At 42.0% G+C, this 992,094-nt stretch overlaps 2 protein-coding genes, 1 long non-coding RNA gene and 1 pseudogene across 16 annotated transcripts; 2 read left to right on the top strand and 2 right to left on the bottom strand.

The window, feature by feature from the left end:
* Positions 1-26,441: 26,441 nt before the first annotated feature.
* Positions 26,442-900,705, top strand: THSD4 (thrombospondin type 1 domain containing 4). Of its 13 annotated transcripts, XM_056572461.1 has the most exons (19): positions 60,452-60,555; positions 61,063-61,208; positions 171,203-171,326; positions 178,574-178,643; positions 249,070-249,494; positions 316,215-316,623; positions 423,005-423,107; positions 522,546-522,679; positions 805,939-806,143; positions 842,905-843,080; positions 861,720-861,816; positions 863,133-863,378; positions 864,344-864,473; positions 874,130-874,334; positions 878,643-878,816; positions 879,850-880,023; positions 895,093-895,272; positions 896,563-896,707; positions 898,789-900,705. In XM_056572461.1, the coding sequence occupies exons 2-19, from the start codon at positions 61,133-61,135 to the stop codon at positions 898,929-898,931; spliced, it is 3,216 nt and encodes a 1,071-aa protein (XP_056428436.1). In that variant the 5' UTR covers positions 60,452-60,555; positions 61,063-61,132; the 3' UTR covers positions 898,932-900,705. The 13 variants fall into 13 exon arrangements, with proteins under 13 accessions (XP_056428442.1, XP_056428436.1, XP_056428441.1 ...); XM_056572467.1 differs by lacking the exons at positions 60,452-60,555; positions 61,063-61,208 and adding an exon at positions 26,442-26,534; XM_056572466.1 differs by lacking the exon at positions 61,063-61,208 and having other exon boundaries at positions 60,479-60,555.
* Positions 151,491-151,566, top strand: LOC130267930 (U2 spliceosomal RNA; annotated as a pseudogene).
* Positions 203,917-229,504, bottom strand: LOC130368595 (uncharacterized). Its single transcript, XR_008892516.1, has 3 exons — positions 229,340-229,504; positions 204,233-204,356; positions 203,917-204,151 (listed from the first exon to the last, which is right to left on the bottom strand). It is a non-coding gene; the product is annotated as an uncharacterized LOC130368595 (long non-coding RNA).
* Positions 900,706-910,717: 10,012 nt separating the features above from the next.
* Positions 910,718-969,769, bottom strand: LOC130366920 (bone morphogenetic protein 7-like). 2 transcript variants are annotated; one of them, XM_056569277.1, is made up of 10 exons: positions 969,599-969,769; positions 964,951-965,125; positions 962,163-962,243; positions 955,399-955,625; positions 946,967-947,078; positions 933,429-933,619; positions 932,472-932,537; positions 932,258-932,347; positions 932,044-932,118; positions 910,718-912,390 (listed from the first exon to the last, which is right to left on the bottom strand). In XM_056569277.1, the coding sequence occupies exon 10, from the start codon at positions 912,373-912,375 to the stop codon at positions 911,098-911,100; it is 1,278 nt and encodes a 425-aa protein (XP_056425252.1). In that variant the 5' UTR covers positions 912,376-912,390; positions 932,044-932,118; positions 932,258-932,347; positions 932,472-932,537; positions 933,429-933,619; positions 946,967-947,078; positions 955,399-955,625; positions 962,163-962,243; positions 964,951-965,125; positions 969,599-969,769; the 3' UTR covers positions 910,718-911,097. The 2 variants fall into 2 exon arrangements, with proteins under 2 accessions (XP_056425252.1, XP_056425253.1); XM_056569278.1 differs by lacking the exons at positions 932,258-932,347; positions 955,399-955,625; positions 962,163-962,243 and having other exon boundaries at positions 932,044-932,214; positions 933,429-933,594.
* Between the last annotated feature and the right edge of the window lie 22,325 nt (positions 969,770-992,094).

Here is a 992,094-nt window from a genome sequence, read left to right as displayed (position 1 = left end):
CTTACAAATCCTTCTGTTCTGCTGCTCACTCATTCTGACATGCACAGCTCAGCCCGCCCTCACTCACCATGCATTAAAGGGGTATTCCGAGATTTCTTTTTATTTGACTATGCTACAGTGGCTGTAAAGTTATTGTAGTTCATAATATAGTGTCTTTACCTGTGTGTGACAGTTTTCTCACAATTCTTATGTGATTTTCACCCCAATATTTATTTTTAACAGCATACAAAATGACTGTTGTCTCTGATTTTTCCCAGCTTGCAATGCGGTTGAGACCTGACTCACTAGTCAGCTGATGACAGGGAGCCTGTCTGCTTCAGTGGGTGGAGGGATCAATCTGCAACTAATGCAACAGCTGTAGGCATCCTGATTGAAGACCACAGGCCTGCAGCTCATTTATGTTTCAATGGGTGGGGTGGCTGATGTGTGGGAAGGAGGAAAATGGTATCATGGGATTTGTAGGCAAACAAGAAAACTGAAAACAGGAAATACAAGTTCACAGAAAGCTAGTCACAGTGTTATGGTAATCTCACAGCATAGCCATTTAGCCCAAGACAAGCGCAGGTCCTTCCTAAGCATGTCCATTACTGTCTGCCAGGTACATACTAAAATCACCTTATGCTGGATAACCCCTTTCAATTCCTTCCTAAGTCTGCTGTGCTAGGTATTTTCATCCATTTAATCCAAGCTGCTCTTTAACCCCCTTCTCTATTTTTTCATGCTACAGTCTGTGTAACTCCGAGCACTCCGGGTCCCGCGGCTTCCCCGGAGTGCTCGCGGCGTTTGGCTTGTAGCAGCGCTCTGGTCACAGTCCCTGACCAGGAGCGCTGTCCCCCTGCCTGCGGCGGGGATGCGATCCGTGTGGCGGGATGTCCCCGCCCGCAGGTCGCATCCCAAGTCACTTACCAGTCTGGTCCTGCTGTGTCTTTTTCCTGGCGCGTGCGGCCCCGCTCCCTAGGACGCGTGCGCGCCGGCTCACTGAAATTTTAAGGGCCAGTGCACCACTAATTGGTGCCTGGCCCAATCAAGTTAAAATGCATAAATACTCACTTCCTCTTCCTCCCCTTGCCGGATCTTGTTGCCTTGTGCCCTGAGAAAGCGTTTTGTGTATTGCCTAGCCTGTGTATCTGACCTTCTGCCGTTGCCCCTGACTACGAACCTTTGCCCTGACCTTCTGCTACGTCTGACCTTGCCTTTGCCTTGTCCTTTGTACCACGCCTGTCTCAGCGGGGGTCGAGTCGCTACTGGGGGACACGACCTGGTAGTTACCGCCGCAGCAAATCCATCCCGCTTTGCGGCGGGCTCTGGTGCAGACCAGTAACTACTTAAAACTGATCCCCCAGTACGACCCGCGCCATCGCCACTCTGGCACAGAGGATCCACCTCCAGTGTCCTCACCAGCCGCTAGTCCGGATCCTGACAGTCTGACAAGAGTAAGAAGTGCTAGTCCTGCCCTCATTTCCTGGACTTTGTCCCGGTCTGTTTTAATCTCTGCCTCATATGAAGATGGATTTTCCCAGTGCATTAATTGTTTTTAATGGTAGTCATGATTATAGAAATGCAATGCAAAGCAAAATAATAAAATGTGAAATTGGAAAAAAGGGCAACTCTGTCTTTTTGGTAAAGCTGACAGATCTTTCAGAAATCAAAGGCACTAGACCATTGCTTACTAGATAAAATTCCTGTATATCATAATTCGATTAAACATTGGCAAAATGCAACAGTGATATTTTGGCCAGTATGGCCTTTGTCAAGCCAAAAGAGAATTACATGACAAAGATATTGGGGGGGGGGGGGGGATTTATAAAATGTGTGCAGAGGAAGAGTGGAGAAGTAGCAACCAATCAGATTCCATCTCTATAAAATGTCTTCAGAAACTAGTTTGTATTCATAGGTAAGTTCCTTGCACCTGTGAAGCTTACACATCCATCTCATCTCTTTAATTGAAATGCTTTTTGCCACTCAGCTTTTGGGGAGCTTATTTATTCACTTACTTTTCCTACTTGTACTTTGGGTGCTTACTCAAAGTCTTCAATTAAAGACACAAACAGTACACTTGCTTGTGTGTTCCTGGTTAAGTTAGACTGTCTGTGACTATAATTGTGACTTATAGCAACTCAATAGTTTTGCAGTTTTTTTTGCTGTTTGGTACTGTCATGTCTGTATTGGTCTGTGTTCACACACAGCCTATTGGTCTTTTTGTGTGTGAACAGTTTTATCTTCCCTGGTTAGGGAGGAGTTAAAACTCCCTGGCATTTTCAGCCCAGGCCTCTGTTAGCCAATAGCCTTTCGGGTGTGTCTATTTATAGTCAGCCCAGCATAGTCCCTGGAACACTCTTTGTTTGCGCTTTTATCTACTATATCTGTTTTAGCATGCGCCTTTGTATTTTCTGGTTTTAACCATGTTATTGGGCATGCTCTTAGTAGATTTTAAGCTGTGTTTTTATAGTCTGTTTTAGGATTTATTATTCTTTCTGTTATGTGTCTGTTCACACTATGTCTGACTATGCTCTTTATCTCTTTATGTTATCCCTGTTTGGTATCCTGGTTTGTGTTCAGTGTGAATAATGTCCTATCTGGCATCCCTGTTTGCAGTCCATGGGGACTTGGAGTCTACTGGACGTTCCTGAGGGATTGCGGTTTCCAGTTTGTGTGTCCAGTGTGAACAGTGTCCTATGTTAGGCATCCCTGTTTCTGCTCCATGGGGAATCTGGGGAATTGGGAATTAGCACAAGATATCTCCGTGCTCCAAGGTGGACTCTGGGAGATTGCGTTCTAGTATCAAGACATTCCTGTTTCTACTGGAGGTATCTGGGGGATTGCGATAATTCCTGTTTAGCTATAGATCCCTGTTTCTGGTCCATGGGCTGGGAGTCTATTGGATGTTCTGGGGGATTATGCTATATTCCTGTCTGTTCCTATTGTCTGTTGACTTACATGTTTTCCTGTCTGGTGTTTTGAACTCTATTTGTTATTAGTTCTTTTATTCTGATCTCTTGCGTTTTGTACATGTCTACTTATCTATAGTGACCTCTGTTCATGACCACAGATCTATAGAGACCTCTGTTCATGACCACTGAGTCCTCTGTTCATGTCCGACTTTCTTTGGTGTCCTCTGTTCATGTCCGCTGATTGATTGTGTCCTCTGTGCTGCTCACTGATCTGTGTCCTCTGAACGTATATACTATAGAGTTGTATTTTACTGTTAGTTTTCTGGTTGGTGACCGATTATTTATTAGTCCGTGTGTTTTTATTTGGCCCCAGCACTTTAGTTCAGGAAGGGATCGGCGCCCTAGGGTGAGTGGGCAAGAAGGCAGGGAGATATGTTTTTTTGTTTCAGGTAAAAACTACATAATAAGGAATTTCATCAATTGCAGGACTATGGGGGTCATATTCCTAGCCACATGTGCATGTGGCTTGAGATATGTAGGGAAGACCATCCACCAGTTCCGTACATGGGTTCTTGAACATCTGGGGGATATTAGGAACCAACGAGACAGACCACTAGCCAATCATATACACAGTGCACATGCAGGGGATTCCTCACAGATTTCTTTCATGGGCATTGAAAAGGTATTGAGGTCTCCACGAGGGGGGGACTTTGACCGTACCCTGTTACAAAAAGAGAGCAGATGGATTTTTGAACTGCAAACCATAGCCCCCCAATGGTCTTAATGAAAAACCCTCTGACATAGCACACGTGGATGCCAAGTGAGAAGGGAGGTACCTGTTACAAATTTTATATACTTGTTTCATTTACAGGTTGGAGTCGCTCCTGAGCTGTGCTGCTAACAGTATGAAATGGGGAGGTTTTCTTGCAAATTACATGCATCATTTTTTCTAATGCGGAAATGCTTTTAGGAATGTGCCATATTATCCCTGGGGATTGTGCTACTATATGTGCTACTATATATCTGTAGTGACTGTGCTACTATATATGTGTATATATATATATATATATATATATATATGCCTCTTTTTCAGACAAGTTATGTGTTAGTATATAGCACCTTTGCATACACCCCTTTTGCATATACCCTTTGTGTTGGTTTTATACCAAAGTGATCCCCTGAGGACGTCCCCTGTGGCAATAATAGCACAGGAGGATAGAAACGTACGTTGGGACTAATAGAATTATTTATTTGGGTGAATATCACCTTGCCTCATAGGGTATATATGGAATATGGTTCTGTAGCACAAGATATACATGTGCAGTGGCATGTGATTATATGAGCTTACTCTGCATGATATGTGTGATAGCATCTGGCCGTACAGGATATATAGATTCGCATGACTCTATGCAATATTTTTATTGTGCACCTACTATCTCTCTCTGGGACACAATTTCTATTTGGGTGTTGTTTTAACATATACCAATAAAAATTAGTTTTAGGCATTTCCCCCTTTTCCTTTTTGAGTGTGTGATTGTTAGTCTGTAAATGTATACATCCAATTTTGTTGTACATTTATCAATAGGATAATTGCAGTTCCCTCCTTCCCCTCTCTTTCCCACCACCACTCTTTCACTTTTTTTCCTTCCCTCTATCTTCCCTAATTCTCCCTCCCTCCCCCCCCCCCCCCCCCCACCGTCTCTCTCTCTCTTCTATTTCTCACTTCTATTTCTCCCCTATTACCCATGTCTATTAATGTGTTTATGAACTGATCTCAAATCCAGATGACACTGGTTAAGTAAACAAATTCACAAAAGCCATGCAGGAAAGTAACCAACTTTTTGTCTTCCTTGTAAGCTTTGTGTGAAATCGCAGTGGCCCAGTGCAGACCAGAGCTTCTAATAATTCATTCTGACATCACCAACAATTGTTATTTGTAAAATGATTACAATGTATCCCTTGGGGAGCAGTGTCTTTCTTGAATGCTTTCATGGCAGGTGACTTTTGAAAGATTATAAGATAAATTTATTTAGAGCCATTTAAAGCTGTGTATTTACTCTGGGCTGTAAACTTCAGTCACATAGGAGACTTACATCATACGGTGAGCATAGACTTGTATGAAACAAATGGTCAGCTTCTAAATACAGCACCAATCTCCATATAGAAACTAAATGTCAAAAGAACGTGGGAAAAGGCCCCTGATATGTGAAAGTTTCAGCTTCAAGTGTCTTTGAGGGTTGTCTGACATGTTGGTATGCATCTGAAGGGTTTTTTTTGTCTCAAGAAACATGCTTATCATGCAATACTAAGAATATCTTCAGACATACCTAGCATCAGTTTTTTTTTTTTAATGTCTGAGTTTACCTATAATATTGTTATGAATCCTTTGTTCACAATTTATGGAAACATTGTGATTTTAAAATGTTACAATTCCAAGGCCTCACCCTAATGTATAGTATACCCAAATAATTTTTCATTCACAGTTTTTAGGGAGATTTTTCCTAATACGTCAACTAACTCCTAATATTACTTTACACATATTAGGGACAATTTCTAGATTCTGCTTACCTAGTATCACTGAGGGGGTTGTGTGTGTGCTTGAGGAGACCACCAAGGTGTTTTAAAGGCCATGCTCCATGGAACCTTAAAACATTACTAGGGATTATTAGCAAAACCAGAATTTCCTCCAAAAGGATGAATTGGCTGTTTTGAGGTTCTTGCTCCTTCATTAGTACATAACAGGATGCTGGCTGGCTAGCAGAGAAGCCTTTGTTATGCAGCTCTATACACTACTAGCATTTCAAAATCTTGAAAACTTCAGCAGTACGGAAGCAGGCGCTTTTTACTTACCTTACATAGCAGCAAAAATACATTTTGTGAATAGATAATAATTCTACAATAACAGAATGTAGAAGAAAATTAACCCATTGGATTATTCCTATAACTTTAAATTGCAGTCTCTTATGTTTTATAATACCAATATCTTCTTAGGGAAAGGACCCAGGACGTACGGGTACGCCCTTGGTCCTTAACAGGTTAAATTTTGGCACCCCGGATATTTTAAAAGAAAATTAAGTATTTCTCACAGAAAAGGATTGCAGTAACAAATGTTTTGCTATATTTATTTATTTATATAGCGCCTACAGATTCCGCAGCGCTTAATACAAATGTTTATTCCCTTTGTGTGTTTTGGAACCAAACCAAAAAAGTGAGGAAAAAAACGCAAATTGGAAAAAAACATAACTACAGTGGGGATCAAAAGTTTGGGCACCCCAGGTAAAAATTTGTATTAATGTGCATAAAAAAGCCAAGGAAAGATGGAACAATCTCCAAAAGTCATCAAATTACAGATTAGACATTCTTATAATATGTCAACAAAAGTTAGATTTTATTTCCATCATTTACACTTTCAAAATAACAGAAAACAAAAAAAATTGCGTCTGCAAAAGTTTGGGCACCCTGCAGAATTTATAGCATGCACTGCCCCTTTGCAAAGCTGAGACCTGCCGGTGTCATGGATTGTTCTCAATCATCATCTGGGAAGACCAGGTGATGTCAATCTCAAAGGTTTTAAATGCCCAGACTCATCTGACCTTGCCCCAACAATCAGCACCATGGGTTCTTCAAAGCAGTTGTCTAGAAATCTGAAACTGAAAATAGTTGATGCTCACAAAGCTGGAGAAGGCTATAAGAAGATAGCAAAACATTTTTAGATATCAATTTCCTCTGTTTGGAATGTAATTAAGAAATGGCAGTCATCAGGAACAGTGGAAGTTAAAGCAAAATCTGGAAGACCAAGAAAAATATCAGACAGAACAGCTCGCAGGATTGTGAGAAAAACAATTCAAAACCCACGTTTTACTGCATGTCCCTCCAGAAAGATCTGGCAGACACTGGAGATGTAGTACACTATTCCACTATAAAGAGATACTTGTACAAATATGGTCTTCATGGAAGAGTCATCAGAACAAAACCTCTTCTACGTCCTCACCACAAAAGTCAGTGTTTGAACTTTGCAAATGAACATATAGACAAGCCTGAAGCATTTTGGAAACAAGTTCTGTGGACCGATGAGGTTAAAATTGAACTTTTTGGCTTGAATGAGCAAAGGTACGTTTGGAGAAGAAGGGAACCTCGTTCCAACTGTTAAGCATGGGGGAGGATCAGTCATGCTTTGGGGTTGTATTGCAGCCAGTGGCACAGAGAACATCTCACGAGTGGAAGGAAAAATGGATTCAATAAAATTTCAGCAAATTTTGGATGCCAACTTGATGCCATCTGTGAAAAAGCTGAAGTTAAAGAGAGGATGGCTTCTACAAATGGATAATGATCCTAAACACACCTCAAACTCCACGGGAGATTACATCAAGAGGTGTAAACTGAAGGTTTTGCCATGGCCTTCACAATCTCCTGACCTCAACATTGTCACGATTCGGCTACAGGTTGTGGATCCACTGTGTCAGCGAGGGATTGGTGTGGACCGTGCTGGTGGACCAGTTCTAAGAGGCTACTGGTGTTCACCAGAGCCCGCTGCAAAGCGGGATGGTCTTGCTGCGGCAGTAGCAACCAGGTCGTATCCACTAGCAACGGCTCAACCTCGCTGACTGCTGAGAAGGCGTGGGACAGAAGGACTAGGCAGAGGCAAGGTCAGACGTAGCAGAAGGTCGGGGCAGGCGGCAAGGTTCGTAGTCAGAATGGATAGCAGGAGATCAGGTAACACAGGCTTGGACAACACTAAACGCTTTCACTGGCACAAGGCAACAAAATCCGGCAAGGGAGTGCAGGGGAAGTGATGTGATATAGCCAGGGAGCAGGTGGAAGCTAATCAGGCTAATTGGGCCAGGCACCAATCATTGGTGCACTGGCCCTTTAAATCTCAGAGAGCTGGCGCGCGCGCGCCCTAGAGAGCGGAGCCGCGGGCACCAGCACATGACAGCCGGGGACCGGGACGGGTAAGTGACTTGGGATGCGATTCGCGAGCGTGCGCGTCCCGCTATGCGAATCGCATCCCCGCCGGCAATGTCAATGCAGCGCTCCCGGTCAGCGGGTCTGACCGGGGCGCTGCAGGGAGAGAAACGCCGTGAGCACTCCGGGGAGGAGCGGGGACCCGGAGCGCTCGGCGTAACAGTACCCCCCCCCCCCCCTTAGGTCTCCCCCTTTCTTTGTCCGGCAACTGCCTCATACGGGACGAGGGCACCGGGAGTGACTGTAGGGTATCCTCAAAGGCCGGCAGTACAGCAGGAGTGGGAATGGGGAGAGAGAGCAGAGGGTGAAGCTTGGCACGGGGCAGGGTGTCACCAGGACGGGGGCCACGAGGAGGCAAGTCACAGTCCTGATAAGCCTTGGGGAGACCAGATGTAGGAGGAGGCACTGAGGCTTGCCTGACGGGACTGGGAGGGGGGGAGAGGCATTTCTTGTGGCAAGAAGAGTCCCAGTTCTTGATCTCCCCGGTGGTCCAGTCAAGGGTGGGAGAATGAAGCTGGAGCCATGGCAGACCGAGGAGGACTTCAGAGGTGCAGTTGGGAAGGACGAAAAATTCAATCTTTTCGTGATGGGGTCCAATGCACATTAAGAGGGGTTTTGTGCGGTAACGCACGGTGCAATCCAATCTAACTCCGTTGACCGCGGAAATGTAGAGCGGCTTGACGAGACGGGTCACCGGGATGCAGAACTTATTCACCAAAGACTCCAGAATAAAATTCCCAGAGGCACCAGAGTCCAAGCAGGCCACGGCTGAGAGGGAGGAGTTGGCAGAAGGAGAAATCCGCACGGGCACCGTGAGACGTGGAGAAGCAGGCTTCGAACCAAGAGACGCCACACCCACGTGAGCTGGGTGCGTGCGTGCGTTTCCTAGACGTGAAGGACGAATAGGGCAATCCACCAAGAAATGCTCGGTACTGGCACAGTACAGACAAAGATTTTCTTCCCTACGGCGATTCCTCTCTTCCTGGGTCAGGCGAGACCGATCCACTTGCATGGCCTCCTCGGCGGGAGGCACAGGCGTAGACTGCAAAGGATACTGTGGGAGAGGTGCCCAGAGATCTAAGTCTTTTTCCTGGCGGAGCTCCTGGTGTCTCTCAGAAAAACGCATGTCAATGCGGGTGGCCAAATGGATAAGTTCTTGCAGGTTGGCAGGAAACTCTCGTGCGGCCAGCACATCCTTGATGTTACTGGATAGGCCTTTTTTAAAGGTCGCGCAGAGAGCCTCGTTATTCCAAGATAATTCGGAAGCGAGAGTACGAAATTGGATGGCGTACTCGCCTACTGAAGAATTACCCTGGACCAGGTTCAGCAGGGCAGTCTCGGCAGAAGAAGCTCGGGCTGGTTCCTCGAAGACACTACAGACTTCAGCGAAGAAGGACTGGACTGTGGCTGTGGCAGGATCATTGCGGTCCCAGAGCGGTGTGGCCCAAGACAAGGCCTTTCCTGAAAGAAGGCTCACTACGAACGCCACCTTAGACCGTTCTGTAGGAAACAGGTCCGACAACATCTCCATATGCAGGGAACATTGAGACAAAAATCCACGGCAGAGTCTAGAGTCCCCATCAAATTTGTCCGGCAGGGACAAGCGGAGGCTAGGAGCGGCTACTCGCTGCGGAGGAGGTGCAGGAGCTGGCGGAGGAGATGGTTGCTGCTGTAGCAGAGGCAGAAGTTGCTGTAACGTGGCGGTCAACTGCGACAGCTGCTGTCCTTGTTGGGCAATTTGCTGCGATTGCTGAGCGACCACCGTGATAAGGTAAGCGAGACTTGGCAGCGGCACCTCAGCGGGATCCATGGCCGGATCTACTGTCACGATTCGGCTACAGGTTGTGGATCCACTGCGTCAGCGAGGGATTGTTGTGGACCGTGCTGGTGGACCGGTTCTAAGAGGCTACTGGTGTTCACCAGAGCCCGCCGCAAAGCGGGATGGTCTTGCTGCGGCAGTAGCAACCAGGTCGTATCCACTAGCAACGGCTCAACCTCGCTGACTGCTGAGAAGGTGTGGGACAGAAGGACTAGGCAGAGGCAAGGTCAGACGTAGCAGAAGGTCGGGGCAGGCGGCAAGGTTCGTAGTCAGAATGGATAGCAGGAGATCAGGTAACACAGGCTTGGACAACACTAAACGCTTTCACTGGCACAAGGCAACAAGATCCGGCAAGGGAGTGCAGGGGAAGTGATGTGATATAGCCAGGGAGCAGGTGGAAACTAATCAGGCTAATTGGGCCAGGCACCAATCATTGGTGCACTGGCCCTTTAAATCTCAGAGAGCTGGCGCGCGCGCGCCCTAGAGAGCGGAGCCGCGCGCGCCAGCACATGACAGCCGGGGACCGGGACGGGTAAGTGACTTGGGATGCGATTCGCGAGCGGGCGCGTCCCGCTATGCGAATCGCATCCCCGCCGGCAATGTCAATGCAGCGCTCCCGGTCAGCGGGTCTGACCGGGGCGCTGCAGGGAGAGAAACGCCTTGAGCGCTCCGGGGAGGAGCGGGGACCCGGAGCGCTCGGCGTAACAAACATAATTGAAAATCTATGGATACACCTTAAAAGAGCAGTTCGTGACAGACAGCCCAGAAATATCAAAGAACTGGAAGACTTATGTAAGGAAGAATGGGCAAAGATACCTCAAACAAGAATTGAAAGACACTTGGCTGGCTACAAAAAGCATTTACAAGCTGTGATACTTGCCAAAGGGGGCAGTACAAGATATTAACTCTGCAGGGTGCCGAAACTTTTGCAGGTGCCATTTTTTGTTTTCTGTTATTTTGAAAGTGTAAATGATGGAAATAAAATCTAACTTTTGTTGACATATTATAAGAATGTCTAATCTGTAATTTGATGCCTTTTGGAGATTTTTCCATCTTTCCTTGGCTTCTTTATGCACATTAATACAAATTTTTACCTGGAGTGCTCAAACTTTTGATCCCCACTGTACATGCAAGAAAATGTATCTTCTGACCCCTATAACTTTTTTAATTTTTTGCGTATGGGGCAGAATGAGGGGTAATTTTTGGCATCGTGTTCTGAAGTTTTTAGCGGTGCCATTTTTGTATTGATCGGACCTTTAACTGCTTTTTATAATTTTTTTCATGATATAAAAAGTGACCAAAAATACTCTTTTGTACTTTGGAATTTTTTTATGTGTACGCCATTGACCGTGCGGTTTAATTAAGAATATATTTTTATAAGTCGGACATTTCTGCACGCGGCGATACCACATATGTTTATTTTTATTTACACAGTTTTTTTTGTTTTAATGGGTAAAGGGGGTGATTCAAACTTTTATTAGAGAAGAGGTTAAATGATCTTTATTAACTTTTTTTCACTTTTTTTTTGCAATGTTATAGCTCCCATAGGGGGCTATAACACTGCACACACTGATCTTATACATTGATCAATGGTTTCTCATAGGAAACCATTGATCAATGATTCTGCCGCTTGACTGCTCATGCCTGGATCTCAGGCACTGAGCAGTCATTCGGCGATCGGACACCGGATCGAGCGCTATTAGCCTCGGGTCCTGGCCCGCAATGATGCGGGACCATGCCATGGCACCGCGTTATTGAAAGGGAAAGGACCCAGGATGTACAGGTACACCCTTGGTCCTTAACAGGTTAAATGTTGGCACCCCTGAAATTTTTCAAGAAAATTAAGTATTTCTCACAGAAAAGTATTGCAGTAACACATGTTTTGCTATACAAATGTTTATTCCCTTTGTGTGTTTTGGAACTAAACAAAAAAAGTGATGGAAAAAAACGAAAATTGGACATAATGTCAAACCAAACTCCAAAAATGGGCTGGACAAAATTATTGGCACCCTTTCAAAATTGTGGAAAAATAAGATTGATTCAAGCATGTGATGCTCCTTTAAACTCTGCTGGGGCAAGTAACAGGTGTGGGCAATATAAAAAAAAATCACACATGAAAGCAGATAAAAAGGAGAGAAGTTCACTTAGTCTTTGCATTGTGTGTCTGTGTGGGCCACACGAAGCATGGACAACAGAAAGAAGAGAACTGTCTGAGGACTTGAGAACCAAAATTGTGGAAAAAATGTGGAAAAGTCCATCTCCAGAGATCTAGATTTGCCTTTGTCCACAGTACACAACATTATCAAGAAGTTTGCAACTCGTGATGGCACTGTAGCTAATCTCACAGGACTTGGACGGAAGAGAAAAATTGATGAAAGGTGTCAACGCAGGATAATCCGGGTGGTGGATAAACAGCCCCAAACAAGTTCCAAAGATATTCAAGCTGTCTTGCAGGCTCAATTAGCATCAGTGTCAGCGCGAACTATCCGTCGACATTTAAATTAAATAAAACTCTATGGCAGGAGACCCAGGGGGACCCCACTGCTGAGACAGAGACATAAAGAAGCAAGACTACATTTTGCCAAAATGAACTTGAGTAAGCCAAAATCCTTCTTGGAAAACATCTTGTTGACAGAGGAGACCAAGATAGAGCTTTTTGGTAAAGTACATCATTCTACTGTTTACAGAAAACAGATTGAGGCCTGCAAAGTAAATAACACAGTACCTACAGTGAAATATGGTGGAGGTTTAATGATGTTTTGGGGTTGTTTTGCTGCTTCTGGCACTGTGTTCCTTGAATGTGTGCAAGGCATCATGAAATCTGAGGATTACCAACAGATTTTGGGTCGCACTGTACAGCCCAGTGTCAGAAAGCTGGGTTTGCATCCCAGATCTTGGGTCTTCCAGCAGGACAATGACCCCAAACATACGTCAAAGAGCCCCCAGAAATGGATGGCAAAAAAGCGCTGGAGAGTTCTGAAGTGGCCAGCAATGTGTCCAGATCTAAATCGCATTGAACACCTGTGGAGATATCTTAAAATTGCTGTTAGGAAAAGTCGCCCTTCCAATAAGAGAGACCTGGAGCAGTTTACAAAGGAAGAGTGGTCCAACATTCTGGCTGAGAGGTGCAAGAAGCTTATTGATGGGTATCGGAAGCAACTGATTTCAGTTATTTTTTCCAAAGGGTGTGCAACCAAATATTAAGTTAAGTTAGCCAATAATTTTGTCCAGCCCATTTTTGGAGTTTGGTGCGACATTCTGTCCAATTTGCTTTTTTTCCTCCCTTTTTTGGTTTAATTCCAATACACACAAAGGGATGTATAGCAAAACATGTGTTACTGCAATCCTTTGCTGTAAGACATACTTCATTTTCTTGAAAAATTTTAGGGGTGCCAACATTTACAGCCATGACTGTATGTGTGCACAAGAGTGGCACTGTTTCTGGAAGAAAGCAGCTGTGTTCCTAATCCTGGATAACCACTTTAATGCGAGGAGTATGTGAGTGCTTCAGCCTTCCCCAAATTTATTGGCAAACCTTTCGTACCCCTTTCTTAATATTCCTAAGGCTGTGTGTTTTCATTGCATTTTAACCTGCGTTTTCTGTTTTCATTGGTGAACTCCCATCCCATCGGTCGGACCCCCCGCGATCTGAAACTTATACCCTATCCTGTGGGTAGGGGATACGTTTTGGTACCTCTTTAAATATAAGTGGGTCTCGCTGCCTCCCCGGAGCGCTCACGGCGTGCTTCTGCTTGCAGCGCTCCGGTCGGCACCGCTGACCGCGAGCGTTGCTCCCTTGTCACCAGAGGGGACGCGATCCGAGGCACGGGTCGTGCCCGCCCTCGGATCGCGCCCCATGTCACTCACCTCACGCCTCCCTCCTCCCGATGCGCGCGGCCCCGCTCGCTAAAATGTAAAGGGCCAGTGCACCACTAATTGGTGCCTGGCCCAATCGCTCCCAATCCCTCCCTTTCCTATAAAAACCCACTTCCCCTTCCTCTCCTTGCCGGATCTTGTTGCCTTGTGCCCAGTGAAAGCGTTATAGTGTGTTTCCAAGCCTGTGTACCCAGTCCTTCTGCTGTTGCCCCTGACTACGAACCTCGCTGCCTGCCCTGACCTTCTGCTACGTCTGACCTCGCCTCTGTCTTGTCCTTGTGTACCGCGCCAGTCTCAACTGCCAGAGAGGTCGAGTTGCTACTGGGGAACACAACCAGGTAGTTACTGCCGCAGCAAGTCCATCCCGCTCTGCGGTGGGCTCTGGTGAACACCAGTAACTGCTTAGAACCGATTCCCCAGTACGACCCGCGTCATCGCCTCTCTGGCACAGAGGATCCACCACTAGTGTCCTCATCAGCCGCTAATCCGGACCCTGACAAGTGTAATGCTTAAAGAGCACCTGTAGGAAGCTTTTTTACAGATTATTCCTTGAATGTTCCTCAGCAATGGGCACCATTAATTTTCACGCTTCTCCAGTTGAAAACTGAGCAGTGGTGGCCGCCTCCTTGGCAGGTAATATTCTAGGGCAACAATTGTTTGTTAACAACAGCTGCTTGTGGAGCGGTGACACATGGATATGGACAGCTAAAGTTTTGTGAATGTCACAGGTCCTATGTACATGAGCTTATGCAATAGTATCACGAACTAGAAGTGTATTGATTAACAATAGGCAGCAAGGCTGCCTTTTCCCTTTGCAATCACATTCTAGCAGTCAAGGGAAGTTAACAACTATTAGCATATGGCTTCAGCTTTACCAACTCTTCTTATGAAACTGAATTGGCTTATTGAGGTTTGATCTCACTTCCCTGTAGTTTGGATAAAGCTGGAATGCACATTGTCTGTGTCTCATGTATATAAATTGTTGCTTTAGGAGTAAGTGTACATTTAGATAATTTTTTGAGTCTGCTTCTTTGAAAATGATAAATTTGAAAACTTTTCTGTCATAGTAGAAAAAATAAAGCTGCTAAAAATAGCCTTGGTTCAATCATATACTCGAGGAGCTTTGCCAAGGAAGGACATCATTGCTCTTTCTCTCCATTCCTCACTTTTTATTAAGGTATTTTTCATTACTTCTCAGCACTTACTACTTAATGTTATATTTTAAATCAAAGAGTCTGTTGGCAGAGGAAGTCTCTGAACCCTGGACTAAGATGTTTCTACATAATTAGTAATTGCATATGGTTTTTAAACACATACATTTTACATAAGTGATGATAGTCACAATACCGAAGAAAACTACAAATTGCTCCAATAAAAACTGCAAGTAAATAAATGAAAATTCTCACTTCCATTTTATGAATCTACACAGCGGCCAAGGCAGCTGTCTAAGACATTTTCTATAGCTCCACTTATACTGCGTCCATGCAGTATGTATTTGATGATGTCACTCTCCACATTTGGGTTCATGGAAACAGTGGCACAATTCCACTTTGGCCACAGTCTGGCATAGAGAAAACATTAGAATAAATTTACACTTCCAGGGTCATAGCACAGAGTGTATTGCTCATTTTAAATTATGAAGTTGAAATTTGGAAAAAGCTATCGGATCAATGGGTTGGCAACCTGCTTTACTGGCGTGCTTTAATATTACATGCATTTGAGATTTATGGGAAATAGTTAACACTTTAGAAAATCTGTGTATGGTTAGGTTCACACCTAACCAACTCACATTTTTGTAGGCAGCCCAGAATAATGGGATGCTGGTTTATACCAGTGGGACCCTGCAGGACATTTGAACGTAGTCTAAAAGTGGATTAAAAGCATAGTCGACCAGCAGAGTTCCAAAAAGCTGGTACATTGTAGATCATACAACAAGTCCAATCACGAGACAGTATATCTATTTGTTGAAATAAAATAAATGTGTCTGAACCAAACAGGAAGAACATCTCCTTCTGAAAAAAGTTCAAGCTGTAGTGATATTGTGCATTGCAAAATGAGGTTCTGTCATAGAAACCAAGTGCCAGTGAAAGTAGCTGTAATGTCCGTTTATTTGTTTTTGTATTTTTCTGCTTAGGTGTGTATTCACACACTTGTTTCTTCAGAGCAGTTTGCTATTATACCTGCATAGGAAATAGTTAATGCTCTGAACAAATGAGAACTCTGGTGCGGTTATCCTGCATTCTGGGGCTGGTTATTGTGCAATACACTTTCAATTCTGCTTGAGCATTTACCTTTTATTTATCTGAGTTTTAGCAATGGTCAAATAGTCTTGTTCTTTGTAGATTTTAGTCTGTGTTACATTTGTTGGTTTTAGGATTTGTATATCCTTTCTGTTATGTATCTGTTCACACTATGTCTGAGTCTTGCTTGTTACCTGTGCTCTGTATGTTATATTCCTGTTCTGGAGTCTATTCAGACTCATCCGGTTCTAGTCTAGTATGTTATAATTATCCTGGCTTCTATTCAGACTCATCTGGTTCTAGTCTAGTGTTTCATGTATTATGTTTCTGTTACCTACTGGGTCAGCATCTTGTCCTTTTGTGGAGTGGGGTGTCCAGTTTGTTTGTTCTGTGTCCCAGTGTGAACTGTGTCCTATATTTATATCCTGTTTGGTTGATATGATATTTGTCCTTTGTACCTGTTTGTGAACAGTTTCCTATGTTTCGTTATTAGTTTGCCTCTTTATATTCGGCCCTGTTAGTATTTGTATCCTGTTTGGTATATCTGGTTGTCTAGTAGTTTTCTGTGACTGACTATGTATATTATGTGTTTTTTTACGCCACTGCACTTTAGCGCAGGAAGGGACCAGCGCCCAGTTGTCGATCCATCATTTAGGATGGATGGGCAAGTAGGCAGGGAGAGATGTTTTAGGGTCATGTGTATACTAACAACATGTTAGTTTTTGAATTTATGCTGAGAAACAAGTAGATCAAAAAACCAATTGTGGATGTGCGACCATGTCGGTTTTCTCTATATGAATTCACATTGTGTTTTCTATCCCCCTATTTTTTTTTTTTACTTGGTCTGCACTCTATCCCTGACCCTCAGCCCAGCCCTATATAAATTAGCAGGAAGCTGCACAGGGCCTCTTGCTTTCTGGCAGCCTCCCAGTCTGACTGGGAGCTCATGGTAAGTGAGCTTTTACACCTTGTTCACACTGGTGTGGGGTTGTGCGGTGTCTGTTGCTGCCGTGGCGCCATGTCTATGGGGAGGCTCGGCCCTAGGACTGGTAAGAGTTGCATTAGGGCTGCTCTGCCAGTGGGGCTTTCCCTCTGTAGGCACTGGTGTTGCGACGGTGGTGGTCGCCGCCCAGTGCTACGCTATTTTATGCTAGGGACGTTAGGGATCCTCTCTAAATAGGTGGCCTTGACATGGTGAGTGGGCTTGTACTTTTTGATCAAAATGTATACTAACAACCTGTTAGTTTTTGAATTTATGCTGAGAAGCAAGTAGATCAAAATACAAATTGTGGATGTGCGACCATGTCTGTTTTCTCTATATGAATTCACATGTTTTAGGGTCAGTTTAGGGCTCACTCTTCCTGTCCCCCCATTTGGTCATGACAGTAGCGATGTGGAAAACCATTGTGTGTGCTCCTAGATAAAGAGGTTCATTGTAATCTGGGCTGTGAATTATCTTGAATCCATGCAAAAGAGCCTCACTTGTAGTCTACATGGAGCTTATTGATTCATGATCAAAAATGAGGTAAATTAAAACTATAGATTGGGTTGTCTGTACTGTGTATAACAAATGTGATCTGTTAGAATACCTCTTCATGCTTATTGGCCCTGTCATTTCATTATTTGGTGTTATAACATTTCCAACACTGATTCTATATGTCTGCAATGAATTCTCTTCACCTGCCTGCCCCCACTAACATGAAACAAACATGAGATATGCTATTTGTACAGTACATGCATGTCTAGATGTAGCCAGACGTTAAGGTATGTTTCCGTGACTTGCCTTAGGGAAATTTGATCCTTTTTACTGTATATGAAGTTATCCCATTTCCAGACAGTATATTTATTCATGAAACACTGAATAGAGACCAGAGCAAATCTGTTCTTCCACTGTATTTGATTGATAGCATCCATACTTGACTGTACTTGCATCTTACAAAGACAACATGTCCAAATGGGGCCTAGGCAGGACAGTGGTTAGGAACCCTTCCCTGATAGATAGAACAAATGGTTCTTGTCCCACTGGAAGGATCCTTACTAAAGTATATTGCATACATTGTCTTACCCAACTCCAGCTGCTGCTTCTTTTGTGGAAACCAAAGCCAGATGAAAATAAAAGTATATATTACCCTGTCATAACTATGTATCGCACTGAATGGGATTTATTAATGAGTCAAAATAGAAACAAATTGACTAAAAAGTTCCTTAAGATATGCATATGCAACATTTTCAAAACTTGATAATTAATAATAGACTTTTTATTTTTATTTTTTTTAAGCAAAGTTGCAGGGGCATGTCACAGCTTTATGACACACATTTTAAAATGTTCTAATGCTTTGATTAAGCTGAAACGACTGTATTGGAAGACAGAAATTTGTCTTACAAAAATTGACGGAATGTGTTAATGATGTCATCAGGGGGGTTATGAGCTGATTTGTTATGATGGCACATGATACACAGGATTTTAATTTTGTGTTGCAGATTTCAATGTAAAATAAATGACTGACCACTGTTTTAAATCTGCAGCATCGAATCCAGTTAATCAAATATGCTCAGGATACTGTACATGTAAATAGACCCTTAAAGGGGTACTCCACCCTAGACATCTTATTCCCTATCCAAAGGATAGGGGATAAGATGTCTGATCGCGGGGGTCCCGCCGCTGGGAACCCCTACAGTATAGCATGCGGCACCCACTTGTTTCTTGTCCGGAAGCGCTGGAGGGTCTGGGTCGCGAACACTGGAACGGAAGTCCGTGACGTCATGACTCCGCCCCCGTGTAAAGTCACGCCCCGTCCCCTCAATGCAAGTCACGCCCTCTCCCATAGACTTGCATTGAGGGGACGGGGCGTGACGCCAAACGGGGGCGGAGTCATGACGTCACGGACTTCCTTTCCCATGGTCGCGACCCAGACCCTCCAGCGCTTACGGACAAGAAACAGGTGGGTGCCGCATGCTATACTGCGGGGGTCCCCAGCGGCGGGACCCCTGCGATAAGACATCTTATCCCCTATCCTTTGGATAGGGGATAAGATGTCTAGGGGTGGAGTACCCCTTTAAAGGGGTATTCTAGGCAAAACCTTTTTTATATATATCAACTGGCTCCGGAAAGTTAAACAGATTTGTAAATTACTTCTATTAAAAAATCTTAATCCTTCCAATAGTTATTAGCTTCTGAAGTTTTCTGTCTAACTGCTCAATGATGATGTCACGTCCCGGGAGCTATGCATGATGGGAGAATATCCCCATAGGAACTGCACAGCTCCCGGGACGTGAGTCATCAGAGAGCAGTTAGACAGAAAACATCAACTCAACTTCAGAAGCTAATAACTATTGGAAGGATTAAGATTTTTTAATAGAAGTAATTTACAAATCTAATATACAAAATGTATAACCAATCCTCAAGGATTCTACCACAAAAGGTACATAATGATGTTTAAATAAAATATCATAGGATGCTTTAGTTAACAATTTTTATTCAATATATACGGTATATAAAATTGTGTATATAAAATAGTATATTGCACTATATATCCTCTGGCACATAATATATCATGTATAAAAGGATGAAGAAAACCACTGGGCCCTAGTGGTGACACACCCCCAATATATAAAGATCAAAAAATCTTTATATATAGGGGGGATATATTTTGTGCCAGAGGATATATAGTGCAATATACTATTTTATATACACAATTTTATATATGTATTGAATAAAAATTGTTAACTAAAGCATCCTATGATATTTTATTTAAACATCATTATGTAACTTTTGAGGTAGAATCCTTGAGGATTGGTTATACACTTTGTACATTATTTTTCATAATTCCGGCCGTTGGGTTTCGGCATATAACCAATTATATCCTCGGATTGTGTTTTGTGAGCTGCACACATTTCTATATTTTTACTAATTTACAAATCTGTTTAACTTTCCGGAGCCAGTTGATATATAAAAAAAAGTTTTGGCCTGGAATACCCCTTTAAAGGGGTACTCCGGTGGTAAATTTTTTGGACTATATGGCATCTTCTTTGTAAGTTTAGTTTTTTTGCAATATACATGTGTCATATGTTTTGGCAGCATGTACGTGTTTTTCTTACCTGTTTGTTGGGCAAGAAGTTCTGTAGTTCAGAGGGTTTTCTTTTACTGTTATCCACAGTTCTGAATCTTCTGAATCTCTTGTGGACAAGACGTCAGAGCTTTTTTTTTTTTTCTCTCTGTCTGCATGAGAAAAATAAGCCACGCCCCCTCATCTACCCCCTCCCGGAGTTCTGCATGAGAAGCCATAGTACACAGCTCCTGTGTTCTGTGTATAGTGGGGCATTATAATTTAGTAGCAGTATGGTAGTGTTATAGTTATTTTCTAAAGTTACAGTGAGTGCTGTTAGAAATGTACTGTAGACTGTATTTACCCAATATACAGTAACTGAACAGAATAAATGAATTGAGACAAGTTTGCTCATATTAAATATGTAAAATGCAGGAAAATCCAACTTATTGCTGGTTCTTGTTTTCCCCTTGTGTATCTAATTTGTATTTTAGAGACTTCTTGAGGGCAGGAAAATGTTTAATGCATATTTTCCCATGAACTGTCAAACATCATAAATCATTTACTGATTATACAATTCACTGGCTAATCTTACATGACTTTAAAGGAGTACTCCAGTGAAAAACTTTTTTTTTTTTTTAAATCAACTGGTGCCAGAAAGTTAAACAGATTTGTAAATTACTTCTATTAAAAAATCTTAATCCTTCCTGTACTTATTAGCTGCTGAATACTACAGCGGAAATTATTTTCTTTTTGAAACACAGAGCTGTCTGCTGACATCATGAGCACAGTGCTCTCTGTCCATTTTAGGAACTGTCCAGAACAGCATATGTTTGCTATGGGGATTTCAGCAGAGAGCACTGTGCTCATGATGTCAGGAAACAGCTCTGTGTTTCAAACGGAAAAGAATTTTCACTGTAGTATTCAGCAGCTAATAAGTACAGGAAGGATTAAGATTTTTTTATAGAAGTAATTTACAAATCTTGTAAAAAAAGAGAGAATGATGCACTCACCACTTAGCAGCCGGCAGGTAAGTGGTGAGTGCATCCTTCTCTCTTTTTCTACAATATTGTACTGCGATTTGTGCATTACCCTTGGATAGCACCACCACATAACCGGTCTATTGGCCTCCGTTTAAACTGCAGCTATACCCGACATATAAGGGACTTCAAAAGTGATTGCACGGGAAGTATCCTGTAGTGGTGCCGAACTACTCTATTTCTACAAAGATGAACTTTAATTTACAAATCTGTTTAACTTTCTGGCACCAGTTGATTTAAAAAAAAAAAAGTTTTTCACCGGAGTACTCCTTTAACCCCTTGGGGACAGAGCCCATTTTGACCCTAAGGACCAGAGCTTTTTTTGCAATTCTGACCACTGTCACTTTAAGCATTAATAACTCTGGGATGCTTTTACTTATGAATTTTATTCAGAGTCAGACATATTCTACTTTATGTTAGTGGCAAATTTTTGTCGATACTTGCATCATTTCTTGGTGAAAAATTCCCGAATTTCATGAAAAATCTAAAAATTTAGCATTTTTATAACTTTGAAGCTCTCTGCATGTAAGGAAAATAGACAAATTATATATTGATTCACATATACAATATGTCTATTTTATGTTGCCATCATAAAGTTGACATGTTTTTACTTTTTTAAGACATCAGAGGGCTTCAAAGTATAGCAGCAATTTTTCAAGTAAATTTCAAAATCTGAATTTTTTAGGAACCAGTTCAGTTTTGAAGTAAATTTGAGGGTCTTTATGTTACAAATACCCCATAATGGACCCCATTATGAAAACTGCACCCCTCAAAGTATTCAAAATAACATTCAGAAAGTTTATTAACCCTTCAGATGTTTCACAGGAATAGCAGCAAAGTGGAAGCGAAAACGCAAAATCTTCATTTTTTACACTAACATGTTCTTGTAGACCCATACTTTTTATTTTTACAAGGGGTAAAAGGATAAAAAGTCCCCCAAAATATGTAACCCAATTTCTCTTGAGTAAGGAAATACCTCATATGTGGATGTAAAGTGCTTTGTGGGCGCACTAGAGGCCTCAGAAGGGAAGGAGCGACAATGGGATTTTGGAGAGCGAATTTTGCTGAAATGGTTTTTGGGGGGCATGTTGCCCCTATGGTGCTAGAACAGCAAAAAACACCCCACATGGTGAACTATTTGGGAAACTGCACCCCTCAAGAAACGTAACAAGTGGTACATTGAGCCTCAACAACCCACAGGTGTTTGACGACTTTGCGTTGAAGTTGGACATGAAAAGGAAAACATCATTTTTTTTACTAAAATGCTGATGTTACCCCAAATTTTTCATTTTCACAAGGGTTAATAAGTGAAAATGTCCCCCAAAATTTCAAACCCCATTTCTCTCGAGTAAGGAAATACTTCATATGTGGATGTAAAGTGATCTGCCGGTGCACTAGAGGGATCAAAAGGGAGGGAGCGACATTGGGCTTTTGTAAAGTGAATTTTGCTGAAATGGTTTTTGGGGGGCATGTCACATTTAGGAAGCCCCCATTGTGCCAGAACAGCAAAAAACACCCCACATGGCACACTATTTGGGAAACTACACCCCTCAAGGAACATAACAAGGGATGCAGTGAGCATTTACACCCCACTGGCGTTTGACAGATCTTTGTAATAGTGGGCTGTGCAAATGAAAAATTTAATTTTTCATTTTCTCGGACCACTGTTTCAAAAATGTGTCAGTCACCCGTGGGGTGTTAAGGCTCACTATACCCCTTTTTACGTTCCGTGAGGGGTGTAGTTTCCAAAATGGGGTTACATGTGGGTATTGTTTTTTGGTTTTATGTCAGAGCCTCTGTAACCAACAGCCACCCCTGAGCTCTCACTCCTGAGCCTTGTTGTGCGCCCGCAGAGCATTTTACTCCCACATATGGGGTATTTACATACTTGGGAGAAATTGTGTTACAAATTTTGTGGGGCTTTATTTCCTTTTACCTCTTATGAAAATGAAAAGGATGGGGCAACACCAGCAAGTTAGTGTAAAAAAAAAAAATTTTACACTAACAGGCTGGTGTAGACCCCAACTTTACCTTTTCATAAGGGTTAAAAGCCCCCAAAGTTTGTAGCACAATTTCTCCCGAATACCCGAGATACCCCATATGTGGCCCTAAACTGTTGCCTTGAAACAAGAGAGTGAGAGAGCGCCATGCTCATTTGAGACCTAAATTAGGGATTTTTATAGGGGTGTACCCGGATGCAAGCGTTTCACTTGCTTCCTCCACCAAAAATACTGTAATTCAGTTTTCCCCGAACAAGGTGCCTCCAGCTGTTGCAAAACTCACCACATGTCTGGACAGTCAATGGCTGTCCTGCAATACTAGGAGATGTTATTTTGCAACAGCTGGAGTCTGGAAAAATTGACGTACAAGACGTTTTTAATTTTTATTAGGGGGGGCGACAGTGTAAGGGTGTAGTGTATATGAAAGCGTTATACTCTTTATTTAGGGTTAGTGTAATTTAGTATTTTTAGGGTACATTCACACGGGCCGGGGTTTACAGTGAGTTTCCTTCTGCAGTGGAAAATTTGCCACATCTCAAACTTGTAGCAGGAAACTTGCTGTAAACCCCTGCCCATGTGAATGTACCCTGTGCAGACCGTGCATGCTGGGAGTTGTAGTTATGCAACAGCTAGAGGCACACTGGTTGGGATTGCGAAACACTGAGTTAGGTAACAGACTACCGCAGTGTTTCCGCATCACTGTCAGTTTCCTAACTCAGTGTTTCTCAACCCATGTGCCTCCAGCTGTTGCAAAACTACAACTATAGTTTTGCAAGAGCAGGAGTCACACCGGTTGGGAAACAGACAATGTTTCCCAACCAGTGTGCCTCCAGTTGTTGCAATACTACAACTCCCAGCATGCCCAGACAGCCGAAGGGCATGTTGGGAGTTGTAGTTATGCAACAACTGGAGGAGAACAATTTGGAGACCACTTTGTAGTGGTCTCCAAACTGTAGCCCTCCAGATGTTGCAAGACTTCAACTCCAAGCATGCCCAGACTGCCCAGGCATGTTGGGAGTTGTAGTTTGGCAACATATGAAGGGTCAGATGTTGCCGAACTACAACTCCCTGCATGCCTGGACAGTCTCGGCATGCTTTGAATTGACATCTGGAGCGCTACAGTTTGAACACCACTGTATAGTGGTCTCCAAACAGTGCCCTTCCAGATGTTGCAAAACTACAACTCCCAGCATGCTGATACTGTCCAAGCATGCTGGGAGTTGTAGTTCTGCAACATCTGAAGGGCCAGATGTTACATTACTACAACTCCCTGCATGCCTGGACATCCTGGGCATGCTGAGAGTTGTAGTTTTGCAACATCCGGAAGGAAACCACCGCTGCCACTGCCTCCACTGGCCTACCGTCTTCTGTCAGCCGCCGGTCCCTGGTCCTCGGTCCCCGCGTGAATCCAGGTAACCGGCGCCGGTGGTCCCCGCCGCATCCACAGGCCCCCCGCACATTGCCGCCATCTTCTCCCGTTCTGCCCCGACATCCAGAAATGAATGTTCACCCCCGCCCCTGCCGTGTGATTCGCCGATCAGTCCTGATCATCCAATCGTAGGGGATAGGAGGAGGTGGCACCCCTGCCACCTCGCTCCTATGCTTTAGGATGATCGGGGCTGTGTCTGACAGCTCCGATCATCCCTATTTTCCGGGCTATTGGGTCATCAGAGACCCAATCGGCCCGGAATTGCGGTTGCACGGCAGGCCCCCCCAGGCAGTTGCACGGGATGCCTGCTGAATGATTTAAGCAGGCATCCCATTCTGATCCCCGTCCGGCTAGCAGCGGGGATCGAAATTCCCACGGGCGTACAGGTACGTCCTTAAGTACCAGGACGCAACGGCGTATCCATACACCCGTGATCCCCAACAGGCTTATAGACCAAACGTTTTATCAAGAAGAGGAGACTATTTTTTTGGCACTGAAAACTCATGGACATCAGCTAAGATTAACATTATTGAGGAAGCTGAACATTATTTGAATTAAAGTATTGTGCTCTGGCCCCACCTTTTCAAAAATCCTATTTATTTAAGCGTTAAAGTGGTTTGAGTGTTGCAACAGTTACCAGCCTCATTGCTATCAGGGCTGGTTAGCCAGTCGGAGAGCAAGGACACCGGACCAATCACCAATCCCAGCATCCCAAGCTGTCTGGGTGATTGCTGAATTCTAGCATCATTAGTCCTCCTATATTTTGCTGTCTTACTGTTAACCTGACTTTTTGCTTAGTTTTTCATTTATGCTCTCTGGTTACTAATTTGGACCCTGATATATTCTCCTGGCTTCTAAACCTCAGCTGAACTCTGACACCCACTGCTTGCTTATTCTGCCATTATGTGACCTCCTGAATTTGGATTCTTGGACTGTACCTTGACCATTAATTGTCTGCTGATTTGGTATTGGTCCAGCTAGCTAGACTATGCTTTCCTCCTGATAGGTTAGTGACCCACTACACTTAGAAATGGATTCTTACCAAGTTTGGGTTACTCTTATTGACAAGTGCACCAAGTAGCTAGGGACAGTGGTGCAGGCGGAAATCCCTGACCCATACATTACACAGTGTTTGAGTGGTTTTTTTTCCCCACACACCTAGAACATACTGATTTACTGGTTTATTGGCTTCTATAAAAATGACCTATGCATCTGGAATAAGACTAAGAGCACCATAAATTAAGAGATTAAGCTGCAGAATAATGAAAATTGGCCAATGCAGACAAGTTGCTCTGTAAGTGTGAACAGGAAGAGAAGGCAGCACCTTTGTTATTTAATAAAAATCTATCTCAATCGATAATACTTGAAAATTGCTTTTGAATTCAAAATGAAGGAATGGCAACAACCAAAAATGATGGTTGTCTCCATTCACTGGACTTATATTTATACAAGAACTTTTACAGTAGATACTTCTAACTCAGGAGGGAAAACACCCCTCTGAGATACATTGGCTCAAAATAATGCAAAAATTCTATTTTTGCTATGCATTAGGAAGTTCTCAGGAGCATTTTGGATGCTGTGATATACTTTTGCTTATAAAGTAAATTATTGACCAAATTACTAATGAATACATGAGTTAACCTCATAATTGACATGCATATAGGATAACATTAATACCCAAAATGTATGATGTTAATTTCAGGCTACAATGGACATTTGTAACCTCCAGTTCCACCTTGTAATAAATGCAAAACCTTTTGTTCATCTGAGATGTTTACAGAAGTTCATGCTCCTTCCTTTAAAGTTGAAGATAGGTTGGTATATACTATGATACATCAACCTTTACTTTTCTGGCCTACAGTCTAGCAATGTTTTAGTGGACCCCTAAGGCTTTGTTCTAAGGTATCTGTTTTTCTAGCAAACCACAACTGTATTCAAAAGATGTCCCAACTCTTCATGCATGACCGATAATGTGTAAATATTGAGAACTCCTTGCTTTATATAACATCATCTGAATCCCAGCTTGTCATTCTATGTTTATTAACATGTTTGTACATCATTTGTTTCTCAAAGAGATGGAATTCAGAAGCGGGAACAAGAGTCAGATAGTAATTTTAGAAGACATAAAATATGTAGGCGGACATTAAGAAACTTCCTCTGTCAGACTGCCAACCCCACCTTCCTACTGCCAGACCACCCAGAATTATAAAAAGAAACATAACCTCTAGGTTAGTGCTGAGAATAGTAACTTTTAAACTGTTTACTGGTTTTCCTTATTGTATAAACCCTCTTCTCTTTACACATACAGTTAATTTTATAGAGATTATTTTGTATGTATTCTGCTGATACAAATGTAAAACTCTAAGAAAAACTATATATATATAATACATTTGGAACTGGTAGAAAAGATTGTACACCTCAAAATTTTAATTAAGTACTTTAAGCCCTAAGAATCGATGGCTGACTGGTAATTAATTGCTCCATCCCAAGGCCTTAGGGCTCCAAATACCTTTATTAATGCACTAAAGAATACACCTTCTCTCCTATACACTACATCTGTCATTAGCTTCTTAGCTTGTTGCTTTTCCATGACACATAGCACAATTCAAGTTGCCAGGACATCCTGTAAGTCAGCAATTTCCATCTCTTACAGTTGGATAATTGACTGGCAACAACCCATGTGAAGTCACTCTATGCTTAGCACATGGCATAAAAATACACATTGCAATGGATCCACACGCTAATATATAAATTCATATTGAAATATTCGTCAAGCTGTATATACCATGTAATGGTTGGAGACATAGATCATGAAATCCAATCCAGTGTGAATTTAAAAAAATTAGTTACATGAAGCTTTTTTTAAAATAAATAAGTAAATAAAAACTATTTTGCTTACTTGTATATATACTCCTGCAATATCACTCATCGTAAATGTGGTTTATTTAACACATTGATTTTAGCTGATCTCCATCAAGGAATGGACCAATAATTGTGGGAATGACTGAAATAACACAGTGACAATGTTGGCTGGCAACCTTTCCTGGGGCACCTAGTACTCAGATACTCCAATGACTTACATTAGGGTCAAATTATGTAACAAAAAGAGCATCACAGAATCTGAATGATGAGGAAACAAATGAATAATGACTATGGCAGTAAGGGATTGAAGCAGATGGTTGATAAACAGAAACCTACAATGTCTTTAACTAGTATACAAAATGAAGGTTGCAGCAGCACTCTCTGTCAAAAAATGGAGGCTCTTAGCGCACTTTTTGATCAAAACGCCTCACTTTGAATGGGACCCTAATACGCTCATTGTACTTCACCTGTGCTGGGCATATAGCCTCTGACTGGGTGACATGCAGGATCCACCATCAATTTAAAAAAACTCCTCTCTCTAACTAGCTTACTGTGCATCTTTCCCTAGATCTATGCCTAAACACTGACCCTAACACCGCACACCAAGGAACCTCACTGTCCCTGAAAATATTGCTAATGTAAACCTAATCTGTACAACTGACTCTTACATAAACTACTAAGGGGAACTGGAATTCACAAATGAAGATACAACTAGCCGGTACATAACTAATGTGCAAATGCAGCAAGATATAACTCAAAGGGGAAAAAAAGCAAATACAAAGACTCTTCAAGAAAACAAACAGACTGATCAGGAACAAAACTAGGCAAGAAGAAGGTACTGAAGAAATTTATGGAAAACTGGATCTCAGCACTGAGAGCATAAGCAATAATCTACACCACATTGCAAAAATCTGGGATATCAAAAAAGAGGTTAACCATTTAGAAACAGCTACTCCAAACAAGCTTTGGGCTGAATATTATCATCAGCTGATCCACAAAAATTGATAGTCTATAGGGCATTTTTGCCCCGGACAAGCTGATATACATGAGAAGATCAAATGGCTGGGTAGTGTAAATTTGTAAACTTTGTAGTGAATGGAAACTAGTCTGATATCCATAAGCAACCTAAAATGGCCACCTCAATTGCCTTAAAAATACTTATTATCTTAAAAATATTAGATTACACCTTGTTCACAAGTAGCTTGTAATATTTTACAACACAGTAATTGCAAAACTGGTGTCAGAGGCCCAAGCTCAGGCATCTAGGTCTGGATTTAAAGGGGTACTCCCCTGCCCCAGCATTCGGAACATTTTGTTCAAATGCTGGGTGCGGGCTACAGGGGTTGTGATGTCACGGACACGACCCTCGTGATGTCACGCAACGCCCCCTCAATGCAAGTCTATTGGAGGGGGCGTGGTGGCTTCCACGCCCCCTCCCATAGACTTGCATTGAGGGGAAGTGGCCTTGACGTCACGATCCCTGCAGCCCACACCCAGCATTCGAACAAAATGTTCCGAATGCTGAGGCAGGGGAGTACCCCTTTAATTGCTACATCCTAATCACCTACAGCTGCTCCACTGACTGGTATGCATAATGTATAAATTATACATTTACATATTTTATCATGACATTATTTTAAACCAGATGTCTAACCTATTTTGTGAGCTGGTAAATATATTCTGATCATAATGCTTTAGTTGTTTAGTTACATATTACTATATTTATTTTAGTTGCTCAGTTATAAATCCATTGTCTTCTCTTCGGTAAGTAGTCGAAGCGTCCTTAAATAAGACATATTTGAGAGAATTTACACGAGTAACAATTGTTATATATGTTATTGAGATTTGTAAAGCTGTATGTTGATACTCAAGTACATACTTAGGGTACGTTCACATTGGAATCTCCGCTCGCCGAATTCCGCGAGTGGAGATTCCGTCTGGCGGCTGCCACAGAAAATACTTCGGTGCTAGGGCCGCGGGGCACTGAGCCGTTACTATTGATGGCTGTGCAGTGCTCGCGGGATCCACGCAAAGAATGAACAATTTCAGAAGCTGAAATTCCGCAGTGTGAATGGGTCTCGCGGGGACCCATTTACACTAATGTTAAGTTCACACTGCGGAATTACGCAGTGAACACACCCTTAGAAAAAAACCTGTGGGAAATGACATCCAATATGTGAAAGATCATCCAGCTTTTTCTAATACTTTTATATAATGTTTATGACTTCAGCACTGACCATTTAATAGATTATCACAGTCCACACAAAAGGTTACCCGGCACTGCCCGGCTCAAGCACTCCAATAAATCCAATCGCTTCCACCTGTAGCAATTCCGTTCACACAGTGACTAGGTGGTGCTCACAGTGCCCAAAGAAGGTAGAAAACTTCAAACCAAATATCCAGCAAAAGGAAGAAATACACCGGGCAACTCACCATTAACTGCTTGTGTGTCTTTATTGGATAAAACGGTACATCAGTGCGGCAGACGCTCGTGCAGGGATGTTACACAGGCCTGTGTAACATCCCTGCACGAGCGTCTGCTACACTAATGTACCGTTTTATCCAATAAAGACACACAAGCAGTTAATGGTGAGTTGCCCGGTGTATTTCTTCCTTTTGCTGGATATTTGATTTAATAGATTGTTTACTACTAGGAGCTTATCTCTAAGAAGCTACAGTACAAGTTTTTACAACTGTAAATGTCATTCTGTATGTTTCTTCTGTATTAGTATAACTTATGTAACTTGTAATAGTATGTAACTTGTCTTATAAGATTCACTTGCACAAGAAGGTTCCTTTAAAAGTAAAAAAAAAATATCAGAATGCACATACTGTAGCTAGGAGTTTTTAAATTCATATACTCAGTCCCCCCTTCCAATTCTTTTATTAATGACTAAAGGGCACTATTGCACATAGGGAGATACATCTATAGCCAGCAATCTTTAGTGAGAGAAGAGATCAAGCACAGTTTGGTGTCCAGAGCTTTCTGGATCCACAGCTTCCCCAGCCCCTCTTCTCAGCTATGATTGACAGTTCTATCAGTCTTTCTTTCTAATTTTATTTTAGAGCTGTCAATCAAAGCTGATGTGAGATTCAGGGAAAGACTTGAATACAGAGAGGTATGGTCAAATAAGAAGAAGAGCCTGTCTCTTCCATAGTCATGGCATCAAATGCATGACCAAAATTCTAAGTCATCAAATGCCTCTTGCAGTCCTTTGTACAAGTCTGTCAGCAGTTTTGATGGCTTAAAAGTACTGTCAGTTTACATGTAAGTCCATCATACCCATTCCTTCCTTTTCCTCATAGCGAACATTGGAATTGTCATGCTGCCTCCATACACATCACATAGTGGAACGATTGACATTAATGGCAAATCCACAGAATATACCATAAATATCTGGTAGATGCTGGTCACACCTCTAGGTAACGTGCCTATTTTGAGCCTTCTTTTCCCCTCTGGCCTGGTTGTGGCGACCAGAGGTGGTCGGGAATCTGAAAACAGGCAGATGTTTTATGCAGTTGTGTAACTCCTATTGGGAGCTGTGCAAACATGAGCAATGAGAACTATGCTGCTTCTGTAATTCCTGAGTAACAGGGACAACAAAATGAAATCAGCTTCTAAAGCCTAACTTCTATGGCAGTCATCCTTTAAATGGTTATTGTTATTTCAAACAACTTTCCTCCATGCCAAAGTGATTTCTAACATATTTGTAAATCCTTTCATTAACCAAAAATGACTCCTTACAACAGAAAGACAGCTCTAAAGTCTTTGCCATTAGGTGTCTCCCTTCTCCGCAATCTGCTGTTGTTAGGGTCATGGCAGGTGGTGGATCCTCTGGGCCTGTGTGGATGATGACGTGAACTGAGCCGTGTAGTCTAAGGTGCTGCTGGTTTTCACCAAAGCCCCCCGCAAAGCGGGATGGTCTTGCTGTGGTAGACGGCACCCAGGTCGCTACCCCTGGCACGACTCGTCCACACAGGTTTCTGGGATGTGACTTGGCACAAAAGGAAACTGGCAAGATGAGGTCAAGGTAGCAGTAGGTCAGGGCAGGAGGCACAGGTGAAGGGTCAGGTAACGGAACAAGGATCAGGAACAGGGATATAAGGAACACAATGTGCTAGGGCACAAGGCAACAAAGTTCCGGCAGGGAGCAAAGCGAGGAGCTGATACTTAAAGACAGGGTGCAGGTGTAGACACTTAATTAAATGAGTACTGGCCCTTTAACGCCTTAACGACGCAGGACGTATATTTACGTCCTGCGCCAGCTCCCGCGATATGAAGCTGGATCGCGCCGTATCGTATCGCGTCGGTCCCGGCGCTCATCAACGGCCGGGACCCGCGGCTAATACCACACATCGCCGATCGCGGCGATGTGCGGTATTAACCCTTTAGAAGCGGCGGTCAAAGCTGACCGCCGCTTTTAAAGTGAAACTGAAAGTGACCCGGCTGCTCAGTCGGGCTGTTCGGGACCACCGCGGTGAAATCGCGGCGTCCCGAACAGCTGACCGGACACCGGGAGGGCCCTTACCTGCCTCCTCGGTGTCCGATCGATGAATGACTGCTCCGTGCCTGAGATCCAGGCAGGAGCAGTCAAGCGCCGATAATGCTGATCACAGGCATGTTAATACACGCCAGTGATCAGCATAGGAGATCAGTGTGTGCAGTGTTATAGGTCCCTATGGGACCTATAACACTGCAAAAAAAAATGTAAAAAAAAAAGTGTTAATAAAGGTCATTTAACCCCTTCCCTAATAAAAGTTTGAATCACCCCCCTTTTCCCATAAAAAAAATAAAACAGTGTAAAAAAATAAATAAATAAACATATGTGGTATCGCCGCGTGCGTAAATGTCTGAACTATTAAAAATATATCATTAATTAAACCGCACGGTCAATGGCATACGCGCAAAAAAATTCCAAAGTCCAAAAAAGCGTATTTTGGTCACTTTTTATACCATTAAAAAAAATTATAAAAAGTGATCAAAAAGTCCGATCAAAACAAAAATCATACCGATAAAAACTTCAGATCACGGTGCAAAAAATGAGTCCTCATACCGCCCTGTACGTGGAAAAATAAAAAAGTTATAGGGATCAGAAGATGACATTTTTAAACGTATAAATTTTCCTGCATGTAGTTATGATTTTTTCCAGAAGTGCGACAAAATCAAACCTATATAAGTAGGGTATCATTTTAACCATATGGACCTACAGAATAATGATAAGGTGTAATTTTTACCGAAATATGCACTGCGTAGAAACGGAAGCCCCCAAAAGTTACAAAATGGCGTTTTTTTTTCCGATTTTGTCGCACAATGATTTTTTTTTCCTTTTCGCCGTGCATTTTTGGGTAAAATGACTAATGTCACTGCAAAGTAGAATTGGCGATGAAAAAAATAAGCCATAATATGGATTTTTAGGTGGAAAATTGAAAGGGTTATGATTTTTAAAAGGTAAGGAGGAAAAAACGAAAGTGCAAAAATGGAAAAACCCTGAGTCCTTAAGGGGTAAATGTAAGAGCTCCAGCGCGCGTGCCCTAGGAGATGGGGGCACACGCACCTGGGCTGCGAGAACAGGAAGACCAGGAAGGTGAGTGAGGGGCTGGGATTCGCATACGGGTGCGTCCTGCGATGCGAATCCCAGCCCCGCCAGCAGCGGGGACATGACAATTGAGCGCACACGGCCAGCGTGTCTGGCCGGAGTGCAGATGTTACAGCTGTTCACTGCCTGTTGTCAGGGGATATCTGTCTCTCGTAACAGCTAGATCAGGACAATAATCCAGGATTAGTTTCATAACAAACAATTCTTCTTACAGCATGAGGTAGGCAAAAGTGATAAGTGGCTCAGTGAAGAAAACATTGACATTTTGAGTCCAGTCCTCAATAAGTGGGTGAACAAACAAAAACACAAAAATGTTGATAAACTCCAAGCACCGATTAGGCAAGAATGGGTTGAGATCATTCAGGATTTAGTCCAGTAAATGATATCCAGAATGCCAGGGCAAAGTAGCTTTTAAAAAAAAAAAAACAGCAACACTGTGTTTATGGAATCTATCCAAAAACTTCATGAATTTGTCAATGCAAATGTAAAAAGGTATGAAATATTTATTTGTCCAAAATTTGTGTCTGTTATTAAGCTTTTGTGTCCATAGGCTTCCATTCACCTAACACAAGCCCAAAGAGTGACCATTTGACCTTCATGTTGGTGTACCTTATCTCTGCTGTTTAGAAAAGCACAATAAACTGCTTTCTTGCAGACAGGATCACTACAAATAAGTAATGCTATGCCCTCATATAGGCTATCAATATCAATTAAGGTAGAAGAAACCGACATGGTCGCACATCTACAATCTTGTATAATGATCTGATTGCTTCTCAGCATAATATCAAAAACTAACAGGTTGTTAGTATACATTTTTGATCAAAAAGTACAAGCCCACTTGCCACGTCAAGGCCACCTATTTAGAGTGGGTCCCTAACGTCCCTAGCATAAAATGGCGTAGCACTGGGCGGCGAACACCGCCACAACACAAGTGCCCACGGGGGGAACGGCCCACTGGCAGAGCGGCCCCAATGCCACTCAAACCAGTCTATGGGTCACACCTCCCCACAGACACAGCGCCACGGCAGCAACGGACGCCGCACAGCACCACACCAGTGTGAACAAGGTGTAACAGCACACTTACCATGCTCTCCCAGTCGGACTGGGAGGCTGCTAGGAAAGAAATGGCCCTTGTGTAGCTAACTACTGCTTATATAGGGTTGGGCTGAGGGGGTGGAGAAGAGTGCAGACACATGTTCAAACAAAAAAAAGGAGGGGATAGAAAACACAATGTGAATTCAGGTAGAAGAAACAGACATGGTCGCACATCTACAATCTTGTATAATGATCTAATTGCTTCTCAGCATAATATCAAAAACTAACAGGTTGTTAGTATACATTTTTGATCAAAAAGTACAAGCCCACTCGCCACGTCAAGGCCACCTATTTAGAGTGGGTCCCTAACGTCCATAGCACAAAATGGCGTAGCACTGGGCGGCGACCACCGCCGCGACACCAGTGCCCACAGGGGGAACGACCAACTGGCAGAGCGGCCCCAATGCCACTCAAACCAGTCTATGGGTCGCACCTCCCCACAGACACGGCGCCACGGCAGCAACAGACACCGCACAGCACCACACCAGTGTGAACAAGGTGTAACAGCACATTTACCATGCTCTCCCAGTCAGACTGGGAGGCTGCTAGGAAAGAAATGGCCCTTGTGTAGCTAACTACTACTTAAATAGGGTTGGGCTGAGGGGGTGGGGAAGAGTGCAGACACATGTTCAAACAAAAAAAAGGAGGGGATAGAAAACACAATGTGAATTCAGGTAGAAGAAACAGACATGGTCGCACATCTACAATCTTGTATAATGATCTGATTGCTTCTCAGCATAATATCAAAAACTAACAGGTTGTTAGTATACATTTTTGATCAAAAAGTACAAGCCCACTCACCACGTCAAGGCCACCTATTTAGAGTGGGTCCCTAACATCCCTAGCATAAAATGGTGTAGCACTGGGCGGCGACCTTTTGATCAAAACGTATATACTAACAACCTGTTAGTTTTTGTAATTATGCTGAGAAGCAATTAGATCATAATACAAAATTGTGGATGTGCTTCCATGTCTGTTTTTTCTACCAGGATTCACATTGTGTATTCTATCCCCTCCTTTTTTTTGTTCCACTTGGCCTGCACTCCTCCCCACCCCCTCAGCCCAACCCTATACAGTGGTCCCTCAACATACGATGATAATTCGTTCCAAACGACCCATCGTTTGTCGAATCCATCGTATGTTGAGGGATCCGTGCAATGTAAAGTATAGGAAGCTGTACTCACCTGTCCCCGCCGCTCCGCACCAGGTCCTCACCGTTCCCGCTGCTGTTCCAGGGGCTCCCGATGCTGTCCTGCTGCTCCGGTGTCTTCTTCGCGATCCTCCAGTGTCTTGCGCATCTTGTGCAGGGTCCGGGCCTCGCTTTCAGGTGACGTTATTACGCTGCTGCGTCGGCGCGGCGTGCGTAGTGACGTAATAACAACGCCGGAAAGCAAGGCCCGGACCCTGGAGAAGATGCGCAAGACACCGGAGGATCGCGAAGTGGACCCGGAGCAGGGGAATAGGTAAGCGAACCTGCCAGGGATGCTTAAACTGCTATCCGACAGCAGCTTAAGCATTTTGCGCTGTCAGATAGCAGTTAATGCGATGGCCCCGACATATAAAAGCATCGTATTTCGATGCTGACATCGACATGCGATGGCCTCTGAGAGGCCATCGTATGTCGATTTTATCATATGTCGGGGCCATCGTAGGTCGGGGGGGTTACTGTATAAATAGCAGGCAGCTACACCTGGGCCCTTTCATTTTCTAGCAGTCTCCCAGTCTGACTGGGAGCACATGGTAAGTGTGCTGTTACACCTTGTTCACACTGGTGTGGTGCTGTGCGGCGTCCGTTGCTGCCGCGGCGCCGTGTCTGCGGGGGGTGCGGGCCGGAGACTGGTTTGGGTGGAACTGGGGCCGCTCTGCCAATGGGTCGTACCCCCTGTGGGCACTGGTGTCGGGGCGGTGGTGGGCGCCGCCCAGTGCTACACCATTTTATGCTGGGAACGTTAGGGACCCACTCTCAATAGGTGGCCGTGACGTGGCGAGAGGGCTTTGTACCTTTTGATCAAAACGTATATACTAACAATCTGTTAGTTTTTGTAATTATGCTGAGAAGCAATTAGATCATAATACAAAATTGTGGATGTGCGGCCATGTCTGTTTTTTCTACCAGGATTCACATTGTGTAGGCTATCAATATCCATTTGATGATGCTCTGGCTTCTAGTGAAATGAAGGGGCTGAACCGGTGGTATATAAATGAGCTGCTTTGCATATTTCTTTTCCCAGAATTTCTATGGGATGTTAAATTGCCTCAAATTCTCTACACATGATTAAGGTGCTCACCTCAAGGAGAACCAAAACCCCTCTGAGCTACATTTTATCAAGTGACACTTAAAGCGTACCTGTCATAGTACAAAAAGGAAAAAGAAAAAAAGTGATATGTTACTCAGGACCCAATCCAGATCATGTGCATATAATTTTTATGTGTCTCGGACCTATATGTCCAGAGATATAAGCATTTATCTGCTGGTGAGTTACTTTCATTGTGTAGGCTGGAGGGGGTGTGTCAGTCTGTCTCTCTCACAGGAGCAAGCCTGGGCAGTCAGCCAATCAGTACTCTCTACTCTGTAACCCTTTCCTCTCTGGTTTTATGTTGTGTCATGTTACACAGAGAAAGATACTTGGAGCTTGCCTGCAGTAATCAGAAGACATTATGGTGAATTCATAACAGGATAAAATGTATAAATATAAGAATAGATCATTATAAAAATTAGTGCAAGGATTTTTTAGATAAAAGTACAGCATTTTTATGAATATGAATATACATGAATATCTTTTATCTTCTCCTAGTAAAGCTGGATGCTAATCAGCATAGCTGTCACTATGTGTGTCATTCATCTTTCACAGACTCCTGAATGTCTGATCAACTTCTTTGTCATTCAGGAGTCCGAGAAAACTTTGACTATTTCAGCATGCTGGGAGTTGTAGTTTAGTAACAACTGAAGCTGCAATGTTTGTAAATAACTGTGTTAGAGCAGTGCTGCCTCCAGCTGTTTTAACCTCTTCAGGACACAGGGCGTATGGATACGCCCTGCATTCCGAGTCCTTAAGGACACAGGGTGTATCCATACGCCCGTGGGAAATCCGGTCCCGACCGCTAGCCGGTTGGGGACCGGAGCCGGATGCCTGCTGAAATCATTCAGCAGGCACCCTGGCACATCGCCCAGGGGGGTCCTGAGAACCCCCCATGTCGGCGATCTGAGAAAATCGCATGTCAATTCAGGAAAATAAGGCTGAGCGGAGTTGTCAGCAACAGCCCCGATCAGCCTAAGGGATAGGAGTGAGGTCGCAGAGCTGCGGTCTCCTCCTATCCCCTGCCATTAGTCAGAACGGAGTTCTGACCAATGGCAGCGCCGTTCTGCCCGCCCATGGATGTCGAGGGGATCTGGGAAGAAGATGGAGGCCGTACCTGCAGGAGAAGATGCCTGGGGACCCGGGATCTTCGCTGGAGCCTGCTGGATCAGGTAGGGAATCGACGGTGGGGGGGAATTGAAAGTGAAAGTAAAATGATCTTTACTGTGGCAACCACTAGGAAGGCCAAACTGCAACTCCCAGCATGCCCAGACAGCCAAAGGCTGTCTGGGCATGCTGGGAGTTGTCGTTTTGCAACATCTGGAGGGTCACAGTTTGAAGACCACTGTTACAGTGGTGCCCAAACGGTAGCCCTCCAGATGTTGCCAAACTACAACTCTCAGCATGCCTCGACTGCCCAGGCATGCTGGGAGTTGTAGTTCTGTAACATCTGTACCCTTCAGATTTAGCAATTTTCATGAAATTTTTGAAAATTGCTGCTCTACTTTGAAGCTCTCTAATTTTTTCAAAAAGCAAAAATATGTCAATTTTATGATGCCAACATAAAGTGGACATATTGTATTTGTGAAGAAAAATAACATTTATTGTGAATATCCATTTTCCTTACTAGCAGAGAGCTTCAAAGTTAGAAAAATGCAAAATTTTCAAAATTTTCATGAAATTTTAGGGTTTTTCACAAAAAAGTATGCAAGTAATGCCGAAAATTTACCACCAAAATAAAGTAGAATATGTCACGAAAAAACAGTCTCAGTAAAAGCGTTTTCGCGTTATTAATTCGTAAAGTGACGGTGGTCAGAATTGCGAAAAAGGGCTCAGTCCTTAAGGTGAAAAAGGGCTGCGTCCTTAAGGGGTTAAAACTTCAGCTCCCAGCATGTCCACACATGCTTTATCAGTAGTTTTGCATACACAATAGAAATCTCCTATACTGGATCCCGGTTTGCTTTATGGTCGGTATCCAGTATGCTGTAAAATCTAGACTAGTCTGTCTGGCTAAAAGACAGGCGACCCCTAGTGGTGGCTATTTTGAGCTTGAATTTCAGGTGAAAATTTTAATTTTTTTAAAGGGGTATATTGTGAAATGTCATATTATAATGAGTCCTGCAATATATGAAAAGTTTTTAACAATGACAGTGCCTCTTTAAAGGAGATATATCATGCAGAAAAATGTATAAGTTTTAGATCATGGGGGATACAACTGCTGGGACCCCTCCTGCATGGAACCCCAGCTCTCCTCGGGAATGGGGTGTGTCAACCCCTGCACGAAGCAACGGCACGCCCTCTCCATGTATCTGTATTGGAGAGTCGTTCAGTTATCACGACTCTTCTATAGAGATACATGGAGGGGGCGTGTCGGCCGCCTCTTGGTGCGGGGGTTGACATGCTCCATTCCTAGGGAGAGTCGGGACTAGTAGAGCCCACAGCAGTTCAGTGGTGTTGCTAGGGTCGGTGTCACCCGGTGCGGTAGAAAATGGGGTCACCCAATACAACCCCCACAAAGTTATCTTAAAGTCTGTTGTGAAGGATGCCCATGATATAGCCCGTCACGGAAATTTTTTTCCAGTATAATAATCAAATATGACAATTGCCACGTAATAGGAAAGTGCTGAAGAGGTTTTTACCATGTAAAACTACAGCTCCCAGTATGACCTTAGTAGGGGTAAGTATGCTGGGAGTGGTTTTTTCACCCATCATAACTGCAGAACTTACAAGTGACTACAGCTCTGATGGGTCATAAATAGGAGAATACAGAATGATATCAGTGACTACAGGTGATGTCTTCTCTATAGTCTTTCCTTTTCTAATTAAGCTGTTACATACCACCGGGACTTTGTCCAGCTAAATCTTCTCTCAATAGGACTTGATGCCCAGATGGCTCCTCACTTTGTCAGAAGAATCTGATCCTCTATATGAAAATAATAATTAATATAATGCTGCCAGACACTGTATCCTCTGAATATAATACTGCCAGACACTGTATCCTCTGAATATAATACTACCACACACAATATAAACCTGGCACACTCTGTACCCTCTGAATATAATACTACTGCACACTACGCTCTCTGAATATAAGGGTGCGTCCACACTGAGGAATTCCCGTGGAATTACGTGCACTCAACTTTTACATCAGTGTGAATGGGTCTTCCGCGAGACCCGTTCACACAGAGCAATTTCAGTGGTGGACAATTCTAACACGTTGAAATTGTTCTGTGCAAAGAAAGAACATTCATTCATTCCTTCGCGCGGAAGTCCGCCAGCACTGTGTAGCCGTCAATGATGACGGCACAGTGCCACATGGTCCTACTGCCGAAGTACTTCGGTTGCAGCCGCCAGATGGAATCTCTGCTCATGGAATTCCGCAAGCGGAGATTCAGCTTCAATTGCCCAGTGTGACCGAACCTATACAAACAGCAGTCTCGGCCTCCTGCTCAGCTCCTGCTCATGTGATCACATACTCATACGGTGGCCTGCTGGGGTCAGAGAAAGGACCAGAGTGCAAGAGGACAGTGGATGATGGCATGGCTAGCAGGTTACACAGGTAACACTATAAATACTGTGCCCTGACCTCTGCCATTCCTCACTATCCCCCTCCCCATAGTGAATTCTACCGTGTAGTGTTCTGTAATTGCATATTAACCCTGTACTGTGTATTATCTCTGTATTGTGACATCACTGTGTGTAGTATCCCTGTAATGTGACATCACTGTATGTATTATCCCTATATTGTGACAACACTGCGTATTTTTCTTGTACTGTGACATCACTGTGTATATTTTCCCCATACTGTGACTTCACTATGTGTATTATCCCTGTACTGTAACATCACTGTGTGTATTATCCCTGTACTGTGACATCACTGTGTGTATTATCCCTGTACTGTGACATCACTGTGTGTATTATCCCTGTACTGTGACATCACTGTGTGTATTATCCCTGTAATGTAACATCACTGTGTGTATTATCCCTGTACTGTGACATCACTGTGTGTATTATCCCTGTAATGTAACATCACTGTGTATTATCCCTGTACTGTGACATCAATGCTTATTATACCTGTATTGTGATATCACTGTGTATTATCTCTGTACTATGACATCACTGTGTATTATCTCTGTACTATGACATCACTGTGTGTATTATCTCTGTACTGTGACATCGCTGTGTATTATTCCTGTACTGTGAATTCACTGCGTATTATCCCTGTACTGTGAATTCACTGCGTATTATCCCTGTACTGTGACATCACTGTGTGTATTATCCCTGTACTGTGATATCACTGTGTGTATTATCCCTGTACTGTGACATCACTGTGTGTATTATCCCTGTACTGTGACATCACTGTGTATTATCCCTGTACTGTGACATCACTGTGTATTATCCCTGTACTGTGACATCACAGTGTTTATTATCCCTGTACTGTGACATCAACGCGTATTATGCCTGTACTGTGACATCACTGTGTGTGTTATCCCTGTACTGTGACATCACTGTGTGTGTTATCCCTGTACTGTGACATCACTGTGTGTATTATCCCTGTACTGTGACATCACTGTGTGTATTATCCCTGTACTGTGACGTCACTGTGTATTATCCCTGTACTGTGACATCAACGCGTATTATGCCTGTACTGTAACATCACTGTGTGTATTATCCCTGTACTGTGACATCAATGCGTATTATACCTGTACTGTGACATCACTGCGTATTATCTCTGTACTGTGACATCACTGTGTGTATTATCTCTGTACTGTGACATCACTGTGTATTATTCCTGTACTGTGAATTCACTGTGTATTATCCCTGTACTGTGACATCACTGTGTGTATTATCCCTGTACTGTGACATCACTGTGTGTATTATCCCTGTACTGTGACATCACTGTGTGTATTATCCCTGTACTATGACATCACCGGCTGTATTATCCCTGTACTGTGACATCAACGCGTATTATGCTTGTACTGTGACATCACTGCATATTATCTCTGTACTGTGACATCACTGTGGGTATTATCTCTGCACTGTGACATCAACGCGTATTATGCCTGTACTGTGAATTAAAGTCCTCCTGCAAGATACGCAGGTATATTTAAGGAAGCCTTTCACATCCAGGCTTTGCCTATGAAAGAGCTTGTCTCCAGTAGCTAGCATTATATATCCTGTGATTCCTGTTATTTGTTATTTGATCTCGGCTTGGCTTTCTGACTTCTCTTTCGTGTTAGTGTACAGGTACCGCGACATTTCCTGTTATGGACTTGGCTAGTTGACTTTGACTTTATTGTGTGTTTGTTTAAGTATATTTCTGTTAGTGTGCCTCCTGACTGTCCCTGGCCTGTATCTGTTTTTTGTAGTTTATTGTGTTGACTGTTACGGCCATCACTTACATAGGAAGGGACCGGCACTGTGGTTATGGAATCACTGCCTCGGACGGCTACATAAGTAGGCAGGGAGAGATGCTGTGGGTGAGTTCAGGGCTGCACTCTTTCCCATGACAGTGTGGTAGTATTATATTCATAGGGTACAGTGTACGGTAGTTTCATATTCAGAGAGCGCAGTGTGCAGTAGTATTAGGATTGTTTCACCCCAATCAATTACAGGTGTCACCCTGTGTGGTCCGACCCCCCCCCCCCCCCCCCCCCCCGTCCTCCACCATTTCGGCGATCGCAGAAAATCGCATGTCAATTCAGACATGCGATTTTCTGCTATTCCGGTCTGATTGGGTCTCTGGTGACCCAATCACCCGAAAATAGGGATGATCGGAGCTGTCAGTGACAGCCCCGATCATCCTGAGGGCTAGGAGCGAGGTTGCAGTGCTGCAATCTCCTCCTATCCCCTGCTATTGGTCAGAATTGATTCTGACCAATGGCAGCGCAGGACAGTGGGTTGCCATGGCAACCCCCATTCTGCCCACCCCTGGATGTCATGGGGAATGTGGGGAGAAGATGCTTGGGGACACCTGAACGTTGCTGGAGACTGCAGAGATCCTGGCTCAGGTAGGGAAACGACGGTGGGGGCGGAATGAAAGTGAAAATAAAGTGATCTTTACTGTGGCAACCACTAGGAAGGCCAAACTGCAACTCCCAGCATGCCCAGAAAGCATCAGGCTGTCTGGGCATGCTGGGAGTTGAAGTTCTGCAACATCTGGAGGTCACAGTTTGGAGACCACTTTTACAGTGGTGCCCAAACGGTATACCTCCAGATGTTGCCAAACTACAACTCTCAGCATGCCTAGACTGCCCAGGCATGCTGGGAGTTGTAGTTCTGTAACATCTATCCCTTCAGATTTTGCAGTTTTCATGCAATTTTTTAAAATTGCTGCTATACTTTGAAGCCCTCTAATTTTTTCAAAAAGCAAAAATATGTCCATTTTTTGATGCCAACATAAAGTGGACATATTGTATTTGTGAAGAAAAATAAAATGTATTGTGAATATCCATTTTTCTTACAAGTAGAGAGCTTCAAAGTTAGAAAAATGCTAAATTTTCAAAATTTTCATGAAATTTGGGGATTTTTCACCAAAAAAGGATGCAAGTATCGCCGAAAATTTATGACCAAAATAAAGTAGAATATGACACGAAAAAACAATCTCAGAATCAGAATTTTCGATAAAAGCATTTTCGAGTTATTAATTTGTAAAGCGACGGCGGTCAGAATTGCAAAAAAGGGCTCAGTCCTTAAAGGGTAGCTCCCACCAAGTACTATATAATCTAATATGTCCCTACCTAGTAGTAATCTAGCCCTAACCCCCTACCTGGCTTCAAAAAATGTTTAAATCGCTTTAATAGAGCAAATTTAGTGCTTCTAAATCTGCTCTATAAAGCAGGGCAGGAAGCAGCGCTTCCCAACAGGCGCAACGTCACTGACGCCTTGCTGGGCGCTTGCTTCTGCCCTCACATCGTCTATGCATGAGTGTTATTTATCTAATAGGGTGCCTCCAGCTGTTTCCCAACTACAACTCCCAGCATGCCATGATTGCTATTAGCTGTCAGGCCATGCTGAGAATTGTAGTTGTGAAACAGCTGGAGGCACCCTATTAGATAAATAACACTCATGCCAGATGTATATAACATATATATTTATCAGACTTACCCATCCGGAGGATCAGAGCTGCAATGAGTGCGCGAGCTGCCTCCGGACAGGGTAACGGGGGCGGGTAGGGCCGCGCGCGAGGCCAGTGGAGCTGGCCAATGCGCGCAGCCCCAGCTATCAGCATGCTTGCTCTCGCCTGTTTGATTGACAGGCGGGAGCGAGCACCGCAGTGACTGAATTTCGACTCATTGCCAGGCTTAAATGAGTCGAAATTCTGTAGTGATGTCACTGCCGAATGCATTCGGCCACTAGGGGGGCGACCCCTAGTGGCCGAATTTAAAAGTGATTTAAACTGGTTTAAAATCACTTTTTTTTAAATTAAAGTATATTAGAGATATGCTGTAGTACTTAAGTACTACAACATATCAATTTTTTGATATCATGACAGTGCCCATTTTAAGTGAAAAAGGGTTGCGTCCTTAAGGGGTTAAATTCACACCTAACATCTGAGCTTTCAGATCCTTTTATCAACAGTGAATAATTATATTCAGATGTGACAAGGTTTTTATTTATGTAACAATTTGCCACAAGTACTGTAAAATCTTATTTTGTGGTTACTTGTTGGTATATTATATTGCTTAGTACTAACCAGCCAGCTCCAGCAATAGAGCAGAAGTATCAAGTTTCTACAGTTTACCCTTAGGATAACAAATGAAGCGTTCCCATACTCCGCTGGAACGCTGAAAAACAATCTGGCAGAAAAGAATGAAAAACCTCTCCGTTTTATTTTTGACTCTTTTCCCAGCACATGACCCTATGGCCCTGATATAATCAGCAGCAATCAGGGTCATCTCATCTCTGATACATATTTGTGTAATAAGCCTAAATTAGCTGGTAAAGACTAGTAAGATGAAATCTGCTGACATTTCCTTTCTAACTGCAGAAATAACTTTATTGTAGCCACATTTGTAGATTTGTGGAAGCATAATGTATCCTGTATTTCATATCCATAGTGCCTCTAAAATCACTAGTTTCCTGTGAAAAGGTACCGTATATACTCGAGTATAAGCCGACCCGAATATAAGCCGAGGCCCCTAATTTCACCTCAAAAACCCAGGAAAAGTTATTGACTCGACTATAAGCCTAGGGTGGGAAATACATCATCCCCCCAGTCATCATTCAGACCCCCGTCATTAACACCTTCATCATCATCATCACCCTGTCATCATCCCCCTTCATCATCACTGCCTGTCATCACCCCCCCCTCCAACAATACCCTGTCATCATCTCCCCTTCATCATCACCACCTCTCATCATCCCACACCCCCCTTCATCATCACCGCCTGTCATCATCCCCTTGTCATCATCCCACACCCCCCCTTCATCATCACCACCTGTCATCAACCCCCCCCTTCATCATCACCACCTGTCATCAGCCCCCCCCCTTCATCATCACCGCTTGTCAATGTCTGATTTACAGTGGTCTTCAACCTGCGGACCTCCAGATGTTCCAAAACTACAACTCCCAGCATGCCCGGACAGCCATCGGCTGTCCGGGCATGCTTGGAGTTGTAGTTTTGAAACATCTGGAGGTCCGCAGGTTGAAGACCACTGCGGCCTTCGTCATCATCCAGCCCCCCCCCTTTTGTTTTGTACTCACCTCCCCTCGGTGGGAAGGAAGGGTGAGCTGGTCCGGGCCATCTGTGCTGCAGGGACTGTCCGGGGGAGGGATAGTCGTTCCGGGCTGCCCGTCTTCACCGGGGGGGCCTCTTCTCCGCACTTCGGGCCCGGAATAGAGACGTTGCCTTGACGATGATGCACAGGGACGTTGCTCATGAATGTCCCTGTGCGTCGTAGTCAAGGCAACGTCACTATTCTGGGGCCGGGCCCGAAGCGCGGAGAAGAGGCCCCCCCCGGTGAAGACGGACAGCCTGAAACGACTTTCCCTCCCCACCGGACGGTCCCTGCAGCACAGATGGCCCAGAACAGCTCACCCTAACGTCGTCGGAGGTTAGTACAAAACTAAAGGGTGGGGGGGGGGGGGGGTCTGGATGATGACGAAGGCCGCAGTGGTCTTCAACCTGCGGACCTCCAGATGTTTCAAAACTACAACTCCCAGCATGCCCGGACAGCCGATGGCTCTCCGGGCTTGCTGGGAGTTGTAGTTTTGAAACATCTGGAGGTCCGCAGGTTGAAGACCACTGAGGGCGGAGAGTTCACTCGAGTATAAGCCGAGGGGGGTGTTTTCAGCACGAAAAATGGTGCTGAAAAACTCGGCTTATACTCGAGTATATATGGTAAGTGAATTACGCTCAAGGGTATGTACATATAGCACATGCTTTGCCATGGAAAGCATAACCATGGGACAGGGGAAACAGTCTTATAACCTAAACTGTGGTTGAAGCCAATAGAGAAATGTTATTTTATACCTTTCTTCTCTATTGAAATACAATTTCTTCATCCTACTATTACCCTTTTGTTTTTAAGCGTAGACAATATATTAAAGTTGTAGCAGGGAACACAGGAACAGCACATATGGAGATGTAAGAAATGGTGTGCCAGCCTTATTATTTGTGATGTGTCAGTCCAGTGGTCAGACATATGCTGTATATAAAGGCACTAGGGAACTTCTTGCTCTCCGTACCCTTATTCATTCCATAAGCTGCAGGTATCGTCTGATCAGCAGCCTATGCAGGTCATCATGTCTGCCAGACTGGGAAAGCCAAGTGACAGGCAGTACACATAAAGCTAGGGAAATAGTGTGAGCCCTGCACTTGATACTGTCTGTCACCCAGATTTCCCAGTGTCCTGAAGAGAGCATCCCACACAGTGCATACACATATACATACACACACGTTACATGTATACAATAACAATACTAACAGACATGCAAGCACAATTAGGCACAGGATATTTACACACATACACACTTACTTTTTATGCAAGATTAGGCAGATTTAAGGTGTCCACATCTTGTGTAGCCTCCAGCTTCACTGTCCAGCCTGCAGCCATTCCCTCCTCCTTTTCCCTGACTGCAGAGCTGTTGTCAGGATCCGGATACTGTGAGGATACTGGTGGTAGATCCTCTGTGTCAGAGATGTGATGACGTGGGCTGTACCAGGGGAACGGAGTCTAAGGGGTTACTGGTTTTCACCAGAGCCCGCCGCAAAGCGGGATGGACTTGCAGCGGCAGGTAACCCCCAGGTCGTTCCACCCGATAGCGACTCAACCCCAACTGACGGCTGAGATAGGCGCGGTACAAGGGATTAGGCAAGGACAAGGTCGGACGTAGCAGAAGGTCAGGGCAGGCAGCAAGGATCGTAGTCAGGGGCAACGGCAGAGGGTCTGGAACACAGGCTTGGGACATACAAGGAAACGCTTTCACTGGCACAAGGGCAACAAGATCCGGCAATGCTGGGAAGGGGAAGTGAGGTTTTATAATGAGGGCACAGGTGTGAGAACTGATTGAGCGAGGCGCCAAAATGTAAGGGGCCACAGTGTGTATTATAATACATTTCGGGGGGCATTGGGTGTAATATAATGAATTTCAGAGTTCACATTATGTATTAAATTTAGTTTGAGGAGTCCCAGTGTGTATTCTAATCAAGTTTGGGGTATACTTTGCTTATTAATATGAATTTGAGGGGCCATGGTGAGTATTCTAATCAAGTTCAGGTTACACTTTGCTTATTAATATGAATTTGAGGGGCCATGGTGAGTATTATAATAAATTTAAGGGGTCTTGATGTGTATTACAATTAATTTCAGGGGGCTTAGAGCTGTTTTTTGGTGGTACAATGTGGCAGCCTTCAGTGGGCACAGTGTGTGAAGCTGTTGTGGCGCTATAAGGTGCTGTCCTGCTAAAAATAATTTAGCAGGGTAAAGTTTTGGGTTCAGTACTAGACTGGTGAAAGTATTGAGACCCATGAATTGTTATAGTCCATTTTACTCTGGTAGGGACTCAATAAGTGCTAACAGTCCACAGTTTAGGGGGCACAAATTTCTGCCCTGCCCATGGCGCTGGCAGCCCACTTTACACACCTAGTTTGGCCACCATAATTTTGTAATGTTTTACTGCAACTTTACAAAACAGAAGTTAAACATGGTAGTAACTGCCCAATTGTTGGCACTAGTCTGATGAAAATGCCGAGCTGAATTTCAAGCAGAATGATCAGTTTATGTTCCAGAAATGAGGGTATGACTTTCTACATTTCTAATGAGAGTTCTCACGTATTTCTGAGACCAGGAGAATGCAGAAATTGTATTTGGTGCTGTGTCATCTGAGAAGAACGCTCCCGATCACAAGTCAACAGTGGAACAAATGTTTTTCTCTTTATATGCAGTCCCCTCAATGGGAAGCAGCTGTGTAGCTTAGACAGTGCGTAGATCCCAGCATCCTAACATACAGTGGTCACTTTTCTGTATGTATTTTTTTTTTGTAACATATAAATATTAATATATTTATAATAGTCAGATTTCATAAAACAAAAGTTTCCTAATCAGCTTAGTAATATCATACTATAACATTATAATATATTATAGACCAATTACAACAATTGGACTGGACAGTTACCGCTAACTTGTGTTTTAAATCAAAAGTTGCACTAAAAAAGTATTAAAATATCAAGCTCTCATAAAGGGGTATTCCGGCCATGGACATCCTGTCCCTTATCCAAAAGATAGGGGGATAAGATGTCTGATATTGGTGGGCCAGCCACTGAGCCCCCCCCCCCCCCCCCCCGCAAGCGATCTCCATGCAGCACCTGGCATTCTGTACTGGGCTGCTTCTCCAATCTCGGAAACCTTTGAGTTTCTGGGATTGGAGACATGCCCCCTTGTGATGTCACACCACGCCCCCTCCATTCATGTCTATGGGAGGGGGGCGTGACAACTGTCACACCCCCTCCCATAGACATGAATGGAGGGGGGGGGGGTGATGTCACGTCTTCAATCCCGGAAACTCAGAGGTTTCCGAGATTGGAGCAGCACAGCCTGGCACAGAATTCCGGGTGCTGTATGGAGATTGCAAGGGTCCCAGTAGCCCCCCCCACGATCAGACCTCTTATCCCCTGTCCTTTGGATAGGGGATAAGATGTCTATGGCTGGAATACCGCTTTAAAAAAAGCACTCCAGAATTTATAATTTTTTATCTTTTGTTTATATAGTGCAGTACAGGCTATTATTAGAGAGTAATGTAGAAGTTATTGTGTATGCCTTCTGCTTACCAGTTGTAGCAAGCATTGGATTGGCTCATGTTGTTTTCCATTCCATCACTAAAGTGATTCTGTAATGCTGCATACATTTCCCATAAGTCCTCTGGCTTTGGGTGTGGTGTTTGATCATTGTACCTGGTCATATAATTAAGCTGCTAGTGCTGGCGTTTGCCACAAGTGAACTCAATAGACTCATAAGTGTTTTTAGGGGGGTTTAGGTGCATTGCATTTTCTTATTCGAAGTGTGTGTTTTTAGAGAAATATTGCCATAAGGCAAAAGTGATTTGGCCTTTTAATCACAATTGAGGTGAGGTGTTTTATGAAGATTTTGATGTCTTACAGCATTTTTTCATTACTTTTTTACTGCATTTTGGATGTATTTTGCGGCTGTTTTCCAAAATTGTGATAATTTTTTTTTTTTTACCAAGATTTGCACAATTGTGATAAGATATTACAACAATGTTGGGAAGCAAAAGCCTGACGAATAAATATCAGGTGACCAAGAGGGATGCACATTTCTACATCAGTCCTCCATCTGCAGTGCATTTACAAGAACACAAAATAAGGGTTTGCTAACCTAATTCTGAACTGCAGGTTTCCTGATTCTTCAGCACTTTAGACTCCTCAGTTTGGATTGTATCCTGACAGTAAAACAATTAAGATTATAGTGTTTTGGGACGGAATGTTTGGATTCTCATAATGTTCTGACAATCTGGCATCAGGACTTTTTTGTGAAATGATAGATCAACAGGATATTTGGTCCATTTGTTCCAGATTAAGGAAGTCTAATGTAGAATGTATTGATGAAAAACAAAGTACACAAGAGGTTTGGGAAATAGGAAATAGAAAGAGGCTAAAGAGACATTCAGTGGAGACAAAGTGTGGAAAAGAAAGGATGATATTGATGCTTTTTGGCTCAATGAATGTACAGTCTCCTACGCTTCTACTTTGCCAGTCTCCATTCTGGCTTACTACATTTAACATAATTCTCCCTTTTACAGATGTAGCTTTCCAGTAAAGAAATGACTACATGTTTTATACATAAATGAAAACAGGAAAGTTATGATGTGGCTGATCACAAAGCCTGGGGACAAAGGAGGTGTAACTGGGTAGAATACAAGAAAATAGGCAGAAGACTGTGGGAGAGTTTAGCATTAAGATAAGTAAATGACAGCAGTTAGGAATAGGAAGAAATAGTGTGTGAGGGCAATATGCATAATCCAGTAAAAAAATTACATTTGTGCTTGGGGCTTCACACTTGTGCTCCTGTCACAAACGTTACACACACCTGAAAGGAAAACATTAAACCTTAACAAAAGCGGTTGATCTGTGCCCATAATCGTGTCTGAGGGCACACCTTCAGTGGGCATACCCTGTAATGAATGAATGAAATTAAAATAAATAAAATAAGATAGGGAGGGTTGGGAGGGACCTGAAAAAAATGTCATATACGCCCCGCCAGTAAGAGCAGGGGGTGTTATATACACCTACCCCCTCCCCCCTAATACCTATATGCCCCGCCTAGTAGTTTAGGGGCAGAAATATTCCAGCCTCTCGCACAAATACAGCCTGATAGGCTTACCACTTGTGCTCGGGCCTTCACACTCCTGCTCATCTCACAAACGTTACACACACCTGAATGGAATACATTAAACCTTAACAAAAGTGGTTGATCTGTGCCCATAACCGCGTCCGAGGGCATGCCTTAAGTGGGACAAAACTAATAACCCGGTAGGGTAAGTAGCAGAATGTATAAACCTCATAAACAATACCACACCCTAAGTGCACTGACATCACAACACCCTAATTCAGACCCTAACCTAAGAGACAGAGTAGAATTTACCAACTAGTTATCAATGAAGATGGTACCTGGTACTGAGGAGCTATGGCCACTATGCCTACTCTGAAGAACGAGCGTCACTGAATCAGGACCAGGCTGGCATAATAGCTAAACATACTCATCACTTCCATTATGGCAAGGGAAACGGATAGATGTCTGTCAGGCCTAACACTAAGTTATCCAAGTCCCTGTGATTAAGAGGCCAAAAAACACAAACTGTTAGCCAACTGACACACAAGTAACCGGACCACATGACAGACCTTGACCATGAACTCCATATTACCTGTAACCAGAACTAGGCTTGAGAAACTTACCTGAAGACTACCCGAACTGTACTGACAGCCATACCCTAAACTACAAGCCAACTGGTCTCAGGAGTAATGTCCCGCTGCCGGTGACCAATCCTTGCATAACCAACGTGCATGTAGATGGGCCAGGTCTATGAGTAAACATCGTGCCTGAAGACGGGCCAGGTCTATGAGTAAACATTGTGCGTACTCACCTGACAGGTCTTACGTACCATCGACTGCACTCAAATAACCCCTTTCCTGGACACTAATCCACACCTTAAACTGCCAAGATTCTGACTCAAAACTGGTCTCAGGGGTGATGTCCCGCTGTGAGTGACCGATACCTTCATTGCCATCATGCCTGTAGACTTGACAGTTCCTTGCGTAACCCTCATATCTGTAGTTCTTAAGGGTATAGAACAACCTATGTGTCGTGATGCAGTTGCTCTGTAGACGTGTCAGCAACCCCGGTACCCACCGCCCCAGGGGTGCCGGGAAGAGCTGGTACCAACAGGCCTGGAGCGTCAAATATGGCACTCCTGGGCCTAGGCGGTAAATGGCTGGCATTTTTTTGGCTGGGGAGGGCCAGTAATAATGTCCTTGCGCACCTTGCGTAACCATCGTATCTGTAGTTCTTTTTGAAAACCACCGTGCCTGTAGACGTGCCAGGTCTTTTCGTAACCATCATGCCTGTAGATGTGATAGGACTTGCATAACCATCTTTTCTTTTTTTTTTGCAATCACCTATGTGTCATGAAACTATTTCTTTGAAAGCGTGTCAGTAACAATAACTATGCAGTGCATTCCACTGCAGGCGTGGCAGGTATGAAGGGAATACGACCACCTGTGTGCCATGATGCTGTTGCTCTGAAGATGTGTAAGTAACCACAACTGTGCAGTGTATCCCCCTGCAGACGTGGCAGGTATGATGGGTATACAACCGCCTATGTGTCGTGATGTTGTCGCTCTGAAGACGTGTCAGTAACAACAACTGCGCAGTGCATCCCCATGCAGACGTGGCAGGTACGAAGGGTATACAACCACCTATGTGTCATAATCTTGATGCTCTGAAGATGTGTCAGTAATAACAACTATGCAATGTATCCCCCTGCAGTTGTGGCAGGTATTAAGGGTATAGAACAACCTATGTGTCATAATGCAGTTGCTCTGTAGACGTGTCAGTAACCCCGGTACCCACCGCCCCAGGGGTGCCGGGAAGAGCTGGTACCAACAGGCCTGGAGCGTCAAATATGGCACTCCTGGGCCTAGGCGGTAAATGCCTGGCATTTTTTTGGCTGGGGAGGGCCACTAATAATGTCCTTGCGCACCTTGGTAATGTCAGACTGTTGCTGCTTGGTTGGTATCTGGCTGATACTGAAAATATGGGGAACCACACACGTTTTGTTTTATATATATATATATATATATATATATATATATATTGCATAGGGTTCCCCCTATTTTCAGTATCAGCCAGATACCAACCATACTGAGAACAGTCAGGCCTGGACTGTGTAGCTCAGCCCCCTAATGATATCCTTACTAGGGGTTATATTGAAGGGGGTGACTGGAGAAGTACAGGAATTACTTTGGCGCTGGACACATGGAACAAGCCCGACCACAGGAATAAAACCACGTCTGTTTATGCCTGATGAAGCTACGCGTGCGCAGCAAAACGCGTTGCATCATTCCATCATTGCACATTAGGCAGACCTGGTTTTATTCCTGTGATCTGGCTCATTCCATGTGTCCAGTGCCGAAGTAATTCCTGTACTTCTCCAGTCACCCCCTTCAATATATCTATTCCAGGAAGGCTGCTGACACCACATTGGTTCCACGCGCTCTCCATTGTTGTGTGTGATTCCACACAACCTAGTTTGGCAAGCGGCTGCTGGTTCCCCTCTGCCAACCCTGCCAGCTCGAGATCCTACACACAGAGCGCATTCTGTTTTTCTCTTTTTCAGATTATCTCTAGGGGGCGGAGCAGTAAAGGTCGCAGGGGGTCTCAGGAGTGAGACTCCCTTTTGATCTGTCCCTCTGGCCTTGGACTACTACTCCCATGATGGGAGAAGTTGTAGTATCGCAGCGCTGAGGGATGGCACTTGCACATCCCCTGGCTGCGGGACTCTTTAGGGATTTTTAGGACTACTACTCCCATCATGGACAGACTCTGTCCATGATTGGAGTTATAGTCCAGAGGATGAGGGGCAGATGGCAGTGAATCATTCTCCTGAGACCCGCTGAGATCCGCATTTATTAAGTTAACAAGCTGGTGGCACATGCGGCTCCACTGCGCTCCCCGCCGACTCCAGGTGGGGAATACTGTATATAACTGTCGTATGGACCTACAGAATAAAGATAAGATATCATTTTTGCCGAAAAATGTACTGCGTAAAAATGGAAGCCCCCAAAACTTACAAAATAGTGTTTTTTCATCAATTTTGTCGCACATTGATTTTTTTTTCCCGTTTCACCATAGATTTTTGGGTAAAATGACTAATGTCATTACAAAGTAGAATTAGTGACGCAAAAAATAACCCATCATATAGAATTTTAGGTGAAAATTTTTAAGAGTTATGATTTTTTTAAGTTAAGGAGGAAAAATTGAAAATGAAAATAACGGAAAAAGCCCGGGTCCTTAAGGGGTTAAGGACATCTTCCTCTTTTTTGTTCCTATAGAATCTCCCAATAGCGGACACTCACGGGGAATAAAAAAAGTGTCTGCTATTGAGAGATGTCCCTTATTGGGAAAAAGGCTCAAAATTCTTCCTAAATGACAGAATACTGTCCTGTACTGTCATTACCTATAAAACACAATAAAAAGCAATATTACCGTATAATATCCCAGCGACATTTAATCTCCCCTTATCCCCCCCGTATCATTTCATCCCCCCTTTTATACCCTGAGCCATATTATCCCCCCCGTGCATTATGCCATATTATTCCCCCTCCTTACCCCCTGTGCTACATCATTTCCCCTTGACCCCCCCCCCCCCCGTGCCATTTCATTCCCCCTCCATTCATAAAATCATCACCCCACCTCTTTATAAAGTGGCACAGGGGCAGGGGGATAAAGGAGGATTAAAATGGCATAGGGGGTGGAAAAGAGAGGGTCATGAATTTGCACAGAGGGCAATAAAGGAGGAATTAAATAGCACTAGGAGAGATCAAGAGGAAATTATGTGGCACAGGGGTCATAAAGGGGAGGGGGGATGATTTGGCACAGGGGAATAAAGTGGCATGAAGGGGGGGGGGGAATTAGGGAAGGAGGGGGTGAATAATGTGGCCGGCGGATGTACAGAAGCAGGAGGCCACTGTTAAAACATTGGTCTTCTGCTTCTGTGCTGGGGCTTCGGCAGGGAGGTGCAGTGTGGGCCTGGGCCTCTTATTGGGGTATTGGCTGTACCCCCTGACCGCAGCCCTCTTTAACAATTTTTGCTCTCCTACATCGTTGCAGACCAAGACTTCCTAACATGGGCAGAATCTGCCCACAATAACTATATGTTAGTTTCCAACAAGTTTGCATTGGAGGTGGTTCTCAAACCTTAAGTTGGCCATCTGTTGTACAATGCCCTATGCAAGGAACTCTGACCCCATCTTTGAAAGAAGTAAAAGTCATACTATTTTCTTTATAGGAAACTATTTTCTGGCAACTGTTTTCATTGAAATAAATGCTACATTTAGCCTAATTTTTTTCCAAACTGCATCACTGGGCCAAAGTGTGACATAACAGGGGCGGGGCCATGACATTAAGCTCCGCCCCCTCAATGCAAACCTATGGGAGGGGGCATGGCGGCTTTCACGCCCCCTCCCATAGGCTGTCATTGAGGGGGCAGAGCCGTGATGTTACGATACTCCGGCCCCTTGATCGTGATTCATCAGACCCGGAGCGATGTTCGCTCCGGAGGTTGATGATAGCGGGGTGCTACATGAAAGATTGCGGGGGTCCCCAGCGGCGGAACCCCCGCAATCAGGCATCTTATACCCTATCCTTTGGATAGGGGATAAGATGTCTTAGGGCGGGAGTACCCCTTTAAGTTTATTATTATATGCAATCCACATATTGGAAAATAATCATTGCATTATATTATGGAGGAAACGTGCAGCAAAATGGGACCATGACTAATTCGGTCAATCATCCAAAATGTTATATATTCTAGAACATTATCCAGGAATCGAAAAACAGACCTAATTTCTTTCAAAGGCTGCTCTCTGTCTGTCTCCAGGTTGGGTGTGGTATTACAACATCCCTGTTTTTTTATTCCTGGATAACCCCTTTAACAGTCAGTAGTAGGTCCAAGGCATGTCTACAGGGTTAAAAGAAGAGACTCTGAGACAAATGTTTTCTAAAATTACAGGGACATGTTATAGGTAGAATCATATTTAGCCATTTAAACTTTGTTTTGTGGGAGTCTGATATAGTCGGAGATCTACTTTTAACTATTTTTCCCTCCAAGACAAGGCCTATTTAAACGGAAGCCAACCTGACAATCATCTGATCACTGTGGCTGTCTCTTAATGGGCCTTTATTTTTACTATTTCTTTGCCCGCAACAGCGCAAATGTGTCAATATATGCTGGTCAACCACATGAATGGTCACCATGCATAGACAAAGTTTTTGCAGAGCATCTCTCTTCTTAATGTCCGACATTTTAGACTGTTCATGCTGGCATCACAGTCATCTTGATGGATTATAATAAATCCAAATTGTAACAAATCCTAATAGATCTTGAACACATTCTAACCCATTATTTCTTGTATTGTATCACAAAAAGATTAACCCCTTAAGGACTCATTTAAGGACTCTCGTTTTTCAGTTTTTGCATTTTTGTTTTTTCCTCCTTACCTTTTAAAAATCATAACCCTTTCAATGTTCCATCTAAAAATCCATATTATGGCTTATTGTTTGTGCCACCAATTCTACTTTGCAGTGACATTAGTCATTTTACCCAAAAATCTACGGCGAAACGGAAAAGAAAAAATCATTGTGCGACAAAATTGAAGAAAAAACACCATTTTGTAACTTTTGGGGGCTTCTGTTTCTACGCAGTGCATTTTTTGGTACAAATGACACCTTATCATTATTCTGTAGGTCCATAGAGTTAAAATGATACCCTACTTATATAGGTTTGATTTTGTCGTACTTCTGGAAAAAATCATAACTACATGCAGGAAAATTTCTACGTTTAAAAATGTCCTCGTCTGACCCCTATAACTTTTATTTTTCAGCATACAGGGCGGTTTGAGGGCTAATTTTTTGTGACTTGATCTGAAGTTTTTATCGGTACCATTTTTTATCTGACATTTTGATCACCTTTAATTCATTTTTTAATGGTATAAAAAGTGACCAAAAATACGCTATTTTGTACTTTGGAATTTTTTACGTGTATGTCATTGACCGTGCGGTTTAATTAATAATATATTTTTATAGTTCGGACATTTACGCACGCGGCAATACCACATATGTTCATTTTAATTTTAATTTACACAGTTTTTTTTTTTTTTATGGGAAAAGGGGGGGGGGGGCGGTGATTCAAACTTGTATTAGGGAAGGGGTTGAATCACATATATTAACACTTTTTTTCACTTTTCTTTTTACAGTGTTATAGCCCCCATAGGGGGCTATAACACTGCACACACTGATCTTTTACACTGATGTATTAACATGCCATTGATCAGTGTTATCATTCACTGCTCGTGCCTGGATCTCAGGAACAGAGCAGTCATTTGCCGATCGGACACCGAGGAGGCAGGTAGGGATCCTCCCGTTGTCCTGTAAGCTATTCGGGACACACAATTTAATCGTGGCAGTCTTGAACAGCCCAACTTCAGTTTCACTTCAGACGCAGCGGTCAACTTTGATTGCCGCGTCTGAACGGCTAATACAGGGCATCACTGTGATAAATGATGTTCTGTATTAGCCGCGGGTCCCGGCCGTTGATGGCTGTCGGGACTGACCCGATATATTGCGGGAGCCAGCGCAGGATGTAAATAAACATCCTGTGTCGTTAAGGAGTTAAAGGAGTACTCCGGTGGAAAGCTATTTATTTTAAATCAACTGGTGCCAGAAAGTTATACATATTTGGAAATGACTTCTATAAAAAAAAATGTAATCCTTTCAGTATTTATCAGCTGCTTTATACTACAGAGGAAGTTCTTTTCTTTTTGGATTTCTTTTCTGTCTGTCCACAGTGCTCTCTGCTGACACCTCTGTCCATGTCAGGAACTGTCCAGAGAAGGAGCAAATCCCCATAGCAAACCTCTCCTGCTCTGGACAGTTCCTGACATGGACAGAGGTGTCAGCAGAGATCACTGTGGTCAGACAGAAAAGAAATTCAGAAAGAAAATAACTTTCTCTGCAGTATACAACAGCTGATGTATTCTGGAAGGATTAAGATTTTTTTCATAGAAGTAATTTACAAATCTGTTTAACCCCTTCATGACCCAGCCCATTTTCACCTTCATGACCTGGGCATTTTTTGAAAATCTGACCACTGTCACTTTAAACATTAATAACTTTGGAATGCTTTTACTTATCATTCTGATTCCGAGATTGTTTTTTCGTGACATATTCTACTTTATGTTATCGGTAAAATTTCACTGATATTTGTATCCTTTCTTGGTAAAAAAATCTAAAAATTTCATGAAAATTTTGAAAATTTAGCATTTTTCTAACTTTGAAAGTCTCTGCTTGAAAGGAAAATGGATATTCCAAATAAATTACATATTGATTCACATATACAATATGTCTACTTTGTGTTTGCATTAAAAAATTGACAAGTTTTTACTTTTGGAAGACACCAGAGGGCTTCAAAGTTCCGCAGCAATTTTCCAATTTTTCTCAAGATTTTCAAAATCGTAATTTTTCAGGGCCCAGTTCAGGTTGGAAGTGGATTTTAAGGATCTTCATATTAGAAATACCCCATAAATGACCCCATTATAAAAACTGCACCCCCCAAAGTATTCAAAATGACATTCAGTAAGTGTTTTAACCCTTTAGGTGTTTCACAGGAATAGCAGCAAAGTGAAGGAGAAAATTCTAAATCTTCATTTTTTACACTCGCATTTTCTTGTAGACCCAATTTTTGAATTTTTACAAGGGGTAAAAGGAGAGAAATCACCCTAAAATTGGTAACCCAATTTCTCTTGAGTAAGGAAATACCTCATATGCGTATGTCAAGTGTTCGGCGGGCGCAGTAGAGGGCTCAGAAGGGAAGGAGCGACAATGGGATTTTGGAGAGTGAGTTTTTCTGAAAGGGTTTTTGGGGGGCATGTCCCATTTAGGAATCCCCTATGGTGCCAGAACAGTGGACCCCCCCCCCACATGTGACCCCATTTTGGAAACTATACCCCTCATGGAATTTAATAAGGGGTGCAGTGAGCATTTACACCCCACTGGCGTTTGACAGATATTTGAAACAGTGGACTGTGCAAATCAAAAATTTTATTTTTCATTTTCACAGACCACTGTTCCAAAAATCTGTCATACACCAGTGGGGTGTAAATTCTCACTGCACCCCTTATTACATTCCGTGAGGGGTGTAGTTTCCAAAATGGGGTCACATGTGGATATTTATTGTTTTGCGTTTGTCAGAACTGCTGTAACAATCAGCCACCCCTGTGCAAATCGCCTCAAATGTACATGGTGCACTCTCCCTTCTGGGCCTTGTTGTGCGCCCCCAGAGCACTTTGCGCCCACATATGGGGTATCGCCGTACTCAGGAGAAATTGCGTTACAAATTTAGAGGGTCTTTTTTCCCTTTTACCTCTTGTGAAAATGAAAAGTGTAGGGCAACACCAGCATGTCAGTGTAAAAAATTTATTTTTTTACACTAACATGCTGGTGTAGACCCCAACTTCACCTTTTCATAAGGGGTTAAAGAAGAAAAAGCCCCCCAAAATTTGTAAGGCAATTTCTCCCGAGTACGGCGATACCCCATATGTGTCCCAAAACTGTTGCCCTGAAATACGACAGGGCTCCAAAGTGAGAGAGCGCCATGCGCATTTGAGGCCTGAATTAGGGATTTGCATAGGGGTATTCTATGCCAATGATTCCCAAACAGGGTGCCTCCAGCTGTTGCAAAACTCCCAGCATGCCTGGACAGTCAATGGCTGTCCGGCAATACTGGGAGTTATTATTTTGCAACAGCTGGAGGCTCCGTTTTGGAAACAGTAGCGTACCAGACGTTTTTCATTTTTTGGGGGGAGGGGGGCTGTGTAGGGGTATGTGTATATGTAGTGTTTTTTACTTTTTATTTTAGGTTAGTGTCAGTGTAGTGTAGTGTTTTTAGGGTACAGTCACATGGGCAGAGGTTCACAGCAAGTTTGCCGCTGGAAGTTTGAGCTGCAGCGCAAAATTTGCGCCATCTCAAACTTGCAGCACTCACTGTAAACCTCCGCCCATGTGAGTGTACCCTGTACATTCACATTGGGGGGAGGGGGCAAACATCCAGCTGTTGCAAACTCCGAGCATGCCCTTTGGCTGTCCGTGCATGCTGGGAGTTGTAGTTTTGCAACAGCTGGAGGAACACTGGTTTGGAAACACTAAGTTAAGTAATAAACTTTCAAGTGTTTTGCAACCAAACTTAGTGTTTCCAAACCAGTGTGCCTCCAGCTGTTGCAAAACTACAACTCCCAGCATGCATGGTCTGTCAGTGCATGCTGGGAGTTATAGTTTTGCAACAATTGCAACAGCTGGAGGCACTGAGGTAGGAAACGGACAATGTTTCCCAACTAGTGTGCCTCCAGTTGTTGCAAAACTACAACTCCCAGCATGCCCAGACTGCCAAGGCATGCTGGAAGTTGTAGTTCGGCAATATCTGAAGGATCAGATGTTGCCGAACTACAACTTCCAGCATGCTTGGGCAGTCTGGGCATGCTGGGAGTTGTAGTTTTGCAACATCTGGAGGTCCACAGTTTGGAGACCACTGTATAATGGTCTCCAATCTGTGCTCTTCCAGATGTTAGAGAACTACAACTCCCAGCATGCCTGGACAGACTGAGCATGCTGAGATTTGTAGTTTTGCAACATCTGGAAGAGCACAGATTGGAGACCATTATACAGTGGTCTCCAAACTGTGGACCTCCAGATGTTGCAAAACTACAACTCCCAGCATGCCCAGAAAGCCAAAGGCTTTCTGGGCATGCTGGGAGTTGCAGTTTTGAAACTCTCAGAGGCAGCAGTGAGATCGCTTTACGGCGATCTCACTGCTGCCAATGAAGATGCCGCACTGCTGCCGGAAACTCACCTCCGGGACGCAGCGCAGCCGGGACCGCAGGGAGGACGCCGGGACCGCAGGGAGGACGCCGGGACCGCTCGGGACACCGCTCGGACGGGTAAGTGACGCCGGGGGACGGGACAGGGACACTTAGCAGAGTGGTGTGTGTCCCGATCCCCGTGATCCGGACTCACACACCGCGCTGCTAAGTATTCTGATAGCGAAACGCTGCTATCAGCTAGTCAGATTTGACCAGCTGATAGCAGCGATCGCTGGGGGGGGGGGGTGGGGGACGAAACCCCCCGTGGTCGCACGGTAAGATGGCTGGCTATCAGTGATAGCCACCATCTTTCCGGGCGCTGCGGGATGCCGCGAGTAGCGGCAGTAATGTCCATGACGTACCTGTATGTCATGGGTCGGGAACACCTTGCCACCCATGACGTACAGGTATGTCATAGGTCGGGAAGGGGTTAAAGGAAAACTGTCACATATTTTCTCCCGCACTATCCACATGTACTGGTGAATAGTGTGGGAGACACTGATTAAAACGAGCCCTACCTTGGTCTGATCCGCGCCACCGTTCGCCCGCAATTGTAGTTTTAATCTCTGTGTATATCCGGCTGTAACTGGCAAAGGCGAGGCTTCTGCGGGCCGTTCATGAATATTCATGAGCGGCGCTGACGTCAGTGTCAGTTAGCCTGCAGAAGCACCGCCTTTGCCAGTTACAGCCGGATATACACAGAGATTAAAACTACAATTGCGGGCGAACGGCGGCGCAGATCAGACCAAGGTAGGGCTCGTTTTAATCAGCGTCTCCCGCTTTATCTAACAATGCCGGTGGATAGTGCGGGAGAAAATATGTGACAGTTTTCCTTTAACTTTTTGACACCAGGTGATTTAAAAGAAATTGTTTGATACCCTTTCATTGTTACATGAACAAACAAAAAATGTAAAGCTGGCCTGAACATTAAAAGAAATGTTGGCCAAACCCACCAATTTTGGTAGGAGTATCCAACATTCTAATGTGAATGGTGGCCTCCTGACTCTCCCCTGAAGGATCTGGCATCATCCAATATTTTAGTTGCTTTGCCTCCTTTCTCCATTGAAAACACATGCATGCTCGACCGTGCATGTGTATGGCGGATCAGGAGAGATAACGGTCGTCTGGCAAAATTGTAATTTTAAAATCTGGTAAGGAAGGGGGTAAGTAAAAAAAAATAATAAAACACACATTCTCTTACCTTCCTCGCCAATATAATGGAGCTCTACTCCCGCTGTCTTTTGCCTCCATGTTTAGGAATGTTATGTCACACTCCAATGCAGCCAATCAGTGACTAAGGCTGGACATCACTGCGGCTGTTGATTGGATGAGCGATCGTGTGAACTCACATCCCCAAGCACCAGACAGCAGAGAGTTAAACCGGTGGTGGCGGTTTGAGGAAGGTAAAATATATATATATTTTTTTTACTTATTCATTCCCTAAACAGATTTTAACATGAACATACTGGCCGGACAACTCCTTTAAGGCTATGTTCAGATGACAGATTTTTTTCTATCTGAAAAATTCAACACGGATTCTGCAGCATTCTCAGTTGGCCGTGCCATGGATTGTGATGTGTATTTCTAATCTGCATCAGAAAAATCTGGGCTGTATGAATAACAGGATAGATTCTCATAAAAAGCTATGGGATTCAGATTCTGACACACAAAAAGTAGATATTTAAGAACTTGCTATTACTGAGGTCCTTCTGCCTAAAGCAATAGCTAGATGTTTTCTGAGCAAGTAAGGGCTGACTTTAAATGTTCTTACTAAGAAAATAGTTACATTCTACAGATACAACATCTCTAACTCCATGAAGTCATATCTTGTGGTAAGCCAGATAAATACATTTGTTTTTAAACCAGCAGGTTGCTGTCATACATACATTTCTGTGTTATTTTACAGACAAGAATTTTCACACTAAAGATGTATATTTTGCTTTATACGTCTCAAACCATTTTAGCATGTAATACAGCATTTACTTTTAAATTCTATTACAAGAATTTTTGTAAAGGACACTACTAAAGTGGCTACGAACTCCTATTGTGATAAACTGAATAAGCGACACGACACAATGTGAAAGATATATTGGAGCCATTAGATGAGAAAAATAAATATCTACTTAACAATGTCTTACAATAGACAAGCTTTCTATTACTTATGGCCTATTTCACAGATCAGCTTTTCTGGAAATACAGATAGATTCTCACTTTATTGTAATCATTAAAATATTGTTAAAATACAATTAGTATTTGACAGCCTTTAATTTTATTGTAGAAGATAAAAGCTGACTTCAATAAGTCATATATAAGAATGATCTTTCTAATATACTGTAGTCACCTAACTCAAACCATACTGTGCCACATAACTAGTGCACTCCGGTTTCTGGGATTGCTTGTTTACATTAGTGCAGGATGACATCCCATCCACCCCATCTAAACCAGGGATGCAATCACCACCTGCCCCAATTGTCATTCCCAGTGACCATAACCCTTTTAAGGGACAACATGTTGCCTGATACATTGCATCAATGCCTCGGCCTCAGGTCTTTTCTGGAAACCATCTTGGACATACAATGTCGCAGACAGTCTTGATCTATAGCATGAACCATAGTATGCTACGACTAGATGATCCCAGTCAGTGGGGATTTCACTGGAAAACACCTGCATTACTAAAGTGACTGGCTGTCTAGTAGTGCTTCTCTAAAGTACAGGGAGGTACTACATGTTCTGTACTACTCTCTACCTGTGTACACCTAGTAGGTGTGATTCCATTTTATTATTATTATGGTACACTATGAGTACTTTACATGATCCTAAAGAAGCATCTGCCCTCTAAGTATAAAGAAGTAGAAAAACAAGCGCTCCATAGGGTAATATTGTTAAGCCCCAGTGTGAGGCAAAAAACGAATGACTGCTCACCCTGGGTGGTTGTGTAGCTACATACACAACAATGATGATAGCATACAAATAATAGGTCGTCTGCTGCCCTCCGGTCACTGGTATATGCAATGGACAGGGATGGCTTTTAGGAGGGACCCGGCTCGAACAGCGCTGAAAGACCACAACCTCGGTCGGTCAGCGCCGTTTGAGCCAGGTCCCTCCTCGAAGCCATCCCTGTCCCTTTAAGAATAAATCATTTGCATCAACTATTCTAACTTTTATATTTAAGGACTTGGATTATCTATTCCAGCTATTTGCTTATTTTTTTATATTTAATTTTCTTATTTTGGATGAACAATTTGTGGGCTTTAGAACCAACTTCTAGTTACTTTCGAATTTTTGGGCTGAAGATACAATATTTTTTACTTAAAATGGTCATCCTGGAACCAAGTGATATTGTAACCTGATCACTGTATATGCATCATGCCAATGTATCAGGCAACATGTTTAGAGACTCTGCTATATATCAGCGTCAAATGTCTCTACCACAATGGATGCACAGGGCAGATAAACTTCATTCCTGCAGAATAATCAGACAATGCGTTTCGGGCTATCTTCTTCAGTTTCACTACATAACACTAGCTGGAGTCCTGAACATCTCTCATAATGATACTACTATATGCATTATGATACTGTTTACTAAAATTGGTATATACAGCAAATATCAAATAGAGAGTTCATAGAGTACAACATTATCAATACGTACTGCATGTTTTATGGGGATTTACAGCCAAGTGTAAATGAGTGTAAATATGAAAGAGTTCAAAGTAAAACCAAAGTTGTTTTCATGGCTAAATTGAAGCTTGCAAATTCCAAATTCCTCATCTGTTGATAAAACCAGCTTAGGTTTTAACCTTGTCTGATAATCCTGAGCCCTGGGCTTCATATAAGAGTAATATGACATCTCTTATTAATAACATACTCCCGCTCTATAATGAATATTGTGTTACATATGAAAGATAATTTCACTGATCTATTTCATTTCAACCCTTTTATCAGCATAACCCTGGATATTTTCTCTTAACACCTTGTGCCACAATTAAGTACCTGGCTCCAATTTGCACAGGAAATAATCCAAATATTTCAGAAATGACAGACATTTGTACTGAGGTGCTACGTCTGATAAGAAAACTGGAGTCTCTACATGACTGAAAACATTTTTCAGGAAAATAATCTATTTGTTCTTTGTATTTCTAAACATAGTAATTTATTCTCTTTACTGTAAAGGGGTACTCTGGCCTTAAGACATCTTATCCCCAATCCAAAGGATAGGGGATAAGATGCATGATTGCAGGTGTCCCGCCACTGGGGACCCCTGCAATCTTGCATGCAGCACCTTGATATCATCAGCCTCCGAAGCGAACATCACTCCAGGTCTGATGAATCACGATTACGGGGCCGGAGTATCATGATGTCACGGCCCCACTCCTGTGTGACATAATGCTCCGCCCCTCAATGCAAGCCTATGGGAGGGGGCGTGCCATATGCTTGATGTCACGATACTGTGATCGTGATGCATCAGACCGGGAGCAATGTTAGCTCCAGAGGCTGATGATAGTGAGTTGCTGCATGAAAGATTGCAGGGGTCCCCAGTGGCGGGACCCCCGCGATCAGGAATCTTATCCCCTATCCTTTGGATAGGGGATAAGATGTCTTAGGGCCGGAGAACCCCTTTTAAGTAAGCTGGAAGAGTAGAACAGGGTGTGGTGCAAAGGGCGTTACATTGCATTGGGAAGCTATCATATGTTAGGATGGATTAAGTACATGACTCGACAGTGAAGGAGTTGTTCCTTACTATATCATAAGCACTTAATAAAGCCTCATAGAGTAGACTGTACCTCATCTCGCATCCTGCTAGTAAGTAGTCCCAGATGTGTAGCACATTTGATTTAGTGAGGTGCATAGTTTACTGGACATCTACACATTGGATATTGGAGTCTTAACCATCACTTATGTACATGGAAAGATGCAGAGGTAACAACTGACAGCTAAATGGAATAGACAGTATTAACATCACACATTCATAGACAGAGATGGCAGAAGTAATACGTCAGATTTGCCCTTTCAAATATCTGCTGAATTGCATAGAATGGGAGCATTTACTTTCAGTAGATCCTGTTGATTTGCCTCCTGGTGTAGAGAATTTTAAATGTTTGTAAATATGAACAATATGGGATAATGTTGCTGCTGTACCTCCTGGACATGACAGTGTGACCACTGTTCTCTGCTGTTTTAGGGAGTGAAAATAATAGTTCCCTATTTTAGTCTTTGAGAAGGGCTGACAACTAGGATAGAAGTGCAGCCAGTTATAAGCCATCTTTATCTGTATTAGTAATGTGCATACTCAACATATTTAGAATCATACATATTCTCCAATATGTAATGACAACAACATTTGGTGTCTGTCAAGAAAGCTGTTACGGTAATCATTTATAACGTTAGCTTGTAATGTTGGCAGAAGTTACCATGGACAAGTGTGATGGTGTTTTACAAGTTCCCATTATTCCCGATGCAAATACCAACTACAGCAAACACATGTGTAAAAATACGGGGTTGGCGTTCATATTTAGTTGCCATCTGTTCGAAATTGGTAAAAAAAATTTTTTTACAATGGGTAATTTTTTTTTCTTAAGACAACAAAGCATATACTTTGTAAACATAGCTACAACATATTTTGACTCCATCTTGCCAATGTTTTAATTATAAATAAATAATATATTTGCTAGTTTTTTTGTGGTGCTTAAGATTATAGCCTATAAAAAAGGTTTTGTATTGGTATACTGTGTATACATTACTTTTGACATAGGCAGCTGTTGACTAACAAATGTTGTTCTGACCAATAATTTGGTTATGGTCTAAATGACCCAGTATCAAAAACATCAGGAGTATCACAGCTTGTCTTCTATATGGATGGTGGCACAGGAGGGGGAATGATTGAGTCGGTGTGGGTTCACATCCCTAACCTAATTCAGTGATACCAAACCTTACCGTCTGATCACCTGCTGAGAAAGAAGACCTCACACCTCAGGCCTATTTTAGATGCGCCAATGTGAGGCATCAAACAAGAGCTGATCTTGCTGATCAGTTGTGCGTCCATTTAAATTAATTATCACGAGTGTTTGCATGTTTGTTGGCTGATCACTGGCCCTTTCACGTGGGCTGATTATTGGTAATTAGAATTGCTAGGAATGCTTATGTGCCCAATAAATGGGGTGTGTAAAATGGCCATAACTGTCTAGATGGTATGGATTCCCCTATTGTGCCCTAAAAAGGGTACTTTGACTGAGTGGGCCATCACACAAGCATGTCTCTAAAGTAGTGCTCTGGAGAATGGTAAGTAACCAGGCCACGTTCTGGAGATGACTGCTCCCAGCAGTCGTACACTCATCCCCCCACAATCAGCATGATCAGACACTTATCCCCTATTCAATGGTTAAAGAACAAGTTAGATACCCCGGAGTACCACTTTAATTATTGTCCTATGCAGGATATGGGGAGGGCATACTTACTTTCCTCCTTACTTTAGTTTTTTCCTCCTTACCTTTTAAAAATCCATATTATGGCTTATTTTTTGCGCCACCAATTCTACTTTGCATTGACATTATTCATTTTACCCAAAAATCCACGCCGAAATGGAAAAGAAAAAATAATTGTGCTACAAAATTGAAGAAAAAAACGCTGTTTTGTAACTATTGGGGGCTTCTGTTTCTATGCAGTGCATTTTTTGGTACAAATGACACCTTATCTTTATTCTGTAGGTCCATACAGTTAAAATGATACCCTACTTATATAGGTTTGATTTTGTCGTACTGGAAAAAATCATAACTACATGCAGGAAAATTTATACGTTTAAAAATGTCATCTTTTGACCCCTATAACTTTTTTATTTTTCCATGTACAGGGTGGTTTGAGGGCTCAGTTTTTGCGCCGTGATCTGAAGTTTTTATTGGTACAACTTTTGTTTTGATCAGACTTTTTGATCACTTTTTATAAATTTTTTAATGGTATAAAAAGTGACCAAAAATACGCTTTTTTGGACTTTGGAATTTTTTTGCGCGTACGCCATTGACCGTGCGGTTTAATTAATGATATATTTTTATAGTTCGGACATTTACGCACGTGGCAATACCACATATTTTTATTTTTATTTACACTGTTTTATTTTTTTTTATGGGAAAAGGGGGGTGATTCAAACTTTTATTAGGGAAGGGGTTAAATGACCTTTATTAACACTTTTTGTTTTCTTTGCAGTGTTATAGGTCCCATAGGGACCTATAACACTGCACACACTGATCTCCTATGCTGATCACTGGCGTGTATTAACACGCCTGTGATCAGTGTTATCGGCGCTTGACTGCTCCTGCCTGGATCTCAGACACGGAGCAGTCATTCGTCGATCGGACACCGAGGAGGCAGGTAAGGGCCCTCCCGGTGTTCTGTAAGCTGTTCGGGACGCCGTGATTTCACCGCGGCGGTCCCGAACAGCCCGACTGACTAGGCGGGATAGCTTCACTTTCACTTTAGAAGCGGCGGTCAGCTTTGACCGCCGCTTCTAAAGGGTTAATACCGCACATTGCGGCGATGTGTGGTATTAGCCGCTGGTCCCTGCCGTTGATTAGCTTCATATCGCGGGAGTCGGCGCAGGACGTAAATATACGTCCTGCGTCGTTAAGGGGTTAAAGGGGTACTACCGTGCTAAACTTTTTTTTATATCAACTGGTGCCAGAAAGTTAAACAGATTTGTAAATCACTCCTATTAAAAAATCTTAATCCTTCCAGTACTTTTTAGGGGCTGTATACTAAAGAGAAATCCAAAAAAGAAAAGCATTTCCTGTGATGTCCTGACCACAGTGCTCTCTGCTGATCTCTGCTGTCCATTTTAGGAACTGTCCAGAGAAGCATATGCTTGCTATGGGGATTTTCTCCAGTTCCTAAAATGGATAGCAGAGGTCAGCAGAGAGCACTGTGGTCAGGACATCACAGGAAATGCTTTTCTTTTTTGGATTTCTCTTTAGTATACAGCCCCTAAAAATTACTGGAAGGATTAAGATTTTTTAATAGAAGTGATTTACAAATCTGTTTAACTTTCTGGCACCAGTTGATTAAAAAAAAAAAAAAAAGTTTTCCATGGTAGTACCCCTTTAACCCCTTCCCGACCTATGACATACCTGTACGTCATGGGTGGCAAGGTGTTCCCGACCCATGACATACAGGTACATCATGAACATTTTTGCCGCTACTCGCGGCATCCCGCAGCGCCGGAAAAATGGTGGCTATCACTGATAGCCAGCCATCTTACCATGCGACCACGGGGGGTTTCATCCCCCTCCCACCCCCAGCGATCACTGCTATCAGCTGGTCAAATCTGACTACTGATAGCAGCGCGGTGTGTGAGTCCCGATCACGGGGATCGGGACACACACCGCTCTGCTAAGTGTCCCTGACCCATCCCCCGGCGTCACTTACCCGTCCATGCGGCGTCCCGAGCGGTCCCGGCGCGAGCAACGTCCTCCATGCGGTCCCGGCGTCGCTGCGTCGTGGGGGTGAGTTTCCGGCAGCAGTGCGGCATCTTCATTGGCAGCAGTGAGATCGCCGTAAAGCGATCTCACTGCTGCCTCTGGGAGTTTCAAAACTGCAATTCCCAGCATGCCCAGACAGCCTTTGGCTTTCTGGGCATGCTGGGAGTTGTAGTTTTGCAACATCTGGAGGTCCTCAGTTTGGAGACCACTGTATAATGGTCTCCAATCTGTGCTCTTCCAGATGTTGCAAAACTACAAATCTCAGCATGCTCAGTCTGTCCAGGCATGCTGGGAGTTGTAGTTCTCTAACATCTGGAAGAGCAAAGATTGGAGACCATTATACAGTGGTCTCCAAACTGTGGACCTCCAGATGTTGCAAAACTACAACTTCCAGCATGCCTGGGCAGTCTGGGCATGCTGGGAGTTGTAGTTTTGCAACAACTGGAGGCACACTAGTTGGGAAACATTGTCCGTTTCCTACCTCAGTGCCTACAGCTGTTGCAATTGTTGCAAAACTATAACTCCCAGCATGCACTGACAGACCATGCATGCTGGGAGTTGTAGTTTTGCAACAGCTGGAGGCACACTGGTTTGGAAACACTAAGTTTGGTTGCAAAACAATTGAAAGTTTATTACTTAACTTAGTGTTTCCAAACCAGTGTGCCTCCAGCTGTTGCAAAACTACAACTCCCAGCATGCACGGACAGCCAAAGGGCATGCTCGGAGTTTGCAACAGCTGGATGTTTGCCCCTCCCCCCAATGTGAATGTACAGGGTACAATCACATGGGCGGAGGTTTACAGTGAGTGCTGCAAGTTTGAGATGGCGCAAATTTTGCGCTGCAGCTCAAACTTCCAGCGGCAAACTTGCTGTGAACCTCTGCCCATGTGACTGTACCGTAAAAACACTACACTACACTAACACTAACCTAAAATAAAAAGTAAAAAACACTACATATACACATACCCCTACACAGCCCCCCCTCCCCAAAAAAATGAAAGACGTCTGGTACGCTACTGTTTCCAAAACGGAGCCTCCAGCTGTTGCAAAATAATAACTCACAGTATTGCCGGACAGCCATTGACTGTCCAGGCATGCTGGGAGTTTCACAACAGCTGGAGGCACCCTGTTTGGGAATCATTGGCACAGAATACCCTTATGTCCACCCCTATGCAAATCCCTAATTCAGGCCTCAAATGCGCATGGCGCTCTCTCACTTTGGAGCCCTGTCGTATTTCAGGGCAACAGTTTTGGGACACATATGGGGTATCGCCGTACTCGGGAGAAATTGCCTTACAAATTTTGGGGGGCTTTTTCTTCTTTAACCCCTTATGAAAAGGTGAAGTTGGGGTCTACACCAGCATGTTAGTGTAAAAAAATAAATTTTTTACACTGACATGCTGGTGTTGCCCTATACTTTTCATTTTCACAAGAGGTAAAAGGGAAAAAAGACCCTCTAAATTTGTAATGCAATTTCTCCCGAGTACGGAGATACCCCATATGTGGGCGCAAAGTGCTCTGGGGGCGCACAACAAGGCCCAGAAGGGAGAGTGCACCATGTACATTTGAGGTGATTTGCACAGGGGTGGCTGATTGTTACAGCAGTTCTGACAAACGCAAAACAATAAATATCCATATGTGACCCCATTTTGGAAACTACACCCCTCACGGAATGTAATAAGGGGTGCAGTGAGCATTTACACCCCACTGGTGTATTACAGATTTTTGGAACAGTGGTCTGTGAAAATGAAAAATAAAATTTTTGATTTGCACAGTCCACTGTTTCAAATATTTGTCAAACGCCAGTGGGGTGTAAATGCTCACTGCACCCCTTATTAAATTCCATGAGGGGAATAGTTTCCAAAATGGGGTCACATGTGGGGGGGTCCACTGTTCTGGCACCATAGGGGCTTCCTAAATGGGACATGCCCCCCAAAAACCCTTTCAGAAAAACTCACTCTCCAAAATCCCATTGTCGCTCCTTCCCTTCTGAGCCCTCTACTGCGCCCGCCGAACACTTGACATACGCATATGAGGTATTTTCTTACTCAAGAGAAATTGGGTTACAAATTTTAGGGTGATTTCTCTCCTTTTACCCCTTGTAAAAATTCAAAAATTGGGTCTACAAGAAAATGCGAGTGTAAAAAATGAAGATTTAGAATTTTCTCCTTCACTTTGCTGCTATTCCTGTGAAACACCTAAAGGGTTTAAACGCTTACTGAATGTAATTTTGAATACTTTGGGGGGTGCAGTTTTTATAATGGAGTCATTTATGGGGTGTTTCTAATATGAAGACCCTTAAAATCTACTTCCAACCTGAACTGGGCCCTGAAAAATTACGATTTTGAAAATCTTGAGAAAAATTTGAAAATTGCTGCGGAACTTTGAAGCCCTCTGGTGTCTTCCAAAAGTAAAAACTTGTCAATTTTTTTATGCAAACACAAAGTAGACATATTGTATATGTGAATCAATATGTAATTTATTTGGAATATCCATTTTCCTTTCAAGCAGAGACTTTCAAAGTTAGAAAAATGCTAAATTTTCAACATTTTCATGACATTTTTAGATTTTTTACCAAGAAAGGATACAAATATCAGTGAAATTTTACCACTGGCTGGGAGACCACTCCTCTCGCACATCGCCGCCGCTTCGTTGCCGCCGCTGTCCCTGCACGCCCGCTGTCGGACTCTGCAGTAACTGCAAGTGAAATGAGGGAACGGGGTATGCGGGGCGGGGGGGGGGGGGGGGGGAGGAGGGAAAGGCTAGTGCCGTAGCGGGGGGGGGGGGGGGGGGACAGGCTAGCAAAGAAAAAAAAATAGGGTGGTGTGAGCTACCCTTTAAGGTAAACCTAATGCGTTGCTGATACTATGTTCAGGATCTGAGTTTGTTTTATATGAGTACTTTGAACTATTTATGAGGAAATTCACTTCTATTTGGTGGATTTTTATCGTATTACTATTAAAGGTTATATTTTACATCTCATATTGTGGTTACAGTTAATTGAATGGCCAATGTCTTCTTGTCATACCTAAAACACCACTGTTACAGTTAGGATTCGGCAGGCTGGATGTGGATCCTCTGTGTCAGCGAGGGATTGGCGTGGACCGTGTCGGTGGACCGGTTCTAGGTTGCTACTGGTATTCACCAGAGCCCGCCGCAAACCGGGATGGTCTTGCTGCGGCAGTAGCAACCAGGTCGTATCCACCGGCAATGGCTCAACCTCGCTGACTGCTGAGAAGGCGTGGGACAGAAGGACTAGACAGAGGCGAGGTCAGACGTAGCAGAAGGTAGGGGCAGGTGGCAAGGTTCGTAGTCAATGGAGATAGCAAGAGGTCAGGAACACTGGTAAGGCAAACACTGTAAACGCTTTCTCTAGGCACAAGGGCAACAAGATACGGCAAGGAAGGGAAGGGGAAGTGAGGTTATATGAGCAGGTGGAAGCTAATTAGACTGATTAGACTGATCAGACTATAAATCTTAAGAGCTGGTGCGCGCGCGCGCACCCTAAGGAGCGGAGCCGCGCGCACCAGGACGTGACAGCCGGGGACCGGGACAGGTGAGTAACTTGGGATGCGATACGCGAGCGGGCGCGTCCCGCAATGCGAATCGCATCCCCGCCGGTAGTGTCAGTGCAGCGCTCCCGGTCAGCGGGTCTGACCGGGGCGCTGCAGAGAGAGGAACGCCACGAGCGCTCCGGGGAGGAGCAGGGTCCCGGAGCGCTCGGCGTAACAGTTACATTGGAGTGCGGAGTTGCTGCTGAGGCAAACCCCCTAAAGGGACAATTACCAGGAGATGGCCCTGGAGCTTTGCTGTTGTATGTGGCCAGTAAGTGGAGTTTTCATGTATTTTACCTTAGCTGTGGATCATTCCATGCTGGCCTGTACCCATAGTCAATTAAACAACAACCTTGGGGATGTGCATCCCCTCAGGGAAACCCTGAATAGAGACCCTCTGCTGGCATATGTATTATAGCATAGCTATCCTTATCCTTATTGATGTATGTGTTAATAATTTTTGCTTATATATAATATATATATATATATATATATATATATATATATATATCTCATCAATAGCTTAATGCCTTTTTTATTATTATTATTGCTATTTATTTTAGTGTAGTGTAGGGAGTGAGCAACCACCCACAGGTGGTTGCTCACTCCCTACACTACACTAAAATAAATAGCAATAATAATAATAATAATAATAATAATAATAAAAAAAAGGCATTAAGCTATTGATGATATATATATATATATATATTTGTGATCGGGGCTCCATACGTGTACTAGTGACAGGAAAGATTGCCTACATACCTATACAAGATCTTACCCTAGCATAGCGGTCTGAGTTGTGCCATAACCGCGCAATGAGGGCACGCCTATAGAGGGCATACACTATAGTGAAGGAATAAGATAAGGGAGGGTTGGGAGGGTTCCACAAACGACACGTGCTCCGCCCCTGTAGGAGAGGGGGAAGTTATATACACACGCCCCCACCTGTTCCCAATGAGCCCCACCTGGAAGTGCAGGGAGCGATAATTACTTCCGCCCCTCGCACAAACACAGCCCATCAGGCTTTATACTTGTGATCGGGGCTCCATACGTGTACTAGTGACAGGAAAGATTGCCTACATACCTATACAAGATCTTACCCTAGCATAGCGGTCTGAGTTGTGCCATAACCGCGCAATGAGGGCACGCCTATAGAGGGCAAAAAGCAACCATGCTAGGATGAATACAATTCCTGAAATAAAACATCCTACATCCAGCATCAATCTTCACATACCCGAAGTAGACTATACCTAATGTGCTGAAAGAGTAGCCCTGACCAACTAGTGACTACTAGAGGTGGTAACCATACCTTTGAAACCGTGGTAGTAACGTCCATCTGTAAAGAATCAACCTGAGAATAACCTTCCCTGCCAAATACTAACTGAACTATACCTATCACCATCCCTACTTGTGACATTACTTCAAATGGACACGGAAAGGCTAACTTCATGGCAGGTCTGACAAGCACCAATCCCCTGCTATTTAAGAGGCAAAAACTAAACTGACAGGTAAATGACAAGAAATACCTATCTACCTGATAGATCGTGTGGGTCATGTCGCATGACAAGGTTCACAAAGGCACCTTACCTGATTGAGACTGTAACAGACATACCTAACTAGCCACTGTACTGACCCAACTGGACTTGGAAGTGATGACCCATTGCAGATGACAGCTCCCTGCGAGAGCAACGTATCTGTAGACGTGACCAGTGTTTAGATGAACCATCATGTCTGTAGACCTGACAGGTCTTTGTGACACCGTAGTGCCTGAACCCGTCACAGGTCCCCGCGGAAACCATCGAGCCCGTAGACATGACAGGTCTTTGTGAAATCATTGTGCCTGTAAACGTCACAGGTCTTTGTAAACCACTTTTTTTTTTTTTTTCAAATACGTAAGTGTGAAATGCCATATTGAGATTGTATACTATCTGAAACGTGTCAGATTACCTACATAACCATGTCAAATCAATTGCTCTGAAATGAGACAGCAGCAACCATGATTCAATCCCCGATCCTAAAGAAATGAGTCATGAAACTGTGTATTAAATGCAGAATATATCTGCAACTAAATGCTGGCCCTCCTTAAAAGAGAACGTGCAATTATGCCAGATAGTTGAATCTGTGTACTATAACGAAATTATAACGTCATCGAGAAATACAACAGACGAGGTTGTATCTGACCTGAAAATGTGTCAGGTCATAACAAATATAACACACGACAAAATTGCTCTGAAAACGAGTCAGTAGCAACTGGCATTACCCCTTTTAACCTGAAGAGGAGTCAGGCAACAGGGTAACATCATGAGTATTCATGACAAGATACCTGTATGAAGCTGGCGTGTTGTTCTGAAGGCGTGTCAGTAACAAAAATGACCAATTGTGTCCAATACCCTAAGCAAAGGATCTACCTCCCCTGAGTGCACCACATGAAACATGTTAACCGTATGTGCGGCATAACCTGCTAACAGTATACCCAACTACAAGTCGCTACTCAATATGTTATTGCTCTGAGACATGTCTAACAATAACCTATGTGGTGCATCACCCCCTGCAGACGTAGGAGGTTTAAGAATATGTGCTCGATATATCTGCAATTAATGTAAGCACCATATGAATACTGTAATCGTGTCTTGTAAATATATGTACAGCCAGAGGTGCAACTGCTATTCAACACTAGGAACGAATGCACATAACCTACCCGCATACAACTATGGTAGTATGCAACAAATGCTGTGTACTGGTGCATGTATCATACACAAGCTGGGAGCGTAAGTACCGTGAAAACATAAGGAACGTTATGAATTTATGCTCTAACATCATTATGAGTACCTCATACATGCCTAGAAAATAAAGTGTAAACATATATCTAAAAAGATAGACAACGTGCAACTATGCCGGATAGTTGAATATGTCTACTATAAGTAACTGATAACGTGGTCATGAAATACCACGGAGGAGGCTGTATCTGTCCTGAGAACGTCTCAGGTCGTGACAATGAACCACAATGTAATTGCTCTGAAAATTTGTCGGTAGCAACCGACATTAACTCCTTAAGCTGAAGGAGTCAGGCAAATAGGGCAACATCCTAACAAAGCTGTATAACCTTTCCGTATAAACATTATGCACGAATATGCAGTATGAAAGCTATGAGCATGAGTACAGTAAAGCTACGGGAGCATATGTGTAGTGTAGACTCTAAGGATGGAAATGCAGAAAAACTATTACCCATGTGCAGTACAACAAAATAAAGCTATGAACGTAACCAGACTATGAGCGTAACGTGCAACTATGCCAGAGAGTTGAATCTGTGTACTATAACGAAATAACATAATCGAGAAATACAACAGACGAGGTTGTATCTGACCTGAAAACGTGTCAGGTCATAACAAATACACCAACGACAAAATTGCTCTTAATACGAGTCAGTAGCAACCGACATTACCCCTTAACCTGAAGAGGAGTCAGGCAACAGGTTAACATTGTGACTATTCCTGAAATTGGTTGCTCTGAATGTGAGTCAGTAACAACCACGATTCAACCCCTGAAGGAACGAGTCAGGTGACCGGGTATTGAACAGCCGATTAGTGCCACTAAAATGATGACCACCCTTGAACGAGTACCTGTGCCGGATAGTTGAATATGTGTTCTATAACTAACTGATAACTTAGTCGTGAAATACAACAGAGGAGGTTGTATCTGACCTGAGAACTTGCAGGACATGACAATAAACAACAATGCGATTGCTCTGAACAAGTCAGTAGCAACCGACATTGACCCCTTAACCTGAAGAGGAGTCAGGCAATAGGGCTACATCCTGACAAACCTGAGTGAACTTTCCGTATAAAAGACTATGCACGAATACACAGAATGAATGCTATAAACATACGTACAGTAAAAGCTACGGGAGCATGTGTGTAGTGTAGACGCTATGGATGAACATGCAGAATAAATACCATTACCCATGTACAGTAAACGCTATGGATGTTAGTGCAGATAACATAACAGAATGAATGCTACATGTACGCAGAATAAGTACTACAACGTGTCAGCATAATAATTACTACCATCGTATGTACAGAATGAATGCTACGAATGTCCGTGTAGTGTATTGCTACAATTCTATGTGCAATATACATGACGTGAACATGTCTGTGGTATGAATACAACGAGCGTGTATGTGGTATAAATGCTATGAGCGTATAGTGATATGATACTATGAGCAGTATAATGCTATGAGTATACTTGTGATATCAATGCTAAGAGCGTATGTGCCTGATGTAGGCCATGTGTATGTGCAGTATAAACGCTACAAGTACCTGTGCAGTATAAGCGTCGAGCATATGTGCTACGAATTAATATGTGGTATGACGCTATGAGGTATGAGTACTATGAGCAGTATAATGCTGTGAACATGCTATGAGCACGTGGCCACAACTGCACGAAACAGCATGTCACTATGTGTGAGAACCATAGGAAACCTGCGTGTATGAATGCGGTGAACATGTGAACAACAAAACCATGACCGTGTAACCAATATAACTGCCATGAGTGTATGAACCCTGCATGTATGAATGCGGTGAACAACAAAACAATGACCGTGTAACCAATATAACTGCCATGAGCGTATGAACCCTGCGTGTATGAATGCGATGAATGTGTGAACAACTAAACCATAACCGTGTGACCGATGTAACTGCCATGAGCGTATGAAACCTGCGTGTATGAATGCGGTGAACGCATGAACAACAAAACCATGACCGTGTAACCCATATAACTGCCATGAGGGTATGAACCCTGCATGTATGAATGCGATGAACGTGTGAACAACAAAACCATAACCGTGTGACCAATGTAACTGCCATGAGCGTATAAAACCTGCGTGTATGAATGCGGTGAACGCGTGAACAACAAAACCATGACCGTGCAACCAATACAACCGCCATGAGCGTATGAACCGTAGGAACCCTGCGGTGAACATGTGAACAACTTAAGAACCGTGAGAGTGTGACCACTATAACTGCCATGAGTGTATGAACCGTATAATTGCTATAGGCAGTATACTGCCGTAACCAGTATGAAATACCATTAACATATGAACCGAATGATACTTTGAGCGAATGAACCAGTGATAATTACGAGGTGTTTGATTGCCATGAACGTAACATGGTAGAAAGAACGTAAGACCGTGAACATGCCAAGAATATGTGAACAGCATTAATGCCAAGTTTGTGGACCGTGTAAAACACCAGTGAGTGAGAGAATAACCATGAGGTGAACAGCATAAACGAGTTTGCCCAGTATAAATGCTGTGAATGTATCGTCAGTGAGTATATGTACCGTATATAATGATATTAGCACATGAAACTGTATACATACTAAGCGCGTACGAGCAGTGTGCCATAAGCGTATGAATTAACCATGAGAGTACGGACAATAAGAAACTCATGGAGTTATCAAACCGTGAAGATGCTTTACTCGTGTGCACCTTGTACCAGTAATGCGTGTATGCCCATAATAAACCAAGCGTATGAACCGTATGGATACCATGATCGTGCAAATAACACTGTGTATACTATGATTTATTTGGATGTAGCCTATGTTATATCTCTACAGAGCATTGCACCCTACTATATACTATATTGAAACAAGACAGTCTACAGAGCACTGTATCACCACACACAGCATATGCTACCCTGCAACGTGATCCTCTGCAGAGTATTGCACCACACCAAACAGTAAATGCCACCCTGTGTTGCAACGAGACCCTTCGCAGAGCACTGCACCACACTGGACATGCTAACTGTAACGACCCTCTGCAGAGCATTGCACTATGCCCTATATATATAATATGTTGTATTGAAACCATCCCATCTGCAGAGCATTGCACTAACTGTATAAAGTTTGTTTATAATGAGACCATCTGCAGAGTATAGCACTATACTGTATATAGTATATATTATATTGTAACAAGACCATCTGCAGAGCATAGCACCATAGCTGTATATCATGAATACTATATTGTAATGAGACCATCTGCAGAGCATTGCACCTTAACTATATATCATGTATACTATATTGTAATGAGACCATCTGCAGAGCATTGCACCTTAACTGTATATCATGTATACTATATTGTAACGAGACCATCTGCAGATTATTGCACCATAACTGTATATCATGTATACTATATTGTAACGAGACCATCTGCAGAGCACTGCACTATACCGTTATACAGTACATGTTATATTGTAACGAGACCCTTTGCAGAGCATTACACTGTACCGTATACTGCAAGGGCACCGTATACCCCGCAGAGCACCGCACCACACAGCAAAAGTTATATTGAAACGACTCTTTGCAGAGCATTGCACCACACTGTATACAGCAAACTTTATATTGAAACAACCCTCCGCAGAGCATTACACTATACTTTAGATTAACAATAGCAGACAAGCTGACAGGACCGCCTAACGAGGACTGGGCAGCTGCCGCAACCTGTCCCAAGGGCATAGACAATTGTAGTTGTGTGGGTGGCGGGCGGTCCACATGTCGCCATGAGGCAGCTAGCGGGCTGCGCGAAATGCTGAGGCCGCACCACCCCCAGCACCGATTTAACTCACCTGCTTGCCGCTCCTGGCCCCCACTACCGCTGCGGGCAGAGCCAGCCAGAACCATACCTGCCCAATATTACCTTATAATCAGAGTGAGACAGCATCCCCAGATAAGACAGCCAGCGGAGCTGCCAGGATGCCGCGCCTGCACCCCTCAGACTCATGATCAGCGAGGCCTCCGCACCGTGAGCAGCAGCTCTGAAGATTTTTGTGGGAGATTCAAACACCAGCCTGCCACAGGAAGCAGAGATTCCACAAACGACACGTGCTCCGCCCCTGTAGGAGAGGGGGAAGTTATATACACACGCCCCCACCTGTTCCCAATGAGCCCCACCTGGAAGTGCAGGGAGCGATAATTACTTCCGCCCCTCGCACAAATACAGCCCATCAGGCTTTATACATATATATATATATATATATATATATATATATATATATATAAAAACAAGAATAAAAATTATTAACATATACATCAATATGGATAAGGATAGCTATGCTATAATACATATGCCAAAAGATAAAATGCACAATTTTACCCAGATATAACGGAACTAATAAAAATTCATTTATATACACTGTCAATAATATATAGATGCATACTTCAGATAGTGACCAATTATGTCACATTAAATATAGTATACAGTAATTTCTGGGAAAAGAATAATCATTAATAGACATAGTTATTAACAAATGAGCTTAATAAGAAGGTATATGTGCATATGTACACAAAAAAAGCAAGCAAGTCACAGTTTAAATACCAAGACAGATATAGTATTTCATAATAGAGACACCTAATGTGAAGTAATGATATAACTGCAATTATGGATCGTCAGACCCGAAGGAACAAGAAGTTGGAGAGTGCCAACCACTGGATTTAAGTAATAGACACAAACAGTGAATATATTCACATGTGAAGTAATGATACGGCTGCATTTATCGATCGCCATACCCAAAGGAATAAAAAGTTAGGGAATGCTAACCACTGGGTTTAAGCAATAAATATAAACGGTGAATACATTCACATTAAGAACATTGATGACACTTAAATAGACCAACGAAAGTTACTAGTTCAACAAATAATATCAGCACTTACCCAGTCGGGAATAACACTAAGTCCCAAAACATGCGCAGTACTGGTCTTAGACATCGAGATAAACTAAGTCCAAAGACATGCGCAGTAAGGTACTGTCACGCTCGCAAACACTAAATTCAAAGACATGCGCACAATCCACACAAGCGCAGTCAGCCAGAAATAGTGGTTGATTCTTACAAGTCTGATAACATGCGCAAAGCAACAATTCTCATTGGCCCAATACTGAAGTCACATCCACCAATAAAAACCTAATACGTATATGACCAGAATGATGTAAGAAGATACACGAAGTGTGATTGGACAACAAGAACGCTGAACAATTAGCGCCATTAGCAGCGGGGGCATAAATACCGAGAGGAGCCATTACTCAGTGTACCTCATACTCCTGAAAAAGCTAGGTCCACCTAGCGAAGCGCTGAGCCAGAGGAGGAGATTTTAGCTCAGTCCCCATGCCAATATGGATGGATCACGGTGCGCTGTGACACCACGTCTGTAGACGGTGTCAGAGCAGAGCGCTGTAAACAGAGTCCCGTGATCAGGTTCATCCATGCATAATATGCAATAAAAATCATTATAAATAGGGACTGTAATTTTAGCATACACTGCCACTTAGTGGAAATTTTGAGCACACAAAAATTATTATTTGAAATTATTAAAAGTTAAGTTTTAGACCGCAGAGGGTCTCTATTTAGGGTTTCCATGAGGGGATGCACATCCCCAAGGTTGTTCTTTAATATATAAGTGCCCGTAGACCCTCTAGGGGGTATTTGTTAATTTATTTTGTACCCATAGTCTGCTGACTGTGGTTTTGTTCTTTATTTTGCCTGTGGGGGCCAGTTTCTATTCATTATATATTCTTGCAATAAATGTTGATGCTGACCCTATAACTCACAAAAATTGTACAAAATTCTATAGAGCCGGGGGGCGTGTCTAGCAGCGCATGGCGGCGGACGCATAATCCCAGTACTACCTGGGCCTTACAGCGGCTTCACAGCTACCTAACCCTCGCTACTCGCCTGAAACCTACCAAGAGTGAAAGGGGAACATTCAGTCCTTATGGCTATGTCACGGAAGAAGGGGAAAAAGAAAAGCCAGATGAAGCTTACCGCTTTCTACCCGGTGGCAGAGACCTCACAAGATTGCGCGTCTGCTTCTCCCGCGCACCTGACCGGAGCTCAGTCTCCTAGCAGCTCTGCCTCGCCTGCTGCGGGTAGCGCCTCACCGGCCTCCTTGCTCTCCAAGTCGGACGCTGGACTGTACCAATCCCCAATTCCAGCATCTCTACCTCCAGCTGGGCGCCCCTCTGAGACTCACAGCTCCCAACAGGTACGCTTCTCCCTTGCTCCTTCTGTGCTGCAGAGCCCCAGCGGACACATTAGCAGGGAGTTTATGGTGCCCCAGCAACCTCCTGTGACTGAGCACATAATGAGAGGGCTTCTGGCTGAACTGCAGAGCTCCCTGCAAGTTGATATACAACAGGCTGTAACTAGCATCCAGACTGAGATTGCCTCCTTAGGGAATCGTACCTCCCATATAGAGAATAAGATGTCTGAGCTGACGGCCTCCCATAACACCGTTGTGGACCTTGCTAATACCCTTGAGGATGAGGTGGCAGCCCTGAAACTTAAGATCGCAGATATCGAGGAACGGTCCCGCCGAAACAACTTGCGGGTGCGTGGAGTGCCGGAATCTGTTAAAACAGAGGACCAGAAGGGATACCTGACGGACTTCTTCACTTTGCTCCTGCCCCAGGCTTCCTCCATGGATCTCCTCATGGACAGAGTGCATAGGCTCCCAAAGCCTAAGTCCTTACCTGCTACGGAGCCAAGAGATGTAATTCTCTGCATGCACTTCTTCCATATTAAGGATCAATTGATGCAAGCTGCACATGCCTCCTTGTCTTTGCCAGAACGATTCCTCGGACTACAGCTGTTCACTGATCTGTCAGCGGCAACGTTAGCCAGGAGGCGCGATTTTAGCTCCGGCGTGAAGATTTTACGTGACCACGGGATTCCATACAAATGGGGGTTCCCCGTCAAGCTGATTATCACTAAAACCGGCTACAAGATAGTGGTCTCTTCACCTGAGTATTTGGACCAGCTGTGTTTGAAATGGAATTTACCCATTTCTGCCTCACCTCCCCGTTCATCTGGAGTGCCCCCGATTCCTGAAGTGGAGGTGGATTGGGAACTGGTGAAGAGCCGTAAGCGTAAAAGTGCCAAATAACTGTGTTTCTTCTTTTTTGGACTGAGTGTGCCCGCTTAGCCTTCATACTGCTACTTAAGCTATAATACCTTTACTGTAGGTGTCAGTGTCTTCGGGTGGGTGCTTGTGTACCCTTCTTTAGGACTCTCTGCTAGGGTTATGTTCAATATATATATACTCTTCCTTAAGGCCTAGCTGCGGACTCTCCTTACCACTGTCCCCACTCAAGGCTTACCACATGGCCTTTACGGTATTTTCTGTATGTCTGGTGTTCTTTTTCAGTTGTTGTTTTTACTTGGATTCTCCTGTTCTGTTTTTTTTTACTTCCCTATTGCTCTGTCTGGTGCCTGCTCTATACTATATCCATCACTAGCCTCCCATATAAGCCTCTAGCCTCATTATATGTACTTAGTGAGTTAATGTTTCTGTTTCGTGTCCAACCTATGGGAATCGGCATGAGAGATATGTTTTTTTTACGTATAAATGGTTGTTAAGCTGATCTCTATTAACGCAAGGGGGCTCAATTCCCCTTTCAAGCGCTCTCAGTTATGGAGGGAGGCGAAGCGACTGAGCGCAGATGTTTTGTGTGTACAGGAGACGCGCCTGAATCCGGAGGATGCCGGTAGTCTCCTGCATAAGAGGTATCCCCATATTATTCATGCCCCTGCCCTTCGTAAGAGAGGAGGTGTGTGTCTGGCGATCAGGGACTCCCTAGCCTTATCTGTACAGCATAATGTGATTGATGAAGGTGGAAGGTATATTATCCTAGTATGCCTCCTAAACAATGTGCTTTATACCCTGGTTGCTGTCTATGCTCCGAACCGCAAACAATGTGCCTTTTTGAGATCTGTACTGAAGAGGGTGGAGGAGGTAGCTAGGGGACACATAGTAGTCTTAGGGGATTTTAATATGTCCATGTGGCTTCACGTTGACTCCACTACAACGCATGTTAGGGAGGGACCCTCAGGTTTCTTCTCTCTGGTCTCGGGCGCTGGATTGTACGATGCGTGGAGGGTGTTGCACCCTACTGAAAAAGATTTTACGTTTTACTCCTCTGCGCATCGTACATATTCTCGCATTGATTATACGCTTGTCTCGCCATCCTTGCTGCCCCTAATAGCGGACACCCAGATTCTTCCACTTGAGTGATCAGACCACTCCCCCATTAGTATTTCCGTTAGAGAAACGTACTTACAGCACCCATCAAGGGTTTGGAGGCTTAATCCCATGGTCCTGCATAACCCTGAGTATGCTGATTCTACCTCCTCGGTTATTTCCTCTTATTTTCGGGTTAACGACACAGGGGATGTCTCTGACTCCGTAATGTGGAGTGCCTTCAAGGCTACCATCAGAGGCCATTTTATTAGCCAAACCGCTCATGAGAGGATGATGAGAACTGCTCGGTCCCTTCAGAACTTCAGCAGAAAATAGCTGATCTTCATAGACGTAACAAGATCTCCTTCTCATCAGAGGTTGCTACTGAAATCTCGCAGCTTAGTTCCCAGTTGCATGAGCTCTCCCTACACTCTTATGAACTAGCCCTTAGGAAACTTAAAATGTCTTATTATTGGCAGGGCAATAAATCCAGTGCATTACTTGCTAGACAACTCAAGAAGAGGGCTGCAAAATCTAGACTAGCCTACATTACTTGCCCCAATGGTGCTAAGATATCCGATCCCCAGGGTATTGCCGACAGTTTTGCCTCTTACTATAAACAGCTATACAATTTGAGAAAGGATATGACTATCCCCCAACCGTCGGTCGCAGCTATTTCTTCCTTTCTTTCTTCTGTGTCCCTCCCTTCTTTGTCCCCTGAGCAAACTGAGGATTTAAATAGAGAGTTTACTGAAGAAGAGGTTGCTCATTGTATTTGTTCCCTTAAAGTGGCTAAATCACCCGGACCGGGCGGTCTGACAAATGACTTCTATAAAAGGTTTTGCCCCGAGATATCTCCGATCTTAACTAGGATTTTCAACTATATTGCAAAAACGGGCCACCCCCCTGATGAGATGTTAGAGGCACTAGTGGTCACTATTCCTAAGATGGGTAAACCGTCTGACACAACGAGCAGTTATAGGCCCATTTCACTGTTAAATGGCGTCATCAAACTCTATGCAATGCTACTAGCTCAGCGCCTCAACCCATTGCTGCTGAAACTCATTGCTAGGGACCAGGTGGGGTTTGTGCAGGGTCGCCAGACCCTTGATGGCACGAGATGCCTCCTTGACTTGATAACCAGAACCCGTTCTGGTTGGACGCCTTCTCTTCTCCTTTCCTTGGATGTGGAGAAGGCGTTCGACTGGGTACATTGGGAATACTTACGAGCCGTACTTCGAAAGTTCCGGATCCCTCCCAAATTTGAGGGGGCGATTATGGCCCTGTACACCACCCCCTCAGCGAGAGTCTTCTCCTCTGGGGCCCTCTCCCAGCATTTCACCCTTAGCAACGGAACCAGGCAGGGATGTCCCCTGTCCCCAATTATTTTTACCTTGGTCATGTAGCCTTTTGCTCAGCATATAAGGACGTCGTCTGCTATTGAAGGCATCCGAATAGGTACCACCGAGCATCGTATTGGTCTGTTTGCCGACGACGTCATTATATGCACTTCCCATCCTGAAAAATCTCTCCCTGCAATTGTAGATGTCATCGAAGAGTTTAGTAGGGTGAGCTATTAAAAACGTAATGCCTCCAAGTTCAGCATAATACCCATCAATATTCCTGGTGAGATGGAGCAGGCCTTGAGGAGGCAGTTTCCCTTCACATGGGCAGAGGGACAAATACCGTACCTAGGCATAGTCCTCACCTCGAGGCCCGACAGATTAGTGTCAACTAATTTTGCCCTGCTGAAGTCACATCTTACAATGGAACTTGAGGGATACTCTATGTTGCCAATCTCGTGGGCAGGTAGGATTGCCGCATCGAAGATGATGCTGTTGCCTAAAATCCTCTACTTTTTTTAGAAACTTACCGGTAGTCCTCCCTGCTGTTTATCTTTCCCAGGTACAGAGGCTCTTACTTAACTTTATATGGGCGGGTAAGCGTTCGAGAGTTAGTGCTTCTATTCTGTATCAGCCCATTAGCAGGGGTGGTATGGGTGTCCCCAACCTTAGGGCATATTATCAATTAGTCATATTAGACCAACTCAAGAGATGGTGGTGGCAGACGGACTCCCCTCACTGGGTCGACATAGAAGCTGACTTATTAGCCTCCCCCCCCCTCTGTTGTTTTCTCTGGTCTCTGCGCTTTAACCCTACTTCCTCCCTCTCTTCGCCTTATTCTACTATCGCGGCTGCGATTAGACTTTGGAGTAGATCCACGGTTGGTAGTTCATTGATTCCCCTCCACAAATTTGATATTCCCCTAGAAGCAATTGCATCTCACCTACTGGATTTAGATCTTACAGTCTGGATTGCAAAAGTTATAAAATGTGTGGCAGACATGGTGGACAAGAATGACCTATTGTCATTTTCTACTCTGGTGTCCAGATACTCCTTGTCCCATAGAGATTTCTACAAGTACCTTAGACTACGCCACTTCTTGGGGTCCCTTCGTTGGCCTGACGCTGTGCCCAAGACACAGTTTGAATCTCACTTTTTCAATGGAGGGACCTTCACTTGGGTGATACAATTTCCAGGCTCGTTGGGAGGAGGATCTCGCATGTACATTTACCCCCGAACAATGGGAGCTTGTATTTCACCTTCCTAAGAGATTTTCTAGATATGCCAATCATTATGAGACATCCTGCAAACTGTTATATAGGTGGTATTATACCCCTGTTAGGCTCTCCAGAATTTATCCTAATGTCTCCTCTGCTTGTTGGCGCTGTGGGGATCCTGAAGGGTCCCTCCTACATATCTGGTGGTCCTGCCCAAATATTGTACCCCTATGGCATGAGATTGAGTGCCTTCTGGACACAGCGATAGATACTCCCCTTTACTGGGGACCAGAGGTTGCCTTGTTATCCCTGAACTTGGAACTCCTCCCCTTAGGGGAGATAACCTTGATATTTCAGGTTCTTACTGTGGTTAGGTCCTCCAGCGCGAAGCTTTAGAAATCGGCTGAGATTCCGGAGATCTCTGCCGTTAAAGCTATGGTGAAGCATAATCTCACAATGGAGGGATTAATAGCTAAAAGACTGGGCTTACCCAAACCCCGGATAGAGCAATTGTTTTCATGGCGTGAGGTTCTTTAAGATTCTCTAATGTGATGATGCTTTCATTTGGATGGATAACTTGTATGGTATGCTATACACCAGATGGACTGTTTGTTTGATTGTATGTTCGATGTTTAATGTACTTTTCTTTCTCCGTGATGGAGTTTGTTTGTTATTATATGAAAACTTAAATAAAGTTTGAAAAAAAAAATTTCTATAGAGCCCATCACAAGGAGGAAAAGAAAGTGGCATTTCAAAGTAAAGAGAAGCAATTCTTTATTTAATTATACATACTATAATCAAACTAATTCATGAAATCTATTTTGCTTTAGGTTCTCTGCCTACATGGACTAGAAATAACACCTTGCTAATAATCATTAATAAACATGGAATGGCAAAATCTATCCCAGAATAGAGAATAATAAGAATTGCTAAGGGCAGACTATATCCCACCCACAGTGGTTAACATGCAGGAACGGTATCCTTAAGTTGCTAGATATAGTAACACTGGTTTTCTAATTCTGAGACTAAACACTGGTTTTCTTATTACTGGGACTGAAGGTGGAGCACATACTATGGTATCTTTTTATTATTTTTAGTATAAATGAGCCTGGTAAGAAGAACTGAATCAGAGAGAAAGGAGCTATGCTATAGACATGATTGACAGTGAATGGTACTATAACCCAACATTCAACCAATCCACAGTGAAATTACATCACAAATCACATTCCATAACAATGAATGAGATCATGCAATGAAATTGAAGGCAGCTGTGGTGCTTAATGTGAACCCAAATAGAACATACTTATCATATTCTCTTTCCTATTGATTTACCTCTCAAATCATATAATGTATCCGCTTAAATAACAACAGGAAAACAGCGCAGAATAATAAATGATCTGTTGCGCATTTTATATAATGTTACATAATGGGCTAAAGTCTTTCTAGTTTACCTATCAAGTCACAATGATTTATAAAGTCACTTTACTGGAAGGAAATGGGAGCCAGAAGAGATCATAAATCAAAGACATATTGATTGATACACCATGCTTCATACTGCAATATGCTTCTGGAACTGCTTTTGTATATATGTTTGTTGCAATGTTTGGTGTGGTCTTCCTAATATGTATGGCCCACCTACATTGACCTGTAATGGAAACATATTGTAAGGGCCCACCTGCAGCTTACACAGCCTCATTTGTAAACTCTGTCAGTGAAACAGAGTGGGGTAAAGCTAAAAACAGTGTCTCCTTCTCTAGGGGACCCAGCAAGTCCGTAGTACATGGACATCCCTTTGTTTTAAATGGGCATCATGTAATGGTTAATTTGCCCAACAATGGGGCTGTAAGTGATCAATCACTGGAGTCATACAAAAAAGACTATGTAAACAACTCATTTGCCCCATATTATAGAGTTAACTACATATCCTTATAGCAGCCTATGGCATGCTCGGGTGTAAATGTAAAGTACACTGTTATATACAAAATGTGTCATCACCCCACATTGTGGTTCCCTAGATTTAGATGATAAGTTAAATGGTCACTACTTGTTGCAAACAACATCCCGTTATTTGATATTCTATGCGATTCCTAACATACAGTAAACCTTTAAAAAGACCACCTTCCTTGAGACAATGATCTCCTTTTCCAGACCAGATTTTTTGTTAACAATTTATACTTCCACCATATATTATTAATACCGGTAATGTTCTTTGAGAAGACAACCCCCCACCTACAACACAACTTTATGTGTGCCATATTGGGTGGTCATCTGAGAGATTACACTGTATTTGTTAAATATTTTATTAACAGAAAATGACCAGAAAAACAACTCTAAAATCTTGTCTACTAGGCATCCCACTTCTCTGCAAACTGCTGTCCACTGTTTGTTGTCAAAGAAAATGTGTCTTTGGTAACAGCTAGATCAGGACATAAAATACAGGAAGTGGGGGGCACTGTTAGAATGTGCTTTGTGCAAGAGAGAGTGAACCTAGGAAAGCCTGTGCTGATTTCCCTCAAGGTAAGCCAGTCTGCCTGCTAAAGATGATCCACACTTAAGGGTAAATCAGGGTTTTCCTCTTATCTCTCACCACCTATAAATTTCTAGGCAGCTGTCCCTTGTGTAAATACCAGGTTATCTACTGCTGTATGTCCAAAGTGCTGCAGTGTGATCTCCCTATTCCTTCAGCTTGTCAGCAGCAGGCACAGTAGTAGCTCAGTGCTTAGTGTAACCTGTAACTCGCTATGATTCTGCTGCTGTTTCTTTCCTTTCTGCTTACATAGCACCTTGCAAACCCAGCACACCAGTACCATTCTTCCTCCAACTTGCAATTCATATTACTGTACTGTGTAACTCATTAGCCCAGAACAATACAGCTTGCTCAGTCCACTGCACTTTCTTCATCACTATGTAATGGCATAGCAGAGAGGAAATGTGCTTGGATTGGTCAGAGAAGTAAAGGAAAGGAAGCCCATGTATGAGTACTACTGTCAAACAGCTTCGCTGTGGTCCTGTCCCCTGAAATAGAGAGGCTGTGATACAGCTGTTCATCATAGAGGGAGCTCAAAAACAGCAGTGAGAGCCATGGCTCAACTCTGTAGTGTTACCGTAATCTAACAAAATCATGCAGGTTTATGAAAATCTTTTAAAAGGACAAGTACACTTTAAATTGATAACATTTCTAAAAGAAAGTCAGAGACAGCTAGATGCCCACTTTTTAACTGGCACAACAGTTAAAGGAGAACTATACTCAAAATTATTCCTTTTCCTCTGTGCCCGGGCTCCAAAAAACAAACAAATAAACTTCAACTCACCTTCCTACATTTCCCCATTGCACCAATATTAGTGTCCCGATCCTCCAGTGCTGGTCTGCTTCCTGGGGACGGTGAGTCATACTGCACTCAGCGTATCGCTGGCTGTAGCGATGTCCCGCCTTGACCGGTGATAGGCTGAGTGCACTGTCATGTAACGAGCCCAGGCAGCAGGGAGAAGGTGAGGCCCAGGCTCCTTACATGACAGTGCGCTCAGCCTATTACCAGCCGAGGCGGGACATCACTGTGGCTGGCAATATGCTGAGTGCAGCATGACTCACTGTCCCCAGGTAGCAGGAAGAAGACCAGCACTGGAGGACAGGGACACTGATATTGGCAAAATGAGGGAATGTAGGAAGGTGAGTTAAAGTTAGTTTTTTTTTGTTTTTGCAGCCTAGGCACAGAGGTCATGGAAACATTTCAGTACAGTTCTCCTTTAAACAAGGGCACATTATTACAGCAGAAGGACCATAGCTTAGTTTGTCATTGAGAAAGCCACTTTGTTGTCCCCCAATGTAATGTGGAAATTAATTATACATTTCTGTATCTATATGTCAGATTAGGTTAATACATTCATAGCATGTTTAGGGTTCAGTTACTCCATCGTAGTTTGACTGTATCATGTTAATACAGCATAAACATTCCTACATGGCCACCTCCTGATATTTTGAAAGCAGCTTTGCTTTAAAGGGATATTCCGGGCAAAAACATGTTCTCCTCTATCCCAGTGTTTCCCAACCCAGTCCTCAAGGCACACCAACATTCCGGGTTTTTTCAGTTACTCCATTGGAATAGAACAGGGAAAAATTAAAATCCTGGACTGTAGGTGTGCCTTGAGGACTGGGTTGGGAAGCACTGCTCTATCCAAAGAATAGGGGATGGATAAGATGTCTGATCACGGGGGGCCCGTTGCTGGGACCCCCCGCGATCTTTCTTCAGCGCCCGCATTCTATGCAGGGACTGCGTCTTTAGTTTCGGAAACCTCCCATAGACATGAATGGAGGGGGCGTGGCGTGACTTCACGTCCCCAGTCCCGGAAACCCGGAGGTTTCCGAAACTAGAGACGCAGTCCCCGCATAGAATGTGGGCGCTGTAGGAAGATTGCGGGGGGTCCCAGCAGCTGGCCCCCCCGCGATTAGACATCTTATCCCCTATCCTTTGGATAGGGGATAAAATGTTTTTGCCCAGAATACCCCTTTAAGGCACTTTTACACATGCAGACAATATCTTGGTGATCGGGATACTGAGCCTTTGCACAGATCGATTTACTTGTGCGGTCTGACTGCGTGATCACTACATTTTTCGTGTAACCTTTGTAACTCCATCATTGTGATGATAAGGTTGGGGCCAATAATTTTATTGGCTGTACAAAAGATGCGAACAAGTATTTAAAACATGTGTCGATTATTGAGGACAAGCATTCCCAGGATTGCTCATTTATGTGATAGTAGCCTGATGTTTCCTGAGTATAAGCTGCTATGGGCTGGGTTCCTCTTAAATATATAATGTACATATGTGTTTCATTTGTCTGTGTAACACTAGCTTTTGTAATTGTCACAATGTAATACCCCAGTATTGTACATGTAAATGGTGCTATAAATAAAAATAAAGAAATAAAAATAGATGATACATAGTAAATACTGTTTTTACACCTGTCTGATTCTGTATATTGTCTTCCTATTGGTATCACATTCTCCCTTGATTTTTACAAACTATTAAATACATGTTGAGGTGCATTCACACACACACACACACACACACACAGGTTCCAGTGCAGATCTGAAGTTGTAATATTCGCAATTTAGGTGTAACTTTGACTGCTTTGTAAAATTTCCAACTATATTTTACTACTGCAGATCTGCAATCCCAGATCTTGGTTATGTGAGCGTCTTTTATGTGTTTTTTTCATTGTGGGTAATGTAGAATTGTTTGTCTACTAGAAATTGTGGTTTACTCTGTTATAGCTAGTATGCTGAAATATGGATCCACCTTCTTTGTCAACGTGAAATGATAGGTAATGTAGTTTCCTTATTACTCTTGCTCATTTAGCCTCTTATTCCAATCTGTTTCTCTTGTTCTCTGTTCTTGGTGCGTTCCCTCAGAAGTTAATTGAACTGGCTTTAGTAAGACTCTTTGTAGCTTTTTGCTTACTGACCTCTCTGGAAGAAAAGTCACCAATAAATGCACCTGAGACATTCCAAAAAATTGCTCTAAACACAATGATGTCTCTCCCTGAGGGTTTTAATATTCATTTTATTTATTTTTTTAATCACTGGACACAGTATAAAATCCTGAATATAACATCTGCAATGAAATCCTCAGCAAATCCACAACATTGGGTGCAGATTGTATGCAGAGAGACTCACTTATTGGATACTTCGGTTTTTTTTGTGTGAAATTTGCGGTGTATATGTTTGTGACCATACCAGGGCTGTGGAGTCGGTAGATAAATGTTCCGACTCAGACTCCGGAGTTTTCTGTACTTCAAACTCCGACTCCGACTCCCCGACTCTGACTCCTCTGTATTAATATGCAAATGTATTTTATACATTCCTTGAAGGAAAGAAAGGCAACATACATGTCATTACCACAGGACTACTGGCTGGGAAGCCAACAGTCTACTGTATTGAACAGTTTGTGTGCTGATCTGCTGCTGAAGATAGGGCAGTGGGAGGATCCAGGAAGTGGCATTTATTATAAAACATGATTTCCCTAGTAGAATCCCATAGTCATGTTTAAAGTTTAAAAGGGTACTCTGCCCCTAGACATCTTATCCACCATCCTTTGGATAGGGGATAAGATGTCAGATTGCCGGGGTCCCGCTGCTGGGGACCCCCGGGATTGCCGCTGCGGCACCGCGCTATCATTATCGTACAGAGCGAGTTCGCTCTGTGCGTAATGAAGGGCGATACAGGGGACGGAGCAGCGTGACGTCATGGCTCCGTCCCTCATGACATCATGGCCCACCCCCTTAATGCAAGTCTATGGCAGGGGGCGTGACGACCACCACGCCCCCTCCCATAGACTTGTATTGAGGGGGCTGGCTGTGACATCATGAGGGGCGGAGCCGTGACGTATCGCTGCTCCAGCCCCTGTATCGCCTGTCATTACGCACAGAGCAAACTCGCTCTGTGCAGTAATGATAGCGCGGTGCCGCAGCGGCAATCCCGGGGGTCCCCAGCAGCGGGACCCCGCCGATCTGACATCTTATCCCCTATCCTTTTGATAGGGGATAAAATGTCTAGGGGGGAGTACCCCTTTAAGCTAACATTCGAGTTTACAAGTTTTCATAGCCTTAGCGGAATGGCAGCAGTTTTTCCAATGGTTTACAGATTCAGTCTTGAACTATTGACCCTCCATTCCCTTCACTTATACAAGTGTCTTTAGTCCTGCAAAAAACATATTTACTTAATCCCTTATCAGTGAGAGGCTAGGTTACCCATGGGTTCCCTGTAACAGCAGAACACAACACCATGGAAAGTATAAGTATTGCCGCTCCTAATTGTGTGTTGTGTGCCATATAATAGAGCACATGAAAAGCATGCTTCTTCACGGTCACTTAACGTGTTTGTTTTGTGAGGCACTGCATGCATTGGTCTTTATTCTTAAAGTAGAGAAGTCATTAATTATAACATTTTGTGAATTGGGACATTTAAACTTGCTTTTCTTTTTAAATTCCAATCTAAATTTAGTAGGAGTCGGAGTTGATGCATTGTTTGCCGACTCCAGGTACCCAAAATTTCGTCCGACTCTGACTCCTCGACTCCGACTCCACAGCCCTGGAACATACTCATAGGTTGGGTCCATACATAGTGGGCCTCATTTACTAAGAGTGGAGTGTAGTTTTCTTTGGGGGGGGGGTTCCCTGAATGATTGTTTCCACAGTATTTACTGCACTTTTCCCTACGATTTTCTTTTCCCTAGATTTTGCTTTTTTTTGTTATTTTTTTTACGCTGCTTTGAGCTGTTGGGTTTTCCAGAACTCAAATCCACCCCATTTGGGATTTTTCTAAATGGTCGGGGACATGCCCTCTTTTTTTTTTTCTTCTTTTTTGCTGTTCCAGGTGGCCATGCCCCTTTTTCTGGTTTTCAAGTAAAATGGAGAGTTGGTTGGATCTTTAAGATGTCTGACCGCCGGTGTCCTGCCTCTGTGAACCCCCCGCAATCTCTCCTGCAGCACCCTGTGTCATCTACTCTGGCCCCTGTATTGCCAGTCATTAGACATGGAGCGATCAGACATCTTTTTCTTTATCCTTTGGATAGGGGATAAGATGTCTAGGGGCGGAGTACCCCTTTAACCCCTTAAGGACCCAGCCAATTTTCACTGTAGGACACGGCCATTTTTTGCACATCTGACCACTGTCACTTTAAACATTAATAACTGTGGGATGCTTTTACCTTTCATTCTGATTCCGAGATTGTTTTTTCGTGACATATTTTACTTTATGTTAGTGGTAAAATTTTGTCGATACTTGCATCATTTCTTGGTGAAAAATTCCAAAATTTGATGAAAAAATTGAAAATTGTGCATTTTTTTTTACCGTATATACTCGAGTATAAGCCGACCCGAGTATAAGCCGAGACCCCTAATTTCAACCCAAAATCCCAGGAAAAGTTATTGACTCGAGTATAAGCCTAGGGTGGGAAATACCTCATCCCCCCCTGTCATCATCCAGACCCGTCATTAACATCCTCATCATCCCCTTGTCATCATCCCACACATCCCCCCTTCATCATCCCCTTGTCATCATCCCACACATCCCCTTATCATCCCACACATCCCCCCTTCATCATCCCCTTGTCATCATCCCACACATCCCCTTATCATCCCACACATCCCCCCTTCATCATCCCCTTGTCATCATCCCACACATCCCCCCTTCATCATCCCCTTGTCATCATCCCACACATCCCCTTATCCCACACATCCCCCCTTCATCATCCCCTTGTCATCATCCCACACATCCCCTTATCCCACACATCCCCCCTTCATCATCCCCTTGTCATCATCCCACACATCCCCCCTTCATCATCCCCTTGTCATCATCCCACACATCCCCTTATCATCCCACACATCCCCCCCTTCATCATCCCCTTGTAATCATCCCACACCCCCCCCCCCTTCATCATCCCCACCCCCCTTCATCATCCCCACACCCCCCCCCCCTTCATCATCCTCTTCTCATCATTCGCCCTCAGTGGTCTTCAACCTGCGGACCTCCAGAGGTTTCAAAACTACAACTCCCAGCAAGCCCGGGCAGCCATCGGCTGTCCGGGCTTGCTGGGAGTTGTAGTTTTGAAACCTCCGGAGGTCCGCAGGTTGAAGACCACTGCGGCCTTCAACATGCGGACCTCCAGAGGTTTCAAAACTACAACTCCCAGCAAGCCCGGGCAGCCATCGGCTGTCCGGGCTTGCTGGGAGTTGTAGTTTTGAAACCTCCGGAGGTCCGCAGGTTGAAGACCACTGCGGCCTTCAACATGCGGACCTCCAGAGGTTTCAAAACTACAACTCCCAGCAAGCCCGGGCAGCCATCGGCTGTCCGGGCTTGCTGGGAGTTGTAGTTTTGAAACCTCCGGAGGTCCGCAGGTTGAAGACCACTGCGGCCTTCAACATGCGGACCTCCAGAGGTTTCAAAACTACAACTCCCAGCAAGCCCGGGCAGCCATCGGCTGTCCGGGCTTGCTGGGAGTTGTAGTTTTGAAACCTCCGGAGGTCCGCAGGTTGAAGACCACTGCGGCCTTCAACATCATCCAGCCCCCTCTCACCCCCTTTAGTTCTGAGTACTCACCTCCGCTCGGCGCTGGTCCGGTCCTGCAGGGCTGTCCGGTAAGGAGGTGGTCCGGTGAGGAGGTGGTCCGGGCTGCTATCTTCACCGGGGGCGCCTCTTCTCCGCGCTTCCGGCCCGGAATAGAGCCGTTGCCTTGACAACGACGTATCTGCGTCGTTGTCAAGGCAACGTGACTATTCTGAGGCCGGGCCCGAAGCGCTTAGAAGAGGCCTCCCCGGTGAAGATAGCAGCCCGGACCACCTCCTCACCGGACCACCTCCTTACCGGACAGCCCTGCAGGACCGGACCAGCGCCGAGCGGAGGTGAGTACTCAGAACTAAAGGGGGTGAGAGGGGGCTGGATGATGTTGAAGGCCGCAGTGGTCTTCAACATGCGGACCTCCGGAGGTTTCAAAACTACAACTCCCAGCAAGCCCGGACAGCCGATGGCTGCCCTGGCTTGCTGGGAGTTGTAGTTTTGAAACCTCTGGAAGTCCGCAGGTTGAAGACCACTGCGGGTGGGGGAGTTCACTCGAGTATAAGCCGAGGGGGGTGTTTTCAGCACGAAAAATCGTGCTGAAAAACTCGGCTTATACTCGAGTATATACGGTACTTTGAAGCTCTCTGCTTATAAGGAAAATGAATATCCCAAATAAATTATATATTGATTCACATATACAATATGTCTACTTTATGTTTCCATCATAAAGTTGACATGTTTTTACTTTTGGAAGACATCAGATGGCTTCAAAGTATAGCAGCAATTTTCCAATTTTTCGAAAAATTTTCAAAATCGGAATTTTTCAGGGACCAGTTCTGTTTTGAAGTGGATTTGAAGGGCTTTCTTATTAGAAATACCCCACAAATGACCCCATTATAAAACTGCACCCCTCAAAGTATTCAAAATTACATTCAAAAGGTTTGTTAACCCTTTAGGTGTTTCACAGGAATAGCAGCAAATTGAAGGAGAAAATTCAAAATCTTCACTTTTTACACTGGCATGTTCTTTTAGACCCAGTTATTGAATTTTTACAAGGGGTAAAAGGAGAGAAATCTTCCTAAAATGTGTAACCCAATTTCTCTCGAGTAAGAAAATACCTCATATGTGTATGTCAAGTGTTCGGCGGGCGCAGTAGAGGGCTCAAAAGGGAAGGAGCGACAGTGGGATTTTGGAGAGTGAGTTTTTCTGAAATGGTTTTTGGGGGTCATGTCACATTTCAGAAGCCCCTATGGTGCCAGAACAGCAAAAAAAAAAAAAAACCCATGACATACTATTTTGGAAACTACACCCCTCATGGCACGTAACAAGGGGTCCAGTGAGCCTTAACACCCCACAGGTGTTTGACGACTTTTCGTTAAATTTGGACGTGAAAATTATTATTTTTTCACTAAAATGCTAGTTTTCCCTCAAATTTAAAATTTTTACAAGGGATAATAGGACAAAATGACCCCCACAATTTGTAACCCCGTCTTTTCTGAGTATGGAAATAACCCATGTTAGGACGTAAAATGCTTTGCGGGCAAACTACTATGCTCAGAAGAGAAGGAGTCACATTTAGCTTTTGAAAAGCAAAATTTGCTGAAATGGTTTTTGGGGGGGCATGTCCCATTTAGGAAGCCACTATATATATATATATATTTTACATAATACCCCTGTGTGGATTCCTATGAAATATTTCCTCAGTATTCAGGCCCTGTTTAGAGAACTTATCTGGAACGGTAGATCGGCTAGGGTCCGTCTTGAAACGCTGCAGCGTGGCAAGGATGACGGTGGTTTATCTGTCCAGAACCCGTGGCTATATTTTTTGGCATTGCTTGTTAAACAACTGAAGGGGTGGGCACAATTCGATACTATGGGGCAGGCGGGCGCTTTGAGTTCAAAACGCATTGGCAATGTGACTCCTATTTATCTGTTAGAATTGGCTGCGCAGACCCGTTCCCCGGACCTTCCTCCCACCTTCATCCTTATCCGCAAGGTCTGGATGAAGTTTAAGGCTCTTATGCACTATCCTGTTTTTATAACCTACTCTCCGTTATGGTATAACCCTAATCTTTCTGAATTGTGCTCCTTGCCAGATGTTGCCCTTTGGGTCTCTCATGGGATTCTGTATCTTTCCCAGGTATATGATGGGCCGACATTGAAGTAATTCGCTCAACTACAAGATGACTTTAATTTGCCACATTCTTTATTTTATCGTTACGCCGAGCACTCCGTGTCCCTGCTCCTCCCCGGATCGCTGACCGGGAGCGCTGCACTGACACTGCCGACGGGCATGCGATTCGCATGGCGGGACGCGGCCGCTCGCGAATCGCATCCCAAGCTACTTACCTGTCCCGGTCCCCGGCTGTCACGTTCTGGCGCGCGCGGCTCCGCTCTCTAGGGCGCGCGCATGCCAGCTCTCTAAGATTTAAAGGGCCAGTGCACCACTGATTGGTGCCTGGCCAAATCACTGTAATTAGCTCCCACGTGCTCCATGCCTATATAACCTCTCTTCCCCTTCCCAGTATTGCCGGATCTTGTTGCCTTGTGCCAGAGAAAGCGTTTTGTGTATGTCCCAAGCCTGTGTTCCTGACCTTCTGCTGTTGCCCCTGACTACGACCCTTGCTGCCTGCCCTGACCTTCTGCTACGTCCGACCTTGCTCTTGCCTTGTCCTTCTGTACCGCGCCTGTCTCAGCAGTCAGAGAGGTTGAGCCGTTACCGGTGGATACAACCTGGTTGCTACCGCCGCAGCAAGACCATCCCGCTTTGCGGCGGGCTCTGGTGAATACCAGTAGTGACTTAGAACCCGTCCACCGGTACGGTCCACGCCAATTCCTCTCTAACACAGAGGATCCACCTCCAGCGTGCCGAATCATAACAGTAGATCCGGCCATGGATCCCGCTGAGGTGCCGCTGCCAAGTCTCGCTGACCTACCCACGGTGGTCGCCCAGCAATCCCAACAAATTGCCCAAAAAGGACAGCAGCTGTCGCAGTTGACCACCATGCTACAGCAACTTCTGCCACTGCTAAAGCAGAAACCATCTCCTCCGCCAGCTCCTGCACCTCCTCCGCAGCGAGTGCCCGCTCCTGGCCTCCGCTTGTCCCTGCCGGACAAATTTGATGGGGACTCTAGACTCTGCCGTGGTTTCCTGTCTCAATGTTCCCTACATTTGAAGATGTTGTCGGACCAATTTCCTACAGAACAGTCTAAGGTGGCTTTCGTAGTTAGTCTTCTGTCTGGAAAGGCCTTGTCTTGGGCCACACCGCTCTGGGACCGCAATGATCCTGCCACAGCCACTGTCCAGTCCTCCTTCGCTGAAGTCCGTAGTGTCTTCGAGGAGCCAGCCCGTGCCTCCTCTGCCGAGACTGCCTTGCTGAACCTAGTCCAAGGAACTTCTTCCGTAGGCGAATACGCCATCCAGTTTCGTACCCTCGCCTCAGAGCTAGCCTGGAACAATGAGGCCCTCTGCACGACCTTCAAGAAAGGCTTATCCAGCAACATCAAAGATGTACTGGCCGCACGAGAAATTCCAGCTAACCTGTCTGAACTTATCCTTTTGGCCACCCGCATCGACAAGCGTTTTTCTGAAAGACACCAGGAGCTCCGCCAGGAAAAGGACCTTGATCTCTGGGCACCTCTCTCGCAGTATCCTTTGCAATCTACCCCTGTGCCTCCCGCCGAGGAGGCTATGCAAGTGGATCAGTCTCGCCTGACCCATGAAGAGAGGTCTCGTCGCAGAGATAAAAACTTATGCCTGTGCTGCGCTAGTACTGAACATTTCCTAGTGGACTGCCCAATTCGTCCTCCGCGTCTGGGTAACGCACGCACCCTGTTCAAATGGGAGTGGCGTCCCTTGGTGTGAATTCTGCTTCTCCCCGTCTCACTGTGCCTGTGCGGATTTCTCCTTCTGCCAACTCCTCCTTCTCAGGTGTGGCCTTCTTGGACTCTGGTTCTGCGGGAAATTTTATTCTGGCCTCTTTTGTTAATAGGCTCTGTATCCCAGTGACCCATCTTGTCAAGCCGTTCTACATTTCTTCGGTCAACTGAGTAAAATTGGACTGCACTGTGCGTTACCGCACAGAACCCCTGCTTATGAGCATTGGACTGCATCACGAGAAAATTTAATTTTTTGTTCTGCCCAACTGCACCTCTGAAGTCCTCCTCGGTCTGCCATGGCTCCAACGTCATTCTCCCACCCTTGACTGGACCACCGGGGAGATCAAGAATTGGGGTCCTGCTTGTCACAAACGATGCCTCACATCTGCTCCCACTTGAGCTCTAACTCCTGAGCTTCCACCCATACCGGTCCCTCCCACGGCTTACCAGGATATTCTCGGCAAAAAGTAAGTTGAAATTTTGCCTCCTCATAGCCCCGTGACACGCTTCACCCCCTACCCCCCCTCCCTATTCCCACTTCTTCAGGATTGCCTGCCGCTGATGTAGCTACCCAGGACTTCTATTTTTTTCCGGAAGGAAACTCAAGAGTCGCCCCCAATGTTCTCGTCTCATTTGAAGGGACAAGCAGACAAAAAGAGGGGGAGACCTAAGGGGGGGGGGTACTGTTACACCGAGCACTCCGGGTCCCTGCTCCTCCCCGGAGCGCTCGCGGTGTTCTCCTCTCTGCAGCGCCCCGGTCAGACCCGCTGACCGTGAGCGCTGCACTGACACTGCCGACGGGGATGCGATTCGCATGGCGGGACGCGCCCGCTCGCGAATCGCATCCCAAGCTACTTACCTGTCCCGGTCCCCGGCTGTCACATTCTGGCGCGCGCGACTCCGCTCTCTAGGGCGCACGCAAGCTCTCTAAGATTTAAAGGGCCAGTGCACCACTGATTGGTGCCTGGCCCAATCACTGTAATTAGCTCCCACCTGCTCCACACCTATATAACCTCACTTCCTCTTCCCAGTATTGCCGGATCTTGTTGCCTTGTGCCAGAGAAAGCGTTTTGTGTATGTCCCAAGCCTGTGTTCCTGACCTTCTGCTGTTGCCCCTGACTACGACCCTTGCTGCCTGCCCTGACCTTCTGCTACGTCTGACCTTGCTCTTGCCTAGTCCTTCTGTACCGCGCCTGTCTCAGCAGTCAGAGAGGTTGAGCCGTTACCGGTGGATACGACCTGGTTGCTACCGCCGCAGCAAGACCATCCCGCTTTGCGGCGGGCTCTGGTGAATACCAGTAGCGACTTAGAACCCGTCCACCGGTACGGTCCACGCCAATCCCTCTCTGACACAGAGGATCCACCTCCAGCCTGCCGAATCATAAGAGTTATCTACAGCTGCGACATGCTCTGGATGCGCAGTGTCGGCCGTGTGACTTGACTGTCGGCTCATCTGAAGGGTAGACGATTTGTTCATCAGGGTCTCCACTAAGGGAGTGATAACGGCTCTGTATAAAGATTTGCTGTCCTCGTATTACGAAGCTTATCCTCTGATGGTTAAAGCTAAATGGGAAGTGGATGTGGGTCCCATATCAGATGAGCAATGGACACAGATTTTAGCCATGACCCCGCGGCTTGCCGTATCGGAGGCTCACCCGGTGTCCCAAATTTTTCTACTACATCGGCTGTATCGTACTCCTGCTTTCCCACACAAAATCGGGGGGGGCGGACGGATTCCTGCTGTCCCCGATGCTCTTTACCCGATGCCCATTTGCTCCATGTGATGTGGGACTGTGCTCTACTTGCACGGTTTTGGGTTGATGTCGGGGAATTGATTGGGAAGGTGTGTGGCTGCCCGCTTGAATTGTCCGCCTTGACATGTATTTTTGGTTACTTAGAGGGGTTAGATGAAGAAGTTATATCTAGGTATTTGTAGGATTTTGTACCAGGCTCGTAAACTGATAGAGCAACATTAGGAGCAACATAGGGAGGGCGGGTCTGTTTTTGTGTGGGATGGATGGGTGGGGGGATGGGGGTCGTTGTTTATTTTTTCTGTATGTTTTTTTTTTTTTTTTTTCTCGCTAAAAACGTTTAATAAAAACTTTCTGATTTAAAACAAAAACATAATGATAACATTTTCACTTTTTCCTGAATTTTGAACCTAGTTATGGCTAAAACTACTTTGCAAAATACTATGTGTGCCAGATTTTTCACATGTTTTACAGCCAGGAAACGGTAATGGACGTCCCTCCTTCAAGGACTCCTATGTGACCTAGTATAAATCAAATGTCTGGTTAAATGTTAGTGCTTTAATGATATCCTTCTGTAAATCTCTGGAGCTTTACACTGTTCATGCTCCTACATGTTGGTGCTCAGCCTGGGGGAAGAGTCTTGTGTGATATCCTTGCTAGTTAATGCTCTGACAATTAGCCATAATTCCAAAAGGTTTTATAGGAAGATTCCAAAAGATGTGCAAAAATGAGAATATCCATGTCCTTCTTCCCATGCAAAGATTAGGAAATATGTGGGTAAGGAAAACGGGGTAAATATTTCTATAGCTGTGAATGAGATTATAAACAAAAAGCAGGCAGACATTACAATAACTGGTTATTCTACTGTAAACTTTATTTACGCTCCCCCCGAAACAATAACTAGACTGACTTACAGTAAATACACGTTTTGCATCGCATGTAGATTGAATTTGGATTCCGGAAAATGAGTAGTATCTGAGATGACCATGCATGGGGATAAGGTTTTAATAGTCTATCCTAGTGGTTTCCAAGTTGTGGACCTTCTGATGTTGCAAAATTATAACTCCCAGCATGCCCGGACAGCCAACGGCTGTCCGGGCATGCTGGGAGTTGTAGTTTTGCAACATCTGGAGGTCCACAGTTTGGAGACCACTGCTCTGTAGACATGAGTACATAAAAATGTGGACGATTTGAAGGCTGCAGATTTCTTGTATATTTTCTTATGGAAGAACTGTTAATTAAAAAAAAAAAAAAAAATTTCACCGGAGTACCCCTTTAAGGCCGCTGTGTATTTCATGGTTAAAAAATACCGGATTTGCTTTAGTTAAAGGGGTATTCCAGTGGAATTTTTTTTTAAATAACCTGGTGCCAGAAAGTTGAACAGATTTGTAAACTACTTCTATTAAAAAATCTTAATCCTTCCAGTACTTATCAGCTGCTGTATGATGATGAAGTTGATGATGAAGTTCTTTTCTTTTTGAATTTCTTTTCTGTCTCACCACAGTGCTCTCTGCTGACACCTCTGTCCAGTTTAGGAACTGTCAAGAGCAGCATATGTTTGCTATGGGGATTTTGCTCCTGTTCCTGACATGAACAGAGATGTCAGCAGAGAGCACGGTGGTCAGAAAAGAAATTCAAAAAGAAAATAACTTTCTTTGTAGCATGCAGCAGCTCATAAGTACCGGACCACTTGACTATTATTTACCATGTTCTTACGGTAGCTAGAACCTCCATTGCCCAGCGTTGGAAGTCGATGGATATCCCAGATCTACTGTCCACCATAACCCATGATAGAAGGACTTATAGCTAAGCGTTCAGTACCTCAGGGGTTAAGACTGGATAGATGGAGTAAGTGGGCTGATTTAATATAAGGAATTGTAGTGAGCATTAGGATATGTATCCCTTTTTCTTCTTTGTTTTCTCTTATTTATTTTCCCTTTTTGCGTTAAAATATGTACGTTATTAATTTACAAATGTGGTTCTCCTTGACTTATATATTATTACCTCTACGTGATGGACTGTCTTTGTTTTGTTTAGTTATGTATGAATGTTATACCACATATGTTTATTATGATTGCTATGCTCTTTTTTTTCTTGGAGCTGTAATTTTATTTTCCTGTGTAAAAACTTAAATAAAAAGAGATTTTTAAATAGAAGTAATTTACAAATCTGTATAACCTTTTGGCACCAGTTGATCTGAAAAATAAAAATAAAATAGTTTTCCACTGGAGTACCCATTTAACTTTTGGTGCTTTTTTGCAGCCTTTCTTCATGCATTTTTTGCATACAGCCCATTTTGACCTTAAAGGGGTACTCTGCCCCTAGAATCTTTTCCCCTATCCTTTGGATAGGGGATAAGATGTCAGATCGCCGGGTCCCGCTGCTGGGGACCCCCGGGATCGCCGCTGCGGCACCGCGCTATCATTACTGCACAGAGTGAGTTCGCTCTGTGCGTAATGATGGGCGATACAGGGGACGGAGCAGAGTGACGTCATTACTCCGCCCCTTGTTAATGTAAGTCTATGGCAGGGGGCGTGACGACCACCACGCCCCCTCCCTTAGACTTGTATTGTGGGGGCGGGCCGTGACATCATGAGGGGGCGGGGCCATTATGTCACAATGCTCCGTCCCCTGTATTGCCCGTCATTAGGCACAGAGCGAACTCGTTCTGTGCAGTAATGACAGAGGGGTGCCACAGCGGAGATCCCAGGGGTCCCCAGCAGTGGGACCCCAGCGATCTGACATCTTATCCCTTATCCTTTGGAAGCTAGGGGCAGAGTACCCCTTTAAGGACCAGGCCAATTTTATTTTTGCATTTTCTTTTTTTCCCCCTCGCCTTCTAAAAATCATAACTATTTTATATTTTCATCCGTAGACCCATATGAGGGCTTGTTTTTTGCGCGATCAATTGCCCTTTGTAATGAATTCAGTAATTTTACCATAAAATGTACTGCACAACAAAAAAAAAATTATTTGTGTTGGGGAAGTAAAAAGAAAACCACAATTTTGCTAATTTTGGAAGGTTTGTTTTTAGGCTATTTTCTTTATTCTGCAGGTATATGATTAAAATGATACTCATGATTGCATACTTTATTATTGTACTGCTTTAAAAAAATCTCAAACTTTTTAAACAAAATTTGTATGTTTAAAATCACTCTATTTTGACCACCTATAACTTTGTAAATTTTCTGTATATTGGGGCTGTTTAGGGCAAATTTTTTGCATCGTGATCCGTATTTTTTATTGGTACCACTTTTGCGTGTATATATATAACTTTTATTTGCTTTTTAGTATTTTTTTTTGACCGGGACGTGACCAAAAAACTGCAATTTTTTTTTTTTTTTGTTATGTTACCATTCACCATATGGGATCATTTACATTATATTATGATAGTTTGAACATTTACGCTTGCGGCGATACTAAATATGTTATGATTTTTTTTTAAAGCTTTTTGGGATAAAATTGGCGGTTTTGTCTTCCAATAGAAGTCTATGCAAATAAAATCTCAAAGATTCCCTGAAAAGATGGCATAGTCTCAGCATGCTGTGATATTTTGAATAACATTTTAATTAATATTTTCACTGATTGAAAGATGTTGCATGTAACAGGAAAATGATATGGATCTGTTGTGTCATTCCTGCCCACAGGGCAGGACTGACGTCCTGCAGGAACTCCTGGGAACGGAGTTCCTGCACTTTTTCCACAGCAGGAACACAGTTCCCATTAGCAGGAGTCCTGCAGGACCAGCCCTTAAAGGGGTACTCTGTCCTTAGACATCTTATCCCCTATCCAAAGGATAGGGGATAAGATGTAAATCATTGAGGTCCTGCTGCTGGCGACCCCCGCGATCTCTGCTGCGGCACCCCAGACATTCAGTGCACGGAGCGAACGTTGTGCCGTTCCGGTGACTGGTGATGCGGGGCAGAGGCTCATGACATCACAGTAATGCCCCCTTAATGCAAGTCTATGGGAGGGGGCGTGACGGCCATCACGCCCCCTCCCATAGACTTACATTGAAGGGCCGTTAGTGTGACGTCACAAGCCTCCGGTGCTGTACCCAACGCTCTAAACGAACGCCAGGTGCAGCAGGGAGAATGTGGGGGTCCCCAGTGGCAGATGTCTAGTACCTCTTTAAGTGGAAATCTTGGGTGAGTTCCCACACTTTTTTTTTCCAGGACTTGACCCCTGCCACAGGGTACTGACAGCTTGCTTTGTAGGTGTGAATGAAGCCTTATACAGTAATGCTGGAATTATGGGTAACATGTTTGGATTACTTTGTGTTTCCATATTTGTTCTCGTATGTAAATGCATTAGTTAAGGTTTTACTTTAGACCTGATTTCTCGGCTATGTAACCAGCTAGTTGGTTTCAGGCACCTGAGTGATGTATGATATCATTTAGCAGTTCCTGACAAGAAGTAAGAACGCTCCTAATCTCCTGAATGCTCAGATACGAATGGCTTTGTATTTGCTAGTGAATGTAATAAATGTATTTTCCTGTGAATTGTTAGCATGCTAACCCCCGTGGATGAATTGACAATGTGTGGCTAAGCCCCCATGATATCTGTCAAGGCTAATGCTTGTTCCTACAAACTGCAACAGGTGCAATAAATGTAACAATGATTTTAAGGGGATTTGCTCCCTTTGATAATATTTTTCTCCATGTCTGTTGTTGACAGTGAACACAGCATTTTTTAGAACATCGAAAACTCTGGATTAATATTAATGTTTCTCAAGAACAATGCTAAAATGGCGCCAATATTTGTTGGATGAGGAATTGTACCAGCATGTCCATGTAGTCTGACTTATGTGCTGGCATGTCAAAGGGTGCAGAGCATGGATTGTCTATAAGGGGCTTGACTTGTACATAAGCCTATACCACTATAAACATGGTGAGGATCAGGCTTTTAATAAAAAGTATATAATAATGTACTTTCTTGTTCTAGCCATGGTGACTGATTTCACATAGTTCTAATGTCGTTTGTATTTGTTTATTTTTATACTGTAATTCTATTATGTTTACCTCTATATTCCACATATTTCACAATTTTGTGATTCAAGTTTGTAGAAGCATAGATATTGTATATATAAATATCAAACAAGCATTTACTAATACTGCTCACAAGGGCTCATTTTTGAAGGAGTACTCCGGTGGAATTTAACATTTTTTTAAAATCCTGTGTCCTTAACCTGTTCAGGACGCCGGGTGTATGCATACGCCCTGCATCCCGAGTCCTTAAGGACGTGGGGCGTATGCATACGCCCGTGGGAATTCCGGTCCCCGCCGCTAGCCGGTTGGGGACTGGACCGGAATGCCTGCTGAAATCATTCAGCAGGCATCCCGACACATCGCCCAGGGGGGTCCTGAGACCCGCCCATGTCGACGATCGCAGAAAATCGCATGTCAATTCAGACATGCGATTTTCTGCTATTCCGGGCTGATCGGGTCTCTGGTGACCCGATCACCCAGAAAATATGGATGATCGGAGCTGTCAGTGACAGCCCCGATCATCCTGAGGGCTAGGAGTGAGGTCGCAGTGCTGTGATCTCCTCCTATCCCCTGCCATTGGTCAGAACTGATTCTGACCAATGGCAGAGCAGGACAGTGGGTTGCCATGGCAACCCCCGTTCTGCCCACCCCTGGATGTTGAGGGGAACATGGACAGAAGATGGAGGCCAGTACCTGGAGGAGAAGATGCTTGGGGACCCCCCGATCTTTGCTGGAGACTGCTGGATCCTGGCTCAGGTAGGTAAGCGACGGTGGCGGGGGGGGGGGGGGGGAATTGAAAGTGAAAGTAAAGTGATCTTTACTGTGGCAACCACTAGGAAGGCCAAACTGCAACTCCCAGCATGCTGGGAGTTGTTTTTTTTCAACATCTGGAGGGTCACAGTTTGGGGACCACTGTTACAGTGATGCCCAAACGGTAGCCCTCCAGATGTTGCCAAACTACAACTCTCAGCATGCCTGGACTGCCCAGGCATGCTGGAAGTTGTAGTTCTGTAACATCTGTTCCTTCAGATTTAGCAATTTTCATGACATTTTTGAAAATTGCTGCTCTACTTTGAAGCCCTCTAATTTTTTCAAAAATATGTCCATTTTATGATGCCAACATAAAGTGGACATATTGTATTTGTGAATAAAATTAAAATTTATTGGGAATATCCATTTTCCTTACAAGTAGAGAGCTTCAAAGTTAGAAAAATGCAAAATTTTCATAATTTTCATGACATTTTGGGATATTTCACCAAAAAAGGATGCAAGGAACGCCAAAAATTTACCACCAAAATAAAGTAGAATATGTCACGAAAAAACTATCTCAGAATCAGAATATTCGGTAGAAACGTTTTCGTGTTATTTATTCGTAAAGCGACATTGGTCAGAATTACGAAAAAGGGCTTAGTCCTTAAGGTGAAAAAGGGCTGCGTCCTTGAGGGGTTAAGGGGTTAATGCCCTCTAGGGTTCGACATGTAGAAGAGAAAATGCAATTAGTGGGCAAGCAAATGTCAAGAAGAAAAAAAAGGGACCCCAGGACTGCATGATACCTTACCAAAACTAAAGGATCATCTTCCCCAGCAAAGAAAGATCCTATACTGCCATTTTGTGCCATTTAAAGCCAGTTGCGTGCAAAGAAGATCCCGCAAATGCACAGAAATCTCCCATCAAAGCTCCGATGTCGTCATTGAGGACAAGCACAAGCATTTTGCACATGCGCCGGTGTGAGGTGCAGAACTGCACCCTATGCAATTTTACATAGGCCCCCTCCCCTCAGCTGTTCTGAGATTTCCGAACATACAGCGAGGGGAGGGAAACAAGTTTCCACCTCCCATTGGCCCGAATGAAGCAGAGCGGTGTCATCGGGAGGAGGCGGACCCCATCAGATGCACACTATCTGCAAGAGCTTGCTCACTCTACCTGTGTAGCACAACCTCAGTACAAGGCAAGGGTAAAAATCTTTACTTACCAAGGCAGGCTGGCTTTTAGCATGATGGTTCCCCAGCATAGGAAGGTGGTGCATAGGCAAACATAAGGGGATCCACGGGCTAGGGACCTGGAGAAACTCCCTGGTTTACATCCACATGAAATGAGCCCCAGGGACCAGAGAAACCCACAGCTTAGAGGCAGCACCTTAACCAGCTTCTTGTTAAAATGTGTGTCGTTCTTGTTAGTATCTTATAGAGGTCCTATCATGTGCTGGTCATTAGTTTAATTGTCAATGTGTAGAAATGTAGACAGCACTCACCAGGGTAGTTACTACAAATTTCTTTATTGTGCAGACAGAATGGCGGTGTCAAGCAGGTATCCTGGCAGGAACGCAGAGGACCTCAGCATGCAGGTAACAGCTGTGTCATACTTCTGTACTTCTTCAGACCATACATGCCCCAGGCATAGCCACCGGTAATATACCTGTGTGACATCATCAAGGGGCGGGAACTACAAACGTGCAGTATCACAATACAAGTGTAATAAAAACAATGAAAAACACAAGTTGTTATGCTGAAAAAAAGAGAAATAATCACTAGCAAGGCAGATAACTCAAATAAATATGCTTAAAGGGGTTGTGCGCTGCCTTGCAATTCGGAGCTCCGTTCACAGCGTCCGGAAGTTCATTACTCCGAACGCTGTGTGCGGGCTTCCGTGTTCGCAGCCGCCGGGCGTGACGTCACGCCCGGCCCCTTCGTGACGTCTCGCCCGCCCCCTCGTGACGTCATTTCCGCGCCCTCTACCAAAGTCTATGGGAGTAATGAACTTCCGGACGCTGTGAGCGGAGCTCCGAACTGCAGGGCAGCACACAATCCCTTTAAATCCAACTTTTCATTCAAGCCTAGCTTTCCTTGTGCTTCAGTACACATTATCCAGCGAGCCTCTGTTTGGCCTTGCATCTGTCAATTCCATCAAGGCTGAACACTCCTTCGATACCAAAAAAGTGTAAGGCTGAGGGGTCCCCTTTGTGTGTCTCCCACATATGTTCGATAACTCTAGGTAAGCACTTTTTAGTACGTGGTGAATATATGTGCTCGCGGAATCTTGTGTGCACATTGCTATTTGGATTTACCTCTACTGTTCTTGGACTGAGCACCTGTGTGGCTAGTTGGCTATCTTGATACACACCTGTGTTTTTGCATGTGCCGTAGTTACAGCAGTGCCGGATTCTCTGCCTTTCTTATATTGTATATGCCCTAACATTTCCTGAGCATCCTGGGACTTACAGTGCTTCTATATGGCTTTACTCTTGCACCTAAGGGTGCACCTGCGTTACCTTCATTATGGATGAAGAAACGTATAACACAGGTGTGAATACGGATGTGTTAAATGTGGTGTCAGCGGGACGGCATGACACCGAGGACTTTTTCACTGTCTGCAATGCTAAAAATGTTCTGCACATTATGAGCATCAAAAGTTTGAAACAAAAGATCCAGCATTTAGCCAACAAAGACATGTGTATTTACTGGACAATAAAGTCTATTAAATTGTATGAAGAATGTAATCTAATCCCACGGGGTCTCAGAAATTATAAAGAGCCCTCCCCAGTTTTTGGAGGATGATGTGTTTTTACAAGCCTGGAAAGATATACATTTAAAGTATTCCCGAGATATGTTAACTCTATTAAGAGAACATAATGAATTAGAGTATATAACAACTACAGATGCCTTATGCAAAGCCAAACAAGGGTTGCAAACAAGATTGTCTGAATCTCAATTCCACAGCTTCAATAAAAAATTGGAAAAAAACTTGTCACCCTACAGACAAACATCAAAGAACAAAAACGCGACCGGTTTGTTCGCGACAAAACAGATTTCGATACTGTAAAAATATTTACTGGATTTTCAAGAACCTCTAAATACAACAACTACAAGAATAATAATCAAAAACAGTTATGGAAAGCTGGAAAAAAACAGAATTCTGCCGAATATAAACAAGATGCCAAGACTCATCAACACCATAAAATTACAGTGAAAAACAGACTTCCTCACGACTGAATCGGAGTCAGGCAACTCAGACGAGCCAGGAACATCCAGTTCCACAACTGTAGACACTAATACTGGAGTGTCCTTGATGGAACAGGAAAAAAGCCCCCTTTAAGAAACGTATCAGAAGAGGCCGTGGAAGAAAGAACCAAAAGCGCAAAACAAAATTACAAACGGAAAAAACAAGTAGCTTGGCAGCAATAGAACTGTCCGAATATAACTATTGGTGGCAAGTATTTTTTGTTCAGGGACACTACGTGCCGTCGCACAAATTATGTAGTTTACGCCATTATATGTAGCTGTAAATGCTTCCACATCGGCTGCACCATACGTTCAGTTAATCTACGCTTCAGAGAACACATTCATTCTATGAAATCTGGCAAGGGATGTCCAAGACTCATTTCACATCTTAGGAATGAACATCTTGGCGACATTGTCTGTCCTTTCTCTGTCTAGAGAGAGTACTCACCAGCGAGGGGTTAGACAGCCAAAAATTGATTTTACAACGTGAAGCAAAAATTGTCCTTTAAACAAATGCCCAAGGAAACTTGGGTTTAAATGACCATCTAGATGTGTGTCTTTTTGTAATGCAGTTAAGTTATTGCTTTTCCATATATATGTTTTTTGTACCTTTTGTGTGTGTTGCTTTTAATGTGATTTTTTATTCACTCTAAGTTACACCCTACACACTATACGTCACTTTGAGAGGAGTATTTACCTGTGGGACGATGGAGTGGAGGTAGTCTGATGAAACGCCCAGAAGGGGCGTGAAACAATTGTCACTGCACCTGTGTATCTGCGATGGCGTCCCGCTGATGCTGCTCCACTTCAGTTTGCACCGTAAATAAAGAAACCTGCTGCACCTTCAAAACTGTGAGTGCCTCCTCATCTTTCTTTATGTACTATGGATCATGCCTGTCTTGCTCTGGAGGATTGAGCACCCTGTTTGGTACAGTTAGGAACCTGCTGCCCTGCAGCACTGTGTTTAGTGGCTGCCAGAGCCTGTTAGAGATTGCTTTCATCTAAGACGTCAGTGCCGGTCTTTTCCTACCCACATGCGTCTTCTTGATATGGAATGGTTGTGTCAGTGAGCTCCTAGATTTCCAACTCTTTTTAAGTAGCATTGATCCCAACTTACAGTTCACTCTTACCCACTCAGATGATAAAATAAGCTTTCTAGATACAGAAATCACCATTACTGGTAATAAACTTTCTACTGACATCTATTACAAACCCACGGATTGTAACACTTTACTCAGGTTTGAATCCTCACATCCCAGATCCATGGTAACCTCCCTTCCATATAGCCAACACAGCCAGCCGCATTCTCACAGCCAGCCGCATTACTGACTCTAAATTTGACAAGGCAGTTGATCGTATGGTCAACCAGTTCAAAAATAGGGGGTACCCGCTGGGCATCATTTCCCACCATGTACAAAAAATACGGAAGGAGCGAAAACCTGGTAGACTTCTACCAGATCATTCCAATCATATACCATTTATTTCAACATATATTGAGATGTCGAGTAACAGTGCAACAACTATCAGAAGATTGGCATCTGGTTAAGGATAGCTACCCCCAGATCACGGAATTCCAGACACCACCGTTAATGTCATACCGGAGGGCACGAAACCTCAGAGATCACTTAGTGAAATCAGATGTATCCAAGGATACTAGCAAGACACAAAAATACTTCACTGTGCAAGCTAAAGGATGCTTCCCCTGCCGACGATGTATCAGTTGTAAGTACATACAAAAGGGAATAGCAGTTATACATCCTGCCACACAGAAATCGTATCCCATAAAATTCTATCTCACATGCGAAAGTGATCGTGTTGTCTACATATTGTGGTGTTCTTGTAATCTTATATACGTAGGAGAGACAAAATGTGATTTCAGGAAGAGATTAAATCAACATTGATATTCGTTTCAGAAAAAGCACAATGATCTGCCTGTCTCAAAACATTTTATGGAAGACGGCCATGTGGAGGCTGAGCTAAAATGTATGGTTGTGGACCATATCCCACCTCTGAAAAGGGGAGGTGATAGGGTAACCTTACTGCAGACCAGGGAACTTAAATGGATTTACAAACTAAACTGTTTGAAACCTAATGGGCTGAATGTTGAATTTGTGGTACTGCCGATAATGATTAAGCCCTAAGGGATATAACCTCTTAATCATCGGCTGCGACCGAGGTGTATGAGGAATAGGGATGTGATTTGTCTTTTGCTTGAATTTTTTTATCTATCTATTTTAGATCACTTTCCTGCTCAGGACCAGTCACGATTCCAGACCCACCAGGACCATATACACTGCTCAAAAAAATAAAGGGAACACTAAGAGAACACCATGCTACAGTGTGGGCCATTTATATGGATACACCTTAATAAAATGGGAATGGTTGGTGATATTAACTTCCTGTTTGTGGCACATTAGTATATGTGAGGGGGGGAAACTTTTAAAAATTGTTGGTGACCATGGCGGCCATTTTGAAGTCAGCATTTTGAATCCAACTTTTGTTTTTTCAATAGGAAGAGGGTCATGTGACACATCAAACTTATTGGGAATTTCACAAGAAAAACAATAATGTGCTTGGTTTTAACGTAACTTTCTTCTTTCATGAGTTATTTACAAGTTTCTGACCACTTATAAAATGTGTTCAATGTGCTGCCAATTGTGTTGGATTGTCAATGCAACCCTCTTCTCCCACTCTTCACACACTGATAGCAACACCGCAGGAGAAAGGCTAGCACAGGCTTCCAGTATCCATAGTTTCAGGTGCTGCAGAATGGGCAAAACAAAAATTGGAACAGGACCCTCAGTTTACGCAGTAGATTTTGTTCAGTGATGAGGCAAACTTTTATGTGAATTGTGAAGTTAACAAACAAAACCACTGCTATTGGTCTGACACTAACCTACATTGGATAGATCCCTCCAAGACTGTTGGAACACAAGAATTGATGGTATGGTGTGGTAAATGGGGTACAAAGATAGTGGGGCCATTCTTCATCAATGGAAACCTCAAGGCCACTGGATATGCGAAATTGCTACATGACGATGTGTTTCCCTCTTTATGCACTGAAGCTGGCACGTTACCTGAGTTTTTCCAGCAAGATGGTGCACCACCCCTTAGACTTTTATCTTTGGGGTCACCTGAAGGCAATTGTCTATGCTGTGAAGATACGAGATGTGCAGCACCTGAAACTACGGATACTGGAAGCCTGTGCTAGCATTTCTCCTGCGGTGTTGCTATCAGTGTGAAGAGTGGGAGAAGAGGGTTGCATTGACAATCCAACACAATGGGCAGCACATTGAACACATTTTATAAGTGGTCAGAAACTTGTAAATAACTCATGAAAGAATAAAGTTACGTTTAAACCAAGCACATCCTTTTCTTGTGAAATTCCCAATAAGATTGATGTGTCACATGACCCTCTTCCTATTGAAAAAACAAAAGTTGGATTCAAAATGGCCGACATGTTCACCACCCATCTTGAAGTTTCCCCCTCACATATAGTAACGTGCCACAAACAAGAAGTTAATATCACCAACCATTCCCATTTTATTAAGGTGTATCCATATAAATGGCCCACACTGTAGATCTGAAAATACTTTCATCTTTACATAGTTGAATCTGCTGACAACAAAATCACACAAAAATTATCAATGGAAATCAAATTTATCAACCCATGGAGGTCTGGATATGGAGTCACACTCAAAATCAAAGTGGAAAACCACATTACAGGCTGATCCAACTCTGATGTAATGTCCTTAAAACAAGTCAAAAAGGCTCCAGAGCAATGAGGCTCAGTAGTGTGTGTGGCCTCCACGTGCCCGTATGACCTCCCTACCATGCCTGGGCATGCTCCTGATGAGGTGGCAGGGGAATGCTGTCTCTTTGCCCGTAGGAATTATGCATTTATAAACCTATCACTTTGATGTCAAGTCTGTAGTGTGCTGCATCTATTTTCTTATCTATATCTATCTATGTAGTCTAATCTGTGTCCAGCTCACAGATATATCATGTTTTTAATTGATTATATAACTGTATCTATCTAGCTATCTATCTATCATCTGTCTATAATGTAGTCTAGTCTATTTCTAACTTATAACTATCCAATCTTTCTTTAATCTATTCATTATCTTTATCCATCTATCTATTTAGCAACAAGAGAATACAGCAACACACTGCTAGCACAAAGATATAGATGAAACATGAGTATATAGATAGAACATGAAAAGCTATACAGCTGTAGTGCAATAAATGAAAATATGAAATTATGAGGGACTTAACTTGCAAATTTGGCGACCAAATAGCTTGGACCGTCCCACCATGGTAAGGTGACCTCATTTTGGGACAGACCCTACACTATGAATATGCCTCTGTGTGAACAGTACAGCTGGCATTGCAGGATCTGAAACATCCAAGGCACCTTATATACACCTGATAGAGGTGGGTGGGGTGCAAGAGCCAACATGGAGGCAGCCACTCCCCCGTATGTGTAATACAACCAAAGAATAAGTTGGCCACCACTATTGATTCCAAACTATAATATAGACCTGGCTTGCAGGTGCAGGCTGCTGGGCTAAATATACAGCAACAGGAGAATACAGCAGCACACTGCTAGCACAAAGATATAGATGGAACATGAGTATATAGATAAAACATGAGGATATAGATGGAACATGAGTATATAGATGAAACATTACATCTATCTACTATCTATTCTTAGTACAAGAGATGCATAGCCCATATTAATAATTAAAGTGTATATTATTGTAGAAGTGTTTAACCAATTTGTTTTATTTTGTAAAAACCCACAAGTGGTATATATTCAGAAATTTGTAATTCGCTGAATCTAGAAGAATGGGGTTGTTATTCTGGGATATATGGTTCAATAACAACGGATACATAGAGGTGTGAGGCTTCCCTGTGAATGGACGCATTTCTGCAGGGCAGCCAGCAGGTGGCAGCAGAGAGCACTCGTCCGTCTCCCTTGCAGTTGACAGTGCATGTCCCAGTGTGTAGTGCTTGTGGGACGGGGCTGCATGGAGAGACGCTTCCTACTTTCCCACAGCGTGGAGTTGCCAGGGAACTGAAGTGAACCTGCATGCACTCTCTCCCCCACACATCTCCTCCGCTGCGGGGACTTTTCCACTGGTTTTTAATATTGGTGCTGATTTGTGATCAGTGGAGGCAGCAAGGTGACTTGTGAACTCATCTCCTTGGTTATTGATCTGGAATCTGGACTGCAGACCTGGAGGATCCAGAGACATCTACCCAGGTGAGCTGAGCCTATGGTGGTTACCTGCTGCACACTTGTCCTGTAATGTTCTACCAGTGTCCTCCATGTACTACCTACCTGTATACTGCAGAGTGATGGAGCCACGTGAAGCAGATGGGTCATGGGGGACACCTAGCAGGTGAAGCAGGTGGGTTATAGGGGGCACCTACCAGGTGAAGCAGGTGGGTTATAGGGGGCACCTACCAGGTGAAGCAGGTGGGTCATAGGGGGCACCTACCAAGTGAAGCTTGTGGGTTATAGGGGGCACCTACCAGGTGAAGCTTGTGGGTTATAGGGGGCACCTACCAGGTGAAGCAGGTGGGTTATAGGGGGGCACCTACCAGGTGAAGCAGGTGGGTTATAGGGGGCACCTACCAGGTGAAGCAGGTGGGTCATAGGGGGCACCTACCAGGTGAAGCAGGTGGGTCATAGGGGGCACCTACCAAGTGAAGCAGGTGGGTTATAGGGGGCACCTACCAAGTGAAGCAGGTGGGTTAGAGGGGGCACCTATCAGGTGAAGCAGGTGGGTTATAGGGGGCACCTACCAGGTGAAGCAGGTGGGTTATAGGTGGCACGTACCAGGTGTGTCATAGTGGGCACCTACCAAGTGAAGCAGATGGGTCATAAGGGGCACCTACCAAGTGAAGCAGGTGGGTCATAGGGGCACCTACCATGTGAAGCAGATGGGTCATTAGGGGCACCTACCAAGTGAAGCAGGTGGGTCATAGGGGGCACCTACCAAGTGTGACGCAGGTGGGTTATAGAGGGCACCTACCAGGTGAAGGAGGTGGGTTATAGGGGACACCTACCAGGGAAAGCAGGTGGGTCAGGGGGCACCTAGCAAGTGAAGCAGGTGGGTTATAGGGGGCACCTAGCAAGTGAAGCAGGTGGGTTATAGGGGGCACCTAGCAAGTGAAGCAGGTGGGTTATAGGGGGCACCTACCTGGTGAAGCAGGTGGGTCATAGGGACACCTACCAAGTGAAGCAGATGGGTCATAGGGGGCACCTACCAAGTGAAGCAGGTGGGTTATAGGGGGAACCTACCTTGTGAAGCAGTTGGGTCATAGGGACACCTACCAAGTGAAGCAGGTGGGTCATAGGGGGCACCTACCAAGTGAAGCAGGTGGGTTATAGGGGGCACCTACCAGCTGAAGCAGGTGGGTTATTGGGGGCACCTACCAGGTGAAGCAGGTGGGTCATAGGGGATACCTACTAGGTAAATTGACTGGGTCATATTGGACAGCTACTAGTTGAATCAAGTAGGTCATAGGGGACAGCTATCAGGTGAGTCATAGGGGGCACCTACCGAGTGCCAGTGATTGTGGCTATCAAGATAAAGTTAAATACGTTTTTTTTTTTCCATTAATTATTTGTCAAATTTAGAAAAATAAGCAGCACCGATATAAAAACTCTGTAGTAGTTAAATGTAATAAGAAAGACGAGAAAGACATCCCTAAAGGTGGAGTTCACTGTATGAGATGGTTCATAAAAAAATGTATTTCTATGCATGTGGTGCTGTCAGTGTGAACTGCTGAAACCATGTGTATCATTACAAGGACATTCTTGTTTTGACATGTTGTTTTTATCTAAATATATATATATATATATATATATATATGTGTATATTTAAAAAATGATTATTCCGCACACCCAGCACTGTTAGTGGTTCTGATTAACAATTTAATCAAACTACATAAGTTCAAGTATACTGTGTCAGTGTTCCTAACCAGGGTGCCTCCAGCTGTTGCAAAACTACAACTCCCAGCATGACCGGACAGCCTTTGGCTGTCCGGGCATGCTGGGAGTTGTAGTTTTGCAACAGCTGAAGGCACACTGGTTGGGAAACACTGCTGTAACTACATGTTTACACATGCCAGACACTTTTTGCAGCTGCAGCTTTTTCGGTATCAGTTTCCCCCCCCCCCTGCTTCCTGTAGAAACAACCCCATGCAGAAAAATTCAGTTTCATGGTATTTTGCAGCAATTTACATTTGTAAGCCAAAACAAGGAGTGAAAACTACAATGGGAAGATTTGTATCTCTTCTGTATTTAGAACTAACTGCTGGTTTTGGGCAAAAATACCGATAGGAGATATGAGCTAAAATAGACAGTAGTGTGAAAGTGGCCAAATCGTACTTGATGACTGGTACTACCACGCTGCACCTGCTGAAGGACTGGCATAGCAGAATAATCATAGGCTTTACCACAGTAGGTGCTGAAAGGCTCAGAGACTGAATGGCCACTGAGGTTAAAGGGAAACTCCAGTTTTTATAAACATATCCACTATTCTGTGGATAGGGGAAAAGAGTCTGAATGTGGGGGGTCTGACTTGGGAACCCCCACAATCTCCAGATTGGGCCAAGCTCACCTCTCTGAGTGCTCAGGGTGCCACCTTCCGAGACAAACTTGTCCCAGGAGTGACGACCTGCTCAGCCAATCACAAGCTGATGCAGAGTATCCCTGTTTTGGGGGGTGATAGACTGAGCAGCCCGCCACTCCTGAGACCATATAATTTGGGGAGCTGGAGTGCTCACGGAGGTGAGTCGGGCCCCGTTCTGGACTTGGTCCCAGCAGTTGCATCTCTACGATACTTATCCCTTATCTACAGGATACGTTTTTACAAACTGGAGTTCCCCTTTAAATAGGTATTTCCAACTTAATGAGTTACCCCCTATGTACAGGATAGGGGGGAAACTAACAGATTGGTGGGAGTCACATTGCTGGAGAACGGAGGTAAATCATCCCCCAAATGGAGTATAGCTCACATGTTCAGCCACCACTCGATTTTCTTTGGGGCTTTTAAACATAGCCAAGCACTGCTCTTTTATTTGAGGGACAGTTTTCCTCCATTCTTGGGATCAGTGTGGTCCCAGTGGTCCGACCCCAACCGATCAGCTAGTTACCCCTGATAAATTTTATATTGGGAATACCCATTTTGTATGCCATTTTTCCTTTTTTTAGAGGAAAACCATGGTTTTCAAGCTGACCATACACATTAAACTACTATGTCACCTGATCCCCCACTCACATGCTTGGCTGAGCGTGAATGTGTTTTATATGGGGAGAGTGTAATGTATATGGCCAGCTTTAGGTCAGAAGATCTGTTATAACACTAAAAGCATTACTATAACTCAGTTCACTGTCATAATGACATGGGGGGGGGGGGGGGGGGAGTGTATGGTAATTCTTTAGCCCAATGAATGGCACCCCTGCCATCTAGCTCATACCTTTTTTTTTTTTTTGCTTTATTTCCCCACATTTAATACATTTAGAAAAAGCACCACTAAGGCTTTTTTCAGCGTGTCAGGAACGCTCCCGGTGCATTTGATGACAGATCCCTGTTACCTGATGGAGGTTTGGCTCCTGTTCGGGTGTTATATGTCAGGCCTTATATTTATTTGCTGTACAGAATATTGAGTCCGCTGTACTGTTCTATACAGAAACATGTAGTAAACGTTTACAGTGTAGAAACATCTTAAATGTATAGAGCAGGAGCTTTCCCCAGCAATTGTGATTAGTAGGAAAGATTTAATGCCGTGTGAAAGTAGCTTAAAACATTCCATCTAGAAAATGAGTTTGCAATGCAGCCTATAATAAAACCCCACAACATTTATAGTAAAGAATACACTCAGGGCCTCCAGGTCACCTCTAGGGTTCCCCCAATATCACAATGCCGATTACTGGCCTCTATGGGTGCCATGGTTGGAGTCCTGCGGTAGGCTGTAATTGGGCATCAACAGTCTGCGATTTTACTGGAATACATGTGTTGCATAGTAAAGCCCACAAGGATGTCTAAAATCTTATAAAAAAATGTTTTTAATAAAAAAAAATTACATTTCCCGTATGGAAATTTCAGATCCCCCCCCCCCCCCCTTATTTTTCAAATAAAGTAAAAAAAAAATTATTAGTTTCATTGCAAGTGAAATGACTGAAGTGTTAAAATGCATTGTAAGGTACGCTACACAGCGTGCTATAAAGTATGAGGAATATCCAATGCCATAACTGCTAACTTTAGTTACCTTCCAGCAAACATGGGCTTTAAAACACAGTCAAAAAGCCCCATCTACCCCAAGACACTACCTATAAAAACTACAGCTCATCGTGCATAAAAACAAGCCCTCACATCTCAGTACGGCGAACAAAAAGGTGTAAAACATAACGTGCGGTATATAACATTGTTGCAAAAACAATGTAAACTTGGTTTTGCTGTAATCTTCTTGAGCCGCAGACTAAAGAATGTTAGATCCACAGCATGTATGGTAAAACTGCCACAGATTTTCTGCAACTGATCTTTAGATCCGCAATTGATTTGATTTTGTGATGTTCATTTGTTTTGGTGCTTAAACACTGTACTTTTTCTGAAACTGATCTGCAGCGTGTGAACATACCCTTAGGATAAGCCCAATATGAACACGTTGTGCATTTTATTCTGCATATTTTATGCTGTGAAAATCAATTTAAATTTTGTTGAACACAACTGGTCATACAGTATGTTTGAACTCTATACTATTAAGGGGTTAATGGGAATTCATATTTTCTCATCACTTTCCTCATATGGGTGCTGCACTAAAAGATTACAGTGAAAAAACCCAAGAATAAGCCACGTGTCATGGAGTGATGACTCTGTGAAGTGGGCGTCATGTCCCTTTTGTGTGTGGAGCAGCTCCCCCGGTCTGAGATTCTTGTTACTCTTTGATTTGCCTGAGACGCTGTTACCTGGCGCTCCGGAGCTCCTGACACATGCAGGTAAAGGCGAGTCGTGTTGCTCAAGGGCTCATAAGCAGTGAGTGATAAATCCTGAGATTAAATAGCTGTCTGCTTATTGCTGGGAGTCTGTATATGTCTCATTTTAATTTACCCTGAAGAATGTGTTTTCAAAATCTGCCAACAAGTATTGTTGTAAATCAGGCCTAGAAGATAAGGTGCAATGACTGACAGATAATGTACTGTTCCAAGAAAGTGGAAGAATGAGGAGGAATTTGTAACTGCTAGGTATGAAGCAGCTGGTAAATGCACATAGCTGTATGGAGTCCTCCACTATACCTCTGTATGTCGCCTATGGAGGACTTTCCTTTTTTGTATGTATCCAACTGGAAAAGCAATGCACCATGCTCTACCTAAATATCCCCACCGCTAGGGACCCCGCAATCTTCCTGCTGCACCCGTGTTCATTTAGAGCATCGGGTGCAGCACTAGAGGCTCGTGACGTCATAACCATGCCCCCTCAATGCAAGTCTTTGGGAGGGGGCGTGACGGCCGTCACGCCCCCTCCCATAGACTTGCATTGAGGGGGCGGGACTGTGATGTCACGAACAGGGCTTGGCCTCGCATCACCAGTCATGCCCCTCTGCCCCGCATCGCCAGTCATCCGGTCGCTTTCTATGCCCAGATATTTGCTCTGTCTCACAGCGACTCTGATAGTAAGGGTCTATTCACACTGGAGAATTTCCGCAAGCGGAAATTTAGACTTGTGAATGGGAGTGCGGTATCCCATAGAAGTCTATGGGCTTTAATTTGAAGCAGAATTCCGCAAGCGGAAATTCTGCCTTAGGCTAGGTTCACACTGCATAATTTCTGGCCAGTATTTCTGCCAGAGATTGGGCCGGCGGCGCTAGTACCGACTAGACTGCATTGCTGCCCCCATTGACTGCAATGCATTTCTGGGTGGATCTTTTGGGAGATCTGCTCAGAAATGCATTGCCATCAATGGGGACGGCAATGTAGTCCGCATGGTCCTAGTGCCGCCTGCTCGATCTCTGGCAGAAATTCCACAGTGTGAATCTAGCCTTACTCTTACACTCATACACACAGTGCTTTAGGTAGCAGCAACACGAGTATGTATGGATGCACCTTAAATGCAGGGTCACATGTGCCATATTTTGCTGTGTACTTACTGCAGTGTATTTTACCACCCATTGAAGTCAATGAGTAGTAAAATACACAGCTGATTTTGCAACCCATTGACTTCAATTTGTAGGAAAATATGCAGCAGAAAATAAGCTGAAAAATACGCATGTGTACCCCTACCCTAATGGGAATGTGTCAGCTTTATTTGCTGCTGAGAGCTGTTATGGTATAAGAGCTGGAAAGCTATTAGGGTATAACAAGTAAACTGTCCGTTTACCGAAGCTGATTCCAATTGCCAAATGTAGAAAATCCTTTTTTTTATTTCTCAGCCAAGTGTCAGAGTTGGAGCCATGTTGCCCAAGTGCCACAGGCTGGCATGCTTTCTTGCTTGCCCTCACTGTTCAAGACCCTGCTTCATTCACATAGTCCTGTTTGTCAGTCAAGGAGTTTAGAGCAAGTGAGGATGTGTGCAAGGCTATAGCACTTGAGCAGCTCGTCCCCACCTCCTTGGTACATGACTGAGAAATAAAAATTTTATTTTATCGTGGGACACACCCGCATGCGAATCTTAGCCCGTCACTCACCTACTGTTTCTCCTGCATCCTCTTCGGTCTCCATGCTCCGGCGCGTGTGTCCCCGTCCCCTAGGGTGCGCGTGCCGGAGCTCTGAGGTTTAAAGGGCCAGTGCGCCCAATAATTACCACTTGTGGCCAGTTAATAAATTCCACCACCTCCCTCATTTCCCTGCTGCATCTTTGTTGCCCCAGTGCCTGAGAGAAAGCTTTCCTGAGTAGTCTTGCTGTGTATCATACCCTTTGTTTTGTGACCTGACCTTGCTCCTTTGCTGCCTACCTACTGACCACTTGTTACGTTCCTGACTATGCTACTGTGCCGCCTGCCCTGACCTCCTGCTATCCTGACTACGAGTTGCCTTATCCCACCTGTGCCTCAAATTTCCTCAGCCGCTGTGTGGTCGAGCCGTGCCAGGGGTAGCAACCTGGGTGCCACCTGCTGCAGGAAGGCCATTCCGCTTTGCGGCGGGCACTGTAGAAAACCAGCGGCACCTTTAGACTCCGCTCCCTGGTACGGTCCGTGTCATCTGCCACACAGGTCCAGCGGATCCACTACCACCGGTGTTCCTGAAACATGAGTGTTACAGTAAGATCCGGCCATGGATCCCATTGAGGTACCCCTGCCTGAAGTTGCAGATCTCCCCTTCCTTGTGGTGCGACGGTTGCAGAAGTTGGCCTGACAGCAGCAGCTCAATTGTCTGCAATGATGCAGAAACCTGCTCCAGCGTCTCCACCTGTTCCAGCTGCGTCTTCTGGCTCCAAGCTACGTTTACCTCTACCCTTCAAGTATGATGAAGATCCAAAGCTTTGTAGAGGTTTTGTTACACAATGCTCCATGCATCTGGAACTGATGTTGGACCAATTTCCTACGCAACGAGCTAAGGTGGCCTTTGTGGTCAGTCTGCTATCCAGAAAAGCTTTGGCCTGGGCTTCTCCTCTTTGGGACCGTGGGGACCTGGTTACCTCCAACTTCACAGCGTTTCTGCATGAATTTTGCAGTGTCTTTTGAGGAACCTGCACTTGCTTCTTCTTCTGTGACTGCTCTACTGAATCTCAGCCGGGGGAACTCCTCTGTTGGTGACTACATGGTTCAATTATGCACTCTGGCCTCCGAGTTTGCATGGAACGATGAGGCCTTGTGTGCCACTTTGAAAAAAGAATTGTCTAGCAGAATTAAAGACTCCCTCGCTGCCCGTGATCCTCCGTCTACCTTGTGTGATTTAATCCATCTTGCTACTCGTATTGATGTGCATTTTGCTGAAAGGCAGGAAGAGCTACACTTGGAGAGGGAACCTGCTCTACCCGGGGATTTACTCACTTGGCTCCTGTGTTCCAATATCCATCTCTACAATCTCCTGTGCCTCCTGCTGAAGAGGCTATGCAAGTGGATCGATCTTGCTTGACACCACTAGAGAGATCTCAACGTCACACTTCCTCAAGGACTGTACTGTTTTTCCACAACATCTGGGAAAAGCTCGCACCTAGGGTACGTGCGAGAGGAATCTCTAGGTGTGAATACTTCCTCTCCTCGCATAACCATTACTGTACAAGTCTTCCTTCTGCGCTACAGCATTTCTGGATTCTGGTTCAGTAGGTGACTTTATTGATGCTTCTTTGGTCCACAAATATCATCTTCCTGTTACTCAGCTTGCCAAGCCTTTATTCATCTCCTCAGTTAATGGACAAAATCTGGACTGTATGGTGCACTTTCGTACCGAATCTCTCCTTATGCAAGTGGGAGTGTTGCATTGAATTCTATGTATTGCCACACTGTACTTCTGAGCTTCTTCTTGGCCTTCCTTGGCCACAACGCCATTCTCCGCATCTGGATTGGAGAACTGGAGAAATTATTCGCTGGGGCAATTCTGTCAAAATCATTGTCTCCAAAGAGTTCTGCCTAAAGTTGTTTCTCGTCCTCCTTTACCTGGCTTTCCGCTACCTTACCAAGATTTTTCTGACATTTTCTGCAAGAAGCAGGCTGAATCTCTGCCTCCACATCGTCCTTTTGACTGTCCTATAGATCTTCTGCCTGGTACCACTCCTCCTCGTGGAAGGATTTACCCTTTATCGGTTCCTTAGACCAAAGCCATGGCCGATTATATGCAGGAGAATCTCCAAAAAGGGTTTATCGTTAAGTTCTCTTCTCCTGCCGGAGCAGGTTTCTTCTTTGTAGGAAGGAAGGATGGCTCACTCCGTCCATGCATTGACTACAGGGGACTTAACAAAATCACGGTCAAGAATCGTTACCCACTACCTCTTATCTCTGAACTTTTTGACCGTCTCCATGGTGCCAAGGTCTTCTCCAAGTTGGATTTACTAGGAGCATATAACCTCATTCGTATTCGCAAGGGAGATGAATGGAAAACAGCCTTCAATACTCGGGATGGACATTTTAAGTATCTCGTAATGCCTTTCGGACTCTGCAATGCTCCAGCCATTTTTCAAGAGTTTGTCAATGATATCTTCCATGATCTACTCTACACCTGTGTAGTAGTACACCTAGATGACATTCTGATCTTCTCTTCCAACTTAGAGGAGCACATTGTCTGGTTCTTCAGTGTCTACAGAAGAATCATCTCTACGCCAAACTGTAGAAAAGCTTTTTCGAGAAATCTAGTCTTCCATTTCTTGGCTACATTGTCTCTCATAAAGGCCTGCAGATGGATCCAGATAAAGTGTATGCAGTATTGGATTGGCCTCGTCCTTCTGGCCTACATACTATACAACGGTTTCTGAGATTCGCTAACTATTAACGTCAATTTATCCCACGTTTTTCTTTCTTGGTTGCTCCTATTGTGGCTCTTATGAAAAAGGCTTCTAACCCTAAGTCTTGGCCTCATGAGGCCGAATTGGCCTTCTCCTGTTTTAAAGTCTGCGCTTGCCTTGGCTCCGTGCTTACAAGACCTGATCTGGAGAGGCCCTTTGCTTTGGAAGTTGATGCCACATCAGTTGGTGCCAGTGCTGTTCTTACTCAGAAAAAAAAACAAGGGTAAGACTGTAACTTGTGGGTTCTTCTCCAAGAATTCTCTAATGCTAAGATTAATTACTCCATTGGAGATCGTGAAATTCTTGCTATCAAGCTTGCTTTGGCGGAATAGCGACATTTATTGGAAGGATCTCCTCATCCGGTCAACATCTACTCCGACCATAAGAATCTTCTATACCTTCAGTCTGCTCAGCGTTTGAACCCCCCGCCAGGCAAGGTGGTCACTGTTCTTTTCTAGGTTCAACTTCTTCATTCACTTCGGTCCAGCAGACAACAACATCAGAGCAGATGCTTTCTCCTGTTCCTCTGACGTCATAGGTTTGGATTCCACGCCAAGGCATATCATTCCTCCTGACCGTTTAACTCCTGCCGCTTCAGCAAGTTCCTCCAGGAAAATCCTTTGTGCCCGCCAGACTGAGACGCAAGGTACTGAAATGGGGTCATTCTTCCTTGACTGCAGGTCATGCTTGAATACATAAGACTCTCTACTTTTAATCTCTCTGCACTACTGGTGGCCCCATCTTGAACGCGATGTTTCTGATTTTGTCTGTTCCTGTGATACTTGTGCCCGTGGCAAAACTCCTCGGCAGAGACCTGCAGGACTCTTACAGCCTTTACCCATTTCAGCGACTCCCTGGTCCCATCTCGTAATAATACTGTCATTTGGGTCATTGTATATCGATTTTTCCAAGTTCGCTCATTTCATTCCCCTACCCTGGTCTTCCTTCTGCTCCACAGCTGGCGAAGTACTTCTTGCTACTCATCTTTTGTTTACATGGTCTTCCTCAGCATATTTTTTTCGGATCGTGGAGTGCAGTTTGTCTCGAAGTTCTGGCGAGCCCTTTTGTACCCGTCTGGACATCAATCTGGACTTCTCCTCAGCCTTCCACCCAAAGTCCAATGGTCAGGTGAAGAGGGTTAATCAAATTCTTCAGACTTATCTTCAGCATTTTGTTTCAGCTCGCCAAGACGATTGGGTCGACCTTCTCCCCTGGGTTGAATTCTCATATAACCATAAGGATTCCGAGTCCACAAGGTCGTCTCCCTTCTTTGTTGTCTACAGACTCCATCTCTGTTCTCCTTTTCCTCTCCCAGTTTCCTCCGGTGTGCCTGCTGGTGATGAGCTGGTTTGTGACTTCTCCACCATCTGGCAACAAACCCGACAGTCTTTATCTCAGGCTTCTTCACTCATGAAGGCGCAGGCTGACAAGAGTAGAAGACCTCCTCCGTCCTTCTCTCCTGGTGACAAGGTTCGCTTCAAGATCCCCTGTTACAAGCTTGGTCCTCGCTACCTTGGTCCCTTTCAGGTTCTGTAAAAATTAATCCTGTCTCATACAAACTGCCTGCTACGTTACGTATTCCCAATTCCTTCCATGTCTCTCTCCTCAAGCCTCTTGTCATAAACCGGTTTTCTCAGAAGAATCTTGTCCCTACACCTGTCTCCGGCTCTTTTGACATCTTCAAGGTTAAAGAGATTCTAGCCACAAAATCTGTGAGAGGTAAACAATTTTCAGGTTGACTCGGAGGGTTACGGTCCTGGGAGCCAGAGGAGAATATTAGAGATGATCGAAGTTCCAGTAATTCGATTCCTCACGAACTTCTCGGCTCGGCAGTTGCTGACTTTAGCCTGCATAAATTAGTTCAGCTTTCAGGTGCTCCGGTGGGCTGGAAAAGGTGGATACTGTCCTAGGAGAGTGTCACGCCGTGGCCCCGCGTTATAGATCGGGAGTGGACACATGACGTTCCAGTACGTCATGTGTCCTTAAGGGGTTAAGAGTCTCCTCTGTCCTCCATTCCTTACCTGTTTGAACTTACCAGTATAAAAGACACCTGTCCACAACCTCAAACAGTCACACCCCAAACTCCACTATGGCCAAGACCAAAGAGCTGTCCAAGGACACCAGAAACAAAGTTGTAGTCCTGCACCAGGCTGGGAAGACTGAATCTGCAATAGGCAAGCAGCTTGGTGTGAAGAAAGCAACTGTGGGAGCAATTATTAGAAAATGGAAGACATACAAGACCACTGATAATCTCCCTCGATCTGGGGCCCCACGCAAGATCTCACCCCATGGTGTCAAAATGATCACAAGAATGGTGAGCAAAAATCCCAGAAACACACAGGGGACCTAGTGAATGACCTGCAGAGAGATGGGACCAAAGTAACAAAGGCTACCATCTGTAACACACTACGCTGCCAGGGACTCAAATCATGCAGTGCCAGATGTGTCCCCTGCTTAAGCCAGTACATGTCCGGGCCCATCTGAAGTTTGCTAGAGAGCATTTGGATGATCCAGAAGAGGATTGCGAAAATGTCATATGGTCAGATAAAACCAAAGTGGAACTTTTTGGTAAAAACTCAACTCGTGTTTGGAGGAGAAAGAATGCTGAGTTGCATCCAAAGTACACCATACCTACTGTGAAGCCTGGGGGTGGAAACATCATGCTTTGGGGCTGTTTTTCTGCTCAAGGACCAGGACGACTGATCCGTGTAAAGGAAATAATGAATGGGACATGTGTTGTGAGATTTTGAGTGAAAACCTCCTTCCATCGACAAGGGCATTGAAGATGAAACGTGGCAGGGTCTTTCAGCATGACAATGATCCCAAACACACCGCCCGGGCAACGAAGGAGTGGCTTCGTAAGAAGCATTTCAAGGTCATGGAGTGGCCTAGCCAGTCTCCAGATCTCAACCTCATAGAAAACCTTTGGAGGGAGTTGAAAGTTCGTGTTACCCAGCGACAGCCCCAAAACATCACTGCTCTAGAGGAGATCTGCATGGAGAAATTGGCCAAAATACCAGCAACAGTGTGTGAAAACCTTGTGAAGACTTACAGAAAATGTTTGACCTCTGTCATTGCCAACAAAGGGTATATAACAAAGTATTGAGATGAACTTTTTGTTATTGACCAAATACTTATTTTCCACAATCATTTGCAAATAAATTCTTTAAAAAACAGACAATGTGATTTTTATGGATTTTTTCCCCCTCATTCTGTCTCTCATAGTTGCGGTATACCTATGATGAAAATTACAGGCCTCTCTCATATTTTTAAGTGAGAGAACTTGTACAATTGGTGGCTGACTAAATACTTTTTGCCCCACTGTATCCAATCGTTCACCCCCACATACCAGATAGATACATTATCCAAAAGAGGCTCCTTTCATGGGGGAACCCACTAGAAAAGAGTCTGGCTGTTCCTCTATGTGTACCTGTGGTTTGCAAAAATTTTCTATATAATGTATATATTACCATTATATCTATATTTGTAAATATGCATTGGTTAAAAAATGTGTATTTTGGGTGAAAAAAATGCTGTCTCTGCAGTTATTGCCTGTGTGTGTCTGTAAGGAATCCAAACACAGGAAGTGAGGGCGGGACAAGCAGGGATCTGTGCAGACTCCTGGCTTGTCAATCATCCTACTGTGTGACCCAGGAGCATGTTATAGAGCCTCACGGCACAGAGCCCTGCTTATCCACCCACACTTCCTGTATTTGGTCTTCTCACAGAAACACAAAAGGCAATCGCTGCAGGGATAAAAATATACACATATTTAACTAAAGTGTAAGACATATATACATATGTTATTTTATACATATATGTAAAGTTTTTGCTAATAGCCGGACCTGCTGTTTTTGGTGGGACCAGCTGACTGTCTAAAGTGTGTGTATAGGGGGCTCCTGACTCCCCCCCCCCCCTCCTTACATGATCTGAATGATGAGCCACTTACTCCTCCTCTCCCTGAATTTTCAGCTCTACAAGGAGATTAGGAGAGATAAAAATGTTGGTTAAATCACATTTGTTTCTAGATTATAAAGTGGGATTTGGGGTATTTGTCTCAGGCAGTTCTCATACGCTCCTTGGTTGCCATCATCAATATTACACATTTAATGTACATGTAAATTTGCTCAAGGATGCAGTGACTTAATGAATGGAAGGATATCTTGTTGTTATACCTCTATGCACTTGATTCAGTGTCTGTGTGATATCTTGGGGCTAGGGTTATCCTTCCACTTAGAAGTATTCCGCTTAGAATTTATGCTCGGAAATTCTGGTGCAGTAGATTCCTATTGCTGTCAATGGGATTCGACTGCACAGTGCTCCCTATACTACTTCAGTGGCAGAGCTTCTACCTCCAAAATTCAGCCACTGAAAGAATGATTTTGCTTGGTGGAATCCACACAAAATAGATTTCTGTCTATGGGGAGGACAAATCGCACTGAAATTACCGGCAGGAATATTTCCTCTGGAGATCCCTAAAGCTTAGCCTTGCCTTAAAAATATTACCCCAACCTCTGTAGAACCCATATGACAAAAAGAACATGTCTGTTTTCAACCTTTTCAATATGTAAAGTAAAGCTTTAGTTTGTCTTTATTTACTCAAACTGTTTGTGTGATTATTTTATGCCAAAAATTGGCTCAAATACTAAAAGGCAGGACCAAGAAAGCGTTTCAAAAATTTTCTTTAGAAATTTTTTACATGCTGTTGTGTAATAGCATTTTATGTTTTTTGAGTAGGGATATATATTGTTGACATTGAAAAGAACTGGAGGAGGATATGTATTAACTAAAAACGTATATGTTATTATATGGCTCTAGATATTTTATATTAAAATAATTGTAACCAGTCACTGCAAGTGGTGGATCCTCCGGGCCTGTGTGGATGATGACGTGAGCCGTGCCAAGGAGCGGAGTCTAAGGTGCTGCCAGTTTTCACCAGAGCCCCCGCAAAGCGGGATGGTCTTGCTATGGCAGGCGGCATCCAGGTCGCTACCCCCAGCACGACTCGTCCACACAAGTTGCTGGGATGTGGCACAAAAGGAAACTGGCAAGACGTGGTCAAGATAGCAGTAGGTCAGGGCAGGCGGCACAGGTGCAGGGTCAGGTAACGGAACAAGGATCTGATACACAGATATCAGGAACACAATAGCTTTCTCAAGGGCACATGGCAACAAAGATCCGGCAGGGAACAAAGGGAAGAGCTGATACTTAAAGACAGGGTGCAGGTGTGAACACTTAATTAAATGAGTACTGGCCCTTTAAATGTAAGAGCTCCGGCACGTGCGCTCTAGGAGGCAGGGGCTCGTACACCGGGGCTGCAAGGACAGGAAGACCAGGGAGGTGAGTGACGGGCTGGGATTCGCATGTGAGCGCGTCCCGTGATGCGAATCCCAGCCCCCCCTGGCAGTGGGGACAAGACATTAGATCACTCACGGCTAGCGTGTCTGGCCAGAGCACAGATGTTACAATAATGAAAAGATTATTTATACACAAAGAAGGAATTCCTGGTATAAAATAATTACAGAAATGTTAACATTATACGAAAAAGCATCATGTAGGATTTCTTCCCCTTAGACATAGTAGGGGAGACCCCAACAGGCACATTTTAAGGTTAACACTAGGAACATGTCATCTGGGCAAGATGATTGAAACTTACAATGCTGTACATAATTCTACCAAAATATTACATACAGTATATCATTACAAAGTTTTTACCTGTGCACATTTTCTCAAGTTACTCTACTTGACAAGTAATATATTTTACATGGCAAATGCCTCACAGCACATTCCTTATAAGTGTCTATCATTACTTGTACTTAGCTTATTGCTGTAGTTTTCACACAGGCATTTATAGACACATCAATGAGATTCACAACAGTGACCCTTCTTAAAAAGACCCAAGTTTATCAGGCAGCACAGCCATATCCATTACATCAATGACAGCCTGGGAATGATCTGTAGGCAGCAGACAATGAACATTGTTAGGTTAACTGGAACAGGAAAAGGCCGAAGATCAACTATTCCTTTAAGGCTGTTGGTGCTAATAAGATTAATTGATTAATGCTGCTGAAAATAGTCATATGCCTATTTGAATCTATGTTGACTACTAGGGTTGCACAGTGCATAGATATCTTGATACAATTGTTATTCTGTTTAGAGGCAAATGGTTTGATACCAGGATTTTCTGGATTATAATACAATGGCCCTTATTTACTAAGAGTGGAGTGTAGATTTCTTTGTGGGTTTTAATTCCCTACAATTTTTTCGACAGCATTTACAAAGGTTTCCCTACATATTCCACTTTTCCCTACATTTTGCTTTTTTTTACACATGCTCTGATCTGTCTGGTTTTCCCCAGCTCAAATCCACCACATTTTATGTGGAAATCTTAGTAAATATGTTGGGTTTTTGTGAGAATGTCGGGAACACGCCCCTTTTGTGATCATGCCCCCTTTTACAATGGACACGCCCCTTTTCAAGTTTTCTCAGTAAAATGGAGAGTTAGTCAGGTTTTTTTCAAATCTGGTGCAGACAGAATTTCTGGCACAATGCGCTAGAATCTGGCACACAACCCGACAAAACGTATCAGGTTTGCAACACTAAATGAGGGCCAATATGTTAAGTTGTGGAGCTTAGCAGCAGGTCCCAATAATTATGAATGTGACATGCTCATTTCCCAGTACAGCCATGTTCCCTGGCTTTACTCTTCAATCTCACTCCATACACGCACAGTGGGTGCCGGCTGTTATTTGCAGCTGACACTCACCAACATCGATAATTCATTATTTGCGAGCCATTTAACTGTATAGATCAGTAGTGATTGCTGCATCTATAAAGTTTTGAGGTGTGTTACTGGTGGTGCAGTAGTCCAAATGCTACCCCCGCCATGCAATCGCGATGTGCTGACTAGTCATAGATCAATATATCAATTGAATAAATCACTGCAGTGCAATACTCTATATATGTTATTGTAAGATTGTTTATAAAAGTCCCCTAGAGGAACTAAATGAGTGAATGAATAAATAAACCATCCAATAAAAATTCAAATCAGTCCCCTTTTTTTTTAAATTTTTCTAATAAAAATTATCTGAAAAATAACATATTTGATATTGCCACCTGCGAAATCGTCCAAACTATTAAAATAAAATGTTATTGATCCTGTGTGGTAAACAGCAAAATACCAAATGCCAATATTGCAAATTTTATTTGAGCAATTAGACTTGAGCTAATCCTCAACATAAACTGATCATGTAACCATGAGTGTAAAGTATTACAGAAACCTTTTCGTCTATGAAGTCAAAATGTATAACTGATATTTTAAATGGTTGATCTAGTATTAGCTATTGTTCTGTATCTACCAGGAAGCACCTTGTCACGATCACACCCTATCGGTCCAGCCAAGACATTAGAGAGAGAGAGTGATGGTGCAAGGGTTAAAGCCGCCAGACCTCTGGGTATTCACTACTAGTCCCAGCAAGTCACCAAATTAACCCTTAGATCAATGTGTTTTACCAGAGCCTCCTTCAGAAAGGTGAGCTTATATATTTAGAGATCAAAGACCAGAGCTGATTAATTAAACATTTAATCTGATAAAAGGTATCACAGTGCTATGCATAAAAATACAGGAACAAATGACATACAGGTATAACAATGTATAAAAGAGTTTTGCAAGGCAAGTTCAGAAAACAAAAGATGAAGTTCTTACAGCATGATGATATAGCAGTCCTTCAGTGAGTGCTGTTCTTAGGATGGTCTTGTCAGCTTGTTGCACAGCCTTGAACACCCAGAGTCTAGCATTGTTCAATATTATATCTGCCTTTTTGGAGGGACTCCATTCCCCCCTCCCCTCTGATCCCACCAGGGGGGCATCTCTGTTGCTTCAAAGGGCCTCTGACTTCAAAGGAGATACAAACAAACAGCCAGGCCCCCAATAAAATGCAATACACAAAAGGACACATCGTCCAAATGACCCCTCACCCATGTCCTGGACAATCCATCACACACAGTCATAACTTATAATACACATATAGGATTTTAATAATCAGGCCTTGGGCCTGACACACCTCCTATATTATGACAGGTTTAAAGATTCTCATAAAAAAGGAGAAAGTAGAAGCACAGTAAAGAAACTTGCTATTTGGTGACCAAACTAATCACTCTACTCCTGAATTGATTGTTGAATCGATTGTATCAGTTATATTAAAAATATTGTTTTTCTAATTTTAATAGAATGTAATTCTATTGTTGTTGTTGTTGTTGTGATGCTTATACAAATGATTATAGATCATGAGATATAGCACAAAGTCATTAAAATAGTAAATAAAATTAGTAAAAAAAAAAAATTATGTGCTGGATTAGCATGTATAGAATTGCTCCATAATTGTTATTGACAGACTGTAATAGATATTTCCTCAGTGATTGCTATAACACAAATACATAGGAATACCACCTGACTGCCCTGGAGGATGGGTGTTAGAAAGTGTCAATAAGTTTTATAATGCTGTCAAGGATAAGTAATTTCCTTCATCCGGAGCTATATACATTTTCATAATTTCTTTAAAATCTGGACCTGTGGCTAAAGTAGATGACCTAGAAATTTTAGGAACTGTTGCTGGAGGCACTATGTGTTAGGACAGCACAAAATATTATGTAATGTTGGAAAAAAATATGTCGTACTGCTGATATATACATTCTTTTGATATTTTCACACCAGCTATCAACCTCCAACTATGAATATTTTTTTTTCAGGTCAAATTTTTCAAATTTTGTGCTGATTAATTTCATAATGTAAATAATATATCTTCATAGGCCCCGAGGCTTTTGTTTTCCTTTTAATGTAGGGCTTTATGGGCGAATGCGAGGTCATGACAGGGTTTCAGTGACTTTGTCCCGCCTGACTTGTATACTGCTTCATATGGTGGTGCTCAGCACCGTGTTTCACACACCTGTAGATGGTTCCTTTCCTTAGTTAGAAGATACGTATATAGGAAGGAGCCCGGGCTGTTTTTATAAAATAGTAATAAAATGAAATAAAAACACATGGACTTCCCTGTATTTTGATTCTCAGCCAGATACCAACCAAGCAGCAACAGCCTGACATTACTAGGGTGGGCGAGGACCATTGTTACTGGCCCTCCCCAGCCTAAATAATGCTAGCCTGTTACTTTGTAGGCCAAAGAGGCGCAATTTTTGATGCTCCGAGCCTGTTGGTACCGGCTCTTCCCGACACCCCTGTGTCGGTGGGTACCAGGGTAATAATTGGGGGTTAGCGCTAGCTGTTTTTAAAGCCTGTAAAGTAAAACACAACACATTTAAAAAACTTTTATTCCAAAAAAACACTCCCCCACAAGCCCTTGTTAAACATTTTATTAATATTAAACAAAAAAAAAACGCAGGTCATCGTGGTCCACCGAATCTGAAGAAGTCCACAGGATACATGGATCTGAAATGAAAAGTGGTAAAAAAATAAAAATGTAATAAACACATGTACATACATACCGTCATGTCCATAAATGTTTAAAGGATTGCAGTAACATGTTTTGCTATACACATGTTTATACCCTTTGTGTGTATTGGAACTAAACAAAAAAAAGGGAGGAAAAAAAAGCAAATTGGACATAATGTCACACAAAACTCCAAAAATGGGATGGGCAAAATTATTGACACCCTTTCAAAATTGTTGAAAAATAAGATTGTTTCAAGCATGTGATGCTCCTTTAAACTCAATTAGGCAAGTAACAGGTGTGGGCAATACAAAAATCACACCTGAGAGCAGATAAAAAGGAGAGAGGTTCATTTAGTATTTGCATTGTGTGTCTGTGTGTGCTACACTAAGCATGGGCAACAGAAAGAGGAGAAGAGAACTGTCTGAGAACTTGAGAACCAAAATTGTGGAAAAATATCAACAATCTCAAGGTTGCAAGTCCATCTCCAGAGATCTAGATTTGCCTTTGTTGACAGTGCGCAACATTATCAAGAAGTTTGCAACCCATGGCACTGTAGCTAATCTCCCTGGGCGTGGACGGAAGAGAAAAATTGATGAAAGTTGTCAACGCAGGATTGTCCAGATGGTAGATAAGCAGCCTATATATTCCAGATGTCCTGCACGTTCAGGGAGCATCAGTGTCAGTGCAAACTATCCGTCAACATTTAAATGAAATGAAATGCTATGGCAGGAGACCCAGGAGGACCCCATTGCTGACACAGAGACATAAAAAAGACTACATTTTGCCAAGATGAACTTGAGTAAGCCAAAATCCTTCTGGGAAAATGTCTTGTGTACAGATTAGACAAAGAGAGAGCTTTTTTGGTAGAATTCTTCTGTTTACTGAAAACGGAATGAGGCCTACGAAGAAAAGAACTCAGTACCTACAGTGAAATATGGTGGAGGTTCAATTATGTTTTTGGGTTGTTTTGCTGCCTCTGGCACTGGGTGCCTTGAATGTGTGCAAGGCATCATGAAATCTGAGGATTACCAATGGATTTTGGGTTGCACTGTACAGTCCAGTGTCAGAAAGCTGGGTTTGCCTCCAAGATCTTGGTTTTTGCTTATGTGTGCTAAAAAAAATGGTTTTTCAAAAGTGATTTGTTTTTTGCTTATGTAAGCCAAATGTATCAAACCCCTGTGACAGTATGATAAATATGTCACACATAAGCAAAATTTAAATAAAAAAATGTCTACAGAACTCACCAAAGCAACAATGATAAATGTCCTTCTATGAGATTTATACACTAGTATTTTATCTTTATTATTTACTGTTTGTAATTTAAATAATCTTTTCTTAATTTAGTTACCTGGCTCTATATTTAAGAATTAATTGCTTCATCATGCCAATCCATGCCCCACTGTAATTTTATAATGATATGTTTTGTTCACACCTAGAAAACATTGGTAGGCAGAGTCAGAAATAAAAGAGGCATATATATCACTTTGGACATTTTCTACGAGGCCCTGAAGGAAATGAAGACATTTTTTCTGTTAGTGGTAGAAACTGAAACATGATTTTTTTTGTTCTGATTGTAATTGTAATTTTTTTGTTTACATTTTTTTCTGCATTATTATTGGGGCTGCCATATTGCCTGAGCTGTTTGAGTGATATGCTTTACAGCATGACCCATGAACCATAGACAACAATAAACAGGACCTATCTCATTCAGATGAATTGGTGACACAACTGAGCATTCACTGTGAACTTTTCAGAGGTCATTCTACAGGGAGGGACACTAAGCTTTGCTGTCAGTGGGGGGGATTCACTGTTATCAACTGGTGTCACTTTTCACTGCGCTCCTGAGAAGAAAGGCATTACTGGGAAATGATCTGTACAGAACAAGTCTCAGCTAAGTATTAGACCTAGTGGCCACAATGGAAACTGCAAGACTTCAGGATTATTATAGGATATAGATAAACATCACCACAGATTCTTAATTCTAAAATATGGTTAACATAAAATCTGGATTCAAACAATGTCATTTTTCGATGATCGATTACCTTTAAAGAGTTTATCCAGTTGAACACTCCATTGAGTGTTGTAAAGTTGCAAATTCCAGCAATGTTAACTTTTTTGTTGTATATAATAGCTATTGGGGCCATAGAACACTTAACATAAATATTGAAATAAGTCTTATAATATATAATGTGATAAAAGTCTTCATAGTTCTTGGATCTAGTGAGGTTTCATGCTTTTTCCAATGTCTTCAAACCGGATTGTCCATTTACGGAATGACGCTTCCATAAATGTATATATAACAAGGTTAGGAAGGCACATGTTTAAGGTCATTCATTACATTTCTTTTTTGTGTTTATTAGTTGTGATGAACAACCTCGTAAGGTGGCCTACCAATATATTCTTCTATATTCCCTTTGACATTTGCTGATGGGAATTCAGTGAAACATGTTTAAACATCATTTCTTTTCTTTACGGCAATGGGAAGACCGTTTTTGTAACCAGTTTTATGGACGTGAAAATTGAAGTTGACATTTTAATGTTATAGCTAGGAGTGCTTTTTTGCAGTTTTAAGCCAAAATGCCTTGCATGTTTTACAGGTGTCTGTCACTTTTCTTCTGTCTGGTGATACACTATTTTAAACTTGACCCCTTACTTGACCGAACAGGCACTAAGATAACATTACCGAGCAACTAGTGCCGCAGTTATGTTAATGGAGCCTGTATTTAAGATCTTTCTACCCCATCCAAGCGGGGGAAAAAATGCTGCCCTCTTTTTACAGGAGAATTCTACCTTTTGCCACAAATCACAACCAATATAATTTTCAGGCTGCTAAATATGACTTTTCTAAGGATGGAAGCTTATTTATGGGGAATATGCATGGAAATGCTAAAGATAAATTATCAGAGGAAACTAGAATAATACTGCTAAATTGCATGAATAAAAGGGGACTGGAGAAAGTACACTGGATTTTTTATTTTGTAAATAATGCAACCTGTTATTTTATTATCTATATGAGATTGTTTGCAGAACTTGGAGATTGTTGTCTTACAGGCTTATTTTTATTATTTGCTCATTTGGTCCTGCTGAAAGGTAATATGTGATAGACCATACATGTCATGGAATAAACCTGCAGTATGTTTTTCTATCATTCACTCATTATTATACAACAATAACCATAATGGGCCTCATTTACTAAGAATGTCGGGTTTTTACCAGTGGGAAAAGTTGTTTCAGACTTGCAGGATTCCTCTCTATTTACTTTTGGGAAAAGTCGGGAACATTTTCTGACCAGCTTTTCTAGGTGGATATTTCCAGCCATTTATCCACAGGATTTTCTGTGTATTCAATAGTAAATCGGTGGGGTTGTGAAACCACGCCCCTTTGCGACAGACCACGCCCCCTTTTAGCTTTACACAGTGCAATGTCGGGTTTGTCGGACTTTCCAGGCGCACACTGGCACAGACATATCTCAGACACTCTGTGCCAAAATAACCAGACAAAAACTGGTCGGTTTCAGCATAGAAAATTAGGCTCAATATATTAAAAATTAACCGGAAAAGTGGCTGCAACGACACTAGTAATCTGGTCAGTTTATTGGCAGCTGTAAATGAACTAACAGTGTAACCAGTGGGGGCCCTATACCTCCGTGACCACCCTCAACAGAGAGTTCAAGAAATTGAGCGTTTGTGGTTATTATGCTCTTAATTTTCTGGACCTCATAGCACATGCTATGCCTCCTAGCCTTTGTAGTTTCATCTATTCATATCAATGTACAAAATCATCTCATCTTATGTCTCATATATGCATGGTTACCTAGAGCTCTATGTACACTTTTTGAAGAAAAGCTGTATCGCAGTCAGTTGAGAACTGAGGCATAAAAATTGTTCATCGTTAGAATAATCTATAGTTACCAGCCTTTAAAGGGGTACTCCACCCCTAGACATCTTATCCCCTATCTAAAGGCTAGGGGATAAGATGTCTGATCACGGGGGTCCCGACGCTGGGGACCTTTTAATCTTGGCTGCGGCACCCCAGACATCCGGTGCACTGAGCGAACTTCGCTCCGTGCCGGATGATTGGCGATGCGGAGGCCCGTGACTTCACAGTCATGCCCTGCTCGTGACGTCACGGGCATGCCTCCTCAATGCAAGTCTATGGAAGGGTGCATAGCGAGTATCTGGTGCTCCGACTTGACACCCTACGCTCTAAATGAACGTACATTACATATGCAGCCAAAAGCCGCCTTTCCACTTACCTACTGAACACGGTGTATATCCGCTTTCTCCTTAACCTGTTATCCGCAGCAATCCGGTCTGAAGATCTGTTGTGGATCAAAACTTTACTTTTGTTATAAGGATTACTAATAAAAATCTACACTTTTCAATTGCAAGTACCGTATATACTCGAGTATAAGCCGACCCGAGTATAAGCCGAGACCCCTAATTTCAACCCAAAATCCCAGGAAAAGTTATTGACTCGAGTATAAGCCTAGGGTGGGAAATACCTCATCCCCCCCTGTCATCATCCAGACCCGTCATTAACATCCTCATCATCCCCTTGTCATCATCCCACACATCCCCCCTTCATCATCCCCTTGTCATCATCCCACACATCCCCTTATCATCCCACACATCCCCCCTTCATCATCCCCTTGTCATCATCCCACACATCCCCTTATCATCCCACACATCCCCCCTTCATCATCCCCTTGTCATCATCCCACACATCCCCCCTTCATCATCCCCTTGTCATCATCCCACACATCCCCTTATCCCACACATCCCCCCTTCATCATCCCCTTGTCATCATCCCACACATCCCCTTATCCCACACATCCCCCCTTCATCATCCCCTTGTCATCATCCCACACATCCCCCCTTCATCATCCCCTTGTCATCATCCCACACATCCCCTTATCATCCCACACATCCCCCCTTCATCATCCCCTTGTCATCATCCCACACATCCCCTTATCATCCCACACATCCCCCCTTCATCATCCCCTTGTCATCATCCCACACATCCCCTTATCATCCCACACATCCCCCCTTCATCATCCCCTTGTAATCATCCCACACCCCCCCCCCTTCATCATCCCCACCCCCCTTCATCATCCCCACACCCCCCCCCCCTTCATCATCCTCTTCTCATCATTCGCCCTCAGTGGTCTTCAACCTGCGGACCTCCAGAGGTTTCAAAACTACAACTCCCAGCAAGCCCGGGCAGCCATCGGCTGTCCGGGCTTGCTGGGAGTTGTAGTTTTGAAACCTCCGGAGGTCCGCAGGTTGAAGACCACTGCGGCCTTCAACATGCGGACCTCCAGAGGTTTCAAAACTACAACTCCCAGCAAGCCCGGGCAGCCATCGGCTGTCCGGGCTTGCTGGGAGTTGTAGTTTTGAAACCTCCGGAGGTCCGCAGGTTGAAGACCACTGCGGCCTTCAACATCATCCAGCCCCCTCTCACCCCCTTTAGTTCTGAGTACTCACCTCCGCTCGGCGCTGGTCCGGTCCTGCAGGGCTGTCCGGTAAGGAGGTGGTCCGGTGAGGAGGTGGTCCGGGCTGCTATCTTCACCGGGGGCGCCTCTTCTCCGCGCTTCCGGCCCGGAATAGAGCCGTTGCCTTGACAACGACGCATCTGCGTCGTTGTCAAGGCAACGTGACTATTCTGAGGCCGGGCCCGAAGCGCTTAGAAGAGGCCTCCCCGGTGAAGATAGCAGCCCGGACCACCTCCTCACCGGACCACCTCCTTACCGGACAGCCCTGCAGGACCGGACCAGCGCCGAGCGGAGGTGAGTACTCAGAACTAAAGGGGGTGAGAGGGGGCTGGATGATGTTGAAGGCCGCAGTGGTCTTCAACCTGCGGACCTCCGGAGGTTTCAAAACTACAACTCCCAGCAAGCCCGGACAGCCGATGGCTGCCCTGGCTTGCTGGGAGTTGTAGTTTTGAAACCTCTGGAAGTCCGCAGGTTGAAGACCACTGCGGGTGGGGGAGTTCACTCGAGTATAAGCCGAGGGGGGTGTTTTCAGCACGAAAAATCGTGCTGAAAAACTCGGCTTATACTCGAGTATATACGGTAGTGTGCCAAGTCTTTCTCTGATATAAGTTCAAGGATTGGGATTCCTACTAAGAGCACCCACAAACACTAGAAAGTGACATAATATTTACCATATAGTTTCACTGATTAGTTTTAGTGTCATGCAAAGTTACAGTCTCACTGTATGAATGGTTCCCCTATTAGTGTTTTGCTCATTCTAGTTGCAAAAAACTAGAATATTTATATTGGATTGGAAAAAAGAAATGGCTCACCACAATTTCTTGGAAGAGCTTTCTGCAGAACATAAAAGTGATCCTTTTTATGGGATCCTCAGACATCTTACACTGTATTTTTGACTTCTATAATGTCATTTTACTGATTTTTTTATCACAATATTTTGATGGAGAGAATCTTTTTTATATTCTTTTATATCTTAGGGCCTGTGTGGTCACACATACTGTTATACTATTTTGAAAATACTTTAATAAAAACAGATTGTACATAAAAACTGTCATATGTTAAATAACTAATATCAGTCTTGTAATAGAATGTTAGATACCTTATCAATACACAAGAGAACTCTGACTTGATAGATGTAATATTTATTTTTTATTTTTAGCTCATTGTGTGCTATGAATTTGAATACTACTGTATGCTTTAAATTATGTTGAATCTGTTAGTGATATACAGTGGGACAAAAAAGTATTTAGTCAGCCACAAATTGTGCTGAGAGAGGCCTGTAATTTTCATCATAGGTATACCTCAACTATGAGCGACATAATGATAAAAAAATCCATAAAATCACAGTGTCTAATTTTTTAAGAATTTGTTTGCAAATTATGCTGGAAAATAAGTATTTGGTCACCCACAAACAAGCAAGATTTCTGGCTCTCACATACCTGTTACTTCTTTTTTTAAGAGTCTCCTCTGTCCTCTACTCGTTACCTGTTTTAATGGCACCTGTTTGAACTTGTTATCAGTATAAAAGACACCTGTCCACAACCTCAAACAGTCACACTCCAAACTCCACTATGGCCAAGGGAATGGGAAATGGGAATTTCACAAGAAAAACAATGATGTGCTTGGTTTTAACATAACTTTATTCTTTCATGAGTTATTTACAAGTTTCTGACAGCTTATAAAATGTGTTCAATGTGCTGCCCTTTGTGTTGGATTGTCAATGCAACCCTCTTCTCCCACTCTTCACACACTGATAGCAACACCGCAAGAGAAATGCTAGCACAGGCTTCCAGTATCCGTAGTTTCAGGTGCTGCAGAATGGGCAAAACAAAAATTGGAACAGGACCCTCAGTTTACGCAGAAGATTTTGTTCAGTGATGAAGCAAACTTTTATGTGAATGGTGAAGTTTACAAACAAAACCACTGCTATTGGTCTGACACTAACCCACATTGGATAGATCCCTCCAAGACTGTTGGAACACACAAATTGATGGTATGGTGTGGTATATGTGGTACAAAGATAGTGGGGCCATTCTTCATCAATGGAAACCTCAAGGCCACTGGATATGCGAAATTGCTACATGATGCTGGCACGTTCCCTGAGTTTTTCCAGCAAGATGGTGCACCACCACATTATGAGTGTCAGGTCCGAGCCTTCCTAGATGAACAGTTTCCTGGAAAGTGGATTGATCGTCGTGGGCCAGTTGAATGGCCCCCAAGGTCTCCCGATCTGACCCTCTTAGACTTTTATCTTTGGGGTCATCTGAAGGCAATTGTCTATGCTGTGAAGATACGAGATGTGCAGGACCTGAAACTACTGATACTGGAAGCCTGTGCAAGCATTTCTCCTGCGGTGTTGCTATCAGTGTGTGAAAGGTGGGAGAAGAGGGTTGCATTGGCAATCCAACACAATGGGCAGCACATTAACCCCATTTTATAAGTGGTCAGAAACTTGTAAATAACTCATGAAGGAATAAAGTTAGGTTAAAACCAAGCACATCCTTGTTTTCTTGTGAAATTCCCAATAAGTTTGATGTGTCACATGACCCTCTTCCTATTGAAAAAACAAAAGTTGGATTCAAAATGGCCAACTTCAAAATGGCCGCCATGTTCACCACCCATCTTGAAAAGTTTCTCCCCTCACATATACTAATGTGCCACAAACAGGAAGTTAATATCACCAACCATTCCCATGTTATTAAGGTGTATCCATATAAATGGCTCTCACGATTCGGCTGGCTGGAGGTGGATCCTCTGTGCCAGAGAGGGATTGGCGTGGACCGTGTCGGTGGACCGGTTCTAAGTTGCTACTGGTATTCACCAGAGCCCGCCGCAAAGCGGGATGGTCTTGTAGCGGCGGTAGCAACCAGGTCGTATCCACCGGCAACGGCTCAACCTCTCTGACTGCTGAGATAAGCGCGGTACAAGGGAGTAGACAAGAGCAAGGTCGGACGTAGCAGAAGGTCAGGGCAGGCAGCAAGGATCGTAGTCAGGGGCAACGGCAGGAGGTCTGGAACACAGGCTAGGAACACACAAGGAAACGCTTTCACTGGCACAATGGCAACAAGATCCGGCAAGGGAGTGCAGGGGACATGAGGTATAAGTAGGGAAGTGCACAGGTGAAGGTACTGATTAAAACCTCATGCGCCAATCAGTGGCGCACCGGCCCTTTAAATCGCAAAGACCCGGCGCGCGTGCCCTAGGGAGCGGGGCCGCGCGCGCCGGGACAGCACAGACGGGGAACGGGTCTGGTAAGGGAATCGGGATGCGCATCACGAGCGGGCGCGTCCCGCATCGCGAATCGCATCCCGTCTGGGAACATTATCGCAGCGCACCCGGACGGCAGGTCTGACCGGGGCGCTGTGAATAAGAGAACGCCGTGAGCGCTCCGGGGAGGAGCGGGGACCCGGAGCGCTCGGCGTAACAATGGCCCACCCTGTAGTTTCAAAAATGTGGTACTTCTTGTGGGTTACGTCATTCTGCCAGCTCAGATTTTTGGTAGGTGTGGAGTGGGGCCTATAAGTATTTCAATCTAAAATTACTCTCTGTCCTAAAGTCCTAAGGGTGCACCTTTCCTTTTGGGCCCACCATGTGGTCAAGCAGCAGATCATGGTCTAAGTAGTTTTTTTTTATGAACCCAGGATAAATGGCGCAATAAATATTGGTGTGCATTTACTCACTTTTATGTACCATGATTGCAAAATCTGTCCTATGCATGACACATTTGTGAAAAAAAAAAAAGTTTTGTCACCAGCTTTGCACCAATTCCAGCAACAAAATGTGAGCCCAAACTACTCATCCTGTGTCTAGCTAGATACCATAGGGGTTGCAGTTTCTAAAATAGGGTCACTTCTGTGGGATTTCTACTGCATTAAAACCGCAAAGGGTTCTTCTAATACAGCATGGTGCCTGAAAACTTCACTACTGAAAATGGGGCTCCCTTCTAGGCCCTGCTTGTGTGGCTACACAGCAGTTTATGATTACATATAGGGTACTGCTGTGTTCAGAAGAGATCATGTAACACATTTTGTGGTGCTGTTTACCCCTTTTGAAAATGAAAAATTAGGGGTTACACCAGAATTTTAGTGAAAAGAGATTTTTCATTTTTTTCAACCCACTGTAACCAAATATTGTCAAACACCTGGGGGTGTTAATGCTCACTGTAACCCTTGTAATATTCCTTGGGGGGTTTAGTTTCCAAAATGGTGTCAAATGTGGCAGGTTTTCGCTGTTCTGGCACCATGGGAGGTTTGCAAATGCACATGGCCCCCCAAATTCTCTCTTCAAAAGTCCAATGGTGCTCCTTCTGTTCTGAGATCTGTAGTGCACCAGCAGAGCACTTAAAGTCCACATATAGGGCGTTTTCTTATTCAGGAGAAATTTGGCTTCAAATGTTGGGGTAACACCATCATTTTAGTGTTAAAAATCAAATTTTCCATTTTCACGTCCAACTTCAACGCAAAGTTGTCAAACACCTGTGAGGTGTTAAGGTTCGCTATAGTGGATAGTGCGGGAGACGCTGATTAAAACGAGCCCTACCCTACCCGGATCCGCCCGGCCATTCCCCACAATTGTGGTTTTATTCTATGTGTATATCTTGCTGTAACTGGCACGGGCGGGGCTTCTGCACTGACATCAGCGCCGCTTATGAATATTCATCCCCCCTCCCTCCAGTTAGGAGTGGCGAAGAGAGGGAGAGCTGTATGGAGGGGGGATGAATATTCATAAGCGGCGCTGACGTCAGTACCAGGTAACCTGCAGAAGCCCCGCCGGTGCCAGTTACAGCAAGATATACACATAGAATAAAACCACAATTGCGGGCGAACGGGCGGATCCGGGTAGGGTAAGGCTCGTTTAATTAATCAGTGTCTCCCGCACTCTCCACCAGTAGTGTGGATAGCGCGGGAGAAAATATCTGACAGTTTTCCTTTAACAGTGGCTGCAGACCGCTGTCTACTTGGTAATACAGCTGTTATTTTAAATATAATCAATTTTATAATCAATTGATTATATTTTAAATAGCAGCTGTATTCCCAAGTAGACAGTGGTCTGCAGCCACTGATAAGCATACATACTTATTATCTCCATACAGGAGTGTAATCAATTGAACAGGGGAGTTTGCTGTGACTTTCACTCACTATATGGAACCTTTTATCAGTGCATAAATAAAAGTGAAGTTTTATATATAGGGATGGAAACTTCAGTTAGGGGTTTTTATACCCCGTTAGCAATGGTGACTGGGGTTCGGTGTTTGGTTTTGGCTTATCTAACCCCCTTTCCCATCCTGGGCACATTTGTTTTTGGTCTATGCAGATATGCACACCAGTATGAGAGAAAAAACATCTATATATTTTTTTGACACATATGTACAGGGCACATGATATATAAAAGTTTTGTCTCAAGCAGGTCCTTTCTCAGCTATAGTCAATGTTGAACAAAAACAAAATACATGACCAGTGAGCATAGGAATGTTAATAAATTTTTTTTTTTAAATCACATTAAAATCTTTAAAAGCAATTCCTTAAAAGCATAATCTGAGCAATGGGTGACAAGTGATCACTGGCACATCCATGAAAAGGAGGTATTGTTCAATCATACTCTACTGAAATGATCGAAAACATTTGCTTTTTATCTGCTGCTTCCACTATTTGCATAACCTCGTGGCTTGTCCATCTTAGGCTTCTTTCACACTGCCGTTAGGACACGACAGTGTGAAGGCCATCAGGGGAGCCCAGGAGAATAGCGGGAGATAAATTACTGCACAGCAATTCTAATCTTGAGGAGTATGTGTGTGATATAGGGGAACTTCCCTATCCACAGAAAAAGAGATAAGTTTCTGCCTGGGGCCCCCTGCCGGCTACTCGCCTGCCCTCGGCATGCTCCGACCCCACCCATGGAGACGGCCATCACTGATGACTCACTCAGTAAATCACCGGTTCAACCTGTGATTTGCTGAGCGGGCTGTCACTGGAGGCCGTCTCTGAGGATGGGGGGGTGGAGCGTGCCGAGGGCAGGTTCTTAGTGAGACGTTGAAGCCAAAAAATAGCTTTTTGCCTCCTGGAATTTTGTGTTATCTTCTGTCGGTTATGAATACTAAGGCTATAATTTTGCACCATCCTTTTTATATCTCCATGTAAATTTGTGTATATATATATATATATATATATATATATATATAGGCTTATAATGAATGCTATTTAGTGTTTAAGCACTATGTGTTATACTAGAATCATTGATGTTCCTATAAATGAATAAAGCATGTAGTGGTATCACAATAGAGGCATAAACTACTCAGTTTTCACATAACACTGGACAATACACATAATAATGACACAACAAATATATGATGCACACAGCAGAGTAAAAGGACATATGAATGATATAGCTTGGAGTATATCACAGTACGCATACAGTGTACAACCTGTCACATGCATGTAAGCTCTGACATCACCTCTGCGACATAAATGATCAATGCTTTAGTATTCTTTTCCAGTAAATAAGAGACAGACCAGTGGAAGTAGAAGTAGATATTGTTCAGTGAGTCTTCCTGTGATTTCTGACTCAATACATTTTGGTGGTGAATTTGCTGGCTAACTACACGGTGTGTAGCAGGTGAACCCTGTATGTCATCAGGAGCAGTAGGCCAGACGTATTCAAAAGGAGACATTATGGGGAAGCTAGAGGCTTGAGCAGTGAAATGAGCAGAACTTGCTTTATGTAGAGGCAGGAAATTCCAGCTACAGGTCCTAGATTCCAAAATGACACAAAAAAATGTTTGGTTGATGGGAGCACTGAACATATACAGCAGATTTATAATGATCAGTCTGGTATACTCATGAGTGGCGTGCTTTCCCGTCTTTTCTCACCCTACAGGGCAGTGATTGACATGCTGTTGCGTAAATGTACATACACAGCAGTCTGTTATTCACTGGTATGAGGCAGTCTCTTTCAATATTACTACTAGCCAAAGATCACACAATCTTTTCTGCAGTTTTTGATAGTATCTTTTCTGTAGATTTGATGAGTATAGACCTATAGCTGAATTATGCTGCCCTTACATAGTCCTAGCATTGTATTAAAGGGGTACTCCGGCGCTAAGACATCTTATCCCCTATCCAAAGGATAGGGGATAAGATGCCTGATCGCGGGGGTCCCGCCACTGTGGACCCCCGTGATCTTCCACGCCACACCCCGTTAGAATCAGCCCCCAGAGCGTGCTCGCTCCGGGCCTGATTACTAGCGATCACAGCTGTCACGCCCCCTCCATAGGCTTGCATTGAGCGGGCGGAGCGTGACGTCACACGGGGGGCGGAGCCGTAACATCACTATGCTCAGTCTCCGTGATCGCTAGTAATCAGACCCGGAGCGAGCACGCTCTGGGGGCTGATTCTAGCGGGGTGCGGTGTGGAAGATCACGGGGGTCCCCAGCGGCAGGACCCCCGCGATCAGGCATCTTATCCTCTATCCTTTGCATAGGGGATAAGATGTCTTAGCACTGGAGTACCCCTTTAAAGAGGATCTGTGGCCAACCTCCCAAAATGATCATAGCTTAGGGTGCCCTGATCACACACCTTTTTTACAGTTTTTTGATGCACCCTCCCATCCTGGAGTTATGAAGGTTTGTAGTTTTTCTGACAATTCAGGAAATCGGTCAGATGGGCATGAACTTATTTTCAATAATGGGAGTGAATATCAGGTGATGAGTGGGATTATACAGTTAGGGGTGTGTATTAGACATACAGGCCCCATAATGTACAACATTCACACCTCTGTCTGTAAATTCCCACCTATCACCTGATATTCACTCCTTTATAAAAATTAAGTTCACGCCCATCAGACTGATTCTGATTTGTCAGACAAGCTATATACCCACATGAAGGGCATATCAATAAACTGTATAAATGTGTTTGATCAGGGCATCCCAAACAATTTAATGACATTAAAAATGTTTTGGGTCGGCCATTGGTCTTTTTAGAGTGGATAGATCTGCTTTCAAATGAAGCTCTACCTAATATTGGCTTTGTAGGCTGCAGTTATATAATCTTTATTTTTGTGATGTCTATTTTAACTTAAATTTATTAAAATTTTATTCTCTGAATCGTATAATTTAGCAAGGTAACAAAGTTTCAGGGTCTCAGGACTAATATTTACCAACTAAGTATTGTTAAAGGGGTATTCCAGTTTTTTTTAATTTGTCTATGCTACAGGGACTGTAAAGTTAGTGAAGTTTATAATATAGGGTCTGTACCTGTGTGTGACGGTTTTCTCACAATTCTTCTGTAATTTTCACTCCAATATTTATTTTTAACAGCATACAAAATGATTGTTGTCTCAGATTTTTCCCAGCTTGCAATGCAGCCGAGATGTGACTCACTAGTCAGGTGATGACAGGGAGTCTGTCTGCTTCAATGGGTGGAGCGATCGCTTGGTGGGAGAGAGATCAACTGCAACTAATGCAACAGCTGTAGGCACCCTGATTGAAAACCACACAGATTTGAATAGATGCACCTCATTTATGTTTCAATGGGTGGCGTGGCTGATGTGTGGCAGGGAGGAAGATGGAGGAAATACCAGTACACAAAAAGCCAGCCACAGTGTTATGGTAATCTCACAACATAGCAATTTAGCCCCAAGACAAGCACAGATCCTTCCTATGCATGTCCATTACTGCCTGCCTAAAATCACCTTATGGTGGATAACCCCTTTAAGTACATATGGGGCCATGGGAGGGTCTGAGTAAAACCACAGCACTGCACCTCCAGTAGTTAGAATTTTAGGATAATAACCACCCCTGCATTTGGTGGCCAATGACTGCAGATTTTGTAGAGGTGATTTTGCCCACGTGCAATGATTGCAACATAGTACCTTCCCACGCCCTTCAAGCATGTAGAAAGGTATAGTCTGAGATGAAACCAAGTTGAAAGTAAGCCACTGTCTCCAGTGGGAAGGTAATGGCTTTTCTACATTGTGTACCTAAAGTGCTAAACAGAAAACATGTAATAAGAATAAGACATCTGTCAACAGCAGCTTTCTGGTTTCCATAAGAAAGTAAGGACATGCTTAGAAATAATGGTTGCAAGATTTTATACATGAGCCAACAATAACCAAATGGGGAGGCTCATTTCCCAAACTGCTACACAGAAAAGTCCTTATGTTGAAAGGATATTGTTTTGCTACATTGCAGATTTACTTCAAATGTGTAAGATAAACTTTTCTATTTCATCTACTTGCTACAGTTCAGAAACGAAAGATATGTTGAATCGAATGTTTTCTCTCTCTGTAGCCAAAGCAAATCTGTTCCAACCAGTTCAAAGGTGGACACATAAAACCAGTAGACAGAACACAGTGAGCCATGGTTTTCATGTCCGCTTTTTGTACCTCAATCTCTGATGTTATGGGTTCATTCCTTGCCTCCGCCAGATTCACATACTTCATGTGACCTTGGCATTATCTCTGTTTATTCTTATACAAAAATGTTACGGTCATTAAGATGAAATTAGTAACTATGTTCAAGAATGTAACTTATCACAATAGGATTAAAGAATTTAGCTCAATTTGCAGAACGTTGAAAAAAAAATTAAAAAAATCTTTCCTGCAGGGGAAAATGCCAGTGCGAAATACTATACAAAAGTTGTATGTTCTTGTAGAATTCTTAGTAGGATTAGATGGACCAGAAAGGCACCACAGGCCCTAGATTCCATTGAGATTGGTTTGGGGGAGGGAATATGTACAGAAAAAATGTGCCTGTAGGCTTTGTCTTTCTACAAAGTTGTACAGTGCAGACATAATCTTGTATGTAGTCTTGTCAGGAATTAACATATGAAATAGACACCTAAAATGAAAGGAAGGAGCAGAAAAACATACCGGAAATGCCAACTTGTCAAAGTAATGCCTTACGAGTTAGGTTATTTCTAGTTTGTGAGCTGGGAATTTATTGACTCCTGTAAAGCCTAAACTGTTATAGTAGCCCAGTTTTATCCAATATTTGTTTAACATGTTAACACCCAATGGTACAGTTAAGCGGACAAATGTTTCTTTTATTAGAATATATATATATATTTTTTATGTATTATGTCATGCATCATTGCAACTTGTACTAAAGCCTAACTAATCTAAAAACAGTGCAACAATGCTGACTCTTAAAGGGGTACTCTACTGGTCAGCATGGAATTAAATATTCTGAACGCTGTTTTCGGGTTTCGGGGGTAGGCCATGCCCCCTCGTGATGTCACGACCACGCCCCCTCAATGCAAGTCTATGGGAGGGGACGGGACAGCATTCAGATTATTTAGTTCCACACTGCCCAGTGGAATACCCTTTTTAAATACTTAATGTTGGTGCATGCTAAAGAATGTGAAGAAGTTTTCTTCACTATAAAGAAAAGGAAAAATAATACACATGTATTAAAGGGTAAAAAATTGAAACAAAATTCAATATTTTACAATCAGTGAAAAAAATAAACTTTAACCCCTTAAGGACCGGAGGTTTTTCCGTTTTTGCATTTTCGTTTTTTGCTCCTTGCCTTTAAAAAATCATAACTCTTTCAAATTTACACCTAAAAATCCATATGATGGCTTATTTTTTGCGCCACCAATTCTACTTTGTAATGACGTCAGTCATTTTGCCCAAAAATCTATGGTGAAGCGGGAAAAAAAATCATTGTGCGACAAAATTGAAAAAAAAAACGCTGTTTTGTAACTTTTGGGGGCTTCCGTTTCTACGTAGTACATTTTTCGGTAAAAATGACACCTGATATGTATTCTGTAGGTCCATACAATTAAAATGATACCCTACTTATATAGGTTTGATTTTGTCGGACTTCTGGAAAAAATCATAACTACATGCAGGAAAATTAATACGTTTAAAATTGTCATCTTCTGACCCCTATAACTTTTTTATTTTTCCGTGTATGGGGCGGTATGAGGGCTCATTTTTTGCGCCGTGATCTGAAGTTTTTAACGGTACCATTTTTGCATTGATAGGACTTATTGATCACTTTTTATTCATTTTTAAATGATATAAAAAGTGACCAAAAATGCACTATTTTGGACTTTGGAATTTTTTTGCGCGCACGCCATTGACCGAGCGGTTTAATTAATGATATATTTTTATAATTCGGACATTTCCGCACGCGGTGATACCACATATGTTTATTTTTATTTTTATTTACACTGTGTTTTTTTTTTTATTGGAAAAGGGGGGTGATTCAAACTTTTAATAGGGGAGGAGTTAAATGATGTTTATTCACTTTTTTTTTTCACTTTTTTTTTGCAGTGTTATAGGTCCCATAGGGACCTATAACACTGCACACACTGATCTTCTATGTTGATCACTGGTTTCTCATAAGAAACCAGTGATCAACGATTCTGCCGGATGACTGCTCATGCCTGGATCTCAGGCACTGAGCAGTCATTCGGCGATCGGACAGCGAGGAGGCAGGTAGGGGCCCTCCCGCTGTCCTGTCAGCTGTTCGGGATGCCGCGATTTCACCGCGGCTATCCCGAACAGCCCACTGAGCTAGCCGGGATGCTTTCGGTTTCACTTTAGACGCGGCGTTCAACTTTGAACGCCGCGTCTAAAGGGTTAATAGCGCGCGGCACAGCGATCAATGCCGCGCGCTATTAGCCACGGGTCCCGGCCGTTGTTAGAGGCCGGGCCCGACCCGCTATGACGCGGGGCCACGCCGTGGCCCCGCGTTATAGATCGGGAGTGGACACATGACGTTCCAGTACGTCATGTGTCCTTAAGGGGTTAAAACATTTGAATACTGCATTAGGCGACATATTTAAAATTGTCTCAAATTGTTCAGGTGACCAGCACATGGTCAGATGTAATCATATTGCAAGTACAGAAATCAGGCAAACATACACTGACCCAACTGAATAGACATAATATAGTAAATAAATAGTGCTGTGTCAAATCCATATACAAAAGAAAGGAAAAACTATGTAAAACTTGTTGGGATTAAAATACATGTTAATCGAAAAAAGAAAAGTCTATTGGCCGTGCATGAAAACTGAATTCTAAGATTTTATCTGGTAATTATGTTGCATTCTGCTGAAAATTGTGGCCTGCTAAATTTATTTCACTAATTTGTGGCTTGTATATAATTTCAAGACTGCATCCTGGTGCATAATTTCATCAACAAAAGTTATGTAAATAGAAAATAAACAATAGTGCATACTTAAAGCTGCAGAATAGACCAAGAAAATTACACTTCTAACATCTATAATGGTCAAATATATTGCCCTTGTCAAACTATCTGATTTAAAGAAGACTTGTAGCCTCTTCTAACCTGCTTGTTTATTAACTAAATTATTTAGTTTGAGATTTAACTTTTTTCTAACTTATTTAATTGCTACAGATTGCTACAAAACTCAGCATGCAGTCATATATCAGGCTGTTATGTAAACGATTACAAGTGTGGTCTGATTAGACACCAGGTCTTGCTACAAGAAGGTGTAAAAGTGTTTCCCCTTCTGCCCTATATAAAGACTCTCTGAGGCTACATTTGGGTAGCATACCTCTAGGTGAGTGGTTGATAAGAGCTCAACATGTCACTACAATGCACTCAAAGGCTCTCATTTACTATTCTAAACCCGACCTCTTTTGTCGGGGTTTTTTGGCGCATCTTTGTCTGCGCCATGTCGCAGACATCGTGCGCCAGTCTGCGACACTATGCAACATTTTTTCCCGACGGACCCGATGTGGATTCTCCCAAACCCGAAAAAGGGGCGTTACCCGACATTTCTGAGCTTTCCCACGTATTTATTAAGGTTTCCCACCCGAATTTGTTGAATTGTTGTGGATTTTTTCCCGACAGCTCAGAGGAGTTGGAAACCAAAACCTACAAAACCCACGTGCGACAAACAGGATGCGACATAATAATAAATACCAGGGGAAAAAAGCAGTCGGGTAAGAAAGCAACATAGACTTACAACCCGATTTTCTTAGTAAATGAGGGCCAATGACTCTTAGCTGACTTTGAGAGGATGGGGTCACAGCCTGCCATTTAGGCTGTTCTGACCAAGCTGTTCGGAGGTGCTCTCGGCCTTTTGGCTAAGATCAAGTGTAGTATCTGTTCTTATCAGTTTTCATGCCGGTGGGCAGTAATGCTGGTGTGGGGCTGGTAGGGATGAGTGCAGCATGGTAGGGGGCAGGTGTACCTGGGCTTTCCGGGGCTGGTTCTGAGGAATCAGCTTGATGGCTGCCCTGATGTGACCTGTTTCCTCTGGGTCTCGCCATGAGGCTGAGAGGGTCTAGAGCCGAGGTACTTTAGTGGTGACCCCGAGGTGCCGAAACTCACTGGGAGAATAGACTCACTGAGTGGATGCACGGGCATCATAATCTCCACCTTGTGGCACTCACCTCTTGATTCCCGGCCTTCTGGCTAGGATCAGATACATTTTTATAGATCCGGCCGGATGTCTGGGCAGTATATCTGCACACATTCACTTATTTATTTATTTTTTTGTCACTGTGTCACTTTTTGCGAGTTGTTTTTTCACAGGATTGTTAGGATGCGGTAGTCCTTCTGGGTGTCCCTCCTAGCGGTCTAGGGGAGGTGTTTGTGTGTCGATCAGGTTCCTCACCTCCCTGCAAAAACCCCAGGTACTCCTGCATGGGCAGGGTACCGACCGTTTACAGCTCTGCAGGCAGATATCTTGGCTAACGGCAAGGGGCATGCCGGGAGCATTTGTGTTCCCTTAGTAGCTTCGGCGAAAAGGGACATCAAACCTGGAACCTTGCAGGTACCTTTTGGTCCGGAGGCGAAGGGTAAGGTTTGCTGGGGGGCCTCTCTCCTGTCGGAGAAGGGCTTGGGATAGACCGCATCCTTTTTTTAGTGTAACACGTTTGCACTTTTTCTTGCACTTTGGGTGATTCGAGAGCACGTTCCTCGTCTCTTAAAAAAAGAAGGTGCTTGGAGAAGTGGTTAGATGAGGGCATGTACACATTGCAAACAAACTCCAGACAGACTACCTGTAGAGATAATTGTTTGATCCACAGTTTCCTTGTCTACCATCCAGACACAGGTATCACCATCTTTACACACTCCTGTCTTTGGCAGGCTCTTAGCAGTTAAAAATACCATGCCACCCATTATATGTTATTGACAGTCAGCCACTGTCACCTTCATTTGCAGTAGTGTTGTTAACAAATAATCTGGACAGCTACGGTCCATAAAGGCCATATAGCTTCATCCCCCACAAGGCAGGCTTGGCCCCTGTGCCTCGTTTTCTTCGGAGCAGAATTATACATCATGTACCGCACAATAAATTCATCTTATCACTACTCCACTTCATCTTCACCCATAATTATTTTGTATTCAACTCCCGTATATATCACCAGCTCAGGAGCACTGCCATGGGCAGTCCCGCGGTGCCCTCTTATGCCCTCTTGCTCCTGGGCTGATGAGAGCAAGTCATCGTATTTGGAGACTCGCATTCACATTACCATCAGTTCGTTCAATATTGGGGCAGTTTTATAGATGACGTTGCAGTCATCTGGTCTGGACCAAAAAGTGAGTATGAAAGCTTCCTAAGTGCTCTCAATCAGAACAACATTGGCTTAACATTCACTTACAAGATTCATCATGATGCTTTGGTATTCCTTGATGTGCTGCTATAGAAAAATAACTCTGGAGGTATAGACACCACAATATATAGGAAACAAACAGCAGGAAACAACCTTCTATACTGGGAAAGCCATCATCAGTATCCTTTGAGAAAAGGGATACCTAAAGGGCAATACCTACGTTTACATAGAAATTGCTCTATAGACTTAACCTTCCGACAGGAAGCAACCATTTTACAAGACAGATTTGTCAAGAGGATCCCCAGACAAGCTTACCATCATGCTGTACATTTAAATCTAAAGAAATTCCAACTCGCATCATTGCCACATATGACGACGCCTCAGAGGATATCTACAAGATATCCCCCTCCCCCCTTTCATTGCTGCAAGATGTATTCCAGAGCGACTAAGCACAGCACTTTGTGCTTATTTCATTATTGCCCTGTGAAATGCAATGCGTGTCCACATGCGCACTGTTCAAGACTTACATCACATCCACCCAATGGTACTCATTGCGTGTCATTATGCTCTCAGCGGCATCCTGCCATGCTACACACCAGTGCAGTGGGGATGATTAATGACACTTCTACTTCCGGCCCATGGCTCTTATATTCAGAGTCGCTTGGCGTCTGCCATCACCACCGGTCACATGTGTGCCCTCTCCAGACCAACTACAGGGGTAAGTCTCCTTCTAGATTTGAACTTGCACAAAATCTTAGTGCATTGTTCATCTTTTCATTTATGCTACATTTGTGCTTATTGTTTACCTTTTATACCTTGTTCTCCAGTCATCTATATCTGCCTCCTATTAGGCTATATGCACATAATCATGTGTGTAACATCCTAAACACCCTGCGGTCTTCTCTACTAAACTCTCAGGCTAAGAGAACATGTTTTTCTATTATTTAGGAATTAGATTTATTACTATTTGAGCAATGTCATCATTAGATATCGTCTGCATCATGTTTCCATACAGTTACTACAAATGGGGGGGGGGGGTGGGGGGGGTGGTCACACTTACCATTGTCTCCAGGACATCATATAGTTGTCATCTGCATTAAGGTATTTTTATTTTTGACCTATTACACTTTATTCAATAATATATATTTTATAGTGGAGTGAATTGGTTTATTCCCTTTTTTTGCAGGATGTCAGTGTGGATACCAAAAATGGTTTGTTGGCATAGTAACATCTTATCTGTGTCATCTTTTAAACATCTGATCAAGAACCATATAAGTGACCAAGCACATCATTTATCAGTTCTTTCTGCTGTTGGGCACATAGGTTGGGATTATTTTGGTCTGAATATGAATATGTATGTATAATATGTATATATATAAATAATGTGTGTGTTTCTATGTGATATTGCATGAGAGACAGTTTGGTGTATATTAGCATGGTGACCACCCTTAATACATATATATGAGTATGTCTGACTACATCTGACTGTGGCTGACAGTGACCAAGTCTTACACTATATTTGATTTTATACTTTGTATATCTACCTCAAGCATTTATCATCTCTTGATATTATACTATATGTGATATGTTCCGATTTTCTCCTCCACCCCTGATGAACCCATCTTAAACATATGGGAGAAACGTGTAGGATTATGGAGTATGAGAATTTTGTACATAGTGTTGCCACCAATTAATTGCATATACAATATTGTGGTTTCTTTTCACCCCTTCCCCATTCATACTTAATAGTGAGGGTAAGTGTTAGAATAGGCAGGGAAATTTCATTGTCAATCTACTCACCTGTATCCTTGTTTCCTCCAAGTCAGGCTTTTCGCTGACACTATTTTCTGCTATTAAACAGGCATAGACCTACTTTAAGTATAATTGCTGAGGGTTTTTTGTAAATATTTATTATCTTTCTATACATTTTAAGAAGCACCTAGTAAAAGTTATATTGTACAATACCATGTGCGCCTTATTGGTAGAGTCTTTTCTAATATACAGCTACAGTCTGAAAAAGTCTTCAGCAACTACTCCAGGTTCTATTTGATCTGATGACAGTCAGGTTCTAGTATGGAGGCCTCATAGTGAGGCTACTTCTTCTTGGTGTCGTTCTTATTGTGCATTTTTTGAGTGTATGGGATTAGGCTGTTTCCTGGAATACATAGGCACTCTGCAGTAAGTCCACAAGATACAATGCAGGACTGTTGTGCAAATGACCCAAAGTTTTTTTTTTTTAAGTTGTGATAACAGGTCTAAAACATTGCAGTCAAAGAAATACCTATGCCTCTCCAGCTCTAACTACAAAAGAATAGCTCCGGCGTTACTACAGGCCTATTACCTTGCACTATATATAAACACAAACAAAGCAGGGCCATACAACTTGATACACATCTACTGTAGACCAGTTCTCTCACCGCCTCATAGCACCTGCTGCTTTCCACAGGCTGAGAGAGAAACAGCTACCAGGTCCTGTTACAAGCTTTAAAACAAAAACCTGATGCAGAGAAGGAAAAAAAAAAAAAAAAAAAAAAAATATATATATATATATATATATATATATATATATACAGTGAACCCTCTCCAAAATACCACCTCTTTGAAAAAATCACCTCCTTATCCAGACTTGATTTTGTGTAATTGATTTTCAGTCCACCGTAACTTGCGTAAAAAAAAAGTGGTTTTCTATGGGGTGGGCTTCCCAAAGAAAATCACCCCATTGAAAACTACTTTTTTAATGCAGTTTTGGATGGTCTTTTCAAAGAGTTTTCACTTTGTGTGTGTATGAGTGTGTATATGTGTTCATATGTCTTTTCTGAAGGTCTTTTTTGGCTTTTAAGAAGAACATTTATTTATTGTATGATCATATGATTTACTCATCTTTTAACGATAGTTGTGGTCACCTGAATGATGTGAATCGTAATGATGGTCATTAGCCATTGTGAATGGTACTTGTAGTGTATCACTGGCACATGTCTATTTCCCTCTACTGTGTAGTTGGATGACATACATTTTGGGAATCATTTCAAGCTGGTATAAGATTCAATGGAAATAATACAAATACCTCTCTGGGGCCACTGCAGCTGGCACTGTCAAGAAGGCTACTGTTTGTCTTACCCTGTAAAAAGGAAGTTGGTCTGTTGTAAATGGTTGGAAAAACATGTAAGCCTAAGGATCTGAATGATTTTGAGAAGTGCCAAATTGGAGATGGCAGATCACTGTGTTAAAACGTTTTTTTTTAAAATGCCAGGGTTTAGTGTTCCTGGTATGCAGTGATTAGTACCTACTGAAAGTCGTCCTAGACAGAAAAACTGGTAAAAAAAAACAAAAACAAAAACGTTAGAGTAATGGAAGCCAAGGCTCTTTGATGTTTGTGCCTGCCAGTTTTGTCTTGTCCTGCAGGGCAGCTAATGTCACAGTAATTGAAAATCTAGTTAACACTTGCTCTGATAGGTGTCACAACATGCAGTGTATCACAGTTTACGGCATATTGAACTGCACAGCCAACTATTTCTTGACCCATATACACTTCTAATGGTATCTACAGTGGAAACATGGACATTAGAATGGGTACCAGGATGCACTATGGGATAATATCAAGCAGGCAGGGGAAATGTCTGTATGTTACTTTTAACATCTAAACTTTGACATCTTTGACCTATTTAAAGGAGTACTCCGGTGAAAAACGTTTTTGTTTTTTTTAAATCAACTGGTGCCAGAAAGTTAAACAGATTTGTAAATTACTTCTATTAAAAAATCTTAATCCTTCCTGTACTTATTAGCTGCTGAATACTACAGCGGAAATTCTTTTCTTTTTGGAACACAGAGCTGTCGGCTGACATCACGAGCACAGTGCTCTCTGCTGACATCTCTGTCCATTTTATGAACTGTCTAGAACAGCATATGTTTGCTATGGGGATTTCCTTTTACCCTGGACAGTTCCTAAAAATGGACAGAGATGTCAGCAGAGAGCACTGTGCTTGTGATTCAGCAGACAGCTCTGTGTTTCAAACGGAAAATAATTTCCACTGTAGTATTCAGAAGCTAATAAGTACAGGAAGGATTAAGATTTTTTTAATAGAAGTAATTTACAAATCTGTTTAACTTTCTGGCCCCCGGAGTACTCCTCTAACCCCTTAATGACGCAGGACGTATATTTACGTCCTGCGCCGGCTCCCGCTATATGAAACGGGGTCGTTCTGCGACCCCGCATCACATCGCGTCGGTCCCGGCGCTCATCAACGGCCGGGACCAGCGGCTAATACCACACATCGCCGATCGCGGCAATGTGTGGTATTAACCCTTTAGAAGCGGCGGTCAAAGCTGACCGCCGCTTCTAAAGCGAAAGTGAAAGTATCCCGGCTAGTCTGTCGGGCTGTTCGGGACCGCCGCGGTGAAATTTCACCGTGGCGTCCCGAACTGCTTACAGGACACCGGGAGGGCCCTTACCTGCCTCCTCGGTGTCTGATCGACGAATGACTGCTCCGTGCCTGAGATCCAGGCAGGAGCAGTCAAGCGCCGATATCACTGATTACAGGCGTGTTAATACACGCCTGTGATCTGTGTAAAAGATCAGTGTGTGCAGTGTTATAGGTCCCTATGGGACCTATAACACTGCAAAAAAAAAGTTAAAAAAAGTGTTAATAAAGGTCATTTAACCTCTTCCCTAATAAAAGTTTGAATCACCCCCCTTTTTCCATAAAAAAAATAAAACAGTGTAAATAAAAAGTAAAATAAACATATGTGGTATCGCCGCGTGCGTAAATGTCCGAACTATAAAAATATATCAATAATTAAACCGCATGGTCAATGGCGTACGCGCAAAAAAATTCCAAAGTCCAAAAAAGCGTATTTTGGTCACTTTTTATACCATTAAAAAAATGAATAAAAAGTGATCAAAAAGTCTGATCAAAACAAAAATCATACTGCTAAAAACTTCAGATCACAGCGCAAAAAATTAGCCATCATACAGCCCTGTACGTGGAAAAATAAAAAAGTTATAGGGGTCAGAAAATGACATTTTTAAACGTGTAAATTTTCCTGCATGTAGTTATGATTTTTTCCAGAAGTACGACAAAATCAAACCTATATAAGTAGGGTATCATTTTAACCGTATGGACCTACAGAATAATAAGGTGTCGTTTTTACTGAAATATGCACTGCGTAGAAACGGAAGCCCCCAAAAGTTACAAAATGGTGTTTTTTCTTTGATTTTGTCGCACAATGATTTTTTTTTCAGTTTCGCCATGAATTTTTGGGTAAAATGACTAATGTCACTGCAAAGTAGAATTGGTGACGCATAGGTTTTGCATAGTGGCCATTTTCTTTGAGAAGACCCCCTTGCATTTACTGGTGTGAGCAGGAGAGAGGGATGCTGTGCCTAAAGGATTGAGCAGAAGTGATGGATCAACAGAGATAATAACTAGTCACAAGAATGGTGGTCCCCTGACTAAATGCATCGCCATCACATATTGTTGGCTACAGCACTATTTTATAGGACTTCCCAACATAGCCGAGCACATTTATGGCACTTCCAAAGATAAATGAATGTCGTGCTCAGCTATCTTCGGGAGTCCTATAGCGAGTGAATGGAGTAGGAGCTGAGAAGGCACACTTCTTCTACATTCACTCAGGGGATAAGAGACCATAGTCCCCATGATCATTGGGGTCCCAGCAGTTGGATGCCCATTTTTCAGCTAGTTCAACTATCCTGCAGACAAAAGAGAACTTTTAATCTTGGGATAACCCCTTTAACTGTGTGTTGTCCATAAGTCTCACTCTGACAACCTCCTGTCTACCATTTATGTGCTTAGTCCTCTCGCCCACCCTTTTCTGCTGCCAGATTTGCAAACAGTTATCCAGCAGCAGCAGGACTTACACGTGATTAAAATAAAATAAAAGATTTCAAGTTTCGCCCCCTCCTTCCTGCCACCGTAGGCACCTGCCCTCTAGTGCCTTGTTATAAATACGCCTCTGCATACAGTTCTACACAGGCCAAATGTCTCTCTGCCCCCCTCCCCTCTGGATTTAGACACAATTTTCCATTGAGTGTATATGACCACTCCAGATTATTCTGTATACTTACACAACAATATACTATGTCATTCCTGACTCTTGCTTACAAGAATCTTCAATACGTATACCCAATGTAATGAAAGTCCCGACAGCTCCGGAATACAATGCCCAGAATATTAGAATCCATATTGTGTTCCCTTCTATACTGAGTGTTCTATGTTGCTCCTTTAAGTAATGGACATAATATAACATTGCATTACATTGTTTAGTGCCAAGAAAAAATACTTTCCTATGCACTTCTGATCACATCTGCAAGTTTAATGCTGACTCCCACTCATGACCAGAAACTTGAATCTGCTTCTTACTTAAAATCACACTTTCTTGTAAGAATAATTATTTTACTGCATTCTAGATATTTCATTCTTAAACGTGGTCTCATTATTTGTTAACAAAAAACTCAGTGTAGAATTTCCTATATATTTACCGTTTTAATTCACATACAGGGTTCCCTTGAGGTAATAGAAAACGTGACCCCCATCTACACTGTAGGTCCCAGAGCAGGACAGTCAAAGTGCTTAATATTTCACCCAGATACAGCCAGCAGGTAGCACTCTAGGTACAAACACTAACATGCTCATAAATGATTTAGGTATAAGATATACCCAGTATTTTATCTATCAGGTTAAAAAATAAACTTCCGAAGATCTGACAGGTGGCATTATATCAGTTTTATTTTTTTATTATTATTATTATTATTATTATTATTATAATTTTTTTTGCATAGCTCACATAAAAGAACTCTTCTGACCATGTCTTACTTTATGTGGACACAAAATACTCAGATATATGATCCGCCTGTGTCTGTTATTGCATCTGTATAACTAATGGCTTATATATGGCTGTGCATCCACACACCCTAAGGGTACGTTCACACGTGCAGATTTGTGTTGCAGATTTGCTGCTGCAGATTTTGTTGCCCATTGACTTCAGTGGGCAGCAAAATCTGGTAACACAAATCTGCAGCAGAAAATACACATGTATGAACGCACCCTAAGGCCGGGTTCACATGGCAAAATTTCTGCATGGAATTCTGCCTGAATTTATAGCCAATTCACTTCAATTAAATTCCTGTATCGGAAATTCTGCAGCGTGAATTCTGCTGTGGGAATGAGACAGCAGAATCCCATTGAAGTGTATTTGCTATAACTTCATGCCAAATTCCATGCAGAAATTCTGCCATGTGAATCCCGCCTAACAGGCCTCCTGCAGATTTTCTGCATACAGCATATTGGGCTAGGTTTATTACAAATTGAAGCCTTCTGTTTTATTTTTCTTTATTCTTAAAAAAGCATACTTTATTCTTTAGTAGGTGACAATAGGAAGTGTTTTTTGGTGTGAAAAAAAAAAGTTAATAAAAAAAAGTCAGTGAGGGAGATGTATCACACCACGTGCAAATGAACAATGGTGCAGTTGCCCATGGAAATTGATCAGATTTCAGCTTCCTTTTTTTAAGAAAGCCTCTAAAAAAGCCTGAATTTGCTTGGTTGCTATGAAATACGGCTGATCAAGGTTTGATAAATCTCCCCTAATTTTTTTTAAACAGATAAAATAATTCTCCCCTTATCAAAATTGAAATCAACCACTTTTACCATGGTTTTTAAATAAATATAAACTACAAAAAACAAAAAAAAATAACAAATTTGGTGGATTGGTCTTCAAATAAAAATAACCATTTTTTTTATTTATATTTTTTTGTTCCACTACAGCCCCAGCAACATATTTTTTTTTTCCAAACACTGGAATACCCCCAAAAAAATAAAACATAAAAATTAATGAATAAATAAGAATAACTAATTTAACTTCAATGGAGAATGGCTGACTCTACGTTCCCACAGAGTTTAGTTTTATTTATGTACTTTTCTGTTACTACCATTACATATAGTGCTATGAACTTCTTTTGGGCAGGTTATGTGCCAAAATACAATTTAGCACGGAATTTTGATATATAATCATGCTAAAAAAAAAAAAAAAAAAGAAAAAAAAAAAGAGTCCCCATTGCAAACAGGTGTTTTTAGGCTGCGGAGTTACAGATTTTTGCTGTAGCCTCAAAACCTTTAAAATAAGGCAAACAATTTTTAAAACAAAAAGGACCCAAAAGCAGCACGGTCTCTGCCCCATTTATGGTATATAGAGCTCCTGAAGAGAACCCGTGCTTTACTTTGCTCTCTCTCTGCAGCTTCATAGACCAGTGTTTCCAAACTGTGTGCCTCCAGCTGTTGCAAAACTACAACTCCCAGCATGTCCGGACAGCCAAAGGCTGTCCGGGCATGCTGGGAGTTGTAGTTTTGCAACAGCTGGAGGCACATGGTTTGGAAAATACTGCCATAGACAATATACTGTATTGAGCTGCGGAACGCATGTTTAAAGGGGTATTCCAGGAAAAACTTTTTTTTTTCTTTTTTTTTTTTTTTTAGGATCAACTGGCTCCAAAAAGTTAAACAGATTTGTAAATGACTTCTATTAAAAAAATCTTAATCCTTCCAATAATTATCAGCTACTGAAGTTGAGTTGTTCTTTTCTGTCTGGCAACAGTGCTCTCTGCTGACATCTCTGCTTGTCTCAGGAACTGCACAGAGCAGAATAGGTTTGCTATGGGGATTTGCTTCTACTCTGGACAGTTCCCGAGACACGTGTCATCAGAGAGCACTTAGACAGAAAAGAACAACTCAACTTCAGCAGCTCATAAGTACTGAAAGGATTAAGATTTTTTAATAGAAGTCATTTACAAATCTGTTTAACTTTCTGGAACCAGTTGAGATACAAAAAAAATTTTTTTTTCCCTGGATAACCCCTTTAAGTTGTTCTAATTGATGCAATGGAATTTGGGCCCTGCTGTGGAGATCACATATGCCCATATACCTGGCGTCCTGGTAGAAGTCTTATAAAGATAGGGGGAGATTTACCAAAACCTGTGCAGAGGAAATGTTGCTGAGTTGCCCATAGCAACCAATCAGATTGCTTCTTTCATTTTTCAGAGGCCTTGTTAAAAATGAAAGAAGCAATCTGATTGGTTGCTATGGGCAACTCAGCAACTTTTCCTCTGGACAGGTTTTAATAAATCTAATACATAGTATGCTTGTTATGCTTAGTACTGGGTATTGCTTAGTTCCAGGTAAAGTGGACTTTATATAAAGTCCCCTGTAATTTAATTATGACTAATATTTTCCAAGGCGATAACAATGAAATCCGACTTCTACCATCATTTCCTCTCAGTTGGGTTAAATAGTGTTTTTCATGAATATGAAGTAATTTGTACATTATTAAAATGATTTACCAACCTGCTGATACGTAATAAATACTTTCCTTGTTACAGCAAGGACATTGGCAGCAGAAGGAAAGCGATACATATTTGTACTGTAATGAAAAGGTACAGCTCTTTTTGCCTGACTGGAAGAGCCCCAGTACACTGACACTTCACATTACTTTTTGATGCAGTTATAGGGAATAGAACAACATATTTCATTTCATTTAAAATCAGCTCCCTATCTGTCTCCAGGTTGGGTGTGGTTCTGCAGCTCAGTTCTATTAAAGTCAATGGAACCAAGTTGTAAAACCACACACAGCCTGAGGACAGAAGTAGAGCTGCTTTTCAAAGAAATTAGCTCTGTTTTTCTGTTCCTGGATGACCCCATTAATATTATATCAGCCTGTGTTCTACCATACTGTATGTTTTATTAGAGCTTGCCGTACCTTGCACCCTATGTTGACAATACAGACGTGTTTGGGGTTATCAGCAATCTCGGGTGCTGCTTGGTGGATTATATATTTGGCATATTTGAGGGTCTTATTAAAGGGGTTATCCACCATAAGGTGATTTTAGCACCTACCTGCCGGACAGTAACCGACATGCTTAGGAAGAATCTGCACTTGTCTTTGGGAGTTGTGAGATTACCATAATACTGTGCCTAGCTTTTTGTGAACTGGTATTTCATGTTTGAGTTTTCTTCTTTTGCCTACAAATCCCATCATTCCATTTTCCTCCCTCCCACACATCAGCCACCCCACCCATTGAAACATAAATTAGCTGCATCAATTCAAAAGACCTGTGGTTTTCAATCAGGGTGCCTATAGCTGTTGCATTAGTTGCAGATTGATCTCTCTCCCACCAAGCGATCCCTCCACCCATTGAAGCAGACAGGCTCCCTGTCATCAGCTGAGTAGTGAGTGAGGTCTCGGCTGCATTGCAAGCTGGGAAAAAACTGAGACAGCAGTCATTTTGTATGCTGGTAAAAATAAATATTGGGGTGAAAATCACAGAAGAATTGTGAGAAATACATAAACAAGGTGTATACCGGCACCAATACACTGTTTTTTAAATCTTTGCTGTAATCAGCTCTCTGAATTTCTCACACCTGGGCATCAAAACCCCCTTCGGCCACAACTTCAGTAGTGATCACCGCTTGAAACAGTAACAATAGACTTCACTTAAATGTAGAAGGAGAAAAGGAGCACATATCAGGAATGTTGAATGCCATGTTCACATTTATTTCTTCAGTTTGGGGTAAAACTGTGTGGGGAAGAGGGGAGAATGGATGACTGCTTCGGAGGAACTACGGGCAATGGTCCGTGTCACGCTGGTCCGCGCTTCATCTGATCTGTTTTACCCCAAACTGAAGAAATAAATGTGAACACTGCATTCAACATTCCTGGTATGTGCTCCTTTTCTCCTTCTACATTTAAGTGAAGAATTGGGAGAAAACCGTCACATACAGGTACAGATACTATATTATGAACTACACTAACTTTACAGCCCCTGTAGCATAGTCAAATCAAAAAAATTCCTGGACTACCCCTTTAATAACGCTTCAATCCAATACTTTCAGGTTTAGGTATGAAACAAGATATGCAATAAAACAGTCTAGTATAGTGGGAGAGATTTACCAACATTGTAGTAAAATAATTTTATTACATGGAGCATATTGCCCTAACTTTATCAAAAATGCACAACCTCCCCTGGCTGGTGTACTTTACAGAAGAACTTTCAACCCATGTGAAAGTTAAAGGGGTACTCCGGCGCTAATACATCTTACCCCCTATCCAAAGGATAGGGATAAGATGCCTGATCGCGGGGGTCCCGCCTCTGGGGACCCCCGTGATCTTCCACACCGCACCCCGTTAGAATCAGCCCCCGGAGCGGCGGGACCCCCGCGATCAGGCATCTTATCCCCTATGCTTTGGATAGGGGATAAGATGTCTTAGCGCCGGAGTACCCCTTTAACTAATGGTACAGGTTGGGGCTGCTCGATTTGGGAAAAATGTCATGTTGCGATTATGGAGGTATATTGCAATTTTGATATGTGATATATTAAACAAATGGTGAAATCCACACTATTTCATGTCCTATCCCCCCATATCATCTTCATCCCCCCCCCCATTTCAAGTCCATCCCCTCATTCCATAACCATGCCCCAATTTCATGTTTATCTTCCCATTTCATGTTTATCCACCCTTTTTACATTCCCCATTTCACCTCCCTCCCCATTTCATATCCATCCCCCTTAATATGTTACCATTTGCTTACCTAGCCTTGGTCCCCAGTAGACCTGCCACTGATCTCGTTCTCCTTTGTGCAGTCCCAATGTCTTTCTGTGTTTCCTTCTTTAGAGACAAGAAGCTGGTTGCAGGACCTTCCCACTCAGCCAATCACTGGCCGAGACAGGACACTGCTGCATTCAGTGATTGGCTGTACAGGAAGGTCCTACAGCAAGCTGCTAGTCTCTGAAGAAGAAAACACAGAAGACATCGGGACCTCACAGGGAGAACAGGATCATAGGCAGACCTATGGGGAAACAGAGCAAGATAAGCATCAGGTTTTGTATGTTTCTGGGGCCGGTCCGCTGCTGAAATTCAAATGAAAGGTAATAATTGCAGGATTTTGCTGGCACGTAATTGCACAAGGCTTTATTGTTATAAATTGTACAGCCCTAGAACATGATAATACGTTTGCTACATTCAAGACATGATTGATTAAGGTGCATAAAGTGTCTAAATTAGGCATACCATGTTTTCCATTTTTTTGTGTCATTTGTGGTAGGTTCTGGGATCTTTGCTTAGTAAACCTTTCCCCAATAGTGAGAGCCATGGTTTGGTTTAAAAACAGCAGCCCGGGGATTACAGGCTGTTGTTTACTGCATTATGTGTTGTGATAATGGGCTCAAGGCAACAGATACCAGCCTATGTCATATACCAGCCCATGTGTGATGATGGGTCCTGTAGGAAACTGTGGGGAGTCTGAATTCCAGTAATAGTGAAATGTTTCCACTGCTGAAGTCACTGTTCCTTCTGTTTATGCAGTTCTCAAATATATTCTTGAAATTAGCCCAAAATCAAGCTATGCTTTAAAACTGGGCACCTGGTATTCTTTTCATTCTATTGGACCTGTATAGTGCTGTAAAAAGTGTTCTCCTCCTGATGTTGTTAAAAATTATTCTCATGATTTCTTATAACAGAAGGTAAATGCATAACAGTTTTTAGAATTATTACATGATATATTTTTATGTACTTAGTATAAAAATGTATTTATTACTTTTAGCTATATGAATTTTAGACTGCTCTTACACGTGACAGTAAGAATCCGATGTGTAAATCATTGCAGCCGGTACCTGAACTTGCTTCTGCCTAAAGTGTCAAAGGATTTTGTGCCTTTATTTATTTATTTTATTTATTTATTTATTTTTTGTGCAGTTTGCAACACATTTTGTTAGAGTGGCACACACCATATGTGTCAATTTTTTTTTAAATAAAATATGATTTAGTTTACACCAGGTTTTGCCTTAGTAATGGGGATGGGGCTTAAATGTGCTAAGCAGAGGCGGCTCTAGACTTTATGAAGGCCTTAGGCTAAATGTGTAGGTAAGTGTGTTGGGAGAAATGGTAGAAGGATTGGGTGGTGGTGGTGTTTAGGTAGTTCTCATCTATTTAGTAGAGGAAATCCCCCAGTATGTAGGTACACAGGTAGTAAATCCCCCCAGTAGGTAGATACACAGCATGGAAATTCCTGGCTAGTTGGGTAAATAGGCAGGGAATCCCCCCCCCCCTAGTAGATAGGTAGGGAATTCCCCCCAGACCTTCTCTGCTCTCACACCAAGGCCTCTTCATCTTCCAGTCTTGACTTCTGGAGTGGCACAGCACTCACAATATTCAATAAATGTGGCTTTGACCGCTCAGTTTCTCTTCCCAGCTGCCTTCACATGCAAACAGCTGCTCCCTGTGGACGCACACCCTGCTCCTCACTCAGAGCCCCATAACCCAGCTAGCATTTACACTGTGTGCTACTTCGCCGCCATCCCCTTTAGGGGACCCATTTTCACCGGTCTTACCAGGTGACAGAGGTGGGAGCATCCCCCTTGAGGATGGCGGCAAAATAAGAAGAAGAGCAGAGATTCTGCCACCCATGCTTATTTAAAAAGGTAGTCAGCTGCTCTTGTACAATACTGATATTTTAATATATATCGGGAGGAGGCGAGATAGGCAGCTACGAGGCCCCTGCAAGTGACCTTAGGCAGTCGCCTAACTAGCCTAATGGTAGAGCCGGCTCTGTTGCTAAAAAAAAGAGATAATGGGGGAGATAATAAATAAACTGGCTAATTCTTAGACAGTCTAGTTTTAGACTAAGCAGTCTTAGATTGCACCAGATTTTTTAGTGGCACGAAACAAAAGTAACATTTTGTTTAAAAATGTAGCGTAATGGCGTGTACCACTTTCTAATAAAATGTTTGCAAAATAAAATAACAATTACATTAAATGCTTTTACTATGCTTCCTAATATGTGCCAAAATTCTGGCATTACCTAAGCCAACTAAGGGCCGATACAGACAGCGTAAAATGTTGATTGTTGATCTCTGCCAAAGTTCTACTGCCATTTAAAAAATAAAAAATAAAAAAAATACTTTTGACAACCCCAGAAAACCCCACCAATTCACTGGTGCAGTGCCAACACCGTACATGCACTTATCACAAAAGCAGCTAACACAAATCAAGAAAGTTCTTATTGTTGTAATTAAATAATATAACTTACTGCAAGCAACTTAATTACCATCTCACTATTGAGAGCAATGTAAGATGGTCTGTAGAGGTTTGCCACTCCTGACTCTAGGTCACTTTTTTTCATACGAAATATTTGTATAGCTTTAATGGTGTTAAATATATATCCAAACACAGACACATGTGCCTGTCATATTTAGTATATTCATAAAACTTGGAGTCACTTGTCATAAATATACTAAAATTGGATTTATTTTTTTGTGCACAAATACAATAAACCAAGCAATATTCAAAATGAAAAACAATGGGACCAAATATCTTTATATGCTGACGATATGTTGTGTTTTTGGAGGACCTAAAGTGGGCTTTACCTCAAGTAATGGAGATAATTTGTGAGTTCGATTCCTTCTCAGGGTTGGCAAGTAATTGAATCCAATGGGTTTTGTTAACGATCGGAAATAGTATTGTCCTACCTCCTTGGTATCTTAAAGTTTTGAAAAAAGGTGTATATTGCAGCTACCTGTGTATTAAAGGGGTATTCCACGAATTATTTTTATTTGACTTTTCTACAGGGGCTATAAAGTTAGTGTAGTTCATAATATAGTGTCTGTACCTGTGTGTGACTGTGGTCTCGCAATTCTTCTGTGATTTCTGTCAGTATTTATTTTTAACAGCATACAAAATTACTCAGGTCTTAAATTTTCCCATGTTGCAGTGTGGCCGAGACATGACATAGTCAGACTAGTCAGATGACAGGGAGCCTGTCCTGCTTCAATGGGTGCAGCGACTGCTGGGTGGGAGAAAGATAATTCAGCACCAAATTGTATTTTTGTAACAGCTGTAGGCACACTGGTCTTTTGAATGGAATGCAGCTCAATTGTGTTTCAATGGGTGGGGTGGCTGATGTGTGAGCACTGTTGCCAGACAGAAAAGAAAAACTCAACTTCAGTAGCTGATAATTATCAATTAATTTAATTAATTAATTTAATAGAAGTAATTTACAAATCTGTTTAACTTTCTGGAGCCAGTTTATATATATATATATATATATATATATATATATATATATATATATATATAGATATATATATATATATATATATATATATATATATATATATATATATATATAAATAAAGTTTTTTTCCTGGAATACCTCTTTAAAATGGTTTACAGCTACTCCGATAACCTCAGAGACATGAGCATCCTAAGGTTGGATATGACAAACACATAGATGCAGCTCCTCTTACAATATGGATGTAACAAAAATAAATCCTGTCATGTCTCATTGGCTGCTCTATGGAGCAAAAAAGATCTAGGAGTGTGACAGCAAAAATCATAAGTATGTTTTTATTGTTTGATTCTTAACTCAAGATTTTCTAAACCAAATGTTACTCTGCACTTTCCTGTGGCATCCATGCAGGATAGTGTTCTTGAAGCAGACAAGAATGCTATAGTAACTATGTTGCCCAAGGGTTGCCATAAAAATGGAGACAGCTCTGCATAACTTTCCCTGCTAATTGAACTGTCTGTATCCCCATTAGAATCTCTACAAAGAATATTTAACGTAAAGCAGGTGGTCTATGTCCAGTATTATGTTTTATGAGTTCAAATGACAATGCACATCTTTTGGAGAAAGAACAATAGGGCACTTCTTCTGGCATTGCTCCCCAGCTGTCCATCCTCCATACAATAGTAAAGAGAAGTCCAGTTTTGCTCACAACCTTTTTGTTGGCACACAGCTGAGCCTTGCTGGCTGCCAAGATAAAAATAAACAAAAATATTTAGAAAAATGCTCTGGTTTTCCCCATTCATCCAAGGAACCATTGTTCATACACTGAAAAAAATGGACACAAGCCAGTTGTCCACAATATTGTTTTTTTCTTATGGTTGTTGTAATGGAACAGTAAGAAAAATTTCACTAAATCTAGAAATCAAATGATTTTTGCCAAATATTATAGCAAGAAGCATATGCCAAAATGGTCTGATCTCTTTTCCTAATATGGATGCCAATGTTACCACTGACGTAATGTACATACTTCTCTTGCTGTAGATGAAAGAATAAAGCCTTTTCCACAGAGGGCCTTTCTAATATTATTTTTCTATTGATTAAATAATGAAATCAGATATGTGGATGATGTGGGAAACCTACTTTGTGGCAATGAGGCAAGATAGAGGAACAATTTTGCTTTTTTGGAGGAGATTGGCAGCTTACTTGTTCAGCCTGTACATCATATACTGTATATACATGCTGATTATAAAAAAAATAATTAACCCTGCACTATGACATGTGAATAGAAGTATCACTCGCTGCCTTGGCTGATCAATAACACAGGACTTCAAATTGGTCACAACAAGGCCGATCAGTCATCCACTGGATTGTTCATATGAACCATCCCACCAACAACATGACATAGTGGCCAGTGATGAACTTAATTAGGCCAGTCATACCCAATAGCCAATCAAGGCCGAAAACCCAAACATGGCCAGTCACATTTTTGGCTGATTAAAGTGAGCTGTTGGGTAAACAATATTTCATATATATTTTTCAAACAATGATCAGATGCCACTGATTACCACCTTTTGAACCAAAATTTATTGGTTCATTAGTGCAGTAGGTATTTATTATAAACCTCCCCATGGATTACATGGCTATCTAATGCTGTGTTATTGTTGTGTGTTAATTTTACAGTACATTACCAGAGCAATCATATTTTGCTTATATAGTGCCTTCATAAAGAGCCAAGCAATGCCCAGATTTTTATGATTATCCATAGTTATGCAGTACTTACATAATTCCATTCTCACTCTGTAATACTGTGCTCATATAGGGGGACATATATCAGTGTTGGTGAGAGGTAGTGTAGATTTTACCCCTGTTTGCTTAGTGTTTTTTTTATTTTTATTTTTACACAGTTTTGCAAAATTTACCAAAATGGTGCACAGGACTTGATAGATTTTGTACAATGATAGAAACCAGTGAGCTGCAGAGCTAGGTTTAAGCTTTGTTCTCTGGCATCTGACACATTTGTCCTATTAGGTGGTGTAGGTTTGCACAAAAAAAGTAGGCTTTGCACAAAAGTTGTGCGCAATTTTTTTTTTTGCCCCACATGATAACTTCAATTCCACTACATAAAGTACTCCACGGTGCCCCAAACAATACACTGTGATAGAGCATTTTTCAAACTAAAGAACGCACAGAAAAGCCACAAAAAACAGCAACTGCGCCAAATTTTGCACCTAAAATAAACAAGAAAAAAAGGTGTACTACCAATGATAAATGTCCCCCATAGAGCATAACAGTGGCCAGAGTGCATAACTTTGCCCTTGAATACATAGTTAAAAAAAAAAAAAAAAAGCTCTGCATGTTCAGAACATTTTTAAAGGTTTTTAAAAAATCCCAGTCTAGGGGTAGTATGGGCCAAACTCATCCAAAGGATAGGGGATAAGATGCCTGATCGCGGGGGTCTCGCCGCTGGGGACCCCCGTGATCTTGCACGCCGCACCCCGTTTAAAATCAGTCCCCGAAGCGTGTTCGCTCCGGGTCTGATTACTGTCGATCACGGGGCAGGAGCGTTGTGACGTCAAGGCTCTGCCCTGTGTGACGTCACAACGCTCCGACCCCGTGATCGACAGTAATCAGACCAGGAGCAAACAAGCTCCGGGGACTGATTTTAAACGGGGTGCGGCGTGCAAGATCATGCCGCATACGGCATAAGATGTCTAAGAGCCGGAGTACCCCTTTAAGGCATTGTGCATGTAGGACAAAACAACCTTTAAACTTTTGTATTAGTACTGTATACTGTTCACTTCTTGTTGAAGCTGCTGCTGTCACCCTCCTGGCTCACTGGCAGTATGATTGAACCAGTCTCTGACTACCAATAAGAGAGAAGCCAGCAGCAGCTATAGCATCCATTTCCTCTTGTCTTCACATTGTTTGGGGATACTTTACTGATATTTTGCCCAAGTGGTCATACAGTACCCAAATAATGCCCGGTGTGTGTTATATTTTGCCTATATGAAAAGTTAATGATGAAGATCCACCTTTCTCTATCCACCATTGGTGAACACTCTATTTTATTTGACATACGTTAAGGATAACTGAGCACGTGATTGACTTCTTTGAAATGAAAATACTATATAGCCGTTTGTTTTTTGTTTCAGGTTGGAATTTTTTTTCCATTATCAGAGATCAAGGCTACACAACCGCCCTTCAGGAAGCTTGTTCACGCTTCAGTGAATCTTCATTTCCTAGGAACATGGTCGACCATTTGATCGTATCTTTACGGTAAGTTGTTCATCATTATTGCTGTAGATTTCAGAACCCTAAAGTGTTGTTTACAAATGCACAATGCATGACTTCCAATGTATTTAACACGTCACAAAAAATATAAAGAAGCTTGTATGTGACCTGAGCTGCTTTTAGCTTTATTCGTGTGTACAATGAACATATATTAGTTTAGATTGCATTGTAGAGTAGTTATTCCTAACAAGGACATATTTTTAATGTGCCAGGTTTGTAAAGGTTATGTTTACCTTTTGAGCACCATTTTACAAAATATATACCGTATTTTTCGCCCTATAGGACGCACCGGCATATAAGAGGCACCCAATTTTAAAGGTTCAAAATCTAGAAAAAAAAGATTCAGACCCCAACAGTGATCTTCAACAAAGCGGACCTCCAGATGTTGCAAAACTACAACTCTCAGCATGCCCGGACAGCCGTTGGCTGTCCGGGCATGCTGGGAGTTGTAGTTTTGCAACATCTGGAGGTCCGCAGGTTGAAGACCACTGGTATAGGAGGTAATACTGACGTGTCCCCGCCACTCCGGACCCATCATCGCTGCCCTGGATGTCGCTCCATCGCTGTCGCCACGTCCCCGTGGTGTCCCCGATGCTCCGGACGTCTTCTTCCCCGGGGTCCATGCTCGCCATCACCGTCATCATGTCGCTACGCACACCGCTCCTATTGGATGACGGGACGGCGTGCGCAACGACGTGATGACGTCAAAGGAGAGCGTCGGCCATGCAGGGGATCCCGGCACGGAGCAGATACTGAGGAGGCATGTAAGGTCCATCCCGGTGTCCTGTAAGCTGTTCAGGACACCGCGATTTCACCACGGCGGTCCCGAACAGCCCGACTGAACAGCTGGGTTAGTGTTACTTTCGCTTCAGACGCGGCGGTCAACTTTGATCGCCGCGTCTGAAGGGTTAATACAGGGCATCACCGCGATAGGTGATGTCCTGTATTAGCCATGGGTCCTGGCCGTTGATGGCCGCAGGGACTGACCCGATAGGTGTGTATTCGCCGTATAAGACGCACCAACTTCCCCCCCCAGTTTTGGAGAAGAAAAAGTGCGTCTTATATGGCGAAAAATACGGTATATTCTGTATCAATATCGGTAATGATATTAAAACAATCTGCCTATAATTCTGGTTCGTCATTGTGCCGCCAAAATGGCTTCGACTGAAGTTGTGGAATAAGAGTCAGTTTTGGGTAGTCATGTAGGGGAGATTTATCAAAACCTGTGTAAAGCAAGAGTGGTGCAGTTACCCATAGCAACCAATCAGATTGCTTCTTTCATTTTTAAAGAGGCCTGTGAAAAATGAAAGAAGCAATCTGATTGGTTGCTATGGGCAACTGCACCGCTCTTCCTCTACACTGGTTTTGATAAATCTCCCCTATAGAGTAGAAATGTGTCAACTCCAAATGGGACATTTTCACATACAGGATCTGTTGCTGATTTGATGCTGCAAATACCAATATGACTAAATGATTGAACACAGCATCAAATCTGCAACAGATCCTGCACATGTAAATATATCTGTATGGGAATGTGGGAATGTTTAGAAATGTACAGTAAGTTTGTTATTATACATGAGCTTAAAGTTTGGCTTACTGACTTTAGCTCTGACCCAGTAAGGCATTCCACCATTATGTATAATATCCTGTTGTGGTAGGGGTAAAATAGGTAAAAAAGCAGTATAATGTGCCTTCTCAAAAAATGTTGTTCAGGAATGGTTTTAGCTCTTGACCTCCAAATTCCCAAGTTCTCAATCTAATTCAGCATCTATAGGATGTGCTGGAAATAAGTGTATCCAAGGAGAAACAGAATGGAACATAAAGGATCTGATTCTGTGTTGGTGCCAGATACTGTAGAGCACCTTCAGAGGTCTTGTAAAGTTCTTTTCCCAGCAGGTCAAAGCTGTTTTGGTGACACAAGGGGCACCTATACAACATAGGTTTATACGATTATTAATGATGCATGTGCTTTATATATTTTGTGAGTTAGATAGAGTAAGAATTTATCATGTGCCAGTTTACATGGTGGATTAGGTTAAAAACTGGTCACAACTAGCTTTATTGTCTTAACACACAGTAAACCAGTTTTACAATAAGGTGCTAAAATAAACCCTAGGCCATCTAGCCTCTAAACACACAGAGTGCCTTACTATGAGACCATCACCTACTACCTAGAATATTAAGTTAAAGGGGTTCTCCGGTGCTTACACATCTTTTCCCCTATCCAAAGGATAGGGGATAAGATGCCTGATCGCGGGAGTCCCGCCGCTGGGGACCCCCGGGATCTTGCACGCGGCACCCCATTTGTAATCAGTCCCCTGAGCGTGTTCCCTCCGGGTCTGATTACAGGCGACCACCGGGCCGACGGCGTGTGACTTCACGCCTCCGCCCCCGTGTGACATCACTCTCCGCATCTCAATGCAAGCCTACGGGAGGGGGCGTGATAGCTGTCACTCCCCCTCCCGTAGGCTTGCATTGAGGGGCAGAGCATGACATCACACAGGGGCGGAGGCGTGACGTCACACGCCGCCGGCCCGGTGGTCGCCTGTAATCAGACCCGGAGCGAACACGCTCCGGGGACTGATTACAAATGGGGTGCCACGTGCAAGATCCCGGGGGTCCCCAGCGGCGGGACTCCCGTGATCAGGCATCTTTTCCCCTATCCTTTGGATAGGGGAAAAGATGTGTAAGCACCGGAGAACCCCTTTAAGTTCATTCCATCATCATAGTTGTGACTTCGCACAGCCTTTCCTTCCCTATACTGGGAGCGTCGCCTAAAAGACTCACACCTTATATGAAGGAGCTCTCCCAGGCAACTCTAAGTGAGCCTTGCTAGCTCCACCCTCAAACTGAGTGGGTGAATGGGAACTAGGTTGCGCTCCATCACAGTACACACACATTTTATGAGACACTGTTCTGATCACGATCGTGACCTCTACGGGCAGACTTAAGCTAGACCCTTTTTCTGCTTGGGTTGCATTTTTTTTCATTTTTTATCAACCTGTTTACACACTGCATTTACCTGCAGATGGTGTTGTGATTATAGACATGGGTTAACGTCATGTCAGGTATGTTACATCAATGTCACCATCCAACTGTTCTGTGTCTACTGATGCACTTTCCATTTTAAGGCAGTTGAGCAGCATATTCTGTAAAGGGCTTTTCCTCAGAACAGGCAATATGGTTATCTTGGATATTTTCTCCCTTCCACAACTGCAAAACACAAGGGAAGTCTCTGCCAATGTTCTTCACATTTCTCAAATTCATGCTTTACAGTCACAAACAAGTTTTAAAAGAAATCAGCATGGTCCTCTCAGCCTTCTGACCCTTCTTAATAAACTGCAGTATGTTGACAGTTATTGGCGACAATCCACTTCAACCAACAGTGGGATTCCATCCACCAACAGTTCACATGTTTTATTTTGCAAGTTCTCTGGCCTTGAGACCAGATTACAATCAAGTGCTCATCCCCTTGTCAAGGGAGATGCAAAAGTAACTAAGAAGTGTCTAAAACATATTGTGGCACTCGACTCTGGGTCTAATAAGATTTATTGGCATTAACTGCATTTTAGGAGATAGCCGTTTCACAGCTTAGCACAGGGGTAGGTCACCTGCGGTGCTGTGCCAAAATTTTTTATAAAGTCGATTGGTGTGCCGGAAATATGGGTGTAAAGAAAAAAGAGGACAAAAGGATGCGCTCCCTTGTGTGATACCCAGATAAAATTTGGTAACGCTCACTGTAAATTAGTGCTTACCAGATACGGTTGTACTCCGTCCAATTACAACCATGGAAGAGAGTGTGTTTGTAATAAGGTCTCAGCAGCTGCTCCGCTTCACATAGCCACAAATGCAATACAAATGTCCTCCAAACAGGCAGAGATCATGAAGGCGCTGGAGATCAGATAAAATGCAGCTTTTCTTTATTCCCACAATGCAACGCGTTTCGCAGATGAAACGGAACTTCCGCAAAACACGTTGCATTGTGGAAATAAAGAAAAGCTGCATTTTATCTGATCTTCAGCGCCTTCATGATCTCTGCCTGTTTGGAGGAAATTTGTATTGCATCTGTGGAAATATGGGTGTGGCTTTATTATGGGTGTGGCTTACTGTGGGGATGTGGTTTATTTAATTTTTTTTCTGAATGTTTCCAATATATTGTCCTCTCTGTAAGGAGCCTACAGTGAGGACAATACAAAGGGAGGGGATTGCTCAAAACAGCCACTAAAGTATTTGTTTAGCATAGATAACAATTTTAATTCAGACTTCAGGATCAGACCCCACTATGACACAAACCCTAGAATCAGACCCCAGTATCACTGCCCTACATAATATAGACCACAGAATCAGATCACACTATAATACAGACCCCAGAATAATATCCCTCCATAATACAGACCCCAGAATCATACCGCACCATAATGCAGACCCCAGAATCAGACTCCACTATAATTCAGATCCCAGAATCAGACTCCAGTATTACCGCCCTACATAATATAGACCCCAGAATCACCACCCACCATAATACAGACCCCAGAATCAGTCCCCACCATAATAGAGACACCAGAATCACCACCCACCATAATACAGACCCCAGAATCAATTCCCACTATAATACAGACCCCAGAATCAGACTCCACTATAATATAGACCTTTAGAATGAGACCCCATCATAATAAAGACCCCAGAATCAGACCCCACCACAATACAGACCCCAGAATCAGACCCCACCATAATACAGACACCAGAATCAGACCCCATCATAATGCAAACCCCAGAATCAGACCCCACCATAATTCAGACCCCACCATAATACAAACCCCAGAATCAGACTCCAATATAATACAGACCCCAGAATCACCACCCAACATAATACAGACTACGGAATCACCACCCACCATAATACAGACCCCAGAATCAGTCCCCACCACAATAAAGACTCCAAATCAGACCCCACCACAATGCCTACCCCTGAATCACCCCCCCCTATGCGTAATACAGACCCCTAAATCACCGCCCTGCATAATCTGTAGATGACGCACTGTTATTGGGATTTGTAGGTGATACACTCTTATAGGGGGATCTGTGGATGACACACTTATGAGGGGGATCTCTGGATGACGCACTTGTGGGGGATAATGGTGATCTTAAGATGATACACTTAAGTGGGATATGTAAATGACACTGTTATGGGGATTCCTTAGACAGCACACTTATGGGGGATCTGTGAATGACACACTGTTATTGGGATTTGTAGGTGATACACTCTTATAGGGGGATCTGTGGATGACACACTTGTGGGGAATAATGGGAGAGAATGGGGATCTATCAGGGGTCAAGTCCTGGAAAAGAAAGTGTGGGAACCCTTCCACATAAGGGCTTGTCCTGCAGGACTCCTGCTAATTGGAATGGTGTTCCTGCTGTGGAAAAAGTGCAGGAACTCATTTCCCACGTGTTCCTGCAGGACTTGAGCTCTGGGATCTATAGACTGACAGAGACCAAAGCCCGTCTCTGGAACAGGAAAGCTGCTGTCAGAGCCAGGAGCTGAGCAGAGTGTATTCCACAGAAACATACAGGCGACTTACTGGTTTGTAGCAGTGACCCATGACCTCCTCTAGACACCTTACTACCCACGGTACAGAGCGATCCTCCCCTCCCATCCTGCTGACAGAGAGAATAGCACAGCAGATGATTAAGGTGACAGGAAAAGAGAGAGAACTCTCTTTCTGAAGATGTTCCTGGCGGGGAAGGGGAGGGACACATCATCCCATGTCCCTGGCCGGATCTTTTTGCAGCCATGGCTGTTTTAAAGTGACAGTGTCTCAGGACTGCCCCCAGGTCAGCACTCACTTGTGTCCCACTCAAAAGCTCCCTGCGTGCCATTAGTGGCACGTGTGCCAGGGGTTGCCGACCCCTGGCTTAGCACTACTTCATCATGTCGAACTTAAACATTTCCCTCCTCTATTTAAATATGCTTTACAAAGAAGAATAAAGTCCAACAAAACTAATCTAAAACATAAATAGAATGGTTTACCACTTGGGTCCCTATTTTAGGGTTTGCAGGGGGCCCCAGCGGTTGTACCTCCTGCGATTAGTGTTTCTCCCCTGACCTTTGGATAGAGGATAACTTTAAAAGATTGTAGACCCGGTTAAAATATATTATACATTCCCTTTTTCACAAAATCTGCTACTATGGGTTATCTCTATATGCTGAAAATATATGCTAGACAGTCAGACATTTTGGATACATGGATGTTACATTAACCCTCTATCCCCAACCACAGGCAGAACTGTTTAAATGTTGCTGTCAGCTTTGACTGTGTCATTTAAACAGGTTAATATCCAGCAACGGAGATAGTTCTGTGCTGACCATTAGCAGCGGCTGTCAGCTCCTAAAGTAGCCAGCAGCTGCCTGGTATGTTATACAAATGCCTTCATGATACACATTTTAAAATCTGCTTCTTTTAACACAGCCATATGGTTAAAGGGGTACTCCACTCCCCAGTGTTTGGAACATTTGGTTCTGAACGCTGGTCGCATCTTTGGGGGTAATCACGGCCCCTCGTGATGTCACACTCCGCCCCTCGTGATGTCACGCCCCGACCCTCAATATGAGTCAATGGGAGAGTGCATGACTAAATGTTCCAAACGCTGGGGAGTGGAGTACCCCTTTAAATTATAACATTGTGTCTGCATGCCATCACCACCAGAGGGGGGCTAACTTTTAGCATTCAAATAGTTGGTGTATGAAGTGAGAATTATATTATTTAATGCTATTTTTGTGTGAATATAGGCACGGAGTTCGTTTCTCAGTATCAGAACAAAAAGCTATAACGAAATGTTATGAAAAAATTACCTCAACATGTTGGTTTCTGAAAAAAAATATATATTTTTTTTTAAACATGAAGATTGACATCTCTATTATCTGCATTGCGCTGTATTCTCCACCCTGTAAACATATTTATATTTCACTGCCATAAATGGAGGGAAGCCTCACTCAGTTTAATAACAGGTTCACTGAGCTCTACATGACCCCATTGTGGAAAGGAATATGTTTTTGTGAATTAATGAAGCAAATGTTTCCCTTTTTACTTATGTGTGTGTACACTGGAGGGAGACGTCATTTTTTAGGAATGCGGCATCTGTAATCACTAGTCAATGTGCTGGTATGCAGCTGGAATGCTGGAGTGAATATTAAGTTATCTTTACATTACCGGCTCTGTTTTTCTTTGCAGATTGGTCAGCTCCATAGTATTGTTCGCAGTTCAGCTGGTTTTCTCACAGCTGTCAGTTGACCACAGAAAGGTAAGAAATCTCCGCTGTTCGCTCGCTAATGTAATTTTCTGTCTCCAGTGGTAAAAGGTTGAACAAAGCTCGTCTTTAACTCATATGTTTCCATTTGGAGAAAAATCACGTGCCCTTTATTGATTAAACCTACATATTTATACTGTGAGTGGCCGAGGTTTCACGGGAGTCAATAAATCAAGAGACTACTGTTATTTTCTCCCATTACTGATGGCTCCTAATTTAACAAAATTTTCTCTGTGGTTTAAAATAAGCTCTTTATGTACATTTCCCAGGAACATTGACTTTAAGCCCCCTTCTTTATTGTAGAGTTATAGTGAGGTTCTGTTATAAAAAGTTTTCCATCATGTTGAAGTTTGGGTAAAAAACATAAAATAAAAATTAATCTTGATTGAAATGTTAAAGGAGTCATTAATGGACATATTTGTTATAATGTAACCAGGGGCGGACTGACCGGCCGGTCCATTTGGACATGGTTCGAGGGCCCGGCTGGTAAAGGGCCCAACGCAGCTGCTACTGGGGATCCAGAACACTTGTCCCGGATCCCCAGGCTTACATTGCTTTCAGATGTGTGTTGGACCTTCCTTTTCCTGATGTAAATGCAGGGATGAAGGGTCACTGACTTTTGGCTCCGCCCCCCAGCACAGGAAGAGCATGGAGGCCGAGAGCTGACAGGCCTCCTAGGAATGCTACAGAACAGCCTTTCTTTTGAGGATGCCGGTGTGTCCTATCTCTATCTCTGACTAGCATTGTAATCTATGGCTGGGTGATGTGTAACGTAGCAGGCCAGTGGAGTCACTTTCCCTCCTCCAGGTTGCAAATAGTTCCTATTACCAGAATAATTTTTTGTGAAAAATTGCGGCAAACATGGTGCGGTTTTACCGCGATTTCGAAAAATCGCGGTGAAACCGCACCATTTATGCAGCAATTTTTCACAAAATTAATCTGGTAAAGCCATCTGTTGGCATCCTGGAGGAGGGAAAGTGACCCCACTGGTGCACCCTCGGCTAATGCTGGACACCTTGATCAGGCTGATGTCTGGCATTAACCCTTTAGATGCCGCTATCAAAATGAATGGCGGTGTCTAACATTGTTAAAATAGCTATGCTATATAGTACATCATTGTTCAGTGTTTGCAAACAATAGGTTACATGTGACAGTTCCCTATAGGGACTAAAAATTGTGAATTTTTTTTTTATAAATGTGAATAGGCAAACTCACCCCTTTTCAATAATTTTTTTTTTTTTACTGGAATATTGTAAACAAAAATAGACATGTTTGGCACCACCACATGGAAAAATGTCTGAACTATATAACCTTACTGAAACCGCACAGTGAGCGACCTAAACATCAAAAATACTGTACAAAAGTCTAGAATTGATTAGTTTTGGTCACTTCATATAACGTCATGTGTAAAAATGAATAAAACTCGATCAAAAAGTCCCATCTAAACAAAATTTTGATCCCAAGAAAAACTACAGGTCATGCTCGTACATCCCAATATATAGAATAATAAGAGTTAGGCTGGGTTAACATATATCAGACGTCCAGACTAGTTTCCCTCTGGTGTGCACCAGATCCAGCGGAACCAGTGAACAGAGCTCCAATCACTATAATGAATATAGCCTAAAGCTGTTTATATATAAAAGAAAATACACACATATGTATATTTGTGTGTGTGTGTGTATATATAATATATATTTATTTTTATTTTGTGTGTAGAAGTGATGGAATAGGGCGTTGAGTCTCGCAGGGGGCCCTTGCTTTATTTGGTCCGGGGGCCCTGAGTGTTGTCAGTCCGCCCCTGAATGTAACCATACTTGTTTCCTCTTTGTGGCCCCTTCCTGCAGTTTCTTATTGAGGCCACTACAACTCAAATGTAGTATCACTTGCTGGCCATTCAAGTGAATTAACAACCATGTAATACATGGACGGCGTGAATTCTATACTGAGGTAGCTGTTTTGGTTCATAGGGATGGGTCCTGAACAGGGAGCTGCCATTATGAAATCCTAATGCTCTTATAAGATATACAGTATACAGATATACAGTATAGAAAGAGATTGTCTACATAGAGTTACATAGAGTTATGTCTAAAGTGCAGATATAGCTTATCGTCAATGGTCTTGTGAGATGGTCTTGACTGGGTAGATTTCTTTACAACACAAACATTTTTGTGCTTTTTAATGATACAAATGCAATAAGGGATCAAGGAAATTATTAAACAAGATATCTGCTGCCACCCGCAAACCAGTACTACAAAAATACAGTCATGGCCGTAAATGTTGGCACCCCTTAAACTTTTAAAGAAAGTTATGTATTTCTCACAAAAAACGATTGCACTAACACATGGTTTGCTATACAAATGTTAATTCCCTTTGTGTGTTTTTTGAACTAAACCAAAAAAGGGAGGAAAAAAAGCAAATTGGACATAATGTCACACCAAACCCAAAAAATGGGCTGGACAAAATTATTGGCACCCTTTTAAAATTGTGGAAAAATAAGATTGTTTCAAGCATGTGATGCTCCTTTAAACTCATCTGGGGCAAGTAACAGGTTTGGGCAATATAAAAATCACACCTGAAAGCAGATAAAAAGGAGAGAAGTTCACTTAATCTTTGCATTGTGTGTCTGTGTGTGCCACACTAAGCATGGACAACAGAAAGAGAAGAGAACTGTCTGAGGACTTGAGAACCAAAATTGTAGAAAAATATCAACAATCTCAAGGTTACAAGTCCATCTCCAGAGATCTAGATTTGCCTTTGTCAACAGTGCACAACATTATCAAGAAGTTTGCAATCCATGGCATTGTAGCTAATCTCCCTGGGCGTGGACAGAAGAGAAAAATTGATGAAAGGTGTCAACGCAGGATAGAGTGGATAATGGATAAGCAGCTCCAAAAAAGTTCCAAAGATATTCAATCTGTCCTGCAGGCTCTGTGAACATCAGTGTCAACGCGAACTATCTGTCGACATTCTGGGAGACCAAGATAGAGCTTTTTGGTAAAGCACATCATTCTACTGTTTACCGAAAATGGAATGAGGCCTACAAAGAAAAGAACACAGTACCTACAGTGAAATATGGTGGAGGTTCAGTTATCTTTTGGGGTTGCTTTGCAGCCTCTGGCACTGGCCGCCTTGAATGTGTGCAAGGCATCATGAAATCTGAGGATTACCGACAGATTTTGGGTCGCACTGTACAGCCCAGTGTCAGAAAGCTGGGTTTGCATCCGAGATCTTGGGTTTTACAGCAGGACAATGACCCCAAACATATGTAAAAAAGCACCCAGAAATGGATGGCAACAAATCACTGGAGAGTTCTGAAGTGGCCAGCAATGAGTCCAGATCTAAATCCCATTGAACACCTGTGGAGAGATCTTAAAGGAAATCTGTCATCAGAATCACCCGCACTAAACCTGTTACACAGGCTTGTAGTGCGGGTGATCCTGATTAAAACACTTCTTACCTCATAAAAAACTTTGCAGAGGTTTGCCAGATATCTTCATTTTTAGTTATATGGTATTCCCAGGCTTGGGGCTCAGTGGGAGGTCCGCAGCATCAGCGCGGACTCGCTTACGTCATTTTCGCCGGGCGGAGCGGCCACCCGGCTCATGAATATTCATGGCTGCCTCATCGCAGTCTTCCTCCTGGTGTAGGTCATGTTGGTAGCGCCGTGCATGCGCCGCGCGCCGTACACCCGTAAGCGGCATTCTCCTGCATATCTATATATGCAGGAGAACACTGCTTCCGGGTGTATGGCGCGTGGCGCATGCGCGGCGCTACCTACCTGACCTACAGCGGGAGGAAGACTGCGATGAGGCAGCCATGAATATTCATGAGCCGGGCAGCCGCTCCGCCTGGCGATAATGACGTAAGCGAGTCCGCGCTGATGCTGCGGACCTCCCGCATAGCCCCAAGCCTGGGAATACCATATAGCTAAAAATGAAGATATCTGGTGAACTGCTGCACAGTTTTTAATGAGGTAAGAAGCGTTATAATCAGGATCACCCGCACTACAAGCCTTTAAAATTTCCTTTAAAATTGCTGTTGGGAAAAGTCGCCCTTCCAATAAGAGAGACCTGGAGCAGTTTGCAAAGGAAGAGTGGTCCAACATTCCGGCTGAGAGGTGTAAGAAGCTTATTGATGGTTATAGGAAGCCACTGATTTGAGTAATTTTTTCCAAAGGGTGTGCAACCAAGTATTAAGCTAAGGGTGCCAATAATTTTTTCCAGCCAATTTTTGGAGTTTGGTGTGACATTATGTCCAATTAGCTTTTTTTTCCTCCCTTTTTTGGTTTAGTTCCAATACACATGTGTAAACCAAAACATAAACATGTTTATAGCAAAATATGTGTTACTGCAGTCCTTTTTCTATGAGAAATACTTTGTACAAAGTAAAATCAATCTTCCATCACACTACTTAAAGCATAAGTCCAAAGTTGTGAGACTGCATGATCTTTAGCTTCAGCATTTGAACACCCTGGCCATGTTAGGCGCAACAGTTGCCGAATCAACCATTCTACACTCTGTAAAGTTCTGTGCACGAGTCCTGTTTATCAGAAAAGGGTTTGTGCAAGGAACTTAAATGAATGAGGTACAGTTGCCTTTGCAACAGGACTGAAGATTGTGTGGGCTCACAACTTTGGACTTATGTTTTAATACTTGAATAGAGAAGTTGGAGGTGACTCTCCCTAAGTGTAAACAACTGTAAGCACTAATCTTGAAGATGCATGGACCCACAGGCTGCCCCCCTCCCCCTTCTGTTAGATATGCATATAAGATGTCCAAACGAATGTCTAGTCATCAAAGATAACATCAGAAAATATTTTTCTGTCTGTCATGTGAATGTGTATATGTACTGTACACCTGACTGCTGAGTTTTTGCTTTTGAGCCATGACTGCACTCTAGCCATTATTAGCCATCTATTAGCCATATATTAGAGAAAATGTTATTTAGAACTGGAATATCTAACCTAATAAGACCATAAATTGCACAGAGTATGGTCTTGGGCTTTCAACCTAAAACCTTGTAAGTGTACAGTACAGTACAAGCAGGAGAAGGTCGAGTCCTCGGCCATCAGCTGTCACATAGTCGCTGGTATCCCACAGCATGGCAGAGCATCTGAATGTTAGCAAATCCAGATCCGCCTCTGTCAGTGACTACGGTGGGCTGTTTTTCCATGTAACTAGAGTAAAATAATTGCAACTAATTTGATCAGATGTGCCATATTTAGGCTATTCTTGTTCATACCAACAATGAAGAGAAATTTGTAAGAAGGAAATAAATGTCTACATCTTTTATTAGTATAATTCCTTGAATAACATTGTGCATAATATGTGCGCCAGTTTTACTACAAAAATAATAGCTACACCAGGTTTCGTAAATGACCTGTGAATCTTTATCTGACATTGTATCAGTGAACATACCTTCTTCCTTTTTGTTTTAAAGCCAACCGTTTTTTTTCTCCCTGAAGGTATTAAAGACTTCTGACTAAAGTCTTGCCAAGTTGCTATCTTTTGAAGTGTTGTTTATAAAAGAAATGGCACAGGTGTAAACAGGTGTTGTATGGGAACGAGAACAGTGTAGATAGGAGTAAAATGGTTGTATGCCTGATATATTTTCCCAGTCTTAAAATATTTAGACATCACCGCCTTGTAATGTAGAAGGGTAAGAGGTTGGTATATTAACTGGTGTGCTTCATGATGTTGTGTTATGCATTAGTGCTAAGGATCAATGTGTCCTTATCTTCCATTCACTATCTTGGAAAATGATTGCTTGCAGGACCACTTTTTATGGCAGTGTTGATGGTTGTTTCAATACATTTGTAGTTATTTTAAACTAAAGGTTTACCTTCTTTTTTGACTTTGGCTTTAGATACAGAAGTTGACTGGGAACAATGCGGCTAATAAGGCGAGATAACGATAACTAATAGGCAAGTGTGTGGGGGGTGTTAAGTGTGGTAACAACAAAATTGAAACAGCGTTGGAATCAGGCCAAGTGAGGCTACAAAATGATATTAAAAAAACTTGACATTTTTATACTGACCATATGATCTCTATAATAATTGAAGTCAGGAGTTTTTTTTTCAGTCCCCTTGTTACCAGTGTATAAAATCCAGCACCTACCAATGCAGTTTGAGAGAGAATGGGTTACTGAAATCAAGCATGGTACAGTAGTAGGATGCCACCATTGCAACAAGTCAGTTCATGAAATTGATCTTGCACCTGTGCGTAGTTTTGAAGAATAGAAGCATTTAGGAACTACAGCAACGCACCCATGAGGGAGAGACCAAGCAACGTTACTGAGTGGGGTGGCTGAATGTTGTCACATAGGGTATAACTCAGTAACCATAGAATTTCATACTTGATCTGGTTTTAATATCGAGCTGTGCGAAAGAAGCTTCATGACATGGGTTTCCATGGCTGAGCAGCTGTATGCAAGCCTTGAATCACCAAACACCAATGAAAGGCATCTAAAGTGGTCTGAACTCTGGAGCATTGTAACCATGCTCTGTGTAGTGATGAATCACACTTCTCTATTTGGCAGTCTAATGGATAAGTCTATGTTTGGCAAATGCCAGGAGAACATTACCTACCTGACTGCAATATGCCAGCTGATAATACTATGGGGTTTATTTTCCTGGGTTGGTCTAGACCCCCTTAGTTCCATTGAAGTGACAATGTATATATTAATGCTTTAGCAAATATTTCATAATCCTATGATGTTTGCTTAACTCCGTTATTGCTAATATAACACATCTGGCTTTGCTCTTTCCAACTTCTTGACCACATCCAGTGGTTGCAAGTAGGTTACTGTAGAGATAGGTGCAGGTCCCAAAGGTATGATCAGCAACTATGAGACCTTTCTGGGATATATTGTGGACATTCCATAAATATCCAAATGGAAATAACCCAGTAATAGGGTTTTCTGCCTTTTCCAAATGAAAGCGAGCAGTGGGGAGGAGCATTACATGAAAATCTTATCTTAAAATTTCCCACAATTTCAGAAAGCAGTGTTCGAGTAAGAGGGGTTGGATTGATAATCTCTCCACAGTGAGGGGACATCCTCTAAAGATTATATTGGAAATCACTTTGATATTGGAGAGTGATACTGTACTATATTGGTATTATCAAAAATAAGCATAAGCAGATATTAATATAACATTGTGGGATATAGTCCCAACTTTCATGAATTATGTTGGCTAAAATTAAATTTCCCTTTCTGCCTAGATGCATTAACAATTTCCGTTCCAGATTACGCAGTTGTGCAGTGGTGGGGTGCATTTTTCAATCCTCCTCCATTAAGTGTAGCCACATGGGATATCAAAAATTGTGTTTCAGATTTTTGTGCTGACAAGAACATCTGCATGACTTTCAACATAGCCAATGTTCTGATGCAACTAATAGTCTACAGGTTCATAGAATATTATCCATTGACCTTGAAATAGCACTGATCCTTCTGACCCCTCTCCTCCCCTGATGCATGATTACCTCACCTGGTGATTTCCAGAAAGGTCTGTTATGGGTTAACACACTTGTTTTAGGGTCATGTTTTACCTTATTAAATGGGGAATAGAATATAATAAACTGTAATTTCATCACTATGGCTGGAAAGAGTTTGTTATAATTAACTGATATCTTAATCCTTTTAATCTCCGCAGGGACTGAATTCAGCCTTAATGTAGAATGCTGAGTCTGCTTTTTTCTAATTGTGTATTAAGATTCATAGGTTTCTCTTTATACTACAAAATATTCTCACATGTAATTCTATGGTTTAATGCAATATTTTCATTTAATAACTGTATGCCGATCAGCCATAACATTAAAACCACTGAAGTGAATGACGTTAATAACAGTGAAACTTCTAAAATGGTACAATACGTGTGTGTGTATGTGTATATATATATCTGTTTGTTGGTTCCGTTATGTTCCTGACTTGTCTCCCGACATGTATAGTTGGTTTGTTTTGTTTGACTCGCACGCCCATGCACTTAAGTGCAAGGAAGGGTCCGGCTCCAAGTTGTCGATCCATCATTTAAGGGGATGGGCAAGTAGACAGGGAGAGTGGTTTATAGAGAGAACTTTAGGGCTCACTTCTCCCTGCCTCCCCCCGTTCATGACACTGTCCCCTCGTCTTGATTGATGGCTCGCATCACTGCTCTGCCCCCTAAGCAGACGGAGCAGAGTGGTGACGCGAGCTGTCAATCAAGACAAGGGGACGGTACCACGGCCGGAGAAACGGGTGCTGGTAAGTAGAAGTCCTTGCCCAGGGGACTACTTGCAGGTGGCCAGGGGACTTTATAACTTAATGTCTTAACCATCCCTGGTGTCAAAAACATCCCCCAGGGATGGTGAAGATAATGATTTTAGCATATATAGCGCGTTGTCAAGCGTTATATATGCTAAAACCTTCTGATTGGCTCTTCCCTTTAAGTTTTGGTTATAGACTTGGATTTATCTGTTTCTCAGGGATTTATTGCATGAGCAGACACACCAATCCCCTCCTACCACCACAAGGAGGGACACATCCCCTTCCCCATAGAGGATTTCTAACACTGTAAGCTAAAGAAAAGAGGCATTTTTATAATTATTATAGGAGATAGAGGCATACAAATTAGAGGTACATGGCCAGGATTAGGTACTGAGTAACATTCATTTTTTATTTTTTTTGGTGGGATCTGACAGGTATGCTTTAACTGTGCGGCCATTTAAATTCATGATTTTAAAACGCACATTCCCTGTTTACACAAGGTGATGTGCGGCCAACAACTCTCTTGTTGGCTGAATGCTGGCCCCCTATAACAAAGACACATTCGCCTCATAATTTGCCTCTTACATTTTTTGCCATACACCTCCACAGTCTTCCTCATGTCGCTGTTGGGTCGGGATTGGAGCATAGCAGTTTTCAGAGGCAAAAAAGCATGTCAAAATCGTGAGGCTGTCTGTGCCAAGCCCTTTAATCTACATTATTATCAGCTACTCTTTTTTTTTTTTTCAAAGTAATGTTTTTTGAGTTTTTAAACATAAACATGAACATAAGCATATATTGATACCGAGGAACATCACGGTAAGTACAATCTTGTAATGATCATAAAGCATAGAACAGTCATCCACACCTATGCACAGTTAAGAAAAAGTGCAGTCAGGTACATGACCAAAATATTCACCGGTTCGACCACTGGGTCACAGGGAGGATCTGCAGGCGAACCAGTAGGTATGACGTCTAAAGTGCAACAGTGGGAACCGGATAGGGGGTCACAGAGAAAACTAGTGGAGACAGCGATCAGCGGGCCGATATGGAATTAGGTGTGAGGTGTGGAGTAGGAACGTGAAGAATGAAGTGAAAAGAGAAGGAAAAAAGGAAAAACATGATGGTGAGGGCGAGTAGGTAGAATAATATGTAAAGGAGAGTGAGAAGAAAGGGAGAAAGAGCGAGAGAGAGAGAGAGAGAGAGAGAGATTAGTCCAAAGCAGGCTAAATGTGGAGAGGCTTACCTCGCGAGAGGGACATCCACCAACGACCTCCCGGAACCCCAGACCCCAACATGAAGAAGAGCACTTCAGTAAGGGCAGTCTATGCCCCCTCAATAGGTGGAGATGTGAAGGTGCGTGAACTCCGGTGACTGTACAAACTGCAGCCATGAACCCCAGACAGCGTAACATTTTTCCTGCTGACATTTCGAGTCGGTGGATAATTCCTCCATTCTGCAAATGTATGAAACTTCTTGAAGCCAGGACGAGAGGGGGTGAATTTGACTTCCACAGCCTTGGGATCACTGTCCTAGCCGCTATGAGAAGGAAGTGGAGGAGTCTGGAGAGATTTTTCAGGATTGTAGGGGGGATGACAGAAAGGAGAATCATGTCTGGTGTTTTGTTTATCTGTCTGGAGACAAGTCGCGAGGCAATGTCCAAGACCTGTGACCAAAAACGGTCAAGAGCTGGGCAGGTCAGCCAGATGTGTAGCAATGTGCCAGTGCCCACGCCACATCTCCAATAGATAGCTGGGCATGAAGGGTAGAGCCGTGCTAAAAGGGCGGGGACCCTATACCACTTAGTGAGTGTCACGATGCCGGCTGGCAGGTAGTGGATCCTCTGTGCCAGAGAGGGATTGGCGTGGACCGTGCTAGTGGATCGGTTCTAAGTCACTACTGGTTTTCACCAGAGCCCGCCGCAAAGCGGGATGGTCTTGCTGCGGCGGTAGTGACCAGGTCGTATCCACTAGCAACGGCTCAACCTCTCTGACTGCTGAAGATAGGCGCGGTACAAGGGAGTAGACAGAAGCAAGGTCGGACGTAGCAGAAGGTCGGGGGCAGGCGGCAAGGTTCGTAGTCAGGGTGGATAGCAGAAGTACTGGTACACAGGCTTTAAACACACAAAACGCTTTCACTAGGCACAAGGGCAACAAGATCCGGCAAGGGAGTGCAAGGGAGGAGCTCAGATATAGCCAGGGAGCAGGTAGAAGCCAATTAAGCTAATTGGGCCAGGCACCAATCATTGGTGCACTGGCCCTTTAAGTCTCAGGGAGCTGGCGCGCGCGCGCCCTAGAGAGCGGAGCCGCGCGCGCCAGCACATGACAGCAGGAGACGGGAACGGGTAAGTGACCTGGGATGCGATTCGCAAGCGGGCGCGTCCCGCTGTGCGAATCGCATCCCCGACGGCCATGACAGTGCAGCGCTCCCGGTCAGCGGGACCGACCGGGGCGCTGCGGAGAGAGAGACGCCGTACGCGCTCCGGGGAGGAGCGGGGACCCGGAGCGCTAGGCGTAACAGTGAGTATTTTATAATTTGTCTCTTGGGCTTTACAGGACATGGACATGCTATGATACAGACCCAGGGCTATCAGCTACTCTTTTATCTGAAGTCCTGAGCCTCTCTAAAGTTTTTTCCGCATTGGGAACCAACTTATGTGTTTTATTCCCTCCCACTCCCTGCTTATTACATCAGTTTTTATGGGTTTTTATTTTGAAGAAAGTAGATATTTCTTGTTCAATGATGTGAGTTATAACCTTCTTAGCTCATAAAGTTCTCCTTTTCACAGTTCATTTTGACAGTGTCCACCAGAGGAACACATCGACAAAGTCACTGACTTATAGGTCTGCTGTATAACTATTGTAGATGGCATCAGTCATACATTGGCATCCGACATACAAAAATGTATGCTGCACAGTATATGTAGATATAAATATCTACCCCACAATAATGGTGTGGACGAGCCTTAGTAAGTTGGTTTACTGGCATTTTTTCTTTTTGGAATGGGAGAAAACCTTTTTATATCAATTCCCTGCTGTATCCCTAAGATATGTGATTAGGAAGCTTGTGTCTCTATGTTGTGACAACATCTTTACAAAATGGTTATGAAAAAATATCATTAGTGTTCTAAATGAGAACAAAATGTCAATGAAGAGTACTGCCGTAGATCATGCAAATGGAAAACAGAGATGGGTAAAACATACAGAAGATGGCATATTTTTGGCCTCAGCACTGACATACTTGCACAATTGCTTTTCTCCGGAGTATACGTAGTGATGTAATAGTAGCGGCTTCATGTAGCCCAGCAGTGATTAATCTCAGCTGTAGCTCACTGTGCCTGCTATATTTGTCCAAACAAAGCAGTGCCCGTGAGATAATTTCTAACCCGAGTGCTGATAGCAAATATGGCTTTCTTCCTAGTAAGACCAGATGCTACAGTGTTTATGCATAGTAACACATCTGTAACCACTGTGGAAAGGATCCAAATGAAGGTAAGTGTAGGTGTTTCCTTCTTGTTACACAGAGGTGAAAAACATGAAAGTTTCATTGTTTTACTTAAACTATAGAATTTGTGTGATAATCCACTGGAATTTTTTTTTTTTTTTTTTTACCGTTTCTTCAAACACAAAAATTACAAGTCTCTAAAAACTTAAAGGGGTTATCCAGGAAAAAACTTTTTTTTTTTATATATATCAACTGGCTCCAGAAAGTTAAACAGATTTGTAAATTACTTCTATTAAAAAATCTTATTCTTATTCTTTTCAGTATTTATGAGCTTCTGAAGTTGAGTTGTTCTTTTCTGTTTAAGTTCTCTCTGATGACACGTGTCTCATGAACCGCCCAGTTTAGAAGAGGTTTGCTATGGGCGGTTCCCGGGACACGTGCCATCAGAGAGGACTTAGACAGAAAATAACAACTCAACTTCAGAAGCTCATAAGTACTGAAAGGATTAATATTTTTTAATAGAAATTATTTACAAATCTGTTTAACTTTCTGGAGCCAGTTGATATAAAAAAAAAAAAAAAAGTTTTTTCCTGGATAACCCCTTAGACTAGGCACGGTGTGCAGAAACAAAAATTTGTCAGTACATTTGACCACCATAAATACTTAACACCAATAAAGAGGTGCTGGGGAAACAGGTTCAAACATCTTTGTGTTTGTGATCATGAACCAAGCTGACCAAAAAAAGTGATCTTTTATTCACTCACTCAATGCTTAGAAATCATTTAGTGTTCCCTGAATGTTCTTTCATATCTGCAGTATCCTGAGTTATCGGTGTCCCCTCCCAAACCCTTTCCCTCTGATCTTGACTGACATATTCTGCTGCATCCCACATCCTTTCCAAGACATGACAAGCAAGAGTCGAAGGGGGAGATTCCTCCAGTAATTCAGGACAATTCAAAGATAAAAGAACACTTACAGACACTAAATGATTAAGAAGCGCCTATACTTTCAGGTACCTTTTCACCATAATATGCAGTGTACATGAAGAGCAACACGATTTCTGGCAATTATATAACTAGTCTGTCATTATTCACCAGTTTTCACCACATAGCAGGTTCCATTGCAGATTTTCAATTTCCCCTACCAGCTTTTGAGTGGGCACTATCTGCTATCAATTATCCGATACACTGCACACCCACACACGCATACATAGGTGAAGATCCTGTGCCTGACAACAGTGCCCTCTGCTGACCCCTCTGTCTGTCTCTGGAACTGTCCGGAGCAGTAGAGGTTTGCAATGGGGCTTTGCTGCTACTCTGGACAGTTCCGGAGACAGACAGAGGTGTCAGCAGAGAGCACTTTTGTCAGACAGAAAAGAACAACTCAACTTCAGCAGCTGATAAGTACTGGAAGGATTAATATTTTTTAATAGAAGTAATTTACAATTCTGTTTAACTTTCTGGAGCCAGTTGATATGAAAAAAAAAAAAAGTTTTTTACTGGAATACCCCTTTATGACCCATCTCGTTTTGGCCTTTTATTACCCAGTCCATTTTTTCAAATTTGACATGTGTCTCTTTACGTGGTAATAACTTTGAACTGCTTTTACCTGGCAAAGTGATTCAGAGATTGTTTGTTTGTTTGTTTTTTTGAGACATATTGTACTTTATATTAGTGGTAAATTTTTGATACATGAAGTGATTTTTGTGAAAAACTAAAATATTGTGAAAAATATGACAAATTTTCATTTCTCTATGTTTGAAACACTCTACTTGTAAGATAAATAGTCATGCCAAATAAATGTAGTTATTAATTCACATCCACAATGTCTACTTTATGCTGGCATCAATTGTTAAACATTCTTTTACTTTTTTACAACATTTGAAGGCTTATAATATGAGCATTTTTTTTAATTTTCAGCAAAAGTTAAAAAATCACATTTTTTAGGGACCACTAATATATATATATATATATATATATATATATATATATATATATATATACACACACACACACACACACACACACGCATACACGTGTATATGTGTGTGTGTGCGTGTGTGTGTGTATATATATATATATATATATATATATATATATATATATATTTTTTTTTTACTTCTGTACATTAGCTCCCCGTAGTGTCTGCCCTGCCAAGCACAGGATGCAGTAGCATGTTTAGGACACTAGGGGGAGCTATTGTACAACTAAAAAGCTAATTTGCAAAAAAAAAAAAAAAACTCGCTTCACCCGGAAGTGAAGCATGCAGGAGGGCAACCCTGCAGGAGCACAGGACCGGTAAGAGACATTGGGGGAAGGGGGACAGGACACTAGGGACACTTAACAGAGCTGTGTGTGTCCCGATCCCCAGGGAAAACCTTCCCGGTCATGACATACATGTATGTCTTGGGTCGGGAAGGGGTTAACTTCAATAAGTGATCTCTCAGGGGTTGATAGTGTTAACCTCTTTAAAGCAAATCTGTCAGAAGCATCACCCGTACTATCCTGTTTATACGGAGTAATAGTGTATGTGATGCTGAATCTAATGCAGTTTATCAATTTGAATTTTGTTTGGCTGTTCTGGAGAAAAATAGATAAATCTGTGGTACCCCTTGGAGGGTGTATGGTAGTGGTGGTATGGTACCGGTATATGAGGGGTTAATGTTAACCCTATAGTTTGTGACGCCAGGCTGAGGGCTGGTATGCTGAGGTAATACTCCGGCCTGTCGCCGCCCTTCCCAGTAACGATAGGTGCATGAAATTACTGAAGGTCCACAAGGAGATTGAACTTGAACTTGAACAACTTTACTTAAGTGCTTGCGATACATTCAAGGCACAGTAACAGTCTTATACAAACAGTCCTTATATTGCTCAGTGACTGACAATTGTTGCGGACCTTGAGCTATTTAGAAAGTCTCTGAATTTAGGGTAGATATTTGTAGATCCGTCCGGATTTAGGGGTTATATTAGGTCTGGTGATGCTGCAGAGTGTCTGGGGATTGATACACTCTCTATTCTGAATTACTCAGCCGTTTCTGCAAGGCTCGGGCCTAACTCACTGCGATAGCTGCTGTGCAGGTCCTTCTCGTTTGACAGCCCAGGAACAAGAGAGAGAAAACATGGCCGCCGCTCCCTTATATGGGCAGGGGGCGGGGTGAATCCGATTGGTCCGAACATCTGTCATTCACCATTACATAGAATAATGGGATTGCATACGTCACAGGGCCTCCAAAGGTCCTTAAGCAGAATACCATAGAGTTTACCTAGTCACGTGACCCGCAGGTCCTGCAACGGTATGGAACCGGTAATTAACCTTTTATTTACATATATTACTATATTTACATAACCCTTACATAAATTACTAGGCTATTAGTTGGAATAGAGGCGACAAGGGGTAGGCTACACAACAGGGATCCCTACGTCCTAGGGACTCTGGCTATGGGGACCCACACATACATAGGTACCGTATAAAATGCGGTATGGGGACACCACAAATCCAAATATGCAGATGCTGGTCTTGGTGCACTGGGGGCATTCCCAGCCTCTTGGTGCAACATTCTGCCTACCTTGCTGGTCCCTTTTGATCCGGCACCTTCGTAAATATTAATCTTCTGCTCTTCAGCGTGGTGCCATTAGGTGCTGTGTGCATATAATTATGTACAGCTCCGCACCAAGTGTGCCACAACCTCCATGTGCTGGAGAGCAGATGATAAATATATGAAGAGGTGGGTTACAGGGACCAGCTTGGTGGGCAGAATGGTGCACTAAGGGGCTGGGAACACCCTAAGTGCACCAAGACCAGCATTTGGATTTATCTATATTTCTCCAGAACAGCACAACAAAATTCTAAAATTACATATAGTATTACCCTGTATAAACAGGTTAGTGCTGGTGATGCTGCTAACAGATTTCTTTAAGTATTTATAAAGCCAGTACAAAAGTATGGTGAATAGTTGTTCCAGGTGAAACTCTCTTAAAAGACAAGAGGGCACTGCCTCCACATGGAGAAAAATGTCTTCTCCAGAGGCAACAAGCCTTCTTTACTATTAGTACTGTGAATCTGTGTAACAGTCTACTTCAAGACCTAATAATACCCAGTGCTCACCATGTAGGATGCAATAAGTTGTATCAGGTTAGGAGACAGGCAGGACGCATTTCAGCACAACAGGCCTTTCTCAGCTGCTTAATGTGAATGAACACTACAAGTTATTGCATTCTACTTGGGGAGTGCCTGGGCTATCTTATTATTGTGTTTTTGGATTTTATGCAACCACATGCACCACCCCTGCCACAGTTGTGCTGACACTTCTTCATCATCTGCTTCAAGACATAGACAGAACAGAAACAGCTGAAGGCTTCACAACAGACCTTTGAATGTTGACCAACCAAATCACCACTTTTAGGGCAGATTGGATTATGCTAATAGGAGGAAACAACGTTCTTAAATGTACCCACACCTCTTCGCTTCATCCATGCCTTCCTCCATCCCTTGGTTAAACTCGATGGAAATATCTATTTTTACATATGCTTACTGTAGTTTTGTGACCCCATCTTCCATTTCACGTATGTTGGATGATGTCTGGTTTGCACCTTGATATATTTGTACTTACTTGCCATAGAGAATTTACTACAGTTGTGTTGAGATGTTTTATAAAATTGTAAATCCTTCATAAGCTTTTATTCTTTTTTTTCCCTTCACATTTTAATTTAATTCATTTGTTTAAAATTAGACTTTTATGGCAGATGTAATTTGCTGACCTGCCTGCACCATTGTCTCATGCTCTTGGGTGTTTCCTTTGAATGATTGTGGTATCACAGGGAACACAATGTTATCAAGGCTTGCATGTGCTTCTAAAAGAAAGGAATTATGCTTCCCGCTCTTCGTGCTATCAATAGATGGCTATGATTCATTGCTTCATTGTGACACAGCTAAAGAAAGTTAAAAGTTATGAGACCGAGTTCAAGCAGTCGGCACTTCTACCCCTGAACTTCCCACTCCACAATGCTCTTCACAGTGGTATACACATGTTTTGATTGCTATACTGCATATCAGTTCCATTAATGCCGGTAGACACAAGCCACAAGCCCGTAAGAAACAAGTCCATACAAATAGTAAACTATGAGAAATGAAGGGCGTCACTCACCAGGATAGCAGTGTCACAGTATCTTTATTGAAGATGCAGTATAACAGGGTGCACACGGACGAGACTTTACGGGAAGCAGATAGTCAGCAATGAGCCAGGCTCATTGCTGACTAGCTGTGTCCCTAAAATCTCGTCATTGTGCACCCTGTTATGCTGCATCTTCAAAAAAGATACCATGACACTGCTATCCTAAAGAAAAAGTTGTACTTGGCATCATTTATTCCCTTTTTTTAAAATCATAAGAATATTAGCAGTAACCTAGATATTATGCATGGAACTATGAGAAGCCTTGTAATATTATTTCTGATTTACTAAATAGGATATTCTATTTCTTTACATACTTTATTGAAGATAAAGACTAGGTTCACATTAGAAAAGGGCTGCAAGTCTGTAGTATGTGTTGCATTTTGGCAGAAAGGTATGGCGAAGTATACAGTGGTGGGTGCATTTATTAGAGTGAACCAAATGTAGTCTGGTAATGGGCATGTGTGGTTCCTTTATAATGAATTGGCCCAGTGTAGATACACTACAGTATACATTGGCATACTTTTTTGTCAGTATATCTACATATAACACATCAAGGCAGAAAACAAAAAGAGAGATAAGAAGCCAGTGCCTTGTGTAATCCTGAGAGATTTGGGGGCCCATCAGAGCCCTCTATAGAATAGTCTCTCACCTGAAGGAGTACTTGGGTTCAGGCGCATCACTCCTTGATTATGATCCAAGGCTTGCAGGCCACCAGTAGTGGGGACAATATCCTATGACATGGAACCATAGAAACAATGGTGCAATAATACAGGGGAAAAAAATTCAGCAAATTTGGCGCTACCGTAGACCGATCTGATTTGCATGGAGTATTAGTAAACTGTCATTTATTCATATACTATAAAAGCAATAAAAAGGACAGAACAAAACAAAACATACACAATACGTATAACACAGGCATACAGCCCTTCTCTAAAGTGAACCTAGCCTAAGGGTGGCTTTCTGTCCATCAGTAATTGACTAAGGGTAGGTTCACATTACAATTGTGCCTTTTGGGTCACTAATAAAAGGGATAAAGTGAAAACACATATATGGTCGGAAAAAAATACCTACATATAGGGAGAGATTCATCAAAACCCGAGTAGAGGAAGAGTGGTGCAGTTTCCCATAGCAACCAATCAGAGAGCTTCTTTAATTTTTCGCAGGCCTCTTCAAAAATAAAGAAGCTCTCTGATTAGTTGCTATATCCCCCATAGTCCCTACCTGCCTATATTCAAGCCATTAAAATCAATGGGGCTCGTGCCTGGGAAAATGAGATACTGACTTTTCCGTGCCTGGGGAGGCACAATCATAATGTGAATGCACCTAAACATCCTTTTCAGAAGGCGTACAGCATGTGAGATGTGTATTATGTTGTTTTATAGGAGATCAGATTAAGAACCCCAGATTAATAATGATCTCCCCCCCCCCCCCCCACCCCATTTATCCACAGTGGCTTGAATTAAAGCTATACAACTACAGGACATATTAACTTTCATGGATTAAAGTAATTTCACTTTTCAGCCAATAAATCAAATATTTACAGGCTTCAGGAAACAGCTAGACTACTTTTCTTGAGCAACAATACTCAAATGAATTCCAGTCCTAATAAAATCTAACATCTTGAGGACAGTTCATATATTGCAATGTTTTATGCAAGAATGAAAATTACTATGTCTGGTGATATTTGGCATGAAATATTAAGTGGGAAAAAGCAGATCAAACAAACCTTGTAAGAGATAAAAAGAACATAGCCTGTCACTCGGGGCAACAGCTTAATGCCATTGCAATCCAGAGAAGCAGCCTGCTTCAACATTAGTTTACTAGAGATAAAAGTCTGGACTGAGAGAACTTATTCCACGTCTTATTGTATAGCTGGAATTTGAAGGCTGGAGATTAATAAACTAGAGAAGAAGGAGACATCACCAAGGAAACTTTTTTCCATTATGTTTTATGGGGCCTGAATGTACACTACTCAAAAGAATAAAGGAAACACTAAGATACCACATCTTAGATCTGAATGAACTAATCGTATGAAATACTTTCATCTTTAAATAGTTGAATGTACTGACAACAAAATCACACAAAAATTATAAAATCAAATTTATCAACCCATGGAGGTCTGGATATGGAGTCACACTCAATATCAAAGTGGAAAACCACACTACAGGCTGATCCAACTCTGATGTAATGTCCTTAAAAGAAGTCATAATGAGGCTTAGTAGTGTGTGTGGCCTCCACGTGCCCGTATGACCTCCCTACAATGCCTGGGCATGGTCCTGATGAGGTGGCAGATGGTCTCCTGAGGGATGTCCTTCCAGACCTGGACTAAAGCATCCGCCAACTCCTGGACAGTCTATGGTGCAACGTGGTGTTGGTGGATGGAGCGAGACATGATGTCCCAGATGTGCTCAATTGGATTCAGGTCTGGGGAACGGGCAGGCCAGTCCATAGCATCAATGCCTTCCTCTTACAGGAACTGCTGACACATTCCAGCCACATGAGGTCTAGCATTGTGTTGCATTAGGAGGAACCCAGGGCCAACCGAACCAGCATATGGTCTTACTAGGGGTCTGAGGATCTCATCTCTGTACCTAATGGCAGTCAGGCTACCTCTGGCAAACACATGGAGGGCTTTGCAGCCCCACAAAGAAATGCCACCCCACACCATTACTGACCCACCGCCAAACCGGGCATGCTGGAGGATGTTACAGGCAGCAGAATGTTCACGGCATCTCCAGACTCTGTCACGTCTGTCACATGTGCTCAGTGTGAACCTGCTTTCATCTGTGAAGAGCACAGGGCACCAGTGGAGAATTTTCCAATCTTGGTGTTCTCTGGCAAATGCCAAACGTCCTGCACGGTGTTGGGCTGTAAGCATAACCCCCACCTGTGAATGTCGGGCTTCATACCACCCTCATGGAGTCTGTTTCTGACCGTTTCAGGGTATACATGCACATTTGTGGCCTGCTGTGCTACTCCATGGAGATAGGGAACTGCACAGATAATGTTTCAGGTCTTGACTTCTGTGTTGCCCACTGTTCAGAGTAAGCAGCGTTGCAGCGCTGCACATGTGCACTTTCCCAATGGGTACTGTAGATTGGTTATGGTCCTCTCATTGTTATTATTAGGTATTGGAAAATCTGCCACCAGCTGTATTTTAGTAAAGTCTATTAACATAGGATGTCTTCTGCAGGTAATGTTTAGAGCTTATAAAAGGAATATGGTGTATAAAAGGAATAAGTGGGACATCTTCTGTGACATCCACTTGTCTTGATGTTGTGTTGTTTAGCAGTGACAAACAGTATTACAACTTGCCTCTATTTACTAAATGGAACTACCTGAGGACAGGTGTGGCGCTGTTTTTAGACAAAATCAACTCTTTTTTTTTTCTCTATCCCTGGATAACCCCTTTAAAAGAACACTTATGGCTTGTCTATACTGCAAATTTAAGAGACGGAAAATTCTGCCCTCAAAATTTGTGCAGAATCCATTCTATGCGAAAACACACACAAAAAAAAGTGACATAAACTGAGACCTCCATTTTTATAGGAGTCCTAGGCAACAAGCCATTTACCTCTTGCTCTATTTTATAATCCTATGTCTGGCTGTGAGACATCTGGCTGCAGCTGGAGCCTCTCCCTCTGTTATGCTGCAATAGGACAGAGAGCCCTCCTCCTTAGGTATCTGAACATGGGAATACTCCAAATGGAAATGTACCCATGTTATGTGCAAGATGTCTCTAAGTCTGTCTCCGATAATACAGCATCCACCTCACTGGCAAAGCAATGGAGGACAGGCTTGCACTGACTGTACTCATTGTCCTGCCCTGCTTTGGCATTGCACACAAATACCTTCTTCTGATGGAAGCAAATATATGTCCATAGGTTTCTTTAATTGACTGCACAGCACCAATGCAAAACTGAGAACTGAAGATGTACTGCACATGCATGTCTGCCTCTACCTTGTTGGTTTAGGTGAACACATTTGAGCGCCATTGGGTGCAATCACATCATGATTTTTACATTCATCACACATATTGTTAAAACGGATAGCTTAAAATCTTATGCTAAAAGATAAAATCACCAGGAAGTTATGTGATAAATTTGACTCGGTATGAGTTATCAGAGAATCTTTATCCAGGGTCCTGAATTACATATTTATTACATATATAATATTGCAACATAATTAAAATTCTTAAGTTTGTAATAAATTGACATCATGCTATTAAAAAGATCAATCTCCACCAGTTTTGCCCAAACTAGTGGTGGGTGAAAAAAAAAAAAAAACGCTGGAGATTGGTTTCATTCTCAATCCCAGTTTTTTGGGATTCTGATAGGAATATTCCACAGACATTGTTAGAACTTACAGATAAAAAAAACACTGGCAGCTAAATAAATATGAGTGTGTTCTCAGGTGGTCAAGCCCAGAGCCTAGTATAAATAATTTTATGGAATGCATCTTAAGACGTGTTAAGGCACTAGTCTATCCAAGAACAACTCCAAATCTCATTCTCATTCGCTTAAATAGGATCCGTCTGGAATTTCGTAGTATACCGGAGTTCAGCAAAGAAAAAAAAATATTTTTTTCTCGGCTAAACTCCCATCATTACAACAGACTTGCCAATGGAGCTCCATACAGCGAAGCCTGATGGCAATGTGAACCTAGCCTAAAGGTGAGAAAAAAGCATTGAAATGGTTAACATCCCATGATAATATTATAGTGAAGCCTGAAGAAAAGGGGAGAAATATTGTGCCCTTTTAAAAGAGTACTCTACACAAGAAGCTTATAGACAGCTTAGTGATGGTATGGCGTAGAATGCATTGCCTCATGATCCCACCACACACCACCAGAATAAGATAAGATTATTATTGCGGAGACGTTAGAGTTAGGAGTATTATCCCCTAAATTTGCAGAATAACTGTTTATACCTTATCTCAACAAAGCATATTGGTACAGGGTACCACTACCGTATGGGTAATTTACTCTCATAGCGGAAGCGTTAGGTCCGTTAGTTGTGAACGAGAGTGGAGAACATAGTGTATTTCTTTAGACTACTAATGGTTAACTTGTAACTTCTATTGGGCGGGTTTATCCTGCACTATCATTGTACTGTAGATATTGAATTGTTCTGTGTTACCTGGTAAGGTGCATATATACTATTAGTTAAGCATCTAGAAGAGTCTCCTCCGTGCACTGCAGGGAAACGGTGTGCTATAGTGATTCATTGAATATTGCTCTTACTATTTTGCATACTTTTAAAATATGTTACTAGTTTGGTAGCCATGAGCAAAAAAGTTGATAATATAAGGGGGTGGTTCAGGTTAGACGTGAGAAGTCATGACATGCTGGGAGCTCGAAACAGCCTGTGGGCCATTCTGTTTGCTTTCATGTACTGTCTGCATTAAATAAAACATAGAATTTCCGGGTCAGTGAGTGCCAACTGTTACCTGTTCCTTTTGAAAAAATTTAATTGGATCTGTCTAAAAATAGTAGTACTTTTTCACACATTGTCCGTTTTATTTAAAAAACGTATACATTTTGGTTTATCAATATTTCTAAACTATTTAAAAGCTACTGCACATGTATGTTTACACAGACAATAATTTAAAAAAAATGGATGCGATATAAGGCTGGGTTCACACCACGTTTTGTTAAATGTGCTTCCCGTATACAGCTGGGAGGGGGGGGGGGCTTAATCGCGGCACCCGCACTCAGCCGTATTCGGGAACCATATTTAATGTATATCTATGAGCCGACCGGAGTGAACCGCAGCCTCCGGTCGGCTTTGTTTTCGGCCGTATGCGGTTTCCCGACCGCAGGCAAAAACGTGGTCGACCGAAAACGAACCCGACCGGAGGCTGTGGTTCACTCCGGTCGGCTCATAGACATGCATTAAATACGGTTCCCGAATACGGCTGAGTGCGGGCACCGCTATTAAGCCCCGCCCCCCTCCTCCCAGCCGTATACGGGAACCGTATTTAACAAAACGTGGTGTGAACCCAGCCTAAATCTGATTTTAAATCTAGACAAAAAAATCATAGTCAACCACACTTTTCCATTTGACAAAAAATAAATGAAAGAAAACTGTAATGGAACAAAACAGCTGGATATGATTTGTCAATAGAGGTCAACGGATGCATCTAGATATACAATTCTATACATTTAAAGGGGTTATCCAGGAAAAAACTTTTTTTTATATATCAACTGGCTCCAGAAAGTTAAACAGATTTGTAAATTACGTCTATCAAGAAATCTTAATCCTTTCAGTACTTATGAGTAGAGATGAGCGAACTTACAGTAAATTCGATTTTTCACGAACTTCTCGGCTCGGCAGTTGATGACTTATCCTGCATAAATTAGTTCAGCTTTCAGGTGCTCCCGTGGGCTGGAAAAGGTGGATACAGTCCTAGGAGACTCTTTCCTAGGAATGTATCCACCTTTTCCAGCCCAACGAAGCACCTGAAAGCTGAACTAATTTACACAGGATAAGTCATCAACTGCCGAGCCGAGAAGTTCGTGACAAATCGAATTTACTGTAAGTTCGCTCATCTCTACTTATGAGCTTCTGAAGTTAAGGTTGTTCTTTTCGTCTAAGTGCTCTCTGATGACACGTGTCTCGGGAACCGCCCAGTTTAGAAGAGGTTTGCTATGGGGATTTTCTTCTAAACTGGGCGTTTCCCGAGACACGTGTCCTCAGAGAGCACTTAGACAGAAAAGAACAACCTTAACTTCAGAAGCTCATAAGTACTGAAAGGATAAAGATTTTTTAATAGAAGTAATTTACAAATCTGTTAAATTTTCTGGAGCCAGTTGATATATATAACATTTTTTTTTTCCTGGATAACCCCTTTAAGTCTAAAATTCAATGAACTAGACAGATGTAAAAGTTGTGATGTGAATGCACCCTTAGAAAAACATTGGGATGCTCCTCACTACTTATTGTAGACCCCCCCCTCCCCAGTGACTTTCCCACCACTGCTGTAGGAGCAGTCTATGAATAATAATTAGGGAATTGCCTGAGTTAGGGCTGGGCGCTATTCTGGTTCATACCGAATACCGAAATTTTTGTGCTGCACGATATGAATTTTCCCCCATACCGCAATACTGGTTTGGCCCCTCCCCCTCGGGAATGAATGAATTGTCAGCCCGCTGAGCTGTCCCCACATCGGTGAACTACTCACATGTCACTTGCCAGCGCTGTTCTGCTCCCCCCCAATAAATTATCAGCCCAGCGGGGTACTACTCACATATGTCCCCCGCAAGCACTGCCCTCCTCCTCTTTGTTGCGGGCCATCGGAGCTGGAACTCTATACTGTACGCCAGTGGTCTCCAATCTGTGGACCTCCAGATGTTGCCAAACTACAACTCCCAGCATGCCCGGACAGCCAACGGCTGTCCGGGCATGCTGGGAGTTGTAGTTTTGCAACAGCTGGAGGTCCGCAGGTTTGAGACCACTGCTGTACGCTGTATCCCTATGCCCGGGCTGCAAAAGATAAACAAAATAAACTTTAACTTACCTACGTCGGCTTCTTACATGACAGTGGGCTCAGCCTATCACTGGCCACGTCGGGACATCGCTCCGGCGGGTGATCAGCTGACGGCTCTCAGATGTTCCCATCCCCAGCGTGAGGCCGACGTAGGTAAGTTAAAGTTTAATTTGTTCATCTTTTGCAGCCCGGGCATAGGGATACAGCGTACAGCAGTGGTCTCAAACCTGCGGACCTCCAGCTGTTGCCAAACTACAACTCCCAGCATGCCCGGAAAGCCGTTGGCTGTCCGGGCATGCTGGGAGTTGTAGTTTTGTAACATCTGAAGGTCCGCAGGTTAGAAACATAGAATGTGTCGGCAGATAAGAACCATTTGGCCCATCTAGTCTGCCCAATATTCTGAATCCTATCAATAGTCCCTGGCCCTATCTTATATGAAGGATAGCCTTATGCTTATCCCATGCATGTTTAAACTCCTTCACTGTATTTGCAGCGACCACTTCTGCAGGAAGGCTATTCCATGCATCCACTACTCTCTCAGTAAAGTAATACTTCCTGGCGTACCGTATAGAGTTCCAGCGCCGGTGGCCCGCAACAAAGAGGAGGAGGGCAGTGCTCGCGGGTGACATATGTGAGTAGTACCCCGCTGGGCTGATAATTTATTGGGGGGGGGGAGCAGAACAGCGCTGGCGGGTAACATGATTTGGGGGGGGAGGGGGGAGCAGAACAGCGCTCGTGGGCCACATGATTTGGGGGGGGTGAAAGAAATACCGTTGTATACCGTGGAACCACCATAAGTTAAAAAAATACCGTGATACCCGTTTTTGGTCATACCGCCCAGCTCTAGCCTGAGTATTATAGTGAGAGTATGATAAATCAGAAAACAAAAACAAATGCCTTTTCAATGAGCTTTTCTATAGGGAGAACAGAGATGGCAATTGCACCAGGCTAGGGTCTCTCAATGGCCCTTCTATCTCCTAGGATGACACCAGCAATATAAATGGCACATGGTAGTTGTGGACCCTGCAACAGATTTAGCATTTAGTCCCAGGAGCCCCGATGCATTTGTCCTCTCCCATATTGCATGCACTGCCCATGAAAGAATGAGGTCTACTCCAGCAGGTTGCGGACGTTGAGGCATGGTTCTGCTCATTTGGCTGTTCCTGGCATTGAGCGAAGAAGAAAGTTTTCAGATCCAGTTAACATTATGCTGCCTAATAAAACAGTTGGAAATGAATACATACCTTGCTGACAGCACTGCACATCTAGAGGCACTGGTGAAATATTGAAATCCATTTATACCTGTGTGGTCCAGAATGGAACATTGTAAAGTCTTCATGTGCCTCCGATAGCACTGCTTTCATAACCCTAGGAAGTTATTGTTTGAAAAACCAAGTGTTAAGATAACTCATGAAGACTACTGATGACAGCTTTACATTAGAAGGTCATTTGAAGCGTTTCACGCTGCCTTGGTGCTGGCTGGTGGTGGTAGTTTTAGTGCGTAGTCTTGTACAGTCGTTTTTAACTGTTAAACTATTTGTGAGCTGATGAGAAGAAAATACTGTCAGTTCTGGTTTTTAATGTCTGCGAATGGAATAATCACATTTAACTTTGAAACAATAGATGAATTGCTCGGGCTAAGTCGGATTAAGGTTTTATGGTCTTTTCATGTGCATGTATTGCACAGCTGGTATTTCTTGTTCTTTAAAAGGTGGGAGAAATTGTAGGCTCTCAAGGAATGATGGTGTTCTATTGGAAGATTAGTGTTCTATGAGACATTTGTTAAAATAATTTAAGGATATCATGCTTTTGAATACTGGTTAGTGAGTTGCTGTGTGTTGGTGTTCAGTACAATGAAATAGAGACATTTAACATGTTCTTGGCGTATGCATCATGAGAATATAAACAATATCCATGTACAGTATATATTCATAATCCTCTACTTTAATAGTGTAAAAATACTCTACATCACCCTACATATTATGCAGTAATTTACATTAGTTTCTACCCGTAAAGGAGGCTACAGTGTTTTCTCTTGCCTCAAACATACCCTATCCAGGTAAGGATTCATTAAAATGCCATATCACCAGTATAGACCTAGGATGTGGGAGAAACCAGAGTTCCTGGAATATACTCAAGCAAATATGGGTAGAATTTGCAATCCTTATGCAGATGTCATCCTCACTGGATCCAGTTGAAAGCCCAGAGCTAACCTCTAAACCATTGTGTTTTGTTTGTATCCAATGTCCATATACTGAACATCATTTGTTTGTTGTTGCTGCATATAAAGGGGTACTCCAATGGAAAATGTCAACTGGTGCCAGAAAGTCAAACAGATTTGTAAAGCTGTGTAGTCTCAAGTATTTTCAATGCACCCAGGACAGGTGTCTTGTCCTAAAAAAATATCTTGTGTAATAAGGTGTGTATAATAAAATCTTAGTCTGAAGTCTATACATATATATATATATATATATATATATATATATACACTGCTTAAAAAAATTAAGGGAACACTAAGATAACATATCCTAGATCTGAATAAATGAACTAATCGTATAAAATACTTTCATCTTTACATAGTTGAATGTGCTGACAACAAAATCACACAAAAATTATCAATGGAAATCAAATTTATCAACCCATGGAGGTCTGGATATGGAGTCACACTCAAAATCAAAGTGGAAAACCACACTACAGGCTGATCCAACTTTAATGTAATGTCCTTAAAACAAGTCAAAATGAGGCTCAGTAGTGTGTGTGGCCTCCACGCGCCTGTGTGACCTCCCTACAACGCCTGGGCAGGCTCCGGATGAGGTGGCGTATGCATCCCAGACCTGGACTAAAGCATCCGCCAACTCCTGGACAGTCTGTGGTGCAGTCTGTTGGTGGATGGAGCGAGAAGATGTCCCAGATGGGCTCAATCAGATTCAGGTCTGTGGAAAGGGCGGGCCAGTCCATTGCATCAATGCCTTCCTCTTGCAGGAACTGCTGACACACTCCAGCCACATGAGGTCTAGCATTGTCTTGCATTAGGAGGAATCCAGGGCCAACCGCACCAGCATATGGTTTCACAAGGGGACAGAGGATCTCATCTCGGTACCTTATGGCAGTCAGACTACCTCTGGCAAGCACATGGAGGGCTGTGCCACCCCCCCTGTGCTGTGACCTCCCCCTGTGCGGCCACCCCACACCATAACTGACCCACTGCCAAACCGGTCATGCTGGAGGATGTTGCAGTTAGCAGAACGTTCATGGCGTCTCCAGACTCTGTCACGTCTGTCACATGTGCTAAGTGTAAACCTGCTTTCATCTGTGAAGAGCACATGGCGACAGTGGCGAATTTGCCAATCTTGGTGTTCTCTGGCAAATGCCAAACGTCCTGCATGGTGTTGGGCTGTATGCACAACACCCACCTGTGGACTTTGGGCCCTCATGCCACCCTCATGGAGTCTGTTTCTGACCGTTTGAGTGGACACATGCACATTTATGGCCTGCTGTAGGTCAATTTGCAGGACCCTCACAGTAATCCTCCTGCTCCTCCTTGCACAAAGACAGAGGTAGTAGTTCTGCTGCTGGGTTGTTGGCCTCCTCCAGGTCTCCTGATGTACTGGCCTGTCTCCTGGTAGCACCTCCATGCTCTGGACACTACGCTGACACAGCAAACCTTCTTGACACAGCTCTCATTGATGTGCAATCCTGGATGAGCTGCACTATCTGAGCCACTTATGTGGGTTGTAGACTCCGTCTCATGCTACCACTAGATTGAAAGCACCGCTAGCATTCAAAAGTGACCAAAACATCAGCCAGGAAGCATAGGAACTGAGAAGTGGTATGTGGTCAACACCTGAAGAACCACTCCTTTATTGGGGGGGGTGTCTTGCTGGTTGTCTATAATATCCACCTGTTGTCTGTTCCATTTGCACAACAGCATGTGAAATTGATAGTCAATCAGTGATGCTTCCTGAGTGGACAGTGTGATTTCACAGAAATGTGATTGACTTGGAGTTACATTGTATTGTTTAAGTGTTCCCTTAATATTTTTTTGAATATACTGGTTATTCTTGCATAAATGTACTTTAATGTAGCAGAATTATTTCAACATGATAACATTTATCCTAAACTTTTTGATGAACAGCTTCTTCAATATATGGAAGAGTTTGCTTCTGTTACTTGCTAGTCTTTTACTACAGTGTCCATTTTGAAAGATATCATTTTAACATGGTAAAAAAAATATATATGTATTTGTTCCTATACTGAGGACAATGCTTCTCTGCATGATTTCTCCATCATATTTATCTTAGCTGGAAATTTCACTGATGGTATTACAGCAAGCCACTCCTAGTTTCTTTCCCATGCAGTGGCGTGGCGTGGGTTGTCAGCACCCGGGGCAAGGCAAGTAATTTGCGCCCCCTAACCCGTGGATTTTAGCACTCGAGTCTCTTCCACTAGATTAGTTAAAGAAACCCTTACCCCCTAAGCACATGTATTGTTTGTTATGAAAATACTGATGTAATTAAAGTAAAATGCATCTAAATACAAGTTTATTTCCAAACACTTTATTGAGTGCGAACATGCATTACACATTCTCCACATTTTCAGCAGGTCTATGAATACAAATCTACAAATGTAGCAACCTAACATGGGCCATGCTATTATATGTCATCTCACAACCATCATAAACGACAAAAAATATAAAGAACAAAAACTAAACATCAAAATGGAACCATACCCTGGAGATGATCCAAGACTGGGCTAGATGGAGCCAACTTCCTCAATCGTAGGCAGCTCCCCCACATTAGGTCAGCATTTCCCCCACAATAGTAGGCAGGTTCCCCACAATAGTAGGCAGTTCCCCCACAATATTAGGCAGCTCCCTCCCACAATATTAGGCAGCTCCCCCCACATTTGTAGGCAGCTCCCCCCCACATTAGGTCAGCAGTTCCCCCACAATAGTAGGCAGCTTCCCCTCACCCCACAGACATACAGCTTCCAGCCATATACAGTGTATGGCTGGAGGCTGTATGTCTGTACTGCTGCCCCCACAGTGATCCGGTCACCGCTCCTCCGGCCCGGGGTCACATCTACTGCTTTGGCCTATGGACCATAGCAGTAGGTGCCGGGACCGGGGGAACAGTGACCGGAACACTGAAGAAGATGACGCGCCGCCGGTCACTTACCAGGCCCCGGCCAGCGCGCGTCCTCCTGCGGTCCTCCTCCGTTTCTATGGTTGTACGCACGGGACGTCAGTGACGTCCCGTGCGTACAACCATAGAGGCGGAGAAGCGAAGGACCGAAGGAGGGCGCGCTGGCCGGGGAATGGTGAGTGACCGGCGGACATCCTTATGTCCCGAAAATATTTTTCAGGACACAGGGATGTCCGGATAGGAATACTTCTTTTTATGTGCCCGGGCCGGCTCCCGTGTGTGGCTGCAGGCGGGGGCCGACCAGAGCATATAAAAACTAATACTGTATACTAAAAACCAGGGGGCCTCCAGTTGTTGTGAAACTACAACTCCCAGCATGCCCGGACATACTTTGCCGGTCCGGGCATGCTGGGAGTTGTAGTTTCACAACAGCTGGAGACCCCCTGGTTTTTAGTATACAGTATTCGTTTTTATATGCTCTGGCCGGCCCCCCGTCTGCAGCCACACACAGGAGCCGGCCCGGGCACATAAAAAGAAGTATTCCTATCCCGGAGAGCGCGTCCCCCCAGATGTTGCGTCAGGTGCGGCCGGCCCCCCCTGCACCCCCCACGCTACGCCTCTGTTCCCATAGAACCTTTAGAATATTCCGAATGTGTTCTACATTTGTTATGTCTTATGTTTAAAAATTTGGTCTCACTTGTAACATCCTAGCCAAGATAGAGCCTTTAGAATGTTCCCAATGTGTTCCACATTTGTTATGTGTTAATTTTGTCCCCAAATGTTGACCTTTTAGGGATAACAGTTACAAGTTAAATTCTGATATTTAACACTCCCTCACTTTACAGTATATGAAGAATTGTTTCAGGGCAACCCATATTCCAGTTTGTCACCATATTGCTTTAGAAAACTAACAATTGATTTAGAACTACCAAAATATGAAAAAATAGTAAGAGAAGAAAATTATAACTTATAACTAATACAACTAAACCTAATGTATAATCAGAGGTGTAACTTGAAACTTCTGTTCCCAATGCAAAATCTGCAACAGGGCCATATGTGCCAATTATAATACTGGTCTCTTATTGGGCAGATATGCCTTGGGGCCACCTTATGCACCAGGATTCCCGTGCGACTGCTACCTCTTCACCCCCTATAGCTATGCCCCTGTATATACGTATACTGTATATTAGTGGTCTCCAAACTGTGGACCACCAGATTTTACAGAACGTCTACTCCCTAACAGCCGTTGGCTCTCTGAGCATGCTGAAAGTTGTAGTTTTGCAACAGCTTGAGGTCCCCAGTTTGGAGACCTAGGCTGTATATGCATATAAGGTATCTTCTACAGTAGACTAGTTATTTAGAAATGCAATCCATTATCACCATACAAAATATTGCAACCTTTAGTTCTCTGTACTATAGTGTATAAACTTCGAACACTGTACTATAGTTTATAGATATTTTCCCCCTTTATCCCTCTTTCATTTTCTGCTGATGGCACAATTGCCTATTGTTATACAGATCTTTGTACAGATTTGTTCTGTATGCCATGACTACACATACTGTACACTGTGTGTGCCTGTTGTAGCCATGTGGGCCGCTCTATAGATGAGACTTAATTACCGCTGGAAGTGCTGAGATGTGTTTAGAAGCAGCAGGTTACCGTCTTCTGTACAAGCTATTGTCACACTCAATTACCAAGCAGAATAGAATACCAAGCTGTATTCATTGTGGGGAACCCACCTCCGGTCCTACCCGCACATCACTGGCCACAGGCTAAAGACTTGTATGAAATTGGCATTTTCAGACAATGTAAACAATGCGCCTGGAAATACTTCAAGATGTTATAGGTCACTTGTCTTTTCAGGAGAAGCCTGCATATTTTATGATAGGGGACTGCCACAGATGTAGTGTAGAAGGCTGAAGGATTATGGTTATTCTATTTATTTGATTTATTTTTAAGTATCTATCTCCTTCTATTAGTCCAATTAAAAGATGTTCTATGTATGGTGTAGTATTTCCCTTATAAACACTTGTGGCCTTGTGGGCACAGCCCAGTTTTTCAAATCTATGTCTCTATTTATTAAAAACTTTGGGATGCCTTTACATATCTTAGTTATTTTGAAATAGTTTTGGCAGCAGATTCTACGTTCTGTTGGGGTAAATTTTGGGTTGATATATTTTTTTGTAAAAAAAATAAAAAATAAAAAAAAGTAGCAAAAAAAATGTTAGCATTTTTCTACATTTGACAATTTCTGCTTGTAAGGAAGATCCCACATAAGACATTGATTTACATTTAAAATATGTCTACTTTATGTTGGCATTATTTATTAAAGCCACTTTTACTTTTAACCCCTTAAGGACGCAGCCCATTTGGGCCTTAAGGACGCAGAAAATTTTATTTTTATGTTTTCATTTTTTCCTCCTTGCCTTCAAAAAATCATAACTCTTTTATATTTTCATCCACAGACTAGTATGAGGGCTTGTTTTTAGCACGACCAGTTGTCCGTTGTAATGCCATCACTCACTTTACCATAAAATGTATGGCGCAACCAAAAAAATACTATTTGTGTGGGGAAATTAAAAAGAAAACCGCAATTTTGCTAATTTTGGAAGGTTTCGTTTTCACGCCGTACAATTTACGGTAAAAATGACGTGTTCTTTATTCTTTGGGTCAATACGATTAAAATGATACCCATGATAACATACTTTTCTATTAATGTTGCGCTTAAAAAATATCACAAACTTTTTAACCAAATTAGTACGTTTAAGATCCCCCTATTTTGAAGACCTATAACTTTTTCATTTTTCCGTATAAGCGGCGGTATGAGGGCTAATTTTTTGCGCCGTGATCAGTACTTTTTATTGATACCATATTTGCTATTTGGAGTAAAAGGTTATAAAAAAGCAGCTATTTTGGAGGTTTTTTTTTTACGTTCACGCCATTCACCATACAGTATCATTAACATTTTATTTTAATAGTTCAGATATTTACACACGCGGCGATACCAAATATGTATATAAAATATATTTTTTAACACTTTTTGGGGGTGAAATAGGGAAAATGGGGCAATTTACATTTTTATTGGGGAGGGGGGTTTTCACATTTTTTTTACTTTTACTTTTTTTACTTTTATTTTTACACTTTAATAGTCCCTATAGGGGACTATTTAAAGCAATCACTCGATTGCTAATCCTGTTCAGTGCTATGTATAGGACATAGCACTGATCAGGGTTATCGGTCATCTTCTGCTCTGGTCTGCGGGAAGGCAGATCAGAGCAGAAGACTCCCGGAAGACAGCGGAGCAAGGTGAGGGGACCTCCGGCTGCCGTGCAGGATGATCGGATCGCCACGGCAGCGCTGCGGGCGATCCGATCATCCAATTAAGTGACCGCGATGCTGCAGATGCCGTGATCGGTATTGATCACGGCATCTGAGGGGTTAATGGCGGACATCCGCGGGATCGCGGATGTCCGCCATTACCGGCGGGTCCCTGGCTGCGATCAACAGCCGGGACCTGCCGCACATGATCTGGGCATCGCTCCGATGCCCGCGTTTATGCTTAGGACGTAAATGTACGTCCTGATGCGTTAAGTACCGCATCACCAGGACATACATTTACGTCCTTCGTCGTTAAGGACCCGGGGTTTTTCCGATTTTGCATTTTCATTTTTTCCTCCTTACCTTTAAAAAATCATAACTCTTTAAATTTTGCACCTAAAAATCCATATGATGGCTTATTTTTTTGCCACCAATTCTACTTTGTAATGACGTCAGTCATTTTACCCAAAAATCTACAGAGAAACAGGGAAAAAAAATACAATAAAAGAAAAAGGGGTTGCAGACCTCAAGGTATATACTTACTATATGTGGAATGGATCACTGGGTTTTTAATGAAAGTATATAGTGGTTAAAATGGGATATATGTGTAATGGAATAGAATGTGCAGACTAGTTGTATAGATAACCAAAAAATGTTTATTGATTAATTAGTTACATAAATGGTCTCAGCAGGGCTCTTGCTAGAGACCAGTATTAAAAAACTAAATAATATTAAAACAATGATGTAAGATAAAATTAAATAAAAAAAATTGTTTATAGCAGCCACCTCTGTATAACTTATATTTGGTCAAATCCAGCCGTTTCTGTTTATCTGATTTGTATTGTCGGCAGTCTTAGAATAACAGTGGCAATTATCGGCAGTCTTAGAATAACAGTAGCGATAGGTGTTGTAATCCAAGAAATATTGTAACAAGTATGGATCCAGAGATACTGTAGCAAGTAATGATTGTTGGTGCTACTGTACCACTCACCGCTCCGTTTGGGTCGAGATGGTAGCCCCTGGTGTGCTGGGCTCCTCGTCGCAGGCTGGCTCGGCTGGGCAGCCGGCACAATAGATGTGTCTGCGCGGTGTGCCCCGAACCTCCTCCGGTGGGGCACAGATGCTCTGTCTTATAGCGCGCTGGACCACGATCAATGCTGCGCGCTATTAGCCACGGGTCGCTATCAGGTCATGGGTCCTTAACAGGTTAATACATTACAGGACTTAAAGGGGTACTCCGGTGAAAACCTTTTTTCTTTTAAATCAACTGGCTCCGGAAAGTTAAACAGATTTGTAAATTACTTCTATTAAAAAATCTTAATCCTTCCTGTACTTATTAGCTGCTGAATACTACAGAGGAAATTCTTTTCTTTTTGGAATGCTCTCTGATGACATCACAACCACAGTTCTCTCTGCTGACGTTATTATAATAATAATAATGCTTTATTTATTGTTGTCCTTAGTTGGATTTGAACCCAAGTCCCCAGCACTGCAAGGCAGCAGTGCCAACCACTGAGCCACCATGCTGCCCTTTGCATACATCTGCTATGCATGGTTGCTAAAATGGACAGAGATGTCAGCAGAGAGCACTGTGGTTGTGATGTCATCAGTGTTCCAAAAAGAAAGGAATTTCCTCTGTAGCATTCAGCAGCTAATAAGTACTGGAAGGATTAAGATTTTTTAATAGAAGTAATTTACAAATATGTTTAACTTTTGGCCACAATTTGATTTAAAAGAAAAAAGGTTTTCACCGGAGTACCCCTTTAAACATTTCCCCCAAAAATTGAAGTGGATGTAAGGGGTCTGTATAATAAAAACCCTCCCATCAATCACTCTCTTTTAAAAACTGCTCCCCTCAAAGTATTTAAAATGACATTCTGAAAGTGTGTTGGGATAACAGCAAAGTGGATGAGAAAAGTAAAAATCTCCATTTTCTTTGCAGATATTCTACTTTAATCCAATGTATTTTTTTTTATATACCACAGCAGATATTGACACAGAAATGCAACTTCCAAGTCCTGATTTTGTAGTTTTTAGTAATATCCCATATGTGACCCGAATGCACTACTTGAGTCAAACATAGGCCTTAGAGATGAAGGAGCACCTAGTGGATTTTGAGACCTCCTTTCTATTTGGGTTTTTTTTTGTGCTATTTCATATTTGCAGAGGCTTTTTGTCTGATTTTAGGCTCCTGTATCTAAGAAGGACATGGATAAACTGGAGAGGGTGCAGATGAGGGCGACAAAGATAATTAACGGTGTGGGAGGATTACAGGACCAAGACAGGTTATCAAGGTTTGCGTTATTTAGTTTGGAGAAAAGACGTCTTAGGGCACAATATAAAAATATATGAATGGACAGTACAGCGATCTTTCTAGTGATCTTTTTTATACCTAGGCCGATAACCATGACAAGAGGGCATCCTCTACGTCTAGAGGAAAGAAAGTTTCACCATCATCACAGACAGATGGTTTACTGTAAGACTGTAAGAGCAGTGAGACTACAGAACTCACTGCCACATGATGTTTGTTACGCCGAGCGCTCCGGGTCCCTGCTTCTCCCCGGAGCGCTCGCGGCGTTCTCCTCTCTGCAGCGCCCCGGTCAGACCTGCTGACCGGGAGCGCTGCACTGACATTGCCGGCGGGGATGCGATTCGCATAGTGGGACGCGCCCGCTCGCGAATCGCATCCCAAGTCACTTACCCGTCCCGGTCCCCGGCTGTCATGTTCTGGTGCGCACGGCTCCGCTCCATAGGGTGCGAGTGCGCCAGCTCTCTAAGATTTAAAGGGCCAGTGCACCAATGATTGGTGCCTGGCCCAATCAGCCTAATTAGCTTCCACCTGCTCCCTGTCTATATTACCTCACTTCCCCTGCACTTCCTTGCCGGATCTTGTTGCCTTGTGCCAGTGAAAGCGTTTAGTGTTGTCCAAAGCCTGTGTTCCAGATCTCCTGCCATCCTCATTGACTACGAACCTTGCCGCCTGCCCCGACCTTCTGCTACGTCTGACCTTGCCTCTGCCTAGTCTATCTGTCCCACGCCTTCTCAGCAGTCAGCGAGGTTGAGCCGTTGCCGGTGGATACGACCTGGTTGCTACCGCCACAGCAAGACCATCCCGCTTTGCGGCGGGCTCTGGTGAAAACCAGTAGCAACCCTAGAACCGGTCCACGCCAATCCCTCGCTGACACAGAGGATCCACATCCAGCCTGCCGAATCGTAACAATGTTATGCCAGAGAGTTCCAAGGGGGCCTGGATGTTTTTCTGGAAAAATATACTATTGCAAGTTATGTTTTTTTTTGCCTTCCCCTGGATCAATATAGTAGCGTTTTAGAATGAATTCGGGTAGAAAACAGACATGGCGCACATCTACAATCTTGCATAATGATCTGATTGCTTCTCAGCATAATATCAAAAACTAACAGGTTGTTAGTATACATTTTTGATCAAAAAGTACAAGCCCACTCGCCACGTCAAGGCCACCTAATCAGAGTGGGTCCCTAACGTCCCCAGCATAAAATGGCGTAGCACTGGGCGGCGACCACCACCGCCGCGACACCAGTGCCCACGGGGGGGGGGAGTGACCCAATGGCAGAGCGGCCCCAATGCCTCTCAAACCAGTCTATGGGCCGCACCCACCCGCAGACACAGCGCCACGGCAGCAACGGACGCCGCCCCGCACCACACCAGTGTGAACAAGGTGTAATGGCTCATTTACCATGCTCTCCCAGTCAGACTGGGAGGCTGCTAGGAATGAAATGGCCCTTGTGTGGCTAATTACCACCTATATAGGGTTGGGCTGAGGGGGTGGAGAAGAGTGCAGCACATGTTCAAAAAAAAAAAAAAAAGGGAAGGATAGAAATCACAGTATGAATTCGGGTAGAAAACAGACATGGCGCACATCTACAATCTTGCATAATGATCTGATTGCTTCTCAGCATAATATCAAAAACTAACAGGTTGTTAGTATACATTTTTGATCAAAAAGTACAAGCCCACTCGCCACGTCAAGGCCACCTATTCAGAGTGGGTCCCTAACGTCCCCAGCATAAAATGGCGTAGCACTGGGCGGCGACCACCACCGCCGCGACACCAGTGCCCAAGGGTGGGGGGGGGGGGAGCGACCCACTGGCAGAGCGGCCCCAATGCCACTCAAACCAGTCTATGGGCCGCACCCGCCCGCAGACACAGCGCCACGGCAGCAACGGACGCCGCCCCGCTCCACACCAGTGTGAACAAGGTGTAATGGCTCATTTACCATGCTCTCCCAGTTAGACTGGGAGGCTGCTAGGAATGAAATGGCCCTTGTGTGGCTAATTACCACCTATATAGGGTTGGGCTGAGGGGGTGGGGAAGAGTGCAGCACATGTTCAAAAAAAAAAAAAGGGAAGGATAGAAATCACAGTATGAATTCGGGTAGAAAACAGACATGGCGCACATCTACAATCTTGCATAATGATCTGATTGCTTCTCAGCATAATATCAAAAACTAACAGGTTGTTAGTATACATTTTTGATCAAAAAGTACAAGCCCACTCGCCACGTCAAGGCCACCTATTCAGAGTGGGTCCCTAACGTCCCCAGCATAAAATGGCGTAGCACTGGGCGGCGACCACCACTGCCGCAACACCAGTGCCCACTGGGGGGGAGCGACCCACTGGCAGAGCGGCCCCAATGCCACTCAAACCAGTCTATGGGCCGCATTTTAGTAGCGTTTTAGGTTGAACTTGATGGACTATTTTTTCTTTTTTTCAACCTTGCACACTATGTAACTATGGGCATTTAAAATTTAACTCTCGGGGCCTCCCATTTCTCTTGATCATCTCTGAGCTGTTTCTGCACCTTGACTGGAGTCACCAGTGGTAAATTCAGTTTACTGGACATGATCTGGAAAGACAAAGCGTGTGTGTGTTTGTGTGTATATATATATATATATATATATATATATATATATATATATATATATATATATATATATATTATGGTCCAAGCTATTTGGCCGCCAAATTGTGAGCTAGGTACCTCACTTTTTTTTCTCCATTTTTTGCATTATAGCTGTATAGCATTTCAGGTTTTATCTGTATCTTTGTGCTAGCAGTGTGCTGCTGTATTCTCATGTTGCTGTATATTTAGCCTAGCCTATATGTATATGTCACAGTTGACAATGTAAATTAAAGCAAAGACCAAGCCATGAGATAGAAAGAACTGCAGGTAGAGCTCAGAGATTGTGTGGAGTTACAGATCTAAAGGATACAAAAAACATTTTTACTGCACTGAAAGTTCCCAAGAGTACGGTGGCCTTCATAATTCTTAACCCCTTAAGGACCGGGGGTTTTTCCGTTTTTGCATTTTCGTTTTTGCTCCTTGCCTTTAAAAAATCATGACTCTTTCAATTTTGCACCTAAAAATCCATTTGATGGCTTATTTTTTGCGCCACCAATTCTACATTGTAATGACGTCAGTCATTGTGCCCAAAATTCTACAGTGAAACGAAAAAAAAAAAATCATTGTGAGACAAAATTGAAAAAAAAACCCGCCGTTTTGTAAATTTTGGGGGCTTCCGTTTCTACGTAGTACATTTTTTGGTAAAAATTATACCTGATATTTATTCTCTAGGTCCATACGGTTAAAATGATACCCTACTTATATAGGTTTGATTTTGTCGTACTTCTGGAAAAAATCATAACTTCATGCAGGAAAATTAATACGTTTAAAATTGTCATTTCTGACCCCTATAACTTTGAACGCCGCGTCTAAAGGGTTAATAGCGTGCGGCACAGCGATCAATGCCGCGCGCTATTAGCCACGGGTCCCGGCCGTTGTTAGAGGCTGGGCCCGACCCGCTATGACACGGGGCCACGCCGTGGCCCCGCGTTATAGATCGGGAGCGGACACATGACGTTCCAGTACGTCATGTGTCCTTAAGGGGTTAAATGAAATACGTTTTGTAGGATCAAAAGTCTTCCTAAAGCTGACTGCCCCACCAAACTAAGTAATTGAGGGAGATAGGCCATGTAAAAAGGTGATCAAGAACCCAATGGTCAAGACCTGAGAATGGTTTCCACCAACTTTTGCTATCTAACCTGACAGTGCTCTAGAGGATCTGCAGAGACAAATGGATGAGAATTCCCAAATCCAGGTGTGCAAACCTTGTGACATAATCCTCAAGAAGACTGGAGGCTGTAATCGCTACCAAAGGTGCTTCAACTAAGTACTGGGTAAATTATCTAAATAAGTTCGTCAGTGCAAAATCTTAGTTTTCCATTTTTAATAAATAAGGATTTTTAACATTCTGTTTTCATCTCATTCAGAATCACAGGGTTGGAAAAGTTTCTAAATGTACGATAGCTGATCTGTTCCCTACTGTAATTGACCTGTTCACAATTATGCCTTCCCAGTTGTTTTTTCAAGTATTATGTAAAGAAAAAAAATTACATCAGAAAAATGACCCTGGCTCCTTCTGTATCAAGGATTGTCAAGCCAAGTATTTAATCTGTTAAAGTACAATATAATTATACATTCAGTGTATTAAATATATCATGGCTGGGTGTGTAAATTCCACAGCTAATTCTGCCCAGTGGTATGCATCTATATGCAGTTCCTGTTTAGTTCAAAGTCATACCCAAGGCACGTTGCATGCCTCACTTGTGGACATCAGCATGCCCAGCATAAAAAGTTGAACAGTTAGGCCACTTTCCATTCCATGTGGTCAGTGGTGTACATAAAGGGCACCTCATAGCAAATAGCAAAATGGGCCCCCTATTATGGCTTTTGATTGCACCCCAGCCCCCCCCCCCCCCCCCCAGGATAGAAAAGTCTGGTGTTTTTCTCCTTACTTTCCATGACCTGTTGGTCAATAACCCCCTCCATTAATGTGCTGATTCCCTGGGGAGAGGAGTTCTGCATAGTTTCTTACCAATAGAAAAATAAATGGGACCAACCAGGATTTGGTCCCCTTTTTCCAAGGGCCCCATAGCAGCCACATAGTCTGCCACCATGGTATGTATCCTTCCACACGACGTGGCCTATTAAAGTGTTGCTCTACTCCTTGTGACCTGTGTATAGATATCCTTCTTGCCAAGGTATGCCACCCACTTTTGAAAAAGGCTTTAATAAATTCAGTACTGTCATTGATACTTGGTGTGCTACAGTTAAATTATATAGTTATAAATCACCAATACAAGCTTCTCCAGATGACTTCTGTTTTACTATACTGTACGTCTGCTCATGTCAGCCACAAAAGGCTTCTTATTTTTCATAGGAAAGCATGTCTGACCTTGGATTTTATTTTGGCAGAGACTGCAGTTTGCTGAATGTAACCTTTCTTTGCTTGAACTCCCTGTTAGGACCAGGATACGATACTCCTACATAATTGTAAAATGGGAAATTAGGCAAATAGGAAAATTGTTGCTGCCTGCTACTATAATAAGCCATAGTTTCAAATAAAAACATGACATTTACTTAATTTGGTTTACTATGAATTAATGCCCCAGTTTAAAGAGACTTTAATGGAAGATGAGAAGGTGGGGATTATAAAGAAAAAGAAACAAATGAAAAGGATTGGTATGAAACTAACTCCATTATTATGGAGCAGTCACATATATTGGCCATCATTTACTAAGCTAAAACTGCCTAGTTTTTGTTAGGCTATTTTGGTGCACAGTGTCTGAGACATGTCTGCGCCAGTGTGCGCCAGACAAATCCAACAAACCCAACATTGCATTGTGAAAAGCTGAAAAGGGGTGTGGTCAGTCACAAAGCGAGTGTGGTCGGCCAGAAAGGGGGTTTTACAACCCAACCTATGTACTATTAAATTCACAGAAAACCCTTGTGAATAAATTGCTTGAAATTTCCATCTAGAAATAGCTGGTCGGAAAATGTTCCCGTAAATCTGTGAATTCCCTTAGTAAATAGAAAGGAATCCTACAAGTCTGAAACAATATTTCACAACGCTCTTAATAAATGAGGCCCACTTTGTGTTAAATATCTTATATCTGTTTAGTCTAATGCTATGTTCCCATTTAGTTTTGGAGCCTCATTTTGGTCAGTAGTTTTACCAAAACCAGGAGTTGGTCCCAAGCACAGACCATCTTTCTATTATAGTTTTTCTCTGTGCTGGTTCCAATTCTGGTTTTGGTCAAAATACTGAATAAAATAAGGTTGAAAATTAGAAACCATAAAACAAGCCTAAATGTCCTTTAACTTGAGCAGATATTTGTCAGATACAACTGCTGATCAGTCCTATGCAAAAGTTTGGGCACCCCTGACAATTTTCATAATTTTCGTTTCTAAATAATTGGGTATTTGGATCAGAAATTTAAAGTTGAGCTATTAAATAATCACAGAAAAACTAAAAACAATATTTTATTAATTATTCTTAAAATAAGAGAATATACCTCCACACAAAATTGATCAACAAAAATCTTCAAAATAGAAAAAAGGTGTAAACCTCAAATCAGTACCATCGATCAAACAACACGGTAGATACGAAAGGTAAAATCGCCGCAGTGCCTCAGGTCAGGGACGACTGGTAGGGGGTGGGAGCAGGGACCTTATATTTCCTATAGTACTACCTAAAGAAAGCAAAAAAAAAAACTATGTGTAAAAAGTTTAAAACACACACACTTTATATCGATTTGCCGTGAATTTATTCGTATCGAATCAAATTTCTTTCTTGGCAAATCAGCAAAAATTTTTTTTTTTGAAAATTCGCTCATCTCTAATAGCCACTGTAGGGTTCAGTAAGCATGCTCATTCAGAACTAGCAGCAATCCTGGAGAACATAAGTTTGAAAGTTGTCCAGTGCTGTAAGTAAATCAGATGTAAGTAGTCCCCAGTGTGCTCTTCATTCTGAGGTAGCCACTGTGCTCCGAGCTGTAATCACTTCTACTTCAGCATGATTGACAGCCCAGGCATCGCCGAGGTCACCCCTCTGCACCAAAGTCTTGTGCAGACCTAGAAGCCTGGAGCGCTGGGCAGCTTTCAAACCTTTGCTGGTCCCGAAGACTTCCAGATATGGTGAGAAAGCTGATTTTACCATACATAACCTGTTGCCAACAATTTTATAGGGTAAAATCTTAAAGCAGGTTCCCTTTAATAATTTCAATTAAAAACTTGAATTTAAGAAGACAAGCTTTGGTGGGCTGAGGTTAATTGGCTGATGATTTTAAGTAAAGATTGTGGGACCTTCAGTCTCAGGAAGATGACTGGGACCAGGCCTAATATGTCACACTGCCGCTCAGCCAATCACTGGTAGAGGCAAGACACTGCTGCGGCCATCGATTAGCTATGCTGTAGTATGACATGTAGACTCCCAGAAGCAGCAAGAGGATTGCATCGGGGATTGGAGCAGGACACCAGAAACACTGCAGGAGCGTTGGAGGTAATAAGAGGTTTATTTTTATTTATATACAATGGGAATAGTTCTGAAACCCTCTACCTTCTGCTGGATAATCCCTTTGGGGTCTAGTGGGTGGTTCATATCAGTAACTGACAACTATCTCTGTAGGCACAATCCTACAAGGAAGGATATGGATACTTTTCCCAAAACTGTATATAAATCAGTTAATCTCCTCCTTCTATATAATGTGATGCCTTCAGACTAAACAGCATTTTCAATGTGTCAGGTTCAATGTGTCAATTGACTGTTACTCACATTTGTTTGTAATTGAACTACAGTGCTATGATGGCTCCAGACACATGGCCAAATTGTAGTTCTGTGTAGCCATATTCTTGGTGCCAATAGAAGAGTGGGCTTCTGTCTTGCATGAATGTAAAGCTTTTCCAAAGTGGACTTTGGAAAGAGTTTTCTTGGCCTAATAGGACAGGATCATATTCTGTCATTGGCATGAAATTCACTGAATGGAGTTATAATAGGACTATGTGCACAGAGCCTAACTGTTTTGTTCCTCTTTATATGTTGCCATGAAATGTTATGGAGCTATTTATTTTATAAATACCGTATATACTCGAGTATAAGCCGAGTTTTTCAGCACGATTTTTTGTGCTGAAAATGCCCCCCTCAGCTTATACTCGAGTGAACTCTCCGCCTGTCAATCCCTTCTCAGTGGTCTTCAACCTGCGGACCTCCAGATGTTGCAAAACTACAAGCCATCGGCTGTCCGGGCATGCTGGGAGTTGTAGTTTTGAAACATCTGGAGGTCCGCAGGTTGAAGACCACTGTGGCCTTCATCATCATCCAGACCCCCCCTTTAGTTTTCTACTCACCTCCCCTCGGTGGGAAGGAAGGGTGAGCTGGTCCGGGCCATCTATGCTGCAGGGACCGTCCGGTGGGGAGGGTTAGTCGTTCCGGGCTGTCCATCTTCACCGGGAGGCCCTCTTCTCCACTCCAGGCCCGGCCCCCGGACTAGTAACGTTGCCTTGACGACGATGCACAGGGACGTTCATGCGCAGGGATGAACGTCCCTGTGCGTCGTCATCAAGGCAATGTCACTAGTCTGGGGCCGGGCCCGGAGCGGAGAAGAGGCTCTCCCAGTGAAGAGGGACAGCCCGGAACGACTAACCCTCCCTACCGGACGGTCCCTGCAGCATAGATGGCCCGGACCAGCTCACCCTTCCTTCCCACCGAGAGGAGGTGAGTAGAAAACTAAGGGGGGGGGGGGGTGTGGATGATGACGGAGGCCGCAGAGGTCTTCAAACTGCGGACCTCCAGATGTTTCAAAACTACAACTCCCAGCATGCTGGGAGTTGTAGTTTTGCAACATCTGGAGGTCCGCAGGTTGAAGACCACTGGATTGACAGGCGGTGATGATGAAGGGGGGGGGGACGATGATGACAGAGGGTGATGATGAAGGGGGGGATGACAGGCGGTAATGATGACAGGCGGTGATGATGACAGGTGGTGATGATGAAAGGGGGAGGGGTGATGACAGGGTGATGATGAAGGGGGTGATGATGACGGGATGATGAAGGGGGGATGATAACAGGGTGATGATGACAGGGGTGTTAATGACAACGGTCTGGATGATGACAGGGGGGGATGATGACAGGTGGGATGATGTATTTCCCACCCTAGGCTTATAGTCAAGTCAATAACTTTTCCTGGGTTTTTGGGGTGAAATTAGGGGCCTCGGCTTATATTCGGGTCGGCTTATACTCGAGTATATATGGTAATGTGAAATCACTCTGGCATAGGTTTATTGGGGTGATCTTTGTGCCAGTTGCTCAATGTATTCCAAGAATGTTGTGTGGTTTGTTCTCATTTTCAATGTAGTTGTTTTTTCTTAGTCTTTATAATTATTGTGTATGTCTAGGTGTAAGAGATGCAGTTTTTTTTTTCAGGTCTTTAAGTTGGTACACATAACTAGAGTAGATGTCGAGCATTCTGTGGATTCTTGTATCTATCAGTACACTTGTTCAATTAATTAACATTCAGCCTACATATCCATCATCACTGATATGTCAGCCATAGAATGTGTTTGATGTAATCCAAGCCAGCCATTGGGTTGACAGATAAATAAGTGGTAATGTTATTGGACCATCTGTCTATCAGAGGTAAAAGGGTAATTGCTAATTGAGTGACTGAGCTGTTTTATTTCCCAGTGCTGTACAAACAGGACGTGAACCCGTGTTAACAAATGCATTCAGTGTCCTTGAATAGAGGCCTCCTGGACTACACACACCCTGAATCCTATTTCACTGCCTGGAGGAACTGTCCCCAGACACAGCTGTTGCTTTATGTTCATTAAAACCATCATTTGCTGGTGTCACTCTCAATTTCTTTCACTGGACTCTCTGCTATGTTGAAAACTGTCGCTGTTAAGTGTCAGACGTATTCTCCTCCTTGTAACCTTACACTCTGCATAGTGTCATGAAATAAGCAATGCATTCCACATGGAGACTTTTACTGTGACCTCACATGATTCTTTTCTTGACTACCCTTGCTGAATAATCATTATTTACTAGGCAAGTGACCCCCTCCTGTGTTACAATGACCTCTGTCTCTGTTTGATGGGATTGGAAAAATAATTGTGGAAAACTGTGAAATCTAATCACAATCAAGATTAAGGCAGAAGACGATTCACTTAATAATAAATCACAAGATATTATATTCTCCTGAACTATGAGCTACATAAATAGTCACCTGATAACTAATTGTCACGATGCCGGCTGGCAGGAGGTGGATCCTCTGTGCCAGAGAGGGATGGCGAGGGCCGTGCTAGTGGACCGGTTCTAAGACACTACTGGTTTTCACCAGAGCCCGCCGCAAAGCGGGATGGTCTTGCTGCGGCGGTAGTGACCAGGTCGTATCCACTAGCAACGGCTCACCTCTCTGGCTGCTGAAGATAGGCGAGGTACAAGGGAGTAGGCAGAAGCAAAGTCGGACGTAGCAGAAGGTCGGGGGCAGGCGGCAAGGTTCGAAGTCAGGGGAGATAGCAGTAGTTCTGGTACACAGGGTATAAACACACAAAAACGCTTTCACTAGGCTCTAGGGCAACAAGATCCGGCAAGGAAGTGCAAGGGAGGAGACTAGATATAGCCAGGAAACAGATGGGAACCAATTAAGCTAATTGGGCCAGGCACCAATCATTGGTGCACTGGCCCTTTAAGTCTCAGGGAGCTGGCGCGCGCGCGCCCTAGAGAGCGGAGCCGCGCGCGCCAGCACATGACCGCAGGAGACGGGAACGGGTAAGTGACCTGGGATGCGATTCGCGAGCGGGCGCGTCCCGCTGTGCGAATCGCATCCCCAACGGCCATGACAGGGCAGCGCTCCCGGTCAGCGCTGACCGGGGAGCTGCAGGGAGAAAGGCGCCGTGAGCGCTCCGGGGAGGAGCGGGGACCCGGAGCGCTAGGCGTAACAGTACCCCCCCCCTTAGGTCTCCCCTTCTCTTTATCGGGTAACTGCCTCCCCTGGGATGAGGACACCGGGAAAGGAAGGAGGGATTCCTCAACGGCAGGCAGAACCGCAGGAGTAGGAATGGGGAGAGAGGGCAGAGGGCGAGACCTGGCACGGGGCAGTGTGACACCAGGACGGGGGCCATGGGGTGGCACAGAGGCTTGCCTGACGGGACTGGGAGGGGGGGAGGGGCATTTCCTGTGGCAGGCAGAGTCCTTAATGACCTTAGGGGGACCGGATACAGGAGGAACCACAGGGTCACGGCAGGGAGTACTGGGAACCGGTTTTAGACAGTTCTTGGAACAAGAGGACCCCCAACTCCTGATCTCCCCAGTGGACCAATCCAGGGTAGGGGAATGAAGTTGAAGCCAGGGAAGTCCAAGGAGAATTTCCGAGGTGCAATTGGGGAGGACCAAAAGTTCAATCCTCTCATGATGAGATCCGATGCTCATAAGAAGGGGCTCCGTGCGGAAACGTATGGTGCAATCCAACTTGGCTCCGTTGACCGCGGAAACGTGGAGTGGCTTGACAAGACGGGTCACCGGAATGCGAAATTTATTCACTAGGGACTCTCGAATAAAATTTCCAGAAGCTCCAGAGTCCAGGCAGGCCACGGCTGAGAGAGAAGAGCTGGCTGAAGCAGAAATCCGCACGGGTACCGTGAGACGTGGAGGAGCAGACTTGGAACCAAGAGACGCCACACCCACGTGAGCTGGGTGCGTGCGTGCGTTTCCCAGGCGTGGAGGACGGATAGGGCAATCCACCAAGAAATGCTCGGTACTGGCACAGTAAAGACAGAGATTTTCTTCCCTGCGGCGATTCCTCTCTTCCTGGGTCAGGCGAGACTTATCCACTTGCATGGCCTCCTCGGCGGGAGGCCCAGGCGTAGATTGCAACGGATACTGTGGGAGAGGTGCCCAGAGATCTAGGTCTTTTTCCTGGCGGAGCTCTTGGTGTCGCTCAGAAAAACGCATGTCAATGCGGGTAGCTAGATGGATGAGTTCTTGCAGATTGGCAGGAATCTCTCGTGCGGCCAGCACATCCTTGATGCGACTGGATAGGCCTTTTTTGAAGGTCGCGCAGAGTGCCTCATTATTCCAGGATAATTCTGAAGCAAGGGTACGGAACTGTACGGCATACTCGCCAACGGAAGAATTACCCTGGACCAGGTTCAAGAGGGCAGTCTCAGCAGAAGAGGCTCGGGCAGGTTCCTCAAAGACACTTCGGATTTCCGAGAAGAAGGAGTGTACGGAGGCAGTGACGGGGTCATTGCGGTCCCAGAGCGGTGTGGCCCAAGACAGAGCTTTTCCAGACAGAAGGCTGACTACGAAAGCCACCTTAGACCTTTCAGTGGGAAACAGGTCCGACATCATCTCCAGGTGCAATGAACATTGCGAAAGAAAGCCACGGCAAAACTTAGAGTCCCCATTAAATTTGTCCGGCAAGGACAGGTGGAGGCTAGGAGTGGCCACTCGCAGCGGAGGAGGTGCAGGAGCTGGCGAAGGAGATGATTGCTGAAGAAGTTGCGAATGTTGGCGCACAATGGTGGACACTTCCGACAGCTGGTGGGTTAGATGGGCGATCTGTCGGGCGATATCAGAGACAACTGGCAGGGGAACCTCAGCGGGATCCATGGCCGGATCTACTGTCACGATGCCGGCTGGCAGGAGGTGGATCCTCTGTGCCAGAGAGGGATGGCGAGGGCCGTGCTAGTGGACCGGTTCTAAGACACTACTGGTTTTCACCAGAGCCCGCCGCAAAGCGGGATGGTCTTGCTGCGGCGGTAGTGACCAGGTCGTATCCACTAGCAACGGCTCACCTCTCTGGCTGCTGAAGATAGGCGAGGTACAAGGGAGTAGGCAGAAGCAAAGTCGGACGTAGCAGAAGGTCGGGGGCAGGCGGCAAGGTTCGAAGTCAGGGGAGATAGCAGTAGTTCTGGTACACAGGGTATAAACACACAAAAACGCTTTCACTAGGCTCTAGGGCAACAAGATCCGGCAAGGAAGTGCAAGGGAGGAGACTAGATATAGCCAGGAAACAGATGGGAACCAATTAAGCTAATTGGGCCAGGCACCAATCATTGGTGCACTGGCCCTTTAAGTCTCAGGGAGCTGGCGCGCGCGCGCCCTAGAGAGCGGAGCCGCGCGCGCCAGCACATGACCGCAGGAGACGGGAACGGGTAAGTGACCTGGGATGCGATTCGCGAGCGGGCGCGTCCCGCTGTGCGAATCGCATCCCCAACGGCCATGACAGGGCAGCGCTCCCGGTCAGCGCTGACCGGGGAGCTGCAGGGAGAAAGGCGCCGTGAGCGCTCCGGGGAGGAGCGGGGACCCGGAGCGCTAGGCGTAACACTAATCATTACACTTAATGACGGAAAAAAAAAAATGCGCCAAGAAAGTTGTTGGAATCAAATGAAACTATATATGTTTGAATGTAATGATGAAATATGGAAGTGATTACAATGTAAAAGGGAAACGATAAGTTTATTAGGAGAAACTGTACAGGTGAATGGAGGCTCTGTTACTCTGTTGATACTGAATCGGGCACACTTCGTCATGCGCTGCGCTGCCACTTCTAGGTTGAGCGCTTCAATCCTGTCTTCGCTGTGGAGTGACACACTGCCCTAACTGCTGGTGTAAAATCTGTCTAGAGAATAAAAGTTGCTGAGTTGCCCATAGCAACCAATCAGATTACTTCTTTCATTTATCAGAGGCCTTTTCAAAAATGAAAGGAGCGATCTGATTGGTTGCTATGGGCAACTCAGCAGCTTTACCTCTGGACAAGTTTTGATAAATCTCCCCAATGTGTATGACAGCAGGCCACCCCTAGTAGTGATACAAGGGACACGAACATCTCAGCGATATGTAAAGGGCATCCTGTGGACACGTGTTGCCTTTCATAGCAGGGCTTAATTTCTCAGCAGGATAATGGCACAGCACGGGTTCCCAGGAATTGCAACACTTCCTTAGCCTTCCAGGTCACCCGAATTTTAGTCAAACAAGCATTTACAGGACCAGCTAGGACATCAGCTTCATCAACATATGAGTGTTCAGGATCTGCAAGCCCAAGTGCAACATCTGTGGGAAACTGTTCCGTAGGATGCTATACGAAACCCGTATGTCTTCATGCCCAACCATATCTCATCTTGTATCCAGGCTAGAGGTGACCCAACAGAGTAATAGAAATATATAAAGGAACAGGAGCGCTTTTATGGGTAGGACCACCAAGGTAGGAGTAAATAGATGTTAGTGTCCCTTGTATCACTACTAGGGGTGGCCTGCTGTCATACACAATGGGGAGATTTATCAAAACCTTTCCAGAGGTAAAGCTGCCGAGTTGCCCATAGCAACCAATCAGATTGCTTCTTTCATTTTTGAAAAGGCCTCTGAAAATGAAAGACGTGATCTGATTGGTTGCTATGGGCAACTCAGCAACTTTTATTCTCTAGACAGATTTTACACCAGCAGTTAGGGCAGTGTGTCACTCCACAGCGAAGACCGGATTGAAGCGCTCAACCTAGAAGCCTCTATACTCAAAACCTGACTGTTGTCTGATCCCAAATTGAACCTGGATTTGTTGCTAAAGATTATACGGTACTAGGTTTCTTGTTCATGCCAACATTGCAAAAAGAAGGCGATAATGGCAGGACACATAATGGGTGCAGTGACACCCAATTTTTTTTCTAGGCATGTAGACGTAGTTGGTATCTGTTGTTTGATAGGTTCAGCACTGCTATATGGAAAGCAGGAAGACGTTGTGAGCAGTTCGTATGAAAAACATTATCAGGTGAATGCCATACACTGAAGCAAATGTGTCTTCCAGTCTACATCTAGTATGTTTTGTGACATATCCCACATGGAGTTAAAGGAGAATGCATTTGGCCATATGATTTGAGGCAAAGTGGATCTGTTCTGTATCAGGTTATGTGGTTAGGTTTGAGATGAGTCAGAAGTTTATTTATTTGTTACCTTTTTCATACATTTTCTTTTTGTGCATGCGCAGGGCACTGAGATATATACTGTAATATATATTGTTTTTCTTAATATAATATACATGTTATATACACATGCTATTTGCTGAAAGGAAATGATTACTTTTGAATTGCATAGTTATTTAGTCATGGGAATGACTTGTAAAACAATTTATCAGGATGGCAGTTCTTATTATGTATGATGTATGTGATGAGTATTGTCTTAGGAATAGGGGTGAGTAGATAAGACATTTTTCTAACTATAAATGTTATTACACATAATTGTTTGAAGCTGTTTATATTTTTTTACACTCAGGTATGTGTTCTATGATATGTTATTATAGTCATGACTATGACTGAATGACCATCATCAACTGTGATAAAGTATGTACGTATGAGGACTGTTGAGTAGATAAGCGGTATATGGTATCCATGTAGTTCACTTATTACTTCCAGGACTATTTTTTTATATAGATGACTCAAAATGGTTTTACATACTATGTTTTGGTATGCAGATAATACAGATGACAAACTGAGCTTTAATGGGAACCTTCTAGGAATCATGTTGCCTAAATCAGCATTGCAAAGCATTATGATAAGCTATGACCAGTTCCACTGATGCTCAAACCCCATGGAGTGAGGGAGCCTGGCAGAGAGACGGTCTCCTTACAATTGTTTACCTAGTAGTAGTTATATGGCTCTCTACTAAATGCTATAGTACACTCTTAACTGATAAATAAAATAAACACCTTACAATATCTCCACCAGATGAGTTAGGCCTCATGTACAAGGCTTATCTGTGTACACAGAGACAGTGACAATAACGGTGGACGGATATCGCTATATTGGCCCAGGGTACCGGTCATATGTAGCCTCAAAAAATGTACTTTGTGACAATTACCAGTTGTGGGAAGTTTGTTTTATTGGGTGGCTGGTAGTAAGCCACCTTTATAGTGAGGGCAAGTTAAAGTGTTTGGTTAGTGCTGGACAAGCAGGTTTTGTTTTGTGCTAGTGTGAATATGGCTGTATTTTATAACAATAAAGAAGACGTTGGAGACGGCACTCACCATGCAGTAAGATGCTTTATTCTCGGTTAGTTGGCATCTCAAGTACAGGCAGGTACAGGAGCATGAACGAGGATGGGGGCAGCTGGAACCGGCCATTTCGTGCGTGTGACGCACATCCTCTAGCCGGACTAGCAGCAACATGTGTCACTCCGTCTTTTGTAGGAGGGATGCGTTCATGTTGCTTGGCAACCTGTTGCGGACAACGAATTGTGACATAAGCATCAAAACAGTGCATAAAGGTAAACAAACACTTAAGTGCTGTGAGTATCAGTATAAACAAACTGAAACAAGAAGATTACAGGAACTAACTAAATTCAGTACGGTCATTCAGACCCAGTGCGCCTGTAGCTCCCAATCTTACAATCCAAAGTGCCTCCTTCTGCAACAATAACTGGTTGCGATCACCACCATATGAGTGCGGTGGCACTCTTTCCAACCCTAGGGACTTCAAATCCTTGCATGAGCCACCATGTGTCAGATTGATGTGGGCAATAAACCTGGTGGCCCCACCCCTGGTCCTGATGGAATGCAGGTGTTCACAGAACCGTATTTGGCGCTGTCTCATGGTCTTGCCCACATAGAACCTGCCACAAGGGCATACCATAGCATGCACAACAAAAGGAGTTCTACAGGTGATAAGCCCGTTGATGCAGTGGTCCAAAGCACCCAACCGTACATTTCTGCCAGATAACAAGATCTGAAAGGATGATTTAGGGAGTGTTTGGTTAACCATTTCGAACCTGGACGGGAGAAAGCAGCGGAACATCCAGAGAGATGGTTCGTTTCAATTTATCACCCAAGGTGACATTCTTCCTGAAGGGAATTAAGGGGGGATGTCTAGTAATATCCTTGAGGTCTCAATCAGAATCCAAAATGAACCAGTTTCAACGGATGGCATTAAAAGGTGGACCTTTTGGGGGACACATTGCATTTGACTTTTTTTTACTATAGTGAGGACCTGTTCAGTACTCTAGCACGTTGTAGAGCAGTGTCTATGATGTCTTCGGGGTACTGTCTGCAAGCAGACGTCTTCTCAATTCCTGTGCCTAATGCTAATTCAGATATGAACCAGAAAGTGGCTAATGCCATCTGTCGAAACTGGTTCATTTTGGATTTTGATTGAGACCTCTAGGATGTTACTAGACTAACAAATTTAGTTAGTTCCTTTAATCTTCTTGTTTAAGTTTGTTTATATTGATACTCGCAGCACTTAAGTGTTTGTGTACCTTTATGCACTGTTTTGATGCCTATCTCACATGATTGGTTGTACACAGCAGGTTGCCTAGCGACATGAACGCGTCCTTCCTACGAAAGACTGAGTGACACGGGCTGCCACTAGTCCGGCTAGAGGATGTGCATCACTCGCACAAAATGACCTGTTCTGGCTGCCCCCGTCCTCGTTCATGCTCCTGTACCTGCCTGCACTTGTGATGCCAACTTACTGGATGGTGAGTGCCGTCTCCTATGTCTTCTTTATTGTTGGACTATTGTGATTCTTATGATAGAGCGATACCGCCCCTGTACATCCCCGGCCGGTCAGGACTGTGTCCGATACCACGCCTATCCACACTTAGTTGCATATGTGCCGGAATTGCTTTTCATACAGTCAACATTGGCTGTATTTTATGTTTGAATATAAAGAGCAGAAGAAACCCTGCATTTGAACTGTGTCACTGCCTCCCTTGTCGCTGCTGTTTACTGCCATTTGCCCTTTTCTTGTACCCTAAATTCCTACAAGGGATACAGAAGTACATTAGGGCCCCATAGAATGATTTGGGCTGTGTGTTACGGCTCCAGAGACTTTCCTTTGGATGAAGCACTGCATTTTATCATTGGCATATCTGTAACATAGACTTCCTGGTATGACTGTTCACCCTTCATTTATGACACATTTATGATTTTAGCTGCGATTAGATTTCTCAGGATCATGATCACTCCATACTTATATTTTACGTTATGGGTTGTGTGTCTCATTCCTTTACATATATTGGTTCTGTTATAGAAGAGTTTTTATAAACAAAAAATGAAAATTATTACAATGAAAAGCAAAGTCTGAATTTTCGAGAATCTGTCCACAACTTTATTAGCCAGACAATCTAGTTATTCTTCTTTCTCTGCCCAAACCCATCACATCAGTGTAATAGTTTAGTTTGTAATGAAGAATGCACTCCAGGTTCTGCTTCTTTCATTTTCTTACATATATTATTTGAAAGGTTTATCAGGCTGTTTTTTTTTTCCGCATTGCGCCCCTGTTGACCTTTGTTAAAGAAAAACATCAGTTTTTTTTTTCTTTTGCCCATATCATTCACACTCAACATTATTATTCCTACAGTTCCATTTGTTTTATTCCAGTACAGCATCAGCCATAAGTGTTGCGCTCTGCGCTGCGGCCGCAAGCACCGTCCGGGATTGCAGAGTCCCTGTATCCCTGTCTCCTGGCGGGGCCGGGATTCGCATCGCGGGATGCACCCGCATGCAAGTCCCAGCCCGTCCATTACCTTGCTCCGCTCCTGCTTCTTCCTCTCAGCCTCGGTGCCTGTGCTTTGAGATTTAAAGGGCCAGTGCGCCCATAATTAGTATGCACCCGAACAGCAAATTATAAATTGTTTGCACCTCCCACACCTCCCTGCCAGATCTTCAGTGCTCATTGCCTAAGAGAAAGCATTCCCATAGCCTGTTTTTGTCATACCCGTGTTCCAGACCTTCCTGCTACGTTTACAGATTCCGAACCTTTGACACCTGCCTTGACCCTCTGCTACGTTGACTACGCCTCTGCCTCATCCTCCTGTACCTTGCCTTTCCCAGTTACCTGTGTGGTTGTGCCGTGTTGGGGAGTTGCGACCTGGCTGCCGCTGCAAATCCATCCTGCTTTGCGGCGGGCTCTGGTGAAGACCAGCTGGACCTTAGACTCCGCTCCCCGATACGGTTCGAGTCATCAGCCACACAGGTGAAGGATCCACATCCAGTTCATGACAGCCCTGCATACAGGTGCGTAACAATAAGTTCCCTTACTGTAACTGGGTCATGTGATTCCAAGAAAATGGGGTTAGTCCTGGGTCATCTGACTTCCTATGAGCTACAGGATGACATAGTCACCTATCAGATCTCTTCTGACCGACCAATTCCCTCCCCACCCATCTCCATCTGTATACTGCTGCTGTCATCTCTATAGGATCAGGATATCTAATTTTTATGCACTCTCCAAAGGCTGTGTACACACATTGCCTTTTTGATGGTGTTCTTTTTGTTGTGGCCATTTTTGCTAAATTGTGGCAAAAATTGTGCTTTCTTTCCGGAATTGCGCAAATTGCTATAAAGAATGTTATTTGTACAGCAATTTTATAAAAGCCAAAATGCTGTAAAATTCTGTAAAATGCAAGATCAGCTTGAAACTTTCACATTTAAAAAAAATAAAAAAAAATAAATTGTGATTAGGCTAAACCGCTCTCTCCTCGTGGCAATATTTCTCCCAAAAACGCACTTTGAATAAGAAAACACATGTAGTGTGAACTGAGCTTAAATCACTTATGAGTCTAATCAGTAACCTGGGTGGACCAGCAGCCCAATAAGATGAAATATATGGATGAAACTCCACCCTCTCTCTCTCTCTCTCTCTGCAAAGCCAGGGGATTCATGGGAAATGTATGCAGTATCGGAAAATCATTTCTGTGACGAGATAGTAATCAGTTTGGCTAAAAACCCATGCCTGCCAAATCAGCTTAAACAAGTAGGCACAAGGCTTAATAAATGACTATGCTGCGTTATGTATGGAAAAAAAATCCTGGAGTGCTTTTTAATTTGTTTTCATCCAAGTCCAAATGACTAAGCCTCGCTCCACAATATATACTCTAATTAGGGATCGTAGGAGAAAATGGAAGGAATGAATGTGTCTGGAAGAAAAGTTAAACCCATTATAGGGGGTTATTTTCATCTCAATGACTGAATGGGCAACTGGGAACTACTGTTTGACATAGCATTCAGCCCCAACAGTGGAGCTTTGTTTCCAGGGCTGCCTATTTGAAATACAAATTTACCAAGTTTGCAAAGAGCTAATGTAAAGTTCACTGGGATTGCTGTTGCATGAGGCTATGGTGATATAAAATTACAGTAGAAATCTGATGATGTCAGACCCCAAATAAAACTTGCTTTGTGTATCTTTTGTTTAAAACAACAAGTGACATTCTCGGGCCCCGGGTGCCTAATTTGCAGGACAATTTTCAACAACTGTTTCGTAAATCTTTAAAGTAGGATTTTATTTCTTCACGCTTCATGTACAGTTGCTAAGTTTCTGCTTTCACTGGTTTTTAGTGTCTTGGATAATGAACAAAAAAAAATAAAAATAAAAAAAAGACAATTTGCAAACGCCTTTATGGGGACTAAAAACCTCACGCAATGATAGGATGTTACATGCAGGAAATATAATCCAATGATAATAGTAGACACCAAACGTTTTCACTGACTGTATTCACACAAAAAGCCAAAGCTGTGGACAGATTGATGAAGGTCTCTGTGTCAGTGCAAATATTACTTTTGTACAGTAAGATGTAAATCTTTTATTATGGAAAACTGTGTACTAGCAGTTATCATCATATCCATCATTAATAAGGGATATATTTAATTTGGAAAGTACTTAAAGGGGTATTCCAGGCAAAAACTTTTTTTTATAAATCAACTGGCTCCGGAAAGTTAAACAGATTTGTAAATTACTTCTATTAAAAAAATCTTAATCCTTCCAATAGTTATTAGCTTCTGAAGTTGAGTTGCTGTTTTCTGTCTAACTGCTCTCTGATGACTCACGTCCCGGGAGCTGTGCAGTTCCTATGGGGATATTTTCCCATCATGCACAGCTCCCGGGACGTGACATCATCATTGAGCAGTTAGACAGAAAACTTCAGAAGCTAATTACTATTGGAAGGATTAAGATTTTTTAATAGAAGTAATTTACAAATCTGTTTAACTTTCCGGAGCCAGTTGATATGTAAGAAAAGTTTTTGCCTGGAATACCCCTTTAAATTTACACTTTCACAAACATTGACAAATCCCTGCATTTTTATCTAACATTTGCAAGATATCCCTACACACAACACACAGAATTTTCCTTAGAGGGGTTATCCAGGAAAAAATTTTTTTTTATATATCAACTGGCTCCATAAAGGTAAACAGATTTGTAAATTACTTCTATTAAAAAATCTTAATCCTTTCAGTACTTATGAGCTTCTGAAGTTAAGGTTGTTCTTTTCTGTCTAAGTGCTCTCTGATGACACGTGTCTCGGGAACCGCCCAATTTAGAAGCAAACCCCCATAGCAAACCTCTTCTAAACTGGGTGGTTCCAGAGACAGATGTCATCAGAGAGCACTTATACAGAAAAGAACAACTTTAACTTCAGAAGCTCATAAGTACTGAAAGGTTTAAGATGTTTTAATAGATGTTATTTACAAATCTGTTTAACTTTCTGGAGCCAGTTGATATATATAAAAAAAGTTTTTTCCTGGATAACCCCTTTAAATGGGCACTGTCATTTGCAAAAATATTTTATGCAATATAGATATAATATTGTATGTATATTTGTAGTCTACATTTGTTAAAGGGGAACTCCACTAGAATTTTTTTTTTTAAATCAACTGGTCTCAGAAAGTTAAAACAGATTAATAAATTACTTCTATTTAAAAATCTTAAACCTTCCAGTACTTATCAGCTGCTGTATGTTCCAGAGGAAGTTCTTTAATTTTTGAATTATTTAGTTTCTTTCTGACCACAGTGATCTCTGCTGACACCTCTGTCCATTTTAGGAACTGTCCAGAGTAGAAGACAATCCCCATAGCAAACCTATCCTGCTCTTGACAGTACCTGACATGGACAGAGGTGTCAGCAGAGAGCACTGTGGTCAGATAGAAAGGAAATAACTTTCTCTGTTGTATACAACAGCTGATAAATACTGGAAGGAGTAAGATTTTTTAATAGAAGTCATTTACTAATCTGTTCAACTTTCTGGCACAAGTTGATTTAAAAAAAAAATGTTTTTCCAGGGGAGTACCCCTTTAAAACGTGTATATGTATGAGTGAACAAAAATGCTCAATGTTTCTCTTATTTACCACTTGGTGTCCCTCCTCTGTCCAGAACACCGTCTTGTTAGTGCAGCTATTGCCTGTGCGTCTCTGTATTGCAGCGTTTCCCAACCAGGTTGCCTCCAGCTGTTATAAAACTACATACTCCCAGCATGCCCGGACAGCCAAATGCTGTCCGGGCATGCTGGGATTTGTAGTTTTGCAACAGCTGGATGCTCGCTGGTTGGGAACCACTGCTGTTTTGAGACAATATACAGGAAATGAGGGCAGGACAAGCAGGGTTCTGTGCATGCTTCTGGCTTGTCAATCATCCTGCTGTTTTTAGGTGTATATAAACGGATCACTATAAATGGCAAGTCAATGTATATTACCTTCAATAGTACACCATATATTTTGATTGATATGATGGACTTTTCCCATTCCATATAAGTGACATATGGGGACCAAATGGTCTGGATTTAGTGCTTACACTATTCACATCTGCAATGCATTTGGAAAATGTTTTTTTTTTTTTTTTTTACACATTTTGTTATATTAACACAATGAAAACAGAATTTATGAGATATTTGTTAATTAAACTAAACTTTGGCATGGACATAAGTAGTCAGAGCCTTTGCTATGACACTTGAAATTTAGCTCTGTCCCCCATTTCAGAGGCAGTATTGAGTGGAGCCGCAGATCTGGAGAAGAGTCCGAAACACTACTCTGCACTAAAAGTTATCAAGAGCACAGTAGTTTATATGAATCTCAAATGTAAGAGATTTGGAAAAAACAGGACTCTTCCTTAAAGGGGTACTCCGGTGGAAAACTTAATTTTTTTTTTTTTTTTTTTTTAGTCAACTGGTGCCAGAAAGTTAAACAGATTTGTTAATTACTTCTATTAAAAAAAATCTTAATCCAGTACTTATTAGCTGCTGAATGCTACAGAGGAAATTATTTTCTTTTTGGAACACAGTGCTCTCTGCTGACATCACGAGCACAGTGCTCTCTGCTGACACCTCTGTCCATTTTAGGAACTGTCCAGAGCAGCATATGTTTGCTATGGGGATTTTCTCCTACTCTGGACAGTTCTTAAAATGGACAGAGATGTCAGCAGAGAGGACTGTGCTCGTGGTTCAGCAGAGAGCTCTGTGTTCCCAAAAGAAAATAATTTCCTCTGTAGTATTCGGCAGCTAATAAGTACTGGAAGGATTAAAAAATTTTAATAGAAGTTATTTACAAATCTGTTTAACTTTCACCAGTTGATAAAAAAAAAAAAAAAAAAAATAGTTTTCCACCGGAGTTCCCCTTTAAGCTGGCCTAAACTAAAAGGAATCAGAAGAGAAGGGTCTTTGCTCTTTGAGCTCTTTGTCACCTCTCTTACAATCTAGATGTACTTCAAAGGTCCTGTGGGTAGACAGAGAAAACTTCACGAAGGTCAAACCTGACTGCAGCACTCCCCAATCTGGGCCAGAAAGATGTTTCTTCTCAGTAGAAGACTCAGGACCCAGGCCCACCAGAGTAGGATAGGTCATCAATTGCTGATCATCGGGGTGCCATTCAGCTGTTTGGTGTCCCTCACTAATCAGGGAATGGGCTGGAAGCCCTGTGCTATTTTTTGTATAGTAAGGGTACAGAGTAACTGCAGCATGGTTCCCATGCACTTCAATATGAGCTGAGCTGCAGTTACCTGGCACTACACTATACAGTCAGCCATCAATCAATAAATCTCAGAAAACCCCTTTAATAATAAGCAGACTTTTCATGTTCTGTAGAGAAAAAAAATCAGTGGTCTACTTATCAATTCAGGCAGTTTTACAGTAATTGTGACATGAGAATATAGATAATATGTGATCACGCCATTCACAATAGGTGATTGTCACAGGTCCCTTCTTCCCTCTCCACACATATAGATCTCTGCACAAGTCACAGATCAGGCCTTGGAAAAACTCTCATAGAAGTCAATCGGGTCCCCTCCAGTCTTTTTTGTCTGTATCCATATTTGGTTTGGTGTTCACACTCCAGAATTTCCTGCCAGACATAATATGGCCTGAGATTCCAAGTGTGGCAATAGAGAGCAATGTCTGCGGAGTGGAAATCTGCCAGAACATCAAACAAGTACACTGTTCTTGTGAATTTTCTGAGTGATTTTTCTGGGCGGAAAGTCCACTTTGAAAACTCTGCAGTGAGCACAGTGCAGCGGAATCCCATTGCCAGTAATGGGACTCTGCTCGGAAATTCCATAGTGTGAACCCGGCCTAAGGAGCCTTTGGGTTTTATATGACATAGTTTCTTGTATAATAAGTAATTCATGTAAAGGCAGTTCCGTCAAATATAAATGAAAGGCTGTTCTGTGTGTGGTGAGCTGGGTGAGGCAATGATGTAGCAGGGTCTAGTGGTATTAACCCTTGATTTGTCGTGACACCAGTGCGGTTGTATTGTATAGAAGGCCCTGCCGACAACCGGTCCACAAACGGCAGGATAATAAATGGAATGTCCACAGCAGAATTTGAGTTAACTGGAACTTTTACTGAACTTTTTATGCAAACAGTCTTTATAAACATACAGTTTCTCTTGAGGTAACCGGGATGCAGGTTCCTCACAGGCTTTGCTAGGACTAATAATCTTGAGCTTTAAGCAGGCCACTGTGCTACTAATTATAGAATTTGAGTTGAATAGTAGTCACTAGGAATTTGTAGTTAGAGCTTGGTAACTCACGGTTTTAGTGGCTGTTGGTTCTTAAGGCTTTGGCCTAGTTGAGATGAATTGAGAAATGATGATTGTGCTTGCTTGAGTGTCAGGAACAAGAGAGTGAATTTACAGACTACAGCCCCTTATATATTAGGGGCCTGGACTAATCCCATTGGTTGCAAAGCCTGTAGGTCCTGAACCCAGAGAACTCTGGGTACATCACATGACCCAGGAAGGTCCTAAATATCTGTACAACCATTATAATATATCACGTGACCTAGGTAGGTCCTATAGATTTATACACTACACAGAAATACATTTATATGAGGTGACCAAGGGGCAAGCCCTGCAGGAAAGCCCTGTGGAATGGAGGGACTCTAACTGAGGGGACTTTAGACAGGCATAGGACAAGGTCCTGTACCGGGACACCACATTTGTTTATATTCCAACATAGCTTGTTTATTGTGTTTTTTCCGTGTTGGAATATAATTTCTCCCTTGTTCCGACGTACTATGATAAATGCAGAAAGCTTTTACAATAAAATACTGCCTGCACAGCAAATAACTTACATGACTTCATGACTTTTCTTGAATAAATCTTAGCATTTTAAAGCACCCCATAAAAAGAACACCTATGTCATTATGACAGACACCAATTATTCTTCATAAAAGAGATCATCACAGTATTAAATGATTCTATTTATGTGACACTAAAAGAAAAATGCTGCCCTTTGGAAGACAGGAACTGGTTTACTTACTGTATGATGCAAATAGCAATATTCAGCAATCTCATTGTATGCTTGGAAGGTGAAGCAGGCATGTGCTGCATCTGCTGAATACCTAACACACAATTACAAGTTATACAATGTCTGCTTGCTTGGTGTTAGCTACACTATTTAAATGGAAGAAATGGATTTGGGTTATGAAACTAGAACACATCAATCTGTCAAGAGGAAGCTTGTAAATGTTTATGACAGTTTCCTAATTTGATCTTCATGAATCCGACGTATCATTTTCTCCAGGATTTTAGAATAATATAAAAAAAAAAAGCTTATATACTCTCTTATAAATAGAAATAAAATAACAGAAGACTTCCATTTCTCAGGCTATTATATTGGGTAGATGTTTAGGTAGATCTTTGTACTAGTACTAGTTAAACACGAATATTATTGCTTATTATCTTGCACAGAAAAAGACTTGCACAGAAAAAATTAGCAACTTTTTGCCAGTTTTACGCTGCACTCAGCACTTTTTTCTTTTAAATGGATGGGGATTATTTTAGGGGACATAACATCCTGCAGCCTTGCAGATTTACTATAAACTAAAAATATATAATAAACAGCGCTAAAAAAATGTTAAAATATTGTAAAATATGAGTAGCAGTGTAAAAATATTATAGGAAATAAATAAACGGCACAATCTATGAATATAAAAGAAAACCTGTATTTATTTTTCACAGGATGGTATTCAGAGGTGCCAGGGTAGTTATGGTAGAAATCATCAAAGTGCAAAGTGCTGTAAAAAAGAGTATATAGTTAGATATCCACCAATACTATATAGCTACTATAAGCTCTTATGATAGATCGTAAGATCAGAACCTGTAATTCAGGATCAGTGTGTTCATTAGTTGGTAGGAGTCTAACACTGAAGTGACACTGACGTTTAAAATTGCCCTATTGTGACCACCTCTATCTTTCTTATTTTTCCATATTCAGGGATGTGTGAGGGCTAATTTTTTGCGCCATGATCTGTAGTTTGTTTTGGTACCAGATTGCGTATATAATTTTTTGATTGATTTTTATAGAAAAATTTAGCAGTTTGATGTGACAAAAAAGCAGACATTTTTGACTTTTTTATTTTTTTTTAAGTCTACTTTTTTCACCATAGAGGATCATTATCATTATATTTTTATAGTTCAGACATTCACGCACGCAACGATACCAAATATGTTTATTATTTATTGATTTTTTTAAGCTTTTTTATATTAATATGGGGGAAAAGGGGTGATTTAAAACTTTATTGGGGGAGGGGCTTTTTCACATCTTTTTAAAAACTTTTTTTGCATTTATTTTACACTTTTTTAGTTATCATAGGGGACTATTTATAGCAACCATTAGATTGCTAATACTGTTCAGTGCTATGCATAGGGCATAGCACTGATCAGTATTATCGGCGATCTTCTGCTCTGGTCTGCTGGAAGGCAGATCAGTACAGAAGACCCGAGGAGACGGACGGAGGCAGGTGAGGGGTCCTCCGTCCGCCATCTTGGCTGATCTGATCCCCACGGCAGTGCTGCGGGCGATCAGATCAGCCATTATAAGTGTCTCACTGCCGCAGATGCTAGGATCTGTATTGATCACAGTATCTGAGGAGTTAATGGCGGACATCAGCACAATCGCTGGTGTCCGCCATTACCGCCGGGTCCACGGCTGCTGACAGCCACCGGGACCCGTCGGGAATGAAGCAAGCACAGCTCCTGCACTCGCGTCACAGCCGTGTCGTAAATATATGGCGATGCGTGCTAAATAATGCTATGCAGTGCTGTATATTTACGACGCATGTCATTAAGTTAAAAGGGTTGTGCAGATGTCAGGTTGGCTTGGAGAAAATTAGTTACCCACCCACCTACTCTCCTGCTACTGCCATTCTATTGAGTCCTTATTGATTTGCATTCAAAGACCACTCTATTAAATTAAAACAAAAATTTCTAATAAGATTCCTTGACTGTTAACTAACCCATAGTCAACTACAGCCTTAAGTTTAACCCCTTAAGGACCGGGGTTTTTTCCGTTTTTGCATTTTCATTTTTTGCTCCTTGCCTTTAAAAAATCATAACTCTTTCAAATTTGCACCTAAAAATCCATATGAATGCTTATTTTTTGCGCCACCAATTCTACTTTGTAATGACATCAATCTACGGTGAAGCGGGAAAAAAAATCATTGTGCGACAAAATTGAAAAAAAACCCCGCTGTTTTGTAAGTTTTGGGGGCTTCCGTTTCTACGTAGTACATTTTTCGGTAAAAATGACACCTGATATTTATTCTGTAGGTCCATACGATTAAAATTATACCCTACTTATATAGGTTTGATTTTGTCGGACTTCTGGAAAAAATCATAACAACATGCAGGAAAATTAATACGTTTAAAATTGTCATCTTCTGACCCCTATAACTTTTTTATTTTTCCGTGTATGGGGCGGTATGGAGCTCATTTTTTGCGCCGTGACCTAAATTTTTTAACGGTACCATTTTTGCATTGATAGGACTTATTGATAAAAAGTGACCAAAAATGCACTATTTTGGACTTTGGAATTTTTTTGCGCGCACGCCATTGACCGAGCGGTTTAATTAATGATATATTTTTATAATTCGGACATTTCCGCACGCGGTGATACCACATATGTTTATTTTTATTTTTATTTACACTGTGTTTTTTTTTTTATTGGAAAAGGGGGGTGATTCAAACTTTTAATAGGGGAGGAGTTAAATGATCTTTATTCCTTTTTTTTTTTTTACCTTTTTTTTGCAGTGTTATAGGTCCCATAGGGACCTATAACACGGCACACACTAATCTTCTATGTTGATCACTGGTTTCTCATAAGAGACCAGTGATCAACGATTCTGCCACATGACTGCTCAGGCCTGGATCTCAGGCACTGAGCAGTCATTCGGCGATCGGACAGCGAGGAGGCAGGAAGGGGCTGTCCTGTCAGCTGTTTGGGATGCCGCGATTAGCTGCGGCTATCCCGAACAGCCCGACTGAGCTAGCCGGGAACTTTCACTTTTAGCCGCGCGGCTCAGCTCTGAGCGCGCGGCTAAAGGGTTAATAGCGTGCGGCGCTGCGATCGGCGTAACCCCGCGTTATATCAGAAGAGCAGGACCAAGGACGTACCGGTACGTCCTTGGTCCTTAAGGGGTTAAAGGGGTTATCCGGGAAAAAACTTTTTTTTTAAATATCAATTGGCTCCAGAAAGTTGAACAGATTTGTAAATTACTTCTATTAAAAAATCTTAATCCTTTCAGTACTTATGAGCTTCTGAAGTTGAGTTGTTCTTTTCTGTCTAAGTGCTCTCTGAGGACATGTGTCTCAGGAACCGCCCAAATCAGAAACCGAAGCAAATCCCCATAGCAAACCTCTTCTAAACTGGGCGGTTCCCGAGACACGTGTCATCAGAGAGCACTTAGACAGAAAAGAACAACTCAACTTCAGAAGCTCATAAGTACTGAAAGGATTAATATTTTTTTATAGAAGTAATTTACAAATCTGTTTAACTTTCTGAAGCCAGTTGATATATAAAAAAGAGTTTTTTCCTGGATAACCCCTTTAAGAACAATTAATGGCTGACTGGACATTATAACATTGCTTATTCTTCTCCTCCCTGCAGTGTACAACCTTTCAGCATTGTAGTTCTTATCTATTGATCAATCACTAGACTGTCTGTTACGTGTTTGACATCTCATGTCTATTGCCTGCATAAGAATCTCCTGTTTGGAGATTACACGTTGCTCAGCCAACACACATTGGCTGACTTCAGAAGTGTGGGAATTGGGATACAGTCAACATTGAAAAGAAGATGAAGAAAAAAAAAGGCCTTAAAGTGAAGTGGCATGATGCCCAAACAGATCCACCCCAGTGAAATATGTTTCATTTTCATCACAATCCAACAATTCCATCACATGGCTTTAAACTCACGTTCCACTTTGGAACCTCTCTTGGTTTATTGTGAGCTCAGAACAGGATAACTGCTGGGCATCCAGAGCAGCTCCATTAGTTACTGGATATTTACACAAGTATTATTCGGTCATGTCTGTTTCAGACCTAAAAAAAAGCTACAATCTGAGAAAACTGGCAGGATTTCACATTCATCTGTAGATTTTCTGTGTCCTTGTAGCCAGCAGTTTAACATACTGTTTCTATTACCGTTATTGTTTTGAATTTCTGTCTCACACTTGTTGCATTCCTCAATGAAGGCTGAAGGATGGAATTTGATTTATTTGTATTATATACTATAAATCGGATTTTAATTAAATAGAAGGAATATTGCACTTCGGAGCTGGGCTGCAAAGTACTATTTAGCTATAAGCACAGTTTATATTTAACCCTTTCAAATCTGAACATTTAAGTTACCAGTTATTTGTATGTTTTTCTATATCGGATAACTGTCACAATGGTAGCACCTTTATTTTGGTTTTACTACCCATCTAACACAACCCCTTCTTAAAATGAACCTGCCCAGTGATCAGCTGGTTACGGTGGCCCAATTGCTGGTGATCAGAGGACCTTATCATCTGGGGGAGCTGTAGACAGCCACACGTTCCTGAAATGTAGTATTATAAAAATACAAAGTTTGCATTTACTCGCAAAATGTAATATATGGGCAGGTTCAACTCTGATGGGACCATAATGCATTAACACTCTGGGGGACATTTGTCATTGTCTGTAGAGTTTTTTTTTTCTTCTTATATTCAGCACATGAAATGTTTCAAGTGCGCCAAAGCACATTTTTTTTGCTAATATTTGTAGCATGAAATGTCCATGTGCACCAAAGCACTTTTTTATTTAGCGACTTTACACAGTAAGCAAAAAGCTACAATCTTGCAAAAGTTAATTTCAGTTTTCAACTTACAGTGGTAACAGATTTATCAAGTTATCATTTGCAACCCCCTCCAAAGCACTGTAAAGCTACATCAACCCAGACATGGCTTCCAAAACTGCATTTGAAGAGCACTTTTAAAAAGTCACGCTACTACAACTTTTTGTGCTGACAAGTCGTAGAGAAAAGGGAGATTCATACAAAATTAAGTGATTTGTTTTTTGCTAACGTGTGCCAAATTTATTACCCTCCCACCGCGATAATACGATAAATATTTCACACATAAGCAAAACAAAAGCAAAAGTGAAAGACTTCGAAATTCGCTTTTTATTTATTTATTTATTTTTTATTTTTTTTAAGATTTTATTTTATCAAACAGTCAATGACATACAAAAACTTTGGACATCATAATACAACAATTCCATATTAATTAGTCCTTGCCACTAATACACTATAAAACCTCGAAAACTACCACCACCCCCCCCCCCCCCGCTGATGCAAAAAAAAAAAGTAAAATAAATAAATAAATAAAAAAATTTACAAATTCTCCCATATTATTTTTATATCTCTGCATTTGTTTAGGTGAAGATTGAGCCTTCAAATGCTCATATTTTTTTATTTTATCCACCAGATTCAACCATTCCAGTACACTTGGTACCCTAACAGATAGCCATACCCTCAGAATCAATAATTTCGCACAAAACAGAACCTTGTTGACAAGCAACATATGCAAGCCCCCTTGATCTGCTTCTCCCAAAATTACTAATCTGCCTGTAAGGACTATCTGAGTTCTCAGTCTATTATTAATTTGATACCCTACCTCTTCCCAATAAGTGGTTATTTTCCGACAATTCCATATAATGTATATAAACTCTGCTTCACTCATCGCACATCTAGGACATGTTGAGCCTACAATGTGCCCCATCTTGGCCAGTAGTTTCGGTGATAGGTAAGTATTATACAAAATCCGTAATTGAGTAAAGCAAAAATTATTATTAATTGAGATATTGGGGATATTCCTCAGAATATTATCCCACTGAGACTCTGAAAATTCTCCCAGCCACTTTGCCCAAGTTGCGCTATATTTCAAGTAAATTTTCTTCTTATTTTCTTTCAGTACTAACCCATATATTATAACCATTATTTTCTTACCATAAGTGTTCATCTTTATCAACTCTAACAAACCGTGTTTCTGAATTAACAGATCATTCTTATAATCTATGCTCCGAAAAGCGTGACTCAATAAGAGAAATCTAAAATATTGGTTCCTATTTAGTGCATATAAATCAACTAAAATATCAAATGTGACCATCTTATCTCCCTCCACTATTTGTGAAACATATTTAACTCCATGGTTAATCCAAAATCTGGCATCTTCCATCTTCATAAATTCTGCCAAATTGTGATTATACCATAGAGGTATAAACTCTGTGCACCCCTTAATCCCAATAACTTTTTTAATTAGAACCCAACCCTTCAAAATCATCCTTCCATATGAAAAAGAGGAATCTATTTGTTTTGCCTCTAAACTCTCCAATATTCCAAAACCACCCCCTGGACTAATCAACCTACAGTGTTGTAAGCACAAACAATTGTCCTTATCCAAAATAAGTTAAACTATGCGGACCAGGTAATACAATTTGAAGTTCGGGGCTGCGCAGCCCCCCTCCCCAGATTTTGCACACAACACCTCATATTTCAATCTCGGCCTTTTCCTCCCCCAAATAAAACGATTTAACTTCCTATGGAATTGATCGAACCAAAATTCTGGAATCCATACTGGAGCCGAATTTAACAAAAAAAGAAGCTGGGGCAAAATTATCAGTTTTTATCAGGGCTACCCTATCAGCCATAGAGAGGGTGAGTTTCCCCCAGACCTGCATCTTTTTATCCATTCTCTTTACTAGGGGGTTCAGATTAACTTCCATAAATCTTTGCGGGTTGACTGTAATCTTAACTCCCAGATACTTCAAGCTCTGTTCCTCATTCACTATTCTAAGTGGTACATCCCCTACCTTCAAACTGAACCCGATAGGCATAACATATGATTTCAGCCAGTTAATCTCCAGCCCTGCATATTTTCCGAAGTTTGCAAATAATTCTATAATTTCTGGTAGGGCCACTCTCGGGTCCTGTACGAAGAGAAGGAGGTCATCCGCATATAACGAGATTCTGTATTCCTCACCATATAATCTAAATCCCTCTACCGTAGATAGAGATCGAATCAGGTTAACCAAAGGCTCTATATACAATGCAAAAAGGAGGGGTGATAGGGGGCAGCCCTGGCGAGTCCCTCTACCTAGTACAAAACCTCTGGATAAATGTTTACCCCATCTAATTCTAGCAGACGGGGATAGGTATAATAGTTTAATCTGAGCTATAAATCTTTCCCCAACCCCGACTGCTCTCAATACTTCCCACAGGAAGCTCCATTCCACCCTGTCAAACGAAATTCGATTTTTAAAGACAACAATAATAAATCTCTCCCTCTGTATCAACAAAAAATGGAAAAATCTAATGTCAAATTTTTTTTTATGCATTAGTGTTATTAGTACTATGGAGGGAATTCATCAAACTGTTTACCCTGGGTTTATCACATAAATTGTCACAGCCCATTTCCTTGCATATTTTCTGTGACATTTCATTTAGCGCATTTTGGAACCATAACCACATTGTGGACTGCTATAGAAGAGTTTTTGCAGTGGTCAGTGATTTCTGAAGTGCAACTTTTTGGAAAAAGTTACAAATTTGGCGCACATAACCTTTTTTTATATGCTAACTCAGACTAACTCCCACCAGCCCTAGGAAAGCATCTAAACTGGTTACTTGCTGAGGTGATGTGACCGTGCGACAAATTTATCAAGTGCCTGTGATGAATTTATTGCCCGCACATCATCGCAACCTTTGTGTTCTAAACCTGCATGGAAAGTAGACCATAAATGATGAGTTCCCCCTTATATGTCTAAATGTGAGGTTTTAAAGAGTACCTGTTACCAAACTAAACTTTTAATAGATTGTTCCTTATGTAATTATGGGACACTTTGCTATTTACTTGCTGTTAAAATTCTCAACCCTTATATGTTTTTAATGTGATTGAAAAAAATGGCCACTAGGTGGCTCTGTTCTGTTCCCTGCCACAAGTCAAACAGTTAGTTTGGTCTCCTCCCGGCCTGGCAGGAGACCAAACTCAGGAAGCGCGTGCGGGGCATGGCGAGGCACAGCTCTCATAGGCTTCAGTGATGTTGTGCCTGCTGGGGAACGCCCACTTTCTCCTGCTGGTAGATCACACAATGTGAGCAAGGGGAAAGGTATGATACAAAGCTTTTTAAAGGTCGGAATTTTTTTTTAATTTAAGGGCAGAAGGGGTGTTAGGAGTAGTTAGGAAATATAATCTAAGTTAGTTTAGAAAATATGGTTTGATGACAGGTACTCTTTAAGTGCCAGATCATGACTGTAGAGGTATTCACTTTACATATATGAATCACAATAAGGCTGTGATGCCTCAGTGGGCCCAGAGGCCCCTCTACCACATTTATAATAGCACATGGTAGGTAGAGAGCATTGAGGGTCTAGGAGCTTCAGATTACTCCTTTGCTTCATGCACAAGTTCTGTGAGCCCACCAACCATGAAATGTAGTATTACACAGTGTTTTAGTGTCACAAAGTCTTCTTTGTGAAAGGCTTTCCTGATTTTACAGGAGAGGATTCAATCTTTGGCTCTAAACCTAAGGCTCAGGCACAGAGCTATAAAACAGTCATTTACATGGGCCTTCATCCTGAGGGATAAGCCAAAGTATAGAAAACCGACATGCCATGTCTAGAAATAAATTTACATCCCATCTACAAACTTTTTCATTCTTATCTAATATGATATAGGACTGAACGTGTTTAAAGGGGCTACAGCTATGGTTTTATTGCTGGAAGACTTCACCTCACACCTTGCTTCATGGGGTGGTTGGACGATTGCCATGCAGCATGATTGTCTAGGTTGAATGATCACAATGTTAGGAATGAGGTGGTATTAGAACCTGTTGACATTACAATTTTTCTTACCTTTAGCTCCTGAATAGCACACGCAATGAATACTTTAAACACAGACTACAACAAATGGTTAACAGTGGCCTCGCCCACCCATGGACAATAATGCCATCCATTGAATTTATATATTAGGAGATTTTTCAATAGCTTTTTATGATGTATATAAATAAAAAAAATAGAAAAAAAAAAAATATATATATATATATATATATATATATATATATATATATATATATGTATATATTTAACTAATGCCATTATCCTATAACTTTACCACTGTTAGGCATCTATTTAACACACTGAGGATAGATGACTCCAAAGCCTATAATGCTTTTTAGTAATCCAGTATCGGTAGTAACATTGCAGTGCATTTACTCATCTTTCAAAATTGCTATTGAAAGTGCAGTCTTCTGTGGCCAGGTAGCTCTGTGTGTCAGCTTGTGACTGCCGGCATGGAATCTGCCGCTACGAGCGGACACACAGAGCTACGGGGAGCAGGAAGCTTGCTCTGTTGTTGCTCTATGACTGCCAGCAGCCCATCTACAGTGCCAAATATGCTGCGGATGCGCTGTGTGTTACCATACCCAATAGATGAAAAAATGGGGTTTCTATAGTAATCTAGAAAATACCTTTAAGTGTTAAAAGAATAGGGTATTGAATAATTTATCTGTAATATACACTTAAAGGGGTTCTCCGGTGCTTAAACATCTTATCCCCTATCCAAAGGATAGGGTATAAGATGCCTGACCACGGGAGTCCCGCAGCTGGGGACCCCTGGGATCATGCACGCGGCACCCCCTTTGTAATCAGTGCCCGGAGCGTGTTCGCTCCAGGACTGATTACCGGCGACCACAGGGCCGGCGGCGTGTGGCGTCACGGCTCCGCCCCCCGTGTGACATCATGCTCCGCCCCTCAATGCAAGCCAACAGGAGGGGGCGTGATATCTATCACGCCCACTCTCGTAGGCTTGCATTGAGGGGCGGAGCGTGACGTCACACGGGGGCGGAGGCTTGACGTCACACGCCGCCCGCCCTGCGGTCGACCATAATAAGACCCGGAGCAAACACGCTCCGGGCACTGATTACAAAGGGGGTGCCGCATGCATGATCCCAGGGGTCCCCAGCTGCGGGACTCCCGCGGTCAGGCATCTTATCCCCTATCCTTTGGATAGGTGATAAGATGTTTAAACACCGGAGTACCCCTTTAAGCAAGTTATTAAGATAAACAGTATATGTGATTAATTTGTAAAGCAAGATGTACTAAAACATAATGCAATTGGACTGAGTGTTTCATATTGTGTTTATGGTATATTAGTTCAACCCTAAAATATGTTTTAACTACGTTTCCTATTTTATGTTTCAGGTTCCACAGAGGATAGAAAGGCAAAGTGAAGCTACAGAAAATATCAGTGTTGGATCTACTGGTCACTGGGGTAGTTGGGGACCTTGGTCAGCTTGCTCTAGAAGTTGTGGTGGTGGTGTGATGGAGCAAACCCGGCCATGTCTTCCTGGTAATTATCAAGAAAGGAGCCAACAGGTTCCAAATTTCCAGTACTCTGCTGGAGAAAGAAGTATCAGTCATCAAAATACACTTGGTCATGATACCGCTTTGAATCCTTATACTGGACACGTTGTATCAGCCATTCGGACATCAGTACCATTACACAGAAGCGGGAACAACCCTAGAATAAATTTTCCAGTATCCAGTGACCAAACTCACCTTGGAAGAGGAATAGTAAGAAGTCGTCAGCCACATCCTCAAGGACACATCTCAAGATTTGACAGGAGGTATTACAAATTAATTCTTAATTTTGGAAACCATTAACTATTTTCTATTTTCAACAGTGCATGGTTACTTCTAGTCTGCTACATACTACATAACAGAATACAATTAGTCATCTTACATCTATTCTGGAATACTTTTATTGGCCTTTTAATGAATTTAACAGTTGAAGTACTGTGTATATATATCTTTACCTGGAACCTATGAATAATTATTTTTTCTTAGAAAGGCTAGCTAGAATAAATAGTTGGAAGGCACCATGGTGAATAATAAAGGTTTGTAATAATGATGTTAAATGTTAAATACTTCTTGCCTGCTTTGAGCCAGTCAGGCGATATCAAAATATCTCTGAAAACTCATAAATTCTAAGATATTTCATGTAAGATATTTCATGTAAGTCATCATGTTAGAGACAGTATTTTATATATGAGGAACGCTGGCATTAGGTAATAACCTGGATGCCAGCACATTCCTTTAAACTGATGGGAGGCAATATGTAAATGTATTATTTAGAAAATAAATAAATAAATAAAACCTATCTAGAGAAAGAGTGCCATAGCAACCAGATATATATTTTTTTCAGACTCCTTTTTAACCCCTTAGGGACCAAGCCCATTTTGACCTTAAGGACCAGACCAATTTTATTTTTCCGTTTTCGTTTTTTCCTCCTCGCCTTCTAAAATCCATAACTCTTTTATATTTCCATCTACAGACCCATATAAGGGCTTGTTTTTTGCGTGACCAATTGTACGTTGTACTGAAACCTCTCATTTTACCATAAAATGTACGGCGAACCCCAAAAAATATTTTTTAGAGAGGAAATTTAAATGAAAACCACAATTTTGCACATTTTGGAGGGTTTCGTTCACACTGTACAATTTATGGTAAAAATGACATGTGTTCTTTATTCTGTGGGTCAATAAGATTAAAATGATACCCATAGCTAGATACTTTTATATTTTTGTACCAAATATGTTTATAAAAGATTTTTTTATGCTTTTTGGGGGTAAAATGGGAAAAACGGACAATTTATTTTTATTGGGGGAGGGGATTTTTCCCTTTTTTTATTTTTACATTTTTCAACTTTTTTTTTTTTTTTTTTTACACTTTAATAGTCCCCATAGGGGACTATCTATAGCAATCATTTGATTGCTAATACTGTTAAGTGCTATACATAGGACATAGCACTGATCAGTATTATCGGCTATCTTCTGCTCTGGTCTGCTTGATCTCAGACCAGAGCAGAAGATGCCGGGAGACTGATGGAGGCAGGTAAGGGGACCTCCGTCCGCCATTACAGATGATCGGATCGCCACGACAGCGCTGCGGGCGATCCAATCATCTATTTTAACATGCACATTGCCGCAAATGCCGTGATCTGTACTTATCACGGCATCTGAGGGGTTAATGGCGGACATCTGCGCGATCGCGGATGTCGGCCATTACCGGCATGTCCCCGGCTGCTGATAGCAGCTGGAACCTGCCGTGTATGAAGCGAGCACCACTCCGATGCTTGTGGTCATACACAGGACGTAAATGTATGTCCTGGTGCGTGAAGTACCACTAAACCAGGACGTACATTTACGTCCGTGGTCGGTAAGGGGTTAAATATGATATGAAAGAAGCAATCGTTGCTATGGGCAACTGTACAATGTTTCCTCTGCACAGATGTTAATATATATCTGACCCTATATGTATGAGTCCAGAGTTGGCTCCGGTGACCTGCTTTGGCCCCCGTGACTATTTCTGAGTGGAAGCCGGGGTCTGGAGTGGGTCACCAGAGCCACCCCTGGAGCGCAGAAGGTAAGTAAAAGTATTTTTTTTTTTAATGCTATTGACTACCTTAGTCCTGAAATCATCCTCCTGCTGGATAACCCTTTGATTTTTAATAAAATAAAATCAATAAAATACACTAATCCTCCCTAAAGATATTTACATATAAACTGCTTAAATACACAGATACGTAGCAGCAATCCTAATAGTGGTTAATCGGGAATAGGAAAATATGGTACAGTGAAGGTATTAGTAAGGGAATTGTAGACTAGTGAGTCTATGTCAGAGTATTATATAGCAGGGACACAACCTATTATAACTCTGCTTCTAGATATATCCCTTAAGGCAAATAAAGGAACCCCCAAAATACTTTCCCCTATACCATAAAACTCTTCTCTCTGTTTGGTATGTAGCTGGGGAACCCACCCTTATAGTAGCACCCCCAGGCCCGTGGACCCTCGTCCTGATCTGAAAAACCCTACAGAATCAGAAAATGCTGCAGGCAAAATCACATGTCTCCAAGCGTCCAGAATTGCCTAGGAGCCTTTCAGAAGAGACGCTCACTTTATAAAATGCAGAATGGCAGTGGCATCTACCAAAGTACTCTTGAAAAATTCTAAGATATTTAATGTAAGATAGTCATTGTGGTAGAGACAGTATTTTATATATGAGGAACGCTGGCATTAGGTAATAACTTGGATGTTAGCACATTCCTTTGGACTGATGTGAAGCAATGTGTAAATTTATGATGTCAAGTAAAAGGTTCTTGATTTATTGGAGTACAGCTATATATGTATATTTGTATAGTTATTAAATGACTACATGCACGACCTGAACATCTACCTAAAAAAGTATATTTAGCTAGTGGTAAGGCTTTATTTTCTGTAAAACAGTGCCATCAGGGAAAGAATTCTTAGAGAATATTGGCTTAGGTCTTTTGCAAGCCGAGCCAGAATACCCTACTCTTTACTGACGAGGGGCAACAACCCTGAAACAGCGCTGTCTACAGATGGGTCCTCTTTCCTTCGGAAGAGATCTCTGGCTAGGCATTAAATCCCAATCAGTTTCTGTTACTCTGTAACTGGAGTGAGAAAACTGATGTTTAGGGGAAACGACCTGAAAAGGTGTTGTGAGTGAGCTGCTAGCCCAGCACGGATTGCAGGTCAGCATATATATATATATATATATATATATATATATATATGTATGTATGCATATATTGATTAAAAAAAAGAATAGATACAGTGGATTTATATGTCTATGCATTAGGTCAGAGTTGGGTATTGCACAGAACTGACAAAATTCATGACATCCAATCAATAGTTTGCTACAATGCTGCCAGCTAACCTTCACAATGCACATAAAACTGTTGTGAAATGCACTTTTTGTTACATGACTATATGGGTGATTAGCATAGCCTACGTGGTACCCTGCAAGTTATGCCATTAAATTTTACACAAGTATAACAAGTATAATACTTGTTAGAGAAATGTTATTGTATTTTTTTCTTTGATGTTGTCTACCTTGTCTCTTTTGTTAATATGAAAAATGACAAAAGTTATATAAATAGTTATATTAAAAAACATTACACAAGTAGAAGATTGGGAATCATGTTAGGAATGGGAAGTTTTATTGTAATATGTCTTCTTTTCTAAAAAGAAGTGAAACGTATACTTAATGTGATAGATCACTTTTAACAAATTTGGCTAATAAACAGATCCCCAATTGAACCAGAAAAGGGATTGCTTAAGAGGACATTCCCCATTAGTTCAAATGGAAGTACACACATATCCTAAATTACATGTAAAATAGTAAAAAAAGAAAAAACTGAGCTCAGCATCCAGCTGACTGTCAATCAAGTAAAGGCAGGGATGGGCTGGGGGACGAGCAGGTGTTCTATCCTTCAGCACTTCAGGTTCTTGGGAACACCTCTGTCACTTGACTATTAATGCAACTATAATGCACCAGTTTTACTATACAATTGAGTATCTCATCAGTCCTGTGTATAAAGAGTCATATAGTAAGACTTATATTACATAGTGCATATAAAGTCATAAGCATATGACAGAATTAGTGCTAGAGTTTCAAGCTATTGTGGCAGCCATGGAAAGTTAGACATGTTGTGGTATGGTAGGTGACTTGGGGTGATGAGTTGTATCACCTTGTGATGCAAGGGCACTGTTAACCTACATGGTCCGAGGATAGGACAGCTTCTCCTGGGCCAGGCACGAGATAATTACACCAATGTCAGGTTATGGATATCTATCGTTACTGAGGCAGGATTAGATGTTACAATCTTCACAGTGCAGATTAGAGCAGAGGAGATGCAGAGTAACCCTTGAGAGCCCTGTAGATATGCTGTGACTTGTAGTATACCTGAGGCCTCCCATACTGTCTAGGGTTCTGATAGTGTACAATTAACGCTACACCGCTAGGGTATAAACGATCACTGTGTGGCCCGTCGACTCGCTGGGTATTATGCTCACAATCAGGAAGTTCTGACTCCTCCTGGGCGGGGAACACTTGGAGAATGGCGTGGTTGCTTGCTTGAAGATTTACTTTAGGCTTCCCTTGAATCACCTCACACTCCTGCTGTCTCTACTCCACACTGAAGCTCACACTGAGCTCTGCACAGCAACAACTAATACTACATGGAGTTAGACTGAACTGAAACTAAAACTCTTACTGAACTGAATAACTCCTCCCCCCCTACACTATATATATGGCCTACCTAGGGGCCTCCTATTGGGCAACCAGGATCACATGGGTACTCTGCATCATGCCTGCTACAGATATCCTGTACATTTCTTAAAGGGGTACTCCGCCCCTAGACATCTTATCCCCTATCCAAAGGATAGGGGATAAGATGTCAGATCGCCGGGGTACCGCTGCTGGGGGCCCCCGGGATTGCTGCTGCGGCACACCGCTGTCATTACTGCACAGAGCGAGTTTGCTCTGTGAGTAATGACGGGTGATACAGGGGATGGAGCAGCGTGACGTCATGGCTCCGGCCCTCGTGACATCACGACCCACCCCCTTAATACAAGTCTATGGCAGGGGTGTGACGACCACCACGCCCCCTCCCATAGACTCGTATTGAGGGGGGCGGGCCGTGACATCACGAGGGGCGGGGCCGTGATGTAACGATGCTCCGGCCCCTGTACTGCCCCTCATTACGTGCAGAGCGAACTCGCTTTGTGCAGTAATGAAAGCGGGGTGCCGCAGCGGCAATCCCGGGGGTCCCCAACAGCAGGACCGCAGCGATCTGACATCTTATCCCCTATCCTTTGGATAGGGGATAAGATGTCTAGGGGCGAAGTACCCCTTTAAAGGTACAGTGCAAAACAATATAAATTAACAGATAAAGACAATAACAAATATTAAAGCATCACCTGTGCAGCAGGGCCTAGTGCCGGCACCTGAAGCAATGTTTACCTGACAGGACGCACTCCGGTACTGGGAAACCACACTATACCACTTCACTTTTTTCTCCACACTTTTAAAAGAAATGCAGTTAATCACAATTTTGCAACATTTGGGGGGTTTTGTTTTTATGCAGTACACTATGGGAGAGATTTATTAAAACCTTTGCAGAGGAAAAGTGAACCAGTTGCCTATAGCAACCAATGATATTGCTTCCTTTATCTTTCTGAGGCCCTTTTAAAAATTAAAGAAGCAATCTGGTTGTTGTGGGCAACTGGTAAACTTTTCCTCTGCACAGGTTTTGATAAATCTCCCCCTATATGGTTAAAATAACATGTTCTTTTTATTCTGTTGGTCAATACAATTAAAATGATACCACATTTTTATATTTCTATTACTGTATTTAAAAAAGGCAATCTTTCTATTAATAAAATCAGCATGCCGTAAATGGGCTCTGGCAGATTCAAAAACTTTTTATATGTTGTACATCTTAGCAAAACATTAACTTTTTTTATGTACATCATAAGAAATTATTTCCTTTTTATAGAAATCATGGCTTTGTCCAAGCTGAAGCACAGGCATGGACAAAGTCCAGTAAGTGAAAGTGGGCTAGTACTCCGCTGTGCTCTCTCCTGTCTGATAGTACTCCTCTGTGCTCTCTCGTGTCTGATAGTACTCCTCTGTGCTCTCTCCTGTCTGATAGTACTCCTCTGTGCACTCTGCTGTCTGATAGCACTCCTATGTGCTCTCTCCTGTCTGATAGTACTCCTCTGTGCTCTCTCCTGTCTGATAGTACTCCTCTGTGCACTCTGCTGTCTGATAGCACTCCTATGTGCTCTCTCCTGTCTGATAGGACTTCTCTGTGCTCTCTCCTGTCTGATAGTACTCCTCTGTGCTCTCTCCTGTCTGATAGGACTCCTCTGTGCTCTCTGCTAGCACTCCTCTGTGCCCTCTCTTGTCTTATAGCACTCCTCTGTACTCTCTCCTGTCTGATAGCACTCCTCTGTTCTCTCTGCTAGCACTCCTCTGTGCTCTCTCCTGTCTGATAGTACTCCTCTGTGCTCTCTCCTGTCCTATCAGACATCAGGAGTGCTAGCCCACCCTCACTTACTTTACTTTGCCGATGCCTGTGCTTCAAGCTTGGACAAAGCCATGATTTTATAAGCCATGATTTCTATAAAAAATAAAATAAAATGTTCTTATGAAGTATATTAGAAAAGTTAATGTTTTGCCAAGATATACAACATATAATTTTTTTTGTATCTGACAGTGCATATTTAACTCATATTTAACTTTTTTTTGCTCTCTGCGGACACCTGATGTTTGTATCAGGAACTGTCCAGAGCAGCATAGGTTTGCTATGGGGATTTTCTCCTTCTCTGGACAGTTCCTTATACGGGCCTCAGGTGTCAGCAGTGAGCACTGTGGACAAGACAAAAAATTAATTCAAAAAGAAAAATTATTTCCTCTGTAGCATACAGCTGCTTAAAAGTACTGGAAGGGTAAAGATTTCTTAATAGAAGTAATATACAAATCTGTTTAACTTTCTGGCACCAGTTGATTTAAAAAAAATAAAAATAAAAAAAAATAAAAGTTTTCCACCGGAAAACACCACCACATGTAGTACATTTAATATAGCATTATAGACTTTTTTCAGTAATATCTTGTTATGTAAGAAAAACACAGTTAAAAACACTCACATAAAAAAACGAGACTAGCCAAAAAATGGCCAAAAACATTGTATGTGACACCAGCCTTAAAAGAAATACAACAAAACCTATGCAGTGATAATTTCATTCACCTCCATTTGAAATGTTAGGGTACATTCACGTTGCATTATTGTGGTCTGCTTAATATATACATCTTTTAGGAAAAAAGCTATATGGTCATGAATCCAAAAAACTGATTCTGGTTCATGCCTTACAGCATAATCCACTTCCCATTGACTTTAACTATAAAAAAAAAATGGATCATAATGTATGTGTTTTTTTCATTTTGGCATAAACAATAACGTAGCTAACTATATTTTTGCACACAACGAAATTGCTCGAACTGTAACAGATACGGTGAAATGGAGACCCTTAAAATGCTTGAAATAATTTTCAAAAGCTTGCTTTATTATAAATCTAGGAACCATTGACATCATTACATTTATTTACATGAAAGGACATTTTTGGTATGATCTCACAAGGGTTTTAGGAGACTTGCAGTATTTGAGCAAAAATAATGATAATTGCAGAACTGTCCTTTGTCAAAGAAAAGTTAGGATTTCAGACTTCAAAGGGAAAGGACTTCCTATTTTGAACGTTAATTAACTTATTAAATGAATGTTTGACAATTATATTGTTATGCTATTATGTAAAAAAATTTAAGCTTCCTATGCCACCACAAAAAAAAAAAAAAAAACACTTTTTATCCTGCCACTCCTTGTAATGGTATGTCCGGTGGGATTACTTCTATTTTAAAATCTTAATCCTTCCAGTACTTATCAGCTGCTGTATACTACAGAGTAAGTTCTTTTCTTTTTGAATTTCTTTTCAGTCTTTCCACATTGCTCTCTGCTGACACGCCTGTCCATGTCAGGTACTGTCCAGAGCAGGATAGTTTTTTTTTTTATGGAGATTTGCTTCTGCTCTTGACAGTTCCTGACACAGACAGAGGTGTCAGCAGAGAGCACTGTGGTCAGACTGGAAAAAACTACACATACTTCTTTGTAGCATAGTGAACAACAGCTGATAAGTACTGGAAGGCTAAAGATTTTCAAATAGAAGTAATTTACAAATCTGTTTTAAATTTCTGGCATTAGTTGATTTGAAATTTTTTTTTTCCATGTGAGCAATAACCGAATGACATATAGTTAATGTTCAAAGATAATGAAGATCATAAATAAGAAGGATAAATTATAAGTCAGCTGCATCCTTTTGTCTAAATACATAAGAACTTTTGTTCCTTTTGTAAGGTTTAATGACCGATTACCCCATATTTGGAAAGGGATCCCAAAAGTGTCTCCCAGTAAAATCTGTGGGCCCATAAAGTGTCTGTGAGTGCCGCAGATATTAAATGGGGGCACACTGATGATTTTGTCACAGATGCTTTCTGTTAAACAATGAAATTGAAAGTGTTTCCATATATGCCTTACTATGGAAGTATTCTTCTCCTGACATGTGACTGCACAAAAGGTGCCTGCAGGTTCAGGGCCCTGCAGTATGCTGTGCATTAGTTTAGCTTTCTGTAAATTTGAAATACTACAGTGACCCCCCGACCTACGATGGCCCCGACATACGATCATTTCAAGATATGATGGCCTCTCAGAGGCCATCGCATGTTGAAGGCAGCATCAACATACAATGCTTTTGTATGTCCGGGCCATCGCATAAACGGCTACCCGGCAGCGCTGACTGCTTCAGCTGCCACCGGATAGCCGTTTACGGTGCCCCGTGTGGTCTGCTGACGATCACTTATCTGTCCTCGGGGCTCCGGCGCGTCCTCTTCGGGATCTCCTGCATCATCGGCGCTCTACATCGTCGTCATCACGTCGCTGCGCGCCGTCCCATCATCCAATAGGAGCGGCGTGCGTAACGACGTGATGGCGGCGACGGAGAGCGAGGATGCCGGGGAAGCAGAGGCCTTGCTGGAGCGTCGGGGACACCCCGGGGACGCAGCGACAGCGATGGACGGCGACATCCAGGTCAGCGGTGACGAGCGGTGACAGTCCGGAGCGGCGGGGACAGGTGAGTACAACCTTTAATACCAGTGGTCTTCAACCTGCGGACCTCCAGATGTTGCAAAACTACAACTCCCAGCATGCCCGGACAGCCGTTGGCTGTCCGGGCATGCTGGGTGTTGTAATTTTGCAACATCTGGAGGTCCGCAGGTTGTAGACCACTGTCCCATACTTTACATTGCACGGATCCCTCAACATACGATGGTTTCAACAAACGATGTTCCATTTGGAACGGATTACCATCGTATGTTGAGGGACCACTGTATTTCATGGTTATGGGATATTTCCTGATTGTTTCTTTTTATTTGAATATTCAGAATAAATCTATAACTACAGTGATAGGTCTTTTTCTACACCTGTTTATAAGGAACACATGATGTCATGAGCATGCTTTGGTCCGCACGTTTTGGATGGGTTACATAAACAGCTGTAACATAGACCCCTATACAGTAATTATTTCACTGTGTATGGGAGCAGCTGTATAGGATCTACAAGGGTCCTCATCACAGGTGGTTTACATAGAAGTCAGTTATGACTTATTTGGAAGCTTATTCACATTTCCGCAAGCCTGACCACACAGCAAGAGTTAAACATGTGAAAAAAGCCATCAGCTGTCATCCAATTGTGAGAATAAGTGTTGGTTTGAAGTCAGAATCGGCTCACAAGAAGGATTTAAAAGGAAATTCTGGAGAAAAATAATTGTACTTAAATCAACTGGTGCTAGAAAGTTATACAGATTTGTAAAAAATAAATAAATAAAGCCTTCTAGTACTAACTAGCTGCTGGATGCCCAGGAAGAAGTCTTTTTTTTCTTTCCAGTCAGGCACAGTGCCACCTCTGTTCACATAAGGAACTGTGCAGAGCAGGATCAAATCTCTAACACCTTCTCTTTATTCTGTAGGTCCATACGATTAAAGGGGTATTCCAGGCAAAACCTTTTTTAATATATATCAACTGGCTCCGGAAAGTTAAACAGATTTGTAAATTACTTCTATTAAAAAATCTTAATCCTTCCAATAGTTATTAGCTTCTGAAGTTTTCTGTCTAACTGCTCAATGATGATGTCACGTCTCGGGAGCTGTGCATGATGGGAGAATATCCCCATAGGAACTGCCCAGCTCCCGGGACGTGAGTCATCAGAGAGCAGTTAGACAGAAAACAACAACTCAACTTCAGAAGCTGATAACTATTGGAAGGATTAAGATTTTTTTTAATAGAAGTAATTTACAACTCTGTTTAACTTTCTGGAGCCAGTTGATATATTAAAAAAAGTTTTGGCCTGGAATACCCCTTTAAAATGATACCCTACTTATATAGGTTTGATTTTGTCATACTTCTGGAAAAAATAACTACATGCAGGAAAATGTATACGTTTCAAATTGTCATTTTCTGACCCCTATAACTTTTAAATTTTTCCGCATATGGGGCGGTATGAGGGCAAATTGTTTGCGCCGTGATCTGAAGTTTTTAGCAGTACCATTTTTGTATTGATCAGACTTTTTGATCGCTTTTTATTCATTTTTTTATGATATAAAAAGTGACCAAAAATACGCTATTTTGGACTTTGGATTTTTTTTGCGCGTGCGCTTTAATTAACAATATATTTTTATAATTCGACGCAGCGATATCACATGTTTATTTTACATTTTATTTACAATTTTTTTTTATGAGAAGGGGGGGGATTCAAACTTTTATTAGGGAAGGGGTTAAATAATTTTTATTCACTTTTTTTCACTTTTTTTTGCAGTGTTATAGCTCCCATACATTGATTAATTTTACATTGATCTTTATTATCCCATAGGATAACATAGATCAATGATTCTGCCGCTTGACTGCTCATGCATGGATCTCAGACACTGAGCAGTCATTCGGCGATTGGACACCAGGAGGCAGGTAAGGGGACCCTCCTCGTGTCCTACAGCTGTTCAGGATGCCACGATTTCGCCACAGCAATCCCGAACAGCCCCTGAGCTAACCGGCAGCAGTTTAGTTTCACTTTAGACGCGGCGATCAACTTTGAATGCCGCGTCTAAAGGGTTAATAGCGTGCGGCACCGTGATCAGTGTTGTGCGCTACTAGCCACGTGTCCCGCCCATTGCTAGGTGCCGGGCCCGACCCGCTATGACGCGGGGCCATGCCGTGGCCCCTGCGTTATAGTAAGGGAGAGGTCTCAGGACGTACCAGTATGTCCTTGGTCCTTAAGGAGTTGAGGAAATCTTGCACTAAAGCTACTATATGTATTGGTTTACTTATTTCATTACTTTTAGTCAATTAGCCTTTGTTTAGCTTGAACTTTCAGATGTGCTAAATGAGACTTTTTTAGTCTCTAATCTGTACTATGGAGCCTTTCACATGACCAGTTGTGCTTATTAGTTGATTTTTGAAAGGAGATCTTCTATATCTAAGCTTTATTGTATGAGTTATTTGGTTATTCTTGGGGTGTGTACACATGTTCAGGTTTTCAATTGCAATTATTGAATACAAAGCCAAGACCAGATCATAAATAGAGGAAATGTATGAGGGAAAGACTATAACTTCTCTTGTTTTTAGATCCTGGGGTTGTGTTTAATAACTGAAACTAAAAACCTGAACATGTAAACACATCCTCAGTGCAACCAATAGAGCCAATGGTGTAATGTCCGTTTATTTGTTTTTGTATTTTTCTGTTTAGGTGTGTATTCACACACTAGTTTGTTCTGAACAGTTTGCTATTCTCCCTGGATTGGGAATGGTTAATGCTCAGAACAAATAAGATCTTGGGTATGTCTATTTTAACCAGAGTTCTCCTGCATTCTTTGCTGGTTATTGTGCAACACACTTCTATGTCTTTTGAGCATGCAACTTGTATTTATCATCTCTGCCATTCACCTGGATTCCAGTTTGTGAACTGTTTGTTTATACACTATAATCTGCCCTGTTAGTATTTGTATCCTGTCTGGTATATCTGGTTGTCTGGTAGTTTTCCATTTCTGTTTCTGGCCTGTTTCTCATAAAATAGTTTTTCTGAATAAAGCTCACTTGCTAAATGCAGATATTCTAATATATGTAGGTTTCCACTAACATTAGGATAGTTCCTCTTATAGCCCCCAAGGGAGTTTTGAAGATTGGTATACTTAACATATTAGTCATTGGACAGAGATATGGCAAAAGGGGTGTAATAACTGCTGACTGTTGCCAATAATATTTTTCTATAGCTGTGTAAGTATAAAGCACATAAAATAAATGCTATAGTATATAAATGCACTGTGTTTTACAGCTAAAAGCTTCTATTCATCCTCAGAGAGGGGTGTGGGCCCTGTATAATTTTCTTCTGGTAGATATAAGACGTTTTTTATGACCAGACTGCACCCTCACAAAGTGTAACTTTAAGCAATGTTACGGAAGTTTCACACCACTTAAGATCTGATATTTCCATTACCTGTTTGCTTTCAGGAAACTACATATTCATTGCCAAAATATGCTTTGCGTTTCAAACTCACTATTGTACTACAGGGTGCGGTGGGTACATGTGACATGCACAAAATGCTGGTTGCAGTACCATGTTGTAAATATATCCTGGCTCTCTCTAGCTGTTATTAACCTAGAGTAGATTTTATAGTTCTTAGCAGTACTGTGCATGGGGTTCATTTTAGCAATACAAGAATGTGTTGTTACTACAAATGTAATCATGTTTACTATCTGTCATCCCAAAATCTTTTCTAAAAGCCCTAACATAATGCATGTAATAGGCCATAATGTATGGCAGCATGAACAGAAAGGTCTTGTTCCGAACTGGATAAGATAAAGAAAAATAACTTCTGATGTATGGTGCTATCATCTAGTGCGCATTCGGGCACCTTTCTATATTTTCATAAGCTTAGAAAACCACTTTTTCATTGGTTGGTAGGCATTAATGCTCCAGACTAGTGGCTTTTTTACAGACATATGAAAAAAACTGTTTCAAATGATACACAACATTGGGCAAGGCAGTGTAGAGTATTTAAATAATGAATAAAAACATTTAATGTTAGCGGAAAACTCTGGGATAGGGAGGTTTTTAAGCAAATTTAACATTCTGTCAGCCATAGATAATAAACATTTACTTACTTAGCTCCTGATGCTACCTATTATATCTGTTTGCCGCCAAACATTCATTGGTGGAGATGCTGAAGCTGAACCGCAGCATGATGCGTTGACCACAGGGAACCCTGTTTCCATGTAGTGCGCTTTTTAGTAAAAATAACATGTTATCTTCATTCCGTAGGTCCAATGGATCAGGTTGGGGAGATCGCTGCGTAAAGTTGTGTCCAGTGCATTGTATGGATGAATACCTGACGATTAGACCTGTTGTCTCATATAGATGGATCTGCACTCTCATTTTATTAGCCTGTGTCTGTTTTTAAGGCTTGGTTAAAGAGAGAGTGATTTAGGACTTTGTATTGTACACACTATTTTAGAATCAGGAGGCTGCAGAGGCTACACAGTGGGTCAAAGAAGCATATGTGGTAAAGATAAGTCATAAGACAGTGGGCGTCTGAGTTTCTGTTCATATGTGCATCCTTATTGATTGCAAACTGTGTGTTTTTATTAGTTGGACTTACCGTATATACTCGAGTATAAGCCGACCCGAATATAAGCTGAGGCTCCTAATTTCACCCCGAAAACCCAGGAAAAGTTATTGACTCGACTATAAGCCTAGGGTGGGAAATACATCATCCCCCCCATGTCATCATCCCCCCTGTCATTATCCAGACCCCCATCATTAACACCTCTGTCATCATCACCCTGTCATCACCCCCATCATCATCACCCTGTCATTTTCACCCCCATCATCATCATCACCCTGTCATCATCCCCCCCCTTCATCACCATGTCATCATCACCCAGTCATCATCCTCCCCCCCCTTCATCATCACCATGTCATCATCACCCTGTCATCATCCCCCCCCCTTCATCATCACCGCCTGTCAATCCCCTGAGTGGTCTTCAACCTGCGGACCTCCAGATGTTGCAAAACTACAACTCCCAGCATGCCCGGAGAGCCATCAGCCATGCTGGGAGTTGTAGTTTTTAAACATCTGGAGGTCCGCAGGTTGAAGACCACTGCGCGGGCCTTCGTCATCATCCAGACCCCCCCCCTTTAGTTTTCTACTCACCTCCCCTCGGTGGGAAGGAAGGGTGAGCTGGTCCGGGCCATCTATGCTGCAGGGACCATCCGGTGGGGAGGGTTAGTCGTTTCGGGCTGTACATTTTCACCGGAAGGCCCTCTTCTCCACTCGCTCCGGGCCGGCCCCGGACTAGTGAGGTTGCCTTGACGATGATGCACAGGGATGTTCATGCGCATGAAAGTCCCTGTGCGTCGTCGTCAAGGAAACGTCACTAGTCCGGGGTCGGAGTAAGCGGAGAAGAGGGCCTCCCGGTGAAAATGTACAGTCCGGAACGACTAACCCTCCCCACTGGAAGGTCCCTGCAGCATAGATGGCTCGGACCAGCTCACCCTTCCTTCCCACCGAGATGAGGGGAGTAGAAAACTAAAGGGGTGGGGGGGGGGGTCTGGATGATGACGAAGGCCCGCGCAGTGGTCTTCAACCTGCGGACCTCCAGATGTTTCAAAACTACAACTCCCAGCATGCCCGGGCAGCCGATGGCTGTCCGGGCATGCTGGGAGTTGTAGTTTTGCAACATCTGGAGGTCCGCAGGTTGAAGACCATTAATGAAGGGATTGACAGGCGGAGAGTTCACTCGAGTATAAGCCGAGGGGGGCGTTTTCAGCATGAAAAATCTTGCTGAAAAACTCGGCTTATACTCGAGTATATACGGTATATGTTTAATGGGGGGACCATCAGTGCAGATGTCCATCAGTCCGGTAACTATGTTTCCCTAAAGAGTTAGTAAACATTCCATGAACAGCGGTAAGGAAGTTACAGTGGATTAAGGCCATAGCACCTTAGCTTTAGTATACTTCTATGCTTACCTCAATTGTCCCCCCTATGCTTCTACATCTGTTATTATAATTGAAATGCTTGTTAGCTGCATCCTGTAGCTAGGATGATTTGGCAGAATGCGAGATCTACATTAGGGATTAATAATGCCGTTATAAACTAAATAAGGACGTGCCAAGTTTGTAGTTTCTTTTTTTTTTTTTCATATAGAGAAATGACTATAAGACGTAGGAACCTGGGTTGTGTGTCTTTCTTGTTTTTGGGGTGTATCTAAATGTCATCTGCATCAATATGTGGGCTTTAGCCCTGCAGGACAATATTTAAAAGGTGCTGGTTTTGTGTCAGATAACACATATGTATGGGCATTGCACATGCCTGCTACGGGAGAAGAGGGTCATGTGGAGGCAGAGGTAGTTAACTAAAATGAGATCCTATTGATGTATATCTGCATTTCCTTAGTTAAGTGAAAAAGATCTGTCCAAGGTTTTATTTATGTATTCAATAGGTCATACAATATGTTTATACACTAACATAGTATCTTGATTTGTACAATCCATTGTCAGGTTTTGTTGATAGAGGCCATTGTTTCTATAAACATAAAACATATATACACCGCAGTAGATCTTGTATGGGACTTTGGCACATCTGGAAAATTTAATTCTGAACAATTGATCATGCCTTAATAAACCCTTTAAACACTGTTTTCTATTTTTTTTCTGGGGTCACACCAAGTTGTACATCACAATGTCTTTGTTCCATATCCTTTTTCTAGATCATTTTTTATTTCAATTCAATAATAGTTTTAACTGCTGTGTTGGCCAACGTCCATCTGAATGAAAAATTATAGCTGTGGAGAATTTTCAAAGACATACACGTTAATGGTTACCTTGTTTGGCACAATAATGGCAGCAAGAATACAGTTTGCCGCTACATAATTGAAAATAGAATAAAAATGTGATGCTTTTATGGTCACAATAACAATTTCCTGTTTGCTGTTTCCCTCCCCTCCGGTTGTATATTGCAAGCTCTTGTGGACAGGGCCCCTCTCCCTCTGTATAATTCTTTTTGTACTAACATTTGTGTTATTTGTATTTTCAGACTTTTACTTTTTGTTATGTTTCTAAAATAATGTATTCTTCACTCACTTCACTTCAGTTCCCCATAATGAGAATTAGAAAATGGACATATAGTATTCAGACCCTTTGCTATGACACTCTGGGGGCCTCCCACTTCTCTTCATAATGTTTGCGATGTTTCTACACCTTGTTTCTACTTGGAGACATCTGTGGTAAATTCAGGTGATTGGACATGATTTGGAAAGACACAGCCATGCCTATATAAGGTAGCAAAGCTGACAATGCATATAAGAGCAAAAACCAAGCCGTGAGGTAGAAAAAAACTGCCTGTAGAGCTCAGTGTGGATGCACAAATCTGGAGGGGGGTGCAAAAACATTTCTGCTCTACTGAAAGTTCCCAAGAGCCCAGTGGACTCCAAAATTCTGAAATGGAAGAAGTTTGCCACAACCAAGACTCTTCATAGAGTTGATCTCCCACTCAACTTAGTAACCAGTGGAGAAAGGCCTTGATAAGATAACCGAGAACCCAATGTTCTCTCTGGATGAGCTCTAAGGATCTTGTGTGCAGATGGGAGAATCTTGATCCCCGCAGCACTCCACCAATCTCGGCTTTATGGAAGAGGGTCTAGAAGGAAGCCTTTCCTCAGTAGAAGACACATTAAAGCACATGGAGTTTGCAAAAAGCACATAAAGAACTGTGAGAAACAAGATTCTCTGGTCTAATGAAACCAAGATTGAAGTTTTTGGCCTCAGTTCTAAGCATGTTTTTTTTTTTTTTTTTTTTTTTAAGTATTTATTTAATTTTGCATGGTAATTAAACAGAACCAACAAGGTAAACACAAACAACACCCTCCTTAGTGCTCAGAGACCGACATCACCATAATAACAGGGAGTAATACATGTATAATTATCCAACGGAAGGGGGTATCTGAGACCCATCCAGAGAGAGCCCAGCACAGACAAACACACATCCACTAACACATGCACACCTCCCAGTAACCCCGACCCCCCCCCCCTCCATGTCGAGAGAACAGTAGCACACTGTAAGAAATCTACTGGGACAAGCTAGTCGGGGAGTCAGCTGACACATCTAGGAGAAGCCAGGGGGACCACAGCTTTTAAAATTTCCTAAGGCACTTGAGACTCAAATACAACGCCTGGTACAACGGAACATATCTGTTTACCAGATACAGCCATGGAGACAGCGAGGGAGGTGAGGTATCCTTACAGGACATCACTACCACCTTACGGGCACAAAACTAAAGCAAGCAAATCAGCAGGTGTCTATGTGAACCAGATAAAATGTCATTGCTAACTCCTAACAGGCACACCATAGGGTTCAGTAGAAAGGGGAAGTCCAGATTATCCGCCAAAAAACCCATTACCTCCCTCCAGAAGAAGGCGATGACAGGACACTCCCAGACAGCATGCATATAAGGTACCAACTTCTGAAGAACACCGGAAACACAAATCAGACTGAAACACCTATACACTTCAGTTTAGCCGGGGTGTAATATAGCCTCAAAATATATCTAGATTGAATCAACATCTCTCTGCTACTAACTACAGTAGAGTAATAGGTACCCTCAACCTCCTTCCACTGGCAGTCCGACAGATCAGGGACATCCTCCACCCATTTATGAAAGGCTCGTAAGAAAGGGCTAGGCCCCAGCGACTGAAGGAGAGCATAAGACTGAGTAAGAGGTTTAGGAAAGGTCCATGGTGCCCAGAAGAAGCTCCACTTCAGAAAATGCGGGAGTAAATTTCAGGGAGCCAAATTGCGCCTGAACCGCATGCCTAAGCTGAAGATACCTATAAAAGGCATTTCCAGGGATGCCGTAACGTTCTTTCATGTCTGAACAGGATTTAAAAAAACTGATCCTCTGCAAACAAATGGATCACGAACTTGACTCCATGAGAACCCCAAAAACTGGGCTCTTGTAACCCGTGCAGGTGAGGTAAATGTACATTCCCCCACAAGGGTGCTCTAGGAGATACCAGAGGCTGTGGAAATTTGTTCGACACCACGGACCAGACTTTAGCTATAGTCAGAAGGGGAAGAAAAATAGAGGAATGAGAATGGTACCTGTAAAGTGTGTTAGTAATAGCTTCATATGAACCCATAAGCGCTCCAGCCAGGGCAGTTGCCGAGTTTGACAGATCCAGGTCGGTCCACCACGCTGCATAGACCAGTTGAGAGGCAAGAAAATAGTTATACACATGCTAAGCCGCCATGTCGTTTGGGAGCCTATAGAAGAGCCCGACCAAGTCTAGGAGGCTTTCCTTGCCAATAGAAGGATCCCAGAGCACCACAGAGCACACTAGAATATTTCTTAGGGGGAATCATAGGGGCTAAATGGAAAAGGTACAGGAATTTAGGAAGGTAGATCATTTTAAAGCGCAACTGTCATGAAATTTTGGTGCAATAACCTGCACACAGCCTCTGTACTGTGTGCAGCTGGTGGGTATAGCACAAATTTTACCTGAAATTTGTAGGCTTTCATGACTGCAAAAAAGGCTTTTATTCAAAGCCACTGATGGTCGGATAGGCGTGGCGCAAGGTACGCGATGCCCCGCCGCCGCCACGCCAACCCCCATGCCTACCCCGTTTGTACACGCTGGGACCTCTGTGTGATTGACACACAGGTCCCAGCGCATTCGCCCTTCAGCTTATCTAACCTGTGCGCCGCTGTTTGTCATCCAGCAAGCGCTCGCTCCCGCCGCCGTCTTCCTCCTCAGTGCGCCTGCGCAGAGCAGCTCGCAATCAGGCTAGTTCTCGATACTAGGTGCAGAGAGGAAGCGCGCTCTCTGCACCTAGCTCTGCGCAGGCGCACTGAGGAGGAAGACGGCGGTGGGAGCGAGCACTTGTTGGATGACACACAGCGGCGCGCAGGTTAGATTAGCTGAAGGGCGCATGCGCTGGGACCTGTGTGTCAATCACACAGAGGTCCAAGCGTCGACAAACGGGGTAGGCGGGGGGGTGGGCGTGGCGACGGCGGGGCATCGCGTACCTCGCCCCACGCCTATCCGACTGTCAGTGGCTTTGAATAAAAGCCTTTTTTGCAGTCATGAAAGCCTGCAAATTTCAGGTAAAAATATTGCTATACCCACCACCTGCACACAGTACAAAGGCTGTGTGAAGGATATTGCACCAAAATTTCATGACAGTTGCACTTTAAAGATGTTAATCCTGACAGATAGGGATTGAGGGAGCGAGGACCAGGCAGTTAACTGCTTCACGGTGGAGCAAAAGAGCGGATCCAAATTCAGAGAGAGAGAGAGAGAGTCTGTCAGGGATGCAGTAACCTCCACCCCCAAATATCGAAACCGGGAGACCAGTTGTACCCCAGCTGGAAGAGAGGGAGGGGAACCCCAGGTGAAAGCGACATTAAGGAGGACTTAGCCCAGTTTACCCGTAAGCCCTAAATTGAACCAAACTGGTCCAGTAGGTCAATTAAAGACAGGAGAGAACCCTCCGCATCCGCTAAAATACACTAACCTGTCATCCGCATAAAGGGAAGCCTTCTCTACAATAGACCCCTGGAGATGCCACAGATAGTAGGGTCTTCACGGATGGCCGCCGCTTAAGGCTCCACTGCTAGTGCAAAAAGAAATGGAGAAAGCGGGCACCCCTGTCTCGTCCCACAGCCCAGGAGGAAGGGGGCAGAAACATCGAAGTTAGTGCAAATGCGGGCCCTAGGGCTATGCTATAACAACCGAACCAAAGCACGGAATCGGGGACCAAACCCAAATGCACCCAAAACCTCCCATAAGAAGGGCCACCCCACCGAGTCAAAGGCCTTTATAAACATCTAAACTAACAACTACTCCAGTAGGAAGACCCTCCCCCGTTGCTGCAATATTAAATTGGAGGTGCTAAACGTTCACATCATTTGCTCTACCCGGCATAAAACCCGTTTTGTCAGGATGAATGATGGAGGATATGACACTGTGTAGGTGAGTAGCCAACATTCTAGCCAGGATTTAATATCTACATTTAAAAGAGAAATAGGTCTGTAAGAATCAGGTAGCAATGGGTCCTTTCCAGGCTTGGGAAGTACAACTATCAAAGCCTCCCTCATAGAGTCTGGAAGAGACTCCTCAACAGCCATTGAATGGAATAATTTAAGGAGTATAGGGGTCAGGTGCTCCTCATTTATCCTATACCAATCACCAACCATCCCATCCAGACCTGGGGTTTTCCCAAGGGGAAGATCACGAATAGCCTGCCCTTCTTCCTCAACACCAAAGGAGGCTTCCAGCGCCTCCGCCTGAGAGCAACTACGCCGGGGAAGGGATAGTTCCTGTAGGAAACACAGACTAAGCATCATGTTAACAGAAATCCATGCACCTGCCTAATACCATTCCTAAAATAAATGGGTAGCAGCTGAGACAGGGAGACTGTTCAGGGTTGAGGGAAAGCAGAATAGGGAAAAAATATATTCTTAATCAACACCTAAGCAGAGTGCTCTGGACCTTAGATTGGGCCAGAGGTTTTCTTTCCGACAAAAAAATGACCCTATGCACACAGCCAAGACAACACAGGAGCTCCTTAGGGGCAACTCTGTAAATGACCTGAGAGGGCACAGCCAGAGCCCTGACTTGAACCCAATCAAACATCTCTGCAAGGACCTGTAAGTGCTGTCCACCGACAGTCTTATTCCAGCCTGACAGAGCTTGTCTGCAGAGAAGAATGTCAGAAAATACTCAAATCCAGGTGACATTATCCACTAGAAGACTGGAGGCTGTAATCGCGGCCAATGGTGTTTCAACTAAGCAGAAGGTCTGAATACTCATTTCCAAACATTATTTTAGTTTTTCCTTTTCAATAAATTTAATTAAAAAGTCCCAAACAAATGAGAGGGGAGTCCTTTGCTTTTCAATTTATTATCTATGTCGGTCAGTACAAGAGGTTTAGGAATAAGAAGGCCGTACTAGAACTATAGTTATGGGGAAACTATAAGGAAAGCTTGTTAGAAGAGGGAGATTTGTAGCATACATTTGAAGATTTGAATTGATGAAGAATAATATGGGAAAGGAAGACAGAAGAGACTTCAAAAGTTATTGTTTAAGTAGTAAGGTAATTGTTAAAATATGGCTTATACAATACTTAACGGGGTATTCCGCCCCAGGACATCTTATACCCTAGCCAAAGGATAGGGGATAAGATGTCAGATCGTGGGGGTCCCGCCGCTGGGGACCCCCGGGATCTCAGATGCAGCACCCTGCTGTCATTACTGCACAGAGCAAACTCGCTCTGTGCGTAATGACTTGCAATACAGGGGCCAGAGCACCGTGATGTTGCGGCTCCGCCCCCTCATGATGTCACAGCCTGCCCCCTCAATAAAAGTCTATGGGAGGGGGCGTGGTGTCCGTCACCCCCCCCCCCCCATAGACTTTCATTAAGGGGGGGATGTGACGTCATGAGGGGCGGAGCAGTGACATCACAATGCTCCGGACCCAGTATCGCCCATCATTACGCACAGAGCGGGACCCCTGTAATCAGACCTCTCATCCCCTATCCTTTGGATAGAGGATAAGATGTCCTGGGGCGGAGTACCCCTTTAAGGATTATTGAAGAAATACAGACAGGGTTTTAATTGGACTGGATTTCTGATTTGAATTCTATTTGTAATAGGCGAGCAGTGGAAGGACTTACAGTTGGAATTTGGAGACTGAGGTGGAAGAGTCATGGGGCAGTATGGATTAGAAGGGAACCAGCTTGTTTATTAGGCATCCACAATGATGTTGCAGCATTCTAGCCAGGATATGATGACTAGCATTTTATGTGTCACACGAATCAGATACTTGGCAGTGGCAATGGCTGAAAGGAACAGCAAGCAATAATAGAAGCTGCTACAGAAGAAAATATATGTACAAAGAGTACTGATACCAAACTTGGATAAACAAGTTTTTATGTCCCCCCCCCCCATTCTCCATGTTCAGCAATTCTTTTGGAACAAGAAGTTATGTTATAAAGGTAACTGGAAATCTTCAATTGGCCACCTATAAATGGGAAATCCAGCAAATTAGCACCCCAGAAGTAACTTTTGATAATTGATAGGGGTATAGACTGCCACCAATATGACATGTATACCATAAAAACAACATTTTTCAGATGTAAATTCATACAAAGTATTCTATTCATGCCCTATGGATTATCTGTTGCTTTTTTTTGTGGAATGAGTAGGTTAAAACGACTTTCTTCATATCTGCTTTGAAATGCTTTATTTAGACTTTGTGTAACCTTCTTTTACCCCTATCTTCTGTAAATTCCAGTGTTTGGTATGGTTATAATAATAGTACCATTTCCATCACAGAGCAGCTAGTAAAATTCCATACGGCTACAAACATTTTAAGTCTTTACGGCTCAGCTCCTTTTAAAAGATCAACACTAGCTCCATTGTGTTGTTAATACTAAAATTGTTTAGCTGAAGATGATAAAGATAAGTACCTTTTAATGATTTTTATTAGAAGTGCAGCTCCAGTTTAGTGCAAAAAGCTATTTAATGATTTAGCAGTACTATATGGAGTCTGGCGAGAAGTATTAATGTTAAAGAGCTTAAATACAGCATGCCCATATTTATTTACAGCACCACATAGTTGTTGGTAAAAAATGGTACAGCAGTAACTAAAAAAAAAAAAAATCTATTTTAAGTACAACTCCTATGCAGACCTATGGGTCTCTAAGGTTACAGACCACAAACAAACCCTGTGTAGTCTGATCCTGTAGACATACTCTTTCAACGAGGCAAAGGGAATGCAGGAACATATGACTTCATAAGCAGACGACACTTGGTTTTTATAGTCTATAACAATTTGGAGACAGAAAGTTCTACATAGGAGCTCTTTAGATACAGAATGCTTGTCCTTTTCATTTCAAGGCCCTAATATCCCCAACATGAGGATGGTATTTAACGCCCAAACGGAATTGCCAAAATAAATTGCAAAAAAGAGCTTAGTGTTTAACCTCTAACTTATTACAAACAGTGATACTAAAAAAAGAGTTTGCCATTTGAAGACGTTTATATTTGTCATGTACAATTGTTACTGATCCACAGACAAAATAATAGCAGGCAAAGTTTCAGTAAACATAAACTACATTCATCTTCCTTCCTTATTTGAAAATTGGTTTTAATCCCAAAATTGCAACCCTGTGCAATTCCTTAGAAACGCAGTATAAATGGAATATGTTTTAATATCTGCTCTACTAAACAACCATTTCTTGTAAATGACACATCATTTATTGACCAAAATGGATAAAAAAAAAAAAATCATGACTGACTTTAATGTATATTTTATGGGCAATAGTAGTAGTCTGCAGTTAAAGAAGCACAATAGATTTTTATTTTCTTGCCAATATAATGCACACTCACCCCCACTATTCCTGCTATTTCATCTGCTTCATCCCAGCCCTGCTACATCCACACATTTAATTACTACTATGTCATGTGACAGCACACGTGTCAGGGGACTTCCTGTGGACTATAGGATGAGATCACCACCTATCAGATCCCTACAGAAGGCTTGTAGACACTTCCTTTTCCTACCCAGTTCTGTATATCCTCTGTGATGCCGTTGCTGTTATGTCTATGGGATTAGAAAAACATGATACAGTTGGTGAGTCCATACAATGATTTGCTGCAAAATTCTAACAGTCCTATGACTCACACTGCTTGCTTCTTCTGTGTGCTGCAAGGAGAATCCAAACACTGCTCTCCTGTGTTTAAAAGCTATAGTAATAGGGAGAAAAGAAGACAGGCTGTATAATATAAAGTATAATACTCTATAATGTCAGAGGACAGAAGTTCTCTGTCAAGGATTATCACTTATGGACTTAATTTATTACATTGAGACCTCGCTCGCTCTTTTCAAAGATAGAGGCATTATGGGAAATGTAAGGTGTGTCAGGATCCGGGTACTGTGAGGATACTGGTGGTGGATCCTCTGTGTCAGTTGGGTGATGACGTGGGCCGTATCAGGGGAACGGAGTCTAAGGGGTTACTGGTATTCACCAGAGCCCGCCGCAAAGCGGGATGGACTTGCTGCGGCAGGTAACCCCCAGGTCGTTCCACCCGATAGCGACTCAACCCCAACTGACTGCTGAGATAGGCGTGGTACAAGGAATTAGGAAAGAGCAAGGTCGGACGTAGCAGAAGGTCATGGCAGGCAGCAAGGATCGTAGTCAGGGGCAACGGCAGGAGGTCTGGAACACTGGCTTGGGACATACAAGGAACGCTTTCACTGGCACAATGGCAACAAGATCCGGCAATACAGGGAAGGGGAAGTGAGGTGATATAGAGCAGCGCACAGGTGATTTCACCAATTTGGGCCAGGTGCCAATCAGCGGCGCATTGGCCCTTTAAAGCACAGAGAGCCGGCGCGCGCGCGCGCCCTAGGGAGCGGGGCCGCACGCGCCGGGACGGTACAGACGGGGAACGGGTCTGGTAAGCAGGCTGGGATGCGAACCGCGAGCGGGCGCGTCCCGCATCGCGGATCGCATCCCTGCTAGGGACACTATCGCAGCGCTCCCGGTCAGCGGGTCTGACTGGGGCGCTGCAAGCAGGTAAACACTGCTCCTCCGGGGAGGAGCGGGGACCCGGAGCGCTCGGCGTAACAAGGTGCCTTAGGAAATCATATCAGTGAAGAAATAGGGTCCATCCAGCTTATAATGGAGCCATCTTTCATTTTAGTGCTGCATGCAAAACTATTCTTGCTGTCAAGACTGGCAGAGCTGCCAACGTAGGGTCAAAACTCCTATGTGAATATTGCATGTTGCATATTGCAAGAACATATGGCTATTAATATTCTACCAATTGCATGAAAATGAACATGGAAAAATACAGTATAAGAAAGACTGTATGTTGCCTTTTCCTGATTCTGGTAGAATAAAGACACCTAAACACCTATAATTATTGACATATCTAATATATATAATTTGTTTTCTGGGAAGTCTATCGGAAGGAACATGTATCCTCTAGTTGAGGCAGCTGCTTTTTTGAGCATTTAGATTGATTACAGATTAAATATATAAAACTTCAAGATCAAGGTAACAGTTTGTGCTGTGTATTGTATTTTTGTCTGTAAAGAAAATACCTTCATCTAGCATCAATCTACATTAATCCATTTCCTGACTTTTATAGGTTTGAACTGGAACCTTTGAGTATTTTGCTTGGTAGAAGACCCAGCCCTGCCTTACTTATAACTCCTACACTCTGCAATTTCATACTTCTCTTTTTACTCTCATTTTTTATTTTAGATTTTTATTGAGCTTTCAAAAGTACGTACTGTATATAAAAATAAATAAAAAAAAGGATCTGCAGAACAAAAAAACTAAAAATTAAAGAAACATGGAATTGAACAGAGCGAGGACAAAAGTGAAAATAATTTCATGTGTAAATGCAGCTATACAGTCATATATTGACTAATACAAGCTTGTATAAAATAATACATCCATAGAAAAGTAAATAGTTGTGTAAAGTCAACAATAAGTGCACAAATTTAGTAACTTCTGTGAGAGATTACAATATGTAATAGCAAAGGCCAAGTGCAATTCCATCCATTCATCATGTAGAGGTGAAGTGATTTACAGAATGGGGTGTATTACAAATACTGTTTTAAAGGGGTTATCCAGGAATAGAAAAACCGAGCTAATTCCTTTCAAAAACTGCTCTCCGTCTGTTTCCAGGGTGTGTGTGGTTCTGCAGCTCCATTTCATTAAAGTGAATGAAGCAAAGTTGTAATACCACACACAACCTGGGGAGCTGTTTTTGAAAAAATTCTCTCTTTTTCTATTCCTGGTTAACCCATTTAATGTCCTATGCTGGTTAAACTATATGGGTTACGTATCATTTTTTTGTAATTCACAGGGGGATTCACATGTTAAAAATAACTTTTAATCAGATGCTTAAAATCCCAGCAAACACCCCACAAAGAAAAAAACACAAGCTTGGGACGATACCAGGGTCACAAATTTTGGGGATTAGCGTTGGTATGACCCTATACAGACAATGGTAAATTATGCTATCAATGGGCAGAGTCTAGATAACTGGGATTAATCAGGTGGGGATGCTAGGGGAGAGTATCAGGGTGAGATGTAAAGTAAAGTAGCCCTACAAAGTCCCTGTCAGGGAGATGTAGTGTGATCTAACCCTGCTCTCACAGGGCCCGTCAGGGCACTCTCCCTAAAAAGGGCAACCCCTGCCCCGAACTACCCCTTGGACTTCACCCTAAAGAGTCCCTGTTAATCAGCATACAACAGCCTTGCACTGGTAACCCAACGCGTTTCTGCCACGTGCAGTGGAGTCATCAGGGGTTAATCAGGTAGCAACCAAACACAAGGCTCACAACAACTAATATGAAAACCAAACATAAATGTCATAAATAAATCAAAATAGAAAATATAGGGGTGAGATACACGCCATACAAAGGTTAGCATAGCCGTAATAATGTAGAAACCTCTCAGCAATCAGGCGTGTGTGCAGCAGTGCCAGCAAGCTTGGGTTCCAGGCTGCCGGGGTACTCACTTTTACCCTAGCCGCAATGGCGGCATTCCAGGTAGCGCTCCCGCTATGGTGGAATTCACTGCAGCCGATGAGTGTCCTGGCTGTCGACTTTGTAGTGCTACTTTACTTTACATCTTCTCAGCCTGATACTCACCCCTAGCATCCCCACCTAATTTATGCCAGTTATCTTGACAGCATAATTGATTGATAGCATAATTTACCATTGTCTAGATCTGTATAGGGTTAAACCAACCGTAATCCCCATAATTTTTGCCCCTGGTATCATCCCAGGCTTGTGTGTTCTTTTGTTTGTGGGGTGTTTTCTTGCATTTTAAGCTTCTGATTAAAAGTTATTTTTTAACATGTGTACCCCCCCTGTGAATTGCTATTTGCACTTTGGTACTGGTCAATATTCATTTAAAAAAAAAAAAAATTATTATGTGAATGATGTTTTTTGTAGTTTTACATTTGATTTATAGTCTGTCCTTTAATTATTTATTTGCTATTGTTATTATCTGAAACAGTGTAACAATAGGGGACTTCTTGGCATATTGGCTGCGCTGTAACAACCTCAGAGCCTTTTGTGCTGTACCCACAGTTTTTTTTACATTCCTCCGGAAATACTGCATAGTTTACAGTTTATTAGTGAAATTGAAGTATTTAACATAGGATGTTTTGGTCTGTAGTCCTTTGTGTAATTTATGGTAGAAGGAAAAATAGATTTTTTTCATTTAGCGCATGGGTACACTTGGCAGTATGGAAGCGATTCCTGTTTTGGATTCTTGGCTGTGTGTGTCTGTGTTACTCTTTATAGGTATTTTGTACCCCGCAGCTTGAATTTCATGCTTCAATACATCTTTAACAGTTGTCTGTCATAATTAATTACATACCGTGAGGCTTGGGTCTATACTTGAAAAAGACGATTATGAGTCACTTTTTTTCATGTGCCTACGTTTCTTTTATGTCTATCTTTTTCTGAACATTAAAGATAGAAAAAATGTATCAAAACTGTTGCAAGGAAAAGTGTAGCAGTTACACATGGCACCAATTAGATTTCAGCCCTCATTTTTCTGAGGGTCAATAGGGATTCATAAGGACGCTACATCTTGACACAGTGCATGCTTTTCTGATACTAAAAGTGTTTACAGGCAAATCTCGAAGTTATTAGGGGGCATTTACTATGTGAAGCCCTTGGCACATAAACATATCCCATATGCCAATGCCTCAGCACAAAGGTCCCAAATGGGTTAATGTTGTAAACTGCTGCAAGATAGGGAAATGTATTTCATACAGTACATCCTGGATAAAGAAAGCATAAAGGCATATTTACATGCTGCTAATTTGTTGCAGAAATTTCATTTTAATAGGAATTGTAGAAATCCATTTGTTTGCTTTAAAAAACATCATACAGATAAATGGGACTGATTTTCAGAAATCTAATCATACCATCCAACCGGATTTTGGTAGCAGTAATTTTTGGATGCTATGGGCAGCACTTTTACTGTGTGGATACAGTATAGTACTACAGAATATATACTGCTACAGTTCAACCATTTTAACTTTTGCAGATGGTTATAAAATAATAAAATTATTTAAGTGCAGAAAGATTAAAGGGGTATTCCAACTGGCTCCAGAAAGTTAAACAGATTTGTAAATTACTTCTATTAAAAAAATCTTATTCCTCCCAGTAATCAGCTGCTGAAGTTGGGTTTTTTACTTTCTAACAACAGGGCTCTCTGCTGACACCTCTGCTTGTCTTAGGAACTCTCTGAGTTCTTAGAGATTTGCTATGGGGATTTGCTCCTACTCTGGACAGTTACTGAGACAAGCAGAGATGTCAGCAGAGAGCACTGTTGACAGACAGAAAATAACAACTCAACTTCAGCAGCTGTTAACTACTGGAAGGATTAATATTTTTTAATAGAAGTCATTTACAAATCTGTTTAACTTTTGGGAGCCAGTTGATATAAAAAAAAGTTGTTTTTTTCCTGGAATACACATTTAAGCTTACAAGGCATAAAGAACCAATCTTTCTTGTATGACCTATCTCCTAGAGTCACCAGTTGACACAGTGAAGCTGTTATCATACCTCCATATATATTTCAACATGCTGTAAGTTAAATGTGTAGGTGTTCTCTTTATAGTGCTTTACTGACTTTGCTCTGTTCTACATGAACTTTCACTCATTGCTTCCTCCCTATGGAATAATAAATTAATCTGATACATTTTCTCATGGCTGGTAATTTTATATACGGGCTCAGATTATAATCCATATATTATTTTGCTTGCACATTCCAGTCGAAAACAAAAATGTTGTACTGCTACCAATACTCATTCATAGTTATGGCAATATTCATAAATCCTATGTACATGTCTGCTTGTGCCTGGAACCTCATTGCACTGGTTTTATTTCAGTAGTATACAGGGGCGTAAGTACAATTCCTAGTTCTCCAAAGCAATATGAGATGGAATCCACCACCTTCTAACAGGAAACTAAAACAACAGTATAAGTAGCAATAGTATAATAGAGCCATGTGACAGAAAACCAACAGAGTGGTCCAAGATAGCTAAGGTCCAATTTGTTATTTTCACTTGAGTGGACCCCAGCAACCTGTGCACTGCACTGTAGCTGTTATAGCTATAGTTATGTCCATGGTAGTATACTTCTGCTTATTTTTCTTTCAAATGAGGCTGTAGATGTAGGAGGAGATAGGCTTTCTGAAACTGTGAAAGAGGACCCCTCCGCTCTCCTGATATTGTGGAGCAATTTTATTAAACCTCTACATTGTGCCGATCGATAGTAATTCATGGATACGTTGACAACTGGGTGTTACCTATTAGGGATGCTTTTGGGAATAAGTTCAGATTGTGGAAGGACACATACCATTGACGAAAAGGCATTACATTTATAAATTTATATTTCGGAACAGAGATCAGTGAATCTATGGTTTCATTTGCCAAACCCAAATCTAATAAATGGGCAGTCAATTCATTTAGTCTTGTGAAAGTCTTTACACTTTCCACATGCTCAAGTTCCTGGAAAGCATCTTATCAGATTTCTCCAGGGAATTGTTAGTCAGGGAAATATCTTTAACAAGACTAAAGGAATCAACAGCCGATTCATTAAATGGGCACTGTCATTAAAATAATTTTTTGCATATGATACAGCAGGTAAAACAAATAAGTGTCTGTAAGAAAGGATAGGACGGCACCACTAAGCAATTTCCAAATGCGCTGAACAGGTGGGAGTGGTATGTAGCGGTAAAGCAGATACTTCAGTATTGAGTCAGTGGAGGTGCTAGGATGTAATGCCAGGATAGACTTAGTATCAAATAAGCATAAAAGGCATACAGGAATATCCTGCACTCACCGCTCGGTACAGGACTCGAAGCTCCTAACCGGATCAACCGGGGACCAGGACTGAAGAAATGAATGGGTGCTCAGAGGCAAACACTGGTAGTATTCGTGCAAGGTGCGCTTCTTCCGGCCTTATTACGTCATTGCGCTCTGCGTGTGAAATAGTGTGGAATCCAATCAGCAAGTCATGGGACCGCAACAGGTGAGCGAACCAAAACTTTGTGAAGCAGAAAAGGTAATTATTCAAAAACATATTACGTGTTAAAGGGGTATTCCAGGCAAAACCTTTTTTTATATATATCAACTGACTCCGGAGACATTAAACAGATTTGTAAATTACTTCTATTAAAAAATCTTAATCCTTCCAATAGTTATTAGCTTCTGAAGTGGGATGTGATGTCACAAGGGGGCAGGGCCGTGACTTCACAATACTCCATTCACTGCACCACCCGTCAGCCATAGAGCGATCCTTGATCTTTGCAGCTGAATAACGAGGGGGCTGCAGGAGAGATTGCTGGGGTCCCCAGCGGCGGGATCCCTGCAATCTAACATCATATCCCCTATCCTTTTGATAAGGGATAAGATGTATAGCGCCGGAGTACCCCTTTAGCAGAATTTCCGCTTGCACAATTCCGCCTCAAATTAAAGCACATAGACCTAGAACTGTGTACTGTTTGCTGGTTTTGTGAAAACACTTGTTAAACAGACAATTTCTCAGTGACTTTTTCTTTAAAATAAATAAAAAACAATTCTCAAAATCAATATAGTATTCAACTATACTGCTATCTAGGCCAAATATTCCCAATATTTTGTTTAATAGTCATGGCCAAACTTTCTATAATATGGCGGCTTCTACATAGCATATGTTTCTATGTAAATATTTTTACCTTTCTTGATATCAATATTTGGGTATTTCCGTTCTATTGCTATAAAAATAGTTCATTTGTTTTTGTTCTCCTCCGTATAAACCTACCAGTTATATGAATAGGTGGGCAGTAATTGTGTACCATACCGTTGCACATTTTATCACTTAACCTGACTCCAAAATCCACCATTGGGACACACTGTACGAAGTTGTGGTGAGAGAAAAAGTGCTTTCTAGAGAATGGGAAGACGCGAAGGAAAACTTCAAAAGGTTTAGCAAAGTTTCTGCCATTTCAACTCTATTTGTGTTTCAACTTGGCTAGCAGTTTTTGCCTTAGATTTTGCCAAGACAAATTCCAGCAGGTGTTTTTCAGGATTAAGATAAAGCCACATTCGGGTTTTTTTCTGCGTCTCCATCAATTAGTTTATTTGGACAATTTCTTTGTTTTCACGTATTGAATTTCAGCCTGTGGTAGATGCATAGAAATAACTGTCCATCTACTGGAAAAGGCATCTAATAATAAAGTTGTCCAGTTTTATTTTATTATTTTCCCCCTACGTTCAGTACTGCACAGAATTCTGGCTCAATAAACCAGGCTGCTGCTGTATTTTCAGGGAGGGATATTTTAGTAGTAATAATGTTGGAGGTCTACTGCAGTGTATTTTTTGGCAGTATTAAGATTCCCCTGTTGGGACCGACTTCTTAGATTTTGTTTTTTTACTTCATCCATTAGGGAGTCAGATTATTACTTTATGATGTGGTGCCACAGTTTTTATCGCTTTATTTGAATGGTTTTGTAATGTGACGTGGGCATATAGCTGGCACGGTGTACTTCAGCAACAGCACAGCATTAGACTTGGACAAACACAGGCCTCTAAGTGTATTGTTGAGCTAATCTGGAGGATGAAGTAGAGAATTTATGTTGGATTACTGCTAAATTGCCGCTTTCATGTTATCAGTCGGCCTACTTAGTTTTGTCTAAACACCCACTGACATGACATAATGAAGAAAGCGAGGCATTGAGAGGAATCAACAAGTAATAGAGATAAATCTACATGGTGCAGCGTGTCTGTGATTTTACACAAAGCTCGTGTTAAGGGGACTTGGCTGGAAGAGTTATAAGCTAGTTATTAAACAGCTGGTATGATGCTCCCACTGTATGGTTAATACCGATAGAGCAGAGCTGACTGTTATGTTTATACAATATTTTATTGACGTGTCTTAAATGGGCACTGTCAGATACAAAAACTTTTGATATGTTGTAAAGCATGCAAAACCAAAATTTTCTGTATTTGATACTGAAAAAGCCAGTCAAACAACTGCCCCACCGCTGCCGGCTTGGACACATACCAGTCCGGCTGTGTCCTTGCGTCATCACCTATGTCATGGACACACTTCCTTGATTGACAGCTGAGAGCGCAGGGATCACAGCTGGAGGAAAAATCCTCCCACCGTCAGCTTGTGTCCCGCTACTGTCAGTAAGGACAAGCTGGGAGTTGTAGTTTTGCTAATGCTAGGGGAGATGTGAACAGACAGCATAATGAGGGAGGGGCAGAGACCTGCACAGTGAGGCCACACCCCCTCCCTTTGAGAGGAATTCAGACTAGTGAGCTAAATTAAAAGTGTAAAGGGGTATTCCAGGCAAAACCTTTTTTTTATATAGATCAACTGGCTCCGGAAAGTTAAACAGATTTGTAAATTACTTCTATTAAAAGATCTTAATCCTTCCAATAGTTATTAGCTTCTGAAGTTTTCTGTCTAACTGCTCAATGATGATGTCACGTCCCGGGAGCTGTGCATGATGGGAGAATATCCCCATAGGAACTGCACAGCTCCCGGGACATGAGTCATCAGAGAGCAGTTACACAGAAAACAACAACTCAACTTCAGAAGCTAATAACTATTGGAAGGATTAAGATTTTTTAATAGAAGTAATTTACAAATCTGTTTAACTTTCCGTAGCCAGTTGATATATATTAAAAAGTTTTGGCCTGGAATACCCCTTAATATAAATAAATAAAGGTGCTAGACACATAAAAATTAGATGTACATGGTCAGGATTAGGTACTGAGTGATAGATTAAAAAAAAATTAAAAAAAAAATTTTTTGTTGGATCTGACGCGTACGCGTTAACTATAATTAATGGTAAATCTGCGGAATTGTGCTGACTGTGTTATATTCAGCACATATTCCATTTGTCTGGGATGTGGTTTGATCAAAAATCATCAATTCTGGAATTAAATTATTATTATTATTTTTTCATTTACGCTAGGCGTCTCCAGATGGAAAAATTCTGACTAGAGATTCAGAGTGTGAACCGCACGGACATTGCCATCCCCAAAAGACAGCTATGTCTTCCGCGAGTGGATCTGCCAGAAGAATAAGCACATCCATTCTTCAGGCGGAAATTTGAAAGCTAATCTTTCGTTCACAAATTCTGCTTCATAAATGACAAAGTGTGAATTGGTGAACGGAAAACCCATTCGCTAGCATAATACATTTTAGTAAGCAGAATTTCTGTCTGCAATTTCAAAGCGGAATTGCAGGCAGAAATTCCAAAGTGTGAACCTAGCCTAACACTGTTCATCATTTGGGATCATTAAAGAGGTACTCCACTGGAAAAGAATTCTAATCAACTGGTGCCAGAAAGTTAAACAGATTTGTAAATTGGTCTTATATAAAAATCTTTATCCTTCCAGTACTTATGAGCTGCTGTATGCTCCATATAAAGTTGGAAACTGTCCTGAGCAGGAGAGGTTTGCTATGGGGACTTGTTACTGCTCCAGACAGTTCCTGACATGGACAGAGGGGTCAGCAGAGAGCACTGTGGTCAGACAGAAAATAATTATACAACTTCCTCTGGAGCATACAGGAGCTGATAAGTACTGGAAGGATTACAATTTTGAAATAGAAGTATTTTACAAATCTGTATAACTTTAAAAATAGATGTTTTCCACTGGAGTACCCCTTTAAAGGGGTTATCCAGGAATAGAAAAAAAAAGCGTTTTTTTTTTCCCAAAAACCGCTCCCTGTCTCCAGGTTGGGTATGGTCCTGCAGCTCAGTTCCATTGAAGTGAATGGAGCAAAGCTGTAATACCAGACACAACCCGGGGATAGACGTGGAGATGTTTTTAAAAGAAATAAGTTCTGCTTTTCTATTCCTGGATAACCCCTTTAACTATATATTTTTATTTGTAGCAATCCTTAATATGTTTATTTTTATTTCCTTCTTTCCCCTAAAAATTTTAAAAAGGGGGGATGGGTATATAAAAAAAAAATATATGTTTTTATTTTTATTTACACTTTCTAAGTCTCCATAGGGGACTATTACCGTATTTATCGGGGTATACCACGCACCGGCCTATAACACGCACCCTCATTTTACCAAGGATATTTGGGTAAAAAAAGTTTTTTACCCAAATATTCATGGTAAAATGAGGGTGCGTGTGTGCGCGTGTATACCCCGATACACCCCCAGGAAAGGCAGGGGGAGAGAGGCCGTCGCTGCCCGCTTCTCTCCCCCTGCCTTTCCTGGGGTCTAGAGCCCTGCTGCCGGCCCTTCTCTCCCCCTGGCTATCGGCGCCGCTGCCCGTTCTGTCCCCCTGACTCTCGGTGCCGGCGCCGATAGCCAGGGGGAGAGAAGCGGCGCCGACAGCCAGGGGGAGAGAAGGGGCAGCGGCACCCATTGCCGGTGCCGCTGCCCCGTTGCCTCCCCCCATCCCCGGTGGCATAATTACCTGGGTCCGCGCTGCTGCAGGCCTCCGGCGCGCGTCCCCTGCGTCGTTGCTATGCACGGCGTGGCGCACTGACGTCATGCGCCGCACCGTGCAGCGCATAGCAACGACGCCGGGGACGCACGCCGGAGGCCTGCAGCAGCGCGGACCCAACCCAGGTAATTATGCCACCGGGGATGGGGGGAGGCAACGGGGCAGCGGCGCCGGCAATGGGTGCCGCTGCCCCTTCTCTCCCCCTGGCTGTCGGTGCCGCTTCTCTCCCCCTGGCTATCGGCGCCGGCAATGGGGCGCCGGCACCGATAGGGGGACAGAACGGGCAGCGGCGCCGATAGCCAGAGGGAGAGAAGGGCCGGCAGCAGCGCTCTAGACCCCAGGAAAGGCAGGGGGAGAGAAGCGGGCAGCGACGGCCTCTCTCCCCCTGCCTTTCCTGGAGGTGTATCGGCGTATAACACGCACATAGACTTTCGGCTAAAAATTTTAGCCTAAAAAGTGCGTGTTATATGCCGATAAATACGGTATATGCAAATATTAGATTGCATATATTGAGCAATGCTATGCTATTACATTATTATCAGTTTAATCTGGGATCGGTTGGTAGAGTCTGCTGAGTCAGTTTGCAGAAGGACCTGCATGGGAACTACAGCAGTCACGTTGTGTTGGTGCCAATGGCTAGATAAGATACTCCGCTCCATCCAGAAAACTCTTAAATGCAGCTATCAGCACCCATGATGCCGAAGTTCCCATGCAGGTCCTGCGGCAATTTCATGTGAGAGCCTGACTTAGCAGACTCTACCAGCAGATCTGATGATTGCATATAATAGTCCCCTATGGAAACTTAGAAAGTGTAAATAAAATTTAAAAAAAAGCGCACCAATGTACATGAGGCCTAGAAAAAAGCTGCTGTTTGTATTATGTTTTGTGGGTATTTGTTGGTGGTCTCAGAGCTGCATCACTTGAAGACTTCCTAATAAATAAATATACAGTGTATATATATATATATATATATATATATATATATATATATTTATATGGCTCTTTTCTAATAAAACTCTAGACTTGTTTTAACAAGTCACCATGGAGATTTTTGCTACATGAGAACTCACTAGAGGTTGGGTTAAATTGACAAGAAATGTTGCATTGCAGGAAAACTCTGCATGCTGGTATATTTCAGTTGGGTATGTAAATGATTATAGGTGTTATCTGATTACACTGGGTTTTGCCACAAGAGGGTGCAAAGTGCTTCCCCTGCTGCCCTATAAAGAGGCTCTGCCGTATGGTGTTTTTTCGGCCAAAAAACGTTGTGGCCAGATGTTAGCTGTAAATCAATGAAAAAATGCAAAATTATTTTTCCACTCTGTGTTTTTCAGTTTGGCGTTTTTTTTTTAATCCTTTTGGTGTTTTTTTCACTCTTTTTTGGCATTTTTCAGCTCCTTAGCGGTTTTGCAAAATCGCAGCATGTTGAGCCTATGGCGTATTTTTCCCTGAAATCGTGGCGTTTTTCTCCCATAGAAGACTATGGGAGTAAAAAAAAGCCAAGAAAAATGCCATGTGGGTTTTAACTTTGGCGTTTTTGCAGGCGGTCTTTATTCTCTTTTGGACTTTAGCAATCCAAAAAAGTGATGGAGATACCTTTTTTAATAAAGGGTGAAACTGTAGTCATGTGCAGATGAATACCTAATAAACAAGTGGCAAGCATTTCATTGCTATGGTGCATAAGCTGGTGGGGGACAATAAATGCTAATTTGACTACTTCCAAGTTGCCTCTTTCTGAATACATTTAGGTTATGTTCACACTGCAGAATTTCTGAATAGAATTCTGCATGACAATTCTGCAGTTAATTCCGCAGAAATAAGGCTGGGTTCACATATGTCCGGTATGAAGCATAAGTGAACTCAGCCTAAATCTCGACCCTACAGATGCCAAAACTTGTCAACAGTTGTATGGCATCCGGCGTCCATTGTTTCTGGGCAATGGACAGGGGAACGCAGCAAGTTGTGTTCCCCTGTCTGTGCCCTCCGGCGTGTCCAACCATCCGGCGTCAAAATTGAGACGGTGAATGATTGTGATCTGTTCCATCTGGCCGGTGCACACCGAAGGGAAACTGTGCCGGACGCCGCACATATGTGAACCCAACCTTAATTGCTATTCACTTCAAATGGAATTCCTACAGCGGATATTCTACAGCAGAAATTCTGCTGTGTGAAAGCCTCCAGCTTCTCTCTCACACACAATGCCTCCAGCCTCTCCTACACACAAATACCTCCAACCTCTTTCAAATGCCAGCCTTTCACCCACCCCTATTGCCACCAGACTCTCAACCATTCACCCACCACTATTGCCTCCAGCCAACCACTCACACCTTTTGCCTTCAGCCTCCCACCTACATTGCTTTTAGCCACTCACATTGCCTAACACCCACCCACATTGTCTCCCACGCATCTTCCAGCCAACCAAATTGCTTCCTGCCTCCCAGCGCTATTGCCTTCATTCACCCCTCCTGCCACTGCTTCCATTCACCCACCAGAGCCTGCGGCACCCCGGGCACTGCCAAACAGCACCCAGGGGACCAGGTCACCCTGGTTGGGAATCACTGATATATATATATATATATATATATATATATATATGTTAAGGCTAATTTATGAAGCCTGTATTTGTGGGAGGGGCGGGATTTCGCTATAAGAACCCGCGGCAGTACCTGTGCTTGATGCCGCGGGTTCGTCACGTGACAGGGGGGGGGGGGGTGTCAGCTGACACGCGAGTCAGCTGATCCACAGGAGTTCCGGGTTCAGCGTAATGGTAAGTAGCCGGGGCTGGCCGGGTGGTGGCGTCCGTCGCAGCCCTCTCTCCGGAGGTAAGGCGGAGTATGCAGGGAACCCTCGGTCAGCCCCGGCCCCGATTCAGCAAGGCGTTCCACGTGTTTCATGGCCGTGCGCACGCCAAGCCTGATAGCGCGTTTAATCCGGCCGTCTCGGGTGTCCGCACTTAGGTATTTAGAGGGGGATGTCTTATGGCAAGACCTTGCTCCCCCCCCCCCCCCACGAGCCCTGGTTATCCGGGTTAAGGGGGAATGCACTTGAAGCTCTACACCCCCCCTGTGTCTCATTTTTGCCTGAGCGTTGTTGGCAGGGGGGGTGGGGGGGTGTCACGTCGGGGGTCACTGCATTTCCAGCCCCCCTCTCTCTCTTACCTGAACCCAGGCTATATGTGTGGCAATATAAAACTGTATTGAACTGTATGTGGCCACCAGTATTGCACGTCTTAGTATATGTGAGGCTCTGTTCATATGCCTTCTTGCTTGCTTGCCGTGCTTCATGCTAGTAGTTAAAAAAAAAAAGGTGGCATATATGATAGGGCCTGGGGCTGGATATGGCCAGCTAAGGCTAGGCGATTTACATATGGGCCAGCTCTGGCCACGCTACAATTTTATGCTAGTAGCGTTCATGCAGTGCATGCGCTTGTAGTATAGGTGCTGCGTGGTACATGCACCCATATTATTCATACTCTGCTCCGCTCTGCACTTTACAGTAAGGGTTTAATTATATGTCGGCACGCTCTCTGACTGCTCTGCACATTACAGTAGGGGTAATGATATCCCAGCACGCTCTCTGACTGCTCTGCTCTGCACATTACAGTAAGGGGTTAATTATATGTCGGCACGCTCTGACTGCTCCACTCTGCACATTACAGTAGGGGTTAATTATGCCAGCACGCTCGCTGACTGCTCTGCACATTACAGTAAGGGGTTAATTATATGTCGGCACGCTCTGACTGCTCCACTCTGCACATCACAGAAGGGGCCAATTATATGCCAGCACGCTCGCTGACTGCTCTGCACATTACAGTAAGGAGTTAATTATATGTCAGCACACTCTGACTGCTCCATTCTGCACATTACAGTAGGGGTTAATTATATGCCAGCACGCTCGCTGACTGCTCTGCACATTACAGTAAGGGGTTAATTATATGTCAACACGCTCTGACGGCGCTGCTCTGCACGTTACAGTAGGGGTTAATTATACGCCAGCATGCTCTCTGACTGCTCCGCTCTGCACATTACGGTAAGGGGTTAATTATATGCCAGCACGCTCACTGACTGCTCCGCTCTGCATATTACAGTAGGGGTTAATTATATGTCAGCACTATCTCTGACTGCTCCGCTCTGTGCATCACTCTAAGGGGTTAATTACATGCCAGCACGCTCTGACCGCTCCGCACTGCATATTTCAGTAGGGGTTAATTATATGCTAGAACGCTCTCTGGCCGCTCCGCTCTGCATATTACAGTAGGGGTTAATCATACGCCAGCACGCTCTGACTGCTCCACTCTGCATGTTACAGTAGGGGTTAATTGTATACCGGTACACTCTCCTGCCGCAACACTCTGCATATTACAGTAGGGGTTAATTATATGCCGGCACGCTCTCTGACTGCTCCGCTACGCATATTACAGTAGGGGTTGATTATATGCCAGCACGCTCTCTGACTGCTCCGCTCTTCGTATTACAGTAGGGGTTAGTTATATGCCAGCACGCTCTCTGACCGTTCCGCTCGGCACATGACAAGTAAGGGTCAATCATATGCCGGCACGCTTCTGGCTGCTCCGCTCTGCACATTAAACTAAGGGGTTAATCATATGCCAGCGCGTTTTCTGACTGTTCCGCTCTGCACATTACAAGTATGGGTTAATTATATGCTGGCACGCTTTCTGGCTGCAGGGGCTTTGTTACATACATGCAGCGCATGCATGGCTACGTTATGAAAGTTTGTGATATGTGTTCTCTTTAAAGGTATAAATAAAAAGATAAAGGGGAGGGTTTCTTCGAGGTATTAGATGATCGAGCACATCATACACCTACTTAATTATTCGTGTCAGGGTGTTTAGGTAGGTTCAGCTTTAGCGTTTTTTGTTTTTTTTCTTTCGTATTGGGTGTGTGATATGCCTAGCATCCTCCTGCCACCCGTGTACATATATAATTATGCGGAGCATATAAATAAATTTAAAAAAAAGAATAAAAATGGTGTTTATGTGAAAATTTAGATAAATTGTTTTCCTTAGGTGCTACGGTCCCCATTTAGGCTCTAACCGATCCTCTGTGACAAACACTTCGTCAGCAAGGTTGGTCCATGGTAGTTGAAGGGTCACTCAAGGGTACGTGTATATTGTCCTCACGTTCACAGAATATATACTGTACACACGTTCGTAGGGTTTATACTGTATTCACGCCCGCAGGGTTTATACTGTACTCACGCTCGTGGGATTTGTACTGTACTCACGCATGCAGGATTTATACTGTTCACACGTTCATAGGTTTTACAGTATACACGCTCATAGGGTTTACATTGTACGTATGCTCAGAGGGTTTATACTGTACTCTCGCTGGTAGTATTTATACTGTACACAGGATTTATATTGCACATACGCTCAGGGTTCATACGGATAATCGCTGGTAGTATTCATACTTTACACATGCTCATAGGGTTATACAGTATACTCGCTCGTAGGATTGATGTGGTATACACGCCCGCAGGTTATACTGTACATTCGCTCAGAGGGTTTGTGCTGTACACTCGCTGGTAGTATTTATACTGCACACATGCTTGTAGGTTTCATGTCATTCATACGCTCGTAGGAAGCATACTGTACGTAACACTCTCACATATGTACGCTCACAGATCCGCTGGTGCTGTTACATGTTATATCCGCTTGTTACTTTGATACCATGGATAAGTGTTTATTGACATGGTAGCATTTACAGTGGGCATTTGTTCATATAGTTCGTTTGTATATCCGCACACACAGTTCATTCGGCCTATACGCTCAGGGTTTCATGCTAATGATTAGTTCATGTAGTTCACACATTATAGTGTTTATTGATGCACTTTTGTAGGTGCATTGTAGTGTCTGCAGTGCATATAGTTGCATAGCATTGGGGCACATGCGTTCCTCACTTTAGTGTTTATACAGCTGTTGCGGTCGGGGCCTCATATCTACCAAGTCAGCAGGGGATGGGACTCAGAAGTTATTACTAACACGTTACTAACACGTTATTACTAACACGAAGTTTAGTAAGAGGTTCAGTTAGGTAGGCTTGCTATACGATTGAGCACCAGCTACAAGTGCTAAGGCTAATTTATTAAGCCTGTATTTGTGGGAGGGGCAGGATTTCGCTACAAGAACCCGCGGCAGTACCTGTTGTTACGCCTAGCGCTCCGGGTCCCCGCTCCTCCCCGGAGCGCTCACGGCGTCTTTCTCCCTGCAGCGCCCCGGTCAGTCCCGCTGACCGGGAGCGCTGCACTGTCATGGCCGTTGGGGATGCGATTCGCACAGCGGGACGCGCCCGCTCGCGAATCGCATCCCAGGTCACTTACCCGTCCCGGTCCCCTGCTGTCATGTGCTGGCGCGCGCGGCTCCGCTCTCTAGGGCGCGCGCGCGCCAGCTCTCTGAGACTTAAACGGCCATGGATCCCGCTGAGGTGCCGCTGCCAAGTCTCGCTGATCTTCCCACGGTGGTCGCTCAGCAATCGCAGCAGATTGCCCAACAAGGACAGCAGCTGTCGCAGTTGACCGCCATGTTACAGCAACTTCTGCCTCTGCTACAGCAGCAACCATCTCCTCCGCCAGCTCCTGCACCTCCTCCGCAGCGAGTGGCCGCTCCTAACCTCCGCTTGTCCCTGCCGGACAAATTTGATGGGGACTCTAAACTCTGCCGTGGATTTTTGTCTCAGTGTTCCCTGCATATGGAGATGTTGTCGGACTTGTTTCCTTCAGAACGGTCTAAGGTGGCGTTCGTAGTAAGCCTTCTTTCTGGAAAGGCCTTGTCTTGGGCCACACCGCTCTGGGACCGCAATGATCCTGCCACAGCCACAGTCCAGGCCTTCTTCGCTGAACTCCGGAGTGTCTTCGAGGAGCCAGCCCGAGCTTCTTCTGCCGAGACTGCCCTGTTGAACCTGGTCCAGGGTAATTCTTCCGTTGGCGAGTACGCCATACAATTCCGTACTTTTGCTTCTGAACTATCCTGGAATAATGAGGCTCTCTGCGCGACCTTTAAAAAAGGCCTATCCAGTCGCATCAAGGATGTGCTGGCCGCACGAGAGATTCCTGCCAACCTCCAAGAACTCATCCATTTGGCTACCCGCATTGACATGCGTTTTTCTGAGCGACACCAAGAGCTCCGCCAGGAAAAAGACTTAGATCTCTGGGCACCTCTCCCACAGCATCCTTTGCAGTCTTCGCCTGGGCCTCCCGCCGAGGAGGCCATGCAAGTGGATCGGTCTCGCCTGACCCAGGAAGAGAGGAATCGCCGTAGAGAAGAAAATCTCTGTCTTTACTGTGCCAGTACCGAGCATTTCTTGGTGGATTGCCCTATCCGTCCTCCACGCCTGGGAAACGCACGCACGCACCCAGCTCACGTGGGTGTGGCGTCTCTTGGTTCCAAGTCTGCTCCTCCACGTCTCACGGTACCCGTGCGGATTTCTTCTTCAGCCAACTCCTCCCTCTCAGCCGTGGCCTGCTTGGACTCCGGTGCCTCTGGAAATTTTATTTTGGAGTCGTTTGTTAATAAATTCAGCATCCCGGTGACCCGTCTCGTCAAGCCGCTCTACATTTCCGCGGTCAACGGAGCCAGATTGGACTGCACCGTGCGTTACCGCACAGAGCCCCTCCTCATGTCTATTGGACCCCACCTTGAGAGGATTGAGTTCTTCATTCTCCCCAACTGTACCTCTGAGGTCCTCCTCGGTCTGCCTTGGCTCCGGCTTCATTCCCCCACCATTGATTGGACCACCGGGGAGATCAGGAACTGGGACTCTGCCTGCCACAGGAAGTGCCTCTCCCCCCCTCCCAGTCCCGTCAGGCAAGCCTCTGTGCCTCCCCATGGCCCCCGTCCTGGTGTCACACTGCCCCGTGCCAGGCCTCGCCCTCTGCCCTCCCTCCCCATCCCCACTCCTGCTGTACTGCCTGCCGTTGAGGAAACCCTCCATTCTTTCCCGGTGTCCTCATCCCAGGGGAGGCAGTTACCGGACAAAGAGAAGGGGAGACCTAAGGGGGGGGGTACTGTTACGCCTAGCGCTCCGGGTCCCCGCTCCTCCCCGGAGCGCTCACGGCGTCTTTCTCCCTGCAGCGCCCCGGTCAGTCCCGCTGACCGGGAGCGCTGCACTGTCATGGCCGTTGGGGATGCGATTCGCACAGCGGGACGCGCCCGCTCGCGAATCGCATCCCAGGTCACTTACCCGTCCCGGTCCCCTGCTGTCATGTGCTGGCGCGCGCGGCTCCGCTCTCTAGGGCGCGCGCGCGCCAGCTCTCTGAGACTTAAAGGGCCAGTGCACCAATGATTGGTGCCTGGCCCAATTAGCTTAATTGGCTTCCATCTGCTCCCTGCCTTTATCTGATCTCCTCCCATGCACTCCCTTGCCGGATCTTGTTGCCTTGTGCCAGTGAAAGCGTTTAGTGTGTCCAAAGCCTGTGTACCTGAACTTCTGCTACCCATCCCGACTACGAACCTTGCCGCCTGCCCCCGACCTTCTGCTACGTCTGACCTTGCCTCTGCCTAGTCCTTCTGTCCCACGCCTTCTCAGCAGTCAGCGAGGTAGAGCCGTTGCTAGTGGATACGACCTGGTTGCTACTGCCGCAGCAAGACCATCCCGCTTTGCGGCGGGCTCTGGTGAAAACCAGTAGCCTCTTAGAACCGGTCCACTAGCACGGTCCACGCCAATCCCTCGCTGACACAGAGGATCCACTACCTGGAAGCCGAATCGTGACACCTGTGCTCGACGCCGTGGGTTCGTCCCCTCCCACCCAACCCTCCCTCAACTTCATTTTTCATGCCATGACTATCATTATACATCAGGGTATGCCCTCTTTTTCAGGTGTACTCCTACGCGGCAGTATATGGTATAACTCAGACTGCCTAGATAGGTTACAGGATAGTAGGGAACAGGAGTTTAGTAAGAGGTTCAGTTAGGTAGGCTCGCTATACGATTTAGCACCGACTAAAAATATATATATATACATATAATGGCATACTGCTTTGTGCACATTGCAGTGCAGATTATATTTTTAGCAACCAATTTTAATAAAGAAGATTACACGTATGGTTCAGGATGGCAACAAAAGCCAGTTAGCCATAAACATGTAGTCATCTGGAGTGTTGGTATCTTCTTTATTCTTTTCCTCTAGTTTTTGCTTGTTGGCATAAAAGCAATGGAACATTTTACCTACACTATTTGATTCCTAAATATCCAGGAACACGTTTAGTGTTTTATACCACAGCAGAGACGAATAAAATATTAATAATAAGCATTACTGTCTCTCAGAATTTTTATTTAAGAATAGCAACAGCTGAGCTTGTGAGAATTTACTGGGAGGGTTGACATAAGATACCATCTGACATTGCAAATCAGCACCTTTCCTTACAGATCTGAGCCGTACACTGATTCATTATGAGGCCCCATTGACTATGAAACCTAAAAGAAAACTAAACTTATCATCAACTTGGCAGCTCTTCAGAAGATTATGTGGGTGTTGTAATACTTTACTACGTCAGCTGAGTTCCCTACTAAAGGGTTTTCTATTCATTACTCTAAATATTGGACTGAGCTGGAAATGTACTCCGTGTCAGAGGTACAGTAAAGTTTTGGATTTCCTCCATTATAGGCAAGGTTCCAAGGCCGTTTAATTGGTCAGGGACAGAATCTGTCCTTTATAAGATCTCATTAGACCTGGGCAGATCTCCCTCTTAATACTTTTACAAATAGAATTTCTTGGGCCTCCTTGTGTAGAAAGATCTACAATCTCATTCACTATAAAAAAAAGCACTAGATATTAGTGAGAACAGGAATCTGACTGAAATATGTTCATTTTCATGTCAAAAGGAATGGAAAAGTTCATTCTCAGTATATATTTTATATGTACTACCTTGGCTGGTGTATAGGGTGCATACATTTTCTGCAATGTTGGAATGTACAACATAATGAGTATTGCCCTAAACCTAGGTGGGGTGGCCATCTTAAAAAGGACAATCCCATGCAGGAACCTAACCTAGGCTGTCCCGTATTGTACCTTGTACCTAGCGCTGACCAAACCTAACTCCTTAAAAACCACACTAGGGTCTACTCTAAATTGCCTACTTGGTCAGCCAAATAGACCCTAGAATGTACCATCCCCAGGAGTACACCTGATGAACCTGTAAGGGATTAAAGATGAAGCAAGCAAAACTACATTATTCATTAAGGCCTACTGGAGACATGCTGTCAAGAGTGTAAGTCCAGCAGCATTCTCTCTATAACAGTGCACGGTCCAGGTCCTCGTCCCTGGGGGAGTAATACAGCTATTCCACAAAAAGATAGGCTGCTAGTGTCACCTCTGTGACAAGTATTGATAGGCTTGGCAAGTGGATTGAATCAGTTTCCTAAGCTCTCTGATTGTGATCTCTGACATGTGACCAAGGATATGACGACTTTTGTACTGCAATTAATGGAATCAATAATACAGTGTTGGTAACCCATATGGAGATTATACACTTTGTTGGTATTTTTTTATAAATTTGCAAGTCTTACAATAACGACAATTTATAATGGGATTCTTTATTTTATCACATAATGTATAGCGCACCCAAACAAAAGTTATGTGGGATGTTTTTTCTTCACCATTTTGGGACACCAATCCTGCTGCAACTCTTATAAAGGGAGAATTTTTGGACAAACACTGACCCCCCAAAATGGGAATTTTTTTTCTACTTTTCATACAACAGCTATTTCTTCTTCACCTGTTAGAACTCCTAAAAGGGAGAATTTTTTAAATGCTTTGAAAAATCCATTGTGTTTTCTTCACTTGCAAGCCGCAAAAACCTGTTGTATCTCCCAAAAAGGGAGAATATTTGATAATTTTTTTCAATATAAACAAAAGCAATTTTTTCATCATCCACTAGTTCTTCACTATTTTGAGACATGTCACCAATCCTGTTACAATCCCCAAGAAGAGAGAATTTTTGGAACACTGGGAAAAAGCATTGTGCCCGATACCTCTGAATTTTAACACCAGCAGGCATCTGCCAACAACCGGGAAAACTTAATGCACATTCATTTTAGTGTTAAAAAGTATACAAAATCCATATATATAGAATACAATAAATAGTGTAGTGTGTTTTTAAACAACCTGCTAGTTCCCATGGGTTACCACCTGTCCTGTAACTTTGACATTACCTTGAATACTTCCTAGGGGAAGTCGGCTTTAGAGCTTTTAGGTGGAGTTATACTCATGATTTGAGGCTTATTTGCTGATTCGCGGAGCACCGGTTTGCCGCAAAGCAATCTCTTTTGGCGAGCCCATTGAGCTGTTATATGTAATTTGTAAATGGCTACTGAATGCATATTCAATAATTGGAATGATCTCCAGACCTTTTTATCTCCTTAACGGGGTACCTCAGTGGAAACCTTTTTTTTTTTTGTTTAAATCAACTGGTGCCAGAAAGTTAAACAGATTTGTAAATTACTTCTATCAAAAATCTTAATCCTTCCAGTATTTATTAGCTGCTGAATACTACAGAGGAAATTACTTTCTTTTTGGGACACAGAACTGTCTGCTGACATCACAAGCACAGTGCTCTCTGCTGACCTCTCTGTCCATTTTAAGAACTGTCCAGAGTAGGTGAAAATCCCCATAGCAAACATATGCTGCTCTGCTCAGTCCCTAAAATGGACAGAGATGTCAGCAGAGAGCACTGTGCTCGTGATGTCAGCAGAGAGCTCTGTGTTCCTAAAAGAAAATAATTTCCTCTGTAATATTCAGCAGCTAATAAGTACTGGAAGGATTAAGATTTTTTTTATAAAAGTAATTTACAAATCTGTTTAACTTTTTTCCACTGGAGTACCCCTTTAACCCTTTAAGGACTCAGCTTTTTGCATTTTCGTTTTTTCCTTCTTACCTTTTAACCCCTTAAGGACTCAGCCCATTTTGGCCTTAAGGACTCAGACAATTTAATTTTTACCTTTTCATTTTTTCCTCCTCGCCTTCTAAAAATCATAACTCTTTTATATTTTCAGCCACAGACTAGTATGAGGGCTTGTTTTTTGTGGGACCAGTTCTCCTTTGTAATGACATAACTCATTATATCATAAAATGTATGGCGCAACCAAAAAACACTATTTTTGTGGGGAAATTAAAAAGAAAAACGCAATTTTGCTAAATTTGGGAGGTTTCATTTTCACGCCGTACAATTTACGGTAAAAATGACGTGTGTTCTTTATTCTGAGGGTCAATACGATTAATGATACCCATTATTACATACTTTTATATTATTGTTGTGCTTAAAAAAAATCACAAACTTTTTAACCAAATTAGTACATTTATAATCCCTTTTATTTTGATGACCTCTAACTTTTTTATTTTTCCATATAAGCGGCGGTATGAGGGCTCATTTTTTGCGCCATGATCTGTACTTTTTTTTTGATACCACATTTGCATATAAAAAACTTTTAATACATTTTTAATAATTTTTTTTAATAAAATGTATTAAAAAAGTAGCAATTTTGGACTTTTTTTTTACGTTCACGCCGTTCACCGTACGGGATCATTAACATTTTATTTTAATAGTTCGGACATTTACGCACGCGGCGATACCAAATATGTCTATAAAATTTATTTTTTCCGCTTTTTGGTGGTAAAATAGGAAAAAACGGACGTTTTACTTTTTTATTGGGGGAGGGGATTTTTCACTTTTTTTTACTTTTACTTTTAAATTTTTTTACATTTTTTTTTACACTTGAATAGTCCCCATAGGGGACTATTAGGGGACTAATAGTCCCATAGGGGACTATTCATAGCAATACCATGATTGCTAATACTGATCTGTTCTATGTATAGGACATAGAACAGATCAGTGTTATCGGCTATCTTCTGTTCTGGTCTGCTCGATCTCAGACCAGAGCAGAAGATGCCTGGAGCCAGAAGGAGGAAGGTGAGGGGACCTCCGTGCGGCCTTCTGAATGATCGCGGGCGTCGGCCATTGCCGGCGGGTCCTTGGCTGCGATCAGCAGCCGGGATCAGCCGCGCATGACACGGGCATCGCTCCGATGCCCGCGGTTATGCACAGGGCGTAAATGTACGTCCTGGTGCGTTAAGTACCACCGCACCAGGACGTACATTTACATCATGCGTCCTTCAGGAGTTAAAAATCATAACCCTTTCAATTTGCCACCAAAAAATTCATATTACGGGTTATTTTTTGCTCCACCAATTCTACTTTGCAGTGAAAATAGTAATTATACCCAAAAATTCACGGTGAAATGAAAAAAAATGTCATTGTGCAACAAAATTGAAGAAAAAACGCCATTTTATAACTTTTGGGGGCTTCTGTTTCTACACAGTGCATTTTTCGGTAAAAATGACACTTTAGCATTATTCTGTAGGTCCACACGGTTAAAATGATACCCTAGTTATATAGGTGTGATTTTGTATTACTTCTGAAAAAAATCATAACTACATGCGGGAAAATGTATACGTTTAAAGATGTCATTTTCTGATCCCTATAACTTTAATTTTTCTGTGTATGGGGCAGTTTGAGGGCTCATTTGTTGATGATCTGTACTTTTTATCGATACCATTTTTGTTTTGATCAGACTTTTTGATCGATTTTTATTCATTTTATAATGGTATAAAAAGTGACCAAAAATATGCTATTTTGGACTTTGGAATGTTTTTTACGTGTACGCCATTGACCATGCAGTTTAATTAACGATATATTTTTATAGTTTGGACAATATTTATTTTTATTTACATAGTTTTTTTTATGGGAAAAGAGGGGTGATTCTGATTTTTATTTGGAAGGGGTTAAATCACATCTATTAACACTTTTGTAAAACTTTTTTTTCGCAATGTTATAGCCCCCATAGGGGGCTATAACATTGCATACACTGATCTCTTACACTGTTCACTACCATGCAATAACATGGCATTGATCAGTGTAATCAGCGCTTGACTGCTCCTGCCTGGATCTCAGGCACGGAGCAGTCATTCAGTGATCGGACAGCGAGGAGGCAGGTAGAGGTCCTCCTGCTGTCCTGCATCGCGGCGGTCTGGAACAGCCCGACTGAGCTGCTGGGATGCTTTCGGTTTCACTTCAGGCACGGAGGTCAACTTTGATCGCCGTGTCTGAAGGGTTAATACCGGGCATCACCGCGATCAGTGATGTCCGGTATTAGCCGCGGGTCCCGGCTGTTGATGGCCACCGGGACCGACCCAATATAACGTGGGGTCCCCTTAAGGACCCAGCCAATTTTCACCGTAGGACACGGCCATAAAACATGCCATACTATTTTGGAAACTACACCCCTCAAGGAACGTAACAAGGGGTACAGTGAGCCTTAACACCTCACAGGTGTTTGACGACTTTTTGTTAAAGTTGGATGTGTAAACGAAAAAAATTAAAAAAATTTACACTAAAATACTGGCTTTTCACAAAATTTTACATTTTTACAAGGGGTAATAGGAGAAAATTACCCCCAAAATTCGTAACCCCATTTCTGCTGAGTATGAAATGCCCCATGTGTGGAAGTCAAGTGCTCTGCTGGCACACTACAATGCTCTGGAGAGGAGGAGCGCCATTGAGGTTTTGGAGAGAGAATTTGTTTGGAATGGAAGTCAGGGGCCATGTGCATTTACAAACCCCCCATGGTGCCAAAACAGTGGACCCCCCACATGTGACCCCATTTTGGAAACTGAACCCCTCACAGAATGTAATAAGAGGTGCCGTGACTATTTACACCCCACAGATCTTTGGAACAGTGGGCTGTGCAAATGAAAAATTAATTTTTTCATTTTCACGGACCACTGTTCCAAAAATCTGTCAGACAACTGTGGGGCGTAAATGCTCACTGTACTTCTTATTACATTGTTCTGGCACTATGGGGGCTTTGTAAACACACGTGGCCTTCAATTCCGGACAAATTTTCTCTTCAAAAGTGGCGCTCCTCTTCTGAGCATTGTAGTTCACCCGCAGAGCACTTTACATCCGCATATGGGGTATGTTCTTACTCAGAAGAAATGGGGTTACAAATTTTGTTTTTTTTTTTACCTGTTTTCCCTTGTGAAAATAAAAAAATTGGGGTAACACCAGCATTTTAGTGAAAAAATTTTTTTTTCATTTTCCCATCCAACTTTAATGAGAATTCTTCAACCATATGTGAGTATTTATTTTTTTGCGTTCATGTCAGAACCGCTGTAAAATCAGCCACCCCTGTGCAAATCACCAATTTAGGCCTTTTGAGCCTTGTTGTGTGCCGGCAGAGAATTTTACGCCCACATATGGGGTATTTCCATACTCAGGAGAAATTGCGTTACAAAATTTGGGGGTCTTTTTTTCCTTCTACCGCTTGTGAAAATAAAAAGTATGGGGCAACACCAGCATGTTAGTGTAATTTTTTTATAATTTTTTTTACCCTAACAGGCTGGTGTAGCCCCCAACTTTTCTTTTTCATAAGGCGTAAAAGGAGAAGAAGCCCCCCAAAATTTGCAGTGCAATTTCTCCCGAGTACGGAAATACCCCATGTTTGGCTATAAACTGTTTCCTTGAAATGCGACAGGGCTCTGAAGTGAGAGAGTGCCATGCGAATTTGAGGACTAAATTAGGGTTTGAATAGGGATTGACATAGGGGTATTCTGCGCCATTGATTCCCATACAGGGTGCCTCCAGCTGTTACTAAACTCCCAGCATGCCTGGACAGTCAGTGGCTGTCTGGAAATGCTGGGAGTTGTTGTTTTGCAACAGCTGGAGGCTCCGTTTTGGAAACACTGCTGTACAATACGTTTTTCATTTTTATTAGGGGGGGGGGGCAGTGTAAGGGGGTGTATATGTTGTGTTTTACCCTTTATTTTGTGGTAGTGTAGTGTAGTGATTTTAGGGTACATTCGCACTGACGTCGGTTTACGGTTTTGCGCTGCGGCAAAAAATTAGCTGGAGCTAAAACTTCAAGCAGGAAACTTACTGTAAACCCGCCCATGTGAATGTACCCTGTACGTTCACATGGGGAGCAAACCTCCAGCTGTTTCAGAACTACAACTCCAAGCATGTACTGACAGACCGTGCATGCTGGGAAAACCTTCAGTTAGGTTCTGTTACTTAACTCAGTATTTTTCAACCAGTGTGCCTCCAGCTGTTGCAAAACTACAACTCCCAGCATGTACTGATCGCCGAAGGGCATGCTGGGAGATGTAGTTGCGTACCTCCAGTTGTTGCATAATTACAACTCCCAGCATGCCGAGACAGCTGTTTGCTGTTTGGGCATGCTGGGATTTGCAGTTTTGCAACATCTGGAGGACTACAGTTTAGAGACCACTGCACAGGGATCTTCAAACTGTAGCCTTCCAGCTGTTGCAAAACTACAAATCCCACTATGCCCAAACAACAAACAGCTGTTTGGACATGCTAGGAGTTGTAGTTTTGCAACATCTGGAGGGCTACAGTTTAGAAACCACTGTATAGTGGTCTCCAAACAGTAGCCCTCCAGATGTTGCTAGGCAACTCACCAGCTTCCGTAGGATCCAGGGAGCTGCATCGCCGTTCTTGCCGATTACCGCCGATGGGTAAGTGGACTTCGGCACTGGTCCCTGTCGGTTTCCCCGTTCTGCTCAGCCTACTGTGGGTGGGCACAACAGGGGAACCGAAAGTTAACCCCCCCGCCCCCAATCTGCTATTGTTCATCGCTTCTTAATGACCAATAGCAGGAATAGGAGGGGTGGCACCCCTGCCACCTCACTCTTATCCCTTCAGGGATGGCCACCCCCGATCCCCCTTATTTTCCGGGTCACCGGAGACCCGTATGACCCAGAATCGCCGCAAATCGCTGGTGTGAATTCACCGTCGATTTGCGGTGATTGCCGTCATGGGGGTGCCTACTGATCAATATCAGCAGTCACCCCGGTCCCTGCCCGGCCCGTGGAGGGGACCGAAATTCCCACGGGCGTATAGGTACGTCCTGGGTCCTTAAGTACCAGGGTGTCAGGGCGTACCTGGGTCCTTAACTGGTTAAGGAGTTAAAGGGGTACTCCAGTGGAAATTTTTGTTTTGTTTTATTTACTGGTGCCAAAAAGTTAAACAGATTTGTAAGTTACTTCTAAATAAAAATCTTAATCCTTCCTGCTTATCAGCTGCTGTATGCTCCAGAGGAAGTTGTATAGTTCTTTTTTGTCTGACCACAGTGCTCTCTGCTGACACCTTTGTCTGTGTCAGGAACTGTCCAAAGCAGGAACAAATCACCATAGCAAACCTCTCCTACTCTAGACAGTTCCTGACATGGACAGAGGTGTCAGCAGAGAGCACTGAAGTCAGACAGAAAATAATTATACACCTTCCTCTGAAGCATACAGCAGCTAATGAGTACTGGAACAATAAGATTTTTAAATAAAATTAATTTACAAATCTGTTTGACTTTCTGGCCCCAGTTGATTAGAAAAAAATGTTTTCCACTAGAGTACCCCTTTAAGGTGTCATGAAATAGGGAAGGAACAGGCTAAACCGACCATAAAACAGATGATCAGTGAATTGTCCAATTTCTTTTAAGCCTGTTATAGAAAAAATTGTTTTCATTCCTAAATGGTTAATGCTATATTTGTCCTCAATCTACACTTAAATTACTTATTGATGACTTTTTTTTTAAGTCCATTGTGGTGTACATAAGCCGATCTAGTAAAATTGTGTTTCCTGTGCAAATTATTCTTAACCCAACTGTGTATTACAAAATGAATCTCCAAAATATGTTAATGAGGGTTTATACTGTTATTATGTGAGAGGCTATAATAGTCTACCCTGGACCAGCTTATAGCCTTAGAATATGGAAATATTCACAGAAAAGTTTACACATGTGAATGCGATGGTTGTTCTGTTAATATGTGTTATGTAAACTGCATGCTATGTATTATACAGATCATCCATCACCCTTGTAAAATGTGTCAGTGACACAAACATAGTGAGACTAAAACCATACACACATTAGAAAGGGAGGATACATCTCGTGTCACCATCACTGTATTTGTAGCAGTGTAGTTGGCAAGCAAAAGTAACATTTCTACAGCTGAAAAACCATTTAAAAAAATCTAAATGGAGATGTTTCTGCAGCATTTGCACATAACTTTAAGAATCCTGTTTATATGTATACATTGGAATTTCTTCATGAAATCTGCAATGTGTGACCACACTATTTATGCTCTACTTGATGTATGGCAATATTGTGCCATCATATTGACCCAGTTAGGTTTTATCCTGGTACTGACAAGTTTCTGATGGTTTTGACAGCTAGATGAGCGTAGTCTGCTTTGCTTTCCTTCCATCAGGTCTATAAGAAATAGAAGCTTTGATACCAGTGCCAACAGCTTAGAATGGGGCTGGCTAGAAAACTACATTTTTATTCTGATTAGTATTAGCATACATATAGATATACCTGTGACGTCATGATTTTATCAAGCGCTGTGGATATAGTTCTCAAAATATAGCATAAATCACAGCATCACCAAACACATTTTAATATAAAATATAAAATAAAATATACTGTCATGTATACTCCTTGCCTAGGGTTGCCACCTTTCTTGCAAAAAAATAAAAATACCAGCCATGCTAATTTGCATAATTAATTATATATGAGTGACATCACATGAAGCTCCGCCCATGTCCTGACACATACCTCTGGAGTCTGGGAGGAGCCGCTGGGAAGAAGTGAATTAACCCTTCCACGACTTAACACTGCAGCAATTCTATGAAGCGAGCTGAAAAGCAGAGCTAGCTTCATACTCACTAGTACCGGACATCACACATTGTCCCGATCAGCTGAGAGGACGTGTGGAGGATGGGTCCCTAGCTGCCTCATCCCCATCCAATGGACGCGCCAATAATTCAAGCAGCCTCAGTAACCTGTAGTAATGGAGCGCCGATTACACTGATCAGTGATGTGCTATAGGCTCCTATGGCACAACATTGTTCAGTGTCTGCAATCACAAGATTGCATCTGTGTGTCTCCAGCTGTTGCCATAACTACAACTCCCCACATGCCCGTACAACCTTTGGCTGTCTTGGCCTGCTGGGAGTTGTAGTTTTGAAACAACTGGAGACACAGTGTGTGGAAAACACTGCCCTATGGGGAAAAAATAAAATTGTTAAAAAAAATGTAAAAAACAAAAACGGCAATAAATGTGAAAAAGCCCCTCCCCTAATAAAAGCTTAAATCAAATCCCCCCCCATTGTTCCAAAAAGAAGTAAACAAAAATAAACAAACATATTTGATATTGATGCATACATAAATGTCCAAACTATTAAAATAAGAAACCCCACGGTCAATGGCATAAACCTTAAAAAAAAAAATAAAAAAAATTACAAAGATTGCTGATTTTGTTCACTTCATATAGAAGAAGAAAATTAGTAAAAAGTGACCAAAATGTCCCATCAAAACAAAAATGTACTGTTAAAAACTACAGATCACGGCACAAAAATTTGCCCTCATATAGCCCCTTATGCGGGGAATAAAAACCTACCTGACCCTAAACTAAAAGTTATACCTAAAAAGAGGGTGTGACGGTTCCTAAAGTCACCCTACCACTTTGCTATTGTTGCCTGGGCTCCCAGAGTTACTATGGAAGAGTGGAACTCTGACTAGCTTCAGGGGTGGGCACGTGAAAGATCAGGACTTTGATGTACTTAAGGACATCGCTATTTCCACAGTTTGTGCCCCTCAGTTAATGTAGTTCAGTGACATTAAGCTCCTTGTTGGATATCTTATTAAAATATCTTTATTTGCTGTTTTCATGACACATTCTGCACGCGGCACTAATTCTGCACACGGCACTAATTCTGCACACGGCACTAATTCTGCACACGGCACTAATTCTGCACAAGGTACTAATTCTGCACACGGTCCACCTTCTGCACACGGTCCACCTTCTGCACACGGTCTGCCTTCTGCACATGATCCACCTTCTACACAAGATCCACCTTATGCACAAGGTACTAATTCTGCACACAGTCCACCTTCTGCACACGGTTCACCTTCTGCACATGGTCCACCTTCTGCACAAGGCACTGATTCTGCACACGGCACTGTATAGGGAGAACTAATTACTTTTATTGGATTATCTCCCAGATTTACGGTCACCTGCATTGTCTTTACTGCACCTCCCCCTGGGATGTTCCTTCCTATAAAAGGAGACACTTGTTCCTGAATAAAGATTGTTTTTTTTATACCTGAAGACTGGTGTTGCCTGGTTCTTTGGATAAGGGGATGCAATAATCTCTAGTTCTGCCTAGGAATATCGCCTGTGGTATGCTGGGGCTTGTTGTCTGGAAGGAGAAGTCGCTCTTGATGGAGGGGGACACTGAGAGGTCCCTGGTTAGTCCATCACAACTGGTTGGCAGCGGTGGAATCTGACTTCTCCAGGATCAACACTGAGACCAGCCCAGCTGGGGGAGATACAGCCGTTGGCTTGACCCCGGTCTCAGCAACTTACCCTGATGAAGAAGAGCCTGTAAGGATGGGGGATTTTCAAAGAGAGGTTCAATGGTTCCTGGGTCTCTTCGGCAAAGATCCTTCACAAAAGAGTGTGAGCAGGGTCCTTACACAGCTGACACAAGTCCGTATAGCAAAGCTGCAGAATGCCATGGAGGAGATGTCCATGCAAGAGAAAGCCTTAATTCGCTTGCAGATTTGGGAAGTTGTTCTCGAGGAGTCAGTGAGAAGCCGAGCACAAGTCCTGCCCACCCCAGGACAGCGCTCCAGGGAACAGGTCCACTTACGGCTTTGCTACCTCAGAGATCAACCCACGGGCAGCCAAATGGCTGAGTTGCACAGATTGGTGCAGCAAGAAATGGAGCTTGAGGCTTATTACCGTGCACTGTACTGGTGGGCAAGCTGCAGGCAGCAGGAGCCAAACACAGCCTGTTCTCCAGAAGGAACAGACTTTGGCTGGCCTGGTCTATTGTGGGATGCATATGAGGAGCGTTACGACTTTGGCTGTACCAAGGCATATAGGCTTTGGTACATCCAGGGCAAGCTGAGAGACATGCTGCCAAAATCGGAGGTACCAGACCTTGAACCGGATCTATCTTGGCTGACATACCAGGAATGGTATCTCGAAGAAGACTACCTGTCCTTGTTTGAGGTTAATTTTTACGGTCCCGAGCCCTGTACAGCGGAGGCAACAGGCACAGATGAGACCGCTGGTCTCTGTCCTCCCCTTCCCCTGGATTGCACACCTGTCTGTGACGCTCTAGCAGTATCCGGTCAGGACACCCCGGTGGAAGCGCTGGCATAAGGGCTGAATTCTGTTACACTCTGTCCAGCATCCAACATCGCTGGCAGCTCTGCAGCTACAGAGTGACTGTGATCCCTGTACCGGTCCACCCTGGATCGCAGGCAGTCGGCCTGGATCCCCAGAGGCTGTTTAAAGCACAGTTGATGCGGCTCCCCAGATGGAGAATTCCATGTCGGGAGATGGAGTGGTCGGCTCATCTCCCCTGCGGCTACAGATGTTCTCGGGAGGTGACACAAGCTGTGTGCCTCCCCAGCAGCAGACGTTGCAACTGGGTGAGGAGGCAGTCAACCTCCCTCTCCACCTACCGATTACATCCCCAACTGAAGCACCGGCATCAGAGCAGAGTTGTGCTTTGCTCAGCACCAAACACTGCTGGCAGCTCTTCAGTTACAGAGGAGACCGTGATCCCTGCATCGGTCCCGCCAGGATCCCAGATAGTAGGCATGGATCTCCAGGGGCTGGCATAGTCGGTGTGGCTCCCCAGTGTCAGATATTGGAACCGGGTGTGGAGGCAGTCAGCCTCCTGCCCCTCCCTCCACCGATTTGTTTGGGAAATGGTGTTTGGGAGAGGCTCGGAAGCTAGCCTCCTTCCCACGGACTACGGGTCGGGTCAGGTCTTCCCCCTCCCCTGGTTAGGGAGGAAGAGTAGCGGAAACATTTTTTTGAGGGGAGCCCCAGTGAGTTCCATGCAGGGTTTGCTGGTATTGAATTACATTGTTGCCACAAACCCCTAACAGAGAGGAGGACCCGGACAGCTGTACCTTTTTTCAAATCTCTGTTCATTAAACATTTTTTTTTAAACAAGGGGTACAGAAAAGAAAAGAGGAGGTATAGTACAAGTAGGGTTTCTCTTGTACATAAACATGTCTAAGCACAATCTGTAATAGAGATAGGACCTATAAGCCCTACATAGTGGTACACCATATACAATAAGGTATTGGTGTCACGATGCCGGCTGGCAGGTAGTGGATCCTCTGTGCCAGAGAGGGATGGCGAGGACCGCGCTAGTGGACCGGTTCTAAGCCACTACAGGTTTTCACCAGAGCCCGCCGCAAAGCGGGATGGTCTTGCTGCGGCGGTAGTGACCAGGTCGTATCCACTAGCAACGGCTCACCTCTCTGACTGCTGAAGATAGGCAAGGTACAAGGGAGTAGGCAGAAGCAAAGTCGGACGTAGCAGAAGGTCGGGGGCAGGCGGCAAGGTTCGTAGTCAGGGGAGATAGCAGAAGTTCTGGTACACAGGCTTTAAACACACAAAACGCTTTCACTAGGCACAAGGGCAACAAGATCCGGCAAGGGAGTGCAAAGGAGGAGACTAGATATATCCAGGGAGCAGGTGGAAGCCAATTAAGCTAATTGGGCCAGGCACCAATCATTGGTGCACTGGCCCTTTAAGTCTCAGGGAGCTGGCGCGCGCGCGCCCTAGAGAGCGGAGCCGCGCGCGCCAGCACATGACAGCAGGGGACGGGAACGGGTAAGTGACCTGGGATGCGATTCGCGAGCGGGCGCGTCCCGCTGTGCGAATCGCATCCCCAACGGCCATGACAGAGCAGCGCTCCCGGTCAGCGGGACTGACCGGGGAGCTGCAGGGAGAAAGACGCTGTGAGCGCTCCGGGGAGGAGCGGGGGCCCGGAGCGCTAGGCGTAACAGTACCCCCCCCCTTAGGTCTCCCCTTCTCTTTGTCCAGTAACTGCCTCCCCTGGGATGAGGACACCGGGAAAGGATGGAGGGATTCCTCAACGGCAGGCAGAACAGCAGGAGTAGGAATGGGGAGAGAGGGCAGAGGGCGAGACCTGGCACGGGGCAGTGTGACACCAGGACGAGGGCCATGAGGGGACACAGAGGCTTGCCTGATGGGACTGGGAGGGGGGGAGAGGCATTTCCTGTGGCAGGCAGAGTCCTTAGTGACCTTAGGGGGACCGGATACAGGAGGAACCACAGGGTCACGGCAGGGAGTACTGGGAACCGGTTGAAGGCAGTCCTTGGAACAAGAGGGACCCCAACTCTTGATCTCCCCAGTGGACCAATCCAGGGTTGGGGAATGGTGTTGAAGCCAGGGTAGTCCAAGGAGAATTTCGGAAGTGCAATTAGGAAGGACAAAAAATACAATTTCCTCGTGATGAGGTCCGATGCACATTAGGAGGGGCTCCGTGCGGTACCGCACGGTGCAATCCAACCTGGCTCCGTTGACCGCGGAAATGTGGAGTGGCTTGACAAGACGGGTCACCGGAATGCGGAATTTATTCACTAAGGACTCCCGAATAAAATTCCCAGAAGCTCCAGAGTCCAGGCAGGCCACGGCTGAGAGGGGAGAGCTGGCTGAAGTAGAAATCCGAACAGGCACCGTGAGACGTGGAGAAGCCGACTTAGCATCAAGAGACGCCACACCCACGAGAGCTGGGTGCGAGCGTGCGTTTCCCAGACGTGGAGGACGGATTGGGCAATCCACCAAAAAATGTTCAGTACTGGCACAGTACAGACAAAGATTCTCTTCCTTACGGCGATTCCTCTCTTCCAGGGTCAGGCGAGACCGATCCACTTGCATGGCCTCCTCGGCGGGAGGCCTAGGCGCAGATTGCAGTGGAGACTGTGGGAGAGGTGTCCAGAGATCTAAGTCTTTTTCCTGGCGGAGCTCTTGATGCCTCTCAGAAAAACGCATGTCAATGCGAGTGGCTAGATGAATGAGTTCATGCAGGTTAGCAGGAGTCTCTCGTGCGGCCAGAACATCTTTAATGTTGCTGGATAGGCCTTTTTTAAAGGTCGCGCAGAGAGCCTCATTATTCCAGGATAGTTCAGAAGCAAGAGTACGGAATTGTATGGCGTACTCGCCAACGGAGGAATTACCCTGGACCAGGTTCAGCAGGGCAGTCTCAGCAGAAGAGGCTCGGGCAGGTTCCTCAAAGACACTTCGAATTTCCGAGAAGAAGGAGTGTACAGAGGCAGTGACGGGGTCATTGCGGTCCCAGAGCGGTGTGGCCCATGACAGGGCTTTTCCAGACAGAAGGCTGACTACGAAAGCCACCTTAGACCTTTCCGTAGGAAACTGGTCCGACATCATCTCCAAGTGCAGGGAACATTGCGAAAGAAAGCCACGGCAAAACTTAGAGTCCCCATTAAATTTGTCCGGCAAGGACAGGCGGAGGCTAGGAGTGGCCACTCGCTGCGGAATGGGTGCAGGAGCTGGCGGAGGAGATGGTTGTTGCTGCTGTAGCTGTGACTGTACTTGCTGTAGTTGTGACTGGAGTTGCTGTGTCATGGTGGTCAAGTACGACAGCTGGTGATCTTGTTGGGCGATCTGACGAGCTTGCTGGGCGACCAGCGTAGGGAGGTCAGAGACAACTGGCAGGGGAACCTCAGCGGGATCCATGGCCGGATCTACTGTCACGATGCCGGCTGGCAGGTAGTGGATCCTCTGTGCCAGAGAGGGATGGCGAGGACCGCGCTAGTGGACCGGTTCTAAGCCACTACAGGTTTTCACCAGAGCCCGCCGCAAAGCGGGATGGTCTTGCTGCGGCGGTAGTGACCAGGTCGTATCCACTAGCAACGGCTCACCTCTCTGACTGCTGAAGATAGGCGAGGTACAAGGGAGTAGGCAGAAGCAAAGTCGGACGTAGCAGAAGGTCGGGGGCAGGCGGCAAGGTTCGTAGTCAGGGGAGATAGCAGAAGTTCTGGTACACAGGCTTTAAACACACAAAACGCTTTCACTAGGCACAAGGGCAACAAGATCCGGCAAGGGAGTGCAAAGGAGGAGACTAGATATATCCAGGGAGCAGGTGGAAGCCAATTAAGCTAATTGGGCCAGGCACCAATCATTGGTGCACTGGCCCTTTAAGTCTCAGGGAGCTGGCGCGCGCGCGCCCTAGAGAGCGGAGCCGCGCGCGCCAGCACATGACAGCAGGGGACGGGAACGGGTAAGTGACCTGGGATGCGATTCGCGAGCGGGCGCGTCCCGCTGTGCGAATCGCATCCCCAACGGCCATGACAGAGCAGCGCTCCCGGTCAGCGGGACTGACCGGGGAGCTGCAGGGAGAAAGACGCCGTGAGCGCTCCGGGGAGGAGCGGGGGCCCGGAGCGCTAGGCGTAACAATTGGTATATTAACAACAGCTTATTACAGCTTCCTAGGTATAATAGAGGGGAGTAAAATGGTGCTTTGGTTTAAAGCCACCAAAACCTAGGGGAAAGACAACTGTACCTTTGCTCATTCCAGCCAAAAAGTTCAATTTTAACCTCATCGGTCCCCAGAACTTGTTTCCAAAATGCATCCGGCTTGTCTATATGTTTATTTGCAAAGTTCAAACGCTGATTTTTGTGGTGAGGACGTAGAAGAGGTTTTCATCTGATGACTCTTCCATGAAGACCATATTTGTACAAGTATCTCTTTATAGTGGAATAGTGTACCACAACTCCAGTGTCTGCCAGATCTTTCTGGAGGGATTGTGCAGTCAAACGTGGGTTTTGAATTGTTTTTCTCACAATCCTGCGAGCTGTTGCTTTAACTTCCACTGTTCCTGTTGATTGCAATTTCTTAATTACATTCCGAACAGAGGATATTGACATCTGAAAACATTTTGCTATCTTCTTATAGCCTTCTCCAACTTTGTGAGCGTCAACTATTTTCAGTTTCAGATTTCAACTGCTTAGAAGAATACATGGTGCTGATTGTTGGGGCAAGGTCAGATGAGTCTGGGCATTTAAATCCTTTGAGATTGACATCACCAGGTCTTCCCAGATGATGATTGAGGAAAATCCATGACACTGGCAGGTCTCAGCTTTGCAAAGGGGGCAGTGCATGCTATAAATTCTGCAGGGTACCCAAACTTTTGCAGACGCCATTTGTTTGTTTTCTGTTATTTTGAAAGTGTAAATGATGGAAATAAAATCTAACTTTTGTTGACATATTATAAGAATGTCTAATTTGTAATTTGATGCCTTTTGGAGATTTTTCCATCTTTCCTTGGCTTCTTTATGCACATTAATAAAAAGTTTTACCCAAACTTTTGATCCCCACTGTATATGTGTGTGTATATGTATATATCTATATATATATATATATAGTATACAAAAAAGAGGATTGCAGCAGCACACATTGGTCAAAAAATTGAGGCTCTTAGCGCACTTTTTTGATCAAAAACGTGTCCCCCATCCACCACGGGGAGGTGGCCTCATTCAGGATGGGACCCTAACACACATTCTGAGCCTAACACTCAGATACCAACTCACCTCTGCTGGGCATATAGCCTCTGACTGGGTGACATGCTGGATCCATATACAATTTAAAACACCACCTGGGAGAAAGGGGGAGGGGTGCACAGCTAAAGAGGGTGCCATTCCCCCTGTGTAGTAAATACAAGCAAAAAGAAAAATAGCCAGCACAACAACCTAATACACGGGTGCACACTGCTGTGGCAGATACAGAGTATACAAAAAAGAGGATTGCAGCAGCGCACATTGGTCAAAAAATTGAGGCTCTTAGCGCACTTTTTTGATCAAAAACATGTCCCCCATCCATATGTATTTATAATAGCAGGTGTTGGAAGAAAATGTGGACGAATTTTGGCGCTGGAACTCTGGATATTAAGAAAATCAGGAACACATCCGCATTCCTTTCAGAGGCTTTATTGTGAATACATAAGCATATGTATTAATATGGGAAAAAAAACAAATACTGCTTATATTGATTTATTTATTTATTTATTTTTTATTTTTTTTTATTTTTATTTTAATATTAAACAATTACAAAAATACATTGTACAAATCCGATAAAACAACATCACCAATCGGGAGAAAAGCAAAAGCCATAGAAGCCAAATGGCCATACTTGTTTACATCTAATTCTAATCAGCATATCTTCATCCAGGGGGAGCATAGTAGATTTACTCCAATTTATCTCCAACCCAGATAGAGGAGCAAATGCCTTGAACATCTTAATGATACGATGTATTTTTTCTTGTGGGTTAGTTACGAAAAGGAGAATATCATCTGCAAATAACAAGATCTTACTCTTCTCTCCATTTACTCCAAATCCCTCATAAACATCATTATCTCTTATCCAAGCCGCTAAGGGTTCAATATAAATTAAAAATAAAGAGGGTGAGAGGGGGCAGCCCTGCCTTGTTCCTCTACTTAGTTTGAATGGGTAGGAGGGAATTCCATCCACCACTACACTCGCCTCGCGGTTAGTGTATAGTAGCTGAATATAACTCAAAAACCTCGGGCCCACCCCAACCCTCTTCAAAACTTCCCAGAGGTGTCCCCACTCCACCCTGTCAAAGGCTTTTGTAGCATCCAATGACAGAATGGAGCGGGGGCCCCGGGATCCACTCTGGATTGCTTTATACACCTGATGAATATTGTCATGAACCGTTCTTCCTGACCTAAACCCTCCCTGGTCATTGCCCACCACTGCCTCCACTACTTTATCCAATCTCCTTGCCAGTGCTTTCACTGTTATCTTTATATCTGTATTAAGCAAGGAGATAGGACGATATGAGCCCAAATCCAAGGGATCTTTATCTTTTTTCCTAATGAGTCTAATATTAGCCTCACACATAGATTTAGGGAGAACCCCCCCCCCCCCCCCCTCCAGGATTCATTAATGATACCCAGCAGTTTTGGAAGTAGCAGAGTTGAGTATATCCTATATATCTGGAAGGGAATGCCGTCAGACCCGGGGGATGTATTCCCTTGGATTGATGCCAATGCCTCCTCCAATTCCTGGAGGGAAATTGGGTCATCCAAGGAGTCCCTGACATCCTCTGTCAAACTTGGAATATTAATTCCCCTCAAGAATTCCGCTACCTCCGCCCTATTAATATTGCTGCCTATAAAGAGATTGGAGAAAAAAGAGCCAACCATTTGGGCTATTTCTTCTCTATCTGTGGTTATGCTGCCATCCTCCCTCCTCAGAGCCATAATACCACATTCGTCGCCTTGATTTTTAAGTAATCTTGACAGTGTCTTGTTTGGTTTCCCTTTCTCAAAGAAATTAACTTGCCCACTGAAGAATAGTTTATTTTGTGCCTTTTTAAGTAGATATTCTTTTTATTACTCTTGAGCTGCCTTCAGTTCTAACAGCTGTTCCCCCCCACTATCCTCTTCTATCCCAGCTTCTAATGTTGCCACTTTACTATTCAATACTGATTCTTCCTGTGAGAATTCCTTTTTCTTTTTATTGATTCGCCCTATATATATAGGCCCCTCAAATATGCCTTCATAGTATCCCATACCACCTGAGGATTTGCGGACTTATGATTAATCTCCCAGAATACCTCTATTTCCTGTCTAAACCAGTCCTGATCTCCCACTAATTCTATCTAGTGGGGGTTGAGCCGAAAGCCCAACCTTTTCCCACCCATTACCTTACCTCCAATTTCCACCACCACTGGGCAATGGTCCGATAGGGTTTTAGCTTTATACTGCACCCTACTGGTCCAGGTCATTGCTTTCTTATCACACAGGCATAAGTCAATTCGGGAAGCGGTGTTGTATGAGGTACTAAAACATGAGTACTGTCTTACTCCCGGGTTTAGTTTCCGCCACCCATCAACCCAATTCATCTCTCCACAGTATCTCGCCAATGCTGTTTCGTCCCCCCCTATATTCCTACCTAATTTGTATCTGTCCATACTAGGGTCCATTACATTGTTCAAATCTCCAACTATCCATAATGCCGAATGTGTCTTACTTTCGCTATAACTCACGAGGTCCCTCAGAACATCCACTCTAAAAGGTGGGGGAATATAAACAAAAGCCAGGATAACTGCCCTATCTTCCCATATTCCATAAAGAAATACATATCGACCATACTTATCTACCTTTGCATTCTTAGTCTCGAATGGTACCCTCCTGTGAACATATACTGATACTCCCACGGAGTAAGAAGAGAGTCTGGAGTGGTATTCTTCTTTGGCCCACTTCCTTGGAAGTATCTGCTCATCTCTTGACCTGTGGGTCTCGACTAAACATATGATCGCAGGAAGGCACTTCCGAATATGATCGAAGATTGCACACTTTTTAATTCTATCCGACATACCTCGTACGTTCAAGGCTAATAATTTAAGCATAGACATATTTACCTAAGAGAGAGAGAAAAAAAAAAAAGGGAAAAAAGATCCCCTCATTTGATCATCCCGTGCCATCCCTCCCCCCTTACCCTTCCCCCCCACACCCCCCCTCTCCCCATAATGCACCGTACTTCTACTATGCACTCCTATCCTAGTGACACCCCAGAGAACCCCCCAACCCCCCCCCCCGAGACGTAACATTATTACTCAACTAATACTTCCAACCCCTAATGCCACAGTAGTGCCTTATATTAGATGCCTTCTTTATCCATCCAATCTGAGACTTCTTGTGGGGTTCCAAATATTGTTACCTTTCCCTTATGCTCAACCCGGAGTCTCGTTGGAAACAACAGAGAGAAGGGCACCCCTGCGTTCTTTAGCCGCCTTTTTATCTCCCGAAAAGATGCCCTTCTCCTCTGGGTCTCCCAGGAGAAATCCGGATATAGAAAAATATTCTGTCCATTATACTGTAGGTCCCTCATCTCTCTTGCCCTCCTAAGGATAGTATCCCTGTCCTGGGAGGTATATAACTTAATTAGGATTGTCCTAGGGGGACCCCCCGGAGAGGGAATACGCCTTGGTACCCGATGAGCTCGTTCAATCCCAAACATTGGGGTAAGATGCCCTTCCCCTATCCCCTCCTTCAACCACCTACTAAGAAACTGTATGGCAGAGTCCCCCCCCCTCCACCCCCTCAGGAAACCCCACCATCCTTATATTACAACGTCTGGATCTATCCTCAAGGTCAGTGAGCTTATCTTTAACAGATGTCCACTCCTTTTTCAAGTCATTAACCTCCTCCTCCAAAACCTTAATCCTATTTTCTGTTTTAGGGGCTTCTTCCTCCAGTCTGGAGATCCTATCTCTCATTTTAGTTATATCGTGTCTTATCAGAGATACCTCGGTAGATACCACACCCAGTTGTTTATTTATCTCCTCAATTGCACAATTAGATTTTTTCACCCCTCCCAAGATCTCCTCCAACATCTGAGTTCCCATAGGGGGCACAGACTGCCCTTCCTCAGTTTCTTACACCTCCAAGACCGAGTACCTAGAACCTGTTTTACTAGGGGAGAGATCCTTCTGGGTTCTAGTTTTTATACCCACAGCTGGAGACTTCCATATTTTATCCAATTTACCCATAGCCCCCTTGTCTTTTTGTGGCAAGCTACCCCCTAATCTTCTGGGGTTCACCTTAGGGGCCATTTCACCCACTATTTCTCTTCACTTTATATTTGTGGGGTATATGTATCACTACGGGGATATCACGGACCAATTTAGCAACTTTATACACCATAGGCCCCTCACACTCGAGAATTTAAATCCCATTATTTACAGCATACAAAAGTAAGGATTCACAGTCCCATATGGCTCTGGGGAGCGCTTAAAACCTAGGGTGTCACACCCTGATCCAGAAGTATTCACCACCAAATATAGCATACTAATATGCAACTACGGAATCATTAGCGTATTCACGCTCCCCCTGGTAGACAGTTCAATCACCCCCCAGAGTCACTGATTTTATTGGGTCCAGGGAGGGGTCCAACTTCATGAGAGAGAAATTCTGCTAAGACCAAGTTGTTCAATTTAGTCCATGAGTCCAGGTTTCTCCTGTATAAGAGAGAGAGGGGGGTAAATCCTCCAAAAACATCGATTTTTACAGCAAGGCAAGCCATAGGTACATCTACGTGACCATAATTATACCATCCATACTCCTCAAGGTCCACACAGCTTTCATTATGGGCAGAGAGTCTCCATGACTAAAAGTAAAGGATGCCTAAAGGGAGGAGGGAGGGGGGAGGCGCCAGTCCCACATTGCTCAGTTAGCTCAGTTCCCCGAGGCGTCAATTGTCCATTAGGGCTCGGCCTAAGCGGGCAGGGCAGGAGTATCTCTATCACTGTAATTAGGCACACTGTAGCTCCTTCCTCATGTGCAGCAGCCAAACAGCACCCCAAGCTAATAATATACATATCTGCCTCATAAGGACATTTAGGGTGCTCCACAGTTACCAACCATCACAGGGGGAAGAGGGGGGAAACCCGCACAGATGCATTGCCGCAGCTGCCACTCACCAAATCACTAGGAGGAGTGACCCGGCAGGGAGTCAGGCATCCAATATTGTCCATTCCACATGGGGCCAGTGCAGGGGGCTGCTGCTGTTCAGAATATTGCCGGGGTATTGATCAATGGTTTCACCTAGTTGGAGGGAATCCGTGAGTAGGTTTCATGGCAGTTTGTCCTCATGTAAAACACATCCATGCAGGGAGACTGCTGAATGAGAAAATCTGCCCCCCAAAAAGGAGCAATAACTCACCGGCTTCTGCACAGTTAGATATTCATCACATGTAGCATCTGATCGTTTTACTCAGTTCCACTCTCAAAACACAAGAGAGGGTCTGGGCCAGTCTATCCAAATCCCAGCAAGGAGTAGCAGAGTTCCACACATGCCCCTCAACACCTCCGCGTCGCTGTGGCCTATGTGAGGCAGGTGCCACCCTATATAGGCCTCCGGCACAAGCCCGAAGCTCCTCTCGATAGCTGCCCGGAGCAAGACCACACCCCCCCTCTCTCACCTCCTCTCCGGCATCTCCTTCCACAGCGCCTCCCGTCCTATCCGACGGCAGGTTGCGCCACCACCGTCTCGCTCCTCCCTCCTCCGACGGCAAAATTCAGCGCCCCCGGCTCTTCACAGGGCGTCCGGGCAGGAGAGCCCCACTGTCGGCGTTAAGCCGTGAGTATCCCGACATCGCGAGGTCGGCATCCACTCCACCTCCGACCCGAGGGCTCAGGGGGCGGGGCCAGAGCCCCGGAGTGCGCGGCCCTAGCTCATGCCGCCGTCACTTCCTCCCTGCACTCGCGCTTATATTGATTTATTAATATTATTATGATTTGTCTTGACCATAACACATGCAATCTGTTCAAACAAATATGATGTTGGACACTTTGTAGCTATTAATTTAGTATATATTTTATGTTTTTGTTTGTTCAAATTCAGAAACCGAACAAGAACTCCAGTCAGTCCAGGGTCTTACGGATATGGAAAAGTTCCTTACATTTTACCTTTGCAAAGTGACACAGGTCAAGGCAGACCAAGAAAAAAGAGACAGCAACAATCTGGAAGACAGCCTACACGTGGACAAATCATAGCTCAGAATCGCTTTTCCAGCATTGGTAACATTCACCAAGAAGGACTTTATCCTTCACTCAGGTCAGCAGATTCTTCAGCAAACCAATGGGTGCCCTCCCCATCTCAGATGCAACCAATATCTCAAAATATATTCCCTGATGCTCGTGTACAGGGAACATCACTCAATTTACTGAGAGATAATCCACAAGGACAACGTGGAACTACAGCTATCCTGTGCACTGGAGCCTACAAACAATATAAGCTGTGCAATAAGGAAGTAAGTGCAAAACTTATCCTTTGTTTAAGACTTATCCACTGCATTGTTTTGTAGTCTAGGTACTAACACTGTATGTTAACAATTTCTGTTGTACAGTAAAGCAATATGAGTATCGGATTTTGGAGTGTTTTACTATTTATCTATAGTATTACACACAGTAGATTTAGGAGACCAAAGGACAATTGTGTAATCCCTTTTTAAATATCTCTGGAGGACCCAAAACATTTGTGTGCTACATAGAATACCTGTTGATTTCAATGTGTGCTGGAGGTACCTAGGAAATGAAATAATAACACAAGTTGAAAGACAGGTTAACCGAGATGTCCTATAGCCTTCAATTTTGATCATGAGAAAAAAACTTGATATATCTTCAGATAAGTGTATCTCCCATGATTTATTTCATGTCCGATTCGGCAAATGTGACTGTAAATTTATTTATTTTTGTAGCTTGATTTAGAAGTGCCCCAATTGTCCTGCAATTGCCCTTGCAAAGTATTTACAGGAGCAGGGACTCGATGCTTACCTCTGGCCCAATCAGCATACAGCAACAGGGACAAAACAAGTCTAAAGCAAATCACAAAAAGATTGGATTCTAACAAATCAAAAACATTTTTTTTGTGAACTTTGTGCCACATCAGTTCGCTTATCAATTATCCTGTGTAAGAAATAAATCATTAGATATTTCTGTACTGACCTTTGATAGTTATACATAGTTATTAGTGTTGATCGCGAATATTCGCAATGCAAATTTTATTCGCGAATATCGCATATTTGCGAATTTGCAAATATTCGCGAATATAGCACTATATATTCGCAATTAGGAATATTCGTATTTGTTTTTCCACAGTACACATCACAGTGATCACCCCTCTATGCTTCCAGGTTGTGTGGTGTAAAGAAGGATCTAATACCAATGTGTGAGACTAATTTTCACATATGCTAATTTCCGCATATGCACATTTTAGTATATGCAAAAATAAAACGTGATTATTACGAATATGCAAATTTAGCGAATATATGACGAATATTCGTCCATATATTCGCTAAATATTGCGAATTCGAATATGGCCTATGCTGCTCAACACTAATAGTTATTAGATCACACATCAGCCATCTTTTTCCAAATGAAATAACCTCAATTAAGATAACCTTTCCCACTCAAGCGCTGTTATGTTGTTCTTTTACATTGTTAATTACTACTGTACATCTGATTGCCTAAACTAAACACCAAATTATATTATCCCTCTACCTAAATAAACAAAGAAATTAGAAAATTCAAGTAGTAGAATTAATATGTGTTAGTTTTGAACAACTATAATATTTTTTAGCCAGCACTTGAATCTAGAAATCTATAACTATGGTGCAGAATAACTCTGTGGTCACCGACTCTGTAATAAAGTAAAATCCCCCCCCCCCCCAAAAAAAAAAATACACAAATAAAAAAAAATAATCATCTGGTGGAATATGTAGAGTATTTTGTAATTCCTTATGGCAGCAAAAGTGACTGGCTTACCATAATTGTAAAAACATATTTTCTTTGGTGAAATGTCCACAGAAATGTTGCTTACCAAATATAAACTCTAACCAGTTACCTATTTAAACTTAAACTAATATTTATAATTCATAATCTGGCTTTATGATTTATTGATAATAAAACACATACTATATACACATAACCACTAAATATAGTGAAAAAAAACTAAAGTGTAGGATAAAATGAATTTTCCTATACCAATCAATCCAAAATTTTAAATAACTTCTTTATGTTGTAGTCATATATACGTGTATTATGGAAAATATTTCCCCTCCTTAAAATAATATCCTAGACAATATTTGATGATGGCGGAACTTATTTTATACATTTAGTAGATTTAAAAAGTCAAAAGTAAATATACAATGTGTTATTCTATACCTGTAAAACCGCATGGGTGGAAAAAAATGCCGTCTGACCAAATAAATCACAGACAACGGGAAATAAGTTATTTTCTGAATGTGTCCTGGCAGGAAGAAAAACAGAAGTGTACTGTGGTTTTTTTTGTGGTCTCAACATTTCCAATTTGCCCGGTTGAAGCACTCTTAAGAAAATCATTTTCATGGAGTAATAATGAAGCTTGTAGGTTAAGCCCATCGTCATAAGCTATTTAATAGTTATGTCAGGAGTCAAAAGCAGAATCATGAAGTCTACTTGGGAATCAGGAGTCATGAAACGGTGTATTATATTTGCTATTAAATTACACATATCATGAAAGTTTGTCTTTCCCTTCCTGCATAAATTCAAGTTGTTGAAACTTACGAGTGGGCGGAGGCTAAAATGTAATTTATTATTTAAAATGCAACATCTTTTCAGAAAGCCTAAATATTTTTCGATTTAACAGTGTTTTCTTTAAATTTAACTAGGTATACGAAAATACTACTAATAAATAAAAAAATGTAATAAAGGTGCTTTACAAATGTGGGGTCGGGATCCATTTGGGGTCAGGATTCTCAGGGATAAATAAAAAGTTAGATAATGCACTAGATGTGTAACAATGCCTGCTTGAAAATTTTGTGCATCTTTCTGACTGTCTAATTTCAGTTTGCACATTTTATAATTTGGTTTTGTTTTCTGGAGCCATTTCGGTGCATTTTTGGGGGTATTGTCAGGGCCTAACTATTATATGGGGGCATGTGAGTGGCTTAACAAGATATGGTTAGTCTATTATCTAAGGCCCTGGGCAGTTGCTCCCCTTGCACTTTGAGTTTTTAATGCTTTTTGGACGCATTGCTATGCTACATCCTATACACTATGTTACACTTACACATTTTGACTACACAACTGTGATTTAAAATACGTTATATGACACTGTTGTTTGGTCTTACTTCTGACACAGCCTAATTCATATAAAGTGCTAATGTGTTTAACTAATGATGTTACTTCTTCTCCCTAATGAAACCATAGAAGGAAAATGCATTGGAGAAATAAGAGTGTAAATATGTGAGTCTTTTTTCATAGTCCATGTTCAACTGGCTATAGGAGTGGTCTTGCTATATGTGGCCATTTGTTCCAGAAACATACCTGGCCTCACTCTCACACCACATCCAGCCTCTTTGAGGTGCCCTGGGAAGCGTCCTGATGTCTCTATGATTACCATTTCTTCTCGGTTCAGAGCTGTACATCACAATGGGAGGCAGGTCATGCAAGCCAATCAGGAGACTGAAGTTCTGGACCTGTGGTGCTTGCACCTTATGTCTTCTAAATGGCAGTACATTTAAACACGTGTCTGCTGGTCTCAGACACACATGATCCTGTTGTCCATTTCCCTCACTAGCATTCCTGATCTGTGCATCTTTGCTTTCTGGACCTGATTATTTTCTTGGACTTTGACTGTTTATGCCTGCTGTTTGGATCTGATGTGCTCTCCTGGTTTCACCGAGCCTGGCGTTGCCTCTGGTTCCGATTTTGTGCTGCGTTAACCTCCTGGATTTGACCCTCTGGCCAGTTCTCTGGTTATCCCTTCCGTGTACGGTTTCCATCCTTGAGGTGAACATTTGGTCCCTGCTGTTAGCACCCCATGCAATTAGTAAGTGAAGGGATTGTCTACCAGTTGGGGGCTGCTGTTTAAGGCAGATCATTCAAGTAGGTATGGGCAGTGGTCGGGTCAAGTTCAGGCTACACTATTCCTTACCTACTGTGCTGCTCCCGCCACCCCTAAAGAGTCAACATAACTTAACAGAGACAGAGCCTAAGTTTGAGTTAAGCCTTATCAGAGTGGTTTCACTTACTACATAGGGTAGAGCTTGGACCAAACTGGGGCTACTTTTTTATTTATTTATTTATTCATTTATTTTTTGCCAATGAACATTAGGTATTCTGTTTTATTATTAACAATTAAGCTTTTAAGCTTTAACCCCTTAAGGATCGGGGTTTTTTCCGTTTTTGCATTTTCGTTTTTTGCTCCTTGCCTTTAAAAAATCATAACTCTTTCAATTTTGCGCCACCAATTCTACTTTGTAATGACGTCAGTCATTTTGCCCAAAAATCTACGGTGAAACAGAAAAAAAATCATTGTGCGACAAAATTGAAAAAAACCCGCTGTTTTGTAATTTTGGGGACTTCCGTTTCTACGTAGTACATTTTTCGGTAAAAATGACACCTTATCTTTATTCTGTAGGTCCATACGATTAAAATGATACCCTACTTATATAGGTTTGATTTTGTCGGACTTCTGGAAAAAATCATAACTACATGCAGGAAAATTAATACGTTTAAAATTGTCATCTTCTGACCCCTATAACTTTTTTATTTTTCCGTGTATGGGGCGGTATGAGGGCTCATTTTTTGCGCCGTGATCTGAAGATTTTAGAGGTACCATTTTTGCATTGATAGGACTTATTGATCGCTTTTGATTCATTTTTAAATGATATAAAAAGTGACCTAAAATGCACTATTTTGGACTTTGGAATTTTTTTGCGCGCACGCCATTGACTGAGCGGTTTAATTAATGATATATTTTTATAATTCGGACATTTCCGCACACGGTGATACCATATATGTTTATTTTTATTTTTATTTACACTGTGTTTTTTTTTTTATTGGAAAAGGGGGGTGATTCAAACTTTTAATAGGGGAGGAGTTAAATGATCTTTATTCACTTTTTTTTTTTGCAGTGTTATAGGTCCCATAGGGACCTATAACACTGCACACACTGATCTTTATCATTGATCACTGGTTTCTCATAAGAAACCAGTGATCGACGATTCTGCCGCATGACTGCTCATGCCTGGATCTCAGGCACTGAGCAGTCATTAGGCGATCGGACAGCGAGGAGGCAAGTAGGGGCCTTCCCGCTGTCCTGTAAGCTGTTCGGGATGCCGCGATTAACCGCGGCTATCCCGAACAGCCCGACTGAGCTAGCCGGCAACTTTCACTTTTAGCCGCGCGGCTCAGCTCTTAGCGCGCGGTTAAAGGGTTAATAGCGTGCGCGCTATTAGAGGCGGGTCCCGGCTTCACTATGACGCCGGGCCCGCCGTGATATGACCTGGGGTTACTGTGTAACCCCGCGTTATATCAGGAGAGCAGGACCAAGGACGTACAGGTACATCCTTGGTCCTTAAGGGGTTAAGCCCAGCTTTTCTTCAGTAAATCCTTATTAAATATGCCCCATATTCTTGTATACTTCATATTTTTTCTAAGTAGTGCACACTGGATATCTGTTAGCTTGCTGAAACTATACTGTGAATGACTTTCTTTGTTCACATTGTTTTATTTTTTTAACCCCTTATCGATGGCGGACGTAAATGTACGTCCTGATGAGCTGGTACTTAACGCACCAGGACGTACATTTAAGTCCAATACATAACCACGAGATCGGGGCGATGCTCGGGTCATGCGCGGCATGTCCCGGCTGCTGATAGCAGCCAATGACCCGCCGGTAATGGCGGACATCTGCAATCACGCGGATATCCACCATTAACCCCTCAGATTCCGTGATCAGTACAGATCACGGCATCTGTAGCATTGCGGACACAAAAATGGATGATCGGATCGTCCACAGCTCTGCCGCCGTGATCCGATCATCCAGCATGGCATCTGGAGGTCCCCTCACCTGCCTCTGCTGCCTTCCACGGGTCTTCTGCTCTGGTCTGCGATCAGACTGTTTCCAAAATGGAGCCTCCAGTTGTTGCAAAACAACAACTCCCAGTATTGCTGGACAGCCATTGACTGTCCAAGCATGCTGGGAGCTTTGCAACAGCTGGAGGCACCCTGTTTGGGAATCACTGGCGTAGAATACCCCTATGTCCACCCCTATGCAAATCCCTTATTTAGGCCTCAAATGCGCATGGCGCTCTCACTTTGGAGCCCTGTCGTATTTCAAGGCAGCAGTTTAGGGTCACATATGGGGTATCGCCCTACTCGGGAGAAATTGTGTTACAAATTTTGGGGGGCTTTTCTCCTTTCACCCCTTATGAAAATGTGAAGTTGGGGTCTACACCAGCATGTTAGTGTAAAAAAATAAATTGTTTACACTAACATGCTGGTGTTGCCCTATACTTTTCATTTTGACAAGAGGTAAAAGGGAAAAAAGCCCCCCAAAATTTGTAATGCAATTTCTCCCGACTATGGAGATACCCCATATGTGGGCGCAAAGTGCTCTGGGGCAGCACAACAAGGCCCAGAAGGGAGAGTGCGCCATGTACATTTGAGGTGATTTGCAAAGGGGTGGCTGATTGTTACAGCGGTTTTGACAAACGCAAAAAAAAAAAAAAAAAACACACGTGACCCCATTTCGGAAACTACACCCCTCACGGAATGTAATGAGGGGTGCAGTGAGAATTTACACACCACAGGTGTCTGACAGATCTTTGGAACAGTGGGCTGTGCAAATAAAAAATGTTGTACAGACCACTGTTCCAAAGATCTGACAGACACCAGTGGGGGTAAATGCTCACTGTACCCCTTGTTACGTTTCTCAAGGGGTCTAGTTTCCAAAATAGTATGCCATGTGGGGTTTATTTTGCTGTCCTGGCACCAGAGGGGCTTCCTAAATGCGACATGCCCCCCGAGCAAAATTTGCTCTCAAAAAGCCAAATATGACTCCTTCTCTTCTGAGCATTGTAGTTCGCCCGTAGTGCACTTCAGGTCAACTTATGGGGTACCTCCATACTCAGAAGAGATGGGGTTTCAAATTTTGGGGGGTATTTTTTGCTATTAACCCTTGCAAAAATGTGACATTTGGGGGGAAACACCGATTTTAGTGAATTTTTTTTTTTTTACGTATGCAAAAGTCGTGAAACCCCTGTGGGGTATTAAGGCTCACTTTATTGCTTGTTACGTTCCTCAAGGGGTCTAGTTTCCAAAATGGTATTCCATGTGGGTTTTTTTTGCTCTCCTGGCACCATAGTGGCTTCCTAAATGCGACATGCCCCCCGAGCAAAATTTGCTCTCAAAAAGCCAAATATGACTCCTTCTCTTCTGAGCATTGTAGTTCGCCCGTAGTGCACTTCAGGTCATCTTATGGGGTACCTCCATACTCAGAAGAGATGGCGTTTCAAATTTTGGGGGGTATTTTTTGCTATTAACCCTTGCAAAAATTTGACATTTGGGGGGAGACACCCATTTTAGTGAAATTTTTTTTTTACGTATGCAAAAGTTGTGAAACTCCTGTGGGGTATTAAGGCTCACTTTATTGCTTGTTACGTTCCTCAAGGGGTCTAGTTTCCAAAATGGTATGCCATGTGTTTTTTTTTGCTCTCCTGGCACCATAGGGGCTTCCTAAATGCGACATGCCCCCCGAGCAAAATTTGCTCACAAAAAGCCAAATATGACTCCTTCTCTTCTGAGCATTGTAGTTCGCCCGTAGTGCACTACAGGCCAACTTATGGGATACCTTCATACTCAGAAGAGAAGGGGTTACAAATTTTGGGGGGTATTTTCTGCTATTAACCCTTGCAAAAATGTGAAATTTGGGGGGAAACACACATTTTAGTGAAATTTTATTTTATTTTTTTACATATGCAAAAGTCGTGAAACACATGTGGGGTATAAGGGCTCACTTAATTCCTTGTTACCAAGGGGTCTTATTTCCAAAATGTTATGGCATGTGTTTTTTTTTTTTTTTTTTTGCTGTTCTGGCACCATAGGGGCTTCCTAAATGCAACATGCCCCCCAAAAACCATTTCAGAAAAACACACTCTCCAAAATCCCCTTGTCACTCCTTCGGTTCTGAGCCCTCTACTGCGCCCACCGAACACTTTACATAGACATATGAGGTATGTGCTTACTCGAGAGAAATTGGGCTACAAATATAAGTATACATTTTCTTCTTTTACCCCTTGTACAAATTAAAAAATTGGGTTTACAAGAACATGCGAGTGTAAAAAAATGAAGATTGTGAATTTTCTCCTTCACTTTCCTGCTATTCCTGTGAAGCACCTAAAAGGTTAAAAGGCTGACCGAATATCATTTTGTATACTTTGGGAGGTGCAGTTTTTATAATGGGGTCATTTGTGGGGTATTTCTAAGATGAAGACCCTTCAAATCCACTTCAACTCTGAACTGGTCCCTGAAAAATTGTGAGTTTGGAAATTTTGTGAAAAATTGGAAAATTGCTGCTGAACTTTGAAGCCCTCTGGTGCCCTCTGATGCAATCATAAAGTAGACATATTGTATATGTGAAAAAAAAACGTAAAATATTTTGAACATCCATTTTCCTTACAAGCAGAGAGCTTCAAAGTTAGAAAAATGCAACATTTTCAAATTTTTCATAAAATTTTCAAATTTTTCACCAAGAAAGGATGCATGTTACAAATTTTTTTTTACCACTATGTTAAAGTAGAATATGTCACGAAAAAACAATCTCGGAATCAGAATGATAACTAAAAGCATTCCAGAGTTATTAATGTTTAAAGTGACAGTGGTCGGATGTTCAAAAAATGGCCGGGTCCTAAGGTGTAAAGTGGCTGGGTCCTTAAGAGGTTAAGGACACATGATGTACTGGAACGTCATGTGTCCGCTCCCGATCTATAACGCGGGGTCACGGCGGGTCGGGCCCGGCCTCTAACAACGGCCGGGACCCGTGGCTAATAGCGCGCGGCATTGATCGCGGTGCCGCGCGCTATTAACCCTTTAGACGCGGCATTCAACTTTGAACGCCGCGTCTAAAGGGTTAATAGCGCGCGGCACCGCGATCAATGCCGCGTCTAAAGTTGAATGCCGCGTCTAAAGTGAAAGTGAAAGTATGCCGGTTAGCTCAGTGGGCTGTTCGGGATAGCCGCGGCAAAATCATGGCATCCCGAACAGCTTACAGGACAGCAGGAGGGTCCCTGCCTGCCTCCTCGCTGTCCGGTCGCCGAATGACTGCTCAGTGCCTGAGATCCAGGCATGAGCAGTCAAGCGGCAGAATCATCGATCACTGGTTTCCTATGAGAAACCAGTGATCAATGTAAAAGATCAGTGTGTGCAGTGTTATAGGTCACTATGGGAGCTATAACACTGCAAAAAAAAGTGGAAAAAAAAGGGAATAAAGATCATTTAACCCCTTCCCTATTAACAGTTTGAATCACCCCCCTTTTCTCATTAAAAAAAAAACAGTGTGTAAATAAAAATAAACCTATATGGTATCGCCGCGTGCGAAAATGTCCGAATTATAAAAATATATTGTTAATTAAACCGCACGGTCAATGGCATACGCGCAAAAAAATTCATCGATCAATAAGTCCTATCAATGCAAAAATGGTACCGCTAAAAACTTCAGATCACGGCACAAAAAATTAGCCCTCATACTGCCCCATACACGCAAAAATAAAAAAGTTATAGGGGTCAGAAGATGACAATTTTAAATGTATTAATTTTCCTGCATATAGTTATGATTTTTTTTCCAGAAGTACGGCAAAATCAAACCTATATAAGCAGTGGCGTTGCTAGGGTTGGTGTCACCCGGTGCGGTAGAAAATGGTGTCACCCCCATACCTACCCCCCCCCCCCTCAGTAAGTTTTTAGCCTGTTGTGACAGACACCACTGTTGTAGCGCATTGTGAGAAATTCCAGTATAATAATCAGATATACCAGTTGCCACAGAATGGGAAAGTGTTAAAGAAGTTTTCACCATTGAAATATACAGCTCCCAGAATTACTTAAAGGGGTACTCCACTGGAAAACATTTACTTTTATATCAACTGGTGCCAGAAAGTTAAACAGATTTTTAAATTACTTCTATTTAAAATCTTAATCCTTCCAGTACTTATAAGCTGGTGTATGCTCCACAGGAAGTTGTGTAGTTCTTTCCAGTCTGACCACAGTGCTATTTGCTGACACCTCTGTCCATGTCAGGAACTGTCCAGAGCAGGATAGGTTTGCTATGGGGATTTGCTCCTACTATGGACAGTTCTTGACATGGACAGAGGTGTCAGCACAGAGCACTGTGGTCAGACAGAAAAGAAATTAAAAAGGAAAATAACTTACTGTGAATCGCTTATACAGCAGCTAATAAGTACTGGAAGGATTAAGATTTTTAAATAGAAGTAATTTACAAATTTGTTTAACTTTGTAGCACCAGCTGATTAAAAAAAATGTTTTCCAGAAGAGTACCCCTTTGAGCAGTGGTGAGGTTATGCTGGGAGTTGTAGTTTCACTGACCTAACTGTAGAACTCACAAGTGACTACAGCTCTGATGTAGAGAGGAGAATGTACAATGGTATCAGTGACTACAGGTGACATCTTCTCTATAGTGAGGAGAATACACAATGATATCTGACTACAGGTGACGTCTTCTCTATAGTGAGGAGAATACACAATGATATCAGTGACTACAGGTGACGTCTTCTCTATAGTGAGGAGAATACACAATGATATCTGACTACAGGTGACGTCTTCTCTATAGTGAGGAGAATACACAATGACATCAGTGACTACAGGTGACGTCTTCTCTATAGTGAGGAGAATACACAATGACATCAGTGATTACAGGTGACGTCTTCTCTATAGTGAGGAGAATAAACAATGATATCAGTGACTACAGGTGACGTCTTCTCTATAGTGAGGAGAATACACAATGATATCAGTGACTACAGGTGACGTCTTCTCTATAGTCAGGAGAATACACAATGATATCAGTGACTACAGGTGACATCTTCTCTACAGTGAGGAGAATACACAATGATATCAGTGATTACAGGTGACATCTTCTCTATAGTGAGGAGAATACACAATGATATCAGTGATTACAGGTGACGTCTTCTCTATAGTGAGGAGAATACACAATGATATCAGTCACTACAGGTGACGTCTTCTCTATAGTGAGGAGAATACACAATGATATCAGTGATTACAGGTGACGTATTCTCTATAGTGAGGAGAATACACAATGATATCAGTGACTACAGGTGACATCTTCTCTATAGTCTTCCCTTATCCAATTCAGATGGTACATACCGCCAGGACTTGTTCCAGCTAAAACTTCTCTCTGCAGAATGTGACGCCCAGACGTCTCCTCACTATGTCAGCGCATTCTCATCCTCTATATGAAAACAATTATTATTATAAACCTGAGAGACACTGTATCTTCTAAATATAATACTACTATACACTATACTCTTTGATTATAAACCTTCCATACACTGTACCCTCTGAATATAATACTACCACACACTGTACATTCTGAATATAATACCAACACATACTGTGCCCCTGAATATAATACTACCACATACTGCGCCCTCTGAATATAAATCTGCCACATACTGCACCCTCTGAATATAAATCTGCCACATACTGTACCCTCTGAATATAAATCTGCCACATACTGTACCCTCTGAATATAAATCTGCCACATACTGTACCTCTGAATATAAATCTGCCACATACTGTACCTCTGAATATAAATCTGCCACATACTGTACCCCTGAATATAAATCTGTCACATACTGTACCCCTGAATATAATACCGCCACATACTGTACCCTCTGAATATAATACTACCACCCACTGCGCCTTCTGAATATAATAATTAGAGATGAGCAAACTACAGTAAATTCAACTCGTCACAAACTTCTCTGCTCGGCAGTTGATAACTTTTCCTGCATAAATTAGTTCAGCTTTCAGGTGCTCCCGTGGGCTGGAAAAGGTGGATACAGTCCTAGGAGACTCTTTCCTAGGAATGTATCCACCTTTTCCAGCCCACCGGAGCACCTGAAGGCTGAACTAATTTACGCAGGATAAGTCATCAACTGCCGAGCCGAGAAGTTTGTGACGAATCGAATTTACTGTAAGTTCGCTCATCTCTAATAATACTACCACAAACTGCGCCCTCTGAATATAATACTACCACAAACTGCGCCCTCTGAATATAATACTACCACAAACTGCGCCCTCTGAATATAATACTACCACAAACTGCGCCCTCTGAATATAATACTGCCACAAACTGCGCCCTCTGAATATAATACTACCACAAACTGCGTCCTCTGAATATAATACTAGTACAAACTGCGCCCTCTGAATATAATACTGCCACAAACTGCGCCCTCTGAATATAACGTTGCCATACAGTGCACCCTCTGAATATAATACCACAACAGCAGTAACACCCCTCAACATCCGTTAGCTGATGCTATTACGACGGGAGGGGGGTATTGGTGGTGTTGCTAGTGGATGATGGGGGTGCTACTACTCGGGGGGTGCTGCTGGAGGATGATGAGGGTGCTACTAGCCATCCCCCCAGGCAGTATCATCCCCATCATCCATCGGCAGGATCATACTCCTGGCAGGAGCACCGCCATCATCCACCATCAGGATCTGCTGATGGAGGTGCTGCTGGGGGGGGGGGGGGGGGGGTGTTGCTGGTGGATAATGAGGGTGCTACTGCCAGGGGGGGGGGAGCATTAGGTAGGCAGCAGTTCCCCCACATTAGGTGGGTCGCAGTTTCCCCACATTAGGTAGCATCTATTCCCCACATTAGGCAGCATAGATTCCCCACATTAGGTAGGTCGCAGTTTCCCCACATTAGGTAGCATCTATTCCCCACATTAGGCAGCATAGATTCCCCACATTTGGTACCAGTTCCCCCACATTAGGTAGGTACCAGTTACCCCACATTAGGTAGCAATTTCCCCACATTAGGTAGCACAGATTCCCCACATAAGGTAGCATAGACTCCCCACACTTGGTAGTAGTTTCCCCACATTAGGCCGCAGGTTCCCCACAATGGGTCAAAGTCTCCCCACAATAGATCGCTGGTTATACCCCCCCCCCCCCCCCCCACACACACACACACACAAAAACACATACAACACAGAGAGACACACACACAAACACACACACACAGTCAGAGAGACACACACTCACAGACACACACACAGTCACACACACATGCACACAGTCACACACACACAGAGTCTCACACACACAAACATAGATAGAGACAGACACACACACTCACACATCCAGCGCAGCGCTCCTTCTCACCGGGCGCCGTGCGAGTGACGTAACTGACGTCCTCCTGCGCGGCCATACGGTGTGACGTCAGGCCGGCGCAGACGTGGGAGCGGAGGCCGGGCACAATGCTGGAGAAGGTGAGGGGGGTGTGATGATGGACGGGCGCACAGTGCAGGAGAAAGAGGGGGGTTGCTGATGGACGGGCACAGACAGCGCGGGGGGGGTTGTGCTGACGGATGGGAGGCCGGTCGGGCACAGATGGGGGAGGTGGTGTCTGTGTAGCTGGGGGGGGGGGGGGGGTGCGGCTACGGAGCGTCTTGGTGTCACCCCGTTAGGTTGGTGTCACCCGGTGCGGGCCGCACCCCCCGCACCCGGGTCGCAACGCCACTGTATATAAGTAGGGTATCATTTTAATCGTATGGACCTACAGAATAAAGATAAGGTGTCATTTTTACCGAAAAATTTACTACGTAGAAACGAAAGCCCCCAAAAGTTACAAAACAGCGTTTGTTTTTTTTCAATTTTGTCTCACAATGATTTTTTTCCGTTTTGCCATAGATTTTTCGGGCAAAATGACTGATGTCATTACAAAGTTGAATTGGTGGCGCAAAAAATAAGCCATCATATGGATTTTTAGGTGCAAAATTGAAAGTTATGATTTTTTATAGGCAAGGAGGAAAAAACGGAAATGAAAAAACGGAAAAACCCTCTGTCCTTAAGGGGTTAAGGCCCAAATGGGCTGAGTCCTTAAGGGGTTAATTAAAATAATGTATGACAAAGCAGGTAGAATAGCAAAGCAGAGGCTGCCATTCTACCTATCTACTTTAATGGAATCTAGTGTCAACTTACAGTACCGTATAATGCATAGTTATGTGAGGAATAGAGATGAGTGATTTTTTGGAAAATTCTATTCCGTTAATTTGCTGAATTTCCTGAAAAAAATTGGTTTCATCCGAATTTATTTGTGGTGAATCGTTATTAAAAACAGCTATTTCTGGGCTACAGAGAGCCTCAATAGGGGTGTAGAACATTTTGCCTTGTCGTAACACGCATAGGGAATGTGCTGTGTTAGTGAAATAATACTGTTATTCAATATGACATGCAGATTACAGGCATCATTATTAGAATCACTGTCGCAGAGTGTCTGGATGTGGCAGCAGGGTCGGGAGACCATATGGCGTCACAATTGAATAGATTGAAGAGATGTTTGTAATAAAATTTTTATTTAATTTTAATTTATCAAATGTTTTTCTTTTTTGAGAACCCATTCTGGTGAACATGGAGTTGGCGGTCCTCCGCAAGGTGAGTTACCGCCTGTTCCAGCCCCTGCCTCTCAGCGCACCCCGATGCTCTGAGTGTCCACTCGAAAAGGGAGGGACTGCAGTACCAGCAACTTGGACAGGAGCACATTCAGCTTCTGCACCGTTGAATAAGTGGGCAAAAACTGCTAGAAGTTGTTGCAGTGAAAAAGCTTGTACTTGTATCTTAAAATTGTGGTGGCGGTCCTCCGTGAGGCAAGCTACCACCTATTCCATCCCCTGACTCTCAGCGCCCCCCCCCCCCCAACTGTAAAACTGCGAATGTTTCATTTAATCAGTTATGGTTCATGGTTATCGCTAAGACTAGAGATGAGCGAACTTCCAGTAATCCGATTCGTCACAAACTTCTCAGCTCGGCAGTTGATGACTTTAGCCTGCATAAATGAGTTCAGCTTTCAGGTGCTCCAGTGGGCTGGAAAAGGTGGATACAGTCCTAGGAGACTCTTTCCTAGGACTGTATCCACCTTTTCCAGCCCACCGGAGCACCTGAAAGCTGAACTCATTTATGCAGGCTGAAGTCCGCAAACGCCGAGCCGAGAAGTTTGTGACGAATCGAATTACTGTAAGTTCGCTCATCTCTAGCTAAGACCATAGGGTCTCACAATTGAAAAGATTGAAGAGATTTTTTTAAAATTAAATTGAAGATTTTTATTAGACTCACAAGTTTAATGTCCTGGGTGCAAAAAAGCGTTTACTTTTTACTAATACTGTATGACCACAAAACCCGATATAACAAGGAGACACATGGCTGCACAATGACAGAGCCTGGAGGTGGCAGAAGCCTGACAAGACCATAGGGTCTTACAATTGAAAAGATTAAACATATTTCTTAAAATTTTAATTTAAGGTTTTAAATAGATTTTAAAAAATGTAAGTTTCATTTAATGTGCCAACAGCATGAGGAGACCATATGGTGGCAGAATGACACAGCCTGGAATTGACACCAGCAAGAGGAGACCATATATTGGCAGAATGACCCAGCCTGGAGGTGGCAACTGCCTGTCGAGACCATAGGGCCTCACAATTGAAAAGATTAAAGATATTTTTTTTTTTAATTTAAATTGAAGATTTAAAATAGATGAACCTAAAAAGTTTCATTTAATGTGCCGGCAGCATGAGGAGACCACATGGCCACGGTGTGTCTGGGTCCTCTGTCTCGTCTTCCTCATCACCCTGTTGTTCCACAGCCTGCTCCTGCTCTTCCTCTCTTGTCAGAGGACTATAAAAACCACCCATTTTGCAAAACCTTGCCTGTGCTCCACTGTTCCCCTCCCCCTCCTCCTCCTCCTCTTCCAGTTCAGCCCCCAGAGGGCTCATGTGGCCGTGAGATGTAGGCGCCACGTCTCCAGTGCCCTGACCAGCCATCGTTTCCAACACTTTGTAGGAAATGAAGCAATGAAATGACATCGTTCATCCCGTTATCCTGGTGACTGACTAATAATGTGGCTTCCTCAAAGGGCCTGAGCAAATGGCATGTGTCACGTATGAGCTGCCACTGGGAGTCCCCTATCCGCTTGGATCATCAAGAAGTCAGTGATGGCTTTTCTCTGTTTGTATAGTCGGTCCAACATATGGAGGGTGGAATTCCAACGTGTCGCAAATCAGACTATGTTGGGGGATGCCGTTCTTACTCTGCAGCTAAAGGAGGGTGTGTTTTGCGGTGTACAAGTGGCTGAAGTGCATGCAAAGTTTCCTTCCCATTGTTAGGATGTCTTTTTGATGGGGTGAGGACTTCAGGAACTGCTTGTCAACCAGATTGAACATGTGTGCCATGCAGGGCGCATGGCTCAGGCTTCCTTAATGCAGCACAGACAAGATGTTCTTACCGTTGTCGGTTTCCATGGTTCCCATTTCCAGTATTCGTGGAGTAAGCCATGATTCAATTTCTTGCTGAATCACTTTTAGCTGTTCCTCCCCTGTGTAACTCGGTTCACCAAGGCAAACCAAGCTTGTACTTGTATCTTAAAATCGTGCTGGTGGTCCGCCGCGAGGCCAGCTACTGCCTGTCCCAGCCCCTGCCGTTAACCCTCCCCCTATGCTTATGATGAGTGTCCCGGGTGCCCAAAGAAAAAATACTGTCAAACTACAAGACCAATATAACAAGGATATCACATGGCGGCACAATGACAGAGCCTAGAGGTGGCAGCAGCAAGACAAGACCATAGGGCGGCACTATGATAGAGCCTGGATGTGGCAGCAGTATGAGGAAACCATAAGGTGGCACAATGACAGAGCCTGGAGGTGGCATCAGCAGCATGAGGGCCATACAACTGAGGGTTGAGTCTGAGTAACATCAGATGTCACTTAGCATAAAGTGGATTACCGAGTGACCCAATCAATCACGGCTGCTGGGTTGCTAGTTGAGACACGACTGCTAGCTGACACCGGGAGCTCAGACCTCTTGCTGGGACTCTTGCTGCCACATGACCCTACTCTTCCTGTGCCTGATGAATCAATGCATCTGCCACTCCTGTGTGCACGTCCTGGCACTTCCCTGCCTAACATACTTATACACCAGCTGAGTGCGCTTAAAACTGTATTTGGCTACAAAAGCAGGTGTGCAGTTTTGGCTGGCCTTTCAGAGTAACTAGGCCCTTATGACTTTAACAGGAACAAAATCGTACACCATGTAGGTGTACATACAGTTTACACTTAATAGAGGAGGACTATGCATTCCCCTATGCTTAAAACGGTATTAGACTACAGTAACAAGAGTGTAGCTTTGGCTGGCCTTTCACAGTAAGTAGGCCTAAATTATTTTGACAGGAAAAAAAATGTACACCACCTATGTATGCACAGGGTGCACTTATGAGAGGACAACACTCTCCGCTACGTAACCTGGATTAGGCATTTAAATCAGGTGACTATGGCTTTTCGTGCTCACCCTAGCTTGCCCCTGTTAGCTTTAGCGTTGTAGTACCCATTGCAGCAGTACAGAGTCACTGTGTAGTACAGCCCAGTACAGTATTATTATGTACTAATAGCAGGTGACAATGGCTTTTAGTGCTCAGCCTAATTTGCCCCTATAAGCTTTAGAGTTGCTCTACACCTTTACTGCAGCAGTACAGAGTCGCTGGGTAGTACAGCCCAGTACAGTATTATTATGCACTAATAGCAAGTGACATTGGCTTTTAGTGCTCAGCCTAACTGGCCCCTATAAGCTTTAGAGTTGCTGTTCACCCCACTGCAGCAGTACAGAGTTGCTGTGTAGTACAGCCCAGTATTATTATGCACTAATAGCAGGTGACAATGGCTTTTAGTGCCCAGCCTAACTGGCCCCTATAAGCTTTAGAGTTGTTGTGAATCAAATCTTTCCTGAAATTCGTAATGAATTTGGATTTGTTAGATTTGATTCGCTCATCCCTAGTGAGGAACAGTAGAGCAATTATTGCATGACCATGTTTGCTATTGATGGCTTGGTTTAAATGGGCACTGTCAGATCAGAATGTTGTCAGTGATGAAAACCACCATTAGGAGTCCCTATAGCTACTGGGACACTGACCAGTCGTGCAGCAGAATCAGGCTTGTCCATGAGTCATGGGCAAGAGATGAATTATGGATAAGGCTGCATGAGCAGACACACCAATTACCTCCCACCACCACAAGGGAGGGACAAACCCCCTTTCCCGAAGAGGACTTCTAACACTGTGAGCTTATGAAAAAATGTTTTTTTTATAATAAATATAGGTGAAGAAAATTAGATGTTCATGGTCCGGATTAGGTACTGAGTTGCGTTGTATGTGTTGTGTTAATTTATGCCCTATACTTTTAGGGTTTATTCACACGTACAGTATTCTGTGCAGATTTGATGTGCAGGATTTCAAGCTGTGTTCAGTCATTCAGTTTACATTGAAATCTGCAACAGAATATCCTGCGCATCAAATCTGCGGACCAAATCTGTGCAGAATACTATATGTGTGAATAGACCATTAAAGAATACCTGCCATCACAAAAACTTTTGATATTTTGTTAATGCATTAGAAACTACTTTCAAATACCATGTAATTAACCAAAAAATTTATATTTCTATATTTAATTTGACTTTTAAAAAGTGACCACTAGGGGTCTCCCTACATGTCCCGGCTGCAAGTCTCTCAAAGAGTTCGGACTCATACCGGCCTGGCATGAGTCCGAACTCTCCTTGTGCAGCCGGGACACTGACAAGCACAGCGTGGCTCACTGCCTGTCAATCAGACAGGCGGGAGCCAGCGCTGTGCCTGCAGCAGCTCCTGAAATGGCCAGTCGCATCATCATGCTCTGCCCCCTTGGAAGGAGAGCCAGCGTGCGCTGACCATATGTCAGTGTAGTGCAGCGCTACACAAAAGGATTGGGTCTGCCTACCCTGAGCCTGATCGGCGTCTTCAATAGCTCTGATCAAGGTCTTCCAGTCTTATTAGTAAGTTTATTTGGTACTAGGCATTAGAGATAGAGGAAGAAGGGTGGAAGTTAGCCCAGGCAGGCTTCAGATGACTTTGCACCTGCCGGGCCACTCCCCCTTCCACCATCACAGAAGGACCAAGATGTATGCAGCCATGAAGAGATAAAAAGATGTACAAAGAGTTTTTTTTTAATTAAATTAATGCAGGGTTAGTGTCAGGAAGAGTCAGGGACAGATTGGGGGGGGGGGGGGGGGGGGTGGTGACAGTTTAGTTCATGATTGGTACTCTTTAAGGAATTGTGGCCAGGAGACCCCCAAACCTAGCCATTATGTAATATAAGGAGGAGGATCTGTTCAGTGTCTATTCAGAGTTCAGTGTTAACTGCAGTGAGGATCTGGAGAGTCTGTTCCAGCTAGCAAGTTGAGGAGAAGTCGTGGGAGAAGAAGTCTACAAAATTCCACAGCCATGCCAAATCTCAGAAAAAGACCCAAGCGCTCAGGTGAATTGTCAAAGCCTGGCAGTAAGCACAGCTCTTAGGGAAAATCTCTACTTCAGTCAGTCATGTTGTCTTTCAAGTCAGCATGTGCCGCTAATAATCTTAGAGCTGCATTCAATAGAAACTAAAACTCCCAGCAAGGTGAAAGGCTCCACGGGTTCCACTCTGCCCATTTTTTTGCGCAAGAGACTGTATTGTTTCAAGCTGCTACTTTCAGCCAAAATAAAGATTGTTATCTGTAACCTTGCATTGGTGAATTCATTACCCCGTGCCTGGTCCAGGAGAAGCTATCTTAACATCAGACCATGTAGGTTAATGGTGCCCTGGCGTCACAAACTGACAATAACACCTTACACTCTGTGACCACCACAAAGCTTGGGAGTCACAGAAAGGATCTTTACACTCTGCACCCAGTCAATAGCGTTAGTGCACCACACATTTATGTCCTGATATCAATATCTACCATTGATATGTATCATGCTTACCTTAATTAGATTTTCTGGGACTTTAACATAGTTGTCATATTCTTAGAAGCAATGAAGCAAAAAAAGAGTCACAGCATAAAGTGTAGAAGCCCCTTCAATATGCTGATAGCCAATGTTACTGGTAGTTGCCCCAATCTCTGCTATTGATAGCCTATACTAAGGATAGGCAATCATAATAAAAGTTCCTGAATATTCCTTTAATTCATGTAATAAAATGTGATTTGCACAGACAACCCATTTGGGTAATGGGTCTTTAAAAAAAAAAAAAAATTTTATTAGCTTTAAGTTAAGACCATGTTAGGCCAGAGACAAAGACACAGTTGTGTCATTTGGCAGCACTATAGACCTGTGTTTGGGTATCTGTTAGGTTATTGCAGGAGTTTTATAGCCATCACGTGAAGCAAGCTAATGTTCTCACAGATGCATTAATATAAATATACAGGTTACTGTGACTACAACCATCCAACAGCTGCCAACCCCCAGTGTAACACTTGTTCCTTGTACCATGACCAAACCATTCAAGTAAAATAGAGAAGTAAACATAACATTAAGTAATGTTAGGAAACATTTAAAAAACATATGGAACTTAACTATTCCAGCTGCACACTGAAATGAATACCTTAGAGAAGTAGAAGATGATTGTCGGTACATGTCCTCACTTGTGCGCTTTCATGTATAGTAAAAAAAAAATACGTATCAAATATACAGAAATTAAATTTTATGGTCTGCACATATATACAACCCTACATATCCGTGCATTAAACAATACCGAACACTGTTATAATTACTATATGTTCATTTACTCCACACCCAGGGAAACAGACACACACGTTCCCCCCACTTAGAAATGTATGCACAGTTCATGGACTTGAAATTTAGAGTTGTGGTTGAAAAGATGTTCCCATGTGGGTACTAACACGCATCATAAAACCCATATGTGTAACACACTACACTACAGTTCTTCAGCACTGGTGGCCCACTCAAGAAAACTGCCTTAACTTCAACCTTTTGTGAGGAATGACCTATTCTTTAACCTTTCAGAAAATGTATGATATGCCACAATTAGGGAAACAATCTAAGATGCATCACTGACTTTAAGTAGAGAGTAGTTGAAGGAAAGGAAATCTTGAAGCTGAAGGAATGCAGAAGCCTGGATGTCATCAAGAATGGGAACTGTCTTTGTCCTTGATTTATGTGCAATGTTTCCTGCGTATCTATAGTTACGGGCAATAACTTACATTTTTCAGTTATCGAAATACATATTGCTTTAATAATTTTCTAGTACCAGCATTGCCCAGTAATTGTGTAACCCTGTTATATTTTTATAATCAACTTTTTATTTCAAATATTTTAAGGTTGTAAGTCTGTATAGAGGAATGTTAAACGTTTATTTATTTATTTATTTTTTGTACAAATGCATTTAAAGGGAGTTATATAAATCTTCAATATATATTTGTGAAAAAAATACAGGCCCTATATTTTTTACATTTGTGGACATAGCAATCTTCATACCAAAAAAGGATTTAAATCTAAAGGTACCTGAATGAGTTCAGGTTTAGGTTTGTTTTTAAGCTGTTTTTTGTGTAGCCAAAAACATGAGGGAAACATAGAGGGATGAAAAGGATAAAGGGCAACTATTACTTCTTCTGGGGTTAATCTACACCTGGTTATAGCTTCAAAATCTACACAAAAGCCAGAAGAAAACCTTAGTGTGGGCAGACAGCCTATAAGTGATGTGATTGAACAAAATACTAACAAACTGATAAAAAAAAAAGATTTACATATATGCCATTCAATGGAATACTTTAATGGGCCAAGATTAGAATCAGATGATCACTGTGCAGAATCTCAGTAGAGAGGATGTCGAAGTGATCCGTTTTATTCAAGCCTTGGACATTTCGTTTCACTTGCTCTATTATGTTATCCTTTAGCAAGAAAGTTCTAAGTGACTGGAAAGAGGTTCAAAGTGACTGGCAAAGCACTGAACATTGGAATGGAAGTGGAGAATATATTAAGTATAGTAGCTGTCAACCTGCACAGTCTGAGTTTTTCAACAGCTTTAAGAACTGAAGTCCTGAAAGAAGTCTATGAGAATCCCTACACATTGTTCATGGGACCAACAGATAGATCTCGTTACTATTGACCTTGGCATGAGCCTAGTATTAGAAAGAGGTCGCATAAGCCACATATACAATGCAGTTGGAAAGTCTTCCGAACTTTTTCTGTTTTATGTCATGTTGCGGCCTTGTGCTAAAATCAAAAACTTTTTCTCCATCATAATAGCATTCAATATTCAATAATAAGAGTATTTTTGAAATGTATGCAAATGTATTAAAAGTGGAACAAACAACATTTTGCATGAAGATAAGTATTCAGACCCTTTGATAAGGCACCTGAAATTTAGCTCTGGCTCCTCCCATTTCTTTTGACCATCTCTGAGATGTTTCTACACTTTGATTGAAGTCGGTTATGGAAAATTAATTTGATCAATTTGAAAAGACACAGCCATGTTTGTAGAAGGTCTGACATCTGATAATACATATCAGTGCAAACACCACTGGTGGAAAGAACTGCCTGTAGAGCTCAGAGACAGGATTAGGAGGAGGCATAGATCTCGACAAAGGTAAAACATTTTTTGCTCCTCTGAAAGTTCCCAAGAGCACAGTGGCCTCAATAATTCTTTGTAGAGCTGGCTGCCCCACCAAACTAAGTAAAACAGGGTAAAGGTCCTTGGTAAGAGAGGTGACCAAGAACTGAAAGGTCACTCTGGCTGAACTCCCAACATCCTGTGTGCAGATGAGAGAGACTTTTGGAAGATCAACCATTACTGTAGCACTCTACCACCTGGGCTTTATGACAGAGTGACCAGAAATAAGCCTCTCCTTAGTAAAAGGCACATGAAAGCCTGTCTGGAGTATGCAAATAACACCTAAAGTTCTCTCAAACTCTGATAAACAATATTCTCTGATCTGTTGAAACTAAGATAATACCTTTTGGCCTAAATTCTAAGCGTGATATCTGGAAGGAACAGTCGCTGCTCATGACCTGCCTAATACCATACCTACAGTGAAGCATACAAAAAAGTACAGAGATATTCATGAAGATAGATTGCTGGCAAAGGAGCTTTAAGTAAATACTGAATAAAGGGTCAAAATATGTATGTCAATGCAATATGTAAGTTTTATTTTTCAATATTATAGCAAAGATTTTTAGAACATTTCATTTTTACTTTGTCATTATGGGGTTAAATGCAGATTTAGTGCAGATTTATGGGGGAAACTCTATTATTTTTTATATTTTAGAAAAAGGCCCAAACATAACAAAATATTAAAGAAGTGAAAGGGTCTGAAGGCTTCCTGAATGCATTGCACAGGAGTAGTGTTCCAGGTTAGCTGAGGACTTAGGGTACCTTGTTTTCTGAAAAGGCAAATCAATGTATTGGACACAGTATCTACATGATGTTACCAGTGGCGTACTTATGCTTTGGCGTAACCGGCCCCGCTAGGGGAGCACACCCAGGCTGCCAAAGCATGGGTGCGGCACAGGCAGTCAGCGGACAGTCAGAAGGTGCCAGAGTGTCTCCAATCAGGTGACCGATGTGCTAGCAGAGTTGTTAAGGAGCTGCGGTTGAGTCTCCTCATTCATGCTTTCAGGGCCTCACAGCTTTTCGCTGTCCTGAGGTGCTGGCTACAGCATATCTATGCTCCCTCAGTAGGCTGCCATATTTAGATGCATCCAATTTAATATTTTAATCTTAAATGCTCTCCTGACTAACAAGGGAGTATCCACATGTTGCAGTTTTACTTCAATTTTTTTTTTAATTGCGGTAAGATATCGGAAATTTTAGCTGTGATTTCAAAGAAATCACAGTAAAATTGCAACATGTGGATGCTCCCTTGTTAGTCAGAAGAGCATTAAAGATTTTAAAAAAAAATCTTCTCAAACTTTCTGGAAATACTGCAAGATTTTTATGTATTACCTGAAATTACCTAGGAAGCAAAAAAAAAAAAAAAAAGAAAAGAAATTTAATCCCAGATCAATAGTAAATACATAACCCACATCTCAGAGAAAGTTAAACAGATTTGTAAATTACTTCTATTGAAAAATCTTTATGATTTCAGTACTTTTAAGCTGCTGAAGTTGAGTTGTTCTTTTCTATTTAAGTGCTCTCTGATGATACCTGTCTCAGGGACTGTCCAGAGTAGAAGCAAATTCCCATAGCAAACCTCTTCTACTCTGTGCAGTTCCCAAGACAAGCAGAGATGTCAGAAGAGAGCACTGTTGCCAGACAGAAAAGATCAACTCAACTTCAGCAGCTGATAATTATTAGAAGGATTTAAGTAATTTTCAACTCTGTTTAACTTTCTGGAGCCAGTTGATATATATTATATATATATTTTAAAAAAAGTTTTTTCCCGGAATACCCCTTTAACCCACTCAGTTTTTTCTTTTCTGTACTTTTTGTTTTTTTACTTCTTACTATCTAATAACACTTTTTTCATTTTCTACCCACAGACCCATATGAGGGCTTGCTTTTTGCACCAACAATTTTACTTTGTATTGACTGCAATCATTTTACCTCAAAATCTATGGCGAAATAAAAAAAATTATAATTATTTGTGGGACAAAATTGAAACAAATAAAATAAAAACCCCATCATTTTGTAACTTTTTGGGGCTTCCGCTTCTACACAGTGCACTTTTCGGTAAAAATGTCACCTTATCTTTATTCCGTAGGTCCATGCGGTTACAATGATATGCAACGGGAAGGAATTTTCCCACACATGGGGCAATTGGCATCAGTCTCATGTTTTTTTTTTTTTTGCCTTCCTCTGGATGAGCATAGTAGGGCTTTAAGTTGAACTTGATGGACTCTTGTCTTTTTTCAACCTTATAAACTATGTAACTATCTGTACACTTTTCTATGCTATGAAAGCAAATATAGCTTTTCTCATTAGCAAATTTAAAAAAATCACTACTCCCACTAAGTCCCAGTGTACCTTAACTTATGTCAGAACATGTCAGAAGTTTTGTTCTGTTGAGGTGTGGTCTGGAGTGTCCCATCATTACAAGGTTGGGAATCTTACAAGAGAAGCCTTCACTTAGTATTGCCAATATTTGCTGGATTATCCTGTATATCGTGATGTTAAAAAACATGAAAAAAATTGAGTTTAAAAAATCTGGAATCAGGGCGTGGCCTTCATGGGGAGCTGAGCAGACTTGTATCCGCCGAGCTCCCGCTCACCACTTCATTCACCCTGTAAATTTCCCCCCTGACCCACGGTGACACATACTGGAGGGTGCCTCTTGACTCCGGGAACCCTTGTGCTGGCGGCGGTGAGGCTCGCAGCTCCGTTTCGGTGTTGGCGGCAGAGTGCAGGACGGGATTCGGAGGAGCTGTGCTTTGGGGCAGGCGGCCACTGAAGGTGACCAGAGGGGCTGCGCTGCGGCTGGGAAGTGCCGTGAGTGTCCCGAGCCGGTTGGAGCCCCAGAAAGCTCCAGAATTATAGTGCTGAGGGCCCGCCATTACTGGCCTTCATGGGCAGGGCCTAGACTTTGGCTTGGTCTCCACGGCAACCCCCGCTGTGCCTGTGCTGCTAGGATGGACGGGCTGCAGAGCTGAGGATGCATACTGTGCAGACTGCAGGTGAAGGACAGTGGCACTTTCCCCTGTATCCGGAGGAGCAGTGAGTACGATATCACCAATCTTATATAGAGATGAGCGAAGTTACAGGGATTTGATTTGTCACGATGCTCGCGGCGTTTGCTGACTTTAGCCTGCATAAATTAGTTTAGCTTTCAGGTGCTCCTATCCTTAGCATGTAGGGTTAACATTTTAAAAATTATTTTTCTCCCCAAGTTCCTCTACCTTTTTCATTTGTTACCTATTATTCCTCCCAGGGTATTTTTTGTTAAACTAAACAGGGCTCTGAGATCCTTCTACTGGCAGAATAAACCTCCGAGGTTGGGACAGGCACTGCTCCAGGTGCCAAGGCAGCGGGGGGGGGACTAGCCGCTCCTAATATGCATAACTATTTTCTAGCCTCACAGCTGGTGTACGCGGCCTGGTGTATTGACCTGGACCTTTCCAATGCCTTCAGGGCCTTGGCGGGGGCTCTCATGAGTTCTTATGAGACGCTGACTAATACATTGTACAGGTATGTTTCCTCTTTGTTTTTGCCAGCTCCTATTAAGACAGTGGCTGCGGTCTGGTTGGTGGTTTCTGGGCACTTCCCTCAGCCGGTGGTATCTCCTAGAGCACCCCTGTGGGGAAATCCTCCTTTGGAACACCTACAGGAGTTGGAGGCGACCGGATTTTGGAGCTCCCAGGGACTCAAATTTGCCATGCACTTGTTTGGAGATGACTGTGTCTTTCCTTCATTTGCTGATGTTAGAGAACGTTTTCATGTCTCTCAGGATGCCCACTTCCGGTATCTTCAGTTGCGAAGATCTCTGCACAGTTTGGTTTACTGGAGGATACCCCTGTGTTTACTTAATTGAAGCTGCTCCTTGGGACCACCGACCTGGCTAGGCCACTTACTCAGTTATGCTTTATTGCAATCAGAGGGTCTCAGGATCGGATTTCTGTTTTAGGTGTGGGTGGGAGAGAGAGACCTTTCTACATGCAGTTTGGACTTGCTCCTGTGTTGTGCCCTTTTGGAGAGAGGTAATGACATTCTAATCAGATCACTTAGAATTCCCCTTTGTTTTGACACCAGAAGTGTGTTTGCTGGGAGTTATTAATGAGTTAGAGATGGGCTCTTAATAGACGCATATTGATCTGTTTCTGTTTGTTTTGTGCACGCAAGGTTCTAGTGATGACCTGGAAGGACGGGTCCTCCCCCCCTCTGTCCCGGTGGATAGCCTTAGTGAACAAATATGTTCCCTTATATCATGCCCTATATGTAAGTCGAAAATGCCCGAAAAAATTTGATAAGGGGGGGACCGTGGTTGTTGTTGGACGTTTCTGCTGATCCTCCAGTTCGTGGGCCCTCCCAGACTTAGGGTGGTTATGTGGAAACTGGGGAGGTCCTTGGATATGTTTTGATGTGTGTGCGAGTGAATGGTCTTGTCTGTAGTGTGGTCTTACTGTGTTGTTGTTCTAGGGGGGATTACCCTCCCCTCTTGTATTTGTAGAAGCCTATGATTCTGGATTACAGACTGCCCATTTAACCTCTTAAGGACGCAGGGCATACCTGTACGCCCTGCGCCCGGTCCCGGTGTTTAAAACGGGGTCACGCCGTGACCCCGCATCACACCGTGTTGGTCCCGGCTGCTATTCATAGCCGGGATCCTGGGCTAATAGCGCACAGCACCGATCATTGTGCCGCACGCTATTAACCCTTCAGACGCGACGATCAAAGTTGATAGCCGCGCTGAAAATGAAAGTAAACGCTTCCCGGCAGCTCAGTCGGGCTGATGGGGACTATTGTGATAAAATCGCGATGTTCCGATCAGCTAGGACGCGAGCGGAGGTCCCCTTACCTTCCTCCGTCGTGTCCGATCTGGGTTTGAGTGCTCCATGCCTGAGCTACAGGATTGAGCAATCGAGCCCCTATCTCGCTGATCCATGCAAAGCTATGACTTTGCAGGAATCAGTAAAATAGATCAGTGTATGCAGTGTTCTAGTCCCCTATGGGAGCTATAGCACTGCAAAAAAATAAAGTGAAAAAAAAGTAGAAGTTTGAATCACCCCCCCCCCCCTTTTCCCATAAAAAAAAAACGTGTAAATAAAAATAAGCACCAATAAAAGCTTCAGAACACGGCACAAAAAATGAGCCCTCATACCGGCCCATACGCGGAAAAATAAAAAAGTTATAGGGGTCCGAAGATGACAATTTTAATCGTATACATTTTCCTGCATGTAGTTATTATTTTTTTCCGAAGTATGACAATATCCGACCTATATATGTAGGGTATCATTTTAACTGTATGGACCTACAGAATAAAGATAAGGTGTCATTGCTAGGAAACTACTATATAGACGCAAAACTGATGGGGGACTGGCGTTACCAGACTGCCTATCGTACTATCTGGCGGCCGTTCTAGTCCGTGTACTGGACAGCTTCCAGGACACTTCTAATAAGCTGTGGGTCAGAATTGAGGGACGCTCTAGTGGAACGCCCCCTAGAAATTTATTATGGACAGTAAAGCCCCACTCTATCCTCCGCTCCGCTTCCACCTTACCTCCAGTGATGGACTCCATAGCTAAAACGTACTCGGCGTATTTGGGTTGCCACTCCCTGATAACACCAGACGGACCACTAACGCCCATCTTTGGGAATCCCGCCTTCCCCCCATCCCTTTCCTTCACATCATTTCTATCTTTTCATAGATTGGAGGGTACCACTCTCTCCTCTGTCCTATCGCAGGATAGTCTGAGGTCTCTCCCGGACTTCTTAGGCGATGCTCCCCACTCTATCCTACACTCCTTCCAGTACAACCAGTTACGACACTTCTACAACTCCAACAAAACCTCCCTCAAACTGCATAGACAGCTCACTACCTTTGAAAGCTTATGCGCCACCTCCAACGCTGTTCCCCATGCTGTGAGCGTAGTATATTCACTGCTCTTACGCACGGGCTCCTCCGCTCCTTTGCCTTTCCGTACAGCATGGGAAAGGGAAATTGGAGGTGTGCTCTCGGATGCTGACTGGTGCAAAGCATTGACCCTCTGTCATAGATCTTCCATCTCCTGCAGGATACACAAGACTAATTATAAAATAATGTCCCGCTGGTATAGAGTTCCTGCTCTTCTCTCCCGTATTTACCCATCTGTCTCGGATTCTTGCTGGAGATGTGGACATCGGGGAGGAACTATGATGCATATATGGCTGTCCTGCCCTATGCTTGATGATTTTTGGGCCTCCGTCCTAGACACAATCCGCACACTCACCTCTCTAACCCTCCCAAGGGACCTGACTGTCATACTACTCTCGATCCTGCCGCGAGACACACCCAAACTTACTTCCAAACTGACACATTTCCTACTACTATCCGCCAGATCAGTAATTCCCAGACTCTGGAAGTCCTCAAGGGCCCCCACTCACTCATCTTGGCTTAGGGAAGTATCGCACATCTGTAGAATGGAGGAGCTGCTGGCGGACTCCAGACGCCAATGCACCAAATTTCATGAGGTTTGGGCCCCCTGGCTGGCCTTTGTGTCCTCGCCCGATTTCAGAACCCGGCACTTGGATGACTCGAGGGGATGATTGATCGACGATTGGGAACTGACCCGGACAGGTATGTGCACCACGAGAGAGCCTCACTATTTGCCACCTTCAGCCTGTGAGCCTAGCCACTCTCTTCTCTTGTCTTTCTTTTCTATTCTTCCCTCCCTCCTTTCTATTTCCACACACTTGATTCACTCTTTGACTTGCCTGCCCTTTCTTTTTCTTCCTCCTCTCCTTTCCCATGTCCCTTATGCTCCCCCTTTTTTTTTTCTTCTTCCCTCCCTTCCCACCCCTTTTCCCTCCCTTCCACCTTCTCCCTCCCTTCCACCTTCTCCCTCCGTTCCACTCTCCTCCTCAAAACCCCTTCCACCTTGTTAGTCTCAGGTCAACTCACGCTTGCCTCTGATCCACTTATATGTTGGTCTCATGATTACGAGTAGGTGTCGCTCCAGCTAGCTCCGTTGGACTTCAGAGGTCATTTCTCACTTAGATAACGACTGTTTCTCATGCCTGCCTATTACCTCAGACCTGAGTAGTTTCAGCTTGATTGTATTTACTGTGGGAGCTCACTCCGGATGTCATGGGACGATGTTGACGCCTGTGACTATGTTTCGTGATTTACAATGTTGTAAGTACTTGTTCATACTGACGAGATGTTTCTTCTATTGACCTGTTGTCATTGTTGTATATGATACTTAATGATAATAAAAAGATATTTTGGAAAAAAAAAGATACGGTGTCATTTTTACCGTAAAATGCACTGCGTAGAAACGGAAGCCCCCAATAAGTTACAAAATGAATTTTTTTCTTCCATTTTGTCGCACAATGAATTTTTTTTTCATTTCGCCGTGGATTTTTTGGTAAAGTGACTAGTCACTCGAAAGTAGAATTGGTGACGCAAAAAATAAGCCATCATATGGAATTTTATGTGCAAAATTGAAAGCGTTATGATTTTTAGAAGGTGATGAGGAAAAAATGAAAATGCACATACGGACCCATTTTAAATTCTGTGGAAACAATAAAATCAGCGTGACTTACAGGTGACCTCTTTTCTTAATGCCTGCTTTCCCTTTTCTCTTAATTGTGCTCCCCTACTATTACTGTGCCCCATTTTGAGATCTCTGGATCTTGGAGACATCAAAAGTGACATATTTGTCGGCCTCCCTCTATTCTCTAAGCACCATAGACATTCAGAGATTTGCTTGTGACTGGTCCACCCTCATTTTTTACCTTCTTTATGTTACCTGCCCTATTTATAAAACATGGCAGGGCCATTGTATCAATAAAGCACTTTCTGCCTTTTGTCTCAACCCCATTCCTTGTAGACTGTAAGCTCCCACAAGCAGGGCCCTCACTCCTCCTGTTTAAACATTTAGCATGACAATATTGTAATTTCTGATACCGATCTTCCTTTGTACCCACAAAATTGTAAAGTACTGCAGAATCTGTTGGCATGAAAGTGTTTAACTTGTTTGAATTTGCAAGAATGAAGTCTGTTGTGACAGTACAGCAATACTTTCACAATAATCTTGGTAAATGTGCTTTTTCATTGGTACAGAATTCGAGCTGTCTTCGACCTTAGTTCTAGAAAGTCAACGAGACTGACTAGTATTGAACTAAAGGTGCCACAAACCACTGTTTGGCATATCATGTGAAAATGTCTGTGTTGTAGACAAACCCAATCACTTTGACTTTTGCACTGACTTGCAGGGCTGAATGGAAGAGGACCAATTTATTGACAGGCTGTTGTTCACAGATGAGGAGACCTTTCACCTTAGTGGGAAGAGCAATTACCATTGAATTTGGGGCTGAGAAAACCTAATGCGTTCTGTGCAAAGAGCAGGCGCAAAGCCTTTTTTTCAAGGATACTGTCACTGGTCACTCTTACCTGAACATGTTGAAGGACCTATTTGATACGTTCTTTCAGCCAAAGGTGGGGGCAGTGATTTATGCATAATTTGCAACCAGAGTGGAAGGTTAGTGCAAGACTGAGTGAACGGAAGATGTATGTATGTGACAGGATGCAAAAAGAAAACACTTTTGGCATCCATTGGGTGACTAGAGCCCAAATGTAGGGTTTTAACAAAGTGTGCACAGAGTGTAAGTTGTGCCTAATAACCATTTTGAGTGGAAAATAAAGAAATAAAAGGGGGCACTTTTGCACTGTACTGTACAAGCTATTTTTCTGCAAGGATAATATTTCTGGCTTGAGTATGGTTTGGGTGGAATACAGTTGTCTGACGGTTTTCAGGCTCCAGAGGTCAACGGAAGAGTCAGTCTGAGTTTCTTGGACTATGCATACAAGAACAGCTGATTTATATAAAGAGACTGCTCCCTCAGAAATACAGTTTTCAGATAAACTCAAATAGTTTGACAGTTAAATCATGAATCAGGAAACCATACATAACCATTAACTTTATTAAACAAAGTAGAAGTTTAGAAGAATTGGTAGGTTACTTGTGTCTAGATTAGGGTATCTCTTAAATATCCTTTTGCCGTTAGGTTAGACAGAACTACTGAGGTCCCAAGCTAACATTTAAATAAAGCAGCATAATACAAAAATACATATTATTACATGGTCACTGAAATTGACATCACCAAATTACTGCCTGTATTCTTGAATAATGTTTTGTTAATTACTAACATCATTTGCTTTATTGTAAATGTAAAAACGTAAAAATGCCAGATTCCAAATATCAACATACATCAACTTGCATTGTTGCCATGTGATGGTACTTAAATTATACCTGTCATGAAATGAAACCTTTGGATATGTTGTAGAGACATTTCAACAAAAAAAATTGGTCAGGGTCTTACTGTTGAGACTTCAACTGATCATGAGTATGAGCTAGTATAAGTGCATGCTTTGAGTGTTCTCTCCTAGCTCTGTGTCATGTGACCAGGATGGACTCATGATGTAAGTCAATGAGCAGGGAGAGAAGCACATAGGGCTTGTTCTCCTGATTGTCAGGGACCTCTACTATTACGAGGAAGCGTACAATAGCCCAAATTGGATCGTAGGGGATTTTTGACCAAAAGGACCAAACAAGGCCCTTATAGAGTGAAATAGACACACAGAGTGAAATAGGACTGCATCTGGCACCTGACAATTTAAACAATGTGTTTTGGTGAGAATGCTCATTCTAAAGCCTCTTTATGGGTTAAATAGATCCAATGCAATACATCAAAGCAAATATGTCAGTTGTAGATCGTGTTCAGGAGTCAAGTAGGCTCTGTGAGCTGCAGCATGCATGCTTCCTACCTTCCCACCCCTTCTTTTCTTGACTGATAGATATACAAGGCTCAGTGCTGGAAGCCAAGCCCTGTACTCCAATCAGTCAAGGTAGGGAAGTGTAAAGGAGAGGGAAGGTGGGCATACTGCAGTTCACACAGCCTCCCAGACACTCTAGCTCTAAGCATGTCTAGAGCTGACAGATTCATTTTACACACCATTTCTACATATTGGAAGGATGGCAGGAATGTACCTCTATGTTTAACGGCCTTCAACAATGTTAAGATGGTTAGAATGGGTATGTTTACTGACACTTTGGTTAGTGAGGGGGCTGAAGTTGTGTGGGTTTGTTCCTTAGTTTATACAGTACTGAGCATTTCCGAAACCTCTTTATATACATGTGGTTCAATATTGAGAGCTGTTATTTCATTTGTATAAACTTACCTTGACTATGTCATCTATAGTTAAAGATCAATAGATAAATAATCCATTTGTAAAAGGGAGTTAATACATGAAATTATACAGGTAATTTGATGTCAATGTGACTTATCTGTTACTTTCTCTTACCTGTACAATCCTTTAGGGTGTGTTCCCACCTGGCGTATACGCAGCCTATTTCACGCTGTGCAAAATTTACGGCAGCAGCGGGAAATACGCTGCATATTCCTTGCTCACTATACACACAGGGCTTTCCGGCGGCAGCCCTATGTGTGTAGTGAGTTTTGGAGGCGGGGCATGACTCTAACGTGCGGCTCCGCCTCCAAAACTCACTACACTCATAGGGCTGCCGACGTGAAGCCCTGTGTGTATAGTGAGCAAGGAAAATATTTTGCGCTGCGTATACGCCAGGTGGGAACACACCCTTACAATGTCTTATTCTTTTATAAAAATTTTTGCAGTAGGTCTAAGCTTCTTACATGTCAGAGGTTTTGTAAAACAAACACAAATAGGTACATATAAGCAGTATATATAAGCATTTAAGTTCAATGTCAGTTTTGGTAAGGAGAGGGCCTTTTATTCTCACATGTGCACAAGTCAAATAACAGGATTTTTTTTTTAGATAATTGATATCATGTGATAGGACAGTGTCAATAGACTAGCGCATCTCTGATACCGCTTAATATAAAAATGAGTGGCTGACACAAAACCAGCAGTTCTCAGTGTCCTCTACACCTTCTTTAGTTAAATACAACATCCACTCCTTGACTAGTTTCTCGGGTGTCCTGACCGAGAAGGCATTGATATTGAAAGCACTTTACTGCTACTCTTACCAGCTGTGTTTATACATTCTTAGTGTTGAACTCTGCCACCTGCATGTAGTCCCATTCTTATTTCTGTGTTGGAGTAACCAAGCACCCTCCCTTCCTCCTCAGATGCAGAAGAAATTCTTCCCCATTTTAAAGGCCATTAAACACATTCCATTCTAGAAGTAGGTTATTCAAGACATGCATTAGATTTATTCTTCATATTGTATGTCTGGGGTATCTGACTGCCATAGAATTATTGTAAACCATGAACCAGGATCTACTGTAACTACTTTCATATGCTGCTAATATAGTACATATTTCATTCTCACTTAAATTTTCCTTTTTTTTTTTTTACCCAAAAAATGATTTGTTGCTTCTCTCAAAGGAAAAAAACTTCAAACCAGATAAACCAGCCAAAATATAACTCAGGTGCTATTTTTTATGCATATTTTCATGTCAGGCTACAAAGCTTCAGACGAGACATCTGATTTTTGTCTGCCTGTAAAGCTCAGAATTAAGAACATGTTTGTTGTGTAAAAATTCATTGATTGTTTCTTTACTGAACCGGGAGAGACATCATTTTAACCATGAAATAACGTAGATTTTATACTTTTAGATACCATTGCAGACTATCTACACTCTCCCGATAGAGAATTTGATAGATTCTATTGGCACCATCCGACAGTGGAGTTTTTATCTATTTGTCATGTACTTATTTGTGAACATGCTGTAAACACACCTGAGGCCATGGTCACATGACTGAAAATGTGCGGCATGTCCGTCCATTTGTACTCCGCACATTTGAATGTTCCGGTGGGCACTAAGACTGCTCAAAAATGCACCATATCATAAACAGCAATGTACTTCCAAGGGAAATCTGCAGAAAGAATAGAGCGATCTAATCTTTTTTCGGATGCCGGAATTGGAAATTCTACTGTGTGCACAGTGCAGGAGAATCCCATTGAACTCAAAGGGACTCTGCTGAAGCAGAATTTCCAAGTGGAATATTCATGCAGAATTCCGCTTGGAAGTTCCACCATGTGAACATAGCCCGAGGGTGAAAAACTTGTATCAGTCATATGTTACACTTCAGGGTTCTGCACTGGGCTTCTATAAATGTGAGTAAGGGCAACCTCTGCATGGAGTTTGTATGGTCTTCACTATTTTCTCCTATACTCCAAAAACATACTAATATCTTAATTCAGAGATATCATAGTTTAAATTGGTAAAAAAAAGTCATCTGGGTGGTACCACATGACCTCTTACCCCCCCACCGGGCTTGATTGATTATTCTCTTCATATGTGTCTACTGCAGATATGTGTGGAGGTATACACAAAATTGAAAAATGTACAAACACTCTTTGTCAATTACTATTAAAATATTATGTTGAAGGGTGGAAAAAAGCCCCCACAGTGCTTATGTCATAGGTGTAGCACAATTCACCTGCATAGTTTACACAGCCGATCTTGCTCATATCCATTTCTATGACAACCACACTTATGATTGTACCAAAAATTATTGCACAGTTCCGGACCGCACCTTATTTTTTATTGTTACTCATATATATATATATATATATATATATATATATATATATATATCAATAACAATATAACTACCGATGAAGTGCAGAGACTGGAATATAGCAGAAAATATCCTCATAGCGTGGACAGTATCAAGGTTCGGGAACAGTGACTCCATTATAGACTAGTGACATGTGGTCTATGTGTAAGGTACTTCTTGCAGTAGCAACCTAAGACCACAGCAAGAGCAGAGCTGAGGGACACGCGTAGTTCTGGCAAAACCCAGGCCTCATAAACTACTTCTTACAGATTTGGGTCCTTTCATTCCCAAGGAGTGGAAGGTTTGACCAGGGACTTATTTGACAAGAAGATGCATGTAACCAAACTACTATTCATCTGTACATTAAATGCGAGAAATACTAACCCCTGGCACCTTAGTTACCTCAGTATATGCATTAGATAAACTCTGCAGTACTTGATATACACATTGGGGGAGATTTATCAAAACCTGTGCAGAGGAAAGTTTGCCCAGTTGCCCATGGCAACCAATCAGACCTCTTCTTTCATTTTGCAGGGGGCTTGTTAAAAATTAAAGAAGTGAGCTGCTTGGTTGCTATGGGCAACTTTGCTTCTGGACAGGTTTTGATAACTCTCCCCCAATGATTGGCCCATATTTACTAAGAGTAGAGTATAATTTTCTTTGTGGGTTTTGATTCCCGACAGGTATTTTTCCATGGGATTTACTAATGTTTCCCTACATTATTATTATTATTTTTTTCTGAGCTGAGGGGTTTTCCAGATCTCAAATCTACCACATTTTGTGCAGAAACATAAGTAAATATTTTGGGATTTTTAGAAAATTTCGGTAACGTGCTCCATTTACAGCAGGCACGCCTGTTCTCTGGGTTTTCTAATTAAAATTGATTGGTTTTTTTATTTTATTTTTTGGTCGCAAATTCTGGTACAGACATAATTTGTGGTACAATTAGCCAAATTCTGGCACACTGCTACACATTTTGTTGCACAACCCAACAAAACAGGTTGGTTTACAATAGTAAATCAGGGCCATTATACGTTAAGCTATTTTTTTTTTTTATCTCAGTCACTCGACAACTCTCTAGTACAGTGTTTCCCAACCTTTTTCGGCTCGGTGCACCCCTCGGAAAAAATGTATTTTGCGGGGCACCCCTACCGAAGCAAAAAAAAAAGGGAAAAAGCTGCAATGCACCATATCTATTTAACTGTGGGTCTGTAGATTACAGTGCTGCTTTATACAGCAACTCACAAGTTACGTCTTGTCTAATCAGCGTCGTTCCCTTTTCTTCTCCATCTGGTACGGGCCATCATGACTATTTCTTCCAGCCACAATTCTTCACCTTTAAACCTGCAAAACAATCCTATCAATCCTATTAGGCTCCGCTTTTTTTTTTTTTTTTTACATGGGTGACAGAAGGGTGTAGAGGAGTGTACATGGGTGGCAGAGGGGTGTAAAGGAGTGTACCTGGGTGATGAAGGGGTGTAGAGGAGTGTACATGGATTACAGAGGGGTGTACATGGGTGACAGAAGGGCGTAGGGGTGACAGGTGTGTAGAGGGGTGTACATGGGTGACAGATGGGTGTAGAAGAGTGTACATGGGTGACGGGACATAGGGAGTGACAGAGGGTGGGCAGGTGTGGCAGAGAGGGGTGGACTAGGGTGACAAAGAGACAGAGGGGTAGACTGGGGGTGGTCAGATGGGTGGACAGGGGGGGTTTGTGAACATAAATGACAGGAGGATGGGCAGGGGTGACAGAGGGGTGACCAAAGTGGACATGGATGACAGGAGGGTGGACAAGGAGACAGGAGGGAGGGGGTGACAAAGGGACAGAGTGGTGAATAGGGGGGTGGACATGGGTGGCATAGGGTAGACGGGGGGGTGTGGACATGGGAGACAGGGATGGACAGGGAGGTGAACATAGGTGACAGGGATGGGAAGGGGGTGGAAAAGGATGATAAGGGGGTAAAAGAGGGGTGACAAAGGGACAGAGGGGTGAATAGGGGGGGTGGATATGGGTAGTGGACGGGGGTGAATATGGGTGACAGAGATGGACAGGGGGTGTGGTCAAGGATGGCAAGGAGGTAAAAGAGGGGTGGCAAAGGGACAGAGGGGTAAATAGGGGGTGGACATGGGTGACAGGGGATAGACTGAGGGGTGGACAGGGGGGTGAACATGAGTGACAGGGATGGACAGGGGAGGTGAACATTGGTGACAGGAATGGACAAGGCGGACATGGATGACAGGAGGGTGAACGTGGGTGATGGGGGGGGGGGTGGACCTGGGTGACAGGGAAGGACAGGATTGAGAAGGGGTAACAGAGGGGTGGAAAGGGTGCAGTACCTTAAGCAAGCTGGCACAGGAATCCAGCGCAGGTTCCACGTCCAGTTTCACGGCATCTTCGTTTCTTTGGTGTAGCAGGGCACCATTTTCGTCTCACTGTGCTGCAGGGGGGAGGGGATGCTGGGGGACGCCGGGAGTCGCTGTGTGCACAGTGCACATGCAGACTTCCCTTCCCCCCTGTGGCGCCGTGAGTAACAGGCACACAGGCCAGGCAGGAAATAAAATAAAAAAAGAAATGAAAAATTCACAGCAAAATCCCACGGCACCCCAGTGTTCCGGGGCTCCCCAGTTGGGAATCACTTCTCTAGTAGATGGTAGCTGGCACAGCTGTACTGGGACACTACACAATCTGTTCACGACAATTCTGGCTCCATATACTTCAGTCAAATATCTGATCTTGAACTCAGCCTCTTCTAATGGCTAACTTTACTCATCCCTAAGTGCAGTTAATATGCCAATTTTACAGGCTGGAATGCTGGTCAGTTGTTTGTCAGGTCCCCCCAAAATGCTCAGCTATAGATGTTCCTGTGGAGATCCCCAATGATTTTACTACCATAAGTAAGATAATAAGGCTTGGTGGGACAATAAAGAACCTATGACTGGTGTACCAACCCATCTCCCTACATCTTGGCTTCCTTATCACTAGTAGTATGAGTTTGGAAGCTATGGATTATGAGGGTTTACTTGAAGAACACCAATCTTCAGGTTTTAGTAGAGTTAGCTTAATTTTTAGTATCTTAGGTTACTTTAGATCCTATATATGTCGGTAATATTATTTTAAGCTATGATAAACTACTTGACTTATTAAAATGTGTTGTAATGCTGCAAGGTAAATTTCTCCTGGAACCAGTAAAACTATACATTAAATCCATAAACATCAAAACCTAGACTGTAAGCTAAAGGAAATGAAAGACATATTTTATACCCCTGAAGAACCTAACAAAAAACAAAAACATCTGGAATTCTTCTCTATTAGAATAGAGCAATCTCCTGTTGACTTTGTAGAATAGTTTGTGAATGAGTATTTTATGGCTGGCACATAGTATGGCTGGCAGCACTGGTATTGCTTTATTTAATTTGTATTCACAGCAACAGAAGGTACAATATTACATTAAGTAAGTAAGAGGAATTCACAGATCTGTTTCAGCAGTTTTTCTTTCTTTTATTCTTGCATTTGGTAAGCTTACAGCATGTTTAAAAACATTAGGAGCACAGAGCTATTGCACACACGTCCATAGCCAATCCTGATGATACCCTTAATCATGCGCACAGGTGAGCAGCAGGTGATGACTTAAATACCTTTTACAACACACCTTGGTACATAAAGGGTTAATCGGTTTCTGTGCTGCACTAAGCATTCATAGTCATTCAAAATGTACCAATAAATAGAAGTAAAAGGCAATATGAAAAAGTACAAACATTATAGAAAAACTCTAAAATTGCACATTTCATTTAAACCTCTTGGCTCCATCGTATCTAGTTCATTTATACGATAAACCTCCTTTTGTAGAAGACGACGTCTGTTCAAGTCCTCATTCACATTGACTGGTATTTCTTCCAGAATAAGCCTCTCAAATCAGTAACATTATGTTTATGCTCTGCGAAGTGATGTGCCACTGAGGTCTCACCATGCTTACAGTCTTCAATGTTGTCTTTAATACAATACTTTCTTATCATACTTTTGTGTTCATACGTGTTTTAATTGTTCTAATCGTCTGTCCAAAGTAAGCTTTGCCGCAAGGGCATTTCAACATAAAGATAACATTGTGACTCAAACAAGTGTGAAAACCTCCTGGTTTGATTTTAGTCCCCTTCATTGGGTGGTGGACACTGTCACCCCACAGAATTGCACTGCAGTTGATGCATCCCAAGAATGGAAAAGCTCCAATTTTTTTAGATGCCAGAAATGTCTGTCTCATATTTTTCTTCAAATTAATATCACTACAGATCAATTTATTACCTATTGAAGGCCCTTTTCTATAAATGAACATATGATTCTCTTTAATATACGCCTTAAGGACCATGGGTTTTTCAGTTTTTGCACTTTTGTTTTTTCACTTTCGTTTTTTCCTCCCCACCTTTTAAAAATCATAACCCTTTCAATTTTGCACCTAAAAATCCATTTAATTTTTTGAGCCACCAATTGTACTTTGCAGTGACTTCAGTCATTTTACTAAAAAATCTACAGTGAAACTGAAAAAAAATCATTGTGCGACAAAATTGAAGAAAAAACGCAATTTTGTAACTTTTGGGGGCTTCTGTTTCTACGCAGTACATTTTTACATAAAAATGACACCTGATCTTTATTCCGTAGGTCCATACGGTTAAAATGATACCCTACTTATATAGGTTTGATTTTGTCGTACTTCTGTAAAAAATCATAACTACATGCAGAAAAATGTATACGTTTAAAATTGTCATCTTCTGACCCCTATAACTTTTTAATTTGACTGCTTATGGGGCGGTATGGGGGCTCATTTTTTGTGCCGTGATCTGAAGTTTTTAGAGGTACCATTTTTGTAATGATCAGACTTTTTGATCACTTTTTATTCATTTTTTCATGATATAAAAAGTGACCAAAAATACGTTATTTTGGACTTTATTTGCGCATACGCCATTGATCGTGTGGTTTAATTTATGATATATTTTTATAATTGGGACATTTACGTACGCGGCGATACCACATATGTTTATATTTATTTACATGTTTTGTTTTTTATGGGAAAAGGGGGGTGATTCAAACTTTTATTAGGGAAAAGGTTAGATGACATTTATTAACTTTTTTTTTTTACACTTTTTTTTTGCAGTGTTATAGCTCCCATAGGGACCTATAACACTGCACACACTGATCTTATACCCTGTTCACTGCAAAGCCATAGCTTTGCATTGATCAGTGTTATCGGCGGTCGATTGCTCAAGCCTGAATTTCAGGCTTGGAGCAATCAATCGCCGAAGGGACACACCGGAGGAAGGTAAGAGGACCTCCGCTCGTGTCCTTGGTCGTTAAAGGGTTAAACCTCCATACTTGGGATCTGCCCCCAGCAGTCTCCAGTATTTGTTCACAGTTTTATTAATCTCGAATGCCTATCATAGATGGATATATACATAGTGCACTTTTCATTGCATTTTTTCTTTTGCTCCATTTTTCATCACGGACTCCCTAGTTTTGTTGGCCACTTGTTCTACTGCTTTTTTTAACTCCCTTTTTTGTATACCCTCTATCAGAGAATTTTTTCACTAACTGATCTTTACTTTTTTGAAAAGATACCTCCATACTACAGATTCTTTTAGCTCCAATTAGTTGGCTTTTTGGTAACCCTTTGAATGTGGTGGGAACATGAAAACTATTTTTATGCAGCATGTTGTTTTGGTCCGTTGGTTTAGAATACAGAGTAGTATCAAACCCATTTGTTGTTCCCTCAATTTCTACATCTAAATACTGTATTGTGGTCTCATGGTAATTTAATGTAAACTTGATAGTCTCATGTTTAGAGTTTAATATGGACACAAAATCAAGCAGAGATTTTTCATCACCTGTCCATAACATGAACACGTCATCCACATAGCGAAGCCATGTGAATGATGTGTTCATGCCCATTTTGCCATTGACTATGGACTCTTCATACTGTGTCATAAAGGCATTAGCCAGACTCTGTGCCACCGATGAGCCCATCGATGTGCCGAGGGCTTGAAGAAAAAATTCCTCCTTGAACCTAAAGTCTAGTGGGCAGAGAAAAGAGACATTCTCAACATTAAGTTGTTCCAACCTAGACAAAAAACCGCCTGTGTCTTTAAGACAACTTGGCAATTTTCTGATCTCAACCTGGAGGTAACTGTCCACAAGGGATCGCAAGCGGCTGCAACAGGGAGCTCGATCCAAAAAGGATCGGACGCCCTGTAGGCCAGTTGCAATCCTTGTGCACATTAGGGAATAAATACAGAATTGGGACCCTAGGACATTCGGTAATGAAGGATTTCACTAATTTTTCAGATATAATACCTTCAGGTACATTTTGCTGAATATACATATCTACCTCTACCTGGAAGTGGTACATATACAGATGTATCACGTAGCTGGTGATACGTCTCCTCTACATATTCGGTTTTATTCATGACATCTATGGCCCCTCCCTTGTCAGCTTTCTTTATGACAAGGGAGGGGTCATTTGCCAAAGTGTCTAATGCCTGTTTTTCTGACATAGTAATGTTAAATCGGGCAAGTGATATACTAGACCAGTTTTCTTCTAATTCACAAATAACACATTGTGAGAACACCTTCAAACTCTCATTTTGCACTGGAGACTGCTGGGGGCGGATCCTAAGTATGGAGGTTTGTTTAAAGAGAATCCTATGTACATTTATAGAAAAGGGTCTTCAATAGGTAATAAATTGATCCGTAGGGATATTACTTTGAAGAAAAAAACCAGACAGACATTTCTGGCATCTAAAAAAATTGGAGCTTTTCCATGCTTGGGATGCGTCAACTGCAGTGCAATTCTGTGGGGTGACAGTGTCCACCACCCAATGAAGCGGACTAACATCAAACTCGGAGGTTTTCACACTTGTTTGAGTCACAATGTTATCTTTATGTTGAAATGCCCTTGCGGCAAAGCTTACTTTGGACAGACTATTAGAACAATTAAAACACGTATGAACACAAAAGTATGATAAGAAAGTATTGTATTAAAGACAACATTGAAGACTGTAAGCATGGTGAGACCTCAGTGGCACGTCACTTTGCAGAGCATAAACATAATTTTACTGATTTGAGAGGCTTATTCTGGAAGAAATACCAGTCAATGTGAATGAGGACTTGAACAGACGTCATCTTCTACAAAAGGAGGTATATTGTATAAATGAACTAGATACGATGGAGCCGAGAGGTTTAAATGAAATGTGCAATTTTAGAGTTTTTCTATAATGTTTGTACTTTTTCATATTACCTTTTACTTCTATTTATTGGTACATTTTGAATGACTATGAATGCTTAGTGCAGCACAGAAACCGATTAACCCTTTATGTACCAAGGTATGTTGTAACAGGTATTTAAGTCACCACTAGGTGCTCACCTGTGCGCATTATTAAGGGTATCCTACCCGAAATGTAGCGTCAGGATCGCTATGGACGTGTGTGCAATGTCTCCATGCTCCTAATTAAGCATGCTGTAAGCTTACCAAATCTATATCAATAAAACTCAATGTGTGTATGTATGTGTGTATGTTCCTGCATCACGTCCAAACGGCTAAAGATATTAACATGAAACTTGGCACACATGTTACTTATATGTCAGCAACAAACATAGGGTAGGTAATTTAACCCTTACTCACCCCATTTGGCAGGGGCGGGGTTTTTGTTTAAAGTCCCATACAAGTCAATGGGAAATATATGTTACTGCATAACTTCCAAACGGCGGGAGATATTTCGATAATAATTGGTCACATGTTACTTATAAGATAGTTAATTTAACCCTTAACTACCCCCATTTGTGATGGTCAGGGTTTTTGTTTAAAGTCCCATGCAAATCAATGGGAAATGTATGTTCCCACATAACTTCCAAATGGCTGGAGATATTTCAATACCTGGTACACATATTACAGGTCGGGATGGGAGGTCGGGATAGGAGGTCAAGATAGGAGAATGGGATAGGAGGACAGGATAGGAGGTCGAGATAGGAGGACGGGATATGAGGACGGGATAGGAGGATGGGATAGGAGGTCGGGATAGGAGGTCGGGATAGGAGGTCAGGATAGGTGGTCGGGATTGGAGGTCGGGATTGGAGGTCGGGATTGGAGGTCGGGATTGGAGGACGGGATAGGAGGTCAAGATAGGAGGTCGGGTTGGGAGAATGGGATAGGAGGTCGGGATGGGAGGTCAGGATAGGAGGATGGGATAGGAGGTCAGGATAGGAGGTCGGGATATGGCAACAAAATATGAGGACGGGATATGAAGTCAAAAGCTTCCTCCTTTGTTTATTTTCCTCCCCAACAAGCATTAGGAAGGAAAAACCGGGCAATGCCGGGTACTCAGCTTGTCCAAGAATAAAAGAAAGAAAAACTGCTGAAACAGATCTGTGAATTCCTCTTACTTACTGAATGTATTATTGGACCCTCTGTTGCTGTGAATAGAAGTGCATGATCCGGAGGCATATGGTGGAACTCCGTAGACAAAGTGTGATAGACTTTCCCATTAAGTGGATTTAGTCTGGACTGCCGTATCTATTTTTGAGTTATCACTTTATTTCATACCATGCCTGATTTTATGTATGGTGGTTTTGTAAACTACTTTTACTTGGTTATGACTGAATACCCATTTACACCAGCACAGTAAAGCAGCGGTTGTGCATGACAGTCACTAAGTGTGAACAGGTAAAGTGACTGAAGGATTAGCGATAAAACGCTGGTTGATTTATTGTTCCATTGCAGTATGTAGACGTGAACTATAGTTTGCATGTCACATTATTAGGACAATCAAACAATACATTTAGAACAGTTGTTTAGAAGATAGTGCTGGAGTTTTATGTTTTACATAATTATTATTGTCACTTTTTGTATTGGCGAACACCAATATGAATATGTGCTCAAGTAAATGGACTTTAAATAAGAGATTATAAAGAAAAATAATATGGAGTATGCAAGATAAGGGAACAGATATTTTCTTATTTAATAACCAAACAGGTTAGTAGTGCACTAGACTGTTGGCATTAGTGTAGTATGCCAAGCTTACGGTGCTGTGAAAGCTGCAAAGTACATTATTTACAGTACACACATTCACACATTGTGTACTGCGGCGCTACATTATGTTACAGCTCATTGTCAGTGGAGAGACTATGCATGTAGTTCATATGGGCTAAAAGATGGTACAATGATGGGACATCTTTAGTAATTCCTGTGTGTGTGTAATGTAACTTCTTTACCAGTGAATCCCAAGCTGAGGTACATACCGTATTTTTCGCCCTATAGAACGCATCGGCATATAAGACGCACCCAATTTTAAAGGTGCAAAATCTAGAAAAAAAAATTCTGAACCCAACAGTGATCTTCAACCTGCGGACCTGCAGATGTTGCAAAACTACAACTCCCAGCATGCCCGGACTGCTGTTGGCTGCCCGGGTATGCTGGGAGTTGTAGTTTTGCAACATCTGGAGGTCCGCAGGTTGAAGACCACTGGTATAGGAGGTAGTACTCACGTGTCCCCGTTGCTCCGGACCCGTCACCGCTAGTCACCGCTGCCCGGATGTCGCTCCATCGCTGACGCCGCGTCCCCGTGGTGTCCCTGACGCTACGGACTTCTTTTTCCCCGGGATCCACGCTCTCCGTCGCCTTCATCACGTCGCTACGCATGCCGCTCCTATTGGATGACAGGACAGCATGCGCGACGACGTGATGACGTCGAAGGAGAGCACCGGCAAGCAGGGGATCCCGGCACGGAGCAGACACCGAGGAGGCAGGTAAGGTCCCTCCCGGTGTCCTGTAAACTGTTCGGGATGCCGCGATTTCACTGCGGCAGCCCCGAACAGCCCGACTGAGCAGCCGGGTTAGTGTCACCTTCGCTTCAGACGCGGCGGTCAGCTTTGATGGCCGTGTCTGAAGGGTTAATACAGGGCATCACCGTGATCAGTGATGTCCTGTATTAGCCGCGGGTCCCGGACGTTGATGGCCGCAGGGATCGCCGCGATAGGTGTGTATTCGTCATATAAGATGCACCAACTTTTCCCCCCCAGTTTTGGGGAAAAAAGTGCATCTTATACGGCGAAAAATACGGAAGCTAAATATATAACTTTGTGTGAACCTGGAGAAAATGAACAAGGTTGATGTGATGGCTTCATTTCTGGTTATGTATAAGCTTTACAATCCCATTTATGTTCTTGTGGGGTTCAATCTCTTAAACAGATTTTACATAAAATATATCAGTTTTTCTATACTGTAAAATATCTGCCACTTTGTCTTATTTCAAACATCTGTACTAATATGTTATTGTGTGGTTAAACTATTTTCCTCTGGGTGGGCCATTTTGTTTTATTTGTACAGTGTAACATTGTAACTCAACATAATCCATATTCTAAATATTTTTCTCTGAGGGATCACATTCCAGTTAATGTGTCGTGACAAGATTGAGGGTAAATAGTTTAACTTGCCGTATTCAAATGGTTGCTTAGCTAGTATAGTGTAGTTACCTGTAGAATGAATGAACGTACAATTTTATAGCCATCATATTGTTGTTAACCCTTTAATGATGCAACCTTGTTTTGGTATTAATAATGCAGTGATTTTTCTATTTTGCATTTAGTTTCTTCCTCCTTGTTATACAAGGGCTTGTTTTATGCGGGACTATTTGTATTTTGTAATGACATCACTAATTTTACTACAAAATCTAGGGCGATTATTTGAAGGGAGAAATGAAAATAAAAAAAGCAATTTTGCAATTTTTAGGGGGTTTAGTTTATACATTCTGCACTTTACAGTTAAAACAACTTTTTATATATTCTGTAGAACAGTATGATTACAATGATAGATTAAAAAATTTTTTTTTTACAAAGTATGCTCAGTATTGTCCGCTTCTGACCCCTATAACTTTTATTTTTCCATAATCTGTAGTTTTTATCTGTACCATTTTTGTTTTGATGGGGCTTTTTATGGCTTTTTATAAAAAAAAAAATTCCTGGTACATGAAGTGATCCAAAAATATTTTTTTTTACATTTACACAGTTTACTATGTACTTTTACTAACAATATATTTTAATTGATCACACGGCGATACCAAACATGTTTATTTTTATTTACATTATTAAAAAATAGCAAAAGGGGGGTTATTTGAACTCTTTTAACTACATATTTTTCATATATTTTTCACAACTTTTTATATCAAATGTTTGCATATATCAATGAATGCAGTCCAATAGGCATAGCATTGATCTGAGGTATCGGCCCTAAACGTATACAGGCTGCGGCTGAGGCTGCCTGTATTCATAGAGTGATGATTGGGCAGTACAAAAGTGGGTAAATTACCCCTGGCTGTCATCACAGTTGATTGGGACCCTGTGATTACCCCATGGTGGTTCTGATCAGCTCCCTGAACTTATCTCCACTAGAATATTGGCCCCTTAGATCCCGAGATGAACTTTAATTGTGGTATCAAAAGGGTTAATACCAGGCAAAGGCACATTCGCCGCTTCCCTGCACTAGAGGCAAGTCCTAACTGCTTACAAAAGCCATGGTTTCAAAGACTGTTAACGAGAAATTACATAAATATACGTAATTTTCCATTAATATTTTCCTGTCCATGACATAACTGTATGTCATAGGATCGGAATGGTTCAACATAGAACATGATAAATAATTCCATTGTCTGATTAGATAATTTTATTTTTATTTTTTTATAAGTGAACCCCCAACATGTAAAAAAAAGATTAAGACATACAGTACCAATTAAGAATAGCCCCCAGAAATTTGGAAACATCACATGGCTCACATTGATGGAAGAGTTTCTCAACAAGTATTTTGGGATTACTAAAAGTATATAGAGGGACATTTATCAATGTTTGCTTAAGTATTCTTTTTTTTAGTAATTTTTTCCTTACTTTTTTTTGCTTATGTGTGACGTATTTATCAACTGGTTTCAGCCTGTTGATAATTTTCTTTCACGTAAGCAATTTTTCCTTTTTTACTTTGGTAGTAGCTTTTTCTGCTCCATGTTTGAGCTGGAGTAAATTTAGTCAATTTTTAACCCTGTTGCGACTTTTTTTTTGCGCAGTTGCGACTGTCGCAGTTAATAAATACCTGACTACCCGTAGTCCATTTTAAAATTATTACTACATAGTTGATTTTTGGAAAACTTGCTTTTCTCGCTTTCCAGTCAAAATGTCGCACGAAAAATCGCGTAGTCGCAGTTGCGACAATTTTGCGAAAATTTTAGTAAAGAAAACCTGACTAAACCCGTTGATAAATGTCCATAATAGAGGCAAAATTTTCCTACTAAAAAGGTTACATCAGATCTCGCATGTTAGTGAAAACTGACATTTTGAAAGAATGTACAGGTAATAGAGAATCTATGTTTTCAGTGTATTTTAGCATTATTGGTGAAGATAAACTTACTCATTTGTTAGGTAGGTGTTACGCCGAGCGCTCCGGGTCCCCGCTCCTCCCCGGAGCGCTCGCTACACTCTCCTCACTGCAGCGCTCCGGTCAGTTCCACTGACCCGGGGCGCTGCGATACCGCCTCCAGCCGGGATGCGATTCGCGATGCGGGTAGCGCCCGCTCGCGATGCGCACCCCGGCTCCCGTACCTGACTCGCTCTCCGTCAGTCCTGTCCCGGCGCGCGCGGCCCCGCTCCCTAGGGCGCGCGCGCGCCGGGTCTTTGCGATTTAAAGGGCCACTGCGCCGCTGATTGGCGCAGTGGTTCCAATTAGTGTTATCACCTGTGCACTTCCCTATATCACCTCACTTCCCCTGCACTTCCTTGCCGGATCTTGTTGCCATCGTGCCAGTGAAAGCGTTTCCTTGTGTGTTCCTAGCCTGTGTTCCAGACCTCCTGCCGTTGCCCCTGACTACGATCCTTGCTGCCTGCCCCGACCTTCTGCTACGTCCGACCTTGCTTCTGTCTACTCCCTTGTACCGCGCCTATCTTCAGCAGCCAGAGAGGTTGAGCCGTTGCTAGTGGATACGACCTGGTCACTACCGCCGCAGCAAGACCATCCCGCTTTGCGGCGGGCTCTGGTGAAAACCAGTAGTGGCTTAGAACCGATCCACTAGCACGGTCCACGCCAATCCCTCTCTGGCACAGAGGATCCACTACCTGCCAGCCGGCATCGTGACAGTAGATCCGGCCATGGATCCCGCTGAAGTTCCTCTGCCAGTTGTCGCTGACCTCACCACGGTGGTCGCCCAGCAGTCGCAACAGATAGCGCAACAAGGCCAACAGCTGTCTCAACTGACCGTTATGCTTCAGCAGTTACTACCACAGCTTCAGCAATCATCTCCTCCGCCAGCTCCTGCACCTCCTCCGCAGCGAGTGGCCGCTTCTGGTCTACGACTATCCTTGCCGGATAAATTTGATGGGGACTCTAAGTTTTGCCGTGGCTTTCTTTCCCAATGTTCCCTGCACCTGGAGATGATGTCGGACCAGTTTCCCACTGAAAGGTCTAAGGTGGCTTTCGTAGTCAGCCTTCTGTCTGGAAAAGCCCTGTCTTGGGCCACACCGCTCTGGGACCGCAATGACCCCGTCACTGCCTCTGTACACTCCTTCTTCTCGGAAATTCGAAGTGTCTTTGAGGAACCTGCCCGAGCCTCTTCTGCTGAGACTGCCCTGTTGAACCTGGTCCAGGGTAATTCTTCCGTTGGCGAGTATGCCGTACAATTCCGTACTCTTGCTTCAGAATTATCCTGGAATAATGAGGCCCTCTGCGCGACCTTTAAAAAAGGCCTATCCAGCAACATTAAAGATGTTCTGGCCGCACGAGAAATCCCTGCTAATCTACATGAACTCATTCACCTAGCCACTCGCATTGACATGCGTTTTTCCGAAAGGCGTCAGGAGCTCCGCCAGGATATGGACTCTGTTCGCACGAGGCGTTTCTTCTCCCCGGCTCCTCTCTCCTCTGGTCCCCTGCAATCTGTTCCTGTGCCTCCCGCCGTGGAGGCTATGCAGGTCGACCGGTCTTGCCTGACACCTCAAGAGAGGACACGACGCCGCATGGAGAATCTCTGCCTGTACTGTGCTAGTACCGAACACTTCCTGAAGGATTGTCCTATCCGTCCTCCCCGCCTGGAAAGACGTACGCTGACTCCGCACAAAGGTGAGACAGTCCTTGATGTCTACTCTGCTTCTCCACGTCTTACTGTGCCTGTGCGGATGTCTGCCTCTGCCTTCTCCTTCTCTGCTGTGGCCTTCTTGGACTCCGGATCTGCAGGGAATTTTATTTTGGCCTCTCTCGTCAACAGGTTCAACATCCCGGTGACCAGTCTCGCCAGACCCCTCTACATCAATTGTGTAAACAATGAAAGATTGGACTGTACCATACGTTTCCGCACGGAGCCCCTTCTAATGCGCATCGGACCTCATCACGAGAGGATTGAACTTTTGGTCCTCCCCAATTGCACTTCTGAAATTCTCCTTGGACTTCCCTGGCTTCAACTTCATTCCCCAACCCTGGATTGGTCCACTGGGGAGATCAAGAGTTGGGGGCCCTCTTGTTCCAAGGACTGCCTAAAACCGGTTCCCAGTAACCCTTGCCGTGACTCTGTGGTTCCTCCTGTAACCGGTCTCCCTAAGGCCTATATGGACTTTGCGGATGTTTTTTGCAAAAAACAAGCTGAGACTCTACCTCCTCACAGGCCTTATGATTGTCCTATCGACCTCCTCCCGGGCACTACTCCATCCCGGGGCAGAATTTATCCTCTGTCCGCCCCAGAGACTCTTGCCATGTCTGAATACGTCCAGGAAAATTTAAAAAAGGGCTTTATCCGTAAATCCTCCTCTCCTGCCGGAGCCGGATTTTTCTTTGTGTCCAAAAAAGATGGCTCTCTACGCCCTTGCATTGACTACCGCGGTCTTAATAAAATCACGGTTAAGAACCGCTACCCCCTACCCCTCATCTCTGAACTCTTTGATCGCCTCCAAGGTGCCCACATCTTTACCAAACTGGACTTAAGAGGTGCTTATAATCTCATCCGCATCAGAGAGGGGGATGAATGGAAAACGGCATTTAACACCAGAGATGGACACTTTGAGTATCTGGTCATGCCCTTTGGCCTGTGCAACGCCCCTGCCGTCTTCCAAGACTTTGTTAATGAAATTTTTCGTGATCTCTTATACTCCTGTGTTGTTGTATATCTGGACGATATCCTGATTTTTTCTGCCAATCTAGAAGAACACCGCCAGCATGTCCGTATGGTTCTTCAGAGACTTCGTGACAATCAACTCTATGCCAAAATAGAGAAATGTCTGTTTGAATGCCAATCTCTTCCTTTCCTAGGATACTTGGTCTCTGGCCAGGGACTACAAATGGATCCAGACAAACTCTCTGCCGTCTTAGATTGGCCACGCCCCTCCGGACTCCGTGCTATCCAACGTTTTTTGGGGTTCGCCAATTATTACAGACAATTTATTCCACATTTTTCTACCGTTGTGGCTCCTATCGTGGCTTTAACCAAAAAAAATGCCGATCCCAAGTCTTGGCCTCCTCAAGCGGAAGACGCCTTTAAATGGCTCAAGTCTGCCTTTTCTTCGGCTCCCGTGCTCTCCAGACCTGACCCATCTAAACCCTTCCTATTGGAGGTTGATGCCTCCTCTGTGGGAGCTGGAGCTGTCCTTCTACAAAAAAATTCTTCCGGGCATGCTGTTACTTGTGGTTTTTTTTCTAGGACCTTCTCTCCGGCGGAGAGGAACTACTCCATCGGGGATCGAGAGCTTCTAGCCATTAAATTAGCACTTGAGGAATGGAGGCATCTGCTGGAGGGATCAAGATTTCCAGTTATTATTTACACCGATCACAAGAACCTCTCCTACCTCCAGTCTGCCCAACGGCTGAATCCTCGCCAGGCCAGGTGGTCTCTGTTCTTTGCCCGATTTAATTTTGAAATTCACTTTCGGCCTGCCGATAAGAACATTAGGGCCGATGCTCTCTCTCGTTCCTCGGATGCTTCTGAAGTTGAACTCTCTCCGCAACACATCATTCCTCCTGACTGCCTGATTTCCACTTCTCCAGCCTCCATCAGGCAAACTCCTCCAGGAAAGACCTTTGTTTCTCCACGCCAACGCCTCGGAATCCTCAAATGGGGTCACTCCTCCCATCTCGCAGGTCATGCGGGCATCAAGAAATCTGTGCAACTCATCTCTCGCTTCTATTGGTGGCCGACTCTGGAGACGGATGTTGTGGACTTTGTGCGAGCCTGCACTATCTGTGCCCGGGATAAGACTCCTCGCCAGAAGCCCGCTGGTTTTCTTCATCCTCTGCCTGTCCCCGAACAGCCTTGGTCTCTGATTGGTATGGATTTTATTACAGACTTACCCCCATCCCATGGCAACACTGTTATTTGGGTGGTCGTTGATCGATTCTCCAAAATGGCACATTTCATCCCTCTTCCTGGTCTTCCTTCAGCGCCTCAGTTGGCTAAACAATTTTTTGTACACATTTTTCGTCTTCACGGGTTGCCCACGCAGATCGTCTCGGATAGAGGCGTCCAATTCGTGTCTAAATTCTGGAGGGCTCTCTGTAAACAACTCAAGATTAAATTAAATTTTTCTTCTGCATATCATCCTCAATCCAATGGACAAGTAGAAAGAATTAACCAGGTCTTGGGTGATTATTTACGACATTTTGTTTCCTCCCGCCAGGATGACTGGGCAGATCTTCTACCATGGGCCGAATTCTCGTATAACTTCAGAGTCTCTGAATCTTCTTCCTCCTTCTCTTCGTATTCCTAATGCCTTTCACGTTTCTCTTCTTAAACCACTTATCCTTAACCGTTTCTCTCCCAAATCTGTTCCTCCCACTCCTGTTTCCGGCTCCTCGGACATCTTCTCCGTCAAAGAGATTCTGGCATCCAAAAAGGTCAGAGGGAAAACCTTTTTTTTAGTGGATTGGGAGGGTTGTGGTCCAGAAGAGAGATCCTGGGAACCTGAGGAAAATATCCTAGACAAAAGTCTGCTCCTCAGGTTCTCAGGCTCTAAGAAGAGGGGGAGACCCAAGGGGGGGGGTACTGTTACGCCGAGCGCTCCGGGTCCCCGCTCCTCCCCGGAGCGCTCGCTACACTCTCCTCACTGCAGCGCTCCGGTCAGTTCCACTGACCCGGGGCGCTGCGATACCGCCTCCAGCCGGGATGCGATTCGCGATGCGGGTAGCGCCCGCTCGCGATGCGCACCCCGGCTCCCGTACCTGACTCGCTCTCCGTCAGTCCTGTCCCGGCGCGCGCGGCCCCGCTCCCTAGGGCGCGCGCGCGCCGGGTCTTTGCGATTTAAAGGGCCACTGCGCCGCTGATTGGCGCAGTGGTTCCAATTAGTGTTATCACCTGTGCACTTCCCTATATCACCTCACTTCCCCTGCACTTCCTTGCCGGATCTTGTTGCCATCGTGCCAGTGAAAGCGTTTCCTTGTGTGTTCCTAGCCTGTGTTCCAGACCTCCTGCCGTTGCCCCTGACTACGATCCTTGCTGCCTGCCCCGACCTTCTGCTACGTCCGACCTTGCTTCTGTCTACTCCCTTGTACCGCGCCTATCTTCAGCAGCCAGAGAGGTTGAGCCGTTGCTAGTGGATACGACCTGGTCACTACCGCCGCAGCAAGACCATCCCGCTTTGCGGCGGGCTCTGGTGAAAACCAGTAGTGGCTTAGAACCGATCCACTAGCACGGTCCACGCCAATCCCTCTCTGGCACAGAGGATCCACTACCTGCCAGCCGGCATCGTGACAGTAGGTTATTCCAAGATACACATTTATGCCCCATCCACAGAATACAGGATAACTGGCTGTTTGATTATCTGTGACCGCTAGGGCTCCCACTTATTCTGTTCCCAGTCGTCAACCCCCCCCCCCCCCCCACAATCAGCTAGTTATACCTTATCTTGTGGATAGGGGATAGCTTTGCATCTTGGGTTACCTCTTTTAACTGAAATAAATATAACTATATATAAATGCATGCATTCAGTCAACAATTACAAACCTAACACCAAGGTGATCACAGTATTCACACCATGTTACATAAAGTTATAGGGTGAGCAAAAGTTATAGGGTGCTCCCCTAGATGAAGATCAATCAGCACCTCACCCTTGTTAGCCTGAAATATTTGAAATTAAACCACCTCTAAATGTTAAAGGGGTACTCCACTGCCCCAGCATTTGGAACATTTGGTTTCCAACGCTGGGTGTGGGCTGCGGGGGTTGTGACGTAATGGCCACGCCCCCTCGTGGCTGCCTAAATAAAAGTCTATGCGAGACTTTCATTTAGGGGGCATGGTATTATGTCACGAGGGGCGTGGCTGTGACGTCACAACCCCTGCAGCCCGCACCCAGCGTTAGAAACAAAATGTTCCAAACGCTGGGTCAGTGGAGTACCCTTTAAAGCTTGAAGTGGAGTTCAGCTTTAGAAGTAAAGCAAAATGAAAATTTTGCTTCCATATGGGTACAGCTTGTTATTTTTACACCCCCTCCCCCCTTTTCAGTGTGCATCTATCAGATATACTGGTTTACAGCAGAGATACCTTTTTGTAGAAACGCATTAATATTTAAAATAAATGTGTTGGTATACTACGAGATGTAAAGTTCATGTGGAAGACTCTAAAATTATCTTTAACCAAGTGGAGGTTTTGTAACATAAAAATATATATATAGACCACCCAGACGTTGTGAACCACAGGAACAAGAACAACTTGAAATACATGCCACATAAGTATTTGTGCTTGTAACGCTGCTGGTTGGCAACCACCAGTGTACTATGTGTTCTGATTCTTACCAGTGTTTGGTGACAAACTGTGTCATGTGTCTGCTGTATTTCCTAGGCTTTCTGCTCTGATGTCTCTTGCTGCAGTTAATGCTCTGTTCACTAGGTGTGAGCACTGGCTGTGCATTCCCTAATGGATCCTCCTATCCCTGCCTGGCAATCCCTATATAACCGTCTCTTACATGTTGCCTGAGGCCTCAGCAAGGTTGTTTATCCGGCACTCCTAAGGTCTCTGATGCCTGACCTGGAGTCTGTCTGCTTAGCCTGTCTGCTAATCCTTGCCTGTATATTGGACTTCGCCTCTGCCTTATCCCTTGGACTCTGACTTGCATCTCATATGTATGAACTTAGACTGTATGCCATGATTCCTGTCTGTTTGCAGCTTGTTCCTGCCAGCCTTTACCTATAGCCATCTTGGCTAGCTGTTGTCACAGTGCCTGCTCTGCTAATGAACACCTGCTCAGTTCTGTTGTGTCTGACATTATCTTTAGTATCAGTTTGTCCCACTATATCTGCCTGGCTGCCACTTGTGACACAGTGGGTCTACACTCGTGGGGCGTTACAGTGATAATGATTTCTAGGAAGAGGGATATGCAAAGCAGCTCATTAACATGTCACCAGTCCTGGTGACTAGAGAAGACTTTTTTTTATTTTTATGAAGGTGTCTTTTTCTGACAACCTCCTACTACATAAAGTACATCCACATGAGTCACCTCTCTTGTAGGAATGAAGAAAAAGGGCAGGGTCCAGCTCCCAGGAAAAACAAATAAAATCCCAAAATTTTAATTCAAGCCATTAAAAAGTGAGTGAACAAAAAAAGGGGGGGAATAAAATCGTAGCAGAAACGCTGACGCGTTTCGGACTATATAGTACTTAATCATGCCATGATTAAGGACTATATAGTCCGAAACGCGTCGGCATTTCTGCTACGATTTTATTCCCCCCCTTTTTTTGTTCACTCACTTTTTAATGGCTTGAATTAAAATTTTGGGATTTTATTCGTTTTTCCTGGGAGCTGGACCCTGCCCTTTTTCTTCATTCCAAGTCTTCACTCCAAGCATGCGGTTGGATGTTGTCCGTGCTTCCTACCTATACTTGAAGTCCTCCTCTTCCTAAGAACTTACATGGTGGTGAGCTGGTTTTCCTCTTTCATAGACTTTTTGTTACCTCTCTTGTAGATTGCTCAACTGTAGAAACGGACAGTGTCTATGGAGAATCTCCTCTAAAAGGGTTAGATTAGATTAGACAAGATTAGAGACACATGGCTGCTTTCTTCTAGAAACATCACAGGTCCGGTCCATGAGTTGAATATGGTATTGGAGCTCAACTTTATTAAAGAAAATGGGACTGAGCTGCATTACCATAAACAACCTGTGGAAAGGTGGGGGGCTCTCATTTTAAAGACAGCAGACAAGGTTTTCCAAAAAAGTAAACACCTCTATTATATTACAAGTATATTTCAAAAGTTGATGTGTATATCTTGTTTTAATGTGAGGACGAATAGTTTGAAGAACTTTTCAAGGAAACGTTACATGCTCAACCAGAATGGTGCAGTTGTTGGTGAGGTTCAGCTGGAAGGAAGTTTTCACCAAATTAAACATGAGCTGTGATGTCTCTGGTTACAGCAAGTCCTTTATGCTTATTTTATTGTTATTCTGGGTTTATGAAACAAATAGAAGGTGAATTGAGCCATATTTGTATTATATTTTTGGATTAGATGTCTACCCCTGGTGAGACACAGACATCACATAGTTTGACTAGTGAGACCTCAGTAGAAAAAGTTTGGTAAGCCCTTGTATAAAGTCTGGCAAGTTGATTAAAAAAAAAGCAAATACAATTGTCAATTCAAAAACAGTATCAAAGTTAACTAACTAGTATTAGAAACTAACATGTTGTATATTAAGTAGTATGGCTAAAAGTAGGGTAAGGCTAGGTTTCCACTTGTTTTTTTTTTTTACATCTAAAAAAACACCAGTAAAACTGCCATAACTTTTTCCTGTATTTTGGCAGTTTTTCTGGCGTTTTTTCTGGTGTTTTTCCTGGTGTGCGGAAACAGACAAATTTGTACCTTGTGGCAGTTTTCTCACTGTCTTCAGGTACCACTCTGTGGGTCGGATGCTGAGCACTTGGTCCACAGAGTGTTAGGAGATGAGGAGTGATGTATAGCATCACTACTCACCTCCTCCAGCCGTATAGAATACAGGGGGCATAGTGTACCCATGTATACTATATAGGAGCTGGGAATCCTGTCACCAGACTGACAAGACTCCCTGCTCATATAGCCCCTTTGGGCGGTATACAGTATATACAGATATCTATAGATAGCTGTATATAATGTATACAGTAGCCAACATCCACATACCTCCCTTGCTCCTGTCCTGGCTGGGTCAGTGTAGCCCCGCCGCTAGTGATGTCATTAGAGGGCGGAGCTACAGACGGGAACCAGGCTGGTAAGAGTGTGAGGCTCTGTCCGTTTTGTATAATGTGAACAGACCCTTCTGGCAGTGTCCTCCCAGACAGGGAGACTCCAGCTGTTTCTAAACTACAACTCCCAGCATGCTGGGAGTTGTAGTTTTGCATCAATTGTAGGCTCTCTGTTTGGGAAGACATTGCATTATGGGCGCTCTCCCCAGCGGAGAGTGCCATAAAGTCCTAACTTTCTTCTCGTTTCAGATCTGTGTATGCAGAGGATTACGGCAGATTCGGAGGACTACTGCAGATGAACTGGATTTGTTTTCCTTTTGATAAAATGATTAATGAGGGCTGAGCGGGAGTGTTTTTTAAAATATTTTTTTTTCCAATGTGGTGTTTTTTTTTTCAGGCTTAGTAGTGGAAGCTGTCTAATAGACGGAATCCATTACTACGCTGGGGTTAAGCGTTAGCCCAAAAACAGCTAGCGCTAATCCCCAATTATTACCCCAGTACCCACCACCACAGAGGTAACAGGAAGAGCCAGTACCAACAGGATCGAAGCATCAAAAAAGGCGCTCCTGGGCCTAGGCTGGCATTATTTAGGCTGGGGAGGGCCAGTAACAATGGTCCTGACCCACCCTGGTAACGTCAGGCTGTTGCTGCTTGGTTGGTATCTGACTGAGAATTAAATTACGGGGAACCCTATTGCGTTTTTTTTTTTAAACAAATGTATTTGTAAAAAAAAAACACATAGGGTTCCCCGTCTTTTTATTCTCAGCCAGATACCAACCAAGCAGCAACAGCCTGATGTTACCAGGGTGGGTGAGGACCATTGTTACTGGCCCTCCCCAGCCTAAATAATGCCAGCCTAGGCCCAGGAGCGCCTTTTTTGATGCTTCGATCCTGTTGGTACTGGTTGTAATAGGTTGCATATATTTATACATAATGTTTATTTTTTTTATCAAAAATTATAATTTCATATGTCTACTTAATTTTTTTCAACTTTTTTTTTTATAATTATTCACATTTTAGATGTATTAGAGGCCTAACAAATTTATTTGACATTTTGAAAATTTGAAAAGTACATCTTATTTTCATGTGCTAAGTAGTGTTGAGCGGCATAGGCCATATTCGAATTCGCGAATATTCGCGAATATATGGACGAATATTCGTCATATATTCGCGAATATTCGCATATTCCCGTTTTAAAATATGTGTATGCAAAATTAACATATGCGAAAATTCGCACATGCGAAAATTAGCATATGCGAATTTACGCATATGCGAATTTTCGCACGCCTGTCTCACACAGTAGTATTAGAGCCTTCTTTACACCACACAGGCTGGAAGCAGAGAGGGGTGATCACTGTGATGTGTACTGTGAAGAAAAAAAAACAAAAAAAACGAATATTCGTAATTACGAATATATAGCGCTATATTCGCAAAATTCGCGAATTTGCGAATATGCGATATTCGCGAATAATATTCGAATTGCGAATATTCGCGAGCAACACTAGTGCTAAGCAAGGATTGCATCAAATGAGAAGTAGTGGAACAAGGAACCCCCCCCGCCAATGACACCGATTTAAAAACTAGACCCCTCAAGGTATTCGCTAGGGGGTACAGTGAGTATTTTAATACCATAGTTTTTTGGCAGGAATTATTACAATGTCAGTGTTAAAAAATCGAAACTAGCTTTTTTTCACAAATGCATCATTTTTGGGACATGTTTTTTGTACATTACTTCTGATATTGAAAGAAATGCCCCCTATATTTTATTTAGCTGCTTGTCCCATGTTCGAAAATATCCCTGCTTAGGCCATATATGGTTCCTTGGCCGCATGGTAGGACTAGGAGCGCCATTTAGCTTCTTTCAGGGCAGAACAGTACCCCCACCCCCACAAGTGACCCCATTTATATACTGCACCCCTACAAGTTATTGGCTGGACCTCTCTGATTGGTCCTTGGTCGGCTAGCAGTATAACGCGTCTGTCTGTGACAGTTAAGGCTCCTGATGGATATATCCGCCATGTTGTGGGAATAAGCACCCGCTCATGGCGAATATATCCATCACTGCTGCGGCTGGGTAGCTCAGTGTGTCCACTCATGACTGCCGGTGGGAAATCCGCCGCTATGAGTGGACACACAGAGCTACCCAGCCGCAACAGGGAGCTCATACTGCTGCATAATGTGTAGGATCACATGGTGGACATCCGCAGCATATTACATGCTGCGGATGGCCGCCAATGCGATCCTACACATTATGCATTTTTTTTATTAGATTCATTTAATAAATGTATTTTTATACATTTTTTTTCCTTTATTTTTTTTTAACACTTTTATTCCATTTTTATTTATTTTACTCTTTTTAATGCTTTGGAATACTTAGTATTCCAAAGCATTGCAGTTACATGCTGCCTGCCAGTTTTCACTAGCAGGCAGCATATCAGGACGTGCCTCTGGCACGTCCTACAGGCAATACCCAGGGCAGACCTTTGGGTCTTTGTAGGACCCCCGGCTGCCCAGGTATGCAGCAGCACCCCGCGATGCTCCGGGGTGCTGCAGGAGAGACAGAGAGAGCCCCCTCCCTCTGTCAGAACTCCTTACAGCGTGCTGTCACTTCTGACCGCGGCTGTAAGGGTTAAACTATCGAGAGTGAAGTGAACTTCACTCCCGGCAGTGCGGCAGGCCCCGGCCAGCCGCGTATTACACGCAGCACCCCGCGATCGCGATGCAGGGTGCTGCAGAGGAGACAGAGGGAGCCCCCTCCCCCCGCGGCTGTAAGGGTTAAAACTAACGGGACTGAAGTTTACTTCGGTCCCGGCAGTGCAGCAGGGTCCCGGCTGTGTGATACAACAGAGTCCCTGCTGCGATCTCGTGGGTGCACTGGGCAGCACCCATGAGAATAATGGACGAGTATAGACGTCCAGGTGCCGGAACGCCCGCCAAACTGGACGTCTATACTCATCCATGGTCTTTATCGGGTTAAAGACACTAGGACAGATTTATCAATGTATTTGTGCCAGCTGTAGATGAGCACCATATAAACTATACTTAAAGGGGTAGTCCAGCCATAGCCATCTTATCCTCGGCCTCCTACCGCCTATCGCAGATTTTCTGATGTAGCCAGGCTTAGCCAGGCTATATCAGTGGATACCAATCACACTGTATTATGCTATGCCATAGGCATAGCATTTTGCAGTAAATGCAATCTAATGATTGCATATCAAAGTCCCCTATAAAGACTTAAAATGTGTAAATATATATATATATATATATATATATATATATATATATATATATATATATTCTTAAAGGATATAAACCCCCTCCCCTAATAATACATTTAATTACCCTTATTTTACAAAAAAAGAAAGGAAAAAGAAAAAAGTTAACATATTTGGTATCCCCACTTGTGTAAATGTTGACTCTATTAAAACATAATATTTATGATCCCGCATGGTAAATGGCATAAACATAAAAAAAACACCAAAAATACAAATTTTTTATTACATCATATATCACCAAAAAATTATAAAAAGCGATCAAAAAGTCACATCAAAGCAACATTTGTACAGAATTGCAAAATTGCACAAAAAGTGAACCCTCATACATCCACGTATACGGAAAAATAAAAAAGCTATAAGGGTCAAAAATGGGCAATTTTATGCATATAAATTTTGTTAAAACAAAGATTGCATTTTTTTTAAAGTAGTACAATAATAGAAAAGCTATATAAATGTAAGGTATCATTTTAATCACATTGACCTACAGAATAAAGATAATGTATCATTTTTACCTAAAGTGCACTGTGTAGAAACAAAACCCCCCAAAAGTTGCAAAAAGTTGCAGTTTTCTTATAAATTGTTGCACGCAAATATAAATTCTTTGCTTTTATGGTACATCTTATGGTAAAATGAAAGAGGTCATTACAAAGTACAAGTGGTCTCACAAAAAAAAAACGTTATAAGCATTATAGATTTTAAAAGGAGAGGAGGAAAAAAACAAAAACTTAAAAATGAAAATTGGCCTGGTCCTTAAGGTCAAAATGGGCTTCGTCCTTAAGGGGTTAATGCTGTTTCTTTCAATGCAGAAATCGTTGTTATAGGTTATGGATTGAACAGTCATATATTAACATTTCACACTTATACAGAAGCTGTCCCACAGATCTCAGCTCAGGGACCAAATTTTGACAGGGTGGAAATGAAATGTATCAAATGTAATCTTTACCTCAAATCTCATATAACCCTTAGGAGGATTATTACAATTTAGTTGTACACACATATTAAATTCCATGCTATTTTTATATTAATATTCTTAATATTTTCCACTCAGCTATGTTGTATGTTATATAACTATAGTAAACTGGGTAAAGGAATATGAGAAAGCATCAGGCTGCTATGCTACTCAATTAAAAATGTTCCTTAAAGGGGAACTCCAGTAGTAACAAGTAGAAAACAAATGTTTTCAAATAAACTGGTGCCTGAAAGTTAAACAGATTTGTAAATTACTTCTATTAAAAAAATCTTGATCCTTCCAGTACTTATCAGCTGCTGTATAAAACAGAAATTTGTGAATTTCTTTTCTGTCTGACAACAGTGCTCTCTGCTGAAACCTCTGTCTGTGTCAGGAACTGTCCAGATTAGAATCATATCCCCATAGAAAACCTCTCCTGCTCTGGACAGTTCCAGACACGGACAGAGGTGTCAGCAAAGAGCACATCCTCTGAACACAGCAGTTTCAGTGTGTGAAGTTGTCGGGTGTGTCTCCTTTGAGCTCCAGACTTCCACACAGAGAGAAGCAGCGTTTTTCACCTGCCTTCCCAGGGGTGTGGCAGGCCCCTGGGGAGAGCTTTCCTGCATGGAGCCAAGGGAGTCTCGGGCTTCTACCTCTCGTTCCCGGCTGGCGAGAGGGGGGAAGATAGCATCTACAGCCGGTTCCAAGGTCGGGGTGAGGCGTTCCAGCAGGGCCCGCAGAAATGCGGAGCCCGCTCCCCCGTCCAAACCCGAAGGACGCAAGGCTACAGCCAAGAACAGCGGACCTTCTGCTACCCCTGAACCCCAGCAATGGGGGGTACGGGGTCCAAGGGAGTCTCTGGAGATGTATGGGTCACGGATCCAATCCAAGATGGCGGAGTATGAAGAGTTGGGAAGAAAACTTAGGAGCCTGAGGGAAGACCTGAAGTTTTCACGCTACCAGGCTGACAATGCCTCTGCAGGTAAGAGGCAGAAGTTTACTGCTCAGGTGCGGGCTCTTAAGGCAAAGGTGGCTGAGGTGGAGGAGGCCAGAAGGAACATTGCTGAGGATGCAGGGTTCTTTAAGGAAAAACTTACTAACAATGAAAGATTTAAAAACCCGCATGCATGTGCAGACAGCCATGAGGACAGCAGTGAGGAGGAAGATGGAGAGGAGGAAGGTGATGGAGAGTCAGGTGAAGCTGTGGAGAGTGAGGGGGATGCTGCCCCTGGTGCATGTGACCCCCAGCCCCCCCAAGATAGCTACCCAGAGCCCTATCAAGTGGCGTTACCTTCCAGTGATGGGGAGATGGAGGATAGCTGTGAAGAGGACGCAGCTAGTGGGGGTTTGCTGAGAGCTATTGTGCAGCAGGAGTCACCTACCCGCTTTGAGGATTTTGCCTTTGGTGAAGATCTTGGCAAGAATGATGTAGTGAAAAAAAGGAAGAAGCAGAAAGTTCAGGAAACGGTATCTTTTGTTTTTCATTCATTCAAGCAGTCTGGGCCAGCTGTGAAGTTGGTTCAGGCTGCTGGGCCCCCCAAACTGCCAGACCCCGTTCCTGTCATGGACCGGGGCCAGCAAGGGGGGTACAGCATGGCGTCTGAAAAGGCTGTAGGCGCAATAGATGTGAAGCCCACCCATCCTGCCGGTAGGGAGGGGCAGGATGGGCTCATGGTGGGAAGTGGCGAGGCAAGCTATGCCGCCGCGTGCTCGGGGGGCGGTTCCCCGAGTGCTGTGGGCATTACCGGCGCTGCGGGGCACTCCCCTGTGAGGGGGGGGAGTGTCCAGGCGCCGTTGGCAGAGAATGGTGGGTCCAGGTGCTCAGGGGGCGGTCCTCCGAGTACTATATGTTCTGTGGGCGCTGCGGGGCACTCCTCTGTGAGGGAGGGGAGTGTCCGGGCGTCAGAGTCTGCTGCAGAGCCCGTGCGGACGGGCACAGCTGGCACGGTGGGGATTCCCTGCGTGTCAGAGAGTGTGGGCGGAGCTGGGGTGCGCCCGGGGGGGCAGCTCCAGACTCCAGAAGGGACATCGCCCATGGAGGAGGAGCCCTTGGCGTCAACCCCAGCAACAGCTAAGAAAGCAAAGAACATTATTAAACCAGCTATACTACAAGTCCCAGCCAGCCCAGAATCTGTTAGGCAGGTAATGAGTGGAGGATGTGAGAATGCTGAGTGTAGTAGTGTTGTGGATGAGAGGAGTGCATGTGGGAGTGTAAGTGGAGTGAATGATGGTGGGACTAGTAGTGGTAAGAGTGGAAAGTCGGGTATGAATGGGAATAAAGATGGGAGTAGTGGTGTGAGTGGCTGTACTGACGGTTCTGGGTCTGGGTCTGGTCTGGCTGCCCCCCCGGTAGTGGCTGCTTCTAGGAGCTATGCCAATGTCACTGCCGGGGGTTCAGGGGGGTCCCCATCTCTGTCCGGCTCTGGAGGCCACTTGCAACAGCGCCTCCTGGAGGCTTTACGCAGGGGCGACAGGTCGATCCAGGTAGAGGGAAGGGGTGAGGTCGACCTGTCTTTCTGGATAGAGAGGCACGGTTTGGGGGCTTTCCGAGAGCGGAATGGGGAGGTGGTCTGGTCCCTCCCGACAACCGGGCAGGACAGTAACCGTAGGAATGTGGTCCGTCTGATTTGGAGGGGCGAGGATGCGTGCCCACCTCGCTCTAAAGTGGTTGAGCTCCTCCTTCAGATGGAATTCAGGGCAAGTGACATCTTTGCCCTCATTCACCCCTACGGTTCATCCGAGTTTGATGTCAGTTTCGTACGGCCAGAGGGTCTCGAACTCTTCTGGTCAAACTACGAAGTGGCAAAGAACGAGCCCGGCTGGCGGGATTTTGCCGTCAAGGCGATTTCCCGTCAGAACTCTGTCAAGAAAGTTACCGTTTTGACCCGTAACGAGTCACTTTCTTGTTATGACATTATGACCTGGCTTGGTCGGTATGGGGATGTGACGGATATGCCCAAGAAAAACTTGGATGAGCACGGGATCTGGTCCGGGGCCTGGACGTTTTCCGTCAAACTCAAGCGTTCAGGGAGTACAGTTGCCCACATTCCGTCAGCCGCCTTCCTTGGACGCGATAGGATCCAGGTCTTCTACCAGGGGCAACCCAAGGTCTGTCACAGGTGTGGCAGCCCCACCCACTTTAGCGCAGCCTGTACTGTGCAGGTCTGCGCTTTGTGTGGTGGGGTGGGTCATCTGGCCGCATCCTGTAGGCAGATCCGGTGCCACCTGTGTGGTGTCCTCGGGCACCCTTTTAGCCGTTGTCCTAGCGCCTTCGCCCGTGCGGCGGCCGCTCCGGCTGAGGAGAGCTGCGAAGTTGCCTCGGCTGGGGAGGGTACGGGCAGGGATGGGGGCGCAACAGGGCTAGTGAGGAGGAAAAAGGGCCCCGCCAAACTAAGGCGGGAGGAAAATCGTAGAAGGAGTAGGGAGCTGGAGAGTGCCCAGGTGACGGGGGCAGCTTTAGCCCCTGCTCCTGAAGCTGGCCCTGTAACCGCTGAAGCCCTAGAAGAGAACGTGCTGGATGAGGAGATCAGGAGACTTCACAGAGAGAAAGGCAATATGGCCGACCCTTCCGATTCCTCCCACTATGAAAGTGTGGATGAGGAAAGTGGGGTGAGGCCCAAAAAGAAAGATAAGGGCAAAAGGAAAGGGAGAAAGAAGAGGTCAGAGCCCTCTGAAGTTCCTTGTACTACGGGCCAGGTCCAAAACGGAAGCCTGACTGCCCCCCCTCTGATTGACCTGTCAAACCGATACCTCGTCCTCGATACCATCTCCTCCCCCTCCTTGGAGGGGGAAGGTGAGGACGGGGTGCCTAGGGAGAAGGAGCCTCTGGGGGGAACTGGGCCCTGTCCTGTTGAGGCACCTTCCTCAGAGGGCAGGGCTAGACCGGAGCCGGACAGAGACGGGGACCATATGGATCAATCGGAGTGTAAAAAAAGATCCAAGAGTGGTCCTGCCCTCTCGTCTTCTTCGGGGGATGAGGGGGCAAAAAAGAAGGGAAAGAGAAAGTAAAGGGTGTGGCCGTCTAATTTAATCACCCTGTATGGCGGCACTCACCCCATTGACGCTGGCATCTATTAACTGTGCCAGTATAAAGTCAGATACGGCTAGATTCGCAGCCTTTGATTTTCTCGGCCGTGTTGAAGCCGACATTTTCCTTTTACAGGAGACCAGGTTGTCAGATCTAGCCTCTCTGGTAAAAGCCAGAAGAGAGTGGAGGCGCGGTCCCTCCCACTGGTCTCTTGCGGCTGAGCCGTATAGTGGGGTGGCGGTCCTTTTTACCGCTCCTGTTGAATGCCGACGGGTTATTGAATTAGAAATGGGGAGGTGCCTGATCTTAGATGTCTTCATGAAGGGACAAGAGCTCCGGCTCATTAACATCTACGCCCCGCAAACTAAGCGGGGCCGTAAAGATCTCTTTATGAGGATTAAGCCCTTTCTTTTTACGAGTCGGCAAGTGATCTTTGGAGGGGACTTCAATAATGTCACGAGGTCCCAAGATAGGAGAGGCTCCAATGGTCCGCTGACTTGCGATAGTGTGGCACTGATTAGCATAGCTAGAGAAGCTCGCCTAGAGGACGCCCACATCCGGAGCCCCTCAGGCCACACGGGTTTCACCTATCATCAAGGTAGTCGCAGGTCTAGGATAGATAGGTTTTATTTAAAGGAGGAAGCTGTCTCTTCCGTAGTGTCCGTGGTTGAGGTGGAGTTCTCCGATCACTGTATGATTTTGTTTTCCCTGAATGTTTCAGAGACCCCCCGGATGGGAAAAGGTTATTGGAAGCTGAATTCGTCCCTCCTGGAGGAAGCGGAAGTAAGACAGTCCTTTGAGGATTTTCTTCAGAGCCAGGTACCTTTACTGGGCCTATGTAGTAGTAAGTCAGAGTGGTGGGAGATATTCAAGAAGCGGGTTGCGGGGTTCTTCCGCCAGCTCTCGAGCCTCAGGTCCCTGAACAGGTACCGCCTGTATCAGGGTCTGAGGAGGAAACTCGAGCTTCTCGTCTCGACTGGAGGTAGCCGAGAGGATATCTCCAGAGTGAAGTCCTTGCTGATGAGGTGTCAGTACGATAGGCACACATCTTTGGTTTTTGAGAGGGATTTCGGGAAGTACCGCTCGCCCGACCCTTACAGAAACTGTAAGATGTCAGTGAGTAGTAAAGTCATTTCAGGACTGATTGATAGTACAGGATCTCTGAATCGGTCCAGATCAGGGATCTTGGAGGTTGTCAGATCCTTCTACTCGCACCTCTTGGGAAGGAAAGATCTAGATCGAGACAGGATGTCGGTTTTCCTGACTGAAACCATTCCTGAGCCAGGGGTAGACCCCTCTCTTGATGTTTTGGCAGAAGAAATCAGGGAAGAGGAAGTGAGAATGGCGATCGAGGGGCTTGCCCCTAAGAAGTCGCCAGGTCCGGATGGCTTAACATCCGAGTGGTACAGGACCTTTAAGGAGTCTTTAGCTCCCCTCTTGACTGAGGTATTCAATGAGTGTCTCTCCTCGGGCACTCTGCCAAAGTCAATGAGGAGGTCAGCCCTGATTCTTCTGTCAAAGGGTAAAGATCCTAGCCGGATTGAGAATTGGAGACCCATAGCTCTTCTCAATACGGACAGGAAGCTTCTGGCTAAGATATTGTTTAATCGGCTGGTGAAGTTTGCACCCCGGCTCCTTTCGGGGGCTCAGCACTGCTCTTTTCCAGGCCGAAGCACCTTAAGTGCTGTCCTTAGTGTCAGGGAGGCAGTGGAGCGGAGTAGTGCAGGTCTCTGGAAGGGGTACTTGCTGTCCTTGGATCAGGCCAAAGCATTTGATCGGGTGAACCACGAGTACCTATGGTCCGTCCTCCTGAGATATGGCTTACCAACTACTTTTGTTAATTGGCTTAAGATCTTGTATGCAGGGGCAGAGAGTTTCCCGCTGGTGAACGGGTGGTCTGGCCGCTCTTTTGTGGTGGGTTCCGGAGTCCGTCAGGGTTGTCCTCTTAGCCCGCTTTTATACGTGTTCGCAATCGATCCCTTCGTCCGGAGGGTAGATTGTGGGCCGTTGGCGGGAGTCGGGATGAGTCTGGCGGAGCTGGATGTCGCCCAGAGAGTGGTGGCGTACGCTGACGATGTCACTATTTTCGTCTCCTCAAGAGAGGAGGTCGATGTGGTGATGTCGGAGGTGGACCGCTACTCGGAGGCATCCGGGTCTAAGATCAACCGGGATAAGTGTGAGAGTCTCTGGCTGGGAGGGGGAGACCCCACGTTTGATCTCCCGGACACCCTTCCAGGGCCCCAAGAGTCAGCAAAAGTCTTAGGCATCACATTCGGCCAAGATGATTATCCCACCAAAAACTGGGATGGTAAGCTCCAGGATGCCGCTCAGAAGGTGGACCAGTGGAAGGGTTGGTCTATGACCCTCAGGGAAAGGGTACACCTGATGAAATCATACCTGCTCCCCTTGTTTATCTATCTGGGCAGTGTATGTATCTTGCCAGAGGCTTACTACACTAGGATCTACAGCCTGTTTTTCCAACTGTTATGGGGGAACAGGATGAACCTAGTCAAGAGGGAGGTTACGTACCGCACGAGGAGACTAGGGGGTTTATCTATGGTAAACCCTGTGGTGTTCTTTACGAACACCTTCTTGAAAGCTAACATCGCAAACCTCTGGTCAGAGAGGGCTTCTCCGTGGGTACTCTCCTGCAGGGAATGGTTTCGGCCTTTCTTCCAGGAATGGGAGAGAGGAGGGCGAGTGAAGGACCTCCGTACACCCCATGGATATCTTCCGGCTTACGCTACCCCGACTCTGAAGGCGATACGCCGGTGGGGTCTGGGAGTGTGGGAGATCAGGACCCAGTCAAGGCAGTTCCTTGACAAACGGGTTCTGTTGACCCACTTCCAGAAGCCTCTGGCGCTCAGGGACTGCCCAGGTCGGGATCTGAGGGTGGGGTTGTATCTTTTGAACATGAAAAGGATCCCCCAGAAGTTTTGGGACTTGGCCTGGCGCTGCTTTCAGGGGAAGCTATATGTAAGGGACAACCTGAAGTGTAGGAACTCTGATGACCGGGGATGTCCCCGAGAAGAGTGCGGGGACACGCTGGAAAGCATGGACCACTTCCTGCTTCATTGTCCCTTTAATATAGGGGTTTACAACCGGGTGGGCGCTTCCATCAACTGGAGTCAACTTGCCGGCCTTACCTATCCGGAGTGGGCTTATGGGGCATTCAGGTCCCTGGGTGGCCGAGACCGGGGCACTTTATTCTTGGTTAGTTTAGTGGTTAGGTACTACACATGGAATGCACGGTGCTTAGTATCGACCCAACAGAAAGTCCTCTCCGAGGTGGAGGTCTGTAGGAACATCACTGGTGACCTCGGGAAGATCAGGTCTTTGGAGTATGGCAGTCTTGGTACCAGTAGGGCTTCTCTCCTATGGAGAGGTTTTTCTTTTGATGTGCCCTAGGTACTAGGCCCTTAAGGTGAAGTACCTTATTTTGGCCAGGGATAGTGTATATATCTTAGGGTGAGTATAGGGTCAGTTTCATGAAGGGATAGTGATAGGGTTAGAGGTTGATAGGGAGAGGAATTTAAATTTAATTTTATCAGGATTGCCATCCTTCTTCCTGGTGGGGGGCTATGCATGTCACCTTAGCCTTTTGTTTTGTTTTCTATGGATGGATTGTAAAGGGCTTGCAGGCAACCAAACTTGGGCCTTGTGGTTTTGGTGTATTGTACTGTTAATATTGCTTTGTTGTAGACTATGTATATATTGTTTTGTATATATTGTTCTGTTTACATTAGGTGGGTAGGGGTGTATTTTAGGTTGGGTGGGGTTTCTTTTTTTGGGGGGGGGGTGGTGGTGGTGTGTACCCAGGACTGGACTGTTGCAGTGGGTACTATTTTGGGGGTCTGGTATGGGTCAGTTGTGGACAAAAACTGTGACCTATGGACTCTGACCCATGTCCAGAGGGGGTGGTGGGATAGTTTAGTATAGGTTGTTTTTCTGTGTTATAAATGTATTTTTTTTTTTTTTTTTTTTTTTTTTTTTGGTATGTATATTCTGTATGGTTTTATGTATAGTGGGAATTTTTTTGTATTTTTATTTACATTTTTTATTTTTTTATTTTATTTTATTTTTATTATTATTTATATAATGTCATAATTATTTTGAGAGAAAGGCAGTCGGACCAGTTTTCAGTTACTATAGTATTATATTATTTTTGTTAAGGCAGCTAGCCATATTTTTGTTTTTAGGGGGGGGGGGGGGGAGTGTGGTTATGTTTCCTAGTTTGGATATTTTTAGTTTTTGATCCAAGCGAGGAAAACTTTATTTATGTTCATTAGGTATGTGTGTGTGTGTGTGTTGGACTATAGTAGGTAATGATTTATTTATTCATTTATTTTTGGTTTATCTGGGCTGGCCGGTTAGGAAGGTTTAAGTTGTTATTTTGAGACGGATAGTTTGTTTTTATGTTCAGTTTTGTTAATTTTGTTACAGTGAAATGAACTTGTTTTGTGTTTTGTACTTTTATAATAAAAAAGAGTGTCAGCAGAGAGCACTGTGGTCAGACTGGAAAGAACTTAACAAATGTCTCTGTAGTATATCTGCAGTAAACAGCAGCTGCTAAGTACTAGAAGGGTTAAGATTTTTAAATAGAAGTGATTTAAAAATCTGTTTAACTTTCTTGCACCAGTTGATTTGAAAACCTTTTTTTTCCACCGGAGTTCCCCTTTAAAGTGTATGGACATCTTTGCATTGAATGTATTTTACTAAATATAATATATATGTATTTTGTTACAATACAAGCTGCTTATTGCCATTCTGTTCTCTTTCCAGCAAATTGACTCTCTAGAAGCACAAGGGTAGGGTCACATGTAGTGCATCCGCAGCTTTGAAATATATTGCAGATATCAGTGCCAGCAAAATCGATGGCACCTAATATCCGCAGCATATATTAACCCCTTAAGGACCGGAGGTTTTTCCGTTTTTGCATTTTCGTTTTTTGCTCCTTGCCTTTAAAAAATCATAACTCTTTCAAATTTACACATAAAAATCCATATGATGGCTTATTTTTTGCGCCACCAATTCTACTTTGTAATGACGTCAGTCATTTTGCCCAAAAATCTATGGTGAAGCGGGAAAAAAAATCATTGTGCGACAAAATTGAAAAAAAAACGCTGTTTTGTAAATTTTGGGGGCTTCCGTTTCTACGTAGTACATTTTTCGGTAAAAATGACACCTGATATGTACTCTGTAGGTCCATACGATTAAAATGATACCCTACTTATATAGGTTTGATTTTGTCGGACTTCTGGAAAAAATCATAACTACATGCAGGAAAATTAATACGTTTAAAATTGTCATCTTCTGACCCCTATAACTTTTTTATTTTTCCGTGTATGGGGCGGTATGAGGGCTCATTTTTTGCGCCGTGATCTGAAGATTTTAACGGTACCATTTTTGCATTGATAGGACTTATTGATCACTTTTTATTCATTTTTAAATGATATAAAAAGTGACCAAAAATGCACTATTTTGGACTTTGGAATTTTTTTGCGCGCACGCCATTGACCGAGCGGTTTAATTAATGATATATTTTTATAATTCGGACATTTCCGCACGCGGTGATACCACATATGTTTATTTTTATTTTTATTTACACTGTGTTTTTTTTTTTATTGGAAAAGGGGGGTGATTCAAACTTTTAATAGGGGAGGAGTTAAATGATCTTTATTCACTTTTTTTTTTCACTTTTTTTTTGCAGTGTTATAGGTCCCATAGGGACCTATAACACTGCACACACTGATCTTCTATGCTGATCACTGGTTTCTCATAAGAAACCAGTGATCAACGATTCTGCCGGATGACTGCTCATGCCTGGATCTCAGGCACTGAGCAGTCATTCGGCGATCGGACAGCGAGGAGGCAGGAAGGGGCCCTCCCGCTGTCCTGTCAGCTGTTCGGGATGCCGCGATTAGCCGCGGCTATCCCGAACAGCCCGACTGAGCTAGCCGGCAACTTTCGGTTTCACTTTTAGCCGCGCGGCTCAGCTTTGAGCGCGCGGCTAAAGGGTTAATAGCGCGCGGCGCCGCGATCGGCGCTGCGCGCTATTAGAGGCGGGTCCCGGCTTCACTATGACGCCGGGCCCGCCATGATATGACGCGGGGTTACTGTGTAACCCCGCGTTATATCAGAAGAGCAGGACCAAGGACGTACCGGTACGTCCTTGGTCCTTAAGGGGTTAAAGTTAAAGGGGTACTCCGGTGGAATTTTTTTTTTTTTTAAATCAACTGGTGCCAGAAAGTTAAACAGATTTGTAAATGACTTCTATTAAAAAATCTTTACCCTTCCAGTACTTTTTAGCAGCTGTATGCTACAGAGGAAATTCTATACTCTTTGAATTTCTTTTTTGTCTTGTCCACGGTGCTCTCTGCTGACACCTGCTGCCCGTATCACGAACTGTCAGAGCAGGAGAAAATCCCCATTGCAAACCTATGCTGCTCTGGACAGTTCCTGACACGGGCAGCAGGTGTCAGCAGAGAGCACTGTGGACAAGACAAAAAAGAAATTCAAAAAGTATAGTATATTTCCTCTGTAGCATACAGCTGCTAAAAAGTACTGGAAGGGTAAAGAGTTTTTAATAGAAGTCATTTACAAATCTGTTTAACTTTCTTTAGAAAAAAAAAAGTTTTCAACCAGAGTACCCCTTTATCAATCGCTGCGTCAGTGGCAGATCCAGAGTCTAGTCTCGGGAGGGGAACTATAAGGGTACGTTCACACGTGCGGATTTACAGTGTACTTTACGCTGCAGATCCGCCGCCTAAGGACCTCTGTATGGTGCCCTTAAATGTGCCTGCTCGGAGCGGCAATACGCTTCTCCGAGCAGACACACTGCGATGTGCGAGTATACTGCGCATGCGCCCGGCGACTCGCACATCGTAGTGTGTCTGCTTGGAGCGGCGTATTGTCGCTCCGAGCAGGCACATATAAAGGCAGCATATAGGAGGTCCTTCAGCGGCGGATCCGCAGCAAAATCCGCTGCAAAAATCCACACGTGTGAACTTACCCTTAGAGTATTTTGTGTTGGTAGACAGAAAGTAAGGTGTTGCTTACTTAACTAACAGGTAGGTAATGCCCCCAGGTAGGTAGTGTCCCCGAGGTAGGTAGTGCCTCATGTAGGTAATGCCCTCAGTAGGTAGTGGCCCCAGCAGGTCATGTCTTCGGGTAGGTATTACTAATGAGCGGCATTGCCCATATTCGAATTTGTGATATTTTGCGAATATATAGAGAAATATTTGTCCTATATTCGCAAATTTTGTGTATTCGTTATATTAGCATATGCGAATATTTGCATATGTGAATATTCACCTATTCCCATATTCGAGGAAGAAAACAGTGAGGGGGTGGGCAACTGTACTATTGGTTGCTAGGGATATTGTTGATAACCTCTGACAAGTGTATTTGCATCATTTTAGTTGGCCCGCAAGTGAAAAGAAGGAATATGCGAATATTCACATATGCGCATATGCGAATATGCAGAAAAAAGGGAAGATTTGTAATTTCGAATATATAACGAATATATTCGCAATATTCGAGAATTCGTGATAGAAATTCGAAATGCGAATATTCACGCCCAACACTAGTAGGTATAGTCCCCCAGGTAGGTAGTAGTTAGTCCCCATATTAGTTAAGTCCCCCACATTAGGTAGGCAGCATAGTTCCCCCACATTAGTTTGGCAATATAGTTCCCCCACATTAGGTAGACAGCATAAGTCCACCACATTAGGTGGGCAGCATAGTTCCCTACATTAGGAAGGCAGTATAGTTCCCCCACATTATGTAGACATTATAGTTTCCACACAATAAGTAGGCAACATATATTCCCCCACATTAGGTTGGCAGCATAGTTCCCCACATTAGTTTGGCAGCATAGTTCCAACACATTAGGTAGGCAGCATAGATTCTCCACATTAGGTAGGCAGCATAAGTCCCCCACATTAGGTAGGCAGCATAGATTCTTCACATTAGGTAGGCAGCATGAGTCCCCCACATTAAATACGCAGCATACAGTAAAACGTCCACATTAAGTACACAGCATAAGTCCCCCACATTAGGTAGGCAGCATAGATTCTCCACATTAGGTAGGCAGCATAAGTACCCCACAATAAGTAGGCAGCATAAGTACCCCACATTAGGTAGGCAGCATAAGTCCCCCACATTAAATACGCAGCATATAGTAAGTCCTCCACATTAAGTACACAACATAAGTCCCCCACATTAGGCAGGTGTCAGGAACCGGACCGGTATGCGGGATGGATACGGGTAGTGGATCCCCCGTGTCAGTGAGGTGATGGCGTGGGCCATACCAGGGGAACGGAATCTAAGAGGTTACTGGTTTTCACCAGAGCCCACCGCAAAGCGGGATGGACTTGCTGCGGCAGGTAACCCCCAGGTCGTTTTACCCAATAGCGACTCAACCTCACTGACAGCTGAGACAGGCGCTTTACACAAGGACTAGGCAAGGCGAGGTCAGACGTAGCAGAAGGTCAAGGCAGGCGGCAAGGTTCGTAGTCAGGGGCAACGGCAAGGAGTGTGGATACACAGGCTTGGGAAACACACTGAAACGCTTTCACAGGGCACAAGGCAACAAGATCGGGCAAGGACAGGAAGGGGGAGTGGGTTTATATACGTTTAAAGGTGATTGGGCCAGGCACCAATTAATGGTGCACTAGCCCTTTAAATTTAAGAGAGCCGGCACGCTCGCCCTAGAGAACGGGGCCGCGTGCACCGGGAGGACACAGCAGGCAGGGAGAGGTGAGTGGAACGGGATGCGACCCACGGGCGGACTTGTGCCGCCATGCGGATCGCAACCCCGCTGGCAGCACTGAAGCAGCGCTCCCGGTCAGAGGGACAGACCGGGGCACTGCAGGGAGGCACAAGTCGTGAGCACTTCGGGATGGATGCAGGACCCGGAGTGCTCGGCGTTACAGTACCCCCCCTTTGGTCTCCCCCTCTTCTTAGATCCTAGCAACTTACAGATGAGCTCTTTATCAAGAATATTGGCCTCCGGCTCCCAGGACCTCTCCTCAGGACCGCAATTCTCCCAATCAATTAAAAAAATATTTTACCTCGGACGACCTTGGAGGCGAGGATTTCTTTGACACAGAAGACATCAGAGGAACCGGAAACAGGAGCAGGAACAGTGACCTTGGGAGAGTAACGGTTAAGTATGAGAGGCTTGAGAAGAGAAACATGGAAAGAGTTGGGAATAAGAAAAGAAGAAGGAAGAGGGAGCTTGTAGGAGACAAAATGATTTGATTTTTGATTTTAAATGGCCCGAGGTACCGAGGACCAAGCTTGTAGCTAGGAACACGGAAACGGATGTTGGCAGAAAGCCACACTTTGTCACCGGGGGCAAAGACAGGAGGAATTCTTCTCTTTTTATCAGCATGTCTCTTCATGCGAGATGAGGCCAATAGGAGCGACTTTTGAGTTTCCTTCCAGATAGAGAAGTCTTGTGTCAATTCATCTACGGCAGGGACTCCAGATGAAATGGAAATGGGGAGGGGGGGGTGAAGCTGATGACGGCCGTACACCTCAAAAAATGGAGATTTGGAGGAAGATTCAGAATTTTTGAAGTTGTACGAAAATTCAGCCCAGGGCAGGAGGTCAACCCAATCATCCTGGCGGTAGGAAACAAAATGTCGCAGGTAGTCACCAAGAACCTGGTTCAGTCTTTCCACTTGTCCATTGGATTGTGGATGATAAGCAGAAGAAAAATTTTATATGATTTTTAATTGACTGCAAAGTGCCCTCCAAAATTTAGAGAAAAATTGAACGTCTCTATCAGAGACAATATGCGTGGGAAGCCCATGGAGACGAAAAATTTGGAAAAAAAATTGTTTTGCCAATTGAGGCGCAGAAGGACGGCCTGGAAGCGGAACAAAATGAGCCATTTTGGAAAAGCGATCAACGACCACCCAAATGACAGTGTTGCCACAAGAAGAAGGAAGGTCCGTGATGAAATCCATAGCTATATGGGACCATGGTTGTTCAGGCACAGGCAGAGGAAGGAGAAGACCAGCAGGCTTCTGGCGTGGAGTCTTGTCACGTGCACACACACTGTACAGGCCTGTACGAAATCTGTCACATCTCTCTCCAGGGAGGGCCACCAATAGTGTCTGGCAATTAACTGTACTGACTTTTTGATTCCAGCATGACCAGCCAGGTGGGAGGAAGGACCCCATTTGAGAGTTTGGAGGCAAAGACGTGGAGGAACATAAGTTTTTCCTGGAGGAATTGGCACCAGAGAAGCAGAGGCAGAGGAGACCAGACACTCAGGAGGTATGATGTGCTGAGGAAGGGTCTCGGCTTCTGAGGCATCGGTGGAATGTGATAGAGCATCAGCCCTGATATTCTTGTCTGCGGGACGAAAATGGATTTGAAAGTTGAAACGGGCAAAAAACAATGACCATCTAGCCTCGCCAGGATTTAACCGCTGGGCAGATTGAAGATAAGACAAATTTTTGTGATCTATGTAGATGGTGATGGGATGAAGGGATCCTTCCAGAGGATGTCTCCACTCCTCAAGTGCCAACTTAAACCCTTAAGGACCCAGGACGTATGGGTACGTCCTGGGTCCCGGTCCTGCGATATAACGCGGGGTCACTCGGTGACCCCGCATCATATCGCGGCGGGCCCGGCGTCATAGTGAAGCCGGGACCCGCATCTAATAACCCTTTAGCCGCACGCTCAAAGCTGAGCCGCTAAAAACGAAAGTAAAAGTGCCCGGCTAGCTCAGGGAGCTGTTCGGGATCGCCGCGGTATAATCGCGGTATCCCGAACCGCTGTAGCACAGGAGGAGGTCTTCTTACCTTCTCCTGCGCTGTCCTATCGCCGAATGAATGCTTTAAGCCTGAGATCCAGGCTTGGTCATTTAATCGCCGAAAACACTGATTGATCCATTCCTATGGAGATGGATCAATCAGTGTAAAAGATCAGTTAATGCAATGTTATAGCCCCCTATAGGAGCTGTAATATTGCATAAGAAAAGTGTAAAAAAATCATTAACCCTTTCAATTATCCCTTCCCCTAATAAAAGTTTGAATCACCCGGCATTTCCAAGAATAAAAAAAACTGTGTAAATAAAAATAAAAATAAACATATGTGGTATTGCCGCATGCAGAAATGTCCGAATTATAAAAATATACTGCTTTTTAAACCGCACGTTTAATGGCGTACGCGAAAAAAAATTCCAAAGTCCAAAATAGCTTATTTTTTATCACTTTTTATACCACAAAAAAGTGAATAAAAAGTTATCAAAAAGTGTGAGCAGAACAAAAAAGGCACCGCTAAAAATTTCAGATCACGGCGCAAAAAATTAGCCCTCATAGCACCCTGAACACAGAAAAATAAAAAAGTTATAGGGGTCAGAAGATGACCATTTTAAACGTATACATTTTCCTGCATGTATTCATGATTTTTTTTCTGAAGTGATACAAAATCAAATATGGACCTACAGAATAAAGATAAGGTATCTGTTACGCCAAGCGCTCCGGGTCCCCGCTCCTCCCCGGAGCGCTCGCTACACTCTCCTCACTGCAGCGCTCCGGTCAGATCCACTGACCCGGGGCGCTGCGATACCGCCTCCAGCCGGGATGCGATTCGCGATGCGGGTAGCGCCCGCTCGCGATGCGCACCCCGGCTCCCGTACCTGACTCGCTCTCCGTCAGTCCTGTCCCGGCGCGCGCGGCCCCGCTCCCTAGGGCGCGCGCGCGCCGGCTCTTTGCGATTTAAAGGGCCACTGCGCCGCTGATTGGCGCAGTGGTTCCAATTAGTGTTATCACCTGTGCACTTCCCTATATCACCTCACTTCCCCTGCACTTCCTTGCCGGATCTTGTTGCCATCGTGCCAGTGAAAGCGTTTCCTTGTATGTTCCTAGCCTGTGTTCCAGACCTCCTGCCGTTGCCCCTGACTACGATCCTTGCTGCCTGCCCCGACCTTCTGCTACGTCCGACCTTGCTTCTGTCTACTCCCTTGTACCGCGCCTATCTTCAGCAGCCAGAGAGGTTGAGCCGTTGCTAGTGGATACGACCTGGTCACTACCGCCGCAGCAAGACCATCCCGCTTTGCGGCGGGCTCTGGTGAAAACCAGTAGTGACTTAGAACCGATCCACTAGCACGGTCCACGCCAATCCCTCTCTGGCACAGAGGATCCACTACCTGCCAGCCGGCATCGTGACAGTAGATCCGGCCATGGATCCCGCTGAAGTTCCTCTGCCAGTTGTCGCTGACCTCACCACGGTGGTCGCCCAGCAGTCGCAACAGATAGCGCAACAAGGCCAACAGCTGTCTCAACTGACCGTTATGCTTCAGCAGTTACTACCACAGCTTCAGCAATCATCTCCTCCGCCAGCTCCTGCATCTCCTCCGCAGCGAGTGGCCGCTTCTGGTCTACGACTATCCTTGCCGGATAAATTTGATGGGGACTCTAAGTTTTGCCGTGGCTTTCTTTCCCAATGTTCCCTGCACCTGGAGATGATGTCGGACCAGTTTCCCACTGAAAGGTCTAAGGTGGCTTTCGTAGTCAGCCTTCTGTCTGGAAAAGCCCTGTCTTGGGCCACACCGCTCTGGGACCGCAATGACCCCGTCACTGCCTCTGTACACTCCTTCTTCTCGGAAATTCGAAGTGTCTTTGAGGAACCTGCCCGAGCCTCTTCTGCTGAGACTGCCCTGTTGAACCTGGTCCAGGGTAATTCTTCCGTTGGCGAGTATGCCGTACAATTCCGTACTCTTGCTTCAGAATTATCCTGGAATAATGAGGCCCTCTGCGCGACCTTTAAAAAAGGCCTATCCAGCAACATTAAAGATGTTCTGGCCGCACGAGAAATCCCTGCTAATCTACATGAACTCATTCACCTAGCCACTCGCATTGACATGCGTTTTTCCGAAAGGCGTCAGGAGCTCCGCCAGGATATGGACTCTGTTCGCACGAGGCGTTTCTTCTCCCCGGCTCCTCTCTCCTCTGGTCCCCTGCAATCTGTTCCTGTGCCTCCCGCCGTGGAGGCTATGCAGGTCGACCGGTCTCGCCTGACACCTCAAGAGAGGACACGACGCCGCATGGAGAATCTCTGCCTGTACTGTGCTAGTACCGAACACTTCCTGAAGGATTGTCCTATCCGTCCTCCCCGCCTGGAAAGACGTACGCTGACTCCGCACAAAGGTGAGACAGTCCTTGATGTCTACTCTGCTTCTCCACGTCTTACTGTGCCTGTGCGGATGTCTGCATCTGCCTTCTCCTTCTCTGCTGTGGCCTTCTTGGACTCCGGATCTGCAGGAAATTTTATTTTGGCCTCTCTCGTCAACAGGTTCAACATCCCGGTGACCAGTCTCGCCAGACCCCTCTACATCAATTGTGTAAACAATGAAAGATTGGACTGTACCATACGTTTCCGCACGGAGCCCCTTCTAATGCACATCGGACCTCATCACGAGAGGATTGAACTTTTGGTCCTTCCCAATTGCACTTCTGAAATTCTCCTTGGACTTCCCTGGCTTCAACTTCACTCCCCAACCCTGGATTGGTCCACTGGGGAGATCAAGAGTTGGGGGCCCTCTTGTTCCAAGGACTGCCTAAAACCGGTTCCCAGTAACCCTTGCCGTGACTCTGTGGTTCCTCCCGTAACCGGTCTCCCTAAGGCCTATATGGACTTTGCGGATGTTTTTTGCAAAAAACAAGCTGAGACTCTACCTCCTCACAGGCCTTATGATTGTCCTATCGACCTCCTCCCGGGCACTACTCCACCCCGGGGCAGAATTTATCCTCTGTCCGCCCCAGAGACTCTTGCCATGTCTGAATACGTCCAGGAAAATTTAAAAAAGGGCTTTATCCGTAAATCCTCCTCTCCTGCCGGAGCCGGATTTTTCTTTGTGTCCAAAAAAGATGGCTCTCTACGCCCTTGCATTGACTACCGCGGTCTTAATAAAATCACGGTTAAGAACCGCTACCCCCTACCTCTCATCTCTGAACTCTTTGATCGCCTCCAAGGTGCCCACATCTTTACCAAACTGGACTTAAGAGGTGCTTATAATCTCATCCGCATCAGAGAGGGGGATGAATGGAAAACGGCATTTAACACCAGAGATGGACACTTTGAGTATCTGGTCATGCCCTTTGGCCTGTGCAACGCCCCTGCCGTCTTCCAAGACTTTGTTAATGAAATTTTTCGTGATCTTTTATACTCCTGTGTTGTTGTATATCTGGACGATATCCTGATTTTTTCTGCCAATCTAGAAGAACACCGCCAGCATGTCCGTATGGTTCTTCAGAGACTTCGTGACAATCAACTCTATGCCAAAATAGAGAAATGTCTGTTTGAATGCCAATCTCTTCCTTTCCTAGGATACTTGGTCTCTGGCCAGGGACTACAAATGGATCCAGACAAACTCTCTGCCGTCTTAGATTGGCCACGCCCCTCCGGACTCCGTGCTATCCAACGTTTTTTGGGGTTCGCCAATTATTACAGACAATTTATTCCACATTTTTCTACCGTTGTGGCTCCTATCGTGGCTTTAACCAAAAAAAATGCCGATCCCAAGTCTTGGCCTCCTCAAGCGGAAGACGCCTTTAAACGGCTCAAGTCTGCCTTTTCTTCGGCTCCCGTGCTCTCCAGACCTGACCCATCTAAACCCTTCCTATTGGAGGTTGATGCCTCCTCTGTGGGAGCTGGAGCTGTCCTTCTACAAAAAAATTCTTCCGGGCATGCTGTTACTTGTGGGTTTTTTTCTAGGACCTTCTCTCCGGCGGAGAGAAACTACTCCATCGGGGATCGAGAGCTTCTAGCCATTAAATTAGCACTTGAGGAATGGAGGCATCTGCTGGAGGGATCAAGATTTCCAGTTATTATTTACACCGATCACAAGAACCTCTCCTACCTCCAGTCTGCCCAACGGCTGAATCCTCGCCAGGCCAGGTGGTCTCTGTTCTTTGCCCGATTTAATTTTGAAATTCACTTTCGGCCTGCCGATAAGAACATTAGGGCCGATGCTCTCTCTCGTTCCTCAGATGCTTCTGAAGTTGAACTCTCTCCGCAACACATCATTCCTCCTGACTGCCTGATTTCCACTTCTCCAGCCTCCATCAGGCAAACTCCTCCAGGAAAGACCTTTGTTTCTCCACGCCAACGCCTCGGAATCCTCAAATGGGGCCACTCTTCCCATCTCGCAGGTCATGCGGGCATCAAGAAATCTGTGCAACTCATCTCTCGCTACTATTGGTGGCCGACTCTGGAGACGGATGTTGTGGACTTTGTGCGAGCTTGCACTATCTGTGCCCGGGATAAGACTCCTCGCCAGAAGCCCGCTGGTTTTCTTCATCCTCTGCCTGTCCCCGAACAGCCTTGGTCTCTGATTGGTATGGATTTTATTACTGACTTACCCCCATCCCATGGCAACACTGTTATTTGGGTGGTCGTTGATCGATTCTCCAAAATGGCACATTTCTTCCCTCTTCCTGGTCTTCCTTCAGCGCCTCAGTTGGCTAAACAATTTTTTGTACACATTTTTCGTCTTCACGGGTTGCCCACGCAGATCGTCTCGGATAGAGGCGTCCAATTCGTGTCTAAATTCTGGAGGGCTCTCTGTAAACAACTCAAGATTAAATTAAATTTTTCTTCTGCATATCATCCTCAATCCAATGGACAAGTAGAAAGAATTAACCAGGTCTTGGGTGATTATTTACGACATTTTGTTTCCTCCCGCCAGGATGACTGGGCAGATCTTCTACCATGGGCCGAATTCTCGTATAACTTCAGAGTCTCTGAATCTTCCTCCAAATCCCCATTTTTCGTGGTGTACGGCCGTCACCCTCTTCCCCCCCTCCCTACCCCCTTGCCCTCTGGTCTGCCCGCTGTGGATGAAATTTCTCGTGATCTTTCCATCATATGGAGAGAAACCCAAAATTCTCTCTTACAGGCTTCATCACGCATGAAGAAGTTCGCGGATAAGAAAAGAAGAGCTCCTCCCATTTTTTCCCCTGGAGACAAGGTATGGCTCTCCGCTAAATATGTCCGCTTCCGTGTCCCTAGCTATAAGTTGGGACCACGCTATCTTGGTCCTTTCAAAATTTTGTGCCAGATTAATCCTGTCTCTTACAAACTTCTTCTTCCTCCTTCTCTTCGTATTCCTAATGCCTTTCACGTTTCTCTTCTTAAACCACTTATCATTAACCGTTTCTCTCCCAAATCTGTTCCTCCCACTCCTGTTTCCGGCTCCTCGGACATCTTCTCCGTCAAAGAGATTCTGGCATCTAAAAAGGTCAGAGGGAAAACCTTTTTTTTAGTGGATTGGGAGGGTTGTGGTCCAGAAGAGAGATCCTGGGAACCTGAGGACAACATCCTAGACAAAAGTCTGCTCCTCAGGTTCTCAGGCTCTAAGAAGAGGGGGAGACCCAAGGGGGGGGGTACTGTTACGCCAAGCGCTCCGGGTCCCCGCTCCTCCCCGGAGCGCTCGCTACACTCTCCTCACTGCAGCGCTCCGGTCAGATCCACTGACCCGGGGCGCTGCGATACCGCCTCCAGCCGGGATGCGATTCGCGATGCGGGTAGCGCCCGCTCGCGATGCGCACCCCGGCTCCCGTACCTGACTCGCTCTCCGTCAGTCCTGTCCCGGCGCGCGCGGCCCCGCTCCCTAGGGCGCGCGCGTGCCGGCTCTTTGCGATTTAAAGGGCCACTGCGCCGCTGATTGGCGCAGTGGTTCCAATTAGTGTTATCACCTGTGCACTTCCCTATATCACCTCACTTCCCCTGCACTTCCTTGCCGGATCTTGTTGCCATCGTGCCAGTGAAAGCGTTTCCTTGTATGTTCCTAGCCTGTGTTCCAGACCTCCTGCCGTTGCCCCTGACTACGATCCTTGCTGCCTGCCCCGACCTTCTGCTACGTCCGACCTTGCTTCTGTCTACTCCCTTGTACCGCGCCTATCTTCAGCAGCCAGAGAGGTTGAGCCGTTGCTAGTGGATACGACCTGGTCACTACCGCCGCAGCAAGACCATCCCGCTTTGCGGCGGGCTCTGGTGAAAACCAGTAGTGACTTAGAACCGATCCACTAGCACGGTCCACGCCAATCCCTCTCTGGCACAGAGCATCCACTACCTGCCAGCCGGCATCGTGACAGTATCATTTTTGCCGAAAAATGTTCTGCGTAAAAACGGAAGCCCCCAAAACTTACAAAAGTGTTTTTTCATCAATTTTGGCGCACATTGATTTTTTTTTCCCGTATCACCGTAGATTTTTGGGTAAAATGACTAATGTCATTACAAAGTAGAATTAGTGACGCAAAAAATAAGCCATCATATAGAATTTTAGGTGAAAATTTTAAAGAGTTATGATTTTTTAAAGTTAAGGAGGAAAAATTGAAAATGAAAAAACGGAAAAAGCCCGGGTCCTTAAGGGGTTAATAGCCAATAGTTCACGGTCTCCTATGGAATAGTTTTTTTCAGGAGGAGAAAAGGTTTTGGAGAAAAATCTGCAAGTGATATTTTTTCCCTTAGCGTTTTTTTGTAGAAGAACAGCTCCGGCTCCGACTGAAGGGGCGTCAACCTCGAGGAAGAAGGGCTTCATAGGATCTGGTCTGAACAAGACTGGAGCAGAGGAGAAGGTGGCTTTGAGGTGGTTAAAGGCTTCCTCCGCCTGTGGTGGCCAGGATTTTGGATTAGCATTTTTCTTGGTCAGTGCTACAATAGAAGCAACGATGGTGGAGAAGTGGGGAATTAATTGACGGTAATAATTAGCAAATCCGAGAAATCTTTGGATAGCTCGCAGGCATGTGGGACGTGGCCAATCTATTACCGCCGATAGCTTATCAGAGTCCATTTGAAGGCCTTGACCGGACACTATGTATCCCAGGAAGGGTAGACTGCTGCGCTCAAAAAGACATTTCTCAATTTTGGCGTAAAGATGATTTTGGCGTAGGTGCTGGAGCACTTGACGGACATGGAGGCGATGTTCCTCTAGGTTGGTGGAAAAAATGAGGATGTCATCAAGATAGACTACCACACAGGAATACAGCATGTCCCAAAAAACCTCATTAACAAAGTCCTGAAAGACTGCAGGGGCATTGCAAAGTCCAAAGGGCATGTCTAGGTATTCAAAGTGACCATCTCTAGTATTGAAGGCGGTTTTCCATTCATCACCTTCTCGAATACAGATGGGGTTATATGCGCCCCTTAGATCAAGTTTGGTGAAAATTTTTGCTCCACGCAGACGGTCAAAGAGTTCGGAGATGAGAGGCAGAGGATAGCGATTATTCACTATAATTTTATTAAGACCGCGGTAGTCAATACAAGGACGTAGAGATCCATCTTTTTTGGCAACAAAGAAAAATCCAGTTCCGGCTGGAGAAGAAGATTTCCAGATAAAACCTCTTTTAAGGTTTCCCTGAATGTATTCCGTCATGGCTTGCATTTCAGGAGCAGAGAGTGGGTAAATCCTACCACGGGGCGGTGTGGTACCAGGGAGCAAGTCAATAGGGCAGTCATAGGGTATATGTGGTGGTAAGACCTCTGCTTGCTTTTTACAAAAGACGTCAGAGTAGTCCTAATAGGCCTTAGGAAGGCCAGGCAAAGGTGTAGCGATGGAGACTTGACTAGTAGGAACCGACTTGAGACATCGCTTGTGGTAGGCAGGACCCCAACTCTTAACGTCCCCAGTGGCCCAGTCGAGGATAGGTGCGTGATGCTGGAGCCAGGGCAAGCCAAGAAGAATTTCTGAGGTACAGTTGGACAATACAAAAAAAATCAATGTTTTCATGATGTGAACTCCAACGATCATGAGCAAAGGTTCTGTGCGGTAACGCACGGTGCAGACCAGTCTTTCTCTATTCACGGATGAGATGAAGAGAGGTTTGATGAGACGGGTAACAGGAATATTGAATCTGTTGATGAGAGAGGCTTCAATGAAATTTCCTGCTGAACCTGAGTCCAGAAAGGCCACAGTGGAGGAGGAAGTATTAGTATTAGTGGGTACAGCAATCCGCACTGGTATAGTCAGTTGTGGAGAGGAAGAATTCACTCCTAGCAACGCCTCTCCCACGTTAACTAGGTGCGTGCGTTTCCCTGATGTGAAGGACGAATAGGACAGTCCTTGAGGAAATGTTCGGTACTAGCACAGTACAGGCACAAGTTTTCGTTCCTGCGGCGAGTCCACTCTTGTAGAGTCAGGCGAGACCGATCCACTTGTACAGCCTCCTCGGTGGAAGGCACAAGAATAGGTTGCAAAGGACACTGGGAGAGAGGTGCCAAGCGAGGAAACAAGATCCTTTTCCTGGCGAAGGTCCTGGCGTCTTTCAGAGAAACGCATGTCAATGCGGGTGGCCAAATGGATGAGTTCAGACAGGGCTGCAGGAATCTCTTGTGCGGCCAGAACATCTTTGATGTGGGTGGATAAACCTTTCTTGAAGGTCGCGCAGAGGGCCTCATTGTTCCAAGCTAGCTCAGAGGCGAGGGTGCGGAACTGTATGGCGTATTAGCCCACTGAAAACCTCTCTTGCACAAGATTCAATAGAGCCGTCTCGGCTAAGGAAGCCCTGGCTGGCTCCTCAAAGACACTGCGTATTTCGGAGAAGAAGGACTGGACGAAAGCAGTGGCAGGATCATTGCAGTCCCAAAGCGGGGTGGCCCAGGACAAGGCCTTTCCAGATAACAAGCTGACCACGAAAGCCACCTTTGACTGTTCTGTGGGGAACTGGTCCTACATCATCTCGAGGTGCAGGGAACATTGGGACAGGAACCCTCGGCACAACTTAGAGTCCCCATCAAATTTCTCAGGAAGAGACAGGCGATTCTAGAGGTAGAAGCGGCAGCTCGTAGTCGAGGAGATGCTGGAGCTGGTAAAGGAGATGGTAGAGGCTGTGGAGGCAGAAGCTGCTGGAGCACGGCAGCCAACTGCAACAGCTGTTTTCCTTGTTGGGTGATCTGCTGAGACTGCTGGGCAACCACGGAGGTGAGGTCAGCGAGATTAGGCAGCGGCACCTCAGCGGGATCCATGGCCGGATCTACTGTCAGGAACCGGACCAGTATGCAGGATGGATACGGGTAGTGGATCCCCCGTGTCAGTGAGGCAATGGCGTGGGCCGTACCAGGGGAACGGAATCTAAGAGGTTACTGGTTTTCAAGCGGAATGGACTTGCTGCGGCAGGTAACCCCCAAGTCGTTCCACCCGATAGCGACTCAACCTCAGCTGAGACAGGCGCGGTACACAAGGACTAGGCAAGGCCAGGTCAGACATAGCAGAAGGTCAAGGCAGGCGGCAAGGTTCGTAGTCAGGGGCAATGGCAAGGGGTCTGGATACACAGGCTAGGGAAACACACAGAAACGCTTTCACAGGGCACAAGGCAACAAGATCCGGCAAGGACCGGAAGGGGGAGTGGGTTTATATACTTTTAAAGGTGATTGGGCCAGGCACCAATTAATGGTGCACTCGCCCTTTAAATTTGATAGAGACGGTGCGCGCGCCCTAGATACGGGGCCGCGCGCGCCGGGAGGACGCAGCAGGCAGGGAGAGGTGAGTGGAACGGGATGCGACCCGCAGGCGGTCTGAAGCACTGAAGCAGCGCTCCCGGTCAGAGGGACAGACCGGGGCGCTGCAGGAATGCACACGCCGGGAGCGCTCCGGGATGGATGCGGGACCCGGAGCGCTCGGCGTTACAGCAGGCAGCATAATTCCCCCACATTAGGTAGGCAACATAAGTCCCCCACATGAAGTACGCAGAATAAGTCCCCCACATTAAGTATACAGCACAAGTCCACCACATTAGGTAGGCAGCATAAGTCCCCCACATTAGGTAGGCATCATAAGACCCCCACAATAGGTAGGCATCATAATTCCCCCACAATAGGTAGGCAACATAGTTCCTCCACATTAGGTTGGCAGCATATGTTCTCCACATTAGGTAGGCAGCTTAGTTTCTCCACATTAGGTAGGCAGCATGGTTCTCCCACATTAGGTAGGCAGTGGCACCCACACATATACAGCCTCCAGCCATATACAGTATATAGCTGGAGGCTGTATGTCTGTGTATTGCCCCACTTCGATGCTCAAACCACCGTTCCTCTGGTCTGGGGTTAGGATCTACTTCTATGGCCTATAGGCCATAACAGAAGGTCCCGGGACCGTAAGAGTGGTGGTCAGAGCACCGAAGCTGACATGCCGCTGGTAACTTACCATGCGTATGTTCTTCTGCTTGCTGCTCCGCTCTGCTCTGCGGTCCCTGTGTGCTCCACCCCCCAGCAGCCCCTGCATTTTTTAAGTGAACAAGGGTCCGCAGAGAAGTAACCGGGACATCCTTGTGTCCCGAAAAGATCTTCAAAGACACAGGCAATGACTATTTTTATTAAAGCACATGAACAGCTGTTAGGATGCATGATGAAAATATGCAGCATTGAATAGGCTGGTTGATGGTCCCTACCTACTTGTCCCTAATGTATATCCCTTACTCTATCCCTACACCCTAGGCAGAGTGAATGCCATGAAAAGGGTGGCCCGCAAAGGAACCTAAACCTCCTGTAGCATACAATGTCCCTGATTATAGACAATTAGGAGATGAGGCACTCCCTGTCTCACTAAAGGGATACTGTCTAGCTAATAGGATAGGAGAAGGGATATATAACCCGGCAAAAGCCTATTGCTTGATACACCCTGTACATGTCCTATTGAGAAGAATACACTGATACATATATTCAGTTCCCACTGCTGACATATGGCCCACATTAGATGATCAGTGAACACAAGTGTATCTAGATGTTACTCACATGTGATATTTTTATTACAATACAACCAATATTGAGACATACTCCTGTTAGCTAGAGGAGGCTATGCATACATGTGAAAAACTAATGAAAGCCCCCACATAAGTAAAATAACTGAAAGAACCACTAGTGAAAATGAAAAAACTAGTAGACATAAATTATCAGTCACTAAGTCACATAAGCATATTAACAAGATTTAGGATAAACAGCTTGTGACTTATCTGATCCAAAAAAACAGTCAGTACCACTAGTCCTGACTCGTTTCTAGCCCCGGTTTGTCAAGGGACGATAGAGGGCTTCACTGATATCAAGAATTCCATGGTAGGGTGATGGCCGATAATGCAAGACAGCATGTGATGGAGCAGGGAAAACCATGTGGGTCCAGCGTCCGTGTTGCCTTTCCATATGGCGCACAGGCACCACCCAAATAGCTTGTTTAACCAATGATATACCTTTGGGGTTCTATATGCAGATCTGCTAAATGTTTGGCATGTTCTTCTCAAAGCACAGGCTCCGATGGTATTGCGCTTACTTCTGCTCATTGCGTCACGATGACGCTGCTAGTCAGGTGACGCGGGTCTGTTCACATGACCCGCCAAACCATCTGACTCCTGGTGACGTTCGCCAAGCTATTTGCTTGGTGATCTATTGAAAAGCGCTGTCCTGTGTTGTTGATCACGTGATCGCAGCTTGCGATCACCTGACCAGGTCCGGTCCCGGAAGTGCTCGCAAACTTGCATCCCAGTGTGCGGTCACATGATATAATCATGTGACCAGACCAAATACGGAAACTGGGAGGAAGTAAATTTTATTGGCGCAAAAAATTAAACATATATATACCCCCCAAATTTGCTATATAGCATATGTAGAGAGCAAATTGGGACTTTCTGCAGAAAATCTTTTTCTGAACACTCATTGGATAATAACATATTCAAAGGTAAGTATGACTGGTCTATTTATGCCCAAAAGAGATGAAAAGCCTAACTCCATATATGCATATCTAGAAAAACCTATAAGATGATATATTGAAGGCAACTATTGTCCTTCTACAAACTACCCTGTATCCCAATAATGCGATGACTTAAAGGATACTGGGATTAACCATCTTTATTGGGATAAATGTACCAATAACATATTTTATTGCACTTTTCAAACACATTCACGTGACAGTAAGGCAGGATTGTGATGCCACTTTGAGGTTATTATATGTGAGAGGGACCCGATAAGACCACCATCACCCTCATAATCAAAAAAGACAGGTGCCATTGGACGCAGGGAGGAGGAATTCTAAATGAAACAGGTGAATTAAAGGACTTTGTTTAATCCATGTGGAGTAGACGATATAAACCTATATAGCCACTGGGTCTCTTTCTGTAATAGTCGTCTATCGGTGTCCCCTCCCCTATTTGAGGGGCTGATCACTTCTGGAGCAGCAAAAGAGAAATGCTTGGGATCACCCCCATGGACTTCTAAAACATGTCTCGCCACCGGTGTATTCCGTTTGTGAATCATATCGTTGACGGGCATACAGACGGGCATCACTATATAGATAAGAAACGGGGTGCTATCAGTGGCTATGACAAGAGCTATAAACCAAAAGAAAAAAACTAGCCACTATATAAGGATGCACACCACAATTGTATTGTAGAAAGGTATAGAAATATTTATTGAATCACACAACAAAAGCACACACTTTTATTGAAAAGTGCAATAAAATATGTTATTGGTACATTTATTCCAATAAAGATGATTAATCCCAGTATCCTTTAAATCATCACATTATTGGGTTACAGGGTAGTTTGTAGAAGGACAATAGTTGCCTTCAATTTATCATCTTATGTCCTAGGTTTTTCTAGATATGCATGTATGAGCTAGGCTTTTCATCTCTCTTGGGTATAAATAGACCAGTCATACTTACCTTTGGATATGTTATTATCCAATAAGTATGTATGGCTAGAGTTCTATGCCCACCTGACTATGATCGTACATACTTATACTTTCAGATTAATAAACATCTGCTATAATTTATACATAGATAAATGATCTCATCTTGGTTTCAAATGCTGTCAGATGACTCTCAAAATGCCAGACACAACAACAAACCAGGATCCAGACAGTATATTTAGCAGTACTGGTTTTATGCGCAACAAATAGGATGATCTGTTCGCTCTAACTTCACCTAAACAGCAGTCACATGGTAGGCTTCACCCAGACAATGCACCACTTGTTTCATTAGTCATTGCACAACTTATTGCCACTGCCAACTATAGATTCATCTCCACTTCATTTCTTCATTTTAGCAGATTTATTGCACCTGAAAAAAAATTATTTTAATGTTTCTGTTCCAATATTTTTAAAGTTGTTGCAGATGGAACAACTATACACCAGTGCTATTGAAATGTCAATGGGTCTGACTCACGATAGGATTCCGTCTTCTACAGAGATTAAGTAAATCTATACAACATAATGACATTTGCAGAATACAGTTTCTAAAATAGTGATTTGTTACAATTTGTGACATTGTTCTTTTGTAATGTTGCATACAATGCTTTCATAGAAAACACATGTATGGGAGTCTTCACTCTAATATGATCCACCAGACATATGTGGTTTATATCCGTAAAACTTTCTCTACATCAAAGTGAGACAGCGGGATGTCCAGTTTGGATAGGATCCCAGTTATCTCACTGCAGCCTATTGTTTTTGAAGGATAAGGCCAATATGCTATAAGTAATCCTTTATTATCATAATATCTTTCATGGTTTATTGATGCATTAATTTATTGATACTATATAATGTTATATATATAATTTAGAGCTCGTGGGTGGACATACAGTATATCAGAATACTGAGCATGGTTGGTTATGAAAACCGTATAGTTCCCGGTGCTGCCTACCTTTGTTCTGATGTATTGGGAGGTTTCCACCAAGTGATACATTCTTAAAGAATGTAGCGACTATAGGGCTGGTTCTGTTGTTAGGTCTTGCTAGACTATTTATGTTTTACAATGTGTCATAGGGATTAGAGCATAACGCAGCATGTCAGAAGATCACATCTGTGAAGTTTTCCTGCCAAAATTGGACTGATTCCTAAAATGATAATGTGGGCAAACCCCTTCGGTGCCATTCAGATGTAGCAATGACACAATCTTCTGAGTAGTGGACCTTCCAAGTGTATTGTGTTTCACTTAGAATGTTAAGTTACAGATTTCTAATATTAGAAAATTAAAAGGTGCCAAATTAGTTTGTGTGCGCTATTGAGTTTTGTAGCATCTTCTACCTGGAAATCAGAGATCTGATCTTCTGAACGGTATGGTGACTTTCACCAGAGACATACATTTTTTTCATGTAAAAAAAAAAAAGAAACATAATTTTTATTTCCAAATCTTTGAAGTTATTTGCCCTGTGGAAGTTTAAATTTACTTTAGGATTATTTTGGATTAAAATTAAAAATTGTGAACCATTGAGTTGTTACAGTACATCTGCTTTTTATCCAGGAAAATAAATATGACTCTCTTAAATTGGTTTTCGTGCAAACTGTTTTAATGACCTTTCCTAAGATAGGTCATTAATATCAGATAGGTGGGGTGCCGGCACTTTGCCCCCTTGCCAATCAGCTGTTTTCCAGAATCACTGCACCACTATACACAGTGGGAAAAGATCTTTGTACAGCTCTGTACAAAGTGTAGTGGCCATTCTGGGTAACTGCTGTGCCATGGCAAACAGCTGATTGGCTGGGGTGCTTGGCATCGACACCCCATCAATCTGTTATTGATGACCTATTGTAAGTATTGTGAAGTTATCAATATATTTTTCCCAGAAAACCTTTTCAAAGACTGTTCAGTGTACGAATAACATTAGACATCAGGCACAGTTTAAATTATATAGGGTTGTTTTTATGTCTGTTAATTCAGGCAACAGAAATCTCCACTTATTTAAACAGAGCATTACAAATAATAAGTGACAACACTCACTGCAAAATTCAAAAATTCAACAGAGAAGAGGTAAAGTTAACCAATTGCCTATACAGTGACCACCTGACCTACGATGGCCCTGACATACGATCATTTCAACATACGATGGCCTCTCAGAGGCCATCGCATGTTGAAGGCAGCATCGACATACGATGCTATTGTATGTCGGGGCCATTGCATAAACGGCTATCCGGCAGCGCAGACTGCTTTAGCTGCTGCCGGATAGCCGTTTAAGGTGCCCCGTATCGTCCGGTGAGTATTACTCACCTGTCTTGGGCGAACCGGGACATCCTCTTCGGGATCTCTTTCGTTGTCATCACGTTGCCGTGTGCACCGTCCCGTCATCCTATAAGAGCGGCGTGTGCAGCGACGTGATGACGGCGATGAAGAGCGATGATCCCGGGCAGCAGAGACGCTCCGGAGTGGCGGGGACACCCCGGGGATGCAGCGAGAGCGATGGAGGGTGACATCCAGGTAGCGGTGATGGTCCGGAGCAGCGGGGACAGGCGAGTATAACATCCTATACTTTACATTGCACAGAACCCTCAACATACCATGGTTTCAACTATCTGTCGTTCATTTGGAACGAAATACCATTGTATGTTGAGGGACCACTGTGTATATATATATATATATATATATATATATATAACAGTTCAGCTGAAGGCTTAACATCAGCTGGTAAACTCAGAACAAACAAAAACGTAACTCGAACTTAACCCCTTAAGGACCCAGCCATTTTACACCTCAGGACCCGGGCATTTTTTGCAATTCTGACCACTGTCATTTTAAACATTAATAACTCTGGAATGCTTTTAGTTATCAATCTGATTCCGAGATTGTTTTTTCGTGACATATTCTACTTTAACATAGTGGTAAAATTTTGTGATAACTTGCATCCTTCCTTGGTGAAAAATCCCAAAATTTTATGAAAAATTTGAAAATTTTGCATTTTTTTAACTTTGAAGCTCTCTGCTTGTAAGGAAAATGGATATTCCCCAAAAAAAATTTTTTATTCACATATACAATATGTCTATTTTATGTTTGCATCATAAAATGTATGTGTTTTTACTTTTGGAAGACACCAGAGGGCTTCAAAGTTCAGCAGCAATTTTCCAATTTTTCACAAAATTTCCAAACTCACAATTTTTCAGGGACCAGTTCAGGTTTGAAGTGGATTTGAAGGGCCTTCATATTAGAAATACCCCACAAATGACCCCATTATAAAAACTGCACCCCCCAAAGTATTCAAAATGACATTCAGTCCGCGTTTTAACCCTTTAGGTGTTTCACAGGAATAACAGCAAAGTGAAGGAGAAAATTCACAATCTCCATTTTTTACACTCGCATGTTCTTGTAGACCCAATTTTTGAATTTTTACAAGGGGAAAAAGGAGAAAATGTATACTTATATTTGTAGCCCAATTTCTCTTGAGTAAGCACATACCTCATATGTCTATGTAAAGTGTTCGGCGGGCGCAGTAGAGGGCTCAGAAGCGAAGGAGCGACAAGGGGATTTTGGAGAGTACGTTTTTTTTAAATGGTTTTTGGGGGGCATGTTGCATTTAGGAAGCCCCTATGGTGCCAGAACAGCAAAAATCCCCCACATGGCATACCATTTTGGAAATTAGACCCCTTGAGGTACGTAACAAGGAATAAAGTGAGCCTTAATACCCCACAGGGGTTTCACGACTTTTGCATATGTAAAAAAATAAAAATAAAATGTCACTAAAATGTGTGTTTCCCCCCAAATTTCACGTTTTTGCAAGGGTTAATAGCAGAAAATACCCCCCAAAATTTGTAACCACATCTCTTCTGAGTATGGAGGTACCCTATAAGTTGACCTGAAGTGCACTACGGGCGAACTACAATGCTCAGAAGAGAAGGAGTCATATTTGGCTTTTTGAGAGCAAATTTTGCTCGGGGGGCATGTCGCATTTAGGAAGCCCATATGGTGCCAGGACAGCAAAATAACCCCCACATGGCATACCATTTTGGAAACTAGACCCCTTGAGGAACGTAACAAGGCATAAAATGAGCATTTACCCCCACTGGTGTCTGTCAGATCTTTGGAACAGTGGGCTGTACAACATTTTTAATTTGCACAGCCCACTCTTCCAAAGATCTGTCAGACACCTGTGGGGTGTAAATTCTCACTGCACCCCTCATTACATTCCGTGAGGGGTGTAGTTTCCGAAATGGGGTCACATGTGGGGTTTTGTTTTTTTTGCGTTTGTCAAAACCGCTGTAACAATCAGCCACCCCTGTGCAAATCACCTCAAATGTACATGACGCACTCTCCCTTCTGGGCCTTGTTGTGCGCCCCCAGAACACTTTACGCCTACATATGGGGTATCTCCGTAGTCGGGAGAAATTGCATTACAAATTTTGGGGGCTTTTTTCCCCTTTACCTCTTGTCAAAATGAAAAGTATAGGGCAACACCAGCATGTTAGTGTAAAAAGTTTATTTTTTTACACTAACATGCTGGTGTAGACCCCAACTTCACCTTTTCATAAGGGGTGAAAGGAGAAAAAGACCCCCAAGATTTGTTAGTCAATTTCTCCCGAGTACGGCGATACCCCATATGTGACCCTAAACTGTTGCCTTGAAATACGACAGGGCTCCGAAGTGAGAGCACCATGCGCATTTGAGGGCTGAATTAGGGATTTGCATAGGGGTGGACATAGGGGTATTCTACGCCAGTGATTCCCAAACAGGGTGCCTCCAGCTGTTGCAAAACTCCCAGCATGCCTAGACAGTCAACGGCTGTCTGGCAATACTGGGAGTTGTTGTTTTGCAACAGCTGGAGGCTCCATTTTGGAAACCGTGGCGCACCGTATGTGTATATGTAGTGTTTTTTACTTTTTATTTTATTTTATTTTGTGGTAGTGTAGTGTAGTGTTTTTAGGGTACAGTCACACGGGCGGGGGGTTACAGCGAGTTTGAGCTGCCGCGCAAAATTTGCTGCATCGCAAACTTGCAGCCCGATACTCACTGTAAGCCCCCTGCCCATGTGAATGTACCCTGTACATTCACAGGGGGGGGACCTCCAGCTGTTGCAAAACTACTACTCCCAGCATGCCTGAGAATGTTTGGGAGTTGTGGTTTTGCAACAGCTGGAGTCACACGGGTTGGGAAACACTGAGTTAGGAAACAATGTTTCCCAACCAGTGTGCCTCCAGCTGTTGCAAAACCACAACTCCCAAACATTCTCAGGCATGCTGGGAGTAGTAGTTCGGCAACATCTTTAGAGCCAGATGTTGCCGAACTACAACTCCCAGCATGCTGGGAGTTGTAGTTTTGTAACATCTGGAGGACTACAGTTTGCAGACCACTAATACAGTGGTTCCCAATCTGTGCCCTTCCAGATGTTGCAAAACTACAACTCCCAGTATGCCAAAACTGTCCAGGCATGCTGGGAGTTGTAGTTCTGCAACATCTAAAGGGCCAGATGTTACAGAACTACAACTCCCAGCATGCCTGGACAGTAAGGGCATGCTGAGAATGTGTAGTTTTGCAACATCTGGAAGGGCACAGTGGTCTCCAAACTGTGGACCTCCAGATGTTGCAAAACTGCAACTCCCAGCATGCCCAGACGCCAAGGGCTGTCTGGGCATGCTGGGAGTTGTAGTTTACAGGGTCCTATTACAGCAATGCATGTCGCTTTACGGCGACGTGCATTGCTGTAAAGGGCCCGACCGCGGCTGAAGATCTACTCACCTGTCGCCGCCGCCGCCATCTTCCTCGCCGGGATCCGGATCTTCAGGGACGAGGTAAGTACCGGGGCCGGTCCCCAGCACTCCCCGTCCCCCGCCGCGTCCTCCGGTCTTCCTCCCGTCCTCTCCGGACTTTCAGGGGCCGGGCAGGACAGGAGGAAGTAACCGCCCCCCCTCCTGCGATTGGTCGGTTAACTAACCGACAGATCGCAGGGTATAGGAGGAGGTGGCAGGCTTGCCACCTCGCTCCTATACGTTAGCATGGTCCTGGCTGTCTGTGACAGCCGGGATCATGCGAAATTACCGGGTGGTCGGGTCCCAGAGACCCGATCAGCCCGGTATCGCCGCAGATCGCAAGGGCGATTTCCCTTGCGATTTGCGGCGATCGCCGACATGGGGGGCCTACATGGCCCCCCTCGGCGTTTGCCCTGGATGCCTGCTGAAGGATTTCAGCAGGCATCCGGTTCCGATCTCTGCCCGGCGAGCGGCAGAGACCGGAAAACGCCATGACGTATGCATACGTCATGGGTCCTTAAGAGGTTAAAGGGGTTATACAGGAAAAAAAACTTTTTTTTATATATCAACTGGCTCCAGAAAGTTAAACAGATTTGTAAATGACTTTTTAATAGAAGTAATTTACAAATCTGTTTAACTTTCTGGAGCTAGTTGATATATATATAAAAAAAAATTTTTTCCTGGAATACCCCTTTAAAGTCCATACATGAACATGTAGGGGTGGTTGTTCCTGGTGCAGAGACGCCAGTCTATCTCCATCCTGATTCCCAGAGTACCTTTTGTGTGCTCCAGCCTGTACCACACTGTGAAGGAAATGGTAAATAACTCCTCAGGTTTACACTCTCCTCACCTGAGGTCTAAGAGCATCAGAATTTAAAGGCCTCAAGAGGTCCAGTAAAGCCTGGACCGAACTATGGGAATGTCCTCCCACCCACACTACAGCCGTTCCATAAAAAGAGGCCTTTTAAGCTGTATGGCAGCTATCCTAACTATGCACACATCAGTAACCTACTGCTACTGACAAAAATATGCTCTTTTCCCCCACCGAGCTCCGGGACTTCGGAGGCACATACACAGCAGTTTCCTTGCTGCAGCTTAGTTGCCTGGAAATGCTGCCGCATACTGTCGGATCGGCCTTCTCGACAATCCGGGAAGTTTACAAGTTGATATAGCAACCTACTTGGCACGTATCTACCTTCCACCACTTTACCTGCTGGCCACCTACAATATATATATATATATATATATATGTGTGTATATGTGTGTGTCTACAGGCTCATACTGAGGTTTACCCAGGTTACCATAATACTAAACTATGTACACTTCAGCTGTGTGAGGGTCTAGGTGGTTCCCCTGTTCATTTACAAGCTGCATGAGGCAATAAGTTTCGAGTTTGTCAAATTCTAACTTATTATGGGAATAATTGCTGTTCCAAAAAATCCCCATTTTATCACTATACAGCAGTTATCACTAGAGATGAGCGAATTTTTGAAACATTTTCTTTCAAAATTCGGTTCGGTACAAATTTATTCATGGCAACTCTGTATTAAAAATGGCTAATTCTGGCCTACAGAGAGCTTCAATAGAGGTGTGGAACACTTTGCCTTGCTGTAATACGATATGGTGTGTGCTGACTTAGCGAAATAATACTGTTATTCAGTATGACATGCAGATTAGAGGCATTGCTATTAGAATCACTGTTGCTGAGCGGCACAATGACAGAGCCTTGTGGTGGCATCAGTATGAGGAGACCATATAGTGGCTGAATGACACAGCGTGGAGGTGGCAGCAGCATGAGGAGACCATATAGTGGCTGAAGGACCCAGCCTGGAGGTGGTAACAGCCTGATGAGACCATAGGGCCTCACAATTGAAAAGATTGAAGATATTTTTTAACATTTAAATTGAAAATTTCAAATAGATGAACCTAAAAAGTTTTATTTAATGTGCCAGCAGCATGAGGAGACCACATGGCGGTACAGTGACACAGCCTGGAGGTGGTGGAAGCATAAGTAGACCATATAGTGGCTGAATGACACAACCTGTAGTTGTCAGCAGCATGAGGAGACCATGCAGTGGCTGAATGACGCAGCATGGCAGAAGCATGAAGAGACCATATAGTTGCAGAATGAGACAGCCTGGAGGGGGCAGCAGCATGAGGAGAACATACGGTTGCAGAATGAGACAGCCTGGGGCTGGCATTAGCATGAGGAGAACATATGGTGGCAGTATGAGACAGCCTGGAGGTGGCATCAGCAGCATCCTGAAAGTGACCCGGTGACATAGTGGGGTGGTGGGTGGCAATAACCGTACCGGGTGACAAATGTGGGTGAAAAAAGGAGAACTTGGCATCAGATGTGTGGCATCAGGCGGTTGGCAGGATCAGAATAGTAGCTGAGGCAAGTAGGCAGAAGAAAACGGTCTCTTTTGTAAAAGTGTTAGTGTGCACAAGTAAGTATTGAGAATATGCATTACATAAAACGTAACTTTTAATAATTTTCTTAGGATAAGATATATGCACTCAAAATTTTTGGGGAAATCATACAAAAGGAAAGGTGTGCAAAAAACACCATGTGCCACCTACACCACCAAGTATTTATGTGGTTCAAAGACCTCTAAAAGGTGAAAGGGAACAACGTATGGTTCATTGTAACCGGTGGGGGGTAAAAACTTCCCCTATAAGGCTCTACTCTCGTATTATTAATTCCCTTCTTGGCAAGTGTTACTCACCCTAAAAAGGGTGGCCCCACACAGAAAACTCTCCCTATTTCCACTTAAAAACCCTGTGAAATGGTAGTATTTGTAGGTGGAAATAGAGAGAGGTTCCTGTGTGGGGCTGCCCTTTTTAGGGCACGTAACACTTGCCAAGAAGGGAATTAATAATGGAAGACTAGGGCCTTACAGGGGAAGTTTTTACCCCCTCCGGTTACAATGGACCATACGTTGTTCCCTTTCACCTTTTAGAGGTCTTTGCATCATATCAATACTTGGTGGTGTAGGTGGCACATGGTGTTTTTTGCACACCTTTCCTTTTGCTTGATTTAAAAAAAATGTTGGGTACATATATTTTATCCTAAGAAAAGTTGAGTTTTAGCTAATGCATGTCCTCAATACTTGTGGTCTGATGCAGAGGAATGTCTGTGACTAGGGAGCAGCACCTTAAATATGTTTTGCACTATCCATATTTGTGAAGTGTTGGTTGTTACGTTATGCGATCTGTTCGCACACGCTGGCAGTGAGCGCAGGGCCCCGTTACCTGCTGTTGCCGGCGGGGCTGGGACTTGCATGTGAGCCCCAGTACGTCACTCACCTGGTGCTTCTCCTGCCCCAGCCTCTGTGCCTCTGCTCCGGCGCACGTGTCCCCGACCCCTAGGGCGCGCGCGCCGGAGCTTTAAAGGGCCAGTGCGCTCATTAGTGTAATTCACCTGTGGCTCATTGATATATTCCTCCACCCTCCTCACTTTCCTGCCGGATCTTTGTTGCCTTGTGCCTGAGGGAAAGCATTCCTGAGAGTTTCCTTACGTGTATCTGATCCTTTGCTCTGTGACTTGACCTTGCTCCTCTGCCGCCTGCCTACTGACCTCCTGCTACGTCCTGACTATGCTACTTTGCCACCTGCCTTGACCTTCTGCTATCCTGACTAGGAGCTGCCTTATGCCTCCTGTGCCTCGCATCTCCTCAGCTGCCTGTGTGGTCGAGCCGTGCCAGGGGTAGCGACCTGGGTGCCACCTGCTGCAGCAAGTCCATCGCGCTTTGCGGCGGGCTCTGGTGAAAACCAGCAGCACCTTAGACTCCACTCCCTGGTATGGTCCGAGTCATCTGCCACACAGGTCCAGCGGATCCACATCCATCGGAGTTCCTGTCTTCTGAAACGTGAGTGTTACATTGGTGTGGCACCATGGTCAATCTACTCTGATGCATCAGGCATTGGTGGGTGGAAATCCTGGCTGATCCATGCCTGATTCATCTTCACAAAGGTCAGTCTCTCCACATTTTTCGTGGACAGACAAGTTCTCCTTGGGGTTACTATGGCCCCCGCCGCACTAAACACCTGCTCGGATGGCACACTACTGGCCGCTAGTTGCGGCCACAACTCAAGTTTGGCTGCCCAGAAGTCCAGCAGATGTTCAAGGTGTATTGGCAAGGTATGCCACCACCTGCTGGTTCAGGTCCTGCTCCAGGTCTACCTGCTGATGATGAGTTGCTTCACTATGCAGGTGAACAAAGCTATTCAGGCTACTGCTTATGGAGCTGGTACTGCTCCTGCCACCCCACTCTTATCCAGCAGCCATGGCAGTGGAATGTGGGCCCCTTAGTCAGACCTGCGAGAGGATGGACGATGGCGCAGATAGGCATCGGCCAACTGACTACTGTCTCTGTAGTAGGTCAGTTTGTCTTCCTTCTCAGTGGGTGTAAAAAAGGCCCCCCTTTTGTGCCGGTAGCAAGAGTCCAATAAAGTGGAGAGCCAGAAGTCATCCCGCTGCCAAATGGTGAAAATTCAGCGGTCACTACGCAATCAAGTGAGCATGCATCGTGCCATTTGTGTAAGTGACTCGGAGGGACTCCCTGTCTCCATCTCCACTGCATACTGCCAAGGTGTGTCCGATTCCTCTGTCTCGTCTTCCTCAAAACCCACTAGCTCTCCTGCTGCTCCTGCTCCTCCACTACTGTCAGATGACTAGAAAAACCACACATCTCGCAAAACCTAAACTGTGCTCCACTGTGCCCCTCTCCCTCCTCCTCCAGTTCAGCCCACGGGGCTAATGTGGCCAAGAGATGAAGGCGCCACTTCACCAGTGCCCTGACCAGCCATCGTTTACAACACATTTTGTAGTAAATGAAGCACTGTAATGACGTTGTTCATCCCATAATCCTGGCGAATGACTAATAATGTGGCTTCCTCAAAGGGCCAGCGCAAACTGCAGGTGTCACATATGAGCTGCTACTGGTTGACATTGAAGTTACTCAGGGGAGTCCCCCTATTCATCTGGATCATTAAGAAATTGGTGATGGCTTTTATCTGTTTGTATAGTCGTTCCAACATATGGAGGGTGGAATTCCAACGTGTGGAAATGTCGCAAATCAGACTATGTTGGGGGATACCGTTCTGACGCTGCAGCTCAAGGAGGGTGTGCTTTGCGGTGTACGAGTGGCTGAAGTGCATGCAAAGTTTCCTTCCCATTGTTAGGATGTCTTGCAGATGGGGGGAACACTTCAGGAACCGCTTGACAACCAGATTGAACATGTGTGCCATGCAGGGCGCATGGCTCAGGCTTCCTGGTCACAGCTTTGCTGTGGGGTTTTGAGACTTGTCTGTGGAGGGGAGGCTGAGGGTATGTGGAGGATGAAGAGTCGGAGTCGCACACTGTCACAGGACCAACGGCCTGAGAGTGTGGAGGTGGAAGTGGTGTGACCTCCAAGTTGCTGTTGTGGCTGAGCAGGAACCACATTCACCCAGTGAGCCGTAAAGGACATGTATTGTCCCTGACCGTAGCTACAGCTCCACACGTTGGTGCTGCCGTACACTTTGGTACACACTGACAGGCTTAACAGGCCCACCTTCTGTTCCACAAAATTGTGCAGGGCTGGTACTCCCTCCTTCGCGAAGAAATGATGGCTTGGGACGCTCCACCTCGGCTCGGCACAAGCCATCAGTTCTCTGAAAGGTGCAAAGTCCCGCACTTGAAAAGGGAGGGACTTCAGCACCAGCAATTTGGAAAGGAGGACATTCAGCTTCTGTGCCGTTGGATGAGTGGGCGCATACTGTTGTCTCTTGGACATGGCTTTGCTGATGGATTGCTGACGGAATGGCTGACTCGAAGTAGGAGGAGCAGGAGCTTTCGGAGCAACAGAAGATGGGTATGACACACAGCCTTGGCTGGTGGAAACAGGGAGCAGTGTGCCACTGGGTGATGCAACAGGCTGGACCACCACATCGGAGCCACGGTTCTCCCAGGTCGCTTTATGGTGACGCAGGGCTGTGGTGCCAACATTGGGACCTGGCCACGCTTCACCTTCTGCCAACACATCTTGCATGTTGCCAGATTAACATCCTCCGGTTGCTTGATGAAAAACTGCCACACCGCCAAGTAGCAGATTGGGGTACTTAGGCAAATAACTCTAGACCCCTTCCTCAGCTACTGAGGAAGGCGTCTAGAGTTATTTGCCTGAGAACCCAGAAAACGCGTTCTAGCCTATGACCACATAGAACCCACTGTAACCCGACAGTGTGTACTAGCTGCTGTGAGTCCGTAATTTATACAATTTGTTATTGTCATCTACCTCCTTCAATCCATCCACTTGGAGATGCGCTTGCTGTGAGATCTTCCTTGCCGTCCTGTCTCTCTGCTGCCAACAGAGATCCTGCAACCCATCTTCCAAGATCCAATTCTGCGATCGCCTCCCTGGCTGACGTCAGACACCGCCGCCACGAGGAGTGTTACTGTGTGGCAAAACATTGGGTCTAGCGCAGTCTGGATCAGCCACATTCAGCGCCTGCCAGCGCTTACTAATCAGCAGGAGCATTGCATGGACTTAAACATCACAGCACGATACCATCACCAGGAACGGGTAATATTTAATCACTACTGCAATAACTTTTATGGACATTCAACCAACATTATTTCACCATACACAGACTGTTTAGTATCCGGACGTCCAGTAGCTGAATTTAGTAATTCACTGTATGTTTTATACAGTAAATTTTTTACATTTATTTTGTCATTGCATATTTTATATGTTAGATTTGTCATTTATTTTTCCTCCCACAAGGGCCCTGTGTGAGGAATATAAGCAATTAAAATCTTTTTTTTTTTTTTTTTAACTACTATCCTGAGGTTTGGGCTATTTTTGCACAACATATTTAGATTATTTCATCACTTTGGGTATAAGTGATTGCCCCGATACCTCGGACAGTAGTAAATTGTGAGCTGCACCAACCCCTTATTTATTTTTTCTAGTGTTTAACCTCTTCAGGACACAGGGCGTATGGATACGCATTCCGAGTCCTTAAGGATCGAGGGCGCATCCATACGCCCGTGGGAAATCCGGTCCCCACCGCTAGCCGGTTGGGGACCGAAGCCAGATGCCTGCTGAAATCATTCAGCAGGCACCCTGGCACATCGCCCATGGGATCCTGAGACCCCCCCATGTCAGCGATCGGAGAAAATCGCATGTCAATTCAGACATGCGATTTTCTCCAATTCCGGGCTGATCGGGTCTCTGGTGACCCGATCACCCGGAAAAATAGGGCTGATCGGAGCTGTCAGCAACAGCCACGATCAGCCTAAAGGATAGGAGCGAGGTCGCAAAGCTGTGATCTCCTCCTATCCCCTGCCATTACTCAGAATGGCAGCACAGGACAGGGGGTTGCCATGGCAACCCCCGTTCTGCCCACCCCTGGATGTCGAGGGGCTCTGGGAAGAAGATGGAGGCCGTACCTGCAGGAGAAGATACCTGGAATCTTCGCTGGAGCCTGCTGGATCTTTGCTCAGGTAGGGAATCGACAGTGGGGGTGGGGGGGGGAATTGAAAGTGAAAGTAAATCGATCTTTACTGTGGCAACCACTAGGGGGGCCAAACTGCAACTCCCAGCATGCCCAGACAGCCAAAGGCTGTTTGGACATGCTGGGTGTTGTAGTTTTGCAACATCTGGAGGGTCACGGTTTGGAGACCACTGTTACAGTGGTGCCCAAACAGTAGCCCTCCAGATGTTGCAAACTACAACTCTCAGCATGCCTCGACTGCCCAGGCATGCTGGGAGTTGTAGTTCTGTAACATCTGTCCCTTCAGATTTAGCAATTTTCATGACATTTTTGAAGATTGCTGCTCTACTTTGAAGCCCTCTAATTTTTTCAAAAAGCAAAAGTATGTCCATTTTATGATGCCAACATAAAGTGGACATATTGTATTTGTGAAGAAAAATTAAATTTATTTGGAATATCCATTTTCCTTACAATTAGAGAGCTTCAAAGTTAGAAAAATGCAAAATTTTCATGAAATTTTGGGATTTTTCACCAAAAAAGGATGCAATGAACGCCAAAAATCAGAATATTCGGTAAAAGCGTTTTCGCGTTATTAATTCGTAAAGTGACGGAGGTCATAATTGCGAAAAAGGGCTCAGTCCTTAAGGTGAAAAAGGGCTGCGTCCTTAAGGGGTTAAAACAGTATTAGTCTAAAACACCAGCAGATGTGTACTTTTGGCTGGCCTTTCATAGTATCTAGGCCCTTAAGACTTTAACAGGAACAAAATGGTACACCACTTAGATGTACGCACAGGTTACACTTAATAGAGGACAATACGCTTTTAGTGCTCTGCTCACCCTAACTGGGTGGCGACTATTAGATTTTCAGGTGTTGTACACACCAGTGCTGTAGCACACAGTCGCTGTGTACTACACCCAAAATTGCACATTCTCTCTCAATCTCACTCCCTTCCCTATCAGTGCTGTAAAAAAGCTTTTCTGTGCAATACACTGCTCTGTCCCTCTCTCTCTGCAATAGAATGCTGATGTGACTGGGAGGTAAATCGCTGCTTCAAAAATTATTTTCTGTGCAACACACAGCCCTGTCTGTCCCCCTCTCTCTCTCTGTAATAGAACGCTGATGTGACTGGCTGCAAGATGGCTGCCGATTATATAAGGCTTTGACATCACAGGGGTGGCTGGCTGCTGATAGGCTGCATGCTGCATGTGATTCAGGGTCATCCCGCCGATTCTTGTTCCCGCCTTCCCAGGATTCCTTACCCCATGTCCTCACATGTGGACCTGCCATTTTAGATGCCCAGCCACTGGAGTTTAATGAAGCGATTCGCGTGATCGAATCACAGCGATATTCGTATTCATTACGAATAAAATAGTTCCTGAAGTTCGTAACAAATATAAATTAATACAATGTTGTGAAGCCCTATTAGATGGCTTAGTGATTTGTTGCACACGTAAATGTGTTGCAAAACCATCTTCCAAATGACGAAAACAAGGAAAACCTGTATTGATGCTCTGTTTTTCCTTTGGTTGTGCGATGGGAATATTGAACACTTCCTATTCCACCACAGACTACAACTTACCGTATTTTTCGCCCTATAGGACGCACTGGCATATAAAAACTTTAATGCCCAGGGGGGAACGGGGTTAAATAGACCAAGAAAAACCTCCAAACCCCAGTCACCGGAGTGACGGGGTAAAAAACCCCTATTGAAAATTCCCTACCTAACTATAGTATATAAAACTTCACTTTTATTTCACTATTATTAAAAAGTGACAGATTGATTACATTTTATTTGCAGCACTTTCCCCAATCGACAGTGGTCTGCAGCCACTGTCAAGTACATATTACTGTGAACTCCAGATAGGAGAAGTTACACTAGTTGAGGGAATAGCCTGCTAATTTTATTCACTACAGGGGACTTTTTAATAATAGTGAAATAAAAGTGAAGTTTTATATACTATAGTTAGGTAGGGAATTGCAGGGGACCTAAGTGGCATCACTTATATAGTTAGGTACGGTATTGCAGGGGACCTAAGTGGCATCACACTCTATGCAGCTTGTTGGGGGCACCATCTTTAAAGGAACTACTATCCTAAATTAACGACTTAAATTAATGCTTTAAAGGGGTACTCCCGTGGAAAACGTTTTTTTTTTTTAAATCAACTAGTGCCAGAAAGTTAAACAGATTTGTAAATCAATACAATAAAAAAAAGTAGCGTGCACTCACCGCGGGTAAACAGCTGCAGGCCCGAGGTCCGGGATCACCGCGGCATAGACGAAGACGGTAAGGGGCGCTCAGAGGGGCCCTCTGAGCTCCCCTTACCGTCTTCGTCTATGCCGCGGTGATCCCGGACCTCGGGCCTGCAGCTGTTTACGCGCGGTGAGTGCACGCTACTTTTTTTATTGTATTGTTTGATACTTTATCTAGTAAGTGCACCCCGCAGGTGCTGCGTTGTTATTTATCGGGTCCGGAGGCTGCCTGTGTATACCAGTGGTATCGTATATCTGCATGCTTAAGCTGTACAGTGTGCTCTCTCCTTCTCTAGTGGCTTAAGATTTGTAAATCACTTCTATTAAAAAATCTTAATCCTTCCAGTACTTTTTAGGGGCTGTATACTAAAGAGAAATCCAAAAAAGAAATGCATTTCCTCTGATGTCATGACCACAGTGCTCTCTGCTGACCTCTGCTGTCCATTTTAGGGACTGTCCTGAGCAGCATATGTTTGCTATGTGGATTTTCTCCTTCTCTGTACAGTTCCTAAAATGGACAGCAGAGGTCAGCAGAGAGCACTGTGGTCATGACATCAGAGGAAATGCATTTCTTATTTTTTTTAGATTTTTTAATAGAAGTAATTTGCAAATCTGTTTAACTTTCTGGCACCAGTGAATTTAAATTTTTTTTCCACGGGAGTACCCCTTTAAGGTCCAGTACCTGCTGATATTTTTATTCATATTATATTTTATCTTATACAGTAACAAAATTTGCATACAAACTTCATTTTTATGTATTTTTTTCCTTTTCTATTTAAATGTGTGTAAGATCCACTTCTGTAAAAACTATTCACCGATTTTACTGTAGACCCACACTAATGTGCTTTTTTTTTCCTGTGGATATGTATTGAAGAGGTTGTCCCACCTTGCTACTTCCTGATTTTCTGGCTCCTCCTGCCTGGTTGCATCACCTAAAGGTGGTCAGAAAAGCCAAATGCTGAGGCATGGGACCTGCACCTATCTAAAAATCAAGGGTCCCCTTGCCCTGCCCAGCCTACTTGCTGGATCCTGAGCCTGAACCCCAAAACAGTTATGCAGACTGTTTTATGCACGTAGCACAAATTCCATAGATTTAAATGAACATTGCGTTAAAAGAATGGATATTCCATAAATGTCAAGATGAGTGACCCCTTTAACCCCTTAAGGACGCAGGACGTAAATGTACGTCCTGGTGAGCTGGTACTTAACGCACCAGGACGTACATTTACATCCTAAGCATAAATGCAAGCATTGGAGCGATGCCGGGATCATGAGCGGCAGGTCCCGGCTGCTGATCGCAGCCAGGGACCCGCTGGTAATGGCGGAAATCTGCAATCCCACGGATGTCCGCCATTAACCCCTCAGATGCCGTGATCAATACAGATCACGGCATCTGCAGCATTGCGGTCACTAAAATGGATGATCATATCGCCCGCAGCGCTGCCGCGGCAATCCGATCATCCGGCATGGCAGACGGAGGTCCCCTCACCTGCCTCCGCTGCCTTCCTGGCGTCTTCTGCTCTGATCCGCCTTCCCGCAGACCAGAGCAGAAGTTGACCGATAACACAGATCAGTGCTATGTCCTATGCATAGCACTGAACAGTATTAGCAGTCAAATGAAAATAAAAGTAAAAAAAGTAAAAATAATAAAATTAAAAAAATTTGAAAAACCCCCTCCCCCAATAAAAACATAAATTGTCCCATTTTCCCTATTTCACCCCCCAAAAATGTTTATAAAATATTTTATATATATATTTGGTATCGCCGTGTGCGTAAATATCTGAACTATTAAAATAAAATGTTAATGATACCGTACGGGGAACAGCGTGAACGTTAAAAAAAATGTCCAAAATTGCTGCTTTTTTATAACATTTTATTCCAAAAAAAAAAAATGGATTAAAAGTTTTATATAAGCAATATGGTATCAATAAAAAGTACAGATCACTGTGCAAAAAATGAGCCCTCATACCACCGCTTATACGGAAAAATGAAAAAGTTATAGGTCTTCAAAATAGGGGGATTTTAAACGTACTAATTTGGATAAAAAGTTGGCGATTTTTTTAAGCGCAAAAGTAATAGAAAAATATGTTATCATGGGTATCATTTTAATCGTATTGACCCGAAGAATAAAAAACACATGTCATTTTTACCATAAATTGTACGGCGTGAAAACAAAATCTTCCAAAATGAGCAACATTGCGGTTTTCTTTTTAATTTCCCCACACAAATTGTATTTTTTTGGTTGCGCCATACATTTTATGGTAAAGTGAGTGATGGCATTACAACGGACAACTGGTCACGCAAAAAACAAGCCCTCATACTACTCTGCGGATGAAAATATAAAGAAGTTATGATTTTTTTGAAGGCGAGGAGTCCTTAAGGGGTTAATATCAAATGTGAGTAAGCGGTGATGCATACAGCTTGGGTGGTAAATGATTTCTGGCCCAGTGAATGGGAACTAAGCAGTGTGGCAAACAGTGTATCCCTCATTGCTCGGTATATACAGGAGCAGGGACTCCTGTCTCTGACCTTGGTCTTTTAATTGTTATGATCTATAAGGATCCTTCCTGTAGATCAAAAATGTTATAGTATATCCTAGTAGACAATTATACAAAGTGTTTAGCCACATACAGTATCTGCATGTATCTTATTTTTTATTCCCCCCTATATGCTCCCAAATGATGCTATAATTGGACCTGTTCTTAACCACTTCTTTTTTGTAACATGACCATCAGAAGGTGGAGTTCAAATGGCTCTTTTAAAATCAGCTATTTTCAGGACCCATGTATGTTACAACCAAATTCTAAGTATAAATACGGTTTTATATTTTAACAAGTTGAGGATGTGTATATTATGTCACTGTTTAAAAATTCAGCATTATACAAAATCATTGTAGAAACAGTCATTAAGTCTGCATTATAAACTCTTGTCTGGTTGTTTGTTTTCACAGCTGTGTTCTGGTAACAACAGAGGCACAAGAGAAGTGCAGTGTGCATCCTACAACAACAAGCCATTTATGGGCCGATTGTATGAATGGGAACCATTTTCAGAAGGTGAGATCACTACAAATATTAGTATTAATGCAATGATTATCTTTAGATCAAACGCCTAAGCTTTACTATTTTATCTCAACAAAGCTTATGTTACCTGACAATATTCAGTGCTACAGAAAAGGTATATTTTTTGCCAAACTAGAAACATAGAATGTGAACGCAGACAAGATCTGTTAGGTCCATCTAGTCTGCCCAATAATCTGAATCCTATCAATAGTCCCTGGCCCTATCTTATATGAGGGATAGCCTTGTGCTTATCCCATGCATGCTTAACCCCTTAAGGACTCAGGGTTTTTCCGTTTTTCCGTTTTTACCTTTTAAAAATCATAACCCTTTCAATTTTCCATATTATGGCTTATTTTTTGCGTCACCAATTCTACTTTGCAGTGACATTAGTCATTCTACCCAAAAATGCACGGCGAAACGGAAAAAAAAATAATTGTGCGACAAAATCTAAGAAAAAATGCCATTTTGTAAATTTTGGGGGCTTCCGTTTCTACGCAGTGCATATTTCGGTAAAAATTACACCTTATCATTATTCTGTAGGTCCATACGATTAAAATGATATCCTACTTATATAGGTTTGATTTTGTCGCACTTCTGGAAAAAATCATAACTACATGCAGGAAAATTTATACGTTTAAAAATGTCATCTTCTGACCCCTATAATTTTTTGCGCCGTGATCTGAAGTTTTTATCGGTATGATTTTTGTTTTGATCTGACTTTTTGATCACTTTTTATTCATTTTTTAATGGTATAAAAAGTGACCAAAAATGCGCTTTTTTTGACTTTGGAATTTTTTTGCACGTACGCCATTGACCGTACTGTTTAATTAATGAAATATTTTTATAGTTCGGACATTTACGCACGCGGCGATACCACATATGTTTATTTTTATTTTTTTTTACACTGTTTTATTTTTTTTATGGGAAAAGGGGGGTGATTCAAACTTTTATTAGGGAAGGGGTTAAATGACCTTTATTAACACTTTTTTTTTTACATTTTTTTGCAGTGTTATAGGTCCCATAGGGGCCTATAACACTGCACACACTGATCTTTTACACAGATCACAGGCGTGTATTAACACGCCTATGATCAGTGTTATCGGCGCTTGACTGCTCCTGCCTGGATCTCAGGCACGGAGCAGTCATTCGCCGATCGGACACCGAGGAGGCAAGTAAGGGCCCTACCGGTGTCCTGTCAGCTGTTCGGGACGCCGCGATTACACCGGCGGTCCCGAACAGCCCGACTGAGCAGCCGGGTCACTTTCACTTTCGCATTAGAAGCGGCGGTCAGCTTTGACCGCCGCTTCTAAAGGGTTAATACCGCACATCGCCGCGATCGGCGATGTGTGGTATTAGCCGCGGGTCCCGGCCGTTGATGAGCGCCGGGACTGACGCGATATGATGCGGGATCGCGGCGCGATCCCGCTTCATATCGCGGGAGCCGGCGCAGGACGTAAATATACGTCCTGCGTCGTTAAGGGGTTAAACTCCTTCACTGTATTTGCAGCGACCACTTCTGCAGGAAGGCTGTTCCATGCATCCACTACTCTCTCAGTAAAGTAATACTTCCTGATATTACAGCTTAAAGGGGTACTCCTGTGGAAAACTTTTTTCTTTTAAATCAACTGGTGTCAGAAAGTTAAAAAATCTTAATCCTTCCAGTACTTATTAGCTGCTGAATACTACAGAGGAAATGATTTTCTTTTTGGAACACAGAGCTCTCTGCTGACATCATGAGCACAGTGCTCTCTGCTTACATCTCTGTCCATTTTAGGAACTGTCCAGAGCAGCATATGTTTTCTATGGGGATTTTCTCTTACTCTGGACAGTTCTTAAAATGGACAGAGATGTCAGCAGAGAGCACTGTGGTCAGACAGAAAGAAAATTCAAAAAGAAAAGAACTTCCTCTGGAACATGCAGAACCTGATAAGTACTGGAAGGGTTAAACATTTTAAATAGAAGTCATTTACATATCTGTTTAACTTTCTGGCACCAGTTGATTTAAAAAAAAAAAAAAAAATTTCCGTCGGAGTACACCTTTAAAGAAAATTATAGTAATATGGATCTTCTGAGCTAAGACATCATGTTCACAGTTCTGTACAATAAATCATCGGTTGCGTTTTTTTTTATTAACAATTATTGCTTAGACTGTCCTGAGCTATCATACGTACACTTATTATTTTACAGTCTGGTATTAAATGCTATACTATATTATAACATAATTCATGTTCTCCGAGTAAGCTGTTCTAAATCTGTAGAAATCAGCTTCCCAGGTTTATAAATTATTTGAGTTAGGCATCTACAATATATTAGAAGCAAATCGGAAATAAAAAAGTATATCCAAGTTTAAAGATGAAATAACCTTGTATCTAACATAATCAATGTTTAATGACTCTCTTCTTTGCCAACTATTGTGTTATTGTCCAAGGAAATCTCATTTTCTGTCCCCTCAGGGGCTTGAAAGTCAATTTTATATCAATTGGATTCATTCTCTCTTTATATCTAGTCCAAGGTTTAATGTCTTGCTGCTTCAGACAAACATTAGACGTTCTAATAAAACATAGAGTACTTGGAATATTATATGTAGCGCAGCGTAGCCAGGTTAGAATGATTAAAGTTGTAATGTGTATACTTGCAATATACTAACATGACAGCGCTATACTTCTTGCCATTTGGCCATATGGATAGGCTTATGTACACATACATGTATATATGAATTAAAAGTTTAAAAGGTTTAATTCCAAGTTTATGTTAGAAACTTATACAGCATGATTGTAATGTTGAAGAAAAATATTTACATACTCATTGTGCGTTTAGAATTAGAGATCTGGTAGGATATGTATAGCACAGTACAGTAATAACTGACAGTAACTTCCTGCAGTGTTGTGCTAAAATTTCCATATTACCTGCTTTTGCTTACATGAAAGTTGAATAAGTCTTTTTTGGGGGGGGGGGGGAAAGGAAAAATCTGATTTAAAAAAATTATTAAATACATTTTGACCAGCATCTGCTCCGCGAACTAGAGGTTTTGTTCACTTTCTGTTGCTTTACCAGTTTTATTTATATATATATATATATATATATATATATATATATATATATATAACGTAGAAAGCAGCAGCACTCAATTCCGTGGAAAAATGTGTGGCTTTATTCAACCAAACATACAGGAGGCGACGTTTCAGCTGTCTCACACAGCCTTTGTCAAGCCTCTCAAGGCTTGACAAAGGCTGTGTGAGACAGCTAAAACGTCGCCTCCTGTATGTTTGGTTGAATAAAGCCACACATTTTTCCACGGAATTGAGTGCTGCTGCTTTCTACGTTGGATTTACTGGACCTGTGACCGGGTTTACCTGCAGCACCAGCATACACTTAACAGTGCTGCCCACCTTTCTATAATCTATATATATATATATATATATATATATATATATATATATATATATATATATATAGATTTTTTTTTTATAAAATTGAGTGAAATAAAAAATTGAAATGTGGTTTTAGAGAAACATAAACCCATTACACATGAGTGAATTCTTACTATGATAAACTTGTCTTTATTGGTTTCTAGATTTTGTATGTAGTCGCTATCATTTCCCCAAATAAATTGTACAAAGGAATATCATGGTGCATTCACACCACGTTCCAGAGATCCAGCTGCTGGATCCCGCTTGGAAATTTCAAAACCGGGCGCTCGCAGTCTGGTCTGGCTGGGATACAGGAGGGCCCCGTTTTGAAATTTTCCAGCCGGATCTGGCAGTGGAATCTCTGAAACTAAAAGACTTTGTAATGTACAGTGAAATCTCCCTTAGTGGACACCTCCCAAGAGTGGACAGTTTTTAATTCCCCGGTAGAGTCCCATAAGACTTAATGTATTTGCTCCCTCTGAATAGTGGACATTCCTAATAGCGGTCGTGGACACACCCAATAGGGGACAAAACGCTCCCATTAGGGGATAAAACATTCCTGATAGGGGACAGTAGGAGACAAAACACTTCCATTAGGGGACAAAACACCCACAATAGCGGATAAGCAAGCTCATGTGTCGGCCCTACCTTGTACACAGGGCCGCCGTCAGAGGGTACAGCCAATACCCAAGTAAGGGTCCCAGGGTCCTGCTGCACCTCCCTGCAGAAGCCCCAGCACAGAACTAGAAGACCAATGTTTAAACAGTGGTCTCCTGCTTCTTTCCTTACACCAGCCAAATCATTTATCTTCCTCCTTCCCTGATCCCCCCTGTGCCACTATATTCATCTGTGCCAAATCATTCCCTTTATTTTACCCACTGTGCCACATCATTTTCTCTTGATCCCCCCCTGTGCTATTTAATTCCCCCTTTATAGCCCTCTTTGCAAATCCATCATCCCCTCTTTACCATCTCCTGTGCCATTTTATTCTCCCTTTATCCCCCTGTGTCACTTCATAAAGAGAGGGATGAATTTACACAGATGGTAATAATGGAAGAATGAAATGGCACAGGGAGGGGGGTGGGGTCAGGGGGAAATGACATGGCACAGGGGAGGGGGGGATAATTCTGCACAATGCATGGGGGAATAAGTTGGTACAGGGTATAAAAGGGATGATGAAATGATAGATGGGGGGGAGATTAAACAACATTGGGAGATTGTACTGTAATATTGCTTTCAGGGACAGTTCTTCCTATAGGGCGAAGTAGGCCATTGCCAATAGCGCACTTTTGGGGGAGGAACACTTCCGTCGTGTCAGCAAACTAAAGCTTCATTCACTCACTTAGTGATTTGCATCACCGAGCGATTTGTATCAGCACTATTAAGCCCCCCCTGCGGTGGCAGTGCGGCGCCCCTGTCACACTGGCAGTACACTAAGAGATCTAACGTGGCCTCCCACTGCTCATAGCATCCAATGATAGCGCCCCCATCTCTTCCCTCCGCCGCTTCTTATGTTGTAGACAGCACGCAGAGCACCCCTGTCCCCAAAGCAAACACTGTCCCCCCCCCCACCTCATGATATTGGAGGAGTGCGGCAGGCAGCACTCCACCAACTTTAACCTATGCCCCTCCAGCCAGTCTCCCCTCCCCCCCTCATCACTCTGGAGGAGCACTGCCTGTGCGGCCCTGAGATGTCTCTGCTTACAGCTGCAACTGCCGAGTGGCCATACCTCGCTGGGGGGTGAAGACATGGAGGCTGGAGAGGAGTCTGGAGAGGAGTCGGCCTCTGGCCTCTGTGCATCCCCAGCACCTCATCAGCAGCAGGCTGCGACACTGATTTGGATTCAATGCTGATGGTGGCTCATGTAAGGATGATGAGGAGATCAAGGATGGGGGGTGTATGTATATTAAATGTTTATATGCATGATGTGTGTATGCATGGTGTGTGTGTGGGTATGTATGATGTATATTTATGTAGGCATGATGTGTGTATGTTTGAATGATGTATGTATGATGTATTTATGTATGAGGTGCGCATGTATGTATGATGTGTGTATGTATGATGTGTGTGTGTATGTATGGTGTGTGTGTTTTGATGTGTGTGTGTGTGTATGTATGATGTGTATGTATGTAGGCATGATGTATGTATGAATGATGTATGTATGATGTGTGTATGTATGATGTGCGCATGTATGATGTGGCACTGACTACAAAGTTAAGACTCTAAAACTTAGCTTTTAATAACATTCTTTAAAATCATGTATCAAAAAACTCATATTAAAAAGGGAAAAATGCAGAAAATGGTTATATTCATTATTACATACTTCTGTACTCAGCCGCCATCTTGATATCTAGTAGCTCCCAGAATCTTTGCCATAGATTAACGTGCATCCAGGCTCACTCTTACTGATACTGTATTTAAGCTTCAGTATTTAGGCCCATTCATAAAGTAAGCTTTGTTCACAGTCTCTATTAAGCTCTACGAAATAACAGGCCGTCCATTTTTTTCATACAGCACAGAAAAATATTTCTAGTGAGCCTGGATGCAAGTGAATCTATGGCAAGTATTCTGTTTATGGAGACAATACACATGACAATTTTGGGACATTGATCTTGAAAATTGGATCAAGCCTGGACAATAGCGCATATATGGTGAGTGTGAACAGGGAGCTACTAGATATTGTGGCTATCAAGATGGCGGCTGAATACAGAAGTATGTAATCATGAATATCACAATTTTTTGCACTTTTTTGATACATGATTTTAAAGAATGTCATTAAAAGCAAAGTTTTAGAGTCTCAACCTTGTAGTCAGTGCAACATAATTTTTGAATTGAGATTAACTCTTTGGATCAGTATAGACTGTGATCAATATATATGTATGTGTTATGTGCGTATGTATGAAGGTTTGATGTGGTAAGTGTGTATGATGTATGGATGTATGTATGATGAATGTATGATGTGTTTATGTATGATAGATGGGAAAATGATGGTGATAATATTCCTCCCTGTATACTGATATTATTGGCTATATTGGCCTCAGTATACAGAATTTGGTCAGTAACAGTATGATGGTAATATGTAAGGTGATAATATTCCTCCCTGTATGCTGATATTATTGGTCTCAGTATACAGGATTTGCTCAGTAACAGTCTGAAGGTAATATGTATGGTGATATTTGGTAGGAGATTTATCAAAACCCGCATAGAGGAAAAGTTGACTAGTTGCCCATAGCAACCAATCAGATTGCTTCTTTCCTCTTTCAGAGGCCCTGGTAAAAAAAAAAAAATGTAAGACATCCCTGGGGATCGGTCTCTGTGTAAGTGATTGCCCAGGCAGCCGGCCCAGGATCAAATGTAAGAAAGTCCAGAAATCCCAGCACCAATTAGACCATGGTTCTTGTAGAAAGCAAAATTTTATTGTCCCCTTTACAAGTGTAACTTCAATGGTAGGAAAATATGCAGCAGGAAATGCGCAGCAAAATACAGCATGTGTGCCCCTACACTAGAGTACATCTGTCACATAAGGTTGACTCGTTAAAGGGGAACTCCGGTGAAATTATTTTTTTTTTTATAAACTGGTGCCAGAAAGTTATATAGATTTGTAAATTACTTTTATTTAAAAATCTTAACCCTTCCAGTACTCATCAGCCATTGCATGCTACAGAGGAAGTTCTTTTCTTTTTAAATTTCTTTTCAGTCTGACCAGAGTGCTCTCTGCTGACACCTCTGTTTGTTTCAGGAACTGTCAAGTGCAGGAGCAAACACCCATAGCAAACCTATTCAGCTCTGGACAGTTCCTGAGACAGTCAGAGGTGTCAGCAGAGAGCATTGCTACATAATGGCAAACAATTGTCGCTTCTCCTCATGTACATAGACATAACAGCTTATCATGAAAAGTTTCCTGAAGTGACAGATACTCTTTAAATTCCTTATTAAGCTTCTTCCCCACTTGATAAGCTATTTAAAGGGGTACTCCACCTCTAGACATCTTATGTCTAGAGGTCATAAGATGTCTGATCGCGGGGGTCCCACCGCTGGGAACCCCTGATCTCTCCTGCAGCACCCTCTGTCATCTGCTGCAAAGAGCGAACTTCGCTCCATGCCTGATGACTGGCGATACAGGGGCCGGAGTATCGTGAAGTCACAGCACCGCCCCTCGTGACTTCACGGCCCACTTCCTCAATGCAAGTCTATGAGAGAGGGTGTGACTGTCATCACGCCCACTCCTATAGACTTATATAGACTCCTATAGACTTATATACTTATTTTCCCATTTTCTTATCACTTTCAGATATATTAAAGGGGTATTCCAGGCAAAACCTTTTTTTATATATATATCAACTGGCTGCGGAAAGTTAAACAGATTGGTAAATTACTTCTATTAAAAAATCTTAATCCTTCCAATAGTTATTAACTTCTGAAGTTTTATGTCTAACTGCTCAATGATGATGTCACGTCCCGGGAGCTGTGCATGATGGGAGAATATCCCCATAGGAGCTGCACAGCTCCCGGGATGTGAGTCATCAGAGAGCAGTTAGACAGAAAACAACAACTCAACTTCAGAAGCTAATAACTATTGGAAGGATTAAGATTTTTTAATAGAAGTAATTTACAAATCTGTTTAACTTTCCGGAGTCAGTTGATATATAAAAAAAAGTTTTGGCCTGGAATACCCCTTTAAGGTTATTATAAGCTTCATGCATTCCTGTACAGTGGAGACTTTTGTAATCAGTATGATACCTCCTCCCTACTACCCCTCCAACTACTCCATATTGTATGATTATTCAGGTTTTTCCCCCCCTTAGATGTTCTCCATATTCAAGTATGTGGAATGTGTCCCTTGTTTTCTTTGCTTTGAATCCTTTACAGAATTTGACTAAACACTAAATAAAAAGCATAACCAACAGCAAATAGTCAACCTAGAATTGAAACTTGTTTAAATAAGCTGTACTAGCTCCAATTTTTGTTTAGTAGGAAGTAAAACCAATAAAGGTTATTTGTGGTCATTTATTTAATGTGACATGTCCAGGAAACCTTGGATTTTATCTGCTCCTTATGTGTAAAGTTGTTCCCATATCACTTGATCCATATATGAACACAGATCATTGCATTCTCCATAAGTGTGATAAACAATCCCCTAGACTTGACATGAATCTCTGACGCACACTTTGAGGCAGGAAGTGATAATCTTTTTTTTATTTAAAGCAAGGATGTACATAAACCCACAGGGACGTTCATGAAGAAGTTTTGCGGGTGAGCCATAAAATGTGATACTTCTTTAGGGCTTAGCTCTATAAATAAGAAAAAATATGTTGTTGGTGAAATCATTTTCTTTTGACTTTTTAAGGCTTTTCCCCTTACACCTGTATTTTGTTAAATCTCACATGACATGTACTTTCACACCTGCATGTAACGGATTTACATCATGAGGATATCTCTGGATGATACTGTATATTTATGCAGATATTTGTTGTTACTTACACCTTATCTAAGGGATTCTTCAAAATGTTGTAATCTATATATCTGATTCATTACCGTATTTTTCGCCCTATAGGACGCTCCGGCATATAAGACGCACCCAATTTTAAAGGTGAAAAATCTAGAAAAAAAAGATTCTGCACCCAACAGTGATCTTCAACCTGCGGACCTCCAGATGTTGCAAAACTACAACTCCCAGCATGCCGGAGGTCCGCAGGTTGAGGACCACTGGATAGGAGGTCCCCGGGATCCACACTCTCTGTCTCCGTCATCACGTCGCTACGCATGACACTCCTATTGGAAGACAGGACGGCGTGCGCGACGACGTGATGACGTCGAAGGAGAGCGCCGCCATGCAGGGGATCCTGGCTCGGAGCAGACACAGAGGAGGCAGGTAAGGTCCCTCCCGGTGTCCTATAAGCTGTTCGGGATGCCACGATTTCACCGCGGTGGTCCCGGACAGCCTGACTTTCGCTTCAGATGCGGCGGTCAGCTTTGATCGCCGCGTCTGAAGGGTTAATACAGGGCGATCGGTGATATCCTCTATTAGCCGCGGGTCCCGGCCGTTGATGGCTGTAGGGACCGACCCGATAGGTGTGTATTCGCTGTATAAGACGCACCAACTTTTCCCCCCCAGTTTTGGGGAAGAAAAAGTGCGTCTTATACGGCGAAAAATACGGTATGTCTCATTGGAAATATGTCCCTCAAACACGAGCCTCTGCTGCTGCTGTTCCTATGTTTTTGCCATTGCCATTTTTTACCTGGAGCATGTTTGAAACAACTTACCATACATGACCACGTCTCTTCATTCTGTTATGCAAGTACCGAGCTACCTACATCTGAAAGTTTTAGTGCTCTATGTATCATTTATTAGAAATATTCCTGCTGTATAATGGTTATATGTAGATTGTAACTTTTTTTTGCCAAAATGTTGCAATTGAGGCCTTTTTTATATTAAACAAAAACAAGTACAAGCTTTGGGTCAGCAGTGATTTGGATTAATCCTTTATATTCCGTTTTTGACACTTTAATGGAAGAACATCGGTCCCATGGTCCTGAGAAAAAAGAGCTTCTATAGGCACTCACCTCCGTCACAGATGTGTTCCGTCACAGGTGTACTGATGTTTCCAAAAACTTAATAAAATAAAATAAAAGCGCTTTGACACGGATGTATTGGAAAATTAAAAGAAGGTTTATTCCTTCAGCATGCAATACAGCGACGCGTTTCGAGGGGCAGGGACCCCCTCTTCGTCATAGCCTGACGAAGAGGGGGTCCCTGCCCCTCGAAACGCGTCGCTGTATTGCATGCTGAAGGAATAAACCTTCTTTTTATTTTCCAATACATCCAGAAAATTTATAATTATGTATGTAATTTACTTTGCATTTTATATGCCCTATTAGGGTATAGGGCGGGAGGGGGTAGGTCAGAACCTACCTCTATTAGGAAAAACGGGCCAGCTCTGGTTTGTTCATACAGTATGTAAAATGGTTGGCCATTTATTTGAATGGCTAGCGTGATGTACAGCATAGAAGAATTATATCTACAAGCTTTCAGAGCACAGAGGCCTCTTTTACAAGTTAGAATAAATGAAAAAACTATTTATATGGTGATCTAAATGTATTTTATCTTCCAGATTTTTCGCTAAATTTGTCTGTGCCATGTAAGGATAGACTAAGAATAACAGGCTAGCTATTGACCATAAAGTATAACATAAACTACCATAAATAGTATTCAAGAAACATTACACAACCTTCTTGATATATGTAGAAACCAATTTTACAAACTGAAAATGGGACTTTAAGCTGGAGTTGTGTTCTTTCCAGAACATGATGTCATTATTAAGTGGGATATCCACTGTAAGTTTTTTCCTAGGAAGTAAATTAGAAAATATTGTCCCTTGTGCTTTTTTTGCGCTACAATTCACTCTGCAGAAGTCTCCGCAGATAATATTCTTTTTTAAAACACAGATTCAACATTATGGGTAAAGATTGCCCTTAGGGTAGTTGTGAGAGGGAGTTTGCCAAATCATTATGTAAATTATTGTGTATTCCTGAAATGTGAAAATGATTGATTCAGTCACCTCTAGCAAATGCTGGGGTTCTATTAGGGAGAATGACTCATAATGCTGAACTATTCACGTTCTTGTAGATATCACAATTAGGATAAATAAACTATCTATATAATAGTGTTACATTTCTTATGTTCCCCCTTTAAATGGACCCTCTATGTATCATACGTTTGTATACCTGTTTCAATAATAACTATAAAAATGGAATTACAATAAAAATAATTTTTGTCCTAAATTGACTTTTTTTTTTTTCCTAAACTGACCTTGTGTTTTAAACTTGAAGATGAAATGATTATTATTATGGCAGATCCATATAACCGTAAAGTGTGTATATATCTATACACACAAACACACAAAAGGTTGAGGCAGCGCTATAGATCAAAAAGAGAAAAAATTGAGGCTCTTAGCACACATGTTAATCAAAACCTTTCCCCCATTCATCACATGGAGGTGGCCTCATTTCGGCGGATGGAACCCTAACATGCATACTATACCCACCTCTGGTGATCATATAGCCTTTCACTGGGAGGATTGCATGGCTAAAAGAGGGTGCCACCCCCCTCACACACACTGTAGCGAAAACAAAGAGAAACACTGCACAACAACCAAATACACGGTTGCAGCAGCACTATGGATAACAAAAATGAAGTCTCTTTTAGCACTTTTTGATCAAATCATGTCCCCCATCCACCACATGGAGGTGGCCTCATTTAAAATGGGACCTTAATACACTGGGTATACCCACCTCTGCTAGGCATATAGCCTCTGACTGGATGAATGCAGGATCCACTATCAGTTTAAAATCCTCCTGTGGACAGGGAGGGGTGCATAGTTAAGAAAGGTTTCCACTCCCCTTCACGTTCATTTGAAAGCTTAGAAATTATGCTTGGAAATTCCGGTGCAGCAGAATCAGATTGTTGTCAAAGGGATTCTACCGCACATTCCACACTTTGGTGATCCTTAATCATACCCCTTCAGCCTAATTTTCATACCCTCTGAGCCACATTAAAATCATAAAGCCACATTAAAATCAAGGCACTCAAGGCTGAAAAATTGCATTTAAAAGAAATAATCTCTGAATATTGTTATATTGACCTCAGTGTGGCAGTAACCTGTGGTAACACTAACTCAGCAGATTTGATATCAATACAGTTTAGTATGATATATGGCATGAATGCGAAACATCGTTGCATGGACAAGAATGGACATAATTTGGCTGATTTTAAATGTCCAGCCAAATTTTAAATTATCCGATTTTTGGTCCACAATGAGCTCTATTTTTGGACTTTTCCATTATATACTATTGAAAACAATTAAGATCTTGGAATTTTGTAAATAATTTTCTTAAACTGGCTTTGGTGATTGGTGGTGGTCTGAATTCAGGCACCCCAGGATGATAAACTGTTTGACTAGGCCACAATACTTATGTGAGTGCTGCAACATCAGCAACCAACTGGTTCCTACTTGGACATGCCATACTATTTGTAGTGGTGGTGCGAGGTACTGCAGTGTTGTACCGTTCAAGTAATCAGACCATGGCCACATTATCTTGCACTGCCACTACAAACAGTATGGCCTGTACAAGTATAAACTGGCTTGCAGCTGATGAAAATAAAAAGCTGATATGCAATGTTTGTTGAGTCCGTAGCCTCTTTACAAGGCTGATCATTTGGGGTGCAAGGAATTTGACCTGCGGCAATTCAGTGGATAAGCTTGTTAATAAAGGAGACACATGAAGTCATTGGGACAAAAAATAAATCTGTTAATTAAATTCTTTACTATTGCTACTTTACTATTCAACCCCTCTACAAGGTCATTAATGAATATATTAAAAAGAATAGGACCCAAGACTGACCCATGTGGTACCCCACTAGTAACAGTCACCCAATCAGAATAAGTACCATTAATAACCACCCTCTGTTTCCTATCACTGAGCTAGTTACTTACCCACTTACACACATTCTTCCCCAGCCCAATCCTTCTCAATTTATGCACCAATCTTTTATGTGGCACCATATCAAATACTTTGGAAAAATCCAGATATACGACATCCAGCGATTCCCCTGGTCCAGTCTGGAGCTCACCTCCTCATAAAAGCGTCTTTTATCAGTTTTTTACATATTTTACATTTTTCTCTGTAGCTTTTTAATGCTTCTTCGCTGCCGTCCTGTTTTAGTATTTTAAATGCTTTCCTTTTGTTGTTTATTGCTCCCTTAACATTTTTTTAATTCATCCATATTGGTTTTCTTTTATTTCTGACCCTTTTATTCCCATAAGGTATATACATCTTACAGTGAGAATTTAAGATATTTTTAAAAGTCTCCCATTTAGTGTCAGTATTCTTGATTTTGAGGACATTATCCCAATTTATATTGTTAAGGGCTTCTCTGAGTTGATCAAACGTTGCCTTCCTAAAGACCATGCACTGTTTATGTAGACCAAGTCACAAAAGTTATTTACTGGTTGTATATGAGTTTCTTTAGTCAGAGATATTTTTACACATTCATACACTACATTATTGTCTCTTTGGAAGGAGAAGCTCTTGGGAAAAGCATACGGTTATGTATCAAAGTGAATTCTAATCTTGATAATTTCTTAATGTGTAGACTGCCTGGTGTCTATAAGAAGCATAAACAACATATACAAAACATAATACCGATGCCAAATTTTTTGAAATTTACATAAGGTAGTGAACAAGTCATAATAAGAACAGATAGGTCTAAATGCTTTAGTCAGTTCCTAAACCTTTCCAGGATTTGTTAGGATAACAAACATTCTAAGTTCTGTCTTTTTTATGTGAACTTTAGACCTTCTGCAGAAACAGTCAAATTTAAAGCCTTACTCTGAACTGTTTGCATGTGTTCTGGCTTTACCTTGTAGCACAAGACTGGAATATGTGGGGATACGCATATTTAGTAACAAGTCATGGATGCTTTCCAGAATGCAGCAAGTACTTTATTTTAATATAACAGTTTGCAAGATTGCCATACAAGTCTTCAGTGTATCAATGTAAGTCAAGAGGGAGTACAATTTACTAGAACATCTGCATAGTTCCTGTTGGAAGCAAATGAAAGGTGTTGACCAAGAAAAGATTGAATTACTCATAGCAGAATTATAATATGTATTGTCCTTTATTTTTAAAACAGCTATAAAGATATAGTAAATTGAGTAGCCCCCATCCTAAACCCCATTTCAAATAGAAGTCATGCTGAACTATCCAGGTAATGTGCAATTACTGTAGACGTCTATGTAGTGTAACTATTGGTGCAATAGTGAAGTTAAAGCCTTGCCCTTATGTAGCCCTCCATAACTTTTATATTGAAACTAAAGGGGCTTGAGCTCCAAAGATCCTGTGTTCACAACAGAGAAATTTCCAGAAGGTCAACCATCACTGGGAGTACTCTACCAATCTGGGCTTCATGACAGACTGACTAAAAAGAAGCCTCTCCTCAGTAAAAAAAAATACATAAAATTGTACCTGGAGTTTGCAAAAAATAAAAATCTAAAATAAAACCTAAAGGGCTTTCAGACTGAGTGAAACCAAGATTGAACTTTCTGGCCTCAATTCTAAGCATCATGTTTGAAAGAAACCAGATACTCCTCATGATGTGCTCAATACCATCCCTACAGAGGAGCATGGTGGTGACAGCTTCATGCTGTGGGGAGTCCTTATGCAGCTGGGACAAGGAGACTGGTCAGGGTTCAGGGAAAGCTGAATGGTGCAAAGTTCAGAGATTTTTTTTAAATAAAAATTGACAGCGAGTGCTCTGGACCTCAGACTGGGCTGATGGTCCACCTTCCAACAAAACAATGACCCTAAGCACATAGCCAGGATAACACTGGAGTGGTTTAGAGACAACTCTGTGAATGTTCTTAAGGGGGGCCAGTCAGAGCCTTGACTTAAATTCAATCGAACGTCTCTGGAGAGACCTGAAAATAGCTGTTCACTGATGGTCCCCATCCAACCTGACAGAGCTTGAGAGGATCTAGAGAGATGAATGGCAGAACATCCCCAAAGAAAATGCAAACCTTGGGTCATCATTCCCACGAAGACTGGAGGCTGTAATCTCTGCCTAAAGTGCTTTCTACTGAGTAAAGGGTCTGAATACTTCTGTCAATGTAATATATTAGCTTTTCCTTTTCAATAAATTAGCAAAGATTTGTAACATTCTTTTTTCTCATTATGAAGTACTAAGGGCATATTAAGGGCGGGGGGATGTAAAAAAATAATGAAAGGGTCTACAGACCCTATACAGAAAGATATACATACACTAATAGCAGTAGAAGGCAGGTGACTGTAGGAAGGAATTCCAATCTGTTATGTAATAAATACTTGGGCCTATTTCAAACTGTATGAAAATTCCATTCAGTGATTTATAACCAACTGAACCCTAAGCGTAGCTGATCTGTGTTTGGTGGCTTATTAAAGGCACATCGTGTGAAAAAGATCAGATCAGGTTCAGCCATTGCATGTAACTTCCTAAAGCAAAAATGACTTTAGACCACAAACCATAAATTTGTCGGGTGTTACATTTTCATTAAATGACACATTTCGGCCCAACATACTTAACATTTAAAGAATTCTCGGTTTGGATCTGCATAGATACTGCAGCTGGCACTGATGTTGAGCAATTTCAGGCTTCAATGCTGACATCTGAATTCAGTTTCCTCAGTGATGCAGAGTTCTTACTGGATTCTAGTGGTTTTTATCAATGTCATGTTCATTTAATGAAATACATTTTTTGCAGGCAGGGGACTCCATGTGTTTTATGGCATATCCTTTTATTCCATGTGTGCATTTTCGTAGCACGGACATAAGTAAGCTACTGTCTGCAAGAAATAGTGTAATCTACATGATTTGGCTCCGTACTCCACTCTGCATAGATAACATGATGGAAATGCTGTAGCAGATAGCAGCACCGCTATCACACAGACAATGTCATATTTATATTTAGCCTATTTTTGCTGTGATTTTGTCACAATTGTTGTCACAGCTTTTTTTTGATAGATTTTTATGAGAATCGCATGTCGTATGGGATTTGATCGGAAAGTTTTCTCCAGATACTTGTGAACAGACAATCCCAAGAAAAAAGATGTCTAAATTTCATTACCACCTTTTCTAATAATAGTAGCAAAATCAGACGCATTTTGGCTAAACATTGGGACATCTTATTAAATGATAAATTTCTCCATTCGAGTCTTCAATCTAAACCGCAGGTAACATATCGAAGAGCACGGTCTCTGAAGAACATTCTGCTCCCAGTAACCTCAAAACCCGTAGTGAGAAAAATCCATTAACTTTTCTTCATCAAAATGGTTGTTTTAAATGTAATCACATCCGATGCAAATGTTGTTCCAACATGACACAATGGAGAAACCTTTCCGTTCAAATCCCATATAACATGCGATTCCCAGTATGTAATTTACCGTCTACAATGCAATTGCGATATGCAATACATAGGACGAACCATGCAATGTTTGAGAAACCACGTGAACAAACACCGGAGTAATGTAACTTTAAAATACCAGCTTTATAGCATCTCATGACATGCTTCTACACCTCACAATGGAGATTTCTCTGCATTTAACCCCTTCCAGCAGAATGCCTTATATAAACGGCGGGTTATGCAGCTAGTTCGCACATCCCGCCATTTATATAAGGCATTCAGTTAACCTGCAGAAGGCCCACTGTTACCGACAGGAGACAACTTCTGCAACAATTGAAAGACTCTTGGCTGGCTACAAAAAGCGTTTACAAGCTGTGATACTTGCCAAAGGGGGCAGTACAAGATATTAACTCTGCAGGGTGCCCAAACTTTTGCAGATGCCGTTTTCTGTTATTTTGAAAGTGTAAATGATGGAAATAAAATCTAACTTTTGTTGACATATTATAAGAATGTCTAATCTGTAATTTGATGCATTTTGGAGAATTTTCCATCTTTACTTGGCTTCTTTATGCACATTAATCCAAATTTTTTTATCTCCACTGTACGTGGAGCACGGAGGGACCGGTGGGTATATCAGGCAGCGGCGGGATCGGCAAGCAAGTGGAGGCAGAGGCGGTGACGTCAGAGGCAGCAGTGCAGATCGTCGTAAAGTGATCTTTACTGCTGCTTCCAGGAGTTTCAAAACTACAATTCCCAGCGTGCCCAGGCAGCCTTTGGCTGTCAGAGCTTGCTGGGAGTTGTAGTTTTGCAACATCTGGAGGGCCACAGTTTGGAGACCACTGTGCAGTGGTCTCCAATCTGTGCTTTTCCAGATGTTGCAAAACTACAACTCTCAGCATGCCCAGACAGGCCAGGCATGCTGGGAGTTGTAGTTCTGCAACCTCTGGGAAAGCGCAGGTTGGAGACCACTGCACAGTTGTGTCCAAACGGTAGCCGTCCAGATGTTGCAAAACTACAATTCAAAGCATGCCGAGACTGTCCAGGCATACTGGGAGTTGTAGTATGGAAACATATGGCTCTGGGCAGTCTGGGCATGCTTGGAGTTTAAGTTTTGCCACATCTGGAGGGCTACAGTTTGGACACCACTACACAGTGGTCTCCAAACTGTTCTCCTCCAGTTGTTGCAAAACCACAACTCCCAGCAGGCCCTTTGGCTGTCTGGGCATGCTGGGAGTTGTAGTTTTGCAACAACTGGAGGCACACGGGTTGGGAAACATTGTCTGTTTCCTAACTCAGTGTTTCCCAACCCGTGTGCCTCCAGCTGTTGAAAAAATATAACTCCCAGCATGCACTGTCAGACCACATATGCTGGGAGTTGTAGGTTTGCAACAGTTGGAGGCACACGGGTTGGGAAACACTGAGTTAAGTAACGAACTCTCAGTGTTTTAAAACCAGTGTGCCTCCAGCTGTTGCATAACTACAACCGGCAGCATACATGGACAGCCAAAGGGCATGCTGGTAGTTGTAGTTTTGCAACAGCTGGAGGTTTGCCCCCCCATGTGAATGTACAGGGTACATTCACATGGGCGGGCTGTCCCAACATCCTATCCCGACCTCCTATCCCGTCCTCCTATCCCGACCTCCTATACTGTCCTCCTATCCCAACCTCCTATACCGACCTCCTTTCTCGACCTCCTTTCCTGACCTCCTATCCTGACCTCCTATGCCTTCCTCCTATCTTTACCTCCTATACCGTCCTCTGATCCCAACCTCCTATCCCAACCTCCTATACCGTCCTCCGATCCCCACCTCCTATCCTGACCTCCTATCCTGACCTCATATCCCATCCTCCTATCCCGACCTCCTATGCCAACCTCCTATCCCATCCTCCTATCTCGACCTCCTTTCCCGTCCTCCTATCCCGTCCTTCTATCCCGTCCTCCTATCTCAACCTCCTATCTCGACCTCCTATCCTGACCATCCCGACCTCCTATCCCGACCTTCTATCCCGACCTCCTATCCCGACCTCCTATCTCGGCATCTCGACCTCCTATCTCGACCTCCTATCCCGTCCTCCTATCTTCACCTCCAACCCCGACCTCCTATCCCGACCTCCTATCCCATCCTCCTATATCTACCTCCTATCCTGACCTCCTATCCTGTACTCCTATCTCGACCTCATATCCCATCCTCCTATCTCGACCTCCTATCTCGACCTCCTATCTTGACCTCCTATCCCGACCTCCTATCTTGACCTCCTATCCCGACCTCCTATCACGACCTCCTATCCCGATCATTTCGTCCTCCTATCTCGACCTCCTATTTCGACCTATCTCAACCTCCTATCCCGACCTCCTATATATATATATATATATATATATATATATATATATATATATATATTTATTTATTTATTTTTATTTTTTTTTACTTCTGTACAACAGGTACCCCTAGTGTCTAGTGCACAAAAGATGCAGTAACAGGTTTAGGACACTAGGGGGACAGCTAAACAGCTCCTTTACAAAATAAAAATAAAAATTATTGCACTTGCTTCACACGGAAGTGAAGCTTGCAGGTGGGCACAGCACCGGCAGCTCGGGAAAGGTAAGGGACACTTGGGACTCCAAGCAGAGCAGTGTGTGTGTCCCGATACCTGCGATCGGGACACACACACCGCCCTGTTCAGGATTTTTATGTGCGAAACGCTGCCATCAGCTAGTCAGATTTGACTAGCTGATAGTAGCAATCTCTCTCGAGCGGGAGGACGAAACCCCCAAGGTCCCGAGGCAAGATGGCTGGCTATTAGTGATAACCTTCCCGGTCATGATGTACATGTATGTCATGGGTCAGGAAGGGGTTAAGTACATAGGGTAACATTAGCATTATGGGAGCCAAAAAAGTGTCCTTTTGGCTTCCCCTTGGCTGATGTGTAGAGATGTCCATCCTTACACCATAGCTTGTCATATCCTGAGATGAGTGGCACAGTCAGCTACGAGAAAACAAGTGCTTTGCATGTTTGGTCATCCAATACATGTGATGTGAATTTAGCTCTGTTTAAAGGGGTTCTCCGGTGCTTAGACATCTTATCCCCTATCTAAAGGATAGGGGATAAGATGCCTGATCGCGGGACTCCCGCCGCTGGGGACCCCCGTGATCTTGCACGCGGCACCCCATTTGTAATCAGTCCCCGGAGCCTGTTCGCTCCGGGACTGATTACCGGCGACTACAGGGTGGGCGGCGTGTGACGTCACACCCCCGACCCGTGTGATGTCACGCTCTGCCCCTCAATGCAAGCCTACGGGAGGGGGCGTGACAGCTATCACGTCCCCTCCCGTAGGCTTGCATTGAGGACGGAGCGTGACATCACACAGGGGCGGGGCCGTGACGTCACACGCCGCCCGCCGTGTAGTCACCGGTAATCAGTCCCGGAGCGAACACGCTCCGGGGACTGATTACAAATGGAGTGCCGTGTGCAAGATCATGGGGGTCCCCAGCGGCAGGAATCCCGCGATCAGGCATCTTATCCCCTATCCTTTGGATAGGGGATAAAATGTCTAAGCACCGGAGTAACCCCTTTAAGGTTTTTCTATTATGTATAATGATATAGTGAATTTCTATGATAAGAAATCGGAAATATTTTTAACATTTGCAGAAAGGTAAGGGTGGCCACATGTATTCAACTTTTTTTTTAAATCTGGACTATAGCTGAAACTACTGACCATTCTTCTACCTAGTCTGAGGACAAAACAACACAAACCTGTACATATTGTTGTATCCCAATGAAAACAATGGTGGTTATTTACTAACGTGATCCCAACTCTTTTTTTCTCGGGTTTTGCACCCAAACAAAAATCCATTTTACAAAAAAATCCGAAAAGGGGGCTTGACCACAAGAGAAAGGGGTGTGGTCCTGCCAAAAGGGGCATGTCCCTGACAGTTTTGAAAAATCCCAATATATTTACAAAGGTTTGCACATAAAATGGGGTGGATGATAGCTGGGAAAACCTGACAGATGAGAGCAGTTGTAAAAAAAAGCAAAACGTAGGGAAAAGTGCTAAATTTAGGGATATTTAATAATAATGCTCACTCCATTCTATTTCACCTGAAACTTTTTTTCCTGCTAGAAACATGTGTCAGCAGAAAACAACCATTTGGCCCATCTAGTCTGCCCAATAAACTGAATCCTCTCAATAGTCTTGAGGCCCTATCTTATATGGAGGATAGCCTTATACTTATCCCATGCATATTTATACTCCTTCACTGTATTTGCAGCGACCTCTTCTGCAGGAAGGCTATTCCATGCATCCACTACTCTCTCAGTAAAGTAATACTTCCTGATATTACTGCAGGAACTAGAGATGAACGAATTTTGGAAAAATTTGATTCGGCCGATTCGCCAAATTTTCCAAAAAAGATCGGTATGGTCCGAATTTATTTGCTGTAAATGGCTATTAAAAACGGCTATTTCTGGGCTACAGAGAGCCTCAATAGAGGTGTAGAACACTTTGCCTTGTCATAACAAGCATATAGAGTGTGTTGTGTTAGTGAAATAATATTGTTATATTGTATGATATGCGGATTACAGGCATCGCTATTAGAATCACTGCCGCAGAGCGTCTGGACAGGAGCACATTCAGCTTCTGTGCAGTTGGATAAGTGGGCGCATAAAGCTAGAAGTAGCTGCAGTGAAAAAGCTCTTAAAATTGAGCTGTGGTCCGCCGCGAGGCAAGCTACCTCCTGTTCCTGACTCCTGACTGTGAAAGTGTGAATGTTTCATTTAATCAGTTACAATTCATTGTTCATTGTTATTGTTCACTACCACAGGTAATATATGACGACGACCATAGGGCATCACAATTGAAAAGATTGAAGAGATTTTTTTAAATTTTGATTAGATTCACAAGATTAATGTCCCGGGTGCCCAAAGCGTTTACTTTCAACTAATACTGTGTGACCACAAAACCCAATATAACAAGGAGTCACAGTAACTAGGCCAAAATGAGTTTTTCAGGCCTCTAATTTAAAGCTATGTCCTCTTGTGGTAGTTTTTCTTCTTTTAAATATGCTCTCCTCCTTTGCTGTGTTGATTCCCTTTATGTATTTAAAAGTCTCTATCATATCCCCTCTGTCTTTTCTTTCTTCCAAGCTATACATGTTAAGGTCCTTTAACCTTTCCTGGTAAGTTTTATCCTGCAATCCATGTACTAGTTTAGTAGTTCTTTTCTGAAAGAGCTTGCACATATATATATTTTTTGTGGAATGTAGTTAGTGGTCTTTTTTTTTTTATTCTCTGCTATCTATGATGGATATTATTTGTATTATCCATTTGAGTGGGGTTAGTTGAGTAACATTAGTAATTGTTTTCAATTTCCATTTAATACTATGACTACAAGGGCCCTGTGGTCTACCCTTTTTCGCAATATCAAGATAATATTAAAGGGGTACTCTTTTTTTTCTCTGCACAAAACCATAGTCTACCACGGTAGACATAGTCTACCTCTATAGCCGCCCAGGACTCCTGCAGTGCTGCGGGACTACTACTACAACCATCATGGAAAACACTCTTTTTCATGATAGGGGTAGTAGATACCCTGGCGGTGGGAGTCTGCAGCGGCTGGGGATACTACATTAGCGATTGTCCTACAACTCCCATCATCGAACAGAGTCTGTTCCATGTTGGGGGTAGTAGTACAGGGGCTGAGGGATTGATCGCATTGGGTCTCACTTCTGAGACCCGCTGCAATCAAAAGTTATTAACCAGGGGAGTGGGCGGCATGCTGTGTTGCTCTGCTCCCCAGCGATGTATTTTTGAAACTCTGCACTTCATACTCATATACCCCGCTGGGAGCCCTGAATAGCTGGCACCGAGTGGCCATTCACGGCTCTTTTCGGGGTTTTTAAAATTATACAGTGTGGCTCAGAGTTTTTCAGAGAGCAGGCCGGCTGGGGATTGTGGCGCAATGCGGTCCCTCCTACTCATGCTACTATCATGGCACAGACATGGGAGCAGTAGTAGGAGAGATCACTCCTGCCGTGGAAGCATTGCCCTCAGTGTCCGTTTGCAGAAATTCTGAATGGTCTTTAAAAGAAAATGGTCACCTTTTCACCCGCAGTATAACCCGATACACCGGGTTATAGTGCGGGTGAACAGGAGACTGATGCAGGGTTTTAAACTGCTATACCTACTTGCAGTCCGAAACCCCGATCCTCCAAATGTCCCCTTTCTTCCTGCGCTCACCTGCGCTCTGAGGCGGTTCCGCCGGCTAGATTTAAACATTCATAAGTGCCGGCCCTTCACTGGTCACATAAGTGCCGGTGCCAGTAGGCACAAGCACTCACGTGACCGGTGATGCGCCGGCGCTTACGAATATTTTAATCTAGCCGGTGGTACCGCCTCAGAGTGCAAGTGAACCTAGGAAAAAGGGGGACCTTTGGATGATCGGAGTTCAAGACCCCGCATCGGTCTCTTGTTCAACCGCACTATAACCCGTGGTATCGGGTTATAGTGCAGGGGAACAGGTGACCGTTTTCCTTTAAAGTCTTGTAGAAATCTTGCAGAGAACATGGGTTAATCCCTTGGCGATCTGTTTCATCTTTGGCTGGAAAGGACTGAGAGGTTGTCCTATTTCAAACAGAGCATGACAACTGTCTTTAGCCAATTACGGTCACAGACTTGTGAGGCACAGGAATGGGGATTTCCTGGGACATGTGGACAGGATTTCCTTATTTCTCACCTTTATTTGTAATATGAGATAGAAAGGAGGTGTATTATGGATGGGCTATTGCTAATGATTTTTGTGACTTTTATGTGTTTAGTGTTCATTTTAGTTTCATAGCCAGAACTTTTTAAAATCTTCCTCCGATCCCCTCAATTTAGGCTAGGATTCCACTTGGTTTTTTTTCTGGCAGTTTTTGGAAAACTGCCACTGCAGTTTTTGAGCCAAAGTCAGAAATGGATCCATAAGGGAGGAAAAGTATAAGTCCTTCCTTTATAGGTCCTATTCCTTTTGAATACACATCTGGCTTTGGCTCAAAAACTGCAGCGGCAGTTTTCTAAAAACTGCCAGAAAAAACAAGTGAAATCCTAGCCTTCAGCAGTGAAATAATTGTTAGAGTGAAAACAGCATGTCCTGAGGCTAGGTGTACACTATAAAATCTCCGGCTGGAAAAATTCTGAGTATGGCTGGCGCCAACTGAATCAGTCTGCAAAAGTTGGCACGTTAGTCCAGCTAAAGAAAGAGACCATTCTTTTGGCAGCAAAATTTCTCTTTCAGAGACTCTGCTGCTGAAATTCTATAGTGTGGACTGTGCAGTGGAATCCCATTCTGCTGCACCTGAATCTCCAAAGGATATTTTTAAACATAATTACACTTGGTTATTCTGTTATGTGGACCTAGCCTAAGTATTAATAGAAAAGTTAACCTTATAGGTAAGGAAGCAACACTTCCATTTAGGAAGCAACACTGGTTGACAATCAATTTCACATACTGTTGTGCAAATGGGCAATTAGCAAGACACCCCAATAAAGGAGGGGTTCTGCTGGTGGTGACCACATACCATTTCTCAGTTCCTATGCTTCCTGGCTGATGTTTTGGTCACTTTTGAATGCTGGCGGTGCTTTCACTCTTGTGGTACCATGAGACTGAATCTACAACCCACACAAGGGGCTCAACTAGTGCAGCTCATCCAGGATGGCACATCAATGCCAGCTGTGGCAAGAAGGTTTGCTGTGTCTGTCAGCGTAGTGTCCAGAGCATGGAGGCACTACCAGGAGACAGGCCAGTACATCAGGATACGTGGAGGAGGCCGTCTGTAGAAGAACAACAACCCAGCAGCAGGATCTCTTTCTCCGCCTTTGTGCAAGGAGGAGCAGGAGGAGCACTGCCAGAGCTCTGCAAAATGACCTCCAGCAGGCCACAAATGTGGATGTGTCCACTCAAACGGTCAGAAACAGACTCCATGAGGGTGGTATGAGGGCCTGACGTCCACAGGTGGGGGTTGTGCTTACAGCCCAACACGTGCAGGACGTTTGGCATTTGCCAGAGAACACCAAGATTCACCAGTCAAATTCACCACCGGTGCCCTGTGCTCTTAACAGATGAAAGTCTGGAGATGCCGTGGAGAATGTTCTGCTGCCTGCAACATCCTCTAGCATGACCGGTTTGGTGGAGGGTCAGTAATGGTGTGGGGTGACATTTCTTTGTGGGCCACACAGCCCTCCATGTGCTTGCCAGAGCTAGCCTGACTGCCATTAGGTACCGAGATGAGATCCTCAGACCCCTTGTGAGACCATATGCTGGTGCGGTTGGCCCTGGGTTCCTCCTAATGCAAGACAATGCTAAACCTCATGTGGATGGAGTGTGTCAGCAGTTTCTGCAAGAGGAAGGCATTGATGCTATGGACTGGCCCGCCTGTTCCCCAGACCTGAATCCAATTGAGCACATCTGGGACATCATGTCTCACTCCATCCACCAACGCCACGTTGCACCACAGACTGTCCAGGAGTTGGCGGATGCTTTAGTCCAGGTCTGGGAGGACATCCCTCAGGAGACCATCAGCCACCTCATCAGGAGCATGCCGGGTGTTGTAGGGAGGTCATATGGGCACGTGGAGGCCACACACACTACTGAGCCTCATTTTGACTTGTTTTACGGACATTACATCAAAGTTGGATCAGCCTTTAGTGTGGTTTTCCACTTTGATTTTGAGTGTGACTCCATATCCAGACCTCCATGGGTTGATACATTTGATTTCCATTGATCGTTTTTGTGGGATTTTGTTGTCAGCACATTCAACTATGTAAAGACGAAAGTATTTCATACGATTAGTTCATTCATTTGGATCTAGGATGTGTTATCTTATTGTTTCCTTTTATATTTTTTGAGCAGTGTAGTAGTAACAACCCTTAAAATGGAGAATTGGAACAGCTGTGTTAATAGTTAAACACTACATTTCATTGGGGAACACATACTTAGAAGTTGATGAACATCACAGTTAAGACCATACAAAACATAGATAGTTGGAAATGCTGTATTGCAATATTAACACCCAAAGTAAAAAAAAACACATATTATGCTGCCATTTTACAGCAAAGTAATGGCAGATGTCATAATGTCATAATACAGTTCTATACAAAAACTATGTCATTGATGTTAACTAGAAGATAGAAAAGATAAAAAGTAAGTCATAAGATGTTGATGCTTTTTATTGACTGATTGGAAAAAAATTGACAAATAGCAAGCTTCTAAGGGCCTACCTACAGATGTGTCCACCCTCACCTTTCCTTGAATTTAAAGATTCCAGTTTCTCATGATACCAATTTAACACAATGGCTCTCATTTACTAGTGGAGTGTAGTTTTCTATATGGGTTTTTGTTTACAACAGGTATTTTTCCATGGTATTTACTATTGTATTTTGTATTTGACGATTTTTCCTACATTTTGCATTTTTTTTTTTTTCACATGCTCTGAGCTGTCGGGTTTTCCAGAGCTCATATCCATTACATTTTATGTGTAATCATCAGTAAATATGTAGTTTATTTATTTATTTATTTTTTAAATGTAGGTTTTTTTGGAGAACACATCCCTTTTCCCAGATGGCCACATGCCCTTTGTAGGGTTTCTGAGTAAGGGTACATTCCCACACGGCGTATTTGCTGCTGCGTATTTTATTTTCTCTGTTGAAGTCAATGGGTAGGAAAATACGCAGCACCAAATACGCAGAAAATACGCAGCAAAATACGCTGTGTGGGAACGTACCCTAAAGTGAAATTCTGGCACACAACACGTGTGACAAAAAAAAAAAACCTACAAAACCTACTCTGAAAAGACTAAGGCTGAGGCCCAATGTTGTGATATGCTAGCAAAACAGGCTACGATTCACATAACAACCATTGGGGGGCCACCAACATGAAATCAGTTTTTTTTTCTAAGCTTCTCATCTTGTGTCTTACAGTTTGGGCTATATTAAGCCATAGGAAGCTTGCTAGTTAGTTAGTTAGCTTTTAGAAAGTTATTAAGAATAGAGGGCTTACACATTTTTCATCCTTCATGCATTCTGTGGGGGCGATTTATCAAAACCTGTCCAGAGGAAAAGTTGCCCATAGCAACCAATCAGATTGCTTCTTTCATTTTTCAGGGGCCTTTTCAAAAATGAACAAAGCGATCTGATTGGTTTCTATGGGCAACTCAGCAACTTTTCCTCTGGACAGGTTATGATAAATCTCCCTCCGTGTGTTTTTCTGTTTGTGGACCAATAGATCAATTTTAGGTGGTCATCTCAAGTCTTTTTCTAGAACTATAGTTCACAGTAATTGACTTCATTGTGTTCTGTACATTCATCTATTCTTGCTTAAGTCAATAGAGCGTAAATTGACTGTCTAATTATTCCCAGAGGGACCTGTTGACTAGGACAAGCAGCTTTACCAATAACCTCAGGTGTTCAGCATTATCACTGCATCTATAAATAGTATGTACACAGCCCAAAGGGGTTAATATAACTTTTATCCATTAGCTTTATGAATTCCAGATAAATCTTTGTAAACCAACCAAGAGTGGAGCAAGCGCCCAAACCCTTCTGTTTACATTTTTGCTATTTTATACTTGTGTTGTCAGTTCCCTAAAAAGGTCAAATACATTTTTGAAAAGCCAAAAGAGTAAAGCAAGGTAAAACAAGTCAATGTGATCACTTCAAAAAGCCAACTTTGCTTCTGCCCACTGAGGAAGAAAAAAAGTAAAGGTCACTGTTTCCAGCATCTGGTTTTTATTGTGTGTGTGTCTGCAGTACTTTATTAGAAGTATTAAGGGTCGAGTTAAAAAATGTTCATTCACCAGCTTTGGTATTTGGCACTCATGCAAAGTTCTAGTTTAAAAAAAAAAAAAAAGAAAGATATCTGCCAGCTCATAGTTGCCTATATGGAAAACTACAATATATTTTCATGGGCAGAATAGAGGTCTAACATCTGGCATTGTCATAGCATTAGGACTAATGTACATGTCAGAATCCTATGCATAGAGCCAGTATGGCCCTCTAATATGGATGCTATGTGTGTACAGAAATGTTCTCCCCTAGAACATTCTTTTTAAAAGAGAATACTGTATCTTAATTCATGTGGCCATTTAAATTCATACAAACGTAAAATACCCTGTAAACTTCTGTATGAAATTGTATGAGCACTTAACACCTATTCACTATGCACTGTAGATTTTAGAACTTATACAGTATGTGTGATGTTATGTACTGACCTGAGTAGTATGAAGGTGAAAACACCAAGACTACACTACAGATTTGTTTTAGGAGGTTTCTCTAGAATAATTTCTCAAATTTGCTTTAAATTCAAAGGAGGATTAGGCCCCATTGTAAGATGTTTAGTGAAAATGCATAGCATTGATAGTTACCTCTGTTGGCCAAACAATGAACACCACCCTTTTCCATAATTCCATATAAAAAATATGTAAACGTAATAAAAATAAACCACGTGTGCAAATGTCCTAATTATAAAAATATAACTTTAATTAAACCGCACGGTCAATGGCGTATACATAAAAAATACCAAAATCCAAAATTGTGTATTTTTTTGTCACCTTGTATACAGTAAAAAAAATTTTTATAAAAAAAAGCGATCAAAAGGTTTACATCAAAATAAAAATGGTGAAAACTACAGACCAAAGTGCAAAAAATGAGCCCTCATATAGCCCTGTATGTGGAAAAAAAAAAGTTATAGGGGTCAGAAGAGGACATTTTTAAACATACAAATTTTTGTGCAAAAAGTTCAAATTTTTTAACAGTAGTAAAACAAAATCAAACCTACGGTATATAAGTTGGAATAACAGTATCATGTTATTCGTATGGATCTACACAATAAAGATAAGGTGTAATTTTTACCAAAAAGTACTCTGCGTAGAATCGGAAGCCCCCAATAGTTACAAAATCGTGTTTTTAATTTTTATTATTTTGCCCCACAAATATTTTTTTCTGGTTTTGCCATAGATTTTGTGATGAAATTATTGATGTCATTACAAAGTAAAATTGGTGGGGAAAAAAACAAGCCCTCGTATGGGTCTGTAGGTGGAAAATTGAAAGTGTAATGATTTTTAGAAGGTGAGAAGGGAAAAATAAAAAAAAAACTTGGTCCTTAAGGGGTTATGCAAAGTTCTGAATAAACTTGGGTTCCACAGGTTTGCTCATCTCTAGTGAACAGCAGTCTTCAAGCTATTGAACTCTAAACTGGATTGAGGTTCAGGATTTTACTGCTCTTTACCAAGACAATATTTAGTACACTACCGTGTACCTTTAGCAGTAGGTTTATTGTTCTGCTGGGAGGTGAACCTTAAAGGGGTACTTCACTGGAAAACATTTTCTTTTAAATCAACTGGTGCCAGAAAATTTTAAAGATTTGTAAATTACTTCTATTAAAATAAAATTCCAATCCTTTCAGTACTTTTCAGCTTCTTTATACTACAGAAGAAGTTGTTTTCTTTTTGAATTTCTTTTCTGTCTGACACCATGCTCTCTGCTGACACCTCTGTCCATTTTAGGAATTGTCGCTCTTGCAAATAGGTGCGGTTGCAGTATAGAGGCATGGAAACAGTTCTTTTCAAATCAAAGCTCAGTGTTTTATTCACACTTGTCACACAGCAAACAGTCTTTAAATGCAGACCAAGGAAAACGTAAGAAAAGTCCACCTGTATTCCTTAGGGGTTTGTTCACACCTGGGTCCATGCCATGCGGCATCGAGCAAGTCTTTTCCAGGCCTCCAGGCAGACAGACACCAGCTTCCAACCTTGGAGCAAACGCAGGGAAAAAACTCCATATATAGCTCTCTCTGGCAGTGTGAGCTGCAACTAGCAAATCCCCCCCCCCCCCAGCTGGTGAAACAGGTTGCCTTTAAAGCCAACAAAAGGCGGCCTGGATTGTGGGGAATGACCCCCACCCTGCACTTGGTCATTCCCAGTAACAGCCGTCCTGGATTGGCCTTCCAGCCATACTACGGCCACAGTGTCAGACTGCATCGCAGCACAGACACTGACAAAATACCGGCTCTTACTTCACCAAGGCCAGAAGCATTGGTGACACATTGCCCATCCACCACAATACCTTTCACCTTCTCACAATAGCAGCTGAAAAGTACTGAAAGGATTGGGATTTTTTAACAGAAGTATTTTACAAATCTGTGTAACTTTCTGGCAACAGTTGATTTTAAAGAAAATTTTTCCAGTGGAGTACCCCTTTAAATCTTTAGCACACTGAAATATGTTTATCTCAATAATTTCCTTGTATTTACTGCCATATGTTTTATTTTTGTCCTTACCAGTTTTTAAGTCTCTTCTGATGAAAAGTACTAGAGATGAGCCAATCGAATCTGACGAATCTGAATTCGTTACGAATTTCATGGAAAATTTGATTTGTAATGAATGCGAATATCGCTGCAATTCTATAGCACGAATCACTTCATTAATCTCCATTTAGTGCAGTCCAGGCTCCAGGGCATCTAAAATGGTGGATCCACTTGTGAGGACATGGGGCAAGGAATCCTGGGAAGGCAGGAACAAGGGTAGTCGGGATGACCCTCAATCACATGCAGGCCAGTAACTTTATCCTTACACTGCAGAGAGATACATAGGGACAGAGAGCTCTGTGTGTGTTACACAGAAAAGCTTTTTCCAGCAGCGATTTACCTCCTAGTCTAGTCAGCGTTCTGTTGGACAGAGAGCAGTTTGCTTGTCACAGAAAAACATGCTTACTGCAACAATCCACCTCCCAGTCACTGTCTATAGCGTTCTATTATAGAGAGGATCAGAGAGCAGTGTGTTGCACAGAAGAACAGCAGTGATTCAGCTCAAGCACAAATCCTGGCTAGAAGCACTGATAGGGAAGGGAGTGAGATTTAGAGAGTGCAATTTTGGCTGTAGTACACAGCGACTATGTGCTGCAGCACTGGTGTCTACTGCTGGTGTTTTTAAGCGTACTGTAGCGCATTTATCTGCCCGCATTAGTGCATACCACATACGTACATCAAAGTGTTGTTCCATTTTTTTTCCTGATAAAGTCTCAAGGGCCTAGATACTGTGAAAGGGCAGCCAAAAGTACTCACCGGCTGGTGTTGTACACAAAAACTTTTTTAAGCGTACTGTAGCGCATTTTTCTGCCCTCTTAAGTGCATACCACATACTTACATCAAAGTGTTGTACTATTTAGTTCCTGATGAAGTCTTAATGGCCTAGACACTGTAAAAGGCCAGCCAAAAGTATACACCTGCTGCTGTTCTAGACAAATACGGTTTTAAGCGTAGTGAAGCGTATTGTACTCCCCACATATACGCACTAAATATGTCAGGCAGAGAAGTGCCAGGACGTGCACAGAGGAGTGGCAGAGGCCTAAATTCATCAGGCGCAGGCAGACGTTGCAGCAGACTAGGGGCGAGTGGCAGCAGGAGTTGCAGCGAGAGGCCTGATCTCCCAGTATCAGCTAACGGTCATGTCTCAACCAGCAACCCATCTGCCATCATTGATTGGTTAACACGGTCATCTACTTCATCACAAGTGACATGATACCTCAAGTCAACAGTTGGTGGGTTCCTCACACAACCCTCAGTTGGCATGGCCTGGGAGCAGTCCCTATCCTCCCATTGCCTCTGTCCTATGCTATTCTCCCCCCTGCAGAAGTATCTTATGCTGTGGGTTCAGCTCCATTATTCCGTGAGGATGATCTAATATAGGACAGTTAGCAGCTACTGCCCAGCCAAGAAGTTGAGGAGACATCTGCATCTGCTAGGCGGGCAGGTAGTGATGAGCAGAATGATGTGGGAGGTGGTGTTGCCAGCATTCAGGGTCCTGAAGCAGACACTGTTGAGGAACCTGAGTAGGACATCAGTGATGTGCAGACACTTGTTGATGATGAAGCCAATCGCAATTGGGAGCCGGGTGCAGAAGGAGCTTCATCATACTATTCTATACACTATATGTTCTACTCATGCTGCCGCCAACTCCAGGCTGTGCCATTCAGCCACTATATGTTCTCCTCATGCTGCCACCAACTGCAGGATGTGCCATTCAGCAACTATATGGTCTCCTCATGCTGCCGCCACCTCCACACTGTGTCATTCAGCCATTATATGTTCTACTCATGCTGCCGTCAACTCCAGGCTGTGCCATTCAACCACTATATGGTCTCCTCATGCTGCCACCTACTCCAGGCTGTACCATTCAGCCACTATATGGTCTCCTCATGCTTCCGCCACCTCAAGGCTTCGCATTCTGCCACTATATGGTTTACTGATGCTGCTGGGCCTGGGACATTACCTAAAAAAAATTATGGTAGCACTAGCTACCAAAAATCTTCCATTTTAAATTTGATAATTCATTTTTTAATCTTAGGGATTGTGAAACCTTATGGTCTCCTCATGCTTCCGCCAACTCCAGGCTGTGTCATTCAGCCACTAAATGGTCTCCTCTTGCTGCCGCCAATTCCAGGCTTTGTCATTCTGCCAGATTATGGTCTCCTCATGCTGCTGCCACCTCTATGCTCTGTCATTGTGCCGCCATGTGACTCCTTGTTAGTTTGTTTTTTGTGGTCATATAGTATTAGTTCAAAGTAAACTCTGGGACAATAAACTTGGGAATCTAATATAAATCTTAAATTTAAAAAAATCGATGTAATCTTTTCAAGACTGAAGTCCCAAAGTCTTCGACATCATATTACCTGTGGAATTATCACAAGAATCCAATGAAAAAGCTTGGAGCCATAACAATGAACCATAACTGATTAAATAAAATATTCGCACTTTCACAGTCAGGGGGGCGCTGAGAGCCAGGGGCTGGAACAGGTGGTATCTCGCCTGGCGGAGGACCCCCAGCTCAATGCTCACCAGAATGGGTAATCAAATATTAATAGCAATGCCTGTATTCTGCATGTCATTCTGAATAACAGTGTTATTTCACTAACACCGCACACTCCCTATGCATGTTAGGACAAGGCAAAGTGTTCTACACCCCTGTTGAGCCTCTCTGTAGGCCATAAATAGCCTTTTTAATAGCGATTTGCTGCGAATAAATTTGGTTCGATTAAAAATTTTAATGAAAATTCGGCAAATCAGCCGAATAGAATTTTTCAGATATTCGCTTATCTCTAAAGAGCAACACCACAGCATGATGCTGCTACCTACATGCTTCACTGTGGAAATGGTGTTCTTAGAGGGATGGAAAGTGTTCAGTTTGCACCAAACTTTGGGGGGGAATTCATCATTATTGTCTGTGGTGGATATCTTTTTACAGTCAATAATTTTCTGCTGTGTAAACGCTGACATGCGTCAAATTTATGAAATGGTGCATGGCATGTGATACATTTGTTTGAGCAAATGACATTAGGGAAAATTACCTTAGCACAGTCAATTTTACAATAAAGGAAAAAGTGGATGTGTAAAGTGGATGTGTAAAGCGCTTTGTTGTATTGCATTGCTGACCCTCTATAACTTTCTTATTTTTTCATATACCGGGTTGTATGATATTACAGAGGAGAGATGTGAGACGCACTCCAACCAGTGCTGGTTTCACATCCTGTGACACATCAGGAGGAGACACAGCCTTGTCTTTTAACCCCCTAGATTATCCAGAATGCAAAATACAGCAACACAAAATGTTAGAGTATAGGTTAAAAGTCCAAAATTTACATTGCAAAGAACAGCAACAGTCAGACACGTTAGGAACAAAGTCAGGATACAAAGAGTTAAGGGAGAACTCCAGACCATAAAAATTTTCCCCCATAGTGCCGGCAGTAAAAAAAATAAAGATGTACATACCTTCCTCCGCTCCCCCGGGGCCTCCGGTAACGGTCTCCGCCGCAATCCACTTCCTGGTTGCCGGTTGAATCAGCCAATCACCAGCCGCAGCGCAGTCCAACTCGGCCGGCGATAGGCTGAGCGGCAGTGTGAAAACGCTTCAGGACACAAAATTCTTCACTACACCGGCACCTGCGGCCGGGGCCGAAAACGTCACACTGACGCTCAGCCTATCGCCGGCCGAGTCAGACTGCGCTGCGGCTGGTGATTGGCTGATTCATCCGACCACCGGCAACCAGGAAGTGGATTGCGGCGGAGACCGGAGACGGTTACAGGAGGCCCCGGTTACTGCAGGCACTATGGGGGACAATTTTTATGGTCTGGAGTTCTCCTTTAATCAAGGAACAGGCCAGGGTACATACCCGGGAAGGAAACACGGAATAAAAGAGGATTCACAAACAAGTTCAGACAGCAAGGTCAGAGTCAGGAGGACAATAAGGTACTAGACAGCAGGCAAAAGAATAATCTGGTCAGATACAGAGAAGCAAAACAGGCAAGTGAGAGTAGATGCTACAATCACGAGCACAGGCTGGAGGTAGTGTAGGGTTATAAATAACCTGCCTCTGGTTGGTGTGAGTGGCTGACCTGATGCAGATTAGACCAACGTTCTCCCCTGGTGATAGCCTGTTTGAGAAGCATCATCACCTGACGCACGGCGGTGCAACTTGTCAGGCCATTTCCACAGCTACTCAAGATGCCGCCGAGTGCTGGAGGAGATGACAAAGTCATCGCTGGGGCTCGGACAAGTGAGTTTGTTACAGTATGTTTTTTTAATCATTTTAACATGATCTCTGGTATTTTCAGAGTTTAGGATTTTTATATACCGACCATGATCTGTATTTCTCCACAACATTGTCTCTAACCTGTAGAGTTCCTTGGCCTTCATGTTGCATGCTTAGTAGTGTTGCAGGAACCTTTCATTACATATTCATTACATATTTTTTCATTTTATGACTTCAAGGGAAGTGATTGGACCCAATCTTATTTAGAGCTTTCATAGCAAAGATGGTAAATACATATAAAATCATAACTGTTTGGTTTGCATTTATTTTATAAACAAATTTTTATTTTATTTTCTCTATGACAACTTTGACAGTTTTGTTAGGTCCACTATATGTCCTCTAAATTAAAATCCATTGTCCTTTCATGTTGTAATGCATAATGCATCACATTTTGCAAGGCACTGAAATACCTTTTTAGATGTATATGGCAAATTTTGCGACTTTGATTTTTAATCTTTTAAATAATGCAGAATATTTCAAAATACCCTGTAATTCTTTCAGTGCTACACCTTCAAATACATTTCACCTCAAAGACGCAGAGATAGTAATATTTGCATACATGGTCATTTCTGAATGTCAAATGTTGAATATGTTTCTATAAATTACCATCTGCTCTTAAACCAACTGTTTTCTGCAAAAATAAAAAAATAAAAAATATAATAGTATTTTAGACTAGAGCATGATCCCACTTTCTTTCTTTGACCCAGTGTGTAATTTTCATCTACATTTTGTGCTAGGGGCTAAACTTTTGGGAAACAGATGTTAAGCATATTTTTACATTGGTTGTACGGTTTCACACATCTATTTCACTTTAAGTTATGACAGGAAACTAACTATTTTAACATGTCCAGAATCATTTCTAGCCCAGCAGGGAAATAAACACGTTAATAACCTGAGAGTAAATTGTCAACACAGTAAATAACTTCTAGTTAACTATCCAAACAGACGATAGATTGCTGGCAGCTTCCTGTTTGCTCTGCTTTACCTTTCTGGTACTGATAATGATGTGCAAGTGTTGTCTATAAAGACAAATACCAGAAAAATGTTTGAAATCACTGAATTTATATATTTTTGTGCATCCTTTCAGAAAAAAACTTATTTGTTTTTTATTCAATGGTTTAGATAATGATATTGCTACTTTTTGTAACCATTTCTTGCTATTTAAGTAAAATGGAATTAAAGTGGAAGGTCTAAGTCTAACAGACAAATAATTACTGTAATAAAGTCAGCAAATGACAGCAAGTTGGAGACAAGTGTACAGATATGGTTGTATGACTTAGATGGGATTTGATGTCACATGGCAGATTTGCCTTTGTAGCCCTCCCCTGAATGACACACATATAACATGTGCCCCTGCTTTATATAATACAACCCTAAACAAATGCCTGTAAATCTACAACCCAACAATACTCTCCACGCTCATCTCTACAAATTATGATAGTAAAGGATCTACATTCCTTCATTTCATTAATTCTTTATTAAAGGGGTTGTGCGCTGCCCTGCCTTTCGGAGCTCCGCTCGCAGCGTCCGGAAGTTCATTACTCCGAACGCTGTGTGCGGGCTTCCGTGTTCGCGGCCGCCGGGCGTGACGTCACGCCCAGCCCCCTCGTGATGTCACGCCCGTCCCCTCTACCAAAGTCTATGGGAAGGGGGTGTGACAGCGGTCGCAACCCCTTCCCATAGACTTTCGTTGAGGGGGCGAGCATGACGTCACGAGGGGACCGGGCGTGCCATCACGCCTGGCGGCCGCGAACACTGGAGCCCGCACACAGCGTTCGGAGTAATGAACTTCCGGATGCTGCGTGCGGAGCTCCGAAATGAAGGGCAGCGCACAACCCCTTTAAATTCTTCAGTGAATATATATATATATATATATATCCTTTAGTGTACATCCACCCTAAGGCACTCAGAAATTCCAATAGTTCATATTGTATTTTTTGCTAGTATTTCCGCTGGTCCATTCCATGTCACTTCAAATGATGCATCAACATAAAGATAGTCTCTTTTTAATGAAGCATTTGACCAACATAATTGGGAAATGGATTACGTCTTTTAGCAATTGTACGCTGAACAGCAGTAAAATGGTAAAGAATTGTGAACCAATGCAATATTGCACTCACATGCATATTTTAAGGGCAAATCTCCACTAATGTGTGAGCAGCAGCAATGTCGGTGCAGTGGAAAAATTCCAATCGCAACATTCAGTATTACCAAATGTTTGCTGAATTCATCAATACGTGACATTTCAGAAAAATCATATACGTGTTCTTCCAAAACCTGTACTTTTAAGTAACCTCTGTAAATATGAGAATAGTGGAAATGATTGAGTATAACGTGTAATTAAAGTGTAATTTGTATAAACTTTTGACATCTCGTCCAGACATGTCAAAAGTTAAGATTGCACTGGGTCTTAGTCCTGAGATCCGCTCAGTACTGAATATATTTTTTACATTTGCTTATTTCTTTTTTTTATATGTTGTGCATGATTATAGGTTATCCATCTTGCCTCTGCTGCTGCTCTGCTAAGAGGCATTCATTGATATGTTTATAGCAGCCACATAGACATAGGCAACTGGTGACTATAGGAAACTGTTCTAGGCATGCTCTGTGACCTGTGTAGAGGTCGCTGCAAAGCCAATCTCTACATGTATTCTCTTTAATCCAGGTGAGCATAAATCTTTAAGTAACTTGGACAACTTTTAGGAAACTACCCCTTCTTGTTTACCCCACGCTACAGTTAATAAATTCCACTTCCAAATTTTACTTCCCTAACTACATATTGGCTGAGTTTATAAATAAAACTAAACTAAAAAAAATAAGTGAATGATTTAAAGATTTGGAACCCTTGACTATATTGTGAACTTTTTCAAAACCTGCCAGGAGACTTGACACAGTAGGAAGCATTGTACCTGGTTGTAGTCTATAGTATGGTTCTTTATACGTATCCCATTACTGGCTCACATCCATTGCAATTATGGCCTATTTTCCAGTTCTCCAGCTGTACTGCATTAAATGTTGTGATACATCTGGGGTTTTCAACCTCCTTAAAGACAATATACATCATACAGAATGAATACATATCTTGGATACGTTATACAACAAAACATGGACCAATATTAAAAGAAGTATTTAATATTACTAGTACTACTACTTTTTTTGGATTCTTATAGTTCTAATATCAATATTTAATATTACTAGTAAACTACTTACTTCTACTTACTTGGGTTCTTATAGGGCTAATATCAATATTTAATATAACTAGTACATTACTTACTACTACTTACTTGGGTTCTTATAGTGCTAATATCAATATTTAATATTACTAGTAAACTACTTACTTCTACTTACTTGGGTTCTTATAGTGCTAATATCAATATTTAATATAACTAGTACATTACTTACTACTACTTACCTTAGTTATTATAGTGCTACTATCAATATTTAATATTACTAGTATACTACTTACTACTACTTACCTGAGTTATTATAGTGCTACTATTAATATTTAATATTACTAGTATACTACTTACTACTACTTACCTGAGTTATTATAGTGCTACTATTAATATTTAATATTACTAGTATACTACTTACTACTACTTACCTGAGTTATTATAGTGCTACTATCAATATTTAATATTACTAGTACACTATTACTACTAATAGTTAATATTACTAGTATACTACTTACTACTTACCTGAGTTATTATAGTGCTACAATCAATATTTTATATTACTATTTTACTACTTACTACTACTTACCTGAGTTATTATAGTGCTACTATCAATATTTAATATTGCTAGTATACTACTTACTGCTACTTACCTGAGTTATTATAGTGCTACTATCAATATTTAATATTACTATTTTACTACTTACTACTACTTACCTGAGTTATTATAGTGCTACTATCAATATTTAATATTACTAGTATACTACTTACTACTACTTACCTGAGTTATTATAGTGCTACTATCAATATGTTATATTACTCGTATACTGCTTACCTGAGTTATTATAGTGCTACTATCAATATTTAATATTACTAGTTTACTACTTACTACTACTTACCTGAGTTATTATAGTGCTACTATCAATATTTAATATTACTAGTTTACTACTCACTACTACTTACCTGAGTTATTATAGTGCTACTATCATTATGTAATATTACTAGTATACTACTTACTTGGTGTATTATTGCGCCAATATTTTGAACCTTTTTACGTTTCTCAAAAACACTAAATAGAAAGTTGATTTCTTCATCTTTCTTCATTGTTTATTTTATTTTTTCAAGTCAGCACCATTGCATGAGATGTAGGAAAGAAAAAAGTACATTACAATGCAATAGAATAGGAGTGAACAGTGATTTATGTGAGGCAGTCTGGGAACATATACAAACACCGATTGGGTAGCTGTGACATTGCTGACTGCCAATGAATGGCGCGTTCTTTTTTTTTGGTAGATAAAATGGAAGTCTGAACCCCTGGAAATGAAATATTGCCTGTCATCATTCTCATTACATACACATTACAAACACCAAACTGATGGGAACACGATATTGTGTTATATGTGTCATTGCATCCTCGGAGAATTATCAGAGTTAATGGAACATACATGTAGTAAAACTTAACAACTCCACCTATAAAACATTAATTTTAATGGAGTATAATGTGAAGTCTCTTCTAACAATGGCATATTACACATATTTAGTGATAGTTCTATTAATATGAAGTCCGTAAAGTGACATATAACATAGTAAATTATTAGCGAGATGAAAGGATTTTTTTCATTGGTAATCTAGCAGGATACGTCTCGGGTTTTAATGATTCACTTGAGAATCTAATCCTCCCGTTGGGAAACTTAAAACACTTTCTTCCTTTTTGTTAATTTAATTTCTAGTTTCTGCTTGAGGAGCTGAGCCTTGGAGAAACGAAATGTACATTGGGTATTTGTCCAAGCTATAACCTCATATTGCAGTATTCTAATTGCTATTGTTATTTCATGGTATTACTTAAGTGTTAGAAAGGAACACAATAAATACAGTATGTTTATATAGGCTTTTAACTAATAAACTTCTAGATGACTCAGATGCAAAAGGACGTGACAGACTTATTTATGTGACATCAATAACAAATGGCTCTTTTAACTACCTTCAGCAATGCCCCTTAATATAACATCAGAGCTTAGCTGTAGCTTTTAAGTATATTATACAATTGCTCTCTGAAGTTATATTACAAAGTGTGCTAGGAATTCCTCTTATTGATGCCACCTTTGTGTATGCTTTTAATCTATTTTTATTAGTGAATTTGTGGTGGGCATGTGATTATACACAGTAGCCAATCTGAACAAGCAGAGCTGCTAGATAAACCAAGATGGAGAGGTTTTTGACAGAATTGCAACAGGGGCCTTTAAAGTGTTATCCAGGAATAGAAAAACAGAGCTAATTTCTTTCAAAAACATCTCCAAGTCTGTCCCCAGGTTGTGTGTGGTATTAGAATTTGGCTCCATTCATGTCAATGGAACTGAGCTGCAGAACCACACCCAACCTGGAGACAGACAGGGAAGAGTTTTTGAAAGAAATTTGCTCTGTTTTTCTATTTCTGGATAACCCCTTTAATATGACTGGATGCCAATTTCAGTCTAGCTGCTTGTACGTTTGTTGCTTTTTTTTTTTTTTTTTTTTGCATAATGGATCCTGAACGGGTTGGAGTACAACTGACACAGCTCGGTCCTGTGGGATTCCATTGACTTCAATGGGACCGTCAGGTGTCAGGAGTTGATTGGAGAAAAAATATAGGACATGTATTTTTTTTTTCTCCAATTAATTCCCATCCATCTGCCAGACTGATTGAAGGAGCACCCTTTAACAGAGCACCCCAGCAGTGTGAACGAGCCCTCGGACCATATAGTGAAAAGAGCTAACAAGGAATAAAAAACATAGCACATTTCTTCTACAAACACTGTCACACTGCCATTCTTGTTTTATTTTATTTTTTTAAATCCTGGATAACCTCTTTTGTACAGTGCCTGTCTCTTTAACCTAAACTGACACCGGGCACAACTTCTGTACATTGGTTGGAACAGTTGATGAGGCAATGCGTCAGGTATTGTTTATGTGTCATATACACAGACTTTTTAACTGCTAGAAAAATGTTAACGCTGTGAATAATAAATATCAGATTAACATTACATTACCAAGTAATTATAAGACCACAAATGGCAATCTACATTAAACTTTGTGATTTTAAGGCCTGAAATAGATTATATACAAAAAAAATGTAATTTCTGCTTTAGATTATTACCTGCCCTATGTTATTCTACTTAGAGAACTTTAGGCCAATTCACATAATTTTTCCTTCACTTAAAGGGGTATTCCGGAGGAAAACTATTTTTTTCATATCAACTGGCTCCAGAAAGTTAAACAAATTTGTAAATTACTTCTATTAAAAAATCTTAATCCTTCCAGTACTTATCAACTGCTGTATGCTCCAGAAGAAGGGGAGTTGTTCTTTTCTGTCTGACCATAATGCTCTCTGGTGACACCTCTGTCCATGTCAGGAACTGTCCGGAATAGAAGAAAATCCCCAAAGCAAACCTATCCTGCTCAGGACAGTTCCTGGCACGGACAGAGGTGTCAGCAGAGAGCATTGTGGTCAGACAGAAAAGAACAACTCAACTTCCTCTGGAGCATACAGCAGCTGAGAAGTGCTGGAAGGATTACAATTTTTTAATAGAAGTAATTTAAGTAGTTTGACTTTCTGGCACCAGTTAATTTGAAAAAAAATATATATATATGTTTTCCACCTGAGTACCCCTTTAAGAGTATCAACAGAAAAATCCCTAAAGTGACTACACTGGCACGTTTTGTTTGTCACTGTGTAGTTTATGTGTAACTGTTATTATATAGTATTCATTTTAACTGCTTTAGTCTTAATTTAAGTAGATCAGCGCTCATTATTAAATATATATTTTTAAAATAAATTCTTTATATGGTGTTTCTGTATTCAAATGTTTAGTAGATAAAAAGCACATGGTAATAGCATCCCTACTTATGTATCCTTTTGATATTCTTTCGCATGTAGTGATATTGGCTGTTGCCACAACTGTTATGGTTCTAATGTTAAAGGGGTTATCCGATAATAGAAAGGCAGAGATAATTTCTTCTCATAATACCACCACACCTGTCCTTAGTTTGTTTGTGGTTTTACAACTAGGCTCCATTCACTTTAATGGGACAGATCTGAAATACCACACACAATCTAAGGACAGGCGTAACAGTATAACAAAACTCATCCCCTATTAGCAAGAAAGGGGTTAAGTGTCAGATTGTGGGGGATCCAACTACTGGGACCCACAATCTCCCGCCCAGCGCCCCGGCTCTATGCATGAATGCAGTGTGTCGACCATGGCACAAAGCTGTGACTGACACCCCCCCTCCATGCATCTGTAGAGGAGAGGCGGAGATACCTGAACACTGTATCTTTGGCTCTCCTATAGAGATGCATGAAGAGGGGGTGTTGATCACAGCTTTGTGTGGTGGTTGACATGCCTCCTTACAGAGGAGAGCAGGGCAAGGGGTCCTAGTGGCTGGATAGAGGATATTTTTTGCTATACTCCATAACTCCTATAAGAAATCAGCTATTTTCTGGATAACCCCTGTTACGCCTAGCGCTCCGGGTCCCCGCTCCTCCCCGGAGCGCGTACGGCATCTCTCTCTCCGCAGCGCCCCGGTCGGTCCCGCTGACCGGGAGCGCTGCACTGTCATGGCCGTCGGGGATGCGATTCGCACAGCGGGACGCGCCCGCTCGCGAATCGCATCCCAGGTCACTTACCCGTTCCCGTCCCCTGCTGTCATGTGCTGGCGCGCGCGGCTCCGCTCTCTAGGGCGCGCGCGCGCCAGCTCCCTGAGACTTAAAGGGCCAGTGCACCAATGATTGGTGCCTGGCCCAATTAGCTTAATTGGCTTCCACCTGCTCCCTGGCTATATCTGATCTCCTCCCTTGCACTCCCTTGCCGGATCTTGTTGCCATTGTGCCAGTGAAAGCGTTTCCTTGTGTGTTCCTAGCCTGTGTTCCAGACCTCCTGCCGTTGCCCCTGACTACGATCCTTGCTGCCTGCCCCGACCTTCTGCTACGTCCGACCTTGCTTCTGTCTACTCCCTTGTACCGCGCCTATCTTCAGCTGTCAGAGAGGTTGAGCCGTTGCTAGTGGATACGACCTGGTCACTACCGCCGCAGCAAGACCATCCCGCTTTGCGGCGGGCTCTGGTGAAAACCAGTAGTGACTTAGAACCGATCCACTAGCACGGTCCACGCCAATCCCTCTCTGGCACAGAGGATCCACCTCCTGCCAGCCGGCATCGTGACAGTAGATCCGGCCATGGATCCCGCTGAGGTCCCTCTGCCTTATATCTCTGATATCACCACGGTGGTCGCCCAGCAATCCCGACAGATCGCCCATCTAACCCACCAGCTGTCGGAAGTGTCCACCATTGTGCAGCAACTTCAGTCGCAACTTCAGCAGCAATCATCTCCTCCGCCAGCTCCTGCACCCCTTCCGCAGCGAGTGGCCACTCCTAGCCTCCGCCTGTCCTTGCCGGACAAATTTAATGGGGACTCTAAGTTTTGCCGTGGCTTTCTTTCGCAATGTTCCCTGCACTTGGAGATGATGTCGGACCAGTTTCCTACTGAAAGGTCTAAGGTGGCTTTCGTAGTCAGCCTTCTGTCTGGAAAAGCCCTGTCATGGGCCACACCGCTCTGGGACCGCAATGACCCCGTCACTGCCTCTGTACACTCCTTCTTCTCGGAAATTCGAAGTGTCTTTGAGGAACCTGCCCGAGCCTCTTCTGCTGAGACTGCCCTGCTGAACCTGGTCCAGGGTAATTCTTCCGTTGGCGAGTACGCCATACAATTCCGTACTCTTGCTTCTGAACTATCCTGGAATAATGAGGCCCTCTGCGCGACCTTTAAAAAAGGCCTATCCAGCAACATTAAAGATGTTCTGGCCGCACGAGAAACTCCTGCTAACCTGCATGAACTCATTCATCTAGCCACTCGCATTGACATGCGTTTTTCTGAGAGGCATCAAGAGCTCCGCCAGGAAAAAGACTTAGATCTCTGGACACCTCTCCCACAGTCTCCATTGCAATCTGCGCCTAGGCCTCCCGCCGAGGAGGCCATGCAAGTGGATCGGTCTCGCCTGACCCTGGAAGAGAGGAATCGCCGTAAGGAAGAGAATCTTTGTCTGTACTGTGCCAGTACCGAACATTTTTTGGTGGATTGCCCTATCCGTCCTCCACGTCTGGGAAACGCACGCTCGCACCCAGCTCTCGTGGGTGTGGCGTCTCTTGATGCTAAGTCGGCTTCTCCACGTCTCACGGTGCCTGTACGGATTTCTCCTTCAGCCAGCTCTTCCCTCTCAGCCGTGGCCTGCCTGGACTCTGGTGCCTCTGGGAATTTTATTCGGGAGTCCTTGGTGAATAAATTCCGCATCCCGGTGACCCGTCTTGTCAAGCCACTCCACATTTCCGCGGTCAACGGAGCCAGGTTGGATTGCACCGTGCGTTACCGCACGGAGCCCCTCCTAATGTGCATCGGAACTCATCACGAAAAAATTGAGTTTTTGGTCCTCTCCAATTGCACTTCCGAAATTCTCCTTGGACTACCCTGGCTTCAACACCATTCCCCAACCCTGGATTGGTCCACAGGGGAGATCAAGAGCTGGGGTACCTCTTGCTTCAAGGACTGCCTTAAACCGTTCCCAGTACTCCCTGCCGTGACCCTGTGGTTCCTCCTGTATCCGGTCTCCCTAAGGTCGTTATGGACTCTGCCCGCCTTAAGAAGTGCCTCTCCCCTCCTCCCAGTCCAGTCAGGCAAGCCTCGGTGCCTCCTCATGGCCCTCGTCCTGGTGTCACACTGCCCCGTGCCAGGCCTCGCCCTCTGCCCTCCCTCCCCATTCCCACTCCTGCTGTACTGCCTGCCGTTGAGGAATCCCTCCATCCTTTCCCGGTGTCCTCATCCCAGGGGAGGCAGTTACCGGACAAAGAGAAGGGGAGACCTAAGGGGGGGGGGTACTGTTACGCCTAGCGCTCCGGGTCCCCGCTCCTCCCCGGAGCGCGTACGGCGTCTCTCTCTCCGCAGCGCCCCGGTCGGTCCCGCTGACCGGGAGCGCTGCACTGTCATGGCCGTCAGGGATGCGATTCGCACAGCGGGACGCGCCCGCTCGCGAATCGCATCCCAGGTCACTTACCCGTTCCCGTCCCCTGCTGTCATGTGCTGGCGCGCGCGGCTCCGCTCTCTAGGGCGCGCGCGCGCCAGCTCCCTGAGACTTAAAGGGCCAGTGCACCAATGATTGGTGCCTGGCCCAATTAGCTTAATTGGCTTCCACCTGCTCCCTGGCTATATCTGATCTCCTCCCTTGCACTCCCTTGCCGGATCTTGTTGCCATTGTGCCAGTGAAAGCGTTTCCTTGTGTGTTCCTAGCCTGTGTTCCAGACCTCCTGCCGTTGCCCCTGACTACGATCCTTGCTGCCTGCCCCGACCTTCTGCTACGTCCGACCTTGCTTCTGTCTACTCCCTTGTACCGCGCCTATCTTCAGCTGTCAGAGAGGTTGAGCCGTTGCTAGTGGATACGACCTGGTCACTACCGCCGCAGCAAGACCATCCCGCTTTGCGGCGGGCTCTGGTGAAAACCAGTAGTGACTTAGAACCGATCCACTAGCACGGTCCACGCCAATCCCTCTCTGGCACAGAGGATCCACCTCCTGCCAGCCGGCATCGTGACAACCCCTTTAAGAAAGAACATGGCACCAAACTGTCCCATCTTAAATTCTTACATTATATTTACAGTTACTCATGTGAATAGTCCCAGGAGTCCTAAATGGAAGAAAATAGACTCCTAGTTCCTTCTGCTAGGGTTTTGCTGCCCAGAAAGTTCAGATGTATTAGCCAAGATATAACCTTAGCCAATAGCTTATCTAATCAATGGGGAAGGAGCGGAGCAATATATGCATTATATAGTTATATATCTATTATATCTTTGCAGCTTTGACATCTAAAGTCTAGTAAAACTTCTATAATCAAATAATAAGTGAAACACACACCACCTAACTGTACAGTCTAGTCATTTGGATATCATGTCTACAATGGATCATATATCTACTGTCTTTTTCCATTCCATTATTTGTTCTTTGTCAAATATTTTAAACTTGCGTTTCTTCGTATCACTTGGTTGATGAAATAATGATCCACACACATACGAAATGTGATAGGTGCAGTACTTTCCCTGTGAAAATTCTCTGTTGTACAACGATACCGTAACTATTATTGCATTAAGCGCTAATTAAATTACACACGACAGAGCAAAAGTGATGGTAAGCCCCTTGATATCAGCCATGAATAGAGCTTAGCCAACAACTTCACCTCACTAGGAATAGGGGCCCTAATGTTATCCTAACAAAGTATTGCCCATTACTGACCAAGTGCATAGCACTTAAAGGGCTTAATCATTGGGGAGAAGAGTGAAATTCCATTGAGCATACCAAATATTTGTGTTCTATTATAATGTACAGGACTTTAAGGCTGATTGCTAGCATATGCGTAGCTGTGACTCATGCTGCAATGTGCTATATACTAAACTTAACCTTTATTCCCAAACCTCCAGGAAATACATGCTTTCACATGCTTGTGCACTGACTCCTTTCAGAACAGCTCGGGGTTTTAGTGCCATTGTTGCAAACAGACAGATTGATATACATTTGTTTTCTTTCTCTCCGTGAAAGAATGTTACATTTTCAGCATGAGGCAGAAAGGCCAATAGCATTTTAGCGAATGCAATTACAGAATCTGGACAAATGCCATCCATCACTGACCCACTGTTGGATGACATTGCGGCAAAAGTTGTTTGTCATTTAAAGGCAGCTTTGTTTTAGGTCTGCCACTTTGTGCTGAGTGTTTTCACTTTATTTCAACGTTCTATAACATGTAAGCTCAGATATGTCTATTTTGAAAGCATTTTTGTGCTGAACAGGGGTGTTCCCTTAAATAAATGACTATACAGTCAAAGATTTCAGTTATACAAAATGGTGGAAAATAAAAGAGAATCCTAAAACTGGTCATAAATAAAGTCATATAAACACCACCTGAAAGTTTTGTAGCTCTAGGCCAGTGTTTCCCAACCTTGGTGCCACCAGCTGTTGCAAAACTGGTTGGGAACACTGGCCTAGGCTATCACTTCAGGTATTCCATTTTGTATGCATATTTAACTCTGGGTAATTATAATTCTCAGGAATATGGATAATTAAGAGATCTGGCCATTGCATAGGGGGCACAAGCCAACCCAAATCCATCAAAAGACGCTATATTTTGATGGAAAATAGTAACAGGGATTGGGTTATGCCAACCTTGTATCCAAAGCCATAGTTACAGTCCATCTTCCATTATGCCGGTGCTACATATGCCCCATTTTAATAAACGCATTTACACTAAATAATATTAATGACACCTAAATTAAACTGCCATTGTATACATAGACACACATATGTATGCACAGAAACGATATAAATGCAGGCATGAAAATGTTATCTCACTACACATTCATACTAACGATATAGCAGTGTGAACACTTAACATATAAATGCATTCATGCATACAGACTTATGTAGTACATTCAGGGCTCATGCCAAGCGGAGATGGTGGGTAGCAGATGCAAACCTATGACTATACAATAAACTAAACATAGGGGAGCTGGGACTTCTTGGCAGTAGCATTACATGCCACAGATGCTCATTGGCAGTGACATATAATGCTACATCCTAGTGATGTGGGAATGCCTTTGTGCCCCATTTTGTGTGAACCCAGAAGCAGTAAGAACCAGTACACATCCACTGCCTTAGTCTAGTATGAAGCCCTGAATGTTATCAGTCACACATCCACAAGACTGGCAGAAACATGTGACAATAACGGCTGCCATTAAGAAAAAAAGAATGTTACCTCTAGTGCTACCCTCAAACTTTTTATGCCCTAGGCACCCACCCTCAGAAACCTTCTAAAAAACAAGCCTGGCTTGTTTCACAATAAATGGAGAAGTTCTTGCATTAGTAAAATGTGAACTTAATGGTATGTAGAACCCCCTTCCCCCCCCCTTCCTTATGTTGCCTTATATGTGGATAAAAATGTCTGGGTAATAAGCAACAACCGCGGATGGAAATGACTGTCCAGAGCAGACTGGTTTATTCAAGATTCCTTTATTCTCCTTGTCAAACATGTCGGAGTTTCATTCATAAAATTGGCAATCTAAAAATATTATTCATAAAATCATACAGTTGTATTAAAAGAAGACATATTCAATAGTAGACCAATTAAACCTTATTCCTACAGGTAAAATCATATGTAGGGATCTGTTAGTGCGAGCGATGACATTAATGCATCAGTATTAAAAATGACAAAGAACATCCGCGCTGACTGTTAGGAAGTATTTATTGCACTTAAGTCTGGGTGATGTCTTATTGGATCCTATGGACCGCATATATTAGGAAGCTTCTGATCCTTTCTCCCTGTGTATCAGCTACTCTAAGTAGCCTCTCAGCGCAGCTGCTGGTATGGTGTTGGCGCATGCGTGAGGAGTTTTTAAACGCCGCTTTCTGGACATAGCGCTGCAGCTTTGTTTAATGTAGAGCTATGGTGGAAAACTTTACGTGGGACTGCAGCGGTGTCCACTACTGGAACTAGAGGTGAACATTGCTGTTAATTTGAGTCTAAACCGCTATGCTCAGTAAATATTCTTTTATTTTTTTTAATATGGTAATAGTCACACAAAAATTGGAATTTGCAATTGTGGTATCAGTAGTTGTAAATGAATGATTATGTTTGATTGTGTAGAGTGTCTAACTGTACAGTGCGAATGTTAAAAATGATAATTTTATATTAATGATAATTAATATTTTATAGTATGGGTAATTCAATGGTGGAATATGCAATATTTGATATATGGAGGCATGCTGTGAACGGTATTAATGATTGTAAATAGATATATCTAAGTATATAAAAGGGGTATATACGTGTGTAGGAAGTGTGTATAATGTATTAATACTTTTGTATATTCTTGCTGACATTTTGATTTTCTCTTTTCTGTAGTTATGTCTTATTTCTATCTTTCTAGACTTGATAAGACAGTGTTCATTTCTGATGTAGTTTTTTTCATACGTTATCAATATTTTCATTCAGACCCAGAGGGGTCAAAGTGTTCATCTTATACATCCAAAAAGATTCTCTTCTGCAGAGTCTACCAAACCTGTTGTCACTGTCTTCAGGTATTTGTTCTATTGCAGTGATTTTGAAGTCTTCAAAATTATTGTTGTGTTTTTCCGTTGCATGCCTCGTTATACTGTGTTTTGGGAATTTATGTGTAACATTGAAACAGTGTCCACTCATGCGGTTGTGTTTGTGATGTCCATCCAATATACTGCAAGCCGAACCCACACTCACTTAAGTAAACTACAAATGTTAAGTTACAGTCCACTCTATTTTTGCATTTGAAGATTTCACCCGTTTGCTCTTAAATATTTTACGCTATTGTTGATATTGATACAAAAGTTTGCAGGTTTTTGCTCTACATTTGAAACATTAACTCTGATCTATGACCGGATTTTTGGCCGTATTTCCTGGCTCTCTTTTCTGAGACGGCTGGGAGCCACCATTTTTTTATAGTTTTGGCTCGCCTATAGGTAAAACCTGTTTTTTTTTTTTTGTAATACTGGTCCTGTAGCAATATTTTCCAATGTGTCTCCATTATGTTGTTATTTTTCTGTTTATCTGCAGCATGAAGTTGTATTGACATTTTTCAGTTCTTCCTCTTCTCTGATGGTCTCTACTCTGACGGTCTCCTTGGATTCCTTTTTGTGCCCATCTCTAACTATGACCCTTGTAAATGTATATGCCTTTTGATGGGCAGCCTGGATGATCTTTGTAAGTGAACTGTCGGAATCTCATCAGATAATGTGTAGGTCTATATCTAATTGGAAAAGATCAAACCTATATGTAGGGCAGAATGACAAGCCCCTGTACAGTTAGACACTGTACACACCATCAAACATAATCATCCATTTACAACTACTGATACCACAATTGCATGTTCCACTTTTTGTGTGACTATTACCATTTAAAAAATAAATATTCACTGAGCATAGCGGTTTAGACTCAAACTAACAGCAATGTTCACCTCTAGTTCCAGTAGTGGACACTGCTGCAGTCCCACATAAAGTTTAGAAACTCCCCATGCACACACCAGCAACATACCAGCAGCTGCGCTGAGAGGCTACCTAGAGTAGCTGATACGCAGGGAGAACGGGTCAGAAGTTTCCTAATATATGCGGTCTGTAGGATCCAATAAGACATCACCCGGACTTACAAATATGGAATGATTTATATCTGTCACCCAAGGAGACAAAGTGCAATAAATACTTCCCAAAAGTCAGCGCAGATGTTCTTTGACATTTTTAATACTGATGCATTAACTGCATCGCTCGCACTAACAGATCCCTGCATACGATTTTACCTCTAGGAATAAGGTTTAATTGGTCTTCTATTGTATATGCCTTCTTTTAATACATCCTGTATGATTTTATGAATAATACGTTTAGATTGCCAATTTTATGAATGAAACTCTGACATGTTTACTTATACACGGAAGTAGACAGCACTACTATAGCGCAACCCTATGACACTTTTATCTGCATGCCAGCTGCGTACTCTGGTGCCCATTTTTAGTCTATATAAAGCCACTTGTTATGCATACATGTATATCTGCCATAGTCTTTGAAAAAAGGGTGATTGACCTCAAAACACGTCTGACAATTCGAATAAAGTAATCTTGAATATACCAGTCTGCTCCTGACAGTCTTTTCCATCCACCGTTGGCACAGATTACCCAGAAATTTTTATTCATTTTCTCCACATACAAGTGCACACATCGAGCGTGGATCTGCACAACTCAAGTAATCCGGACTGCTGCACCGCAAACAAGGATCGCAAAGATCGTGACTACTAGAGGCTTATAGGGTTGCTGTGTGCCAAACACAACCTGACAAGGTGAGAATCCACTTCATTTACTCACCTTGCCTCTCACCTAGTTCAAACATACTGCCCAATGGGAAGCTCTGTTTTGGTATTTTTCTATCATTAGTATTATGTTGCCTTATGTAATAATGTTAAAAGGAAGCCAACCCCTTTAGAGGAAAAGGATCCGCCCTATGGGAACAAGGGATTGGGCATATTGAAGTCCACATAACTGAGCCTTTTTTACTATGACATCCTACGACAGGCTTACCTCATTTCCATCTACTGTGTATGGACAACTTTCTACCCGATTAAGTCTTTACAGTCAAATAGAGATATGGAAAAGCGGCAACTCACCAGGTTTAGCTGAGTAAAATCTTCAATACTTTATTTCTTTCATGTTAAAATCAAAGACATGATAGCGTGGTGGGGAGAGGAAGGACGGGAGAGGACGGCTGTGGCTACTTCGAGTACACCCGGCGCTTCTATAGGCTCCAAAGCGCCAGGTGTGTGCGAAGTAGCTACAGCCGTCCTCTCCCATTCTTCCTCTCCCCACCACGCTATCATGACATGGAGTTTAACATGAAAGAAATAAAGTATTGAAGATTTTATTCAGCTGAACCTGGTGAGTTGCCGCTTTTCCATATCTCTATTTGACTGTTGCATATTCAAGACCCTGGACTACAAGCCAGGACCTGTTATCTACCTGTTCTAGCAGAGCACCTCCAGTTAGCACTTTTTCATCCAGACTCCACTATTTCATTTTCATCTACCGTCTTCAATATTCTCAAGTAGTAGCCAACTCCACACTGTCTTTATTGTTACGCCTAGCGCTCCGGGTCCCCGCTCCTCCCCGGAGCGCTTACGGCGTCTCTCTCTCCGCAGCGCCCCGGTCGGTCCCGCTGACCGGGAGCGCTGCACTGTCATGGCCGTCGGGGATGCGATTCGCACAGCGGGACGCGCCCGCTCGCGAATCGCATCCCAGGTCACTTACCCGTCCCGGTCCCCTGCTGTCTTGTGCTGGCGCGCGCGGCTCCGCTCTCTAGGGCGCGCGCGCGCCAGCTCCCTGAGACTTAAAGGGCCAGTGCACCAATGATTGGTGCCTGGCCCAATTAGCTTAATTGGCTTCCACCTGCTCCCAGACTATATCTGATCTCTGCCCCTGCACTCCCCTGCCGGATCTTGTTGCCTTAGAGCCTAGTGAAAGCGTTACTGTGTTTGTCCATACTGTGTACTTGACCTCCTGCTATTGCCTTATTGACTACGATTCTTGCTGCCTGCCCCGACCTTCTGCTACGTCCGACCTTGCTTCTGTCTACTCCCTTGTACCGCGCCTATCTTCAGCAGTCAGAGAGGTTGAGCCGTTGCTAGTGGATACGACCTGGTCACTACCGCTGCAGCAAGACCATCCCGCTTTGCGGCGGGCTCTGGTGAACACCAGTAGTGACTTAGAACCGGTCCACTAGCACGGTCCACGCCAATCCCTCTCTGGCACAGAGGATCCACCTCCTGCCAGCCGGCATCGTGACAGTAGATCCGGCCATGGATCCCGCTGAAGTTCCTCTGCCAGTTGTCGCCGACCTCACTACACTGGTCGCCCAGCAAGCCCGACAGATCGCCCAACAAGATCACCAGCTGTCGTACTTGACCACCATGACACAGCAACTCCAGTCGCAGCTACAGCAGCTTCAGTCACAGCTACAGCAATTTCAGTCTCAGCTACAGCAGCAACAACCATCTCCTCCGCCAGCTCCTGCACCTCTTCCGCAGCGAGTGGCCACTCCTAGCCTCCGCTTGTCCCTGCCGGACAAATTTGATGGGGACTCTAAGTTTTGCCGTGGCTTTCTTTCACAATGTTCCCTGCACTTGGAGATGATGTCGGACCAGTTTCCTACTGAAAGGTCTAAGGTGGCTTTCGTAGTCAGCCTTCTGTCTGGGAAAGCTCTGTCTTGGGCCACACCGCTCTGGGACCGCAATGACCCCGTCACTGCCTCTGTACACTCCTTCTTCTCGGAAATTCGAAGTGTCTTTGAGGAACCTGCCCGAGCCTCTTCTGCTGAGACTGCCCTGCTGAACCTGGTCCAGGGTAATTCTTCCGTTGGCGAGTACGCCATACAATTCCGTACTCTTGCTTCTGAACTATCCTGGAATAATGAGGCCCTCTGCGCGACCTTTAAAAAAGGCCTATCCAGCAACATTAAAGATGTTCTGGCCACACGAGAAACTCCTGCTAACCTGCATGAACTCATTCATCTAGCCACTCGCATTGACATGCGTTTTTCTGAGAGACATCAAGAGCTCCGCCAGGAAAAAGACTTAGATCTCTGGACACCTCTCCCACAGTCTCCATTGCAATCTACGCCTAGGCCTCCCGCCGAGGAGGCCATGCAAGTGGATCGGTCTCGCCTGACCCAGGAAGAGAGGAATCGCCGTAGGGAAGAGAATCTTTGTCTGTACTGTGCCAGTACCGAACATTTCTTGGTGGATTGCCCTATCCGTCCTCCACGTCTGGGAAACGCACGCTCGCACCCAGCTCTCGTGGGTGTGGCGTCTCTTGATGCTAAGTCGGCTTCTCCACGTCTCACGGTGCCCGTACGGATTTCTCCTTCAGCCAACTCCTTCCTCTCAGCCGTGGCCTGCTTGGACTCAGGTGCCTCTGGGAATTTTATTCTGGATTCCTTGGTGAATAAATTCCGCATCCCGGTGACCCGTCTCGTCAAGCCACTCTACATTTCCGCGGTCAACGGAGTCAGGTTGGATTGCACCGTGCGTTACCGCACGGAGCCCCTCCTAATGTGCATCGGACCTCATCACGAAAAAATTGAGTTTTTGGTCCTCTCCAATTGCACTTCCGAAATTCTCCTTGGACTACCCTGGCTTCAACACCATTCCCCAACCCTGGATTGGTCCACAGGGGAGATCAAGAGCTGGGGCACCTCTTGTTTCAAGGACTGCCTTAAACCGGTTCCCAGTACTCCCTGCCGTGACCCTGTGGTTCCTCCTGTAACCGGTCTCCCTAAGGTCTTTACGGACTCTGCCTGCCATAAGAAGTGCCTCTCCCCCCCTCCCAGTCCAGTCAGGCAAGCCTCGGTGCCTCCTCATGGCCCCCGTCCTGGTGTCACACTGCCCCGTGCCAGGCCTCGCCCTCTGCCCTCCCTCCCCATTCCCACTCCTGCTGTACTGCCTGCTGTTGAGGAAACCCTCCATTCTTTCCCGGTGTCCTCATCCCAGGGGAGGCAGTTACCGGACAAAGAGAAGGGGAGACCTAAGGGGGGGGGGTACTGTTACGCCTAGCGCTCCGGGTCCCCGCTCCTCCCAGGAGCGCTTACGGCGTCTCTCTCTCCGCAGCGCCCCGGTCGGTCCCGCTGACCGGGAGCGCTGCACTGTCATGGCCGTCGGGGATGCGATTCGCACAGCGGGACGCGCCCGCTCGCGAATCGCATCCCAGGTCACTTACCCGTCCCGGTCCCCTGCTGTCTTGTGCTGGCGCGCGCGGCTCCGCTCTCTAGGGCGCGTGCGCGCCAGCTCCCTGAGACTTAAAGGGCCAGTGCACCAATGATTGGTGCCTGGCCCAATTAGCTTAATTGGCTTCCACCTGCTCCCAGACTATATCTGATCTCTGCCCCTGCACTCCCCTGCCGGATCTTGTTGCCTTAGAGCCTAGTGAAACGTTACTGTGTTTGTCCATACTGTGTACTTGACCTCCTGCTATTGCCTTATTGACTACGATTCTTGCTGCCTGCCCCGACCTTCTGCTACGTCCGACCTTGCTTCTGTCTACTCCCTTGTACCGCGCCTATCTTCAGCAGTCAGAGAGGTTGAGCCGTTGCTAGTGGATACGACCTGGTCACTACCGCCGCAGCAAGACCATCCCGCTTTGCGGCGGGCTCTGGTGAACACCAGTAGTGACTTAGAACCGGTCCACTAGCACGGTCCACGCCAATCCCTCTCTGGCACAGAGGATCCACCTCCTGCCAGCCGGCATCGTGACATTTATGTTTATTTGTTGCTAAGTCTTTAAAGTAACCTTACATCTAGTCTGGGATACTCCTTTTATTTTCATTTTTTTTTTATATAACCATCTATAACAAAACTAAATTAATTTGGATTCTTGCCTGACCTGTCCACACAAGTATTGTGGGATAGTCTGGGATACTCCTTTTATTTTCATTTTTTTTTTATATAACCGTCTATAACAAAACTAAATTAATTTGGATTCTTGCCTGACCTGTCCACACAAGTATTGTTCGCCGTTAGCGCTCTCCTCCTCCATCCTCCAGCGGGACCGGGATTCGCATCGCGTGACGTGCCCGCATGCAAATGTCGGGCCGTCACTTACCCCTTGCTACTGCTGGCTTCCCTGCTGGTTCTGTACCCCAGCGCGTGCACCGGAGCTCTGAGATTTAAAGGGCCAGTGCGCCCTTAATTAATGTTTGGCCCTGTCCCTTCCTTATAAGTATGTGCACCTCCCTCTACCTTTTGCCGGATCTTTGTGTGCCCTGTGCCGAAGAGAAAGCGTTACTGTGTATAGCCCTTCCTGTGTTCTGACCTTCTACTCCGTGACCTGACCTTGCTTCTGTACCGCCTGCCAGCTGACCTCCTGTTACGTTTCCTGACCACATTTCTGTGCCGCCAACCCTGACTTTCTGCTAGTCCTGTCTACGAGTTGCCTCATCCTTCCTGTGCTACGTTTCATCTCAGCAGCCTGTGTAGACGAGTCGTGCCAGGGGTAACAACCTGGGTGCTGCCTGCCGCAGAAAGTCCATCCTGCTATGCGGCGGGTTCTGGTGAAAACCAGCGGCACCTTAGACTCCGCTCCCTGGTACTGCCCACATCGTTTTCCACACAGGTACAGCGGATCCACTACCTTTGTGAGTGTTACAAGTATTTTCTACATTCTGGATAAACAGATCATTCTGTAGGAAAGTTTAAATTTGTCATAAGGGAGCAACACACCTCATGATAGATCTCAATATTATGAATGATTTTTAAGGCTCCTAGATATAGTCTGCACATATAAGACATAGCTATAGCATCTAAAATTCATTTATTTATCTCTGAACATGATGAATGAATCATTATGGGAATAATCTGGAATCTGAAGTAATTTGCTCATACTTGGGATCGTCACTTTGTTAAATTAGAAGAAAATTCTAAACTAATGCTTTGCAGGCAGCTTCTTATTGAGAACCTGGAAGGGCAGGGTGTATGTCTGAAAATATGAATCAACTAAGACAAGTAAGCCTCTATTCTACCACCCAAGGATAAAGGTGTCATCATGGTTCTTTAGTGAAAAATGATGGAATGTTAAATCCTGGCTTATATAGACTTTCCCATAAATGTCCCTTGTTTTGTTCATCCATCTTCCAGATACCATGCCTAAAATCCTGCATTTTGAGTTACCCTTGGTGGTCTTCACTAAGCTCAATGGAACATCACTGAGTAAAGTATGTGTAGAATTATAAGACACAAGTATAAACCTATTTAGAGACAGCATCCAGTTTCATATTTATGTTCAAAATTAATGCATTTGAAGTAAATATTACATACTATATAGGAGATTTATCAAGCTCTGTAGTACTGGCGCACGTGCAACTTTCCTATACATGCTGCGACTTTTTGATTTTTGCTTATCCCAACACACATTTCTGAAAGCTGGTCACATAGTAATTTTTATTTTTTTTTTACTTTGCAGTAGTCATGTATTTATCAAATGCGAAAGTCGCTGTTTATGAAGAAAAAAAGTTGCATTGCCATTTAAAAGTCGCATATGTATTCCAGGTCCAACCTGGCTTACAGAAAGTGCATACGTCCGCAGAAAAGGAAATTAACATCCACTTTTACTAACACTCCCCGCTGCGCTACCTATATATATTGCCCCCCCTGCTACGCTACCTATTTATATTGCCCCCAGCAGTGCTTATGTGTCCCCCCCCCATCAAGCGCATACATATGTCCCTTGCAGCGCTATCTGTAAAGTATACTTTCAGCAGTGTATCATGCTGCTGGCCGGGGAAGGCAGCGCAATGCTGCCCGCTTCCCAGCCAGCAGATGCACTGCTGATGGTATACTTCACAGATGGGGGACCAACGCACGTGTTAGGACTACTACTCCCATCATGGACAGACTATGCCCATGATGGGAGTTATAGTCCATGGGCTTAGGTGCAGATCACAGCAGGTCATTATCCAGAAACGCGCTGCAATCAGCATTTATTAACTGTAAAAGCCGGCGACACATGCGGCTCCACTGCGCTCCCGGTGGGGAATACTGTATAAGGTGTCATAATTCATAATCCCTGCCTCCAGAACACGGGAGCTCTGATTGGTGAAAAGCTTTTCACCAATCAGAGCTCCCCTCTCCTGTCGGCGGGGATTATGAATTATGACAGTGTATACAGGAGCTGGCGGGCAACGCAGTGGAGCAGCATGTACCGCCGGCTTGTTAACTTAATAGATGCAGATCACAGCGGGTCTCTGGATAATGACCTGCTGCGATCTGCACCTAAGCCCATGGACTATAACTCATCATGGGCATAGTCTGTCCATGATGGGAGTAGTAGTCCTAAAATTCCCGTCCTAAGAACAAAAACAGAAAACATCAATACACATTCCACCTCCCATACCCATCACAATACAACACAAACCCATTTAAACACACCATTTCACTTATAAAACAACAGCCCCTACTGGTCAAATACAAGTACTACAGTGGGAATCAAAAGTTTGGGCACCCCAGGTAAAAAATTTTATTAATGTGCATAAAGAAGCCAAGGAAAGATGGAAAAATCTCCAAAAGGCATCAAATTACAGATTAGACATTCTTATAATATGTCAACAAAAGCTAGATTTCATTTCCATCATTTACACATTCAAAATAACAGAAAACAAAAAAATGGCGTCTGCAAATGTTTGGCCACCCTGCAGAATTTATAGCATGTACTGCCCCCTTTGCAAAGCTGAAACCTGCCTGTGTCATGGATTGTTCTCAATCATCATCTGGGAAGACCAGGTGATGTCAATCTCAAAGGTTTTAAATGCCCAGACTCATCTGACAAAATTTAACTTATTGGCCGGAATGAGCAAAGGTACGTTTGGAGAAGAAGGGGAACAGAATTTAATGAAAAGAACCTCTGTCAAACTGTTAAGCATGGGGGTGGATCAATCATGCTTTGGGGTTGTATTGCAGCCAGTGGCACAGGGAACATCTCACGAGTAGAAGGAAAAATGGATTCAATAACATTTCAGCAAATTTTGGATGCTAACTTGATGCAATCTGTAAAAAAGCTGAAGTTAAAGAGAGGATGGTTTCTACAAATGGATAATGATCCTAAACACACCTCAAAATCCACGGGGGATTACATCAAGAGGTGTAAACTGAAGGTTTTGCCATGGCCTTCACAATCTCCTGACCTCAACATAATTGAAAATCTATGGATAGACTTTAAAAGAGCAGTGTGTGACAGACAGCCCAGGAATCTCAAAGAACTGGAAGACTTTTGTAAGGAAGAATGGGCAAAAATACCTCAAACAAGTATTGAAAGACTCTTGGCTGGCTACAAAAAGCGTTTACAAGCCGTGATACTTGCCAAAGGGGGCAGTACAAGTTATTAACTCTGCAGGGTGCCCAAACTTTTGCAGACGCCATTTTTTTGTTTTCTGTTATTTTGAAATAGTCATTGATGGAAATAAAATCTAACTTTTGTTGACAAATTATAAGAATGTTTAATCTGTAATTTTGGAGATTTTTCTATCTTTCCTTGGCTTCTTTATGCACATTGATACAAATTTTTACCTGGGGTGCCCAAACTTTTGATCCCCACTGTACAACTCCATCACTTCTAAACCTGCCTGTATTAGGCTGGGTCCACACTACGTTTTGTCCCATATGGGAGCGCATACGGCAGGGGGGAGCTAAAAGCTCGCGCTCCCGTATGTGACCGTATGCGCTCCCGTATGTCATTCATTTCAATGAGCCGACCGGAGTGAAACGTTCGGTCCGGTCGGCTCATTTTTGCGCCGTATGCGCTTTTACAACCGGACCTAAAACTGTGGTCAACCACGGTTTTAGGTCCGGTTGTAAAAGCGCATACGGCGCAAAAATGAGCCGACCGGACCGAACGTTTCACTCCGGTCGGCTCATTGAAATGAATGACATACGGGAGCGCATACGGTGACATACGGGAGCGCGAGCTTTTAGCTCCCCCCTGCCGTATGCGCTCCCGTATGGGACAAAACGTAGTGTGGACCCAGCCTTACTTTAATCTACTGTTGCCACAAGTCTATGAATAACTTCCCACATCTGTCAATCACAATTAACTGAACGTTCTAAAGCAACCACAAGCGTTCTAATGTAACCAAATACAGTACATTAATTACTTCCATCTCAACCCTTATCTAGTTAACCTATTGACCTTTGCTGTCACTCAGAGTTAAATATACACTCGCAACCCCATTCAAACACTGTGTTCCTCTGGTCTCCCATCCAAGGCTTAGCCAGACCTAAAGCTGCTCAACTTCAACATAAAGCCAGCCAGCTCTGCCACAGGGTCCCTCATTTCCATTACTGTTTTGCAATTATCTTTACAATTCTCTAAATAGGTCTATTGGTTTCAATGGGGAAAATGTCTTAATGTTATAGATATACCCTAATGAAGCCCTCAGCATTTATAGCTGAGGTCACGGGGACTGACGTCACAACCCAGCCCCCAGTGACCTCAGCTACCCACCAAAATTTGAAAAGTTTGAAGCCCCCACACTGTATAAATACTTGCAACTTACACTAAATAAATGAACCTGACGAAGAGAGGGCATTGCCTTGCAACTGTGTAACTTAGATTGCTCTTGTTACCACTGTACATTGAGAAATAAAAAGTTTACACAGCATTTTTGCCTGTTTATTCCCGGAGAAGCGCCGCACACAAGTCAGTTTTTGAGTCTGTCCCTCTGCACGGACACCCGCAACCCACTATCAGCCATTTAGCTGTGTGGGCATTCACTCTCTAGCAATGCTACTGGTAGTAAAGGGTAGATAAAGAACTTCAGCTTTTAACATAAGGGAAAACTTTTCTGCTTTAAAAAATGCTTTTGTAAGCGGGTTTCCCGGTTTTTGCTTACGTGTGATTTATTTATCAAAGTCGTGTGACTATTTGATAAATAGGTCATATGTAAGCAAATAGAAGTTAAAAAAAATTGTCATATAAAAGCCATACGTGTGAAAAGAATGATAAATCTCCTTCATAGTGTTTTTTGTATCTAAGATATTTGTGCCTCAAATAGATGAGGTGTCCCTTATGATTGGTGGGGTCTAAATTCATGATTCTTAGACTAAAGTAGCTCAGTTTATGGCTCCATCACAGTTTTTATCTGTCAAACAATGTATTTGACAAACTACAGCACGCCCCCCTTTCTATTACTGTTTTGCAATTCTCTTTACAGCAGGTGACCAGAAGTGCTGCGCCACCATAGAAAGGATCTTGGTCCCTGCATGCTGCAGACTGGCACAGGGTCCATAGCATTGATTCTTACTTCACTTACTTCACAACAAAAAAAGAAATGAAAGGTGCACTTGCCCTCTTATTTGCTTAACTACTAATTTTTTTATTGGGACAGTTCAGATACTTGGGACAGATAACAGTGTGAGAGAGCAGGAGGGTGCATGTGGAGGGAAAAGCCCCTATCTCATGGACCTGTCTGTCTCCACTTGATCTGTTATAGATATATCTGAAGTATTTTAAAGTCCTAGTGACCTTAGAATGAGTGGCACTGCCAATTGCACTTACTTTCAGTCACTGCTCTAAAGCTAACAACTGCGTGCACGAGTGTACAAAATGCTGTGCTATATCTAGGAGTACTAAAAAAGCGCAAAAACACCTCAAATTAAAAAAAGAAGGCATAAAAGTGCAGTTTCTTGCGCACACTGGCCCTGATTTACCTGACCTGTAGGGTTTGCAGAGCACAATTTCGTACATTCCGCCACACATTCCGTCTTCACCAGAATTTGTGGGGCAATGTGTCAAAATAAACCTGCAAACCCGAAAAAGGGGCATGTTCTCAATAACTCAATCTCTTTATTATTGAATTCACACACAATTCTGTAAATATATGGCTGGAAATTCCTACCAAGAAAGAGCTGGTCAGAACTTTCCTGACCTCTATGTATCAAAAGTAAAAAGAGTGGAATTCTGCAAGTCTGAAAGAACTTAGCACACTAATAAAAACCCAACACTGGGCCACTAACTTTAAGGGAAATTCTTGAAGAAGCGTAAAATTAGCGCTAAGGCAAAAAAAGGGATATGTAACTTTTTTTTTTTTTTTACAGTGGTTCTGTTAATAAAAAAAAAAACTAAAACAAACAAAAATAAATTAAATGTCACATCAGAAACCACATCTATTGTTCTGATATTCCTCCTAGAAATGTATACATAGATTGAAATAATATTACTTTAGGCTGTGTCCCTACACGGTCTGGCACTGTCGCATCAAATCGGATTGTGAAAAAAAAACAAAACTAGTTTATTGAGAATCTTTGTGCTTTTTTGTAGAATGTAATATTTAATGTGTATTTTGGCATTGGTGTAGGTGTACTGTCAGTAATAGTTTTCTGTAGGGGACATAAAACCCAGTATAATGTATCTATGGGTCCCTTGGAAGCAAAATGTGCTGTAATGCCTTTTTATTATTGTTGAAGTCAAAGAATATATCACCAACACTATGTACTTGTCCAATATTACTCACTTCAGTGACAGGTCTGTTTAACTTATCTTTTATAGGAAGGATTATTACTAGCTGCCCAAACTCTTCAGTTCTGTTTTAAGCCAACCCATATTTTTGTTAATTCAAATAGAGAAAACAGACAGGGGCCCTGTGCAGCTTCTTGCTAATTTATATAGGGCTGGGCTGAGGGGGAGGGGCAGAGTTCAGACCAAGTAAAAACAACAAAAAAAAGAGAGGGGGATAGTATACACAATGTTAATTCAAATAGAGAAAATAGACATGGTTGCACATCCACAACATGCGCAATGATCTAATGCTTCTCAGCAACATATATTAAACTAACAGGTCGTTATTGTACTTTATGATCATGAAGTGCAAGCCCACTAGCCACGTCATGGCCACCTGTAAGTAGTTGGTCCCTAACGTCGCTAGCATAAAATGGTGTAGCACTGGGCGGCGACCACCACCGCCGCAACACCAGTGCCCACAGGGGAATGACCCACTGGCAGAGCAGCCCCAATGCCACTCAAACCAGTCCCAGGGCGCGCCTCCCCATAGACACGGTGCCACGGCAGCAATGGACACCACACATGTGAAAAAGGTGTAAAAGCTCACTTACCATGTGCTCCCAGTCAGACTGGAAAGCTGCCAGAAAGGAAGGGGCCCTGTGCAGCTTCCTGCTAATTTATATAGGGCTGGGCTGAAGGGGGAAGGGGCAGAGGGCAGACCAAGTAAAGACAACAAAAAAAGAGAGGGGAATAGAAAACACAATGTGAATTCCAAAGAGAAAACAGACATGGTCACACATCCACAACAAGCACAATGATCTAATGCTTTTCAACAACATTTTCCATCCCCCTCTTTTTTTTTGTTTTTACTTGGACTGCACTCTGCCCCTTCCCCTCAGCCCAGGCATATATAAATTAGCATGAAGCTGCACAGGGCCATTTACTTTCTGGCAGTCTCCCAGTCTGACTGTGAGCACATGTTAAGTGAGTTTTCACACCTTGTTCACACTGGTGTGGTTCTGTACAGCGTCTGTTGCTGCCGTGGCACCATGTCTATGGGGAGGTGCGGCCCTGGGACTGTTTTGAGTGGCATTGGGGCTGCTCTGCCAGTGGGTCATTCCCCCTGTGGGCACTGGTGTTGCGGCGGTAATGGTCGCCGCCCAGTGCTAGGCCATTTTAAGCTGGGGACGTTAGGGACCCACCACTTACAGGTGGCAGTGACATGGCTGGTGGGCTTGCACTTCATGATCATAAAGTACAATAACAACCTGTTAGTTTAATAAATGTTGCTGAGAAGCATTAGATCATTGTGCATGTTGTGGATGTGCAACCATGTCTGTTTTCTCTATTTGAATTCACCCTATTTTTTTTAGTTTTCATGTAATGACATTGATGTAATGTCATTGGTTACTTTTAGATTTCTTGGACCTGCCATTACAAAAAAATATATTGTAATTTTTTTTTTCTTATGGGTACATTTACATGTATCATATTTGTGCACTATGTATTTGTATTTTTGTAACAGCAGCAAATCCGTGGTGGATACAGTGCGTGTGTATATGTGTCTTTAATGTGAGGCTACTTTATCCAGTAGAAGACACTTCTAACTTTCAGCAATGTTTGTTATCATGGAGCTTTTATGGAAACAATAATACAGTTTTTACATTAGTAAGTAGTCCCTTCTGCAGTTTTCATCCCCATTCAGAATGATTTCTCAAATAAGCTTAGATTTATTTTCACAAAACCTTAACTTCAAAGGTCTAAATAATTCACCAAAGCAAACGTTTGATGACAAGTAAAGAAATGATTTACATTCAGTTCATTTATTCATTTTGGAATACTGTTGAACTCCTTCTTTATGTACTGTAAGTATTCAGTTATTTATGTGTACCTCCAGAATGTAAATACTTTAATATAAGCTTTGCTCCATTCATTTCTGTACGTCTTAACAAAATCCTTTAGTAGCCCTTGATGAGTAGAGTACAGAGTAGAAGTTGTCGCTTTTGGAATATGAATAAAGTGGAATATTCTGTACAAAGTTGTCTATCTGCCAGGAGTAAGAGGGGGATCCATAACATTCTAATTTATTTATCTCAAACTGTTATAAGAAAGTTAAGTCTATCTGAGTAAGAGTGAGCAAAGAATGCCTGAATGCGCCTGCCAGATTTACATCTAGAAGTGTAAAGTGTTTCAGATACTTAATTTTTGGAAGAAAGAAAATGGGGGTTCTCTTATATGCAGCCTTTACAGTCAGCTAGTCAAATCACTGAAATGTTATATCAGGCAAATAAAAGCATGTATTCCAACATATAGACCAATATTCTGAAATGCCAAACACACAGGAGGGGGAATTTATTATTGATCTTTGTAAATAAAGTTTTTACTCCCTTTGGCTGAACGTATGTCATGTCTACTTCCTCCACATTTATCAAAGTTTCACGTTCTTCATAAATATCCAACTAGATTAGATGTGAACAAGTTTCTATATGTGTTTTGGGCTGGTGTGGAGTTAAAGGGGTTATCCAGGAAAAAACTTTTTTTTAAATAAATTAACTGGCTCCAGAAAGTTAAACAGATTTGTAAATTACTTCTATTAAAAAAATCTTAATCCTTTCAGTACTTATGAGCTTCTGAAGTTAAGGTTGTTCTTTTCTGTCTAAGTGCTCTCTGATGACAAGTATCTCGGGAACCGCCCAGATTAGAAGAGGTTTGCTATGGGGATTTGCTTCTAAACTGAGCGGTTCCTGAAAGGATTAAGATTTTTTAATAGAAGTAATTTACAGATCTGTTTAACATTCTGGAGCCAGTTGATATATATATATATATATATATATATATATATATATATATATATAAAAAGTTTTTTTCCTGGATAACCCCTTTAAGGACGCAGGACATATATTTACGTCCTGTGCCGGCTCCCGCGATATGAAGCGGGGTCGCGCCGCGATCTTGCATCATACCGCGTCGGTCCCGGCGCTCATCAACGGCCGGGACCTGCGGCTTATACCACACATCGCCGATCGCGGTGATGTGCGGTATTAATCCTTTAGAAGCGGCGGTAAAAGCTGACCGCCACTTCTAAAGTGAAAGTGAAACTTTCCCGGCTAGTCAGTCGGGCTGTTCGGGACCGCCGCGGTGAAATCGCGGTGTCCCGAACAGCTTACAGGACACTGGGAGGGACCTTACCTGCCTCCTCGGTGTCCGATCGACGAATGACTGCTCCGTGCCTGAGATCCAGGCAGGAGCAGTCAAGCGCCGATAACACTGATCACAGGCGTGTTAATACACGTTAGTGATCAGCATGAGAGATCAGTGTGTGCAGTGTTATAGGTCCCTATGGGACCTATAACACTGCAAAAAAAAAAGTTTAAAAAAATGTTAATAAAGGTCATTTAACCCCTTCCCTAATAAAAGTTTGAATCACCCCCCTTTTCCCATAAAAAAAATCAAACAGTGTAAATAAGAAAAAATAAACATATGTGGTATCGCCGCATGCGTAAATGTCCGAACTATAAAAATATATCATTAATTAAACCGCACGGTCAATGGCGTACGCGCAAAAAAATTCCAAAGTCCAAAAAAGCGTATTTTTGGTCACTTTTTATACCATAAAAAATTTATTAAAAAGTGATCAAAAAGTCCGATCAAAACAAAGATCATACGGATGAAAACTGCAGATCACGGCACAAAAAATGAGTCCTCATACCGCCCTGTACGTGGGAAAATACAAAAGTTATAGGGGTCAGAAGATGACATTTTTAAACGTATAAATTTTCCTGCATGTAGTTATGATTTTTTCCAGAAGTACGACAAAATCAAACCTATATAAGTAGGGTATCATTTTAACCGTATGGACCTACAGAATAATGATAAGGTGTCATTTTTACCAAAATATGCACTGCGTAGAAACGGAAGCCCCCAAAATTACTTCTTCGATTTTGTCGCACAATGATTTTTAAACAAAACCGAAATTCATTTGGTAAACATTTTCTAGAAGTTCACAAAATGGCACATACATTATACATATATAAGAGAACAACCACCTTAATCTGAAATGAAGTACATATTGTATGTTAAAATGTAAAAGAGATGTCACACATGCTGCATTTCACCAGTAAGAAAAACCCCTTCACAGTGTACACTGGTGCGACCTGGCATTGGCTGGTGCCATTTTTAATTCTGGCTCTCCTCTACCAGCTTTTATTATGTGCCCATATACTTTGAGGTAATTGCGTGCAGTAATTGCAGGATCGCTAAGCGTACACCTGTGCTCAACTTGACATTCTTCAGCCATTGCTATTACAATAGACAGCTTAATGGGCCTGGCTGGATTTGACACGGCTTTTCCTAGCAAAATTAATTTTGAAAAGATTAGTCCTCCGGCACGTGAAGAAAACATGTCATGGAAAAAGAATCTTGTCACATAATTCTTTTGTATGTTAAGAATAGTTCATAGGTTTCTTCCTCGTAGTACCCTACAGTCAGCTCAACGCACAGATATTGTATTATTTTGTGAGATAATACTTATCTTTATAAATACATTAACATATGTTTGGCTTGTATAATTTGGTACAATTCTTTTAATTCTTTCAATTCTTTTAATACCGTAAAAAAAAAAAAAAGCACAACAAAAAACAATAACAGTCCACTATGGGCCAGATTTATCAATCTGATACAAAACTATAGAGATATGCTTATAGCAACCAATCACAGCTCAGCTTTCATTTCTCACTGAATCACAAATTCTCCTACTGGCAAATTCTCCCTAAATTTTCTCTACAATGTTTTACATATTGGCCCTTATTTACTAAGAGTGTTGTGTAGGTTTCTTTGTGGGTATTAATTCCCTACAATTTATTTTCCACGGTATTTACTAAGGTTTCCCTACATTTCCACTTTCCCTACATTTTGCTTTTTTTACACATGCTCCGATCTGTCTGGTTTTCCTCAGCTCAAATCCACCATATTTTCTGTGGAAACCTTAGTATATATGTTTTTTTGTGAAAATTTCAGTAACATGTCCCTTTTCAGCGACCACGCCCCCTTTTCCTGGTGGACACGCCCATTTTTCGGGTTTTCTTAGCAAAATGGAGAGTTAGTCAGGGTTTTATTCAATTCTGTCTGAACAGTACGACCCACATATTAAAGTCCACAAGCACAGGTCAAGAGGTACGCTGCAAAAGTAACTATCGTAGGTGTAGTGGTTTTTAATGGAAAAAGTATTTTAGTGATATCAGAAGAAAAGAAATAGATAGGATCTCCTATGATGGAGCAACACATGCATCTGGCACGTCCACAAGCAAAGGTGCCAGGGGTCCCTACCGGTCCCTCCTTGGTGATTTCGGAACAATCTGGTTTAAACCTACTCGGAGCTATCATATTCTTCGTAAATTGGGGGATCGTCGGAAAATGATCCCAGGTTGCTGAGATATTAGACAATAGAAAATGGCCATTAATTCATTGCAGTATTTTTATCTATTATGCATATTTGAAATTTTCTATTACTGCATATTTTTATTGTTCTATGCATTTTTTGTATTATTATATATCCCCCTTTGTGCATTTGTCTTTTTATATATGACTGATTGAACGATTTTTTACTATTTTTAATCATGCGTATGATATATTTTCTCTGAAGCTAATTGTAAAAGGGTAAATTTTTCATCCCACTTAGAGGTTAAAAATTCTCCCTGTATAATCTGTGTTTAGTCCAATCCTACATGCCTGAGGAAGCGGATTCTCTGTGAAACGTGTTGCATTGTGGGAAATAAAATTTCCTCACCTTATCCTGGTCTCCTGGAGGAGGAATCATTGTTCATATACCTTCAGCAGTTGGCATTGGAGGTCACTCTGTTAAATAAGGTGTCATGGTCAATAGCAACTTTGGCAAATTAAAGGTTAGATTACAAGTACTGGTCAGGTGTTATTATGGCAGAAACCTTTTAATTGCCTCTTTGGCTGTCATACATTAGTATTGCAGTGTACAGTGCTGTGCAAGCTTTAAAATGATCCCTTAGGGTGGGTTAAAAAATTGTAAATAAAAGTTTTAAAAATATTCAGATCAAAAGTAAAATGAACATAAGTGGTATCACCATGTGTTATTAAAACATAACATTGATGGCACCATAAAGTTCATAACTGAAAGAAAAATATACTCAGTACCAAAATTGTAGTTTTCTTTTGGGCATCTTATGAACACACAAAACATAGAATAAAAATAAATAAAATAAAAAGTCCTATCTACCCCAAAATGCTACCAATGAAAATACAGTTCACTGCATAAATAGTCCTCACTCTGTAGACAAAAAAAAGTTATAGGGATCAGAATGTGGCAATGAAAATCCATGTGAAAGGAAGTTGTATTTTTTTTTAGATTTTAAAACAAAACGAAAGCTATATAATTTTGGTCTTGCTGTGATCGTACTAACCTGGAAATATAGATAATGGGGAGATTTATCAAAACCTGTCCAGAGGAAAAGTTGCCCAGTTGCCCATAAAAACCAATCAGCTCGCTTCTTTCATTTTTAACAAGGCCTCTGCAAAATGAAAGAAGCAATCTGATTGGTTGCTATGGGCAACTGGGCAACTTCTCCTTTGCACAGGTTTTGATAAATCTCCCCCAATATCATTTTGACGGCATGGTGATAAAAAAAAAATATATATATAATGTTTCCCACAATAAAATAAGCCCTCAGGATTTTGTAAGGCAAGGAGTTAAAAAAATGTATATGAAAAGAAAAAAAAATTGATGAAGCAGGAGGAGGGTTAAATACAGTTTCAATTTGGCTAGGCTATGTTCACATTGACCCTGATTTACTAAGAGTGGAGTGTAGTTTTGTTTGTGGGTTTTAATCCCCTACATTTTTTTTTTTCTACACATGCTCTGATCTGTGGGGTTCTCTTCAGCTTTTTGGTAACCACACCCCCTTTTCCTGATGGTGACACCCCTTTTTTGGGTTTTCTTAATGAAATGGAGAGTTGGTGTTTTTTTTTTCAATTCTGGCGCAAATTCTGACAGACAGAATCTGGAGAACAATTCGACAAAACATGGGTTTACAATAGTAAATTAGGGCCATTGGGGGAGATTTATCATTAGGTGTCCATTGTAGACACAAATCTACCCCTTTACACTGCTTGTCTAATTTACACTCTTGCTCAAGATTTCCTAAAGTTGTGCACTCCTTTGATAAATTTTGTGCAAATATAGAAACGCCCCCCCCCCCCCCCACCGTGCTCTTCTTCACAGAAATGGTTGCAGTTTTATTGTTTTTCTTTTCTTCTCATTTTAGATATGTGAATGCGGAGGACTAAGTCAGATTCGCTGGATTGCGATGATGAACAGCGTTATTTTAAATGTCAATAAAAGGGTTCATTAGGGCTGTGGGGGAATGTTTTTTAAATAAAACATTTTTTTCAATGTGTTGTGTTTTTTATAATTGAATTTTCAGGCTTAGTGGTGGAAGCAGTCTTGTGGACAGAATCCATTACTTAGCCAGGGCTTAGCATTAGCCCCAAAATCAGCTAGCCGTAACCCCCAATTATTGCTCCCCGATACCCATCGCCACAGGGGTGCCTGGAAGAGCCGGTACCAACAGGATTGGAGAGTTAAAAATGGTGCTCCTTGGCCTAGTCGGTAACAGGCTGGCATTATTTAGGCTGGGGAGGGCCAGTAACAATTGTCCTCGCCCACCCTGGAAACGTTAGGCTGTTGCTGCTTAGTTGGTATCTGGCTGATGGCTGAAAATGGGGGAACCACACACATTTTTTTTATTTTTATTTTTTAAATAATAAAAAAAATGTATAGGGTTCCCCCTATTTTCAGTATCAACCAGATACCAACCAAGCAGCAACAGCCTGACGTTACAAGGGTGGGTAAGGACCATTGTTACTGACCCTCCCCAGCCTAAATAACGCCAGCCTGTTACCACCTAGGCCCAGGAGCGCCATTTTTGATGCTCCAGGCCTGTTGGTACCAGCTCTTCCCGACACCCCTGTGGCGGAGGGTACCGGGGTAATAATTGGAGGTTAGCATTAGCTGATTTTGGGGCTAACGCTAATCCCTGGCATATTAATGGATTTAGTCTATAAGACGGATTCCACTACTAAGCCTAAACATTCAATTATAAAAAAAAAACATATTGAACACATTGAAAAAAAAATTTATAAAAAAAAAAAACACTCCCCCACAACCCTCATTAACCCTTTTATTGAAAAAAAAAATGCTGATCATCATTGCAATCCAACGAATCTGACGTAATCCTCTGCATTCACGTATCTGCAATGAAAATATAATAAAGGTTAGTACATTTTTGGTGCTCTTCCTTGCGGAGAGTGCACATAATGCTGTGTGTTCCTAAACAGCCTTCAATTATTGCTAAACTACAACTCCCATCATGTAGGGGGCTGTAGTTAAACAAAAGCTGGAGTCTCCCTGTTTGGGAACACACTGGCAGAAAGGCTCTGTTCCCATTATGCAAAACGCATAATGAGAACATAGTCAGGTCTGGACTGTGTAGCTCCGCCCCCTAATGACATCATCACTAGGGAGCAGAGCAGTAAAGGTCACAGGAGTGAACCTCCCTTTCGATCTGCCCCTCAACCCCTGGACTATAACTCCCATCATGGACAGAGTCTGCCCCATGGTGGGAGTAGTAGTCCAAGGGCAGAGGGACAGATCGAAAGGGGGTCTCACTCCTGAGACCCCTAAGACCTTTACTGCTCAGCCTCCTAGTGATGACATCATCAGGGGGCAGAGCTACACAGTCCAGGCCTCCGTCATTCTCCGCTGTGATCCGCATTTATTAACTTTACAAGCCGGCGGCACATACGGCTCCACTGCGCTGCCCGACGGCTCCAGCCTACTGTATACATTTTTTATCGGCGTATAACACACACCCTCATTTTCACAGGAAAATTTGAGGGAAAAAATTAATGTAAAATAAATGACTTGGAAGCTCTGAACTATATGCCTCATCATCCCCCCAACTTTGATTCCCCCTGCTACTCAGTTTGCCCCCCCTTCTTCCCCGTGCCACATCATTCCTCCCCTTTTATCAGCCCCTGTGCCATATTTATCCCCCCCTCTGATCCCCTGTATGCCTCCTTTCCCCTGTGATTTCCCTTGCTCATCAGTCCCCCCCTCAGCGCATCATTCCCCCCCACTCATCATTCACCCCCCTCTGACTCATCATTCCCCCTGCTCATAATCCCCCTGCATGTTATTTCCCCCTGTGCTCATAATCTCCCCTGCTCATCATTACCCCCTCTGCCTCATCATCCTCCTCCTGCTCATTATTTCCCCCCTTGCTCATTGTTCCCCCCTTGCTCATTGTTCCCCCCCCCCCTCCCCCTACTTTTTCTATTTTTCATATATCCTTACCTGGCTGCACTCCGGCAGGCTCAAATAATGCGGCGGGTCTTGTGGGCTGTGGATAGTATGACGAGTGTCGTCTCCTCCCAGCTCCTCTGCATGGCGTCAGGGACGTCACTCCTCATTCTCTGCAGCCGCCAGCTGCTTGTTTAACTTCAGCAGCCCGCCCGCAGCCACTTTATAACAGTCATCCGTGGAGGCTGCAATAAATGAGGAGTGCAGTGACGTCCCTGATGGCGCGCAGAGGAGTTGCAGTGGACGTCACTCGTCATACTATCCACACAGCCCACAAAACCTGCCGCATTACCTGAGCCTGCCAGAGCTCAGGAAATATATAAAATATTAAAATCAGGAGGAGAAGTTTCAGGGCCCGCAAGAGCCGCCGCTGGTCACTGTTTTAAAGTGGCCGCAGCCGGGCTACTGATCTTTAACAAGCAGCCGGCGCTGCGGCCACTTGAAATCAGTGACCAGAACATTTATTGCCAATTAATAATCCCTGTCACCAGGAGACGGGAGCTCTGATTGGTGAATAGCTATGCACCAATCAGAGCTCCCGGCGGCAGCAATTATGAATTATGAGAGCTGTATATGGGACCGACGGGCAGCGCAGTGTAGCCGCATGTGCCTCTGGCTTGTTAACTTAATAGATGCGGATGGCAGTGGGTCTCTGGAGATTGACCTGCTGCGATCTGCACCTCAGCCCCTGTACTATAACTCCCATCATGGACGGAGTCTGTCCATGATGGGAGTAGTTGTCCCAAAAGTCCCGCAGCCAGGTGATGTGCAAGCGCCATCCCTCAGCGCTGCGGTACTACAGCTACTCCCATCATGGGACAGACTCTGCCCATGATGGGAGTTATAGTCCAGGAGCTGAGGTGCAGATCACACTGGGTCATTCTCAAGAGACCTGCTGTGATCTGCATTTATTAACTGTAAAAGCTGGTGGCACATGCGGCTCCACTGTGCTGCCGCCGGTGGTAGTCCTAGCTGTCCAAAAATAGTTAATACAATTATCAAATGCTTTAGAACACTTTGGAACGTGTCCTCTGAGGTGGTGTATATTTGTGCAAGAAAAGTGCATTTGCACTTTTTTTTTTGCGTTTAAAAAAACAAACACGCAGTTAATAAATTCGAATCTACAGTAGAAAGTGCTCTATGGTAAACTTAACTGTAGACCTGGCTATGAAGAATTCTATCAGATTTTGCGCAAAAAAAGACGCAAAAAAAGTCTTACGCAAATTTTTGCCTGAAAAAATAGACACAAAAAGCTCTATATACAATGATAAATTCATTCCCCCATTGTGTACAAATCACACATATATTTGTACATATATTTTTTTAAATTTGCCTTTTTTGCCAATTACAGCAAAAGAACAGCTGCATAAAGAAAATATGCTCTAACTTTTTTAAGCATTGAGAATATAGCTGTTCATAATGATCGTTGTTCATAAATAATGTGGAGTGCATACAAGAGCATTAAAACTATGGTACAGTATGTTTGCACGCCAAGAAATGCTCTAAAAAACAAATCTGAGAATCAGCATGGAATCTGCTGTACAGCTTTTGGTGTGTTTCTTTTTATTTTCAAAGTAAAGATTTTACTCAAATAAAGCATGAGGAACAAACAATTTAACATTTGATACCAACAGGGCAAACTGTACCTTAGGTAGAAGAAAAAGTACAGAAATAGGCCGTGAACAATAGTGTCCAATAAAAACACGTCATGCAATGGTGTGATAACAGCTCACCCAACAATCCTCCAGCACCTGTTCCCGGACCTACCAGTCCCGCCCCTGGCTTCAATACAGGTAGGTACAAGGCAGTAAAAGAGAATGTCCGGCATCCAAGGTGTAGTGATGAATTAAAATCCGGCTTTATTTCAGGTAACACATACAGGAGTATATACACGATAAGATCTGACGTGTTTCACGCTGGAAGCGCTTAGTCATAGACTACAGACACATACCATATGTCCTACTTAAATACTAAAAGAGGGAGGGTCACAAATCCTCCTCAGTCAAAGTGCTCATGGAAACTCCGGTCAGGAATAGGGAAATCCCAAGACCCGAAACGGATTTACATAGAAAACCACGTGGTGCGATAATATTGTTACATGCAGTATCTTTATCAACAGCATTATTCCAAACTTCTGACATCGCCGGCATGGACCTCTCTAAAATGGTGGCTCAGATTAGATATATTGAAATTGCTGCTACGAACATTGGATATGTGGCGTCTGATCCTTGTTTTCAGTGCATTTATTGTGCAGCCTACATATTGGCATTGGCACAACATGCAGGACGCCAAATAAACCACTGACTTAGTGTTGCAATTTACGTAATCCTTCATGACATGTTTTCTGCGTGGCACAGGATGTAAATGTGTTCTTGCATTGCATATACTGGCAAGTGATACGATTGTGTCCACATTTCCAATTATCTACATGCCTCAACCAACCTTCTTTTCTCCTATTGTTCCCACTTAGGAACAAACTAGGGGACAACGTTACCCCTAGTGATGGTCCTCTTCTCGATAACACCTCTATCCCTGATGCTACTATTTCTTTTAGAATTGGATCTGTCTCTAGAATGGGGATATACTTCTTTATGATGTTCCTAATACTGGCAAATTGAGTGCTATATGGTGTGATAAACACTGGCTTTCATTTTCTCTCTCTACTTTCTTTCCGATGCCTTTCAGATATATCTGCCACCTAACTGCCGTCTGTCCATATTGTCTGCACTGTCTGATGCCTTTTGGATCACATACTCTGAATAACCTCTGTCTCTAAAAAATTTTTTGCACTCTTCCTTTTCCTTCTGGTAAGCACTGTCCTCTGAGCAATTGCGTTTGTAACAGCCAAGTTCCCCAAAGGGAATATTATTCACAAAGCCACACGTAATACTGAGTTGCTTGCGGTTTCTTTCCTATACAGATTAATAATTATTTTGCTATTGGCAGAGGACAGGCCCAAGGTCCATAAGGGGACCTTCCCGCCACCTATGACCTATGGTGGCGGGAATAGGCTCCCTTGTGGAAAAGTTGGGAGACTGGACTTTTTATTCTCTTTTTTGGATGTTTTTCACTTTTAATTTTTTATTTATTTTAGGTATTACTACTACTCCCAGCATGGAACACACTGTTCCATAATGGGAGTAGTAGTACCTGTACTAATTGACAGATCGCCCGGGGTCCGGGCCAGATGGTTTCAGACAATCACAACTCTCTGTGGGAAATATGAATAGGTGTATTTATACGTCAGTGCAGGGGACTAGAGATGAGCAAATTTACAGTTGCTGACTTTAGCCTGCATACATTAGTTCTGCTTTCAGGTGCTCCGGTGGGCTGGAAAAGGTGGATACAGTCCTAGGAGAGAGTCTCCAGCCCACCGGAGCACCTGAAAGCTGAACTATTTTATGCAGGCTAAAGTCAGCAACTGCCGAGCCGAGAAGTTTGGGACAAATCGAATCACTGTAAGTTTGCTCATCTCTACACGAGACCATAGAAGAGCGGCCGGCTGCATCTATACATTATACAGGAGGATCACAGCGGGTGTCAGGAGTGATATCCACTGTGCTCTTTCCTTAACTGCAGGTACTACTGCTCTCAACATGGAGCACACTTTGCTCAATGCTGGGAGCTATAGTACCTGCATTAATAGACATATCGCAACAGGTGTCAGAAGTTACACTCGCTGCGATCTGTCTATTAATGCAGGTACTACAGATCCCAGCATGGAGCAGAGTGTGCTCCATGTTGAGAGTAGTAGTACCTGCAGTTAAGGACACTCCTGACACCCGATGCGATCGTCCTATCGATTGCAGAGATGCGGAACAGCTCTCTACAGCGCTTGCATCTCTGCACTATACTCCAGCCGGCCAGTGATATGAATAGAACATCACTCATTCATATTTCCCGCTGAGAACTGTGATTGGCTGCAACCATCCGTCCAATCCCTACTCTGGGGGGAAAATATGAATGAGTGATGTTCTACTCTCATCTCTGGCCTACAGGAGTATAGTGCAGAGATGTGAGCGCTGTATAGAGCAGCTCCGCATCTCTGTTATATTATGGATGATCGCATCGGGTTTCAGGAGTGACACCCGGGGCGATATGTCTATTAGCACAGGTACTACTACTCCCATCATGGAACAGTCTTTTCCATACTGGGAGTAGTAGTACTACCTAAAAAAATTGAGAAAAAAAAGTGAAACACACACACTTTATTCAAAATTAAAATATTATATATATTTATATATATATATTTATATATGAAAAATATAAATTTTGTTGAATACATTTTTTGCCATCACTACTGCATCCTTTTTTTTTTTTTTTTTTTTGGTACCCCACACATTTTGGAAAAACGTCAAAGGGGCCAAAAATGCAATTTCCACTCAAAGGCAAGAAACGTCCGAAAAAACACAAGAATAAAAAACGTCAAACATAGGAAAATGCAGTGGTGTTTTTTCTGGCATTTTTTTCTGGCTTTTATTGGGCCACAAAAAAAAACAAGTAGAAATTTAGCCTAAAGGATCATGTCATAGAAGGGAATCACAGAAGACGCCTTTTAAACAGAGAGACCTTTTGAATATTTGTGCTGGGTACATGGTATCCTCAGGGCCTCATTCTGATTTGATCATGACATATTAGGATATCTATTTAGGGACTTGTTCACACCATGTTGCGTCTTTTGCAAATCTTCATTTGTGGGGTACTGGAACGGAAGTGGTTTAAGAAACTGCTCATAATAAAGATAAGTTTAGAAGTATACCTTCTAGCAGCTATATTGGTTCGTCTCTTGAATACAGTATATATATATATATATATATATATATATATATATAAATATATATATATATTTGGAATAAGGCTGTTGATGAAGATACTGCATGTAACAATATTATCGCACCACGTGGTTTTATATGTAAATCCATTTCGGGTCTTGGGATTTCTCTATTCCTGACCGGAGTTTCCATGAGCACTTTGTTTGAGGAGGATTTGTGACCCTCCCTCTTTTAGTATTTAAGTAGGACATGTGGTATGTGTCTGTAGTCTATGACTAAGCGTTACCATTGTGAAAAACATCAGATCTTTTCGTGTATGAACTCCTGTATGTGTTACCTGAAATAAAGCCGGATTTTACTTCATCACAACACCTTGGATGCCGGACATTCTCTTTTACTGTTCAATAAAAACACAATGCAAAAAGAATCTACAGTAAACAGTGGTGCGGGAAGAAAAAATCTTGAAGGGTGGTGAGGAAGAAAAAGAAATGACACCAGTATAAAGTCGCCTGTACCGTGCAGACCAGAGACACTCTCTGGACCATCAAAAGCAAAAATAAAGCTGAGCTGGCAAGAGAGAGCAGAACAATTCTTAGGGTATGTTCACACATACATAATGTCCTGCGGATATTCATATGCAAATGTGAAGCAGATTATGTATATATGAACCTGACGTAAATGTGGAAAAGGCCTAATGAGTGAGGTGTGGGGATCTTAAACCTTCAGAGGAAAAATACTAAAGCCAAGGGCTCCACAATTTATAATGTTTGTCTAAGAGGTGTCTGGAATTGCCAATCAGTTTCTCCATCCTATGTAAATGTGTCACATCCTGAAGGGTTTTAATGTTTTTAATGTGGCTTTTTAATCCTTAACATCCAATTAAAACAGATTTTGCACTGGTAGAACAGATACAGAACATTCTGTGCAGTGCTGCTTTACTATATTTATTATATAGAGTGGGGCAAAAAGGTATTTAGTCAGCCACCAATTGTGCAAGTTCTCCCTCTTTAAAAGATGAGAGATGCCTGTAATTTTCATCATAGGTATTCCTCAACAATGAGAGACAGAATGGGGGGGAAAGAATACAGGTAAATTGGTAAATTTAGGTAAATACAGGTAAATTGGTAAATTCCTTGGTAAAATAATTATTTGGTCACCTCCAAACAAGCAAGATTAATGGCTCTCACAGACCTGTAACTTCTTCTTTAAGAGTCTCCTCTGTCCTCCACTCGTTACCTGCATTAATGGAACCTGTTTGAACTTATCAGTATAAAGAGACACCTGTCCACAACCTCAAACAGTCACACTCCAAACTCCATTATGGCCAAGACCAAAGAGCTGTTGAAGGACATCAGAAATAAATTGTAGACCTGCATCAGGCTGGGAAGACTGAATCTGCAATAGGGAAGCAGCTTGGTGTAAAGAAATCAACTGTGGGAGCAATTATTAGAAAATGGAAGACCTACAAGACCACTTATAATCTCCCTCGATCTGGGGCTCCACGCTAGATCTCACCCCATGGTGTCAAAATGATCACAGGAACGGTGAGCAAAAATTCCAGAACCACACGGGGGGACCTAGTGAATGACCTGCAGAGAGCTGGGACCAAAGTAACAAAGGCTAACATCAGTAACACACTACGCCGCCAGAGACTCAAATCATGCAGTGCCAGAAGTGTCCCCTTCTTAAGCCAGTACATGTCCGGGCCCATCTGAAGTTTGCTAGAGAGCATTTGGATGATCCAGAAGAGGATTGGGAAAATGTCATATGGTCAGATGAAACCAAAGTAGAACCTTTTGGTAAAAACTCAACTTGTCGTGTTTGGAGGAGAAAAAATGCTGAGTTGCATCCATACAGTGGGGGTCAAAAGTTTGGGCACCCCAGGTAAAAACTTGCATTAATGTGCATAAAGAAGCCAAGGAAAGATGGAAAAATCTCCAAAAGGCATCAAATTACAGATTAGACATTCTTATAATATGTCAACAAAAGTTAGCTTTTATTTCCATCGTTTAAACTTTCAGAATAACAGAAAACAAAAAAAATGGCGTCTGCAAAAGTTTGGGCACCCTGCATAATTTATAGCATACACTGCCTCCTTTGCAAAGCTGAGACCTGCCAGTGTCATGGATTGTTCTCAATCATCATCTGGGAAGACCAGGTGATGTCAATCTCAAAGGTTTTAAATGCCCAGACTCATCTGACCTTGCCCCAACAATCAGCACCATGGGTTCTTCTAAGCAGTTGTCTAGAAATCTGAAACTGAAAATAGTTGACGCTCACAAAGCTGGAGAAGGCTATAAGAAGATAGCAAAATGTTTTCAGATGTCAATATCCTCTGTTTGGAATGTAATTAAGAAATGGCAGTCATCAGGAACAGTGGAAGTTAAAGCGAGATCTGGAAGACCAAGAAAAATATCAGACAGAACAGCTCGCAGGATTGTGAGAAAAACAATTAAAAACCCACGTTTGACTGCATAATCCTTCCAGAAAGATCTGGCAGACACTGGAGTTTTAGTACACTATTCCACTATAAAGAGATACTTGTACAAATATGGTCTTCATGGAAGAGTCATCAGAAGAAAACCTCTTCTACGTCCTCACCACAAAAATCAGCGTATGAACTTTGAAAATGAACATATAGACAAGCCTGATGCATTTTGGAAAGTTCTGTTGACCGATGAGGTAAAAATTTTACTTTTTGGCCGGAATGAGCAAAGGTACGTTTGGAGAAGAAGGGGAACAGAATTTAATGAAAAGAACCTCTGTCCAACTGTTAAGCATGGGGGTGGATTGATCATGCTTTGGGGTTGTATTGCAGCTAGTGGCACAGGGAACATCTCACGAGTAGAAGGAAAAATGGATTCAGTAAAATTTCAGCAAAGTTTGGATGCTAACTTGATGACATCTGTGAAAAAGCTGGTTAAAGAGAGGATGGCTTCTACAAATGGATAATGATCCTAAACACACCTTGAAATCCATGGGGGATTACATCAAGAGGTGTAAACTGAAGGTTTTGCCATGGCCTTCACAATCTCCTGACCTCAACATAATTGAAAATCTATGGATAGACCTTAAAAGAGCAGTGCGTGACAGACAGCCCAGAAATCTCAAAGAACTGGAAGACTTTTGTAAGGAAGAATGGGCAAAGATCCCTCAAACAAGAATTGAAAGACTCTTGGCTGGCTACAAAAAGCATTTACAAGCTGTGATACTTGCCAAAGGGGGTAGTACAAGTTATTAACTCTGCAGGGTGCCCAAACTTTTGCAATGCCATTTTTTTGTTTTCTGTTAAATGATGGAAATAAAATCTAACTTTTGTTGACATATAAGAATGTCCAATCTGTAATTTGATGCCTTTTGGAGATTTTTCCATGTTTCCTTGTCTTCTTTATGCACATTAATACACATTTTTTACCTGGGGTGCCCAAACTTTTGATCCCCACTGTATAACACTATACCTACTGTGAAGCATGGGGGTGGAAATATAATGCTTTGGGGCTGTTTTTCAGCAAAGGGACTAGGATGACTGATCCATATAAAGGAAAGAATGAATGGGGCCATGTATTATGAGATTTTGAGTGAAAACCTCCTTCCATCAGCAAGGGCATTGAAGATGAAACGTGGCTGGGTCTTTCAGCTTGACAATGATCCCAAACACACTGCCTGGACAACGAAGGAGTGGCTTCGTATGAAGCATTTCAAGGTCCTGTAGTGGCCTAGCCAGTCTCCAGATCTCAACCCCATAGAAAACCTTTGGAGGGAGTTGAAAGTCCGTCTTTCCCAGCAATAGCCCCAAAATATCACTGCTTTAGAGGAGATCTGCATGGAGGAATGTGCCAAAATAACAGGAACAGTGTGTGAAAACCTTGTGAAGACTTACAGAAAAGTTTTGACCTCTGTCATTGCCAACAAAGGGTATAAAACAATGTATTGAGATGAACTTTTGTTATTGACCAAATACTTATTTTCCACAATAATTTGCAAATAAATTCTTAAAAAATCAGACACTGTGATTTTATGGATTTTTTTTTCTTATTATGTCTCTCATAGTTGAGGTTTACCAATGATGAAAATTATAGGCCTCTCTTATCTTTTTAAGTGGGAGAATTTGCACAATTGGTTGCTGACTAAATATTTTTTTTCCCCACTGTATGTGTGCTCTGTGTTGTTCAGTGCTCAGTGTCCCTCAGGCTAAATGCCAAATCTGCCCCATGGCATTTTTTCAGTGAAAAAACGCTGCGGCCAGATGTTTGCTTTAAATCAATGAGAAATCACAAAATTTCTTTTCCACTTTGTGTTTTTCAGTATTACTTTTTTTTTAATCCTTTTGGAATTTTTCACTATTTTTTGGCGTTTTTCAGCTCAAAATCGCAGCATGTTGAGCCTATAGCATTTTTGTCACTGAAATCGTGGCATTTTTCTCCCATAGAGGTCTATGGGAATGAAAAAACACCCAGAAAAAAAAAAACGCCATGTGGGTTTTAATTTTGGCATTTTTGCAGACGGTTTTTAATTCTTTTTTGAGATACCTTTTTTTTTTTTACTTTTTTTTACTATAATGTCATAGGGTACCATTATAAAAATAAAAAGATACAGTAGGAATGGAAAAAAATTGTATTTAACAAAATGTGTGTTTTTTTAGAACAAAATGTTTATACATTTTTAAACAGGGACCAATTTATTTTGGCAGGCAGGGGCCTATAAATATAGCCGGCAATATAAAAATTTAGAAAGGGGCAATTTTTATATTTTAATTATGTATTTAATAAAGTGTGGTACCATCCAGCCAATCACCACTCTGGGCGACAAATATGAATGAGTGATTTAAATTTCTATTCACATCACTGGCCAGCCCAGAGTTCAGAGCAGAGATGCAAGCGCTATAGAAAGCCGCTCCACATTTCTTCAATATAAAGGATAATCACATCGGGCGTCAGGGGAGACACCCAGGGAGATCTGTCTGTAAGTACAGGTACTACTAGTCCCAGCATGGAACAGTCTGTTTAATGCTGGGAGTAGTGGTACAACCTAAAAAATTAAAAAAAAAAAAGAAAGAAAAAAAGAACCACACACTTTATTAAACACATTATTAAAATACATTATTAATTAAAAGTTTCATTATTTTTACAATTAAATGGCCCTTTTATATATTTTTTATATTGTCAGCTACATTTTTAGGTCCCTGCCCTCCCACATAAATTGGTCCCTGTTTAAAAATTTATAAAAATTTTGTTCTAAAAAATATAAATTTCATTAAATAAATTGACTACATCTCTAATCCATCCTTTTTTTTTTTTTTTTTGGTACCCAACAAATGAAAAAAAAAAATCCAAAGGGGCCAGAAATGCAATTGCCACTCAAAGGCAAAAACACCAGAAAAAAATGCAAGAAAAAAACACCAAACACTGGAAGATGCCGTGGCGTTTTTTGGGGGGGGCCAGAAAAAGAAAAAGAAAAAAAAAGTTAAAACTTGGCATCACAGAGATCTTCACCTTACACCTGCTATCTCAAAAATAGCTACTAAAACTATGTGCATAAGCTTTTATGGTGGATTTGCTGTCACCCCAACACTGCCTTCTGACTGACTGGAAGAGCGGTTTGAAAGGAATGATAGAATGCCCTGAGGTCCTTCTTCCTTCTCCTTTCTGCCATGTGGCTGATGTTATTTTCTACTGAACTGCTTGTAGTTTGAGTTCTAGCACACATTTAGCAAAGTTCTGACCGATCTGGGGTTTTTCAGGTTCAGTTCACTGATCTCTAGTCACTTCTCTTTTCAGCGCTGGACAAAAAAGTTTTTTTTTAATGTGTTAACATTCCCCATTGAAATGGGGAAACGACAGGTGAAACAGGATTTTCATGCAGAAAAAGAGAATCAAGCCACAATGTTTCATCAAAACACAACATTTTTATTGAAAATTTTCAGAGGAACAAACACACAAATGTCAAAGTGGATACCAAGTGTCCACTACAACAGCAAATACAGCAAATTCACAGTAACAGTAATGAAGTAACAACAAACATGAATAGCTCCGAATCGCTAGGTGGGTTGGGCAGCCCGTGTGGAGCCTCAAATCAGTTAAGTATCGCGTATAGTCCAGTAGGGCTCCATTATGAGCAGAGTATAGTTAGAAACGGAGCATGATGGATGGAAGTGGAAGAAAAGGAAAAGAAAGAAGAAGGCCAGTAAGAGGAAAGGGGGAAAGAGAAGACAGGGTGTAAGAGCAAGTTAAGGTTTACCTACCACAATGTTTTTGCTCATGTGAACAAGCCATTATAGGTAGAAAGAAGCTTTTATTTAGGTTTTTGGTAAAGCAGGGTTACAACACTTGTGAATATCAGTGGTGGGCATGTGACCTGAACATAAGTCCTGCAGGAACATGTGGGAACTGAGTTCCTGCACTTTTTCCACAGCAGGAACATCATTCCGATTAGCAGGAGTCCTGCAGGACTAGCCATTAAGTGGAAATCTTGGGCGAGTTCCCTCACTTTTTTCTCCAGAACTTGACCCCTGCATGTGTCAGTTTTTGTTGTCATACAACAGGACTATGTATGGACTTCATATTTTAGCTAAATAGCTCCTAATGCCAGGACGTTAGGCTTTAAATATTAAATAATATATTTTGCATATTGTGAATGGTTAAAAAATTCCAGCAATGGCTGGCATTAACAGTATTCTGCTGTGCGCGTGTGAGTGTATGTGTATATGTATATATATATATTTATATATATACAGTGGTCCCTCAACATACGATGGTAATCTGTTCCAAACGGACCATCGTTTGTTGAAACCATCGCATGTTGAGGGATCCGTGCAATGTAAAGGATAGGACAGTGGTCTACAACCTGCGGACCTCCAGATGTTGCAAAACTACAACACCGAGCATGCCTGGACAGCCGTTTGCTGTCCGGGCATGCTGGGTGTTGTAGTTTTGCAACATCTGGAGGTCCGCAGGTTGAAGACCACTGTTAGAGGAAGTTGTACTCACCTGTCCCCGCCACTCCAGACTGTCACCGCTCGTTACCGCTGCCCGGGATGTCGCCGTCCATCGCTGTCGCTGCGTCCCCGGGGTGTCCCTGACGCTCCGGTAAGGCCTCTGCTTCCCCAGAATCCGCGTGCTCCGTCGCTGCCATCACGTCACTACGCACGCCGCACCTATTGGTTGACGGGACGGCATGTGCAGCAACGTGATGACGTCGATGGAGAGCACCGACGATGCAGGGGATCCCGAAGAGGACGCGCCGGAGCCCCAAGGACAGGTAAGAGACATCACCAGAGCTAAACGGCTATCCGGCGGCAGCTGAAGCAGTCAGCGCTGCTGGATAGCCATTTATGCGATGGCCCTGACATAAAAAAGCATCGTATGTTGATGCTGCCTTCAACATGCGATGGCCTCTTATCGTAGGTCGAGGGGTCACTGTATATATATTCAGTCTACTTTTACCATAATACCTTTATTCTTCAGTTGTTTTGGAGTGTTACCCGGTTTATGACTTTTAAAAACTTTGAAGGTGTATTTTATTTCTTCGGTCTTTCCCTACAAAGTCTGCAGTGAAATATGATGTCACCTCCATTTCTTTTTAACTATTGGAAAAGAGAAAGAATGGCTTCGATGAATGTCCTTCAGGGAACTGTTACATGAAGTAAAAATATTAATTTGTTTAGATTACAAATGGGTAAAAAATGTTATACGTAAAACGGCTCCTTTTCAAGGCAATAAAAAATAATGGAATGTTGTATATGGAAATGGTGCATAGTTCTCTTGATCAGCAGGCGTGAAATGACTGGCATTGCTATAGAACCATGGCTAATACACACCAGAACAACTATTTTGCTTTTACATTGTTACCAAAGGCTATAGAGAACTGCAGTATAATACTTTACAGCTCTCCTTAAAGCTGGAGCGAGCCACATTATCTGTAACTTAAAATACCAAATGAAACTGTAACAGTACGGTCATGCCAAAACTGCATCATGTGTCCCATTTAGAGGAACAGCTAATAACTGATAACTGAATAAGATCTGTTTCCATTATTATTTGCTTTATTGGAATGTGGTGCCAGGAATGCCGGTACATTTTCATTTTTGGTACAACTCAAAGGAGTCTCATAGTCTACTAAAGGCTGTTAATGTGGAAGTTGATGGTACACCCTCAAAATATACTTTATATGGCTGTAAACAAAAAGAAGAGGTTTAGTTCCAGATCCTGGAAAAGGAAATCAAATCCAGGTTTATACAATAATATTGAAAATCAAGTTCAGCTTCTGGCCCTGAGGGTAAATCGTAAAGGCATCATAGGCATACATGGACAACGTCTGTATTATTTTTTAAGATCAGATCTTTATTTTCCAAGATGCAGTGAGAGTCACTGCAGAGATTTTCTGTACACCTCAGGGAAAATGAAATATTAATATAATCTGTAATGCATGTTAATCTTTGCTATGGCTAATAGATGAAGGTGCTGAATAATCCCATTCTATGAGCTCAGAATTTCCTAATAAGGCAATTTAATAATGTGACATTGTTGGTCAAAATTTTAATTTTGCAACAGGTTTTTCTGTGGTGTATATTATGCCATGTGTGAATCCACCCTTAAATAGACTTGATGGATTCAGTGAGGCCTCTGTGTGTATTATGTGTTCGATCTGACCCACTGTTCTCCACAGCTGTGGCACCAGAGATCAGCACAAGAAGAATGTTACAGAATAGTATACCCCACTAATGCCTGTCTATTAACAATGTACATTTTCCTTGCAATACCCAAAAAGAATGTGTGAAGTTTTACTGTGTTTATTAATAAATACTAATGTTGGAAACTTTTCTAGTTCTCTGTGGTAGTATTCTTAAAAGCGCACTCTGCCCCTAGGTATCTTATGTGCCCTGCTTTTTCTTCACATTAAAACACCTAATAGGGGCTTAAAAGGCTGAGTTGATTTTACCAAAAAAGGGTACGCCACCATTAGACATCTTATCTCTTATCCTTTATCCAAACTGAATGACATATTATGCTTATGTAGTAGGAAAAAGAAAAAGAGGCATCACTTAAATGGGCACTGTCAGATTCTAACCTTTCTAATATACCGTATTTATCGGGGTATACCACGCACCGGCCTATAACACGCACCCTCATTTTACCAAGGATATTTGGGTAAAAAAAGTTTTTTACCCAAATATCCTTGGTAAAATGAGGGTGCGTGTGTGTGCATGCCTATACCCGATACACCCCCAGGAAAGGCAGGGGGAGAGAGGCCGTCGCTGCCCGCTTCTCTCCCCCTGCCTTTCCTGGGGTCTAGAGCCCTGCTGCCAGCCCTTCTTTCCCCCCTGGCTAACTGCACCGCTGCCCGTTCTCTTCCCCTGACTATCGGTGCCGGTGCCCCATTGCCGGTGCCGATAGCCAGGGGGAGAGAAGGGGCAGCGGCACCCATTGCTGGTGAAGCTGCCCCGTTGCCTCCCCCATCCCCGGTTGTATAATTACCTGTTGCCAGGGTCGGGTCCGCGCTGCTTCAGGCCTCCGGTGTGCGTCCCATGCGTCATTGCTATGCACTGCACGGCGCGACGCAATGACGAGTGACGTCATTGCGTCTCGCAGCGCATAGCAACGACGCAGGGGACGCACACCGGAGGCCTGAAGCAGCGCGGACCCGACCCTGGCAACAGGTAATTATACAACCGGAGATGGGGGAAGCAACGGGGCAGCGGCACCGGCAATGGGCCCCTTCTCTCCCCCTGTCGGTCGGCGCCGCTGCCCCATTGCCGGCGCCGCTTCTCTCCCCCTGGCTATCGGTGCCGGCAATGGGGCAGCGGCACCGATAGCCAGGGGGAGAGAACGGGCAGTGGCACCGATAGCCAGGGGGAGAGAAGGGCCGGCAGCAGGGCTCTAGACCCCAGGACAGGCAGGGGCAGAAAAGCCGGCAGCAACGGCAGGTCTCTGCACCTGCAAAGCCGCTGCAGTTAATTGATTTAAAGCGCCCGCTTTAAATCATTGAACTGCAGCGGCTTATCGGCGTATAACACGCAGGTAGACTTTAGGCTAAAAATTTTAGCCTAAAAAGTGCGTGTTATATGCCGATAAATACGGTAGTTCATAAAAAATGTTTATTTCCTTTTTATAGAAATCATGGCTTATAAAATCATGGCTTTGTCCATGCCTGTGCTTCTGCTAGGACCAAGTCCAGTAAGTGAGGATGGGCTAGCACTGATCAGACAGGAGAGAGAACAGAGCAGTCCTACCAGACAGGAGAGCATAGAGGAATACTATGAGACAGGAGAGAGCACAGAGGAGTGCTATCAGACAGGAGAGAGCACAGAGGTGTACTATCAGACAGGAGAGAGAACAGAGGAATACTATAAGACAGGAGAGAGTAGACACAACATTAAACACTATTATACAGGCTGTGCACTCACTACTTTACATTGGAGCAGAGTGTCATTTCTTCAGTGTTGTCACATGAAAATATAGATTAAGATATTTACAAAAATGTGAGGGGTGTAATTCACTTAATACTGAGATACTGTAACTGTGAGATACTGTAACTTCAGATTTTTCAGTGACAGAACAGATGCTTTACTACATCTATTATATATGTGTCGTCCTAATCCTAATGTCTTGTTCACTGCTTAGTGTCCCTTCACAGAGATTTTCACCTAACACCCGATATCTCTAAAATGGCTGCTGAAGCTATGTGCATAGGATTTTATAGTCGATAAATGACAAGAAAAAACACAGGTGCGCTCCTAGTGTAGGGCACAACACCTAAGCTGGCATGTAGAATCGCAATGGATGTGGAGGTCAGCAAGCCGTGGTGTCCTGTCCAGGTGACTCCAGGTTAGCTGGTCAAAGATGCAGAGAGTAAACGCAGTCACAAAAAATTCAGAACTTTCCAATAGGCACTTCCCCTCCTGAAATGATGTGTCTGCAGCACTCCATAATGCAAATCAAATCTGTATGTATTGGTCCAATGTGCTGCAGACGCATCATTTCAGGAGGGGTAGCGCCAATCGGAAAGTTCAGGTTTTTTTGTGACTGTGTTAGCTGGCTATCCTGTAGGTTTTTATAGCGGCTTTGAGCTGTTGAAAGGCATTATGGGATTTCCTGAGGTCATGTGATCCTTACTCTTTCTCCTTTCTGCCATGTCGCTAATGTTTTTTTTTCTACCGAACCGCCTGAAATTCGAGTTATAGCTGAACTGAACTTTTGGCTACGTTCTCACCGAACTTGCAGTCTACGGGTTTGGTTTGCTCATCTATACTCATAAACTAAATACCATATCATAACATATACACCACTAAGAGCAGAAACAACTGAAACCAGAGAAAGGGCACAGGTTCAGAACTGGGTGCACTGGACATCCACGTTCGGAGGTGGGGGTTTGATACCAGATCCATTGGACTTCACTGGGATGACACTCACAAAGATTAGCTTTTTTTTAATAGCATGACTGTTTAGTTTGTTAGAGAACCAGAAAAGTATTCTTAAATAAATCAGTGTATTCATATGAATAATACACAGTGCTCCACCGTATATTTTCATAAATGTTATCACTTCTACTGTCACTGATGACTCGAAAATTACTCTAGCCTCTATTTTTTTTTTCCTGGAAAAAAAATGATATCATGTCATTGAATAAACTATAAAGCATCCAGTCTACATCTTAGTAATAGATCAAGGGTCAATCCAATATAACATTAAAGCTGTGAAGCATTCCAAATAGACTAGTAGACGATTGTCTGCTAAAATAAGCTGCTCATCGGAATTTTTTTCACATATTTATGCAAATTGTATCACTTCATGAATACTTGTTCTGTAATATATATAAATTTTCCATCATATTATAAACGGCACTCTGGACTCACAAAAAAATACAGAGGTGATGCTTTACCCCTTAAAGGGGTATTCCAGGCCAAAACTTTTTTTTATATATCAACTGGCTCCGGAAAGTTAAACAGATTTGTAAATTACTTCTATTAAAAAATCTTAATCCTTCCAATAGTTATTAGCTTCTGAAGTTGAGTTGTTGTTTTCTGTCTAACTGCTCTCTGATGACTCACGTCAAGCTGTGCATGATGGGAGAATATCCCCATAGGAACTGCACAGCTCCCGTGACGTGACATCATCATTGAGCAGTTAGACAGAAAACTTCAGAAGCTAATAACTATTGGAAGGATTAAGATTTTTTAATAGAAGTAATTTACAAATCTGTCTAACTTTCCGGAGCCAGTTGATATATATAAAAAAAGGTTTTGCCTTTAACTACAGACCATTCTTGATCTTAAAGTGTATTGCCTATATATATTGCCTTTTTGTACTGGAGACACACTGTTTGGAAAACACTGCTTTAAAACAACAGACTTAAAGAGGACCACACAGCACCCCTATAGAAAGGATCCCCAGGTACCCCTTAATTTTTAATGTGTGCAACTAAATAGACTAATAAAATGTGACCAATATTCACAGTACATGTGAATACCAATTAAAAAACTCATCATTACACACCAGAAATGTAGTTAAAAACTTACAAATTTTTAGTCCTGTCTCTCTGAATAAATCCAGTGGTGTATAGAGAATTATTTTTAGGAAATGCTTGTACAGTGACACCTAACCTAAAGACCACCTCTTTGAGAAGTGTGGGAAACTACACCCAATTGAGGCAAATCTCCCCCATTGACTATAAAAAGGCTCTCAGAGGCTGATTATGGGTAGTGTACCTCTTGGTGAGAAATCATTGACTGCTACATATTCTTTTACGACCCACTTTGAAGACATTTTTCTCAGATGACAGATCTTGAGACGGGGGCAATTTCGGAGAAGCAGAATGGCTGTTTGGATGAATTGCTTGCCATCCAGGCTCACAACTGGCATCTTTTAGCATGATAATAATACACTTAAAAAGCAGAAAACCCAGCACTACAAGTAGAAGAGTAGTAGCCAATGCTAACAACAGTACTCATTAGAGTAAGTAGAAGAGAGATTACATTGAAGTGGTAGTGATATTGGTTCATGGCATTGTAAGTACATTTAATGAATCCCAAAAAGTTGAAAGAATAGCAGCACTCTCCACATCCCTATGCAAATCCAAAAATGTTATACAAAGTGCTAGGTGCAATTTATGGTGGCAGCAACAGCTGTTTCGCGTTGCAAGAACGGTTCCTCAGGCTCTCAAACTTTCAGCAGGAAAATGCTTCCTATTCATGTCTCCTGGCCTTGGCCTGCCCGGTCTCCAGATTTATTGCACATTTATAGTAAGCCAGCTTTGGCAACAAGTCTTTAGGATCTACAGGCCCAACTGCAATAGCTGCTGCATGATGCCACACGGAAGCTGTATGCCTCCATACCCTACCATATCCCATCCTTTATCCAGATTAGAGGCACCCAACAGGGTACTAGAGCCTCCTTTCAATTGTACAGTATTTCCCAATAAAGATATTATTTCACTTATATTGTAATTCCATATATATATATATATATATATATATATATATACACATATATATATATATATATACATATATATATATATATATATATATATATATATATATATATATATACATACAGTGAAACCTTCCCACCTCTTTAAGGAGACCACCCCCTTATTCAGACCAGGTAGTCATAGATTAGAATGTGGTTTAAAATCTATTTTAGGCCCATTTTGTTTTCCAAATATGACATCATGAAGTGGTAGGTTAATGGAATCTTAATTAATTAGTGGTAATGATAGAAAAAAATGGATAATATTAATAATAATTATAATAAAATCTTAATTAGTCGTAGTAATAATAGTAATATTGGAATCTTAATTAATTAGTGGTAATAATAAAAATTGATAATAATAATAATAATGTAATCTTAATTAGTCATAATAATAATGATAATAATAATATTGGAATTTTAATTAATTAGTGGTAATAATAAAAAACAATAATAATAATAAGTAATAATAATAATATTGGAATCTTAATTAATTAGTGGTAATAATAAAAAAAAATAATAATAATAATAATTTTCATTGTAGTATATCTACTTTAGTAATAGATAATAAGCAGAAAATAAAATAATACGATAATAAAATAAATTTGATAATAAAATACATTTTCTGCAAATCTCTGACCAGGCAAGTAAATTCTACATTGTATAAATATGTGCAATCTATAAGTATCTGGGAATCTCAAGCAGTTGAATCTCTAAAAAGATTTGTTGCTAGATAGTGATGTGTTATTGAAGGAATAGCACTGACATCTAGTGGTCAAGTTGTTTAACTGCTTCTAGGCCTGTAGAATCTTTGGATATTGTATAGGGCTGCAGCTAATGATTATTTTAATAATCGATTAGTTATCAATTATTTTATTGATTAATCAAAAAAAATGTCAAAATTACAAAAAAAAAGGGGTTCAGCTGATTCTACTTGAAAAATTATGTACAATGGCCATATTAAAAGTTTCTAGCATGTGATGTGTCCAAACAGCAGCAATTTTTTTTTTTTTTTTTACGTTTCCGCCGGTTGTTGTATGGCATCATTATTAATGATCCTGTACAGAAACCAGTGTAAATTTGATACTGCCACATGGGTAACTGTCTGAACTATTAAAATAAAATGTAAATGATTCACTAATATTTTAATAGTTCAGACAGTTAGCCACGCGACATTATCAAATATGTAAAAAAAAAAAAATAATAATGATTTTTCTTTTTTTGTATAACAATAGGAAGAGGGGGGGGGGGTAATTTTTATTGGGGGAGCAGTTAATTTATATATATATTTTTTTTACTTTACCCTTTTTATATAGCACTCCCATACTCATGGGGGTATGTGCAGAGCATTGCACCCGACTCATGTCTGAAGTACAGACTCTGTAGTACTACAAATACTGGGTGCAAATGCTCTGCACACACCCCCATGTGTATAGCAGTGTATATGTACTACATACACGACGCTATACCCATGGGGGTATGTGCAGAGCATTGCACCCTTTTGTCTGTAATACAGACACTAGGATGCAATGCTCTGCACATACTACCATTTGTATAGCAGTGTGTATGTACACACACTGCTATACACATGGGGGTATGTGCAGAGCATTGCATCCTAGTGTCTGTACTACAGATACAAGGGTGCAATGCTCTGCACATACCCCCATGGGTAAAGCGGTGTGCACTGCACACTGTACTACAGACACAAGGATGCAATGCTCTGCATATACTGCAATACACATAGGGGTATATACAGAGCATTGCACCCTTGTGTCTGTAGTACAGACTAGGGTGCAATGCTCTGCACATACCCCCACCTGTATTGGCATGTACACACACTGCTATACACATGGGGGTATGTGCAGGCTGCAGAGCATTGCATCTTAAGGTCTGTAGAAGACAATAGAGTGCAATGCTCTGTCTGCAGTCTGCTCTGCTCATGTGTATAGCAGTGCAGTGCAGCGCAGACTGCAGACACATACAGACGGAGGGCCTGGGAGGATCACTGGCCGCCAGGGCCACAGCAGAGTGAGTGTGTGCTGTATTGGAACCTCAACCTACCGTACGGGGCCCTGGAGGCGGTGGCAGGTGGCGGCAGAAAATGGAGGGTTACTGATCTTCATGGGCTAAATGGGGGAAATACAGGTAAAATGGCGGCGGGGGAGGAGTCAGTTAGGAGGATCAGCAGCCTCCTAACTAGGGATGTCCCGATACCATTATTTTAAAATCGAGTACGAGTACCGATACTTTAATTCTAGTACTCGCCGATACCAAGTACGAATACTTTTATTTTAAAGGGAATCTCCCTAAAAATTCAAGTTAGTGCAGGTGACTCTGCTGTAAGATTGCCTTTAATAGTAGGTAGTATCCCCTTGCAGACATCCGCAGCAGCCCCCCTGTAGAATGCAGCCCCCCCTTGTAGACAGCAGCCCCCCTTTTAGACATTAGCAGCTCCCCCTTTAGACATTAGCAGCTCCCCCTTTAGACATTAGCAGCTCCCCCTTTAGACATTAGCAGGACCCCCCTTTAGACATTAGCAGGACCCCCCTTTAGACATTAGCAGGGCCCCCTTTAGACATTAGCAGGGCCCCCCTTTAGACATTAGCAGGGCCCCCCTTTAGACATTAGCAGGGCCCCCCTTTAGACATTAGCAGGGTCCCCCTTTAGACATTAGCAGGGCCCCCCTTTAGACATTAGCAGGGCCCCCCTTTAAACATTAGCAGGGCCCTCCTTTAGACATTAACAGGGTCCCCCTTTAGACATTATCAGGGCCCCCCTTTAGACATTAGTAGCAGGGCCCCCCTTTAGACATTATCAGGGCCCCCCTTTAAACATTAGCAGGGCCCTCCTTTAGACATTAACAGGGTCCCCCTTTAGACATTAACAGGGCCCCCTTTAGACATTATCAGGGCCCCCCCTTTAGACATTAGTAGCAGGGCCCCTGTAGACTGCAGCCCCCACCCTTGTAGACAGCTCACCTGCGGCTGTCCTCTGTCGGCTGCTGCCGCTCCGCTGCCCCGTCCTCCCGTTCACATCATGGCGTTCTATAGAGGAGCATGTGACATACACGTCACTCTGCTTCCTCCGTAGCCTTATGCTGGGCGCAGTGGATGAGGTGGAGTGATGTGTGTGTCACATGCTCCTACATGGAACGCCATGATGCGGATGGGAGAACAGGGCAGCGGAGCGGCAGCAGGTATCAAATTTGGTATCGGGGACATTGAATGAGTCCCCGATACCATGGAATTGGCTAGTATCGGCCCCAATACCGATACTAGTATCGGTATCAAGACATCCCTACTCCTAACTGGTAACACTGATTGAAGGGTGGAGCTGAGAGTCTCAGCCTGAGACTGTACTGAGGCTGCTGCGGGATTTTCGGGACTCGCGCCTGACTGCCCGCCTGCCGGCAGCAGCCTTCTGGCCGTGGACAACGAATCGGGCGATTATTCCATAACGGGATTCGTCAACAAGGAATCCCATTCTCGAATTTTATCGATTTTATTGATTAATCGTTGCAACTCTAATATTGTACATTTAGCATCTTTGTTTAAAAGTTTGCAATCTTTGTAACTTAAATACATTATAATGTGAATACAGTTATTTTTCTTTATAGTTGCCTGTCATTCTGCTCAGTATGTGATGTTCTACCATAGAACAGTGGTCTCCAAACTGGAGCCCTCTGTTGGCTGTCCGGGCATGCTGGGAGTTGTAGTTTTGCAATAACTGACTGGTGACGGTTTGAAGATTACTCTCTTAGAGGGATGACAAATCATTTAGGTTAAAAGGGTACTCTGGAGAACTTCACAGATACATCATATATCCAAAGGATAGTGGATAAGTGTCTGATCAACCTCTGGGACCCTCCACAACCTCCTGTACAGGGCCCTGGCTATTTACCCCTCCCTGGCATGCTCCAGCCCTCACCTTCCTGGACGGGCACAAGTGACTACCCGCTCAGCCAATTACCAACCATGGCAATGTCCTGTCTCAGTGGTGATTGGCTGAGTGGAGCGAGCCGAGGACAATTAAGTAGCCGGGGCCCCATACAGGGGATAGGGGATAAGTGTCTGCTAAATCATTTTTCTGGAATATTTATGTTATATTATGCAGTGAAATAAAACATTGTTTTAATTGACTTAATTGACTTAATAACCCACAGCAATTGCATATACATTAAAGAATTTTGCAATAGGTTAACTAAAAATATCCTATTGTCCTAGTAAAAATGTCCTATATGTTCTATGGTAACAGTCATCAAATCTATTTAGCTTGATATGGCATTCATGTTCTTTTCCATCTGTGACTAACCTCCTGGGTGACTAACCTCCTGGGTGACTAACCTCCTGGGTGAATGTTGGCACAAAATAGTGGACAGATGGAAGAAAGTATGAGACTGCAAGAATGCAGCATTACACTACACAGACTCTGTTTACTGTCTGTTACCATGGAGATGCCTAGTCTGAATAGAATCTGTACAAAGAAAGCAATAGGAAATTTTTAATTAAGAGCTATTCCATTGTTTATTTTGTTTTGTTTTTAAGCATGTATCTGTCATAGCACATTGGTGTATTGGAAGTATTGTTAATGTCAGTAATGTTTATCATGGTGATAATGTGGGTAGGTCACCAGCAGGAGTTTTCTGGGGGTATTTAGGCATTCTATGTGCACAGGCAAAAACTTAATATCATTTAGAAATATCCATTATAGTTAAAAAGAATATCTAATCGTCAATGTTTGTTATTAGGTAAAAGAAAATGTAAAAATATATTAAATAAAATTAACAATTATAAAAGCAAAAATGTTATTGTTTATTTTTTATCATTTGATTAAACAAAATTTTATAAACAATAAAAACAGTAATTGATTCATGAGTTATCCAATGCACTGCTGAAGCGGAAAACAGGCGTATTTCCCTAGGAGTAAGTAAATAACTCATTTGTTGTAAACAGAGAGGTGTGAGCAATTAGGAAAAATAATAACTCAGATAACCCAAGACTTCATAGAACTATATAGCTTTCAGAAAAAAATAAAATAAAATAAAAAATGTGAGAAAGAAAAAAAAAAAAAGGATAATTGGTCCTAATGGCCAAAATGTAAATAAAAACATGATAGCATATCCTTTTCTTGGTGATATACCTACCGTATATACTCGAGTATAAGCCGACCCGAGTATAAGCCGAGGCCCCTAATTTCAACCCAAAATCCCAGGAAAAGTTATTGACTCAAGTATAAGCCTAGGGTGGGAAATACATCATCCCCCCCTGTCATCATCCAGACCCCCGTCATTAACATCCTTATCATCATCACCGCCTGTCATCATCCAGACCCTCATCATCATCACCTGTCATCATCCCCTTGTCATCATCCCACACCCCCCCTTCATCATCCCCTTGTCATCATCCCCACCCCCCTTCATCATCCCACACCCCCCCCTTCATCATCCTCTTGTCATCATCCGCCCTCAGTGGTCTTCAACCTGCGGACCTCCAGAGGTTTCAAAACTACAACTCCCAGCAAGCCCGGGCAGCCATCGGCTGTCCGGGCTTGCTGGGAGTTGTAGTTTTGAAACCTCCGGAGGTCCGCAGGTTGAAGACCACTGCGGCCTTCGACATCATCCAGCCCCCTCTCACCCCCTTTAGTTCTGTACAGTACTCGCCTCTGCTCGGCGCTGGTCCGGTGCTGCAGGGCTGTCCGGTGAGGAGGTCATCCAGCCCGGAACGGGCTGCTATCTTCACCGGGGGCGCCTCTTCTCCGCGCTTCGGGTCCAGAATAGAGGCGTTGCCTTGACGATGACGCAGAAGTACGTTGGTAATGAACGTACCTCTGCGTCGTCGTCAAGGCAACGTGACTATTCTGGGGCCGGGCCCGAAGCGCTTAGAAGAGGTGAAGATAGCAGCCCGGAACCACTATCCCACCGGACGACCTCCTCTCCGGACAGCCCTGCAGCACCGGACCAGCGCCGAGCGGAGGCGAGTACTGTACAGAACTAAAGGGGGTGAAAGGGGGCTGGATGATGTCGAAGGCCGCAGTGGTCTTCAACCTGCGGACCTCCGGAGGTTTCAAAACTACAACTCCCAGCAAGCCTGGACAGCCGATGGCTGCCCGGGCTTGCTGGGAGTTGTAGTTTTGAAACCTCTGGAGGTCCGCAGGTTGAAGACCACTGCGGGTGGAGAGTTCACTCGAGTATAAGCCGAGGGGGGTGTTTTCAGCACGAAAAATCGTGCTGAAAAACTCGGCTTATACTCGAGTATATACGGTAAGTTATATTTTTCTATCTCCTGTTTTCTTGAATTCTCAACTTGGGTAAACATTGAACAAAACAGCCTGAAGGGATGACACAAGGATAGTCTCTGGTGTTCTTTACATTGCTCAGGCTGTGCATTAGACATAGCACAATATAAACATAATAAAACGGGTAAGATGTAGCTTATTTCACCTTGACAGTGATATGCTATAATAGTTGAAGACACATCAGAGCATCCTGATCATATGCGCTGGAGAATCCGCTTTCCCATTTGTTTAATAAGTAGAACAATTCTAATCAGTCCCTCGTGTTCTTAAGGCTGTGATTGACAGGCTAATAAATCAGTCAAGTCTTTTCATAGCTGAGCAAGCCCATTACAGATGATGGCGGACAACATGATTATATCAGGGTACTGTGTAGACATGCATTAGCTCATCTGAACTTTATTATTTGTGCATTCAAGTAAGTGACCCTTAGAGAAGTATTAAAAGGAACGGGGAAGTTCTACACCTGGGAATTTCTGGATATAGTGTTCGTTCATGTACAATGCATGCATAACGTCTTCAGACCCTTTCACTTGTTTTCACCTTTTTTTATGTTAGTCTTGTGTTACAATATAGAAACATCAAGTTGTTCCCCATCAATCTGTACTAAATGACCCAAAATGAAAATGTTAAAACAACATTTTAGAAATGTATGCAAATTTATGAAAAAAGGGCAAACTAGAATTTGGCATGGACATAATTATTTAGAACTGGAGTTTGAAGGAAGCCTTTTTAAACTTCACTTTACATTTTTCTGTAAAAATGTTGGATATATATATATATATATATATATATATATATATATATATATATATCAAACAAAATATAGAGCAGCGCCCAAATGGATAGTAGATGGTGCAGGCAGCGATGAAAGATCCTAGGTCAAGGCAGGTAACACATCCAAGAAGAAGCTGCAGCACTCAAAATTATGAGTGTAGAAAAGGTGTTTATTCCAAATCAATACAAAAAGCGCAACATTTCTGCTGCCAGTGCAGCCTTTGCTTGAAAAAGGCTGCACTGGCAGCAGAAACGTTGCGCTTTTTGTATTGATTTGGAATAAACACCTTTTCTACACTCATAATTTTGAGTGCTGCAGCTTCTTCTTGGATATATATATATATATATATATATATATATATATATATACACACTTACTATTGGACCGCCACTTTCTAAAATGTTTGAATATAGATCGGCTTTATCTAATGGGTGGACTCTGAGGTGCTGGACTATGAGCATACATGCAATACTAAATATATGAAACTTGTAGGGATACAGTGACCTAAATATGCACCTTACTTACCTTTATGTGACCTTTCTAAGAATTCCTGAGGATAATACCGTATTGAGTCACCTTCTACTGTAATTAGCACTAAAAAGACTGTTGTCCAAGTCCTCGTACACAGTGAATACAAGATCCCTATAAGATGTATGTTAACCTATAAATCAGCCCCTTTACAATTAGGGGGCTAAAACATACCTAAAGAAAAGTGGCGGTCACACTAGGAAAGTATCCAGCCACCTTATCTCATTATGGTTTTGCTTAGGTTTTTAAGACACCACATATACTTTCCAGAGAGTGCCAAGCTAAGCCAACAGGAGACAAGGGCAGGCATATTCAAAGATGTATTTTTCTGCACGTTTTTTCTTTTAAGTTAATTATTAACTTACTTGGGATTCCTTTTTTTTTTAAATAAATGATTAAAAAATTTCGTGCCACTTTTTTGATTTTTCGCACCAAATCGAGCTATGAGCCAAAATTGTAAACCCAGGGGGAAAAAAAAGGCAGGGCAAGCTATATCTGAGGAAGAAAAAATAAAAATGCAAAAATATAAAATGGCCTGGTCTTTAACCCCTTAACGACGCAGGACGTATATTTACGTCCTGTGCCGGCTCCCGCGATATGAAGCGGGACCTCGCCGCGATCCCGCATCATATCGCATCGGTCCCGGCGCTCATCAACGGCCGGGACCCGTGGCTAATACCACACATCGCCGATCGCGGCGATGTGCGGTATTAACCCTTTAGAAGCGGCGGTCAAAGCTGACCGCCGCTTCTAAAGTGAAAGTGACCCGGCTGCTCAGTCGGGCTGTTCGGGACCGCCGCGGTGAAATTGCGGCGTCCTGAACAGCTGACAGGACACCGGGAGGGCCCTTACCTGCCTCCTCGGTGTCCGATCGTCGAAAGACTGCTCCGTGCCTGAGATCCAGGCAAGAGCAGTCAAGCGCCGATAACACTGATCACAGGCGTGTTAATACACGCCTGTGATCTGTGTAGAAGATCAGTGTGTGCAGTGTTATAGGTCCCTATGGGACCTATAACACTGCAAAAAAAATGTAAAAAAAAAGTGTTAATAAAGGTCATTTAACCCCTTCCCTAATAAAAGTTTGAATCACCCCCCTTTTCCCATAAAAAAAATAAAACAGTGTAAAAAAAACCAAAAAAACATATGTGGTATCGCCGCGTGCGTAAATGTCCGAATTATAAAAATATATCATTAATTAAACTGCACGGTCAATGGCGTACGCGCAAAAAATTTCCAAAGTCCAAAAAAGCTTATTTTGGTCACTTTTTATACCATTAAAAAATGAATAAAAAGTGATCAAAAAGTCAGATCAAAACTTCAGATCACAGCGCAAAAAATGAGTCCTCATACCGCCTTGTACGTGGAAAAATAAAAAAGTTATAGGGGTCAGAAGATGACATTTTTAAACGTATAAATTTTCCTGCATGTAGTTATGATTTTTTCCAGAAGTGCGACAAAATCAAACCTATATAAGTAGGGTATCATTTTAACTGTATGGACCTACAGAATAATGATAAGGTGTAATTTTTACCGAAATATGCACTGGTAGAAACGGAAGCCCCCAAAAGTTACAAAATGACGTTTTTTCTGCGATTTTGTCGCACAATGATTTTTTTTTCCGTTTCACCGTGCATTTTTGGTTAAAATTACTAATGTCACTGCAAAGTAGAATTGGAGACGCAAAAAATAAGCCATAATATGGATTTTTAGGTGGAAAATTGAAAGGGTTATGATTTTTAAAAGGTAAGGAGGAAAAAACGAAAGTGCAAAAACGGAAAAACCCTGAGTCCTTAAGGGGTTAAAGGGGTACTCCGGTGGAAAACTTTTTTTTTTTTTTAAATCAAGTGGTGCCAAAAAGATGAACAGATTTGTAAATTACTTCTTTAAAAAAAATCTTACTCCTTCCAGTACTTTTTAGGGGCTATATACTACAGAAGAAATGCTTTTCTTTGGATATCTCTGATGTCATGACCACAGTGCTCTCTGCTGACCTCTGCTGTCCATTTTTGGAACTGTCCAAAGCAGGAGAAAATCCCCATAGCAAACATATGCTGCTCTGGACAGTTCCTAAAATGGACAGCAGAGGTCAGCAGAGATCACTGTGTTCATTACCATCAGAGAAATCCAAAAAGAAAAGCTTTTCCTCTGTAGTATACTGCCCATAAAATGTATTGGAAGGATTAAGATTTTTTTAATAGAAGTAATTTACAAATCTGTTTAACTTTCTGGCACCAGTTGATTTAAAAAAAAAAAAAGTTTTCCATGGGAGTACCCCTTTAAGGTCAAAATGGGCTTGGACAAAATATTTTTGGGTGTGTAGGTGTGTATATGGGTGTGTATATGGGTGTGTATATGGGTGTGTAGGTGTGTATATGGGTGTGTATATGGGTGTGTAGGTGTGTATATGGGTGTGTATATGGGTGTGTAGGTGTGTATATGGGTGTGTATATGGGTGTGTAGGTGTGTATATGGGTGTGTAAGTGTGTATTTGGGTGTGTAGGTGACACAATAAAAGCTTTAGGACTTTGAGAATGAGTGCTTCAAAAAAGAATAATGTACAATTAATAAAAAATTGGTTCTTAAAAGCAAAATTATAGTTTTAATTAACTTTTAATAGTTATATACAGCTATATATTGTTTGGATAGGCTTTAACATAACATTTAGTACAAAAAAAAATATTCATATAGGTTTTACACCACCTCAGAGCTGGTGTGAATTTTACAGCCTGTGAAAATATATAGTAAATTCTCGAATTACGTTGACACGCCCACTTTAGCAGGTTTGACGTGAACCGTGCAAACCTTGCAGAAAACCAACGTACACAGTTTAGAAAATTTGGGGGGCGAAAATAAAAATGTTTGCGGCCATGAGCTTTGAATATCTATGTGTTTTGGACATTGCATTTAGACATTGCAATGACAGTGTCTCTCCTAACACAATTGTTTTATTGACATTGCACTGACATTTTTATTATGTTTTAAATGGAATCTGTAGAGTTGCAGACCCCATTGGATACTTATTAGGGTATAAAGGCAAACTGCGCCTCTTTCGGAGCTGATGATGGTTGCCAAACCTATAAAATTGTCTTTTTTTATTTCTCAGCCAAGTGCCAAGTAGGCAGAGCTGAGCTTCTCACTTGCTACATCCTGGTACACCTTACTTGCCAGCCTCTCCTCAACTGATGTGTAGGGCCCTGTATGTCAGTCAAGGAGGGGCTGGAAGGTGAGGGTGCGCAAGGAGGATCTTGGGAAGCTCAACTCCACCTCCTTGACTCTTAGCTGAGGAATAAAAACAGAAAATGTTATAAGTTTGGCAACCACCATCAGCTCCAGGAAAGGTGCAGTTGGCTTTTATTTCCGAACATCTATCCAACGGAACCTGCAGCCCTGAGACACAAAGACAGCTGACCGATTCCCTTTAAGTAATGTTTGTACTCCGCAGTTAAAGGATCTGATTTTAACTCCTAGGAAACACTCTGAAGTGCGAGCTGACATGCCGGGCAATGGGCTACAGGTTCTATGTAAGGCAAGCCGAAAAGGTAATAGATGGAACACCATGTGACCACAATGGGACAGCAGTATGTGTATCTGGCCAGTGCAAGGTAAGTCAAATTTGTCTGATAACTACTTACATCTAATTATCTATTCATATGCAACATGCGTGTTTCTGTATGGCTGTTACAATGTCCAACCTAACAGAGCTTTCTGTTTGCAAAAAACTGCTGTAAAAGGCAGGACTGTGTTTAGTGTTTGCCTTACATCTATTATTTATTTTCTTGTATATATTGTTGTCTATGAATATACAAAGGAAGTTACTATTAGACATTGCAGTTGATTTCCAAAAGATGAATCCATTTTGTATAATTTTCCAATGCTATGAATTTGAGATCTGCATTACTTTGTATCTGCATATTAGGATAGTGTATGTTATTTTTATTATGCTTCCGGCTTTGTATTACTTACATGTAATAAGACTAATTACGAATGATCCTTTGAAGATAAGAAAGACAGTTAAAAGGCCTAAATGTTAATATATCTTGTCAATAACACATTCCTCTGCCTCCAGGGAGGAAAGCTACAACTTATTGTGTACTATATATTCATAAATTTACATTGAGATAAAATAACATGTCACAGCCTGTAATACCAATAATGCAGCAATGGTTAACAAAGAACTCACATATCTTCTGAATATTTTACATATCTAACTTGGGACCAGTAGTGGGAAGGATTTCTATGAAACAGCATGAGGTCTGACCGGCCGATTACACTAATGGGAAATTTTATTAGGAAAACCAGTCATATCATGATGATATTTATCTGATTTTTATTAAGTTTTTTTTTTAACTTTATAGGGGTACTCCACTGGGAGATATATACAGTATATATTTTTAATCAACTGGTGCCAGAAAGTTAAACAGATTTGTAAATTACTTCTATAAAAAAATCCTTCTAGTGCTTATCAGCTGCTGTATGATCCACAAAAAGGAAAAGGTCCATTTTAGGAACTGTCCAGAGTAGGAGCAAATCCCCATAGAAAAACTTTGTAACTCTGGACAGTTCCTAAAATGGACAGAGGTGTCAGCAGAGAGCACTGTGGTCAGGCAGAAAGAAAATTCAAAAAGAAAAAGAACTTCCTTTGGAGCATACGGCAGCTCATAAGTACTGGAAAGATTAAAGGGGTACTCCGCTACTCAGTGTTTGAACAAACAGTTCCAAACACTGGAGCCGGTGCCGGAAGCTTGTGTCATAACCCCAACCCCTCATGACATCACACCCCACCCCCTCAATGCAAGTCTATGGGGGGGGGGGAGGGGGGTGACAGCCGTAATTTACCTATCTGTTTAACTTTCTGGCACCAGTTGATTTAAAAAAATGTTTTTTTCCAGTGGAGTACCCCTTTAATGTGTTTGGATCACTGAATACAATATTATTTAAATGAACTTTTCATTATATTAAGTGAATTAAACTTGCCATTATATCATTAAATTAATCACCTTTTTAATAAATGTTTCTATTTGTCAGCATTTCAAGATCTCTGCATGCTGCCTGTGAATGGAAACATTGCATGCATTGAAAAGGTGTTAACTCCTCTCAGAAAATGGCATAAATGCAATTTTGCAATAATGAAGTATTTTAAATGAATGTAAAATTCTTGTTGGGCCTTACTATACATATGAAGCAGATCCTGGTGTTATATGGTGGTTGTCTTTGTTTTGGGATTCACATCCATCCATTGACATGAAAGAACAAATGCTTCCTTTATAAATATAGCCCAAGAACAAAAACATTTTAGGACGTTCGATAGGCATGCTTGCATTGTTATCATTCTTATGTAGGAAATGATATTCTCATCAGTGATGACTGCTAGTTGTCTACTAAAGTATAAAGCAATCTTTATGATTCTGCTACATTAATTCTCAGGGAGCTTTGACAGGGGTGAGCATATGAATATCGGGCAGATAGATATGCAATGGTACCTTCATAACCTTAAAGGGGTACCCCGGTGCTCCAGAGTTCTGAACATTTTATTCCGAATGCTTGGAGCTGGAGGCCATGATTGTGGGGTCGCGGCCACGCCCCTTGTGACGTCACGCCATGCCCCCACCATTCATGTCTATGGGATGGTCATGTCAGCTCTCATGGCCCCTCCCCTAGACATGAATGGAGGAGGCGAGGCATGGCGTGACGTCATGAGGGGTGTGGCTGTGACATCACGACCACTGCCGCAGGAATGCGGCGCTTGTTTAGAACGCCAGGTGCTGTGGAAGATCTTGGTGGGGCCCCAGCATCGGGACCCCCACGATCAGACATCTTATCCTCTATCATTTGAATAGGGGATAAGATGTCTAGCAGGGGAGTACCACTTTACCTTTGCTCGCCCTATTGTGTTTGTGTAATGCTTCATATTATACTTTCCCAGACTAGGTGTTATACCCTGGCTGTTTGCATTTAATTGGTTCACTCTCAAGGGGCCACCCCGGTGCCTCTGGCACCTATTCTCTTACCTAGGATGCCCCTATAATGTAAAGTACCAATAGTGCAATAAACAGTGGATCAGTGTGCAAATAGTATTTTAAAGTGCAAAGAAGAGAAATGACAAATGTGTCTCCAATGCTCGGTTTTACACTTCCTGGATCATCAGGGAGACTCGGTGGCGATGTGGGTGCACGTCATTGCTTAGACAGGCAGTAGCCAGTTGATTTTGGAAGGTTGGATAACCCTTCTAAACCATTCCTGAACAAGTTTTACAGTGTGTCAGACACATTGTCCTGCTGAAAGGGACCAGTAAGGGAATAACCTTGCCATGAAAGGGTGTACTTGGTCTTCAACAGTGTTTAGGCAGATACTGTAGAACATGTCAAAGTATCATCTATATGAATGCCAGGACCCAAGGAAGAAGATTGTTCAGATTCCAGAGCATCACGACGCCTCCCTGGGTTGCCTACCTCCCACGATACATCCTGGTGCTATCTCTTCCTCAGGTAAGCAAGGCACATTCAGCTGGCAGTCCATACCATTGTAAAGAAGACCAAGCCGTCCTTATTAATTGCTCCATGTTTTACTTCTGTTGCTCAGGTGTACCCTGTAGATCCTTTTGGGGTGGAAACAGGCCAGTATAGGCAATGAGTACTTTGGAGTTATACAGCTCCATATGGCTTAAAGGGTAGCTCCCACCATCATGATTTTTTTTTTCTGTCCCTGCCTATTGCCCTTCTATCCCTAACACCCTCCCTGCCTTTATTTATTTTTTTTACTATTTTTAAAATGGCATTTAGTCTGCCTGGTAGTGTGCTCACTACCAGGCAGACTTCCCCAGCAGGCACCACGTCACTGATGCCTGCTGGGGGGGGGACTTCCGCCCTTAGTTCTCCCAACAGGGTGCCTCCAGCTGTTTCACCACTACAACTCCCAGCATGCCCTGACATCTATTGGCTGTCAGGGCATGCTGGGAGTTGTAGTGGTAAAACAACTGGAGGCACCCAGGACAGGAGTTTCATGGGGGAAGGAGTGAGCCAGGAGCCGATGCGGGAGGGACGGATGCGGGAGAGACTCTTCCTGCCGCTCGGTAAGTAAACCCAAACAACCCCCATCCCCCCCCCCCCCGTACCTTGCAGCAGCGCCCCCCATCCTCCCCCGTACCTTGCAGCAGCGCCCCCCATCCCGCTCGTACCTTGCAGCAGCGCCCCCCATCCCGCTCGTACCTTGCAGCAGCGCCCCCCATCCCGCTCGTACCTTGCAGCAGCGCCCCCCATCCCCCCGCACCTTGCAGCAGCGCCCCCCATCCCCCCCGTACCTTAGAGCAGCACTCCCCGCACCTTGCTGTAGCAGCCAACCCCCCGCGCCGCCCGCACCTTGCAGCAGGGCCGTCAGCCGATGCGGAGCCCTGGCTGTTACTGCGCCTGCGCAAAATTTCGACTGATGCCCTGCCGGAATCAGTCGGAATTTTGCTGTGACGTCACTCTGCACTGCATTCGGCCACTAGGAGGGCGCCCCCTAGTGGCCGAATTTCAAATTGCTTTTAAAATGTTTTAAAAGCATTTTTTTTAATAAAAGTATATTAGAGATATGTTGTAGTACTTGAGTACTACAACATATCAAAAAAAAATTTTCATGACAGTGCCCATTTAAGCTGTGATATACTTTGTATTCACACGCCTTTTAATTAGAGCCTACATTTTTAAGAAATGTGTATCTCTTCTTTAAAATGAGATCAGTTGAACTGGCCTATGCTTCCTTTTGGGCAATAAATAGCCTTGGACAACCATGACCAGTTACTGGTTCAGCAGTTGTAGTTCTTATTACCGCTTTTGGTAGGTACTATTGTTTTGCTGTGACCCAGTCATCTAGACATAAAGATTTGGCCCTTGTCAAAGTCGGTCACATTCTTATACATTATTCCTGCTTTGAAAAAAAAAGGAACGTCAAGATCCTTGCTCCCTAATACATCTAATGCTATGGCAGGAGGCATGGTCACAATATATTCACTGTTATTTCCTTTACCTCGGTTAAATGTTATGGTTGTTCAGTGTAAAAGTGGTCTTTGGTGACCTCTGCTGATCATCTCTTGTAGGTAACAACACAATAATACTGATGTTCACTGAAAATTGAGAAGCTACAGAAACAAGTACTACAGATGCCATTACTACAAACAATAAGTGATAACAATGCCTTAAATGCTGTCAAAACTCCTTAAACACTATGATCAATAGTAACTGCAGGGTAAATAAAGGCAGGAGACTTATCTGGTCTCTGTGAATGCCCACAAAGGGCATGAAAATAAAATGATGGCTGATGGCATATTGCTAGGATATGGTACTAGTTGAGGTCTTGTGTTCACTACTGTACAGAATGACCTTAGAAGGAGAATCCTCTTTACTGCACCCTCTTTAATTTCAGGTTTAGTGTGGGAACATTTATTTAATATAAATGTAAAAAACAATTGAAGTTGACAGTCTAAATAAAAATGAGCAAGAAAAATATACATTTTCAATTATGCATTTTTTTTTTTATTTTTTTATGTTTTCACTGCACCAAAAAATAATGTAAATAATAATGTAAATAAACTTCAACTAAATCAACTTATCCAATACAAGAAAACAAGAAAAAAAAACTGTAAAAGTTATTAGTTGTGTTGTAAGATTGGCAGTCTAGAATAAAAATAGTCTTCTTTTCCTTAAAGAAGTACTCCGCCCCACGACATCTCCAAGGGATAGGGACTAATATGTCTGATCGCGGGGATCCATCTGCTGGGACCCCCCAATCTACGGGCTGGCACCCTGGCGTTCTGAACATTTATGTTCAGAACACTGTGTTAGGGGCAGCGCTCCGGACATCCATCCTGGCCCTGAGTGCTCCTTCTCCCCTGTCTCTGCCCGTCCCAGGACTCGTGGTGCGGGACGCGCCTGCACGCTTGTCCTGGGCATTGCTAGGGGCAATGTTCTGGCCGTTCTGTCCGGCCATGAGTGCTCCCCATCTAGTGCCTCTGGCGGCTCCGGGACTCACTATGTGGGATGCTCCCGCATGTGAGTCTCGAGCGTCCCCTCACTTCTCTCTGCCTCCAGCTGCTCTCCTGTCCTGCTTCAGGGGCGCATGTGTCCCCTTCCCTTAGGGCGCGCACGCATCGGCATTGCTGGATTTAAAGGGGCAGTATGCCCATAACTGGTTGTTCTCTTGGCGAAATCTATATTAGTCCGGCACCTCCCTAATATGATGCTGGATCTTTGTGCTTAGTGCCCTAGAGAAAGCATTCCTGTGAGTGTGCCTAATTAGTGTTTCTGACCTCCAGCTTGTGACCTGACTTTGCTCCTTTGCCGCCTGCCTCCTGACCTTGTGCCTGTGAACTGACTACGCTTCTTTCCTGCCAGCCTACTGACCCGTGCTACATTTGTCTACGCTTCATTCTCTGTGCTAAGTTACATCTGGGCAGCCTGTGTCAGGGGTAGCGACCGCACGGTCAATGGCATACACGCATAAAAAAATTCCAAAGTCCAAAATTGTGTATTTTTGGTCACTTTGTATACCCTAAATTTTTTTTTTAAAAAGTCATCAAAAACTCCCATCAAAACAATTATGCTACCGATAAAAACTTCAGATCACAGCACAAAAAATTAGCCCCCATACTACCCTATATGTGAAAAAATAAAAAAGTTATAGGGGGTCAGAAGATGGCAATTTTTTAAAAGTAGTAAAATAAGAAAAAACTTTATAAAATTGGGTATCCTTGTAACTGTATGTTTATGGTGTAATTTTTACCGAAAAGTGCACTGCGTAGAACCGGAAGCCCCCAAAAGTAAAAAAAAAATTGCACTTTTTTTTTATTTTTTATTTTGCTCCACAAATAATTTTTTTCTGGTTTTGCCATAATTTTTGGGGTGAAATGATTGATGTCATTACAGAGTACAATTGGTGGAACAAAAAACAATACCTCATATGGGTCTGTAGGTGCAAAATTGAAAGCATTCAGATTTTTAGAAGGTGAGGTGGAAAATTCGAAAGGCCATGTTTACACTGTGAAAATTTTGTGGAATGTTCACCTGGAAAACACAGGCAGACATTTTGCAAATCGCGGGTGCCTGCTGGATTATGCCAACTCTGCTTGGAAATGTCTCCATAGACTGTAATGTCTATCCTGGTTGATTCCGCTGAAAGAATTGAAATGCCAATTCTTTTAGTGAAGGCTGGAATCAGAATCTCCACTACGTGCGTAGTGCAGCATGATCGCATTGAAACCAATGTGATTCTGCTGCAACAGAATATCCAAGTTAAATTTTTCTGCCTGGATTCCCCTCAAAAATTCTATTGTGTGAACATAGCCAAAGTGAGCAAAACAGCCACAATGTAAGAAGCATTGTAGGCATAGCGATTTATACTTTGCTAATGACTTCTGGATAACCTATGGCCGCTGCATACATTTTTTTTTTACATTTTTCTAGAATGGTTTCAGGGGTGGATACTTTAAAGGGGCACTCCGCTGCTAAGCGTTTGGAACAAACTGTTCCGAACGCTAGTGCCGGGAACTTTTGACGTCATAGCCTCATGACATCACGCCCCGCCCCCTCAATGCAAGTCTCTGGGAGGGGGCTTGACAGCCACTACGCCCCCTTCCAGAGACTTGCATTGAGGGGACGGGGCGTGACATCATGAGGGGACGGGGCTATGACATCACAAGCTCCCAGCGCCGGCTCCTGCGTTCAAAACTGTTTGTTCCAAACATTGAGCAGCAGAGTACCCCTTTAATCCTTCCAGTATTTATGAGCTGCTGTATGCTCCACGGGAAGTTCTTTTCTTTTTGAATGTCCTTTCTGTCTGACCACAGTGCTCTCTTCTGACACCTCTGTCCATTTTAGGAACTGTCCAGAGTAAAAAAAAAAAAATTCTATGGGGATTTGCTCCTACTCTGGACAGTTCCTAAAATGGACAGATGTGTCAGCAGCGAGCACTGTGGTCAGGCATAAAGTCAATTCAAAAAGAAAAGGACTTTCTGTGGATCATACAGCAGCTAAGTGTGACGGTGTGTCTCCGTTTATGCTGGGAGATGTATTTTTCCAACAGCTGGAGGCACACTGGCCCACATTTATCATTGTAGTGTAAGTGAAGCATTTTTCTGCACCTTTTTTGTGTGTGCTGGTAATGTGTAGGAGCACCACATTTATTAAATGGTCAAAGGGCATTTGATACATGTTGTGCTGGTCACATTTTCTGAAATTTCTCTCTTCACATACACCAAAAAGCTACACCATGTCTGGGCTGGTGTAGTTTTAGAGACTTTTCAGAGGCTTTGCGCCTTTTTTTTGCTCCTTTTCACAAAAAAGGCGCAGTTGATAAATCCCTTCCATATCATGTCTATTGCCAAAATCTGTGGATTGCAACTGAAAATCAGCAGAAATGTGTAAACAAAAAAAGTGCAAAAAACCCTGCTTCCTTTTTTGCCCCTTTTTTAGACACAAAAAACAGTCTAAAGACAATGATAAATGTGGGCCACTGTTTGGAAAACACTGCCTTAAAGGGGTACTCCGCTGCTCAGCATTTGGAACAAACTGTTCCGAATGCTGAGCACGGGGTACCCCTTTAAGGCAGTGTTTTCCAAACAGTGTGCCTCCAGCTGTTGGAAAAATACATCTCCCAGCATAAACGGAGACACACGTCACACACATTCAGTAGCTCCTATCCTTTTTGACATTTACATTTTTATTTTGGAATGTGCACACTGTTCCTTATTTCACCTTTCCTTTACTAAAGTTTATGGAGACTGAAAGTGATGGGAGCAGAACAGCCCTGATTTTCCGGTAAAGCGTCTTAAATTGTGGTTGTACGGATAGAAGGGATGATCTATGGAGGTTTGGCTGAAGTATTTGTCCTAATAACATACTAGAGCTCCATGTATTCATACTTGTGGTATAGATGGTTTCTCTGGCATCTTAGTAATTCCCTATTAAACTGCTTGAGGCAATAGGTGAAGACTCCATCCAATGATAAGAATAGTTTTGCCAAATCAAACTATTAGTAAAGTTTTCTTCTCTCATCTGATAACTATGCATTAGTTTCAGGAAATGTTTTTCTCAAGAATGTTATTTAAAAGGGGTTATCCAGGATTAGAAAAAAGGAGCTAATTTTTATTTTTTTTTTGTCCTCAGGTTGTGCTTGGTATTGCAATTTGTTTCCATTCACCTAAATGGAACTGAGCTGCAATACCACACCCAACCTGAGGACAAGTGTGGGGCTGTTGTTTAAATAACTTAGAACAGTTTTTCTAATCCTGGATAACCCTTTTAACTTGAGGCTTGTGAAAATAGGTCAATCTTCTTCATCAGCCCATTCTTCTAAGGAATTTGGAGCTCAAGGTCTAAAAAATATATGGATAAAGATGAGTTAAAAATCCATTAATTTCTTGTATTGAATAAAAGAAGTAGTCGATGCATTTTTTCAATACATTTGACTACTTCTTTTATTCAATACAATAAATTAATTGATTTTTAACTCATCTTTATCCATATATTTTTTAGACCTTGAGCTCCAAATTCCTTTCTCGTATTTCTGTTTATCCTATTGTATCTAGGGTATTGGTGCAACATTTGGCCAGCTCGGTCTATCTCCAATCTTGGTCTTGATCTATGAGCTATCCCATTTATCCTTATTTTTGTCCATTCTTCTAAGGATCTATTCACACCAATTCTGCTTCCGCTTCCTTGGGTGGTTTCTTGCTTGTGCAGATTTTGTTTGGAATTCAAGCAGAAATTCCGCATTCGGAAATTCAGAAGTATGGAATCCCATAGAAGGCTATTGGGCTTTTATTTGAGGCTGATTTCCAATTCCGCCCGTGTGAATAGACCCTTACTAGAACACCTTGAACCCCATCTTCTGATGCCTGCATTTGTTTGTCTCATAGTATATTATTCCCAAGCATTTAAATATCTTTCTCCTCACTGTCGGTGCCTTTTAAGGAATCAGATTACCATATCTGAATGTTATATTTAACTGGTTAATTGCGTTTCAGTAAATACCTAGGGTATAATCACACTAAGGAATTTCTGTGCTGAGTTTCGCAGAAGAATTCCGCACATACATTCCGTTGCAGCAGTGTCCCACTTATTTTAATCGGATGCTGTTGCACTGTTCACATGGCAGAATTTCCGCACCAAATGTTACTGGCACAGATTCAGATTATGGCATCTGCAGAAAGAATAGACATGTCTAATCTCTCTGGGGAGTCTACAGTCTATGAGATGGGCGCATTTCCAAGCCTAAATTTCCATCTGAACTCAAAATTTACTCTGCGTGAACATAGCCTTAAAGGGAATTTGTCAACGGTGGATGCCAGATTTCTGGCAACAAAAAGTAGCAAATTTTTTGTACAAGCCCCAATTTAGTGCAGGTATTTGTGAATTTTTACCATTCTATATCGCTCCTGCTACTTTTTAGAAAGTGTGTAAGCCTTAACATAAAAGGGACATGGCCTCATTTACTGCAATTTACTCCATCCCTGGCTGTACTACACTTGTTTAAATAGTACTGTGAGTGCCCAATTACAATATAGATATTTACACTTTACACTAAAATAGTCCCAGTTCAGTGTACCTGTATGGTACGTTTTCACTTATTTATTGTTTTCCTTTCCCCATGACTTACTGTGTCCAGTGGTGAATCTGCCCCCTTGCTACAATACCGTAACTCCTGTAGTTTTCCCGGAGCCGGGCTGTTCATGACCTGTGAAGGAACTTTTTCTTCAAGAAAAGTTTTTTGTTTTTTTTCATGTGTTCAGATTTCTGGGTAATAAACACCACTGCACACCCTGCTTCTGGACATACAGCATGATAGCAGGAGGCAGGCATTTTCAGTATCTCTTAAGTGTACCTGTTTTATCACAAAAAAAAAAAATAATGCTGCTATATGTATTTTACTTATTAGGTTATACAAAGGCTTTACATTTTTATGTGTCCTTTTTTTTTTTTGTATTTGGCTCAAAAATCACTCTGTGCTGCTGCTCACTCATTCTGACATCCACATCTTACGAAGTGGTATGTCCGAGGCATTACTGTGCCTGCCCTCACTCACCATGCAGTATTTCCCTCCCAGAGTCTGCCTTGCTGGGTCTTTTCATCCAATCACTGCAGGCAGATCTGTAACTCCCTCCAGGAAGTCTGATATACAGGGCAAAAAGTGAGCACAGAGGAGTACTATTCCCACCCTGACTTCCTGGACTTTGTCCCTGCCTGTGCTTCAGCTGGGACCAGGATGATGCTGCAGCCATACAAGATTAGGTTTTGGATGATATGGGGACAAGATGTTGCCAAGATGTACAACAAATAAAATGTTTTTGATTCTTACAGTGCCCATTTAGCTTTTGTGTTTGCATATGGTTGCAAAAGTGGGTAAGTCTATTTTGCTAAAGAGGTGTTCTATTCACTGGGTGCAGATTATGTTAGTTATAGTCAATGCAGATTAGAAGTCCAAATAATTAAAGGGGTACTCCAGTGAAAAACAATTTTTTTCATATAAACTGGCTCCAGAAAGTTAAACAGGTTTGTAAATTACTTCTATTAAAAAATCTTGTTCCTATCAGTACTTATCAGCTGCTGAAGTTGAGTTGTTCTTTTCTGTCTGACAACAGTGCTCTCTGCTGAATGTGTTAACAGATAAGAACCATTTGGCCCATCTAGTCTGCCCAATAGATCTGAATACTATCAATAGTCCCTGGCCCTATCTTATATAAAGGATAACCTTATGCTTATCCCATGCATGTTTAAACTCCTTCACTGTATTTGCAGCGACCACTTCTGCAGGAAGACTATTCCATGCATCCACTACTCTCTCAGTAAAGTAATACTTCCTGATATTACGGCATATACTTTTGTCCCTCTAATTTAACCCCTTAACGACGCAGGGAGTATATTTACGTCCTGCGCCGGCTCCCGCGACATGAAGCAGGGTCGCGCTGCGACCCCGCATCACATCGCGTTGGTCCCGGATTTCATCAACGGCCGGGACCCGCAGCTAATACCACGCATCACCGATCGCGGCAATGTGCAGTATTAACCCTTTAGAAGCGGCAGTCAAAGCTGACCACCGCTTCTAAAGTGAAAGTGAAACTATCCCGGCTAGTCAGTCGGGCTGTTCGGGACCGCCGCGGTGAAATCACGGCGTCCCGGACAGCTTACAGGATACCGGGTGGGCCCTTACCTGCTTCCTCGGTGTCCGATCGACGAATGACTGCTCCGTCCCTGAGATCCAGGCAGGAGCAGACAAGCGCCGATAACACTGATCACAGGCATGTTAATACATGTTAAGGTCCTTTAACCTTTCCTGGTAGGTTTTATCCGGCAGTCCATGTACTAGTTTAGTAGCTCTTTTCTGAACTCTCTCTAGAGTATCTATATCCTTCTGGATATATGGCCTCCAGTACTGTGCACAATACTTCAAGTGAGGTCTCACCAGTGTTCTGTACAGCGGCATGAGCACTTCTCTCTTTCTACTGATTATACCTCACCCTATACATCCAAGCATTCTACTAGCGTTTCCTGCTGCTCTATTACATTGTCTTCCTACCTTTAAGTCTTCCGAAATAATTACTCCTAAATCTCTTTCCTTAGATATTCTATATTCTGCCCGAGGGTTTTTACACCCAAGGTGCATTATCTTGCACTTATCCACATTAAATTTCAGTTGCCAGAGTTCTGACCATTCTTCTAGTTTACCTAAATTATTTTCCATTTGGCATATCCCTCCAGGAACATCAACCCTGTTACATATCTTTGTGTCATCAGCAAAAAGACATACCTTACCATCGAGACCATATGTAATATCACTAATGAAGATATTAAACAAAATTGGTCCCAGTACAGATCCCTGAGGTACCCCACCGGTAACAAGACCTTGCTCTGAATATACTCCATTGACTGCAACCCTCTGTTGTCTGTCACTCAGCCATTGCCTAATCCACTCAACATTATGGGAGTCCAAGTTCAATGACTGTATTTTATTGATAAGTCTTCTATGAGGGACAGTGTCAAAAGCCTTACTAAAATCTAAATATGCGATGTTCACTGCCCCTCTGCCATCTATTATTTTAGTCACCCAGTCAAAAAAATAATTAAGATTTGTTGGACATGATCTCCCTGAAGTAAACCCATGTTGTTTTTTTATCTTGCAAACCATGGGATTTAGATGTTCCACAATCCTATCCTTTAGTAGGGTTTCCATTAATTCCCCCACTATTGATGTCAGACTTACTGGCCTATAATTGCTTGATTCCTCCCTGCTACATTTCTTGTGAATGGGCACGACATTTGCTAATTTCCAATCTTCCGGGACGACTCATGTTACCAGTGATTGGTTAAATAAATCTGTTAACGGTTTTGCTAGTTCACCACTAAGCTCTTTTAATAATTTTCGGTGTATACCATCAGGCTCCTGGGACTTATTTGTCTTAACTTTAGACCGCAAATGTAGAACCTCTTCCTCTGTAAAGACACATGCATCAAATGATTCATTAGTCTTCCTCCCTAATTGAGGTCCTTTTCCTTCTTTTTCTTCTGTAAAAACTGAACAGAAGTATTCATTAAGGCAGTCGGTTAGGCCTTTATTCTCTTCTACATACCTTCCTTGTATATCTGAAGAATGTCTTATGCCCTTTTTTTCTCATACTGAGCTAGTTTTTCTATCTGCCTGCGCTTTACAAGTTCTTATAACTTGGTTGGCCTCTTTTTGCCTAATCTTGTAGATTTCCCAGAGTAGGAGCAAATCCCCATAGCAAACCTCTCCCGCTCTGGACAGTTCCTGAGACAGACAGCGGTGTAAGCACAGAGCACAGTTGTCAGACAAAAAAGAACAACTCATCTTTACCAGCTGATAAGTGCTGGTAGGATTAAGATTTTTTAATAAAAGTAATTTACAAATCTGTTTAACTTTCTGGCACCAGTTGTTTTTGTTTTCCACTGGAATACCCCTTTAACTATGCTCTGCACCTATCAAAGAAGGGCGTTACTGAAAGCTGGTTTAACCCCAGTATAGATTTTCAGAAGTTCTCTGAACAGTGGTTGCGACCAAAACTAGTAGTAGTGTATTTTGGATGTGCGTCACGTGCTTAGGGCAACAAGTAAGCGTATACCATAAAAAAAAAAAAATATATATATATATATACGCCTAGACAACAATAATGTTGTCTATATTTATTTATTTATGTTTCTCATTGTACACCCTTTTCATATAGCACATGGTGATGGGCATACTTTTTTTTGTATTTGTTTTGTACAATATACTGGTTGTTGTTTTAATTCAAAATGAATTATGTTCTAATTATAATTCTAGATACCATGTTGAAAAATGCTGCATTGATCGAATCATTTAAGTCGGTATCATAATGTTTCATAGAATATTTATTTGTTTTTTTCTTCTTCTAATCCTGAGCTAAATAGACCAGATCATGTCTAAAATGGAAAAATTCTTTAATTTCTGTATAACATCTCATTGCACAAACAATTCAGAAATAATCGTTAAATCCGGATTGATGTGTGCCTGTGCCAGCTTTTATAATGTAAGAAATTGTCTACATTACTAAATGATGGGACTGTGTCAGGAGTTCAGCTGAACACACAAAATAACATTAAAAATCTTGATATATCTTGGCAGGAAAAATAAACAGCCAATTACTCTGGCTTCAGAGGTGTCACATAGAGGTTCGGTGTAATAAATTGCAGTAGGAATTCCGCATTCAGGTAATGTTCATATTTCTGCCTGAGTTACATGCACAGCCAGGTAGCTTTAGCATTGCCAAATATATTTCTGCTTGATCTTTATGTCTGCTATAATAATATGGTAGTATTTAGCCTTTATTTCTTTGGTATTACATCATCTCCCATTCTTCATCCCCTAAATCTTGCTGCCTTGCAGGAGTAATGGTCGTATTCTCTAATACAGTGGCAATAAATTGACTAAGCATTACAGCGTACCGTGTTTACTCATTCCTGGCTTTATTATATCAGATAAGTTCCCAATAAAAATTAAAAATACATTTATGACAGAGAAACAAGAATAAAAGCAAAAGCTAAACATGTAACACTCCACCATTGATCAACATTGGCTATGTAGTCATGAAATCTGGCATCTTTTTTATTTTTGCTGCAATAAACTGATAAAAGTGAAAACAAGAAAAGATAAAAAAGAAAGGGTATAAAAATTGGTAATAAAAATAAAAGTGGTTTGTCGTGTTAAAATTGTGGATTAAAGGATCTTTATAGTCTTACAAGGGGTTATCTGATTTAATTAACAAACTAATTGATGTCTGCTAGAGCTTTAAAATAATAACAATATTATACTTACCTTGCCCAGTCCATTGCTGATGCTCTTGTCTCAGTCCCTCTATTTACTTACTGTGATGTCCCACTGTCCTACTTCTTCTGATGACATTCTTAACTAAATGGGCCAAGCACTGAGGCTGCAGTGTGTCAGGAACATCATCAGGAGAAGCTGGACAGCATGTCATCAAAGTAAGTAAAGAGAGAGAGACTAGAGTGGATCAGGCAAGGTCAGTACAGTATTGTTTGTTATTTTAATCAGAAAACACCTTTAAGAGCACTACATGTTACAGGGTTTCTATATCGGTCTTCCTGCTTCATGTCATTTAAAACACCCTCTGAATTTTTAGTGATGTCATAAAAATCACATCTATTAACAATGCAGTGTTAGTTGAGAGTAGAGTTGGGCGAACCAAACCTTTTCAAACTCAAGCTCAGTCAGAACTTTGCTAAAAGTTTGGTTGGTTAGAACTTGAACTTTGGTTTGGCTGAACTTTCTAAAATAACATCAGCCAAATCACAGAAAGGAGAAGGAGAAAGGATCACATGACCTCAGGAAATCCCATAATGCCTTTCAAACAGCTCTTCCAACCAATCAGGAGGCAGTATAGTGGTGATATCAAAGTCACAACAAAAAACTATGTGCATAGTTTCAGCAGCCATTTTAGAGAGCAGCCTAAGGTGAAGATCTCTCTGAGGGACACTAAGCAGTGAACAATGCACATTGGAGTAGGACCACACATATAATTACATTTATCCTAAAAACAGCTAAGAAGTTCATAGATACACTCCTAGGTGACCTAACAGTGTTATACAGGGATTTTACGGATCTTAGACAGAGTTATACAAATGTTTTGGGCTAATGATGAAGTAAAAGTTCCGACAGAGCTAGTTCTGTCAGAACCAGATCTTTTTGCTAGAGTTTGGTGAACTGGCAGAACAAAACTTTTGAAAAGTCTGCCCATCTCTAGTTGACAGATTAAAATGCCAATAATCTATTTTAAAAAGACTATGTCTTTCTTTAATGTATTTCCTCCATATATGATCCATTCCTGGTTTTGGCTTCAAAAAAGTGCTGAAAAATTTGTCTCTTCCTACACACAATAATTCTAGATACCCCAATTAAACGGATTGTGATATCACATGGCACAGTTAGGTTGGGTTCACATAAGCATCTTACATAGGGAACTCAACCTAGATCTGGACGCAACTGATGCCGCAACTTATGACAAACTGTCATCAGTTGTATACCATCTGGCATCCATCGTTTCTGCACAGTAAGCTGCCCCCGTCTGGTGCCCTACAGCATGTCCAACCATCCAGTGTCAAAATTGAGACACTGGATGATTGTGATCTGTCCCATTCAAATGAATGGGATCAGTTCTAGACTGTTTCCCTCCTGTGCACACCGGAGGGAAACTGTGCCGGATGCCGGACATATGTAAACCCAGCCTTATACAGAGCAATAAGAGTAATGTTGCTGCGTGTATGAACATAGAAAAATATGATCCTACCACTATATTACATGTGTACATACTGGTGGTGCACAGGCTCACCAATTTGCTTATGTCATAGCCAGGCTTTCTATCACCTGGAGCAATAGTATTGTTTGATGTCATAGTACAAGGCAGAGTGGCCTGTTAGTACTCCCTGTTACCCCACAACTGGAGCACCCCTTAGCTACTGCCCTGGTCCTATGGTCCTAGACTTCTAGACTTTGTATAACCACATGCCATAATACAGACCTTAGATTTAGCACTCATTTTCTTGTACTGTATAACATTCTGGTCATTGAGAAAATTAATGCTTATACAATTGGTATTCTTTTGTACAATTTTTTTTTCATAAAATTGTCAATAATTGGTTTAAATAATAGTATGATATGTATGCTAAGACGTGAAAATATTGCTGTATAGATATAACTGTTATACTGTACGGGCTTCATTAGTTTTCATCAAAAGGTATGTTATGATATTTGACAGTAACTTCCACAACTTGCCACTTGATGGCAGTATTTACTACATTAACAGGTTTTTGCTCTCTGTGAAGTAACAGGAAATTCTGCAATAATATTGACGAAAAATTATCTCTATAAAACTTTAATAAACAACCCGTTGCTTATTTATTCCTAACACAAACTGTTTCATGAAATATTTATATACTTTTAAATGAAACCTTTACATATCTGTTATTTAATATCTGTATCTTTATGATTATTGTTGACCAGAAGCTTATTATAAAAATTAAACTACCAATGCTGAAAGCATCAATTGATCTTGTGTGTATATTCCGACATAAAGATACATACATTGCTGTAAATGTAGTTGTCCCTTTTGGCTTTGGCTTTTTATTGTTTTGTGTTTCTTGAATCCTTTGTAGCGTTTGCTTTCTTTTCTGGAAATTTATTGCTGTGTTTTTAGTCCGCTTTAGCCAACCGTAGTGATACTAACAAGGTTCTGTATGACCATACATCTGAAATCCAAATACATCAAAGGTTTCAGTTAAAGGTATCACTATAAATACATTTATTTCTTGCTATTTTGGCACATTTCATGAAAGTGAGATTTGTTCAGCAGCCTAGACTCGCTTTTACTGATCCTGATATCAGTCCTGGCCATACTTCTTAATGGTAAGCTGTGGCCAGGCTTGCATCCTCTCCATTGAAGTTATGATTGATATGTCATACATTTCTTCTAAGGAATAGAGGTTTATACAAAGGTGAATGTAACAATATTGTTTGTGCCACAATTCCATTGCAAAGAGGAAAAAAACGCATTAAATACATGGTGTGCGCTAAAGTTTTTTAGGCACTTTATGCACCTACCTGAATAGTTTTGTAACATATCCTGGAAAATGTGACTGGCTAAAGGGATTTGTAACATATTTTTATTTTTTAATTTATTAAAGGTGTGTATCATTGTCACGTGTGAAAAATGCTGGTATAGACTTGTTCACACTAGTGTAATTGCTTTGGTTTGTAACAGAGAGAAGACGGCTATGATGGGTCCATTTATAATGGATTTCATGGAAGGTGCATACTGCTCTATCCTGACCTAAACCCCCAAATAACAATGCATACTGAAATACAGTGGTCCCTCAACATACGATTGTAATCTGTTCCAAATGGATCATCGTTTGTTGAAACCATGGCATGTTGAGGGATCCCTGCAATGTAAAGTATAGGACAGTGGTCTACAACCTGCGGACCTCCAGATGTTGCAAAACTACAACACCCAGCATGCTCGGACAGCCAACGGCTGTCCGGGCATGCTGGGAGTTGTAGTTTTGCAACATCTGGAGGTCCGCAGGTTGAAGACCACTGGTATTGGAAGTTGTACTCACCTGTCCCTGCCGCTCCGGACCGTCACCGCTGCCCTGGATGTCGCCCTCCATCGCTGTCGCCATGTCCCAGGGGTGTCCCTGACGCTCTGGCAAGGCCTCTGCTTCCCCGGCATCCTCACTCTCCGTGGCCGCCATCACGTCGCTACGCACGCCGCTCCTATTGGATGACGGGGACGGCATGCACAGCGACGTGATGACGACAATGGAGAGCACCGACGATGCAGGGGTTCCCGAAGAGGACGCGCCGGAGCCCCAAGGACAGGTAAGTGATCATCAGCGGACCACACGGGGCACTGTAAACAACTATCCAGCGGCAGCTGAAGCAGTCTGCGCTGTCGGATAGCCGTTTATGCGATGGCCCCGACATAAAAAAGCATCGTAGGTTGATGCTGCCTTCAACATGTGAGGGTCTCTGAGAGGCCATCGTATGTTGAAATGATCGTATGTCGGGGCCATCGTAGGTCGAGGGGTCACTATACTGAAAGACAGAGGGGAACAGAAACTCATACACCATAAGTCATACGCCATGTTCACAAGGCAGAATGTCTGCACTGAATTCCGCAAACAAATTCTGCACTGACATTCCTCTGCAGCAGAGTCCTAGATGCTTCTGCCGCACCAATCCCGAATAGGTGTCCACGGAGAAAATGTACATTTTTTCTGCGGATTCCGCTCGTAAATGCATTGCCATCTGTGAGACAATGCACTTCCGAGTGCTCCTAGTGCCCGCCAGATCAGTCAAATGTGTGGTATATCTGCCTGAAATCAGCCGTGTAAACATGGTCATAGGGTTCATAAAAAAAAAGTGTCTAACATTTCTAGCAGGTATGCACTATAACTAACACTAGTATGTGCAACGAGTGGATGTTTACAGTCACCACAAGATAAAGAGACATGGTGGCGGCCAAATAGGCTTGTGCGTACGTATTTTTTTGTATTCCTGTAGTTTTCTTTTTTTTATACTAGAAAGATTTTATAAGATGAAAGAAAGAGATTGTTTTAAAATAAATTTCTGTAAACTATCAATGCTGGATCCACCCGTTTCATCATGATGCCTTATGTGCTATATTGATCAATCTGACACAATTTGCTGCATTTTTAAATTTCCCGAAGTATTATTATTACTAATAATGATAATACTAATAATGTATGTATTATTGTTTTTATTATTACCAGTAGTATAATTTATTCTTGTAAACTTAAACTCCCAACTGTCCGTCAGATTGGGTGTGGTGAGATCCAGATTATGCTGGGTATTTGAGTTATCAAAGAAACTATAGGATGACCAACCAGGGCTGGCCCTAGACATTGTGCTGCCTGGGTCCAGGAGTGAAATGCGGCCCACCCCCCTCCCCCCCCAAAAAAAATAAAAAATTCCATTGCACATCAGGAGGACATGATTGAAAAAAACGCAATACTGGGGTTTTGTGTTTTTTTTTATTTTTTATTTATGCCATTTACAGTATGGGATTAATAATGTTATATTCTGATAGTTTGGACAATTGTGCACGCAGCGATACCTAATATGTTTAGTTTTATTATGTTTACATGTTTATGTATATGGAAAATGGGAAAAGGGGGTGATTTGAACTTTTAATATGAAAGGGGTTAATGTGTGTTTTCTTAAACTTTATTTTTTTACACTTTATTAGTCCCTTAGGGGACGTTAAGGAGGAATCATAAGATCCCTCATACAGATCTTCATTGGTCTATGTGTTCTGCAATCATTTGGTAGAGCCTGGTCCTGTCAGACTCTATAAAATGAAGACCACAGGCAGGGGAGGAAGAGAGGTAAGCCCTCTGGCTACCTCCACACAGAGGATCGCTCCCCTGTGATCGTCCTTTTGGCGGCACCATGACGGACTAGGTCCGTCACTGGTCGCAAAGGGGTCAAAAATCTTCTTGACGTAGCAATTTGCCGCCCCTGTGAAGGTGATAAATCTCACCCTATATGACTACCTATATGACTACCTCAGCAACCCAGTCCAGTGTGGAAACATGTTTCTATGCCAGATCCTGGACAAGCAAGAGTTCAAGTTTACAGGTACCCTTTAAAGTATCCCTGTCATTTAAAAAAAAAATAACTTTGGATATGTCTAAGAGACACATCCAAAGTTTTGATCGGTCAGGATCCAACTGATCACAAGAACGAACATGTTGTCTCCTAGCTCTGTGTCACATGACCTGTACAGACTTGCAATGCAAGTCTGTAGGACCATCCAGGTCTCATAGATATGGTAATGAACATCATTTTTTCAATATTGGATGTAAATAAGAAGCATAGAATTCCACACACTATTAGACTGAATTACCCTGACGAAAATTATAAATCTTGCGCAGTAGAGATTTGTAATCTCCTGACAAGACATACTCCTTTTTTTTATTTGTAATGTATAAAAGTGTCAGAGCCAGACATTAAAGGGGTACTCCGGTGAAAAACTTTTTTTTTTTTTTTTAAATCAACTGGTGCCAGAAAGTTAAACAGATTTGTAAATGACTTCTATAAAAAAAAAAACGTAATCCTTCCTGTGCTTATTAGCTGCTGAATACTACAGTGGAAATTCTTTTCTGTTTGAAACACAGAGCTCTCTGCTGACATTTTGACCACAGTGCTCTCTGCTGACATCTCTGTCCATTTATGAACTGTCCAGAGTAAAAGGAAGTCCCCATAGCAAACATATGCTGTTCTGGATAGTTCCTAAAATGGACAGAGATGTCAGCAGAGAGCACTGTGCTCATGATGTCAGCAGAGAGCACTGTGTTCCAAAAAGAAAATAATTTCCGCTGTAGTATTCAGCAGCTAATAAGTACAGGAAGGATTAAGATTTTTTAATAGAAGTAATTTACAAATCTGTTTAACTTTCTGGCACCAGTTGATTTAAAAAAAAAAAAAAGAAAGTTTTTCACCGGAGTACCCCTTTAAGATGGCATCATGTGCAGCCCCATAATTGAGTCATAATACTGCATGGTGCTGTGCCTATTATTTGTCACTGTGATTGTATTTCGGCTGGCTTTCATACTAGTTTACAAATGATGTTCTGTTGCTACCCGAAATTATTGAAAGTGTTTCATATGCTGCAGAGCAGAAAATAATTTAATATCTCCAGGATTGCAGAGAATCACTGAAAGAACTGCTAATTATTTGTCCTCGGTAGAGACATCCCGCTCCTATTTCAGGAAGGATTTGATTGCATTAAATTAACAGGCACTTTTCACTGTGATAAGCACATTTAAGTCCAAGTATGTGTCATGTGTTATACTGTTTATTGTTCCTTTATACCTTTTAATCCTTCCTTCCTTACAGCCTGACACTATGATTCATCGCTTTTATACAGATGTGTCCGTCACGTTGGTTTCCTGCTCTAGTGGCGCTATGTTGCCGACATTTATTATGGCACTATAGAAATATGCGCAGAACATGAATCCGTCCTTATGAATAACTTATATTGAAGATATATATAGGAGATGGGATATATAAACAGGCAAAAAAAACTAAGCCTAAAAGAAATCAATGATCTAAACCTGTGGTCTCCAACCTGTGGACCTCCAGATGTTGCAAAACTACAACTCCCAGCATGTTCTCCAATATACTTGATTTCTCTGATACTGGAGAAATAAAATACATACTGAACTACACAGTGATTCACAGAGGGGGTGCATAATCCTAAAACATCATTCTACTAGTAAGTAACTATCCCATACACAACACAAAACAAATATCAATGTCGCCATAATGACCAATGCTCAAGCATTGCACACAGACCCAATGATAGACACATACCTGACAAAAAGTCATCAATAGTGATGTGTAAGCAAAAGAAAAGAGAAAGGGCCCAAAGAGGCGCCTAGTGCATTACCCTAAAAAATATATTTAAAAAAACCCAAACTAAGGGGTCTAATAGGTGGCCGCTCACCTGGAGCGTATAGTATATACGCATAAAACCTCAGTTTGAGGTAATCATGAAGGAATCCGTGCAAGCCTATAGGTCTTCAGGATGGATCCAAAAGGAGATCCTGTTGATGAGCTTAATAATAGAAAAGGTGACCTTTCATCAGGCGCTCGGAGGTCCAAGGAAGTCTCACAACCAGGTCATGGAGGTGGATACGAATTCAAGCTTTATTAGTATACAATAACGCGTTTCGGGGTTAGCATACCCCTTCTTCAGATTGACAAATCTGTCAATCTGAAGAAGGGGTATGCTAACCCCGAAACGCGTTATTGTATACTAATAAAGCTTGAATTCGTATCCACCTCCATGACCTGGTTGTGAGACTTCCTTGGACCTCCGAGCGCCTGATGAAAGGTCACCTTTTCTATTATTAAGCTCATCAATAGTGATGAGCAGCATTGGCAATATTCAATATAAAGACGTATATTCGTCCTATATTTGCGAATTTTGCGTGTTCGTTATATGTGAATATTTGCATATTCGAAGAAGAGGGGGTGTACAACTTTACTATTGGTTGCTGGATGTTGTTGATAACCTCTGATAAGTGTATTTGCATCATTCTAATTGGCCCACAAGTGAAAAGAAGGAATATGCGAATATTCACATATGCAAATTTACGCATATGCGACCACATATGCGAATATGCACAAATGCAGAAAAATGAATATTCACAATTTCGAATATATAGCGAATATATTTGCAATATTCGCGAATTTGCGATATTTGCGATAAAAATTCGAAAAGCAAATATTCGCGCCCAACACTAGTCATCAAACACCAAGTAAGGAATTGTCTGATACTGGATCTGGCTTTACTGAATGTCTCATTGATGAATTGTCCCCCATGTCCAGTGTTTGTCTGCCAAATGAATATTATAGCAAAAGAGTTGGACAAGAAATAAATCCTCATCCTAATATGACCTGGATGTGGGAACTACCCCTACTGGAGTTCCTGTCGTAAAAAAGGGGGACCCTTTCCAAACCTATCCCTGTATGTCTGACCCTAGGGTCACCCTATCACTTTCCCAACACATTTCCTCCATGTTACAGATTCATCAGGGAATTAGGTTTGAAAAAAGGTATTACCCCAGTGACTAAAGGAAGGTTTGGATCATAGACAATATAGAATATGTATCACATTTAGACCTGAGGGGCAGGGGGGGATTCTCAAAAACTACCTATATTTGTACGTTGTTCTAAACAATTACTTGTTCAATTTTTTCCCCCCCCATATTTTCAATTGGCTCTTGTCTCTCTTTGAAAATACCTTTTTATTCACGCCAAAATGTTTGATTCTTGCACCCAAATTGATGAGTTTTGCGCCACCTTTTAAAACACGTTGGAAAATAGTTGTGGCCACTGCATAGTGGTCTGTAAACTGTGGCCCTCCAGATGCTGCAAAACTACAACTCTCAGCATGCCCAGATTGTCCAGCTATGCTGGGAGTTTTAGTTCGGCAACATCTGAAGGGCCACATGTTGCAGAACTACAGCTCCCAGCATGCCTGGACTGTCTGGGCATGCTGAGAGTTGTAGTTTTGCAGCATCTGGAGGGCCACAGTTTACAGACCACTATGCAGTGGTCTTCAAATTATGGACCTCCAGATGTTAGAAAACTACAATTCCCAGCATGCCCAGACAGCAAACAGATGCCTGGGCATGCTGGCAGTTTTAGTTTTCTAACATCGGAAAGGCCACAGTGTGTGCCCGCACTGCTGATTGCCGCTAGATCTGATTGCCGCCTGCTGCCTTTGATCGCTCCCTGCCACTGCTTGCCAGTACTGTACTGGTTTCCCAAGCTCTGCCCAGACTACTATGGGTGGGCAGAGCGGGGGAACTAACTTTTCAACCCCCCCCCCCCCCCCGTCCAACATCTGCTCTCCCTGCCACCTTACTTCTAACCTTGAGGGTGATAGTTGCTGTCTCAGACAGCACGGATCACCCTTATTTTCCGGGGACTCAGGTCAAAATAGACCCGATCAGCCCAGAATAACCGTGATTCGCTGGTCAGAAATGAACGGCGAATTACATCTCAGGACCCCCCTAGGCATTTCCACGGGATGCCTGCTGATTGATTTTAGCAGGCATCCTGTTCCGATCACCTCCTTGGGAGCAGCGGGATCGCTAATACGGAGGGCGTACAAGTACACCCTTCGTCCTTAAGTACCGGGATGCAAGGGCGTGCCTCCGTCCCCAACAGGTTAAAAAAAAAGGAGGCACGCCCTCCTTTTAACATTATTCCAAAATTATTTAAAGTTAAAAAAAAGAAAATGACATGATTAATGATGTAATCTGGTCTCACAGGCTTTGAAAATATCATGTAAAGCAGACAATATCCGTGGATACGCCCACTTTTAACCTCTTAACTACCATGATGGTCATTCTTTTTATACATTGTTAGTTTGCTCTGGATATCAAACATTGTACCAAAGAAAGAAGGAAGGCAGTAACAAACAGTTAAACAATTTACAGCCTATGATGCAGGTGTGAATTGTCACCTGTTTTAATTGTAAGTTATAATAGATTTTATTGCTTCCTTCCAGTATAAGGAAATTACGCAATGGAAAATCTACAGTTTTCCTGAATATATTTTTGTAAGAGAGTTCTTTGAGCTTGCTGTTACATAGAAACACTAAATATTTAATGAAGAATCCATATCACCATGTCAAACTATCCAATGGCTGTAGGTGTATTGGAAATGGAGAATTGCACAGCAGCAGTTTTCTCTCCAGGGAGGACATGAACTATCAAAAAAACAAAATCACTAAAAAATGAGCATATACTTAGAAAAAACAGAGGCACAACTATGTAAAGGGCCCATGTGGGATCACCCAGCTGTCTGCATTGTGCAATAAAGGATTTACAAATCAAAATTCTGTATTGTGAAGACATATTCATTTAATTGGAATGTGTTATCGGAAAATGACCTATTGTTTAAATTGTTTCTTTGTTAAACATACAGTTTTTTTGTTTTGTATTTTTTTTTAAAGATTTTTTGGTGTTTTTTTTTTCTTTTAATTTTCCATTTTACTATCTATATTTTAAAATAATTTCCAAAATGTTATCAGATGATTTGATGTAATGATCAGTGGGGTCTCAGCACTAAGACCATGACCAATCTAAATAAAATGACAGTATCACCTTCTATTTTAATACAAGTTTTATAGTTTAAAGCTAAACTTCATTATCCCCCAAAGTTATAATGCTGTCAGTTAATTTTTTTTTTTTTTATTGTTTTAATTTTCAGTCAGTATTGTGTGCTGTAAAAGAAATTAACTTTCCAAACATTGCAAAAATTGTGGTCTTGTGCTGGGATAGTACATAAAGGGGTAGCATTTTTGTTTTGTTTTGTTTTTCATCTCTATTTGCCTGAGCTGCCGCAAATAAAAAAAATAAACCTTAACTTACCTCCCGCTGCTCCCCGATGTCACCAGTATTGCTATCCCGTCCTCTGGCCCGATCTTCTTCCTGCTTCTGGGGCCCCATGCGTCATGATATGCTAAGCTAATTGCCAGCCATAGCTATATCCCACCTCAGCTGATAATTGGCTGAGCGGCAGTGTTGTATGGGGCTTGGACAGCAGGAAAAAGGCGGGACATCTCTGTAGCCAGCAATTATTTTACCGCCCCAAAGGCAGGAAGAAGATTAGGGCCAGAGGACAGGAGAGTAGTATCAGCAGCACAGAGGGGAGTGATGGGAGGTTAGTTAAGGTTTACTTTTTATTTGCAGCCTGCTCACATAGGGATGTAAAAGAAAAAAAAATTGGAGTCCCCCTTTTAATCACAGCAATTAATCTGAATAAGCAGAGCTTAGGGTTTATGCTGCAGAATTTTTCTGGTGGCCTCAACCAACTAAATCAGTGGCGATAGGACCACACAGACTTTGTCGTCTCCATAAACAGCAATGTATTCTGCTGCAACTACCCCAAAAAGAAGAGCTAAATCTTTGGGCAGCAGAATATCAAGAGCAAAACATCTGCCGATGAGAATCTGTAATCTGCAGTGTGCAAAAGAATCCTATTGACCACCATGGGATTTTGCTGCACAAACATTTCCAAGTGTAATTTCTTACTGGAATTACCCTTGGAAACTACATAGTGTGAACCTAGCCTAAATACTTGAGGAAGTTACAGAGCAACAGGCCAGATAATGCTGGGTTTACATATATCAGGCATCCGGAATAGCTTCCCTCTGGTGTGCACTGTAGGGAAACTGATGCAAGATATGATTACATTCATTTGAATGGGACAGTTCACAATCATCCAGCATCTCAATTTTGACACCAGATGGCTGACTCGCAGGATGGCACCGGACAGGGGAGCGCAGATTGCTGCGTTCCCCTGCCCCGCATCCAGAAAAAATGGATGTTGGATGCTACACAACTGATGACAACTGATGCACGTTGTCAACAGTTATGGCATCAGTTGCGTTGAGATCTAGGCTGAGTTCACCTATGCCGGATGCCAGACACATGTGAACCAAGCCTTAAAGAACATCTCTGACTTTGAGGTACTTTAACATATTATTCAACTGCCTTATAAGAATTTCTGTGATAAACTGTTATTACCGAAATCCCTTCTGCACATGAGAATAATGCCGCCATAAAGCTTAGCTGGTCATACTTCGATCCAATCAACAAACTATAAAGAGGAATCTATTGAAGTCTATTTCCTATAACATTACATTGTTAATTTTTACACTTTTGCAGTAGAATAAGTTATTATAGCCTATATAAAAACTGCACTTGAGAGTTTTATATATGTAGTATTCCATACTGCAGCTTTGTGTGGCATTTAACCCTTATGGACTTCAATGAGCAATGCAAGGGATAAGGTATGTGGCCATTTGGACTAGATGTGGCTCTATTTTAAAGAAAACATTTCAGCTCTTCTTACACGTCTATTTTAGTGCATTCTTGTATTAAAATGAATCACTCTGGATCCCCTTTAGTTGGTATATCAGGTGTGGAATGTCACAGTGGGTATTGCCGTGGAACAGGGGGCAGCTAAAGAAAAAAAACGAGGGGATGCTAAGCAATGATGATATGGTACTGTTTCAGTCACATCCTTTTTCAATCAAACACCCCTTGCATACCTCATATGAATAGATTTCTTAGTTTTTCCTGGTATGGAACTAAATCGGGCATGACAGAAAATTCAGTGACCTCGGAAGAAATCTGTACTATTGGAGCAATTCTTCTTAAGTCCCTTTGCACTGCCGAGACAATGTTTTATTGCAGCTCTTAGTGTAACCTTTAAACTCACCCCAAGGTAGTGTGCACGCTGTATACATAGGCTTCACAATGTGAGGAGATTCCATGAACATTGGTAAATGTGCTCCTCTGGAATGTTTTCCATGGGAATTGCGGGTGACGTGAGGTCAGTCTGCCCTGCTCTGGCCCTTTAATGAATGTGCATTGACACTGCACTTGAGTTGGGGACTGCTTTTGAAGTTTTCAAGTCTCTTCTAAATCATTTCTTAGCGTTTTCTGCTCAAATGCTTATGACTAAATAGAGTGAACATGTGACACAGACAATAAACCTAAAATAGAGAAAGAAGGGGAATAGTTTGGGTTGGAGAGCATTGTTTCCTTTTACTTAACCATGGCTCCCTGTGGCACAATAGCCGCGCCATATAAATTCATTGCATGCAACAAGTTCAGACTTCGTATCTGAATGCTTTAACCTATAGTAGAGAGTAATAAAATTAGCTTTTTTTCCTCTTAATAATGCAAACGTGATATTAATCCTGAATCTGACTCCTATAAATTAAAATTACAATTACATTACAAATGTAAAAATGTACATCTTGCATTAGGACTAGGGGAGAGATTTATGTGTCCCTGGTTTATAGAAATACAGTATAGTATAGACTAAATTTGTTAAGAAAAAGTCTCTTAACCACTTAAGGACTGAGGGTTTTTTCGATTTTTGCACTTTCGTTTTTTCCTCCTCACCTTTTAAAAATCATAACCCTTTCAGTTTTGCACCTAAAAATCCATATGATGGCTTATTTTTTGCACCACTAATTCTACTTTGTAATGACATCAGTCATCTTACCCAAAAATCTACAGCGAAACAGAAAAAAAAATCATTGTGCGACAAAATGGAAGAAAAAACGCCATTTTGTAAATTTTGGGGGCTTCTGTTTCTACGCAGTACATTTTCCGGTAAAAATTACACCTTCTCTTTATTCTGTAGGTCAATACGATTAAAATGATACCCTACTTATATCGGTTTGATTTTGTCGTACTTCTGGAAAAAATCATAACTACATGCACGGAAATTTATACGTTTAAAATTGTCATCTTCTGACCCCTATAACTTTTTTAATTTTTTGCGTATGGGGCGGTATGAGGGCTAATTTTTTGCGCCATGATCTGAGGTTTTCAGCGGTGCCATTTTTGTATTGATCGGACTTTTTTTATCGCTTTTTATTCATTTTTTCATGATATAAAAAGCGACCATAAATACGTTATTTTGGACTTTGGAATTTTTTTGCGCGTCCGCCATTGACCGTGCAGTTTAATTTATGATATATTTTTATAGTTCGGACAAGTACGCACGCGGCGATACCACATATGTTTATATTTATTTTTATTTACATGGTGTTTTTTTATGGGAAAAGGGGGGTGATTTGAACTTTTATTAAGGAAAGGGTTAAATCACATTTATTAACTTTTTTTTACACTTTTTTTTGCAGTGTTATAGCTCCCATAGGGGTCTATAACACTGCACACACTGATTGCCAGCACTGTTCACTGCAAAGCCATAGCTTTGCAATGATCAGCATTATCGGCGGTCAATTGCTCAAGCCTGCATCTGAGGCTTGGAGCAATCAATCGCCGAGAGGGGACACGCCGGAGGCAGGTAAGAGGACCTCCGCTCGTGTCCCAGCTGATCGGGACACCGCATTTTCACTGCGGTGGTTCCGATCAGCCCCGCTGAGCAGCCAGGCAGCTTTCACTTTCGTTTTAGACACAATGTTCAAATTTGAACGGCTCGTCTAAAGGGTTAATAGCATGCGGCACCGCGAACGCTGCCATGCGTTATTAGCCCCGGGTCCCGGCTTCAGATATATACTGGGACCGACCCGATATGACGTGGGGTCACCTCGTGACCCCACGTTATATCGCGGGAGCTGGCCAAGGACACAAATATACGTCCTTGGTCTTTAAGGGATTAAAGATTTAACTATTTGATTTCCAAGTTTTATGTTTTTAGCTATATAGCAACGTGACCTGTTTAAACAGACCAAAGGGTCAAAACCAGAAGAGCAGTGCAGTACAAGATCAGAACCAAGGGTCAAACCAGGAGAGTAATGTCAGATAGATCCACATCAAAAGGTAAAAACAGAGTAAGTGGACAAGGCAAATGGTCAGGACCTAAGGAAAGCTGAGTAGTAAAGAAATGGTTCTGAAGGCTTTAAAAGATATGTGGCCTGCAAACACTGATTTATATACACATTAAAGAAAGCCTTGGGACACCAAGGCTGGCACTATTTGCCCCCCCCCCCCCCCCCTCACTGACCATCATAGGGATTGGTGGCACCATACAACATGGCACTTATTTTTCCTAGCAACCTGGATAGCTGTGTGGCAGAAGACAGGAGCAGCATTGGGGTGCAGAGGGCCTGGCGAAGAAGCATGGTCAGATACATTCCTGACACCAATGCAATCTTCTCATGGCAAATATGTTGTTGCAATGCTGTGGTACATTCAGTTGCATGAAAAAGCATGGCATGCATGATGGCCTGTGTGAGGCCCCCAATTGCCATCGGCACTCTTTTTGGCTACAGCGGTAGGATTGCAGGTTTCTGCACTGATCACCTGGTACAGTTTATGACCCTGCACAATCACACTGACACAATAAGCAACAAAAATAGCACTTTATGTAGTGTTTTCCCCATCAAAACAACAGTCACATGTCAGAACCCATTGGACCCCATTTTTAGTCAGTGAGGTCTGTCATGGAACTATTGGTGTCCCTCACGCTTTTATTACTGCATGCTTTTATTACTGCATGCTTTTATTACTGCATGCTTTTATTACTGCATGCTTTTATTACTACATGCTTTTATTACTGCATGCTGTTTAGATAATTCCGCCATTTGCACAGCGCAGCAGAGTTCCAAGCAGAATTTCCCACAGAAGTTCCGAGGTGTGAACATAGCCTGGGATTCTTTTGAGTGCTTGTGGGTGGACAGGCAAATATTCACTGAAACGGTTCTCACAGGTGAAGAGATCACCCAAACTTACGGCAAAGATTTTTTCTGATAGTCCTTTTGTCAAAGTATTTGTGCTTGTTGTATTTAGTCTTGACATTTGATACAAATCTTTCAAATTCTTCTGAACTGACTATTCGGCACTTTACTAATATTTTCCTGTAGTGGACACTATCATATTCCAAAAATCTATAAACCTTTCACATTTTTAAGATGTGTTGTGGTCACAAATCTTGCTTCCACATCTCCCGCAAGTCCAAGAATATAATTCTGTCTTTAGACAATTATATCCATGTAAAATAATATATAGTTTGTTTTGTACTTTTTGTTTTGTTAGGAAATGAGATTTAAAAAAAAGTAGGGTCTTAGCAATTAGCAGGCAGAAAGTAGTTAGGCAGTGGGTTATATATTACTTTGTACTATAATCAACATGTTTTGTGCCAGATGAAGGCCCAACTAAGAGGATCGAAATGCGTTGTCTGTTTTATACCAATAAAAGTACAATTTATCATAAGGCTACATTCACATAATGATTTGCAATACGGTATTGTATTCATTTTTTCTCCCAAACAAACTGACAAAAAACTGACAACCATATGCAAAATTGTGCATTATAAAAACCATATACGTTTTTTTTTTTTTATATATGTGAAACAGTCATTCGACAGCCGTGCACAGACTCCCGCAGCTAGAGGGTACTACTATTTCTATCATGGAACTCGGTTCCGGCCTTTCAGGGTTCCTGAAGTTCTGAGTTAGAATTATACATCACTGGGTAGCAGGGCGGTGCGGCATGCTGCCCACTCCCCTGGTTAATAAGTTATGATCACAGCAGGTCTCAGAAGTAAGACCCCATGTGATCAATCCCTCAGTCCCTGTACTACTACCCCCAACAGGGAACAGATTTGGTTCCGTTATGGGGTAGTAGTACATGCACTACTGTAGTCATCACTGCCTCCTGCAGTCGGGGGAACTACTACTCCGATCATGAAAAATAGTCTGTTCCATGGCTGGAGTAGTAGTAGTGCCACAGCACTTTAGTGCCGGGCAGCTGCAGAGTAAACCGTAAAAAAAAAAAAAAGTACAGAACCGTGCACAAAACCGTGGTTGACCACGGTTTTGCGCACGGGAAAAAAATGCACTAAACGTTACATGCACAAAAACTTACACAACCGGATACATCTAGTTGTGTACGTTTCTGTATGGTAGGTCAGCGTATATGAATTCTATGTCATTGCACCCTAGGCTTGTGGGAACCATGTGAATGACTATTTGCCTGTCTACCCACAAGTGTCCAAACAGATCCTGGAGTCTTCTTATGTGCAAGCTAGTCCAAGTTTTTTTTCTTTTTTTCTTTGTTAACCATAGGGAAGACATAGACAGTAGGACCCCCAGCAGCCATAGTCCTCAATTTCACGGACACTATAAGAAAGCAGCAATATGTAGGATCTTCTTTAAAGGGAGCATGTCATTACTTTCAGGCTGCTAGAACCACAAGTCATTGGGGCTGTTGCTGGTGGCTTCTGTCTGCCCAGCCAGCTTGTACCCAACTGGAAGGTCAATCAAGACTGGCAGGGTGGGGAGAAGCCGCCGGTGACTGTCCTAATGACTCTTGGTTCAGGCAGTGTGAAAGTAATCTCAAGCTCCCTTTAATAAATTCCACCTTTTACCTACAGGCAAATATCACAACCAATTGTATCATTTCTGAAGTATATCTTTTGGGGTTATGTAGACTGCAGTATGTACATTTCATTCTAAGATTTAAAATAGTTTTTAACCATACACCTTAAGTCTTAAAATATTTTTAAACCCCGTTTCTTTCCTTACCATCCTGCTTTATATATTGCAGCTTATGGTGAATTTTATCTGGCAGAAATATTTTCTACTTTTCTCCTGCACCCAGGGAAAGAGTTAAAGAGTTATTATATTTTCTATGACCTAATATAGCTGAGTTTCATTGGCTGTATAATATTTGCTTTAAACGTATTATTATTTACCATTAGAAAAGATTGAGCGTGAACCCTGGCTGGTTCTGTAATGAGGTCTGCAGCACGCGGCTGTTTCCTGTGGAACAAAACCTGCCTTTCTTATAGCTTTATTTTAAAGTGTTGGCTTCCTCAAGCTTCTACAACATTAAATCTTTATAGATCCTAATTTTACCCAGACTCTGTACAACACAAGTATATTGACCCTTCTTAGTTCTTTGACAGCTAAACAGGTGATTTTCTGTAAAAGGGTTTTGGCGCAGCACTTTTGCTCCTGTACTTAAACAGACAATTTTCAGTGTCTGGCAGACAAATAACCATCTATTTTAGTGGAAAGCAGTAATGCGATTCTTTAACACAGTGTAACACTTTAACATACATGAAGAAATGTTATATTAGGGCATGGTCACATGCTGCAGATTAGCTGAAAACCCTTGCCATACAACTGAATTCAAGTATAGGAAGCAAATAAAAATTTGACTCCGCTCCGTTTAAGTATTCATTTTTCTAGTAGTATTGACTTTATAATGGGTAAATGACAAAAAAGGAAAACAAAATGCAACTCAGCTCAGTGCACCAATCTGAACAGGTGTTCACGGACGTCAGCGGTACATCTGAATGCTGGAGCTCGGACTGAGCGGGCCGCCTCGCGTAACATGCACCTTGAACAAAGGAAAAGGTCTCAAGCTCTTAAGCGTTGAATTGCAGTTAAAACTTCACTTTTAATACATCCCAATTAAAGTCATGGAGCAAAAAATATAAAGTGTAGTAAAAGATAACACGCCAACGCGTTTCGAGCTATAGATAGCTTTTAACTTTGTTCAAGTTATATAATGGGTACTCCAGATACATTGTATCATTATAACAACCCCGTACATGGACATAGTGAAGGTTTACCTTCCATGCTATCCTCTTTCTATAAAAAAAAACTATGGGAATAAGATGTGGGACCTCTGTAAGAGGAACAATGATCCAAAGGAATAAGCAATGACTTATCAGCGGTTTGGCAAGCTAAAAGATTGTTCCACCTGTTCATACTTCAAGATTATCTCACCTTTTTTTACTTCACCATATCTATATGGTTCCTCAGTTCTTGAATTGCATGGGTCTGACGTCTGAATCTCGCTGTCCTCTCTTGAAGATGGCCAAATCTTTTATCAAATGGGAAACTCCTCAGCTTTGGGCCATTTTTATCCCCATGAACTGTATTGTGATCAGAAAAGTGTCCTGAAAGTTGGTGGGTAATGGTGGAAACCTGGAGGGAGTAAAGATGGGTATTGGAATAATACTTTACCAGGCCCCAAAACTGATTGCCAAATACTGGTATTTCTATAAAAAGCATACAGCAGACAATAAATATGAATTTATATGGGATCTGTGCAGATTTGACTGACCTCCCTTTGTGATACATTCTTCATTCTCCCTTTGAAGCCTTTTTCTGCTGGCTGGTTAACACAGTAGAAGGAGTTGTAGTATTCGAAACTCCTATTCTAGTCTGAATTCTTATTGATAGTGGGTATTGTCCCCCTTTCTTCTTTAGCAGTAAGTGATTCATAATCTTGTGTTCTGTCCTTCTGCTATTGGTTACTTAGTCCCCTATAAATGTACAGCTATGTGGTTTTATTTGTATGACTGCACTGCTTATGTGTTTATACTTTGAAAGGAGGAGGTTATGGAGGAGGTCAAAGTGTTGGGGGGAGGGTCATGTCTGTTTAAAGTGGGTGTTTTATTTGTGGATTCAAACAAAGAGAAAAGTGTATAGCCAGCTCACCGTTTATAATGTTTTGATCCTGACACTCGTAGGAATTGGTTCGGAAGCCCCGAGTAGAAGCCAAGCCGTTGTCCTGGTATAGATAAACCATAGAAGAAAGGGTTCCAGCTCCCGAAAAATTATAAATTCTAAAAGTCCAAAATGTATTCAGTCCATATTAAAATCAAGAAGGAAAAACACCCTGTGTGGTTAAAACCCCCCACGCCAACGCGTTTCGGACTGTCTAGTCCTTAGTCAGGGCACAGGAAAGGAATAGAAACTGACCTTATATATCCTTTGTGAGTAACTGATACATTCAGTAACCACCTGGTTCACTCCCGGGATCTGGCGTCTGCCGTCACTTCCTGGGTGTAACCTCGGATTTTGTTGGGAAAGATATGGACTGAATAAATTTTGGACTTTTAGAATTTATAATTTTTCGGGAGCTGGAACCCTTTCTTCTATGTTTTATTTGTGGGCCTTTAATAAAAATGATCTGATTTAAAAAATAAAGAAATAAAAAAATCGGACCCAGACTTGGTACTACCCACTTTTAGGATATGCTATGCCCCCCCCAAAAAAAAAACTAAAACAAAAACAAAACAGAAGCATAGATCCCAAATCGAGAATGTTGTTAGTTTGAGTCATTAGGACTGCGGCTGGACCAGCACATAATTCAAGTGCAGAAATACCCCCTGGTCTCAGATCAATAAGACTAGGATCTTTTTTTTACTACAAATACCGGTATTCGTTAACTGCTCATGCACTTGGCGATGTAGGCTTTTTGTAAAAGTAGTGAAATAAAAAATATTTCTTGAAAAAATGTTTAGATGTGGCTGGATGTTAAGAAAAAAATATATTGACTATAACAATCTATAACTTTTGGCCCCTCTTTCTTTGGATTTCCAATCAGCTTTAGCTCTGGTTTCAGTGGCATGCTATTTTAAATGATTTATTTACTGGTTTGTTCCATTCCACTTACTTTAGCATTCTCTGATGGTTCCTTCTTTGTAACCTTGTGACATTGCAGAACAATTTGCATGCACGGTTCTCCATCTTTTATGCACTTCTAATTAATGCAAGAAATACAGAGATAAAATTGCATAATAATTTCCAGTGTTATTTTGCTGGGGGAACGTCATTGTTAATCAAGCATTAATGTACGTGTCTCACATGTGGCTGTCATCACAATTTGCTTTAAAATTCTGTTTGTTTATTCATAGTACTGAAAAAAGACTCATTTGTTTTTCAAATAACCTTCAGTTTAGAGAAAAGAAAATGCTAATGTGCATGAAAAATACAATAACAATAATGATTGGGGGAAGCGTTCCATCAGTGGGTTGTAGAGGCGATAAACATGGTACTGTCAGACTGAAACATTTAAGAATTTATTATTATTGTATTCAAGTGTTCTGCTGCATATTTGGCCTTAATTCTCTCTGCATTTGTTGTATGGAGATGTTGCCCATTGCATCAGAATCCATAAAGTCTGCAACAAATCTACCATGTCTGAAAGTTGCCTTACAATGACTATTAACATCATTTTTATTACCATTATTAATATTTGCCATCATTTGGACATTGGCTAATAAGTTGTGGTTTGATAAACACACTGGACCTCATGTACTATTGTGTTCCAATTTCAATTTTGGTGAAAAAAAGTATGGGGAAATGCATTTTACTTTATTTTTTAACATGTGCACCAAATTTTAGGGATTTGTTCGACCAATCAGTCATTTTCTGCTTATTTTCCGAAATGTGGGCATGTTTTTATTTTTTTTTAACCATAATTTATGATAAATTTCCCCCTGTTTTTGTGGTCTTTTAAGGCTGTGATTTTTCACTTTCAACAGAGAGGTTAAAAACTGTGGCACTCTTTGGCACATTTCCAATGGGTGTGAACAAGGTGTAAAGAACCATGTTCATGCATATGAAGGAAAAGGGAAAAAATTGGAATGATAGTATATGAGGCTCATTGAACACATGGAACCCTATTTACATTATTTTAAATAATTATTAGTTTTTTTTTTTTACCTTTTGAATTACCTCATGTTAGTAATTCAAAATATAAAGTTTCACCCCCAGCCCAATGTGACTGTTTATCTGATATCTGTCTTCGAAATGACTTATAATAGGATTACTGCCTGAAGCCATAGCTTTTGAGTGTAGAATTTTAAAGGGGTACTCCGGCCCTAGACATCTTATCCCCTATCCAAAGGACTGTGTGGACATTGTCCTCCCAATAGACAGTAGCAGAATTTCAGCTGTAGAATATCCGCCGCTGAAATTTTATCGTGTGCACTGTGCAGTGGAATCCCTTTGCCAGCAATGGGAATCTGCTGCACTGGAATTTCTCCTAAATGGAAATACAGACGGAAATTCTGTAGCGTGAACATAGCTTTTGAAGGGAAGAGTAAAGGGTGTATATAGTCTATTTATAAGGAGAGACGCTATATTTGTGGGACTAAAGTTATAAGGCCGTTTGGGATGACAGAAATGACTACTTTTAGATTACTTATTAAAATAATATACTATTTGTTGTGTGTATGGCCTGTATTGTTTGTAATATGTTTGGAATGGTTGTAAGTGCTGTACTGTCTTTGTATAATTGACTGTATACAGTATAAACATATTTTGTAAGGTTCCAAATAAGGTAGAGAAGCTTCCTGGAGACAGTGCCATTATAGTTTATTTTATTACAACGGTATGCAATATGGTAACTTATTCTTTGTATTAGACACACAAGGCTCAGTTGAGGATCATCAAGTAATTTCAACATCAAGGCTGACATTTACTGTCTATATGTACACTACATATGAATGAAGGAATTATTACAATACTGTAAACACCATCTGCTCCCTGTTTATTACCCTAGGTAGAAGCATCTACCTAATAAGAAAAAATGAAAATGTCAAATATAAAGATTTATGAAATGGATTTATTTGGTTCATAGAATCTTCACAGATGAAGTGGTTTATATGATATATCGTAATTTTTTCTTGCGGTAAAGTATAATACATAAATATGTGCACCCGACTCCTTCCAATCTCAGTACCTTAGATTTTACAAAGAAGAGATCCCTGCATAGAACAGTAGGCAGAAGATAGACGGTCTCTAGATTGGTAAAACTTGGCTGAGGTGCAGAACGGTCAGAAGGAAGAGAAAGCCAAGTAGGGGGTAAGGAGCAGAAGTGTGAGGAAAGTCACTTTGTAATATTTTAAAGGAGTACTCCGGGATCGGAGTGTTTTGTAGTGAATTTCCAATTGCCTCAGATATAAAAAAATAAATAAAAAATAAACATCTACTTACCTCCTGATGTCATTCAAGGGAAGCTGGGAGGTGAGGGCAAGCTAGGTGACATGCTACGGTGTGGCACTTAAACAGCTTGGCCCAGTCTCCTTGACACTTGTCTGATAAATAAAAAGGTAATTTTACAAGTTTGGGAACCACCATCAGCTCCATAAAAGGTGCAGTTTGCTTTTATACGATAACAGCTATCCAATGGTGTCTGCAGATCCTAGTAGCTAATAGAGCTGACCAGTTCACTTAAATGTAGAAATTAGATGTTGAGTTGTCAATGTTCTCATCCTGGCACAGCAGTACTGCCTATTCTTGTATTGTTTCTGGAACCCCCCGATTTCATGACCAATCAGAAGGGTTAAAATAAATATATCCATTGAGTACATCCCTATATGAAGTATTTAAAGGGGTACTCTGCCCCTGCACATCTTATCCCCTAGCCAAAGGATAGGGGATAAGAAGTCTGATCTCCCTGCTGCACCCGGCATTCGTTTAGAGCATCGGGTGCAGCACCGGAGGCTCGTGACGTCACGGCCATGCCCCCTCAAAGCAAGTCTATGGGAGGGGGCGTGACGGCCATCACACCCTTTCTCATAGACTTGCATTGAGGGGGCGTGACCGTGACATCACAAGCCTCCGCCCACATCGCCACCGCCAGACTGCCGTCATGCCCCCTCCGTTAGACTTGCATTGAGGGGGCATGGCTGTGACGTCAAGAGTGGGGCGTGACCTTGATGTCACGAGCCTCCGTCCTGCATCGCCAGTCATCCGGGAAGGAGCAAAGTTTGCTCCATGCATCGGGTGTCCGGGGTGCCGCAGCCAAGATCAGACATCTTGTCCCCTTTGGATAGGGGATAAGATGTCTAGGGGTGGAGTACCCCTTCAAGGTACAAAACATTTCTGAAATATGTCATTGAAGTATATAATTCTCTGCGCTTAAAACTGTAATGGCACAAAAATCATGTCCGTATCTGGTTTTATGTTTTGTAACTGTTTTCAAGTTTGAAAGTCAGCAGAGAAAAAACAAAAATCATGATAATGTTAATATTACAGTAGTTGCTCATAAAAAGGAAGAACACTGAAAAATAAAGTGTTTTTTAACTAAGGAAGTGCACAGCTGCCTAAGGGCATGCTTCAGCAATTGAATTGAAATTGACAAGCATATATTACATTTAATATGGCTCCATGCTGCAGCAGGGGGCAATTACTTAAAACAATAAAATGAAGGTAATATTTGGTTTATTATGTCCATTGAAATATCCTGGTGTCCCTGACATTTATTTTGCTTCACATTCTACAAACTTGTTTATTCTGCTTTGTGTTTAGTAAGATCATTTCTGTGCGTTATAAATGGAAATTACAATGTAAAAAGTGACAACTTTACAGTAAACCACAGAAAGTTAAAGGGGTTATCCAGGAATATAAAAACAGAGCTAATTTCTTTCAAATTTCGCTCCCTGTCTGTCTTCAGGTTGGGTGTGGTTCTGAAGTTCTGTTCCACTGAAGTGAATGGAGACAATATATAATACCACACACAACCAGGCCATGGTAGGACATTTAGGCCATGCAGGCTGCTTACAGTAGCACAAGCAACATGTGATCTGGTGTTGTTGCTTTGAAAAACAGTTCCTGGGACATTTTGGAGCGATAACCGTACCACTGGTTCCACGGCAAAATCAATGTATTGCCGAGCTCTTAGTGTACCTGGAATGAAGACCAGAACGATCTGGTTACTTTACTGTACATTATGCCATCCCATGAGGGGATGTCACACTGGTCATAGCAGTATGACCAGTGTGACATTCCCTCATGAAGCCCACTTCATGGTGTTGTCCATGTGGTCTCCAAACCAATCATCAGCTATCATTGCATCTGAAACAAAAACTGGACGAATCGCTGAAGGGGATAGACCTCAATTCCAGTTCAAGAATTCTGTCCTTCTGATCTTGTCTTTATACCATCGAAGCCCCTCTCTCATGACACCGATTGAACTAGTTGCTTGTAAATGTGATAATTTGCAGATCTTGGTGATACCTGCTGTTCCCTGTCCTTGGTGTTACCATTTTAATGTTAAAAAGTGTAAAATGTCCTAAATTAAAATGGTCTGTTTTTGTGACAGATAACTGTGAATCCCCTCTTTGCATATAAGCATCGGGGGGCCACCTAGTGCAGGTACTACAAAAAATATTCAAAAGGTTTTCTAAGATCTGAGTAGATTTCTTAAAAACCCTTGAATCTACAGAATATTTGAATACAGTAAACTCTGCAGCTGGTTCCTTGGCCAGTTGGGGCTCCAGCCATAACACGTTTATTAATAAATTGCCCATTTTCTACATTTTGTCCTTTGTTTGATTTCATTTGTCCTTACTTAGCCTCTAGATATCTTTTTTCTGTTTTGAAGGAATGATTCCTGTTTCTCATTTACATTTACTGTAAACTTGTCAGTTGTGTAAAATGAAAGCCATTGCTGTGATGCATAGGAGCCATGCTTCCAGATGTATTTATGTGAACACAGGCTGAGAATTTATTTAGAGAAAATATCTTGACATACAGCCCTGTCTTCTTCCTGTTCAGACAGTGATCATCACCAGCAGAGACAGGAAGGACACTCATAGCCGTAGACAAAGCTATTGTGAATTGAGTTTACTATGGTGAAGGTTCAGAAGAATTACACAATAACTAATTCTACCATCTGCTCTCTAAGTATGGGTGAAGATTCCTGTTGCTCGACTGTTGTTCAACCAATCCAAGATGTGAAGTGTACATATTGTATAGGAGGATCTGGTAAGCAATAGTTTTATCTGTTTACCAACATGGGAAGACTGGGTAACAGAGAGGTAAATGAAACCCATTAAAAAACAGGAGGCTGTATTATCATGTCTATTCACCCAGGCCTGAATTATCTGCAGTTTGTTTCCCCAGTCTTTCCATTACCATTAGCCCAATCCCTAACATCTTGTTTGCTAAAAGTGTAGTTCCCCTGGAAAGGGAGTGTAAAGGTGATATTCCCAACAAGGGCTAGGCTCTTTCTCGCCAAGGAAAAAAAAAAAAACATAGAAGTCAGATGTAGAAACAATACATAGCTCCAACAATACATTGGATAGCTCCAATTTTTATCTTCTTACATTTAGCAATTATCCACCGTAATAGTAAAGCTACCTCCGGGGAGCTATGGCTGCAGGTCCTGAGTTGATTTTACACGCCTTCTGAGGTTGTTCATTTTACACGCCTTCTGAGGGGCGCATATCATTTTTTTTCCATTCCTTTTATGTAGATGTAGAGACAAAACACTGAAGCAAAACAACAAAACAGTATATATTGATAAATTTCAGCTGCTGTCTTGGCTTTCTGTGCCTTTTTGCACTTCATGTGTTCAAAACTTTCTCCCTGTGTCATTACACATCTTTACACATAACTTATTCTCTGAGCTTATATGTTTTGGTTTCTTTGTATTTATGGATTATTTGAGTTGTTGCCAACATCTAGTGACCATTTCATGTCAATAGTACCTTGGGAAATATATTTAGGGAGAACAATGGTGGCGTGTTCAATACTTATTTCACCCACTGTACATATATATTTATAAAAATTTTTTTAATATGAAATGTACTTTTAAACAAAACCATTTTGCAGTAGATTTCGTGTTACTCCTGAAACCATTTATTATGTTCAAAATCCTGAGAACGGAAGCGGAATTAATTAAACTCATTAAATAAAAAACAACTATGCTTTTCCCCCATGATCAGTCACTGTACAAGACAAAAAGAATTAATTTATGTACTATAAATAAATTCTCAGAGAAAAGAAAAAAGGCCGTTTTGTGTGGGATTTTCTTCACATTGGCTCTGAGATAGATGTTCTGGCAGCAATCTCACATAGTCCACTTGGGGACAGGAACAAGGAAAAATTGCGAGATCTGTTTAGAGTCAAAAGCATATTGTCCTGCTTGTCTGAGTTATTCCATTTGTGATTCATAATTGAATCATCTGCTTTGAAAATGAATTTATTTACTGTTATCCCATTTACGGATATAAATAGAAATAAGTTTGTTTAAAATTCTTTTTGCCGACTTGTTTGGTCTGAAGAGTGCAGTAAACATCTTGTGTAGGGTTCTTTGACTGTTCACGTGTATGCGAGCTTCTATTCCTAAACATACCTACACTTCTTTATTGTTGATCTAATCTTTCATGTCTTATGTTGTGGACATTTCTTAGCATAATTTTATATAACTTTAGTCAAAGTATAAAAGTATGAGATAGTAGAAGTTAGGTGTTTATATAAGTACATTGGGGGTTCATAATGCCTCCCCTATTAAAGGGGTACTTCACTGGCCAGTGTTCCGGTTGCGTTTAGAACATTTAATTCCGAATGCTATGCATGTGCTGCGGGAGTCGGCCACACCCCTTTGTGATGTCAGGCCATGACCTCTCAATGCAAGTCTATGGCAGGGGTGGGGTCAGTGGAGTACCCCTTTAGATGCCAGTCAGAAGTATAATACATGTAAAACCGCTATCAATGTGTATATATGTAAATCCGCACAATTTTGAACAAAGTATCTACACAATTTTTTTAAATTGATATATTTATTTATTTAGTAATTATTATTATTATTTATTTAAATTTTTTCTCACTTTTTTAAATTAATTTATTATTTTATTTATTTATTTATTATCAGCGAGAGTTAACATGGGAGGGGTCCAGTCAATAGTTGGTCCTCCAGGTCTCATCAACCCAAGAGTAGACTCTATGAACTATGTAACTCAAGTTATGATTTTGAAATGTAACAAAGCTTCATTTTTTATGTATAAAGTTTTTTGTTTTGTTTTTGTAAAAAAAAAAAGTATATCTAGATATGTACAGCAGTGTTTCCCAACCAGTGTGCCTCCAGCTGTTTCAAAACTACCAGCATGCCTTGATATCTTTGTAACTAAAGTTATGACTGTAACTCAAGTTATGGTTTTAAAGTGTAACAAAGCTTAGTTTTTTTATGTATAAAGTTTTTTTTGTATTTTATAGTAAAAAAAAAAAAAAAGAAGAGTATATGTGGATACTGTACAGCAGTGTTTCTTAACCAGTGTGCCTCCAGCTGTTTCAAAACTACCAGCATGCCCAGACATCCTTGTAACTTAAGTTATGATTGTAACTCAAGTTATGGTTTTAAAATGTAACAAAGATTCATTTTTTGTATAAAGGTTTTCTTTTTTGTATTTTATAGTACAAAAAAAAAAACAAAAGAAAAAAAACAAACAAAAGAAAAATTATATGTAGATACTGTGCAGCAGTGTTTCCCAACCAGTGTGCCTTCAGCTGTTTCAAAACTACCAGCATGCCCAGACATCCTTGTAACATAAGTTATGACTGTAACTCAAATTATGGTTTTAAAGTGTAACAAACCTTTGTTTTTGTTTTTATGTATAAAGTTTTTTTTGTATTTTATAGTAAAAAAATAAAAAAAAGAAGAGTATATGTGGATACTGTACAGCAGTGTTTCTTAACCAGTGTGCCTCCAGCTGTTTCAAAACTACCAGCATGCCCAGACATCCTTGTAACTTAAGTTATGATTGTAACTCAAGTTATGGTTTTAAAATGTAACAATGCTTCATTTTTTTAATGTATAAAAAAAAAAGTACAAAATGTACAAAAAAATGGTTTTAAAATGTAACAAAGCTTCATTTTTTTAATGTTTAAAAAAATGTACAAAATGTACAAAAAAAGAAAAAAAAAGAAAAAGAAAAGAAAAAGTATATGTAGATACTGTACAGCAGTGTTTCCCAACCAGTGTGCCTCCAGCTTTTTCAAAACTACCAGCATGCCCAGACATCCTTGTAACTTGTTATGATTGTAACTCAAGTTATGGTTTTAAAATGTAACAAAGCTTCATTTTTTTTTTATGTACAAAGTTTTTTTTCATAGTACAAAAAAAAAGAAAATAAAAAGTATGTGTAGATACCGTACAGCAGTGTTTCCCAACCAGTGTGCCTCCAGCTGTTGCAAAACTACAACTCCCAGCATGCCCGGACAGCCTTCGGCTGTCCGGGCATGCTGGGAGTTGTAGCTTTGTAACAGCTGGAGGTACACTGGTTGGAAAACACTGCTGTACGGTATGCGTTGCAGAACGTACCAGATACTGCAAGATATTTAATAAGAGCACTGTGTATTCTACTGAAAGCAGTTTACCACATTTAGCTTGTTCCACCCTCTTCAGGTCAAGACTTTCATATGGAGTATGACAAGACTAAGTACTGACCTGCTTCTGTACTGTATTCCCTGTTGTTCCCTATACATTGTAAAGAGAACAGACGGTATCCAACATATGGACTAAGCCTTGACTGCATTGTTTATATGCGGACGTAACCAGTGAAGTGGGACCTGAACTGTTATAGCGTTTGCAACGTTTTTAACAAAAATGAATTATAAAAAAGGAATATATTTAACATTAAACATTATTTAATCACAGAAAACACCCTTTAATCTCAGGTTCAGGTTATACTTACAATGTATGGCTTAAAACTCTATTGTGTGAAGTTAAAGGAAGGGTAAAAAAAGGTTCTATATTTGATGGTGTCCCTCCTGCCTCATTGTCCTAAGTGCCCTCAAATAAGTAACCTTTCCCGGACATCCTTTGGCAGCTCTTAGCGCTTATTAACAGCTGACATATGGAAGCAGTTCTTCACAATAACCACATTCTGATATTGACAGCTGATTTACTAGCGCACAACGCTTTTCACACGGTAACTGCTGTCCTCTTGCCTGAAAGGTACCATGTGGACATTGCATTATGGCTGTTTACTGACCCAACTCTAATTCCAGGCTGTGGAAGGAGATCTTCAAGTTTACATATCGATAGTTGATGTGTATAAGAGACGTCTGCACAAAGCCTAATCTGTTTATGTCTGTACTTCAAATATACACTGAGGACTGCTGAATGTTGTTGTATAAAGGCTCCAATAATAACACAATATTCCAACACGTGACGGAAAAAAAAAAGTTGCGAAATCCAAAAGATCTGGTCCGTTTCTGATTATTTACAGTATAAAGTCAATATCCAAAATATCTGCCAATTACCTTAAAGGGGTACTCCGCCCCTAGACATCTTATCCCCTATCCAAAGGATAGGGGATAAGATGTCAGATCGCCGCGGTCCTGCTGCTGGGGAGCCCTGGGATCCCTGCTGCGGCACCGCGCTCTCATTACAGCACAGAGCGAGTTCGCTCTGCACGTAATGATGGGCAGTACAGGGGCCGGAGCATCGTTACGTCACGGATCCGCTCATCGTGATGTCACGGCCCACCCCTTTCAATACAAATCTATGGGAGGGGGCGTGGCGTCATCACGCCCCCTCCCATAGACTTGCATTAAGGGGACGGGCCGTGATGTCACGAGGGGCGGAGCCATGACATCACGCTGCTCCATCCCCCGTATCGCCCTTCATTACCCACAGAGCGAACTCGCTCTGTGCTGTAATGAGAGCGGGGTGCCGCAGCGGGGATCCCAGGGCTCCCCAGCAGCGGGACCGCAGTGATCTGACATCTTATCCCCTATCCTTTGGATAGGGGATAAGATGTCTAGGCGCGGAGTACCCCTTTAATGGATTTTACAGCAAATGTAATATATACAGTAGTTTGCTTTGTTTTGTGTATACATGTACTAGTCGGTGACTGATTGGGTTTATAATGTTTAGGTGCACATTCAGATGAAAGTAGTTGCATTATCCAGCCAACTATGGACTTCACGATAATATACAATACATTTGGAAAGTCTTCATACCAATACACTTTTTGTGATGTCACATTTTGTTATGTTGCGGGCTTGTGCTAAAAAAATAAAAATAAATCAAGTTTGCCCCCATTGCCCCAACATTCAGTACCCCATAATGAAAACAGGTATTTGTAGCAGAGCATGTAAAAGCAAACTGTATCTTACCTGGAGCTGATGTTGCTTGCCAAAAATCTCCCCTTAATTTCTCAGAGATGGAGCCGTGCTACACAAGTGCAACCAGGAGGTATGTCTCTTTGCTGGCCCTTCCTTGATTCATATACAGAGCTACATTAGTCAAGGATGGGAGGGTAAAGGCTGAGCAAGAAGGCATACCAGACTGTAACACTTGATCTGCTTGGCTCCACCCCCTTGACACTTGGCTGAGAAATAAATTAAAAAGTGATTTTTGTTAAAGTTTGGAAAGCTAGAGATGTCACTAGGCAGATGCTGAATATCTTTATTTATTATGGATTTTTCCAATGGTACAGAAATTTTAGAAAGAGGTATTCTCAATGATGGAGAAGAAATTAAATATGGAAATTCTATACTTGGTCGTCTTGGCTGTGTTGGGGGATCTTGTGGATTTAACGCAAAATAAAAAGTTGATTACCAAGGTATTGTTCCATGCTAGGTTGGGGATTTAAAGATTGCGGTTTTCTTCACAACCCCCCTCCCCATTTAATGCATGGATAACTTAAGAAATTAGACAATATGAACGCATGTTATTTTGCTTATTAAACAAATAAAGAGACATTTACAAAAGTAAATCTAAGAAACTGTTTACCTTGGCCTGTGCTTGGTTAAAGTGGCATGACCTATGACCTCATGACTGGCCCCTCCACATAAAAGAACACATCCTAACATGCAGGAATGGTATCAGGTATAGGCCTGAGCAACAAGAGAACACTCACAATAAAGGTTCACAGAGATAAAGCCCAGTAGAACTAAAGCCCATAGTCTATTTTTTGAAATGCCAAATGAAAAAAATCGGTATTGCAGAAAATAGGGAGAGATGCAGATCCTTGAACAGGTCGCCCTCAGGGTTTTGTCTGTAAGCCAAAAGGTAAAACATGGAGTAAGAAAAAGTAAAAAAATCAAAACAAGAGGGAAGAAAGGCCAAAAGCACACTGGATAAACGAGAAGAAAAAAAACTGGAGGTAAAAAACAAGAAGGAAGGGAAAAAGGGAATGGGAAGGAGGGGACCCCCCTTCACACAGTGAGTGGACAAAGAGGGGCAAGGACACTGACATATGAAGTTACGAAATCTTACCATCCAGTCAATACGAATGCTATTTTCAATGTCTCACTAAAATATATTTTACCAATGATGCAATGCAACTTACAAAAAATAACAAACATATTTTTATGTTGTCTGCAGCTCTGCGCATACTGAGAAGCTAACATATCACAAACCATCTGAAGCAGTCACTGTACACATCAGTTCATACATTGTTTGCCATTTTGATAAATTTGTCTCACATACACAGGCCTTATCTGTTATAGGAACAGCAGAATATATAGAATATATACAAGAATTGCTAAATTCCCCACAGTGTGCGTGCGGTTCTTTTCAAAAGAGCTATGGCCTGCCCGTTTCCTGTCTGACCCCCGAAAGGCCTGTACCATTCACTAGCTAAGGGGTGTATGAAGCAGGCAGCTCCAATAATACCAATATAACTGTGTGGACACAAGTGGGGAATGGGCAGGGTATGAAGAGAGGAGTATTCTGCCAGTGTTCACGTACCTATTTTTGCAGTAATTAGACAATTTACTGGTCCAATAGGAGTTAAAAGCAATGATAGCACTACATTGCAATGCCTATGTTATATTAAGGAATGTCTGCATTACAGAAATTGCTACTAATGAACTGCTTGGAATTTTGGCAAGGCATTTCAGTGGTGTGGGCTTATGTGTAAAGTTTGCATACTTTCCACTTTACTTATAGTCTGGTCCCTGGATTCCTACATTAAATTGCCCCAGACACTAAATAGCCCAAGAGTCATAGGTAGAAAGACATAAATTACGGGACAATTATAGCAAGTGCTGAGAATTCTGTACTGTAGGATCATGTTAAGGTTTTCAATGTTTAAATCTAAGGGAAAGTATAATGTCAATGTTTTGTAGACTGTAGGGTTGAAGTAATGTCAGCCTACATTTCCTGAAAAGGGACAAGTACTCTTCAATGGTTCTGTATGCTTCATCTTAAAGGAAAACTGTCAGTACATTGGGTTATAGCGTGGGTGAACAGGAGTCTGTAACGTGCTTGTCACGATTCGGCTTATGGGTTGTGGATCCGCTGTGCCAGCGAGGGATTGGCGTGGACCGTGCTAGTGGACCGGTTCTAAGAGGCTACTGGTTTTCACCAGAGCCCGCCGCAAAGCGGGATGGTCTTGCTGCGGCAGTAGCAACCAGGTCGTATCCACTAGCAACGGCTCAACCTCGCTGACTGCTGAGAAGGCGTGGGACAGAAGGACTAGGCAGAGGCAAGGTCAGACGTAGCAGAAGGTCGGGGGCAGGCGGCAAGGTTCGTAGTCAGGATGGATAGCAGAAGTTCAGGTACACAGGCTTTGGACACACTAAACGCTTTCACTGGCACAAGGCAACAAGATCCGGCAAGGGAGTGCAAGGGAGGAGATCAGATATAGCCAGGGAGCAGATGGAAGCCAATTAAGCTAATTGGGCCAGGCACCAATCATTGGTGCACTGGCCCTTTAAGTCTCAGAGAGCTGGCGCGCGCGCGCCCTAGAGAGCGGAGCCGCGCGCGCCAGCACAAGACAGCAGGGGACCGGGACGTGTAAGTGACCTGGGATGCGATTCGCGAGAGGGCGCGTCCCGCTGTGCGAATCGCATCCCCGACGGCCATGACAGTGCAGCGCTCCCGGTCAGCGGGACTGACCGGGGCGCTGCAGGGAGAAAGACGCCGTGAGCGCTCCGGGGAGGAGCGGGGACCCGGAGCGCTAGGCGTAACAGTACCCCCCCCCTTAGGTCTCCCCTTTTTTTTGTCCGGTAACTGCCTCCCCTGGGATGAGGACACCGGGAAAGAATGGAGGGTTTCCTCAACGGAAGGCAGTGCAGCAGGAGTTGGAATGGGGAGGGAGGGCAGAGGGTGAAGCTTGGTACGGGGCAGGGTGACACAAGGACGGGAGCCATGAGGAGGCACAGAGGCTTGCCTGACGGGACTGGGAGGGGGGGAGAGGCACTTCCTAAGGCAGGCAGAGTCCCAGTTCTTGATCTCCCCGGTGGTCCAATCAAGGGTGGGAGAATGAAGCCGGAGCCACGGCAGACCGAGGAGGACCTCAGAGGTACAGTTGGGGAGAACGAAGAGCTCAATCCTTTCGTGGTGGGGTCCAATACACATCAGGAGGGGTTCTGTGCGGTAACGCACGGTGCAATCCAGTCTGACTCCATTGACCGCGGAAATGTAGAGCGGCTTGACGAGATGGGTCACCGGGATGCGGAATTTATTAACAAACGACTCCAAAATAAAATTTCCAGAGGCACCGGAGTCCAAGCAGGCCACGGCTGAGAGGGAGGAGTTGGCTGAAGGAGAAATCCGCACGGGCACCGTGAGACGTGGAGAAGCAGACTTGGAACCAAGAGACGCCACACCCACGTGAGCTGGGTGCGTGCGTGTGTTTCACAGACGTGGAGGACGGATAGGGCAATCCACCAAGAAATGCTCGGTACTGGCACAGTAAAGACAGAGATTTTCCTCCCTACGGCGATTCCTCTCTTCCTGGGTCAGGCGAGACCGATCCACTTGCATGGCCTCCTCGGCGGGAGGCCCAGGCGTAGACTGCAAAGGATGCTGTGGGAGAGGTGCCCAGAGATCTAAGTCTTTTTCCTGGCGGAGCTCTTGGTGTCGCTCAGAAAAACGCATGTCAATGCGGGTAGCCAAATGGATGAGTTCTTGGAGGTTGGCAGGAATCTCTCGTGCGGCCAGCACATCCTTGATGCGACTGGATAGGCCTTTTTTAAAGGTCGCGCAGAGAGCCTCGTTATTCCATGATAACTCGGAAGCAAGAGTACGAAATTGGATGGCGTACTCGCCCACTGAAGAATTACCCTGGACCAGGTTCAACAGGGCAGTCTCGGCAGAAGAAGCTCGGGCAGGCTCCTCGAAGACACTCCGGACTTCAGCGAAGAAGGCCTGGACTGTGGCTGTGGCAGGATCATTGCGGTCCCAGAGCGGTGTGGCCCAAGACAAGGCCTTTCCTGAAAGAAGGCTTACTACAAACGCCACCTTAGACCGTTCTGTAGGAAACAAGTCCGACAACATCTCCATATGCAGGGAACACTGAGACAAAAATCCACGGCAGAGTTTAGAGTCCCCAACAAATTTGTCCGGCAGGGACAAGCGGAGGCTAGGAGCGGCCACTCGCTGCGGAGGAGGTGCAGGAACTGGCGGAGGAGATGGTTGCTGCTGTAGCAGAGGCAGAAGTTGCTGTAACGTGGCGGTCAACTGCGACAGCTGCTGTCCTTGTTGGGCAATTTGCTGCGATTGCTGAGCGACCACCGTGGTAAGGTCAGCGAGACTTGGCAGCGGCACCTCAGCGGGATCCATGGCCGGATCTACTGTCACGATTCGGCTTACGGGTTGTGGATCCGCTGTGCCAGCGAGGGATTGGCGTGGACCGTGCTAGTGGACCGGTTCTAAGAGGCTACTGGTTTTCACCAGAGCCCGCCGCAAAGCGGGTTGGTCTTGCTGCGGCAGTAGCAACCAGGTCGTATCCACTAGCAACGGCTCAACCTCGCTGACTGCTGAGAAGGCGTGGGATAGAAGCACTAGGCAGAGGCAAGGTCAGACGTAGCAGAAGGTCGGGGGCAGGCGGCAAGGTTCGTAGTCAGGATGGATAGCAGAAGTTCAGGTACACAGGCTTTGGACACACTAAACGCTTTCACTGGCACAAGGCAACAAGATCCGGCAAGGGAGTGCAAGGGAGGAGATCAGATATAGCCAGGGAGCAGATGGAAGCCAATTAAGCTAATTGGGCCAGGCACCAATCATTGGTGCACTGGCCCTTTAAGTCTCAGAGAGCTGGCGCGCGCGCGCCCTAGAGAGCGGAGCCGCGCGCGCCAGCACAAGACAGCAGGGGACCGGGACGTGTAAGTGACCTGGGATGCGATTCGCGAGCGGGCGCGTCCCGCTGTGCGAATCGCATCCCCGACGGCCATGACAGTGCAGCGCTCCCGGTCAGCGGGACTGACCGGGGCGCTGCAGGGAGAAAGACGCCGTGAGCGCTCCGGGGAGGAGCGGGGACCCGGAGCGCTAGGCGTAACAGTGCTCACTTACTTAGTAAAGTTTTGTTTAGGGTGAGTTTGTGTCCTCTAAAGTGTCCGCCATCCATCCTGGTTTTGCATGCAGCAGGCAGGTCCCACGCCGGCAATCTCACTTTGGTTTTCGGAGGCAGGTGCGTGTATCCTGCCCCCCTTGTTGCATATTAATTTCTTGTTTCTCCACGTCCTAATGATGTGGAGTTATCCGCCCCTCTGAGCTCTGCTATCTGGCTTCAGAGCACATGCACTGTTTTACACAGATCTCTGTCCTGATGACGTGAGAGCTGTGCGTCCCCAGAATCGCTATGCTCCGCGAAACTGCAACAAGGGGGGCTGGCTTCAGGCACCTGCCTCCAGAACCCAAAGTGAGATTGCCGGAGGGGGGCCCACCTGCTGCACACAAAACTGAGGTGGATGGCGGACACTTTAGAGGACGCAAACAAAACTTGACTAAGTAAGTGAGCATGTTACAGATGTACCGTGTACATGTACTGGGTTAAGTGTGGGTGAACTTGCTGACAGTTTTGCTATAACGTTTTGCCATATAAATAACTAGCAATAAGTTGGCATTTTTTCTAGGTACAGTGAAGTGATAGTGATTTGCTGGTGTCCAAAGAAATTACAGATGTGTTTTCCTTACATTAACCCATGACTGAACACAACAAAACATGTGCATCACACGATGACTAGCCTAAAACACTTATGGACTGTGCAACTGTGCTACTTGTGACTCTTCAGCTGTTGCTAACTAAAACTCCCATCACGTGCTCATAAAAGAGGACAGAATAATGCAGGCAGCACTTATTGTGCCAACTGCATTATAGGGGAAGTGCTCAGGCAGGGGGCAGTGTTACCTTGCTCCAGCCAGTGGTTGGCTATTCAATTGTATCGGAGCCTTAAAAACACCAATACAATTGCATGCAGGGAGAGCAGATGCCTCCTCTTGCCGATTCCCTGAACTGGCTGGAGATGGTAGAGGTCCGGACAATTTGTGGCCATGGTCCACCAGTTGAGAAGCCCAGGATTATACCATTCTCACCTCTCTCAGTGCAGCGTTAGTGCTTTGGTCTGCCCCGGTCCCCCTGTTTACTTACACCGATGATGCCCTCTCCCTGCTCTGCTGATGATGTTCTGAACACTCTAGTGACCAAACACCAGAATATCATCAGTAGAGCAGGGAGAGCGCATCAATGGGCGAAATAAGGAAATAAATCAGAGAATCACTTTAAGGTATCTACACTCTCATCTCTGTTAAAATGCCCAAAATACCAGCAATGTATATGCTCTAGGTGGAATGATTTAGGAATTTCACTTTGTAGCGGTAACGTATTTATCAAATGCAGGTTTTGCATAAAAAAGTTGCACACCCCTCAAAAACACCACAAATCTACAACAGCCCAAACATGGCTTACAAAACCTCCTTTGGAGAGCATTTTTAAGAAGTCGCACATTTTTTGCACAATGGGGTAAAAGTTACAGAAAAGCAGGGAATGGTTTCTGAACTTTTACCTACGTGCACCAAATTTATCAACCTCCATGCACCATTATGATAAATAGGTCCCAGGGAAGCAAAACCAAAGTGAAAATAAAAAAAGCTTCACAATACACTTTAATGGACGCACAATGATAAATCCCCCCCCCCCCCTCCCCCCCATTGTGTTGTGTAAAACAAGCGTATAAGTTTGCCTGGCAGTTTATGCATTACATATACATAAAGCAACACATCTGATGGATTCAGAAAGCGAGTTATTTCTTTTTTCTGCAGTTCTATGTGAAGAAGGATTAGTTATTCTGTAGATATGCATCTCAACAGTAAACCTGCCTTCAAGCCATCACTTGGCTTTACACACTGATTTATATGGCTATTAGTTCACTCATTTTTGGCAAGTGCAGTATCTAGTGTTAAGAGTGAACGTATGAATCATTCCTAACTTATTAGACATGGGTTATAATGTGCTAATTGGGAAAGTGAGTGTTCTACCATTATGGGTACGAGTCATGGTGAGTAAGAGCTCCGTCATTCCTAGAGTTGCTGAGACATATCCCATTCCATTTGTTTTTAATGAAATCTAGGATCAACGGTATGTGTCTGATCCAAAGGAGGTGTAACATGTGACAAGTGGGCTTCTGGGAGCCTGGCAGAGGTCGCAACATACTGTATAATATATAACCTATACTGTACATATGTACAGTTGTTCACTTGTCATATGTGAGAGTGTTGTTTATACCATTTTTAGTCTCTTGGCTTAACCTCTTAAGGAGATCGGACGTAAATGTTCATCCTGATGCGCTGGACTTAAAGGGGTACTTTTCGCTTAGGATGACTTCTATTTAAAATTCTTAATCCTTCCAGTACTTATCAGCTGCTGTATGCTCCACAGGAAATTCTTTTCTTTTTTAAGTTCTTTCATGTCTGACCACAGTGCTCTCTGCTGACACCTCTGTCCATTTTAGGAACTGTCCAGAGCAGGATAGGTTTGCTATGGGGATTTGCTCCTACTCTGGACAGTTCCTTAGACATACAGAGGTGTCAGCAGAGAGCACTGTGGTCAGACAGAAAATAATAACTCAACTTCCTGTGGAGCAAATAGGAGCTGATAAGTACTGGAAGGATAAAGATTTTTAAATAGAAGTCATTTACAAATCTGTTTAACTTACTGGCATCAGTTCAAGAAAAATGTTTTCCAGTGGAGTACCCCTTTAAGGCTTAAGATGTACATTTACATCCTGAACATAAAGCGAGGACAGAAGCTGCACCCGCTTCATGCACAGCAGATCCCGCTGGTAATGGCAGACATCAGTGATAGCGCTGCCGTCCACCATTAACCCCTTGGATACCATGATCAAAACTGAGCACGGCAATGCAGCGCTTCTAATGGTTGACCAGATCACCCACTGCATGACCTCGGGGATCGGATGACATGCGAAGGTCCTCTCACCTGCCTGTTCCACTCTCCCAGGGTCTCCTGCTCTGGTCTGCCTTTAAATTGTATTGTTTAATACAGTGTTTCCCAACCAGGGTGCTTCCAGCTGTTGCAAAGCTACAATTCCCAGCATGCCTGGGCATGCTGAAAGTTGTAGTTTTGCAACAATTGGATGCTCTCTGGTTGGGAAGCACTGGCTTAATATGTCTTAGATCCACCTGCTTATTTGAATGTGGAAAAAATCTATCTATCTCATATCTATCTATCTATCTATCTATCTAATATATATCTCATATCTTTCCATCTGATATCTATCTATCTCATATCTATCTATCTATCCATCTCATATCTATCTATCTATCTATCTATCTATCTATCTATCTATCTATCTATATCTATCTCATATCTATCTATCTCATATCTATCTTTCTATCTATCTCATATCTATCTATCTATCCATCTCATATCTATCTATCTATCTATCTATATCTATCTCATATCTATCTATCTCATATCTATCTATCTATCTATCTATCTATCTCATATCTATATATCTATTTATCTCATACATATATATATATATATATCATATCTATCTATCTATATATCTCTTATCTATCTATCTATCTATCATCTTTTATATTAAACATAGTTTAGAACCTATATAGTTGTAGAACATGCATGCATAATGCTTTTCAGTTGATATCACTAGGGGTGAGCGAATCAAATCTGACAAATCGAAAATCATTATGGATTTCATGAAAAATTTGATTCGTAATGAATCCGAATATCGCCACGATTTGATAAAACCAATTGCTTCATTAAACAACATTTAGTGCGGTCCAGACTCCAGGGCATCGAAAATGGCGGTCCACATGTGAGGAAATGGGATGAGGAACTCAAGGAAGGGTGGTAGGCTTGTAGGCAGGATGACCCTGAGTTACATGCAGCATGCAGTCTGTCAGCAGCCAGCCCTTTGATGTCACAGCCCTATATAATCGGCAGCCATTGCTGCAGCCAGCCATTTCAGTATTTTATTGCAGAGAGAGAAAGAGTAGTGTGTGTGTTGCACAGAAAAACAGCTTTACAGCAGCAATTCACCACAAGCCCAAATCACTGCAGAAACGCACTGACAGGGAAGGGAGAGAGAGAGAAAGTACACTTTTGTAGTACTGCTGCACTGGGGCGTACAACAACTGTAAAGCTAATAGGGGCCAGTTAGGGTGAGCACTAAAAGCCATAGTCACCTGCTTTTAGTGCCTAATAATACTGTACTGGGCTGTACTACACAGCGACTCTGTACTGCAGCACTGGTGTGTACTACAACTCTTAAGCTAATAGGAGCCAGTTAGGGTGAGCACTAAAAGCCATAGTCATATGACTATGGCAAATAACATTCTTAGTTCATTAACAGAGCACACCCCTTTTCGTGTTACGACAAGGCAAAGTGTTTACACCCCTATTGAGGATCTCTGTAGCCCAGAAATAGCCGATTTTAATAGCAATTCACCACAAATAAATTTGTATCGAACCACATTTTTGGGGGAAATTTGGCAAATCGGCCGAATTGAATTTTCCAAAAATTTGCTCCTCTCTAATTTTCACAATAGAGAGCTAGCTATTTCTTCTAATTTATTTTGCTATTCATTATGAGGGTTACAGGGCAATGGAACTGACTTTTATCAGTAGAGTACATCAAAGGCTGTTTTTTTTATGTAAAATAATGTACAATTCTAGCTTCAGTAATAAGTAATCTGAATTAGTTTTCCATTATCTGTATTTATTGCAGATGATTTGTAGAACCATATGAGCTGCAAATAAATGTTTAGTACTTGTCCTCAAATTTGAAGCAACACCTGTTATGCTAATGATCCTGAGTGTCTCACCCGCCCTGCACTAGTCTTTATTGCATGTGACATTGACATTTGTTTGAAGGTTTGCAATACATTGCTTAGAATGTCCTATGAATATAACAAAGCACTTTCAACTGGCTTGTTTAACCTTATCACTTTTATGGTGGACTTGACAGCCAGTTTACGCTCCTGGATCTGCATGCAGCGTGTAATAGAACAAGAAACACTGAGCATATTCAAGTATAGCTTTATAGACAATAGGGGGAGGGAAGTTATCAATTGTTTTACCCTGGTTTTCTTGCTGTTAATTTGTCGGATAGTATGGTGCAACCCCGCAAACTGAGGCGCAAATCTACACCAGCCCTGACCTGGCTCACAAAACTCACTGTGAATAGCATTCTAAAAAAAAGTTGCACATTTGTTGCACGGGTTAAAAAAGTTACAGAGGAGGCACTATACAAAGTGGGGTACTGAATTTTACAATGTGTACCACACCATAGAGATCACATGCCCTGCACTATTTAATAGATTTGGCGCACATACACAGTTTTACCACACAAATTAAAGAGGTTAAAAGAAGTTCACTTACACCATTCTTTATGAATTTCCCCCCAATGGTCCTATGAAGTTTATTACTATTTCTTACAACTCTCTTTCATGCACTACTTACCCGTAACTAGTGAGCACCAAATCTGGCTTCATCCACCCTCTCAGTGTCTGACAGTGTTCCCTGTATCCACATTTATATGAGACAACTCTCAATCACACAAACAGGTGACTACAGACTCTGATGTAGCACTGTATTATAAAGGATTTAAAGGGATTATCCAGCCTTATGAAGTTGATGGCCTATCCTCAGGATTTAACTCTTAGGACCCCAGACAATCAGCTGTTGAAAGGGCTGTTATGTCCATGACAGCTCTGGAGCCTTTTCAATGTTTATTGCTACTCATCCTTGCAGCGCTGCTGCTAATAATATGGTGATACAATGACCCTTTATAAGCACATGACAAATGGAATTTCCCACACTTGCACCGCTTACAATCTAATATTGATGGACTATCCTGGAGACGGACATCAATTTTATAAGGCTTAAAACCATTTAAATGTAATAGTTACAACTCCTATTGTTTATCTTCCTATAAATGTGTAGAATTTGCTGAGCATTAACAGATGCAGGTCACACGTCTAGTCTTTTCCAGTCTATAGTTTTTACTCCATGTTAATGCTTCTTATCTGTAGTGTTGCTCACGAATATTCGCAATTCAAATTTTATTTGCGAATATCGCATATTTGCGAATATTTGCGAATGTAGCACTATATATTCGAAATTACGCATATTCGCTTTTTTTTTCACAGTACACATTGCAGTGATCATCCCTCTCTGCTTCCAGCTTGTGTGGTCTAAAGAAGGCTCTAATACTACTGTGTGAGACCGCCGGGCGAATATTCACGAATATTGATCCCTCCCTTCTTTTAGCTTGTGGGCCAATGAGAATGATGCAAATACAGTTGTTGGAGATTAGCAACATACCCAGCAACTAATAGGAAAGTATCCCACCCCTTCGCTATGGGTGGGTTCACACCACGTTTTTACCCATACGGGAGCGCATACGGCTGGGGGGAGCTAAAACCGTGTGCTCCCATATCCCGGCCGTATGCACCCGTATGGTAATTCATTTTAATGAGCCGACCGGAGTGAAACGTTCGCTCTGGTTGGCTCATTTTTGCCCCGTGTGCGCTTTTCCAACCGGACCTAAAACTGTGGTCGACTATACAGTGGTCTCCAAACTGTAGCCCTCCAGATGTTGCACAACTACAATTCCCAGCATGCCCAGGCAGTCAGTGCATGCTGAAAGTTGTAGTTTTGCAACAGTTGGACACACACGGGTTGGAATCAATGAGTAAGAGTCTGTTTCCTAACTCAGTGGTTCCCCACCAGTGTGCCTACAGCTGTTGCAAAACTACACCTCCCAGCATGTATGGTTTGTCAGTGCATTATGGGAGTTGTAGTTTTGCAACAGCTGCAGGCACACTGGTTGGAAAACCTTCATTTAGGTTCTGTTACCTAACTCAGTATTTTACAACCAGTGTGCCTCCAGCTGTTGCTAAACTACAACTCCCAGCATGTACCGGGAGATGTAGTTATGCAACAGCTGGAGGTACGCAACTACAACTCCCAGCATGCCGAGACAGCTGTTTGCTGTTTGGGCATGCTGGGATTTGCAGTTTTGCAACAGCTGGAAAGCTACAGTTTAGAGACCACTGCACAGTGGTCTCCAATCTGTGGCCCTCCAGATGTTGCAAAACTACAACTCCCAGCATACCCAGATAGCTGTTTGCTGTCTGGGCATGCTGGGAGTTGTAGTTTTGCAAGTTTTTCTCAACGCTGAATATATCAAAAATAAATTCACAAGATACAACTACAAAAGTAATGCGAAAATACTTACACTGATGATGATTCTTTCTTCCTTCCTCGTAAATTGGCTGCAAACCATGTTGATAGATGATACTTGTATGACTTGTACTTCTACTGCTTCTGTCAAGTTACACTGGCATTCTTGCTATAAAGTTCATAAGTTTTCACATATGCGAAAAAACGCAGATATTACGAATATGTGAATTCAGCGAATATATGTTGAATATTCGTCCATATATTCGCGAAATATTGTGAATTCGAATATGGCCTATGCCGCTCAACACTACTTATCTGTACCTTATAAAAAAGAGTCTTCATGCTGTTTGACTCTGAAGACACAGTGCTCCATGATTTAACCTACATCAAGGAAAGGGGGGGGGGGGGGGGGCATTCTCCCTCCCTCCTCTTCCTAAGGGCTATTGGCCCTTAGGTTATTGTCACCATTGCTGTCCTGTGTACCTTATTCCCTGAGGCTCTATAAAAGCTCAATGGTCTCACCCTGCTGTTGGCATTTGTGTATGATGGTATCCATTAGCCTTAGTGCATTTTTCTTTCTAAGGTTCTGTTCAGACTAGTTCTATGGCATATATAATTATTGGATCCAGTACGGTTTTGATGAATGTGTTGTGTGTTTGTATTCTTACAAATCGTGTTTACTGCATAATAGCTCCTTCTGGATTCTATATATTTGATTTTGCAGGAAAGAATAGCTCAGCAGAATATGCTATTATGTTCAAAATCCAACAGAAGCCTATTTACAACAGTTGGTAAATGGGCGTAAATGTATCTCAGCTAAATCCATTGTTGGAGAAAATGGATAATATATGTTTACGAGGCATCTGGATTTTTTTCTCCCATTTTTTAAAACTGTTTCTATCGTTTCAAAGAACAACAAGTGGCAACCAGGGAAGAGAACATAACGACAGAGTAGTTACAGAAACAAGAACCAATCCATAAAGTAGACCTTCATAATCATCTGTTGATACATTCCATGTTACATAAATCATGTTGAAACAATTCCCATTGAGTTGTTATAACCCAACACTGCCTCCTAAAGCTCTGTGTAGTGCTGCTATCACTTTGTATTTACTTATTTGTAAATATTGAATCAGAACAAAGCTTGGAATTTGCTGTTGAGTTATTTACTTTGTCTTACTTAGGATTTACTAGCAATATAATCTCATTCTCTCATGATGCCTTTGAACTTCCACACTCCTTTAAACCCCAAAATGAAATACTTTTTAATTGTCTGCACTTTAATGTAGCATCTGTTTTTATGTAGCCGAGACATAAAAAGCAACAATATAAAAAAAAAGGTTTGAGAAATGCACATGCTAACCAGCTGTTGTGCAAAATAACTGTAATATGAGATTTTCAGGAGCTTAGAGGTGTAGTTAACATTATATAGTGATCAAGCAGATGTCTAAACTGATGGGAGTTAGCGGAAAAAAACTGATAATCTATTACTAAAGATGCACTTATCAGAGGAACATAAACACCCTATGAATATGCATTTTACGAGGTGGGAATATTTCTTTACTTGCTGAAAGAAATATTTTGAAATATATTGGAATCATGTTGGTTTTCCTACTTTATTTTAATCTGACTTATCCTTTAGATGAAATACAATTGTTGGCATATGCAAGAACAGTAGTCTTCTTGTACAGCTAATAGTTGCATAAAATCATTAGATATTGGGACAGCTTAGAAAAAAATCACTTAAAGGAGTATTCCCACCTTCACCGATCACCCAGTCTCTTGCACTTTGCTGACCTACATTCATAGCAAAGGTCAGTGTGGTTCTTGCAAACCACGTTACACATATAGTTATGTCTATAAAGAAACCTGCTAATATGCTAAAAGGGCACAATACTATGGGCCGGCTCTGCCTATAGGCAAAACAGGCAGCAGTCTAGAGCACTCTCTTGGTGGGGGGCGCCGCTCTGCCTGCAACAAGGAAGTTACTTTGCTGTTGCTTAGGGTGGCAAAAATCATTGCACCAGCACTGAGTGAGCACTAATATTTTTAAAGTAAAAAAATATATTGTTCAGCTATTAGCATAGTGTGGTTTAACAGCACCATATCATTCTATGCTATAAGAGTAGGGTGCCATGTGCTAGCTTAGCATGCTATGCTTATAGTATAAAGTGCTGATCTGCTAAACAATAAATTATTTAATTAAAAAAAAATTAGTGCCACCATAGCTTTGGCCCTTAATATTCTTTTTACCAGCCATAGAGGTGCATCCAGGGGTTTACCTTAGAGGCAGCCTTACATACTTTTTCATTGAGACAGCTCCAGGGATAATGCACATGACCTGTAGCTGCTCAGGAAGTGGAGTGACTGAGGCAAGCGCAGAGCCAGCCTTCACTCACCATTCATACATTTCCTCCCTGAGTCTGCTGTGCTGGCTCTGTTCATCCAATTGCTGCAGGTTGCTCTGTAACCACCTTGTCTCTGTTTTCAGTGGGTGCTAGTCCCACCCTTATTTACTGGACTGTGTTCCATAGCGGGTCATAGCGGGTCGGGCCGGGAGGCCGGAACCTGTGGCTAATAGCGCGCGGCATTGAACGCCGTGTCTAAAGTGAAAGTGTGCCGGTTAGCTCAGTGAAATAAAAAGGATGGAAAAGCGCTCCACTGTGAAGGACAATAGACAAAAGAAGGTGAGCCCCTGATAATAGAGAGACTCACCAGATGATGTTGTGCTATAGAGGCACAACGCTCTAGCAGGCATGTAATCCTTTCGGATGGTTGGAATGGAGACTCCACCTGGATATCCACCTAGGACTGCAGCTTATCCCGCCCTTGGCTAAGCATAAGGAACATGAAGTGGAAAATGTGCACTTTTAGTGGTGCACAGGTATTAGGGATATTACAGCGCTGTCCACAACCAAGGTATAAGATGAAAGTATTTATTACATGTAACGTGTTTCAAGGACGCTCCGTTCTCTTCCTCACACATCCTCAGATGTCTGAGGAAGAGGACGGAGCGTCCTTGAAACGCCGCGTGCGGAAATGTCCGAATTATCAAAATATATCGTTAATTAAACCGCACGGCCAATGGCGTGCGCGCAAAAACATTGAATTAAAAGTAATCAATAAGTCCTATCAATGCAAAAATGGTACCGTTAAAAATGAGCCCTCATACCGCCCCGTATGCAGAAAAATAAAAAAAGTTATAGGGGTCAGAATTGACAATTTTAAACGTATTAATTTTCCTGCATGAAGTTATGATTTTTTCCAGAAGTACGACAAAACCAAACCTATATAAGTAGGGTATTATTTTAACAGTATGGGCCTACAGAATAAATATCAGGTGTAATTTTTACCGAAAAATGTACTACGTAGAAACGGAAGCCCCCAAAAGTTACAAAACAGCGTTGTTGTTTTTTCAATTTTGTCTCACAATGATTTTTTTTCCCATTTTGGGCAAAATGACTGACGTCATTACAAAGTAGAATTGGTGGCGCAAAAAATAAGCCATCATATGGATTTTTAGGTGCAAAATTTAAAGAGTTCTGATTTTTTAAAGGCAAGGAGCAAAAAACGAAAATGCGAAAACGGAAAACCCCCCGGTCCTTAAGGGTTACAAAGAGTTTTCCAATGTTTCCACCATCGGTAGGCTAGAGAAGCTGGACCATGGGTGATTAAATATTGTTGAGTACAATCCATTACATGGCAAATAGAGCTAATTTCTTTTTTTAGAATGCGGCCTCTTCTTAAAACCTATCTATTGTATGTCATTGCAACTTTACAGAGTCTTGTTTCAGCTTGTGGTTTAAGGCAAGAAAAGACACAGCTTATACTGTTGCTTGGCCCTATATTTTCCTGTAATAAGAGATCTGTTCATAAAGAAAAACAGAACAGGGCCATTGTGTGGTGTTCCATAAGTACAGTCTCTGTTGGTGAGTCATTTGGTTCCATGCCCATATTTACTTCCGAAGTTCATTGTAAATCTGCTTAAACCAATGACCTCATCTTCCACTGCTACAAATGTTGGTGTTCTTCATTTCTATTGCCAGCATACTGGGCTTTCTGAGATGCTTATACTGATTTAACTAATACCTCTGTATAATGTTAAGTGTATTTCCTTTAGTAGACCAAAATGTATTACATTAATGGTTCTGGAATCACTGTAATGTTAACCTAACATACCAAGAAGGCAGTATATCTACAATTCTTTGCTTTTGCTGTAAAATTGGAGCCCTTTAAAGAGAATGTGTAAATAAAAAGTCCAAAATCTAAAATGACGCCAAACATATGTAACGCCAAATGACGCCAAATGAGGATATGTGCTCTACATCAATTCATATAGAGACAAACGTAAAGGGGTAAAATGGAAAACCATTTTTTCAAATCAACTGGTGCTGGAAAGTTAAACAGATTTGTAAAGCACTTCTATACTTATAAGCTTCCAGTACTTATAAGCTGCTGTATACTACAGAGGAAGTTGAGTTGTTGTTTTCAGTCTGGCCACAGTGCTCTCTGCTGACAGCTCGTAGAGAAGCAAATCCCATAGCAAAAAAAAAAAATTCCCACTGGAGTACCCCTTTAAGCAAAACACAGATATACAGTAAATGCCACTGGCTTCAAAAACAATAAAAATCTATTAATGAAGCAATACCCTGTGGGAGCCAAATGACACACAACGTAGAGTATGTACCTGTGGAAATCTAGGGAACAGCATTAACAGTAAATAAAGGGATAGGTTATTGGTCCATTGCCCATGGAAAGCAAGGGAAAATAAATGCATGGTTGGATTATCCTTGGGTGTATAACCATATAGGAGGCCCATTTCAAACTGTGCTATGGCCCCTGTCTGTTATGTATGCTAAGGGGAGCACCTAAGGAAATGTACATATTATATATATATATATATATATATATATATATATATATATATATATATATATAACAAATACAGGAAGGCTGACAAAAGACATGTTATCTTTTTTCCTTCAGGGTTAATCCAGGGGAAGGCAATAACCCTAATGAAGTAAATATTCCTCACCTTAGGGAATAAAAATCCTTCCTGACTCTAAATCTGGTAATCAGAATAAATCCCTGGATAAACTACCCCTCTCCTGAGTCTAGTAACTATAACCTGTTATATAATAAATATACAACTTAACTATAATTATACTTTAAATCTGAGGTTCTAAGAACACATTATGATCAAATTCTACAAGGTGACCTCATAGAGATCAACCTCATGTTTGGTCTCTGGTGTATATAAAAGCAGCTATATGTTCCCTCCCTTTTTTTAAATTATGATTAAAAAGAAAACACTTGCGTTCCTAACTTGGTGACATCTGTAGCATCTGGTTTACACATACATTTCACTCATATAGTCAAGCAAACATTTAACAAATCTTTCAGGTCAAAGGTGAATAGGTAAACTGGGTATTTTATGCTCAGTCAGTTAGAAACGTCTGATCTAGCACGTTACAGCAGGTACCGTATAACCACTGAAAAGAAAAATTGTTTACTGTCAATGGTGCCTTAAGTCCGTTTGGGACTATGCTGCATAAGATTTACAAAAATCGTTTTTTTACTCATTTTATTGAACATTTACATAAGACAGCTGCAAACCAAATTGTGAAATAAAAGTATATGGTGTATGGGACACATAAAATGGGATGTGCATTTGAAAAATAGCATATATTCAGGAGTGATGAGTTTTTATCATTGGTAGAATTCAGTTACAGATGGACAAGGAAAAGGAGGACAAAAAAACTGAATAAATTAAAATAAGTAATTAACTATATGCAGTACCAAATTGCATACAGAGTCCATGCAGGGGATGTGACCTAATATCTTATACTTAAAGCGGTACTCCGGTGAAAACCTTTTTTCTTTTCAATCAACTGGTGGCAGAAAGTTAAACCTATTTGTAAATTACTTCTATTAAACAATCTTAATCCTTCCAGTACTTATTAGCTGCTGAATGCTACAGAGTAAATTCTTTTCTTTTTGGAACACTGATGACATCACGAGCACAGTGCTCTCTGCTGACATCTCTGTCCATTTTAGAAACCATGCATAGCAGATGTATGCTAAGGGCAGCATGGTGGCTCAGTGGTTAGCACTGCTGCATTGCAGTGCTGGGGACTTGGGTTCAAATCCCACTAAGGACAACAATAAATAAATCGTTATTATTATTATAATAACGTCAGCAGAGAGAACTGTGCTCGTGATGTCATAAGAGAGCATTCCAAAAAGAAAAGAATTTCCTCTGTAGTATTCAGCAGCTAATAAGTACAGGAAGGATTAAGATTTTTTAATAGAAGTAATTCACAAATGTTTAACTTTCTGCCACCAGTTGATTTAAAAGAAAAAAGGTTTTCACCGGAGTACCCCTTTAACCCCTTAAGGACGCAGGACATAAATGTACATCCTGGTGCGGTGGTACTTAACGCACCAGGACGTACATTTACGTCCTGTGCATAACCGCGGGCATCGGAGCGATGCCCGTGTCATGCGCGGCTGATCCCGGCTGCTGATCGCAGCCAGGGACCCGCCGGCAATGGCCGATGCCCGCGATCTCGCGGGCGTCCGCCATTAACCCCTCAGGTGCCGGGATCAATACAGATCCTGGCATCTGCGGCAGTGCGCGATTTGAATGAATGATCGGATCGCCCGCAGCGCTGCTGCGGGGATCCGATCATTCAGAACGCCGCACGGAGGTCCCCTCTCCTTCCTCCGTCCGGCTCCCGGCGTCTCCTGCTCTGGTCTGTGATCGAGCAGACCAGAGCAGAAGATCGCCGATAACACTGATCTGTTCTATGTCCTATACATAGAACAGATCAGTATTAGCAATCATGGTATTGCTATGAATAGTCCCCTATGGGGACTATTCAAGTGTAAAAAAAAATGTAAAAAATGTAAAAGTAAAAGTAAAAAAAAAGTGAAAAATCCCCTCCCCAATAAAAAAGTAAAACGTCCGTTTTTTCCTATTTTACCCCCAAAAAGCGTAAAAAATAAATTTTATAGACATATTTGGTATCGCTGCGTGCGTAAATGTCCGAACTATTAAAATAAAATGTTAATGATCCCGTACGGTGAACGGCGTGAACGAAAAAAAAAAGTCCAAAATTGCTACTCTTTTAATACATTTTATTAAAAAAAAATTCTAAAAAATGTATTAAAAGTTTTTTATATGCAAATGTGGTATAAAAAAAAAGTACAGATCATGGCACAAAAAGTGAGCCCCCATACCGCCGCTTATATGGAAAAATAAAAAAAGTTAGAGGTCATCAAAATAAAGGGATTATAAACGTACTAATTTGGTTAAAAAGTTTGTGATTTTTTTTAAGCGCAACAATAACAGAAAAGTATGTAATAATGGGTATCATTTTAATCGTATTGACCCTCAGAATAAATGACACACGTCATTTTTACCATAAATTGTACGGCGTGAAAACGAAACCTTCCAAAATTAGCAAAATTGTGTTTTTCGTTTTAATTTCCCCACTAAAATAGTGTTTTTTGGTTGCGCCATACATTTTATGATATAATGAGTGATGTGATTACAAAGGACAACTGGTCGCGCAAAAAACAAGCCCTCATACTAGTCTGTGGATGAAAATATAAAAGAGTTAGGATTTTTAGAAGGCGAGGAGGAAAAAGTGAAAACGTAAAAATTGAATTGTCTGAGTCCTTAAGGCCAAAATGGGTCCTTAAGGGGTTAAGATCTCCTGTACGTGGCCCTGGCAGTCAGCGGCAAGGGTGTGTATCCGACCACCACATGATGTTGCAGCTGACACGCCCCCTCAATGCATCTCTATGGGAGAGCTGACTTTGCAGGATGACTGGCAATGTGGGGCAGAGGCTCATGACATCACGGGCATGCCCCACTCATGATGTCACGGCCATGTCCCTTCAATGCAATCTTAAGGGAGGGGGTGTGACATCTGTCATGTCCCCTCCCATAGAGTTGCATTGAGTGGGCGTGGTCATGATGTCACTAGCAGGGCATACCCGTGATGTCACAAGCCTCCGGAGCTGCACCTGACGCTCTAAACGAATGCCGGTTTCAGCAGGGAGATCGCGGGAGTCCGATTGGATAGGGGATAAGCTATCCATTGGATTGGGATAAGATGTCTAGGGGTAGAGTACCCCTTTAAAGTGAGGTAGGGCATCTGCTTCAGAGGGAAAATCTTTTCCCTTCACATAGCTGTGACTTGGCCTCTACCATCATTCCCAGAACTTTTAATTCAAACGCTCAACTTCTCTTGAGTGTGAATGCATAATGTGTTTAGTCCGTAGTGGATGATAACTGTATCACAAAAAAATTTGTGCTTGTTTTACATTATCCCTCAGGCAATACCGAGTGTTCTGAGGCTTGATAGAATACATTTCAGTTGTGATAGTGGATAGTAAATTCGATACATGACAACATCACAGTTATTTGTGAATGTCTCCCCGCAGCTAATCTTTGGCCGCGTTGGATTAAATCTTTGTATAATGCCAAAAGACTAAACAAGTTTAGGTCACGTTGCACAAGGATTGTTTCATACTGCACATAGAGCTCCAGTGTTACGGCTAACATTTCTAGAATTGTTTTTCTTCCTTCACTGACTCTGCTTTACTTCATTAGTTGCTAATTTAGAGGATCTTATTACTCCAAGCAAAGTTTTATTTACAGACTTACAGAGACATGACCCATTAGGCTGCAAAATAGAGTACAATGCTATTTTGATACCCATTCTAGTGTACCTTTCACTGTTTCATATGCCAAACCTTACCCTTATATTTTTTTACGACTTTTACTAGGACACGTAACTTGAAGTTAGTTGCTATCTCTAATATGTATAATATACACTTTTGTTATACTTTTGTGATGTCCGAGTACAGGATATCATTCCACAGTCCTATCAGCTTGAGTCCCTGCACGTCCCCAGGGCTCACCTGCACTGTACCCCTATAACTGCTGTGGCAGTGTGGCAAGGAAAGGGTGTATTTCCCTTGCTATCTCTGCAGAATGCTCCACCTGTGGCCTGATTAATGAGGTATCAGGAAGGGAAAGTGTGTGTTTTAAAAGGAAAAGAGACAGAATAGTTGGGGCTCTTCCTAGGAGACAGCATGTGGGCTGTAGGGAAGAGACAGAGGCTGCTGAGGAGTACAAAGCCCGAGCTGAGTGGCTCAAAGAGAGTGACATTGTGAGTAGAAGGTTGCAGGGGGACATATGTTTAACCGGCTGAGGGAAGCTCAGCGGTTGTTAGTCAGGACAAGCTGATCTGTTTAGTCAGTGACCAGACGGTCTAGGATTTTGTTTGTTCCTGCTTTTTGTTTATTTCTTTCCCTGCAACCTGTCTAATAAAACTGGCAAGGTGCCAGATTTGCATTATAAGCGTTTGTTTGCTGGTTTATTGAGAAGAAACGCATCCTGTTGCGTGGTCCAGGACGATCCCAGAGCTAATCCCCAAGACGGATCGTCACACTGCTTAATTGTATATTATGTGTAAACGACCTTTGATATGGTCACATGGTTATTAGTCACATGATAATGGTTGTCACATGTTAAAGTCTTGTGTTTTGTTACCCAGAAAGCACCAGATGACCCACAGCTAGCCTATGGGCTCCTTGCACAGTCCCCCTTTATAAGGAAGGGAGGAGCTGCAATCTGCCTCTTTTGCTCTTGTGTTTCACTTTCAGCTGAGGTCAAGTCCAGTCCAGACGTCTCAGAGCCAGTAACCAGCACACCTGGAGGCCTCAAGCCTAAATTACAGCCACAAGTCAGTAAGTCAAGTCCTCTATGTCGGCTGTCTTCAGACAAGTCAAGTCTATTATAGTCAGCATGGTTGTCCTAAAGTCTGTCAAAGTCACTGCAAGTCCCAGCAAGCTGCGAGGTCCCCTGTGTAACTGGTCACCTCTCTGGGATCCTGGCCTAGCTGTAAAGACGGTACCATCTGTCTACCTCAGTAAAGCTACCGTTAACCCTAACCTGGCCTTGGACTCTTGTTTGCCCTGCCTAACTAGGACTAGCGGTGCTGCCATTCGGGTGGTTCTCGGTAAAACCATGCCCTGACATCATAAACATTTAGGGGTTAACACCATCTGGGCTACAACATCTGCCCCATACACCTCACATCGCACCCCCCAACACCACACTAATATTTAAAGAGGAACTCCGCCCCTAGACATTTTATCCCCTATCCAAAGGATAGGGCATAAGATGTCTGATCACGGGGGTCCCGCCGCTGCACCCTGCTGCACCCAGCTCGTGATGTCACAGTCACGCCCCCTAAATGCAAGTCTAAGACCATGCCCCCTAAATGCAAGTCCTTCCCATAGACTTGCATTGAGGGGGAGTTGCCATAAGGTCACGAGTCTCCTGCACTGCACCCGACACTCTGAACGAACACTCTGAACGAGATTGCGGGGGTCCCCAGCGAAGGGCCCATCCTTTAATAACCCATTTAATACCAGGCACAGCTAGAACCAAAGGAAAAACACTTTTGTTAAACAATGACAGGGTTACAGTTGTCCCTTTAGTCAGGTGATTGGGGGGTTCAGGAAGTCAGACATTGTGATATGTTTTATGGGGGTTTCCAAATTGTGAGAATAAATAAGTAAATTTAGTTATTTAGTAAACATACAAATACAATGAAGTAAACAGGAATAACACAACAAGATACACAGGTGGCACTCTCAGCTTACACTCTGGGGAGGACATCTGTCAGGAGTAGCTTCAGGTCTAAACACTTGACCAGTTCCATTTTAGTGTTCCACTGGCTCCTAGATGATGACATGCATCAAGCTTTTATATCCCTCGAGCTTTATGCATCTCTATGGGCTTAATAATATGACATCTCCATGGGAACCCAACGCTCCTAATGAGCAGGTATGTGGGCAGTGTGCATGTCAGTGAGTTATCACCCTCATGGGGGGGTGGCCTGGTGCTCACATGTGCTGGCAGTGTATGAAGCTAATTGAATATCTATGTGTTCTTTTCTATGAGATAAGGTGACCTTGTGTTTATCAACAAATCTAAATAAGAAAAGGATATCACTATTGGTTAGAATTCAAAGTATAGAGCCAAATATAGAATTAACCCCTACATACTCAGCCTATCTGTAATAGAGGCCATCAATATTTCAGCTTTGGAATACCCCATTAAAATATATTAACTATTGTATTGTTTTCATATTTTACTCACAAAGAAGGAGATGTATCAAAACCAAAGTCCAGAGGAAACGTTGCTGAGTTGCCCATAGCAACCAATCAGATTGCTTCTTTTATTTTCTAAGGAACTGTCCAGAGTAGAAGCAAATCTCCATAGCAAACCTCTCCTGCTCTGGACAGTTCCTGAGAAAGACAGAGGTGTCAGACAGAAAAGAACAACTCATCTTAAGCAGCTGATAAGTACTGGTAGGATTAAGATTTTTTAATAGAAGTTATTTACAAATCTGTTTAACTTTCTGGAGCCAGTTCATTTGAAAAAAAAATTGTTTTTGACTGGAATACCCCTTTAACCCCTTAAGGACACATGACGTACTGGAACGTCATGTGTCCACTCCCGATCTATAACGCGGGGCCACGGCGTGGCCCCGCGTCATAGCGGTTCGGGCCCGGCCTCTAACAACGGCCGGGACCCGTGGCTAATAGCGCGGCATTGATCGCTGTGCCGCGCGCTATTAACCCTTTAGACGCGGCGTTCAAAGTTGAACGCCGCGTCTAAAGTGAAACCGAAAGCATGCCGGCTTGCTCAGTGGGCTGTTCGGGATAGCCGCGGTGAAATCGCGGCATCCCGAACAGCTGACAGGACAGCGGGAGGGCCCCTACCTGCCTCCTCGCTGTCCGATCGCCGAATGACTGCTCAGTGCCTGAGATCCAGGCATGAGCAGTCATGCGGCAGAATCATCGATCACTGGTTTCTTATGAGAAACCAGTGATCAATGTAAAAGATCAGTGTGTGCAGTGTTATAGGTCCCTATGGGACCTATAACACTGCAAAAAAAAAGTGCAAAAAAAAAGTGAATAAACATCATTTAACCCCTTCCCTATTAAAAGTTTGAATCACCCCCCTTTTCCCATAAAAGAAAAAACACAGTGTAAATAAAAATAAAAATAAACATAAATGGTATCGCCGCGTGCGGAAATGTCCGAATTATAAAAATCTATCGTTAATTAAACCGCACGGTCAATGGCGTGCGCGCAAAAAAATTCCAAAGTCCAAAATAGTGCATTTTTGGTCACTTTTTATATCATGAAAAAATGAATAAAAAGCGATCAATAAGTCCTATCAATGCAAAAATGATACCGTTAAAAACTTCAGATCACGGCGCAAAAAATGAGCCCTCATACCGCCCCATACACGGAAAAATAAAAAAGTTATAGGGGTCAGAAGATGACAATTTTAAACGTATACATTTTTCTGCATGAAGTTATGATTTTTTCCAGAAGTGCGACAAATTCAAACCTGTATAAGTAGGGTATCATTTTAATCATATGGACCTACAGAATAAAGGTAAGGTGTCATTTTTACCGAAAAATGTACTACGTAGAAACGGAAGCCCCCAAAAGTTACAAAATGGCGTTTTTTTTTCCAATTTTGTCTCACGATGATTTTTTTTCCCGTTTCACCGTAGATTTTTGGGCACAATGACTGACGTCATTACAAAGTAGAATTGGTGGTGCAAAAAATAAGCCATCATATGGATTTTTAGGTGCAAAATTGAAAGAGTTATGATTTTTTAAAGGCAAGGAGCAAAAAACGAAAATGCAAAAACGGAAAAACCCCCGGTCCTTAAGGGGTTAAAGAGGACGGTTGACTTTTTCATGCCCCTGATAAGAACAATTCTGAAGCATTTTTTCTTAAAATATGAATTGTGATGCTCCTTTTTTATTCTCCCTAAAAATGAACACATTGACAGCATGGCATTATGGTTCCTTTTGTCTGTGGGGTATAATCAGACACAATCTGCTGCTGTCTAGCATTAATATCATGCTAATGTCCATTTATGCTGTATTCTCCTCCCCTTTTATTTCCTTTATAAATTGGTAATGTTAATTTATAATACTTCATCCCATTTAAAAAGGTTCTGTACTCTACTACCCATAGGCTACTTCATTGGACTGTGAAATGTTTTTTGATTTTCTGCTACAGTACCGTATTTTTCGCCCTATAGGACGCACCGGCATATAAGACGCACCCAATTTTAAAGGTGCAAAATCTAGAAAAAAAAGATTCTGCACCCAACAGTGATCTTCAACCTGCGGACCTCCAGATGCTGCAAAACTACAACTCCCAGCATGCCCGGACAGCCGTTGGCTGTCCGGGCATGCTGGGAGTTGTAGTTTTACAACATCTGGAGGTCCGCAGGTTGAAGACCACTGGATAGGAGGTAGTACTCACCTGTCCCTGCCGCTCTGGACCCGTCACTGCTGCCCTGGTTGTCGCTCCACCACTGTCGCCGCATCCACGTGGTGTCCCCTACGCTCCGGACTTCTTCTTCCCCGGGATCCACGCTCTCCGTCGCCGTCATCACGTCGCTACACGCGCCGCTCCTATTGGATGACGGGACGGCGTGCGCCGGCCATGCAGGGGATCCAGGCACAGAGCAGACACAAAGGAGGCAGGTTAGGTCCCTCCCGGTGTCCTGTAAGCTGTTCAGGACGCCGTGATTTCCCCGCGGCGGTCCCGAACAGCCCGACTGAACAGCCGGGTTAGTGTTATTCTCACTTCAGATGCGGCGGTCAGCTTTGATCGCCACGTCTGAAGGGTTAATACAAGGCATCACCGCGATCGGTGATGTCCTGTATTAGCCGCGGGTCCCGGCTGTTGATGGCCGCAGGTATTCGCCGTATAAGTTGCACCAACTTTTCCCCCAAAGTTTTGGGGAAGAAAAAGTGCGTCTTATACGGTGAAAAATACGTTATATCTAAAAAAGTTTGCCTCTGGGACTCCAGCTGCAGGAGGGGACATTGCTTATTTGTCTACTGTGCACACATAGTCTGCTATGTGGACAATATAAATAATTAAGCCCAACTTCTGTCTGCAGCCAACTGCAAGCTTAATAAGACACTTAATGTGCCGTATTTCTAAGTGCAGAACTTATAGAACAAAGTTGTATTTTCTTTTGATTTTTAACTTTATTAGTACATTTTGGAGTTATATGTGGTGTATGCTCTTTGTAGCAGATGTGTCCATTTTAAGTTGACTTATAAGATTTACATATTTAACCCTAACTTAAATAAAAAGACCGTTTATACATGAAGATTGTAAAATGTGTCTATGACTTTAACTGTTCAAAGAATCAAGTTGACAAAAAGAAAAATCAAAGCAATCAAGCAGCACGATTAACATATTTTTGTTGTATTTCAAACACTAAACGTTTATTTTACCATATTAATAACATTCCTAAATATTTGTTCCTCAATTCCAACCTCAACAACAAAGAACTTGTAGATGTATTCTTGTAGCACTTAATACCATGTTGTCGTTATTGTGGTTTTTCTTTTAGACATATTACATTCCTTTGAGAAACAATAGATGTTTGTCCAATATCATTTTATTTGCAATTGCATTTATTAGAGCCAGTTTATGGTGTATAGGGTTATGACATTGAAAGACATGCATGGAAATAGTACAATAATGTTCGGAAATGGTTTGGAGCTTTAATAGAGGTTATAACTGATGTGTTTGTGGGTCCTAGGAATTTTTATAGTAATACCAACATTTACTGGCAATATCTCTGGTGGTCTAGGGTGGCGAAGCAGTGAATAGGTGTTATATAATGGGTACTAATTTGCAACCAGTATCCTAATGCAATCTCAATGGCAATGTGAGGCTCAAGTTGACTGCATTTACCTGCCTTACCCTATTATGCACTGATCATAGAGATTACTGCAGGCAATGAGTAAAGATGACTGAGGCACTGCATAGTTCTTTCTGTGGTCTGGCTGATCATGCAGTGTAAAAAGGGGTGTACACAGGAGGGTAATAAAAATATTTCACCACACCATGGCCATAGATTATTTCTAGAATGGAGAACACACTTAGAACTTTAGAGTAAATTCAGCTCAAAGACCTTTAGAATTTTTCCAGGCCACTATTATTAGCAGAAGGGATGAGGAACACATGACATTTTGGCACCTGACATGAGGTTAGCCCAACATACCTTGCAGCTAGCAGCACAATCACATGACCTTAGGTTATCCAATTATGGCTTGCATTATGTGACATACAGTTTCCAGGCCAATCAGGAAAACATCATATTGGTGGGTTAAAGAGGCTAATATAACCCTATGCACTGCATTGTTGCCACCGTCATGGAGAGAGAGGGAGAGAGAGAGAGAGAGAGAACTACTGATCCCAGAAATCCTGTATCCAATACAAAGCAAACTGAGCAAATGATTGAGCGGAGGGCTGATCCCAGACAGTGACCACCTGTGTTCAGTTGGTGCACTACAGATCCCAGCAGTGTCACTGAAGAAAAAGTCCATAAAAGACATCACACTACAATACAAAGCAAGCTGAGCAAATCAGTGGGAGGACTTACATTTTAACATAAATGCCCACTAAGGGTAGGGTCACACATGCCCTATTTTATTGCGTATTTGTATATTTTCTTATCCATCGAAGTCAATGGGTAGCAAAATCAACGGCAGAAAATATGCAGCTAAATATTACACATGTAAACAAACCATAAATGTGTTTGTAGTAAACATGGAATATACATTTTAGGCCAAGTTATGTGTATTTTCTGAGTTTAATCAGACCTAGTATTTTTACCTGTGTTTAACATAAATATGCATTGAAAGCATTAAAGGGGTACTCCAGTGAATTATTTTTTATTTTTTTTTAATTAAATGGTGCCAGAAAGTTAAACAGATTTGTAAATAACTTCTATTAAAAAAAATCTTAATCCTTCCTGTACTTATGGTCTGCTGAAAACTACAGCGGAAATTATTTTCTTTTTGAAACACAGAGCTCTCTGCTGACATCATGAGCACAGTGCTCTCTGCTGACATCTCTGCCCATTTTAGGAACTGTCCAGAACAGCATATGTTTGCTATGGGGATTTCCTTTTTACTCTGGACAGTTCCTAAAATGGACAGAGATGTCAGCAGAGAGCACTGTGCTCATGATGTCTGCAGACAGCTCTGTGTTTCAAACGGAAAATAATTTCCATTGTAGTATTCAGCAGCTAATAAGTACAGGAAGGATTAAGATTTTTTAATAGAAGTACTTTACAAATCTGTTTAACTTTCTGGCATCAGTTGATTTTAAAAAAAAGTACCCCTTTAAGAGTGAAAGTTGACTAGCATTTTCTCTGCCACTTGACTACTGGATGATTGACAAATCACCCAAAAACATAACAATAACCTATGAGTATTTTTCAATAAAGAATAATGTCTGGTAAAGGAATTGTTGGATGAGGACACAGTAGAGGACAGAACACCCCTGCCATGTCCTCTGCCAGTAAGAATGGTGGCAGTACCAGCACCAGTACAGGTTGCAGCCATTCCCTGATGGTAGTAGTAACAGCAGCATCATAAGCAGGCATTAATAAGTAACTTTGACATTAATTTAGTTTTAAAACCACTTAAAACAGCTTGAATGAATTCCTGGATTGTTATAAATAACTTTAGAGCTCTTAGGCAATGTTTTAAGCCTTTTTTCATTACTGGTTAATGGAGAACCTGTGCGCAACAATCTGAACTTGTTTATAAAATTCAGTGAGCCTGCTATACACAGACCAATATCCCCATACAGTGTAGTAGATATCAGCTTTACACAGTTTCAGAAGACCGAAGTGATTACATTGCAGTTATATCCAGTAACTTACACTTGTCTTTAAAATGGGTCAGTCACTTTGTCTTTTGTGTATCCACCTGGGCCAGGCCACCAGGATGATTTCTTTCAGCCACAACTTGTCTCAGTAGGACCTGCCAGACAAACATTTTATTTCCCCCCCATCTTTAATGCTTGAAATAGTAATAATCCCCTTGGTGTCCATCACAATGAAAGGAGAATGTAAGTGGGTTAGGGGTAAGAGGTAGGTCTTCCTAATAGGTAAGTCACTCTAGTTAGATAGGTCCACCTTAGCTTGTAGTTTTCCCCATTAGTAAGATGCCACCAGTATGTAATTTCCCCAATATAAAGCTGCCCCCCTATAGGTAGTTTCCCTAGTAAATAGGTCCCTGGTTAATAGGTTCTGTCTGTAGATATCTTCCATTAAGCTGTTTCCCACTGTACATAGGTCCCAGACTGTAGTTGGCTCCTGTAGATAGGCCTTCTTTTTTCCATGTAGATGGCCTCCTAGTACATAGTTTTCTGCTGTACATGTCCCCCCCCCCCCAGTAGGTAGTTCCCCCTGAAAACCCCCCAGTAGACTGTTTTCCCCTGTTGTTAGATCCCCAGTTGGTAGTTCTCCACTTGTAGATATGCCCCAAGTAGGTAGGTTTCCCCTTTAGTGAGGTCCCCGGTAGGTAGCTTCCCCCTGTACATAGGCTCAAAGGTAGGTAAGTTTCCAAATTGACACAATTCAAATATAAACAAAAAAACTAAAATATACTCCCTTCATCTTCCAACTCCTGCACAGTCACCGTCACTCTTCTATGTTCATGTCTTTACGCAGATACTTTCATGCCTATAGCCAAAAAGCTACCACCGGCCTAGAGGATGAGTGCCGCTTTTACATGGAGCAATTTCTGGCTGAATAGGCGGATGTTACCCTGCGTAATAGGCTGCATGAAGGATTGGTTGTATGGCCTTTCCTGCCTGACACTCCAGCCATGTAAAGGCCCTGTAAACTAATGAGATAACAGTTTACTGTACAGGTTTGGGCCGACTAATAGGGCGCTAAATATTAGAATACCAGTGCTGATAATGGGGTGTAATGGTTTCCAAATTCCAGAAATGCACCTTGGAAACAGGTTCCCTGGGCACGTATCCAGTATTACACCACCCCCCGCCATGCATAACTCTAGACCTATGTTCACTTTTACCTGATGTCTTTTTTTGGTTTTATGAAGAAGGGTAAAAAAACAATTTAAAAGTATCCATTAAGCCAGTACATAGATTTTAGACCCAAATTCTTACTGTGTATGTATCTTGTGTCTGTAATGCATAGCTAATGATTCAAGTTCAATTACATAAGTATCACAGCTAATCTATTTTAATGATTCTAATGATTTTCAACGTATGTTTTAATTAAGCTTTAATGGAAAGTGCTCAGATAACAGTATTTAGGATTCTCTGTTATTTATGTTATAATAATAATATCTTCTGTTGTAATTTACAGAAGGTTCTAAACTAAAGGTGCAGACAAAAGTGCATATTGTGTAAATTTAGGAAATATGTTATTTCTGGAGACTCTGTAAATGTGCACTAGTATGCACCAAGCAGGTGTTACACTAAACTTGTTACTTGTATAGACAAGGCTGAGTAAGCGCATCGTAAAATCTGAGATGGTCCAAACAGACATGCAATGCCTATTTTGTTTTACCCTTAGATTCCAGTCTAGAAAGCTAGTTAGGCTGAAGATGTGATTAACTCGCAAAACAAGTAAAAGAATAAGCTGGCTGGCCATTCTGCAGCATTATTTGTCGCTACTGTAGTGATATTTAGTAAAAAAATAATAGATGCTATGCTCGATAACACCCACATATACCTCTGTTGTTGAAAAAATAAAAAAATGATATATAAATATATATATATATTATAAATAATATATATAAATATATATAAATAATATATATTCTTTCATATTTTTTTTTCATTATTTTATTTTTTTAATGTAGCTAAACTAACTACCGTATTTTTCGCCGTACAAGACGCACTTTTTCTTCCCCAAAACTGGGGGGAAAAAGTTGGTGCGTCTTATACGACGAATACACACACCTATCGCGGGTGTCCCTGCGGCCATCAATGTCTGGGACCCGCGGCTAATACAGGACATCACCGATCGCGGTGATGCCCTGTATTAACCCTTCAGACGCGGCGATCAAAGCTGACCGCCGCATCTGAAGGGAAAGTGACACTAACCCGGCTGCTCAGTCAGGCTGTTCAGGATCGCGGCGTCCCGAACAGCTTACAGGACACCGGGAGGGACCTTACCTGCCTCCTCTGTATCTGCTCTGTGCCGGGATCCCCTGCGTGGCTGGCACTCTCCTTCGACGTCATCACGTCATCGCGCACGCCGTCCTGTCATCAGTGGCGTTGCGACCCGGGTGCGGGGGGTGCGGAGCGCACCGGGTGACACCAGCCTGGAGGGGTGACACCACGGCCGGCAGCACCCCCTGCATCTGCACACCGTCACTCCACTCAGCCGGTATTTGCAGCATCCACAGACAGAAGAGGCTTCTTTCATGACCTGCAGGATGCCGCACTCCAGTTTCAGCCCCCGACGCAATCCTATCCCCCAGCCCCAGGAAGCTGCCTCTTTAAGACCTGCAATGCTTTCTGGGAACAGAAATGCCGTGCGCATGTCTGCTCCCTCCCCCGACGTGTCCCTGCCTCATGTGCTCCGCGTCTGCATGGGTGATAAATTCCTCCCCAACCCCCGGACATTCCTGGACCTGGAGCCGCCCGGGGAGAGGAGAAAGTGAAGACAAGAGACTGGTGAGACCTCTCTGCAAAACTGTGTATTTAATGCAGTGTTTCCCAACCAGGGTGCCTCCAGCTGTTGCAAAACTATTACTCCCAGCATGCCCAGACAGCCTTTGGTTGGGAAACACTGATTTAATGTTTTAATGTAACAGGGATAAAGGGGGTGCTGAGAGGCTCTGGGGGGGTGCCATTGCCAGGAGGATGATCCTCCTTATGTATGATGGGGGTGCTACTGATGAATGATGGGGGTGCTGCACCCCCATTATCCATCAGCAGGATCATCCTCCTGTGAGTAGCACCCCTATCATCCATCAGCAGGATCATCCTCCTGGATGATGATGGAGGGGGGGGGTGCCTCTGGCAGGAGGATGATCCTCCTTATGTATGATGAGGGTGCTACTGATGAATTATGGGGGTGCTGCACCCCCATCATCCATCAGCAGATCATCCTCCGGGATGATGGGGGTGCTACTGGCAAGAGGATGCTCCTGCAGATGTAGCATCCCCATCATCCTGGCCGTAGCACCCTCATAATCCATTGGGAGGATCATCCTTCTGCCAGTAGCACCCCCACCATCCTGGATGATAGGGGTGCCACTGGCAGGAGGATGATCCTCCTTATGTATGATGAGGGTGCATAAGGAAAGACTATAGAGAAGTCACCTGTAGTCACTGATATTATTGTGTACGCATGGTTTGCCTTATGACAGCACCGGGCCTGCTCCCAGCATAACTTCACCACTGCTTAGGTCATACTGGGAGCTGTAGTTTTAATTGGTGAAACCTTTTTTAGCACTTTCCCATTCTTTGGCAACTGGTATATCTGATTATTATACTAGAATTTTTCACAATGCTCTACATCAGTGGCGCCTGTCACAACAGGCTAAAAACTTACTGGGGGGTAGGTATGGGGGTGACACCATTTTATATCGCACCGGGTGACACCAACCTTAGCAACGCCACTGCCTGTCATCCAATAGAAGCGGCGTGTGTAGCGACGTGATGACGGTGACGGAGAGCGTGGTTCCCGGGGAAGAAGACGTCCGGAGCGTCGGGGACACCATGGGGACGCGGTGACAGCGATGGAGCGACATCCAGGGCAGCGGTGACGGGTACGGAGTGGCGGGGACATGTGAGTATTACCTCCTCCAGTCGTCTTCAACCTGCGGACCTCCAGATGTTGCAAAACTACAACTCCCAGCATGCCCGGACAGCCAATGGCTGTCCGGGCATGCTGGGAGTTGTAGTTTTGCAACATCTGGAGGTCCGCAGGTTGAAGATCACTGTTGGGTTCAGAATCTTTTTTTCCCAGATTTTGCACCTTTAAAATTGGGTGCGTCTTATATGCCGGTGCGTCCTATAGGGCGTAAAATACGGTATACTTTGGATACATTATAATCTAAAATATACAGTTTTGACCATAAATACATTATAGTCTAGAACAGTCTTCCCCAACCCTTAGCTCTCCAGCTCCAAAGGCTTTCTGGGCATGATAACACTACAGCTGGAGAGCCACAGGATGGGGATCACTGATCTAGAATTTGCCATATTGGCCGCTGTATATCTGTCATATTTTTGTATGTGGTCGTGTGGGCCAATCCTTGTCAAATGTATTTGTAGTGTTTCTACAAATTTAGCAACATAACAAAATGGAAACAAATGAAAAGGTCTAAACACTTTTTGTATGCACTGTACTTCCTTTAGCTGGCTAGATTGCATGGAATGACTTATGTTTCATTGCTCAGATATGTGCACTTTCAGCATATACTGTTTGTAAAAGCTGTCCTTTATGTAAACAAGTAAATAATGTGTTGGTATATCAGTGAAAAATATTTTCTGATGAAATCTGCAGAATACATAATTGTACATATAGGACCCGTGAGTACATGAGCAATATTATGTTAGGGTCTACTAGTTTGGCTCTTGTATGGAATAATAATTGGACTCTGATTAGCCTGTTTTACAAAATCAATAGAACGGGTTGACACTGCGCTATTTTAGACTCTCTATAAGCCAAAAAAGTTTATTTGAAAAATGAACATAGTCTGGAGTCACACTGCTTTGCACTGTTTATGAGAATAATCTTATATTTCAAGGGACATGGCTCATACATGCTTCGCTTTATTCAAACCTCATTTCCCCTTCCAGGATAAGAAGGGATCTTTCTTCCTTGGAATTTCTGTTCATGAATGATGATATGCCTTCACTTTCATAGGTGTAAAATCCTGCCCTATCAAGGAAAGGCATTTCTGGCCCATATATCTTATTTTGCTGGAGAAGAAATGTAAGCTTCCCTTTCATCCATCTGCCCCACTCTCAGCAACTTTTCCTATCTTCTATCCAATAGCACAGGTCAGTAATTCTAAAATAAACAAAATGGCATAAAATATAAAAAATAAGATGATTTAACATACTAATGAGCTTTTTGGGTGGTCGAACGGATGGTTTAGGGTTTGTTCACATTGCCACCATGCTCCACTTTCAACTCCTGTAAAATACCAGACACCCGACTGACCCTATTCAATTTAACAGATCCATTTTTACCTGGCAGTGCCAGTTGTTATCCAACCATGTCTGGGTCCATTCAACGAAAAAAAAAAAACCTGAACTGACTCTGAGCGGGGATTGGTGAACAACGACAGTGTGCACCTAGCCTTAGACATAAATATATTAAGAAGCTTACAGTTAGGGGTTAGAGTTGATAGGACGCCAAACATAATGTCAAACTCTCATAACATACTTAAGGCTCTAAGGCTGGACATTTTTTTTTCAATAATAATTCTTTATTTACATTTTTTTAAAAGTGAGCAAAAGAGACAAAGCCATCTTTGGACATTCATTTTATGACGTTTGTTATTTTCTATTTCAACTTTTACTAAAAGTGATTGAACCATAGAATAAACATTTCAGTGTTGGCAGGCAGTGGTTGAGATATAAGGCTCTTCTTTGCTATAGTCCATTCTACTTGTTTACAAAGTAAGCGTATTACTTAAAACTTAAAGGGGTACTCTGCTGCTCAGCATTCGGAACAAAATGCTCCGAACACTTAAAGCTGGCGCCAGGGACTTGTGACGTCACACCCTCTCCCATAGATTTGCATTGAGGGGTTGGGCATGATATCACAGGGGGGCGGGGGCATGACATCACAAGCCCGTGGTGTTGGTTCTAACTGTTGGGAACATTTTGTTCTGAACGCTGAGCAGTGGAGTACCCCTTTAACCTTTAATGAAATATAGATAAAAATGATACAACAATGAACAGTGGTTATATGAAAGGACCCTTAGGTCAAAATCCATGCAAATTCATGGAAAACAAGACATAAAGAATGTCTCTGCCTGCATCACCATAAAGCAAGATGCACATATACCCAACCAATTAAATAACGCAAAATAAAGGAGGGCACTGTATGGTTATTGGCACAAGCATTACCAGTGTTTTTAGCAACAATAACCATACAACCACAATCCTACGTGTTTTCCCCCGATCATTAACAGGGTTCCTCAGCGGTACGTGTACAGAGTAAGGGATTAACAATATCTCACTATTTCTTTCAGCAGGGGAGGTATATAAAGTCAACAAAGTGGTAAAAAAAAAACATGGCCACGAGGGACCTTACATCTCTAGAAGCACCGGCTGGTGCTCACCTTCGAGGAGAGTTCTACTGATCCCTATCATCAACAAAGACAGAGAGCATATGCTTGGGTATCTGAGTAAATGGTCCCTATGTGGATTGTGGTTTTATTACCACTTTGTTGACTTTATATATCTCACCTCCTGCAAGAAATAGTGGGATATTGTTTTTCCCTTACTTTGAACATGCACCCCTAAGGAACTCTGTTAATGATTTGGGGAAATACGTCAGGTTATTGTTGCTAATAACACTAGTAATGCCTGTGCCATTAACCATACAGTGCCCACCTTTATCTTGAGTTATTTAATTGGTTGGGTATATGTGCATCTTGTGTCATGGTAATGAAGGCAGAGACTTTCTTTATGTCTTGCTTTCCATGCATTTGCATGAATTTTGACCTAAGGGTCCTTTCATATCACCACGGCTCATTGTTGTATAATTTTTAAAGGGGTACTCCGGCACTAAGACACTGGCGATCACGGGGGCCGGAGCATTGTGATGGCATGACCCCGCCCCCGTGTGACATCATGCCCCGCCCCCTGAATGCAAGCCTATGTGAGGGGGGGTGGCAGCTGTCACTCACCCACACATAGGCTTGCATTGAGGGGGCGGAGCGTGTCATCACATGGGGGCAGGGCCGTTACATCACAATGCTCCGGCCCCCGTCATCGCCAGTAATCAGACCTGGAGCGAACGTGCTCCGGGGACTGATTTTAACAGGGTGCTGCGTGCAAGATCACGGGGGACCCCCGCGATCAGGCATCTTATCCCCTATCTACCTTTGGATAGGGGATAAGATGTCTTAGCGCCCGGGTACCCCTTTAAGCTATATTTCATTAAAGGTTAAGTTTTAGGTAATACTTTTTTGTGTCTGTGATATGATTTTATGAGTATTACCAACAGTCTCAAGAGATTGATGAGCCTGTTTTCTGTGATATTGTTCATTCTATAGTCATATATAGATATAGTCAGCTACATCAAACAGGTGCAACTATCTGCACTTACCTTTAGCTTTACAACCTATATAGCAGTATATATATATATATATATATATATATATATATATATATATATATATATATGCTTAATATTTTTTACCCAAAGCCAGTTATTTTAGAAAACAATATCTATTCTAGGTTTGTAAGGGCAACTTGTTTAGGGAATAAAACAAAGTATGGTAGTTTTATTATGATTTCTCTGTGTTGTTCTTGAGATACAAGCTGGAGAAGTCTGGAGGAAAGCATTTTATCCCACAAAGATTTGTATCGCTGCCAGGATAGATAGGTGTAACCATGTTTTCATAGCTGTAAGAGACATGGAGAACTTTGGGAATTTTGTTTCTCTAAAACCTTGGGCGAACCTTGGAGTGGTTTTAAACAGGAGAATATGATATTTGATAAACAGATCTATTATTTTTCAAAATGCATGATGCTGTGATGCTTGATAAATAAGGGCGCCGGTGTATAGAAAACAAAGAAAGATTATGAAAAAGAAAGAAGTAATACCACCTGAGCTATCTAGTCTGCCCTTATATTATTTCCACTTCATTTTAATCTTGCAATAGATATATATTTATCCCAGGCATATTTAATTTCACTTACTGTGGATTTTCCAACCGCATCCACTAGATGTTTGTTCCAAGCATCTACTACTTTTTCAGTAAAATACTTTCAGACATGGCTTCTGTTTCTGATTATATGTAGTTTTGTCATAACCCTCTGCAAGTGATGATAATTTATAATCTACTGCTAAAATCACTTGTCTTATTAAAAGTCATGTTACCTATAAGAAATCTGGCTCTGTTATAATAGATGTTAAAGGGGTATTCCAAGAAAAACTATTTTTTTATATACTAACTGGCTACAGAAAGTTAAACAGATGTGTAAATTACTTCTATTAAAAAAATCTTAATCCTTCCAATAATTATCAGTTGCTGAAGTTGAGTTGACAGTGATCTCTGCTGACATCTCTACTTGTCTCGGGAACTGCACAGCGTAGAAGAGGTTTGCTATGGGGATTTTCTTCTACTCTGGATAGTTTCTGAGACAGGTGTCATCAGAGAGCACATAGAAAAGAACAACTCAATTCCAGCAGCTCATAAGTACTGAAAGGATTAAGATTTTTTAATAGAAGTAATTTAGAAATCTGTTTAACTGGAGCCAGCTAATATGTAGAAAAAAGTTGCTTCCTGGATAACCCCTTTAAGATCTCAGTGTCATTGGAACCACTGAAATGTACTCCTCTAGTCTTAGGGTCATTATGCGGTATAAAATATGTTTGCTAATGGTCCCAAAAACTAGTGATCAACCTAATGCCAACTTACAAGTATGTCAACTACTACTTGTCCACCTATATCTACATCTGGCCCAATTTCTCCTGGCTCCCACTTTATCATGTTAAAGGCTGTGGAGCACAATGCCACTATAAACGTAAAAATAAAAAAATCTACAACTGGAAAAAAACAGATTGGAGGGAATCTGTCAGCCATATTTTCTGTTAAAACCTGCAGACATGGTTAGATAGCTGTTCTGGTATAATAGCAAATTGTACCTTTCCTGCAGTGCCTCCTCGCCCTTATCTCCCAGCCCCACTGTGATTAACGTACAGTAGCCAAGCAAGGATGCGTATGTGGCTGTGGCCCTTGAGCAGCTTGGCATTGCCTCCTTGACACTTGTCTGAAAAAAGACACTTTTACAGCCAATAAAACTGACAGATTCCCTTTATTGTGTGAAATATAATATCTTTAAAATTTATAGTATTCTATTTTGCCGATATCTGCTATGGATGTGATTTATCCTTCCACCTAGTAGCCATTTCAGGCAGGAGTAAGTCTGTCTGTGGTAATCTTTGATTGAGTTGCATAGAGAAATGCAGAAAAAGATTTGTCCAGATGAAAATTACATTATCCCATCATACAAGATATCTTCAATTCTGATAATCTCCAGGGAGATTATGTGTGAATAATATTGGCAGCTGCAGTTTTATAACCTTTATACTATAAATTTACGGCTCCTTTAGGCCACTTACAGACAGGCTTAATATGGATCTGTGTAGGAGCAATATACATTTGTGCCAAGAACGGCATTGGATCCCATCAGAACAAAATAGTGAAATCATTACCATACAAAGCAATTTTATGGTCGCCTGGACTTAGGGGAAATAACTAGATTTTGATAAGGTACAGCTTTTAAAATACTTAAATGTTAAGTTAGTGCACAGTAGCTTATAGCCTACCTGTAATTCTAGGTTACTTTTCAGAATAAACTTTTGTGTGTGTACATGAGCAATATCATTATTTGTTCCCACGATAAAACATGTCTCTGGTATTTTTCATCAGTTTTCTCTGAGCTCAGATCCATAGCGGAAAGAAACTAGCTGCTGTGATGTTTCCTCAGTAGGCAAATTATATGGTCATATAATTTGCCTACTGAGGAAGAGGCCATTTTTAGCACCCTGAAATGGAGTATATCCAAATCTGAACTGAGCGATATAATACAGCACTGCCGACTATACCACAACCGACATACAAAAAAGAGAAGGAGGCCGCCCATTGCACCCGCTTTCCAAATTAGCTGTCCTCCTCACCGGGTGCACTTTCAGTCTGTCCGCTCCCACCACGAGTATCCTGCTACAAGATCCTCAGCGAGGGTCCGACACGCCAACACCGGCACACTGCCAGTATGGACCCCGCACAGAGGAGTCTCATGCCAGAGCTTCGCAGGCTCGTGAAGATCTTCTTACACAATAACCGCCAGTGACCTTCCAGCAACCGCAGGATCTGCCAACACCGGCCCATCGCAGTGCGGGACCAGCGGGTATGGATACGTGAGAAAACCATTCATTTGTGCAAAGACTATGGGCAGCATGTTTTAACCTGCGCAGAGACTTAAATACATTTAACATCTAATTGCCGGATTATCAGTTTCCTCCGGATTATCGGCTTTTTGTACCAAACATAATTGCTGACTTTTATATTATCGGCAGTACTACACCTACATTTTTATATTTTTTTGCCATTAGGGCCCAATGGCATAAGAATTGTAATTTAATTCATGCACTCTAACAATATGTTATATTTCATGTTTATATTAGGTAACTTTTAATTTCAATTTTAATAAATATTCCATATTTTTTCAAACAAACTGTTTTTATTTATTCCCATTTCCAGTAGGACAGTGTCCTTGAGGTGTGGTTAATTTGTATTTATTATTTATTAAATCTTTGATTGGTGGGGATCGATCTTTTAGCCGCATTAAGCCTTGGAGACTTGGTTGTGAGCTACACACATTTTCTCCTTTTCCAGATTTGTAAATGACTTCTATTTAAAAATCTTAATCCTTTCAGTACTTAATAGCAGCTTTATGCTACAGAGGAAATTATTTTCTTTTTGAATTTCTTTTTTGTTTTGGCCACAGTGCTCTCTGCTGACACCTCTGTCCTTGGTAGGAACTGTACTGAGCAGCATAGGTTTGCTATGGGGATTTTCTCCTGCTCAGGACAGTTCCTGATACAAGCATCAGGTGTCATCAGAGAGCACTGTGGACAAGACAAAAAAGAAATTCAAAAAGAAAAGAATTTCCATATAGCTGCTATTAACTAGTAGAAGGGTAAAGATTTTTTAATATGAGTCATTTACAAATCTGTTTAACTTTCTGGCACCAGATGGTTTAAAAAAAAAAAAAAAAATACATGTTTTCCACTGGAGTACCCCTCCAGTCAAAATGAGGCTCAGTAGTGTGTGTGGCCTCCATGTGCCCGTGTGACCTCCCTACAATGCCTGGGCATGCTCCTGATTAAGTGACGGATGGTCTCCTGAGGGATGTCCTCCCAGACCTGGACTAAAGCATCTGCCAACTCCTGGACAGTCTGTGGTGCAACGTCGCGTTGGTCGATGGAGCGAAACATAATGTCCCAGATGTGCTCAATCGGATTCAGTTCTGGGGAACAGGCGGGCCAGTCCATAGCATCAATGCCTTCCTCTTGCACTAACTGCTTACACACTCCAGCCACATGAGGTCTAGCATTGTCTTGCATTAGGAGAAATCCAGGGCCAACCGCACCAGCCTGCGGTCTCACAAGGGGTCTCATCTCGGTACCTGATGGCAGTCAGGCTACCTCTGGCACACACATGGAGGGCTGTGTGGCCCCCCCCAAAGAAATGCCAACCCACACCATTACTGACCCACCGCCAAATCGGTCATGCTGGAAGATGTTGCAGGCAGCAGAACGTTCTCCACTGCATCTCCACACTCTGTCACGTATGTCACAACCCCCACCTGTGGACGTCGAGCCCTAATACTACCCTCATGGATTCGGTTTCTGTCCGTTTGAGTGGACATATGCACATTTGTGGCCTGCTGGATGTCATTTTGCAGGGCTCTGGCAGTGCTCCTCCTTGCACAAAGGCGGAGTTAGCGGTCCTGCTGCCTGGTTGTTGCCCTCCTATGGCCTCCTCCATGTCTCCTGATGTACTGGCCTGTCTCCTGGTAGGGCCTCCATGGTCTGGACAATAAGCTGACAGACACAGCAAACCTTTCTGCCACAGCTTGCATTGATGTGCCATTCTGGATGAGCTGCCCTTCCTGAGCCATTTGTGTGGGTTGTAGACTCCATCTCATGCTACCACTAGAGTGAAAGCACCGCCAGCATTCAAAAGTGACCAAAACATCAGCCAGATGTCTTGCTAATTGCCTATAATATCCACCTGTTGTCTGTTCCATTTGCACAACAGCATGTGAAATTGATTGTCAATCAGTGTTGCTTCCTGAGTGGACAGTGTGATTTCACAGAAGTGTGATTGACTTAGAGTTACATTGTGTTGTTTAAGTGTTCCCTTAATTTTTTTGAGCAGCGTATTTTTCTAAAGTAAATGCACCTTGGTCTCTGTTCTTTTTCCTAATGGTATTTTCAGTCTTTACAATAAATCATATTAAAAAAAAAACATTCTTCTCGTTTTGAAAACCAAAGGCATAAGGATTGCTGGAAAAATACTTAAAATGAACTTGTGTCTCATGAAATGTTGAGTAATATATAAATACAAACTTTTCAATTGACTTGCGTTTAAGATGTAACTTTAAGCATTTTTTATAACTTTAATATTTTTTTAACTTATAAGACTTTTTTCCCCCTTCTTCTGATTTCAAACAGTTTCCTGCGGAAATTACAGATCCAGCATATAAAATATATTTTCAGAGTGCTGTCTTTTAATCCTGTAGAGAACCTGTCCATACATAAAAGTCACATCTGTCCTTTAAACCTGTTATAGTAATCATTTTATCACTCTTGACACCATGTATTAAAGTTGAAAAGGACAGTTCTTCTGTAGTAGCAGGGATGCCAACATGTTCTATTTCTTTTATGCACTTTTTGTCAGGTTACACATTGTTACACAGTAAAACAACTGTAATAACTGTGTGTTACCATTGTCTCAGAAAATAAATATTTTGGTTTCTATTATCTTCTTAGCTCAATAAACATACTGCTAAATGAATTACTGTATATAATGCAGACATTACAATTTACTTCCTAATAATCTTAAAAAACTTAAAGGGTAGCTCCCACCATCCTATTTCTTTTTTTTTTTTGCTAGCCGTTCCCTCCTCCCCCCCCCCCCCCCCCGCCCCGCATACCCTGTTCCCTCATTACGCTTGCAGTTACTGCAGAGTCCGGCAGCGGGCGTGCAGGGACAGTGGCGGCAACGAGGCGGCGGCGACGATGTGCGGGAGGAGTGGCCTCCCAGCCAGTGGTCGGGGAGCCAATGCGCTCGCTCCCGCCTGTCTGATTGACAGGCAGGGAGCGAATGCAGCCTAACTGAAAAAGGACTGATTGCCACTCCAAAATCAGTCCTTTTTCAGTAGCCGGTTTTTAAATGTAAATTAAACCTTTTTAATGAAAAAAAAAATAATAAAAGTATATTAGAGAAATGTTGTAGTACATAAGTACTACAACATATCAAAAAATAAAGTTGGTGACAGTGCCCATTTAAGTGCTAAAAAAACCCGTAAAAAATATAAAGTACATCTACAACATTTAATCAAGAGGGAACTTTAAATGGGCAGTGTCAGATTCAAAAACATTTTATCTGTTTACATCTTGGCAAAACATTAACCTTTCTAATATACTTTATAAGAATTTTTTTAATAGAGATCTTGGCTTATAAAAAAGACCACTAGGGGTCCCCTTACTGTCCAAAACATAATCCATTCTAGCTGCAGCATCATCTTTGTCCAAGCTGAAGCACAGGCATAGGCACAATCCAGTAAGTGAGGGTGGGATTAGCACTCTTCTGTGCTCACTCCTATCTATCAGACTGCCGCATGAAAATAGAGAGAAGGGGGTTACAATGCAGCCTGCATTGATTGGCTGTAGCGATCCAACACAGCACAGCAGACTAAGGGAGGAAGCTGAGTCATGCAGAGTTAGGAACACACCCCCTCCAAAGCACAGAATGGAAAACCAAGTAAGCAACAGAAAGAAGGTATTTGTGAGAAAAATATAGGTGCTAGATACATAAAAAAAAATATAGGTTCATGATCAGATTTAGGTACTGAGTATCATATAACATTTAGATTTTTGTGTGATATGACGTACTCTTTCAAGTATTTACTTGCCAATAAAATGTATGGTATATTGTTGTATATGTCATAATGTATTGATTGCCACCTATCACTACAACAGTGATGCCACAGTGCCAGGAAAAGCAAAGTGGCACCTTTGTTTGTTTTTTTCCATGTTCAGAACCATTTCTAACTTGGAGCCATGCAGGGAATGCAGCTTAGGGTCCATAATAACATATATAATACACAATTCCTGATGCCATTGGGAAGACAACTTGTGAGGTCTATAAGAAATGTAGTATTGTCAGCATTTTTATTTATTTATTTTTGTAAGTTTCATATTTTGACTTCGGTTCTGTTTGTATACTCAATCCAAATGATATTCTGGAAATTATACTGAATGGAAAATGTGAACTAAGATGAAGAGCACTACTATTTTAGAGTGCCAGGGCAATTACTGTGCAGCATGACTAATACAGTTAATCTCTTGAATGGGATAGGACATTACTGCTGAAACCACTCACTCATCTTTAGGGTATTTATTTTTATGACCTTAAATGTGTGTATGACTACTTGCCAGTAATTGCAAAGTCATCGGTTTATTGTGTTGTTAGAAAGGATCATGTATAATGTTTTCCATCAGAATTAAACCGAATATCATATTATCAGTAATTATACTATATTTAGAGGTCTAACCATTGGTCTCTATGTTGTGGCTTCCATTTATTAATGTATCATTAGATGCTAAGATGGTGTTACTAGTACTTAGTTTGTGGTAGGTCTCCATATCTGTTATGCAATGCCTTGTTTTCTAGTGATTTCTTCTTTTTTTACTACTTATACTGAGGGATATCTTGTTTCATCTCATAGACAACCAATATCATTTTACTGTAGCGCAGTGTTTTTGTAATGTAATAAAAGACTAAACTGCCCGATCTTATCTAACAAGACAGACAAATAAGATATTGGTAACCGTGCGTCACAGAGAGACAAGACAGAGACATGTCAGCACTTTTCTTTCAATGTTTGCAAGAGCTTGCAATTCATTTCAATTGGAAATAGGAGCTAGAAAAATATTTGTTATTCATCTAAAAACTACAGTAAGCAAGTTATGTAACAGTGATAATCCGAAAGAGTCATATTTACGAATAGGTGACCCAGTGGGAGACCCTGCACAAGCAGATAAAACATATGTTATTCTGTTTACAAAATGTAGCTCCAGCACATTTGTTTCAGTTAAAGAGTACCTATCACTAACAAATATGTCCCTAATTTCCCCCCACATCTGTCCCTCACTCTTTCTGACACTAATCCTGCCTTTTTTTTTTAACCCCCTCTTTTTCCTTATTTTGTCCCTGTATGGCTGCTCCTTCTTGGGTCTGTGTGTGAGGGAAGAAGGGGGCATCGCAACATCATCTGAAGCCTGCCTGGGCTCACTTCTGCCCTTCTTCCTCTATTCTGCGATCCCTCTCTGGAGTGGCCAGCAGCTGCTGAGTCTCCTCCTCTCTGTCTAGCACTGCACAGGCACAGCACTCGCTCCCGCCTGTCTGATTGACAAACAGGGAGCTGCGCTGTGCTTGTCAGTGTCCCAGCTGCAGTATGAGAGTTTGGACTCATGCCAGGCCAGCATGAGTCCGAACTCTATAAGAGACTTGCGGCCAGGACATGTAGGGAGACACCTAGTAGTCAGTTTTTAGAAGTGGAAATAAACATAAAAATATATATATTTTTTTTAATACATGCAATTACAAAGTTGTTTGGAATAGATTAATAGACAACATGGTGCTCTTTAAAATAGTCTTTTTATTACTGGGAATGCAATAAAAGCATCACACCACAATAACACACAGAAAACTACAAGCGATTAATACATTTTATACCTGTATAGCCTTTAGTCATTATCTGACTTGCTACATGGAGGGGGAAATAGGTCCCATCTCCTTTCCTTTGGATATGGGATAAGATGTCTAGAGGCGGACTACCCCTTTAATGCACATTGTTCACATGATGACATGCATACTGTTGCAATTGATAAATAGTTTTTTGTTGTCAATAGTATTCATAAACTCTTTAGTTCTTACAGAATACTTTCAACAGATACAGCTATTTATCAGCCATCTTTAAGAATTTTTTAAGTATGGAATCCTGAAATAAAACAGGCAAATACTCATTCACTATCTGCCTAAACAAATCAGATTGATATTTATTGCTAACTATCATGGTTATCCAATCCAGCATCCATCTGGGGTACCCTCTATCAGTTAAAGGGGTACTCCGGGGGAAAACATTTTTTTATTTTAAATCAACTGGTGCCAGAAAGTTAAACAGATTTGTAAATTACTTCTATTAAGAAATCTTAATCCTTCCAGTACTTATCAGCTGCTGTACACTACAGAGGAAGTTGTGGTGTTCTTTTCTGTCTGACCACAGTGCTCTCTGCTGACACCTCTGTCCATGTCAGGAACTGTCCAGAGCAGAATAGGTTTGCTATGGGATCTGCTTCTATTCTGTACAGTTCCTCACACGGACAAAGTTGGCAGCAGAGAGCACTGTGGTCAGACAGAAAATTACAACTTAACTTTCTCTGTAGTATGCAGCAGCTGATAAGTACTGGAGTGATTTAGAATTTTTTATAGAAGTAATTTACAAATCTGTTTAACTTTCTGGAGCTATTTGATATGAATTTCCCCCCCCCCCCCACCGGGGAACCCCTTTAATGGCTCACATACTGTAGTTACCTCTTTCTCATTTATATCTTGCATTGAGATAGTTCTTTTAGCAAGAGTGAGCTCTTTTGGTGTGAAAAAGATTGCAGTAACACATGTTTTGCTATACACATGCTTATTCCCTTTGGGGGAGATTCATCATTAGGTGTCTATTGTAGACACAGTTCTACCCCTTTACACTGCTTGTCTAATTTACACTCTTGCTCAGAATTTACAAAGGTTGTGTACGTCCATGATAAATCTTGTGCAAATATAGAAACGCCCCCCCCCCTCGCTCTACCGTACACTCCTTCTCTACCTCACAGGAAAATTGGACGTAGGGATTTTGTTCTATTGCTTTGAGGCCAGGATTCCATTGAATTTTTTTGTCCACCAGAAAAACTGTCCCAGCTTTTTCCTGTGTTTAGTCAGTTTTTCTTGTGTTTTTTTCTTGCGTTTTTGCTGGTAAGTGGAAACCAAAAAAATGTACTAAACTTTTTGTTGTTTTTTTTCCTTCAAAATATAGATACATGAATGCGGAGGACTATGTCAGATTTTGTGGATTGCGAAGATGAACAGCATTTTTCTTTTTAAATGTCAATAAAAGGGTTAATGAGGGCTGTGGGGGGAGTGTTTTTCCAATGTATTGTGTTTTATTATAATTGAATTTTCAGGCTTAGTAGTGGAAGGCGTCTTGGAGACAGAATCTATTACTAAGCGGGGGCTTAGCGTTAGCCCCCAAAACAGCAAGCGCTTACCCCCAATTATTACCCTGGTACCCACCGCCACAGGGGTTCCGGGAAGAGCTAGTAACAACAGGCCCGAAGCGTCAAAAATGGTGCTCCTGGGCCTAGGCGGTAACAGGCTAGTGTTATTTAGTCTGGGGAGGGCCAGTAACAATGGTCCTCGCCCATCCTGGTAACGTCAGGCTGTTGCTGCTTGGTTGGTATCTGGCTGATACTGTAAAAATTAGGGAACCACACACTTTTTTTATTTATAAAAAAAAAATTAAACGCATAGGGTTCCCCCTATTTTTAGTATCAGCCAGATACCAAACAAGCAGCAAAAGCCTGTCGTTACCAGGGTGGGTGAGGACCATTGTTACTGGCCCTCCCCAGCCTAAATAACGCCTGCCTGTTACTGCCTAGTTGGTACCGGCTCTTCCCGGCACCCCTGTGGCAGTGGGTACCGAGGTAATAATTGGGGGTTAGCGCTAGCTGATTTTGGAGCTAACGCTAAGCCCCGGCTTAGTAATGGATTCTGTCTATAAGATAGCTTCCACTACTAACCCTGAAAATTCAATTATAAAAAACGACACATTGAAAAAAAAAATTTATAAAAAAAAAAAAACACTCCCCCACAGCCCTCGTTAACCATTTTATTGAAAAAAAAAAAAAAAAAAAAAACGCTGGTCATCATCGCAGTCCACCGAATCTGACGTAGTCCTCCGCATTCACGTATCTGAAAAGAGAAGAAAAGAAAAACAAGAAATATGGGTTAGTACATTTTTTTTGCTCTCCCCGGGAAGAGCGCACATTTATGCAACATGTTCCGAAACATGGAGCCTCCAATTGTTGCTAAACTACAACTCCCATCATGGGGGGCTGTAGTTAAGCAACAGCTGGAGTCTCCCTGTTTGGGAACACACTGCCAGAAAGGCTCTGTTCCGATTATGCAAAACACATAATCTGAACAGAGCTCTGTCCCTCTGCCCTTGGACTACTACACCTATTATGGGACAGAGCCTGTCCCATGATGGGAGTAGTTGTAGTACCGCAGCGCTGCTGAGGGATGGCACTTGCACATCCCCCGGCTGCGAGACTTTTAGGGCTACAACTCCCATCATGGACAGACTCTGTCCATAGATGAGAGTTATAGTCCAGGGGCTGAGGTGCAGATCATGCCGGGTCATTCTGCAGAGACCCGCTGCGATCCACATTTAAGTTAACAAGCCGGTGGTACATGCGTCTACACTGCACTGCCGCTGGCCTATATATACACTGTAATAATTCATAATCCCCGCCGCCGGGAAAGGGGAGCTCTGATTGGTCAATAGCTATCCACCAATCAGAGCTCCCGTGTTCCGGTGGCGGGGATTATGAATTATGACAGTGCATATAGGAGCCGTCGGGAGCGCGATGTAGATGCATGTAAGGCCGGCTTGTATAGTTATTAAATGCGGATCGCAACAGATCTCCAGAGAATGATCTGATGCGATCCGCATTTAAGTTAAAATGCCAGCGGTACATGCAGCTACACTGTGCTCCTATGCTTCTATATACACTGTCATAATTCATAATCCCTACCGGAACACGGGATCTCTGATTGTTGAATAGCTATTGACCAATCAGAGCTCCCCTATCCCGGCGGTGGGGATTATGAATTATCACAGTGTATATGAAAGCCGGTGGCAGTGCAGTGTAGTTGCATGTACCGCCGGCTTGTTAACTTAATAAATGCAGGTCGCACCTGGTCTCTGCAGAATGACGCGGTGCGATCTGCACCTCAGCCCCTGCACTATAACTCCCATCATGGGCAGAATCTATCCATTATGGGAGCAGTAGTCCTAAAAGTCCCACACCCGGGGATGTGCAAGTGCCATCCCTCAGCAGCACTGCGGTACTCCAACTACTCTTACCATGGGACAGACTCTGTTCCATGATAGGAGTAGTAGTCCAAGGGCAGAGGGGCAGATCACTGCAGATCACTCTTCTGCGTTCCGCATTTAGTAACTATACAAGCCGGCGGTACATGCGTCTACACTGCGCTGCCGCTGGCTCCTATATACAGCTCTTATATTTCATAATCCCCACTGGTAGAGGGGAGCTCTGATTGGTGGATAGCTATTGACCAATCAGAGCTCCCGTGTTTCGGCGGTGGGGATTATGAATTATGACAGTGCATACAAGAGCCGGCGGCAGCGCAGTGTAGCCACATGTACTGCCAGCTTGTATAGTTAACCCCTTAAGGACCAGGCCATTTTATACCTTAAGGACCGGAGCGTTTTTTGCAATTCTGACCACTGTCTCTTTAAACATTAATAACTCTGGAATGGTTTTAGTTATCATTCTGATTCCGAGATTGTTTTTTCGTGACATATTCTACTTTAACTTAGTGGTAAAATTTTATGGTAACTTGCATCCTTTCTTGGTGAAAAATCCCAAAATTTGATGAAAAAAATGAAAATTTTGAATTTTTTTAACTTTGAAGCTCTCTGCTTGTAAGGAAAATGGATATTCAAAATAAAACATTTTTGGGTTCACATATACAATATGTCTACTTTATGTTTGCATCATATCATTTATGAGTTTTTACTTTTGGAAGACACCAGAGGGCTTCAAAGTTCAGCAGCAATTTGGAAATTTTTCACAAAATTTTCAAACTCGCTATTTTTCATGGACCAGTTCAGGTTTGAAGTGGATTTGAAGGGTCTTCATATTAGAAATACCCCATAAATGACCCCATTATAAAAACTACACCCCCCAAAGTATTCAAAATGACATTCAATAAGTGTATTAACCCTTTAGGTGTTTCACAGGAATAGCAGAAAAGTGAAGGAGAAAATTCACAATCTTCATTTTTTACTCTCGCATGTTCTTGTAGACCCAATTTTTGAATTTTTGCAAGGGGTAAAAAGGAGAAAATTTTTACTTGTATTTGAAACCCAATTTCTCTCGAGTAAGCACATACCTCATATGTCTATGTTAATTGTTCGGCGGGCGCAGTAGAGGGCTCAGAAGGGAAGGAGCGTCAAATGGTTTTTGGGGGGCATGTCACCTTTAGGAAGCCCCTATGGTGCCAGGACAGCAAAAAAAAAACATGGCATACCATTTTGGAAACTAGACCCCTCAGGGAACGTAAAAAGGGGTAAAGTGAACCTTAATACCCCACAGATGATTCACGACTTTTGCATATGTAAAAAAAAATAAAAAATTTTTTACCTAAAATGCTTGGTTTCCCAAAAATGTTACATTTTTAAAAAGGATAATAGCAGAAAATATCCCCCAAAATTTGAAGCCCAATTTCTCCCGATTCAGAAAACACCCCATATGGGGGTGAAAAGTGCTCTGCTGGCGCACTACAGGTCTCAGAAGAGAAGGAGTCACATTTGGCTTTTTGAAAGCAAATTTTGCTCTGGGGGCATGTTGCATTTAGGAAGCCCCTATGGTGCCAGAACCGCAAAAAAAAAACCACATGGCATACCATTTTGGAAACCAGACCCCTCGGGGAACGTAAAAAGGGGTAAAGTGAACCTTAATACCCTACAGGTGTTTCACGACTTTTGCATAGGTTAAAAAAAAAAAAAAAAATTACCTAAAATGCTTGGTTTCCCAAAATTTTTACATTTTTAAAAAGGGTAATAGCAGAAAATACCCCCCAAAATTTGAAGCCCAATTTCTCCCGATTCAGAAAACACCCCATATGGGGGTGAGAAGTGCTCTGCTGGCGCACTACAGGTCTCAGAAGAGAAGGAGTCACATTTGGCTTTTTGAAAGCAAATTTTGCTCTGGGGGCATGCCGCATTTAGGAAGCCCCTATGGTGCCAGAACCGCAAAAAAAAACCACATGGCATACCATTTTGGAAACCAGACCCCTCGGGGAACGTAAAAAGGGGTAAAGTGAACCTTAATACCCTACAGGTGTTTCACGACTTTTGCATATGTTAAAAAAAAAATAATTTTTTTACCTAAAATGCTTGGTTTCCCAAAATTTTTACATTTTTAAAAAGGGTAATAGCAGAAAATACCCCCCAAAATTTGAAGCCCAATTTCTCCCGATTCAGAAAACACCCCATATGGGGGTGAGAAGTGCTCTGCTGGCGCACTACAGATCTCAGAAGAGAAGGAGTCACATTTGGCTTTTTGAAAGCAAATTTTGCTCTGGGGGCATGCCGCATTTAGGAAGCCCCTATGGTGCCAGGACAGCAAAAAAAAAACACATGGCATACCATTTTGGAAACTAGACCCCTCGGGGAACGTAACAAGGGGTAATGTGAACCTTAATACCCCACAAGTGATTCACAACTTTTGCATATGTAAAAAAAAATTAAAATGTTTTACCTAAAATGTTGGTTTCCCAAAAATTTTTGATTTTTAAAAAGGGTAATAGCAGAAAATACCCCCCATAATTTGTAACACAATTTCTCCCGAGTACGGCGATACCCCATATGTGACCCTAAACTGTTGCCTTGAAATACGACAGGGCTCCAAAGTGAGAGCGCCATGCACATTTGAGGCCTAAATTAGGGATTGCATAGGGGTGGACATAGGGGTATTCTACGCCAGTGATTCCCAAATAGGGTGCCTCCAGCTGTTGTAAAAGTCCCAGCATGCCTGGACAGTCAGTGGCTATCTGGTAATACTGGGAGTAGTTGTTTTGCAACAGCTGGAGGCTCCGTTTTGGAAACAGTGGCGTACCAGACGTTTTTCATTTTTATTGGGGAGGGGAGGGGGGCTGTGTAGGGGTATGTGTATATGTAGTGTTTTTTACTTTTTATTTTGTGTTAGTGTAGTGTAGTGTTTTTAGGGTACAGTCGCAGGGGCGGGGGGTTCACAGTAGTTTCTCGCTGGCAGTTTGAGCAGCGGCAGAAAATTTGCCTCAGCTCAAACTTGCAGCCGGATACTTACTGTAATCCTCCGCCCATGTGAGTGTACCCTGTACGTTCACATTGGGGGGGGGGGAACATCCAGCTGTTGCAAAACTACAACTCCCAGCATGTACGGTCTATCAGTGCATGCTGGGAGTTGTAGTTTTGCAACAGCTGGAGGCTCCGTTTTGGAAACGGTGGCGTACCAGACGTTTTTCATTTTTATTGTAGGGGTATGTGTATATGTAGTGTTTTTTTACTTTTTATTTTATTGTGTGTTAGTGTAGTGTTTTTAGGGTACAGTCGCACGGGCGGGGGGTTCACAGTAGTTTCTCGCTGGCAGCTTGAGCTGCAGCAGAAAATTTGCTGCAGCTCAAACTTGCAGCCGGATACTTACTGTAATCCTCCGCCCATGTGAGTGTACCCTGTACATTCACATTGGGGGGGACGGGACATCCAGCTGTTGCAAAACTACAACTCCCAGCATGTACGGTCTATCAGTGCATGCTGGGAGTTGTAGTTTTGCAACAGCTGGAGACACACAGGTTGTGAAACACCGAGTTTGACAACAAACTCAGTGTTTTGCAACCAGTGTGCCAAAAGCTACAACCCCCAGCATGTACGGACAGTGGAAGGGCATGCTGGGTGTTGTAGCTATGCAACAGCCGGAGGCATACTACTTTGGCTGGGGATGCTGGGGATTGGAGTTATGCAACAGCTGGAGACACACTGGTTTGCTACTTAACTCAGTGTGCCTTCAGCTGTTGCAAAACTACAACTCTCAGCAGTCACCGACAGCCAACGGGCATGCTGGGAGTTGTAGTTATGCAACCAGCAGATGCACCACTACAACTCCCAGCATGCCCTTAAGCTGTTTGTGCAAGCTGGGAGTTGTAGTTACACAACAGCTGAAGGTACACGTTTCCATAGAAAGAATGTGCCTCCAGCTGTTGCAAAACCATAAGTCCCAGCATGCCCATAAGTGCATGCTGGGAGTTGTGGTGGTCTGCCTCCTCCTGTTGCATAACTACAGCTCCCAGCATGCCCTTTTTGCATGCTGGGAGCTGTTGCTAAGCAACAGCAGGAGGCTGTCACTCACCTCCTGCTGCTGCTTGATCGCCGCACAGGTCAGTCCCTTGCCGCCGCCGTCGTCGCTCCTGGGGCCCCGATCCCAACATTAACGCCGGGGATCGGGGTCCCCAGCACCAGGGGTGCACGTCCCGCACCCGCTCACGTCCTCCGGAAGAGGGACGGAGCGGGTGCGGGAGTGACACCCGCAGCAGGCGCCCTGATTCGTCGGCCGGTAATCCGGCCGACGAATCAGGGCGATCGTGAGGTGGCACCAGTGCCACCTCACCCCTGCAGGCTCTGGCTGTTCGGGGCCGTCTCTGACGGCCCCGATCAGCCAGTAATTCCGGGTCACCGGGTCACTGGAGACCCTATTGACCCGGAATCGCCGCAGATCGCTGGACTGAATTGTCCAGCGATCTGCGGCCATCGCCGACATGGGGGGGCATAATGACCCCCCTGGGCGATATGCCGCGATGCCTGCTGAACGATTTCAGCAGGCATCGGGCACCGGCTCCCCTCCGGCTAGCGGCAGGGGGCCGGGAAAGGACAGGACGTACTCCTACGTCCTCGGTCCTTAAGGACTCGGAAATGGGGGCGTAGGAGTACGTCCATTGTCCTTAAGGGGTTAAAGGGGTACTCCGGTGAAAAACTTTTTTTTGTTTTTAAATCAACTGGTGCCAGAAAGTTAAACAGATTTGTAAATTACTTCTATTAAAAAATCTTAATCCTTCCTGTACTTATTAGCTGCTGAATACTACAGTGGAAATTCTTTTCCGTTTGAAACACAGAGCTGTCTGCTGACATCATGAGCACTGTGCTCTCTGCTGACATCTCTGTCAGCACCAGGGTAAAAGGAAATCCCCATAGCAAACATATGCTGCTCTGGACAGTTCATAAAATGGACAGAGATGTCAGCAGAGAGCACTGGGCTTGTGATGTCAGCAGACAGTTTTGTGTTTCAAAAAGAAAAGAATTTCCGTTGTAGTATTCAGCAGCTAATAAGTACAGGGAGGATTAAGATTTTTTAATAGAAGTAATTTACAAATCTGTTTAACTTTCTGGCACCAGTTGATTTAAAAAAAAAAAGTTTTTCACTGGAGTACCCCTTTAATAAATGTGGATTGCAGTAGGTCTCTGGATAATGACCTGCTGCAATCTGCACCTCAACCACTGGACTACAACTCCCATCATGGGCAGAGTCTGTCCATGATGGGAGGAGCAGTCCTTACTGTGTCAAAATAGACACTTTGGTACGTGTCCTCTGAGGTAGAGCATTCGATTCTACAGTAGAAAGTGCTCTATGGTAAACTTAACCGTAGACATGGGGATTTGCGCAAAAAAAACCCGCAAAAAAACACTTGCACATATTTTTGCGCAAACATTTTTACACAAAACAGCTCTATATAGAATTATAAAATCCCCCTTTTGTGTGTATCGGAACTAAACCAAAAAAGGGAGGAAAAAAAAGCAAATTGGACATAATGTCACACCAAACTCCAAAAATGGTCTGGACAAAATTATTGTCACCCTTTCAAAATTGTGTAAAAATAAAATTGTTTCAAACAAGTGATTCTCCTTTAAACTCACCATATATATATATATATATATATATATATATATATATATATATATATGAGAATATAGCAGCACAAATATATATATATATATATATACATATATATATATACAGGAGAATATAGCAGCACAAATATATATGTATATATACATATATATACAGGAGAATATAGCAGCACAAATATATATGTATATACAGGAGAATATAGCAGCACAAATATATATATATATATATACATATATATACAGGAGAATATAGCAGCACAAATATATATATATATATATACATATATATACAGGAGAATATAGCAGCACAAATATATATGTATATACAGGAGAATATAGCAGCACAAATATATATAGATATATATATATATATATATATATATATATATATATATGTCAAGTCCGTTATCCACTTTATGAATTTTTCTGGTCACTATAAAGAAATTACCTAATTATAGCTTTTCTTGATTTTATATAACGATATTAGTTTCAAACTCACATAGAGAACTGAAACATTGACATTTATTTAGTGGAAAAAGACCATTTGGTCCGTCTAGTGTATCCCCATATTATTTCCTTTATTTTTCATTTATATTCATGAACTGTGGATTTATCAATCACACTGGAAGTTTGTTCCAAGCACCTACTATTCTTTCTGTGAAATAATATTGTCTCACAGTCCTCCTTATTCTCCCTCAACAAACCTAATGTAGTGCCCCATGTTCTTGTGTTTAATTATATTTTATCAGTGGAGGAATATATGAAACCTCTTGCACTAGAAATGTGATGTGCTATGCCACATAAAAGGGGCACATGGAAAGAATTTCAATGCAAATGCACCAAAAAGAATAGGGTTCTGCACAGATCCTGACAGTCTTTGCAATCTGTGTAGTTCTGAGAGGCAGTCCAGTAGTATAAGACCACTTTGAAAATGCTGTAGAAAGTAGAATTGTGTTGAGTTTTCCTCCTTTTTACTTTAAAACAATTGTTTGGAGCTTCAGTAAGCCACATTTGTGCCACTTACATTTTTTTTGGTACATTTGTGAGACAAGAAAAAACTAAAAATTGTAACAGTCCTGCTAGGTTGAGGTTAGAGAAGATCAGGAAGAAAAATGAGGAGAGAAAATATATCCAATAAATTACAGTTTGTTATACACTTAAAATACAATATAATGTCTTCTGCAGGGCCCTTGCATCAGACATAGGAAAGTAAATGAAAAAATATTACTAAAAAGTATTACTAAAAAGTAAATTAAAAATTGTATGGGAGATTGCTTCCCATTGGCATGAGGTCTAACTAGGAGGGCTGGAGATGTGAATTTAAAGTTCAAATTTATAATTTAAAGGGGTACTCCGCCCCTAGCATCTTATCCCCTATCCAAAGGATAGGGAATAAGATGTGAGATCGCCGGGGTCCCGCTACTGGGGAACCCCGGGATCTCCGCTGCGGCACCGCGTGTGTAATGACGGGTGAAACAGGGGCTGGATCATCATGACGTCACGGCTCCGTCCCTCGTGACGTCACAGCCCGCTCCCTTAATGCAAGTCTATGGGAGGGGGCGTGATGGCCGCCACGCCCCCTCCCATAGACTTGTATTGAGGGGGCGGGCCGTGACATCACGAGAGGCGGAGCCGTGATGTAACTATGCTCCAGCCCCTGTCATTACGCACAGAGCAAGTGTGCTCTGTGCAGTAGTAATAGCGGGGTGCTGCAGCGGAGATCCTGGGGATCTTGGATAGGGGATAAGATATCTAGGGACGGAGTACGCCTCTAAAAAGCATTTGTGAGGCACAAGTCTCAAATAGAATTGTCGTACTAATATTTCCTCTAGTGTTTTTTGTCGGTGAGGACTCCACAGATAAACACAGTGGGGGAGATATATAAAAACTGTCTTTCTTAGACATTGTAAATTTGTAACCTTAGACTAGACAGTCTAAAAATAGCACCAGATTTATGACAGTGGCTCAGGCAGTCTGAGTAAGGTGCATCTTTAGGCTGACTAACCTAAGTTTACTTTGAGGCTATGTTTACATAGTGAGGCAGATAAAACATAACTGTTTAACTCTTCAGACACTGCAAAATTACACTAGGCAGTCTAAGAACATTCAGCACAGTGTCTCAGGCTATTTGAAAATCTGGTGCATTTTTTTACTTTCTAGTCTAAGTTTATGCAAAGCAGGTCTTTGTTTGCAATTGACACAAAATTGACACATTTATATGCCAGATTGTGCCACAAGTGTTTTATAAAATGTGTTAAAATGCACAAAAACATGGATAAAACAGATATTAAGTAAGGCACAAAAGTTTAAAAGTGTGGTCAGTCATGGAAACCAAATGTATGCAACAGGTTGTGCCTGCTTGGTGCTGACAGTTTTATATATCTCCCCTGGAGTTGTAGTCTTACTAGAGCTAGATACAGCAGAATCACAAACTCCATCTTCCTACTGTTTATATCTCTAGCGTATATCTCTATTTAACACAGAACTGTCAATACAATACTTAGAAGATTCCTTCTCCTCAAGTGCTGTATTTTGTATTCGGAGGCAATGACCTGCAGTTTCCATGTTTAAAGGGGTGCTCCACTGGAAAACATTTTTTTTAATCAACTGGTGCCAGAAAGTTAAACAGATTTGTAAATTACTTCTATTCAAAAATCTTAATCCTTCCAGTACTTATCAGCTGCTGCATGCTCCACAGGAAGTTCTTTTCTTTTTGAATTTTCTCTGACCACAGTGCTCTCTGCTGACACCTCTCTCCATGTCACTAACTGTGCAGAGCAGGAGAGGTTTGCTATAGGGATTTGCTCCTACTCTGGACAGTTCCTAACATGAACAGAGGTGTCAGCAGAGAGCACTGTGGTCAGACAGAAATGAAATTCAAAAATAAAAGAACTTCCTCTGAGCATACAGCAGCTGATAAGTACTGGAAGGATTAAGATTTTTAAATATAAGTCATTTACAAATCTGTATAACTTTCTGGCACTGGTTGACTTTAAAAAAAAAATGTTTTCCAGCGGAGTATCCCTTAAAAAAAAAAATAAAAAAAAATATATATATATATATACAGCCTACAGCTGTTGCATTAGTGGCAGATTGATCCCTCCACCCACTGAAGCAGACAGGCTCCCTGTCATCAGCTGACTAGTGAGTCAGGTCTTGACCGCATTGCAAGCTGGGAAAAATCCCAGACAGCAGTCATTTTGTATGCTGTTAAAAATAAATATTGGGGTGAAAATCACATAAGAATTGTGAGAAAACCATCACATAAAGGTGCAGACACTATATTATGAACTACACTAACTTTACAGCCCCTGTAGCATAGTCAAATAATAAAAAAAAAAATCCCGCAATACCCCTTTAAGTGAACCAGTCTATTTATTTAGTTTTGGTTTAGGCTGGGTCCACACTACGTTTTGTCCCATACGGGAGCGCATACGGCAGGAGGGAGCTAAAACCTCGCGCTCCCGTATGTGACCGTATGCGCTCCCGTATGCCATTCACTTCAATGAGCCGACCGGAGTGAAACGTTCGGTCCGGTCGGCTCATTTTTGCGCCGTATGCGCTTTTACAACCGGACCTAAAACCGTGGTTGACCACGGTTTTAGGTCCGGTTGTAAAAGCGCATACGGCGCAAAAATGAGCCGACCGGACCGAACGTTTCACTCCGGTCGGCTCATTGAAGTGAATGGCATACGGGAGCGCATACGGTCACATACGGGAGCGCGAGGTTTTAGCTCCCTCCTGCCGTATGCGCTCCCGTATGGGACAAAACGTAGTGTGGACCCAGCCTTACCTAGTTTATGCATATTGCCCATGATAACCATGCTTTGTGAAAAACCAACCATTTAACCTGTTCTTGCACCAGCCTCTGGCAGTCGGTTATTCAGACATCACTCTTCTCCGCTTTTTCGTTGGTTTGTGGACAAAAAAATGAGTGATTTTTGAAAAATGGCGGGTCATACCCATTTTTTTTATAAGACACACCCCTTTTTAGGGTTTTCTAAAACTCTTCGAGTGATTTGTGAGAATGTAGACAGTTTTTTTGTCCAAACATGTTGCAAAAAGTGTTGCATAGACGTGCACCAAAATTTGGTCTATAAAACCCGATAAAAACTTTGTTTTTTTGCACTGTCTGGGCCAATTTGTACGTAAAACCCGAGAAAAAAGAATCAGGATCACATAAGTAAATAACCGCTCATGGTTATTCCCATAGCTAAAAAAATAAATAAAATGCATGTTAATTTTCATGTATCGTGTTGAAAATATTGCCTTATAGCTTTAACTATACTGGGTTTTAAGCTACAGAGAAGTATTTTCTTACATGTAGTATAAGACTGCAGCTGTTCAGTATGACATCCTATGGATCTCTACCCGCTGTGATGGAAGTAGAGAAGTACAGAGAGAAGGTTAATGCTAGGTGAATGCTTCTATAGTTTACGGTGAAGCCCTTGCCCAACTCTCCAGCACAACCCAAACTTTGTCTAATAGCCTCTTTAATAATCTTTCAGCAATAAAATAAGGCCTTGATAGAAATACTTGTTTTGCCTGATACCACATATATAAGAGAGCTGACATTCCAATATTCTGTGTTAACGATAATGCCTCCAAGTTTCTACACAGACATGGCCTCCACTCTTAATAAAACCATACCAAATACATTGCTTCAATTCTATTAGGAAACTCATTTAAACTTTTATAGCCAAAAATGCAGTTCAATGAACTTCACATACAGGCTCTAATATATCACGCAACAGCTGTCTCTAATAAGATATTATCAATGTACATTACATAAGCTTTATAAATGTCCTATATTCAAAGCAATTACGGTGCCAACAGCCAAGCTGAACTGTTACCAAGTCCTCAAAACCTGGTTTTAATTTAGTCAAATCTGTACTTGGTATTCGATAAAAATAATGCTGCCAGTTCTTACAGAATACAAAATATTGCAACTTTTCGAAGAGCTCTACGACCTTTAAAGTCAGCTTTACCTTCATACAGACGATCTTCTACTTTGATGCAGCCGGGGTGAAATGTACCGTAGGACAGCTGAGGGGATTCCGAGTCAGAATGATGAGTTGTTATCTCTGGAACATTTTTATCCCCTCTCAACATATTTTAGATTTATTTATTAGGCTCCAGAAGATCATCTGCTTCCCTGTAGATAATTAACTGATAGATATGAAAGGTCATGAAATTTGGATGATGGATTTAAATCACACTAGCAAAATGATCATTGCTGTCTCCAGTCTTAATGTTGGAGCATAGCGAAATAAAATCTCATGGCTTTTACGTGAAAATATAGTAAAAAAAAAAAAAAAGCCATTACTTTGAATAAGGTTTAGTGACATTAAATGTGAACACCCAAGTTCTATTTACACAATTAAAGGAGAACTATGAAAAATGTTATAGGCTATATAGTGTTCATGAAACCAGTTTTATAGCTTCTTTGCCACATTACCAGTATTTAAAGTTGCATATGCAATTTCACAGCACACTGTACCAAATAAGAACCTGTCAGGTCCCAGGTGCCTCACAGACGGACCCTAGGACCTGACAGATGGGGAGAACAGTGTTCTGATGCTGTTCACCTTAACTCTATGCAATCCCTCATCGTACGTTAACTGGCCAGCACACTGCCGCTTGGCCAAAGCATACACCTACAGTCGATAATCTTAACTGCCCAGCACAATGCTACTGTCAAACTGATATCACATATATTCTGTGGTTTCAAATCACTATCCACATCCAAGCCATCTACTAACAGGTCCAGACAGTTAGAATGTGAACGTTGACATGGACAGTAAATTTAGATCTACTGAATGTAATGACTGCACTGTAGCCAGGCATTCCCCACTCACAACCCAATACTTAATTTGTGCCCCCAACATACAGTTTCAAATTTCACAAAATCCCAGTGAAATGGGATCGCTCTACCCTCTTGTTTAGACCAGTCTTTAGGCCAGACCTCTGAAGATGCTCAACTGAGCAAAACATGTCAGTGGGGTTAGGTGTCAAAATATTTTAAAGACTAGTGTCACCAGAGTACCTTATGCAGGCTGGTGGACTGCAGCCACCAGTTTCCTAAGACAAAAGAAGAGGCTGATAGGGTTGTGCAATACAGTGTACAGTTATGAGCACTATTGCGGTATACACTATTCATCCCTGTGGCACACATTAATATTTATGCTCTGGCGATATAGGTATTTTCAAGAGGTTATGTGCTAGCATTACATATTGACAATCTAATAAAAGTTATGTTCTAGGAGGGGTAAACAAGAGGGTAGAGCGATCCCATTTTACTGGGATCCTGTGAAATTTGAAGTTGTTGACTTACCTGTGACCCCTCCGGAGTACGTTTTGCATTTTGTAGTCACCACCATACATGGATTGAAACCAGGATATTTTTTTATTTCGTTTCGCTAATTATTTTTAGAAAAGTGACAACACAATGGCACTATATTGGCTTTCGTAGGTGTAGTAGTAGTAAGACTTTTGTAGATGTTACTACCTGTAAAATGTTTCTGTCTATTACCATATATTTCGTAAAAGCTAGTTCATTGACTACTATGACTGCACTTCCTGTTGTCACTTTTAGAAATATATTTATAAAAGAATACGACCAGCACTATCAGGAGATGTTTGACTGGATCACTATAGGATGCAATGATCAAGACTCAAAAGTATTAATGAAATACATACATGATGGTGCACACTAGTAGAAAGCACAGTTCAATATATGTAGGTGGGCTACAGCTGCTTCACACCTTCTAAGCTACATTTACCGACCTGTAAAGTATTCTTAATGAATATGAAATAATGTTTCGGATATTGACCATTGGAGCTGGTGGGCACTGCAAGTCTTTCTTCTTTATGTGTACAGTATGTGCGTTTTTAAAATGTGGCAGTTTTTTTTTTCTCTTGCACAGTATCTTCTTTAAAAGGTTGTCATTTTGGACAATATTATTTTAGCTAAAAAGCTTCCCAGAGAAATAAACTGATTACATGAGGGGCTGCTGCTGAAGATCAGTAGTAACATAGTAGGGAATACAACAACAAAACACAAGATTTCTTACACTTTTGCCCCACAACTTATTTTTTGGCTTCGCTGTAGATTTTGTGGAAAAATTAGTAATATCATTACTAAATAACTGTCACGATGCCGGCTGGCAGGAGGTGGATCCTCTGTGCCAGAGAGGAATTGGCGTGGACCGTGCTAGTGGACCGGTTCTAAGTCACTACTGGTTTTCACCAGAGCCCGCCGCAAAGCGGGATGGTCTTGCTGCGGCGGTAGTGACCAGGTCGTATCCACTAGCAACGGCTCAACCTCTCTGACTGCTGAAGATAGGCGCGGTACAAGGGAGTAGACAGAAGCAAGGTCGGACGTAGCAGAAGGTCGGGGCAGGCAGCAAGGATCGTAGTCAGGGGCAACGGCAGGAGGTCTGGAACACAGGCTAGGAACACACAAGGGAACGCTTTCACTAGGCACAAGGGCAACAAGATCCGGCCAGGGAGTGCAGGGGAAGTGAGGTATATATATGGAGTGCACAGGTGAACACACTAATTAGAACCACTGCGCCAATCAGCGGCGCAGTGGCCCTTTAAATCGCAGAGACCCGGCGCGCGCACGCCCTAGGGAGCGGGGCCGCGCGCGCCGGGACAGGACCGACGGAGAGCGAGTCAGGTACGGGAGCCGGGGTGCGCATCGCGAGCGGGCGCCACCCGCATCGCGAATCGCATCCCGGCTGGAGGCGGTACCGCAGCGCACCCGGTCAGTGGATCTGACCGGGGCGCTGCAGCAACGAGGATGAGGCGAGCGCTCCGGGGAGGAACGGGGACCCGGAGCGCTCGGCGTAACAGTACCCCCCCCCCCTTGGGTCTCCCCCTCTTCTTGGGGCCAAAGAACCTGAGGAACAAAAACTCAATTTTTTCGTGATGAGGTCCGATGCACATTAGGAGGGGTTCCGTGCGGTAACGCACGGCACAGTCCAATCTTTCATTGTTAACACAATTGATGTAGAGGGGTCTGGCGAGACTGGTCACAGGGACGTTGAACCTGTTGATAAGAGAGGCCAAAAAAAATTTCCTGCAGATCCGGAATCCAAGAAGGCCATAGTAGAGAAGGAGAAGGTAGAGGCAGATATCCGCACAGGCACAGTAAGGCGTGGAGAAGCAGAGTTGACATCAAGAACTGTGTCACCTTTGTGCGGAGTCAGCGTACGTCTTTCCAGGCGGGGAGGACGAATAGGACAATCCTTCAGGAAATGTTCGGTACCGGCATAGTACAGGCAAAGATTCTCCATGCGGCGTCATGTCCTCTCTTGAGGTGTCAAGCGAGACCGGTCAACTTGCATAGCCTCCACGGCGGGAGGCACAGGAACGGATTGCAGAGGACCAGAGGAGAGAGGAGCCGGGGGGAAAAAACGCCTCGTGCGAACAAAGTCCATATCCAGGCGGAGCTCCAGACGCCATCCGGAAGAACGCATGTCAATGCGAGTGGCAAGATGAATGAGTTCATGTAGGTTAGCAGGAGTTTCTCGTGCGGCCAGAACATCTTTAATGTTGCTGGATAGGCCTTTTTTAAAGGTCGCGCAGAGGACCTCACTATTCCAGGACAACTCGGAAGCAAGAGCACGGAACTGAATGGCGTACTCGCCAACGGAAGAAACACCCTGGGCCAGGTTCAGCAGGGCAGTCTCGGCAGAAGAAGCTCGGGCAGGCTCCTCGAAGACACCACGGACCTCAGCGAAGAAGGACTGGACTCTGGCTGTGGCAGGATCATTGCGGTCCCAGAGCGGTGTGGCCCAAGACAAGGCCTTTCCAGAAAGGAGACCACGGCAGAGTCTAGAGTCCCCATCAAATTTGTCCGGCAGGGACAAGCAGGGGTTAGGAGCGGACGGACGCTGGGGAGGAGTTGCAGGAGCCGGCGGAGGAGATGGTTGTTCCAGTTGCAGCTGCTGTGTCAGTGACAGCAGCTGCTGTAACTGTGACTTCAGTTGCTGTGTCACGGTGGTCAAGCATGCCAGCTGGTGATTTCGTTGGGTGATCATCGTGGAAATGTCGGCAAGACTTGACAGCGGCACCTCAGCGGAATCCATGGCCGGATCTACTGTCACGATGCCGGCTGGCAGGAGGTGGATCCTCTGTGCCAGAGAGGAATTGGCGTGGACCGTGCTAGTGGACCGGTTCTAAGTCACTACTGGTTTTCACCAGAGCCCGCCGCAAAGCGGGATGGTCTTGCTGCGGCGGTAGTGACCAGGTCGTATCCACTAGCAACGGCTCAACCTCTCTGACTGCTGAAGATAGGCGCGGTACAAGGGAGTAGACAGAAGCAAGGTCGGACGTAGCAGAAGGTCGGGGCAGGCAGCAAGGATCGTAGTCAGGGGCAACGGCAGGAGGTCTGGAACACAGGCTAGGAACACACAAGGGAACGCTTTCACTAGGCACAAGGGCAACAAGATCCGGCCAGGGAGTGCAGGGGAAGTGAGGTATATATATGGAGTGCACAGGTGAACACACTAATTAGAACCACTGCGCCAATCAGCGGCGCAGTGGCCCTTTAAATCGCAGAGACCCGGCGCGCCCTAGGGAGCGGGGCCGCGCGCGCCGGGACAGGACCGACGGAGAGCGAGTCAGGTACGGGAGCCGGGGTGCGCATCGCGAGCGGGCGCCACCCGCATCGCGAATCGCATCCCGGCTGGAGGCGGTACCGCAGCGCACCCGGTCAGTGGATCTGACCGGGGCGCTGCAGCAACGAGGATGAGGCGAGCGCTCCGGGGAGGAACGGGGACCCGGAGCGCTCGGCGTAACAATAACATTGTTCCTACATACAACAAGCCCTCATATAAAGAGTTATGGATTTTAAACGGTAATGAGAAAAAAAATGCAAAACAAAAAAATCACTGCATCATTATAGGCTTAAAAATGGTTTAAACAAGACCACCCTTTTATTTTGTTCTGATATCGAACAGTCCTTTTAGTTGTTTACTGAAAAAATAGGTTAACACAGCTATCATACAGTAGTCACCCAGTAAAATGTAATGGAAAGTAAATCACTCCCGTATTTATTATGGGGAAGTCTTAAACACATGCTCATACCAGAGTAGTGTACACACAGCATCTGAAGGGGCGGTTTAGTCATTAATCTCATTTTCTAGTCATCAGTACAACATCTTGCTACCAGATAACTCATAAGAGAGACTCTAGATAGCAGTGACACAAGTGTACAAATATGTACTAAATAATTACACTGTATTGAAGCAGCATGTCCTTCATTGCACAAAATGTGCATTTTATTATAAATTAGATGTGTCAACAAAGTATTTGTGAGGACCAGATGTATAGTAAAATACAGGGTGGGCCATTTATATGGATACACCTTAATAAAATGGGAATGGTTGGTGATATTAACTTCCTGTTTGTGGCACATTAGTATATGTGAGGGGGGGAAACTTTTTAAGATGGGTGGTGACCATGGCGGCTATTTTGAAGTTGGCCATTTTGAATCCAACTTTTGTTTTTTCAATAGGAAGAAGGTCATGTGACACATCAAACTTATTGGAAATTTCACAAGAAAAACAATGATGTGCTTGGTTTTAACGTAACTTTATTCTCTCATGAGCCTGTGCTAGCATTTCTCCTGCAGTGTTGCTATCAGTGTGTGAAGAGTGGGAGAAGAGGGTTGCATTGACAATCCAACACAATGAGCAGCACCTTGAACACATTTTATAAGTGGTCAGAAACTTGTAAATAACTCATGAAAAAATAAAGTTACAAAGCCAATAAAGGTAAAACCAAGCACATCATTGTTTTTCTTGTGAAATTCCCAATAAGTTTGATGTGTCACATGACCCTCTTCCTATTGAAAAAACAAAAGTTGGATTCAAAATGGCTGACTTCAAAATGGCCGCCATGGTCACCACCCATCTTGAAAAGTTTCTCCCCTCACATATACTAATGTGCCACAAACAGGAAGTTAATATCACCAACCATTCCAATTTTATTAAGGTGTATCCATTTAAATGGCCCACCCTGTACAATTCTCAGGCAACCCTCCACTCTGATTTACTAAGAGTGGAGTGTTGTTTTCTTTGTGGGTTTTGATTTCCTACAAGTATTTTTCCACGGAATTTACTAATATGTCCCTACGTTTTACACTTTTCCCTACGTTTAGCTTTTTTTTTTTACACCTGCTTTGAGCTGTCGGGTTTTCCGGAGCTCAAATCCACCACATTTTCTGTGGAAACCTTAGTAAATATGTTGGGATTTTTGGAAAATGTCTGGAACACGCTCCCTTTTCCAGTCATCCCGCCACCTTTTCCCTATTGCCACACCCCTTTTTCAGGTTTTCTAAGTTAAATGGAGAGTTGGTCGGGTTTTTTGAATTGTGGCACAAATTCTGGTGCAAATTCTGGCACAGACACAATTTGTGGCTCAATGCGACACATTTTATCACACAACCCGACAAAAGAGGTCGGGTTTACAATAGTAAATCGGGGCCACTGAGTTTAAGCATATTTGACTGTGTAAGACTTTTGTGCCTGTCATGTTTAAAGGGGTTATCCACCATAAGGTGATTTTAGTACGTACCTGAAAGACAGTAATGGACATGCTTAGGAAGGATCTGCGCTTGTTTTGGGGCTTAATGGCTATATTGTGAGATTACCATAACACTGTGGCTAGCTTTTTGTGAACTAGTATTTCCTTTTTGAGTTTTCTTCTTTGCCTACCAATCCCATAATTCCATTTTCCTCCCTCCCACACATCAGCCACCCTACCCATTGAAACATAAATGAGCTGCCTCCATTCAAAAGACATGTGGTTTTCAGTCAGGGTGCCTACAGCTTTTGCATTAGTTGTTGCACCAAGCAATCCCTTCACCCATTCAGCAGACAGGCTCCCTGTCATCAGCTGATTAGTGAGTCAGGTCCTGGCCGCATTTCAACCTGGAAAAAATCTGAGACAACAGTCATTTTGTATGCTGTTAAAACAAAATATTGGTGTAAAAATCACAGAAGAATTGTGAGAAAACAGTCACACACAGGTACAGACACTATATTATGAAGTACAGTAACGTTATAGCCCCTGGAATACCCCTTTAAAATAAATTTAGAATCAAAAAGGCTCACTTGAGCAAGTCTTCCATGTATTTCATTGCTCTCTTCTGTCATGAGCACTAAGGCCCCAAACACTTCTTGGTCTCTGTAGTGGAATATCCAATTGTCTTTGCAAACTCGTACAGACACTTTCTAGTTTTCATACATAAACTGACTGAGGCTCTTACACGACATCTCAGTTGGCAGTTAGAAACGGCGTCCTCTTGGTGTTAATTCTTCATAAACATGAGGTGAGCGTTAATCTTACACTTAAATGGTGGGTCAAAGTCCACATGTAGCAGGCTTTTTCCACTGTGGATGTCGGGAAATTCCATTGTAAATCCATGCGAAATATGTGTCTCACAGGAATTTTGCCACAAGTAGAGCTATGACTTTGCTGTTTATTCTCTCCGATGCTTGGCAAAAGGTGAAACCTGCAGTAAAAATACACCAACAAATATGTTTTTACTGCTACTATTGTAGTGGATGTAGGGTGCATTCACAATTAATCCCTTAAGGACCACAGGTTTTTAAATTTTTCCACTTTAGTTTTTTCCACTTCTAAAAATCATAACTCTTTCAATTTTCCAACTACAAACTCATGTGAGGGCTTGTTTTTTACGTCAAAATTTTACTTTGTAATGACATCAATAATTCTTCCACAAAATCTATGGCAAAACCAGGAAAAAAAAAATATTTGTGGGGCTAAATTGAAAAAAAAACGGCATTTTGTAATTTTAGGGGCTTTTGTTTCTACACAGCGCACAATTCAGTAAAAATGACACCTGGTCTTTATTCTTTTGGTCCCTACAATTAAAATTATACCCTACTTATATAGGTTTGATTTGATTTTCTGTAAAAAAAATGATAACTTTATGCATGAAAATTAGTAGGTTTAAAATTTCCTCTGCTGACCCCTATATCTTTTTTATTTTTCCATATACGGGGTGGTATGAGGGCTCAGTTTTCATCAGTACCATTTTTGTTTCAATGGGACTTTTTGATCGGTATACAAAGTGACCAAAAATATGCAATTTTGGACTTTGGTATTTTTTTGACCTTGCAGTTTAATTAACATTTTTATACACTGCTCAAAAAAATAAAGAAAACACAAAGATAACACATCCTAGATCTGAATGAATGAATGAATGAACTAATCGTATGAAATACTGTCATCTTTACATAGTTGAATGTGTTGACAACAAAATCACAAAAAAATGATCAATGGAAATCAAATTTATCAACCCAGGGAGGTCTGGATATGGAGTCACACTCAATTAATGTGGAAAACCACACTACATGCAGATAAAACTTTGAGGTAATATCCTTAAAACAAGTCAAATGAGGCTTAGTAGTGTGTGTGGCCTCCATGTGCCCATATGACCTCCCTACAACGCTTGGGCATGCTCCTGATGAGGTGACAGATGGTCTCCTGAGGGACGTCCTCCCAGAGCTGCCAACTCCTGGACAGTCTGTTGTGCAATGTGACATTGGTGGATGGAGTGCGACATGATGTCCCAGATGTGCTCGATTGAATTCAGGTCTGGGGAATGGGTGGGCCAGTCCATAGCATCAATGCCTTCCTCTCGTAGAAACTGCTGACACACTAGCCACTTGAGGTCTAGCATTGTTTTGCATTAGGAGGAACCCAGGGCCAACCACACCAGCATATGATCTCACAAGGGATCTGAGGATCTCATCTACTCATCTACCTAATGGCAGTCAGGCTACCTCTGGCAAGCACATGGAGGGCTGCGCGCCGCCCCAAAGGAATGCCACCCCACACCATTACTGACCCGTTGGAGGATGTTGCAGGAAGCAGAATATTCTCCATGGCGTCTCCAGACTCTGTCACGTATTTCACATGTGTTCAGTGTATACCTGCTTTCATCTGGGAAAAGCACAGGGTGCCAGTGGTGAATTTCCCAATCTTGGTGTTCTCTGGCAAATGCCAAACGTCCTGCACAGTGTTGGACTGTAAGCACAACCCCCACCTGTGGACGTCTGACCATTTGAGTGGACATATGCACATTTGTGGCCTGCTGGAGGTTATTTTGCAAGGCTCTGGCAGTGCTCCTCCTTGCACAAAGGCGTTGTGGGTTGTTGCCCTCCTACGGCCTCCTCCACTTCTCCTGATGTACTGGCCTATCTCCTGGTAGCTCCTCCATGCTCTGGACACTACGCTGAAAGACACAGCAAACCTTCTTTCCACAGCTCGCATTAATGTGCCATCCAGGATGAGCTGCACTAACCTGAGCCACTTGTGAGGGTTGTAGACTCCGTCTCATGCTACCACTAGAGTGAAAGCACCGCCAGCATTCAAAAGTAACAAAAACATCAGCCAGGAAGCATTGGAACTGAGAAGTGGTCTGTGGTCACCACCTGAAGAACTACTCCTTTATTGGGGTGTCTTGCTAATCACCTATCATTTCCACCTGTTGTCTGTTCCATTTGCACAACAGCATGTGAAATTGATTGTCAATCACTGTGGACAGTGTGATTTCACAGAAGTGTGATTGACTTGGAGTTACATTGTGTTGTTTAAGTGTTCCCCTTATTTTTTTGAGAAATGTAGTTCGGACATTTACGCACATGGCAATACCACATATATTTATTTTTATTATGTTTTTATATTTTTTATATGGAATTTGGGAAAAGCGTGGTGATTTAAACTATTAAAAAGGAAGAGTTAAATGTGTTTTTTTAAAACTTTTATTAAACTTTTTTTTTTTTTTTACACTTTTAGTCCACTTAGGGGACTTTTAGGAGGAATCATTAGATCGTGCTGTGTGGGGGCGATCCACCCCACTGGACCACCAGGGGGCGTTTACAGGTTCCTTTAGATGCTGCTGTCAGCTTTGACAGCGGCGATCTAAAGAGTTAATAGCCAGCCATGGAGTTTGCCGCATGTCGGTTATTAACGCCGGCCCTCAGCTACAAGAATCGATCTGTGCCAAACCCTGTTAACGGCACAAGGATGGGTATTCAAGCCCTTGGTCGTTAAGGGGTAAATAAAACCCTTTTAAAGGGGTACTCCGGTGAAAACCTTTTTTCTTTTAAATCAACTGGTGGCAGAAAGTTAAACATATTTGTAAATTACTTCTATTAAAAAATCTTAATCCTTCCTGTACTTATTAGCTGCTGAATATTACAGAGGAAATTCTTTTCTTTTTGGAATGCTCTCTTATGACATCAAGAGCACAGTTCTCTCTGCTGACGTTATTATAATAATAACACTTTATTTATTGTTGTCCTTAGTGGGATTTGAACCCAAGTCCCCAGCACTGCAGGGCTCACTGTGCTCGTGATGTCATCAGTGTTCCAAAAAGAAAGGAATTTCCTCTGTAGCATTCAGCAGCTAATTAGTACTGGAAGGATTAAGATTGTTTAATAGAAGTAATTTACAAATATGTTTAACTTTCTGCCACCAGTTGATTTAAAAGAAAAAAGGTTTTCACCGGAGAACCCCTTTAATGGTTTCTGCCTTTTTACTGTCATTCATTCAGTTTAGTTAGTAGTCACATGACCTTTCTGTTTTAGTTTTTTACCTTAAATGGTACCTGTCACCAACAATGGAATTCCATATATTATAGATTAGCCTATTTCAATTACTTTTCTAATTTTGTAATTTTATGTGTTAAATTAACCCCTAAAAGTTTGGCCACTATGGGTGCTCCCTTCTGCTAGCAGATTATCTCCTGCAGCAGCCTAGCAGAGACAAATGCAGGTAAGACCTCAGCTCAGCACAGTGTATGGAGTGTATAGAGCTGAATATTTCAGCTCCCATTCCCTTTGAACTGAGACTGTAGATCAGGGTTCCCCCAACCAAGCTGCCTCCATCTATTGCAAAACTACAACTCCAAGCATGCCTGGACAGCCAAAGACTGTTAATGCTTGCTGGAAGTTGTAGTTTTGCAACAGTTAAAACAACCTGGTTGGGAAACACTGCTGTAGAGTCATGATGCTTGTGCTGGATATTTCAGCTCCCTTCTACAGTTGCTGGGCAGAGCAGACACACTATAGAGTTCAGTGCACAGAGCTGAGGTGGTGGTGGTTGTGAAGGGGGGGGGGGGTGCAGCCTCAGCCTCAGCCAATCAAAGCAGGCTGTGTGTTCAGAGTAGCATAGAAGAGTAAGGCTGGGTCCTCACTACGTTTTGTCCCATACGGGAGCGCATACGGCAGGAGGGAGCTAAAACCTTGCGCTCCCGTATGTGACCGTATGCGCTCCCGTATGCCATTCACTTCAATGAGCCGACCGGAGTGAAACGTTCGGTCCGGTCGGCTCATTTTTGCGCCGTATGCGCTTTTACAACCGGACCTAAAACCGTGATTGACCACGGTTTTAGGTCCGGTTGTAAAAGCGCATACGGCGCAAAAATGAGCCGACCGGACCGAACGTTTCACTCCGGTCGGCTCATTGAAGTGAATGGCATACGGGAGCGCATACGGTCACATACGGGAGCGCGAGGTTTTAGCTCCCTCCTGCCGTATGCGCTCCCGTATGGGACAAAACGTAGTGTGGACCCAGCCTAAGGGATGAAGTTCTCGCCTGTATGGCTTCAGATGATGTAACACCTGCTGGGGAAAGCCCCTTCCCAGTCTGTGGAGCTGACTGAGACTGAGCAGAATATACAGCACAATATCAAAGTAGAAAACTAAAAAATAATAAAAGATAGAAATTAAAAAAAAGGCAGGGGTGGTTTATGATGATGGGGGCAGTGAACTGGGAGGATTATAAAATTGATCAAGATCATGACAGGAACCCTTTAACTAATGCTAGGTATAGCTTCATTTATTTACTGTAGATGTTAATTGTGGGAGGTTTTCTGTCTTTTTAGATGAATACTAACTCTTCCTTTGGAATTATTTTGTAGGCTATTAAAAATATTTACTATATCTCTAAGTCTCTAAGTTTTAAGTTCTTCCTTCATGCATAATGTTTGAATCCATAGGGCCCTTGAGCACTTTCCAAATGAGTATATAGGAAAGAAAAAAGTGTGCTACGGTCCCGGTCAGAAAAATCAGAGATGTTAAATACTTTTGTGTTAAACAGAGAAAAGTATTATATAATTTTTCCAAATGCACTGTTTTACATTTGGAACAGTGAACCACAGTGTCCATTGTTTTAAACATATTTTCCAGAAAAGCTAAATCATTTTCCAGGTTACCCCTACCCCCAAGAAATATCAAAGGAAATGGCAGAAAAATGCACTGCTAAATAATATAAGGGCCCACAATAAATCAATATATCCTTTTTCTTAAATGTTATTTCACACACTGCAAATGTTTGGACGATGCTAGGATTCCACTGGAAAAAAAAAATGCCGGAAAAAAGCCAGTGCAATTTCCTGCTTCTGACTTTTTTCTGGTGATTTTTTCTGGCGATTTTGCATTTGAGTAGAAATAGCATTTTTGGCCTTTTGGCATTTTTTTTAAATGTGTTGGGTACCAAAAAAAAAAAAAGGATGAAATAGGGATGGGGAAAAAAAATTTTAAGGAAATTTTTATTTTTTATAATGAACTTTTAATTAATTTTTAATAAAGTGTGTATGTGTGTTTCACCTTTTTTTTCTCTATTTGTTATCTTTTTTATTTTTTAGGTAGTACTACTCCCAGCATGGAACAGACTGATGGGAGTAGTAGTACCTGTACTAATAGACAGATCGCCCCGTGTGTCAATCCTGAAACCCGATGCGATTATCCCTAAATAGCAGAGATGCGCAGCAGCTCTATACAGCGCTTGCATCTCTGCACTGTACTCCGGCCAGTGATGTGAATAGAACATCACTTATTCATGTTTTCCGCCCAGATTGGGGATTGGCCGGATGGTTGCAGCCAATCACAGCTCTCAGCGGGAAATATGAATGAGCGATATTCTATTCATATCATTGGCCGGCCAGAGTATAGTGAAGAGATGCGAGTGCTCCAGAGAGCCGCTCCGCCTCTCTGCTATATTATGGACAATCGCATTGGCTGTCAGGAGTGACACTTGCTGTGATCTGTCCTTAACTGCAAGTACTACTACTCCCAACATGGAGCACACTCTGCTTCTTGTTGGGAGCTGTAGTACCTGTAGTACCAGTTAAGGAAAGATCACAGCGGATGTCACTCCTGACACCCGCTGTGATCCTCCTGTATAACGTATAGATGCGGGTGGCCCCTCTTCTATAGTCCCCTATATATAGACCTATATACATATTTGTGATTGGCTGGAACCATCTGGCCAATCACAGCTCTCTGCAAGAAATATGAATAGGTGTATATATACGGCAGTGTAGGGGACCGTAGAAGAGCGGCTGGCCGCATCTATACAATATACAGGAGGATCGCAACGGACCCGGGGCGATCTGTCAATTAGTAGAGGTACTACTACTCCCATTATGGAACAGTGTGTTCCATGCTGGGAGTAGTAGTACCACCTAAAAAAAAGAAAAAAAATGTGTAAAAAACACACACACACACACTACATTTTTATTATTGTTGGCTACATTTTCAGTGCCCTGTCCGCACACATAAATTGATTTCTGTTTAAAAATTTTGTTATAAAATTTCACTAAATAGATCGCTAACGTCCAAAAAGAATAAAAATCTGGCTGCAGTGTTTTTTGACTGAAAAAGCGCCATGCGGTAGAATTGGTGTTTTTCTTGGCGTTTTTCCCCTGGAATTCCAGCATGACAGAAAAACATCACACACAAACAGGAATATTGGTGCAGTGTATAAGAAGACATGCAATAGTGGTCCCTTTGCTCGTAGTCTTTTTTATGTTAAACTCTGTTCACGTCTGTGTTATGCCAATGCTATAATGTGACTAATTCTAATGTCTCCCCTTGAATTATATTGAGGTCTATTGTAGTTCAATTAAGTTTTATGCAACTTAAAGGGGTACTCTGGGGACCCCCGTGATCTTGCACGCAGCACCCCGTTAGAATCAGTCCCCGGAGCTCCGGGTCTGATTACTGTCGATCACAGGGATGGAGCGTTGTGACGTCACGGCCCGCCCCCTTAATGTAAGCCTATCGGAGGGGGCGTGATAGCTGTCACACAGGGGAGGAGCCGTAACGTCACAATCCTCCATCCTCGTTATCGACAGTAATCAGACCCGGAGCTCCCGGGACTGATTCTAACGGGGTGCTGCGTGCAAGATCACGGGGGTCCCCAGCAGCGGGACCCCCGCGATCAGGCATCTTATACATTTTTGGATTACTGAAAAATGCTGCCTACACTAGGCCCAATGGTTTATAGTAGGGCTGTAACTACAGCACAATATGTTATATCATTATATTGCACAGAATTATGGGGCTCTCAGTTATAATTTAGAGTTAAGTATGTCTGAAACTGAGCCCCAGGGGTGGGATTTACATTTTTTACAACAGGATCCCTACCAATAGTGATAGAAGCTTATGGTGTAGCATGTTACAGAAAATTATTTCTAATGTAGTAATAAAATATATCAATTGCCAAGTAAGGGTAAAGAGCTAAAGTTTTTCATTCATCCCATCCAGACCTCCCTGAATGTTACCCTCTGTACGTCCAAGCATCACTGGTTCCTCACTTTGACAGCAGATGCTCACCCTCTGAATGGAAACAATGATCAATATAACCATGCCACATATGGTACCTTCTGAATATTGCACTACCACACACTGTGCCCCCTGAATATAAATAACCCTGCCAGACACTATATTCTCTTAATATAATTGTTCCACACACTCTGCTCTCTGAATACAACACTGCCACAGACTGTAACCTCTTAAAAACTACAGTTCCACACAGTGTGCACCCTAAATATGGTACTACCACATACTGCACCCTATAAATACAATACTATATCAATTAATTCATTGTGCCTTCACTAGTCAATTATATATTAATATATGAAGTAATTATTTACTGTGCCCTCATATATAAATTTATTAAATACTGTACCACCACTGTTTGCTCCTGTGTCATCCTCGCTAGGTGCCTCTCTGGCCTCAGCTAGCCAGTCCTGGTACTAGAAATGTAGGCAGTGTGAATATATAATCACCCTACCTACATCCTATAGGGTGTGCTGAGATGTGCCAGGAACCTGTGGTCAGACTAAAAAGATTTCCTTTGGAGCATACAGCAGCTGATAAGTACTGGAAGGTTTAAGACTTTTAAATGGAAGTAATTTACAAATCTGTATAATTTTTTTGGCACCATTTAATTTGAAAACATTTTATTTCCTCCAAGGTACTCCTTTAAATTGTGCTTCTGCAACTGCAGATACTTCAGCCAGGCTATTATAGTTTCCCTATTGTGGTTCTTCTCTCATTGCATATTGACATTACTTAACATGTTGGTGGATAAACTAAACAGCAAAACTGACGACATGTATGTATTAAAATGCAGTGTATTATGGCTATTGCCTTTAGAAAGTACAATTGTTCTTTTGTATCCTCTAACATGTTTAGGTGTGCTGGGGTCCTTATGAGTAGTGTTGCTCACGAATATTTGCAATTCGAATATTATTCGGGAATTCGCGAATTTCGTGAATATAGCGCTATATATTCGTAATTACGAATATTTTTTATTTTTTATTTTTCACAGTACACATCACAGTGATCACCCCTCTCTGCTTCCAGCTTGTGTGGTGTAAAGAAGGCTGTAATACTACTGTGTGAGACTGGCGTGCGAAAATTCGCATATACGAAAATTAGCATATGCTACTTTTCGCATATGCGAATTTTCGCGTGTGCTAATTTTGTATATGCTAATATTCACATATGTTAATTTTCGCATACGCGAATTTTCGCATATGCGAAAATAAAACGAGAATATAACGAATATGCGAATATTCGCGAATATATGACGAATATTCGTCCATATATTCGCGAATATTCGCGAATTCGAATATGGCCTATGCCGCTCAACACTACTTATGAGTCCCACCTGACCCACAATAATAAAGCTAGTATGCACAGAGATATGCTGCTACATGTAACAAAATGTATATTCCTAACAAATTAACTGGTCTTGTAGTTTTATGGGTCCTCATTTCAGATGTGTCTTTATATGATTCAAATGTTCTTATTGCTAAGCTATTTTACATATGTTGTATGGTTCCTGAAGATGTCAAAGTTCCCGGAGTTGCACATGCTTTCTATGTGACATGCTTTACTGTTGCAGTAATTCATAGATTACTGCTTGAGGTTGAAAACAAACCAATGAGACGATGGTGACTTGCAGGAAATGGGAGGTCATTCTAGGGCTTGAGATGTCTATAAGTAAAACAACACCAAATTTATAGCATTATCATCAAGCTTTACAATACGATGGGCATGAAGGATTTTACATTACTAGAAATGAACACATTTTTGAAAAATTTGATTCGACTGATTCGGCAAATTTTCTGAAAAAATTAGGTCCGGTCCGAATTTATTTGCGGTGAATCGCTATTAAAAAGGGCTATTTCTGGCCAACAGAGAGCCTCATTAGAGGTGTAGAACACTTTGCCGTGCTGTAACACACATAGGGTGTGTGCTTGGTTAGTGAAATAATACTGTGAATAACGGTGTTTACTTTTGCCTGGCCTTTCACAGTATCTAGGCCCTTGAGACTTTAACAGAAACAAAATAGTACACCACTTAGATGTACGTATGTGGTATGCACTTATGAGGGGAAGACAATGCGCTCCAGTACGCTTAAAGGGGTACTCCGGTGAAAAACTTTTTTTTTTTATCAACTGGTGCCAGAAAGTTAAACAGATTTGTAAATTATTTCTATTAAAAAATCTTAATCCTTCCAGTACTTATTAGCTGCTGAATGCTACAGAGGAAATTATTTTCTTTTTGGAACACAGAGCTCTCTGCTGACATCATGACCACAGTGCTCTCTGCTAACATCTCTGTCCATTTTAGGAACTGTCCAGAGCAGCATATGTTTTCTATGGGGATTTTCTCCTACTCTGGACAGTTTTTAAAATTAACAGAAATGTCAGCAGAGAGCACTGTGGTCCTGATGTCAGCAAAGAGCTCTGTGTTTCAAAAAGAAAAGAATTTCTTCTGTAAGATTCAGTAGCTAATAAGTACTGGAAGGATTACGTTTTTTTTTTATAGAAGTAATTTACAAATCTGTTTAACTTTCTGGCACCAGTTGATAAAAAAAAAAAAGTTTTCCACCGGAGTACACCTTTAAAAAAGTATTTTTGTATAACACCAGCAGTACACACCACTGCTGCAGCACACAGTCGCTGTGTATTACACCCAAAATGTCTCTCTCAATCTCACTCCCTTTCCTATCAGTGCTTCTAGGAAGGATTTGGGCTTGAGGTGAATCGCTGCTGTTCTGTGCAACATCCGGCTCTCTGTCCCTCTCTGTAATAGAACGCTGTAGTGACTGGGAGGTGAATCGCTCCTGTAAGAATGCTTTTCTGTGCAAAACACACTGCTCTCTGTTACTCTGTGCAACAGAACGCTGACGTGACTAGGAGGGGAATTGCTGCTGGAAAAAAGCTTTTCTGTGCAAAACACAGTGCTGACTGTCCCTATCTATCTCTCTGCAATAAAAGGCTGAAGTGACTGGCCGCAATATGGCTGCCAATTATATAGGGCTGTGACATCACAGGGGTGACTGGCTGCTGATAGGCTTCATGCTGCATGTGATTCAGGGTCATCCAGCCTACCCTTGTTCCCGCCTTCCCAGGTTTCCTTGCCCCATGTCCTTACACGTTGATTCGCCATTTTAGATGCCGTGGAGCCTGGACTGCACTAAATGGAGTTTAATGAAGCGATTCACGCCGATATTCGCATTCATTGCAAATGGAATTTTTCCTGAAATTAGTAACGAATTTGGATTTGTCAGATTCGATTCGCTCATCCCTATACATTACATTCATTTAAAGTCTATAGGTAGAAGCTATATATTTGTGCCATATGCTCAGTGTATGATTGGATGGAAGTTGAATGCAGCAGTACATGAGAAGGGTAATCCCAGCTCAGGTCTACATCTTGGCCTGGAAGGCCTTTATTTCACATCTCTTGTAGGCTGATTGATATTAAGACCAGTTATTGGAAACTTTGCCAGAAAGTGATCCAACTACATTAATTATGATCTGCCAGGTATTTATTAAAAGTTTGGACAACTTAAAATTAATATATTTATTGCCAGATGACCATATGAACATTGTACAGTGGATTTATGCCATGCTATAAATCTGTAATATGTCAAACGTGTCTATAGTTGTGACCATATGAAAGGGCTATGTGTTTGGCTACAGAATGAAAAGCTTTAAACCTTAATCATTCTCATTCTTCTTAGATACAGAATTGTAGACAAAAGTCGATCTCTTCTCCTTTGATTCCAGTCAGTGGACCGAATGTTAGTATAAATTGAGTGTGATTTGAGGACTCTTTCTGAATTTGAAAGCAGATGTTTCTTCCAAATTTAATTTAAAAAAAAAAAATCCTTTGGTCCAAGTAATGTTTTCACATAAAATCTAAGAATAATGTATTAGGAAAATCTTTTTTTTCTTTGACATTTGGCAAAGCTTTCCAGTTCCATCATTAAACGTGTGGTCACAGTTTGTTAAAATGCATCTGTCATCAGATTCATACATTATAAACAATAGACTCCTGAAAGAATCTATGTAAAGTTTAAAGGCAATAGACCAGTGATGAGGTCCATGTGACACCCCCTTACTCGTCATCGCGGACTTATTTCTTTCATCTGAGAACTGTAGTTAGCCATACTCTACGCTATGTGATAGTTCAGTTTGCATTCTGCTGCCCTATTTATTGTGTGTCCCCTTTTTTGGATTCCACTATATCCCTACAATCTGCCGTAAATATTTCATTGTTCATTGTTGAGTTCGGCTAAGAGAACTTAGACTCCTACCAGTCATGAAAACATGGGTCACATATGGTTTCTTTGCAGCAAAGAGCTGGCCGGTAAGGACTGCATAATAAGAATATAGCTGAGTCTTCTTTTTTATTGACTCCCATGGACTGTAATAGAGAATCATTTTCAGTGTGAAGAAACCTGTGTCTTGCAAACATGGACTGTGGACTGTGTTGCCTTTGGCTAAAGTCAAAGGCCTCTAAAATAAACTCCCTTTGTACCAGCATTATTGGTATTGGATTTTGTTACATTCGGCAGTAGACTTTTTTGTATTTATGCAATTTTCATAGTTTCTTGGTACAGTATGTCGAGTTCAGAGGTTTAAGTTCAGTAGAGCCACTTACAGATGTTTTTTGCATTGGAGAATAAACACATGAGCGATAGTAAATCTCAAATTTAGCCATTTGGAACACATTTTGTGCTGGTGAAAGAAAAAACTGAGACTTGTTAAAACAAAATTTTTAGTTCAATGAATGAATATATTTTTGTGAATTTTAAAGAACAAGATTTTTCTGCAAGAGAAAATAAGTGAAGTCATTGGAATTACCTGGATTCCTGCACTTGCGGCTAAGATAAATAAAGTTGTTTAAGTCACATATATGGACAAACATAATCGAAACCAAATATATGCAAACAGCTGTACTAGTAATGTTGAGTACATTGAGAAAACATCCACAGTGCAAGCAGAAAAAGTATTTGAACCCTTACATTTAATAACATGTAAATCCTCCTGTAGTAGCGATTGCCTCTACCAAATGTTTCCTGTAGCTGCAAATAAGATTTGCACAATGTTGAGAAGGGATTTTAGACAATTCCTTTCTGAAAATATGTTTCAGTTTATCAATATTTCTTTGGGTTTCTTGCATGAACAGGTCTTCTTAGGTCATGCCACAGCATCTTCATAGGTTGAAGGTCAGGACATTGACTAGGCCAATCCAAAACAAGTCATCTTCAGCCATTTTGTAGTTTATCTTCTTATGTCTCTGAGTCATTGTCTTCATTGGCATCACCCACCGTGTCTTCAGCGTGACTGTCCTTGTATTCTCCTGTGAAATGTTGATTTATCTGTAAATTCATAGTTGTCTAAATTATCACAAATTATCTAGGCCTTATGGCAGCCCCAAACCATAAATACAATGAAACAATGGGGGAGATTTATCAAAGGAAGAGTGGGGCAGTTGCCCATAGCATTCAAATTCACTTTTTCATAATGTCTTATGTCTGCTAAGACTTTGTCCTAAAAGGCTTTGTATGGGGCTGCTTTGCTGCTTTGGAACCTGGATGCAATAAGCCTAAAAACATGTGTACTGTATAACACTGTCCAAGAGCTCTAAAGCCCGGTTAGGGTCAACAATGAATGTATGAAAGTAGTTTTAAAGTGGTTTTAAGGGTAAGTTGATGTTGAAATTACGGCGGCATGCAGTAACCCATGGTAACTAACCGCTTGTTTAACCCCTTAAGGACTCAGCCCATTTGGGCCTTATTTTTACATTTTCGTTTTTTTTTTCCTCCTCGCCTTCAAAAAATCATAACTTTTATATTTTCATCCACAGACTAGTATGAGGACTTGTTTTTTGTGCGACCAGTTGTCCATTGTAATACTATTTGTATGGGGAAATTAAAAAGAAAACTGCAATTTTGCTAATTTTTGAAGGTTTTGTTTTCACGCCATACAATTTACGGTAAAATGACATGTATTCTTTATTCTTTGGATCAATATGATTAAAATGATACCCATGATAACATACTTTTCTATTACAGTTGCGCTTAAAAAAAAACGCTAACTTTTAAACCAAATTAGTACTTTTAAAATCCCCCTATTTTGAAGACCTATAACTTTTTTATTTTTCCATATAAGCAGCAGTATGAGGACTCATTTTTTGCGCCGTGATCTGTACTTTTTATTGATACCATATTTGCTTATATAAAACTTAAAATTTTTTTTGTTATAAAAAAAAAGCAGCTATTCTGGATTTTTTTTTTACATTCACGCCGTTCACCGTACGGTATCATTACCAATTTATTGTAATAGATCGGATATTTACACACGCGGCAATACCAAATATGTATATAAAAAAAAATTTTTACACTTTTTGGGGGTAAAATAGGGAAAATGGGACAATTTACGTTTTTTATTGAGGGAGGGGTTTTTCAATTTTTTTTTTACTGTTTTTACTTTTATTTTTACACTTTAATAGACTATTTATATCAATTATTCGATTGCTAATACTGTTCAGTGCTATGCATAGGAGATAGCATTGATCACTGTTATCGGCTATCTTCTGCTCTAGTCTGCTCGATTGCAGACCAGAGCAGAACACCCATGGAAGGCAGCGGAGGCAGGTGAGGGGACCTTCGTCTGCCGTTTTGGATGATCGGATCAGCAGCCGGGACCTGCCGCGCATGACCCGAGCATAGCTCCAATGGTCGCGGTTATGCATAGGACATAGATGTACGTCCTGGTGCTTAAAGGGGTATTCCAGGCTTAAACTTTTTTTTATTTATCAACTGGCCCCCGTAAAGTTAAACAGATTTGTAAATGACTTCTATTAAAAAATGTTAATCCTTCCAATAGTTATTAGCTTCTGAAGTTGAGTTGTTGTTTTCTGTACTCTCTGATGACTCACGTCCCGGGTGTGCAGTTCCTATGGGGATATTCTCCCATCATGCACAGCTCTCGGGATGTGACATCATCATTGAGAAGTTAGACAGAAAACTTCAGAAGCGAATAACTATTGGAAGGATTAAGATTTTTTAATAGAAGCAATTTACAAATCTGTTTAACTTTCCGGAGCCAGTTGATATAAAAGGTTTTGCATCGAATACCCCTTTAAAGTACCAGCTCACCAGGATATACATTTACGTCCGGCATCGTTAAGGGGTTAAAAACACATTGCACTAGCAGATTTTGTATGCTTTTTAACACTAAAATAAAGCTGCATTAAGTATCCCTGGTTGTTGGCAGATGCCTTTTGCTGTTAAAATGCACATGTAGGATTTTTTTATGCATTCCAAAAATGATTCATTTTGTTAAAATAGGATCGGGGTCCCAAAATAGTGAAGCTTTTGTATGGAAAGACAAATCATATATTCCTTTTTTAGGGTTCATGGGTTGAGTATGTGAAGGCTTGGCTGGTAGTAGCAGAAGAAAAAGCAATGGTAGACTGGTGGTAGTTGTAGCCAGCAGATAACAGGCAATGGTGGACTAGTGATGGTTGTAGTAGCCAGCAGAAAGGAAAGCAGATAATGGTGGACTGGTGGGAGTTGTAGTAGCCAGTTGACAGGACAGCAGACAGTGGTGGACTGGTGGGAGTTGCAGTAGCAAGTGGACAGCAGGCAGTGATGGACTGTTGGAGTTGTAGTAGCCAGTGGACAGGACAGCAGGCAGTGGTGGACTGGTGGGAATTGTAGTAGCCAGTGGAAAGCAGGGGTAGTGGTAGTATCAGTGGCATTTGGCACAGGAGTTTCAAATTCCTCACTGATCTATGCCTGATTCATTTTAACAAATGTGAGTTTTTCCACGTTGCTGGCAGATAATTTTATCCGTTTAGGAGTGACACTTCCCTCTGCACTTAACACTCTCTCAGATGCTACACTAGAGGGAGAAAAAGATAATCCAAGGCAAACTGGGCATGTTCTGGCGATCGCGGATGTCCGCCATTATCGGCGGGTCCCTGGCTGCTATCAGCAGCCGGGACCTGCGGCGCATGACCCTAGCATCGCTCCGATGGTCGCGGTTATGCATAGGACGTAAAGGTACGTCCTGGTGCTTAAAGTACCAGCTCACCAGGACGTACATTTACGTCCGGCGTTGTTAAGGGGTTAAAACACATTGCACTAGCAGATTTCGTATGCTTTTTAACACTAAAATAAAGCTGCATTAAGTATCCCTGGTTGTTGGCAGATGCCTTTTGCTGTTAAAATGCACATGTAGGATGTATGCATTCCAAAAATGATTCATTTTGTTAAAATAGGATCGGGGTCCCAAAATAGTGAAGCTTAGCTTTTGCATGGAAAGACAAATCATACATTCCTATTTTAGGGTTCATGGGTTGAGTATGTGTAGGCTTGGCTGGTAGTAGCAGAAGAAAAAGGAATGGTAGACTGGTGGTAGTTGTAGCCAGCAGACAACAGGCTGTGGTGGACTGGTTATAGTTGTATTAGCCAGCAGGCAGAACAACAGGCAGTGGTGGACTAGTGATGGTTGTAGTAGCCAGCAGAAAGGAAAGCAGATAGTGGTGGACTGGTGGGAGTTGTAGTAACCAGTGGACAGGACAGCAGGCAGTAGTTGACTGTTGGAGTTGTAGTAGCCAGTTGACAGGACAGCAGGCAGTGGTAGACTGGTGGGAGTTGCAGTAGCAAGTGGACAGCAGGCAGTGGTGGACTGTTGGTGTTGCAGTAACCAGCACACAGGACAGCAGGCAGTGATGGACTGTTGGAGTTGTAGTAGCCAGTGGACAGGACAGCAGGCAGTGGTGGACTGGTGGGAATTGTAGTAGCCAGTGGAAAGCAGGGGTAGTGGTAGTATCAGTGGCATTTGGCACAGGAGTTTCAAATTCCTCACTGATCTATGCCTGATTCATTTTAACAAATGTGAGTTTTTCCACGTTGCTGGCAGATAATTTTATCCGTTTAGGAGTGACACTTCCCTCTGCACTGAACACTCTCTCAGATGCTACACTAGAGGGTGAAAAAGAAAATCCAAGGCCAACTGGGCATGTTCTGGCTAATGGTCATCATCATTATCACCAACGGTCATCATCATCACTGTCACATTGTATTGGTTCCTCGTCCCCCGACCCTTTGACAGATTCCTTCTCCAAATCTTCCTCACGATCCACTTCCTTAAGAAGAACATCCATATTGCTGTCAACCAGATGTGAACCTTCCTCTGTCCCTCCTTGCTCAATGATCACCATGTACGTTTAATCAAGAAGAATTATCAGCGCCATAACATCACAAATTTCACTGTTTTCCTTGCTGACAAATCTTGTTGACTTTGTAAAAGTCCTGAGCATATGACAAGTTTCTCTGTTTATCTGCCAATGCCTTAGCTGAAAGTCACACTGGCTCCAAAAAACTGTGTGTCTGCTGCATTAGATAGTCAGTCTGTCACTGCTTTGCGCTGCTGGTCAGGCGATCCAACGTGTAATGGTCAGTTTTACCATATTGGAACATCGCAAAGTAGACAATATTGAGGAAGACTATTTTGGCACTGTGGGTCAAGGAAGGCATGTTTAAAAGCATAAGAATTGCTAAGGGTGCATGCACATGATGATTGTGTCAGACTGCTGTCAGATCCGGTGGGAAAATGTAAAAACCGTTTGCTGCCGTATCCCTGGACCCGCACTGCATCCCATTCATTTAAATGAACTGAACAGCATCAGATAGTGACTCTGGTTGGCTCATTTTTTAACTCTATCAGTTTTGTTGCCAGACTAAAACCATGGCAGACCACAGTTTTCAGTCCGGCATCAAAGCCCTATCCAGTTAAAAATATGGTTAAAAGATGAACCAACCAGAGTCACTGTCTGACTCTGTTTGGCTAATTCAAATGAATGGGATGCGGGGCGGCCTGACTGGGATAAGGCAGCAGCCAGTTTATAAAACCTCCCCCCCCCCCCCTGGATCCGGCAGCCGTATGACACAATCGTGATTTGAATGTAGCCTAAAATGTATGCAGATTTCTTGCACATAGCCAGTGCATCACTAGACCGCCACAATTTCTCAAGAAGCATTTGGCGACAAGATTTAGCACAAGTGCCATACAGGGAGTGGGTCATGCCACCTAGACACAGGATAGCCACAATGTTTATTTGAGTTTTTAAATACCACGTTTCCTAATCTCAGATTACTTCCTGCGGCAGAAAAAGAAGCAAGTCTTCCTCTGTGTGGCTTTTTTGATATAGCGTGGCAGTGCTTGACTTTGCCCCATTGAAAGAAGAGAGGAGGAGAATAGTAAGCTATGGCATAATTTAAAGATGTGTTTAGTCATTTAGTTTACATTGGACTCTGTATTTATTACTATTCATAAGACACAGACACATTCTTTAATGCTAATAAAATTCTAATATTGAATAAAAGCATTATGGATATATGATCCGTTACAAGTGCCATATGTCACCAAAGACATTTGAATGAAAACTTACATAAGCCAATTTTTATGTTATCGCCTTAAGAACCTATGATTCTTTATGGTAATAAATATATTTTCTAATGAGCAGCCTTCCAGTGTTGACACTCGTTTTGCTTTTCCAAAGTTATGAATATAATGGGTTCAATAGACTTAATAACAGTCTGAGAAAAGAATGGAACAAAGAGATCCCTTATATATCCCAATTAATGTCCCGTTGACATGACTCACTGGGATTTGTTTTTGTGGTTTTACACTTTCATCATAACATTGATAGCAGAGCAGTTTTATTTTGTATACCTTTCTATTGCTTTTACAGTGTCCTTTTCCCACTGCAGAAATTAACTGCATACTCTAGTAAGAGGTGTTAAATATCAGGTTTCTGTCTCCATGAGCGTTGAGGACCAGATGTATACATAAAGAATATTGCAGGTGCTGCAGGTTTTGAAATGTAGACCTTGCTTTTTATTTTATTTTTACCTTATTTGCATGTTAGGAAGTCAGGAGTTTTAACAAATGTATTTAGTAAATATTGATATGTTTATAAAAAAATGTTGTAAAAAGTTTTGTATTTAAATATTGTGCTAGTAGTTCAATACAGTTTATTTAACCTTCATAAATATGTCGCACTGAGCCATGAAAGAACACTTCAGGTCATTCACAGGTTTTTGAACATTTTGGTCCTCATTTACTAAGAGTTTAGTGTTGTATTTGCTGTAGGTTTAAAGGGCTACTCCACTGGAAAACTTTTTTTTTATCAACTGGTGCCAGAAATGTAAACAGATTTGTGTACCCCCCGTCCCGTCCCTCCCCACGTTCTACTATGTAATTGTGAGTATTTTCAATAAAGAAGAAAGTCCTGAAGAGTACCTGTCGGTGAGTAAGCCGTTTTTTTCCTTTGATCCTTATTCTCGCACAGATTTGTAAATTACTTCTATTTGAAAATTTATCCTTCCAGTACTTATCAGCTGCTGTATGCTCCAAAGGAAATGTTTTTCTTTTTGAATTTCCTTTCTGTCTGACCATAGTGTTCTCTGCTGACACTTCTGTCCATTTTAGGAGCTGTCCAGAGTAGGAGCAAATCCCCATATGAAACCTATCCTACTCTGGACAGTTCCTAAAATGGACAGAGGTGTCAGCAGAGAGCACTGTGTTCAGAAAGAAAGGAAATTAAAAAAGAAAAAACTTCCTGTGGAGCATACTGCAGCTGGAGCTGCAGCGTACTGGAACGATTAAGATTTTTAAATAGAAGTCATTTACAAATCTGTTTAACTTTCTGGCACCAATTGATTTTTATTTTTTTTTCCCAGTGGAGTACCCCTTTAACCCCTTAAGGACCGGGGGGTTTTCCGTTTTTGCATTTTTGTTTTTTGCTCCTTGCCTTTAAAAAATCATAACTCTTAAAATTTTGCACCTATAAATCCATATGATGGCTTTTTTTTTTGCGCCACCAATTCTACTTTGTAATGACATCAGTCATTGCGCCCAAAAATCTACGGTGAAACGGAAAAAAAATCATTGTGCGACAAAATTGAAAAAAAAAACGCTGTTTTGTAACTTTTGGGGGCTTCTGTCTCTACGTAGTACATTTTTCGGTAAAAATGACACCTTATCTTTATTCTGTAGGTCCATACGGTTAAAATTATACCCTACTTATATAGGTTTGATTTTGTCGTACTTCTGGAAAAAATCATAACTTCATGCAGGAAAATTAATACGTTTAAAATTGTCATTTCTGACCCCTATAACTTTTTTATTTTTCCGTGTATGGGGCAGTATGAGGGCTAATTTTTTGCGACGTGATCTGAAGTTTTTAACGGTACAATTTTTGCATTGATAGGACTTATTGATCACTTTTTATTCATTTTTTCATGATATAAAAAGTGACCAAAAATGAACTATTTTGGACTTTGGAATTTTTTTGCGCGCACGCCATTGACCGTGCGGTTTAATTAACGATATATTTTTATAATTCGGACATTTCCGCACGCATCGATACCATATTTGTTTATTCTTATTTACACTGTGTTTTTTTATGGGAAAAGGGGGGTGAGTCAAACTTTTAATAGGGAAGGGGTTAAATGATATTTATTCACTTTTTTTTCCCACTTTTTTTTTGCAGTGTTATAGGTCCCATAGGGACCTATAACACTGCACACACTGATCTTTATCATTGATCACTGGTTTCTCATAAGAAACCAGTGATCAATGATTCTGCCGCTTGACTGCTCATGCCTGGATCTCAGGCACTGAGCAGTCATTCGGCTATCGGACAGCGAGGAGGCAGGTAGGGACCCTCCTGCTGTCCTGTAAGCTGTTCCGGATGCCGTGATTTTGCCGCGGCTATCCCGAACAGCCCACTGAGCTAACCGGCATGGTTTCAGTTTCACTTTAGATGCGGTTAATGCGATCAATGCCGCACGCTATTAGCCATGGGTCCCGGCCGTTGTTAGATGCCGGGCCCAACCCGCTATGGCCCCGCGTTATAGATCGTTATATACAGATTGTCTCACGCCGTGGCCCCGCGTTATAGATCGGGAGCGGACACATGACGTTTCAGTACGTCACGTGTCCTTAAGGGGTTAATAATCCATGTGTTTTGTTCCTCATTTAATTTCTATTCTTTGCATGGGTTTTTTAGCACAGTTTTGGTGCACGCTGGATTTTTTGACACGTGCAGGAAAAATAATAATTCTAAATTGCATTCCAAATGAGTAATTGTACAGACATTTTACTTAGGGAACGTAGTACCAAGCAAAATCACTTAGAATAAAAACAACCAAAATTCCCAATGGTTAGAAGTGAAGGGATTGGGTAATGTGATTTTGTGGGGTTATTTTCAGATCATCTTTTTTCAAATCAGTTGGTACCAGAAAGTTAACCAGATTTGTAAATTACTTCCATTTCAAAATATTAACCCTTCCAGTACTTATCGGCTGCTGTATACTACAGATATACTACAGAGAAATGTGTGACGTTCTTTTCAGTCTGACCACAGTGATCTTTGCAGACACCTCTGTCCATGTCAGGAATTGTTCAGAGCTGGAGAAGTTTGCTGTGGGGATTTCACTTGCTTCCTCTGGAATTCCCCTTTAATAAATATGTAGACCTACTATGCAAATTAGTTGCTCTGCTCCTTTTGTTGGGTTTTATTCGAGTTTGGTTGGTTTTGTGGATCTGACGCATAATGTTGCATGTTGGTTCACCATGGTGCAGCCCTGGTGCAGACATGTTGCATGCAGAAAAAAATTCCAACAAAACCTGCTATTTAAAGAGAGCCTATGTGTTTTTTGTCTAGCAATTATGGTCTTGATCCAGCTAGGTGATAACTACCAACAGCAAAAAGAATAAATATGATTACTACGTGATAACTACAGAAAAAAGAATAAATATCATTGGATTATAGATTACCAAGTTTAGGTGTTTTACCAAACTGCATCTTGAACCATGACATGTCTCTCTTGACTGAGGAACAATAACCTCATATCCCAACCTCATATCCTGACCTCATATCCTGACCTCATTTCCTGACCTCATATAGCGTCCTTATATCCCGTCCTCATATCCTGACCTCATATCCTGTCCTTACGTCTCACCCTTATATCCTGTCCTCAGGTGGGACAGATTTGTGATGAAGATATTGTAAGCTGAAAATAGAAGGGGATGTGGCTTTATGATACTGGGTGTGATTTACAAGCCAGACCGATGCGCAAAAAGGTTAGATAATAAAAGGGGTGAGGCTTAAAATGTGGGCGTGTAATTTTGAGATGGGGTGTGGCTTGCAAGCCAGATTGATACATTCACCAGGAGTTGCAGAGCGGAGCTTGTGGAGTAAGATACTGGAAGTCCCATATACTTGCATGGGACTTGAAACAAAAGCCCATCTTTTATATAAGGGTGTAGGTAAGGGTTAATTTAACTTTCATATCTTTTTATTTGACATATAAGTAATATGTGTACCAGGTATAATTGAAATATCTCCAGCCGTATGGAAGTTATGTGTGAACATACATTTCCCATTGATTGGCATGGGACTTTAAATAAAAACCCTGACCCTCACAAATGGGGGGTAGTTAAGGGTTAAATTAACTATCCTCTATTTTAAGTGGATATATAAGTATTATCGAAATATCTCCAGCCATTTGGAAGTTATGCAGTAACATTTATTTCTCATAGATTTGCATGGGACTTTAAACAAAAACCCCGACCCTGGAAAATGGGGCTGAGTAAGGGTTAAATTACCTATCCTATATAAGTAACATATAAGTAACATGTGTACTGAGTTTCATGTTAATATCTTTAGCCGTTTGGACGTGATGCTGGAACATACATACACACATACACACACACATTGAGTTTTCTATTTAAATTGTTTATAAAATGGGGGAGTTATGCAATACATGTATTTCTTAATTTATCTGTAGTATGTTAAAACCCTAGGAAGAATAAGACTGAGTTTGCACCATCTTTGGGCTATATGTCATTATTATACACCAGAATACCATCAAAAAAGGTATGCTGACGTATCCTCCTGTGTTGGGCCCATTGACCAAATGTATACTTTATGGGAGATTTATCAAAACCTGTCCAGAGGAAAAGTTACTGAGTTGCCCATAGCAACCAATCGGATCGCTTCTTTCATTTTTGATAAGGCCCCTGAAAAATGAGAAAAAAAAGGACAACTCAGCAACTTTTCCTCTGGACAGGTTATGATATTGTAAATCTCCCCCTTTGTGTTTTGTGGTGCATCAAATACACACAAGACCTTCCAAACAGAAAGCACGTTCAGTACATATATGCAAATACACATTTCTACAACATCATCATACAAGGCTTACAATTAGAAGACCCTGAGGGTCACCATGGCAACTGGCCTGTAATTGCTTGTAGGATTTTAAATAACTGTGTAAAATGTGTGATATATGTTATGGGTGCGTTCACATCTGTCCCCGTTTTATTATCCCCGTTTTGTTTCCTTTTTTGCAGGCTGTAAACGGATTCAAAACGGTTCTAAAAAAAATCCCATTCATGTCAATGGGATTTTTTTACAATGTGTTTGCACCTGTCTGCACTCATTTCCATTTTTTATGATGGCAGAAAAAACGGCACATGCTGTATTTTTTCTTCCCTCCAAAAAAACGGAAGAAAAAACGGATACAGTAAATTTAACATTGAAGTTTATAGAAAACGGATGAGCCTTTAATGTCCGTTTTTTCAATCAGTTTTTTTTATCTGCTTTTACTTTTGAGCATGCTCAGAACAAAAAAAAAATATTTTTTTGGGGTTCATTGAGTGAACAAAAACGGATCCAAACGGATGCAAATGGATAGCAACCGTTTGCATCCGTTATTGTCCGTTTTTTTATAAGTCCGTTTTTACTTTTGACGGGAGAAGAACGGAACGGGTCTACTTGGCCGTGTGAACGCAGCCTTAGAATGCCCTGCGGCATGCTGGCAGCCATAAAAAGGGCTAGATCAGTGCCCCTTCCTCAGGTATATGTTATTGCGACAGCCAGTTGTTGGCTTCCATGCCCTAGTCATACTGCAGCTTTTAACCTCTTAAGGACCTATGACGTATGCGTACGTCATGAGTCCCGATCCTGCGATATAACGCGGGGTCACACGGTGACCCCGCATCATATCGCGGCGGGCCCGGCGTCATAGTGAAGCCGGGACCCGCCTCTAATAGCGCGCGGCACTGATCGCTGTGCCGCGCGCTATTAACCCTTTAGCCGCGCGCTCAAAGCTGAGCCGCGTGGCTAAAAACTAAAGTAAAATGTGCCGGTTAGCTCAGGGAGCTGTTCGGGATCGCCGCGGTATAATCGCGGCATCCCGAACAGCTGTAGCACAGGAGGAGGTCTTCTTACCTTCTCCTGTGCTGTCCGATCGCCGAGTGAATGCTTCAAGCCTGAGATCCAGGCTTGAGCATTCAATCGCCGAAAACACTGATTGATCCATTCCTATGGAGATGGATCAATCAGTGTAAAAGATCAGTACATGCAATGTTATAGCCCCCTATAGGAGCTATAATATTGCATAAGAAAAGTGTAAAAAAAATCATTAACCCTTTCAATTATCCCTTCCCCTAATAAAAGTTTGAATCACCCGGCATTTCCAAAAATAAAAAAAACATTATGTAAATAATAATAAAAATAAACATATGTGGTATCGCCGCGTGCGGAAATGTCCATATTATAAAAATATACCACTTATTAAACTGCTCGTTCAAATTCCAAAGTCCAAAATAGCGCATTTTTAATCACTTTTTATACCACAAAAAAGGGAATAAAAAGTGATCAAAAAGTCTGATCAGAACAAAAATGGTACCACTAAAAACTTCAGATGACGGCGCAAAAAATGAATCCTCAAAGTGCCCTGAACACAGAAAAATTAAAAAGTTATAGGGGTCAAAAGATTACCATTTTAAACATATAAATTTTCCTGCATGTATTCATGATTTTTTTCGGAAGTGATACAAATTCAAACCTATACAAATAGGGTATCATTTTAACCGTATGGACCTACAGAATAAAGATAAGGTATCATTTTTGACAAAAAAATGTACTGCGTAAAAACAGAAGCCCCCAAAACTTACAAAATAGTGTTTTTTCATCAATTTTGTCGCACATTGATTTTTTTCCCGTTTCACCGTAGATTTCTGGGTAAAATGACTAATGTCATTACAAATTTGAATTAGTGATGCAAAAATTAAGCCATTATATATAATTTTAGGTGAAAATTTTTAAGAGTTATGATTTTTTAAAGTTAAGGAGGAAAAATTGAAAATGAAAAAACGGAAAAAGCCCGGGTCCTTAAGGGGTTAAAGGAGTTATCTAGGATTAGAAAACAGATAAGGGGGAAGATTTATCAAAATTTAGGGAAAGTTGAGGGAAAGTTGACCAGTTGCCCATAGCAACCAATCTGTTTAGTGTAACTGCTCCACTTTTTACTCGGCACAGTTCTTGATAAGTCTTCACCAATTAAAAAAATAAATAAATAAAACAGCACCTCCCCTGTTCTCAGGTTGTGTGGGGTATTACAGCTCAGTTGCATTGAAGTGAATGAAGCCAAGTTGTAATACCACACACAACCTGAGGACAGGGCTGGGACTGTTTTTGGAAGAAATTTGCTCTATTCCTGGAGTTTTTCTGTTTATCCCTTTTAAAACCACTTTTTTTTTTTTTTTTTTTTTAAAGATGCTTTCAAATATAGCGGTATATAATAATATGAATTATTAATGTAAAACACAAAAAGAGAAACAGAAACATAGCAGCACATCCACAACTTGTACTATGATCTACTTGCTTCTCAGCATAATTTCAAAAACTAACAGGTTGTAGTGTAAATGTACAAGCCCACTCTCCACATAGAGGCCACCTAGTAAGAGTGGGTCCCTAAACTAACACTGGCGTAACGCCGGGCGCGACCACTGCCCCAGCGACACCACAGGGAAAGCACCACAGCGATAATGGCCGCCACAGAGCATCTCACCCGTGTGAACACCTACCATGTGCTCCCTGCCAGAGGACTGGGAGAATGCTAGAAGGAATCCTATATGCCGTCTCCTGCTAATTAAAATGAATTATTGAAGAACAGTCCCCCAAAATATTCCTCTAACCATACATTCATATGTTATTTTCTTATTTTAATGTACCCAGAAATGGAACCAGAAACATGTTTTGGGTGGCGTTATGGATTCAGAAAAGAGCAGAAGGAATTATGTTGTGATATTCACTTACCAGCAGTTTGTGTTATTGTATATATCGTATTTTTCGCCGTATAAGATACACTTTTTCTTCCCCAAAACTGAGGGGGAAGTTGGTGCGAATTATACAGCGAATACACATTAAAACTCTGTCCTATCGCGGCGGTCCCTGCGGCCATCAACGGCCGTGACCCGGGACTAATACAGGACATCACCGATCGCGGTGATGCCCTGTATTAACCCTTCAGACGCGATCAAAGCTGACCGCCGCATCTGAAGCAAAAGTGACACTAACCCGGCTGCACCGGGAGGGACCTTACCTGCCTCCTCGGTGTCTGCTCCGTGCCGGGATCCCCTGCATGGCCAGCGCTCTCCTATGTCATCATCACGTCGTCACGCACGCCATTCTATCATCCAACAGGAGTGGCGTGCGTAGCGACGTGATGGCAGCGACGGAGTGCGAGGATACCGGACAGCAGAGACCTTCCGGAGCGACGGGGACGCAGTGTCAGCGATGGAGGGCGACATCCAGGGCAGCGGTGACGAGCGGTGACGGGTCCGGAGCGGTGTGGACACGTGAGTATCACCTCCTATACCAGTGGTCTTCAACCTGAGGACCTCCAGATGTTGCAAAACTACAACTCCTGGCATGCCCGGACAGCCAACGGCTGTCCGGGCATGCCGGGAGTTGTAGTTTTGCAACATCTGGAGGTCCGCTGGTTGAAGATCACTGTCCTATACTTTACATTGTATTCTAGATTTTCCTCCTTTAAAATTGGGTGCGTCTTATATGCCGGAGCGTCCTATATGGCGAAAAATATGGTTGTGATTACATTGGTTGTGTATATTCCAATAGTATAATTCTCAATGATCCACAAATGAAAAATAATGTGTTGACCTGAGAAGTGATCTGGAGACTTACCAGAAGAAAATTCTATTTCCTGTTGGGCGATGAGGAAATCATAGTCCATAGCTCTATTTGAGTTAAGATAATTTTTCGCTCTAATTCTGTATTATAATATAGTTGTTTTCCATCTTTGGCACTTCTATTGGTAAAGAAATATGTGCAGGAAAAAACTTAAATATTTTCTCTTCTGCGGTGTATATAATGGCATGTATTACAGACACTCATCACCGGATAGGTTCTGCCCATAATATGACTAAATTTAATTAGTTTCCTTCCCAGTCTATCTACAGTACTTCACTATCTGGAATAAGTGGAAAGGAACTCTTTGTATGAAAGCAAATGTACTCATATCATTTCTAAGTGCTTATGATTAGTGAGCTGCTATTTAAGTACCACAATGAAAATCATATCTCATTGGAATTGCCGGATCAAATTTCTGAAGTGGATCTTTCGTATTTAAATAATACAGAATATTTTTTTTTATTTTTTATTTTTTTTCAACTTTCGGAAAAAAAACAAGTGGCAACGTGTTTATCATTATTAAAACACAAAATTATTTCTTCATTATAGCAAACAAGAAAAAAATAACCTAAGAAAAAAATTACATTTTAGTAGAGGTGCAAGGTCCTGCAGAAATGCCCCATTGGTTCAGAAAGCTGTGTGCTATGGGGGAGATTTATCAAAACCTGTCCAGAGGAAAAATTGCTGAATTGCCCATAGTAACCAATCAGATCGCTTCTTTCAGTTTTAAAAAGGCCTCTGAAAAATGAAAGAAGCAATCTGATTTTGATAAATCTCCCCCTATATGTTTATATTTGAAGAATCTTGTCATGATCATGCCTTATCTTTGCTCTTTTTTAAAGAGATTACAATAGGTCATAACATCAGGGCCATTCCGTGGAAATCAACTTTTTATGGCATAAACTTATATATGCTATCTTCTTTGGCCACTATACATGATGTATGGTGGAATGAAAATTTGCAACACAAAATCTGGTCTGGCTAAAGGGTAAGTATTTAAATTTTTTTGGAGAGACCTCTTTAATATTCTATATCCTTTGGGAAGTTTCACACACAGTGGCCCTCATTTACTATTCTAAACCCGACCTCTTTTGTCGGGGTTTTTTGGCGCATCTTTGTCTGAGCCATGTCGCAGACATCGTGCGCCAGTCTGCGACACTATGCGACATTTTTTCCCGAAGGACCCGATGTGGATTCTCCCAAACCCGAAAAAGGGGCGTAACCCGACATTTCTGAGCTTTCCCACGTATTTATTAAGGTTTCCAACCCGAATTTGTTGAATTGTTGTGGATTTTTTCCCGACAGCTCAGAGGAGTTGGAAACCAAAACCAACAAAACCCACGTGCGACAAACAGGATGCGACATAATAATAAATACCAGGGGAAAAAAGCAGTCGGGTAAGAAAGCAACATAGACTTACAACCCGATTTTCTTAGTAAATGAGGGCCAGTGTTATTTTGAAAAATGCTATGTATTTGTAGTAATTTTCCCTTTTGTTTTGTCCCCCTAAAATTCTGCAGCCAGATGTTCCATTAGAGTATATTCAGGGCAAATGGATATGGGGTTGGCACTATTGGCAATTTGGTTGCTTATTCACATATAGAGGAAGGTCACAGTAGTAGAATCTTGCACTAACAAACACTACTTAGATGGGGCTCTGTAGATAACAACAATCAAAGATAAATGAAACCACAGCACTCAGTAGTGCAAATTCTTCATCCTAAACCCCTTAAGGATGCAGCCGGTTTTTACCTTAACGCCTTAAAGGGGTACTCCACTGGAAAATACTTTTTTTTTAAATCAACTGGTGCCAGAAAGTTAAACAGATTTGTAAATTATTTCTATTTAAAAACCTTAATCCTTCCAGTACTTATCAGATGTTGTATGCCCCACAGGAAGTTCTTTTCTTTTTGAATTTCCTTAGTCTGACCACAGTGCTCTCTGCTGACACCTCTGTCCGTGTCAGGAACTGTCCAGAGCAGGAGTGGTTTGCTTTGGGGATTTGCTCTTACTCTGTACAGTTCCTAAAATGGACAGAGGTGTCAGCAAAGAGCACTGTAGTCAGGTAGAAAGGAAATTCAAAAAGAAAAGGACTTCCTGTGGAGCATACAGCAGCTCATAAGTACTGGAAGGATTAAGATTTTTAAATAGAAGTAATTTACAAATCTGTTTAACTTTCTGGCACCAGTTAAAAAAATTGAGTACACCTTTGGAGTACCCCTTTAAGGAACAAGCCCATTTTGACCTTAAGGACCAGGTGAATTTTATTTTTGCGTTTTTCCTCCTCGCCTTCTAAAAATCGTAACTCTTTTATATTTTATCCACAGACTAGTATGAGGGCTTATTTTTTGCGCAACCAGTTGTCCTTTGTAATGACATCACTCATTTCACCATAAAAAGTATGGCACGACCAAAAAAAATACTATTTGTGTGGGGATATTGAACAGAAAATCACAATTTTGCTAATTTTGGAAGGTTTCGTTTTCCCGACATACAATTTATTGTAAAAATTTGTAAATTGTAAATATTCTGAAGGGCAATACATTTAAAATTATGCCCACAATGACATACCGTATTTATCGGCATATAACATGCATCTTTTAGGCAAAATTTTTTATTGTTATACGCCGATAAGCCGCTGCAGTTCAATGATTTAAAACGGGCACTTTAAATCAATGAACTGCAGTGGCTTTTGCAGGTCCAGAGACCTGCCGTTGCTGCCGGCTTCTCTGTCTCTGCCTATCCTGGGGTCCAGAGACTGCCGGCGCCGCTGCCCCATTACCTCCCCCATCCCCCCCTGTTTTTCTGACCCCACAGAAGCCCCCCTTCCTTTCCTGGGGTCTAGAGCCCTGCTGCCGCTGCTTCTTTCCCCCTGGCTATCGGCGACGCTGCCCCATTGCATCCCCATCCCTGGTTTTATGATTACCTGTCGCCGGGGTCGGGTCCGCGCTGCTTCTGGCTCCGGTCCGCGGTGCTTCTGGCTCCGTTGTGGCCTCTATGCATCGTTGCTATGCGCTGCAAGGCGCAATGACGAGTGACGTGATGTCACTCGTCATTGCGTAGCGCAGCGCATATCAACGACGCATAGACGCCACACCAGAGCTAGAAGCACCGCGGACCCGAGCCATAAGCAGCGCTGACCCGAGCCATAAGCAGCGTGGACCCGAGCCGGAAGCAGCGTGGACCCGACCCTGGCAACAGGTAATCATAAAACCGGGGATGTGGGAGGCAATGGGGCAGTGGCGCCGATAGCCAGGGGGAGAGAAGCGGCGGAAGAAGGGCTCTAGACCCCAGGAAAGGCAGGGGGAGAGAAGCGGGCAGCGGCGGCCTCTCTCCCCTGGCCTTTCCTGGGGGCTTCTGCTGGGTCAGAAACAGTGTGTGGGGGTATACACATGCACACACACGCACCCTCATTTTACCAAGGATATTTGGGTAAAAAACTTTTTTAACCCAAATATCCTTGGTAAAATGAGGGTGGATGTTATAGGCCGGTGCATGGTATACACCGATAAATACAGTAAACTTTTAAACTTAATTTTAAAATTCCTCTATTTTGACGAGCTGTAACTTTTTAAATTTACCATCTAAGTGGAGGTATGAGGGCCAATTTTTTGCGCCATGATCTGTACTTTGCTACATGATGCCACATTTGTGTATAGAAAACTTTTAATAATTTTTTTATTAATTTTTTTTTAATAAAATGTGACAAAAAAACTTTTTTTATTTCATGCCGTTCACCGTACGGTATAATTAACATTATATTTTAATAGTTTGGACATTTATGCTTGCGGTGAAACCAAAATTTTTCATTTTTACAAGGGAAATGGGAAAAAAAAGCCCCCCAAAATTTGCAACCCCATTTATGTAAGAACATACCCTATATGAGGATCTAAATTGTTCAGCGGGCAAACTACGCTCAGAAGAGAAGGAACGCCATTTGAAGGATTAAGATTTTTTAATAGAAGTTATCTGTAAATTTGTATAACTTTATGGAACCAGTTGGTATGAAAAAAATAGTTTTCCACTGGAGTACCTCTTTAACTCTATATGTTAGATGTTCCTGACAAGTAAATGGTGTCATTGTGAATAGTCGGCTCTAGTTTACTTCTTGTAATCACAACATGTTATAGAGGGCTAGACTGATTAGAGAGACATTATCTGCACAGTAAATGGAGCAGTGTTCTGTGTGAATGGCTGCTTGCTTTTCACATTCAGCATAGAACAGTTGTGCCTTTTACAGATTTAAAACTATTGAATGTGTATTTGGAATTTTCTTGTTGTCTGTGTGTAAACAAGTGATTTTTTAAGAAGGACACAGTGTTAGGAAAGCCTGTCATCACAACCGATTAGCAACACTAGATTTTTGTGATATGTGTATATTTTAAATCTTCAGTGCATTAGACTTCAGATTATACTATATTATGCTATGGTGTACATCTGCACCCATCAGTCTATCCTGCTGTATTGTTGCAATACTTCATGGTGCAGAACTGGCCACATTAGTATCAAAAGAGCTGAAGAATTTTGTCTTCCCATCAGCTCTGTAGTATTTGTTGTAGCCACTACAGTGGAGCTTTATCTGCACATTTCTCAAGTGTTACAGTAGGGATCAAAAGTTTGGGCACTCCAGGTAAAAATTTGTATTAATGTGCATAAAGAAGCTAAGGAAAGATGGAACAATCTACAAAAGGCATCAAATTACAGATTAGACATTCTTATAATATGTCAACAAAAGTTTGATTTTATTTCCATCATTTACACTTTCAAAATAACAGAAAACAAAAAAAATGGTGTCTGTTAGGGCACCCTGCAGAATTTATAGCACACACTGTCCCCTTTGCAAAGCTGAGACCTTCTAGTGTCATGGATTGTTCTCAATCATCATCTGGGAAGACCAGGTGATGTCAATCTCAAAGGTTTTAAATGCCAAGACTCATCTGACCTTGCCTCAACAATCAGCACCATGGGTTCTTCTAAGCAGTTGTCTAGAAATCTGAAACTGAAAATAGTTGACGATCACAAAGCTGGAGAAGGCTATAAGAAGATAGCAAAACGTTTTCAGATGTCAGTATCCTCTGTTCGCAATGTAATTAAGAAATGGCAGTCATCAGGAACAGTGGAAGTTAAAGCAAGAAAAATAGCAGACAGAACAGCTCGCAGGATTGTAAGAAAAACAATTCAAAACCCACGTTTGACTGCACAATCCCTCCAGAAAGATCTGGCAGACACTCGAGTTGTGGTACACTTTTCCACTATAAAGAGATACTTGTACAAATATGATCTTCATGGAAGAGTCATCAGAAGAAAACCTCTTCTACATCCTCACCACAAAAATCAGCATTTGAACTTTGCAAATGAATATATAGACAAACCTGATACATTTTGGAAACAAGTTCTGTGGACCGATGAGGTTAAAATTTAACTTTTTGGCCGGAATGAGCAAAGGTACGTTTGGAGAAGAAGGGGAACAGAATTTAATGTAAAGAACATCTGTCCAACTGTTAAGCATGGGGGTGGATCACTCATGCTTTGGGGTTGTATTGCAGCCAGTGGCACAGGGAACATCTCACGAGTAGAAGGAAAAATGGATTCAATAAAATTTCTGCAAATTTTGGATGCAAACTTGATGACATCTGTGAAAAATCTGAAGTTAAAGAGAGTATGGCTTCTACAAATGGATAATGATCCTAAACCTCAAAATCCACGTGGGATTACATCAAAAGACGTAAACTGAAGGTTTTGCCATGGCCTTCACAATCTCCTGACCTCAACATAATTGAAAATCTATGGATAGACCTTAAAAGAGCAGTGCGTGACAGACAGGCCAGAGATCTCAAAGAACTGGAAGACTTTTGTAAGAAAGAATGGGCAAAGATACCTCAAACAAGAATTTGGCTGGCTACAAAAAGCGTTTACAAGTTGTGATACTTGCCAAAGGGGTCAGTACAAGATATTAACTCTGCAGGGTGCCTAAACTTTTGCAGACGCAATTTTTTTGTTTTCTGTTATTTTGAAAGTGTAAATTATGGAATATCTAATATGTAATTTGATGCCTTTTGGAGATTTTTTCCATCTTTCCTTGGCTTCTTTATGCACATTAATACAAATTTTTACCTGGGGTGCCCAAACTTTTGATCCCCACTGTATGTCTTTCATCCTTTGGAGACACTGAACTTCCTTTGATGCAAGTGGAATTGTGCGAAACTTTGATCATGCAGTATGATGGTGTACTACTATTACTAATATTTTTTGGGTTGCCTATATAGTGGCAACATATTCGGCGCTTGTGCATCACAGTGGTTTATATTGCTGGGGTCTAATCTTATTAGGGGGAGTGCAGTTCTGTGACTCCACCCCCTCTCTTTGCAAAGCCAGAGAATTCATGGGAAATGTAGGCAGCTGAAGAAAACTATTTTAGTGACAGAATTGGAATCGCAATGGCTGAAAACCCATCCCTGCCACATTAGCTAAAACTATTAAGCACAAGGCATATACAAGTGCCTCTACATTATTATCTAATAATAGCCCTTGCTACACTGTATAAGAAAAAAAACAGAGTGCTTCTTTAACATACTTCTAGGTTTGAAAATGAGCATAGCTGTGTTTAAATGAATGTAATAGAGGGAATTTGAAGTCTGCTGTTTTTTTCAGTGAGACTCAATCTGCTGTTACCCTAACTGTTACAAAGCCTGCTGCCTTCAGGAAGCTAAGTGTATTGAGTTATTGAAATGTATATAGCAGCACATGCTGAGGACTTTAATGTTTTTGAAGGCAAAAAACATCCCAGCCAGGTCTTTCAATAGTGGATTTAAACTGCTGTGCCTATTAACCATAGATCAAATCATCAAGTTGGCAAACAACGTAAAGCTGAGGTCGTTCTCTGCATTATACTTCATGCATGAACGTTAAAGAACTGTTTTGTAAAAGACTGTTCTCTCAGGGTTCTGGTGTCAACCTTTAGACCATTACAAGCATTATGTTTTTCGTTAAGTGCTTCTAGTTTGGGAAACTGTATACTGTGTAAATTTGTCAGCCCATTTCAGTGTCACTTCATTGCACATTACGCATATTGGTTAAAACTAATCAGCTTTTTTCCATCACTAAGTAGACACTTGTAGGTCCCATGTACTGTCACTCTCTCCAAAGAGATAGCAAGGGTCTTTTGGTTTCCAAAATTAAATATCTATTTTTCCCTTCTTTAGCACACTGTATTGATGAATGTACAGAGACAAAGGAAAAGTATGTTTTATTGGGAAAGATTGACTTTTTTTTATCTGCTACAATATTGACATATCCTGCATTTCTTGAAGTGTATAGTTTGTTAGTGCAAAGCCTCTAGTGTAGACTATAGCTTTATTTTTGCCAGTGTTAATCCAAGTTTTTTTTGCGCAAGATCTACCACAATGGGAGCTGACAGAGGAGAGTAGACAAGGTAAAGGAATTCCAAATCTATATATATATGGATTTCTTATAGAAAATGAATGCAGCTAACAATCTGTGCCTACTGAAGAGATCAAAGTTAAAGGGGTATTCCAGGATTTTTTTCTTCAGGGGCTGTAAAGTTAGTGTAGTTCATGATATAGTGTCTGTACCTGTGTGTGACGGTTTTCTCACAATTCTTCTGTGATTTCCACGCCAATATTTATTTTTACCAGCATACAAAATGACTGTTGTCTCAGATTTTTCCCAGGTTGCAATGCGGCCGAGACCTGACTCACTAGTCAGCTGATGACAGGGAGCCTGTCAGCTTCAATGGGTGAAGGGATCGCTTGGTGCAACAACTAATGCAACAGCTGTAGGAACCCTGATTAATAAATGCAGCTCCTTTATGTTTCAATGGGTGGGGTGGCTGATGTGTGGGAGGGAGGAAAATGGAATTATGGGATTGGTAGGCAAAGAAGAAAACTCAAAAAGGAAATACCAGTTCACAAAAAGCTAGCCACAGTGTTATGGTAATCTCACTACATTTAGCCCCAAGACAAGCGCAGATCCTTCCTAAGCATGTCCATTACTGTCTGCCAGGTACGTACAGCTGTCACGCACCCTCCATAGGCTTGCATTGAGGGGGCGGAGCGTGACGTCACATGGGGTGGAGCCGTGACACCATTACGCTCCGTCCCCGCAATCGCCAGTAATCAGACCCGGAGCGAGCACGCTCCGGGGGCTGACTCTAACAGGGTGCGGCGTGGAAGATCACGGGGGTCCCGCCGCTAGGATAGGGGATAAGATGTTTTAGCGCCGGAGTACCCCTTTAAGCTTTTGTCATTATTCACACCAGTGGTGCTTAAAGTCTTGTTTCCCTCTTTCAAACTTGTAAACTTTATACGGCAAGTTTCAGAGGAAACTTAACAGTATCTTTTTTAATCCCTTTTTGAATCTTTAGGAATCTCGCATAAACATGGGGAGAATTTCCAAAGTCCTTGCAGATGTTGCTCTTCGTAAAATTCTTGCTTTGAACTTTTTATTTAAAGTTTTATTAAAGTTTTCAAAAAGAATATAGCTTGGAACATTTTAGTCCCATTGCTGTAAGACAACAATGCTAACCACCAAGCATGTATGTGTAAAAAGGCAGTAGACAAGACTGAAGATTCTTCACAGGAAAATAGCTATAAGGATGCAAATGCAACAAGGCCCTTCTGCCATTTAAGAAGACATACTGTAACTATTGTAAATAGCACATGGTATAAGCAGTGCTCTGTTATAGATTCTGCTTTGTGATTAAGGAACTTTAAAGGGGTACTCCTCCCCTAGACATCTTATCCCCCAACCAAAGGATAGAGGATAAGATGTCTGATCGCAGGGGGTCCCGCCACTGAGGACCCCCACGATCTCGGCTGCGGCACCCCAGACATTCTGTGCACGGAGCGAACTTTGCTCCATGCCGGATGACTGGCGATGCAGGGCAGAGGCTTGTGATGTCATGTCCGTCACACCCCTTCCCAAAGACTTGTATTGAGGGTGTGTGGCCTGATGTCACGAGCCTCCGATGCTGCACTCGACACTCTAAACAGACGCTGGGTGCAGCTGGGAGATTGCGGGGATCCCCAGTGGCGGGACCCCTGCAATCAGACATTTTATCCCCTATCCTTTGGATAGGGGATAAGATGTCTAGTGGTGGAGTACCCCTTTAAGTTAGGCCTCTATTTCTTATACTAGGCTTTATAGGGTTATTACTGCAATCACTGGTTGAGGGGGCGGGGGTGACCACTGTGGCCTGTGTCCATATCCTGTGGGGTAAAAATAGTCAGCTGAAGCAGCAGAGTAGTGAGGTTTGGAGATGCCATTGGAATGGCAATGGTGGAATATGAGGCAGATGAGTATGCTTGCTTCTTTTCTTATTTATTTCAAAGGCACCCTATGTCAATTGTAAAAAGATTTTAAAAAAAACTTGCATTGTTGGGATAACTCTCTAAGTCTTAGGCTTTTATGGCTAAGTCACTTTAAGTTCTTTTTTGGATTATAGAAAAATTGCATAGATTTTATTCCAACATGTAGCCTTTAATACCCCTAGTCACAAATATTATACTGGCATGGATGGAGTTAAGAACAATACATACCTGACCCATGAGGTACTCTAATATTTAAGCCTTATCACATCTGTTCAGTGACATAATATTCGTTCATCACCTATGATCAAGAGACGTCTATAGTCTCCAAGGTTTATGGATCAGAATATCTTGGTCATGCCTCCAAGATACGCATGTGGGAAACCCATTGTGAGCTGCAGTATAAATGATGGCAAATATTATGTTATCACAGCGGTACATATGTCTAGCAGTTGAGCTATTCCTTTTATTTGTGACATCTAACAAGTTTCACTGCAGACAGGACTTATTTTCAAGTGAGTCATGAACTTATTAAAACTTGGGAAATTCTATAAAACTTTACACTAAGCTTGGGGGTACGTGTTCCATTTTGTAAGCAGCCAGGTGTTCTGAGCATTTTCGTTGATGTAATGACTGATAAATAATAAATGTGATATGGTAATAGAAATGATGTATGTGATATGTATGTTTAAGTTAAACAACAGCATGACAGCACTGAGGTTTCCGGAAGCATTTTCACATGGCAATTCATGGGACAATTACTTACTGGTAATGTGAAACATTACTTGAGTAAGTTACGTAATAAGAGGGGGGATTCCATCTGTTTTGTGAGTCTTTCACAATCCTATAAACATTCCCCTTGTTACAGGTACTTCAGAGAAAAAATTTGGTCATGGTTAATATGAGAAGGAAATAACATTATACCTTTGTCATCTCCATCTAGTGGAACGTTTCTCAATCACAAGCATTTTGTAACTATTTAATATCGATGTAATGGACTAAATGCCGAAATTGACTAACATGAGTAACAAAACAGTTTCTTACATGAACTTCAAAGTGCACATGTCCTTGTTTGGTCACAGTAACTTTAAAAGGAAGTAGATGTAAATGCCATATAGCAGTAGTCAAGCACTTTACAATACTTTTTCACTCACTCCTTCATTGCTTGCTTTTGTCATATTATTAGAGCTAGCCAGCTGACCTGCCCAATCTTCTGAACCAGCAAAGTGAGCATGGCCATACATAATGGATTGTTGTTGACCAAATGCTTGTTCGGCCAAATTCTATCTCTCCCGATCCACCATATACATGTAAACTAAACCTGGGCCGAGTGTGCATGTTTATTCCGTGAACAAAGGGTAAGCAAGTTACTGGCAGACTCCTCTAGCGACAGTTTATCTATTTGGGATATCGGGCAGTTCGTATCTGATACAAAAACCAAAAAGTTAATTTCCACTATATGAGATCACATCTTTGTTGAGAAATCCATAAAAGCTTCATACAAGGTTAAATCCAGACTGATGAAAATATATGAAACTGCATTGGTGGAAACTCCTTTTTCCATTTATCTGACCCGCAGACCAGTTGCAGCACTATTCTATGTATGTATCATCCCCCTTGCTATACCTGTGTCCACTCAGATGGGATTAGCTGGTTATGGCTTTCTTTAGTTTAAATCTAATTCTTATTCCTCGATGTTTACTGTTGAGGGAGGATCAGGAGGCCATCATGCACATTAGATGGTCTTCTAGTTCGATCAAACTCAGAAGGTTCATCTGACATTTATCTAATGTATTAGGCCAGTTTTATTTTTGAATTGGGCAATTATGAAGCAAAAACTATGGAAAATAAGGGGCATTAAAGGTGAAGTCAGGATAACATTTCAGTTAATACACAGTGTTGTGTTTATAAATGCATTTGGAAACCAATACATATAGGCCCAGATTTATCAAACTTTGTGAGGGAAAAACTGGAGTGATTATCCCACAGCAACCAATCGCAGCTCAGCTAACGAGCTCTGGTAAAGTGAAACCTGAGCTGTGATTGGTTTCTGTGGGAAAATCACTCCAGTTTTTCCCTCGCAAAGTTTGATAAATCTGGGCCATAGACTATATTTCATTCCAGCTTTGACATATCTGCTTAATTGAAATTCTGCAAATTGCATAGCTTAGCAAGCAAATTGCGAAACCTCTTTGCTTCAGCTTCCTGGCCACTGCAGGCAGCCACAAACAGACTGAAGGGGTCCAGGTTGTTGTTTTTTTTTTCCCTTTTAAATCTTTAGAGATTTAAAGGGTACCTCTCATCAAATAAACTTTTGATATATTTTAGATTAATGAATGTTGAATAACCTTCCAATAGCATGTTAATGAAAAATATTCTTCTTTCTATTGTATTTTCCCCGATCAGTCCTGTCAGCAAGCATTTCTTACTCATGCCAAACAGGCTGTGAACAAAGCAGGCTGGCAGCTCTGAGTGTTCTCCTTTGTGAACAAAGCAGACTGGCAGGTCGTAGTGTTTAGGACTCCAGCATGAGTCTGAAATGCTTGCTGCCAGGACTGGTAGGGAGACCCCTAGTGGTCATTTCTTCAAAGTGGAAAATTAAATAGAAAGAAGCATATTTTTTTAATAACATGCAATTTTAAAGTTATTCTGCATACATTAATCTATAATATATCAAAAGTTTTTTTGATGAGAGGTACCCTTTAAAAAATAAATCATGAACACAGGGAACATTTATTAATGCATATATTATTTTAGTCCCACATTCTAGTTTGCCATGTTTTTGAGTATATTTTTGATTCTGTGGTTGAATGTTAATTCATTCTTTATTCTGACACTGACCCTTTCATTGACCCTTACCATAGACCAGTGGTCTCCAAACTGCGGCCCTCCAGATGTTGCAAAACTACAACTCCCAGCATGCCCGGACAGCCGTTGGCTGTCGGGGCATGCTGGGAGTTGTAGTTTTGCAACATCTGAAAGGCCGCAGTTTGGAGACCACTGCCATTGACAGTCTGAAGGTAAGACATTGGAGTATTTATTAATAAGCCAAAGTCAATGTAGACACTTGCGGTATGAATGAAAGACTTAGTAATACTAATTCTTGACATTGCTTTGAGTAGTAGGCTCAGCATTCATAAAGGGTGAAAAATCTCCTATCTTGTTGATACATTTCCTATACAGAGCTGTGTGTCCAGGCAGTTACATATTACAAACCCTGTATAAAGTCTGGTCTTAGAGGTTATCCAGGAAAAAAAAATGTTCATATATAAACTGGCTCCAGTAATTTAAACAGATTTGTAAATTATTTCTATTAAAAAAAATCTTAATTCTTTCAGTACTTATGAGCTGCTGAAGTTGAGTTGTTCTTTTCTGTCTAAGTGCTCTCTGAGGACATCTGTCTCGGGAACTGTCCAGAGTTGAAGCAAATACCCATAGCAAACCTCTGTGCATTTCCAGAGACAAGCAGAGATGTCAGCAGAGAGCACTGTTGCCAGAGTGAAAAGAACAACTCAACTTCAGCAGCTGATAATTATTGAAAGAATTAAGATTTTTTAATAGAAGTCATTTACAAATCTGGACACAAAAAGCAAAATGTGTGCAGCTCACAACCCAAAGTATCCGAGGTTAAATGCGGCCAATAGATCGATCCCCACCGATCCAAATTCACAATAATAAATATTCAAATAATTGACCACACCTCAAGGGTACTGCCCTAGTGGGCACACAATGAAAAAGAGATTGAGAACAGTTTGTTTGAACAAAATCTAAGTACATTTATTAAAATACAATTAAGAATAAAAACACAAATATAAAACATTTATTAGAGTAATACTGGTATTAAGTTGTAATTAATCTGCCATAGGGCCCTAACGTCAATATTATTAAAATGTATAAGGCACTGCCAAATTTGTGATAATTTGCAATGTTAGTTGTAAAGAAATGCCTATAATCCGGAAAGCAACTGTTACTCCAGCAATCACGCCTAGACGCGTTTCAGGGTGCTGAAAATGACCACTTCCTCAGTAGTAAGTAAACTTACTTGCCTACTGAGGAAGGGGTCATTTTCAGCACCCTGAAACGCGTCTAGGCTCTAAACCCAATCTGAATAGAGCAATACAGGAACACACTGCCGTCTATTAAGAAGCCGTTACCAAAGAAAAGAAGGAGGCCAATTACTGCGCCTGGTCTCCTAAACCAACAGTCTCACTCACCGGGCGCACCCCCAGCCTGCTGCATGTACCACGAGTATCCTGCCTGCAAAGATCCAAGCGAGGGTCCTGTCACGCTGACACGGGCACATCAACAGCACAGACCCTGCTCAGAGGAGTCTCATGCCAGAGCTCCGCAACTAATAGGCTCGTGAGAATCAGCAGATGAAGCTCTGATCGGCAACTCTGCAATAACCGCAGGACCCGATACCATCGGCCCGTCGCAGTACGGGACCAACGGCTTGAGACATGGTGAGAACCAACTTACATCTATATAGAGACTCTGGACAGTCTAAGTTACAAAGTGCAGAGACTATTATTCCATTTGCAAGTGATTGCCAGAGTAACAGTTGCTTTCCGGATTATCGGCATTTCTTTACAAATAACATTGCAAATTATCACAAATTTGGCAGTGCCTTATACATTTTAATAATATTGACATTAAGGCCCTATGGCAGATTAATTACAATTTAATACCAGTATTACTCTAATATATGTTTTATATTTGTGTTTTTATTTTTAATTGTATTTTAATAAATGTACTTACATTTTGTTCAAACAAACTGTTCTCAATCTCTTTTTCATTGTGTGCCCACTAGGGTGGGACCCTTGAGGTGTGGTCAATTTTTTGAATAATTTACAAATCTGTTTAACTTTCTGGAGCCAGTTGATATATAAAACAAAAGTTTTTTTCTGGAATATCCCTTTAAAATCACTGGGAAGTCCATACATTTGATACCAGGGCAGGTTCACACACACCAATTCCTAGCAGCATGTGGAAATGAGGTGTGTAAGTGTCTGTTTATCAGTATTTTGGACTGTGCAACCTTCTTCGTATAACACTATGGCTTTTTCTTTCAGTAATTATGACCTTTTTTGTGATTTTAAGTCCATTTGATCTCATCCTCGATTTGAGTCAGATCATGTTACTCATGCACCATACAAACCAAGAAATGTACAGTCACCAGATTCACTGAATTTTTACCCTTCCTCTGGTGTTTACAAACTGGATGCTCTGGTCACATGAGATTCTACATTAATACTCAGATTTTTAAAGGGGTACCCTTTTTTTAAATCAACTGGTGCCAGAAAGTTAAACAGATTTGTAAATGACTTCTATTAAAAATTCTTAATCCTTTCAGTACTTATTTACGGCTGTATACTACAGAGGAAATTCTTTTCTTTTTGGATTTCTTTTCTGTCACAACCACAGTGCTCTCTGCTGACACCTCTGTCTGTGTCAGGAACTGTCCAGAGCAGCATATGTTTGCTATGGGGATTTTCTCCTGCTCTGGACAGTTCCTGACATGGACAGAGGTTTCAGCAGAGAGCACTGTGGTCTTGACAGTAAAGAAATCCAAAAATAAAAAAAATTCCTCTGTTGTATACAGCCACTAATAAGTACTGGAAGGATTAAGATTTTAATAGAAGTCATTTACAAAACAAAAAACATAAAAGTTTTCCACCAGAGTACCCTTTTAATTACAAGAGAATAAGAGTGGTAACAGTGAAACAGCATTAAGAGTATTAATAGCATTTAAAAAGAAAACTCCTTTTGACATGTTATGCAGATGTGTCAATAGTTTCGAATGATCAGGGTCTCATTACTTGGGCCCCCACTGATCTCTAGATATAGCCGGGAGAAGCAGACAGCTATGCACTTCACTCTCTGACTCTGTGCTCAGTCCATCCATTTGCCAGGATCATGGTCCATAGACTTTTAATATAGCCATCTCCTGCGATTGAAATGGACTGAGCGCTGAGCCAAGGAGTGAAGCACACTGCTGCATACTTCTCCTGCCTATATCTAATGATAGGAGGGAAGCTCAGGAAAGAGACATTGACCAATCAAAACTTTTGATATGTCTTCACAAGATGTCAAAAGGTTCTAAAATTACAGTAATGCTTTAACTTTGTTATCTCGCAAGATGAAAAATAGAAAAAAGCCAAAATCGGAGAGCGGACAGGATCGATGTTCACATATAGCCAATTCATGCTATATGCCGTGGCTGAGCCGTGGCTGAGCACACATACAATGGGAGGGGGGAGACAGGCAGCTGCCTGTCTCCCCCCTCCCATTGTATGTGTGCTCAGCCACACTGGAGGTAACCGGGGAGCAGTCTACAAGTCGGAACTAATGCTGCTGTAATTTGGTTCCTGGTTTTGCTTATCCGGCACAGGAATAGATATCCCTGAGGAAGGGGAATTATCCCCCAACGCGTCGGATCTGAATGTATTGGCCTTTTATGAACATTTTAACTGAAAAAATTGTCAATTTGCATGAAGTATTTGTGGATCGCAGTGATTCCTGTAAAACTTTGGTCAGATTTGAAAAAGGAAAGAGAGAGAAAAGTGTGCAGAACACCTGCTTGGCGTGGCAAAGGCACTTGATCAAAGGCTGACCGGATGGGGGGGGGGGGTTAAAGGGGTATTCCAGGAAAAAGCGTTTTTTTATATATATCAACTGGCTCCAGAAAGTTAAACAGATTTGTAAATTACTTCTATTAAAAAATCTTAATCCTTTCAGTACTTATGAGCTTCTGAAGTTAAGGTTGTTCTTTTCTGTCTAAATCCTCTCTGATGACACCTGTATCGGGAAACGCCCAGTATAGAACCAAATCCCCATAGCAAACCTCTTCTAAACTGGGCATTTCCCAAGACAGGTGTCATCAGAGAGGATTTAGACCTTAACTTCAGAAGCTCATAAGTACTGAAAGGATTAAGATTTTTTAATAGAAGTAATTTACAAATCTGTTTAACTTTCTGGAGCCAGTTGAGATATATAAGTTTTTCCCTGGAATACCCCTTTAACCCCTTAAGGACCAAGGGCGTACAGGTACGCCTTTGCTCCCTGGTACTTAAGGACCAGGGGCGTACCTGTACGCCCGTGGTAATTTCGGTCCCCGCCGCGCGCCGGGCGGGGATCGGGCCGGGGTGACTGCTGATATCTATCAGCAGGCACCCCGCGCAAATGCCCAGGGGGGTCATTAGACCCCCCCATGTCGGCGATCGGCGCAAATCGCAAGTGAATTCACACTTGCGATTTGCGCCGATTCCGGGTCATACGGGTCTATGGTGACCCGGTGACCCGGAATAGAAGGGGGATCGCGGGTGTCCTAGACACCCACGATCCCCCTGTAGCCATAGGAGTGAGGTGGCAGGGTTGCCACCCCTCCTATCTCTGCTATTGGTGGTCTAGACGCGACCACCAATAGCAGATCGGGGGCGGAGGGGTTTACTTTCGGTTTCCCCGTCCTGCCCACCCACAATAGGCGGGGCAGGATGGGGAAACCGACAGGGACCGGCGCCGAAGATCCACTTACCCATCGGCGACGGCAGCGGGCGACGATCGGCGTAAGAAGAGGACCGCGACGCAGCTCCCTGGATCCAATGGAAGCCGGTGAGTTACTTAGCAACATCTGGAGGGCTACAGTCTGAGACCACTATAGTGGTCTCTAAACTGTAACCCTCCAGATGTTGCAAAACTACAACTCCCAGCATGCCCAGAGAGCTGTTTAGGCTTGCTGGGAGTTGCAGTTTTGCAACAGCTGGAGGTCTACAGTTTGAGACCACTGCAAAGTGATCTCTATACTGTGCACCTCCAGATCTTGCAAAACTACAACTCCCAGCATGCCCAGACAGCAGTTTGCTGTCTGGGCATGCTGGGAGTTGTAGTTTTGCAACATCTGGAGGTCCACAGTTTGGAGACCACTGTGCAGTGGTCTCTAAACTATAGCTCTCCAGATGTTGCAAAACTGCAACTCCCAGCAAGCCTAAACAGCAAACAGCTGTCTCTGCATGCTGGGAGTTGTAGTTGCGATCCCTACAGCTGTTGCATAACTACATCTCCCAGCATGCCTTTCGGCGATCAGTACATGCTGGGAGTTGAAGTTTTGCAACAGCTGGAGGCACACTGGTTGGAAAATACTGAGTTAGGTAACAGAACCTAACTGAAGGTTTTCCAACCAGTGTGCCTCCAGCTGTTGCAAAAGTATAACTCCCAGCATGCACAGTCTGTCAGTACATGCTAAGAGTTGTAGTTTTGAAACAGCTGGACGTTTTCCCCCCCATGTGAACGTACAGGGTACATTCACACTGGCGGGTTTACAGTAAGTTTTCTGCTTCAAGTTTGGGCTGTGGCAAATTTTTCACCGCAGCGCAAACTCCTAGCGGTAAATTCACTGTAAACCCGCCAGTGTGAATGTACCCTAAAAACACTACACTTACACATAATAAAGAGTAAAACACTACATTTACACCCCCTTACACTGTCCCCTTAATAAATAATAAAAAACTTATTGTACGGCAGTGTTTCCAAAACAGAGCCTCCAGCTGTTGCAAAACAACAACTCCCAGCATTTCCGGACAGCCACTAACTGTCCAGGCATGCTGGGAGTTTAGCAACAGCTGGAGGCACCCTGTTTGGGAATCACTGGTGTAGAATACCCCTATGTCCACCCCTGTGCAATCCCTAATTTAGTCCTCAAATGGGCATGGCGCTCTCTCACTTCAGAGCCCTGTCGTATTTCAAGGAAACAGTTTAGTGCCACATATGGGGTATCGCCGTACTCAGGAGAAATTGCAATATTAATTTTGGGGGCTTTTTTTCCTTTTACCCCTTATGAAAAAGAAAAGTTGGGGTCTACACCAGCCTGTTAGTGTAAAAAAACATTTTTTTTTACACTAACATGCTGGTGTTGTCCTTTACTTTTTATTTTCACGGGAGGTAAAAGGAAAAAAAGACCCCCAAAATTTGTAACGCAATTTCTCCTGAGTACGGAGATACCCCAGATGTGGACGTAAAATGCTCTGCGGACGCACAACAAGGCTCAGGAGTGAGAGCGCACCATGTACATTTGAGGCCTAAATTGGTGATTTGCACAGGGGTGGCTGATTTTACAGCGGTTCTGACATAAACACAAAACAATAAATACCCACATGTGACCCCATTTTGGAAACGACACCCCTCACGGAACGTAAAAAGGGGTATAGTGAGCCTGAACACCCCACAGGTGTTTGACAAATTTTCATTAAAGTTGGATGGGAAAATGAAAAAAAAAAAAATTTTCACAAAAATGCTGGTGTCACCCTAAATTTTTCATTTTCACAAGGGAAAATAAAAAAAATCCCCCCAAAATTTGTAACCCAATTTCTTCTGAGTAAGAGCATACCCCATATGTGGATGTAAAGTGCTCTATGGGTGCACTACAATGCTCAGAAGAGAAGGAGCGCCATTGGGATTTTGAAGAGAAAATTTGTCCGGAATTGAAGACCACTTGTGTTTACAAAGCCCCCATGGTACCAGAACAATGGACCTTCCCCCCATATGTGACCCCATTTTGGAAACTACACCCCTCATGTAATGTAATAAGGGGTACAGTGAGCATTTACGCCCCACAGGTGTCTGACAGATCGTAATGCACTTCATGCCAACTTATGGGGTGCCTCCATACTCAGAAGAGATGGAGTTACAAATTTTGGGGGGTATTTTCTGCTATTAACCCTTGCAAAAATGTGAAATTTGGGGGGAAACACACATTTTAGTGAAAAAAAATATATTTTTTTTACATATGCAAAAGTCGTGAAACCCGTGTGGGGTATTAAGGCTCACTTTATTCCTTGTTACGTTCCCCAAGGGGTCTAGTTTCCAAAATGGTATGCCATGTGGGTTATTTTTGCTGTTCTGGCACCATAGGGGCTTCCTAAATGCAACATGCCCCCCGAGCAAAATTTGCTCTCAAAAAGTCAAATATCACTCCTTCTCTTCGGAGCATTGTAGTTCGCCCGTAATGCACTTCATGCCAACTTATGGGGTGCCTCCATACTCAGAAGAGTTGGAGTTACAAATTTTGGGGGGTATTTTCTGCTATTAACCCTTGCAAAAATTTGAAATTTGGGGGGAAACACACATTTTTGTGAAAAATGGTATGCCATGTGGGTTATTTTTGCTGTTCTGGCACCATAGGGGCTTCCTAAATGCAACGTGCCCCCCAAAAACCATTTCTGAAAAACGTACTCTCCAAAATCCCCTTGTCGCTCCTTCGCTTCTGAGCCCTCTACTGCGCCCGCCGAACACTTTACATAGACATATGAGGTATGTGCTCACTCGAGAGAAATTGGGCTACAAATATTAGTATACATTTTCTCCTTTTACTCCTTGTAAAAATTCAAAAATTGGGTTTACAAGAACATGCGAGTGTAAAAAATAAAGATTGTGAATTTTCTCCTTCACTTTGCTGCTATTCCTATGAAACACCTAAAGGGTTAAAACACCTACTGATTGTCATTTTGAATACTTTGGGGGGTGTAGTTTTTATAATGGGGTCATTTGTGGGGTATTTCTAATGGGAAGACCCTTCAAATCCACTTCAAACCTGAACTGGTCTCTGAAAAAAAGCGAGGTTCAAAATGTTGTTAAAAATTGGAAAAGTGCTGCTGAACTTTGAAGCCTCTGATGTCTTCCAAAAGTAAAAACACGTCAATTTTATGATGCAACCATAAAGTAGACATTGTTACGCCGAGCGCTCCGGGTCCCTGCTCCTCCCTGGAGCGCTCGCGGCGTTCCTCTCTCTGCAGCGCCCCGGTCAGACTCGCTGACCGGGAGCGCTGCACTGACTTTTCCGGCGGGGATGCGATTCGCATAGCGGGACGCGCCCGCTCGCGAATCGCATCCCAAGTCACTTACCTGTCCCGGCCCCCGGCTGTCATGTCCTGGCGCGCGCGGCTCCGCTCCTTAGGGCGCGCGCGCGCCAGCTCTCTAAGATTTAAAGGGCCAGTGCACCAATGATTGGTGCCTGGCCCAATTAGCCTAATTAGCTTCCACCTGCTCCCTGGCTATATAACCTCACTTCCCCTGCACTTCCTTGCCGGATCTTGTTGCCTTGTGCCAGTAAAAGTGTTTAGTGTTGTCCAAAGCTTGTGTTTCCAGATCTTCTGCTATCCACATTGGCTACGAACCTTGCCGCCTGCCCCGACCTTCTGCTACGTCTGACCTTGCCTCTGCCTAGTCCTTCCGTCCCACGCCTTCTCAGCAGTCAGCGAGGTTGAGCCGTTGCTAGTGGATACGACCTGGTTGCTACCGCCGCAGCAAGACCATCCCGCTTTGCGGCGGGCTCTGGTGAATACCAGTAGCATCTTAGAACCGGTCCACCGACACGGTCCACGCCAATCCCTCGCTGACACAGAGGATCCACATCCAGCTAGCCGAATCGTGACAGACATATTGGAAATGTGAATAAAAAAAAAAAATATTTTGAATATCCATTTTCCTTAGAAGCAGAAAGCTTCAAAGTTAGAAAAATGCTAAATTTTCTAATTTTTCATCAAATTTGGGGATTTTTCACCAAGAAAGGATGCAGGTTACCACAAAATTTGACCACTATGTTAAAGTAGAATATGTCACGAAAAAACAATCTCGGAATCAGATTGAAAACTAAAAGCATTTCATAGTTATTAATGTTTAAAGTGACAGTGGTCAGATGTGCAAAAAACGCTCTGGTCCTAAGGTGTAAAATGGCCTGGTCCTTAAGGGGTTAAGGACGGAGAAACCACTCTTGTTGAAGTAAGTAGGATTTTTTATATCGGTACATGAATTGGCTATATGTGAACATCGATCCTGTCCGCTCTCCGATTTTTTCTTCTTTCTATTTTTCATTGATTTATTCGGAGTGACGAGTCACTTGCCGAAGAGGATTGAAGCGGAGAAAGGACCGATACGAGATATTGTAATCTTTATCTACGGGTCGTTAAAAGTGTGTGAGTGGTTTGGAAAAAGCCACTCACCAAGTGTAAGTGTAATTTTTTCACTTTCGAATTTTAAAGATTTCTTTATTGAAGAATTCCAACACCGCTCCCAAAAAAAGTTTTTTTTAATGTACTCTCATTATCTCACAAGATGAAATGTTCCCTTCAGTGTAAATCTTTGGGCATCTTATAAACTGCAATGTATTTTCATATATTTTACGTTGATTTACTTTTTGTGATGCACAAAGGCTAAAAAGTCACCATCCTGGTCCACTGAGAAAGTTATCTTTTAACTGGACCAGATGCATAACTTGGCATGGACCACTTCTGTCCCTCCCTCTCTTTGCTTTATATGAACTACAGCCCCTAGCACACTGCTGTCTCCTTCCCCCTCCCCTAGCTCGGAGAAGTTATTCCATGAGGGGATCAGCTTACCAGTTGTCTCCAGAGCTGTGGCTGAAGCAAAGCTTCTTGTATTGAAACAACTCGAGACAGAGAGGGAAAGAGATCAGTGCCTTGCAGAACTGCAGTGCTGAGATACTGAGACACAAGTGCATCTGCTAGCTGTTAACATTTGGCAGAAGGACTTTTTTCCTCTAGGACACTTTTGACATTGAGTTGATAATAATGTTTGTCAGCTACTTGATTTTAAGTTTCCTCTCCTTTCAAAAAGCCATACTAGCAAGACCTGGGGGAGAGGTAAGTCACATTTGGTCTAGTGTGATGTGCATTTAACAACGGATTTAGTTGTTAATATCGGACTGTGATGTGTTTTGCTATGTTTTGTGAATGAGAAAAAGTTGGTCATTTTCTATACAGTCTGATACATGGACGGAGATAATTTAAAGTTAGTCAAAGTCATGTCTGATAGAGTTCAGTGTAATGGATCAATTAAAAAAACGCACTTCATAAAAGGGCTAATATTTTTTTAATCACCTATAAACTATTTTATTTTATGTTTTCTTTTGTAAACAAATAGATCTTTATAAAACTGAAGGTTTAACATATCAGAACGAAGTACATTCTGTAGCAAGGTAGTGATAATATGACTTGCTGGAACTTTGATGGGTACTATAGATTGCCAAGTCAGATATTTATTTTATTTATTTGCCCTTGTAACAGTCAGTGGATAAGTTGGTCTTATTTTCTATATAGCACCATAACTGAACAGCACTGTACAACTTACAACAATGTGAAGACAGAGTCAAGTGTAAATGCATAAGAAAAATAAAGAATTGGTGGTGACAGGATTAAATAGGGGAAAGAGCTCTTTCCATATGAGCTTACACTCTATCTTAAATTGCTATTTACATGTAATATTTTACATGATGAATATTGTATTTTTCCAACCATACTAACTATGTAACTATGTATATATATATATATATATATATATATATATATATATATATATATTTTTTTTTTTTTTTGTACTAGCAGTCAGCTAGTGGTCAAAATATCTAAATCATTACTCACAAAATGTTGTGTTCATAGCAATATATTAAGTATCATATTCCCAGGTGGTTAGTTATTGTGGAAAGTTTAGTATACTTTATATAGCTTTTAATATTTGTTTAATTACAATTTATGTATGATTATCTTCTGATGTCATAATGTACAATGTTTTTACTTGGTCGGCCTAAAATACAAGAATTAATGGGAAATGTTAGAATTGGGCCATGCCTAGAGCAGTTGGTCATCGCTGGTGTAAGTATTATACATTAATATGATACATGCATCAGTTACCACTTGCCAGGCCACAACTTTCTAATACAATGGACATATCCCCAGTGAGATTCCAGATGTTGTGAAAAGGTAAGAATATTGTAACTTTATCAACTGTATATGGTTTGAAAGCCATATACATATATATATATATATATATATATATATATATATAGGTAGGGATACCCAAGATGTGGATGTGGTTTTACAACATCAGTGAAACAGGGCATATAATGTTTATCTTGTTGCTCATGAACAAAAAATGGTTCAGTAGTCAGCTTACTTTCAGGCGCTAGCATGGGCAAACTTAACAGTTGGGTTATTGACCCATAGCAAAAGGTCTAGCAGCAGATCCCCATGTAGATTGTGAAACGTAGTCAACAGGACCCAGAGATGCACCCATGTCTGTAAATTTAGTGGATTACTTTCCATTCCAATAATTAATTTTAAAGGGATTCTGTCAGTAGATTTATGCGGCATGATCCAATGACAACATTTCATACCAACAAGCTTCCTCTTCACTGAATGAGTATTATGAAGCACTGTGGGTTTCATAGAAAAAACTGTTGTAGCAGGAAGGGTCTAGGGTTTTTTTTCCCAGCTTCCCTCCCAGATTGGCTTGATTGATGGATTTTTTTTGTCAAAACGTTAAGTGAAAGCTATCAAACTAATATGGATGGTAAGGGGAGAGAAGCCATAGAGACCATCTACAAAACACTCCCCAGGTGCCATGTCTTGGTATTAAACTATATTTTTCTCAAAAATAGACCAGTGTTGCTAGTGATGAGGTCAATGAGCTAAGTTCTACATTAGTCTTTAGTGGCATCACTAGTCTAAGAGCAGGAGCCCATAACACTATGTGCAACAAATTACTGTATTAAATGACAAAAATCCCTTTAAAGTAAAAGTAAATGTGACAAAGGTCACAAGCATTTGTCTTCATTTTACTCCACTGTCCTTCTGATAACATAACCATTCTTTGACATTTTTTGTTTCTAAATTTTTACCTGCATACTGCTTGCCTGAGGTTCTAGAGCATAGACCCTTTCAGTGGTTGGTGGTATAAAATAATAAACAAGCTATGTCCATCCATCCTACTCCTCTTGCAGTTTACATGCTTATGCTCCAAATCCTTAGATGGTTACTTACTTGTTCCTGTGATGTCCCAAACATACCAGAACTTCCTTGCTCAGCCAATCACTAATTGAGGCAGGACAGTGCTGGGGCCGCTGATTGGCTAAGCAGAAAGGTCCAGTGGGGTTGGGATTCCACAGAGGACCACTAGCATTGGTGCTTCAACTGTGGGGGAGTGGGATGGGTGAGTATTGCTTGTTTATTATTTTTACACCACCCTCATAGAGCCTTAGAGAAAAATTGTTTCCCAATGAATCTGAATCTATGGGTGGGTTTACACCACCATTAGCACCACAAACTTAGTTGGTTCTTTATCTGCCCAGGTTTACCTGGTGCTAATGTTTTACCTGCAGAATACAAGAACTTCTGTGACAATATAGAAGCAAGGCAGTAGGAAAGAGCATGAACAGATATAATGTTCCTTAAAAATACATCTTGGAAGACTGAATAGAATGTTAGGAAACTTAACACAAATATACAATTTTTATATGATGGAGAATGCTATATACTGTATGTGAGACCATCTTTGACATAAGAAAAGCTGTAGATGTAGTTCACCGATATCTGGAAAGCTGCTCTAGTTATGGCTGCCGGAAACAGAAGACTTTGCACCACTTATTGATTTTAGCCTTAAATACTGTGTTAGCAGCCTTCACAATTTCTAATACTTCTTGTGTGAGAACACTTCTAATTGTCACCCCCTACCTATAGATCCAATGCAAAGATGTTATTAGGAAGAAATTTAAAGCAGCCCAGCAGTAGTATGTTACCACATGTTACAGTAACTCCAGGAAGAAAAAGCCATAAAAAGAGTTACAAGCTAATCTGGAAAGGAATTGTCACGGTAGATGTCTTGTAGGCATATATGTTTTTAACTCTAGAGCCTGTAATGCTTAACATATGGCATACACACTACCTTTCTCTTTTATAGTGCTGTGGAAAACTAAAACTGGCATAACCTCTCTCCAAAAAAAACAGTTACTGTTTAATGGCCACATGGGTATTTCGGAGAAACTCAATTTTTATTGAACACAAAAATGCATTGCGTTATTACGAAAAACATGTCTGTAATATATGCTGCCATGAAGTCAGCCTGTATGTCGTAATACATATCTTTTGGACAAGTCTGTATACATATGAGACGTCTTGTACAGCAATATCAGACCTATAAGACTTAAATAGCAGACTTTTTGAAAACAGACCAAACTGTTCCAAAAGCATTTAATATTTTGTATGTTCTACAGCAGATGAGGTGTTAGATTGTTTCCGATTGAGCAGAATGAACCAAAAAATTGTGTTTGGTGTTAAGTAAAAAAAACTCTTTATTTGCATTGAATCCTCCTACATAGAGTGCCATTAGTATAGTGTGGAACTTTCTGATATACATATCAGTGTCTCAGAAAAATAGACAGAGGTGATTTTGGAACGGATTCGGTCACAAGGTCCATCCATGATATCCTGGCCTATAGCTTAAGTAGACAGATATTTGGCCCAGATTTATCAATCTGCCTGAAACCAAAAGTGTCTGATTTTGCCAAAAACAATCAATCACAACTCGGAGATTAAGATATAAAAGCTGAGCTATGATTGACTGTTATGGGCAAAGCCAGACAGTATTGGTCACTTCTACATTCACCAGAGCAGAAGACTGAATGCAGTATAGGGAAATGTAACACAGCATCACAAAATCCAGGACCCTGCATCAATCATATTGTACATTGATGGAATATCCTAGGTAAATTGTATTATTTTTATAGGCCCATATGCTGTTAACACTATAGGGCTGTTCCTGCATATACCCTGTAATATAGAACTCTATTCATATAATTGACCATGTTGGTGCTAAGAGTTGAAAAAACTGCGGATTGTGGCAGGAAAACTTTCTGAGCTCTCGCCAAGTAAGGTTTTGGGGATAAGAAACAAGGTGTCACATGTTTTTCCATTGCTCTTTATTGAATGTCACAGTAAATATCATATTCAATGGCAACCTGGGCATCCATTGTAAGAAAGCTTATTGTTTATCTGACCTCATAGATGACCAACTAAACAAATGCATCTTCTTTTATTTTAACAGCATAATTCTCAATTTTCCCATGGTAATTTCTTTGTTTAAATTTCACAAAATCTACAAACAGATCTAGAGAGGCAGACAGGACAAGGGGGCTTATTTATCATTGTGTCCTACTGCTTTTTTTGGTGTACTTTTGCGAATCTTTAAAATGTTTGCGCAAATTGCGGGTTATTTTTGCGTTTTTTTTTACAAGTTCTAAAATCTGTCATTTTGACCTTTTGGTGTTGCTAGACCCTTTTTTAAAGTGACGGATTCAGTGGTCACAAATTTATTATCTGCGTTTTTCTTTTTTGCGCAAAAAGGGAGAGAATGTTTAAATAAAAGGTTTTAAAAAAAATGTGCAAAGGAATAGTAAAGCAGTTGTCCATATGAAACAATCAGATATATTTTTTAAGGTATAAAAAAGGAATGTAAGGCTAGAATTCCACTTGTTTTTTTGGGGGAAAAACACCATGTGGGTTTTAACTTTGGTGTTTTTGCAGGCGTTTTTTATTCTTTTTTGGACTTTAGCGATCAAAAAAAGTGATGGAGATACCTTTTTTTTTATACAATTTCGTAGGGTACCATTGAAAAAAAAAAAGATACAGTAGTGATGGAAAAAATTGTGTATAACCAAATTTTTATTCATTTTTAAACAGGGATCAATTTATGTGGGCGGGCAGGGCACTAAAAATTTAGCCCACAATAATAAAAATGTAGTGTGTGTGTGTGTGTGTTTTTCACTTTTTTTCTCTTTTTTTAGGTAGTACTACTACTCCCAGCATGGAACACATTGATGGGAGTAGTAGTACCTGTACTTATTGACAGATCGCGCCGGTTCCTTTACGATCCTTCTGTATAATTTATAGATGCAGCTGGACACTCTTCTATAATCCCCTCCACTGCCGTATATATACACACTTATTCATATTTAAAATTGGCCAGATGGTTCCAACCAATCACAACTCTCTGTGGGAAATATGAATAGGTGTATATATAAGTCAGTGCAGGGGACCACAGAAGAGTGGCCGGCCGCCCGCATCTATACATTACACAGGAGGATCACAGCGGGTGTCAGGAGTGACATCCACTGTGATCTTTATTTAACTGCAGGTACTACTGCTCCCAACATGGAGCACACTCTGCTCCATGCTGGGAACTGTAGTACCTGCATTAATAGACAGATCGCAACAGGTGTTAGAAGTTACACTCGCTGCGATCTGTATTTTAATGCAGGCACTACAGCTCCCAGGATGGAGTAGAGTGTGCTTCATGTTGAGAGTAGTACCTGCAGTTATGGACAGATCACAGTGGGTGTCACTCCTGACACGCAATGCGATCGTCCTATCTATTGCGGAGATGTGGAGCGGCTCCTGTGCTCGCATCTCTGCACTATACTCTGGCCGGCCAGTGATATGAATAGAACATCACTCATTCATATTTCCCTCTCAGAGCTGTGATTGGCTGCAACCATCCGGCCAATCCCCACTCTGGGCGGAAAACGAATGAATGAGTGATGTGAATTTTTATTCACATCACTGGACGGCAGAAGTACAGGGCAGAGATGCAAGCGCTGTATAGAGCCACTCCGCATCTCTGCTATATTATGGACGATCGCATCGGGTGTCAGGAGTGACACCCAGGGCGATATGTCTATTGGTACAGGTACTACTACTCCCATCATGGAACAGTCTGTTCCATGCTGGGAGTAGTAGTACTACCTACAAAATGTAAAATATAGAGGAAAAAAGTGAAACACACTTTATTAACAATTAAGTAAAATTTTACTGTAAAAAATAAAAATTTCGTAAAATACATTGTTTCCCATCCTTTTTTTTTTTTTTTTTTGGTACCCAACAAATTTTGAAAAAAAAAACACCAAAGGGGCCAAAAATGCAATACCCACATTTTTTTTTGTGAAAAAAACACAGGAAAAAAATATAAGTGTAATCCTAGCCTTAGAAGCAGGATAGACATGATCTGAAAATTATAAAAATTAAGTAGAAAATTATCTGGGTGCAGATCTGCACAAAATTTGTCATGGTCACTGCAACAATATGATAAATTTGGAGCAGCACCGCCAAAAAAAAACACATCTAGACAACCCACAAAAATGATCTAGCCAAAACCATTATTGATAAATAACCCCCAAGGAGGCTAAAGCTCCTTTTAATAAGGACTTCTTTCTGAAGACTTCCATTGACAGCCTGCACAATTTTTCCTACAAAGTAAAATGTTTAAACCTATCATTTCCCAATTGGCCAAAGTAGCGGAAGCTCTGGTCACAGGTTGTCTATCATTTGATGTAGATATTGAAACAATTTCCTGTGGTTTAACTGAACTGAAGTGAGGTTCACCTGTACCAGAAGCAGAAAACATTACTACAGTTCTGTGCCTACGCTTTAATGTTCACTGTGTCAGCAAATATTTAACCTTTAAGGATAGAGATTCCATCTGGTCCAGTCCTTTCCACTCAACACCTTGTTACTATGTTGTTCTGTAACACCTGATCTTTCTCCAGGGATCAGCATGGTTTGTAGAATCACAGAATGCTCCGTTTTTTTTGCTTAAAAGTAGAAGGGTGTAGATTATTCTGTAAAATTCTATTCAGTTCACCGAGGAGCAAGTGATGACTTGATGAAAGACATTTAAACTTCATACATTACTCATCATTAGAAAAATAAGCATAAGACTGGGTTACACTATTCAATTCTTTAGTCTTATTCTATTCTAAAAGTTTATTTGACTTAGTTTCGACTTCACTTCCCAATACAACACTGGATTCAATAGTAAAACCAGTTTCTTGTATATAAAAATTTAGAATGAAGAACTTTCACCTTGTGGCTTACTGCCAACTGAGGTAGCTTTTCCTGGGGCATTTCTCAATGTTGACTTACGTGTAGTTTTATTCTTGCAGGAAACCATATGCAATTCACTTGGAATCCATGTCCTATTATTATAGAGGGGACTACGGCACAGATCTCAGTGTGGATTTTGGGTTGGATAGCCTGGATATAGACTTAAGGGGGAGGGGGGTTATAAAGGACAAGTACATTCCTCTTTCTTAGTGATTATTCGCACCAATATGTATTAACTGTCTGTACCCTATGCATTACTTTCTAGTGTTAGGTCATTGGGAAACTCACATGTAAACTAATTCAATTGTTACATGCCCAGATCCAAAGAAGTACCAGTTGGCACATCTTTCTGGTGCCCTAGATGCCATACCTCAAGTATGTGACACCTGCAGTCATATATGACTTTGAAATGAATGTTTGGCATACAATAATACTGAACATTGCGATACAGCCATAACATTTTGCACCCTCTAGGGCCTTCACCTTGTCCCTCGTTGGTGTCTTAACATAGTGTTCAGTATATTGATATGTTAATTACTCTTTAGCAGTCGCTCTTTCTGCAAGGCCACTTATGGGAACATGCCTACCATGCCTGATTATAAATCCAGACTACTAATTTCATTATAGAGGCAATACAATCTCTTGCTATCACATGCAGAGATCATACAGATAATACACCTAAGGCCGGGTTCACACGGGCGGAGCCTGTGTGGAATGTCTGCATGGAATATTACGCATGGACATTTCGCAGCAGCAGAGTCCCATAGATTTCCATGGGATTCTGCTGCGCTTTTCACACTCCAAACTTTCTGTAATGCGATTTCTAAAAAGACTGTCAAAACTAATTATGTTTTTATACAATTTTTTTTTTTAAAACATGTTTATATATATTTTATTTATTCATTTATTTATTTTTATTAGTAGTATATATTTTTTTTTAGTTGGTCCATTCATCCCGACATGGTCTTGTATAAACTACAAAATAAAAAGAATAGGATAAAAGAGTTCTAGAATTGCTTCTGTATTTGGGTACTATGAGAAAACCACTCACAATACCGTCTTCTCGTGTAGTTTGGGGCTTTTGTTTCACAAGATGCTGTTTAAGTCATCCTCTGGCTGTCTCAGAGAGAGTGGTTTCATTACTGCAGGTGGTTCCCTAGCTGCTGCTTTCATCATAAACTCTCACCACTTCAAACACACTCTAGCATCACAAGTGACCCCATGACACTTGGCTGTGTGCCTGCCGTTTTATGGTACATTCCTAAATGCAGTTCTGTAGACAGTTTATCAAAATCTATCTGCAACACTTTGTAATGATTTATATGGGTGATTAGTTTCATAATATACAAGAATATGAATTCTCATGTGGACTTTACTAGTGCATGACAAAGCTACGCTCTACTGTCCTATAAGATTGAAGGTGTCATACAAGAATAATGCTCATTTACTGTAAAATAATACTAACACAATACTAAATCTCTACTCCTTATTTTGTCCACATGACTTATTACCATATTTACAATAGACCTTGGAAGACCTAATAATATTACATATCCAGATAATGTTACAAGACAGTGTTTAGTAGCAGAGGCCTTAGAGTATTGTACCTGAATAGTGCCAGATCCGGATGCTAGTGAAAAATAAAATGTCACCTTTTATCTGGAATCATAAATTAAGTTTTTAGTGGATACAAAAGATACAGTCTGTATTTTATACTTTTGCTTCTTCTTTGGTCCATTCTTTGGCACATGAAACCTGAACAAAAAACTGACCACTTTATTGGTAAATGTTTGTAAAGTGGACATGTTATTGATTCATAATACTTAGTAATATTTATGGCTTTTTAAACTACATAGGGCGGACAAAGGATGAAATACAGTAGTAATGACTAGAGATGAGTGAATTTTAGAAAAATTTGATTGGGCCAATTCAATGAATTTTCCCAAATAATTTCTGTTGGTAAGAATTTATTCACAGCAAATTGCCATTAAAAACGGCTATTTCATGCCTACAGAGAGCCTCAATAGGGGAGTAGAACACTTCATGCCTACAGAGAGCCTCAATAGGGGAGTAGAACACTTTACTTTGCTGTAACACGCATAGGGTGTGTGCTGGGTTAGTGAAATAATATTGTTATTCAGTATGACATGCAGATCAGAGGTGTCGCTATTAAGATCACTGTCGCAGAGGCACAGTGACAGAGCCTGGAGGTGGCATCAATATGAGGAGACCATATAGTGGCTGAATGACACAGCATGGAGGTGGCAGCAGCATGAGGAGACCATATAGTGGCTGAATGACCCAGCGTGGATGTGGCGGCAGCATGAGGAGAACATATAGTGGCTGAAGGACACATCCTGGAGTTTGCGGCAGCATGAGGAGACCATATAGTAGCTGAATCACACAGCGTGAAGGTGGAGGCAGCATGAGAAGACCGTATAGTGGCTGAATGAAATAGCCTGATAGCTTGGAGGTGGCGGCAGCATGAGGAGACCATATAGTGGCTGAATGACACAGCCTGGAGTCGGCTGCAGCATGAGGTGACCATATAGGGGCTTAATGACACAACCTTGAGTTGGTGGCAGCATGATGAGAACATGTAGTAGCTGAATGACACAGCATTGGAGGTGGCGGCAGCATGAGGAGAACATATAGTTGATGAATGACACAGCCTGGAGGTGGTGGAAGCATGAGGAGACCATATAGTGGCTGAATGACACAGCTTGGAGTTGGGGGCAGCATCAGGAGACCACATAGTGGCTGAATGACACAGCCTGGAGGTGGCAGCAGCATGAGGAGAACATGTGGTGGCAGTATGAGACAGCTTGGAGCTGGCATCAGCATGAGGAGAACATATGGTGGCAGAATGAGACAGCCTGGAGGTGGCAGCAGTAGAAGCATCAGGAGTCCTTAAAGTGACCCGGTGACAGAATGGTCTCTTGTAACCGGTGGGGGTAAAAACTTCTCCTGTAAGGCCCTACACTCGAACTATTAATACCGTTTTTGGCAAGTGTTACTCACCCTAAAAAGGGCAGCCCCACACAGGAACCTCTCCCTATTTCCACCTACAAACACTGCCATTTCCCAAGATTTTTAGGTGGAAATAGGGATTGGTTCCTGTGTGGGACTGCCCTTTTTAACTCCTGAACGACCAAGGACGTAAATTTACGTCCCGGTGCGGCGTTACTTAGCGCACCAGGATGTATATTTACGTCCTGTACATGACCGCGAACATCGGAGCGATGCTCGGATCATGCACAGGTGGTCCCGGCTGCTGATCACAGCCAGGGACCCGCTGGTATTTGCCGACATCCGCGATCGCACGGATGTCTGCCATTAACCCCTCAGATGCCGTGATCAATACAGATCACGGCATCTGCAGCAGTGCGGTCAGAAATATGGATGATCGGATCACCCGCAACGCTGCCACCATGATCCGTTCATCCAGAGCAGCGCACAGAGGTCCCCTTACCTGCCTCCGCTGCCTTTCATGGGTCTTCTGCTCTGGTCTGAGATTGATAACACTAGCCACTAGCACTGGACAGTATTAGCAATCAAAGGATTGCTATAAATAGTCTCCTATGGGGACTATTAAAGTGTAAAAAAAAAAGTAAAAAAAAAAAAAAGGTTACAAAAAATTGAAAAATCCCTTCCCCCAATAAAAATGTAAAATGTCCTTTTTTCTAATATTACCCCCATGAAGTGTAAAAAAAATTATAATAATAATAATTAATAAACATATTCGTATCGCCACATTATAATATATAATTTTATTAATCCCATACGGTGAACGGCGTGAATGTAAAAAATAAAAAAAAATGCAAAATTGCATTTTTTTTGTCACATATTATTAAAAATAAATTATAAAAAAATTAATAAGTTTTATATATACAAAATATGGTATCAATAAAAAGTAGAGATCATGGTGCAAAAAAATTAGCCCCTATAACACCACTTATACGAAAAAATTTAAACATTATACGTCGTCAAAATAGAAGGATTTTAAACATACTAATTTGGTTAAAAAATTTGCGATTTTTTTTAAGCGCAACAATAATAGAAAAGTATGTAATCCTGGGTAACATTTTAATTGTATTGACCCACAAAATAAAGAACACATGTCATTTTTACCGTAAATTGTACGGCGTGAAAACATAACCTTCAAAAATTTGCTAAATTGCGGTTTTCTTTTAAATTTCCCCACAAAAATAGTATTTTTTGGGTTGCGCCATACTTTATATTGTAAAATGAGTGATGTCATTACGCAGGATAACTGGGCGCACAAAAAACAAGCCCTCATACTGGTCTGTGGATGAAAGAGATACAATTTTTAGAAGACTAGGAGGAAAAAAGGAAAATACAAAAATAAAATTTGTCTGGTAAATAAAGGGGTTATCTACCATAAGGTGATTTTAGTACGTACCTGGCAGACAGTAATGGACATGCTTAGGATGGATCTGCACTTGTATTGGGGCTAAATGGCTATGTTGTGAGATTACCTTAACAATGTGGCTAGCTGGTATTTCCTGTTTGACTTTTCTTTTGTTGACTACAAATCTCCTCATCTTCCTCCCTCCCACACATCAGCCACCCCACCCATTGAAACATAAATGAGCTGCATCCATTCAAATAAGTGTGGTTTTCAATCAGGGTGCCTACAGCTGTTGCAGATTGATCTCTCCCACCAAGCGATCGCTCCACCCATTGAAGCAGACAGGCTCCCTGTCATCAGCTGACTAGTGAGTCAGGTCTCGGCCGCATTTCAACCTGGGAAAAATCTGAGACAACAGTCATTTTATATGCAGTTAAAAATAAATATTGGGGTGAAAATCACAGAAGAATTGTGAGAAAACCATCACACACAGGTACAGACACTATATTATGAACTACACTAACTTTACAGCCCATGTAGCATAGTCAAATAAAAAAAATTCCTGGAATACCCCTTTAAGGTCAAAATGGGCTTGGTCCTTAAGGGGTTAAGACGAGTAACACTTTCCTCGAAAAGGTGGAAGGCAACAATGTATTGGGTGGGGGTAAAAACTTCCCCTGTAAGGCCCTACTCTCGCCCTATTAATTCCCTTCTTGGCAAGTGTTGCTCGCCCTAAAAAGGGCCCACACAAAAAACTCTCTATTTCCACCTAAAAACCCTGGAAAATGGCAGTGTTTGTAGGGGGAAATAGGGAGAGGTTCCTGTGTGGGGCTGCCCTTTTTAAGGGGCGAGGAACATTGTCAAGAAGGGAATTAATAATACTAGAGTAGGGCCTTACAGGGGAAGTTTTTACCCCCACCGGTTACAATGAACCATACGTTGTTCCCTTTCACCTTTTAGAGGTCTTTGCATCACATCAATACTTGGTGGTGTAGGTGGCACATGGTGTTTATTGCACACCTTTCCTTTAGTTTGATTTATAAAATTTTTGGGGTACATATATTTTATCCTAAGAAAAGTGAAGTTTTAGTTAATGCATATCCTCAATGCTTACTTGTGGTTTGATGCGGAGGAATGTCTGTAACTGGGGAGCAGTACATTAACCCCTTAAGTACCTGGGGTTTTTCCGTTTTTGCACTTTTGTTTTTTCCTCCTTCCTTTAAAAAAAAATCATAATTCTTTCAATTTTGCACCTAAAAATCCATATGATGGCTTATGTTTTGCACCACCAATTCTACTTTGTGATGACTTCAGTCATTTTACCCAAAAATCTATGGCGACACGGAAAAAACAATAATTGTGCGACAAAATTTTGTAAATGTTGGGGGCTTCCGTTTCAACACAGTACATTTTTCGGTAAAAATGACACCTTATTCTGTAGGTCCGTACGATTAAAATGATACCCTACTTATATAGGTTTGATTTTGTCGTACTTCTGAAAAAAATCATAACTACATGCAAGAAAATGTATACATTTAAAATTGTCAACTTCTGACCTCTATAACTTTTTTATTTTCTGCGTATGGGGTGATATGAGGGCTAATTTTTTTTCGCCGTAATCAGAAGTTTTTAGTGGTACGTTTTTTGTATTGATCAGACTTATTGATTGCCTTTTATTCATTTTTTAATGATCTAAAAAGTGACCAAAAATACACTATTTTGGACTTTTGAATTTTTTTGTGCGTACGGCATTGACCGTGCTGTTTAATTAATTATATATTTTTATAATTACGACATTTCAGCACGCGGCAATACCACATATGTTTATTTTTATTTACACTGTTTTTACTTTTTTAAATGGGAAAAGGGGGGTGATTCAAACTTTTATTAGGGAATGGGTTGAATGCTCTTTATTCACTTTTTTTTCTTTCACTTTTTTCTGCAATGTTATAGCCCCCATAAGGGGCTATAACACTTCACACACTGATCTTTTACATTGAACAATGGTGTCTCATAGGAAATCAACTTTGAATGTCGCGTCTAAAGGGTTAATAGCGCGCTTCACCGCGATCAGTGCCGCGCGCTATTAGCCACGGGTCCCGGCCATTGTTAGAGTCCCGACGTGACAGAATGGGAGCGGACTCAGAGAGTACAGGTACTCAATGGGTCCTTAAGAGGTTAATTATGTTTTGCACTATCCATATTTGTGCAGTGTTGGTGTGGCACCATGGTCAACCTACTCTGATGCATCAGGCATTGGTGGGTGGAAACCTGGCTGATCCATGCCTGATTCATCTTAACAAAGGTCAGTCTCTCTATATTTTTCGTAGACAGACGAGTTCTCCTTGGAGTGACTATGGCCCCGGCCGCACTAAACACCCTCTCTGATGGCACACTACTAGTCCAGCGGATCTTCAAGGTGTGTTGGCATGGTCATGTCAAGGTATGCCACCACCTGCTGGTTCAGGTCCTGCTCCAGGTCTACCTGCTGCTGATGAGTTGCTTCACTATGCGGGTGAAGAAAGTTACTCATCAGTGACTGTAGACTTTAGACTGCTGATGGAGCTGGTGCTGCTCCTGCCACCCCACCCTTCCCCACCAGCCATGGCAGTGGAAGGTGAGTGCAGAGGGTCTCCCGAGTCAGACCTGCGAGAGGATGGACGATGGTGCAGATAGGCATCGGCCAACTGACTACGTAGGATGTCTCTGTAGTAGGTCAGTTTGTCCTCCCTCTCAGTGGGTGTAAAAAAGGCACCCATTTTGTGCCGTAGCGAGGGTCCAATAAGGTGTAGAGCCAGAAGTCATCCCGCTGCCGAATGGTGACAATTCGGCAGTCCCTACCCAAGCAAGTGAGCATGCAGATTCGATTCGCTCATCCCTAGTAATGACATACTAATGCAGTAAGGAGGAAATATGGATCACATGTGGAGGCATCTGTGGTTTGACTACTCTCCATAGACTTTAATGGCTATTTTCTGCTTCATCAAAACGGATGAACACAGCACATGCTGCATTTTTTGTTTTTTAATGTGAGGGGAATTTATCAATGCTGTACAATTAAGGTCAGATGTGAGATAGTTGCAAATTTTTATCAAAGTCTTTTGGTTGGTGAAAAATGTACGACTTGTCATTAATGTGCTCCTGGGACTGCTCTTTACAGCGCCTTACTTTTAAGAATTTGGGGGGAATTCAAGATTTGCTCCGCCTCTTGTGCTACTTGTATTTTGTTAATGCTATTGATAGACTATTTTTACCATTGTGTAATTTATAATTAGTTGGACACCTTGTCTATTTTATAGCTTGTACATTGATAGTGTCAGGATGTGGCACTTCAGCAACTCGGGCTCTGCCTCCTAGACACTTGGCCTAAAAAAAAGGCAATTTTATAAGTTTTGCAACCACCGTTAGCTCCAAAACGGTAGAGATCTTAGCAGGAAATACAAAACATAAAAAATATCAGGAAACAAAAGAAAGAAAGCCTAAATTTAAACTGTTGCATTGTACTCCTCTAAAAGTTTAAAAGCTAGCCGGTAAGATCTGCAGCAAGAGCCAAAACACTTTCTACCGCTGCTACGAGCAGATGTAGATTCACTTGGCAAATGTGTGCTATTTCCTCCTTTATCAATAAATTAATAACTAAGCTATGTCTCCTGGTTGACTATACCCACTTTGCGTGTCACTCTCCAAATTTGACAAATCAGCAAAAAAGTTGCAGATTCTGTTATTATTTATTTATTTTCATTTAAAAAGTCTTATTATACACTGCATAATTGTTTTTATAACTTTTTATTCTGTGACCATGATTCTTGGTGGTCTTTCTAGGAGGATAATAAAGCTTGTTGGGCGATGGTGGTGGCATTATACTACATTTCCCAGAATCTTCATTTATCCATAATCTGGCTGTGGACCAACTCCCCCGGCATGATGTAAATATTGCAATGATCTAAAGGTCAAGTGGTTGTGGTAACCATGCTCCACCACTGTAGACGGATAGTTGAGCTTCTTCATTTCATCACTGGGGAGTTTAGATTTCCACAGAAATGAAGTCCTAGTTAATACAGAAAATGTCTTGATCCGATCAGTAAAATGACATAAAGAATTTCTATGTGGTATGCTTAACATTTACATTTTTAAGCTAGACTCTCCTTTATAGAAACAGAGTTTACTTATAGCATTACATTTGTATTATAAAATGACAGCTGTTTAATATACACTGGTTTGCAGAAAATGAATGTCCATAAAGTTCATAAGTCCTATTTCCTTTTAAACTAGCACACATGCAATGTATAGCATTGCTTTGACAGTGTCTCATGACTATTGGGACACCCAGGAACCAATTTTTATGTGAACAGTGTAGGGAACAGGCCTTAATTTGGAACTTTTGAGGTAGCTTTATGGTAATGCAGAACGGAAAAGAATAATTAAAACTAAATATAATACAGAAGAGAATTTATGCTAATACAGTATGGTATATGCTGGTAATACACCAAAACATAAGCTATACACATACTCACTTTCTTCACATATGTACACAACATATAACCTTATGATAGTAGCTATATGTTTACTTTTGACCATCAGTACTAGAGATGAGCGAAGTTACACTGATTCGATTTGTCACAAACTTCTCGGCTCGGCAGTTAGTGACTTTAGCCTGCATCAATTAATTCAGCTTTCAGGTGCTCCGGTGGGCTGGAAAAGGTGGATACAATCCTAGGAGAGAGTCTCCAGCCCACCGGAGCACCTGAAAGCTGAACTAATTTATGCATGCTAAAGTCAGCAACTGCCGAGCCGAGAAGTTTGTGACGAATCAAATCACTGTAACTTTGCTCATCTCTAATCAGTACACTATTTTTGCTTCCCATATCTGGGTAAGACATAATTAAGACAATGTCACCAATAGCTTTGTAGGACTGCTATAGCCCTTGCATATTTTTTTTTAAGTGTTGCAGCCACTTACATACTAACTACAGCTACCCCTAACATTAGTAGGCCCCCTGCATTCAGCTACTCCCTATAGGGACTGTAACAAAGAAAGACAGATACAATTTCCAATATTGCCTGAGCCAGACTGTTGCATAATAAGTTTCACATGTAGAAATACTACAGCATATTACAATAGCAGAGGGAATCTTTAAAAATTTTCAAATCCTGAGATAACATTCCACTGAAAATCCTTGAGGTGCACATTTTAATTTTTCAATGGGGGGGGGGGGGGGTTCCTTTGTGGATATGCTGCAAATTTGCTGCACATTTTCCCCATTGACTTCAATGGGAAGTCAAAATCCTAAAGAAGAATAAAGTAAATATTTAAACTTGCTGACTACATACTGTGGTTTTCTTGGGTGAAATCTGCAGCGTCTACCCTGTGTGTGAACATTCCCTAGATCTACGGGTGTTGCAGATTATGCTGCAAAAATGCTGTCGATCTGAAGTAAAATCCACAACTGCAGATTTCTAGCTCTTAGATTCTTTGTAAACATATTCTGCCTCCAAATTAGTGTTGCTCGCGAATATTCGCAATGCAAAATTTATTCGCGAATATCGCATATTTGCGAATTCGTGAATATTTGAGGATATAGCACTATATATTCGTTATTACGAATATTATTTTTTTTTTTTCACAGTACACATCACAGTGATCACCCCTCTCTGCTTCCAGCTTGTGTGGTGTAAAGAATACTACTGTGTGAGACTGGCGTGCAAATTTTTGCTTATGCTAATTTTTGTATATGCTAATTTTCGCTTACGCAAATTTTCGCATATGCAAAAATAAAACGCGAATATTACGAATATGCAAATTTAGCAAATATATGACAAACATTCGTCCATATATTTGCGAAATATCGCAAATTCGAATATGGCCTATGCCGCTCAACACTACTCCAAATCTTTGGCAGCAAATCTACAAAAATTTGTATCAAAATCTCTAGAATTTGCCTGTAGACATTATGCGGATTTTCTAGCAACGAAAGAAAACTGCTACTTTTTCATCCCATGTGGCCGTTCCCGAATGTTAGTTATCCAGGAAGAGGCAATTGTTGTTCATTTACAGTTGACATATTTGGCAATATCTTTCCTGAACTTAGATCCATATTTATCCCCTAAAGTGTGTTTTTATCGCTTGAGTTATATGTAGATGTGTTCAGCTCCACAGCTTTAGAACCCATTAACAGTAAAGCATACGGACAGTCTTTGTGGTTTATTTTGTGAAGTCAGCTAAGTAATGACAATAACTCACTAGACACGAGCATCCTTCCCTATCATTTATTCTCTTAAATCCTAATGAAAATCAAACCTGTCTCTTCCCACCTCCACAATGACTGACCCAAGCCAACAACTGCTTTTACCATTGACACACAAGAGCACTTCATTGTTTGCCAAATGTAAACTAAATGGGATCTGTAAAATGAATGAAATCCCATTCAGTATGAAGGATGGAAGAAAATCCTGGTGTTCACGTTGCTATCAATATCTTCACAATAATGACAATCTGCAAACATTTTAGTCCATTTTTGGCACAGGTAACTAGAGCACCTTCTTCCAAGCTACATAGTTTTCGGCTATGAATCCCACATACGTAGTGTTCGGTTCACCGAGACATTTTCGGGGATAGTAATTGCATCCAGATTAACAAGTGAGCAGCCGGTCAGGGCAGTTTGTGTTTTCTGGATTAATATATGAGGACAAACTCCAATAGAAACACTGTAATAAGCTGTAAAACTCTTCTTAACCTCATTCTGCGCAGCAAGTTTTTGGTGTGCTTTGTTGAGAACGGGTTTAAATACAGTCCTGTTTTCCACCAAACATTGCAATGCTTTGGGAAAACGAATATATGAAACTATTATGTGATGAGGTCCTAGGGACAAGACTATGTAATGTGGGTTTTTTGTACAGAGAATTATTAACATTTACTCCTTACATTTAGTTATTTAATGTAGAGAACAGATGAGACATGGTTGCATTAAAATCCCAAAATATATATTTTTATTCCCATACTAAAATTACTTTTTAATCAAGTTTTAATATAAACTGTTGCTATGTATTACACACATCTTTGTGGAACTTGAGGTTTCATTTATACATTTATGCATTTTGGAATTGCAAATGCAGCAATTCTGAAGGGAGATGATGATGTATGGCATGTGATTTCCAAGGGCTTCCCTGTTCACCACTTAGCAGATATAAAAGTTTTATAGAGGGTAAAGGGCCCCACAGTAAAAAACGAATATTGCCCCCTTCTGGTGCTGGGTGACACTACTCTAACCCTAAGCACTTGGAAGGGTAGCGCAGATTTAAAGAGGTTATCTATAGACATGAATGGAGGGGACGTGGCGTGACGTCATGTTCCCAGTTCCGGAAACCCAGTGGTTTCCGAAACTGGAGATTCCGCACCCGCATTGAATGCAGGTGCTGCAGGGAGATCGCGGGGGGGTCTCAGCAGCGGGCCCCCCCGCGATCAGACATCTTATCCCCTATCCTTTGGATAGAGGATAAAATGTTTTTGCCCGGAATACCCCTTTAACTCCATACACTCCAATGGAATTGAGCTGCAGTACCACACATAACCTGTGGACTGGTGTGATGCTGTTTTTTTTTTTCTTTTTTAACAAAACAAAGAAAAACACTGGGGTTTTGACACCAAATGAGGAATGTATAGACTTCCTTGTAAGGTTTAAGAAGGAGTTTCTGCTGGTCTGTAAACTAAAAAGTAGGCCTGGGCCTACAATTCGGGTTGTCAGCTTGTTCATCTGCAAGAAAAACAGGAAGCCTGAAAACTACAGAGATGCTGGTGGGCTGGCTGAAAGCTACATTATTATTCTTTAATCGATGAGAAGCTTTTCTGCCATAAAGAATGTCCTATTTAGAGATAAGCGAATCGAATCGGATGAAGTCAGCCGGGCGCTCTCTTCTCTGTTCCAACGGTAGTATGAGTATATGCTGTATATATACATATTATTCATATTTCCCACAGAGAGCTGTGATTGGCTGGAACCATCTGGCCAATCACAGCTCTCTGCCAGAAATATGAATAAGTGATGTCAGTTCTATTCACATCACTAGCCAGCCGGAGTATAGTGCAGTGATGCGAGCGCAGGAGAAAGCTGCTCCATCTCTGCAATAGAAAAGACAATTGGATCGGGTGTCAGGACTGACACTGAGGCGATCTGTCTGTTAGTACAAATATTACAGCTCCCATCATGGAACAGTCTGTTCCATGCTGGGAGTAGTAGTACTACCTAAAAAAATGTAAAAAAAAAAAAATAGAGAAAAAAGTTGAAGACACACACTTTATCAAACACAATATTAAAATACTGTACATTACTAATAAAAGTTTTTTTTTTAATTAATTATAAAAAATATATAATTTTTACATTTTAATGTCCCCATTCTACATTTTTATTATTGTCAGGTCCATTTTTAGGTCCCTGCCTGCCCATATAAATTGATACCTGTTTAAAAATTAACATTAAAACATTGTTTTTGTCTTTCAATTTTCGGGAATGGGCAGGGACCAGAAAATTCAGCGCTCAATATTAAAAATGAATGAGGACTGCATTTCATAATTTTTTTTTCTAGTTTTTGTTCTAAATCATAATTTTTTTTATTTTCACTTTACTTTTTTTGCCCCATTTATTAAATTATACAATGACATTGTCCTTCACAATTACATTAAATATATAAATACATTATTGTCCCGGCCATCTGCCTCCGCAAATTACAATTTGAAGTATATTTGATTTCTGATAGAAGACCTCTATAAATGTATCGATTTTTTGGTAAATTAGGGAAACTGAGCATTTTTTTTGCCTACGGCTGTGACGCCCCCTCCCATAGACTTGCATTGAGGGGGCGGGGTGTGATGTCACGAGGGGGTGGCGCTATGACATCACGAGCTTCCAGCATTCAGAACAGTTTGTTCCAAACACTGAGCAGTGGAGTACCCCTTTAATGTTAATTTTTAAACAGGGATCAATTTATGTGGGTGGGCAGGGACCTAAAAATGTAGCCGACAATAATAAAAATGTAGAAAGGGGCCATTTAAATGTAAAAATAATATATTTTTTTATAATTTAAAATTTTTTCTTTATTAGTAATGTATTTTAATATTGTGTTTAATAAAGTGTGTGTGTGTGTGTGTATATGTGTGTTTTTTCTAAATTTTTTTAATTTTTTAGGTAGTACTACTACTCCCAGCATGGAACAGACTGTAGTACCTGTACTAATAGACAGATCGCCCTGGGTGTCAGTCCTGACACCCGATGCGATTGTACTTTCTATTGCAGAGATGGAGCGGCTTTCTCCTGCGCTCGCATCTCTGCACTGTACTCCGGCCGGCCAGCGATGTGAATAGAATTCACATCACTTATTCATATTTCCCGCAGAGAGCTGTGATTGGCCAGATGGCTCTAGCCAATCATGGCTCCAGCCAATCATAGCTCTCTGCGGGAAATATGAATAATAGGTATATATACAGTACATACTCACACTACAGTGATACCAGAGAAGAGCAGCTGGCCACCCAAACCTATACATTATACAAAACGATTGCATCGGGTGTCAGAAGTGTCACCTGTTGCAATCTATCTATTAATGCAGGTACTACAGCTCCCAGCATGGAGCAGAGTGTTCTCCATGTTGGGAGCAGTAGTACCTGCAGTTGAGGACAGATCACAGCGGGTGATCTGTCCACTGACTCTGACTACTGACACACTGACAAGTCGATCACTCCCGACACCTGGGGCGATCTGTCTATTAGCACAGGTGCTACTACTCCCATCATGGAACAATCTGTTCCATGCTGGAAGTAGTAGTACTACCTAAAAAAAAAAATTTAAATAGAGAAAAAAAAGTGAAACACACACACACTTTATTAAACACATTATTAAAATACATTACTAATAAAAATTTGCCAAGAATTTGTTTGGATTGAATCGAATCAGCGAATTGGCCAAATCAAATTTTTCAAAAACTCATCTCTAGTCTTATTCCCTGAAAAACTGTATCAAATATATTTGACAGGAAGTATATATTGTGATTTGCATGGGGACCTGTTATTAGCAAATAAATAAATAAAAAAATAAGTACCATTTTTACATTTTAGCCAGTAGATGGCGGTGTCTATTGATACCTAAAGGAACTGTTTTATTTGATCTGTCACTAGAAAATTGAGAATGTTTTTTTATACAATTGTAACACAGATATGATCTCATGATATAGTGTAACCTATAGCATCCTGAAGTATGAAAATTAATCTCATTAGTCTCCTCTTGTTTATTTTATTAGGAACAATATAATTCTGGTGGATACCTTAGGCTGTGTTCACATGTGACCTTTAATTAGCACAATAGTGTTGTGGAAGTGCTGCAGTTTTACTGCTTTTTTCTTTTTTTTTTTTTAAATAGCACAGTAATGTTATTGCAATTTGCATTATGGAACAATCATCATGCAAACCGTGGTAAAATTGTGCAGCAGTTTTGTTAAATAGGTTTAAAATTGCTTAAAAATACATACGAATGCAACCTAAGGAATGATGTGAGGCTGAAGTTCCATGAACACTGACAAGATTGATAGAACAGATATGATGCAAACATGTGGCTGGAAGTATATAGAACACAGAACATTACAATGATGCCCATAGCTGTACTTTTTTGGGACGGATTTCTACTACATTTCAAAACCTGTCTTCAAAGATTTGCATCCATCGGCCACAATAGTATTAGAGAGGTCAGCATCACCTGATGGGTCAGGCTGGGCTTGATATAGATCTAAGTCTTCCTAAACTAATCTCTAATGATGTTTAAGCCATTTCTTAAAGTTTCCACAGGAAAATCTTTCCCAGCTAAGTGTACCCAATTCTCTTAATGCCATTATATGTCTTATCATTAAAGGGATTGTCTTACAAGAGACATTAAAGAGGTACTCCACTCCAGGGGATAAGTGTCTGATCACAGGGGACCAACCTGCATGACCGCCTTGGATCTCCCAAATGGGGCTAGTGTCATATCTCTGTACGCTACTTATCTCCACAATGTCGCCCCACCATCCAAGACGGCCTCCACATGCTAAACAATCATGTCCAGTACGGCCAATCATCAGGGTCTTGTTTGACTCAGTGACGGGCAGATCGGGCCGTCACTGTTCCGCACAAGGAAGCAATCTCGGAAGGTGGGGGCTGGTGAAGCACTAAGCAGGGAAAGATGAGCCCTGTTCCTGATATTGGAAGGGTCCTGCAATCTCCACAAGTTTAAGTTTACCTAAAGGGGAACATCCCTTTAATAGCAAAGCTCTTGAATATGACATCAATGTTGAGTAAGTGAAGGAATGTTGAGTAAGTGAAGGTCCAGCTAATGTGGCACCTGCCCATCACTAGAAGTAAGTGAACAGTAGGAAGCACAGGCCACTCCAGTTCCTGTCACTTCTGCTCTGCCAATTTTGGGGTTGCTATTCATAATTTAGAAAAAATGCCAGTGGCCAAAATCAAATGATGTTTTCCTAGTGTTGTTGCCACAATATGTTATGGCATCAGCATTGGTCAGGGAGGTTGGGCTTTTAAATAATGTGTCACCAATGTAGTAAGTAACCATTTAAGATCCAATCCTAAATCATGAAAAATAGTTCCCCCTTCCACCGTACTTTATAGTTAGCATGATAGCAAGATTGTACAAACTGCCAGATGATAATTCATAACCCATCATTCATGGAAACATGTTTCCACTGCTCCAGAGTACAATTAAGTGTCATTCTATTGCTTACTATACACATTAGACATGTTTCAGCTGAACTCTCCAATTATAGCAGGAACTAGAAGAATTGGGAATGCTGGATTCCAACTTCCCACTCCTTTTTTCTTTGAGGGATAACCTACAGCCAAATGTGCAACTTTCCCCCTCTACCCATTTAGAACACATGCATGCTTGGTTGATTTTTGTGCGGATCGGGAGATATAGTGTTTGGCCAATAGCTTTCTCATGTGCATTCTAAGATATCTTGTTAGCTTGTGTGTGCCTGGTTGGCTATGGAAATAAAATGTTTAGTCCTCCCAATGAACAGTTCTTTTGCTGATGTTGCTTTCGGCAGTAGCTTGGGATTTTCTAGTAAGCATTGCAATGTTCTGTGACCTTATGTTGCGTGCAGCTTGGCAGCTGAGCCATTGTTACTTTTACAACTCCTTGCTAAAATTAGAGAATCACCACACATGTTCACTAAGGTTTTATACTTCATAGCAAATAGAAAGATCATATAGAAGGTGTCAAACCTTAAAATATAACCTTTAAGTGATAACCCCTTACCAAACCAAGCATATAAATCAGACCCAGTAAAGCTGGCTCACAAAAATATGCTGTTATAGCCAGACAGTGTCAGAGTTCACAGGAAGGAAGAGGATAATTACGAATTTCTTATCCACTTCACATACGTGGTATAAAACTATATATATATATATATATATATATATATATATATATATATTGTAGTAAAATTGAAAAATCAGATAAGAGGTGCACCTCCAATCAATATGTAGTACACTTTAAAGCATATACCACCTATCCAAACCCTCTGGATTGTACCAACACTGGTATTTGGGAAACTGCATATGTGATTAGGTTTTAATAAATATGTATATTTAATGTATTCTGACCCATTATTAGTTGCACTGCTGATGTTTGCAAATACAAAATCACAAAAATGTAACAAAACAATATTGTTCAAAGAACAACATTCTAGATTCTTGAAACATACAACAGTCTAATAAAAGAAAACATACAGGTAGACCTAGGACGATGTCAGTACATCAGAATAGAAAACTCAAAGCAATATACCTTGAAAATAAAAGCTGCACAACAAAGCAAAAGCTAAACAAATTGGCAGGTACAGGAGCCAATGTGTGTTCCAGAACGATAAGAAGTGTTCAGAATGAAGTAGGTTTTATCTATAAAAAAGCCAAACATAAAACAGCACTTATACCTAAACACAAAAAATGGTTACAATGGACTAAAGAAAAGCAATCATAGAGTGTGGATTATTGGATGATAGTGATACTCAATGATGAATTATCCGTCTCCATTGAGTCCTGCAAAGCTGATCTGTTGCTATTAATTCAGGAGTCATAAAGGCCTGAGGAGGAGGAGGAACATAGTACTAATATTAGTATTATTACTATGATTTATTTGTTAATTATTGCATAGTGTTCACCTTATTGATTCAGTGATTCAAAATGTTTTTCTCTACTTGATATGGAAAAACATACTAATAGTACAAATTATTTATTTTCACAAGTTTGACGTATGTTTCACAAAGCCAGAATGTTCAGTTATTGAACTTTGTTTTGGGTCATATATCTGATATGTGATATGTGTTTGCTATAAAGGGAAAAAGTTGGGAGAACTTCCTCTAAGTGTGGTGGTAAAAATTTCCATATGACAATAAAAATACCTATAGTTGACAGCGGCAGCTCTAGCGAGGCTGGAATTTGAAATGTGAACTGAGATGGAAATACAGAGGACAGGGACCTGCCGAAAGTCAGAAAGCACAGTGCTTAGAAAGAAACTATTTTGAGAAAACTAGAATCTATGTTTAAGATGCCAACTGTATGCACAGAACACACCTGCTAACTGTATGCGCAAAAATACACATGATAACCGAATGCACAAAATCAAACATGCTAAGCGTATATACAAATAAATCAAGCTAACCATATGTTCAGTAACACATGCTAGCCATATCCACAGTAGAAAACATGCTAATCGTACGCACTGAACATGCTAAATATATACATGGGAAAGTTTCTACTGTATGTACCGACTAAATTCTATGATATATTCACGGGCTTAATACTGAAACATATGTACCAACTGCTATTACCTTATTTACTGAATAAATACTATATCATAATAACTGCTATAACATGTACACCAAATAGATGCTCTAATGAATGCTATCGATGTATAATATGAATCTGCGAGAATATGTACCATATACTACGAGTAAATGCTACCAGCATATGTGCAGTGTAAACGCTACGAGCGTATGTACACTATAAATACTACGAGCCTATGTACAATATAAATGCTATGAGCGAGTGGACAGCACAAAAGGTAAGAGCGCATGTACAGTATAAATGCTTCAATCGCATGCACAGCTCCAACACCAGGAGCGCACACATCGCACAAACGCTGTGTACGTACCACATAATACATTTTTAACAAATGAAACTATACTCGTATACACAAAGGTATACACCACATAGGCTTTACCTATATGCACAAAAAAAGGAAATACATATGGGGTATACATGCATGGTTTCCAGCTGGAATGTATCTGCCCCATTTTTAGTTTTATATATATATATATATATATATATATATATATATATATTTTTTTTTTTAAATAAACCCAATAAAATGGTCCGAGTGTGTGCTCAGTATAAATGTTATGATCGTATGTACAGAATGAATGCTAGAGAACAAATGTGCAGTATAAATGCTATGAACAAATGTTATAAGCAAATGTGAGCATAACTATAGTGTAACGCTATTACCGTATGTGCGGAATAAATGCTATGATTGTAAAAACAGTCTAAATGCTAAGCGTATGTACAGAACAACTGCTATGAGTGTATGAAATGCTATTAGCACCTGAACCATTATGAGCGAAAAAACAGTTTCAAATACAGAGGGAGCATGCACTGTACAGAAACCATGGGCGCATGCACCGTGCTCCCGCTATGAATGTTTGTACAGTATTAAAGGGGTATTCCGGTGGAAAACTTAATTATTTTTTTTAATCAACTGGTGCCAGAAAGTTAAAAAGATTTGTAAATTACTTCTATAAAAAAAATCTTATTCCTTCCTGTAATTATTAGCTGCTGAATACTACAGAGGAAATTATTTTCTTTTTGTAACACAGTGCTCTCTGCTGACATTACAAGCACAGTGCTCTCTACTGACATCTCTGTCCATTTTAGGGACTGTCCAGAGAAGCATATGTTTTCTATGAGGATTTTCTCCTATTCTGGACAGTTCTTAAAATGGACAGCTCTTAAAAGAAAATAATTTCCTCTGTAGTATTCAGTAGCTAATAAGTACTTGAAGGATTAAGATTTTTTAATAGATGTCATTTACAAATCTGTTTAACTTTCTGGCACCAGATGATTTAAAAAAAAAAAAAAAAAAAAAAAAAAACCTTTACCATCGGAGCACCCCATTAATGCTAAATGGATGTACAGTATAATATAAGAAATATATATATATATATATATATATATATATATATATATATATATATACGGTATGAATGCTATGAATGTATGTACACTGCTAAGCAAGTATGTATGGTATGATGTTATATATTCCTTTTAATTACTACATTTATTTATTTTCAGCAAATTAATGTTAGATTTCATATATGAGAAGGGCCTAGGAACCAACAGACCATGAAACTGAATCCACCACACTCTAACAGGGATACATGAGTCCATGTGGCGCCTGCACCCTGTTTACCTCTGGAAAGGAAAGACTCCACCTGGCCACGCAATACAGCCTGACCAGGTACAGGAAGTAAGGACATTTATCGGCAGACATCTGGCCGGGAGGCCGGAGCACCTCCGAACATTCAGGGGAGCATAAGGCCACCCACACCCAACCCTAGTTAACTGCCGATTCAAGAGCAAAACCACTGCTGCAGCACAACATGGTTCCCGGCCTCTCCCCTGTGCTTAGTGTGGTCAGAAAGTACCGCTGCTACACAGAAAGATCCAACCTGACATGCTCCCCGCTGGAAACGGTGATCACTTGCCCGCTAGAATGATCGCATCTCACGCTGGCAACCACAGCTGTTTTCAAAAACTCCCGCCAGCTCACAGCCCTTTCCGAAAATGTCACAAACTCCTCGCCATAAGATGCATGGAGCCTTAAATACTTATGCCCCCTGCATTGACCCTATACGCTACGCCTAAAAGTGGGAAGGGGCATGGTAAACTCCAGCCCCTCGCACAAATACAGCCCTGACTGGCTTAATACTTGTGTGGTGAAATAAAAAAAAGGCAAAAAAATAACCCAGCAACAACTATTTAGATATACATTTGACAATTCTGCATATGGCTATATAAAATACATTTTCTTCATGTTTGGGGGAAAATGGTGATGGATGAGGGAGGTGTCTTTTTTAGATTTCTGAAATCTTTATTTTAATACATTTATCTTAAAGGTGTGATCTTAATCCTTCCAGTACTTATTAGCTGCTGAATGCTACAGAGGAAATTCCTTTCTTTTTGGAACACTGATGACATCACGACCACAGTGCTCTCTGCTGACATCTCTGTCCATTTAAGCAACCGTGCTAAGGGCAGCATGGTGGCTTAGTGGTTAGCACTGCTGCCTTGCAGTGCTGGGACCTTGGGTTCAAATCCCACATAGGACAACAATAAATAAAGACATTATTATAATAATGTCAGCAGAGAGCAGTGTGTTAGTGATGTCATCAGAGAGCATTAGAAAAGAAAAGAATTTCCTCTGTAGTATTCAGCAGCTAATAAATACAGGAAGGATTAAGATTTTTTTAATAGAAGTAATTTACAAATATATTTACCCAAAACCTCAAGGAGAGTGTATGATTTTATGATAATTAATAGAACAGACTGTGCTTCAATTAACAGTTGTATTTATTACAAAATCACATTAATAATAAAAAATAAAAATACTAGTGATATTAAGAAGATCCCCTCACAGGGCCCTATGGGGGATCTAAATATACAATAAAAAATGTAATAAAATAATTACTGATGCCACTAATGTGCATTCACTTGGTAGATATAAATATATCTGACAATGAATGGTTCACTATAGAATGATACAAATAGCAGGTAGTATATAGTAATGTATCAAGATTATTTCTCAATAAGAATCAATGGCAGTTGATAAGAAACAATGTTACAGTATTTTTACTACTGAATTCTTTCTCTATACACCTAGGGTATAGGTGCTCACCCAATCTAACCTCGGATTAGTGTACTAATTGTGAGCTGCACTTACTTTTTTCTTTTTTAATTTACAAATGTAAAAAAGAAAAAAAAAATGTTTTTCCACCGGAGTACCCCTTTAAAGTTTTAGAGGCAATCCTTGGATTGTCTTGCTATTGTGTAGCATTGATCAATTAGATTGGTTCTCTGCTGGTAGAGCCTTCTTGAATCTGTAGATCTTACCATGGCAAGCATGGAGGTCATCAGGAGGACTCTGGTTGCCTTGGTAACCATTAATAAATATGGTGTGGGGGTGCAGACAGGGCACCTGACATGTGCCGCTACTGTCAATCCATTTCACAGATGGCAATCCCGAAAATGTCCATCATAATGTACTTTTTATTGTTACCATGGGTCCTAAGAAAAGTTGTAATATAAAAATTCAGTGTGCTGAATGAAAAGAGAATGGATAACAAAATAGTCTCGCGTTCTATGAGGTCTCCATGTTAATCTGTCATCATTGAAAGGTTGTGCCTTCTGCTTCACACGTAGAGTCGCCTGCATTTTGCTGATAAATTTGTAGAGCAGCATTGTTGTTGCCTTAGAAGAATATTACTGGGCTATTGTATCTTGTAATGTTCTTCTGATAATAAGAATATATCAGGTAGTGGCCAGTTATTGCGGTTTTGTAATATATGAGTGCAGATTTACTAAAGGTGGAACATAAAGATACTGGAATAAACTATACAACAAATGGAAGCATGTGCTCTGCTATCTAGAGCAGCAGGTAAAACACTTGTGACTGGAGCAGATACAATGGAACACTTATTCCAGTTTTCACTATTTATTGTGCCTTGTAATTTAATTTGTCTTTTATCAGCTTGTTACCACCTATGCAATTCTCCTCCTCTACACAAACAAGAAAGCCTGTACACATGAGGCATATAGAAGTCTTTATGAGACTGCAGCTGCCAGATTTTACCATTTTATGAGTCCAGAAGAAGTTGTGCTGACTTTCTTTTATACATTCAGTATGATCGTTCTGTCTGATTCTTTTTTTTTTAAAGTATTTATTTAGATTTTGCAATTTAAAGTAACATACATTACCAACAAGGTAAACCATAAAACAACAGCCTCCGTAGGTCCCAAAGACCGACTTAATAATAAAGACAGGAATTCAAGGTATGCTTAAACTTTCACCAGCATTAAAGAAGGGCTATATCTGAGACCCAACTGGAAAAGGCCCGACACAGACAGACAAAACAAACACTCACACAAGCACACTTCCCGGTAACCCCCCTCCCCCCCAACCCGGTCCCCTCCCATAAAAACAGCACCATACCGTAGGAGAACTACTGGAACAATCTAGCCGGGGGGTTCAGCCGACACATCTAGTAAGAGCCAGAGGGTCCACACCTTGTCAAATTTCTTAGGGCACTTACAACTCACATATAATGCCTGGTACAATGTGACATATTTGTTGACCAGATTGAGCCACCTGGACAGAGCAGGAGGGGAGGTATCCTTCCAACCCATCACTACCACCTTACAAGCACAGAAGAGAAGCAATCGGGTCAGTAGGTGTCTATGTGAACCAGAAACAACCTCATTAATAACTCTCAACAAGCACACTACAGGAGTCAGTAGAAAAGGGAAGTCCAAATTGCCTGCCAGAAACCCCATCGCTTTCCTCCAGAAGGATCCGATTACAGGACATTCCCAAACAGCATACAGGAAAGTACCTATCTCCGAAGAGCACCGAAAACACAGATCAGACGGGGAAACACGGAAACTTTAGTAGCAAGTGGGGTCTGAGCACTAGGGTCCCGGTGAGACAGATCACAGGGGTGGGAGCCACCGTCATCCGAGGAAGCATCTTCATCAGAGTTCGGCCAGGAGGCCTCAGCCTGCTATGGGGGCCACCCATGGCTGACAGGGCCATACAGAGAGCAGGTAGAAAGTTACTAGGTATATAGTGCAGACAGAAGGGGGCACTTTAGTGGGTCAGGCAGTCCACAGTAGGCAATTGAAGCACCACAGGTCCCAGCCATAGCCCAGACAGAGCACAGGTCAAGTCACTCTTGCAAGTCAGTGGTGGCAGCGATACAAGGGTCCCTCAGGAATGCCTTCAGAATGCCCCAGCCAGACACCTCATCAATACACTTCAGGGCACCAGGAGCCAGCAGCCGGGAGCAGGGAGATGCAGAGCAGAATGCAGAGTCCACGGCCGTTTCAACTCTCACAGGAGCAGGGGTGAATCCACAGCAGGAGACTCCAGCCCAGGCCACACAGTGTTACGTCAGCAGCCCCCTTCCTACAGTGGGAGCTGCTAAAGCAACCAGGGAAGATGACCCCACCCATGAAGGCTGAAGATGGTACCCGTTCTTCAGGATGCCGAGGGTCCAGAAGCCGGGGAGAGCCAGGAGGAGCCTTAACACTTCACTCCGCCATGCAGCCCGTAACCAGGAGATCCTCCGCACCAGACCTACGCAACACTGGACCTCCACAGCACCTGGCCGACCAACACCAAAGGCCGCAGTCACCGTAGGCCGCCCGCACCGCCCAAGAACATTGGAACCAGACCAGCAGCAGCACAGAGGGATCCCATGCCCAGGAGAGACAGAGGACAGGAAGACCGGCCACATAGGATAAGAAGTAAGGGGATTATCGGCCGGGGCAGTGGGAGCTGCTACACCACACTTCCACTCACGCCGGCTTCCAGGTTACTCCCCCATTCTGTCTTATTCTTATATATTGCAGACATTTTTGAAATTTATATTGTGAAACATATTATTGGATAATGTTTTAGCATCTGTTTACGCAACCTCATAAACTCTATATGGGAAGCTTGGTGACATTGGAAATCTTGTTCTTCCATTAGTGAGAGGTGCCATGTTTTTATTCCACTGTGATCTCTGAGTCACTGTTTAGGGTTTTTTCTGGTCAAAAACTATTGATGTCCTATCCACAGGATAGGCTATTAATAGTTGATCAACCGGGTGACCAGCACTACCACAGTGTAAGAAATAAACAACATAAAGGAGCCAGAAGCCTTAGCTCCATACACTGTTTATAGTGGTAGTGCTGGGTAACTGCAGAGCTGATCTGTAGTTACCCATTACCACCACTACAAACATTATACAGTGCCAACTAAGGCTTTCAGCTCACAGTGGCAGTGCCAATCAGCCAGTTGGAAGTTGTGTTGGGTGTGGGGGCTCCGCCAGTGAACTATTGATGTCATATCCTAATTTTTGGCTTAAAACCTCTTTAATGACTCCAGAGAAAGTACCCATGAGAAATGTTATTATCAAGAGTTAACACTTGAGTAAACAGTTCTGTTCCCAAGGACATTTTTGCCAATCCATGAGGGTTTCCAATATCTTAGACGCAAGTATAATACAGTTTGCAGTGCTGTCAGTAATGCTGGAAATACAACAAAAACCTATTATACTGTAAGTATAACACCCTTCAGGAGTCCCTGCCACCTATTTAAAAACAGATCTGACATAGCCTTCATGGCTTCAATTTAAACTGAAGCCATGATGTTAATGTGAACAGAACCTTACATATCCTAATTCAACTCATAAAGGAAGAAATTCAGATAATAAAATATTTTAGTCAATTGCTGATAATTTACTTGATATCCTTGTCTTTCGTATAAGTATGAAGTGTAGTGATGAACTATAATGTAACGGGATGTTATTGACAGCAGGTACTGTGCCTGTCCAACGTCTGTAATCAGCAAAGATTACAATGTCATATGGTTGTTAATCAAAGATGGCAGACCCATGCCTGTGACTGCCAAAAACTACTTTGGAAGAAACAGTACATTACCTCAGTAATTGACTCCTTCACTAAAATAGATGATGTTTTAGAAATCACAAATCCCACAGTTAAAGGGAATCTTTCTGCTGTGATTCTTGTTCCAAACTGCTTACACTTTTAGCTGTTTGGAGAAAGAGACACATATATCTGTCTGTGCTTCCATAATGTAGAAAATGCTTTTTTTTTTCTTTGGTGCCAAGTGTCAAAGAGGTATTTCCAAGACCCTGAAGTGCTAAGGGCTGGAATGACGTCTTGCTCTCTCCAATCATGTCCCTGGTGATTGACAGTCAGGGCTTAATTTGCAGCACTGAGCCCTGTCTTTAAAGGGGTACTCAACTGGTGCCAGAAAGTTAAACAGATGTGTAAATCATTTCTATTAAAAAAAATCTTAATCCTTTTTAGGGTCTGTATGCTAAAGAGAAATCCAAAAAAGAAATGTATTTCCTCTGATGTCATAACCACAGTGCTCTCTGCTGAACTCTGATGTTCATTTCAGGAACTGTCCAGAGCAGAAGAAAATCCCCATAGCAAACATATGCTGCTTTGGACAGTTCCTAAAATGGACAGCAGAGGTCAACAGAGAGCACTGTGGTCATGACATCAGAGGAAATGCATTTCTTTTTTGGATTTCTTTTTATTATACAGCCCCTTAAAAATACTGGAAGGGTTAAGATTGTTTTAATAGAAGTGATTTACAAATCTGTTTAACATTCTGGCACCAGTTGATTTAAATTTTTTTTTTTCCACGGGAGTACCCCTTGATACTTTGCATCAAAGAATAAAAGTATTTTTCTATGTTATAGAAGTTCAGACAGGTATAAAAGGTATCATGTGTCTCCTTCCCCTAACAGCTATGCAACAGTGTCAGCAGGTATACATTGCCAAACCATTGGGCAATAAAATATTGGTATTTATAAGTGTCATTCTTATTATTTTTATGTGGTACTCAATAAAAGCAAAGTATTAAGTAGGAACTGTAAAAGGGTATAGTGATTTTCTTTCCTGGGATATATTTCTAGTGGCACTCTTACTGGAAATATTTGCATGGGTGAGATCAGTGTACTGCTAGCGCAATATACAGTGACAATGCCAGGCATGTTTGGAGAGGCAAGAAGAATATGGAGGGGAAACGTATTTAAGTTTTAAAAGGATACTTTACATAGAACGAAGTTGGAAAAATTGCTATCATGTTTCAAATTATTAAAGATGTCAAAAAAAATTGTGAAAAGGAAGTAACTGAGAGCAGGAATGAATGTAGACTTCCGTTTTTCATTTACCAGCAGTGATAATACAGTTAACAGAAATCTGTTCTTGAAGTCTTGGTAGAGAAACGTTAGGAAAAACTCAGAACAAATTTACTGAAGCCAGAAACGTGTGTTTCCCTGACTTTAATATATGTTCTGAGAGCAGTTTGCTTGAAAGTCAAGTTAGCCTTAGATGACCTCTGTCAAATAAATTATGCCCATTGCTTGTTAGAGCCATGCCTCTGTGCAGCCTGTGTAAAAGAAACCCGGTGGGAGTGGGATTTGCCACTATCTCCTCCTCTTGGAATATGTTAATTCAATTGCTTCTAAGTGTATAAGTGTTGACCTGGAAAATACATGATTTAAAATGTAACTTCTACAAAAGGAGCAATTAATTGACACAACATCACTATTTTTCACCTTTTAAGATTGACTGTTTTGCTTAATGGTAGATGGAGGGTGTACTACTAGCAAGACATCCCACGAGATACTTTGGGTTTGATTCATAATTTGATACACGAGGTGGCTATTCTATAATAAGGATAAGTACGGTATATACTCAAGTATAAGCCGACCCGAATATAAGCCGAGGCCCCTAATTTTACCCCAAAAACCCAGGAAAAGTTATTGACTCGACTAAGAGGGAAATACATCATCCCCCCCTGTCATCAACCAGACCCCTGTCATTAACACCCTCATCATCATCATCACCTGTCATCATCCCCCCTTCATCATTACCCTGTCATCATCCCCCCTTCATCATCCCCCTTCATCATTACCCTGTCATCACCCCCCTGTCATCATCCCCCCTTCATCATTACCTTGTCATCATCCCCCCTTCATCATTACCCTGTCATCATCCCCCCTTCATCATTACCCTGTCATCATCCCCCCTTCATCATCCCCCCCCTTAATCATTACCCTGTCATCATCCCACACCACCCCCTTCATCATCACCGCTTGTCAATGTCTGACAGTGGTCTTCAACCTGTGGACCTCCAGATGTTCCAAAACTACAGCTCCCAGCATGCCCGGACAGCCATCGGCTGTCCGGGCATGCTGGGAGTTGTAGATTTGAAACATCTGGAGGTCCGCAGGTTGAAGACCACTGCCCGGGCCTTCGTCATCATCCAGCCCCCCTCCCCCCCTTTAGTTTTGTACTCACCTCCGCTCGGCGGGACGTTCGGGTGAGCTGGTCCAGGCCATCTGTGCTGCAGGACCATCCGGTGGGGAGGGATAGTCGTTCCGGGTTGTCCATCTTCACTGGGTGGGCCTCTTCTCCGCGCTTCAAGCCCGGCCCCGGATTAATGATGTTGCCGTGACGACGACGCACAGGGACATTCATGAGCAACGACCCTGTGCGTCGTCTTTAAGGCAACATCATAGCGGGGTTCAGGGGAGGGGTAGCGGGGTTCGGGTTGCGCCGCGGCCATGTATTGTTTTTAACACAGGGTGCCTCCAGTTTTCCCCACTACAACACCCAGCATGCCCTGACAGCCAATAGATGTCAGGGCAAGCTGGGAGTTGTAGTGGTGAAACAGCTGGAGGCACCCTGTGTAGATGAACTAAGGGCGGAAGTCAGCCCCTGCAGGCATCAGTGACGTGGTGCCTGCTGGGGAAGTCTGCCTGGTAGTGAGCACGCTATCAGGCAGACAAAACTGCATTTTTTATATAGTAAAAAAAGAAAATAGGCAGGGAGGAGGTTAGGGATAGATGGGAAATAGGCAGGGACAGAGAGGGAAAAAAATGGGATGGTGGGAGCTACCCTTTAATAATGTTGGCTACTTTGTTCCAAAAAGAGTTTGGAAATCCAGTAAAGTCTACAGACATGCACAATGCTGAAGTATAATAGATAGGAGATTCTTATTTCTCCCGCTGGAAGGATTTACACTAATGCCCTAACATTGTTCCTAGACACCACAAAGAGCTTGTATATTTAGTTATCTTGACAGATAATCTCAAAGTCATTTGTTAACTCCCTGGCTGGATACACTTGTTGCTCAGCTACTGTGCTAAAGAATGGTACTGTATTTTATCATCCAGCAATGCATGTTGTTCAACAATCCAAAAATAGCAGCATGGTAGGAGAATTATAAATCAAGTCTGTGTGGGAGGGAAGCCATTCTAGATAGAGATGCTTAGCCCGAGATGTTCTTTTGTCCAGACTGACTCTGCCTTCAGTGGAAACAAGGCAGGTACAAGCTATTAGCAATGAGCAATCTTACCCTATATACTCGATTATAAGCCGAGTTTTTCAACACGATTTTTCGTGCTGAAAACGACCCCCTCGGCTTATACTCGAGTGAACTCTCTGCCTGTAAATTCCTTCTCAGTGGTCTTCAACCTGCGGACCTCCAGATGTTGCAAAACTACAACTCCCAGCATGCCCTGACAGCCATCGGCTGTCCGTGCATGCTGGGAGTTGTAGTTTTGAAACACCTGGAGGTCCGCAGGTTGAAGACCACTGCGGCCTTCGTCATCATCCCCCTTTAGTTTTCTACTCACCTCCCCTCGGTGGGAAGTTTGGGTGAGCAGGTCCGGGCCATCTATGCTGCAGGGACCGTCCGGTGGGGAGGGTTATTCGTTCCGGGATGTTCATCTTCACTGGGAGGCCCTCTTCTCCGCTCCGGGCCTGGCCCGCTCCGGGCCTGGCCCCCATTCCCTCCTTCATCAATCACCGCCTGTCAATTCCTTCCTCACTGGTCTTCAAACTGTGGACCTCCATGTGTTTCAAAACTACAACTCCCAGCCGATGGCTGTCCGGGCATGCTGAGAGTTGTAGTTTTGCAACATCTGGAGGTCCGCAGGTTGAAGACCACTGATGAAGGGATTGAAAGGCGGTGATTGATGAGGGGGGGGGGAATGATGACAGTGGTCTGGATGATGACAGGGGGGGATGATGACAGGGTGATGATGACAGGCGGTGATTACGAAGGGGGGAAATGATGACAGTGGTCTGGATAATGACAGGGGGGGATGATGACAGGCGGTGATGATGAAGGGGGGTGATGATGACAGGGTGATGATGAAGGGGGGATGATGACAGGCAATGATGATGAATGGGGAATGATGAAGGGGGGGATGATGACAGGGTGATGAGGGTGGGGTGATAATGACGGGGGTCTGGATGATGACAGGGGGGGAATGATGACGTGGGGGGATGATGTATTTCCCACCCTAGGCTTATAGTCGAGTCAATAACTTTTCCTGGGTTTTTAGGTGAAATTAGGGGCCTTTGCTTATATTGGGGTCGGCTTATACTCGAGTATATACGGTAGTTTTTTAGTCTTATTCTGCTGTTATTTTGCTACATTTTCTACTTTTTTTTCTTTGTAAATATCTACTTTCCTAGCCTCATGTGTGTTCCAAATCAGTCACAGGATTTAAGCGACTAGAGAAATGTAACATTTATTTTTTAATGATTTACCATATTAGAGAAAAATCACATAACTTTTCACTCTAGATATAAAGTGTGAGGTGCAAAAAGCATCCCAGCGGATGTGAAGGACATAGGCACTTAAAAGAGGATGCATAATTCCCGTCACTGGAAAAGACAAGGTGACCGCTTCCCATTGCTAAATGTAAATATGACTTTTCCACTACTTCGTTGACATTTAAAACCTTAAAAATATAAATGCCAAGGGAAATCATTGCTTTATGTAGAAATGAAGGTTCATTTTTATTTCCTAAGAAGCAAGGAATGCTTTCTATCCTAATATTATCCTCTTGTGTTTTTTTATTTTTTACATTTTTTATTTTTTTAAAGGTAAAATCTTTTCAACTGCGAGATCCCTGGTAACTAAACTGTGCCAACATTGTTGGCTTCAGGATGATGCGTATGAATGTTGAAGGAGAAGACCTTTTTATTACATTGCCATGACTTGTAATAATGTGTTACGATGTCTGTTAAACTACTTAGTTTGGTGTCAGTAAATACTACTCTATTCTTTTAACATGTTCATGATTAGCCCTTGCCATGCTATGAATTTAGGGGGAGATTATCAAAATATGTGTAGAGGAAGAGTGGGTGCAGTTGCCCATAGAAACTAATCAGATGACGTCTTTCATTTTTTCAGAGGCCTTTTTTTAAATGAAAGAAGAAATCTGGTTGCTATGGGCAACTGCACCCACTCTACCTTTACACAGGATTTGATGAATTTCCCCCTTAGTATACACTTGTAGAGAGAACTCATTGCAGATGTTGCCTTCACAGATACTGTAATACATTAAAAGGGTATTCCAACAGGGGGGAAAAGCTATACTAGGTGCACATGTAGCAATCGCAAAAGGATCCAAATGATGCTCTGCCAAAGACCAGTATCATAAATGGCACATAGTAGGTTGAGGGCAGATTGTGCCTTAAAGGGGTACTCCACTGGAAAAAAAAATGTTTTAATCAACTGGTGCCAGAAAGTTAAACAGATTTGTAAATTACTTCTATTAAAAAATCTTAATCCTTCTAGTACTTATCAGCTGCTGTTATGATCCACGGGAAGTTATTTTCTTTTTCAATTTCCTTTCTGTCCAACCACAGTGCTCTCCGCTGACACCTCTGTCCATTTTAGGAACTGTCCAGAGCAGGATAGATTTTCTATGGGAATTTGCTCCTACTCTGGACAGTTCCAAAAATGGACAGAAATGTCTGTAGAGAGCACTGTGGTCAGAGAGAAAGAAAATTCAAAAAGAAAAGAACTTCCCATGGAACATATAGCAGCTGAGAAGTACTGAAAAGATTATGATTTTTTAATAGAAGTAATTTACAAATCTGTGTAACTTTCTGGCACCTGTTGATAAAAAAAAATAAAAAATGTTTTCCAGTGAAGTACCCCTTTAAGCAGCAGCAAGATTCCTCCAGCATTGTTTGTCTTGGAAATTCAAGGATGGAGTGAAGCAATAGTCACATAGTGTTATTCTGAACTGGATAAGCTTGTTGGGCAATTTCAGGATACCATCACAGAATGACAAGATTGTTCTGACTGTTGTCACAAAGAGACATACATATCTACATGTATGTCTATTGTTCTTCAGGTAAAGAGAACAACATTTTTTGATGTTTATAAAAAAAAAAATACATAATTTAAAAGGGTTGTCTGGGATTTTTGGAATAAAAAAAAAACCAACTCACTAGATAATTTTCTGCTGCTTTGGTGGCCCACACCGAGGCTTCATAGATGACATAATGTACACTGCTAATGCTGTAGTCACACAGCCAATCATTGAGCTCACTGGTCACATACAGTCTGAGATCACTGAGGTCAGTGCCTGGCTGTAGTGTCACGTTATGATGACATGGACACTGACTTCCAGTGACAACTTGATTTTTCTAAAAAAAAATAATAATCCAAATAACCCCTATAACAATTTCCTACCATTTAGCTGGATCTGCCTGTGCCTCCCTTCACTCAGTGTTAGAGATAAAAGTAGACGGTAGACAGGTTTTACATTGCAGTGTACTGTGTAGAAAAGGGAATTATTCCTAATAATTATTCAATATTCAAGACAACTGCTAATATATATATATATATATATGAGTGTGTGTGTGTGTATTTTTTGTTTTTTAAGTAAGGATTCCATAGCCTTTTTTTTTTTTTAGCATATTAGGAAAATTGGTGTTTTCAAAATTGCCCCAAAGTTTTATACACATAGTCCAATGCCAACGGCAACATTGCAGGATGTAGTGGATCAACACATAATGCAGGAACTCACTTTAAAATATAACCCATATATCATACACAGATTTCTGTGCCATCTTTAGTGGCAAAATTTGTGTATGGTCTAAAATAACAACTGGGTGACATAGACTAATGATTCCCATTCACACCAGTATTTTTATTTGGGTTTATAAGTAAAATTTTTATTAATTTTGCTTTTTTTCTCATCTTTTTCTTAGTTTTGCTCTTATCACTTTGTGGGTGGTGCTCACCCTGGCGATCTATATTTGTGCTACTTTATGTATGCAAAATATCATATACAGTAAATACTGTATATACTGTGTGTAATATATATATATATATATATATATATATATATATATATATATATAGTCCAAACAAAAAGGCTGAACGTCCCAACAAAATCTTGTGTCCGGGTGCCTGCTGTGTCCGGGCCGGGTCAGGACCCCCAATAGTAGCAATCCAAAAGACAGCGGCACTCCAATGGATGAATAAAGTGAGGTTTATTGCATACAAACGTGAGGCAACGTTTCGACTAGCTCACCTAGTCATTTTCAAGCAAATAATGACAGGACATAGTGGGTATATATGGTCACACAGGACCAATTAATCAATAAAAAATACAGTGCATGATTATTACAAACAAGTTATAAAGTTCAGTAGTGACCATATCTAGGAATACAAGCACATCGGGTGTCATCCCCTTAAGACCAGTGCTTGTATATTGCATATTTATAAAAGTGCATTGTGCATATAACTGTGTTTAAACATTAAAGTGACATAATCAATTAGTGTATATAAAATAGGGGGCGGAGTAATATCGGGATCACTCACCAGAATGTATATGATATATGAAAACACGAGGACGCCAATGCTGTATCTTCCGGTCCGGAGCTCCGGAAACCGGAAGTGACATACCTCTAGTGCGGTCATGTGATGTCTAATGTCTGTATGGCCATAGCGCATGCGCCATTCAGCGCTAGGATGTAGTATGGCCATCTTGATTAAGGGCAACATATGGGCAAAGTTATAGTCAACCCACAGCAATCTTCAAGGTACACATAAGTGGCGCAGAGGAGTGTCGGGGTGTGGCGGAGAACCGTCGCAGCACCCAGCATCACCCATAACCCCTACCTCTCAGGTGCCAGCATCCACAGGATTGTGGCCACCGGATTTCAGGGGCACCAAGTGACCTATATGACGAAGTGGGTGACACCATAGAGGCTTACATGTTGTATATCAAGCAGTATGGAGGAATAAAATAACAGACATCTAATTCTTGCGACAAATACATGAACCGCAGTGAAATGGCAGATGATTAGGTTGGTGAGTTAACATCCCATACTCCGGAGCCCAGATCTGTAAAGTTAAAAGAAATATATGTTAGAATACATCCAACATACACAAAAACATATACCAACATCACATTAAGTCAAGCATTGCAGATATCGTGTGTCACATTAAAGTCAACATTTAACCTGTTCGGTTTTAACGAGTTAAGTTCATGGATCCACCATAACTCTTTTCTTTTTAGTATGGCTGTACGGTTGCCACCCCATTTCGGAGGGGGTACATGGTCAATCAAGAAAAATTTCAGATCCCTTTCAACATGTCTGCAATTTTTAAAGTGAGATGGTACGGGTAAATCAGTACGTTTTTTTCGGATGGAATAACGATGTTGGTTTAACGAGGTTGAGGGGCCTTCTGGTTGGTCTTGTTTCCTCCAGTACGCATTTGGCAGGAACTCACTTTCAAATATAACCCATATATAAAGTATATCATACACAGATTTCTGTGCCATCTTTAGTGGCAAAATGTGTGTATGGTCTAAAATAACAACTGGGTGACATAGACTGACTTATAATATATAAATTACTGTAGCGCATACTGTACATGGGAATGTTTGAAGAAATATTTTAATGATTCACATTCACACAATGTATTTTTATTTGGGTTTATAAGTAAGATTTTAATTAATTTAGCTTTTTTTCTCATCTTTTTCTTTTTTTTGCTCTTATCACTTCTTGGGTGGTGCTCACCCTGGCGATCTGTATTTGTGCTACTTTATGTATGCAATTATCATATACAGAAAATACTGTATATACTGTGTGTATTTATATATATATATATATATATATATATATATATATATATATATATATGATCTTAATCTGCTTCACTATAGAAAACCGTACTTCTCAGTGCCAAAAAGGCCAAGACCACCCACTGCTGTCCTGGTGATCTGTACTTGGCTCTACAATAACAAAACGCTCATACATTTGTCATAGTAAAAGTGGCAAGTTCAGAGGAGAATTAAGTATCAGAAAGTTCATGCAGATTGCTAAAGCAGCTGCCATGCTCCTCACCCACTGAGCATTAAATGTGGTAAAGTCTGCGGAGTGCTTCATAAATCAAGTGGAAGCAGCACAGCACCTGTATGGAATTGTGAGCAACTGAGTAAGACCTCATGCTGTATCCTTATATCCTATGTCATTACTTTGGCGTGGGGATGTTGTAGCGAGTGCTGCTGGCCAGAGCAAATGGGATGTGAAGCGATGCCAGGAATGCCTTAAGCCAGGTACAATAGAGTGTTTAACTCAGAGCGCTATATTTGGAACATGTGATTCCATACAAATTCAACAGTTTCTGTTCTCTCTGAACTGTTTGTTCACTTGGGAAGTACTAATAATATTTTGCTGAATGATCAGTGGTCATTGAGGACACATTTTTCAGTAGACCGTTGCAGTTTATTTTAACCATTTCTTGTGCAATGTTATAGATTACTACCTGTACAATCCCAAGAGCAGGCTAAAAAAACACTATGAACAAGGTAAAACACATGATAATTGATACTGTACATAATAAATTTTAGTGAAAAGATAGGTAAGGTCAGGAACAAGAGGACAAAATCAGGAAGAGCAAAATATTGACATTGGTGGATACTTGGAGCAGAATTCCAGCAGATGTATTAAATCTGTAGGGATTTTCGTTTCCTTATTTAATCTGTAGGAATCTTCATTTCTTTATTTCAATTGTGCAAAAACAAACATGCAGCGGTAGGACAAGCAAAAGAACACCGGGAACAAAACCAGGGGCTACAGCTGTTTCTTATTTCAACGTGCATTTCTTCAGGCCAACGGCCTTAACCTCTTGAGGACGCAGGGCGTATGCATACGACCTGCATCCTGAGTTCTTAAGGACCTAGGACGTAGGGCGTACAGGTACGCCCGTGGGAATTCCGGACCCCGCCACTAGCTAGTCATTCAGTAGGCATCCCGGCATATCCCCCTGGGGGATCCTGAGACCCCCCATGTCGGTGATCACCGCAAATCGCTGGTCAACTCAGACCAGCGATCTGTGGTGATTCCGGGTCATACAGGTCTCCGGTGACCTGGTGACCCAGAAAATAAGGGGGTCTCCCTGACGGAATGGGAGTGAGGTGGCAGGGGTGCCCCCCCTCCTATCCCTGCTATTGCTAGGGGTTAAAGTACGGTTCCCCCATTCTGCCCACCCATGGTAATCCGGGCAGAATGGGGGAACTGTCTTGTGATAGGGGCAGCGGCGATGGAGGTCCCTTACCGGCGATTGGCAACGATGACATGCGGCTCCCTGGTACAGACTGCAGAAGTCGGTGAGTAGTTGCCTAGCAACATCTGGAGGGCTACAGTTTGGAGACCACTATACACTGTAGCCCTCCAGCTGTTGCAAAACTATAACTCCCAGCATGCCCAGCAGCTATTTGCTGTTTGGGCATGCTGGGATTTGTAGTTTTGCAAGATTTAGAGGGCCACAGTTTGAAGATCACTGTGCATTGGTTTCTAAACCGTGGAGCTCTAAATCTTGCAAAACTACAACTCCCAGTATGCACGAACAGCAAAAGGCTGTCTCACCATGCTGGGAGTTTTAGTTGCGTACCTCCAGCTGTTGTATAACTACATCTCCCAGCATGCCCTTCGGCAATTAGTTCATGCTGGGAGTTGTAGTTTTGCAACAGCTGGAGGCACACTGGTTAGAACATACTGAGTCAGGTAACAGAACCTAACTGAAGGTTTTCCAACCAGTGTGCCTCCAGCTGTTGCAAAAGTACAACTCCCAGCATGCACTGACAGACCATGCATGCTGGGAGTTGCAGTATTACAACAGCTGGAAGCTTGCCCCCCGATGTGAATGTACAGGGTATAGTGACAGGTTTATAGTGAATTTCCTGCTTCAAGTTTGAGCTGCTAGCGGAAAGCTCACCGTAAACCCCCGCCTGTGTGAATGTATCCTAAAAACACTACACAACACAAAACACTACATATACACCCCTTACACTGTCCCCCCCCCCCCCAATAAAAATGAAAAACATATTGTACGGTAGTGTTTCCAAAACGGAGCATCCAGCTGTTGCAAAGCAACAACTCCCAGCATTTCTGGACAGCCACAGACTGTCCAGGCATGCTGGGAGTTTATCAACAGCTGGAGGCACCCTGTTTGGGAATCACTGGTGTAGAATACCCCTATGTCCACCCCTATGCAGTCCCTAATTTAGTCCTCAAATGTGCATGGCACTCTCTCACTTTGGAGCCCTGTCGTATTTGAAGAAAACTGTTTAGGGCCACATATGGGGTATTTCCGTACTCAGGAGCAATTGCATTACAAATTTTGGGAAGCTTTTTCTCCTTTTACCCTTTATGAAAAGGAAAAGTTGGGGTCTACACCAGCCTGTTAGTGCAAAAAAAAAATTACACTAACATGCTGGTGTTGCCCCATACTTTTTATTTTCACAAGCTTTAAAAGGAAAAGAAGACCCCCAAAAATTGTTATGCAATTTCTCCTGAGTACGGAAATACCACATATATGGGCGAAAAATGCTCTGCGGGCACACAATAGTGAGAGCGCACTATGTACATTTGAGGCCTTAATTGTTGATTTGCACAGGGGTGGCTGATTTTACAGCGGTTCTGACATACACGCAAAAAATAAATACCCACATGTGACCACATTTTGGAAACGAAACCCCAAATGGAACGTAACAAGGTTAAAGTGAGCCTTAACACCCCACAGGTTTTTGACAAATTTTCCTTAAATTTGGACGGGGAGATGAAAAAAAAAAACATTTCACAAGGGAAAACAGGAAAAAAAAGCCCCCCAAAATTTTTAACCCCATTTCTTCTGAGTAAGAACAAACCCTATATGTGGATGTAAAGTGCTCTGTGGGCGAACTACAATGCTCAGAAGAGAAGGAGCGCCATTGGGCTTTTGGAGAGAAAATTTGTCCGGAATTGAAGGCCCCGTGTGTTTACAAAGCCCACATAGTGCCAGAACAATGGACACCCCACCCCCACATGTGACCCCATTTTGGAAACTACACCCTCAAGTAATGTAATAAGGGGTACAGTGAGCATTTACGCCCCACAGGTGTCTGACAGATTTTTGGAACAGTGGTCGCAAAAATAAAAAATGTCATTTTTCATTTGCACAGCACACCACACCACACTGTTCCAAAGATCTGTCAAAGGCTAGTGGGGTGTAAATGTTCACTGCACCCCTTATTAAATTCTGTGGGGGGTGTAGTTTCCAAAATGGGATCACATGTGGGGGGGGATCCACTGTTCTGGCACCAATGGGGGCTTTTTAAACGCACAAGGCACAAAGTATCGACAAAAATTTACCACTAACATAAAGTAGAATATGTGACGAAAAAACTCGGAATCAGAATGAAAAGTAAAAGCATCCAAGAGTTAATAATGCTTAAAATGACATTGGTCAGATTTGCAAAAAAGGGCTGCGTCCTCAAGGGTAAAATGAGCTGCATCCTTAAGGGGTTAAAAAGTGTGTGCTGGCACAAGAAACGACTGTACCTGTCTGGTATCTCTTCGGCTGTCCTTTTGTTAGCACATACATATCTGCATTTAGATGAGCACCCCCATTGGAGTCTACTGACTACACTGTAGTTGATTAGTTAACCAGGTGTGTTAGTCAATTTAAGGTATAGCAGGGCCAAATCTGATCTTTGACTGGACAGTTCCTAAAATGGACAGCAGAGGTCAGCAGAGAGCACTGTGGTCATGACTTCAGAGAAATCCAAAAAGAAAAGCATTTCTTCTTTAGCATATAGCCACTAAAAAGTACTGGAAGGATTAACATTTTTTAATAGAAGTAATTTACAAATCTGTTTAACTTTCTGGCACCAGTTGAATTAAAAAAAAAAAAAAGTTTTCCATGGGAGTACCCCTTTAACATCATCTGAGAGTAATGATTTTATCATTTTTGGCACTTTTTGTATTAAAAATAAACCAAACTGTCAGCATAGAGGGCAGCAAACAGTGGCTCATTTGCCTTCCTTTTGTTATCTGTAAAGCATTGACACAAAAATACAGAAAGCTTGACTATATCAATGCAGGTAACCAAATGTATTTTTTCACACATGCTGGGAATTGTAATACCTTGGCGTTGTGAGAGATTTTTCCTGTATGACAGGCAAGCCGTACTGGAATAATTTGTAACCACACTGAAACCTGTTATTGCAACAATTCTTTACAGCAATTTATTTTGTTTATTTCTTCACATTAGGGGTCACACTAAAGAAGTAACACCTATTCAGCCTAATTGACAAGGTTAGGCCGTGTTGCATACTATATAACAAGAATACCAAAATTGTGTTACTCAAATAAACCAATATTCACATGGTGTCGCAATTACACAGGCTACATTAAATGGCTTTTTTAATGTATTCAAAATATTGCTTTAGAAAAACAATAGACGATTAATAATTATGGAGTTATTTATAATAATTATTGCGGCTTCAAAGTACTGACTCTGTGTATACATCTAATGAATATGTATTATAGACTTAATTGAGGTTGAAACAATAAAATGCATTCCCAGCATTAGGCGAGTAATTATATCATTATCTCATATTGTTTCGCTTCCTTAGATTGATGTACACCTTTCAGTTCTTTAGATTGATGTATAAGGTTTTCTAAGATCGTAGCAATAGATTCAAAGTACTTATGCGATAAATGTGAATATTCCTTTTTGACTTACCGTATATACTCGAGTATAAGCAGAGTTTTTCAGCACGATTTTTCGTGCTGAAAACGCCCCACTCGGCTTGTACTCGAGTGAACTCTCCGCCTGTCAATCCCTTCTCAGTGGTCTTCAACCTGCAGACCTCCAGACAGGCCCGTCGCTACAGGACAGGCAAACCAAGCAATTGCTTGGGGCCCCGAGCTGGCTGGGGGGCCCCAAGCACAGCCAGTGCTTGCCTGTCCTGTAGCGACGGGTCAATTCCCCCCATCACCAGGGCCAGATTAACAATTGTGTTCTTGGAGTTTGAGCTCCGGGCCCCAGGCACCCAGTCAAACAAGAGGGCCCCCGAATGTCTGACATTTTTTTTTTAAATAAACTCATTTGCAGCTTTGGAGTTCTTCTCACCTCACCACAATCACGCTCCCCCTTCCCCCGCTGCACTTGGTATGTTCCTTCAGCCCGGACTCTTCTCTCAGCCTTCAGCCGTCTGAGCAGGAGGAGGGGGAGGAGAGAGCTGTGAGGAAAGGAGACCGCAGAGGCTGTACAACATGGGGACTGACTATAGTAGGTGTCCCTGCATGTATTAATGTGTGTAAACATGTGTGTGTACATATGTGTATGTCTATGTAATGTGCCTGTGTGTGTGTTATTACTGTGGATGACTATATGTAAAGTGCATGTGTGTATCTATACCAGTGTTTCCCAACCAGGGGGCCTCCAGTTGTTGCAAAACTACAACTCCCAGCATGCCCGGACAGCCAAAGGCTGTCTGGGCATGCTGGGGGTTGTAGTTTTGCAACCTCTGTAGGCACCCTGGTTGGGAAACACTGGTCTATTCTATCTGTGTGTGTATGAAGCATGCATGTACAGTATGTATTGTGTATGTAATGTGTACAGTATGTGTGTTGTGTGTGTGTGTGTGTGTATGATGCATGTATAGTATGTAATGTGTACAGTATGTGTGTTGTGTGTGTATGATGCATGTACAGTATGTAATGTGTACAGTATGTGTGTTGTGTGTGTATGATGCATGTATAGTATGTAATGTGTACAGTGTGTTGAGTGTGTATGAAGCATGCACGTACAGTATGTAATGTGTACAGTGTGCTGAGTGTATGAAGCATGCATGTACAGTATATAATGTGTACAGTATGTTGTGTGTGTATGAAGAATGCATGTACAGTATGTAATGTATACAGTATGTTGTGTGTGTATGATGCATGTACAGTATGTAATGTGTACAGTGTGTGTGTATGATGCATATACAGTATGTAATGTGTACAGTGTGCATGATGCATGTACAGTATGTGATGTGTACAGTATCTGTGTGTATATGATGCATGTACAGTATGTAATGTGTACAGTGTGTTGTGTGTGTATGAAGCATGCATGTACAGTATGTAATGTGTACAGTATGTTGTGTGTGTATGATGCATGTACAGTATGTAATGTGTACAGTGTGTTGTGTGTGTATGAAGAATGCATGTACAGTATGTAATGTGTACAGTATGTTGTGTGTGTATGATGCATGTACAGTATGTAATGTGTACAGTATGTGTGTGTATGATATATGTACAGTATGTATTGTGTACAGGATGTGTGTTGTGTGTGTATGAAGAATGCATGTACAGTATGTAATGTGTACAGTATGTTGTGTGTGTATGATGCATGTACAGTATGTAATGCGTACAGTATGTGTGTATATGATATATGTACAGTATGTATTGTGTACAGGATGTGTGTTGTGTGTGTATGAAGAATGCATGTACAGTATGTAATGTGTACAGTATGTTGTGTGTTTATGATGCATGTACAGTATGTAATGTGTACAGTATGTTGTGTGTGTATGATGCATGTACAGTATGTAATGTGTACAGTATGTTGTGTGTATGATGCATGTACAGTATGTAATGCGTACAGTGTGTTGTGTATATGAAGCATGCATGTACAGTATGCAATGTGTACAGTATGTTGTGTGTGTATGAAGCATGCATGTACAGTATGTAATGTGTACAGTATGTTGTGTGTATGATGCATGTACAGTATGTAATGTTTACAGTATGTGTGTGTATGAAGCATGCATGTACAGTATGTAATGTGTGCAGTATATGTGTTGTGTGTATGATGCATGTACAGTATGTGTGTGTATGAAGCATGCATGTACTGTACAGTATGTAATGTGTATGTAATGTGTGCAGTATGTGTGATGTGTCTATATAATGCATGTACAGTATATAATGTGTGCAGTATGTGTGTGTGTATGATGCATGTACAGTATGTAATGTGTACAGTATGTGTGTGTATGAAGCATGCATGTACTGTACAGTATATAATGTGTACAGTATGCTGTGTGTATGATGCATGTACAGTATGTAATGTGTACAGTATGTGTGTGTGTATGATGCATGTACAGTATGTAATGTGTACAGTACAGTATGTGTGTATGATGCATGTACAGTATGTAATGTGTACAGTATGTGTGTGTATGATGCATGTACAGTATTTAATGTGTACAGTATGTTGTGTGTGTATGAAGCATGCATGTACAGTATGTAATGTGTACAGTGTAATGTGTGTGTATATAATGCATGCAGTGGCGGATCCAGGGGGGGAAACGGGGCAATTGCCCCGTCCCATGCGTGCGCCCATTGGAAAGCAACGTGGAGGAGTGGAGCTGCGAACAGGACATGCGCTGGTCAGCATGGTAAGTGACCAGCGGCACATCAGCTTCAGTGCTCCGACCACCGCTCCTCCAGTCCCGGGACCTACTGCTACGGTGGCCAGACCAAAGGAGCGGTGGTCAGGAAGCCCTCTTCTCCGCTCCGGGTCGGCCCCGGCCTAGTGACGTTGCCTTGACTACAACGCACAGGGACGTCTGTGCACAGCGTCCCTGCGCATAAACGTCCCTGTGTGTCATCATCAGGGCAACGTCAGCGGAGCGTAGAAGAGGGAGAAGAGGGCCTCCGGGTGAAAATGGACAGCCCGGAACGACTAACCCTCCCCACCGGACGGTCCCTGCAGCATAGATGGCCCGGACCAGCTCACCCTTCCCACCGAGGGGAGGTGAGTAGAAAACGAAAGGGGGTCTGGATGATGACGAAGGCCGCAGTGGTCTTCAACCTACGGACCTTCAGATGTTTCAAAACTACAACTCCCAGCATACCCGGACAGCCGATGGCTGCTACATAAAACATTGTTTAAAAAACAGCCAGAGACAGGTTATACCCGGCACTGCAACTCCACTATTATATATCCCGCTAGGCTTTCCTGGTATAAGCACCTTCCCGGTGCTCACATATAACAGTCCAAATTATAATCCAAACAGGAGATTAGAAAGAATGAAGCACTTACCAGGTCTTTTTTTGGAAATTGCAAGCTTCTTTATTGCACACCAGCCAGCAGCATTCCTACATGTGTGGGAGAGCGGACAGGTGGAGCAAGGTGGGGGAGTCGGTTGGGCGACGGTCTGTATTGCGCACTAAGCGCTTCGTCAGGCCTCTAAAGGATCACGTGTCCAGGTGTGTTGATATAGGTGGGGGGAGACTATCACCATGGATACATAAACAAAAAAAACGTTTAAACTAAACAACAATCTACGTGAATGGTGATAAACCTATAGAAACAAGACACTAACATGTGAAACAAAAAAGCAGGTACTAAATTATAAGGTTAAAAGCAGAAAAAAAATAGATCGAAAAGAGCTGTTTAAACCCCGCCCTAAAAAAATGAATAAATTCACCTTTGTTTTTTCTAACACCCCAATGAATAAGGTTATCAAGGAAGGCTATTGTGAAAAAATTGGTTTATTTTACAGCAGGACAAAATGTATGTGATGTCACCGAAGAGACCCCAATTGTGACTTACAGAAGGAGCACCACTATTAGTGATTATATTAAAAGACAAACTTAAAAACAGAAAAAAATGAAATAAATAGAAAAATGCACTGGTTGTCTGAACACAGAGCTATAGGCAATTATGCGTGTTGCTCATGCTCCTTCTGCAGCCATAATGCAAAATTTAAAGAACTAAAATTGGGAGGATATACAAATATATATATCAAAGTTAACCAGTTCATCACATGCAAGTCAGACTTTTTGGTCTATACAATATCTGTGAGTGTGGGCATTTTTACATTGGGAAGACTATACGTCTCCTTTTTCACCAGATAAGGGAACATTTTAGATCCCTTAAAACCGGTGTTTGAGCTACGAGCTTTATTGCCCATGTCTCAGAAGCACATAATGGTTCCACAAAGACTCTGAAATTTGCTGCGCTTGAAAGAATTGAGCTAACAAACTCTAAATGTAACAGGCACCAATTATTACTTACCAAAGAATCCAGGTGGATATCCAGATTAGATGCGACTGGACCCCTAGGATTGAATGAAAGAAATGAAAGGAATGTTTAGTGTAATTGAGTATCTGCATTTTTGTTTCACATGTTAGTGTCTTGTTTCTATAGGTTTATCACCATTCGCATAGATTGTTGTTTAAATGTTTTTTTTGTTTATGTATCCATGGTGATAGTCTCCCCTTACCTATATCTACACACCTGGACACGTGATCCTTTAGGGGCATAACGAAGCGCTTAGTGCGCGATACAGACCGTCACCCAACCCACTCTCCCAATTCGCTCCACCTGTCCGCTCTCCCGCACATGTAGGAACGCTGCTTCTCGATATGCAATAAAGAAGCTTGTGATTTCCAAAATAAGACCTGGTGAGTGCTTCATTCTTTCTAATCTCCTGTTTGGATTTTTGTTTAAAAAACAATGGCACATTGTATAATGTCCACAGTTACCTGCAGAAACTTTACATCACTGAAATGAACAAAAACCTTTTGAGGGGGAATGTACGTTAATAGCTAAATTGATTTATTGTGTAAAAAATTTTTAAAATATTGTTTAAATAGAATGTGTCACTTAAATTATTTTTACTGATCTCAGCCAAATCCTGAAATATATTCTTACCTTATTTTTTTTAAATCTTTTTCTATTTTCTAACTGCTATTTTTTAATACACTATTATGGAGGCAGCCATCTTGCCTGAGTGGCTTTTTACAGCATTTAGAGATATGCTTTACTGCAAGCCCTGTGGGCATAGACACAATAGACTAAACTCTGTAACCTGTCCAGATGTATTTTCTCAGGGAGGGGGAGGCTGAGGACACTGCTGGAAAGGGATCTCTACAGAAAAGGACGTCTCAGTATGAGGTTTTGTGACTAAAATAAAAACTACAGGATTTCAGGTTATTCTGTAATATAGATAGTAAAATAAAAAAAAATTGATTTAAACAATAAGCCATTCTCTAAAGACAATTTGAAAATACTTATTCAGTGCTGTGTGATCTGGAGACTAGAAGACTCCAAGATGTAGACTGAGGTTTCGGCTTTCTGCCCATTTTTCTATAAATGTTAATGCTTACCTCAAATTGCTATTCGAACAATTAAAGTACTGTCCAGGCTATGAGACCATTCATGGGCACATGCATGTTTTATTATGGAGCAGGATAGTCACTTTGTAATAACAGTTAATTCGTAAATCATCTTATACAACTGCATGGAATCCACCAACCTCAATCTACATGTGTCCCATACGAAGTTACAAAGATGGACGGGAAGCTCCTTAAATGAATACTAGTCTTGACCTGCCTACTAAGTTATCCAACACCTAGATGGCCCATAGGAAACAATACAACCTCTTCTGTTCCACCTTCAGCTACTGTGCCCATTATTAGGCAGTCATAGAAAATAACATTAATCTCTTTCTTTCTATATGCACTCTATTTTCTTGTTATCCTTTCTGTTCTGCTAATATAATGTAATACTTAAATTCATTTTAATCTATTTTATAGTGTAAGAGATACAGTACAAGATAGAAGAACCAGCCAGGAGAAAGCTTAGCGTGATGACAGTATATGGATTAATGGGCTAGAGAATAGGTAAACGCCAATAAAGGCAGGTTGTTGTCATCTGTAAAATAATAAGAGTAAACCTCAGTTCCAATGGATGAAATTTATCTCAATATGATTCATTAAATGTTGGCTACCTATCATATCTTATGGTTGTGTATATTGCAGTTTTCTACTAAAATTTCAATGGGCACTGCCAATTGCAAAACCTTTATGTAATGTAGGTAATAATATTACATGTATATTTCCAATATAACCTGGTTAAAAAATGTGTCTATTTTTGAGTGAAAAAATGCTTCATACATTTTACCTCTAGGAGTCCCTTCATTGACCAGAACACTGTCTTGTCCCTGCAGCTATTGTATGTGTGTCTCCTCTGGGATAAAATACAGAAAGTGTGGGTGGGACAAGTCAGAGGCATGTCACAGAGAAGACAGTTATCAGCTCTGAGGAGGGAGGAAGAAAGTGATTTGTGAGGGCAAAAGTCATGCTTACTCAAGAAAATGGCCCCTCCTCCTCAGTGTACTGCATGCAATGTGAGTAGCATAAGGGAATTAGATTAGGAGCCATAAAAGTATGAAAACCATGATTTAAAGGGGTACTCCACCCCTAGACATCTGGGACCCAAACCCAGCTGTGCCTGCGGCTGCAGAAGGCTATTTATAAGTATTCGTAAATATATATATATTTTATAGATTTAAAATTTGCATATTTATTAGATATTATTTGTGTGATCACTGTTAAAACCTATGTATTTGTGTGTCTGTCACTTAGCAAATTCCAAAGGAAACCTATGAAAATCTGCATCAACATTTAACTTTACCTAACACTGAATAACCCCATCATGCATGCACGGCATACATAATAAGAATTTTGTTATTTTATCCATGCCACCAATCATTTTGACATGTAGGTTAAAAGTTTACAATAATAATAAAAAGTGCTTTGTCTTTTTACTATGCACTGATCTATACAAGAGCAAATATATTAAATAGCGAATCACAAAACTTTTCTTCCTCGTACTATTTCACTCCATGAGATTGGTAATTGCATTCAGTAATATCTTTCTACAGTAAATTGAATCCTCTATGGCCATGGTGATTTTCATCTATAATAGACGTACAAATACCATCAATACCACATGCCCCTCCTCGACTACCTAGCTCTAAAAAGAAACCTGCAGTTATAGTAAGTGACACCCACACATGTACAGAGAAGATGAAACACACCAGAGATAATACTTCCAGTGTAATTGATTCATGATCGCCCACTTATGTGCTGGGAATAGACAGCAAAGAAAAAATTATAGAAATAGTAGACATTACATTTTTCAGAGGTCCTTTAACGTTTAAATAGATTTAAAGCCAGAGACATGTTTTTATGATGTCTCTTAACCTTTCATACTTTAGGGGCCAAATTACTTCACTTTTATTTATGGGCTGCTGTCCATGACTGCTGTATTGCTCCATTTGGGGAATGCTTGGTTGCTGCTGTGTTTGCCGTTTACTCTGCCTTCCATAAATCTCCATGATTTACCATTTTCTCAATATATGTGTAGGAATGAAAAGTTATATTTCAAAAACGATCATCATACAAGACTGGAAGTCATGTACATTACAGACATTCAATAAAACATTCAAAGCTCTTAAGGGTTACCCACTAAATTTAAAATTCTCAATAGTTTTACAATTATTTACAATTATTTTCCATGGTCCATTGATTACTTTTCCTAATTCAAGTGCTTAAAAGTCACTCAATAAAAAATGCAAATATTGAAAGGGTTGCAACTCTAACGTAGAGCATTTGAATAACTTTTAATGTATAAATGCTGTATGTAGTGTACATGTCTGTGTTATTTATAAGTACGAACAATTAGAAATGTAATATCTTAAAGAAAAAAGCAACAAATAAATATAGAGAATGTAAAAAATATATGTATATACCTTATTGTTTATGGTGCATATTGTATCCAAATAAGTAACTTGTCTGAGCATTTCTTAATCTGCTGTCTGAGTAAAGCTATTGGATGAGGATAATTTGCAAGGACTAGCCCTTTGGTGTAAAGGCAGCAGAGGTGACTGCATAGGGTCGAAAAAGGAATGTCTCCAGTCCAAGCGGTTGCTGTGAACTGCCCACCTGCCATATACTGTACTGTACTATACTATACTATACTATATTTAAATATTTACCATATTTTTCACCATATAAGACGCACTTTTTCTTCCCCAAAACTGGGGGGGAAAAGTTGGTGCGTCTTATACAGTGAATACACACACCTATCGTGGCGATCCCTGCGGCCATCAACGGCCGGGACCCGCGGCTAATACAGAACATCACCGATCGCGGTGATGCCCTGTATCAACCCTTCAGACGCGGCGATCAAAGCTGACCGCCGGGATCCCCTGCATGGCCGGCGCTCTCCTTCGACGTCATCACGTCGTTGCGCATGCCTTCCCATCATCCAATAGGAGCGGCGTGCGTAGCGACGTGATGACGGCGACGTGATGACGGCGACAGAAACCCTCCAAAATTTGCTAAATTGTGGTTTCCATTGAATTTGTGTTCATGGTACATTTTATGGTAAAATGAGATGAGTCATTACAAAGTACAATTAATGACGCAAAAATCAAGCCCTCATATGGGTCTAGGGATGGAAATATAAAGTTATACATTTTAGAAGGTGAGGAGGAAAAAACGAAAACACTAAAATAAAATTAAGGTCAAAATAGGCTTGGTCCTTAACCCCTTAACGATGCAGGACGTATATTTACGTCCTGCGCCGGCTCCCGCGATATGAAGCGGGATCGCGCCGCGATCCCGCATCATATCGCGTGTGTCCCGGCGCTAATCTACGGCCGGGACCCGCGGCTAATACCACACATCGCCGATCGCGGCGATGTGCGGTATTAACCCTTTAGAAGCGGCGGTCAAAGCTGACCGCCGCTTCTAAAGTGAAACTGAAAGTATCCCGGCTGCTCAGTCGGGCTGTTCGGGACCGCCGCGGTGAAATCGCGGCGTCCCGAACAGCTGATCGGACACCGGGAGGGCTCTTACCTGCCTCCTCGGTGTCCGATCGACGAATGACTGCTCCGTGCCTGAGATCCAGGCAGGAGCAGTCAAGCGCCGATAATGCTGATCACAGGCGTGTTAATACACGCCTGTGATCAGGATGAGAGATCAGTGTATGCAGTGTTATAGGTCCCTATAAGACCTATAACACTGCAAAAAAAAAGTAAAAAAAAGTGTTAATAAAGGTCATTTAACCCCTTCCCTAATAAAAGTTTGAATCACCCCCCTTTTCCCATAAGAAAAATAAAACAGTGTAAAAAAAAATAAAAATAAACATATGTGGTATCGCCCCGTGCGTAAATGTCCGAACTATAAAAATATATCATTAATTAAGCCGTACGGTCAATGGCGTATGCGCAAAAAAATTCCAAAGTCCAAAAAAGCGTATTTTGGTAACTTTATATAACATTAAAAAATGAATAAAAAGTGATCAAAAAGTCAGATCAAAACAAAAATCATACCAATAAAAACTTCAGATCACGTCGCAAAAAATGAGTCCTCATACCGCCCCGTACGTGGAAAAATAAAAAAGTTATAGGGGTCAGAAGATGACATTTTTAAACGTATAAATTTTCCTGCATGTAGTTATGATTTTTTCCAGAAGTGCGACAAAATCAAACCTATATAAGTAGGGTATCATTTTAACCGTATGGACCTACAGAATAATGATAAGGTGTAATTTTTACCGAAATATGCACTGTGTAGAAACGGAAGCCCCCAAAAGTTACAAAATGGCGGGTTTTTTTTCGATTTTGTCGCACAATGATTTTTTTTTCCGTTTCGCCGTGCATTTTTGGGTAAAATGACTAATGTCACTGCAAAGTAGAATTGGCGACGCAAAAAATAAGCCATAATATGGATTTTTAGGTGGAAAATTGAAAGGGTTATGATTTTTTAAAGGTAAGGAGGAAAAAACGAAAGTGCAAAAACGGAAAAACCCTGAGTCCTTAAGGGGTTAAGTGGTTAAAGGGGTATTCCAGGCAAAACCTTTTTTTATATATATCAACTGGCTCCGGAAAGTTAAACAGATTTGTAAATTACTTCTATTAAAAATCTTAATCCTTCCAATAGTTATTAGCTTCTGAAGTTTTCTGTCTAACTGCTCAATGATGATGTCAGGTCCCGGGAGCTGTGCATGATGGGAGAATATCCCCATAGGAACTGCACAGCTCCCGGGACGTGAGTCATCAGAGAGCAGTTAGACAGAAAACAACAACTCAACTTCAGAAGCTAATAACTATTGGAAGGATTAAAATGTTTTAATGGAAGTCATTTGCAAATCTGTTTAACTTTCCGGATCCAGTTGATATATAAAATACCCCTTTAAACTATATTGAAGAGATGGTGATGGTGGGCAAATGAGTATAATACAAGGTATAACTTCGATGTCTAAGAACACAATGCTATTGGAAGTGGATAAAAAAAAAAACTTTTAATTGTACCCTGTCTCTCAGTTCCATTCAGTGGATAATTTTAATGGGAACTGTGTAGTGTTTCATATTTCCTGAGGTGGCGCTGCAGGGTACTAATCATTTGCTGCCAGTTTCCTCCCAACAATTTACAGCTGAGTGCTGTAGACTTCAGCAGCAGGACACCAGTGTTACGCCGAGCGCTCCGGGTCCCCGTTCTTCCCCGGAGCGCTCGCCTCATTCTCGTTGCTGCAGCGCCCCGGTCAGATCCACTGACCGGGTGCGCTGCGGTACCGCCTCCAGCCGGGATGCGATTCGCGATGCGGGTGGCGCCCGCTCGCGATGCGCACCCCGGTCCCCGTACCTGACTCGCTCTCCGTCGGTCCTGTCCCGGCGCGCGCGGCTCCGCTCCCTAGGGCGCGCGCGCGCCGGGTCTCTGCGATTTAAAGGGCCAGTGCACCAATGTTGGTGCCTGGCCCAATCTTCCCAATTACCAATTAGTGTGATCACCTGTGCACTTCCCTATATTACCTCACTTCCCCTGCACTCCCTGGCCGGATCTTGTTGCATTAGTGCCTAGTGAAAGCGTTCCCTTGTCTGTTCCTAGCCCGTGTTCCTGACCTCCTGCCGTTGCCCCTGACTACGATCCTTGCCGCCTGCCCTCGACCTTCTGCTACGTCCGACCTTGCTTCTGCCTACTCCCTTGTACCTCGCCTATCTTCAGCAGTCAGAGAGGTGAGCCGTTGCTAGTGGATACGACCTGGTCACTACCGCCGCAGCAAGACCATCCCGCTTTGCGGCGGGCTCTGGTGAAAACCTGTAGTGGCTTAGAACCGGTCCACTAGCGCGGTCCTCGCCAATCCCTCTCTGGCACAGAGGATCCACCTCCTGCCAGCCGGCATCGTGACAGTAGATCCGGCCATGGATCCCGCTGAAGATCCTACACTGGTCGCCCAGCTAGCCCTAAAGATCGCCCAACGAGATCAACAGCTGGCATACTTGACCTCCGAGGCACTGCGTCTTCAGTCACAGATACAGCAGCTGCAGCCGCAGATACAGCAACTTCAATCACAGCTACAGCTGCAACTACCATCTCCTCCGCCGGCTCCTGCAACTCCTCCGCAGCAACCGGCCGTTCCTAACCCCTGCTTGTCCCTGCCGGACAAATTTGGCGTAAAGATCGCCCAACGAGATCAACAGCTGGCATACTTGATCTCCGAGACACAGCGTCATCAGTCACAGATACAGCAGCTGCTGCCGCAGATACAGCAACTTCAGTCACAGCTACAGCTGCAACAACTATCTCCTCCGCCGGCTCCTGCAACTCCTCCGCAGCAACCGGCCGTTCTTAACCCCTGCTTGTCCCTGCCGGACAAATTTGATGGGGACCGCAATGATTCTGCCACAGCCACAGTCCAGTCCTTCTTCGCTGAGGTCCGTGGTGTCTTCGAGGAGCCTGCCCGAGCTTCTTCTGCCGAGATTGCCCTGCTGAACCTGGCCCAGGGTGTTTCTTCCGTTGGCGAGTACGCCATTCAGTTCCGTGCTCTTGCTTACGAGTTGTCCTGGAATAGTGAGGTTCTCTGCGCGACCTTTAAAAAAGGCCTATCCAGCAACATTAAAGATGTTCTGGCCGCACGAGAGACTCCTGCTGACCTACATGAACTCATTCATCTTGCCACTCGCATTGACATGCGTTCTTCCGGATGGCGTCTGGAGCTCCGCCTGGATATGGACTTTGTTCGCACGAAGCGTTTTTTCTCCCCGGCTCCTCTCTCCTCTGGTCCTCTGCAATCCGTTCCTGTGCTTCCCGCCGCGGAGGCTATGCAAGTTGACCGGTCTCGCTTGACACCTCAAGAGAGGACACGACGCCGCATGGAGAATCTTTGCCTGTACTATGCCGGTACCGAACACTTCCTGAAGGATTGTCCTACCCGTCCTCCCCGCCTGGAAAGACGTACGCTGACTCCGCACAAAGGTGACACAGTTCTTGATGTCAACTCTGCTTCTCCACGCCTTACTGTGCCTGTGCGGATATCTGCCTCTACCTTCTCCTTCTCTACCATGGTCTTCTTGGATTCCGGATCTGCAGGAAAATTTTTTTTGGCCTCTCTTATCAACAGGTTCTACGTCCCTGTGACCAGTCTCGCCAGACCCCTCTACATCTATTGTTTTAACAATAAAAGATTGGACTGTCTCGTGCGTTTCCGCACAGAACCCCTCCTAATGTGCATCGGACCTCATCTCGGAAAAATTAAGTTTTTTTTCCTCAGGTTCTTTGGCCCCAAGAAGAGGGGGAGACCCAAGGGGGGGGGTACTGTTACGCCGAGCGCTCCGGGTCCCCGTTCTTCCCCGGAGCGCTCGCCTCATTCTCGTTGCTGCAGCGCCCCGGTCAGATCCACTGACCGGGTGCGCTGCGGTACCGCCTCCAGCCGGGATGCGATTCGCGCTGCGGGTGGCGCCCGCTCGCGATGCGCACCCCGGTCCCCGTACCTGACTCGCTCTCCGTCGGTCCTGTCCCGGCGCGCGCGGCTCCGCTCCCTAGGGCGCGCGCGCGCCGGGTCTCTGCGATTTAAAGGGCCAGTGCACCAATGTTGGTGCCTGGCCCAATCTTCCCAATTACCAATTAGTGTGATCACCTGTGCACTTCCCTATATTACCTCACTTCCCCTGCACTCCCTGGCCGGATCTTGTTGCATTAGTGCCTAGTGAAAGCGTTCCCTTGTCTGTTCCTAGCCCGTGTTCCTGACCTCCTGCCGTTGCCCCTGACTACGATCCTTGCCGCCTGCCCTCGACCTTCTGCTACGTCCGACCTTGCTTCTGCCTACTCCCTTGTACCTCGCCTATCTTCAGCAGTCAGAGAGGTGAGCCGTTGCTAGTGGATACGACCTGGTCACTACCGCCGCAGCAAGACCATCCCGCTTTGCGGCGGGCTCTGGTGAAAACCTGTAGTGGCTTAGAACCGGTCCACTAGCGCGGTCCTCGCCAATCCCTCTCTGGCACAGAGGATCCACCTCCTGCCAGCCGGCATCGTGACAACCAGCTTATCATTTGTAACATAAAGAGATTGTCCAAAGTGGATAACCCCTTTAAATTTAAACTTTATTTTTAAGTTGTGTTCCCAGCACCAAAAAGTATCCCAAATCCACAGAATGGGAAATATCAAGCTAATCAGTGGAGGTCTGACCACTGGGAACTCGTGCAGATCATGGAAATAGAGAAAAATTGTCCTTCAAATGAATGAATCGGCTTATTATCCCTTATCCTTTGGATAAGGTATAACTTTTCAAGTTGGGAATACCCCTTTAACTCTTTCTGCTGGTAAAAGTGACACTATCCAATTTTCTCCTGGTTATGCACATGTAGCCCTAATTTTATTACTGTTAACCTTCAGGAATATGTTATTTCTGAATAGACTTTTGCCCTTCAGTGCACCATAGGGAAAAAAAGATAATAAATACTAAACAAACCCTAAAAAAAGCTCAGATCTTTTGCATTACTTACAACGATTGTTTTAAGAGCCCACAGGAAATCACAAGAGTAGAATTTAATGACTAAGAATAAGTATGTAGCCATAACATTAAGGTGTTTATAGCGGATGTAAATTGAAAAGTAATTTCTGTAGAGACATCCTCATCCTTTAGCTGGCCAATAATAGGTTTCATCGGCACTTGAAAATGAAGCGCTGGCTGTAGCAAAGTAGTATTGACCATTTTATGTGTGTATTAAACTGACTTGTAAATATTTTACTGGCGAGGAAGACATTCATTGAGTAAATGCCCTGCATGTAAATAAAGGGATTTATGAAATATCTTAAAGGATACACCAGCTAATTTATTAAGGGTCAACAGGGTTTAATTGTTTTATCTTTTTTTTACTGGTTGGTTTGTTGATCGATAAAAATTAACGGAAACCTCAAGGGACAAGAACTAAATCGCTATTCACACGTGTCATTTATTTACATTGCCTCATTTTAATGTTTCAATAATTACCGTATATACTCGAGTATAAGTCGACCCAAATATAAGCCGAGGCACCTAATTTCACCCTAAAAACCCAGGAAAAGTTATTGACTCGACTATAAGCCTAGGGTGGGAAATACATCATCCCCCCATGTCATCATCCAGACCTCCGTCATTAACACCCTCATCCTCATCACCCTGTCATCATCCCCCTCGTCATCATCCAGACCCCCATTATCCTCACCCTGTCATCATCCAGACCCCCATCATTAACACCCTCATCCTCATCCCCCTGTCATCATCCAGACCCCCATTATCATCACCCTGTCATCATCCAGACCCCCGTCATCATCACCCTGTCATCATTCCCCTCATCTTCATACCCCCCGTTCATCATCACCACCTGTCAATCCCTTCTGGGTGGTCTTCAACCTGCGGACCTGCAGATGTTGCAAAACTACAATTCCCAGCATGCCCGGACAGCCAAAGGCTGTCCAGGCATGCTGGGAGTTGTAGTTTTGAAACATCTGGAGGTCTGCAGGAGTTGTAGTTTTGAAACATCTGGAGGTCCGCAGGTTGAAGACCACTTCAGCCTTCGTCATCATCCAGACCCCCTTTTAGTTTTCTACTCACCTCCCCTCGGTGGGAAGGAAGGGTTAGCTGGTCCGGGCCATCTATGCTGCAGGGACCGTCCGGTGGGGAGGGTTAGTCGTTCCGAGCAGTCCATCTTCACCGAGAGGCCCTCTTCTACGCTTCAGGCTGGCCCTGGACTAGTGACGTTGCCTTGACGACGACGCACAGGGACGTTCATGCGCAACGACGTCCCTGTGCGTCGTCGTCAAGGCAACGTCACTAGTCCGGGGCCAGCCCGGAGTGGAGAAGAGGGCCTCCCGGTGAAGATGGACAGCCCGGAATGACTAACCCTCCCCACCAGACGGTTCCTGCAGCCTAGATGGCCCGGACCAGCTCACGCTTCCTTCCCACCGAGGGGAGGTGAGTAGAAAACTAAAGGGGGGGGGGGGGGTCTGGATGATGACAAAGGCCCAGCAGTGGTCTTCAACCTGCGGACCTCCAGATGTTTCAAAACTACAACTCCCAGCATGCCCGGACAGCCGATACGCTGTCCAGGCATGCCTTGAGTTGTAGTTTTGTAACATCTGGAGGTCCGCAGGTTGAAGACCACTGAGAAGGGATTGACAGGCAGAGAGTTCACTCGAGTCTAAGCCGAGGGGGGCGTTTTCAGCTCGAGTATATACGTTAGGAATCAAAGCTTTTTATATAGAGTGTTTTTCCCAAATAGTTATTATATATATATATATATATATATATATATATATATATATATATATATATATATATGCACAAAAGGGAATGAGTATTTAGGGAGAGATTACCACTCCTGGTATGACGGAGCTTCATAAGGCCATTCTGCTTACTAACTATAATAGCTATAATATAATATATTATAACCTATAATATAATAATATTAGCTGCTCTCAGGCCTCTTACCCCAGCCAAGCCAGATCAGCCTGCTCTGTACTGACGAGTGGCAAAAACTACGAAACAGCTGTCTGCAGATGGGTAGAAACTTTCCTTTTGTAAAGTAGTCTGGCTTGGCATAAATCCCGATTAGCTTGTCATATTCCTTAACAGGAGCTAAGCTGATACCAGGGAACACTACCTGAATAAGGTGGTGTAATGAGCTGCTTTGCATATTCCTCTATATATATATATATATATAGATATATATATATAATCTTTTTAGTTTATTCATTTTTTTCTGTTGGGAATTTATTCACCCTTTAAGTCAGTCCCAAAAAAAATTGGCAACATTTTATCCTCACAATGCAGGCTTTTTCAAACTTTGCCATTTTTTGAAGTTTGGATCTAGTAAGACCTTTAGTCAGGTCTTTTACAAGCTGAGCAGCCTCCGACACTTGAACTAAAAGTCCCAGCACTGTGGCACTTCAAGCACTAAACTTTAGATATCATTACTAACACGTGTACCACTGACCTTCATATTCCAAGTTCTGAGAAAATGGAAATCAGGTTCTATAATTTCTGGCTAACAACAAGGCACAGGATACAACTACAATGTATTTTATAGGTAAATTTCTGGACATAATCTCTCAGTGTAATAGGGCCCCAACATCTCTATAAAAAAAATTGTTAAAAAACACATATGTTAAAAAATGGATACAAACTGATACAGTGGACAATTGATCTAAAAAAGCGTCCTGTTTTTTTGATTAAAAATGACTTTATTTTATACATGGGAAAAGGAAGTTATAACAGGTTATAAAAGCATAGTGTGAACCTAGTGTCAATTACTGTTAATACCCATTCAAATCCTTCTCCATTTTGCCATGTAAAAGGCTTCAAAACACTTTAAAATGCACTGTAATGATTATTCTTACCCAGACTACTCTAACATTCTATTCACTTCCTTCTATTCCCAAATAATTTGTTTCTACATTACAATATAAACGCACATCGAATGCTGAAATAAAAGGGAAACCTTTCCCAGACAAATGTTATTATTCCGATTATTTGCCTTGTATGCTTTACCTATATAGTTTTTACTTGCAAATCTACTTAGCAAATAATACGCTGTCGTCTCTAAAGGCCCAGGAATAAATGCGGATCTAATATACTGGCACATCATGGCGAATCTTAGCCTAGCAATAACTTTTTATTACAATGAATTGCAGTGTGAAGCCAGTTACATTGATGTAAATGTATAGTTATGTCCGTTCCATTTGCGTCATTCTTTTTTCTTTCTAGGGAAAGGTGCAATAACCCAAGTAGAGATGTGAAAAGAGCTACATAAAAAGTAATGATTTTCTTACACCCTTGCCCTATGTGAATTACAGGGTGACTGTAAATCTCATCGATCGCAGAAATGACTGGAGTTGTACCTATGAGACACAAAAAACTATTTCCCCTAGTAATCCAGTGTGTCACACGTCTTGTAGAATGACAGTTTGATTACACCCGCTAATAGAAATATAGCAGTGATGCATACATACATGATATATATTGGCAGTAGACGTGTCTTTTTCGGCATCTCCATCTCTAATATTCTTTACTGGCACATAGTGCATATTTATATGGTACACCAGCCACCTAGCCATTAAATAAATCTTGTTTATAAACCTGAGTATTGATTTAACATTGAAGGGAGTTATAGGAGGCATATTTCACACAATAAAAAAAAAAAAAGTTTAAGCTATTCACGTTGAAGTGCTTTTTATGTAGAAAAAAAAAATCCCGTGTGAGTGGATCTTTGTTGGATTGCACAATTTTATATTTACGAGCTCGCATCCACAAATTCTAAGATGTATGTGTTTAGATTATTGTTTCATTGTGCAGCTCTTAAACTTAGAGTTCATTTACAACTAGGGATTATAGGACAAACTGAGATACTTGGAGCTATGGCAGCATGAACGCATGTCTATGTTTTGTTTTAGTAACATATTTGTAAATCATTCTGGTATGTAGAAATGTTAGACAAGGATCATTTTTACATTTCTTGACTCAAAATCCATCAATACTCTAAATGAAGGGGACATGGTTGTAAATGCCTAGATGCTGATGCATGGCATTTGATCAATTAGATTGTCCATGATTGGGCGTGAACACTCTAGATTATATATATATATATATATATATATATATATATATATATATACACTCTGGCTATTTACTTGGTCCAGAGTGTGGATGGTTTTGAAATTTGCATGACCCGCAACTAATTAGTTACATAGATTTTCCATGTTGGAGGTTTATCATCTACAGTATGTAGTCATTTTAGTGCCAATCATGTTTCATGTTGGTGCCAATCTAGCTTTGGAACAGACTTTTTCTAGAGATAAAGTCAGGCAGGTTCCCCCAGCAAATAGCCTCCATCCCATTCATAAATGGATTATCCTGATATTAAAACGTATCTTCTATAGACATGATAGGGCGGACCCCCCACAATCCTTAGATTTTGGCCCATCTCTCCCCACAGTTTCCTCCAGCTCCCACCTCTTGGGATTAACTTGTCTTGGGAGCTATGGCCCATTCCGCCAATCACTGGTCATAACAATGTCCTGCCTAAGCCAATGATTGGTGCCATCACTCTTGAGACCATTTGGTTTCAGAAGGTGGGGGCTGGAATGCTCCATGATAAGAGACTGGACCTGTTTTGGAGATCGCTGGGGCCCCAACATTCGGACCCCTGATATCAAACACTTATCCCCTATCCTGTTTATAGGGGATACGCTTTAATAACTGGATAACCCCTTTACATACAGGTGTAGTGACAAACAGCCTTTTAGCCTATATAACCATAGACATTCATACTTGTTTATGATAATGGGGAGAGGGGCATAATCTAGCCATTTTTTAGATGTCTGGCTATCGTTGGCCCCTCCACAGATGAGACAGTTGGTGGATCTTACATTCATTTGTAATGTCTAAAGCTTAAACTGCAATTGTCACTATACAGAAGACAGAGAGGGAAGGAATGTTTTTAACATGACTTAGACAATACTGCTCATTATAATAATAATTATTATTATTATTATTGATAATATTGTAAAATGTATGCAAAATATTCTAATTTGTTTATTTTTGTGTGAAAAATCTACACCCTGTCACTTAAAAAGTTAATTCAGGCTAGCCAAGGGTATAATGTAGTCTGCTAAGAAGGGAATTGAAATGACTGTGTGAGAAATCTCAGTAAGGGTATGTCCCCACAGGACTGAAATGCTGCAGATTTTTTTGTGCATTTCCCAGTAGACTTCAATAGAGATGTCAAAGTCTGAAGCAAATCAGCTAAATTCCAGTCCTGTGTGACTATACCCTAACGCTGGGTACACACGGTATTTTAGTCAGTATTTTTAGCCAAAACCAGGAGTGGGTCCACAATGCAAAAGAAAAAAAAATGTAAATCTTTCCATAATAGTTTTTGGCTAAAATACTGACAAAGTACTGTGTGTGTGAACCCAGCCTAAATGTTCAACTTTCTTTTTAGGTAGAGAAACTGCGGTTTCTCTACCTAAAAAGAAACATTTGTAATTCATCCATTCTGCAGCAAACAAGAGTGGGGTCAGTTAGGAGGTTGTCTCTTCCTTTCTAGCAGCACAAGACCCTTCTTGATTTTAAACCGTTTTGAGAAGAATAACCCAAACCACAAAGAATAATTATCTAAAACTTAGCATTTCCACCCTACTTGTGGTACATACAAGGAATAAGCAGTTTTACAAGGCTGGAGATCATAGAGGAGGGGGTTATTAGGTAATCCACCAAGCCAAACATAGGCTTAAAGGGGTATTCCTATCTAAAGAAGTTATTCCCTATCTACAGGTTAGGAGATAACATCAGATCAGGAGGGGTCTGACTGTTGGGACCCCTGCCGATCCCAAGAACAGGGACAAAATTGTCCCCAGAATGAATGTTGCAGACCATGTATGCTTGATCAGTGCTCTGTTCATTGTCTATTGCCAAGACATTGCCAAGTTCAGCACTTGGCAATATTTGGTAGCCCCATAGAAAATTAATGGACATACACACCATTCAGTCTGGGTGCAATATTGTCCTCTTTTTCTGGATTGGTGGGGCTTTCCAGTAGTTGGATCCCCACCGATAAGCTTGTTACCCCTATCCTGTGGAAAGTAAATAACTTCTTCAGATGGGAATACTTCTTTAAAAAAGGGAACATCCTATTATGAGGAAAATTCAACAAAGAACAATCATATGTGCAATGCCTACAAAGTAAAAAACTTCAGTATGCGCTTATGAGAAACTTACATCTATGTATGGTTATCTGTATAACATCACCTTTATTCCCACATATGTAAATGCAGTGGGCATTGCTGTGTATACCATAAGGTATCATTTTAGTTAGTTTTAGTTAGTTTAAAATTCAGACTTTTATGTTGTACGTAACTTTATTTTTCAGCCATGTAGCACTGAAGCTTGTGAAAATCACAGCTTTCATCACTTTTTATACTATACGTCCGACAATGTAAACACTGATTCTTGACCACACATACATACTGCTATAGTTAAGCGGAAGCTGGCACTTAAAAGTTTACTGGCGTTTACCACCAAATACACAAGTGCACTGTCTGGACCAGTAGTTCATAAAGGTCTCTTAGCAGCGGCATTGTCTGTCTTGGATGAGGAAAGTATTTTGGCCAGTGGAGACTTAGCTACCATTGTGTGTTGGTAATGAATTCTAACTCATTTGAACAAAATTCCAAGCCACCTGCTTCCAGGGGAATGTGGTGGAAGATGCCCAGTGTAAAAGGTTCATTGAAAGAATAATTTGGGGCTAGTCATACTTGAGACCTTTCAAACAGGGTCACTAATGACAGATGGCTTTGTGCAAGCGACCTTGTAAACACTGAAGAGAGAGCAGAAGCTGGTGAAAGGGAAAGGAATGAATGTTCCCAGAAAAAGCACAAGTTATACAGGAGACAGGCATCATAGGCTATCAGCTATCTGCGCTTTGTTGATGCATTGAAATAAAGGCCTCCACTTTGCTGAAACCCTATTTGCAGATGAATGAGCAAGTAAAGTGTATCATAATGCCGGGAACGATACAGGAATGCGCCTTATTCAGGACTTTTTCTAATCTGGTCATCGCCGACAGACCTTGAAAATTGTTGATGCTTCTTGAAAAGTCAATCTTGGATATCTTGTTGGCATAATAAAAAGTATTTCATGGAGTGGTGTAATCTGACCAGGACAAGGCATGATGAAGTCCTGGTACTTAATTGGCTGTCAAGAAGCAGCCAGTGTGAATGACTGAGGAATAAAACTGGTTTGGTTAGTGATTCCTGATGGTATTCTTTGTCTGTTCATGTATATTTTGTTACGTTACTTTTTCTGATACAGTTTCCGTTTATTGGACCATAAGCTGTACTATATAAATTTATATATATATATATATATATAGTACTTGTCATATAAGTGCATATATATATATATATATATATATGTGTATATATATATATATATATATATATATATATATATATATTTTTTTTTTTTTTTTTTTTTACCATAAAGCTAAGTCAGAATTTACACAAAAAATAATGTGATTACATTTATGATCATCTAACTGATGGGTTATTCTAGCCCTAAGTATATAAATCTTCTTTATAGTTAAATGTTTTATTTGTGACTTTTATTAGCTTTTTCAATGAAACATGTTTTATTAGTAACATACAGTAAATGGTGATATTTCTCTTTTACGGTTGCTATGCCCAAATATAACTGATGCTTTTATAAAGTCTCTCTTAGAAAGAGCATGTTAGCTGGTGATAAAGTAAGGATTTTATTAATTGCAAGAACTTAAAGGGAATGTATCACCTAGTTTTTTGTTTTACTGATTACTGACCGGAGGCTAAAACATATTCCCTTTTTTATAATCTGTTTCTATTTAGTTATTTTAAATTGTTTTTATAAATTTTTTAGTATGTTATTAGGGGGCAGCCAGCTTGCCTGAGCTGTTTTGAACAGCATTAAGAAAGATGCTTTACAGCAAGCCCTTGGCCTTGGGAGTGTTTTTGTGCATGCTCATTGAATTGTGCAGGGGTCATTCTACAGGTAGGGCCGACCTCTGAACTTCAGCTGTTCTGCCAGATAAGGAGGACACTGCTGGACAGTCATCTGTACAGAACAGGAAGTTTCAGTTTAATATTAGGCTTAATACAGCATAATCAAACATTCTCATAAAATATGTTTCACATATTTGAACAATTAATTTTCTGATGACACATTCATATACTGTACCATTATTTTATTATGCTATAATATGTAAACATTGACAAGTAGCAAGAGATTTGGAAATATATAGATTTGTCATAGTATTGTGTACCTAGTGTTGTTTTTTAATCCTAATATATAGATTTGTCATAGTATTGTGTACCTAGTGTTGTTTTTTAATCCTAAGTCCATTGAAACTGGGCATTGGGGTTGGAGAAAGAAAAAGTATATTATTAAAAGATGTTTTAGTGTGATAAATGGAGACTCCGAGGCACAGGACCAATATTCATAAGATAATTAAGTTCTTCTGTAATACATTCTCTCTGTAGTGTTTTACATAGTTCATAAGGTTGAAAAAAAGACCAGAGTCCATCAAGTTCAACCTATATCCCTAATGAGTCCCTACTGAGTTGATCCAGAGGAAGGCAAAAAAAAACTCATACTCGAGGTAAAAATTCCTTCCCAACTCCAAATATGGCAGTCAGAATAAATCTCTGGATCAACGTTCTGTCCATATAAATCTAGTATACATAACCAGCGATGCTATTATTCCCCAAAAATGCATCCAGCCCCCTTTTTTTTACAGAGTTCACCATGACCACCTCCTCAGGCAAATAATTCCACAGTCTCACTGCTCTTACAGTAAAGAACCCCCGTTTGTGCTGGTGTAGAAACCTTCTTTCCTCTAGACTTAGAGGATGCCCCCTTGTTATAGATGCAGTCCTGGGTATAAATAGATCATGGGAGATATCTCTGTACTGTCCCCTGATATATTTATACATAGTTATTAGGTCTCCCCTAAGCCTTCTTTTTCGAAACTAAATAACCCTAATTCTGACAATCTTTCTGGGTACTGTAGTCCTCCCATTCCCTGTATTACTCTGGTTGCCCGTCTTTGAACCCTCTCCAGCTCCACTACATCTTTCTTGTACACTGGTGCCCAGTACTGTACACAGTATTCAATGTGTGGTCTGACTAGTGATTTGTACAGCGATAGAATTATTTCCTTGTCATGGGCATCTATGCCCCTATTGATGCACCCCATGATTTTATTTGCTTTGGCAGCAGCTGCCCGACACTGGTCACTACAGCCAAATGTATTGTTAACTAAGACTCCCAAGTCCTTTTCCACGTCAGTCGTCCCAAGTGTTCTCCCATTTAATATATAATACCAGCCCGGATTTTTCCTTTCAATGTGCATTACCTTACATTTATCAGTGTTGAACCTCATCTGCCACTTCCCAGCCCAAACCTCCAACGTATCCAGATCCATTTGTAACAGTGGACTGTCCTCTATTGTGTTTACCACTTTACAGACTTTAGTGTCATCTGCAAAGATTGCTACTTTACTATTCAACCCCTCAAGGTCATTAATGAATATATTAAATATATTAAATTGGACAGGACCCAAGACGGACCCCTGTGGTACCCCACTAGTCACCCAATCAGAATAAGTACCATTTATAACCACCCCCTGTTTCCTATCACTGAGCCAGTTACTTACAAACTTACACACATTCTCCCCCAGTCAAATCTTTCTCATTTTATGCACCAATTTTTTATGTAGCACCGTATCAAATGCCTTGGAAAAATCCAGATATACGACATCCAGCAATTCCCCCTGGTCCAGTCTGGAGCTCATCTCCTCATAAAAGCTGATCAGGTTAGTTTGACAGGACCGCTCCCTCAAAAATCCATGGTGATATGGAGTCATACATTTATTTTTATCTAGATACTCCAAAATAGCATCCCTTAGAAAACCCTATAACAATTTACATACAATGGAGGTTAAACTAACAGGTCTATAATTCCCGGGGTCACTTTTTGACCCCTTTTTAAATATTGGCACCACCTTTGCCAGGCACCAGTCCTGGGGAACAGTCCCTGTCACTATAGAGTTCTGAAATATTAAAAATAGGGGTCTGTCTATTGCATTAATTAATTCCTTTAGAACACGGGGGTGAATGCCATCTGGACCTGGTGATTTGTCTATTTAGATTTTTTGGGTTAGACTGGTGACCTGTACTGGGGAGTTTACCTTATCTCGCTGTATTTCTCCTGGCATTTCATTTTCCTCGGTGAATACAGTGGAGAATAATTTGTTTAATATATTTGCTTTTTCCTGATCTCCGTTTATAATTTCTTCCTCATCCTTTTTTAAAGGGCCAACACTTTCATCATTGCTATTTATATAGTTAAAGAACATTTTTGGATTAGTTTTACTCTCTTTGGCAATGAGTCTTTCTGTCTCTATTTTTTGCGGATTTTCTCAGTTGTTTTACATATTTTACATTTTTCTCTATAGCTTTTTAATGCTTCTTCACTGTCATCCTGTTTTAGTTTTAAATGCTTCAGTTTAAATGCTTCATTTTTGTCATTTATTGCCCCCTTACATTCTTATTCATCCATATTGGTTTTCTTTTATATCTGACCCTTTTATCCCCATAAGGTATATTCATCTTACAGTGAAAATGTAAGATATTTTTAAAAGTCTTTGAGTTTTTGAGGACATTATCCCATTTTATATTGTTAAGGGCTTCTCAATATGGCCTTTGTAAAGCCAATATAGAATTAATAAGAATAGAAGTTTCAGCATAGATTGGTGGTCTGCAACCAGACTATGGATATATAAATATGGTACAATTAAGTCAGAAATCTATGTTTAGGCTGGGTTCACATATGTTAGGCATCTGGCTTAGTGAACCCAGTCCACAACTAATGCCAAAACCAGGGCTGTAGCTCCCATGAGGCAAGTGAGACAATCGCCCCAGGTGTGAAGTTGCAAGGGGGCACAGCGGCCAGGGCTCCATTGGCCCTGGCCACGGCATCAGCTTGCACAGGGAGTCAAGCACACATTACACTGAGGCATTGATTCTAATCCGGGGTGCCAGTACACTCTGGTGGGAAATATGGCACTAACATTTTTCGATTTTCCTACCCAGGCCTGCGCACCTGTGAGTCACAGGCATGCAGGCCAGGCGGGAGGGAACTCTGTGTGCAGTGCCGGGATAGGTGATGCTGCAGCTCCAATCCTTGTGTATCCTCCCTCTCCTGTGGAGCAGCTCTGGACTCTGGATTCTCCCTGGTCCAGAATTGTGTGGATGGAGGTAAGAAGCAGGGGAGGCGCTGACAGAGGCCTACTCAGCTTCAGGTAGTGCACCCCCACCCTTCTTTCACTGCTCTACACCTCTCTGTCACCCCTCGTAACCTCTCTGTAACCCCTGGACACCCCTCTGTTATCGTGTACACCCGTCTAAACTCCTCTGTCACCCCTCTACATCTCACGGTTACCCCGTACACCCCTCTGTCACCCCTCTACACCCCTCTGTCACCCATGTACACCACTCTATACCCCTTTCTCCCATGTACACCCCTCTGTCCCTGTGTGGGTTAAGGCTGGAGGCATTGTGTGTGGGTTAAGGCTGGAGGCATTGTGTGTGGATTAAGGCTGAAGGCATTGTGTGTGGGTGAGGCAGGAGGCATTTTGTGTGGGGAAGGCTGGAGGAATATGGGTAAGGCAGGAGGCATTGTGTGTGCTTGTGGGGGGGGGAGGGGGCTGGAGACATTTGAGTGAGGCTGGAAACATTGGGGGAGATTTATCAAAACCTGTACAAAGGAAAAGTTGCCCAGTTGCCCATAGAAACCAATCAGATTGCTTATTTATTTTTGCAGAGGCCTTGTTAAAAATGAAAGAAGCAAGCTGATTGGTTGCTATGGGCAACTGTGCAACTTTTCCTCTGCAATTTTCTGTTCTCGCCTCAGGAGCAAAAAGAGCTAGCTACAGCTCTGGCCAAAACTGATGATAAAAATGCATCAATTGACATCAGTGGTTTAGATACGATGTTCATTAACTGCATGCTGAGCAGGAGAACACCACAAGATGCATTCTTCTGTCTGGCATCCATGCAGTGTGCTCCACCATCTGGTGTTAAAGGGGTACTCCGTTGCTCCAGCATTTTAAAAATTTTGTTCCAAATGCTTGGAGCAAGCCGCAGGGTCATGACTTCACGGCCGCACCCCTTCAAGGCATGGTGAGACATCACGAGGGGGCGTGGCCGTGACATCATGACCCCGCCACCCGCTACCAGCGTTCAAAACAAACACAGAGTGCTGCACAGAGCAGAGATCGCGGGGGTCCCAGGAATGGGACCCCACAATCACACATCTTATCCCCTATTCAAAGGATAGGGGATAAGATGTCTAGGGGCGGAGTAACCCTTTAAACTTCAAATGCCGGATGAATGAGAACTGTCCCGTTTAAATGAATAGGATCAGTTCTACAATCAGTTTCCCTCTATTGCTTTTTCTACAGCGCCTGAGGCAAATGCCGCTACAGTGGACATATGTGAAGGGGGCCATAATCCTCTGGTGTAACATGGATTATGCAATTTAGAAAGATCAAGAAATTATGTGACTATTGCTTAAAACTGTACATTACTTTATAAAAAGAAAAAAAATTGAGACATTCATAATTTTCCTATTGCCAGTTTTATTTTTCAAATACAATCCCAGTCCTGCTGTTAGCACATATGACCATCACTCTCACTGCCCCTACCCCATACCGTTTATGTGGACTTAGTCACTTAGGGGGAGATTTATCAAAACCTGTCCAGAGGAAAAGTTGCTGAGTTGTCCATAGCAACCAATCAAATTGCTTCTTTCATTTTTCAGAGGCCTTTTCAAAAATGAAAGAAGCAATCTGATTGGTTACTATGGGCAACTGGGCAACTTTTCCTATGGACAGGTTTTGATGAATCTCCCCCCTTAGTGCATATAAGATTCACATTGAGCATCTCATAGAAATACATAAAGAGAGCGACTTATGACCAACACAGTAGAAGCTGTGGGATTTGAGAACCCAGAGCGCCATTTATGTGGGCTCACAGCTGGACCTGAAATACAATTGTATTTGGAAAATAAAGCCATCAATAAGACAATTATCAGTACGGTATTTTTCCAGACGTAATTGCGGTATAATTACTGCCTGCAAATATGTCATTGCACAGCGCAGCGCACAATGTCGACAATACAAAAATAAGAGATGCAAATACTCGTAACAATCTATTGTGCTACGTGAATGGCAAGACGTCATTGTGTCTCAGCAAGAAATAATTGGAAACTTTCTTTTATTTACAACTCAGGAATGACTCCACACATTTCAGACGTTGAATTCTAATATCTTAGTGACCTTACAAAATATAAAGACAGCCATGGCAGTGTCAGGCTCCTAATCCACCTATTCAATATTACTGGAACAACATCTTCATTAATTTCCCAAATGAATGGCGCACTTACCCCCAGGTGATCAGCCTGTTGACACCACTACTTGCGGATTATTCCTCTGCGCCAGGAGTATAAGCCGTTCTGTAGAGTTTTAGTAGTTCGGATTATTTCTTGAGACGGATTTATGTGGCAGTGGTCTCTGCACTGCAGTAAACAATTCCTCTAAGAGTCGGGATGACAGCATTAATTCACAATATTTATATTCCTTTAAAGTTTTATGATGGAAAGTTCTATACCAGGGAAAGCATTCTGTTCCCTGCTGTGCAGTAAATGTCTGCGTGCAATGCAAACAGTGCGCTAGCTATTTTGTTTGCTTTAATTGTCCCCTTTTTCCTCTGCTCACAATTATAGAGGTTGATCTTTTTTTTTTTTTTAACCAAGTAACGTATACTGTAGTCTATCATTATATATGTATATATATATATTTCATTGAAATACATAAATTACCTGAAAGCAACCCTCACAGGGTTCTGAATGGCTTTAATTACATATATTTTATATGATACTTTATTTAAAAACAAATAGAAACGTTGGCATTAGGCTAGATAGTAGAGTTTAGTCTAGCAGGTGTCAGGCTGTCAGTTGTCAGAAGGTGTATGATGCAGCAATGTACCAGAGCTATATTATCTAGTAATTCCATATTATATGTAAGTAATGCCTCCGTTATTTACACAAACCTTGTTTTTTATATCAGCCTAATGTCATATGAACAGCACACTGGGTCAGATTCACTAAAACAGTCTAATTCTTTTAGACTAGATCAGTGTTTCCTAACCAGTGTGGCTCCATCTGTTGCAAAACTTGAGGCACCCTGGTTGGGAAACACTAAACTAGATTCTGTAGAATCTGTCACATTTTTAGATCAACTATTACCATGAACCATGTTCACATGACCGAATTTCCATGTTGAATTCCTCATGAATATTTCGCACTGACATTCCACAGCAGCCGAGACCCATTGATATCACACGGCCAGGTAATTCAGCTTCCGGCGTCTTCAGAAAGAATAGTCAGGTCTATTTTTCCTGCAAAGGCCGCAAGTAAATGTATTGTTGTCTATGTACTTCTGCTCCACAGCCGTCATGCTGCCTCCCATAGACATGAATGGAGGGGGCATGGCGGCACGAACATGGAAGCCCGAATCCGGCGTTTTGAACATAAATGTTGGACCCCCATGCAATTAGACATCTTATCCCTTATCCTTTGGATAGGGGATAACATGTCTAGGGATGGAGTACCCCTAATAATAATAATAATAATAATAATATTTATTAATATAGCACCAACAGATTCTGCAGCACTTTGCAATTTCGGGGGTACAAATAAAGACAAGTATCAGATATTACAATAGTACAAACTAAATATCCAAACAGGAGGAGTGAGGGCCCTACTTTTGAGAGCTTACAGACTATGAGGGATGGGGTTCATACAAAAGGCAGAAACAATTAGGATTTTCTATTTGATTTACACAATATGGCATCTACTCTTTGACTGTAAATGTAATGGTTCCTAGAATCAGGAGGGGCAGTAAAAACATCAATTTAACGCTTAATGGGCATTTCTTTATTGACAGTCATGAGGTGCCTTACATTAGTAACCCTTATGTGAGGCACTATGGGGTAAATACTGTCAAATACATGATGGGGTCACTTATTGTTAATGTGAGGCACATGGGGTTAGTACTTTAGTACCCATATGTCTCATATTAATAGTGAGTGGTAGCATATAGCTCATATTAGTAAACTCATATGCTTCTCTTTAGTAACCCTATCTGTCTCACATTTTTTACCTACATTATTTATGTGTGGTACCTGGGGTTATTAATAATATTAGAATTCTATATTTCTCCCATTAATTCCTTCTATTTGCCTAATAAGAATATTATAACTTTGTTCAAATAAGTGGATTCTTGTCTTGGTTTTCCTGCAATTACTGTATTTAAAATGACAAGATAAAATGTGACTTTCCAAGTACATGAATTTGTAAATAAGTTGCAAGTCACATTATATCTTGTTAGTAGAGTTCTCCAGCCCTTCTATTCATCCTGATCTGACACTGAAGGTGGTGAGGTGCTGCAACGTGCCATCCATTGCCCAGCAAGTAACAATCTTTCCTCTTTATTTAGTACACTAGTTTGGCTTTTTGACAGATGTACTGAGGAAACATTGCTCAGCTTCCTTACCATTTCGCTCAGCAGCTGCCAAGGCTTAGAGGGGACATTAATGACAGGGGTATCCTTAAATGTGTAAATTCCATTTTTTTAAGAACCTGGTTGAATGATATAGTATGTCACAACAGCATATTAAGAGCTTAGCCACAATAAACAAACCTTCAGAGCCGAGTACTTGACACCTTAACAGAATACACCAATATATCACTACACCAATTAGCACCACATTTTTGGACCATTTTGTACTAGTCTTTGTATTTTTATGATACATGAGATACATGAACTTATTCACTATTATATTTTACATTTTTGAACTCACTTATCTAACAATACACTAACAATTCCTACATGTCGGTTGGGAAAGTGACACATTTTCTTCACCCTTTTACCTGCATGACTACCAGTTAGAACACAGCATGATTTGCAGCCATCTTCCAGAAGTAATGGCTGATTAACCCATTCTGTGATGAATGTAAATTGTGGAGGTGACACATGGAGTGGGATCCATTCGTCCCATATGTGGATCTCCAATCAATTATTCAATGACTAGATTAATGTCAGTCATACATGGAACAATTACATGATAAAGGGATAAAGTTGAAATCCATTCGCCAAAATGTTGCACTTTTCCCTCAATCCTTACAGTGGCCAAGACACTTAATAGAGTTTAAGTAAGGAAGTGGTGGAGCATGTGCCCTGCTTGTCCATCTGAACTTTAGAGCACAGATAGAAATGGAAAAAATCCTCATATCCGTGATCTCAAGATCCCTCATTCTGATCATTGTGAGGTCCGAAGCATTTGGACCCCACTGATCTAGCATGTATCACCTAGAGTACTATTTTTTTTCTCCACTAAACTCCGGTTAACTATCGAATCTCTGGCAGACCTCATTCAAGTCAATGGTTTCCATTGGACTCAGTGGCGACTGGATGTAGTCCATTATGTTTGACCTGTTTCTGGGGTGCTTATTGCAAAAAAAAAAAGCCGAACGAACCCATAATGGGACGAAGCCCAATGGCAATGTGAGCTTAGTCTTACAAAAACTTTATAAAACATTTTCTCACCATACAAATGTTGTATCCTTTTAGTGAAGCATTGTTTATTTTACTATCTACGTGAAAACATTGGATCATAAAATTGTTAATACAGTGCATTTTCCTAATATATAGACACATGTTTACTGAAAGAAAAATCTTCTTTGTAACTTGGTTTCCTTTTACTCCTTGAATAATTCACTTGTACAGTACAATTTCTTTGTTAATAGATGACATTTGGTTTAGTAAACCAGATAAATAATTTACGGTTCTTCTTTAATACCGGTTACTTTATATAAATTCTGAAATACAGTACATTAAAACATCAGCTAGTCTGAACTCACAAGTGGCTTTAACAAGGAAACATACAAAGCCATAATATGACTGGTTTCCCAGGTGTAGTGCAGTGCATTCCATGGTGTTTACACAGCCCATTTTATTATTACCTCTAGACCTGTGGGACCTGGAGGATAATGGTAAAGGAAAAGCAGGAGAGGCTTAGGAAAACAGAGAAAATTAAATGGGTTCTTTCTGTGAACCTTTTTTTCATAGAAGGTATTCTGTTGGTTTATGATTTGTTCTTAAAGTAAATAAAGAAAGACAGAGGGTATCATATTTTTGTTTTTCCAAAAGTAATGTGATGTAGTGTGATGGAACCTACTTGCACAACATTTCACAAATTGCTGTGGTTATACTGTCTCCAGGTCTATACTGTCTACAGGTTTTAGTTATTATTTTCAATATTACATTTCTGATATACTATTTTCTTTCTCTACTTATCACATTCTTTAGCATTCACTATAAAAAAATTAAAAAAATTTCTTAAAGGGGTATTCCAGGAAAGCTGTTGCTCAGTGCATGACTGACAGCTTACACTGCTCATTACTTCTCTATAATGTCCTCCATGCTATTGCAGCTTTAGAGGATGTGTTATCGAAATATAGAGGAACAGGAACTTCTACTCTGTGTCTAGTGAATGGAAGACATCATAGCAGCTAGTTTTCATTGCTAGCTCATTGACATCCTGTTAAATGTTTAGTGACCATTTAAAGGAGTACTCCGGCGCGCACTTTTTTCCTTTTATCCCGTCTGGGCTGCAAAATAAAAGAAAACACACTTTCTCTTACCTGCCAACGAGCCCCCGGAGCTCCGGTACACTCCGGTACAGGTGTTTGGTCCCCGGGCTGTATTCTTCTTACTTCCTGTTAGCCCGGCACGTCACACGGAGCTTCAGCCTATCACCGGCCGAGGCAGGACATCGCTGCGGCCAGACGGGATAAAAGGAAAAAAGTGCGCGCCGGAGTACTCCTTTAAGATTTCCATCAACACTTTGACAGATCCTGTTTTATACAAAATGGTCCTTCAACAAGCTTGTGTCTATAAGGGCAGACAGCCTTGGGACATTTTCTTATAATACTACCCTTGACACATGCAGCACCACAAATGTATCAGTCAAATTCTAGCGACCATTATTTTGTGATGATTTGCTGCAAATTGGCCATTGAATTGACTCAGATTCAGTGACCTATTAGAATTCAGCTGTACACTGGCTAGGCCAGGTTCAGAGTGTCTGGACCAGTTAATGTGTTACTAATGTAAGGGATGATGCATAGAGCATCATGGGCAACTGTACAGGAATAGGGACTCCTGCCATTGCACTTTGCATATACACTGCATTTGTTATAGCTTAGACTCCATCATTTGGTGTATAAATATTTACCCCCTTTGTGCTACAGTCTGCCAGATGGGCAAGTTTGGCATTTTTCTGAGCAGTTATCTTGTAATCATGTTAGTTTCCAACAATGACTAAGTTGGTGAGAGCTGACATGATCATGTGATCATGTCAAATGTGCTGGACTAGCGTTCTCCTCCGTGACAATCATGTGATCACTGTAGCACCTGCATATGACATAATCAGTCGGTGCTTACAGAGTCTAAAAGAGTCTAAAACTAGCAGGAAGAGTGAAAATAAATAGACAAAATAACAAGGGCAGAGCAATAAGGCACCACAAAAATAGAATGAATTTGGTTTGTCCTAAATCAATTTGCTCATCTTTATGAACATATGTTTATTAATAAATCTGGTGATCTTGTAGGTGGCAGTCAGTTGTCCAGTTCTTGTTCGAATGCAATGAAATTAATTTATTCTCATGGGCCGAGCTAGGGGGTGAAAAGGATGGTAATAACAAGCTACAGTACCCAGACTACAGGATAGAGGCAGGAAACTAAATCTGCACCCTGCGTAAAAAGTATAGAAAGAAAAGTCTAGCTATAAATCTGGTCTATGTGCATGACTATACATATTAAATACACCAAACGTGATTCAACATAAAAGAAAACAGCACTGTGTCTGGCATATGGAGAACTACACAAGACTCACCGCAGGGCCACGTTTTTGTAATAGAACAATGAAAACATTCCAAAATGTATGTCTCATTCATTTAACAACAGAACATATACTTTAAGCCTGTACTTTGCAGAGCAATTTCATTTTTATTCATATTTGTTGTGGCTGAATAATACGAGAGTCTCATGCCAGCTGGGCAGCCAAACTATATGAAATCAGGAACCCTGCTTTGTAATACAATAGATAGTGCTGGTTCCATTAATAAATGGAACTAATTTTCTAGGCTGTGTAGTATTATTCTAAAACAAACCTGTAATAAGCATCAAAGAACCCTCAGGACATAGTGTAATCTTGTTCTACAAGATGTGCAACAGAAAGGTCAGTTTATTAAGAATATTGCTCACCTGTAAGAAATCGTATCGTAATTGAGATGCCTTGGTGCAAGCAACCTTGACAGAGCCTGAATTATATGAAAACTTCATTTTATTCTTATTAAGTGTTGCTTGATCCAAGAGCATTGGATTCCCATGTGACATCTACTGACTGCTACTGAACAAAGAAACAACCATAAATCAGAATGGAAAAAAGCCAGGCTACTTTGAAATACATCCCAGTTATCACCATGACTCATGCCTGACAAGTACAGTTAATGAAAACTGTCTGAGAAAACTGAGTTTCCATGGATAGATTGATAGGCAGAGCCGCCTAGTGCTTACAGAGAAGCAGGCTGATCTCCATAGTTAACATGTCTTCCCCTAGTTCAGAGGAGGCTATACAGTGCAATGTATATACAGTGCAGGTCTTGTAATGAAACATTAACTGAAGGGCCTGCTAGGTGCTCTGCATTATTGAATAGCCATAGAAAAGTATAAAAACCTGACTTTATTCTAATAGTAAAAAATACTCTGAAACAGAGTCCACAGTAAAATGTTACATAAAATGTGTTATTACTGACTTACTGTATTCCTTAAAATGCTTTTAATATAATGTTAAGATTTACTAAAGTCTGGAACTGTAGCAAAAAATATAAATAAAAAACAAACCCTTTACTTCTAAATTCACTAATGCTCTAACTCCACCGACACCCTTGACGAAGTTGCTTTGCAACGGAATGTGTGTTTGCAGTGGAGCCCGTACTTTTATCATGCTAATCCATCTTTGCTACCCTCTTTTTCTCTGATCGGTATCTGCTGTATTGTTTTCATAGTATACCTGCTTTGTGATCTATTAAACAGAAGAACCCAAACTTACACTCCCAATATTTAAACCTCATTATATTCTGTGGGGGTCTATCATGATCCTATTAATAAACCATCAGTGGAAACTCCCTCATATTATCATATACAACCAAAAGAAAAAAAATGGAGTTATAAATACCACTTGTATTGATACCATAAATCTTTATTGAAAATATATATTACATGTTGGATGGTGGATAAAATAACAATGCCTGGACTGCTGCAGAGGTACAGTATTGACTAAGTAATAGCTGAACAGACACTCTTACTAGTATATAGTATGAAATGTACAAAGAAAATGTCTCATGCACCATGAACCTTATATCTAGAGATGAGAGAACTTACAGTAAATTCGATTCGTCACAAACTTCTCGGCTCGGCAGTTGATGACTTATCCTGCATAAATTAGTTCAGCTTTCAGGTGCTCCCGTGGGCTGGAAAATGTGGATACAGTTCTAGGAAACTCTTTCCTAGGACTGTATCCACCTTTTCCAGCTGAACTCATTTATGCAGGATAAGTCATCAACTACCGAGCCGAGGAGTTTGTGACGAATCGAATTTACTGTAAGTTCGCTCATCTCTACTTATAGCAACAAAACTTAATAATATACCCCCATGTTCATACAATATTAGCCAGGTAGTAAATGTAGGGCAGGAAGATTTTATATAAAAAATGAGAGCTACAATGCTCAATATCATGTACTTAATAGTACCAACTATATTCAATCCTGAAAATACCTATATACCTTGCATATCATGTACAATTTAAACATAGGACTGGCCAAAGTGCTGTTTGTAAATATACTAGAAATTTGCTTACCCATATTGTCAGTGTGCCTCTGCGCCCCAATGCCGTTTCATGCCTCACTTTTTCAGGGGGCCGCTGTCTACTCCTTCCACACAATAGGCCATTTTTATATATTGCATCCCAGAAGTGGCCATTCACGTGATCGCACCTATTCTGGCACAAACGCTGCATCCAGTTATGCCTGCCTTGGCCCCCCTTCCGTCACTCCACCCGGAGAGCGCAGGCCCAGGCTGACAAACTTAGCATGCGATCTCCGAGGTGAGCAGCGGCCAGAACAAGTCTACTAGAAGAGGAATGCGGTGCCTGCACACTGAACATGGTCACGAAAATAGGCTCAGTAATGGATGGTATATTTGTATGAACCTCACATTATCTACCCTAAACTACTACATAATTCTAGTGGCTACCAGTATAACACCTGTGATGCAATATCTGTCCAATAAATACATATAACAAATATAACAACCATTGAATATATTACCTAATAATTTTTCGTATAATACACCATAAACAATTATATAATCTTTATCATAAAAACACCATGTGCTAATGTGAATAACTCATCAAATATACCATAGTAAATATGCGTTGTTGAAAAACCCTATCAACCATTTTATAAATATAATATAAATATATATAAAAAAATATATAATAAACTACAATAAGTGCCAAGACAATTGTAATAAATTGATACAAACCCCATAAATAATCCACCCCATCGTGCAAACCCATGACAGATCCAGTGATTTGTATTAAATAAATTGTCATTCTAGTGCCACATAAATAAATTACCTACTTATAAAAACATAAATACAACTTTTTATGATAAAATACAGATATTGCAGTACAATATTTTACACCATCATTTTATATAGAGTTTCACTCTTGGATGTCCTTTCCCAAAAATGGACACTTCCTTGCCACATATCTTTCTAAGTACATTATATCCATCACATGGAAAAGTCAAACTAAAATAAAAGGAATAAGACAAAAACATTAAAATCACTAATGAACATGTTATTTACAAAAATACCCCAAATGATATCTGCTCATTCGACCCTCTTGGAGCCATGGTGCCAAGCTGTACTATCCACTGTCACTGCACTTTCATCGGCATTCCTGGCCATCAGTATATCTTGCACATGCTCTCGGATGTGTATTTTTAATTGCCTCAAAGTAAGGCCTATATATATTTTAGAGCATCCACAAGTTGCGTAATAAATTTTGTTTTAGGTGTTGCATGAGATATACTGACGGATAGAATATTCTCTGGCTCCATCTGCTGATCTGAAAGTCTTTGCTCTCGCCCCATTGGTGTATGCTATACAGTCATGACTCTGTTCAGTGGAACATATCCTCAACATTCTTAAAAATTGTCCCGTCGGTATAGCTCTGATTGTGGATGTAACATGTGCCGATGAGGCATGCAATAATGAATTTGTGGATGTTTCCTTTCGGAAAACATCCGTAGAGAGACTGCCATCTCTATGGATATTTTGATATCCAAGAAATCAACCTCACTTTGACTATACCTATTTGTTAACCTAACATTAATATCATTTGAATTCAGAATCTTGATGAATAATCCAAGTCTGGCATGGACCCCTGCCAAATAAAAAGAATGACATCAATATATTGTATCCAGCACTGCGCCTGGGTTGCGTACCTCACCCCCTGCTGCACTGCAAGATCTATCTCTCCCAGTACAATAGGAAGAGACCTGCATACGACGGGGCACAGGCCGCACCCATCCCAGTGCCACGCTTCTGTAAATAATAACAATCCTTCAATGTAAAAAAGTTGTGTTATAAAACAAAATCCACTTGTTCTAATAGACATTGGCAGAGGTCCGTGTCAAACTAACTAGTTACCAGGAAAAATCTGACTGCATTGAGTCCATCCACGTGCCTTATGCACGTATACAGGCAATTTGCATCCGCTGTCACGAGCACCATGTCTTCCTTGATAAAGATCCCCTCAATCCTCCCAAGCATGTCTGTCGTGTCTCTGACATAGGATGGCAATGTTTCTACAAGTGCTTTTAAATAGATGTCTATGAATTTGCATGCCATATCACAGACCTCATTGATACCTGACACTATTGGATGGCCAGGATGGTTGAGGGGTCCTTGTGCACCTTAGGGATAAGATAAAATGTTGGGACCTGTGAATAACAAGTAATCTAGTCTTATAATAAAGGGGTACTCTGCCCCAAGACATCTTATCCCCTTTCCAAAGTATAGGTGATAAGATGTCCGATCGCGGGGATCCTGCTGCTAGAAACCCCCGCGATCTCTCCTACAGCACCCTTTGTCATCTGCTGCACGGCTTTGTGCCTGATGACGGGCGATACAGGGGCCGAAGTATCATGATGTCACGCCCCGCCCCCTCATGATGTCATGCCCCTCCCCTTCAATACAAGTCTATGGAAGTGGGCGTGACGGTCACCACGCCCCCTCCCATAGACTAGTATTGAGGGGGTGGGCTGTGATGTCACGATACTCCGGCCCCTGTATCGCCCTTCATCAGGAAACAGAGCAAAGTTCGCTCCGTGCAGCAGATGACACAGGGTGCTGCAGAAGAGATCGCAGGGGTTACCAGTGATGGAACCCCTGCGATCAGACATCTTATCTCCTATCCTTTGGATAGGGGATAAGATGTCTAGAGGTGGAGTACCCCTTTGAACACTTTTTCCTATGCTATTTGGTACATGCTCTGTTTACCTTTTTTTTTAAATAGCACTTTATCCCATAATAGAGAATACTATATTGTACTTTATTATTTATAATTTACAAGTATTTTCAATATTTTAGCTATAGAAATAACATTCACTATCTGGGTCCACTTAGTATAGTGAGGCTCAGTGGTCAGTGACTGAGATCTGAATCCCTCGGCATTGCTATTTTTGTGAGTAATGTGTTTTACAGGCTTCAGTCACCTCGTCATTCGGCTCATTTTTTTTTTGCTCTACTATAATGAGGCTCTCCCTTTTTTCATTTTTCATACTTTGTAGTCTAGCACTGACTTCCAAAAGGGATTACCAAGAATCATCATAGTGTCATTCTTGTTGAGTCAGTGTACTTAAACAGAGTTATTCCTCAATTGGCCGAGGTTCGGTGTGGAGGAGGAAACCTGCTGCCAGATGACCTGGCATGTTCTATCACCAGAAGTGATTTAGATTGTTATAAATCAGAACGTTGTTTTGCACAAAGTACTAAAGTTAATTCCACGTTTTATACAAGTCCGCCAAGACTTTTTCTGGTGCTGGATTAGCACTTTCAGTCCAAACATGGATTTGAGTTTACAGTAGTAGAATGACAAATTTAAACCATTTTCAGAATGTCTGTACTGTGGAGTTCCTGAAGAGATATTCTTAGCTCACAGATATGGTGCCTCAGTAATGAAGTCTAACCTGTGAGCACTGGAGGAAATATAGCACTATCTAAAGTGGTTCATGGCACTTCTTCAGTTTTACTGCAGAATGATGTAATGCTGCTTAGCTGTACCTCTACTTTCTAAACCAAATTTATTTCTCTATCTAATTTAAATATACTAATAATAATAATAATATATAAATTAAAATGTTCGTATGAAATACCATCCTTCACAAATGATGACCTCTTCATGCTACAATTGTCCTCTGATTTAAGATAAGTTAGCCTAGATGATCAAACTGTCTAGAAGGTAAGTTTCGAAAACTTGCAGGAAGAAAAGATTGTTGCAGTATGCTGAGATAGAGAATTGGAGAGCAAACAGTTTACCGTTCCCCCTAATTTCAGGCCTTACCTTGATCCCTGGTAGCTCAGTTAACCTTGAAACTTGTATACACACCAGCTAATAGCACATCCCCTTAACCCCTTAACGACGCAGGACGTATATTTACATCCTGCGCCGGCTCCCGCGATATCACATTGCGTCGGTCCCTGCGCTCATCAACGGCCGGGACCCGCGGCTAATACCACACATCGCCAAGCACGGCAATGTGCGGTATTAACCCTTTAGAAGCGGCGGTCAAAGCTGACCGCCGCTTCTAAAGTGAAAGTGAAACTATCCTGGCTAGTCAGTCGGGCTGTTCTGGACAGCTTACAGGACACCGGGAGGGCCCTTACCTGCCTCCTCGGTGTCCGATCGACGAATGACTGCTCCGTGCCTGAGATCCAGGCAGGAGCAGTCAAGCGCCGATAACACTGATCACAGGCGTGTTAATACACGTCAGTGATCAGTATGAGAGATCAGTGTGTGCAGTGTTATAGGTCCCTATGGGACCTATAACCCTGCAAAAAAAAAAGTAAAAAAAAAGTGTTAATAAAGGTCATTTAACCCCTTCCCTAATAAAAGTTTGAATCACCCCCCTTTTCCCATAAAAAAATAAAACAGTGTAAATAAAAAAAATAAACATATGTGGTATCTCCACGTGCGTAAATGTCCGAACTATAAAAATATATCATTAATTAAGCCTCACGGTCAATTGCGTATGCGCAAAAAAATTCCAAAGTCCAAAAAAGCGTATTTTTGCTCACTTTTTATACCATTAAAAAATTAATAAAAAGTGATCAAAAAGTCCGATCAAAACAAAAATCGTACTTAAAACTTCAGATCACTGCGCAAAAAATGAGTCCTCATACCACCCTGTACGTGGAAACATAAAAAAGTTATAGGGGTCCGAATATGAAATTTTTAAACATATAAATTTTCCTGCATGTAGTTATGATTTTTTTCCAGAAGTACGACAAAATCAAACCTATATAAGTAGAGTATCATTTTAACCTTATGGACCTACAGAATGAAGGTAAGGTGTCAGTTTTACCGAAATATGCATTGCGTAGAAACGGAAGCCCCCAAAATGTACAAAATGGCGTTTTTTCTTTGATTTTGTCGCACAATGATTTTGTTTACGTTTCGCCGTGAATTTTTGGGTAAAATGACTAATGTCACTGCAAATAAGAATTGGCGACGCAAAAAATAAGCCATAATATGGATTTTTAGGTGGAAAATTGAAAGGGTTATGATTTTTGAAAGGTAAGGAGGAAAAAACGAAAGTGCAAAAACTGAAAAACCCTTAAGGGGTTAGTCCTTAAGGGGTTAATATGTGTAGGAAACAAAGTCCATTGTTCAGCATAAAGAAGGAAACTTTTTCTTTATTATTTAAATAAAATCTCGCTAAAGTGAACATCAAACCAACGTGCCAAAAACACCAAGCGTCTTAAATGTTTTAGGTTACACACCCTCAGTCACATTCACTCATGCTGCTCAGATCAAACAGCCATTTCTATGTGTGTTTATAGGTTCTGATTTATCTTTAAAAACATAATGTTTTAGTTATTCATAATAGTTTTGCAATTTTTTCACCAACGTATCAACTCCGTTTTCTTTTATATAAAATCCAGTCTGCTGGATTTTAGTTTTTATCAGGGAGGTAGTGTTTTCATTTCCATCATCCTCCATCCTCCATTTTTTTATATATAAACTGGCTCCAGAAAGTTAAACAGATTTGTAAATAACTTCTATTAAAAAATCTTAATCCTTTCAGTACTTATGAGCTTCTGACTTTAAGGTTGTTCTTTTTTGTCTGAGTGGTCTCTGATGACATGTGTCTCGGGAACTACCCAGTTTAGAAGAGGTTTGCTTTGGGGATTTGCTTCTAAACTGGGCGGTCACGTGTCAACAGAGAGCACTTAGACAGAAAAACTTTCTGGAGCCAGTTGATATATATAAAACAGTTTTTTCCTGGATAACTCTTTTAAGGACACAGGGTGTACAGGTACACCCTTGTCCCCTGGATACAGGGTGTACCTGTACGCCCCGATGGCTTACTTGGCTTTGAAGCTGCGCTCGCTTAAGAGCAGTGAGTGTCGGCTACCATCAGTAGCCACACACTAATTGCTTATGCCGGGTTCCCGACACTGCCTGGCTTTTAACCCTTTAGATGCCATGATCAATGCTGATCACAGTGTCTAAAGTAAAAAGAAAACTTGCCGGAAGCTCAGTGGAGCACATGGAACCCCTGCGATCATGTTGCGGTTCCAGAAGAGCTTAAATGGCAGAGAATGGTCCCCTTACCTGCCTCCTGCCACCCTATCGCCGATTTGCTGATGTAGCCCGGGCTTAGCCAGGCTAGATCAGTGGATAGCAGTCCTCTATGGGGTCTTAAAAAGTGTAAGTCTCTAAAATTATGTTAAACCCCCTCCCCTAATAGAAAATAAAATGACATATTTGGTATTGCCTAAATGTCCTAACTAATAACATTTGTAATATTTATGATCCTGCATGGTAAATGGTGTAAAATAATACCAAACACAAGAATACTGATTTTTAATCACATCATATATCAGAAATAAATTAATAAAAAAGTGGTTAGAAAGTCCCATCAAAAAAATGGTATTGATAAAAATTACAGATCAGGGCACAAAAAATAACCCCTCACACATCCCCATATACCGGAAAAATAGCTATCACACCCCCTCCCGTAGGCTTGCATTGAGGGGCGGAGTGTGACGTCACATGGGGGCGGAGGCATGACGTCACTCGCTGCCGGCCCTGTAGTCGCCCGTAATCAGACCCGGAGCGCACATGCTCCGGGGACTGATTACAAACGGGGTGCCGCGTGCATGATCGCGGGCGTCTCCAGCTGCAGGACTCCTGCGATCAGGCATCTTATCCCCTATCCTTTGGATAGGGGATAAGATGTGTAAGCACCGGAGAACCCCTTTAAGGGGTTACAATGTAAGGTATCATTATAAAGTACAAATGCTTTTGCAAAAAACAAGCCCTCAAATGGGTCTTTAGTCGGAAAAATAAAAACGTTATGGATTTTAAAAGGAAAAGAGGAAAAAAAAATCCTTAAAGGGGTATTCAAGGCAAAACCTTTTTTTATATATACTGCATCAACTGGCTCCGGAAAGTTAAACAGATTTGTAAATTACTTCTATTAAAAAATATTAATCCTTCCAATAGTTATTAGCTTCTGAAGTTTTCTGTCTAACTGCTCAATGATGATGTCACGTACCTGGAGCTGTGCATGATGGGAGAATATCCCCATAGGAACTGCACAGCTCCCGGGACGTGAGTCATCAGAGAGCAGTTAGACAGAAAACATCAACTCAACTTCAGAAGCTAATAACTATTGGAAGGATTAAGATTTTTTAAGTAATTTACAAATCTGTTTAACTTTCTGGAGCCAGTTGATATATAAAAAAAAGTTTTGGCCTGGAATACCCCTTTAAGTCCTTAAGGGGTTAATGTTCTTGTAAATCACTTGAATACAGGCACTGTCACCACTAGGATGGCTGACGCTATTTCTATAATCACTTAGGCTTAAAGCAATGACACCTGGCTGCCTATTAGACTACAACAACCTGGTACTAGAAGACATTCAACATTTTCCAGCTAGGAAAAAAAAATGTGTAAAAGTCTATTTTTAGCTAGTATGGAACTAAGAGGTTGGATTGCTAGTGTCTGAATGGGTTTGATCTTTACTGATGTTAACAGTAAACTACAAAGTTAAATCACTGAAGGTTTAACCCCTTAACGACGCAGGACGTATATTTACGTCCTGCGCCGGCTCCCGCGATATGAAGCGCGATCGCGCCGCGATCCCGCATCATATCACATCGGTCCTGGTGCTCATCAACGGCCGGGACCCGCAGCTAATGCCACACATCGCCGATCGCGGCGATGTGCGGTATTAACCCTTTGGAAGCGGCGGTCAAAGCTGACCGCCGCTTCTAAAGTGAAAGTGAAAGTGACCCGGCTGCTCAGTCGGGCTGTTTGGGACCACCGCGGTGAAATCGCGGCGTCCCGAACAGCGATTCGGGAACATGAGATCCAGGCAGGAGCAGTCAAGCGCCGATAACACTGTTCACAGGCGTGTCAATACACGCCTGTGATCAGGATGAGAGATCAGTGTGTGCAGTGTTATAGGTCCCTATGGGACCTATAACACTGCAAAAAAAAAAAAAAAACCCTTCCCTAATAAAAGTTTGAATCACCCCACTGCTCAGTATTTGGAACAAATTGTTCCGAACGCTGGAGCCAGTGCTCGGAGCCCGTGACGTCATAGCCCCTCCTGATGTCACGCCCCAGCCATCACACCCCCTCCCATAGACTTGCATTGAGGGGGTCGGGTGTGACTTCATGAGGGGGTAGGGCTATGACGTCACAAGCTCCTGGCGCCGGCTCCAGCATTCGGAACAGTTTTGTACCAACACTGAGCAGCAGATTACCCCTTTAAATCATGACTGAAAATTGTAAAAACCCTTATTTTTGGATCCATTCTGAGCAGATGTAATATCGTTTTTGTAGATTTCTAGAAGGCAGTGAATACTAGGATTCATGACATCCCCCTTCTGCAAATGGACTTTAATTAAATTACCTGTCCCTGTTCTGCTGCCAAATCCAGTCTCTGAATGGTGCAATCGGGGGCATGGCTCCATTACCCATGTTACCAGGTCTGGACATCTCAGGGCTGCCCTTTGGGGCTGAGGTAGACTGCCCAATCAGTGAGTGCGGTCGCTGGGCCAAACAGACTCAGCACCTGCACCCCATTTGATCTCCCAGCTGTTCATTCAACACATGTATCTGCTGGTCACAAATGCCTGTGATTGGAGTTTTTTATTCCCTCACTCATAATTTGTCTTGTTGTTTTTCTGTGACCTAGACCTATCCATTTGATTGTACCCTGACTCTACTCCTCTGCCTGACATGTTCAGACCTGTCCCTGAATCCTCTGTATTATTTAGTTTCTAGTCTAGTACAGTATTGACCTCTTCTTTCTGACTCTGGCCTTTTTCTGGTTACAGTTTTCTGATTCGGTCCTAGCAAGTCTGATTTCCTGACCTGGGTTTTCTTGCCATCCTATTGGCCCCTAGTCAGTGTAGGGAATATTACCCAGTTAGGGACTATCCAATTAGGTGTGTGTGTGTGTGTGTGTGTGTGAGGGGGGGGGGGGGGCAGGGTTAGTTTAGGGCTGCACTAATCCCTACTTTAAGTGAAATGGCCTACATTGAATGAGAAACTAAGAAATCAATACAAGTGTTTATAGAAGATGCCCTGAAATGAAAGTATATGCATTGATTTTTGATAGTGATTCATATCTTCTCTGGAAACTTCCTAATGAAATCCTAGAACACATCTATTTCACGTTAGCCAAACAATTATGGTCTTATCAAAAACAGTAAATGCACAATATCTTTTTGGCTATCTCCAGTATAAAAATGTAATTTCTAAACCAGCAAGACATTTAAAAGGAATTGCCTTAGTAAAGGTCTCCATACATTTCTGTCACAAGTCAGCCGAGCCAGCCAACTTTGATGAACCCAGCTGACTGTCTAATATATATATGGTAACCTCCTGACTTTTCACCGATAGATGATTTGGGGGGAGAGAAAAGCTGTCCATCTTGGAATTCAGCTGTCGGACCATTTTGTTCTGCCTGGCAGCGGCTTACCCCTTGTCAGGGTGGGTGGGAGCTTACAAACAGTTGCTCTAACGTATTTGCACCATCTATGTATTACAGCAGTTTTTTAAGTTTAATTCATCGAAAAAAAAATACTTCAGGTAACAGTTAAAAGAGACAAAGGCATTAGGAACTGTGAGACATCTTAATACCTTAGAAAATTGAAAGATTAGCCAAACAGTTATCTTCTTTATTTGACTACATCTTGTTAACATTCTAAGATGTGAGATGAACAAATTGTTTTAGCTAGAAGTAATTTAGTTCCAGCTCAGTATCTGTCCTCCCAACACCTCTGATGTTATTGCCGAGGGGACATTGTGTAAGCTTTCAGTCTGTGGCAGCTCAGTGTTCTAAAGAGCTGGGCTGCACCCTCATGGTGTCTCATGGTGATGAATTACACACAGCGTGTTGCCACATGGATACCCTCAAATATTCTTAAAGAATGTTGGCCACTACCATAACACGACGTGACAAACGCAGCCCTCTTACAGACATAGCTTATTGTCATTTCCAATGTCTATAGAGTCAAGCAGCTCAAATGATCTCAAGTAATTTACTGTCTTTCAAGTCCTAACCATACTGTATGAACTAGTGGGATTTTTAAAAGGAACTTCCATTTCAACTCCTATTGGGACTTCCCAAAATCTAGTAAAAATTTTATTTTTAATTATATAACTGGTGGTGATAAGTTCCAAATAATCTTATCTATACTTACAAATTACAAAGGTGTAGGGAGCTATTACACTTCTTGACCTTTACTTCTATTTAGACAATATGCAAGGTCCCTTGCCCTCCTTTTGCCATACATTTGATCAGTGCTCTTTATGCCAGTGTCTGGGGAGTTTATTGTAGGGCAAAGTCATAATCACAGTAATAGGATGCATTCTACTATCACTATGTACATACAGCTCTGATGTTAAAGGAATTTTTCCAGTAAGTAAAGTAATGAGATATCACTAATATATGAGAACACTTTATAGTTCTGGGGCCCCAACAATCTCAAAAATAAAGGAGTAAAATTTCTATTAAAAAGCAGCACTTCCTAGGTTTTCCCTGCACAGAGGTGGTCCCAGCTAACCAGCTATCCACGGAACGGCAGCCAGGACCATTTACTTAAATGGAGTCGCAATATGGTTGTCTGTGCAGCCAATGATCGAATTGTTGTTGTCCGGGAAAACACTGTCAAGCGACCCCTATAAAACGATGTCATATCCTAGTGACATTCTATGCGTCTTTTCATGCCAATAGCAAAATAACTCTATATCCACAGTTGTTGTATTCTTCATCTTAGTTTTAATTGCTTTTGTGAGAAGGAAGTCTCTAAGTAATAAAATGTGAGATATTGACCTTTTGTAAATTACATTTACATTAGGAGCGTCAATTTTTGCATTTTCTGTCAGTCTCTGCTATCACAATGAATTATGATCCCATCCTCAATAAATGTGCCAGCTGCATTGAGAGAGCAGGAAGGCATATAATGATATTAGAACGATCATTATTCTTTTATTCCCAAAACATCATTTTACTGAACAGAATAATAATTTGTAGTCACTTATTGAAGAGTACCTGCCACCATCTCCAGTGCTTTAAATTATGCTGCTGGTATGTTGCCCTCTTCATTACCTGCCCCCCACAGTTTTTCTTTTTCATTTTCGCCCAGTATTTCCTTCATAATCCTCTTTCAAAGCTTGCTCACTGCAGGCAGTGTTCACTGTAGCTGAGGTGCGCCATGCAGTGTGCACAGCACTTGCTCCCGTCTGTCTGATTGACAGACAGGGAGCTGTGCTGTGCTTGGCAGTGTCCAGGCTGCACTATGAGAGTTAGGACTCATGCATGAGAGACTTGTGGCAGAGACATGTGGGAGACCCCTAGTGGTCAGTTTTTACAAGTCAAAATACAAAGACCAAATGATCTGTCAGCAGGCAGCATTGGGAGAGAGAGAGAGACTGAGAGAAATAAGTATGTCTTTTAGTATTTGAATGCAGGGGTAGGCACTAACCTTTAACATTTCATGGAAAACCTCTTAAATGGACCAACAATAAATAAACAAATAAAAGGTATCAAAATGTTTTAGGTACCAATACCAAATATTCTGCAGGACTTTCACTAAACATACTAAATGAAAAATATTGGATAAAAGACCCTTCCTAGAGGAGCTGTATATTAAGTGACAAAAGAGAAATTGACAATTTGGTTCAGCTATTATACTGTTCATACTTACAAGGGTTGGACAAAATAACTACGACACCCGATTTTTCATAGACAAGTTGAACTCTTGACACACCTGCCATCACCGGTATCAGTATTTGCCCCCTTTTTTCCTCAGCTACATAGCTTATATCAGTTTCGATAAACATTATTACTTGTGTTTTTCTTTTAATATTTTTGCTTTAGGAGCCTAATATGTCACACTTGACAGAGTTACGAAGGGGAAGGGCGCATCTGTGACCCGAGTTGCTAAGCTGATGCGTGTGTCAAGGTCCATTGTTTCCTTGATCACATCTCAGTATACAAAGACCATGAAAACATCTGCAGACAGAAGTGGCTTTGATCGAAAGTCAAAGCTTGATGAAGGGGACAGAAGAGCAAAATAAAAAAAAAATAAAAAACACACTAAAATGTGGAATCACAAATTATTCTAGAGCTAAAGGCAAATTTTAAGTGGACCTGTGACCAATTCCAAAACACATGAGGTTGCATTATTATTAAATTGCTTAGGGTGCCCTGAATACTCTAGTTTTAGTATTTGTATTTGAATGTGTGTGATCAGGGCACCATAAGCTATTTATTGACAGTAAAATCTTAATATTGGGGGGTCGGCCACACCTACTCTTTAAATGCACCACAAGCTATTACTTTTGACCAATCCACATTTAGTTTTTTAACAGGGTAAAAAATAGGAACAAACTGGTTAATAAAAACTTTTTTTAGTTTTTGTAAATAAAGACCATTTTTTGTTTATATTCTACTTGAAGTGCTACTGTCATGAAACAGTGGCCCTTTGAATAAAGATATATGATATATGTAAAATGCCCAAGAGCAATCTGAAACAAACATATTTCTAGCTCAATATAAATTTCCTTATACAATCTAACCATTTTGTTTGCATTTTAAAAAGTATGTTCACTTGTTTAAGTGTTTAATTTCATCTTTGGCGCTCTGCTTTACTTTGGATTTGCATGAAGGCATATCTTGCTCCATTTGTTTTAATCACTGCTGAAAACTCTGAAGACCAGATTTTACGATTATTTTCAGATGAATGATAGTTATTGTAGGAAGCATATCTAGTAGCTGGTTTACATTCCTACAGAAATGGAGTGCTTAATTGTGTTTTCACAGATCTGGAGGGTTTCCATGTAATGTATTTTTTATTAGAGTCTCCAGTTAGATATTGCTCACGCGGTATATCATTATTCCATTGGTTGGAGATGGTTGATAGACACAACCAATTACAGATGCATTTCAGAAATTGAAATAGATTGAAATGATGAGACACGTAAAATTAGATTAACATCATTGATGAGTTTTATTAATACAGTACATTTGCTAAAGAACTTCCAGGAAACTGATCCTTAACTTAATAAAATGAATCTCTACTGGAAAAATAGTAGTCAGGAATGTTCCTGGCCTCTTAATACAATATTTATCTTATCAGAGGAGTTATGTATACTAGAGTTTATTGGCATTGGCATTTCTCTCGCCTACCTGCATTTGAGTTTACATGGATACATTGCCCTATTCCCTCATCTTATATGTTGTGTTGATTGCCATGCCTTTGTGCAGTCTACCGTCCTAAGAAATATTTAAAGGGGATCTCCGGTGCTTACACATCTTATCCCCTATACAAAGGGTAGGGGATAAGATGCCTGATTGCGGGAGTCCCGCAGCTGGGGACACCTGTGATCATGCACGCGGCACCTCGTTTTTAATCAGTCTCCGGAGCGTGTTCGCTCCGGGTCTGATTACGCTCGACCGCAGGGCCGGCGGCATGTGACGTCACGCTCCGCCCCTCAATGCAAGCCTACGGGAGGGGGCGTGATAGCTATCACGCCCCCTCCCATAGGCTTGCATTGAGGGGTGGAGTGTGACGTCACAAGGGGGCGTGACGTCACACGCCGCCGGCCCTGCGGTCGAGCGTAATCAGACCCGGATTACAAACAGGGTGCCGCGTGCAAGATCACGGGGGTCCCTAGCTGCGGGAGTCCTGCGATCAGACATCTTATCCCCTATCCTTTGGATATGGGATGAGATGTGTAAGCACCGGAGTACCCCTTTATGGTATCTGAGACAGTCCAACCTCTCTCTTTCAGGAGAAGGGGTGGACCTAAACTTTTTAGAACCGGTTGAGCCTTAGTTTTTGCAAGACCTGGATTTTAGGCCTATGTACTATAGAGACAAAAAAGACAAGAGGAGCACGATCCTAGTGAAATACCATTAAAAATTCAGGCAATGTTGGCAATAATATTATGCTCACCGGAATGTGTTATGCTTAGAGCATAACATCTATAACAGCTCATCAGATAGCGGGTCAGCAGCCTTGGAGCACCCGATCCTCCAGGAGAGTCGGCAGTCAGAGATAAAACTTGGTAGCAAAAAAAAAAGAGCTTCTACAAAAACAGGTGCTTCTCCCAATAAAAGGTTTTCTTTATTCCATCAAGGTAGATATAAAAGATTAAAAAGCACTTTCAACGCGTTTCTAGCTCGGACCGAGCTCTTTCTCAAGACGTGCAATCTACCTTGATGGAATAAAGAAAGCCTTTTATTGGGAGAAGCGCCTGTTTTTGGAGAAATTCTTGGATTTTAGGCCTGACTTTTTCCAGAGTAACTTCCACTAGACCTGCACTTGCTGAGAGTTCCAGCCAGCAGACAATTTTACATTGCTTAGCCTCTGCTATCACTAGGTCAGTGTTTCCCAAACCAGTCCTCAAGGCACACCAACAGTCCAGGATTTTAATTTTTCCCTGTTCTATTCCAATGGAGTAACAGAAAAAACCCGGAATGTTGGTGTGCCTTGAGGACTGGGTTGGGAAACACTGCACTAGGTGTACATACATCTAGGCCACATGTATTAAACCTAGGGCTTCATCTTATCTACAACTATATGATCTTGGGAGAGATGAAAGGAGAAAACAGGGGGCGCTCCCTTGTAGTGTATATCAACTTGGTGTGAGCCCTCCAGCACACCTTAGTGATATACTCACCTATTTGGGTGAAGTCACTATGACCCACGGCTCTTAGGGGTCGTGGCTCACAGAGACCAGTGTGGTTGTCCATAAGGTTAGTTATAGGTATGGCTGCTGCACTCGGACCGGATCTGTGCTCCCTTGGGTGGGGGGGGGGGCAGCAGAAGTATGCAAGTGACAGGAAGAAAAAATGGTTTTGGAGGTGCTGCTCAGAGGGTTGTCACAGCGCTGCAGACTCACAGGATCCAGACCAGCACCCTCATAATTTACCACCCACAAGGAGTACATTGTATTATTGGACCTGAGGAAGGCACTTTTTGTGTGCCGAAACGTATTGTTCATATTATCGAAAATAAATATCTATTGTCCTGTGCTGGCCTGAGTCCTTTCGTTTTGTGACAACCCTCTAAACAATGCCTCCAAAACCGTTTTTTTCTTCCTGCCACTTATCTAAAACTAGTCACTGTTCCTGCTCCTATTCCTGTCCATTCTGTGAGGATATCATTCCACAAGATTCCTATCTTAAGTCGGATAACTTTGTGTATGTTGGAAATGAGGGAGCTGAACAAAAGGGCATATAAATACGCTATCATCTTTGGAAGCCTACAGTCTGTTAGTCCTGCCTGTCTGCCATATTAGAAAGACTACTCTTGATGCACCATTCTGAGTGTCATGTGTGAGCCGTGAGTGAGTAAAGAGAGGTATACATTTTGCAACTTGCATGACAGTGAACCAACCTGTGAAGATCTTTCAGTAACATTAGACTGAGATCTTGAGAATATTCATTACATTTACACATGCTAAGAAGAACCTTAAGATTGTTAAACTCAGAAAATCTGCGGAATAAATGCTTATTTGTGACTATTATCTATTATTCTTCTATATACAAGTGATCACTGAAACCCTTGATTTTCCATCCACTAACCAAAAATAATAAAAAATAACTTTTATTAGGTGCCTAGATAAATATTCAAAACCTCAACCCACAGGTCTCATTGGTATAAATAGAGAATACATTTTAAAATAGCCATGCAGCTGCACAATCCATTCATTCATCAAGGAACTGTGGCCGCAGTCCACAGTAAGCATTAAACAACACACTAGACCTGATGGGTGAATGATGTTAAGACCTAAAACATTGTCCATGAACCACAACCCCCCACATAGTGGCTTTATCAAGGACAATAGGGCAAATGGCAAGCCATTCTTTTATGTCCAAATATGCAATCCATTAAGCTGTAGTCAAGCATTGTTATTGTCTTTCAGTAAAGTTTACAAGTTGTTTTACAGAATCCTAGTGTCCAGAGGTCTAATTTCTGCACTTTAGATATGGGAACAGCTTCACTGACAAAAGGTGTGGGGTCACAGAGGAACAGTGGGTTATTACCACTCTGCCATGTGAGGGCTAATACACCCAGCATAACCCTCATTATTTCCTCTAGTGACTACCACATGTATATCTTTATAAGATTGGATATACGTTTCAGAATTAGGTACCCCCAACAATGAACAAATTACATGAAGCACGGTCACAGGTGTTCTGTCAAGTAAGCACTGCAGCATATCTTTTCAATATTGTACAGTATAGGCTATTATTAAAGAATACCATATAATTCCTTGTATATATCTATTTTAGTTGATAGTTGATGTGCAATTCATGGGTCATCTACCATCTTAATTATTGTTTTCCAAAGAATGTGTTAGAATATGGATCACATGCAAAAGGGTGCCATGAAAAGGCTCGGAATGTATGGATGCAACTGGACTGGACAAATTGCACTGCAGGAATAAAATTAGCTGGTAAACAATTACTCCTTTAACCCCTTAAGGACGCAGGACGTAAATGTACGTCCTGGTGCGGTGGTACTTAATGCACACAGGTGCATAACCGCGGGCATCGGAGCGCAGCCAGGGACCAGCCAGCTGATCGCAGCCAGGGACCCGCCGGCAATGGCCGACGCCCGCGATCTCGCGGGCGTCCGGCATTAACCCCTCAGGTGCTGGGATCAATACAGATCCCGGCATCTGCGGCAGTGGGCGATTTCAATGAATGATCGGATCGCCCGCAGCGCTGCTGCGGGGATCCGATCATTCAGAACGCTGCACAGGGGTCCCCTCACCTTCCTCCTTCCGTCTCCCGGCATCTTCTGCTCTGGTCTGAGATCGCGCAGACCAGAACAGAAGATAGCCGATAACACTGATCTGTTCTATGTCCTATACATAGAACAGATCAGTATTAGCAATCATGGTATTGCTATGAATAGTCCCCTATGGGGACTATTGAAGTGTAAAAAAAAATTAAAAAAAAATGTAAAAGTAAAAACAATGTGAAAAATCCCCTCCCCCAAAATAAAAGTAAAATGTCAGTTTTTTCCTATTTTACCCCCAAAAAGCGTAAAAAATTAATTTTATAGATAGACATATTTGGTATCTCCGCGTGCGTAAATGTCCGAACTATTAAAATAAAATGTTAATGATCCTGTACGGTGAACGGCGTGAACGTAAAAAAAAAAAAAAAAGTCCAAAATTGCTACTTTTTTAATACATTTTATATTAAAAAAATTATTAAAAGTTTTTTATATGCAAATGGGGTATAAAAAAAGTACAGATCATGTCGCAAAAAATTAGCCCTCATACCGCCGCTTATACGGAAAAATAAAAAAGTTAGAGGTCATCAAAATAAAGGGATTATAAACATACTAATTTGGTTAAAAAGTTTGTGATTTTTTTTAAGCACAACAATAATATAAAAGTATGTAATAATGGGTATCATTTTAATCGTATTCACCCTCAGAATAAAGAACACATGTCATTTTTACCATAAATTGTACGGCTTGAAAACGAAACCTTCCAAAATTAGCAAAGTTGCGTTTTTCTTTTTAATTTCCCCACAAAAATAGGGTTTTTTGGTTGCGCCATACATTTTATGATATAATGAGTTATGTCATTACAAAGGACAACTGGTCGCGCAAAAAACAAGCCCTCATACTAGTCTGTGGCTGAAAATATAAAAGAGTTATGATTTTTAGAAGGCGAGGAAGAAAAAATGAAAAGGTAAAAATTTAATTGTCCTTAAGGCCAAAATGGGCTGAGTCCTTAAGGGGTTAAATCATGAACTGCTAGGGGTATTTGAGAAAGAGGTGATATCTGCAAAAAAAGGTATAAATAACTTAAAAAACACTTCACATGAGTGCTATTACATGTGGTGTTATGGTTACGGCGGGTGGTGGATCCTCTGGGCCTGTGTGGATGAGGACTAAGGTGCCACTGGTTTTCACGAGAGCCTGCCGCAAAGCGGGATGGTCTTGTTGAGGCAGGAGGCACCCAGGTCACTACCCCTGGCACGACTCGTCCACACAGGTAGTTAAGAGGTGGCGTGGCACAGAAGGAGACTGGCAGGATGTGGCAAGATGGCAGTAGGTCATGGCAGGAACACAGGTGCAGGGTAGGAAGGTAGCAGGGAACAGGTACACAGTAACGGAGACACAGAACTTTCACTATGGCACTGGACAACCAAAGATCCGGCCGGGAACCAAGGGAGGAGCTGAAATTTAAGGACCAGGGTGAAGGTGTAGACACTTGACTAAATAAGCACTGGCCCTTTAAGAGTGAGAGCTCCAGCACACGCGCGCCCTAGGAGGCGGAGGCATGTGCACCGGGGCTGCGAGGACAGGGAGGTGAGTGACGGACTGGGAATCGCATGTGGGCATCGGGGACATTATAGAGCGCTCATGGCCAGCGTGTCTGGTCGGAGCGAGGATGTTACAAGTGGTATAAGGCGCAATATACTTTTTATGGATTCAATATTTATTATTATGTTTATGTGAATCCCTACAGTGTAAACATAAATATGCAGATTAAATAATATAGAAATTCTGCTGATAGGTACACAGTTATCTTATATTTAAATCATACTAAGGTTTTATTTCTGATATATAATGTTTGTATTGTTTATGCATTAATGCCCCTATAACAGTATTTCTCTAGGAAACATGCCAAGCCAAATATAATTAGTTTATAAGTAAGTATTAATTTCAGAATAATAGCTAAAAATAAAATGTATTTAGTTGTTTTTTTTTCCGGTTATGAAATTCTAATGCATTGCTGATTTTAGAAACTTGGAAAACAATATTATAAGATTAAAAGGAATTGTAAATGTGTATCCTCTCAGCCAGCTTCCTGCTGAAGTATAACTGAAATATTGAAATAGAAAATGTATATCTCTTAACTTTCTTTGTATTTCTCGGTGTGATTGGTTAGATGCCACCAAAATCTGGACAGAAAAAGTCAATACTTTTGCAGAACTCTTGCAGTACTTACTGAGGCTTCTCATAGCTCATCATAGCTTAAGAGATTTACAGTATAGTAATTCTGATATCCTCCAGTGTGGAAGGAGAATTTTGGATCAGCACAATAGGGACACAATACAGTTTGAACTTTATGGACTCAAGTATTTTTTCAACCTTATGTATAGGGATGAGCGAATCGAATCTGTTGAATCCAAATTCGTAACAAATTTCAGGAAAAATTTCATTGGCAACAAATGTCAATATCGCCACATTTCACTTGCGCAAATCGCTTCATTAAACTCCCTTTCGTGCGGTCCAGGCTCCATCTAAAATGGTGGATCCACATGTGAGGACATGGGGCAAGGAATCCTGGGAAGGCGGGATGACCCTTAATCACATGCAGCATGCAGCCGATCAGCAGCCAGCCACCCCTGTGATGTCACAGCCCTATATAATTGGCAGCCATCTTGTGGCCAGTCACTTCAGCTTTTTATTGCAGAGAGAGAGATAGGGACAGACAGCGCTATGTGTTGCACAGAAAAGCATTTCTACAGCAGCAATTCCCCTCCCAGTCACATCAGCGTTCTATTACAGAGAGGGACAAAGAGCAGTCTGTTGCACAGAAAAGCTTTTTTACAGCAGCGATTCACCTCAAGTCCAAATCCTGCCTAGAAGCACTGATAGGGAAGGGAGTGAGATTGACAGTGAAAGTGCAATTTTGGGTGTAGTACACAGCGAATGTGTGCTGCAGCACTGGTGTGTACAACTGAAAAGCTAATAGTAGCCAGCCAGTTAGGGTGAGCAGAGCACTAAAAGCATATTGTCCTCTATTAAGGGTAACCTCTGTGTACATCTAAGTGGTGTACCATTTTGTTCCTGTTAAAGTCTTAAGGTCCTAGATACTGTGAAAGGCCAACCAAAAGTACACACATGCTGGTGTTGTAGACAAATACGGTTTTAAGTGTACCGGAGCGCATTGTCCTCTCCTCATAAGTGCATAATACTTAACAAAAGTATACACCTCATATACGCACTAATGTTTGGCGCAAATATTCGCAATGGGAATATTTATTGTGAATATCGCATATTCCCGAATTCGTGAATGTTGCGAATATAGCGCTAAATATTTGCAATTACAAATATTCACATTTTTTTTTAACAGTACACATCACAGTGATCATCCCTCCCAGCTTCCAGCTTGTGGTGTAAACAAGGCTCCAATACTAATTACTATGTCAGATTTCGAATATGCGAATTTTGCGAATATATGACTGATGAATATTCGTCCATATATTCGCGAAATATCACGAATTCGAATATGGCCTATGCCACTCAACACTAATACACACTAAGTATGTCAGGCAGAGAAGTGCCAGGACATGCACAGCCGAAATTCATCAGGCCGTCATCGATTGGTTAACACGGTCATCCACTTCATCTCACAAGTGAAATCTGACACCCCCAGTCAACAGTTGGTGGATTCCTCAGACACAATTCAGTTGGCAGTTGGCCCGGGAGCAGTCCCTGTCCTCCCATTACCTCTGTCCTATGCTGTTCCCTCCACCACGGAAGTATCTTATGCTGTGGGTTCAGCTCCACTATTTAGTGAGGACGAACTACTAGAGGACAGTCAGCAGCTACTGCCCAGCCAAGAAGTGGAGGAGACACCCGCCGCTTTCTCCGCTAGTCGGGCAAGTAGTGATGAGGAGAGTGGCGTGGGAGGAGGTGTTGCAGGCTCCTGAAACAGATACTTTTGAGGGACCTGAGGAGGACATCAGTGACGTGCAGACACAACTAGATGATGATGAAGCCCATTGCACCTTGGAGCCGGGTGCAGAAAGTTCTTCATCATAATCAGGAGAAGAGGGTAGCAGGTTGCCCGTGAGGCAGCAGGATGGTGGCAGAAGTGGAAAGTCTGGAGCCAAACATGCCTGGGGTAGACCACCTGATTCGCGGCAGCCTACCTTCCTGGGAGGTAGTAGACCAGGGGTTCCTGGAGTCAGCGGCAGTAGCAGTCAATCAGTGCAGACTGTTGGTGGGAAAATCAGCTACTTGGCAGTGTGGCAGTTTTTCATCAAACATCCGGAGGATGTTAACTTGGCCACATGCAAGATGTGTCGGCAGAAGGTGGAGCGTGGCAAGAGTCCCAATGTTGGCACCACGGCCCTGCATCAACATACTGTATGCAGCGTCACCATAAAGCGGCCTGGGAGAACCGTGGCTCAGATGTGGTGGTCCAGCCTGCTGCATCACCCAGTGACATGCTGCTCCCTGTTTCAGCCAGCCAAGGCCCCACCACCTCAGCCGAAGTGAGGTTTGTACCATACCCATCTTCTGTCGCTCCAGATGCTCCTGCTCCTCCAACTTCGAGTTAGTCATCCCACATCCCATATCCAAAAGACAACAGTATGCGCCCACTCATCCAACGGCACAGAAGCTGAATGATCTCCTGTCCAAGTTGCTGGTGCTGCAGTCCCTCCCTTTTCAAGTGGTGGACTCTGCACCTTTCAGAGAACTGATGGCTTGTGCCGAGCCGAGGTGGAGAGTCATTTCTTTGCGAATAAAACTTACATAAATTCCCAGCCATTTATTCACAGGATTTTCTGTGAATTCAATAGTAAATAGGTCAGATTGTGAAACCACACCACTTTTGGGTCCGGCCACACCCCCTTAGTGGCAGACCATGCCCCTTTTTCGATCTTTCACAATGCAATGTCAGGTATGCTGGATTTTTCCTGGTGCACACTGTCGCAGACTGGCGCATTCACTATGCACCAAGATAACTGGGAATAACCTAACAAAAACTAGTCGGTTTTAACTTAGTAAATGAGGGCCATTGTCTATGTGTAAAACAATTATTGTTTTATCGTCTATCCAGCTTTGCTACCTGTGAATTGGTTGAAGATCTCCAGGCCATCACATATCATTATGTTTTCATTTGGAGGTGATTGTTCTTTAGGGGAACTAGGTGTCAAGTATTATTTCCATTGTAAAATGACTGATGTTATAGAAGATGCTTACTTTTACTCACCTTGCAACCTGCGGAGAACCCTTTCTTTCCTCATATTTTTTTTTGTAATAACTGGGATGTGTAATTGGAGGTCAGAGTCTGTTTTCTGGATGTGTGAGGCTTGATTGAAGGTTTTGTTAAACGGTTCCTGCCAGGTATAATCAATAAAATATGTTTCTAGAGAGAACGATGAGACAACAAAGTCAAACTGGATTTGATGTAAAGAATTAGTAATCCCAGGTGCATAAGTAATGTGAGCTGGAGTCTGATAATAGACGAGACACAGATGTGATTCTATTATTCCGAAACGTTTCTAACACTTTTGTTGTAAAAGCTCCAATGGCTTAATAATTCCTGGAGGTGCAGTTTAAATGAAATATGATGGGACGCTGAACTATTCCCAAGGAAACACTAAACCAAACTTGTTAGCCAGATTAAGAACAGACCTTTATCCTTTTCAATTATTTTGATCATAAAGCAAGTAAACCATGATTGCGTGATGTGATTTTACAATGCATTCGAAAAGTCTTCAGACCCTTTCACTTTTTTCACCTTTTATTATGTTGTGGACTTGTGCTAAAATAAAAAGACGTTCATATTTTCCTCCATCATTCTGCACTCAATACTTCATAATGAGAATGAGAACACAGAATGTTAGCAATATTTGCTAATTTATTGAAAAGGAAACACTGAAATATTGCATTGACAAGCTATTCAGACGCTTCGCTCAGTACATAGTTGAAGCACCTTTGGCAGCGACAACTGCCTCCAGTCTTCTTGGGTATGATGCCCCAAGATTTTCAGATCCCCTTAAATGGGTACTCGGGTGGAAAACTATTTTTTCCAAATCAACTGGTGCCAGAACGTTAAACAGATTTGTAAATGACTTATATTTAAAAATCTTAATCCTTCCAGTACTTATAAACTGCTGTATGCTCCACAGGACGTTCTTTTCTTTTTACATTTTTGTTTCTGTCTGACCAGAGTGCTCTCTGCTGACTCCTCTGTCTGTCTCAGAAACGGTCAAGAGCAGGAGCAAATCCCTATAGAAAACCTATCCTGCTCTTGACAGTTCCTGAGACAGACAGACAGGTGTCAGCAGAGAGTACTGTGGTCAGATAGAAAATAAATTCAAAACAGAAAAAAAACATTCTCTTACAGCTTACAGCAGCTGATAAGTACTGGAAGGATTAAGATTTTTAAACAGAAGTAATTTACAAATCTGTTTAACTTTCTAGCACCAGTTTATTTAAAAAAAAACATTCACCAGAGTACCCCTTTAGGCTCTGTCAAGTTGGATGGGAACCATCCAGGTCTATCCAGATATTTTTTAACTGGGTTCAAATTAGGGCTCTGTCTGGTTCACTTACGGACATTTACAGAGTTGTCACGAAGTCATTCCTGTGTTTTATTGACTGTGTGCTTAACGTCAATGTCTGATTCAGGTTTTCATTTTGATTACATCTGTATTTTGATCCATTAAGCTTTCTCTTAACCCTGACCAGTCTCCCTTTTCCAGCCACTGAAAAACATCCCCATGGCATGATGTTGCTGCCAGCATGCTTCACTGTAGAATTGGTGTTGAGAATGGGTGATGAGTAGTGCCTAGTTTCCTCCAGACATGAGACTTATAATTAAATTAATGACGCAGATCAGCTAGGAGAGAGAAATAAATCAGTCTGCACAAGCCACCAACGGATTGGCAGGCATTCTATCAATTTATGGATTGTAGGCAACCAATTGCTTGGGTTTCTCCACAAAACAATCTGCAAAAAAGCTGTCTTTAACTCCTTTCTTTAAAAACAAGGGAGCCCTAACTACATATGTCATTGTGGGATTGTTGGGTGATAATTCAGAAGTGAGAGAATCCCCCAGTCCTCCAATAGTAGTATTGGAGGACTTTGTAAAAAAAATGTATCTAATGGAGAACCGTCCGGCAAGGGGAATTGAACCTTGTAAGGGGTTTCCCGTTATAGTATTCAGTGAGTCAACAATCTTATCTATATCTCTATATCTCCTGCCAGTTCACATAATGTTGAAACAATGGGGGAGATTTATCAAAACCTGTCTACAGGAAACGTTGCTCATAGTTACCAACAGATTGCTTCTTTTATTTCTCAAAGGATTTTTCAAAAATAAAAGCAGCAATCTGATTGGTTGCTATAGGCATCTGGGCAACTTTTCCTCTGGACAGGTTTTGATAAATCTCCCCAATCACTTTATCCTCTCTCATTAGTTTGTCACTCAGAATAAACCCCAAAGGGCCAACTTAGTACGGTATGTTTCCCCTATGTATTCCTAGCTTGTACTGAGGGATTAGCAAGCAAGTATTGATTCAAATTTACCTTTCTAACCACTTTGCCCAAAAGAGTTCAAAAGCTACCAGATCAAGCTCATTGGGTGAACAAGAATGTAAACCTTGCACTAATAATGTCAGGCAGTCAGGGGTTAATGTCAAGTCAGTTAAATTTACAATATTAATCTCAGAATAACTTACTGTGGTGGTCCGTGGAGCAGGGTCACCTACTGCCTCCAGAATACCTGCTTCTGCTTCACCCCTCCTTTGATTTGTCTTCAAACCCCTCCGCATCCTTTGGATATAGAGGGGGGGGGGGCATCACTCTCGGCTACATAGCCGGATGTGCTGTATTGTCTTTTCTTATTTTATCCTCTGTATCACCACCATAGCTTGAATCTCAACCACAGTTAGCTGTCCAATAATCGGTGTATTTAACAAGTTTCTTGGGTGCCGTCCCCTGCGCTTCTTGCTTGTATTCCAACAGGATTTTAATTCCATCTTTGTTTTGAGCAGGTCCTGTGTAATGGGGGCATATTCTCTCTCAGTATGGGTGAGGATGAGGTGGGTAGGTCTCTAGGGCCAGTAGAAGTAGTATTTACCTAAGACAGGGCTGTCATCTGTTTGTTCTCTGTATGCCTAGTGTGTACTATAATAAGAGATCTATTGGACGCTGCTACATTGGTTAGTGCCACTGTACTTTCTACTTTTCCATTTGGAGGTTATTAATCATGCAGAGACTGCAGATAACATAGTAGTCTGTCCCACATCCCTGTCTTAGGCTAAGTTTCTACTTGTATTTTGGGGGGGAAAACGCCAAGAAAAATGCCAATTCTGCTGCATGGCGTTTTTGGCAGGCAATAATAAAAATGTAGTGTGTGTTTCGCTTTTTTTTCATTTACATTTTTTACATATTTTTAGGTAGTACTACTACTCCCAGCATGGGACACACTGTACCATGAACGGAGTAGAAGTACCTGTACTAATTGACATATCGTCCTGGGTCTGTTACAATCCTCGTGTATAATTTATAGATGCAGTCTGCTGCTCTTCTATAGCCCCTGCACTGCCGTATATATACTCCTATTCATATTTTCCACAGAGAGCTGTGATAGGCCAGATGGTTTCAGCCAATCACAACTCTCTGTGAGAAATATGAATATGTATATATATATATATATATATATATATATATACGGCAGTGTAGGGGACCCTAGAAGAGCGGCCACCCGCATCTATACATTATACAGGAGGATCACAGTGAGTGTTAGGAGTGATACCTGCTGTGATCTGTCCTTATCTGCAGGTACTACTGCTCCCAAAATGGAGCACACTCTGCTCAATGCTGGGAGCTGTAGTACCTGCATTAATAGACAGATCGAGACAGGTGTCAAAAGTTACAGTCGCTGCGATCTGTCTATTAATGCAGGTATTACAGCTCCTAGCATGGAGCAGAGTGTGCTCCATGTTGGGAGTAGTAGTACCTTTAGTTAAGAACAGATCACATCGGGTATCACTCCTAACACCCGATGCTATCGTCCATAATATAGCAGAGATGCAGAGCGGCTCTCTGCAGCGCTCGCATCTCTGCACTATACTCCGGCCAGTGATGGGAATAGAACATCACTCATTCATATTTCCCTCTGAGAGCAGTGATTAGCTACAACCATCCAGCCAATCCCCACTCTGGGTGAAAAAATTTGACTTTCTATTCACATCACTGGCCGGAATACAGTGCAAAGATACAAGTGCTGTATAGAGCCTCTCCGCATCTCTGCAACATTATGGACAATCGCATCGGGTGTCACGACTGACACTCGGGGCAATATGTCTATTAGTACAGGTACTACTACTCCCAGCATGGGACAGTCTGTTCCATACTGGGAGTAGTAGTACTACCTAAAAAATCTAAAAAATAGAGAGAGAAAAAGTGAAACACAAACACTTTATTAAAAATTAATTAACATTCTGTTATTAAAAAAAACTATAATTTTTGTTAAATACATTTTTTTCATCACTACTGCATCCTTTTTTATTATTATTATTATTATTTTTTTTTTTTTTTTGGTACCCAACAAATTTTGGGTACCAAAAAAAATGCCAAAGGGGCCAAAAATGCAATTTCCACTCAAATGCAAAAAACGCCAGAAAAAAAACACAATTTTTTTCTGGCATTTCTTTCTTGCATTTTTTTGGGCCACAAAAACACCAAGTAGAAACTTAGCCTTAGAGAACCATCTGTATAACCATTAGCATTCACTTTCCTTAACCAGAGATTCTGAGTTACCTTATGTATGTTAAATATTGAGGCGTGTTACAATAAAACAATTTGCTTTCATCTTGGTACACTTCTGAATTGCTTGTGACACACATATCTTTATGCGGATAGATTTTATTTCTGGTCAAGTTCTTTAATTCTGCCATGACAGCGCGACGGCCAAGTAATGAGGAATGAAAGGTTCCTTCCAGCTGTTCTGTTTCATAGTGTAGGTCAGTGCAGGTCTTGTCGGTTTGTCAAAACATATATCAGAGTATATCAGATTTCCAGACAGCACAAATTACTTCACCACATTCACGGGTTAGTGGAAGATATATCTTTTATATTGCTACAAGGTTTACAATTCACAATACCTGTCAGGCTCAGGAGTCTGTGAACCTTCAGAGTTCCTTCATCGAGAATAAAGTATTACAGCTACAGACAGGCCTTTCTTGCTTCTGACTAGAGTTACAGCAGAAAAGAGGAACTCCTTTGTACCATAAATATTTGCATAAGATCCATATGCAATTTTTTTGGGAACATAGCTTTTTGAAACCCATAGATCATAATTTATTTTGTATGCTATATAGTTTACCTGTCATGTTATTATTTTGCTTTAGTTAACACAAATATGTTTGAGCTGAAGTTGGGCAGAGAACTATAACAATTTACCTCCTCTGCTTATTGTAGTTTTGATATTTAACCTCTTAATGATCAGTAATATGTCTTTTTATGGTGGTCATTAAGGGTATTTATTCTAGCCCGCCGTGTTTTGAGATTCTTGATGTGTGATGTACTGAACTTACTTTCCTATGTTCCTCCGAAGCTCCACTACAGCTGAACGGTCAGCCAGGCTGTCTACTTCCTACTTCCCTTAGCCCGGTACGTCACACGGCGTTTCAGCCTATTTTCGGCCGAGGCGGGACATCGCTGCACCTACAGACCCATATAAGGGCTTGTTTTTTGTGACAGCAATTGTACTTTGTAATGAAATCACTGCTTTTATAATATAACCTGCGGCGAAACAAAAAAATATTATTTGTCGGGTGAAATAAAAAAAGAAACACCGTTTTGTAAGTTTTGGGGGCTTCCGTTTCTACGCAGTGCCCTTTTTGGTAAAAATGACACCTTATCTTTATTCTTTAGGTCCATACGGTTTACAAGGATAACCACTTTATATAGGTTTTATTTTATTTTAATACTTAAAAAAATTATAAACTCCAAAATTAGTATGTTTAAAATTGCCATTTTCTGAGCCCTATAACATTTTTATTTTTCTGTGTACGGGGGGGGGGGGTGTTGTATGAGGGCTCATCTGTAGTTTTTATTGGTACCATATTTGTTTTGATGGGACCTTTTGATCACTTTTTATTAATATTTTTATGGTATATGAAGTGACCAAAAAATGCACAATTTTAAACTTTGGTATTTTTTTTTTTTACGTATACGCCATCGACCATGTGGTTTAGTTAACCTAATATTTTAATAGTTCCACAAATGATTATTTCTATTCTTTATTACATTATTTTATTTAAAAAAATGGGAAAAGGGGGGTGATTTAAACTTTTAATGGAGAAGGGGTTAATGAACTTTTATAAATTGTATTCTTTTTACACTTTTTTTTGCCCCCATAGGGGGCTAAAACATGCAATCTTCCGATTGCATACACTGATCAGTGTTATGCCAGGCATGGAGCAGTAGATCGGTGATCGGATAACGAAGAGGCAAGTGAGGACCCTCCCGTCGTCCGGTAAGCTGATCGGGACATCGCAATTTTGTTGCGATAGTCCCCATCAGCTCCACAGAGCAACCGTGACCCACCGGGTTTAACCCGTTCTCCACTGGTGATAATGGTTTAAACCCGTAAAACTGGACCAGAGCGTACAGGTGAGCCCTGAGTCCTTAAGGATTGGGGATGCAGGGCGTTTGCATACAACCTGCGTCCCCAAGAGGTTAAATGGGAATGATATGTTTAAATGGCTTACTATGATGGTAGCAAAATTTCAGTCTTTAACATATGGTCATCTGAGTTCTGCATCGTGATATGTCTCATTTGGGAATAAGGACTTCAAAGACTATGTAAATATATATATATATATATATATATATAGAGAGAGAGAGAGAGAGAGAGAGAGAGAGAGAGAGAGAGAGCGAGAGAGTAATTAACTTTTTCTAGATAATGAAGTATTTCTCACAGAAAAGGATTGCAGTAACACATGTTTTGCTATACACATGGTTATTCCCTTTATGTGCATTAGAACTAAACTGTAAAAGGGAGGAAAAAAAGCAAATTGGACATAATGTCACACCAAACTCCGAAAATGGTCTGGACAAAATTATTTGCACCCTTAACTTAATATTTGGTTGCACACCCTTTGGAAAAAAATAACTGAAATCAGTTGCTTCCTATAACCATCAATAAGCTTCTTGTACCTCTCAGCCAGAATGTTGGACCATTCTTCCTTTGCAAACTGCTCTAGGTCTATTATTGGAGGGGCGCCTTTTCCTAACAGTAATTTTAAGATCTCTCCACAGGTGTTCAATGGGATTTAGATCTGGACTCATTGCTGGCCACTTCAGAACTCTCCGGCGCTTTGTTGCCCTCCATTTCTGGGTGCTTTTTGATGTATGTTTGGGGTCATTGTCCTGCTGGAAGACCCAAGATCTCGGACGAAAACCCAGCTTTCTGACACTGGGCTGTACAGTGAGACCCAAAATTTGTTGGTAATCCTCAGATTTCATGTTGCCTTGCACACATTCAAGGCACCCAGTGCCAGAGTCAGCAAAACAACCCCAAAACATCATTGAACCTCCACCATATTTCACTGTAGGTACTTTGTTCTTTGTAGGCCTCGTTTTGTTTTCGGTAAACAGTAGAAGATGTGCTTTACCAAAAAGCTCTATCTTGGTTTAATCTGTCCACAAGACCTTTTCACAGAAGGATTTTGGCTTACTCAAGTTCATTTTGGCAAAATGTAGTCTTGCTTTTTTATGTCTGTGTGTCAGCAGTGGGGTCATCCTGGGTCTCCTGCCATAGCGTTTCATTTCATTTAAATGTCGATGGATAGCTCGCTCTGACACTGATGCTCCCTGAGCCTGCAGGACAGCTTGAATATCTTTGGAACTTGTTTGGGGCGGCTTATCCACCATCCAGACTATCCTGTGTTGACACCTTTCATCAATTTTTCTCTTTCTCATGCCCAGGGAGGTTAGCTACAGTGCCGTGTAAACTTCTTGATGTTGTTCACTGTGGAAATCTAGATCTATGGAGATGGACTTGTAACCTTGAGATTGTTGATAATTTTCCACAATTTTGGTTCTCAAGTCCTCAGACAGTTCTCTTCTCTTTCTGTTTTCCATGATTAGTGTGGCACACACAGACACACAATAGAAAGACTAAGTGAACTTCTCTCCATTTTATCTGCTTTCAGGTGTGATTTGTATATTTCCCACACCTGTTACTTTCCCCAGCTGAGTTTAAAGGAGACTCATATGCTTGAAACAATCTTATTTTTCCACAATTTTGAAAGGGTACCAATAATTTTGTTTGGTGTGACATTATGTCCAGTGTGCTTTTTTTCCTCCCTTTTTTTTTGTTAAAGGGGTACTCCAGTGGCAAACTTTTTTTTAATCAACTGGTGCCAGAAAGTTAAACAGATTTGTAAATGACTTCTATTAAAAAATCATTTCAGTACCGATTAGCTGCTGAATACTACAGAGGAAATTATTTTCTTTTTGTAACAGAGCTCTCTGCTGACATCATGACCACAGTGCTCTCTGCTGACACCTCTGTCCATTTTAAGAACTGTCCAGAGTAGGAGAAAATCCCCATAGAAAACAAGCTGCTTTGGACAGTTCCTAAAATGGACAGAGATGTCAGCAGAGAGCACTGTGTTCCAAAAAGAAAATCATTTTCTTTGTAGTATTCAGCAGCTAATAAGTACTGGAAGGATTACGATTTTTTAATAGATGTAATTTACAAATCTGTTTAACTTTCTGGCACCAGTTGATTTAAAAAAATAAAATAAAATAAAAAAGTTTTCCACCGTAGTACTCCTATTATATTCATATATTGGGGCAAAAAAGAATTTAGCTTCCAATTGTGCAAATTCTCCCACTTAAAAAGAGGCCTGTAATTTTCATCATAGGTATACCTCAACTATGAGAGACCTAATGAGAAAAGATACATCCATAAAATCACATTGTCCGATTTTAAAATAATTTTTTTGCAAATTATGGTGGAAAATAAGTATTTGGTCAATAACAAAAGTTCATCTCAATACTTTGTTATATACCCTTTGATGGCAATGACAGAGGTCAAACCTTTTCTGTAAGTCTTAACAAGGTTTTTACACACTGTTGCTGGTATTTTGGCACATTCCTCCATACAGATCTCCTCTAGAGTAGTGATTTTTTGGGGCTTTCACTTTGCCACACAGACTTTCAACTCTCTCCAAAGGTTTTCTATGGGGTTGAGATCTGGAGACTGGCTAGGCCACTGCAGGACTTTGAAATGCTTCTTACGAAGCCAATCCTTCACTTCCCTGGCGGTGTGTTTGGGATCATTGTCATGCTGAAAGATCCAGCCACATTTCATCTTCAATGCCGTTGCTGATGGAAGCAGGTTTTCACTCAAAATCTCATGATACATGACCCTATTCATTCTTTCCTTTACACGGATCAGTCATCCTGGTCCCTTTGCTGAAAAACAGCCCCAAAGCATGATGTTTCCACCCCCATGCTTCACAGTAGGTATGGTGTTCTTTGGATGGAACTCAGCGTTCTTTCTCCTCCAAGCATGACAATTTGAGTTGTTCCCAAAAAGTTCTACTTTGGTTTCATCTGACCATATGACATTCTCCCAATACTATTCTGTATAATCCAAATGCTCTCTAGCAAACTTCAGACGGGCCCGGACATGTACTGGCTTAAGCAGGAGAACACGTCTGGCACTGCATGATTTTAGTCCCTGGCTGCATAGTGTGTTACTGATGATAGCGTTTGTTACTTTGGTCCCAGCTCTCTGCAGGTCCCCCCGTGTGGTTCTGGGATTTTTGCTCACCGCTCTTGTGATCATTTTGACACCAAAGGGTGAGATCTTGTGTGAAGCCCCTGATCGAGGGAGATTATCAGTGGTCTTGGATGTCTTCCATTTTCTAATAATTGCTACCACAGTTGATTTCCTTAGACCAAGCTGCTTGCCTATTGCAGATTCAGTCTTCTGAGCCTTGTGCAGGTCTGCAATTTTGTTTCTTGTGTCCTTCGACAACTGATTATGTATCTCAAATTACAGGCCTCTCTCATCTTTTTAAGTGGGAGAACTTGCACAATTGGTGGCTGACTAAATACTTTTTTCCCCACTGCATATATATGTATGTTTTGGTGCCAATTGTTGTACTTTTCACATGGCAAGATTGCAAGAGAGCCATAAAACTAATAGAAAGAAGCAGTTGTGACCAAGAATAGTATGACTAGAATGATAGAGACAAGTCCAGAGCTTGTAGATACCAAGTAGGGCACGAACTGCTGACAGGATTTGCTGAGCAAGGCCAAAGCTTTGCTTAGCAAGGACAATAGATACTGACCAGGTTTGTTGGTAGGGTTGCCACCTTTCTTGCAAAAAAATAAATAAATACCGGCCATGCTAATTTACATACTCAATTATACATGTGTGACATCACAGGAAGTGATAAAAAAAAAGAGATACAATACGGGCGAAAGTTTGCCCTCTTCTGACCCCTATAACTCTTATTTTTCTGTATACGAGGCTGTACAAGGGTAATTTTTTGCACTTTGATCTGTAATTTTTAGAGGTACCATTTATGTTTTGATGGGACTTTTTGATCACTTTTTATTACATTTGGGAGTGGCAGTTAGTTATGAACTACAACTCCAACACCAACACCATAGACCATGATGAAACAATACTTCAAATTTAAGCAAACTTTATAAGAATACGCCCCCTGACGAAGCTGCTTTGCAAAAACGGGTTTTGGGTTGAAGGTGAGAGATATTTCCAATAGGGTGCATTGGTCATGCATCTTGCAGGTTTATTGCTGCATTGCTTGTTTCCTTTTCTTGCCTTTGTTTGTACCATCAGAGTCACGGCTATTGTTGTAGTCACAGGTTCTTTCTGTGACTCCCACCTGTCTTAACTTTATTGTTACAGGGGCAGCATTCCTGTGCCTAAGGTACATCCTATTTCCGCATCTGTGATCCTATTTCTAGCCCTTATGCAATACATGTCTTTAGCATAATTGTATCATGATACATGTCCTTATACACACCTGCACAATTATGGGATATCTGTCACCTCCCTCTCTTCTACCTGAGTATTCTCTGATACCCACCCATTGTATGTTTTTTCAATTTTGTTTTTATGGAGTTTTGTATTCTAATAAAGTTTGCTTAAATTTGAGGGGATGCATTTAACTAACGTCTTACAGGCATGCCTGTAGTTAAATGCGGCACTCTGCTGATTGACAGAGTGCATAGCAATTGGAAGGTCAGAGCATCCGTGCTCCGGAGTGATAACATCATTATGCGCATAATAATGCTATTACTACCTAAAGGGTGTTGTTATAATTACCTAAATGGGGTCACTAAAGTGACTGCTATTACTAACTAAAGGGGGTCACTAAAGGGGGCATTCCTTGACACAGCCTATGGCTTTATAGCTGACCCAAAAGTCCAACTCCCAGCATGTTGCACTATAACCTATTCTACAATATATTGCAATATGCTGGGAGTTGTAGTGTTGGTTTGGGGCAGCTGCAGAGTGCCGCATTTAACTACAGGCATGCCTGCAACACATGCTTATAGTTAAATGCATACCCTCGATTGGAAAAAATACCAGCCATTGCATAGCCGTTATTTTTAAAGTAGAAATACCGGCAGTATGGCCAAAATAACGTCTGTGCCAGTAAATTACCAGACAGATGGCAATGCTGTTCGTTGGGCAAGGTGTAGTCTGCTCTAGCTAAAGACCTACTTTATGCAGCACAGTGATAACACAAGGTAGATCATGTTTGTGCAGTAAAAAAAACAGGCTGTACCCAGATCCATTACTTTGCCTGACATAACTGTATATGTACAACTGAACCTGTCAAGCTTAAAGGAAAAGTGTCAGCTTGCTCCCCCCGCACTAACCAGCGGTACTGGCTAATCTATATTCCTCCCCTCCCTCCGCCTCTCCCTCTTCATTACAGAGTGGGGAGAAGAGGGAGAGGCAGAGGGAGGGGAGGAATATTGATGAGCTGGGCAGCACTGCGGCAGGCTGCACTGACGTCAGAGTGCCAGTTAGCCCGGCCGGTGCAAGTTAGCACCTAATTAGCAAATACTGAAAATAGAAGATTACGGCCGAATGGCGGGGCGAATCCGTGCACGGTAAGCATCAAACTGATCAGTGTCCCCCGCACTACCAGCCAGTACTTCTGGTTAGTGAAGGGTGTGGGGGGGGGGGGTTGGGAAGCAAGCTGACAGTTTTCCTTTAAGAGAATCGAGCCACTATGTTGAGAATTGTATGTATTGTAACAAAAATTATCTCTTCCCATTCTGTGACCAATATGCTAAAGCCTCTGATTGAGTAAAACTTATATTTGATGCATTTTAACATGTTTGTATCTAGTAAAATGAAAGGATCTATGCTACATCCTAATGATATCTTATTATGTAAATTTAAACAAATCCCATTACTGTCTTGGTAAATCAATACCAAATAAATCCCTGAATATTTTCATCTATCCACGTGGACTCTTGGGGAGACATCTGCATCCTTTGTTATAGCTGCATCGGCTCTAAGGGTTGGATTGTACTAATAGTTCTCCAGCTTCTAAATGACTAAGGTTGAAGGTCCTAACATGTAAAATGTCCCGGCACAGAGCGATATGTTTTCACACTAATCATTTTGTCTTAGTGGAGCTTAGGTCAGTGCAATGCCGCACCTGTATTCAATCCATCATGGTTTTTGTTATTCTTTCACACTGTTCTTTCCATTTGAGGATACTTTTTTTGAGTGTTTTTGACATTGTTGGATGAGCTGCATGCATGACCCATTATTATTGAATATTAATTGATTTTTATATAAATAATGTATTCCTATCACTGTAAAATGGAAGCAGATGTTCTAAGCTTGGCAGCATTTACACTCTAGGGTATGTATAACAGAGATCTGTGTGATTTCTCTCCCTACACATTCCTTTATATTATTGCTTTGAGACATTTTGTATGATCACGTTTAATTATTAAAGTACATTTTAAGTTGGCCGTAGAACATATGTGATGTATTATACTTGGGGCTTTGTCTTTCTCTGTGACATTCTTTGATGAAATATACAACAGATCTTTACAAGTTTTATTTTCTCGCCTATTCTGTTTAAGACGTCCGTGCTTTTTGTCTAACTTTTTCTTATCCTTGAGCGACCTCCTTCAGCTGTTTTGAACTTTGCATTTTCCAATTTTTACTAGCTGTTTGTAATTGTTTAATGGGGTACTCCGGCCCTAATACATCTTATCCCCTATCCAAAGGATAGGGGATAAGATGTCTGATCGCGGGGGTCCCGCCACTGGGGACCCCCGCAATCTGTCATTCAGCACCCACATAGACTTGCATTGAGGGGGCGGGGTGTGATGTCACACGGGGACGGAATTGTGACATCACGATACTCTGGCCCGTGGTAGTCACGCTGCACACTCTGAGCCTCCAGCGCTGCGGAGAGCTCGCAAATGTGGGTGCAGAATGCCAGATTGTGAGGGTCCCCACTGGCAGGACCCCTGCCATCAGACATCTTATCCCCTATCCTTTGGCTAGGGGATGAGATGTATTAGGGCCGAAGTACCCCTTTAAGATCTAAAAGACAGGATTATTTTATAAAAACAAACTGAGGTAGATTAAAAGTCAACAAACATGTGAGATTAGTGAATGTTGGCAGAAATATACAGAAACAATGAAATGCCTGCTCTGTGTGTTCTCTCTACTTTCTTTTATCTCAGAAATAAACGTGAAAATTCAATATGAAATAGGGTTCTGGTGTAAATATATACTTTCTTATTAAATTGATACTTGGGCTGCATGGAGCCTTTGTGCCGCTCATGGAGTCATAGTTGGTGCTTTCATATGGAAGTGTATCACATAGTCATTCTTGCTTTGCTTGGTACAGCTTCTACGAATCTGTAAAGGAATATTCACACATGGCAGGTTTGTTGCAGACATTTCTGGCATTTCTATTCCTCTTAATGGGGTTATTTGGACGTCAAGAACATGGAATTGTGTGAACACTATTTAGATGGATGGAACTGTTGCAGAAATTTGGGCAAAAATTCTGCCAAGTGTTAATCCACCCTAAAATGCAGTCCTTACTCTACTTTTAGATTTCACAGAAGAATCAAGACTTATGGTGTTTTCATGCTTTAATCCTTGATTTTCCTAAATGGTTTACAGACATTATTTATGGTAGCTCACTTATTTTTGAAGCAGGGTGGTTTTGCTTGAATTGTTTATCAAATTTCGGATTCCAAAATTCGCATTTGGCTCACTGAGCACACGATGTCAACTTTATTCATCATTGTTTTCTATAGAGAAGTTGTCGCTCTTGTCAAAATGACAGGAGTCCCTGCTCTGCTACATTGTTTCTGTGTTACTTAATGTTAGGGTACCATGGAAACCATGTACTGAGCAGGAGGCATACACTGTAAGCCTCCTGCCCACTGAACACTTGATGGGATGGGTGCAGAGCTTACAGCATTATCACTTCCAACATCTAAATGGTATACATTCTAAGGGCTCGGTGCTCTGTGCCTACCCTAGTAAATTTGTACTTAGTAGAAGGTATACAATCTATGCCTCTCTGCTCAGTAAGAGCAGGAGCAAGGACTCTTATCTGTATTGATTTGCCAAAAGGAAAGCACAAAACAGTAATTTTTAAACAAAGTCATATTTTTTTTGTAAAATTTTGAATAATTTTGATTAATTCTGAATTGATTTGCTAATCTCTTCCCAGCACTTCTGTTACCTAACTAGCTAACCATATTGTAAGCCAAATCATAGTTAATACCATACTACCTTCATCCCCTAGTATAATGGGCACAGGAAATGATAAGAAACAAACACGGTTTGCTAAGGACCAAGGTGTCTCCATGAAAGCTTAGTTGACCAATTTGTGATATTAGGTAAAAAAAAAAAAAGGTTAGGACTTTCCCTATGGATGATATCTTGTGGCAAATTTTATAATCATGCATTTAGTACATATGTGAGAGAATACATGTCTATATTTTGGAATATTTTTCTGCTAGAAAAATGCCAGAGATAAACAGGAAATACTATTAATTGGGATTAGCTGGCTATTTTAAATTTAGACCATATCATAAATATCTATGCATTCTATTGTCTACTTGTATTAATGGATGGAAATGTCCATGTAAATTAAGTTTTCCATGCAGAAAAGAGCCAAGCCATATGTCTTTTCTAGATGTTTATAGAACAATAAAGTGGAAGCAGACCATATCTATGATTATGGTATATTTCATCATATGCAGCTGCTATTGGCATTTTAAATACGATCATAGAATTTTATTTATCTCAGACTGGAGGCAACGGTAGATTAAAAAAAAAAGATATATTGATCAGAAGTCTAAGAGCCTATGCCATTGAAGGGGTCTAGTTTTCTTTAAAACTAAATGCAACATTCTATTTGTGTTTATCTAAAGGTGATGAAAAATAGATATTTTCACAATGATATTCCTAATATAGTTATATCCAAACTCTCTTTAACACAAATATCATCATAAGTAGAGATGAGCGAACGTCCAGTAATTCAATTCGTCACAAACTTCTCGGCTCGGCAGTTGCTGACTTTAGCCTGCATAAATTACTTCAGCTTTCAGGTGCTCCGGTGGCCTGGAAAAGGTGGATACAGTCATAGGAGAGAGTCTCCAGCCCACCGGAGCACCTGAAAGCTGAACTAATTTATGCAGGATAAAGTCAGCAAACACCGAGCCGAGAAGTTCATGACAAATCGAATTACTGGAGGTTCGCTCATCTCTAATCATAAGCTATTCTTATTTGCCTTAATTCTGACAGTCCTTTCTGATGACTAGGTATGAATTTACATTATGGATAAGTAGTCGCTGTCAGAACACATACTCACAATGATATTATATTGGGAGTACTTCAGACATCCAGATATCTTTTAGGACAGATCCAAAAACCTTTGTGTGTAGGCTGTTGTCTTAATATGAATACAAAGACAATGGATCAATTGGGAAGCTGACAGAGGACACCTGTTCTCTTGTCACACATTGGACAACATTAAAGGGGTTGTCCAACAATGAACTGTATTGAGTGATCTGAGGATCTTCTGCTCATGTTATAGAGTAGGAGGAGCTGAGTAGATTGATATGTATAGTGTTGTGGGAAAAGTTCCAGGATAAATTGTAATTTATTCATGAAAGCCATTGCTCTTTCTGGGCTAAGTAGTCATGTGGGTGGTCCTCATATATAGACAACACCAATTAATCCTGAACCATATCTCTTTACCTATTTCTGAACTACAGCTTGCATTTTAAGGCTATGAAACATGCACTTTCATTACAGGTTTTTCCCCCTACAGCCAAAATCATAGGGGGGCACCTAGTGGTGACAGTGGATTGTTGGTGAATGCACGGAAAGAGAAGAGTGCAGGGGACTGGAAGCACATTGAGCCCGGTGTGAGGCAAAAACAATATTTCCACCTGCCATTATAGTGTATGGTCTATTGTCAATGGACACAGTGGATAGAAGCCCTTTGTGTTGATAGAAAAAAAATTATAGTACAATTCTTTTGTGGGTATGTCCATTTTCAGAAGTTTTTCTATCTTTTTTAAACTTTTTTTTTTTTTGCATAAGAACTTCTTTTATGTAATTTTTCTTACTTCTTTTGACCATGTTTCAGGCTTTTATGGGCTAGAGAAAAAGCTTTAGCCCAAAAGAATTGCTATTTGCTAATTAGATGTTTTTTGTGGGCCACCTACATCACAAAATATGTGCCAACATACTTCCATATTATGGCATATAAAAAGCCCAAAGGAAATCCCTTGCACTTGAGGGACTAGTGTGAGTTAGTTAATAAGACACAAGTGGAAGTTGAGAAATCTTCTGAATATTTATATATTCTTAAGCTGACTTTGCATCCTTTGAACCCAAAGTATATCCTTTTCACAAGTCATTAGGTGTGTTTATTTGAAAAAAATACCTGAGTAATTCTTAAGAGAAGCATTACTGATGTTATTTGGAACAATAGCTGTATTCATCCACTGGATGCCATCTGGTGAAGATGCCATTCTCAAGCTTCTAATCTCAGTCATTTTCTATTCTGGCCAATTATGTCATTGTAAATGCAAAGGAATTACTTGTCTTTGGTTCGGCATATACCATTAATGCTAAATTAATTAAAAAAGTATCACATTATTCTCGGAAGTCTTAGTCTGTGAAGATGTATAGTGATTTATGTTCACAAGATGAAGAACCAAAGTCGAGCCATTTAATATAACCACTTCATTTTTTGTGTACACACAACAACATTACCTTAGGCTTACTGTACATAGAGCACATTTATTTATCAAAAAAACATACACAAATTTTTGCCGTAAACTGGCCATGAAAATAAATAAATACTATATATATTGTAACAGCTGAGGTAGGTGGACCTGTGAGGAAGATGGCTTGGGCCTTACCAGGGAGCGGAGTCTAAGGTGCAATGTGAACCACGCCACTGCCGCCAGCAGGGGGCAGAGCCCTAACACACACACACACATATATATATATATATATATATATATATATATATATATATATTATTATTATTTTTTTTTTTTTTGTTATCCCTCTGCCAACTCCACCATTAACTTACATGTTTAGAGCAACTCTAAATATAAATATATTTTGCCGCAGGGACCAGGTTCATGTCTTAGGGGAACAAATGACCAAGCATGCTAAAATCTATCATACCCTCACCCTTGTTTTCCACAATGGCAGACATTACAGGTCAGAAAGCAGTGGAAAATGTGGTTCCCAAATTGACAGCCTTTTAGTAGGTTAAGATTGATTCCACAGCCAATGGCAGAAATTCCACAGGTAATATATTAGGGAATTACTATTTAATCCCTTAAAGACTAAGCATTTTTCTGTTTTTGCACTTTCATTTTTTCCTTTGATGGCTTATTTTTTGCACCACCAATTCTACTTTGTAAGGACATTAGTCATTTCACCCAAAAATATACGGCGAAACAAAAAAAAATCATTGTGCGACAAAATTGAAGAAAAAAAAAACATTTCGTTACTTTTTGGGGCTTCCGTTTCTACGCAGTAAATTTTTCGGTAAAAATGACACCTTATCTTTATTCTATATGTCCATATGAGTAAAATGATACCCTACTTATATAGGTTTAATTTAGTCTTACTTCTGTAAAAAATCATAACTAGATGCACGAAAATTAATATGTTTAAAATTGTAATCTTCTGACCCCTGTAACGTTTTTATTTACAGGGCGGTATGAGGGCTAATTTTTTGCCCTGTGATCTGAAGTTTTTAGCGGTACCATTTTTGTATTGATCAGACTTTTTGATCGCTTTTTATTAATTTTTTCATGATATAAAAAGTGACCAAAATATGCTATTTTTGACTTTGGAATTTTTTTTACGCCATTGAGCGTGTTAATTAACTATATATTTTTATAGTTCAGACATTTACGTATGTGGCCATACCACATATGTTTATTTTTATTTACACTTTTTTTTTAATCGAAAAAAGGGAGGTGATTCAAACTTTTATTAGGGGAGGGGTTAAATGATCTTTATTTAAAACATTTTTTTTTGCAACGTTAAAGCCCCCATAGGGGACTATAACATGCATTACATTGATCTCTCATACTGTTCAATGCTATGCCATAGCATAGCATTGATCAGTGTTTCTGCAGCTTGACTGCTCCTGCCTGGATGTTAGGCACAGATTAGTCATTTGGCGATCAGACAGGGAGGAGGCAGGTAGGGATCCTCCTCGCGTCCTGCAAGCTGTTCAGGACACCACGATTTCACTGTGGCGGTCCAATGTTTACTTTAGTTAATGGTTAATAATGGTTAAAGGGTTAATGCCGAACATCAGCCCGATCAGCGATGTCGGGCATTAATCGTAGGTCCTGGTTGCTTATAGCTATATTCACCTGCTGAATGCGCGTAATACCTCGGGAGCCGCAGATGGACATTAATGAACGTCCATTTGCGGCAAGAGGTTAAAGGGGTACTCCAGGGGAAAACAATTTTTTTCCATATCAACTGGCTCCAGAAAGTTAAACGTTGTGTGGCACTGTGGCTTAGATGGTTAAAACGCCTGCCTAGTAAATAGGAGATCCTGAGTTTGAATCTCAGCAGTGCCTTGTCCTTTCATTCTATGTTTCTATAGAACAAAAACTACTACAAGAGGACATAGTTTTATATAAGGTTTAAAAGTAATATCAGGAAGTATTACTTTACTGAGAGAGTAGTGGATGCATGGAATAGCCTTCCTGCAGAGATGGTCGCTGCAAATACAGTGAAGGAGTTTAAACATGCATGGGATAAGCATAAGGCTATCCTTCATATAAGATAGGGCTGGGGACTATTAATAGGAGTCATATTATTGGGTAGACTAGATGGGCCAAATGGTTCTTATCTGCCAAAACATTCTATGTTTCTATAAAAAAAAATCTGCTGTATGCTCCAGAGGAAGTTGAGTTGTCCTTTTCTGTCTGACCACAGTGCTCTCTGCTGACACCTCTGTCCATGTCATGAACTGTCCAGAGTAGGAGCAAATCCCCATAGCAAACCTCTCCTGCTCCGGACAGTCCCTGACATGGACAGAGGAGTCAGCAGAGAGCACTGTGATCAGACAGAAAAGCTGATAAGCACTGGAAGGATTAATATTTTTTAATAGAAGTAATTTACAAATCTGTTTAACTTTTAGGCACAAGTTTATTTAAAATTTTTTTTTTTTCCACTGGAGTACCCCTTTAAGGAAATGTAGTGTTAATTGGAGCTGTTCTATGTAAGAATTTGAACCAGATTTCAAAGAAGCATGAGCATAAATGCATAACAATTCCTAGTATAAATGTACTGACTGTACTTGGAACATCATTTCTAAGTGCCAGAAGTGTGGTAAACCAAGGCAATAAGAAGTTGATACGCTTCTACTTTTGTTGTATTTTAATGTCCTTCTTTGCTTAAAAAATAGAATTGTGCAGAAAAGCTATTTTGGATTACTTTGTGCTGTGAATTTTTTTTCTGTAGTTAAAGTCTTGAACTTTTCCCTGACTTGTTGTTAGGCCTTTGAAGTAGATAAAACACAAAAATCCTTATTAGCTACTGCAGGGCTGAGTTACCCCATTTTTATAGTAAAGCTTGGCCTCTTGCTGTTCCCCTCTCTTCTTCCCATAGATCCTTTAAAATTTTTAACTCTAAGTTTTTCCACAACAAAAGTAGTAGGTCAATATGGTTTCCTGGAGAATATCTCTAAGTGATGTATTTAAATTAAAATGATTATAATTTTCATAGGGAACAATTCTGGAGTCGAAACAAAGACACATCAATCTGAAATAAAATGCATGCAGACATTTCTCGCATTGTCCTGAAATATAAATCCCACTAGTATCAGTATGTCACATGATCACTTTTATTCTCACAACCAGTGGTTCCCTCTCTTTTTTGCTTTTTACAACCCTATATAAAACTTTTTGTGACAATGTGTAATTTTTTTTTTCTTTTACAGATGATCGGCTGTGATGACTATTTGGGACAAGACAAAGTGGTAGACAAGTGTGGAGTCTGTGGAGGAGATAACACAGCTTGTAAGGTTGTATCAGGCGTCTTCAAGCATGTACTATCTAAAATTGGCTACCATAAAGTAGTGGAAATTCCAGAGGGGGCTACAAAAATCAATGTTACAGAAATGACAAAAAGCAACAACTACTTAGGTAAGTAAAGTTTCCATTCAGTTTTACTCAAACTTTTCTGCTTTTATATATCGGTTTCTAGAACACATAAAATTCTGAGCTTTTTGCCTGTCATATCATTTTATTCCAATGAATAGCATCCCTTTATATACAGATATAGGGGGTATTTATCAACAGATTTTTGTATGTTTTTATAGTTTTTTTGGCGCATTTCTTTGGCGCAGTGTCTTTTTGCACCAATATTTGGCACATTCTCCCCTATGTCAAATGTAAACTTGATAGGATTTTGATGGCCTTGTGTTTGATTTTTGCAGTGTCAGTAATTTATCAATTGCGTCAATTGTATTTTGTCGCTAATTTGTTTGTTTTTGACACATGTTTGGTGCAATATTCTGACATTGAAAACACACATACCAAAGGAAGAATATGGTATGCGCCAAAATTACTATAGTACGTGCCACAAATTATAAATATGGCACACGTCGTAAAAAACAAATAAAAAATGAATAAAAAGAAACTGACAACAGGTAAAAATGATAAATACCCCCCATAGTGAAGACTGTCAATCACTGATTAGGACCACCCACTTGATTAAGGGATTGCAATAAATAGTTACACTATTTCGCCACAAAATTATATACGAATATGACTAGCTCCTTCTGCTGTATAATATGATGTCTGCAGAATGGACTGCATTTTCAGTGTAAAAATGCAGGTAAGCTCACCACCAGTCTGAATATGAGTCTGAAGAGGAACATATGATATCCAACGGAGGCATGGACGATATACGATAGTGGCCTGGTTCCCGATTAAACTTTGCACTGAAAAGTTCACTAGTACCCCCAAGTCCTTTTCAGTATAAGTTTTACCTTCTGTCTTATTATTTAGCACATAATTGTACATTTTGTTTAAACATTTTAAGTGCATAACCTTACAATTATCCACATTACATTTATTTTTGCCATGTCTGTGCCCAAGTCTCCAGCTTCCCCAGATCTCTATATAATATTATCATCATCTTTGGTGATCACCTTACCCAATTTAGTGTCCTCTGCAAATATAGAGATTCTACTCTGTATTTCATCTACAAGGTCATTATTAAGATATCAAAAAGAAGTGGACCCAGTACTGACCCCTGTGGTACCCCACTATTAACTGTCACCCAACCAGAGTAAGTTCCATTGATCCCCACCCTCTGCTGCCTATCACTGAGATAGTTGTTACTCATTTACATACAACCTCCCCTAGTCCCATCATCCTCATTTTGTGTACTAACCTTTTGTGTGGCACAGTATCAAATGCCTTAGAAATGTCCAGATATACAACATCCACAGCTTCACCATGGTCCAGTCTTCAACTGACCTCCTCATAGAAGCTATTCAGATTAGTCAGACAGGGCCGATCCCACATAAACCTATGTTGGTGCTCTGTTATTTTATGTTCACATGTCCGGCGTCCAGCATAGTTTCCCTCCGGCGTGCATCGGAGGTAAACTGATGCTAGAACTGATCCCATTCATTTGAATAAGACAGTTCACAATCATCCAGCGTCTCAATTTTGATGCCAGATGGTTGGACACACCAGACGGCACCGGACAGGGGAACATAGCTTGCTGCTTTCCCCTGTCCTGCATCTAGAAACAATGGACGCCGGATGCCATACAACGTTGTCATCAGTTATGGCATCTAGAGATGAGCGAATCGAAGTTGACGAACCTGAATTCTTTACAAATTTCATGAAAAATTCGATTTGCAACGAATACGAATATCGCCACGATTCTATCGCGCATATCGCTTCATTAAACTCCATTTTACAGGGTTCCAGGCTATTGGAGACCTAAGATGGCGGATCCACATGTGAGTACATGGGGCAGGGGATTATGGGAGGGCGGGAAACAGCGGCAGGAATGAAGGTAGGCGGGCTGACCCTGAATCACATGTGAGATGCAACCTATCAGTGTTCACTGACCCCTGTGATGTCACAGGCCCTATATAATCGGCGGCCATCTTGCCTCTCTTCATTTCATCTATGCACTCAGATGGAGAGCATGGGACTGCGTGTGTGTGAATAGCTCATACCACAGCGTTACACTGCAACTGCTAGTCACATCAGCATTAGGGAAAGACAGGAGTGCAGAGTGCTGTGCTGTTACTCTGAGAAGGATCATTGATAGCTAAACCTCCTATTCACGTTATTGAGCATTGCAGCAGAGAGGGGCGGATAGCTGTCAGCTGCCTCATACAGATCTCCAAGCTGCCTGAACTTTCTGAAGCATCTTATCTCCTCATTTTTCAGCCCAATTGAGTTTATTTTTATTTGCTCCACAAATCTTCTGCTGCTCAGAATTGTGTGACAGAGTGCAATTTAGGGTTTAATCCCTGGATTTTTTTTTGTGGTGCTGCACTGTTGGGTCCTGCTGCTGTTCAGAAATAAGTCCTATTAGTGTGAACTTTAGTGCCTTTTTACAATTTTTCACCTGTTACTCTGTCTCTGTGCTAAATTCAGTGTTATACCACACGTTATACACCTGCCGGTGTATGAAAGAAAAAAAAAAGTTTTTCCTCCGTACAAATACGCTTAACAGTGCCCTTATCATTGCAAAGGGCCTACATACAAGCAAATATCGTACCATATACCACCTTTTTTTCTGTCTCTGTGCTAAATTCAGTGTTATACCACACGTTATACACCTGCCGGTGTATTAAAGAAAAAAAAAGTTTTTCCTGCGTACAAATACGCTTAACAGTGCGCTCATCATTGCAAAGTGCATGTGTACAACCAAGTAGTGTACTATTTAGTACCTGTATTTCTTTCTCTGTGCTAAATTCAGTGCTATTCCACACATTAATATACACCGGCTGGTGTATACAACAAAAAAAGAGTTTTTTTCTGCGTATAAATATGCTTAACAGTGCGCTCATCATTGCAAAGGGCATACACACAACCAAGTAGTGTACTATTTAGTACCTGTATTTCTTTCTCTGTGCTAAATTCAGTGCTATTCCACACATTAATATACACCGGCTGGTGTATACAACAAAAAAAGAGTTTTTTTCTGCGTATAAATATGCTTAACAGTGCGCTCATCATTGCAAAGGGCATACATACAACAAAGGAGTGTACTATTTACTACCTGTTATTCTGTCTCTGTGCTAAATTCAGTGCTATTCCACACATTAGTATACACCTGCTGGTGTATTTTTTGAGGCAGACACTGTTGTGGAACATGAGGAGGACATCAGTGACGTGCACACATCTTTTGATGATGATGAAGCCGATCGCAATTGGGAGCCGGGTTCAGAAGCCGGGGCTTCATCATCATCAGGAGAAGAGATTTGCTCTTTGTCTATGAGGCAGCAAGGCGGTAGCACGGTTGGCAATCAGCGTGGTGGTGGCAGTAGTGGAAATTCAGGAGCCAAACGTGCCAGGGGGAGACCACCTGCTTCGTGGCAAGCTACCATTCTGGGAGGTAGTGGAACAGGGGTTCTTGGAGACGCGCCAAAAGCAGTGAAATAGTGCGGACTGCGGGTGGGAAAATCCAGAGGACCTTAGCGTAGTCACATGCAAAATCTGTCGGCAGAAAGTGAAGCATGGCCAGGGTCCCAATCTCGGCACCACGGCCCTGCGTCAACACATGATTCGCCGCCAAAGCGGCCTGGGATAACTGGGGCTCCGATGTAGTGGTCCAGCCTGCCGCATCACCCAGTGGCCATCCGCTCCCTCCGTCATCCAGCCAAGGCTCCACCACCTCAGCCGAAGGGAGCATTGTGTCAAACCCTCCTTCTTGCGCTCCTGCTTCTTCCGCTCGTAGTCAGCCATTCTGCCAACAATCGATCGGTGAAGCCATGTCCAAGAGACAACAGTATGTGCCCACTCATCCAACGGCGCAGAAGCTGAATGTGCTCCTGTCCAAGTTGCTGGTGTTGCAGTCCCTCCCTTTCCAACTGGTGGACTCTGCAGCTTTCAGGGAATTGATGGCTTGTGCCGAGCCGAGGTGGAGAGTCCCAACCCGTCATTTCTTTGCGAAGAAGGCAGTACCAGCCCTGCATAAGTTTGTACAAGAGAAGGTGGGCCAGTCCTTGAGCCTGTTGGTGTGTTCAAAAGTGCATGGCAGCACCGACGTGTGGAGCTGTAACTACGGGCAGGGACAATACATGTCTTTTACGGCCCACTGGGTAAATGCTGTTCCTGCACAGCCACAACAGCAACTTGGACACCGCTCTCGCTCCACGCTTTCGCTCCACGCTCTCGCTCCCAGGCAGTTGGTCCTTTTACTGTGTGCGCCTCCTCCTCCCCTGTGTCCTCGGCCTCCACTGCACATCCAAATCTTGGTGGCCCTTCATCGTACCACGTGTGTAGGGCACAGCGGTGTCAAGCCGTCCTTCACATGGTTTGCCTTGGCGAACGGAGTCACACAGGGGAGGAACTGCTAAAGTTCATTAGGGAAGAAATCTGAGTATGGCTTACTCCACGAAATCTGGAAATGGGAACCATGGTGATCGACAATGGGAAGAACATTGTGGCAGCGCTGCGACAAGGAAGTGTGAACCATTCGCCCTGCATGGCACACGTGTTGAATCTGGTTGTCAAGAAGTTCAAGTCTTCACCCCATTTGCAAGACGTCCTGACAATGGCAAGGAAACTGTGCATGCACTTCAGCCACTCGTACACCGCCAAGCACACTTTGCTTGAGCTGCAGGGTCAGAACGGTATCCCACAACATAGTCTCATTTGTGACGTTGCCACACGTTGGAATTCCACCCTCCATATGTTGGACAGACTATACGAACAAAGAAAAGCCATCACAGATTTTTTGATGATACAAGCAGATAGGAGTACTCCCCTGTGTAACTTCAATGTGAACGAGTGGCAGCTCATACGTGACACCTGCCGTTTGCTGAGGCCCTTTGAGGAAGCCACATTTTTTTGTTAGTCGCTCAAATTACGCCATGAATGACGTAATTCCACTCCTACATTTACTCCAAAAAATGATTGAAAGCATGGCTGGTCACGGCAATGGAGACGATGCGCCTACATCAGAAGGCTACATGAGTCCTGTGGGGGATGAACTGGAGGATGATGATGAGGGGCAGAGCGGAGCACAGTTTACGATGGATGAGATGGCCGGTGTTTCTGGTCATTGGACAGGAGAGGAGGAGCAGCCAGAGGAGCTGGAGGGTTATTATGAGGGAGGCAAGACAGAGGACCCAGATACACCGTGGCAGTATGCAGTGGAGATGGAGGCAGGTAGTCCCAGCGAGTCACTGTCACAAATGGCACGATGCATGCTGAGTTGCTTGCGTAGTGACCCCCGAATTGTCAAAATTTGTCAGCGCGATGACTTCTGGATCTCCACCTTATTAGACCCTCGCTACCGGCCCAGAATGGGGGCCTTTTTTACACCCACTGAGAGGGAGGACAAACTGACGTACTTCAGGGAGCTTCTACGTAGTCGGTTGGTCGATGCCTATCGGCCACATGGTCCATCCACTCGCAGGTCTGACTCGGGGGGCCCTCTGCGCTCACCTTCCACTGCCACGGCTGCTGGGGAGGGGAGGGGTGGCAGGTGCAGTACCGGCTCAATCAGCCGCAGCATGAGTCTACAGTCGCTGATGAGTAGCTTCCTTCAGCCGCATAGTGAAGCTACTCATCAGCAGCAGGTGGACAAGGAGCAGGACCTGAACCAGCAGGTGGTGGCATACCTCGACATGACCCTGCCAACAACCGTTGAAGATCCGCTGGATTTCTGGGCAGCCAAACTCGATTTATGGCCGCAACTAGCGGAGTTTGAAAAGCTGTCCTGCCCGACCAGTAGTGTGCCATCAGAACGGGTGTTTAGTGCGGCCGGGGCCATATTCACCCCAAGGCGAACTCGTCTGTCCACTAAAAATGTGGAGAGACTGATGTTTGTCGAGATGAATCAGGGATGGATCAGCCAGGATTTCCAGCCACCAATGACAGATGGGTCTGAGTAGATTGACCATGCTCCTACAACAAATTTTTTCCCTATTGTGGTTGGTTATGAAACCCTCTGGGGCAGACCTGGGCATTGTACGGCCCGCTTGCCACATACGGCCCTTTGATTGGCTCTGACCGGCCCGCGCTGATTGGGGGACAACTATGCTGCCTAATCTGGGGGACAACTATGCTCCTAATCTGGGGGACATCTATGCTGCCTAATCTAGGGGACATCTATGCTGCCTAATCTGGGTGACATCTATGTGTCTAATCTGGGGACAACTTTGCTCCTAATCTGGGGGACAACTAAACTCCTAATCTGGTGGACATCTATGCTGCCTAATCTGGGGGACAAGTATGCTCCTAATCTGGGGGACATCTATGATGCCTACTCTGGGGGACAAGTATGCTCCTAATCTGGGGGACATCTATGCTACCTAGTCTGGGTGACATCTGTGCTACCTAATCTGGGGGACAACTGTGCTCCTAATCTAGGGGACATCTATGCTGCCTAATCTGGGGGACATCTATGATGCCTAATCTGGGTGACATCTATGCTGTCTAATCTGGGGGACATCTATGCTGCCTAATCTGGGGGACAAGTATACTCCTAATCTGGGGGATATCTATGATGCCTACTCTGGGGGACAAATATGCTCCTAATCTGGGGGACATCTATGCTGCCTAATCTGGGTGACATCTATGCTGCCTAATATGGGGGACAACTATGCTCCTAATCTGGGGGACATCTATGCTGCCTAATCTGGGAGACATCTATGCTGCCTAATCTGGGTGACATCTATGCTGCCTAATCTGGGGGATATCTATGCTGCCTAATTTGGGGGACAAGTATGCTCCTAATCTTGGGGACATCTATGCTGCCTACTCTGGGGGACAGGTATGCGCCTAATCTGGGGGACATATATGCTGCCTAATCTGGGGGACAAGTATGCTCCTTATCTGGAGGACAACTATGCTCCTAATCTGGGGGACATGTATGCTACCTAATCTGGGGAACAACTATGCTCCTAATATGGGGAATACTTATGCTTATGGCCTTGGGCCTAGAATCTTTTGAAGTTTAGCAGTATCTAAATACATGCTTAATGCAAATGTAAACATTGATCTTTAAATGTAAGGGGTTATGAAAACCTCTTGGGTACTGCAAATGCATGATCCAGACTCATTCTGTGTCTTTCAGGAACTACTTGCCTCCCTGGTGCCTCTGGCTTTGGGCCTTACATTTTTGGATGTTTAGCAGTAGCTAAATACATGCTTAATGCAAATTTCAGCAATGATCGTTAAATTCTCGGTACTCTGCCAGGGCCTTCTTCTACCCCGCCTCGGCCGATCCGAGGACCTCACTAACCAACTCACTAACTAATCCAATCACTTATAGCGACAGGCGGTGTGTACAAAGGGCAGGCACTTAATCAAGCTTATGACCCTCACTTACTGGTAATTCCTCATTTTAAGGTTAAATAATTGCAATCCCAGAACCCTATTACGAACTGGTTTAAGCGTGCAACACGCACCTGTCCTTGAAAGATAGAGAAACGCTAATCCGTTCAGTGGAGCGCGGCTACGGCTCCGGAAATCTGAGGGCATAACACACCTGGTATTGCTCGATCTTGCAATTGATCGTGCAAAGGTAGGGGGTTATTAAAGCTGCTTGGGTACTGCTGAGGCCTACTCCTGACTGCTCCTGGTGTAATGTATGGGGTAATTAAACACTCTTGGGTAGTGTTTTTTTTTTTTATTTACTGATAATTTTATCGGTAATAAAATTTAATTTTCCAGAATGCTAATCGTTACACAATGGAACGCTTGTTGCGTGTGATTTTTTAATGAAAAAAAATAAATAAAAAATACGGACAGGGATTAACTCTGCTTCATCATTTTGGGCGAAAAAAGTCCTTTGGTGATCTGATATTTTGGAGACAGATGCGCTTACACACATATTGAATTAGTTTTTGTAAAAAAATTTCAAACATTGTGTGGTTTATTATTTTTAAGAAGAATGTCTTTGGGTGGTCCACCGTCCTGCATTATAGAGTCTTGTGAACTGTTGGATATGCGCTTGTTCTTACACAAAGGTATTTCTTTAAAACATTTCTAAAATGTTGCTGTTTTTTGGAGGGGATTGTGAAGCCCGGGTGTGTACTGGTGCATCAGCCAACTCCAGGCTGTGTCCTTCAGGCAATATATGGGTTCCTGATGCCGCAGAGGTGTGGCCTGGGTCTGGAAATTTCTAATTTTTGGATAGCGGGTGCTACCAATGAGAAATCTTTGTCAAAAATTTCATAAATTGTGTTGTTGTTCAGCCGCTAAATGGTCTCCTTTTGCTTCCAACATGTCCACGCTGTGTCATTCAGCCACTATATGGTGTCCTCATGCTGCCAACACCTCCACGCTGTGCCATTCAGCCACTATATGGTGTCCTCATGCTGCCAACACCTCCACAGTGTGCCATTCAGCCACTATATGGTGTCCTCATGCTGCCAACACCTCCACGCTGTGCCATTCATCCACTATATGGTGTCCTCATGCTGCCAACACCTCCACGCTGTGCCATTCATCCACTATATGGTGTCCTCATGCTGCCAACACCTCCACGCTATGTCATTCAGTCACTATATGGTCTCCTAACACTGATGCCACCACCAGGCTCTGTCATTGTGCTACTGTGCTGCAGTGATTCTAAGAGCGATGCCGATAATCTGCATGCTATTCTGAATAACAGTATTATTTCACTACCACAGCACACTCCATATGCGTTTTAGGAAACAGCAAAGTGTTCTATACCCCTATAGAGGCTGTATGTAGGCTAGAAATAGCCTTTTTTAATATTGATTCACCGCAAACAAATTCGGATCGAAACAAACTTTTCGGGAAAATTCGGCGAATTGTCCGAATCGAATTTTTGAAAAGTTCGCTCATCTCTAATGGCATCAGTTGCGTTGAGATCTAGGCTGAGTTCACCTTTGCCGGACGCCAGAAATATGTGAACTCCACCTTAGAAGGTTATTTTCATTAATATACTCCAATATAGCATCTCTGAGAAAACCCTCAAAATCTTACACACAACAGATGTAAAACTTGCAGGGGATTTGTGTGTCTTAATTTTAGTAAGGCTACACCATACTTCTTGTTGGGTTAAACAGGTGAGATTTTCTGCAAAATTTACATTATCCCATCCCTTGTCATCTGACATTTGATTTTCCTGTGTAAATACAGTAGAGAAGATGGTATTTAGTACATTGGCCTTTACTTCATCCTCCGCCACCATTACACCCAAACCTTTTTCGTAGGCAGCCAACATTTTCAGTTTTAAGTTTCTTATTATTTATGTAGGTAACAATACAGGAATATGGGTGCACTACTGTGGTAGATGTAAACAATACATTGGCTATCCCTCAACACTGATGTTAAAATTGAGACATTCGCCAGTGTATCCTTATATGAAGGACACACCAGAGCCCGCACACCAACGCCAAGGTTTCTCAAATTGGTGCGAGACCTAACGCTAATCCTACCTGTGCTTGATAAGCAAAACAGGGGCCAGTGGGCAATTACGGCAGCATTCGGTTGACTCACAACTTCCTCCCAGATACCCTCCAGCGTGACAGAGCACACATGCAATGGGAGGAGGGAGGCAAGCTGCAAGCCTCACCTATTTATGTAGGTAAAAAATATTTTGGGGTTCTTTTTCCTTTCTATGGCAATCGTTCTCTCATTTATTTTTTTTTTTTTACAAAATAATTTCCTCAAAATAAGGTATCATTTTTTAACACTTCCGCACTACCTTCTTGTTTAACCCCTTAAGGACACATGACGTACTGGAACGTCATGTGTCCGCTCCCGATATATAACGCGGGTCGGGCCCGGCCTCTAACAACGGCCGGGACCCGTGGCTAATAGCGCATTGATCGCGGTGCCACGCACTATTAACCCTTTAGACGTGGCATTCAAAGTTGAACGCCGTGTCTAAAGTGAAAGTGAAAGTATGCCAGTTAGCTCAGTGGGCTGTTCGGGATAGCCACGGCGAAATTGCGGCATCCCGAACAGCTTACAGGACAGCAGGAGGGTCCCTACCTGCCTCCTCGCTGTCCGATTGCCGAATGACTGCTCAGTGCCTGAGATCCAGGCATGAGCAGTCAAGCAGCAGAATCATTGATCACTGGTTTCTTATGAGAAACCAGTGATCAATGTAAAAGATCAGTGTGTGCAGTGTTATAGGTCCCTATGGGAGCTATAACACTGCAAAAAAAAAAAGTGGAAAAAAAAGTGAATAAAGATCATTTAACCCCTCCCCTATTAAAAGTTTGAATCACCCCCCTTTTCCCATTAAAAAAAACACAGTGTAAATAAAAATAAACGTATATGGTATCGATGCATGCGGAAATGTCCGAATTATAAAAATATATTGTTAAACCGCACGGTGAATGGCGTACGCGCAAAAAAATTCCAAAGTCCAAAATGGTGCATTTTTGGTCACTTTTTATATCATGAAAAAAATGAATAAAAAGCGATCAATAAGTACCATCAATGCAAAAATGTTACCGTTAAAAACTTCAGATCACGGCGCAAAAAATGAGCCCTCATACCGCCCCATATGCGGAAAAATAAAAAAGTTATAGGGGTCAGAAATTACAATTTTAAACGTTTTAATTTTCCTGCATGAAGTTATGATTTTTTCCAGAAGTACGACAAAATTAAAACTATATAAGTAGGGTATCATTTTAATCGTATGAACCTACATAGGTGTCCTTTTTACCGAAAAATGTACTACGTAGAAACGGAAGCCCCCAAAAGTTACAAAACGGCATTTTTTTTTAAATTTTGTCTCACAATGATTTTATTTTCCCTTTCATAGTAGATGTTTGGGCAAAATGACGGATATCATTACAAAGTAGAATTGGTGGCACAAAAAATGAGCCCTCATATGGATTTTTAGGTGCAAAATTGAAAGAGTTATGATTTTTTAAAGGCAAGGAGCAAAAAATGAAGATGCAAAAACAGAAAAAACCCGGTCCTTAAACCCGGGGTTAAGTAGTCTGAATGCTGACACCTTGTCTCAGGAACTGTCCAGCGTAGGAGCAAATCCCCATAGCAAACCTCTAATGCTTCGGACAGTTCCTGAGACAAGCAGAGGTGTCAGCAGAGAGCACTGTTGTCAGAAAGAAAAAAACAACTCAACTTAAGCAGCTGATAACTACTAGAAGGATTAAGATTTTTTAATAGAAGTAATTTACAAAACTGCTTAACTTTCTGGAGCAAGTTGATATATATAGATATATATATATATATAAAAATGTTTTCCTGGAATACGCCTTTAAACTTTTCTATTTATCCAGCGCACATCACATGAACTTCAAGAACTGCTGCCTAATATCTCTTCCACCCCTTGACAGGCATCCTTGGTATGAGATTATCAATGCTATGCACTTCACTTGTCGGGAGGGGGGGGGAAGGGCTTATTCAGGAATTGAAAAACAGAGGTAATCTCTTTCAAAGACCGCACCCTGTCTGTCTCCAGGTTGGGTGTGGTTTTGCAGCTCAATTCCCTTGAAGTGAATGGAGCCAAGTTGTAATACTACACCCAAAGTGGAGACAGACAAGACACGATCTTTGAAAGAAATTGAGTCTGTTTTTTTTATTCCTGGATAACCCCTTTAATGCTATGACTGGTCATTATGTAGTTTCTAAAAATACCAAACACATGTAATGGCCCTTATTTACTAAGAGTGTTGTGTAGGTTTCTTTGTGGGTTTTAATTCCCTACAATTTTTTTCCCCTGGTATTTACTAAGGTTTCCCTACATTTTCCACTTTCCCTACGTTTTGCTTTTTTTTTTACATATGCTCTGATCTGTCGGGTTTTCCTCAGTTCAAATCCATTCCCTAGTAAAATGGAGAGTTAGTCAGGTTTTTTTTTTTTTATTCTGGTCAAATTCTGGCGCAGAACCCGACAAAACATGTCAGGTTTGCAATAGTAAATGAGGGCCGATGTTTTTAATGTGTTATGAAAACTATTTCCATTTTAACTTTATACACTCTCCAGATGTATTTTATTCATTTTATAGATTTCTGTAGGTCACAGTTTTTTTACCATTTATGGTTCAGAGAAGAGCTAATCTAGGTGTATGAAATATTTCATTTCTAATATATATTTCTATATACAGTATTATATTTCTATATACATTTGTAACATTCACTACCTTAAAATGCTTTTAGGCTTTAGTATATGATTTAATCATAACAAAAGGCATTCAACAGCATTGTGTTGTATGTGAAGCAAATTCTTATTGCTTCTGCTTTATTCTCAAATAGAAAAGGAATCTATATACGCATAGGAACAGATCAGAAACCCGGGAGATGATAGTGGTTGGGTGATGAATACAGCAGCTAAGATAACAGAAGAACGCATGAGACAGAGAACTGCAGGAACTCAGATGAGAGAGGAAATGTGATGGAACATTAGAAAGGCTAAAAAAAAAAAAGACAAAAAATGGCCAAGAGCTATAAGAATGAGTAGATATTCCATAGATACTATACATCATATTCAGACTAACCACAATAAGGTTACCATAGCAGAGGATACATTTAGTTGATTTTAAAATCAATTCAGTATTAAATACTTAAACAACATTAACATTGCAGCCCTAAAACACTTACATAAACAGCATATATACAATAGTACAAACATTCATTGCACTGAATGTAAAACTAAGACTCAACAAGGCATACAAACCCCTTAGAAATCCATACAATGCTCTTTTACAGATAAACTAAAGCAAGACATCTACAATGCCAAGATATAATGTCCCCTGCAGCCTCCGAAAGTCCTATTAGAATCCTGAACAAAAAATATTTATTAATGTCATCTCATTATAAAAGATTTTTGTACCAAAGCAAAGCTTCTCCTGTTCAAATAGGGAGACATATATTTTGGTTTTTAATCCATTTTTACTAAGGAAATACAAACAAATGAAAAGTAGACACTTTCCTGACTTTTATATCCCAGTGCTCTAGCACTGATGTTTCCATATTCGCCTACTGTTCTCCTTTCACACTGTTGCATAGTCGCTGACACTGTCTTAGTCTTCTGTGGACCGTTCTGCTCTGCTCTCTGGCTTCAGGACCTCTATGCCTATGGTCATATGACCTTATCTGTAGAGGTCTTTCTACAGTAACAGGACATACAGTATACCCAAATGATCATGTTACCTATTTTGAGCAAGGCATGTGACCTAAACTGACCTAAATGGGCATCAAATACCAGTCAAATATATATTTTTTTCATTGCATTCCATTCTTACCTGATCTTTATTCTAATGGAGGGTCTACAGGCACCAGGAAACACCCTTAGGGCACACTTGTGTACACCTACATACTTTTTACCTAATAAATGTAGGTGTGTGTGTGTGTTTACTGAGAAACTGAGGGAAATATTTGCCCCCTTATACAATATGTCTAACCTGATATTACCTGATATTTTAGCAAATAAAACAACAAACCTTAAGAACAAGTAATATTATCTCTTATATTAAGCCAAGTAAAAAGAATGTGATACTATAAATGAATACATGAATACATTCTTTTGGTATAGAGGTTAAGTATTTAAACACAACTTACCTCACCTGTGTTTATATTTGACATTTTAGAAGAATTGAGCCTTTTATAGCATTTCCAGTCATGCATTTAATAATTGAATAATGTAGACTTTAATATGTTACATATGTTTGTACAGACACAATATAGAGAATTCTTACTGCTGGATTTTTGTTATATTTAACTGGTTGGTTCCCTCTGCCGTCCATTTATTAAAGGGTTACTCCACTGGAAAACATTTTGTTTTAAATCAGCTGGTGTCAGAACGTTAAACAGATTTGTAAATTACTTCTATTAACCCCTTAACAACCACGGACGTAAATGTACGTCCTGGTTTGGCTGGACTTCTCTCACCAGGATGTACATTTACGTCCTGTGTATGACCGCGAGCATCGGAAGGGTGCTCGCGTCATACACGGCAGGTTCCGGCTGCTAGCAGCGATCGCGCGGATGTCCGCCATTAACCCCTCCGATGCCGTGATCAATACAGATAACGGCATCTGCGGCATTGCGGCACTTTGATTGGATGATCGGATCGCCCGCAGCGCTGCCGCGGGGATCTGATCATCCAGCATGACAGCCAGAGGTCCCCTTACCTAGCTTCGGCAGTCTCCCGGAGTCTTCTGCTCTGGTCTGCGATCGAGCAGACCAGAGCAGAAGATCACCGATAATACTGAGCAGTGCTGTGTCCTATGCATAGCACTGCACAGTATTAGTAATCAAACGATTGCTATAGATAGTCCCTATGGGGACATAAAAAGTGTAACAAAAAAAGTTGAAAAATGTAAAATTAAAAAGTAAAAAAAAAGTAAAAAATCCTCTCCCCCAATAAAAATTAAAATTGTCCGTTTTTCCCCTTTTTACCCCGAAAAAGCGTAATTTTTTTTCATAAACATATTTGGTATCGCCGCGTGCGTAAATGTCCGAACTATCAAAATATAATGTTAATGATCCCGTACGGTGAATGGCGTAAACGTAAAAAATAAAAAAGTCCACAAATCCTGCTTTTGTGTCACATTTTATTCAAAAAATTTTTATAAAAAAATATCTAAAAGTTTTATATATGCAAATTTGGTATCTAAAAAAAGTACAGATGATGGTGCAAAAAATGAGTCCTCATACCGCCCTATATACGGAAAAATGAAAATGTTATATGTGGTCAAAATAGGGCGATTTTAGATTACTGATTTTGTACAAAAAGTTTTTGATTTTTTTTAAGCAGTACAAAAATATAAAAGTATCTAGCCATGGGTATCATTTTAATCATATTGACCCACAGAATAAAGAACATCTATCATTTTTACCGTAAAGTGTACAGTGTGAAAACAAAACCCTCCAAAGTGTGCAAAATTTAGTTTTTCATTTAAAAATTTTTTGGGGGGTTCGCCGTACATTTTATGGTAAAATCTGAGGTTTCATTACAAAGTACAATTGATCACACAAAAAACAAGCCCTTATATGGGTCTGTACATGGAAATATAAAGGAGTTTAGAAGGCAAGGAGGATTTTAGAAGGCGAGGAGGAAAAAACGAAAACGCAAAAATAAAATTGGCCTGGTCCTTGAGGTGAAAATGGGCTTGGTCATTAAGGGGTTAAAAAATCCCAATCCTTTCAGTACGTATCAGCTGCTATAGACTACAGAGAAAGTTCTTTTCTTTTTGAATTTCCGTTCTGTCTGACAACATGCTCTCTGCTGACACCTCTGTCCATTTTAGGAATTGTCCAGAGAAGGAGCAAATCTCCACAGCAAACCTCTCTTGCTCTGGACAGTTCCTTACACGGATAGAGGTGTCAGTAGAGAGCATGTTGTCAGACAGAAAGGAAATTCAAAAAGAAAAGAACTTCCTCTGTAGTATACATCATCTAAAAAATACTAGAAGTTTTGGGATTTTTTGATAGACGTAATTTACAAATCTGTTTAACTTTCTGGCTCCATTTTATTTAAAAGAAAATGTTTTCCAGTGGAGTACTCCTTTAATAGAGCCAATCCCATTCACAGCTAATGTCTGCTGTATATTATGGCTAATCCGGTTTGGCATTGGCCAGGATCAGAGATCACTCCAGCCTGCTGCTAGCTTCTTGGTGTTGATACTACATGGCACCATCAGAGATCTTATGACATCCATGGGGCCAGGGGGTACATACTGTGGTAACTACGGTGTAATGGCGGGACCACGGGGTGTAGCGGTGTAGGTAGAGGGGCCAGATGGTATTAACCCCTTGGGCAAGATGTTGTTAACCCCTAGTATTTGTGATGCAATGATGTGGTTGTATGGTGTAGGGTACCGCCAACCAACCCAAAACGGCATATAGTAGATGAGAGTCCAAAGTAGGGTATTGATGCAACTGGAACTTTACTGAAGAAGGCAGTATAACAGTTCTTACAGATAGCCAACTTCCACAGAGGTGACCAGCACACACAGGGAACCTCTCAGGCTTGCTTGGACTTGTAGTTGCAATAATGATGATGCAGGCCACTGTACTACTCTTATGACTTTAGTAGGGACAGTAGAGACTTGACTTATAGACATAGAAGAGTTACAGCTTAGATGTGGCTGCTGGTTTCTTGGCTTTGGCCTAGCTGTACAGGACTTTACTTGTACAGGACCTGTGCTTGCTTTAAGGTCCAAGAAGTAAGAGCAGGAACCAAGAGAGCTAGTGTGGAGACTACAGACCCTTATATATAAGGGGGCTGGACTAAAGCCCATTGGTAGCTGGTTGCCTTTGGTTACCTGTGCCTCTGGAACTCTGGATATATCAGGTGATCACATATCACATGACACATCACATGACCATAGGAAGGTCCTATAGAGGGTAAAAATCCTAACAACCTTTGTACATAGCTTATATTCACTGTACAATACTTATAATAAATGTACATGAGTAATATAGAATAGAAATCATAATAATGACCTAGGGGGATCCTGCAGGAGAGTCCTGTGGACTTGAGGGACTCTACCTGAGGGGACTTTAGGACTGTACAGAACCATGTTCTGTACCGGGACACCACAATACCATACAGTGTTTAGATATATATATATATGTGTAGATATATATATATATATATATATATATATATATATATCCAAAAAGAGATGGCGCAGCACTCCGAAGTATTCAAAAACAAAGTGAATTTATTCACCACATGTTACCAACAGCAACGTTTCAGCTCAACACTAGAGCCTTTTTCAAGCATCATGCTTGAAAAAGGCTCTAGTGTTGAGCTGAAACTTTGCTGTTGGTAACATGTGGTGAATAAATTCACTTAGTTTTTGAATACTTCGGAGTGCTGTGCCATCTCTTTTTGGATATCTTGATCAGACCTAGGACGCTTGGCACCCACATGCATGGTTCTGGGAGTGCTGCAAGGATTTCGGTATTTATATATATATATATATATATATATATATATATATATATATACATATGCATACACACACACACAAACATACACACACATGTGTATGTATATATATTGTAAGGAACCGTCCTAGGGGATAGCTCTGGGATCGTCCTGGTCACTGCCACGGGACACATTTCCTTGCAATAACTCAGGTGCACAACAGTTCAGGATACAAGTCTGGCACCTCGCCAGCTTTATTTATACAGGTTGCAGGCAAAACCAAAGATAACACAGGAACAAAATAAAATCCTAGGCTGTCTGGCCACTGACTAAAACTCTCAGCATGCCCTGTCGACTAACTGGAGAGCTACCCTCACCCAGTAAAACATATGACTCCTGCGACCTGTTTACTCACAGTTCACACTATCACTTGGGCCACTCACAGCTCCGGCTGTGTGCTTCCCCCAACAGGGCCAGTGTCTCCCCCTTACAGCGGCTTGCTGCTTCCTAGTGAGAGCCCAGATCACACTAAATTTCCTCCATTTGAAGACCTCCCCTCTCTTCTGCCTAATTACTTAGGCCCCTGGTGAAGGACTCTCCAGAGTGAGTCAAGGAATTTCAAGCTTTCCTTGCCACTTTATCACAATATATATTACATACAGTAAGGGAGAGGGAAAATGCTAAGGGAGAGAGAAAATGCTAACATACAACTATTTTCATAGTATTTTAAAATAAATGCAACTTCCTAAGTTTTCTCAGTTTTCTATAGAATCTGTTTATTTTTGCAAAAACACTGATTTGAGAGGCAAATATATTATTTGTGAGGCACCTGGAAATTGTACCTTTCGTTTAGCGTACCGTATTTATTTCCATTTTGTCTGCGGTGTCTCCTGTGCATTTTAGGCATTGGTATCTGTCATACTGTGAAAAAAGACTTCACAGGAATTCAAAAGTTTTGCTTACTGCTTTCATGTAATACATAAATATCTAATATTGTGTACTTTTAGTACTGTGTTTCTTGTAATGCAGATCTCCTTTCTCACATTTGGAAAACTGTAGAAAGATATGTGTCACACGTTCTTACTTATTTGTGGGACAACACCTTTAATGAGGACCTATCAGCATTTTATCGGGTTCACCGGGCTCTGCTCGATCATCCCTAAACCCTTTGCATTCTGACCAGGTGCTGTGAGCACCAAAAGGACAGTATTAGAGTGCTCAGTGCCCAGTAGGAATAATAGATAAATTGTACAACGTAGTGTTCTAAAAAGAGATGCTCCTGAATTATTATTTTATCATGAATTTTAGTATTTCTTGAAAATGACATGTAATGGGAAGTGATCAGAAGGTGCATGAATGCAGTTGTGCCAAGCAGACATTTGTTTAGTTTGCTCCATAACACTTAAGATAAGAAATCTCGAAAACACATCAATTCTGGACTAAACTGCACTAAACTACCAGGGGTTATTTTAGGACATGCCAAACAAATAAAAGAAGAAAATGCATAGACAACATACTCTTTCTCGGTACACTTTATGTAAACTTTTCTAGAAAAAATAAAGGTGACAAGGTCTCCTTATGGCAGGACATCCTCATTGGTGCCCTTGAAACAAGATCCACTTGCAGAAACATCAACAGCTCGGTTTGATCCAGCAGAACTTTATGTGACCATAAAAAAGGTGTCTACCAGGTAACTTTCCAAAGCAGTAGCAGACTTCATGAAGCAGCTGCAAGATTTTGGCTCTCACGTAACTATGGAAACAAAATGGATGGTATGGCAGCTGGCCTGGAGGAAGCAATGTTGAGAGAACTGAAGCTAGAAGATTACAAAAACAGTGACAGCCCTGAGAGCTCTTAACCTCTTTCAGGAACTTATGCCTCAGACAGACCCTGACTTGTTTATGGTAGACTAGAATCATAAATTCCTGGCCAAAAACAAGAATTAAAGGACATCCTCCTTAAGGTACATTACACTAAAATCAAGAATGAAGTCTCAGCAGCTATGTACTGCCTACAGTCGCTGTCAGGGGTTATACATGTCATTCATATTTGGTGACCCGCTACCTGAAACTTTGAAAAGACATAGATGCCCTATCACTATAATGTTACAAAAAGTAATAGTTTTAAAGCTCCATGGTAAGGAATATATGAATACCTTTCCAAAAGTCTATAACATTTCTACAGTGAGTGTCCCAATAGCCCATGCATACCTAAGATACAATTGAGGAAGGAGTGTTTTCAGAATGCCATAAGGTGAGGCAGGACAGTTGTTGGTCCCAAATGTTTACGAATATTATCCTGCAGCTCAACTATGCCACCTTTCCTCTGTACAGTGTTCAGATGATGCCCACAATGGGTTGCCCATGACTCATGCATTATTGCCTGCCTATTTCCTTTTCAGCTGTGATATGGTCCCCTAAATGGTTCTGCAACAATCACTTATAATTCAATTCAATTTAGTAGATGAGTTAGGCTTTTGCATAGTCTATAAAACAAATTTTTATGCTCATACCTGCCTTCCATAACCAATTTCCCCCTTGGTCTTTTACCAATCAGATTTACTGTATTTACAATTGATACAAGACAAACTTATTTCCAGTGGCTTATTTATATAACCATTATTTTCTGAGGATCCATCAGGATTGTTACTCTTCACATCCCTCCATTCAATGGGATACCTATATTTGTCCCTGTATATGAAAGGCTATGATCCAGATTTATCAATCTGCCTGAAAGCAAATCTGTCTATTTTGCCCATAACAACCAATCACAGCTCAGCTTTTATATGCTATTGAGCTATTGTGAAATGAAAGCTGAGCTGTGACTGGCTGTTATGGGCAAAATCTCACAGTTTTGGTTTAGACAGATAGATAATTTTGGGCCAACGCCCTTATAGGGCTTCCGACAGAGGATTACTACTTATAAATCTGACTTTATGTACAACTGGGAAATTGAATTGCGTATTCTCCTATGTCTTGCACAATGGCACGCTGTATTATGATTGCAAAGGTGAAAGGCAGGTTCTATCCAAGGTTGACCACTGTTATCCAGACATGCTGTAGTGGCTAGACCACAAAAGGGATGACATGTCACATGTGGTGGTCTTGCCAAACATCTCCTGGTGTGGATTTTTAAGATAGACTTTTTTAATGTCTGCAGATGCGTTTCTTTTAGCTGCCTGACTTTTCCTATGCATCCTTTAGACTGCTGCATTATTTTAATGGCATCAAGAATCCATAATGCTACCTTTGGGAGGAGCCCTGACCTCTGTGTATGTGTGTATGTATGTATGTGTGTGTGTGTGTATGGTGTTTATGTCTGTGTTACTAGAGACCCCCCAATTTATACCTTTAGACTTGAGGATCGTCTATAATTAGTATTATATGACAAGACTCCCCCACTCTTCCCCATTGGAACATATCATTACGTTTTCCTCTGTAAATTCAGGACACTTTAATATGACACTTGTGATACCATTAGGTTAATTCCTTTATCCATCTCATTTTTGCAATATCTTTCCCTAAACATACTTTGAGTATGTATGTTCTTTTATAAGCCTATAACTCAACAAATATGAAATATATGAAACTAAAACTTTACCTGTTCACCATTACCAATTATTTACAATGAACCCTGAAAAATATACTAATGTCTATCTGGTCACTGGTGTGAGTAGAAACCACAGCATGGGGACACAATCAAACCTCCTGAAAAAATTAAATATTATAGGAATGATTCCATTGCATATTAAGTTTTTATATAAGTAAAGCTAAATATATAACCCTGTTGACTTTATAGGGCATTGGGTATATTTTACTATTACTGTATAATCAATAGAATACACTCTTTTTTTCAGTTTTGGTTGCCTCTTTTGCTGTTGTTTATGAAGTTGCCTTTACCTGTTACCCTCAACCCAATTAAAATTGACTGAATAAATGTTGGTAGTATAGTTTCCAGTGACCGATGCCAAGTGACTGATGCCTGGAGAGAATATGAATGTAATGAATATTATTTTAAGCTTAAGGAAAAGATTTATATCTATGATGTCAGTCTCTATTGAAATGAAAAATGTTTAAAGAATGAGACATATGTGCCATGAAAAACACAATACAAAATTAGAGTTGTCTTGATAAGCTGGATTTTTCAAACTACAATTCAGATGCCACAAGCGGTTTTGGTTAATTTCAAGCATCTCCTTTTTTCCTGGCTGGTTTAGTTGCCTCCTATCAGGCTGACTTCCCCTGAAGAAGGCCTTGGTGCAGGATATTATACATAAAGGAGAGCTGCTGTTGTTATTTTTGGACAAGTTTGCTTTTGCAATTCAGTTCTGTAACAAATTGCTAAGACTTGTATACACTTTTATAAATGCAGATAGGATAAGTGTGTTATATACTGCATACAATAAATTGCTCTTAGTTTGACACTAATATCAAACACATAATAGTAGGTAAAGAATTGGAGCTATTGTTGCATGGTTGTGTTGTAAGTGAGGTTTTATTGAGTGATATTGAGGTATAAGATTGGGCATATGGGTTACAAATTAAAGGGGTTCTCCGGTGGAATTTTTTACATTTCTTTTTTAATCAACTGGTGCTAGAAAGTTAAAAGACTTGTAAATTACTTTATATATATATATATATATATATATATATATATATATATATATATATATATGTATGAAAAGCTTAATCCTTCTATTACTTATCAGCTTCTGTATGCTCCACATGAAGTTGTATAGTTCTTTTTAGTCTGACCACTATAAAGATTTGCTATAAAGATTTGTACCTGCTCTGGACAGTTCCTGTCATGGACAGAGGTGTCAGCAGAGAGCACTGTTGTCAGACAAAAAAAACTATATAACTTCCTTTGGAGTATACAACAACTAATAAGTACTGGAAGGATTAAGATTTTACAATAAGATTTTTAAGTAATTTACAAATCTGTTTAACTTTCTAGCACCTGTTGATTTTAAAAAATCTGTTTTCTACCAGAGTACCTCTTTAAGATTGCAAGTATTACTCGGTTGATATTGCTCTCCACATATGTTCTTCAATATAGTATAGATGGGTCAACTTTATTTTGCCATTTTAGAATAGTAAGGAATTCTTCAGAGAAGATACTGGTATGAAGGTATAAGAGTAATATACTGTATCAGCAGAAATCTGAATAGGGTGGTTGAAGGTGTTTTTGCAATAGAGAGTAATGCTAACTACGCAGCACATGGACCATTTAAATAAAAAATTTGATTGCTCGGATAATTTTTATGTTATACAAATCGGAGCAAAATGATGACAAAACCATATTTATAGTGCCAACATTGCCCACACATGGTAATATATTATTAAGTATACAGGTGTGATGACTGGTTCTTCCAGAACCCGTAGGGGTGCTTTCTAGCCCTGTTGTTTGTTTTGGTTGCTGGGACAACACCTCTGTGCTCCTGGGTGTTATTCAGCTTGCTGAGCCAATTAAAGTCCTCCTGGTTGCAGCTCAGGCATATATATAAGGAGGCCTTTTCCAGTCATTCCCTGCTTGTGATAGTTCTTTAACTGACCTAGCAACCTCTTACTCTGCTGTTTATTCTGGTTTTCTGTGATTCTTTGCTCAGCTTTTTGACTTCCCTTTGTAACTCCTTTATTGTATTTTGTTCCCTCTTGGCTTGGACTCGGCTTGGTGACTATGATTTAGTTTGTGTGTGTGTTTAGATTATTTTCTTCTTATTATTATTATTTAGTTTGTGTACTCTAGCTGTTTCCCGACCTTTTGACTGTTTTTGTAGTTGATTGTTTTGACAACAGATGGCCACCACTTATATAGGAAGGGACTGGCACCGTGGTTGTGGACCCGCTACCTAGGGCTAGTACTCAAGTAGGTAGGGAGAGAGGCTGCGGGTGAGTTCAGGGCTGCACACTTTCCCTGCCCAGACGTGACAACAGGATAGCATACAAGTTTAGTAATTGTTTAGCAGTAAATTGGTTCTTTTAACCATGAGTGATTTAATAAATCATTTTTAAAGTTTATCTGCCAAAATGTTTACGCTAAAGGTTTGTTCTGGTTCCTTTTTTTCTTGATATGTTTGTAAGTGGCAGAGGAAAAGGTTTAACAGGTAAGGTTTGCCTGTTTCGCAATAGTACTGATATTTCTGAAGGTATATGTAATATAAAAAATACTTGACTGTACTGGATGGAGGTGGTCAAATCGATGACAACTGCAGCTCAGCATTTCCAAACGTACAATACTGCACTTTGTGAGAAAAATTTCTATTTCTGAATATTGTATTGGCAGTTTTGTGTTAAAGACTTTAGAATTGAAGGATTTAGAGGTAGTAATTTTTTGCTCAAAATAAGTCAACAGTGCAGCCAGATGGTAGATAGTGTGAGTTGTACTCTATCTACCAGCTGAGATGCATAGGAATAACCAGTAGGAAGTAGAAGATTGTGATCCCAATGTTCAGAGATCTAGTCAGACCACATCTCGAATTCAAAGTAAATAGAGAGATCCTGCAGTTTTCCTGAAAAATATAATAATAATAATTATATATCTATAATGAAGATCAAAATTAGAGAACAACACACAATTTCCTAAATGTCAAGGTCATAGTGTAGTCCTATGTGAATATATCCTAACATGAATAAAATAGCTGTTTCATAAATTGTATTAATTTTAAAGCACAGAATAAAAATGTAAATTAGATAATTGAAAAAGAACAATGATCAAAATTAGAGAACACTTTTAGATACCTGCAAGTTATTGGTGTTAATCTGGCAACTGGTGCTAATTTCCCTAATGATCTGACAACTCCTATTTAACTGGCAGCTTAACGTTCCAGTTTTCACTGACTTTGCAAAAATAGTGTGCTGTTCCAAAGTGACTGAAACCCTCCAGCATCAGGTTGTCCATATGAAGGCCAAAGGGGGTGACCCTATCAGCCATAGCAAGTTGGTCGTTCCAAATCTGTGATTTCTAGAAAATTGCATCTTTACAACATCACAAACTCATTCAAGTTCCCCAAGAAGGCTGGTTGCCCTCAAAAGACAAATGCAGGAGAGGACAGGATTATGCAGAGAATCTCCATTGGTAATCATTTCAACACTACAGCTGGAATTGCTTGCAGTTCAGCACTGAACAGGGTAAGAATCTGTCTCGTCATACAATGTCTCAACGTTTAAGAGCATTTGGACTGAAAGCCCACTATGCAGTGACCAAACCTCTCATTAGTAGAATCAAAAGGCTAGACTCATCATTGCTGAGGAGCATGTTTTGTGGACAGAGGAGAAGTGGTCCAGAGTTCATTTTAGTGATGAAAGCAAGTTTAATTTATTTCGGTCTGATGGGAAACATTATGTCCGTTAACAAACTGGGGGAAAGACTGAACCCAAAGTGTGTAAAGAAGTTAGTGAAAGGTGGAGGAGGAAGTGGTTTGGGGAATGTTTTCTGCAGCAGGAGTTGGATCTCTCATACAGCTACATGGCATGAATGCAAGTGTGAACCTTCTTCAACAACACATGGTTCCTTCCTTGCGTTCATCACTCAATCAGCCAGCAATTTTTATATGCAGGACAATGCCCCCTGTAAAACAGCAAAATGGGCAAAGCAGTTCCTTGAAACTGAAAACCATGAAACAATGAAAATGCCAGCCTAGAGTCCTGATCTAAACCCAATAGAAAACCTCAGGAAAATCCTTGGTGACAAAGTTATGGCCAAGAAACCCACAACAGTCACAGAACTGTGTAAGAGACTGGAAGAAGAGTACAACAAAATCACACCAGGGAAACTTTAGGGAAACTAAATCTGTATTGTTTAGAGAAAAAAGGGAACATAAGCTTAACCCTTTGCCACAAAACGCCATTAATAAACGGTGCTGCGGCACAGCAGGGTTATGAAGTGAGCTCAGGAGCTGAGCTTGCATCATACCTGGACCCACACGTTCAGGCAGATGTCCAGGATTAACTCTTCAGACACGGCGATCAAAGTAGATCCCTGCGACTAAAGTGAAAGTGAAAGCTTCCCGGTGATCTGGACCATCGCGGTAAAAAAGCGATGTCCCTATCAGCTAGGACACATCACCTGCCTCCTTCGCGTCTGATCGTCGATTGATTGCTCCAAGCCTGAAATCCAGGCTTGAGCAATCGACCGCCGATAACACTGATCAATGCAATGCAATGGCATTGATCAGTGTACTGAATCAATGTACTGCATGTTATAGTCTCCGATGGGGGCTATAACAGTGCAAAAAAAAGTGAAAAAAAAGTTAATAAAGAGGATTTAACCCCTTCCCTAATGAAAGTTTGAATCACCCCCCTTTTCCCGTTTAAAAAAAAAAACTGTGTAAATAAAAAAAATAAAAAATGTGGTATCGCCTTGTACATAAATGTCCAAACTATAAAAATGCATTGTTAAACTGCATGGTCAATGGCGTACACACAATAAAATTCCAAAGTCCAAAAAAGCATATTTTTGGTCACTTTTTATACCATTAAAAAATTCATAAAAAGCGATCAAAAAGTCTGATCAAAACAAAAGGGTACCGATAAACTTCAGATCACGGCGCAAAAAATGAGCCATCATACCGCCCCATACATGGAAAAATAAAAAAGTTATAGGAGTCAGAAGATGACAATTTTTAACGTATACATTTTCATGCATGTAGTTATGATTTTTTCCAGAAGTACGACAAAATCAAACCTATATAAGTAGGGTATCATTTTAATCTTATGGACCTACAATTTTCAATGATTTTTTTTTGCTTCGTCATAGATTTTTGGGTAAAATGACTGATGTCATTACAAAGTAGAATTGGTGGCGCAAAAAATAAGCCATCATATGGATTTTTAGGTGCAAAATTGAAAGGGTTTTGATTTTTAAAAGGTAAGGAGGAAAAAACATTAGTGGAAAAACACTATGTCCTTAAGGGGTTAAAGGGGTACTCTTCCCCTAGCATGTTTAGAACACAGGGTTCTCCCAGTGTTGTCATGCCACGCCTCTCCAGGGGATAAGATGTATAGGGGCAGAGTACCCCTTTAACATTTAAATGTGTTAAAGTGTTGAATTATCACAAAGTCATGTTCTAAATAGGAAAGGTGAGGAAGGACATATTTGTAAGTATCACTATGTTTTCTCATACTTATGGCTTGTTATTATGCCAAATATAGCAGTAAATCATACCCCTATGGTAGTTAAATAGGATGTAGGCAAGGGGTAGGTATCACTGTAGGAATACTGTAGACAATTTAGGACAGAAAGGGTTATTTTATTGTGGTAAATCCAAGAAATTTAAGGAAATAGGATTGTTTGATTCGAGTAGTTGCATAAAGTCTATTTTGGCCAGTCAAAGTGTGTCAAAGCTGTAAAATGCTTTATATACCAAGCCAAACATAAGCATGGGTTTTATGGGACCCTTTAAAGAACAACCAAAATAAACACAATCTTTTCATACAAGCAAGTAGCAAGAATTTCAGTCCTCCTGTTCGTACTACACTCAGTAGGGACTTATTAGGGTTATAGGTTGAACGAGATGGACTCTGGTCTTTTTTCAACCTTATGAACTATGTTACTATGTTACTGTGTTACACTGCAAGAATTGTCAACTGTCTAAACAATTGTTCTAGTGATACTTTCAAAAATGTGTTATTTTCATTTTATTTTGTCTGAAAGCAGACATGTTAATATATTACAAAGCCTTCAGAGTGCAGCTATTGAATAATCCACATGTGGACATTTTATTGCTTGCTTAATTCATTTTATCTTGAATATAATTGGATTTAGTAACAAGTTTTATTTCTGCAGCTTCTAGGAGGTTTTTTGAATGAACTACTTGATCCTAAGACCTCCCGGGTGCACAGTCCACATTCTTACCATATTAATTTTCATTTTCCACTCTGATTAAACACATCATTTTGAAATTAGAGTGTAATTTCCTTTAAAAATTAGTTTTAGAACCTAGGTAAATGGGCACAATTTAGAATTTACAATTTAACCTTCCTAAAACTTCTTGCCTGGGCTTTTCATTAAACAGTCTCTTATGCACAATTTTAACTATTGAATTATATAATTAATTTCTCATTCAGACTTAACTGCTTGACTTTTAATTTATATTTCTCATTGATCCTGCAATAGTAAATGCCTGGAATGTAATGTACCTTGCCAATATGAAGCCTATACGTTGTGGCGAACACCCACTGCGCTGAGGGTATGATTTTGTAGCTACAAATTACTGTGCTGTCCTAAACGGTATAGGCTGAAGTTAGTCATTCTTGGTGATATAATTCTAAAGTGCTAGAAAATATCCTTTAGTTATGTATTTGCTTCTGAGAAGATTATGATAACTGGAAGATGATTCATAAATCATATGTATCCACACTACAACATTCACATACTGTACGATATATACTGCCCTCGCATTCTTTATTCCTTCCTGCTACTGGTAAAAACCTAAAGGCAAACTCAAATCAAATGATGCCATAGTGTGCAGTTTCTGGTTATTATTACATAATTTGTCAGGCTTTATTGTCCATGACTACATTTCTGATATTTACAGTGACTTGCATAAGTATTTATCCCCTTGGACTTTTTGCCAATGTTACGATCTGATCACACAACATGCACAAAGTGCAACATGTTAATGAGAAAAATTTGTTGGATGCATACATATTCAGTCCCCCCACTGAGTTATTACTTGGTAGAACCACCTTTTGTTGCAATTACAGGTGCAAGGTTTTTGGGGTATGTCTCTACCAGCTTTGCACATCTAGAGATGGAAATGTTTGTCCATTCTTCCTGGCAAAAACTGCTGAAGCGCAGCCATATTGGATGGAGACCTTGTGTGAACGTTAATTTTCATGTCTCGCCATAGATTCTAAATTAGATTCAGGTATAAACCATTCCATTGTAGATCTGGCTGTATGTTTAGTCATTGTCATTGTCCTGCTGATAAATTAACCTCTGTCCCAGTCTCGAGTCTTTTGAAGACTAAATCAGATTTTCTTCAAGAATTGCCCTGTATTTTGCTCCATCTACCTTTCCATCAGTTCTGTCCAGTTTCTCTGTATCTGTTAAAGAGAAGCATCCCCGCTAATATTTGTCATGTGGAAATACTCCCCTACCTCAGCTGTTGCTCTTTGCAGCACCTCCAGAGGCCCCATGGGCCACTTCTCTGATTAATTTTCTCCTTGACCGGCTTGCCACTTTGGTTGGACAGCCTTGTCTTGGTAAGTTTGTGGTTGTACCATATTCTTTCCATATTCTGATGATGGTTTTTTTAATGCTTTGTGAGAGGGTTAAAACTTGGGATATCTTTTATTATAAACTAAAACTGCTTTGTAGGTTTCCACAACTTTATCCCTGACCTGTTTGGTGAGTTCATTGGTCTTTATGCTGCTGTTTGTCCAGTAATGCTCTCTAACAAACTCTGAGAACTTCACAAAACAGGTTAATCTGTACTGAGAATAAATTACAGACAGTAAGGCCCTGTTTACTAATTCTGCATCTTGCAAATGTGACTTTGAAGACAATTGATGGCATCAGATTTTTGTTAGGGGTTTCACAGTAAAGGGGCTAGATACATATGTACTCAATACTTTTTAGATTTGTATATGTAAATAATTTAGAAATCCATGTATTATTTTTCCCAACTTGTAACTAATGGCCATTTTTGTGTTGGTACAGAAAATCACCATTTTATTTTATTTCCGACAACACAACATTAGACTGATTGGAGGTAATGGGTGCCAGACCCTTGGGGTACACCTAAAAAGCCACCAATTATTCAAAGGAGAGAGTTGAGTTTACAGCAATTAGTTTTTATTCTCTATGTCTTAAAAGCTTCATATTGCATATTTCAAGAGCAACCTTTTGGGTTTATGCCTTTTATCAATTTATAAACGCTACCATAATAACTATTGAGAAATACCAAGTAGGTATGTGAGTGCTGTGAGTGGTAACATTCAGAAAAAATAAAGACTAGTTGCTGAAAATTCACTATTTGGAGGGCTAACAGCTTTTTTCTTTTTTGTTGCACATGCATACGTGTTATGTATAGGAAGGTACAATTTTGACAGCAAAAAAGATCAGACTTGTTGAAATCCCTCATGCTAATCCTTCATGTATATGGGCACCTTAAAGGGGTACTCTACTGGAAAACATTTTTTTTTTTAAATCAACCTCTGCCAGAAAGTTTAACAGATTTGTGAATTACGTCTATTCAAAAATCTTAATCCTTCCAGTACTTATCATCTGCTGTTATAATTCACAGGAAGTTGTTTTCTTTTTGAATTTCCTTTCTGTCTTACCACAGTGCTTTCTGCTGACACCTCTGCCCATTTTAGGAACTGTCCAGAGTAAGAGCAAATCCCCATAGAAAACCTATCCTGCTCTAGATAGTTCCTAAAATGGACAGAGGTCTCAGCAGAGAGCACTGTGGTTGGGCAGAAAGGAAATTCAAAAAGAAAAGAACTTCCTGTGGATCATAAAAGCAGCTGATAAGTACTGAAAGGATTATGATTTTTTTAATAGAAGTAATTTACAAATCTGTTGAACTTTCTGGCACCAGTTGATTAAAAAAAAAATGCTTTCCAGTGGAGTACCCCTTTAAGTACTGGCAATATGTAAAAGAATGGCCCTCATTTACTAAGAGTGGAGTGTAGTTTTCTTTGTGAGTTTTTTTTTCCCTGACAGTTATTTTTCCGTGGTATTTAATATTGTATCATGTATCATGGCAATTTTCCCTTAATTTTTTTTTACACATGTTCTGAGCTGTCTGGTTTTCCAGAGCTCAAATTCAGTATTTTTTTTTTTTTTTGGAGACACAACCCATTTCCCTGATGACCTGTAGAGTTCGTAGGGTTTTATGGGTTTCTTTGTCGAAAAGACTGGCGCATGACACAAAAAAACCTACAAAATCTTCTCAGAAAAGCCTTATTAAATGCAGCCCAATATATTTTAGCTCAGTCTGTTTTTAGTTACATGTACACCCTTTTGACTCTTGAATGTGGAAAATAAGAACATCTTTCATGTATTTTATAGTTTCCAAAAATAATACTTATTTTGTAAGGCTGATTTTATGCACAATATTTTCACATATTCAACAATTTTACTAAAGTCTGTATCATAATGTAAAATACACTAAATGCAAGGCATTTTGTGACATTTTGGCATATTTTTGTAATTGCAGCATGCTCTGTGTATAGTGTTTCTTCTGTCCCTATTCATTTGGGATTCTCTATCGAACTTTAAAATACCATTATGCCCTTTTCTGGGCCAAGCACTTCTGTTACTTCCTTCCAGTGATTGGTGGGGGACACTTTTACTGTTGCAAAATAAGAAGTGCCACCAAAACGATTGTAAAACATGACATACAAATGCTTAAAAAAATGCTTTACAAATATTTAACAACTCTAAAAAATGTGTGCTTGAAGGAGCCCTAAAGCATTTTTTGGTTAAATTTCTATTTACATAGTCACATTGTGAGAAGAGAGCTTTCAGTAACTGCAGGAGATTAAGGGAGTCTCTAATGTATTTGTTACCGGTGTTCCAGTCTTCATTTGCCTAATTAAACATCAGTTATAGTAACATTTGAAAGAAGAGAGAAGGTATAATAAGACACAGTGTAGTATTACCACTAAATGTGCCAGATGCTGAAGGTGCACTGCGCTTGGCATTGTGCCCTTTTCTTTACACCTGGGGCAAGTGTTACTTTGCGGTAAAATACATTCAGCTGTGTATAATTTCTAATTAATTGTATAATACCGAGCTTCATTAAATGTAAAAGTTAATTGTGAAAGGTAATATAATTACCAAATACCTGCATCCATTCAAAACAAAATAAAACCTTTTTAAGTCTGTGTTATTTTGGGAAGCACTTAATGCTTGTAACAAATTAGCAAAAAAATTCAAACCTCAATTATGTGTGCTCTAAAATGCACAATGTAAAAACCATAATAGAATATGTCATTCCTGATGTTTCATAGAACTTGCATTTTATGGGGTCAATGGGGAGAACAACATTATAATAGAAAACTGTTACTATTGGTTCTGTGTAAACAATTATAACACCAACATTTGTTTAATAATTACTTTGGAGTAACTAGAAGAAAGTCAGCATTACCAATCATACATATATTCATATTTTATATTTTTACAAACTCAACTAGAGAATTCCAGGCTACACTTTCTAAGCCTATCTAGCCTGTATACAGCTATAGTACATTCATGATCACACTGGCTCATCATAGTGCCCAAGGAACCTTTAGTGGGGCTAGACAAGTGTTTCCCAACCAGTGTGCCTCCGAGTGTTAGAGGTACACTGTTTTCTATTGTGCCTCTACTGTGAAGGTCACTACTTACCATAGTCATGTGATGCAGCATAATCACTGAAGAGGAAACATAGTTCACTTTACAGTCATTTAAATGTATCGCTATCCAGGTATGCATGGATGGAATGGGTCTGGCAACATAGCTCTCCATTCTGGCTCATAAAGATGGGAGACCTAAGCAGGGACCTCACTCTATGGCATTCCTATGTACTATGAGGGCATATGTTTTTTCCCCTGGTTTCCATTGGACAGACCTTTTACAATGTTCCCATGAAAAGCACATCATGAACATAGAATATAATAAAGCAAGGTTATTGGGTTAGGCCACAAAATGGTACAATTGTGTTTCGGTGAATCATTCACTTTATTGACATTTAGAAACAAATACCTGAAAACGTGAAATGAAGTCCAATGCTTTCAGCTGTCCATCTCTACAGAATGGGGTAGTTAATAAAATAGACAGTGCTCTTTCCCACATACTCTAGTTTCTTCCTGTTTTATGCTATCACGATAAGATCACAAATTATCCAGACATCATTCTAAAGTTCCCTCATGAAGTACCCAGAGATAATCTAGTAGTCTTCTCCCCTCAATGTGTATGTGTTCTGTTGTTCAGCTGATACAATAATTGCTCATCTTACCAAGTGAAGATGATGTGAGAGAGCTACATGAAATGTACATTACCAAGGCTGAGAATGCAGTCCCGTAGACACATTCCTATTACAATATAAAAGAACGACTGATTTACAAATACATATCAACTATCAGCTTTAAACAGGATGCGGAGTGTTTCACAGATGTGTGAATAATGCGTCTACTGACGATTATAGGGTTTATGATTAAAGGAAATACTGATTTAGATTGTGTAAAATAATTCCCACAGATTAGCAGCTCATATAGTACAAATTACAATCCTCCGATGTCATATACAGACTCATGTAAGTAGTGTATTTAGAAGTACTGTATTTAGATGTCTCAGCAGTGTTACAGTAGAATATTCAATATTTATTAACCCCTTAAGGACGCAGCCCTTTTTCACCTTAAGGACTGAGCCCTTTTTCGCAATTCTGACCACCGTCACTTTACGAATGAATAACTCGAAAACGCTTTTACCGAATATTCGGATTCTGAGATAGTTTTTTTCGTGACATATTTTACTTTATTTTGGTGGTAAATTTTCGGTGTTACTTGCATCCTTTTTTGGTGAAAAATCCCAAAATGTCATGAAAATTTTGCATTTTTCTGACTTTGAAGCTCTCTACTTGTAAGGAAAATGGATATTCCAAATACATTTTATTTTTATTCCCAAATACAATATGTCCACTTTATGTTGGCATCATAAAATGGACATATTTTTGCTTTTTGAAAAAATTTGAGGCTTCAAAATAGAGCAGCAATTTTCAAAAATGTCATCTGAAGGGACAGATGTTACAGAACTACAACTCCCAGCATGCCTGGGCAGTCTAGGCATGCTGAGAGTTGTAGTTTGGCTGTCTGGGCATGCTGGGAGTTGCAGTCCGGCCTTCCTAGTGGTTGCCACAGTAAAGATCACTTTACTTTCATTTTCATTCAGAATGCCCAATGTTATTGACATCAATTATGTTCATTTGGCAGATGCAACGTGTTTCAAACTCAGGAGCCATTCTATGTCAAGCAATACAAGAATACTAATTCTATTCTATTCTAACATAGAAAAGAGCAGTAAAAACAAAAACCAAAGAAATCCATATAAGTATGTCATCCTTGTTGTGTTCAAATACAACCAGTAACAAAGAAGCATAAAATATTAATACCATTCATGGTTGGAAGTTGCTTAATAAATATAACACATACATCGTACTATAATTAGGTGTCACAAGATAGTAAGGTAACAATTAATAACCAAGGTTTGTTTGTTAGTTTCAAAAAAGAAAAAAATATATATATACACCATACTTAGTGATCGATGCAGACATGGAATTAAATACGCTGTATCCTTTCATATTCAGTATATGGGATGTTATGGGGACATTTTTGATTATGTCAACTGCTGAAATCCAGATAACTGTTGGTGTGGATTTGTTTAAAGAATGTAGATGTGATAAGATTCAACAGTGCAAGAAGTAAATAAGGTACTCGCCACACTTTTGCCCATGCGGTTATGGTTTATTGAAGACTATTAACAACTGTTATGATCTGCGGTCTGGCCGCACACGCTGGCCGTGAGCGCATGGCCCTGTCTCCTTCTGCTGCCGGCGGGGCTGGGATTCGCATCACGGGACGTGCCCGCATGTGATTCCTAGCCCGTGACTCACCTCCTGCTCCTCCTGCCTCCTCCTCTGCCTCTCTGCTCTGGCACGTGTGTCCCAGCCCTCTAGGGCGCGCGCCGAAGCTCTGAGATTTAAAGGGCCAGTGTGCCCATTAATTAACACATGTGGCTCAGTTAATAAATTCCTCCACCTCCCACACTTCCCTGCCAGATCTTTGTTGCCCTAGTGCCTGAGAGATAGTGTTTCTGAGTATGGCCTTGCTGTGTATCGTACCCTTTGCTCGTTGGCTTGACCTTGTTCCTTTGCCGTCTGGCTAATGACCACCTGCTACGTTCTTGACTATGCTACTGCGCAGCCTGCCCGATCACGAGTTGCCGTATCCTACCTGTGCCTCGAATTTCCTCAGCCGCCTGTGTGGTCGAGCCGTGCCAGGGATAGCGACCTGGGTGCTGCCTGCCACAGCAAGTCAATCCCGCTTTGCAGTGGGTTCTGGTGAAAACCAGCGGCACCTTAGACTCCGCTCCCTGGTACGGTCCTTGTCATCAGCCACACAGGTCCAGCAGATCCACTACCACCAGTGTTCCTGTCTACTGAAACGTGAGTGTTACAACAACACATCAGTGTATAAAGTGTGGCACGGACAGACAGACAAACACAAGGGGGTTACTTCTTCGGGTGACAGTGCCGTTTCGTGCAACACTGGTGCTTTGATTGGCCCACTGCCCAGTAAACTATAACCGCATGAACAACAGTTTAAGGAGTGCCCTATTTACTTCTTGCAATGTTGAATTCTACACAAACTAAGCAAATCATATAGGGGGACATTTATCAAGCTATTTAGAGCCTTTTTTTTATTTTTTTGCTTACTCCGGGTGCACAAAAAGTCGCACGTGCACCTAAGCACTTTTGTGCGACTTTTATGGATAAGCAAAAAGTTACAAACAGCCTTATCTAAGCACATTTCAGTTTTTACTTTGCAGTAGTCAGAAATTTACAATGTGCGAAACCCACACGCAGGCAAAAAAAAAAAAGTTGCAAAACCCATACAAAAAGTTGCAAGTCTGCTCCAGGTCTGACCTGGAGTACACAACTCCCATACATGAGCAAATTTTATAAGTCACAAAAAAGTCTCACAAAAGTCTCAGCTGCGACTTTTTTGTTTTGCTTGTGTGCTCCAAATTTATCAACCCCCTGTGATAGTATGATAAATATGAAGCACATAAGCAAATGTAAAGCAAAAAAAAAAAAAAAAATGCCTTCGGAACTTACCAAAGCATAGAATGATAAATATTCCCCATAGTGAGCATCACTTAAGATGCATTGCAGTTATACTTGCCTTGGAACGTAACTTGGTACCTAAATGGTACCTAAGTGTATGAAGACACAGATGATATAAAGTTGTGCTGAGTTTATTTTTCTATTGGTGCAGAGTGTAGATGTGATAAGGATTGTCATGACTCATGGACAGATCCAAGAACTCCACTTTTTCAGAGCTAGCATATAGGGTAAACTGGAGATGAATCTAGGAGGATGTTTATAGCAATAACATTTAAATGAGAAGAAGACTACAAGTTGCCTTCAGTCCTTCTGCCCACTGCTAAAATATTTCTGAAACGTTATATTGACCCAAGTCTATAAAATGTCAAGTCTATTGAATGTCTAGACAATAATAGAAAGACTAGTATTTTATATGTTTAGATTTAATTGCTTGAAAATGCATTTTTCCCTTAATGGAAAAGAAAACTATACTTTATATGCTATATAGAAATACTTTTATTATTTTATTAACTACAAAAAGTTCAAAGACTTCAGAAGACTGAATGACCACTACATTTTTTAAATGAAATATTCTGAGTAGTATTTTATATTTTTTATTGTATTTTATATTTTTGTTTCATGCTTTTATTTTCTTATAATAGTTTTGGCCCATGATGAGAGCTGGCGTATATTGTAGCTAAAATCTATGCTGACTAGTGTCTTAAGCTGAATCAGCGGATTCCCATAGAAATGAGATTTTACCAAAGAACGGTGTGTTACATTTAGGATTTAGTAACTTCCCCTCATTGACTTCATTGTGTTGTCACAATTCTCTATGGCAATAATGCAAATGTGGAAGGAAAGTTTCATGAATTTTGGGTCCCAATGTCAAACATCATGCATCCATATTTTTTTCACTGAATTTGTTTTGCTTATACATGTTAAAAGTTTTATTAAGTTTACCTTATTTTTATTCATGCTTTTATTTTCTATCATTGACTTATTACCAAATTAAATCCCATTAGAATGGACAACAATATGACAAGCAAAAGTTGCTAAACTGATTCACTATCTAGTGTAGTGTAGGTATTGGATACCAAATGCACCCCATGGACAGAGATGTTAGCGGAGAGCGCTGTGCTCGTGATGTCAGCAGAGAGCACTGTGTTAAAAAAAGAAAATAATTTCCTCTGTAGTATTCAGCAGCTAATAAGTACTGGAAGGATTAAGATTTTTTTAATAGAAGTAATTTACAAATCTGTTTAACTTTCTGGCACCAGTTGATTTAAAAAAAAAAAAAAAGTTTGCCACCGGAGTACCCCTTTAATTGTGATATATGTGTCATGTGGGAACAGATAGATGAGTATAACGGTTTTATCCATTCTCATAAATTATGAGTGACATCACATGGCTCTGGAAGCAGACTACTTAAATTAAACAGTTTATATGTCATATAACACTATATTTTTCAATTTTGTATTGTGATGTCCTATACCTCAAAAATATTATTTTGTTTTATCCTGGCTATCCTGGCTATTACCAAAACCTTTTTATTTTAATAATGTATGGTTTCCTGTCGTTTTTTCTAATGCTTTATAGATAGGTTCTATTTTAAAGTGTTTTTGGAGTTACAGATATTTATGGCCTATACTCATATATACTATGATATATGAACCATATCTGATTGGTATGGTAACAACACACAGCATCCCTTTTGATCAGCTGTTCGGCAGAAGTGTGATGGTGAGATCTATAGTGTGTACTGAGCTGGAAGTAGATGCTCTGTTCATTGTGCTTGATCACTACACAGATTACTTTAACCAAAGGAATCAGTGGCAGAGATTATCAGAAGTACAGCCACATTACCTCTACTTACAGTTCACAGTGTAGTTCTGGCAGCCGTGGCTTTGCCAAACAGCTTATTGGTGGATATAGTGGCAGGTGTCGTGTCAGGTATCTTTCGAATAAGCCATCAAAATCTGTAACTGAAAAACTTTACTACAGTACTATGTTTATTTCAGTTCTGAGAGTGTTATATCTCTTTGTCCACTAGCTCTCCGTAGTCGATCTGGCAGATCAATTATCAATGGGAATTGGGCAATTGACAGACCTGGAAAATATGAAGGTGGAGGAACTATGTTCACATACAAGCGACCAAATGAAATATCAAGCACTGCAGGTGAATCATTTCTAGCGGAGGGACCAACAAATGAAATACTGGAAGTTTATGTAAGTACAACATAGCTGATCATTTATTAATTCCAATTCAGTTATATTAAATCTGTTCTTTAATAGGCAATGGGCAGTATATCAAACTTGTCACCCCATCTCCCACCAAGACCCCTTACTATTTATTATAACAGTGACCCATTTCCTGCATAACGTTGGATAGGTGATAAATGCCCATTGTGGCAGAGCACCTTACGCAAATATAGATATCACACTTAAAAGGTATGTGCATCACTGATATTTAAAATATATGTACAGGATATGCCTTATAGGCCTGATAGATGCAGAACCTATGTCTATATATAGTATGGGACCCCCTTGACCCCATCTGACCTGGTTGCTGCAACCAGAAGTGGCCTTAAATATTAAAACAGCCAAACTCTTTAGTTACATAAGATGTGTGGTTTTCAGGGCTACACTGTTTCTGTAAATCCTATTTACTTTTATAGAAGTTATCTGTTCGGCTGTTCTTGTTATCCCAGCAATCTCTGGCTGTTGTATTCAAACCATATGCTATACATATATAATTGGTCCCAGAGGTAGAACCCACATTTATCAGGCATTTATAATGTAGAAATATCCCCTTAATGGCATTTGGTATGCCATTTAATTTACAATAATTGTAGATGTCCCTCTACCCTTCCAAAGACCCTTCCAAGTAAACTAAAAATGGTGTTAGCCTCTACTGCTCACTACCACTGGTTGTTAAGTCAGAAATATGGAGTTGGTGCATGAGGCTACATGGCAGCCATTAACTACAAAGAAAAAAAGCTGCTAGAAGCATTATCAGCAAATTCAAACCAACTTACCTTCATTAAAGGAATGCTCAGTAGAGGCCCATGGTGGGCTTCTACACCTGAAAGAGAAAATAGGTGGGGCAAGAGTGTGCAACAGAAGTTGCTGCTGAACTACATGCTGACTTTTAAGATGGTGGGCAGTTTGAGTGGTCATTGGTACCAAGCATCCATCCTAATTGCCCATATTATAATCCACCTCATATAAAAACATTGTATATGGTCACAATAAAAACTTTTATGAAACTGTATTGCTGAGAAGTTGTCTTTAAAGGAGTACACCGGTGGAAAACATCTACCCTTGTCCAGCCTGGTGCATGACAAGACAGATTCATTATTATGCATTTTGCAACAGATCCTATACTGGATTTGCCAGGTTTAGATTTTTCTATTGTATAACATAATGCATCATTCTTTGTTTCTGGCCAGTGCAAAAGAATAATATCAACTAGAAAACACCAATGAGGCTAAGATACATAAAACTTAACTTTTACTGAAATCACAGATGAAACTTAGGATACACACAACTGACAAAACTAATAGGGATGGGGTAAAGGGGTACAGGTGAATCCCTAACCTAGAGTCCCTAATACATAAAAAGCTCCTACTTTCTAAGTATGGAATAGGGAGAGGGATAAATAACAAATACAATACAACATAGACAGGTGGCAAACCTCTCTTGCCAACTCGTTTCACCCCTAGAGTCACAGGGGCTCATCAGGGATAAGAGGAAACCACAATGTTATAGACATTGATAGATGCAGTGTACCAACTAGACTATACTAAATATAACTCATCATGATAAAATAGATCGAGATAGAGCAGGTAGATAGGTGTCCCACATGATAAAGGAGTCTGTGTCAGTCAGGGTCAGATGTAGGTCATAGGAATATGAAAGTGAAGCATTAAGTTAGTATAATACAATGTTACACAATCATAAATACGGTACTATCTCAATAGTCAAAATATTCAAAGTATATAGGTAAATTTGTGACCATTATATTAAGTTTAGAGCTGTAGATGTGCTTCACTGATGTGTTATAGAATAGAGCCACAACCTATTTAGGTTAGATAAGGGGAAAAGGCTCTTCCATTAGAGAGACCACACAGATGTTGAATAACACAGACTCCTAGTGATAACACACAGAAGTAACTAAGCGGCGAGTGGCAAAGAACAGGTCCATCAGGATACCGGAACCTGAGTAATCTTAATTATACAACCTGGGTTTGGAAGGTCCCAAAATCCTAATGATCTTACGAATAGGTGACCAAGCAGTATATGGATAGGGCCAGGTCCATCCAGATGGTGGACCAAGTACAGGGAATCAATGTCCCATCAAGACATACTGATATAGCCTTGAGTGTGAGACACTAATCACTCTTCTATCATTAGAATCTATCACAAAAATGTAATCTCCCAATTGCTTCTTTTCATAAAAATGCTTCTTTCCGGTCCTCATCTACACCCACACAAATCAGACTTCCTACAAAAGGTCTACCTCGGTTTTTTATATCCTTCATCCAAACTTAGAGGTATTAGTCTCTATTACACTACAATAAGGGAAGAGATTAAAGAGATACATTTATGTAATTTTTATTTCATTTAATTTGAATTTATTTTAATTTTTTTAATCCCTTTTTGAGGACTCATTCTGGTGAGCATCGAGCTACCACCTGTTCCAGCCATTGCCTCTCAGCAAATGTTTCATTTAATCAGTTATGGTTCATGGTTCATTGTTATCGCTCCAACCTGTTTCATTGGATTCTTGTGGTAATTCCAGAGGTAATATATGATGACTAGAGATTAGTGAATTAAAAAAAAAATTTGATTTGTCCGATTTGATTCGCTCATCTCTATTGAGGAACCATTGGAGGGCAAGTCTGGTGCTAGCAGCCGCGGTAATTCCATCTCCAATAGTGTATAATTGCTGCAGTGTAAACTATGGAAAAGCTCCTACTTTTATCTGAAAGTCAAGCTGGCGGTCGGCCACAAGGCCAGCTACCGCCTGTCCCAGTCCCTGCTTCTCAGTGCACCCCCATGCTCTTAGTGTTCACTTGAAAAAGGAGGGACTGCAATACCAGCAACTTGGACGGGAGCACATTTAGCTTCTGTGCTGTTGGATAAGTGGGCGCATAAAACTAGAAGTAGCTGCAGTGAAAAAGCTCATACTTGTATCTTAAAATCGAACTGGCGGTCCTCCACCAGGCAAGCTACCACTAGTTTCAGCCTGCCTCTCGGCGCCCCCAGACTGTGAAAGTGCAAATGTTTTATCTAATCAGTTATAGTTCATTGTTATCGCTCCAACCCGTTTCATTGGATTCTTGTGGTAATTCCACAGGTGATATATGGCGTCGACGACCATAGGGCCTCAGTCTTGAAAAGACTACATCGATTTTTAAAAATTTTAATCTAAGATTTTGATTAGATTCACGGGTGCTTGATGCGTATACTTTGAACTAATACTGTATGACCACAAAACCCAATATAACAAGGGGTCACTTGGTGGCACAATGACAGAGCCTAGAGGTGACAGCAGCACAACGAGACCATAGGGCCTCACAATAGAAAATATATTTTGTAAAATTTAAATTGAAGATTTTAGAACGATTAAAAGTTTTAAAGTTTTAAAAGGAGACCATGTGGTAGCATAATGACACAGCCTGGAGGTGGCAGCAGCATGAGAAGACCATAATGTGGCAGAATGACACAGCGTGGAATTGGTGGCAGCAAGAGGAGACCAGGCAGTGGCAGAACGACCAAGCCTGGAGGGGGCAACAGCCTGCCGAGACCATAGGGCCTCATAATAAAAAAGATTAAAGATATTTATAAAAATTTCAATTGAAGATTTCAAATAGATTAGCATAAATATTTTTAATTAATGTGCCAGCAGCATGAGGAGACCACATGGCCATGGTGTGTCTGGGTACTCTGTCTCATCTTTCTCATCACCCTGTAGCTCCACAGCCTGCTCCTGCTCCTCCTCTCTTGTCAGATAACTATAAAACCACCCATTTCACAAAACCTTGCCTGTGCTCCACTGTCCTCCCTCCTCCTCCAGTTCAGCCCCCACAGGGCTTATGTGGCCTCGAGATGTAGGCACCATGTCTCCAGTGCCCTGACCAGCCACAGCTGCCAACACGTGTTGTAGGATATGAAGCAGTGGAATGACGTTGTTCATCCCGTAATCCTGGCGACTGACTAATAATGTGGCTTCCTAAAAGGGCCTGAGCAAATGCCAGGTGTCACGTATGAGCTGCCACTGGTTGACATTGAAGTTACACAGGGGAGTCCCCATTTACACTTGGATAGTCAAGAAATTGGTGATGGCTTTTCTCTGTTCATATAGTCGGTCCAACATATGGAGGGTGGAATTCCAACGTGTGGAAACTTCGCAAATCAGACTATGTTGGGGGATGCCGTTCTGATGCTGCAGCTCAAGGAGGGTATGCTTTGCGGTGTTCGAGTGGCTGAAGTGCATGCAAAGTTTTATTCCCATTGTTAGAATGTCTTGCAGATGGGTGTAACACGTGGACAACAAGATTGAACACGTGAGCCATGCAGGATGCAAGGCTCAGGCTTCCTTAAAGCAACGCAGACAAGATGTTCACCAAGGCAAACCATGTGAAGAACAGCGTGGCACCGCTGTGCCCTGCACACATGATATGCTGGAGGCGCATTTTAATTAAAATTATTAATTAAAATAAAAATGAATTTATTAAAATTAATTAAAACATTTTTTTATTATAATTTTATATAATGTGCCAGCAGCATGAGACCACATGGCGGCACAATGCCACAGCCTGGAATCGGCAGGAGCATAAGGAGACCATATAGGGGCAGAATGACCAAGTCTGGAGGTGGCAGCAGCAAGAGCAGATATATTTTTGTTGTATATTTTGTTGTTGTACACACCAGTGATGCAGCACACAGTCGCTGTGTACTACACCCAAAATGGCACTTTCTCTCTCAATCTCTCTCCCTTCCCTATCAGTGCTTCTAGGCTGGATTTGGGCTTGAGGTGAATCGCTGATGTAATACACCCACAATTGCACTTTCTCTCTCAATCTCTCTCTCTTCCCTATCAGTGCTTCTAGGCTGGACTTGAGGTGAGCTGCTGTAAAAATGCTTTTCTGCAACACACTGTTCTCTGTCCCTCTTTCTCTGTTATAGTACGCTGAAGTGACTGGCCACAAGATGGCTGCCGATTATATAGGGCTATGACATCACAGGGGTGGCTGGCTGTTGATAGGCTGCATGCTGCATGTAATTCAGGGTCATCCCGCCCACTCGCCTTTCCGCCTTCCCAGAGTTCCTTTCCCCATGTCCTCACATGTGGATCTTCCATTATAAATGCCCTGAAGCCTGGACCGCAATAAATGTAGTTTAATGAAGCCATTCTTGCAGCGATATTTGCATTTGTTGTGAAGCGATTTTTTCCTGAAATTCGTAACAAATTTGGATTTGTCAGATTCGGTTTGCTTATCCCTAGTATTTACTAATGGTTCCCTATATTTTGCTCAAATCCATCATATTTTATGTGGGTACATTAGTAGATATGTTGGGATTTTTTGATAATGTCAAGGACAAGCCCCTTTTTTTTGCACTCACGCCCCCATTTTCTGGGTTTTCTAAGTAAAATAGTGAGTTGGCCATAAATTCTGGCACGCAAAGCGTGCAAAACACATCTTGGGTGCAAAACTCGAGAAAAAAAACATCAGGATCACTTTAGTTAATGATCCTCACTTGTCCCTGTTGAACTTTGTTTGAGAATTTCCATTCAAACCATACTGTTTATTCATTTGTGGATGTTATTGTTATTATAATTCACAGCAATATTACATAATACCAAGCTATAAACTGCAAATGACTGAATATTTAATGCCTCCCTCTGCATACTTATGTATAGATGTTATTATATTTTGGTCTTCATCATTTACAGTATATGTACTTCCTTTGGCATTTGTACAAACAGTATGTATAAACATTTTTCATTCATTTGTTTTAAACTTTAAGAAAAATATAAACCTTTTATATTATGAACTCCTAAAAGAAACATATCTATAATAGAAATGAAGGGTTTTGTCTAAAAAAGTGTTTAGATGTTTATGTTCAACGTGAGTTATTTTTGTGTAAAAGGTATAAAATTTGTAGAACCATAGAGGCAATTGTTTGGTATAAGGATTCAATTTTCTGCTATGATATATAAATAAATATATATACATATATATATATATATATATATATATATATATATATATATATATATATATGATGTGTGTTACCGTTAAAACAGTTTTTTAGTTGAAACTAGTTTTCCCTAGTGAAAATCAGTTTTGACGCCTTTGTGAAAACTAGGATTTACTGCTTTTCCCCAGTGAAAAAAAACAGTTTTGACTGAACACCTTTGTGAAAACTAGGATTTACTGTTTTTCCCTAGTTCAAGCCAGGTTTCTACTGAACGCCCTCATTCAAACTAAACTGTTACTGCTAATACAAAATACTGTTATACTGAATATTTTTGTATCCTCAACAAATGCTATGTCATAGAAATGGTTTTTAATTCCCAATAAACACTTTCAATTGCTTTTAACTGATTTGTTTCCCTAGTTGAAACTAGTTTTAAAATAGATTCAACAATACCTACCAGGCTAATACCTCGTTTAAGTGATCTAATATATCCGCATCATCAGGTGCCCGACTTTCTTCATTACAGTCATTTCGTTCAAACTAGGTTTTCTCAGTTTTAACTGAGTAATTTTGTTAAAACGTGCTTTTAACGGTTTAAACCAGTTTAAATTGACATTAGCTTTCAGAAAGGTGTCCCGTAAAGACTAGTTTTAACTGGGAAACAGCAGTTCTAGTTTTGACGAAGGCCTTCAGTGACAACTAGTATTTACTAGGGAAAACAAGTTTTAACAAAAAAATATTTTAACTGTAACACACATGTATGTGTATATATATATATATATCTATATATATATTGTGATGACTCGCTCTTGCAGTGAGGTGCGGTTAGCAGTATAAGGAGACAGCGTTTTAAACCAAAGTCCAGTGTTTTATTCACACTTGAGCACACAGCAAAACTGTATTGAACACGAAACATAGGAAAAAACACAACAAAGTCCACCTGCATTTCCATAGGTGTTTGTTCACACCTGCGTTCAGGCCACGCAGTGGCAGCACATCTTTTCCAGGCCCCAGCCAGGCTGTCCAGCAGCTCCCTCTCTTGGAGCTATCATGGGGAGACTCCACACACAGCCCTCCTGGCCCTGTGTGCTAGAACTATCAAGTCTCAACCCACTTCCATTCCAATCCCCCTCCCAATCCACCTGCAGCAGGTGAGGTAGCTTAGCTTTAAGGCCAACAAAACGCCCGGCCTGGATTGTGGGAAATGACCCCCACCCTGCACTTGATCATTCCCGGTAAGAGCCATCCCGGATCGGCCTTCCAGCCATACTACGGGCACAGTAGCAGGCTGCACCGCAGAACAGATACTGGAAAATACTGGCTCTTGCCTCACCAAGGCCAGAAACCTTGGTGAAACACACAGTCCATCAATGATCACATCTTTCACCTTATCACAATATATATATATATATATATATATATATATATATATATATATAGCAACAGGAGAATATAGCAGCACACTGCTAGCACAGAGATATAGATGAAACATGAGTATATAGATAAAACATGAGTATATAGATAGAACATGAAAAGCTATACAGCTGTAGTGCAATAATTGAAAATATGAAATTATGAGGTATTTAGTGTTACGCCTAGCGCTCCGGGTCCCCGCTCCTCCCCGGAGCGCTCACGGCGTCTCTCTCCCTGCAGCGCCCTGGTCAGTCCCGCTGTCCGGGAGCGCTGCACTGTCATGGCCGTCGGGGATGCGATTCGCACAGCGGGACGCGCCCGCTCGCGAATCGCATCCCAGGTCACTTACCCGTCCCGGTCCCCTACTGTCATGCGCTGGCGCGCGCGGCTCCGCTCTCTAGGGCGCGCGCGCGCCAGCTCTCTGAGACTTAAAGGGCCAGTGCACCAATGATTGGTGCCTGGCCCAATTAGCTTAATTGGCTTCCACCTGCTCCCAGACTATATCTGCTCACTGCCCCTGCACTCCCTTGCCGGATCTTGTTGCCTTGTGCCAGTGAAAGCGTTTAGTGTTGTCCAAGCCTGTGTTACCTGAACTTTTGCTATCCATCTTGACTACGAACCTTGCCGCCTGCCCCGACCTTCTGCTACGTCTGACCTTGCCTCTTCCTAGTCCTTCTGTACCACGCCTTCTCAGCAGTCAGCGAGGTTGAGCCGTTGCTAGTGGATACGACCTGGTTGCTACTGCCGCAGCAAGACCATCCCGCTTTGCGGCGGGCTCTGGTGAACACCAGTAGCCTCTTAGAACCGGTCCACCAGCATGGTCCACGCCAATCCCTCGCTGACACAGAGGATCCACTACCAGTAAGCCGAATCGTGACAGTAGATCCGGCCATGGATCCCGCTGAGGTGCCGCTGCCAAGTCTCGCTGACCTTACCACGGTGGTCGCTCAGCAATCGCAGCAAATTGCCCAACAAGGACAGCAGCTGTCGCAGTTGACCGCCACGTTACAGCAACTTCTGCCTCTGCTACAGCAGCAACCATCTCCTCGGCCAGCTCCTGCACCTCCTCCGCAGCGAGTGGCCGCTCCTAGCCTCCGCTTGTCCCTGCCGGACAAATTTGATGGGGACTCCAGACTCTGCCGTGGATTTTTGTCTCAGTGTTCCCTGCATATGGAGATGTTGTCGGACTTGTTTCCTACAGAACGGTCTAAGGTGGCGTTCGTAGTGAGCCTTCTTTCAGGAAAGGCCTTGTCTTGGGCCACACCGCTCTGGGACCGCAATGATCCTGCCACAGCCACAGTCCAGTCCTTCTTCGCTGAGGTCCGTAGTGTCTTCGAGGAGCCAGCCCGAGCTTCTTCTGCCGAGACTGCCCTGCTGAACCTGGTCCAGGGTAATTCTTCAGTGGGCGAGTACGCCATCCAATTTCGTACTCTTGCTTCCGAATTATCATGGAATAACGAGGCTCTCTGCGCGACCTTTAAAAAAGGCCTATCCAGTCGCATCAAGGATGTGCTGGCCGCACGAGAGATTCCTGCCAACCTGCAAGAACTTATCCATTTGGCCACCCGCATTGACATGCGTTTTTCTGAGAGACATCAGGAGCTCCGCCAGGAAAAAGACTTAGATCTCTGGGCACCTCTCCCACAGCATCCTTTGCAGTCTACGCCTGGGCCTCCCGCCGAGGAGGCCATGCAAATGGATCGGTCTCGCCTGACCCAGGAAGAGAGGAATCGCCGTAGGGAAGAAAATCTTTGTCTGTACTGTGCCAGTACCGAGCATTTCTTGGTGGATTGCCCTATCCGTCCTCCACGTCTGGGAAACGCACGCACGCACCCAGCTCACGTGGGTGTGGCGTCTCTTGGTTCTAAGTCTGCTTCTCCACGTCTCACGGTGCCCGTGCGGATTTCTCCTTCAGCCAACTCCTCCCTCTCAGCCGTGGCCTGCTTGGACTCTGGTGCCTCTGGGAATTTTATTTTGGAGTCTTTTGTGAATAAATTCCGCATCCCGGTGACCCGTCTCGTCAAGCCGCTCTACATTTCCGCGGTCAACGGAGTCAGATTGGATTGCACCGTGCGTTACCGCACAGAACCCCTCCTGATGTGTATTGGACCCCACCACGAAAGGATTGAGTTATTCGTCCTTCCCAACTGTACCTCTGAGGTCCTCCTCAGTCTGCCATGGCTCCGGCTTCATTCTCCCACCCTTGATTGGACCACCGGGGAGATCAAGAACTGGGACTCTGCCTGCCATAGGAAGTGCCTCTCCCCCCCTCCCAGTCCCGTAAGGCAAGCCTCAGTGCCTCCTCATGGCCCCCGTCCTGGTGACACACTGCCCCGTGCCAGGCTTCGCCCTCTGCCCTCCCTCCCCATTCCCACTCCTGCTGTACTGCCTGCCGTTGAGGAAACCCTCCATTCTTTCCCGGTGTCCTCATCCCAGGGGAGGCAGTTACCGGACAAAGAAAAGGGGAGACCTAAGGGGGGGGGGGGGTACTGTTACGCCTAGCGCTCCGGGTCCCCGCTCCTCCCCGGAGCACTCACGGCGTCTCTCTCCCTGCAGCGCCCCGGTCAGTCCCGCTGTCCGGGAGCGCTGCACTGTCATGGCCGTCGGGGATGCGATTCGCACAGCGGGACGCGCCCGCTCGCAAATCGCATCCCAGGTCACTTACCCGTCCCGGTCCCCTGCTGTCATGCGCTGGCGCGCGCGGCTCCGCTCTCTAGGGCGCGCGCGCGCCAGCTCTCTGAGACTTAAAGGGCCAGTGCACCAATGATTGGTGCCTGGCCCAATTAGCTTAATTGGCTTCCACCTGCTCCCAGACTATATCTGCTCACTGCCCCTGCACTCCCTTGCCGGATCTTGTTGCCTTGTGCCAGTGAAAGCATTTAGTGTTGTCCAAGCCTGTGTTACCTGAACTTTTGCTATCCATCTTGACTACGAACCTTGCCGCCTGCCCCGACCTTCTGCTACGTCTGACCTTGCCTCTGCCTAGTCCTTCTGTACCACGCCTTCTCAGCAGTCAGCGAGGTTGAGCCGTTGCTAGTGGATACGACCTGGTTGCTACTGCCGCAGCAAGACCATCCCGCTTTGCGGCGGGCTCTGGTGAACACCAGTAGCCTCATAGAACCGGTCCACCAGCACGGTCCACGCCAATCCCTCGCTGACACAGAGGATCCACTACCAGTAAGCCGAATCGTGACATTTAGCTTGCAAATTTGGCACCAAATAGCGTGGACCGTCCCACCACGGTAAGGTGACCTAATTCTGGGACGGACCCTACACTATGAATATGCCTCTGTGTGAAAAGTACAGCAGGCATTGCAAGGTCTGAAACATCCAAGGCACCTTATATACACCTAATAGAGGTTGGTGGGGTGCAGGAGCCAACATGGAGGTAGCCACTCCCCCGTATGTGTAATAGATATGTCTACCTATTTGATTCACTACGTCTACCTATTTGATTCACTGGTGCAAATGATTATTTTTTTTTTATACCTCTCCTTTATACACCCACTGTCACTGTGGACATTTGGCTGTGCCAATTGGCGTGAAGTTTTGTGCTTTGTACAATTTGCCTTTATCCAGGGTGTCAGGCCCTGGAGATCCTATTATTGCAAATGCACATACAATAAAGGCTAACAGGAAATTTCCAGGTGTCCTGACCAAGACCTTTGCAGTTGTCATTAGAGGATGGAGTGGGAGTGAGTAGTCAAGTATATATGTGAAAGATGATGTATAGTTAAAAACATATTTTATGCTGGACACTGTAATAGTATAAATCATTGGTGAAAATGAAATAAGTTAAGAATTTAATATTAAATATAGTGATGTAAGCTACAATGCTTACCTCAGAAAAGAATGATTCATTTCCTTACCTTTTTTTTTTAACAACAATTAATGTATGCTTCCAAGTAAGTGAAACAATTCATCAAAAAATTCTTCAGCTCTGTCCACCCCTATTGCTTTCCCAGTCAGATCCTATTTCTAGAATAAAAATGATTCTACCCTTTCATTTTCCAAACAGATTCATCAATGCTACTTGAGAGCAATGTGTAAAGTAACTAAGGAACTCATGCTGAATGGTGTCACATGTCTTCCAGAAATACTTAATAGTTGACAAAGCGGCCTACATTATTAATATCCTGAACTTGGCAGTGTTGATCCATTCTCTAAAACAAGCATTGCGACCACCATAAACATTATCATGCTCCAAAAAACATTCAGCTTTGACTTCATCATTTTTTTTAAGGAATACTGGTCTTGTAGAACTTGCTGCGTTAACATGATAAATCTTTTATTCTTCATTAACGTAAAACATTTTGTCAAGTGGGAGGTGAATTATGCACAAATTTGTATTTAGGTCTGTTTATGCATATTTGGTAAATCTCTGTAATGATCCCCATGTGTATAGCTGCTCATAAATATGTCTTTGCGGCCAAGGGCATACTTTTCTTATAGTGTATTTATGCAGTACAACATTGTTTGTCTGTTGTTTATTTTCCCTGATTTAAAGTGCACCTGCCACAATCTACGTGCTACAATATAGTATGATCTTTAGTGGAATATCTCAAGTGGAATATAGGGAAACAATGAACCCTCATTCGACAGGATTAGGTATCAGCAATGGACCTTTGTAGAAGAACTAAATATAGTTCTCTTCATTGAAGTTTATAGGAGTTATTGAAACTGCTAAATAAGCATGTGCAATGAATTGTTTTTCCAAAATGTCTTATTCTTAATTTTGGTATTTTTCTTGCTTACATGCTAATGATCATCTTTGTCATTTGTGCCTCCATCTTTTCACTGTATAGTTGTCTTTTACATAAACATGGGTCTCCATTAAAAAGCTTCTATTTGTGAAGTTGTGCTTTAAGTCATTTAAAAGGGTATTTTGGTTTCATACCATTGTCTAAACAACACTCTGACTGCACCTAAAACAAAATAAAATTTGTATTGAAATTCATTAACTAAATCATCTGTAATATTTTTTTGGTAAGTCCCTTTGAGAAGTCTTATTAACCTACATGCATGTTGTATAGAACATGTATGAATAAACAGGGTGTCAATCTCCTGGACATCCCAATGCCTACTGCAGTTGCTCATATGCACCTTAACCCTACTTCAATTGTTTTCTTTTTTACGAAATTATCTTCATATTGAGCAATTACATTCACATATGATTGTATTCAAAATGAAAGTACAATGAAATCTCCCTTAGTGGACACCTCCCAATAGTGGACAGTTTTAAACCCCTTAAAGACTAGTGTTGCTCGCGAATATTCGCAATGCAAATTTTATTCGCGAATTCGTGAATATTCACAAATATAGCACTATATATTCGTAATTACGAATATTCATTATTTTTTTTTTTTTTTTTTACAGTACACATCACAGTGATCACCCCTCTCTGCTTCTAGCTTGTCTGGTGTAAAGAAGGCTCTAATACTACTGTGTGAGACTGTCGTGCGAATTTTCGCATATGTGAAAATTTGCATATGCTAATTTTCGCATATGCAAATTTTTGCATACACGAATTTTCGCATATGCAAAAATAAAACGCGAATATTACGAATATTACGAATTTATATTTGTCCATATATTCGAGAAATATCGCAAATTCGAATATGGCCTATGCCGCTCAACACTATTAAGGGCCAAGCCCATTTTTACCCTTTTTTTTTTTTTATTCCTTTAGGCTACGTTTCAACTGGGAAAAATGCCAATTCTGCCACATTGTGTTTTTTCCGGCCAAAAAATGCTGCGGCCAGATGTTAGCTGTAAATCAATGAGAAATCGCAAAATTCTTTTTCCACTTGGCGTTTTCCAGTTTGGCATTTTTTTTTTTTTTTTTTAATGCTTTTGGAATTTTTTCACTCTTTTTTAGCTCCTTGGGGGTTTTGCAAAGTCACAGCATGTTGAGCCAATGGTGTTTTTTTCCCTGAAATTGTGGTGTTTTTCTCCCGTAGAAGTCTATAGGAGTGAAAAAACCCCAAGAAAAACGACATGTTGGTTTTAACTTTGGCGTTTTTGCAGGCGGTTTTTATTCTTTTTTGGACTTTAGCGATCTAAAAAAGTGATGGAGATACCTTTTTTAATAAAATTTCGTAGGGTACCATTAAAAAAAAGATACAGTAGTGAAGAAAAAAATTGTATCTATCTTTTTTATAACAGAATTTTTATAAATTTTTAAAACATGTGGGCGGGCAGGGCACATTAAAATGTAGCCAACAGTAACAAAAATGTAGTGTGTGTGTGTGTGTTTTTCACTTTTTTTCTTTATTTTTTTACATTTTTTAAGGTAGAACTACTACTCCCAGCATGGAACACACTGTGTACCTGTACTAATTGACAGATCACCGGGGTCTATTGCGATCCTTCTGTATAATTTATAGAAGCGGGCAGCCACTCTTTTAAGGTCCCCTGCACTGCCGTATGTATACAACTATTAATTTTTCCCGCAGGGAGCTGTGATTGGCCAGATGGTTCCAGCCAATCACAACTCTGTGGGAAATAGGAGTAGGTGTATATATACATCAGTGCAGGGGACTATAGAAGAGCAGCCAACCGCATCTATACATTATACAGGAGGATCACAGCGGGTGTCAGGAGTGACATCTGCTGTCATCTTTCCTTAACTGCAGGTACTACTGCTCCCAATATGGAGCACACTCTGCTCAATGCTGGGAGCTGTAGTACCTGCATTAATAGACAGATTGCAACAGGTGTCAGAAGTTACACTCACTGCAATCTGTCTATTAATGCAGGTACTACAGCTCCCAGCATGGAGCAGAGTGTGCTCCATGTTGGGAGTAGTAGTACCTGCAGTTAAGAACAGATCACAGTGGCTATCACTCCTGACACCCGATGCGATCGTCCTATCTATTTCATCTCTGCACTATACTCTGACCAGTGATGTGGTCAGAGTATAGTGCAGAGCTGTGGTTGGCTGCAACCATCCGGCCAATCCCCACTCTGGGTGGAAAATGTGAATGAGTGATGTTCTATTCACATCACTGGATAGCCTGAGTATAGAGCAGAGATGCGAGCGCTGTATAGACCCGCTCCACATCCCTGCAATATTATGGACGATTGCATCGGGTGTCACGACTGACACCCGGGACGATATGTCTATTAGTACAGGTACTACTCCCATCATGGAACAGTCTGTCCCATGCTTGGAGCAGTAGTACTACCAAAAAAATTTAAAAAAAATAGAGAAAAAAAGGGAAACACACACACTTTATAAAAAAATAAAAATTTTGTTAAATACATTTTTTTTCCATCACTACTGCAACCTTTTTTTTTTTTTTTTGGTACCCAACAAATTTTGGGTGTTAAAAAAAAACGCCAAAGGGGCCAAAAATGCAATTTCCACTCAAATGCAAAAAACGGTAGAAAAGACGCAAGAAAAAAACGCCAACATAGGAAAATGCTGTGGTGTTTTTTTCTGTCGTTTTTTTCTTGCCCTTTTTTGGGCCACAAAAAAAGCAAGTAGAAACTTAGCCTAATTTTTATATTCATATATTCATATTCATTGGTTCACAAATTGCATATACCCCCCTCCCACCCTCTCTGTGTGGAGACAAAAAAAAAAAAAAAAAAAAAAAAAAAAAAAAACAAGCAAAAAAACACAGATTAGCTATTTAAACGTGACCCTCTCAAATTCTCTTTGTTTCTTCTTTGATTTACCTATTCAAAATCTTTTGCAGCTTTTAATCGTCTCCACCAGGCATAGCCACTGTTCAATATATGGAGGGTTAGGGTTAAACTATTTTCGTACCATCAAGTATTTAGCAAGCGTTACTACTTTCAACAGGAGATCCTTCAAGCTCCCAAAATCATTCATCTCTCAATATTGCCGACCTAACACCCAAACTTATTCTCTTCTTAAATTTTTTCCCCAGACAGTACTCTATTTGCCCCCAAAAACCTCTCACATTTTTACAACTCCATATCAAATGTATACACTTTGGACAAGTGGAGTCTTGCCTACAGCCGATCAACTCAAAAAAAAATTGGGGAATAATATAGTCTATAAACAATCCTTAACTGTAAATACTGGAATTTTTTATTTGAAAACCCCAGCACGACATCATCCAGGACTTTTTTCCCATGTAGGAACTTCCAGGGGGCCTATATCTCTTGTATTCCCATTTATTTTTTATCTGATCTTGGAATATAGAAGATGTTTCATGAATTAAACCTTTGTAAACATTCCTTTAGGGACTTCATTGTGCTCTGTGATTGCATAATATATGTGAAAAGTTTATGCATTAACCCCTTAGCCTCTTAAGGACATAGCCCTTTTTCACCTTAAGGACTGAGCCCTTTTTTGCAATTCTGACCACTGTCACTTTATGCATTAATAATTCTGGGATGCTTTTACCGATTATTCTGATTCTGAGATCAGAGTTTTTTCATGACTACTTTAACATAGTGGAAATTTTTTTTTTCGTTACTTGCATCCTTTCTTGGTGAAAAATACCCAAATTTCATGAAAATTTTGAGAATTTAGCATTTTTCTAACTTTGAAACTCTCTGCTTGTAAGGAAAATGGATATTCCAAATAAATTATATATTGATTTACATATACAATATGTCTACTTTATGTTGGCATCATAAAGTTGACATGTTTTTACTTTTGGAAGACATCAGAGGGCTTCAAAGTTCAGCAGCAATTTTCCAATTTTTCTCAAAAATTTCAAAATCTGAATTTTTTGAAGTGGATTTGAGGGACTTACATGTTAGAAATACCCCATAAATGACCCCATTATAAAAAAAAACTGCACCCCTCAAAGTATTCAAAATGATATTCAGAAAGTCACCCTTTAGGTGTTGCACTGGAATAGCAGCAGTGAAGCAGTGAAGGAGAAAATTTTAAATCTAAATTTTTTACACTCGCATGTTCTTGCTGAGCCATTTTTTAAATTTTAACAAGGGGTAAAAGGAGAGAAATCCCCCCAAAATTTGTAAGCCCATTTCTCTCGAGTAGGAAATACTTCATATGTGGATGTAAAGTACTCCGTGGGTGCACTAGAGGACTCAGAAGGGAAGGAGCGACAATGGGATTATGGAGAGTGAATTTTGCTGAAATGGTTTTTGGGGGGCATGGCATACTATTTTGGAAACTACACCCCTAAAGGAACGTAAAAAGGAGTACAGTGAGCCTTATAACCCCACAGGTGTTTGACGATTTTTCGTTAAAGTCAGATGTGTAAAAGAAATAAAAAATTCACTAAAATGCTGATTTTTTTCCCCAAAATTTCACAGTTTTTACAAGGGGTAATAGGAGAAAATGCCCCCCCAAATTTTAATCCCATTTATTCTGAGTATGGAAATATCCCATGTGTGGATGTCAAGTGCTCTGCTGGCGCACTACAATGCTCAGAAGAAAAGGAGTCACATTTGGCTTTTGGAAAGCAAATTTTGCTGAAATGGTTTTTGGGGGGCATGTTGCATTTAGGAAGCCTGTATGGTACCAGAACAGAAAAAAAAACCACATGGCACACTATTTTGGAAACTTCCCCCCTTAAGGAATGTAAGAAGCGGTACAGCGAGCCTTAACACGCCACAGGTGTTTGACGACTTTTCACTTAAGTCAGATGTGTAAATGAAAAAAAAAGAAATTTCACTAAAATGCTAATTTTTTCCCAAATTTTACATGTTTTACAAGGGGTAATAGGAGAAAATGCCCCCCAAAATTTGTAACCCCATTTCTTCCGAGTATGGAAATACCCCATGTGTGGACATCAAGTGCTCTACTGCTGCACTACAATGCTCAGAAGAGAAGGAGCGCCATTGGGCTTTTGGAGAGAGAATTTGTTTGGAATGGAAGTCGGGGGCCATGAGCATTTACAAAGCCCCCATGGTGCCCCCTCCCCCCCCACATGTGACCCCATTTTGGAAACTACACCCCTCACATAATTTAATAAGGGGTGTAGTGAGCCTTTAAACCCCACTGGCGTTTGACAGATGTTTGGAACAGTGAGCTGTGCAAATTAAAAATTGCATTTTTCATTTTCACAGACCACTGTTCCAAACATCTGTCAGACACCTGTGGGGCTTTAATGCACACTGCCCCCTTATTACATTCTGTGAGCGGTGTAGTTTCCAAAATGGGGTAACATATGGTGGGGTCCACTGTTCTGGCACCATGGGGACTTTGTAAACACACATGGCCTACAATTTTGGACACATTCTCTCTCCAAAAGCCCACGGGATTTTTTCCTATTTTCCCTTGTGAAATGAAAAGTGTAGGGTAACACCAGCATTTTAGTGAATTTTTCTTTATTACTTTCACATTCAACTTTAAGGAAAATTCGTCAAACACCTGTGGGGTGTTAAGGCTCACTATACCCCTTGTTACGTTCTGTGAGGGGTGTAGTTTCCATAATGGGGTCATATGTGGGTATTTATTGTTTTGCGTTTATGTCAGAACCGCTGTAAAATTAGCCACCCCTGTGCAAATCACCAATTTAGACCTCAAATGTAAATGGTGCGCTCTCACTTCTGAGCCATGTTGTGTGCCATAGAGCACTTCGCGTCCACATATGGGGTATTTCCATATTCAGGAGAAATTGCGTTACATATTTTGGGGGTCTTTTTTTCCTTTCACCGCTTGTGAAAATTAAAAGTATAAGGCAACACCAGCATGTCAGTGTAAAATTTTTTATTTTTACCTTTTCATAAGGGGTAAAAGAAGAAGTGACGAGTGACGCTCCTCTTCAACTAACTCACTGAGGGCAGTGGCAGCTGGCTGAAATGACGAGTGACGTATGGAGCATCACTCATCACTGCTGGCAGCTGCCGCTGCCCTCATTAAGTGAAGCGCAGAGTAGCGTCACTCGTCACTGCCTGCTAGCCAGGTAAAAAGTAAGACGAACAGGGGGATGAGGGAATGGGGGGAATGATTTGGCATGAATGATTTTGCATTACTTTTCCTAATTTATTATATTGTTGAGATTTTTTTAAAGCCTTATTACAGTGCAAAATAATTTATTTATATTTAGCTTTTTATCGTGTTTTGTAGGTAATTACACTCTGGAGTGAGTACAGTAGTGTTCCATCATTTAGAAAGATGTTTAAGCCCTTTTTTCCCAATAATAGGGGACATCTCCCAATAGTGGACACTTTTTCATTCCCCGTGAATGTCCGCTATTGGGAGATTCTACTGTAATATATATATATATATATATATATATATATATAGCAGTGCATTAAAAATCAAGTATTTGTTTTTAATATTTCCAGATGATTCACCAGCAACCTAACCCTGGAATCCATTATGAATTTGTCATTCCATCCCCAAATACTATCAGTCCTCAACTACCAGCTCAACGGAGACCAGGTATTGTTGATTTCACCGCTATGTTGATACATTATAGCGCAAGTTCTCTTCTTTATACTTGAAAAATAATGGTTGCCACAGTGATAAATTGGACATGTGTGCATTAAATTCCACTGTTTTAATACCAATTTATTATATGGGTGTTTGTAAATGTACTTTAGAAATGAAGTATTTGACCTCTATAACTTCACTTGAGAGCTGTAAGACTTTTTCTTTTACAAATTATATGGTTTTAAAATAGATTAGCATAAATGTTAAACAATTACACATATACTCTACCAACTTTGAATTCAATAATGCTAGATTTTTACTAGTTAGATAGGAGAAAAAATATTCTGAGCCTTTTGATACATTAGTTGAAGAATATGTATTTATTTTAAAACCTACTGTACATATAATAATTCACATATTGATAATGAAAATAAATAATTCAATTGTAACACTGCTGGTTGGCAACCACCAGCGTACTATATGTCCTTGTCAGCATTGCGCGACCTTCTCTGTGCCATGTGTCTGCTGAATTTCCTGGTCTTCCTGCTCTTATGTGTCTCTTGCTGCAGTTTCCGCTTTGTCCACTAGAGGCACGAGTACTGACTGGATTTTATAGAGCAGGCATGCATTACCTAATGGGTTCTCCTCCAATCCCAGCCAGGAACCTGTTGTTTCTGGCATCAGAAAGGTTTTGTATCCCTGAACTGTTAAGGTCTCTGTCTGTCTGCTAATCATGTCTGCTGATCCCTTCCTGTATACTGGACTTGCCTCTATCTCATCCCCTGAAACCTGATCTGTCTCTCCGGTTCTGAACTTGGACTGACTTACACAACTCCTGTCTGCTTGCAGCTTGTTCCAGCCAGCCTGCACCTCTAGCAATCTTGGCTAGCTGTTGTCTGCACTTACTCTGATAATAAACACCTGTTCAGCTTTGCTGCATCTGATGCTATCTTTAGTGTCAGTTTGCTCCATTCTGCCCTCCTGCCACTTGTGGCACAGTGGGTCCACACCCATGAGACGTAACATCAATACCCAATAACAAGGATTCAGAATACTTGTAGATCTGAATACTTGTATATTGTATCAATTGCTTTTTAGACACATTAGAGTATAGAACAATGTTGCAAACCATTTAAATAAAAAAAAAATTCTCTGTTTAACTCAACTAGGGTGCCTCCAACTTCTGCAAAATGATCAAAAGTGGTCTGAGCAGGCTTGGAATTTTAGCTTTGCAACATCTGGAGACACCCTGGTTGGGAAACACTGCTTTAACCTGTGATATTTTCTACTTAGGCAGTATTATAGATTAAATTTTTTTTTCATAGGGGAACCTTTAAATGGCCAGTTAGACGTAAAAGATACCTCAAACCCTACTGAAAACAGAGACTCATTTAGTGAAACTGATTCACACACTGGGCAGCCAACTGGATCCTTACCTTCCAGACAACCTGGAAGAAATCCTTCTTATCAGCCCGATAATGAAGTTCCTCCTCTACAGCCACCTAGACGGAATCGGGACTATAACTGGAAGCAAGTGGGTTCAACTGACTGCTCAGCCACTTGTGGAAAAGGTGAGGTTGGTGAAAGGAATTCAGTATAAAAAGTGTGTATGCTCAAATACTAACTAATGTTTTATTCGGTTAAAGGGGGGAAAGTTACAAAATGTTAGTTATGCCTTCTATTTCACCATGCAGCCAAATACAAGGATCATGAATTTGTGCAAAATCTAGTGGGATGTTCTGAGAGACATTTATGTTATGGGTACTGATGCATATTTATGTTTGTTATTCCCTAATTTTAGTTATTTTAGCTGCATTAAATCCAAGAAAGTGCATGATATGTCTAAAAAGATTCATCTAGTATCATATATATGAAAATATTGTTAACATATTGTTGGTAAACTGATTTGCCCTCTTCATATATGGCCATCATCCGGTGGCGCTTTTGTCATCAGTTGTATCATTAGTTAGGCGAGATTTAGGCCAGACGTTGGGTATATGTGAACCCTACCTAATTCATAGGGGGAGATTTATCGAAACCTGTGTCGAGGAAAAGTGGACAAGTTGACCATTTAAAAAAAAAAGGCTTCTGAAAAGAAACAATTTTATTTGTTGCTATTGGCAACTGGTCCTTTTCCTTTTGATAAAACAGTACAGTGTATGACATAAGAACTTAGATGTGCCTGAGACTGTTGCATTGTGATTGACCGTTCAAATTTGCTGCCCGGTCCTGTGCTGGAGGAAAAAAACAAACTTTTTCACACATTTATAACATAGTATATATCTCCATGTAACAGTTTCTCCAACAGTTCTGTGCATTCATTGATTTGTCGCAATAGCAGCAATAACAGTCCCCAACATTAGTAAGTTGGTTATCCAGATAATTGCTATTCCTAAACCATATCCTCTTAACTTGTATAACCTATCTATTGAATGTAGTCAGTATTCACAACAATTTATGAGGTGACATTGTATTAAGGTGCATGGGTTATAAGTCTGAAAGTAAATGCTTCACTGTGCTACCTGTTATTTTCTAGGATCACGGTACCCTATCTTTCGCTGTGTAAATAGGATCACACATGAAGAGGTGTCAGAAGCCTTCTGTGACTTAACTACGAAACCCAGTTCTGAAGAAGAGCCATGTAATCACTTTCCTTGTCCTGCATTGTAAGTTTCTTGCGCAAGACTAAATTTGCCAAAAAATCTTACTTAGGTTGGGTTACAGAATATAAAAAGTCACACCAAATGGAAAAAAAGGCAATAGAAAACCAAAAATAAGCTAAGCTATACTGTAAGATAAACACCAAAAGAAATGGCTCCAGCCCAAAAAATACACAAAAAAATTAAATCTTTATGAAATATCAAAAAATTTTATACATAAAAAGTGCATATAAAATATATATCGTAAAGGCACTGTGATGTACACATTAAAAAAAAAGTGAATGGGGCAGACTGATCAATCATGGTAGGCAGAAGTGTGATGTAAACCTACATATGGTCAGAAGCTTCATTTTAATGAAGGAAGATACAAAAATGCTGCATGTATTACATGGTGAGGTCCAAACACAACACTGAGTAGATATAGGACACAAAAGGAACTCCCTGCATAACCCCATGAGGAGGTTTACCTACCAGACACAGGGTCTTACCACTACCACATATATACCTTAATGTATGTTTTGCTATCCTAGGCTTCATCAGGGGGCACCATTGGAGCCTTTTCTTTTGCTGTTAGAATATAGAAAGTGCAAGGTGATTTCTCCATGATGTAATGAATATTGCAGCTTTTCTTGCAGCTAAAACTGTACATGCTATTTATTCATGCATATTCACAACAGGGTAATATGGAAAATTTTACATGAAATTAAGCTAATACAAATAAAAATCTAAAGAAATAAATATATACTTTCCATTGTACTTAAATCCAGGGTGAACAGTATATGGCAGGAAAAAACATGCATGCAAAGGCTAGTTTCTATCTGTACCCACATATGAAATACATTGTTCAAACACATAAAATATACAGTATAACACAAAGCAAGTCAGCATGTTTAAAGTTCATTGGTGGTATTCTGAAATTGGAAAATCCAATAATAAATAATAGAATAATAATAGAATAAGGAAACAGTATTTTTTTTTTTTTTTTAGTAGATACTAATATTTTGAGACTGACATAACAAGAGAAGAAATTTATTTTCCTCACCAGAGGAATTGTGCAAAGTCTTCTGTAGGATTCTCCAGCTAGTGCTAAAAAAACAAAGGTAACACAAAATAAAATAGCTCTGTAAACTTGGGAAGAAGACAAGAAAGCTTGATCAATATATAATGATCCCAGCATAGAGAAGTAAGGAAACGTCTAAGGGCATAAAAATACTGTAATATCCTTCTTTTGACTGCATATCACTGCATTATTAAACGTACAGTAAGAATTCAAAAAGTATATATAATATCAGCAGTCATTTTAGCATTATATGCAGAATGTATTTGTTCTATGTATTATTTTAATTCGATTTTTGCTCTGACAGCATTGTTATAAGGCAAAAAAAAGTATTTAACCATATTACTTACTATAGCAAGAGAAAATCATGGGAACTTTGATCAATTCCTGCCAGTTCCTGTTAGTCTTCTTTATCATCAAGCAAGGTCTGGTGTTCCTGGCACTTACACTTGTTGCTTTATAAGACAACATGAGAATTCTATAAAGTATGTTGAACTTATCAGGTCCAGTGATCATCTTGTGTAGCTCTACACAGGCTTGTGCCACCTGTACTGGCCTTGAGTGCACCACCACATCCAGTGGTTGAGCTGTCCCCCAGCCTCAAGTCCACCAACATTTAAAAGAATACTTCTGGATGTGGGAGTTCTTTTGCAAAATTCCCTTTTTACTCATTATAAAAAATAAACATCTACTTACCTCTTACCGGTCCCCTGATGCCTCTGTTGTCCTGTTATGTGTGCTCTTCTTCCTGGTTCCCTATGGTCAATACATCACGCTGCTTCTAATTGAATTGTTGGCCGCAGCCATGTCCTACCTCGGCCGGTGATTGGCTGAGCCAATGTGATGTAACTCTGAGACTTTTGTTAGAGCCCCCACTGCTTGGCACACAGCACTGGGCTCCTGTAGTTTACAGGAGTCTTTGACATACAGTACTCTCAAACATTATTTTTTGATTGACCATGTTGCCTTCAGAATTTAGAGGTCAAGAAACAGAGAAGGGGACTACTGACACACTCCAATGTCCCAAGCAATGGCAGCTTTCTTATCTCTAGGCCATTTTTGAAGAAATGTTACACCATATAGCTCTAACCAGCTATACCTGTTATTGGCTCTATACATCTGCATGTTAGTGTGGCAATTGATTAGACTCTCATTATTATCAATATCAGACAACTAACTTGGTGTTACCAAAATATTTTATACTACACAAAGAACCAAGTTTAAACTATATAATTTTAAAAAAAATTAGCTTTTATTAAATACTATTAAAAAAGCTTTCGCTCCTTCCTCAGGAGACTCCTTGAGGAAGGAGCTAAAGTGCTTTCGGGGTCCAGGCACAGCACTAGTTGTACATATGGGTAAGCATTAAAGCAGCCTCAAATATTGACTTTGGTAGTAAGTGGAGCATGGTGATAACCCCTATTATGGGAATGAGATTGTGCCACACAGTGTCTCTAATTGTACCCAGCCCTAGTGCAATACTGATAACTATTGTTGTTGCTTTCTATGCATTTTCTACTGGACTTGTATATTTTTTAGGAACTGGTGTTATTCCTGGTATTTTTTATGACTGTATTCTGGCAAATATTATTACGTAAATATAAAAACTGAGAAAATTCAGAAGATCGCACTCACCACTGTAGCTCAAATCCTTTATTGGGGCATGTAAAGTAGGTACAGAAGATACAGATGCGGGGGCGCCTCCATGGGACGGTCTCCGTTTCGTGCACGAGGTGCACTTCGTCAAGCCAATGCTCACTGAATTAGCGATGAGGCGGAAGTTATCAACATATCACCACAGGTGTTGCAATCAGCATGGTCACACCTTCGTGGAGGAAAAGGTTAGTAACACATAAAAATAGCATAGAGCATACAAAACTTTATAAAAATGAACTGTAATTGTTCCTATCGTTTAGTCCAAGTGGCCCCAGTGCTTCTAGTTTGGTTATCCACTTTGCTTCACACTGTAAGAGATTCCTTTTTCTGTCACCTCCATTCCGGGGAGGGTTAACCACTTGGAGTCTGGCAAACTTTATGGTACTGCAATCATTGTTATGTTTTTCTTGTATGTGGCTTATTAATCGTGGTGCTCCATGTCCTGATTTTACTGAATAGAAATGTTCGTGGACTCGGGTGAATAGTTTACTGAAGGTCTTCCCTATGTAATAATATCCGCACGGACATATTAATGCATACACAACGAATGTTGAATGGCATGTGATCATTTGATTAACCATATGTGAATGTCCTCCTAGTTTTATGGTGCGGCTTTTGATATTATTTGAACAATAACTGCAATGTCTGCAGGAAAAATTTCCTTTCGGAGCGGATCGTTCTAACCAGGTATTAATTGATATACTCTTTTGCTTAGTTACGGCATCGCCGATAGTGGAGCTTTTTCTGTGAGTCAGCAGTGGTTTTCTAATAGCGATTTTGTGCAAATCGGGGTCTGCTTCAATCATGTGCCAATTCTTTCGGATGGCAGATGCTATGACAGAATTCATATTAGAGTTGGAAAATGAAAAGTGAATCTTCTATTATTCCCCTTATTTTTATTGTGACATTTAGATCTAAACAAAGTATGTCGGAATATGGCGTTTGCTCTATTTGCTGCTTGTTCGATAATATATTCAGGGTAGTTTCTTTCTCTTAGTCAAGTTTTTAATTCTTCTGCTTGTATGAGATATGTTTCCTGACAACTGTTTATTCTTTTAAGTCTAAGAAATTCAGAATATGGAACACCTTTTTAATATGATGGGGATGGGAACTGTTAAATTCTAATAATGTGTTGTGTGCAGTACTTTTTCTGAATCCTTGTGTGTGGATTTCATTATCCCCAATCTTAATAGAGACGTCAAGAAACTCTAATGTGTCATCGCCAAATACATGTGTGAATAACATGTTCACATTATTGGAATTAAGAAAATGGACAAATTCTTCAAAGCGCTCCTTACTGCCCTCCCAGACAATAAGCACATCATCCACATAACGAATGAATAATTATATGTGCCTATTATATGGGTTAGCCTCTGAAAAAACAACATTTCTCTCAAAGATCGATAGAAAGAGATTGGTATAAGTGCAGGAGACCGGCGTGCACTTCGCAGTGCCGGTCTCCTGCCTATACCAATCTCCATCGTATTGAACTCATTATGGGAGAGGATGAAAGATATGGAATCACATATGAAAGATGTAAAGTTATCCGATCTTCCGGCTTCGACAAGGAGCTCATGGATAGCCCTCACCCCCGCATCCCTAGGGATGCGGGTATATAAGCTCTCAACGTCAATTGACACGAGATGATAATCATCACTCCAAGTGAAATCACTAAGTCATGCCAAAAGATCAGAGGTATCCCTAACATATGTGGGCATGGATATGAGCATGGGTTTAAGGAGCCATTCGAGATACTGGAAGAGAGGTTCAGTCGCAGAGCCGATCCCCGGCACAATAGGGCGGCCGGGGTGGTCGGCTCTGCGACTTATGAATTTTCAGGAAAAAGTACCATTTAGGATATTTTCGGTGTTCAATGATTAGGCGTTCAGCTGTTTTTATGGAAAGTATGCCTTTTTCCGAATAAGATCTAAGTTTTGTGACAGTGTTATGTGTGGGATTACTAAGTAAATGGGTATACACCTCTTTATTGTACAGCTGTCTAGCCGCTTCTGAGTTATAGTAATCAATGTCGAGTACAACTACACTGCCTCCTTTGTTAGCCCTGCATATTTTAAGATATTTTCGTGTATTTAGCCATGTAAGTGCCCTTTCTTCTTTTTGAGAGAGATTACTTCTAGTGCTGGGGTATATTAGGGATTTTACCTCCCTACAAACCGCTTCCCTAAACAGATCAAGTGAACTGCCCGGTGCCACGGGAGGAGAAAACCTAGAGGGCTTCTCATTCTCCATATCAGAAAGGGTAGTGTTCGGTAAGTCTTGGAATGAATTGGCTAACATATGGACCAGGGCTATTTCCTCTTCTGAAAATGTACTAACCACACTAAAACCCAATGGACCAATATTAAGAGGGGTCTCTCCTTTTATTTGCTCTTTGGATACTTTATTTCCAGATTTATTGGAGAAAAATTTTGTAAGGTTCATCTTACGAATCGACTTGTATAGATCGATCTCAAATTGGGTATAATCCAACGGTTCACAGAGTCCATAGTTAAGTCCCTTTGATAAAAGTGTAATACAGTCTTCAGACAAATCAACACTCGTAAGATTAATGACTTTATTAAATTTTTCTCTTGTCTCCATGTGACTTCCTTTCTCTTCCTCATTTTGTTTTTCCATGTTTCTCCTGCATTTTTTCCTCCCCCGTCTTGTATGTTTCCTAAAGGGACTTGACCTGAGAGTTGTAATTGGTTCAGGGATTTCCGAGTGTTGTCATCTGAGCAGCTGGTTTCTGATTCTGTAGTCCAGAATTCAGATGGTGTGCGTCTTTTGTTCCTTCTGTTTGTACGTTTAGTGTTCCATGAAAATACCATAGAGCAACCGCCTGCAATTGAAAAAGGGAGCTGTGACTCCCGAAACGCGTCTTGCTTTATATTTATTATTTTCTTTGATTTCTTATGCTGTAAGAATAAATTATTTTGCATCAATACCCACGACTTGGGTTACTTCCTTGGGAGCGCCAACGCAGCTTTTTTCCTCCAATACTTCTGCATGAAAATACCATGTCATTGTCATAGTCATGTTTATCCCACATAAACTTAACACATTTTGTCTCTTTTATTTCCACCTGCATGATGGTCATTTTTTTCTCCAATTTTTTAAAGAACATGTTGGCATTGTTCTCAGATACTCTGGTCTTATATTCTTGTTTTGCTTTTCATAGGTTGGATGTGATATTGACATATTTATTTCGATTTTTGTCCAGAATAATGTTCAGTAATTTCATTCCGTGTTCATAGTGTGCCAGATCTCAGGCTTCCATGAAAGTGCTGTCATCATTAAACTGTGAGGGAGTTTTGTATACCCTCAAACCACGAGGAATTCAATTGCTTTCTACATAAGATTGTAGGGAATTTACAGTCCAGAAATATCTCATTTCTTTATCAGAAAGAGAGTAAATGCGTTGCTCTAAAGATTTAGTGCTTAATGCAGCTAATTCATCCATGGTGTTGCAGGTGGTAAAAAATGCCCCTGCATCTGATCTACCTGCTGAAACAGTAGGCTCTGGGCCACACTCTGCGTTATTAGTGTCCATCTTGACTCAAACGGCGAATGCACAAAGTCTTTCATATGTGGTTCCCTATCTTTCATCCTCTCCCATAATGAGTTCCAATTCGATGGAGATTGGTATAGGCAGGAGACTGGCACTGCGATGGGCACGCCGGTCTCCTGCACTTATGCCAATCTCTTTCTATCGATCTTTGAGGGAAATTTTGTTTTTTCAGAGGCTAACCCATATAATAGGCACATAAAATTATTCATTCGTTATGTGGATGATGTGCTTGTTGACTGGGAGGGCAGTAAGGAGAGCTTTGAAGAATTTGTCCATTTTCTTAATTTCAATAATGTGAACATGTTATTCACACATGTATTTGGCGATGACACACTAGAGTTTCTTGATGTTTCTATTAAGATTGTGGATAATGAAATCCACACACAAGGATTCAGAAAAAGTACTGCATGCAACACATTATTAGAATGTAACAGTTCCCATCCCCATCATATTAAAAAAAAGTGTTCCATATTTTCAATTTCTTAGACTTAAAAGAATAAACAGTTGCCAGGAAACATATCTCATACAAGCAGAAGAATTAAAAACTTGACTAAGAGAAAGAAACTACCCTGAATATATTATCGAACAAGCAGCAAATAGAGCAAACGCCATATTCCGACATACTTTGTTTAGATCTAAACGTCACAATAAAAATAACGGGAATAATAGAAGATTCACTTTTCATTTTCCAACTCTAATATGAATTCTGTCATAGCATCTGCCATCCAAAAGAATTAGCACATGATTGAAGCAGACCCCGATTTGCACAAAATCGCTATTAGAAAACCACTGCTGACTCATAGAAAAAGCTCCACTATCGGCGATGCTGTAACTAAGCAAAAAAGTATATAAAATAATACCTGGTTAGAGCAGTCCGCTCCGAAAGGAAATTTTCCCTGCAGACATTGCAGTTATTGTTCCAACAATATCAAAAGTCGCACCATAAAACTAGGAGGACATTCACATAGGGTTAATCAAATGATCACATGCCGTTCAGCATTCGTTATGTATGCATTAATATGTCCGTGCGGATATTATTACATAGGGAAGACGTTCAGAAAACTATTCACCCGAGTCCGCAAACATTTCTATTCAGTAAAATCAGGAAATGGAGCACCACGATTAATAAGCCACATACAAGAAAAACATAACAATGATTGCAGTACCATAAAGTTTGCCGGACTCCAAGTGGTTAACCTCCGGAATGCAGGTGACAGAAAAAGGAATCTCTTACAGTGCAAAGCAAAGTGGATAACCAAACTAGAAGCACTGGGGCCACTTGGACTAAACGATAGGAACGATTACAGTTCACTTTTATAAAGTTTTGTATGCTCTATGCTATTTTTATGTGTTACTTACCTTTTCCTCCACGAAGGTGAGACCATGCTGATTGCAACACCTGTGGCGATATGTTGATAACTTCCGCCTCCTCGCTCATTCACTGAGCGTTGGCTTGACGAAGTGCACCTCCTGCACGAAATGGAGACCGTCCCATGGAGACGCCCCCGCATCTGTATCTTCTGTACCTGCTTTACATGCCCCAATAAAGGATTTGAGCTACAGTAGTGAGTGCGATCTTCTGAATTTTCTCGGTTTTTATATCTGCTAGTTACTTGGATTGGATCTGCACCTCCACGCTCACTCACTAGTGCTCACTCCCACTCCAGCAGTTGTCCACGGAAGTTGCCTACTTTGCATATAGTGAAGTGCCAGACTTTTACCCCTACTTCTGTGATTATTACGTAAATGATACACTGATCTTTTTTAATGGTATTTAATAAAAGCTAATTTTTAAAAATTATACATTTTTGAAGAAAGCCCATCCAAAGAATAATTAATATTTTTTATAGTATCTTGAAGGGTTGTCGTGGTCCCTTAAACATAGAAAAATAATGTGTCAACAGATAAGAATCATTCAGCCCATCTAGTCTGTCTAATATTCTAAATACTATGAATAGTCCCTGACCCTATCTTACATGAAAGATAGCTTTATGCCTACCCCATGCATGTTTAAACTCATTCACTGTATTTGTAGCTACCGCTTCTGCAGGTAGACTAGTTCATGCATCCACTACCCTCTCAGTAAAGTAATACTAGTAATATTATTCCAGCAACTTTTTGTGGTAGTTTTGATTCTTTTAAATCTACTCTTCTCCTTTACTGTATTGATTCCCATTATGTATAGAAGAGTCTCTATCATATCCCCTCTGTTTCTTCTTTCTTCCAAGCCATACATGTTAAGATCCTTTAACATTTCCTGGTAAGTTTTATCCTGCAATCCAAGTACTAGTTTAGTAGCTCTTCTCTAAACTCTCTCTAGAGTATCTATATCCTTCTGGAGATACGGCCTCCAGTACTGTGTACAATACTCCAAGTGAGGTCTCACCAGTGTTCTGTACAACGGCATTAGCAATGCCATCTTTTTACTGCTAATACCTCTCCCTATACACCCAAGCATTCTGCTAGCATTTCCTGCTGCTCTATTACATTGTCTGCCTACCTTTAAGTCATTACAAATCTTTATGTCATCAGCAAAAATACACATTTTACCATCAAGACCTTTTGCAATATCACTAATAAAAATATTAAACAAAAATGGTCTCAGTACAGATCCCTAAGGTATCCCACTGGTAACAACATCTGCCTACTGAATAGTACAAATAGAACATATTTACTAATATTTCCACAGAAAATATAGTGGATTTGAGCTGAGGAAAACCAGACAGATCAGAACATGTGTAACAAAAAAGAAAAAAAAAAGTAGGGAAAGTGGAAAACGTAGGAAAACCTTAGTAAATACTGTGGAAAATAAATTGTAGGGAATTAGAACCCACAAAGAAACCTACACAACACTCTTAGTAAATAAGGGCCAATGTCTATTTTAGTGTGCAAATAACATGATTATATGGAGTAGTGTACATTGTTAAGCAGATCCGATTTGATAAATAGTGTATAACTTTATGCCATTTTTGATATTGTATATTTGAGATAATACTTGGCATCTTCTACCAAGCTGTTGACTAAAGTCTTCAAATAAATATGAATATTTTTTTCAGATTAGCCAGTTACTAGCCATATGTTAAATAAATTGGTGTTTAATTTGAAAGTAATGTTTTGACAAATATTAATTTGTTTATTTTTCTTAACCAGTGTCATGCTTAAACCCGGTTAACCAGTGTCAAACCTAGTTTTGTAGCCATTTGTTGCTCTAATGCATCAGAGTAAAAGCTAAGCAATTCATACTTTTTTCTCAATTATCTGGTGCATTCTATATACTAATAAAGTATGATATTATGCAAACATTGCTTTGTGCTTTTTTATTTTAACAATTTTGTGAACAGAGCTAAAATTGTGTTTACATTTCTGTTCTTTGTTTAGCTGGGACATAGGAGAGTGGTCCGAATGCAGTAAGACATGTGGTTTGGGAATGCAGCACCGCCAGATCTTGTGCAGGCATGTGTATGCCAACCGCACCCATACAGTTCAACCTCACCGCTGTCAAAACTTGGAGAAGCCAGAGACAACAAGCACTTGTCAGCTGAAGATCTGCAGTGAATGGCAAATCAGAGCAGATTGGACACCTGTAAGTCACATATGAAAGGGGGAGTATTAAGAGGACAATGTCATATTTCATACTTGTTAGTACAGGCCTACACTGTACAATAAATTAGAAGGCCCTCAACAGGAATCTGTCAGCTCCATGTTATGTTCAAAGCTCAACTGTCAAAGAGGCTGTGCTGAACCACCGCATACACGCCTTCTCCCTTCCCAACAAAAACTTTTTATAGTATAGATAATACCATTATATGTATATTTGTAATACGCATTGGTTAAAAAATGTGTATATTTTTGGGTGAAAAAATTGTGTACCTGCAGCTATTGTCTGTGTGTCACTATGAGGAGTCTAAAAACAGGAAGTGAGGGCATGATTAGCATCATGTCCATCATCCTGATGTATGAGTCAGGACCATAGTCATAGAGCCTCTGTACACACTGTCCTGCTCTTTCTTAGTGCATAGAGCCCTGCTTGTCCTGCCATCACTTCCTGTATTTGGACTCCTCATAGAGACATGCATGCAATAGCTGCAGGGACAAAAATATATTAATATAAAAGTATATAAAATTTCACTTATGTTGCCCATACACCCTCAATCCCTGTTGGCTAAATTTTTGTTTGGCAGACAGCAAACTCTGACAAGCTTTCCATAGTCACCAGGGTTCAGCGCTGTCAAATGTTCATGTGTTTTGAATGGCTAAATGGGAAGTAAGCCTCTGCCAGACAACTCTGATGAAGTTTCTAAAAACATGGGGGGCAGGAAGTGGAAATCAGTGCATTTTGCTAACTTCTTACTAAGGTGTATGGGGGTCTAAAGACCTAGCAAGATAGGTTCAGGCTACACACAATATTTTGGCTCAATATTGGAGTCATGTACAGTATTTAATAGCAAAAAAAGGAATCAGATTTGGCAAAAGTTTACTTTACAATTTTTAGTTTTCATATGGAGCCATATTAGGCTATGTTTATATCACATTCACAGCACTCTGGTTATGTGGGAAGGTGCAGAGAATACATTCCACCCCAGATGTGCAGATAGAATAAACCTGCACACACTTCTGGTTAAGTGTGTGCATGTTTATTTTTATACATCTTATACAGACAGAACATGTTGTTAAAAAATATTATAGTTAAAACAAACTGTATATCAGGGGTACATGTGTATTTTTTATGCTCTGTTTACACCAAATGTTAGCCTTTCATCAGTGGTATATATCAGGAGGACTTCTTGTCACATACTGTACATAAGAAAGAAGGCTGTTTTGTATGGCACTATATAGCCATTGTGGCCAGTAGGCTTCATTTGTACAAAAATAAAAAGACATATAGTCTACTCCGTTATTCTATGCAGCAAAAAGTGATGCCTAAGTGAGACCTATGGATCCTATAAATGCCTGGGTGGGAATTTAACACATACACCAAACAAAGTTCAAAGTTTACAAACATGATTTGAGCAAGTTCCATCCGGATATTTTTCTGTCTTTTACATTTGCTGGAGACAAAGTAAACAAGTCAGTTTTCATCAAGTTTACTTTAATCCTTGCTCTACTTTCTGCCTTAGCACTTACATGTAGATGAATATGTGCCCTTAATAACTAGAATATTCCTTGTCTTGGAAATGTCAGACTTATTTTACGCTGCAGTCATCCCCTCGCTTTTATAGAGCCACACTCTTTTCTTCTGCTCATGATATGAATATGACTAGGGGTTGTCTCTAGCTGCTTGTCACTAACAATACATGTTTTCTCTTGCTATATGCAAAGAAGAGAAATACCCTGAAATAAGTTACTTGGCAAGCTCTATAAATGTCCTACCCTGCTTCTTTTTTTTTCTTTTTTATCGCCTTTACGTCGCCTTCACACAAATTGTTTTATATCTAAAATGGCATGTGTTCTTAGCAATTGTTCAAGTTATAACCTGCAATGTTAGCCTTGTTTATTGTATACAAACCTTCTGTGTGCCAATTGTCAGTCCCACAATTTGTCTATGGAGTTCACAAATTTACATTGTGGTGACAGCTCTGATATAAAAGAGATCAGACTCCACATTAGCTCTAAGTATCCATATGCTTTCAAAAGAAAAGCAATTCATTAAAGTTTGTTTTGTATCTATTAGTTAGCTATGAAATAATGTCACTAATACTGTATATCAAAACTATATATCTACCTATGTGTCTTCAGTCTATCTATCTATCTTTTTTTTAAATCAATTTATCTATATAGAGACAAGTGGGAGATTTATCAAAACCTGTGCAGAGAAAAAGTGGTGCAGTTGCCCACAGCAACCAATCAGATTGCTTCTTTATTTTTTCATAGGACCTTTAAAAAATGAATTAAAGTAATCATGGTTGTCATGGTTTTCAAAGGATTGTGTGGTTTTGGAAGATAGTATGGCCCTTGTGGACTCATTGACTGGTCCGAGGTCTTCTCTGAAGTTGAGACAGCTATCAGTTGATTCCTTATCATGTACTGTTACATAGTGTGGTGGAAATGTCCATCCTAGATGGTAACAGCAAGTGCTAGGCAGAAGGATAGCATTAGCCAGGAGAAGGAGTTTTGTGAGGACAATCAGCCTTTGGAGTCTGTTGCAGAGGTGGTGGAGGTGGAAGTAGAGCCCGAGCATTACACTAGTGGGACAGATGGTAATAGGCGGGTGGTGAGATTGTAAGACAAAAATATCATGGTGGATATGCTGAGAAGGAGCAAGGAGCCCATAATCAGACATCACAAGTTCATGCAGAGAGGTGTGGCAGGGACAGTAAGGAGGAGTTTGATCATGAAGTGTTGGACAGGACATGGAAACCAGTGGAGGAGGAGTTGATGTATTCAGAGCAGGAGGGTAGTGGTACTGTCAATAAAGAAGAGAATAGCCAAAGTAGGGCCAGAACACATGTGAAACATACCAAACGTGGGCCGGCTGGTCTGATCACATGGAGCAGCATCACAAGGCCGCGTGGGACGCCCCACAATGTGAGGAAGACCTTGTCTCTGCAGCTGATCCTTTAGAGCCCTCTTATTTGTCTAGCAGCCAATATCACTTTCGGAATCTATGATGCTTTTTCATGTTGTGAAGAGAGTGGGCCACTACATGCAGTTGTTGGTGTTCAGCACAGTGCATGCCACAAGATACTTGGCGTAGTAGCTTTGTCCAATATATGTTTTTTATATCCCACTGGGTCAACATCATGCAGAACTAGGTTTCACCGCAACAAGGCCAGGAAAGAGTAGTGACAGAAATATTAGTGACAAGGGGGCATCCTCTGTGCCTGGAGGAAAGAAGGTTTCACCATCATCCCAGATGGGGATTTTTTACTTTAAGAGCAGTGAGACTATAGAACTCTCTGCCTCATGATGTGCATCATGTTGTAATGTCTGACTCAATAAACAAAAGATAAAGATATTTCTTCTTTACCATTTTGGGATGCCAATCCTGTTACAACTCCCAAACACGAACATTTTTGAAACACTTGGAAAAATCTGTTGCTACACCCAAAAAGGGAGAATTTTTGGAGGCATCTGCCAACAAAAATTGATACTTTATGCAGCTTTAGCACAGTGTGTTTTTCAACAAGCTGTTAGTTACCATGAGTTACTGCATTTCGCTGTAACTTTGACATTAACTTAGTCTTGAAACCTTTTGAATACATTTTTAGGTGACCCTAGCAGTGTTATGCAGGGCTTTAGAGCTATTAGGCAGTGTTATACATGCAGTATATTTTCAGGCTTATTTCATTGCAGATTTTTGACCTTTTTCGCCCCAAGCCAAATTTTTTTCAGAAAGTTCAGTGAGCCTGGCGAGCTGGACTTTTGAAAAGTTCACTCAACTCTAAAAATTACATATTTCTTGGCTTTGACATAAAGAAAAATCATCTTCTGTTGCTTTAAACCACTTGGCCTGATTCTTATGATGTTTAGCTGTAGATATTTTCTTACTACCTAGGGAAAACATTATGTTTTGCAGCACAAATTAGAATGAATATATTTGAGCTGCATTCTGGTTATTTAATGTTATGGTAGGTCTTTAGTGCGTTGCCATACAGTTATAATTCAGCATCAAAGAAATTAAATATAAGTCATTATTGGCAATTGCTTTAATCAAATTACAAGGTTCTTTTTCATTTCTCAGAATTGAACATTTCATATAACGATTGATGTAAATCTGTTCTATTTGCGCAATTTGTGTTGGTTCACAACTAATAATCAGTTATTATACTGAGGTTACAAATTCTATCCTGTTCATTCTCCACTATCATTTCCTCAGGACAACCAAACTAAATGTAAGATTGCTGACATTGCTTCTGAACTTAATCAGTGCTTACATTTTAATTTTATTTAGTGTTCTGTGCCATGTGGTGTTGGGCAGAAGACGCGTGATGTCAAATGTGTTAGTAACATTGGAGACGTGGTTGATGATGAAGAATGCAATATGAAACTACGACCAAATGACATTGAGAACTGTGATATGGGTCCATGTGCCAAGAGTTGGTTCCTTACAGAATGGAGTGATAGGGTAAGTGATTTTCTAATCTCATATAGTAGAATAAACTTCTTGTTACAGTCAGTTACTGCAAACATTTGGGAAAAGATACATTTGACACAAGAGGTCCTCATTCACAGTATTTACGTTTTTGAAGGAGCAGTTTATTTAGACATTACCTAAAATGATGAAACAATAACCCAAAAAACTAAGGGCCCTATTAGACGGCCCATCTTGTAGACCTGCGGTTGTTTACAAAGCCTATTACAAGGCTTGATCATCTTGCTGGGAGGGCCCCACTGACAATTACTAGATCATTCATGCATCCCTTTGCTGCTATTACTCATTGGCCGCACATCCCCTATTACACGGAGTGATGATTCTTTGATGGGTCAACATGAGCAGATCCGCCAATGAACTAGCATGTGCTGTTTGTCTGCTGATCGCATGCCCTACTACTCAGGGAAATATCAGCTTGTTTGGCCAATAATTGCCCATAACAGTCTACATCTTTAGAATACAAAATTATGTGATTTGGGTGCAGACTGTTAACACTTGGAGCCTGTGGATTGGACTAGTAGGGAAGCTACATGGAAATCTCCCAAAAGGTGGAAGTAGCACATAATCCCTAATTTCTCGGATTCCATGTAGTGCAGTAATAGATAACAGTAGTAGAAAAATTTTTAGGACATAAATATAAACTAATGCTCTGGGAATATCATATAAAAGGTATAGGTATTGTGCCAATTTAATTCCATATATTCATGCAATGTGACCTATAAAATCTAAGCCAAACTCATAAGATTCAATTTTGCCACCTTACTTTTTAGTAATTTTTTCTTACAGCTGCATGTAGTGTTTATAGACCAAGTGGGAAATACTATTTTGTGCTCAGTTATGGTACCCTCAGTTGCAGTGCCTTTGCCAAGAGGTAATTACATTGGGTTACACTGACTGCTGTAAACATTTCATAGCATTGCTAGCATAAATAAAAGTCAACAAAGGATTTACTTTTGTTCTGCTGAAAGAATTTACTGTACAATCAAATCTCAATCTTCTGTTTCAGTGCTCAGCAGAGTGTGGGGAAGGAGTGCGGACACGGTCGGTGGTTTGCATGTCCAATCACATCAGCAGTTTACCATTAGAAGGATGTGGAAATAATAAACCACCAGAAACTACAACCTGCGATAATGGTCCTTGTGAAGGCAAGGTTGAGTGGTTTACTGGAGCCTGGAGTCAGGTATATCTCTCTGTGACTCACAGCTAACTTCCTGAATGGGTGGATATAAAGAAAGGGCAAATATAGTCAGCGAAATGTTTACACTTTGCTGTGGAAAGCACCACCAAATTATCTGTACTCATATTAAAATACTGTTTTTACATGATTAATTAATTAATTAATTATTGTGTGTTAACTGCATAATGAAAAAAAAAATTGGGATAAAACCATACATTTAATAAGTTACAGACCACAATAATAGAATGGTTAGCATGTTAGCACAGTATTTAAAGGGGTTATTCATTAAAAAAAAAGTTTTTTAAAGGCCCCAAATAAATTACTTACCTTCTGCTCCGTTTCCATGCTGATCAGCTGTTCTCAATCAAGAACAGAGAACCGATTGGAGGCAGGAGTGAAGGACATGTGTCCACCGCAGCCAGTCAGGGGCCTTAGCGGTCACACTTTGTACTTATGTCAACACCGCCCAGTGATTAGAGCCATGATGCAAGGAGTAAAGAGAGTGACATCCGTCGGCAGTGTTTAGCTGCTCCTAAATCAAGACTGGAGCACAGAATAGAGGCACAACTGGGGATCAGTAAATGGAGAAGTATTTAACAGTTAGGATAATTTATTTGGGATCATTTAAAAAATAAATAAATTGTAACACTCACGTTTCAGAAGACAGGAACTCTGGTGGATGTGGATCCGCTGGACCTGTGTGGCAGATGACCCGGACTGTACCAGGGAGCGGAGTCTAAGGTGCCACTGGTTTTCACCAGAGCCCGCTGCAAAGCGGGATAGACTTGCTGCGGTCACTACCCCTGGCATGGCATGACCACACAGGCGGCTGAGGAGATGCGAGGCACAGGACGTAGCAGGAGGTCAGTGGGCAGGCGGCAGAGGAGCAAGGTCTAGTCACAGAGCAAAGGATCAGATACACGGCAAGACAATACTCAGGATTGCTTTCTCTCAGGCACAAGGCAACAAAGATCCGGCAGGGAAGTGAGGAGGGTGGAGGAATTTATCAATGAGCCACAGGTGAATTAAACTAATGAGCACACTGGCCCTTTAAATCTTAAAGCGCTGGTGCACGCGCACCCTAGGGGACGGGGACACATGCACCAGAGCAGAAAGGCAGAGTCAGGGGCAGGAGAAGCACCAGGTGAGTGACGGACTGGGGCTCGCATGCGGGCGAGTCCTGCGATGCGAGTCCCAGCCCCGCCGGCAGCAGCAGGTAATGGGACCATGTGCTCACGGCCAGCATGTGCAGCCGGAGCGCATAACATAACATAAATGGTGGATAATGCCTTTAACATTTTAATACAGTGCCCAATGGCCTTAATTTGATCAATTTGATTCTTATTAAACTCATTTTAGTTTTGGTAACTTTTGATGAGAAGCAGTTGATCAATGTATAACATATGGATATTTTTTTTTCTTTTAGTAGAGATACTTAACTATTTTATGCTAGTAAATATATTATTGTGTTTTATGGCTACTTGGATAAATTAGAAAGAGGCCATGAAGAAAAGAGCACATAGGTACAACTCCAATCCTGCACTGCACTCCAAATGCTTCAGTGAACAAGTCTAGCAGCTTAAAGGAGTACTCTGGTGCTTAGACATCTTATCCCCTATCCAAAGGATAGGGGATAAGATGCCTGATCGCGGGGTTCCCGCCGCTGGGGACCCCCGTGATCTTCCACACCGCACCCTATTAAAATCAGTCCCCGTAGCATGTTCGCTCTAGGTCTGATTACTGTCGATCACGGGGCCGGAACGTTGTGACATCAAGGCTCTGCCCCGTGTGACATCACGCTTCGCCCCCTCAATGCAAGCCTACCCTCCCATAGGCTTGCATTGAGGGGGCGGAGCATTATGTCACATGGGGCGGAGCCTTGACATCACAATGCTCTGGCCCCGTAATCGACAGTAATCAGACCCGGAGCGAACACGCTTCGGGGACTGATTTTAACGGGGTGCGGCGTGCAAGATAACGGGGGTCCCCAGCGGTGGGACCCCCGCGATCTGGCATCTTATCCCCTATCCTATGGATAGGGGATAAGATGTCTAAGTGCCGGAGTACCCCTTTAAGTCTATTGTCACATTTGGAAATAATTGAAATAAATCCAACCCAAAATTTGTAGTTCCCTAATTTGTTACAACATTTGCACATCAATAGATTGAACAATGTATTCTGTTCAGTTGGAAATAAGCAAAGCTCTTACATGCCTGTCTACAGGGAAGATGCCTGCTTATAACTAGAACTTGAGCTAGTTCCTTAGCATTATTTGTTAATATGCGGCCATGTCTTCTTTTAGTATGCTTTGGCCATCTTTATAAATAAACACATGTAAATTAAGGTTTTATTTTTCTATATACTATGCTTGAATTAAAATAACATGGGATCTATGTGAAATAGATACAATAATCTGTGATCATGTGTTCATGTGAGCACGAATATTCGTAATGCGAATTCTTTTCGTGAATATCGATTGGCACTTCACGTTTTCGCAAATATTTAGAATATAGTGCTATATATTCGTAATGATGAATATTCTTTTTTTTTCACATGCTAATTTTTACGCAAATTTTCCATGCTAATTTCACATGTAAAAGAAAAAGTTAAAGAACATAGCGAATATGCGAATTTCACGAACATAGGATAAATTGTCAATATATTCACGAAATATCACTAATTTGAATATGGCCCCTGCCACTCATCCCTTATGTAAACTAGACCTTTATTAGTTGCATTGTTCTGTGGAGTCTCTTTCCTGAAGAATATTGCTCTCTCCACTGCAACTATTTTATATTGTGTCAAGTTATTGTTTGTTTTATAGCAATAATTCATTGATATAGTTGTATATATTGTCATACCAAGGCACATAAGTACAGTGAATATTTTCTAAACAGTTGTCCTTCTCGAGAACCTAACTACAGTACAAACCAATGTAAAGGGTTCTCTCCTTTTCAGGCGTTAAATAGACTTAACGGTTTTAAACAATATTCTGCAAATCTGTCAAGGAGTCTTACAAGCCCTTATTTAGAACATGGGAGAAAATAGTCTTACATCGTTAAGTAGCAGTAATGCAAAGGAAAATATATTACCGTACAAACTTTCAAGCCAAACTCTGCTGTGACTTTGTCTTTATATGGAGCAAAACAAAAGAGAAACCTTGAACATTAGCTTATTTTGCTTTGGGTACTAAGAGTATTTAGGTGACACTTGAAGAATACACAGTTTGGCTACGTCTCAGCTTCCCTAAGGCGCCCCTGTTAAGATAAATCTACATCCTTGTTTCTACTTCAAGGTTTCTTTTTATTCCTGTATAAAATATGCTGCTTCCAGTGGTAGAAGTGCATTAAGCAAAGAATCAGTCATGAAAGGTACGCTATGTCTTCTTGGTAGGACTGTGGCTTGACCTCAGCAAATGCTGTTCTTAAAGCCAACATTCCATTGAGTTGGCTCAAAAGTGCCTGCTAATGAAGACTTTTATTACTATATTCATCTGGCACAAAAATTAGAGACTTTGCAAAATGTTACACTGATCTATTCTATTGTATCTTTGGGCCAGAGCTCTTTATAGGTCATACATGCCTTCATTCTTGTACAGCTTAATGTTTCACTCAGCTGAACAAAATAACGGTAGTGGGAGGCTCTTGAGTGCTTGTAGCATTTCAACATTTTGTGTGTGCTTGGATTCTAATCTAAGCGTGTTCTAAAGCCATTGTGTTCTAAAGTAAAAAAAAAAAAAACTAATTTCACTTAGTAATGAAATCTTATTGATAACATGTTGCTTTCAACAAGAATTTAACTAGCAAGTATTTAAGAAGTTCAAGTTAGGTAGGCTTCAAAGTTTAGTTCATTGCCATAGCCCTGTATATGAATGCCCTGGCCAAGGCAGATTGGTTTGTTGGCCGACCTAATACTGAGCCACTGAGGCACATGCATTGCTAACTCCCAACTACTAACCCATAGTAAGTTAATATGGTTAAAGGAATATTCCAGTTTTCTAAAATTATAGATATACTGTATCACTAGGGATGAAAAAAAAAATATTTATATATTACCATTCCCCTGCATATGCCATTTCGGCTCCTTCCAATGGCCAAGACAGGACATTGATGTGGCTAGTAATTGGCTGAGCTGGCAGATCCTACTGCTACCTTTTATTTCAGATGCAGGCAAAAGAGAGGAGTTGGGAGGAGGGGTTGGATGAGCCACAAATGGAGCTGTGGAAAACAGGGTTTTTTCCCCAGGTCCATAGCCCCTTTAACATGGATGTGGCTATGTGGCTTTTTAGTACTGACCCACAATGGTAGTGAAAAAATTTTGAGTGGCTGAAGATTTATTCTCTGTATGGACCCCTCTGTGAGCTATTTAGCAACAATTCCAGCCCATCCAAAGTTTACATGGATGATCAGTCAAGATAAATGTAGATCTGGCTGTGGATAATGGCTGAGAATGGTTATAACTTATTTTCATAGAAGGGGCTGACAGAGTTAGACAACACCTTTAAATTATACATTTAATAAGGGCCGGACTAGGGAAGACCTTTCCTTTTGATCAAGGCTCTGTACAGATTGTTGTAATAAAATAACATATAGTAGCTGTATATTTAGTGATAAGGATGGGATCTGATTCTGTTCAAAAGCTTTCCTTAACTCCTACATAGAGCTGTATTATGGCCATTTGCACAGAGCCCATTAAACAGATTTTGTGTGTATTCAGTTTATTTAAAATGTATGTTACTCAAAAAAAAAAAAAATATTAAATATCCATAGATATGCATAGATCAAGAACCTTAGGCCTGCATAGGGGCTAGATATCTCCAGCATACATATATATTATTATCAACAAAAATAAATTAATGTGTTGAAGTGGGGGGAATTGCCATAACATACAACTTTTATTCGGTGTGCATTAAAAACTACACCAATACTCGTGATTGTGCTCTAATTTCACAAGCACCAAATCATAATTAAGCCTTCAATAGAAGAATTACAACCAAAAATGCAGTTACCACATTACTATGTGGATTTACAGTAACACCATGACCATATGCCACCAAAATAATTAGCCTCCCAATGCGTTTCTTCCACAATATCATGGCGTCACCAGGGGAAGAATAAATTCAGAGTAGAGGGCAATCTTAGTAGTGCCTATCTAAGGTCATGGTTCACTGCATTGACGATAAAAATATTGGTACTACTACAAAGATATATATACCGTATTTATCGGCGTATAACACGCACTTTTTAGGCTAAAATTTTTAGCCTAAAGTCTGTGTGCGTGTTATACGCCGATACCCCCCAGGAAAGGCAGGGGGAGAGAGGCCGTCGCTGCCCGCTTCTCTCCCCCTGCCTTTCCTGGGGTCTAGAGCGCTGCTGTCGGCCCTTTTCACCCCCTGGTTATCGGTGCCGCTGCCCGTTCTGTCCCCCTGACTATCGGTGCCGGCGCCGATAGCCAGGGGGAGAGAAGCGGCGCCGACAGCCAGGGGGAGAGAAGGGGCAGAGGCACCCATTGCCGGCGCCGCTGCCCCGTTGCCTCCCCCCATCCCCGGTGGCATAATTACCGACTCAGGTAATTATGCCACCGGGGATGGGGGGAGGCAACGGGGCAGCGGCGCCGGCAATGGGTGCCGCTGCCCCTTCTCTCCCCCTGGCTGTCGACGCCGCTTCTCTCCCCCTGGCTATCGGCGCCGGCACCGATAGTCAGGGGGACAGAACGGGCAGCGGCGCCGATAACCAGGGGGTGAAAAAGGCCAACAGCAGCGCTATAGACCCCAGGAAAGGCAGGGGGAGAGAAGCGGGCAGCGACGGCCTCTCTCCCCCTGCCTTTCCTGGGGGTATATCGGGGTATACACGCGCACACACGCACCCTCATTTTATCATGGATATTTGGGTAAAAAACTTTTTTTACCCAAATATCCTTGGTAAAATGAGGGTGCGTGTTATAGGCCGGTGCGTGGTATACCCCGATAAATACGGTATATATATATATATATATATATATATATATATATAGGGGCACCCGATACACTGTGCACACCCCTAGACTGAAGTACAAAAGTGTGATAACGGTCAGGACTGCGAGATATTCCCTTGTGGTATATATAAGGGGGCACCCAATACACAGTGCACACCTGACAATGGTCAGGACTGCGAGATATTCCCTTGTGAGCTACTGTGAGTGAGCGCTGGGAAGCTGTCAGTGACAGACAGCTCCCCGCCAATGCGGGTTAGCGCACAGATTAAAGTCTGAAACCGGAAGTGAAATGATGGGATTGTACCCTGGACGATAAGTGGTGATTGTTACCACAAGGGAATATCTCGCAGTCCTGACTGTTGTCATACTTTTGCACTCCAGTCTAGGGGTGTGCACTGTGTATTGGGTGCGCCTATATATATCTTTGCAGTACCAATATTGTTCTCATCAAAGTAGTGAACCATGACCTTTGATGGACACAACTAAGATTGCCCTTTACTCTACTTTGTAGATAATATAAATAGATATCCATCACAGTATAACATATAAATATTGTAGAAGATAAAGACTCCTTTCTTACCTTCAGTTATTTCAATTAAACATCTATAGTTATACAAGAAACAGCAAGTAAAAGAAACGTTAAAACTGTACTTGGGTTCTTCCAGGCTGCCTTTGTACAGTATTCCTTTTTTTTTTTTTTTTTAGGACAGTAGAACTCATACATAATGTATTCAATATAAAAACACATTTGCTCTTATAGTTAGTATTCTGTAAACCATCGCAAGCTGTTATTCTTGTACTGCTGATGTTATAAATACTTCATGGCTCCAAGCACTAGAGGTTCTTTTGTGTACTTCAATAGCATTTAAGGGGTACTCCAGTGGAAAACTTTTTTTTTTTAAATCAACTGGTGCCAGAAAGTAAAACAGATTATTAAATTACTTCTATTAAAAAAATCTTAATCCTTCCAGTACTTATTAGCTGCTGAATACTAAAGAGGAAAGCATTTTCTTTTTGGAACACAGAGCTCTCTGCTGACATCACGAGCACAGTGCTCTTTGCTGACATCTCTGTCCATTTTAAGAACTGTCCAGAGTAGGAGAAAACCCCATGGCAAACATATGCTTCTCTGGTCAGTTCCTAAAATAGACAGAGCTGTCAGCAGAGAGCACTGTACTTGTGATTCAGCAGAGAGCACTGCGTTCCAAAAAGAAAATAATTTCCTCTGTAGTATTCAGCAGCTAATAAGTACTGGAAGGATAAAGATTTTTTAATAGAAGTAATTTACAAATCTGTTTAACTTTCTGGCACCAGTTGATTTAAAAAAAAAAAAAAAAAAAAAAAGTTTTTCACCGGAGTACCCCTTTTAAGCCTTCCTGTGCCTGCATTAGCTTTGGTTCCTGTTTTGAAGAATGAATATCTCTATTAATTTATTATTCTGAGCATTTCAGGTATATATCCATGGCACGCTGTACACATTTCCTTATGTGTTATTATTATGAATATTATAGGTTTCTTTTAAGGACAGTCTATATAAGAATATAATTGCTATGAAGTATGAAATACTAAGACTATGAAAATATAATGTGATATTTATACTGATGCACAATAATGTTAAAAACTCCAGGAGTCAGAACATTAAAGGGGTACTACCGTGCTGACAACTTATCCCCTATCTAAAGGATAGGGGATAAGTTGCCTGATTGCGTGGGGTCCCGCCGCATGGGACCCCAGCGATCTTGCACGCAGCACCCCGCTCTCATCAGGCCTCGGAGCGAACATCCGCCCGGGTCTGATGATGGGGCTACTTTGGCCCCGTGATCGGCAGTCATCAGACCCGGAGCGATGTTCGCTCCGGGGCCTGATGAGAGCGGGGTGCTGCGTGCGAGATCGCGGTGGTCCTTTAGATAGGGGATAAGTTGTCAGCACGGTAGTACCCCTTTAACTACTTTTCCTTTCAGGTTATCGTTTTTTATTAGTCAATATATTGCATTAACTTTATTACTACCAAATAATTTATACACAATAATATACTGGTCAGTGAGATGCAATATATAACAATCATGAAGTCTATGTTTTGTTTTGTAAGCTACTGTTCAACCCCAGGGGAATACAAGCGTTTGCATTCAACAGCACTAGGGAATCCAGGACACTTGCCCTGGACGCCTGGTTGAGCGAAAGAACAAAGAACCACTGGCTCATTTACCCTTATTTACGCTGTAGGCTGCGGTGTGATTTATTCCTGCAACCTACAAGAAGCACTAAGATGATCAGGACTTTGGCGCCTTGACACAGGCCGACCTAGATTATATCACTTCATTGAATGGCCTGTACCAGAGTGGAGAAATACCATGAAGCTTGCCAGATAATGGGAGTTTGTGTTATTCATCTATTAAGTTGGCAAGGGAGTCTCAGCAATTTAGCTGTTGGTGGGGGCTCAGGACTTGGACCCCAATTGATGAAAACTTTGATATGCCAAAAACATTCCCTCAGGTCTTCTATAACAGCTCTGACCTACTCAAGGCATGGTCTTCACAAGACCTCTGAAGGGGTCCTGTGGTATCTGCTTCTAAGTTAGCGAAAGATATTTTAAATAGACACTGTCACTGTTGTAAAGGCATGTAAAAAAGGTGAGTGGTCAGAGTCTGGGTGTTTAGACCCTGGCTGATCATTTTAACAAGCTGGGAGATGTGCACACCAAGTGCAAACTTTCCCAGCTCTTTGCAATGCCATCAAGATGAACCCCTGAAGTTAGTCTATGGACCTGCTCAGTTAATCCTACAGATAGGAGGAAAAGAGGCACTTAGCCATGCTCTCCCTGCTTGTTTTATCAATTGGTCAGGATCTGAACACTCAGATCAGGACTGATCAAAATTTTGGACATGTCTCTCTATGACATGTCAGATTTTTTTTAGTACTGTTTAAGTACTGGACTTGTTTATTATCACTTTCCACAGGTGCCCAATCAGGTTGAGATCAGGAAAATAAACACCTTTTGTTTGGGCACTGTAGTAAAACTCCTGATAAAAAGAAGCCACTGCTGTTATCATGAAGACATATACTTAGTCTGCAACAATGTTTAGCGGTATGGTATGTGTCAAAGTAACATCCACATTACAACCAAAGTTTCCTGGTAGAATGTCACACTGCCTTTACCAACTTATTTTCTTCCTATAGTACATCCTGATGCCATTTATTTTAGGTAAGCAATGCCCATGCACCCAGATATTCAGACAAGGCCACCTTTTTCCATTGCTCCATGGTATAGTTCTGATGTTTATGTGCTAAGTATGGGTGGAAAGGGGTCAGCATGGGCACTGGGACTGGTCGGCAGATAGGCAGGCCCATACACAGCTAAAAGCAATGCACTGTGTGTTCTGAAACCTTTCAACCATAGCCAGCATAAACCTTTTTTCGTGGATACAGGGTACTAACTACTACATCCAGAAAACACATTCACAAGCTGTTTTAAAGATCACTGGTCCAGTCATCATTCCTTAACCTATTGTCAGAACCTGTAGGATTAATCTGCCTTGATAGTGTTTGTTTATTTTGGTTGCTAGGACTACGTCTCTGGGCTTTTCGGTGTGGTTCATTTGCAGCCTATTGGAGTCCTCCTGTTTTTTGCACAGGGTTATATAAGGAAGTCTTTTCCAATTATTCTTTGTCTGTGAAAGAGCTTGTCTCAGAGTAACTAGCATTATTTCCTGATATTGATCTCTGCTTGGCTTTCTGATTACTCTTCTGTATTTGCAAATTTTTACCTCGAAAAATCCTGTTACTGACTCAGCTAGTTTTTGACCCTGACTTTATTGTGTGTTTGTTTAGTTTATTTCTGTTAGTTTGTGTGCCTCCAGCTGTTCCAGTTGGATAAGGAAAGAAAGGGGGGGGGGGGGGGGAAGAGATGGCGCGATATAGTGCGAATTATCTGGGATTACCGGGAGTTTAGGATAGTAGGTAGGGAATCTGCTAACCTTTGCAGGTTGCGCTGTGCAGGCGCAACACTGTGAAGCGCTTTATGCAGGTTCTTTTAGCAGGTCCGTTGGGAGCAGCTGGTCATTGGTCCCGTCGAGGATGGTGGATAATGCAGGGATACAGATGTGGAGGACGGGAATCCTGGCAGGGGTTCCCTTTTTCTTCCAGCAAAAAATGACTTCGGCACTGTGAGCGCTAACACCAGCGGTGTGATGACACGGCGGTCAGGAGTAGCTTGTATCAAACTTTTTATTAATATCATAAAAAGTGGTAATACATAGGGACTACGTGTTTCGGAGAGGCTCCCTCCTTCCTCAGGTCCAAGTTGGACCTGAGGAAGGAGGGAGCCCCTCCAAAACGCGTAGTCCCTATGTATTACCACTTTTATGATATTAATAAAAAGTTTGATTCAAGCTACTCCTGACTCCTATGTCATCATGCCACCGGTGTTAGCGCTCACAGTGCCGAAGCTGTTTTTTGCTGGAAGAACAAGGGAACCCCTGCCAGGATTCCCGTCCTCCACATCTGTATTCCAGCTGTCCCAGAACTTTTGGTCAGTTTTTGTAGTTTATTGTTTTGACTGTGACGCCCATCACTTATTTAGGAATGGACTGACACGGTGGTTGTGGACCCCCTGCCTAGGGTGGGTACACAAGTAGACAGGGACAGAGGGAGTGGGTAGTTCAGGGCTGCGCTCTTTCCCTGTCCTACTTGACATTACACCTATTATAAAAAATGCGTAGATAGATAGATAGATTTACACCATAAAAAGATAAAAGTGAATATTGTGAGAATTGTTATACTACCTTTATGTCACCTAAAGTATGAAGTAGATATAAATAAGATAATTTGCATTTAGACTCTTGAAAAGACCATCTAAATGATATACAGTAAATGAACCTTCTTGTACTTACTATCAAACATATTTATCTTTGTTTATTCCTTGACATATTAATAAAATATTTTTCCCTCTGAGATCTTCCATTACAAAATCCATTACAATATATGTCCTATGAAATTGCATTATGGGAGAAGGTACAATACGGTAATAAATAGAAAAGATGAGCCTGTAAAATCCCACACATGCAGAATGATCTTTACATTGCAAACTGAAGTAAAAGGTCTCTTTTAAAATAATGTTACATCTTATGTCAAAATATTTTACAAGCCAGATGTCCAATAATTTTTTTGTTAAAATATGACACTTAAGTTCATTTTTAAAGGGGCACGTGAAAAATAAGATCAGGTTCAGCTTTCAGGTGCTCCGGTGGGCTGGAAAAGGTGGATACAGTCCTAGAAGAGAGTCTCCTAGGACTGTATCAACCTTTACTAGCCCACCGGAGCACCTGAAAGCTGAACTAATTTATGCAGGCTAATGTCAGCAAACGCCAAGCAAAGAAGTTCGTGACAAATCGAATTACTGGAAGTTCGCTCATCTCTATAACTAACCACTTCTCAGCAGTGCAGCATGTTTAGGTTTGAAGATGGGAACATACACAGAATGTTGACGTTGGCAGTACAACTTCTCATATGTGGCCGCCTATTCCTACTCTGCTTGTTCAATAAAAAAACAGGGTTTGTGTTTGTAAAAATTTTGATTAATATAAGCATATTTATTTACAAAAAGTTATTTTGAAAAAGCTATAGAATCAGATCCACCCCATGGAAATATTGGAGATTCAAGCATTTTACTAGCTGTCAGAAATGGAACAAATTATGGAATAAAAGGGGGACTCCCACACCATTACTGACCCACCGCCAAACCGGTCATGCCGGAGGATGTTGCAAGCAGCAGAATGTTCTCCACGGCATCTCCAGACTCTGTCCCGTCTGTCACATGTGCTCAGTGTGAAACTGCTTTCATCTGTGAAGAGCACAGGGCGACAGTGGCGAATTTGCCAATCTTGGTGTTCTCTGGCAAATGCCAAATGTCCTGCACGGGGTTGGGCTGTAAGCACAACCCCCACCTGTGGACGTCGGGCCCTCATACCACCCTCATGGAGTCTGTTTCTGACTGTTTGAGTGTACACATGCACATTTTTGGCCTGCTCGAGGTCAGTTTGCAGGGCTCTTGCAGTGCTCCTCCTTGCACAAAGGCAGAGGTAGTGGTCCTGCTGCTGGGTTGTTGCCCTCCTACGGCCTCCTCCACATCTCCTGATGTACTGGCCTGTCTCCTGGTAGCGCCACCATACTATAAAAAACTACGCAACACTACTTGACACAGCTCGCATTGGTGTGCCATCCTAGATGAGCTGCACTACCTGAGCCACTTGTGTGGGTTGTAGACTCTGTCTCATGCTACCACTAGAGTGAAAGCACTGCCAGCATTCAACAGTGACCAAAACATCAGCCAGGAAGCATAGGAACTGAGAAGTGGCCTGTGGTCACTACCTGCAGAATCACTCCTTTATTGGGGGAGTCTTGTTAATTGCCTATAATTTCCACCTGTTGTCTGTTCCATTTGCACAACCGCATGTGAAATTGATTGTCAATCAGTGTTTCTTCCTGAGTGGACAGTGTGATTTCACAGAAGTGTGATTGACTTGGAGTTACATTGTGTTGTCTAAGTGTTCCCTTTAATTTATTTTAGCAGTGTATGTTTTTTCAAAGCTATTTATCTACTGAAACACTTCATGGAAAAACTAATCACAGATGGGGTATGCAAAATATAAAACTTAACATTTAATAAAGTACTGGTAAAAAACTGATAACCCCAGTAACACATGGACAAGAAAAAATTGTGAAATGAACATAAGAACCATTCACAGGGAAATACCACAAGGTTGGTAAAGTGTAACTCAAAAACAGAGTAATGCAGCCATCAGGCATATAACTCACGATATGAACCAGGGATATCAGGGTGAACTCAGTCAGGCGAGAGGGCAAATCACTGGGCAATAAAATCCCGTGTGAAGCTACCCCTAACTTGCACAGGCACTGTCGGAGCACTCACCCTAATAAGGGCGACCCCTGCCCTGGTCTATCCCTTTGTCAATCCCTAATCTCCAATCAGGCCGCCTCTCGAGATGGGATCTCCATACAAGGGAACGCCGGGGGCTTGAGCCACAGTACCATCTCCATCTCATCTCTCTCCTGATGACTACGGTGGGAGATTTTTGCTGTTGACATCATTTGGACAGCTATCTATATATGTATACAATTTATGTATCGCTATCTTTTCAAGGCATCTGGCATAGAAGATATATCAGTCATGCTTGCATTGATGTTTTTCTGACTTATAGCTAGTGTGTATATGTAGCTAATATCATAGTACTTAGAGTATTACTGCGTTAGAAAGGTGTGGACGGGGCTAAACATTTTGCCCTGATATTGAATATGCATAACTGATATTCTGGGTTTAAATCAATTTCTGTATGTGAGATGATACTTCGATTCACATAGTTTCATCTAGTCTGCTTTTGTTTCTCTTGCCCGTCTTTATGCATGGTCTAAAATACCAATCCTTGCTTGGAAATTGTGGCTTTAATTAATCTGTCATATGTGAGTTTGCTTTACATGTCGTGCATATTGTGCTTATGTGTACCTATTGCACTTGCTAATATGTGCTTATACGTGCTAAACCTTACATAATTGATTACCCATTTATTTGTTATATTAACTATTTCTATGTATATAACTACTATCCCTCCTTATATCTGGATGTAGACCCACAATGTTTTTGGCATCTAACACAAATTGGGGTCTTTTCTAAGATCTAATTCACTACCACCAATATATTCAGCAGTGGCACCGTCTCTCCTCTCTCCTAACCATTTACATACTACATTGTGTATTTATCACACATAGTTTTAGGGTTATGCCCAGTTAGAGAGGTAGCTGTACCTTTAGCCAGTGAGCCAGTTTTGTGTAGGGTGAGGGTAGCATAGGATAGGAGGCTCCAGCGCGGGACCGTCCTTTTTAGGGCAATAATTCCGCCTAGGGAAAGGGCCTTCAATAGGGACTAGTATAGGGAGTTACAGTCTCCCGATCCCGGCCCCCCAGTTGTCCCTCCCTTTACCCCTCCTTGAGTCATCAAGGTTTAGGGCTGGTCAGATACATAATTTGTATACTTGCTGTGATATCAGTTTACCGATTGACTATATTTTCTAATTTTGATATATGGACCCTGGAGTGGTCGATGTGATCTGTGTTATGTGCTTTATCAGACGCATCTAGAATAAATGTGGTGGATTTTCACCTTATTGTATCAATTATTTTTCTTTTTTGATTATTTTTGCGCATTATTATTTGATTTAGTTGTACCCTTGTTTTATGGTCTCGTAATAAAAGTTTTATTTTAATTGGTCTATTTTTCTGTGATTGATATTTTGGTCGATAGACCTATTATCTGGATTCTGTGATATTTCCTTCTACTGGTGCAGCTCTGGCAGATTTGATATTCAGTGCAAATAACTCCATACATGTTTTGAAGAAAGAAAGTCTACAGCACTTTCCATCTGGAGATATGAATCCTAACATGCAGTTTTAGTAAAATAACACATTTACAATATGGTGAATGCTGTGGTTGTCCTGTTTTCTTAACTTGTATTGGACATCTTGGAATATGTAAAGCCTAAAAGAAATGTAGGTTTTGGTCTGTATTTTGTGGCACAAATGAAAATTGTACAGGGGAAAAAAAAAATAATAATCTAAAACTGTGAGATGAATTATTTTTTTTTTGTGCTCCAGTAAAACATATAGCCCCAAAAATGGCCCAAAAAAGTCTGGTTACATGTCATGTCCTTTTACATCTGCTACAACTGGCAATGTAGACTTAACTAGGAGTGGGAACTGGGAGATGTTTTACCATTTGTAAGTAAAACTGAAATTTTTTGGGCTGCTTTAAATCTTAAAAAAAAATGTGTGAGAACAAAGCCTAATACTTTAAAGTAGTTAACCTAATTTACCTAAGCCCTACCTAAGGGAAACTTTCAGTATAGACAGGGCAGCAAAGGGCCTTGCCATGACACACAGCCTGTATCGCTATGAAACTTTCCTTGAAGGAGAAGAAATAGCTTTTTCTGTGCATGTCAGAAAAAATATTGTATCTTATGATGATTTTCTTAACATAAATTGTCATCCTGGACTTATAAATCATATTAATATATAATATATCTTCCATAGTGTTCTGTTGAATGTGGAAGTGGAACCCAGCAGAGAGATGTGATTTGCATTCACAAAACATCAGAAGGTTTTACAGTGGTGATGCCACAAGAGTGTTCATATCTGGAGCGGCCGCCCAATCAGCAGTCCTGCATTCTCAAATCCTGCGGTGCCAAATGGTTCTTTACTGATTGGAGTACGGTAGGTTATTCTAATATTACTGGATTAACACACACCTGTATACAATTGGTGAAATAAGAATTGAACATGTCATTACTTTTCTCAATACATATATTTCTAAAGGTGCTATTGACATGTTTCTACAAATTTCTACAAAAGTTATTACATACACAGTCATGTGAAAAAGTAAAGTTATGTTTTTGGACATATCTAAAGAGACCAAGATTCGATCTTTATTAAAAGATTAAAGGGGTACTCCGGTGGAAAACTTACATTTTTTTAATCAACTGGTGCCAGAAAGTTAAACAGATTTGTAAATTACTTCTATTAAAAAATCTTAATCCTTCCAGTACTTATTAGCTGCTGAATACTACAGAGGAAATTATTTTCTTTTTGGAACACAGAGCTCTCTGCTGACATCATGACCACAGTGCTCTCTGCTGACATCTCTGTCCATTTAAGGAACTGTACAGAGCAGCATATGTTTGCTATGGGGATTTTCTTCTACTCTGGAAAGTTCTGAAAATGGACAGGTGAGCACTGTGGTCATGATGTCAGCACAGAGCTCTGTGTTCCAAAAAGAAAATAATTTCCTCTGTAGTATTCAGCAGCTAATAAGTACTGGAAAGATTAAGATTTTTTAATAGAAGCCATTTACACATCTGTTTAACTTTCTGGCACCAGTTGATTTAAAAAAAAAAAAAAAAAGGTTTTCCACTGGAGTACCCCATTAATATTGAAGGTTTTAGGTTTATTTTCTCACAACCAGTTGATATACAGAAGTGATCATCTAAAAATGACATCAGTTAGGGTATTCATTGTATGAATAATGTTCCCTGTGCCCTCATATAGTAATAATGCCCCATTGTGGCCAAACAGGAAAAAACCCTAATACCCCACTTGATCATTGTTCCCATGATGAAAGAAGCTGTTGTGTCTACACCATGAAAGTCACAGGGACAGAATGCCTAGACAAGTGTTATGATATCATGTCATTACGTAGGCCAGTGCAGGGATTGTGTCCTGGTGGCTCATAGGCATGAATGACTGCAACCAATAAGAGTGAATGATGAATCAGGGAGCTAACAGAAGGTGGTGACCCAGAGCTCCCTTGTGCAGGGCTAAAAATCTAGAGCTTGTGTCCCAGTTGCCTAATGCTAGAGATGCCCCTGACAGTATCACAGTGCCTACAGCATTCTGAATGTTCTCTTTATGGTTTTCAGAAGTGTATTTTAGCATTTTAATGTTGATTCAAAAAATACGAAAATGTAACCAGTATCATTGGAACTAAATTTCTGATCCTCTGCTTAGTGCTCTAAGTCCTGTGATGGAGGCTTTCGGGTTCGTGAGGTCCGGTGCTTGGCGGATGACATGTCCCACAGTGATAAATGTGAACTGGACCTAAAACCAGCGGAATCTGAACCATGCAACACTCAGGAGTGCATTCCGGAAATAGGTATATCATTAGACCTTTCTCATTTATGGGCTACTCTGTGAAATAAGAAAACACTAATAATGAGTGCAAATAAATAGTGGAAAAGATTTTTACCTTCTATAGAACAATTGTTTTATATTGTGCATCCACTTTTCACAATAGCATAGGCTATTAAAGCTAAGCAGAAAATATTCTCACCGTTTTGTGTACTACTATCCATAGATAAAATATTGATTCAGAGAAATATGGGCTGTAAATACTGTAGGAGCATAAAAGTGCTATATTGTAGATGGGAAATCATCCTTACTTGTGCCATACTCTAGGCTGGTCCCTTCTTTATTAGTGTTGTGCTGATATAAATAGGGTAGCACAGCTAGATATTAATTATATAATAGAAAATAAATAATTTATACTACAGTATATTGATGTAATAGAATGGATTGTGCATGATCACAGTTAAATATCTATGACCTGACAATCGTCCACTATTTTATATTCTTTTCTGTAGAATATGATGTACATTAGGGATTTGTCAATTCTTCTGCTCTGTTCCCGGTAGAGTCTTGGCTTTTCCATATGGGCTCAGTATTTCTGATGGCATGAATAGCACTGTAGACTAAGTTATTATTCCTGCCAAAAGTACTGGAATTCCTGATGAAAAACAAAGTTTGAACAGAGACACATATGGCATATGGTTAACCCTTTATTATATTGTTGGATTGTGCCATGCATCTTTTTATCCAGATCTGATCTAGTGTAAAAAGGGCTTTATATAGTAATTATAACTTATATTTACATAGATCCTACATGAGCAGCATAATAATGTGGTGACCTAGTACATGATGTTGTCCTGTCAGGTAAACATTGCTTCAGGCACTTCTAGTGTCACTGTTTTGGGACCACTACTCCAGGGTATATTGCGTTGTGCTATTTTGTGATTAAAATTTATGTAAACGTTTATCAGTGTTACTGTATCGTTAAGGGAAGTCTGGCGGAGTAAACCATGTGATCCTGATGTCCCTTAGCCTAATCCTTATGTAGTGCAGGGGGGGGGGGGGGTTGGAAGAGGAGCAGTTTAATTGAGAAGAAGGGGAGTGTGTGTTTGGAGTTGGAGTTGAGCTGAGGTGCAGTGGGAAGAGGAGTAAGGAGAAGTCTTTGGGGATTTGAAGGAGGTCCAGGAAGAACTCAAAAGTCTACAGCCCCGCCATTTACAAGCACCCCATCGCACAGGTACAGTTCCAAGCCTGGTGATAAGCTAGAAGATCCTGGAAAATATACAGTAGTTGGTCTAAAGTCAGCGTGGGTTAACATCAGTCATAAACCTAAAGCTTGCAATCTAAAGTATAGAGTCCATAGCAGCCATAATTCAGTCAAGTGAAAGCTACTGCAAGTCCAAGCAAGGCGACAGGCTCCGCAGGGTTACTCTGCACTTGGTGATCTGTACTGTAAATGATATTACCATCCTTCCTGCCTCAGTAAAGGATTTTTCCATAACTATGCATCTGTGCATTGTCCCCAGCCTTTTGCCAAGGAGAACCTTGAAGCGTGGTGGTTAATGCAACCCTGGCATCACAAACTGTGCATCACCCCAATAGCACACCACAATAATCTACATAAAGTTATTTACATAAACACTAAGAATTTTAAAGGATTCCCATATGTAATGCTATAGTTCCTCTCTGACATTTCCAAATGAATTAGACCCCTAACACCACCTCCTATTTGGTTGAGTTCACATGCAGTAAATGTATTGCAGAAAATTCTTTGACTGAATATCTGATAATTTCATCTGAATGGGGCTGTTTATGCTGCAAGTACATAGTTTTCTGCAAGCCATATTAAAATGAGTGGGACAGTTGCAGAAATTTTCCATGTGTAAATGTACAGTTTTTTTTTTTTTTGCATATCCAGTATTTATAAAAACGACACTGAGTGTATTTGTATTATGTACAATGCATAACTTTAAGAAATCTTGTAACTTTCAAGCATTGTCTTGACAAAGTTCTTTCACTTATGGCTGACAAGCATTGCCAAAAGAACTGTCCAGATTTTCTTTCTTTTATTTCTAAAATAACTTTTATAACTTTTTTACTTTTCTACAGATGAGCAATGCAAAGATAAATACTACAACTGCAACGTGGTAGTCCAGGCCAGGCTTTGTGTATATGCCTATTACAAGACTGCTTGTTGTGCTTCCTGCTTGAAAGCAGCCAGTAGACAATCAGGATTCCTAGGACCAAGATAACAACTACTGAACCCTTTACCCAGGACAGGAGGCGACAGCTGAATAGTGACATTTATTGATCTGCTTTCGCTGCCTCTGGCTGTACAGTAGAAACTTCTCATTTTATGCCACATGGGACTTCATTACCAGCGACATAGCTCTTTCAATGCCACAACTTTTATAGGAATGTTTGACTTTTTTTTTACAATCCGAGCTGAGAATTTTTCACACTATTTTGAACTTGACATTGTGCACACTGTTGGAACAAGACAATACCCATTCTTCACCAGTTAGAAGAGCCAAATAGAAAGAGGCACAGATTTGGCATCTATTTTTTTTACTTGGAGTTATTGTGGGTATTTTGTGTTCTGTAAATAATCATGAAATGTTGTAGTTTAATGAGATGGGGATGTCTGATTAGCAATCTTGTAAATAATGATTTTATATATAAAATGGAAATACTGCAGTCTTTTGGCTTCTGTTAGTACGACATAATACATTTGAGTATAATTCTGTTGGGTGAAAGGACTTGGGCTTAAGAATTTCTCAAGAACAAATAGTGGGTCACAGTTGGTAATCTTAGAAGCTGCTGATTCAAGTGCATTGTAACTATTGTAAAAACCTATATTAGACAATGGGGGATATTTATCAAAGTTGTCTATGTCCCGCATCAATATAGACCAAACTACAGAGGGTTAGTCTGGTCTATTGTGCACCTAATTTATCAAATGGCGCACAGCTCTTGATCAATTCTGTGCACAGACTGCATGATCTATGCTTTAGTCTATATTTAAACCTGCTCCAACATGGTCTGACATTTCGGTGTACTTTCAGCCTATGCGACTTGTCGCTGAAAATTCGCTTTTGATAAATTCAGCACCAATGCATTTTTCAATGCATTTCAGTCTAAAATAGACTTGCATGCATCATGTTCTAAAAATCCTCTAGAGCAAAAGTCGCAGAAAAGTCGCACATATTTAGACTGCGACATTCTGTGCGACAAATTTAGACAAGAAAAACCAGTCTAAATCCTTTGATAAATCTCCCCCAATGTGTCAAACAGATATTCAGTTACAAAAATCTCACTTCTTCCCAGTCATTACCCCTTTACATGTGCACTATATACAGTTACTGCAAAACAAGCAGTACCCTATTCCTTCAATATTTGTGTTCAACCTTGCAATAAGGATCTATTATTTTAAAAGGGATAAATGGACTTATGAATTGCAGGCCAGTCATATCCATTGTGTAGTATAATTACTAATATTGAACTATTTTACCAGTGATGCCTAGTACCTATTAAATTGCCTTCATGGGAACTACAGCTGCAATTTTACTATCTACTAAATGACATTACAGTGTTTACTTCTCATATGAAAACTATATGTGCATAAAATTTATTTTTCTTGGAATAGTTCATTTTTATTTTATGATTACTAACCTACTTTTTTTGTTTTTGCCAAAACTTAAAGAGGTTGTATGAAATAAGGAAAAATATTTTTTCCAGCAGCATTGCCACTCTTGTCCATGGGCTGTGTCTGGTATTGCAGTTCAGTCTGAATTAAGTAACGACTGCGTTATCAGACACATCCCGTGCATAAGAACAGTCTGTTTCTGGATAAATTGCAGACTCTTTGTCTAATCTTACAGATCAAGGAACATGGAATGTATTAAAGGGTTGAATCTGTATTCGTTTTAATGCAGAACAACTGCAATATAAACTGCACTCAAATACTATAGATTATTCATTAATAACCAGCTGTATTGACTATCTTAAATAAAAATAAAAAACTGACTTGTTTGATAATTGCAAGAAACCTAACTAGAATGATATCAGACCTGTTTTCATAGACACTAGCCTTATCTTGATGTTTGAGGCTATTCTTGGGTTCCATACTTCATTCTCCACTTCTTTCTCATTGAATTACAGCCTGATGTAAAATGACAAAATTAAGCATGCTCACCTTTGTTGGTCCAGCACCGGCAATCCATTCCACCATAGTGCCTCTGTTCACTTCCCCTGATGACGTGTACCCCAGCACTGTTGATGTTCCAAGCCTCGAAGATTGGCTACAGTTCGCCTTATTTTGTTATTTTACAGCCCTGGACAGTTGTATAGCATTAATTAAATCAGAGAGCCTCTTTACTTTCAATAGGTTTTTATTAAGATTTTTCATTTAACAGTGTACAAGCAGGCGCCAACATGGTGCAAAAAGGGTTTACAAACCATAAACAGTACATGAAATACCTGACAGCGGACTTAGGCTTTAATTGCACCAGTCAATTTGTGAATATTCACCAAGTAATAAAAGAGAACATAGGAGAATAGCTTCAAACAAAGTATTCCTACCCGTGCCAATTATCTGCTCAGGCCGTACCCCTCTTCGTAGTAGCATCTACTTAGTGTGACTAGTAATACATATAAAAGGATCTTCTTACTTCAGATGTCTCTACAATAAGTGGAAGAGATCCACAGATGCCATCTTGTGGAAAAGGATTTGTATTTGCCTGCACCTAATGATAATATTTTTTCATACGAGTATGTTGTGTTTAATTTGCTCAGAAAAGTCTCTATAGAAGGTATGTTCTTGGATTTCCAGTGGCTTGTTACTGCTATCTTAGCAATGATACATACTAGACAAAAAAGATCTCTGTGTAGGTGGTCGACCAAGTTTTTGCCTGCGGTCAGGAAATCGCATACGGCAGAAAACGTAGCCGACCGGAGGCTGCGGTTCACTCCGGTCGGCTCATAGACATGCATTAAATACGGTTCCCGTATACGGCTGAGTGCGGGCGACGCGATTAAGCCCCTCCCAGTCGTATACGGGAACCGTAAATACAAACCGTAGTGTGAACCCAGCCTCAGTTGAACTCCTAAGTATTGTATTCCTCAGTCTCTCCTGTCCATTTCATATGTTGTGCAAAGCTGAGTAATCTGTTGAGAAGTGAGGTTTAATGGCAGGGCATGGGTTTTAGTATTGTTAAGTTTGTAGTATGATAGCGAATTATAGGTGGCTATGGCTTCTATTAATGTCAACATCGACCTCTTTGGATTGGTTAGCGTTAGTATAACATCATCTGCATAAAGTGAGATGGTGTGGGAGTATGCTCCAGTTTTGACCCCAGCTATATCTGGGTGACTTCTAATAGATTGTGCCATAGATTGAATATAAATTAGGGGGGACAGAGGGCATCCCTGTCTAGACCCGTTTGTGATGTCGAAGGCAGCTGAAATAGCTTCATTGGCTAGTACCCTAGCAGTGGGACAAGAATAGAAGGAGGTGACGGCTGTAAATATATTCCCCCAAAATCCCATAGTGTCTATGACAAAAAAGGCAAAAGACCACCGAAGGTGGTCAAACGTCTTCTCAGCGTCCAGTGCCAATATTATTGTGGGGGTGGAGAGTGTTTCTATATGGTGGAGGATGCTTATAAGTCTTCTCGTGCTATCGGACATTTGTCTGCCAGAGACAAATCCTGCCTGATCTTGGGATACAAGTGATGGAAGCACTAAGACTAAGCGGGAAGCTAACAATTTAGCGTAGATTTTGATATCCTGATTTAGGAGGGAAATTGGGTAATAGTTTTGCAGAAGTTCAGTCAATTTACCCGGCTTAGGGAGAGTGGTTATATGGGCCTGTAGGTTTTCGGAGGGCAAAGATCCAGCAGTCATCGCTTCTTAGCAGAAGCGGCTAAGTGGGGATGTCAGGATATCACAGAATTGTTTATAGTAGCTACTAGCAAACCCATCTGGGCCAGGGGCTTTACCCATCTGGAAGAGAGCAAAATTGTTTTGTGATTTCTTCTTCCACAATATGCCTATAAAATTTTTGGAGCTGAGCCTCCGTAAGAACTGTCAGGTTGAGAGCCTTCAGGTAGCTCAGAATGGACTCGTTAGCATTCGGGAGATCTGATTCCTTAAGATTATGTAATTGAGCATAGTACAATTGGAAGCCATTGGCTATGCTACTGGGAGTGGATAGTTTTTCTTTAGAGATGGGGTGAAATAAATAGGGTATTTTGGATTTCACCTGTCTCTTTTTAAGGCGATTAGCCAATAATTGCCCGGACTTGTCCTGAGAGTAATACATAGCTACGCTTTTTCTGTGGGCTCTCTCATAAACTGCTAGTAAGTGGAGGCGAAGGTCCCGTCGCAAGGACGAGACCTGCACCCCCAGATCGGCAGAGGGCAAGCACTGGTTGGCCAATTGAACAGATTTTAGCTGTGACAGAAGATTATTAATTTGTAAGTCGCGTTGCTTTTTTAAATACGAGCTGTATTTTATACACAGTCCTCTAATAACAGCCTTGTGTCAGAACCCAATTTAACCCCTTAAGGACCAAGGACGTACTGGTACGTCCTTGGTCCTGCTCCCGTGATATAACGCTGGGTTACACGGTAACCCCGCATCATATAACGGCAGGACCGGCCTCATAGTGAAGCCGGGACCCGCTGCTAATAGCGCGCAGCGCCGATCGTGGCACTGTGTGCTATTCACCCTTTAGCCACGCGCTCAGAGCTAAAAGTGAAAGTAAAAACTGCCGGTTAGCTCAGTGGGCTGTTCGGGATAGCCGCGGCGAAATCGCGGCATCCCGAACAGCTTACAGGACAGCGGGAGGGTCCCTACCTACCTCCTCGCTGTCCGATCGCCGAATGACTGCTCAGTGCCTGAGATCCAGGCATGAGCAGTCAAGCAGCAGAATCACCGATCACTGGTTTCCTATGGGAAACCAGTGATCAATGATAAAGATCAGTGTGTGCAGTGTTATAGGTCCCTATGGGAGCTATAACATTGCAAAAACAAAGTGGAAAAAAAAGTGAATAAAGATCATTTAACCCCTCCCCTATTAAAAGTTTGAATCACCCCCCTTTTCCCATAAAAAAAAAAAACAGTGTAAACAAAAATAAAAACAAACATATATGGTATCACCGTGTGCAGAAATGTCCGAATTATAAAAATATATTGTTAATTAAACCACTCGGTCAATGGCGTATGCGCAAAAAAATTCCAAAGTCCAAAATAGTGCATTTTGTCACTTTTTATATCATTTAAAAATGAATAAAAAGCGATCAATAAGTCCTATCAATGCAAAAATGATACCACCCCATACACGGAAAAATAAAAAAGTTATAGGGGTCAGAAGATGACAATTTTAAACGTATTAATTTTCCTGCATGTAGTTATGATTTTTTCCAGAAGTACGACAAAATCAAAACCTATATAAGTAGGGTATCATTTTAATCGTATGGACCTACAGAATAAATATCAGGTGTCATAGAAACGGAAGCCCCCAAGTGTTACAAAACTGCATTTTTTTTCAATTTTGTCGCACAATGATTTTTTTTTCCGTTTCACCGTAGATTTTTGGGCAAAATGACTGATGTCATTACAAAGTAGAATTGGTGGCACAAAAAATAATCAATCATATGGATTTTTAGGTGCAAAATTGAAAGAGAGTTATGATTTTTTTAAAGGCAATGAGCAAAAAACGAAAATGCAAAAACGGAAAACCCCCCGGTCCTTAAGGGGTTAATGAGCTATCCCTATTATATATAAACATTTATTGTTGTCAACCGTATTAGTGAATGTTGCATATATCAACATTTACCTTGGTCTTGGAAAAGGAAACCTAGGCAGCCACGAGGGCTGTAAATCTCCCTAGAAATGATTGAAAAGGATTAATATGCACATCAGATTATTAGACGGGGTCCAGTATCTTTGTCAGTATCTGTGGCTACAATCAACAGCGGGTCCAAAACACGGGGGGTGGGGGAGAGTGCATCTGTTTTCATTAGTTTTTTTGGGTTTGTTCTAATCCTGTTTTCAGCTACAAACACTGACCAAAACTTCTACGTTTGAACCTTGCCTAAAAGCTATTTTTCAGAACACTGATCATTTATTGATCGTTTCAGAAATCATTCAGCTTGAATAGGATGTACAGTACAGATGTTGCCAGGGTTATGTTGAGTGTGTTTCCTGGTGTATTGGGTTATCCCTTTCCAACACACTGATCACAATAAGGGCAGTAGATAAAAGGGGTACTCTGGTGGAAATTTGTTTTTAATTTTTAAATTTTTTTTTTTAAATCAACTGGCGCCAGAAAGTTAAACAGATTAGTAAATGACTTCTATTAAAAAAATCTTAATCCTTCTAGTACTTATTAGCTGCTGAATGCTACAGAGGAAATTATTTTCTTTTTTGGAACACAGTGTTTCTGCTGACATCTCTGTCCATTTTAGGAACTGTCCACAGCAGCATATGTTTGCTATGGGGATTTTCTTCTACTCTGGACAGTTCTTAAAATGGACAGAGATGTCAGCAGAGAGCACTGTGGTCATGATGTCAGCAGAGTGCTCTGTGTTCTAAAAAGAAAAGAACTTCCTCTGTAGTATTCAGCAGCTAATAAGTACTAGAAGGATTAAGATTTTTTAATAGAAGTCATTTACTAATCTGTTTAACTTTCTGGCGCCAGTTGATTTAAAAAAAAAAAAATAAAAAAAAACATTTCCACTGGAGTACCCCTTTAACCACTTAAGGACCCAGGGCGTATCCATACGCCCGTGGGAATTTCGGTCTCCGCCGTGTGCCGGGCCGGGGTGACTGCTGATATCAATCAGCAGGCACCCCGCGCAGATGTCCAGGTGGGTCATCAGAACATTTCCCCCCCCCCCCCCCCCCCGGCGGCGATCGGTGCAAATCGCAAGTGAAGTTGTCTAAGACACCCACGATCTCCCTGTAGGCATAGGAGTGAGGTGGCAGGGGTGCCACCCCTCCTATCCCTGCTATTGGTCTGCTATTGATCGTCAGAGGCGACGACCAATAGCAGACCGGGGGCGGTTAACTTTAGTTTTCCCCGTCCTGCCCACCCACAATAGGCGGGGCAGAACGGGGAACCGAAGGGGACCAGGCGCTGGCATCCACTTACTGATCTGGGGGCTGCTGCGACGGTGATCGGCGGGCGGCGTGACGTGCGTCAGAAGAGGACGGCTCCTGGGATCCTACGGAAGCCGTAAGTTGATCTGGAGGGCTACAGTCTGAGACTGTGGTCTCTAAACTATATCCCTCCAGATCTTGCAAAACTACAACTCCTAGCATGCCCACATAGCTGTTTGTTGTCTGGGCATGCTGGGAGTTGTAGTTTTGCAACAGCTGGAGGCACACTGGTTGGAAAATACTGAGTTAGGTAACAGAACCTAACTGAAGGTTTTCCAACCAGTGTGCCCCCAGCTGTTGCAAAAGTACAACTCCCAGCATGCACGGTCTGTCAGTACATGCTGGGAGTTGTAGTTTTGAAACAGCTGGAGGCTTGCCCCCCCCCCCATATGTGAATGTACAGGGTACATTCACACGGACAGGTTTACAGTACATTTCCTGCTTCAAGTTTGGGCTGCGGCAAATTTTTCGCCGCAGTGCAAACTCCTAGCGGGAAATTCACCGTAACACACCAGTGCGAATGTACCCTAAAAACACTACACTACACTAACATAATAAAGGGTAAAACACTACATATACACCCCTGTACACTGTCCCCCCCCCCAATTAAAGTTTAAAACGTCTTGTACGGCAGGGTTTCTAAAACGAAGCCTCCAGCTGTTGCAAAACAACAGCTCCCAGCATTTCTGGACAGCCACTGACTGTCCAGGCATGCTGGGAGTTTAGCAACAGCTGGAGGCACCCTGTTTGGGAATCACTGGTGTAGAATACTCCTTATGTCCACCCCTATGCAATCCCTCATTTAGTCCTCAAATGCGCATGGCGCTCTAATTTCGGAGCCCTGTGGTATTTCAAGTTAACAATTTAGGGCCACGTATCTCCGTACTCGGGAGAAATTGCACTACATATTTTGGGGGTCTTTATTTCCTTTTACCGCTTGTGAAAAGGAAAAGTTGGGGGCTACACCAGCCTGTTAGTGTAAAAAAATAAAAAAATTTACACTAATATGCTGGTGTTGCCCCATACTTTTTATTTCCACAAGCGGTAAAAGGAAAAAAAAGACCCCCAAAATTTGTAGCGCAATTTCTCCTGAGTACGGAAATACCCCAGATGTGGGCGTAAAATGCTCTGCGGAGGCACAACAAGGCTCAGGAATGAGAGCGCACCATATACATTTGAGGCCTAAAGTGGCGATTTGCACAGGGGTGGCTAATTTTACAGCGGTTCTGACAAACGCAAAATAAATACCCACATGTGACCCCATTTTGGAAACTACAACCCTCACGGAACGTGACAAGGGGTATAGTGAGCCTGAACACCCCACAGGTGTTTGACGAATTTTCGTTGAAGTTGGATGGGAAAATGAAATTTTTTTTTTTTTTTTTTCACTAAAGTGCTGGTGTTACCCTAAATTTTTAATTTTCACAAGGGAAAATAGAAAAAAAAGCCCACCCCAAATTTGTAACCCCATCTCTTCTGAGTAAGAACATACCCCATATGTGAATTTAAAGTGCTCTGCGGGTGAACCACAATGCTCAGAAGAGAAGGAGCGCCATTGGGATTTTGTAGAAAAAAATTTGTCCGGAATTGAAGGCCACATGTGTTTACAAAGCCCCCATGGTACCAGAACAGTGGACCCCAACACATGTGACCCCATTTTGGAAACTACACCCCTCATGTAATGTAATAAGGGGTACATTGAGAATTTATGCCCCACAGGTGTCTGACAGATTTTTGGAACAGTGGTCCGTAAAAATGAAAAATTTTATTTTTCATTTGCACAGCCCACTGTTCCAAAGATCTGTGGGGTGTAAATACTCACTGCACCCCTTATTTAATTCTGTGAGGGGTGTAGTTTCCAAAATGGGGTGACATGTGGGGGGGTCCACTGTTCTGGCACCACGGGGGGGCTTTGTAAACGCACATGGCCCCTGACTACCATTCCAAACGAATTCTCTTTCCAAGAGCTCAATGGCGTTCCTCCTCTTCTGAGCATTGTAGTTCGCCAGCAGAGCATTTTATGTCCTAACATGGGGTATTTCTATACTCAGAAGAAATGGGGTTACAAATTTTGGGGGTCATTTTCTCCTATTACCCCTTGTAAAAAACAATGTAAAATTTTAGGGGAAAAACTGCATTTTAGTAAAAAAAAAAAAAAAAAAAAAAGGGGGCTTCATTTACACATCCAACTTTAACGAAAAATCGTCAAACACCTGTGGGGGTGTTAAGGCTCAGCGGACCCCTTGTTACGTTCCTTGAGGGGTGTAGTTTCCAAAATAGTATGCCATGTGGGTACTTTTTGCTGTTCTGGCACCACAGGGGCTTCCTAAATGCGACATGCCCCCAAAAAAAACATTTCAGCAAAAGTTGCTTTCAAAAAGCCAAATGTGACTCCTCTTCTGAGCATTGTAGTTCGCCCGCAAAGCATTTTACGTCCTAACATGGGGTATTTCCATACTCAGAAGAGATGGGGTTACAAATTTGGGGGGGCATTTTCTCCCATTACCCTTTGTAAAAATGGTAAATTTGGGGGAAAAAACTGCACTTTAGTGTGACATTTTTTTTCCATTTACACATCCGATTTTAATGAAAAGTTGTCAAACACCTGTGGGGTGTTAAGGCTCACTGGATCCCTTTTTACGTGCCTTGAGGGGTGTAGTTTCCAAAATGGTATGCCATGTGGTGTTTTCTGCTGTTCTGGCACCATAGGGGCTTTCTAAATGCGACATGCCCCCAAAAACCATTTAAAAAAAAATTCACTCTCCAAAATCCCATTGTCGCTCCTTCGTGTCTGTGCCCTCTACTGCGCCCACCGAACACTTGACATACACATATAAGGTATTTCCTTTCTCAAGAGAAATTGGGTTACAAATTTTTGGGGCTTTTTCTCCTATTTCCACTTGTAAAAATTCAAAAACTGGGTCTACAAGACCAGAAAAAAAAATGAAGATTTTGAATTTTCTCCTTCACTTTGCTGCTATTCCTGTGAAACACTTAAAGGGTTAACACATTTACTGAATGTCATTTTGGATACTTTGAGGGGTGCAGTTTTTATAATTGGGTAATTTGTGTGGTATTTCTAATATGAAGGCCCTTCAAATCCACTTCAAAACTGAACTGGTCCCTGAAAAATTCCGATTTTGAAAATTGTGAAAAATTTGAAAATTGCTGCTTAACTTTGAAGCCCTCTGATGTCTTCCAAAAGTAAAAACATGTAAACTTTATGATGCAAACATAAAGTAGACATATTGTATATGTGAATCAACGTATAATTTATTTGGAATATCCATTTTCCTTATAAGCAGAGAGCTTCAAAGTTAAAAAAAATGCAACATTTTCAATTTTTTCATAAAATTTTGGAATTTTTCACCAAGAAATGATGCAAGTATCGACAAAATTTTACCACTAACAAAGTAGAATATGTCACGAAAAAACAATCTCAGAATCAGAATGAAAAGGTAAAAGCATCCCAGAGTTATTAATGCTTGAAGTGACAGTGGTCAAATGTTCAAAAAATGGCCGGGTCCTTAAGGGGTTAAGAAGTAATGTTAAAATTAAGTTTGTGTAGAGAGTTAGAATACTTCTCCACTGCTGGTGTGCAGCACAATATCATAATATGCCATGTAAGACATGCTTTTACAGACCTAAATGTCTCAGTATAGGAGAAAAGTACAAATCACATCCTGTGTAGCCTTACATTTAAGTAAATAGACAATATATATAATTAAAAGGGTATTTTTGAGACCTTTCTTCCTTTAAAACTGCGAAAGATCTGGGTAAAAAACAAACAAACAAACACTCACCTGTCAACAATCCTCTACAGTTGGCATTTCCTCTTATCCAACCAGATGCACAGGAAGTGAATGCTTAGTCAATGACTGCTTGGGGCGGGTCACCGTTGTAGCCAGTGATTGGCTGAGCAGTCATTTCCTGTGCATCATAGAAGAGGAAGCACTGATAGCAGGGACAGACACCATCAGAATGACACCAGAAAAGGATCACATTTTGTTTTTTTACCCACATTCTAAGCAGCTTTAAAAGGGGTTGTGCGCTGCCCTGCCTTTCGGAGCTCCGCATGCAGCGTCCGGAAGTTCATTACTCCGAACGCTGTGTGCGGGCTTCCGTGTTCGCCGCTGCCAGGCGTGACATCACGCCCGGCCCCCTCGTGACGTCATGCCCACCCACTCTACCAAAGTCTATGGGAAGGGGGTGTGACAGCGGTCGCGCCCCCTTCCCATAGACTTTCGTTGAGGGGGCGGGCGTGACATCACGATGGGGCCGGGTGTGACGTCACGCCCGGCAGCCACAAACACAGCGTTCGGAGTAATGAACTTCCAGATGCTGCGTGTGGAGCTCCGAAAGGAAGAGCAGCGTACAACCCCTTTAAAATTGAGAAAGGTGTCTCTTTGATGCCCCTGAAATACAATACTCTATATACTTCCAGTAGATTACCTAAAAATTTGTTTACTGCATGTATTAACAAATTACATACATTCTATTTTTTTCCTTAATGCATGCAACATAATTTCTAGGACACATACTGGAAATATTTCTTCACAATGAGAATAGGGGTAAAAATGAAAATCAGAGGAAAACAAAATGATAATTTAAAGCAAAATAACCATTTATTTTCACTTTTTATAAGAATGAAGTATATTAGTATGATGTAAAAGACGATTGCTCAGTGATTTTAATATCTGGCAACAGCATTTATTTTTCCTTATTTAATAGGGCCAAGCTTGTCAATTCTATTATGATGCAATTGCCATTTCATTCAAATAAAAAGTCAATTAAAATATATGCAATATTTCCACTATAAAATAAATCCTTAAAAAAAAAAAAAAAAAAAAAAAAAGGTTGTCATGTAATCTTTAAAAACACAATACACATTCATCTGTAACCTAGAGTACTAGAAAGTGACTTCATTTATAGTGGAAAGATTAAACAAAAATGTCACAGTTGGAGTGTTTTTTTTTTTTTTCTTTCATCTCGGTTTTAGCTCAATGTTCTTAAAATCCTCTCTCCAGGATGTCTTTTTGATCAAGAGGGGAATCAGAATAAGGAAGAATGAATATGTTTTCCCACCTACTTGTGCTAAGTTCCAGTCTTCTTCTTGAGAAAGGGATACATGTGGCAGAAATTATCTGTAAGGGGACTGAAAACAGTGGTCCCTGTGATAGAACATCATATTTCAATGAAAAACTATTTAACATTTTAAAAGGTCAATGACATAGCAAGCCTTCTCTGGAGGTCTAGTGACAGCCACAGGATCGAACCACCATGTTTCTGTACTTCTTTAATATAACATTGGAACTATCATCAAAATACAAGACTGATATTCCTTGGAGTTCTGTAGGGGAACAACACGGTTTAGGGACAGTCTCTGGATTAATAAAGTGAACCAGAGTTTGGACAATTGCATGGTTGGTGGCATTCATGTACGAGTTCAGTGGAAAAGCACATTCTCCATCACAGTAGTAAGCAGCATAACCTTCTGGGGCAATGATCCAATCTTGCCAACCAAGATCACGGAAACTCACATATAGTTCATGCTTCTTACAAGCCTGTTTTAAGTAACGCCGACCACCAAGAGGGCTACTACTCATGAAACCATCTGTCACATTACCTAATGGTAGCTCTTCATGTTCTTTAGATCCTTTAGCTTTGTCTTGATTCCAATTTTTTCCACTGGTAGACCGTACACTACGAAGGTGGATAGTTTCTGATCTAAAAAAAGCCACTATAAATGGCTGCTTCTCCTGTGAACCATTTCGGCCAACTAAACCTACAAATCCTGGTTGAATTATTTTCTTGTCCATAGTCTCAATCACCAGTTGTAGGTTAAGACTGTACTGTGGATTTAGTCCCCAATCATTCCTAGATGCAGTAATGTCCAAGGTCAACCACCCAAGGTCGGATCCGTAGATAATTTCTGTGTTAAGCCTACGCAATGTACTTGGGTGTTCTTGAATCACCTGGTAGACACTTATCTGGTATGATTCATTGCAGGGGATTTGTTCTTTATAGATTCTTAGCTCCGCAGCTGTTAACTGTTCCCCCGCAGGTATGTCTGCAAGATTAAATCTCAGCTCTTTACTGTAGCACTGGTGACAAACTTCAGTGTCATTCTCTTGCAAGTTGACAAAACTCATTACTAGATCAGCATCAGCAAGAAAGTGGTTTTCCTGTAAACTAACAAATGAAGGTTCTTCATCCATGAAAAATTGTTTAAATAATGGAATCTCCACATTTTGTTCTTCTCTGACATTCATTGAATTATATAAGTCCATCATAAACATTGGAGCGGATTTAGGTTTCTCCTGTAAGTGAGGTCTTGGTCTATGTGGCAATCCCAAGACGGATAAAATTTCTTTTTGGATCTCTCTACGTTCATGGCCTCTTAACCGTCTCTGTATAAAATTGGACTGAGTAGCATGTTCAAGAGTTGGATCTGCTGTTACAAGTCTTGTAATGTAAGATACAAATAAATAATTTATAAAGTTCCTTCCGTGGGATGTTTTTAATGTCATTTCCACAGGATCTTACTGCAAAGCAAAAAAAATATAATAATAATTACGAAAACCACACAGATAACTGGAAACAAAGTATAAACATGGGATGGTTTTAAAAAAATAAATAAATAAATAAGATACTGGTAGACCAATAAAGACATCAAAGCTCAAGCATTAAAAAAGTATTGTGAATGTCAATATTTATTACAGCTGTTAATAAAATAAAGATCAGCTGTTGATATGGTCATTCTGGAAACATGTTAATTGATAAGTGTTAAACATCCACATGACAACCAGCACAAATCCAAGCAAAATGTGTTAAATCTGCTGCTCGTGTCATAATGTTGATTTGCCTTTATGGACAACAAACACCATCCTGCACAGAAGACTTGTTTCCCAAACAGGCTGCCTACAGCTGTTGCAAAACTCCCAGCCTTCCAGGACAGTCAATGGCTGTCAGGCAATACTGGAAGTTGTTGTTTTGCAACAGCTGGAAGCTCAGTTTAGGAAACACTGCCGTATGAGACGTTTTTTATTTTTATTGGGGGGGGGGGGGGGAGGGAGAACTTGTAAGGGGGTGTGTATGTAGTGTTTTACTTTTTATTTTGTGTAAGTGTAATGTAGTGATTTTAGGGTACATTCACACGGGCGGGGGTTCACAGTGAGTTTTCCGCCGGGAGTTTAAGCTGTGGCGGAAAATTTGCTGTAAACCCCCACCCATGTGATTCTACCCTGTACATTCACATGGGGAGGGGTGGAAGGGGGGCACCCCAAACCTTCAGCTGTTGCAAAACTATAACTCCTAACACGCACATGCTTGGAGTTGTAGACCGTACATGCTTGGAGTTGTAGTTTTGAAACAGCTGTAGGCACACTGGTGGGGAACCACTGAGTTAGGAAACAGACTCTAGCTCAGGGATTCCAACCCGTGTGCCTCGAGCTGTTGCAAAACTACAACTCCCAGCATGCACTGACAGCCAAAAGGCATGCTAGGAGTTGTAGTTATGCAACAACTGGGGATGAACAGTTTGGAGACCGCTAAGTAGTGGTCTCCAAACTGTGGTCATCCAGATGTTGCAAAACAACTTTCAGCATGCACTGACTGTCTGGACATGCTGGAAATTGTAGTTTTGCAGCATCTGAAGGGCTACAGTTTGGAGACCACCATATACTGCAGCCTCCTCCACCGCCGCACTTTCCAGCATGCCTCCCCCTGCCGCCGCCGCTGATCAGATGCCGCCGGCCATGTCCACCCCCTGCCCAGACTTCAATCGGTGGGAAAAATGGGGGAAATTAACTTTAACCTCCCCGCCCCAACTGCCATTGGTCGGTCAGTCCTTAATGACCAATGGCAGGGGATAGGAGGTGGTGGGCACCCCTGCCACCTCGCTCCTATCCTTTAGAATACTCTGCACTGTCTGTAAAAGCTCTGATCCCTCTTATTTTCTGGGCGATCGGGTCACCAGTGAACAAATTTGCCCAGAGTCTCAGGTCTCAGGACCCCCCCAGGCATTTGCACGGGATGCCTGCTGATAGATATCAGCAGTCATCCCAATCTGATCACCGCCTGGCGAGCAGTGGTGATCGGAAATACAGAGGGCGTACAGATATGCCCTCCATCCTTAAGTACCAGGACGTGAGGGCGTATCTGTACGCCTTCAGTCCCCAACAGGTTAATATAATGTAGGTCCCTGCCATGCTAAAAAGTATACACTGCTCAAAAAAAAATAAAGGGAACACTAAGATAACACATGCTAGATCTGATTAAATGAAATAATCGTATGAAATACTTTAGTCTTTACATAGTTGAATGTGTTGACAACAAAAATCACACAAAAATTATGAATGGAAAACAAATTTATGAACCCATGGAGGTCTGGATATGGAGTCACACTCAAAATCAAAGTGTAAAACCACACTACAGGCTGATCCAACTTTAATGTAATTTCTATAAAACAAGTCAAAATGAGGCTCAGTAGTGTGTGTGGCCTCCATGTGCCCGTATGACCTCCCTACAACGCCTGGGCAAGCTCCTGATGAGGTGGTGGTCTCCTGAGGGATGTCCTCCCAGACCTGGACTAAAGCAACTCCTAGACAATCTGTGGTGCAATATGGCATTGGTGGATGGAGCGAGACATGATGTACCAGATGTGCTCTATCAGATTCAGGTCTGGGGAATAGGCAGGACAGTCCATAGCATCAATGCCTTCCTCTTGCAGGAACTGTTGACACACTCCAGCCACATTGTCTTGCATTAGGAGGAACCCAGGCCCAACTGCACCAGCATATGGTCTCACAAGGGGTCTGAGGATCTCATCTCTGTACCTAATGGCAGTCAGGCTACCTCTGGCAAGTACATGGAGGGCTGTGCAGCCCCCCAAAGAAATGCCACCCCACACTATTACTGACCCATCGCCAAACCAGTCATGCTGGAGGATGTTACAGGCAGCAGAACATTCTCCATGGCATCTCCAGACTATCATGTCTGTCACATGTGCTCAGTGTGAACCTCCTTTCATCTGTGAAGCGCACAGGGCACCAGTGGCAAATTTGCCAATCTTGGTGTTCTCTGGCAAATGCCAAACATCCTGCACGGTGTTGGGCTGTAAGCACAACCTCAACCTGTGAACGTCTCTCCCTCATACCACCCTCATGGGGTCAGTTTCTGACCGTTTGAGACTACACATGCACATTTGTGGCCTGCTGGAGGTCATTTTGCAGGGCTCTGGCAGTGCTCCTCCTGTTCCTCCTTGCAAAAAGGTGGAGGTAGTGGTCCTGCTGCTGGGTTGTTGCCCTCCTATGGCCTCCTCCACGTCTCCTGATGTACTGGCCTGTCTCCCAGTAGCGCCTCCATGCTCTGGACACTACGCTGACAGACACAGCAAACCTTGCCACAGCTCGCATTGATGTGCCATCCTGGATGAGCTGCACTACCTGAGCCGTCTCCGTCTCATTCTACCACTAGAGTGAAAGCACCGCCAGCATTCAAAAGTGACCAAAACATCATCCAGGAAGCATAGGAACTGAGAAGTGGTCTGTGGTTACCACCTGCAGACCCACTCCTTTATTGGGGGTGTCTTGCTAATTGCCTAGAATTTCCACCTGTTGTCTGTTCCATTTGCACAACATCATGTGAAATTGATTGTCAATCAGTTTTGCTTCCTAAGTGGACAGTGTGATTTCACAAAAGTGTGATTGACTTGGAGTCACATTGTGTTGTTTAAGTGTTCCTTTTTATTTATTTATTTTTTTGAGCAGTGTAAAACACTTCTGACCCATCAAGGCATAAATTTCTTCAGACCAGGCAAGACCTCTGAAGGTGTTCTGTGGTATCAGACACAAAGATGTTGGCAGCAGGTCATTTAAGTTCTGTCTATTTGGATGTGGGGCATCCATGGATTGACCCCTCTTCCCCAACATATCTCACACACATGCTCTAGCAGATTAAGATCTGGGGAATTGCAAGCCAAGCCAACATCTTGATGAGCTCTGTCATTTTTCATAAACTAGTTCTGAAGATTGTTTGGTGCATTATCCTGCTGATAAAGGCCACTGACAATAAGTATCATAGCACTTTTACCAACTTGTGTTTTTCTTAAAGGCTATACTGTTGTCACCTCTTCCTCAAATAAATAAATTTACATGAAACTGGCCATCCAACCAATTTATAGTGATTGCTCTGCTCCATGGTTTATTTCTGATGCTCTCATGTCCATTATAGGCACTTTGATGGTTGACAGAGGTCAGTGTGGGCTCTCTGACTGGTCTTTGCCTTTAAAATCCCATACTCAGCGAGCTGTGATGCACTGCATGTTCTGATACCTTTTATAGCCAGTATTAAAGGGGTACTCCGGTGGAAAACAAAATGTTTTCAAGTCAACTGGTGCCAGAAATGTATAAGATTTGTAAATTACTTCTATATAAAAATCTTAAAATCTTTCAGTACTTAGCTGCTGTATGCGTCAGAGGAAGTTATTTAGTGCTTTCCAGTCTGACCACAGTGCTCTCTGCTGACACTTTTTTTATTATAAAAGTACAAAACAAGTTCATTTCACTGTAACAAAATTAACAAAACTGAACATAAAAACAAATTATCCGTCTCAAAATAACAACTTAAACCTTCCTAACCGGCCAGCCCAGATAAACCAAAAAATAAATAAATAAATAAATCTTTACCTACTATAGTCCAACACACACACACCTAATGAACATAAATAAAGCTTTCTTCGCTGGGATCAAAAACTAAAAATATCCAAACTAGGAAACACAACCACACTGCCCCCCCCCCCCCCCCCCCCCAATAACTAAACAAAAATATGGCTAGCTGCCGTAACAAAAATAATCCAACTTGGATAACAAAATATATATATATATATACATATATATTTCTACACACACACACACATACATATATATATATATATATACACACATACCTTTTTTTTTTTTTTTTTCTTTCTTCCTTTTCTATATACACACACATATTTATATATATATATATATATATATATATATATATATATATATATATATATATATATATACACATATATATATATACACATATATACATACACATATATACACATATATATATATACACATATATACATACACATATATACATACACATATATACATATACATATATATATATACACATATACATATATACATATATATATATATATACACATATACATATACATATATACACATATATATATACACATATATATATATACATATATATATATATATATATATATATATATATATATATATACATACACACATATATATATATATATATATATATATATACACATACATACACACATATACATATATTATATACATATATGCACATACACTTTTTTTTTAACCTCCCCCTACACATGCACACACACACACACATGCACACACACACACACACACACACACACACACCCACAAACAAAAACTAATCCACACTGGGACACAAACATAAACATAGTGATATAGTATAGTAACTCTATACTATAATAATTGAAAACTGGTCCGACTGCCTTTCTCTCAAATTAATTATGACATCATACAAATAATTAAAATAAAATAAATAAGATACATTTTATACATAAAACCATACAGAATATACATAAACAACTCAATAAGACAGAAAAACAACCTATACTAAACTATCCCATCACCCACCACCCCCTCTGGACATGGGTCAGAGTCCATAGGTCACAGTTTTTATCCACAACTGACCCATACCAGACCCCCAAAAAAGTACCCACTGCAACAGTCCAGTCCTGGGTACACACCACCACCACCCCCCAAAAAAAAACCCACCCAACCTAAAATACACCCCTACCCACCTAATGTAAACAGAACAATATATACATACTCTACAACAAAGCAATATTAACAGTACAATACACCAAAACCACAAGGCCCAAGTTTGGTTGCCTGCAAGCCCTTTACAATCCATCCATAGAAAATAAAACAAAAGGCTAAGGTGACATGCATAGCCCCCCACCAGGAAGAAGGATGGCAATCCTGATAAAATGAAATTTAAATTCCTCTCCCTATCAACCTCTAACCCTTCATGAAACTGACCCTATACTCACCCTAAGATATATACACTATCCCTGGCCAAAATAAGGTACTTCACGTTAAGGGTCTAGTACCTAAGGCACATCAAAAGAAAAACCTCTCCATAGGAGAGAAGCCCTACTGGTACCAAGACTGCCCTACTCCAAAGACCTGATCTTCCCGAGGTCACCGGTGATATTCCTACAGACCTCCACCTCGGAGAGGATTTTCTGTTGGGATCGACACTAAACACTGTGCACTCCACGTGTGGTACCTAACCACTAAACTAACTAAGAATAAAGTGCCCCGGTCTCGGCCACCCAGGGACCTGAATGCCCCATAAGCCCACTCCGGATAGGTAAGGCCGGCAAGTTGACTCCAGCCGATGGAAGCGCCCACCCGGTTGTAAACCCCTATATTAAAAGGGACAATGAAGCAGGAAGTGGTCCATGCTTTCCAGCGTGTCCCCGCACTCTTCTCGGGGACATCCCCGGTCATCAGAGTTCCTACACTTCAGGTTGTCCCTTACATAAAGCTTCCCCTGAAAGCAGCGCCAGGCCAAGTCCCAAAACTTCTGGGGGATCCTTTTCATGTTCAAAAGATACAAACCCACCCTCAGATCCCGACCTGGGCAGTCCCTGAGCGCCAGAGGCCTCTGGAAGTGGGTCAACAGAACCCGTTTGTCAAGGAACTGCCTTGACTGGGTCCTGATCTCCCACACTCCCAGACCCCACCGACGTATCGCCTTCAGAGTCGGGGTAGCGTAAGCCATAAGATATCCATGGGGTGTACGGAGGTCCTTCCATTCCTGGAAGAAAGTCCGAAACCATTCCCTGCAGGAGAGTACCCACGGAGAAGCCCTCTCTGACCAGAGGTTTGCGATGTTAGCTTTCAAGAAGGTGTTCGTAAAGAACACCACAGGGTTTACCATAGATAAACCCCCTAGTCTCCTCGTGCGGTACGTAACCTCCCTCTTGACTAGGTTCCTCCTGTTCCCCCATAACAGTTGGAAAAACAGGCTGTAGATCCTAGTGTAATAAGCCTCTGGCAAGATACAGATGCTGCCCAGATAGATAAACAAGGGGAGCAGGTACGATTTGATCAGGTGTACCCTTTCCCTGAGGGTCATAGACCAACCCTTCCACTGGTCCACCTTCTGAGCGGCATCCTGGAGCTTACCATCCCAGTTTTTGGTGGGATAATCATCCTGGCCGAATGTGATGCCTAAGACTTTTGCTGATTCTTGGGGCCCTGGAAGGGTGTCCGGGAGATCAAACGTGGGATCCCCCCCCTCCCAGCCAGAGACTCTCACACTTATCCCGGTTGATCTTAGACCCGGATGCCTCCGAGTAGCGGTCCACCTCCGACATCACCACATCGACCTCCTCTATCGAGGAGACGAAAATAGTGACATCGTCAGCATATGCCACCACTCTCAGGGTGACATCCAGCTCCGCCAGACTCATCCCGACTCCCGCCAACGGCCCACAATCTACCCTCCGGACGGGCTCAAAGGACAACCCTGACGGACTCCGGACCCCACCTCAAAAGAGCGGCCAGACCAACCGTTCACCAGCAGGAAACTCTCTGCCCCGCATACAAGTTCTTAAGCCAATTAACAAAAGTACTCGGTAAGCCATATCTCAGGAGGACGGACCAGAGGTACTCGTGGTTCACCCGATCAAATGCCTTGGCCTGATCCAGGGACAGCAAGTACCCCTTCCAGAAACCCGCACTACTCCGCTCCACTGCCTCCCTGACACTAAGGACAGCACTTAAGGTGCTTCGGCCTGGAACAGAGCAGTGCTGAGTCCCTGAAAGGAGCCGGGGTGCAAACTTCACCAGCCGATTAAACAGTATCTTGGCCAGAAGCTTCCTGCCCGTATTGAGAAGAGCTATGGGCCTCCAATTCTCAATTCGGCTGGGATCTTTACCCTTTGAGAGAAGAATCAGGGCTGACCTCCTCATTGACTTTGGTAGAGTGCCCGAGGAGAGACACTCATTGAATACCTCAGTCAAGAGGGGAGCTAAAGACTCCTTAAAGGTCCTGTACCACTCGGATGTTAAGCCATCCGGACCTGGCGACTTCTTAGGGGCGAGCCCCTCGATCGCCAGTCTCACTTCCTCTTCCCTGATTTCTTCTGCCAAAGCATCAAGAGAGGGGTCTACCCCTGGCTCAGGAATGGTTTCAGCCAGGAAAGCCGACATCCTTTCTCGATCTAGATCCTTCCTTCCCAAGAGGTGCGAGTAGAAGGATCTGACGACCTCCAAGATCCCTGATCTGGACCGATTCAGAGATCCCGTACTATAAATCAGTCCTGAAATGACTTTACTACTCACTGACATCTTACAGTTTCTGTAAGGGTTAGGTGAACGGTACTTCCCGAAATCCCTCTCAAAAACCAAAGATGCGTGCCTATCGTACTGACACCCCATCAGCAAGGATTTCACTCTGGAGATATCCTCTCGGCTACCTCCAGTCGAGATGAGAAGCTCGAGTTTCCTCCTCAGACCCTGATACAGGCGATACCTGTTCAGGGACCTGAGGCTCGAGAGCTGGCGGAAGAACCCCGCAACCCGCTTCTTGAATATCTCCCACCACTCCAGCTTATTACTACAAAGATCCAGTAAAGGTACCTGACTCTGAAGAAAATCCTCAAAGGACTGTCTTACCTCCGCTTCCTCCAGGAGGGACGAATTCAGCTTCCAATAACCTTTTCCCATCCAGGGGGTCTCTGAAACATTCAGGGAAAACAAAATCATAAAGTGATCGGAGAACTCCACCTCAACCACGGACACAGCGGAAGAGACGGCTTCCTCCTTCAAATAAAACCTATCTATTCTAGACCTGCGACTACCTTGATGATAGGTGAAACCCGCGTGGCCCGAGGGGCTCTGGATGTGGGCATCCTCTAGGCGAGCTTCTCTAGCTATGCTAATCAGTGCCACACTATCGCAAGTCAGCGGACCATTGGAACCTCTCCTATCTTGGGACCTCGTGACATTATTGAAGTCCCCTCCAAAGATCACCTGCCGACTCGTAAAAAGAAAGGGCTTAATCCTCATAGAGAGATCTTTACGGCCCTGCTTAGTTTGCGGGGCGTAGATGTTAATGAGTCGGAGCTCCTGTCCCTTCATGAAGACATCTAAGATCAGGCACCTCCCCATTTCTAATTCAATAACCCGTCGGCATTCAACAGGAGCGGTAAAAAGGACCGCCACCCCACTATACGGCTCAGCCGCAAGAGACCAGTGGGAGGGCCCACGCCTCCACCTCTCTTCTGGCTTTTACCAGAGAGGCAAGATCTGACAACCTGGTCTCCTGTAAAAAGAAAATGTCGGCTTCAACACGGCCGAGAAAATCAAAGGCTGCAAATCTAGCCGTATCCGACTTTATGCTGGCACAATTAATAGATGCCAGCGTCAATGGGGTGAGTGCCGCCATACAGGGTGATTGAATTAGATGGCCTCACCCTTTATTTCTTTTTCCCCTTCTTTTTAGCCCCCTCATCCCCCGAAGACGACGAAAGGGCAGGACCACTCTTACATCTTTTTTTAGACTAAGATTGGTCCATAAGGTCCCCGTGTCCGTCCGGCCCCGGTCTAGCCCTGCCCTCTGAGGAAGGTGCCTCGACAGGACAGGGCCCAGTTCCCCCCAGAGGCTCTTTTTCTCCGAGGCACCCCGCCCTCACCTTCCCCCTCCAAGGAGGGGGAGGAGATGGTATCGAGGACGAGGTACCGGTTTGACAGGTCAATCAGAGTGGGGGCAGCCAGGCTTCCGCTTTGGACCTGGCCCGTAGTACCAGGAGCTTCAGAGGGCTCTGACCTCTTCTTTCTCCCTTTCCTTTTGCCCTTTTCTTTCTTTTTGGGCCTCACCCCACTCTCCTCATCCACACTTTCATAGTGGGAGGAATCGGAAGGGTCGGCCATATTGCTTTCCTCTCTGTGAAGTCTCCTGATCTCCTCATCCAGCACATTCTCCACCAGGGCTTCAGCAGTTACAGGGCCAGCTTCAGGAGCAGGGACTGAAGCTACCCCAGCCACCTGGGCACTCTCCAGCTCCCTACTCCTTCTACGATTTTCCTCCCGCCTTAGTTTGGCAGGGCCCTTTTTCCTCCTCACTAGCCCTGTTGCGCCCCCATCCCTGCCCGTGCCCTCCCCAGCCGAGGCAACTTCACAGCTCTCCTCAGCTGGAGCGGCCGCTGCATGGGCGAAGGCGCTAGGACAATGGCTGAAAGGGTGTCTGAGGACACCACACAGGTGGCACCGGATCTGCCGACAGGATGCGGCCAGATGACCCACCCCACCACACAAAGCGCAGACCTGCACAGTACAGGCTGCGCTAAAGTGGGTGGGGCTGCCACACCTGTGACAGACCTTAGACTGCCCCTGGTAGAAGACCTGGATCCTATCACGTCCAAGGAAGGCGGCTGACGGAATGTGGGCAACCGTACTCCCTGAACGCTTGAGTTTGACGGAAAACGTCCAGGCCCCGGACCAGATCCCGTGCTCATCCAAGTTTTTCTTGGGCATGTCCGTCACATCCCCATACCGTCCGAGCCAGGTCATGATATCATAACAAGAAAGTGACTCATTACGGGTCAAAACGGTCACCTTCTTGACAGCATTCTGATGGGAAATCGCCTTTACGGCGAACTCCCGCCAGCCGGGCTCGTTTTTTGCCACTTCGTAGTTTGACCAGAAGAGTTCGAGACCCTCTGGCCGAACGAAACTGACATCAAACTGAGACGAACCGTAGGGGTGGATCAGGGCAAAGATGTCACATGCCCTGAATTCCATCTGGAGGAGGAGCTCAACCACTTTAGCACGAGGCGGGCACGCATCCTCGCCCCTCCAAATCAGACGGTCCACATTCCTACGGTTATTGTCCTGCCCGGTTGTCGGGAGGGACCAGACCACCTCCCCATTCCGCTCTCGGAAAGCCCCCAAACCGTGCCTCTCTATCCAGAAAGACAGGTCGACCTCACCCCTCCCCTCTACCTGGATCGACCTGTCGCCCCTACGCAGAGCCTCCAGGAGGCGCTGTTGCAAGTGGCCTCCAGAGCCGGCCGGAGACGGGGACCCCCCTGAACCCCCGGCAGCAACATTAGCATAACTTCTAGGAGCAGTCACTACCGGGGTGGCAGCCGGACCAGACCCAGACCCATCAGTACAGCCACTCACACCACTACTCCCATCTTTATTCCCATCCATACCACTACTACTCCCACCATCATTCACTCCACTTACACTCCTCACATCCACAGCTCTACTACACTCAGCATTCTCACATCCTCCACTCTTTTCCTGCCTAATGGATTCTGGGCTGGCTGGGACCTGTAGTACTGCTGGTCTTATTATGGTTTTCTGTGCTGGGGTCGATGCTGCTGCTGCCGGGGTCGACACTGATGACTCCTCCTCCATATGCGATGACACCTCCTGAGTCTGGGGCTGCCCCTCAAAGCGCACCCCAGCTCCTCCCACAGCGCCATCGCTTGGTTTGCCTAACCACACAGGCTCTGCAGGGGATATCGGTGCCCGGACACTCCCCCCCCCCCCTCACAGAGGAGTGCCCCGCAGCACCCACAGAACACACAGTACTCGGGGGACCGCCCCCCGAGCACACAGACACTCCGCTCTCCGCCACCGGTGCCCGGACACTCCCCCCCCCCCTCACAGGGGAGTGCCCCGCAGCGCCGGTAATGCCCACAGTTCTCGGGGAACCGCCCCCCCGAGCACACAGCAGCAAAACTCGCCTCTGGCACTGGGACACGCCCCCGCGACCCTGGGGCGGCCCTGCAGTGCCAGAGCTGCCCACCATGAGCCCATCCTTCCCCTCCCTACCGGCAGGATGGGTGTGCTTTACAGCTATTGCGTCCGCAGCCTTTTCTGACGCCATGCTGTACCCCCCATGCTGGCTCCGTTCCACTACAGAAACGGAGTCTGGCAGTCTGGGGGGCCCAGCAGCCTGAACCAGCTTTGCAGCTGGCCCTGACTGCTGGAAAAGGACAAACATGTACTTTACTGTCTTCTGAGTCTTCTGCTTCTTACGCTTTACTGCCACATCATCGCACTGGTCATCTCCAAAGGTAAAGTTCTGGAGGTGGGCTGGGGACTCCTGCATAACAATCGCCCTCAGTAATCCCCCAGCCTCACTCTCCAGTTCATCCTCCTCGCTCTCACTTAATGGAAGCGCCACCTGGGCTGGCTCTATGTAGCTGTCCTGGGTGTTATAGGGAGTAGCTACAGGCAAGGCATCCATTTCCACCACTTGTGCTCTCTCTCCCACATTCTCCTCCTCCTTCTTCTTTATGCCTTCACCATCCACACTTTCTTCACCGCCACTACTCTCCCCATCATCCACCTCCACCTTACCTGGGGATTTCATGGCGGCAAACCGGTTGTTGTTCTGAAGCTTCTCCTTGAAGAGACCGCTCCCCTCCAAGATCTCTGCTCTCCTCTCCTCCAGCTGCACAATCTCAGCCTTCAGTGCTGAGATCTTTCTTCTTAGCTCTGGTCTGCTCTTTTTGGGCGCAGTGTTCACCAGATTCTGAGCCCCTTGCAGATCTTGTCTGGCCAACTTCAGCTCCTTGCCGCAGCGATCATATTCAGCAAACCGCGCGGCCATGCGGGAGCAGTAGGTGGCGCTGGACTCCTTGGGCCCTCTCTCTGCCCACAACTCCACACTTCTCCTTCTTGCTTTTCTTTCACCAGTCCTCTGGCTGGCAACAGTTGCCGGGGGTGCAGAGCCTGCATTGCTGCAGACTCTGCCAGATCTTCTCCCCCCGGCCGGAATGGCTGTTGCTGTTTGCTCTCCACCCCCCGCCAGCCTTGAAGAATGGGAGGTGGAGGCCAGGGATGCCATGCAGGGAGGCTCTCCCAAGGAGGCTGCCACACTCCTGGGGAGGCTGATGAAACACCTGCTCTGGTCTGCTGGAAGTCTCTGGAGCACACACAAAGAGACACACCCGAATGAGCTGCACACTGAACTGCTCTGAACTACAGGAAGTGCTCTGTGCTGACACCTCTGTCTGTGTAATGAATTGTCCAGAGTAAAAGCAAATCCTCTCCTGCTCTGGACAGAGGTGTCAGCAGAGAGCATTGTGGTCAGTCAGGAAATAACTACACAACTTCCTCTGAAGCATACAGCAGCTGATAAGTACTGGAAGGATTAAGATTTTTGAATAGAAGTAATTTACAAATCTGTTGATTTGAAAACATTTGTTTTTCCACTGGAGTACCCCTTTAACCTTTTCAGCAGTTGACCAAACAGTGAGCCTTCTATCTTCACAAGCATCAATAAGCCTTAGGCATCCATGACCAACTTTAGGTAGGTCTCAGCCAGGTATCTAGCCATTACAATTGGTCCTTGAGTTCCTCAAATCCGAGAATCTGTCAAGCATGGGCAGAGTTGCTGACAGTTACATTGCTTATGTGGATTTTATTGTTCCTGTTGCTCTCTATCTTTTCTAACCTATTTATCTGTATAAAGGAAAACAAACATATTGAGACATATTATACATAGCAAAAACAAACATACTAAAATATATCATCATCTGCTCTAGTGTATAAGCAGCAGTATACATGTTAAACATACTTCCACTGTTTTTTTTGTAGGCAAAAAGGACACTAACACTAATTTCACGATGATCAGCCGCTACAGTGAAGTCCTGTTATCTACTGTACTACAACAACTGAACTAAAAAAAATTGTAAAGTAAAAATAAAAACTGGCAGTGGCAGTAGGGGATTAAACCGTAAGATAGTAGTTAAAATGGAGGAGGGAATAAGTATACAGCTGGAATGTGTTCTGTAGAACTTTTGTTGAAATATAGTAGGGGAAATTTATCAAAACCTGTCTGGAGGAAAAGTTGCCCATAGCAACCAATTGATTCTTTCATTTTTGAAAAGGCCTCTGAAAAAATGAAAAAAGCAATCTAATTGGGTTTTGATAAATCTCCCCCAATATTTTTGTTGATATGTGAACTGAGATAAATGAATAATGGGTACAGGTAGTAGAAAAATAGATCAGCTCACCACAATCTTCTTATGGAACAGACATCACATCATAGGATCCGGAAGCACGGAACAAAGGAGCCGCTTCTCCTCGTGGTAACAGAAATGAAGAAATATGTAGATCCAGCTCCTGATGGAGAAAAAAATGGCATGAAACTTAACATTTAATAAACCATATTAAAAACTGGTAGCCACATCAGTGGCGAGTGGCATGTCACTTAATAAAAACGAGTGGAATGCCGACACGTTTCGAGCTTGTGCCTAGAGCGCAAGCTCAAAACGCGTCGGCGTTCCACTCATTTTTATTAAGTGACCTGTCACCCGCCACTGAAGTGGCTACCAGTTTTTTTTAATATGGTTTATTAAACGTTAAATTTTATTCTATTTTTTCTCCATCGAGAGCTGGATCTACATATTTCTTCATGAATGAATAATGTTGGAATACTGATATAAAGCAGATAATATTGCCTTTGTGCTGCTTTATACTGACATTTAGCCATGGACAGAATTGTTGTATATATATTTTAAGAATAAAAAGGGATAACATTTATGTGGATTTTGTACTTAAGTTATGGCACACAAATGTTTGTAAGATTCCCCCTCCAGCTTTTGCCAAAGTCAACAATTTTGTAGCGAGAGTGATCACCCTTCCAGCTCCACATGAATATGCATAAAATATACCAACAATTCCTTAGCCTTCAATTCCCAGTTAAGCGAGTTGGTTCTCACCATTAGCCCTCTCTATCCCTCTATTTGATGCATTGCTCACAATTCTTTGTCACAAAACAAGAAAAAAAAAATAGCGAGATTGCTGGGGGAAAAGTGCATTGTTCAAATAAAAGTCTGCCAAGCAAACTAGAGCGTGATCCCCAAGAACATTATCCGGGCTTCAGCACTTTTTGTGCCAGTGGATTTTCACATTAGCATCTGTTGCCTTGAACTGCAAATGTGATGCCGTAGCCACAATACTGCCTTTATGACAAAGCTGAAAACATCAACATCTGTTCACACATCTTTGGGAGGAGGCCTTATCACACCACTAATCTTTAGGCTTGGAAATGTCCTGCATTAAGCAGCAATGTATTTGAACATTGCATCTCATTAAAAATACACTCCTTTTCAGTTCAGATCTAATGTATGTTCTTATGTTGCTCTTTTTTTTGATCTCCCGTTTCGCTTAACCTGTTCTAAGGAGTAAAAGGAAGTAAGGACTAAAATAAACATCTAGTGCTAAAATGTTAGGATTATGTAATGTTTCAGATGAAATTTTTGCAATCTAGTATCTCAATTAGAGATAAGCGAGCATTATATTTATAAAATAAAAAAAAAATGCATAGGGTTCCCCGTATTTTTATTCTCAGCCAGATACCAACCAAGCAGCAGCCTGACGTTACCAGGTTGGGCGAGGACCATTGTTACTGGCCCTCCCCAGCCTAAATAAATATAATCAGCCCGTTACCGCCTAGGCCCAGGAGCACCATTTTTGATGCTCCGGGCCTGTTGGCACCAGCTCTTCCTGGCATACGTGTGGCGTTGGGTACAGGGGTAATATTTGGGGGTTCGTGCAAGCTGTTTTAGGGGCTAATGCTAAGCCCCAGCTTAGTAATGGATTCCGCTAAGACGGCATGCATAGCGCACAGCTCAGCAGGGGGTTAAGTGATCCAGCAATGTGTATACTGTATACCAGCGATTCCCAACCCCCGGTGTGCCGTTCGGCACTGCCCGGGGTGACGCAGGATTTTGCAGTGGATTTTTATGTCCCGCCCCAGCCTGCGCGCCTGTGACTCACGGTTCCGCAGGGGGAAGGGAAGCCTGCATGCGTACTGCGCACACAGCATCTCTTGGCATCCCCCAGTGGGGCAGTAAGCCAAAAAAATGGTGCCCTGCTACACCGAAAGGGGGAAGATGCTGTGGAACTGTAAACTGCGCCCTGCGACGGCTTGCTTAAGGTACTGTATCCTTTCCCCCCCGTTACCCCCCCTTCTCCATCACCCATTTCCCCCGTCACCCATTCCCTCCTCCGTCATTCATGCCTGTCTTGTCCACCCCCTGTCCATCCGTCACCCATGTTCACCTGCCCTGTCCACCCCCCAGTCTACCCAGTCACCCATGTCCACCCCCCTATCCCTTTGTCACCCCTGTTCACCCCTCTGTTACCACCTTGTAATGCCTGTTAAACCTGTCACCCCCTATGCCCCCTTCACCCATGTTCACTCTTCTACACCCTTCTGTCACCCCCTACACCCCCTGTCACCAATGTACGCTCCTCTACACCCCTATGCCCCCGGTCACTTATGTACACTCTTCTACACCCATGGATACTCCTCTACACCCTTCTGCCACCCATATACACCCCTCTACACTCCCCTGTCACCCATGTATGCTCTTCTACACCTCTCTGTCACCCATGTACACCCCTTTGTCACCCCCTACGCCCCTCTGTCACCCCATACACCCCTCTGTCACCCATGTACACTCCTCTACATCCCACTGTCACCCATGGAAAAAAGTGCAGAGCCTAATAGGTTTGTTTTGCAGGTTTAATGGTGAAGAATTGTGGCTGGAAGAAATTGTCATGATGGCCCAATCCAGATGGAGAAGAAAAGGAAACAATGCCAATTAGAGAAGACGTCATTTGTGAGTTGCTGTCTAAAGCAGCACTGTAATCTAAATACCCACAGATAGCCGGTAATTACTCACCGGTAATTCTGTTTTCACAAGCCATGACAGCATCACCTGAGAGAGGGACTCCGCCCCTAGGGACATGAAACCTCGGAGAATAAAAGGAAGTCCTCTCCTCTCCATCCTCAGTGAGTTACAGAGACCTAGAAGAGCCTTCCTACTTAGTAATAACAGTCATGACAATAAATAATAATAACTGAACAAGGAAATATATATACACACACACACATATATATACACACACACACACACACACACGCGCTACACCCAAGTGATCTAAACAACTGTGAAATACACTATTTGGAAAGACAAGAGGGTGGGAATGCAGCGATGCTGTCATGGCTCGTGAAAACAGAATTACCGGCTTTTCCCATGATCACTGCATCTAAAGTGAAAGTAAACTTTGCCGGTTAACTCAGTGGAGCTGTTCGGGACCGCCGCGATGAAATCGTGGTGTCCCGAACAGCTTGCAGGACAGCAGGAGGTTCCTTACCTGCCTCCTCGCTGTCCGATTGCCGAATTACTGCTCCGTGCCTGAGATCCAGGCAGGAGCAGTCGAGCGGTGATAGCATGATCAATGCCAGGCTATTGCCTGGCAGTGATTAGTGTAGAAGATCAGTGCGATCAAAAAGTCCAATCAAAACAAAAATTATACTGATAAAATAGTCAGATCACGACGCAAAAAATGAGCCCTCATACATTCCCATATGCGGAAAAAAATAAAATTATAGGAGTCAGAAGAGGACATTTTTAAACATATACATTTTCCTGCATGTAATTATGATTTTTTCCACAAATACGACAAAATCATACCTAAATAAGTAGGGTATCATTTTCACCGCATGGATTTGCAGAAGAGAAAATGTAAATTTTTACTGGAAAATGCACTGCGTAGAAATGGAAGCCCCCAAAAGTTACAAAATGGCCTATTTTCTTCAATTTTGTCGCACAATAATTTTTTTTCCGTTTCGACGTGGATTTTTGGGTAAAATGACTATTGTCACAGCAAAGTAGAATTGGTGGTGAAAAAAAAATAAGCCATAATATGGATTTTTAGATGCAAAATTCAAAGTGTTATGACTTTTAGAAGGTGATGAGGAAAAAATGAAAATGCAAAAACGGAATACACCATGTGTCATTAAGGAGTTAAACCTCTCTGTGTCCAGTGATGTGACTAGAGCTTTTTATTTTTTTGTAACAATCCTAATGTAGTAATCAATTATCATAAAAAATGACATGTGCCGCAAAGAATATTTATAAAATTTTTCATGGGGGGGGGGGGGGGGGGAAATTTCAGATCAATGGATTTATGCCTAAACATTGTCTAAAAGTATTTGAAGGTAGCAAAATATTGAGTGGAGCCCCACTGGGGCAGATATATCAATAGATTTACACCAGTATGGTTGTAGTACATTGAAAAACTGTGTCATTCTGGTAGCACACCAGTCACAAAGAACCAGTGCCACTTGTTCCGGCTCATATACCATAAGTGCGAAGGAAATATCCGGTGATGATCGGTGTTGAGCTCCCATCATTTGTCAAAGGGTTGTGACTCAGGCCAGGGCTACATTACAACTTTTTATACCACTACTGATTGATTTTAACCGTTAAGCTACAGCAAAGAAAGTTGTCTTTTTTAGTTATCCAATCAAAAAGAACATACCAGTGGCACCGATAACAACAGCCCTCAGAGACCACGAGATGGATATACTCACATAAGGCAGGAAACCAGATTATAACCAACATGGCGGTGCTAGGACAATTAAACAAAAGTCAGCAAAATGAAAACTATAGAAAAGGACAGGCATCCTGCACTCACCGCATACGTTCTGGTTATTCAGCTCCCATCTCAGGTCATTCCTCTGGTAAGGATCTCAAGACGGCATGGGGCCCTCATGGGAGCTGAATAACCAGAACTTACGCGGTGAGTGCAGGACGCCTGTCCTTTTCTATAGTTTTATTTTGCAGCTATTTTCACATAAAAAAAAATAAAAATCTACACAGTTTTCTTCAAGCTGGAAATACTGGGCATAAAAAAAAATTAAAAATAAATAAATAAAACACACACACACCACAACAACCACAACAACCCCACCACCACCACCACTTTTTTTTAGCAAAGTTGGCAGCAAAAAATGACAGGGTCTCTCAAACTTACAGCAATGAGAATTATGGCTGTAAAAGAAGTGTGTGTATTAACTCTTCAGGACGTCAGGCATATGCATATGCCCTGCATCTCGAGTCCTTAAGGACGTGGGGTGTATGCATACGCCCATGGGAATTCCGGTCCCTGCCGCTAGCTGGTTGGGGACCGGACCGGGATGCCTGCTGAAATCATTCAGCAGGCACCCCAGCACATCGCCCAGGGGGGTCCTGGACCCCCCCCCCCCCCCCCTCCCCATGTCGGTGATCACAGAAAATCGCATGTCAATTCAGACATGCAATTTTCTGCTATTCCAGGCTGATCGGTCTCTGGTGACCGGATCACCCAGAAAATAGGGATGATCGGAGCTGTCAGTGACAGTGAAAGTGAAGTGACAAATGAAAGTGAAGTGATCTTTACTGTGGCAACCACTAGGAAGGCCAAATTGCAACTCCCAGCATGCCCAGACAGCCAAAGGCTGTCTGGGCATGCTGGGAGTTGTAGTTTTGCAACATCTGGAGGGTCACAGTTTGGAGGCCACTGTTACAGTGGTGCCCATACGGTAGCCCTCCAGATGTTGCCAAACTACAACTCTCAGCATGCCTAGACTGCCCAGGCATACTGGGAGTTGTAGTTCTGTAACATCTGTCCTTTAAGATTTAGCAATTTTCATGAAATTTTTGAAAATTGCTGCTCTACTTTGAAGCCCTCTAATTTTTTCAAAAAGCAAAACTATGTCCATTTTATGATGCCAACATAAAGTGGACATATTGTATTTGTGAAAAAAAAATTATTGGGAATATCCAATTTTCCTTACAATTAGAGAGCTTCAAAGTTAGAAAAATGCTAAAATTTTCAAAATTTACATGACATTTTGGGATTTTTCACCAAAAAAAAGGATGCAAGTAACACTGAAAATTTACCACCAAAATAAAGTAGAATATGGCACGAAAAAACACTCAGAATCAGAATATTCGGTAAAAGCGTTTGAGTTAATTTGTAAAGCGACAGTATTGCGAAAAAGGGCTGCGTCCTTAAAGAGTTAATGGCTATTTAACTAGTAAAAGGCATAAACATTTTACAGTTAAAAAAAAAAAAAAAAGTGTGAACATGGCCTTAGAAAACAATGCCAAGTCCAAACAGAACTCAACTGTGGTCAGTACTAGCTAGGAATAAAGCTTGCACATTTTCCAATTAACAAAAACAATTATTATGAGAATCCTCAGGGAGATGTGGATACAATATACCAATAGAATACATTGCACTTACATTTGAGTTCAAGCTGCTGTAGTGCTGAGGGTGAGACGTCTCCAGGAATATGGACTCCTTCTGGCTGCTGATAGTCTGCAGAAAGAAGCTACATGTCTTGGCTACTTCACAAGCAAATCCTCTGAATTAGAATACAATTGAATTCAATCCTTCCTAGGTGAGTCTTCACACCTGAAGATTCTAAAGAATGTATTAGCTTGATTGGCTTAGATACCTGATGGGATAACAGACATGGATGAGACCATGCAGAGGGCCACTGGAACATGGGACATACAGAAGACACATGTAGAGGTTTGTTTTGAAGCTTTGAAAAAAAAAATAGGGAAACAACACTAAATTAGATTATTAAACCATGTCCTGAATGTGGTTATGGGACCTGATCTGCAAGTTAAGATGGAGCAGTAGGGTGTGGGGCAGCATAGACACACCTCTCCTAGTAAACCCAAACACCTTACTCTTCTCATTCAAACAATGGGGTGATGTCTCATTTACATCTGAAATGACAAAACCAAAAAGAAACAGGTTTTACATTTACAAGCAGCAGTACCAGACCGCATGGCAATTTTTAAAGGTATTCATGAGTTGTTTTTTATTATTTGCAAAACATTTCAAAATTGTGGCAAAACCCTCCGATTTTACAATAACGTCTGCAGCTCTGAGGGGGAGATTTATCAAGCTTTTCCCATAATTTTTTGGCTGTAAAAAGGCACAATTTTGTGTAATTCTGTGATTTTGCACAATGTTTTTGTGTCTTTTTGACGTTTTTTGAAAAAACTGGCGATGGGTTGCAGAGCTGTGCAGTTGAACATGCAGTGGACAGTATTATTAATTGCGCCTTTGTTAAAAAATCACAACATTTTTGTGCAAACTTAAAAAAAAAAAAAAAAAAAAAAAAATTGCAAATGTAGACCATGACCAACTTGTCTTAGGCTAAGTTTCAACTGGCGCCAGAAAAAACGTCAGTGCAGTTTCCTGCGTCTGACTTTTTTCTGGTGTTTTTGCATTTGAGGGGAAATGGCTTTTTTTTCAAAATTTGTTGGGTAAATGAAAAAAAAAATGCAGTAGTGATGGGAAAAATGTTTAACAAAATTATTTTTTAACAATTTTTATTAATGTTTAATAAAGTGTGTTTCACTTTTTTTTTAGGTAGTACTACTACTCCCACCATGGAACACACTGTTCCATGATGGGAATAGTAGTACCTGTACTATTAGACCTATCACCCTGGGTGTCACTTCTGACACCCGATGCGATCATCCATAGTATAGCAGAGATGCAGAGTGGCTCTATACAGCGCTTGCATCTCTGCACTATACTCCAGGCTGGCCAGTGATGTGAGAAGAAATACAATCACTACCAAAGAAAAAGAAGAACTGAGCACTCACCCGGTTTTAATATACAGCTGATCACCAATGGGGCATACGTCTTCGGCAGGGAGGCGGTGGATGGAACAGGGGGAGCTCAGATGCCGGCCACGGACAGTATCATGCCAAACGGCGCTTTGTCAGGGCGTACACACGTCATCACGTTGCTCCATGTATTTAACCAACTCTGTGGAAAAGAACTCATCATGTGCCTAAAGTAAAAAAGTGGGTTAAAAACTATGTAGAAAAACGCTCGTGAATATAAACTGATGGGGATAGAGTAACTTGCAACAGAGCTCCAAGCTCATTATTATCATTCAGCCCTATAGGGCTTCTTTCATTTCTCAGAGGCCTTTTCAAAAATGAAAGAAGGAATCTGATTGGTTGCTATGGGCAACTTTTCCTCTGGACAGGTTTTATAAATCTCCCCCTTAGAATCCACCTGGATTCTTTCAGGTGTAGTGTTTGGTGTTTGTTCTTCCCCTTCGTTGCGGTGTTCACTTTTCCCAAAGCCGCTAATTTCACTTGTTTGTAATTATTCTTATGGAAGTTTTGTATATGATTTATTAATGTTGCTGAACCTTTTCCTGTAATGAAAGATCTCATATGCTCCCGTTTGCGGTGGAACAAGCGGCGTATGGTTTTTCCTATATAGTATCATCCGCACAGGCAAATGATACAACAAATGACCATTTTTGACCTACATGTTACGAATTGTTTCACCTTTTATAGTATGTCCACCCAGCTTGAATTCCTTCTTTTTCAGATTAGCATCGCAGTATGCGCATGAGCCGCACACGTAATTTCCCCTCATGCTCTCATTTTCAAGCCAGGTAGTTTTTCAATGATGTTCTTTTTCTTTTCCTTTCAGATAATCGCTTAGGCTAGGTTCAGACTACGGAATTTCCGCCTGCAATTCCGCTATGAAATTGCAGGCGGAAATTCCGCTTGCTAAAATGTATAGTGTATTGAAGGGTTTTCCGTTTACAAATTCACACTTCAGAATTTTTGAAGCGGAATTTGTGAACGGAAAATCTGCTTGGAAATTTCCGCCTGAAGAAAGGCGTTGCTCTTTCTTCAGGCGGAAATCCGCGAGGAACACATTGCATTCTATTGGAGACTGTAGATCTTTTATTAAAATTTCAAACATAACAATAAAAAATTACAAAACATAAACATATCATATCCGACAGAACATATCAATATAACGATCATAAAACCAACACCATAGCATAAAATACAACACCGGTCCACCCCACACTCATTCCTGCACACAAACAAATATATACAATATTTACAAAAGACATATTCCTATAATACCCATAATACCCATACCATACTAATAAACTATATACACTAATATACACTAATGCTAAATGTGAATTTCCTGGCCCAGTTGCAATACCAAAAACCCAATACCAGTAATATACTAAAAAGAATAACGACAACAACAATAATAATATATACAAAATAATAAAAACCAACACAAACAAAATAACACCACTTTTTTTTTTTTTTTTTTGGAGACTGTAGTATCCCCGCGATCCTAGTGCCGACTGATTCAGTCAGCACTGGCTGCACTCGGAATCCCTGGGCGGAAATTTTCTGCCCGGAGATTCCGTAGTCTGAATTTAGCCTTATAGTTTTATTTAGTTTGTATGTAATAATTGGTTTATTTTTTGTAATACCAAAATGTCCGGGTCACTCTGTAGAATAAACCAGTTTGAATAGATCTTATTTTTTCATTCAGTGGCCCATTTTTAAAAGAAAAAAATGCTCTTTGCCTGTCTCCTTTTTTCCTTTTATTATTTAGCAATTGGTCTCTAGGTATTTTCTCGATCTTTGCTCTTGCCTAGGTGAGAACTTTACAGGGATATCCCCTGGCAATCAAGCGCTTCTCCAATTCGCCGCTTGTTGAGAGAAAATTGATCCCTGTTTAAAAATGAATAAAAATTTTGTTATAAAAAAAGATACATTTCCTGAATACAATTTTTTCCATTACTACTGTATCTTTTTTAATATGTATTTTTTTTAATGGTACCCTACAAAATTTTATTAAAAAAAGGTACCTCCATCACTCTTAGGATTGCTAAAGTCCAAAAAAGAATAAAAACCGCCTGCAAAAAAGCCCAAATTAGAACCCACATGTCATTTTTCTTACTCCCATAGGCTTCTATGGGAGAAAAACGCCACGATTTCAGGGAACAAAAAGTCATAGACTCAACATGCTGCAACTTTGCAAAACTGCCAAGGAGCTAAAAGACTGAAAAAAAAAAAAAAAAAAAAAGGGCAAAAGGATAAAAAAATTTAAAAAAGCCAAACTGGTACCCTACAAAAATTATTTTGTGATTTCTCATTGATTTACAGCTTACATCTAGCCACAGCATTTTTTTTCAATGAAAAACACACACAAAAAAAACCTAGTCGAAACTTAGCCTTAGGCTAGGACTCCACTGAGATTTTTGCCCTGCGATTTTTGTGGCATAAAAATGCCAGAAAAAACTCCAGAAAAACTGCCACAGTTTTCCCCTGCGTTTTAGCGTTTTTTCTGGCGTTTTTACCTTTGTGTGGAATTTGCCTTTTTTGGCCCCTTTTGCATTTTTTTTACAAAATAGTTGGGTACCCAAAAAAAATAAAAAAAATAATAAAAAAAATAAAAAAAAAGATGCAGTAGGGATGTAAAAAATGTATTTAACTAAATGTTTATTTTTTATAACAACATTTTAATAAAGTTTTTTTAGTAAAGTGTGTGTGTGTTTAACTTTTTTTCAAATTTTTTATGTAGTAGTACTACTACTCCCAGCATGGAACACACTGTTCCATGCTGGGAGTAGTAGTACCTGTACTATAGACATATCGCCCCGGGTGTCAGTCTGACACCCGATGCGATGGTCCATTATATAGCAGAGAAGCGGAGAGGCTCTATACAGCGCTCGCACCTCTGCTCTGTACTCTGTGTGATGTTCTATTCACATCACTCATTCATATTTTCCGCCCAGAGCTGTGATTGGCCGGATGGTTGCAGCCAATCACAGCTTTGAGGAAAAGATGAATGAATGAGTGGCCGGCCCGGAGTACAGAGAAGGGATGCGAGCGCTGTATACAGTCACTACCTCTCTGCTATAGACAAGATGATCACAGCGGGTGTCAGTAGTGATACCCACTGTGATCTGTCACTTACTGCAGGTACTCCTACTCCCAACATGGAGCACACTCTGCTCCATGCTGGGAGCTGTAGTACCTGCATTAATAGACAGATCACAGCGAGTGTAACTTCTGACATCCGCTGCGATCTGTCTATTAATACAGATACTACAGCTCCCAGCATGGAGCAGAGTGTGCTCAATGTTGGGAGTAGTAGTACTTGTAGTTAAGGAAAGATCACTGCGGGTATCACTCCTGACACCCGCTGTGATCTTCCGGTATAATGTATAGATGCGGGCGGCGCTCTCCTATGGTCCCCTGCACGCCGTATATATATATACACATTCCGATTACTCACAGAGCTGTGATTGGCTGGAACCATCTGGCCAATCGCAGCTCTCTACGGGAAATATGAATATGTGTATACATACGTCAGTGCTGGGGACCAGAGAAGAGCGGCCGCATCTATACATTATACAGGAGGATCGCAACGGGCGATCTGCCAATTTGTACAGGTACTACTACTCCCATCATGGAACAGTGTGTTCCATGCTGGGAGTAGTAGTTCTATCTTAAAAATGTTTAAAAAAAAAAAAAAAAAAAAAGTGAAAAGCACACACACACACACACACACACACACACTACATTTTTATTATTGTCGGCTGCATTTTTAGTGCTTTACCCGCTCACATCAATTGATCCCTGTTTAAAAATTTATAAACATTTCATAATAAAAAAGATACATTTCGTTAGATACAATTTTTTCCATCACTACTGTATCTTTTTTTATAAATTGTTTTTATGGTACCCTACGAAATTTTAATAAAAAAAGGTATCTCCATAATTTTTTGGATCGCTAAAGTCCAAAAAAGAATAAAAACCGCCTGAAAAAAACGCTAAATTTAAAACCGACATGGCGTTTTTCTTGGCGTTTTTGCTCTCTCATAGACTTCTATGGGAGGAAAACGCCACAATTTCAGGGCAAAAAACGCCAAACTAGGTTTTGTCGGGCGATTTGAAAATACAGCCTCTGAGCCCGAAATTGCTGAAAAATGCCAAAAGGATAAAAAAAAAAACGCCAAACTGAAAAACGCCAAGTGAATCTGGCATTTTGCAGTTTACTACTGACTTGCAGCTAACATCTGGCCGCGGCGTTCCTTCCCTGAAAAAACGCAGTGCGGGAAAATTGGCGTTTTTAATGGCGTTTTTGCAAAGAAAAACTCAGTGGAGTTCCAGCCTTAGTCTGAAGGTTGGTGCATGTGTCTTAACAGACAGACACAGCAGCTCTCTGTTATTCACACTTGGGGCAAGCAAATTCTGTTGCGCACGCCAGGTTATGTCATTGATCAATTTTTGTGATTAAGCACCAGGAGCAACCAAAATGCCTAATTAATCTCTATGGCTTTTTGTGGTAAAAACAAACACCATTAGTAGTGTCTCCAGCTGTTGCCAGACTATTTAGAACTTTTTGTATGACAATTTTGTCAATAAAAAAAAGGGCCGTCGGTACCCTGGTAATGTCTGGCATTCTTTATAGCTTTTATTTTAGCATTGTTCAAAAATAAGACACAGAAACCCTTTTTTTTTTTTTTTATCATTTACCCCTTTAAGCCGATTTTCACCTTAACTCATTGGGGACGGAGCCCATTATAACCCAAGGGACGGGAGCATTTATTGCAATTCTGACCACTGTCACTTTGAGCATTAATAACTCTGGGATGCTTTTACTTTTCATTCTGATTCCGAGACTGTTTTTGGTGACATATTCTACTTCATGTTAGTGGTAATTTTTTGTCGACACTTGCATCATTTCTTGGTGAAAAATTCCAAAATTTGATGAAAAAATTGAAAATGTTGCATTTTTCAAACTTTGAAGCTCTCTGCTTGTAAGGAAAACAGACATTCCAAATAAATGATATATTGATTCACAAATACAATATGTCTACTTTATGTTTCCATCATAAAATTGACATGTTTTTACTTTTGGAAGACATCAGAGGGCTTCAAAGTTCAGCAGCAATTTTCCAATTTTTACAAAATTTTCTAAATCGGAATTTTTCAGGGACCAGTTCAGTTTTGAAGTGGATTTAAGTGGCCTTCATATTATAAATACCCCATACATTACCCCATTATAAAAACTGCACCCCTCAAAGTATTCAAAATGACATTCAGAAAGTTTGTTAACCCTTTAGGTGTTTCACAGGTATAGCAGCAAAGTGAAGGAAAAAATTCAACATCTTAATTTTTTACACTCGCATGTTCTTGTAGATGCAGTTTTTGAATTTTTACAAGGGGTAATAGGAGAAATAGCCCCCTAAAATTTGTAACTCAATTTCTCTCAAGTAAGGAAATTCCTCATATGTGTATGTCAAGTGTTCGGAGGGCGCAGTAGAGGGCTCAGAAGGGAAGGAACAACAATTGGATTTTGGAGAGTGAATTTTTCTGAAATGGTTTTTGAGGGGCATGTCACATTTAGGAAGCCCCTATGTGCCAGAACAGCAAAAAAAAAAAAAAAAAAACATGGCATACACAAGGGGTCCAGTGAGTCTTAACACTCCACAGGTGTTTGACGACTTTTCGTTAAAGTCGGATATGTAAATGGAAAAAAAAAATTTCACTAAAGTGCATTTTTTCTTCCCAAATTTACCATTTTTACAAAGGGTAATGGGAGAAAATGTCCCCCAAAATTTGTAACTCCATCTCTTCTGAGTGTGGAAATACATGTTAGGGCGTAAAATGCTCTGCGGGCAAACTACAATGCTCAGAAGAGAAGGAGTCACATTTGGCTTTTGGAAAGCAAATTTTGCTGAAATATTTTTTGGGGGGCATGTGGCATTTAGGAAGCCCCTATGGTGCCAGAAAAGCATAAAATACCCACATGGCATACTATTATGGAAACTACACCCTTCAAGGAATGTAACAAGGGTTACAGTGAGCCTTAGCACCCCACAGGTGATTGACAAACTTTCTTTAAAGTGGGACGTGAAAATGAAAAATTTGATTTTTAACACTGAAATGCTGGTGTTACCCAAAGCTTTTCATTTTCACAAGGAGTAATAGGAGAAAATGCCCCCCAAAATTTGTAACCCCATTTCTCTCAAGTAAGGAAATACCTCATATGTATATGTAAAGTGCTCTGTTGGTGCACTAGAGGGCTCAGAAGGGAAGGAGCAACATTAGGCTTTTGGAGAGCGAATTTTGCTGAAATGGTTTTTGGGGGGCATGTCGCATTTAGGAAGCCCCCAACAGATGCCAGAACAGTAAAAAAAAAAACACATGGCATACTATTTTGGAAACTACACCCCTCACAGAACTTAATAAGGGGTGCAGTGAGCATTTATACCAAACTGCCATTTGACAGATTTTTGGAACAGTGGGCTGTGCAAATGAAAAATTACATTAAAAAAAATCTGTCAGACACCTGTGGGGCATAAATGCTCACTGTACCCCTTGTTACATTTCGTGAGGGGTGTAGTTTCCAAAATAGGGTCACATGTGGAGGGGGTCCACTGTTCTGGCACCATGGTGGCTTTGTAAATACAAATAGCCTTGAATTCCAGCCTAATTCTCTCTCAAAAAGCCCAATGGCGCTCCTTCTCTTCTGAGCATTGTAGTTTGCCCGCAGAGCACTTTACTTCCACATATGGGGTATTTATGTACTCAGAAGAAATGGAGTTACAAATTTTGGGGAGCTTTTCCTATTACTCCTTGCGAAAATGAAAAATTTGGTGTAACGCCAGCATTTCAGGGAAAAAAAAAAATTAATTTTCATGTCCAACTTTAACAAAAATTTGTCAAAGACCTGAAGGGTGTTGAGGCTCACTATACCCCTTGTTACATTCCGTGAGGGGTGTAATTTCCAAAATGGGGTCACATGTGGGTGTTTTTTTTTTTTTTGCGTTCACGTCAGAACTGCTGTAACGATCAGCCACCCCTTTGCAAATCACCAATTTAGGCCTCAAATGTACATGGCGCTCTCTCACTTCTGAGCCATGTAGTTTGTCAGCAGAACATTTTACGTACACATATGGGGTATTTCCGTACTCAGAAGAAATTGTGTTACAAATTTTGGGGGTCATTTTCTCCTTTTACCTCTTGTGAAAATGAAAAGTATGGGGCAACACCAGCATGTTAGTGTAACAATTTTAATTTTTTTTTTACACTAACATGCTGGTGTAGCCCCCAACTTTACCTTTTCATAAGGGGTAAAAGGAGAAAAATCGCCCCAAAATTTGTAATAGGGGCGGCGTAAAATTTGCCACAGCTCAAACTTGTAGAAGGAAACCCACTGTAAACCCGCTCGTGGGAATGTACTCTGTACATTCACATGTTGGGGGCACCCCAAACCTTCCGCTGTTACAAAACTACAACTCCCAGAATGCACTGACAGACCGTACATGCTGGGAGTTGTAGTTTTACAACAGCTGTAGGCACACTGGTGGGGAACCACTGAGTTAGAAAACTTTTTTTTTTTTCCTTGCTTTTCATTTTCCTTCTTCTTCTTCCTTCTACTTTTTCTTCTCCTCTCTTGGAGTTTCTCTGGGACATTTAATGTGGATCATTAGAGAATATAATAAATTTATGTAAAATTAGTTATTTAAGGCACATTGGTTGGAATCACTGAGCTAGAGTCTGTTTTTTTTTTTTCCAATATTTATTTATCATTTCCTTATATTTATTTATCATTTCCTTATCATTAACTTAGCATGTATACAAGCATACGCCCTCCGTCCCCAAGGAGTTAAGGATGAGAACATTTTTTGCACATTTGACCACTGTCACTTTAAGCATTAATAACTCTGGGATGCTTTTGCTTATGAATTTGATTCCGAGATAGTTTATTCATGACATATTCTACTTTAACATAATGGAAAATTTCCATCGATACTTGCATAATTTCTTGGCGAAAAATTCAAAAATGTCATGAAAAATTTAAAAATTTTGCATTTTTCTAACTTTGAATCTCTCTGCTTGTGAGGAAAATGGACATTCCAAATACATTATATATTGATTCATATATAGGTTTGCATCATAAAGTTACTTTCACTTTACTTTTGAAAGACATCAGAGGGTTTCAAAGTTCAGCTGCAATTTTCAAATTTTTCACAAAATTTTCCAAATCAGGATTTTTCAGGGAACAGTTAAATTTTGAAGTGGATTTGAGGGGCCTTCATATTAGAAATACACCATAAATTACCCCATTATAAAAACTGCACCCCTTAAAGTATTCAAAATGACATTCAGAAAGTTTATTAACCCTTTAAGTATTTCACAGGAATAGCCACAATGTGAAGGAGAAAATTCAAAATTGACATTTTTTACTCTAACATGTTCTTGTAGACCCAGTTTTTGAATTTTTACAAGCGGTAAAAGGAGAAATTGGCCCCAAAATGTGTAAACCAATTTATCTTGAGTAAGGAATTACCTCATGTGGATGTAAAGTGTTCTGTGGGTGCACTTGAGGGCTCAGAAGTGAAAGAGTAACAATGAGATTTTGGAAAGTGAATTTTGCTGAAATGTTTTTTGGGGGGCATGTAGCATTTAGGAAGCCCTTATGGTGTCAAAACAGCGAAAAAAACAAAAACAAAAAAACACATGGCATACTATTTTGGAAACCACACCCCTCAAGGCATGTAACAAGGGGTACAGTGAGTCTTAACACCCCACAGGTGTTTGACGATTTTTCGTTAAAGTCGCATGTGTAAATGACTTTTTTTTCCAATAAAATGCATTTTTTCCCCTAAATTTACAATTTTTACAAGAGGTAATAGTAGAAAATGCCCCCCAAAATTTGTAACTTCCCTTCTTCTGAGTATGGAAATACCCCATGTGTGGACATAAAGTGCTCTGCGGGTGCACTACAATGCTCAGAAGAGAAGGAGCCACATTTAGCTTTTGGAAAGCAAATTTAGCTGAAAGGGTTTTTGGGGGGCATGTCACATTCAGGAAGCCCCTATGATGCAAAAAAAAAGGCTTTTTTTCATGCGTTTTTTCCTGCGTTTTAACCTTTGTGTGTAATTTGCCTTTTTTGGCCCATTTTGCGTTTTTTGTACAAAATTTGTTGGGTACCAAAAAAAAAGAAAAAAAAAGGATGTATTGTATTTAACTAAATGTTTTTTATTTATAACAACATTTTAATAAATTTTTTATAAAGTGTGCGTATGTGTTTACCTTTTTTTTCTCTTTTTTATTTTTTATTTTTTTACATTTTTTATGTAGTACTACTACTCCCAGCATGGAACAGGGTGTTCCATGATGGGAGTAGTAGTACCTGTACTAATAGTCATATCACCCCTGGTGTCAGTCTAACACCAGATGCGATCGTCCATAATATAGCAAAGATGTGGAGCAGCTCTATACAGCGCTCGCATCTCTGCACTGTACTCCGGCCAGTGATGTGAATAGAACATCATTCATTCATATTTCCGGCCCAGAGTGGTGATTGGCCGGATGGTGGCAGTCAATCACAGCTCTTAGAGGGAAATATGAATGAGTGATGTTCTATTCACATCACTGGCCGGAGTATAGTGCAGAGATGCGAGCGCAGTATACAGCTGCTCTGCATCTCTGCAATAGATAGGACGATCCCAGCGGATGTCAGTAGAGATATCCGCTGTGATCTGTTCTTATCTGCAGGTACTACTACTCCCAACATGGAGCACACTCTGCTCCATGCTGGGAGCTGTAGTACCTGCATTAATAGACAGATTGCAGTGAGTGTAATTTCTGACACATGATGCGATCTGTCTATTAATGCAGGTACTACAGCTCCCAGCATGGAGCAGAGTGTGCTTGTAGTTAAGAACAGACCACAGCGGGTATCACTACTGACACCCGCTGTGATCCTCCTGTATAATGTATAGATGCGGCCGTCCGCTCTTCTATGGTCCCCTGCACTGATATATATATATATATATATATTACACCTATTCATATTTCCCACAGAGTTGTGATTGGCTGGAACCATCTGGCCAATCACAGCTCTCTGCGGGAAATATGAATTGGAGTATACATACGACAGTACAGGGGACCATAGAAGAGCGGCTGGCCTCATCTATAAATTATACAGAAGGATCGCAACAGGCGATCTGTCTATTAGTACAGGTACTACTACTCCCATTATGGAACAGTGTGTTCCATGCTGGGAGTAGTACTACCTAAAAAATGTTGGGGGGGGGAGGAAGGGACACACACACACACTTTATTATTGTTGGCTACATTTTTAGTGCTTTACCCGCCCACATAAATTGATCCCTGTATAAAAATTTCATAATAAAAAAGATAAATTTCATTAAATTCAATTTTCTCCATCACTACTGTATATCTTTTTTATTTTTTAATGGTACCCTACAAAATTTTTATTAAAAAAAAGGTATCTCCATCACTTTTTTTGGATCGCTAAAGTCCAAAAAACAATAAAAACCACCTGAAAAAACGCCAAACTAGGTTTTGTTGGGCGTTTTGAATAACCAGCCTCTGAGCCCAAAATTGCTGAAAAACGCCAAAAGGATTAAAAAAGTCTATTAAATACTTGTTCTCCCCACTGTAGATAGGTACCACTTGAATACACTTTGTGGGTGGGTGGCACAAATTAATGCACCTCACTGGCTATTGTAGCTGGCTCAGGAACACTATTCAATTCAGGTACATGCAGGTATGAGCTTTTCAAAAAGGCTATGGATTTTTGGTAGCAAAAGATGAGCCCTTCAAAAGCTGTGATTAAGGTGTCCCCTCCTTTTTATATGCTGCTTTAGTGTATAGGAGCCCCTATAGAATTCTTGTATGGAGATGGAATCCTGTAAAAAAAAAAAAAAAAAAAAAAAACACACACACACACACACAGTTTCACTTTCTAATATTTATCTCTCTATTTCTAATGACTAATTGTCCCTATTTCTTCTCTCTTTGTAATCTGTATCTTAATCTCTATCATTCTAACCACTAACTGTTCCTATGTCTGCTGATGTCCCTACATCATCTCACCGCCCCCTGCCCACCCTGCTTCTTCCATCCACCAAAAATCCTATGCTTTCAGTTTTTTTTTTTTTTTGCACTATTTACCAGCTCGTGCGAGCCGAATCAGTGAAAGCTTGAGTGTTTGCCAAGCTGGAGAAATACTAAAATTTGGATCATATCCGGGTTTGTCGGATTTGGCTTACTCATCTCTAGTACTTACAGAAGCTTTAACAAAGCAAGGAAGACAGGGATTTTACCTTGCACTTAAGTGTTACAGAGGGATAGTGCAGTTGCTCATAGCTTCCAATCACATTACTACCTACATTTTTCAGAGGCCTTTTTAAAAACAAAAACAGGATGGTCAGTTGCTTCAAGCAACTGTACCACTCTTCCTCTACACAAGTTTTGAAAAAACTCCCTCTCATGAGTTGAAGCCTGCTGAACATGGGGACAGCCTGATCTATCGAGCCTGTCTGACCATGAGCTGTGGCACCACTGCATCCAGCCAGCCTTCAGATCATGTCCCCTAGCTGCATTTCCTTTGGGCTGTTATTAAACAAAGCCCAGAATAGTGGAACCTGACCACTGATCAACAAAGCTGCATGAGTGCATAGCTCCTGTTTCTCTGCACATGAAACTGAAACTTTGATTTATGCAATGAACTGACTAATGGCATGTAGAGTGTAATGTTGGTTGCAGCGACTGACAGACAAAAGTTTGTAACTGTAAAAAGGTGAAACTGTTCTCTTGGGCCAGGCACTGGGTAATAAAGATACCAGATGCTAGGTTATGGAAAACCACTGAGGAGTTTACTGTGGAAAAGTGCAGACAGATGTTACAACCAAGGAACCAAGGCAATACAGCCTTTCTGTACTAAATTCCTGAAGAAGTAGAATGCTCCTTCTCTGGTGGAGACTTCCAAGAGATGTCTGCACCTATTTCAGCTCCCGAAGCAGGAGAGGGTTTTTACATAGAAAGCACTGCCAATGAGTGTACAGATCAAATAACAACCTATTTAATAAAATCCCTTGAAAAAGCCCTTGTTTAAGCCTTTTTGCTGAAATTAAGATGTAAGTCCAGTGTGTTGGACACAGGGTTGAAACCCTGGAGACTTTCGTTTCTGACTTCAATTTGTCTCTCTCCCACCAATCTATGGAATATGCCCTGCAAATTAACAGAGCTTTCACCCTTATCAAGGACCAAGAGAACAGAAGCCAATGATGCAGGTGCTCCCTGAGGGCTGGGCTGCAGAAGCACTCCCACAGATTGCCTCTGAACTGTTCACCTTGTTACTGGGAAATGAGAGAATGCTAAACTTCTTAGGTAGCGGATCCACCAATAGCTCAGACCCAAACTGAAGCAGATTGACTCACATTCAGACATGATCCTCTCTGCTGCTAGAGAGCGCCCAGTAACATATGGTGATTCTGAGTTGGTGTTCCTCAATTGATCCATGCTTGCTAATCACAGGATTAAGACAGTGCTCCTTGATCTGCTGAGATCCCTCAATCTGCAGTACTTCTGGCTGAACCCATTGGGCATCGCTGTCTTGAAGAACAGCCGACAAATCTACATTTCATACTCTGATCTAGTGAAAGCCTGGTTGCTTCTAAAGCTACAGCATATTGAGGTCCTGTCTTGGCTCCCCATGACCGCTCCTGAAATACTCCCCCCATTGTCAAAGATTGAGCCATGGAAAGTTGCTGCTTAATCAAAACCTAGCAAAGAGAAGAAGACCACCTTAAAGAACTTCACCTTCACTTTTAAGTTGCTTTCTGTTGAGCTGTACTCACCTTTTGCACTGTGCTCCGCTGGTAGACCTATGAATTAATGTATGCATGATCTCTCAGTTATTAGGATGTTCCTCAGTAACCGTACTGTGTGCCAGCTGTTTAGTACCCATGGTACAGGTACCTGTGTTCTCTTAGACATACTAGACTTTTATGTTTATTTCAGTTAAGCCTACAGGATCTCAATACTACCACATGCCCCCTCCTAATCTTCCCCATGGAGCATCAGTGACAGCTGGAGTTGCTTGCTACATGTTCACTACTTTATGGATGCTTTCTTGACCGGCTGTTTCTCTAGATACTCCCTCGGAGATGTGTTTGCTTCTTCTTCTGTGCCATCTTTCATCTGATGAAACGGTTCATTGTCCATTCCATTCCAAGTTTGAGCATTGGGGCCCCCTGCGATCTCCTGTTTGGAGCCCCGGTGCGCTAGCACAGGAGCGCATCACGACCCCCGCCCGAAGTGGAGGCTGCTACACCCCCTCAATATCGTTCTATGGGAGAGCCATTCAGCAATCTTCGGCTCCCCCATAGAACTATATGGAGGGGGCATGGTGGGCCCTAGCACTCGGACCCACCGCAATCTAAAACTTATCCCCTATCCTTTGGATAGGGGATACGTTTTCGAGCATACTTGTCCTTTAATTCCTGAAGATCAATTACTCTTACCACTCAGGTGCTGATTTGTTCCTTACACTCTCGACAGTGACCATTGGCACCATCTCCATATTTGATCACGCACTTGCCTTTTCCACACTTGCCCACCATGCCCAGTTGCCACCTAGAGAATGGAGATGGAAACTTAATGAAACATTGCAAAACAAGACATTAATTTATGATAATATACTGTTCATGTTGTGTACAACTTCAGGAGACCCTTTTTAAGCTACTTTCATGTGGAGGTAAAAAAAAAACTTGAAATGGTTACATGCTTATAAGCCTTTTCTGTCTAATCTCTGCGTAGAGATGTTTCCAACATATTTAAATTAGAAGAACTGGTGAGTGGATCTTCCAGATCCATAACCTGTTTGTCAAGGTCTGGTCTTCCTTGCCATCTTCCACACAGCATGCTCCTTGCACACCAGCCCCTCAAATTTCCTCTGATTCCCTCATGCTTATTGATTATCAGATGCCTTTTCCTGTACTGTGTTTAATTCTTTTGATATCTGTTTAGTGATTTTTTCAAATCCCTTCATGGGTATCATTGATATGATCATCAACCTCCCCCATCCTATCCTTTCCTGTGCTCTCCTCATTTCCCTTCTGCTCTCCCTTTTCTTTCGTTCGTTCTTTCTGTTACATTTTTTCTCTTTCTATACTTTTTTCTCTATCACCATTGAGGAATAAAGTTTTTGTACATTTAGCCCCTCACTATTACTGCCAATTCATTTTGACATGTTTACTATACACTGTTTATTGGTATTTGTGTATGTCTACATTGATTTGGTCTGATTTGTGACCTGTTTTAATTTCAAAAAATTCAATAAAAAGAAAATAGAAATAAAAACTGTCCGCCAATGTGTCAGGATATATACGGTATACAAAAGCCAGTGCAGCACTCCTTTCAAGTGAAAAAAAAAAAGGATTTATTCCATCAGAAAATGTTTATGGTTATGGTTATTTTTATTTTATATTATTTATTATTATTGTCCATTATTTTTCTTATTTTCTTTGCATCATTATTTCTTATAAAAGGATATGCCATGCATATACTAGATACAGCTCTGTATCTTTTAGTCACAAGCAAATAGTTTATTTTATTGCATTTGTTAACACTAGCTCTAAAAAAAAAATCTTTATGCGCAGGCGCCGATTACGGGCTGCGCTGTGATCCCCTATGTCCAACACAAAGATGGCGCATCCCAGCACCTTTTGTGCGTATGCGCATAGCTATTTGGTGCCGCATACACCATGTGACCGGTCCTTCTGTACTATGATTGGTGCAATGATGAGACAGTAGGTGCGGCTTCCACTGAACAAGCTTCCGGGACGCCGGAATGCCCGCACACGATGGTCTTCTCATCAACAAGTAATGTACTTTTACTGTATTCAATTATCTTTATTCCTCTGGTTGTTAATGTTTTTAATGTCACATCCTTGAGCGATTCACATGATTTTGCACTATGTATGCATTGAGATGGTGTTGAATGTCACCATAATAGTATCACTATGTATAGATCAGCACTATTATGTACATGTTATTTACATACTGTACTTTAATTGCACTGATTGCACTTTATTTCACTAATTGTTTGGATATTGTTATTTGTGTATAAATGGCACCTTAGTCTTGTTGTTACTTGCTTGAAAAAGATCCTGGAGAGGATTGAAATGTCACTGCATTTGTCACATTTGCTGATGGAATAAATCCACTTTTTTTTTTCACTTGAAAGGAGTGCTGCACTGGCTTTTGTATTTTTATTGATGCACAAGAACTTTTGGGCTAGGTTATTTTCAGTAGCCTTCACCCTACAACCGTTCATTTTATTTTTGGGAGTGCTGTTGTTTTTTGTTATATGTATTTATTTCTATGAGAGACACAAACAAACAGAAATCTTGCTTAGTTAACTCACATAGAAGTTGACAGTTCACAAAATATTGACTATAGCTTAGATGTATTCCAGTTTACATTGATATAGTAGAAAATTTGCCTTTTTTGGTTTCAATTGTTAAGAGAAAAAAAAAAGGTAGGTTTTCTATTTTTTATTAAATGCAGATCGGGACCACCCACGTAACTCTTAGCATGAAATTTCCTTACAGTGTGCACTCACTTGTAAGTTATATATATATATATATATATATATATATATATAGATATAGATATAGATATAGATATAGATATAGATATAGATATAGATATAGATATAGATATAGATATAGATAGATAGATAGATAGATAGATAGATATCTTGCAAAAATGGACACACAAGCATGTTTAGAAAGCTATTCTCCAGCATAATAGATATAATAACGTGGAGGGGAGGGCAAACACATAACACACAAAATATTGTATTGGTTTACAGAATATCTACCAATTGAAAAGGTTTACTTTAAACCTTTAAGAAAATTTAATTTTGTATCTTACAGAATAGGAACGTTTAAGTGAATTTCAAGTTGAAAATAAGTTGCATTTGATGACAAAAGATGTCAAATGTCAATGTTGCAGAAGTATTTGAGACATATATTTAAAAAAATGAGCTATACTGTATTCTCCTAATTTATTAATCTGACTTTCATCATTGTGTTCATTTTCATCTACTTCTAAATAAAATTGGCGGCATGGAAATTAAATAAATCTGGCTTTAAAATATTTAAAACGAGATCACAAATTGTATACATGTCCAACTTCATGAATTTATGCAACACTTAACATATTTTAACAAAGTACTATAGCGACAGTAATGGAAATGTCACTGCTTCACGGCATATTTTACTGATGTCAGGACACTGAGAATCCATTTGACCTCCATCTTGTTTAATTACTTTGCCTGTCAGCACCACATAAGACCCTGAAGTTAACTGAGCTATGCAAGATGCGTTATTGCAAATGAATGTAGATCTCACTATACAGAGGAGATATAATTCCAATTACGGTTAAGAATTGCTGAAGTTTCCCTGGGACAGTCGGCAGATTATTGCATCGCTATATAGAATTAAAACTTCATGATTTGGGTTTGCAGAAAGATCAGCGCAGTAAGATTAATATAAAAACTTCCCTACCATGTAAATGATATTATTAATTAAAGGGGAACTCTGCTGCTAGACATCTTATCCCCTATCCAAAGGATAGGGGATATGATGTCTGATCGCGGGGGTGCCGCTGCTGGGGCTCCTTGTGATCCATCTCTGCACCCTGCGTTCTAAACAAACTGTGTTTCTGCGCTAGTGGTCGTGATATCGTGGCCACGCCCCCTCCTGACATCGTCATGCCCCCTCCATTCATGTCTATGGGAGGGGGGGTGTCGGAAGACACGCCCCTCCCATAGACATAAATGGAAGGAGCGTGGCCGTGACATCACTACCTTCGGCTCTAAGCGTTCTGAACAAAATTTTCAGAACGCTGGTGCTCCGGAGTATCCCTTTAAGTCTTAAAGGGGTACTCCAGTGGATTTTTTTTTTTTTTTTAAATCAACGGGTACCAGAAAGTTAAACAGATTTGTATATTACTTCTATTAAAAAATCTTAATCCTTCCAGTGCTTATTAGCTGCTGAATACTACAGAGGAAATTATTTCCTTTTTGGAACACAGTGCTCTCTGCTGACATCATGAGCACAGTGCTCTCTACTGAATCTGTCCATTTTAGGAACTGACCAGAGCAGCATATGTTTGCAATGGGGATATTCACCTTCTCTGGACAGTTCTTAAAATGGACAGAGATGTCAGCAGAGAGCACTGTGCTCGTGATGTCAACAGAGAGCTCTGTGTTCCAAAAAGAAGAAAATTTCTTCTGTAGTATTCAGCAGCTAATAAGTACTGGAAGGATTAAGATTTTTTTAATAGAAGTAATTTACAAATCTGTTTAACTTTCTGGCACCAGTTGATTAAAAAAAAAATATATATACCATTGGAGTACCCTTTTAAAAGCACAATGTGTTGTGGTACCCGGGTGGTGTAGTGTAGGTAGTAGTAGGGGCAGGAGGTAATAGTCCAGGTACAGATGGTAGTAAAATCCCTTGTAGTGTTCGTGATGCCAGGGTGTGGTTGCATGGTGTATGGCACCGCCGACAGCCAACCCAGAAACGACATCTATTAAAGAGGTACTCCCGTAGAAAACTTTATTTTTTATCAACTGGTGCCAGAAAGTAAAACGGATTTGTAAATTACTTCTATTAAAAAATCTCAATCCTTCCAGTACTTTTTAGGGGCAATATACTACAGAAGAAATGCTTTTCTTTTTGGATTTCTCTGATGTCACGACCGCAGTGTTCTCCACTGACCTCTGCTGTCCATTTTTGGAACTGTCCAGAGCAGGAGAAAATCCCTATAACAACCATATGCTTCTCTGGACAGCAGAGGTCAGCAGAGAGCACTCTGGTTGTGACATCTGAGAAATCCAAAAAGAAAAGCATTTCCTCCGTAGTATACAGCCCATAAAATGTATTGGAAGGATTAAGATTTTTTAATAGAAGTAATTTACAAATCTGTTTAACTTTCTGGCACCAGTTGATTTAAAAAAAACAAAAAAAGTCCACGGGAGTACCCCTTCATGACCAAGGTAGTTTTGGCCTTCATGACCCAGTCAGTTTTTTTCAAATCTGACATGTCTCTATTAAGTGGTAATAACTTTGAACTGCTTTTACCAGGCAAAGTGATTCAGAAATTGTTTTTTCGAGACATATTGTACTTTATATTAGTGGTAAATGTTTGTTGATACATGAAGCGATTATTGTGAAAAACTCTAAAATATTGTGAAAAATTTAAAAAAAAATTAATTTCTCTATGTTTGAAACTCTCTACTTGTAAGAGAAATAGTCATGCCAAAAAAAATTAGTTATGAGTTCACATCCACAACATGTCTACTTTATGCTGGCATCATTTGTAAAAAATTATTTGACTTTTTTACAATATTAGAAGGCTTATATTATTATGAGCTTTTTTTCAAATTTTCTACAAAAGTTCAAAATATTTTTTTTGGGGGGGGAACAATAACATTTTGAATATATATATATATATATATATATATATATATATATATATGTGCGTATATTTTATTTTATTATAACATTTATTTTATTTACTTCTCTACAACAGCTCCCCATAGTGTCTAGTGCCCAAAACATGCAGTACTAGGTTTTGGACACTAGGGGGAGCTGTTGTACAACGTAAAAAAAAAAAAGAAATAGAAAATTAAAGTGAAAGTAAAGCATGCCGTCGGGCACAGCACCGGCAGCTCCGGACAGGTAAGGGACACCGGGGGAAGGGGGACAGGGAAGGGGGGCACTGGGGTTCTCCTAGCAGAGCAGTGTGTGTCTTGGTCCCCGTGATCGGGACACACACACCACGCTGCTTAGGATTTTTATGTGCGAAACTCTGCCATCAGCTAGTCAGATTTAACTAGCTGATAGGAGCGATCGCTGTGAGGGGGGGGGGGACAAAACCCCCCTAGGTCCCAAGGTAAGATGGCTGGCTATCAGTGATAACCCCCATCTTACAGGGCGCAGCACTGCACTTTTAGTTGCGGCCAATATAATACATGACATACATGTACGTCATGGAAGGGAAGGTTTTCCCGACCCATGACGTACATGTATGTCATAGGTTGGGAAAGGGTTAAATGAGAGTCCAAAGCAGGTTTTGATGCATCTGGAACTTTACTGAAGAAAGCCAACTTCCACAGAGGTGACCGGGACATGGGAATCTCTCAGGCTTGCTTGGACTTGTAGTGATAATAATGATGATGCAGGCCACTGTGCTACTGTTATGACTTTGATAGTGACAGCAGAGACTTGACTTGTAGACATAGATGAGACTTATAGATTAGATGTGGCTGCAGACTTTTAGGCTTTGGCCTAGCTCTACTGGACTGAACTTGTACAGGACTGGTGCTTGCTTTAGTGTCCAGGAAGTGAAAGGAGAAGAACGAGAGCTAGTGTGCAGACTACAGCCCTTTATATATCAGGGGGCTGGTTTAAAGCCCATTGGTGGCTGGTTGCCTGGGGTTACCTGTGCCTCTGGAATTCTGGGTATCAGGTGATCACATATCACATCACCATGTCACATGACCTTAGGAAGGTCCTTTACAGTTAAAACATCCTAATAACCTTTGCACATAGCTTATATTCACTGTACAATACCTAAAATAAACATACATAATTAACCTCTTACGGGCTTAGGGCGTACCTGTATGCCCTAAGCCCAGTGTGAAAAAACGGGGTCACGCCGTGACCCCGCATCACACCGGGTCGGTCCTGGCTGCTAATGATAGCTGGGACCCTGGGCTAACAGCGTGCGGCACAGATAGTTGTGCCACGCGCTGTTAACCCTTCAGACGCGGCGATCAAAGTTGACCGCCGCGTCTGAAAATGAAAGTAAACTGTTCCCGGGAGCTCAGTCAGGCTGATCGGGACATCGTGATAAAATCACGATGTTCCGATCAGCTGGGACGCAGACGGAGGTCTCCTTACCTCTCTCCGAGGTGTCCGATCGTCGATTGATTGCTCCAAGCCTGAGCTACAGGCTTGAGCAATCGAGCCCCTATCTGACTGATCCGTGCAAAGCTATGGCTTTGCAGGGATCAGCATAGGAGATCAGTGTGTGCAGTGTTATAGGTCCCTATGGGAGCTATAACACTGCAAAAAGAAAGTGAAAAAAAAAAGTTCAAAGGTCATTTAACCCCTTCCCTATTTAAAAGTTTGAATCCCCCCCTTTTCTCATAAAAAAAAACTGTGTAAATAAAAATAAACATATGTGGTATCGCTGTGTGCGAAAATGTCCGAACTATAAAAATATATTGTTAATAAAATTTCACGGTCAATGGTGTGCGCACTAAAAAATTCCAAAGTCCAAAATAGTGTATTTTTGGTCACTTTTTATATCATGAAAAAATAATGGTACTGATAAAACAGAACTTCAGAACACGGCGCAAAAAATGAGTCCTCATACCAGCCCGTATGCTGAAAAAAAAGTTATAGGGGTTAGAAGATGACAATTTTTAACACATAAATTTTCCTGCATGTAGTTATGATTTTTTCCGAAGTACGACAATATCCACCCTATGTAAATAGGGTATCATTTTAACCGTATGGACCTACAGAATAAAGATAATGTGTTATTTTTACCGATATATGCACTGCGTAGAAACAGAAGCCCCCAAAATTTACAAAATGAAAATTTTTCTTCAATTTTGTCACACAATGATTTTTTTTTCTGTTTTGCTGTGGATTTTTTGGTAAAATGACTAATGTCACTGCAAAGTAGAGTTGGTGGCACAAAAAATAAGCCATCATATGGATTTTTAGGTGCAAAATTGAAAGCGTTATGATTTTTAGAAGGTGAAGAGGAAAAAATGAAAATGCAAAAATGGAAAAATGCTGAGTCCTTAAGGGGTTAATGTACAATAGAAATCATAATAATGACCTAGGGGGAAACTCTGCAGGAGAGCCCTGTGGACTTGAGGGACTCTACATGAGGGGACTTTAGGAAATGTACAGAAGTGTAATATCTCTGTCAGTCACATAGGTGGAGATTTATCAAAACCTGTGCAGAGGAAAAGTTGCCCAGTTGCCCATAGCAACCAATCAGATCGCTTCTTTCATTTTTCAGAGGCTTTTTCAAAAATGAAAGAAGCGAGCTGATTGGTTGCTATGGGCAACTGGTCAACTTTTCCTCTGCACAGGTTTTGATAAATCTCCCCCATAGTGAGTAAATTGTGTGGCAATGGGCATGCTCAACTGCTGATCAGTTCAAAGTGGGGGATGGTAGAACATGAGCTGTAGGGAACTCACTCAACTGCTGAACTTTTTAAATTGGAGGGATAGTATAACATGAGCAGTAGTGGCCATGATTGACTGCTGACCTATTCACACAGGGTTGGCGCATAGGATAAATTCAATAATAGTGGATATGCTAGCCCACTGATCTATTCACATAGTGGTGGGTATGGTATAAACAGCGCAGTAGTAGGAATTCTATTCACACACATGGAAGTAAAGATGGTAATAAAATTGAGAAATCAGACCTCTAGGCACAGTTTGCATTTTGTGCTAGTGAGTGTGTGGGAAAAAATGAGATGGGAGATGTGGCTGGTATCTAAATATAATGTGCTTTATTCAAATATATTGCCAATAAAGTCAGAATAAAATGCAGTCTCTGAGCAGGGTCCTTGTTACAGAGATAATGATACAGATAGGTTAAAAGCAGTATAGCATATTGCAACATAAAAATGGTCTTAAGATGATGGTACCGGTCTTTGACAAGGAAAAAGTTAGAATCACTTGTGAAATGATGTATGATAAAAATAGAGTAAAAATAGTAGCAGCGCTGGAAATACAATTGTGGTTTGTAGCAGTCTAATGTTTAAGGAATGAATACGATGAAATATAGCGTTGTGCAGATTGGCACGGGTGCTGGTGCTAACAGCGCACCGGCCTGGTAGAAATACCTGCAGTCTTCTTAGGTATTTGTTCCATCTTTGTTGTGGATATCCTCGCACGTAGCTCTATGGTGGCAGGTGGCTTGGTGCTGCGTCCGGCCCTGGATGGAGGAGTTGACAGCAGCGGGGATGTGGGATTGCGGGAGCGGGGATATGCAGATCACTCGCTGCGGCCGCTTCCTAGTGCTGTGGCAGTTACTCAGTGAATGGTGGTCCGCTGAGCAGGGACTCCAGCGCTTGAGAATGGAGAATCAATACTTGTCAAGAGTTATACACCTCAACAATCACAATTCATCCATATTATTCATATTTTCATTTCTATATTTTTTTATTTTTTTTATTTTGATATTTTTAATTTAATTTTTTATATTTATTTTATTTTTATCTTTATTAAATTTTAGTTTTTTCATTTCAATTCATTCTCATCACTCATGTAGATGTATACTCTTCTTACTATTAAAATATATTTCATTTCCAACCCATTTTTTTTTCAACACATCATTTTTCCAATTTTCTGACCACACAATCTATACCAGATATACACCTGACATCTCACTTTCATATTTTCAATCTGTTCTGTATATCAGATCACTCAACACAATTTGACCCTGTTCCCCCACACATAGTTTCTATAGTTTTTTATGGATGAAACAATAAATAATTTATTACAAAACTGATAGCTTTTGGCTGGTAATCTTACTGTGTAAATACTTGTACAAATGGTCTATATCCTTTTATATTGGTTTAAACTGTATTTAATCCACAGTCCACACAGGTGTATAGACACCTTCAGCACTCCAAATTCCATGGAGGAATCCAGGATCTATATTTTTTGTTACATAACTCCCACATGGCAATCAAAATAGCACCTCATATAAGATCAGATTCCCAGGACTATTTTAATTCCGACTTTTGCGATTGAAAAAGGGGGTTCACCCCAAAACACGTCTGGCTATTGGCTATCATCCAGCAATCCACTTTGCCGTTTCTAACTCTCGACAAGGATTGATTCTCCATTTTCAAGCGCTGGAGTCCCCTGCTCAGCGAACCCCCATTCACTGAGTAACTGCCACAGCATGAGGAAGCGGCCGCAGCGAGTGATCTGCATATCCCCGCTCCCGCAATCCCATATCCCCGCTGCTGTCAACTCCTCCATCCAGGGCCGGACGCAGCTTCGAGTCACCTGCCACCATAGAGCTACGTGCGATGATATCCACAACAGAGATGGAACAAACACCTAAGAAGACTGCAGGTATTTCTACCAGGCCAGGTGCGCTGTGAGAACCAGCACCCGTGCCAATCTGCACGATATATTTCATCATATTCATTCTTTACACATTAGACTGCTACAAACCACAATTGTAATAGCTGATACTATTTTAACTCTATTTTTATTATACAACATTTTACAAGGGATTCTAACTTTTTCCTTGTCAAAGACTGGTACCATCATCTTAAAACCATTTTTTATGTTGCATTATGCTATACTGCTTTTAACCTATATATATATATATATATATATATATATCATTATGTCTGTAACAAGGGCCCTGCTCAGAGACTGAATTTTATTCTGACTATATTGGTAATATATTTGAAAACTGCACATTATATTTAGATACCAGCCACATCTCCCAACTCATTTTTTCCCACACACACTAGCACAAAATACTAACTGTGCCTAGAGGTCTGAATTCTCAATTGTATTACTAGTTTCTTTTAGCACTATGGGTAAAGCGTATCTCAGCACCTCAGCCCAGTTAAACTATACATTTAACCCCTTAAGGACACATGACGTACTGGAACGTCATGTGTCCACTCCCGATCTATAACGCGGGGCCACGGCGTGGCCCCGCGTCATAGCGGGTCGGGCCCGGCCTCTAACAACGGCCGGGACCCGTGGCTAATAGCGCGCGGCATTGATCGCTGTGCCGCGCGCTATTAACCCTTTAGACGCGGCGTTCAAAGTTGAACGCCGCGTCTAAAGTGAAACCGAAAGCATGCCGGCTAGCTCAGTGGGCTGTTCGGGATAGCCGCGGTGAAATCGCGGCATCCCGAACAGCTGACAGGACAGCGGGAGGGCCCCTACCTGCCTCCTTGCTGTCCGATCGCCGAATGACTGCTCAGTGCCTGAGATCCAGGCATGAGCAGTCATGCGGCAGAATCATCGATCACTGGTTTCTTATGAGAAACCAGTGATCAATATAAAAGATCAGTGTGTGCAGTGTTATAGGTCCCTATGGGACCTATAACACTGCAAAAAAAAAGTGCAAAAAAAAAGTGAATAAACATCATTTAACCCCTTCCCTATTAAAAGTTTGAATCACCCCCCTTTTCCCATAAAAGAAAAAACACAGTGTAAATAAAAATAAAAATAAACATAAATGGTATCACCGCGTGCGGAAATGTCCGAATTATAAAAATATATCGTTAATTAAACCGCACGGTCAATGGCGTGCGCGCAAAAAAATTCCAAAGTCCAAAATAGTGCATTTTTGGTCACTTTTTATATCATGAAAAATGGAATAAAAAGCGATCAATAAGTCCTATCAATGCAAAAATGGTACCGTTAAAAACTTCAGATCACGGCGCAAAAAATGAGCCCTCATACCGCCCCATACACGGAAAAATAAAAAAGTTATAGGGGTCAGAAGATGACAATTTTAAACGTATTAATTTTCCTGCATGTAGTTATGATTTTTTCCAGAAGTCCGACAAAATCAAACCTATATAAGTAGGGTATCATTTTAATCGTATGGACCTACAGAATACATATCAGGTGTCATTTTTACCGAAAAATGTACTACGTAGAAACGGAAGCCCCCAAAATTTACAAAACAGCGTTTTTTTTAAAATTTTGTCGCACAATGATTTTTTTTCCCGCTTCACCATAGATTTTTGGGCAAAATGACTGACGTCATTACAAAGTAGAATTGGTGGCGCAAAAAATAAGCCATCATATGGATTTTTAGGTGTAAATTTGAAAGAGTTATGATTTTTTAAAGGCAAGGAGCAAAAAACGAAAATGCAAAAACGGAAAAACCTCCGGTCCTTAAGGGGTTAAAGTGTGCAGTTCCCCATCCACTTTATAATTCAAGAAGTAAAAATGGAGTCAATCAGTATTAAGCATGCATGACTATTGATCTATTCACACAAGGGGAAACATGGTGTAAAGAAGTAAACATGGTGTAAATAAAGCAGTAGTGGGCATGCTCGGCCACTGCTCTATTCACAAGAGGCAGGGAAAAGAAGCCTAGTCAGTCAAAATCCCAGATTAATCACACACTTAACACCGATTCTGTGAAATAGAGTCCTTTAAAGGGGTACTTCACCCCTAGACATCTTTTTATTTTCCCCCCAAGACAGAAGAAAAAAAGGAGACAGTCTATAATTGGTATAATAGGGATACCAATTCTTCATGGGAGAAACAAGTCCTCAAGTCGTAGACAATGCAGGAGAGACGCCTTCACTGACAGATCCATAGACCATTCTTCTTCTTAACGTTTTGCTGATCATGGATTCTTAGAGGGTGGTGATGTAGTTTTCAGGTTCCAGGACGCGAACACATCTTGAGCACAGTGCTGGGACTTCTAGTTCACATGGCAAATTAGATGCCTAGCTGACTAAGAGACCTGAGACTGAAAAGTTGCTGAGTTGCCCATAGCAACCAATCAGCTTGTTTCTTTCATTTGTGCGGGCTCGTTTACACGGCCATCTGCCCCCGTAAATTCATGCCTGTTCTGCAATCTGTTTGATAATTTTTAAATGGGTTGCAAACGGCTGTAAAATAATCCCAGTGATGTCAATGGAATTATTTTTTACAATCCTTTATCACCCGTTTGCACCCGTTTCCTTCCTGTTCTGTTTTTCCTTCCTGTTTCATGTTGGGGGTAGTAGTACAGGGGCTGAAGGATTGACCGCACCAGGTCTCACGTCTGAGACCCGATGCAATCAAAAGTTTTTAACCAGGGGAACGGGTGGCATGCTCCACAACCCTGCGATGTAGATCGTGTGTGCGTGTTTTACTTTCATTTTCAAATACCCGGCTGGGAGCCCTGAATGGCTGGCACCAAGGGGCCATTGAGGGCTCCCAGCAGGGTTTTTAAAGTCATTAGCGAGGATTGTAATGTTGCACTACACTGGTGGCTAGGGAAGCATTGTGCTGCGTTCCTCGGCTGCCATGATGCGCTGCAGGAAGGCAAGATCTATAGGTAGCACAGCAGTGGGCAATATACATAGCTAGCGAAGTGGGGGGGGGGGGCAGACATAAAGCGCTAAATGTCTGGCTCCCCGCTGCATAACTATGTATAATGCCCCTTTAAAAACCCTGCCGGGAGCCCTGAATGGCCCCTCGGTGCCGGCCATTCAGGGCTCCTGTTGGGGTATTTAAAAATGAAAGTAAAACACACACACGATCTACATCGCAAGGTTGCGGAGCATGCCGCCCGCTCCCCTGGTTGATAACTTCTGATCGCATCGGGTCTCAGAGGTGAGACTCGGTGCGATCAATCCCTCAGCCCCTGTACTACTACCCCCAACATGGAACATACTTTGTTCCATGATGGGGGTAGTAGTACAAGCACTAATCTAGACTCCCAGCCGCCTGCAGACTCCCGCAGTCAGGGAACTATTACTCCCATCATGAAAAGAAGTCTGCTCCATGATTGGAGTAGTAGTAATAGTCTCGGCTGCAGGAGTCTGTAGACAGCTGATACTAACTGATGAAAAACTGATGCAAACAGATGCCACTAAATAGCATCCCTTTGCATCAATTTGCACCCGTTAATAGAATGGTCCATTTAGGAGGGAATAACGGACAAAATCAAGACTTGGGACAATGGCTGTGTGAACTTAGCCTAACAAGGCCTCTTCAAAATGAAAGAAGCAATCTGGTTGCTATGGGAAACTGAGCAAATTTTCCACTGCACATGATTTGATAAATCCCCCCCATGGTGTTTCCCTTTTGAATTGCTTACCGTGCTCCAGAGTTAAGGATCACCTGCATGCAGAGGAGATGAGGCGCTTGAGGAGGATGTTGTGTTGGTGAATAGTGTTGAGCGGCATAGGCCATATTCGAATTTGCGACATATCGCGAATATATGGACGAATATTCGTCATATATTCACTAAATTCGCATATTCGAAATATTCGCGTTTTATTGTCGTGAAAATTAGCATAAGCGGAAATTTGCATATGCAAACATTTGCATATGCAAATTTTCTCATATGCGAAAATTCACACGCCAGTCTCGCACAGTAGTATTAGAGCCTTCTTTACACCACACAAGCTGGAAGCAGAGAGCGGTGATCACTGTGATGTGTACTGTGAAAAATAAATAAACGAATATTCGTAATTACGAATATATAAGGCTATATTCGCGAATATTCACGAATATGCAATATTCGCGAATAAAATTCGCATTGCGAATATTCGCGAGCAACACTATAAATGGTGAAGGCAAGAGGCTGCCTGATTGAGGAGGCCATGCAGCAGCTTCATCACATGGAGATGCGTCTCTGTCATGTTGCGTGCGCGATTTTGAGAAGAAGATGTTAAGTTTTGGGGTGTTTTCCTTCCTCCTTGTGTGCCCCATTAGTGCAAGAGGAATGTTTGAGCATGGTGAGGTGGCAGTTTGATCGGAAAGAGTGCCAATTCGAGCCAGTAAAGAAGCCTAGGAGCATGGAGCTGACAGCTACATGTTATGACCCACAGAATAAATCAATAAATTCAATTGTGCTCCTAGAGCCCTTGGGGTCAATCTGGTCCCCTTTCTATCTCCAGAATATTTCTAAATGTTTTTTACTATTCCCTTTAACCCCTAACCTCTGTATTTAAATAAATAATGTAAAATCCTGCACAGGTGTAAGAACTGAGGTGAATGAGTAAACAGTTTGTAACAGCAAGCGCTATGTTTAATTACTTCAGTTAGCAAAAATATTATGTGAAACATTAGTTTAGGATTTTGGTCTGTTGTAGTAAACTTCATATTATTTATAAAATGTATTTTATTGAGGAAACTATGTATTTTGCAGTTGATCAAAACAGTTATATTTAAAAAAAAAAATGATTCAAGTAAACAATTCAGCAGCGTTCTCATGTTGTATTCTGGATGACCAGCAGGTGGCAGCATTGCTATTTAGCTCTCTTATAGTAATGGCTAAACAGCCCCAAGCCTGCATGACAGATAAGGACAAGTCTCCTTTTGTATTTGTATGCCGCCTGTTGGAAATCAATGCTTGATAGATTTTTTGTTAAAAGCTTTCCTAATTGGAAGCGGGGGGAAAAATATGAAGTTTACTTTTCATTCAAACTACTGTAGAAAGCAAATAAAAATGTCCTAAAAGTAGCGTATCTAAACTGTACACAAACTGCTGTCAGCTTCAGATATTTAAAAATGTTTATGTAAAGCCTTTAATATTCTTGCTCTAAGAGGACTAAGGGGTTTCACTTAAACTAAAAGCAATACTAGAATTTTCTTAAAGGGGTTATCCACCATAAGGTGATTTTAGTACCTACCTGCCAGAAAGACATGCTTAGGAAGGATTTGTCCTTGTCTTGGAACAAACAGCTGGGGCTATCTTTTTGTAAATTGGCTATTTCCCATTTTAATTACATGTTTGTGTGAGGTAATTTTTCTACCTCCCACATATCAGCCACCTCACCCATTGAAACACATCTGTGCTCCCTTCAATGCAATAGACCAGTGTTTTCTAACCAGGGTTCCTCCAGCTGTTGCAAACCTACAATTCCCTGAAAAGTGATCTCCTTCCTACCTAGCGGTCTCTCTACCCATTGAAGACAGGCTCCCTTTGAACACCTGATGAGTGATGTAATGTCTTAGGGCGCACTGCATCCTGGAAAAACATGAGACACCTGTCATTATGTATGCTGTTAGAAATAAACATTGGGCCAAAAAACACATAAGAATTGCTAGACCACCATCACACACAAGTACAGACACTGTTATGAACAACGCTAACTGTGTAGCCCCTGTAGCATAGTCAAATAAAAAAAATCCCAAAATACCCCTTTCAACTTGAGATCTATGCAGCTGCACAGAGACAAGGTAGGTACAAGGGACCTGTCACTTTAAAAGCAACTTTCTATTGTCTATTAGGCTGTGTTCACAAATAATATTTAGATAAGTACTTTTAGCCATAACCAGCAGTGGAACCAACAAAGATGTGTTTTGGACCCGCTCCTTGTTTTGGCTTAAAATACTTAAAAAAAAATAATAAAAATAAATAAAAATAAACTTAGCCGAAGACATATTCCTGATCTTATCCTAAATTTTACATAAAATGACATAAGGAAGGCATTGTGATCAGATATTAAAAACAAAACAAAACAGGGTCTTATATGCTGTCCCTGCACAAGAGAGAGGGTTTCTTGCCTGAAACTACCATAACCTTTGTTGCCTGAAACTACACTTTATGTGACAGTGCAAACAAAAATAATGGGATTATCTCAGCACAGTAAATAATACAACATACCCCCCAAGCCCAACTCTCAAGTTCCTGCTGCTGTGTTGCTGGGCTGTTCCTATTTTGCAATTAATGCATGGGCTGAAACCAGCGCCGGACTGGCAATCGGGCACGCCGGGCATTTGCCCGGTGGGCCGGGCCGTCCAGTGGGCTCCAGTTGTGGCTCCAGCCGCTCTTACCCCTCCTCTTGCTGCAGCAGATTTGCTGGAGGCAAATGTGCACCGCGTAGGCACGAAGTCTGCTTGCTCCTGGCACCCAGGAAGAAGTGGAGGCCAGCAAGCAGATGGGAGTCGGCGCTCCTTATCTGCCTCGGACCCCAACATCCGCGGCAACATATTCATGGTGGTGGTGGCGGTGCGGGGGGGTTCCTTCTATGTAGGGGCCCCCAGCAGTGCCCACCTCCGAACTAAAACGCATAAAATGCCGGAACCCCCCACCCCAGGCACCTCTCGCACCCCCGGGCTGCACTGCTGTAGCACGGGCCTTTGCTTTGGCCTACCCAGGGCACTAGAACTTCCGTGCGGCTTAGCATTGCCTCAGACCCTGGATCCCCGGGACCTGATCCCCCTGAACTCACGGTGTATGCAGGTGAGGAGGCCGAGGACTGGGGGGGGGGGGGGGTTATGTATCATCTGTATGTATGATGTTTGCATGCATGTGTTATGTGAGGTGTGTGTATGATTTATGTGTGAGTATATGTATTTTGTGTGTATGTATTATTGCGTTTGTCTATGTATGATGTGTGTACAGTGTGTGAGTATGTATGGAATGTATGATGTGTATGTAATGTATGATGTGTGTACAGTGTGTGAGAATGTATGGAATGTATGATATGTATGGAATGTATGATGTGTGTACAGTGTGTGAGTATGTATGTAATGTATGATGTGTGTACAGTGTGTATGTATGGATTGTATGATGTGTATGTAATGTATGATGTGTGTACAGTGTGTATGTATGTAATGTATGATGTGTGTATAGTGTGTGAGTATGTATGGAATGTATGATGTGTGTACAGTGTGTGAGTATGTACGTAATGTATGATGTGTGTGTAATGTATGATGTGTGTACAGTGTGTATGTATGTAATGTATGATGTGTATGTAATGTATGATGTGTGTACAGTGTGTATGTATGTAATGTATGATGTGCATGTAATGCATATGTGTACAGCGTGTGAGTATGTATGGAATGTATGATGTGTGTACAGTGTGTGAGTATGTATGTAATGTATATGTGTACAGTGTGTATGTATGCAATGTATGATGTGTATGTAATGTATGATGTGTGTACAGTGTGTGAGTATGTATGGAATGTATGATGTGTGTGTATAGTGTGAGTATGTATGGAATGTATGATGTGTATGTAATGTATGATGTGTGTACGGTGTGTGAGTATGTATGTAATGTATGATGTGTGTACAGTGTGTGAGTATGTATGGAATGTATGATGTGTGTACAGTGTGTGAGTATGTAATGTATGATGTGTATGTAATGTATGATGTGTGTACAGTGTGTATGTATGTATGTAATACTATTACATAGCAGCAAACAGATATTTGAAGCTGCTGGTGCCTCTAGAGTCCCACGTTCATCAAGGTGTTGAGTCCTCCAGAGTCTTGCAACTGTGCATAAACCTTCTATTCGGCCACCACTAACCAATGCTCACAAGCAGAAGCGGCTGCATTGGGCAGAAAAATACATGAAGACTAATTTTCAAACAGTCCTTTTCACTGATGAGTACCGTGCAACCCTGGATGATCCAGATGGATGGAGTAGTGGATGGTTGGTGGATAGCCACCCTTTTGGGCCAGAATCATGGGAAGAGAAATGGTCAGCCCCTTTTGGGTCCCCGAAGGTGTAAAGATGACCTCTGCAAAGTATGTGGAGTTTCTGTGTTCACCAAGATACAAATATATACAGCCAGCACCGCTGCAGTTAATCTAAACCAGCACACTTCACAAACTTTAATCAAAATATGTATAACTCCGGACAGGTAGAGATAGTAAGGTGGCGCTACATGCTGAAAACAGACGGCACACAATATAACTTCACACAAGGAGATAGCGGAGCGCTCACCGTTTCAGGTGACAGGCACATCAATTCGAATCTGTTCATCCTAGTCGGTCCCAGCAGGGAGGCGGCGGATGACTCCGGGGGGAGCTCAGACGTCGGGGCCACAGACCGTATCACGCCATTAGGTGCTTCGTCAGGCCGCTGAAAGACGTCATCATGCATGCTCCGTGTCTTTAACCTATTCCCAGGGGGCGTCACACCAGTGAACAAAGCAAACACAGGTGAGTGTTAATTAATTAAACAATGGGAATGTGAAAATAAAACTGTATAAAAACAACAAGAACATACTAAATAGATAATTTCTGACTAGAAACTCTGGGAAATTTTATAGAAAATTATAGTAAAGCCCCAAATTCATTTTTATCATTTAAACCCAGCGGTCCTGTTGCGTTCAACCTTACGATCCATCTGGATTCCTTCTGAAGCAAAAGTTAATGTTTATTTTTCCCTTTACCTGGAAATTCAACTCTTTCAATACCTCCAAATTTCAACCCAATAATGTTACTGTTATGGGACATGATCATATGCTGAATGAACCGTTGAGAGCCTTTTCCTGTAGTGACTCACAACTGATCTCACATGTTCCCTAATGCGGTGAAATAATGGTCTGATTGTCTTTCTTATGTAATATAACCCGCACGGACACACCATACAGTATACTACATAGGATGACCTACAAGTGATCGGTTGTTTCACAACATTTTGTATGATATTAGTTCTGAGATTCATCTCACAAAAGGAGCAGGAACCGCACTTGTGATTCCCTGCATTGCAGCTATCTGTTAACCAGTTCGACCCCATCTTCCTCTTTTTTTTTTGTTTGGATTTAATCTTTAATAGTTTTATTGCATATATAAGTGATTAGTGGTTTTTGTGCTGTAATATCCTGAATGTCATTATCTTTCTCTAACATGAACCAATTGGAATAAATTGCGCTTTTAATTCTTTAATTTCAAGGAATATTTCTAAATGAAAAGATGGCTCGAGGGGGACCCTGCGCTTCTTCCTCCTGATTTTTTTCTAGTAGTAATTTCTCCCTGGGAATTGCGTCAATTCTATTCCTAGCTTGGGTTATTACATGAGGAGGGTAGATTTTCGTTAACCGATTAGACATTTCTGTTATTTGCTGGTCATACACTTCGGGATTACTGTTGATACGTTTGAGGTGTTTCATTTGGCTAAAGGGGATCCCATTCTTCGTTTGGGGGGTATGTGATGACTTGTTATGTAAATAGGAATTTCTGGTCGTCTTTTTCCTAAACCCTGAGGTTTGGATTTGGCCATTCACTATTTCAATCATTACATTCAAAAATTCTAAGGATATTCCCCCAAAAACCGACGTGAAAAACATATTCATGTCATTAAAGTCGTTGAGGTATGAGATAAATTCCCGGAACTGGTCCGGGGGTCCTGACCAGACCACGAGAATATTGTGGTCCCCCAGTAATTGCCTGTACCATTCATCAGAACATTGAAAACAATTTTCGGTCAGCACCAGGAGGGTGGCCTCAGTGATGAACTGAATAAACTCAGTAAATCTGGCAGATGATGCAAAAAAGGTTCCAAGAGCCTGCACACACGCATCGTGGGGGATGCGGGTGTACAGGCTCACGACATGAATAGAGGCCAGGCTATACCCTTCCTGCCATTGAAAATTCCGAAGGGTTTTGATTAGGTCACCTGTGTCTTTTACATAGGTAGGTATACTTTTAAGAAGCGGGGATAGGAGACAATCCAGATAACTGGACAAAAATTGCATTGGGGAGCCAATAGCTGCAATAATTGGGTGACCTGGAGGGGGGTTGTCCTTATTGTGAATTTTCGTGAGAATATATATATATGGTTTACATGGATTAGTTGGTATTAATTTTTCTGCCGTTTTCAGAGTGAGGATACCTTTCTTCACATTTTTCCAATGAAGATTGCGTACTTTCTCAATGATTTTGATAGGATCTGATTTCAGTTTTTCGTACACAGCACTGTTATTCAGTTGTTTATTAATTTCCTTATTATAATCTTCTGTCCACCATACTACAGTGCCCCCCCCCCTTTGTCAGCCTTTGAAGTACTAGGATCATTTCTATTTGCCAGCCATATATGGAGTTTCTGATTGACCACTTTCTTCCCTGATACAGAAGGAAGAACTATATCTTCCATAATAAAATTATCTTCATGCATGACAATGCACCATCTCATGCTGCAAATAACTCTGCATCAATAGCTACTATGGGCTTAAAAGGAGAGAAAGTCATGGTGTGGCCTCCATCCTCCCCTAACCTCAATCCTATTGAGAACCTTTGGAGAATCCTCAGGCAAAAGATCTATGAGGGTGGGAGGCAGTTTACATCCAAACAGCAGCTCTGAGAGGCTATTCTGACATCTCGCAAACAAATTCAAGCATAAACTGTCCAAAAACTCACAAGTTCAATGGATGCAAGACTTGTGAGGCTGCTATCAATTAAGGGGTCCTATGTTAAAATGTATTGTAACCTGTTAAAATGTTTAAAAAGTTAAAATGTTAAAAGTTTGAATAAAATAGTTTTTGATTTCAGTTAATATACTGCAGACAACAAATGACCATTTTCATTTCTTTACAACCTATAAAGTGTTTTGAAACTTACTGGGGGAGATTTATCAAAACCTGTGCAGAGGAAAAGTTGCTCAGTTGCCCATAGCAACCAATAAGCTCGCTTCTTTCATTTTTAACAAGGCCTCTGCAAAGTGAAAGAAGCAATCTGATTGGTTGCTATGGGCAACTGGGCAACTTTTCCTCTGCACAGGTTTTGATAAATCTCCCCCACTGTGCATAATAATTTGGAACAGTGCATTGTAAGTTTTTATGTTTAAAAAAAATCCTGTTATCATTAGGAGGTTTGGTCAATATAATTTGAATTGTACTCTTAATAGTTGATAACATGAGAATTATGCTGACTGTTATTTACATCAATTATTTAGGTAAATGAGAAAAATATCATTTGCATAATACTTTGGAACAGGGTGTATAATGTCTTGTCAGTGGCACATTAAGAGTTACCGATACATAGGTAAACTGCAACCTGGTATTGCCGTGACTCCACACATAGGGACAGTTCTCGTACTGTCTACACATATTCTTGACATTACTAATTTGGTAAATGTTTACTCGGACTGAGTAGCAAGATGAATTATGGGCTTATTCATGCCATTGGCATATTACTGCACAAACAGGCTGCAGATTGTTATCTGCTGCTGAGATTTTTGGCTATGTAAAAAACCTGAAATACCAATGATATATTGCTGTTGTTTTGCCACTACTTAATATAAATCTACATTGAACAAACAGCTGCCAAATTCATTTTGTGCATTAGAAAAAGTATATTGTAGATGTGAGCCATTTATTGTATCAGTGTTCATGACCATGGTTTAAATTGCCAGCGTTACACAGAAATAAAGAAAATAAAATATAAATCATCCTAGTCACAATCCTCTCTCTAATCGAAACGTCTAAAATGACACAAAGCCAGGTAACAATAAATAGGTTGCAGAGAATAGTCTGAATGTCCCTGTAACTCTTGGCTATAAAAGTAACGGAAACTGAAGAACATTTATCAAACACTTAGCAGTTTACTCATTTTCTATAGCCGCTGTTCTTATTCCTTTTCAGGATAGCAAAATACATGTCTGATACTCTGCACACCGATACCTTCCCATGAAAGGATGAGGAAAATTGGGAGTTTGTATAGAAATATAACTAACAAAAAAAGTGTGTGTGTGTGTGTGTGTATATATGTATATGTGTGTGTATATATACATTTTTTTTTTTTTAAAGGGGTTATCCAGGGATAGAAAAACACAGGTAATTTCTTTCCAAAACCACTCCATCTGTCTGTCTCCAGGTTGGGTGGGGTTCTGCAGTTCAGTTCCTTTGAAGTAAATGGAGCCAAGTTGTAATGCCACACCCAACCTGGAGACAGACAGGGACCGGTTTTGGAAAGAAATTTAACTCTGTTTTTCTATTCCTGGATAACCCCTTTTAAGGGCCGCTGCACTGCTCGCCTCTTGTTTCCCATCTTGCCCTGTATGATTGATGTGCAGGGCTCAGCAATGGAAACTGAGCTGTGAATATCAGTTATGCAGAACCGAGGGGGGAGGGGTGTGGGTAGTTGGGAGAGAAGCCAGGAGGTGAGCTATACTATGGCACTTAAGCAGCTTAATTTTGCTATGCAACCTCATTGTGTGATAGCCTGCTGTAAAATTAGATATTCTGCAACAGCTCTTGGCGAAAAATTGGCAGAAGTACTGTAAGAGGGAAGTAGGCATGGTGGGAGGTCTGTGGTTATGAACTGAGGAAAAGCAATGCATTCTGGGAATTGTAGTACTGAATAACTGCACAACAGGGAAGTCCAACCAGAATCTAATGGACTAAGGGGGAGATTTATCAAAACCTGTGTAGAGGAAAAGTTTCCTAGTGGTCTATAGCAATCAATCAGATTAAAATTTATTAAAGAAGCTATCTGGTTGCTATGGGCAACTAGGCAACTTTTTCTCAGCACAGGTTTTGATAAATCTCCCCCTAAGACTCTAAAAGCTAATGTAATTTTAGTGGTTTCAGAACTGGGGCAGACAGATAAGCAATACTATATACTTCTGCAGCATTGTTATTTTCTTTTACCTGATGTTGGAACCCCTATAACTGTAAGATCATACTCAGAGGTTCATGTAGATTTGTTGCTGCTTTTCTGTTGCAGACTTTACACTAACAGTTCACAACACGTCCTTGCTTGCATTCCTGGCTGTTGGAGTCACATTGGGGGAGATTTATCAAAACCTGTGCAAAGGAAAACTTGCCCAGTTGACCATAGCAACCAATCAAATTGCTTCTTTAATTTTGCAGAGGCCTTGTTAAAAATGAAAGAAGCGAGCTGATTGGTTGCTATGGGCAACTGGGCAACTTTTCCTCCAGACAGGTTTTGATAAATCTCCCCCATTGTGATGCCTACATGATGCATATTGATCTTATCAATGGCCTGTCTGCAGGTTCCCTAGACTTTCTACCATGATTGTCTACCTCAGTTTGGTGGCATAGAGGGTACACTTTCTGATTATTTGTTAGGTTATTCAGCTTCAACGCATACTTGTTTAATATGAACCTGAGATTCTAAACAATCTAAGCCTTAAAAAATGTAATTATTTTTACATAATTGTTCCTGAAAGGCAATATGTCATCCATTAAAAGTTATCCTTTTTGTAGGACGCTGAAGAAGGAGATTAACTCTGACATTTCTAATAGGGTTCTGTAATTGTGCATCAGCCTGTACTAATAATCTTGTTAAAAGATAATGCTTGCCAATTACAGAAACAATATCCTCCAATACGCACATTCAACCATTATCATGGTTAACAATCATCACTATAACAGAATCACCAATCTAGACAGCCAAAAGAGGCAGGAAAGAGACTCTGTGCCATCATCTACTTTAGAAATGTCTGAGGAGCATGTTAAGAATTGTTTTTCAACTTTAACCCCTTAAGGACCAGGCCATTTTACACCTTAGGACCAGAGCGTTTTTTGCACATCTGACCACTTTCACTTTAAACATTAATAACTCTGGAATGCTTTTAGTTATCATTCTGATTCTGAGTTTGTTTTTTTGTGACATATTCTACTTTAACATAGTGGTAAAATTTTGTAGTAACTTGCATAATTTCTTGGTGAAAAATCCCCAAATTTCAATTTTCTAACTTTGAAGCTCTCTGCTTGTAAGGAAAATGGACATTCCAAATAAATTTTTTTTGATTCACATATACAATATGTCTACTTTATGTTTGCATCATAAAATTGACGTGTTTTTACTTTTGGAAGACACCAGAGGGCTTCAAAGTTCAGCAGCAATTTTCCAATTTTTCACAAAATTTTCAAACTCACTATTTTTCAGGGACCAGTTCAGGTTTGAAGTGGATTTGAAGGGTCTTCATATTAGAAATTCCCCACAAATGACCCCATTATAAAAACTGCAGCCCCCAAAGTATTCAAAATGACATTCAGTCAGCATTTTAACCCTTTAGGTGTTTCACAGGAATAGCAGCAAAGTGAAGGAGAAAATTCACAATCTTCTTTTTTCACACTCGCATGTTCTTGTAGACCCAATTTTTGAATTTTTACAAGAGGTAATAGGGAAAAATGTATACTTATGATTTTAGCCCAATTTCTCTCGAGTAAGCACATACCTCATATGTCTATGTAAATTGTTCGGCGGGCGCAGTAGAGGGCTCAGAAGCGAAGGAGCGACAAGGGGATTTTGGAGAGTAAGTTTTTCTGAAAGGGTTTTTGGGGGGCATGTTGCATTTAGGAAGCCCCTATGGTGCCAGAACAGCAAAAAAAAAAAAAACACATGGCATACCATTTTGGAAAAAAAATTTCACTAAAATGTGTGTTTCCCCCCAAATTTCACATTTTTGCAAGGGTTAATAGCAGAAAAGACCCCCCAAAATTCATAACCCCATCTCTTCTGAGTATGAAGGTACCCCATAAATGGACCTGAAGTGCACTATGGGCGAACTACAATGCTCAGAAGAGGAGGAGTCACATTTAGCTTTTGGAGAGCAAATTTTGCTCGGGGGCATGTCGAATTTAGGAAGCCCCTATGGTGCCAGGACAGCAAAATAAAAATACCATTTTGGAAACTAGACCCCTTGAGGAACGTAACAAGGGGTACAGTGAGCATTTACCCCCACTGGTGTCTGTCAGATCTTTGGAACAGTGGGCTGTACAAAATTTTTTATTTGCACAACCCACTGTTCCAAAGATCTGTCATACACCAGTGGGGTGTAAATTCTCACTGCATCCCTCATTACATTCCGTGAGGGGTGTAGTTTCCGAAATGGGGTCACATTTGGGCTTTTGTTTTTTTTGTGTTTGTCAAAACCGCTATAACAATTAGCCACCCCTGTGCAAATCACCTCAAATGTACGTGGTGCACTCTCCCTTTTGGGCCTTGTTGTGCGCCCCCAGAGTACTTTGCGCCCACATATGGGGTATCTTCGTAGTTGGGAGAAATTGCATTACAAATTTTGGGGGGCTTTTTTCCCTTTTACCTCTTGTCAAAATGAAAAGTATAGGGCAACACCAGCATGTTAGTGTAAAAAAATTATTTTTTTACACTAACATGCTGGTGTAGACCCCAACTTCACCTTTTCATAAGGGGTAAAAGGACAAAAAGCCCCCAAAATTTGTTAGGCAATTTCTCCCGAGTATGGCAATACCCCACATGTGGCCCTAAACTGTTGCCTTTTTTTTTTTTTTTTTTTTTTAAATTACCACCACATATTACAAAAAAAATAATACAATATTTTATACAAATTTTTCCTTTTTTTATTTTTTTACTGTGATGATTTCTCTTTTATATAGAAATTTTATTAAGTGCTCTATGTATCTTTGACAACTCTCATTTTCCCATTTCTGTATTCACCATCTTATCAAAAAAAATACCTTTTACTATTTCTACTTTCTTCCCCTTATCTACCGTATCTTTTACTATACCTCTTAATCTCATATATTCAAACCATGTCCCAACCCCAACTTCTCTACCATTTTTTAACTCTTCCCATGTTTTAATCTTCCCTTCCTTATATATATCCCCTATTTTATTCACCCCCCCCATTGTGCTAGTGTTCGAAATTCTAATCTATTTATTTCCTCTACTGTGTTTTTATTATTCCAAATGAGGGCTATATCCAATATCCCAGTTACTCCCACCTCCCTTTTTACCATTTTCCACGTTCTTTTCAAGGCAGCTATTGTTATACAGTTTTTCCATCCTTTCTCTTCTAATTGCCCTGACTCCAGTAACTGGTAAATATCATCATATGATCCTCTACATCGTTCCATCAAATACTCAATCATATGAGATCTCCTCAAGTCCCTAATAAAGTATAATTGGGCGTCTAAAAAATACTTTTTCACATCCGGAAATGCCATTCCCCCTTCTCTTCTGGGTAGACATATTCTCTTCTGGGTAAATATTCTATCTTAATCCTCACCCTTCTTTGGCCCCATATCAAAGCATTGAAGATTGACAGCATTCTTTAAAAAAAAATGTCATCACACCAAATGGGTGAAGCACTAAATACATATAATATTTTCGGCAACATAATAGTTTTAATTAATATCATTCTGTCTGCTTTAGAAATTTTGAAGTCGCTCCATATTTTAATTTTCTTTTCCATGTTCTTTATTAAGGGTTCTAGGTTTAATTTAGAATGATCTTCTAATTTACCTGAGATTTGTATACCTAAGTGTTTAAAGTGCTCTTTTTTTTTTTTATATTTTTATTTCGTTTTCTATGAATATATTATTCTCCCCCAATGGAAGGAGTACTGATTTGACCAGTTTATTTCTAACCCTGAGAAACTCCCATATTCCTTGATAATCTCCATCACTCCGGTCAGAGCCGACTGTTTTTCCCCAAAAAGGCAGGATATCGTCCTCTCTCCCCCTTGCACCAAACCCACCAATCTCTTTCTCCTCTCTGATCTTAACAGCCAAAGGTTCCATGCTCATAGCAAACAGCAAAGGGGAGAGAGGGCATCCCTGTCTGGTGCCTCTTGAGAGCGAAAATTGCTCCAATAATTTCCCATTGATCGACACTCTTGCCTTAGGTTCGGAGTATAACAGTCAGATCATATCTATATATGTTTTCCCAAAGCCGCATTTTTATAATACTGCCCACAAGAACTCCCACTCCACCCTGTCGAAAGCCTTAGTGGCATCTAAAGACAGGATGGAGTGGGATTCCCCGCCCTGTAATTTTCCCATATCTATATTCATAAGGACTCTATATATATATATATATATATATATATATATATATATATATATATATATATATATATATATATATATAATATATATTGTGTCGGGCCATTCTTCCCGGGATAAACCCGCACTTATCTTCCTGAATTAACTCTGTGATATTACTCTGTAATCTAATGGCCAATACTTTGGCGAAAATCTTGATATCTGTATTTATTAACGATATGGGTCTATATGACCCCATATCCTCTTTATCTTTTCCCTCTTTCAGGATCAATATTATAACCGCTTCCCGCATTGAGTCTGGTAATTTCCCGGTCACCATGCTGGTCTCAATCACTCTATGTAATGCCGGGATCAAAATTCCGCCAAACCTTCTATATACCTCAAAGGGTAGTCCATCGCTTCCAGGTGTTGTATTACCCCTAATCTAATCTAGCGCTTTATTCAGTTCTATTCTAGTTAATGGAGCATCTAAGGTTTGTTTTTCCATTTCGGGGAGTCTAGGGAGTTCCATTTGGTCCAAATAATTTTGCGTTTCCTTTCTTTCCTTATTATATTCAGATCTATATAATAACTCATAATATTCTCTAAATTCCCTTATTATTTCCTTTTTTTCTACACACCAATCTCCTTCTTTATTCCTTATCCCAGAAATTCTTTGCTTAGTGTGTTGATTTGAGACAATTGCCATCAAATACTTGTTAGGCTTCCCTGTCTGTACAAATCTTTTCTGGCCTTGAAAAATCTATTTATTTTTACTCTTTTCCAACATATATTCATTAAATTCATTTTGTAGCTTATTTAATTTTTCCTTACTCTCTTCTGATGAATTAGCTGTAACAATTAGCCACCCCTTACAAATCACCTCAAATGTACATGGTGCACTCTCCCTTCTGGGCCTTGTTGTGCGCCCCCAGAGCACTTTGCGCCCACATATGGAGTATCTCCGTAGTTGGGAGAAATTGCATTACACATTTTGGGGGGCTTTTTTCCCTTTTACCTCTTGTCAAAATGAAAAGTATAGGGCAACACCAGCATGTTAGTTTAAAAAATTTATTTTTTACACTAACATGCTGGTGTAGACCCCAACTTCACCTTTTCATAAGGGGTAAAAGGAGAAAAAGCCCCCCCGAAATTTGTTAGGTAATTTCTTCTGAGTACGGCGATACCCCATATGTGGCCCTAAACTATTGCCTTGAAATACGACAGGGCTCCAAAGTGAGAGCACCATGCACATTTGAGGACTAAATTAGTGATTGCATAGGGGTGGACATAGGGGTATTTTATGCCAGTGATTCCCAAACAGGGTGCCTCCAGCTGTTGCTAAACTCCCAGCATGCCTGGACAGTCAGTCGCTGTCCAGAATAGTGTTGCTCACGAATATTCGCAATTCGAATATTATTCGCGAATATCGCATATTCGCGAATTCGCGAATTTCGCGAATATAGCGCTATATATTCGTAATTACGAATATTCGTTTTTTTGTTTTTTTTTTCACAGTACACATCACAGTGATCACCCCTCTCTGCTTCCAGCTTGTGTGGTGTAAAGAAGGCTCTAATACTACTGTGTGAGACTGGCGCGCGAACATTCGCATATGCGCAAAATCGCATATGCGAAAATTAGCACATGCGAATTTTCACATATGCGAATTTTCGCGTATGTTAATTTTGTATATGCTAATATGCACATATGATAGTTTTCGCATACGCGAATGTTCGCATATGCGAAAATAAAACGGGAATATAACGAATATGCGAATATTCGCGAATATATGACGAATATTCGTCCACATATTCGCGAATATTCGCGAATTCGAATATGGCCTATGCCGCTCAACACTAGTCCAGAAATGCTGGGAGTTGTTGTTTTGCAACAGCTGGAGGCTCCGTTTTGGAAACACTGCCGTACAATACGTTTTTCATTTTTATTGGGGGGGAGGGGGACAGTGTAAGGGGTGTATATGTAGTTTTTTACCCTTTATTATGTGTTAGTGTAGTGTAGTGTTTTTAGGGTACATTCACACTGGCGGAGGTTTACAGTGAGTTCCCTGCTAGGAGTTTGCCGCAGCTCATACTTGAAGCAGAAAACTTACTGTAAGCCTGCCCGTGTGAATGTACCCTGTACGTTCACATGGGGGGGGGCAAACCTCCAGCTGTTTCAAAACTACAACTCCCAGCATGTACTGACAGGCCATGCATGCTGGGAGTTGTATTTTTGCAACAGCTGGAGGCACACTGGTTGGAAAACCTTCAGTTAGGTTCTGTTATCTAACTAATATTTTCCAACCAGCTGTTGCAAAACTACAACTCCTAGCATGTTCTGATCACCGAAGGGCATGCTGAGAGATGTAGTTATGCAACAGCTGGAAGGATTGCAACTACAACTCCCAGTATGCTGGGATTTGCAGGTTTGCAACATCTGGAGTGCTACAGTATAGAGAACACTGCAAACTGTGGCCCTCCAGATGCTGCAAAACTACAAATCCCAGCAGGCCCAGACAGCAAACAGTTATGTGGGCATGCTAGGAGTTGTAGTTTTGCAAGATCTGGAGGGCTATAATTTAGAGACTACCATATAGTGGTCTCAAACTGTAGCCCTCCAGCTGTTGCAAAACTACAACTCCCAGCATGCCCAAACAGCTGTCTGGGCATGCTGGGAGTTGTAGTTTTGCAACATCTGGAGGGCTACAGTTAGAGACCACTGTTTAATGGTCTCAAACTGTACCCTGCAGATGTTGCTAGGCAACTCACCGACTACCGTCGGATCCAGCCGCACGTCATCGCCGCCCGCAGCCTCCGTCGCCCGCCCGGATCGGTAAGTGGATCTTTGGCGCCGGTCCCCGTCGTTTCCCCATCCTGCCCCGCCTATTGTGGGTGGGCAGGAAGGGGAAAACGAAAGTTAACCCCCCCCGCCCCCGATCTGCTATTGGTGGTCGCGTCTAGACCACCAATAGCAGGGATAGGAGAGGTGGCACCCGTGCAACCTCCCTCCTATCCCTTCAGGGGGATCGTGGGTGTCTTAGACTCCCGCGATCCCCCTTATATTCCGGGTCACCGGGTCATCATAGACCCCTAATGACCCGGAATCGCGCAAATCGTAAGTGTGAATTCACTTGCGATTTGCGCTGATCGCCAACATGGGGGGGGGGGGGTCTGATGACCCACCTGGGCATTTGCACGGGGTGCCTGCTGATCGATATCAGCAGTCAACCCGGTCCGGTCCCACGGACGTATGAGTACGTGCCTGGTCCTTAAGACCCAGAGCGCAGGGACGTACTCATACGTGTCTGGTCCTTAAGAGGTTAAGTAAACTGCACACTGCATGATTTAAAAAAGATAAAACAAATATACCCCAGTGACTTAAAATATTATTTGTCCCACAAAAATGCTCACATATGGCTACACTGTCAACATGTTGCGCAAGTCCTCTTTACACTATGCAAATGAAAAAAAAAAAAAAAACTAATGGAATGTAACAATAAAAAATGCTTGGTCTTTAACCCCTTAACGACCATGGATGTTAATGTACGTCCTGGTGCGGCGGTACTTCGTGCACCAGGACGTACATTTACGTCCTGTACATGACCGCGAGCATCGGAGCGATGATCGGGTCATGCGCAGCCAGGGACCCGCTGGTAATGGCTGACATCCGTGATCGCGCGTATGTCTGCCAATAACCCCTCAGATGCCGTGATCAACACAGATCACAGCATCTGCGGCAGCATGGCTGCATTTTATGCTGATCTGATTGCCCGCAGCACGACCTCGGGATCAGATAGATCAGCTAACACAGCAGACGGAGGTCCTTTCAACTGTCTTCGCCACCTTCCCAGCTTCTTCCGCTCTGGTCTAAGATCAAGCAGACCAGAGCAGAAGATAGCCGATAATACTGATCAGTGCTATGCCCTATGCACAGCACTGAACAGTATTAGCAATCAACTGATTGTTGTAAATAGACCCCTATGGGGACTATTAAAGTAAAAAAAAAAAAAAGTAAAACAAATTGAAAAATCCCCTCTCCCAATAAAAATGTAAAATAACCCTTTTTCCCATTTTACCCCCAAAAAGTGTAAAAAATAAAAAATAAAAAATTTGGTATCTCCGCATGTGTAAATGTTAGTGTAAACATATTGTTAATGATCCGGTATGGTGAACGGCGTGAACGTAAAAAAAAAAAAAAAGTCCAAAATTGCTGTTTTTTGGTCACATTTTATTTGAAAAATAATTAATAAAAAAATGTATAAAAGTTTTATATACACAAATGTGGCATCAATAAAAAGTACAGATCACCCATACCACCGCTTATTCAGAAAAATGAAAAAGTTATAGGTTGTCAAAATAGAGGGATTTTTAAACGTACTAATTTGGTTTAAAAGTTTGCGATTTTTTTTTTAACGCAACAGTAATAGAAAAGTATGTAATCATGGGTATCATTTTAATCATATTGACCCACAGAATAAAGGACACATGTAAGTTTTACCGTAATTGTACTGTGTGAAAACGAATCCTTCCAAAATTAGCAAAATTGCGGTTTTCTTTTTAATTTCCCCACACAAATAGTATTTTTTGGGTTACGCCATACATTATATGGTAAAATGAGTGATGTCCTTACAAAGGACAACTGGTCATGCAAAAAACAAGCCCTCATTCTAGTCTGTGGATGAAAATATTAGAGTTACGATTTTTAGAAGGAGAGGAGGAAAAAAAAAACGAAAATGCAAAAATAAAATTGGCCTTGTCCTAAAGGTCAAAATAGGCTTGGTACTTGAGGGGTTAAGGGGTTGTTCGAGGAAAGAAAGAGATCAAGGTGATCTAACCCCTTAAGGATGCAGTTTTTTTTTTCCTCATCATCTTCTAAAAATCATAACACTTTTAATTTTGCACCTAAAATTCCATATTATGGCTTCTTTTTTGCGCCACCAATTCTACTTTGCAGTGACATTAGTCATTTGACCAAAATATCCACGGCGAAGCGGCAAAAAAATTTGTTGTGCCACAAAATTGAAGAAAAATGCCATTTTGTAACTTTTGGGGGCTTCCTTTTCTACACAGTGCATTTTTCGGTATAAAAATTACATCTTATCTTTATTTTGTAGGTCCATACAGTTAAAATGATACCCTAATTATGTAGATTTGATTTTGTATTTCTTCTAAAAACAAATCATAACTACATGCAGGAAAATGTATATGTTTAAAATTGTCTTCTTCTGACCCCTATAACTTTTTTATTTTTCCATGTACGGGCTGGTTTGAGGGCTAATTTTTTGTGCCATGATCTGAAGTTTTTATGGGCACCATTTTTATATTGATCATACTTTTTGATCGCTTCTTATTCAATTTTTCATGAAAAAGTGACTAAAAATACGCTATTTTTGACTTTGGAATTTTTCCGCGTGTACGCCATTGACCATGCATTTAAATTAATGATATATTTTTATAGTTTGGACATTTCTGCACCCGGCGATACCCCATGTGTTTTATTTTTATTTACAGTTTTGTTTTTTAAATGGGAAAAGGGGGGGGAGATTCTTCACACTTTTTGCAGTGTTATATCCTCCCCTAATGGCTATTACACTGAACATACACAGATCATTGCCATGCATTGACACGGCAAATATCAGTGTTATTGCCAGTCAATTGCTCAAGCCTGGATTTCAGTCTTGGAGCAATCAATTGCCGATCGGACGCGACAGAGACAGGTAAGGGGACCTCCGCTCTCATTCCAGCTGATCGGGACATCACGATTTTACCAGGATGGTCCCGATCAGGACATCACGATTTTTTTACCACGATTTCACCACTTTCATTTTAGACCGACTTTGAATGCCACGTCTAAAGGGTTAATAGTGCACTGCACAACGATCCGTGCCACATGCTATTAGCCCAGGGTGCCGGCTGTCATTAGCCGCCGGGACCAACCCGGTATGACCCCGTGTTATATACCAAGAGCGGGCCTGAACGCCCTGCATCCTTAAGAGGTTAAAAATGAAAAACACCCCTGTGATGGTGTCTCCACTGTTTCTCTGGAATCTTCTTGAAATGCAGGAAATGTCGTGGCTGTGACCTGGTCCACCAGTGATTGGATGAAAGGATATTTTGTGCTTGCTGAGACATCACCAGGAAGTGGTGAGCATTGGAGACCAAGGTCACCATCAGAATGACAGTGGCAGGGGATCAGGCAGGCTAGTATGCTTTTGACATGAACTGTGCTGCTGCTCCTTTCACTCCTGCTGACAACATTCCTTTTGATCCAAGTGTCCTTTCCAAGTGTCTTCAGTTTTGCTTCTTTCTGGTGCCCAAGCCTGTTACATGACACTATTGCTCAGCTTATCACTAGCCTAAGCGGGACATGGCTGCCGAGGATGATCAGCTAAGCACAGTGTGATCTGTCGGGCATCAAAAACAGAAAGAAGACTGGAGCCAGAGGATGGGAGAGCGATTCTAGTGACATAGTGGGAGAGCGATTCTAGCGACATAGTGGGAGAGGCAGAAGGTGCGTTTTTTTAATTTTTTTTTTTTTTTTATTATAGTATTATAAGGTAAGGTTTATTATTTTAGTTGCACAATGAGCATAAAGGCAAAATTACACATTTTGGCAGGTTCTCCTTTTAAAGGGAATCTGTCAGCTTTATATCATGCTCTGAGCTGCAGACATGGGCAGTTACAAAATCATGTTTTCTGTCCAAGTGCTGGAAACCAAGCACAGAGGGATGGAAGAGACAAGAGGCGTGCATGCAGCAGCTCAGCCTTTCCTCTTTAGCACTTGAGCTTGGAAGGAAAATATATATAAGAAACAAGTATTATTTGTTTAAACTTCCTATCAGGTGTCTGTCCATGGCTACAGCTCTGAGCATAATATAGAGCTGACAGATTCCCTTTAAATCCATTGAGACTCATGTATAGGCCAGGAGCATCCTAATCTATAATTATGAAGGTCACGTTGAATTACTTAAGTGAAGTAGCAAAGAGAAATAAATGTTATCAATGTAATTTTAAAGATTAGAAAAACCATTTTAAGCAGTTCCTAATTTTCAAGAAGAATATAAACCATGAATTATCTGTGTAATTCCATGGCGGAATATTCTTGTAAAATTCTGTCTCGTGAAATCAAGGCAGGCTTATTAAATCATGCAAATATTCACAGGAAATAAAAGTCACATATGCAAGTAATTTTAAGCGTAAAAAGAGGAAAAGTTGCAAATTTCTTGCTGTGCGTTAATAGGTTCTACTTTTGTTACATTTACCCTTAGGCCTGTAGTCTGTAATTTCATAAAATGTTTCCCTCCTCTACATTTCCAACTGACTATGCAAGGAGACATTTCACCTTACAAGCAACAGAACCCACAACTGTGTATGATAAAAAAAAAAAAAAAAAAAAAATTAGTGGGACATTTATCAAGTTGGGTCTTGGGACAAAATTGTCAGAAGTCACTTTTTTGTGCAAGCTGCCGCAGCGCACAGCAATGATGTGTACAGCTTCTGGACTCTGTACTGATTATGTCAGTGGTGCCCCCTAGGCTGTTCACTGCAGTCCCATTTGCACTACATGCTCTTACCCTTGCCTCTCCTGAGGGCTTACTGTGTGTTGGCCCTTTACCCTTCTACCTGAAGCTATTCCCCTGTCATTCCTGCTCTAATCCATACTCTGCACCCAGCACTTCATTCAGCCTTCAGGCTGCTTCAACTGACTCCTCCCCCTGCAGGCTGCTACCAATGACTCCTCCCCTGCAGGCTGCTACCACTGACTCCGCTCCCTGCAGGCTGCTTCAACTGACTCCTCCCCTGCAGGCTGCTACTCCTGACTCCCCCTCCTTCATACTGTTACCACTGGCTCATCCCCCTGCAGGGTGCTATTCCTGACTCTTTCCCCTGCAGGCTGCTACCACTGGCTCCTACTAAAATATGGAATCAATTATTTATCTAGGTAAAGTGGATGCCTAGATAACCTACTCTATTGTGGCACTTGTAGTCTGCTGCAGGCATCCTCCATTGTATGCATTTTTATGTTGTGGATCGCCCCTAGCAAGGGACTTCAAGGGCAGGATCTGCTCCCCCAGTATAAATACACAACCACATTTGGGGTTGAGCACCTCCAGCCATTTGAGACCACGTTTTTTTGTTGTTTGTTTAAATTTTATACTTGGAGGTGTGTAAACTCCATAGTTAATGCGCCTTGAATATCTTCCAGGCAGAATTAGGGTAGCACCTGTGAGGCCATGCACCTATATTAGCCAACTCAGGTGGGACTTGCAGCTAGCATCCCTCCTCCCATTGTATGTGTGCTCAGTCACACTGGAGGGTACCTGGGAGGACGCTGTGAATACTGCCGTAATTGCCCACTGGCCCCTGTTTTGCTTATCACGCACAGGTAGGAATAGTGTCAGGTCCCGCACCATTTTGAGAAACCTTGGCGTTGGTGTGCGGGCTCTGGTATGTCCTTCATACAAGGATATACTGGCAAATGTCTCAATTTTAGCCTCAGTGTTGAGGGATAGCCAATGTCATTGTATACATCTACCACAGTAGTGCACCCATATTCCTGTATTGTATTATATAACCTACTCTTTAGATATTCTATTTGTTATATTTCGGAGAAGCAATCGCTAACTTTAAAAATGTACAACTGCAAAATCATAAGGCTGATGGATCATATAGTAAAAAACACACTGATCAACGGGATTGCTTATATCCAAAATGTAAGCTCCTTCTTTTCATGCTTAACCCCTTAAGGACCAAGCGTTTTTCTGTTTTTGCACTTTCGTTTTTTCCTCCTTACCTTTTAAAAATCATAACCCTTTCAATTTTGCACCTAAAAATCCATATGAGAGCTTATTGTTTGCGACACCAATTCTACTTTGTAATGACATCAGTCATTTTACCCAAAAATCTACAGCGAAACAGAAAAAAAATCATTGTGCAACAAAATTTAAGAAAAAACTGAATTTTGTAAATTTTGGGGGCTTCTGTTTTAACGCCTTGCATTTTTCGGAAAAATTACACTTTAGCTTTATTCTGTAGGTTCATACGATATATAGGTTTGATTTTGTCATATTTTTGGAAAAAATCATAACTACATGCATGAAAACTAATACATTTAAAATTGTCCTCTTCTGACCCCTATAACTTTTTTATTTTTTTGCATACAGGGTGGTATGAGGGCCAGTTTTTTGCACCATGATCTGGAGTTTTAATCAGTACAAGTTTTGCTTTGATAGGAATTTTGATCCCTTTTTATTCCTTTTTTATGGTATGAAAAGTGTCTATTTTGGACTTTGGAATTTTTTTGCACGTCTGCCATTGAACGTGCGGTTTAATTTACAATATATTTTTATACTTCCAACATTTACGCACACGGCAATACCATATATGTTTATTTTTATTATGTTTATATATTTTTTATATGGAATTTGGGGAAAAAGGGTGTGATTTAAACTTTGAATAAGGAAGGGGTTAATGTGTGTTTTTAAACTTTTTTTTTTTTACACTTTTAGTCCCCTTAGGGGACTTTTAGGAGGAATCATTTGATTCTTCATACAGATCAATGGGATTTCATTCAATCCTGGGTCTGGTGGTCCTGTCCTGCCCCTCTATATTTAGCTGCTCCTCTGTCTGCAGTTTGCTACCTCATTATTCATATTTACATGTATATTTATTTTGTACACTTACCCTGTATTCCTATATTTCTAGGTTAACTTATACTGTGGTTTTAGTGTACTTTAAGTATATTTATGTTTACCGCACTGTGCACTTTGTAGTAGCAGCATTGTTGTTATCTTTGGTTATTATTGCAGGACAGGACCTGGGGTGAGGGGGTTCATGGCCCCTCCCCGTGTTTTACTGTGTCCCTTTTATGGGTCTTTTTAAATGTTTTTAGATGTCCTCGTATACATTAGAGTGTGATGTTAATAAATGTTATTTCTTGTACAATAAAGAGTATTGATTGTCAAATTCCTTGGGTGTGCGCTATAATACAGTGTTCCTTTTTTTTATCTTTTGCTATGCACTGTAATTTCTGTCGCATGATTCTGTCCCACGGTAATTTCTGTTGCAGGGTTTTCTGTAGCAGGGAGGTTTATTTCTGTTGCAGGTTTTCTTCTACAGAAGTACAGATGTGGGAGGTGGGAATCCTAGCAGGGGTTTCCTTGACCTTCCAGTGAATAGTCGACTTCAGCACTGGATCGCTACATCGGTGTGGTGACACAGGAGTCAGGTATAGATTCGTAATTGCTTTTTATTGAAAATCGTAAAAAGTGGCAATACATGGTAGGACTACACATTTCTGAGGGCTCTCTCCTTCCTCAGGTCCGTGTTACAGTGTGTGGATACAGTACTTCATATATACATATTTCCATGAATACAGTAACCCATTAAACATTTGAAGTTTGCCGGGTCTGAATGCCATTGGAGGTGGAGTATGATGTCAGCCTCCAGGGTCTATTGGTGGTGTATAGGAATGAGTGGGCTAGATCTATAACATTGTGATTTTTTTGGCCATTGAAGTCAATGGGCCTATTGTGGTCTATGGAGATCTTGTGGCAAACGGGGTAGAAAGCTAAACAGCAGTGTCCTGGTAATAAAGTGGATGGGAGACCCTGGAGTTGGTTCGATTCCCAGGTTGATATACAGTGTTGGGATTATACTTTAATTAGCATAGACATGATTTTTTGAACCGTGAGAACTAGGTCAATTGGATACCACACATTACCTCCTGTTTCAATTGACCCAGTTCCCACACTTTCTTAACTATCAATTGACCCATATATGTCTATCCTAATTAAAGTATAATTCCAACACTGTATATCAACACAGAAATTGAGCCAACACCAGGGTCCCCCATCCACATTACTACCAGGACCCTGCTGTTTTGCTTTCTACGCTATTTGCCACAAGATCTCCATAGACCACAATGGGCCCTTTAATTTCAATTGCTAAAAAATCACCATGTTATAGATCTAGCCCATCCATTCCTATACACCACCACTAGATCCTGGAGGCTGACGTCATACTGAGCCTCAGAACGGGCAAACTTCAAATGATTAATGGGTTAATGTATTCATGGAAATATGTATATATAAAGTACTGTATCCACACACTGTAACTCGGACCTGAGGAAGGAGGGAGACACATATAGATAGATGTATTAAATGAGTGTATATATATATATATATATATATATATATATATACTTTTTTTTGGAATCCCCATCATTACTGAAACGATAGGAAAAAAAATCTTGAAAAGACTCATTAAAAAATGTGTTAATAAAGCAAAATCCTTGCTTAAAAATTTAATTGTGCAAAAAAAAAAAAAATGTAATTACAAGTAAGAATTGCTTGAAAAAGACGACGCAGGCAAAGGAGCAAACAGACAGAGAATTTACTCCGCTTTCTGAAACTTTATACATACTTGAAACTGTAGGGTTTTCTTCCCAGATAATTCAGATGAATTTCAGATTGGTTTTAGGAAAAGACAAGTGATTTTGGTTAAAATGTAGGGAACACGACCCTTTTCCTGAAAACAACGCCCGTTTTGTAGTTTTTTTTTTTTTTCACTCTGAGTGATTCAGATTCTGAAAGGTTTTTTTCTGTCGCACATTCTGTTGCATGTTCCATGCGACAGAATTTTGGCGCAAAACCCGACAAAAAGTCAGAATCATGTTAGTAAATGAGGGCCATTGAGTTTTATTTATATATATATATATATATATATATGTGTGTATCATCATGTTCTTATTTTTTCTAATATTCTTCATCTGAGCTACATATTCTTTTGGCCCTAATCAGTTGTCCCTTTGGTATCCCTCTGAACACCTGAGGGGCATGGGCCCTTTCTTTATGTAATAATTTATTCCTGTCACTGTCTTTCACATCTTGGTGGTCTCTAACTTATTATTCACATTTTGTACATTATTATTCACATTTTGTCCAAATAATGTAAATGTGTGGAGCTAGACTCACAAGTTAATCTGATCAAAGAATGGCAGATTCAGATATTGTATGTACTCCATTAGTTCTGGATGCATGCCCGTCCATAGGACAAACACGTCATCCACATATCCTAGCCAGGTTTTAACCTTAATGCTTAATGGATGTGTGGGAATAAAATCCTCCTCAAACTTGGCCATGAATATATTGGCCAAACCAGGGGCTACTGGAGACCTTGTTTCTGTAAAAAAAATAAAAAAAAAAAAAATCTCCAAATCTAAGTAAAAAAGTAATTTTTGGTCAGGATTACTTCCAGCACATCCATCAGGAAATTACCGTAGTTTTGGAATTAGTCAAAGTACAATCCCTAATTAATTGTTCTCTGATTGCCAACATACCCTCCGTCACAGGAATATTAGTATAGAGACTCTGTATGTCCAAAGTGCAAAGCACAAACTCCTCCTGCATCTCAAGTTCAGCTATGTGATCCACAAAGTTGTTGGTATCAGACAAACAGGGAGATTATTTACTATTTTCTGAAGAAATTGATCATCATAACTGGCAAGGGGATGCAGGAGTGAGTTGACCCTGAGGCGCTCGATTGTCCCGGGGGGGGGGCAACTCGGATCCTTGTGAACCATTGGTAGCAAGTACAGAACTTTATTATGAGTTAGTGTAGTGTAGTGTAGTGTTTTTAGGGTACATTCACACTGGCGGAGGTTTACAGTGAGTTCCCTGCTAGGAGTTTGCGCTGCGGCGAAAAATTTGCTGCATCTCATACTTGAAGCAGAAAACTTACTGTAAGCCTGCCCGTGTGAATGTACCCTGTACGTTCACATGGGGGGGGCAAACCTCCAGCTGTTTCAAAACTACAACTCCCAGCATGTACTGACAGACCATGCAGGCTGGGAGTTGTACTTTTGCAATAGCTGGAGGCACACTGGTTGGAAAACCTTCAGTTAGGTTCTGTTATCGAACTCAATATTTTCCAATCAGTGTGCCTCCAGCTGTTGCAAAACTACAACTCCCAGCATGTACTGATCACCGAATGGCATGCTGGGAGATGTAGTTATGCAACAGCTGGAGGGATCGCAACTACAACTCCCAGCATGCTGGGATTTGCAGGTTTGCAACATCTGGAGAGCTAGAGTATAGAGACCACTGCAAACTGTGGCCCTCCAGATGCTGCAAAACTACAAATCCCAGCAGGCCCAGACATCAAACAGTTGTCTGGGCATGCTAGGAGTTGTAGTTTTGCAAGATCTGGAGGGCTATAGTTCAGAGACAACCATATAGTGGTCTCAAACTGTAGCCCTCCAGCTGTTGCAAAACTACAACTCCCAGCATGCCCAAACAGCTGTCTGGGCATGCTAGGAGTTGTAGTTTTGCAAGATCTGGAGGGCTATAGTTCAGAGACAACCATATAGTGGTCTCAAACTGTAGCCCTCCAGCTGTTGCAAAACTACAACTCCCAGCATGCCCAAACAGCTGTCTGGGCATGCTGGGAGTTGTAGTTTTGCAACCTCTGGAGGGCTACAGTTAGAGACCACTGTATAATGGTCTCAAACTGTACCCTCCAGATGTTGCTAGGCAACTCACCGGCTTCAGTCGGATCCAGCCGCACGTCATTGCCACCCGTCGATCTCCGTCGCCCGCAGCCTCCGTCGCCCGCCCAGATCGTGGATCTTCGGCGCCGGTCCCCGTTGTTTCCCCGTCCTGCCCCGCCTATTGTGGGTGGGCAGGACGGGGAAAACGAAAGTTAACCCCCCCGCCCCCGATCTGCCATTGGTGGTCGCGTCTAGACCACCAATAGCAGGGATAGGAGCGGTGGCAACCCTGCCACCTCACTCCTATCGCTTCAGGGGGATTCTGGGTGTCTTAGACACCCGCGATCCCCCTTACATTCCGGGTCACTATAGACCCGTAATGACCCGGAATCGCGCAAATCGCAAGTGTGAATTCACTTGGGATTTGCGCCAATCGCCGACATGGGGGAGGTCTGATGACCCCCCTGGGCATTTGCGCGGGGTGACTGCTGATCGATATTCCGGCGCGCAGCAGGGGCCGGAATTCCCATGGACGTATGAGTACGTCCCTGGTCCTTAAGACCCAGGGTGCAGGAACGTACTCATACGTCCGTGGTCCTTAAGGGGTTAAACCTCATGTAATTCTCTATACCTTTATATATTCGGTCACATTCGTGATGTTTTCTGGATTCAGCAGTTGGGAACATTATCCCCGAAGGTAATTAGTGAAAGTTGTTCATTTAATGTGTACTTACTGTAGATTGCTCTTGTCTACGATTTTGTATCTTGTATTTTAACACACTGATGATTTTTATTGTTTTATATTGTAGAACTGAGTTCTCGTGAGAAGCCATATGTATGGATATGTGGTGGTGGGTGTGCACAAGATCGGCTTGAGAAAGGGAGGTAACACTCCTGAAATGTCCCCTGACGGACAGCACTCAGTTATGCTGAGCTGCCTAACTTCCAGCCCGGAGGAGATGCATTTGATTAAAGGGTTACTCTGGTGAAAACCTTTCTTTCTTTTTTTTTTTTTTTTATCAACTGGTGCCAGAAAGTTAAACAGATTTGTAAATTACTTCTATTAAAAAATCTGAAACCTTCATGTGCTTAATAGCTGCTGAATACTACAATGGAAATGATTTTCCATTTGAAACACAGAGCTGTCTGCTGACATCATTAGCACAGTGCTCTTTGCTGACATCTCTGTCCATTTTAGGTACTGTCCAGTACTAATAGAAAATCCCCATAGCAAACATATGCTGCCCTGGACACTTCCTAAAATGAACAGAGATGTTAGCAGAGAGTACTGTGCTCATGATGTCAGCAGACAGCTCTGTGTTTCAAAAAGAAAAGAATTCCCGCTGTAGTATTCAGCAGCTAATAAGTACAGGAAGGATTAAGATGTTTTAATAGAAGTATTTTACAAATCTGGAACTTGATGGAGGAAATGAAAATCCGGCGACTCATCGTTCTTCCAACTTCAGCACATTTATTTGTACATACTCGCAGCAATCAGTACATCATGGGGGGACGCATCGATGTTATCGGGGGGTACCACTGAGAGGCGACACCAATGTTTCGCACCGCTTGGTGCTTCGACGGGCCTGACTCTAGACCGGAACATGTCACCTTAAATACAGGTGGATAATTACTGCTACCAATCGCTGTTCTTTACAACACTGACGTCACTCAAGGTAGGGGGATTTCTAATTATCTACTAAAACCACAGCGAAAAAAGAAACATGCATTCAGCTTTAGCTACAAAGTTTCAAAAACAGACTGATACATCTACTTTGTCATTGAGCCCTAAGATGCCCGTTGCATCGGTGGCTATGATCCAGTGGGTCTCTTTTCTAAGGAGATTCTTATCAGATCTCATGCCCGGTATGGCTGTAACCTTTTTGATGCCGGCGAACCTTAGTTGTTCATGGCTTCCTCCATGTTCTTCTATTATGTGGGATATGAACCTGGGGGAACCCTTTTTAGTGCGGAGAGAATAAAATGTTTCTCTCACTCTTGTGCACAGTTGCCTAATCGTCTTCCCAATATAATAGAAGCCGCATGGGCAGAAAATTACGTAAACAATGTTTTTTTTATCTGCATGCCATTAGCTCTTTCACAGTGTGTGTGATTGGACCTATCCTGAACGTTTTTTGGTTCAGGTTGTACTTACAGAAACTACAGTTTTTACATTGACAGTTACCAATAGGGGCTAATTCTGTGAGCCATTCAGTTTTTTGAGTTTTGCTTTTCTCTTTTCTATTTTGTTGTTTAATTGCCTCTCCTATTGTCCTATTTTTCCTGTATGAGATAAGTGGTTTTTTCTCGGCTATGTCTATTATGTCCTCATCTGTTTCTAAAATGTATCAGTTTCTTCTTATGGCTCTCTCCAATATATTATTAACGGGTGAATTCTGGAATGTGAATGTGAATCTATTTAAATGTGTTAAAAGTAAAGAAAAAGCAGATCACAAACAAAGGACTGAATTGCTGAGTAAAAACCATCAAAAAGTCGCACATTTAAATAGATTCACATTCACATTCCAGAATTCACCCGTCAATAATATATTGGAGAGAGCCATAAGAAGAAACTGGTACATTTTAGAAACAGATGAGGACATAAAAGACGTAGCCGAGAAAAAAACACTTATCTCATACAGGAAAAATAGGACAATAGGAGAGGCAATTAAACAACTAAATAAAAAAGAGAAATGCAAAACTCAAAAAACTGAATGGCTCACAGAATTAGCCCCTATTGGTAACTGTCAATGTAAAAACTGTAGTTTCTGTAAGTAAAACCTGAACCAAAAAACTTTCAGGATAGGTCCAATCACACACACTGTGAAAGCGCTAATGACATGCAGATCAAAAAACATTGTTTACGTAATTTTCTACCCATGCGGCTTCTATCATATTAGGAAGACGATTAGGCAACTGTGTTCAAGAGTGAGAGAACACTTTTATTCTCTCCGCACTAAAAAAGGGTTCCCCCAGGTTCATATCCCACGTAATAGAAGAGCATGGAGGAAGCCATGAACAACTAAGGTTCGCCGGCATCGAAAAGGTTACAGCCATACCGGGCATGAGATCCGATAAGAATCTCCTTAGAAGAGAGACCCACTGGATCATAGCCACCGATGCAACGGCATCTTAGGGCTCAATGACAAAGTAGATGTATCAGTCTGTTTTTGAAACTTTGTATCTAAAGCTGAATGCATGTTTCTTTTTTCACTGTGGTTTTTAGTAGATAATTAGAAATCCCCCTACCTTGAGTGACATCAGTGTTGTAAAGAACAGCGATTGGTAGCAGTAATTATCCACCTGTATTTAAGGTGACATGTTCCGGCCTAGAGTCAGGCCTGTCGAAGCACCAAGCGGTGCGAAACATCGGTGTCTCCTCTCAGTGGTAGCCCCCCGATAGCATCTATGCATCCCCCCATGATGTACTGATTGCTGTGAGTATGTACAAATAAATGTGCTGAAGTTGGAAGAACGGCGAGTGGCCGGCTTTTCATTTCCTCTATCAAGTTCCATTTATTATCACTTCTATGCAAGCCTGAGCACCACGTATCCACAGTTCAACTGCAGATAGAGACTTTGTATCCAGTGCAGGTGGTACAGAAGTAGGCAGTGCCGAATCCCTTCATCTTGCCTTTCATAATTTACAAATCTGTTTAACTTTCTGGCACCAGTTGATTTAACCCCTTAAGGACTCAGCCCATTTTGGCCTTAAGGACTCAGACAATTTAATTTTTACGTTTTCATTTTTTCCTCCTCGCCTTCTAAAAATCATAACTCTTTTATATTTTCATCCACAGACTAGTATGAGGGCTTGTTTTTTGCGCGACCAGTTGTCCTTTGTAATGACATCACTCATTATATCATAAAATGTATGGCGCAACCAAAAAACACTATTTTTGTGGGGAAATGAAAACGAAAAACGCAATTTTGCTAATTTTGGAAGGTTTTGTTTTCACGCCGTACAATTTATGGAAAAAATTACATGTGTTCTTTATTCTGAGGGTCAATACGATTAAAATTATACCCATTATTATATACTTTTATATTATTGTTGCGCTTAAAAAAAATCACAAACTTTTTAACCAAATTAGTACGTTTATAATCCCTTTATTTTGATGACCTCTAACTTTTTTATTTTTCCGTATAAGTAGCATTATGGGGGCTCATTTTTTGCGCCATGATCTGTACTTTTTTTTGATACCACATTTGCATATAAAAAACTTTTAATACATTTTTTATAATTTTTTTTAAATAAAATGTATTAAAAAAGTAGGAATTTTGGACTTTTTAATTTTTTTTTCGTTCACGCCGTTCACCGTACGGGATAATTAACATTTTATTTTAATATTTCGGACATTTACGTACGCGGCGATACCAAATATGTCTATAAAAAATGTTTTTTACGCTTTTTGGGGGTAAAATAGGAAAAAACGGACGTTTTACTTTTTTATTGGGGGAGGGGATTTTTCACTTTTTTTTTACTTTTACTTTTACATTTTTTTACATTATTTTTTTACACTTGAATAGTCCCCATAGGGGACTATTCATAGCAATACCATGATTGCTAATACTGATCTGTTCTATGTATAGGACATAGAACAGATCAGTATTATCGGTCATCTCCTGCTCTGGTCTGCTCGATCACAGACCAGAGCAGGAGACGCCGGGAGCCGCACGGAGGAAGGAGAGGGGACCTCCGTGCGGCGTTATGAATGATCGGATCCCCGCAGCAGCGCTGCGGGCGATCCGATCGTTCATTTAAATCGCGAACTGCCGCAGATGCCGGGATCTGTATTGATCCCGGCACCTGAGGGGTTAATGGCGGACGCCCGCGAGATCGCGGGCGTCGGCCATTGCCGGCGGGTCCCTGGCTGCGA

This window comes from Hyla sarda, chromosome 4 (assembly GCF_029499605.1).
Source record: "Hyla sarda isolate aHylSar1 chromosome 4, aHylSar1.hap1, whole genome shotgun sequence".
Lineage (NCBI taxonomy): Eukaryota > Metazoa > Chordata > Amphibia > Anura > Hylidae > Hyla > Hyla sarda.
Note: the sequence above shows the minus strand (reverse complement) of the source record. Positions and strands in the feature narration are given on the sequence as shown.

What these genes read in the sequence shown, in the direction of transcription:
- THSD4 (XM_056572461.1), top strand. Translation starts at nt 61,133, where the DNA reads ATGAGCGATCGTGTGAACTCACATCCCCAAGCACCAGACAGCAGAGAG. An exon ending in GTGGTGGCGGTTTGAGGAAG is followed by an intron (nt 61,209 to 171,202) that starts GTAAAATATATA and finishes TTTTTGTTTCAG; the next exon opens with GTTGGAATTTTTTTTCCATT. An exon ending in CTCAGCCACTTGTGGAAAAG is followed by an intron (nt 863,379 to 864,343) that starts GTGAGGTTGGTG and finishes GTTATTTTCTAG; the next exon opens with GATCACGGTACCCTATCTTT.
- LOC130366920 (XM_056569277.1), bottom strand. Translation starts at nt 912,375, where the DNA reads ATGACATTAAAAACATCCCACGGAAGGAACTTTATAAATTATTTATTT.